General features: G+C 35.0%; 1 protein-coding gene across 4 annotated transcripts; it reads left to right on the top strand.

Moving 5' to 3' along the window:
* Positions 1–59,965: 59,965 nt before the first annotated feature.
* LOC118187013 (cGMP-inhibited 3',5'-cyclic phosphodiesterase 3A-like) lies at positions 59,966–941,847 on the top strand. Of its 4 annotated transcripts, none has more exons than XM_085822827.1 (15): positions 59,966–60,131; positions 229,929–230,192; positions 331,912–332,117; positions 433,243–433,432; positions 466,273–466,614; positions 628,701–628,844; positions 690,269–690,380; positions 743,350–743,472; positions 772,189–772,373; positions 783,275–783,478; positions 853,713–853,874; positions 899,548–899,734; positions 913,791–913,871; positions 916,155–916,399; positions 933,321–941,847. In XM_085822827.1, exons 1-15 carry the CDS (start codon positions 59,997–59,999, stop codon positions 933,333–933,335), a joined length of 2,595 nt encoding a protein of 864 aa, XP_085678953.1. In that variant the 5' UTR covers positions 59,966–59,996; the 3' UTR covers positions 933,336–941,847. The 4 variants fall into 4 exon arrangements, with proteins under 4 accessions (XP_085678953.1, XP_085678954.1, XP_085678957.1 ...); XM_085822828.1 differs by having other exon boundaries at positions 466,282–466,614; XM_085822829.1 differs by lacking the exon at positions 59,966–60,131 and adding an exon at positions 143,259–143,511.
* The last annotated feature ends 89,600 nt before the right edge of the window (positions 941,848–1,031,447 follow it).

Below are 1,031,447 nucleotides of genomic sequence, written 5' to 3' on the forward strand. Positions count from 1 at the left end.
GTACGGCGTCTTAGAGCCCATCCGCTTCATAAACCGATCCACTTATCCACGGCTAGCTTTAAACTCTGGTTTCGGTATTCCAAGAACTTCAGCCTCCTCTTTTGCTTTATTTCTTATAGTGTCGCTAGTCACAAGTTGTCCATTCTTCCTCCTTTCATGTACAAATTCCAAAACCTTTTCTTCAATTTTAGGGTGTCTTCCTTTGCGAGGGCCAGTGAATTTCTTTCTACTAGTTTTAGTTGCAAACAGTGCCAATTTCTGTTGCCGCCACAAGCGAACATTGACTCTCTCCCAGCCTTTCTATTGCCATTTCTTTCAGGATAAAGAATTACTTTATGTTTGAAAGTAGCGTCATATGACATTCTTCTCAGCTTGTTCTCCATTTCGTGACTACGTACTCTGCAGTTTGTATCCTCTGTGCAATAATGTGTCAACCATAAATGTAACGGTAAATGTAGTCGAGAAATACTGTAATCCATTGAATACTGATTTAAATTCGGTTGACGTCATCGGCGAACTGCTGACGTCATCGGCGAACTTTGCACTCGAATCTAATGCGCCATCGAATCTAATGCGCAGCCCAATTTTGAGTACTACATTTGGCCAAAAACGATGCGCATTAGATTCGCGTAAATACGGTATATATTATTATTATTATCTTACTACAGTCTGTCTACGTAAGAAAAGACCTCACCAGCTAGTCTGCAGCTGTCTGTTGCCGTAGAACCGAGCTTTAACTCATTGTTCGTAGGGGTGTCTTGAAGACTAATGATAAATTGTTTCCCTCAGCCAACAGTCGCCAAAAAGAAAGTAACAGTAAAGCAACCTTTGGTTCGCCCCTATTTGAATATACTAGCTCTGCTGCTATAGCGACCGCCACCCGCAAGACACTCTGGCGGGTCTGTACTTGTCGTAGACAGACAGTACAGTACTGTAGAAATTTCCTGGAGTGCAGAGGTAAATATCGTGCCAAAAGCTCAGCAGGGCTGTGGGACCGCTATATAAAAGAAAATTACCAAATTTAATTATTCTTTACTTGGAGATGAGACATACATAATTATGTTAAATATATCATTGATTAGAAGGCAGTCATGTTGCTCATGTTCGTCATGATCATTGCCGAACTAATCACGCGATATTTTTATGAAAATTAGTTTAAGGTTAATAAAATGTTTTTTGTTGTAGCGAAATTATCGAAAGGCAGTTATAAAATCCATCTATCAAAATCTCCTTTTTCGTATAATAATAGCGCTCATGGTTTTGATGTTTTTGACAAGGACACATCAGTGCCACTGTCGTCTATAATTTTGCTGTTACTTAGAAGGTGACTTCCTAGCTGCAATGAGACAAGGGCGAGTTGTTTGATAAACGGGGCGCGACTGTCCATAGGCGGTGCCCCGGCGGAGCCTCCCAAACAAACGAGCGGACATGCAGCAACAGCTGTATTAAAGCGCGCTTTTATGGGCCTATCCTTTATGGCCATCTAAAGCTCAAACTGGCCGCCCAATTAGAGGAAGCCGCGGGGGGGGAGAGAAGAGCAACGTCATTGACGGGCGGATGACGTCAGAGACTTTTGCAACAAGTGGGGAACGATCTATTCTTGTGCTGAGAGGGTAGGAAAGAGGCCCGTTGTACATTTCCTCTCCGAAACCTGAGGCATTATTGATCGCTCGAAGATAGAAATTGACACTTCGACTTGGCAACAGGTTGATAGGTGTTTCCAAAATCTGGTTGCTTCTGACTTTGGATGTTCTTAGAAATAAGCATCGTTTCTGAAACTGTTATTTAAGCAGTGAAATGATTTTAAAGGGTCTTAGTTGAATCTTTGAGCAATTAATCTCTTTTAAGCGCCGTTTTTGTGTTGTAATGGTCTGAGACAAAAGGGATTTTAAAAAATTCGTGTGTAGAAAGTATAACTCTGAATTCTCACTGAAGCGAGCTCCGTATATTATATTAGGTCTGTCTATAAATTCGTGCGCATTTTTTTGGTAAATTTTTAAATAATATAAAAAAACACAATTTAACATTTTAATCAATTATATTTTTTCTCCATTATCTACAATGTCTCGCCATCTTACAGGCAGATTTTTATGTCATTTCTGTAGAAAGACTGTGGTTTTGATGCAAAAAAAAACTTGAAAGTTCATTGTGTACATACTGTTTAGAATTTAATTTTTTCCCAGTAAAATATTTTGTAAGGCAGGAAATAAGTGAAAATTACTTGGGGCAATATCCGGGGAGTAAGCAGGATGTGGCAAAAGCTCCCAATTAAATTCACTCATTTTTTGCAGCGTTATTCGAGCTGTATGCGGTCTGGCGTTATCATGACGAAACAACACTTTCTTGATATTCACCCGTCGTCGGCGTTTTTGATCCATTCTGAGTTTAGACGGCAAAGTTGTTCACGATAAACTGCTGAATGAATCGTTTGATTTGGTTCTAACAGTTCAAAACATCTTGAACGGGGTTCATCATCCATGCTGCTTTCTCCAACTTAAAATTTTTTAAACCATTTTTGGGCAGTCCTTACACTAATAGTGCGTTCACCATGTACACTATTAATTTTTATCGCTGCAAACCTGGCAGATTCACCACACGAAAATAAAAAATGGTGCTCAGCACGTTTGTACTGATTATCTATATTCATCTTCTATGGATACTATGGATGCTAAAATGCGTTCGACATTTGCCAAAGTTGGTGATGAACTGAATAATATGTTAGTCAAACGATGACAAGTTTCAACAGGTTCAAAATTGCATTGTTTTAGTAAATGCGTCATAGTGAATTCCACGCATACTCTTAATGCGCACGAGCTTATGGACTGACCCGATATATTTGTACATGCACTATGTGATATTTGACGCAATTATCTCATACATTGTTAATCTTTGTATATTACTCTTCCATTATAACGCTACTTTATGTACTGCAGTTTCGGTTATTACATGGATGCTGCTTAAAACGAGTTGAAAATAATGCCATTCCCATATAAAATGCCTTAAATACAAAAATTTCATATTACTGCTAAAATATTGCTTTCTTTCCCGCAAACGTTTTTTGATCCTGGAATGATTCCATGCTTTTGCGAGGTAGTAATCATGATAAATAATTTTCCAGATAACTGTGACATGATTGTGGGATTTTTCCGATTGTTTTATAGTAATGTAAGTTACAGTAATCGCAATAGGTAATGTATTTCTTCCGCCTTTCGGCATTCCTTCGTCTTGTAACGGTCAGCAAGCTCGGCGCATATTCGACAGGTCCGAGGTTTGAGTCCCGGTGTGGGCACTTTGTATTTTTCATATCTCCTGCTTTCAAACTAAAACTAATGACTGTACTTTGGCGCCCGAACTAAAAAAGGTGGTGGATGATGATTCGTCACCACCAGGTTTTGGCGACTGAGTCCCATAATCCCTAGTCGCCCTTTAAAAGGGGAAGTATATAAGGTTTATCTGCCGTCAACTTAGCATGCCTTCATGGTGTAATGGTCAGCATACTCGGCTTGTACTCGAGAGGCTCGAGTTCCGGCGAGGGCATTGCACATTTTTCATATCTCCTATTTCGAAGTAACCTGATGTCTGTACAGGAATACGAAACAGAAGAGTTTTTTTTTTTTTTCTTTCGTGGCAGTACCTGCATCAGTTGGCGAATTTTAAATTCTTCATTACATTAAATTCTTCACTATTTTTAAAAAGAGCTTCATTGCTTTTTCTTCCTAAAATGTCTCTAAATAGAAAGAATAAATTTTTCTTGGAGGCATGCAACTGTACGATTGTACATATCGACTATTAGCGTTTCACATAGGTGAATGTCTTGCCTATCCTTAAATATGAATCTATGAATTCTTATATAAGATGCGCCCACCAGCGGCCGATCGGTAAAGTCGCTGGACAGTGGTAGTTCGGTCCGAGGTTCTTGTTCCGCGAGCGGGCTCGCTGCTTTGGCATTTTCGTGATTTTTCACTTGTGTAATGTGTATACGAGCCAACTTCTCTTAGAAAGTTCTTCACAAAGGCATCCCCTCCGGGGGCCGACGTAGAGTACTCTGCGCAGTACTGTCTAGGATCTGTATCTAGGCAGTTTCGGCCAGGGGGGTATAAACTGTTTGAACTTGGCGGTTCCCGATGGTCCATGGGGTAAGTCTGTACTTGCTCTTCATGGGCCGGAAGGTGTTAGTCCCCTCCACCAGGGTATTGGTAGCCAAATAGCAAACTGGACCATTGAGAGTCTGGTCACTGCTCTCACCGTGTAGTGCTGGCAGGTAGCCTCAATCAATGGCCAGTCATCGCTCCAAGTTGTCATCGCCCACCCCACCATGGGCTCGGTCCAGCCGAGACGGTGGTCTTGACTGGCCCGTGTTTAGCGGTGGTTCGGCTGAACGTTGAGCGTTCAGCAGAGGGAGCTTAAAAGTGTTGGTGTCTCTGGGATGTGGGACCCCGGGCCCAGCAGAAGTGTTTATCCATCCTTAGCCTGGTTTCTGACTGATTTTTCAGTCCCTGTAGTGCTATTAAGTTAGCGAGGCAGGTAGAAATTTAATTAGTTCACAACGGCATCACATTCCTCAGTGTGCTTTGCTTTACCATAATCTATCAAAAAAATCAAGTCCATCATATATAAGATGTAATGGTTGCCATATATAAGAATGTGCATAATAAATCGGGATTAGTTTTCTAATATTTTAATATAATATAAGATTGCAAATGTATGGGATGAGCATAAAAATCTTTCAACGAAAACTGTTGCTGAAATAACAGTCGGCGATATATATAAATTCCAAAGCTTACTGCTGTAGATTTGACCACCCAGTAGATGGTAACAAAATTGAAGCTACTAAGGAAATGTTATTGATTCGAGAAAGTACCAAGCATATATTGTGACATCATTTGAATTAAATTAAATCGCCCACCAACGGCGGTCTAGTAGTTGCTATGGAATCAAGGCCTCCTAATTTTAGGAACCTCAGGAGGTAGCTTGAAATCTGTAAAAGAAACTGGTGGCATTGGTGACTTTCAAAGACACTACGGTACTAATATGATTGATGAGATTATGTTAGTGCTTGTGAGTCGAACAGAGGGCTTAAATACGGACCAAGTGTTTGCCACACCAGTTTGCGATATTGATATACTGAAGGTCAGAATAATGGTCAGCCTATGTCAAAGGCTACAACAGATCGAATGTTGAAGAACATCGCAAGGACTGGAATAGCTACTTGATATTCTCCAAGCTGAATAAGGGAAATACACAAACATAGCACTGTTCATAAAAATACATAATTATTGCATGTACCGTCTCCAAATATCATATTTGTCAATTTATAAAACTTTCCACAATTTTTACGTTTTGACATTTTGCGCTGTTTCACTGTAAACGACGTTCCACATTATTGCCACCAAATATTAGAGCCCCGCATTATATTTATTTAAAGAAATTTAATAATAAAGAGTCTGCGTGAATGTATGTATGTTTCTCGCACTATGAATAAACAACAGTATCTAGAGACATCAGATTCTGAATAACGTAGTCCTCCACTCGAATATATGCATCTGGAAGCTCCAATTTTAAGTTTGTTTTATTGTCTATATGATATTTTCTAAATACTTAACACGAATTTTTGATTAACAAGCTTAACGATTTCAAAGCGAGCGATGGCAAAACTGTACGGGAAAAAAAAAAAAAAAAAAAAAAAAAAAAAAAAAAACATTTTTATCTCCAGCCAGCGAGTCTATCGGTTATTCTAAAGATATGGTGTTTTTAAATATTTTGTGATGCTGCTGTTGAATTGAATTTGATGTGGTTTTAAGTGCTAAAACCATTATATTTAATAAATAAAGGTAACATACACAACAATAAAAAAGTCCATTTAGGCGTAATATAAAATCTGAAAGCTTCCGGAAATTGTTATATATATATATGTGATGTACCAGCTTTTGTCAGGAATAAATAGATTGTTGAAGAATCATCAATGTAGTCGTAGCTTAAATTATCAGACGATAGTTTTTAAAAACAGGGATCCATTTATTATATTTCAGGAGAAAATAGCAATTACAAAAGTCTGATCTCCGGAGTAAATAAAAAAGAACTACTAATAATATTTTGTATGAAGGGTTTACTGCATGGTGACATTTAAGAAAAAGCCCCGATATTCCTTTTGCGAGTTATTTTATAGCCTCTGGAAAGGCGGAGCTTCCAAGAAATGACGTCAGCCTCGTCAGCCAATCCAGTTCGCTTGAAATATTTCCAGAACATTCTAAAACTGTACGTGTAGAAAAGGCGGGAAAAACAACTTGACTACGGGGCTGTGGATTTAATTCCACGTACTTTCAAATAAGACACCGTCGCCATTAAAAATGAAAAGAACATACAGTTACAATTTTAAGTATATTTCTTGACTATGGAATTTTATTATTACAAATATATATATACCCACTGTGTTACAGCATCGGTGAGCTCAGGTTTTCTTACTTCCTTCTGCGAAGTAAAGGAAATATTGTAACCGCGAGAAATTTCCGATATCATATTTCAACGAAAATATTAATTTTGACCGCTGTCGAATGCAACTGAACAATGTTCTTGCATGACAAGGAAATGGCATAAAAAGGCGGGAAAAACAACTTGACTACGGGGCTGTGGATTTAATTCCACGTACTTTCAAATAAGAGAACGTCGCCATTAAAAATGAAAAGAACATACAGTTAGAATTTTAATTGTATTCTTGACTATGGAATTTTATTATTACATATATATTGTTTTTTTGTTTTACATTAAATGTTTTAATGCAGAATACGTTAATTCGGAAGCGATCATCATTATCATACTCGCGTATAAAAAGCAGACCTGACTGCTGCGAGACTCTTTGAATGCAGGGCTTCTTAAACTGTTTTCGAATGAAAACTCCTTTTCCGATCCCTTTTTATCACTGAGATTTTTCGCGACCCCATGACCCCATAATATTTAAAAAAATTTTGTGGTACCCCATGAGTATTGCGCAAATTCGACACACGCGTGAGTGAAACTGTCAATTTTTTCACTTGTACTGTAATATACTATTGCAGTTTTAGGTCATTAACTTTAATTCCTAATTTTAAGACATAGAACAATGGGAAAATTTTAAATAAGTAACAGACGAAATGACAGCGTGTGCAAAGCAAGGAAACTGAACGTTTATATTATAAAAAGAATGCGTCGAAAAGTTTTTGTTTTTTTCTTTGTCTGTATTGTCTTTTATTTATCTATTTTCAGGTACATTGTGTAAAAATATTTGCTAATTGTAAAATTATTGTAAAAGAAATACCAAAACTGCTAAAATTTTTGGCCAACCCCTGCTGCTAGTCCCGCGACCCACAGTTTAAGAAGTGTTTTAATGGCAAACTGCCAAATCTGCGAACTTAAGATTGGTTGCAAATTGTTCATACAATTCAAGTACGAACTATAATTACGAAAGAAAAATGTTACTCACTGAAAATTAATTAATTTATCATTTCATCTGCTAAAATGAATGAACAAAATGAAACAAAAATTTAATCTAATCTACTAGGAACTATTTGTTTTTATACAACAGGCATAACTGCTGGGTAACTATGTTTATCTAACGTCAATCTCACTTTTAAATTGTTGCACAGTGTTCTCATATATTATTGCGAAATGCCCAGCAACGGTAAAAGAGTTTCTCCGCAAAGCGGTTTAGGGTTGTCAGAATATAAACAAGAAAGGCAGGGTTGCCATATTTGGCGCGAAATCGCCCATTTGGCATTTTTGGCGACAAAATTTGCGATATGCCATAGACGGAGTGAGAACGTTCTGGAACGAATTCTTACCGGATTGCCCCGGAATTTTCTCGAAGGCAGGTCAAAAACTATTTGGTTTATTTAATTAAGGCAAAGAACACTAGGGCTATCTGCCTAAGGGAAAGGATGGCTTCGTGGAGGACTTTCTAATGCCTGTACGCGGAGTAGCAGTTTATCGTGAAGGGTGTCTTAAGTATGTTGAGTTCCTAGTAGTGCCTTGAGTTCAGAGATCAGCTCGAGAGCGATCGACCGAGTCGGGACCTGTACTGTAGTGCTTTGCAGTGAAGCTGTTTTCACCGATATAACCTGAAGGCTGTGTTGCTGCTTGTTTCAACGTATTTGTCGCAGTTTTTTGAAGATTGTAGACGTGTTTTTGGAACTCTCTTGAGTAATGCTGGCTAATAAATTGCGTTTGGATTCGTCATCAAATGTTGTCGTCGGTCACTCCAATCCACGAACCCGTAGAACGCAACATTATTTATATTTCTCACGAGATTTTCATGTGAGATGCATAAGAAACTATGTTCTGTCAGCTTTTAAATGAAGCTCGTTTCCCTTAGAAAGTCCTCCACGAAGGCATCCCTCCCCTTAGGCAGATAGCCCTCGAGGCCTTGCCATAATCGCACACACACACATTTAAATGAAGCTCACGAAATATTAAAATCAGTTACAGATAATTATCTGCGTATGAGAAATAATTTGAATGATAAGCAGTTTATAGTTAGATAAAATAATACAGCACAAGTAAAATTTTTATGAACACGAATGTAGCAATTTATCTACAGGTGTATAATGAAATTTTCGTTGCCTGTTTTTCATGGAATTTTGATATAGATTGGGAAGGAAATTACAATAAACATTCTTTATAACCGCTCACAGTTCTAAACAATTTTGTTCATCTAAGATATGTAGTTTCCCTTAGAAAGTCCTCCACGAAAGGCATCCCTCCCCTTAGGCAGATAGCCCTCGAGGCTTTGCCATAATTACACAAACAAACATCTAAGATGTGTCAGTATGATTCTAAATTTAACACGTTGACTGCCGTGCGCATTTTACATCGTTTGCCCATGGCGCCAACATTAATTTTTTATTATGCGATGTATATTATATTGAAATATTACAATATTACCTAGAGAAGATAAGGTGAGTTATATAATCGTGTTTAATATATTTTTCGTGGTGGGGGTCACTTGTAACCTGTAGATCATTTTTGCGGTTTATTATTTAAATTTTTGTAATTTGTTTTTCTTCAAACCATTATAGCAACAATGTTATTTAAAAATTTATCCGTATCGATATTTACCATATATCGATATTTATTCATATCGATGGATCAATTATGTATTTTTACTATTGCTCGCGTCGCCGTTCACCGGTGGCCCACGGCAGTCAACGACTTAAATGATGATACGCATCATTTTAAAATATAGTTAACGTGACAAATTATTTAATTACTGACAAATTATATAATTATAATACATAATTTTAGTGAGAAGTGGCAACAGCTAGATTTTGTTGTCGTTCTATTGACATTAAAAAAGATGAAGCTATGTACGGTGCAGTTATTGAATCATTGGATTTTTTGACGCACAAGACGTGAAAAAAGTGCATTGCCATCGCCGGGACTCGAACCCTGGACCTTTCGAATATGCGTCGAGTATGCTTCCAATTACACCACGAAGGCATGCGGAAAGGAAGGAGAAAATACCTTATACAATAAGGACTTTTAGAATACATTATGTGTAGGCTTAATACGTTAAAAGTACATTTTATCTTTCAACGAAAGCTTTTTAATATATTTGAAGTAAAAGGGCTTATGATAAGCTAATTTATATAAACCGGAAGCTAACAGATGATATTCATTATGTCCATAGAAATGGTGATCTCTTTCAGAGATGGTCATCTTAGGGATGTGTTCATCACGGGACAATTCATTGTAGTCACAGATAGATGATGACAGTTTGAATTGGTAAACACATCATCTTGGCTAATATTTTAGAGAAAACTGGCTTTTTTTTTTTTTTTTTTTTTTTTTTTTTTTTTTTTTTTTTGTCACATGTAAAACCAATTGCAAAGATATCCATGTCCAGCCTATTTCTTGTACAGGAAAAATATGCCACTGTGACCTTAGAAGAGATGCTATTTGTGAAATATAATCGTTTTATTATCATAAAAAAACAAATATAAAAGGTCCTTGAATTCAGAAAGGTTTATTTCTTAATGGTATGGTGGTATTTTTTGTATAGATTTTCTTTCTGCGATTCAGAAAGCCCTATTGTATTGCTTTCGGAAATGGGATTAAGAGTAAAGGTTAATGGCGCCAATTTCCTTTTAGCTGCAGACACTCTTTTTGTCCCCTTATTCATTAAGCCCTTTTTCTCTGTCCATCGCATTTTTCTTTGTTTCTGCTCTCTCTGTAGATCTCCCTCCTTCTCCCCCTAAAAAGTGCCCAGAAGACCTACATTTGGCTTTTTGCCAAGTAAAACTTGTTGATCGGACACGCAGAGATAGTTTTCTGTGTAAATGCTTTTGTAAACCCGTTTAAGATTCGAATTAAAGTTTAAGTTCACTCTTAAATTTCCTGCCAGGAAAGGAAGCACGTGTTGTGTAAATACATGCAAGTGACTCAGAACTTGTTGTCTTAAAGGTATTCGGGATGCAGAAATCTCAAATCATGTTGTTTAAAGGTGTTCAGGGTGCAAAAATCTCTTAAATAACCATGTTGTTTATTTTTTGGACTTCGTAAATACTGCAGAGGCTTTCAAATCTAATAACGCTAAGCTCATATTTCTCTGACAGAAATCGGAAACAGATGTAATAGTTAATTTGACGAATTATCTCTCCGTGTGCGAGATTTCCTCTGCCGGGATTTAAATGCTATAATATAACTGATAACATGCTTTATTTTTAAATATATATACCATTCTTGGGTATATAAACCTACCCTTTGGCAAGGCCGTATATATACGGCTTTGCCAAAGGGTGGCCGTATATATATACCGTATATATACGGCTATATATACCGTATATATACGGCTATATATCTCGGTGGCCGTATATGTACGGCTTGACGTAGGTTATATGTACGTATATATTCGTATTGCATGGATATATTGTTACGTATTTTCTACATAGATCGTTTTAGTGCAATTATATGCGAAATTATTGTATTGTTATGTAAAATATGAAAAATCGACAGAGACAACGGGCAAATATGTTTAAAATTGAGTAAATGATTATCTCGCTAATTTGGCGAGTTATCGTCAAGTTGGCAACGGTTTTGGCTACTGATGTTTGTCGCGAAATTTGGGTGAGAAATACCCAAAAATCGTTTAACTTGGCGACCATTTGGCAGCATTGTGGTCCGGTTCCTATATAGCTAATAGATGTTGTAATTGATGCTCTGTGTAACTGTTAATCGTATTCGGTTCTCATATGCCTTCCAGTAATTTGGAGATGCGAAAAGTACTAGAAATATGTCGGTGGCCGAGTGAAAACTATATAAGACAGCGAACAGCATCAGTTTCCGAGTTGTCAGTCCAGCGTGAGTTGCAATTTTTGTGGAGAGTTGCAATTTTTGTGTCCTCTTGGTAAATTAAATTTTATCAAGCTTTCATCAATTCTGTGTGCATTTAAGATGTTACGAAATCCCTACACAGCAGCAATATATACGTATATATGCGGCTAGGATATTTTTGTGACATCTTTAGGAAAGTTTATAAGGTCTGATATTTTAGTCCCAGCACCCTAAAAACACATGTAACAAATTTTCGTTATGTCTGAGATAGTACGACAAAATCTTACGAACGTTTTGAAAGAACCCTGAACATAAATAAGGGCACGGCTTTGTGCTACCAATATCCACATGTTGTAGTCACTCAAATGAATACGAACAGTCAATTCAATTGAAATCTTGATCTGTAGTCTGAGACTACACATCAGTTTCATCTCTCCATCCCCCCCTTCGGAGAACCAACCCGGAGTTGAAACGTGGCTGCTGGAAGTTGGATCGACTGTCATGAAGTCTGCCTTCTGTCCAGTATACCGACACACTGCGCAGTCTATCTGACTGTGAGAGTTGGTTTGGTTGGTTTGTTCGATTGCGCTAAAGCATTCGAGGGTTATCTGCCTAAGGGGGAGGATGCCTTCGTGAAGTTCTTTCTGAGGAAAACTGGCTCGTATACACATTACACATGGGAAAAACCATCAAAACGCCCATGCAGCCAGCTCATTCACGGGATTCGAACCTCGGACCGATATACCAGTGTTCAGTGACTTTGCTGTGTGGCCTCTGGTGGGCCGTTGTCAGAGGAGGCCATTATAAGGTATTTCTCCCGCCTTCCTAGCGTGCCTTCGTGGTGTAGTGGTTCTGCACACTGGGCCGGTATTCCAGACGTCCGTGATTCGATTCCCGGCGAAGGTGTTTCTATTTTTTCATCTCTCTGGCCTCCAAAAAAATCCTAATGACTCTACAGTGGTGCCCGAACTAAAAACATTTTGAATGAGATTTTCACACCCAGGATTTGGCGATTGGGTCCCCTGAAAACCCGAGTAACCCTTTAAAAGGGCAGTATGTAAGGTATTCCTCCCACTTTTCTAGCGTGCCTTCGTGGTGTAGTGGTTCTGCACACTGGGCCGATATTCCAGACGTCCGTGATTCGATTCCCGGCGAAGGTGTTTCTAATTTTTCATCTCTCTGGCCTCCAAAAAATCCTAATGTCTCTACAGTGGCGCCCGAACTAAAAAAATTTGGATGAGGTTTTTACACCTACGATTTGGCTATTGGGTCCCCTATAAACCGCAGTCGCCCTTTAAAAGGGGGAGTATGTAAGGTATTTCTCCCACTTTCCTAGCGTGCTTTCGTGGTGTAGTGGTTCTGCACATCGGGCCGGCATTCCAGAGGTCCGTGGTTCGATTCCCGGCGAAGGCGCTGCTAATTTTTCATCTCTCTAGCCAAAAAAATCCTAATGTTTTTTACACCGTATTCCACGTTAGACTCGTTTTCAGTTCGATATCATAGCGTGGACTATGCGTTGGACATTCCTGCACTATGAGCTTTACTGATAATCATTTTAGCTATTTTTAGTAGAATAGTAATTAAAATTGTTTTATTTCCCCCGTATAATGCAGCGCGTGACGAGTTTTAAGAGAAAGTAAAAATACAGGAGCACGTGTATTTTATAAATGGATACCTCGTAATTGATATTTAAATCGAAATAAATGCAACTGTGTGTTAGCTGTAACTGTAATTCCACGCTTTTGCTTTCCAGAAACCCCGAAAAAAATAAAAATTACCAGAATGCTCTCGTGCACGATTAAAAAGCTTTAAAAACCCTGAGAAAAACATCTCACTTCAGTTGTTTAGATAACTCTAGTTGTTTACTAAGTTCTTCTTGTTGATTTTAGCGAATCCGCGATGAGATCGCATTAGCTTTCTCTGCGTTTTTTAACTGTGTTCTATTTAAAGTTTTAGTAGTTTAAAATATAACTACTGTGTGATATTGTACGAATAACTCTGAGGAAAAATGTCAGCATTTTGTTTTATTTCTTGTGATAAGAATAAATTTTATGATCTTTTCATCAGACCTGTGCATTCAATCTATCACGAACCCTTACGCACGCAACAAGACCTTTTGAATGAGACACCTCTTCTTCTGTTATAAACGTGTATTCATATTAAATTTCATTCAAACCTATCGATCAGTTTTTCAGAAATTCGACATAATGTCAAAATTCTCTTAATTTTGCACTCGAGGGTAAATGTATCTTATCGCGTGGGGAGAGGAGGATATTTGGCTCAGGCAGCCATTATACTCCAATCCACTTTTATATTTTAACTCATGATTTATGAGTTTTAATATTGTTGCATTATTTTCTTCCTTCACGTTCGTACGGGGTTCGTAGATTTGGAGTGAATAACAACGACACTTGCTGAAGTATCGAAACACACTATATTTACCAGAATTGTCAAGGACAGCTCCAAAACACGTTTTACAGTCGTCGATGAACTACTGTAAACACGCTGTCACGATCAGCGACACAGCCTTCGGGTTATCAGGCTATCACGGTGGAGATAGCTTCCTGCAAAGCACCCGACTCTGCTTTCCGGAGTACAGCTCCCAACTCTGCTTGGTCGTACTCGGAACTCCACGTACTCTCCAGACTCTCCACGCTACAACTCGCGATGCACTCGACGACACACGAGCACAGCTCCCGACTCTTCGGTTCAGTCGTTCGCGGAGCTCAACACGCTCTCTCGACGTTGCGCTAACCGCGATAACCGCGAGACTCTTCCGGTGCACTCGGCAACCCAGTCGGCACCCGCTGCCCGGCTGTCAACTCGATCCACTCCGCAGGGATTGACTCGCTAGACGAGACACCAACTCGAAACTAACTATCTCGCACTCTATACGAGGCACTCTCACTCGCCTTCTCGACGAGGCACATTCTCTGACACACTCTAACTGACTGCGGACCAGCAGGGTTTATATAGTTTTCGGCTTGTGTTCGAGAACTTTCTGGGCTAAACTGGTAAGAACTCGTTCCAGAAGGTTCTCCATCCGTGCATGGTATATCTCGAATTTTGTCACCAAAGGTCGCCAAATGGGCGATTTTTCGCCAAATGTGACAACCCTGCCTTCCCTTGCCATTTTATGGCAACCCTAAAACTGCTTTGCGGGGAAGCCATCTTGCGCCTGTACATTTCGTAAAAATATAATAGTGGGCCTTACGATTTATTACGCCGCAAATGTACCCATTTAGAGCATTCAATTTTATCTGAGGTATGTGAACAAAATAAGGTTCAATTTGCTGCAATAGTATTTTTGCGTTTATCAATATTGAATCTGAGAAAAAAAATATTATTTAGGCTCAAGTTAAGTAACATTGTTTACTATTTTAGAAAAATCTTTCTTTCTTTTTTAATGTATCATCGTTTTATTAACATTTGTGTATTTTTAACGAATTTCGAAGTCGCGATAATTTAAAATATCATGATCATTAACCATATACAGTAAAACCTTGTAGAACGCAGGGGGGTATGTCATTAACACACTGCATGTACGTGAAAATCGTTTAGTCCAATTGATATAATTATTAAGATTGAGAGAATTGAGGAGAGTTTAGAAGATAGTATATTTTCAATGATTGCGTCTTTTGAGAAGAATCCAGATGTGAATGGGATGCCTATTAAGGTAAGGTTGGAAATTCCTAAGATAGAGGATATTAAAGGAATATTGAATGTAGTTCTACCTATATGACGTATATCCTGATATGAGGATGAGTGAATAATAATTCCTGCACAAAGGAATATTGTTGATTTAAATAAAGCATGAGAGATTAGATGGAAGTACGCAATGTTAATAGAGAATATGGAGATAGCAAATAGTATTATAGCAATTTGTCTAAGGTTAGAAAGTGCAATAATTTTTTTTTATATCTTGTTCTCAGTTAGCTGAGAAGCCAGCAATAAGAATTGTAATAGTAGAAACTGATACAGTCAAAAGTCATTAATCCGGACTCGTCGGGACTTCGGCTGTTCCGGATTATAGATCATCAGCTTAAATCTGGTAAGATGGCATGCAGAAATTATAAAATTAAAAATATGAAACCGTAATTTATGAAATAAAGAACAATTATGATCTAAAGGGTATCAAAATTTACAAAAAAAAAAAAAGCTTAATATTTATTTGTTTACTTCATTAAACATTTCTTTCAATGTAAGTTGTTTCAGTTGCTTCGTTTGTTATGTGATAATACATTCTCTTTAATTCTTTAAACGGACATAATTTCTTGTTCAGTTACAAAGTTCCGCTGTTCAAGTCATATAATTGCTGTGTCGAGAATACCGACAAATTTGTCAATTGAAATTTTTTCGTCTTCAATAACCTCTGTCACTTTCTTCGCTATCGGAAGCGAATTATAATGACGAGGAATTTGATTTAAATCATATCAAAGATGGAGTACATCGAGATGAAATACTACTTTTAATAAGGAATTATAAGCCAAATAAAATAAAAACATCTGCCCTGAAGATAAGGATAGTGCTGACAGATCAATTTCCAATTCATTGCGCGGCGCCGCAGCGTCAAAGATAAACAAAGTTTAGATAAACAAACGTTAAAATTTAGATAAACAAAGGATATGCCTTTATCCATTTTTTGTAGCAATTCCACTTTTTGTTTAATGAACTTCGAAACATACTTTCGCTTTGTAGATCATTTACATATTAATAAATATATATCAGAAATTCTATTTGACATAATCGAAAGTTCAAGCTTACTTTTATAAAATTGCTCTAACAGTCTGCAAAAAATAATAAGCCGGATCCAATTCGAAGATTAAGGAACAACGCAATCTGCAACATTAACTGAAATAGGTAATTAAGTAATTTTAGCTTACCTTATACCGTCCGTTATACATTAAACGCGCACTCGTAAACGTATTTTGCGCACGCACACAAGCATATTCTCAGCCGTGAAGGCCTTACGCGCATGCGTCAACGCGACGCATGCGCAGAAAGTTTGAAGCTTTGAGGTCCGGATTATAGATCATTCCGGATTATGGGTGTCCGAATTAAAGACTTTTGACTGTATAATGATTAGAAGAGAAATTGGGTGGGGATTTTTTATAATACGAATAAGTAGATAAATTCTCGCAGTTACTAGAGTTGAGGAATGAGCTAAGGCTGAAATAGGTGTAGGTGCTGCTATGGCTTCAGGAAGTCATGCCGAGAAAGGGAATTGGGCTCTTTTAGAACAAGCTGCAATAATTAAAAGTATTAAAATTAATAATGAATATTCATTATTAATTGAAAAGTTTCAGTCTAAAAATGATAATATTATTCCTAAAGATATAATGATTATAATATCCCCAATTCGATTAGATAAGATAGTAATTGATCCTGAAGCAGCAGTTGAATAGTTTTGGTAATAGATTACTAAAATGTAAGACGAGAATCCTAAACCATCTCACCCTAAGAGGATAAAAATTAAGTTATCTCTTGAAATTACTAATATTATGGAAAATATAAATAGAAGAAGTAGAAGCGGGTGAATTCTTTTTGAGGGATATAAAATAATCTAAATATAAGAATGAGACTAGAAATTAAACTTACTGTAGCTAAAAATAAACATGATATTCAATCAAATAAGAGATTAATAGGAATAAGAAAAGGAGGAAAGGAAAGAAGAGGGAGTCTTAATGAAATAAATATACAGTTAATTAATATATATAAAGAGAGATGTAAAAAGAATAAAGTAATAAATTTAAGAATAATAGATGTGAGAGGGATAAAAGTTAGATTATTGGCTCCACAAACCAGTGTTTTAAAATAAACTAATAGTATAAAGATTTATAATTTCTATTTTTGAAAGAATTAGGATTAAGGGGGTAATATGAATAAATAAACTTAAAAAAGATTTTGAATATGATTCTTCTGAAAATTCTATTTCGGATTTATTATGAGAAATATTAATAAATATATTGATTGAAAATAATGTTGTTATAATTGATTGATACAAAAAATATTAAGATTAAAGTTAAATGGGTTAAATTAATAAGGCTAGAAATAATAAAAATTTCTCTTAAAGTATTAGTAGTAGGAGGAGCTGAAATATTAATAGCTAGAAATAAAAATCATCATAAGGTAAGGTTAGGAAAAATTGAGATTAATCGTTTAAAAGGATAAAATATTTCTTGAATGATATTTTGAGTAAATTGAATTTACAAGGAAAAATAAAGCTGATGAGGATATTCGAGCAATTATTATAATTGCTCCAATAAGTCCAATATAATTAAATGTTAAATGTGACTAGCTAATACTAAACCTATATGGGTTACTGAGGAATAAGCAATTAAAGATTTTATGTCTTTTTGGCGGGTACAATTTATTCTTGTAGCTGTTGCTCCAATTAAGCTAATTCTAATAAATCAGGTTCTAAGAATACTTAGTTTTTGTAAAATTAAAGGGATAAAGCGAATTAGGCCTTATCCTCCTTTTAGGAGTACGGCTTCTTTTTAGGACTACCTTCTTTTAGGAGTACGGCTGCTAGAATTATTGAACCTTCTAAGGGAGCTTCAACATGAGCTTTTGGAAGTCAAAGATGAAGAAAGAATATAGGGAGATGGACTAGGAAAGTTAAGATAAAAATTATTGCAAGGTTGATTTTAAAGTTTAAAGTAAGTGAAAAAAGGATTTCAGAATATTTTTTATAATAAAGAATTCCAAGTATTAAAGGTAATGAGGTAGTAATAGTATAGATAATTAAATAAATTCCTGCTTGAAGGCGTTCTGGTTGTTTTCAGTTTATTGTAATTAGGAAAAAATTTGGGATTAATACGGTTTCAAATATAATATAAAATGAGAATATACTTGAAGAAGAAAAAGTAAGGATTAGAATTGTAAGGATTGAAGAGATTGTAGGAGTAATTAATTCAAAATTTGATGTGGAAATAAAAATAAGAAAATATCTGATTAAAGATAAAAGGATTATTCTAAATGATAATAGGGACTACCAATAAGTATTTGGACACCTATGCAAGTGACGTTATCTGCGGTCCTAAGGTACATCACGGACTCCTCCGGTATATATCGTGTAGGACACAGCATCGGCTTTAGTCGCATGCAAGATGCATCGCAGTTCGGAGGTCTCTGATTTCGAGAAAGGTATAATTATCGAGTATCACAAATGTAGCCGATCCTTAAGGGACATATCTAGCGATCTGAAGTACCCAAAATCGACAGTGGCCTATGTGATTAAGAAGTGGAAGGTGAGCGGTGATTGTCGGAATGTGCCCCGAGTCGGCAGACCAGCAAAACTGGGAGATAGAGACCGACGAGTGCTGTTCAGAGAAATTCGGAAGAACCGCACCCAACCGATGGCCCTCATCCGCGAGGAGTTTGAACAGACATTCAAATACCATCCGTAAGGAAGCACATCTGCTTGGTTTTCATGGTCGTGCTGCTGCCCATAAGCCTTTGATCACAAAGTCCAACCGCGCTGCTCGGTTAATGTGGTGCAAAGCACGTCGAAATTGGACCGTAGATCAGTGGAAACGGGTTCTTTTGGAGTGACGAATCAAGGTTCACCCTTTATCGTTCAGATGGTAGGGTCTGGGTATGGCGTTTACCTGGAGAACGTCCCCTGCCAGAATGCATTGTGCCAACAGTCTAGTTCGGCGGAGGTGGAATTATGGTCTGGGGGTGTTTCTCCTGGTATGGGCTGGGACCCTTGGTCTCCATTCATGGTAAGCTCAACTCCGATGTCTACTGCACTATTTTGGATGACAATGTGCTTCCTACGTTGTGGCAGTTTTTCGGGTTGGTCCCCTGTTACTTTTAGGACGACAGTGCCAGTTGTCATGTTTCGACGTTAACCAAGGCTTGGTATGGTGCCAATGGAGTTCATCGAATGGACTGGCCTGCCCAGAGTCTAGACCTGAACCCTATCGAGAACCTCTGGGACGAGTTGCATCGCCGAATTCAGGGGTGCACTACCCGTGCAAAATCGGTGAAGGAACTTCTACGTCTTCTCCAAGCCGAGTGGAAGAAAATACCACTAGCTGTCATACAAAGACTTGTGGAAAGTATGCCCCGGAGGGTCCACGCTGTAATTACCTCTCGTGGAGGCTCTACCAACTATTGATTTTGAATAAAAATAGTTTTTCTTTTCTATCACAGGTGTCCAAATACTTGTTGGTAGTCAGTGTATATTAAAAAGGTTATTTGATGAAATGTAGTCTTTATTTTCTAAAATTTTAGGAATTAAGAATATAATAATGAAAGAAGAAATTGTGATAGAAGAAGTAAAGTTATTAAGAAAAGGGAGAAGTAGTAATAAAGGAAGAATTAGTTTTATCAAAGGTTAGTATTCAGATTGGAGTAGCTGGTGATGATTTATGTCAACGTGAAATTCTAACAAGTAAACTTAAAGATGAAGTTCTAACTATTAGTGAAAGTATGATAAGAAGAGATAAGGAAGAAGTAGATTGGTTTAGGTAGGATAATAGTGAAAATAAAGAAATTATTAGAATTTCTAGACTTATAAGAATTATGATAATAATTTTTCGTCATCAACAGATTCTGAAAATTCTTATAAATATAATGATTTTAATAAAAATAATAAATGAGAATTTTCTACATCCAAAGTAGATATTTTGTTTAAATTATTAAGTTAACTTTTGATAATATTATTAATTTTAACTTTATTATTTATTTGTTCTTCTCAACCAATAGTAATAGTAATAAGAATAATTTTAATAACTTTATTTTATTCAGTAATGGTATAATATGTAATAGAATCTTATTGATGTAGATATTTTTTATTAGTAATATTGACTGCTGTAATAGTATTGTTTACTTATATAGCTAGATTAAGCCCTAATGAGAGTTTTGAATATATAGGAATAGTTTTATTGTCTGTAGTAATATATTTATATTTACATAAGGGTTGTTGAGGTCAGGAAGAATTTTTAGTTGTTGGAGATGAAATAAGATTAAAATTGTATAAAAGGGTGTTATTTATTTTTAATTTGTTTTTAGTAAGAATATTATTAGCTGTAATGGTATTGGTTGTGTGAATTAGAGGAATAGTAGGAGTAGCTTTTCGTGGGTTTTAATAATATGCCCGAATAAAAGGGTTAATTTGATAGATTAAATAATGAGAAATTTTATTATCTTTACGGAGAAAGGATAAGTTGATGGCGATGATTAATGGATCTTTAATTGATTTACCTTCTTCCTCGAGAATTAGATATTTTTGGAATTTTGGTTCATTGTTAGGGGTATTTTTATTTAGACAAATTGTTAGAGGTTTATTTTTGTCTTTACATTTTACTGGAGATTTATCATTTTATAGAATTATTCATATAATTCGAGATGTAAATTATGGATGAATAATGCGTGTAATTCATGCTAATGGGGCTAGATTATTTTTTATGTTTATGCATGTTCATATTGGCCGAGGATTATATTATAGGTCTTATCGATTTAGAAAAGTTTAATTAAGAGGGGTAACTATTTTATTGCTTTCTATGGCTACCGCTTTTTTAGGATATGTATTGCCTTGAGAACAAATGTCCTTCTGGGCTGCTACAGTAATTACAAATTTATTGTCTGCAGTACCTTATGTAGGGGTATTATTAGAGTGGTTTTGAGGAGGATTTGCAGTTGGAAATCCCACTTTTAACTCGATTGTTTGCTTTTCATTTTATTTTGTCTTTTGTAATTTTGTTTATTGTAATTGTTCATTTATTATTTCTTCATGAAACGGGTTCAGGAAATCCAATTGGATTAGGAAGAGATTCAGATAAGATTGTTTTTCATCCTTATTTTAGAATTAAGGATGTTTTTGGGTTAATATTAGTATTTATATTTTATATATTCATTTGTTTAGAATTACCTTATGTGTTTATGGATGTAGAAAATTTTATTCTTTCGAATCCGTTGGTTACTCCTACTCATATTCAGCCTGAATGATATTTTTTGTTTGCTTATGCAATTTTGCGTTCTATTTCAAGAAAAATTGGAGGAGTAATTGCTTTGGATATTTAAATGTCAGTAAAAAAGGTAAAAAAAACACTTGGCAGACTATTTTACGTTATTTTAATTTCCGCAAGTAAAGCACTGCGCAAAAATAAATAAAGAAATAAAAAGAGACATTTCTATATCTCCCGTTCTACTCGAACTGATTGACGAAATTCAACTTTCGTTTTTCATGTCTCAAAAACGCGACTTAAACTATGTATTAGTTTTATATATAGCATTGTTCTAATATAGGTATTTTGACAAGAAATCGGACTTTTTCTGAAATGACATGCCCTTTTTTGTTCCATATTTCGATTTTACGACTCAAATTATGTTAAACTGCCAAATGTTGTATAAATCGCAAGAGTCATTTTTAAAAACTCAGCTCTCAAAATTTTGGCGCCTCAATGTTAATTGAATTTCGTGTATATATTTATTACGCTCTCTTTTTGTATTAAACTTATTTGATTCTTCCTTACGCATTTCAAAATTTAGATTCATTTCAAATAAAATTCCCCCATTTTTTATCATTTATTTTTAAAATGTGTATATTTAAATAATTTTTATAAATTTTTCGAAAAAATTTTGAATTATAATTTATAAAATTTTTACCATCATCTTAAAGTAGATGTATTTTTAAGCATATATGTAAAAAATTACAGTTTTTTTTTATTCAAAATTTCCGAAGATATACGTGAATTTATGTATTGGCGCGTTTTGAAATTTGGCATATTTAATGAAAGCTCCTGTTTTCCTATCGTGCCTTCGTAGTGTAGTGGTTCTGCACGCTGCGCCGGTATTCCAGAGGTCCGTGGTTCGATTCCCGGCGAAGGGGATTGCTCATTTTTCATCTCTCCGGCTTTTCCAATTGACATTAATGTCTTTACAGTGGCGCCCGAACTGAAAGAGTGTTGGATGATGATTCTCCTCACCCAGAATTTGGCGATTGAGTACCCTAAAAACCTCAGTTGCCCTTTAAAAGGGGGTTTATATAAGGTATTTCTCCCGCCTTCCTAGCGTGCCTTCGTGGTGTAGTGGTTTTGGACGCTGGGCCGGTATTCCAGAGGTGTGCGGTTCGATTCCCGGTGAAAGCTTTGTTAATTTTTCATCTTACCTGCTTCCAAAAAATACCTAAGCCCCTAATAGCCATATGGCAGACTTCGCCTGTTACTAGGGCTGGGGGCCAGTGCTTTTAGAACTAACTGCCTACCTTATACACTGACTACCAATAAGTATTTGGACACCTGTGATGAAAAGAAAAACTAACTTTATTCAAAATCAATAGTTGGTAGAGCCTCCACGAGAGGTAATTACAGCGTGGACCCTCCGAGGCATACTTTCCACAAGTCTTTGTATGACAGCTAATGGTATTTTCTTCCACTCGGCTTGCAGAAGACGTAGGAGTTCCTTCACCGATTTCATGAATTCGGCGATGCAACTCGTCCCAGAGGTTCTCGATAGGGTTCGGGTCTGGACTAACCAGAATATGTAAATTGGAGCAGTTTATATAAAAGTAAGAACTTAAATTTAGCAAGGAAGATTCGCAACATCAGCCGGCTGTTATTTCGAGTTGTTTTCTACGCGAGTTGTATTTCTTACCAGTTGGCAAATTCTTTCTTAACTTTTGAGAAGCGAGTAATATTTTGTAACAATCACCAAGCAAAGTGGTAGGCTAATAACTTAACCTTATGAATTGTTAATATTTTGAAGTCCGTGTCCTTTGTTATTTCCGATGAAAGTCGATGGCAGTTTTTTTTTCTTTATTTTTGTACTTCAAGTGGAGGGGGGCACAATATATTTTAGCTTTTGTTAAATATTATTTGTTATAGCTCAGAAGGGCTGTTAGTCTCGAAAGGGCGTTTTACGTAGAATTCATAAACTGCTGTACAAATTGTTGCTACCAAATATTATCGCCCTATATTACTTGTATATTTAAAGAAATTAAACAATGAAGAATCTGCATGAATGTATGAATGTTTCTCTCTTTGTGAAAAAATAAAGACACGTAGATCCGTCAAATTTTGAATAACGTAGTCCTCTACACGAATGTGGGCACCTGGAAGCCGGAATCTTGAATTTCGAATTAGTTTTATTATCCTATAATGTATTTCTCCCGCTTTCCTAGCGTGCCTTCGTGGTGTAGTAGTTCTGCACGTTTGTACAGTACTTACCAAATAAACCTCTCTCTTGTATTTCCAATTTATCATATGCATGACGAGTATACTCGTCAATACACAAATCGTGTCACTTCTCCATTACGAGTATACTCGTCAATCACAGTTAACTGGTTAAGAGGAAAAATATTGCGCGAAAAATGATTGGGTTTAAAAATACCATTACTATTTTGCATACTAGCACTATCTATTGTTCTAACTGTAGAGTAGCTAAAATTTGCATTGGTATTCGAGAGGTCCGTGGTTCCATTCCCGGCGAATGCGATTTCTCATTTTTCATCTTATCACTTCCGGCCAGAACGTAGTTTTAGAATCACGCCTGAACGCTAATGAAGAAGAGCGGTATTTAACCACAAAGTTCTACTGTCTTAGTCAGAGAGATACCAGATATTCTGGTCAGCACGCGTCGGCCTTTTTAGGCTACCCTCTCGTAAGCTATTATCAGGCTCGGCGGTAATTTAGGCCCTTAATAGCTTCGCAGTCGATCAGCGTTAAAGAGCCAACTCTGTTAGAATCTTGATAGCTTCGGCTATATCTCTTTTTTAGTTTAGGTTAGTTTTAGTTTACTTCTTAGCCTCTTAAGTTCAAGCCGAAATGTCGGCTTTATTGTACAATTCCAAGACGGAGTTCTGTTAAATCTTATTTGAATAATAAAGGATCTTTTAACCCTTTCTAAGTTTATTTGTTGTCTCACGAACTCAAGCGATTATTCGTTTACTAGTTCTTAAGGTTCTTCACTTTCAATTGTAACTTAGAATTACACAGTGGGGAATCCTACAATCTACAGGGGTTGGACAAAAGTATGGAAACACCTTTAAAAAACATGTTTCTTTGCTTAATATAGTGTAGGAAACCCGTTGGTATCCAAAACAGCTTGCAGTCTTCTCGGAATGGATAAATACAGTTCCTGTATGTTTGCCAAGGGAATATTATACCATTTTTCCTGCAAAACGGTGGCAAGTTCAGAAAACGATGTTGGCGGTGGATAACGAGAACGCGCTTTCCGTTCCAATGTAGACAACGAAGGTTCGATAATATTCAGGTCTGGTGACTGTGGTGGCCAGGGGAGATGGGAAAACTCATCCTCGTGCTCAGAAAACCAGTCCTGGACAATGTGAGCTGCGTGAACAGGGGCTTTGTCGTCTTGGAAGACACCATCACCATCGGGGAACAAAGTTTGTACCATGGGATGAACTTGATCGGCCGAAATGTTCACATAAGTCTTGGCAGTCATGTGCCCTCACACAGTTATCATGGGGCTAGCACAGAACCATGATATAGCTGCCCAAACTATAACAGAACCCCCGCCATGTTTCCCTCTTGGCAACAAGCAGTCTGTATTATAGGCTTGAGATGGCGTTCTCCAGACGTAAACTCGGCCAGAAGTGGGAAACAATGTGAAAGAAGACTCGTCAGACCATATTACTCGCTTCCACTGCTCTATAGTCCAGGCTTTATGACTTAAACACCACCTTTTCCTGTTACGGGCATTAGCATCACTGATGAGTGGCTTCTCAATTGCAGCACGGCAGCAATTCCCTGTTTATGAAGCTTCCTTCTAATTGTTTTGGTTCTCACAGTGTTCGGTAACACAACATTCATTTCAGCAGTAACTTTTGCAGCTGTGGTCTTCTTATTTTTCGTCACAATTGCCCTTAATGATCGTCTGTCGCGATCACACAGGACACACTTTCGTCCGCGCTGTGATTTAGCAGAGGATGTTTTTCCGCTTTTCAAATATGCGAAATAAATCTTCGATACAGTACCTCTTGAAACACTAAACACTTCGTCTACCTTGCTTACGGAAGCACCTACCATACGTGTTCCAACAATTTGCCCACGTTCGAAGTCTGTTAACTCTGACATAATGCAATGACAACCTCACATAACAGTACTCCGACAACAACTGAACTGTTTAGCACATTTACGAAGTTGTATAGGTGGCGTCAGTAGTCAAAAACGCCAGCGCCACCTACACATTTCATTAAAATCAATCTTTCTTTTCAAACATGCATTTCACAAGGTGTTTCCATATTTTTGCCCATCCACTGTACTTCTCGAAACGTGTACGTATGTGTAAATGATAAAACAAAACAAAAAAAAGGAGCTTGATTAGAGGTACTATAAAATCTAAAAACTTTCTGATTTTTTTTTTTTAAATTCCTGCTATTAGCTCACACTCTTCCTATATCTTGCTTAAATTTTCAATCGTTAATTTACTTTTTATTCATCCACTCAAGTTCAAATAAATTTTTAAACTTATAATGGATGACACTTCATTTTAATACAGTTTTTTCACATATTTAAAATCAATTCCTACTTATTGATTCCTGTTTATTGGAACTAAAGATATACCGTTTTTATTAAATATATTATATACATACAAATAATGACCGTTGATTAGGAATTTTCACATGCTGTAAAAATTATTTTTATAACAACTTATGAATAATAGTACATGGCTGTGATAAATGGGATTGTAGTATTTAACAGAAATAAGTGGCAACAGTAAGACAGAATTCTAAAGATTTTTAAGTGTATTGAATTAAAGAATTGTAGTTGATGAAGCGGATTTAATGTCCCATTAATGTAGTGAAAATTCTCCCCATATTTCTGTGTTAAGGGGGCTTATACACCTTAAACCCCTTATGATCTTCGAATATATGACTGTTGCAAGAATAGGGATATTTTATTTATTTTAAAAGCAATTACTTCCAACTTTGTACAGCTGACTACACAATATAGCTGCTTTAGAAACTAGTAACCAGAAAGTTTGTGTTGCCACAAATGTTTTTGCAATTTAATCCGATTTGTGACAAAAGTTTTGGTCATTTTTCCACCTTGCGCGCATGATTATTTTAAAAATGGCTAATGGTACATACTTGAAATTTGATGGAATTCTTTATGTGGGCACTATTTTCTAACTAAACCAAAAATTTGATGAATATTTTAGTATTAAAAAAATGTATGCACGAAAACATTACAGGTATTTTTAATAAAATACATTTTATAAACTCAACTCCAAATGAAAGAAAAATTTAACATGAAATTCTTAGAATTTTAAGTTCACAGTAGTTTCCAAATGTTATAAAAGCTATGTATTAAATATGGAATTAAATTATGCAACAGAATGTTTTAAACTGTGCGCGCAAGTTGGAAACATGACGAAAAATATTGTCACAGAGCGGATTAAATTATAAAAATATTTGTGGCAACACAAACTTTCTGATAACTATTTCAGAAAGCAGCTATATTATGTAGTCAGCTGTAAAAAGTTTTAAGTAATTGCTTTTAAAATAAATAAGTTATCCCAATTCTTGCAACAGTCACATATTCGGGGATCTTATGGGTTTTAAGATGTATGAGTCCCATTAACGTGATAATAATATATGTTTAAAATATAACCCTTTAAAATGTCCCTTGCTTCACAAACGGAGAATGCGAAAATAATTCCTAATTCTTAGCTGCGAAAGTCTTGACACTCTTTGCAGCAGGTCAAGCATATGTCGCTTTGAGTCGTGTGAAATCATTCGATGGAATATTAATTGAAGAACTGGACTGCTCGAAACTCACTGAAAAGATTCCTTGCAATAATGAAGCATTACAAGAGATCAATAGAATGAGAAATTATAGACTGCCATCAGCTTCATAATTTAGAAACGAAAAAATTTTAATAATGTTAATAAAAAGTAACTAAAATAAAATTTTTCTTTGTTGACCTAAGTAGAAATTGACTTTATTATTGACTTATTTCTACATATAATAAAAGAAAGAATATGTCTGTGTGTGTGTGTGTCTTTCGTTCACGATGAGCGTAAGCTAATAGACCCATGGCTACGAAATTTGGTACATAGGTGCATTTATACAAGAGCCAGTGCACCTCGAAGCGATTTTTTCGAAATTCGAATTAGAATTTTTTTATTTTATGTTTTTTACGAAATCGCGTCATTTTGAGACAAAATTCGCTATAGGAAAGTGAGATTTTACTCTATACATTCCATTTTCACATCGTCAGGAAACGTAGGCACTTAGCTATTTTACGAACTTAAAACAAATTTCATGTTTCAATAAATCGATTCAATACGAATTTATTTAACAAAGAGAGCTTAACACCTTTTCAACGGGAATTTTTGTAAAGAGGTTTATTTTTAAAAATGTACAGTTTATTTTTCTTTGATTTTTGGACACCTTAAACTTTCATCCTTGCGACTGCGTTTGCAAAAGGAATTTTGGAAAAATGTTAGTATTTTGTATTTAAAAAAAATTTTTTTTATTGAAGCTTCCGAGTACACTTCTCACATCTCACATTTTTAAAAATGTGATTTTGGCAACAATTTTCCTTTCTTATTGTTGTTGATAAATTTTTGATGAAATCGCATCATTTTGAATAGTTTCATTCTTTTAGAAATATGGGTTTGGCAACAATTTTTCATCGTATTTCTTATGTCACTGTTTTTAAGAGATTGGCATATTTCATTGTCATTTTTTTATATATATAATACATTTTTATTGATTTTTTTTTTTGATAAATTTGTTCGGCAGTGAATTCTACGCGGAATTTTATGCTTTTTGAGTTGCTTTCATGTTATTTTTTGCTTATTTCACTATTTGTAAGATATTGAAAAGTTTTGAATGATTTTTTTTCTTCGACGGAAAGTTAGTTAATTTTTTTATTAGGATAATTAATATTTGTATTAAGGGATATAGCTTATTTCATTGTAATTTTTTTCTCTTGAAAATATAAGATAAAATATCATTAATTATACTTTGCTTTTCAGAATGTTTTGTTTTTTGTATTCTTTTATGCTTTTTATTGCTCATTTTACTGTCTTTAAAATATTGAAAAGTTTTAGTGATTTTTTTAGGAAACAAAGTTCTTAACCCCCTTTATACCATTTGAGTTCTTAAGATTTTGCAAAGGGAAGTTGGTTAATTTATTTATTAGGATAATTAATATATATATTAAGGGATATTGCTTATTTCATTGTAATTTTGTTATATGTAATAACTTTATGAAATTGTTCTGAAGAGTAAATTTCTACGCAGTTTTTGAATTTAACGTTTGGTGTTCCCTTCAGCCATTTTTCCGGTACATTTAAAAGCCAGACGAAGGCTGGCAGCGAAGCTGCTAGTTTTTTAATATTACTTGTTTCCGATGCTTTTATTCAGTATTCTGTGATCATAGTAAACTCCTGGGGAAAAATTCAACCTTTATATAATATGATTAAATTAATTTTAATTTATTAAAGTGAGTCTTAACTGTATAAGGATAACAAAAAGGGAAACTGAATAGATAATTCACAGAATGAAATAGAAAGTTCAAGGAATCTGCAAAAATGTTTCACTAAGTTTCTTCATTTCGGCAATTGGATTTCCTTGAAGCTTTTCAGGTTAACGTAACTTCTTTAGTTAACGATTTTAATTGCTTTTAATTGATTTTAATTAATCTTTTCATTGCTTTCAAATTTCTAATATCTTTGATTTTTCACATTTCATTGATGTTTTAGCTCTTATTCATTTTGCTTGTAGCCCACCAGCGGCCGAGCGGTAAAGTCGCTGAACACTGGTAGTTCGGTTCGAGGTTCGAATCCCGCGAACGGGCTGGCTGCATGGGCGTTTTCGTGGTTTTCCCAATGTGTAACGTGTATACGAGCCAGTTTCCCTTAGAAAGTCCTCCACGAAGGCATCCCTCCCCTTAGGCAGATAGCTTTAGTGTGCTTTGACATAATTAAATAAACCAAACCAAACCAAACCAAACCATTTTGCTTGTAAATTTATTGTTGCTTCACCTATCTTTGCAACATTTTTTTTTTTTTTACTCTTGAAGAAAAGGGACCTATTAACATCACTTTCGAAATTGCTAGAGTTTTTTTCCAAAATTTACGCTAATACGTACACAAGTTTTCATTTTTGCCTAATTATAATTTTTACACCGGCAAGTTTCTGTTACAGTTACAAAGTGTAATTACTTTAAAATGATAATGCTAAAAGAGAAATATGTTTCTTTTGAATTTGAAATTTAAGTAATCTTCCAACTCCTACGAAAAATTAAAGCTTTTCAAAGGATCCTTTAAAACTGGAAAGCTTCGTAAAAGCAGTTTTCATAACTTATATTATTTAAAATTTTTTATTCGAATCAGTTTATATTATATTTAATTTCCGCACGTTGCGATACATTATATTTTTAAAATAAAGTGTGAAGGAAAGAAAATCGTCTAGACAGTCATTGATGTAAAAGAATAAAACTCCGACTTCTAGGGCTGTTATTTAAATCAAAATTTAATACGCCATTTCAAAATCCGATATTTGTATCGAATTAAATACACTTTGCTTCTTGGAATTTTAATGCGTCTTTTTACTTTTGTCTTTCCCATACAAACTGTGCAGAAAATTAGAACTATAGTACAATTTCATTTCCTTCAATTCTTACACATTTATTTCCTGTACTCAGCATTTAATTTTTAGCTGCTCATTTTGACTTCACAGTACGGCAGCCGTGTGCTGTTGCGTTAGGAATGTGTTTTACTCCCAGAGAAGGTATGGGTGTATACAAATATACAAGTCTTTACAGCATGAAGGCACATAAAATAATGTCGATCCAAAAGTTCTGTCAAGAGGTCGATGGTGGAGGAAGAGATGTAAGAGAGCCATGGATTCGAACATTAAAATGTGTCACCTATGACGTGCTCAAGTCATGACGTGCCTTTGTCAACTATATGCGTCATCTTTTCCCTCTTTAGTGGTGCACTGGTAGTTCTATCTGACGTTTGAATCTCGTAGACGGGCTGGCTGCGTAGGCGTTTTCGTGGTTTTCCTTATGTGTAACGTGTATACGAGCCAGTTCCCTTAAGTTGTAAGATTCTCACTAGTGTATTTCTCAGTTACTGTAGAAAGTGAGTAACCTTAAGAACTAGTTAGCGAATAATCGCTTAAGTTCGTGTGACAAGAAACAACAAGATGGAAGGGTAACTAACCCTTTATTATTCCGATAAGAGCCCACCAGCGGCCGAGCGGTAAAGTCGCTGAACACTGGTAGTTCGGTTCGAGGTTCGAATCCCGCGAACGGGCTGGCTGCATGGGCGTTTTCGTGGTTTTCCCCATGTGTAACGTGTATACGAGCCAGTTCCCCTTAAAAAGTCCTCCACGAAGGCATCCCTCCCCTTAGGCAGATAGCCCTAGTGTGCTTTGCCATAATTAAATACACCACCTATTCTGATAAGATTTAACAAAACCCCGTCTTGGAGTGTACAATCAAAGCCGACACTTTGGCTTGAACTTAATCGACTAAGAATTAAACTAAAACTAAGATTAACTAAAATATAGCCGGAGCTATCAAGATTCTGGACTAGTTGGCCCCTTAACTCTATTTGACTACGAAGCTATCAAGGGCTTGAGTACGGCTGAGCGTAATAATAGCTTGGAGTGAGAGAGTAGCCAAAAAGGCAGACGCGCGTAAATCAGAAACTCGGATTCTTTCTCACTAAGACCAAAGAACTAATTTCGCGGTTAAATACTGCTCTTCCTCATTATGTATTCAGAGTAATTCCAAAACTACGTTCTGGCCGGAAGTAGTAAGTTCAAGTTAAGAATTTGACAGGAAAGGAACTTAAAATTTAATTGTTAACAAAATTAACATATTCCTTACAAAGTCTTCGACGACGGCATCCCTCTTTTTAGGCAGATAGCCTTCGAGTGCTTTGCCGTAATCATATAAAACAAACAAAACCCAACCTTTCCTTTTGATCAGGAAGAATTCCCAGATCTGATTTTATTATATTCAGAGAAGTTGGTATAATACAATACTCCATTTTTTATTATTCTCGTTTATTTCTAAATTCATATAAGCTTATTTTTTTAGGTGTTAAATATTTAATATTCCCCCAGAATGTAGGTTTTTTACTTCCTTGTACGAAGTAAAAAGGAAGTATTGTAATCTGGAAAAGTTTCAGGCAGCATATTTCAACGAAAATACCCATTTTGACCGCTTTCGAATGCAATTTAACGATGGTTTTGCATGATATGTGTACGTAAGAACAGAATAAAAGACTCTTTTCCTCCAAAAAAATTATAAAACTGCTTTAAAATGGATTCTGAAGAGAATTTTTCGTGGTGTCTGTACGAACGTATGTGCGTACGTACGTATCTCGCATAACTCAAATACGAGTAGCCTCAGAACGTTGAAGTTTTATATATAGGACTGCTACAACATGTAAATGTGCACCTCGTATTTTGGTTGCAATCGGCCCCGCCGAACGTATATAAATATATTTATATATATATCCACTCTGTTACCCCGCTTATTAATCTCAGTTTCTTTACTCTTATATGTTTGTAAATTGTACATTTTTTGCTTTAAAAATGATTGAATTATGTTGTTCTGATCTTCCGGTTAAGGTTCTTATGCCATTAGTATGTCTGTATGTAATATGTTTAGAATTATCAACAATTTAAAGTTGTTTATGTGCCGCTAAGCCTAATAATTTTTTTTTGATGGCGGCCATTGCTTGTTTACATTTGAAACAGCAGAGTAGTGGATTTGTTGTCAATTCTAGAGAAACGTAGCTTCGCAACAACAAAGACAACGCCTTCATTTATTATTGCGAATTAAATCATGCTTAATCCTTTCTGGAATTTTTTCGAGGAAATAAGTGTTTAAGATTTACTTCGTAATTTTTAATATAGAAATTTTCGAGTTTTTATGTATTTTTGTCTTGTCGCGAAGTGAGAACTGAATTAATTGAATGAGAACAACTCAATCGTCTGTGGAAAACTGTTTCTTTTTTGCTTTGTTTGCTTAATTTTTTTTATGCATCGTTCTAGCTTTATTATAGTATTTGAATAGAACATGTGGCAAAGATTATATAGTTCTTTAAATGATATAAATTTTGTGCATTCTGAGTTATAATATGAACGATATATAATACTGTTAAGTGAACCTAGCGCTAGAGTGTCGCTATGGTAAAAAAATAGAGTGAATTTTAAAGAATGCCTTTGTTCTATTGTGGTTTATGCGCTGTCGGCAAAGTAGATTTAATTTAATCCAACAAGTTTAAATGAAATGCCAGAAAAAATGCGTATAATTTAATATTCCGTACGAGGAAGTCATGTGGTGTACACTTCAGAGTTTTTTTCTTAAAGATATAAGGTGGCTTAGCTTGCCTTACACTAATTAAACTTATTCAACTGTATTCAAACTCATTCAACTGTTTTAACTATATTCAAAGAAATTATACCTGTTGCAAATCAGTTAAACGTATGTAGTTTTCGCCTATTATTTTTAACACTTAACACATACAGATAAAACTCAATTAAAATTTTATTGCCGTAACCTATAGCTTAAAAATAAAACTGAACATGAAATACGATTAAAAAAAGTTTTTATTCTATAAGTTTTTACTTAAAATGGGTATAATTAATGCACTGAAAGAAGAAAAATAAATTTTTCTTATAGTTTAATGAGAATAATAGATTAAATTCTATTTACAGAGTTTATCTAGAATAATAAAAGCCTGAAAGAGCGATCACAGATTAAAAAAGATAATGACTTATACATTTGACGGCGGAGCTAGATTAATAGATTTCGTCATTTATAAACTGCATGATTTTATAATTCGCTATATAAAATTGTAGATGACTTATCTAAATAGAATTTATAGAGTCTCGTATTCTTGGATAGCATAAACTACGAGACCTAAAAGACAGTATGACGAATTATGCAGGTTCGATTCCAGACGAGGGCATTCCGCATTTCTTCTATTTCCTAATTCGAAAAATTCTAAGGCGTCTAAAATTGGCTCTCGGATTACAAAGGTGGTGGACGATAATTCGTTCTCATCAGGATTTGGTGTTTGGGTTCCTTAATCCTCAGTCGCCTTTTAAAAGGGGTAGTATATAAGGTTATTTTCTCCCTCTTTCCAGCATGCTTTCGTGGTGTAACAAGTAGCACACTCGGCGGGTATTCGAGTGCTCCGATTCGAGTCCCGGTGAAGGGCACTGCTCATTTTGCACGTCTCCTGCTACAAAATAACCTAATGACTCTATAAATTATTTACTAATCTGTTATTGCCGTTAAGTTATATGATAAATTTTATTTCTCTGTTTTTAATGCGTAATTTATCTAACACCGTTTAACCAAAAGTTACCGTTTTACTCACGCTCTCTCTATATATATATTTAGTCTTAACGATTGTATCAAAAAAGAGAGATGAACAACTACATGTTATTTCTGTCCCGTATTCAAAATACGAGGCGTATTCGGAAACCTAGTACCGTTTTGAAAAAAAAAAAAAAAAATTGTAAAACAATTTTTTCGAATCCAATTTTATTTTTACATGAAAATACATGTCTTAAACTATTTTTCAACATAGTTTCCGCCAATGATCAAACATTTGTCATAGCGGGTGACCAGTTTTTGTATACCATCGTCAAAGAAACGTCCCGCCAGTTTCGATAACAACGAATCCACAGCATTTTTCGTGTCATCGTCAGATCCAAAGCGCTTGCCATCAAGCTCGCGCTTCATGTGCAGGAACAAGTGATAGTCGGATGGCGCCAAGTCCGGGCTGTACGGCGGGTGATCGAACTGCTCCCAATGAAACTGTCTTATTAACGATTGAGCGACACCAGCAATATGGGGCCGAGCATTGTCATGGAGCAACACAATTCCTTTACTGAGCATTCCTCTTCGTTTGTTTTGAATGGCACGCCTTAGTTTTGTTAAAGTCTCACAATATCGTGCCGCATTAATGGCTTCACCTCTGGGAAGAAATTCATTAAGCAAAACGCCTTTCCTATCCCAGAAGACAGTGCACATGATTTTTTGTGATGACATTGTCACTTTGAACTTTATATTATTTTGAACTTATATTATTATTTTTGGAGAATGAGTGTGTCTCCACTCCATCGATTGTTGTTTCGATTCTGGTGTGAAATGACACACCAAAGTTTCATCATCTGTCACAATTTGGTTTAAAAAGTTTTCTCCCTCATCACTGTACCGCGTGAGAAATGTCAGGGCACTACCAAGTCGCTTTGTTTTGTGAACATCAGTGAGCATTTTTGGAACCCATCGGGAACACAGTTTGCGATAATTCAAGCGGTCAGACACAATTTCGAACAAAACAGCACGTGGAATTTGTGGAAATGCCTCTGAAAGAGTTGTCATTGTGAAGCGTCTGTTCTAATGAATTGCTTCATCAACTTTCCGTACCAAATCATCGGTGACAACAGAAGGCCGACCACTCCGAGCCTCGGCGTGGACATTTGTTCGACCTGCATTAAACATTCTTACCCACTTTCTCACCATTCCATCACTTATCGCGTATTCACCGTAAACTTCTGTCACTTGACGATAAATTTCGGCCGGTTTAACATTCCTCGCGTTCAAAAATATAATCACGGCAAGAATCTCACAGTCAGCGGGAGAACTAATTTGTCTTAAACATTTTGAATGTGCACAGCAAACTGAAAACACAACATAGAGCAACCAAAATGGCGACAATTGAAAGTCAGTGAACAAGAAAGACTAGTGCGCATGCGCGGGACGCCTACCACAGCGCTACGACGGCGCTAGAATGAAGCGGTACTTAGTTTCCGAATACGCTACGTACCAACGTTTTACGGCTAATCGTTTTTGGGTTATGCGAGATACATACAGACGCCACGAAAAAAATCCCTTCTGAATCCATTTTAAATTCCTTTTTACAATCCGCTCTTGGAAACAATATATATATATATATATATATATATATATATGTAATAATAAAATCCCATAGTCAAAAATACACTTAAAATTCTAACTGTATGTTCTTTTCATTTTTATGGCGACGGTCTCTTATTTGAAAGTACGTGGAATTAAATCCCCAGCCCCGTAGTCAAGTTGCTTTTCCCGCCTTTTCTACGCGTACAGTTATAGAATGTTCTGGAGATATTTAAAGCGAACTGGAATGGCTGTTGAGGCTGACGTCATTTCTTGGAAGCTCCGCATTTCCAAGGGCTATAAAAGCATTTGCAAAGGAATATCGGGGTCTTTTCTTTTAATGTAACGATGCATGTAACGATGCATGCAATGTAATTCATACAAAAAGTTATTAGTAGTTCTTTCTTATTTACTCTGGAGGTATGACTTTTGTAACTGCTATTTCTCCTGAATAATAATAAATAGATCCTGTTTTTTTAAACTTATCGTCTGAAAATTTGAGCTTCGACGACATCTATGATTCTTCACCATTCTATTTATTCCAGACAAAAGCTGGTACATCGCATATATATAATTAATTCCATCTCTACATACACGCAAATAAAAATCGAATAGATTCGCGAGTGGCCAAAATGGAAATGAAATGTCTTTGAAATATGATGCCCGAAATTTTTCGCGATTGCCATACTTCATTTACTACGTACAAGGGCCGCCTAGACGCTATAGCGGTTAGGGGGGCCGAGAGCGATACCAAAGGGCCTGGTTTCGAATCCCGGAGAAGGCATGATTGTAACTGTGCGTCATTCATAGGAAGCAAAGATGGACCACCTATTAGATGCCTCCGTAATAAAGTGACCACCACCGCTTCTAGCTTTAGTGGTGGCCAACGTCTATGCCGATGACTTGTGCCCGCCATTGCAGGGGAAAAAAAATCTGAAAGCTTTCTGATTTTATATAACGCCCAAAGGGGCGTTTTCTTAGCGTTTTGCATATTGCGTTTTGCATATTTATTTGTTAAATAGCCATTTGTAATTATATCTTACTTTTTACATTGATATTGTACTATTGGACTTGTATTATGCAGTATATTTATAATTGCAATTTCATTATGTACCAATTGCACATTGTATTATAATCGTCAGAGAATCTCAGTATTTGCTATCATATGTACTAATGCCTGGACGGTTGGGTGAGCGTTGTGTGTAGGGCGCTTTTGGTCAGTTTGACTGCCCTCTGGATGGTCCGAGCGTTGGGCCTCGGCTTTCGGTGCTGGGCGCAAATGTGGCTCCTAGACATTGGCTTTAGACAGTGGTGGGCACGGTGCAATACCGATTAACCATTATGTGGTAAAGGGACAGTGCCCGTGCCCCCCGTTACCTATACCTATATCTATTTGTTAAATAGCATGTTCTTGGCACTTAAACCAGTTAAAATTTAATTCAATAGAAATATTACAAAATATTTAAGAACAGCATACCTTTAGTTTTTCCGACAGACAGTCTCGCTCGCTGGAAATTTAAAGAAAATATATTTTTTTTTTTCTGCACAGTTTTGCCATTGCTGGCTTTGAAATCTTTGAGTTGGTTAATCAAAATTTCGTGACTGTTTTAGAAAATGGGAAATACGAGTAGTAGATAATAAAGCAAATTTGAAATTCAAAATTCAGTCTTCCAGGTGCCCATATTCGGGTAGAGGATTACGTTATTCAGAGTTTGATGGCACAAGGTACCGTCGTTTTTCACAATGTGAGAAGCATACCTAGATTCATGCACATTCTCCTTTATTTAATTTCTTTTAAAATAATACAGGGCGATAATGTTTGGTGGCAACAAGTTGAAAAGTGATTAAAAATTTAAAAAATAATTAAAAAACACTTCGTACAAGGAAAAATCCAAAATTTTTCATATTTTTGAAATGTGCAGAAGGATTTGACTTTCACAAAATTTTAAAAAGTCCTGTAAAATTCGGAAAATGATGGTAGAAATTTTCACTATATAACTACTGTCTTTATACTTAGAAATGTGGCGAAGAGCTTCATTCTTAAAATTGTTTTGCTCCTGTTAAAATCTAAATGAATAGTTGAAGTTTCTTTCTTATCAGTTTACAGAGAAAATTCTAAATCGCCATTTTTTTTTTTTTTTTTTTCCAATATCTATTCCCATTTAAGCTCAAATAATAGTTCTTTCAAGATTCTCTACTTTAACACATTGCTACAGATATCGTCGTTTTTTGTGTGTTATAGCTCTCCGTATAAAGTAAATGCATGACATTTGCTATATCTTTCGAAAAAGACATGTTCTACTGAAAAGCGTACATGGGAAAGAATGATCCCATTTTGCTTTAATACTCAAAAATCTTCGAATTCATCTGCTTGTTTCTCAAACAACACATTTAAGTTTCTATTCTGATATGGTTTCAGCAAGAGTAGAAAAACATCTCGTTTTTATTTCACTGTGAAACAGTATTACATCCACAAGCATATGTTTTTCTTTAGAAAATGGCAGTGTTGCGTATTGCGTGATTATTCTTATATGTTTTGAAATCATTTTGTTATAGCACATAATATTTTTTGTGGAAAAAAGATGCATTTATTTCAGAAGTCTAAACCTATAAAATGTTATAAGGTATTTCTTCCTCTTTCCTAGCGTGCCTTCGTAGTGTAGTGGGTCTGCACGCTGGGCCGGTATTCCAGAGGTCCGTGGTTCGATTCCCGGTGAAGGCGACTACTAATTTTTCATCTCGTTTGTTTCCAAAAAAATGTCCAGTATCTCTACAGTGGCGCCCGAACTAAAAGGGTGTTGGATGATGATTCTCCTCACCCAGGATTTGGCGATTGAGTCGCCTAAAATCCCCAGTCGCTCTTTAAAAGGGGAAGTATATAAGGTATTCCTCCCGCCTTCCTAGCATGCCTTCGTGGTGTAGTGGTTCTGAACGCTGGGCCGGTATTCCAGAGTTCCGTGATTCGATTCCCTTCGAAGACGATTGCTCATTTTTCATCTTGCCTGCTTCTAAAAATCCTAATGTCCCCACAATGTAATGGTGGTTACTTAAATTGTATTTTGCTGTTTTGCAGAGACATTTTCTCTGCGGTTGTTGTTGCTGAGTTGTCAGACTAAGCCCGCGGAAATCCTCGTCGTAAGTTTACTCCTGCCGTTGGCAACAGCCTTGAACACCTTACAGTGCAATTTGTTCTCAGTTCCGCCCTCTAATTTTGAAGGAGAGTACCCAGGGATGGGGGAACCGGTCCGAGTGTCTCCCACCTCTCTTCTCCTAGCATCAACCTCTCGAGAGGGCTTTTCTCCGCATATTTAGAGTGTCCCCATGCCGCACGGACACTATACATTTTTACAAACATCCCTGCCTTCTCCGGGATTCGAACCCAAGCCGTTCGGCAAGGCAGTCAGCGATGTTATATATATAAATAGAGATACCCAATCTCTTACCCAGCTCCATGAACTCAGTTTTTTTTTATTCTTATATGTTGGTAAATTGTGCATTTTTTGCTTTAAACGTGATTGAGTTAGGTTGTTTTTAGCTTGCCATTAATGTTTGTAATGGCTTTAGTTAATCTGGATGGAACAATGGACAGAACTATCAACAATTTAAAGGTTGTTTAAGTGTGACTAAGCCTAACGAAGCCGCCATTTGTTACATTTGAAACTCTTGGTAAAATAGTGAATTAAGTCACCACCTTCAGTGTCTTTTTGCCGAGTGAGACCAAAAATAAACTTGCAGTTTTGTGCATCGAAAAATCTGTCTACCTGCTCACTAGGCGAATATCTTGTTTTTGCGAAGAAGCTCTAATTGTAAATGCGAAAACAGACGATAAATTTAAAAAAACAGGATCCATTTATTATTATTCAGGAGAAATAGCAGTTACAAAAAATCAGATCTCCAAAGTAAATAAAAAAGAACTACTAATAACTTTTTGTATGAAGTTCATTGCATCGTTACATTAAAGAAAAGACCCCGATATTCCTTGGCGAGGCCTTTTATAGCCTCTGTAAAGGCGGAGCTTCCAAGAAATGACGTCAGCCTCAACAGCCATTCCAGTTCGCTTTAAATATCTCCAGATCATTTTATAACTGTACGTGTAGAAAAGGCGGGAAAAACAACTTGACTACGGGGCTGTGGATTTAATTCCACGTACTTTCAAATAAGAGACCGTCGCCATTGAAAATGAGAAGAACATACAGTTAGAATTTTAAGTGTATTTTTGACTATGGAATTTTATTATTACATATATATATGTATGCAATATAAATGCTCCATTATTGTAATTAGACTGCGCCATTATTGTAATAAGATGACCTGGTGAAAGAAAGTTTCAACGGATTGTCGAGGATTCTCTGAATTTTAACTGCATAGTTAGCAAGATGACACGCGAAAAACACACAGAACGATAAATTCCACGCATATTATTCCTCGATAATGCACCGCACAATTTTCTACAGCTTACATTTCTTAAACAACGATATTTTCGCGCCATTTTGATTTAGTTCCTGCATAACTGTAATTGCTATTGCAGCTGAATAACTGCAATTGATCCCTACATGCAACTGTAACTGTATCCGGCCCTTTATGCCTTCCAGTAATTTCGAGAAGTGGAAAGGCCCCCGGATGAAAACAAAATAAATCCGGAGAGAGCATCTGCTCTCAGTTTCTCAGTCAACGTCGGCTGTAGAGTATTAAGATATCTCCGTGTGAGGTTCGCTCTTTAGATGCGCTTTGCACTGCGTTGTGTTTAACGTTTTTAGTCCCGTTTTTAGTAGTCTAGAGTGCAGTTTTTGATTGTGCTCTGTGATACGGAGAAGAGTATTTTTGGGAAAATTTCCAGAACTGTAAAGTGTTCCTTTCGGTAAATAAATTTTATCAAGCTATCATCGAATCTGTGTGTATTCAGTCTAGCACGAACACAACAGTATGCTATTAGTTACTTTCTTCGTACCATTATTAACAAATATCTGAAAGTGACCTTCAGTGAAAACTTAATAAGTGTTAATGAGTATGTGCTAAACGGAACATTATTAGGGGCCTAAACATTAAAGAATTCCTTAAAAAGGAAAAAAAAAAAAAAAAACTGGATTTCCGGTCCTTAAATTCTTTCCTGTAAAACTTGTAGTGCTTCATTAATGATTCGAAAATGGAGCAATTAGAGACATTTCTAGTTTAACTCTCATTAGCTTGAAGAGCTTAAATTAGATGCCGGTGTCATAGGTTAATTAGAATTCGAATTAATCTTCGTTACAACCAATACATGTTTTCTTTCTGCTGCAAATGTAATTACCTGATGCTGATTTAGCCCTAGGGTAGTATATCACGTGTTATACGCCAAAATTTCTGCTTAGACAAAATATTGAATCCTATCTATTACGTCTTATGCGAATTTTGAAGCACTCTGAATTAATTAGAATTGAATAACTGAAGTAATTTTAGAAAGGATATAAATCTTTAAGTAATAACAAAGGACATTCATTAAAGTTCCTGAAAATATTCAATTATTTGAAAATTATAGTCAACTGTTTCAAATTTTAAATCCTGTATAGTACCACAGAAGAGTTTAAAATTTACTAGTATGTTCTGCAGATTTAATAAGTTCTTTTCGCCACAATAGATACAATATTAGTGATATAGTATGCAATAAAAGACGCCATTTAATGAAATCGTGGTTACTGTTATATTATATGGATACTATTGTGAGATTGCCGAAGTGTGTTCTTTCTATACGAAAACGTGGGAAATAATCGCCTATAGGAACCAACAATTGAGTTAATGTTATCAAAATTTTATAGAATGAATTTTTCAAATTGAAATAAATTCTCCAAGTTTATAATTACAGAATAAGTATTAATGAGTATGTGCTAAACGAAATAAAATAAGGTAAAAAAAAATCTAAAAGGTTTCAGATTTTAAATTACGTCCAAAGGGTTTTTTTAACGTATTGTGTGTTATCTTTATTTATTAAATATCATGTTCTTTGCACTTAAACCATAAAATTCAGTTCTACAGCAATGCCGCAAAATAATTTTAAAATGAGCATATCTTTAGAATTTCCGATACACAGTTCCGCGCGCTGTACATAAAAAGGGTTTTTTCCCCCTGTAGAGTGTTGCCATTGCTCGCTTTGAAATCCTTGCGTTTGTTAATAAAAATTCGTTTAAGTTTTACAAAATATGAAATTGATCATAAAACATATTCCAAATTTCAAATTTGGTCTTCCACATGCCCATATTCGTAGGAGGATTACGTCGTTCAAAATTCGATGGCTCTATGTACAATTGTTTTATCACAATGCGAGAAATAGACATACTTATGCATATTTTTCATTATTTAATTTCTTCAAATATAATGCAGGACTCTAACATTGGGTGGCAACGGTTTGAAATAGGAAACGGACATTTATAGTGATTCAAAGCTGAATCGCAAAACGGAATCAATATTCCTTCGGGTACAAAGCTCCTTTGGACTAATAAATTTGCAAAATGTTTGAAAAATGTTCATCTAGTAAGAGAATGTGTTAACAAAGTGCTTGGTTTTTATTTTAGTCGACTATAAAATTTAGGCAGAACAAAGCGAGCTTTTTTTTCAGTTTGACATTGGTTTTTAATAACTCTGTTGATTTCGAGGACGATCAGGCACGGGTCTCTCTTCTTCAGAGAAAAGAATACGACAGAGGACATCTGCCATGGGCTTTCAGAAGTAAATTCAAGCATATCATGTATAAATTTTTTGAAAAACTCAAAGATGAAATCTGTGAATTCCCTATAAATGCTGATATAAAATATGTGATGTGTGCACCACATGACTTCCTTGCACGGAACATTAAATTATACACATTTTTTCCAACACTTTATTTAAATATATTTCCTCGAATTTCAATAGAGATATATTTCTAATTCAGTCAATTCAATTCTCACTTCTCGGCGAGGCAAAAATGCATAAAAACTAAAAGCATCTTCATTAAAAATTCCGGGTACATATAAACCTAAACACCTAATAAAGTTTTAAAATGGTTACAAACAACGATTTGTGCAATTAATATTAGTAGTGTTTCTGCGCGAAAACAGCCAACGTGCAGGAAGACACAATATTCGGTGCACACAACCGAATTTTACGTTGCACCGTGCAAAAAGACACTGAAGTTGGTATATATTTCATACTAACTGATTTCATATGCAGCTGTAACCGTAATTCTGCTCTTATATGCCTTCTAGTAATTTAGAGAAACAGAAAAGGGCTACAAATATCTCGGCCGCTGGGTGAAAATATACATCACCAGAGAGAGTGTCTGAACTCAGTGAGTTGTTATTTCCGAGCGACTTCAGCCTACTGAAATCTTCTCCTTTTAGATGCACTTTGCATTACTTTGTGTTTAACATTCTTAGTAGTTTGAAGTGTTGTATCTACTTATTGCACTTTGTGGTACTGCGAACACCTATACGAATACGTATGTGGAAAGTTCCATAACTTTAAAATGTTTCTTTTGATAAAATAAATTTTATCGATTTATCATCGGACCTGTAGACATTCAATCTATTACGAATTCTTACGCACGCAGCAGTATTATAAGTAATCTATCAATAAACACAGAGGAAAAAGGCGCCAGAGTAAAACATAATGTTACGAAATTTGTACATAAATAAATAATTTTAGTCAAATTGTGTGAGAAATTGTAGTATGTTTTGTATAATGTAAAATCGAAAATGTAAAGAAGCGAAGCTTTGATCGAAAGTAACAATACAGGTGCAAGTCTGTTTAAATTGAGTAGACGCCTGTCTCTCTAAATTGGCGAGACATCGCCAAGCTGGCAGTAGTTTTGGTAACAAAATTTTATCCCCGATTTTGCCGAAAAATCGCCAAAAGTCACAAAACGTGGCGACCATTTGGTCCGGTTCCTGTTATAACTGTTATGGTTAATATAATTGAATAACTGTCACTGATTCCTATATGTAACTGTAACCGCATGCGGCCCTCATATGTCCAGTACTTTCGAGAAGGTAGCAGAGATTTCTTGGCGACCGAGAGAAAACTATTGGGTCAATCCATAAATTCGTGCGCATTTTTTTTTCGTAAATTTTTAAATAATATAAAAAACGCAATTTAACATTTTAATCAATTACATATTTTCCTCCATCATCTCCAATGTCTCGCCATTTTACAGGCAGCTTTTTTATGCCATTGCTGTAGAAAGACTCTGGTGTTGATGCAAAAAAACTTTAAAGTCCATTGTGTACATCCTGTTTAGAATTTAATTTTTTTCCCAATCAAAAATTTTGTAAGGCACGAAATAAGTGAAAATCACTTGGGGCAATATCTGGGGAGAATGCCAGATGTAGCAAAAGCTCCCAATTAAATTCAGTAATTTTTTGCAGCGTTGTTCGAGCCGTATGCGGTCTAGCGTTATCACAATTAAACAGCACTTTCTTGATATTCACCCATCGTGGGCGTTTTTTGATCAATTCTGAGTTTAGACGGCAAAGCTGTTCACGATAAACTGCTGAATGAATCGTTTGATATGGTTCTAACAGTTCAAAACGTCCTGAACGGGAATCATCATCCATGCTGCTTTCTCCAACTTTAAATTTTTTAAACCATTTCTGGGCAGTTCTTACACTAATGGTGTGGTCACCATGTACACTATTAATTTTTATCGCTGCAAACCTGGCAGATTCACCACACGAAAATAAAAAATGTAATACAACACGTTTGTACTGATTATCTATATTCATCTTCTACGGGTACTAAAATGCGTTCGATATTTACGAAAGTTGGTGATGAACTGAATAATATGTTAGTCAAACGATGACAAGTTTCAACAGGTCCAAAATCGTATTGTTTTAGTACATGCGTCATAGTAAATTCCACGCATACTCTTAATGCGCACGAACTGATGGACTGATCCGATATATAAGACACGGCAGAGTTTCAGTTTCTCAATAGGTATTTAGTTCAGCGTGAGTTCGGAGTATTATGATCTCTCCGTGTGAGCTTCGCTCTTTAGATGCGCTTTGCATTGCATTGTGTTTAACGTTTTTAGTAGTTTAGAGCGCAATTATTGATTGTACTCTGCGATACTGGCGAAGAGTTATACGACTATTTTTGGGGTAAGTTGCAGAACTGAGAAGTGTTCCTTTTGGTAAAATAAATTTTATCAAACTACATCGGTTCTGTGGGTTACAGCCGAAAACATCGCGGCAAAAACATCGCGGACGAAAACGTCGCGGAGAAAACAACGCAAGGCAAAAACGTCGTGCTACAAAACATCGTGGGAGAAAACATCGCAAAGAGAAAACATCGCAGTCCTAAAACATCGTGGTACAAAACATCGTCGTCGAAAATAAAGCGGTTCAAAAACCTTCGCAGTTTAAAAACATCGTCGTCGAAAATATCGTGGTAAAAAAATAAAGTATCTACAAATCGTCGCATGACGATAACATCGCAGATATGCTTTTTTCAGACATTCTTTTCGCAGACATTCTTTAATAACTGTAAATTTATATTCCCATAATGATTTGTGAGCGCAAGATAGGAAGAAGGATAATTTTTACTTTCATATTTTTTTATTAACTAATAAATTTTTGCTGAGAAAATAAGAAGGAAACTTAAGCATAGAAAATTAATGCAACTTATAGCACTTAATGGAATTTTAAACCGACATAGTTAACTAACAAAGGCCATTAATAAATCATTTTTGTAATGCTTTTACTGGTAATTTTTCACGAAAAGTATAAGCTATAAGTTGCATTTAATTATCTATGCTTAAGTTTCCTTCTTACTTTTTCAGCAAAAATTTATTAGTTATTTAAAAAATGTGAAAGTAAAAATTATCCTTCTTTACATCTTTCGCTCACAAATCATTATGGGAATATTCATTTCCAATTATTAAAACCTGAAAAAAAAATATCTGCGATGTTATCGTCATGCGATGATTTGTAGATACTTCATTTTTTACTACGATATTTTCGACGACGATGTTTTTAAACTGCGAAGTTTTTGAACCGCTTTATTTTCGACCACGATATTTTGTACCACGATGTTTTAGAACTGCGATGTTTTCTCTTTGCGATGTTTTCTCCCACGATGTTTTGTAGCACGACGTTTTCTCCTTGCGTTGTTTTCTCCGCGACGTTTTCGTCTGCGATGTTTTTGCCGCGATGTTATCGGCGGACACCGTTCTGTGTGTATTCAATCTATTACGAACCTACACGCATGCGACAATAAAAATCAGCAAAGCTGCAACTTTGTGTTTGGTCAAACTCTGCGCCAAACACAGAGTTGCAGCTTTGCTAAATTTATATTCTGTCATTACCGATTGATGCCAGCAACTAGAAGTGCTCAACAAGAATTGGCGTATCACATGTAAATTAGGAGGACTTTAGTTCATATGGTTAGGAAGATCCTTCTTTCTCGGTTGCGAGGGTGGAAAAAAAAATGTCTACGTGAGAACAACAAAGATATAGTTAACAAAAGCTATCATTTACTATCGTTTAACTAAAGCATTCTAAAATTTGTCTGTGTTGTTTTCATGTAGGGATATATTTCTTTGTCCTCATTTTCTCTCCCGCAGCTGAGGAAGCAGGTTCTGGGTTCTGTCTAACCTTTGAAAATAATGTGCTATAAATTTAATCACGATAAGTATTGCATAATACAACTCGTAGTTGTTTTATCATTTACTTTTTCACTGTATTCTTTTTCTTATGTAATGAAATGGATTAAACTTTAAAATGCTAAATATTGTGCATTTCGTTTTTAGGTTAGTATGGTGTGATAATTTCTTCATTTCAAACACGACAGTCCTCCAATCTCTTTCAAAGTCACCTGAGTTATGTTGTTGCGATGGCTAATGGGTGCTGGAGATTACTAATCTTTACGTTGAACATGATGCTGTTGGCGTATTCCATATTAACCCCACGGGGATGCTACAGCATCTTCTGAAAATGCTATGCCTTATTAGGTCAGATCGATGTTTCCCAATAGAAGAGAACTGGACTGGTCCATGTAGAGGTAGGACGATCCATACAATCCTTTCTTGGTAATCATTAAAGATAATTTTTTTCCCATCAGGATCAATATTTTTCGTGTGCTCTAGATTAAATACATCAGAATTACTCAAGAGTTCTGAAAATAATATGCGTTAGTACAAAAGATCGGTGTAGTCCAGAAGGAAAATATTGAACTGCTCCAGTTGCTAGTATAATAGCCGCTTTTGTACTTTATTAACAGCGAGTAGAAATTGCTAATCGTGAGCAATGCTGTTTACTTGTTCCGCAATAACTGGCCAACACGAGATAACTCGTATTAGCGCTCTTCTTCAAGGACGGCCAATACGAGTTATCTCGTAGTTTCCTGCTTTGTCACTTTTGCGCCGCTACGAGTTAGTTCGTAGTTTATGAGTGTAAATATGAATGGATGGCCTCTTGGAAGAAAATAAACAATCACCTTTGGCTTATAGGAATAGAAATTTTATTGAAAATGAACCAAAAATATGCATTCAATGTTTCTTTATTCATTAGTTAAAAAATGTATTTATTGTTTGTGGTAAATTTTAAAACAATCTTCAACAGAACGAGTTGGCTTCTCGGAATAATATACAGTAAGACCCCGCTTAACGCGGAGGATACGTTCCATCAAAGTAGAGCGTAATGCGAAACAGCGCTAAACGAGGCTATCTTTACATGTAAATATTGGGGTTAGGGGAAGATGGCTAGGAAATTGTTTAGGTATTAAATTTAAAAAGTATGTTTTTTTAATAAAAATAAAACCAAACATTTATTTCTTAAAGCCCAAATTAATACCACATTATTATTTCTTGCAAAAATAAAAACAAAATATAAATAACAAAACGAATATTCTTAAAAAAAAACAAATAAAATTCTCAGTCAGTCATATTTAGTTAGCCTTCCGCGTTTTCAGTGTTCTGCCTTTTTGCGACAAAAGCATCTAATGTTGTTTGCCTTTTTCTTTTGCGTTGTTCTCTTAAAAGTTCTTCATAAACGGATAGAGCATCTCTAACACCACGCCTTACTTTTGAGCTCCTGTCAAAATTCGGATCATTTTCAATGAATTGATCCATTATTTCAGTTATGGTAGACAAGCTCCTTTTTACAAACGCCATCGAAAGTTCTTTTTGCTCTTCTTCTGAATCACTGCTGTCAACATTTTTGTTTCCTTCTTGTTCAGTTAATTCCTTGAGCTCATCATTAGAATGACTAGCCGCTGTTTCTTGAATTATTTCTTCGACATCGTCCACATTTACCCCTTCAAAATATGTCTGTACAATACCGCACCAAACAAGAAATACAAGTACACTCTTTCGGATATGTATTTGAAACCTATCGCTGCATAATATTTCGGGGAATCCCCGTATGCTGCGAGCGATTTCGTGGAATCCCCGGGTTGAAATAAAAGAGCGGTAAACCGAAACAGCGCTAAACGAAACAGCGTTAAGCGGGGTCTTACTGTAATATGATTAAATCGATTTGGGTTCTCGGTCCGGAATCTGAAACGTACCCTGGCAGTCGGTTCATTAAACTTGGTAGCAAAGCAACTTTTAAAACTGTTATGCTGTAGTGGTTAAGATGATGGTTCTCCAACAAATTTGCTCTTTACCTTTTGTTTAATAAATAAGCTTTACAAATAAGTCAAATTTGTTTTGCTTCTAACTCTTCCTTTGCCTGATTTTGCATTATCCTTAATTTGTGGATATGAGTGTATTTAAAATTTCAGGCTTTACTATAACTTCTCTTTTTCGTATTCTTCACGAAAATACAAACGAGTAGCCAGTATTTAAATTGTGTTTGGATTTTAAGACAAAGAGTGTGTTTCTGGCACTGCGTGCGCGTTACTTTGTTAGTTTCCTGCCAGCTCTGATAGTTGTAACTATTCGGCTTCACCATCTCTCGCTGCTGATACTCGTTCAGATTTCTCAAATCTAGCATCACGATAAATTGTGGGAATTGAAGCACAATAGAGTACCTTTATGTTCTGAATTCTGTTTAATTATATAGGTTAGTTTAAGCTTCTCAATAATTTATCTTCTCAGCGTGATAATTCGCTACTCGTCTGTTGGTGCTATTAGACTAAAATACCGTTATCAGATCTAGCATAACCCTACAAAGTTATTAGATACGCTGTGCCATTTTTGTCCATGCATTAAAAACTGAAATATTTCAGTTACAGAATGATTGTTTTCCCGCCAGGAACGAATTTTTATTTCTTACTTTTAGTCTAAACGATTTAATTTCTTTCTGTTTGCCAATTATATTATCTTTCGCTGCAATTCTTAATCCGTACTTTTATTTTAGTTTCTCCGCCAACTTCTTCTCACGATGACGCCTTCTAACGGCAGTCCCTATGAGACTCTATAATTGATTTCCAGAGTGTGATTCTTTTTTTTGTTTGTTTGTTTTTTTTTTTTGTTTTTGTTTTTTATATATATATTTTATGCCATGTCATAAAAATTACCCTCAAGATTCTTTCGCGGCTGGCTTTGAGATTCTGGCGAAAGCTCTGGATTGATAAAATGTCCAGTATTGGATTTGATTTGATTTCCTGCTACAACATTTATTTTGCTTTGAAGAGGAATTTCTGTTTATGTGTTAAGAAATATTGGCGAACTGAGGAAACGGGGCAAAATGATAAAATATCCTGTTGACAGAAGCTTTCACTAGAAATCTTATTACTTCTTATATATATATATATATATAGAAACCTTGCTTTCCACGTAGGAAAAACAAATAAATGTCTCTGCGTCAAAGTTCTGTGATGGACTTACGCAGCATTAATAGTACATAGCATTTTTCGGGTAGCGTTTGAAAATCTATAAAGGTAAAGGTATCTCTTTGCTAGATATAAAACAGTTAGTTAATTTTGTGATTAGCCATACATCCAGCGAAAGACTGCATTGTGTGTTTAGCAATAATTTTTGTCAGTAGATTATAATTTTTAGTTATTCCATTTTTTCAGTTTATGAGAAAGTGGTGGTGGTGGTGTATTTAATTATGGCAAAGCACACTAGGGCTATCTGCCTAAGGGGAGGGATGCCTTCGTGGAGGACTTTCTAAGGGAAACTGGCTCGTATACACGTTACACATGGGGAAAACCACGAAAACGCCCATGCAGCCAGCCCGTTCGCGGGATTCGAACCTCGGACCGAACTACCAGTGTTCAGCGACTTTACCGCTCGGCCGCTGGTGGGCCTATGAGAAAGTGGGGTCTAAATTTAATTATTTACATAACCGAAAATTTTAAATTGCAATAAACTTTTATTTCAGGGTAATAACTTCTTTTTAAATTAAACTGACGTATATTGAAAGATTTATTTGTAACCTTCCCAATTTTTGTTTTTCCAAATTCCAACGTCTATATTAGTTTCGAAGCTGCCACCCAACCGGCATAGTGGTTAGCGTCGATGACTGCCATGCTCAAGAACCCGGGTTCGAACCCCGGAGAAGGCATGGTTGTTAGCAAATGTGTAGCGTGCGTGCGGCATGAGGACACTCTGAATATACGGCGAGCCGAAAGTGCGCTCGAGAAGTTGTTGGTGGTGGTGGGAAGAGGGCTGTGAGACCCCTCTTCCCACCACGACGACTTCAGACACTTCCGCACCCCCCCCCGGATGCTGTTCCTCAAAATTAGGAGCGGAACTGAGTTAAATCGCTCCTTAAGGTGTTCAAGGCTGTTGCGTATCTTACGCTCCTTGCCATGAGGAATTTTGTGGGCTTAGGCTGACTATAGGTCAGACATATGAACGTTTTAGAAATAGGCACAGGAGCTTGGGTCGTCTACATAAACGGTTGTATCACACTTCAAATTGTTGCCACCAAATATTGTGGTCCTTCATTATTTTTAAAGAAATTAAATAACGAACAATATGCATGTATGTAAGTTCTTCGCACAGTGAAAAAAACGACGGTGTAAATAGAGCAGTTAAACAGTAGCAACAACACTATAAAGTTTTACTGGTTTCTATGGGGCATTTTGAAACTAGTAAGAAAAACCCACAGAGAACAACAGAAACCAGTAAAATTCAATAGAAACGCATAAAATGTTTTCCTGGTTTCTATGGGACATTTCAGCAGGGAACATTGTACAAAAAAATCACTTTTATCTCCAGCGCGTGAGTCTCTGTATCGGAAATTCCTAATGATATGCTCATTTTTACCCCTTTCCGGCTCGCTACCTTTTAAAGTCGACGTTTTGATTAAAAAAAAAAAAAAAAAAAAAAAAAAAAAAGTAGGCAGTCTAATTAGGCCTAGAGGAGTACGCAAGTAAAATTTTGTGAAGATAGCACTTATCGTTTTAATTCTGTGGGTGTGCCCAAAGTGGCACACTGATTGAATAGAGCTTCGAAAAGAGTGCTGAAACGAGCATTGTTGTCAATGAACTGACCGATGAGATGCGCAGAAACAAAGAATACAGACTCTCAGTTGTCCTAGATTATCGGTGAGTCCTGTCTGGGCACACCTAGGGTTCGCCGTTTGATTTTAGGCAAGATTTCAAGGTAAAAATTTAAAACTAATATAGAATAAGGAGATTAGCATACAGCCAAAAAAATAACATAGAAATTTCTTTTCAAACAATTCCTTTTATACCCTAAAAATATCTGAAAGATTTCTTTGAAAAATGAGGGTCTTAAAAAATTAACATGGCTAAAATATACGGACTGGTTTATTTTGAGCTGCCATCTACTATAAATAAAAAATCTGATGTGTACACTGCATGACTTCCTTGTACGGAATATTAAATTATACGCATTTTTTCTTGCTTTTCATTTAAACTTATTGGATTGAATAAAATCTATTTCGCCGACGGCGCATAAACCACAATAGAATAAATGCATTCTTTAAAATTCACTCTAGTATTTGTTTACCATAGCGACACTCTGGCGCTAGATTCAATTAACAGTATTATATTTCGTTTATATTATAACTCATAATGCACAAAATTTATATCATTTAAAGAATAGAATTATCTAATCTTTGCCACATGTTCTATTCAAATACTATAATAAAGCTAAAACGATGTATAAAAGAAATTAAACAAACAAAACAAAAAGGAACAGTTTTTCACAGACGATTGAGTAATTCTCATTCAATTAATTCAGTTCTCATTTCGCGAGAAGGCAAAAATACATAAAAACTCAAAATATCTCTATTAAAAATTACGAAGTAAATCTTAAACGCATATTTCCTCGAAAACATTCCAGAAAGGATTAAGCATGATTTAATTGGCAATAATAAATGAAGGCGTTATCTTTGTTGTTGCGAAACTAAGTTTCTCTAAATTGGCAACAAATCCACTAGTCTGCTGTTTCAAATGTAAACAATAATGGCCGCCATAAAAAAAAAAAAAAGGCTTAGCGGCACTTAAACAACTTATAATTGTGAATAATTCCAAACATATTGCATACAGATTTGCTAAAGGCATAAAAACCTTAACCGGAAGATAAAAACAACATAATTCAATCATTTTTAAAGCAAAAAATGTACAATTTACAACATATAAGAGTAAAGAAACTGAGATCACTGAGCCGGGTAACAAGGTGGATATATATATAAATATATTTATATACGTTTGGTGCAGCCGATTGTAACCAAAATACGAGGTGCACATCTACGTGTTATAGTAGTCCTATATACAAAATTTCAACGTTCTGAGGCTACTCGTTTTTGAGTTATGTGAGATACGTACGTACGTTCGAACGTACATACGTCCGTACAGACGCCACGAAAAATTCTCTTCAGAATTATTTTTAAAGCAGTTTTATAATTTTTTTTGGAAGAAACGAGTCTTTTATTCTTTCTTTACGTACAGATATCACGCAAAAACATCGTTAAATTGCATTCGATAGCGGTCAAAATGGATATTTTCGTTGAAATATGCTGCCTGAAACTTTTCGCGATTACAATACTTCCTTTTTACTTCGTACAAGGAAGTAAAAAGGTTCAGAGTAACCTATAGTATCATATAAATCCTTTTTCATTCAAATTTTCTGTGCGTACAGAAGGGTCCTCACCCAACACACTGTGCCGCAAAGGATTAAGCTATTTTTCGATACTGGTGTGGAAGTGAATATTATGGTTTAGTGCGAAGAACATGATATTTAATAAATAAAGGTAACACACAAAATGGTAAAAAAAAAACCCTTTGGACGTAATTTAAAATCTGAAACATTTCAGATTTTTTTTATTATTAATATTATTGAAACAGCCCTAAGTAAACGTGACCACATTAAGCGATGGCTACTGTATAACGAAAAAATCCAGTGCGACTTTTAGAAAGGAAATTTTTGTCTACCGGTGAGTTGTTTGAAACACTGCGACGGGTTCGCCTCCGAACGCCCTCATGCTTCTTTACATTTCTAACGCGAAGCTTCCTGTTCCGTGTATGACATTCTGCTTACCAAGACAGAGGATGAATTATCGAGTGTAGTCGTAGAGACATTAATAGGTTTTTGCATCATAAATGAGCCCGCATAACCTAAAGAATACAATTTCCCAGGCGTCTATTCTTCGAGAGACTATTGTCGTCCAACAAATCGGATTAAACTCATCGATGTGTTCTATTGGTGATGACATTCAAGGAAAGCTGTCATTACCTTTGTCTTCGTATTGATTTTACATAATAAATTTAAATTATCTTTCGGGGGGAAATCAAAAAAATTTTCAGAAAAGTAAAAGTGTGCCTCGGGTAATTAGTAATAGCAATATTCCTTTGCAGTAAAAAAAAATTTAAAAAAAAATTGTATTCTATAGGTAGAGGAGTATGACTTGAATAGCTAATGAAGAAAGTTGGAAAAGATAATAATGGTTACGTAAAGTTATCAGGTTCAATGTTCGGTCTTACTTTCTTTGGGAACATGCATAGACCTGACTCGGAACAGGGAGCTTACTAAAGCTATGTTCAATAACTGTGGGAAGTAGACAAGATACACAGGAAGGGTATACAAAACCCTTTATTTTTCACTCTTTACAATAATTTCCGTACTTCGGAATACAGAGACCAACTACTTGTGGTCTGAACGTAAGAATATAAAAATATAACTAAACTCTAACTTAAATTTGGAATAATCAACAAGGGCGTACGTGTAAGATTGGCCGGATATTAACAGGAAGCCGTATGTAGTACAGAGAACTGTCAACACTATAATACGTTTAAAATTATCACGAGGATTAAACCTCTGGCCTGGAAGGCAACCAGCAACCGAGTAAATCTGCTAAGGCAAGCGGCCTGCTTCGACTAACTCCTTCCTCTCTCTCGCTTGGCAAAAAGCCACAACTTAAGTACTTGGCGTTCGCCAGACAAATTTCGCATAAATAAGTTAACGCTTTTAATTCTGGCCGGAAGTAGAAAATAAGAAGTGATAGTAAAGATTTAAAATAAAATAAACGTTAGTAAAACTTAAGATCCTTACAAAGTAACGTTTTATAGAAGAAGCATCTGAAAACTAAACTTTAAAAATATATTTTGATTAGAGCACTGGTCTTGAAACTATGATTTTTATGTGCAATTATTTTCTATTATGATTATGTTGGATGCTTTGTATTATAAATGAAATTGTAAGGATATTCTTGAGGAAAACCATTCTTTTAAAATATATTTTGAATAAAACTCGGCCGATCTCGAAGGCAATGGTTATTTACAGAGGGTATTTACGGATTTTTATTGCAATTTCGGCAAATAATTTTTAAAAAACCAATTGTTTTGGAATAAACGTTTTTGGAAACAGCTTGTTATTTTAAATAAGAAATAATGTCTGCTACTCTGAAATGTTTTCTTTTTCTAAAATGTCGCATGTAAACAACTTGCGCTTTGAATGATATATATCTGTGCTTTTCGAAGAAAAATATTCCTATTCCTTAATTCAAAAAGATAGTAAAATGCTTTGTTTATTTTTTTTTAAGGTTCAAAATAATCAGCATTACAAATCGGAAAGGGAGAAACCGCTCAGTCGTTACATGAAAAGAACACTTAATACCCAAAAAAGCTACGTGCTGTTTATAAAAGTTTAATCGTTTGTAAAAAGAGAAAAACCGCTGAAGTAGAAATTAATTTCAAAGTCTTTAACTACATCTGTAGTAACAATAAATAAAATAATTAACCAAGGTTTACAAATTAAGAAAGCAATAAAACATAGCGCTCACCAGCTGTTCCCGCGGCATATGGTTCAACGATTTCTGTAATCTATATGAAAACTAGAAAGACCAATGGAGCAGGAGAATAGAATTGCATTAAGACACATGATAAAGCACGGGTTTATCTAAATGACTGCAACAAAGGAAGTCGTCTAGACGGTATAGTTATTAAGGAAGTCTACTTCGTACCGAAAGGCCCAGGTTCCAATCCCGGAGACGGCATGGATGTTTGTAAATGTATAGTGTCCTTGCGGCAGGGGGACACTCTAAATATGTGGCGCGAGCCTCATGAGTGGCTGCTGGTAGCGGAAGAGAAGTGGGAGACTTAAACCATAAAATTCAATTTAACAATAATATCGCAAAATAATTTTTCAATGAGTATGTCTTTAGAACTACCGATACAGTCTAAAGCGCAAAAATGTTTTTTTTTCCTCCCACCCCCTTTTTTTTTAGTCCAAAGGGATTTCAGTCCCGAAGGACTATTGCTTTCGTTTTGGCATTTTGCGTCGGACTCATAAACGTCGGTTCACTTTTCAAACTGTTGCCACAAAATGTTAGAGTCCTGCATTATATTTGAAGAAATTAAATAATGAAAAATCTGCATAAATGATTGTCTATTTCTCGCATTGTGATAAAACAATGGTACATAGAGCCATCGAATTTTGAATGACGAAATCCTACTGCGAATATGGGCATCTGAAATCCCAAATTTGGAATTTGTTTTATTATAGATTTTATATTTTGTAAAACTTTAACGAATTTTTGATTTACAAACTCAATGCTTTAAAAGCGAGAAATGGCAACGTTATATAGAAAAAAAATACTTTTATCTCCAGCTCGCGAGACTGTGTATATCGGAAATTCTAAAGATATGCTTAATTTAACATTATTTTGCGATATTGCTCTTGAACTGAATTTTATGGTTTAAGTGCAAAGAACATGATATTTAATAAATAAAGGTAACACTCAAAACGTTAAAAAAACGCCCCTTTGGACGTAATTTAAAATCTGAAACATTTCAGATTTTTTTTTTTTTTTTTTTTTTTTTTTTTTGTGTGTGTGTGTGTGTGTGTGTGTATACAGTGTTGCCATTACTCGCTTTTAAATCGTTGAATTTGTTAATCAAAAATTCGTTGGAGTGTTACAAAATATGAAATCGATTATAAAATAAATAATTTCCAAATAAGGGTTTGCAGATGCCATATTCGGTGGAAGATTACGTTATTCAAAATTGGCTGGCTTTAGACACAATCGTTTCATCACAGCGCGAGAAACATACATGCATTAATGCCGATTTTTCATTATTTAATTTCTTGTATAATACAGGGCTCTAATATTTGGTGGCAACAGTTTGAAAAGTGAACCGATGTTTCAACGCAAAATGCCAAAACGAAATTAATAGTCCTTCTGGGCAAATTGCCCATTTGGACTTAAAAAAATATATAAATAAAAAAAAAAAAAAATCTGAAATGTTTCAGATTTTAAATTACGTCCAAAGGGGCGTTTTTTTAACATTTTGTGTGTTACCTTTCTTTATTAAATATCATGTTCCTCGCACTTAAACCATAAGATCCAGTGCAACAGCAATATCGCAAAATAGTTTTAAAACGAGCATATCTTTAGAATTTCCGATACAGAGACTCACGCGCTGGAGATAAAAATTTTTTTTCTGCACAACGTTGCCATTGCTCGCTTTGAAATCCTTGAGTTTGTTAATCAAAAATTCGTCAAAGTTTTAAAAAATAGGAAATCGATCATAAAACAAATTTCAAATTTCAAATTTGGTCTTCCACATGCTCATATTCGTTGGAGGATTACGTTATTCAAAATTCGATGACTCTATGTACCGTTGTTTTATCACAATACGAGAAATATACATACATTTATGCAGATTTTTCATTATTTAATTTCTTCAAATATAATGCAAGACTCTAACATTTTGTGGCAACAGTTTGAAAAGTGAACCGACATTTATGAGTCCGATGCAAAATGCCAAAACGAAACTAATAGTCCTTCGGGATTCAAATCCCTTTGGACTAACAATTTACGGTTTAAATATTGATTAAAGGCCTTCAAAATCGTTCTAAAAATGAGCAAACACCCTCTGTATTTCCCCGGAAACGGAAAAAAAAAAAAAAAAAAAAAAAAAAAAAAAAAAATTATTCAAAATCTTCGCTATTTAAAGTTGTTCTCTGTTTCTAATTTTAAATTACTTTTTTTTCCGGATTGAATCTATGCCAATTCAATAACAGAGTCTACTATAGGCAACATGTTATCATATTATGTCTGTATACTGTTTTTCTATAAATACATATCACTGGAATAAAACATCCTGTAACATTATCGTTCCCACAGGATTCCTGTTGAATATCGCGCTTTTAGCAATGTATTCACTTTAAGCAGCTATCTACAATACGTTGTTCTGATTGAAACAAATACTTCATTGAGCGTGTTTGCAAGTGTGCCGGTCCTTGGAGTCCGATGTCCATCATCGGGTGTTAATAGGACGATATCGGATTGCGTTCCAAAAACCCTGCGGAGAAACCCTACATGTGCTTAGCCTTGTCAACAGATCCCGATTCATTCATGCATCGACCCCATCCGTGCGTCATTGGAACTAGCGTGAATCAGAATGATGCAACCGGTCACGTGACTCTTGGCATATCTAGGTAAGCACTTAAGCTCGACGCGAAAGATCAGGTATGGTTTATATCAGGATATCTGAATATCGACCTAGGTCCTTGCATGGGAAAAAGTTCAGATAAGTGGAAAATGCTAATTGTTAATTAGTGGATGATTTTTAACGAATGAGTACTCGAGTATCAGGTATAGTTTAAATACTTTCCATATTGTAATGGAGTTGTAGCTGTTTTTTGTCCATGAATTTCATGGAAGAAGGGTTTTCAGAGCTTCAAGGAGATTGGACTTCTACCCCAATTTTGTGAGAGAGCACCCCGAGGGGTGGTCCCAGGCTCTCTCACCCCTCGCTCCATCCAGGACTTTCAGTTCGCAATACATTTAGAGTGCTCCCTTACCACAGAGACACTATACATTTACAAACATCCATGCCTTCTCCGGGATTCGAACCCGGGCCTTCCGCTACATCAGTAGGCTCTCCTAACTACTATGCCGTCTAGGCGACTATGGAGTTGTTGTTAAAGCATCTTAAGCAAGGCCTAATTAATTTCTGAAACTGCATAAGGGGCACCTTTGTTGGGCCTTCTCGTTTTGGGTCTCTTCTAAATCCACCTAGAACATGTGTTCTCAATCAATAGCTTCAGTGAAGGATTCACTCTGCCTTATATTTAGTTATTAACTGTTTAGTTTTATTTTATGAATATAAAAACTACTTTTATTCAAGTTTTGGTATATTTCAACATTTCCTATGAATTTTGTTGTTAAATTTTTATAAATGTAAATGAATATAAAATGTCTTTTTTGAGTTTTGTAAAGGAAGGGGGATGATCTTGTAGGAATGGCAAAAGGGGTGTGTGGATCAGAAGAGGTTGACAGTCATTGTCCTAGAGTATTGATTTAAATAAATTTTATCTTTTTTTTTTTTTTTTTTTTTTTTTTTTTTTTTGCTATAGAATTTTGAAATATAAAATTAGGAGCTTAAATAAATTTTTGCTTAAAATAAAGTTACAAAAATTTCTCTTTTTTTCGATTAATGGGGCTGCGGATTAATCGAATATTTTTTAAGGGATTATGATAAAAAATACAAAAGTTATCCACCTTGGGGAGGCATGGCTTCGTAAAGGTGTTTTAAAGGTAAATGGCTGGCATTCACATAACGCATGCGGAAATGTCGCAAAAATCTTCGTACGGTCAGGAGGTTCACGAGATTGAATCCAGATCAAACTACCAGTAGGTTAGCAATCTGACCATTCCGTGGCTGATGGACTGCTGTTTAAAGGGGAAAAGGTTCAATTTGCTTATTGTAGAAAAATTACTATCACAAACTATCAGTGTAAAACAAAACTGTCTTCGGAAGGTATGAAAAGGGAAATAAAAATACGTGAAGTAAGAGCAATTATAGCAGACGATGTCAGGGTATTTTAGGAGTTGTTTCTATCCACGATAGTATATTACATTAAGTACAATTAAATTATTGTATGTATTAAGGCACAATAAGCTAGCTACATGTAAAATTTTTTAAAAAAGTTCTAACTGACTTTTGTACGCGAGTTTCAACTTAATGATACTGCGCAGCTACTCTTCTAAACATCGTTCTTTAACTCTATTTAAAATTATTTTTTAAAAATTTCTAATGACGTGTATTTTTCTATTATTTACAACGTATTTTTCTATTATTCACAACGTATTTTTCTGTTATTCACAACGTATTTTTCTATTATTTACAACGTATTTTTCTGTTATTTACAACGTATTTTTCTATTATTTGCAACGTATTTTTCTATTATTTGCAACGTATTTTTCTATTATTGGCAACGTATTTTTCTATAATTTGCAACGTATTTTTCTATTATTTGCAACGTATTTTTCTATTATTTACAACGTATTTTCCTATTCTTTACAACACTATGTTTTGAATACTGATGTATCGATCCAACCAAATAAAATTTATCTCCAGATTAAATTGCTTGAAAATACAGGTAAATTGTTCATTAATATTTTTCTAATAATTATAGTATCCGGTTATTCATCTTTTCTCTGACTTTTAACTGCCGTACAATTAACCGTATACACTAATCCTTATATTATTTAAGTGCCTCGAATGTTAACTGCACCAAGAAATAGTATCTTAAAAATATAGCGCCCACCAGCGGCCGAGCGGTAAAGTCGCTGAACACTGGTAGTTCGGTCCGAGGTTCGAATCCCGCGAACGGGCTGGCTGCATGGGTGTTTCCGTGGTTTTCATCATGTGTAACGTGTATACGAGCCAGTTTCCCTAAAAAAGTCCCCCACGAAGGCATCCCTTCCCTTAGGCAGATAGCCCTAGTATGTTTTGCCATAATTAAATACACCAACAGCTAAAAATATAGCGGGTCATGGTCGTACGCGCGATATATCCGAATCGACGGTATATCGAGCCTTAGTATAATGAGCTTTTGTTATATTTATTTAATATGCATTTGTAAATGGTAAAAGCAAACTTAAGTCCATTTGCTTTAAACATTTGCAGAAAGAATAGTAAACGTCTTATACAATGATATCCTTGTTATATACGATATCAATTGCCACAAAAGAGAGATTGAAAACAGTACATTAATACTACGTTCTCTCTTAAAGAATAAAAAAGTAATTATAAGGAAAGAGAGTCATGGATACATTATGAACCTAAGCACGAATTCCTACCCAAAGTACTTGTAATTCAAGTAGCACTTAAAGAAAAGAAGAAAATGATCAACGGATTACATCTGAGAGGCTTTAAACCACTAAAACTTCTTTATTTACTTTGTGGGATATCTTTGCAAAGCGGAGATTTTTCTCTTGTTGAATCTTCCCTGCTTTACAAGTTAAAAAAGGTAATAAGAACACGCGTCTTTCATTCGATACGCGCTAACGGATGAGCCAATGACACTACTCCGTATATCGGGCGGGTGAGGGGGAGGGGGATTTAGATCGAACATAGGGGACGCGCGCTGTGTGACGCAAGCGCAGGAGGATCTGTGTTTTCTTCTCACTCTCGGAGTTTGTTCAATCGAGGCCAGACGCATGTCTCTCGGAACACCGAAAAAAACACGTGCAGGTCCACGTTGGCCCATCTGGAGGAGAGCTAGTGCGGGAGATAGCTGGGACTGGAGATCTACATCCAGTAATTCAGACGATGAAGAGGAAGTGCACGTCAGGGTAAGAAATTTATTCCTTAAACTAGGTCTTCGGCTAAATGTCAATGGCTAGGTAGTGTTGTTGACATCTCACGAAGGAACACAGTATTATAAAAACAAATACCACATATAGGAGTTGATTGTTTTTAAAAAAGAACACATTTTCATCTGGAAGTTTCATTTTTATTATTATTTTTTCATGCCGTGGTTCGTTTTTCTGTTTGTTCTCATTGAAAATTGAACAACAGAATGCCCTGGATATTTGGTTTACTGAAAAATGAACATTCAAATCTCGTGGGATTACGTTTTATTGAAAACGGAAGATCAGCGTCTCGTGGATTTTTGTACGTAAGTAATATTTTCGTGGATTTTTGTGCGTGGATTTTGTTGTTTCTGTTAACACAATGTATCTGCTTTGGAAATGGTTATTATTTAAAGCCATTGTAACATTGGATTATCCAGACAGTTTGCGGTTTTTCAAAACTTGAAGCACGTTTTCTTCTAATTGTTTTTTTACTGCTGATAAGGAGTAATTTTGATCGAAGCGGAGGTTTAAAATACCTGTTAGCAGATGTTAAGCGGAACATTGGTTCACGAACGTCTTAGAGCTGGAAAATATTGGTTCCTGAACACATTTTTCACACGAAAAATGTCTTGGATGACGATAGCAGCAAATGATGCTGTGGGGGAAATATCTTCGGAACAGGAAGATGAAAGGGAAAACGTTCCTATTCATTTGATGGTGTGGGTTTATGTGATTGCGGCAAAGCATAAACGCCTATCTGCCAAAGGGGAAGGATGCCTTCGTGGAGGACTTTCTAAGGAAACTGGCTCATATACACGTTACGCGTAAGAAAAACCACGAAAACGTCCGTTCGCGGGTTTCGAAGCTCTGACCGAACTACCAATGTTCAGTGGCTTTACTGCTTGGCCGCTGGGGGGCATTCTACTCACTTGGTCTGCGAAATTTGAGAAAAATGGAGTAAAGTAAAAAGGTTCAGAGAGCAATTACACCCTGATAAAGCAGTAGTAAGTGGTAGTATAAATATTCGCAATGACAATACCGTCTCTTGTTTTAGAAGCATTTTAAAACATAGAAAGAAACACATCACAATAGAATTTTTTTAATGGCTCAGCGGTTCTTAAATAGAGGATAGTGGTGTTAAGAGAAAGGGAAAAGAGAGAGGGGGAAAATCACCAAGACAGCAGCTAGCTAGTATTTTTACAAAAAAAAAAAAAAAAAAAAAAAAAAAAAAGAGGATTTCTCTTTCAAATAATATCATTTTGCACTTTTGTCTTACTTCATTTTCTACTTACGCCATCAAATTTCATTCGTAGAGATATGGTAAAATTTAATTCAAGCTCTCTAATCTTTTTCAATCTTTATATTTATTATGTTAAATGTTATGTATATGTTAATATTGTGTGTATGTGTTACATTTAATGAATTCTATCGGATTTGCGTTATGAACTTATATACAGCGGACTCTTTTCTAAGCAATCATTCGTCATCAGGGAACAGACTTTGGACATGAAAAGTATACACTGCGAAATACACTGAAGTGGTCATCGGATAGCAATATGCAAATATACAGATGGCAGTAGTATCGCGTAGAAAATGTATAAATGCGAAGTGCTTTGGCAGGGCTTTCATTTGTGTTCAGGTTATTCATGTGAAGAGGCTTTGACGTGATTATGGCCGCACGACGAGAATTAACAGACTTTGAACGCGGAATGGTAGTTGGAGCTAGACTCATGGATAATTCCATTTCGGATATCGTTAGGGAATTCAACATTCCGAGATCCACAGTGTCAAGAGTGTGCCGAGAGTATCTAATTTCAGGCATAATATCCCACCATGGACAACGCAGTGGCCGACCACCTGCACTTAACGACCTAGACCAGCGACGTCTGCGTAGAGTTGTCAATGTTCACAGACAAGCAACACTGCGTAAAATAACCGCAGAAATCAACGTGGGGCGTACGAGGGACGTGTCCGATAGGACAGTGCGGCGAAATTTGTCTTCCTTGGGCTATGCCAGCAGAAGACCGACTCGAGTGCCTTTACTGACAGCACGACATCGTCTGCAGCGACTTTCGTAGGCGCGTGAGCATATCGGTTGGTCCCTAAACGAATGGAAAACCGTGGCTTGGTCAGATGAGTCACGATTTCAGTTGGTAAGAGCTGATGGTAGGGTTCGAGTGTGGCGCAGACGCCACGAAGCCATGGACCCAAGTTGTCAACAAGGCACTGTTCAAGCTGGTGGTTGTTCCATAATGGTCTGGGCTGTTTTTACATGGCATGGACTCGGTCCTCTGGTGCAACTGAACCGATCATTTACTGGAAATGGACACCTTCAGCTACTTGGAGGTCACTTACAGCCATTCATGGACTTCACGTACTCAAACAACGATGCGATTTTTATGGATGACAATGCGCCATGTCACCGGGCCACAGTTGTTCGCGATTGGTTAGAAGAACATTCTGGACTATTCCAGCGAATGATCTGGCCACCTAGATCGCCCGACATGAATCCCATCGAACATTTATGGGACATCAACGAGAGGTCAGTTCGTGCCCAAAACCCTGCACCGACAACACTTTCACAATTATGGACGTCTATAGAGGCAGCATGGCTCAATATTCCTGCAGGGGCTTCCAAAGACGTGTTGAGTCCATGCCACGTCGAGTTGCTGCACTTCGCCGGGCAAAAGAAGGACCGACAAAATATTAGGAAGTATCCCATGACTTTTGTCATTTCAGTGTAATACTACAAGAAAATTATTTTGGGCTTTTTCAAAAGAAGCTTCTTTTGCAACATTCAGATTAAAGATGCATGCCAAAAACTTAATACATTTTGGAACTACAGAGGAAATGTACATTATAAGTTGCTGCCTCCAACTCAACGCAGACAATAAATTCGAAAAAAATATTGTTCCCAAATAGAAGTTTAAAGCATAAATGCACTTGACCAGCTATCGAGGTGTTGTCTTCCATAATGACTAGTGCTCGCCCTAACATTTCCAAGAATGTCAGACAAATTATTAGCAAGGCAAGGTTGGGTCCCCCCTCCCGCATATCTGACAGTGCTTGCTCCTTCGGATTTTCATCTGTTCAGGTTCTGTTCTTGGAACCTGCAAACAGCACCTCGATAACTTCTTTACAAATAAGCCTAGTGGTTGTATAAAATATTTTCTTCACGCTTTTCGCAAGCCGTCGTGGTGCAATTGGAAGCAAACTCGGCGCGTTTTCGAGAGATCCTGGGTTCGAGTCCAGGCGAGAACATTGCACATATTTCACCTCTCCTGCTTCAAAAATGTCTAATGACTCTACAAGTGGCACTCGAACGAAACGGTGATGAATGATGTCACAACCAGGTTTTGATGATTGCCTTCCCTAATCCCTTGTTTCCCTTTAAAAGGGAGGGGGGAGTATATAAGATATTTTCTTCTTCCTTTCCGTGTACCTTCGTGGTATAACTGGTATCTCACTCGATGTGTATTCGGGAGGTGCGAAGTTCGAATCCTCACGACGGCAATGCACATTTTTCTCGTCTCCAACTTCAAAAGTCCTAATGACTCAGACCTCTTTTTAAAAAAGGGATTTTCCAGCTTCCGCATAGATAGCATAATATCACGGAACAAAATGGTGTGTTTTGCTACTCAATGCATTTTTCTTCATTTTGTACCGATTCCTTTGTGTTTATCATCAGGAAACCGCCTAACTTTCTGGATGACCCAATATTACTGTAAAATGTGTGACTTGCAACTTCTGAAAGGCAGCTTACTCCTGCTGGCATAGTTTGCGTTTAAATTTAAATTTGCTATTATTATTTAAAGTCATTACAAGATTACAGTAAAATACCTGTAACATCCCGCAGCAAGTATACAGGAAAAATCCCTGTAGCAACTTGTTGGCAAAGTACATTAGCTTTTGAAATTATTAATAGCCCAAAAGAGCGTTAGGTCAAAAGGGTTATTAATTTCGTTTTGGCATTTTGCGTCGATTCACTATAAACGCAGAATCATTTTTTTAAAATTGTTGCCACCAAATATTAGAGCACTGTATTATTTTTAAAGAAATTAAATAATAAAGAATCTGCATAAATGTATGTTGCTTGCATTGTGACAAAAGAACGGTATCTATAGCCATCCAATTTTGAATAACTTACGTCTCCACCCCAATGTGGGCATCTGGAAGCCCGAATTTGGAATTGGTTTTATTATCGATTTCATGTTTTGTAACACCTTTAACGAATTTTTGATTAGCAAACTCAACGATTTCAAAGCGAGCAATGGCAACTTTGCACGAAAAAAAAAAAAAAGTCTTTATCTACAGCGCGTCGGACTGTGTATCGAAAATTCTACAGAAATGCTCTTTTAAATATTTTCCGATATTGCTGTTGAATTAAAATTTATGGTTTAAAGTGCGAAGAACATGATATTTAATAAATACAGGTAACACACAAAACGTTAGAGAACGCCTCTTTGGTGCGTAATATAAAATCTGAAACCTTTCAGATTTATTTTTTTATTATTATTTTAGGTTATTTTAGTGTTGCAGTAAAACAAATGCCTGCAAATTCGGAGAAATAACTTACTAATATAGTATGTGTGTAATCTAAAATGTATACTACAATCTACCGTTAATTGCGTAGTCCTCCAAAAAAATAATAAGTTCATAGTTATAAAAATTTTCAGACAGTGTATTCAATATTAGGAATCGGATTTCAGTCATTCTAGACAAGTACCGGAACATTGCTTTTTAAATGAAAGCTCCTTTTTAATGAATTTAAAATCAAATGTTTAATATACTTTAGTAAAATATATGTTTTCAAAAATTAATATTTTAGCACTGCTGAAGCCAAATAAATTTTTAGCTGAACATTTTTAAACACTCTAATGTTATAAAAAGGATATATGTTTCTAAATATTAATTAGTATTAATTTTAAATTTTGAGTAAATGTTGCTTCAGAAATTAAGTTTTGTAAACATTTAGTTGACGCAGGTGGTATTTGACTAAAAAAATATGCCATTTCTGAACCTGTGAAAAACAATCCATAAGTTCTTTAAAATTTATATTTTGCTAGTTAGTCAGGAAAAAATAATAAGTCAATTAATTTACAATGAAAGGATTAAAAACTTATTGACTGGAACTTATTGAATCTCATGAGCAATGATTTAGACCAAAAAAATGTTTATATTTAAAATGCTATTTTAATTAAATAATGTTAGGAATTTGTTTCAATTTTTTAAACACGTATTAATTAGGAATTAATTTAGAACAGAATATGTTTAATTAATACTTAAAATAATGTTAGACGGAGTGCCGTTAGTTTTACCTTATTGACGTCTCCATGGGATTGAGACATACAGTTAATTAAAATATCTCAAAAATACATTGATATTCTTACGATAATTCATTCTGCATATTTATGTAGAGACATTAAGTAAATTGGAAAAACCGGAGAGATGAAAAATGAGCAATTCGCCTTCGCCGGGAGTCGAAGCACGGATCTCTGGAATACCGGCCCAGCGTGCAGAACCACTACACCACGAAGGCACGCTAGGAAAGAGTTGAGAAATACCTTATATACTCCTCTTTTTAACCCCCCGAGCGTTACGGGTTTTTTCAGGAAACGACGTAAAAATAATCGTGTTTTCTTACCAGGTCTGTCGCAAAAGCGGCAAGCATTTTTACTCAAACTGCTTCAAAAGCGGGCCCCCCTTACCATGTGGATATAATTAAGCTAATTCTCCCCTCCGTTGAATTTAGCGAGTGAAATTAGTTTTTCTCCCTATGGTATCTTCGTCACGAGACTGGTTGCTAAAATAGTATTTCATCTCCTATTTGGCTACTTTATAATTTGCACACTAACACATATACTATATATTACTCGTACCTTAAATCAAGATATGTGCCGAATACAAAAAGTTAATCAATATACATCAGTAAGAGAAACTCGTAAAATGCTTTAAATTTCCAGTTTCTTTAAGGAATTGCTTCGATAATGGTGAAAAATAAATCTTGCATTTTTTTATCCTTATTTTCTGAGGAAATACTTTTTAATATACAAAGGGAATTTGTGAGAATTTTTTTCTCTCGTGTTCCAATTTTTCGAATACAAATTATTCGCAACTTATTTTAGTATTATGTTTATATTTAATTTTCAAATATTATAAGTTTATTCCAGTTTAAAGTGTTAGATTTAAATAATTCTTTAGATTGCATCATAAATTTATTAGTAGTTAGTTATTTATGACACCGTTTTGACTTGTGAGAAATAAATAAAGTATTGTAATTGCGAAACATTTCTATTTTCATATTTCAAAGGAAATTTCCATCATGACGTTTACACGTGCGTATGTCCCATAACTTAACATAAAATGTTGAAATTTTATATTTGGGACTTATGACTAGTTTTAGCGCGACGTATGTCCGTACGTATGTATGCATGTATATCGCATAACTCAACAGCAGAATAGATGAAGTGGCTGATGAATGAGATCAGGCAGTTCGGCTTTTATAGAGTAAAATCACTTTGGGGGTAGAAAACAAGTAAACAGCTTGGACAAAGGAGCTTCTTGAGAAAATAAATGTATTTTCGAGTTACAATGCAATTTCCTTGTAATTAGCTATATATGAGTTACAATGCAAGTATTTATATACTACGTGCATTATCGAGATGTTAATAGAAACCAAAAAAAAAAAAAAAAAAAAAAAATTCTTTGTAGCAAAATTGTTAACGATATTATTTCTCCAAGACATTTACGCAGGTGTGTATTCTTTTCATGAATGATGAAAAATAAGTTAACAGTTTTTCGAGCAGATGCTCCAAATTATACAGCTTTGAAGATTAAGTAATGAAAACATAAACTCTTATTTCTGGTTATGTGCTGAAAAAGATATTACCCTTTTCAAAGAAAACACCTAATAGCGGAATCTCCAAGTTGACTTCAACGTAAATATACCTCCAGGGGGTACTGAACTAAAGCTTACCACCTTTGTACATTTTCTACTTTATATGGGAGACCATTACCTTTGTGCAAGGACAAAAAAGCATCCGCTATCTATCTTTCTCAGTTCTTTCATTTTGTTAACTACGACGAGAAATGGAGCTGAAGTAAATTCTAAATTTATTGCTTCTTCCAAAGACTCTGATTTCAAGTTGTGTATTTGCCGTCTGTTAGTAATTTAAACTAGCCTGGCTTTAAATTCAGAAACATCCTTTCATCAGTAATTACAGTACATATAAACACAATATCACTATTTAAATTCAGACTTTAAAAACTTCATTTATGTTAAACTATGGAAAGCGTAATATATATATATATATAAATTTAAGCAGTTTATTTCGTGAAAATTTATCACATTTTTCGTAGGAATTATTAAAACTGTTTTGCATGTAAACTATATATATATATATATATGTAACCACACATACAAAACACTGTGTATATATATGGTGATGTATGTTTGTGAGCATGTGTGCGCGTGTATGTTATATTTCCCTATTATATATCATATCAGTATTTTATTGAAAGTAGTTGTAGACAACATTTAATAAAAAAAAAACTGAAAAGTATAGTAAATCTCAAAATGATAGTGCAATTATGAAACTGAATATTACATGAAATCGAAAATTTATGTGAAGCAACTATGGAATGAAAATAAATTCTAGTTAGGTTTCACAGCATACAAAATAACACTTTAATCTAACCACTTGAGTAAAACGAATGCCAAGAAAATATCCTGAAAATGTATTTCGGGAAAAATATATCTCCGGAAAAGGCCTCACGGAAAATATGCACCTGGTTAAAAATATCGCTACAATAATAAACAATGTAAATATTTTTATCAGGTACATATACACATGCACCTTGAAAAATATTTGTAATTTTTATACTTTGTAGAGATATATAGAGGATTCTTTAGTATTAAATATATTTTTCATTTATTTATTACAAAATATTCTTTCTTACTAAAAATATGCTTAATGATTACATCGTTTATATATCGTAATTAATTATGAATATTTTTTTAGTTTTTTGTTATTTGTGTTTCGTTTCTGAGAATTATTAAAATTCAAGCAATCTGAATTTTACACAAAAATAAATTCTTTCCTTAGTGACAAGTATAACTTTTGCATTAGAAATTATTCATGATAAATGCAATCTTGCTTTTTCGCCAACAGAATGTTTTGGCTTATTTGACTACATCAAAGCATATTAGAGCTGTCTGCCTAGGAGGAAGGTCGCTTCGTGGAGGACTTTTTAAAGGTTAGGTTATTTAATTACGGCAAAGCCTCGAGGGCTATCTGCCTAAGGGGAGGGATGGCTTCGTGGAGGACTTTCTAAGGGAAACTGGCTCGTATACACGTTACACATGGTGAAAACCATGAAAACACCCATGCAGCCAGCCCGTTCGCGGGATTCGAACCTCGGACCGAACTACCAGTGTTCAGCGACTTTACCACTCGGCCGCTGGTGGGCCCCAGGACTTTTTAAAGAAACTGCTCGTATATATGTTACATATGCGGAAAACTATGAAAACGCCCATGCAGCCAGCCCGTTCTGTTAGAATCGAACTTAAGTCAGAACTCGGTATTCTGCGACTATTCAGCGACTTTACTGCTCGGCTGACAGTGACAGAATGTCTGCTACCTATACATTAATCTACTACATAGGTAGATTTGTTTCCGAGAAAGAGATGCGAAACAGAAAAGATATGCGAATCATATCCATCTCACTGAGATGAATATGATCATTTTCAATGTGCCATTTGGTAGTGCTCTATTTAAATGGTCAACGTGTAAGTTAAGTGGGTGGCCAAATACCAGACAAGACATTTTTTAAAACATAAAGATAATTAAATGTATTTTAAAAATTGAGTTTGTAATCAAGCTTCGCTATCTAGGAATAAGATATAGCTTGCAGTTAAATTATATTCTTTCTTAAAAGAAATATTTCTTTTGTTCACCTATTAAAAATAACAATCAGCAGCGTGTGTTTTTGAAAATATCCCTAAATGCAACATAAATACAAGGCAGATTTCTTTAGGGAATCCTTTACGAAGACATTTTACCACTTAGGTGGAAAACGTTTTGCTAAATTAAACTCTAAATTTACAAAGGCGATTTTATGAGAAAACAGAAGGAGGACTCTACATTGGATTATTTATTAGCAAGTTGCTCATCAGTGAAACATGATGGCAATCTTGTATAAAATGAAAATCAGAACGATATTATTGCAAATTCTTCAATAAAGCATCTAACGTATTGCAAATTAAAAATTTAAAAAAGCGTTCTTTATTTTGTGAGTTTATTTGTGAAACTTTTTGAGAAATAACCTCATTTTATCTTGTAATATTGGAAAATATTTTCACCTGTCATTATCTATCACAAATTAAATACTTTGAAAGTAGATTCATTTTAAGCTGTTTAAAATATTATTTGTATTCGTGCTTAGGGTGAAGAAATGTTTGTGTGCTGTGTTCATTCATAAGTATATGTATTTCGCCAGGATTTTGATTTTGCACTTCCCGGTATTTATCAAATAACATAAAATTAGCATTTCATGGGGAAAAAAACAACATTTTTTGTTTATCTTTAATTTAAACAACAAAGGGATTAGAATTTTTGTTACTTTGCAAAAAGTACTTAGTAAAAAGATGGATTTCGAATTTGAAATGTTTTTGCTATTTGGTTAGTAAATTAATTAATATAATGTAGTATACTACTTAGTTAACTATGTTTTTATTGGGAACCATTTAAGGACATATTATAACGGTGAAAATTATTTTTGTTCTTTTTGAAGTTCCTCTATACATTATAAAATTAACCAATTGATCAAAATTTGCATTATACAATAAAATAAGTACTATAACACAACAACAACGATAAATAGCGTTCTTATATAACAGCCCCAATTAAAATTACTAACTAAAAACAACGAACATGGAGACATTTCTATTATGTAGTAAAGTAAGCTTTAAAATATTTTGGAAGAACTGGTCAGAAATTATGTGAAAGAAAGTGAATCCAATTTTCATTTTAAAAAATTTTCTTATAATGTGTGAGCTTATTTTAAGACATTTTACCTAGTAATAACAACTTGATATTGTTTCAGATTAAAAATAATGAATGTAATATCATCCATATTTCGAAATGGGCTTATTTAGTTATGCTGTTATAACTACTAATAACTGTTGATGAAACATTTCCACAGCAACATAATTTTGATCTGCTATGCAAGTCTATTTATGTGTTTAGTTTTTAAACAAATATTGAATCGTCGAATGTAAAAAAACAAAAGCATTAATAAAATCTTTAAATGCCCGTCTTTGAATTTGAGTTCGAATACAGCATATTTAAAACAAGAGACTATTACAAGACTTTGCTAGGATCCTGCTAGCCGCCCAAGACGCTTTGTTAGAAGGAAACAAGTGATTGAAAGCATGTGTTCAAATTATCACATCTGTCATTTATCTGTCGAAGAAAAGGTAGGACTTTTGTATGAGTATGTTTCAAAGCTTGTTTTTCCGTTCCGTAAGTACGCCAATCCCCAGGGGTGTAATTAGTCTTTTACGACAAATCTGAACTACTGCAGTTCTTCCGAAATGTGAAGAGAATATACTTACGATGACAATACTGAATGATCTCAAATCCATCTGCTATTCTGAACTATTTTGTACTTTCTTTAAAAATACAGAAGTTTATAAGTACAGTTTTTTTGCACATCTACAGTTATTGTTTTCTGATTACTGTCATGTCACATAATTTCAAAAGCATTTAATATTTATTTAGTCTTTCGCATAATATGTCAAAACAAATTTCTCTTATGTCATCTGTTTATGGCTGAAGTTGCTATGTGTATTTCTTTAATTTATGCTATGGAAGTTAAAAATACAGCGATCAATAAAAAATATAAAAATTCTGCACAAAATAAAATTATGGTAAAATGCTTGAACACCATCTCCAAAACAAGAGACTAAATTTAAAAAAAAATCATGTTTGAGCTAAAATATTAATGTCTTGCAAAATCTTTCTAACATACGTGACAATTTTCGATAGAGGGACAAGCTTTTTTTACTGCTTAGACCTAGAGTACTTTTTTTTTTACTTCTTATTAAACAATCATAGATCCTTTCCCAGATTTTACTAATCAGGTCTTGCTGGCCTAAGATGTAATACTTTGATAAAGAAATTCTAAAAAGTTTAGCTTTTTTTATTTCAGTAATTCTGAATACTTATAAAAATTCGGACTACTACAAATTTTAGTAAAACTCATCCTATGATTCAAAAAGGTGCTTCAGACTGCTGACGAAGTTTTTAAATTAAAAAGAAACTGTATTTGATATGGTAATGAAGTTAAAATATCATTTCACCTGCTTAGACAATATTCAATCTAAGAATGCTACTATTTTAGAGAATTATATGCATATTTTAGAGAATTATATGCATAGAATTATATGCATTTCAAATAAAAAATACCACAAATAATTATTATATATTCAAATTATACACGACTACTGCGTCATTCGCAAACAACATACATTCAAAAAACAATAAAAATTTTTTTAAAAAAATCTTACAGGTTTCAGATTTTAAATTACGTCCAAAAGGACATTTCTTTAACGTTTTGTGTGGTACCTTTATTTATTAAATATCATGTTCTTTGCACTTACACCATAAAATTCAGTTCAATAGCAATGTCGATAATTAATTTTAAAATGAACATATATTTAGAATTTCCGGTACACAATTCCGCGCGCTGGAGATAAAAAGGTTCCCACCCCCGTAGAGTGTTGCTTGCTTTGAAATCGTTGAGTTTGTTACTCAAAAATTCGTTAAAGTTTCACAAAATATGAAATCGATAATATCAAATTTGATCTTCCACATGCTCATATTCGTAGGAGGATTACGTCATTCAAACTTGGATGGCCTTTTTTCAAACCTTTTTTTTTTTATCACAATGCCAGAAATATACACACATTTACGCAGATTTTCATTACTTACTTACTTCAAATGTAATGCGGGACTCTAACATTTGGTGGCAACAATCTGAAAAGTGATTCTCCGTTTATAGTGATTCAACGCAAAATCGCAAAAACGAAAACAGTATTAGTATTTAAAACAATAGTCTCTCAAGGACTATTGTTTTAAATACTAATACGCCCCTTTGGACTAATAAATAAAAATATGAAAGGTTTCAGATTTTAAACTACGTCCAAAGGAGCGTTTTTAACGTTTTGTGTGTTACCTCATTAAATATCATGTTCTACGTACTCAAACCACAAAGTTCAGTTCAACAGCAATATCTCAAAATTATTTTAAAATGAGCGTATCTTAGAGTCTCTTGCGCTGGAGATAAAAATGGGATTTTTTTCGTACGGTGTTGACATTACTCGCTTTGAAATCGTTTAGTTTTTTAATCAAAAATTCTTTGAAGTGTTATAAAATATGAAATCGATAATAAAACAAGTTTCAAATTCAAATTAGGGCTTCCATTTTTGAAATTTTGATAGCTCTAGGTACCGTTGTTTTATTACAATGCGAGAAACATACGTATTCATGCAGATTCTTCATTATTTAATTTCTTTAAGTATAATACAGAGCGATAAAATTTAGTGGCAACAATTTGAAAAGGGATCCGCCGTTTATAGTTTTCAATGAAAAATGCCAAAGCGAAATTAAAAGTCCTTCAGGGCAAATTGTCCCTTTGGACTAAAAATAAAGTAAGCAAACATAAAAAAGTAAATTTTCGTGCTTCTTTTCTTAATAGTATTTCGTTTTATTTATTTACTGCGGTTTTTTTTTAACTGAAATTTGTTACTTTTAGAAAAGTGGTGGGTTATATTTCGGACATTCAGTTGTTAGGCTGTAGGTTGGTTATTTTAATAATTTATATAGCAAAATACAGAAATTTTAACACGCATTTGCCTTTCTGCTTGTAGTTATTTTGCGTTGAACAATGTAATTACAATTATGTAAGAAAATCAAACTCATTGAATTTTTTTCTAATAAAAATCGCATTGAAATCAATGTACATATAAAGATTTGGAATATTTGAAATGAATTTGAACAGAACTTCATCAAACCAGTATAAGCGACGAATATTGTTCCAAAATGAATAAATAATTCGCCATTATTATTTTTACTATCAAATTAGATTATGCTTCATAAACCCGTTCAAAATACGCTTATTATAAATTACTGTTGATGGCTAATTTTTATTTGAATTAGTGCTTAATTATGTTATTCTTTACATGTAATTATATAACTCATATTAAATGCAGTAATTGAATGCGCTATTCGTTCGCTCCAATAATTAAAACTTATAACTTGTCGGTTTTAATTATGTATCTATATATCCATAAGTAAATTTGTTTAAATATTTCCTAATTCTATTTTTTAATTGAATTCACGAGCATTTCGCATATTTCTGAACAATCAATTTAAAAACTAAAGGCTATTTTATGAAAATGTTATCTGTTTAAAGAGAGTATTGAAAAAACATGCTTACATGCTACTTTTTTATTTCGCGAAGAATGTCCACGTTTGTTTGTTGTTTATAACATAATTTAATCGCAAAAAAAAACGCTTGAGCATTAGTGGTTGTTTATAAACCACTACATGCTCAAGCGTTTTCTTGGCGATTAAACATAGCGGTCTAAAACGAAAAAGAGCAACCCTCTTTGCCTCCTACTGAGAACTGTCATTTAGAGATCTCCAGGGTTCCAGAAATAAGGGGGGCAGGAGACATCTGCACGGCCGCTTTAAGGCGGTCATAACGCTTTCGAGGTCTTCACCACTGACCGCCTAGAACCGTCAGTAGCGCTTTCGAACACTTTTCCAGTGACCGCCTAGAAGCGTCCATAACGCTTTCGAGGTAGGCCGTCTTGACCGCCTAAACCCGGTCATAACGCTCAGAGGGTTAAAGGGCGACTGGGGTTTTCATGGAATCCAATCGCCAAATCCTGGGTGTGGAGAAACCTCATCCGGCACCCTTTTAGTTCGGGCGCCACTGTAGAGACATTAGGTTAATAGGAAAAGCCGCACAGATGAAAAAGGAGCAATCCGCCTTCGCCGGGAATCGAACCACGGACCTCTGGAATACCGGCCCAGTGTGCGGAACCACTACACCACGAAGGCACGATAAGAAGGTGGGAGAAATACCTTATATTTATATTAATGTAAATGCAGTTACCTTAACTGAAGTTATAAGTTTCGAAAAGGCCAAATAGTTTGAAACTAATACATATAAACGAATATTAAGGATTTAAAATATTAAGGATTATAAAATATAATTTATAATAATAAATCTCGTGTGTATTGTAGAGTTTTATAAGATATTTCTCCCGCCTTCTTAGTGTGCCTTCATGGTGCAGTGGTCTGCATGCTGGGCGCATATTCCAGAGGTCCGAGGTTCGATTCCCGGCGAAGGCGTTGCTAATTTTCCATCTTGCTTGCTTCCAAAAATACCTAATGTCTCTACATTGGAGCCCGAACTAAAATGGTGTGGGTGATGACTCTGCACGCCCAGGATTTGGTGATTGGGCTCCTTAGAAACCCCAGTCACCCTCTAAAAGGAGGAGTATATAAGGTATTTATCCCGCCTTCTTAGTGTGCCTTCGTGGCTTAGTGGTCTGCATGCTGTGTGCGTATTCCAGAGGTCCGCGGTTCGATTCCCGGTGAAGGCGTTGCTAATTTTTCATCTTTCTTGCTACCAAAAATACCTAATGACGCTACAGGTTAATAATATCATAAGCCCCATTGGCAGGTAGACTTTGAGTACTTTGGCTTGCTCAGTTCAACAAAAAACAATAATCGGCCATGATTTCAGATGCAAGGGAAATAGGTGGTTGTACACATACGCATCTTCTAAGCTATATTTACTTTGGATCTGATCTCCATATACCGAATCTCTGTATTTCCGTGTTTAAAACGTAACATGAACAAACCTGCAATAAAAAATAACCTCTGTGAATTGTTTTATTCTTAAAAATCAGTGCAAAGCTTCAGACAACAATGTTTACAGTCTCTTAATATGTTAATAATAGGAATATCAATACTTGGCAACATGTTGCATACTTTAAATTTTGGATATTGTTACGAAATGTACAGCCGCGGTAAGACGGCTTTCCCGCGAAGCAGTTTTAGGGTTGCCATAAAATGGCAAGGGAAGGCAGGGTTGCCACATTTGGCGAGAAATCGCCCATTTGGCGACAAAATTGGCGATATATAACATTGACGGATGGAGAACATTCTGGAACGAATTCTTACCGGTTTAGCCCAGAAAGTTCTCTAACACAAGCCGAAAGCTATATAAACCCTGCTGGTCCGCAGTCAGTTAGTATGTGTGCCTCGTCTAGCGAGCTGATATTCAGTCATTGAGCGAGTGTGTCGAAGTCTAGCGCCGAGCTGGTCGTCGAGTGCATCGAGAGAGTCTTTTAGTGCATCGCGAATTAGTGCATCGTCGAGTTTTGTCATAGACTGTGCTGAGTCGAGAGCTATACTCTCGACTCAGCACGTCGAGTGCATCGCGTGGAGAGTCTCGAGAGTACGTGGAATTCCGAGAACGACCCAGCAGAGTTGAGAGCTGTACTTTGGTGTTTTGCAGTGAAACTGTCTCCACCGTTATTGCCCGACAGTGTGAAGGCTGTGTCGCTGAACGTGTCAGCGTGTTTATAACAGTTCGACGACTGTAAAAGGGATTTTGGAGCTATCTGATTAATATTGGTAAATAAAGTGTGTTTCGATACTTCATCAAGTGTCGTCGTTATTCACTCCAAATCTACGAACCCCGTACGAACGTGAAGGAAGAAGATAACGCAACAACTGGTGTCAGGTTATTCGATGTTCTTAAGAATTCGACCACCACCCCTTCAATCGATATTTTACAGTATATTTGAACAAAATATAAACTTAAGAGCAAGATTTGCATTAAAAGCAATGAAATGTGTGGTATCTATATTAAACCATGTTTCCTTCCTTAAATATACATTATTAAAAGCTCTGAACTGTGAGAAGATATATGAGTAATACGATGTTTTAGATTTAGGTTAATTTATTAAGGCAAAGCACACAGTCTGTCTTCCCCACATGTCATTTTAGATGACTTTCTGAGAGAAATTATCTCGTTATAGTTACACAAGAAGAAAATCACAAAATCTGTGTATAACCATCTACTTCCATGGTATCTGAAATCATAGCTAATTACTTCTTTTCTGTTGAATTGAACAAGGCTAAGTACTCAAAGTCTATCTGCCAATGGGGATTATACCATCGTGGATGACTGTCTCAGGGAAATTAACGTTTATAAAATAATATTCATATTACATCAGAGGAAAACAAAGAAAAAGCCTTGCAGCATTCCCGATTGATGGGATTTGAACCCTGACAAACTACCAGTGCTCAACTTTTCTATCCATTTGTCTACTGAATGAGGCGAATTCGGATTAAACCACTGCTATTCATCTGTCTTATCCACACAGATCTTAAAAGCTCAAAATGGAGAGACGAAGAATTTCAATATTTTGTCTCCGAAATAAATGAATCATTTCCTATCACTTATATTTCAAGATATTAAAAAGTCTGATATGTACACCACATGACGTCTTTGTACGGAATATTAAATTATACGCATTTTTTCTTGCATTTCATTTAAACTTATTAGATTGAATTAAACCTACTTCGCCGAAGCCGCATAAACCACAATAGAATAAATGCATTCTTTAAAATTCACTTTGTTTACCATAGCGACACTCTAGCCCCTAGGTTTACTTAACAGTATTCTATTTTGTTCATATTATAACTCAGAATGCACAAAATTTACATCATTTAAAGAATTATCTAATCGTTGTCACATGTTCTATTCAAATACTATAATAAAGCTAGAACGATGTATAAAAGAAATTAAGCAAACGAAACAAAAAAAGAAACAGTTTTTCACAGACGATTGAGTATTTCTCATTCAATTAATTCAGTTCTCACTTCGCGACAAAGGAAAAATACATAAAAACTGAAAATATCTGTATTAAAAATTACGAAGTAAATTTTAAACGCTAGTTTCCTCGAAAAAATTCCAGAAAGGATTAAGCATGATTTAATTTGCAGTAATAAATCAATGCGTTATCTTTGTTGTTGCGAAGCTAATAAGACATTTCTACGCTCGGCTATATTTCAGGCCCTTGATAGCTTCGCAGTTTAAATAACATTTAGGGGCCGGATCCTGTAGAATTTTGATAGCTTCGGCTATATCTTTTTAGTTAAGATTAGTTAAGTTTTAGTTCTTAGTTTTCTGAGTTCAAGCCCAAGTGGAGGCTTTTCTCTACGTCCTGAGAAAGGGCCATCTGTTAATCTTTATTTTGAGCATAACGGGTAATTAACCCTACTTGAGTTTACGTTTCTGTTTCCTGAGCTAAAGCGATTACTCGCTTACCAGTTCTCAAGGTTCCACCCACATAGCTGTACATTCTAGGTTGGAACCCTATAATGTTTATTATTCCATTGAAACAAGGCTTTATTTTTAACGGCATAAACCATTTTTCGAAATATTCTTTTTATTCCAGAGCTTTGTTGAATGAATGAACAGTTGTCGCTACAGCGCATCTGATCTGCGCAACTCGGGATATTTAAGAGGAGAAATTACGATTCCAGGTCATAAATTCTTCACGAATTTCATTCCGTGTGCTTTGATATATAGTAACTATGCCTCTCATACAGGTGCGCGAACCATATGCGCAGATGTCCGAATTTGAGAGGTTGTGTAGTTGGCCTCAATGAAGCCGGTTGGTCTTATCTGCGAATAGCTCGACATTTGAGCAGGAGCGATGCCACTATTTATTTTATTAGTTCGCATTTTGACAAAATTTTTCGTCATGTTTCCACCTTGCGCGCACAGTTTAAAACATTCTGTCGCATAATTTAATTCCATATTTAATATATAGTTTTTATAACATTTGGAAACTACTGTGAACCAAATATTCTAAGAATTTCATGTGAAATTTTTATTTTATTTGGAATTGAGGTTTATAAAATGTATTTTATTAATAAAATCTGTAATGTTTTCGTCCATAAAATTTTTTAATATTAAAATATTCATCAGATTTTTGGTTCAGTTAAAAAATAGGGCACATATAAAGAATTCCATCCAATTTCAAGTGTGTACCATTAGCCATTTTTAAAATATCGTGCGCGCGAGGTGGAAACGTGATAAAAAATTTTGTCACAAAGCGGATTAAATTACAAAAATATTTGTGGCAACACAAACTTTCTGGTTACTAGTTTCCAGAGCAGCTACATTGTGTAGTCAGCTGTAAAAAGTTGGAAGTAATTCATTTTAAAATAAATAAAATATCTCAATTCTTGCAACAGTCACATATTCGAAGTGTGTTAAGGGGTTTAAGGTGTGTGAGCCCCCTTAAAGTATTAGAAAATATGAAATTGATAATAAAACAAATTCCAAATTTTTGCTTCTAGATGCTTATGTTCGGGTGGAGACGTACGTTATTCAAAATTGGATGTCTCTAGGTACCTTTGTTTTATCACAATGCGAGGAACATACATGCAGTTATGCAGATTTTTCATTACTTAATTTCTTTAACTATAACACAGTGCGATAATATTTGGTGGCAACAATTTGAAAAGTGAAACGGAATATTTAAAGTTTTCAACGCAAAATGCCAAAACGAAATGAATATCCCTTCTGGGCTAAAAATGGATATAATTCTCTGATGTTGTTTTGAAAACAGTGCTGAAAATGAAAGCGAATTAGTGAAGCAAGAATTATATTTTCCCTTTCTTTCTGAGATTTTTTTCTGAGATTTCTAGATATTTTTCCGCTAAGAGAAATTAATCTGGGAATCTTTCCCGGACAAGTTCTGACATGCAATAACCGAAAAGGAAAATGTCTTACATTCTTTAAACACAGGAACTAAGTGTCATTTCGCAAACATTACCTTTGACATTGATGTACTTTTAATTAAAATATCTCCAGATTTATATCTCTTCGCAAAAAAAAAAAAAAAAAAAAAAAAATTGTGTACAGCAATTTATGCTTAGAATTTGTAAGTCCCACTGATGCTGATCGTCTGCATGAAGCTGGCGTGTTGACATGTTCTTCTTAGAAAATATCCTAATAATTTTAATAATAACATGACGGAAGAAAGACATGAGTAAAGCAAAACATTTCCTCGTTGCTCACCTGGAAGTTATTAACGTAATTAATCCTAATTGACATTGCGTCTTAAGATAAATTTTTCTTTCTTACATCGTAGGATAGCGTACTACGTTTTGTACATGTCTTATTACGCTAGAGCTGATAAATATGAGATTTCTGTCTATTTCGTTGTCATGGAAACTCCAGGTATTACGTAATATTTGCCTCAGAAGAACTTATTGTTTGCTAGCTGTGGCGATGATAAGCTTAGGGTAAGCGAATTAATATTCGTCTGCTTAGGATGCATAAATGCTTCGTGTGTTTAAGAAGTGGAGTGAAGTAGGCATTCCGAAGATTTGAATGAGGAATGTTAGAGTTACTTGAAATATTGCCGGGAATTTTAACAGGATTAAAATAATCAGTAGCCTTCACATTATTGAATTGGGCAGCTCATGAAACTACTTTAATGATTTAGAGAACTCGTTTAACTTGTATTTGCCAGAGACCATAATTATATTTCACCAGCGACCGAGCGGTAAAGTCGCTAAACACTGGTAGTTCTGCTAAGGTTCGAATTCCGCGAACGGGCTGGCTGCATGGGCGTTTTCGTGGTTTTACCCATGTGTAACGTGTATACGAGCCACTTTCCCTTAGAAAGTCCTCCACGAAGGCATCCCTTAGGCAGATAGCCCCCGAGGCTTTGCCATAATCACACACACACTTAAATTATATTTAACTTGTGCACAATCATAGTTAACCCGCGGGAAGGCGCGTGGGGTGTATCATACCCCACCCTTACATAAAAGTGGAATATTCTTAACTTGAGAAACTGAAATTCTGTGCTGCTTTCAGTAGCTGAGTTTCTAGTTGTGGTTGACTTTCAGAACCGCTTTTTCTTTGCCTGTGTGTTTCAGAAAAAGATTTATCCGTATTTTGTTAGAACTGGGATATGACACACCCCACTCGCCTGTCCGCGTAAGTGTTTTTCTCACTGAATATTTAGTTCAGAAATTTATTCCTTGAGTGTAACATTAAATATTTCCACTCGCAAGTGATTTTAAAGTACTTGACATTAAATTCTTGAAAATTTTTAACCGCGTTATGGTAAAGGTAAAAAGAATGACTCCCTATGAATTGGAGATGCAACGCCTGTGAGATTTATTAGAAATATTTGAAAGCGATGAAGATTAGATTTTGGAAACTGAAGATGAAACTAGGAATATTTTCTACACTGTTTTGGTTTCGAAAAAGATAAAACATTAATTCTTAATGTCCCTAAAAAAGGAAAAACTGTTCTTATGCTTTCAACATTATACAACGATCATACTATAGATGGTACTATTGGAGAAAATAAAACATCAGGAATTACATGTTTTTATATGACTAAAGGAGCAGTGGATATGGGGGATGAAATGTCAGCCAATTATTCAATTGCCAGCTTAACAAGGAGGTGGCCAATTCTTTCCTGCACTGAATGTTGCTGTAATAAATGCTTGAATTATATTACATTCAACGGCTAATCCACCAACAAGAAACAGAAGTCTGTTTTTGAAGGACTTAGCATTACAATTAATGAAAAAAAAGTATTGAACAAAGAACAGAGATTAATACTTTTCCAAGAAATTGACGTACTGCATGCAAAACAAAAGCAGACGTTTCGACGAAGAATTAAAACGAATACCTGAAATTTGAAACACCTAAGTATGAAAGATGTGATAAATTTGCAAGGCATTCACTATCATTGTAATCGCGCCAAGGACAGAAGAACGTGAATGCAATGTTTAAAATGTGAAAACATTTTGTGTCAAGAACACATGAATGTATTTCGTTCAAAGTGTGAAAAAATAGACATTGTGTGTTAGAGATGCAATGAATCTTAGAGGCATGATGTTTATTTTTTTATATTTTCATTTATCTTAATTTTAACTCGAAGATTATTTTTTTTTCAAACCCAATTATTATTTACGTATTTATAATACACGAGACCAAGGAAAACAGCCTTAAAACTAAATAAAACTATTTTTATCGTATTTTAAATATTGGGGTGTATGATACCCCACGCGCCCGCTCTAGTAACTTTTCTTGGTGCGACTACCGCCGGGTTAACCCTTCTAAAGAAGCAAACACTTTCAGTTTGTTTCAACTTTTAAACGTATGTTAGAAAAGTAGTATATGTAAATCTAATATATATCCTAAATCGCGCTTTCCAGACATGGAAAACTCAATTTGAATTTCTTCAGTAGGCTCTGTAGAACGCGAGATATAGAACTGTCCTTTTTTTTTTCTTTTCTGTGCACTGTACGTTACGTTTTGACACAACCATGTGGACAGATTGTATGACCACTGAAGAATTTATTCCTCGCCCAACTGGGATGGTGGTTATCGACGCTGACTGCCTTACCGAAATTCTCGGGTTCGAATAGCGGCGAAAGCGTAGATGTTTCTAAATGTATAGTGTATGTGCGGCATGGGGAACTCAAAATATGAGGCGAGCATAAAGTGCTTTCGAGAGGATGCTAGTAGGGGAAGAGGGGGTAGGAGACCCTTGCACCCGTCCCCCCAAGGTGCTTTGCGTCATAATTGGGAGAGGAGGGAACTGAACAAAGTCGTACTCTCACCTGTATAGTGCACGGGCTGTTGCCAACCACAGGCGTAATTTTGCAGTTCTTCCCACGATGGATTTCATGGACTTGTCTTGATGTTATTGTCGAACCAGTGCGGTAAGTCACAACAAATAAATTTATCCATTTAAAATTCTTATTTCATGGTATACATTCCCCCATTGATTATTCACAGAGTTGAAGTAAGACTATTTATTACGTTATATTTTTAGCTTGCTTCCAAATGAGACTTGCTTAAATTATGTAAACAAAAAAATAAAACTTATTTAAAGGGGGGAGGAAAACCCACCATTTTAAAGTATTTACTAATTTTTTTCAATGCTGTCTAAAGTATATGCTGAAGTAAATTATTCTAGTTACAGCATTCATACAGTAAACACAGAATAGTCAAATAACGCAGAAAAGTATTTACTTTGTTTTTGATAAGATCAACTGCAGTATAGCAACTACACTCATGTCCATAAATTAAGGATAATGCAAAATCAGGCAAAGGAAGAATTAGAAGCAAAACAAATTTGACTTATTTGTAAAGCTTATTCATTAAACAAAAGGTAAAGAGCAAAAAAAGATGCTATATGTTTGATATTATTAAAAACAATTAGCGATTTTTTCTCCCTGGAGCGAATTACAAAAAAAAAAAGCTATTTACAAAAAACCAATATTACATGGTTGGCATGATCTCCCAGACGATGCAATACAGTTCGTACAACGCCTAGGCATGCTTGAGTATCAAATTATCGATTTGATCTTGGGGGATATTATACCACTCAAAAGCAATGCTCTCCGAAGTTCCGGTAGACATGTAGGAGGAGGTTGACGGGCTGCAACTCTTCGGCCAAGCATGTCCCATACGTGCTGCTTTGGATTCAAGCCCGGTGAGAATGCTGGCCAGTCCATACGGGTGATATCCTCCGATTGTGAAGGCATTCGCTTACGATGTTTTCACGGTGAGGACGGGCGTTGTCATCCATAAACACAAATTGTGCGCTCATGGCGCCCGGAAACAAACGTACATGTTGTTCCAGAATGACGTCCCGATAGATTTGGCTTGTCATGGTTCCAATTTGAACATGCAGGTCAGTTCTGGAACCCAGAATAATTCTACCCCAAACGAGCACTCCTGCACCACCGTAACGGTGTCGTTCAGTGATGTTTTCTTGGTGGTAACGGGTACCTGGAGCTCTCCATATGAATGTCCGGCGAGAATCAGACTGCAAGCTAAACCTGGAGTCGTCGGAAAACATCACACAAGCCCACTGTTGCGGCGTCCACGATGCATGCTCTCTACTCCAGGCTAACCGCAGGCGACAGTGAGTTGCAGTAAGTGGAACGCATCTGACAGGTCTACGAGCATATAGACCAATCTGCCGTAAGTGTCTGTACACGGTCTGCCTTGAAATTGTCGTACCAGTGGCTGAAGAGAGCGGACGAGACAGGTCTGAGGCTGTGCTCCGTCTGTTTCTTTTGGCAGTAACTGCCAAATACCGGTCCTCATTCGGCGTTGTAAGTCTGGGGCGACCTGTGCTGTAACATCTACTCACATTACCATCATCTTGGAATCGTTGCGAAAGCCTGGAGATGACACTCTTGGCAATTCCAAGTTCGTCTGATACTTCCAGTTGGGTACGCCCACATTTGAGACTGCCGACAATTCTACCACGTAAAAAATCACCCAAATGCGTCCTTTGTGTCATAACTATTCGGTTATTGCACTGAAATGCTTATAAAGCGCCTGCGAACAATTTTACTTCTTTGCCTGTATTCCTTATATATCACTCTCTTACACTTTCGTCATTGTGACTTACCATCGGTGTCATCTGGTTACTTCCTGAAACTTGCATATGATTCTTGAAGATGTGTGTAGTGATTTTACAGGTGATACATTTATTTTAGAGTTTGATTTCCGCGTGACTCCGAATTATTCTTAATTTATGGGGAGAGAGAGAGAGAAAAGAAAATCTGAAAGTTTTCTTATTTTAAATTACGTCTAAAGGGGCGTTTTTTTAACATTTTGTTTGTTTCCTTTATTTATTTAATATCAGGTTCTTTGCACTTAAACCGTAAAATTCGGTTCAACAGCAATATCGCAAAATAATTTTAAATTGAGCATATCTTTAGAATTTCCGATACACAGCCTCGCGCGTTGGAGATAAAAGTGTATTTTTGTACAATGTTGCCATCGCTCGCATTGACATCCTTGAATTTATTAATTAAAAATTCGTTAAAGTTTTACAAAATGTGGAATCGGTAATATAAAAAATTCCAAATTTTGGATGCCAGGTGTCCATATTCGCAGTAGGATTACGTCATTCTTAATTGGATGGCTCTAAGTACCGTTCTTTTATCACAATGCGAGAAAAATACATACATCTATGCAAATTCTCTATTATTGAATTTCTTCAAATGTAATACAGGGCGATAATATTTGGTAGCAGCGGTTTGAAAAGTGAAACGGACATTCAGAGCGATTCGACGCAAAATCGCAAAACGAAAAGTCCCTCAAGGACAAAGCCTCTTTGAACTAAAAGCGAACATTTTTTTATAGCTTACGAGCTGCATGTCGCCGGTATTATTTCTGACATTATTCGAGCTTTAGCAGACAAACAAAATCAAAAATTAAAAGCTGTAAAAAATGCATTTTCTCTTATACTGTTGAAAAGTTAGAATAAATCTTTAAGTGAATAATTTTCCTGAATAATTGATATACCTTAATTAGAAATGCGTCGCCCATTTTGTATGTACCTAGCAATTATTAAAAATGCAAATCGTTAATTACTTTTAGCTCCCGGTTTTAATAGTAATGGAGTCTTATTTTGGAGATTTGGATTGCATTTTCTTTCTTCCAATCTGAAGAGGAAATCGGAATAAATGTGCGACACTCTTCGCGAAATAATTAATGTTGTGGTGTTTACTAATTCAGAAGTCAAACAACAAAAGTCAGCGTTATATTTACAAAATTTTCACTGGACTAGTTTCGATGGTTTTACCGAACCACCATCCTCAGCTGCAAAACCGCACGTGAACAAGATAGGAAATAATGATTAGATAAGATAAGAAAGCCTGGACAGGAATAAGCAATTGGCGCCATCTGTTGGTGAAACTAGAACTAAAACATAATTTCTTTAAAGGCCGAAGGCAAAGTTGGATTGGAATTAGGATCGTTAACTAGAACAGAAAGATTTTTATGAATGTGAAATGCCTCTAGAAAATCCATTTCTCCAATGGAAGATTTTGTTGAAAAATTTTGGCAACAGAAAAATTGAAAGTGTGATTTTCGGACCAACAATGTTGAGCAACAGAAGACTTCTGTGTTTCCTTTTTTCTAACATATGCCTCATGTTCCTTGACACGAAATTTTAAGGCTCTCTTAGTTTGGCCAATGTAAATTAAACCACACTGGCAAGGAATAATCGGCGCATTATTGCTGTGGTGTTTGTTCTAGGTGACTTGAAAGCTTCAAACTAATAAATGAACGGAATCAACAGGTTTTTGGTGATGTTTCGTTCTTACATCAAGAGTGTTTGTATTGCTATCAATCATTCATATTTTGAATCAAATTAAAATAAGATTACAAGCAAGCTATGCACTTAATACAAAGAAAGGAAGAAAATATGAAAGGACTCGGATTTTTAACGTTGCACCACGCTAATTACTGCTCTTCGACTCATTCCTGCTAACACATACTTTTTTGTCTTTTTAGCTTTATTATTAAGCATTCCTTTCTTCTCACTCACCAATCACCAAAATCACCAAATATTTAAAAACATCATATCTTTAGAACTCCTGTTACAATGTAAGGGACTGGCGCCCGCTGAACGGTCAGCCGCCTAAAAGAAAAACTATGCAATCATTTTAAATGAATCCAGAGAAGAAAATACTATCAACATTTGTTCTTTGATGTATCATTTTGGAGTTATTTTTTTACCAACAAATGTTACGTAATCCAAATATGTAAACATTGTCAAAAGAAAACATCTTTTTCCAAGCATTCCTTTTGTAAACATATTTTGTAAACATTCCTTTTGTAAACATACTTTCTGAAATCTTATTTTTTCATTCACTGCTGCTTTTAAAAATAGAAAACTTTTGTCAAACAAAAATTTCCAATTGACTTTATTACGTGAGTTTGAATTCAGTGATATCTTTTGCAAATATTGATTTTTAACATCTTCTAATGATGTTTATTCTTCCGCTATTTACATCGCATTCTTTTTGTTTCGAATGCGGATTCAGTTTAGGAAACCAAGTGAACTTATTCCCTCGAATAAACTACTTGAAAATGCAGATTAATTGCTAACACCATTGTCTTTTAATTGAAATGTCGGTTATTATTTTCTGTTGTGATTTTTATAACTGCTTTCAGAGAAATTCGAATCTTGTATATAATTTACGTCTTCGTAACCCACTAAAAGCTTAGAAATCTAAGAGCATAAGAAAGATGTGATGTGATGTATTTAATTATGGCAAAGCACACTAGGGCTATCTGCCTAAGGGGAGGGATGCCTTCGTGGAGGACTTTCTAAGGGAAACTGGCTCGTATACACGTTACACATGGGGAAAACCACGAAAACGCCCATGCAGCCAGCCCGTTCGCGGGATTCGAACCTCGGACCGAACTACCAGTGTTTAGCGTCTTTACCGCTCGGCCGCTGGTGGGCTAAGAAAGAGATATCACTTAAATCAAAATTACTTTCATTTACACAATAATACATATTTGAGCGCATTTGGGCTAATGTCCCTTTGGGCAAAAAATATTTAAAAGCAGCATATCCTTAGAATTTCAATTAGACAGTCTAGCGCGCTGGAGTTAATTTTTTTTTTTTTTTTCTTTTTTTTTTTTCCGTAACGTGTTGTCATTGCTCGCTTTGAAGTCGTTGAGTTTGTTAAATAAAAATTCGTTCAAGTTTTACAAACTATGAAGTAGGCCATAAAACACGTTCCAAATTCGGGCTTCCAGGTGCCCATATTTGGTGGAGGACTACGTTACCCAAAATCGGATGGCTCTAACTACCGTTGTTTTTCACAAAGCAAAAAAACGTACATACCGTCATGCAAATTATTCATTATTTAATTTCTTTAATTATAATACAGGGCGATAACATTTGATGGCAACAATTTGAAAAGTGATATAACTATTTTAGTGATTTAAAGCAAAATACCGTTTCGAGACTAATATGTAGATAAAATGTATGTATGTAGATAAAACTAAAATTTAACAAAGCTTAGGCTATGCTTTTTGCAAGTATAAAATAACAAAAATAGTACCAATATTTCAATATGTAGAATGCAACAAATAGTTTCAATTGTCGGCTAATAATTTAATTGTCGGCTTCAGTTATCCAGGACCTCCAGGCCAGACCTAAGTGGTTAGCAAATACCAGTAATCCATTACAAAATCCAGATTGCCAATACAGGTGGATGTTTCGCGAGATAAAATGCTTTTCTGTAGCGTTGGGCAAAGCTATCTTTGTAAATTTTATATTCATTCGTTACTTAAACTCCATCTAATTTGCATTCTGGTGTAGACTACAGGAAGGAATAGAAGTTACAGGAAAGTATTATCATAAAATTAATGTTTTAACTAACTTAAATAAATTTTACTGCCTATTTGAAAAAAATACAGATTTTTATTAAATAATCTGGCATAAAATAATCTGGTATAAAATAATCTGGTATAAAATAATCTGGTATAAAATAATCTGGTATAAAATAATCTGGCAGCTTGTAGAAAAAGCCGATTTCTGATAACTGAATATTTACTTAAAGTGGTGAAGTAAGTTATGGGCTATTCCTAGTGGAGTGTAAGAATATGTTTACTTACTTACTAAAAAATGAAAATTAAATTACGTTCTATGCTAAAATTAGCACTTTGTAATGTTCTTGTAAAACATTAAAATAGATTTTTTTTTTTAAGCAAGAATACTGAAGAACTGTGTTGTGGCTACTCGCTGAGATATTGTAAGTGACAAGTCCAAAAAAGGGTTAAATGATCCTTTATTACCAATTCGAAATAAATAAACAAATGGCCCCTTCTTGGGCTTTAACTCAACATAGGAAATATGAAACTAATCTAATAATAAATAAAATTTACCAGCCGAAGCTGTGCAGAATTAACTAACGGAGTTTGACTTTATTTAGAGGTCATCGGTGTATACCAGCAGGCACGTACAAGTACGGTACTAGGCAGCAACAACGGGACCGAAATGCAGAACACGCTCTCCTACTGAAGTGACCCAGACTTCAGCTTAAATACTCGTGTTCCTACCTCATTTGCATAAATCGTAATCCTGAAAACTCATTCTGACAGGGAAACGTAGGTGGAAGTCCCCAGACGGTATAGTGGTTAGGGGAGTAAACCGCTGAGTTGGCTTCCGACCCAGGTATAAATATTCCCATGCAGAATTGGTTACCAACTCAGCGGGAGTCAACCACTAGCTGCCAGGCCGCAGCCCTGATATACATGTGCATACAAGGCACTTGAAGAAGAGTACAACAATGTACAAATAAATATACATGTGCACACAAGGCACTTGAAGAAGAGTACAATCAAAATATATGTATATACATATAAATACCAACTCAGATACAGATATATACACACTTACATACATATACACTGGTGTGCAAAAATTAAGGACGAGACGGTTTTTTTCAATATAACTTTGTACAAAAGCTTTCCAAATCAACACATTTAATACCGTAAGATCCCCAATACGTAAGGACATGAGTAATGTAAGCAACACTTACTAAAAGAGAAATCAGAGGGATAAAAAGAAGCTTTATTGAAAAAGTAGCATGGAACGCAATGCGACTGAACATCCCTGTGATGGTTGTCAAGCAAGAAACATCCGGTCTTTAATAGGGGATATGATCTTCCCTGACTGCTAGGCAGGTTTCACAGCGTCTGCCCATGCTGAGAATGAGGGTGTCAATGAGTTGTTGAGGCACTGCTGCCCATTCGTCTTGCAGCGCCAATCGAAGCTCCGGAATCGTTACTGGTGGTAACGTACGAGCTGCCAAGCGTCTGCCTAGAAAATCCCATACATGCTCGATGGGATTGAGATCCGGAGATCGTGCCGGCCAATCCATACGTTCAATATCCTCACTCTCTAAGAGCTGTTCGGCAGCTACTGTGCGATGACATGGTGCATTGTCGTCCATGAAAAGGAACTGCGGACCCATAGCGCCTCTAAAAAGACGCACATATGGAAGAAGAATCTCGTTACAATAACGGGTCCCGTTGACTGAATCTGCGTCGAAGATGTGAAGGTCTGTACGACTACCAAGCATGATGCCTTCCCAAACGAGAACACTGCCACCTCCATACCTGTCCCTTTCAATGATGTTCGTGGGATGATTGCGGCTTCCCCGCTCTCTCCAGATGAGTATGCGATGCGAATCGCTACTCAAACTGAATCTGCTCTCATCTGTAAACAGTAATCGTCCCCATTCATTGTCTCTCCAATTCCGGTGTTCCCGGCACCACAGAGAACGCGTTCTCCGATGGGCAGGCGTTAGAGGTACACACCGTACAGGGCGTCGTGCAAACAGACCACCACCGTGCAGTCTTCTGGCCACGGTAAAACGCGATATCGGTCGTCCAGTCGCCTGTGTCGCGTGTCTAGCGATTTCTCCCGCCTGTTTCTTCTGGCCTGTAAGGTCATCTGCGGGTGTGGTTCCTCGTGGACGACCACTACTAAACCGCCGGATAGCTGTTCCTGTAATTTGAAATTGAATCCGAACTCTGCAGCCACACTTGTAACACTGCGGCCTTCCTCCAACTTCCCAACGATTCGACCTCGGGATGTCGTCTAACAGATTGATTATTCGCCATTTCTCGCTGAGGCAGCAACTCGGTGTGATTTTAAGTACTATACGGCGTGCAATCTCTTTGCCAGAAATACTGATCTTACACTGACAACATGCTTTATACTACTCAGACACTCCCCCATTAAGTCTACCTGCATATCTGCTCATGTGCTACCGTACATCACCTTACTTAATCTCCTGATTGGTCTTTCTGTCCGCTCTGCCTCTTCGTTCAGCTGATATGCTAATTTTTCGACTTCGTCCTTAATTTTTGCACACCAGTGTATATTCCGAAACAAATAAAAGTATACATACTGTTACTCATATTGATATATACATCCATACATATACGTTATCATGATAGTTAAAGTTTTCGTGAAGCATGCCATTGAGGTACGCGTGATCATTAGTATAAATTAGGTACCATAAATAAAAGATATAAACATGTACAGATACATTACAGCATTCAGATAGAGTACGAACTTTGTGTATGAAAACCTGGCACAGCATAAATACAAAATTACATATTGAACATACATATCGCATACCTCTGTTGCTGACATATTGAAGTAGCTTATATAGACTTTTATGGCTACTATCTTCCAGCGCCAGAAGAGTAATTGCTAGTACAGTAGTCAATTATTGTTTTCGGTTTCCGTTGGGCAACTCTGTTACTTTGTTGATTGTGGAACCAATTTGGCCAGAATGTGGCTCCTGGTTGCTCGAGGCTGTGAGGTGCTGTGTGTGAGCAGGAGAACACAAAATGGTCTGGATGACCTTCCTCCCCATATTCTCAGTTACCATTCTCTCTCAAGCCAAAGCGGCAGAGGTATGGAGGGAACGGCCCATGAGCAGTGAGGGAATACGTCATATAATTGCTATTAGTTTGGATTGTTGTCTTGCTTACTGCAACGCTGAAGGGCCCGGGTGCAAATCCCGGAGAAGACATGGATGTTTGTAAGTGTACAGTGTCTGTGCGGCATGGGGGCAGTCTCAATATGCGGCCAGCCGAAAGTCCGTCCTCTCTTGTGATTTGGTGGAAGGGAAGAAGAGTGGGAAAGCCCCTGACCAGCCTCCCCCGGGGTGTTTGTCCTGAAAATTGGGCTAGAAAATAGAAGTCTTACCTCTCTTTGAAGTATGCTTTGCCAACCATTCTTCCATGTAATATGGACACGTCAACAACAGCGTAGGAGGAAATTTATAATATATAGGAAGGATTTGTTCCAAGATAGAAAGAACTATTAGAAAAGTAAAGTAAATCCTACAACTTTTCTAATATAATATTAAATGACATAAAATTTTAATACACAGATTCATGCACCGAAAATAAATTATCTCTGTACTAAAATTAACAATTTTCATAATATGATATTAAATTGCATAAAATTTTAATATTTAGATTTAAGCTCAGAAAATAATTTAACTACTGAGGGAAAATTAACACTTTTCGTAATATAATATTAAATGACTTATTAATATTATTAATCTTAAAGACTTAGATTTATGCACAAAAAGTGAATTACCTACTGTGGTAAAATTAACATTTTTCATAATAAAATCGCAAATAGACCGAATAAAATTAAATAAAATTAAGTGAAATTAATGATGACTTTAAAAAAAAAAAAGAATGAAAATAAAAGGAAGGAAAATAAAATGCATGAATATTATGAATATTAACAATTTAAAAATTTTCATCCTTTTCATAATATTAAATGACATAAAAATCTTAACAGATTTATGTACAAAACTAAAATTATAATCATTAAATAAAACTTATTTATTGGCCCCAAACCTTCTATTCCTTAGAATTATTTCAAATATACATACATTACTTTTTGTGGCATTACAAAAAATTTTCAAAGGACTACTTGTTAATGACTATCACCTTATGGATAATGTCTCATTATTTTTATACACAATGAGACAGGGAGACGAAGAAGTGAAAAAAAGGGGGAAAATCATAAAATCAATTTGTAGCGTTCATATTTTGTCGTTTTTATTTGAATAATCATTAAGCTTTAGAGGATGAAACGCTTTTAATTAAGTTTTCTAATTAAGTGGAGAATATTGAGTTTAGCCTCAAGGTCATTTTGCGCATTCGGAAAAATTGAAGAAGAAAATATTCTTCCAATATGGAAATTGGAACAAAAGGCAAATCTTCAGCTTTCCTTTTTCTTTCATCACCCCCCTCCTCGTGTTACAAATACCCCCGCAATCATTTTTTAAACAATGCCGATTGCTGAGTGCTCTCGTTTGTGTGATTAATATAATTTAAAATTGCATTTCTCGTTAATTATTATGTAAAGTTTTAGGCGGAATAGAGTAACTCTCAGAAAATTAAATAATAATTCTACTAAGAAAGCAGATTTTCTTTTGTTGATTGCAGCAACGTTTCTATATATAAGTGTATTTAATGGTGTCCGCCGATAACATCGCGGCAAAAACATCGCAGAGGAAAACATCGCGGAGAAAACAACGCAAGGCGAAAACGTCGTGCTACAAAACATCGTGGGAGAATACATCGCAGTTCTAAAACATCGTGGTAAAACTTCGCAGTTTAAAAACATCGTCGTCGAAAATATCTTGGTAGAAAATAAAGTATCTACAAATCATCGCATGACGATAACATCGCAGACATGCTTTTTTTCAGGCTTTTATAGTAATTGTAAATGGATATTCCTATAATGATTGAGCGCAAGATGAAAAGAAGGATAATTTTTACTTTCATATTTTTTATTAACTAATACATTTTTGCTGATAAAGTAAGAAGGAAACTTAAGCATAGAAAAGTAATGCAACTTATAGCACTTAACAGAATTTTAAACCGACATAGTTAACTAACAAAGGTCATTAATAAATTACTTAAGCTTTTACTAGTAATTTTTCATGAAATTACCACGAAATTTTTACCACGATATTTTCGAAGACGAAGTTTTTGAACGGCTTTATTTTCGACGACGATATTTTGTACCACGATGTTTTAGACCTGCGATGTTTTCTCTTTGCGATGTTTTCTCCCACGATGTTTTATAGCACGACGTTTTCGCCTTGCGTTGTTTTCTCCGCGACGTTTTCGTCCGCGATGTTTTTGCCGCGATGTTTTCAGCTGTAACCGTATTTAATCTGTTCTTATGTGTGAACCAGAGTAACAAGCAAATGCAATTTTGAGAATTTTAATTTACAAACATATTTTAGGATTTTGTTTTTCAAAATGTACGTATAGGTTTTTATGTTAATTAACCAATTATTTTGATTTGAAAATTTACTTTAACTTCCATACGTGAATGCTTAGTCCTCACTAAAATGCAGATGAGTTTTGGGATTCGAACCCAGGCCCTTCCATTCGGCGGTCGTCATCGTTAACCACTTTTAGAGGCCCACCAGTGGCCCAGCGGTAAAGTCCCTGAACACTGGTAGTTCGGTCCGAGCTTTAAATCCCGCAAGCAGGCTAGCTGCACGGGCGTTTTTCGTGTTTTTCCCCATGCGTAAAGGTGTTACAGAAGGTGTTCGTACATTGTTTAGACGATTTTGGTAAGCGGTAATAAAAATTCGTTTGCTGCAAAAGAAATAATTGCAATTGTACTATGTTTTTAAAAGTCAAAATTATCGTCTGTGGCTTGAAAGGTTAGTTTTTATTCAAAAAGGCAAATTTAACAAAGCAGTGGTTCGAAGGCTACATTTGCTTTCTTTCCGAAGAGAAATATGCATCATTCGTTATCCAAAATCGACGTGAGAGTCATGGTTTTGTGATATCTAAAGCGACGATAGGTAATATCATGAACAAGAAAGGAAAAAAAAACCTCAAATTGGAGCCTCAAGGGGGACAAAAATTCCAAACAAGTATCCAAGGAAAAAACGGACTTCTTCAACTATTGCAAAGGTACGCTGTTTAATGTTAAAAGAAAATCCCTTTAGTCAAAGGACAGTTGCAAAATCATTAAATTGCTCGGTGTCCACTGTAAACAAAATGATAAACGTTGATTTAAATCTTAAGAAAGCGAAAAAACGCAATGTGCATCGTCTTCTTCCAAAGCATATCCCTCAACGCAGGACACGCTGCAGAATTCTATATGAGAAACACTTATCCAAAGAAAAATGGAAAACAATTGTCGCAATAGATGAACCATGGGTGTATTTAAATGATTGTAACAAAAAAAGAGCCATTTATTACCATAAAAGGGGAGAAGAAAATTAAGTACATGGTTCAAAGAATCGAAAGAAAGTTTTTCTAAGGGATTCATGACTGTTGCTGGTTTTTCTTATAATGGCAAGTTAAAAAAAAGAGAGTGCAAAAAAATGTCAAGATTAACTCCAAATGCTATCAGGAACATATATTATCGCCAATTTTTCTGAATGAAGTACCATCGCTTTACCCACAGGGCCATCCATCTGTGAGACTCCATCAAGACAAAGCTAGAAGTCATACATCAAAATCCACTGTAAATTTCCTAAAAGAAATGGAACAAAAAACTGGTATCAATGCCATACCCTTCACTGATATCCCTACTCAATCTCCCGATGTGTCACCTATGAATTTTAGTGCTTTTTGACTTTTAAAATTTGCATTATCCAAACTTTGTCCCAAAACCCTAACAGGAATCTGGAGAGCTGTTCGGGAGGAATGGGAATACCTCTTCTGCCACTTCAAAAGGAATTATTATAATGAAAATTGCGGTGTGGAAAGATAGTTCAGAATAAGGGGTGTCAAATAGAACATTTAAAACACAAGAATTTTATGTAATTTAGTTTTGTGAATATAATATACATCGTCTAAAATATGTGTGAACACCCTCTGTAATACAAGCGAGTTTCTCCTCGTAGGCATTCCTCGCTTCCGTGCAGTGCCTTAGGGTGAAATACCTAAATAATAATAATAATAATTATGACTTTTGGGGTCTGGGAGGCAGCTGATTAGTTGTTGTGTACCTAAGCCGAGGGTTTGAATGTTTATGGTTAGAGCTTCTGGCAGCCTCGGCTTGCAGTTACGTGTTATCGCCAGCACTGCCAAAGTTATTCCGGCTTTAGCATCTTGCTAGCCGACGTTTAAAATACGTGCCCTGTTATTCATCTTGACCTCGCTTAAGTAGTCTGTTGTGTGTGTGTTGTCTCGAACTACATTATCTAATTACAATGACATTAAACTTCATCTTATGTTTTGGACGCGGTGCTACACCGATTAACTTAATGGTAAAGGGACAGTGGCCGCGTCCTCCGACACTTGTCACTTCATCTCATGTTTTGTTTAGTACCCGCAAATAATGCTAGTTCTTGTGTAGACAAGTACTGTCTTTTGTTTAGGTACAAGTATATAAAAAAGGTTATTTTAATCTTCTTACAGCTTTGGTCATCAGCTTTAGACTAAAGATATGTAACTCTTTCTAAGGTAATAGGGTCTGCAAGACACTGAGACAAGCTTCTAGGTCAGCGTGTAGAGTCATTAGGTTAATTGGAAGCAAAAAAGATGAAAAATATGCAACCGCCTTCGCCGGGAATCGAACCATGGACCTCTGGAATACCGGCCCACCGTGCTACCGCTACACCACGAAGGCACGCTAGGGAAGTGGAAGAAGTACCTTATAAGCGGTTCTCAACCTTTTGACTAACGCGTACCATCTAAAGAAAAATTGAAAACCTTTAGTACCACTACTACAAAGTACTACTACCACCAAAGTACAAAGCTCTTGTACAAAGCTCAGGCCGCATACATTTACGAGCGTTCGAGGGAAAACCTAATCAGGATGCTGGGGTTTTAATTTTTGTACGTGTATACGGATTCGTAATGGATTGAATGCACACAGGTGGATGAAAGCTTGATAAAATTTATTTTTTCCAAAAGAAACATTTTATACTTCTGAAACATTTCACGCAAAATACTGTAATAGATTTTCTGGCCCACCAGCGGCCGAGCGGTAAAGACGCTGAACACTAGTAGTTCGGTCCGAGGTTCGAATCCCGCGAACGGGCTGGTTGCATGGGTGTTTTCGTGGTTTTTTAAAATGTTTAACGTGTATACGAACCGGTTTCCCTTAGAAAATCCTCCACGAAGGCATCCCTCCCTTTAGGCAGATAGCCCTCGTGTGCTTTGCCATAATTGAATAATCTAATCCGATCCATTCTTAATAGATTTTCTCAGAACAACAAAGCAGAAGTTCGCTCTTTTGAAGAAATCTTTATGGTGTGTTGGATTTGATAGTTTAACCATGCCATAAATAGCTGGATTGAGGAGGCACCTGAGAAAAATTATCCGAGGACGACTTAACAAATTAGTTTTCCATTAGAATACTCGTATTCAATTAAGGTATCTGCCTACGTTAAAAAAACTATTTCGGCCAAAAAATTCGATTTTTTTTTATTGCCCAATTTGAAGGGACAATTTTGTAGGATTCCGAAAATGGTTCATTTTTACGTTTGTGATAATTAGAAGAGAAGGTATAGCCAATTAACTGCACTGGAAGTGAAAGCAGAAAGACCGGAAGTGCCATTTAAAAGGCTCAACTTAAAGGTAAACAATGTTGTTATCCGTGTTTTTTTTTTTTTAACTGTTTGTGTGTAAAATTGTGCTAAAACATTTCATTTTAATTCTGGGTACTTTTTTTTGTTTCTGGCAATAATTATTTGCCTTAATTCTTTGAACTGGGACTGGCAACATTGCAGTTTTTTTTTAACTGGGTGTGGCAACATTGCGATTAGGTATAAAGACTATGTTGCTGGGTGCATATATAGCCGTTTTAATTTTTAATTCAGGGTATCTTGGATTACTTCCTGTGTTTGGACATTTAGGCATATCAGTTGAACGAGAAATGATTAAAAATTACTTTGGAATTGATAACGAAAGAATAAAGAACTCGAAAATTCATTCGTCGCTCATTTCGAAAATAGCCAGAAAAAAATTTAAATCAAATAGGAAATCAAAATTACTTAAGTATAAAGATATAGAGGGTGTGATGTACAAATGTGGAGAATTTTAAGTGTGTAAATACAACAGAACAGTTTTTCTGTTAATGTGAAATCTTTAAATGCGTTTTCTGAAAAACTAATTTTTCTAGTGTTTTCACATACAAGAAATGTAATTACTCAAAATGTTCTAAAGATATCTCTATTAAATTTCGCTAAAATGTTTTCTATATTATTTATTAGGTTTTAAGATACCATCTAAGTAATATTTATTAATTTGATTGTTTTATAAGTATTTCTATATAAAACGATAAGAAATATTTTACAAAAAACCGTGTTTTTTCATGTAATTACAGATATTTTAGTAAATTTTAGAAATATCATATACATTTCAGTTCATAACACAGATAAGTGTTGTAGTAGTATACAGTATAAAAAAATTGAAATATATGCTGCGGGAAAAAATATACGACATTTAACATAAGTGTTAAATTCTCCTAAAAATGTGCATAAAATTGCATGTATTTCAAAAATTTATGAAAATATTCCTAAAAATTTATATATTTTCATGATTTGATATCATATTTTGACTAAATAAATATATATTTCATCAGAATTCTATGTTTTTAAAAAAAAGTGCTCCGAACGTAGGCAGATACCTTAAACTGGAATTATGTTAAAAAGCTGCATTGTAATATTGATGAAAACAGACAAAATCAGAAACAAAAATTATCCTAAATTCCTAGAACTTTAAATGCATTCCTCTTATATTAATAAGACTCGTACATGATATAAGGAAATCTGGCTAGGCATGTTGAGAAGTGTCATAATTAATCATTTACTACCACGACGGCAGCCAAATTTGTTAGTTTTATTTTCATTCCTTGTGAAATTAAAAAGCAAAATACAGATGCTATGGTATACAGCAGTTTAGAAAAATTGTTAGGTCATTTTCTCTTTTGGTGTGCGTGGTTGAGAGATAAATAATAAAGTTAGTTACCAGATTAGGTGGGAATAGTCGATAAAGCTATTTTGGTTCTCTTTTTTTTTTCTTCGGCATGATTTCTTTCAATGCGATCTTTCGAACGCGAAAAAAATTAATTAATGATAAGACGAGCGTTTCGTGTTTGTATTCAAAACTTGCAAACTACAATTATTTCGCTCCACATGAAGTTTGTCCTGCATCTGCCAATAAAGCTAATACGAACGACATAAAAACATCTTTTGTTCTTTTTCTCTTTGGTTGATTTAAAAGAATCACATATAAGCTGATATTGGATAAAAAAACAGAATGTCCAAATTCAGGAAGAATGGAAAATTTTTATGTAGTTTTAGGCAAATAGAGAATACAGATAAAATCCATTAAAATAATTCGGAAACTGACTTCTTATAGAAAGGCCAAAGACTGATTCTCCGTGAGATTCTTGTTCTCTAATTCGCAAAGAGAGAGAGGTAATTTTGCGGGCTGAAGTGGGCTACGGGATAAAGAGGAATTCTACGGACTGAAGCTTAATTCCGAGGGCTAAAGAGATAATTCTTCTTGAAGTTTTTATTTTCTAAGTCTCAAAGAGATATTATATTATAAGAAGTAATTCTCTGGGCTGAAGAGAAATTCTCCGGACTGAAGCTTAATTCTGAGGGGTAAAGAGGTAATTCTTCGTGAAGTTCATATTCTCTAAGTCTTAAAGAGATATGATATTGTAAGAAGTAATTATCTGGGCTGAAGAGGCGTTCTGAAGCTTAATTCTGAGGGTTAAAGAGGTAATTCTTCGTGAGGTTCCTATTATCTAAGTCGCAAAGAGATATGGTATTGCAAGACGTAATTCTATTGCAAGAAGTAATTATCTGGGCTGAAGAGGAATTCTTTGGCCTGAAGCTTAATTCTGAGGGCTAAAGAGGTAATTCTTCGTGAGGTTCATATTCTCTAAGTCTTAAAGAGATATGATATTGTATGAAGTAATTATCTGGGCTGAAGAGGCGGACTGAAGCTTAATTCTGAGGGCTAAAGAGGTAATTCTTCGTGAGGTTCCTATTATCTAAATCGCAAAGAGATATGGTATTGCAAGACGTGATTCTGTTGCAAGAAGTAATTCTCTGGGCTGAAGAGGAATTCTTTGGTCTGAAGCTTAATTCTGAGGGGTAAAGAGGTACTTCTTCGTGAGGTTCTTATTCTCTAAGTCTCAAAGAGATATGATATTGCAAGAAGTAATTCTCTGGGCTGAAGAGGAATTCTCCGGTCTGAAGCTTAATTCTGAGGGCTAAAGAGATAATTCTTCTTGAAGTTTTTATTTTCTAAGTCTCAAAGAGATATTATATTATAAGAAGTAATTCTCTGGGCTGAAGAGAAATTCTCCGGACTGAAGCTTAATTCTGAGGGGTAAAGAGGTAATTCTTCGTGAAGTTCATATTCTCTAAGTCTTAAAGAGATATGATATTGTAAGAAGTAATTATCTGGGCTGAAGAGGCGTTCTGAAGCTTAATTCTGAGGGCTAAAGAGGTAATTCTTCGTGAGATTCCTATTATCTAAGTCGCAAAGAGATATGGTATTGCAAGACGTAATTCTATTGCAAGAAGTAATTATCTGGGCTGAAGAGGAATTCTTTGGCCTGAAGCTTAATTCTGAGGGCTAAAGAGGTAATTCTTCGTGAGGTTCATATTCTCTAAGTCTTAAAGAGATATGATATTGTATGAAGTAATTATCTGGGCTGAAGAGGCGGACTGAAGCTTAATTCTGAGGGCTAAAGAGGTAATTCTTCGTGAGGTTCCTATTATCTAAATCGCAAAGAGATATGGTATTGCAAGACGTAATTCTGTTGCAAGAAGTAATTCTCTGGGCTGAAGAGGAATTCTTTGGTCTGAAGCTTAATTCTGAGGGGTAAAGAGGTACTTCTTCGTGAGGTTCTTATTCTCTAAGTCTCAAAGAGATATGATATTGCAAGAAGTAATTCTCTGGGCTGAAGAGGAATTCTCCGGTCTGAAGCTTAATTCTGAGGGCTAAATTCTTCGTGAGGTTCATATTCTCTAAGTCTTAAAGAGATACGATATTGTAAGAAGCAATTATCTGGGCTGAAGAGGCGGACTGAAACTTAATTCTGAGGGCTAAAGAGGTAATTCTTCGTGAGGTTCCTATTATCTAAGTCGCAAAGAGATATGGTATTGCAAGAAGTAATTATCTGGGCTGAAGAGGAATTCTTTGGTCTGAAGCTTAATTCTGAGGGGTAAAGAGGTACTTCTTCGTGATGTTCCTATTCTCTAAGTCTCAAAGAGATATGATATTGTAAGAAGTAATTCTCTGGGCTGAAGAGGAATTCTCCGGACTGAAGCTTAATTCTGAGGACAAAGAGGTAATTCTTCGTGAGGTTCCTATTCTCTAAGTCTCAAAGAGATAGGGTATTGCAAGAAGTAATTCTCTGGACTGAAGCTTAATTCTGAAAGCCCAAGAGGTAATTCTCTGTGAGGTTCTTGTTCTCCAAAATGCAAAGTTTAGAGCTCGTTTGATTTCAGTAAGCGATGGCTGATTGCTCTGATCGGAGATTTTACTTTTTCACACGTCTAACCTAAATACTAGGCATTTTTATTCAGAAAATCTTCCGCGAAGGCATGCATATTCTAGAGCACGTATATACCATAGCTTTGCTTTCTTACATCTATCTATTTCAATCCAGTCGCTGTAGTTTTAGTTCATGACGATTAAACAAGCTGGCTTCGCTGGCTTTTTGCGGTCTTACTGTAAATGCAATTTAAACAGATTCCTTTTTAAAGTGCATCTCGAAGGTATCTCTTCCTGGGTGAGATGGATTTTAATGCTTTGCTGTGGCTTATTAAAGAAAACACTGAATATTATTTACATCATCCACGCTGATTATCATTCGTTAAGTAGGGAAAAAGATCTTAACACAATGTGCTCTTGATTATCTCTTGATTATGGCTGTGAGTTATCCGGTTAATTCACAGCCATAATGAATTATTTGTGCGTCTCAGCATCCATGCACACAACACAACAGCATACAACACACGCTATTCGCTTAGTGTGTGTAAAATACAAACACGCATAAGTCTGAGCATATCGCTGTGTACGAGATAATCATTGCAACTAAAGTTACCTCGTACAATTTGACCTGTATATGCGTAGTTTCGGTTGATTACTGGGACGTTTTTGTTTCGTAAATATTTTTGTGCACATTTTCTTCTTATTCTTTTAAAATTTCGCTGTAGTTTTAGTTCATGACGATTAAACAAGCTGGCTTCGCTGGCTTTTTGCGGTTTTACTGTAAATGCAATTTAAACAGATTCCTTTTTAAAGTGCATCTCGAAGGTATCTCTTCCTGGGTGAGATGGATTTTAATGCTTTGCTGTGGCTTATTAAAGAAAACACTGAATATTATTTACATCATCCACGCTGATTATCATTCGTTAAGTAGGGAAAAAGATCTTAACACAATGTGCTCTTGATTATCTCTTGATTATGGCTGTGAATTATCCGGTTAATTCACAGCCATAATGAATTATTTGTGCGTCTCAGCATCCATACACACAACACAACAGCATACAACACACGCTATTCGCTTAGTGTGTGTAAAATACAAACACGCATAAGTCTGAGCATATCGCTGTGTACGAGATAATCATTGCAACTAAAGTTACCTCGTACAATTTGACCTGTATATGCGTAGTTTCGGTTGATTACTGGGACGTTTTTGTTTCGTAAATATTTTTGTGCACATTTTCTTCTTATTCTTTTAAAATTTCATGAGGATTAATTTATTTTTCTAATTTATTATAAATAGCTTTACTGTCATTCTCCTTTACCGTTTTCTCCCAGAATGCAAATTTTAGTTCCCTTAAAGTCCTCTAGGCGGCAAGGCCGTATATATACGGCCTAGAATATTTTTTGCGATATCGGTAAGAACGTATATATGCGTGCATATTAAAATATTTCAAAGAAATTAAAGCAATATATCAAAAGAAAACAAATCCAGGTATGAAATACCAGGAGATTTTTTACATTAAAATCAAAAAAGTAATCTGTTCTCATAGTAGTTTTTGGAAATTTGTGCTTTCTTAGCGAAAACCCTGGCTGCTCAGAGGGTTAAGAGCAATATGAAGAGAAGGTATTTAACAGGTAGTGGTGAAGTCTTTCTCACCACAATTCGCAGGCGTTGAAACTGAGGTTTCCTGAATTTCTGTGATTGAAATTGAAAAGCTGAAAAGAATATTTTATCTTAAACTTAAGTCTTGTAATGAGTGTAATTATTTTAAACAATAAAACATAATTTTTTTTTATGAAAACCATTCTCAGGTTTGATTTATAGTGGTCAATGTTTTATATTTCTCGCTAATTCATTGACATGAAAACTGTAACTTTAGCGAAATAAAACTTTTTAAAATAACTTGTCTTAACTAATGTTTTTAACTATGTATTTAAATTTTTTTTCTAAATTCGTTAATATTTGTTTGTAGATTTTAATACATTATCAAATACTCTCGTGCATACTATCGACGTGTAAGTGACACGAAGCAGTTGAAAGATTCGTGGTTTGATGGTCAAAACCGCTTTTTTATGAGATCGGATCAGAACCGTTCGTTCTTTGAACTGAATCAATTCTTTTTTTTTTTTTAAATCTCACCGCTCACTAACAATAATCGCGATGAAAAACATCCGGAACGGGGAGTGAATCAAAAGGTGTTAGCGAAGCTGGCGCGAAGAGCGAAAACAATGAAACGAGCACTGAGACTCAATCAAAGACTGAATCTCGAAACTGATTACTTTCAACCGTAATTTTGAGATTCCTTAAAATTTCCTTTCTGCATAGACCTAACAACAAAGCTCTGGAATAAAAGGAATATTTCGAAAAATGGTTTATGCCGTTAAAAATAAAGCGCTGTTTCAATGGAATAATAAACATTATAGGGTTCCAACCTAGAATGTACAGCTATGTGGGTGGAACCTTGAGAACTGGTAAGCGAGTAATCGCTTTAGCTCAGGAAACAGAAACGTAAACTCAAGAAGGGTTAATTACCCGTTATGCTCAAAATAAAGATTAACAGATGGCCCTTTCTCAGGACGTAGAGAAAAGCCTCCACTTGGGCTTGAACTCAGAAAACTAAGAACTAAAACTTAACTAATCTTAACTAAAAAGATATAGCCGAAGCTATCAAAATTCTACAGGATCCGGCACCTAAATGTTGTTTAAACTCCGAAGCTATCAAGGGCCTGAAATATAGCCGAGCGTAAAAATGTCTTATTAGCTTCGCAACAACAAAGATAACGCCTTAATTTATTACTGCGAATTAAATCGTGCTTAATCCTTTCTGGAATTTTTTCGAGGAAGCAAGCGTTTAAGATTTACTTCGTAATTTTTAATACAGATATTTTCAGTTTTTATGTATTTTTGCTTTGTTGCGAAGTGAGAACTGAATTAATTGAATGAGAAATACTCAATAGTCAGTAAAAAACTGTTTCTTTTTTGTTTTGATTGCTTAATTTCTTTTATATATCGTTTTAGCTTTATTGTAGTATTTAAATAGAACATATGGCAACGATTAGATAATTCTTTAAATGATGTAAATTTTGTGCATTCTGAGTTATAATATGAACGAAATATAATACTGTTAAGTGAACCTAGCGCCAGAGTGTCGCTGTGGTAAACAAGTAGAGTGAATTTTAAAGAATGCATTTATTCTATTGTGGTTTATGCGCTGTCGGCGAAGTAGATTTAATTCAATCCAATAAGTTTAAATGAAATGCAAGAAAAAATGCGTATAATTTAATATTCCGTAGTAGGTAGTCATGTGGTGTACACATCAGATTTTTTACCTCGATAAACTGCTGATATTGGATGGGCAGGATACGATGCACGACTATAATAAACTCATTATAATTTAAATATAAATGCGAGAGACACATAAGTGATGACTCAGTATTTCGAGTATTTTCTGAACTTTTCTTACCCTTCATAAATCGCAGTTGTTGTATCAGCAGATGTATTTTACAATCTTAATTTTTGTGATTAAAAATAAAATGTTTGTCTCTACTCCGAGTTCTGCGCTTTAAGAGTTTTTAAATCGTAATCCTTTCCGTAGTCTTCTGCATGTAAGTTCTGCTGCTTTTGGCGTGATCAACAAAGCATGAGGGCAAACTGGTAATGTTTACTGCCCTTTTCTCTGGATGAAAGGTTCTTCAGAAACTTTCGCCTCTCAGCTGGTGTGAATGCATTCGAAATGCGATGATTATGTTCCGAAGCTCTTGAAAGAAGGGTCTTGCGGTGCTACGTGTTTCCATGGCAACAGATGGTGTCTTCTTGCTGGAATGGGGCAATAATACTTTTATTTTCATGTCTCTACTTTGTTTAATGCGCAGGATATTTACGCGCTGGAGCTTGTGTTTAACGAAAGAGCTTACCCTCTTGTATTTCGAAAGAGGATTCGAGAAACGACAAAGAAGTGCGTTACTTACTCCCAATTTGTTTATGAACGATATCGGTAATCGCAAGATTATGCAATATACCGAAATGACATTACACTAAATTGCTTTCGATTTAAAAGAACACAGCGCATGTGCTCTGCGAAAAAAAAAAAAAAAAAAAAAAAAAAAATGGGCACTCCTATATCTACTCTTCTACTTCGAAAGTGCGACTTAGCATATAGATTAGATTTATACATAGTATTCTTCTAATAAAGGTACTTTAACACAGAATCTGACTTCTTCTGAAATGACATAGCAATTGTTTTTCCATATTTTGGTTCTATGATTCAAATTAAACCAAACTGCCAAGTTTTGTAAAAATGGCTCGAGGCGTTTTCAAAACAGTAGCTCTCAAAATTTTAGCTCCGCAGCGTTAATTGAATTTGGTATGTATTTAATTCTTTCTCTTTAAGGGGGCTCATACACCTTAAACCCCTTATGAGCTTCGAATTATGTGACTGTTGCAAGAATTGAGATATTTTATTTATTTTAAAAGTAATTACCTCCAAACTTTTACAGCTGACCACATAATATAGCTGCTTTGAAAACTAGTAACCAGAAAGTTTGTGTTGCCACAAATATTTTTGTAATTTAATCCGCTTTGTAACAAAATTTTTCATCATTTTTCCACCTTGCGCGCATGATATTTTAAAAATGGCTAACGGTACATACTTGAAATTCGATGGAATTCTTTATATGGGCACTATTTTCTAACTGAACCATAAATCTGATGAATATTTTAATATTGAAACATTTCTTGCACGGAAACATTAGAGATTTAAAAATTTAACATGGAATCCTCAGTTTTTTTTTTTTTTTTTTTTTGTTTACAGTAGTTTCTAAATGTTATAAAAGCTATATATAAACTATGGAATTAAATAATGCAACAGATAATTTTAAACTGAGCGCGCAAGGTGGAAACATGACGAAACGTTTTGGCAAAAAGCGGATTAAATTACAACAATATTTGTGGCAACACAAACTTTCTGATTACGATTTCAGAAAGCAGCTACATTATGTAGTCAGCCATAAAAAGTTGGACGTAATTACTTTTAAAATAAATAAGTTATCCCAATTCTTACAACAGTCACATATTCGAAGATCATAAGGGGTTTAAGGTGTATGAACCCCCTTAATACGAGTAATTTAACTTATTTGATTCTTCCTTTTACATTTCGAAATTTAGGTTCATTCCAAAGAAAATTTCGCCCATTTTTTTATGATTTATTTTTAAAATTTGTATTTTTAAATATTTTTTATAAACTGTTCGAAAAATATATTGAATTATAATCTATAAAAGTTTTACCATTATCTTAAAGTAGATGTATTTCTAAGCATACATGCAAAATATTAGAGTTTTTTTATTCGAAATTTCCGACGCTATACGTGAATTTATATGTCGGGGCGTTTTGAAATTTGGAATATTTGCTGAAAGCGATAATAACGTCAAATGTGGTTAAACACATTTAATAAAATTATTTGAAAATAGGAACGATGTGACTTTTTTTCCGCTAATGCACAATGTAAAAACGTAAAGGAAAATAGGTTGCCATATAGTAAGAAGTTGTTCGCCAAGTGGCGCAAACTTATAAAAAAAAATGTGCCAAGGTAAATTTTTGAATTTCTCCATAAATTTCGCATTAAATCTTACAAAATTTAATATTTAGGCATAATTTGAGTTGGCATTTAATTGACATAACTTGACTCGTAGAGTCGAAATACGGAAAAAAAAATTGCATGTCATTTCGGAAAAAGGTCCGGTTTTGTTTCAAAATACCCATATTAGAACAATGCTATATATAAATCTAATATATATCCTAAGTCGCGTTTTCGAGGCATTAAAAATACGACTTGAATTTCGTCATTCGCCCCAGTAGAATGAGAGATATAGAACTGCAGTGTCGTTTCTAGTGTTCTCTAAGTAGTAAGTAGTAAGTTTCTAGTTCTAGTAACCCATTGTTGTAGAATAATTTTTTGTAGATGTAGATTTGATGCTAAGTAAATTACAGACTGAGCATGTATGGTGGAATTCCATGCAGTCTCTGTGTAATATTATACATTCTCTCTGTAGTCTGCACCCCCATAAGGATTATAAGCCTGCCTTTATGCTTAAGCTGTTATTGCGTGTCTTTTGGAGGAGAAAATATACTAGTATCTGTGCATTACAGCCAAGCCCTAAGAGAGCTGGACAAGCGACGTAATTTAAGCGATTGATTGTTGAGTTACATGTGCATACAAGGCCCTTGAAGGATATTCATGGGCATTCAGTGTTGCTACAGCCGAATAGTATATCATAAGCTTAAAACCTGCACTGAATAAATTATAGGATTATTTACATCAATTTCTAAGTATTAAATACTGTGCCAGATATAAGATCATTTTACGGGATACAGGCATGTATCAAAATAATAATAATTCGCAAAAATATTTACCTGTTATTTATAAAATAACGGTTAACACAGTGTGAAGGAAATATTGGCGTTACATATTGTTAAGAATTTTGTATTTAAATGGGTAATTTTAGTAGAATAATAAGTAAAACTATTGTATTTTTTTGTGTGATGTAACCAGAGACAACTTTTAAACGAAAGCTATGCCAGAAAAGCAAGAATACAGGGGCAAGTGCATTAAACATTAAGTAAATGTGTATCTCATTAATTTGACGAGGTATCGCCAAGCTGACATTGGCGACTTATTTTGTCACCAAATTCGGCGAAAAATTGCTAGAAGTCGCCAAACTTGGCGATAATTTTGTCCGGTACCTGTATGACCATAATATGTATATCGCCAAGCTGACATTGGCAACTTATTTTATCACCAAATTAAGCGAGAAATTGCTAAAAGTCGCCAAACTTGGCGATAGTTTTGTCCGGTACCTGTATGACCATAACATGTATATCGCCAAGCTGACATTGGCGACTTATTTCGTCACCAAATTAGGCGAGAAATTGCTAAAAGTCGCCAAACTTGGTAGTTTTGTCCGGTGCCTGTATGACCATAATATGTATATCGCCAAGCTGACATTGGCGACTTATTTTGCCACCAAATTGGGCGAGAAATTCTAAAGTCGCCAGACTTGGCGATAGTTTCGTCCGGTACCTGTATAACCATAATATGTGTATCGCCAAGCTGACATTGGCGACTTATTTTGTCACCAAATTGGGCGAGAAATTGCTAAAAGTCGCCATAGCTGGTGATAGTTTTGTCCGGTATCTGTATCACCATAATATGTATAGAAATAGAATGAAAGTAATCGACCTCTACGTTAGCTGTAACCGTAATTCCCCACTCTTATGGCTTTCTAGTAATTTCGAGAAGCAGAAAGTACTAGACAATCTAGGCCGAAGATTGAAAACTGTAAAATCCCGGAGAGAGAGCATCGGTGTTAAGTTCCTTAGTTATTGTTATAGCGGGTTGTTTAGTTCCGGGTGAATTGAGGTATCCAAGTTGGCTTTCTCTTTGGATGCGCTTTTCACTCAGTTGTGTTTAACGTTTCTGAGTATAACTACTGATTATACTGTGTGATACTGTGAACATTTGTACGAATACTTCTGTGGAAAATTCCTGAGTTTTGAAATATTTCTTTTAATAAGAATGCATTTTTATTAACCTAATATCGACTTTGTGCATTCAGTCTATTACGAGCCCGTACGCACGCAACAATATTAAACATTACGAGAGACTGGGTAATGTATACTCTGCACAAAGAATAAAGGGCAGCTTTGTATCTCGCATTCTATCGGGCCGCTTTTAAAAAAATATTAATGTATTTTTTTTTTCCTTATCTGTATTTAATTTGCTTTTTTCCTTATTTTAAAGATTGCGATTTAGGATATCTATTATATTTATACACACAAGAGCCAAAACATTACGACCATCTGTCAATAACGAGTTGGGCCACCTTTGGCGCGCAACACAGCTTCACCCCGCCTTGGCATAGATGCCACAAGTCCTTGATAGATGGCCGGAGACAGATTGTACCAGATGTTGTAGCAACGGTCACGCAAATCCGAGATATTGCGAATCGGTGGTCTTTGACCTCTGAGCTGCCGTCCCATGACATCCCAAATGTGTTCTATCGGATTGAGATCCGGTGAGTTAGCCGGTCAGGACATTAACTGGAAATCAGCATCATGTTCCTGGAACCACTCGAACACAATTGTAGCCTTGTGACACGGGACGTTGTCCTGTTGGAACATTCCATTTCCAGCTGGAAAAAAAAGAGGCCATGTAAGGGTGCAACTGGTCCGCAATGATGTTCAGATACCCTGTAGCATTCACGGTCTGCTCTACCACAATCACGGGTCCCAGAGACTCCCAAGTGAACGTCCCTCAGAGCATAATACCGCCACCACCGACCTGTGTATGACCTACTGTGCATTGAGGGAGCAACTGTTCACCTGGAAGACGGCGTATCCTGACACGGCCATCGGCGTGATGAATGACAAACCGTGATTCATCTGACCAGGCAACTCTCTCCCACTGATCCATGGCAGTCACGATGTTCCCGGGCCCAGCGCAGGCGCAGTTGGCGATGACGCTTGGTCAGCAAAGGCACACGAGTGGGACGTTTGCTGCGTAGCCCCATATCCAACAGTGTCCGCTGAACAGTGTACTCCGATACTTTTCTACTTGACCCTGCATTGTATTCGGCTGTCAGTTGAGCCACTGTCTGGCTCCGGTTTTACCTCACCATGCGAGGCAGTCTCCGACGGCCTTTTTCTTTGATAGCATGCGGACGACCAACACCATGTTGTCTACTGCTGGTTTCACCGTCATTCAACCACTTTTCATACGTACTAACAACTGTAGATCGTGAACAACCCACGAGTCGTGCAGTTTTGGAAATACTTGTTCCGAGACTTCGAGCCATTACAATCTGCCCTCTATCCGCAGCCTTTCCCATCACACACAAAAGTAAGTGAAAGAATGATTCTTCAGACTCTCCAGCAGCAGTTAAATACCACTTCCACCTGATCACGTGCCTTCCACGTGATCCAGGAGCGTTCATCGCAAAATGTTGGGCTGATCATAATGTTTTGACTCTTGAGTGTATATATTATTGTTCTAGCATAGGTATTTTAAAACAAAATCGGACTTCATCTGAAATCACATACTGATTTTTATTTTTCTGTATTTCCACTCTGCAGCTCAAATTGTGCCTAAAGATTAAATTTTGTAAAGTTCAGTGAGAAACTCACGCAGAAATTAAAAAATTTAGCTTTGCGCACTTTTTCCCGAGACAGAATCCACTTGGCGAAATTCTTAATTTATATTAACCTATTTTCCTTTCCCTTTCATTGTGTACAAGCGGAAAAAACGGTGTATTGTTCATTCTTTAGAATAATTTTACCAAAGTGCGTTAAGCACATTTGCCGGTAGTATAATCTTTGGTAACGAAAACACCAAATTTCAGGACGGTCCAATATGCAAATTCAATATGTCTTGAGAAATTTTGAATAAAAAAATATCTAATTTTTTGTAGGTATGCCTTGAAATACTTCTACTTTTTAGGTGATTGTAATAATTTTATAGGCTATAGTTCAAAAATGATTTCGAAAAATTTATAAAATTAATAAAAATGCCAATTTTAAAAATAAATCTGAAAATATCTGTGATTTTTTGGGATTGAACCTAAATTTTGAAGTATGAAATAAAGAATCAAGTAAGTTTAATAAAAAGGATATATTAATAAATATATACGAAATTCAATTAACATTGAGGAACTAAACTTTTGAGACTTAATTTTACTTACGAAGAAAAGGAACTTTTGCAATCCCGAAAATTTTTTGCGTATCGTACTTCAAAGAAAATATCCATTTTGACCGCTCTCGATTCCATTTGCACGACGTTTTTGCGTTACATCTGTATCGACTGACAGAATAAAGGACTCTTTTTCCTAAAACGGATGGTGAAATGAATTTAAAATGGATTATGAAAAGATTTTTTTCGTGACGTATGTATGTATTTAGCATAACTCAAAAACAAGTAGCCTCAGAATGTTGAGATTTTGCATACGGGACTGCTATAACATGTAGATGTGCACCTCCCCCTTTTTTATTACAGCACGAAAAGTATATAAATACATTATATACCTGCTCTATTACACGGCTGGGTGAGTTAAGTTCTTTTTTATCCGCATATATTGTTAGATTGTGCATTTTTCTAAACGTGATTGAATTGTACTGTTCTTATGTTCCGGTTAAGGTTTTATGCCATTAGTTAATCTGCATGCAATAGTTGTAGAATTATCAACAATTTAAAAGTTGCTTTTGTTTCACTAAGCTTAACGACAACGCAATTTGTTTACATTTGAAACTTAGTAGCATAGCGAATTAAGTCAGTTTTTGCACCAACTTCAGTGTCTTTTTGCGGAGTGGGGTCAAAAGTTTTGTGCACCGAAAAATCTGGCCTTTCTGCCAAATTTTATTTAATTTAAACTGTAATTTTAATTGCAAAAATTACTTTTTAACGGTTTTAATTTATTTGGTGTTTTAGGTTTTTCTGTATTTTGCTATTTTTTTAATGAAGATGTTTTGAGTTTTTATGTATTTTTTCCTTACCGTACGAGGAAGTCTTGTCGCATCCACATCACATTTTTTTTTTTGCAAAAACTACTCGTGAACGTTTTATCAAACTTGGCTCTTCAGCATAATTTGAGTCGTAGAATCGAGTTTTGGCAAAAAAGTATATCTCCTTTCAAAAAATCTGATGTGTATACCACATGACTTCCTTGTACGGAATATTAAATTATACGCATTTTTTCTTGCATTTCATTTAAACGTATTGGATTGAATTAAATCTACTTCGCCAACAATGCATAAACTATGATCGAATAAAATGCTTTCTTTAAAATTCCTATTTGTTTACCATAGCGGCACTCTGGCGATAGATTCACTTAACAGTATTATATTTCGTTCATATTATAACTCAGAAAGCACAAAATTTATATTATTTAAGGAATTATATAATCGTTGCCACATGTTCTATTCAAATACTATAATAAAGCTAGAACGATGAATAAAAGAAATTAAACAAACAAAACAAAAAAGAAACAGTTTTTCACAGATGATTGAGTATTTCTCGTTCAATTAATTCAGTTCTCACTTCGCGAGAAGGCAAAAATACACAAAAACTCAAAATATCTGTATTAAAAATTACGAAGTAAATCTTAAAAACTTATTTCCTCGAAAAAATTCCAGAAAGAATTAAGCATGATTTAATTCGCAATAATAAATGAAGGCGTTATCTTTGTTGTTGCGAAGCTTAGTTTCTCTAGATTGGCAACAAATCCACTATTCTGCTGTTTCAAATGTAAACAAGAAATGGCCGCCATCAAAAAAATTATTAGGCACTTAACGGCACTTAAACAACTTTAAAATTGTTGATAATTCTAAAAATATTGCATACAGATTTACTAAAGGCATAAAAACCTTAGCCGGAAGATAAGAACAGCATAATTCAATCATTTTTAAAGCAAAAAATGTACAATTTACAAACATATAAGAGTAAAGAAACTGAGATGACTGAGCCGGGTAGCAGAGTGGATATATATGTAAATATATTTATATATGTGTGGTGCGGCCGATTGCAACCAAAATATGAGATGCACATCTACATGTTATAGCAGTCCTATATAGAAAATTTCAACGTTCTGAGGCTAATTGTTTTTGAGATTTGCGAGATACTTACGTACATACGTTCGTACAGACGCCACGAAAAATTCTCTTCAGAATTCATTTTAAAGCAGTTTTATAATTTTTTGAGCGAAAAGCGTCTTTTATTCTGTTCTTACGTACAGATAACACGCAGAAACATCGTTAAATTGCATTCGATAGCGGTCAAAATGGATATTTTCTTTGAAATATGCTGCCTGAAACTTTTCGCGATTACAATACTTCCTTTTTACTTCGTACAAGGAAGTAAAAAGTCCGAATTTGCATCAAAATATCTATGTTAGAACAATCATTTATATACAGGGTGTCCCGGAAATCTTGCAACAACCTTCTGGGGGGGGGAGATAAGGCTCATCACAAGGATTAAGAATCGCATTGCAACCGATGCCCGGAAATGTAGTAGAGGTAGGAGATAGAACAGGAAACAAGAGAGTCATTAATTTGAAACATTTTTTGGACGTGAATACAAAAATGGTGTACGACAGCTTGAAGGTTACAATGGATACTCAATGTCTGCGCCATCAGACGCCAAACATGCCTGACCCCGAAAGACCATTGATTGCCGGACATGTTCAAACACACCGGAAGTTTCATTGACTGTAGCAGCTGCGCAAACAAGTCTTGCCACGAGATCCATTTCAGACACAACAGGATCATCACACACGACTCTTTTGTTGGCTACCCACAAAAAGAAATCAAGGCTCTATAAATCCGCTGAACGCAGAGGCCAGGGAACGGGTCCACCACGCCCAATCCATCGATGCGAGAATGATCTGTTTAAATGGCTACGGTCATCTAATCCAAAATGAGCAGGCGCCGCATCATGTGGGAATCACATGTTGACAAGCTCTCCGTTCATATAACGTTCCATACTCTTTGTATGGTGCCTACCACTCGAACGAGGCAATCCTCACTTTCCAGTAGCACTCTCTTATACAACACCCTCTCGTGGCGTACAGTGACGTTTCTGGGCAATTCTTAATCCTTATGTTGTGCCCTCCCTCTCCCAGAAGTTTGTCGCAACATTTACAGGACGTCCTAAGTCGCAAGATATTATATATTAAGACATTAAAAACGCAAGTTAAGTTTCATCAATAGGCCTAGTAAAACAGGAGATAAAGAAGAGTTTATTTTTTTTTTCTTTTGCGCACTTTGCAGTGTACTTCGCAGTAAACAGCTCTGAGTTATCAGTAAATGCTGTGCGATAGGCCTAAATATTATCAGATTTACCGTTAGCATATGCAAAATACAATGGATTAAAAGTGCTTCCATTTAATTCAGTCACCGAGAACGATTAGGTGCTTCTGTTTGTATTGCATATATAAAGCTCTAATGAACAATAAACAGGTAGACCGAGGAAATGGATCTTACCGTGCCTCGCAAGCAGCTCTGGTATTACCCATTACACTCACTTACTGCTTTGATTCTGAGTCAAAATTTACTGTGACATTATTGTTAATTTGGACCATCTTGAGAGAAACACGCAAGAAATTTCAAACGTTGCAGACACTGCAAATCTTACCATTCATTTTCAAAGACGATCCACTGTTTCGTATGGGCTCAAGTATGAAGTTTAGACTACTATAGAAACTATTAATCGAGAATGAAGTCTATGATTTTTAAAAAAAAAATTCCGTTATGCATTTTGAAAAAATAATGAAACCTAATGTTAATGTATGCAAAATAATGTCGCGTTATTCGGTTGAAAGTTGCCACTGTTGGGCCGACACTTCTGAATGAAGTGTAGAACGAAGATGGCTAATTCTGGGCCTAATGTGAGGGATAAAAGTCACGTGCGTTGCCACGTGACAGGGGCCTAGCTAGAGGGGGCAAGAAGGCATCTCTCCCCGGGCGCAGAATCCAAGGGGCGCCAAACTGATGTTACGACATTTTAGAATTAAATGTTTTCTATCCTTGGCAAGTATTAGGGGGCGCGAAATCTTCAGTTGTCCCTGGGCGCTGAAAACCCTAGCTACGACTCTGCCACGTGATATTCGTAGAGAATGATATATATTTCATGCAGAGATAGCGAATGATATATAGCTTTGTCGGTTTGTCATTTGGTGTTCTATAGAATGCCTAGGAAACGTATGAAAGGTTAATCGCTTCAAACATTGTCGGCCCATTTTCGTCAGTCTATAAATTGCCGACTTTCATACATTTCAGGTAACATATACATTTTTTTCGATTTAGATTAACATGCTTTTATAAATTAAGCAACAAAAAGGTATAACAACTATGATAGATACCAAAACTTGCATAAACTTAGTTTTAGATATATATATATATATATATATATATTCACAAACTAATACTAAATACTTAGCAGCTAGAAAAAGGATTCACCGTCCCCCCCTAATATTATGAAACCCCTCCTCCGCCGTCGAAGAATTTCCCTCTCGTAAAGCACCTGTGTATTAAATGGAAGGAGGAGTTTGATGAGAAATTAAAAGCTCGATTTAGGAACTCGTCGGAACTTCACCTGAAGCCCTTCTGGTCACACCAGGCCCCCCAAAATGCAGGCTTTGTCTACTTTCTGAAGGGAGAATGAAGACCTGATCGAACTCTGCTTGTCCGTCACACTACCCTCTCGGCAAAATCTTTCAGTTGAATTCGGTTTATGCATATATATCCGAGAGCCGAAGCTCAGTAAGCACAGATCACAATAAGTGAAACAAACGAGCCCCACAAAGAAATTTTAATTTTGTATTTAATAAGTATTGACAAATGAAATAAAAAGGAACAGAAAAATGCAATTTATAGCATTATAATGGTCACGTTACAATATAAAAGGGAACACAAAAATGCAATTTATAGCATTATAATGGTCACATTACAATATAAAAGGGAACACAAAAATGCAATTTATAGCATTATAATGGTCACATTACAATATAAAAAGGAACATAAAAATGCAATTTATAGCATTATAATGGTCACATTACAGTACAATTCAGCTACACTTTACTTATCGAAACGGAGCTGAACCACAACGATGAGGAAAATCCCCAAAGCATGTCAACTTTCTTTTAATCAAACTATTTTCCCTGCCTCTTAACTATTCAGAAACTAACACCTGTTTTAGATTGTTAAAAAAAATGCTTGTCATCTAAATGCAAAGGAGATAAGTTATAGTACAGAAATTTAAAATCTGGAAGAAAAGTAACTTTATGCTGACATAAATTTTTAACTATTTCTTTCAATTTCTAGCGCGATCAAAAATGGCCCTTTTTCTTCAGGAGGAAACTATTTTTTGCGAAGGCAGGAGAAGCAGCAACTACATTTATAAACAAATCAATGAATAGAACAGTAAGAAAGGAAATGCAGTGCAATTAGTCGAGGAAAACTATTTTTTAAATTGATGGCGTTAGGTACGTTTTGTCTTTGGTACCCCTATTGATTTCCCATGTTTTTCTCGATAGATGGCGCTACGTTCATTTTTGTTTTGCTTAGTACTTTCTTGATAGATACAGAATTCTTGCACATTTGACAAAGAGGAATGCTATCAAAATCAGTGGAATTCTATGCAAAATATGCGCCAATTTTTGCATTTTTTTTTCGGGGTAGGGGAACTGTAATTTTAAAAATCTATGCAATTTTTATTTGGAAATGATTTTAAGGTATTTAAGTTTTATTGATGGATTATGTCTATTGAAATATACTTTTGCGGTTTATCCGAACTGAATAAACCTTGCTAATATGTAAATAATAACTCTTATTTTTATCCGAATTCGCCAAGTGCAGTCTTATCTGAATCTTACCATATAAGCTTACCATTTTTTTTTTTTTTTTTTTTTTATAAAGTTAAACAAATATAAATGCATATTTATCTCCGTTATTTGATCGAAAAGAAAAGTAAGTTTAGAATGCTCACGATTTGGAGATTTGTTTTGTTCCAAATAATTCAAAAATAATATTTTTTTTTAAATTTATCCCTGTTAATATATTTTTTTTTTTTTTTTTTTACGGAAACGAACCTAAGTTATTCGAAATCCCTCCCCTCCTAAGTTATTTTGTTTTTTTTATATGTTTAAGTTTATTTTATGGTATACTTAAATGAATATCAGTACATGTTTAATTTTAGTGAAGATATCAACGTTTAAATCTGGATCCAATAAAATTACGTTTTAAGAGAAAAAATATTATCTTGAATAAAAGATTAAAATAATATTTAATCGTTTATAGTGAATAAACGATTAAAATATTATCGTGAATATTATCGTGAATAAACCATATAAAAATATTATCGTGAATATTATCGTGAACAAACGATATAAAATATTATCGATATAAGTTTTATTCGCAAATATATTCCATTGGACTTTACATAGTAATTTTTAATAATGTAATTTAGATATATCTTACGTGTTAAATTAATAGGGGAGCACAATATTTTTGTTTTTAGTTTGATACACCATGTTGTATGGTATGCAGCATCTGTGATTAGAACTAATTAATTTTTTATTTATTTAGGTGTTAAGGAACAGTAACGTATCTTTCTTTCCATACCTCCAATCAATACACTATAATGAGGGAAGTAGTTCAATATCGATCTCATAGATGGCAGCACCATACATCATGTAAATTGCTGAACTGCCGCAAATATAATTATTCTAGGCATTATATCTAGGGGTCCATTTAAATTATTTTATTTCAGTGATTTATGCTGAGGTTTTAAAATGAAATATATTTTCAGTGTAATGGAAATGAAATAATTGGGAATTTCGGGACACATTGCGGCTCACGGGTACCAAAAAAAAAAAAAAAAAAAAAGATTCTGAGTAGGCAAAGTTTTAAGGAGATTGAGATTTTATTGCTCAGCGAAACTCTTTCAAGAGGCGGGAGGGATAAGAACCTGAGTTAAGAGAGTGTCTTTAAATTTCCAACTAAGTTAAACACTATTCATATCCGGTATATTTTACGCCGATGTCAAGAGAAAATATTGAGTCACGTGCAGCAGTATTTTTACTTAAAGCACTTAAATGGACACGTAATATAAACAAACATATTTCGTTCACGTTTTGTATTTATATAAGCCCAAGCAGTCGTGCTATTTTTGAAGTTTTGCTTCTCAGATTATTATGTAAAAGAAACTAGTTGGTAGGAGTCTTTTTATTTTCCTACGCCTTGTTGGTTGGGGTTTTCTGAACAAAACTGAATCTGCATGTTTCATCTGTTGCACGCATATTTTAGTTTCGCTAGTTACTAAGTTTCGCTAGTTATTGCACGCTTATTTAGTTAAAATCCCTCTTATTTTTAGCTTTTAAAGTGTTTTATTATATTTCAAAATAGTTCGCAAATGTGCTAGATGATATAAAAATTCCAAGATAAGAAAAATTTTATAATTGTAAGAAAACATGTTAATTTACTTAAATTACGAACAAAAAAAATCAGCAAACAACTGAGCCACTTAAACTTTTTTTTTTAAATTTAATTTGATCAATTTGTTGTTTTTTTGTGTTTTATATATATATATATAGAGAGAGAGAGACAGATAGATAGATATGATTTTAAATTGCATAAATCAAGAAAAATGCTTCTCCTTAGACCTAGAAAAAATTCTTGAAAATAAAAAAAACTTGGAATCCTATTATAATTAAATAATTTCACTAAATCTTTCGTGGTACTGGTAAGGCAGGCTATTCGTAATAATGATTTTAGTTAATTTGAGAATTTACTGAAATTTTGTGTTTTTAAAATGAATGAATAGAAAGTATAAATCAGTTCGAAACTGTTTTCTTTGGATTAAATTTTCATTTTCTATTTTTTCATATGTTTTGAATGCTTTTGTTTCCAATCTTTCATTTTGGCCGCTAGCTTAAATAGGAAATAAAAATTAAATAAAGAAATAAATCATTCAGTATTCAAGCTTTTTCTCTTGTGTATGATTTTGATAGAATAGTTTTGCAAAAATATTCTTTATTCTGGTTTGTATGGTTTCAAATTTGCATATGTTAACATATTATTTCATGTGTTGGATATTTACTTGATTTACTCTCGGACTCGGCCAGCTGTAAATAAAAATGAGAAAAATTGAAAAAAAGGCCTACACTGTATCCAGATAAATATTTTTAAAATATGTACCCATTTTGTACACACACTTCAGGGAACTTGCGTCTTCAACAAAAAGACAGGTTTAAAATACAATTTCTGGATTTATTTCCATCCTAGATTTTTTTTCATCGTACTTGTAAAATATGATTAAATTACTTGTAAAATTTTAGATAGGTATCATCTTATGAAAATATTGAAGAGTATGAACATGTGGCGTAAAAATAAACTTCCGAATGCAGATATTTAAAAAAACATTATTTATCTAATTACAAGTTACAGTACCGTAGCTAGAGTTTTTCCCGCCTGGTGTGGTTTTTGAAATAGCCACCTAGGAAGGTTACTGAATTTGCTGCTCCTCCCTCGATATACAAGCAAATAACTTTCAACAGTGTCAGAATGACATATAGGGAAATAAATTAAAATTTATATCTATTAAAAAGAATCTGAAAGCCTTCAGATTTTACATTACGCCCAAAGGGGAGTTTTTTTAAAGTTTTGTACGTTGCCTTATAAGGTACGTCTCCCGCCTTCCTAGCGTGCCTTCGTGGTGTAGTGGTCAGCACACTGAGCCGGTATTTCAGAGTTCCGTGGTTCGATTCCTGGCGAAGGCGGTTGCTAAATTTCATCTCTCCGGCCTCAAAAAAAAAAAAAAAAAAAAAAAAAAAATTTAATGTCTCTACAGTGGCGCCCGAACTAAAAGGGTGTTGGAGGATGATTCTCCTCACCCAGGAATTTGGCGATTGAGTCCCAACAAAATCCCAGTCGCCCTTTGAAAAGGGGAGTATATAAGGTATTTCTCCCGCCTTCCTAGCGTGCCGTTGCAGAGTAGTGGTTAGCACACTGAGCCGGTATTTCAGAGGTCCGTGGTTCGATTCTCGGCGTAGGTGTTTGCTAATTTTTCATCTCTCCGGCATCCGAAAAAATCCTAATGTCGCTACACCTTTATTTATTAAATATTATGTTTTTCGCACTTAAACCATAAAATTCAGTTCAACACCATTATCACAAAATAATTTTAAAAGGAGCATATCTGTAGAATTTTCGACACACAGTCTCGCGCGCTGGAGATAAAAATGTTATTTTATTCCGGTTCAGTGTTGCCACTGCTCGCTTTGAAATCGTGGAGTTTGTTAATAAAAAATTCGTTAAAGTGTTGCAAAATGCGAGGTAGGTAATAAAGCGAATTCCAAATTCCAAAATTAGGGCTTGTATTCGGTGGAAGATTACGTTATTCAAAACTGAATGACTCTAGGTATCATTGTTTTGTCACAATGCGTGAAACCTTGTAAGGTTTATCTTAATTTTCTAACAATTTTGAGTTAAATTTACTTTCCTGTCTTGCCTTAATTTCAGCTAACAACTTCCGGCTAGAACGTATTTTCAGAATAGAAGTTGAATGCAAATGAGGAGAAGAAGTATTTAAATATGCCTACATAGCACAAAAATATCCTTGGGATATCCCGAGGTTGTTGCTCGCGCGATATACGCACATCTTCAGGACATCCCGGAATATCCCTCGAACCTCCTAAACATCTCCTCTCGAGTGCTTAATGTCACATCCCTGTATATCCTCAGAACATTCTAACTAAGTCCCATCGACAGCGTACGGGATGTTATTAGGGTATGAACTCCTATTTCCTACATCCTCAGGACATCCCAGGATATTCCACTAACCTCCTAAACACATCCCATTATATCCTAAGAACAACCTATCTATGTCCCATGGACAGCGTATGGGATGTTATTAGGATTTAAAGTCCTACTTACTACATCCTCAGGACATCCCGTAATATCCCAGTTTCCTCCTAAACTCATCCTCTTGAGTGCTTAATGTCACATCCATCCCAGTATATCCTTAGAACATCCTATCTAGGTCCCACCGGAAGCATATGGGACGTTATCAGGATTTGAAATACTAGTTACAATATCCCTTTAACCTCTTAAATACATACTCTCAACTGCTTATCCCAGTATATTATACCAATTATCCCAATTGTTTAAAGTTGAAGCTCTACCGACTTCGTTAGAGAGCCAGAAATTCTGATTAGCGCGCGTTAGCCATTTGGCGATACTCTCTCTAAAGCTAATTTTACGATCGGCCGTACTTTAGGCCCTTGATTGCTTCGTCGTTTCTTAGCGTTTAGGGGCCAACTCTGTTAGAATCTTGATAGCTTCGGCTATATCTTCTTAGTTAAGTTTAGTTAAGTTTGATAAGCCCAAGTGGAGGCTTCATTATAACTCCAAGAAGGAGTCATCTGTTAAGTTTCTTTTGAATAATAAAGAGTAATAAACCCTTCGTACGTTTACGTTTCTGTCTCTCTGAGCTATGCGATTATTTGTCAATCAGTTCTCAACGTTCCAGACACTGTAGCAGTACATTCAAAGTTTGGAATCTTACAACCTACGTACATTTATGCAGATTCTTCATTATTCAATTTCTTTAAGTATAATACAGAGATGTAACATTTGGTGGCCACAGTTTGGAAAGTAAATCGGCATTTAAAATTTATCGATATCATATTTTGTACAACTTTAACGAATTTTTTATTAACAAACGCAAGGATTTCAAAGCGAGCAATGGCAACACTCTACGGGAAAAAAAAAAAAAAAAAAAAAAAAAAACTTTTTTATTTCCAGCGCGCGGAACTGTGTATCGGAAATTCTAAAGATACACTCATTTTAAAATTATTTTGCGACATTGCTCTTGATTTGAATTTTATGGTTTAATTGCAAAGAGCATGATATTTAATAAATAAAGTAACACACAAATCGTTAAAAAAACGCCCCTCTGGACGTAATTTAAAATCTGAAACTTTCAGATTGATTTTTTACTTCCTTGTACGAAGTAAAAAGGAAGAATTGTAATCACGAAAAGTTTCAGGCAGCATATTTCAACCAAAATATCCATTTTGACCCCTATCGAATGCAATTTAACGATGTTTTTGCGTGATATCTGTACGTAAGGACAGAATAAAAAACTCTTTTCCTTCAAAAAAATTATAAAACTGCTTTAAAATAAATTCTAAAGAGAATTTTTCGTGGCGTCTGTACGAACGTATGTACGTACGTCTCTCGCATAACTCAAAAACGAGTAGCCTCAGAACGTTGAAATTTTGTATATAGGACTGCTATAACATGTAGATGTGCACCTCGTATTTTGGTTGCTATCAGCCGCACCAAACGTATATAAATATATTTATATATATATATCCACTCTGTTACCCGGGTGAGTGATCTCAGTTTCTTTACTCTTATATGTTTGTAATTTGTACATTTTTTGCTTTAAAAATGATTGAATTATGTTGTTTTTATCTTCCGGTTAAGAATTTTATGCCTTTAGTAAATCTGTGTGCAATATTTTTAGAATTATCAGCAATTTTAAAGTTGTTTAATTGCCGCTAAGCCTGTTTTTAAACAGGAGACTATAGTGGACAGGAGACTAGTGGATTTGTTGCCAATCTAGAGAAACTTAGCTTTGCAACAACAAAGATAACGCATTCATTTATTATAGCCAATTAAATCATGCTTATTTCTTTTTGGAATTTTTTCGAGGAAATAAGTGTTTGAAATTTACTTCGTAATTTTTAATACAGATATTTTGAGTTTTTATGTATTTTTCCCTTGTGTTGTATTTTTCCCTTGAAGTGAGAACTGAATTAATTGAATGAGAAATGCTCAATCGTCTGTGAAAAACTGTTTCTTTTTTGTTTTGTTTGCTTAATTTCTTTTATACATCATTCTAGCTTTATTATCGTATTTGAATAGAACATGTGGCAACGATTAGATAATTCTATTCTTTAAATGATATACGTTTTGTGCATTATGAGTTATAATATGAACGAAATATATACGTTAACTGTTATATAACTATTGGATTATAGAACCGTTAACTTAGTTTCCGGTTATATAATTATTATATAAGTTAACTGTTATATAATTATTAATACTGTTAAGTGAATCTAGCGCCAGAGTGTCGCTATGGTAAACAAATACTAGAGTGAATTTTAAAGAATGCATTTATTCTATTGTGGTTTATACGCTGTCGGCGAAGTAGATTTAATTCAATCCAATAAGTTTAAATGAAATCAAGAAAAAATGCGCATAATTTAATATTCCAATACAAGGGAGTCATGTGGTGTACACATCAGATTTTTTTATTACAAAGTATTATGTTTTATCATTCCGTTGAACTTTCCTAAAGGAAGATTTAAAAGAAAAATTCACTTAAAATCTGTAACGTGCGCCTGACGCGGTGGCATTTGCGCTGGTTATAACATTGTAATTTTATATTATTATTTTGTTCGTTTCTGTGCTTTCAAACCATCGACGACTGTTACTTAAAAGCCTACTGGATTTCACCAAATGCTGTTAGGTTAGGGTTCTAGTAATAGCCTTAAGCTAACAGCATTTAGGATGCCACCCCGGGATTGCTTCGTAATGTCCTTGTGCGACGGGCAGCCCATGTGACTGGTAAGTGACAAATTTTGACGATAAGTGGTGCCGCATGGCGATGGCGTCAAACCTCACCAAAGTGCGAAGACAGGGTTTGAACCACATTGTTCAAGAATATGTATTGACGTTATTTTGCCAGGGCCTGGTACTGCGGCTGAATTTGGTCGCATGAGTGTCGGCTTGATTGTTTGATGGAATGTGCATGCCCAAATCTAGTCTAGTCGTAGGAAACGCGAACCCCTGATCTTACTCTGATCCGTTTCTGGTTTTAGGGTTATCCAAAATCTAAGGTTTACACATCAAATCAGCGAAATTTGTCAGAGTTGAAATACACCATAAATCATGATTTTATACAGATCCCTTCTGATATGTTACGCTCGTCAGTGTTGCTAACAATATCACACATGCAATGCGTTATCGCCTGAGAAAGGAGGCCCTTTAGAAACTTGTAATTCCAATGAAGGTTCTCCCCCCCCTCTTCTCTCTTGTGTTGTCATTGATCTTTTGCAATGTTCTTTTTTGAAAATGACTTAACTCTTCGAAGGGAGGTGGTTACCTACAGTAACCACCTTTTCTATTGAACATCTTACTCACTCATTTTCAAGACTTACCGTTTCTGAAGTTACCTTGTAGCTCACTGTATCGCAATTAAGAAACATAAGCCAATCAAGAAGCATAAGCCAGTAGTTGATACAGCAATTCGTCTGCAAGAAAATGAGCATCGACGAAAGATGCCGTTTTGAGACTAACATCCCTTTTTGGCGAATAATATTAGAAACAATTTACTTAAAATACAGTCTAGTGATAATATGTGATTTATTTCTATATTTATGTATATGAGATTTCAATTTAGAAGAAACTTTTCGCTCGCTCAGTAATGCATGACTTAAGTGATGACTGGCTCACAGCGCATAACAATTTACACATAAAACTTCATCAGGACAAAGCAAAGAAAACGTACTTGGAAAAGTACTACTGCATTCCTTGAAAAAAAAATCTGATGTGTACACCACATGACTTCCTTGTACGGAATATTAAATTATACGCATTTTTTTTTTTTTTTTCATTTCATTTAAACTTTTTGGATTGAATTAAATCTACTTCGCCGACAGTGCATAAATCAATAAATGCGATCTTTAAAATTGCAATAGAATAAAATTCACTCTATTTGTTTACCATAGCGACGCTCTGGCGCTAGGTTCACTTAACAGTATTATATTTCGTTCATATTATAACTCAGAATGCACAAAATTTATATCATTTAAAGAATTATCTAATCGTTGCCACATGTTCTATTCAAATACTGTAATAAAGGTAGAACGATGTATAAAAGAAATTAAGCAAACAAAAGAAAAAAGAAACAGTTTTTCACTGGGGATTGAATATTTCTCATTCAATTAATTCAGTTCTCACTTCGCGACAAGGCAAAAATACATAAAAACTCAAAATATCTGTATTAAAAATTATGAAGTAAATCTTAAACACGTATTTCCTCGAAAAATTTCCAGAAAGGATTAAGCATGATTTATTTGGCAATAATAAATGAAGGCGTTATCTTTGTTGTTGCGAAGCTAAGTTACTCTAGATTGGCAACTAATCCACTATCCTGCTGTTTCAAATGTAAACAAGCAATGATCGCCATCAAAAAATTATTAGGCTTAGCGGTACTTAAACCACTTTAAAATTGTAGATAATTCTAAAAATATTTCATACATTTTTACTATAAAGGCATAAAAACCTTAATCCGAAGATAAGAACAACACAATTCAACCATTTTTAAAGTAAAAAATGTATAGATATAAAAAAAAAAAAAATTATCTTCAGACCGATAAAAAATATATAGATAAAAAATATTTTTTTTTATCTTCAGACCAATACAAAATATATAGATAAAAAATATTTTTTATCTTCAGACTTTTTGAATTTTTTTTTCTTTTTTTAGCAATGTTGCTAGCTTTTAGATCACTAAGTTTTTTAATCAAAAATTCATTCAAGGTTTACAAACTATAATACATCATATTCGAAATTCAAAACTCGAATTTTAAGGTGCACATATTCGGATGTAAGTCTACGGTTTTCAAAATTTGACGGTTGTATATTTTTCATTATTTAATTTCTTAAAAAAATAATACAGGGCTATTATATTTGAAGTCAACCATTTGACAAATGATTCGCTGTTTGTAGCAGACGATGCAAAGCCTCAAAATTCGAGACTAATAGGACATTCGGGGTAACGCCCTTTTGGGCTAATAATACACTAGCAAAGTAAAATAATATAATACTAAAATAATAATAATAGAGTAAATAAAAATCTGAAAGCTTTCCGATTTTATATTAGGTCCAAAGAGGCGTTTTGTTTTGCGCGAGTTTCAAAACAGGATTTGGAAACTGACATTCAAAGTCATTCTACGCTAAAAAATTCTAGACATTGTAATGTGTTTGCATTATTGTAATGTGTTTGCATTATTATGCTGCGAACATAATACCAGTAAGAAATGTAACGAAACCACGCGCATAAATTATCCGTGCTTGAAAATGCACATGATGTCAGGTCAAGGTGTTGTTTGATGACCTTCCTCACCCTGCCGATCGTTTGCCAATTCAAACTATGATTTATGACAATTCCGTTGATGATAATTTCCCAGTTGTGTGTTATACAGATGGCAGTAAAATTAATAATCGAGTTGCGTTAGACATAAACAGAAAGAGATGGCGCAACGGAAATAAATTTCCTGGCTGTAGCATTATTCAAAATTCTGCTGGGACAATCATTAAACTTTTTAATTAACTGAACTACTCCTAAATTTACTAAAAAATGCAATTTATACAACAGAACAAATCTCTTAAAGGAGAGAAAAATCACGTATGCTGCTGGGCTGTTTTAAATAAAATGCATTCATATTCGTGCCTTTTGAAATTTCAAATTATAATTTTTCAAAAAATTAATATTATTAATATTGAATATAAAAGTTTTAGAAAAAATAATACAAATTATTAGTCCAAAGGGACTTGAGTCCCGAAGGACTATTGCTTTCGTTTTGGCATTTTGCGTCGGACTCATAAACGTCGGTTCACTTTTCAAACTGTTGCCACAAAATGTTAGAGTCCTGCATTATATTTGAAGAAATTAAATAATGAAAAATCTGCATAAATGATTGTCTATTTCTCGCATTGTGATAAAACAATGGTACATAGAGCCATCGAATTTTGAATGACGAAATCCTACTGCGAATATGGGCATCTGAAATCCCAAATTTGGAATTTGTTTTATTATAGATTTTATATTTTGTAAAACTTTAACGAATTTTTGATTTGCAAACTCAATGCTTTAAAAGCGAGAAATGGCAACGTTATATAGAAAAAAAATACTTTTATCTCCAGCTCGCGAGACTGTGTATATCGGAAATTCTAAAGATATGCTTAATTTAACATTATTTTGCGATATTGCTCTTGAACTGAATTTTATGGTTTAAGTGCAAAGAACATGATATTTAATAAATAAAGGTAACACTCAAAACGTTAAAAAAACGCCCCTTTGGACGTAATTTAAAATCTGAAAAATTTCAGATTTTTTTTAATTTTTTATTTATTTATTTATTTATTTATTTATTTTTTGTTTTGTTTTGTTTTGGCGCGACTGACGCCGTCACTTGTGGTCTACGCGATTTTTTGTAAGTACTCGGAAATCTTACAAAGGAAGTTTACAAGCAATAGGAATTTAAAAGACCGAATCCATTGCCTAAGGAAGGCCCTTGCCTCCCAGTATCTCGCCCCTCTGAATGATGGTGACCACGAACAGTAGGTGGTCCCTGTCCATTTCTTCTCCGGAATCGCAAAGTGGGCAAATAGGATTGCTTGCAATGCCTATGCAGTGTAAGCGGGCTGCAAGACAGTCATGTCTTGTAGACAGACAGAAAGTCGCAAGTGCATTGCCTCTTGGACTATTGGGAATAAAAGGACTTCAAATATTAACGTGATGTATCTTATTCGATCTTCATTAAAAATGTAATGCGGATCGCGATACAAATTTCTATACGGAGATTATAATTAACAAACAAGCAAGAACGGTAAATTAAAATATCAGAACTCACAGTTTGTAGTCATTTATACAGGGTGCGGCAGCGTTCATAGTAGGGTAGTAAAACAAACCATAAGGCAGAAATTGTAATTTTGCAACACTATTCGGGGGAGGGAGGGGGAAAAATTTCTCCAGCGAGCGAGACGTTGTACAGGAAAATTTAAAGATGTGCTTATTTTAAAACATTAATTTGCGATGTTGCTGTTGAACTAAATTTTATAGTTTGAGCACGTAGGACATGATATTTAATAAATGAAGGTGACACACAAAACATTAAAAAAACCGCCCCTTTAGACGTAATCTGACGTTAAAATCTGAAACCTTTCAGAGTTTTTGAATTTTTTTTTTTTTTTTCCTTTTATTTTTAGCCCAAAGGGGCAATTTACCCAGAAGGGCTATTTATTTCATTTTGGCATTTTGCATCGGTTCACTCTTCACATTGTTGCCACCAAATATTAGAGCCCTGTATTACATTTAAAGAAATTAAACAATAAAGAATCTACATAAATGTATGTATGTTTCTCGTATTGTGATAAAACAACGGTACATAGAGCCATCTAATTTTGAATAACGTAGTCTTCCACTCGAATATGAGCACCTAGAAGCCCGTATTTGGAATTTGTTTTATTATCTGTTTCATATTTTGTAAAACTTTAATGACCATTTTATTAACAAACTCAAAGATTTCAAAGCGAGCAATGGCAACACTGTACGAAAAAAAAAAACATTTTTCTCTCCAGCGCGCGAGACTGCGTATCGGAAATTCTAAAGATATGATCTTTTAAAAATTACGTGATACTGCTGTTAAATTTTATGGTTTAAGTGCAAAGAACGTGATATTTAATAAGTAAAGGTAACACACAAAACGTTAAAAAAAGCCACCTTAAAAAATAGGAAGCGAGAGAAATAGAAATACCTTACAACTTTTTCCAAGAACTTTTTCGGCCTACCAGCGGCCGAGCGGCAAAGTCGCTGAACTTTGGTAGTTCGGTCCGAGGTTCGAACCCCGCGAACGGGCTGGCTGCATGGGTGTTTTCGTGGTTTTCCCCATGTGTAACGTGTATACGAGCCAGTTTCCCTTAGAAAGTCCTCCACGAAGGCATCTCTCCCCTTAGGCAGATAGCCCTCCAGGCTTTGCCGTAATTAAATAATCTAACCTAACCTAACCTCTTTCAACTCTTGAAACGCAGCTTAAATATTGCTTCTGAAGCACGTAGAGAATTTACATCTACGTCATACAAAATTTACATTCCGGCAGGAAACTAAAATCAGGAGAAATAGGATAGTCAAATTAAAAATAACGGGTTAGAATAAAGTAAAACCTTATAACATAACTTCAAGAAGCGACTTTTAGGAGCACAAGGAGGAGGGCAGTAAGAATAATGAGAATAATGAGTAGTAAGAATAATAAAACAAGGAAGACAGTTACACTGAAAATGGTAATGACTTTCTCTTTCAAGTTTTTCGAAGTGAATGGGAAAATTCTTAGAATAAATAATTTAAAAGTTTTACGGAACTGAGAACAGGCACCTGCATTTTAAAGAGACGCTGTATCTATAGTCTCGCACACACAAAACTTAACCTCAGTAATGTAGATTATACAAAATATTTTACGAATGTATGTATCCTTTATAGAAGGCTGAGTTACTTGCGTTATATTTAATGCGTGATACTGGACAGAAAGTAGGAAGTGTGTCAAATTTCATGACAATTGAAAGTAAGAACCATGAGCCAGACAACGTTACAAGACGTTGATTCTAAACTCTTCTGAATGAATGGGTATATATTGGGTCATATAAAAAGACTCAGCGCTTTTTTGGTACGTTTTTTAAACGAAAAATTTCTTTATTGAAAATCAGTTTTAATTAATTACATATTGACCATTATTATCTATGATCTTTCACCATTTTTCGAGTAGCTTCGTAATTCCATCGGTGTAGAACTTCTGTGGTTTATCGTCGAAAAACTTGAGCGAGTGATTTTCAGCGGCTCTTCGGTCAGCCAGTTTTTTACCATCAAGAGAGTTTTGCAGAGACTGAAGAAAATAGTAGTCAGACAGTGCAAGGTTCGGGCTATATGGTGGATGCATCGAAACGTCCCAACCAACTTCCGTTACTTTGTTCTGAGTCATCAAAAATGTGTGTGTCATGATGGAACTGATTATTACAGTCTGATATTGTGAACACTTGTATGAATATTTCTGAGGAAAATTCCTGCATTCTGTTATATTTCTTTTGATAAGGAAGATAAGAATAAATGTTTTGATAAGAATAAATTTTATCAAAATTTTATCGGACTTATGCATTCAATCCATTAGGAACCCGTACGCACGCAACGATATTTAAAGAAATTAAATAATGAATAATCCGCTTGAATGTATTGTTGCGTGCGTACGAGTTCGTTATGAAATGAATGCACAAGTCCGATGAAAAATGAACAAAAATTTATTATTATCACAACAAAAATGCTTAAATCTTCTCAAATTATCATGCAGTATTACAATATCTCACAGTAGTTATCTTTTAACTACTCAAATGTCCAATAGAACGTAATTCAAAACAGCTAAAGAACGCTAATCCGCGAATTCGCTACAATCAACAAGAGCAGTTTTCTAAACAACAACAAACTAAGCAACTACTACAAACTGAGATGTTTTCCTCGTTTTATAAGATTTTAAAATCACGCGCTAGAATTTTGTAGTACTTTCTCGAAATCAAAAAGAGATATTTATTTATTTAATGCACGCGCTCTTGTATTTTCAATTTTCCGGCTTAGCTTTTTTTTAATATTCGTCACGCGCTGCACTGCGCGAGAAATAAAACCATTTAATTTATAATTGAACTAACATTAGCTTTTTAAATACCAAATTCGTAACAGTATGTATATATATCTCGCATTGTGATCGAATTTTGCCATCGAATATTGCCATCGAATTTTGAATAACGTAATCTTCCACTCTAATATGGGCACCTGCATGCCCGAATCTTGAATTTGGAATTTGTTTTATTATCTATTTCGTATTTCTTACTCTTTAACGAATTTTCGATTAAAAACTTTACGATTTCAAAGCGAGCATTGGCAACACACTGTATAAAATATTTTTATCTCCAATGCTCAAAATTGTCTATCAAAAATTCTAAAGATGTTGTTTTAAATATTTTTATCCCAAAAAGGCGTTATTCCGAATGCTTTGTAAACGTGTATGTATGTATAAATGAAGAAAAGTCCCGTTGGACGTAATATAAAATCTAAAAGCTTTCAGTTTATTTTATTTAATTTTACTCCTTTGTTTCTATTAGAAGTCTTCCTCCAATGTTAATGTAAAGTTTCCTTCCTGAAATTGTTAGTGCAAATACCAACCGTGAGAGTTTCTTGAAATATATCTTTTATTCAGCAATAAACTTATCACCTTAGATTTACGTCATAAATGTTTGCAATTTGTAGTAAATGTCTCCATAAACTGGAAATATTTTAGCTTAAAATCTGTAAAGTAGTAGGCGAGCAGATAAAATCAGTTTCAATGAATTGCAAATTTAACTGGCTACGCAGCTTTTTCGCTATAAATTCACCAAATCCAGCCAAGTGAAAACGTCAGATATCATATACGCATTTTAAAGTCTCTTAGTCATGAAACATTGATTGAAAAAAATCTCGCAGTTTCTGTGGGAGAGGTAAACGTCATAGAATTTATGTTTTAGCAAAATTGAATTATTATTATTTTTTAAACTAAACTATTATTTGCAGCTGCATTCAGAGATTAGTCGTTCTAAAAATGAAATGCTGATAGTGTACAAGCCTCTCGATATTTCTAGACAATTTTTATTATTAATAAATAAGTAATTAATATTCATTTTTAACATCAACACCTTTCCCATTAAATATTTTAATCGTATTTTATTTTTCAACTTTGAAGAATTATATAAATTGCTACTGTTCAGTTGTAGCGCAAAAAAATTCTTAACATATGTAAAGAACAATTAATTAAAGCAAAACTTACATATACTGTTTATAATGTATTCCAGTTACTGTTACCTAAATAATAAGCCATTTTACTCCCTTGTACGAAGTAAAGGAGGTGTTGTACTCGATTAAAAGTTCGGATATCACATATCAAGGAAAATATTTATTTTGACCACCCTTGAATCCATTTGAGCAATGCATGATGCCTGTACGTACGAACAGGATAAAGGACTTTTTTCCCCCAAAACGGATTGTAAAATGTATTTAAAATGGACTCGGAAGAGATTTTTTTTATTGACGTCTGTACGTGCTTACGTACGTATGCATCTCACATGACAAATGAGTAGCCTCAGTACGTAGAAATTTTGTATATGGGACTTCTATGACATGTAGTTGTGCACCTCCCTTTTATCGTTGCAATCACTGTAACAGAAGTGTATATATATATATATATATATATATATATATATGTGTGTGTGTGTGTGTGTGTGATGTATCAGCTTTAGTCGTAGCTTAAATAATCAGACGATAAGTTTAAAAAACAGGATCCATTTATTATTATTCAGGAGAAATAGCAGTTACAAAAATCAGATATCCGGAGTAAATAAAAAGAATTACTATTAACTTTTTGTATGAAGTTTATTGCATCGTGACATTTAAGAAAAAGCCCCTATATTCCTTTTGCGAGTCTTTTTATAGCCTCTGGAAAGGCGGAGCTTCCAAGAAATGACGTCAGCCTCGTCAACCAATCCAGTTCGCTTGAAATATTTCCAGAACATTCTAAAACTGTACGTGTAGAAAAGGCGGGAAAAACAACTTGACTACGGGGCTGTGGATTTAATTCCACGTACTTTCAAATAAGACACCGTCGCCATTAAAATTGAAAAGAACATACAGTTAGAATTTTAAGTATATTCTTGACTATGGAATTTTATTATTACAAATATATATATACCCACTGTTTTACAGCATCGGTGAGCTCAGGTTTTCTTACTTCCTTGTGCGAAGTAAAGGAAATATTGTAACCGCGAGAAATTTCCGGTATCACATTTCAACGAAATATTAATTTTGACCGCTATCGAATGCAAATGAACAATGTTCTTGCATGACACCTGTACATACGGGCAGAATAACGGACTCTTTTTCCCAAAACGGATGGTAAAATGTATTTAAAATGAATTCATTAGCGATTTTTTTTCGTGACGTCTGTACGTACGTATGCATCTCGCATAACTCAAAAACGGATAGCCGTAAAACGTTGAAATTTTGTATACGGGATTGTTATAACGTGCAGGTGTGTATCACTTCGTTAACCGGCCCGGTGAACTCAGTTTAGTTATTCTTATATGATGGTAAATTATGCATTTTTTACTTTAAAAGTGATAGAATTACGTTGTTCTTATGTTCTAGTTAAGGTTTTTATGCCGTTAGTTAATCTGAGTGCAATAGTTCGAAATTCAAATTCGAATTTTTTTTTTTTTTTTTAAATTTTATGTTTTGTGACGAAATCGCGTTATTTTGAGACATAATGGTCTATAGGAAAGGGAGATTTTACTCTACACATTCCCTTTTCACATCATGATGAAATGTAGGCACTTAGTTATTTTCCAAACTTAAAATAAGTTTCGTGTTTCAAGAAATTGATTCAATACGAATTTATTTAACAAAGTGAGCTTAACACCTTTTCAACGGGATTTTTTCTAAAAAGTTTCTTTCTTATTTTTTTTTTTTTCTTTTCTTTTCTTTTCTTTTTTTTTTTTTTTTTTTTTTTTTTTTTTCTTTAGTCCAAAGGGATTTGAATCCCGAAGGACTATTAGTTTCGTTTTGGCATTTTGCGTCGGACTCATAAATATCGGTTCACTTTTCAAACTGTTGCCACAAAATGTTAGAGTCCTGCATTATATTTGAAGAAATTAAATAATGAAAAATATGCATAAATGTATGTATATTTCTCGTATTGTGATAAAACAACGGTACATAGAGTCATCGAATTTTGAATAACGTAATCCTCCAACGAATATGAGCATGTGGAAGACCAAATTTGAAATTTGAAATTTGTTTTATGATCGATTTCCTATTTTTTAAAACTTTGACGAATTTTTGATTAACAAACTCAAGGATTTTAAAGCGAGCAATGGCAACGCTGTGCAGAAAAAACATTTTTATCTCCAGCGCGTGAGTCTCTGTATCGGAAATTCTAAAGATATGCTCGTTTTAAAACTATTTTGCGATATTGCTGTTGCACTGGATCTTATGGTTTAAGTGCGAGGAACATGATATTTAATAAAGAAAGGTAACACACAAAATGTTAAAAAACGCCCCTTTAGACGTAATTTAAAATCTGAAACATTTCAGATTTTTTTTTTTTTTTTTTTTTTTTTTTTTTTTTTTATGTACAGTTTATTTTTCTTTCATTTTTGGACACGTTAAACTTTCATCCTTGCGACTGCTTTTACAAAAAGAATTTTGGAAAAATGATAATATTTTGTATTTTTTAAAAAATTTTTAAATGAAGCTTCCACTTCTCACATCCTTAAAAATGTTATTTTGGCAACAATTTTCCTTTCTTATTGTTGATAGATTTTTGATGAAATCGCATCATTGCAATAGTTTCATTTTTTTTTAGAAATATGGGTATGGCAACAATTTTTCACCGTATTTCTTATGTCATTGTTTTTAAGAGATTGGCATATTTCATTGTCATTTTTATATATATATAAATACATTTTTATTGATTTTTTTTGATGCAGTTGTTCTGCAGAGTAAAATTCTGCGCGAAATTTTTTGTTTTTTGAATATCTTTCATGTTATTTTTTGCTTATTTCACTGTTTGTAAGATATTGAAAAGTTTTGCATGATTTTTTTCTTCAACGGAAAGTTGGTTACATTTTTTTATATGTAATGTATTTTTAATTTTTTTTTTCCGAAAGTTTTCTGCAGAGTAAAGTTCTGCGCAGTTTTTAAATTTAACGTTTGCTGTTCCCTTCAGGCATTTTTACGGGACATTTAAAAGCCAGACAAAGGCTGCTAGTATTTAATAAATAAAGATAATACACAAGAGGTTAATAATAAAGAGACAAAAAATTTTTTTGCTAGCCATTTTACCAAGAAACCTAAACGCTACTATGGTTCCACTACCAAGAAAACTGACTACTACTATTTTAACATTTTTTTTTTACACCGATCTTAGTCCAAAGGGGCTTCGTCCCTGAAGGACTTTTGTTTTCGTTTTGCGATTTTGCGTTGAATCACTATAAATGTCCGTTTCACTTTTAAAACTGTTGCCACCCAATGTTAGAGTCCTGCATTATATTTGAAGAAATTAAATAATGAAAAATCTGCATAAATATATGACTATTTCTCGCATTGTGATAAAACAACGGTACCTAGAGCCATCGAATTTTGAATGACGTAATCCTTCTACGAATATGGACATGCGGAAGACCAAATTTGAAATTTGGAATTCGTTTTATTACCGATTTCATATTTTGTAAAACTTGAACGAATTTTTGATTAACAAAATCAATGATTTTAAAGCGAGCAATGGCAACACTCTACCGGGTGGCGGACCTTTTTATCTCCAGCGCGCCGAACTGTGTATCGGAAATTCTAAAGATAGGCTCATTATTTTGCGATATTACTGTTGAACTGAATTTTATGGTTTAAGGGGGGCTCATTCACCTTACACCGCTTATGATCTTCGAATATGTGATTGTTGTAAGAATTGGGATACTTTTTTCATTTTAAAAGCAATTACATCCAACTTTTTACAGCTGACTACATAACATAGCTGCTTTAGAAACTAACTATCAGAAAGTTTGTGTTACCAAAAATGTTTTTTTTAATTTAATCAGCTTTTTGACAAACCTTTTCGTCATGTTTCTACCTTTTGCGCATGATATTTTTAAAATGGCTGATGGTCCGTACTTAAAATTTGAGGGAATTCTTTATATGAGCACTATCTTCTACCTGATCTAAAAATCTGATGAATATTTTAATATTAAAAAAAAATCTGAAATGTTTCAGATTTTAAATTACGTCCAAAGGGGCGTTTTTTAACATTTTGTGTGTTACCTTTCTTTATTAAATATCATGTTCCTCGCACTTAAACCATAAGATCCAGTGCAACAGCAATATCGCAAAATAGTTTTAAAACGAGCCTATCTTTAGAATTTCCGATACAGAGACTCACGCGCTGGAGATAAAAATGTTTTTTCTGCACAACGTTGCCATTGCTCGCTTTGAAATCCTTGAGTTTGTTAATCAAAAATTCGTCAAAGTTTTAAAAAATAGGAAATCGATCATAAAACAAATTTCAAATTTCAAATTTGGTCTTCCACATGCTCATATTCGTTGGAGGATTACGTTATTCAAAATTCGATAACTCTAAGTACCGTTGTTTTATCACAATACGAGAAATATACATACATTTATGCAGATTTTTCATTATTTAATTTCTTCAAATATAATGCAGGACTCTAGCATTTTGTGGCAACAGTTTGAAAAGTGAACCGACATTTATGAGTCCGACGCAAAATGCCAAAACGAAACTAATAGTCCTTCGGGATTCAAATCCCTTTGGACTAAAAATTATGCACGAAAACATAACATATTTTTTTTTAAATAAAATGCATTTTATAAACTCCGAATAAAATAAAAATTTAACATGAAATTCTTAGAATTTTCGATTCACAGTAGTTTTCAAATGCTATAATAAAAGCTATATTATTAAATATAGAATATGTGATCCGTACTTTAAATTTGAGGGAATTCTTTATATGAGCACTATCTTCTACCTGATCTAAAAATCTGATGAATATTTTAACATTAAAAAAATTATGCACAATAACATAACATATTTTTTTAAATAAAATACATTTTATAAACTCCGAATAAAATAAAAATTTAACATGAAATTCTTAGAATTTTCGATTCACAGTGGTTTTCAAATGCTATAATAAAAGCTATATATTAAATATAGAATTAAATTATGCAACAGAATGTTTTAAACCGTGCGCGCAAGGTGGAATGGAAACATGATGAAAAATTTGGTCACAAAGCAGATTAAATTATAAAAATATTTGTGGCAACACAAACTTTCTGATTACTATATCAGAAAGCAGCTATATTATGTAGGCAGCTGTAAAAAGTTAGATGTAATTGCTTTTAAAATCAATAATTCATCCCAATTCTTGCAACGGTCACGTATTCGAGGGATTTATGGGTTTTAAGGTATATGCGTCCCCTTAAGTGCAAAGAACATGATATTTAATAAATGAAGGTTACGTTAACAACGTTAAAAAAACGCCCATCTGAACCTCTCTTCTAAACCTTTCAGAATTTTTTTTTCCCTATTACAAGAGAATCTTGTGCTAGGCTCCTTACAGAAATTTTCTTTGTTTCGATGGAACCAGGCTTGTACATATTTTGTCTCTTTTGGTAATAAATAGACCTTTTATTTGTGTTGTTGTTGTGTCGTGACTTATCTCACTTGTCTGACAGTTACATCAGAAGACGCCCACGAAATTCATCATAGCAAGGAATGCAAAATTGCGCCTGCCGTTGGCAAGAGCCTTCAGCACCATGCAAGTAACTGTACGACTTCGCTCACAATCTTTTCCTACCACCAACCTCTCGAGAGGACTTTTGGATCGCCGCATATTTAAAGTGCCCTCATGCCGCACGAAAGCTATTTACAAGCATACATACCGTCTGGGCGATTCTTTTATTTGTTGCATTTATTTAGGTAAATCCATGCTTTGTCGAGTGCCATAATGTACTTCATTCATCTCCTGCTAAATTGGTCTTTCTAGTTTTTATACAGATTCTAAAAAAAATTCGGCTATTCTTTAGAATATGGTAACAGGTAGTTTGGCGACACTTTGGTAAGGCGATAAATGTTAATAGCTAGGACTTTAGCAATAATCTGAGAAGTAGACAGTTCGAATCACAGATTATTTTATCTCAGAGAAATGAGAGATCATGAGACATGTCATGGGACACTTTCCGAAAAATTCCAATCGTGATTTTAGCTAATAAGCACTTAGAAATAGAAACAATTTCTCTGCTGAAGTGCAGAATCGCCCACTTATTTGTTTGGCGCTTTTTACAAGAGTAAGAAGAATTAGATTTTTGTCAATTTTGTTGACTTTTTAAGTGAAAATAGGTCGATGTGTACATAGATAAAGTCAAGAGTGTGCGCAATGCCATTTTTGTGCAATTCGGGGATGTTTTTTTAAGTGAAAATAGGTCGACGTGTACATGGATACCGTGTATGTGCAATTCTTAAATACGCGGCAAGCGTTCTGCACTTTCTCCCAATTTCGCACCTAATCTTCGTCATGATTAAGCATTTTTGTTCCATAAAAATTCTAGTATAAGCGTAATTCGGCTAGCAGATTGTTGGAAAAAATGTGGAGTAAAAAAAAAAAAACAAACAAAAAAAAAAAAACATGCCTTTACTTCATAAAAACAAATTGGCGTCCAAAACAAAACTAGCAGGTTGCTGTAGCGGGGTTGGTCGCCAGATTTTCGCCAAAAAATCGCCAAGTTACCATAATGTAAAGATTCACCAAAATTTCCTGTGTTGAGTCATATCCCGCGGCAGCAGCTGGTGAACGTTTCTATTTTATTGCCTTTTTAGTTTGTAAATCTTGGTTTTATTATTTTATTTATTGCTGTTGAAGATTTTGCACTTCATTTCTACGTCATCAGTTGTTCCCTTTCCGACTAGTAATGTTGATTGTGTTGTACTCAGAAGTTTTAGTACCATGTATTTAACAATTTCAGTTTTGAATTTTGGAATAGGAGTCGTAAAAAGGAATAGGAATAGGAATAGGAATTCTCTTCGTAAAACTCATAAACGTGTATTTCAATCCACCGCTTGTTTACATGCGACATTTTGAAAGAAGAATATATTAAAATTTAGCAGACGATATTTTAAGTAATAAGTTCTGGCTAGAAATTTTTATTCTAAAACGTTTTTTTTTTTTTTTTTTTTTTTTTTTTTTTTTTTTTTTTAAATTCTGAAAATAGGTAAAATTTGAAATTTACAAATTACACCCCTCTGTATAATTTCTGAACGTTCACTGTCAAGTCGTGATAATAATTGTTCGCAAAATAAAACTTACGGATAGAAACCAAGGAAAATTCTTGGCTGAAAATAATTAGAATATATGACTTTGGCAACTTTATGCAAGCTCCTGTTGTGTTTTGTGAAAACGTGTGAAGCAGAAGCGGAATATAAAATAAAGAGCAAAGTCATATACATATGTATGGAAATTAGTAGTTGTAATGCAATAATGCAAAAGCATGTATTGATATAAAAAATAAAGGTTTGCGTGACATTACCTTGTTGTTTCTTCTACCGTGAAATTTCATATCTTGCAAATTTCGGTGTGGACACTTTCCAAATAGCATAATTTTCCAGTGGAATGTCACGAAATTTCCTTTCCTTACTGATGTAATTGATTTCAAGGTACATGAAGTCCTCGCTGCCCTCTGTTTTGAAGCTATCTTTTCCAAAAGTGTCTTTTCTTGTCGTGCAAAACAAATATTTAGTGTTTTATAACTTGTTGTGCAAAACAAATATTTAGCATTTTATAACTTGTTGTGCAAAACAAACAATTAGTATTTTATCAATATCAATTTAATCTGAGCAATTAATTTTAAGATTTTATAAGTGCAAATAACACATCTCCAGCATGTGTTATAATTCCGAAAAATGATAGAGAAATTAATGAATAGATGTATAAAAAATAAAAATTTTTACAACGATTTCAGAACCGTTTAATTAATATGTAAAGAGTACATTATAAATGCTCGATTTGATAAGCGCAAATTGTAGTGCATTTGCGCTTAGAAAGAGAGCTTTTCAAGGCAAGATGTACACTCCGAAAAAAAAAAAAAAAAAAAAAAGAAAAGAAAAAAAAAAAAAAAAAAAAACAGGCAATTCTGTATCTTCCGTTTCAGTGGACCGATATTGACTAAATTCAGCTTGCGGTTTTCATGTCTCGAAAGCGCGATTTTGTATATGTATTAGGTTTATGTATTTCATTGCTCTAATACAGGCATTTTGACACAAAATCGGACTTTTTATGAAACGACATGCAAAATTATTTCCATATTTCGATTCTACGACTCAAATTATGCCTAACTGCCATGTTTTGTAAAAATCGCACAAGTAGTTTTAAAAACATTAGCTCTCAAAATCTTAGCTTCTCAACGTGAACTGAATTTGATATATATTTATTAATATCTATTTTTGTATTAGACTTATTCGTTTCATATTTCGAAATTTAGGTTCATTACAAATAAAATTCGCCAATTTTTTATGATTTATTTTTTAAATTTGTATTTTGAAATAATTTTTTTAAATTTTTCGGAAAAAAATTGGATTATAACCTATAAAAGTTTTGCCATCATCTCAAAGCATACATGCAAAAATTAGAGTTTTTTATTCAAAATTTCCAAAGATATACGTGAATTTTCCTTCTGGAGCTTTTTGAAATTTGGCGTGTTTATTATAAAGCGATAATAACGAAAATCTGGTTTACGCACTTTGATAAAATTATTTGAAAGTATGAACAATGACTTTTTTCCCGGTCGTGGACGATGAAGAGAAAGGAGAAGAAAATAGGTTGCTATAAACTAAGAAGTTCGCCAAGTAAATTATTCTTGGCGCAAACTGAAAAAAAAAAATCGCCAAGATAAATTTTTAAATTTCTCCACAAATTTCTCATAAGAATTAGAAAATTTAATGTCTAGGTATAATTTGAGCAGTAAAATTGAAATACGGAGAAAAATTTGCTTGTTACTTCAGAAAAAGTCCGACTTTTGTGTCAAAATACTTATGTTAAAACAAAGCTATATATAAATGTAATATATATCTTAAGTCGTGCTTTCGAGACATGAAAATGAAATTTAAATTTCGTGAATCGGCCCAGTAGAACGGGAGATATAAAACTTTCCCCCCTTTTTTCCCTTTGCGCAGTGCATATCTAATACATCCAGACAGTTCACAGGAATGCATTGAAAGATCTATATGCAATACCTGTATCAGTCTTTTGTTTTCAAGGAATGCAGTAGTACTTTTCGAAGTACTTCTTGTTTGCTTTGTCTTCATGAAGTTTAAAGTGTAAATTATTATGCGCTGTGAGCCAGTTATCACTTATGCCATGCATTACTGAGCGGGAAAAAGTTTCTTCTAAGTTGAAATCTCTAAATGATATAGAAATAAATCACATTTTATCACTAGACTGTATTTTAAGTAAATTGTTTCTAATATTATTCGCCCTAAAGGGATGTTAGTCTCAAAACGGCAGTTTTCGTCGATGCACTTAAATGCGTTGTATGGCATTTCATGTTGTTGCCACCAAATGAAATTAAATAATGAAGAATCTGCATGATGTTTCTGGCATTGTGAAAAAATAACAGTACCTAGAGGCATCGAATTCTGAATAGCATAGTCCTCCATTCGAAAGTGGGCAACTGGAAACCCGAAGTTTGAATTTCGAATTTGGTTTATTACCTGTTTCATATTTTGTAAAATTTTCAAGAATTTCTTATTAACAAACTCAACGATTTCAAAGCGAACAGTGAACTGAACGGAATAAAACATTTTTATCTTCGGTGATCTAGACTGTTCTGTCGGAAGTTCTAAAGATATACTTTTTTAAATCTTTTGTGATTTTGCTGTTAAATGAAATGTTATTCGCCGTAAGCGCCAAGAACGTGATATTTAATAACTAAAGTAAACACACAAGACGTTAATAATAAAAAGACAAAAAACGTTTTGTAAACCATCTTAGTAAGAAAACAGAAAATTGATATGATAAACTGAGAAAAAGATTAAAAAAAAACAGAAAATTGCATGCTAACGGTTAAACCTGCATCGGTAAATCTAAACCTATACTATTCTGCTACTTTTAAAACTTTTGTAATTTTGCTGCAGAATTGTGTTTTGGCATAAGTGCAAAGAAAATGGTGCTTAATGATTAAGCTAAAAAGAAAAAAAAAAGGGGGGGTTAGTAAGAGTGCATGCACTGGGACTGCAAGTTTAGTTAAAGCGTAAAAAAACCCATTACACCCTTTTGGACGACCATTAAAATCTGAAACTTTTCAGTTCTTAATTTTATTAAATTTTAAATCAGCAATTTTTTTTTTGAGGAAGTTGTTTTCTAACTGCTTCAGTGCAGGTCTAGGACTTTTAAAATGCACGCTTTTGAATTTTAGAACAGGGAAAAGGGGTACGAAAATGCACATTTTATAGTAAAACTCTGGTTGTTTTAATATTTATATACTAAGGGAAGGACCTTATGCCAATTTGAAGTTAAATTGAGAGTAATTAATGAGTAATGATAGATAGTAATGAGTAATGATGATAGTAATGAGTAATGCGATGTATGAGTAATGAGTAATGTAATGAGTAATGATAGCGCTGTAATCCATTTCTAATAACGATGCAGAAAATACGATTCATAGTCATACATTTTTCAGTCTGATGCGATATGGAATCCATATAAAAGTTTCGATAGCAAAATAAACTAATTTTCTCTCACTATATTAGCAACAATGCAACGCAGTTTTGAATAATTTTCGTCTTTCTAATCCAATGGTCGTAAAAGTTCATATTCCATCCAATATTTCACCTATATTCAGTTTTTAGGAGATTGGCAAGAAATGTATCATAATTGATCAGAAATCAATAATGCGAAGAAACAAACACGCACACAGACATTCTTATTTATATTTTTGTAAAACGTACAAATTTTTGATTAACAAACATACTCTACGATTTGAAAGCGAGCAGTAACATGTTTTCCAAATAAGCAGTTTTATTTATTTTCGAGACTGTTGCCACTCAGAAAAATAAGTGCAAAAATGAGTGTTTTCATAGTTTTTAATTAATATATCGGCTGATTAAAGTGCTAAGAAGACGAAATGGCTTCTCACGAATTTTTGGAATCCGGAATAATGTATTTAATGTTTGGCAATACTATTTTTATTTCATCATAAAACTTATAAATTCTTTATTAACAAACTCTACGATTTGAAAGCGAGCAGTTGCAACACTACACAAAGCAGATTTTTATTCCCAGCGTGAGAGACTGTTGCCACTCGAAAAATGAGGGCGAAAATTAGTGTTTTCTAATTAATATCCCTGATTTTAGCTTATAAGCTTATTTTAGCTGATTTTAAATTAATTCTGAACAGAATTTTTCGTGGCGTTCGTACGTACGTATCTCGCATAACTCAAACACGAGTAGCCTCAGAACGTTGAAATTTTGTATATAGGACTGCTATAACATGTACATGTGCACCTCGTATTTTGGTTGCAATCGGCCACACCAAACGTATATAAATATATTTATATATATATCCACTCTGTTACCCGGCTCAGTGATCTCAGTTTCTTTACTCTTATATGTTTGTAAATTGTACATTCTTTGCTTTAAAAATGATTGAATTATATTGTTTTTATCTTTCGGTTAAGGATTTTATGCCTTTAGTAAATCTATGTGTAATATTTTTAGAATTATCAGCAATTTTAAAGTTGTTCAATTGCCGCTAAGCCTGTTTTAATGGCGGCCATTGATGTTTACATTTGAAACAGGAGACTAGTGGATTCGTTGCCAATCTAGAGAAACTTAGCTTCGCAACAACAAAGATAAGGCATTCATTTATTATTGCCAATTAAATCATGCTTAATTCTTTCTGGAATTTTTTCGAGGAAATAAGCGTTTGAGATTTACTTCGTAATTTTTAATATAGATATTTTGAGTTTTTATGTATTTTTGCCTTCTCGCGAAGTGAGAACTGAATTAATTAAATGAGAAATAATCAATCGTCTGTGAAAAACTGTTTCTATTTTGTTTTATTTGCTTAATTTCTTTTATACATCGTTCTAGCTTTATTATAGTATTTGAATAGAACATGTGGTAACGATTAGATAATTCTTTAAATGATATACATTTTGTACATTCTGAGTTATAATATGAATGAAATATAATACTGTTAAGTGAACCTAGCGCCAGAGTGTCGCTGTTGTAAACAAAGTGAATTTTAAAGAATGCATTTATTCTATTGTGGTTTATGCGCTGTCGGCGAAGTTGGTTTAATTCAATCTAATAATAAGTTTTAATAAAATGCAAGAAAAAATGAATGTAATTTAATATTCCGTACAAGGAAGTCATGTAGTGTACACATCAGATTTTTGAAACAAAAAGGGGACGTCGACCTTTTACAGGACCCAGAAAAAGAATGGTAGAATGTTTAGTGACGATAGCTATAATACTGACTGAGGTTATTAGCGAACAAACAAACACACAGACTTTCTTCTTTATATATATATATATATATATATATATATATATAAATAGATTTTTCAACCAGAGTTTCGACAGTTTGCCAAAGCAAATTTTAAATGAGAATTAAATAGCACCAGCTTTATTTTCTTATTTCATTTTAATAACCAGAATTTAAAACAAAATTTCTTGTTAATTACCTAAAGTAACTTTTGTTCTTACTGCGAAGTAACCACTGTTAAATCAGCAATATGGATGGATTCATAAGCCTAAAGAAATTTTAAGAACGGAAGTTTTGCAAGAATCTTTACCGATAAACGTAACTTCAATAATTAATCAACATAATATTTTAGAAATAAGTGTTAAAAATATTATAATAAGTGTGATGTTTCTTAAAAGGTTTTGGTTTGTGCATTTAAATAATATTTATTTTGCCAGAATCTCCTGTGTTCTGTATACGTACATTCGTCTCGTCCTTTAAGTTCCGGATTTGGAGCTCTCTTCAAATATTTCAGATCGACTAACTTTTTCACCGATGATAGATCACTAGTCAAACAAACCATCCAAATAAACACCCATGACAATTTTCCTCCCCCATTGCTAGATGGCGTCCTGTAGCGAAAAACATCGCGGCGCGAGGCATTGGAGAAAGATTCTCACAAGTCCCCCAGCCACCACCAGCGGCAGCCGATGTACTGTGAGCGACTTCGGACTTAAAACATTCCATTCTCTATTCTGTTCCTCCTCCCTACATCCCCCCGTCGCGAAGGATTCGAACTCTGGTCTATTATCCACCTGTCGGTTAATCCGTCTCGGACTAGATGTTCCTGTGGTTTACATTGCAGGTGCTGTCAATGTGTTCCTCTTCAGGGACGTGAAGAAATGTGACATGACTTGAGAACATCATGGGAAATTCGCCTTCTAAGGTAAGAAGCTATAATTTTATCCTTTATGCAGCTTACCTGCCTTGTGTGGGTGGACGGAAATGAAAGGATCTTCCAAAATGGAATGTCTACCTTTTGTCGCAGAAGCAGCTGATAGAGCTAATTTGTTGTCGATTCCTTGTACTTGCACCAGCTGCAGAAGACTATAATTCCAATTAAAACTTCAAAAAGAGATAAAGGTTGAATTGTAGTAACCTGAACTTTAGTCATGTAAGAATCATGTGCAAGTGAATACGTATCTTAGCATCTGTAACAGAATAAATTTAGGTGATAGATTTAGTTATGTAACTGAGATCACTGCAAAGATATTGAATTATTTTTCATTAATTAAGGTAACAATTAAAATTACGCAGGTATTTATTTATGTGTTTTTAAAAAATATTGTTGCAAATTTTTAGCCATTTTTTTAAAAAAAAAAATTTTTATATAAATATTTCGGTGAATATCCTGAGTCGTCCTGAATGCATACAAATGTGAATGACGAATTTGTTTTGAGTTTCACTTTGAATAAATTTCACTTTATTTACAGTTCCTTTTTAAATAAAACTGTAATTCTAGATGTAAACATAGGAAATATGCTATTATTAACCCAAAGGCATTTTATCAGGAGGGCTATGAATTTCGTTTTGGCATTTTGCATCGAAAACTTTAAATGTCCGTTTTACTTTTTAAATTGTTGCCACCCAATATTGCCACCTTGCGTTATATTTAAAGAAATTAAATAATCAAGAATGTATGTATGCTTCTCGCAATGTGATAAAACAACGGTACCTAGAGCCATCCAATTTTGAATAACGTAATCCTCCACCGAAATTGAGTATCTGGAAGCCCTAAATTGGAATTTGTTTTATTATGTATTTCATATTTTGTAAAATTTTAACGAATTTCATTAAGAAACTCAACGATTTCAAAGCGAGCAATGGTAACACTGTACGAAAAAAATACATATTTTTCTAACAAACAAACAAATTTAACAGCACAAAAAGTATTTTCACAGAAAAAAAAAATGTATAGGAAGCGGGAGACAAGGTAATTTTTTTTTATTGGTCTGTCAGATCTGAGGAAATTTCCTATGGTATTTGTCAGTGATTATCGAAATATTTACAAAATATAAATAAACAACAAAAGATTTGTTCACATATGTCATAGCCCACCAGCGGCCAAGCAATAAAGTCGCTGAACGCTGGTAGTTCCGTCTGAGGTTCGAATCCCGTGAACGGGCTGGCCGCATGGGCGTTTTCGTGGTTTTCCCCATGTGTAACGTGTATACGAGCCAGTTTCCCTTAGAAAGTCCTCCACGAAGGCATCCATCCCCTTGGGCAGATAACCCTCGTGTGCTTTGCCATAATTAAATACACCAACACATATGTCATAAAAATTGTAAGTGAAATGTTCCTTTGTCTTTTGAATAACATCTTTCCAAGAACATGCTAATACCCAATTTTCGTAATAACCGTTTAAATCCGTTGTAAAAAAAGCGTTAAACATGTACTACAAGCGGTTTTATTTTCAGTTGTTGTTTCTTGTATCATGTACGTATCCAAGGGAGCCCACGAGCGGCAGAGCGGTAAAGTCGCTGAACACTGGTAGTTCGGTTCGAGGTTTGAATCCTGCGAACGGGCTGGCTGCATGGGTGTTTTCGTGGTTTTCTCCATGTGCAAAGTGCATACGAGCTAGTTTCCCTTAGAAAGACCTCCACGAAGGCATCCCTCCCCTTAGGCAGATAGCCCTCGAAGCTTTGCCGTAATTAAATAACCTAACCTAACCTAACCGTATCCAAGGCTAATAAGAAACTCTGTTCTATTTGGCTGTACGATGCATTATAACAAGCTTTTAATTCCAGTTTTGTTAAAGACGGTCGGGCGTAAACGTTTGAAGCCTTAACGTCTGTGGAACACCTTAACATTTGTGATGCGTCTTTTTGTTTTCAGCACGTCTTTCTGTAGAAACGCTTACTGTAAAGTGGATAAAACCACTAAAATCTGTTAATCTCATTTTAGGCTGGATAATGGTATGATTCAGTATAACACATCGGCCCGCATATTGCATGCAATCCCCGGAGGAAATTTTTGAAGCTCGTGAATACATTTCAATTATGCATTTGCTGTAGATATGGTACTAGAAAAATTTCAAAATTATAGTTATTTGAGGTCCGAGATTATATTATTTCCATTACCATTATATTATTTCCATTATTAAGCACGAATAAAGCATTAGAGTAAATATAAATTCAGTTAATTACACTCATGTCCATAAATTAAGGATAATTCAGAGTCACGCAGAAATCGAACTCTAAAATAAATATATCACCTGTAAAATCACTACACACATCTTCAAGAATCATATGCAAATTTCAGGAAGTAACCAGATGACACCGATGGTACGTCACAATGACGAGAGTGTAAGAGAGTGATATATAAGGAATACAGGCAATGAAGTAAAATTGTTCGCAGGCGCTTTATAAGCATTTCAGTGCAATAACCGAATAGTTATGACACAAAGGACGCATTTGGATGATTTTTTACGTGGTAGAATTATCGGCCGTCTGGAATGTGGGCCAACTGGAAGTATCAGACGAACTTGGAATTGCCCGGAGTGTCATCTCCAGGCTTTGGCAACGATTCCAAGATGATGGTAATGTGAGTAGACGTTACAGCACAGGTCGCCCCAGAGTTACAACGCCGAATGAAGACCGGTATTTGGCAGTTGCTGCCAAAAGAAACAGGCGGAGCACAGCCTCAGACCTGTCTCGTCAGCTCTCTTCGGCCACTGGTACGACAATTTCAAGGCAGACCGTGTACAGACGCTTACGGCAGATTCGCCTATATGCTCGTAGACATGTCAGATGCGTTCCACTTACTGCATCTCACTGTCGCCTGCGGTTATCCTGGAGTAGAGAGCATGCATTGTGGACACCGCAACAGTGGGCTTGTGTGATGTTTTTCAACGAATCCAGGTTTAGCTTGCAGTCTGATTCTCGCCGGACTTTCATATGGAGAGCTCCAGGTACCCGTTACCGCCAAGAAAACGTCATTGAACGACACCGTTTCGGTGGTGCAGGAGTTCTCGTTTGGGGTGGAATTATACTGAGTTCCAGAACTAACTTGCATGTTCAAATTGGAATCATGACAAGCCAAATCTATCGGGACGTCATTCTGGAACAACATGTACGTTTTCGGGGCACCATGGGCGCACAATTTGTGTTTATGGATGACAACGCCCTTCCTCACCGTGCAAACATCGTAAGCGAATGCCTTCAATCCGAGGATATCACCCGTATGGACTGACCAGCATTCTCACCGGACTTGAATCCAGTAGAGCACGTGTGGGACATGCTTGGCCGACGAGTTGTAGCCCGTTAACCTCCTCCTACATGTCTACCGGAACTTCGGAGAGCATTGCGTTTTGAGTGGTGTAATATCCCCCAAGATCAGATCGATAATTTGATACTCAGCATGCGTAGGCGTTGTACGGACTGTATTGTATCGTCTGGGAGACATACAATGTATTAACAATCATACCAACCATGTAATATTGTTTTTTTGTAAAAAGGGTTTTTTTTTTTTTTTTTTTTTTTTTTGTAATTTGCTCCAGGGAGAAAAAATCGCTAATTTTTTTAATAATATCAAAGATATAGCATCTTTTTTTTGCTCTTTACCTTTTGTTTAATAAATAAGCTTTACAAATCAGTCAAATTTGTTTTGCTTCTAACTCTTCCTTTGCCTGATTTTGCATTATCCTTAATTTATGGACATGAGTGTACTTTATGCCGTGATATAAATTTTATTCAAGATTTGAAGGTACAGATTTTTTAGCCCAAATGAACATTAGGCCCAGAAGGGCTATTAATCTCATTTTGCGTTGGTTCACTATACACGGCATTTCAACTTTCAAATTGTTGCCACCATGTATTAGATCCCTGCGTTATATTTAAAGAAATTAAATAATGAAGAATCTGCCTAAATGTATGTATGTTTCTCGCATTGTGATAAAACAACGGTACCTAGAGCCATCCAGTTTTGAATAACGTAATCTTCCTCAGAATATGGGCATCTGGAAACCCAAATTTGGAATTTGTTTCATTATCCATTTCATATTTTGTAACATTTTAACGAATTTTGATTAAGAAACTCAACGATTTTAAAGCGAGCAGTGGCAACACTGTACGGGAAAAAAAACATATTTGTCTCCAGCACGCAAGACTCGGAATTCTAAAGATATGTTCCTTTTTAATTATTTTGTAATATTGCTTTAGAGTTGAATTTTATGCGGTTTAAGTGCAAAGAACATGATAACATCAAAAACGTTACAAAAATGCGCCTTTGCACGTAATATAAAATCTGAAAGTTTACAAGTTTTAATATTTTTCAAGGAATTTTCTTTATACATGCTAAATAATAACTATACACAGTTAATATGTTTTTGCAGTTGTTTGGGAATATGGTAACAGCTTTTATTTCATCGTTGAAAATAACGAGAAAGCAAAATTTCCTGTGAGGCAAATAATCTGATAATCTGTAGTAACTACTTCCTAAAGCGGAAATGTCAAGCTGTGGTAAGAAAAAGTATGTTTGTATTTATTTATATACAAGCATACACATTTTTATTTATGTGTCAAAGAAAACGTTAATAAAGAATGTAGTAGACTAATCTATAAAACCTAATCTTCACTTAAGTAAGATTAAGCACGTGACGAATCTATAGGGCATTTTGTTATAGCAAATTATCTGTCAACCTAAAAAAAAAAAAAAAAAAAAAAAAAAAAAAAATTCTGAAAAGCTTTAAGATATTACATCCAAAGGGGCTTTTCTTAACGTTTTCTGTGTTACCTTTATTTTTTAAATATTATGTTCGTCGCACTTAATCCAGAAAATTCAATTCAATAGCAATATAACAAAATATTTAAAAAGAGCATATCTTTAGAATTTCCGATACACAGTCTCGCGCGTTGGAGATTTTTTTTTTTTTAACCGTATAGTGTTGCCATTGCTGGCTTTGAAATCGTGGAGTTTCTTTATCAAAAATTTCTTAAAATTTTACAAGATATGAAGTAGATAATAAAACAAATTCCTAATTTGGGTTTCCATGTACCCATATTCGAGTGGAGGACTACGCTATTTAAAATTTGATGTCTCTAGGTACCGTTGTTTTTTCACAGTGCGAGAAACATACATGCATTCATGCGAATTCTTCATTATTTAATTTGTTTAAATATAACAATTATAACAATAATATAATTTGTTTATTTTATTTTAAAACTTTACTGTCCTCTCTTATTTCCCACTTCCGGTCAGAGTAAACGCATTAAATTGTTTATGCAAACCGTGTTTGTAACTCTTAAAGTATTTAAGTTGTGGCTTTTTGCCAAGAAGCATACATACATTTATTCAGATTCTTTGTTATTCAATTTCTTTAAATATAATACAGGGCTGTAATATTTGGTGGCAACAGTTTGAAAAACTGAACCGACATCTAATGCTTTCATCGCAAAATGCCAAAATGAAATTAATAGCCCTTCCGACTAAAGCCTTTTGAGCTAGAAAAGTAAATTTCCCTTCTTCAATCGTTTGTATTCTGTAATTTTAATTTAGTACATACATTTTAGTGTAATACTTAAAATACAGCTTCACATAATTTTAAACAGGACCTTGTATATTCTTTCTGAAAAATCTGAGGAGAAGTGAAGAAAACTAAAGCCTTATTATTTATTTTACTACAAAATTTAAATTATTGAGAGATAAACAATATACAAGTGAATTATAAATTTAGCAGTCAAACAACAAAAATTAGCATTATATTTTCAAATTTTCACAGGACTAGTTTCGATGGTTTTACCGAACCACATCCTCAGCTGCAAAAGCGCAAATGAACGAGATAAGAGGTAATGATTGAATAAGATAAAAAAGCCTGGAGAGGAGATAAGTTACTGGCGCCATCTGTTGATGAAACCAGAAATAAAACACAATTTCTTTAAAGGCTGAAGACAAAGACAGTTTGGAAATAGTGTCGTTAACTAGAACAGAAAGATTTTTTTGAATGTGAAATGTTTCTAGAAAATCCAGTTCACCAATGGAAGATGTTTTTTGAATAATTTTGGTAGCAGAAAAACTGAAAGTGTGATTTTCGAACCAACAATGTTGGGCAACAGAAGACTTCTGTGTTTCCTCTTTGTAACTTGTGGGTCATGTTCCTTAAATTTTAAGGCTCTCTTAGTTTGGCCAATGTAAATTAAACCACACTGGCAAGGAATCCTATAAATACCCCAGGAATTCATATCCGGAATGGGGTCCTTGAGTATGGAGCTCGGAATTTTATTGATGGGAGAATAAACGAAATTTATGTTTTAGTTCTGGTTTCATCACCAGATGGCGCCAGTAGCTTATCTCCTATCCAAACTTTCTTAGCTCATTTAATCATTATATCTTATCTCGTTCATTTGCGGTTTTGCAGCTGAGGATGATGTTTCGGTAAAACCATGGAAACTAGTCCTGTGAAAATTTGAAAATATAATGCTGATTTTTGTTGTTTGACTTCTAAATTAATATTTGTTCGGCATGTTATTGTATCTTAATTACAAGTAAATTGTTTATCAGTTCCATAATCATGTTTATGAACTAAGTGCGGACATTAAAAAAATCACTTTCTTTCAAATTTAGAAGAAACTTTATCTTTTGATGATCGTTAAATGACATTTATGACCTTTTTGAAAATTACATTTGGAACTGTTTTTAATAATCGTGTCATCTCGCTCTTTTTAATTATAGTTTAATAACTACAAGTGAAATAGAGTACATTGCTCTTACATTTTTATTCCTGAGTTAAATAATCATTAATTTTATATTTTTAAACCTTAAAATTCAATCAAATAACATAAAAATGAAGATATTCTAAATATTATAGAAGGATTTTTAGGCTTCTTTGAAATGGAGACCCGGTACCTGTGTCGTATTTGTCTCTGTAGGCAACACTTATTATTGGTTATAATAACTACAACTACTTCTACTAGATAATGACTACTACTTTCACTTCACCTTTAGTTTCAGTTTAGTTTCAGAAGGTTGTCATGCCATAAAATCAGTAAGGAGTTAGTGAGGGCTACAAAGAATAATAAAGATGTTATATATGGAAAATATTGATTCTTGCTTTTTAATTTTTGCTATTTAAATTATTATAAAAAGAACTTAGCAAGCAACCACATACTTGGTGACCTCGGAATTAGTGATGTAGGCAACACTTATTATTGGTCATAATAACTACAGTTACTTCTACTAGATAATGACTACTACTTTCACTTCACCTTTAGTTTCAGTTTAGTTTCAGAAGGTTGTCATGCCATAAAATCAGTAAGGAGTTAGTGAGGGCTACAAAGAATAATAAAGATGTTATATATGGAAAATATTGATTCTTGCTTTTTAATTTTTGCTATTTAAATTATTATAAAAAGAACTTAGCAAGCAACCACATCTCTACAGTAAATCGAAAAACGCTGGTAGAACCTTTGCTGTCTGTATTTTCATACAGAAATCATACCGTGAGTGGGAGAGCTTCTGGTCAAAATCCTTTGGGACTGTTTTAATATTTATTATTTTCTGGGCTAAATGGTCTTGCAAATACCATTCTGATGTGAATTTTGATGGAGTAAATAATATTAGCTTGTTTATAAAACTCATTGTTTGTTTTGTATTCAATATTATTTTGAAAGCCTCAGTGTGTTTTGAGAAATACCTTATTTCCTATTGTATACCCCCCCCTTTTTTTTACGAATTTTATTGGTCAAAAAGCGGAAACGAAAAATTTTGAAATAATTTAAATTTCGATGGATGCTCTATGACAATAACACAAAAAATGAAAAGTAGTCATAGATAAACTACTAGTAACTATCACAAAATTATTTATTTAAAACTAAATCCCAGTAAGAATTCATAGTAATATTAACATTACAGTTATAAAGTATTTATCCCGCCTTCTTGGCATGCCTTCGTGGTGTGGTGGTCTGCACGCTGGACGCATATTCCAGATGTTCGCGGTTCGATTCCCGGCGAAGGCGTTGCATATTTTTCATCTTTCCTGCTTCAAAAATACCTAATGTCTCTACATGGTATGTAATAAGATATCTTCATTTCTGCTTTCCTGCAACTTGAATCTCAATCGTTCATATTGTTGCTTCTGCTACTCCTTAGGTCTCAAATCGTCCATAAATATTTCCACAAGGTGAATGTGTAACTGACTTGGCGAAATCGTAGAATGAATATCAGGTCGTGTTTCCTTCGCTGTGATGGGTTGGTTTACGTATTTGCCTGGCATAAAGTTCAATAGTTAGAAGGGAAACGTTCGGCGTGACCTTCGTAGGTAGGTTTGGAGAGTTTGTCTTTGTTAGTAAGAGGAAAATAATCAGAAAGTGGACGAATCAATTTTAAAGTTTAGGTAAGCTCATTCTCTGAATGCGTTGAGAGAGGGTAAAATGACGCGTTTTTTTATTTATTTATTTGTTTATTTTTTACTTTTCAGAACATGGCGCTAAACAGACTGGGTGGGTCATAAGCGAAGAAATGCGGCGAATGTTATTCTTTAAGAATTACTTGTAGAAGAATTTTCTAGCACTGTAAATGTAATAGAATTTGCAGAAGAAACGTCTACCAGTACAAAAGGAGGAATGTGTGTAGTATTTGTCCAATACGGAGTTTTGCTTGGAAATTAATTACAAATAGGCATTGAATTTTAAAAGTTATTAAAGTACGCTAAATTAGTTGGCAGTTGCAAGAAGCCGTTCATCGTTACCATTAACTTCAACTTACACTTTCATAATTAGAATTCTATTCAGAAAATTATTTGCAATGCGATATCAAATAAACTACTTGTAAACTTTCAAGTGATTAAATACATTATAAACTTGCGTGAGTTTTATTATCATACCAGAAAATATCAGAAGTAATTAAGAAAGAGGACAATTTAATTTAAAGCTCAAGGATATATAATACGCTTCTATATTTCACAGATAAGGTTAAACATTTTAATATTAAGTTGATATCAGAAGTAATTTCGGTATCTGAGCTAGATATTTATGATTCTCATACTATACTCAGATAAACAAATAGTAATGCACATATGAGAATAATTTACATAGAAAATATTTAATTTTTACATTTAGTTCAGAGTTCTTTATTGTGATGTGTTTACGTTTCTGTGTTAGAATGGCGCCGAAATGGATGACGTAGTTTCGATTTTAAATATACTTAATAAATTCAATCACTCTCGGTCTATTTAAACCAAACTGAATACATTTAATAATAAAACAATCATACGTAAACATTTAGTAATAATTCAGCATTACAAATAAGCTTAAAATAAGAATTACAATCGTTACAAGTCAGCTACGCTTTAAGAGACCGAATTCTACGAACGATAAATTTCAAAAGCGTGTTGCCAAAGCAGGGCAACGAAAAGGTGGAAATTAATTCGATAGGCGTAATTATGAAAGTGGAAGTGAACATGATGTGATCGTTAAGTTTCTTTTCTTCTAATGTTCAAAAGAAACTACGAAAGTAAAATACGGTGAAATATTGTGTTATACTTTTCAATGCTTCATATAAATTAAAATTCAAATATTTTTTCTTTCTAACAAGTTTGATAATATGCTGGATTTTGAAATTTAATGAATTAGGATTTTGACTGGATAGCTTTGAAATGGCTATTTTTGTTGACATAGGATACACGAAATTTTTCGCGATTACAAGAGTTCCTTTATTTTGTACAAGGAAGTAAAATGACAGATTTATACCTTGGTTGCCATTAATTTTACCAAGTTTGCTGTAATGAATGGAACTTGAAATGTTTTTATGTTTCAAGGAATTAGTTTAATCATCGTACAATGAAATCTATGCAGTACGTTGTTAACATGCGATTAAAATATGCATTTGCATGCAAGTTATATGTTATTATAGTAAATAAAGCGTGTTATATAGCATTATATGGTTAAATATAAATCAAAATTCAAACGGACATATAAGAAAGTTAATTAAATAATACATTTAAAAATATTTATTGTTATTTTAATTATGATAGAAATGGTTTTGAATAAAGCAATAATTTTATTTTGATTTTGTCCAAAGTTATTCAGCACTGATATATTTTCAGCATTTCTTAACTTTAATTTTACTGAGGACTCCCTCCCCAATTACACTCCCTCCCCAAGAAAAGAGCTTGAGTTAATAAACTTTGAATACTACTAAAATAGATCAACGACATAAACCGTAAGCAATTTAGATACTTGTTATAAAAGTCTGCATTTTAACAGCCGAATAATGTCAAAAGTGTAAAAACACATAAGAGCTATTTGCTTACAATGCTGAATTGGCGTATTTTGTTAAGTTGCTTTTGAACAGTCATTAATATAATAAATAAAGAAATCTGATGCAGACACCACATAACTTTCTTGTACAGAATATTAAATAATACACATTTTTTTGCTGCATTTAAAAAATTTATTTCCTCGAATTTCATTAGAGATAAATTTCCTGGTTCAATTAATTCTGTTTTCACTTCGCGACAAAGCAAATATACGTAAAACCTCAAAACATCTTTATTAAAAATTGTGAAATACAGAAAACATAAAACACCAAATACACTTAAAACAGTTAAAAAAGCAATTTTTTGCGATTAAAATTAAAGTTACTATGCAGAAACAAGCAACTCGCCCAGCAGCCCAGAAGGCAGAGTTTTTGGTACACAAAACTGGAAGTTTATTTTTGGTCTCACTCGGCAAAAAGACACTGAAGGTGCAGAAACTCACTTAATTCACTATTAAGTCAGTTTCAAATGTAAACAAATATGGCTGCTATGGTAAGGAAAATAAGGCTTAACCGCACTTGAACAACTTTTAAATTGTTGATAATTCTACAACTATTGCATGCAGATTAACTAAAAGCATAAAAACCTTAACCCGAAGATAAGACCAACATTATTCAATTATTCTTAGAGCAAACAATGCACAATTTACCAACATAATAAGAGTAAAAAATAACTGAGCTCACCGAGCCGAGTAACAGAGTGGGTAGGGTGCGACCGATTGCAACCAAAAGGGGAGGTGCACAACTGCATGTTATAGCAGCCCTATGTACATAATTTCAACGTTCTGAGTCTACTCATGTTTGAGTTATGCGAGATACATACATACGTACTTACAGACGCCATCAAAATATCTCTTCTGAATCAATTTTAAATCGGTAATATAATTCATTTGGGGTAAAAGAGTCCTTTATTCTGCCCTTACGTACAGATGTCACGCAAGAACATCGTTAAATTGCATTCGATAGCGGTCAAAATGGATATTTTCGTTGAAATATGATACCGGAATTTGTGTGATTACAACACTTGCTGCACTTCTTGCAGCAAAAATAGTAAAAATAACAGGTACATTATATTTATTTCATATATTGCTGTGGTACCTTAGTTCTTCGTTCTTTTCTTTTTTTATTAATTTTATCGTCTGAAAATCGAGAGGGTAAAATTATATGAATAATTTAATTTCTGAAGAATGCGGGTACAGTAAGATAACAAATTAAAAGTAGTCATGTATAACCTACTGTTAACTATTATCGTATTATTTCTTTAAAAGAAATCAGTATTCCAGTAAGAATATACAGGTCTACTAAATCTATAAAAATATTTGTGGCAACACAAACTTTCTGATTACTATTTCAGAAAGCAGCTATATTATGTAGTCAGCTGTAAAATGTTGGTAGTAATTGCTTTTAAAATAAATAAGTTATCCCAATTCTTGCAACAGTCCCCTATTCGAACAACTTATTGGTTTTAATGTGTATGAGCCTCCTTAAGTAAAATGTAAGAACTGATAAACAAACTGAAAAATGAATGCATCACGAAGGGATTAATTCGATGCATACTGGAGAAATGTGTTATTCAGAAGGATTCTGCATATATTATGCAAAGGCATTCGCCTCAAGAAAATTCGTGAACATGAGCAGAGGAATCTAGGGAATTTCCTTTTCTACTTCTACCTTTATTCAGATCTCCACTTCGAATTAGATAGTGTTGAATTTACTGTTGACCTGAACATCGTACTATATGGTATCAAACTCTCTGGTGAACAGTATAGTAGTATACCTCAATTTATTGTAGCTTTCTCTAGATCTCTCCTTCCTTTATTTTTCCTGATAAAATAAGGAGAAATAAAAAAAGGATTTGCTGAATCTCCCATTGTGTCCGAATACTGGATAAAATAATGAACATTATTATATTTATTTGAGAATATATATACTCTATACAACTCTCAAGAGGTTTTTTTTTTTTTTTTTTTTTTTTTTTTTTTTTTTTTTCTGATAATGTTTAAAATAAAGTTTGAGAGTTTAGGATCTTAAATTATTTTGATGTGGATGGATGAGCGCAAAACTGAAACAATGTGAAAAGGTTTCAGATTTCATTAAATGAAACGATGCATTCAAATTTCGTTCTTACATGTACGAGGCGTATTCGGAAACTACGTACCGTTTAAAAAAAATAGTAAAACAATTTTTTCGAATCCAATTTTATTTTTACATGAAAATACATGTCTTAAACTATTTTTCAACATAGTTTCCGCCAATGATCAAACACTTGTCATAGCGGGTAACCAGTTTTTGTATACCATCGTCAAAGAAACTTCACGCCAGTTTCGATAACCACGACTCCACAGGATTTTTCGTGTCATCGTCAGTTCCTTGCCACAAAGCTCGCGCTTCATGTGCAGGAACAAGTGATAGTCGGACGGTGCCAACTACGGGCTGTATAGCGGGTGATCGAACTGCTCCCAATGAAACTGTCGAATTAACTATTGAGTGACACCAGAAGTATGGGGCCGAGCATTGTCATGGAGCAACACAATTCCTTTACTGAGCATTCCTCTTCGTTTGTTTTGAATGGCACGCCTTAGTTTTGTTAAAGTCTCACAATATCGTGCCGCATTAATGGTTTCACCTCTGGGAAGAAATTCAGTAAGCAAAACGCCTTTCCTATCCCAGAAGACAGTGCACATGATTTTTTGTGATGACATTGTCACTTTGAACTTTTTTTTTCGGAGAATGAGTGTGTCTCCACTCCATCGATTGTTGTTTCGATTCTGGTGTGAAATGACACACCCAAGTTTCATCACCTGTCACAATTTGGTTTAAAATGTTTTCTCCCTCATCCCTGTACCGCGTGAGAAATGTCAGGGCACTACCAAGTCGCTTTGTTTTGTGAACATCAGTGAGCATTTTTTGAACCCATCGGGAACACAGTTTGCGATAACTCAAGCGGTCAGACACAATTTCGAACAAAACAGTACGTGGAATTTGTGGAAATGCCTCTGAAAGAGTTGTCATTGTGAAGCGTCTGTTCTCATGAATTGCTTCATCAACTTTCCTTACCAAATCATCGGTGACAACAGAAGGCCGACCACTCCGAGCCTCGGCGTGGACATTTGTTCGACCTGCATTAAACATTCTTTACCACTTTCTCACCATTCCATCACTTATCGCGTATTCACCGTAAACTTCTGTCACTTGACGATAAATTTCGGCCGCTTTAACATTCCTCGCGTTCAAAAATTTAATCACGGCACGAATCTCACAGTCAGCGGGAGAACTAATTGTCTTAAACATTTTGAATGTGCACAGCAAACTGAAAACACAACATAGAGCAACCAAAATGGCGACAATTGAAAGTCAGTGAACAAGAAAAACTAGTGCGCATGCGCGGGACGCCTACCACAGCGCTTCGACGGCGCTAGAATGAAACGGTACTTAGTTTCCGAATACGCTACGTATATATGCGTAAGGTAAAATTCTAACTTATAAATAGCCCAAAGGGAAAATTTGCCTAGATGGGCTATTAAATTCTCTTTGGCATTTTGCGTCGACCACTACAAACCGGCGTTTCACATTTCAAGTTGTTGCCACCAAATATTAGAGCCATGCATTATATATAAAGAAATCAAATGCCGCCCAACCGGTTAGCGCCGTGTCAAAGGGCTTGGGTTCGAATCCCGGAAAAGGCATCGATGTTTGTAAACGTATAGCATCCGTGCGGCATGGGGGCACCCTAAATATGCGGCGAGACGAAAGCCTCTTGAGAGGTTGGAAGCAGGCAAGATGAAAAATAGCAAACGCCTTCGCCGGTAATGGAACCACGGACCTCTGGAGTACCGGCCCAGCGTGCTACCGTTACACCACGAAGGCACGCTAGGGAAGTGGGAGAAATACCTTATAACATTGGACCATTTTCACATCTTAAAAAAAAAGCTTTCAGATTTTATATTACGCCCAAAGGTGCATTTTTTTTAATGTTTTGTGTGTTACCATTACTTACTAAATATCATGTTTTTCGCACTTAAGTTCGCACTTGGTTCTAGTACTGTGAAGACAGATTATATACTCCCGTTTCGAGACTGCCGGCATACAGATCTTAGCCAATAGCTTCAAAGGATTTTCTATGTCAATACCCATAGAATGCCCGTACGTGCAAGACGTCACGCAAAAGGAATCGTGCAAATGGATTCGGAAACGATTAAAAGGGTTATTTGTGTTGAAATATTATAAGGTATTTCTCCCTTTTTCCTAGCGTCCTTCGTGGTGTAGTGGTTCTGCACGCTGGGCCGGTAATCCAGTGGTCCGTGGTTCGATTCCTGGCGAAGGCGATTGTTAATATTTCATCTTTCCTGTTTCCAAAATACCTTATGTCTCTACAATATGATGCCCGAAACTTTTCGCGATTGCGATGTTTCGTTTACTTCGCACAAGGAAATAAATATCTGAAAAATTAAAAGATGAAATAAGATATCACAAAACGTACAGGTAACGATAAACATAGCAGTACATTTTTTTTTTTTTTTTCCTTTTAAGCAGGAATTTCCTTGAAAAATAAATTGGGTTGTGGTGACTGATTTTATCCTTTGGCGTGGGCCAAATGGAATGGAAAGCTATTAACAGAATGACAGTGAACATGAACGAAGTACTCAGCTTAATGAACGTAGCCTATGTTGAATGCTTTCCACATATAACACGAGAGCATCACTTATCTGCTTAACGCATCAGAACTCTCGAAATTTTAATTACTTGATTCCGATGACATAAGGCCATTAGCTGATAAAAGCATGGAAGCTAATATATGCATTAGTTTCAGTCTGGAGTTAGGTGGTTAAGCATTAATGGTTTTGCTGAATAATTTGTGACAGTTAATGCATGATTTCAGTCAATTGATTTGTGCATTTGCGACCGTATTACGAATCATATTCAGAAATTTTAATTTAATATGTTAGGCCTTGTTTCCGTTACAACCCGTTCCGGAAAGGATCCGTTGTAACGTACCATTTATATTACGGAAAAAAAAAAAAAAAAGAAAAAGCTTTTCTACGAAGACAGACGAATGATCAAACGCCGTTTTAGTTTTTAAAACGTTAACTGTTTCTTTTGAATGTAACTATTTATGATAAAATTAATAGTTTGGGATATTTTTACAGCATAGTGTGTTATGCTGTTCCATCTTCACTATCCGTATAAAAATGCGTGTAGAATTATATAACAACCTCCAGCCCAAAATAGCACGGAAAAGGGAGAGGAAAGTTATAGCTTTCTTTCTGGAATTGGATTGGATTATTTAATTACGGCAAAGCACACGAGTGCTATCTGCCTAAAGGGAGGGATGCCTTCGTGGAGGACTTTGTAAGGGAAACTGGCTCGTATACACGTTACACATGGGGAAAACCACGAAAACGCCCATTCAGCCAGCCCATTCGCGAGATTCGAACCTCGAACCGAACTACCAGTGTTCAGTCTTTACCGCTCGGCCGCTGGTGGTATCTTTTCTGGAATTGGTGTGGTCTAAAAATTTTAAAGTTAGGTAATAACAAACCAACTGTATAATTGTTTTGTGTGTACTAGAGATGCTTAGCTCTTTCGCATCGAGAGACGACCAAATCTGTTTTCGACAAACATCGAAAACGCCCGTGTTTACGAATTTGTCTTGGAATAGTTTTTCTTTCCCCCTGCGGTTTCATCCATTGTGTGCAGTTTCACCTTAGGGCCGGATTGCACCTGCGAACGTCAATAGCTTTCCGTATTTCTCCTTTGTTTGCTTCAAAAGAATGATTGACATGTCTTTTAACAACTCGCAAAACCAATGAGCCATACACTAACGTGGATGGGAAAGAACTAGGTAGAAAATAAACGAGGCGTTGGGGCGGTTTGCCGTTGCCCTCGCCGTGTCTCGAACCTGCACCTCTCGAATACGACCCGAATATGCTACCGTTACACCACGAAGGCATGCAGAAAGGAGGGAGAAAATCCCGGAGAAGGCTTGGATGTTTGTAGATGTATAGTGTCTGTGCGGCATGGGACTGGAGAGAGGCAGGAGATGTAATTAACTAAATTCAGTTATGATGAATTATTGAGTGCTGTATTTAGCTCAGGATCCACTGTGGAGACTAATACGAAGGCAGGAAACATAATAAACGTGAAACATCAACTATGCCTTCGTGTCGATTGGAACCAAAGTGCTTCCACTTGTTATATATACGTGCTAACCCGATTGATATGAGTGCACTCACAGGAGTATGAAAAAATTACTGCTAATGCAATAATGAAACATTTTATGTAAATATATATATATATACACTCATGGACAAAAAATTAGCGCACCAAGAAATAAAATCGGGATCGTAACGAAACTTGCAATGAAGGTACATGCCGGGGCGATATGCAAGTGATTAGAAATGCAGCGCGATTGCGCATTACGTATAGATGGTAGAGGGCGTTGAACGTCGTACTCTGTGGAGTATAAAACAGGTAACCAAAGCTTTTTGAGTGTGCTGAATCATTTACAAAGGAAGAGCTGCGGTAGACATGCCATTACGCCGCGTTCGAAGACAATATGAGCAGTTGTCGTAGTTTGAGAGGGGGAGAATCGTCGGGATGATGGAAGCTGGGTGGTCAGCTAAGCGAGTAGCTCGTCAAGTAGGCCGCTGTGATTGTGTTATGAGGAGGTGTTGTGACTAGTGTACCCGAGAGATTTCATGCACACGAAGACCAGGCTCAGGACGCCCTCGACAGACCAGTCGTCGAGAAGACCGCCACATCGTAAGAAATGCACGCCAACTGTTTCAGCGGCAGCCATCCAGGCACAGGTAGCACCTTCACTAGGGGCCCCTGTGTCTTCTCGAACCATAGGAAGGCGCCTGGCTAAAGGACAGTTGGTATCGCGGCGCCCATTACGTGTGCTGCCCTTGATGCCCACCCATCGACGCCTCCGTTTGGAGTGGTGTCGAGCACTAGGAAACTGGACTGCAGCGGAATGGAACCAGATCGTATTTAGCGACGAATCCAGATTCAATCTCGGCAGTGATGACAATCGTGTTCGTGTGTGGAGAGCCCGCGGTGAACGCCTCAATCCTGCCTTTGCTGTATAGCGACACATCGCTCCCACAGCTGGTGTGATGGTATCAATCAATATATGCTAACCCTTCCTGCAAACTTAATGCAACTAGGGTGACACCCGAAATCAACCTCCGTATCAGGCGGGAGGACCGGACATGTCCGCTTAGACCTCTTAAAGAGATTAAAACTCGTACTCTTGCTACGCCGGGGTGCCTCAAATCCCTGCGCAGACTTTTTAGCAAACTCTCTCAAATCCTCCGGGGCTGAACCGGGCCACCGGATGCTTACACACCACGGGTTTCGGAGACCACCCCGGAGGGAGGACCTCTACAGACCTTTGTCAATTTGGCGATCTGACCGGCCGTGGATGCGCCCCTGCCAGTACTACACGGCTGCCCGTCACCGAAGGCCATTACCCGGAATACGCAGACTGACTACGCTACCAGATCCTCCGGCTCTGGGACTTCTGCAATCCCCCTTGGTCCGGCCGTATAAACGACCTTCCCTCAGGTTCTGGAACCGCCAAGCTCAAAATGCTTTTCCCCCAGAGTACTCTGCCAGGAGATAGGATCCAGCCAGTTGCACCCCAGGGGGTATGGTGTGATGGTATGGGGTGCTATTGCCTACAATACACGGTCACCCCTAGTATTGCTCCGTGGCACCATGACAGCCCAGCGGTATGTTCAATAAATCCTGCAACCACATGTGTCATATGCAACGGCTTCCAGGAGCCATTTTTTTCAACAAGACAATCCTCGGCCTCATACGGCAAGGGTGTCACAGGACTGTCTCCGCACTGTTACTGTCCTTCCTTGGCCTGCCTGATCCTCAGATTTGTCTCCAATCGAGCATATCTGGGATCATTTGGGACGACGAGTTGGGCATCCCACGAGTTTGAACGAACTAGAGGCAAGGTTACAGCAAATATGGAACGAAATGTCTCAAGACATCATACATAACTTGTATGACTCAATGCCCGATCGTATCGCATCGTGCATTCGCGCTAGAGGGGGTCCAACGGAGTATTAACACCTCCGTTCTTTTGCCTTTTTCTCTGAAATAGATTAACCTTTTTCTTTGTTTTTCTTATCATTTACTTATATCAAAGTAGTCATTACGTATGTAAAATTTCGTTTCATTTTGACGTCTCATTCTTGGTGCGCTAAATTTTTTGGCCATGAGTGTAAATTCATATCTTTAATAACGTGGAGTTTACTCATTTTAGAGTATGATGCACGTTTCTTATCTTTATCTATCTGAAACTCATAATAAAATTATTTATACATTATTACCCGAATAACGCTACCCTTAATAAACTGAAGAACAATACTGTTATGAACTCACATTGTTTTGAAAGCATCTGACATTCAAATTGACTACCAAGTGGTTAAATATTTGACTTCTCCTTTTCTATCGCGATCATTGTTTACTTTTCCGCCCACTCATTCAGTTTGAAAGGTTATTGGTCTAAATTCAAGGTTCCTTCGAATGAGTTATGTACATTCAGAGCACATTGGTTTTACAATTGTTGCTAATTAGTACGCTAACCTTTAGCATTAAATCATTCATTCATAATTAATTTTCTTGGAGTAAATGTGAAGCTATTTAAGCTTCTACAACGGAATTTTATGCATTCTCTTATTTAAAGAGATAAAATTTTGAGTTTGCTCTTCATTTTTCAATTACTTCTCCACTGCAACTTAATTTAGTTTTAGAATTAATTGCAATGATACATATAACCTTTCGTATTATATACAGAGGCTGTTCGCACATTTTTTAGACGATTTTGGTAAGCGGTAATAAAAAATCGTTTGCGGCAAAAGAAGTAATTGCAATTGTACTATGTTTTTAAAAGTCAAAATTATCCTCTGTGGATTGAAAGTTTTGTTTTTATTAAAAATGGCGAATTTAACAAAGCAGTGGTTCGAAGGCTACATTTATGCTCTTTCCGAAGAGAAATATGCATACTCTGTTATCCAAAAGTGACGTGAGAGTCATGGTTGTGTGATATCTAAAGCGTCGTTAGGTAATATCATCAACAAAAAAGGGATAAAACACGTCAAATTGGATCCTCAAGTGGGACAAAAAATTCCAAACAAATAACCAAGGAAAAAACGGACATCTTCGACTATTGCAAAGGTACGTTGTTTAATGTTAAAAGAAAATCCCCCTAGTCAAAGGACAGTTGCAAAATCATTAAAATGCTCGGTTTCCACTGTAAACAAAATGATAAACGTTGATTTAAATCTTGAGAAAGCGAAAAATCACAACGTGCATCGTCTTCTTCCAAAGCATATCGCTCAACGCAGGACACGCTGCAGAATTCTATAAGAGAAACACTTATCCAAAGAAAAATGGAAAACAGTTGTCACAATAAATGAAGCATAAGTGTATTTAAATGATTGTAACAAAAAAAAAGCCATTTATTATCATAAAAGGGGAGAAGTACATGGTTCAAAGAATCGAAAGAAAGATTTTTCTTAGAGATCCATGATTGTTGCTGGTTTTTCTTATAATGGCAAGTTGAAATTAAAGAGAGTGCAAAAAAATGTCAAGATTAACTCCAAATACTATCAGGAACATATTTTATCACCAATTTTTCTGAATGAAATAGCATTGTTTTACCCACAGTGCCATCCATCTGTGAGACTCCATCAGGACAAAGCTAGCAGTCACACATCAAAATCCACTGTAAATTTCCTAAAAGAAATGGAAAAAAAAAACTGGTATCAAGACAATATCCTTCACTGATATCCCTACTAAATCTCCCGATGTGTCACCTATGGATTTTTGTGCTTTCGGACTTTTAAAAACTGCATTATTGAAACGTTGTCCCAAAACCCTAACAGGACTCTGGAAAGCTGTTCGGGAGGAATGGGATAGAATATCTCTTCTGCCATTTCAAAAGGCATTATTATCCTGTAAATTGCGGTGTCGAAAGATAGTTCAGAATAAGGGATGTCAAATGGAACATTTAAAACACAAGAATTTTATGTAATTTAGTTTTGTGAATACAGTATACATCGTCTAAAAATGTGTGAACAGTCTCTGTATATAATAAAGTACACTAATGGTTGTTTACTTTATAAGAAGACGACAAAGTAAAATCTAAAAAGGATAAAGCAAAAATATAAAAAGTTAAAAATGTAAAAAGATATAGTGAAAACATAAAAAAGATATAGTACAAATATAAAAAGTTAAAAATGTAAAAGGATAAATTGAAAATCACTTGGTTATTCATAGAATTTCTTTTTTTTTTTTTTTTTTTTTTTCTGTTAAATTCCTGAAATTCCATATTTTTACATTTACATTCCGTGCATAAACAACTTTTAGAATAAGACTCCATTTAACATTTTATGCCATTCATTGAGATATTCCAATGAATCATACATTGTACAGTTATGAAAGAAGATCATCACTGTCAATTCATCAAAAACAAAGAGGTTGACCTTCTCCTACTATGCATCATTAAACATTGCTGGGGAATTCACTATATACCGAGCTCCTCTTTGCATCCGACTCTCTTTCCACTCAAAAGGAAAGGTGAGTGGTTTTGAAAGCCATTCGGGTAGCGAAGACATAATTGCAAAATTTTCAAAGTGAACTTTACAGATTTCAGGCTGAAGGAATCTTTACAAATTCATTCCTTTTCATTAAGGAGTAGTCTGTATTTACTATGTTTTTACTCAAAGGTAATCGATCTATTCAAGTGTACTATATTTAGATGGAATATTTCAAGGTTGTGTTTGAAGGAAAGATTGTATTCATTGCAAGTTGACTGTTTCATTCATTCTAGGCATTTATGTATTGCGCTGATGTAAAATAAACCTGACTTATCTATCATATGAGGAAAAAATCTGATGTGTACACCACATGACTTCCTTGTACGAAATATTAAATTATACGCATTTTTTCTTGCATTTTCTTTAAACTTATTGGATTGAATTAAACCTACTTCGCCGAGAATGCATAAACCACAATAGAATAAAAGCATTCTTTAAAATTCACTTTGTTTACCATAGCGACACTTTGGCGCTAGGTTTACTTAACAGTATTATATTTCATTCATATTATAACTCAGAATGCACAAAATGTATATCATTTCAAGAATTATCTAATCGTTGCCACATGTTCTCTTCAACTACTATAATAAAGCTAGAACTATGTATAAAAGAAATTAAGCAAACAAAACAAAAAGGAAACAGTTTTTCACAGACGATTGAGTATTTCTCATTTAATTGATTCAGTTCTCACTTCGCGAGAAGGCAAAAATACATAAAAACTCAAAATATCTATATTAAAAATTACGAAGTAAATCTCAAACGTTTATTTCCTCGAAAAAATTCCAGAAAAAATTAAGCATTATTTAATCGGCAATTATAAATGAATGCGTTATCTTTGTTGTTGCGAAGCTAAGTCTCTCTAGATTGGCAACAAATCCACTAGTCTCCTGTTTCAAATGTAAACATCAATGGCCGCCATTAAAAACAGGCTTAGCGGCAATTAAACAACTTTAAAACTGCTGAGAATTCTCAAAGTATTGCACACAGATTTACTAAAGGTATAAAATCCTTAACCGGAAGATAAAAACAACATAATACAATCATTTTTAAAGCAAAAATTGTACAATTTACAAACATATAAGAGTAAAGAAACTGAGATCACGGAGCCGGGTAATAGAGTGGATATATATATAAATATATTTATATACGTTTGGTGCGGCCGATTGCAACCAAAATACGAGGTGCACATCTACATGTTATAGCAGTCTTATGTACAAAATTTCAACGTTCTGAGGCTACTCGTTTTTGAGTTATGCGAGATACGTACGTACGGACGTACGTACATACGTTCGTACAGACGCCACGTAAAATTCTCTTCAGAATTAATTTTAAAGCAGTTTTATAATTTTTTTGAAGGAAAAGAGTATTTTATTCTGTCCTTACGTACAGATATCACGCAGAAACATCGGTAAATTGCATTCGATAGCGGTCAAAATGGATATTTTCGTTGAAATATGCTGCCTGAAACTTTTCGCGATTACAATACTTCCTTTTTACTTCGTACAAGGAAGTAAAAAGGAATTAACTAATTGGTATGTGTATGAGACTTTTTTTGGAGTGTATGTAATTATTGTAAAAAAATTATTAAAAAAGAAATCTAAATGTTTTCAAGAAAACTTTTGCAGTGACTTTTTTTTTTTTTTTTTGATGAAAAGAAATTTGTTACAAATCTTTTTTTGTACATTTTAATCTCAAGAACTGGTTTTCAGTTGCGCAGTGGAAATTGAAACTAAGACTATTATTTCATATTATACAACATAAAAAATACCTAGTTCTGGGAAATAAGTTTTAAAATATTCTGCTTGCGCTTATTTAATTAATTTACTTAACATCCTATTGCTTTTATTTACTTAACATCCTATTGCTTTTATTTACTTAACATCCTATTGCTTTTATTTACTTAACATCCTATTGCTTTTATTTACTTAACATCCTATTGCTTTTATTTACTTAACATCCTATTGCTTTTATTTACTTAACATCCTATTGCTTTTATTTACTTAACATCCTATTGCTTTTATTTACTTAACATCCTATTGCTTTGATTTACTTAACATCCTATTGCTTTTATTTACTTAACATCCTATTGCTTTGATTTACTTAACATCCTATTGCTTTGATTTACTTAACATCCTATTGCTTTGATTTACTTAACATCCTATTGCTTTGATTTACTTAACATCCTATTGCTTTGATTTACTTAACATCCTATTGCTTTGATTTACTTAACATCCTATTGCTTTTATTTACTTAACATCCTATTGCTTTTATTTACTTAACAACCTATTGCTTTTATTTACTTAACATCCTATTGCTTTTATTTACTTAACATCCTATTGCTTTTATTTACTTAACATCCTATTGCTTTTATTTACTTAACATCCTATTGCTTTTATTTACTTAACATCCTATTGCTTTTATTTACTTAACATCCTATTGCTTTTATTTACTTAACATCCTATTGCTTTTATTTACTTAACATCCTATTGCTTTTATTTACTTAACATCCTATTGCTTTTATTTACTTAACATCCTATTGCTTTTATTTACTTAACATCCTATTGCTTTTATTTACTTAACATCCTATTGCTTTTATTTACTTAACATCCTATTGCTTTTATTTACTTAACATCCTATTGCTTTTATTTACTTAACATCCTATTGCTTTTATTTACTTAACTTCCTATTGCTTTTATTTACTTAACATCCTATTGCTTTTATTTACTTAACATCCTATTGCTTTTATTTACTTAACATCCTATTGCTTTTATTTACTTAACATCCTATTGCTTTGATTTACTTAACATCCTATTGCTTTGATTTACTTAACATCCTATTGCTTTGATTTACTTAACATCCTATTGCTTTGATTTACTTAACATCCTATTGCTTTGATTTACTTAACATCCTATTGCTTTTATTTACTTAACATCCTATTGCTTTTATTTACTTAACATCCTATTGCTTTTATTTACTTAACATCCTATTGCTTTTATTTACTTAACAACCTATTGCTTTTATTTACTTAACATCCTATTGCTTTTATTTACTTAACATCCTATTGCTTTTATTTACTTAACATCCTATTGCTTTTATTTACTTAACATCCTATTGCTTTTATTTACTTAACATCCTATTGCTTTTATTTACTTAACATCCTATTGCTTTTATTTACTTAACATCCTATTGCTTTTATTTACTTAACATCCTATTGCTTTTATTTACTTAACATCCTATTGCTTTTATTTACTTAACATCCTATTGCTTTTATTTACTTAACATCCTATTGCTTTTATTTACTTAACATCCTATTGCTTTTATTTACTTAACATCCTATTGCTTTTATTTACTTAACATCCTATTGCTTTTATTTACTTAACATCCTATTGCTTTTATTTACTTAACATCCTATTGCTTTTATTTACTTAACATCCTATTGCTTTTATTTACTTAACTTCCTATTGCTTTTATTTACTTAACATCCTATTGCTTTTATTTACTTAACTTCCTATTGCTTTTATTTACTTAACATCCTATTGCTTTTGCTTTCAACACACACATTCCTGCTACAATGCAAATCGCCTAGCGTAGGTGTATTCAAATGAGGTAGGAAGAAGTTAGTATTCAAAGGAAGGTTTTTGGAATATGAAATCAGAGCGCGTTCCATCTGCCTGAAGGCCACGTTGCTGTTTTGATTTTCAATCGATTAGAATTCTTTGACTCCTATTCTATTCTTGCAATTACGCTTGTTTACACCGACTAGTCGAGTCATAGCCAGCTTGCGCGATAGTTAACCGTGAAGCTGTTAAACTAAACCTAACTTCATTTACAGTGGTGACCAAAATTGTGGACACTTTTGGAAATTTTCATGTTTTTGTACTTTCTATGTTTATAGAAAGCGTTAAGTTTCACAAAATGCAAACTTGTATATATCATTTTCAAGAGAATTTGTTACTGAATTCAATACAAAACACAAAATTCAATTATTTGCAATACAAAATAGGTTAAACGATAATAGTTATCGATATACATTAGATAGTGATGATTGCAGTGAGTTATCAGTACTTAGTCAGGTACCCTTTATTTTTGATTACAGCTTCACATCAACGTTTCATTGAGCTGACAAGAGTTTTAAGCTCTTCTTTCGTTATTACATGATGCCAGGAAACAATTATAGCCTCAATTAGTCCGAATGAGGCGCCTTATGGGCCTCATTCGGACAAGAGTTTTCAAACGGTGCCACAAATTTTCGATAGGATTGAGGTCAGGACTGTTTCCTGGCCAGGACAACAATTTAATGCTCTTTGTACGAAACCACTGTTTCGATCTTTTGGCCGTGTGGCAAGGAGCAGAATCCTGCTGAAAAATAAACGAAGCGTTGTTGGAAAAGAGATCTCTGATGGAAGGTAGAAGTTTTGGTTCTAGAATAGTGTCAATGTATTTTCTGGCATTCAGTGTCCCATCGATGACATGAAGGCGACGCATACTATCTGCTGACATGCATGACCAAATCATAACACTAACTGGGTTCTTCACAGTTGCTTGAATGCAGTCAGGATGAAGCTCTTCTCCTATTCTACGTCTTACATATTTTCGCCCATCACTACCGAATAACGATATCTTAGTTTCATCACTCCATATAACTTATAACTACTCATCGATCATCTGTCCAATTAATGTGTTCCTTTGCCCACTTGGTTTTTTTTTTTTTTTTTTTTTTTTTTTGCTGAAAATTAAGATAAGGCTTTTTTCGTGGAATTCTACCTTTCAGTCCAACATCTGTTAATTTTCTCCTGATTGTTCTTGAACTGACAGAAACACCAGCATCATTCAGATCACTTCTGAGGGCCGCTGATGACATTTTTCTACCTTTAAGACATAGTCTTTTCATTCTTCTGTCATCAATAGATGTGGTGCACCTTTTTCGGCCTTTTCCTTCTTTGTTCTTTTATTGAATTTGTCTCCTGATATCGTAAACAAAACTTTCGGACTTCCGATGTAGTCACTGAACACCCACCTGTCTTGCAATTTCAGCATAGAAAAGACCACTTTCTCGTAACACAATAATATTACATCTCTTTCTGGGTGTCTTTTATTTAAAGTCATTGCTTCTTGACTAAATATTAAACATTTTTACAAAAGTTCCTACTTGTAATTGCAGTTTATAAGAAACAGGTCCTCCTTCTACAGAACAAAGCAAAATAATGAATTGTTTTAAGTGTAAACATGACGTCAGCTTCTACTGGCAGTTACTAACATTTCATTGGTTCTCTGAACAAGAACAGTGATTGGCCAGGAAAGCTAGACATTACAAACCACTTCATAACTGTGTTTTTTATTTATATTAAAGTACATATAAATTTTTTGTATTGCAAATAATTGAATTTTGTGTTTGGTATTGAATTCAGTAATAAATTCTTTTTAAAATCGGTATATACAAGTTTGCATTTTGCGAAACGTAACATTTTCTATAAGCATACAAAGTTCAAAAACATAAAAATTTCAAAAAGTGTCCACAATTTTGGCCACCACTGTAATTTTAAGTTTTTCGTTATATTTTGAGTCAAGCCAAAAGTATTGGCATATTCGTAAGCACGAGTTCACAGATGACCAACCAACGGCCGAGCGGTAAAGTCGGCCAGCGGTAAAGTCACCAACGGCCGAGTAAAGTCACCAACGGCCAGTCACCAACGCTCGGCCGTTGGTGACTTAGCCAGTAAAGTCACCAACGGCCGAGCGGTAAAGTCGCTGAACACTGGTAGTTCGGTCCGAGGATCGAATACCGTGAACTGGTTGGCTGTATGGGCGTTTTCGTGCTTTTCCCCATGTGTAACGTGTATACGAGTCAGTTCCCCTTAGAAATCCCTACACGAAGGCATCCCTCCTCTTAGGCAGATAGCCTTCGAGGCTTTGCCATAATCACACACACACACACTCGTCTGGCGTATTATGGTCTGGCATACCTTCAAGGGTTTTCGAAATTAAAAGTCAACCAACCCTTCTGACTTGTTGATTATTCACTAAGCAGTCTTCTAATGTCGAGCTTAGTTTATGATAGCGAAGCATACGAGACGTAATATGCTTAACAAATCCAAGTTAGTACTCATCAAATAACTGAAGAAGGATAATAAGGCATGTGACGGGAAATTGAAACAGTCAACTGGCTCAAAAGCGTTGTTTTATAGACAAATATTGGTTATTTTCTAGATCCACTTGGACCAGGACCGTTTATCATTCTCAAAATGAACAACGCCCTCGCCAGGACTCGAACCTGAACCTCTCAAATAAGTGTCGAGTGTGCTACCGTTACACCACGAATGCATGCAAAAAGGAGGAAGAAAATACCTTATAACAGTTAGTTATCCTCAAACGTCGTTCGTTTGCGAAACAATGGCAAAGTATATCAAATTATAGCATTTCAATAGCAAAAAGTTATTTAATCATTTAAAACGTTTTACTGATTAGATCTAATAAAAAAATGGAAAAAAAATAGTTTTAAAAGTTATGTTGCGTTTCAGAAATAATTTTAATTTAAGGGTTTTAAACAATCTAACATTAATTTCGCTGATGAATCCAAGGGGTTTTGGAGGTCTCTGAAGGACGCTTCAGGTTGTGTTCTAAAGGTGGCATAGTTGCAGTAAGCAACATCGTCAAGGTCACAGTTTCGAGTTTCGTTCTCAAACAGGAACTATCGGAAGCCTGTAATGTGCTTAACGATAGTCATTTGAAAATATCGTTACCGTTACACCTAGCTTACAAACTTTGAACGTCATTCATACATCGGCTATTCTTTTATTATAATTATTTTCATATAATTCTACATATTTACATTACTTAATGAGCTTTATCAGGTGTTTTCCCCCATCCTACCCAGCATGCCTTCGTGGTGTGTATTCGTGGTGTATTGCACGCTCGGCGTGTATTCGAGAAGTCTAGACTTCGAGTTTTGGTGTAAAGTCTTCTGCTTCAGAATAACTTAATAACAATTTTGCTCGAACTAAAAGGTGGTGAACAATAATTCATCACCCTCGAGCCTTGGCAATTGGGTCCTCTAATCCACAGTGTATATAAGGTATATATATAACACAGTGTATATAAAGCGGTTGTATATAAGGTATTTTCTTTCTCCTTCCAGCAAGCATTCGTGGTGTAACGGTAGCACACTCAGCTGGTACTCGAGAGGTCATGGCAAAGGCATTACTCAATTTTCATGTCTTTGGCTTCAGAATGAATCTACGGCTTCATTAAATTTCAGACTGGTCACACATTTGTGCTGAATTTAAAGATCTTCACTGTTTAAATTTAAAATCAAAAAGACATTCGGAATTTCATAATATAATGATAAACATTACGGAATCAGAAATATTTATTTTCTTGCTGCATAATTAGCCCAAATTAATTAATTAGCAGTTGAAATTTCCCCAGAAGGGTTATTCCATTTAAGCATTTTGCCGAAATTTGTAATTTGTTTTATTATCGATTTCATATTTTGTAAAGCATTAAGAGTTTTACATTAACAAACTCAACGATTTCAAAGCGAGGAATGGTAACACTGTACGGGAAACACATTTTTACTTCCTTGTACGAAGTAAAAATGAAGTATTCTAACCGCGAAAAGTTTCAGAAACCATATTTCAACGAAAATATCCATTTTAACCACTATTGAATGCAATTTAACGATGTTTTAGCCTGACATCTGTATGTAAGGACAGAATAAAAGACTCTTTTTCCCCAAAAAAATCATAAAACTTATTTAAAATGAATTCTGAAGAGAATGTTTCGTTGCGTCTGTACGTAGGTATCTCGCATAACTCAAAAACGAGTAGTCTCAGAACGTTGCAATTTTGTATATAGGACTGCAATAACATGTATATGTGCACCTCGTATTTTGGTTGCAATCGGCCGCACCAAACGTATATAAATATACTTATAAATATATCCACTCTGTTACCCGGCTCAGTGATCTCAGTTTCTTTACTCTTATATGTTTGTAAATTGTACATTTTTTGCTTTAAAAATGATTGAATTATGTTGTTCTTATCTTCCGGTTAACGTTTTTATGCCTTTAGTAAATCTGCAGGCAATATTTGTACAATAAATCAACAATTTAAAAGCTCTTTAAGTGCGGTTAAACCTAATTTTTAAATAACATGGCGGACATAATTGTTTACATTTGAAACAGCAGAATAGTAGATTTGTTGCCAATCTAGAGAGACTAAACTTCTCAACAACAAAGCTAACGCCTTCATTTATTATTGCGAATTAAATCATTCTTAGTTCTTCCCGGAATTTTTTCGAGGAAATAAATGTTTAAGATTTACTTCGTAATTTTTAATACAGATATTTTGAGATTTTATGTATTTTTGCCTCGTCGCGAAGTAAGAACTGAATTAATTGAATGAGAAATACTCAATCGTCAGTGAAAAACTGTTTCTTTTTTGTTTTGTTTGCTTAATTTCTTTTATACATCGTTCTAGATTTATGATAGTATTTGAGTAGAACATGTGGCAAATATTAGATAATTCTTCAAATGATATAAATTTTGTGCATTCTGAGTTATAATATGAACGAAATATAACGCTGTTAAGTGAACCTAGCGCCAGAGTATTGCTATGGTAAACAAATATAGTAAATTTTAAACAGTGCATTCATTCTATTGTGGTTTATGCGCGCGCTATCGACGAAGTAGATTTAATTCAATCCAATAAGTTTAAATAAAATGCTACAAAAGTGCGTATAATTTAAATACTCCGTACAAGGAATTCATGTGGTGTATACATCAGATTTTTATCTTTAGTGCGCGAGCCTGTGTATCGGAAATTCTAAAGATATGCTATTTTTAATATACTTTCGATATTGCTGTTGAACTCAATTTTATGGTTTAAGTGCGAAGAACAGGATATTTATTGCAGGAAGGTAACACAGAAGACGTTAAAAAAATGCCTCTTTGCGAGTAATAAAAAATTTGAAAATTTTCAGATTTTTGTTTTGGTATTTTTTTCTTCCAAGTAAATTTGCAATTTACTAGATACCAAAAAATCGTAATTGTTTTACATAATTTCATTGAGAGTAGTTTGAATTAGCATAAAAATGATTCCAATGAAGAGAACGATAATTTTTATAATTGGATTATTATTTTCCTGCGTTAAGATATTTATCGTTTGAAAAACTTTAAGATCATGGTGAAAGTCATTTACATTTGTGCTTTAAACTGAACGGAAGTGAACAAAAACAGAATACAGAAATATTGTGTGCATATGTTTCTATGGAAACGGCATGAAGATAAGGATTCTTTCTGAGTGCGAAAGCCTTTAATTTGCTTTAGTAATATTTGTTTTTAGCTTGAAGTTAATTTTTTTGAATAAAGATTTTAAACAGAAATTTAAGTATAATTGCTTTGTAAACAAACATGCTTACGAACTCTGTCTTTTAATAAATTCCTATCATCAATTTGGATCTTTCTTTGTGAATATTAATATTCATTATGTTCCTTTAATTAATTTATATGTGGAATTCACAGTTTCTCAATTTTTACTTTCCTGTACGAAGTAAAAAGGAAGTATTGTAATCGCGAAAATTTTCAGCCACCATATTTCAACGAAAATATCCATTTTGACCGGTATCGAATACAATTTAACGATGTTTTTGCGTGATATCTGTACGTAAGGACAAAATAAAATACTCTTTTCCTTCAAAAAAAAAAAAAAAAAATTATAAAACTGCTTTAAAATTAATTCTGAAGTAAATTCTTAAAATAAAATAAAAAGTTCAAAAATCTGAAAGGTTTCAGATTTCAAATTACGTACGTCCAAAGGGGCTTTTTTTAATGTTTTGTGTGTTACGTTTATTTATTAAATATCATGTTCTTCGCACTTAAGCAATAAAATTCAGTTCAATAGCAATGTCGCAAAATAATTTTAAAATGAGCTTATGTTTAGAATTTCCGATAAACAGTTCCGCGCGTTTTAGATTAAAAATGTCTTTTTTACCCCCGTAGAGTGTTGCCATTGTTCGTTTTGAAATGCTTGAGTTTGTTAATCAAAAATTCTTTAAAGTTTTACAAAATATGAAATCGATAATAAAGCAAATTCCAAATTTCAAGTTTGGGCTCCCACATGCCCATATTCGTAGGAGGATTACGTCATTCAAAATTCGATGGCTCTATGTACCGTTGTTTTATCACAATGCGAGAAATAGACATACATTTATGCAGATTTTTCTTTATTTACTTTCTTCAAATATAATGCAGGACTCTAACATTTGGTGGCAACAGTTTGAAAAGTGAAAAGGACATTTATAGTGATTCAATGCAAAATTGCAAAACGAAAACAATAGTCCTTCAGGTTCAAAGCCCCTTTGGACTAATACACATTAGTAAAACTTAAAATCCTTACAAAATATAATAACAGAATTTTTTTGTGATTACAATGCTTCCTGTACTTCGTACAAGCATTAAAACAACTCATTTATTTCAGTACATTTTGCTGGATGTCCTGACCTTCCGCTTAAGTATTTATTCAGAGACTATGCAGTCACCATATTTAATGTTTTTCATGAATTCTGAAAAATATTCTTCAATTCCATATGCAATACTATATTAATACCCGAATTATATAACAGGTTTTGTATTTAATGTGATGTATAAGCTCATTTCCATGTAGTCAATTATAGCGAATTTATATATGACTGTTCTTTGGATTTTCTCTCGATATATTCTATGATGTTATCCCTTAATATTTTATATTTATTCGAGTCCTTATCTGCTTCATTAGCAGAGGCTTAAGCATTTTGCTTCTGAAATGTTTTATAAAAAAGCCATAAACTTCCACGAAAATACTATTCTAGGAAAATTGCTTACCTAATACCTTCATTTTGAATTTCAATCCCCCCGCAAAATATTTTCTAAACATTTCCGTGGCATCTGCTATTTTAATGAGGCTTATTTTAGTAATTAATACTTCCTGGCTTTAGAACTTATTTTTATATCTCCTGTGCACGAAGCTTTAAAGAATTTTTCTTCCACGTGTAATATATTCCTTTAGTTTGAATCTAATCCATCTTTTCAGCATCGGAGTTTAAACATGCGTTATTTAATTATGCTCAATTGCACTGTAATTAATTAACTTGTAACCATTAATTTCATCTCTGAGGGGGCAGACCATACATGATTGGGTATTTTTACATTGATAAATGTTTCTCCAGGCGATAAAGCTTCAAGTTTCTTTTCAGGTATTAATTATCATATTCATTAGTTGTTAGGTTGTGCAGCGAATCCAGGAGATTTTCCCTTTGAACAATCAGAGTAGGGATCTTTGGTGAATTTTTCCTTAATTTGTGATAATTATTTTAAATTTCGATATTAGTTTAGCTTAATTTAAACACAACCCCACCTTTATTTTGATTCTTATACACTTGTTCACACCAGGAGGTTTGTGGGATTTTATGTTCAAAAACAAGTTATTATAATTAGGATACAATAATACGCCGAACAAATATTAACCCTGTTTACCCTGTTTGAAGGTAATAAAGAGGATTTAAATAAAGTTCTTTCAACAATGAATTGCACTGATCCTGCTTTCAGTTCACATTTGAACTTAAGACTTGCAATTCTCTTCCGTTTCTGGACATTCTGGTCACACGTAACACATCCAACTTAAGTACTACGGTTTACCATAAACCTTCATCAGTTTGCCTTCCACCACACTTTAAGTAATGTCATCCGACTAAACAAAAGTTAGCTTCGTTTTATTCCTATGTTTTCCGTGCTCTTCAAGTTTGCTCCTCCAAACTATCCCTTGATGAAGAATTAAATTATTTAAAAACAATAGCTATTGACAGGGGCTTTTCACCGATGTCAATAGCTATTGATTAATAACCACCGTTATTAATCAAGCAGTTAAAAAATTCTCATCTCAACACACCAAAAGGCACACTCTTGTTTTAGGAGATTATAAAAATTCCGTTGTCATTCCCTTCTTTCCATCCATGAGCTATAAAGTTGCAGGTATTATGCAGAAATTTAACTTTCGGGTTCTTTATTCTCCCATGAATAAAATTCTTAGTTCCATACTCAAGGATAAGGATAAGGAACGGGGGCCGTGGGCACTATGCCTCTACCATACGGTTAATTAGTATAGCACCACGTCCACCACGATCTGGACAACCCTTAGGACAACACTAATTCAAATACGTGAGTACATAATTGAAAATGAATGATTCATTACAAACAATTGTGGTATACCTTGGCAGTAAAATTGTTGCAATTGTGTAAATAACAAGTTACGATACATTTAACATAATACAATTTAAATACGAAGTCATATATGTTATTGCATATGACTTCTAACAAGTGATATATCATTATATTTGATACATGACACAGCGCGAGGATAAACTCCTGAGAAGTCAAACATATTACTATAGAGAGATTATAATATGATAAAAATACGGTACAGTATGATAAAAATGCAGTATAGGATGACAAAAATACAGTAGTTTACAGCAGATTACAGTAATGATGAATACAAAGGTATGGACTAATATGTTTGCGGTAAAAAATACATTGAAAATATGCCAGTTAAAAATAGACGTGCATATGACATGATACAGTTTAAACAGTTGTAGTATACCTTGGCAATAAGGAATTTTTGCATTTGTGTAACTAGCAGATTACGGTGCATTTAACATAATACAATGTAAATACGAAGTCATATGTGTTATTGCATAAGACTTCTAATAATTGATATATGATTATACTTAATACATGATACAGCACGAGGGTAAACTCCTGAAGAGAAGTCAAACATATAGTTGTAGAGAGATTATGGGTTGATAAAAATACAGTACAGTTGTAAGGATCTTAAGTTTTACTAACGTTTATTTTATTTTAAATCTTTACTATCACTTCTTATTTTCTACTTCCGGCCAGAATTAAAAGCTTTAACTTATTTATGCAAATTTGTCTTGCGAACGCCAAGTACTTAAGTTGTGGCTTTTTGCCAAGCAAGAGAGAGAGGAAGAAGTTAGTAGAAGCAGGCCGCTTGCCTTAGCAGTTTTACTCGGTTGCTGGTTGCCTTCAAGGCCAGAGGTTTAATCCTCTTGATAATTTTAAACGTATTGTAGTGTTAACAGTTCTCTGTACTACATACGGCTTCCTGTTGATATACGGCCAATCTTCTACGTAGGCCCTTGTTTATTATTCCAAAGTTAAGTTAGAGTTTAGTTAATATTTTTATATTCTTACGTTCAGACCACAAGTAGTTGGTCTCTGTATTCCGAAGTACGGAAATTATTGTAAAGAGTGAAAAATAAAGGGTTTCGTATACCCTTCCTGTGTATCTTGTCTACTTCCTACATTTATTGAACATAGCTTTAGTAAGCTCCCTGTTCCGAGTCAGGTCATCGAATGTTCCCCAAGCAAGTAAGGAGGAACAGTGAACCTGATACAGTATGATAAAAATGCAGTATAGGATGATAAAAAGACAGTAGTTTAGAGCAGATTACAATAATGATGAATACATAGGTATAGACTAATATGTTTGCAGTAAATTACATTGAAAATATTATGCCAGTTAAAAATAAATCTACATATGACATGATACGGTTTAGAATAGAGGCTTTCTTTTCTTATCTTATCTAATCCTTATATCTTATCTCGTTCATTTGCGCTTTTGCAGCTGAGGATGATGGTTCGGTAAAACCATCGAAACTAGTCCTGCGAAAATTTGAAAATATAATGCTGATTTTTGTTGTTTGACTTCTAAATTAATAAGTTATTATAATCTGAACTTTTACTTTATCTTTCGGTAGTCTTGCGATCAGTGCGTATTGCGTTGAATGCTTAATAATTGGACCTTCTGACAGCATTGCTTTGTAGTTACTTACCTACTATCACCTGCTCTGATAGATTTATTCCGGCTTTAGCCATTTTGCTAGCCGACATACAATACACGGCTTAAATTGTTACATCCAACCCAAGTAGACTATTATGTGAAGTCTTAAACTGTACGTTGCTTGAATTTAAACTTTCAGGCTTCATGGAACAAAGAACATGAAGCCATTTTGGTAATGATCAGACAAATCAATTAGCCAAAGAAACAGCTCTTAATCAAGTCGGTATTCAAATCACCATTCCATGGCTGCGTCCAGATTTCAAACAGCAACTAAAATAACTTGCTAAATTTTTTGATAAAATTTGTGGAATAAATACTTCATGGGGAAGATTCAGATCTGACTTGATCCCCAATATAAGCTTCGCATCTTGCTTCATTCTGTAATCTTTACTTGAGGATAAAATCAGCTGTTATTTGATAAGTTTTAATATTTGATGCTTGTTCCTTTCTAAGAATGATTAAAAAAATAAACAAGCCCAATTTAAATAAGAAACTGATTAATTACCTCTGTTCAAGTGCATCTTGCGTAAACGTCTGTAACAATATTTGGCTCTCATCAGAAAGGAAAGCAGAACCGACTGAGTTTAGTAGAAACAGTAAAATATTCCTATGGTTTAAGCCTCGAGCGTCATAAAAGACTACCACTAAATTTCAAAGTATACGGGTAGCACATTCCATTTTTTGTCACACCCATATTTGATTCCTTATTTTCCGTTCTTTGTTAGAACTAAATCCGTTAAAGCGAAAATGGTGGTCCAGTACATTTTATCTCCAACATCTTTATCTATGAGGAACCAAACTTGTAACTAGACGGGACCGTCATGTAGAACGCCATGGTGTAGTAATACGAACAGAAAATGCAGGAAATATCTATAGAAGTTTCGAAACTTTGTGTATCTTACCAGTAATTTCAAAGAAGTTTTTTATTCCGCGGCAGTTCTGAGTATCAAAAAAGAACTGATATAAACTGTGTGAGCTTTGCGACCAATTGTCACTTTTAGAACGAAAAAAAAAAATCAAATATCGATACCTATCGAAATCCCGGCGAACGAACAGACTTCATGCCATTAGTCATGGGTTTTTCTCATGTATAACAGACATCAAGATCAGTAAAGTTTCTTTAAAATGTCCCTGACCCTTTAATAAAAAATCTGATGTCTACACCACATGACTTCCTTGTACAGAATATTAAATTATACGCATTTTTTCTTGCGTTTTATTTAAACTTATTACATTGAATTAAACCTACTTCGCAGACAGCGCATAAACCACAATAGAATAAATGCATTCTTTAAAATTCATTTTGTTTACCATAGCGACACTCTGGCGTAAGGTTTACTTAACAGTATTATATTTCGTTCATATTATAACTCTGAATGCACAAAATTTATATCATTTAAAGAATTATCTAATCGTTGCCACATGTTCTATTCAAATACTATAATAAAGCTAGAAAAATGTATAAAAGAAATTAAGCAAACAAAACAAAAAAGAAACTGTTTTTCACAGACGATTGAGTATTTCTCATTCAATTAATTCAGTTCTCACTTCGCGACAAGGCAAAAATACATAAAAACTCAAAATATCTGTATTAAAAATTTCGAAGAAATTCAAGAAAGGATTAAGCATGATTTAATTGGCAATAATAAATGAATGCGATATCTTTGTTGTTGCGACGCTAAGTTTCTCTAGATTGGCAACAAATCCACTAGTCTCCTGTTTCAAATGTAAACATCAATGGCCGCCGTTAAAAACAGGCTTAGCGGCAATTAAACAACTTTAAAATTGTTGATAATTCTAAAAATATTGCATACAGATTTACTAAAGGCATAAAACCCTTAACCGGAAGATAAAAACAACATAATTCAATCATTTTTGAAGCAAAAAATGTACAATTTACAAACATATAAGAGTAAAGAAACTGAGATCACTGAGCCGGGTAACAGAGTGGATATATTTATAAATATATTTATATACGTTTGGGCGCGGCCGATTGGAACCAAAATTCGAGGTGCACATCTACATGTTATAGTAGTCTTATATACAAAATTTCAACGTTTTGAGGTTATTCGTTTTTTAATTATGCGAGATACGTACATACGCACGTTCGTGCGCACGTACGTACATACGTTCGCATAGACGCCACGAAAAATTCTCTTCAGAATTCATTTTAAAACAATTTTTTAATTTTTTTGGAGGAAAAGAGTCTTTTATTCTGTCCTTACGTACAGATATCGCGCAAAAACATCGTTAAATTGCATTCGAAAGCGGTCAAAGTGGATATTTTCGTTGAAATATGCTGCCTGAAGCTTTTCGCGATTACAATACTTCCTTTTTACTTCGTACAAGGAAGTAAAAAGAGAAAAGAAAGAAAATCTAAAAAATATTTTAGATTTTAAATTACTTCCAAAGGAGCGTGTTTTTAACGTTTTGTGTGTCACCTTTATTTATTAAATATCATGTTCTTTGCACTTAAATCATAAAATTCAGTTCAATAGCAGTGTCGCAAAATAATTTAAAAATGAGCATATCTTTAGAATTTCCGATACAGTTCCTCGAGCTGGAGATAAAAAGTTTTTTTTTTTTTTCGCATAGAGTATTGCTATTGCTCGATTTTAAATCGTTGAGTTTGTTAATCAAAAACTTGTTAAAATTTTACAAAAGATAAAATCGATAATAAAACACATTCCACATTTCAAATTTGGGCTTTCAGATGCCCATATTCGCAGTAGGATGACGTCATTCAAAATTGGATGGCTCTAGGTACCATTGTTTTATCACAATGGGAGAAACATACATGCATTTATGCAGATTCTTCATTATTTAATTTCTTCAAATATAATACAGGGCGATAGTATTTGGTGGCAACGATTTGAAAAATGATACAGCCTTTTAAAGCTTTCAACGCAAAAACGCAAAATGAAAACAGTGCTCCATCAGGATCAAAGCCCCTTTTTACTAAAAAAACCTCCCTTCGCGAAAACATTCACCCCCTTAAACAATTGTAATGGGCTTTACCATAATCCAGTCCAATTCAAGATTAAATAATTATACATTTCAGTAAAGTTTTGACTTATATACTGAAATTCTGGAAATGAAATACTTAAGAATTAAGCTTTTAAAATTTTCGTATATTTTGTTTCATTTCTAAATACAGAGAATCCTTTTTAAAACATACGGCTGCATTGTACTTTTAGTACTTTAATAATTGTGGTACTTGCTTTTAGGTACGTGTACTTTAGTATTTGTGATACTTGTAATTTTGGTATTTTTAATTCTTGTACTTTATTACTTGTGGTACTTGTAATTTTACTTCTTGCAGTACTTGTACATTTAGTGCTTGTTAATACATTCAGTACTTGTACTTTAGTGCTTGTAGTACTTTTAATTCTCCATTCTTTTATACATGTTACGGAATCTATATTTTGGTCTGCTCTTGAAGCGGTTATGTGAAAGAGGTGAAATAAAATACCAAAGTTCGTGTACGTTTTCACAAATATTGGTCGTTATCAGAGGCTGTCGCCTTGGAGGAGTAGTCGACAAGACTGGAGGCCAACCAGGCGGCCGAGCGGTAATGTCGCTGAACACTGGTAGTTCGGTCCCAGTTCGAATCTCGCGAAAGGGCTGACTACATGGACGACGTTTTCGTTGTTTTCCCCATGTGCAACGTGTATAATAGCCAGTTTCCCTCAGAAACTCCTCCACGAAGACAACCCTCCCCTTAGCCGGATAGACCTCGAGACTTTGCCGTAATCACATAAATCAAACCGACATGAAAGGGTTTACTGTGCATATAACAGTGCTTGTACAAAGACATGTTATTGACTTATGTAGCTGTGAGTAAAAAAATTACTTGTGTACGAAAGCTAAATTATTGAATTTACATCTGTATGGCAATTTACAGTTTTTCATCAAATTCTGTCTGTAATAATTTTTATTCGATGTGTAATTTTGCACATCGAATAAAATCACTCATAATGTGAGAATATATTTTCTCTGTTAGACTTATACTGCACCTAAGCTTAAGAAATTGAACAGACAGTACGTGCTTATAATCTTTCAATTTTTACGACATTTTTATAGTCCGAGTTGAATATTTAAGCTAAAATTTCCATTTCTTAATTTAAATATATGTGTTAAGCTTTCCTTTCCCCCATACCACAATGATGTTATTAATGGTCTATAGTAAATCCTTTATTTCATTATGATCTTCATTTAATTTTCTTTCTAATCTTTAATTTAATAATTTAATATTAACTAATGTGTAATTTTTATACGTATTCTCTGTTTCTTTCTTCCAGTTTTGGAATAAAATGAATTTATTTAATTAAGCTAAATTAAAATTAAAAAGGCAAAGAATGAGCTAGAAAGTTACAATTTGATCAAATTATTAAATAATTAATTTAATGTTAATGGAATCTATTAAATGAACCTCGACTTTTTAGGAAAAGAAATAGTTAAAAAAAATGTAAAGATATAAACTATAATATAGTGATAAATACAAATTTTTTTCAAGAGGTAGAAGAATCTAACAAAGATATCACCTCTTTTTCTGGCATAATCAGTAATGTTTACATTCGTTTCCAATCAGCCACTACTTGATTATTTGTTTTAATAATTCGATTAAATTTCAAGTGTCTGGTTAATTTTTTACCTGTTTAGTTTTACTTGAACGTCATTAAATTATAATTTTATTTTAATCTTAGCAACAGTTGCGAAGGATATTGTCTTGAAATTCCAATTTACATAATTTTTTCCATGAAGATGGACAAGAAAGAGATTTCAAACAGTGCAGAATTAACCCTTTGAAGGCCTAAACGCCCGAGAGAGCCTTTCATTCAAACGACTAAAACCGCGCGAAACGGCCAAGATTTCGCAATCTTGTTGCCTTCTTCCCTCTCTCTAAAGTATACAGTAGTACGTGAAGTTCCCCCAAATGCATTTTATCACTTTGTTGTAGACAGCTTGTTCCAAAGGGTTATGGAAGCTTCTTTGTTAGGAAGTAGAAATGATGTCATTTGAAAATTTCACACCTTTTTGTGCGTTAAAGGACGGGGAAGGGAGGAAACGTATGAGATGGTAAGGACGCGCGTTTCGATATTTTAAACCTATAGATTAGAGAAAGTTTCGGTTTCCTAAGGGTTAAAGATAAGTGCTCTCTCTCAGACTAAGTTGCTGCCTTTAAAACTTGCTGCGAGATGGATTCAAAAATATTTTAGTGGTTAGAGTTGGTTAGAGTTTAATGAGTATTTTAATATGTACTGACTCTCTTTCTTCGCTATAATTATTAGAGAAAAATAGTGTTTCAGAGAAATTTGGTGTTGAAATTCAGGTTATTATTAAGACCTTGATATCGAGATTCATTTTGTTTACGTTTTTGAACATTGTGGAAATTTTGGAAATGAGAGAGCTGGTGTTCTAGCAAAGCTAGCCACGAAACGTCACATTGATTTAAATCTACGTGTTCTTGTTTCTCACTGGAAGTGTTTTTATAGAAATGATGCCATCTGTGTTTGGAATGGAGAATAATATCTGACCTCAGTGCAATGGATCAAAACGTTTTTTCCTACAGTTTTTCACGGGATAAAAGTTGATCAATTTTCAACAGATTTTAAATCTTAAGCATGTACTTCTTGAGTGCATTCATCATGTCCAGCAGAGGAAGATACTTCAGGCAGCTTTGATTCCACCTGTCCGCATTTTGGCGGAATGACGTTTTTCGGACTAAAGTGACAATATGTGTTTGTCGAAATTTTATTCCCTATTTGGGTTATTAAGTTTTCATTACTTTATTACTTTTCGTTTTATTTTTCTGTTACTCATTTTCTTTCTTTCTTTATTGTTTCTATATTTTTTAAAAATAATATTTGCCATTTGCTATTGTACATTTGTTTATTTTATTAGTGTGTAGGGTTTATATTTATTTTAACTAACATTTATTTTAAGTTTAAACTATCTTTCCTGTCAAGCCTTACTTTCCCCTGGAACTGCCAATGCCAGAATATGTAAATTTTAGTAGAACGCGCAAGCATTCAAATTATCAGCGGAAGTATTATGATTTAAATAGAAAGGAAACAAGTTCGGTGTGTGATATTCTTACTTCACGAGCACGGAGGTAGTTAGCGAGAAATTGAAGAACCCCGCGTTTCGGCCTATGTGCTTGGCGGGAAGTAGTGTTAATCGTTCAAGTGAGCTTCAAGTCTATTGAATTAGCAGCGGTATTGTAAAACGCGGTGAGTTAGTTATTTTAGAGAGCCTCGTAGTTAGAGTCTTGTCTTTAGTTTCTTTTCAGGTTATTATTTTTATTTGACCGCCGAGTTGGCGCAGTCTGTGAGCGTCAAGAGCACGCAATTGTAATTTATTACGTTGAATAAAAAGGGACTTAAACCCTTTACAAGACTCTGTGTTTTATCCAGTTTTCACAGTCACCCCTTGGTTGCGTGCAAGTTGGAGGCGCGCAACGTTACTAGTGGTCTAACTTACTTGTGTAAACCTCATGGTATACTTTCTGGAAAACTGTTAAAATTAGAGTTCATAGCGTACGAACTAAGCTAATATATATAAATATATAGTATATATAGTATATACATATATATATATATATATATATATAGCGTACGAACTAAGATTTTTCTTTTAAGGGGACTCATACACCTTAAACCCCTCTTGATCTTCGAATATGTGACTGTTGCAAGAATTAGGATATTTTATTTATTTTAAAAGCAATTACTTCCAACTTTTTACAGCTGACTTCATGATATAGCTGCTTTGGAAACTAGTAACCAGAAAGTTTGTGTTGCCACAAATAGTTTTGTAATTTAATCCTCTTTGTGACAAAATATTTTACCATATTTCCACCTTGCGCGCATGATATTTTAAAAATGGCTAATGGTACATACTTGAAATTGGTTGGAATTCTTTATATGGGCACTATTTTCTAACTGAACCAACAATCTGATGAATATTTTAATTTTGAAAAATTTTATGGACGAAAACATTACAAATTTTTTTTAATGAAATACATTTTATAAACTCATCTCGAAATAGAATAAAAATTTAATATGAAATTTTTAGAATTTTAGGTTCACAGTAGCTTCCAGATGTTATAAAAGCTATATATTAAATATGGAATTAAATTATGAAACAGAATGTTTTAAACTGTGCGCGCAAGTTGGAAACATGACGAAAAATGTTGTCACAAAGCGGATTAAATTATGAAAATATTTGTGGCAACACAAACTTTCTGATGACTATTTCAGAAAGCAACTATATTATGTAGTCATCTGTAAAACGTTGGTAGTAATTGCTTTTAAAATAAATAAGTTATCCGAATTCTTGCAACAGTCACCTGTTCGAACATCTTATGGATTTTAAGGTGTACGAGTCCCCTTAACTTATATGTATATATATTTATATGTATATATTCCACCAGCGGCCGAGCGGTAATGTCGTTGAACACTGGTAGTTCCTACCTGAGTTCGATTTCAAACAGAAGGGCTGACTGCATGGGTATTTTCGTGTTTTCCCCCATCTGTTTATTTTATATGAGCCAATTTCGCTTAGAAAGTCCTCCACGAAGGCATCCCTTCACTTACGCAGATAGCCCTTGTGTGCTTTGTCGTAATTAAATAAACCAAACTGAAACCTAAACTAGGTAGGATCTTATAAACCTGTATTTTGAATGAAATGAAATTACAGTGTATAATGAAAAAGTTTAATTATCATATAAATAGAGATTAATTAATGTTTAAATATTCACACGCAGATAGTTATAGTACATTTAAGCTGCATCACTATTACTGATTTTATAAGCCAGGTATAGCTGATGAATTAAGCCTGCGTTTGACTCTACTGGTCTGCGATATTCCTAAAGTCACACAGATATCCCTAAAAAGAAACAGATAACACTACCAATCAGATAATCATATGCTTAGGGCACAGCTAACGTTATTTTATTTCAGTGAAGTTATTAAGGAAGGAAATGCTCAAGATCTGTCTCAAAATTATTGCTGGACAAGAATATTCACAGGCATTTTTATTTCTAAATTGTATTCTAAAATGTATGAAAGGTCTTATATTCGGATTTTTTTTCTTGTAAATACAGTATATATTCCATTGTACATTTGTTTTTATTTTTTCGTGTCCAAATTCGTTTTAAAATTTTTATTTATAAAATTTTCACCGTTGTACACTTACACCACTCTTTCCATAATTCTAAATTATTACGCACTGTTTTATCTGACCCAGATGATCCCTTTTTTTTTTTTTTTTCATTTTTACACACATATCGTCAAATAAAAAGAACTTCTTCCAAAAGAGAAAAAAAAAAAACTATAAAAGAAGTTTGAAATTATAATCTGAAAGGAACGCATACCATTAGAATTAAAGAACATGTTTGAGTTATTCCAAATTTGGTGTATTTAATTAATTATGGCAAAGCACACTAGGGCTATCTGCCTCAGAGGAGGGATGCCTTCGTGGAGGACTTTGTAAGGGGAACTGGTTCGTATATACGTTACACATGGGGGAAAAACCACGAAAACGCCCATGCAGCCAACCCGTTCGCGGGATTCGAACCTCGGACCGAACTACCAGTGTTCAGCGGCTTTACCGATCGGCCGCTGGTGGGCCCTATTCCAAATTTAAATTTTGAATCTGCTAGGAAAGGAAACGTTTCGGCTGCTTTTAATGAAAATGCTGAATATATAAATAGAACATACTATAAAAAATGCTTGTTGCCGTTTTATCTGTAAACTACAAGTTCGCCTGCTTTTTAAACTTTAATAATTTGCATTCTAGCGTAAACCAACAGAAGAAGAAAGAAATACAATTAAATAATGACCAGTAATTAACATAAAAAAGCCTGTTAGCTAAAATAAATAATTTAAGTTTATTTTAGGAAATAAAGAAGAAATATTGGGGAAAATAATTCGTGAGAAAATAAAATATCGAAACAAATTGCCAGAATTAAAAAAAAAAAAAAAATAGAGAATGAGTATTAAAATTTAAAATAAAATAGAACCTAATCGGGTGAGAATATTTTAGAAAACTTAGAAGCGTTTCTTATCGAATACTGAAGGCGTAAATTGTGAAAGAATATTATTTTTAAGTCTCTTAACCTTGATAATGTTTGAAAAGTGTACTCCAGGAGATCTTTTTAAAAATACCTCAAGTGGTTCGTTGACAGCCATTTTGTTTTTCATCACGTCAAGAAGCAAATTTATAGATTTTCTATTCCAACGTCATTTTGTTATTATTTCTTCATCAGCGGGAAAAGGTTTCGTCCAAATCTTACAGAAGGTCGTTTGTGATTTATGGAAACGATTTTGATAGTTCTTTTTATAATAAAATTATTTCCTCCTAATTCGATATGATAAACTTGATTCTTAGAATAACAGCTGTAACTCGAATTTTCCATGATAGTAAACTTTTGCCAAGCATTGTCATGTCAGTTTTATCCCACTCCTCGTGGGTCGTTTTCTGAAGTCTGTTCTGTGTTCCTGGGTGTAATTTTAACAAACCGGGAGGGCATAAGTTCATAGGAAAAGCGTTATGAACTTTTAAAAGTATTTTATTAAATGGGATGTATTTTGTTCCTGTTTGTGATTTTTCTTTTAACTAGAAGAAAAGAAGAAAAATCACAGCGGAAGAAGAAGAAAGTAGAAGAAGGAGAAGCGGTGGTTTATTTAGACGTGTTACTGGAACCATTGTCCGTATGAAGTTCAACATTTTTTATGCTTTTCCCATTTCTTCTTCCAAAACTGATTCAAAAATATTCTGCCGGTAGTATTGTGAGGTACACTCATGTCCATAAATTAAGGATAATGCAAAATCAGGCAATGGAAATAGTTAGAAGCAAACCAAATTTGACTTATTTGTAAAGCTTATTTATTAAACAAAAGCTAAAGAGCAAAAAAAGATTCTATATGTTTGATATTATTAAAAAAATTAGCAATTTTTCTCCCTGGAGCAAATTAAAAAAAAAAAACCTATTTACAAAAAACTAATATTACATGGTTGGTATGATTGTTAATACATCGTATGTCTCCCAGACGGTGCAATGCAGTTCATACAACGCCTAGGTATGCTGAGTATCAAATTATCGATCTGATCTTGGGGGATATTACACCACTCGAAAAGCAATGCTCTCCGAAGTTCCGGTAGACATGACGGGCTGCCACTCGTCTGCCAAGCATGCCCCATACGTGTTCTACTGGAGTCCGGTGAGAATGCTGGCCAGTCCATACGGGTGATATCCTCCGATTGAAGGCATTCTCTTACGATGTTTGCATGGTGAGGATGGTCGTTGTCATCTATAAACACAAATAGATTCGGCTTGCCATGCCTTGTCGAGGGTTATTGTCCTTTTTAGGCCAATAACCCTCGACTGCTATGCTACATTCTAAATAATCCAGCCCATGCTCGTGCCGCTCCCAAATCGCTTAATTTTTTGTGCACATTTAATTGCTTTATTTAGTATTAGTTTTTAGTTCAAAGGGGCATTAGCCCGGAAAGGGTTGTTAGTCTCGAAACGACATTTTGCCCCGAATTGCTAAAAGCGTTGAATATATTTTTTTAAATTGTTGCCACCAAATATTATCGCCTGTATTATACTTAATGAATTAAATAATGAAGAATCTGCATGAATCTAAGTATATTTCTCGCATAGCGTGAAAAAAACGGTGCCTAGTTTTATCAAAGTTTGAATAACGTAGTCCTCCATCCGAATATGAGGACCTGGAAGGCCGGATTTTGAATTTCTAATTTGTTATATTATCTATTTCATATGTTCCAATTTTGGATTAAAAAACTCAACGATTTCAAATCGAGCATTGGCAACAGTGTGCGGAATAAAATATTTTTATCTCCAGTGCGATACTGTCTATCGAAAATTCTAAAGATGTTCTGTTTTTAAACATTTTTAGCCCAAAGGGGCGTTATTCTAAATGCTCTCGAAATCGAAACTTGTATATGTATGTAAATAAAAATTTTGGGGCGTAATATAAAATCTGAAAGTTTTCAGCTTTTTTTAAAATTTCTTTTTGTTTACTATTTATATGGCTTACTGTAGGGCTTTGTTTTACATCTGAAGCCTTCTGCGTAAATTACAATAATTTTCACTTCAAGCTTAAACATTAACAAAAATTATTTGATAAATTTGGCATAAGTTTCAGTTCAACTTTAAATTTCATTTTCTTACTAGCAGCTTGGCTACTAGCATTCGTCTGGCTTTTAAATGTACCGGAAAAATGGCTGAAGGGAACACCAAACGTTAAATTTAAAAACTGCGTAGAATTTTATTCTGCAGAACAACTTCATAAAAAAAGTTACTATAACAAAATATATGTTATAACAAAATTACAGTGAAATAAGCAATATCCCTTAATACAAATATTAATTATCCTAATAAATAAATTAATCAACTTCCCTTTGCAAAACCTTAAGAACTCAAATGATATTAAGGAGGTTAAGAAGTTTGTTTCCTAAAAAAATCACTCAAAACTTTTCAATATCTTAAAGACAGTGAAATGAGCGATAAATAACATAAAAGAATACAAAAAAAAAAAAAAAAAAAAAAAAAAATCTGAAAAGCAAAGTATAATTAATTATATTTTATCTTATATTTTCAAGAGAAAGAAAATTACAATGAAATAAGCAATATCTCCTATCGTGGGTGCAAATAGTGATTATCCTAATAAAAAAATTGACCAACTTTCTGTTGAAGAAAAAAAAAAAATAAGCAAAACTTTTCAATATCTTACAAACAGTGAAATAAGCAAAAAATAACATGAAAGCAACTCAAAAAACATAAAATTCCGCGCAGGATTTTACTCTACAGAACAACTTTATCAAAAAAAAAATCAATAAAAATGTATTATATATATATATAAATGACAATGAAATATGCCAATCTCTTAAAAACAGTGACATAAGAAATACGATGAAAAATTGTTTCCAAACCCATATTTAAAAAAGAATGAAACTATTGAAAATGATGCGATTTCATCAAAAATCTATCAACAACAATAACAAAGGGAAATTGTTGCCAAAATCACATTTTTAAAGACGTGAGAAGTGTACTCCGAAGCTTCATTTAAAATTTTTTTAAAAATACAAAATATTATCATTTTTCCAAAATTCTTTTTGTAAAAGCAGTCGCAAGAATGAAAGTTTAACGTGTCCAAAAATCAAAGAAAAATAAATTGTACCTTTTTAAAAATAAACTTTTTTATAAAAAATCCCGTTGAAAAGGTGTTAAGCTTCATTTAAAATTTTTTTAAAAATACAAAATATTATCATTTTTCCAAAATTCTTTTTGTAAAAGCAGTCGCAAGAATGAAAGTTTAACGTGTCCAAAAATCAAAGAAAAATAAATTGTACCTTTTTAAAAATAAACTTTTTTATAAAAAATCCCGTTGAAAAGGTGTTAAGCTTCATTTAAAATTTTTTTAAAAATACAAAATATTATCATTTTTCCAAAATTCTTTTTGTAAAAGCAGTCGCAAGAATGAAAGTTTAACGTGTCCAAAAATCAAAGAAAAATAAATTGTACCTTTTTAAAAATAAACTTTTTTATAAAAAATCCCGTTGAAAAGGTGTTAAGCTTCCTTTCTTAAATAAATTCGTATTCAATCGATTTATTGAAACACGAAATTTATTTTAAGTTCGTAAAATAGCTAAGTGCCTACGTTTCATGACGATGTGAAAATGGAGTGTGTAGAGTAAAATCTCGCTTTCCTATAGCCCATTATGTCTCAAAATGACGCGATTTCGTCACAAAACATAAAATAAAAAAAAAATTTGAATTCCAAAAAATCGCTTGGAGGTGCACTGGCTCTTGTCTAGATGCACCTATGTAGCAAATTTCGTAGCCGTGGGTGTATTGGCTTAGGCACAACGAAAGACACACACACACACACAGACAGACTCTTTCTTTTATTTATATGTAGAGATTAACAATTTAAAGATTAATTAAATTAACAATTTAAAGATTTCATTTTGTTATTAAAAATTTTAAAATGTGGTATTTATTAAAAAGAAGTACTGTGTATTAGCAAATGTTCTTTTTTTTTTTTTTTTTTTAAATTTCCCATTTATTGTTTTTCTGTCTTGAGTACAGATCAATGTGCATCTAAACAGGATTCACAAATTCATATGCAAATAATGCTAGATATTCATATACTTCATTACGAAATTGCGCCCCAATGTATAGCTGAAAATGGCGGATTTCTTTTCCTTTTTGTAACTGGAGGCGGGTCCCTGCTTTTTTTTTTTTTTCCCTTGTGGAACTTTAACAGGGCGTGGTTCTTTTCATTAGTCTTCTGTGGCGAGTCGCAGCGAAGGTCAATACGAGCAGGCTTAGAACGCTTGCCTTCTTCCTGAGAATCCCTTCATCGTAACAGCAATCGCACCGATTGTCTGTCACGCCAGTTGGCTGTAGATCTTTTTTGTTTTTCTTCTTCCATCTCACCCTGCTGACGTCATTCAGGCAGGCGATCTTCCCAATCTGCATCGTTAGAAAACGAACTTTCCAAATAGAGACGCTCCTAATTTTTTTGCTATTTTCATCCACGTTAATTACGGAGTCGTTCGAATATCAGCTGACGAAGACAAAGGCCCCCTTTTTAGTACGTTAGCGTAATTTATTTTTGGCCGGGTCATATTTTAGAAAGTTGGAATATTTTGAGCACTCATGGTCAAGGAATCGTTTTCTATAATGCTGTCTATGATAAAGTTATTATCGTCAGTATATTATTAATGATCCCAGTGGTTTTTTACAAAGCGAAATGGTAATCAGTAACTATATTAGTCTCATACAGTATTTTCTTTATACATATGTGATGTATCAGCTTTTGTCAGGAATAAATAGATTGTTGAAGAATCATCAATGTAGTCGTAGCTTAAATAATCAGACGTTAAGTTTAAAAAACAGGATCCATTATTTATTATTCAAGACAAAATAGCATTTACAAAAATCAGATATCCGGAGTAAATAAAAAGAATTACTAATAACTTTTTGTATGAAGTTTACTGCATCGTGACATTTAAGAAAAAGCCCCGATATTCTTTTGCGAGTCATTTTATAGCCTCTGGAAAGGTGGAGCTTCCAAGAAATGACGTCAGCCTCGTCAACCAATCCAGTTCGCTTGAAAATCTCCAGAACATTTTAAAACTATACGTGTAGAAAAGGCGGAAAAAACAACTTGACTACGGGACTGTAGATTTAATTCTACGTACTTTCAAATAAGAGAACGTCGCAATTAAAAAATGAAAAGAACATACAGTTAGAATTTTAAGTATATTCTTGACTATGGAATTTTATTATTACATATATATATATTTAGCAAAAAAATTACCATAGTAAGTCGTGATTATTTTTTAAAAGCATTAAAAGACTCACACTAAATTAATCGCCTAGGAATTCACATATAGAGCTACCAACCGGGTTGCCTGAATCCTAAAATTAAGCATTTATGTCTAGTAATTATGCGTTGCATTTACTAATTTGGCATTTACTAATTGGCAACGCTGTACGGAATGAAAAATTTTATCTCCAGCGCACGAGATTGTCAATCGAAAATTTTAAAGATATGCTGTTTTTAAATATTTTCAAGCCAAAAGGACATTAGCCCAAATGCTTTCGAAATGTATGTGTATGTGTTAATTAAAAAGCGTCCCTTTATTCGTAATATAAAATGTGAAAGTTTTGAGTTTAATTATTTTCCCCTGGGGGCTACTTTTATATACTTTCATATTGTAGTTTTGGCCCGCTTGCAATTTGTGTTTTAGACAACAGATGCAAGTTATTGCTATTAATTTAATTAATATTTCGATTTAATTATTAAATGGTTAAAAAATTTTAATTTCCTTTCATTACGCATGCGTTGACGTTGTCTTAAAATCATGTGAGAAACATTAATTTTTGAAATCGTGCACGGTAGAGATATGCATTATAAGAGTACTACCATTTTAAAAATGGAAAATTACCAAATTAGAAAACAGTTTAAGGGATTTTTGCAAGTTCAAATCAAAATTTGTAAGATAAATTTCTAAGGAACGTGTAAGATAAAATTCCTCATCTTATTTACCTCAGCACCGCCTGTAGTTTGTTATTACAATATGCAACTGATCTTGATTCCATCTTTCTTGTAACTACCTCTCGATATGTCAAACTGAAAATGTCATTATGATGTGTGCATCTATGAGAATATAGTACTAAATGTGAATGGGAGCTATCCATTACCAATGATTCAACAACCCTGTCTTGCGTGAATAGTAAGAGTATTTTCTGGGAAATTGTTTAATCTGGATTATGCCAGATAGACTGAGATAGCTCTTTGGGTTTATTATATGTCTGCATATTTTCTGTGCATGTGTTTTTACAAGTCTAAAATAAACTTCGGATCAGCTGTGTATCCCAGCGCTTTGTTTCCGAATATTATAGTCAGTTGGTGCTGCTTTATGTGATCCGGTTAATGTTATCATTCGGATATTGTAAATCCCATAGCTAAAGCCGTGTCTATTAGTATACGAAAATATGGAAAATGCACCTTTGTTGCAATCGACAAATCAGTTAATGTTATAAAAATGTTTTGGAATGAAATTTAAAAACTGAATTAATATCGCCAAATAAAGGATAAAATCGCCACGTCGAAATGGAGGAATACGATCGCCAAATAACGGAATTATGTCGCCAAGTAATAGACTTGTCGATCGTTATCATCTATTTATCGATCATTATCATCTATATATCGATTAACACGGCGGAAGGCGCACCAAGTAACGTTACTAGAGTGGGCGCGTGGGGTATTACATACCCCAGTATTTAAGATACGATAAAAATAGTTTTATTTAGTTTTAAAGCTGTTTTTCTTGTTCTCGTGTATTATAAATACGTGAATAATAATTGGGTTTCAAAAAATTAATTTCCGAAATAATCTTAGAGTTAAAATTAAGATAAATGAAAATAATAAACATCATGCCTCTAAGTTTCATTGCATCTCTAATACACCATGCTTTTTTTATTTCTTCACACTTTGAACGAAATACATTCATGTGTTCTTGGCACAGAATGTTTTCACATTTTACACATTGCATTCACGTTCTTCTGTCCTTGGCGCGAGGGCAAAAAATTTATCACATCTTCCATACTTTGTTTCGAATTTCATGTATTCGTTTTAATTCTTCGTCGAAACTTCTGCTTTTGTTTTGCATGCGGTAAGTCAGTTTCTTGGTAAAGAATTAATGTCTGATCTATGTTCAATACTTTTTTTCATTAATTGTAATGCGAAGTCCTTCAAAATCCTTCAAAAACAGACTTCTGTTTCTGGTTGGTGGATTAGCAGTTGAATGTAATATAATTCAAGTATTTATTACAGCAACATTCACTGCAGGAAAGAAAATTACCATTGCCCAACTCCTTGTTATTCTGGCAATTGAATAATTGGCTGACATTTCATCCCCCATATCCACTGCTCCTTTAGTCATATAAAAACATATAATTCCTGGCGTTTTATTTTCTCCAATAGTATCATCTATAGTATGATCGTTATATAATGTTGAAAGCATAAGAACAGTTTTTCCTTTTTTAGAAACATCATGAATTAATGTTATATCTTTTTCGAAACCAAAACAGTGTAGAAAATATCCCTAGTTTCATCTTCAGTTTCCGAAATGCAATCTTCATCGCTTTCAAATATTTCTAATAAATCTCACAGGCGTTGCATCTCCAATTCATAGGGAGTCATTATTTTTACCATAATGAGGTTAGAAATTTTTAAGAATTTAATGTCAAGTACTTTAAAATCACTTGCGAATAGAAATATTTACTGTTATACTCTAGAAATAAATTTCTGAACTTAAATATTCCGTCAGAAAAACACTTCGTCAAAAAACGGACAGGCGCGTGAGGTGTGTCATATCCCAGTTCCAACAAAATATCGATAAATCTTTTTCTGAAACACACAGGCAAAGAAATAGTGGTTCTGAAAGTCAACCACAACTAGAAACTCAGCTACTGAATGCAGCACAGAATTTCAGTTTCGAAAGTTAGGAATATTCTACTTTTATATAGGGTTGGGGTATGATACACCCCACGCGCTTTCCCGCGGGTTAAATCGCGAAACATCTTCATCTTAACTAAAGAGATAGTTAATTTTTTGATTAAATTTTATTATTTAATTTAGTTTGATTAAAGAGATAAATGCGAAATTGGAACGCGTATAAGAAATCACAATAAAGAACTATTTTAAGCATGCCAACCTTTCAACAAGTGAAGCCTACCAGCGGCGGACGGGTAAACTCGCTGCATACTGGTAATTCGACCTGGATGCGGTTCCAGGAAAACGGTGTGGCTTAGTGGGCGTTTTCGTGGTTTTTTGCATGTGTAACGGGGATGCAATCCATTTTCCTAAGAAAGTCCTTTACGAAGGTAACCCTTTCTTTAGGCAGATACCCTAGTGTGCTTTGCCGTAACCGAATAAACGAAACCTTTTTAATAAAGAATAAAGGAAACTAATACGAATAAATAAAAACGCCCGTAATTATAATAAATTTGGAAGAATTTAACGCGTAAATGGGTACTGATGTAAGATATGTTAAAAATTCAGTGACAGAAGAAGATATCTGCTTTCTGAAACAAATCCAGGCATATAATGTGTTGAAATTTCTGAAGAAGATAATGAAGAAATCGATGAATTTTCTACAAACGTTGAGATGACGGATCCCGTAGGAATATTAAGATTAGGATTTAAAGGATAGATTGAAAAATCTCCGAAAACATTATGAAGAGTTAAAAAAGAATAGTGTTTGGAAAATATACCAGGTAAACAACTGTTAATGATATTTCCTAATTAAAATTTTGGGAAAGTAAGTATCTTTCTAGTCATATTTATGTAAAATTATTTTAATTTCATCGATATTTCGAAAAAAAAATATTCTTATCTCTTAATGTTATCAAAATAAACATGGCCAAACAGGGTCGCATTAAGAGCGCTAATTGTACTTAACATTCTTCACAATTGCATATTCATGTGAAATTATTTAAATTTCTTTGATATTTCGAAAAATATGTTTCTTATCTCTTAATGTTATTAAAATAGCCATGGCCAAACGTGGTCACATTAAGAGCGCTTATTGTACTTAATTTGGTAAATCTTCGGATTATGGTAACTTGGCGAAAATTTGGCGACCAATCGTGCTATAACAACCTGCTAGTTTTGTTTTGGACGCCATTTTGTTTTCAGCAAGTAAAGACATGTTTTTTTTCTTTTTTTACTCAACATTTTTTCCAACAATCTGCTAGCCGAATTACGCTTATACTAGAACTTTTATGGAACAAAAAATGCTTAATCATGACGAAGATTAGATGCGAAGTTGGGAGAAAGTGCAGAATCGCAAACTGCTTGCCGCGTTTTTAAGAATTGCACATACATGGTATCCATGTACACGTCGACCTATTTTCACTTAAAAAAACATCCCAGAATTGCACAAAAATGGCTTTGCGCACACTCTTGACTTTATCCATGTACACTGCTTAAGTCCTAGCTAGTAATCTTCATCGCCTTACCAAAATGTCGCCAAACTACCTGTTACCATATTCCAAAGATTAGCCAGTTTCTTTAACTAAATTAGGAGCAATAACACTATCGTAAAGGAATCGAATGCGTATATTGCTGTAAAATGTTAATTATCAATTGAAAACTGATTTGTAATTCGCTCTTCAGAAACTAATTGCACTAGAATTAAAACAAGGCTGGATAAAAATAGAAAGACCTATTGGTTTTAAACATTTGGAAAACCTATCTTTCTCTAGGCAATAAACTAGAAAGCTTCAGATGTCTGGTGTAATTAGCCTTTATCTAACAACTATGAACAATTTATTTTTATAGCACCCTTTTGTAACATGAGTTGATCTTTATTTAACGACAAAATAACAACTTTCAGTGCGAGCTTTGAAACAAAGAAGTTTGGATTTAACTTGAAAATTTAGAGTGTTTTAATACCAGTTTTTCCTGGTTATGTCTGTAAAAGGCTTGTTGATAATAAACTTTAGTCATTTTTAACGCTTTGCATGTTCTGAACGTTTGAAGAACTTGCATTACCTTACTAATTTTCTATAATATCTGCTATCTGTTTTCATGCTTTATGTTTTAACAGATATATTGTGGTGATATGGTTTTAATGCATCATTTTTTAATTTGTTACTTTTGAGTGTGTCTCTAGTGACTGTATGTGTTTTCCTTATATTCAAGTCCTATGGTAGTCCAAGAAAATACATATACACTGATTGCCATTTGAGAGTTATTTTTACTTCCTTTTACGGTTTATGAAGTAAAAGAAGTATTGCAATCGGGAAATATTTCGGTTATAATTTTTGAACGAAAAGATCCATTTTTACCACTTTGGAATCCATCTGAACCATGTTTTTGTAGGACATCTGTACCTATAAACAGAATAAAGGATTCTTTTCCCAAAATTTAATTGTAGAATGGATTCAGAAGAGTTGTTTCGGTGATGTCTGTACGTACGTATGTACGTATCTCGCATAACTCAAAAACGAGTATCCCTAGAAATTTGGAATTTGTATAATCGTCTGGGTGAGCGCAGTTGTTTTATTCTTGTTGTTTTGTTCCATGATTCGTTCAAATTCGAATCTAAGTGATATCGCATGGTTACTCTGTGGTATTTTTTCCCCCGCACCGTTTTAACAAATCCCACAATGTCGGTAATGTCGGTAAATTATGCATTTTTAGCTTTAAAAGTGATACAATTGTTCATATGTTCCGGTTAAGGTTTTAATGCCTGTAGTTAATCTGTATGCAGTAAGTGTAGAATTATCAACAATTTAAAACTTGTTTAAGTGGTACTGAGCCAAACAAAGTTGTCATTTGTTACATTTGAATCCTTAGTCATATTCTAAGAATTCAAATGTAAGAAATGAAATAATATATAACTGACATAGATAATTAAGTCAGTCTGTGCACCAACTTCAGTGTCGTTCTGCCGAGATGGACCAAATGTAAACCTTAAACTTTGTGCACTACAAAATCTGTCTTCTTTCCCGCTGGTCGAATTGCTTGTTTTTGCGTAGAAACTCTAAATTAAATTGTAAAAAGTGTTTTTTAAATTGTTCTCTTAACAATATTTGGTGTTTTCGTTTTTCTGCATTTTACAATTTTAATGAAGAGGTTTTGAACTTATATATTACTTATTATGTATTTTTGCCTTGCGCAGAAGTGAGAACTGAATTAGGTACTTACTTGTTTTCCCGTCGAACCATTTCTTCGCTAAATATAGCGTGTCGCCAAGCAGTGAGATTTAACGCCAATAATGGAGAAGCGTGATGTTATAAATACACTCATCATGGCTTTGCTTTTACGCAACCGTAATTCTCAACAAGCTAGTCGAGTTTTAAGTAGAAGAGTTACCCGCTATTTTTCTGTTTTTCGCTTGTACTTGGAGGCGGGAGAGCCGGAATAATTACGTTTCGTATATGCCTTCTACTGGAGCAGCAGTGAGATATTTTCAAAGTTACCGGCCTGGCCTGGTCATAATATTGCGCACATTATTCAAAATACTGAAAGACTGTGGGATTTGTTAAAACGGTGCGGGGGAAAAAATACCACAGAGTAACCATGCGATATCACTTAGATTCGAATTTGAACGAATCATGGGAGGCCAAATTCTCAAAGAAAATGGCAATTTTATTGCTACTTAAGCGCTATCGAGGGTTTTTGTTTATTGCATTTTGTTTATTCCATTATTGCCGATTTTATCGTTTGCGCCGGCGAAACGGAAAAGTACAAAGTTCTTATATATTTTTAGAGTTTTGGATTGGGCACATGATCGTTTAGTAATGGTGAAAGGGCTGCATGGAGCAAAAATGGTTTAAGAACCTAGTCTAATGTTTTGTTTACTAAAATATGTTACATGAATTGCATCTTTATCATGCAAATCTGTACTGGGCTTTTATTGTATTCTTAGGGTAAACGGATTATCATTTTATCAGTGTTATGTCTGATGTATAATATTTTGTGTCTTAGAGCTAGTTTTTAAATTGATGAATAGTAAAATTATGTATTGTTTTTATCTATTTCTGTCTCTTCTATTGTCTCAATAAATGACTTCTCATGAAAATTATTTATTTCGACAGTAAATTCTAACCATGAACATCGTTCAAGAATAATCACCACAGAAGCAGCTTCGTATAATGAAAGGTTTTTTATTTTTAAAATGCTTTTAAATAAAATAATTGATGTTGCGTAGGCATAAGCAATTTACAAATAATAGGTTTGTTCCTCGAATTAATTTCCTTCGTTAATCTTTAATAAATGTTCCATGTTTTCATAAATTACGTAGTATGTTGTTTGTTTCATCTAATTATAAAGAATTAAATATTAATCTGCTTTTGCTGCTTCGTGTTTCAAAGAGACGAAGATATTTTCCCCTTAGAATCAGATTTATGTTTTCTTTCTCGTAATTAAAATTAATTCAGGAAACAAGGTCTCTTATCTCTAGATCTTCATATATTGAATTCTGGTTAAATCAGTTGAACAATGTTTCTGGTAATGATAAAAAATTAAGTAATCATAAGTATTAAATGTATTTATTTTAATGAATTATTTCTGAAGACCGAACTGAAAGCAATTATTGTGCTTTCTATCATGGTATAAGTGAATATAGTGAAATGGTATAAGTGAATATAGTGAAATGGTATAAGTGAATATAGTGAAATGGTATAAGTGAATATAGTGAAATTGTATAAGTGAATATAGTGAAATTGTATAAGTGAATATAGTCAAGAGTATAAGTGAATATAGTGAAATAGTATAAGTGAATATAGTGAAATAGTATAAATGAATATAGTGAAATAAGTGAATATAGTGAAATAGTATAAGTGAATATAGTGAAATAGTATAAATGAATATAGTGAAATAAGTGAATATAGTGAAATAGTATAAGTGAATATAGTGAATAAGTGAATATAGTGAAATGGTATAAGTGAATATAGTGAAATGGTATAAGTGAATATAGTGAAATGGTATAAGTGAATATAGTGAAATAGTATAATTGAATATAGTGAAATAGTATAAGTGAATATAGTGAAATGGTATAAGTGAATATAGTGAAATGGTATAAGTGAATATAGAGAAATGGTATAGAATATAGTGAAATGGTATAAGTGAATATAGTGAAATTGTACTAGTGAATATAGTGAAAGAGTATAAGTGAATATAGTGAAATAGTATAAATGAATATAGTGAAATGGTATAAATGAATATAGTGAAATGGTATAAGTGAATATAGTGAAATGGTATAAGTGAATATAGAGAAATGGTATAGAATATAGTGAAATGGTATAAGTGAATATAGTGAAATACTATAAGTGAATATAGTGAAATGGTATAAGTGAATATAGTGAAATACTATAAGTGAATATAGTGAAATGGTATAAGTGAATATAGAGAAATGGTATAGAATATAGTGAAATGGTATAAATGAATATAGTGAAATGTGTGAAAATAAAGTGAATATAGTGAAATAGTATAAGTGAATATAGAGAAATGGTATAGAATATAGTGAAATGGTATAAGTGAATATAGTGAAATAGTATAAGTGAATATAGTGAAATAGTATAAATGAATATAGTGAAATGGTATAAATGAATATAGTGAAATGGTATAAGTGAATATAGTGAAATAGTATAAGTGAATATAGTGAAATAGTATAAATGAATATAGTGAAATGGTATAAATGAATATAGTGAAATGGTATAAGTGAATATAGTGAAATAGTACAAGTGAATATAGTGAAATAGTACAAGTGAATATAGTGAAATAGTACAAGTGAATATAGTGAAATAGTATAAGTGTATATAGTGAAATGGTATAAGTGAATATAGTGAAGTAGTATAAGTGAATATAGTGAAATGGTATAAGTGAATATAGTGAAATAGTATAAGTGAATATAGTGAAATAGTATAAGTGAATATAGTGAAATGGTATAAGTGAATATAGTGAAATAGTATAAGTGAATATAGTGAAATAGTATAAGTGAATATAGTGAAACAGTATAAGTGAATATAGTGAAATAGTATAAGTGAATATCGTGAAATGGTATAAGGAATATAGTTAACGCCGAAATATAGTCTGCTACCATAGACTTAGAACCTAATAGGTCGATTTCTCATATTTCACTTGGAAAAGTAGCTTTTATGCTGTTTAGGTACACGACTGGGATATAATTAACATTGTTAAATTTGTAGCTGTGGAATATAAACAGCTTCTTTACACTCTGGACTGTTTATCTTATTCTGAGATGACTCGAAATTGACGCATCATGCAATTTTTGTAAAATACTTAATCTGATGTATTTTATAGAATGAGCCATTTATATCATCGGCATGTTTTATTTCCTTCGACTAAAACGTCATTTTTTATAACATCTGCGAATATCCCATTGGAGACACCCAACAATGCAAATTTGAAACTTTTCAATTACCAGCTGTGTGTTATAGAAATCACGAGGAGTATTGAAAATTAATTTTGGTAGTTTTGACCGGAAACATCTACATAGGATTTCTTGTCATGGTATTTTGTCTTGACTCACATCAACTCAGCGCAGACGTAAATAATCGAGAACATGATTTTGGTTTTATGAGATAATTTTTCCCCCAATAGCCGGAGACTTGCTAATTAAACATTCGTCGGGAATGGTCAAAGCCGTTAAGGCTATTAAATAATTTTCAATAGCACGTAATTATATTGTAAAATGCGAACAATTATTCAAACTTTTGTCTTCATTTATAACACAGTAAGCGTTTCCCTTGCTTAGCCATGTTGCAAAAGAAGGTAAATAGCTATGTACGTTTTTAAATCTTTGTTTGATGCTTTAGAAGTGGCTATGCGTTATTCAATGGCTAAAATATTAACAACTAAAGCATAAAAAAGTCATGCCTTCTTGGAGGAATTTTTAAGAACACTGGCTCGTATCAACACTAGAGGTGGGAAAAACCATGAAAACATGAAAACCAAAGCCAGCCCGTTCGCCGGAATGCTATCTCAGATCGAACTACCAGTACTTGGCGGCGTTAACGTTCTAAAAAAAAAAGCATTGTAATAGCATTGACTTATAAAATAAAGGAGCATGTAATTTAATTTTTTTTATCAAATTATAAGAGAAACGCATCAATTGAAATTATGCATAAATCAAATTATTTAGTAATATTATTATTTATTAAATTCCTGGTCTGTTTGAAGTTCCGAGGTATTTTTTTTTCCTCGTGATCTAAAAGTTTTGAATTAACATTGAACATTTCATTTCGTTCTTTCCTTGGCTGTAGGGTTGAATCGGCCCACCAGCGGCCGAACGGTAAAGTCGCTGAATACTGGTAGCTCGGTCCGAGGTTCGAATCCCGCGAACGGGCTGGCTGCATGGGCGTTTTCGTGGTTTTCCTCATGTTTAACGTGTATACGACATATCTAAGCCAGTTTCCCTTAGAAAGTCCTCCACGAAGGCATCCCTCCCCTTAGGCAGATAGCCCTCGAGGCTTTGCCATAATCATACACACACACTGTAGGGTTGAATCCCGCGAACGGGCTGGCTGCATAGGCGTTTTCATGGCTTTTCCCGTATGTAACGTGTATACGAGACAGTTTCCATTAGAAAGTCCTCCACGAAGGCAATCCTCCCTTTAGGCACGTAGCCCTATTGTGTTTTGTCATAATCAAATAAACCAGTTACATCCATGGATGCAGTAACCTTTAATAAGACGCCAATGTTGAAAAATCATTTTAAAATTGAAATTCATTCTGTCATGGTTTTTGAATGCATTCAATTCGATTCAATATCTAGTTTAGTACCATACAAGTATGATTACAATTACTAATTACAAAATGACTTTCAAAAATGTATTATCGATATTACAAGCTAAGTTTCTGCCTTTATTCTAATTCATTAATTATGTACATTAAATGAATTGTTAACCTCTGATCAGGAGTATTTTGCTTGTTCAATATTTAGTGTATGAATATTTTCGAGGATTTCTTTTATATGTAACGTAAATATGAATTCATTTATTTTCCTTTCCCAAACCATGCACGATAACAGATCTACAAACGGAGATAACTCACGAGTATTTTGTTGTAAGCAAGTACCCAATTTAACTCATTAATTTTGATACTGTGTGCAAGAAAATGGTAACTAGCAGTTGAACTATTTCTCAATAGAAGCAACCAGATGCATGTGTTTGTTATATTTTAAAAAAATATAATGACTCAGAAAGTATAATATTTGTAATGATTTCTGACTTATGTGCGCAGTAATTAATTTGCATGTGAGCTGTAATATAAAATTTAAATCTAAAAAATTTTTCTGAAATTTTAATTGTGCATTGCCATGTTGATATTGACACTGGTTCACATTTTCTACTGCATAAAGTTATATGTATTTATAAAAGACCTACTAGCGGCCGAGCGGTAAAATCGCTGAACACTGGTAGTTTCAATCTCGGTTCGAATCCAAAATTTTCTGACAAAAATCCTGTTTTTGAGTATTTCGTAAATGCCAACATTTCCTTCCGTGAATAAAGGATAAAAAAATTCTAACTCTTAGTGTTTGTGGTGACGGAAATATCTTCCTCTTTCGAAAGCGTTCCAAATTCCAGATTCTTATTTATTATTAACAGTGTAATATGTATTGGAAAGAGGAGAATGAAACGAATCGGGTTATTGGAAATCATCGGAATCTGCCATTTCAAGAGAGATTCCTATACACCTTTCCTCCCTCTTCTCCTTTGCAGTAATTCTTCGTGCAAAGGGTCTGCCACATCTCTATCCCGAGTTTCGGTCGACTGCATAATAATTACTACCATGGAATAACTTTTTCTCCTTTTCTGGAACAGAAATAAAATGGAGTTTTCCCCCCCTAGTACTTTTCCAGATGGTTTTGCTCGTATGTTGTTCTTTCTATGAATCGATATCACGTCGTAGATATAGTTCAGATTATTAGAGTTACATTTTTGGCATTATTTATTCTTGAGATTCAAAAACAGTTGCAGTCTGTTGAACATTAGAAGAAATTCGGTGGCAATATAAAGTGAGATACTCAAGCTTGATTTATACCGTACTGTAGATAAGACATTTGCAATGCACAAATTGCATTTGTAGTAACCACAGGATATCACTAGACAAGCATTTTTAAGAATAAGGAGAACTTTAGACAGGTCGCTACAGAATTCCCATTTAGTTTCAGATACAGGTCATTAGTTATACGGTAATCTTTCTCGTTACGACTATTTCCCTAAGGTGATCCTATTTGAAAGTGATCGTTACCTCTTAAAACGTATATAAACGTCGCAATCACACTCATGTACATAATTAAGGATAATTCGGAATCACGCGGAAATCGAACTCTAAAATAAATATATCACCTGAAAATCACTACACACATCTTCAAGAATCATATGCAAATTTCAGGAAGTAACCAGATGACACCGATGTTATGACACAATGACGAGAGTGTAAGAGAGTGATATATAAGGAATACAGGCAAAGAAGTAAAATTGTTCGCAGGTGCTTTATAAGCATTTCCGTGCAATAACCGAATAGTTAGGACACAAAGGACGCATTTGGATAATTTTTTACGTGGTAGAACTATCGGCCGTCTGGAATGTGGGCGTACCCAACTGGAAGTATCAGACGAGCTTGGAATTGCCCAGAGTGCCATCTCCAGGCTTTGGCAACGATTCCAAGATGATGGTAATGTGAGTAGTCGTTACAGCACAGGTAGCCCCGGAGTTACACCGCCGAATGAGGACCGGTATTTGGCAGTTACTGCCAAACGAAACAGGCGGAGCACAGCCTCAGACCTGTCTCGTCAGCTCTCTTCAGCCACTGGTACGACAATTACAAGGCAGACCGTGTACAGACGCTTAGGACAGATTGGTCTGTATGGTCGTAGACCTGTCAGATGCATTCTACTTACTGCAACTCACTGTCGCCTGCGGTTAGCCTGGAGTGGAGAGCATGCATAGTGGACACCGCAACAGTCGGTTTGTGTGATGTTTTCCGACGAGTCCAGGTTTAGCTTGCAGTCTGGTTCTCGCCGGACGTTCATATGGAGAGCTCCAGGTACCCGTTACCACCAAGAAACATCACTGAACGACACCGTTACGGTGGTGCAGGAGTGCTCGTTTGGGGTGGAATTATTCTGGGTTCCAGAACTGACCTGCATGTTCAAATTGGAACCATGACAAGCCAAATCTATCGTGACGTCATTCTGGAACAACATGTACGTTTGTTTCGGGGCGCCATGGGCGCACAATTTGTGTTTATGGATGACAACGCCCGTCCTCACCGTGCAAACATCGTAAGCGAATGCCTTCATTAGGAGGATATCACCCGTATGGACTGGCCAGCATTCTCACCGGACTTGAATCCAATCGAGCACTTGTGGGATATGCTTTGTCGACGAGTTGCAGCCCGTCAACATCCTCCTACATGTCTACCCGAACTTCGGAGAGCATTGCTTTCTGAGTGGTGTAATATCCCCCAAGATCAGATCGATAATTTGATACTCAGCATGCCTAGGCGTTCTACGGACTGTATTGCATCTTCTGGGAGACATACAATGTATTTACAATCATACCAACCATGTAATGTTGGTTTTTTGTAAATAGTTTTTTTTTTTTTTTTTTTTTTTTTTGTAATTTGCTCCAGGGAGAAAAATCGCTAATGTTTTTAATAATATCAAACATATAGCATCTTTTTTTTTTGCTTTTTACCTTTTGTTTAATAAGTAAGCTTTACGAATAAGTCAAATTTGTTTTGCTTCTGACTCTTCCTTTGCCTGATTTTGCATTATCCTTAATTTATGGACATGAGTATGAATGAGACTAGACTGTCAATCTCGGAACGCCTGCTATTGTTAGCTGGGTGAGTTCAATAAACGCAGGTGAGAGGAATAGAAAGGAAAGGTTCCGGAATGGTTTCCAACGGAAATAATTAGATCGTGGAATGGCTTTCAGTGGGTACTAGGGAAAAAAAGGATATGTTCGCTGACTTATTCCCGAAACGTGGAAGGAGTTTCATTGCTTATTTTTATGCTCCATGTTTTATTGAATATTTGTAACTGTAAAGTTTTTATTTACGTAAAGTGTTGTAGAAAATTGTAACTTTTAAAAAAAAAAAAGGGCAGACAATCAATAAGAACAATAAATAATACAATTACTAAAGAAACGCTAGCTACTCTCACAAAGCAAGATCCCGTTCATAGTAGGCGCTTAATCCCGGAACGACTGAAATTCCCTATACTCAAAATCCCTTTTCCTTTCTCCTCTTAGCTCATCCCTACTTTCCCGTACCATACCTACAAATCATGGACTCTTCCAGCAAACAATAGAATTCGTTCCGGTATTGAGCGCCTACTATAAATGAGCCTTTTAGAATTTCCCATACACAGTTCCGCGCGCTGGAGATAAAAAGTTCCCCCCCCCGTAGATGGTTGCCATTGCTCGCTTTCAAATCGTTGAGTTTGTTACTCAAAAATTCGTTAAAGCTTTACAAAATATGAAATCGATCATAAAACAAATTCCAAATTTGAAAGTTGGGCTTCCACATGCCCATATTTGCAGTAGGATTACGTTATATTCTCAGTAGGATTATGTTAAAGCACGAAAAAAAGTATTTAAATGAATCAAATAATATTAAAAATTAAATAATTTTGTTTTTCAAGTTTTCAATGATTTATGTTTGAGTCTTCGAATTATAAATACTGCTAATGATGGAAACAATTACTTATTACGTTCTGCGCCTAGGCAATACACAAGAATGGCGGAATGTCCCGTGGAGGTCTTTTTAAGGAAACCGCCTCGTATCCACGTTACGGGCACAGGTATCTGAACTATTATATCAGATGGACAATCAAGTGGGTTTCTATATTGTATTTTGTTGCAGCTTGAAAGATCTGCCTAACTTGAAAAAAATACGTTATTTTAAAAGGGCGTAAAATTTATAATTTAAGTTTTTAAAGAGTTCTCTTAAAGTGTTGGAATACATAAAAGGAGACTGTTTCGTTTTGTCTAGTCTCAGTTACAAAATGGAACACTTAATGATTGTTTGAGAAACACCAGTGTGCCGGGAATACAGTTTGGTGTTGGTGTTGGTGTATTTAATTACGGCAAAGCACACGAGGGCTATCTGCCTAAGGGGAGGGATGCCTTCGTGGAGGACTTTCTAAGGGAAACTGGCTCGTATACACATTACACATGGGGAAAACCACGAAAACACCCATGCAGCCAGCCCGTTCGCGGGATTCGAACCTCGGACCGAACTACCAATGTTCAGCGACTTTACGGCTCGGCCGCTGGTGGGCTGGAATACAGTTTGGAAATGCTGCTCCAGACATCTCAAAGCTGGCTGCAGGGTACAATGGTACTTACGTATTATAGCAACCACCTTGGCGCAATTTGCAGATTTTTTTTACGGAAAAAACTGAATGCTGGTTCATAATGCCAAACAAAATGTTTATTACCAGCATGCATATTATTATATATACGTATTTTATATATAATAATATGCATGTATAGTATATTTTATTAAAAAATCAATAAATCTCTTTACAAGAGGGTTTTCATTTTTCCCCATTGAAAATTTTGTTAGCCGATCATTTTAACCATAGATTTAAGCAATTTTCCCTTCACCAAATTTAAGGCAAAATACGGTAATTCTGCGCGGTAATTTTATCGCTGCTCGGACTAAACTACCAGTGTTCAGCGACTTTACCGCTTGGCCGCTGGTGGGTCTACCTGTCGTTAAAGAAATAATAGGTATCTGTCTACTATTGGGATTTCTTTCTGTTTATTCCAACAACATTTATAGTTTATACTAACAGTTTTGATAAAAGTAACTTTGGATGAAATTTACGTTAACATTTTGAAGGAGGTATTGTGCCAAGAATGAGGCAATAAATCAAAAAAAAAAAAATACATAAAAGCATGCAAAAGCTGTAACTAAATAGAATTTATATCATACATTTTTACTGCAATTTATCTTCTTGGAACATTTTAAACCAAGCAAATTCTAATATCGTTTTTTATATCAACATTCCCACCTAACCGGATTTTATATTTATATTACATTACAGATTTTATATTTATATTACATTACAGATTACAGATTTATTGACATTGCCAGGTAGAAAAAGCGATTTCATACATTTGTTTTTCGGTTTACTTATGGCAACAAAGCACGCGAGGGCTGCCTGCCAAATGCCAGGGATGACTTCGTGAGAGACTTTCTAAAGGAAACAGTGTCGAACCCGTAGAAAATATCACGAAAACGCGCATGCAGCCAGCCCTTTCGACTGGAATCGAACTACCAGAGTTCAATGAATTTATTTGGCTGCAGCCGGCCACTTGGTTCACCGGTCTTTTTTTCTTGTACTTTAGAAATCCCTAAAATCTGAAGATTTTTTATTCTAGTTTAAATTTTTGAACGGGATTACTTTGCGATGTGTTTTTGCGTTATCTCTATGGCATATTTTATATTACACTTTAGCTACACTTTGCAATTTTCTTGTATGGGGTTTTTGGCCTACCAGCGGCCGAGTGGTAAAGTCGGTGAACACTGGTAGTTCGGTCCTAGTTTCGAGCTGGCTGCATGGGTGTTTTTGTGGTTTTCCCCATGTGTAACGTGTATACGAGCCAGTTTCCCTTAGAAAGTCCTCCACGAAGGCATCCCTCCCTTCAGGCAGATAGATAGCCCTCGAGGCTTTGCCGTAATTAAATAACCTAATCTTGTATGGGTTTTTATAACATCAACAAAACAAAACAAAACAAACAAACAAAATCTGGAGTGTTTTAACGGTTGTCCAACAGGGTTTGTTAAGGTTTTTCTACGTCTCGCTGAGCTCGTAGTCACAGGTCTCCTGTTGCATTCATTCCTGCTAACCCAATCCTTTTTGTCTTTATAGCTTTATTAATTAAGCATGATTTTTTTTGCACTTATGTCATATATATTAGCAAAATTACAAACATTTTTGAAAAGCAGAATAGCAGCAGCATATGTTTAGAATTCCCGGTGCAGTGTTAAGCGTTGACATAAGTTTTTCTACTTTTTTTAATCTTTTCCTAGTTTGTAATATCAATGATCAGTTTTCTTAGTAAGATGCATTGCAAAATTTTTCTGTCTTTTTATTGTAAATGATTTGTGTCTTAAATTTATTCATTAAATATCATGTTCTTCGCATTTAAACATAAAATTCAATTCAATAGCAATATTACAAAATATTGTATTATTCCGTTTTGAGGATCGTAAAAAAAATTGCAGCTAAAAAGTATGTGCAAAAGCGCCAAATCTAGCAAACGCGCCCATTTAACAGCGCGCCAAATCTACCGTACGAGCTGATTCCAGGTTGCGTAAGTTTACATAGTTCTAGAGTTTTTAAGACGCCATTGAAATATTACTTTAATTTTTAAATCCTTTTTTGATATCCTGTAGAATTAATAATTTGGGAATTGCACATGACGAAAAGTCTGCAATAGAATTTTGGGTAAAGTGCAGAATCACCCACTGCTTGAAGCGTTTTTAAGAATTGCACATACTCGGTATCCATATACAGAGCGACCTATTTTCACATCAAAAAAATGCCAGAATTGAACAAAAATGGCACTGCGCACACCCTTGACTTTATCTATGTACACATCGACCTATTTTCACTTAAAAAGTAAAAGAAAATGGACAAAATCCAATTGTTTTAACCCTAGTAAAAAGCGGCAAAAAACAAGTGAGCGATTCTGCACTTTACCGAGAATATTTTCAAAGAAAAGGCATCATTCATTATAGAAAATTACGTTTGAACAACCAACGAGATGAAATTATGCTTTAGCGATAAGTCGGTAGCGAAATAGCGATGCAGGCATCCATTCAGTTATGTTTAGCAAGTTTTATGTAAATTATAATAATGATCTGAAATAGTTATTTACTCTTATGCTTCCATTCAGTCATGTTTAGCCTTTTTTTATATAAATTATAATAATTAAAAAGTGTTATATGAAATCAACCTTTCATCTAAATTAAAACATTAATCTTAAATAGTTATTTACTATTATACTTACTTTCTTGCATTAGGGTTGCCGCAATTATTTTTGGCAGCACTGGCATCAACAATAGTTTGCCGACATTTTACGGCATTCAAAACTGAATAATACCCAAAATATTTAAAAAGAGCAGATCTTTAGAATTTTCGATACAAAATCTCATGCACTGGAAATAAAAATGTTTTATTCCGTAGAGATTTTCCACTGCTCGTTTTCCAATCTTTGAGTTTGCTATTCAAAAATTCATTGAAGTTTTACAAATATGAAGCATAAAATAGAAAATTCAAAATTTGCACTTCCAGTTGCACATGTTCGGGTGGAGGACTACGTTATTCAAAATTTTTATGGGCCTGGGTACCGTTGTTTTTCCAGTGTGCGAGAAATATGCATACTACATGCAAATTCTTCATTATCTAACTTCTTTAAAAATAATACATCGCGATATTATTTGGTGGCAACAATTTGAAAGCTAATTCTCTGGTACGCAAACTCCTGTTTCGAGATTAATAGCGCGTTCTGTCTATCGCCCTTTTGGGCATATTTTGGGCATTACTTGATGCAGATTTTTTTTATATTGATTTTAATACTAGCTCTTGTTAAAACTTATGTATAGTTGAAAAAGAAGTCTGTGGAAGAGGAAAGCTTAGAAATCGTTGATATAAATAAAAAAAAAAAAATATTTTTTGCATACATAATTAAAAGTTATTTCAGTTCTTTTTGAATTTAAATTTTTGTTATTTTTTCCCTCTTTTCATACAACTTTTTTTGGTGCTGAAATCTTTTCCATTCATTTGAAGTATTCTCCAAATTTTATAGATATAATAAATATGAAAAAATATCCAATATTTTAATGATGTTTTTATAAACTCTTGAAAAGGGAATTATAGTAAAAAAGCATGTTTAACCAAATGCTGAAATTAGACTTCAGAAATGTTATTTATCAGTTCGAAAAACACTTTTAATATTGATTTATTATCAGTTTCGCAATTTTCTTGGAATTATGAATAGAATTTGCGTACCGAAAGTTCTTTTGATGCTTTCTTTCTGCTATAGTATAATTAAATATGCTTTTGAATAGCTAGCTATTTTTGGCGCAGTAAAGAGATTTTTTTATCCGCTAGTTAAAAAAAACAGAACGGTCCTGCTAACTTATTATCTGAAAGAAAAAGTTCACTTTGTTTTTTGAAATCAAATAACGAAATGAAAATTTTTATTAAATTAGTTGAGTATTTTCCTATCGGCAATTTTTAATCACTTTGCATTTTATTTTATTTTATTTGTTGGTGAAGGTTTTGAAAGTTAGGTTCACTTTTGCAATAACACTGCGGTGTTATTTTTGCACTGTTAATTATTTACTAATAATCTTAAACGCGTAATTGGGATAAGTTTTGAAAAAGTGCTTCCATCATGCACTGTCTGTTACAAATTTTTTAATTTGATGCGCCTTTTAGAACTTTAATACAATTAATAGTAAATTATCAGGGACATATCTCCTCTACAGTAGCAAACTTTAAATCCTTCTGTGAATGTGCAGGAATATTTGAGTGGGAGGAGACTGAAAATTTATGCTTTCATAAAAATTTATTTTAATCGAAAGAAATTTTGAAAACTGAAATTTTCCACAGAAATATTCGTGCAAGTATCACACAGTACAATCCGTAGTTAAACTTCAAACTACTAAGACGTTAAACACAACGCAATGTAGAGGCATCTAAAGAGAAAGCTAATCCAATCTCACGCCGAACTCGCAACAGTAACAACAGCAGCCAACTAATCAACTAAGAGCAGATGCTCGTTTTCCGGCTTTAAATAGTTTTCAACCGGCCGCGAGATATTTCTAGTACTTTCTGCTTCTTCTCGAAATTACTGGAAAGCAATACGAGGGTGGAATTACGGTTACAGCTACCATAATGGTCAATTACATTTATTCAATTTCAAAACATATTACGGTGTTACAGGGACCAAACAAAAATGTTGCCAAATTTGTTGACTTTTGGTGATTTCTCGCCAAATTTGGTGAAAAAATAAGTGGCCAAAACCGTTATCAGCTTGGCGGTATCTCGCCAAATTACCGAGATACCCATTTACTCGATTACTTACTAAAATTACAAAAGTACAAAATTCGTAAATTTTGTTTTTTTTTAGTAGAATTATAATTTAAATTGTTTTATTTTCTCACGCAATGCAGCACGATACATATTCTAAGAGAAAGCATTGAATAAAAGTTTATCTCGGTAATTTATATTTAATTTGAATAAATGTAATTGACTACTACGTTAGCTGCAACCGTAATTATACTCTTTTAGCTTTCCTGAAATTGCTGGAATTATCTCGCGCGGCCGATTTAAAAAGCTATAAAAATTCAGAGAGAGAATATCTCAGTTCAGTTGTTAAGAGAGTTATTGTTTACTTAGCTACTGTAATTTTGTTGATCGAATTAACTTTCTCTACGCTTTGGCTTGCGTTCTATTATATGTTTATAGTAGTTCAAAGGATAGCTGTCGGTGATATTGTGATATTGTGCGAATATCTCTGAAGGGAAATTTCATCATTTTGTTATATTTCTTGTGATAAGAAAAAAAAATTATTATCTTTCTTATAGGATCTGTGAATTCAATCTATTACAAACCCGTACCCACCCAACAATTTTAGATGAAATAAATTTAATTGATCATAACTTCCCAAACCGTTTTAAGCGAAGTAATAATTGGCCCCTTCATCTCTTCTTAGAAGTGAGATTTAAATGTTTTTATTAATTATTATAAAAATAATACATCTGTGCAATATTAGCTACAAATTCTTCAAAACCCTTTTTTGAAGGCAGTATAAATGGGAACAGAAAGTCATCAATAAGATATTACACATACATATTCAGGCAATTTGTGAATTACATTAACAAACTATCTAAATGTTCTTTTCCACCAAATTTATTTGTTCTTCCTTCCTTCCTTCCTTTATTCCTTTTAGAAATAGCCATGCATGAAACGCATATGGTGGTTTTGGAGTTGCAGATATTTCGTCTCTTTAGAAACGCTCGAACTTGTCTCTATGACAACCAATGAATGATAACAAATGAAGCGCTTATTTAAATAGAAAATATTTCTTATACATTGTTGCCGCTTTTTATTATCGCGCCACACAAAATATATTATTTTTCTGTAAGTGTTTCCTTGTAGTAAGTCCCTCATATATCCTAATCTTTGGAAATGGAAACTCGCTTCTAGTATTTTCTTCGAAAGAATAATATTTCAATATTTTTTTTTAACTATTTTACACTTTTCGAAGGAAATAAAAAGGCGATTTTCTTTGTCATCTTTCGCATTCACGTCCAATGAAAAGATTTTACTTAGGCTTTCTTTTCCCTAAATAAAAGTACACTTTGCTCAGTTTTCGGGTTTTTGCCAAGTTTGAGATAAAAGAAACATTTTTTGAAAATGGAAATGGATCTCTCTATTTTTTTGGGGGCAATTCATTTATATTCCTTTGGATTTGGGAAGTATCATTTCATTGCTCAAATATTTCAAAATTCTTATTTATCAAATAGTGTTTATGGCAGTGTTTTGACTTTTAACTAATAAATGCCCATCGCAGACTTACGGTTTTAATTTTTATATTTTGTATTTTTCTGCCTTTTTGTTTTCTTGTACGGAATAAAACAACTACTGTGATCGTGAAAAATTTCGGGTATCATAATTCAACGTAAATATTCATTTTGACCGTTTCCGAATCCATTAGAATGATTTTTTTGCATTACGTTTGTACATACGGAGAAATAAAGGACGCTGTTTGTCTAAAACGGATTGTAAAATAGTTTAAAATGCATTTGGTCGAATGTATATATGTACCTCGCATAACTCAAATAAGATTATTCTTATAAGTTTGAAATTTTGTATATGGGACTACTATAACATCTAGTTATGCACCTCCTTTTTTCACTGCAATCGGCATCACTAAAAGCTATACACATATTCCCCTTTACCAGGTTTAAAAATCCTTTCCCAGCCTTTATTTTCGCATCGTTGGTTGTAGTCATATATTTCCAAGTACAGAAAGTGTTTTAAATGATGAATTATAAATGATGATGTTTATAAATGAATATTTATGTTTTGGAAATGTCAAATTTAGAAAACAACTCATTTTGGACAAGTAACAATATTTAACATTTAACGTGATCTCTCGGTTCCTATGCTTGTATCTGGGAAAGTTTTATACTCGTTATAAAAAAGTAAAAGTAGAAGGATTTTGTCGTACGAGAATTTGAAATATTTGTTTTCAAATTTTTCAAATTCTCGTACGACAAAAATCAACTGGGATATTTATATTCAAAAATTTGTAATTTATGATGTCCTTTTCAACCTGTCTTGAGAGATCCGTTAAATAACTTACAAGTAAACCTTCTCTCTTTTGATACCGGTGTTCCGGAAATTCATATATTTCCTGAAAGCTTATGTCACTAGAGACAAAAACATTGCAGAGGGATAAGAGCTTAGAAGCTATAGAACCTACAAAGTATCACTAAAGTGTGTACAGATGGACATATTTTCATAAAGGCGTCTCTATTTCTTCTTTGTTCACGCATTGTCTGCTTCCGAAGCACCTGATTGTAAAGTCCTACAAAAAGAACTGATATCTGGAGGTTGCACGGGAAAGGTCCAGGCTCTGGATATTCGTTTCTTCAGACACTTTAATTTAGACGTCTAACAATAAAAATCAGCGTAATATTTTTCAAATTTTCACAGCACTAGTTTCTATGGTTTTACAGAACCATCATCCTCAGCTGCAAAAGCGAAAATGAACGAGATAAGATATAATGATTAGATAAGATAAGATAAACAAGCCTGGGCAGAAGATAAGCTACTGGCGCCATCTGTTGATGAAACCAAAACTAAAACATAATTTCTTTAAAGTCTGAAGGCAAAGATGGATTGGAACACAAAGATTTTTTTTTGAATGTGAAATGCCTCTAGAAAATCCAGTTCACCAATGGAAGATGTTTTTTGAATAATTTTGGCAGCAAAAATGTCCAAATATTTGGCGGAAATAAATCCGAACTCCGTAGGAAATAACTCCGCAGAAATGTTCAGTGTGTTATTGTATCTTAACTACAGATCTTTTGTTCGTTACATAACGGGCACAGTCATTATCGAGACACAGGAGCACATTTGGCATCGCGATAGGTTTTGGTCCTGCAGTCCATTTCATTATGTATCAATTCTACGCTCTTGGACGACAAACCTGGAATGTGGATTGCGCCAATGGATTACTGCTTGTATTCATTGACAAATAATGAGTTCGCGAAGTGTGAGGCTATCGCTTTTGTAAAATGTGCCCGTTGTGAAATGTCTTTCTTCCTGTCTCACTATTTATTTGATGAACTGCACATTGATTGTGTCTTGTAATAGGTTTTGTTTGAAGTCAATATCAAGTCACGTTTTCAACATCCCAACGTATAATATTTCTTTTCAACTTGTTGTTTCTTTCTTTATATTGAGATCCCCACCTTCTTACCATATTATAAGTTCATGTTAATACATGAAACAAGCATTTTAGCTACTTTTGGTATCATGTTTCCAACACGTTTCTGATACTTTGTGAACCCTATAGCTCCTAAACGCTTTTTCCTCTTCCCTAAGATTTCTCGGTTTTCTTACTTGTGACATAAGCTTTCAGAAAATGTATGGTTTTCCGGAAAAACGGTATCAAATGAGAGAAGAAGATTTATTTGTGAGTATAATTCGAGGAAATAATTTTAAATGAAGTGCAAAAAATGTGTGTAATTTAATAAGCTTTAAAAGGAAGTCATGCGCTATCCATAACATAATTTTTATTTACTTTTTGACGAAGTGTACAAAATTTGATAACGCACTGGCACATGTTTACAGAGTACTGACGCTGCGACGTTTTTGCTGAACGTCTCTATAACTTTGAATCTTTAAACCATGAGCTTTTGCATTGTTTCCACCCAAGGCAATTCGAGTCCCAAAGTTTGTTAATGAAGTGACGAGGTGAATGGTAGGCTGAAGTGTAAAAAGCAAGAATATGTTTTTTTCAAATTTTATTAATTCCTGACCGAACAAATGGTTCTCTTCGATGAAGTAAACACAGCTAAAAATTGCAGATCAGTCGCTCATCATCTCCAGATTCTACATGAGGTTAATGAAAATGTTGATGTCAATGAAAGCGTCAAACTATTTTTAACAATATTGTTTCTTGACACAACATATGGTTGTAATTGGTTAAAAAGTGCCAGTAAAAAGGTTTCAGCTTAATTGCTCATTCTCTTCAGGTTCTACAAGAGAACCGAAGAATTCGTCTTGGTGTCAAACTTCGTAATCTTGTTCCGATACTTGATTCGACTGCGTATGAATCCATCCTTGGCTTCTGCACCACATGTTGCCAATGACGATTCGTCACCAGTCTCGCATGCCCTTTCTACTGCTTGAGAATGGCAAGGATGCTTTCGTATTTCAACCTGAGAACCGTTTCTAATCAATCTTATGCCTACGTTATGGTTCGAGTTCGGGCAAACTAAATGGAAACAATTAACCTTTTGAAGACGGAATGGCCATTATAGTGGCCTCTTTGAAAAGACGGGGTTGTCCACTTTAGTGGCCATGTCTTTTTCTCCCATTTTTCATACTGAAAAGTGGGGTGAAATGTCAAAGTTGACGTCCTTGGGGATTTAACCACTTATCTCTTTCAAAGGCCTTCCTTTTGTAACATAGATGCATCCCTCTGAGAATCCATTAAACTACACACAAGAATTTTTGTTGCAAATAGGAGGTGATTTCTTAAAGGGGGGGGGAAAGCATTCGGTTCAAGATTCCCCGTCCTTTGGTAGCTTTTACTGCTACCAAAGCTCCGGCCTCAAAAGATTAAAGTAACGAGTACGTGCTAAATCGCGGACCGCAAATCCGCACTCGACAAATGTTTACTGCAAACGTATTCCACGGTTAATTTTCCCAGTAATATTCTTATATTTATTCGAGCAATGATGGTTGCGGCCTAGCGTCCATAAGCATCAAATTGAAGATCTCGCGAAACTAGGTTTTTGATAGTCTGTAAAAATTTGCAAATATAAAGCTGATTTTTGTTGTTGGACTTCTAAATTAATACTTGTTCTGCGTATTATTTTTATCTTAATTATATGAAAGTTAATTCATGTTTACAGTTAATTGGACTTTGATTGTAAACATCTGGCATAAGATTTGGGCTTTGAGGTCAGAATATCTTCATCTGCTTAAGTCAAGCTACCGCTTCTATCTTAACATCAGTTTAAATATTTCAACTAAAATACATTCTGAGCTAGGATTTGATACTGGTTCTGAACAGATGTTTTCTTCATAAAACAATCAAAGATTTAGAGAAATTTTCTGAAGTATACTCCCTTTAAGACAAGTAGTATTCTCTTTAAGACAAGCATTAAAAAGTCTCAAATCAAATCATACAGCAAACTGAATTTGAGAATAACATTTATTTAATTCGATAAGGAGTCCATCAAATTTCTCTGAAACGTAATGGGCACCTTGCTTCGAAGTCCTTAATCAAGGGGGGGGAATCTTACATTTAATGGGTTTCTAAGGGAAATCTTTATCGATTATAACGTGTTATATTTAGAATTAAGACATTCTTTGAGCTAATTTTCAACGAAGAACTTTTTTTTTGTTTGTGTTGTTACGTTAGTTAAATGTGCTCTTCTTTTAAGCTCTTGCCTCGTAAAATCAAAACATTAATTGAAATATTCCTTAATAAAAATCTCCTATGCAATGGGAGAAGATAATAAAAGAATGAAATCGGCTTACTAAGTTCACTTTTTACAGGCCATTAACTTTTCGTAAAAGAAAAGAAAATAGACTTGCACTGATTCTGTTACAAAGTCTTTTTTTTTTGGGGTTCCTTTTTTTTTCTTCAGAAATGACTTTTTAATTAAAAAAAGCTTGCTCAAACAGCGTTTTTTTAACCCAAGAAAACACTTTACATAATCCCTAGCATGTGATGCGAAGGCCATGTACCTCCTGGTAGTATTCTACTATCTTAATTCTGTTATTTTTGCCGATAGATGCGTTACCTCCTCGCGTTTGGTACTACCAGAGGGTATAAAAATCCGTTCAGTGGTTTCTTTCCATTATTCGAAATTCAAATTTTGAGCGTGAAGGTGCAGTTGCCCCTCGCTCCCTATTTTTAATTTCCATAATTTTTCTTGTCCTTTGTGTTACATGTTTGATCAGATAGCCTGACTCAGTAAAAGTAGGCGGCCAGTGAAACTCTGATTAAAAGTCCGGTTATAACCACGTGCAGTGCTGATTAGGACCACGTGTTTCTGAGATTCCCCTTTATTTTATTTTTCTTCTTTCTAGGTATTTCTTTCTAGGTATTCTTTGCATTGTCTTGATTATGATTCCAAAATGCCCCTCTCCTTTTGTACCTAGACTCCTTTCCTTCCAATATGTATCGAATCCGAATGACAGGAGAATCCGTACACCCGGGCGATTTTTACAGACTATTTGGGTGTAGTCAGCACCGCGCAAATGTCCAGGGAAATGTCCAGTTTATTGTAAAAAAATGGAAGTAGGGATTCCGAATTGCAGAAATTTGTCCTCTATAACTATTTGTAAAGCCATTGCTCTATACAATGATTTGTCCTTAACCCTAGAAGGGAGCGTACTGCGAGAGCCAAGAGACCAATCAATTCAGATGGAGAACTATCTAAGACTATAGTTCGCATGAATGGGTGGATCGCATTGATTTTCGAAGACGAAAAATATAATAAATCACCTATGCCTTCGCCAAGATTCAAAAACACGGATATTTCAACCGCCAGATTGGATGTGCTTAGTAAGTACACCACGAGCGAACATTTTTAAAAAATTATGATAACTTACACCTTTTCGTGTAAATTGATGTCATTCGTGTGATCAAAGTAAGGTACTGTCAAATACCAGTTAAAGAAGCATTCGCTAAAATTGAATAATTTTATTACTTATTATGTGACTGGTTACTAGCTTTAGCAATACCAGTGAAGTTCTGTAGGCAACGAGGTTTGGGTTTCAAGTACCAGTTGTGTCCTCACAAGGATTTCCTTAATGTTTACGACTTCTGTAATTGAATATATAGATACTTCCAAGAATACAGTCGTCAAAAAGCTTGCAATGTACGTATTATGTGGTTAAAAACAAGCAAAAAATGCCCCTATGCCCTATGCCTCTAGCTCGAAACCCGTACGGGGTTCAATGATGTTTCGAAGTCTCGAAGCTCGTAAATTATGCGTTTTGCTTCTTCTGTGTATAGCAGTGGTGGGAAACCTTTTTGGGGCTGCTTGTCCCAAATCATTTTTGTGAGGGCCGCATGTACAAAATCTCTTCTCTTTGATTAATAAATTCCCATCAAAGAGCAGTTTACCAGTTTTGCCAGGCACAGTGAAATTTGAAAGCTGGCCGTTGTCAGATGGTTTGTTTTAGAAAGATAATTGCAAAAACCGAATTTCTGGTAATTATAATTCCTCAATTTCCCTTCAATAAAAGCCTTCTGTTCAGCTTCATCAAGTTCCACAACAATCTTGTGCTTGGTGTTAAAGTGCCGTCAAAATGTGCGACACACAACATTTTATCCGCACAGCTATGCATGACGCTTTTCTATAGTGGTCAATAACTAAGTGATTCTGTCCAGGGCTCTTGAAATGATCTTCCACTATCAATGTTTAATTTTGCCTTTTTCGTGTGCCGGGAGACTCTGCGTGCCGACAGTGACACGGGTGCCATAGTTTCGCGATCACTGGTGTGTTTTTTGCTAAGCTACGGCCGCAGAATGCATTGTTGGTGTTTGACGAGTTAACTTCTGGGACATAGTATATATTAAACTGTCGTTTGCATTCAGCTTGTCAGTGAGTTTTTTAACCAATGGCGGGCCCTCAGCTGACTTCGGCTTGGCCACTACTAAGGCCGGAAATGGTGGTCATTTTATTATGGAGGTGTCTAATAGGTGGGCCACTTATGTCTCCTATGAAGGGACTGACAGTTACAACCATGCCATCTCCGGGATTCGAAGCCGGGTCCTTTGGTATCGCAATTGGCAACGTCTTTTATTTCGGAAACTATGTATTTCTTGCTATATATTCATAGGCCATCCTTTTCTTCTCTTCGGCCGCAAAATGCATTGCGGCTTTTGGTGACTTTATTATAAGACGCTTTGTATAAAATTATACAAGCTAACCAACCTATCATAAAGGTAAAAATTATTAACGAAATCCCTGGGAATATGCTATTACGAACACAAAATGGTTAAAATGAAAGTTTTGACAATCATTATATTTGTTACTGTGTTATGTTTTATTTAAGATCAATATAGGTGCACTTTTAATCCTATTGTAAACGAAATATGATTACAAGCAGCGAAATGATATTATTTAAATCTAGTATGAAGTCTCATGGTAGAAAATCTTGTCTGAACGTTTCAACGAATTCAGTACATCGCCAGTCTATCAAAAACGTACTGTCTTTTAACAGGCGTTAAATGCTTATATGTGATAAAATTGTGATACATGCATTATTGATGTTTGATGAACAAATAATGGCACTGCATATGTAACGAAATTTTACAAAACATCTCATGGCCTGGACGAAGTTTCTATGTGTTCAGTGGCATTTCTATATAAAATTTCATCCTAGTTTTAAAAGGAATGCATTAGAATAGCATTCCTTTTAAAACGAAAGCAGCAACGAAACAAACTGAAAGTGTTCGGGTAGAGTAGAGAGAGAAGGGTACCTCTTGTATTTATCGCGAAGTTGTTGTTTCATTTATTGCCAAGTTGGAGTTTCATTTATGGCATGGTAGCCTGAGTAGTTGAAATTTATGGAAACCCTATTTTGACGTAATCGGTTGCAGGATTGTGGTAAATTTGTAAGGACTTGTGGTGTGTGTTGGTTAGGAAGTATATTGCTTGTTTTGTGGTTTAAACGGTAAAATGGCTGAATGTGGTAAGATTAATTTGAAGTTTCTGTACGATTTGAAGAGAAAGGGGAAAAGAGCATTACTTGATTCGTGTGTAAATGAAGGTTTACTTAGTAGCCATTGTTAAGTGTCCTGTTTGTAGGAACGAAATGTGTATAGTCGAACGTCGGACAATAACGACGCTGCGGAGAATATTTTTGACTCTTATTTTGTGAATTTATTTGGCGACGTCAGTATACAGATTCTAGTTGAGGTAATTTTATGAAGTTTTTGGATGCTATTAAGGAATTTTGTTTGACTGAAGACATGTTAATTCGTAAATAAGCTAAGTGAATATTCCCTTTGGGTAGTGAATGCAAAAATGAATACAAAAATTTCCTTTTTTATGTTATTTCATTGTTTAATTTAAAATGTAGTTTATTGAGATTATTTTTTTTTTGTTGACTTCTCCTTTCACTTTTAAAGTGAATATACACTGCTGGCCACCGTAAATGCAACACCCTGAAGGAAGCATGCAAATAACATGAAATTTACAGCATGCATTAGCGGAGATGATATATGCAATTGATTAGACTTTCAGCGCAGATGCACATCACACGCCCCTGTGGCGCCACTTCAAAGCGCGATTTAATGCTTGGAAATTTCAACGATTTCAAGTTCGGCAATTGTATTTTTCTTGTGGTTTTTTTTTTTCAAAAAAAATGATTAATTATGCCGCGTAGTAAACAGCGATCATCGTTTGCTTAAGTATCCGAGTTCGACAAAGGAAGGATAGTGGGCTACCGAGAGTGTGGATTATCTTTCAAGGAAATCGGTAGTCGTGTTGGCCGAAACCAAACAACTGTAATGCGGATATGGGACCGTTGGATGCAGGAGAGTACGACGGACCGACGTGTTCGATCGCATCCACCTCAGTGCACCACTTCACGTGATCACAGGAACATCGTGCGCATGGCAGTGACGGATCGCTCAGTCAGATCACGAACCATAGCACAGCACATTCAGTGTGTAACGCACCATCCAGTGTCTCCGCGTACCATTCGAAGCCGTTTACAGCAGAGTGGTCTGTCTCCAAGACGTCCATTGCTTCGTCTACCCTTGACGCAGAACCACAGACGTCTCCGCCGCCGATGGTGCGATGAAAGAAGGATGTGGACGGCAGAATGGAATGAAATTGTCTTTACTGACGAGTCACGCTTCTGTCTGCAACATCACGATGGTCGGATTCGAGTCTGGAGACACCGTGGAGAGAGGATGCTGAACAGCACCGCCAAATTGGACCTGAACCGGGTATTTTGGTATGGGGCGGTATTGGATACCACTCTTGCACTTCTCTAGTACGCATTGCCGGTACTTTAAACAGCCAGCGCTACATCTCCGAGTTGTTGGAGCCAGTTGTTTTTCCTTACCTTCAGGGCTTGCCCACAGCCATACTTCAACAGGATAATGCTCGACCACACCTGGCACAAATTGTCCAAGGGTTCTTCGTCAATCGCCAGATTGAATTGCTTCCCTGGCCGGCTCGCTGTCCGGATCTTTCGCCGATAGAAAACATGTGGTCCATGGTTGATGAGTGATTTACCCAGATTGTATCCCAAGCTGCCGCACGAGATCAACTTTGGCAACGTATGGAAGCGGCTTGGTCTGCTGTACCCTAAGAACACATCCAAAGTATCTTTGAATCAACGCCGAGGCGTGTGGCAGCGGTGATCTCCAACAATGGCGGCTACTGATTCTGGAAAGAACCACACTTCGTAGAAGTCTATAAATTTAATCGTTGATACTTGGTCAATATGTTATCTACTAAATAAATTTTGTTGTGATATCTCTTGTCTTTCTTGGTGTTGCAATTTGGGTGGCCAGCAGTGTAGTTCGATGTGTACATGAAAAATGTCAAGGGAGTGCGCAATGCCTAGTTTGTGCAATTCTCTGATCTTTTTATAAGTGAAAATAGGTCGATGTATATATGGTTAAAGTCAAAGAAGTGCGCAATGCTATGTTTGGGCAATTCTCTGATTTTTTTCAAGTGAAAATATGTTGATGTGTTCATGGATACCGAGTTTGTGCAATTGTTTGTCTTGTTATTTTGACTTTTTGTAACGGCGATTTTTGGCACATAAATCGCCGCTACACAAGCCAAATTAACAAGTCAAAGAATTGCACAAACTCGGTATCCTTGTCCGCCAAAAATCACCAAGGGGGGTACTTGTAAATATATTTTTACCAATTGTTCTATTTCATACTGTTGCCATGTATGAATTTCAAAATCAGTGTGCTTCTATTTCCTTTCACGTTGCCATTACGAGGAGAAAATGTAAGTGTCTATTCAAACCAGAACATTTGTTTTTTTTTTAATATGAATTGTTTGTAATTTGTGATTAGTTTCTAATATTCCAACGCAACTCAATATCGGCAGTTACAATAAATTCTCTGCAGCTATTTAGACAAACTCATTCATTAAAATGCGCTGTCGAATATGGAAACATACGTTTGCTTCTCAAATTTCCCAAACACCCATTCCTTATTAGTCAGTTGTTAATTATTTAGGAACTTACTTCTGATAAGCTTCCTTAAACCTTTAATGAGTGGGTTTTCTCCGTTATTTCTAGTATGACTGAAACAAATGAAATATGAGTTTTACTAATTTTTGTAATAGGATTAATCCTTTGTTCTTGTCACAGTTCAAGCAAGTTCTTTCATTTGAATCCGTTATTTGCACGTTTTCATTAAGAACCATTACTAATATTTTTCGAAATCAGACGTATTTGTCTAAAGAAATTACTGTTGTCAAACAAAAGAATTTTCATAAAGTATGATCAATTCTGGTTTTACTGTTACTTATAGAAATTATTTGAAAAATTTGTATAAAAAGTTTTCACTTTTGCATAAGGTTCGAAGACTTTTTGGATAATGGTATCGGCGAATAACAGCTGTAGAAAGCTAAAAGGATTTTCCAAAAATGTATCAGTTTTTCAGTTTTCTTTTGATCCTTTTTGTTCATGTAAATAAAATTGAATTGAATCGCGTTATTTTCGTCTTTTCTTTTGTATTTCTGTAACACGCAATCACTCCACTTCAAAGGGGAGATGAATCAGAAATCTTTATCGCTTTTTCCTTTATCCTAAATATTTCTTAGTTATATATTAGTGTGTTGAATAAAAATGGGTTCTTTTTATATTTGTTTAATATCCTGTATTTTATTTTCACGAAATTTTACTTGAGAAAGCAGTTATTTAAAATGTTTAAATATTTTTATAGTAACCAAAGTTTCTGTCCTTGCTTTAATTAAGTTCTTGACTATTTTAATGTATTGTACAACACATGATGGTCTGGTACTTTAAATAATCATGAAAAAATGTAATAATTCCTTTCCACAAATAAAATTCTATAGCCATCTCTAAATAAATGTAATGATGAATAATATTAACATATATTACGGTGAAACACCGAAATCTGGAGAATGTCGACTTTCACCGGTGAATGTCAACATTCACATAGTCGCTTGGTGTATGTCCGAAATATTTTCCAAATACTCTTATTTCTGACACCGGTCAATGTCGACATTCACCATGTACTAATGGTGAATGGTGAACATATAAGAACATATAAGAATATTATATTTTCTTCTCCGTAATTCAGTCGCGAAACAACGCACTTGAAACTTAAAATAAGAACTTAAGAACATAAGAACTTAAAACACATAGTACATTCAAAATGAGAAGGGAAAATAATAGAAGTTAAAAACTTACTCAATGATACAGTACGTTGTAAATGAGAAAATAAAATAATAGTAATAAAAAATTACTAAATTATGTGATTCAAATCTTATTTATTGCATTAAACTATTAGGACACTTTGAATTGCAGAAGACGTCCTTGCTTTTACATCTGCATTTATTTGTGGATCACTTCCTTTTGCAATGACAACGTGTACAGCTTGCGCACCGCTTTTCGATTTACCTGCAGCTGCTTCTCTCAGCGACATTTCTTGTAAATAAATCTCATCTATGGAAAGTAACTTTTCTTTACAAATTACGAACTGATTACGTGTGTAAAGCTACTTGAGAGTACCGTTTTCGTTTGCTAGTTTATAGAAGTTTATATAGTCTTCTATTCCAACAACAACCGATAACCCATTTCGGTTATTTGTACGACCACGGTCGACATCAGGGACTTGTATTCGTACAGTATCACCAATTTGAGTCAATCGTTTCGACCTACACCAGAGCATATCTGTGATTGTCGACATACACCGGTGAACGTACCTACAAGAATGTAATGCAATCACCGACGTATTTGGTGAATGTTGACATTCTCCGGTGAAAGTCGACATTCTCCAATTTCGGTCTTTCACGGTAACAACATATACATTACATAAATAAATAAATCTACTACTTGCTGAAATCAAGGAAAGTGTTTGAAATCTTTAAAACTGCATTTAAAATAAAAATAAAAATAAATAAAGTAATATAATCCAAAAATAATTTCGTTGCGCGGAAAAGGAAGATAATGTGCTGTAAAGATTTTTGAAAGGTAAATCTTTTACCAGAACTGGAAAACAATTGTAGCTAGAAAACAAAACTAAACATGTAACGGAGTAAAAATGCCTGGATCCTGCACATATTCCGGGGGGGGGGAAGAGATCAAACCCTAAACAATTTAATAAGCCACATTTTTAAACTCCATGAAGGTTTCCGTGCTCTGCGAATGCTCCAAAATGGTTTTTCTAAATTAATCTCATATATATATAGGAACACTAATGGCTTAAATACGTAGAATGTTGAATCCGTAATGAACAGCAAACTTGGCAGATGAGGCAAATTAAATATCTTTATTTTAGTTGACATTTCCGGCCAAAATTCACTTGGCGCTCTAATCGTGCCTATTCAAGTACATTTACATTTTTATACTGTTGCGATAGCAGCAGAACAGCGAGGCAGCGTCTTAGCGAGATTAGAGGTAGAAGCATAAGTGCACAGTTATCCAATATGGAAGCTCATCAAGAGAATTTCAGTTCTAGAATCTCTGAGTTCAAGTTCCAAATTAGCTACGCCGTCAGCGTAATGCAAGTCATATGATATGGACTGATCTAGAAGTGACACAATCCAAAAAACATTTTACTATTTTTAGAATAGAGAGGGGGGATACTCAAATTAAAAATGAGGAATTAAGGGGCTATTGCTGATTTAATTTATAATTTTGATTTTCATATTTTTAGCTTATATAGAAGAAAACAGAAATTAGTTTATTCTACCTAATTAGGATGAAGTTTTTTCGGATAATGCATTTTAACCGAACAAAATATGAAATATGGTGGAAATTTTTGGAAATTTAAAATAAACTTAATAATGCATGTAAGGCTGAAGAACGGAAATTGGTAACGGAATTTTAGTAAATTAGCATATTATTTATTTCCAATATATTTTAAGTCTGTGTTTAATTAACGAGAATCTTTGGAACTATTGTATAGTTAAACATATATACTATCTGTAACTGGGAGAGAAACACGTCAGCTGTAGAATTAAAATTTCGGTGGATGAAGGTGGCATTTAAATAAGCGCAGATTTTTAATATTAATAATATATATGTGTTACCGTGAAAGACCGAAATTGGAGAATGTCGACTTTCACCGGAGAATGTCAACATTCACCAAATACGTCGGTGAAAGATCGAATATTGCATTACATTCTTATACATTCGGACCCTCACCGGTGTATGTCGACAATCACAAATATGCTTTAGTGTAGGTCGAAAATAGAGGTCATAAAGTGTCATAATAGTTTAAGTTGTTTCAATAAATAAGATTTGAATCACATAATTTAGTAAGTGTTTTATTACTTTATTTTTATTTTCTCATTTAGAACGTACTCTATAATTAAGTAAGTTTTTAACTTCTATTATTTTACTTTCTCATTTTGAATGTACTGTGTGTTTTAAGTTCTTATATTCTTAAGTTCTTATTTTAAGTTTCAAGTGCGTTTTTTCACGACTGAATTACGTAGAAGAAATTCAAAACAGCTAAAGAACGCTAATCCGCGAATTCGCTATAATCAACAACAGCAGTTTTCTAAACAGCAGCAAACGAAGCAACTCCTACAAACTGAGATGTTTTCTTCCTTTTATAAGATTTTAAAATCACGCGCTAGAATTTTCCAGTACTTTCTCGAAATCAAAAAAGAGATATTTATTTATTTAATGCACGCGCTCTTTTATTTTCAATTTTCCGGCTTAGCTTTCTTTTAATATTCGTCACGCGCTGCACTGCGCGAGAAATAAAACCATTTAATTTATAATTGAACTAACATTAGCTTTTTAAATACCAAATTCGTAACACTTGGAGCCACCAGTGAGGACAATTGTAATTTAAATTCAATCGCTCTTGGGAGCGATTTGGCAATAACTTCTATTCTTCAGAAGCCAAAAACATTTTGCAAAAGATGCAGGATCCTTCATTTTTACGTAAGGCGTCACAACAACAACGCCTGAAAAGTACTTTATTGGCCCTCCCTTCCAAAAAAAAAAAGGATTTTTTTTTTACATATTTGCAACAAGTAGATGTTCTGATTTGAGGAAGTTGAGTTTGATTGGACCTGACTACACTAGCATTCTATTGCTGTCAGTTCATTTTCTTCTGATTATTGCGGCTAATTCGACATGTGGAGCGTTATACAAATATAAAGCGAATTTTGAAAGTAAATCTTAGCACAAAAATAGGGAATGTTATAGACAGACTTCTAAGAAGTACGTTCAGTCTTTAGACCTGAAAGTGCACTTTACTAAACCGATAAAGTAATTTCAGGGCAGAGGCTAGACAACAGACATTATGTTTTCACTCTTTGAATTCAGCTGGTCTGTTGAAACCTCACGACAGTGCGTAACGGTGTCCGCCGATAACATCGCGGCAAAAACATCGCGGACGAAAACGTCGCGGAGAAAACAACGCAAGGCGAAAACATCGTGCTACAAAACATCGTGGGAGAAATCATCGCAAAGAGAAAACATCGCAGTCCTAAAACATCGTGGTACAAAACATCGTCGTCGAAAATAAAGCGGTTCAAAAACTTCGCAGTTTAAAAACATCGTCGTCGAAAATATCGTGGTAAAAAATAAAGTATCTACAGATCATCGCATGACGATAACATCGCAGACATGCTTTTTCCATACATGGTTTAATAACTGTAAATGAATATTCCCATAAAGATTTGTGAGCGCAAAATGTAAAGAAGGATAATTTTTACTTTCATATTTTTTATTAACTAATAAATTTTTTTTAAAAACGTAAGAAGGAAACTTAAGCATAGAAAATTAAATGCAATTTATAGATTATAGTTTTCACGAAAATTACCAGTAAAAACTTTATAAAAAATTATTTATTAATGGCCTTTGTTAGTTAACTATGTCGGTTTAAAATTCTATTAATTGCTATAAGTTGCATTAATTTGCTATGCTTAAGTTTCCTTCTTACGTTTTCAGAAAAAATTTATTAGTTAATAAAAAAATGTGAAAGTAAAAATTATCCTTCTTTCCATCTTGCGCTCACAAATCATTATGGGAATATCCATTTACAGTTATTAACGCATGTTTGCGAAAAGCATGTATGAAAAAAGCATGTCTGCGATGTTATCGTCAAGCGATGATTTGTAGATACTTTATTTTTTACTGCGATATTTTCGACGACGATGTTTTTAAATTGCGAAGTTTTTGAACCGCTTTATTTTCGACGACGATGTTTTGTCCCACGATGTTTTGTAGCACGACGGTTTCGCCTTGCGTTGTTTTCTCCGCGACGTTATCGGCTGTAACCTGCGTAACAGTGTTTCTAAAAGTCCCAAGGGAATAACGAGAAACAATAAAAAGACTTAAAAAGGAAACATTGTGTCATTAGCCATCTCTGTAGAGAGCTAAGTGAATGAGCTATTTCGAATATCATGCAGCGAATCCGGTGTTGGAGAACAGCTCACGAAGGACGTATACCAGGCGTTATGTCTCTTCTTAAGTCGGTAACATTTATCTGTTGTAAGTATATTAAAATATTTCCCATTTCCTAAAAACAAAGTATATTGTAGGACACATTAAATCCTGAGCTTTTGTTGGAACCACTTTATTTGTAGAAAAATCACTGGGCAAAAAAATGGAAAAGAACGTAACATCATTTGTCGTGAAAAACAGTAATTGAATGGTTTCGGTTTATTTGAATACGGCAAAATTCTCGAAGGCTCTCTGCCTGACGGGAGGGAGCCTTCGTGGAGGACTTTCTAACAGAAACTGGCTCAAATAAACCTCGTATACATGAATATGCCAATGCAGCAAGGCCATTCACCGGGATTTGAAACCTCCACCAATGTTCAACGACTTTATAGCACCCCAGCTGATTGGCATTGCTGGCTGGGAATTACTGTCAGTAACTAAATCAGACTGTTTTTTGAGTCTGTATTACAATATATTTAAGCTAGTACTTCTTATCAAATATTTATATGATGTTTTGTCTTCTACAGGGCAGTGCATCAACTGTTGATGTGGCTTTGCTCGCGGAAGCTCACGGCCTGGTTACGGATATGTTGGCCGATCCTAATTTGCCGGCCCATGTGATTGGAGGCTTACGTTCGCTCGCCTCGCTTTTGTCACCACCAACACAAGTGGCTGTTAACCACAGGATCCAACGTCCGGGGGGCGCAAGTGTCTCCCTCGCTGATTTCAACTCCGGATCTGACAATGAAGAAATACCGTACACAGGCGAGAAGCCATCAGCGTTATCCAAAGTAAGTAACATCAAACAATCATTGTTATAATTTTAATAACGCTCTGCGTTAATTTATTGTCCTTTTTTATGTATTTGTTGTAAAAGTAAACACGAGCGCCCTTGTTTGGCCATGTACAACATTTTTCATGTCTCAATAAACTCCCGACGCAGCCACTTGGGGCTGCAGGGAGTTGTTGCCGCTAGATAGGGGAGGGCGTGGGACATACGCCTGTTTACCGGTGTTAGACACCACGCGTCCCCGTCCTCCGTAACCTGTAACCTGTTGTAAAAGTTATACAGATCTTGTTGTAAGCTTGTTTAAATGATTCATGGGGTTTTGAAGTCTTTTAATTTCCAAGTTATGGATTGCACTATTAGTAATTACTAAACTTTTTCTAACCGGGGTAGGGACTAGCGGAACGGGCCCTCCGGCCCTCATAGTGACAGTGACTGCTGCACCGAAAGGCCCGAGTTCGAATTTTGGAGACAGCATGGGCGTTTGTAAATGTATAGTGTCTGTCGGGCATGGCGGCACTGTAAATATGCGGCAAGCCGGAAGTCCTCTCGAGAGTTTGAGGGTAGGATAAGAGTGGTGGAAGATCCTCAGATTCGTCCCCTCCGCGATGCTGCCTTCAAAATTGGGGGCGGAAGTGATCAAAATCGTTCTTATCACCTGTATGGTGCTCAAGCCTCTTGCCAACGGCAGGTGCAATCTTGAACTCCTTGCCACTATGTAGCCAGCCCATTCCTGGATTCGAACCTCAGACCGAATTACCATTGTTCAGGGACTTTACCGCTCGGCCGCTGGTGAGCTTGTTCTGATGTTACTGTCAGACATGTGACACAGCAACAAGAACAACAAAAAAAAGTTTTCTGTACGATATCCCGTGGCAGCAATCCCCGTGGATTGTATTCAGTCCCCTAGAAAACTATCGCCCATTCAGCACACACAATTTTCTTGCACCATACAATTTTATTGCACTGCAAGAATAACCCCATGTGGTAAATGATCTCTTCACAAAATTGGTAATGTGAAGTTTACATCGATCTCTTATTTTTCTTGTATTTTTCCCTGAAAAATTACTGCACAGATTATTATATGCATAATAATTGTCGAATCATTATTTTCTTATTATTCTGGAGACGTTAAAAATGTGCAGTGCTCTCGCAAGAATTCGAACTTTGGACCTCCCGAATATGCGTTGAAATGGCTTCCAATTACACCACGAAGGCATGCAGAAAGCAGGAAGAAAATACCTTATATACTCCCCCTTTTATATAGAATACCTTTTACATAGAAGATAAAAAGCTATATACTGCCCCCCTCCTTAAGGGCTACTGGCGATGAGGGGACCTTATCATCATATTCTAGCGTTGAAGAATTATCGTCTACCACCTTTTAGTTTGGGCGTCACTATAGAATCAACAGGTTATTTTCGATGTTGGAAACGTGAAAAATGTGCAAATGCCCTCGCCGAAATTCGAACTCCGGATCTTTCGAATACGCGAGCCGAGCACACTCGGCGTGTCTAGGCTCAAGTCCCGGGGCAGGCTATTGCTCATTTTTTATACCTCCTGTTTCAAAAAGCAACTTAGTGAGGTTTTAAATTTTTCTCAAATTATCAAAATAAGTATGATTGCAAAATTGCAAAAAAGCAAGCAAATTTCTCAAATTATCAAAATAAGTATGATTGCAAAATTGCAAAAAAGCAAGCAAATTTTCTTTGATAATTTTTTAAATTAAAAATATCTTTTGTTGCCAAATCGTAGAATTCATTTTTTTGCTTTTAAATAAGATTAAGTCTGTACTCAAAAAGACTTTCAGTTGGTAAAGCTGCTGCATTTGTTTCTAAATTTAAAAAAAAAAAAAAAAAATGTTTTTGGTAATGAAAAATCAAAACTGAAAAAATGTATTTTAAGTTTCAACAAATTTAATATAGATTTATATATATATGTGATGTACCAGCTTTTATCCTAAATAAATAGATTGCTGAAGAAATACAAATGTAGTCGTATCTTAAATTATCAGACGATAAGTTTAGAAAACAGGATCCATTTATTATTATTCAGGAGAAATAGCAGTTACAAAATCAGATATCCGGAGTAAATAAAAAGTATTACTAATAACTTTTGTATGAAGTTTACTGCATCGTGGCATTTAAGAAAAAGCCCCGATATTCTTTTGCGAGTCCTTTTATAGCCTCTGGGAAGGCGGAGCTTCCAAGAAATGACGTCAGCCTCGTCAGCCAATCCAGTTCACTTTAAATATCTCGAGAACATTCTAAAACTGTACAAGTAGAAAAGGCGGGAAACACAACTTGACTACGGGGCTGTCGATTTAAGTCCACGTACTTTCAAATAAGAGAACGTCGCCATTAAAAATGAAAAGAACATACAGTTAGAATTTTAAGTGTATTCTTGACTATTATTACATATATATATAAATATATATATATATATATATATATATATATATATATTATTACATATATATATAAATCTAGTAGAGTAGAGGGAGTAGAGTGTTGCCATTGGTCGCTTTTAAATCGTTGAGTTTGTTACTCAAAAGTTCTTTAAAGTTTTACAAAATATGAAATCGATAATAAAACAAATTCCAAATTTCAAATTTGGGATTTCAGATGCCCATATTCGCAGTAGGATTACGTCATTCAAAATTGGATGGCTCTAGGTACCTTTCTTTTATCACAATGCGAGAAGTATAAATACATTTAAGCAGATTTTTCATTATATAATTTCTTTAAATATAATGCAGGAATCTAGAATTTTGTGGCAAAAGTTTCAAAAGTGAAACGATATTTATAGGATTCTGACGCAAAATTCCAAAACGAAAGTAATAGTCCTTCGGGAGGACTCAAATCCCTTTGGACTAAAAAAAAAAAAAAATAAAAATAAAAAAAAAAAAAAAATTACATATAACAAAATTACAATGAATTAAGCAATATCCTTTAATACAAATATTAATTATCCTAATAAGTTAATTAACCAACTTCCCATTGCCTTCTCTCAAGGAACGTCCAGTATCCAAGAAAAACATTTAATTTAAAAACTGCACAGAATGATCGCTTTCATTTTTCCAAGTGGCAACAGTGCTGATTTTCAACAGTCAGCAGTCCAGTATACAACTAAATGGAAAAATGTTGTCAAAACCACATTTCTAAAAGAATGACGCTAATCAAAATTATGCGATAAATCCGAAAAGATAAAATTTTAAAAAATTTTGATTTGAATTTTTAAAAATTCACTTCGAGATGCACTGGCTATTACCTAGATGCACTATATACCAAATTTTGTAGCCCTGGGTCTATTAGCTTACGCGTAGCATGAACGAAAAAAGATACACAGACTCTTTCTTTTATTACTACTTCCTTGTACGAAGTAAAAAGGAAGTATTGTAATCGCGAAAAGTTTTAGGCAGCATAGTTCAGCGAAAATTTTGACCGCTATCGAATGCAATTTAACGATGTTTTTGCGTGATATCTGTACGTAAGGACAGAATAAAAGACTCGTTTCCTGCAAAAAAAAATTATAAAACTGCTTTAAAATAAATTCTGAAGAGAATTTTTCATGGCGTCTGTCTGAACGTACGTACGTACCTCGTATAACTCAAAAACGAGTAGCCTCAGAACATTGAAATTTTGTATATAGGACTGCTATAACATGTAGATGTGCACCTCGTATTTTGGTTGCAATCGGCCGCACCAATCGTATGTAAATATATTTATATATATATCCACTCTGTTACCCGGCTCAGTGATCTCAGTTTCTTCACTCTTATATGTTTGTAAATTGTAATTTTTTGCTTTAAAAATTATTGAATTATGTTGTTTTTATCTTCCAGTTAAGGTTTTTATGCCTTTAGTAAATCTGTATGCAAAATGTTTTGAATTATCAACAATTTTAAAGTTGTTTAAGTGCCGCTAAGCCTAATACTGTTTTTGATGGCGGCCATTGCTTGTTTACATTTGAAACAGCAGACTAATGCATTTGTTGCCAATCTAGAGAAACGTAGTTTCGAAACAACAAGGATAACGCCTTCATTTATTATTGCCAATTAAATCATGCTTAATCTTTTCTGGAATTTTTTCGAGGAAATAGGTGTTAAAGATTTACTTCGTAACTTTTAATACAGGTATTTTGAATTCTTATGTATTTTTGCCTTGTCGCGAAGGGAGAACTGAATTAATTGAATGAGAAATACTAAATAGTCTGTGAGAAACTGTTTCTTTTCTGTTTTGTTTGCTTAATTTCTTTCATACATCGTTTTAGCTTTGTTATAGTATTTGAATAGAACATGTGGCAACGATAATTCTTCAAATGATACAAATTTTGTGCATTCAGAGTGTCCTTATAGTAAACAAATATAGTGAATTTTAAAGAGTGCATTTATTCTATTGTGGTTTATGCGCTGTGGACGAAGTAGATTTAATTCAATCCAATCAATTTTAATGAAATTTAAGAAAAAAATGCGTATGATTTAATATTTTGTACAAGTAAGTCATGTGGTGTACACATCAGATTTTTTTCCTTTTATGTAGAGATTATAATTATACATCTTCAATTAAAAAATAATCAGGAATTAAAATTATAATTTTATTCATTATAATTTATTCATTTATATTACATTATAAATAAATGTTTCCATTTTGTATGTTGCTAAAAACCTTTCTCATAAACATTAGATTTTATTCTGATTTCAGAGGATAGCGTGCACAAGAAACAGAGTAAGAAATTTGAATATCGATCGACTATTAAATTGTTAAAAACCTATTTTTATGAACTTAATCGAGATAGTTTCCTATGCAAAGTCTTCCACGAAGTCATCTTTGTCCAGAGGCATACAGATCTCATGTACTTTGCTATGATCCTGAGAACCTAAAATCGCTACTACATTTTAAAAAAGAAATGGGATTTATTGAAAAATGTTGTTAAAAAGGTCCAGATAAAATGGCTTTTTTAAATGATTAACCGGAAGATTATTTTTAATCCTGAAGACAAATGAAAGCTCTTATTGATCGTTTTATAAGGTATGTTTCCGGCCTTTCTGGCATGCCTTCGTGGTGTAGTGGTCTGCACGCTGGCCGCGTATTTCAGAGGTCGGAAGTTCGATTCGTGGCGAAGGCGTTGCTTATTTTTCATCTTGCCGACTTCCAAAAAAATACCTAATGTCTCTACAGTTTTTTGGCAATAAGTTTACAGTTTATTGGTTTATTGGAACTAACTATTTGGAATAACTCTACAGTTTATTGGAATAATAATTCATTTAGCAAAGACAAGATTTTATCGAACCTAAAAAAGAATACACGCAAAGCAGTGATTTCTTTGTAGTGTTTAAACACACACACACATAAAAATAAAGACTTATCACCTTGCAAAAGGAACAGTATCCACTTGTTTTCAATCCTATGAAATTTATTATGCTCCTATTATACAGAGGCTGTTCGCACATGTTTTAGACGATTTTGGTAAGCGGTAATAAAAAATTGTTTGCTGCAAAAGAAACAATTGCAATTATACTATGTTTTTATTAGTCAAAATTATCGTCTGTGGCTTGAAAGTTTTGTTTTTATTCAAAATGGCGAATTTAACAATGCAGTGGTTCGAAGGCTACATTGACGCTCTTTCCGAAGAGAAATATGCATACTCCGTTATCCAAAAACGATGTGAGAGTCATGGTTTTGTGATATCTAAAACGTCGATAGGTAATATCATCAACAGGAAAGGGAAAAAAAAACGTCAAATGGGAGCCTCAAGTGGGACAAAAATTCCAAACAAGTATCCAAGGAAAAAACGGACATCTTCGACTATTGCAAAGGTACGTTGCTTAATGTTAAAAGAAAATCCCCCTAGTCAAAGGACAGTTGCAAAATCATTACAATACTCGGTGTCTAATGCAAACAAAATTATAAACGTTGATTTAAATCTTAAGAAAGCGAAAAAACGCAATGTGCATCGTCTTCTTCCAAAACATATCGCTCAACGCAGGGCACGCTGCAGAATTCTATATGAGAAACACTTATCCAGAGAAAAATGGAAAACAATTGTCACAATAGATGAAGCATGGGTGTATTTAAATGATTGTACCAAAAAAAGAGCCATTTATTATCATAAAAGGGGAGGAAAAAATTAAGTACATGGTTCAAAGAATCGAAAGAAATTTTTTCAAAGGGATTCGTGATTGTTGCCGGTTTTTCTTATAATGTCAAGTTAAAAATAAAGAGAGTGCAAAAACATGTCAAGATTTAACTCCAAATACTATCAGGAACATTCTTTATAGCCAATTTTTCTGAATGAAATACCATCGCTTTACCCACCGTGCCATCCATCTGTGAGACTCCATCAGGAGAAAGCTAGCAGTCACACATCAAAATCCACTGTCAATTTCCTAAAATAAATGGAACAGAAAACTGGTATCAAGGCCATACCCTTCACTGATATCCCTACTTAATCTCCCGATGTGTCACATATGGAGTTTTGTGCTTTCGGACTTTTAAAAACTGCATTATCCAAACGTTGTCCCAAAACCCTAACAGGACTCTGGAAAGCTGTTCGGGAGGAATGGGATAGAATACCTCTTCTGCCGCTTCAAAATGCGGTATCGAAAGATAGCTCAGAATAAGGGATATCAAATAGAACATTTAAAACACAAGAATTTAATGTAATTTAGTTTTGTGAATACAATATAGGTGCATCGTCTAAAAAAATGTGTGAACAGCCTCTGTACAAGGCTACTGTGAAAGATCCATTGCATTTCAAAACACTGTATTTTGCGAAGTGTTATACAATAGAAAGTAATACATCAAAAGAACAACAAAAAAAAAAAAAAAAAAAAAAAAAAAACCCTCCGAGGTTTCCTCACGTCTTACGAATATTTTGTACCAGACCCCAATGGTCACATGATGTATATCAAAATGATCATATGAATTGAACACGGGGATCAAACGATATATATTCCATGCTCTACCTGTGTCATTGTCCGTGGGGTTATCTACTAAAGTGCAGTTCTTAACATATTCTCTGCATCAAAAATAAATAAAAAGAGCGTAGTTTAGATCTTTTGTTCTACTGGGCCGATGGACAAAATTTAACTTGCGTTTTTCATGTCTCAAAAGCACGACTTGATTTATATATATAATATTGTTTAAACATAGGCATTTTGGCGCAAAATCGATTTTTTACTGAAAAGATATTACGAGTTTTTTCCATATTTCGATTCTAAGACTCAAATAGTGTCAATTTTGGTAAAACTAGCACGAGCAGGTTTTAAACAGTTCCTTCTTAAAATCTTAGCTCCTCAATGTTAATTGAATCTGATATATATTTATGAATACCTCTTTTATTATTAAACTTACTTGATACCTTCTTTCGCAGTTCGTATTTTAAGTACAATCCAAAATAAAATTATCCCATATTATATGATTTATTTTAAAAATTTGTACTTTTTTGTAATTTTATAGAAAGAATTTTCGGTACTATTCGCTTTCGAGGGCCGTAAAAAAATTGCAGTGAAAATGTACGCGCAAAAGCGCCAAATCTAGCAAATGCGCCCATTTAACAGAGCGCCAAATCTACCGTACGCGCTGATTTCACATTGCGTAAGTTTGTATAGTTCTATATTTCTTAAGACGCCATTGAAATACTAGTTTCATTTTTAAATCCTTTTTTTGATATCCTATGGATTTAACAATTTGGGAATTGCCCATGACGAAAAGTCGGCAATAGAATTTTGGGTAAAGTGCAGAATCATCCACTGCTTGACGCGTTTTAGGAATTGCACATAATCGGTATCCATGTGCCCATCGACCTATTTTCACTTTAAAAAAAAATCCTAGAATTACAAAAAATGGCACTGCGCACACCCTTGACTTTATCTATGTAGACATCGAACTATTTTAACTTAAAAAGTAAAAGGACATTGAAAAAAATCCAATTGTTTTTACCCTTGTCAAAAGCGGCGAACAAATAAGTGAGCGATTCTGCACTTTACCGAGAATATCTTCAAAGAAAAGGCATCATTCATTATGGAAAATTGTGTTTGAACAACCAACGAGATGAAATTATGCTTTACAGATAAGTCGGTAGCGAAATAGCGATGCAGGCATCCATTCAGTTATGTTTAGCAATTTTTATATAAATTATAATAATGATCTGAAATAGTTATTTACTCTTTTGCTTCCATTCAGTCCTGTTTAGCCTTTTTCATATAAATTATAATAATAAAAAAGTATTATATGAAATTAACCTTTCATCTAAATTAAAACATCAATCTTAAATAGTTATTTACTATTATACTTCCTTTCTTGCCGCAATTATTAGGGTTGCCGCAATTATTTTTGGCAGCATTGGCATCAACAATAGTTTGGCGATTTTTTACAGCCCTCGAAACCAAATAGTACCGAATTTTCGTATTATAAAATTTTTACCATCACCTGAATGTAGATGTATTTGAAAAGTCATTATGTGTTTTTGAAAGAGGGGACATGAAAAACTGTGTAATGACTTAGCCGAAACTCGAACACCGACTACTCGACTATGCGGCCGTTTCGCCGTCGGAACGTTTCGTCCTGAAGACATATTTTTCGTTACATAACTGCATTTTATCCAGTAGTATTATACTCGTATTAAATTTATTTAGTTTAATAATTCTGTTTACCTTTTGCATACTTAATAAAGGTTGCTTTTAATATATATATAGTTATTTACAAGTATGAGATATAAAGAAATTTCACATAGTTAGTTGGAAAATTATGTCTGTATCAAAGAGAACTGGAGCTAAACTTTTGATGTAAGAGAAGTTATATTATCGATTTTAAAATTATGCGGGGACAATATTTACATGATTTATCAAAATTGTTTGAAAGTTTAATTGGCTAGTTCAGAGAAATCACTAATACAAGCAGAAAATTCATATTTTTATGAAATCTGAATGGTAAATGGAATTACTTTGGAATCTTGTCAGCATTTTACTCCCTTAACCACTTGCGCTACGTTTAAACTTCACGGTTGCGGTGCCGAGCGCTGCAATATAGCAAGCGGTAAATTGTCTCATTTACGCCGCTCCGCGTCTGCGAGTGCAATCCAGGGCTGTAACTCGAGAAATAAACTCGAAATAGATTAAATTAATAATTTCTTGACTTATTAAAAATAATGTTTTAAATTAATCATTTCTTGACTTATTTAATAACTTCGGACGAATGGTAATATATTTCGCAGAGAAAACCTTGGTGAATCTTCGGATTATGGTAACTTGGCGATTTTTTGGCGAAACGTTGGCGACCAACCCTGCTACAGCAACCTGCTAGTTTTTTCTTTGGACGCCATTTTGTTATCACAAAGTAAAGGCATTTTTTTTTTTTTTTTTAGTCCAAAGGGATGATAAAAATTAAACTCATTTTTAACATGGAAGGGTAAACATTATTTTCACACCTAAAAGGTAAATGAAAGTTTCCTGACACGCATGCAACAAAAGTGCTTTTGGGTAGCTAATTAGGCCACAGTAAGCGCAGCAAAGGGAATTATTTCTTGAACGAAGAGCAGATCTCTGTTCCTGGCAAGCTTCCAAAAAAAAGCTCTCTGTAAACTGTAAAATAGCTACTTTTTAGTCCAAAGGGATTTGAATCCCGAAGGACTATTAGTTTCGTTTTGGCATTTTGCGTCGGACGGATAAATGTCGGTTCACTTTTCAAACTGTTGCCATAAAATGTTAGAGTCCTGCATTATATTTGAAGAAATTAAATAATGAAAATCTGCGTAAATGTATGTATATTTCTCACATTGTCATAAAATAACGGTACATAGAGTCATCGAATTTTGAATAACGTAATCCTCCAACGAATATGAGCATGTGGAAGACCAAATTTGAAATTTGTTTTATGATCGATTTCCTATTTTTTAAAACTTTGACGAATTTTTGATTAGCAAACTCAAGGATTTCAAAGCGAGCAATGGCAACGTTGTGCAGAAAAAACATTTTTATCTCCAGCGCGTGAGTCTCTGTATCGGAAATTCTAAAGATATGCTCGTTTTAAAACTATTTTGCGATATTGCTGTTGCACTGGATCTTATGGTTTAAGTGCGAGGAACATGATATTTAATAAAGAAAGGTAACACACAAAATGTTAAAAAACGCCCCTTTGGACGTAATTTAAAATCTGAAACATTTCAGATTTTTTTTTTTTACTCAAAATTTTTTCCAGCAATCTGCTAGCCGAATCACGCTTATGCAAGAAGTTTTATGGAACAAAAGTGCTTAATCATGACGAAGATTATGTGCGAAATTGAGAGAAAGTCTAGAATCCCCCACTGATTGCCGCGTTTTTAAGAATTGCATATACACGGTATCCATGTACACGTCGATTTATTTTCACTAAAAAACATCCCAGAATTGCACAAAAATGGCATTGCGCACACTCTTGACTTTATCCATGAACTCATCGACCTATTTTCACTTAAAAAGTCAAAGACAACTGACAAAAGTCCTATTCTTCGTACTCTTGTGAAAAGCGCCAAACAAATAAGTGAGCGATTCTGCACTTTAGCAGCGAAATTGTTTCTAAGTGCTTATTAGCTAAAATCTCGATCGGAATTTTTCGTAAAATGTCACATGACAGGTCTCATGATCTCTCATTTCTCTGAGACAAAATAATCTGTGATTCGAACTGAGTACTTCTCAGATTATTGCTAAAGTCCTAGCTAGTAACCTTTATCGCCTTACCAAAATGTCGCCAAACTACCTGTTACCATATTCTGAAGATTAGCCTAGCTTTCTAGAGAAAACGGTCTGTCACGTGTGGGCCTATGACGGATAATATCCGTATGCTTATTAACTATGTACTTATAATTTGTACAATAGCTTCATTTCTGTTAAACAGCCCTTATACCACATATTTATGCAAGGTCTAAACTGCGAAATTAGTGTAAATATCATAAAAATTTTAGCGAATTTTCACTATTTACCACATGCTATCCCTCCCGCGATAAAACGGCAGCCTTAATTTTAAAGTTTTGAACTTAGAATCGCAGGTTCCGAAAATTCATATTTTTATGAAATCTGAGTGGAAAACGGAAATACTTTGGAATCTTGTCTGCATCTTGCTCTCTTAACCACTTGCGCTACGACTAAACTTCACGGTTGCGATGCCGTGCGCTACAATATAACAAGCGGTAAATTGTCTCATTTACGCCGCTCCGCGTCTGCGAGTGCAATTCAGAGCTGCAACTCGAGAAATAAACTGTTTGAAATTATTCATTTCTTGACTTATTTAAGAACTTCGGACGAATTGTAATATATTTCGCAGAGAAAACCTTTTTAGTTAACAACGAACTTATTTATTTAGCATTCTAAACATTGCAAAAAGGATAACATTCCGTGAGTTATCAAGCTCAAAGCAATATATAAAAAACATAACTGTTGCCACAAAAAAATCTGCATTATAATGCCACAAAAATCTACATTATTAAATTATTGTGTATTAACTGCATTCGTGCACGTTTCTAAACATAACCAATCTCATTGTTAGGCGTCGTGTGCACCACATTATTTTCATTTTTGCGATAAATGCCTATCGACGTGGTGTTCACGTCGCTCGCGGTTTGAGACAAAAGCATCTCGACGTGCCTGGCACGTCTTTTTAGCGCAGATGGTTAAAATTAATATGTCATGTGTAACGGTATATTTGTATAAAAATGTACACAAAAACATTTTATATAAAATATTTATTAAATTAAATTAGTAACTTAAACAGAGTTATTAATTTAAACCAACTGAATATAATATGGTAAGATATAATACAGTCGAGTAAAGAGAAATATGTCTTGACGACGAATAGTCCCATTCCGCAATTACACCACGAAGGCATGCGAAAAAGGAGAGAGAAAATATCTTTTGTACTCCTCCTTTTAAAGAGCTACTGGTGATAAAGACATCCAATCGCCAACTCAAAAACCAGTAGCCTCAGAACGTTGAAATTTTGTATATAGGACTGCCAGAACATGTAGATGTGCACCTCGTATTTTGGTTGCAATCGGCCGCACCAAACGTATGTAAATATAATTATATATATATCCACTTTGTTACCTGGCTCAGTGATCTCAGTTTCTTTACTCTTATATGTTTGTAAATTGTACATTTTTTGCTTTAAAAATGATTGAAGTATACTGTTTTTATCTTCCGGTTAAGGTTTTTATGCTTTTAGTAAATCTGTATGCAATATTTTTAGAATTATCAACAATTTTAAAGTTGTTTAAGTGCCGCTAAGCCTAATAATTTTTTTAATGGCTGCCATTGTTTATTTACATTTGAAACAGCAGGATAGTGGATTTGTTGCCAATCTAGAGAAACTTAGCTTCGCAACATTAAAGATAACTCCTTCATTTATTATTGCGAATAAAATCATGCTTAATCCTTTCTGGAATTTTTTCGAGGAAATAAGTGTTTAAGATTTACTTCGTAATTTTTAATACAGATATTTTGTGTTTTTATGTATTTTTGTCTTGTCGCGAAGTGAGAACGGAATTAATTGAATGAGAAATAATAAATCGTCTGTGAAAAACTGTTTCTTTTTTCTTTTTTTTTTTTTTTTTGTTTTGTTTGTTTAATTTATTTTATACATCGTTTTATCTTTATTATAGTATTTGAATAGAACATGTGGCAACGGTTAGATAATTCTTTAAATGATATAACTTTTGTGCATTCTGAGTTATAATATGAACTAAATATAATACTGTTAAGTGAACCTAGCGCCAGAATGTAGCTATGATAAACAAATAGAATGAATTTTAATAAATACATTTATTCTATTGTGGTTTATGCGCTGACGGCGAAGTAGATTTAATTCAATCCAATATGTTTAAAGGAAATGCAAGAAAAAATGCGTGTAATTTAATATTCCGTACAAGGAAGTCACGTGGTGTACACATCAGATTTTTTCTTTTCATGCACAGTGAAAGGGAAAGGAAAATAGGTCACCATAAATTAAGAATTTCTGAAAGTGAATTTTTCTTGGCGCCAAGATAAATTTTTAAATTTCGCACCAAATTTTTCAAAATTTAATATTTAGGCATAATTTGATTTGTTGAATCCAAATATTGAAGAAAAACTGCGTTCTCATTTTGAGAACATATCCAATTTTGCATCAAAATGCCTACGTTAAAGCAACGCTATTTATAAATCAAATGTTTATTTAAAAATGCGTTTTTGAGACATGAAAAACGCGATTTAAGTTTCGTATATCGACCCAGTAGAACAAGAGATTTTGAACTGCCTTTTTTTTAAAATTTTTTTTTTAATTTTTTATTTTCAGAGTTTACTTCCAAAGGAAAAAAATCACATGGCGTTAGGTCGGGAAACTTAGAAAGCCATGCTGCAAAATATGTCAAACTTGATTCTGTATAATCTAATCACGCATATGACATTTGTAACTTTATTTCTCCCACTTCCCTAGCATGCCTTCGTGGTGTAACGGTAGCACGCTGGGTCGGTATTCCAGAGGTCCGTGGTTCGATTCCCGGGCGAAGGCGGGTACATATTTTTCATCTCTCTAGCTTCCAAAAATTCCTAATGTCTCTACAACTTGTGCAAGGGACTTGTTGAATTTTCTGTTCATTTTCATATTCTAATTATTATTGTATCTGTAATACTTTTAAAAATACAAGTATTTAAATTCAGACGAATCATTTTTGAACAGCGCGTTTTTAAGCTAACAGGGCTTTGTGCATTTTCGTCTTCTGATCCATATCCGGTTCTGTAATTAAAATGAGAGACTGCATCCTTTGTCTGATGTTAATATTAAGATTATTATATGATTTCTTTTGATATTATTTGAAAAAACCTTTAATTAAAACATTGTCTTTTTTTAATTTTCTTTCTGAGCAGAATTAAAAAAAGGAAATTTTCAATAGGAAATTATTTTTCATTAGATGACTCATTTCCAATAAACGAAAAATAAAAGCAGTGATTATTGAAATTGCTCAAGTCTACTGAATAACACCAAGGTAATTAATTTCCGAAAAAGAGTTAGCTATTTTCATAAAAATCAAAATAGCTAATTCTTTTTACAATCTTTTTTCATTTCCTTTTGGATCGTTTTTTAAAAGCAATTGGAACAATAAGTTACGTTGTGTTTTCCTTCTTTCTAATATTCTATTCAATGACTTTTTGAATAATACACATTAATAGATATATTACAAGAAAGCAACAAGTTTTATAATTCCATGTAGCTTTCATAGTTTTTATTTTGGCATTTTCAGAGTAATAAAAACACGTATTGTTCTTAATTTTTTGTACCTGCCAAGGCGTATTTGCTAAAAGTTTTATCATAAATGGTTAACATTTTTCAAGTGAAGAGCAGAAATTTCTTGCTTTAAGAGATTTCATTTTTACGAAAGACTTACTTTGTCTCTTGGTGCCTGAAAAGAACTCCAGATTTCGTATTTTTACAGTAACAGATAAAAAGAGGAAAACAAAAATATCTCTGCACATTTTTTTTACGAATGAGTAAGAAATAAATTGTGAAAACATAAGTAGATTTAGAGCAAGTCTAAATTTGAGCGCGTGCAAAATACGACTAAAGTTTTATGCATACATACAATTATTATTAGCCTATCTGGCCCACTATTAGCCCTGTGGGCGCTAAAAGATAGTCACCATATAGCATTTTATGTGGAATCACAAAAAGCGTTGAATCACTTTTCAAATTGCTACTACCAAATGTCATCAACCTGTATTTTTTTAAAAGAAATGAAGGAATGAAGAATATGCTTGTATGTATATATGATCCTCACATTTTGAAAAGCGAAAATACCTATTGAAATACCTATTTTGAAAAGCGAAAATCTTTCAGATAACTATATCTGATATATATATCGGTATATATCTTTATTATATGCGACTTAAGTGTGTGTTTCTCGCCGATAGTTTATTGGTTGTTTGCGTGCTTTATTATATGCGGCATAAGTGTCCGATTGTCGTCGATAGTTTATTGGTTGCATGCGTAACTGTACTAGCCAATGGGATGAAGTTGCCAGGGTAATCAAATAGTCCATATACTCTGATACCATACCTGCAGTTATCATTGCTTTAATTAAATTATCCTGGTATTTAAGAAAATTTAAATATTTTTTAATTCATACAATTGTTGCTTATTATGCATTATTATGCATATACGTAGCGTATTCGGAAACTAAGTACCGTTTCATTCTAGCGCAGTCACAGCGCTGTGGTAGGCGTCCCGCGCATGCGGACTAGTCTTTCTTGTTCACTGACTTTCAATTGTCGCCATTTTGGTTGCTCTATGTTGTGTTTTCAGTTTGCTGTGCACATTCAAAATGTTTAAGACAATTAGTTCTCCCGCTGACTGTGAGATTCGTGCCGTGATTAAATTTTTGAACGCGAGGAATGTTAAACCGGCCGAAATTTATCGTCAAGTGACAGAAGTTTACGGTGAATACGCGATAAGTGATGGAATGGTGAGAAAGTGGGTAAGAATGTTTAATGCAGGTCGAACAAATGTCCACGCCGAGGCTCGGAGTGGTCGGCCTTCTGTTGTCACGGATGATTTCGTAAGGAAAGTTGATGAAGCAATTCATGAGAACAGACGCTTCACAATGACAACTCTTTCAGAGGCATTTCCACAAATTTCACGTATTGTTTTGTTCGAAATTGTGTCTGACCGCTTGAATTATCGCAAACTGTATTCCCGATGGGTTCCAAAAATGCTCACTGATGTTCACAAAACAAAGCGACTTGGTAGTGCCCTGACATTTCTCACGCGGTACAGGGATGAGGGAGAAAACATTTTAAACCAAATTGCGACAGGTGATGAAACTTGGGTGTGTCATTTCACACCAGAATCGAAACAACAATCGATGGAGTGGAGACACACTCATTCTCCGAAAAAACAAAAGTTCAAAGTGACAATGTCATCACAAAAAATCATGTGCACTGTCTTCTGGGATAGGAAAGGCGTTTTGCTTACTGAATTTCTTCCCAGAGGTGAAACCATTAATGCGGCACGATATTGTGAGACTTTAACGAAACTAAGGCGTGCCATTCAAAACAAACGAAGAGGAATGCTCAGTAAAGGAATTGTGTTGCTCCATGACAATGCTCGGCCCCATACTGCTGGTGTCACTCAATCGTTAATTCGACAGTTTCATTGGGAGCAGTTCGATCACCCGCCGTACAGCCCGGACTTGGCGCCGTCCGACTATCACTTGTTTCTGCACATGAAGCGCGAGCTTGGTGGCAAGCGCTTTGGATCTGACGATGACACGAAAAATGCTGTGGAGTCGTGGTTATCGAAACTGGCGGGAAGTTTCTTTGACGATGGTATATAAAAACTCATCACCCGCTATGACAAGTGTTTGATCATTGGCGGAAACTATGTTGAAAAATAGTTTAATACATTTATTTTCATGTAAAAATAAAATTGGATTCGAAAAAATTGTTTTACTATTTTTTTCTTTTTTTTTTTTTTTTTTCAAAACGGTACTTAGTTTCCGAATACGCCTCGTATATATGTCGGTAAAGTTTTTTTGACCACCCCGTATAAGATTGCGTTAAAAAAATTTTTGCTCGTAAAAAAAATGTTTGAAAATTATTTTTCGTGGAAATCTGTATATTTAAACAAATATTCTCTGTACATTTTAACAACAAAATATCATGCTGTACGTTCTCAAAATGAGTTTGATTCTTAAAATAATGTGTAAACCTTAATAGTGTGGAAAGAAATTAATGTTCTACTTGAAAGTTAGCGAACAGACATTTCTTTTAGTTTTCTTCCTCTGTCCTAATTAGCTTCCATTGTAACTGTTTAGATCTCCGTATTTCTCTTCCTCTCCGAATTCTATTTCCCAATTAGTGTCGTTGCCTTAGTAGTTCTCATACTTGTTAATTATTATTCTAGAAAGCGAAAATTAGACACTAGTTAAGGGAATTGGAGAGTACGAGTCACCACCCTAACTGTGAATTATTTTAATCATATTTAACTGTATGGCATCCTCTGTTTGTCCAGAAAATGTAGGTGTTTTGTTTTACTGTACAGTCATTAGGTTATGAAAAATGAGCAATGTCCTCGTCGGGACTGGAACCTGGACCTCTCGAACACTAACCGAGTGTGACATCGTTACACCATAAAGGCCTGCAAAAATGACGAAGAAAATGTCTTATAGTAAAATAATGCTTTTAAAACTGCGAAGTTTTTGCACTGCTTTATTTTTGACCACGATATTTTTTAATTGCGATGTTTTCTTCTTGCTTTCTTTACTCACACAATGCTTTGCACGACGTGGTTTTACTGTTACGTTGTTTTCTCCGCGACGTTTTTGTTCGCTGTGTTTTCACCTGTAGTCATTTAATAGCAATGGTTTGCGCATTGTGGACGTTTTTGGAGAGGAATAGTAAATAATGAACTATATTCTTGCCGAGAATATATTGCCATTGGTCTTTCAGATGATAGGTGGATGAGTTATTTTTGTTGCGACCGTGAGACCAAGAGAAATGAGTCATTGGAAGGTTCCTAGCCGAAACATATTTCACCGGAACCTATGTCACGAGTAGCTGCGAAGTACATTTTACCATCGAGTTGAAAATGCTTCGTTCAAACTTGTGTCCTGGTAGCTTTTTCCCAAACAAAAAACTGATTTTCGGATCAGCCAATCAGATAATCCAAAAGCCAGATGTGTGAGAAATGTTTCTTTCGGCGCACTGTTGAGGTAAGCTTGTAGATATTGTTGCGAAAAGCCCAACTGCGGTAAGATAGCTTCCCCTCAAAGAGGGTTTAGGGTTACCAGAAAATGGCAGGGTTGCCAGATTTGGCGCAAAGTCGCCCGTTTGGCGACATCATTGGTGATATGTCATAGACGGAGCGAGGACATTCTGGACCGAATTTGTAACGTTTTCCTGAGAACGTTCTCGAATGCAAGTAAGAAGCCACATGTGTCCTGCCTGTGCGCGGAGTTGCAGTTTATCGTGAGGGTATCTGTAACAGAGTTCAGTAGTGATGCTTTGAGTTCAGAGGTTTAACAGTGATTGACCGAGTTGGGAGCTGTTCTTTATTGCTTTGCGGTGAAGCTGTTTTCATCTTTATAGTCTAATAGCTGCGTTTCTGATTGTTTCAGCGTGTTTATCGTAGTTTTTCGACGACTGTATCGCGTCTTAAGAACTGTTCCGTGTATTACTGGCGATTAAACTGTGTTTTAATTCTTCATCAAGTGATGTCGTCAGTCGCTCAAAATCCACACACCCGTAGAGCGCAACAGTGTGACATCGGTTTTCCCTTTCTGATTTGAAACTAATCTAGATTAATTAATAGTTACACTGGTGAGCAAAACTTAAGCAACAGGTGTTCTTTTTGACATAAATCCACGAGATATCATCTGAGAGACATGAAATTAAGAAGAGACAGCATTTTGTATTTAAACAATGATGAAAGCATAATTGCGCAAAAATGAATACAATGCATACGGTATGGAATTAAACAAAAGCAGGCTTTATTGAACTCATAGTATCGTTACACATGATTGTCTGTATATGATGAAGAACAACAAGCAGAAGTTCCTTAGTTTGGGATATACCCTCCCATTACTGCAATGGTTGCTTCTCACCGTCTCTCCACACTCAGCACCAGATTGTCTAACAGATACTGAGGTGAGAGTGCCCATTCCTCAATCAGCATCTGTTTCAGTTGTTGGATGTAATCGTGCCTCAAGGCGTCTCCCGAAAGCATCCCACACATGTTCGATGGAATTTAAATCAGGGGAGTACGCTGGCCAATCCATTCGAGTGAAATCTTCACTTTTCAGTAGCTTCTGAACAGCAAGAGTCCTGTGTGGCCGTGCATTGTCATCCATAAAAACGAAGTCTGGTCCAATTGCACCTCGGAACAGACTCACATAGGGAAGGATCACATCCTGACAATAGCGATCTCCGGTTACAGAACTTCTGTCGAAAACGTGGAGCTCTGTCCGCCCGTTCAGTATAATGCCTCCCCAGACGAGATCTCCAGGACACCGTAATGGTCTCTTTCCGTGATATTACTGAGATTAAACCGTGTCCTTCCCTCTCTCCAAATAAGCTGGCGTTGAGAATCGCTTGGGACACTAAAACGACTCTCGAGGAGACGACTCCATTAATGGGATGCCTAGTTTTTGCGCTCCTTGCATCACTCTAAACGGTGGCGCCGATGGCCGACTTTCAAAGGGATGCAGCGTTCAGGACGGCGGGTGAATAGGCCATCTTTGTGAAGGTGTTTGGACACAGTAAACCACGACAATTGTTGCCGGTTGCTGTACACAGTTGCTGAGCTGTGGAACTTGCTGACTGGTTTTGGGCTCTTTTCGCCTGTATCGGTTATCTGCTGCAGTTGTTGTCCTGGAGCGGCCACCACCAATCTTTCTAATAGCTGTACCTACTTTCCAAGCCAGCGAAACGACACTTTTGTTGACTTCGAAATCTTCAGCCACACTGGTCACACTACGCCCCTTCTCCAGCTTTCCGATCATTCCTCCACTCGTGAAGTCATCCAGATGATTTTTCTAGCCATATTTCACGAAAGATTTCACTTGGGCTTGCAGCGAATGTCTTTAATTGCGTCTTCGACCTTCCTTTTATGGTAGTCTCGAAAGGAGTGCACGCGTTTTGCATACGATCACGTAGCCTGTGATGTTTTTTTCCAGACATTTGCATATGCATGACTTAGCAAGAATCTCCTTTCTGCAACTGCATGTTTATCTGATTAAAATTTGCATTGTTGCTTAAGTTTTGCACACCAGTGTAAATCTAGATCATAAACAGGCATGCTTGTCGTTTCCCTAGAGCTTGGGTACTTTGTTATTTCGCTAAATACGTTAAATATACTATTTTATGTGTGTGTGTGTGTGTGTGTGTGTGTATTAATTAAAAAGGATTTGCTTGCAGAAGTCTGATATTCCGTGGATATTAAAATCTATATGTTGAAACTGGTGACAGATTTTTCTTATTCATTTAAAACAGTTTACCCGTGAAACCAATTTCAATGCATAAATAAAATATTATCATTTAATGAAAAAAAAAATTAGTTCATATCCTTAACGCCATGCTGGTTATTTTTCCTGACCTTCAATACCAAGTGTCCTGCTGTGTAGAACATTAAAGCTTTTAATCTCATCGTCTCTTTTAAATACGCTGTTATGCAAGACTGTTAAATTCTCTTTCGAAAGCCGGATGTTTATTTTAATGTTGTCTCATTAAAACACTTTGTAAGCATTTGAGGGGAGATGTCCATTCTTTGCTTCCGTAATCTTAATTGAAGTTTATTTCTGAAGTTTCCTGGAGTAATTTTTAATCTGGATATTTCTGCTTTTGATGTCAAATTCAGCTAATTGATCCACAAAGTTCAAAGCAACAGACGTAGTTTACCTTTGAAGGAATTACCAGTAAGTGCATTTTCATGTATCTTGAAATTTATGACCGTTTGCTTGACTCTCGGGTAATTTTTGCAGCGAAATTCATTTCTCATTTCCTATTTATTTATTCATTGCAGAAAATGGTCGCGTTTCTGCATGTCTTCTTTTCTTGAAACGAGCAATGAATAATTACTTATGTGCATGTTGTATTTACTTTTGTGCGTTTAGTTTTCAAATGCAACACATATTAAAATGCTTTTAAGAATTGGTTGAATTTTAAAATTTTTATATTAGAACCTATATCGCATGGAGTGTCTGTATGTGTATTTCTTTTCGTTACCTTATATATCTTTCTCAGTATATGACTATGTTTATGCATTTAAAATGCCATAAATTTAATCTTTTTAAACTCTTGAAAGTTTAGTTTATATCATAGAGTCTCTTGAATCCATATCTATCTTTGACTCGTCAGAAGAGGTCTACTACGCAAAAAAGGGGGGGGAACCAGTTTTATATTTTTTGTTCAACTAGGCCGATTGGCGAAATTCAACTTACGTTTTTTATGTCTCAAAAGCGCGACTTAGGATATATATTAGATTCATATATAGCATTGTTCTAACGTATGAATTTTTACACGAAATCAGACTTTTTTTGAAATAACATATATATTTTTTCCCATATTTCACTTCTACGACTCAATTTATGCCAGATAGACGAGTTTTGAAGGAGTTTTGAAGAAATCGCGCGAGTAGTTTCTAAAAATTAGGTCTCAAAATTGGAGTTCCTCCATGTTGATGCAATCGGATATATATTTACTAATATCCCATTTTCACTTCCTTGTACGAAGTAAAAAGGAAGTATTGTAATCGCAAAAAGTTTCAGGTAGCATATTTCAACGAAAATATCCCATTTTGACCTCTTTCAAATGCAATTTAACGATGTATTTCCGTGATATCTGAACATAAGGACAGAATAAAACACTCTTTTCCTCTAACAAAATTATAAAACTGCTTTAAAATGAATTCTGAAGAGAATATTTCGTGGCGTCTGTACGTACGAACGTATGTACGTACGTATCTCGCATAACTCAAAAACGAGTAGCCTCAAAACGTTGAAAATTTGTATATAGGACTGCTATAACATGTAGATGTGCACCTCGTATTTTGGTTGCCATCGGCCGCACCAAACGTATATAAATATATTTATATATATATCCACTCTGTTACCTGACTCAGTGATCTCAGTTTCTTTACTCTTATATGTTTGTAAATTGTAAATTTTTTGCTTTAAACATGATTGAATTATGTTGTTCTTATGTTCCGGTTAAGGTTTTTATGCCTTTAGTAAATCTGTATTCAATATTTTTAGAATTATCAACAATTTTAAAGTTGTTTAAGTGCCGCTAAGCCTAAAATTTTTTTGCTGGCGGACATTGCTTGTTTACATTTGAAACCGCAGAATAGTAGATTTGTTGCCAATCTAGATAAACTTAGCTTCGCAACCACAAAGATAACTCCTTCATTTATTATTGCGAATTAAATCATGCTTAATCCTTTCTGGAATTTTTTCGAGGAAATAAGTGTTTAAGATTTACGTCGTAATTTTTAATACAGATATTTTAAGTTTTTATGTATTTTTACCTTTGCGCGAAGTGAGAACTGAATTAATTGAATGAGGAATACTCAATCGCATGTGAAAAACTGTTTCCTTTTTGTTTTGTTTGCGTAATTTCTTTTATACATCCTTCTAGCTTTACTATAGTATTTGAAGAGAACATGTGGCAACGATTAGTTAATTCTTTAAATGATATAAATTTTGTGCATTCTGAGTTATAATATGAACGAAATATAATACTGTTAAGTGAACCTAGCGCCAGAGTTTCGCTATGGTAAACAAAGTGAATTTTAAAGAATGCATTTATTCTATTGTGGTTTATGCGCTGTCGGCGAAGTAGGTTTAATTCTATCCAATAAGTTTAAATGAAATGCAAGAAAAAATGCGTATAATTTAATATTCCGTACAAGGAAGTCATGTGGTGTACACATCAGATTTTTTTATTAAACTTATTTGATTCTTCATTTAACATTTCGAAATTTAGCTTCATTCCAAATAAAATTCTCCCATTTTTTATGATTTATTTTTTAATTTGTATTTTTTAATAATTTCTATTAATTTTTCGAAAAACATTTTGAATTATAACCTATAAATTGTTTACCATCATTCTAAAGTAACTGAAAATTATATTAAAGAGATATTAAATTATACGCATTTTTTCTTGCATTTAATTTAAACTTATTGGATTGAATTAAATCTACTTCTCCTACAACGCATAAACCGCAATAGAATAAATGCATTCTTTAGAATTCACTCTATTTTTTTAACACAGCGACACTCTGGCGCTAGGTTCACTTAATAGTATTGTATTTCTTTCATATTATAACTCAGAATGCGCAAAATTTATATCAGTTATAGAATTATTTAATCGTTGCCAAATGTTCTCTTCATATACTATAATAAAGCTAGAACGATGTATAAAAGAAATTAAGCAAACAAAACAAAAAGGAAACAGTTTTTCACAGACGATTGAGTATTTGTCATTCAATTAATTCGGTTCTCACTTCGCGAAATTGCAAAAATGCATAAAAACTCAAAATATCTGTATTAAAAATTACGAAGAAAATCTTAAACCCGTATATCTTCGAAAAAATTTCTGACATGATTAAGCATGATTTAATTGGCAATAATAGCGTTATCGTTGTTGTTGCGAAGCTAAGTTTCTCTAGATTTTTCAACAAATCCATTAGAGTTCTGTTTCAAATGTAAACAATTTCTTTTAAATATTTTTATAATATCGCAATATAGTAAAAGATTCAAATTTATATTTATTTTGCCTTCAACGTAAAATTTGTTGCCTTAAGGGCAATTTTATTGGTTACACGTTTTGCAATTCAAATATATAGATAGCTATATATTAAAATTTCTCATTAGCATTTATTAAAAGTTTGGTACGTTTCCGTTTCGCCGGCGCAACTCCCCAAGCAGACTTTATTGGCGACAAAACGCAGTAGACTGTAATGTATTTTGCAGTAATTTACAAAACGGACAATCTTCTTAGTAGAACATAAATTTTATTTCTAGTTCACAAATTTTATACAATTCTTAAGTGGCAAAATTTTCATACTACTCCTAGCTGGTAAAATCTTCAGAATTCAATCTTTTTAAAACAATATCTCACTTTGCTGAGTAACGGTTTAATACAAATATGGCGTTGCCACTTCAACAATAATTATATTTATTTATTAAATAACAAGATATTACAATACACGTAAAAAATTTTAACAAATGTTAGTTCTAAGAATTTTTATTTTGAATGCATAAACATCTTAATATATTTTAAAATTTTATAAAAAGACAATAAATATAGACGATAAATTTGTAAAGAGATATTAATTTAAGAATTTACTATGCTTTTTTGATACGATATCTTGATTCGCCTGTTCATATCATGTGACCCCAAGTGATCTCATCTCACGTAAACTACGCTACAAAAATCTAATCCCTCTCAGTAATTACCTACATTAATTTCAAGTTAAATCTTAATATGGAATACAAGTTTAAATGCAATAATTATTTCAATTCGTGCGAAAGCTTACTCCGAAATTATGTAAAACAGCAGTGCTTTACTTCGCTAGCGCATTCTCATTAGAATTTATGAACTTAACTCTTTACTTTATCTACACTTTCGCCTTTGAGTGGCGTTAGCCCATAAGGCCTATTAATTTCGTTTTGGCATTTTGCTTCAAAAACTTTAAAAAGACTCACTCGCTTTTGAAATTTTTGCCACCAAGTATTAGAGACCTGTATTATATTTAAGTAAATTAAATGATGAAGAATCTGCATGAATGTATGTATGTTTCTAGCACTATGAAAAAACAGCGGTACATAGAGACATCATATTTTGAATAAAGTAGTCCTCCACTCGCATGCTGACATATGGAAGCCCAAATTTGGAATCTGGAACTTGTTTTATTACCAATTTCATATTTTGTAAATCTTTACCGAATTTTTGATTAACAAACTCAACGATTTCAAAGCGAAGAATGGCAACACGGTACGGAAGAAAAAACATTTTTTATCACCATCGGGTGAGACTCTGTATCGGAAATTCCATACATATGCTTATCAGGTTCAGTGTTCCTCCTTACTTGCTTTGGGAACATTAAATGACCTGACTCGGAACAGGGAGCTTACTAAAGCTATGTTCAATAAATGTGGGAAGTAGACAAGATACACAGGAAGGTTATACGAAACCCTTTATTTTTCTCTCTTTACAATGATTTCCGGACTTCGGAATACAGAGACCAACCACTTGTGGTCTGAACGTAAGAATATAAAAATATTAACTAAATTCTAACTAAACTAACTTTGGATTAATAAACAAGTGTCTACTTGAAGATTGGCTGTATATTAACAGAAAGGCCGTATGTAGTACAGAGAACTGTTAACACTACGATACGTTTAAAATTTTCAAGAGGATTAAACCTCTGGCCTTGAAGGCAACCAGCAACCGAGTAAAACTGCAATGGCAAGCGGCCTGCTCCTAATCACTCCTTCCTCTCCCTTGCTTGGCAAAAAGCCACAACTTAAGTACTTGGCGTTCGCCAGACAAATTTGCATAAATAAGTTAAAGCTTTTAATTCTGGCCGGAAGTAGAAAATAAGAAGTGATAGTAAAGATTTAAAATAAAAATAAACGTTAGTAAAACTTAAGATCCGTACATGCTGTTTTTAAATATTTTCTGGTATTGCTGTTGAACAGAATTTTATCTTTTAAATGCTAAGAACATGATAATTAAATAATAAATAAAGATAACACACAAACTTTAAAGAACGCCCCTTTGAGCGCAATATAAAACCTGAAAGTTTAAAGATTCTTTTCCTTTTTTTCTTTAAATTTTAAAATGGCAAACACCATTTAAATCTCTTGTGTGACTAAAGTATACATTTACGACAATTGCGAAAAAATAAAAGTATCTCTAGCAGTTTGTACCAACCTTAAGATGCTTATCTCAACGAGTCAAAGCAATAACTATTGCGCTGTGAATGTAACGGAAATGTGACTCGTTCTACCCCAAGCATTCAATATGTCGTTCACTTAGTATTACGTTTCACCTCCGAAAACCAGTGCAAGTGACGATGGGTTTGTATGAAACAAACATAGCTGGGCTTGTCCGGAAATATCCGGTTATCTAATTCCCTGTCACTTCATTAGTCGTACTTCCAGTATTTTTTTTAATACTATACCGCCCCCCCCCGTCTGGTTAGGTTCGTGCCTTCTCTCAAAGCCTTTCTTCTCTTAATTCTCAGAAGCTCTGAAGAAGAAGAGGTCTCTGTAATCGCTTTTTTAATTCGTTTTCCTTTCGAAAAGGCTTTCAAAGACACGCCATTTTCATTCTTCTAATATGGTTTCATATATTTGTATTGTTATATTCTTGTTCTGGTCTGCTGTGGTTATAGATACAGTAATGTCTCGTTTATCAAAATTCCTGTATGTTTTTTCTACCATTATTTTTTAACTAGAATTAATGATTCTTAGACTGGCATTGCTTTTTTGACAAAATCCAAAAAAATATGTTCTCGAAACATGAGAACATCGCGCTTGTTTCACTTTTCACGTTTTGTCTTTCACATGTTTTTGCGTTTGTTTCACTTTTCATTCGAGTCTCGGAAAAAAGTATAATCGTAAACGTTTTTCTCATAGTTAATCTTCCTGTTATTAATTAAAAAAGGAACTACTTCAAAGAAGTAGATGCAGTTTTTAAGAATAGTATTTTTTAAAAATTTTGAATCTGATTGTTTTATCATATATAATTAAAAAACATTAAACACTTTTAGAGAATTGCATTACATATTTTTCATTTTTCGATATACAGAAGGTATATAACGTTCCCATAATAGTCTAAACTAAATGCATTTACTTAGAAAGTTGTCCTCGAAAGCATCCCTCTCCTTAGGCAGATAGCCCTAGTATGCTTTTCTGTGGTCAAATAAACCAACCACCTAAATACATATTCTTTTGATATCCTATATATTCACTATTCCATCTCGCCCACATATATCAATAATCTCAATTGATAAACCACATTTAACTCAAAAAGACCCTTTTTGGGCGGTCGTTAAAATCTGAATATATATATATGTTTTCCGAATATTTACTCCAAAGGGGCTTTGTCCCTGAAGGACAATTGTTTTCGTTTTGCGATTTTGCGTTGAATCACTATAAATGTCCGCTTCACTTTTAAACTGTTGCCAGCAAATGTTAGAGTCCTGTATTATATTTGAAGAAATTAAATAATGAAAAATCTGCATAAATGTATGTCTATTCCTCGCATTGTGATAAAACAACGGTACATAGAGCCATAGAATTTTGAATGACGTAATCCTCCTACGAATATGGGCATGTGGAAGACCAAATTTGAAATTTGGAATTTGTTTTGTTATCGAATTCATATTTGTAAACCTTTAACGAATTTTTCAGTAACAAACTCAACGATTTAAGGGGTATCAGAAACCCCTATACCGACAATGTGAAATTGGCCAATTTCGATGTACCTTTTCTCAAAATCTGCTGTAGATACAAACTTGAAATTTTTTCTGTAATTAAAGTATACCTATTTGATTGTACTGAAGTGAGCTTTTAAAACATTTTGAATTTTAAAGTAAATTACAGAATATTTTGTTAGGCATAGTAAAATTTAGCACTTTTCTCACACAAAATTAAAAAAATTTTTTTTTCTAAGTTTATTACAAAAAGCTCATTTCAGTAAATATTAGGGAACCTAATAAATAAGTCATAAAAGGTTTAGATACCTGTGAGCATTAGTTCCTGAGAAAAGGTACGTCCAGTATAAAAAAATCACGTTTGGAGAAAAACGCGTTTTTATGTAAAAATCCTCATTGATCAAAGCAGTTGATGACAAATTAAAACTAGATTTTTTTACAGTTCTAATTTTCATAGAGATAATGATATTTTTAGAAAGATAAAAGTGTAGAGAATTTGAAAATGCAAAAATTCGAAATCACAACTTTTTGAAGATTTTGGATTCCCACCCCTTAAATTTCCAACACCCCTTAAAAGCGGGCCATGGCAACATTTTACACAGGGAAAAAACATTTTTATCTCTAGGGCACGGAACTGTGTATCGGAAAATCTAAAGATTTGCTCATTTTAAAATTATTTTCCGACATTGCTATTGAACTGAATTTCATGCTTTAAGTACAAAGTACATGATATTTAATAAATAAAGGTAAAAACGCCCCTTTGGACGTAATTTAAAATCCGAAACCTTTCAGATTTTTTTTTTTCCAAAATACTTTCAGACATGAAAAAAATCATTTGACGTTATCATTACTTTTGTTCATACCGGAACTAATCATAATTGTCTTTTTCACGGTAATTGCACAGCGACAATGAACCGCCTATGATAATATATAATTATTCCTGAATTTAGTGGCAGATATTTAAGCAAGTATATGTAATATGTAGAATTATTTACTAATAATTAATAATTCATAGTGTTCTATAGCGCAATAAAGTGTATGAAGGACGTTTTTTCCCCAACCTAAGATGGACCATAAAAAGACAAGAGTAAAGTACAACAGGAATTCATTATCAAAAGTTATGTACAATATGGTTACATTCTTGCGTAACCGCTGTGAAGTTTTATGCATTTGTCAGGCCTTCGAACGAACTTCTCTGTTTCAACGTTGCATGCATTCATGTGAGATGAGCCTGAACATTGTTTTGGAGCTCATCGTTGGTTTAAGTGATAAGTGACGGAGGACGTGGGCACTGTCCCTTTACCTTAATGGTGAATCAGCACAGCACCACGTCCGCCATTATCCAGAGCCGCAGAAGGGGTTCGCTGCCGTCCAACTGCCCGGGTCCCAGTGTTTGTTGATATCTGAGAAAAATATAAGTACATGGCCATACAGGGGGTTTTGTAACATGCTACTTTTACAATACGTTACGATACTAATGATTCAATTATAATACATTTAACAAATAATTTTGCAGCGTGCACTATATACGTCGTTGGTTTAAGTCTTTGGCTTCGTTGGTTTAAGTCTTTGGCCTTTTAAGCCGTTCCTTAATTCATGGAAGCTATGAAAATCACTCAGCGCTAAGTCGGAGCTGTACGTTAAGTCCCGGCCCACCAGCGGCCGAGCGGTAAAGTCGCTGAACACTGGTAGTTCGGTCCGAGGTTCGAATACCGCGAACGGGTTGGCTGAATGGGTGATTTCGTGGTTTTCCCCATGTGTGATCTGTATACGAGCCAGTTTCCCTTAGAATTCCTCCACGAAGGCATCCCTCCCCTTAGGCAGATAGCCCTAGCGTGCTTTGCCAGAATTAAATACATACACACACGTTAAGTCCCATTATGGGAGGTGTTTGATCACCCGGCGTATAGTCCTGACTTAGCACCAAGTGATTTTCATCTCTTCCCTGAACTGAAGAACTGTTTTTATGATGTCATTTGTTTATGGCGGGCACTAGCCATTTTAGGCGTTTGCCAATACTAAATCCAAAAGCGGTAGCCACCGTTTACCTCCTATGAAGGGGCTAGGAATTTACATCTATATCTTGTCCGTAATTCGAACCTGGTCCCTTCGATACACCAGTCAGCGTCACTACACATTTTCCCGTCTGGGCTGTCCAATAAGGAGATTTAAAAAAGGATTCAGATCGACCTCACATCACTAGCGACAACGTACGTTGCAGAGAAAATCAAAAAGGTCATCCACCGGTATGGTTAAATGCCTAAATGTTTACAGTGATTTTGCCAACAAGTATCTCCGTTTGTAAAATTTGGTTACCCAAAAGCAGCCAGCCGTTTGGGAGTAAATTCATTCTATACTTAACATTGCCATTTTTTATGGTCCATCGGAGGATGAAAGAAAAATGACCCTAGTATTTTTCTCACTAGTTACTCATTAATAAATAGTTGTATTTTTAAATTTAAATTCAGCCGGACATTTCCAGGCATGGCTTCCTATGCAATTATTAATCCTTATGATGTGCACCAGAAGTTCGTAGCAACATTTACGGGACACCCTGTATGTAAAGAAGAATGTCTGTTTGTGTGTTTGTTTGTTCGCGATTAAGTCAGGCACTACTACAGCTATCATCACCAAACTTTCCACGATTCTTTTCCGAGTCCTGTAAAAGGTCGACGTCCAATTTTTTTTCCCAAAGATAAGTAGCTAAATTCATGGATATTAATTAAAACCTCGAGGGAGGGAACGTTAATTTTCGCCCTCGTTTTTCCGAGTGGCAACAGTCTCGCACGCTGGAGATAAAAATCCGCTTTTTTCCGAGAAGTGTTGCCACTGCTCGCTTTCAAATCGTAGAGTTTGTTAATAAAAATTTATAAGATTTACAATATATATATATATATGTTACGGCCAGAGCCCGAAGTTCGTCCAGTTCCCGAATTGGCCGGCCATTTCGCACATTGGCCGGGGCGTGTGGGCTATGTCCCGATATACTGGAAATGAATGCGACATGCGATGGAGGACGTGGGCACCACCCCTTTACCATATGGTTAATTAGTGTAGCGCCACGTCCACCAGTATCTGTAGTCGAACTTGAGGGCCACACGAGGGTCTCGCACAGGACCCAGAAACCCAGCGCCCGATGTATCCCGAGGACGGTCCCACTGACCAAAAGTGCCCTCCGGGGATATTCTCCCATCCGCTTGTCCGAGCCTCTGTATTTGTTGTTGTACGTATAGAAAATTACATGGCCTAACAAGGGTCATCACTGCATTTGCAAGCTGGGAAAGTCTAAGGCAGTATTGATAATGGCATTATTACATATTGTTGACAGACTATTGCTGCGTACCACTGGCGTACATTATACATTTTACGTACATTGTACATACATTAAATATACATTGCACTTACATTAATCATCATTACATCATATAGTATTACATTATTACATTCATTTGTATCCTTATCGGGACCCAAATTACTTAATTTGAATTACTTAATTAGAGAGTATACTGGAAATGAATTAGGATTAGGAACGGGGGACGTGGGCACCAACCCTTTACCGTTATGGTTAATTGGTTTAGCGCCACGTCCTCCAATATCCAGAGCAAGGCCAGAATAAGCCCACACGTGAGACTCGCACCAGACGCCGAGACCCAGCACACTATTCATCCGGGTAGCAGTCCAGCCGACCAAAGTGCTCCCGAGGAATACTCTACGTGAGACTCGCACCAGACGCCCAGACCCAGCACCCTATTCATCCGGCTAGCAGTCCAGCCGACCAAAGTGCTCCCGAGGAATACTCTACGTGAGACTCGCACCAGACGCCCAGACCCAGCACCCTATTCATCCGGGTAGCAGTCCAGCCGACCAAAGTGCTCCCGAGGAATACTCTACGTGAGACTCGCACCAGACGCCCAGACCCAGCACCCTATTCATCCGGCTAGCAGTCCAGCCGACCAAAGTGCTCCCGAGGAATACTCTAAGCCAAAATGCCGGGTCCAGTGTTAATTTGTTTCCAGGAATAAAAAGTACAGTGCCAAACAAAGGCAGAATCTTTACATAGGTTAACATACAATTACATAGTTGATCACAATAAGATTATAGAATTATGGCATTAAAGATACCTGGTTATCCGCCAAACAGCAGGTCTATTACAATAACATACATATGCAAAATTTGGTTAATAGTAGTAACAATTTGTGCGGCTACTCGTATTTGACAAATTACCTTTCAAATATAAACCTTACAATTGCACTTATATATGTCATGTTGTTTAGATATATATTACAAAATACAAATATGCAGACATTGAAAATGAGTTATAACAATTAATACATTATTCTGCAAATTAAGGGCTATTCACTTTGTACATATTACTGTTTGAAATTTAAATCCTACAAGTACGCTTATGCATTATGTATTCAAATCATACATGATGCTGCAAGGATACATTACATATACTTAACTTACCATTACATATACACATGTAAACTCCTGTTAAGAGTATTAACAATTTGTGCAGATTATGGGCTACACGTGTTTGGCGTATTACCTGTTTTTAAAACTGGAAATGAATAGCGACTTTGGCCGTCCACTTCCCGAAGTGCCCGGAACTCCCTGGCCAATGTTCGATAGCAAGACTGTTCGATAGGGGGCGCAGCTGTCGATTTCGGTCTGATGACGGCATGCACATGGTAGCAAGGACAATGTGTTATATTTTCTGGCATCTATGTATCGAATTACGAATCTGGCGTCGCGTTATTGCTTACGGGCCCACCAACTGAATAGTTCCGATTGCGGGTTAGTGTACTTTCAATATTCGTTTGTTTTCTTCAGCTTCAAGCGTTTGTACATGCTTTCAAAGCGCAGCAACTACAATTTTTCGAATAATTTCTCCTATCTCAGACTTCTAATGGCACTCAGTGGTGCTCAGTGCCATTTGAAGGTGCCTCAGTACCATTAGTGGTGCCATTTTGCAAGAGAAACTACTTACACTGGTATTCGTGGGCACAGAGGAAAAATCATTACGAACCGTTGCCTCTTCACAATCGCTGACGGCCGCCAAGGCTACACTCGATGCAGTTGGGATATGTTTGATCACTGAGTGATTTTTATCTCTTCCCTGACCTGAAGAACTATTTTAGGCGTTGGCCAATACTAAGTCCAAAAACGGTGGCCACCGTTTACCTCCTATGAAGGGGCTATGAATTTACATCTATATCAAGTGCTCAACAAATCGCTGCAGATGTAAAAATAACAGACTGCCGTGCAATTCGAAATGTCATACAAGTTCATCTTGTTGTTACAAGTGATAATACTGATAATTTTCTGTAATAAATTAACTCAGTAGATAATGTGATTATCTATTTGTTTGCTTGTTTGTTTCCTACAAGGGAGAGGAAATTTTCATAAGAGACCAGGAGGTTTCTGGTACTGTTAGATCCCTACTCACTAGAACTTCTCCCTTCAGACTACAGCCCACCTAAGGGCCAACGTACCTCACTGGCCTTTGTTCCGAAGGACGATTTTAGGCGGCTAAGAGGGGATTCGTCGGAAAACTCCTCTGTGACAACTATAATGTGATTATAATTAGAATTGCGGTATACAAACACCCACAATTTGCTCATGACCTTTTTCTTCTGGCTTTGGTCGATCGCCCCATTCCATTTCGCGAATGACTGGCCAAACCCCGAAATTAAGAAAAGATCGGACATTGGCCGGTCATTGTGAGGCGATATTGGCTGTTTCGCGATTTGGCCGGCCAATTCGCGAACTCGCCGACTTCGGGCTTTGGCCGTAACATATATATATATATATAAAGAAGAATGCCTGTTTGCGTGTTTGTTTTGTATAATTGGTAATGTAATTAGTATTGCAATGTATAATAATTGTATAATTGGTAATGGTTCTATTATTCATCGTAACATAGACTGTAAAGTCTATGTGTGTACTGCAGAATTAGTATTGTAATGTATTGAAATTGCATAATTAGTATTGTAATGTATAATTGGTAATGTATGAATTGTATAAATCAGTATCGTAATATATAGTGCATGCTGCAAAATTAGTTTTTAAATGTATTATACTTGAATAATTAGTATCGTAACATATTGTAAAAGTAGCATGTTACAAAAGCCCCTGTATGGCCATGTACTTATATTTTTCTCCGATGTCAACAAACACTGGGACCCGGGCAGTTGGACGGCAGCGAACCCCATCGGCGGCTCTGGATAATGGCGGACGTGGTGCTGTACTGATTAACCATTAAGGTAAAGGGACAGTGCCCACGTCCTCCGTCACTTATCACTTTCGCGTTATTGATTTATGATCAATTATGCTAAATCTTTTGCCACATTTAATCGACTAAAGTGAAACATAGGTGAAATATTGGATGGAACTTGAGCTTTTACGACCATTTGATTAGAAAGACGAAAATGGTTAAAAACTGCGTGCCACTATTGCTGTAACAACGGGAGAAAATTACGTCATTTTTCTATGGAAATTTTTTATGTGGGTTCCATATCACATGAGACTGAAAAATGTATGGCTATGAATCGTGTTTTTTGCATCGTTATTAGAGAAGAATTACAACGGTATCTTTCTCTCTGCTGTTAGACATATTACTCTCAGTCTAAATTAACTTGCATCGGGTACTTCCATTAGTAATTTATAATTAACGGTAGTTTCGAAAGTATATAAATAATATTCTCTTTTCGTCTCTTGCCTTTATTCTTAAATGAGATTTTGAATTAATAGAAGTCGAATTTAATCAGCGAGTTTCAGAAGCTTTTAATAGAAATACACATTTTATTAAGGCGCTCATTATGTTTTCAATATTTCTTAAGAATGAGGCAAAATTACTTGATAATTAACTCTAAACCATGTTTTCATTTTTAGACGTATAGTTTATAATAATAATACCAAAGGTTTTAATTAATATGTTTTATGCTTTTGATAAGACATTAATGACGTATTACTACAATATTATGTCCGATTAAATGAAAACATTGTTAAAAAATGTATATTTAATGTAGCTTTTGTTACTCTTTCCATTCAATGCTCTCTTTCTATTCAAAACATATATTAATTCTTTTAGTTGAGTTTCCTATCCATTTATATAAGAACTTTGTGACCGAATTCTAATTAGAATGAATATAATTTCCGTATTTCCCATTTCTTTCGCTTTCAGTCTAGATATTTTTCATTTCGCAGTATAAAATTATGAAACTATAGAGTAAATATTTACATCCGTTCAGAGTTTTTATGCTTTAGAGATAATTGAATTTGGCATTTTACTTAAGTATATGTACTTTTATGTGAAAGGTCTTTTGATATCAAGCAAGCATTATTAAAATGCCTTATCAGAGTTATAGTTTTAAATAGACGGAATATATTCTGTTTTAATTCCGAGAAAAATTAATGTAACTCAGATAGCCATAAATAATTCAACAATAAATTTCCGATTTTGTTTTCAAATCCTCTTTCCTCACCTACCTGAACTGCAAAAATAAGCTATCGGCCTTTCATAAGAAATTAAATTCTTCTAAACTCTACAGAGATCGTTTACACACTTTTAGAATGATTCCGAGTCTGTTTAAGTAATGTTAACATGTAAAGAATATTTTTATTAGTCAAAAGGGCCAATTTGCCCAGAAAAACTATTAATTTCGTTGTGGCATTTTGCGTCTATTCACGATAAGCGTTGTTTCTTTTTTCAAACTGTTGCCACCAAATATTATCGCCCTGTATTATATTTAAAGAAATTAAATAATGAGGAATCTGCATGAATGTATGTATGTTTCTCGCACTGTGATAAAACAACGGTACCTAGAGCCATGAAAATTCGAATAACGTAATCTTCCATAGATTATGGGCCCTTAATGTTGAAGCCCTAATTTGAATTTTAAATTTGTTTTATTATCTATTTCATATTTTGTAAATTTTGTTCATATTTTGTAAAGAATTTTTGATTAGCAAACTAAACGATTTCAAAGTAAGCCTTGGTAACACTGTACGAAAACAAAAAACATTTTTATCTCCAGACCGCTAGACTCTGTATCAGAAATTGGCCCACCAGCGGCCGAGCGGTAAAGTCGCTGAACACTGTTAGTTCGGTCCGAGGTTCGAATCCCGCGAACGGGCTGGCTGCATGGGCGTTTTCGTGGTTTTCCCCATGTGTAACGTGTATACAAGCCAGTTTCCTTTAGAAAGTCCTCCACGAAAGCATCCCTCCCCTTAGGCAGATAGCCCTCGAGGCTTTGCCATAATCACACAGACATAGACTGTATCAGAAATTCTAAAGATATGCTCATCTTAAAAATTATTTTGCGACATTGTTGTTGAACTGAGTTTTGTTATGTAGAGAAATTACCGGATAGCGTTATAAAAATTAGGTGAATGATTTTATGATTTATGGAAATTTAAATTTTATTTAGATTCTGAATTATTTAATTTAAGGCTTTAATTTTGGGGAGAAACAGATACTTCGGGAAATATTATTTAGTATAAATGAATATTATTTATTTTCTTTTATTTGCAAATCTTGTACAAACTTTTATTCATTGTGAAAGAAGCAGGGAAAGGGAGGCAATTTTCGCCAAGTCATGATTTCGCGCGCTTTAGAATGTTCGAGAAAGAATTTTCATTGTTAGTTGACCTTAAGAGAGGAAAGTACGTGACGGAAAGGTCAAAGGTTGCTACTTGTCTTTCAATGTAAGTCATTCAGGTTTTTGGCGATTGAGGGTCCGGTTGTTGGCTAAGTGAAGAAGGGCGCGCATGCGCGATCACCCTTATTTCCGCATTCTGGAGTTGAAAACGAAGATTTTGCCATAATTAAGGGGGCGATAAGTGAAGCCATAGTGGGAGCCCGTTTGGTGAAGGAGAAGAAGGAAATTTGAGTTGGACACACTTACTTTTGGCTGACTCTCGGACTGACTCGCTGATTTTTGGGCTTGCTGGACAAAATGTAAGTGACTCCGAGAGGTGTTTTCCGGCGGGGAGCGGCAAATATGCTCCCCGGCCGCGTTTGGTTAATAGGCGAGACACACTTACTCTTGACCGGAGAAAGGAAAAGAAAGGAAAAGATTTAGTCGGCATCGAGCAGTGCTTCCGGCGGGGAGCGGCAATTATGCTCCCCGGCCGCGGGTTTTCTCAAAATGCGAAGAAAAAAAAAAACTGTTGAGCGAATAACAAAAAAATTAACAGAGACTTGGGTCTCTATCTGTATCGGCAAAAGTCAGGACGATGTCCTCTGAACTCCGACTTGAAAACAGAAGGAATTATGTCACCTTAGTCAACTGGAAGCCTGCGTTAGCCGTTCTCTAAAATGCCGAGCTTAATTGTCTACGTTTTCCTTGGTGGAGCTTAGAGTCTGGGCAGACAGCCGTGCGGTGTAAGCTGTTCTCTTGCTTCCAGTGGGAATAATTTTCTTCTATGGAAAACAGTAGCAGGCGTAAGATTTGACGGTATAGCTGATGTAATTTATTGTCGTGCCGTTCGAGTCTCTGTCTTGCGGATTTGCCAAGTGACGTAAGGATAGAGCTAAGATATGAGCTCTCCTCCACTTCAAGATGTCCACTCAAGATAAGTATTATTTTTTTTGGTGGGTTGGAACTTTAGGCAAGTTTTTCCAAAAACGTCCTTAGCAGTAAAAACAACGTCGAATCTAAAATTTAACTCTCAGGCCATAAATTGTTTCCCTTTCCTTTCTTTTAAATCACCAGACAAACCTTAAGTTTTTTTATGAATTTAAATGAACAGACTCTCAGATGAGGTTAAGATTTTTCTTATTGTGTTGTAATTGAATAAACTGATATTTAATCTGGAACCTCTTACAGTATGTTTTCTTTATATATTTAATATGAACTTTTCCTTTATATCTTGTATATGTTTTATGTTTTCGATCCTCTCACGGCGCGGTCCCGGAATGCATTTTTTTCACAACGCAAAAATGCTGTACACGTTTCACTATACGATTACTGCCTTTAACGGCAAGTAGTTTCATATTTAACATTTAACAATATAGGAATTTCAGATATAACTGGTACCTAGAAGTAAACTATTTAACCTTGGTGGCGAAACTTTCTTCTATATAACATTGGTGCCGTGAAGTAAGATTCATAACATTATTTCCCGGCGTGAACTTAAGCAATTTAACAGTTTTATGGTTTAAGTCCGAAGAACATGATATTTAATAAATAAAGGTAACACACAAAATGTTAAAAAAAAAAAAAAAAAGCTCTTTTGGACGTAATTTAAAAATCTGAAACCTTTCAAATTTTGTTTTTTAAATATTCGATCTGCTAGTCTTCTGTTAAGTCTACGTCGTGATTTTCATGATAGAATGGCGTTTCTTAATTTTTTTTCAATCTATCGTGTCAATCTATCGAGTCAATCTATCGTGGTGTCTTTGTGCTTAGAAAGAGTTTTTTTTTAAGAGATCAGAGGTAAGATAGTTCGTTATGGAAACACCAGAGTACTTCGCAGGAGTACTTTGGAGAGGTATATATGCATTATCTATATCAGTCTTCATTTTGTAAAGGAATATAGTGGTACTTTTCAGTATATGATTTGTTGCTTTATATTGGTTAACATTCACTCTATGAAAGTCATTGGGATAAAGACATGACTTTCTTCTGTAAATATCGAACGTAAAACTTTCTCTTGATAGTATGTAAAGTTGATTTCAACATTTTGTTCCACAACGTTTCTTATTTTTAATTTCTCATTGTAATCATAAACCTCTTACTGAAGCTTTCTTTGCATTACGGAATTAATTTTGTGCGTTTTTCTCTTTTTTAGATAATAAAAATATATTTCTTGTTTCAGTCATTTTTAATTAACATACTGGACATTTCTAAAGCAATGGATGCCATTGTCGAAATAAGATACTTTAATTTTCCATTGTCAGCGTGTTGCCATTCAGTAACGCCTAAGGTATTTAACTTTCAAATTTAATGTGAAAGATAAGAGTAACAAATTAAGCGATTTATATGCAATAAGCAAAGTTCTCAAGAGTACTTTTTAATACTATTGATTGAAGTTAAATTGCATTAAAATCGTGAAATGTCTAATTACAAATATTAAATATATTTATAAAATTATACGAGCTGAACTATTTAAAATCATTACATACGTTTTATCCTTTACGTTATCTATATTAGGCGTTTTCCTCCTAAGCACTTGCTTTCAAAATATAATACAGCGAATGTAAAAAAATGGCAACACTTAAAACTTTCGCGAATTATGCAAATTATTATTTTTAAGTATTTTGTTCTTTTACTGTTGAATTACATGGAGACATCCTGGGAAAAAAAAAAGAAAAAAAAAATATGTGCCGATATTTAATTTTACATCAGGGATTCTAAACATATATTGCTATGCTACTTTAAAAAATTTTGTGATATTTCTGTTTAATTGTATGTGATGTAAGTGCGAAGAAAGCGATGCTTAATAATAAAGTTAAGAAAAAAGCGTGTGAGCTAGAGTGAGATCCAAAAGCGCAGATTGGTAAAACTACGATCTCAACGAGAGCATAAAAAACCTCAACAAAACTCTCTAGTGCGATGTTGAAATCTGAATCCTTTACGAAGTTTTCAACATGTTTTTACTTCCTTGTACGAAGTAAAAAGGAAGTATTGTAATCGCGAAAAGGTTCAGGCAGCATATTTCAACGAAAATATCCACTTTGGAGTGCAATTTAACGATGTCTTTGCGTGATATCTGTATGTAAGGACACAGAATGAAAGACTCTTTTCCTCCAAAAAAACTAAAAAACTGCTTTAAAATGAATTCTGAATAGAATTTTTCGTGGCGTCTGTACGAACGTACGTACGTACTTGCGTACGTACTTATCTCGCATATCTCGCATAACTCAAAAACGAGTAGCCTCAGAACGTTGCAATTTTGTATATAAGACTACTATAACATGTAGATGCGCACCCCGTATTTTGGTTTCAATCGACCGCGATAAACGTGTATAAATATATTTATAAATATATCCACTCTGTTACCCGGCTCAGTGATCTCAGTTTGTTTACTCTTATATGTTTGTGAATTGTACATTTTTTGCTTTAAAAATGATTGAATTATGTAGTTTTTATCTTCCGATTAAGGGCTGTATGCCTTTAGTAAATCTGTATGCAATATGTTTAGAATTATCAACAATTTTAAAATTGTTTAAGTGCCGCTAAGCCTAATTTCATGGCGGCTATAGCTCTTGTTTACATTTGAAACAGCTGAGTAGCGAATTTGTTGCCAATCTAGAGAAACTTAGCTTCGCAACCACAAAGATAACGCCTGCATTTATTATTGCGAATTAAATCATGCTTAATCCTTTCTGGAATATTTTCGAGGAAATAAGTGTTTAAGATTTACTTCATAATTTTTAATATAGAGATATTTTGAGTTTTTATGTATTTTTGCCTACTCGCGAAGTGAGGACTGAATTAATTGAATGAGAAATACTCAGTCGTCTGTGAAAAACTGTTTCCTTTTTGTTCTGTTTGCTTAATTTCTTTTATACATCGTTCTAGCTTTATTATAGTATTTGAATAGAACATGTGGCAACGATTAGATAATCCTTTAAATGATATAAAATTTGTGCATTCTGAGTTATAATATGAACGAAATATAATACTGTTAAGTAAACCTAGCGCCAGAGTGTCGCTCTGGTAAACAAAGTGAATTTTAAAGAATGCATTTATTCTATTGTGGTTTATGCGCTGTCGGCGAAATAGGTTTAATTCAATCTTATAAGTTTAAATAAAATGCAAGAAAAAAGACATATAATTTAATATTCCGTACAAAGAAGTCATGTGGTGTACACATCAGATTTTTTATTTATATATGTATAAGGATATTTTTTTAAAAAATGGGTACTTTTCCATTTTGCCGGCGCAAGCGATAAAGTCTCCAAAAATGGTACAACCGACGCCAAACTGAATATCCTCGCTGGTAACCTTTTATGCCTCATTTTCAAACAAGTCTGAACCATTTATTATCAGATTGACTGTTTCTTTCAATACTGAAGTTTTACCAGATAGTTCAATTTTATGCCATAAGAGCAGGATGAAATCACACCGCTCACCCGATGGCAAAAACATAGAAAAGGCAAAGTCAAGGGTTAAATTCATCATTTCTAATGAGAATGCCTTAGCGAAGTAAAGCACTACGGCTTTACAAAATTTCTGAGTAAGCTATTTGCATGAATTTGAAATAATTCTTGCACTTGTATTTTAAATTAAGATTTAACATGAAATTAATGTAAATAATTACTGAGAGAATTAGAGTTTTGTAGCGTAGCCTAAGTGAGATGAGATCACTTGTGGTCACGTGACGTGAAACGTGTAGAATGTTGTACCATGAAAGCATAGTAAATTCTTAAATTAATGTCTTTTTACAAATTTATTGTCTTTATTTATTATCTTCTTTAAAAATTTTAAACGATATTAAAATGTTTATGCCTTCAAAATAAAAATTTCTTATAACTAACATTTGTTGACATTTTTTTATGTGTATACTGTGTGTTGTCGCCAATAAAGTCTGCTTGGCGAGATTTGCGCCGGCGAAACGGAAAAGTACCAAAAAACTTTCTTAAATTTGTTTCACCTTAAACACAGATTTGAAGTTTTGCTTTAACTGAGAACGCTTAAAATATTAAAGTTGTTTTTTCTTCCTTCGTATTCATACTAGAAGGATTCGACAGAAGCGAAAAACATTTTGAATCATTCGCATTCCAGAAAATATTAGAAATCACCCAATCATCAACGAGAAATTCCAAAGCTCTATTTCGCAGTAAAATCTCTCGAATGTGTCATTAGCAACACTCGAGTTTTCAGGAAATACTTTAGGTGAGATTTAATGAAAAGTCACCCAAAACTATTCGAAACTTCTCAACATACACATTCTAGCTTTATCAGAGTTAGAAATTTTATTCGTTACTTAATTCGCATTCGTTGAACTTCCAATTATTCGAGTTGTATTTCCTCTGCTTACTGTAAACAAGCCTTCCTCTTCAAACGCAACTAATTACGTAAACAGAACGAATAAATGGAACCTTGATTGTCACGAAAATGCGATCTATTTCCGACGCTCGTGATATTCCATTAAACATTTTCCAGATTCCTCTGTACTGGTTTGAAGGATTGGCTTTGAGAAGATCTTTCTCGGTAACGAAATCTGAAGTACCTCTTAAAAGTTCCAACTGCTTATGTAGATATTGACGTTGTTGAGAAGGCCAGTATGGTCTTAAAATCCCATGCCTATCATCTACATCAGCTGGTGATTTCATACATCAACTTACGTAATTAAGTTGCTGTTGAATTTCCAAGTAATACAGGGAAAGTAATTTAATTTGTTGCCCATATATCTATTTTCGTTATATCTGAATGATTAAATTCTAATTTTCTTTGATTATTATAGTATAACTTGCAAAGTGTATAGCATAACTAACTATATACTGAATTTCTTCGCATAATTTTTCATATAGCGTTTTAGCGAATTTTTAAATTTTTCTGAATTTTTTTTTTAAATATCTGCATGTTTTTTCCCCTTTCCTATACCGTACATAGTTTCTTCTCTAAGCGCTAGTTTATTGGTAAATTGCATTCTCATTGTTAGTTTCATTTTTATGCCCATTGTTAGTTTCATTTTTATTTCGCGAATTCAATTAGTATTAGAATTTCTATTAGCATTTCATTACTAAGCATTTCAATTAGCATTACTTTCATTACTATAGCATTTCTATTAGCATTTTATTAGCCCAGAGGAGCGTTAGCCCAGATAGGCTATTAGTCTTGAAACGGAATTTTGCGTTGAATCATTCTAGAAGTCTGAATCACTTTTCAAAATGTTGCCACCAAATATTATCGCAATGTATTATATTTAAAGAAATTAAATAGTAAAAAATCTGCATGAATTTATGTATGTTTCTAGCATTGTGAAAAACCGACGGTACCTGGAGGCATCAAATTTTGAATTGCATAATGCTTCACCCGAACATAAACACTTGGAAAACCGAATTTTGAATTTCAATTTATTTTTACCGTCTATTTCATATTTTGTAAAAGTTTCACAAATTTTTCTGATTAACAAACTCCACGATTTCAAAGCGAGCAATGGCAACACTATATGGAAGAAAATATTTTTATCTCCTCGTGCGAATTTGTCTATCGGCAGTTGTAAAGGTATGCTGTTTTTAAATATTTTGGATACTGCTATTGAATTTAATGTGGTTTAAGTGCGAAATAAATGGTATTTGATAAATAAATTAGCGCACAAAACGTTAAAAAAAGCCCCCCTTTTGGCGTAATATAAAATCTGAAAGGTTTCACATTTTTTTGTCTTTTATTTTGAATTTTTTCCTTCCAGCATTTATTATTATTATTTATTATTCCCTTGCATATATAGTATTTATACATATTCTGCGTAGATTTTTCGTTAAATTAAGTAAATTAAAGCATACGATTTCACCTTACTTCTATTAATTACTTTCGAAACATGTAATTTCACCTTACTTCCATTATTTGCTTTCCAAACACGGGATTTCACCTTGCTTCTGTTATTTACTTTCCAATTTACTGTAGTCTTATTTGCTGTCGATGTGTTCGATCTTTCAATATCCGACTGTTTTTTCGCCGTCTCTTCTTCTTCATTCCTGCGATGTCCGCCATTTTGTATAAGCAGAATGTTCATATCTTATTCAAGATACGAATATGAGATAAAAGGGCTTGAATGAGGTTCAGCTTGGCTTAATTCAGCATTCTGCGTCTACTGTGTTATCCGGCTATGTTATGATTATTAAGAACTCGCATCAATATCCAGAAATATAATCCCTAAAGCGTATGCAAGCGTTCGTGAAATGTTAAACATTCGAGGAGTGAATATTTATCAAATAGCATGAAAAAGCACTTGTACTGTTGCTAGGATGCAAACCAGCTGGAGATGCTAGTCAGCTGCAGTACCAGACTACTTACTCACGCGGAGATGTAAACCATTCTTACACTACTTTTAGTATGGTTTGATTTGTTTTATTACAATGCATTTGAATTTTTCATGTGCCTGTATTTATACCTTCTTAAATTATATTCTAAACTTTTATGAATGACTCAAACTTAGTGGATTTTTAGCAGACGACCACGGCTCCGATGTTTGTGTACCATTTAATCTACCTGATACTGAAGCACAGATATAAGAAACAGCTAAAAATGTTTTGTCAGTATTCTTTAACATAAAATATCTGATGGTTACACAACATAATTTCCTTGCACGGAATATTAAATTATACGCATTTTTGCTGCCTGTCGTTTAAAATTATGTCCTCGAATTTCATTACAGATATATTTCTCATTCAATTAATTCAATTCTCACTTCGCGACAAGGCAACAATGCATAAAACCTCAAAATATCATTATTAAAAATTGAAAAATATAAGACGTAAATACAGTTAAAACGAGTTGAAGAACGGTTTTGCAATTAAAAACAGAGTTTCTACACAAACACAAGTAATTCCGCTAGTGGACAAGAAAGGAGATCTTTTGTTACACAAAATTGAAAGTTTACTTTTTGTCTCGGCAGAAAGACACAGAAGGCGAAGAAATTAACTTAATTTATTGTGAGCGCTATGCTGAGTCAATATACGGGAGCCCACCAGCGACCGAGTCGCTGAACACTGGTAGTTCGGTCCGAGGATCGAATCTCGCGAAAGAGCTGGCTGCATGGGAGTTTTCGTGGTTTTCTCCATGTGTAACGTGTATACAAGCCAGTTTCTCTTAGAAAGTATCCACAAAGGCATCCCTCCCTTTAAGCAGATAGCCCTCGAAGCTTTGCAATAATCACACACACACACAATATACGGGAAAAATTAATAAATTAACTTATAATTCCAGAATGGATTAAGCATGACTTAATTCGCAATAATGAAAAAAAAAAGTTATCTTTGTTAATGCGAAGCTCAGTTTCTATAGATTGGCAACACATCCACTATTCTGCTAAGTTTCAAACGTAAACAAATATGGCTGTTGTGGTAAACAAAAATTAGGGTTAGCCGCACTTAATTGAATTGTTGATAATTCTACAATTTTCAATTAATTCAGTTCTCATATTTGTCATTCAATTAATTCAGTTCTCACTTCGCGAGAAGGCAAAAATACATGAAAACTAAAATATCTATATTAAAAATTACGAAGTAAATCTTAAACACTTATTTCCTCGAAAAAATTCCAGAAAGGATTAAGCATGATTTAATTGGCAATAATAAATGAAGGCGTTATCTTTGTTTTTGCGAAGCTACGTTTCTCTAGATTGGCAACAAATCCACTAGTCTGCCGTTTCAAATGTAAACAAACAATGGCCGCCATCAAGAAGAGGATTAGGCTTAGCGGCACTTAAAGAACTTTAAAATTGTTGATAATTCTAAAAATATTGCATATCGATTTATTAAAGGCATAAAAACCTTAACTGGAAGATAAGAACAACATAATTTAATCATTTAAAAAAGCAGAAAATGTGCAATTTGCCAGCATATAAGAATCAAAAACAGAGTTCACGGAGGCGAGTAACGTGGTAGATGATTAAATTCAAAGACATTGTAAGGCTATGTGTTCTTGAGTTATGCGAAATACATATATACATACATACGTACGTACAGACGCCACGAAAAAAAATCTCTTTTAAAAACAATTTAAATCAGTTTTGTAATTCGTTTTGGTAAAAAGAGTCCTATATTCTGTCCTTACCTACAGATGTCATGCAATAATATCATTAAATTGCAGTCGGTAGCTGTCAAAATGTGTATTTTCATTAAAATATATCAGAATATATCATATATCCGAAAATTTTCGCGATTACTTCGCGTACGAGGAAGCAAAAGTGTATTGATTTATCCAAAGGAATAAAATATCAAATATAGTGATTTCTTAATAATAGTGGCTGAAACTCTTACTTATGACGTAATCCCTATTTCAAATACGGTATCCATTTCAAAAATGAAGTTTTCCATATAAAAAGCTTCATTCAACATCGGCCAAAAAAATCCTTCTTTATACTGGAAGCGAAAATCAATATGATAAATGTGAGCAGCAGAGGAAATGAAAACGCATGAGACTGAAAAAGTTTGTTTTGGATATTAAACTCCATTCCAGAAGTTTCTTTCGAGCTAGTTATTTATATCGCTATATAAATAACTAGCTCGAAAGAAACGGTAATTTGTAATTCATTGAAGCTACTTATTTAGGATGTCTGTGGATTTTTACATTCAAATGCGCAGGATAATATCCTTTATCTGTTTGTTGCATTAAAATTTTATCTTGAATTTCTATGAATCTTTTATTTTTAATAAAAGTCTTCCACATTAAAATTTATCTTAAAATCTAAATACTTTGTGACTACAACTATTTTAATTCCCTTTATATTGATGTAGAAAGCAAAGACTGGAGATTAGTTATTATAAGCAGAAGCAGAAAGATTTATGGTTAATAATAACTTAGAAATGATTTTTATAACCATCTAAATCTTACGTAAGCAACTGATAGGTTTGTAGGGTCTAATAGAATTTTCGAAGCCGAGAAAGATAAAAAAATCGATTCTAACCATGCCGCAAATCGAATCACAGATGGTTGAGTATTAGCTGGATGTGCTTAAGCGCTTGTATGACAGAAGCAGGCTTGCAGTGTAGGCATGATATTTATTAAGGGGAGTCAGCAACCCCTATACCGACAATGTTAAATTGGCCATTTTTGATGTACCTTTTGTCAAACTCTGCTGTAGATACACGCTTGAAATGTTTTGTGTAATTAAAATGTACCTATCTAATTATACGGAAATGAGCTTCTGAAACATTTTGAATTTCAGAGTAATTTACAGAATATTTCGTTAGGCATAGTAAAATTTAGCACTTTTCTCACACAAAATTAAAAAAATTTTTTTTTCTAAGTTTATCACAAAACGCTCATTTCAGTAAATATTAGGAAACCTAATAAGTAACCCATAAAAATTTTCGATACCTGTGAGCAGTATTTCCTGAGAAAAGGTACATCGAGTATAAAAAAACAATCACGTTTGGAAAAAAACGCGTTTTTATGTAAAAATCCTCATTGATCAAAGCAGTCGATGACAAATTGAAACTAAACGTTTTACAGTTCTAATTTTCATAGAGATTAATGAATGGTATTTTTAGGAAGATAAAAGTGTAGAGAATTTGAAAGTACAAAATTCCGAAAGGACAATTTTTTAAAGATTTTGGAGTTCCAACATCCCTTAAACCTCTATCTGACTGCTAACTGTGGTTGGGCGTCGAAAGAAACGTTTCTGGGAATCTTCGCTTTCAGGATGATTGATTGGTGACTTACGCGAAAACTAGTTCTTTGACTAAAACGTACGTGACACAGGCTACGCGCTACAGACAAAACATTTTCCGCGCCCTTGTGGCCCATCAGCGGTTGAGCGGTAAAGCCGCTGAACACTGGTAGTTCGGTCCAAGGTTCGAATCCCGCGAACGGGCTGGCTGCATGCGCGTTCTTGTAGTTTTCCACATGTGTAAGGTGTACACGAGCTAGTTTCCCTTAGAAAGTCATCCACAGACGCAACCCTCAGGTAGATAGACCTCTAGGCTTTGCCGTAATCACATGAAACAAAGCGAATCTCAGCCTTGTGAAATGTCTCTTATACGTACCTGAGACAAAGTCTCAGCGCAAATGTTTTGGCTAGGAACCTTTCCATTTAAGCTCGTGCTGAGAGAAATTCTTTTTTAGAAATGTTTATTCGAGCTTCCCGCCTAGTTAGATGTCATAACCTCATCGCGTTTTTCCACACCTAAAGAGCGACTGATGATAGTCATGAGACCCAGTCGACCGAGAAAGAAACGAATTATTGGGTACTTTTTTTTAGATCGGGCGCCTCTGTAGAGAACTGCCATTTTTTCCTCAGCCGGAAATCGTAAGAGATCTTTGAGACGCTTCCAGGAATCTGAACCATTGATCTCCAACATCTCTCCTGGAGAAATTAACCTCTTACAGCCCAAAAGTACGCGTACCCAAAGTTGCTAACTGTATTGCATTGTTTAAGCAATTGCACGTTACATCTGTGAAGCTCACGGCACCATTTCACCGAAGCCGCATTGCACGTTTTAACTGCTGTGTCTCAGTGAACAAGATTGCTGAAAACTGGTAGTTCAGCCAGGGTTCGAATGTCGGAAAACGGGCAGGTTTCATAGGTGTTTTCGTGATTTCCCCGAAGTGAAATGTAAATCCGAGCCTTACATGGAAGTGTCTCTCATCTTCTAATGCTTACTCCTGCGACAGCTGTAGTGTGTGTGCTTTAAACAAATAATTTTGTTCCATAATACCGTGTATGGAATTCAAGGTAGTCATCTTTCTTTTCATGTACCACAAATAATTTAAAGAAAAATATCTGAACTGACAGGTATAAATGCCGCCCTTATACACTGAAGTGACAAAAGTCATGGGATAGGAATATGCAAATATACAGATGGCAGTAGTATCGCGTAGAAAATGTATAAATGCGAAGTGCTTTGTCAGGGTTTTCATTTATGTTCAAGTTATTCATGTGAAGAGGCTTTGACGTGATTATGGCCGCACGACGAGAATTAACAGACGTTGAACGCGGAATGGTAGTTGGAGCTAGACGCATGGGTAGACGTACGGTGGGTAGCTAGACGCTAGACCATTTCGGATATCGTTAGGGAATTCAACATTCCGAGATCCACAGTGTCAAGAGTGTGCCGAGAGTATGTAATTTCAGGCATAACATCCCACCATGGACAGCGCAGTGGCCGACCGCCTGCACTTAACGACCGAGACCAGCGACGTCTGCATAGAGTTCTCAATGTTCACAGACAAGCAACACTGCGTCCAATAACCGCAAAAATCAATGTGGGACGTACGAGGGACGTGTCCGATAGGACACTGCGGCGAAATTTGTCTTCCTTGGGCTATGCCAGCAGAAGACCGACTCGAGTGCCTTTACTGACAGCACGACATCGCCTGCAGCGACTCTCGTGGGCTCGCGAGCATATCGGTTAGTCCCTAAAAGAATGTAAAACGCGGCTTGGTCAGATGTGTTACGATTTCAGTTGATAGGAGCTGATGGTAGGGTTCGAGTGTGGCGCAGACCGCACGAAGCCATGGACCCAAGTTGTTGTCAACAAGGCACTGTTCAAGCTGGTGGTGGTTCCATAATGGTCTGGGCTGTTTTTATACGGCATGAACTCGGTCCTCTGGTACAACTGAACCGATCATTGACTGGAAATGGATACCTTTAGCTACTTGGAGATCACTTACAGCCATTCATGGACTTCACGTACTCAAACAACGATGGGATTCTTATGGATGACAATGCACCATGTCACCGGGCCACAATTGTTCGCGATTGGTTAGAAGAACATTCTGGACAATTCCAGCGAATGATCTGGCCACCTAGATCGCCCGACATGAATCCCATCGAACATTTATGGGACATCATCGAGAGGTCAGTTCGTGCCCAAAAGCCTGCACCGTCAACACTTATGGACGTTTATAGAGGGAGCATGGCTCAATATTCCTGCAGTGGACTTCCAACGACTTGTTGAGTTCATGCCACGTCGAGTTGCTGCACTTCGCCGGGCAAAAGGAGGACCGACAAAATATTTGGAGGTATCCCATGACTTTTGTCACTTCAGTGTATAAACACAGAATGTTCATGTCTTATTCAAGATACGAAAGTGAGAACGGCGTCGCTTAACTCTGCATTCTGTGTCCTATATTATCCGACAATGCTACGACCATTAAAGAGTCGTATCAATATCCAGAGTAATCGACCAGTGAATATTATTAATTGTGTGATTTTTATTATATATAATAAAAACACAATATAATAAAAATCACACAATCATTTGGCTAGAGAAAAGAATAAAGCTTTGTAGTTCTCAGAATGGTATTTAGAATGAAAGTAATTAGAATTTTCCGAGGAATCTGTCCGTTTTATTAACGATATCGCAATTAACATTTTTTGTGTGTGATTTTTAAGTAGATCCTTTTATGACACTTTTGCACATTTACTACTCAAAGGAGATTTGTTTAAGCGTAAATATTTATTTTATTACGCATAAAATATTTTAAAAGTATTGCAGTGCTTATTGTACTTTATAATGAGGAAAAAAAAATGAGCGTTGTGTAAATTCACCATACCAATAAATCACCTCCCAGAAAAGGCAGAAGAGAAGGAGATTCTAAACGAGGAATTCCCAGTCCTTCCCTTCAATATAGCTCCTTTTTAACCCTTTGACTAGGAATTCAAAATAAAAAATATTACCCCACTTTCTATCCAAGTTATAAGGTAGCGTGCCTTCGTTGTGTAGTGGTCAGCACGCTGGACTCGAATTCGAGAGGTCCGTGGTGCGAGTCCCTGCGAAGGCATTGCTCATTTTCTGCAGTGGCGCCCGAACTAAATGTGGTGAATGATGATTCTTCACCACCAGGCGACTGGATCCCTTAAAACCCCTTTTAAAGTTGCCCTTTAAAAGGGGGCGGTATATGAAGTACTTTTCCCGCGTTCTTAGCATGCCTTCGTGGTGCAGTGGTGAGCACGCTCGACGTGAATTCGAGAGGTCCATGGTTCGAGATCGGGCATTGTTCATTTTTCACATCTCCTGCTTCGAAATAACTTAATGTCTGTACAAAGTAAACAAAATATGTCATAAATAAGGTAAATTTAGCATTCGAAATTTTTTTCAGAAACGTTGTTCAAACCAAAGGCTGAGACACGAATGTCCCAGCCGTAGTGAATGGTGGGATACATATGTCTCACACGTAGCGATCGACTTGCTACAAGCACACCTATTTTATTCTAGAAAACTTTATACGAGACGTATTCGGAAACTAAGTACCGTTTTGAAAAAAAAAAAAAAAAAAAAAAGTAAAACAATTCTTTCGAATCCAATTTTATTTTTACATGAAAATACATGTCTTAAACTATTTTTCAACGTAGTTTTCGCCAATGATCAAACACTTGTCATAGCGGGTGACCAGTTTTTGTATACCATCGTCAAAGAAACTTCCGCCAGTTTCGATAATTACGACTCCGCAACATTTTTCGTGTCATCGTCAGATCCAAAGCGCTTGCCACCAAGCTGGCGCTTCATGTGCAGGAACAAGTGATCGGACGGCGCCAAGTCCGGGCTGTACGGCGGGTGATCGAACTGCTCCCAATGAAACTGTCGAATTAACGATTGAGTGACACCAGCAGTATGGAACCGAGCATTGTCATGGAGCAACACAGTTCCTTTACTGAGCCTTTCTCTTCGTTTGTTTTGAATGGCACGCCTTAGTTTTGTTAAAGTCTCACAATATCGTGCCGCTTTAATGGTTTCAATTCTGGGAAGAAATTCAGTAAGCAAAACCCCTTTCCTATCCCAGAAGACAGTGCACATGATTTTTTGTGATGACATTGTCATTTTGAACTTTTGTTTTTTCGGAGAATGAGTGTGTCTCCACTCCATCGACTGTTGTTTCGATTCTGGTGTGAAATCACACACCCAAGTTTCACCATCTGTCACAATTTGGCTTAAAAAGTTTTCTCCCTCATCACTGTACCGCGTGAGAAATGTCAGGGCACTACCAAGTCGCTTTGTTTTGTGAACATCAGTGAGCATTTTTGGAGCCCATCGGGAACACAGTTTGCGATAATTCAAGCGGTCAGACACAATTTCGAACAAAACAGTACGTAAAATTTGTGGAAATGCCTCTGAAAGAGTTGTCATTGTGAAGCGTCTGTTCTCATGAATTGCTTCATCAACTTTCCTTACCAAATCATCGGTGACAACAGAAGGCCGACCACTCCGAGCCTCGGCGTGGACATTTGTTCGACCTGCATTAAACATTTTTACCCACTTTCTCACCATTCCATCACTTATCGCGTATTCACCGTAAACTTCTGTCACAAATTTCGGCCGCTTTAACATTCCTCGCGTTCAAAAATTTAATCACGGCACGAATCTCACAGTCAGCGGGAGAACTAATTGTCTTAAACCTTTTGAACGTGCACAGCAAACTGAAAACACAACATAGAGCAACCAAAATGGCGACAATTGAAAGTCAGTGAACAAGAAAGACTAGTGCGCATGCGCGGGACGCCTACCACAGCGCTGCGACGGCGCTAGAATGAAACGGTACTTAGTTTCCGAATACGCTACGTATTATATGAAATAAATTTACATCGTATGGTACTGGGTAAAGCATTCTTTGCATAACCCAACATTACACATTGCACAACTCATATTTGTTCTTTTCTATGTATTCATTTGTGTACAGCGAGCACAGCAGCGTCTTCACTTTCCAACTATAGGAATATGTTCTCCAACATACAGGAGATTCTTAGCAGTCTTCGGCCCAGCAGTAATTTATAAACTTTTAGTGGAACATCTGTGTCCTGTTAGTAGTCAAAGGGTTAAAAGAAGGGTTTGTATCATGGATCCCTTCCAATAGTCTCTATAATTTTCAGCGTGCAGTTTAATCGTAATACAAATAATTGCACATAAATAAGTGAAGGTTACTAGTTACACTAAGGATATGAGGAGACGTTTTGGAAAAAAGTGTTTTTTTTAGATTAGGTTGGAACATAAAATTGAATTTACAATTTAAAAGTGTCGTAGCCGAAGTTAAATAAATTTGGTCTAAATAAAATGACTCAGCTTCAATGGCGCGATCTAACGTCGGCTTGTAAATGGCTAATGCTCGAATATTAACTGTCAGATCTGGGCAGTAGAAAGTAAAATTGCAAGCATTGCTGCCCTAATGTTTATCTCAAACATTCAAAACTCTCGCCGTAAATACTCTTTAACTTATTTGCATCCTATAGCTAATAAAAAGAGAAGTTATAATAAATTATGTAAGCAGTTATATAAATTCCAAATTATTAAAATTCAACCCATTAGCGGTCGAGCGGTAAAAGCGCTGAATACTGGTAGTTTAGAGTAGGCGAACGGCTGGATGCATGGGCGTTTTCGTGTTTTTACCCCCATGTGTTACGTATATACGACCCAATTTCTCTTAGAAAGTCATCAGTGAAGGCATCCTTCCCCTTAGGCAGATAGCCCTAGTATGCTTCGGTATATTAAACTAAACCAAACCAACCATAAAAATTCTTTAGTTAACATAAAATGTCCTACAAACTGACTTCATTTCTTTTGATTTCCTACAAAAAGTCGTAGCGTTTTTACCTTTAAAAAGATTCTAATCTAATATTGTATATCTTCTAAGTTTTATATAAAAAAAAATTTTCCCCGCAAAATTTTTAAACATCTTCTATTCAGAAATTATTATGGAACTATATTCATAGAAAAAAGTGCAGAATACTTGTGAGTTTCTTATCGACTTACTGGCATCAAGAGACTTGAACCAGTATTTTCATTATATTTCAAATACGGGGGTCCACCAGCGGCCCAGCGGTAAAGTCGATGAACACTGGTAGTTCGGTCCGAGGTTCGAATCCCGCGAACGAGCTGGCTGCATGGGTGTTTTCGTGGTTTTCCCCATGTGTAACGTGTATACGAGTCAATTTCTCTTAGGAAGTCCTCCACGAAGGCATCCCTCCCCTTAGGTAGATAGCCCTAGTGTGCTTTGTCGCAGTTAAATACACCACCTATAATACTCCAAACGAAAAAAGACCTATAAAAGGAAACGTTTTATGTAATTTCTGACAACTGTTTTAAATTGTCGCTTATATCTTAATTTGTGAGTGTAGTTTATTAACAATATTTGCTAAATGAATGCCTTTCAGTTCTGAAATCAAACTGAAACTCTAAATGTGCTAAAATCAAGACAGAAAATGTTATTTACTGATGGAAAACTTATATAAAACCTTTTTAATTTAACCTTATAATCACATCTTCCGTTTTTAAAATAATCGTAAATAATTAGGGTAGTTTTTAGCCAAAGGCGTGCAGTCGCGGGTTAACTGAAAACTAATGCTAAAATTGAGGAAAGAATTTCATGTATTTTTTATCCTAAAATCCACGTGTATCATTCTAGTATTTCCTTATTTTGCTTATGAACTAAGTATTCGCTTAGATTTTGACTGACTTGTCACGCACGAAATTATTTCTTTTAAGTTCAGCAAATATGCCAGAGGTTCAAGCAGGCGCCGGACTGAATGAGGTGTTCTGTTTATTCTGGCCGTTTCCCACTTCCTCGTCGCGAATGCTGAGTCGCGAAGTGATGAAGAATGATTCTCTCTCTTCCAGGAGGGGGGCCGCATTGCTAAATATAGACAGCTGAATTTAAAGAGGAGCTACGTAAACAAGCTGATAAAATGTAATGCTACGTATATAAGCTGAGCCAATACATATCTTAAAGTTTATCTTTGACGCGCGGTGGTCGCTCCCTGAAACCACCATTTTCCGAATTTTTTTCCTCCTCTTTTTTCCGAAATTTTGAATGAAAATGAATTGATTACTGATCTTTTACATAGTTTAGGTATTAATACTTCAGATCGGATGCCTTTTAAAATTCGTTTCCGATGAGACAAAATAACTTCCTTTTATTAATATAAACAACTTTAAATTTCAAAAGTTAATCATCGCACATCATGATTTCTATCCTAAGCAATAAAAAATTGCAGTAATTAAACTGCATATATAAAAAAAAAAACCTCTATATGTATGGCACTTGCTATGTGGTTTCAGGGCGCGACCACCGCGCCACTAGAGCATTGTATCACAATGCTTACAATCCTCTAGAATGGCATTCGCTTGCTTTTCAAATAGGAATGTTTATTTTTACCCGGATATACATAAAGGGCTTTGAAACTACAGAGTTATCTTATTACTAAACAATACATGCACCTGCCCAGTAAAAAGTAATAAATGGATCCTGTTTTTTATAACTATCGTCTGATAATTTAAGCTACGACTACATTGATGGTTCTTCAACAATCTATTTATTCCTGACAAAAGCTGGAACATCATATATATATATATATATGTATTGTACAGTGTTGCCAATGATGGCTTTAAAATCGTTGAGTTTGTTAATCAAAAATTCGTTAAAGTGTTACAAAACATAAAATAGATAATAAAGCAAATTCAAAGTTCCAAATTTGAGCTTCCAGGTGCCCATATTCGAGTGGAGGACTACGCTATTCAGAACTTGATGTCTCTCGGTACTATTGTTTTTTCACAGTGCGAGAAATATGCATACATTCATGCCGATTCTTCATCATTTAATTTCTTTAAATATAATCCAGGCTCTAATATTTTGGTGGCAACTATTTGAAAAGTGAAACGCCATTTACAGTGAACCAACGCTAAATGCGAAAACGAAATTAATAGGTCTTTTCCAAATACCTTTCTCTGACATCAACACACTTGCTCCCCAAGCTAGTATTGTGATTTTATAAATTATTTCCTGTGGTTTAAATTTAATGGAAATATACTTTGCTATAATTAAAAATAGAAATTGCGTAAAAGTTTTATTTAAATTTAAAATATTTTCTGAATATTTTGGGACGAAATACGAATAAAAATATTATGAATGGGAAACGAACTATCCGTACAAAGCCAAAAAGACCAAGCCCCCCCGCCCCCCATTATCATAAAAAAACACAAATTTCATGTGCCAGATGAAAAACTAAATAACCCTGGACATATACCAGTGAAATTTAAATCCAGGCAGTGTACATTTTGTAGCACAAGGAAGAAACCTCGTAGAACAAGATGTGTGTGCGAAACGTGCATTGTGGGTCTATGCATGTACCAAAGAGACAAAACATGCTTTGAACAGTGTCACAAAAAAAAATTTGCTCTTTGAAATTAAAAAAAAAGCACTAAGTTTTTTTTTATCCTTATTTTTCGTGCCGTCTCTACGAACGTATGTACGTACGTGCTTACGTACGTACGTACGTATCTCGCATAACTCAAAAACGAGTAGCCTCAGGACGTTGAAGTTTTGTATATAGGACTGCTATAACATGTAGATCTGTACCTCGTATTTTGGTTGCAATCGGACGCACCAAAAGTATATAAATATATTTATATATATATCCGCTCTGTTATCCGGCTCAGTGATCTCAGTTTCTTTACTCTTATATGTTTGTAAATTGTACATTTTTTGCTTAAAAATGATTGTATTATGTTGTTTCTATCTTCCGGTTAAGGTTTTTATGCCTTTAGTAAATCTGTATGCAATATTTTTAGAATCATCAACAATTTTAAAGTTGTCTAAGTGCCACTAAGCCTTTTTTAATGGTGGCCATTGATGTTTACATTTGAAACAGGAGACTAGTGGATTTGTTGCCAATCTAGAAAAACTTAGCTTCGCAACAACAAAGATAACGCATTCATTTATTATTGCCAATTAAATCATGCTTAATTCCTTCTGGAATTTTTTCGAGGAAATAAGTGTTTAAGATTTACTTCGTAATTTTTAATATAGATATTTTGAGTGCGAAAACTGAATTAATTAAATGAGAAATACTCAATCGTCTATGAAAAACTGTTTATTTTTTGTTTTGTTTGCTTAATTTCTTTTATACATCATTCTACCTTTATTATAGTATTTGAATAGAACATGTGGCAACGATTAGATAATTCTATTCTTTAAATGATATAAATTTTGTGCATAATGAGTTATAATATGAACGAAATATACAAGTTAACTATTATATAATTATTGGATTATATAACAGTTAACTTAGTTTCCGTTATATAATTAGTATATAAGTTAACTGTTATATTATATAACAGTTAACTTAGTTTCCGTTATATAATTAGTATATAAGTTAACTGTTATATAATTATTAATACTGTTAAGTGAATCTAGCGCCAGAGTGTCGCTGTGGTAAACAAATACTAGAGTGAATTTTAAAGAATGCATTTATTCTATTGTGTTTTATGCGCTGTCGGCGAAGTAGATTTAATTCAATCCAGTAAGTTTAAATGAAATGCAAGAAAAAATGCGTATAATTTAATATTCCGTACAAGGAAGTCATGTGGTGTACACATCACATTTTTTTAGTTGAATTGCTGTAACTTATTTAAGTTTTATCGATGTCTAAAATGTTAGGCTTGAACACATATCGATATTGAGAATCATACAGCAGAATTACACATTTGCGATTTTTAATCAGATTTTATATTATGCCCAAAGGGGCGTTTATTTAACGTTTCATATGTTACCTTTATTTATTAATTATCACGTTCTTTACACTTACACCATAACATTCACTTCAACAGCAATATCTCAAAATACTTAATATAGCGTATCTTTAGTATTTCCGATACACATATTAGCGCGCCGGAGATAATTTTTTTTTTTTTTTTTTTTTTTTTTTTTTTCTGTACAACTTTGCCATTGTTCGATTTGAAATCGTTGAGTTTGTTAACAAAAAACATTCGTTAAACTTTTCAAACTTAAAATGTCAAATAGACGGTAAAAAAAAAAATTGAAATTCAAAATTTGGACTTCCGGATGCTCATGTTCCGGTGGACGATTACATATTTCAAAATTTGATGGCCCTAGGTACCTTTTTTCACAACGCAAGAAACATACATTGATGTAGATTCTTCATTATGTAATTTCTTTAAATATAATTTAGGACTCTAATATTTGGTGGCAATAACTTGAAAAGTGAAATGCCGTTCATATTAAATCAACGCAAAATGCCAAAACGAAATTAATAGCCCTTCTGGGCAAATTGCCTCTTGGGCTAATAATAATAATAATAATAAGCTACTTTTCATTTATCGTTATTTAAATATTCCATGTGCGTCCATAAAATTAATTTCATAGTTTATAAATATCTTTTGTATTACTTAAATAAATAAATAAAAAGGTTAGAAACGTATTTGTTAAATTAAACTCAAGCTTAGTTTTACACGCCGGCGAAAGAGGAACAACTGTTCAGATAACTGCAGTGCCCAGTGTTTGGAATCCGGATACTGAGAATTGTAGTGTAAGTAATGTTAAATGAAACCAGTTAGGTACTGTACTTGATAATTCGTAAGAAGCTTTGATTTGGATGATATAGAGAAAAGACCGACTATCCGGTAACTAGAATTTTAGATAATTAAAATTTCGGATAAATGAAATTTCGGATAATTAAAATTTCGGATAACTGGAATTTCGGATAATTAAAATTTCGGATAATTAAAACTTCGGATAGTTAAAATTTCGGATAACTGGAATTTCGGATAATTAAAATTTCGGATAATTAGAATTTCGGATAGTTAAAATTTCGGATAATTATATTCTGGATAATGGGAATGTGTCATAAGTAAAATTGATAGCAATTTACATGAATCGAAGTGGATATTAAACTCGTTAATAAAGGTAATTTCAGTTGTGCTTTGAAAAATGAGTGTTCTTTAAGAACCATATCATTTTCTGACAATAATGTTTCAATTTGCATAAAATTTCTCTTTCGTATGTTTTTTTAAGCTGAATGATAAAACCGTTGTCGTAGATTTGAACTATTGATCAAATACTTTTAAACTGTTTTCGTTGAAAAGGAAAAGTACAATTTGAGGTTCTGTTAAGTAATGCTATAATTTATCAACACTTCTTTGCTCCTGAGATCTTTACTAAAACTACACCAAACACAAGGTTGTTGGTTCGCTAATTTATGTTTTGAATATTAGTTACAGTGTATTTATTATACATCTGTTAATTTATTGATTTTCACCAACCATTTTTATGCTATACAATTAAACGTGCAAAAGTTAGCATTTCTGAAACATTTTAAAGCGCCGATAACATACGGAAAGTATTGTATTCAGTATTGATTGTCTCCTGCATCGAAAGCTTTAAGTAAACAACGCTGCTTAGAATTTCAAGATGCAAACAAACGCATTATTTGCTCAGTTAAGTGGCAACACGACACAAGAATGCTTGAAATTAAATAAACTTTTCGCGTATTTTAAGCAAAGCCTTACAATTTTGTAACAATGAGTGCTCTTAAATCCGCGTGAGAAAACTCACCTTAACGCTTTCAAATTCTGTACCGTGAACACATTTATGCTGTTAGAAATAGCTTTTATCTATTAAATAAATAGCTTTTATCTTCTAAATAGTTCTTGAAATAGCTTTTATCTTCTAAATAGTTCTATTTTCAAATCTCAGTTAGTGACTGAGAATTGAATTATTAGTACTATGATTGAAAAATGACGTTTCATTAAGATTTCGAGAGAAGAAATGACTTGCAGATGTGCGAATAAAGTTATATTGTGCTGCTTTAATTTAATTGGTCAGGCTGTAGATACATTAGATTACCAGACCACTGGAATACGCGTCCAGCATGCAGACCACCACTCCACGAAGACATAATAAAAACGCGAGAGAAAAACATTAAATCCCCCCCTTTTAAACGGCGCCTGGGGCTTTTAAGGGACCCAATTGCCAAATCCTGGGTGTGGAGAATGGAGAATTATCATCTACAACCCTTTTAGTTCGGGCGCCACTGTACAGAAATTAGGTTATTTCCGAAGCAAGAGATTTTAAAAATAAGCAACGCCTTCGCCGGAAATCGAACCACGGACCTCTGGAATACGCGCCCAGTGTGCAGACCACTACACTACAAAGGCTTGCTAAGAAGGCGGGAGAAATACCTTATAAGAAATTCATAAAATATCCGAAGGGTGTTTGTAGAGGCATTAGGTTATTTCGAAGCATGAGACAAGAAAAATGAGCAGTGCCTTTGCCGGGAATCGAACCACGGACCTCTCGAATACGCGCCGAATGTGCTGGACATTACACCATAGATGCATGCTAAGAAGGCTGGAGACATACCTTATATGTTTACATATTTTTAGACGGATTTTGGTAAGGAATTAAAAAACAGCAGATGTTTCGAATAATGATTTCTGGTAACATCTTACTATTTGAAATTAGAAATATTGGTAACATTTTGAAATCTGGATGAATACAACTGTCATCATTTTTAAAAAAAGTCTGAATACAAAAAAGTTAATCCCGAATTTCAAGGAACTGCTATTCAGAACAGCTTCGAAATCGACAATAGATATTTACATAAAATATAAACATTTCTTTCACTTTGAAATGAAATTGTGAGCGTTTTTGTGAAGTATGTAATGCTTTTATTTGATTTTCTTTTTCAATTCATACAACGGGCGAGAGAAAATGTATTTTACTGAATTTGAATTCCCATTAATATTTTCTTGTAATGTTTCTCATTTTGGACTGAACAAAAGGAAAAAGGCTAAAAATACGGAAATTGTTTTTCCTTTGTTGTAACTAATAGGAAACTGTAGTTTTCGTATATGATGCATCTTTTGAATTTGTATAACCATTTAAAAATTCTAAATATTTAACTATATAGTTATTCAGGTAAAAAGGCCTGATAAGAAAAATTCCCATGTAATCAAAATTCTGATTTTTCGCTAACTTAACTACTTTTTGGAAGATTCGCGAAAACATATTTTCAAAGCCCTATGACCGAATCTTCCAGACGTTTCCAGAGCGTCTGCTGCAGAATATACCCTTAAATCGTTAAATTATCGATATTAATTTTGTTAAATATATCAGTAAATGCATAAATACTGGAAAAATATATATTAATCCTGTGGAAGTCGCACCAAGTTACTAGAGTGGGCGCGTGGGGTATCACATACCCCAATATTTAAAATGCGATACAAATAGTTTTAATTAGTTTTAAATCTGCTTTTCTTGTTCTCGTGTATTATAAATACGTGAATAATAATTGGGTTTCAAAATTTAATTTCCAAAATAATCTTAGTGTTAAAATTAAGATAAATGAAAATAATAAAATAATAAACATTATGCCTCTAAGTTTCATTGCATCTCTAATACACAATGCTTATTTTATTTCTTTACACTTTGAACGAAATACATTCGTGTGTTCTTGGAACAGAATGTTTTCAGATTTTAAACATTGCATTCACGTTATGTCCTTGGCGCGATGGCAAAAAATTTATCACATGTTTCATACTTAGTTGTTTCGAATTTCATGTATTCGTTTTAATTCTTCGTCGAAACTTCTGCTTTTGTTTTGCATGCAGTACGTCAGTTTCTTGGTAAAGTATTAATCTCTGATCTTTGTTCAATACTTTTTTTCATTAATTCTAATGCTAAGTCCTTCAAAAACAGAATTCTGTTTCTGGTTGGTGAATTAGCAACTGAATGTTATATAATTCAAGCATTTATTACAGCAACATTCAGTGCAGGAAAGAAAATTACCACTGGCCACCTCCTTGTTATTCTGGCAATTGAATAATTATCTGACATTTCATCCCCCATATCCACTGCTCCTTTAGTTATATTATAAAAACATGTAATTCCTTACGTTTTATTTTCTTCAATAGTATCATCTATAGTATGATCGTTATATAATGTTGAAAGCATAAGAACAGTTTTTCCTTTTATAGGAACATCATGAATTAATGTTTTTTTTTTTTTTCGAAACCAAAACAGTGTAGAAAATATTCCTAGTTTCATCTTCAGTTTCCGAAATGCGATCTTCATCGCTTTCAAATATTTCTAATAAATCTCACAAGCGTTGCATCTCCAATTCATAGGGAGTCATTCTTTTTACCATAATGCGGTTAGAAATTTTTAAGAATTTAATGTCAACTACTTTAAAATCACTTGAGAGTAAAAATATTTACTGTTACACTCTAGAAATAAATTTCTGAACTAAATATTCAGTCAGAAAAACACTTACGCGGACAGGCTCGTGGGGTGTGCCATACCCCAGTTCCTACAAAATACCGGTAAATCTTTTTCTGAAACTCAGCTGCTGAATGCAGCACAGAATTTCAGTTTTACAAATTAGGAATATTCCACTTTTATGTGGGAGTGGGGTATGATACACCCCACGCGCTTTCCCACGGGTTAATATTCTACAAATGCTTAAATATGTTGTTTGTACACCCATTGGCCAATGAGTTATGAATTAGAAACCCAAGATTTATTGCATTGGACAAACTCTTGTACGAATAACTTCTCTTATTCGCTTGAATCTGCTAGTGTATCTACTAGATTTGTTTGTTTACCCTCGAGGAACACCAAGGCACCACTTCCATCCCAGCAGAACATTCCCCATAGCATAATACTCCCACCAAACCCTTGCACAGTGCGAGTAAGGCAAGATGGATTCATGGCGTTTTCGCCAAATTCGACGTCTTCCATTAGTGCAAAATAAGGTGTAATGGGATTCATCCGACCACATTACCCGTTTCGGTTAGAGTAGACTTTAAGGTACCTCTTGTATTATCGCCAAGTTGTTGTTTCATTTACCGCCAAGTCGTTGTTTCATTTATGGTAGCCTGAGTAGTTGAATGTTATGGAAACCCTATTGTGACGTAATCGGGTGCATGTTTCTGGGAAATTTTGAATCATGGGATGTTTTGTAAGCGCTTTTGTGGTGTGTGTTGGTTTTATTGTTTAGACCGTAGAATGCCTGAATGTAGAAATATTAATTGAAGTTTCTGTACGATTTGGAACCAAAGGGGAAAAGAGCGTTAATTGACTGGGGGTGTAAATGAAGATTTACTTAGTAGCCATTATATATGTCCTGTATGTAGGAATGATATGCATGTAGTCGAACGTAAAAACCGTTTAGATGGATTTGAAAGGGTTTGTAGGGAGAAATGTTCAGATGTGGCGACGCCGATATACGGATTGGAGATAATTTCAGGAAGTTTTTGGATGTTGTTAAGGAATTTTGTGTGCCACAGACTAAACACGAAAGAATTTCTAAATAGACTAAGTCGATTAAGACACAATAACACGCCGCTATAAAGTTTCACATATTTAGTTGGACATTCAATTAGCTATAAATTTGTACATATTTAGTTGCACATTCAATTAGCTATAAAGTTGTACATATTTAGTTGCACATTCAATTAGCTATAAAGTTGTACATATTTAGTTGCACATTCAATTAGCTATAAAGTTGCACATATTTAGTTGCACATTCAATTAGCTATAAAGTTGTACATATTTTGCAGAAATTTAACTTTCGGGTCGTTTATTCTCCCATCAATAAAATTCCGAGTTCCATACTCAAGAACCCCATTCCGAATATGAATTCCTGGGGTATTTATAGGATTCCTTGCCACTGCGGTTTAATTTACGTTGGCCAAATTAAGAGAGCCTTAAAATTTCGCGTCAAGGAACATGAGGCATATGTTAGAAAAAAGGAAACGCAGAAGTCTTCCGTTGCTCAACATTGTTGGTCCGAAAATCACACTTTCAATTTTTCTGCTGCCAAAATTATTCAAAAAACATCTTCCATTGGAGAACTGGATTTTCTAGAGGCATTTCACATTCATAAAAATCTTTCTGTTCTAGTTAACGATCCTAATTCCAATCCAAATTTGCCTTCGGCCTTTAAAGAAATTATGTTTTAGTTCTGGTTTCATCAAGAGATGGCGCCACTTGCTTATTCTTGTCAAGGCTTTCTTATCTTATCTAATCACTATTTCCTATCTTGTTCATTTGCGGTTTTGCAGCTGAGGATGATGGTTCGGTAAAACCATTGAAACTAGTCCTGTGAAAATTTTGAAAATATAACGCTGATTTTTGTTGTTTGACTTCTGAATTACGGTAAGTGGATATTTGCTTTTTGTAGTGCTTAAATGTATAACATTGTTTGGTTTAAAATGTATTTTATTGAGATTATGTATTTTTTGTTTGTCTGTATTGTAGAATTGGGTGCTTCTTTGACGTTTTAAATATTTCGTAGTTTGAGTGAAAATATATCCATGTGTACATGGACAAAGTGAAGGGAGTGCGCATTGCAAGTTTGTGCAATTCTTGGATTTAAGTGAAAATAAGTTGACGTGTAACATGGATAAAGTAAAGGGAGTGTGCAATGCCATTTTTGTGCAATTCGAGGATATTTTTAAGTGAAAATAGGTCGATGTGTACATTGATACCGAGTTTGTGCGATTCTTTGTCTTGTTATTTTGGCTTTGTGTAGCGGTGATTTTGGGCGCAAAAATTGCCGTTATGCAAGCCAAAATAATAAGTCAAAGAATAGCACATATTTTGTATCCATGTAACGCCAAAAATCGCCAAGGGGTACCCTAAAATATACATTTACCCCGTTTCCAATCCTCAGATGGCCAATGTCTTTTTTCTGGACACCACTGCAAACTTGTTCTTGCATGTCGGGTAATAGACACACTAGACCAATATGGACTCGAGCTGTACTCCGCAGAATGAGAAACAAGCACAAACCACCTAACGGCAACGTGATCTCAAAGACTGTATCTCATAACTGTCCTCCAAAAGGACTAGCTAAAATGCGAGCTATCAATTTATATTGTATCTGTGCCTGCATCCATTGGTACTATGCCATTGTGTCACTGGTAAAGTGTTCATATACTCCACAAGAGGAGAAGTAAAACTCGTCAAAACCACCTTTAACTCGTCAAACACCACCTTAAACAGGTAGCAGAATCTGCACCAGGTAGAACGTACCAATTTCACATGTGAACTGAAACAGCTGACCAGTGCATCAAATGCAATAATATATCAAAGTACATGTTAAAGTAGTGCACCCATGAACCGCTAAACTCTGAACATTGAACTTGGACCAAATGGAACACTACCTACCTAATTATCGCACTACAACATTCGATACATAATTCACATATAACACCCTAGGTATCATAAAGCATATGCCAAAACCAACAAGCTCTATAATGAACATACAACTTCTTGCATTGTAAATAATCTGTAACAGTATGTTAATGCTATGTCCTATGTGTCGAAGTATGTTGTAACAGTATGCTGTGCTATGTCCTATACGTTGTTAGTGCTATGTCCTATGTTAACTGTAATCAGGTCCCCTGTGAAAGGGGCGGTGCCAAAACCAACAAGCTATGTAATGAACATAACTTCTTGCATTGTAAATAATCTGTAACAGTATGGGTAAATCTTCGGATTATGGTAACTTGGCGAAAATTTGGCGACCAACCCTGCTACAGCAACCTGCTAGTTTTTTGTTTTCACGAAGTAAATGCATTTTTTTTTCTTTTTTTTTAATTTAACATTTTTTTCCAACAATCTGCTAGCCGAATTTTGCTTATGCTAGAACTTTTATGGCACAAAAGTGCTTAATCATGACGAAGATTAGGTGCGAACGCGGGAGAAAGTGCAGAATCGCCCACTGCTTCGCGCGTTTTTAAGAATTGCACGTACGCGGTATCCATGTACACGTCGACCTATTTTCACTGAAAAAAACATCCCAGAATTGCGCAAAAATGGCATTGCGTACACTCTTGACTTTATCCATGTACACATCGACCTATTTTCACTTAAAAAGTCAGAGAAAATTGACAAAAATCCAATTCTTCTTACTCTTGTAAAAAGTGCCAAACAAATAAGTGGACGATTCTGCACTTTAGCAGCGAAATTGTTTCTAAGTGATTTTTAGCTAAAATTACGATCGGAATTTTCCCGAAAATATCACATGACATGTCTCATGATCTCTCATTTCTCTGAGATAAAATAATCTGTGATTCGAACTGTGTACTTCTCAGATTATTGCTAAAGTCCTACCTAGTAACATTTACCGCCTTACCAAAATGTCGCCAAACTACCTGTTCCCATATTCCAAAGATTAGCCACAGTATGTTAATGCTATGTCCTATGTGTTGAAGTATGTTGCAACAGTATGTTGTGCTATGTCTTATACGTTTTTAATGCTATGTCTTATATGTTGTTAGTGCTATCTCCTATGTTTACCGTAATCAAGTCCCCTGTGGAAGGGGCGGTACGCTAGAGAGGTAGTGCATGAGGGCTATACCACTTTTGCCGATGGCGATGGCGTGGTGCCGCCTGTACTTGTTCCTGTCCTGTCCTGCAGAAATGAGTGGTTTTCTCACAGGCACCGGACTATGCATTCCTGTTCTCTGCAATTTTCTGCGTAGGTTTGAGCTGAACTCTGTTGGGAAGAGCCTTGATTGACGATCTGCGTCAGTTGAAGCGCAATAGAGAATATGTTCTCTCATAAAATTCGTCGGAGATGCCGCCGATCACTCTCTTGGAACATTGTTCTCGAACCGCAGTTACGTCTTCAAGAGATGGACAGTGGGGTTGTGTTTCCAACTTTTGAAAAACCTTTGATATGGTTGCTTTTGAGAACCTATTGAGATTCGCTGTCTTGGAAATCGAGGTCCTTGCTAAACGGGCACCAACAATAAGCCCTTTTTCAAATGGTGAAAGATCTGTCGTTTTTCCCATTTTACTTCATTCTTCGTGAAAAGCACTCTTACACTTTACTTGTACTAGCATTCTAATCAAGTGTAACAATTGTCATGAAACAAATTTGCATACTTCATTCCTAACGTGCATTCAAATGAAAATCTCAAAGTTTCCAACTCGTTGGTCAGTTTGTGTATTAATAATAACAGTTTTTAATGTCTTCTTTTACCAAGCACATTCCAAAACAACTGTTTTATATTTTTTAAATAATTTGTTTAAACTTAGTTCGAGGGTTGTTTACTTTAGGACAGATGTTTGTATGTAGAACTTCCCATCAAAAACTGGCTTGTAATCATGTTACATGGAATTAGAGAAGTCGTGTGTAATTTACTTAGCTAGCAGTTTCTACTGGCAAGAAGTGTACCCAGAACCTTTTTAAATTATTTCTTTATTCCTTCGCTTTCTGGTGAATTGTATTAATATTTATCTGTCTGGACATTTTGGTAGACCAGCAATTAGGTTTATGGTTTCGAAAGACTCTGTATTTTGAAATTAAGCCAGTTCTAATTGAATCGAATCCAAAATACGGAGACTGATTCTGTTATTATATTTGGTTAACGAGTTCAATCTGAATCAATTGCAAAATAATGAAATCGGGCTCGAAATGAGAAAATACTAAGAAACAAGTTTTACAGAAGATCGAGTATTAACTATATTTGATCTACATAAATGTGATTGTGTAAACTCCTGTGTGCTTTATTAAATTACGAATGTGCATAGTAATAAAACTAATTATAATATATATAGGATTAAAGTACTGTGTACTTTATTTAACATAACGTATTGTATATGTGAAACATGAGTTAGTAACATACTGACAAATTGACTTGGTAATGTAAGAAGAGTGTCTCATCTTTTGGTGTCCGCCGATAACATCGCGGCAAAATCATCGCGGGCGAAAACGTCGCGGAGAAAACAACGCAAGGAGAAAACGTCATGCTACAAAACATCGTGAGAGAAAACATCGCAAAGAGAAAACTCCCCAGTTCTAAAACATCGTGGTACAAAATATCGTCGTCGAAAATAAAGCGGTTCAAAAACTTCGCAGTTTAAAAACATCGTCGTCGAAAATATCACGGTAAAAAATAAAGTATCGACAAATCATCGCAGGACGATAACATCGCAGACCTGCTTTTTTCACGCTTTAATAATTGTAAATGGATATTTCCATAATGATTTGTGAGCGCGAGATGGAAAGAAAGGTAATTTTTACTTTTATATTTTTTATTAACTAATAAATTTTTGCTGAAAAAGGAAGAAAGAAACTTAATACTTAAGAATAAACTGAAGCAGAACAAGAAATAATTTTCATTATAAGAATATTAGATTGACAAAAGTGAAGAGAATAATCTCATAATTAGCAATTTTTTATAGATAAGGTCATGCAGTTACTTAGCTTCCTTTTTCTAAACTTTCCTTTTTTTTTAGATTATACTTTTCATGAAAAATTACCAGTAAAAACTTTATAAAAAATAATTTATTAATGACCTTTGTTAGTTAACTATATCAGTTTAAAATTCTATTAAGTGCTATGAGTTGCCTTAATTTTCTATGCTTAAGTTTCCTTCTTACTTTTTTAAAAAAAATTTATTAGTTAATAAAAAATATGAAAGTAAAAATTATCCTTCTTTACATTTTGCGCTCACAAATCTTTATGGGAATATTCATTTACAGTTATTAAACCATGTATGGAAAAAGCATGTCTGCGATGTTATCGTCATGCGATGATCTGTAGATACTTTATTTTTTACCACGATATTTTCGACGACGATGTTTTTAAACTGCGAAGTTTTTGAACCGCTTTATTTTCGACGACGATGTTTTGTACCACGATGTTTTAGGACTGCGATGTTTTCTCTTTGCGATGATTTCTCCCACGATGTTTTGTAGCACGACGTTTTCGCCTTGCGTTGTTTTCTCCGCGATGTTTTCGTCCGCGATGTTTTTGCCGCGATATTTTCAGCTGTAACCCATCTTTTTCATTTAAATTTATCTTTTTTATATTTCAGTATGAAAAATTAAAATATTAATTTTAAAAACAAACTCAGTGACGTAACAGCTCTAACGGGCCAATGCCTCGTACCCCGAAATCTGCTTTCTTGACCGTGGGCCCCGGAAGCATATGCCCTGAACTTGTCGCAGGACCCCTAGTGTTTAGTCCCCAAGCAAACTTGGTATTCATTTTATCGATCCAAAGGATAAAATATTAATTTTGCTTACGTATTTTAAGAATGAATGTTGAGTGAACAAAAGCATTAGTAAGCAACTAGAGGTACATTCTGTCTCAAAAGTTTATAGACTCAAGTAAATTATGTTAGAGGGGGGAGGCTTAAATATACTAAAAATTCGCTGGTTTTAGGTGCCATCAATTCCCCACACTACGGGGAACATTCGTATATACAGATTCTTCATTACACAAAAGTTTTTAAAAAATAATACATGGTGATAACACTTGGTGGCAACCATTTAAAAAATGATTCAGACGTAAAAGTGATACGGAAAAAAAGCGCGTTTCGAAACTAATAGCAATTCTGGTGCTAATATAATAACAGAAAATAAAATCGGAAAATTTTCAGATTTTATATTACGCTCAAAGGGAGTTTTTGTAAACGTTTTGCGTGTTACCTTTATTTATTAAATATCATGTTCTTCGCACTTAAAGAGCATATCTGTAGAATTTCCGATACACAGTCTCGCGCGCTGGAGACAAATTTTTTTTTTCCCTACAGTGTTGCCATATATCGTTTTGAAATAGTTGAGGTTTTTAATCAAAAATTCGTTAAAGATTTACAGAATATTAAATATATTAAAACAGATTCCAAATTAGAGCTTCCAAATGCCCATATTTGGGTGGAGGATTACGTTATTTAAAATTGGATGGCTCTAGGTGCCGTTGTTTGATCGCAATGCCAGAAATATACATACATTCAAGCAGATTCGTCATTATTTAATTTCTTTAAATATAATATAGGGCGATAATATTTCGTGACAACACTTTCAAAAGTGAAACGGACAATTAAAGTTTTCGAAGCAAAATGCCTAATCGAAATTAATATTTCTTCTGATCTAACGGACTTTGGTCTAAAATAAATATGAAAGCTTTCAGATTTTATATTACGTCCAAAAGGAATTTTTTTCTCCTTTCACGAGAATTTCAAAACGGTATTTGAAAAGTGATACAGATATTAAAAGTAATTCGACGTTTAACACCGTTAGACATTGTAACGTTTTGCGTTGCTACGCTGCCGACATGATACCAGTAAGAAGTGTAAAGAAACCTTGCGCACATAATATCCGTGCTTGAAGGTGCACGTGATATAAATGTTAATGCAACGCTTTGAAACCGTTGAGTTTGTAAATCAAAAATTCGTTCAAGTGTTACAAAATACGAAATAAATAATAAAACAAATTCCAAATTTGGGCTTCCAGATGTCCATATTCGAGTGGAGGACTACGTTACTCAAAATTTTATGCCGGTGGGTACCGTTCTTTTTTCACAATGCGAGAAACATACATACATTCATGCAGATTCTTCATTATTTAATTTCTTTAAGTATAATGCAGGGCTGTAACATTTGTTGGCAGTAATTTGAAAAGTGGTTCAGACTTTTATAGTAAACCAACGTAAAATTGCAAAAACGAAATTAATAGCCCTTCTGGAATAACGTCCATTTGGGCTAGTTAGCAATTCAAAATTCGGGCTTCGATGTGCTTATGTTCTGTTTAGTAAAATATATTTAAAGTATAGATATATATAGTTTATAGTCTCTTATAGTAACTATTCTAAAACATCGGTGGTTTTAGGTGCTATCATTTTCCGACAATACGAGAAACATATATATAGAAATTCTTCATTATTTAATATTTTTTTAAGGGGACTCATACATCTTAAAACCCATAAGATCTTCGACTATGTAACTGTTGCAAGAATTGGGATAACTTATTTATTTTAAAAGCAATTACTTTCAACTTTTTATAGCTGACTACATAGCTGCCTTCTGAAATAGTTATCAGAAAGTTTGTGTTGCCACAAATATTTTTATAATTTAATCCGCTTTGTGACAAAAGTTTTCGTCATGTTTCCACCTTGCGCGCACAGTTTAAAACATTCTGTTTCATAATTTAATACCATATTTAATATATAGCTTTTATAACATTTGGAAACTACTGTGAATCAAAAATTCTGAGAATTTCATGTTAAATTTTTATTATATTTGGAGTCGAGTTTATAAAATGTATTTTATTAAAAGAATCTGTAATGTTTTCGTGCATATTTTTTTTAATACTAAAACATTCATCAAAATTTTGGTTCAGTTAGAAAATACTGCCCATATAAAAAATTCTATCAAATTTCAAGTACGTACCATCAGCCATTTTTAAATTATCGTGCGCGCAAGGTGGAAACATGACGAAATATTTTGTCACGAAGCGGATTAAATTACAAAAATATTTGTGGCAACACAAACTAGCTGGTTACTATTTTCTAAAGGAGCTATATTATGTTGTCAGCTGTAAAAAGTTGGAAGTAATTGCTTTCAATATAAATCAAATATCTCAATTCTTGCAACAGTCACATATTCGAGGATCATAAGGGTTTTAAGGTGTATGAGCTCCCTTAAGTAATACATGGTTATAACATTTGGTGGCAACAATTTAGAAAATGATTGGTACAAGAATTCGGTTTTGAAACTAATAGCACCTCTAGCACTAATAAGTAAGTTTGGTGTATTTAATTATGGCAAAACACACTAGGGCTATTTGCCTAAGAGGAGGGATGCCTTCGTGTAGGATTTCTAAGGGACATTGTGTTGTATAACACGTTACATATGGAGAAAACCACGAAAACGCCCATGCAGCCAGCCCGTTCGCGAGATTCGAACCTCGGACCGAACTACCGGTGTTCAGCGACTTTACCGCTTGGAGCCTATACTAATATAGTAAGAGAAAGAAAACGAACGGTATTCTTGATTTTAGCCATAATTAAGAGCTCTCAACACTTCTCTGCACATAATTCTGAGGGGAATATTCCAGGAACTTTGCATTTTAAGAGTAATAGCATGTTGTATAAAAACATATTTAATCGTTCATATTTAATTTTCACGTCGCAATTTTTAGAAATACTTTAGTTTCTAAATGGATACGTACTGGAGGATTTCACCTTATTCAATGGGAATTAATCAAAAAGATATTCATTTATATAGTCATTTTTCTTTTCAGAAAAAGCAATGATTAATTACGAGTCCTGAAAGAGCAATTAACGCAGAAGAAATTCCCTCGTTTGATTAAATATTCAGTTTATTCATTTTTATTTCATTCTTCATGCATTTGTAAAAACTATCACAATCAGTAGTATATTTTCCTTAAATAAATGTCTCTGAAATGCAGCATTTACGTTAAATTCAGTTTTAATATAAAAGAGATCTGTGCGACAGTTTTTTGACATCTAACATTTGTGAATGAAGTGTTTATATAAAGCTTTGTAAATATTTTCGTAGTTTAATTGAGAATTTTAAAATACTAGAAAGATGATATGTAAATATCAAACAGCTTATGGAATATTTACGTACGAAGATTGTAAATAAGCATTACAGAGTCACTGAACTTCAAATATATGAAAATGGTTTCGCTATTAAATTGAATTGTGTGTTGAGATGATTGATAGGTATTTGATATTATTAACTTGGATCAGTACACTGCTCAAACAAATTGCGATGTTCATGTCTCAAAAGCGCGACTTGGGATACGTATTTGATTTATAAATAGCACTGTTCTAATATAGGTGTTTTTGACACAAAATCGAACTTTTTCTGTAACGACATGCCAATTTTTTCTCTTTTTACGACTCAAATTATGCCAAACTGCCGAGTTTTGTAAAAGTCGCCCGAGTAGTTTTTACGAAATTATCTGTCAAAATTTTAGCTCCTCAATGTTAATTGAATTTGGTATATATTTGTTAGTATATCTATTTTTATTAAATTTATTTGATTCTTCATTTCACATTTTGAAAGTTTTCATTCCAAATAAAATTCATCCACTTTTTTATGATTTATTTTCAAAATTTGTATTTTTAAATAATTTTTATAAAGTTTTCGAAAAACATTTTGAATTAACTCTTTCTCTACATATAATAAAAGAAAGAGTCTGTCTGTGTGTGTGTCTTTCGTTTGCGCTGGGCGTAAGCTAATAGACCTGCGGCTACGATATTTGGTACATAAGTGCATCTAAACAAGAGCAAGTGCACCTCGAAGCAATTTTTTCGAAATTCAAATTAGAATTTTTTTTAATTTTATGTTTTGTAACGAAATCGCGTCATTTTGAGACATAATGGGCTATAGGAAAGCGAGATTTTACTCTACACCCTCCATTTTCACATCGTCATGAAACGCAGGCACTTAGCTATTTTACGAACTTAAAATAAATTTCGTGTTTCAATAAATCGATTCAATACGAATTTATTTAACAAAGTGAGCGTAACACCTTTTCAACGGAATTTTTTCTAAAAAAGTTTATTTTTAAAAATGCACCGTTTATTTTTCTTTGATTTTTGGACACTTTAAACTTTCATATTTGCGACTGCTTTTACAAAAAGAATTTTGAAAAAATGTTAATATTTTGTATATTTAAAAAAAAATTAAATGAAGCTTCCGAGTACACTTCTCGCATCTCACATCTTTAAAAATGTGATATTGGCAACAATTTTCCTGTCTTATTGTTGATGATAGATTTTTGATGAAATCGCATCATTTTGAATAGTTTCATTCTTTTAGAAATGTGGTTTTGACAACAGTTTTACTTTCAATTGTATACTGGACGGCTGACTGTTGAAAATCAGCACTGTTGCCACTTAGGAAAATGAGGGGATAAGTCTGTGCAGTTTTTATCTTTAATGTTTCTCTTGGAAAATAATCGTCTGTCGAGAGAGCGCAAAGAGAATTTGGTTAATTAGTTTATTAGGATAATTAATATTTGTATTAGAGGATATTGCTTATTTTATCGTAATTTTATTATATGTAATACATCTTTTTATGAAATTGTTCTGTAGAGGAAAAGTCTGCGCAGTTTTTAAATTTAACGTTTGGTATTCCCTTCAGGCATTTTTCCGGTACATTTAAAAGCCAGACGAAGGCTGGCATCGTAGCTGCTAGTACTGCTAGTAACGTATCAAAGTTTTAACATCGTCTTAAACTAGATGTATTTCTAATTACACTTGCTAAAAATGAGAGTTTTTTTATTCAAAATTTTCTAAGATATACATGAATTTAGATATTTGCACGTTTTGAAATTTGGCATATTTGTTATAAGCAATAATACTGCCAATTGTGCTTTACGTACTTTGTTGAAATTATTTGAATATACAGTGGTGGCCAAAATTGTGGACATTTTTGGAAATTTTTATGGTTTTGCACTTTGTATGCTTATAGAAAATGTTACGTTTCGCAAAATGCAAACTTGTATATATCATTTTAAAGAGAATTTATTACTGAATTCAATACAAAACACAAAATTCAATTATTTGCGATGCAAAGAAAGTTATATGTACTTTAATATAAATAAAAAACACAGTTATGAAGTGGTTTGTAATGTCTAGCTTTCCTGGCCAATCACTGTTCTTGTTCTGAGAACCAATCAAATGTTAGGAACTACCCGTAGAAGCTGATATCATGTTTACACTTGAAACAATTAATTATTTTGCTTTGTTCTGTAGAATGAGGACCTGTTTCTTATACACTGCATTTACAAGTAGGAATTTTTAAAAAAATTTTAATATTTAGTCAAGAAGCAATGATATGAAATAAAAGAGTAGATTGGACACCTAGAAAGAGATGTAATATTATTGTGTTACGAGAAAGGTGGTCTTTCCTATGCTGAAATTGCAAGACAGGTGGGTGGTTCAGCGACTACATCTGGAGTCCGAAAGTTTTGTTTACGATATCAGGAGACAAATTCAATAAAAAACAAAGAAGGATAAGGCCGAAAAAGGTGCACCACATCTATTGATGACAGAAGAATAAAAGGACTATGTCCCCAACATAGAAAAATGTCATCAGCGGCCATCAGAAATGATCTGAATGATGCTGGTGTTTCGGTCAGTTCAAGAACAATCAGGAGAAGATTAACAGATGTTGGACTGAAAGGTAGAATTCCACGAAAAAAGCCTTATCTTAATTTTCAGCAACGAAAAAAAAAAAGACTACAGTGGGCAAAGGAACACATTAATTGGACAGATGATAAGTGGTCACAAGTTATATGGAGTGATGAGACTAAGATATCGTTATTCGGTAGTGATGGGCGAAAATATGTAAGACGTAGAATAGAAGAGCTACATCCTGACTGCATTCAGGCAACTGTGAAGAACCCAGTTAGTGTTATGTTTTGGTCATGCATGTCAGCAGATGGTATGGGTCGCCTTCATGTCATCGATGGGACACTGAATGCCAGAAAATACATTGACAGTATTCTAGAACCAAAACTTCTACCTTCCATCAGAAGTCTCTTTCCCAACAATGCTTCGTTTACTTTTCAGCAGGATTCTGCTCTTTGCCACACGGCCAAAATATCGACAGAGTGGTTTCGTACAAAGAGCATTAAATAGTTGTCATGGCCAGGAAACAGTCCTGACCTCAATCCTATCGAAAATTTGTGGCACCGTTTGAAAACTCTTGTCCGAATGAGGCGCCCATCAAATAAAAGGGAACTAATTGAGGCTATAATTGTTTCTTGGCATCATGTAATAACGAAAGAAGAGCTTAAAACTCTTGTCAGCTCAATGAAACGTCGATGTGAAGCCGTAATAAAAAATAAAGGGTACCCTACTAAGTACTGATAACTCACTGCAATCATCACTATCTAATGTATATCGATAACTAATATCGTTTAACTTTTTTTGTATTGCAAATAATTAAATTTTGTGTTTTGTATTGAATTCAGTAATAAATTCTCTTTAAAATGATATATACAAGTTTGCATTTTGTGAAACGTAATGTTTTCTATAAGCATACAAATTTCAAAAACATAAAAATTTCCAAAAGTGTCCACAATTTTGACCACCACTGTATGTTATGTTAGAGCAATGCTCTATATAAATCTAATACATATCCTAAGTCGCGCTTTCGAGACATGAAAAACGCAATTAGAATTTCGTCAATAACCCCAATAGAACGAGAGATATAGAATTGTCCCATTTTTATTCTGCGTAGTGTACATATAAAATGATTTAATATACGTATGTATAATGTAATGATGTATACATACTTTAGATGTAATATATGGAGTAAGCATTTTTCTTCTACAGATAATTTTTATATACTTACAGATGTGTCTTTTGTCATAATTTGCAGAACAGACCGAAGGATTTCTATCATAAATACCAAATAGATTAGACATAATCAAGAAAGTATATGTTTACATATCTGACAACAAAATTTGAAATACATTTATGTATTTTAGTCAGTTAACTTATATAAAGGTTAAAAAACAGGACAAAGATTACAATAAATAGGAAGTGCATAAGGGGGCTCATACACCGTAAACCCCTTATGATCTTCGAATATGTGACTGTTGCAAGAATTGGGATATTTTATTTATTTTAAAAGCAATTACTTCCAACTTTTTACATCTGACTACATAATATAGCTGCTTTAGAAACTAGTAACCAGAAAGTGTGTGTTGCCACAAATATTTTTGTAATTTAATCCGCTTTGTGACAAAAGTTTTCATCATGTTTCCACCTTGCGCGCATGATTTTTTAAAAATGGCTAATGGTGCATACTTGAAATTGGATGGAATTCTTTATATGGGCACTATTTTCTAACTGAACCAAAAATTTGATGAATATTTTAGTATTAAAAAAATTTATGCTAGAAAACATTACATATTTTTTTAATAAAATACATTTTATAAACTCGACTCCAAATAAAATAAAAATTTAACATGGAATTCTTAGAATTTTAGGTTCACAGTAGTTTACAAATGTTATAAAAGCTATGTATTAAATATGGAATTAAATTATGCAATGGAATGTTTTAAACTATGCGCGCAAGGTGGAAACTTGACGAAAACGTTTTTCACAAAGCGGATTAAAGTATAAAAATATTTGTAGTAACAGAAACTTTCTGATTACTATTTCAGAAAACAGCTATATTATGTAGTCAGCTGTAAAAAGTTGGAAGTAATTGCTTTTAAAATAAATAAGTTATCCCAATTCTTGCAACAGTCACATATTCGAAGATCTTATGGGTTTTAAGGTGTATGAGTCCCCTTAAAAGTAAAAAATGCATACGGCTATATAAATATATATACAAAAAAAAAAAAAAAAAAAAAAAAAAAAAAAACATAATACTAGGCTAAAAATTAAAAACAAAATTTTTAAACCTACTCTGCCATAGCTGCAACTACTTTTGTTTCAAATAAATTTTCAATCTTTAGTTGTTTAAGGCTCAGATTTAATTTTATTATTTATAGAAATCTCTGCGAAAACTTTCGATATATATAGTACACGTTTAAGTTAGCATAATCAGGCACCTCCGTATATTATTATTCTATGAAAATAAAACACAAAAGGAAAACAAAATGCTCAATAAATTGTCAAAATTTAACACCTAAAAAGAGTTAAAAGCGTTTGATATGGTAAAATAAATAAAGGGCGAAATATGGAAATCCCTTGCTTTTGGATGCTATTTCAGGTGGTTTAACCTCTGTACATGGAGAAATATGTGGAAAGTGCAGTTGCTACTAACATTGCTTTCGTTATTTACCCTCCAGCCATAAATGATGCATGCAGGCATCTAAACTAGTAAGCCGTCAAATAGGATATATAAGTACATGAAACTATTAAATGTGGCAGCCAAGCAGGCGTCGCTATCTTAATCCATTCCCATATCTCCTAAGCATTTCGGCAATAAATGAGAGTTGTAGTTGGTTATCGGATATTATTTTCTTCTGAACTGACTCAGTATGATTGTTTACTGTTAGTGTAGAGTGTAAATAGTTTGAAAATCAGTATATAATATATTATGCCCTTCGGTGAGATATCCGGTTTCAAAATTCCTAATAATTTGGTACTATGGTCACTTTCTTGTGAAGACATATAACAGGTGGGCCACCGTTGCCTCCTATGAAGAGACAAATAGTTCATGTCTATGTCTTTTCCGAGATTCGAACACGGGTACTTCGATACGGCAGTCTGAGTCACTGATAATTTCCCGTCTGTGTGGCATACATCCACCAAGCGGCGGGCACTAGCCAGTATAGGCTTTGGCCACTTCTAAGGTCCGAGGCTGTGGTCACTTTCTTGTGAAGGCATATAACAGGTGGGCCACCGGTTCCTCCTATGAAGGGACAAATAGTTCATGTCTATGTCTTTTCCGGGATTCGAACCCGGGCACTTCGGTACGGCAGTCAGAGTCACTGACCATTTTTCCGCCTGGGTGGCATACATCCACGAAGTGACGGGCACTAGCCATTATAGGGCACTAGCCGTTATAGGCGTTGGCCATTTCTAAGGCCCGAGGTTGTGGTCACTTTCTTGTGAAGGCATATAATAGGTGGGCCACCGTTACTTCCAATGAAGGGACAACTAATTTATGTCCGTGTGTTTTCTGGGATTCGAACCCGGGTCCTACGGTACGGCAGTCAGAGTCACTAACCATTTTCCCGTATGGGTGGCATACATCCACCAAGTGGGGAGCAATAGCCAGTATAGGCCTTGGCAACTTCTAAGGTCCGAGGCTGTGGTCACTTTCTTGTGAAGGCATATAACAAGTGGGCCACCGGTTCCTCTTATGAAGGGACAAATAGTTCATGTCTATGCCTTTTCCGGGATTCGAACGCAGGCACTTCGGTACGGCAGTCAGAGTCACTGACCATTTTCCCGCCTGTGTGGAATACATCCACGAAGTGACGGGCACTAGCCATTTTATTGCACTAGCCGTTATAGGCGTTGGCCATTTCTAAGGCCCGAGGTTGTGGTCACTTTCTTGTGAAGGCATATAATAGGTGGGCCACCGTTACTTCCAATGAAGGGACAACTAATTTATGTCCGTGTGTTTTCCGGGATTCGAACCCGGGTCCTTCGGTACGGCAGTCAAAGTCACTAACCATTTTCCCGTCTGGGTGGCATACATCCACCAAGTGGTGGGCAATAGCCAGTATAGGCCTTGGCCACTTCTAAGGTCCGAGGCTGTGGTCACTTTCTTGTGAAGGCATATAACAGGTGGGCCACCGGTTCCTCCTATGAAGGGACAAATAGTTCATGTCTATGTCTTTTCCGGGATTCGAACCCGGGCACTTCGGTACGGCAGTCAGAGTCACTGACCATTTTCCCGCCTGGGTGGCATACATCCACGAAGTGACGGGCACTAGCCATTATAGAGCACTAGCCGTTATAGGCGTTCGCCATTTCTAAGGCCCGAGGTTGTGGTCACTTTCTTGTGAAGGCATATAATAGGTGGGCCACCATTACTTCCAATGAAGGGACAACAAATTTATGTCCGTGTGTTTTCCGGAATTCGGACCCGGGTCCTTCGGTACGGCAGTCTGAGTCACTGATAATTTTCCGTCTGGGTGGCATACATACACCAAGTGGAGGGCAATAGCCAGTATAGGCCTTGGCCACTTCTAAGGTCCGAGGCTGTGGTCATTTTCTTGTGAAGGCATATAACAGGTGGGCCACCGTTTCCTCCTATGAAGTGACAAATAGTTCATTCGGTACGGCAATCTGAGTCACTGACCATTTTCCCGCCTGAGTGGCATACATCCACGAAGGTACGGGCACTAGCCATTATAGGGCACTAGCCGTTATAGGCGTTGGCCATTTCTAAGGCCCGAGGTTGTGGTCACTTTCTTGTGAAGGCATATAATAGGTGGGCCAATGTTACTTCCAATGAAGGGACAAATAATTTATGTCCGTGTGTTTTCCGGAATTCGAACCCGGGTCCTTCGGTACGGCAGTCTGAGTCACTGATAATTTCCCGTCTGGGTGGCATACATCCACCAAGTGGGGGGCAATAGCCAGTATAGGCCTTTTCCACGTCTAAGGTCCGAGGCTGTGGTCACTTTCTTGTGAAGGCATATAATAGGTCTGCCACCGTTTCCTCCTATGAAGGGACAAATTGTTCATGTCTATGTCTTTTCCGGGATTCGAACCCGGGCACTTCTGTACGGCAGTCAGAGTCACTGACCATTTCCTGCCTAGGCGGCGTTTTTTTATATTATTATTAGCATTAAATTTACCAACATAAACATGGTTTCAGAAACAAAATTTCAAATTCTGTTTGCTCAGAAATTTGATTTTAATGAATGTGATGGCTGCACTGGTTGTGTTCAAACAATTGTTTTAAATATTTGCCATAAAATTAACTTAAATTTTAAATCACCTCGTTCAGAAATGTTCAACCTATTTCTTGTTTTCCGTAGTAAGTTATGGACTTAGCATAAGCCACTGGGTCAGAAGAAGTGATTTAATAATATTGATCCGGTAACAACTTTTACTTTTAGGATATTTTTCTGGAATAGCTTTTAAATTTCAAAACTTTGCGTGCCGGTGTGTTTTGAATAAAACGCGACTTATTTGTTTGATATAACTTTGTAAAGAATTAATTATCAATCTTATTAATATATATTTTTAATTAATGGGATCTTAATTGTGTCGATGCATCCAGTTCCCGATTAAAGGCATTGATCATCATGCACCCCCTATAAAATTTCGTTGAGAGGGTCCTCACCGACCCTGCTGGGAAACGCTAGGCTGGACTTAACCGTGGCTTTGACTAGATTCCTAAAATTTATAGCTAGAAAGTTCATTTTTTTAACAGCTGAATATATTTCTGATCCTAGTGCTCTGTAAGAAAGTTCATGTTAACAGCATTTATAAAAGAACTAAAGAGGACAACAGTTCATCTAAAGACGTAGAATCGAGAAGGGTTAAAATACCATTTTATGTACTGAAATAAGAATAACAGTTGGCCTCCTTCTCTGGCTTACAGGAAACCTTTACTCGGGCTTTAACTCAGAATAGGAAATAAGAAACTGAACTATAATTACCTAAACGAAGCTAGACACAAGTATCTAACGTAGTTGACCCCTAAATTAAAGTAGCCAGCGAATATCAAAAGCCACGTACAATACGGCCGAGCGTAACAGCTTCAAGAGTGACTTAGCTAGAATGTAAACACGCGTTACTTGAGGACTCTATCTAAGTTAGTTGAACCTTCCTCAAATACTTCGTCTAACTCATTTGCATTCAACACAATTCATTAAAGTCCCATTCACGCATGTTTCCGCTACGAAGGACTGGACGTCGAAAGGGACAATTCTCAGAACCCGCACATTTCCAGGAAACCTACGTAGCTTTTTCACTTACTTGAACGCCAAACAGTAATCGATTATCGCTCAGATTGGGATCACGTGATCCTTCAGAAGCAGAACTTTCGTCTTCCGACCAATCAGAGCTCATCTTATCAGCACTTTATAAAGACCTCGCCCACCCCTCTCGTTCATTTAGCTGCGATCTTCAGACAGCGAAGTGAACCATCTATGAACTGCTACACTGTCCCCAAAACATCACATTAATATCACAGTAACGTAGCCAAGATAATAATGTTTAATGTTTTTCCATTCAATTCTTTTTGTTTATTTGTGTACATATTTATAATTTCACCATCAACTGTAATGTATGGTATTGTATTTGTAATGTCATTGTCATCAGCAACTGTACTTCCCGTATCACAAATTCCCTATGACCTAATGATTAATGTTTCAATTAACACCCATGCGTGGCGTAAATACTCCCTGTGAAGGTGCTCATCTTAAGACGGTTAGTGTGAAGGAGCGACACCAGTTTTGCCAATGGCGATGTGTTGGTGCTTCCCACACTTAGTCCTATCCTGTCCTGAAGACCTATTATGCCAACTTCTATCACCAGTTTCTTCACAAATAATTGCTTATCTCTACTATGCTTATCTAACTCATGCTACTACATCATCATCGTTTCAAAATTATCACGCCATTTTTATTTTATGCCTTTTTTACATGCCTTTAATATTATGCCTATCATCACTGCTAAAGGATGGCGCCACATGCATTAGGATATGCGCTTGGTTTTACCATCTTTTGATGGATATTCTCTTAAATAGAAAGCCCTTATCAGGGAAAGATAAATATGTATTGGTAAAGGCCACATTTAGTGCCAGATACCAATCAAATAGGCTCAGGATACAACATATCGTCTGATTGGTTAATCTCTACCCGGGACAGAGCTGCAGCCGAAACATCTTCGGCAATGTATAACCCATTGCGGCTCAGTGTTCCACTACATGGAACACCCAAATTGAATCGCTTCTGAAACCTTTAAATTCAACCGTAAATAGATAAAAATACCTTTATCATATACTTTGAACGTTTCTTTTTAAACAGTAGATAGCAGCATATCACAAGGATACACAGAATTTTCATTTATTATGTGTTATTAAAATCCACTTTTTTTCAAGTAATTTTCTCTATTTTTTTAATGATATAAAAATTTTATTTGGAAAAATAAAAATAGGCATAATTTTGCTGGCTGTACTCCAAATTATTTGTTCTATATTTTTTTTTTTTAATCTTTGATACAAAAACCATACGCAGAATCATTGAATGAAACCAGGTGTTCCATTAGCGGGAACACTGCGCCTTTAGCGATCTCATCCTGTTACGAATCAGAACATGTGGGCTTAGAGAACATCCGTTGTTTACGTTTTCTGTTTCCGTTGTTTTGGGGGGGGATGAATTCAAACAAAGCAGTATTGAGGGGTGAGGTGTGTTTTGTGTTATGAAAGTTCTAATATTGGCATCTCGAATTTTTTTTTTTTTTTTTTTTTTTTTTTTTAGGCGGGAATTTTATTAGTAGCTTGACTCATCTTTTCTTAGACCTGCGTGAATTTTTTGCTGTCACATTTTAGTCTCATTTCCGTTTATTTTCAATAATTGTGCAGATATTTTTCGTGTATGTATATATTATAGGCTTATTTTTCTTTATTGTTAACATTAATCGTAGTTAATTTGTTTATTATTAATTTTCCATAAATGGCGCGGAGAGGTCTAACTCTTTCCGAAAATTTGTAAATATTTTTGTATATAGAACTTGTTTATATAGATATTTATCTCATTTATCCGTATATATTCAAGAATATTGTGTATATCCAGGAAACCATGCATACAGCCATAATACAGAGTTTTTTCTTTCTTATACAAACGCTTCTACTCATTTTCGTGCTTCACTGCAATGCTCGCTTAGTCGCACTTTTAAAAGCTCTGGCGGCGCAGTGTTCCACCTCATATAACACCCACAGAATTAAAACGGTAAATGAAATTTTTATAAAATTTTACCTGTATACTCCTATAGGACTAAATACATTGCATACAACTTTTTTTGTTGAAATTCGGACGTTAACGTATAGTGCGCCGCAAAGGGTTAAAAAAATCCCGCGTAGCCGGTAAATCGTTTTCGTAGGTAGACGGAACCGGTTTTTTTTCTACGAATCCTCTCGTTTAAACCATTGCTACCAGAATCTCCTTTCTCAGAAGAGCCCGGTCTAGCAAGGACTGTCGCTAAATGTGATAACCTCTTATCTCATTCTGGTAGGGAGTTGTAAGTGGAAACAAGAATTGGGAGGAAAGCGTTTTGAAATTAAAATAAACCTCAAAAACTATTATTGGAATTATATTAAATGTTATGTTTTATTGGAGTTATTTAACTATCGAATATATTTCTGATCTTATTACTTGGTAAGAAAATTCATGTTTGCAGTATTTGCAAAATTCCAGGAATAAATTACATGACGCGGGAGTGCTTTGTAATATATTCTGTAAGGAGATTATTTTGCAGAATCTGTGATGTCTGGAAATTATTTTAAAGTAAGGTGACATTTTAATATTGCTATGTTAAATGCAATACTGCTAGTTTCTGAAGAACCTAGCGTAAAAGGTAAAACAAATTCCATAACAAATTCAAAATTCCCGTCTCAATTTGTTTCACATTTTTCGATACTTCGAATATGCAAATATAATAACGTACTGAGAAGTGGAATATTCGAAATCGATTCTTTGGCACCCTTGGGGCTTAAAGACATATATCTATCAAAAAGCTGAAATCGAATTTTTTACATTCTTATGAATACTTAACTCTTTGTATGTATTAAGAGTCAGGGAGGTTATTTTGGAAGCATAAAACTGCATAAAATATTTGAGTTGTAAACATAGAAATTCCGGAACTATGAGCGTAAGAAGTCAGATTAAATTTGTGATTATCTATGTTTAATTGAAGTGCTAAATCTGCATATGTATGTAAAATAAAATATTTTTAAATGTTGAACAGTTTAAAGGTTTTCCTGAGTTAAAAGATTTCTGCATTTGAAGTACCAAAATATTAATGTTCTTTTTGAGATTTCGACTCTTATTAATCAATTTTATGTCTATTATATTATGTTATGTTTCTGTTTGCTTTTTGAACTTACTGTGCAACATTTCTGACACGTGTTTCTACATTAATGGTTACACAACAGTGTAAAATCGCATCCATTGATATTTAAATCACAACGATTTATCAAAAAATCGTAGTGACACAATGCACATCCTTGAACATTAGCTTTACAATTAATCATGCGTACATAAAATGGCATTTAATAGTAGTTCTCTGTCTCTGTTATAAATGCTTGGTTGCCCCCCCCCAAAGGCGGGTCCAAACTTTCCACAGACGTTGGCCACTACTACAGCCAGAAGCGGTGGTCGCTTTATAAAGGAGACAGCTAATACGGGGGCCACCTTTGCCTCCTATAAGGAGACAGACAAATACAACCATGCCTTCTCTGAAATACCAACTCAGGGCCTTTGGTATCGCAGTCGGCTCAACTCATCACTATGCGGTCTGCACGGTATAAATAGTCGTGCCAAATGTCAGTCAAATGTACTTATTACCGTGAAACGCCGAAATTGGAGAATGTCGACTTTCACCGTAGAATATCAACATTCACCAAATACGTCGGTGAAAGACCGAATATTTCACTACGTTCTTGTATATTCGGACCCTCACCGGTGTATGTCGACAATCACAGATATGCTCTGGTGAAAGTCGAAAAGAGAGGTCATCATAAAGTGCCATAATAGTTTAAGTTGTTGCAATAAATAAGATTTGAATCACATAATTTAGTAAGTTTTTTATGACTTTTATTTTATTTTCTCATTTAGAACGTACTGTATAATCAAGTAAGTTTTTAGCTTCTATTATGTTCCTTTCTCATTTTGAATGTATTGTGTGTTTTAGGTTCTCATGTTCTTAAGTTCTTATTTCAAGTCTCAAGTGCGTTTATTCGCGACTGAATTACGGAGAAGAAAATATAATATTGTTATATGTTCAACATTCACCATTAGTACATGGTGAATGTCGACATTGACCAGTGTAAGTCAGAAATAAGAGTATTTCGAAAACATTTCGGACATACACCAAGAGACTATGTGAATGTTGACATTCACTGGTGAAAGTCGACATTCTCCAGATTTCGGTATTTCATCGTAACATATATTTTATTCCGCACCGTGTGTTGCCACTAATTCGGTTTTAAATCGTTGAGTTTCATAGTCAAAAACTGTCAAAGTTTTACAAAATATTAAATAGGCAGTAAATAAATTCCGTATTCCAAATTCGGTGCTCATAGTCGAGTGGAGGATTATGTTATTCAAAATTTCATAGTTCTAGATATGGTTATTTTTTCACAGTGCGAGAAACATATATACATTCATGCAGATGCTTCACTTATCTAATTTCTTTAAATGTAATACAAGGCGATAATGTTTGTTAGCTACAATTTGAAAAGTGATACAGCCATTTTTAGTGATTCGATGCAAAATACCGTTTCGAGACTGACGGCCATTATGGGGTTATTAAAAATTATGATTCATAAAGCGTAAACATTTATAAATGCTTTCGTAAGCGAAAACAAAAGAAACGGAACTTAAATAATTTTACAGGATAATTCGATAATTCCAACTTTAGTAAAGTGATCATAATTGCCTTTAATATATCATTTTGCTTTTAATGTTTGTAACGAACAGAACAGCTTTATAATTGCCAAATGTATTTGGCATAAATGTATTCGCATCCCTCCCCTTAGGCAGATAGCCCTGGTGTGCTTTGCCATAATTAAATACACCAACACCAAGACCATTTAGAACGTACTGTATAATGAAGTAAGTTTTCAACTTCTATTATTTTCCTTCCTCAGTATGAATGTATTGTGTGTTTTAGGTTCTTATTTCAAGTCTCAAGTGCGTTTATTCGCGACTGAATTACTGAGAAGAAAATATAATATTGTTATATGTTCAACATTCACCATTAGTACATGGTGAATGTCGACATTGACCGGTGTAAGTTCAGAAATAAGAGTATTTCGAAAACATTTCGGACATACACCAAGAGACTATGTGAATGTTGACATTCACCGGTGAAAGTCGACATTCTCCAGATTTCGGTGTTTCACCGTAACATACCCATTGGTGTTTTCAGAAAATCGACAAAATATGCAAATTCTCTTAGTTTTTGATAAGTAAAAATTTGAACACGACTTTGTCTAAACGCTTCGGCTTCAGATATCCACAACGTGTAGGCCAAAACTTTAGCAAATCCAAGAAATAATTCGCCAGAATTAGCTTGGGCTATGAGTTCCCGATTCACGAATTATCTGATGCGTTACAAAAGCTCTTTCTCTCTAAGGCACGTGTACTCCACTGGTGGTACGCAAAGAAGCGGAAGTATTTTTAACTATTAAATTCAAAAATTAAAACCCCAGCATCTTGATTGAAGCTCTTCTCTAACACTCATAAATTTATGCGATCTGAGCTTTATTCAAGAGTGGGGGTGTTGGTAGTACTTTAATGTGGTGGTACAAAAGGTTTTCAAGTTTTGTTTAGATGGTACGCGTTGGTCGAAAGGTTGAGAACCGCTGCTCTGAGACATAGGTTTGCTTGTTATTTAAACTATGCATAGTTTTTTTGCACTGTAGTGACAGCTGATGGTAAGACAGAAGTTAATCCTTTCCGGCACGCAACCTTTTAAAGTTAGAGTTTTGATAAAATAAGAAAGGTAGGCAATCTTCTGTGGGTGTGACCAAACTGATTGAATACAGCTTCGAAAAGAGCGCTGAAACGAGCATTGTTGTCAATGAACTGACCGATGAGATGCGTAGAAAGAAAGGATATCAAGTTCTGTGTTCCTCCTTACTTGCTTTGGGAACATTAGCTGTCCTGACTCGGAACAGGGAGCTTACTAAAGCTATGTTCAATAAATTTGGGAAGTAGACAACACACACAGGAAGGGTATACGAAACCCTTTATTTTTGTCTCTTTACAATGATTTCCGGACTTCGGAATACAGAGACCAACCACTTGTGGTCTGAACGTAAGAATATAAAAATATTAACTAAACTCTAACTAAACTAACTTTGGATTAATCAAACAAGTGCCTAACTCCAAGCCGTATGTAGTACAGAGAACTGCTAAACTACGTTTAAAATTATCAAGAGGATTAAACCTCTGGCCTTGAAGGCAACCAGCAACCGAGTAAAACTGCTATGGCAAGCGGCCTGCTTCTAATAGCTCCTTCCTCTCTCTTGCTTGGCAAAAAGCCACAACTTAAGTACTTGGCGTTCGCAAGACAAATTTGCATAAATAAGTTAAAACTTTTAATTCTGGCCGGAAGTAGAAAATAAGAAGTGATAGTAAAGATTTAAAATAAAATAAACGTTAGTAAAACTTAGGATCCTTACAAGGATTCAGACTCTCAGTTGTCCTAGATGATCGGTGAGCCCTGTCTGGGCACACCTAGGGTTCGCCGTTTAATTTTAGGCAAGATTTCAACGTAAAAATTTAAAACTAATACAGAATAAGGGGATTAGCATACATCCAAAAAATAACATAGAAATTTCTTTTCAAGCAATTCCCCATATACCCTAAAAAAATCTGGAAGATTTCTTTGAAAAATGAGGGTCTTAAAAAACTAAACATGGCTAAAATATATGGACTGGTTTGTGTTGAGCTGCCATCTACTATAAATAAAGAAAGTTCAGAGTAACCTATACAAACCTATAAAGCCTTTTTCATTCGATTTTTCTTTCCGTACAGAAGGAAATTTTTAGGTGTGTCCAGACTGGACACACTGTGCCGCAAAGGGTTTAAGGGAGGTATGTTATTCCAGGAAAAGTCAGATTTTGTGTCAAAATACCTAGGTTAGAATAATGCTATTTATAAATCTAATATACATCCTAAAACGCGCTTTCGAGACAACGCAAGTTCAATTTCGGAAATGGGTCCAGTAGAACAGAAGACACAGAGCTGTCCCCCCCCCTCCTCTTTTTTTTTTTTTTTTTTTTTTTTTTTTTTTGTGCAAGGTGTATTTTATTCGTTGCAAATTTGTAAACTTAAATACCCAAATTTGACTGTTTTTAGTTCAATCTCCGATATAAATGTCATAAATAAAACGTTCCTATGTACTACAGTGTCTTCAGAAGCTCCTACATTAGCAGAAGCTTTGAGCATTAATGTGTAATCCTTCGCCAGTCATGAAATGGCAAGCTCGAACATGCGTATTGATCGCACGAATCTATTGCACCTCTTGCGCGAATTCGACTGATTATCGTATCAGGACTTGTGTTTCTCTTGACTTGCTTTGGAAACATGAACTGTCCTGACTCGGAACAGGGAGCTTACTCAAGCTATGTTCAATAAATTGTGAAGTAGACAATACACACAGGAAGGGCATACGAAACCCTTTATTTTTCTATCTTTACAGGTATTTCCGGAACTTCGGAATACAGAGACCAACCACTTGTGGTCTGAACGTAAGAATATAAAACTACTAACTAAAACTCTAACTAAAACTAACTTTGAATTAGTATACAAGTGCCTAGCATTAAGATTGGCCTTTATTTAACAAAGGTCCGTATGTAGTACGCCGAGTTGCTAAAACTACGATACGTTTGAAATTATCAAGAGGACTAAACCTCTGGTCTTGAAGGCAACCAGCAACCGAGTGATAAATCGTAAAACTACTATGGCAAGCGGCTTGCTTCCAATAACTTCTTCCTCTATCTTGCTTGGCAAAAAACCACAATTTAAGTACTTGGCATTAGCAAGACAAATTTGCATAAATAATTTAAAGCTTTTAATTCTGGCCGGAAGTAGAAAATAAGAAGTGATAGTAAAGATTTAAGATAAAATAAACGTTAGTAAAACTTAGGATCCTTACAATAGAACGACCATTATCGACTAACAACTACGGTCTAGCAGGTTGGGATCTTCCATTTTCTCACTTCCAATTTCTCGTTTGGAGCGGAAGTGTCTTCCCGCCATCTTAACGAAGATTACCCAATTTAAACAATTTTGCGAAGATACTCCGCAATTAAAGTGATGCCGCTTTCTTTCGAATGTTTCCTCCCATTTAGGTTCAAATAACACGCGGAACAAATATTAATTTAGAAAATCAGCGTTATATTGCTTTATATTTGCAAATTTTTGCAGGATTAGTTTCGATGGTTTTACTGAACCATCAACCTCAGCTACCAAAGTGCATATGAACGAGATTACGATATATTGAAAATAACGGGTAGGCAGGAATTAAGCTACTGGCGCCATATATTGAAGAAAGAAAAAACTAAAACATAATTAAAGATGGATTAGAATTGGGGTATTTAACTAGAACAAAAAGAATTTTGTGAATGTGAAACGCCTCTAGAAAATCTAATTCAGCAGTGGAAGATATTTTTTGAATAATTTTGGCTGCAGAAAAAAGAAAAATGTGATTTTCGGACCAACAATGCTGGGCAACAGAGGACTTCTATGTTTCCTTTTTTCTCACATATGTCTCGTGTTCCTTAACGTGAAATTTTAAGGCTGTCTTAGTTTGACCAATGTAAATTAAACCACACTGGCAAGGAATAAATGTATAGAAATAACCTAGACTCTTCTTTTAGCTTCTTGAATAGTGTATGCAACTCCCGGATTCTGCCTGATTACAAAGAGTGATTGATACTCTATTTGTCACTCTGTCGAAAGTATTTAGACAAGTCCACCACAACTCTTAGTTTAAAAATTCACGTTAAAGAAAACGGCAGATGATGCTAAATTGATCTAATTTCCGCAATTTTTGCTTGTGTTCCATTCAGCGGTTTTGGCTTTCTAAGGTGTACTCACCCCTCACGTGTTCTTGTATATCTGTTTTTTAAGCATTCTAAGAAGGATATAAATATTCGAAGTTCTTATCGTAAGGATTACTCCCAAACATCTTATTTGATAAATAAATTCGATGTTGTAGCGCATGCGAATTTTGACCTCACCACATTATCCTTGAACAGCGTGAAATTTAATATTCATTTTTAATTAAAATGTAATTAATCATAGCCTGTAATACGTTTCCACGCCGTCGGGGGGGGAGATTTTCGAGTTTCGAATTGATACGAAAGCCATTACCATCATTTGGAAACACGTGACTGACATGTCAAAGGTTTTTGATTCTATGCTGTTGTCGATTCTGTACCCGTGTCCATCCTATGCAGATACGCTATAAACATAATAATATACTTGACATTCTTTCTCTCTTAACCCTTTCGCGTCGACTGTTACGTATACGTGCCAGCAAGAAATGCACTCATTTCCTGGCCGACATGCTAGCGTGCCAGAGCGTTTTCTTGTTCATCCCCGGCCGTGACACATTTGTGCCTGTGCCCTGGAGCGTTTTAAAAACTATAACGTACACAGTCGGTGCAAGATGGCATTGTATGTACATATGGTTTTCCGACACATGTAGGTTTGACCTTCTACTCAAAATGAGAGTAGCATGACACACATACACGTGGGTTTTGATTATATATGATATAAACATAATGGGAAAGGAATGTTTCCGAATGGCATGATTTATTACGACTATTTAAGCTATCTATATGTTAAAACTAGCGTTTAAGTATCTTTTTCCTTTACTTTACATGAGAATATATAAAAAAATATTTCAGATGTATAATGTTAAAAGTTATTAAATGGTAAGTAATAAGGAAAATAAAATGTGTAAAATATATATTTAAACAAGATATACCTTAAATAAATAAAGTATGTATACAAATATAATATACACTGAAGGGACAAAAGTCATGGGATACCTCCTAATATTTTGTCGATCCTCCTTTTGCCCGACGAAGTGCAGCAACTCGACGTGGCATGGACTCAACAAATCGGTGGAAGTCCCCTGCAGGAATATTGAGCCATGCTGCCTCTATAGACGTCCATAATTGTGAAAGTGTTGACGGTGCAGGGTTTTGGGTACGAACTGACCTCTCGATGATGCCCCATAAATGTTCGATGTGATTCATGTCGGGCGATCTAGGTGGCCAGATCATTCGCTGGAATTGTCTAGAATGTTCTTCTAACTAATCGCGAACAATTGTGGCCCGGTGACATGGCGCATTGTCATCCATAAAAATCCCATCGTTGTTTGAGTACGTGAAGTCCATGAATGGCTGTAAGTGATCTCCAAGTAGCTGAAGGTATCCATTTCCAGCCAATGATCGGTTCAGTTGCACCAGAGGACCGAGTCCATGCCATGTAAAAACAGCCCAGACCATTATGGAACCACCACCAGCTTGAACAGTGCCTTGTTGACAACTTGGGTCCATGGCTTCGTGGAGTCTACGCCACAGTCGAACCCTACCATCAGCTTTTACCAACTGAAATCGTGACTCATCTGACCAAGCCACGGTTTTCCATTCGTTTAGGGACCAACCGATATGCTCACGAGCCCGCGAGAGTCGCCGCAGGCGATGTCGTGCTGTCAGTAAAGGCATTCGAGTCGGTCTTCTGCTGGCATAGGCCAAGGAAGGCAAATTTCGCCGCACTGTCCTATCGGACACGTCCCTCGTACGTCCCACATTGATTTCTTCGGTTATTGGACGCAGTGTTGCTTGTCTGTGAACACTGACAACTCTACGCAGACGTCGCTGGTCTCGGTCGTTAAGTGCAGCTGGTCGGCCACTGCGCTGTCCATGGTGGGATGTCATGCCTGAAATTAGATACTCTCGGCACACTCTTGACACTGTGGATCTCGGAATGTTGAATTCCCTAACGATCTCCGAAATGGAATGACCCATGCGTCTAGCTCCAACTACCATTCCGCGTTCAAAGTCTGTTAATTCTCGTCGTGCGGCCATAATCACGTCAAAGCCTCTTCACATGAATAACTTGAACACAAATGAAAGCCCTGCCAAAGCACTTCGCATTTATACATTTTCTACACGATACTACTGCCATCTGTATATTTGCATATTGCTATCCCATGACTTTTGTCACTTCAGTGTAATGCAGGGGGTTCTCAAACGATGGCACGCTTACCACTGGTGGTTCCGCAAGAGAAAAATAAGTAATACGCTAAGAAGCAAAGTATTATTAATTCAAAAATTAAAATCCCAACATCCTGATTGAGTTTTATCTCTTAACACTCGTAAATGTATGCTATCTGAGCTTTGTTCAAGAGTGGTGGTGGTAGTAGTACTTTGTAGTGGCGGTACTGAAAACTACCAATTTTTGTTTAGAGGGTACGCAGAACATTATTAAACAACGCGTTAATATTTCGGTAATTTCATGGATATAGGCTTAATAGCAAAACAACCCTCCGACCCATCGTAGGCACTCGCGGAAAAGTTTGCCGCTTCAGCAATAAGCATGCGTTTGCGCTTTCTGTCGCGAAAGGATTAAATTATCACCGTTGTTTATTATACTAAAATGTAACTGTACGTCGGTGTCGATATTGCGCCATATCGATCCTGTACCACTGTCTGCTGTATGTAGGTTCTGTCACTTTATCGGTTACTTGTTTTACGCAGGTAACCGACCCGTTTTATACACCCATTTTACATTCATAACCAGTTTTACACAGATTTTATGCCTTTCTCGATCTTATTGGTGTGGATTACTAGTCGATGTCGACCTATGCAAACTCTATCGTATACTTACGACTTACTTACTTGCCAGCTCTGCTGTACTGCCTGTTGTATGACTTTCAGCATTTGTTGACTTTCAGCAATTGGAGCATTCTGTTGTCACTAGGCCTATCCAAAAATCTCTATAAAATATTAAAACTTGTAACGGAATTAATAAGGTTACTTCGAAAGATGGGTATTTTTGACCTGTGGAGCCTTATAGGCTTATAGACTGTGCTGAATAATGATTTTAGCAATGATTTATTCATTGTGATTCTGAGTTTAGAGAGAATGCGGCTAATCTTTGGAATATGGTAACAAGTAGGTTGGCGACATTTTGGTAAGGCCATAAAGGTTACTAGATAGGACTTTAGCAATAATCTGAGAAGTACACAGTTCGAATCACAGATTATTTTGTGTCAGAGAAATGAGAGATCATGAGACATGTCATGTGACATTTTCCGGAAAATTCCGATCGTGATTTTAGCTAATAAGCACTTAGAAACAATTTCGCTGCTAAAGTGCAGAATCGCCCACTTATTTGTTTGGCACTTTTTACTAGAGTAAGAAGAACTGGATTTTTGTCAATTTTCTTTGACTTTTTAAGTGAAAATAGGTCGATGTGTACATGGATAAAGTCAAGAGTGTGCGCAATGCCATTTTTGTGCAATTCGGGAATTTTTTTTAAGTGAAAATAGGTCGACGTGCACATGGATACCGTGTATATGCAATTCTTAAAAACGCGGCAAGCAGTGGGCGATTCTACACTTTCTCCCAATTTCGCACCTAATCTTCGTCGTGATTAATCACTTTCGTTCAATAAAAATTCTATCATAAGCGTAATTCGGCTAGCAGATTGTTGGAAAAAATGTTGAGTATAAAAAAAAGAAAAAAAGCCTTTACTTCGTGAAAACAAAATGGCGTCCCCCCCCCCTAATAAAAACAAGCAGGTTGCTGTAGCAGGGTTGGTCGCCAAAAAATCGCCAAGTTATCATAATCCGAAGATTCACCGAGAATGTTTACTCTAAAAGTCGGTAGTAACTTAGATGTAAGAAATTATTCTGATGCATTATACTGAACATATCAACTGGGTATATTAATGTACAAATAGTATGTGCTGTTCACGTATTTGCAGAGTTGTTGCGTAATATTTGTGTGTGTCGTAAATTTGCAATATAACTTGTACGTCTTTATTATACCATTATCAAAATTTATATTCATTGCATCGGTAGAATGCTGGTAACTGTTGTCTGTGACATACTGGTGTCGATTGTACGCCGTATCGACGTATTATGTTTTTAGGTAGTGCCGATCTTGTAAATGTTAGCCCTCGTAGGTAGTTTGAAAAAGTGCTAGCGACATTGAAGGTGAGCAAAATGTCAACGCCACGAATTAAATGGATGTATTTTAACATTACTTGTGCCAAATTTTCTTGAATAGCAATTGCATACAAGTATTTTATTTCTATTTTAATAATTCAGTTATTTAGAGAATTCTATAAGGGAGTATTTATTTCTTTATAATCCCCAATTTGAGTAATTTTGTTATTTATGATTTTATAAATGAATAAAAAACATTAAAAAAAATCTGAAAGCTTTCGGATTTTACATTACGCCCAAAGAGACGTCTTTTTACGTTTTGTGTAACCTTTATTTATTAAATATCATGTTCTTCGAATTTAAACCATAAAATTCAGTTCAACAGCGACATCGCAAAATAGTTTTAAAATAAGCATATCTTTTACTATCTCCGATTACACAGTGTCCCGATACACTCTTCTTTTACTATCTCCCGATACACAGTGTCCCGATACACTCTTCTTTTACTATCTCCCGATACACAGTGTCACGATACACTCTTCTTTTACTATCTCCCGATACACAGTGTCCCGATACACTCTTCTTTTACTATCTCCGATACACAGTGTCCCGATACACTCTTCTTTTACTGTCTCCCGATACACAGTGTCCCGATACACTCTGCTTTTACTATATCCGATACACAGTGTCCCGATACACTCTGCTTTTACTATATCCGATACACAGTGCCCCGATACACTCTTCTTTTACTATCTCCCGATACACAGTGTCTCGATACACTCTTCTTTTACTATCTCCCGATACACTCTTCTTTTACTATCTCCGATACACAGTGTCCCGATACACTCTTATTTTACTATCTCTGATACACACTGTCCCGAGGTGGAGATAATTTTTTTTTTCCCTTACAGTGTTGTCATGGCTCGCTTCGGAATCGTTGAGATTGCTAATCAAAAATTCGTTAAAGTTTTACAAAATATGAAATGTATAATAAAACAAATTGCGATTTTCAAATTTGGGCTTCCAGATGCCGATATTCAAGTGGAAATTTACACCATTCAAAATCTGATGGCTCTATGTACCGTTGTTTTATCGCAGTGCGAGAAAGATACATACATTTATGCGGATTCTTCATAATTTAATTTCCTTAAATATAATACAGTGCTCTAATAATTGGTGGCAACAATTTGAAAAGGGAACCGACATTTATAGTGAATGAACTCAAAATGCCAAAACAAAATTAATAGCTTTTTGGCTAATAAAAAACCGCAGTGTTTTAATCACCAGTTTGTATACTTTGTATATTTAGAGGCATAAACAGGAAAATTGTTTTGATCTGGCATGTGGAAGTTATCACAAATAACTTCTTAACCACTCTATTTATGTTCGGAATAAAAAGAATTAGTAGTGAGCTTCTGACTGTAATGAGTCATCGTAATCTTTAGTGGAATCTATTGAGATTATATCGGGAACGTTCCAAGCTTCCATTTTTTCGCCGATATGTATCTTGGTAAACAGAAGGCCAGAAATATCGTCCAAAAGATTGATTTTTTGGACCAAGAGGATAGGTTATCACATTAAGAATACCCTTGTGAAAAAGATTCAATATAAAATTAATCGTGCGTGTGCTTAAAGGTATTTTACGTCAATAAATAAATATAATTCTGAATAAAATGGAAGTGATTTTGTTAAACAATATAGTCTCAGCTACGAAAACATAAAGATTTATGTTAATATATAAAAAAAATATATGACAATATAAAAATATATGACAGCGCTGTACATAATATTAGAAGAATTTAACAATTATTTAGAATTATACTATATTACTTAGAAAAAATTATTGTAAACTCTCTCAAAGGCGATGTGTGTACACACACTCAAACCTTTACGCTCCACAAATATATGTTCGCCAGGAACCCCACCGCGTGCCCCTTATCAATGTCTAGCAATCACGTGTTAATCCCACAGCATGGCCCCTCGTCTGTACACACACCCTACAATATACCTAATATGTAGTCAATGGGGCCTAATATGTACCTTATATGTGTATTTATGAGTCTTAAGTTTTCAGTGTTAATTAAGTGCATCTTTGTGTATTTTATGTGTGTTTGTCTGTATATTTCTATGTTTTTGTGTGTTTTCAATAAATTTTGTGCGTAGCTTTGAACCTCTCATCTGTAAATCCGTCCCACAAGCCTCATAACTGTAATCACTCAAGCAATGTCAATAAACTGGTTGGTCAGTTTATTGACATTGCTAATAACTAAACTGTTTGGCCAGTTTATTGAGAGCGCAAATGGCCACCCCTTTTGGCCAGTTTATTGACATTGCCAATAACTAAATTGTTTGGCCAGTTTATTGAGAGCGCAAATGGTCACCCCTGTTTGGCCAATTGCGCTCTCAATAAACTCCCGGTGTGGCCTCCTGAGCCCAGAAGGAGTCGTCGCCTCTAAAGATTGGAAGGCGAGGGACACATGCCGGTTTACCTCTGGTAACCCCCAAGTGTTCCCGTCTTCGGTCACCTCCCTCCCACGGCTCCAGCGTTTCTTCCACTTTCAGCCGATTTAGAAGTTACTGATGCTGACTGCCGTACCGATAGTCTCGAAGAAGCCATGGATGTTTAAGCTCACAGTGTCTGTCGTCAAGGTGACATTCAAAATGCACGATGAGACGAAAGATCTTTGGAGGAGTTGATGGCAGCAGAACAGAGATGAGAGACACTCAAACCGCCCCACGGTGTCTGTCATTGGGAATTCAGACAAAAAAGAATGTTACATTCTTTCTTTCCCGTCTTATATAGCACACCAGTTTTCTAAGTAAAAAGCTGGTATGCGGAAGAGGTTATACCATAAAATATCGGTTTGGGTTTGGTTTATTGGATTACGGGAAAGCACTAGAGAGTTGTCTGCCTAAGAGTAAAGGATACCTTCGTGGAGAACTTTCTAAGAGCAACAGTCGCTAAACACTGGTAGTTCGGTCCGAGGTTCGAATCCCGCGAACGGGCTGGCTGCATGGGTGTTTTCGTGGTTTCGCCCATGTGTAACATGTATACGAGCCAGTTTTCCTTAGAAAGTCCTCCACGAAGATATCCCTTCCCTTAGGCAGATAGCCCTCGAGGCTTTGCCATCATCACACACATACATTTCTAAGGGAAACTGGCTCGTATACACGTTATACACGGGGAAAACGACAAAAAAGCTTCCGCAGCCAGCCCATGCGCCCGGATTCAAACCTTGGACCGATCTACCAGTATTCAGAGACTTTAACCCTCGGCCGTTGGCGGGGCCATTAAATAACAGAATTTTGTATTTGACTAATAAGAAAAAACTGGTGGAAAAGTAGTCTCATTTTGGAATATATGGATTTTAGAAATTTAATTTTAGAAGTAGAATTCTAGAAATTAAAATATTCATAGCTATTTTTTTTTTTTTTTCCCATGCTCATGAAAAACTAAAATCCAGTAAACATGGGAAAACATATTATCCCTTCTTGTGTCAAAACTTTTTTGTTCGTTTCTATTTTATTTGGATATTTTATTATTTATCAGTTCTATTTTGTTTTTCTTCGTTTGAATATTTCATTATTTATTAGTTCTATTTTGATTTTCTGTTTTCTTTACGTAATGAAATACAGAAATCTGTATTTATGATATCAAAATTCTCTTTAAAGCAACATTGAATATTTCAGATAATCTATGAATGCACCTGCTACTTCTTCTTTTAAGCATATGTTAAGTCATTCGCTTCTTATTTAAAAGTTTCCTAAAGACATTTACAAAGATCATACATACAGGGGTTGGACGAAAATATGGAAACACCTTTAAAAAAACATGTTTCTTTGCTTAATATGGTGTAGGAAACCCGTTGCCATCCAAAACAGCTTGCAGTCTTCTCGGAATGGATAAATACAGTTCCTGTATGTTTGCCAAGGAAATATTATACCATTCTTCCTGCAAAACGGTGGCAAGTTCAGATAAGGATGTTGGCGGTGGATAACGAGAACGCACTTTCCGTTCCAATGTAGACCACAAAGGTTCGATAATATTCAGGTCTGGTGACTGTGGTGGCCAGGGAAGATGGGACAACTCATCCCCGTGCTCAGAAAACCAGTCCTGGACAATGTGAGCTGCGTGAATAGGGGCTTTGTCGTCTTGGAAGACACCATCACCATCGGGGAACAAAGTTTGTACCATGGGATGAACGTGATCGGCCAAAATGTTCACATAAGTCTTGGCAATCATGTGCCCTGACACAGTTATCATGGGGCTAGTAGAGAACCACGATATGGCTGCCCAAACCATAACAGAACCCTCGCCATTTTTCGCTCTTGGCAACAAGCAGTCTGTATTATAGGCTTGAGATGGCGTTCTCCAGACGTAAACTCGGCCAGAAATGGGAAACAATGTGAAAGAAGACTCGTCAGACCATATTACTCGCTTCCACTGCTCTATAGTCCAGGCTTTATGACTTAAACACCACCTTTTCCTGTTACGGGCATTAGCATCACTGATGAGTGGCTTCTCAATTGCAGCACGGCCAGCAATTCCCTGTTTATGAAGCTCCCTTCTAATTGTTTTGGTACTCACAGGGTTCGGTAACACAACATTCATTTCAGCAGTAACTTTTGCAGCTGTGGTTGTTCTTATTTTTCGTCACAATTGCCCTTAATGATCGTCTGTCACGATCACTCAGGACACACTTTCGTCCGCGCTGTGATTTAGCAGATGATGTTTTTCCGCTTTTCAAATATGCGGAATAAATCTTCGATACAGTACCTCTTGAAACACTAAACACGTCGGCTACCTTGCTTACGGAAGCACCTACCATACGTGCTCCAACAATTTGCCCACGTTCGAAGTCTGTTAACTCTGACATAATGCAATGACAACCTCACATAACAGTACTCCGACAACAACTGAACTGTTTAGCACATTTACGAAGTTGTATAGGTGGCGTCAGTAGTCAAAAACGCCAGCGCCACCTACATATTTCATTAAAATCAATCTTTCTTTTCAAACATGCATTTCACAAGGTGTTTCCATATTTTTGGCCATCCACTGTAAATAATACATAGAAAATATAAATACATTTTAATGAAAGTGTACCGCTCCATGTAGCATGTTTTAAGCACAACATAAAAAGAAACTCACTATTAATGTATTATTTATATGTTAAGTGAAAGTGCTTCCAATACTACCAGCATCTGATGTGATTACGTCATAAAACTGGAACATGTTAACGTAACTCGAACCGTTTTTATTACACACTGTGTGGGGGTTTTATTACAGAACGTTCTTTACTCACTATATGAGAGTTCCCATAGCATGGTTTTTAATTCTTTGCGATTGCTTTGTGACCAATTTCGCTTGTCTAATATCAAAGTAAGTCCACGAAATTCATCCTTGCAAAGAGTCAATTTTGCGCCTATCTTTGGCAACAGCCTTGAGCTCCGTACAGGGGACAGTGTTAGCTGTTGCACAGTATAGAACTATAATACACAGAAATGATTTAGAGTTGAAATGTTCTTACGGAATATTTCATGAAAGTTATTTGCGTGTTAAAGGAGAGTTCCAGTCACCCAACCGGTATAGGGGTTAGTTTTCCTGACCGCCTTGCTGAAGGGCCCGGATTCGAACCCCGGAGAAGGCATGGATGTTTGTAAATGTGTAGTGTCTGTGCGGCTTGGAGGCACTCTAAATATGCGGCGAGCCGAAAGCCCTCTTGAGTGATTTGGTGGAGGAGAAGAGGGGGACTGACCCTCCCACCCGTTCCTCCTCCCCTCGGGCCATCAAAATTGTGGGCGGAGCTGAGTTAAATCGGAGTGTCACATGTAAAGTCCCAAACACATATGTTTCCGCTACGAGGGACTGGAGTTCGAAGGAGCAATTCTAAAAACCCGCACACTCCCTCGAAACCCCCGTAGCTAGGTTACCATTGTTGCTTACTACAAAGACTTGAACGTCAAACAGTAATCGATTATCGCTCAGATTGAGATCACGTGATCCTTCAGAAGCAGACCTTTCCTCTGATTGGTTGATCTCTACCCGGGACAGATCTGCAGCCGAAACATTTTCGGCGAGGATTCAAAAAGTTCCGCATAGCCAGTACATCGTTTCGTAGTTAGGTGGGACTTCGCTTCCAGGGGAGCCTTTTTTTATAGGAATTCTACGGTTTAAACCAGTGCTGACAGAATCTCGTTTCTCAGAAAAGTCCTGTCTAGCAGGGTCCGTCGCTAGATGTGATAACCTGTTAAGGTGCTTAAGGCTGATGCCAATGACAGGCATAATCATGCACTGCTTGCCACGGGGAACGATAGAACTAAAGCATATAGATATGATTTGAAACATTCTTGTAGAATGTCACCATCTGCCATACGTTAGCTGGAGCCGTGTTAGGTGGGGCCTTCTGTTACAAAAATTATACATTATCATATACAAAACTGTGGCTGCATTTTCATCCATTTTCTTTTCACTAATTTATTTTTTTCACTTGCTAAATGTATGATTTACTAGCTGTAGCCCTGCATGCGTTGCAATGCTACTTAAAGCAAAGAAAGTGTCTGTGCTTTAATATTAGAGTCAAAAGTCTTTAATCCGGACGTCCATAAACCAGAATGATCATTAATCCGTACCTCAAAGCTACAAACGTTCTGCGCATGCGCATAATACATTTATGCATGCGCATGCTACGTTTACGGACGGTATAAGCTAAGCTAATATTATCTAATTATCTATTTCAGTTAATGTTGAAGATTGCGTTATTCCTTAATCTTTGAATTGGATCCGGCTTATTATTTTTTGCAGACTGTTAGAGCAATTTTATAAAAGTAAGCTTGAACTTTCGATTATGCCACCGGAACTTTGTAACTGAACAAGAAATTATGTCTGTTTATAGAATTAAAGAGAAAGTATTAGCACATAAAACGAAGCAACTTAAACAACTTACATTGAAAGAAATGTTTAATAAAGTAAACAAATAAATATTAAGCATTTTTGGTAAATTTTGATACCCTTTAGATCATAATTGCTCTTTATTTCATAGATTACGGTTTCATATTTTTAATTTTGTAATTTCTGCATGCCATCTTACCAGATTTAAACTGATGATCTATAATCCGGAAAAACCGATAATCCGGAATCGCCGAAGTCCCGACGAGTCCGGATTTAAAGACTTTTGACTGTATTATAAAAGTTTTTGTTTATGCTCAGTTTGCATGTTCCTCTTGTCCCGTCTGATACCAAAGCTGATAATGGTTCGGGTGATGGATTTAACTCGAGCAGTTTCACTTTGGGACCCGCGCAGCACACACCTGGTGATTCATTCTTTAAGGGATCTGTAATGCATGATTAATTTATTCATCTTTCCAACGACCACACTCGGATGAAGACTGTAATGATAATTAGCATCGTAATAGAATGCACCGAGATTTAGATTAGCCTGCATTGTTCGTTTGAAACGAGCAGTGCTTACTCAAACCTTTTCCAGTCTTGCTTCCCTTTGCTCGTCTGTTTCAGACGAACAGGCTTGAGCATTGCGTACTCAAACTCTTCCAGTCTTTCTTCCTGTTGCTCATTTGTTTCATAAGAACTGTCTCGGGAAATGCGTACCCGAATGTTTTCCAGTCTTACTTCCTGTTGCCCGTTTGTTTCTAAAGCTCGTGATGCCTTTTTCTTTCGTGCTTGAGGCTTGGATCGAGCAATCGATTTTCTTTTTGTAGTGTGACTGATTTCATAGCGAAATTAGGGCTTTGTGATTACTATTACAAATTCATTATCAAAAAGCAAAGAAAATGTATGTGTTGCAATAACAGCCATGCGTGAAAAATTAAATGCTGTACTGAACGATAATGTACTTTAAACTATTTTAATTTGGGCAGTGGCAACACATTTCTCTTAAATATCCGAGTTTATTTATTAAATTCGAGGCAAATTAATAATTGCGTTTTCCCAAGTGGCAACATAGTTTCTTTTATATCGCCGAGTATTCGGATTAAATTTGAAACATATATATCTTACGCTTTGCAAAGTGGCAACCCAAAGCTTTTAAATCGCTGAGTTTTAAATCAAAAATTTGTTAAAGTAGCGTGAAATATATGTATATAAATACAGCGTACCTCATGGACTGGTTTTTGAGAAATCTTATGTAGACCGTTACTTTTCTCCTGTTTTGAAGGTCGAATGTGGCAAGTTTCAAAAACATGGGGGGTTTGAAGGTAAAACCCCACATTTGCAACAAAAAAGAGAGAACGTTTTTCCTTCCTTTTCGCAAGTTTGCTCCGTTCATAGCAGAGATTGATGTCATTCTAATATTATGTATATATTTTGATTTTAGTAAAGAGTTTATTCTTTATAAGTTGGTGTTTAGTAGTTACCTAGATACCGAAAACATCGGAATTAAACTGTAGGTTCGTATAAAAGACAAACAAACAAGCGTTCATTTATATAAATGTAACAGGGCCCACCAGCGGCCGAGCGGTAAAGTCGCTGAACACTGGTAGTTCGGTCCGAAGTTCTAATCCCGCGAACGGGCTGGTTGCATGCGCGTTTTCGTGGTTTTCCCCATGTGTAACGTATATACGAGCCAGTTTCCCTTAGAAAGTCCTCCACGAAGGTATTCCTTCCCTTAGGCGGATAGCCCTCGAGGCTTTGCCATAATCCCCCCCACACACATTATAAATGTAAGATATAACAAAATGCGATAGCTGCTTTAAAAGCAATTGGTGACCTCAAAATTAACAATTCTAGATTTGGTGCTGTTCCCCATAATTCATCTGTTCTCCCAAATTAGAGATCCTTCCATGTTATGCAACAACTTAAAATTAACCAATAAAATATTAGCTGTACTTATACATCAGAGTTAGTATAAATTCTCTTGGCACAATAAACTACGTCATTCCATTCCTTTCATTAAGAGTTGCTCTGCCAACCCCGCGCCACTTCGCTTCTTAGATGCCTACGTCATTTCTTTAAGAAAACCAATGTATATAGATAGAATTTTACCATATTTAATTATGATTGAATAAGTGTCTGCCAGACTGATTGTGAAAATAAAGATTGGTGATTTGTCGGAATCCAGTTTTGTCATCTTTGTTTCGTCTTGACACTCTTCCAGCACGACTGCGAAGTAAAAATATTGCATATATATGCTAGATAACTGTATAGCAAAATATAATTGCACAGTTCTGTTAAATGAGCGTTTATTTCGCCTTTTTAATGTAAAACTTATTGTTTTCTTTCAGCGGTTACGTCGCAATTTACCCCCAAGTCTCTTGCGTCGTATGTCCACCAGCACGTGGACGACGACCACATCAGCCACAGGATTACCAACCCTGGAGCCAGAACCATCCAGAAAACGCAGCACTAGTTTCCGACATCCCACGGATTCGCAGAATACATCTCCAAGAGGAGGAAATAGTCCTCAGACAGGATGCGCTATATCTCCCAGGTAAGATTTTTAACAGCATCTTTCGCATATTGAAGATTTCTGTGAGGAATTTTTAGTCGCATATATACAGAGTGATCGTTTTTTAAAGTGACAGTGTTTGAAGCGCCCTGTAACGCGATCTAATAGCCGAAATGGCACCAAACTTGGTATTTAGGCTAATCAAGACATGGAAGAAAGGATTCCGGGAAAAAAAAGAGTTAAAAAAATCTCCACTAGGGCATTTTGTGGCGCTGCTGTAGCTTACAATAACGAGAATTAGCATAAAACACGGGTATCAAAGGAAAATGCGAATGTTGTGCGATGACAGCGCCAGTAAAAGGGGCTATAAAAGCAAGTAGTAGACAGCTCCGGACAAATAATCTCAGCTGAAGTAAACAAGCTCCAGTGGATATATGCCTCTCACGTTACCGGAACGTGTGGTTACTACTGAAGTTGTATTACATGAATCAATGTACTGCATCCGCAGCTCTTCGCGAATTTCGAACCAGATAAAAATTAAAAAAGGGGCCTTTATCGCTGAATGGTCTTAAGAAAATGATTAAGAAGTTCGGGGAAACGGAGTCACTGACCATTTGCGCTGGAAGAGGACGTAAACCAGTATCAGAAGATGTAATAACTGATGTGGCAAATGCAATTGTTGAAAGAACGCAGGGAACCATTGCTGGTACTAGCAGCGCCCGGGGTGTAGCTCGACAATTGGACATAAATTATTCCACTGTATGGAGAGTTTTGCGGCGCGTTATTGGATTTTACCCCTACAAAATCAGCCGCTTGCACGAACTGAAACCAAGTGATTATAAGCGAGTGACATTCGCTTTATCGTTTCTTGCCAGGGTAGAAATTGATGATGCTTTCCCATGGCACATTCTGTGGGGGAGATGAGTGCCATTTTTATCTCAGTGGGTCCGTAAACACACAACATAGCCGAATTTGGGCTTCTGAGCAGCCTCACACGATGCACGAAATCCCATTAAATTCCCTAAAAGTCAATGTTTGGTGTGGTTTCTTCAAAACATGAAGACTGATACAGGTATTGCATACATACCTCTTCAACGTATTCTTCCAACTCTCCTGACGTTTGACCTGTAGACTATTTTGCCTTTGTTTGTAGAGTCATTAGGTTAGTTTTGATGCAGCAGACGTGAAAAAAATGTGCAATGCCATCGCCAGGACTCGAACCTAGACCTGTCGAAATACGCGCCATGTGTGTTACCATTACAACACGATACCATGATGGAAGGAGGGAAAAAATACCGCGTATATTCCCTCTTTTTAAAGGGCGCTGCGGATCAGGGCACCCAAACGCCAAATCCTCGTGGTGGCGAATTATTGTCCGTCATCTTTCAGTTCGGGCGCCACTGTAGAATCATTATGCTAGTTTGATGCTGGAGACGCGAAAAATGTGCAGTGCCCTCGCCGGGACTCGAACCTCGATTTCCCGAAATACGCGCCGAGTGTGCTGCCACTTGTACCACGAAAGCATGCTGGAAGGAGAGAGTACATTCCTTAAATGGTCTTTTGAAAAGAGCTCTTTCTTAGTGCTAACCTATCACGATTGATGGATTCTCTAAAGTAGTGACAGAGGCAGTCAACAGCCCTGAAATATTTTCGAAAGCGCTTCTATCATGAAAATTACGGTAGAGAAGTAGGAGTTCAGACGAAAAGGCTACAAGATCAAACATTTAAAAAATTTTTTTATCGTTTGTAACATTAATTAACCGGCCTCGAAACCATTCTAAAAATAGGTAAATAATCCCCGGATATTTACCTGTTTTTAATTATTAATAGTTAAATTTTTATGGGCTATCTCTGATTATGACTGGATTCTGCAGATTTTTTAATTAGAGAGATAGAAAGGGTCTTTAGCCTCACGTATAAAGCTATAATAAATATTTAATATCTTCTGAATGCTATATTTCTGAAAATCTGAGACTTTCAGACTGTTGAAATAACAAAAAATATTTTGCATTATACTAGATATTAAAATAATACTTCACTTCCTTCTATAAACACACTTATATCTACAATTATGGAAATATTTAAATAAAGACAATTCATTTTCAATCTTAAAAGCATTTTTTAAACGAATGCCGCAATATTAGTCATAAAAATAATAGTGCATTTATAAATACGCCGCCAGACATTTTCTCTTTCTCCACAAAATTGTCAGCCTTTTAAAATATTTATTTGAGCATAAAAACAAAACTGAATGCATCTTTTTCCGTGCTATTTTCCATGCAGTTGCGGTTTATATCTGAGGTCATTAAACTAATAAAATGTCGAATGAAAAGCCCATTATTTAAAAGGCGAATAGCTAGCCTAGGGCATTAGAAAAAGCAATTTATGTTCCAACAACTCTCATTCGAAAGGACAATATATTGCTATGTTCCTATCCCCAGGGCTCCTTGAAATGGTTGTTAAATTAATTTATTGTAATTTAAATTCTTTGCACCGCGTTTTTTTTATTATTATAAGATAGCATATTTTTAGTTAGATAGATATATGATATATTATTAATGCATTATGTATAGGGTCAGTTAATTATAATATGTTCAGTTTATCTTGGATAAATGTAATAGCGATTTTTAGCAAAAGGTCCGTTGGCACAGAAGGGCTATTAGTCTCAAAACGGCATTTTGCGTCGAATCACTAAAACCGTTAAATCACTTTTCAAATTGTTGCCACCAAATATGATCACCTTATAAGATATTCCTCCCGCCCTCTTAGCGAGCATTTATGGTGTAATGGTCTGCACACTAAGCGCGTAATTGAGAGGTCCGCGGCTCGATTCCCGGCGAAGGCGTTGCTAATTTTTCATCTTGCCTTCTTCCGAAATTACCTAATATCTCTGAAACCTTGCATTATATTTAAACAGTTAACTGTGATTGACGAGTAAACTCGTCATTGAGAAGCGGCATGATTCTGTATAATGATAAGTATACCCGTCGTGCGTATAATGAAATGGAAAGATAAGAGGGAGGTTTATTTAATAAGTACTGTACACAATGACAACGTAATAGAAACAGACAAAAGAAAAATAATACCAAAGAAACCGGAGCTAGTGGTTGATTATAATAAAAAAATCTGACGTGTACACCACGTGACTTCCTTGTATCGGAATATTAAATTATACGCATTTTTTCTTGCATTTCATTTAAACGTATTGGATTGAATTAAATCTACTTCGTCGACAGCGCATAAACCACAATAGAATAAATGCATTCTTTAAAATTCACTTTAGTATAATCCAATAATTATATAACAGTTAACTTATATATTTCGTTCATATTATAACTCATAATGCACAAAATTTATATCATTTAAAGAATAAATCGTTGCCACTTGTTCTATTCAAATACTATAATAAAGCTAGAATGATGTATAAAAGAAATTAAGCAAACAAAACAAAAAAGAAACAGTTTTTCACAGACGATTGAGTATTTCTCATTTAATTAATTCAGTTCTCACTTCGCGAGAAGGCAAAAATACACAAAAACTCAAAATATCTATATTAAAAATTACGAAGTAAATCTGAAACACTTATTTCCTCGAAAAAATTCCAGAAAGAATTAAGCATGATTTAAATAATAAATGAAGGCGTTATCTTTGTTGTTGCGAAGCTAAGTTTCTCTAGATTGGCAACAAATCCACTAGTCTCCTGTTTCAAATGTAAACATCAATGGCCGCCTTTAAAAAAGGCTTAGCGGAAATTAAACAACTTTAAACTTGCTGATAATTCTAAAAATATTGCACACAGATTTACTAAAAGCATAAAATTCTTAACCGGAAGATAAAAACAACATTATTCAATCATTTTTAAAGCAAAAAATGTACAATTTACCAACATATATGAGTAAAGAAACTGAGATCAATGAGCCGGGTAACAGAGTGGATATATATATAAATATATTTATACACGTTTGGTGCGACCGATTGCAACCAAAATACGAGGTGCACATCTACATGTTATAGCAGTCCTATATACAAAATTTCAACGTTCTGAGGCTACTCGTCTTCGAGTTATGCGAGATACGTACGTGCGCACGTACGTACATACGTTCGTACAGACGCCACGAAAAATTCTCTTCAGAATTGATTTTAAAGCAGTTTTATAATTTTTTTTGAAGGAAATGAGTATTTTATTCTGTCTTTACGTACAGATATCACGCAGAAACATCGTTAAATTGCATTCGACAGCGGTCAAAATGGATATTTTCGTTGAAATATGCTGCCTGAAACTTTTTGCGATTACAATACTTCCTTTTTACTTCTTACAAGGAAGTAAAAATGGTGGAGTGGATAGGAACGATGGAGTTATCATAGCTTACTCCACAGCAAGAAAACGACTCAAAATGTACTACAAAAACATATTTCTCCATTTCTTAGACATTATGTGTCTGAATGAATTCATATTATATACAAAATAATAGAACATTATCGCGTATCAACTTTTTGCTCACATTTATTGAAGACACTGTTGCGACGTATCCAATTGAAAGAAACAAATCGACACAAACTCGGCCATTTAAACCTAATATAAGCCAATTAGGCGGAAATCATGTTCTGGATTATATACCCGGAACATCGGGGAAAAAAAAAAAAAAAAAAAAAAAAAAACACTACGCGAAGCTGTTCGCATTGCTACAAACGTAAGATCAGGAATCAATCTCGTTAATGGTGTTCGATTTGCAAAGTCCCATTGTGTATAGTACCCTGTTTCGATGAATATCACTCCATGAAAGGAATTTAAATTCTTAGTTTTATATGTATAATATTTAATTTAATTTATTGCTTTTTTAGTTTAATATGTATGTAATATATGTTTATGTTAACCAAATAAGTAAATATTATTAATGAAATTTTCAATTTTATAAAATAAACCTATCTTTTTCATCCAATATCTTACCAGCACAGCTAACTCTGTGATTGACGAATATACTCGTCATGGCTCGATTCTTGCGACACGAAACGGTGCGCACTCTTAAACAGGAGCGCGACAGTTAGCTGGTTAAAGAGATTAAGCAACGAAGAGTCTGCATGAATGTCTGTTTATCGCAATGTGAAACCAGAACGGTACCTACAGTCATCAAATTTTGAATAACGTAGTCATTCATGGAAGCCCGAATTTTGAATTTCGAATTTGTTTCATTATTAGACCTAAAAGCGTCTTAGTCCATAAGGGCTATTAGTCTCAAAATGGCATTTGGCGTGTAATCACTTAAGGGGACTCATACACCTTAAAAACCATGAGATCTTCGAATATGTGACTGTTGCAAGAATTGGGATAACTTATTTATTTTAAAAGCAATTACTTCCAACCTTTTACAGCTGACTTCATAATATAGATGCGTTTTGAAATAGTAATGAGAAAGTTTGTGTTGCCACACATACCTTTATAATTAAATTCTCTTTGTGACAAAATTTTTCGTCATGTTTCCACCTTGCGCGCACAGTTTAAAGCATTCTGTTGCTTAATTTAATTCCATATTTAATATAAAGCTTTTATAACATTTGGAAATTGCTGTGAACCAACAATTCTAAGAATTTCCTGTTAAATTTTTATTTTATTTGGAGCTGAGTTTGTAAAATATATTTTATTAAAAAAGTCTGCCATGTTTTCGTCCATAAAATTTTTTAATATTAAAATATTCATCAGATTTTAGGTTCAGTTAGAAAATACTGCCCATATAAAGAATTCCATCCAATTTCAAGTATGTACCATTAGCCATTTTTAAAATATCGCGCGCGCAAGGTGGAAACATGACGAAACATTTTGTCACAAAGCGGATTAAATTACAAAAATATTTGTGGCAATACAAACTTTCTGGTTACTAATTTCCAAGGCAGCTATATTGTGTAGTCAGCTGTAAAAAGTTGGAAGTAATTGCTTTTAAAATAAATATAATATTCCAATTCTTGTGACAGTCACATATTGGAAGATCATAAGGGGTTTAAGGTGTATAAGCCCCCTTAAATTCGATGTATCACTTTTTGAATTTTCCCACCTATCGCTCCCCATTGTATTTAAAGAAACTAAATAATGCAGAGTCTGCATGAATGTATGTATGTTTCTCGGATTATGAAAAACCGTGGTACCTAGAATCATCGAGCTTTGAATACCTTAGTCCTCCACCCGAGCACGGGCACTAAAAAGCCCGAATGTGGAATTTCGGATTGTCTGTTTTATATTTTGTAAAACTTTAAGAAATTTTTGATTAAAAAAACTCAACGATTTCAAAGCGAGCAATGGCAACACTGTACTCAATAAAGCATTTTTATCTCCAGCACTCTAGTCTGTCTATCGAAAAATCTAAAGAAAATCGGTTTTAAATATTTTTAGCCCAAAGGCCCGTAACTCCAAATGTTCTCGAAATGTGTATGGGTGCAAATGAAAAAAAAAAATGCACCTCTGCAAAAAATGCAATTGTAAACAATAATTCGGCCGTTGTTGATGTTAAAATTAATCGAAGTACCTCTAATTTGTTTCTTTGAATTTAATCTGCTAATGATTTTATTGAAGAGTTTATGATGCGATAAAATTTCAACGCAAAAAGAACGCCCTTTTCTCAGCCGAAACCATCTTCTTTGGTCAAACATTAATACATTTTACTAACTGACTATGGTCCTGCTGGGCAGAAAACGATTCCATCATTTTTTTTAAATATCTCTTCCATTTTAAGTGCAGATGTATTAGCAGTTCAAAGTAGCGTTATATTTAGCTAGCTACCAAAAGCAATGACTGTTTTACCTGATTGCTTATATAATAAACATTTCTCCAATTAGTGTCTCTCTCAGCAATATAGTCATAAACACAATGAAGTGATAAACATATGCCCAAAATAGCCCCTCTTCAAATCTGATGAAAGTGTGCGGATTACTAACCTGCAGTACACAAATAATTACAAATTTTCGCTATTTTGTTTCGTGTATGCTTCAATAATGGGCGGTTTTCTTGACTTGAGTTCTTGTGACTCATAGCAAGCCTGAGCACATATAATGAATGGCAGCTGAAGATCATGACTTATACAATACAAACTCTCATTATCGCCCAGGTAACCGGTGATAAGAAAATAATACCATTTTTAAAGGTCTAAATTTAAATCATTAGTTTAGGCTTTATGCGGTGAAAAAGTATGGAATAAGCTAGCAGTCTGAAAATTTAAATGTGGACAACATTTATGCCATGCTTCTACCATCTAGCGTAACAAGCGTTATCCAATCATTGGATTAATTCCAGGAGCGGAAGCTGATTGATCGTCTAACTCCAGGAGGAGCATTCGATCGTTGTGTTAAGCTTTGTTTTTGCCCGTCTTCCTTTCTGGCAGGTGTAATATCGTTCTTCTACGTGTGTTGTATTTTAAACAACGCTCTCGGTATTGAGAAGCTAAATGCCTATGGGATCGGTCATTCTTACAAATGCTTCAGATTGCAAATGTCTGGCCATATGAAAGGGGGAAAAATAGTGCTTTCTAAAAGTACAAGTAAATTCAAAATATTGTTACCAGTTTTGTATTTAGGTAGCTAATTTTAGCAGAATTATAATTAAAATTGTTTTATTTCCCCGTGCAATACAGCGCGTGAGAAATTTTAAGAGAAAGTCACGCCGAAAAAGTAATAAAAAATACAAGAACACGTGCATTTAACATTGAATATATGGATATCTCTTTTATTTGTATTGAAGTTGAATAAATGTAATTGACTACTCTGTTAGCTGTAACCGTCATTCCATCCTCTTGTCGGTTTCCGGAAATCTCGAGAAGCAAAGAACTCTCTAGCGACCGATTATGTTTTTTACTTCCTTGTACGAAGTAAAAAGGAAGTACTGTAATCGCGAAAAGTTTCAGGCAGCATACTTCAACGAAAATATCAATTTTGACCGCTATCGAATGGAATTTAACGATGTTTTTGCGTGATATCTGTACGTAAGGACAGAATAAAAGACTCGTTTCCTACAAAAAAATTATAAAACTGCTTTAAAATTAGTTCTGAAGAGAATTTTTCGTGGCGTCTGTACGAACGTATGTACGTACGTGCGTATCTCGCATAACTCAAAAACGAGTAGTCTCAGAACGTTGAAATTTTGTATATAGGACTGCTATAACATGTAGATGTGCATCTCGTATTTTGGTAGGAATCGGCCGCGCCAAACTTATATAAATATATTTATATATATATCCGCTCTGTTACCCGGCTCAGTGATCTCAGTTTCTTTATTCTTATATGTTTGTAAATTGTACATTTTTTGCTTTAAAAATGATTGTATTATGTTGTCTTTATCTTCCGGTTAAGGTTTTTATGCCTTTACTAAATCTGTATGTAATATTTGTAGAATTATCAACAATTTAAAAGCTGTTTAAGTGCGGTTAAGTTTTAAATAACATGGCGGACATATTTGTTTACATTTGAAACAGCAGAATTGTAGATTTGTTGCCAATCTAGAGAGACTAAGCTTCGCAACACAAAAATAACGCCTTTATTTATTATTGCGAATTAAATCATGCTTAATCCTGTCTGGAATTTTTGCGAGGAAATAAGTGTTTAAGATTTACTTCGTAATTTTTAATGCAGATATTTTGAGTTTTATGTATTTTTGCCTTGTCGCGAAGTGAGAACTGAATTAATTGAATGAGAAATACTAAATCGTCTGTGAGAAACTGTTTCTTTTCTGTTTTGTTTGCTTAATTTCTTTCATACATCGTTTTAGCTTTATTATAGTATTTGAATAGAACATGTGGTAATGATAATTCTGCAAATGATATAAATTTTGTGCATTCAGAGTGTCGTTATAACAAATATAGTGAATTTTAAAGAGTGCATTTATTCTATTGTGGTTTATGCGCTGTCGACGAAGTAGATTTAATTCAATCCAATCAATTTAAATGAAATTCAAGAAAAAATGCGTATAATTTAATATTCCGTACAAGGAAGTAATGTAGTGTACACATCAGATTTTTTCTTTTACTTTTCCGTCGTAGCTATTTCTTAAAATATGCCTCGTGCTGCTCTACACGGGCAAATAAAGCAATTTTAATTATAATTCTACTAAAATTAGCTATTTAAACACAAAATTCATAACAATATGCTGTTTCCAATAGGTTTTTCTATTTAATGTCGCTTCTTTGCAGATGCTAATAACAACTGATCACGCATCAGATGTAACGTAATACCTAACTAATCTTCTATTTTACTCTTTTTTATTCCATTGTTAGAATGTTATAGTTCCAAGTTATCACCGGTCTTAGCTATAAAATGACACATAGGATGCGGCTTTATTAGCTCTTCAGTTTTAGGTTATATTAGAAACAGATAAAAATCGGGTACCTTTCTTGATCTTAAAGAAAGTGGGAAAAACTATCTTATTCACGTTTATTGCTCTTCCCGGATTTTCGCTGAAAGAAAGAGATTTCGTGTTCCCAGTTTTACGTTTAGTGAGTCCTGTTCGGTCTTTTATTAAAGAAAATGTCTTCAAGCCTGGAGACTAGATTTCAAGAAAGAAGTGGAAACATGAAAAGCTACGAAATACTTTCAACTGTTGAGCGTTTCTGTGTTTTATGTATGGAATCTGATAGGATTGATGCAAAATAGAGAATGCTGTAAGGTTTATTTTCTGTTGCACAAGCAGATATTTGTTCACCGTATAAAATTCTTATTGTTATCCGGGTTATATGCATATTCCGTTTTCTGTAAAAAAAAGATTATCTAGGTGGTTACGAGAAGCTAATGTTCAGTTTGATTTAAGAATAGATTTCTAAGGTTCCCAATAAATTTAAGGAGACTCACAAGTGGCCCAGTTTAACCCGTCTCACTGAATACTAGTAATTCTAAACTAAACTCAGTGGCGTAACAGACCTAAAAGGCCAAGGCTGGCAGTGCCCGAAATCTGCTTTCTTGACTGTGGGCCCCGGGGTGCGTAAGCATATGCCCTGAACAAGTGGTCAGCTTGGTCGAAAGACCCCAAGTGTTTAGTCCCCAAGCGAACTTGGTACTCATTTTATCGACCCAAGTGATGGAAATCAAGAGATGAAAGGCTGAATCCCGGACCTGTGGTGTTGCTGCGCGATGCGCTAGCCACTGCGCCACCGGGTAAAGGCATAAAACCCTTAACTGGAAGATAAGAACAACATAGTTCAATCATTTTCAAAGCAAAAAATGTACAATTTACAAACATATAAGAGTAAAGAAACTGAGATCACTGAGCCGGGTAACAGAGTGGATATATATATAAATAAATTTATATACGTTTGGCGCGGCTGATTGCAACCAAAATACGAGGTGCACATCTACATGTTTTAGCAGACCTATATACAAAATTTTAAGGTTCTGAGGCTACTCGTTTTTGAGTTATGCGAGATACGTAAGTACAGACGGCACGAAAAATTCTCTTCAGAATTCATTTTAAAGCAGTTTTATAATTTTTTTTGGAGAAAAAGAGTCTTTCATTCTGTCCTTACGTACAGATATGACGCAAAAACATCGTTAAATTGCATTCGATAGCGGTCAAAATGGATATTTTCGTTGAAATATGCTGCGTGAAACTTTTCGCGATTACAATACTTCCTTTTTACTTCGTACAAGGGAGTAAAAAAAATAAAATCCGGATTTTTGCCAGATGCTTCAATGACAGTAATGCCTTCAGTGATGTAAGTCTCAATGACGTAAAAACTTTTATAGCTGTCCTTAGTGAGAAGAAATTTCGTAAAACATAAATTTATAGCATAAAATTATAAAATAATATATAACTGAAAGCAAAACGAATATATATATACGTATATATATATCATTTGTACGTTTGCAGCAAGTATAATCCATGAAATCTGAATCTTTTTAACTAAAAGTTATATTCTATTTTTAATCATTAAAATGCAGGAAATAAGATAAACACATTTTTGAAGATTTCAGAAAGCTATAAATAATTATAAATTTATCTTATTTACTAAGTATTTGTTATTAAGCTAAAAATTAGAGAAACCTCATGCTGAAATTCTTAACAAAGTAGTGATATTCTTTGCTTGATATTTGATTTTCTCTTCCGACTACGCAAATGTATAGCAATTTGCTTAAACGTTATATTTTACTTTACATATGAAAATATTCAAAAATAAAACAACAGTAGTGAAGAGCCTATTTCTTGAAGTCTCATTAAAACTGAAGAATCATTAATAGCTTTTCCAGCATTGAGTTCTGTCAAACTGATCGTTATTCAACTTGAGCAAAATACTAATTGAATATTTTTAATTATCTGTCCCTTCAAAGAAGCATATTTCTCTTCTGTTTCTGACAGTTCGGAGTGAGCAGAACGCATTCGTAATGCATTTACGAGAAACTCTAGATTTATTTTGAAAGAAATCCTTTTTGTTCATTCAGATCGATTGAAAAAAAATGTGCCTAAAATTAGCAATTTAATTTTCTTCTAGCGTGCAATTATTACTTCAAATGTTAATTGAAATTTAAGCGCCAAACAAGGCATATTAATTTATTCTTTGCGTTAAATATGGAATTGGGGGCTTTAAATTTTTAGAAATTGCACGCTAGAAAGCTGCAGTTACTGAATTAAGAAGCAAAAAATATTAATTGCTGCTGTAGGTACTTACGTATTATCCCGTTGATCAGCCGTGTAGCGCGATTTATCGCCAACTATGGAAGACCGTATCCTTTAGGTTTCCGAAGTAACGATTGGCGACAGTTACTGAAATTTCAGCCAAAGGTTGACGGGATAATGCGTAAGTACCCTGCTGTAAAATAAGTCGTATATAATACCTATGTAGAAATACTGAAACTGTAAACGGATAACTAAAAACAAATCTTTGAAAATTTAGCAACCAGCGTGGCTGATCCGGTTGAGTATCAACGCTGATCAAATCGACATTCTTTTGACATTTGTTTCTATATTATTAGTTAGGCAGCAAAAGAGGTTGCAATTCACAATCTGTCTATAACCCTTTGTTGCATCATGTCCACTCTAGAAGACAAAATTTTAAATTTGTTTATTCTTCTGTAAATGCCTTAACAGATTCCATTCCTGTATTTATTCATTCTGTGTTATTAGAACTTTCAACTGTCGATCATAGAAGGCTGTTTATCATCACTAAGTAAAGCATTGCTATTTGGAAAATGGCTGCTACTTCTGTTTCCGAGTTAGTACAATTGCTCATAGTAAACATGATATAATATTGCTTACATTTTCTTATACTGCCATTCTTTTATTCATAATTAGTAATTTTAGACATTTTATTTTAAATGTCAGTTTGAGAAAATTGTGGAGTGGGAAGCTAAAGATCTACCGAAAAGAGTGAATTGAAACCCAAATGTGCTGCTTATCAAGCCAAAACACCACTGGAAATATTTATGTTTGGCAAAGAATTTCTAGAACATTTGACATTTGAATCCAATAGGTACAGGTTACACTATCGCAGCAAAATGAATTCAATCACAATCGACGAAATGAAGGTATTTTTGGGGATCTGTATGTACATGCCCGTTGTAGATTTGCCATTTAGAAGATGGTAATGATCACTGCAAACAAGGCAGGAAATGATTTCAAATGCAATGACCGTAAATTCGTTCGGAAGAGATTTGTATGCATGTACGTACAGTTAGTCAATAAAGTTTGCGTACATCAAGAAAAGAAATACCAAATCCAAATTTTAAGGTGAAAATGGTAGTTTCTTAAAGTTTTATTTTTTAAATATTTAGTTTCAATAAGGGACTTTGAAATTATTTAACTGTAATATTTTCGTATCTAATAATTTATGCACACTAATTTTTAAAAGATAAGTGGCCAGAAATCAAAGCCAATAATGATTGCGTACAACGCGAAGGAGGCGGGGAATTTCTTATCTAACTTTTAAACGTCAAACTTAAAAATGCAAAGAAGGTTACACTTTCAAGGTCATTGACTTCCGAAGCAAATTTCACGTTGATTGGAAGTTGCTATTTCTATTTTCTTTGACGAAAATGACAACCAATAAAAGAAATTCCTTTAGTTATAAGACAACTAAGTATCAAATTGAGAGATGAAGGTAAAACTCTTCCTTATATTGGTAAAACCATTGGAAAACCATTTTCTAGTGTGTAAAGAGTTATTCAAAACTATCTTGACACTGGTACTCTTGCTGTAAAACCAAGATGTGGGAGACCGAAGAAGCTAACGCAGAGAGAAGAAAGAAAAATCCTTTTATGAATTATACAAAATTCTAAACTTTCTTCTGCAAACATTGCAAAAGACATTTTTTTTAACTAGCAACAAGGAAATTTCTCCTTTAACTGTACGAAAAGTGCTGCGAAAGTCCGATTATCATGGACGCAAACCTAGGTCTAAGCCATACATTTCCGAGACAAATAAAAAGAAAAGAATTGCTTTTGCCAAAACATATTTAAACTCTTAGCAGGACTTCTGGAACAATGTAATTTGGTCAGATGAAAGTAAATTTACAATATTTAAAGTTAATGGCCACCCTATTGTATGGAGAAACCCAAGAACAGAACTGAATCTGAGAAATTTAAATCCAACTGGTCAAACATGGAGTTGGCGGTGTGATGGTATGGGGGTGTATGTCGACGAAAGGAGTTGGAAATTTTCACATTATTGATAAAGTCATGGATAAGTATGTTTATTTGGATATGCTGAAGAAAAATCTACGAGACAGTGCCCGAAATATAAACCTTTCTAATACTTTTATTTTTCAACAAGACAACGACCCGAAACATACAGCTTTTTAGCTTATCAGGTTCAATGTTCCTTCTAACCTTCTTCGGGAACATACAAGGACCTGACTCGGAACACAGAGCTTACTAAAGCTATGTTCACTAATTGTGGTAAGTAGACAGGATACAGACGAAGGGTATACAAAACCCTTTATTTTTCTCTATATACAATAACTTCCGTACTTCGGAATACAATGACCCGCCACTCGGGGTCTAACGTAAAAGTATAAAAATAAAACTAAACTCTAATTTAACTTTAGAATAATACACGTGGAAGATTGGCCTTATAATAACAGGAAGCGTATGTAGCACAGAGACTGTGAACACTACAATACGTTTAATTTATCAAGAGGATTAAAACCTCTGGCCTGGAAGGCAAACAGCAACTGCGTAACTTCTAAGGTAAGCGGCCTGCGTTGACTTACTGCTTCCTCTCTTCCGCTTGGCAAAAAGGCCACACTTAAATACTTGGCGTTCGCCAGACAAACTTTGCATAAAAACCTTCACGCTTATAATTCTAGCCGGAAGTAGAAAATAAGAAGTGATAGTAAAGATTTAAAATAAAATAAACGTTAGTAAAACTTAAGATCCTTACAAGCTGTGAAGGAATATCTCCTCTATCACACTCCAAGACAGTTGCGTACTCCTCCACAGTCACCAGACCTCAATCCAATCGAAATTTGTGGGCAAAATTGGAGAAACGAATTCGAAAACACAATGTTACGTCGCGAAATAAGCTAATTAGTAAATTGCAGGAAGAATGGGCAAAATTTACGTCGGATGACACTGAAACACAAGTTCAGTCAATGCCCAGACGTCTGCAAGCTGTTTGGAAGAATAAAGGATATCCTACAAAGTATTGAAGTAATGTAAAAAACTTATATTTTGCTTTTTTTTAAAGTGTACGCAGACTTATTGGAGGGAATTTCTGAGTTTTTTTGACAAAATATATTTTTGAAAAAATGTTAAATGCATTACACTGATATTATTTACTTTTTATTTAAGCTTACAATTTTAGCTAATAGAAGAAAAAATTGCAATGATTAAAATACATTTTTCTATGCTTTAAGTGTTTTTTTAATTTAAAATTTAGTCTGTACGCAGACTTTTGTGACTAACTGTATATGCATGCTGTCCACTGTAGTGAACAAACTGTAACAATTATTCAAAACGAAATTTGAATAAAATTAATTTTTTATTATTACTAAGGTTATTTTAAGTAGAAAAAATACAAACATTTTCGTTTCACTTCTCTATATTATTCGTATGCAACAAAGGTTTAATTTTAAACATAAAGAGTAAATTCCAAAATGTGTTTTCTGATTTCTGGAAATGAAGGTACTAATTAATCTGTACATAAGTTTGTATGTTTCTGTCCTTTTGTGTATCTTTTTCATATACCCATATTTATTTCTATTTTTACCCCAAATGGGCCGTAAGCCCAGAATGGTTATTAATTTCGTTTTGGCATTTTGCGTTGGTTCACTATGAAAAGTCTGAATCCCTTTTGAAATTCTTGCCACCAATTATTAGAGCCCAGCGTATTTAAAAGAATTGTTAAATAATGAAGAATCTGCATGAATGTATGTATATGCCTCTCATTGTGTAAAAGCAATGGTACCTACAGACATCAAATTTTGAATAACGGAGTTCTCCCTTTGAATTCGGCATAAGCCCAAATTTGTAATTTGTAATTTGTTTTATTATCTATTTTACATTTTGCAAAATTTTAACGAATTTTTTATTAACAAACTTAACGATTTCAAAGCGTTTCTTTTAACATTAACAACTCGTGCATCTGCAAGCGCGGATATTATATAGTACGTGAGGTTTCTTTACATTTCTTACTGGTATTATGTTGGTAGCGTAGCAAAGTGAATACGTTACAATATCTAACGGTATTTTGCATCGAAAGATTTGTATGTCTGTATCACTTTTCAAATCCTGTTTTGAAACCCCCTTGAAAAAAAACGTCCCTTTGAGCGTAAGATAAAATCTGAAAGCTTTAAGATTTTTTTCTATCTTTATTTTTGTCTCTGTTCTTTTATTTTACTTCGTTGTACGAATTAAAGAAAGTATTGGAATCACCAAAAATACATGTACCATATTTCAACGAAAATCTAAATTTTGACCGGTATCGAATGCAATTTAACGATATTTTTACGTGACATCTGTACGTAAGGACAGAATAAAGGACTCTTTTTCCCCAAACAAATTATAAAACTGATTTAAAATGGATTCAGAAGATATTTTTTCGTGACATCTGTACATACTTACGTACGTACGTAGTACATACCTACGTACGTATATATGTATGTATCTTGCTTAACTCAAGTGGGAGTAGCTCAGAAAAGTTAAAACTCTGTTTACTCAGCTCAGTTTTTTTTATTCTTATATTTTGGTAAATTGTGTAGTTTTTGCTTTAAGAATGATTGCAATAGGTTGCTCTTATCTTCTGGTTAAGGTTAATTTGCGTGCAGTAATTGTAGAATTATCAACAACTGAAAAGTTGCTTAAGTGCAACTAACCCTAATTTTTTTTTTTTTTTTTACCATAGCAGACATATTTGTTTACATTTGAAACTTAACAGAATAGTCTTTCTGCACCTTCAATGTCTTTTTGCCGAGTGGAACCAAAAGGAAACTTTCAGTTTTGTGCACGGAAAAATCTGCCTTCTTGCCCGGCGGCCGAACTGCTTGTTTTGGGGTAGAAACCACAATTTAATTGTAAAAATTGTTTTTAATTATTTCAACTGTATTTGGTATTTATGTTTTTCTATAATTTTCAATTTCTAATGAAAATATTTTGAGGTATTATTGTATTTTTCCCTTGCCGCGAATTGAGAACTTAATTAATTGATTGAGAAGTGTGTCTGCAATGAAATACGTTTAAATGTTTGGTTTGGTTTGGTTTATTAGATTACGGCAAAGCACTCGAAGGCTATCTGCCTTAAGGGAGGGATAGCCTTCGTGGAGGACTTTTTAAGGGAAACTGGCTCGTATACACGTTACACATGGGGAAAACCACGAAAACACCCATGCAGCCAGCCCGTTCGCGGGATTCGAACCTCGGACCGATCTACCAGTGTTCAGCGACGTTACCGTTCGGCCGCTGGTGGGCAATACGTTTAAATGAAATGCAGGAAACAATGCGTACAATTTAATATTCCGTAGTAGGAACTCGTGGTGTACGCATCAGCTTCTTTATTGCAGAAAAGTGAGCTATACCGAATGGGCTGTTAGTCTCGAAACGGAATTGTGCGTCGCCCCCTACAAACGAACAATTCAAAATTCAAAATTTGAATTTTGAATTTAAATCGAATTTTGAATTTTATATTTATTTCATGTTTTGTAAAACTTAAATGAATTCATGCTTAATAAACTCAGCAGTTTCAAAGCGAGCAATACCACTACTCTACAAACACCATCAGCGCGCGAGACTGTATATTGGAAATTCTCAAAATATTCTGTTTTCAAATATTTTGTGATTATGCTGTTGATACAATTTGATGTGGCTAAGTGCGTAAAAACGTAAATAAAGTTAACGCATAAAAAGTTAATAAAAAAGCTTTGCAAGCCATTTTGCTAAGAAAACTGGAACGTTGATGTGATAAACTAAGAAAAGAATGAAAAAAAAAATAGAAAAATGTTATGCTAACACTTATCTCTGTGTTGAAAATTCTAAACTTATACTGCTAATAAAATTTTTGTAATTTTTCTGTTGAACTGTACGAAGAAAACGATGCTTAAGAGTTGTAAGGATTATGTTAATTTTATTAACAGTTAAATTTTAAGTTAAAATTCCTTTCCTGTCAAATTCTTAACTTCAACTTACTACTTCCGGGCAGAACGTAGTTTTGGAATCTTGCTGAATATTTAATGAGGAGGAGCGGTATTTAAACCACGAAGTTACTGAGTCAGAGAGAATCAGAGTTTCTGATTACGCGCGTCTGCCGTTTTGGCCACTCTCTCTCTCAAAGCTGTTATTATGCTCGGCCGTACTCAGGCCCTTGCTAAGCTTCGTAGTCAAATAAGTTAAGGAGTCAACTCGATTTGAATCTTGATAGCTTCGGCTATATTTCTTTAGTTTATCTTAGTTTTAGTTTAATTCTTAGTCTTTTAAGTTCTAGCCCAAGTGCGGGCTTTGCTTGTACACTCCCAGGCGGAGTTTTGTTAAATCTTATCGAAATAATAAAGGGTTAGTTACCCTTCTATCTTGTTGTTTCTTGTCACTGAACTTAGGCGATTATTCGCTTATCAGTTTTTAGATTCTTCACTTCCAACATTAGCTTAGAATTACAAAGTGAGGAAACTCTACAGAGTAAAGCTAAAAAGACAAAAAGGAATCTATTAGCAGAAGTAAGTGTAGCAGCACACTGGTAGCTTACAAACAGCAAGAGAGTAGAAGACCTTAACAAGAGACTTTTGGGTGGCCTATAAAAATCTGAGCCATTTCAGATTTTAATTATTGGTTTTCTCTGCCTGTCTTTTTAAGAATAAGGATAGCAACAGGAACTCGAAGGAATCTGAATTGTCAGGAATAGGAACTTATAGGAGTAGGAATTGTCAGGAGTAGAAACTCGTAGAGTAGTTTCCAAAGAAAGCAGTGCAAATTTTTTTTCCGAATTAATTTTCATTTATTTGGCTACTAGAAAGTCCGGCGGTCATACGAAATAACCGCTGTTTTAGATATTACAAATTGTAATTAAAATGGTTTGTGCAAAGGTGTCTGCTAATTCAAACTGAATTACCCAGGGCAGGCGGCGAGGACGCCCCTTTGCTTACTGCCTCACGGGGTTTCTTCCTTCTACTTGCTTAATTGCTTAAAGTAGAGTGCAATGAAGGAAACCACTAGCGGTATATTTCTTAAAATTCAGTTTAAAATACGAAAACAGATTTAATAATTTTAAAGGAAAATGCATTTATTGGCAACATTGTATTTCATATCTAGTTTTGGCAACAATAAAAGAAAATTCTGAACTTGGATTTGAAAACCAAATGTATGAGAAATCATTGGCTAAGTACAGTTACGCAAGCAACCAATAAACTATCGGCGGCAAACACTTAAGCCGCATATATATATATAAGATTTCAAAATTTTGCTGGTTTGTTTTTTGGCATTCTGTAGAATATGAAATGTTAATCGTTTACCACTACTCTGTTTCATATTCTGTAGAATATGAAATTCTGTAGAATATGAAATGTTCTGTAGAATATGAAATGTTAACCTAGGCAGTATATGAAATGTTAATCGTTTCATGCATTGTCGGCTTGGTTTCGGCATTCTATAAAATTCCAAGGTGTTCTATAGAATGAAATAGATCTTCTATAGAATACAAGCTTTCTTGCATTTCCGGTAACTTATATGTACATATTTTGTAGATCACTTGAAGATTAGAAAAACAAATATGTGGGTACTTAATTAGGTACAATAGAGAAGAAAAACATAGTTTTATTTCTTGATGAATACTTCTGAGGAGACGTATTCACTTTTACACACACAATTTTTATAGCATATATCATTTTTTAGACAGCGGACAACACAGGGAAACACACAGCGATGCAGCAGAAAATCTTAGCATAGCGTGTGTGCGCATTTTAGCAAAGGGTATTTATAGTGTTCGCTTCTTTGTTTAAATTTTGGACTGCGACTGATAAGAGCGCTTACCGCACTGCAAGAGTAATAAGGTGACATAATGAGGATCAGCTCTCCTAATGATGCGTTTTAGATTCCAGGAAGGGCACACAGTCAAATTAAAATGAGGAATTGCAAAAAATACTGTTAAATCAAAGGTAGTAGTTTTCATTCATATTTTATGTTTCATATATATAAATATGTAAGATAAAAATGTATGAATCAGAATTATAATATAACTATAAACATTAATTCTTCCTCTCTATTCTAAAATCGTAATAACTTCTTTGCATTGCGTCATTTCTAGATCACTCTATGATCGGCGCAGCTCTGATGACGTAATCATTGGGAACTGAAACTGTCCTTGTAAACCAAAACTTCTCTCTTGGCGTGCCTCCATCTTGCATAACTACGCACTTCAGCTTTTGCTCTGTGCTGTGCTGAGATGTAATTTCGCTGGCTTGCTTTCTATCTCAACAATATCAAAAATGTAAATCTTCTGTGGAAAGGCACGACTAGAGTGCCAAGTGATTGTGGCCACAAATATCAATTGGAAATAAAAATGGAATTAAAACTGCCTGGACTGCCAAGTTCTTTAAATACTACGCAATCAAAATTCTTCTTCAATATGGATCTAATCACGCATCTACAGTGTATCCGTCTTTTCCTTTGCTCTTATTATGACAATTAAGCCGGTAGGATTCGAACCTACGCGGGGAAAAGTGCTAAGATTCATAGTTCAATTCAAAATTTTATGACTTTCAATGAAATGTCAAAATATCGTTGAAAGTTTTATGGCAATAATTTTTTGTTTAAAAAAAAAAAAAGTAAATATGTTTTGTATTTTCACAGTTATAACTTTTCACATTTTGCTGCTCTAATACTTGTTCTTCCACCCTGCTCACCCAACTTTTCTTTTGAAGGGGGGGATATGTAAGATATAACAAAATATGATAGCTGTTTCAAAAAAAAAAAAAAAAAAAAAAAAAAAATTGACGACCTGAAAATTAACATTCTAAATTTGGTAATCTGCCCCTAAATTCATCTCTTCTCGCAGGTTCCAGACTTTTCTATCTTATGTAACGTTTTAATGCAGATGCCTCTCGTCCAATCAAATTAATTAATTCTAAACCAAAACTGTGAACTGAAACTTCAGCCTTCTTGCTACGAAAGTGCTATAACCTTTCCCTTTTTTGCGTTGGCTCTACTGCTGGTAAGACACTCTTCATCCATGCTGCTGCCGCTTGTATCTTCTCTGAAAAAAGATTATTTGATATGCATGGAAAAAATAAAGATTGTGACTTTTCAAGATATGTTGTGCTAAATTACGTCATCATGCTTTCCACTCTGCCAACTTCAAGCCACTACGGTCTTCTCGGTCATCTACGCAGTATCGTAAGTTGTTGGGAGGTCCACTGCTTTCATCTACGCATTTGAAATCATTACATATATATATATGTGTGTGTGTATATAGGCCCACTAGCGGCCGAGTGTTAAAGTGTCTGAACACTGGTAGTTCGCTGCAAGATTCAAATCCCGCAAACGGGCTGGACGCATGAGGGTTTTCGTGGTTTTCTTCCACGTGTATCGTGTTAATACGAGTTAGTTTGCTTTAGAAATTCCTCCACGAAGGCATCCCTCTCTTCTATGTTGTGCCTTACGGAGGAACACGTAAATAATAAATAAATATATTTGAATTATCTGGGACCACAACCCATGTTGTTATTGGAACAAATATATTTTTATTTTAATTCCAGTGAGAGGTTTTCTGTCTCTGTTCTGTGCATTTTATTTTAATATAAATTGTAGTATTAAAACAATGAAATAATTTTTTTATTTCCATATAAATCAAGATCTAAATATTACGAAAAGCACGGATTTATATGTAACTGCTGTTGTTGTCGTTGCTTATACTCACTTGTCTTACGCAGTAGCCCACGCCCACAAAATTCCTCGTGGCAAGGAGCTCTAGATTACACGTGCCGTTGGCAACAGACTTGATCACCATTCAGGTGCGGTTTAGATCAGTTCCTCCCCAAACTTTCATGGAGAGCAACCCGGGGGACGGTTCTGAGGGTTTACCACCCCTCTCCCCATCCACCAAACCTCACGATAGGACTTTCGACTCGCCGCATATTTAGAGTGCCCCCATGCCGCACCGACATTTACAAACATTCATGCCTTCTCCGCGAATGCGAAAACATAATTAAACTTTGCGGTAAAATCTCTGAACACTGGTAGTTCTGACCTGTGTTAAATTCCAGGTTAACAGACTGGCTGCTTTATCGTTTTCGTGGTTTTCCTCATGTGTAACATGCATACGATCTAGTTTTCCCTAAAAAGACCTGCACGAGGGCATCCCTTCCGTTAGGCATGTAGCCCTAGTATGCATTGCCATAATGAACTGAACAAACCACGCCAAAACACGTGTAACTTATATCTGTTGTAACAAATGTTTTAATCTCTTACGACTACTGAAATTTAACCTTAGAAATTATAACACGTTAAATCTAGCTAGAAAGATAAAGAAAAGATAAAGAAATCCGGATAACTGAAGTTTCAGATGACTGAATTTTTGATAATTAGGAAGTCTTTAGTCACACCTTTCATAAAAATATTCGGGTAAAATAAATTTTTAGAGCAGTAAATAAATCTTACGCGAAAACAAACTTAACAAATGATCGCAGCGAGATAAGAATTTTAAGCAATTAGAAACACGTTTGCTAAAGCACCATAGAAATAACTGTCGATACGTGTACGATTATGTAGTAATTGTAAGCAGAATTTAATAATTGCATTCACGAATAAGAAGCAAGGAGCATGTGTGGTTATTAGCAGAAACTTTGCAATAATTGTTATTCTAATAATAGCATTATGACAAGAATGCTTTTAATTAGTTCTGTGCACTCTGTTGTAATTTAAGTATTCTGTTGCGAATGTTCTCTGAATATACGACATCGCAGGAGATAATTTATCATCGAGCAACATCTCCTACTATTTCTGTTTTTCCGCCATTTCGTTACATTGCTCCGTTTTAGCCATATCCTAAGATTATGGAGCGCATTATTATAATATTTGTGAGTTTTTCTTTAGTTTGTATTCGCTTTGTGACTATCCCCTGTTGACTATCCGTTTTATTTCCCGCCAACATATAAGTAGATCAAGGCAGTAATGTTTTTGGCACTAAATTTGGATAGCGAGTTTTCTGTGAATTAACCCGTCTTAAAGCCCATATAACATGTTTTCTTTTTTGCTATATTTGCTGTGAATATAATATTTGCTTGATATATAATCTGCTTCTCTCAACCGTCTGAAACGCCCGTGCATGCGAATTTTTCTTGGAATGGATTTTCTTAACCCTTCTCTGGGATTCGAATGCAGGCTCTTCAGTACCACAATAGACTGACCTAACCCCTAACCTAATACCGTCTAAGCGGCCTACAGTAATCTATATTGCAGAAGCAAATAAAGATTATTTGCTTTATATAATATTTAGAATGGAATATTATTGTCCTAAATCCTGTCTTTCTCGAGGGGATGGAAGAATTCAATACAACTAATCCCGTTCCAACGTAAGAAATTAGATGCAACGTTTCTAAAAGTTACGAGATAACTAGAAATTTTAATTAATAACTTAGTAAATGACCTTAATCACTGCTTAACTACGCTCCCGACGTTGCTAGGCTTTCAAAAACGAAAATTAGAGAGCGTTAAAATGTACAAATATAAATGAAAACAACAGAATTTTTAACTGGAACAAATAAAATAAATGTAATTACATTATTCATGTCCAAGGTTTTAAAAAGGAAGAAAATGTGAATTGTGCTTAGCTTAAGAAAGTAAATTTTTGAATGCTTCTGTGGTAATATGGGAAAAAATGGAGAAAAACATATTCAAACTGCAGCCAATCTTTAATATAAATTACTTTGGACTAACTCTAGCTACGAGGGTGCCAGCTGGTGAGTAGCCAGAGAAAGACTTCATTAAAGACTGAATCCGTTAGGTTGTATCAGACTCTTGCTCTGTAATATTCTTAAAATTATATATGATAGTATATTATAAATTATACTTTAAATTATACGACCCACCAACTAGTTGTGCTGGTGTCATTTTGAATGAAGTCATAAAAAGAGTCTAGTGTAACAATGATTTATTAACAGGTTTAAGTTACACACGGGCATCACATACAATTTTAAGATTAGTACAGAGCAAGAGTATGATACAACCTAGCAAGTTCATCACTTGGACATTACTGAAGTCTTTCTCTGGCTACTCACCAGATGGCGCCCTCGTTGATCCAACACAGTTTATATTATCAGCAGAGTTTATATTAAAGGACTGGTTATAAAACGAAATTTAATAATAAAAATATTAAATAAATGCATTATTAAATAAAAATTTAATAATAAATGTATTTATTTATTAATAAGCAAACAGCAAATTGCACTGTTTTATATCCGTAAAGAGTGTCAGAGTGTCCGTGTAATTATGAAATGTGCCTCCATAATTAAGAAATGCCCTGCATCATGGTATACATCTACAGATTAAAAACACACAACAACCCAAACAGTTCTCTATGAATAATAACATAGTCATAAATTAACGACAGTCTGTATTATTTTCCCTCCAGACTCCATAACAATCTCTCGACTAGCTTCAGCTCTCTGATACCAAAGGCATTTATTAAAATTCCCCAACATTCACATTTGGAAGGGGGGGGTAGTGCCCTATACTGGTATCCGGAAATTACAACTAAAGTATTTTTCTATGGATTAATTTGTGTCGGTTAATAATTTTTAAAGTTAGAAAACAACTTCTATTTTAAAAGTACTTTGAGGTGTAACTAATTTCAAATCTTCAGTCTTATTCAATTAGTTTACAAATTTCAGGAGCAAGTCAATATTTTGCAGTATTTCGAAATTCTTATTTCTACGTTCTTATTCGAAGTTCTTATTTTTGTGTTCAGATAAATAAATCGGGCTAGTTGTAACTGTTTTTGGGAAATATGTTTACGTTTTTAAATGTATTTGAGATTTCTATTTCACTACAATTGCTTTTATTATAGCATAACTACTTATTTATCATAAGCACAAAAAAAAATCTGAAAGTTTTTTGGTTTTACATCACGCCCAAAGGGGCGTTTTTTTAACGTTTTCTGTGTTACTTTCATTTATTAAATATCATATTCTTCGAACTTAAATCACATCAAAATTCAACAGCAGTATCATAGAATATTTAAAATCATCAAAACAGCATATCTTTAGAATTTCCGATAGACAGTATCTCGCGCTGATGATAAAAATGTTTTTTCCAGTTCAGTGTTGCCATTGCTGGCTTTGAAATCGTTGAGTTCGTGAATCAAAAATTCATTAATGTGTTACAAAAGATGAAATCGATAGAAACTCAAAATTCGGGCTTCCAGATGCCCATATTCGGTGGAGGATTACGTTACTCAAAACTGGATAGCTCTAGATGCCGCTGTTTTATCACAATGCGAGAAACATACATACATTCATGCAGATTCTTGATTATTTAATTTCTTTAAATATAACACAGGGCGATAATATTTGGTGGCACAATTTGAAAAGTGAAACGGACATTTAAAATTGTTGACGCAAAATGCCAAAATGAAATTAATAACCTTATAACGTTGCGCGCCTCCAACTTGCACGCAACCAAGAGGTGACTGTGAAAACTTGTATAAAAGATAGAGCCTTGTGAAGGGTTTAAGTCCCTTTTTATTCAACGTAATAAAATTACAATTGCGTGCTCTTGACGCTCACAGACTGTGCCAACTTGGCAGTCAAAATAAAAATAATAACCTGAAAAGAAAGTAAAGACAAGATTCTAACTACGAGGCTCTCTAAAATAACTAACTCACCGCGTTTTACAATACCGCTGCTAATTCAGCAGACTTGAAGCTCACTGGAACGATTAACACTACTTCCCGCCAAGCACATAGGCCGAAACGCGGGGTCCTTCAAATTCTCGCTAACTACCTCCGCGCTCGCTGAGTAAGAATATCACACCGAACTCGTTTCCTTCTATTTAAATCAGAATACTTCCGCTGATAATTTGAATGCTTGCGCGTTCTACTCAAATTTACATATTCTGGCATTGGCAGTTCCAGGGGAAAGTAAGGCTTGACAGGAAAGATAGTTTAAACTTAAAATAAATGTTAGTTAAAATAAATATAAACCCTACAACCTTCTAAACTAATAAGAAAGCGGCTATTTTGTTGATTTTATAGCAGGAAATATATCCTTTAATCTATTTGTCTTTTAAATTATGCCCCAGATCTGAGGCAAATGGTAAGAATAAAAATAACAATATTAAAAAATATTTTTTATTATAATTCCATTATTAATTAAAGTTAAAAAGTCAGAAATAATCTTTATTTGGTTTAGCGAAAATGAATCATATTAAGTGGTTTATAGGAAATTAAATATAAAACTAACCTATGAACATAAAAGACAATCTTCGTAAAAGTTGCAGTTTACACAATTCAATTTAGATTGTTTCCTTTCACACATATAACGTGTGCCCACATTTTGTAGATTAAGCGCTTCATCTATTCTTCTTCTTCAGAGTTACTGTAAGCATCTCCACAAATTAAACAAAACCCCGTTTTTATTTCCGAATCTGTATGTATGTTTACAATGGTTTTATTCACACCTTTTTATATCCTCGTTTTCTTTTTAGATTATTTTTCTTTAAATATACGTTTTTCTTTATGTTTCTGGTTTTTCTTTCTCGTTTCTTATTCATTATCTCACCATTTGTTCTTTCGAATAATTCTTTTTTGGGTGATTGAGTTAAGATGATAGATTCCCATTTGGGTCAGCAATATTAATCGTGTCCAAGAATTTTCTTGAGAGATATAATTTTTGAGGTTAAAAAATCGATTTTTGCATTTTGGAAAAGAAAACTAGGTAGAATATGATCATAGATATGTTCCGCTGTAACTCCATGTTTCAAAATCTCAGAGCAAATGGTTACGTGTTACAACATGTAGACACATTAGGTTTATTGGAAGCAGGCAAGATGAAAAATGAACAACGCCTTCGCCGGAGAAATCGAACCACGGGCCTCTGGCGTGCAGACTACCACACCACGAAGGCATGCCAAGGAGGCGGGAGAAATACCTTATATACTCCCCATTTTAAAGGCGACTGTGGTTTTTAGAGGACCGAATCGCCAAATCGTGCGTTTGGAGAATCATCATCTACCACCCTTTTAGCTCGAGCGCCCCTGTAGAGACATAAGGTATTTTTGGAAGCAGGAAAGCTGGAAAATATGCAACGCCTTTGCCGAGAATCGAACCACGGACCTCTGGAATACGCGCCCAGCGTGCAGTCCACCACACCACGAAGGTATGCTAGGAAGGCGGGAGAAATACCTTACAAACATGCCCTGAGATTTTATTACAGCATGTCCCATCGTGTGGTTCGGACATTTCTGTTGATTTATAAAAAAAATATTGCGATTAGCAAAAACTTAAAGTAGCAATTTAAAACATAATAAGCAAGGAAAATGAACAGAAAAAAAAAACATTTTTTAAAGCTTTGTTAGCTTACTTTAAAATCCAAATTAAAGAAATTTATTTCCCATTACCTAGTTTACGCAGAGCACATGAATGCACCCTTTCTCGACCCGGCGGAGCACTGACTGCGCTTACATACGAAGACCCTTCATAAAAATTAGTTTAATGATTATTCTGATGAAAAATGTAAAAAAAAAAAAAAAAAAAAAAAAAATTGCAGAACGTTCAAGGTATTAGGTACCTGTGTTATAACTAAGCTCGAGTCCCCTACATTTAACTTAAAAATGCTTCCCAAACGTAAACCTCGCATAAAATGGGGGGGGGGGGGTATACTACCAATTAACACCACGTCAACCCGTAGTGGGGAAGTCGAAAACTCCTTATACTATCCCTGACATAAAGAGCGACTGGGGAAAGGAGAACGTAACCCAGTCGTCCAGGCTGAAATTATGATCTGCCTTGAATTACACTGCAACAGCACCTAGTGGAAAATATGTAAATCCTTTATAACTGTTAAGTTTGGATTCCCTAGCCGTGTGAAAAGAAGTTCTTTAAAATTAATTGTAATTTAACAATAAATTTTCTTTGTTGTTAACGCTGATATCATTGTTCTTTACCAGGATTAGAATTAATTCTAGGTACACCATGCAGGAAAAAAAGGAGAGTTTTATTTTTATATCTCTCGCCCTACTGGAGCGATGGTTGAAATTTAACTTGCCTTTTTCTATGTCTCAAAAGCGCGACTTAGGATAAATATTAGACTTTTATATAGCATTGTTCTAACATAGGTATTTTGACATAAAATTGGACTTTTTTCTGAAATGACATACTAATTATTTTTCCATATTTCGATTCTACGACTGAAATTATGCATAGATATTAAATTCTGTAATATCTGGTGAGAAAATTATGGAGAAATTTAACAATGTACTTTGGCGATTAGAATTACATCTACTTTAAGATGATGGTAAAAATATTAATTATAATTTAAAATTTTTCCAAAAATTTATTAAAATTATTTAAAAATACAAATTTTAAAAGTAAATCATAAAACATGTGCTTATTTTATTTGGAGTGAAATCTCGAAATTAATATATATATACGAAATTCAATTAAGATGTACTAGCTAAAATTTGAGACCTTATTTCTTAGAAACTACTCGTGCAATTTTTACAAAATTTGGCACTTTTGAGTCATAGAATCAAAATATGGAAAGAAGTTATTTCATACAAAAAGCCGATTTTCTGTCAAAATACCTATGTTAGAACAATGCTATATATAAATCTAATATATACCTTAAGCTGCGCTTTCTGGACTTGAAAAGCGCAAGTTTAAATTTCGACAATCTTTCCAGTAGAAGGGAAATATAGAAGTGTTCCATTTTTACTTCCTTGTACGAAGTAAAAAGAAAGTATTGTAATCGCGAAAAGTTTCAAACATCATATTTCAACGCAAATATCCATTTTCACAGCTATCGAATGCAATTTAACGATGTTTTTGCTTGACATCTGGACATAAGGACAGAATGAAGGACTCTTTACCCCCCAAAAATTCTACAACTAATTTAAAATGTCTAAAGCAAATTTTCTCTTGGCGTCTCTGCGTACATACGTATGTATGTCGCATAACTCAAAAACGAGTTGCCTCAGAACGTTGAAGTTTTGAATATAGGACTGCTATAACATGTAGATGTGCACCTCGTATTTTGCTTGCAATCGGCTGCACCAAAAAGTATATATATATATATATATATATATATATATATACTTTTACATTTGAAACAACATAATAGTAGATTTGTTGCCAATCCAGAGAAACTAAGCTTCGCAATAACAATGATAACGCCTTCTTTTATTATTGCGAATTAAATCATGCTTAATCCATTCTGGAAATTTTTCGAGGAAATAAGTGTATAAGATTAACTTCAAAATTTTCAATACAGACATTTTGAGTTTTTATGTATTTTTGCCTTGTCCCGAAGTGAGAACTCAATTAATTGAATCAGAAATACTGAATCGTCTGTGAAAAACTGTTTCTTTTTTGTTATTGTTGTTGATGTCCTTTGCTTAATTTCCTTTATACATCGTTTTAGATTTATTATAGTATTTGAATAGAACATGTGGCAACGATTAGATAATTCTTAAGATGACATAAATTTTGTGCATTCTGAGTTAAAAAATGACATAGGGAGAAATTCTAAACTTAGTCTCGGTACAAAAAGAGTTATTTATCTACAAGCTATCCACCCGATTTTACTGTATGCTTCTCCAGCGTGGGCTGCAACTGCAAGAACTCATCGCGAAAAAATACAAAGAATTCAAAACAAGGCCATCCGAATAATTACAAATGCGCTTTGGTTCGTACGAAACAGCAATCTTCACAATGTCTTAAAAATTAAACCCACGGATTCTGAAGTTCTAAAAGCTTCTCATAACTTTTTTTATGAAATGTGACAGTCATCCTAAAAATATCATGAAAAAACTAAAAAATTATAATTTCACAATTGAAAAACACCACAAGAGGCCCCGCACTATTCACCATAGTAGTCGGTGGTAATGTATATATTTTAGTTTTCTTCTTATTTAGCCAAGATTTTACTTCATTTTCTTTACTTATAGATTTACTTATCGTATTACAATGCGCTAAGGACTTTGTTTCTGCCAAAGCAAGTAGCCTTTGTATGTAAAAATAGTGTTTACTCTTGTGAAACGTTTCAATGTACAGCAAATTGTGTTTTTCATCATTTCGCTTTCCAATTATTGCTTATCAGCAGAATAATTTTTATGAAATTTTAAAAATGCCTTACAATAAATACATTCTGCAAGAGATGGCGCCACCAGAGCTCCAGTCAACTAAAATGCTTTTCATCCCTACTAATAGATGGCGCCACACGACGCCTCACTTATTCTACGGACGGCGGCACAGGAGCCTCCGTCGCTAGTAATCTCTGAGTTCTAGCACAGCATGTGCACAAGTACTTCCATATTATTGGTTACAACTTACTCGATTCCTCAAGCATTTGAAAGTCAAGTGTAATATATTGGTAAAGGCCGTTAATTGTCCATTACCTCTTACTAAGAAATAATTCATGTGAGAATTAATGTAACGATGCAAAAATTTGAATTCATATTTAAAGTTTTAAATTAGTTCATTTATTTCAGCTGAAAGTTTAGAGAATGAAATCTGTGTTTCACGGAAAGCATACATTTAAGATTACTGTTATTAAAAATAAACTACATTTATGAAGAAAATGTAACAAAAATGCTCTAAATTAGGTGCGTGATTTAAAGTCTTTAATCTTAACGTTAGTGATAAGACATAGACATAGTTAAAAATGATTGAAATGTAGCGCTGTTAATTGAACTTAGGGCCAGAGTGTCGCTATGGTAAATGAGTATAGTGAACTTTAAAAAGAGTGCATTTATTCTATTGTGGTTTATGCGCTATCGATGATGTAGATTTAATTCAATCCAATAAGTTTAAATGAAATGCAAGAAAAATGCGTATAATTTAATATTCCGTACAAGAAAGTCATGTGGTGTACACATCAGATTTTTTTTTTTTTTTTCTTGTGCGAGGTGTACTTGTTCAAGTCTTCATGTTAGCATATGGCGCTTGAAACAATAAATAATACCCCCTTCGCGCCGACTGTCACGTAAACGTGCCAGCAACGAACACACTTATCTACCGGCCGACACGCAGGCGTGCCAGAGCATTGTTGCGTTCTCTACCTACTGTCACGTATTTGTGCCAGTACCTTGGAACGCTTTTCAAACTATAATTTCTGCCACAAGATGGCACTGTATGTCCATATGGTTTCAGATACATGTACATTAGACCTTCTACTGGAAATGAGAGAAGCATGACTCACATACACGTGTTTTTGATTATATAAACAAACGGAGAACTAAATGTTTCCGAATGGCGTGATTTATGACGTCTCTTTAAATCGCCCTTTATTCACACGTGGTAGTTATTTATTGTAAGTAGAAGTTTTATATGCGCTAAAGCGTTGAGTATTTCCGTTTACAGTTCAGTTTTTAGAAAATAATTAGATCTTGTTAGACGTGAATTCTTTCTGTTTTTACCGTTTCAATGTCGAAGCGTCGAAAATGTTTAACAGAGCATGAAATAGCAGAAATGATGCAAAATATTTCAGATATTGATTCTGAAATTCTGATATTCTGATAGTGATTCTGAAAGATTAACTGAAAGACATTTTCCAAAACGTTGTTCAGAAGAGACTGATAAGAAAATGAGACGATGATGCTTCGTTTGTTCACATTCCCGGAAAACTCCTCCAAAACGGCAAATGAGTTATTACGAGTTCAAGGAATGTAACGTAGGACTGTGTGTAGATCCCTGTTTTAAAATTTTTCATACGAAAAGAGAATTTTAAGTAATATATTTAGTTTTCAGATGTATAATGTTAAAAGTCATAAAATGGTGAGTAATTAAAATAAAATGTGTAAAATATGCATTTAGACAAGAAATAAGGTAATTAAAGTATATATATATAAAATATCTATAAAGCATAAGCCGTTTAAATACTCTATAGAGCATTATTAAACAATGCGTTGATACTTCGGAAATTTCATGGATTTAGGCTTAGTAGCAAAAAAGCCCCCGGCCCTGGGGAGACGCTCGCGGAAGACACTGCCGGCCTCCGCGATATGCGCGCGTTTTCGCTGCCCGGCTCGAAGGGGTTTTAAAGGAACATGAAACATTATGCTTTCTCTTTCGTAGAAGAGCTCTAATTTCCAGATCAATAATTCCGCGAATAATCTGAACTCCTCTTAAGCTAACCTAAATCAACTAACGAAGCCAATTTAAACGGAAAAGGTCAAATCAGGAAAACGTGACTTTTGCACTGAAACGAGCAGACATAGCTTAGTGTTAAGATTTAACTAGTATATATAACAAAGAATTCTTTAACCTCAGGGCCTGTGAGGCAATGCACCGCTTTAAGCTATTTTTTCCGCCGTAAGGGAAACTGTATAAAAATTTAAAGGAAAACACTTCAGAGAAAAATAAAGGATCTGAAATTGTGTTCCATAAGCACCCTTGTGTGGCATTTGGAGGCGGGACCAACTCTAAATTTTCCGCAATCGCAAATCCGAATTCTAAAGGCCAATCGAATCTTTCAAATAATTCATGTAAGAATTAATGTAACGATGCAAAAAATTTTGATTCATATTTAAAGTTTTAAATTAGTTCATTTAAATGAGCTCAAATTTTGTTTAGAGTATGAAATCTGTGTTTCACGGAAAGCATACATTTAAGATTACTGTTATTAAAAATAAACTACATTTATGAAGAAAATGTAAAAAAATGCTCTAAATTAGGTTCGTGATTTAAACTCTTTGATCTTAACGTTAGTTTTCTAATATAATTTAACCGTTACCTCCCCCCCCACAAAACAATTAGTAGCAATCGAGATTTTATAGGTTTTTTTCAACTCTTATATGAAAATAAATGTAGGTAGGTAGAGATATAAAGTACACCTATTATGCACAAATAGCAGGGACAGGATTACTTCATAAAATTACGTAAGTAAACACAGTGTGCATAAAACGTTAAAATATCTCCTGAAGTTTCAGAATATTTCGCTTTAGTCATATCTTATACAGAGGCTGTTCGCACATTTTTTAGACGATTTTTGTAAGCGGTAATAAAAAATCGTTTGCTGCAAAAGACGTAATTGCAATTGTACTATGTTTTTAAAAGTAAAAATTATCGTCTGTGGCTTGAAAGTTTTGTTTTATTCAAAATGGCGAATTTAACAAAGCAGTGGTTCGAAGCCTACATTTACGCTCTTTCCGAAGAGAAATATGCATACTCCGTTATCCAAAAACGATGAGAGAGTCATGGTTTTGTGATATCTAAAGCGCCGATAGGTAATATCATCAACAAGAAAGGGAAAAAAACGTCAAATTGGAACCTCAAGTGGGACAAAAATTCCAAACAATTATCCAAGGAAAAAACGGACGTCTTCGACTATTGCAAAGGTACGTTGTTTTATGTTAAAAGAAAATCCCCCTAGTCAAAGGACAGTTGCAAAATCATTAAAATGCTCGGTGTCCACTGTAAAGAAAATGATAAGCTTTTATTTAAATCTTAGAAAGAAAAAAAGCGCAATGTGCTCGTCTTCTTCCAAAGCATATCGCTCAACGCAGGACACGCTGCAGAATTCTATATGAGAAACACTTATTCAGAGAAAAATGGAAAACAATTGTCACAATAGATGAAGCATGGGTGTATTTAAATGATTGTACCAAAAAAAAGAGCCATTTATTACCATAAAAGGGGAGAAAAAAAAATTTAAGTACGTGGTTCAAAGAATCGAAAGAAAGTTTTTCTAAGGGATTCATGATTGTTGCTGGTTTTTCTTATAATAGCGAGTTAAAAATAAAGAGAGTGCAAAACAATGTTAAGATTAACTCCAAATACTATCAGGAACATATTTTATCGGCAATGTTTCTGAATGAAATACCATCGTTTTACCCACAGTCCCATCCATCTGTGAGACTCCATCAGGACAAAGCTAGCAGTCACACATCAAAATCCACTGTAAATTTCCTAAAAGAAATGGAACAAAAAACTGGTATCAAGGCCATACACTTCCCTGATATCCCTACTAAATCTCCTGACGTGTTACCTATGGATTTTTGTGCTTTCGGACTTTTCAAAATTGCATTATCCAAACGTTGTCCCAAAATCCTAACAGGACTCTGGAAAGCTGTTCGGTAGGAATGGGATAGAATACCTTTTCTGCCACTTCAAAAGGCATTATTATCCTGGAAATTGCGGTGTCGGAAGATAGTTCAGAATAAGGGATGTCAAATAGAACATCTAAAACACAAAAACTTTATGTAATTTAGTTTTGTGAATACAATATACGTCGTATAAAAAATATGTGAACAGCCTCTGAAAGTGACTGGAAATCTAGATCTACTGCCATGATCGCGTTCCGTATCTAATGAACGCTTTACTGGGCGTCGGTAACATGTATGCGCTTGATATTACTTGTAATCACAGACAGTTACCAAATAGGGATTTAAGGATATAAGGCATTTTCTTTCTCTTTCCAGTATGCCTTCGTGGTGAAACGCTAGTGCACTGGGTTCGAGAGCTCCAGGTTCGAATACCGGCGAACATCTCCTTCTTCAAAATAACCTAACGACTCAACAAGGAAATAGAAGGCATGATTGTCTAAACTAAAATATATGCTCGTCAAGATGCAACATTACACAAGAGGCGCGTATTCAGCTCTGGGGTCGGAGGAAAGCTGACTTAGCTGAAGCAACATTTCTGAATGTCTGTCGCATAGTTTTGTTGCAACCGCGTCGAACGTCTAACCTTAAGGGGTCTCATACACCTTAAACCGCTCATGATCTTCGAATATGTGACTGTTGCAAGAATTGGGATATTTTATTTATTTTAAAAGCAATTACTTCCAACAACTTTTTACAGCTGATTACATAATATAGCTGCTTTGGAAACTAGTAACCAGAAAGTTTGTGTTGCCACAAATATTTTTGTAATTTAATCCTCTTTGTGACAAAATATTTCGCCATGTTTCCACCTTGCGCGCGCGATATTTTAAAAATGGCTAAGGTTACATACTTGAAATTCGATGCAATTCATTATATGGGCACTATTTTCTAACTGAACCAACAATCTGATGAATATTTTAATATTGAAAAAATTTATGGACAAAAACATTACAAATTTTGTTAATAAAATACATTTTATAAACTGAACTCAAAATAAAATAAAAATTTAACATGAAATTTTTAGAATTTTAGGTTCGCAGTAGTTTCCAGATGTTATAAAAGCTATATATTAAATATGGAATTAAATTATGAAACATAATATTTTAAACTGTGCGCGCAAGTTGGAAACATGACGAAAAATGGTTTCACAAAGAGGATTCAATTATAAAAATATTTGTGGCAACACAAACTTTCTGATAACTATTTCAGAAAGCAGCTATGTTATGTAGTCAGCTGTAAAAAGTTGGTAGTAATTGCTTTTAAAATAAATAAGTAATCCCAATTCTTGCAACAGTCACCTATTCGAACGTCCTGTGGTTTTTAAGGTGTATGAGTCCCCATACGTGTATAAACGCATTAAAATTCGCTGTTTTTGCACTACATTTGCTTCCCCTTCCCGGGGGTCGACGTAGAGAATTCTGCGAAGCTACTGGCTAGCATCTGTACCTCGGCAGTCTCGGCCACTGGGGTATACAAATTATATGAACCTAGTGATTCTGGAGGCTACGGAAAATCAGTAATTGGTCGGCCACTGTGTCTGGCTGGTCCTAGAGCTTAGGGCGTTAGTATCCTGGTGTATAGTGTCCCGCTGCGACGGGCAGCCTGAGTGACTGTCATTTCGGCTTAGGGCACTTTGGCCGGCTGGACTGCTACTCGGATGAATAGGGTGCTGGGTCTGGGCGTCTGGTTTGAGTCTCACGTGTGACCTCTTCTGGCCTTGCTCTGGATATTGGAGGACGTGGCGCTAAACCAATTAACCATAACGGCAAAGGGATGGTGCCCACGTCCCCCGTTCTTAATCCTAATCCTAAGTAGCAAATTGGCAACCAGTGACGCCCTGGGGTCTGTGTTTCACCAGGTGCGTTAGTGCCAATCCCTCCAAGGTTCGAAGACAGGGGTTGAAACCCTGAGCCTCGTCCAGCGGGGGGTACGGACTCGTAGTGCCGTTTGCCGAAGTGGAATGAGGAATGCCCTATAGTAAGCAACATTTGCTTGATCTTCCCGTGAGCATCATATTCGCTGTTTGTCGACCTATTTTTGAGCATCGCTACTAACGGGGGCTGTATTGAACATCACCAATTTCTACTCTTTTGATTTGGAAGTGTCGTATTTGATTCCTAAGGAGCGACTTCCGAACTCCCTCTAGGGGCAAGATGGCACCAACCCTCGACAGTGCAACTTTTTTCTCTATTAAAATATGGTCCCTTCTCATTCGAATAAATGGGGGAAGTCTTTGTGTTCGCCCTTCGTGAGAGTAAAGGCCCGATATTCGGATGAAACCACACACCTACTTCTCATATAACTTTTCGTTGCATCACACACACAAAAAAAATATCCTAAAATAATTAGAATCGCATTAGGCATGCAGGCATTAAAATTATATAAATACCTTTATTAATTGAAATTACGAAGTTCTGCGCAAAGTTCTGCAGTTTATAATTTCGGCTTCGTTAAAAAAAAAGGGCATGGAAGGAGATTAGGATAGTCCTCGTCTACTTTCCCATAATCAAATAAATTAATATATAAAAAAGATTGTAGAGACATTAATTTATTTTTAAGCAATAAATTAATGTCTCTACGTGAAAAATGTCCAATGCCCACGCTGGTACTCGATCCTAGACCTTTCAAATACGCGCCGAGTGTGTTGACTGTTACACCACGAAGACATGTAGTAAAGAGCGAGAACACCTTAAATACTCCCCCTTTTAAAGGGCGACTGGTGATTAAGGGACCCAATCGCCAAATCCTGGTGGTGAAGAATCATCATCCACCACCTTTTAGTCGAGCGCCACTCTAGAATCATTAGATTATTTTGAAGCAAAAGACGTGAGAAATGAGTAATGCCTCGCAGGGACTCGAATCTGGACCTCTCCAATACGAGCCGAGTGTGCTAACCATAACACCAAGAAGGCGTGCAGTAAAGGGGGAAAAATATAAGATAATCCACCAACTGCATGTTAATTTGATTAATTTTATAACTAAAATGTTAATTATGAAATTAATCGCAGAAACATTTGAATAATCTGAAACCAGAAACACTTATTAAGAAAGTAACCAGTAACACTAAGTAACCAGTAACACTTAGTAAGAAAAAAAATGTACAAAAACAGTTACCAACACGCACATTTCGGCATATTGGACAAAACATTTGATAGGAGAGGGAGCAAAATACAGTTTATCTGAGGCTAAATTTAAAGATACACAATATTTCTCTGCAAATTTAGGAAGATTCATCTCAAAAGCGTCTCCAAAGCGTACATAATATTCCTAATTGCACTTTCATAATATTTTAATTTATTCTGAACACCTCTCCAAAAGGATATTTTAGTGAAAAGCAGAGAAGAATGCTTTGAAACATATCGCAAATTTATTTCTAAAAGTTTTTTCCTCTTGCCTTACCGCGTAGCTTCGTGGTTTAACTAGATACCACGTTCAAAAGTATGTTATTCCTCCTTACGGAATGGCTTCGTGGTATACTTGGATAACACGTCCGTCTAGGCGCTCTTTAAGAAAGGAAATATGTATTTTCTCTCTCCTTACCGCTTAGGTCCGTTTTGTAACTGGGTCCTAAGTTTGTCCAATTGCTCTTTAAGAGAGGAATATGTGAAGTATTTTCTTTCTCCTTACCGCATGGCTTCGTGGTGTAATTGGATAACACGTCCATCCAATCGCTCTCTAAGAGAGGAGATAAGCAAAGTATTTTCTTCCTCCGTACCATGTGACTTTGGTGTAACTGGATAGCACGTCTGTCCAGTTGTTGCTTAACCTTTTGAGGCCGGGGCTTTGGTAGCAGTAAAAGCTACCAAAGGACGGGGAATCTTGAACCGAATGCTTTCCGCTCTTTATGAAATCACCTCCTATTTGCAACAAAGATTCTCGTGTGTAGTTTAATGGATTCTCAGAGGGGTGTATCTATGTCGCAAAAGAAAGACCTTTGAAAGAGATAAGTGGTTAAAACCCCAGAGACGTCAAATTTGACATTTCACCCCACTTTTCATCCTGGAAAATGGGGGAAAAAGACATGGCCACTATACAGTGGTGGCCAAAATTGTGGACACTTTTGGAATTTTTTATGTTTTTGAACTTTGTATGTTTATAGAAAACATTACGTTTCACAAACTGCAAACTTGTATATATCATTTTAAAGAGAATGTATTACTGAATTCAATACAAAACACAAAATTTAATTATTTGCAATAAAAAAAATTAAACGATAATAGTTATCGATATACATTAGATAGTGATGATTGCAGTGAGTTATCTGTACTTAGTATGCTACCCTTTATTTTTGATTACAGCTTCACATCGACGTTTCATTGAGCTGACAAGAGTTTTAAGCTCTTCTTTCGTTATTACATGATGCCAAGAAACAATTATAGCCTCAATTAGTTCCCTTTTATTTGATGGGCGCCTCATTCGGACAAGAGTTTTCAAACGGTGCCACAAATTTTCGATAGGATTGAGGTCAGGACTGTTTCCTGGCCATGACAACTATTTAATGCTCTTTGTACGAAACCACTCTGTCGATATTTTGGCCGTGTGGCAAGGAGCAGAATCCTGCTGAAAAATAAACGAAGCATTGTTGGGAAAGAGATCTCTGATGGAAGGTAGAAGTTTTGGTTCTAGAATAGTGTCAATGTTTTCTGGCATTCAGTGTCCCATCGATGACATGAAGGCGACCCATACCATCTGCTGACATGCATGACCAAATCATAACACTAACTGGGTTCTTCACAGTTGCTTGAATGCAGTCAGGATGTAGCTCTTCTCCTATTTTACGTCTTACATATTTTTGCCTATGACTACCGAATAACGATATCTTAGTTTCATCACTCCATAAAACTTGTGACCACTGATCATCTGTCCAATTAATGTGTTCCTTTGCCCACCGTAGTCTTTTTTTTTCGTTGCTGAAAATTAAGATAAGGCTTTTTTCGTGGAATTCTACCTCTCAGTTCAACATCTGTTAATCTTCTCCCGATTGTTCTTGAACTGACAGAAACACCAGCATCATTGAGACCACTTCTGATGGCCGCTGATGACATTTTTCTATCTTGGAGACATAGTCTTTTCATTCTTCTGTCATCAATAGATGTGGTGCACATTTTTCGGCCTTTTCCGTCTTTGTTTTTTATTGAATTTGTCTCCTGATATCGTAAACAAAACTTTCGGACTCCAGATGTAGTCACTGAACCACCCACCTGTCTTGCAATTTCAGCATAGGAAAGACCACTTTCTCGTAACACAATAGTATTACATGTCTTTCTAGGTGTCCAATCTATTCCTTTATTTGATGTCATTGCTTCTTGACTAAATATTAAAAATTTTTACAAAAATTCCTACTTGTAATTGCAGTGTATACGAAACAGGTCCTCCTTCTACAGAACAAAGCAAAATAATGAATTGTTTGAAGTGTAAACGTGATGTCAGCTTCTACTGGCAGTTACTAACATTTGATTGGTTCTCAGAACAAGAACAGTGATTGGCCAGGAAAGCTAGACATTACAAACCACTTCATAACTGTGTTTTTGTATTTATATTAAAGTACATATAACTTTTTTGTATTGCAAATAATTGAATTTTGTGTTTTGTATTGAATTTAGTAATAAATTCTCTTTAAAATGATATATACAAGTTTGCATTTTGCGAAACGTAACACTTTCTATGTGCATACAGAGTTCAAAAACATAACATTTCTAAAAATGTCCACAATTTTCGCCACCACTCTAATGGCCATCCCGTCTTCAAAAGATTAAGAGGGGAATATGTAAAGTATTCGATCTCCCTTTACTGCGTGGCTTCGTAGTGTATTTGGGTATCACATCCGTCTAGTCGTTCTTTCATGAGAGAAAAATATAAAACATTTTCTCCCTCCTTACAGCATGGCTTCTTGATGTAACTGGATAGCTAATCCGGATAGCATCCAGAGAGTTCGAATTCTGGCGAGGACATCGCATATTTTTCATACCTTCTGCTTTAAAAAATAACCCTAATGGCTCTGTAATGTTATCGTTTTAAAATTTATGTTGCGAAAATTTGGCACTTTTTTATTTGCATTTTTTATACTTCCATCAAAATTAATCACGTTTGACATACATCCTTTCGTTTCCAGAAACGACAACTACATGCTTAATCTATTAACTTGCTTTACACAAAGGGGAAATTCATGCTTTAGCAGTATATTCTTCTAGCATTAAAGCATGTAACTATATTCCCCGTTTAATACTAATCTTAAGCGACTGTAGATTAAATATTAGTCTGGAGCTCGAAGTCATTTCTCCCTCGCCTTGCGTGTTATTTGAAAGAATATATCTACTCTCGTCCCTTGGGACAGTCCATTCCATTCCTGAAGGCAAGCGGGAAATCTTCTTTATCCTTATCCTGGATCCTGCTGGACGCCATCGGAATGTGGATTAATGAGTGGTCCCCGTATAAGCAAAAGATCGTAATCTCTTCTTACTTGAGGCTCTGTGTGCTGTATTCCGCCCACCCCTTCCAATACGGACCGCCAGTTCTCGCCGTCTTAGTGGTAATCTCATTGATTTTGAGCTCTTCCTGATGACGTGTTGCTATGTGACTGGGGATTTGCTTCAAATGCAATAAACGATTTGATGTTTACACGTAGGTAAGAACTCCATTTGTAATTCTGTTTTGGTTGTTCTACGGAGAAATATCTCGACCGATATTATGTTAGGATACTGGCTTATGCATGTTTGGATGGTTGTGAAGAAATGAATGGAACATGATCGTTTTGTGTTGATAAATTTGTAGTTTTTGTGTAAATAGATTGTAAACGCTTAGGTTTGCGTGGCCCTCTATGCGCTTGTGTACACATTAAAGTATTCCAGATCCTCCGATGCATTTTATATAACGCAGTTAATTTATCGCAGAAGAAAACGCAAAATTAACCGAGAAACTAAAGGAAATTTGGGAACTCTCATGACCTGGGATTTACAGTTTTCGCAGACGAAGATTTTTTATTTACATTTCGAGAGGGGGGATTACCAGAAATAAACGAAAAACATAAATAATTAATACGTAATTAAATAAAAATGATATTACGCATTTTTAATTGCAATTTCGAGTTATAAACCAAACTGTTTCTGGAAACGTATTCGACGTCATTAGTTTTAATTAAACATTTGATGGGATGATGCATGAGCAACTTTATATTATAGAGTCATTAGGTTATTATGAAGCAGTAGACGTGAAAAAGGAATAGTGTCCTCGCCGGGACTCGAACCCTGAACCTCTTGAATACGCGTCGAGTGTGCTTCCAATTACATCACGAAGGTATGCAGAAAGGAGGGAGAAAATACATTATATACTCGTCCTTTTAAAGAGCGACTGGGGATTAAGGAACCCAGACGTCAAATCCTGGTGAATTATCGTCCACTACGGGTTTAGTTCGGGCGCCATTTGTAGAGTCATTAGAGTATTTGGAAGCAGGAGACGTGAAAAATGTGCGGCGCCCTTGCCGGGACTGGAACCCTAGACCTCCCCAATACGTAGAGTATGCTGCAAATTACATCACGAAAGTATGCGGAAAGGAGGGAGAAAATATTTAATGTACTCCCCCTTTTAAAGGGATGAAGTTAGCTAAGGGGCTCTAGTGTAGAATTAGGTGTCCCTTTGATTAGCATAATTTTTTTATAAAAAACTTTTGACGATGAAACCTCATTTCTGGTTACCATGGTAGTTTTAACTTTGTTTTAGTTTCCTGATTTTTTTTTTTTAATGTAAATAGATTGATGTGTACATGGAGAAATTTAAGGCAGTGCGCAATGCCTAGTTTGTGCGATTTTGAGATATTTTTTTTGAAAGTGAAAACAGATCGATGTGTACATGGACAGGTGACAGGTGACGGAGGACGGGGACGCCTGGCGTATAACATAGATAAACAGGCATATGTCCCACGTCCTCCACTATCTCGAAGAAGCAACTCGCTGGAGCCCCGTGAGGCTACACCAGGAGTTTACATGGCCATACAGAGGCTAGATGTCGGGTAGTATTTACATAGGACGTTCGTTGTTAATAACACAAAGTAACTTAAAAAGAATATAAAGGATAGCATTAAAACACTAAAACACTCATATAAGCTGAAACACATAGATATACAAAATTAAACGTAAAAGCATAAAAACACACTCTTAATTACGTAACATAAAGACATAAAAACACACACGAGAATACATATCATGACACATAGAATACATATGGAAACACGTAGAGCACATAAATGCAAATATTACACACAGAAGAAACATATGAGACATAGTAAGGTGTGCGTAAAGCAGTAGCGCTGTGCGGAAATATGCTCAGTTCCCATAATACATTATGTACATGCTTTCATTAGGGGCTTCTGTTGCATGAATTACATATTTCGTTGCATACACTACATTCGTGCATTGTACGGATATTATATACTTCGATTAACGATAACACATCATTCCATTGGGTGCCCAGTGCTTTACACTGATAAACATGTCAGTAACATTATTTCTGCAAGTTGGTGGCTATTGAAAGCAGATGTTAACACGAGGCTCGAAATTGAATGTGGAATGTGTATTACAGAATGTGTACATACTGCGAATATCTAATCGTTGAGTATGTGTACATGGACACTTTGTGTACATGGACACAAAGTTTGTAGAATTCTTTGAATTTTTATTTTGGTTTTGTGTAGCGGCCATCTTGAGATTGTGCCTTCCTGGCGCCGATCTTGGCGTCCAAAAAGAATCGCCAACAAACAAGGGGTACCCAATTGTAAACTTTTACCAGACGAGGCCAACAGTCACCAAATACTAATGATGACAAATTATCATCCACTACCTTTTAGTTCAGGCGCCACTTATAGAGGCATTGGGATTATTTTGAAGGAGGAGAAGAGAAAAATGTGCAATACCCTCGCCAGGACCCGAATCCTGGACCTCTCGAATACGCGTCGAGTGAGCCCCCATTTACACCACGAAAGCATGCAGACAGAAGGAAGAACATATCTTATAATATAACTGTGGTAAGCAACTTTTTCTCGCATTCCAAGTCCAGCATAACTTAAAATAATCTAAAGTACCTTTTTCCAGTTTGAATTTGGCACCAAGATTACTTTACAGTGTATTTTAATATAAAATTTGTAAGGGATGTAGGGTTTATATTTATTTTAACTAACATTTATTTTAAGCTATCTTTCCTGTCAAGCCTTTACTTTCCCCTAGAATTGCCAATGCCAGAGCATGTAAATCGTAGTAGAACGCGCAGAGTATTCAAATTTTAGCAGAAGTAAATTGAGTTAAATAGAAGGGAAACGAGATTGTAAGTGTGCTTCTTGAATCGCGAGCGTGAAGGTTGCTAGGTAGAAAATTTAAGAACCGCGCGTTTCGGCCTGTGTGCCTATTTCGGCAGTTCGTTGAATCTTTCAACTTCTTAAACAGTAAGTTTGCTGAATCTCAGCTGTATCTTTGAACGCGGTTAAGTTAGTTGCGATTATAGAGCCTCGTAGATAGTGATTTCGTTATTTATTCATCCTGTCATTTATTTTTAGTTGTACTTTTCTATTTTGTTAAACCGCCGGGTCGGCGTAGTTTGTGAGCGTCAAGTGAACGCAACTGTGATTTCTAAAGTGAAATAAAAAGGGATTTAAACCCTTCTTACGAGTTTGTGTACTATACAGTTCATAGCAGTCACTAATACTGTTGCTGACAAGTTGGAGCCACGCAACATCATAGGGAAATTGCCAAAAAAATTATTTAAATACAAAAGGAGTCTAACTGATGCAATGGAGATTGAATTGTAATATGGGAAAATGGGGCTTTTGCTGATTTGTTCGACATTTTATTAAAATTTCATATTCGAGAAATCTATAAATCAGTCCTCTAAACCTCACGAAAATAAAAGTGGATATTTGATCCGCGGTAAGTGTGTACCACGTTGTATGAGACAGTGATTTTGGTGTGGAGGCGATCAAGAGTCCGATGGATCCAGCCATACATTATTTAATAATTACTGGCCGAGTTTCTTCGATATAGAATAGTTATTCATACCTTGTTGGACATTAACGTAATTATCATATGTTTATCTAAACGCATGAACATCTTTAATATTTCCAACTGATATGTGTATTCGTACACAAAATTCAAAGAGCAATGAGATATTCGCTAAGTTCTCATCGGGAATGGCATAAGTATGAGAAAATCATACATTATTGACCTCAAGTAATTACGAACATAATTACGTCTAGCCACACAATAAAATTATCAGATCTAAACTGTATATAAAAGCAGTGCGATAAGAAAGATTTACATTGCTCTGTTTATAATGATTTACATTTAAATTCATGTAAGGTAATATATAAGAGGAAAATGTTGTCTTCCGCTGGCAATATGCTCATTTCGTGGGTCAATGCATATTTACTATCTCATGTGCGTACTTCGAAAGAGGTTACAAATAAGTTGTAATGTTGTTACACAGCGCTATTTTTAGCTATATGATATTTACCAATTGATGCAGACTTGAGCGTCAGTCCAGTATGTCACACATGTAATAAATGGGATATAAATTGGGTGAACGAGCTGACTTATCTCTTCAATACCGTAAGTTATCAACAACATATCAACAACCGCAACAGCATATTGCCAATTCATTACCAACCAGCCCAGTGCGGCTGAAATATGCATTGTCGTCAATAATATAAATTCGATTCCAACTGATGACTGGTAAGAGTGTCCATGGCACAACATACCCTTTACATGATGGCTAGAGACTGTCTTCCGTTATATGCAGCTGTTATGTGTCCATCTAGCATAAATTCGGTTCCATCTGATGACTGGTAAGAGTGTCCATGCAACAACATTCACTTTACATGATGGCTAGAAACTGTCTTCCGTTATATGCAGCTGTTATGTATCAATCTAGCATAAATTCGGTTCCAGCTGATGACTGGTAAGAGTGTCCATGCAACAACATTAAGTTTACATGATGGCTAGAGACTGTCTTCCGTTATATGCAACTGTTATACATCCACCTAGAATAAATTCGGTTCCAACTGATGACTGGTAAGAGTGTCCATGCAACAACATTAACTTTACATGATGGGTAGACACTGTCTTCCGTTATATGCAGCTGTTAATGTGTCCATCTAGCATAAATTCTGTTCCAATTGGTAACTGGTAAGGGTGTCCATGGCAAAACATTAACTCTACCTTCAGACTAGAGACTGTCTTCCATTATATGCAGCTGTTATGCGTCCATCTATCATAAATTCGGTTCCAACTGATGACTGGTAAGAGTGTCCATGCAACAACATTAACTTTACATGATGGCTAGAGGCTGTCTTCCGTTATATGCAGCTGTTATGAGTCCCATCTAGCAGAAATTCGGTTCCACGTGATGACTGGTAAGAGAGTCCGTGGCACAACATTAACTTTAAATGATGGCTAGAGACTGTCTTCCGTTATATGCAGCTGTTATGCGTCCACCTAGCATAAATTCGGTTCCAACTGATGACTGGTAAGAGCGTCCATGGCACAACAGTAACTTTACATGATGGCTAGAGACTGTCTTCCGTTATATGCAACAGTTATGCGTCCACCTAGCATAAATTCGGTTACAACTGATGACTGGTAAGAGTGTCCATGGCACAACATTAACTTTACATGATGGCTAGAGGCTGTCTTCCGTTATATGCAGCTGTTATGAGTCCCATCTAGCAGAAATTCGGTTCCACAGGATGACTGGTAAGAGAGTCCGTGGCACAACATTAACTTTAAATGATGGCTAGAGACTGTCTTCCGTTATATGCAGCTGTTATGCGTCCATTTAGCATAAATTCGGTTCCAAATGATGACTGGTAAGAGTGTCCATGGCACAACAGTAACTTTAAATGATGGCTAGAGACTGTCTTCCGTTATATGCAACAGTTATGCGTCCACCTAGCATAAATTCGGTTCCAACTGATGACTGGTAAGAGTGTCCATGGCACAACATTAACTTTACATGATGGCTAGAGGCTGTCTTCCGTTATATGCAGCTGTTACGTGTCCACTTAGCATAATGTTCCTCAAGATGAGAACACCTCAACTTCCATCCCGAAATTTATTGTTAAACTGTATGTTAAGAGATATCGTATAGCCATTTCTCGCTTGATCAGCTATCCTCCAAAATCTTTACCAGTGCAGAATCTGCACTTAGTTCTACATTGCATTATTGTGTAGTTGCCTGTTCTTTGAGACCTCCGCACCACTGTAAGGATGTCGTTAATACATGACTTTTAAATGGGCCTAATAGTGCACATGTGCAGAGCCATCTGGCTACAAAAAACTGTAATCCCTGTTACCCTGTGCCTGGTTCTGCAATGTAATTTGAGTCTGTATTGGGCTGTAAGATTATTAAATGGTTGTGTCTTGATGTTGTTTTTATTGAACCATTATAGATGGTCATTATATTTTGCTTTTTAGTTGTTCGTCTCACATCACTATGACTTTATCATATACATATAAGTAAGCAGTTTTATGAAAATGGAAAGCAAACGTTTATATTAACTATTTGTAATTTAATTTCTCAGCAATAAGTATTGCTTTTGCAAAATATTTATGCACAGTTCTTCCTAGAAATAATTTGTAGAGACATTAGGATTTATGGAAAGAAGAGAGATTGAAAAAGGAGCAATCGCCTTCACCGGGAATCGAGCCACGGACCTCTGAAATACCGGTTCAGTGTGCAGACGATCACACCACGAAGCACGCGAAGAAGGTGGTGGGGGGAATACCTTACAAACTTAATACTCCTTTTTACTTCCTTGTGTGAAGTAAAGGAGGAATTGTAATCGCGAAAATTTACCGACATCATATTTCAACGAAAATATCCATTTTGACGTCTCTCGAAACCAACTGAACATTGTTTCTGCATGACATCTGTATGTGCGAAGAGAATGAAAGTCTCTTTTTCCCCAAACGGATTTAAATTGGATTCATAAGAATTTTATTTCGAAGACATCTCTGCGTACGTATGTATGTATCTCGCTTAATTGAAAATCGAGTTGCCAGAGAACGTTGAGATTTTGTATAAGGAATTGGCTATTATATGCAGTTGTGCCTCTCCCTGTTTGTTTGCAGTGGGTCGCACCAAACGTATATGTAAGAAAAATAAAGAACATGTAAAAGATTAAATTAGCGTAAATTAATTTCCCTTCTCTATTCTAAAAATAGCAACATCTATCTGCACTGCGTCATTTCGAGAAAAATCTATGTCATGTGACTCTTACGTAATTCTGGTGATGTAAATGGAACTAAAACTCAAGCAGCCAATAATAATTTTACAGCAATATTAACTATCCGATCAAAATGCTTTGAGAACCAAAATTAACTCAGTTTGTATCCTGAATATAACGCCTTTTCTTACTACGCTTTGCCTTATCTGGAGTGCAGTCTGTCTGCTGCTGCTTTCTTGCTACAAAGTTTTCAAACATATAAGAAATGTAAATGTACCTTTGGAACAGGCACATTTACAGAGGCTGTTCACACATTTTTTAGACGATGTATATTGTATTCACAAAACTAAATTACATAAAATTGTTGTGTTTTAAATGTTCTATTTGACATCCCTTATTCTGAACTATCTTTCGACACCGCAATTTCCAGGATATTAATGCATTTTGAAGTGGAAGAAGAGGTATTCTATCCCATTTCTCCCGAACAGCTTTCCAGAACCCTGTTAGGGTTTGGGGACAACGTTTAGATAATGCAGTTTTTAAAAGTCCGAAAGCACAAAAATCCATAAGTGACACATCGGAAGACTTAATAGGGATAATAGGACTTAACAGGGATAAACCTGGCCTTGATGCCAGGTTTTGTTCCATTTCTTTTAGGAAATTTACAGTGGATTTTGATGTCTGACTGCTAGCTTTGTCCTGATGGAGTCTCACAGATAGATGACACTGTGGGTAAAGCGATGGTATTTCATTCAGAAAAATTGGCGATAAAATATGTTCCTGATAGTATTTGGAGTTAATCGTGACATTTTTATGCACTCTTTTTATTTTTAACTTGCCATTATAAGAAAAACCAGCAACAATCATGAATCCTTTAGAAAACCTTTCTTTCGATTCTTCGAACCATGTACTTAAATTCTTTTCTCCCCTTTTATGATAATAAATGGCTCTTTTTTTGTTACAATCATTTAAATACACCCATGCTTCATCTATTGTGAAAATTGTTTTCCATTTTTCTTTGGATAAGTGTTTCTCATATAGAATTCTGCAGCGTGTCCTGCGTTGAGCGACATGCTTTGGAAGAAAACGATGCACATTGCGTTTTTTTCGCTTTCTTAAGATTTAAATCAACGTTTATCATTTTGTTTACAGTGGATACCGAGCATTTTAATGATTTTGCAACTGTACTTTGACTAGGGGGATTTTCTTTTAACATTAAACAACGTACCTTTGCATTAGTCGAAGATGTCCGTTTATTCCTTGGATACTTGTTTGGAATTTTTGTCCCACTCGAGGCTCCAATTTGACGTTATTTCCTTTCTTCTTGATGATATTACCTATCGACGCTTTTAATATCACAAACCCATGACTCTCACATCGTGTTTGGATAACGGAGTATGCATATTTCTCTTCGGAAAGAAAGTAAATTTAGCCTTCGAACCACTGCTTTGTTAAATTCGCCATTTTGAATAAAACAAAACTGTCAAACCACAGACGATAAATTTGATTTTTAAAAGCATAGTACAGTTACAATTACTTCATTTGCAGCAAACGGTTTTTTATTACCGCTTACCAAAATCGTCTAAAAAATGTGCGAACAGCCTCTGTAATGTGCCCACTTGTGTGTAGTCGCAATATGTTGCTGAAAATAAAACTGAAGATTTATTCTGCCTTCGCCTCCAATTACCTATTTATTATGGATCAACACATCTACGCCATCCAATTTTCTGTCATTGCTTCTGAGCCTAAATATATTACGTATATATTTACGCGTTCAGTTATCCGGCTCGGTGAGCTCACGTTTTTTTCCTGTGTTGATAAATTATGCATTTTTTGCTTTAAATGTGACTGAATTATATTGTTCTTATGTTCCGGTTAAGGTTTTAATTAATCTGCATGCAATAGTTATAGAAATATCAACATTTAAAAGTTTTTAAGTGCGACTCAGCCTAACGGAACAGCCATTTGCATATGTTAGAAACTTAGGAGAATAGTGAGTTAAGTCAGTTTTTGCACCTTTCAGTGTGTCTTTGTCGACTGGGACCAAAAGTAAACTTTTTACGCACCGAAAAATGTGCCTTCTTTCACACTGGCCGAATTGCTTGTTTTTGCGTAGAAAATCTAATTTTAATTGTAAAAATATTTTTAACGGTTTTTAACTGTATTTGGTGTTTAATGGTTTTTTTTTTTTTTTTTTTTTTTTTTTTTTTTTAAATTTGATGAAGGTGTTTCGAGGTTTTATATATTTTTGCTTTGCCATGAAGTGATAACTGAATTAATTGAGTGAGAAATATATATCTAATGAAATTCGAGGAAATAAATTTCAATGCAATGCAGCGAAAATGCGTAAAATTTAATGTGTCTTGATGTGTTCGCATCACAATCGTTCAACATCGGATCCACATCATATCAAGAAAATCCACATCAGATCAAGAAAAGCAGAAATAATGTAGATATTAATATTTGAAATAACCAATGCCACAATACCTGATATTATAAAATAGATAGTAAGGAAATTCGTGTCATTTATTCTTGCACACTATAAAGCGTAAAATGAACTGATCCAGTAACACAACGCTACAGACCAAACACTAGATTTTAAATGTTTACCTGAAATTATTGACGCTTGTGATTGGATTAAGTTGGTTGTTGGGAAGAGCTATAAGCTTTTGTGAGACTGAAATCACATCTTTCGGTAGCAGTGCATAAAGTATAATAGAAACGAGTACCTTCGAGTAAACGAAATACTAAAGGAATTCAGATTCATACGAATTAGCATATTAGATTATTGATAATCTTTTATATAATGCTCGTCGTTCTATCTGTAAGATGCTTGAAATCCTGAATGTGAGTCGTATTATGTGGTGTAGCTTGTGATCGAAATTCGTTAAGCGTTTTAATTGTGATATGAAAATTAAGTTTCTAATTTGACTTCAACAAGTTTAATTTAGTGATATTTTCGTATTTTGCATTTTATAATTAAGAATCATCTTCCCCGTTATTGCGTTTTCGAAATAATTACATTGTTCTTGAGGAGGTTTAGATATTAAAATAATTTATTTATTTACGAAAATTTTATCTGACGTTTTCTTTGAATTAGGATTTTATTGACCATGTTTATTTTCTTTCTTTTGTGACGGTATTTAACGTCTATTTTGTGTTAGTCCAAAGAGCCGATAACCCAGAAAAACTATTAATTTCGCTCTGGCATTTTGCGTTGAAAGCTTTAAATGTCCCTTCCACTTTTCAAATTGTTTTCGCGAAATATTATCGCTCTTTTTACTTCCTTGTACGAAGTAAAAAGGAAGTATTGTAATCGCGAAAAGTTTCAGGCAGCATATTTCAAAGAAAATATCCATTTTGACCGCTATCGAATACAATTTAACGATGTTTTTGCGTGATATCTGTACGTAAGCACAGAATAAAATACTCTTTTCCTTCAAAAAATTATAAAACTGCTTTAAAACGAATTCTAAAGAGAATTTTTCGTGGCATCTGTACGTATCTCGCATAACTCAAAAACGAGTAGCCTCAGAACGCTGAAATTTTGTATATAGGACTGCTATAACATGTAGATGTGCACCTCGAATTTTGGTTGCAGTCGGCCGCACCAAACGTATATAAGTATATTTATATATATATCCACTCTGTTACCCGGCTCAGTGATCTCAGTTTCTTTACTCTTATATTTTTGTAAATTGTACATTTTTTGCTTTAAAATGATTGTATTATGTTGTTTTTATCTTCCGGTTAAGGTTTTTATGCGTTTAGTAAATCTGTCTGCAATATTTTTAGAATTATCAACAATTTTAAAGTTGTCTAAGTGCCGCTAAGCCTTTTTTTTATGGCGGCCATTGATGTTTACATTTGAAACAGGAGACTAGTGGATTGTTGCCAGTCTAGAGAAACTTAGCTTCGCAACAACAAAGATAACGCATTCATTTATTATTGCCAATTAAATCATGCTTAATTATTTCTGGAATTTTTTCGAGGAAATAAATGTTTCAGATTTACTTCGTAATTTTTAATATAGATATTTTGAGTTTTTATGTATTTTTGCCTTCTCGCGAAGTGAGAACTGAATTATTTATATGAGAACTACTCAATCGTCTGTGAAAAACTGTTTCTTTTTTGTTTTGTTTGCTTAATTTCTTTTATACATCTTTCTAGCTTTATTATAGTATTTGAATAGAACATGTGGCACCGATTAGATAATTCTATTCTTTAAGTGATATAAATTTTGTGCATTATGAGTTATACTATGAACGATATATATAAGTGAACTGTTATATAATTATTGGATTATATAACAGTTAACTTAGTTTCCGTTATATAATTATTATATAAATTAACTGTTATATAATTATTAATACTGTTAAGTGAATCTAGCGCCAGAGTTTCGCTATGGAAACAAATACTAGAGTGAATTTTAAAGAATGCATTTATTCTATTGTGGTTTATGCGCTGTCGGCGAAGTAGATTTAATTCAATCCAATAAGTTTAAATGAAATGCAAGAAAAAATGCGTGTAATTTAATATTCCGTACAAGGAAGTCATGTGGTGTACATATCAGATTTTTTATATTCAAAGAACTTAAATTGTAGATACATTAGGTATTTTTTGGAAGAAGGCAAGATGAAAAAATAGCACCTCCTAAGCCGGGAATCGAACCGCGAACCTCTCAATTACGCTCTGAGCGCGCAGATAAATACACCGCAATGGTTCGCCAAGAAGGCGGTAGAAACGACTTATAAAATACTGAAGAATCTGCATAAATGTATATGTTTCTCGCATTATGATGAAACAACAGTACCTAGAACCATCCAGTTTTGAATAACATAGTTCTCCACCGAATATGGGCATCTAGAAGTCCAAATTGGAAATTTGGAATTTGTTTTATTATCGATTTCATATCTTGCAACACGTGAACGAATTTTTGATTAACAAACTCAAAGATTTCAAAGCGAGCTATGGCAACATTGTACGGGATAAAAGACAGTTTTCATCTCCAGCGTGCGAGACTGTGTCGGAAATTCTAAAGATGTGCTCATTTTAAAATTATATTGCGATAAAGCTGTTGAATTGAACTTTTAGGTTTAAGCGCGAAGAACATCATATTTAATGAATAAAGGTAACACACAAAACTTTTAAAAACGCCCCTTTGTGCGTAATATAAAATCTAAAAGTTTTCAGATTATTTTTCCTTTTATGTATTCAATTTTATGAAAGAACAAGTCCATTGAGAGCCCTTTATTTACTCAATATAATTTAAGAGATGCCGCCACATAGGTTTACACAAAGCCAACACTTCTAGCTTAAACAGATAGCGATGCTACGTGGGTAAGATATCGAAGGTGACCCGGGGGTTTCGCTTTCCCTGGTCAACATTAAGGAACATATACTCTTGACTTCTGTTCCTTTTTTTGACGATTCTGTCACTGACTAAGAGTTATTTTTACCCAGAGTTTGTGCATTTTTGTCCGCCTGGGTTGATCGAAGGGTTATGCCTTCTTGGATTGCCTCTAAGGCTACGTTCAGAGGGCGGCGTAAAGGGCATAGAAGAATAGTCATAAGGGCATAAAATACGGGAGTTCCGTTCACACCTACGAGAACGGAGTGTAAGCCGTGGCCAATGAGAGAAGCTAAATTTGCGCATGCGTGGATGTGTCTACAACTTTCCCGCGTTGTTCTCCTGCTCAATTGAATTCCCGCGTTCGCTCTGCTTGTTTTTTGACAGCGAAATCTTCTGTAGAACGCCGCTTCGTTTTAGCTTCGCTGTGATTGGTCGACGCTTATCCCAAACTCGGCGTAAGGTTGAAAACTTTGAACCCTAAGCCACGAGCCCTAAACCAAATTTTGTGACATATAGCACAGACTGGTTGCCTTGACAACGGAGTACGGCTTTAACCACTTATACCCTTTACGCCCTCGTCTGAATGGGGCGTAAGGGTTATGGCATTTTAATCATCTAAGGCAACTTAAGTGTTAGCCAGGACTAACTGATCTATGCATTAAGGCTGTAGGGAGTCTTAATGCATAGATCATTGTTTGTCCTTACGTCTAGGGAGTTGGGGCATTTCGACAGTGAATGGCAAATTAAATATTAGCCAGGTCTTTAGGCATAGCTCATTGTTTGTCGGGGTTGGGGCATTTTAACCGTGTAAGTCAACTTAAATATTAACCAGATCTTTATGCATAGATCAATGTTAGTCGTTACTTCTAATGGGTTGGAGCATTTTAACCGTGTAAGGCAAATTAAATGTTAGCCAGGTCTTTATGCATAGTTTATCGTTACTTACAATGGGCATTGTTTATCGTTACTTCCAATGGGTCGGGGCATTTTAACCATGTAAAGCAACTTAAATATTAGCCAGGTCTTTAAGCATAGATCATTATTGGTCGTTACTTTCTAATGGGTTGGGGCGTTTTAACTATCTAAAGCAACTTAAATGTTAGCCAGGTCTTTATGCATAGATCATTGTTTGTCTTTACCTCTAGGGATTGTGGCATTTTGATCGTGCAAGGCAAATTAAATGTTAGACAGGTCTTTATGCATAGGCCATTGTTTGTTGGGGTTGGGGCATTTTAACCGTACAAGGCATCTTAATTGCTAGCCAGGTCTTTATGCATAGATCATTGATTGTATTTATGCGCCGCTAAAACAGAAAAACAGCAGAAATTTGGTTCCACGATTATTCTTAAAGAAATTCGCCTGCAGAACATAATGCAAATTCATTATACAGAACATTGTTTTTTCTTTCGTGCATTCATTCATTTCACAAGGGACAATTATGCTACTAAGTATGGATGAAGCCTTCTGTATGATTCAAAATTCCAAATATACTGCAGATTTTGGGCAATTAAGCTAACTCTGAATAAGCTAAATATTGCACCACGCTCAGATTTCTAATTAACGATAAATCTAGTTTCGTAAGTGGATACTTACATGTGAGCGAAACACAGACGGTTATCTTAGTAAGCACTCTGAGACGGGGCAATTTATTCTTCATTAAAAAGATATTGCTTCTCAGAATCAAGAAGAGAAGATGTAATTTAAAAGAAAATCGATAGATTCATTTCCGGTGATTTCGGCGTGAACAGTGTTTCAGGTATTGAAGCATTACCTCTTTGAATGACAATTGCAAAGACAAGATGCAATTTATTTCAATAAATCATCCACGCTTGTGTAAATTTCTCTTCTCTTCTTTAAAAGCGAATTTTTAATCGAAGAAAATCCCGAACTAATAATACGCTCAAGTCCTTACTAATGCTTATGGAGTATACACACACACAGATATACATGCATGTATTCCGTAATCATTATTTTTAATGACTTGCTTAAATATATTTCAGCATCCTATGAAGTTTTACTTAAATGTATTTCATCATCCTGTAAAGACATTAGGTTTTTTTGGAAGCAAGAGAGATGAAAAATGAGCAGTGCCCTCTCTGGGTCTCGAAGCACGGACCTCTCGAATTCGCGTCGAGCGTGCTGACCACTACACCACAAAGGCATGCCTGCTGGTGAAGAATCATCATTCACTACCTTTTAGTTCGGGCGCCGCAGTAAACATATTAGGTTTTTTTTTTTTTTTTTTTTGGGGGGGGGGAAGCAAGAGAGATGAAAAATAGGCAATTCCCTCGCCGAGATTCCAACCACGGATCTGTAGAATTCGCGCCGAGCGTGCTGACCAGTACAGCACGAAGACATGCTAAGAAGGCGAGAGAAATACCTTATAATCCTATGAAGTTATATATGTGTCTTGCGCGTACTTCTTTTTTAAACTAAGGGCCATATTAAGATGTAATTTGCCATTCAAACTGTCATTAGCAGTCATTATAATTATGTTGCGTGAGTATGTGTTTGTAATGGACTGAATGATAGTATGATAAAATTTATTTTTACCAAAAAAAAACACATTGAAGTTTTGGAATTTTCCACAAAAATACTCGAAAAGCTCTTCTCAATATCAAAACGTCAGTAATTACATTTCAAACTACTATGAACGTTAAGCACAGAGAAATGCAAAGCGCATCTAAAAGCGCGAAGCTGACACGGAGATCGCTCAATACTCCGAACTCAACGCTGAACTACACAACTGAGAACTGACGCTCTTTCCGGGCATATATAGTTGTACCCCGACCGCTAAGAAATCTCTAGTAATAGTAAACCTGTCCACATCACATCACATTTATTTCAGTTGTAGAGATTATTAGAATTTTCAGGAACTACCTGGATCATTTAGTAGCTTCAGTAACTTATAATATGAAAGAACGCACAGGAAAATGTAATAATTCCTTATATTCTCCCCCTTGCAGGTCTTCCACTTGGTGGCTGGGCGCCCTAATTTGTTACACCACTACGGCATGCACGGAGAATAATTCTTCACACTTGAACGTTCATGCTTAACGTTTATTTGGATCATTTTCTTTACGGAAAATTTTCATAAATCATTATACGAAATTTCTAATCTATACAAAGTGTTTGAAGAACAGTTGGTAATATAGTACTCTCAAACAGAGTCTGTTCTATACAATACCGTACTTGTTCGGTTAATTCCCCCTTTCTTGCCTAATTATTTCATCGTATAATCGAGAGGGGGAAAATCATGCGAGTTACTTAATTATTTGCGAAGAAGGCGGTTACAGTTAGAACACAATAAATGAAAAGTAGTCACGGATAACCTACTAGTAACTATCACATTGTCATTTCTTTAAACGAAATTTAGATTCCAATGAGAATACATAGTAATATCAACATTAGAATATCTGCTGGAGAAGCCGACATCCGAAGGTATTCAGAACACGACTTGTCTCGCTCGGTCATCTTGTAAAGCCCCAGGAGTACCTCGCAGGAATGAGTCTTGACGACAGATCTCGAGATGACATCAGAAGAATGAAAGAGAAGGAGGCGAAGAAAAGACTCCAGATTTTGAAAAATCGAACAAATACCAGTAGATAAGGCTACTATGAGCTGGAGAGTATTGTGGGTCAGTCCATAAATCCGTGCGCATTTTTTGGTAAGTTTTTAAATAATATAAAAAACACAATTTAGCATTTTAATCAATTATATATTTTCCTTCATTATCGACAATGTCTCGCCATCTTGCAGGCAGCTTTTATGTGCAATTGCTGTAGAAAGACTCTGGTTTTGATGCAAAAAAACGTGAAAGTTCATTGTGTACATCCTATTTAGAATTTAATTTTTTTCTCAGTAAAATTTTTGTAAGGCACGAAATAAGTGAAAATCACTTGCGGCAATATCTGGGGAGTAAGCAGGATGTGGCAAAAGCTCCCAATTAAATTCACTCATTTTTTGCAGCGTTGTTCGATAGTTGCTCATTTTTTGCAGCGTTGTTCGATGGTTGCTCATTTTTTGCAGCGTTGTTGGTCTAGCGTTATCATGATGAAACAACAATCTCTTGATATTCACCCATCGTGGGCGTGTTTTGATCCCTTCTGAGTTTAGACGGCAAAGTTGTTCACTATAAACTTCTGAATGAATCGTTTGATTTGGTTGTAACAGTTCAAAACGTCCTGAACGGGATTCATCATCCATGCTGCTATTTCCAACTTTAAATTTTTTCAACCATTTCTGGGTAGTGTACATGGTAAGCACTAATAATGTGCTTACCATGTACACTATTAATTTTGATCGCTGCAAACCTGGTAGATTCACCACACGAAAATGAAAAATGTAGCACAGCACGTTTGTAATGATTATCTATATATTCATCTTCTATGGGTACTAAAATGCGTTCGATATTTACGAAAGTTGGTGAAGAACTGAATAATATGTTAGTTAAACGATGACAAGTTTCAACAGGTTCAAAATTGTACTGTTTTGGTAAATGCGTCATAGTGAATTCCACGCATACTCTTAATGCGCACGAACTTTTGGACTGACCCTATCATTAAGAGAAGTAAGGTGAAATCACACCTTTGTAAATGTTTGATATGTGTTGTAAGATTCCAACCTTTGAGTTAGAGCTTAACATGAGAAACCTTAAGAACTGGTAAGCTAATAATCTCTTAGTTCAGTAGACAGCGAGAAGAACTCAAGAAGGGTTAATTACCCTTTATTATTGAAAATAAATTCAAAAATCGGCTCCTTCTTGGAGTTTACAACAAAGCATCCACTCGGGCTTGAACTTTGGATGCTAAGAAATAACACTTAGGCAAACTTAACTAAAAGGATATAGCCGAATCTATCACGATTCTGCTAGAGTTCGCCCCTTAACGCTAACTAACGGCGAAGTTATCAAGGGCCTAAAGTATGGCCGATCGTACAAATAGCTTAGAGAGTTAGTAGCCTAAAATGCGAACACGCGCTGCTCAGAATCTCTGGCTCTTTAACGAAGTCAGTAGAACTTCAACTTTAAACAATTGTTCTTCCTTCATTTGTATTTATCCGCGCTTTTAAAAACACGTTCTGGGCGAAAATTGTAAGCTGAAACTAATAAGCGACAGGAAAGTGGCTTAAGGGGGCTCATACATTTTAAACCCCTTATGATCTTCGAATATGTGACTGTTGCAAGAATTGGGATATTTTGTTTATTTTAAAAGCAATTACTTCCAACATTTTACAGCTGTTATACACAATATAGCTGCTTTGGTAATTAGTAACCAGAAAGTTTGTGTTGCCACAAATATTTTTGTAATTTAATCCGGTTTGTGACAAAATATTTCGCCGTGTTTCCACCTTGCGCGCATGATATTTTAAAAATGGCTAATGGTACATACTTGAAATTGGATGGAATTCTTTATGTGGGCACTATGTTCTAACTGAGCCAACAATCTGATGAATATTTTAATACTGAAACATTTTATGGACGAAAACATTAAAAATTTTTTTTAATAAAATACATTTTATGAACTCGACTCAAAACAAAATAAAAATTTAACATGAAATTTTTAGAATTTTAGGTTCACGGTAGTTTCCAGATGTTATAAAAGCTATATATTAAATATGGAATTAAATTATGTAACAGAATGTTTTAAACTGTGCGCGGAAGGTGGAAACATGACGAAATATTGTGTCACAAAGCGGATTAAATTTTAAAAATATTTGTGGCAACACAAACTTTCTGATGACTATTTCAGAAAGCAGCTATATTATGTAGTCAGCTGTAAAAAGTTGGAAGTAATTGCTTTTAAAATAAATAAGCAATCCCAATTCTTGCAACAGTCACATATTCGAAGATCTTATGGGTTTTAAGGTGTTTGAGTCTCCTTAAAGTAAACATTAACTGTTAAAAGCTTAGGATAAACCTTACAGTGTAACTAAACATCCAAGTATGTGTAGTTTAATGAAGAATCTGCTCAGAATAAGTTGCAAGTAATAAACGGAATGAAATAATTAAAAAATAAAAAAAAACTGAAATGTTTCAGATTTTAAATTACGTCCAAAGGGTTTTTTTTTAACGTTTTGTGTATTACCTTTATTTATTAAATATCATGTTCTTTGCACTTAAACCATAAAATTTAGTTCAATAGTAATGTCGCAAAATAAATTAAAATGAGCATATCTTTAGAATTCCAAAACACAGTTCGCCGCTCTGGAGATGAAAAGGTTCCCCCCCCCGTAGAGTCTTGCATTGCTCACTTTTAAATATTTGAGTTTGTTACTCAAAAATTCGTTAAAGTCTTACAGAATATGAAATCGATAATACAGAGGCTGTTCACACATTTTTTAGACGATGTATATTGCATTCACAAAAACAAATTAAATAAAATTTTTGTGTTTTAAATGTTCTATTTGATATCTCTTATTCGGAACTATCTTTCGACACCGCAATTTCCAGGATAATAATGCCTTTTGATGTGGCAGAAGGGGTATTCTATCCCATTCCTCCCGAACAGCTTTCCAGAGTCCTGTTAGAGTTTTGGGACAACGTTTGGATAATGCAGTTTTTAAAAGTCCGAAAGCACAAAATTCCATAGCTGACACATCAAGAGATTGAGTAGGGATATCAGTGAAGGGTATGCCCTTGATACCAGTTTTTTGTTCCATTTCTTATAGGAAATTTACAGTGGATTTTGATATATGACTGCTAGCTTTGTCCTGGTGGAGTCTCAGAGATTGATGGCACTGTGGGTAAAGCGATGGTATTTCATTCAGAAAAAAAATTGGGGATAAAATATGTTCCTGATAGTATTTGGAGTTATTGACATTTTTTTTCTTGCACTCTCTTTATTTTTAACTTGCCATGATAAGAAAAACCAACAACAATCATGAATCCCTTAGAAAAACTTTCTTTCGATTCTTTGAACCATGTACTTAAATTTTTTCCTCCTCTTTTATGATATTAAATAACTCTTTTTTTTGTTACAATCATTTAAATACACCCATGCTTCATCTATTGTGAAAATTGTTTTCCATTTTTCTTTGGATAAGTGTTTCTCTTATAGAATTCTGCAGCGTGTCCTGCGTTGAGCGATATGCTTTGGAAGAAGACGATGCACATTGCGTTTTTTCGCTTTCTTAAGATTTAAATCAACGTTTACCATTTTGTTTACAGTGGACACCTAGCATTTTAATGATTTTGCAACTGTCCTTTGACTAAGGAGATTTTCTTTTAACATTAAACAACGTACCTTTGCAATAGTCGAAGATGCCCGATTTTTCCTTGGATACTTGTTTGGAATTTTTGTCCCACTGGAGGCTCCAATTTGACGTTTTTTCCTTTCTTGTTGATGCTATTATCTATCGACGCTTTAGATATCACAAAACGATGACTCTCACATCGTTTTTGGATAACGGAGTATGCATATTTCTCTTCGGAAAGAGCGTAAATGTAGGCTTCGAACCACTGCTTTGTTAAATTCGCCATTTTGAATAAAAACAAAACTTTCAAGCCACAGACGATAATTTTTACTTTTAAAAACATAGTACAATTGCAATTACTTCTTTTGCAGCAAACGATTTTTTATTACCGCTTACCAAAATCGTCTAAAAAATGTGCGAACAGCCTCTGTAAAACAAATTCCAAATGTCAAATTTGGGATTTCACATGTCCATATTCGCAGTAGGATTACGTCATTCAAAATTGGATGGTTTTAGATACCGTCACAATGCGAGAAACATACATACATTTAATACAGAGTTTTCGTTATTTAATTTCTTCAAATATAATGCAGGACTGTAACATTTTGTGGCAACATTTTGAAAAGTGAACCGACATTTATAGGAGTCCAACGCAAAATGCCAAAACGAAAGTAATTATCTTTCGGGACACAAATCCCTTTGGACTAAAAATAAATTAAAGTATAAATTGAATGTATGCATGTAACAATACTCAAGACATTGCAATTTACCAATACACTTCCTTCAAGGGAAAAAGGGGTAATCTATACAGAGTATTGGAAAGGGAAAATTATGCGAATATTTTTTTTAACTTTCAGGACCTTAGCGCTGAAAAACTAGGGGGAAAATATGAGAGGAATAGTAAGTAGAATTAAACCAATGAAGTAAATTATCCTGTTATGCCTAAGAACGACTTGTAGTAATTGCAAAAAAATAATATAAGTAACCATTTTGTTTAGTCAAAAGTCTATTTTAATATTCCAAGCGCGGGTATGATTTTAATTACAGACTTTTCTCTGATCTTTATTTAAAGTTTATAATGGCTGGAGTATAAAGATTCTCGAGATGAAAAAGGAACAGAAAAGAATTCTACTCTCGTGAATAAAAGAGCGGTTACGGAGAACTTTCGAAAAGGAGGGTGGATTTGCTGCTCATAATGGAAAGTTTGTGGAGAATTGTTTCTGCTTCCACTATATCTAACGAGCACCAGTTACCTCCTCGGTAACGACTGGGGCAAAAGGACATTCTCTATTGTTGTAGAACATCTGTTTCGTTTTATTTGCAGAGAGCTTTTGAGTCTTTTTACAGTAGAAAGTATCTTTACGTGCTTAGATAAACAACAGGAGTGGAAGTCGTTAAAGTGCAGCATATTGCCTCTTGTAAAATGAAATTGCATTTGGATTTGTAGTGTTAGTGCAATTTTTCCATTACTCAATTTCATTTTAATATTTTATTGAACCATTAGCCCAAAGGGACAGTTTGCCCAGGAGAGCTATTAATTTAATTTTGGCATTTTGCTTTGATTCACTATAAGCGGTGAATAAATTGTAGCCATCAAATATTACACCTCTGTATTATATTTTCGAATTTCGAATTATTAGCCCAAAGGGACAATTTGCCCAGAAGGGCTATTCATTTTGTTTTGGCATTTTGCGTTGATTCACTATGAACGGCGAATCGCTTTTTAAATTGTTGCTGCCAAATGTTACAACTCTTCATTATACTTAAAAAAATTAAACAATGAAGAATCTACATAAATGTATGCATGTTTCTCGCATTGTGATAAAACAACGGTACCTAGAGCCATTAAATTTTGAATAACGTAGGTCTCTACCCGAATAGGGGCATCTGGAGGCCCGAATTTGGAATTTGTTTTATTATCTATTTCATATTGTGTAAAACTTTTAACGAACTTTTGATTAACAGACTCATTTCAAAGCGAGCAATGGCAACACTGTAAGGAAAAAAAAAACATTTTTATCTACAGCGCGCGAGACTCTGTATCGGAAATTCTAAGTATATGCTGATTTTAAAATTATTTTGCGATATTGTTGTTGAATTGAATTTTATGCTTTAAGTTCGAAGAACATGATATTTAATAAATGAAGATAACACAGAAATGTTAAAAATACGCTCCTTTATATGTAATGAAAAGTCTGAAAGTTTTCAGATTTTTAGTCCAAAGGGGCTTTGTCCCTGAAGGACTATTGTTTTCGTTTTGCGATTTTGCTTTGAGAACTTTAAAAGGCTGTAGAACTTTTCACATTGTTGCCTCCAAATATAATCGTCCTGTACTATATTTGAAGAAATTAAATAATGAAGAATCTGCATAAATGTATGTATGTTTCTCGCATTGTGAGAAAATAACGGTATCTAGAGCCATCCAGTTTTGATTGACCTAATCCTACTGCGAATATTCGGCATCTGAAAGCCAAAACTTGAAACTTGAAATTTGTTTTATTACCGATTTTATAATTTGTAAAACTTTAACGAATTTTTGATTAACAAACTAAAGAACTTCACAGCAAGCAATGGCACTGCTGTACATGAAAAAAAAAAATTCTTTAGCGCGTGAGACTGTGTATCAGAAATCGTAAAGATATGCTTAATTTAAAATTATTTTCGATATTGCTTTTGAACTGAATTTTATGGTTTAAATGCAAAGAACATGTTGATATTTAATAAATAAAGTTAACACACAGGTTGTTAAAAAGACGCCCCTTTGGACGTAATAAAAATCTGTAAAACCTTTCATATTTTCCTTTCCTTTATTATCTTTCTTTTTATCTTATTTATCTTTTACTTATTTTATTTATCTTTTATTTATCTTATTAGTCCAAAGGGACTTGAGTCCCGAAGGACTATTACTTTCGTTTTGGCATTTTGCGTCGGACGGATAAATGTCGGTTCACTTTTCAAACTGTTGCCACAAAATGTTAGAGTCCTGCATTATATTTGAAGAAATTAAATAATGAAAAATCTGCATAAATGTATGTATATTTCTCGTATTGTGATAAAACAACGGTACATAGAGTCATCGAATTTTGAATAACGTAATCCTCCAACGAATATGAGCATGTGGAAGACCAAATTTGAAATTTGAAATTTGTTTTATGATCGATTTCCTATTTTTTAAAACTTTGACGAATTTTTGATTAACAAACTCAAGGATTTCAAAGCGAGCAATGGCAACGTTGTGCAGAAAAAACATTTTTATCTCCGGTGCGTGAGTTTTTGTATCGGAAATTATAAAGATATGCTCATTTTAAAACTATTTTGCGATATTCCTGTTGAATTGAATTTTATGGTTTAAGTACGAAGAACATGATGTTTAACAAATAAAGATAACGCACAAAACGTTAAAAAAACGTAATTTAATTTGGACGTAATTTAAAATCTGAAACATTTCAGAATTTGTTTTTAAAATTAATTTAATGGTCATTTTATTAGTCCAAAGGGATTTGAATCCTGAAGGACTATTTGGTTTCGTTTTGGCATTTTGCGTCGGACTCATAAATGCCGGTTCAATTTTCAAACTGTTGCCACAAAATGTTAGAGTCCTGCATTATATTTGAAGAAATTAAATAATGAAAAATCTGCATAAATGTATGTATATTTCTCGTATTGTGATAAAACAACGGTACATAGAGTCATCGAATTTTGAATAACGTAATCCTCCAACGAATATGAGCATGTGGAAGACCAAATTTGAAATTTGAAATTTGTTTTATGATCGATTTCCTATTTTTTAAAACTTTGACGAATTTTTGATTAACAAACTCAAGGATTTCAAAGCGAGCAAATGCAACGTTGTGCAGAAAAAACATTTTGATCTCCAGCGCGTGAGTCTCTGTATCGGAAATTCTGAAGATATGCTCGTTTTAAAACTATTTTGCGATATTGCTGTTTGTTGCACTGGATCTTATGGTTTAAGTGCGAGGAACATGATATTTAATAAAGAAAGTTAACACACAAAATGTTAAAAAACGCCCCTTTGGACGTAATTTAAAATCTGAAACATTTCAGAATTTTTTTTTTTTTTTTTGTTTTTCTTTTTTTATCTTATTATCTTTCTTTTTTATTTTATTATTATTACAATTAATAATGCTAATTATCTTGATATTTACTTTCTGTCCGTATCACAATTTATCTATTTCACTTTTCAAACTGTTGCCACGAAATGTTATCGCTGTGTATTATTTAAAAACAAATTAAATAATGAAGAGTCTGTATGTATGTATATATGTACACTCCTGCTAAAAAATAAGCAACAAAGGCAAAACGCGCAATAAAACAAAGATTGCTTATTGGATATGAGTAAAATTGATCCCAGGTGTTGGTGTGGCATTATTAGACCACATAACATACAATAACCAGAGCTTAATTCTAAGATGAAAAGTGCCGGAGTCCTATATATCGAGGACCGTCAGCAAAGAGGAATAAGAGTAAATAAATAAATAAAATGACTATTAAACTCATTAGTAATTTAAAAATTAAGTAGTTAATTATTATGAAATTAATTAATAGCTATTAAATTAATGTGTACAAATTGTTATTTAATCAATAATATTATATAATTAATTAAAATTTAATTGATAATTATTACATAATTAACTATTATTTATTGAAATAATTAAAGATTGAAGTAATTAAATAATTAAAATTAAATAAAATATAAAGAGATGAATTGAAATTTAATGCGCGATTTTTAATATAATTTGTTAAAATAAAATTTCTACTGAAATTGCTATTCAATTACATAACAGAAGTGCGGTGCATTCCTGCTAGAATTATGATTTATTACAAAAATTATGAAGCACCGAAGCCGAAATCCGGTGGGCTCCGGGCCAATTTAAGCTCTGATCGTAGAGGGGGGAAAGTTTTTTTTATCATCACAAAAATTAAATATACTTAAAGTATAGCTGATGAAAATTCCGGGGCGAAACAGAATGAGAGTGTGAGTGGGTGGAAACAAAAAATGAGGGGAATCTTCGTGAGGGAGAATGTTCTCTTTGACCCTGGCTCTCTGCTATGATTATATAGCCATCAAGCATATGTGTGTCAGGGGCAAAATGAGTCCTGAATCTGACTCCTAAGGATGAATGCAAAGTTGCTGGTTACGCTTTCCCCCCATTAGTGGACACTGTGGGAAGACGATGTATAGCACTGGCTTGAGCAGTTTATCTCAGTATTTCACTCTTATAGTACTTGCTGTCACTTAACGCACATTTAATAACACAAATTTTCCTTCCTAACTATAACCATCGATAACAATGCACTAGATACGATGGCATGTCGAGAAATTCACGCGTTCCTAAGCAAACTCCCCCGAATTTACCTTTTCTTAAAGGAAAAGGTTTCCGCATGTGAGTGAGGGGACTTTACTTGAACGTCTCATGATCTCATGATTTCGTATTTCTAGGGAAATAGAGTATTGCAAGGTCTGCTTATTGTTAAACTAAAGCGTTAGGAATTCTAATTTTTTTTCCATTTAAATTGTGGTTCAGTTTTATACAAAGAAGTACCGGAGCTCATCTTATTTAGGGCTCCGGTGTGCTCCGGCTATAATTGTCAGTAACTAATTCAGAAGTAATCTCAATTAGTTAGTGATCTTAAAAATTTATCTTAAAAATTGATTAAAAAATTTATCTTAAAAATTGAGAAGCACCGGAGCCGGCTCCGTGGAAATTTAAGCACTGTCAATAACACAAGGACGTACAAAAACACATGTATTGCGACCATCATATCTGTAAGGAATTCTATACGTGTATACACACCCATCCTCTTACTTGGCTGGATGAGCTCTGCGTTTTTATTCTTACATATTGTAAATTGTGCATTTTTGCTTTAAAAGTAATTGAATTATATTGTTCTTGTTTTCCGGTTAAGGCTTTTATGCCTTTAGGTAATATGCATGCAATAGTTGTAGAATTATCAACAATTTAAAAGTTGTTTAAGTGACACTAAGCCTAACGAGGCCGCCGTTAGTTTGCATTTGAAATTTAGCTTGTGTGCAACGAAAATACGATCTTCCTGCCCGTAGGCCGAATTGCTCGTCTGGGCGTAGAAACTCGAATTTTTAATTCTAAAAATTTGTTTAACTGTTTTTAACTGTATTTGTTGCTTTAGGTTTTCCTGTATTTTACAATTTTTAACGAAGATATTTTGAGTTTTTATGTATTTTTGCCTTTCCTGGAAGTGAGAATTAAATTGATTAAGTATTAAAATTGATTAAATGAAGTTGCACGGGGGAGCGGAAATGTGTATAATGTGATAAGACGTACAAGGAAGTCATGTGTCCATATGAGATTTTAATTAAAAGCTTAGGCTTCCATTAAGCACCTTTGATATAAACATTCTAAACGTGTAGTAACTATATAAATAAAAGAAATTAGTAAAACAGTAATGCAGTTCTTTATAATGATATTAAACACAAATGACACAATGAAAAACGCAACTTCTTTGATTATTTTTTAACGAATTCTATGGAAATTACAAACCTTCTAGAAACGAACTGTTCCCTACTTGCTTACTAACAACCTTCCGTCCTAACTTGTGTCTCGAATAGCGATTAATCACGGGTAGTGCCACCTCTGGTTAATTAAATGCATAACAAATGCCACTCATTGCGGAAACTTAAAGCAGACTTCTTTTATGTTTTGGAACAATGTTCACCTTTTTTTGAGTATACAGTGTCTCACAAAAGTGATGGGACACTTGTGTTTTACAAAAGGAAACTGTAATAAAATAAATTAAAAAAACATGTAAAAATTATTTGTGGGTGTGTTTCATACTTAAATTTAGTAACAATTATTACATAACATACATTTTCTCAAAATATTAAAATATTAATTTAATAAAAATATAATTGTTTAGAACGGAGCAAAAAATGGCTCACATAAGTGATGGGACACCATTAGATACAACTACGTACTACAATTTGGGGTTTTTATTTTTACTCAAAAGCAATTGCCATTAATTTATAATATCGTCTGCAGTATTTCTCTCCAGTTTGTTTTGGAATTTTTATGTTTTTAGCTCTGTGCAGCCATGAATGCTAGTCATTTTTTGCTCCGTTCTAAACAATTATATTTTTATTAAATTAATATTTTAATATTTTGAGAAAATGTATGTTATGTAATAATTGTTACTAAATTTAAGTATGAAACACACCCACAAAAATTTTTACATGTTTTCTTAATTTATTTTACTACAGTTTCCTTTTGTAAAGCACAAGTGTCCCATCACTTTTGTGAGACACTGTAATTCTTGTCTGGGAACTCGGCCGAACATATTGCAGCGTCTTATAAAATATATATATATATATATTTGTAATAATAAGTTCAATAGTCAGAATACACGTAAAATTCTAACTGTATGTTCTTTTAATTTTTAATGGCGACGTTCTCCTATTTGAAAGTACGTGGAATTAAATCCACAGCCCCGTAGTCAAGTTGTTTTTCCCGCCTTTTCTACACGTACAGTTATAGAATGTTCTGGAAATATTTAAAGCAAACTGGATTGGCTGACGAAGCTGACGTCATTTCTTGGAAACTCCGCCTTTCCAGAGGCTATAAAAGGACTCGCAAAAGGAATATCGGGGCTTTTTCTTTAATATCCACAATGCAGTAAGCTTCATACAAAAAGTTATTAGTAATTCTTTTTTATTTACTCCGGATATCTGATTTTGTAACTGCTATTTCTCCTGAATAATAATAAATGGATCCTGTTTTTTAAACTTATCGTCTGATTATTTAAGCTACGACTAAAGCTGATACATCATGTATATATATATCTTAATTATTATATTACTGCGTAGTTGTGGCGTCATTGTGTATTTCAAGAATTAATGCTCCTGTTAATAATGATTTCTATTTAGAGTTTTGATACCTCACCACGAGTTAAAAAGGCAGTTTAAAATGCGTGTATTTAATGTTACATTTAAGATACCTCTGTATTGTTACGGAATTTACACATACGTAAATACTTTGGCGAAATTATATGTAAAATTGAACTTTTACCCAAAGAGCGTTAGCCCAGAAGGGCTATTAATTTCGTTTTGGCGAAAGTCTGATTCACTTTTCAAATTGTTGCCACCAAATATAATCACATTTAAAGAAATCAAATAATGAAGAATCTGCATGAATGTATGTATGTTTCTCGGACTAAAAATACATCACAAAACAACGGTACAAACAGTCAGCAAATTTTTAATAACGTAAACCTCGATTCGAATATGACTATCTGGAAGCCCCAATTTGTTTTATTATCTGTTTCAGTTTTTCTAAAGCATTTATGAATTTTGATTAAGAAACTCAGTGATTACGAAGGCCCACCAGCGGCCGAGCGGTAAAGTCGCTGAACACTGGTAGTTCGGTCCGAGGTTCTAATCTCGCGAACGGGCTGGCTGCATGGGCGTTTTCGTGGTTTTCCCCATGTGTAACGTGTATACGAGCTAGTTTTCCATAGAAAATCCTCCATGAAGGCATCCCTCCCCTTAGGCAGTTAGCCCTCGAGGCTTTGCCATAATTCAAACACACAATGATTACGAAGCGAGCAATGGAAACACTGTACGGAAAAAGAAAATGTTTTATCTTCAGCGCGTGAGACTGTGTATCGGAAATTCTAAAGGTATGCTCTTATTAAATTAGTTTGCGATATTACTTTTGAACGTAATTTTATGGTTTAAGTGCGGTAAACATGATACTTAATAAATAAAGGTAACACACAAAACGTTAAATAAAGCCCCTTTGGGCCTAATATAAAATCTGAAAAATATAAATTTTCAGATTTCTTTCAATATGTATATTGTATAGTGTTAACATGAAAATCGAAAGAACCGAAGCTTTGCTGGAAATGTCAGAGTACACGGGAAGTCTTTCTAATATTGTGTGTGAAGGTTATTTCGATAAATTGGCGAGTAACAGACAAGCTGCCGCGATCGCAAATTTGGCCAGAAATCGCCAAAAGTCTCCAAACGTGATAACCATTTAGTCCAAAAACGTGATAACCATTTTTTTTGTTTGTTCCGGGCAATGCATGACTGTAATTGGTACTAAAATGAATAAGTGTCATTGAACCTCTGTGCATCTGTAACCGTATCCGCTCCTCATATGCCTTGCAGTAATTTCGAGAAGTACTAGACATTTCACTTCGGCAATGAGAAAACTATAAAATACCCGAGACAGCATCAGTTTTTAAATTATGCGGTATTTTCTCCCTCTTCCCAGCATGCCTTCGCGATTTAACGAAAGCGCATTCCACGCGTATTTGGAGAGGTTCAGATTCGAGTCCTGTCAACAGCAACAGCACTACACATTTCTCACGTCTCCTGCTTCCCCCCCCCCGAAAAAAAAAAAAAAAAACCTAATGACTCTACGAATTCACAGCTCAATTCTTCAAAGTATTGTAGCAACAATATAATTTTAATATAATTTTAAGATGTACACCTCGCAAAAAAAAAAAAAAAAAAAAAAAAAAAAAAACTGAAATGTTTCAGATTTTAAATTACGTCCAAAGGGGCGTTTTTTAACATTTTGTGTGTTACCTTTCTTTATTAAATATCATGTTCCTCGCACTTAAACCATCAGACAGCAAAATCGCAAAATAGTTTTAAAAGGAGCATATCTTTAGAATTTCCGATACAGAGACTCACGCGCTGGAGATCAAAATGTTTTTTCTGCACAACGTTGCCATTGCTCGCTTTGAAATCCTTGAGTTTGTTAATCAAAAATTCGTCAAAGTTTTAAAAAATAGGAAATCGATCATAAAACAAATTTCAGATTTCAAATTTGGTCTTCCACATGCTCATATTCGTTGGAGGATTACGTTATTCAAAATTCGATGACTCTGTGTACCGTTGTTTTATCACAATACGAGAAATATACATACATTTATGCAGATTTTTCATTATTTAATTTCTTCAAATATAATGCAGGACTCTAACATTTTGTGGCAACAGTTTGAAAAGTGAACCGACATTTATGAGTCCGACGCAAAATGCCAAAACGAAACTAAATATTCCTTCGGGATTCAAATCCCTTTGGACTAAAAAAAAAAATCTGAATCTGAAAGGTTTCAGATTTTAAATTACGTCTTCTTTTTAATGTTTTTCGTGTTACCTTTATTTATTAAATATCATGTTCTTTGCACTTAAACCATAAAATTCAGTTCAACAGCAACGTTGCAACGTAGTTTTAGAATCACTCTGAATACATAATGAGGAAGAGCGGTATTTAACCGCGAAGTTCTGTTTGCTGAGCCAGAGAGAATCATTCTGATTTGCGCGCGTCTGCCTTTTTGGGCTACTCTCTCTCTCTCAATGCTGTTATTAGGCTCGGCTGTGCACAGGCCCTTGATAGCTTCGCAGTCAATTGGCGTAAAGGGGCCAACTCGGTTAGACTTCTTGATAGCTTCGGCTATCTCTCTTTAGTTTAGATTAGTTTTAGTGTATTTCTTAGCCTCTTAAGTTCAAGCCCAAGTATCGGCTTTTATTGTACACTCCAAGACGGATTTCTGTTAAATCTCATTTGAATAATAAAGGGTTATTTACCCTTTCATCTTTAAGTTTATCGTGACACGAACTTAAGCGATTATTCGCTTAACTGTTCTTAAGATTCTTCACGTTCAACAATAACTTAGAATTCACAAAGTGAGGAACTCTACAAACTAAGAGTGTATTTATGCCTAATTTCAAATTCTATATTGACGTGTTTCTATATTAGCATTTACTTCCACCATTATCGTAGCAAATATATTCAACCTAATTGCGTTTTACAAAATGTTGTTTGTTTTCTTTACTATAGAATCATTACAATGGATGATTAAACATTTTTAGAATGATTTCGGGTCTGTTTAATTAATGTTTAAAACGCAAAGAATATTTTAAACTATTCGAACTGATAGCCCTTTACCTGGAGTAAAAGTTTAGATCGTGATTTACATGAAAGAAGGACTTTTCGTAATATTTCCAGAGGTAATGATTTTCATTTCTCATCCACTGCATCCCAGAGTCCATCAATTGTGGTAGGGTTGCGCTTAGAAAGAGATCTTTACAAGAGACATAAACCACAATACTCCATAGGTCAAATATCAGGGGACTACGTAGGAATATTGGAAAGGTCTATGTGCAATACCTGTGTCAGTCTTTATTTTTCAAGGAATGCAGTGGTACTTTTCAAAATATGATTGGTTGCTTTGTATTGATGAAGTTTTGCTATTCCAAAGTCACTGGGAAAAAGAAATGGAATTTCATCTTTAAATATCATCAGGGGACACTGTGTATTTCAATATATATGCTGCTAGTTTTCATACAGGGTTCTACAAATTACTCTGCTTTGAGCCACAAGCCTCATCAAAAAGTGTTGAACGTTATGTTTTTAGCTTTTTAAGCTGTAAATCTTGGTTTACAATTTTATTGTTGTTACATATGTATTTACAAAATGTATAGTTGATTTTCTGTAGTTGCCAACTGTTTTGCTTTAGAAATATTGGCAACAGTATGTACCATTTTCGGGTGTTCATAGTCTTGTTTCCATGCATAGGTAATGATTGACGATTTTCCCTTTCCGATTAATAATGTTGCTTATTTTGCACTTACAATATTTAAATACCGCGCATGGCACAACATTTGTGAGTTATGGAATAGAGTATTTGCCGCCCAGCCGGTATGGCGGTTAGTGACGCCACCGTAGCGTTGTGCTCGTGTTCGAATTCCGAAGAAAGCATAGTTGTAACTGTCCATCCTTAACAAGAAGCAACGGTGGTCAGCTATTAGGTGCTTCCATAATGAAACAGCCACCATTTCCGGCCCTTGTAGTGGCGCAGGGCTCATGGCTGTTAAGGGGACTCATACACCTTAAAACCCATAAGATTTTCGAATATGTGACTGTTGCGCAAGAGTTGGGATAATTTAACTAATTTACCTTTTACTTCTTTGTACGAAGTAAAGGTAGTATTGTAATTACGAAGAATTCCGAGTACTATATTTTAACGAAAATATCCATTTTGTCCGCTATCGAATGCGATTTAAGTAACATCTGTACGTAAGGATGGAATAAAGAACTCCTTTTCCAAAACGGGCTGCAAAAAAGGAATAAACCCATAAGATCTTCGAATATAAGACTGTTGCAAGATTTGGGATAACTTATTTATTTTAAAAGCAATTACATCCAACTTTGTACAGCTGACTACATAATATAGCTGCTTTCTGAAATAGTAATCAGAAAGTTTGTTTTGCCACAAATATTTTTATAATTTAATCCGCTTTGTGACAAAATATTTCGTCATGTTTCCACCTTGCGCGCACAGTTTAAAACATTCTGTCGCATAATTTAATTCCATATTTAATATATAGCTTTTATGACATTTGGAAAATACTGTCAACCCAAAATTCTAAGAATTTCATGTTAAATGTTTATTTTATTTGGAGTGGAGTTTATAAAATGTATTTTATTAAAAATTCTGTAATTTTTTTGTTTATAACATTTTTTAATATTGAGATATTTATCAGATTTTTGTTTCAGTTAGAAAATAGAGCCCATATAAAGAATTTCGTCGAATTTCAAGTATGTACCATTAGCCATTTTTAAAATATCATTCGCGCAAGGTGGAAACCTGACGAAACATTTTGTCGCAAAGCGGATTAAATTAAAAAAATATTTGTGGCAACACACACTTTCTGGTTGCTAGTTCCCAAAGCAGCTATTTTATGTAGTCAGCTGTAAAAGGTTGGAAGTAAATGCTTTTAAAATAAATAAAATATCCCAATTCTTGCAACAGTCACATATTCGAAGATCATGAGGGATTTAAGGTATATGAGTCCCCTTAAATAAAACGCCCAGCCATCAAAATCATTATCGGCCGTCTGGAATGTGGGCGTACCCAACTGGAAGTATCAGACAAACTTGGAATTGCCCAGAGTGTCATCTCCAGGCTTTGGCGACGATTCCAAGATGATGGTAATGTGAGTAGACGTTACAGCACAGGTCGCCCCAGAGATACAACGCCGAATGAGAACCATTTGGCAGTTACTGCCAAAAGGAACAGGCGCAGCACAGGCTCAGACCTGTCTCGTAAGCTCTCTTCAGCCATTGGTAGGACAGTTTCAAGGCAGACTGTGTACAGACGCTTAGATCAGATTGGTCTATATGCTCGTAGACCTGTCAGATGCGTTCCACTTACTGCAACTCACTGTCGCCAGTGGTTAGCCTGGAGTGGAGAGCATGCATTGTGGACACCGCAACAGTGGGCTTGTGTGATGTTTTCCGACGAGTCGAGGTTTAGCTTGCAGTCTGATTCTCGCCGGACTTTCATATGGAGAGCTCCAGGTACCCGTTGTCACCAAGAAAACATCATTGAACGACACCGTTACGGTGCAGGTGTGCTTGTTTGGCGTGGAACTATTCTGGGTGCCAGAACTGACCTGCATGTTCAAATTGGAACCATGACAAGCCAAATCTATCGGGACGTCATTCTGGAACAACATATACATTTGTTTCCGGGCGCCATTTGTGTTTATGGATGACAACGCCCGTCCTCACCGTGCAAACATCGTAAGCGAATGCCTTCAGTCGGAGGATATCACCCGTATGGACTGGCCAGCATTCTCACCGGACTTGAATCCAGTAGAGCACGTGTGGGATATTCTTGGCCGACGAGTTGCAGGCTGTCAATCTCCTCCTACATTTCTACTGGAACTTCGGAGAGCATTCTTTTTTGCGTGGTGTATTATCCCCCAAAATCATGTCGATAATTTGATACTCAGCATGCCTAGGCGTTGTACGGACTGTATTGCATCGTCTGGGAGACATACAATGTATTAACAATCATACCAACCATGTAATATTGGTTTTTTGTAAATAGGTATTTTTTGCAATTTGCTCCAGGGAGAAAAAATCGCCAGTTTTTTTAATAATATCAAACATATAGCATCTTTTTTTGCTCTTTACCTTTTGTTTAATAAATAAGCTTTACAAATAAGTCAAATTTGTTTTGCTTCTAACTCTTCCTTTGCCTGATTTTGCATTATCCTTAATTTATGGACATGAGTGTATTTAAAAGAGCATATCTTTTGAATTTCCGATACACAGTGTCGCGAGTGTTGCCATCGCTGGTTTTGAAATTGTTGAGTTTCTTAATCAAAAGCTTATAAATTCTGTACAAAGTATGAAGTAGATAATAAGACAAATTCCAAATGTGGGCTTCCAGATACCCATATTCGGGTTGAAGACGCACTTTATTCAAAATTTGATGGCTCTAGGTACCGTTGTTTTATCAGAATGCTAGAAGAATACATATATTTATGGAAATTCTTCATTATTTAATTTCTTTAAATATGATACAGGGCTATATAATATTGGATGGGAACAGTTTAAAAAGTGATTCACCGTTTATGATGAATCAATACAAAATGTCAAGATAAAATTATTAGCCCTTCTGGGCAAATTGCCACTTTGGGCTAAAAATATTTGTCTTCGGAAAGCGCAGAAATATCCACAGCTTCAATCCACAGCTTGTTAACATGCGATATTTTCAAAGAAGAATAAATTTAGAAGAAGCGGAGAGTATTTCACTTTTCAAGATAATAAGTTGTTCCCAGAAAATCTTATTCCGAAACAATTTTTTTTGAAATTCCTTCGGTCATTATAAATATGTGCAAATATTGTCTGTAAATTGAAACTTGGCGTCTTTGGAAAGGTAATACAAGACTGGAACCGTAACTGTTAAAACTTATAATAATAATTTGCAAAGTTGCAAGGGAAAGCTTTAAGTCTTCCCTTGGAACAACCACCGTAGTTTCCAATAACTTCTCTGATGCTAAGTTCGCACTTAAGAGACTTAATCCACCAATTAGTGTGTCCTATTTAGCTTAACAGATTCCCGAACCTCCGATGGGCATTATCCTCTGCTTTCTGGAAATTAGGTTTGTGTAAAGCTTTAATTAAATGCGAGTAAAGTTTCCGCTAGGCTCTTTTCCTCCAATTTCCTGATGGGAAACGTTATTTTTTTTTTTTTTTTCCTGTTTAAATGACAGCAGGAATGAGGAATGGCTTCAAGTGCGTTAGCGAATGAAATAAACTTTGATGGACCTGGACTTATGCCAAACCTGGACTTATGTCATGTCTTACAGATCTTACTCTTACTTGAAATTTACAGTAAATTAGCTTTTGGCTAATCTTTGGAATATTGTAACAGATAGTTTGGCGACATTTCGGTAAGACGATAAAGGTTACTAGCTAAGATTTTAGCAGTGTACATGGATAAAGTCAAGAGTGTGCGCAATGCCATTTTTCTGCAATTCTGGGATTTTTTTTTTAAGTGAAAATAGGTCGACGTGTACATGGATAACGTGTATGTGCAATTCTTAAAAACGCGGCAAGCAGTTTGCGATTCTGCACTTTCTCTCAATTTTGCACCTAATCTTCGTCATGCTTAAGTACTTTTGTTCCATAAAAGTTCTAGCATAAGCGTAATTCTGCTAGGAGATTGTTGGAAAAAAATGCTGTGTTATATTAAAAAAATACCTTTAGTTCGTGAAAACAAAATGGCGTCCAAACAAAAACTAGCAGGTTGCTGTAGCAGGGCTGGTCGCCGAATTTTCGCCAAAAAATCGCCAAGTCACCGTAATACAAAGATTAACCCAGCTTTTATATTTCTTTCAGGGTACCAGTCGGAAACGTCGTATGTAAGTGTATAAGATACATAATCGAAAATTCATTTCAAAACTACAGTGTGTATAATTTTTTGTTGTATTGTTGGAAAAAAATGCTGTGTTAAAAAAAATACCTTTAGTTCGTGAAAACAAAATGGCGTCCAAACAAAAACTAGCAGGTTGCTGTAGCAGGGTTGGTCGCCAAATTTTCGCCAAAAAATCGCCAAGTTACCGTAATCTAAAGATTAACCCAGCTTTTATATTTCTTTCAGGGTACCAGTCGGAAACGTCGTATGTAAGTGTATAAGACACATAATCGAAAACTCATTTGAAAACTACAGTGTGTATATTTTTTTGTTGTAGAACTGTAGTGTTTCTCATTTTTTGAAGTTCAGATTTTGAGCGTGAAGGTGCATTTGCCCCTCGCTCCCTATTTTAACTTCTCTAATTTTTCCTTGTCCTTTATGCTTGATCAGATAGCCTGGCTCAGTAAAAGTAGGCGGCCAGTGCAACTCTGATTAAAAATCCAGTTATAACCACGTGCAGTGCTGATAAGGACCACGTGTTTCTGAGACTCCTTCTCCTTTATTTTCTTCTTTCTATGTATTTCTTTCTCCTGATAAGGATGGACCTTTGGCTGCCCTCGAAATCGATTGAGTGTTTCATTATACTTACGCTAAATACAAGGTTGTTTTTACGATTTTGATTTGTCACATTAGCGTGTTTCTCTTCTAGTCTAACTCTAGTGTTATTAACAAACTTTTTCTATCATACAAATTTGGTTTCCTCTGTCCGTTTTCGGTTTGCTATTGAAAAATATTTATTTAAAAATGCAAAAGAAATTTTGTTTTATTTGCTCTTTTGTAATAAATAATATTGTTTCACAGGAAGATTTTAATATAAATGAGCATTTTAATTTTTCCCAAGGTAAAAATATTCAAATACTTTCTGCTATGCTTGGAACTTGATGGTGCACTGCGAAAAAAAATTAATGGGACAATTCTATATCTCCCGTTCTACAGGGCCGATTGACAAAATTCATATTGCGTTTTCATGTCTCGAAAGCGCGACTTAGGATATGTATTAGATGTATATATAGCATTGTTCTAACATAGGTATTTTGTTACAAAATCAGACTTTTCTGAAATAACATACCATTTTCTTTTCATATTTCGATTCTACGACTCAAATTATGCCTAAGATATTAAATTTTGTAAAATTTGGTGCGAAATTTACGGAGAAAATCAAAAATTTATCTTGGCGCAATTTGATCAGTTTGCGCCAAGAATAATTCACTTGGCGAACTTCCAACTAATTTTCCTTTCTCTTCCATTATGCGAGAGCGGAAAAAAAGGAACCTAGTTCCTACCTTTTTACATCGTGCATGAGCGGGAAAAAGTCAATCGTTCCTTCTTTCAAATAATTTTAGCTAAGTGTCTAGATGTTTTATCGCTTTCAGCAAATTTGCCAAATTTCAAAACGCGCCAATATATAAATTCACGTATATCTTCGGAAATTGTGAATAAAAAACTGTAATGTTTTGCAGGTATGCTTAGAAATACGTTTACTTAAAGATGATGGTAAAAAATTTATAGATTATAATTCAAAATGTTTTTTGAAAAATTTATAAAAATTATTTAAAATTACAAATGTTAAAAATAAATCATAAACGATGGGTGAATTTTATTTGGAATGAACCTGAATTCCGAAATGTGAAAGGAAGGATCAAATAATTTTAATAAAAAAGGAGAGATTAATAAATATATACCAAACTCAATTAACATGGAGGAGCTGAAATTATGAGTGCTAATTTTTTAAAAATTACTCCTGCGATTTTTACAAAAACTTGGTATTTTGGCGTCATTTGAGTCGTAGAATTCAAATATGGAAAAAACTCGGTATGTTATTTCAGAAAAAGTCCCATTTTGTAACAAAATACCTATATTAGAACAAATCTGTGTGTAAATTTAATCCTTATCCTAATTCGCGCTTTCGAGACATGAAAAAGACTAGTTGAATTTCGTCAATCGCCCCAATAGATCGGGAGATATAGAACTGTCCCCCCCTTTTTTGTGGTCAGTGTACCTATGGCATTTAGCTAAGTGAACTTTTACCGCAAATCTTTGTATTATGCCCTAAGGCGTTGGCGTTAAATTTAAACATACAAGCGTAAATCACTTCGCTGGTGTGGTACATGAACTGTATTTCGCCTGAATGGGCGTATAAACTGTACCTTAAGTACATGAACAGTATTTAGGTATGTATCTGGAGTTTCATTACTTGTATAAGCTGCTTGAGCAGTACACCTGACGAAAACGTAATCAGGAATTTCCTAATAAACAGAATGGTAGATTGCTGTTTCGCTGGGGCCTGTCAACTATGCTATTATAGACAAAACAAACACGGAAACTTCCACTGATGCAATTATAAGCAAGAATGCAGATTCTCATAAAAAATCCATCAAGTTGGCCATTGACGCGGAGAAAAACTGTGTTAGTAAAGACTATAATAGCATTTGTTTGTAATTCAAAAGGAAAGAGAATTCCAGTTCGCGCTACTATTAATAACAGCAGCATAACCATGGATGCCTTTCAAATGTCGAAAATTCTCACTTTCAAATGTCACTCTCACTTTCAAATGTCGCTAGATACACCTGCAAAAGTAGCTCACAAGTCTCTAAATTCAGAAGGACTTTCGCTATAATAGCATTTGATTGTAATTCGAAAGGAAAGAGAATTCCAATTCGCGCTATTATTAATAACAGAAGCATAATCATGGATGCCAACTCTCACTTTCAAATGTCGCTAGAAATACCTGCAAAAGTAGCTAAAAATCCTCTAAATTCAGAAGAAATTTCGCTATAATAGCATTTATTTATAATTCAAAAGGAAAGAGAATTCCAGTTCGCGCTATTATTAATAACAGCAGCATAACCATGGATGCCAACTCTCACTTTCAAATGTCGCTAGAAATGCCTGCAAAAGTAGCTAAAAAGTCTCTAAATTCAGAAGAAATTTCGCTAAGAGTAGTAGCTAAAATAAAAAAAAATATATATATAATCCATATTCCATTAATAGGTTTTGTTATTCGACATTTTCTAAACTGAATTTTCATAAAAATGTAAATTTGCGAACCACCGGTTGGCGACCGCTGTTTTAGAGGATCGTCTGTGTTAATTTTCAGTTAAGAGACTAGGGAAAACGAAAGAATATTTGCTCTTTTCTTAGGTCTTGACAATTACTGAAAGAAGGAAGGAATTTTTTATCGTAAACTGAGGCCGGTTTCAGAACTGTGAAATTATCTTTGGAGATGAAGGAGAGTAGCGAATATTCAAGTTCTGTAGTGCGGTGAAAGGGTTAAGAAGGAAAATATTGTTTGGGACTACACAAACCATTTTTATTATTATTCCAATCCCAATGCAACAATTTTCCCAGAAGAGCTATTAATTTCGTTATGGCAATTTGCGTCCATAATAAAACAGCCTTTCCCTATTCAGATTGTTGCCACCAAATACTAGAGCCCTGCGTTATTTTTAAAGAAATTAAATTATGGAGATTCTGCATGACTGTATGTATGTGTTCTCGCATTGTGAAAACACAGCCATACCTAGAGGCATCAAATTTTGAATAAGGTAGTTCTCCACTCGAATATGGCCATGCGGAAAGGAATGTTTGTAATTTGTTTTATTATATATCTGATAGTTTTTAAAACCTTTAACGAATTTTTGATTAACAAATTCAATGAATCAAAACGAGCAATCGCAACACTGTACAGAAAAAAAAAAAAAAAAAATCTCCAGACTGTGTATCAGAATTTCTAAAGATATGCTCTATTTTTAAACATTTAATGATTTTGCTGTTAAATTGAATTTTTAAGGTTTAAGTGCGAAGACGATGATATTTAATAAATAAAGCTAACACTCAAAGCGTTAAGAAAACGCTCTTTTTAGGTATGATGAAAACTTTCAGATTTTCAGTATAATATGAAAATCTGAAAGTTTTCATATTATTATTATCATCATAATTATTAATCTTATTATTATTATTACTATTTTGAAATACCACAGCTTCATTTAAATCTTCCATTTTATAGCATCGATGAAGTAAAGATATATAAAAATTTTACTTAATGTGCGTATAAATTTTTATAATAATTATTCATTTTTTCTTTTTAAACTACTTTTATTATCCTTGTTTTTGAATTAAACAAAGTAGTTTCGAAATTTAATCAACTGTGCCCTTTTTAATTCTTAAACATGCACACAACAAAATGTCTAATTACTCCGTTTAATTATCAGGAGATGTTACAGAATATTATCCTTATCATTACTTTATTTAAGAAAAAACAAACAAAAATTAATTAGATTTCTTTGTAAGCTTCAGCAACAATCTTTTTCCATGTAACTGCCTGTCAGATATTATGTAAATATAAGATCTAGGAAGATATATATATACCAATTTCACAAAATGCTTGTAAGGATACTAGAAAACCAGTGTAGGGGCAGAAATTAAAATGTCAGATTTTTTAAATATTTTTATAATAGAGTTAACAGATACGTTTGGTACAAGTTTTCTTAACTTAATAGCAAAGTTTTGTTTTTTAAAAGAATTCCCCCAAATCTTTCGCTTTTTAAGGGGGCTTATACGCCTTAAACCCCTTACGATCTTCGAAAAGGTGTCTGTTGCAAGAATGGGTATATTTTATTTATTTTAAAAGCAATTACTTCCAACGTTTTACAGCTGACTACATAATATAGTTGCTTTCTGAAATAGTAATCAGAAAGTTTGTGTTGCCAGAAATATTTTTGTAATTTTATCCGCTTTGTGACAAAATGTTTCGTCATGTTTCTAACCTGCGCGCGTGATTTTTTAAAAATGGCTAATGGTACATACCTAAAATTTGAAGCAATTCTTTACGTGGGCTCTATTTTCTAACTGAACCAAAAATATGATGAATATTTTAATACTAAAAAATTTTATGAACGAAAACATTACAGATTTTTTTCAATAAAATACATCTTATAAACTCAACTCCAAATAAAATAAAAATTTAAAATGAAATTCTTAGAATTTTTGGTTCACAGTAGTTTCCAAATGTTATAAAAGCTATATATTAAATATGGAATAAAATTATGAGACAGAATGTTTTAAACTTTGCGCGCCAGGTGGAAACACGACGAAACATTTGGTCACAAAGCGGATTAAATTATAAAAATATTTGTGGCAACACAAACTTTCTGATTCTCATTTCAGAAAGCAGCTATATTACGTAGTCAGCTGTAAAAAGTTGGAAGCAATTGCTTTTAAAATAAATAAGCTATTCCATTTCTTGCAACAGTCACATATTCGAAGATCCTATGGGTTTTAAGATGTATGGGTCTCCTTAATACAGATGAATTGCATTTTTTCACATTTTGGTCTATTATAACAATGGAATTTCACTATAGCAAAAATATTAGAAACTTATTTTTTCGTATGTCATATAATTTTGTATTTAACTGCAAGAGCATGAGCTGGAATTTTATGAAAAGAATAGTTAAATAATATGAAAAATGTAGAAATCAATTAAAAATTGAAGCTGCAACTGGACAAGACTGAAGCGACGAAGCTCTTCAACTTAACACAAAGTCCTAATCACATATGTCTCGGCTATGAGGAACTGGACATCGAAAGGGATAGTTCTCAGAACCCGTACATCTTCACGAAACCCACGTAGCTAGGTTACCATTTTCACTTACTACAAAGACTTGAACACCAACCAGTAATCGATTATCGCTCAGACTCTGATCACGTGATGCTTCAGAAGCAGAACTTTCGTCTGATTGGTTGACCTCTACCCGGGACAGAGCTGTAGACGAAACATTTTCGGTTTGAAAAAATCCCGCGTAGCCAGTACATCGTTTCCGTAGCTAGATGGGATTTAGCTTCGAGCTGTTTTGTCTAGGAATCCTCCCGTTTAAACCAGTGTTGCCAGAATTTCGTTTCTCAGAAATGTCCCCTCTACCTATGACCGTCGCTAGATGTGATAAACCCTTAAGGAGACTCATACGCCTTAAACCCCTCATGATCTTCGAATATGTGACTATTGCAAGGTTACAGCCGAAAACATCGCAGACGGAAACGTCGCGGAGAAAACAACGCAAGGAGAAAACGTCGTGCTACAAAACATCGTGGGAGAAAATATCGCAAAGAGAAAACATCGCAGTTCTAAAACATCGTGGTACAAAACATCGACGTCGAAAATAAAGCGGTTCAAAAACTTCGCAGTTTAAAAACATCGTCGTCAAAAATATCGTGGTAAAAAATAAAGTATCTACAAATCATCGCATGACGATAACATCGCAGACATACTTTTTTCAGGTTTTAATAATTGTAAATGGATATTCCCGTAATGATTTGTGAGCGCAAGATGGAAAGAAGGATAATTTTTACTTTCATATTTTTTATTAATCAATAAATTTTTTGCTGAGAAAATAAAAAGGAAACTTAAGCATAGAAAATTAATGCCACTTATAGCACTTAATAGAATTTTAAACCGACATATTTAACTAACAAAGGCCATTAATAAATCGTTTTTTATAAAGTTTTTACTGGTAATTTTTCATGAAAACTATAATCTATAAGTTGCATTTAATTTTCTATGCTTAAGTTTCCTTCTTACTTTTTCAGCAAAAATTTATTAGTTAATAAAATATGTGAAAGTAAAAATTCTCCTTCTTAACATCTTGCGCTCACAAATCATTATGGGAATATCCATTTACAATTATTAAAACCTGAAAAAAGTATGTCTGCGATGTTACCGTCATGCGATGATTTGTAGATACTTTATTTTTTACCACGATATTTTCGACGACGATGTTTTTAAACTGCGAAGTTTTTGAACCGCTTTGTTTTCGACGGCGGTATTTTGTACCGCGATGTTTTAGAACTGCGATGTTTTCTCTTTGCGATGTTTCCGCCCACGATGTTTTGTAGCACGACGTTTTCTCCTTGCGTTGTTTTCTCCGCGACGTTTTCGTCCGCGATGCTTTTGCCGCGATGTTATCGGCGGACACCCTATTGCAAGAATTAAGATATTTTATTTATTTTAAAAGCAATTACTTCCAACTTTTTACAGCTGACTTCATGATGTAGCTGCTTTCTGAAATAGTAATTAGAAAGTTTGTGTTGCCACAAATATTTTTGTAATTTAATCCGCTTTGTGACAAAATATTTCGCCATATTTCCACCTTGCGCGCATGATATTATAAAGATGGCTAATGGTACATACTTGAAATTGAATGGAATTCTTTATATGGGTACTATTTTTTATGTGAACCAAAAATCTGATGAATATTTTACTATTGAAAAATTTTATGGACGAAAACATTACAAATTTTTTTAATAAAATACATTTTATAAACTCGACTCAAAGTAAAAGAAAAATTGAACATGAAATTTTTAGAATTTTAGGTTCACAGTAGTTTCCAGACGTTATAAAAGCTATATATTAAATATGGAATTAAATTATGGAACAGAATGTTTTAAACTGTGCGCGCAAGTTGGAAACATGACAAAAAATGCTGTCACAAAGCGGATTAAATTATAAAAATATTTGTGGCAACACAAACTTTCTGATGACTATTTCAGAAAGCAGCTATATTGTGTAGTCAGCTGTAAAAAGTTGGTGGTAATTGCTTTTAAAATAAATAAGTTATCCCAATTCTTGCAACAGTCACCTATTCGAACATCTTATGGGTTTTAAGGTGTATGAGTCCCTTTTAAGAGTAATAAATGGGAGGGTACGAGATGAAATTTTTTAGCCAGATAGATGGTTATATATACAGTGTGGTTATAAAAAATTTGTGCGGTTATAAACTCGTAGCGGCCTATCCGCTCAATTAAAATAAAAATGCACATATTTTTTTGCCACAGAGATTGGAATGATTTAAAGCAATACAGCTCTCATGGTTAAGGTTACATTGAAAGTTAAGATATGCGTTTTCTAGGACACGAAGCATAGACATTCCATCTACTAATTAGACGTAGTGATCAGTTACACCAAGACAACATGCAAGAGGCATCATTGCCTGAAGATTTTATAATTAAAAATATAATAAAATATTTAAAATGATTGGTTGGATGTCGGGTTAAGTGTTTAAAGGTCAATCTACAAGGTCAAACCTGATTAACTTTTAAGGTGTTTCTGACAAAATCTTATTTATTGCTTAAGTGGAGATTTAAAACTCCAAGAGTATTGGGGAGAAGTAAAACTTAACTAAAAGTTTTATCAAAAGTATATTTTATAGCAGAATAACAATTTAATCAAATTTAGCCACCGTTCAAAAATTACCCAAAATTCAATCGGTCAAATTTACCGAAATTTACAAAAAAAAAAAAAAAAAAAAAAAAAAGTTGTATATGTGCACAAATGCGAGTGGGGACTGTAACGTTCAAATATTTCGCCTTGAGGGAGGGAGAATGTTGCCAAACAATTTAAACGGAAACCAGCAATATACAGTGGATGGACAAAAATATGGAAACACCTTGTGAAATGCATGTTTGAAAACAAAGATTGATTTTAATGAAATATGTAGGTGGCGCTGGCGTTTTTTACTACTGACACCACTTATACAGTTTTTTACTACTAGGCGTTTTAGGCGTTTTTTACTACTGACACCACTTATACAACTTCGTAAATGTGCTAAACAATTCAGTTGTTGTCGGAGTACTGTTATGTGAGGTTGTCATTGCATTATGTCAGAGTTAACAGACTTCGAACGTGGACAAACTGTTGGAGCACGTATGGTAGGTGCTTCCGTAAGCAAGGTAGCATAGGTGTTTAGTGTTTCAAGAAGTACTGTATCGAAGATTTATTCCGCATATTTGAAAAGCGGAAAATCATCATCTGCTAAATCACAGCGCGGACGTAAGTGTGTCCGGAGTGATCGTGACAGACGATCATTACTGCCAAGACTTGTCACATAAGTCTTGGCACATGACTGCCAAGACTTATGTGAACATTTTGGCCGATCAAGTTCATCCCATGGTACAAACTTTGTTCCCCGATGGTGATGGTGTCTGACGACAAAGCCCCTGTTCACACAGCTCACATTGTCCAGGACTGGTTTTCTGAGCACGAGGATGAGTTGTCCCATCTTCCCTGGCCACCACAGTCACCAGACCTGAATATTATCGAACCTTTGTGGTCTACATTGGAACGGAAAGTGCGTTCTCGTTATCCACCGCCAACATCGTTATCTGAACTTGCCACCGTTTTGCAGGAAGAATGGTATAATATTCCCTTGGCAAACATACAGGAACTATATTTATCCATTCCGAGAAGACTGCAAGCTGTTTTGGATGCCAACGGGTTTCCTACACCATATTAAGCAAAGAAACATGTTTTTTTAAAGGTGTTTCCATATTTTTGTCCAACCCCTGTAAATATTTTCTAAAATAAAAAAATCATTTTCTTTAAACTAATAACTCATATCATTTAAAACTGTTTTTACCTAAACATAAGAAATGTATCTAAAGAAATTTTTTAAAAAAATGTGCCATGTTTGGCGCTTTATCGCTTACGTAAAAATACTAATCGTGCTAATAGAAAAGTATCTACATTTTTGGCGAGATTAGCGAACCCGTTTATAAGGCGATCATTAATATAAAATTTAGCAATAGAAAAAGTTCTAAAAATTCTCCGCTCATGAACTGAAATATGCGGTATGTGCTGTGCTAAACCGCTTACTAACTCAGTTTTATATACCTCGGCTTCGAACTTGTAGAAAAACATCTACAGAAACTAAATCTGCGTACAAATAGTGGACACAGGAAATAAACTGCTTTTAAGGTCCATTTCCAAAGCTTTCTGTTGAAACTAAAACTTCTTTTAGGACTCTTAAACTCAGGTTTCACTCTAGTGAAGGCTGAGAGAAATAGAAATTTCAGGAAAGATTTTACATAAAAATAACATTTTAGCTAAAATAAGTCTTACAAAGTTGGAAATTGCAATAAAAAAGTCAGGTTGATAACTTAAAGGTAAGGAAGAGGTACTCAAGTTCTTAAAAAAAAAACTGCGTTTAATTATACTGAAAAATGAATTCTACGTTAGGCAGTTCCTGTTTATTACTTGAGTTGTTTATCTAAAACCACGTTAGTTAAAAACAAAGAAGAGAGCACTTAACTTTAAATTAGCAATCTTTCGCAGCTGAAATCATTTGATTCCTACCCAGAAAGACTGCAATAAAAATTAATATAATTTCATCCATGATAAATCAGTAAAATTTTGCAAGTACTGAAAAATAATTTAAATTTTAATAAAATTGGATGACATTCTGATTATTTTATACTTCATCAAGTGGGTGATATCCTGTGAGCTCAGGGAAAATGATTAGCAACTTAATGTCCTATTTCTCACCTCTGAAAATAACCTCCCTTATATCTAACAGATATTAAAAATAAGTGTTTGCTGACTGCTAACGAAGAACTGGGCTTGTGTTTGTCAAACATTGGTCTAAGATTCAATATTTGTGTAGAGGAAAACTATCTCGGTTGTCACACCAGTATAAAATTTGTTTTATTTCGTATCTTTTATTTTAATCGCGTTCTGTTATTAAAAGAATGAGAGATAAAAAAGATAAAGTAAGAATCTTAAAGTATAAAGAGATGTTAAACTGTCTATTGTACTCGAATAAACAAAAATTAAAAATATTGGTAAAAAATGAATGGAAATATTAGCTAAAAGTTTTACTTATGCAAATTTATATCATTTTAACTTTTTTTTCTTTGGCAATACGAATTAAGGAATGTTCTTTCACCAAATGTTACCGCCATATGCCATTTTTAAAGAAATAATATAAAGATTGTAGAGTCATTAGGTTAATTGGAAGCAGAAAAGATGAAAAATATGCTACCGCCTTCGCCAGCAATCGAACCACGGACCTCTATATTACCGGCCCAGCGTGCTACCGCTACACCACGAAGGCACGTGGGAGAAATACCTTATATACTCCCCTTTATAAAGAGCGACTAGGGTTTTAGGGGACCTAGTCGCCAAATCCTGGGTGCGGAGAATCATCATCCACAACCCTTTTAGTTCTGGCGCCACTTGTAGAGTCATTAGGTATGTTTTGGAGAGAGGAAAAATTAGCAACGCCTTCGTCGGGAATCGAACCACAGACCTCTGGAATACCGGCCCAGCGTGCTACCGTTACACCACTAAGGCACGGTAGGAAAGTGGGAGAAATACCTTATAAGATTATAGAAAAAATGTATGGCAATATAAATAAAAGAATGTTGCTACCAAATGTTATCGCCATGTGTTATTTATAAAGGAACATTACAGAGAATGTAAAACAAATTCATAGTAACACAAATACAATAATATTGCCACGAAATGTTATCGCCGTGTGCTATTCTTAAACAAATAATATAAAGATAATAGAAAAAATGTATTTCAATATAAATAAAAGAATGTTGCTACCAAATGTTATCGCCATGTGTTACTTATAAACATTAGAGAGAATGTAAAACAAATTCATGGTAACACAAATAAATAATATTGCCACGAAATGTTATCGCCATGTGCTAATTTTAAACAAATAATATAAAGATTATAGAAAAAATGTATGGCAATATAAATAAAAGAATGTTGCTACCAAATGTAATCGCAATGTATTATTTATAAAGAAACATTAGAGAGAATGTAAAACAACTTCATGGTAACACAAGTAAAATAATATTGTCACCAAATGTTATCGCCAAGTGCTATTTTTAAGCAAATAATATAAAGAATATATAAAAAATGTATGACAATACAAATAAAAGGATTTTGCTACCAAATGTTATCCCCGTGTGTGTAAGGAATGGATATATAAAGGAATGGATTGGATTGGATTATTTAATTATGGCAAAGCACACGAGGGCTATCTGCCTAAAGGGAGGGATGCCTTTCGTGGAGGACTTTCTAAGGGAAACTGGCTCGTATACACGTTACACATGGGAAAAACCACGAAAACGCCCATGCAGCCAGCCCGTTCGCGGAATTCGAACCTCGGACCGAACTACCAGTTTTTAGCGTCTTTACCGCTCGGCCGCTGGTTGTCCTTTAAAGGAATGTAAAACATGTTAGCGATTGTAAAACAAATTCATGTTAACACAGATAAAATAATATTGCCATGAAATGTTATTGCCATGTGCTATTTTTAAACAAATAATATAAAGATTACAGCAAAAATATATGGCAATACATATAAAAGGATGTTATCTCTAAAGTCGAATATAAAAACAATGCATGGCAACACAATTAAAATAATATTGCCACCAAATGTTATTGCCATGTGCTATTTTTAAAGGAATAATAGCGAATATAAAAAAGTAAGGTTGTAAGGATCTTAAGTTTTACTAACGTTTATTTTATTTTAAATCTTTACTATCACTTCTTATTTTCTACTTCCGGCCAGAATTATAAGCGTGAAGGAGTTTATGCAAAGTTGTCTGGCGAACGCCAAGTATTTAAGTGTGGCCTTTTTGCCAAGCAGAAGAGAGGAAGCCGTGAGTTCGAAGCAGGCCGCTTACCTTAGAAGTTACGCAGTTGCTACTTTGCCTTCCAGGCCAGAGGTTTTAATCCTCTTGATAAATTAAACGTATTGTAGTGTTCACAGTCTCTGTGCTACATACGCTTTCTGTTATTATAAGGCCAATCTTATTCTAAAGTTAAATTAGAGTTTAGTTTTATTTTGATATCTTTTAAGTTAGACCCCGAGTGGAGGGTCATTGTATTCCGAAGTACGGAAGTCATTGTATATAAAGAAAAAAATAAAGGGTTTTGTATACCCTTCGTCTGTATCCTGTCCACTTACTACAATTAGTGAACATAGCTTTAGTAAGCTCTCTGTTCTAGTCAGGTCATTGTATGTTTCCGAAGAAAGTTAGAAGAAACATTGAACCTGATAAGGTAACACAAATGAAAAGATGTTGCTGCTAAACATTATGGCCATGAAAAAATAATGCAGCGAATATAAAAATTCATATCGTACTTAGTTTTCTATCGAAAATTCTAAAAACTTGCTGTTTTTAAATAATTTGTGTTTTTGTTGTTGAATTTTCTGTGGTGTAAATCCGAAGAAAGTCATATTTAACAAATAAAGCTAAAAATAAAAGAGTTAGCACTAAAGAGATAAAAAAAAAAAAAAGAAAAAACTAAGAAAACTGAACACTGATATGAAGACATAGGTCTGAAAATAAATTAATAGCCATACTTAACACACGATCTCGAATTCTAAACATGTGTTGCATCTTTTTATCTGAATACTGAATATGATAAACAGAAAAGATTGAAAAAAAATAGAAAAATAATATCACTGTATTGGAAATTCTAAAAGTATGCTGCTTTAAAAATTTCGCAACTTTACTATGAGAGCATGAAAAACCTTAAGGAACCCTCTGGATCTACTTTAAAATATGAAACCTTTCAGATTTCTTTCTTTCTATCTTTCTTTTTTGGAATTTTTGATAAAGAAAAGTATTAGTGAACATAAATAATACATCTAATTTTCTTTGCAATTATTACACAGTATTTTACACAGCATCTGATTTGAAGCTCAATTTAGATATAAGTGTCTAAAACATTTGACTGTCAGCCAATAAGTATGAACTCAAAATCGAACACATAATCAACAATATTTTCCATCATACAACTTAAACTAACAGCGAAAACTATGCAATGTGCACCGTAACGTTTCTTTACAGACTATAAAATGAATTTATTCAGTTTTCGGTTACAGTTAACTTGCAGTTTTCACATTTGTCCTTAATTTGTCTTCAAGTGAGATAATTTTATATTTTGCTGGGAAGAGACACACTTGTATAAAATTTAAATTAAAAATGCTTTAGAAATTAAAACTATAGTTCTTCTGCTTCAAAATAAGCACTTCAAGGTCGTAGCAGCCCATCCGTTTTTTTCACGTCAAAAAAAAAAAAAAAAAAAATTCCGAGAGACACAGAAATGTCGCCAAACAAGGACTGCAGTCACCAAATAGCTTGCTGTGGATTTTAGGTAACCGTTTTAAAAGGTTAGGGGAAAAAACGCAACCTTAGTTTGGAGTAGATTTTGAATAACTCTACTGTTTTGAGGGTGATCAGATACAAGCCTTTTTACTTCCTTGTACGAAGTAAAAAGGAAGTATTGTAATCGCGAAAAGCTTCCGGCAGCATATTTCAACCAAAATATCCACTTTGGCCGCTTTCCAATGCAATTTAACGATGTTTTTGCGTGATATCTGTACGTAAGGACAGAATAAAAAACTCTTTTCCTCAAAAAAAAAAAAAAAAAAAAAAAAAAAAAAAAAAAAAACTGCCTTAAAATGAATTCTGAAGAGAATTTTTCGTGGCGTCTGTACGAACGTATGTACGTACGTATCTCGCATAACTCAAAAACGAGTAGCCTCAGAACATTGCAATTTTGTATATAAGACTACTATAACATGTAGATGTGCACCTCGTATTTTGGTATCAATCGGCCGCGCCAAACGTATATAAATATATTTATAATTATATCCACTCTGTTACCCGGCTTCGTGATCTCAGTTTCTTTACTCTTATGTGTTTGTAAATTGTACATTTTTTGCTTTAAAAATGATTGAATCATGTTGTTTTTATCTTCCGGTTAAGGGTTTTATGCCTTTAGTAAATCTGTATGCTATATTTTTAGAATTATCAATAATTTTAAAATTGTTTAACTGCTGCTAAGCCTAATTTGATGGCGGTCATTGCTCTTGTTTACATTTGAAACAGCTGAGTAGCGGATTTGTTGCCAATCTAGAGAAACTTAGCTTCGCAGCAACAAAGATAACGCCTTCATTTATTATTTAATTCATGCTTTATCCTTTCTGGAATTTTTTCGAGGAAATAAGCGTTTAAGATTTACTTCCTAATTTTTAATACATATATTTTGAGTTTTTATGTATTTTTGCCTTGTCGCGAAGTGAAAACTGTATTAATTGAATGAGAAATACTCAATCGTCTGTGAAAAACTGTTTCTTTTTTGTTTTGTTTGCTTAATTTCTTTTATACATAGTTCTAGCTTTATTATAGTATTTGAATAGAACATGTTGCAACGATTAGATAATTCTTTAAATGATATACATTTTGTGCATTCTGAGTTATAATATAAACGAAATATAATACTGTTAAGTGAACTTAGCGCCAGAGTGTCGCTATGGTAAACGAAGTGAATTTTAAAAAATGCATTTATTCTATTGTGGTTTATGCGCTGTCGGCGAAGTAGGTTTAATTCAATCTAATAAGTTTAAATGAAATGTAAGAAAAAATGCGTATAATTTAATATTCCGTAATATTCCGTCATGTGGTGTACACATTAGATTTTTTTTCTTCAGGAAAAACAAAAGTTCAGTAAAAACGTATATGACAAATTGAGGTTGCTTTTTTACTTAAATTTAAAATTTTACATTGGCATGTTCTCGTTCAATGAGGGATGTCTTCCGAATATTAAGATTAGGGTTACGACATCGGCAAAAAGGTATGAACAGTTATGAACAGTTCATAAATGAACTTCTGAATTAAAGACATTATAAATAGTTCATAAGCAAGCTTCTGCAATTTTACAATTAAAATGCTTTAAAAATAGTTACTTTTGTGTTGCTTGGTATTTTCATATTAAATTAGTTAAATTACTGTTTCAAAGGATATTTCTACTCATCATTTAATGTTAGCAGTCGGTTAATGTTACTAAAATAGCCGCGGACAAAAATGATTACATTTAGCCACGCCCAGTGTAATGTGCAACTACTTCTTGAATAATTTAGTCTTTTCTTTATTATCTAAATACACAAGCCTGTATGCGACATTTATTTACGATGAAACAATACCATAAGCAGTTTTTCTTTAATTTGGCTTTGGCATTTTGAACAGATGATATTGAATTAATATTTTGTGCTCTATATTTCTTAATGTCTGGGGATATAACTCCTAAAATAATAGATCAGTCGAGAACTTCTGGACTTTGAATTTTTATAGAGTTTTTCCTGTACGTCTGTACACTTAAACTGTAGCTTCTTTTTAATCTTGTAATATTAATCAGTCCAAAGAGGATTAGCCCAGAATCTCGAAACGACATTTTGCGTCGAATCACTCAAATTGTTGCCACCAAATATACTTAAAGAAATTAATTATTGAACAGTCCGCATGCATGAATGTATGTTTGTTTCTCGCAATGTAGAAAAGCAACGAAACCTAGAGCCATCAAATTTTGGATATCGCAGTCCTCCATCAGAATATGGGCCCCTGAAATATTGAATTTCGAATTTATTTTACTATTTATTTCGTATTTTTTTAACTTTAACAAATTTTGATTACGAAACTCAACGATTTCAAAACAAGCAGTGGCAACACACTGTGAGGAATAATATATTTTTACCTGCACTGCGCGAGACTGTCTATTGGAAACTATAAAGGTATGCAGTTTTTAAATATTTTTAGCCCAACGGGTTAAAATGTTACCCCCTCGCCATATTACCAGAAATGCTCCTGAAACGTGTATGTATGTGTAAATAAGAAAACCCTCCTTTGGGCATACTACAAAATCTGAAAGATATCATAATTTTTAATAAATTTTCAACCTATTTTTATATTTTTGAGTTTTTTAAGTATGTAAAGTATTTCTTCCGCCTTCTTAGCGTGCCTTCATAGTATAGTTGTCAGCACGCTCGACGCGTATTCGAGAGGTCAGTGTTTCGAGTGCCAGTGAGGGCATTGCTTATTTTTCATCTCTCCTGCTTCAAAAATACCTAATGTCTCTACATGTATTCTCTTAAGAAAATCTGATGTGTACACCACATGACTTCCTTGTACGGAATATTAAATTATACGCATTTTTTCTTGCATTTCATTTAAATTTATTGGATTGAATTAAATGTATTTTTTCGATAGCGCATAAACCACAACAGAATAAATTTACTCTTTAAAATTCAGTATATTTGTTTACCATAGCGACACTCTGGCGCTAGGTTCACTTAACGGTTATATTTTGTTCATATTATAACTCAGAATGCACAAAATTTATATCATTTAAAGAATAGAATTATCTAATCGCTGCCACATGTTCTATTCAAATATTAAAATAAAGCTAGAACGATGTATAAAAGATATTAAGCAAACAAAACAAAACAGAAACAGTTTTTCACAGACGATTCAGTATTTCTCATTCAATCGATTCACTTCTCACTTCGCGACAAGGCAAAAATACATAAAAACTCAAAATATCTGTATTAAAAATTAAAAAAGAAAATCTTAAACATTTATTTCCTCGAAGAATTTCCAGAAAGGATTAAGCTTTATTTAATTCGCAATAATAAATGAAGGCGTTATCTTTGTTGTTGCGAAGCTGAGTTTCTCTAGATTGGCAACAAATCCACTATTGTGCCGTTTCAATTGTAAACAAGGAATGGCGCGCCATCAAAAACATTATTAGGCTTAGCGGCACTTAAACAACTTTAAAATTGTTAATAATTCTAAAAATATTTCCTACAGATTTACTAAAGGCATAAAAACCTTAACCGGAAGATAAAAACAACATAATTCAATCATTTTTAAACAAAAAATGTACAATTTAGAAACATATAAGAGTAAAGAAATGAGATCACTGAGCCGGGTAACAGAGTGGATATATATATACATATATTTATATACGTTTGGTGCGGCCGGTTGCAACTAAAATACGAGGTGCACATCTACATGTTATAGCAATTCTATATACAAAAATTCAACGTTCTGAGGCTACTCGTTTTTGAGTTATGCGAGATACGTACGTACATACGTACGTACAGACGCTACGAAAAATTCTCTTCCGAATTCATTTTAAAGCAATTTTATAATTTTTTTGGAGGAAAAGAGTGTTTTATTCTGTCTTTTACATACAGATGTCACGCAAAAACATCGTTAAATTGCATTCGGTAGCGATCAAAACGGATACTTTCGTTTAATTATGCTGTCTGAAACTTTTCGCGATTACAATACTTCCTTTTTACGTCGTACAGGGAAGTAAAAATGTAACTTTTAACGGCAGATTATTCGAATTGTATTCTTTTTTGCACTTTATTTCGAAGTTTCTGTGCCCGTTTTATCTTTTTAAAATATATATCTTATTTTTTACAATTGATCTGGCAGCTGAATTGCAAAATTGTGTGTTAAAATGGTACGTCCCTTATCGGAAGCTCAAGTTTCGTACTAATTAAAAACATCCTCTTTAATATGCTGTTAGAAGTCGTCCCTCAGTCATGCATGAAATTCTTTCATAACTTATATTGAACAGAGTAAACTGAAGCATTTGTAAATGGTCGACATGCTGTTTCCCTTTTCAAGATAAATGGTCGACATGCTGTTTCCCTTTTCAAGATAAATGGTCGACATGCTGTTTCCCTTTTCAAGATATAGCTGCGATACACGTAATTACGTGTCTGAGACTTCCACTTTATCTCTCTTCCAATATAATGTAGATTTTCATAATCTTTACATCCCAACGTATGTGTGAATAGAGAAGCTGAGTCTTGCGGATAATTTTCAAATATATATCATCTAGTCGGAATATATTAGCTGCTACATTACGAGTATTTTGTGTAGATATGATATGATACGATATAACGTTTCATAACGTCGTTCTGACTGTTGGTTAGGGAACAAAGGGAGAAGCAAGCTAAACGTTAAATTAAAATCTTGATATATTCCTGTGTCGTATTTATCATTAGTTCCCTTTTCTTAGCATCAAGTGTATTAGTTATAAGACTCATATTTTTGATCGTAGTGTCGGAATCACTTTTCAATTGTTGCCACCAAATATTATCGCTATGTGGAAAGACCGCAGCACTTAGAGGTGCGGAATGTTTTAATACACGTTCTCCACCCTAACGTAGGCACTGCGAATTTCGAATTATTAGCCCAAAGGGACAATTTGCCCAGAAGGACTATTAATTTCGTTTTGGCATTTTGCGCTGATTCACTATAAACGTCGAATCGCTTTTTAAATTGTTGCCACCATATATTAAAACCTTTCATTATACTTAAAAAAATTAAATTATGAAGAATCTGCATAAATGTATGTATGTTTCTCGCACTGTGATGAAACAACGGTATCTAGAGCCATCCAATTTTGAATAACGTACGCCTCCACCCGAATGTGGGCATCCGGAAGCCCGAATTTGGAATTTCTTTTGTTAGCTTTTTCATATTTTGCAAAGGAGGTTCGAATCCCGCGAACGGGCTGGCTGCATGGGTGTTTTCGTGGTTTTCCTCATGTGTAACGTGTATACGAGCCAGTTTCCCTTAGAAAGTCCTCCACGAAGGCATCCCTCCCCTTAGGCAGATAGCCCTAGTGTGCTTTGCCATAATTAAATACACCACCATACCACACCATACTTTGTGTATGTAAGCATTTATGAGTTTTGATTAAGAAACTCAATGATTTTAAAGCGAGCGATATACGTGAAACAGAACATTTTTTATGTACAGCGCGCGAGACTGTGTATCGGTAATTTTAAAGATATGCTCATTTCAACATTTTGTGATATTGCTGTTGAGTTGAATTTTATGTTTTAACTGCGAAGAATCTGATATTTAATAAATTAAGGTAGTACACAAAACGTTAAATAAACGCCCCTTTGGGCGTAATATAATATCTGGAAGCTTTCAGATTTTTTGTTTGTTTGTTTGTTTTATATTTTATATGGTACAAACCAACGAATTTTTGTTTAATTCTGAGGCTTTTATAATACTTCTAAATTTTCATGAAATAAAGTTCCATTAAAGTTTACTTGAAGGAGACTCTCAGTGCAAGCTCTCGAAAAGAACATATGCTACATTTACATATTATGAAACGGTTGAATGTAGAGTATTTACTTGTAACAGCGGTGCTCAATATATCGCGTTTTCTGAAAGAATGCATATGTTGCCTAAAATCGAATTTAAATCACTATAATCAGAATAATTGGCTAAAGTATTAAATTGTAATTTTTACAGCATCAATCGAATTAGTGGATTTTATTGAAGATAAAAATGTGTTGATATTGACAAGCTATATTAGTTTTTGTACTATAATGAATGCTAGCTAGTAGCTATATGAATATAATGAATGTACTATAATGAATGCTACCTAGTAGATACTCTAGTTAATAGCTAGAGTAAAACTCAGGATATGGTAACATTAAATAAATAAATAAATAAAATTTAAAAAAAAAGAAGAAGCAGAAAACGAAAGCGAAAAGGAACTGAATACATTCGGAAAGAGAAGGCTTACTATGGTGAAACATTAGAAACGTGTAGACAAAGTGTTAATACTATATGTGAGAAAATACTAAGGACAAATTGAAATACATCATAGCTACGTTTGGTGCTTTCTATATTATTTGTATCAATATTAATATAAGTACCGAAAAATACTTAAAAAATAGGTATTTTCGAAACTTTAAAGGAACAAAATTGCAGTCTGAAAATTTATAGCAGCGGAACTTTTGAAGTAATTTCATGCCTTCTGAAGGTCGCCATGAACATAACAATTTATAACTGTCAGCTTTTACAACTAGGAATCAGATAAACTCTATTGTCTGGTAAACCGGACTGTCTAGTAATGTTTTCGGTACTGTCTAGTTTCCGGGAATGGCGATGTATGCAAGCTTTTTCCTCTTTCTGCCCTAAGAATAAACAGCTCATAGGGGAATTCTGAAAAATATATAACCCTTTCATATATGTACTCATACCCTGATATTTACAATAGCGTTTCTTTATTTAGATAGCTTTGAGCATGCAAATTCAGTAAAAATCAGAAAACAAGTACCATACTTATAACAAAGCAGGTTATCTCAGTAAATGAAGGGAATTAAGTACCGGCGATGGCAAGATTTTCCCATGGTTTGAAGACTAAGTAATTTATTCCTTTCAGAGAATTTTCTCGGAAAGCAAATCATCACTTACGGATAGAAGAATGTTCTAAGAACTACGGGACAAATTTATAATGGGAATAAAAGAATGAAAGAAATCGGAAACTCTTTTCTAGTAATCATTTTACTCCTCGAAAGTTGGTTTCAGTATCACCTTTTTAAGAAAATGACACATGAAATGGATTTCAGAAACTGAATCTCGAAATCATCAATAACTATCCAATATTCTGCATTTGTAAATATTTATTTAATTTGCATCTCAACCAAATGTTGAAAACAAAGCGAAAAAAAATCTCCGTACAAAAGGAAAAAAAAAAAAAAAAAGATTCCCATTTTTTTACAGTGATATTCCATTAAATTATATCAGAAAATCATATCACTGATGGATGCAATAAACACTAATTTCAGACATGTTGCCTGTTTATGTTGTTAACTCTCTTTTGCAACTGAACACTGGTAGTTTTGCCTAAGTTTGAATTCCGGCGAATGCGTTCGTTGCTTGGTATTTTGGTGAATTTTAGGTTGAATATATCAAACCAGTTTCTCTGAAAAAGTCATCTACAAACGCATCCTTTTCCTCAAGCAGGTGCCCATCGTATGCTGCCTGACGAATGTGCAAGAATTTTTCTTCTTTTACACAGCTTTCATAATCATATATTACCCACCAGCGGCCGAGCGGTAAAGACGCTGAACACTGGTAGTTCGGTCCGAGGTTCGAATCCCGCGAACGAACTGGCTGCATGGTCGTTTTCGTGGTTTTCCCCATGTGTAACGTGTATACGAGCCAGTTTCCCTTAGAAAGTCCTCCACGAAAGCATCTCTCCATTTAGGCAGATAACCCTCGTGTGCTTTGCCTTGAATAGCACCATACCAATAATACAATAATCACATATTATATTATTGAACATTTTTAATTTGCAAAACTATAAGTTATGGAAAACTCAATGACATGTTTATTTAGATAAATAAAAAGATAAAAATTAAATGCGTCATCGACATCATTTTGTTAGTAATATCATTATATAATCTATTGTACTTTTTTTTTTTTTTTTAGTGTACTGGGGAATTAAAGAAAATTTCTCAAAAGTATCATCATGTTTTCGTAAACTGATATATAGTGTTAAATTATTATATTAAATTTCAGTTTATTATAGCAGAAATCGTAAATAGCTGCATTATGTATAGCTCTTGCTTCGCTGAGCTTTCAGAAGTTAATCTGCGTCCATCCGCATAATCGAGGAGCAGGTCGATTTGTTTCTCAGTGCAATCGCTGTGGGATCTTAATTCTACTGACCGATGTTCTATAAATTTAAAATATTTTGCCCTGCCGAAATTCTGTAGCTCTCTACATTCTAAAACTTTTGCCGTTGTCAAGTGCCAAATTCTTAGAATTTCGCCATCCCTAAATTTTCTTGTTCGATGCCTCTTTAAATTCTAAGAATTTTTCAGCCATTAATCTGCCTCCTGGCCAGACGTGTTTTTCGATGCCACATATGTCACTGAAAAAGTTGAAAAATCGGAATTTTAAAAGCAAACTTCCTACTTTTCATCAAATAAATTTTATCGATTAGCAGTGCTATGGAAGCATTAAAACATTTATGTAATAAATACACAAATACTTCAGAAACATTTTTTTCTCTCTACTGAAGAAAGGCCTGTCTCTGACTACCTGCGAATTTGATTAAGTTTTATCCAAAATCTACGTCAAAGCGTTTCTTTTTGGCCTAATATTAAATTTTACATTGGCATGTTCCTGTCCCTGCTTGATGTTGACAAGATTTATTCAAAACTTACTGTTCTTATTTTTTATTTTAAAACAAACAATTTAAATGGAAATCCTCAGCTTGCTTTTATTTATTTAAATAATGACATTTGATAATGTGAATTGAGATCAAGAAGTAATTTGCGTATTTGAACCCCAAAAAAAGTTAAACACCAATTTTGAAGCTTTTGTTTTGGTTTGCTTTATTTTTCCTTCAAAGCACGCGAGAGCTATCTGCCTAAAGGGAGGAATGCCTCCGTGGAGGACATTCTAAGAAAAACTTACTCGCGCCCACATTATGCACAGAGAAAACCACAAAAATTCCACTTTGAAAGGTAAAAGTGTCTAATTTTTTAGAGCGAGATTTTCCTAACAATGAATTTTAGCAATTTAATATAAGTGCTATATTTAATTAAGAATTAAAACAATGCTCTTTTGTGATTAACGTAAGGTAACTCTTTCTGTCAAAAATAATCATATGAAAATGCACCGAATTTCAGTACCATGTAATTTAGTTCGGAAACTGAGAGGTATCTGTGACTCTTGTCTATATGTAGAAAATTTTTAATAAGGTTATTATAACTGAAATTTGTTTCAAAATATTCAATATTTCATAACTTCTATCAACCAATAAATGCGATAAAGGTAAACTCATCTTTTATAAATATGAAACAAGATAAACGAAATAAATTTGTGGTAAAATGAATTACAAACATTATGTCGAAATGACTGACACTGAGCATGTGTTTGTTATTTTAATAGTAATTTAATTATCAATTACATGTAGCTTTCAATAGGAATTAGGTATTTTAAGCCTCTTATAAATTTTTTCTTAGCGTTAAAGCTCGATAACATGAATCAAAAGCAGAAAATTAGTTAAACTACACTGTCTCACTAGTCGTAAGATTATATTACTGAAATATGCATATAAAAACAAATTAACATTTTATAAACGTACATTAAAATACCGAACCGCAATAAAAATCAATAACATTTATACTTAAAAAGCAACAAAGCCGGGTTCATGTGAATCACTAGAAGAGGCGCCAAATTGGCTATACGAATTCGAAAATTACCTTAATTATTAGAGGAAATAGGCTTCGTCAAACTTAAATCAATAAAACAAACCAAAAAAATTGCAAGAAAACCTGGAAATTAATGCAATATGCATTTCAGTGTTACTTCTTATTTATCAAAAACGAATTTTTTAACGTTTTCATTTGAAAATTATAAATAATTGGCTACATTATTTCTCTGAATTTATAAAACTACGATTAAAAAATACTTTAAGAATTATGGTATAATTATGCTATAAGAGTTATGACATTTTGATTTAATACAATTACTTTTGGTTAATACAAGTGTAGCTATTTTTATATCTATATGGACGCGCATTGACCTTTCTGCCTCAGGTGAAAAATTATCTTGGCACGGCTCTGATAAGCAATTAAGATTAGAAATATGCACAAAATTAGTAACAAGGCAATACAAAACTTCCTTTTCTGTTTTGGATTTCCAGAAAAAAATATCTTTTTTCGTCTAACCAAAGCATGGACACAAAACGTGTTCCTTCCTCCGTAAGGGCAAAAGCAGCCCATCTGCTTACTCGCCTCTAGGCGGTAATCAAAGGACAGTAGGAAACCATCACTTAAGTGAAACCACTTGTTGATCGCCCTACAAGAAGGGGGGAAGAAAATCTAACAAAGGCCGTTTTCAGGACAATTTTGGTTCACACTAAATGAAAAAAAAATTGTAAACATGGTTAATTTTTACTGCAGTTTTCGAGACGTAAATAGATTTGAATGCGAGCCGCCCGGTGGGTTAAGACATTTTTCATTTCATTTAAATTTCTAGTCACATAAAAATCCACAATAAAATTATTCGATAATTACTATATTACACTCTAGAAATTAGATTTATGAATATGGAATGCAAACAAAGTCGTTAGAATAGTATATTTGTGCTTGAAAATTGAGATTTCCAAATCGGACTTATGCACAAATTTTTCTTTCATAATAATTATGTTTTCCGTTTCACTGATTGGTTATAGAACCGAGAATATATAGAAAATGAATACCTAAAAAAAATTCAATAAAAGTTTTATCACAATAAAATTTGGTACGCAACTCGTTGTAGAAGGAATTAAGAAAAAAAGTCGAAAGACAAGAAGATGGGGGTAGCTTATTAGCATCAAGTAGGTGTGAAAAAATTATTCATATTCTATAATACATTATTTACTTTGCCTGCAATTCTATGAATATTCTAAGACTTTTATTTTATTCTTTCTTTATTTATTTTTGTGAATACTTTGCCTACATGGAATCCTTCCGAGAATTCACAAATTTTAGTTCGAATTTTTTTTTTTCGGGGGGGAGGGGAGTGGGATTGTTGCTCTTTTATGTGTGATATGATTCACGAAACTTTTTACTAATCATAACTTAAATTTAACTATAACTTAATTACACTATAACTTAAATTTTCAAAAAAGTATTTATTTCATTTTTTAATGAAAGCAATGCATATTATCATTTTTCAAGCACAGAATTGTATAAAAATGGATATTAAAAATTCGGAACGGTTCATACTATAACGTATTTTCTCCCTCTTTTCTGCATGACTTCGTGGCGTAACGGGTAGCACACTCGCCGCGTATTCTAGGGGTCCAGATTCGAGTCCTGAGGAGGGCATTGCTCATTTTTTGTGTTTCATTCCATTCGTTTCCATTTGAAAAGTAGGCTTATCTTTGGAATATGGTAACAGGTAGTTTGGCAACATTTTGGTAAGGCTAGGTTACTAGCTAGGACTTTTGCAGTGTACATGGATAAAGTCAAGAGTGTGCGCAATGCCATTTTTGTGCAATTCTGGGATGTTTTTTTAAGTGAAAATAGGTCGACGTGTACATGGATGATACCGTGTATGTGCAATTCTTAAAAACGCGGCAAGTAGTGGGTGATAGTGCACATTCTCCCAATTTCGCACCTAATCTTCATCATGATTAAGCACTTTTGTTCCATAAAAGTTCTAGCATAAGCGTAATTCGGTTAGCAGATTGTTGGAAAAAAAAATGTTGAGTTTAAAAAAAAAAAAAAAAAAAAAAATCCTTTACTTCGGGAAAACAAAATGGCGTCCAAACAAAAGCTAACGGGTTGCTGTAGTAGGGTTGGTCGCCACATTTTCGCCAAAAAATCGCCAAGTTACCATAATCCAAAGATTAACCGAAAAGTAAAAATATTTCCTTTTTCATCTTGTCTTTCTTTCAGTGCGCTTGTTACTAACAGCAACTTTAAAAGTTTTAATAATCCTACTTAATGCTCTTTCTCTTTTCTTTTCTTCCACAGTCGATCTCAACTGGTGTCGATGCCTTCGTGTTCCAAGGGTCGCTCGTACTCGACAACCTCGATCCCATCGAGCTCGCTGAGCAGACGCAACTCTCGGGACAGGAAGACGGTCTGCAGTCTCCACCCCCTTACGACGGCAGAAATAGAAGCCCTTCACGAAGCGCATGCGCAACGGGAGGATGATTTGCAGGTAAATGCATTCTTTTCTTCCAGATTTAAGAACCTGTCTCAAGAAGCACTTGAACAGCAAAACCGTGGAAATTTTATCTCCAATTAAAATTACGAATTTCCAGCAATAAATAGATCATGTTTCGAGTAACTAGAACGCTCGTTGAATTGTACCTTTCAACCAGCACGTCAGATTTTCACTCACCAGTAAATCATACAGTATCCAGGAAATAGCCTGTAATATTTATCCTGGAATATCTAAAGAATAAATATCCAGGAAACTCCTATATTGAATAATATTGGTTAATTACATAAATTTAGTTAATTTTATTTACAGTAGATTTCCGCTGTAACGAACTTCAAGGGACTGAAATTTCGATTCCCTATATTCGGTATTTTGCTATATCCGATCTGATAAAGAAAAAGAAATGAATCATATCACATAACAGTGCAGAAACTAACTGAATCACATAACAGTGTAGAAACTAACTGACGAATCACGCAGAAATATTAGAATGAGCATTTCCCAAAAGATCTTAATAGTAAGTTTACATTTTTTTAAAAATATTAAATAATATATATTAATAATAAATTGGTTGATAATTTAATAATTAATTTAAAATTTAGGTACTATTCGGTTTCGAGGGCCGTAAAAAATCACCAAACTATTGTTGATGCCAATGCTGCCAAAAATAATTGCTGCAACCCTAATAATTGCGGCAAGAGAGGAAGTATAATAGTAAATAACTATTTAAGTTTGATGTTTTAATTTAGATGAGAGGTTAATTTAATATAATACTTTTTTATTATTATAATTTATATGAAAAATGCTAAACATGACTGAATTGAAGCATAAGAGTAAATAACTATTTCAGATCATTATTATAATTTATATAAAAATTGCTAAGCATAACTGAATGGATGCCTGCATCGTTATTTCGCTACAGATTTATCGCTAAAGCATAATTTCATCTCGTTGGTTGTTCAAACGTAATTTTCTATAATGAATGATCCCTTTTCTTTGAAAATATTCTCGGTAAAGTGCAGAATCGCTCACTTATTTATTTGCCGCTTTTTACAAGGGTAAAAACAATTGGATTTTTGTCAATTTTCTTTAACTTTTTAAGTGAAAATAGGTCGATGTGTACGTAGATAAAGTAAAGGGTGTCCGCAGTGCCATTTTTGTGCAGGTCGATGTGCACATGGATACCGAGTATGTGCAATTATTAAAAACGCGTCAAGCAGTGGGTGATTCTGCACTTTACCCAAAATTCTATTGCCGACTTTTCGTCATGGGCAATTCCCAAATTGTTAAATCCATAGGATATCAAAAAAGAATTTAAAATCAAAAAAGGATTTAAAAATTAAGCTAGTATTTCAATGGCGTCTTAAGAAATATAGAACTATATAAACTTAAATCAGCGCATACGCTAGATTTGGCGCGCTGTTAAATGGGTACTAGATTTGGCGCTTTTGCGCGTACATTTTCGCTGCAATTTTTTACGGCCCTCGAAACCGAATAGTACCAAAATTTATAAAATTAACACGTAAATATTAATTAAAATTATTATTACGTTCAACAACTAAATTTGTCTTGGTTTTTTTTTTTTTTTTTTTTTTTTTTTTCCCCAAGTCTCAACGGATGTTAATTTTATACGCAAAATTACTTAACGTAAATGTCATGGTTTAGAACCATCCTGTATGGTTTTCATAACCATCCTTTATGGTGCTATATCCATGGTGCTATATCTGCATGTTATAAGCCATGGACAGCGCTGTCTGACAGCTCAATCAAGTAACTTGAATGGAATTAAAAAGTTGATTCAAGCTCTTTGTTTTAATGGATTAATAGTTCTTAGCTTCAGTGCTTGATGCAGTAGGATCTTCTAAAGTACTTATATTGTTATGTCCTGGTTTTCCAAGAATTGAGTGCCGCACCTGCTTGGCATAGCCTTTTACTTAGAATACAGAAAAGTTTGTGGGTAAAGGCGAAAGAACAGTAACCTAAATGCCTTTTTCATTATTCTAATCCTCTAAGCGGGACGAATTTAAGGATTAGTAATTTTTTTATTAATGTTGCGGTCATTTAGGTAAGCTCCATACTTCGTCAAGGATCACATATTTCCATTTATATCTTGCTAAATAGTTTTCTTACAGGGTTCTACAAATGGTTCAGTTTTGAGTCGCATGCCTCGGCAAAAGCTGGTCAACATTATGCTTTAGCTCTTTTAAGTTAAAAAAGTTGTTTATTATTTTCTTTATTGTTGCTGCAGATGTATTGAAAGATTTGTCAATTGATTTTTGCGAAGGCGGATTTTCTGTTGTTGCCAACGGTTTAAATTTAGAAACAGTAATTATCTTTTTGCGGTATTCAGTTGGACTCTTCTTGCCATGTATAAAAATGACTTTTCTGCTTCCGATTAATAATGTGGCTTATTTTTCGCTCAGAAATTTTAATACCATGCATTTCAGATATTTTTTTGAGTTATAGAATATGAATATTTGTCTTGGGAAAGCACAAAAACTTCTGCTTCAATCCACAACTTTTTTCACATTCCATATTTTGAAAGATAAATAAATTTAAAAGAAGCAGACGATTTTTCTCATTTCAAATAATAATCTGTTACTCGAAAGTTTCATATTCCGAAACATTTGCTTTTTACATCGAAATAGTGTTAAAAATGTGTGAACATCGTTTGTTTGTAAACGGAATAAATTGAAATCGAAGGTTAGCCAAACTCGTTTTAAAAGTCCTGTGATATGTAGCTTCGTAATAAATCATTTGAAAAGCCTTGCAAGTTTTATTTTATTTTCATAACACTTATTTTTAATCCAAAGGGGCTTTGTCCCTGTTCGTTTGGCAATTTTGCGCCGAATCACTCTGAATGTCCGTTTCACTTTTCAAACTGTTGCTACCGAATATTATCGCCCTGTATTATCTGCATAAATATATGCATGTTTCTCGCACTGTGATACAACAGCGGTATCTAGAGCCACCTAATTTTGAGTGACATAACCCTACTGCGAATATGATCATCTGGAAGCACAAATTTGAAATTTGTTTTATTATCGATTCCTATTTTGTAAAATTTTAACTCATTTTTGATTTAAAACCTCGAGGATTTCAAAGCGAGCAATGGCAGCGTTGTATGGAAAAAAACATTTTTAATCTCCAGCGCTTCAGACTGTGTATCGGAAATTCAAAATACGAGTATAAGCTCAATTTAAAATTTTGCGGTATTGCTCTTCGACTGAATTTTATGATTTAGGTGCGAAGAACATGATATTTTGTAAGGTATTTCTCCCGCCTTCCTAGCGTGCCTTCGTGGTGTAGTGGTTCTGCACGCTGGGCTGGTATTCCAGAGGTCCGTGGTTCGATTACCGGCGAAGGCGTTGCTAATTTTTCAACTCTTCTGCCTTCAAAAATTACCTAATGTCTCAACAGTTACGCCCGAACTAAAAGGGTGTTGGATGATGATTCTCCTCACCCAGGATTTGGCGATTGGGTCCTCTAATAACCCCAGTCGCCCTTTAAACGGGGGAGTATATAAGGTATTTCTTCCGCCTTCCTAGGGCAACTTCGTATTGTAGTGGTCAGCACACTGATCCGGTATTTCAGAGGTCCGTGGTTTCGAATCCCGGCGAAGGCGGTTACTAAATTTTCATCGCTCTGGCCTCCAAAAAATACCTAATATCTCTACAAATTAATAAATAAAAGTAACACACAAAATGTTGAAAAAAACGCCTTTTTGGATGTAATTTAAAATCTGAAACCTTTCAGATTTTCTTTCTTATTATGATTTTTTTTAATATTAAAACCCTTTCCTTTAAATTCATGTTTCCCACTTACAACTCCCTATCGGAATGAGGTTTTAGCATCGTGTTGCAAGTAAAGGAGGTAGAAGGAGTATTCAAGAAGAGTTCTGCTTTTTTCAGTAGGAGAGCTCAGGAGACCTTAGTGGCGTGTGTTTTCTATCAGGCTACTTCGTTATTAAGCCAACTACGTTCGTTCGTATTGTACGTGGCTCTTGATAATCGCTGGATAATTTAATTCAGGGCTAATTACATTAGGTAATTTGGTCTAGGTTCGACTGAATTTAATTTTGTATTAGATAAAATTCTTATTTTCTCACCTTGATTTAAAGGCCAATTGGAGGCTTTCCTGTAAGCCCGAGAAGGGACCATCTGGTATTATTTCTTTAATTGAATAAAAGGGTATTTTAACCATTTTCTGGACTTTCAATACGTTCCTCTACGTTCAGCAAAGTAGTTATGAACATTATAGGCTTCTGTTAGAGATATTATAGAAAGCGTTTACTAAATATTATTGCACATGATCAACAAGAGTTTTTAATTTGACAGGGCGCAATATTTTATTGTAAATAAAAAGAAATAGCATTTGATTTCTGTTCTTAAGAGTTATAAAGAAGAAATTATTAAATTAAATTAAATGGGAATATATTTATTACTTTATTTTAGCACAGTAAATATAAAGTTCTCACTGGCGATATTTTCAGGCGCGGCAAAAAAGTTCTGTTCTAAATCTTCTTTTAAAAAACAGTGAATGTAAGGAATAACGTAACTGAAAAAGATAAAGAAAGGAATAATTACGAGATTGCGCCTGACTCTTTGCGTCTCGTCCTGTCCTATCAAGTAACTTGCGAGATGGTAATGATAATGCTTTATTTGTTATAGAGAATATATCCAAAACGTTAAACTGAAGAGGTGAGACTTGAGTTTTGAATCTAAGATGCTGGTTTATCTTACAGTATTCACTTGTATTTGCTTCTGTATACCGTCAATTTATTATACTTCTCTGAAAGGTCTCACTAGCGGTTGAATGCTTAAGACCGCTGAATGCTGGTAGTTTGACCTGGCTTGGCTTCGAACTCAGTCAAACAGTTTAGTTGCATAGTTAGTTTTCATAGTCTTCTCCATAATTAACGTGAATCTCAGCAAACGTACATCAAAAAGGCATTCATTTTCTTCAGCATATAGCCGAAGTGGCCTATGTCATATTCAAATAAACTAACTTAACCTAAACATCTGTAAGGTTTCTTTGTATTAATTAACCAGTTAACTGTGATTGACGAGTATACTCGTTATGGAGAAGCGACCCTATTTTGTGTATTGACGAGTATACTCGTCGTGCGTATATTATGTTAATGAAATGGAAAGATAAGAGGGAGGTTTATATAGTAAGTACTGAACATAACGACAACGTAATAGAACCAGAGAAAAGAAAAATAATAACAAAGAAACCGGAGCTAGTGATTGATTATAATACAAAAATGGGTGGAGTGGATAGGAGAGATGGAATTATCATAGCTTACTCCACAACAAGAAAAACGACTCAAAAAGCACTACAAAAAGATATTTCTCCATTTCTTAGACATTATGTGTCTGAATGCATTCGTATTATATAAAAAAATAATGGAACGTTATCGCGTATCAACCTTTTGCTCAAATTCATTGAAGACACTTTTGCGACGTATCCAATTGAAAGAAATAAATCGACACAAACTCGGCCATTTAGGCCTAATATACACTGAAGTGACAAAAGTCATGGGATAGCAGTATGCAAATATACAGATGGCAGTAGTATCGCGTAGAAAATGTATAAATGTGAAGTGCTTCGGCAGGGCTTTCATTTGTGTTCAGGTTATTCATGTGAAGAGGCTTTGACGTGATTATGGCCTCACGACGAGAATTAACAGACTTTGAAAGCGGAATGGTAGTTGGAGCTAGACGCATGGGTCATTCCATTTCGGATATCGTTAGGGAATTCAACATTCCGAGATCCACAGTTTCAAGAGTATGCCGAGAGTATCTAATTTCAGGCATAACATCGCACCATGGACAGCGCAGTGGCCGACCACCTGCACTTAACGACCGAGACCAGCGACGTCTGCGTAGAGTTGTCAATGTTCACAGACAAGCAACATTGCGTCAAATAACCGCAGAAATCAATGTGACACGTACGAGGGACGTGTCCGATAGGACAGTGCGGCGAAATTTGTCTTCCTTGGGTTAGGCCAGCAGAAGACAGACTCGAGTTCCTTTCCTGACAGCACGACATCGCCTGCAGCGACTCTCGTGGGCTCGTGAGCATATCGGTTGGTCCCTAAACGAATGGAAAACCGTGGCTTGGTCAGATGAGTCACGATTTCAGTTGGTAAGAGCTGATGGTAGGGTTCGAGTGTGGCCCAGACCCCACGAAGCCATGGACCCAAGTTGTCAACAAGGCACTGTTCAAGCTGGTGGTGGTTCCATAATGGTTTGGGCTGTTTTCACATGGCATGGACTCGGTCCTCTGGTGAAACTGAACAGATCATTGACTGGAAATGGATACCTTCAGCTACTTGGAGATCACTTACAGCCATTCATGGACTTCAGGACTTTACGTACTCAAACAACGATGGGATTTTTATGAATGAGAATGCGCCATGTCACCGGGCCACAATTGTTCGCGATTGGTTAGAAGAACATTCTGGACAATTCCAGCGAATGATCTGGCCACCTAGATCGCCCGACATAAATCCCATCGAACATTTATGGGACATCATCGAGAGGTCAGTTCGTGCCCAGAAGCCTGCACCGTCAACACTTTCACAATTATGGACGTCTGTAGAGGCAGCATGGCTCAATATTCCTGCAGGGGACTTCCAACGACTTGTTGAGTCCATGCCACGTCGAGTTGCTGCACTTCGCCGGGCAAAAGGAGGACCGACAAAATATTAGGAGGTATCCCATGACTTTTGTCACTTCAGTGTAAACCAATTAGGCGAATCGTGTTCCGGATTATATACTCGGAACAACAACAAAAAAAAAAAAAAAAAAAAAAAAAAAAAAAAACAACCTACGCAAAGGTGTTCGCATTGTAACGTAAGATCAGGAAGGAATCGCGTGACTGGTATTCGATTTGCAAATTCCCTTTGTGTATAGTACCCTGTTTCGCTGAATATTACTCCACAGCAGGTATTTAAATTCTTACTTTTATATGTATAATATTTAATTTGATTTACTGCGTTTTTAGTTTAATATGTATGTAATATATGCTTATGTTAACAAAATAAGTGAATATTATAAATAAAATTTTCAATATTCTAAAATAAACCCATCCTTTTCATCCAGTCACTTACCAGTGCAACTGACTCTGGTAATTGACGAATATACTCATGTCGTCATGGCTTGATTCTGGCTACACAAAACGGTGCGCACTCTTAAGCGAGAGCGCCACAGTTAACTGGTTAAGCAGTTATTTTATGTTTTAAATCTTTACTGTCTCTTCGCTCTTCCATTCTCTCGCCAGAATGTAAATTAGTTCGCGTGTATTTAAAGTGAGGTTTTTAGATTGTAAAACAGAGGGTATTCTGCCTCTCGAGGACACGTTACTATGTTGCTAGATCTGGTTAAGTTTTGTAGTCTGAAAGGTCTCGCTAGTATAGTCTCTAATAATATTTATAGTCCCTCAAAGGCCGATGCATTGCATTATAATTGCCGATAGTTGATTATCCATGCCGTTTAAGTTTTGAGCCAACTTCGCGTTAATTGATCTGTGTGGACTTTGACTATAAGCTCATTTAAATAAAATTTTGCATTTAACTTGTTGTTACTTTAATTTATCTCGCCACAGATGGTTGGCTGAATTTTAAGCACCAAGTGTGTCTTCTGTTCTGTACTTAGTTTTAAATAAAGGATGTTTCACACCCTTCTCAAGTTCAGTTGCTATTTCAAACTTCACGATTATTCGCTGCCAGCCTATTGAAAGTTTCGTTACACTTTATGATGCCAAAACAAAATTAGTAAACTTTACACTTCTTTTTAAAATAGCAGTGTTAAATGCGTACCTTGTAAAGCGCTTTTTTATTCTTTACCACGTTCCTTCGTGGCATCATGCAATTGGGAAGTCCAGAATTCGAGTCCACCCGATGGCATAGTTGATCCGCTCATCTTTTCTGATCAAAAAAAGTTACGAAGGTTATAAGGCATTTCTCCCACTTCCCTAGCGTGCCTTCGTGGTGTAGTGGCTCAGCACGCTGGGCCGGTTTTTCCAGAGGTCCGTGGTTCGATTCCCGGCGAAGGCGTTTGCTAATTTTCCATCTTTCCGGCTTCCGAAAAATCCTAATGTCTCTACAAAACGAAGAAAGTCTTCGCCATGAAGGGATGACTTCATGGCGGACTTTTGAATAAAATTGTTTTAAATCTTTCAATCAAACATGTAAGTTATAAGGTATTTTTCCCGCTTTCCTAGCGTGCCTTCATGGTGTTGTGGTTCTGCACGCTGGGCCGGTATTCCAGAAGTCCGTGGTTCGATTCCCGGCGAAGGCGGTTGCATATTTTTCATCTTTTCTGCTTCCAATTAACCTAATGACTCTACAAGTGGCGCCCGAACTAAAAGGGTTGTGGATGATGATTCTCCGCACCCAGGATTTGGCAACTAGGTCCCCTAAATTTAGTCGCCCTTTAAAAAGGGGAGTATATAAGGTATTTCTCCCACTTCCCTTAGCATGCCTTCGTGGTGTAGTGGATCAGAACGCTGGGCCGGTATTCCAAAGTTCCGTGGTTCGATTCCCGGCGAAGGCGGTTGCATATTTTTCATCTTTTCTGCTTCCAATTAACCTAATGACTCTACAAGGTCTCTATATTGGTGCTCGAATTAAAATATGATGGGAGGTGATTCGTCACTTCCAGGATTTGGCAATTTGGTCCTTTTTTTCCGCAATTGCAGTGTAAGTGGTGGTGGGGAGAATGTAAGAAATCTTCTCCTTGCTTACTCCGTGCGTTGGTGGTGGTGTAGTTAGAAGCACTTCCGCTGGCAATCTGTAGGTCTATATTTCCAATCTTTGGGCAATCTTTTGCAAGTTTTCTTCTCCGCTAAAAATCCTTATGATTTTAGAATCTTTATTTTAGTTCAGTAACCATGCAGTGCTTATTGCCGAGATAAGTTGCGTTAATTATGGGTTTCATTTAATTCCATTTAATTACACTTTACGTTTTTTTCATAATTTGATAGCTTAATTACCATTTGTATTTCATCGTTGCATGTTTTCGTTTTGAAAAGTAAAGTGTTTCTTCATATTTAAACGAGTGTAAACCCAAGACATGTATGATTTAAACCAAATTTATGTTGTGAATAATTTAACAGAAAAATTTATTGCTTTCAGGCAGTGATGTTATCAATAATTTACATTTCACATAAACACTTATTAAATATCGTATCTTTTCTCAATATCGATAAAACATACTGTTTATTTATTTAGCCTATAATTCAAATCATTTTATTTAGATTATTACTTGAGTGGTGTATCTTACCGAGTCATTTTATGTTAGAGCAATATTTCTATATATTTTACAAACACAAAGTCATTAAAATTTAATATGCAATATAATAATAATGTAAGATAGCTTTGCCTTTGTTTACCCAGCGCTCAGTTTGTTACGACATTTTCCAATCTCTCTGCATTTTTAATTTAAATTAATCTTTCCGCCATGCTTCAAGTTCTTTACCTTGTTGTTTCAGTTAAGTTATTCGATATATGTAAAATTTAATTATGGTTCCTTTTATTTACATATCTCTTTTTTCTACCACTTATTTTGTTTGCTTAACTTCAGCTTGAGCAATACGTAGTTGTTTCTAATTGGTTTTCGTCTTGCAAAACTCATTTTGCTGTTATTAAAAATTATCGATCATTTATTTGAAAAATTTTTGGAAAGTTGGTAGGAAATAAATAAAATTATTCGGAACTTGGAGAAATAATACTTTTTTTTTTTTTTTTTTTTTTAGAAAAGTTGAAATAAATTTTGAAGTGGTTTAAGTATTAAAAGTAATCTGCGTCTTTCGGTCAAAAAAATCTTAATATTTGTCATTATCGCAAAACATTTGTTTATATCTCTTGTACCATTGGACTTACACTGAGCATTTGCAGTGATACACAAATTATAGTATTAATAACTACACTCATGTCCATAAATTAAGGATAATGCAAAATCAGGCAAACGAAGAGTTAGAACCAAAACAAATTTGACTTATTTGTAAAACTTATTTATTAAAAAAAAAAGGTAAAGAACAAAAAAGATGCCATATGTTTGATATTATTAAAAAAATTAGCGATTTTTTCTCCCTGGAGCAAATTACAAAAAAAAAAAAAAAAAAAAAACTATTTACAAAAAACCAATATTACATGGTTGGTATGATTGGTGTAATACATTGTATGTCTCCGAGACGATGCAATACAGTCCGCACAACGCCTAGGCATGCTGAGTATCAAATTATCGATCTGATCTCGGGGAATATTACACCACTCAAAAAGCAATGCTCTCCGAAGTTCCGGTAGACATGTAGGAGGAGGTTGACGGGCTGCAAGTCGTCGGCCAAGCATGTCCCACACGTGCTCTACTGGATTCAAGTCCGGTGAGAATGCAGGCCAGTCCATACGGGTGATATCATCCGATTGAAGGCATTCGCTTACGATGTTTGCACGGTTAGGACGGGCGTTGTCATCCATAAACACAAATTGTGCGCCCATGGCACCCCGAAAAAAACGTACATGTTGTTCCAGAATGACGTCCCGATAGAGTTGGCTTGTCATGGTTCCAATTTGAACATGCAGGTCAGTTCTGGAACCCAGAATAATTCCACCCCAGACGAGCACTCCTGCACCACCATAACGGTGTCGTTGAATGATGTTTTCTTGGCGGTAACGGGTACCTGGAGCTCTCCATATGAAAGTCCGGCGAGAATCAGACTGCAAGCTAAACCTGGATTCGTCGGAAAACATCACACAAGCCCACTGTTGCGGTGTCTACAATGCATGCTCTGAACTCCAGGCTAACCGCAGGCGACAGTGAATAACAGTAACTGGAATGCATCTGACAGGTCTACGAGCATATAGACCCATCTGCCCTAAGCGTCTGTACACGGTCTGCCTTGAAATTGTCGTACCAGTGGTTGAAGAGAGCTGATGAGACAGGTCTGAGGCTGTGCTCCGCCTGTTTCTTTCGGCAGTAACTGCCAAATAGCGGTCCTCATTCGGCGTTGTAACTCTGGGGCGACCTGTGCTGTACCGTCTACTCACATTACCATCATCTTGGAATCGTTGCCAAAGCCTGGAGATGACACTCTGGGCAATTCCAAGTTCGTCTGATACTTCCAGTTGGGTACGCCCACATTTCACACGGCCGATAATTCTACCACGTAAAAAATCATCCAAATGCGTCCTTTGTGTCATAAGTATTCGGTTATTGCACTGAAATGTTTATAAAGTGCCTGCGAACAATTTTACTTCTTTGCCTGTATTCCTTATATATCACTCTCTTGGACTCTCGTCATTGTGACGTACCATCGGTGTCATCTGATTACTTCCTGAAATTTGCATATGATTCTTGAAGATGTGTGTAGTGATTTTACAGGTGATATATTTATTTTAGAGTTCGATTTCCGCGTGACTCCTAATTATCCTTAATTTATGGACATGAGTGTATTTACATACTATGCTTTCAACTAGTAATGTTTATCAAAGAAAAATGATAATTTAATTACAATAAAGAGCTATATTGCATTTATCTATGCGTACTGTAGTAGTGCAAATGTTAACACGTCTGACTTCCAGTTAGAAAGATCAGTGGTTGATATCCGGCGAGAGGACAGTTGATTTTTCTTAATCGGTGATCTCTACAAGTATAATTTGAAGCAAGGCCGACACCTATATATCCTGAACATGTTAGATATCGCTGGGTCTTGCTAATTGCTAATCGTCCACCCTGGATTTAAATCTGTGGGAGAACACCCCGGGTGCGATTCTATGTTCTCCCACTCTTATTCTTCTAACCCGAACTCTCGAGAGGATCTCTATTCGTCAGGTATTTTGAGTGTCCCCTTGCCGCACAGACACTATACGCTTAGAAACACCCACACCATCTCCTTGATTTAAACTTTGAGATAGCAATACGACAGTTAACTTCACTAATCATTATTGCGTCTGGGGAACAATGTCTGTGTAACGACGACCGAGCTAAAAATGTTGTGAATTATAATTCGTCACCACTTGGATTTGAACGACTGGATAATAATTCATTTTTTGCCGTTGACTGTTAATAGAGGGCATTTTTTAAATGCATACTATATTACTCGTTTAACTAGATGGTTATAAAATAGATATTACGAGAAAAATTAATAAAATTCTAAATGTAATCGAATTCAGTATGCGAATAGTTCATGGATAAATTTAGTCATCAATCTGTTCTAATTAGAAGTGGAGAGGTAGTGTATATTTATGTAAAAAAAATGTTCTCACAATTTATAATAATAGCGTTTTAGCGTAGAAATTGGATATGAATCGATCAGATGTCAAGAAGTAATTAAACAATATTTAGGGTGGGGCCAATCTTCTTAAAGTTAATCTTATTTTCTGTGATTAAGTTTAGAGTAAAAGTCCTGCCTTGCATCTTTGCTCTTAATGATACACGGAACTTGAAGATTATACTCTGAAAACTTCCTGCTTGCAGTCATCTAGGAAAAAGTTTCGAGTCAATTAAAAGTGTTGGATACTATCAAAGTTGAAAATCTTTACGGGATTGATTGCGATGAAGTATTTAATTGGAAAATATAGTAACCAAGCAGTGGTGTTGAAACCATACCGACTCAAAGTAAAAGCGAAGTTATAATTAGTTTTATGGAAAATGTTAGAAACCAGTTAATTATGAAAGTCGTATCGAAAGGTTGTTTTATTCATATAAATGAAATGAAAATCGCAGTTAATGCCAATCAAAGCTAAATAAGAATGCTTATTTGCGTAAATTACAAGAACATCACAGTTTAGCTTTCGTATATAAGGTATTTTATCCCTCCTCCCAGCATGCCTTCGTGGTGTAACGGTAGCACATTTCGCGCGTATTCGAGTGCCGGCGACAACATTACTCATTTTTTACTTCTCCAGCATAAAAAATAAAACCTAATATCTTTACAATGGCGCCCGAACTTAAAAAAAGGTGGCGAATGGTGTTGATGATTGGGGAATGATTGGGGCCTTTTAAAGGGTGATTGGGGCTCCCCAATCCCCAGTTATTCTTTAAAAGGGGGAGTATATAAGGTATTTTCTCCCTCCTTTCTGCATGATTTCGTGATGTAACGGTAACACACTCGGCGCGTATTCGAGAGGTCCAGGTTCAAATCCTTGCGAGTGCCTTTCTCATTTTCAAGTTTCTGGCTTCGAAAAAAACCTTGTGACTCTATAGTGGCGTCCGAACTAAAAGGTAGTGAATGATGATTCATCACCAGTAGGTTGTGGCAACTGGGTCCCTAATCCCCAATCGCCGTTTAAAAGCGGGAGTACATGAGGTATTTTCTCACCTCTTCCTGCATGCTTTCCTAGTGTGACGATTAACACGCTCAGCACGTATTCCAGAGGTCTAGGATCGAGTTCCGGTGAGGGCATTGCTCATTATTCATGTCTCCTGCATTTAAAAAAAAAGAACGATAAAAAAAATATGAAAGGTTTCAGATTTTAATTACGTCCAAAGGGGCTTTTATTAACGTTTCGTGTGTTACCTTTATTTATTAAATATCATGTTCTTTGCACTTAAAACATAAAACTCAGCTCAATAGCTCGCAAAATAATTTTAAAATGAAGCTATCTTTAGAATTTCCGATACACAGTTCCGCGCCCGCTGGAAATAAAAAGGTTTTTTTTCCCCACCATAGAGTGTTGCCATTGCTCGCTATTAAATCGTTGAGTTTGTTACGCAAAATTTCGTTAAAAGTTTTACCAAATATGAAATCGATAATAAAACAAATTTCAAATTTCAAATTTGGTCTTCCACGTGTCCATATTCGTAGGAGGATAACGTCATTCAAAATTGGATGGCTCTATGTACCGTTGTTTTATCACAATGCGAGAAATATGCATACATTTATGTAGATTTTTCATTCTTTAATTTCTTCAAATATAATGCAAGACTCTAACATTGAGTGGCAACAGTTTGAAAAGTGAAACCGACATTTATAGTTAACATTTATTTTAAGAATTAAGTTTCAGCCTTCTAAAAGCAGTTATAGTCATACTAAAAATTTTAAAAAGCATAAGATTGAAATCTTGAAGTGGATAAAAAAGGAACTGTTAGTTATGTCTCAGGAAGAACATGAAGAAAGAGATAGAGGATAAATAAAAAAGACAAAATACAAGGTAAAACTAGTGCACAGATTTTCGATTTTCGTTTTGGTTTAGGCATTTACTCTCTTCTCGTTGAACAGACAAATACGCTCACACACACACACACAAAAAAAAAAAAAAAAAAAAAAAAAAAAAAAGAAGAAAGAAAGAAAGAAAAAAGAAAGAAAGAAAAAGAAAAAAGGAAAAAAAAAAAAATAATTTATTGCATTTGAAGCCTATATGAGAAGATTTATTGGAATATTATTGCTTACAGGATATTATTCTTTACCTCAAGAAAAAAATGTATTGGTCTTTTGATAAGTACATTTCTGTTCCTGTTGTACTAGAATCGATATCACGTTTGCAGTACAGGAATATGAAGCAGAATTTGCATTTGACAATAGTCAAATCGACAATACTGATAAATTATATGAGGTGAGATCGTACCTAAACTTACTAAATATACCACTTTTTACTACTGGAAATAAAAATTCTCTTTTAGATTTCAGACACGAGAATGCATTATTCCTTTTGCAAACTCCTATTGAGAGTGTATAATTAGCCAGAAATCGATCAGCAACAGGAAGACCTAGTAAATTCAGCATTCAAAAACCATTGCATGGAGATGGTAGACATTTTATCGTAAAGTCCGTTGATAACAAAAGACTTTGTTGTAAAGAGTACTGTTACGAATTTGGTATTTAAAAAGCTAATGTTAGTTCAATTATAAATTAAATGGTTTTATTTCTCGCGCAGTGCAGCGCGTGACGAATATTAAAAGAAAGCTAAGCCGGAAAATTGAAAATACAAGAGCGCGTGCATTAAATAAATAAATATCTCTTTTTGATTTCGAGAAAGTACTGGAAAATTCTAGCGCTTGATTTTAAAATCATATAAAAGGAGGAAAACATCTCAGTTTGTAGTACATTGTGTCATTTTACCAGTGTCTTTGAAACTTTATAGACTTATGGACATGATCCGTGTACCTGGATCTTCAAAGCACTGATCATATATTTGTCATTTTCGTAATCTTCTTATTTTTATATCAGAGACTTTGTAATATTGTGGACTTACGGACATGATCCGTGTACCTGGATCTTTAAAGCTCTGATTATTTATTGCTAGTGTAAAATGTTTTTCACCATTTGGCACTTCGCTCAAATACCGCCGTCCCTATATGTACATAGTGTATAGTTTCAGTAACTCATGTGCCTCAGTGTTGTACAAGAACTTTAGTGTTTAATTTCTCAGACCAAGACTTCACCGAATTGTGATATCTACTATTTCAAGATGCATTGGCTGTGGACAGTTCACGGGAGGGTGACTCCCACGTGACTACCACGGTTCAATCTGTGTTTTACAGAGAGGATGAATTTGAATATTTTGTTTAGCTAATCTGTTGCACTTAGTTGCCATTTGTCTTCATTTAGATCGCGATATTAGTTTAACTATTCCAATCTGGATAACCTGTTTCAAAACTTGATAATTAATATATCCAATATTTCTCATTGCACACGTAAGCTGCTTTGCTCGGAGTCTGAACTTGGATGGGTGACCACCCACCATCTTATAAAAGGAGGAAAACATCTCAGTTTGTAGTAGTTGCTTAGTTTGTTGTTGTTTAGAAAAGTGCTCTTGTTGATTGTAGCGAATTCGCGGATTAGCTTTCTTTAGCTGTTTTGAATTACGTTCTATTGGACATTTGAGTAGTTGAAAGATAACTACTGTGAGATATTGTAATACTGCATGATAATTTGAGAAGATTTAAGCATTTTTGTTCTGATAATAATAAATTTTTGTTCATTTTTTATCGGACTTGTGCATTCATTTCATAACGAACCCGTACGCACGCAACAGTACTATAGCCAGACTGTTTATAGAATGCAAAGTATGTAATGTAGCTTTACATCATGATTGCAATTAAGCGTTTCATGCTTGAATCTTGCAGTTGAAATAATCTGTATTTGTAAAAGAAATACAAAGTATATTTTAATATTAAATCAAGTAAAGTGATTTGTAGATTTATAAAACGCTATACAGCTAAAAAGTAATCCTGCGCTCCACTCAAAAGAAACATCACACGAGTACAATCCTACATACTAACATCCGTAGTCTTATTCTGCTGACGTTGCGCGAATGCAACGCTCGCGTTTTCACACAGGTAAGAGCATTTTTTTTTTTTTATTTTCAATGTGAATTTATGTTATAAATGCTTAATTTAATATTTGTTATTATTTTCATGAGAAAAGAAACATTCCTTGTAGTTTTGGCGGTTAATGGGTTAACAGTGTTGCATTAATAGATATTGCATAGTGTTGCATTAATAGATATTGTATAGTGTTGCATTAATATATATTGCATATTGTTGCATTAATAGATATTGCATAGTGTTGCATTAATAGATATTGCATAGTGTTGCATTAATAGATATTGCATAGTGTTGTATTAATAGATATTGCATAGTGTTGCATTAATAGATATTGCATAGTGTTGCATTAGTAGATAGTGTTGCATTAGTAGATAGTGTTGCATTAGCAGATAGTGTTGCATAATTAATAGATAGCGTTGTGATTAAGATAGTGTTGCATAGTGTTAGATAGTTTTCTGCGAGTTCACTGTTTTATGCCAGCATGACAATACTCCTGTAATTTGCAGAGAGCATCTGGATGTGCCGTGTATCTCCACTTTAACGTATGTTTTATGTTAATAAGCCAAATGTCATTAAAAAATGTTAATTACTGTAATTAGGCATTATTCGTTACCCAACTTGCTGTGAATCTTATCCTCTACAAGTACTGTATTATACATGTACATTCTTTTTATTACATGATCAGGCTTCTAGCGCCCAGAAGCACTGGTCAATTAGTTAAATGGGTGCTACTTTGGTAGACGGTTGCACGGATATTTGGCGATTTACGTTGGCGCAATTGATGGCGCGATTTCTACAATCGTCAGCCATCTTGAAAAACGCTGTTTTTACGCATAGTAAAGTATTCGAAACTTAAAAAAAAAATAAATATCGTTAAAAGTAATGGATTAATTTTTTGTTGAAAATGTCGTTTTTTAAGACGGCAGCCAAGTGTAAATAAATACATTTACTATGAGTATAAAATACAGTAAGGCTATTATTACTTTCATATAGCAAAAAAGAGAATAAAAACACCGCTATAAAAACATTGTGCCAACGTTTAATTAGATTAAAATATTACTGAAATTGAATATCGAATTAAAAACCATCCTACCAACATTTAAAAGAATTAGAATATTATTAAATTCAAATACTTTAAAATACGTTATATAGAATATAATTAACATTAAAACATATGTGACAATAATTATCTCAGCAATTTTTGAAAATAGTCTATTAATTTTTTTAACAAAAATTGAAGTATACAATTTTAAAGTAAAAGAAAAATATGTACTTACATTTTTTTGAGTAATTTAACCTCTTGTTTATTGGTAAGTACCACAAAAAAAATCGAAATAATAATTGAATCGGTTCTTTTAACCATCTTCATCTGTTATCCACATATCTCGCACTTCATTGAAGAAGTAGTCATTTCCTCCAAAAATTTAAAATAAATTTCCTCTGACGCTATTAACAATTTATAAATAAATCTTTGATTAGGAAAGACAGCTTGGCCAAAATAAGGTCTCAAAGGGCAATTTTTTTATTCCAATACCAATAATTCTTGGTAATTACCAATAACAACATTAATCCTCGAAACGAAGATATCCATTCCATTTGAAATCTGACGAATTCGAAGAGATGAATAATAAAATTTTAAAATGGCGCGGTAATGCACAAATATTCAGTAACCAATCAGGGAGCTGATCACATCACGCATAGAATTAAAATTATTTAAATAAACATTCATAATAAAATCATTTTTAAAACAAATGCAAAAATAAATTGTATTTTAATATTTAACAGCCATAAATAATGTTTAAAACATTAGATTAAATTTATAGATATTAATAAAACCAATTACTTTTTAAGTAAGATGACGTCATTGATTACATCATCAACAGCATAAAATTATATAAAATATTATAAACAACAAAATTTTTATTTCAAATAAAAATATAAAATTAAATTGATTTTTAATATTTAGAAGCCATAAATAATATTTAAAACACGGAAGTTATGCATAATAAAACGCATTACTTTTTTAATAAAATGACAACAAAGTATCGGTTACCATAAATAACTTATCCAGCAATGGGTTTACCATAAGTTGTATTACTCGCCGAAAGAAAAATCGCCAAAAATCGCCAAAACCCGTGCAACCGTCTACCAAAGTAGCACCGTTATATGTGTTAAGCGAAAATTTTATAAATTATTCCAAAGTGAATAGCGACGTACTTTATTTAAATTAGTGTATTTAATACAGCAGTCTTACTGAAACGAGACTGAACTCTGCCAATTCCCATTCCAAATTTTGCCACTTGAATTCAGCCCACTTTTACGAGACATAATTACTGTTACAGTATCTATGACTATGTCCAGAAATGTAGCAATTCATCAACTTTCCGATCACTTACGTACTTTCATGTTATTAGCTAAGAATAATAGGTAGAGTAACAAGTTTTCAGTGGGTGAATTTCGATATTTGGTTGTACAATTATTATCGTATCACTGCAATTACTCTACATTTCAACCACAGATTTTATGAAGACCACATCAGGGCTCGGTCTGAGGGTCCTCACCCCTCTTCCCCTGCTATCAGGGGAAGAGGGGAGGTGTTGACGACTCGACTATTAAAAGTACTGACAACTCAGTATTTCGATTCGAAGTATGGACCACTCAAAGTAATGACCACTCGAGAGCCCTTTCGTTCGGTCCGCCAATACTTTGAGTGGTCCCAAGCCGCACAGTCGCTATACTCATACAAACACCCATGCCTCTTGTGGGATTCGAACGCACGTTATCGGTACAACAGACAGCGTGCATGGAGTTTAGTCAAGAGTGCCTTTTAGGAGACGAAGAATGCAGTATTCCTCAGTCTCATGTTTTTCTTCCATATATTAATAGTACACCATTTTGTAAAACATTTCGCTGTTGATTCATATTTTTTCGATCGCAGCTGTCACTGCCGTTCTTTATGTTGATCTCAGTGGAATGCTTGTAAGTATATAGCATTTTTGCTACATGGCGGTACTTAAAATATATTACAGCTGAAATTCATTTTGATAGGTAAGAGAACTTACCTATCAAAAGGAATTTCAGCTGGATCCATCCCTTGCGGGGGGGAGAACTCTCCTTCACAACTGGGATTGAACTATCTCTATAATTAAAATCATATTTAATAATAAATACTAATCAATAATGAAGATTTCACTTTTTGGTTATAAGGTATTTCTCCCACTTTCCTAGCGTGACTTCGTGGTGTAGTGGTTCTGCACACTGCGCCAGTATTCCAGAGGTCTGTGGTTCGATTTCAGGCGAAGGCGGTTGCTAATTTTTCATCTCTCCGGCTTTTCCAATTAACCTAATGTCTCTGCAGTGGCGCCCGAACTAAAGGGTTGTGGATGATGACTCTCCACACACAAGATTTGGCGATTGGGTCCCCTGAAAACCCCAGTCGCCCTTTAAAAAGGAGATAATATAAGGAATTTCTCCCACTTTCCTAGCGTGCCTTCGTGGTGCAGTGGTTCTGCACACTGGGCCGGTATTCCAGAGGTCCGTGGTTCGATTCCCTGCGAAGGCGTTGCTAATTTTTCATCTCTACAGCTTTTCCAATTAACTTAATCCTCTATATGGTAATTGGTAATGATATTGTAGTAGGCGATCTATCAGGTGGTGTCAATTATGGGCTGCCCGAGGACTAAATCAACGGCAGATATAACCCATAAGCACTTGATCGTGAAACATTCGTTGAACATTATGTTACCGTGAGATCACACACAGCTTTGACCCCTAAATACAAATATTCACACTGTGAGCACTTCCCGCCACTTCAGGCCGCATTCTTTCATTACAGCATAATATTTTAAACTATTTGAATAACTTGTTGAAATATTATTTCAAAAGAAACATAAAAATTCTATGGAACTGATTCATAATTACTGCGGGAATATAAAAGTTTAAGCCCCAAGGAGGCAAATACTTAATAATTAGCACTGAAAAAAAATTACCAACTCCTAAACCTTTATCTAATCATGTTTGTAAAACCTTTATTTTGGGACTAGAAAAATCGAATACCCATTCCTGAAAAAATAATTTCGAACATTAGTTATTTAATAGTGACTTCGTACGCAGAATGCATAAATTTTAACACTTCAGGTATTTTATTAGGTAAAAGACGAAAGAAAAGTCTGCGGAGGTGTAACATTTTAAGTTACTCTTTGAAATGTCAGTTATTTTCTGAGAAAATTAACATAACTCTAAGATAGCGAAGCAAATGCAATATGACTCTTAGAACTGGAGTGAAAACATAATGTAAGTTCTTGAATCCAGAAACATTTCACGTAACTGGATAATATGAACTTTGTAAAATGTGTTTAAATGCAAACCATGATTTCCCCGACATTTATGCAAAGGCTGTTAGCTCATATTTTAGATGATTTTCATTGTACTTCCAAAAATATTTTGTAGTGACATTATGTGTTGTTGATGCTGAGAGACGTGAAAAATGAGCAATGCCTTCGCCGGGACTCGAACCATGGACTTTTCGAATACGCGCCAAATGTGCTACGTGACAAGAAGGCGGGAAAGTTGACACTCAGTATTTTAATGATTTTGCAACTGTTCTTCCACGTACTAGATATTTTTTAACATTAATAATCTCATCTTTTCATCCTTCCATTAAGCCTTCCATTAAATGCTTTTTTTCAACCCCCCAAAGGGAGTTCTTTTAAGGTTTTATGCGTTTAATTTATTTATTAAATATCATCTTCGAACTTAAACCACAAAAAATCAGTTAAACAGCAATATCACAAAATATTCAAAAACAGCAAAACACCATATCTTTAGGATTTCCGATACACAATCTCGAGCGCTGGAGATAAAAATGTTTTTTTTTTCCTTCCAGTGTTGCCATTGCTCGCTTTGAAATCATTGAGTTTGTTAATCAAATATTCATTAAAAGTTTTACAAAATTTTAAATATATAATCAAACAAATTCGGGCTTTTAAGTGCCCATGTTTGGTTGGAGGACTGCGTTATTCAAAACAGGATGGTTCTAGGTACTGTTGTTTTTTCACAGTGTGGGAATAACCACTCATGCATTCATGCAGATTCTTCATTATTTGAATCATTAATTATAATGCATGACGATAATATTTGGTGGTAACAGTCTGAAAAGTGAAACGACGCAAAGTGCCATTTTGAGACTAATAGCCCTTTGAGTCTAAGGCACCTTTGGGCTAAAAAAATAATTTCTATCGTACGGATTACCTACCGTTTCCTCATATCAATCCCTTTTGAAACAATGGCTTTTTCCATTGACTCCCTCACATTTTTATCTATAATATGCAGCATGTAACACAAACATAGTATAAATAATTGCATATAAATGACTTAAGGGGGCTCATACACCTTAGACCTCTTAACACCCTTCGAATATGTGATTGCTGCAAGAATTGGGATATTTTAATTATTTTAAAATCAATTACTTCCAACTTTTTACAGCTGACTGCGTAATATAGCTGCTTTCTGAAATAGTGATCAGAAAGTTTGTGTTGCCACAAATATTTTTGTAATTTAATCCGCTTTGTGACAAAATTTTTCGTTACGTTTCCACCTTGTGCGCACGATATTTTAAAAATGGCTAATGGTACATACTTGAAATTGGATGGAATTCTTTATATGAGCCCTATCTTTTAACTGAACCTAAAATCTGATGAATATTTTAATATTGAAAAATTTTATGGACGAAAACATTAATTTTTTTTAATGAAATACATTTTATAAACTCAACTCAAAATAAAATAAATATTTAACATGAAATTTTTAGAATTTTAGGTTCGCAGTAGTTTCCAGATGTTATAAAAGCTATATATTAAATATGGAAGTAAATTATGAAACATAATATTTTAAACTGTGCGCGCAAGTTGGAAACATGACGAAAAATGGTGTCACAAAGAGGATTCAATTATAAAAATATTTGTGGCAACACAAACTTTCTGATTACTATTTCAGAAAACAGCTATATTATGTAGTCATTTGTAAAAAGTTCGAAGTAATTGCTTTTAAAATAAATAAGTTATCCCAATTCTTGCAACAGTCACATATTCGAAAATCTTATGGGTTTTAAGGTGTACGAGTCCCCTTAAAGATAACAATTATACTAAGAATACTGTTACGAATTTTATATACACGTAAGAAATTTTAGTGAAATTGTACCTAAATTGCAGTACCTCTTGTATAATATAACGTGAAGAGCATCAGAAAGCAAGGCATTGCCGGAAAATAGGATAGCAGGGGTAAGTCCGTTTAGCACTGAGGTACATAGCCCTTTCTCCAATTTGGCGACATAGCGCCAAACTGGCGAGGAATTTAGCAACTGGTTTTGTCGCCAAATTTGGTGAAAAATTCCCAAATGTTCGTCAAACGTGGTGACTATTTTGATAACATTTTGGTCCAATAATTGTGTAGCTATAACTGATCCGATCCGTATGTAACTGCAGTTGCGTATGATTTCCAGCAGTTTCAAAAAATTTAAGGTACTGGAAATTTCTCGGCCGACAGAGGAATCTATAGAAAACCGGAGAGAATGGGAATTTTCAGTTTCGCTCCGAAGTTCAGAGTATTGAAAGATCAATGTGCGAACTTTTGCTTGGGAGGTGCTTCGCATTGCCCCTGTGTTCGACGTTCTTTAGTAGTGTGAAGTGGTGAGTGCTGATTGTGCGCTGTCAGATTGAGAACAGTTCTACGGGTACTTTTGCGTGAAGAGTTCCAGAACTAAAAAAAGTGTTTTGGGAAGAATAAATTTCATCAGTTTTCATTGGTTCTGTTTATCTTCAATCCGTTACGAACCCCTACGCACGTAACAGCACAAAAAATGTTTTTTTTTGAAAAAAAGGGTTTATTACATTTAAGTTTCATTGTTTTCTGCTCCGTTATTACTTATAATTTTAATATATGTAAGGTTATATAAGGTTTCATAAACAAACTCGGAGGTTTTCACAGATTTAAATATATACATATATGGTTTCAGACACAAACTCACAGATGTTCACTGCATAAAAGTTCGATTTTAATTAATGTGATAGCTGCATTTGATGTACTGATACATTTTTACTTCCTTATACGAAACAGAGGAAGTATTGCAATCGCAAAAAATTTCGAGTAATCCATTTTGATCGCTCTCGAATCCATTTGAGCGGTGTTTTTGTGCGACGTCTGTGCGCACGGACTTAACAAAGGACACTTTTTCCCAAAACGGATCATAAAATGGGCTTAAAATGGATTCAGCAGAGATTTTTCTCGTGATGTCTGTATCTCGCATGACTCAAAAACGAGTAGCCTCAGAACGTTGAAATTTTGTATATGGGAACTGCTATAACATGCAGTTAAGTACTTCCCTTTCTGCTTGCAATTGGCTAGAACAAATGTATGTACCCGCTCTGTTTCCCGGTTTTTTGTTTTTATATTTTGGTAAATTGTGCATTTTTTGCTCTAAAATAGATTGAATTATGTTGATCTCATGTTCCCGTTAATGTTTTTATGCCTTTTATTAATCTGCATGCAATAGTTGTAGAACTGTCAACAACATAAAAATTTTTTTAATGCTATTAACCCTAAAGAAATCACCATTTCTTTACATTTGAAACTCTCCTCCTTTCCGCATGCCTACGTGAGGTAATTGGAAGCATACTCGACGCATATTCAAGAGGTCCGGGGTTCGAGACCTGGCGAGGGCATTGCTCATTTTTCACGTCTCTTGCTTTAAAAAAAGAAAAAAAAAAAAAAAAAAAAGAAGAAGAAAAAAAAAAAAAAAAGAAAAGAAAACAATGACTCTACAAGTGGCGCTGGAACTAAAAATGTTGGTAGACGATAATTCGTCGCCAATATGACTATGTGACCCCCCTCATCCCCAATCGCCCTTTAAACGGAGAAATATATAAGATATTTTCTCTCTCCTTTACGCATATCTTCGTAGTATAACTGGAAAAATACTCGATGCGTATTCGAGAGGTCCACGGTTCGAGTCCCGGTTGAATAACATTTAACTACTGTGACTTAAATTGTCGCATAACTACTGTGAGCGGTCTCTCAGACCGCTTTTGCCGAAAACAAAAGACGATATTGTTTTATTTTTCTTATTTGATTAAATGTTATTTAATTTCATATATTTAACCTTTTCATGAAGCTATAAAGCAATTTTTATACTTAGATCAGTTCATTAAAATAAAATATATACTATGATAATAATTCCTTCGCTTACGTATCTGGATGGAAGATGTAAATTTTAAAATTCAACTTTTTCATTTTACATTAAAATTTGAGATAAGAATGCTTTAATAAGAATATAGAAAATAAATTTTTATTTTAAAAATTATAATTCGAGCTGCATTTTATACATCCTTTTCGACTACACTGTAGACACACTGGTTCTTTGCATACTATACATTTGTAAGCTGTTTTCCTTTTTTTTTTTTTTTTTTTTTTTTTTGCTCGGTGGACAAATATAGCACGTTCTTTTTTTATATATAATTTATCGTCTTCGATCGCAATGTTTCCTTCATCATCATTTATTCCGAAAACTCTTCTTATTGTAAGTTTGAGTTCTTTAGGTAAAAACCATGAAGTTATCCTCCGTTTTACATGAGACTACACAAACTCAATTGCTAATGAAATCTTTTCGTTTCATTTTCGAAGCCAATGGGATAAGATTTAAATAATACGAATGCATTTAATGCACAGATATCCAAGTTTTTGAAGAATATTCCCATAGGCCAACGTCGGGTTCTACGAGCAGTTGTATAGATTGAACGAAGAATAATATTGTGACTACGAGTTCGAACACCCTTGTTGGGCTCTCGAATAGAACATTTGAACTCATTTTTTCCAATAAAAAATCTCTTGTAGAAGGAGAACATGGATTTTAATTTTCATCGGCAGATATTTCTGAATTTGTGTTGTGGTCGCTTTCAATAATTGCATCATAGAACTTTCATCAGAGAACTCTAAATTAGACCACTTTCGAACTATTTATTAAATTTGGTCTTGAGTAAGATATATAGAACGTTTCCTGCACGCATCTGAAGCAATCTCAAGGATATTTATAAAAAAGTAAAATATGTAACAACAACGAAAAGTAAACTTTATCGGGCCGAAATTTGAATCGTATCTGCTGTTATCGGTCCCACAGACCGCTGAGGGGGAAAATTAAAAAAAAAAAAAAAAATAGAGCAACTTGGTATGTGACCTTGGGCAACTGTTTTAGGAAGGTGCTAAGAATGGCAATGCCCATTAATTATTCTAAGAGGTGGAAGCATTTAATGGAAAATGTCGCGCGGTCTGAGAGACCGCTCACAGCAGTTAAAGGATAAAAAAATGACTCTACAAATAAACTCTAGAAATAAACTCTACAAGCTGCTACTACTCTTATGACTCTACAAAATATACCTTTCAATATTTTCACATTTTTCAACTATTTCATATTACAGTCAGAAAAGTAAATGCTAAAGCTTTAGAAACATTTTGTTTAATATAGTTTAATTTAACATTACAAATAGTTTTACTAGCTGACAAAATTAAATTTTTAGCCGAAAGACGCAATTTACCAAGAAGGGCTATTTATTTCGTTTTCACATTTTTCGTCGTCCACTTTGAAACAGCGTTTCACTTTTCAAATTGTTGCCACCAGATATTACAACCCTGTATTATATTTAAAGAAATTAAGTAACGAAGAATCTACATGAATGTATATGTATTTTTCCCGTATTGTGAAAAAACAGCGGTACCAAGAAACGTCAGATTTTGAATAACGTGGACCACAACTATGGGCATCTGAAAGCCCAAATTTGGAATATTTTTTATTATTTATTTAAACCACCTTTAACGAACGTTTTATTAACAAACTCACCGATTTCAAAGCGAGTAATGGCAACACTGTACGGGTGAAAACGGTTTATCCCCAGCGCGCGAAACTGTGTATCGGAAATTATAAAGATATGTTCTTTTTAAATATGTTGGGTATTGCTGTTGAATTGAATTTTATGTTTTAAATGCGAAGAACATGATATTTAATAAATAAAGTTAACACACAAAACTTTAAAAAGACCCCTTTGGGCATAATATAAAATCTGAAATTTTTTATTTATTTATTTTTTTTTAAATTTTTTATTTTACCTTTTTATTTATTTCACAGTGAGATCTCTTTGATTTTTTAGACTGCAATTAAAAGCATTTTCACAAGACCGATATTTAAGGAAATAAAATTCAGAACATTTTCGCACACTCTATATCCTCATGAATTTGCAACAATAAATGATGATGGGAAAATGTACAGGTGAAAAAAACTATAAAACACCAGACGGCTATATTAAATTCCTCAGTTACACCGACGACTACTGGTAATTTTACTCATTTACATAACATGAAAGCAAAAGCAAAATGTAGAGTTTAGCATTTGAACTGATAAAAAATTAATGTATATCAAACTATTGAATATACCTCAAAATATCTTTGGCTAGACGCTGGTGAAAAAAAAAAAAAAAAAAAAAAGAAAGAAAGAAACACAACGCAGTCCGCCTAGGGAAATTAACCGAACTTTCACGTTTCAGCTTAATCGGAAGTTAAATACGAAATAGAAGGAACTGGGGCTTCATTTGTTATTAAAAAGTTGAGTTTAGATGTAATCATCTTTTCCAACGAAGCGTTTTATTCAAGCGTCGTTATTTATGGGAAGAAATTTATGGGGCATCTTGGGACTTGTGTAAAGAAATAATATTCATTTGCCGCGACGGAATAAAAAATTATTATTGTTTCGTATTAAAGTAGTTGCTTAGTAAGAATTTTCATTGTAAGTGTATTTTATTAACATATATAAATCCCCGTGCATCCTTCTATATATTTAACTTGCCATTAAATTGAAGCAGCAAAATCTTTGGACATGATTGTCAATTTTTTTGTATAGTCAGTTTGCTTAGGCCTGCCATTGTTTGGTTCAGGTTGTAGGGTCATTAAGTTATTTCGAAGCAAAAGATGAAAAATGAGTAACACCTTCGCCGGGAATCGAACCATCGACCACTGGAATACGTCCCCAGCGTGCAGACCACCACATAACGAAGGCATGCCAAGAAGGCGGGAGAAATACCTTATATACTCCCTATACTCCCCCTTTTTAAAGGACGACTGGGGCTTTTAGGGGGGTTACAGCCGAAAACATCGCGGCAAAAACATCGCGGACGATAACGTCGCGAAGAAAACAAAGCAAGGCGAAAACGTCGAGCTACAAAACATCGTCGTCGAAAATAAAGCGGTTCAAAAACTTCGCAGTTTAAAAACATCGTTGTCGAAAATATCGTGGTAAAAAATAAAGTATCTACAAATCATCGCTTGACGATAACATCGCAGACATGCTTTTTTTTCATACATGCTTTTCGCAAACATGCGTTAATAACTGTAAATGGATATTCCCATCATGATTTGTGAGCGCAAAATGGAAAGAAGGATAATTTTTACTTTCACATTTTTTTATTAACTAATAAATGTTTTGCTGAAAAAGTAAGAAGGAAACTTAAACATAGCAAATTAATGCAACTTATAGCAATTAATAGAATTTTAAACCGACATAGTTAACTAACAAAGGCCATTAATAAATAATTTTTTATAGAGTTTTTACTGGAAATTTTTCGTGAAAAGTATAATATATAAGTTGCATTTAATTTTCTATGCTTAAGTTTCCTTCTTACTTTTTCAGAAAAAATTTATTAGTTAATAAAAGATGTGAAAGTAAAAATTATCCTTCTTTACATTTTGCGCTTACAAATCTTTATGGGAATATTCATTTACAGTTATTAAAGCATGTATGGAAAAAGCATGTCTGCGATGTTATCGTCATGCGATGATTTGTAGATACTTTATTTTTTTACCACGATATTTTCGACGACGATGTTTTTAAACTGCGAAGTTTTTGAACCGCTTTATTTTCGACGACGATGTTTTGTACCACGATGTTTTCTCTTTGCGATGATTTCTCCCACGATGTTTTGTAGCACGATGTTTTCGCCTTGCGTTGTTTTCTCCGCGACGTTTTCGTCCGCGATGTTATCGGCGGACACCTTTTAGGGGACCCAATCGCCAAATCCTGGTTGTAGAGGATCATCACCCACCACCCTTTTAGTTCGGACCCCACTGTAGAGATATTAGGTATTTTTGGGGGAGCGAAGAAAAATGAGCAACGCCCTTGGCGGGAATCGAACTGCGGACCTCTGGAATACGCGCCCAGGGTGCAGACCATTACACCACGAAGGCAGAACAGGACAGGAACAAGTACAAGGGGCACCACGCCATCGCCATTGACAAAAATGGTATAGCCCCCATGCACTACCTCTCTAGCGTACCGCCCCTTCCACAGAGGACCTGATTACGGTATACATAGGACATAGTACTAACAACAAATAAGACATAGAACGTCATACTGTTACAGCATGCTTCGACACATAAGGCATAGCATTAACATATGGTTACAGATTATTTACAGTGCAAGAAGTTATGTTCATTATATAGCTTTTTGGTTTTGGCACCGCCCATTTCCACAGGGGACCTGATTACAGTAAACACCACGAAGGCAGGAGAAATACCTTATAAGGTGTTTCCTGAAAAGCTGTCAAAGCCTATAATGTAGAGACTTACTAGATTTTTCAAAGACTGGGAACGCGATAAAACAACTGAGCTCATATAGATTCGAACTATGGATCATCCAAATGCTACGGGGATGTGGCAGTCCCTTAGGCTTCGTTCAGACGACGATTTTGTTGTCATAACACTTTGTGATTTAAGGCATAAGAGTCATTAAGACCATTCACACCTGTTTAGCAGGGTTTTAGACGTAGCCAGTTAGGAGAAGGAAAGTTGCGCGTGCGTAAATGTGCAGCTGACTCTGCAAAGTCATCGACCAATATCTGCTCCACTGTGACTGGTGTTCCGTATACCAACTTGACATAAATTTGAATATTTGCAGCTTTTAGGCACATTCCTTAAACCATATTTTGTGTCGTAACAAGCTGTTGTTGCTTAGCAACAAAGCTCAGCTTAAATCACGTATGACGTTAAAACTACCGTTTGAATCTTTCAGGAGAGATAGAGTACATCTAGATGATGGAAAATCATCCAGTAATGCATGGTCGAAAAGGCTTTCCTGGCGCGGTAGTAATATAAAAAAATACAAGAAGGGAAGAACGTGAACAGGGTGAGGAAACATTTATTATGCTTAGTGTAGCAGAAATCAGGAAAGAAGAACTGAGATAGACAATGATGGTCATCAAAGAACGTATTCAAATTTATGATCCAGGGCTTTGATCTGGGCCTCATATCTCTGGTACATGGAAGACCTGATGTTCTGGAAAATACCACGCATGTCCCGAACTTCCCCAGTAGCTGCCACAATGCGTGCAACAAGTTCCTCAGCCTTTCTAACGGGGATTTCGTATGCCAATGTCTTGACATAACCCCCACAGAGGAAATAGTCAATGTAAGTGAGATATGGCGATCTAGCTGCCCAATGCACCGGACCATCCTTGCCAATCCCATGTTGAGGATACGCCTGAAACGTATATTCAACATGGAACCGTCCATCCACCTTTCGTCATCAAAGAACATCGTCCATCCGCCTTATTTATCGTCACCAAAGAAGCTATTCAAAGTTACGATCCAGGCCTCAGATCTCCGGTACATGGAAGACCTGATGTTCTGAAAAACACCATGCATGTCCCGGACTTCCCCAGTAGCTGCCACGATGCGTGTTCCTCAGCACTTCTAATGGGGCTTACGTATACCAAAGTCTTGACGTAATCCCCCAGAGGAAGTAGTCAATGTAAGTGAGGTCTGGTGATCTAGCTGCCCAATGCACCGGACCATCCTTTACGATCCCATGTTGAGAATACGTCTGAAACGTATTCTCAACATGGGATCGTAAAGGATGGTCCATCTACCTTTCATCATCGTCCATCTACCTTTCATCATCAAAGAAGATCGTCCATCCACCTTATTTGATGACGATCATTTGTTTTGTTCTTATTTCTTGGTTTCTGTTATTCTCACGCTTTTCGTGTCCTTCCTTTCTTGTGTTTTGTGTCCTTACTACCGCGCCAGGAAAGCGTTTCAGACCATGCATCGGAATGTGTTTTTCATCGTCTAGGTCTACTCTAGCCTTCCTGAAAGTTTGTAACTCATTTGCTATATATATGTGCGTTTGGTACTTGCGATTTCAATGAAAGGAGGGATGAGCAACTACACGTTACAGTAGCCCCATATTCAAAATTTCAACTTTCTACGGCTAACCATTTCTCAGTTATGCGAGATACATATGTATATACGTACGTATAGATGTCACGAAAATATACATTTTTCGTCTGAGAATAGAGTCCTTTGTAAAGATTTCATATGCAAAAGAATGTCACTTTGGATCCGGAGACGGTCAAAATGGTTATATCTGTTGAAATTGTTATGAAGAAAGTTTCGTCGTGAGAGGATCGAATAAACACATAAAAAAATATATAACTTATCTGGTTGGTGACATCTTGAAGTTCGACCAATGTTATATCTTAAATTCCTATATTGTTAAATGTTAAATATGAAACTACTTGCCGTTAAAGGGAGTGATCGTATAGTGAAACGTGTACAGCATTTTTTTGCGTTGTGAAAAAAAAATGCATTCCGGGACCGCGCCGTGAGAGGATCGAAAACATAAAACATATACAAGATATAAAGGAAAAGTTCATATTAAATATATAAAGAAAACATACTGTAAGAGGTTCCAGATTAAATATCAATTTATTCAATTACAACACAATAAGAAAAATCTTAACCTCATCTGAGAGTCTGTTCATTTAAATTCATAAAAAAACTTAAGGTTTGTCTGGTGATTTAAGGAAAGGAAAGGGAAACAATTTATGGCCTGAGAGTTAAATTTTAGATTCGACGTTGTTTTTACTGCTAAGGACGTTTTGGAAAAACTTGCCTAAAGTTCCAACACACCAAAAAAAATAATACTTATCTTGAGTGGACATCTTGAAGTGGAGGAGAGCTCATATCTTAGCTCTATCCTTACGTCACTTGGCAAATCCGCAAGACAGAGACTCGAACGGCACGACAATAAATTACATCAGCTATACCGTCAAATCTTACGCCTGCTACTGTTTTCCATAGAAGAAAATTATTCCCACTGGAAGCAGGAGAACAGCTTACACCGCACGGCTGTCTGCCCAGACTCTCAGCTCCACCAAGGAAAACGTAGACAATTAAGCTAGGCATTTTAGAGAACGGCTAACGCAGGCTTTCAGTTGACTAAGGTGACATAATTCCTTCTGTTTTCAAGTCGGAGTTCAGAGGACATCGTCCTGACTTTTGCCGATACAGATAGAGACCCAAGTCTCTTAATTTTTTTGTTATTCGCTCAACAGTTTTTTTTTTCTTCGCATTTTGAGAAAACCCGCGGCCGGGGAGCATAATTGCCGCTCCCCGCCGGAAGCACTGCTCGATGCCGACTAAATCTTTTCCTTTCTCCGGTCAAGAGTAAGTGTGTCTCGCCTCTTAACCAAACGCGGCCGGGGAGCATATTTGCCGCTCCCCGCCGGAAAACACCTCTCGGAGTCACTTACATTTTGTCCAGCAAGCCCAAAAATCAGCGAGTCAGTCCGAGAGTCAGCCAAAAGTGAGTGTGTGTCCAACTCAAATTTCCTTCTTCTCCTTCACCAAACGGGTTCCCACTATGGCTTCACTTATCGCCCCCTTAATTATAGCAAAATCTTCGTTTTCAACTCCAGAATGCGGAAATAAGGGTGATCGCGCATGCGCGGCCTTCTTCACTTAGCCAACAACCGGACCCTCAATCGCCAAAAACCTGAACGACTTACATTGAAAGACAAGTAGCAACCTTTGACCTTTCCGTCACGTACTTTCCTCTCTTAAGGTCAACTAACAATGAAAATTCTTTCTCGAACATTCTAAAGCGCGCGAAATCATGACTTGGCGAAAATTGCCTCCCTTTCCCTGCTTCTTTCACAATGAATAAAAGTTTGTACAAGATTTACAAATAGAGGAAAATAAATAATACTCTTTTAAACTAAATAATATTTCCAGAAGCATCTGTTTTTCCCCAAAATTAAAGCCTTAAAATAAATAATTCATAATCAAATAGAAATTAAGATTTCCATAAATCAGAAAATCATTCACATAATTTTTATAACGCTATCCGGTAATTTCTCTACATAACAAAATCTGATAACCCAATTTATTTTCGCGAGCATATTACATTCTTTCCTTCCTAAAAGGAAGTAACGATAAAAAGTTCTTACTGTATCAGACTAATAATTAAATAATTAAGTGCATTACAGTTTAATTCAGTTGACGATGAATGGGGACACTTGGTTTTTTTCAGTGTCCCCATCATCCTCCCACATTCATCATTAACTAGATTCATTTCAGTTTTAAATAATAATAATAACCAAATTAATTGCATTTTTTATATATTACAGTAGTAAATTCTCTGTAAATGATAAAAGTTGTTTTTCTTAATGACCTGCCTAACGTGCGCAGTTGTTCCAGATGAGAATGGAGGAACGGGGGGAGGCGGACGCCGAGACAACAGAGGACGACGAGGAGGGTGGACAACCCCTGCCGCCACTGCCTTCCATTCGGAGAGTCAACATCACCTCGGATTACGAGAGCAGCAATGAATCCCCTGGAAGCAGTGATAACAATGACGTCATGCTTGCTGATGACCGCCTCCCCAAATCTTTGGCCGTGCAAACTACATCCCAAGAGTTGAACAGGTGCACATTATGTGGTGGCAAAACAAGGCATGGTCTAAGCATCGAGGGATCGTCCAGAAGTCCCAACTTTGAAGACATCACTCCAACTGTTCAGGATGATGACGAGGTATGTGAGATTACCTTGCTTAAATCTGCATTGCAGGTGATAGCGGATCCGAACATCCGGCCGGCTTACTAAGACTACTCGGGTATGGTCCGGAACCCGCAACTCTACAATTTGAGAACTCTTTGGCGCCCCAGAAGCGCGGCTACCGGAGTTTAAAAAAAAAGACAGCTGAGATTAGCAGGTGACGATTGTACTACCATTAAGGCGGCGGCAGTGGCATAGCTAGAATTTCTTCCACCCTGGTCGGCACCTGAGGTTCCCGCTTGGGGTGATCCCTGGAATTGTCGCTCCTCTTGATATCAGCAAGGAAGGGTTCATTTGCAGGGCACTTAGATTCTTGACTTTTATCCAAACATCATCAAGTAAGATTAAATTATCATCAAAAGAGGGGTTCCGCCAAGTGGTATAAATTTAGTGTCGAAATGTCAAAAGAACAAAAGAAAACCTGCCTTATGCAGTGAAAAATGCTAAAAACACTGAAGAACTTTAAAGTAAAATTTTGTGTTAAAAAAGGGGCAGCAATCAAATCTTGAGAGATGGCATCATTGAATTTTGAATAGACATTATCTTTAATTGTTCAGTGGTCTTTTGTGGTGTTACCAACACGACAAAGGAACCACTCGCGGGGGGGTCAATTTATATGTTGCAAGCGATTCGGGACTGGGGAGGGAGGGAGGGGTAATTCGTTAGGCGAGTTTAGATGAAGAGGCATTGGCCAGATTGCCTCTGAGGAGAAACCAAAATTTATAAAATATCCACTATTTGCAGTTTTAAATTAAGCATTTTAAGAAACATCTTTTCTAAAAGAGTTGAATTTATAATTTAGAAAAATGCACAAGAACCCTTTTAACAGGAACCAAAGAAGTGCTTAAGTTTCAACAACCGCTTACGGTTGGGAGAGATAAGAAAACCCCTCTTGATATATGAACCGATGACTACAAAAAGAGTTAAATGACATGTAGGGAAATATATATTAAAACTCTAATATATATTTTTGAAGAGAAACTTTATTTTCGACATCTTAAAATTATATAAGCATTTTGCTTGTTCTCTTTTCTTCACCAACTCCGCAGTGACATCGTAGAGATCTATTTAATTGCTCTTGTTGATATGTAGACAGTGGATAGAGTTTTATCAAATCAAAGTATGCATCTGTAGTACTGAAATATTTTATAAATGAATTTATTTAGAGAACGATTCTTACAACTAGCAATACTTACAGCAGTGTAGAAGAAAGTTCGCGCTAGTTATCTGGAACTTTGTTATGGTGGTTATATTTTAGAATAAAGTGCAAAAATTCAAAAAGGGTGCCCTTCCTCGTTCGATGTCCCTACCAAAAACGGAAATGAAACTCTGAAATATTTCTTTCGAAATGAGGAATTCTACCTTTTCAAAGTTACTATGTTTAGTACCGATCCTAGACCGTCGGCCGCCCATGTGCGAATTAAAATTGGCCGCCCTTTTGTTTATTTGATAATCATTTCATCGCCCACGTGCTGTGCGCTGTCTTGCCCCCCCCCCTGCGCCCCAGCTGGGATCGGACCTGACTGTGTTCATAATTAAGTTGATATTCGGTAATTCGCATTAAAAAGTTGGGTTGGAATACAAAAGGTATAACAACCATGTGTAACTGTTGAAATCTTAGTGAAGATATCTTTGAATACATTATGTAGAGTAAAGAATCTTTTTTTCTCAATTTTATTTCGCGTGTCAGTTTTTAAGAATCTATTTATTTTTTACCTGCTTCGACGATCCACATAAATACCTCCTATAAAACGATGTTTCACGCAAAAGGTGCTGCCCCTAAAGACGTGATAAGCGAAAGAGGTGTCGCCTGAGGTAAACCGCCTCACTCTCCCACCTTTAGCTACGCCCCTGTAAGACGACAAGGTTTGACGCCTTTTCCCAGGTTAACATCAAAAACAAACGATGACGATAATAATATCGGTGACCAGATACTTCCGATATCAACGGAGGACAATAAGATACTGAGGGCGCTGTATTCTGTAATTGAGGCTGATGATTATGATACCACCAAAATGACGAGATGCCATCTAAATGCAAAGAACATTAAAAACTAAAAAAAGACAAGATAAATTTAAACTTTGATGCGCATTATCTTTTATCTCAAAAATTATCTCTACGGTTCTCTTTTCCAATGCCATTTCATAATATAAATTCTTCTTTGTCTTTCATCGAATGATTAAGAAGTATGAGACGAAAGTGGATGGAAGTAGGCAGTTTTCAAGCAGCAATTATAATCCCTAGCCATAGAATGTTACTTTGAAATAGACCCTTCAGTGCCATTGCAATACTCACCATTTGCAATCGTAAAGAGATATTCCGGGATATAGAAACTAGTATTTCAAATCCTGATAACATCCCATATGTAGTCGGTGGGACCTAGACAGAATGTCCTAAGGATATACTAGGATGTGACATTAAGCGCTCGGGAAGATGTGTTTAGGAAGAAACTGGGATATTGCAGGATGTCCGGAAGCTGTAGTAGCTAGGATTTTAAATATTAATACTATTCCGTACGGTGTCGATGGGGTACCTAGATAGGATGTTCCGAGGATGTAATGGGATGTGTTTAGGAAGTTAGTGGGATATTGCGGGATGTCCTGAGGACGTAGTAAGTAGGATTTCAGATTCTGGTAACATCCTGTACGCTGTTGATTGGACAAAATGTCCTGAGATGTGACATCAAGTATTTGGGAGGATGTGTTTAGGAGGTTCGGGGGGGATATTCCGGGATGTCCTGAGGATGTACGCTTATACCGCGAGTAATATCGTTAGGATATCCTGAAGGATGTTTTTGTGCTATGTGGGTCGTGTGCTCATCACCGCACAGAATATATTTTATACACCTCATTTAAGCCAGCACTTTAAAAAAGTCTTCTTTTGCATGCTTTTCATGAAGCGAAATACTGTAATCTGAAATGAAGTGGAAGGGAAAAATGTGAAGCGAGTTGCCTTTTATTCCACAGTTGTTTCCGTCTTTACGTGCTAAATTAAAAAGCGGAAAAAAGTATTGAAGTTCCTATTTTAAAGTAACAGACTAGAATAAATATCCCAGAATTCTTTAACATCTTATTGGGTACAGGAATTCATAACATGCATTTCCATTTGTGTTTTAAAAAATCTGATGTGTACACCACATGACTTCCTTGTACGGAAAATTAAATTATACGCATTTTTTCTTGCATTTCATTTAACTTATTAGATTGAATTAAACCTACTTCCCCGACAGCGCATAAACCACAATAGAATAAATGCATTCTTTAAAATTCATTTTGTTTACAATAGCGACACTCTGGCGCTAGGTTTATTTAACAGTATTATATTTCGTTCATATTATAACTCAGAATGCACAAAATTTATATCATTTAAAGAATTATCTAATCGTTGCCACATGTTCCATTCAAATACTATAACAAAGTTAGAACAATGTATAAAAGAAATTAAACAAACAAAACGAAAAAGAAACAGTTTTTATCAGACGATTGAGTATTTCTCATTCAATTAATTCAGTTTTCACTTCGCGACAAGGCAAAAATACATAAAAACTCAAGATATCTGTATTCAAAATTACCAAGTAAATCTTAAATACTTATTTCCTCGAAAAAATTCCAGACAGGATTAAGCATGATTTAATTCGCAATAATAAATGAAGGCGTTATTTTTGTGTTTCGAAGCTTAGTGTCTCTAGATTGGCAACAAATCTACAATTCCGCTGTTTCAAATGTAAACAAATATGTCCGCCATGTTATGTAAAACTTAACCGCACTTAAACAGCTTTCAAATTGTTGATAATTGTACAAATGTTGCTTCCAGAATTATGAAAGGCATAAAAACTTTAACCGGAAGATAAAAACAACATAATTCAATCATTTTCAAAGCAAAAAAATTTACAATTTACAAACATATAAGAGTAAAGAAACTGAGATCACTGAGATCACAGAGTGGATATATTTATAAATATATTTATATACGTTTGGCACGGCCGATTGAAACCAAAATACGAGATGCACATTTAAATGTTATAGTAGTCTTATATACAAAATTTCAACATTCTGAGGCTACTCGTTTTTGAATTATGCGAGATACGTACGTACATACGTTCGTACAGACGCCACGAAAAATTCTCTTCAGAATTCATTTTAAAGCAGTTTTTTAGTTTTTTTGGAGGAAAAGAGTCTTTTATTCTGTCCTTTACGTATAGATATTACGCAAAAACATCATTAAATTGCATTCGAAAGCGGTCAACGTGGATATTTTCGTTGAAATATGCTGCTTGAAGCTTTTCGCGATTACAATACTTCCTTTTTACTTCGTACAAGGAAGTAAAAACGATAAATCGATGATGGTTTTATTAAACCAATTCCATTTCACTTGAATGTCACTTCATGTCAAAAAGAGACATTCTTTTACAACTTTGATTTATTTGAAATGAGATTTGGAATAAGATTAAAACAGAGTTGCATTAAACGAAATTGAATAATTAAAATAAAATTGAGAAAATAAAATGAAATGGAAGGCTAGCATTTTAAATTTGCCAGTATTGACAGTTTTATGGTAGTATTACTTTGCAGTTTGGGAAACAAAATACTTTTCTGATTAAATTAATGACTTATGCCATTTATCAGTTTTATTTCAGTTTGAATGAATTCAGTTGAAACTTTCATGTGATTTTCGAGTTACTTAAATGGCATTAGGTTTCTTCAAGAAAGTGAAATATATGAGCTTTATTCATAATATCACTTTAAGGAAATACTGTAGATACTGCGCTTGAACATGCTAATATTATTCTTAATCTACTAAAGGTTTTTATGGAATAAAATAACATATGCCACGTATTATTATTGTACAAAATAAGCGTTATTATACGGCATTATGATGCGTTAATTATATGACATACGTTTATTATACGACGTACATTATAATAGCTTATAGTTATGCTTAATTGTGTTAATATAAACAAACGTTTAATTACATGTAATATAAACGTGCCGTTATGTACACTATAAATATATGAACATTAATGTATAATATAATAGAGTAACGTAATATAGATTAAGTAAAGAAACGGTTTATTTCCTATTGTTAATTTTGATATTTTTAACTTATCTTGATGCATAATTATGCTCGATTTTTCTTGATATTTAGTAGGAAAAACATTACCTATGACATATTTGATGCTTTAATGCATGTACTTTCGACTATCCGAATGCTGATTATCCGATTTGCTGATTATCCGTGCGTGACTGTGCCCATGAATGCACATTCATCCCTATATTTCTTGATATTCAGTAGAACAAAAAATTCATCTATGACATACACGGTGCTTTAATGCATGTACTTTCGATTATTCGAATGCTGATTATCCGTGCGTGACTGTGCCCACGCATTCACATTCTATGTTCGACTTTTCTTGACATTTAGTAGAACAAAGAATTCATCTATGACATACACGCTGCTTTTATGGATGTACGTTCGATTATCCGGATGCTGATTATCCAATTTTCTAATTATCCGTGCGTGACTGTGTCCATGCATGCACATTCTATACTCGATTTTTCTTGACATTCAGTAGAACAAAAATTCCCCTATGACATACACGATGCTGTTATGATTGTACTCTCGATTATCCGGGTGCGTATTATCCGGTGCGTGATTGTGCCTACGTTCACACACTAAGCCCTGTGCACGAAAAATAAACATGCGCAAGTCCAAGCACACTTCGAAAACCGCTTGGTCAAAAATAAAAGCTATAACACTGGTTCGATCATAGAGAAAAATTCATCCTAATATAGAAATTGGAAATTTATTTAATTTTGAAGAAGTTGAGGCAATAACTGAAGTCGTGTACCAAAAAACTGAAAATGTAAAATTCTTCGAAGATGTCGACCTGGAAAACATCGAAAAATGGTCCGATATGGTGATTCGACTAAGCCGGGCTTTCAGTACTTGTTGGAGATATCGTTTCACTTCTCACGAGAACAGAAGAGGAGGAGAGTGATGCTGAAAATACGAGAAAAGAAGATACTGACAATTAATTACATTAATCACCAGACGATATTGACTTCTGTTGAAACTCTATTGGACTTTGTCTATCGAAGGGACTTCGAATACCGTGATAAAATAGCACTTCGAGAAGAACGTGGACTAGGATGCCGCCATTTTGGAATCACCTAACTTCGAGATATGATGTAGATACCGTCACATTAAATGACATATTGTATGATAGTTTCACTTTCTGCCTGTGCCAACGATGATATTTTAAAGTTTTATTTTTACATTATGATTACATTAATCAAAATCTTCCTTTCTTGATGACTGTGCTCAATATTTAGACAAAGTATTGTGAGCTCCATTTTTGCAGATTCATGTTCAGAATTATTACAGCTCGAAAGGGAAACAAAATTAACGACACCAGAATGTATGGCACCATGCGAACAATTTAAATTAATTTAGTCATGTGAAGTGTTTGGTAATTTCCGCTTCCGGATGCATTTCTCATCTCCCATATGCTCATTAGAAGAAATTCTTCGATCATAACAATATTACAAACAAATTAGAAAATATTTGAATATTTCCTGAAATTCTGCATTTTCGTTTCGAAACATTTACATGAGTACCTTTTTAATCATTTGATGTTCTTTTCCTCCATCAAAATTAATGTTTCCGTTACATTTCTAAAAGTGTTCAATTTCTATGGCATTTATTGCCAACTCACTGTTATATCATTGTGTTTTCAAAAACGACTTTTAGCCTCAAATAGGGATTTTTCTTGGTACACTGTAAATGCGTTGTTTCACTTTTCATTCGCGTCTGTTGCCACACGAAAAAACGTAATATATTATTTTTCCTTAATTAATTTGTTATAAATTAACAAATTAATTAAGTTTATTATATTTGTTATAAATTAAAATTGTTATAAATTAACAAACTAAACTATTTGAAAGTAACAGATGCATTTTTTAAAAATAATATTCTTTTTTGCTTTTTAATCTGATTGATTTAAATAAAAATGTATTTAATTCAGTATAAAACTAATTTAAAATGTTAAATATTTTTATCAAATTGCATTTCATTGTATTTTTTCAGGCTTTAAATATGCAAAAGATAGATAACGCTCGCGTGTTAGGCTAAATGCACATTCATCTAACACCGTAGAAAATGTTTTGCTTTACCCTGGCTCTTCTCTATCGATAATTGTCAGTAACAATTATCGATCAGTAAGTTTAATTATCGATAATTAAACTTTAAAAGAGCTTTTTTGGTCGATCGTTAAAATCTAATTTTTTTTTTTTCAGATTGTTTTAAAATTTTCTTATCGGTAATATTTTGGACATTTAGTAAATACTGTTTTTTTTTATACTTATTCACAACAATCACTTATTAACACGAAGTTTGTGTCCGTATTTTCTATAAAACAAAATATCTTCATTGCGAATATTTTCTCAGTATTGAATATTACTATATAATTGAAATTTAAATTTTATGCTAAGTACTATTGATTTTGTATTTATTCTAAGTACCTGTATGAAGCGTGTAATTTAAGAGGAAATTAATTATTTTATTTATTAAGGAAAAAAAATTGATAAACAAAATTCCGAAAGCTTTCAGATTTTAGATAATGCCCAAAGGGGTGGTTTTCAGCGTTTTGTGGTTTAGCTTTATTTATTAAATATCATGTTCTTCGCACTTAAACCATAAAATTCAGTTCAACACTAATATCGCAAAATAATTTAAAAATGAGCATATCTTTAGAATTTCCAATACGCAATCTCGCGCGCTGGAGATAATTTTTTTTCATACAGTGTTGCCATTGCTCTCTTTGAAATCGTTGAGTTTGTTAATAAAAAATTCGTTAAAGTTTTACAAAATATGAGACAGATAATAGAACAAATTCCCAATTCCAAATATGGGCTTCCAGATGCTCATATTTCGGTGGAAACCAAATTTTGTATTTATTCAAAATTTGATGGCTCTAGATACTGTCGTTTCATCACAATGCGAGAAACATACATACATTTATGCAAAATCTTCGTTATTTAATTTCTTTAAATATATCACAGGGCCGTAATGTTTGGTGGCAACAGTTTAAAACGTGAACCGACATTTAAAGTTTTCAACGCAAAATACCAGAATTGTTAAATAGCTTGTTCACGCCGGGAAATAATGTTATGAATCTTACTTCACGGCACCAATGTTATATCTTAAATTCATATAAAAATGTTAAATGTTAAGTATGAAACTACTTGCCGTTAAAGGGAGTGATCGTATAGTGAAACGTGTACAGCATTTTTTTGCGTTGTGAAAAAAAATGCATTCTGGGACCGCGCCGTGAGAGGATCGAAAACATAAAACATATACAAGATATAAAGGAAAAGTTCATATTAAATATATAAAGAAAACATACTGTAAGAGGTTCCAGATTAAATATCAGTTTATTCAATTACAACACAATAAGAAAAATCTTAACCTCATCTGATAGTCTGTTCATTTAAATTCATAAAAAACTTAAGGTTTGTCTGGTGATTTAAAAGAAAGGAAAGGGAAACAATTTATGGCCTGAGAGTTAAATTTTAGATTCGACGTTGTTTTTACTGCTAAGGACGTTTTTGGAAAAACTTGCCTAAAGTTCCAACACACCAAAAAAAAAAAAAAATAATACTTATCTTGAGTGGACATCTTGAAGTGGAGGAGAGCTCATATCTTAGCTCTATCCTTACGTCACTTGGCAAATCCGCAAGACAGAGACTCGAACGGCACGACAATAAATTACATCAGCTATACCGTCAAATCTTACGCCGGCTACTGGTTTCCATAGAAGAAAATTGTTCCCACTGGAAGCAAGAGAACAGCTTACACCGCACGGCTGTCTGCCTAGACTCTCAGCTCCACCAAGGAAAACGTAGACAATTAAGCTAGGCATTTTAGAGAACGGCTAACGCAGGCTTCCAGTTGACTAAGGTGACATAATTCCTTCTGTTTTCAAGTCGGAGTTCAGAGGACATCGTCCTGACTTTTGCCGATACAGATAGAGACCCAAGTCTCTGTTAATTTTTTTTGTTATTCGCTCAACAGTTTTTTTTTTCTTCGCATTTTTGAGAAAACCCGCGGCCGGGGAGCATAATTGCCGCTCCCCGCCGGAAGCACTGCTCGATGCCGACTAAATCTTTTCCTTTCTCCGGTCAAGAGTAAGTGTGTCTCGCCTCTTAACCAAACGCGGCCGGGGAGCATATTTGCCGCTCCCCGCCGGAAAACACCTCTCGGAGTCACTTACATTTTGTCCAGCAAGCCCAAAAATCAGCGAGTCAGTCAGAGAGTCAGCCAAAGTAAGTGTGTCCAACTCAAATTTCCTTCTTCTCCTTCACCAAACGGGTTCCCACTATGGCTTCACTTATCGCCCCCTTAATTATGGCAAAATCTTCGTTTTCAACTCCAGAATGCGGAAATAAGGGTGATCGCGCATGCGCGCCCTTCTTCACTTAGCCAACAACCGGACCCTCAATCGCCAAAAACCTGAACGACTTACATTGAAAGACAAGTAGCAACCTTTGACCTTTCCGTCACGTACTTTCCTCTCTTAAGGTCAACTAACAATGAAAATTCTTTCTCGAACATTCTAAAGCGCGCGAAATCATGACTTGGCGAAAATTGCCTCCCTTTCCCTGCTTCTTTCACAATGAATAAAAGTTTGTACAAGATTTACAAATAGAGGAAAATAAATAATACTCTTTTAAACTAAATAATATTCCCAGAAGCATCTGTCTTTCCCCAAAAATCAAAGCCTTAAATTAAATAATTCAGAATCAAAATAAAATTTAAATTTCCATAAATCATAAAATCATTCACCTAATTTTTTTATAACGCTATCGGATAATTTCTCTACATAACAGAATGAAATTAATAGTCCTTATGGGCTAACACTCTTTGGTGTAATAATTTTCAAAATTTCCGGAAAACATTTGCAATTTTTTAACATAAGCTACAGATTAAACATAAGCTTACATAAGATTGTTAACAATAAATATACTTAGTACCTTCGTATTATTTTTTACTTATTGAACAAAATTTGTCGGATTACCTCTAAAGATGGTTTTAGGAAACTGATCACTGAATTCATTTCAGCCGTCATTTTGCTTGCTTGTATACTTTATTTACCCAGTAACTTAACTGGAAAACACTATCCGTATTATTGCAAATAATGAAACTACCCCTTAAAGCAAATGATTTAAATAAGTACGTAATTGACTCTTAATGGTAAAACTATTTATTTCATTTCTGCAGTTTAATCACATGACTAAATTTTTTTTTACATGTTGCCAATACATTTATGCCAAATACATTTGGCAATTATAAATCTGTTCTGTTCGTTACAAACATTAAAAGCAAAATGATATATTAAAGGCAATTATGATCACTTTACTAAAGTTGGAATTATCGAATTATCCTGTAAAATTATTCAAGTCCCGTTTCTTTTGTTTTCGCTTACAAAAGCATTTATAAATGTTTACGCTTTATGAATCATAATTTTTTAATAACCCCATAATGGCCGTCAGTCTCGAAACGGTATTTTGCATCGAATCACTAAAAATGGCTGTATCACTTTTCAAATTGTAGCTAACAAACATTATCGCCTTGTATTACATTTAAAGAAATTAGATAAGTGAAGCATCTGCATGAATGTATGTATGTTTCTCGCACTGTGAAAAAATAACCGTATCTAGAACTATCAAATTTTGAATAACCTACTCCTCCACTCGACTATGAGCACCTGGAAGCCCAAATTTGGAATACGGAATTTATTTACTGCCTATTTAATACTTTGTAAAACTTTGACAGTTTTTGACTATGAAACTCAACGATTTAAAACCGAATTAGTGGCAACACACTGTGCGGAATAAAATATATGTTACGATGAAATACCGAAATCTGGACAATGTCGACTTTCACCGGTGAATGTCAACATTCACATAGTCTCTTGGTGTATGTCCGAAATATTTGCCAAATACTCTTATTTCTGACTTACACCGGTCAATGTCGACATTCACCATGTACTAATGGTGAATGTTGAACATATAACAATATTATATTTTCTTCTCCGTCATTCAGTCGCGAATAAACGCACTTGAGACTTGAAATAAGAACCTAAAACACACAATACATTCAAAATGAGGAAGGAAAATAATAGAAGTTGAAAACTTACTTAATTATACAGTACGTTCTAAATGGTGTTGGTGTTGGTGTATTTAATTATGGCAAAGCACACTAGGGCTATCTGCCTAAGGGGAGGGATGCCTTTCGTGGAGGACTTTCAAAGGGGAAACTTGCTCGTATACACATTACACATGGGGAAAACCACGAAAACACACATGCAGCCAGCCCGTTCGCGGGATTCGAACCTCGGACCGAACTACCAGTGTTCAGCGACTTTACCGCTCGGCCGCTGGTGGGCCATTCTAAATGAGAAAATAAAATAAAAGTCATAAAACACTTCCTAAATTATGTGATTAAAATCGTATTTATTGCAACAACTTAAACTATTATGGCACTTTATGACCTCTCTTTTTCGACTTACACCAGAGCATAACTGTGATTGACGACATACACCGGTGAGTTTCCGAATATACAAGAATGTAGTGAAATATTCGATCTTTCACCAACGTATTTGGTGAATGTTAACATTCTCCAGTGAAAGTCGACATTCTCCAATTTCGGTCTTTCACGGTAACATATATATATCTCAGCGCGTGAGGAGACAACGTATTGAAAATTCTAAAGATATGTTATTTTTAAATATTTATAGCCCAAAGGTTTGGACCCAAGCGCTCTCGAAATGTATATGCATGTGTAAATTGGGAGGAGGGAGAAAAAACTGTTCTTTTTTGGGCGTAATATAAAATTTGAAAACTTTCAGATTTGTTTTTAAGCGGAACTGTCTACTATCACGTGCAAAACCGTACTAAGTGTGTTCTGAGATTTTTTAATAACTAGAATGGTGAGGTATGATAAAATCACTGTTTTAATACCGCTTGCTTTTGTTTATTTTGGGTTTGCTTTCTGCGAAAGAAGGTAAAACAGAAAATATAAGAATTTCTTTTAGAACTTGTTTTCGAATTTGAATTTTTTTCGAATTTGAAATTAGAAGCGATTAACTGATTAGCTGAACGAAAGACACGCTGTGTTCGACATGCCTGTCATACCTGGTTTAACGTCCAATCTCATTTCACATTCAATGATAGTTATTTATCTTGGACAGTCATGTGACCTTATTTTTGATTCATCGGTAGGGATTCGTCATTGCCGATCATCAAATCACATTTCACATTCGCTGGCTACTGTTAATCATCTGCAATCATATGACCTCATTTTTCATACGTTGACATTCATCATTGGCAATCCTGAGATATCATTTATCATTCATTGGCAGTCATTCACCATTGATAACCACGTGACGTCGTTCCATATTCGTCGGCAAGTATTCATCATTGTCACTCATTATTGATATTAATGACTTTATTTTTCGCTCCTTCGGCAGTCTTTTGCATTGACGATCACAGGATCGTAGTTCATATTCACTGGCAATGTTAATCGTCGCTAATAATGATATTTCATTTTTCATTCGTTCGCAACCTTATTTCATTCACAGTTGTGTGTTTTCATTTTTCATTCACTGTCAGTCATTTATCATTGGGAATTATTCACATCACCAATCATATCTTCTCATCTTCACGCATTGGCAATTATGCGATCTCATTTCTCATGCATTTTTAGTCGCTGAATATAATATGGTCTCATTTCTCATGCATTTGCAGTCACTGAATGTAATAAGATCTCATTTTTCATTCATTGGCAATATGGAACTCCATTCAATATTTATTTTCAGTCATTATCATCAGCATTTATATGACCTCTTTTATTAACCTTTGACAGTCATTCATCCCGTCGAGTCTACCAGCAGCCGAGCGGTTAAATTGTCTAAACACTGGTAGTTTGACCAGGCTTCGATTCCAGGAGAACGGACTGGCTGCATGGGCTTTTCGTGCTCTTCCCCAAGCATAACAGGGATACGAGCCAGTTTCCCTTAGAAAGTCCTCCACAGAGGTATCCTTCCTTTTACGCAGAAAACTCTCGTGTACTTTGCCATAATCAAATAAATCAAACCCTTCATATCGATAGTCACGTGGTAATCACAATTTAGTGCATTTTAATCATTCATCATTGACAATCATTGGATCTCATTTCACACAAACTGGCGATCAATTTATAGGGTGCTTAACTCAAAGCACTTCGGAACCTAATATACTGACAAGCGAGTTGTCAATTCGTCTACGTAAATACGACAAAGCCCTTTATAAAATTTAAATGAACCTTTTTATTAAACTTGAATTTAAACAGAAGACATCGCTTGGTGTGTACGATCGAACCCTCGACTCTTGCGGAAGGCAAAAATAACTTAAAATTAAATTTGTGAATTTAAATTATTGTAGTTGAAGACTACACAAATTTGGCCTAACTAAGCTGGTTCAGCTTAAATGGCGCGATCTAAAGTCAGCTAGTAATAATACCGGAATATTAACTGTCAAGAGTTGGGAGGTAGGAAGTAAAGCTGCAGGCATTGCTGCCACAATGTTTATCTAAAATTTTCAAAACTCGCCTTAAATGCTGTTTAACTCATTTCTGAGAGCTAACGGAAAGTAGAAGTTAATTAAAGATCCAAATAATAAAGATTGGTTAATTAACATAAAATACATCTAAACTGACTTCTTTTCTTTTGATTCCTCCCCCCTCAAAAAAAAAACCTTTAACCCCTTAACAGTGTCACCCGAATCCAGTGTGGGTCACGCCACATTGGGAATACCGGGGTAGAAGAGTAATCAGCGTTTCTATTCCATGAAGCTCGACATGAGTTGATTTTCATTTATGAAATGCTTAATGCAATATAATTCACTGTTTTGTCATAAACAGCGATACAGTATACAGTGTCATAAATGCCCACGTCTGTAAATATTTACACTGATTGCCTGTCACTTCTCCATGCACTCTCCCGACCAGACAATTCCAATCCATTAATTGCCGAAATTAAGAGTCATTTAGAAACTTTGAGTTTATATTTAAATATTAAGCTACATTGGGTTAAAGCCCATATAGGCTTTATTGGTAATGAGAAGGCCAACAGCCTGGCCAAGCAGGCGGTCTCAAATATCAGTGCAATGGATATTGAAGTAACAGGTTCGAAGAGAATTGCTATTAGAAGAATGAAAGACTCTTACGGCGACAAATAGAAAACACAATGGTTCTCTTCACTTGAAAACAAAAGACTTATGCAACTAATTAAAAACACGAATAAGATGAAATGTATGAACAATATTGATGTGTTAATCAGGTTTTAACTGGACATGGTAAGTTTCGGTTCTATTTCAACCGATTTATTTATTCTGCAGGAATGTAGACCATGTAATAGTTGCAGGGTTGATGGTGATGCTAGGCATTTTGTGGTTGATTGTGTTGTAACAGCCCCTACTAAGACACATTTTTAACTTGACTGGTTTTAATGTAAGTACCATTAAATGTAACGTTTTTAAATCATATACCATTGCTCTGATGAAGTTTATTAATGAAAATAGGCACTTGTGGGAATGTTGTGTTAAAATCGAGTTCCGTAGTTATTCTGGGTGTTAGATATCTGTGGTGTTCTATGTTGCGATTTTGTGTTTGTGGTTTTTGTTTGTAATTGTGCGTTAGATGTGTTTACTTATTTATAATTTAGTTTTTTTTTACTTCCTTGTACGAAGTAAAAAGGAAGTATTGTAATCGCGAAAGGTTTCAGGCAGAATATTTCAACGAAAATATCCATTTTGATTTAAAGATGTTTTTGCGTGATATCTGTACGTAAGCAGAGAATAAAAGACTCTATTCCTCAAAAAAAATTGAAAAACTGCTTTAAAATGAATTCTGAACAGAATTTTTCGTGGCGTCTGTACGAACGTATGTACGTATCTCGCATAACTCAAAAAAGAGTAGCCTCAGAACGTTGAAATTTTGTATATAGGACTGCTATAACACGTAGATGTGCACCTCGTATTTTGGTTGCAATCAGCCGCACCAAACATATATAAATATATTTATATATATATCCACCCTGTTACCCGGCTCAGTGATCTCAGTTTCTTTACTCTTATATGTTTGTAAATTGTACATTTTTTGCTTTAAAATGATTGAATTATGTTGTTCCTATCTTCCGGTTAAGGTTTTTATGTTTAGTTAATCTGTATGCAATATTTTTAGAATTATTAACAATTTTAAAATTGTTTAAGTGCCGCTAAGCTTAATAATTTTTTGATGGCTGCCTTTGCTTGTTTACATTTGAAACAGCGGACTAGTGGATTTGTTGCCAATCTAGAGAAACTTAGCTTCGCAACAACAAAGATAACGCCTTCATTTATTATTGCCAATTAAATCATGCTTAATCCTTTCTGGAATTTCTTCGAGGAAATAAGTGTTTAAGATTTACTTCGTAATTTGTAATACATATATTTTGAGTTTTTATGTATTTTTGCCTTGTCGCTAAGTGAGAACTGAATTAATTGAATGAGAAATATTCAATCGTCTGTGAAAAACTGTTTATGTTTTTTTTCGTGTGCTTAATTTCTTTTGTACATCGTTATTAGCTTTATTATAGTATTTGAATAGAACATGTGGCAACGATTAGATAATTCTTTAAATGATATAAATTTTGTGCATTCTGAGTTATAATATGAACGAAATATAATACTGTTAAGTGAATATAGCGCCAGAGTGTCGCTATGGTAAACAAATAGTGTGAATTTTAAAGAATGCATTTCTATTGTGGTTTATGCACTGTCGGCAAAGTAGATTTCATTCAATCCAATAAGTTTAAATTAAATGCAAGAAAAATGCGTATAATTTAATATTTTGTACAAGGAAGTCATGTGGTGTACACATGAGATTTTTTTTATTGTTTGGGTGCGGCTAGGTTGTTGGCTGCTCTCGTTTGTGGAACGACGAGGCCCCTTCTTTTGAGTTATAGGAACACTCGTGTTTAGGTGAACTGAAGGGAGTCTCCAATTCTTACAGTGTCATAAATAACAACAGATTCGTATTTATTTGAATGTTAGGCAGGATTATTAGTGAAGATGCTTATCGAGAAAGAACAAATAAAAACATTTTTGACAGAGATTTTTTAAATATACTGTAAACGCAAGGGGTTTATAAAGTATTCTAGTCTAACATTATATTTCCTCCAATAATCTCTACATATAATAAAAGAAAGAGTCTGTCTGTGTGGTGTTTCGTCTGTGTTGCGCGTAAGCTAATAGACCCGGGGCTACGAAATTTGGTACATAGGTGCATCTAGGCAAGAGCCAGTGCACCTCAAAAGCGATTTTTTCAAAATTCGAATCAGATTTTTTTAAATACTTTTTGATGAAATCGCACCATTTTGAATAGTTTCATTCCTTTAGAAATGTGGTTTTGCAACAGCTTTGCATTCAATGCTTTGTATACTGGACTGCTGACTGTTGAAAATGTGAGCTAAAATGCTGCTTATTTTCTTTTGACTTTTTGACATGCAACACGCACATCGCAATCTTCTTATTCTGACGCGCTTGTGTCTCGCAAGGCACAATAGAAAGAATTGCCTTTTCTCCCTGTCACTCTTTAATAGATAATGGCAAAAAGGTTTGTATATTTTGAATAATGTCATCCACAAAGCACAATTTTGATTGGTTATTGCTTTCTGATGATAGTTTCATTCTTTTATAAATATGGTTTTGGCAACACTTTTTCATTTATTGCTTTCGATACTGGACTGCTGACTGTTTTCTGTTGAAAATATGAGATTTATTGCTTATTTCATTGTAAAGGTTTTATATTATGTTTTAATTAAGTATAATTTTAATTATATTAAAAGTTTTGCATGATATCTTTTAGAAAACAAAGTTCTTAACTTCCTTTATACCATTTGAATTCTTAAAGATTTTGCAACGGAAATTTGGTTAATTTATATATTAGGATAATTAATAAAAATGCTGAGACTACATTTTTATTGAATTTTTATTTGATGAAGTTGTTTTCAGAGTAAAGCGTTTCAGTGTTTCTGGTTGCGTATTATAATATTCCAACGGAAACAGACCTATAAAAAGAAACTTTTTATGTAATTCCCTACAAGCTTTTGTAAATTATCGCTTAAACCTTAATGCGCAGAAATATCTTTTGAACAATATTTATTAAATGAATGCCTTTCAACTCTAAAATCAATCTCAAACTCTAAATGGGGTAAAATCAGAGGAAGAAAAGTATTTACTGATGGGAAACTTGTTCATATAAAATCCTTTTAAAGTAATCCATATAATCTCATCTTCCCCTTTAAAGTAATCCTGCTTATGTCCTTTTTTCTCTTTTTAAAAGCATGTCTTATCTGCTATTTGTTCCCTCGTGCGCTTACTGAGAAATAGCATTAAAAAACAAACACACCGCATTTGGAACTTTAATATTTTATGATTTGCCTTTTTTTTTTTTTTTTTTTTTTTTGTTGTTGGGTTTGTTGTTGTTATGGAAGCGACTCAACTGGGATTGCGTTTATATTTTCCACTGCAAATAAAATACTTTAGCTGCGCGTGCGTCGCGAAATTTTTAGAATCCCATTAGTTAAATTATATCACTTTTAAATGTTGTGAAATCTACTATTAAGCTTAGCAGTTTTCATTCATCAGACTTCGTTGCATTGTTATGTTGCCAGTGTAGAGTTTAGAATACTAATAATGTTGCAGTAAAAATAGGTATGGCAGCTAGCTGCACTAAATATCGTTCATAAAAGCTTATTGTATTAAATTAAACTTAAAAAATGAGTTCTAAATATAAATTAAGATCTAGATAAAGAGTGAGTATCTGATAGATATCGTTCATAGAAGCTTATTGTTTTAAATTAAACTTGAAAAATGAATTCTAAATATACATTAAGATAAAGATAAAGAGTGAGTATCTGATAGATATCGTTCATAAAATATCGTTCATAAAATCTTATTGTATAAAATGAAACTTAAAAAATGAGTTCTAAATATAAATTAAGATCAAGATAAAGAGTGAGTATCTGATATATATCTGCCTTTAAAAGGTCTTTATTTATGTACGTTATGTATGGACACGATTTTAGAAAATGCAATGCGAACACCACGACTTCATCAAAGGAATATTTAATTATACGCATCTTTTCCTGCATTTCATTCAAATTTATTTAATCGAAATTCATCCGAGATATTATATTTCTCATTCAATTAATTCAATTCCCACTTCGCGGCAAGGCAAAAATACATGAAACCTCAAAATAGCTTCCTTGCCAATTAAAAAATATAGAAAGACATAAAACAGTTTAAACAATTAGACAAAAAATTTTTACAATTAAAATTAGGGTTTCTACGCAAACGCAAGCATTCGTCCAGCAGGCAAGAAGGCATATTTTTCGGCGAAATAAACGGAAAGTTTGCTTTCGGTCCCACTTTGCAAAAAAGACACTGAAGGTGCAGAAACTGACTTGATTCACTCTTCTGTTAAGTTGCCAATGTAAACAAATATGGCTGTTATGGTAAACAAAAATTAGGCTTCGCTGAAATTAACAACTTTAAAATTGTTGGCAACTTTAGAGTTATTGCATGCAGATTAACTAAAGGCATAAAACCCTTAACCAAAAGATAAGTATAACATATGGCATGAGCCAGCTATATGTTAAATAGTTCATACTCATGTTGTACTTGGAAGAACCCTCTGAAAGGTACGCAGTTTGTGATCTGAGTATTGCTCCATGTAAAGTTTCTAGTAGTTTCTAAAAGTACATATCAATTTCTGCAGCACGGCTTGTTCAGAAACACAATACGGCAATAAAAACAAAACACAATATGGCAATAAAAGCAATATGGCAATAAAAACAAAAAATATTCAGTAAGTTACTTATTCATGCTTTAATCGGAATTGAGTTAGAACAAAAAAAATATTCTTTCAATCATAATAGTTTGAGTTTTGTAGACTAATAAAGCCAAGTGTTGCAGTGTGTGAGTAGAAACCAGCTCCCATAAAAAGTCCGCCACGAAGTCATCCCTTCATGGCGAAGAATTTTTTCGTTTTCTAGAGACATTAGGATTTTTCGGAAGCCGGAGAGATGGAAAATTAGCAAACGCCTTCGCCGAGAATCGAACCATTGGCTTCTGGAATACCGGCCCAGTGTGAAAAACCACTACACCACGAAGGCACGTCAAGAAGGTGGAAGAAATACCTTATATACTCCCCTTTTTAAAGGGTGACTGGGGTTTTTAGGGGACCCAATCGCCAAATCCTGGGTGTAGAGAGTCATCATCCACAACCCTTTGAATTCGGGAGCCACTGTAGAGACATTACATAATTTTTTGAAAGCAGGAGATGTGAAAAATGAGCAACCGCCTTCGCCGGGAATCGAACCACGGACCTCTGGAATACCGACCCAGCGTGCTGAAATCTCGGTTTTTCAGGAATCAACTTTTTTATAAATTTTATTATTCTTTCTCTTTTATTAACACAAAAATGAAATATTATCAGATGCTGAATTGCTAACACTGAGACTCTGAATGCTGAATTACTAGCATTTAGCATTTGATATCTAAAAGTACACTTAAAAAATTTATAAAAGAAGCTTTTATTTAAAATGAATAATTAACGAATTAAAAGGAGAAAACCAGTTTATCATATAGTTTAATGGAAATAACAGATTAAATACGTCTATTTACAGAATTCATGCACAACTTTATAGATCAAATATAAAAGAAAATCGTGGGAAGACCATGATAAATTAAAAAGATAATGGCATATACCTTTGACAGTGCAATTAAATTAATAGAACATTTAAATTCATAATGAATTATACATTTAACGATGTAATTAAATTAATAAATTTCTTTATTTAGGCAACTCACGCTTTTACAATTACCTCTCTTTATAAAATTGTTGATGTATTTTGTAAATAGAATTATTTAATGTATTATTTTCTATTAAACTGTATGATGGAATATTTTCTACCTTTTAGTGCATTAATTATCATACAGTTTTAGATAAAAGCTTGTTGTATAAAAACGTTTTTAATTGTATTTTTATTTCCTGTTTTTAGTCTCAGTTATACATTATCAGTGGTGAAATTTTGATTCGTTATTAAAACAAAACCTAGAAAAATAAGTCGTTAATAATTATAAGAAAATTATGAAATAAAGAAAAATAAAACGTCAGTCAGAGAACGAAGATATTACTTTTAATGTTCAGTTTCAGAAATTGGATGCTGTAGCAATATTACAAGAAGTATTTTATTTGAAGCTAAAATAAAAAAAAGCAAATATATTTTTTGTTATTCTTTCAAAGAGGGAAAGCGTTTTTTTATGATGTGTGCATATTTCGTAACTTAATGGGCAATACATTTTTAATGTTGAAATTTTGAAGTCGTAAATATTAAATTGTCTAAAAAATCGAACGATATTCAAAAATTCATAAATGAAATTACTTTTTTTATACAAGTTTCAATCAAAAGCTTTTTTCTGCATCATTACATGGTGTAAATAATAAAATCCCAATTTGCTTAGTTTGTTCGTTCAAAGAAAATATACGCGAAAAAAAATCGCTTAAACATTAAATTAAAGCAAATCGAATTTTGAAAAATCCTCTAGTCCCACTGGGCGAAAACGACACTGAAGGTTGATTCACCTATAAGGTATTTCTCCCACCTTCTTGGCATGCCTTTGTGGTGTGGTGGTCTGCACACTCAGCGCGTAATTGAGAGGTCCGCGGTTCGATTCCCGACGAAGGCATTGCATAATTTTCTCATCTCCTGCTTTCCAAAAATACCTAATATCTCTATAAACTACTTGAACTTAAGTTACTATACTGCTGAGAGTTTGAAATATAAGTAAATAGATGCGTATAAGGCCTCGTGCTTCTTAAAAATTGTTCATAGTTAAATTTTTATTTTAAATCTTTAAATTGTTCATTAAATCTTTAAAATGGGAGTGAAACTCCATTAGTTAGTTACTTTACATTCAAGGGTATTAAAGTAACGAACTGTTATATAACTATTATTCAAACGAATTAGATAGGAAAAATTGAAATATCGATAACTAGTAACGTCCATTTCCCTAAATCATTATCATTAATTTATAAATTAGATCATTCCATTACATTTAATTATATTACCCTTTCCTTTCGATATTGTGGTGCTCTGAAATATCAGTTATTATTATGTCTCGCTGTACATCCCAAAATGCAAGTAGGTGTAACACCTCTCTAATAGATTTCAATGTAAAATAAGACAAACAAATCGAATAACATTTTAAATATTTATATAAAAACCTGAAAACTTTCAGCTGTGGTTTAGCTTTACGCCCAATAGTGGCGTTTTTTTACTTCACCCAGGTTTTTCCCTATATATATATGTAGTTGGTTATAAGTTTTATATACGTAAAGTTCTATAAAATATGCGACGAAGTACGGTATGAATTATATAATTTATTAGTCCAAAGGACCTTGATACGGATCGATATTACTTGATACGAGAACCGGACCAAAATGTCGCCGAGCTTGGCGACATTTGTCGATTTCTCGCGAAATTTCATGTTAAAAATTCGTCGCTAAAACCGTTGCCAGCGTCGCGATATCTCGCCAAACTACTGAGATACCCATTTACTCAATGTTTAATGCACTTGCCCCTGTATTGTTACTTTTCCGGCATAGCTTATCTCTTATAGACTTCGCGTTACGTTACACAGAAAAATACAACAATTTCACATATAATTGAGCTAAATCTAGTTGCCTATTTATAAAATTCGTAAGAACATTTTATAAAGTAAATTGTCACTTATAAATTTGCATATTATTACTTTGACAAGAAAGTTGGACAGTATGAACTGTTTTGAATTTATTCTGTTATCATTTTATTCGTATTGTTAGTATATATTTTTAAAAATAAATATTCACTTATAATTTTGCAGGGTGTTACTTCGATAGAGAAGTTTGACAGTATGAATTCCTTTGAATTTACACTGCTATTGTGACATTTTTATTATCAGTTACATGTTTTACAATGGAAATACAGTAAGACCCCGCTTAACGCGGGGGATACGTTCCATCAAAGTAGAGCGTAATGCGAAACAGCGCTAAACGAGGCTATCTTTACATGTAAATATTGTTGTTAGGGGAAGATGGCTAGGAAATTGGTTAGGTATTAAATTTAAAAAGTATGTTTTTTTAATAAAAATAAAACCAAACATTTATTTCTTAAAGCCCAAATTAATACCACATTATTATTTCTTGCAAAAATCAAAACAAAATATAAATAACAAAACGAATATTCTTAAAAAAAACAAATAAAATTCTCAGTCAGTCATATTTAGTTAGCCTTCCGCGTTTTCAGTGTTCTGCCTTTTTGCGACAAAAGCATCTAATGTTGTTTGCCTTTTTCTTTTGCGTTGTTCTCTTAAAAGTTCTTCATAAACGGATAGATCATCTCTAACACCACGCCTTACTTTTGAGCTCCTGTCAAAATTCGTATCATTTTCAATGAATTGATCCATTATTTCAGTTATGGTGGACAAACTCCTTTTTACAAACGCCATCGAAAGTTCTTTTTGCTCTTCTTCTGAATCACTGCTGTCAACATTTTTGTTTTCTTCTTGTTCAGTTAATTCCTTGAGCTCATCATTAGAAAGACTAGCCGCTGCTTCTTGAATTATTTCTTCGACATCTTCCACATTTACCCCTTCAAAATATGTCTGTACAACACCGCACCAAACAAGAAATACGAGTACACTCTTTCGGATATGTATTTGAAACCTATCGCTGCATAATATTTCGGGGAATCCCCGTATGCTGCGAGCGATTTCGTGGAATCCCCGGGTTGAAATAAAAGAGCGCTAAACCGAAACAGCGCTAAACGAAACAGCGTTAAGCGGGGTCTTACTGTATTTATTTATACTTGCGAATTATTGCGTTGAGAATTTATATTTACATGGATTAAGTGAAGTAAATAGAAAAGCATTTCCATGGTAGAATAAGATGTGTGACGGCGCGGTTCTGATAATTAAAACTTCGTGAGACATTTATGTTTCAGCATTTTCCGAAAAGAAACAGCACCAAACTATTCAAATGAAAGCAATAATCTGTTTACTGTGAATCCCTAAGTTGAAGTAAATTAACTAAGATATTCTCATTTGTCAAGCGACAAAATCCAGAGCTCGTTTTTTTTTTTTTCCTCTTGCTTCTCCCCTCTTTGAAAATTCCATTCTTCGAAAGTCACAAGACGCTTCCACCTAAATGAAATTCCACGCTCCAGTAGAAACGGATCTCTCATTTCTTCTTCCTTCTCTGCTTGCTAGGTTGATGGCGTTTAATGAGTTTTGTAGCAGAGACAGCCTGCCAGTGTCTGAAATGCTGCAGAATACAACGTGACCAGTCAGTCTGATGCATTTCCCGAGCCTTCAACAAGAACGTTTGCAACACATCAGCGAAACATTTAACAGCATCTGTTGGCGCCCTTGCTGTCACGAAAATATGTGGAAATGTCAGTCTTCTTCTTGTTTGTTACTTGTGAGAGAAGTTTATTTCCATATAAAAAGAAGATACGTTTGTCGTTTGCATTTTACTGAATTTAAGAGAATGTGTATCGAAAATTGCGAGAGAGAATACATTTTTAGCCCAAACGGGGAATTTGCACAGAAGGTGTATTAATTTCGTTTTGGCATTTTGCGTCGGTTCACTATTAAATGACGGTTCACTTTTCAAATTGTTGCCACCAAATATTAAAGCACTGTGTAATATTTAAAGAAATTAAATAATGAAGAATCTGCATAAATGTATATATGTTTCTCGCATTGTGATGGAACAACGGTACCTAGAGGCATCCGATTTTGAATAACGTAATCTTCCACTGAATATGGGCGTCTGGAAGTCCAAATTTGGAATTTCAAATTTGTTTTATTATCGTTTTCATATTTTGTAACACTTTAACGAATTTTTATTAACAAACTCAACGATTTCAAAGCGAGTAACGGCGACACTGTACGAAAAAAAAAAAAAAAAAAAAAAAAACATTTTTGTCTCCAGCGCGCGAGACTGTGTATCGGAAATTATAAAGATGGGCTCATTTTAAAATTATTTTGCGATATTGCTGTTGAATTGAATTTTATGGTTTAAGTGCGGAGAACCTGATATTTAACAAATAATGACAGCACACATAACGTTAAAAATACCTTCTTTGGACGTAATGTAAAATCTGAAAGCCTTTCAGAATTGTTTTTTTGTTTTCTATTAATTCTTTTTCTGTGTGCTCTATTGTACTATTTCTTCTATCAGTCTTGAATAGAATGCAAAGCCCACCAGCGGCCGAGCGGTAAAGTCGCTGAACACTGGTAGTTCGGTCCGAGGTTCGAATCCCGCGAACGGGTTGGCTGCATGGGCGTTTTCGTAGTTTTCCCCATGTGTAACGTGTATACGAGCCAGTTTCCCTTAGGAAGTCCTCCACGAAGGCATCCCTCCCCTTAGGAAGATAGCCCTCGTGTGCTTTGCCATAATTAAATACACCTTGAATAGAATGCAAATCCGTTTCAGTGTAAATAGTAAGTGGAAATGTAATATAGAAGGAATATTATCCAGTGTAGCTTCTTAATGTGATACATAGTTTACCACTTAGCCGACCTATGTATTGATAAGCGAAGTTTTTAGAGCGGTGGATATTGTGTACAGTAGCAGCGGATATTGCTTCATTTTAAATTTCAGTTTTTATATAGTCATCAATACAGGATTTTGCTAACTTTTACTTTTTTTTTTTTAGTGTTAATGAAGTTTCAGACTTCTGTTCGTTTGTGCAGACGACAGTTCGACAAAACTAAAAAGTTTGAACAAGTACAAATAAGGTAGTTAGTTAATTTAGTTTAAACTTACCAATTAAACGGTTAATTCATGGTGTTTTAAATTATAAGTATTCTTTTAAAATTTTTTTCAATTGTACTCTCGACAAAATCATGTAAGGTTTTCTAACCTATCGTATTGCTCGAAGAAATTTTCATGCGGTAAAAAGCGGGAAAATATTGCACAATTCGCATTATTTTATGTCAACAGAATATGTCACAGAAACGTAGCCTTGAGCCATATTTCAAAATCTTAGTGCACATTTATGCCATTGCTATTCTGAACTTTCTGACTTTATCTGCCTTTTAGTTGAAGAAATATTTGAATTCTTAAAAGTGCATTTTTTGAATACTTGAGAATTTAGGAACTTTACAAAAGAATCAAACATTTGAAATTTAAGTTATTTAAATTTATTTCTTTAAATATTAGACTTGATGCAAGTGAAGTTAAATAAAGTGAACGTAACATTTATAAAATATACTGGTTATATGTATTCTTATGATTGAAAACGATTCAATTAAAACCAAGAAATTTTAAACCGTTTTATCGATTGGGGGGGGGATGTTCAATGCAAACAAATTAGCAAATTATGGAAGGAATGCGACACACAGTAATGACTTAAGATATTAATATTTTGTATCTTTAACCCGTCGGAAGTCGCACCAAGAAAGGTTACTAGAGTGGGCGCGTGGGGTATCACATACCCCAATATTTAAAATACAATAATAATAGTATTATTTAGTTTTAAAACTACTTTTTTTTTGTTCTCGTGTATTATAAATAAGTGAATAATAATTGGGTTTCAAAAAATTAATTTCCAAAATAATCTTACAGTTAAAATTAAGATAAATGAAAATAATAAAAGAATAAACATCATGCCTCTAAGTTTCTTTGCATCTCTAATACACAATGGTTATTTTATTTCTTCGCACTTTGAACGAAATACATTCATGTGTTCTTGGCACAGAATGTTTTCACATTTTAAACATTGCATTCACGTTCTTCTGTGCTTGGCGCGAGGGCAAAAATTTATCACATCTTTCATACTTAGTTGTTTCGAATTTTATGTATTCGTTTTAATTCTTCGTCGAAACTTCTGCTTTTGTTTTGCATGCAGTACGTCAATTTCTTGGAAAAGTGGTAATCTCTGATCTTTGTTCAATACTTTTTTTCATTAATTGTAATGCTAAGTCCTTCAGAAACAGACTTCTGTTTCTGGTTGGTGGATTAGCAGTTGAATGTAATATAATTCAAGCATTTATTACAGCAACCTTCAGTGCAGAAAAGAAAATTACCATTGGCCACCTCCTTGTTATTCTGGCAATTGAATAATTGACTGACATTTCATCCCCCATATCCGCTGCTCTTTTAGTCATATTATTAAAACATATAATTCCTAACGTTTTATTTTCTCCAATAGTATCATCTATAGTATGATCGTTATATAATATTGAAAGCATAAGAACAGTTTTTCCTTTTTTAGGAACATCAGGAATTAATGTTTCATCTTTTTCGAAACTAAAACATAGTAGAAAATATTTTTGTTTCATTTTCAGTTTTCGAAATGCAATCTTCATCGCTTTCAAATATTTCTAATAAATCTCACATGTGTTGCATCTCCAGTTCATAGGGACTCATTTCTTTTATGTTAATGCAGTTAGAAATTTTTAAGAATTTAATGTCAAGTACTTCAAAATCACTTGCGAGTAAAAATATTTATTGTTACACTCTAGAAATAAATTTCTGAACTAAATATTCAGTCAGAAAAACACTTACACGGACAGGCGCGTGGAGTATGTCATACCCCAGTTCCAACAAAATGCCGATAAATCTTTTTCTGAAACACACAGGCAAAGAAAAAGCTGTTCTGAAAGTCAACCACAACTAGAAACTCAGTTACTGAAAGCAGCACAGAATTTCAGTTTCACAAGTTAGGAATATTCCACTTTTATGTAGGGTTGGGGTATGATACACCCCACGCGCTTTCCCGCGGGTTAATAATATCATTGCAATTCAAGTGTATTTAACCCTTTGACTACTAACGAGACATATATATCCCACTAAAAGCTTAAAAATTACTGCTGGGTGGAAGATAGCTAAGATTTGCCTGAATGTCCAAGTTCAGGTTCAGGATGAAATGCAGCGGACACCCATTGTTTAACCATTGGCCATGTGGGTATTGTCCACCTGCAGTATTAAACTTTATTTGAATATTATTATTTGTTTTTGAAGAATTTTGGCATATTTACAATTTTTACATACGGTTACAATATAATTGTGACATACCGTGCCTTTCTTATTTGAATACGTAATGTATATAGTACATAGCCTAAAGGTAAAATATAACATATTAATGCATAATGGCATACATATAACAATACATTTGTAAACATTATATATAGCATAAAATTGTTAGTCCAAAGGGCTTTGTCCCTGAAGGACTATTGTTTTTGTTTTGCGATTTTGCGATGAATTACTATAATTGCCCGTTTCACTTTTCAAACTGTTGCCACCAAATTTTAGAGTCTTGCATTATATTTGAAGAAATCAAATAATGAAAAATCCGCATAAATGCATGTCTATTTCTCGCGTTGTGATAAAACAGAGGTACATAGAGTCATCAAATTTTGAATGACGTCATCCTACTGCGAATATGGGGATGTGGAAGACCAAATTTGAAATTTTCAATTTGTTTGATTATCGATTTCATATTTCGTAAAACTTTAACGAATTTTCGATAAACAAATTCAACCAATGGCAACACTGTACGGAGAGGGGGGGGGGAGGACTTTTTATCTCCAGCGGGCACGGAACTGTGTATCGGAAATCCTAAAGGTAGACTGATTTTAAAATTATTTTACGACATTGCTATTGAAATTAATTTTATGATTTAAGTGCAAAGAACATGATATTTAATAAATAAAGGTAACACACTAAACGTTAAAAAAACGCCCCATTGAACGTAATTTAAAATCTGAAACCTTTCAGATTTTCTTTTTTTTTTTTTTTTTCCAATTTCGTAGTTAAGCTTTGTAGAGACATTAGGTATTTTTTGAAAGCAGAAGATACCAAAAATGAGCAATGACCTCACTGGAACTCGAACCACTGACCTCTCGAATGCGCGCCGAGCGTGCTGACAACTGCACCACGAAAGGCATGCTAAGAAGGCGGGAGAAATCATTTATAGCTTATTAAGTTTATTGCAATCCACAATTCTAATAAAAAGGAAAGGGGTCGTGGTCACAGTACCAACATTCAATGGTTTAAGTCACTCGGCTACTATCAGGCCTACGAAACATCTTAAGCCTAAAGTGTTATTATAGCAATAAGAGTCGGTGCTAATTCTAATTTTTAAAGAAGTAGTAACAGATTATTGTATAAAATATCCATACCTTTCTCGAGATTCAAACTTGTATCCAATGATATGTCAGTTGGCCCCGTTAATCACTCTTCGAACGTGAGAGTTTTTAAATAAAAATCTTATTTATTATAATATTTTACAAAAAGTTCTAAACGTAACGCGAAACATTGATTCCAATACTTATGGTTCAATAGCGTGTTCTGTAATTCGAACTACGTCTTTTGAACTGAACTCAAGTTTAACAATTCCAAGGGCAGAGAATAGCCTTCCTTTGAAATAAAGCACAAAACTTCTAATCATCATTATCTGGGATTTAAATTCAAAGTCTGTACGAACTGCAGCTATTGTTAGGATTGCGCTGAATGACGTTTATAATGACTTCTTCGCTGTCGACTTAAACTCCAGTCTCATTTCCATTCGATCCCGATGCGCACATACAAGAGTCCGATGACAAGTCGAAACGCAATTCTTTGACAAAGAGGATTTCAGAAAATCATCCTTTTACGCGAAATAACGAGGATTTCGTTGGGTTATTCGCTAGATTAAGACGCAGTATTTGTCATGGCGAATTCAGAAGGTGTAAATTAGGATTCAAGTTAAAAGTTGCAATTCTCTTCAGATAATTTACTCGTATGGAAATTGCCATACTATGCCAGTATTTGCATTTACAAGACTTTTGATTAACCCTTTGCGGCACACTTAAAAACTTCCTTCTGTACGCACAGAAAAAATTGAAGGAAAAAGGATTTATAGGTTACTCTGAACCATCTTTATTTATAGAAGATAGCAGCTACACACAAACCAGTCCATATAGTTTAGCCATGTTTAGTTTTTTGAGACCCTCATTTTTCAAAGAAATCTTCCAGATTTTTTCAGGGTATAAAAGGAATTGTTTGAAAAGCCATTTTTTAAAGCTGAACCTTCTTTATTTATAGTAGATAGCAGCTCAACACAAACAAGTCCATATAGTTTAGCCACGTTTAGTTTTTTAAGACTCTCATTTTTCAAAGAAATCTTCCAGATTTTTTTAGGGTATAAAAGGAATTGTTTGAAAAGCAATTTCTATGTTATGTTTTTGGCTGTATGTTAATCTCCTTATTCTATATTAGTTTTAAATATGTACCTTGAAATCTTGCCTAAAATCGAACGGCGTACCCTAGGTGTACTCTGACCGGGCTCACCGATCATCTAGGACAATTCTGTATTCTTTGTTTCTCCGCATCTCATCGGCCAGTTCATTGACAACAATGCTCGTTTCGGCACTCTTTTGGAAGCTCTATTCAATCAGAGTGCCCAATTTGGGCACACCTACAGAATAAAACGATAAGTGCTATCTTAACAAAATTTTACTTGTGTACTCCTCTCGGCCTAATTAGACTGCCTACCTTTTTTTTAAATGAAAACTCCAACTTTAAAAAGGTAGCGTGCGGGAATGGATTAACAAAACGTTAAAGAAGCAGCATTATGTAACCTTAAAATGAAATTGTTGGTGTAAAGTTTGATTTTCTTAATCAAAACTAAGAAAACAAAAATTTTTTTGGACTTCGGACTTTAATGTGTTGTTGTAGTGACTTATATCAGTGCTCCGCAACCTTTTCTCACCTGCGACGCACAAAAAATCTTTCTGGAATTTCGTGGCACACCAAAAGCTAATGTATATATGTATTGATTTATACACAAAATTTACAATAAATTTTTGTTTTTAATTTGAAAAATATACAATTATAAAACCATAACATATTTATTTATATGCAATTATAATAATTATCAATGTGATACCTGCGCTTGCTTCAATGATTCAAATGCTGACACACTTACAGTCACGCACACAACCACACAACAGTGAAATATATAAAAACATTTAAAATAGACATTAATAAGGAAAAAAAATTGTCATTGTGTATTAAATACATGATAAATAAAAAAAAAAATCTGAAATTTTTCAGATTTTAAATTACGCCCAAAGGGGCGTTTTTTTAACGTTTTGAGTGTTACCTTTATTTATTAAATATCATGTTCTTTGCACTTAAACCATAAAATTCAGTTCAAGAGCAATATCGCAAAATAATGTTAAATTAAGCATATCTTTAGAATTTCCGATATACACAGTCTCGCGAGCTGGAGATAAAAGTATTTTTTTTCTATATAACGTTGCCATTTCTCGCTTTTAAAGCATTGAGTTTGTAAATCAAAAATTCGTTAAAGTTTTACAAAATATAAAATCTATAATAAAACAAATTCCAAATTTGGGATTTCAGATGCCCATATTCGCAGTAGGATTTCGTCATTCAAAATTCGATGGCTCTATGTACCATTGTTTTATCACAATGCGAGGAATAGACAATCATTTATGCAGATTTTTTAGTCCAAAGGGATTTGAATCCCGAAGGACTATTAGTTTCGTTTTGGCATTTTGCGTCGTACTCATAAATGTTGGTTCACTTTTCAAACTGTTGCCACAAAATGTTGCCACAAAATCATTAGGATATCTAGAAGCAGAAGACGGCAAAAATAAGCAATGCCGTTGTCGGGACTCGAACCTGGACCTCTCTAATACTCGCCGAGTGTGCTACCATGACACCCCAAAGGCGGGAGAAAATACCTCATATATTCTCCCTTTTAAAGGGCAAGAGACCCAGTCGCCAAATCCTGGCGGTGGAGAATCATCATCAGTTAATCTTTCGATTATGGTAACTTGGCGATTTTTGGCGAAATTTTGGCAACCAACCCTGCTACAGCAACCTTCTCCTGTTTTTTTTTGGAGCCATTTTGTCTTTACAAAGTAAAAACAATTTTTTTTTTTTTTTTTTTTTTTTTTTTATTTTATTTTAGTCCAAAGGGATTTGAATCCCGAAGGACTATTAGTTTCGTTTTGGCATTTTGCGTCGGACTCATAAATGTCGGTTCACTTTTCAAACTGTTGCCACAAAATGTTAGAGTCTTGCATTATATTTGAAGAAATTAAATAATGAAAAATCTGCATAAATGTATGTATATTTCTCGTATTGTGATAAAACAACGGTACATAGAGTCATCGAATTTTGAATAACGTAATCCTCCAACGAATATGAGCATGTGGAAGACCAAATTTGAAATTTGAAATTTGTTTTATGATCGATTTCCTATTTTTTAAAACTTTGACGAATTTTTGATTAACAAACTCAAGGATTTCAAAGCGAGCAATGGCAACGTTGTGCAGAAAAAATATTTCTATCTCCAGCGCTTGAGTCTCTGTATCGGAAATTCTAAACATATGCTCGTTTTAAAGCTATTTTGCGATATTGCTGTTGCACTGGATCTTATGGTTTAAGTGCGAGGAACATGATATTTAATAATGAAAGGTAACACACAAAATGTTAAAAAAACGCCCCTTTGGACGTAATTTAAAATCTGAAACATTTCAGATTTTGTTTTTCATTATTTAATTTCTTCAAATATAATGCAGGACTCTAACATTTTGTGGCAACAGTTTGAAAAGTGAACCGACGTTTATGAGTCTGACGCAAAATGCCAAAACGAAAGCAATAGTCCTTCGGGACTGAAATCCCTTTGGACTAAAAATTGCAAAATGTCAAATAGATGTATTTGATTGCGGCACACCTATATCCTACTCATGGCACACCAGTGTTCCGCGGCACAACGGTTGCCGAGCACTGACTTATATCACTTCTCTGACAGTAACATCAGCCTAATCCCACGAAATATATCGTGGAAGAAAGTACAAGATTCCGCCTGTCGTTGGCAAAGCCTTGAGGTGACAAAGATATAGGTGACAAAGATCAACCTGGGGGGACGTGTTGAGGGTCTTTCACACCGCTTTTCCTACCAACAACCTCTCGAGAGAATTTTTGGCTAACCGCATATTGATGCCGCACAGACACTATACAGTTACGAACAGCCATGCTTCTCTGGGATTCGAACCTGGGTCTTTCGTTACGGCAATCAGCTTCGTTAACCATTATCTCGGTTGGGCTGCTGACTTTAATGTGATGAGTTTATATAGAACAGACATTAGATTTAGTATTTATCGTGAAAATAAAACAGGCGAGTACCAGACAAGACAAAACTGAGCAGATATGCCATGGGAATTTTGTGTTAGCGATCTATGTGAAACACTGTTGCAGTATTGTGCACGATACTGGCTTCCAAGCTTTTTCCAGTCGCTGCGCCCTTTTTAAATTCCTACTATTAGTTCACACTCTCCCTATATGCTGTTCGAATTTTCAATTGTTAATAAAATACATTTTATTCATCCACTCAAGCTCAAATACACATTTTTTAAATTGTAGTGGATGACACCTGATGTTAATACAGTTTTTTTCACGTATTCTAATTATTGATTCAAATCCTACTTATTATTATTCTACTTACTAATTCCTACTTATTGATTCCTGTTTTATTGATAGATCCTACTTATTTATTCCTGCTTAAATATACTATAAGACTTACAAATAATGACCGTTTATTGGGAATTCTCACCTGCTGTAGAAATTAATTTTATAACAACTTATAAATAAAAGTACATGACTGTGATACATGGGATTGTAATATGTGTCAAAAATAAGTGGCAACAGTAAGAATGATTTTTAAAGTGTATGGAATTAAAGAATTGTCATTTTATAGAGGTGGACGAAGCGGATGGAATGTCCCATTATGTACCAAAATTCTCCCCATATTTCTGTGCTAACGTGATAATAATATATGTTTAAATGTAACCCTTTAAAATGTTCCTTTCTTCACAAACGGAGAATGCGAAAAGAAACTACAGCACAACTAAGAGACAATTAGAGAAAGAAAAAAGCTGCAGGTCAAGCATATGTCGCCTTGTGTCGTGTGAAATTATTAAATGGAATATTAATTGAAAAACTGGACTGCTCGATGTGGTGTATTTAATTATGGCAAAGCACACTAGGGCTATCTGCATAAGGGATGGGATGCCTTCGTGGAGGACTTCCTAAAGGAAACTGGCTCGTATACACACTGGACTGCTGGAAACTCACTGGAAAGCTTCCTTGCAATAATGGTTTGGTTTATTCAGATTACGGCAAAGTACACTAGGGCTATCTGCCTAAGGGGAGGGATGCCTTCGTGGAGGACTTTCTAAGGGAAACTGGCTCGTATACACGTTACACATGGGGAAAACCACGAAAACGCCCATGCAGCCAGCCCGTTCGCGGGATTCGAACCTCGGACCGAACTACCAGTGTTCAGCGACTTTACCGCTCGGCCGCTGGTATGCCTCCTTGCAATAATGAAGCATTACATGAGATGGATAGAATGAGAAATTATAGATCACCATCAGCTTCATAAATTAGAAACGGAAAAAAAAAATGTTAATAATATTAATAAAAAGTAACTAAAATAAAATTTCTCTTTTTTGACCTTTTTTTTTTTTTTTTTTTTTTTTTTACGTTACTGGTTTTTTAACTAAACTGAACAATGCTGACAATGTAACTACCGATAGTAGCTAAGTAATCTGAAAAGAAAACAGGATGTACTCGTATACTCCGGGGGGGAAAAAGAGGGGAGAGGGACAGGGATTGTCTCCCGTTCCACTGGGCCGATTGACGGAATTCAACTTGCGTTTTTCATGTCTCGAAAGTTCGACCTAGGACATATATTAGATTTATATATAGCACTAATCATACATATGTATTTTGACACAAAATCGGATTTTTTCTGAATTAACATTCCCAATTTTTTCCCTATTTCGATTCTACGACTCAAATTATGCCTAAATATTAAATTTTGTAAAATTTGGTGCGGAATTTACGGAGAAATTCATAAATTTATCTTGGCGATTTTTTTTCAATTTGCGCCAAGAATAACTCACTTGGCGAACTCCTTAATGTATGGCAACCTATTTTCCTTTCCCTTCGATTATACCAGAACGTAAAAAAGGCACCTCGTTCCTACCTATTTACATGGTTACAGCCGAAAACATCGCGGCAAAAACATCGCAGACAAAAACGTCGCGGAGAAAACAACGCAAGACGAAAACGTCGCGGAGAAAACAACGCAAGACGAAAACGTCGTGCTACAAAACATCGTGGGAGAAAACATCACAAAGAGAAATCATCGCAGTTCTAAAACATCGCGGTAAAAAATATCGTCGTCGAAAATAAAGCGGTTCAAAAACTTCGCAGTTTAAAAACATCGTCGTCGAAAATATCGCGGTAAAAAATAAAGCATCTACAAATCATCGCATGACGATAACATCGCACATATGCTTTTTTCAGCTTTAATAACTATAAATGTATATTCCCGTAATGATTTGTGAGCGCAAGATGGAAAGAAGGATAATTTTCACTTTCATATTTTTTGTTAATCAATAAATTTTTGCTGAGAAAACAAAAAGGAAACTTAAGCATAGAAAATTATTGCAACTTATAGCACTTAATAAAATTTTAAACCGACATAGTTAACTAACAAAGGCCCATTTTTTTATAAAGTTTTTACTGGTTAATTTTCATGAAAGGTATAATCTATAAGTTGCATTTAATTTTCTATGTTTAAGTTTCCTTCTTACGTTTTCAGCAAAACATTTATTAGTTAATAAAAAAATGTGAAAGTAAAAATTATCCTTCTTTACATCTTGCGCTCGCAAATTATTATAGGAATATCCATTTACAATTATTAAAACATGAAAAAAGCATGTCTGCGATGTTTCGTCATGCGATGATTTGTAGATACTTTATTTTTTACCACGATATTTTCGACGACGATGTTTTTAAACTGCGAAGTCTTTGAACCGCTTTATTTTCGACGACGATGTTTTGTACCGCGATGTTTTAGAACTGCGATGTTTTCTCTTTGCGATGTTTTCTCCGACGATGTTTTGTAGCACGACGTTTTCGCCTTGCATTGTTTTCTCCGCGATGTTATCGGCGGACACCATTTACATTATGCATGACAGGGAAAAAGTCACATCGTTCGCACTTTCAAATAATTTTAGCAAAGTGCCTAAACCACATTTGATGTTTTATCGCTTTCAATAAATATGACAAATTTCAAAACGCGCCAATACATAAATTCACGTATATCTTCGGAAATTTTGAATAAAAAACTGTAATTTTTTGCAGGTATGCTTAGAAATACGTCTACTTTAAGATGAGGGTAAAAATTTTATAGATTTTAATTTCAATTTTTTTTCGAGAAATTTATAAAATTATTTAAAATTACAAATTTTAAAAACAAATCATAAATAATGGACGAATTTTAATTGGAATGAACCTAAATTTCAAAATGTGAAATGAAGAATCAAAAAAGTTTAATAAAAGGAAGAGATATTAATAAATGTAAACCAAACTCAATTAACATTGAGGAGGTAAAATTTCGAAAGCTAATGTTTTAAAAACTACTGCTGCAATTTTTATAAAACTATGCAGTTTGGCGTAATTTGAGCCGTAGATTCGAAATATGGAAAAAAATTGGCATGTCGTTTCAGAAAAACTCCGATTTTGTGTCAAGAACAATTCTGTATATAAAGCTTATACATATCCTAAGTGACGCTTTCGAGATATGAAAAACGCAGGTTGAATTTCGTCAATCGGCCCAGTAGAAAGGGAGATGTAGAACTTTTTTTTCACATTGTACAATAACAATAAAGTAAAGATTAGCTACACGACTGGCTCCTACTTTATCGAAACCGCTAAATCGGCTGCACACAGCAAAGCTTAGCGTAGCCCTCTGGGCGGCCAAGGTTTTCGCTAAGGAAGCACAAATTTTCCAAAACTACTATGAGAACAAATTATTTTTTGATTTTAATGCAAAAACTCTCCTGGTATTTCATACCGGGATTTGTTTTCTTTTGATATATTGCCTTAATTCCTTTGACATATTTTAATATGCACGTATATATACGTTCTTACAGATATCACAATAAATATTATATATTCAAGGCCGTATATATACGGCCTTGCCTCTTAGAGGGCTAGAATATCAACATAATCTAAAGAGAGTGGCTGAGCACCAACTACTCCACTAACAGAGCTACTTTCAAACACGAGGCATAATTTCAGAACTAACTCTCGTTGTAACGGAAACTATTATCAAAAAATATCAGAACTACGCCGAGACTACCCGTCAACGGTTGTTCTGCACAGGTTCTTAATATATACGTATATAAACCTTAATAATAATTAGACACAGAGAGTCTACTATTAGAATATATGTTTACAATTTAAATATTTATAGAAAAAGAAATAAATCTTATCTACTTGAATTCTGCACATGCTTCCTGACGAATAAACTCTTTTATTAATACTAGACATCAGCATTTTCACAGTTTCACAGTAAAGCAGGAACTAGGATATTATTGAATAAACAGAACACAAAAACAATATATCTCAATTCAATTCATATCAACATTAAATTCATAGAACACTTCTATCACTAAGCAAACACGGATTAGAACGTGCATGGCAACGCCGAAAACTGATGCCATCCACAAAAAAAAAAAAAAAAAAAAGGATACATAAAACTCGCGTCATTAAAACATTAATACATTAAAAGTCTCGTGTTCATTCAATAAAGTTATTCATAAAACTGTCTAGTGGATATCTTTCGAAGTTTATTGACGGCATTACGTAACACTCGTACTGAGAATTCTTAAAACTGTAGCTTAAATACTGTTTTCGATTTCACTTAGATTTGCATACACGTCATTCAATTAACATCCTGGAAACTAAAATCAGAAGGGAAAGGAAAGTTTCTTAAACTAAATATAATTGGTTAGAACAAAATAAGGTCTTTACAGTGTGAGACTTCTTACATTTCGCTGTTCTGCAAAACACCTTGTAAGATACTAATTCATAAGTCAAACAACAAAAATCAGCATTATATTTTCAAAATTTTCACAGGGCTAGTTTCGATGGTTTTACCGAACCACCATCCTCAGCTGCAAAACCACAAATGAACAAGATAGGAAATAATGATTAGATAAGATAAGAAAGCCTAGACTAAGAATAACAAGAATAAGCAAGTGGCGCCATCTGTTGATGGAACCAGAACTGAAACATAATTTCTTTAAAGGCCGAAGGCAAAGATGGATTGGAATTAGGATCGTTAACTAGAACAGAAAGTTTTTTTTGAATGTCAAATGCCTCTAGCAAATCCAGTTCTGCAATGGAAGATGTTTTTTGAATAATTTTGGCAGCAGAAAAAATTGAAAGTTTGATTTTCGGACCCACAATGTTGAGCAACAGAAGACTTCTGTGTTTCCTTTTTTCTAACATATGCCTCATGTTCCTTGACGCGAAATTTTAAGGTTCTCTTAGTTTGGCCAATATAAATTATGCCACACTGGCAAGGAATCCTGTAAATACCCGAGTTATTCGTATCCGGAATGGGATCCTTGAGTATGGAAATCGGAATTTTATTGATGGGAGAATAAACGACCCGAAAGTTAAATATCTGAAAAATACATGCAACATTATAGCTAATTGATGGAAAGAAGGGAATGACAAAGAGAATTTTTATAATCTCCTAAAACGAGAGTGTGCCTTTTGGTGTGTTGAGATGAGAATTTTTTAACTCCTTGATTAATAATGTTGGGTGAAAAGCCCCTGTCAATAGCTATTTCTTTTAAATAATTTAGTTCTTCATCAAGGGATAGTTTGAGGAGCAAACTTGAAGAGCACGGAAAACATAGGAATAAAATGAAGCTAACTTTTGTAACTAGATTTACTTGCAAGATGTTAGCAAAGAGGTGTTTGGTCAGATTCATTCACTTCCTGGCCAAAAATCACGACGTTTCCCAACCATTGTCTGATGATTAGTTTCTAAATTGCCCTTCAATTTACTTTTAACCATACACACCGGGGTCAAAACTTACCCCGCAATACGCATAACCCATAAACCATACTTAATACACATTGTAGTTTCTCTTAATGATTCATTTCTGTTGACGAAAAACCAAACACTAAATAACCGTCATCACATTTACGATATTTTCATTTCTTATGGTGTGCCACTGTTTGAAGACACACGTTCTGTATCTGCACTGTTATGTTTGCTACTATTCAAAAATCGGTCCTAGTGAATGGGGTTCGAATCCCAGCGAACAAACTGGCTTTGTGGAAGATTTCGTGGTTTTCTCTCATCTGCAATATTTCTATAAGTCATTGTCGAGATTTAGATTGTCGAGAAAGATTGTCGAGATTGTCGAGAAAGTCCTCCACGAAGGCGCTCCCTTCCATAGACAAATAGCCCTGGAGTGTTTTGCCATTATCAAATAAAATAACTACTCGATTCATTAGTGAATTGTGGGCTTTTTAGCATTCAAGCATATAAGGTATTTCTCCCGTCTTCTTACATGCTTTCGTGGTATAGTGGTCAGCACACTCGGTGCGTATTCGAGAGGACCGTGGTTCGAGTCCCGGCGAGGGTATTGCTCAGTTTTCATGTACTCCTGTTTGAAAAAGTAGTAATGTCTCTACAGTGGCGCCCGAACTAAAAACAAAGGTGGTGGAATATCATTCTCCACCACCAGGATTTGGCGATTGGGTCGTCTAATCTCCAGTCGCCCTTTGAAAGGGGGAGTATGTAAGGTACTTCTCCTGCCTTCGTGGTGTAATCGCCAGCACACTCGGCGCGTATTCGAGAGGTCCTTGGCTCGAGTCTCGGCGAGAGCATTGCTCATTTTTCATCTCTCCTGCTTCGAAATGTCTCTACAAACAAAGGAAAAAGAGACAAAAGTCAAACAATTAATGTTAGCATTAATCAAGCGTACGTTCCCCGATGACAATTTAAAATGCATAAATTGAGGTAATTAATCATGAATTAGACAAGCTTTTAATAGCTTAAATCAACCTTGATTAATGTTCACTTGACAGAAAATCGATGTATACGTCGCTTAAATAGATGACTATGGAAATTTATGTAGTTTTAATTCAGCTGATTTAAAGTCGGAAGGAGGAATATGGGAAGTACTGTATTGAAATTACGTCAAGTTCTGTATACATTTCATAAGCTGCTTAAAAGATAATAAATGTTTAAAGTTTAATATTTCAGAGTACATAAGTGTAACAAAGCTTCATATCATTTCAAACTGAATGTATTTAGCATATCGTAAAGCGCGGAAAGTTTTATATGAAATGCAGATATTAGGAATACTTAAAACAAGTTATTAAATCTGCATTTTTGCTAATTTCTTCAGAAATCACGTTTAAGAAAATGTCATTATTATTTTTTGATGTCTAAATAATTGTAATTGGTCTATTAAGGGGACTCGTACACCTTAAAACCCATAAGATCTTCGAATATGTGAGTGTTGCAAGAATTGGAATAACTTATTTATTTTAAAAGATATTACTTCCAACTTTTTACAGCTGACTACATAATATAGCTGCTATCTTAAATAGTCATCAGAAAGTTTGTGTTGCCACAAATAGTTTTATAATTTAATCCGCTTTGTGACAAAATTTTTCATCAAGTTTTTACATTGCGCGCACAGTTTAAAACATTCTGTTGCATAATTTAATTCCATATTTAATATATAGCTTTTATAACATTTGGAAACGACTGTGAACCTAAAATTCTAAGAATTTCATGTTCAATTTTTATTTTATTTGGAGTTGAGTTTATAAAATGTATTTTATTAAAGAAATCTGTAATGTTTTCGTGCATAAATTTTTTAATACTAAAATATTCATCAAATTTTTGGTTCACTTAGAAAATAGTGCCTATATAAAGAATTCTATGAAATTTCAAGTACGTACAAGTAGTACGGCGCAAGCGGATTTCCCATCGGATGTGCTATAGACGCACTATGTTCAATAGTCACAACATGCACGTGTGGCCAACTCATAATCCACACGGCACACGTCCACATGCATTCCAAACCCGCTTCTCTGTGAATGTGTGGGCGGGTATTGTTAACGACTACCTCATAGTCCCATATCTCTTACCTGCACGTACAAATGGCTTATGTTATCATATTTTTCTGCAAGAGGTGCTACCGGAATTGTTGCAGGATGTTCCGGCTGTCGTTCGTGATCGCATGTGGTTCCAGCATGATGGTGCACCAGCCCATAAACACGTGCGGGTCCGCAATTACTTGGATGGGACCTTTCCTGGCCGATGGATTGGCCCTGGTGGACCCGTTCGATGGCCACCCCGTTCGCCAGATTTATCCAGCTTAGATTTTTTTTTTATGGGGTCATCTGAAAAGCATCATTTACGAGATTTTCGTTGACTCACTGAAGGACTTCGTTGCACGACTATACATTGCGGGTGCAAGCGTCCACGAAATGCCTGCCGTTTTTCAAAATGTTCGTCAATCCCTTCAGCGACGTTACCAAGCATGTATTACTGCTGGTAGTCGCTATTTTGAACACTTATCGTGAATAATGTATTGCTACAAAGAAGCACTTTGCGTTGATTTTGTACATAAACACATTTTCCTCTCGTGTCTTTTTTTTTTTTTTTTTTTTTCGTTCCTGCCTTAACCCGTGACTTTAGACCCTATATGCCTATAAAAAAATGCATGCTTTAGTACGCTCCACCACCCCTGCAAGTTTGTCCCATGAGCTGTGAAACACCCTGTATATCTTCTAAAGTGTTTTAGATTTGAGGATGAAATTAGACAACTTTTCATGAAATTTTCATAAACTTCAAATTTCTGTTTTAAAATTTCAAAACAGAAAGAACATGCTTCAGATTCAGACTTAGAAACATATGTGCGAAGTTCAACAGCAGCCTATAATTTAACTACTTGCTCGCCGTGAATACTTTCTTAATAACGAATGAGAAGGAAATTCATTAAACGAGGTGTGTAAACGAATACGAGGTGTGTAAACGAATACAAGGTGTGTAAATAAGGCAAATAAATTTGTAACGTCATTAGCTTTTTGAAGCAGGAAAACCAGAAAAATGAGCAATGCCCTCGCTGGACTCGAACTCTGGACATCTCGAATACGCGAGCTAATTTCCCTTAGAAAGCACTCCACGAAGTTATCCCTCCTCTTAGGCAAGTGGCCCTCGAGGGCTTTGCAACAATGGAATAAACCGATATCTATACGAAATGAGCATACAAATAGATTTCAAAAAAAATAATAATAATTAGTGTGTAGAGATGTTAGGTTTTTTTTTATGTTGGAGACTTGAAAAATGAGGAATGCCCTCGCCGGGATTCGAACCTGGACCTCTCGAATACGCACCGAGTGTGCTACAGTTACACCATGAAAGCATGCAGAAAGTAGGGAGAAAATAATTACATACTCCCCCTTTTAAAGGCTCACTGTGGATTAGGGGACCCAATCGCCAAATCCTGGTGGCAAAGAATCATCATCCACCTCCTTTTATTTCGAGGGCCAGTGTAGAGTTATTAGGTTATTTTGATACTGGAGACGTGAAAAATGGGCAATACCCGCGCCGGGACTCGAACCCTCGAATACGCGCCGAATGTGCTAACCGTTACAGCAGGAAGGCATGCAGGAGAAAACTTTCTTACAAAGTATTGAAACTGATTTTTTATAATTGTTTTATTCAATTAAAATTACGATCTCTTATCTACTTCAAAGTAATCACTTTGGAAAGATACACAACGCTGGGAATGATTTGACCGCCCTTCAAAGCAATGCTGGAAGTCAGATTATCAGGTTCAATGTTCCGTCTTACCTTCTTCGGGAACATGCAAGGACCTGACTCGGAACAGGGAGCTTACTAAAGCTATGTTCAACAATTGTGGGAAGTAGACAGGATACACAAGAAGGGTATACAAAACCCTTTATTTTTCTCTATTTACAATAACTTCCGTACTTCGGAAATACACAGACCTGCTACTTGGGGTCAAAACGTAAAAGTATAAAAATAAAACTAAACTCTAATTTTAAAATAATAAACGTGGAAGATTGGCCTTATATTAACAGGAAGCCGCATGTAGTACAGAGAACTGTGAACACTACAATACGTTTAAAAATTATCAAGAGGATTAAAACCTCTAGCCTGGAAGGCAACCAGCAACTGAGTAAACTTCTAAGGTAAGCGGCCTGCTTCGACTAACTGCTTCCTCTCTCTCGCTTGGCAAAAAGCCACAACTTAAATACTTGGCGTTCGCCAGACAAACTTTGCATAAATACTTTAATGCTTATAATTCTGGCCGGAAGTAGAAAATAAGAAGTGATAGTAAAGATTTAAAATAAAATAAACGTTAGTAAAACTTAAGATCCTTACAAGATATTGGAATTCCTTTCCCCTGGCAATTCCAGCTTATCCATTTGAATGTTTTCCAGTGCCCCAAAATGGCGTATAATTCAATACTCCGTACAAGGAAGTCATGTGGTGTACACATAAAATTTTAATGTATGTCTTTCTAAATTTTTAAAATTTTAAGGGAATATAAAAGAGAAGTTAGTGAGCGGAATTTGAAATTTATTAACTTTAATTGTTGATGGAAAATGTGCTTTCGCTTTAAAAAAATTTTTGGGGTCTCATCGGAGGCTTTCGGATGGCGCATTCTTATCCAATGCAATTTCAGTTTGAGACCATTATATTAAAGTGCTGGCAGATTAAACATTGCAGTAACGAGATTGCAGTAAAGATTAACGTTCATCTAACCAACATAATTGGAGGATTTCTTATGAGAAATTTACGTAAAAATACCAAACAACTTAGTTATAACTTAAGCTATTAAGAAGCTTTTAGGGAAATTTAAAAGAAAAATAAAATAATAAAAAACAAACTTTTTAAATTATGCTAGGAGCATATATTCCTAAAAGAAAAATGGAGAGAGAGGAAGCATACCAAAACGTAGTCGAAAACAACTGAATTGCTGATTGCATAAAGATGTAAATAAAATATTAGATGTGTGGGGTAACATACACAAAAGATCTATATGTAAAATTGCATGCATCTTGTTAATTAGATATTCGAATAGTGTCGAACACCGGTAGGATTAAATGCCACATTTTCATTTAGAATTTTTTATTACGCAAAAGTAGATTTTAGCTGTTTTGAGCGTTTGAAAAGGGCTTTAGCCTATTATATTTGGTTTGGCATTTTCTGGCATTTCACAACAAACAGCGTTTACTTTTTCATATTGTTGCCACCAAAAATTACCGCTTTGTATTGTAATTAATTAAAGAAATTATTCCTTAAGAAACTACATAAATGCATGTATTTTTGGCATTGTGGTAAAACAACAGTACCTAGAGCCATCGAATTTTGAATAACGTACGTCTCCACCCGAATATGGGCATCTGGAAGCCCGAATTTGGAATTCTTTTATTATCTAGTTCCTATTTTGTAAAACATTTATGAGTTTTTGATTTAAAAAACTCAGCGATTACAAAGCGAGCAATGGCAACACTGTGTTTTGATTGGAAAAAACGCATCTTTATTTCCAGCGCGCAAGGCTGTGTATCGGAAACTTTAAAGATTTATCGGAAATTTTATTCTCTTTTTAAATCATTTTGTGATATTGCTATTGAACTGAATATTGTGGATTACGTTTGAAGAACATGATATTTAATAAATAATGGTAACATACAAAACGTTAAGAAAACGCTCTTTTGGGCGAAATGTAAAATCTGAAAATTCCCAGATTTTGTTTTTAGCCTAAAGAGGCAGTTTGCCCAGAAGGTCTATCATTGGGTTGGCTACTAAGTAATTGCAGATTTTTTTTTAGAAAATCAAAGACAATTTTTTCATGGAACTAAATAACTTTATTCTGTAATGTATTGCCCATTTTAATCAATGACCTTTTGCCATCTTTCAGGCAGCATCATAATCCCATATAACTTCTGGTTTTATTAGCAAAAAACATCATCATCATTATCGTACGATTTGACATCATCATCATTATCGAAATTTTTACCATTCAAGGAGTTTTGTAAAGATCGAAACAAAAAGTAATCAGATGGTGCAAGGTCAGGACTATAGGGTGGATGTGGCAAAACATCTAAACCAAACTCCAATAATTTTTGCCGAGTGACCAAAAATGTGTGTGGCCTTGCATTGTCATGATGGAATACAACACCTTTTCGATTTGTCAATTCGGGTCGCTTTTCTTCAACTGCATTGTTTAATTTCGTTAGTTGTTCAATGTAGACATCAGAATTGATCGTTTGGTTGGGTGGTAAGAGTTCAAAGTAGACAATTCCTTTGCAATCCCACCAAACTGATAACAAAACCTTCTTTTGATGTTGTTTGAGTTGGTTCACCTGGCCTGCTCCACGATCTTTTCCGCTTGATATTGTTGTAAACAACCCATTTTTCATCGCAAGTTATCATTCGTTTTAAAAATGGATCATTTTCATTACGTTTTTTGAGCAAATCGCGGCTGTTAATGCGTTGCGTTAAATGCGTTTCTTTCAGTTCGTGAGAAACCCATGTATCGAGTTTTTGAACATAGCCAAGTTGTTTTAAGTGGTTTTCAATGCATGTACGTATGTGATACATGAAGCTTCTCTGCAATCTCACGTGTTGTACTGTGACGATCCGAATCGATTATTGCTTTGATTAGGTCGTCATCAACTTCAACTGGACGACAAGAGCATTTTTTCATCTTTGAGTGAAAAATCGCGAGAACGAAATTTGGCAAACCAATTTTGACACTGCCATTCTTTTAAGGCTTCGTCACCAGAAACAGCACATAACTTTTTATGAGCTTGCGATGCGTTTTTCCCTTTGCGGAAATAAAAAAGCAAAATATGACGAAAATGTTCCTTTTGATTTTCCATTTTTCAACGAACGCCAAACGAAAACTACGCAACCGATCAAAAAACTTTTTATATTGATTGACAGCTGAATTGCCAACTATCAAATAACAAAATGTGCTTTACATTTGTACTACGTCTGCAACCCTAAAAATTCAACTAAAGCCATCTATGAGTGAAATCCGCAATTACTTAGTTGCCAACCCAATAATTTCATTTGGTATTTTGTGTTGGTTCACTGCAAACGGCGTTTCACTTTTCAAATTGTTGTTACTAAATATTACAACCCTGCATTATATATTATTATATTTAAAGAAAGTAAAGAGTGAAGAATCTGTATAAATGTAAAGATAGGCTCTTTTTAAATCTTTTTTTGTGATATTGCTAATGAATTGAATTTTATGGTTTTAGTACGAAGAACGTGATGTTTAATAAATAAAGGTAAACTACAAAACGTTAAAAAAAACACCTCTTTGGGCGTAATTTTTAAAATCTGAAGGGTTTCAATTTTTTTTAGCCAGTATTTCTGAAATACTTGAGATAAGTAAAAGTGCTTCCGTAAAACTAAAAATGTATTACCAAGCTTTATAAGTTTTATTCTAAATTAATACGATTAAGTAAATCGACGGAAACATTTATTAAAAATGTTATTTAGCTATTTTTCCCAAAAAACAAGTAAAAATATATTTCTGCCATCCTGAAAAACTGTATTTCTCAAAAAAAAAAAAAAAAAAAAAAAAACGCACAATTCTTTGTAATTAAAATATATATATATTTTTTGCGACAAACATTTGTTAATACTAGCGCTATTTAATTTAAAATGTATTGTGTCTCTTTTCCAATTATTATTGTGGGCTTTCTTTGTATTTTTATGTTTTAATAAAAAGCTTTAAAAAATATTTAGTAATAACTCTGTTTAGACTTTCTTTACGTTTTGCAAATTATATACATAGATGTAGCTGAACATTCATTAAATAATAGTTATTTTTTCGCATTTTGAAAATATGTGTAAAATAAAAGTGTATCCCCAGCCCTTAGTTTTTAGACCTAAATTCAGAAAATTAAAAAAAAAAAAATATTCACGTAATTTTCCCCTTTCTCTGTGCATTCATAGAAATAAATTCCTTAAATCTCAAAAAGGATTCGTCCATGTAGTGTTTCTTTTCATCTTACTAACAAAGACAAACCCTCGCCAACTATCTGCGAATGTTACACCGGACCTTTCCCTTCTAACTGTGTGCCACCCTAATATAATAATCGACCCATCACAGAGAAGTAAACATGAACTGATATTCAGTCTATAAATTTCGCTGTATTCACCTTGTCTAGTTATTTACTAATAATCTGAGGCCGAAGGAGTAGTAGAGACAATAATAAGAAAGGGTAAGATACAGGTTACAGGGAAGTAAAAATGAAGATATTTTATCAGGTACTGTAATGTTAATATTACTATGTATATTTATTGAAATGTAGATAGAAATGTTATTGTGATAGTTACTTAGTTAAATATGACTATTACTTTTTATTTGTATATGCTTACTGTAAACGTGTCCTTCGAAAATGAAATTACTCGTATAACTTTCCACTCTCAATTTTCAGATAAATTAGTTTTAAAAAAAGGCGGGAAATACGCGCTGGAATTTGCTATACGTAGTTTTAAAAATCTATTGTTTTGTTGAAATTTTTAAAAAAAGAATCACATTTATTTAATATAATAACACTATACGAGAGATAACACTATCAGTAATAGTATGAAGCAAACACTTCATTTATCCGTATCTTTCGTACTATTGTATTCTTGGTGGAATGACCTTTCAGCGGCCGAGCGGTAAAGTCGCTGAACAATGGTTGTTCAGTCCGAGGTTCGAATCTCGAAGGCTGCGTGGGCGTTTTCGTGGTTTTCTCTGTGTGTAATGTGTATTCGAGCTAGTTTTCCTTAGAAAATCCTCCACGAAGGTATTCCTTCTCGTAGGCAGATAGCCCTCGAGGCTTTGCCGTAATCAAATAAACAGACCAACGTATCTTAGTGGAATGTAGGTATCTTTTGAAGAAATATTGTTATAGTTAGCTACAGGGGTTGGACAAAAATATGGAAACACCTTTAAAAAAACATGTTTCTTTGCTTAATATGGTGTAGGAAACCCGTTGGCATCCAAAACAGCTTGCAGTCTTCTCGGAATGCCAAGTTCAGATAACGATGTTGGCGCTGGATAACGAGAACGCACTTTCCGTTCCAATGTAGACCACAAAGTTTCGATAATATTCAGGTCTGCTGACTGTGGTGGCCAGGGGAGATGGGACAACTCATCCTCGTGCTCAGAAAACCAGTCCTGGACTATGTGAGCTGTGTGAACAGGGGCTTTGTCGTCTTGGAAGAAGCCATCACCATCGGGAAACAAAGTTTGTACCATGGGATGAACTTGATCGGCCAAAATGTTCACATAAGTCTTGGCAGTCATGTGCCGTGACACAGTTATCATGGGGCTAGCAGAGAACCACGATATGGCTGCCCAAACCATAACAGAACCCCCGCCATGTTTCACTCTTGGCAACAAGCAGTCTGTATTATAGGCTTGAGATGGCGTTCTCCAGACGTAAACTCGGCCAGAAGTGGGAAACAATGTGAAAGAAGACTCGTCAGACCATATTACTCGCTTCCACTGTTTCCACTCCAGGCCTTTATGACTTAAACACCACCTTTTCCTGTTACGGGCATTAGTGTCACTGATGAGTGGCTTCTCAATTGCAACACGGCCAGCAATTCCCTGTTTATGAAGCTCCCTTCTAATTGTTTTGGTACTCACAGGGTTCGGTAACACAACATTGATTTCAGCAGTAAATTTTGCAGTTGTGGTCTTCTTATTTTTCGTCACAATTGCCCTTAATGATCGTCTGTCACGATCACTCGGGACACGCTTTCGTCCGCGCTGTGATTTAGCAGATGATGTTTTTCGTCTTTTAAAATATGCAGAATAAATCTTCGATACAGTACCTCTTGAAACACTAAACACCTCGGCTACCTTGCTTACGGAAGCACCTACCATACGTGCTCCAACAATTCGCCCACGTTCGAAAACTGTTAACTCTGACATAATGCAATGACAACCTCACATTACAGTACTCCGACAACAACTGAACTGTTTAGCACATTTACGAAGTTGTATAGGTGGCGTCAGTAGTCAAAAACGCCAGCGCCACCTACATATTTCATTAAAATCAATCTTTCTTTTCAAACATGCATTTCACAAGGTGTTTCCATATTTTTGTCCATCCACTGTATATTTTGTCCATGGCGACATTTTATTTGTTGTGTTCTTTCTGTAACCGCATCCTTCAAAAATTAAACTAATCGCATAACTTTCTCATCTTACTATTTATTTTCGAACGATAAAATTTGTAAAAAAAGGGGGGAATCAAAGCGATCTTTAGCAATCAAAGCTGTAAAAGCTGTAACTACAGAAATTTTACCCTTTTGCAGAGTTCTTTGAAGAACAAAATTGTTTCTTTCTTCTTCGAAGAACAGCATGACATGTGTATAGACTAAAACAAGGATATTAATTTTGATTCGTTCCATTTGTACCAGCCCCAGTGGTGACTGGTGAGAGGGCGGAAACACCTGATGTCTAATATAGGTAAACAGGTGTATATCTCACGCTCTCTCCAATGCTCAGAGACAATAAGAGAGCGGCCTAGGAAGTGTATATATTTTAAGAGCAAGATCTTGCATAGCTATTGGTTGGATTGGTTATAGTAGCGTTCATAGTGTACTAGAGTGGCATCCCTTTCATTCACATAGTCCCAGTGGTAAAAGAGATTCTAAAATTGAATTGCGTGTCTATATCACAAGGTACGCGGTTTAACACAATAGGCTTCCTACTTGCCAGAGAAGGAAGTGTGAGGCAGGGAAACTAACTACATTTGAATCGGACGACAAAAGTTTTCAGATTGGTTTTTTCTTGTGACTTCTTATCACTGCAGAATGTAATTCATTTCGTTGAGAGTTAAGTAAGTTATTTTGCATTTATATAAAGAGTACATACTAACTTATTCCTGATCATTATCATTTCTAAATAAAGGTAAAATATTACTATGACTCAAAATCTTTGACCTCGAGTAAGAACACGTTAATAATTAAGATACAATAACACGCTGAACAAATATTAATTTAGAACTCAAACAACAAAAATCAGCGTTATATTTTCAAAATTTTCACAGAACTGGTTTCGAATGGTTTTACCGAATCATTATCCTTAGCTGCTAAAGCGCAAATGAACGAGATAAGATAAATGATTAGATACGATAAGAAAGCCTAGACAGGAGATAAGCTACTGGCGCCATCTGTTGATGAAACCAGAGCTAAAACCTGTGTTGATGAAAGCGCTTATTTGCGCTTTTGCAGCTGAGGATGATGGTTCGGTAAACCATCGAAACTAGTCCTGTGAAAATTTTGAAAATATAACGCTGATTTTTGTTGTTTGACTTCTAAATTAGCACGTTACTAGTTCACCAAATGTTAGTTGATCAAGCTTGTGGGAATAAGATTTGATGCTTCCTCCGAATTATATAACGATATATATCTTGAAGTTATCTGCTTCATGATTACTGTCGAAAAGTAAGGCGCTCTGCTTAATTTTGAATTGAAATTTCTTAATCAAAAGAGGATTATCTGATTCTTTAATATATTTCTTTTCCTTAGTGTGCACAACTTCTAACTCATTATTTCTTTTCAAAAGAATAGGAATGTCTCTCATTCATTCGAAACAAACAATTAATTAAAAAACAAGAAAATTCTTTATTAAAGAAATAGGAAGTAAAACGAAATTAAGAGGAAAATAATCTTAATGAAAGCATTGGAAGACAAAATCAGTTGAGTGAAGGAAGTTAAAGACTACTGATCTGACTAAAGGATTAATCAAAATTCAATACAACAAAAGCCGGAAAATCTCTTACCGAAAATATAATTTGAGCGTGTGGATAATTATTTAGCCGTATCATCATTAATTAGTATTGCATAAAATCCTTTTATCTTTGTTTATCAAGATAAAAGGATTTTATGCAATATGGATCTGGGAAAATCTAGTAGATTAAATTAATAGATAATTATAATTAATGTAAATATTCTTTTACTGATTTTTTTGGAAGATGATTTTTTTGATTCTTTTACTGATTTTTTTGGAAGATGGGAAAATCTAGTAGATTAAATTAATAGATAATTATAATTAATGTAAATATTCTTTTACTGATTTTTTTGATTTTTTTGATTCTTTTACTGATTTTTTTGGAAGATGGGAAAATCTAGTAGATTAAATTAATAGCTAATTATAATTAATGTAAATATTCTTTTACTGAATTTTTTTTTAAATCAGTATAGGAATATTTATAACACTAAAGGAATTTTTACTGCCTTATTGTAAGAAAAAAATCTGATGTATACACCACATGACTTCCTTGTACGGTATATTAAATTATACGTATTTTTTTCTTGAATTTCATTTAAATTGATTGGATTGAATTAAATCTACTTCGTCGACAGCGCATAAACCACAATAGAATAAATGCACTCTTTAAAATTCACTATATTTGTTTACTATAACGACACTCTGAATGCACAAAATTTATATCATTTGAAGAATTATCGTTGCCACATGTTCTATTCAAATACTATAATAAAGCTAAAACGATGTATGAAAGAAATTAAGCAAACAAAACAGAAAAGAAACAGTTTTACACAGACGATTTAGTATTTTTCATTCAATTAATTCAGTTCTCACTTCGCGACAAGGCAAAAATACATAAAAACTCAAAACATCTGGATTAAAAATTACGAAGTAAGTCTTAAAAACTTATTTCCTCGAAAAATTTCCAGAAAGGATTAAGCATGATTTAATTCGCAATAATAAATGAAGGCGTTATTTTTGTGTTGCGAAGCTTAGTCTCTCTAGATTAGCAACAAATCTACAATTCTGCTGTTTCAAATGTAAACAAATATGTCCGCCATGTTATTTAAAACTTACCCGCATTTAAACAGCATTTAAATTGTTGATAATTGTACAAATATTGCTTCCAGAGTTACGAAAGGCATAAAAATCTTAACCGGAAGATAAAAACAACATAATTCAATCATTTTTAAAGCAAAAAATGTACAATTTACAAACATATAAGAGTAAAGAAACTGAGATCACTGATCCGGGTAACAGAGTGGATATATATATCAATATATTTATATACGTTTGGTGCGGCCGACTGCAACCAAATTACGAAGTGCACATCTACATGTTATAGCAGTCCTATATACAAAATTTTAACGTTCTGAGGCTACTCGTTTTTGAGTTATGCGAGATACGTACGTACATACGTTCGTACAGACGCCACGAAAAATTCTCTTCAGAATTCATTTTAAAGCAGTTTTATAATTTTTTTGAAGGAAAAGAGTCTTTTATTCTGTCCTTACGTACAGATATCACGCAAAAACATCGCTAAATTGCATTCGATAGCGCTAAAAATGGATATTTTCGTTGAAATATGGTGCCTGAAAGTTTTCGCGATTACAATACTTCCTTTTTACTTCGTATAAGGAAGTAAAAATGAGGTGTGTGATCTGAAAGAAATATGAAATTAAAAGTAACTGACCCCCAAAGAATGACAATTCAAATAATGTAAATTAAGTAATATTTATTATATCTTGACATCATTAAATTTTGTGTCAGTACCAGCATAAATTAAATAAATATCACCAGACAGAAGATTATCAATCAATATCGTATAGTGGCCGAAATACTCAGTCCTACCATTTTTGAATCCTAACTTTTCGTACAAGAAATGCTTAATAGTCCCATTAGAGTAGATCTCAATTCCAATCAGAGTAGATCTCACTTCATCATCGTTAAGCAAAGTTTCATGATAAAAAAAAATTTAAAAAAAAAAAAAAAAACTAATTTTATAACGGAGGAAATTGAGTTGACTGTTTATTCCAATATATTTTTGAAGAAACACAAGGCAGATATTCATATCATCAGGAAAGTGGAACACATGCACATGAAGTCCTTTCGAGGATTTTTAAATTGTAGAACATTGTTAGTTTACAGCGGCAGTTAGTCTCCAAATTATTTTAGTTGAATTTTTAGTACCAATTTCTTTACTTGAAGGTATGCATTGCTCTACATACAATATGGAGGTGGCAGTCAAAAAAGAACAAAACGAAATGGTACAAGCGTCATCCCGGGTGCGGAAAGCCAGAAGACCGTCCTACACCTTCGGAACCCAGCAGCGGAAGAAGGAGAAACCGGTTATACCCGTCAATTTCGCTCTGTCATTGAGCGGTGGCAGTGAACAGACTTGAAGTTGAATAAATGTGAAGGCTTGCCTGCACACTTACCACAGATGGATCTTCAGATGAGAGATCCTAATTAACGGTGGAGCTGACATAAACTGTATTTTTCCATTCGGCAGTATAAAACAGCAAAAAATTATAGCTGGAAAATTTGCTTCAGATTACACCTGCGAGCTTCTTGTCATACAAGAGTCTCTAAATATCTATATCAAGCTCAAAAATTCCTAGAAGGCCAGAGGAATAATAATCTTGCACCTGACGAAATGTAAAATCAGCAAGCCTCAACTCATGTATATATGTAAATATCTCTAAGCTAACTAACCCTTTTTGCTAATTTTATACTAACATTCCCAAAAAATTGTAAGTTGGAACACCCAACAAAAGTAATAACTATTGTTAAATCTGTTTATCTATAATAAGGTTGAAAAGATAAACAACCAAAATAGGTTGCTGTATCAACGATCAGAATAACATGACTGTCCTGTAGTGCCCATTGAGGGATGAAGCAGGTGGAATAATAATAAATATAACATATACTCCATGGCTGCTGTCCAGGCAGTTCAGCAGGGTACCTTAAGAAAGACCCATAAAATACATGTAATGCCCTGGCCCACATCGATCAACTAAATATACACTGTATAATGCAATGGATACCATCCTACGTCGGCATAGATGGCAATGAACCTGCGGATGCCCCGGCAAAAGAAGCGAGACAGCTAAATGAATAATCTCATTGTCCCACCTCAGTGAAAAGAAAACTATGTACAAGTATTATATACAGAATTACAGAATATCTAGTGCCTACCTCTCTCAACCACTCTCATCAAACTCTCAACTCTCTCTCGTGAAAACTCTCAATTAGCTACACATACGGACGAGTTAATTTCTGAGTCCGTTCACAGAACTAACCTATTTATCAAATCCTGAAACATTTTGGAGAGTTACAACTTGGGTAAACCGGTTTGTCGCCAAGCTAAGAAAACAGACCTGTGAAGAAGATCCTCTTACTGTATTGGAGATCCAAGAAGTTCAAAAGTTCTAAATTAAATCTCGAAAGGATATAACATCTGGATCGATCTTCTGAATTGTCCTTTGGGCGTGAGAACGAGGCACGCTCGAACATGTCCATCCCTTCCTGTAATCACGTTTTCATTACACTTCTGATGGCCTGGGTAATGCATTGGAACATATACAAGCTTCGCCAAGAAGGATTTGACTTATCTGACACTACTTATCTAACACTTAGTGTCATGACTTCTGGTGCCAAGTCTATCAGGACTTGTATTCCTCTTTACTTGCTTTGGAAACATGAACTGTCCTGACTCGGACCAGGGAGCTTACTCAAGCTATGTTCAATAAATTGTGAAGTAGACAATACACACAGGAAGGGTATACGAAACCCTTTATTTTTCTATCTTTACAGCGATTTCCGGAACTTCGGAATACAGAGACCAACCACTTGTGGTCTGAACGTAAGAATATAAAAATATTAACTAAAACTCTAACTAAAACTAACTTTGGATTAATATACAAGTGCCTAACTTTAAGATTGGCCGTTATTTAACAAAAATCCGTATGTAGTACAGAGAGCTGCTAAAACTACGATACGTTTGAAATTATCAAGAAGACTAAACCTCTGGCCTTGAAGGCAACCAGCAACCGAGTAAAACTACTATGGCAAGCGGCCTGCTTCTAATAACTCCTTCCTCTCTCTTGCTTGGCAAAAAGCCACAACTTAAGTACTTGGCGTTAGCAAGACAAATTTGCATAAATAAGTTAAAGCTTTTAATTCTGGCCGGAAGTAGAAATTAAGAAGTGATAGTAAAGATTTAAAATAAAATAAACGTTAGTAAAACTTAGGATTCTTACAAGTCAAAACTAAGAAACCCGAGCATCAGGCAGAAATCTCAGCGTTGCGAACTCAGTGCTAACAGATTTACTTCCCAAACCTTGGAAAGACTTTAAAACTGGCCATTTCAAAGGGATGAAAATCTTACCAGACAAAACAAGAACCTACACTCTCTGCGGAAACTATTCTGGAATCTAACTTGGACCAGACCACATCTTCTTCTTCCCCACCATCTTGGCTGCATACAGCAAATTAGTGATTGCCCCCAAGAGGAACTCTACGAAGGAAATAGTCTGGAGATATCTAAGGGGGTCTACACTGCCCATGGTACCATTTAACTGACTTCATGGACATGACAACAAACAAACGAACAGTGGTGCAAACTGTTCCTAGCTTTGAGTATAAAAACTGAAGACTCGTGGAAAAAGTTAGATTTCGTAATTTTTACAAAATTGATGTCTTTAAATGTAAAGTGATAAAATATGAATCTTTACGTCATTTAAAAGATTTTTATAATTGAAAGCAGAGAGTTTACGAACAACTGGTGCTAATAATAATAATAATCCTGGGTTAAAAACTATTGTGGACAAGTTGTATATAAATCCTCCAGTGTTCGAAAGTCTTAGGCCAAACAGCTGTGCTGCTGGTTGTCAAAACACTCTTCTCAACTATGCTTTTTTTTATCATTTATACTTATCTTTAGTCTGGTGACAAATGGCTGAAAAACATAAAGTTTAGAAACAAATTAACATACAAATAATTTTTTAATTAGGCAAAAGCGCGACCTTAGCTTCACTTTCCCAAATGGATTAAAGAATTTATTAGCTGCTTGAAACCTTACATAATTTACATTAATTTTTGATATTTCCTTTAAGAAAGGCTTCGCTTTCATATAATGTCATTTCTAGGTACAAATTCTGTTCCCAGTCCAACATTATAACGAGCAAATGCTATATTTTTTATATTTTTCCTAGAAAAAACTTCATCATTATATAACGAAATGTTTGGGATCTGTCACAATTATGTACGTTATAGCGGGGAAATACTATGTTATATAACATTAACCATTTATAATAAAAACGACATTTATAAAAAACACAAAGTTATAGCGAGGAAAAACTATGTTATATAACATTAAAAATTTATACTGAAAACGAAACTTTAAATATTTTATGCAAATTTTTGATATTTTTCTTAGAAAAGTGTTCGCATTTATATAATGCCATTTTCTGCGTACAATTTCTATCCCAGTTCTCCATAATATAGCGGGGAAATAATTACATTTTCTATATTTTTCTTATAAAATTACTCATCTTCGTATAACGCTAGATTTGGAGTAGAATTTCTAGTAATTATTAACAGCGAAGAAATATTATGTTATATAACGGTAACAACGTATATTAAAAACGATGTTATAGCGATGAAATACAATGTTATATAACATTAAACGATATTTTTCTTAGGGAAGTCTTTAGGTTTATATAACACCAATTTCTGGGTACAAATTCTGTCCCAGTTCACTCAGACATAACGGAAAAATACTATGTGTTCGATATTTTTCTTAGAAAAGGTTTCTTCTTTATACAACGGTAGGTTTGGGATAGAAGTTTTGGCACAACTTGCAGAGACATTGGAATTTTTTTAGAAGAGAGTTTGAAAATTTAGCAACGCCTTCGCCAGGAATCGAACCACGGACCTCTGAAATACACGCCTAGCGGGCAGATCACACCACCACGAAGGCACGTCAAGAAGGCGGGAAAAATACCTTATAATCTTACAGAACATTTACAGCGAGGAAATACTATCTTACATAACATTAAACGTTTATAATGAAAACGATTTTTCCTAAGATTTTGATATTTTTCGTAAGAAACTTTTCTAATTTATATAACGTCATTTTCTATGTACAACGTCTCTTCACCTTCTCTACATTATAGCAATTAAATACTGCATTTTCGACATTTTTCTTAGAAAACGTTTCGTCTTTATATAACGCCAGGTTTGGAGTAAAATTTCTGGCACAACTTTCTTCCTTATAGCGAGGAAATATTATGTTATATAACATTAAAAATATATAATAAAAACTACGTTATAGCGAGGAAATGATATGTTACGTAATAGTGGATACTTATAATAAAAACGAAACCTTGCACATGTTACCTAATTTTTTTATATTTTCTTAGGTAAGTCTTATATAACGTCAGTTTCTCGGTACAAATTCTGTCCCAGTTCTTTCAGAGATAATAACGAGGAAATGCTATATTTTCGATATTTTTCTTAAAACACGCATCGTCTTTATGTAACGCCAGGTTTGGGGAAGAATTTCTGGCACAACTCTCTACATTATAATGTGGAAATACTATGTTATATAACATTATTCTTTGCCTGTTTCTCAGGACTTAATAATTATATATATAATATCTTAATGCAGTCTTAGTGGTTGAGGGTGAAGGCTTGATGAAGCAGCTAACAAAACGGAATTGAAGAATCACCATCTTTATTTTTAGCTTTCTTATCTCAAATAACCTCTTTGGCAGACAAATTATTTTCAATCATCGTTGAATGCAATAATTTTTTATATACACAGGTAAAAAGAGACAACGTCATTTGAGGAAGGGAAGCATAAGCGATACAGAGTCGTTTGCATGGCAGAAGTCAAGAAAAAATGAAGGCGTAGTTGCTCGGAGCAGTATTTATACTAAGTGGGTGCAAATGTGAAGCTAGGCCGTGATTGGTTAATTTTAGTTTTAGTTACCTTTTTCAAGCAGTGTTATGTAATTTGCAAAGATCTCGAATTTGGGAGAAAGGATGAATTTAGATGGAGAATATAAAATTCAGAATAATCAATTTTAAGATTGCCAATTATTTTTTAACATAGCCGTCATATTTTATTATATCTTACATATATATCTACATATAATAAAGAAAGTGTCTGTCTCTGTGTGTGTCTTGAAATGGTGGTTTGGCAGCAGTTTTTCATTCAGTGCTGTATATACTTGACTGCCGACTGTTGAAAATATGAGATGAAATGCTGCTTATTTTCTTTTGATTTGTGGATGCGCAACACGCAAATCGCAAACTTCTTTTTCTCACGCGCGTCTGTCTCGCGAGGCACAACGGAAAGAATTTCCTTTCCCCCCTCTCTTTCTCTTTATTAGCTAATGGCAAAGAGGTTTGTATATTTTGAATTATGTCATCCGCAAAGCACAATTTTGATTGGTTATTGATTTCTGATGATAAATTAATTCCTTTAAAAATGTGGTTTTGGCAACAGTTTTTCATTCATTGCTTTGGATACTGGACTGCTGACTGTTTTCTCTTGAAAATATTGGATTTATTGCTTATTTCATTGTTATTTTTTATATTATGTTTTAATTATATAAAAAGTTTTACATGATTTTTTTTTAGGAAACAAAGTTCTTAACTTGTTTTATACCATTTGAATTTTTAAGATTTTGCAACGGAAAGTTGGTTAATTTATTTATTAGGATAATTAATATTTGTATTGAGAGGTATTGCTTATTTCATTCTAATTTTTTATATATATAATGAATTTTTTTTAATTTGCTTTTTTTTAATAAAGGTGTTCTGCAGAGTAAAATTCTGTGCAGTTTTTAAATTTAATGTGGTTTTGGCAGCAGGCAATTTTCTGGTACACTTAAAAGCCAGACGAAGGCTGCCCGCGTAGCGGTTTGCCTATAATATTGTGGCGTGCGTACGGGTTCGTTACGAAATAAATGCACAAGTCCGATGAAAAAATAAACAAATTTATTATTATCACAACAAAAATGTTTAAATTTCGTCAAATATTCTTGCAGTATTACAATATATCACAGTAGTTATCTTTTAACTACTCAAACGTTCAAAAGAACTTAATTCAAAACAGCTAAAGAAAGCTAATCCACGAATTCGCTACAGTCAAGAAGAGCAGTTTTCTAAAGAACAACAAACTAAGTAACTCGAACAGAGAGGCTTTCTCCTTTTATAAGATTTTAAAATCGAGTGCGAGAATTTTCTAGTACTTTCTCGAAATCAAAAAGAGATATTTATTAAATGTTTAATGCACGCGCTCTTGTATTTTCAATTTTCCGGTTTAGCTTTCTTTTAATATTCGTCACGCGCTGCACTACGGGGAAATAAAACCATTTAATTTATAATTGAACTAAGATTAGCTTTTTAAATACCAAATTCATAACAATATTATAAAGCCTAGCTTTTGGATTTTGATAAGAAACGCGTCTTTAACATAATATGTCCAAGGAATCATATTTGATTTTAAATTTTATCCCATAAAAATGATGAAAATTCTCCCCTGACCAGCTGACTGTTCCATTACTCTTTATAATTCTACTCGAATCCTCCGATGCAATGACATCATTCGCTTCTTCGCTATTAATATGAAATTTACGAGACGACAGTTATTTTATGTCCTCCACACATTAAAATCCAGGAGACTGTCCTCGAAATAAAAAAAAGAAGAACCTGGTGCAGCCTATGATAAGTTCTTGCCTCTTTTTATTGGAGGCTTTGAAAATGGTGTGCTTGGTTATATCCAAAAACGTAAAAGCAGATGAAAACTGCTCGTAATCTGGCACGACGTTAAGTGCAATTCCGATTTACGACGTTTCATCGTTCTTAAAAGGTAAGGCAATCGGCGGAGGAATATAGCACGATAAAGGTAAAGGAGAATGTGTGAACGGGGCTGTTGTTTTAAAGCTTCTAAGAAGCTGTATTTTTATTGATAAGGGGTTATTGATTCAAGAAACTCATCATTTGTTAGTTGAATTTATGGATGCTGGGGGGATTTTACCAAACTCATAATGTGCAATTTGTTTCATTTGAAAACTTAACAAGATTTACAGCAAATGCTCCTTTATGTTATGCCTAGATATATAGTTATGCCATTCTATGCCGTAATTGACTGCAAAATATTCATCCGTGTGTTTATGAAAATTCATATTTATATTCTACTAACAAAAAATATTTAAAATACTTTCTCAAGCAAATTTACATCTGTCGTATTTTTATGGATAAGGGTTATAGTTTCAAAAACCCATTATATGTTAACTTAATTTATTGATGCTTTAGGCTTTTATCGAACTTATAATGTGTAATATGTTTCATTTGAGAAATTACAAGCTTCCTCGGATGTATACAGAGGCTGTTCGCATATTTTTTAGACGATTTTGGTAATCGGTAATAAAACATGGTTTGCTGCAAAAGATGTAATTGAAATTATACTGTGTTTTTAAAATTATCGTCTGTGGCTTGAAAGTTTTGCTTTTATTCAAAAAGGCGAATTTAACAAAGCAGTGGTTCGAAGGCTACATTTACGCTCTTTCCGAAGAGAAATATGCATACTCCGTTATCCAAAAACGATGTGCGAGTCACGGTTTTGTGATATCTAAAGCGTCCATAGGTAATATCATCAACAAGAAAGGAAAAAAACCTCAAATTGGAGCCTCAAGTGGGACAAAAATTCCAAACAAGTATCCAAGGAAACAACGGACATCTTTCGACTATTTCAAAGGTACGTTGTTTAATGTTAAAAGAAAATCTTCCTAGTCAAAGGACAATTGCAAAATCATTAAAATGCTCGGTGTCCACTGTAAACAAAATGAAAAACGTTGATTTAAATCTTAAGAAAGCGAAAAAACGCAATGTGCATCGTCTTCTTCCAAAGCATATCGCTCAACGCAGGACACGCTGAAGAATTCTATATGAGAAACAGTTATCCAAAGAAAAATGGAAAGCAACTGTCACAATAGATAAAGCATGGGTGTATTTAAATGATTGTAACAAGAAAGAGCCATTTATTATCATAAAAAGAGGACAAAAGAATTTAAGTACATGGTTCAAAGAATCGAAAGAAAGTTTTTCTAAGGGATTCATGATTGTTGCTGGTTTTTCTTATAATGGCAAGTTAAAAATAAAGAGAGTGCAAACAAAATGTCAAGATTAACTCCAAATACTATCAGGAACATATTTTATCGCCAATTTTTCTGAATGAAATACCATCGCTTTACTCACAGTGCCATCCGTCTGCGAGACTCCATCAGGACAAAGCTAGCAGTCACACATCAAAATCCACTGTAAATTTCCTAAAAGAAATGGAACAAAAAATTGGTATCAAGGCCATAACCCTTCACTGATATCCCTACTCAGTCTCCCGATGTGTCACCTATGGAGTTTTGTGCTTTCAAACTTTTAAAAACTGCATTATCCAAACGTTGTCCCAAAACCGTAACAGGACTCTGGAAAGCTGTTCGGGAGGAATGGGATAGAATACCTCTTCTTCCACTTCAAAAGGCATTATTTTCCTGAAAATTGCGGTGTCGAAAGATAGTTCAGAATAAGGGATGTCAAATAGAACATTTAAAACACAAGAATTTTATGTAATTTAATTTTGTGAATACAATATACATCGTCTAAAAAATGTGTGAACAGCCTCTGTATTTCATTATCTGTCTAGGCAGAGCTCTTGTGTGCTTTGTCGTAATCGAAGAAGCCATATAAGGAATTATCATATTCCCCTGTGCATCTTCTCACGGTGTGAATGGTAGCACGTCCAGCTAATAAATGGAAGATCTACGGTTCGACTAACGTTGATCACGTTGATTTTTAGTCCAAATGGGCTTGTCCCTGAAGGACTATTGTTTTCCTTTTTCGATTTTGTTTTAAAAACTTTACAAGGCTGTATCACTTTTCGAATCGTTGCCACCAAATACTATCGCCCTGTATTATATTTGAAGAAATTAAATAATGGAGCATCTACATAAATATATGTATATTTCTCGCATAGGGATGAAACAACGGTACCTAGAGCCATCGAATTTTGAGTGACGTAATCCTACTGCGAATATGGGCATCTGAAAGCCCAAATTTGGGATTCTTTTTATTATCGATTTCATATTTTGTAAAACGTTAACGAATTTTTGATTAACAAACTCAAGGATTTCAAAGCGAGCGATGGCAACGTTGTAGAGACATTAAGTATTTTTTTAAGCAGGCAAGATGGAAAATTAGCAGCGCCTTCGCCGGGAATCGAACCACGTACCTCTGAAATACCAGCTCAGTGCGCTGACCACTACACCATGAAAGCACGCGAAGAAGGCAGGAGAAATACCTTATAAGGTTGTACAGAAAAATACATTTTTATTTCCAGCGCGTGAGACTGCGTATCGGAAATTCTAAGGATTTGCTTAATTTAAAACTATTTTGCCATATTGCTGTTGAACTCAATTTTATGGTTTAAGTGCGAAGAACTTGATATTTAATAAATAAAGGTAACACACAAAAAGTTTTAAAAAAACGCCCCTTTGGGCGTAATTTAAAATCTGAAACCTTTCTTTTTTTTTTTTTTTTTTTTTTTTTTGTAGTTTCCGCTTTCAATTATTTAGCAGACTCTGTAGTGGCACTCGAATTAAAACGCGGTGGACAATACTTTATAACCTCTTGGATTTGTTTGACTGGATCTTATGCCTCTCTTTTGCCTTTGTTTATCTTATGCCTTTGTTTTGCCTTTGTTTGTATTGCCTTTGTTTATCTTATGCCTTTGTTTGTTATGCCTTTGTTTGATCTTATGTCTCCTTTTAAGTCGAAGAGAATATAAGGAATTATAGTATTCCCTGCGCATGCTGTCCTTGTATAAATGTAGCGCGCCCAGCGAATAATTGAAAAATATACAATTCGTGTCACAGGGATGACGTAGTTGGTTTTTCTTGTTTTCTTCCTTCGAATAGCCATTCACTCGCATATACATGAGAATTCACATTCATTTTTACTTCCTTCACGAAGTAACGGAAGTATCGTATTTTTACTTCCTTGTACGAAGTAACGGAAGTATTTTGTGTATCATATTTCAAAGCAAATATCCGTTTTGACTGCTCTCAAATGAAAATGAACGATGGTTTTGCGTGACATCTATACATATTAGTAGAATAAAGGACTCATTTTCTCAAAACCAGTTGTAAGATGGATTTTAAATGGATTTAGAAGAGATTTTTTTTCGTTACGTCTGTACGTACATACGTGTGTATATCGCATAACTCAAAAGCGTCTATCCTCAAAACGTTAAATTTGTATGTGCGACTGCTATAGCATGTAGTTGTGCACCTCCCTTTTTTCTTGCAATCGGCCACAACAAAAGTACATATTTGTTACAATAAAATTCTATAGTCAAGAATACACTTAAATTTCTAACTGTATGTTCTTTTCACTTTTAATGGCGACGTTCTCTTATTTGAAAGTATGTGGAATTAAATCCACAGCCCCGTAGTCAAGTTGTTTTTCTCGCCTTTTCTACACGTACATTTATAGAATGTTCTGGAAATATTTAAAGCAAACTGGATTGGCTGACGAGGCTGACGTCATTTCTTGGAAGCTCCGCCTTTCCAGAGGCTATAAAAGGACTCGCAAAGGAATATCGGGGGCTTTTTCTTAAATGTCACGATGCAGTAAACTTCATACAAAAGGTTATTAGTAATTCTTTTTATTTACTCCGGATATCTGATTTTGTAACTGCTATTTCTCCTGAATAATAATAAATGGATCCTGTTTTTTAAATTTATCGTCTGATAATTTAAGCTACTACAAAAGCTGGTACATCACACACACACACATATATATATGTATATATATATGTACATACTTATATATATATAATTAAAGAAAAGAGAACAAACGATAAAGAACCTGTGTGGTCAAAAACTTTGCGCATTGAGCTGCAAAATTTAGAAAAAAAGTTTAAAAGAAAAATCCTAGTTCGTACGCTAAAAACATAAGTAAAATAAAGTTCTGTGAAATGTGTAAAAAAGCTTAAATAAACAATATAAACACTGGAATATTTACAAATAAAATTCAATACTAATTGTAAGCAATATGCTGATCAAAGTAAGGCATATTTTAAACATTAGAAATAAAGTGTATATATATATATATAATATAGCGGATATATATTAAAGCAAGTAAATAGTTCACCGAACCGGGCAACAAAGCGGATATATATGTATATATATCCGCTTTGTTGCCCGGTTCGGTGAGCTCAGTATTTTTATTTTTATATGTTGGTAAATTGTGTTTTTACTGCTTTAAAAGTGATTGAATTATTTTAATCTTATGTTCCGGTTAAGCTTTGTATGCTTTTAATTAATCTGCATGCAACAGTTGTAGAATTATGGACGATTGAAAAGTTGTTAAAGTGGTGCTAAACCTAACAGGGCCGCCATTTAAGTCAGTTTCTGCACCAACTTCATTGTCCATTTGCCGAATTGGACCAGAGGTTAACCTTCAGTTTTTTGCATCGAAAAATTTGTATTCCTACACGCTGGAAGAATTGCTTTTGAGCGGAAACTCTAATTTTAATTGTAAATCCTTTTAACTGTATTTGCTGGTTTATTTTTTCTGTACTTCACGAATTTTAATGAAGACGTTTTGAGTTTTTATGTATTTTTATTTTGCCGCGAAATGAGAACTGAACTGCTTGAATGAAAAATGTATCTCTAATGAAATTTTAAAAAATAAATTTAAATTAAATGCGGCAAATGACGTTTATAGCTTAAAAGGCCGTACAAGGGAGTCGTGGTATCCGCATCAAGATTTTTACTAACCGAATACACTTCAAATGTTTCCTTTTGCTGTTTTATTTCTGTTGTTTAAAGTTTATAGTTCGAAATATTCGATTATTTTTTGGTTAAATTTTTTGACGCTGCTTTAAACTCATAAAGTACTACGGGATTCAGTTGTGAAATTATAAATTATAGATGATATAATCTTTATTTTATGCCTAGGCAAATAACTTGTGTATGGTTTTCCAGAATCAACTAAAGGAACCTTTTGTGTGCACAGAAGAATTCATGTTTATTTTATAGAAAGTAAAATATTTTTATTAGCGAACATGCAAGCTTTTGGCTACATTTTTGTTTCTCTTTGTTAGCCCGACTGCCCTCGAGTGCTTTGTCGTTATCAATCAGACAAATCTCTTCTGTGTGTTTTAAGAATATATATATATATATAAATTTAAACAAATTTAAATTTAAATTTTAACAAACACGTAAAAAAGTAAAAAAGCAAATTCAAAGCCAAAATAAAGAAAAAAAGCTAAAATAATTTTTAAAAAATGTGCAAACTATAAAAGATTTAATTCTCGAACTAATCTACAATATCACTTAAATTCAGAAGCATAAGCAAATCAACTACTAAACCAATCCATGAAAATAAATTCACTAATTTAGCAAATTAAAATTAAACTAAACAATTTTGTAAAATGCATAAGTGAATGACTGTTGAGTAGGCAGGAGACAGATTTATCAAGGGGAAGTTGCCTCCAAACCTAACTCTCCAATCATTCAATTCGTGTTTCGTCATTCATGCAGGTAAGGGTAAATGTCAAAACCAAGTAAAAAGAAATACCAATAAAGTGGTATCCTTAGAAATTAACATTTAAGAATTAAAGTTCTAAAAGGAAAATACTAATGAAGTCTTTTGAGAAATAAGCAAGTAAAGTCAAGCATTAAATTAAACTTTTAAAAAAATTAAATTTTTAAAAAAATTAATTATTTTTATAAAAAATAATCTAGAAACCAATGTATTTTAGAAACCCTTGTCTACAGAAACCTCCCCGACACGAATATGCATATGAATAAAAAGAAACTAAAAAAGAACTAGACATAATCCATATAAACCAAAAGAAACAAAAAGAACTAATTCACAATTTTTAAAAAACAGATTGTTGCCACCATATATTATCACCCTGTCTTATATTTCAAGAAATGAAATTATAAGGTATTTCTTCCGCTTTCCTAGTGTGCCTTCGTGGTGTAGTGGTTCTGCCCGCTGGGATAGTATTCCAGAGGTCCGTGGTTAGATTCCCGGCGAAGGCGGTTGCTAATTTTTCATTTCTCCTACTCTTCCAACAATCCTAATGTCTCTACAGTGGCGCCCGAACTAAAATAGTTGTGGATGATGACTCTCCACATCCAGGGGTTGGCGGTTGGGTCCCCTAATAAAAACTCCAGCCGCCCTTTAAGAAAAGGGGGAGTACATAAGGTATATCTCCCGCTTTCCTAGCGTGCCTTCGTGGTGTAGTGGTTCTGCAGGCTGGGCCGGTATTTCAGAGGTCCGTGGTTCGATTCCCGGCGAAGGCGGTTGCTAATTTTTCATCTCTCTTGCTTCCAAAATACATAATGTCTCTACAAAATAATGAAGAATCTGCATAAATGTATGTATGCTTCTTGCATTGTGACAACACAACGGTACCTAGAGCCATCACAATCTGAATAACGTAATCTTTCATAGAATATGAGCACGTGGAAGCGCTAATTTGAATTTGAAGTTTGTTTTATTATCGATTTCATATTTCGTAACAGTTCAACGAATTTTTCATTAAAAAACTCAACTATTTCAAAGCGAGCAATGGCAACACCGTACCAAAAAAAAAAAAAAAAATCTCCAAACGCGCGAGACTCTGTATCGGAAATTCTAAAGATACGCTTATTCTAAAATTAATTTGCGATATTGCTGTTGAACTGAATTTTATAGTTTGAGTACGTAGAACATGATATTTAATAGATAAAGGTAACATGCAAAATGTTAAAAAAAAAAGCCCCTTTGGACCTAATTTAAAATCTAAAACCTTTCAGATTTTTTCGGTTATGTCTTTCTTCAGATACGAGATTTCGGATATGAACGATACACTTTAGATTTCTTCACCGTTTTCGAAAAAACTGATTAAAAACGCTCAAAAATTCCGATTTGAAGAGTCTACACTGTTTTGTAAATGTCTACTCTGCTCATTTAGCAAACGACCACAGCGCCATCTAACGGTTTAGCTAAGAACTTATAGCCAGAAAGCAACAATTATGATAAGAAACTAAGATGGGTGACCTGATTTGAAAATGCGATAGTATAGCATTATTGATATGTATTCGTGTATATAAATTATAAGTTTTTAGTTTAGAACATGTGATTTCCACTGACAGAGGGAACGCATCAATGGTGACGTGAACGTAAGGTCGCTGTCGAGATCGCTGCGTTTTAATATAAACCCCATAATCACATTTATCACATAATCCCTATATATCACATAACACAACATGACTATGGAATCCGTTGAGTGGGTTTTCGAAATTTTATGTAGATAGTGACCTTTCTGTCGTTTTGAAGGTCAGAAATCCAAAGTTTCATCAAGGTTGCAGTAAAACTGTAGGTTTCTGTGACTTACACACACATAAATAAAGGACGCTTTTCTTTACATGTATTATATATTGGGTTGACAAGAAAATAATTTCGGTTTTCACAGATAAATAGCGTTATGTTTGTTTTATTAAACTTCTGTCGATCTTATATATATATATTGTTACGAAATGTTAAGGCGCGGTAAGATGACTTCCCCTCAAAGCAGTTTTTTGGGTTGCCAAAAAATGGTAAGAGGAGGCTTGCAACATTTGGCGAGAAATCGCCTATTTGGCGACAAAATTGGCGATATGCCATGGACGAATAGAGAACCTTCTGGAACGAATTCTTACCGGTTTAGCGCAGAATGTTCTCAAACACAAGCCGAAAGCTATATAAACCCTGCTGGTCCGCAGTCAGTTTGTGTGTGTGCCTTGCATAGAGTGCGAGAGTGTGTGGCTCGTCTAGCGAGCTGATTTAGTATCGAGTCGATGTCTCGTCTAGCGAAGCAGAAGCCCGTGGTTTGATTCACGGCGTAGGCGTTGCTGATTTTTCATCTTGCCTGCTTCCAAAAGACACCTAATATCAAGGTCATTCAACAAAATGGAAGATATATGACTCATTAAAGTTCATTTTTTGTATAGGAAAAAAACTGAGTTTTATCTCGCAATAAAAAAACGAAATTACTTTCTTCCCAGTCCAATATATATGTATTTTTTCCTCGTCTAGCGGGAAACATTTCAGATACTGTCTGTTGTACGTGTAGCTGGAATGTTAACCATTGCATGTGTTTACCTAAAAATAGCTTGCACTGTCAACCCGAAATGAAAAGCATATTTTCCATTCAACTAAATTTACCTGAAACAATTTCCGTTTCGTTTGCAAACATTCCTGCGAGGAAGTCATAAAATGCATTACTTCATTTTTTTATTTGTGAATTTACCTAGATGGGAATAACAAGGAAAGATGAAGTACTAATGAATATTGACTTATCATTCTACGAATGACTACCTAAAAACCTAATATTATTTTTTTTCCTTTTTGAGAAACATCACTCAGACATTTTCATCGGAAATTGCTGAAATTACCATACATGGCTCAGATCTAAAATAACAATTGCTTAGACGTAACTGTTACTGCCAACGTCACTGTTAACGTTAGACTATACAAGCCGCAACATAGGCTAGCGAATGATGTCATGACTTCGTTAGCCAATCATTGTTAACCAAAAGTAAATCACTTAGTTATTTCATGTGCTTCTTAGTGTGGACGTGTCAGTCAAAATGTTTCCAAGTTCGCGAGCATGCACGTTTTATATGTAGCATTTATTACTTCAGATCGCAGAAATGAATTGCAAATAAAACCAAACAAAAGCTATTAATAAAATAAGGAAGCACTACATATGTCGAAAATTGCCTGCCAACTAATCTAGCGGTAGAACTAGTGACAATTATCTACGAGATCCAAATTGAAACATTTTCCACAAGATGAAAATATTAATCTGGGTAAAAACATCCAAGAATGTTCGAGAAAAAAAGTACTGTTCCACTACTGAAATAATGGGTCTGTTCATTCAAAAACAATCTAAACAACACTCGACAAATCTAAAGTTCGAAATCCTTCCGCATTCACCATACTCGCCTGATTTGAGTACATCAGCATTCCATTTGTTTTCGAAACGCAAAGCATTCCAGACTGGAAAAAGAGTTTTCTAAAATGAAGAGATGAAAACATTAATTATATTGGAAACCTTGAAGAGTGTCTGTACTAGGAGAGTATATACTGGACTAATTACATTTAAACTTTGATGGTACTGTGTTACAAAAATATTTAATTTTAATTATATTTATTTTATTTATGATACCGGAAGTTTTCACTGTACACCTCGTAAAATTAACTGCACTGCCAACTTGATTAAATTATTCAAGGGAATCATAGCTGAACATTTTAATCTAAGAATCTTTTTACAAGTAATCTTTGGAAATGATGACGATCCTAGATTAACTACCAGTTAATTGTGTAACAAGTGGTTTTGTTTAGTTAAGTGGATTTTTATCTTAAAACCATACCACATTCATTGAAAACTCGAGTTTCTGCTTTAGTAATCTCGATTACTATTTCAGTTAAACCCGAAAAAAATATAGGCGAAAATGGCAAAAAAGAACAACTTAAGGGACAAATTAGCATTGTATTGCTCAGTTCGGTAGCTTTTTATCTTAACACATTTATTTGAGATTTATAGCTTCTGTTTTAATAATAGCCATTACTATTCCACGTAAGCCCGAAGAAAAATAGACGAAAATGGCAAAAAAGAACACTTTAATGAACAAATTAACAAATTGTTCATTTTGGTGTCTTTCCATCAATTTTTATTTATCAAGTAATAAATAATAATGAAAATTTAACTGGTGGAAAAACGTTATTTATATAGTTACATGAATCAGTAGAAATATGGAAGATTTCTGCAGACATAATTTGGAGATGTAATAACTATTGTAAACAAAATAAATGTCATCATTGTAACATTCTTAGAGTAAGTATATTCGTACATCCCAATTAATGACTTCTGAGAAATCCCGCAAGAATAATAAAAACATCTTGGTCCCAAAAGGCCCATGGACCTAGCGCGAGTTACCTTTAATACCACATGTAACATGCATATCAGATATATCCGATATATTATTTTCACTTGTGCCACAGGACCTAAAGATTAGACAGACTTTCTAATTTGTGTTTTCCAGTGATAAAAATTCTGTGCATGTGAGAAATAAGTAGTAAGATATATAGTGCATCTTTAGTATCTAACTAAGCTTTTCCCAATAAATAAACAGTAAAAAATACCTTTTAAGGTGAGTATAGAATCTATCGTTGCACTTTTAGGAAACGTATAGAGTTTAAATGGTGGTATTCCTAATACTTAATCTTTACAAATATTTTGTTCAGAGCTGAGTTTCTGCACTCAGCGAGTACTGGAAACTCGCATCAACTATTTATCCATTAATAGCGATAAATGAAAGCATCATAACAAAGATCTTATGAATTAATTAATTATAAAATTGACTTTTTAATTAATTGAAATTCTAAAAGAGTCTACGAGCCCAACAACTATTATTATTTGACTATCGATAATGATTATTGACTATGGCTATGACTATTGGCTATCGGCAATGACTATTAACTATTTATATTGATTATCGACAATGACTATTAACTATTTATATTGATTATCGACAATGACTATTGACTATGACTATTGATTACCGACAATGACTATTGACTATGACTATTGATTACCGACAATGACTATTTACTCTGACTATTGATTATGATTATTAATTATTAACTATGACCATTATTCTACCCACTAAATACTGACTATTATGACTATAAAATTATTGATCCTTATTCCACTTTCTAAATATAGATATTTATTCTATCTTCAAAATGTAATTATATAATGTAAATTCAAATGTAATTATTTTTGCATATTTATATATCCATTCTAATCTTGATTTAATATGTATTCATAGTAACCATTTATATATTTATTCTAATAAATGCCTGGCTGGTGGTAGATAGTATCTATCAATAGAGTATAAAAGCCCGAAAGTCGGTAATCAATAGTCATAGTCAATAGTCATTGTCGATAATCAATATACATAGTTAATAGTCATTGCCGATAGCCAATAGTCATAGCCATAGTCAATAATCATTATCGATAGTCAATAGTGATAAATAATAGTTGTTGGGTAACTATGGTGTGCGTGGCTCTGTTGATGGTGTCTTGTCTCCGGCACCCAGCCAGTATGGACAATATAGCGAATTTATAGTCTGCGGAAATCACCTTAAATCAGATGAACAGGAAGACTTGAATAATTATTGAGATAAATAAAATCTCTTATTGGCCAGATTAATAATAATTTTATAATAACTCAAACATACCCTAAACCTATCAATAATTTTATGGTCCTAATTTTAATACCATAATATATCCAGTTTTATGGTAATTTTAAAATACCTATCAATAATTTTATGGTCATAATAGTCAGGATTTAGTGGGTAGAATAATAGTCATAGTTAATAATTATAATCAATAGTCATAGTAAATAGTCATTGTCGGTAATCAATAGTCATTGTCGATAATCAATATTCATAGTTAATAGCTGTCTAAAAATATGTAAAGACTCTTTGTCTGTTGGTTATTAAATCACTTTTGGGATGCTAGCTCTTACTATTATATGACACGTAAAACCCGCTGAGTGAACAATATAATTATTAAATAATATTTAGGAAAAAAAATAAGCTCCTTTCCGTCTAAATATTTCTCCAGATTGTAACTATATTCCCAATTCTTAGACATCAGTCATATCAGTTAGTATCTAACAATAAACAAGCAGCCAAACATGAGTATTTCCCTAGGAAGGAGAGGTATCCATGTTTTCCAAATTCCATTCCAGCCTCTGTTCCAACTTCATTGCTTATCTTTGAGCAGGTGCAGAAATAGATTTTCAGATTTACTGGGTTCCTGAAAGGAGTTCCGGTTTTTGTCTGGAAAATGAAGCTTAGTGGTAAAGAAATTTCTCAGAAAAACTGGCGAAAACGGGCGTTTAGGGTATGTTTGAGTTTCGTTAAAAATCATTATTTTTTTTAATGGAAACACCATTAGATGATCAGGAATGTTGGCATCAAACTAAGCGTACCCAACAAAAAAATCAAATATAAATGATTTTTTCCCATAGTATAGCAATATGGTATTTCCTTCTTCTGTAGAGTCATTAGACTTTTTTGATACTAGATGTCCTCGCCGGAACTCGAACCTTGGAACTCTCGAATACACGTCAAATATGCTTCCACTTACACCACTAAGGCATGCGGAACGGAGGGAAGAAACGAATCGTATATACTTCTCTTTTTAAAGGGCGACTGGGGATCCAATCGCCAAATCCTGGGGTATGGCGAATTATCACCTTTCAGTTCGTATGCCACTTGTAAAGTCATTAGGGTTTTTTTGAGACAGAAGACGTGAAAAATATGCAATGTCCTTCTCGGGATTCGAACCCTGTACCTCTCGAATGCGCGGTCGAGTATGCCTCTAATAACACCTCGAAGGCATGCGGAAAGGAGGGGAAAAATACCTTATAATTCTTTCGTATGAATGTTTTATAATGCACATAATTGCTTAATGCGAGTTATTTTTTTAATTAATTTATTATTTTAAGTTTATTTTTTTAATTTAAAGTTATTATTTTAAATTTAAAATGTCTATTATTACAATTCCAGATAATGGCTAATATTTTCATGGACCCAAGAGTAACGATTTAACGAGTAATGGTCATATTTGGATAATGAAATAGAAATTCATGAATAAAAGTATTTTAAGGAACTAAAAATCATTCTAAATTGGAGAACGGGTGATGTAAATAAAAGTTTATAAAAAATATAAGAGAAAGTTTTCCTCTAACTTGAAGCATGAAAATTTAAAATCGGCCATATTCATGTAATAACTATATGCTTTTCGTTAGGACATTTCGTCATATGGGCACCTTTTCCGATAAATAAAAAATTTCAGATTAAAATGGTTTTTAAGAATTAATAAAACATTTTTTTAAAAATTTTTGTAGCTGTTTGTTTTCATGGTGTTATTTTCTCTAAAGAGTTTTGACCGACATAAAGAGAGAAATACTTTTCAGATAATTTGAGCTCTCTAGCAGATTTAAAGTAATGATTAGAATACAATGTGATTCCAATTGTTTGCTAAATAAGAACGTCAGTTCAGAAGATAGTTTTTGTTTTGAACAAAAAAAAAAAAAAAAAAAAAAACTCTGATTGATAACATTTAATATATTAAGTATTAATATACAGAGTGGTCCAAAATTATTGAGCGCGTTTCGCATTTAATTGTGTGACACAAATACACCTCATGTGAAAGTTATTTAATTTTTAAAATATTGTTATGTAAAACTGTTTTCAATTTTTTTCCCAAGAAAACAATAAAGTTGTACGCACCTTATTTTCTTATTTTTCCTAACAAGAAATGAGCTCAATAATTTGGATTACCCTTTTATTATAATATTTCTGGGCCCACCAGCGGCCGAGCGGTAAAGTCGCTGAACACTGGTAGTTCGGTCCGAGGTTCGAATCCCGCAAACGGGCTGACTGCATGGGTGTTTTCGTGGTTTTCCCCATGTGTAACGTGTATACGAGCCAGTTTTCCTTAGAAAGTCCTCCACGAAGGCATCCCTCCCTTTAGGCAGATAGCCCTCGTGTGCTTTGCCATAATTAAATAATCCAATCCAATCCAATCCATTCCTTTATATATCCATTCCTTACACACACGGGGATAAATTTGGTAGCAAAATCCTTTATTTGTATTGTCATACATTTTTTATATATTCTTTATATTATTTGCTTAAAAATAGCATTTTTAAGAAATTTTAAATTTCCCTTAGAAAGTCCTCCACAAATTCATCCCTCCCCTTAGGCAGATAGCCCTAGTGTGCTTTGCTATAATTAAATACACACACCTAACACCTATAATATTTCTACTTCAACTGAGATAATTATAGAAATTTCAGAAATTATGTTCTTTACTAATAATAATTCATGAGAGTTTAATTTCCATTAAATATGATCTATTTATTTTCATATACAGGTTGAGAAACATTATTGATAGGTTTCCTGGTTAGGAACCTTCAAGTTTATGTATTTTTCTCTTACCTTTTAAGTCCTCGAATACACATTCGCTCAGAAAGTCATAACCTTCAGCTAGTTTAACGTTCTGACGAAATTTCGATGTGAACTAACATAGCTTTTAAAAGCTTATGAATCTTATGTAATATAAATAGCTTTTAAAAGCTACTCTGCCACATCGTTCGCTCTGTTTTGGGATATTTCTGAGTATCATGTAATGGGTATGTCTGATGGAAAATAAAGGATTACTCAGTATTACATAAAAGTGATATTTCATGGGATTTAATATTTGGATATTGGCTTTCAATTTTATAGACTCTGCAATAAATGGAACTTTTTTAGTAGTTTTGATAAATCAACTCATTTTCTTCGTTCTTTGCATAAAAATAGAAATAAAATAAGCCACACCATTTGGTAATTCGTTAATTTTTTAAATCAATAAAATATTTTTATAACAAGAATATATATATATATATATAAGATATCAAGTAAGGTAGTAATTACAATTTTGAAAAACCAATTTGGTCTAGAAAACATCTTGCGCAATATGCTGCAAAATAAGTAAAATATAAAAATTGTAGTAAGCTCGCCTAAAAGTTACCAGGAGCTGTTGCTCCAAAAAGTTCGACACGTTTTAAAGAAATTAATACATATAAAAATTAAACCATTAAACATGTAAAACATTAAAAAAACAGAATCAGATAAAAAAAGTAAGCGGAAAATGGTAAATTAGTCTAACTCGACTCCCAAACTGGCTTTTCAAGGGAAATTTAATTTGTTTGAACGTCGAATCAAGCTAACCCCATTACGCGTTTCGCCGAAACAGACAATTGAAACTTTTTCGCTGCAAAATTTTTTTTAAATTTAGACAAAGTGTCTTGGAAAATTTTGATAGTCTCAATTCTCTCTCTCTATATATATGTGTGTATGTGTGTGTGTGATGTACCAGCTTTTGTCCAAAATAAATACATTGGTGAAGAATCATAGATGTAGTCGTAGCTTAAATTATCAGACGATAAGTTTAAAAAACAGGATCCATTTATTATTGGTCAGGAGAAATAGCAGTTACAAAAATTATATTTCCGGAGTAAATAAAAAAGAATTACTAATAAATTTTTGTATGAAGTTTACTGCATCGTGACATTTAAGAAAAAGCCGCCGATATTCCTTTGCGAATCCTTTTATAGCCTCTGGAAAGGCGGAGCTTCCAAGAAATGACGTCAGCCTCGTCAGCCAATCCAGTTCGCTTTAAATATTTCGAGAACATTCTATAACTGTACGTGTAGAAAAAGCAGAAAAAACAACTTGACTACGGGGCTGTGGATTTAATTCCACGTACTTTCAAATAAGAGGTCGTCGCCATTAAAAATTAAAAGAACATACAGTTAGAATATTAAGTGTATTCTTGACTATGGAATTTTATTATCACATATATATATATTTTAAGAATTAAGCACTTATAAGGTATTTTCTCCCTCCTTTCTGCATGTCTTCGTGGTGTAACGTAACACACTTGCCGGGTATTAGAGAGGTCCAGTTTCAAGTTCCGTCGAGGGTCTTGCTCATTTTACACTTCCCCGGGCATAAAAGAACCTAATATATCTATAAAGGCGTCCGTAGAGGGAAAGGTGGTGGATGATGATTCTTCACCACCAGAGTTTGGCGATTGGATTGACCATCCCCTAACCCCCAGTAGCCTTTTAAAAGGGGGAGTATATAAGATACTTTCTCTCTCCTTTCTGTATGCCTTCATGGTGTAACGATAGCACACTCGGTGCGCATTCGAGAGGTCCAGGTTCGAGTCCCGGGGAGGGTATTGCACATTTTTCACGTCTTCAGTATCAAAATAACCTAATAACTCTACATTGGCGCCCGAAATAAAAGGTGGTGGATGATGAGTCTTTGCCACCAGGATTTGGCGATTGGGTCTCCTAATCCACAGTCAGCCTTTAAATGGGGGAGTATGTAATTATTTTCTCCCTACTTTCTGCATGCTTTCATGGTGTAACTGTATATTTCATGGTATAACTCGATGCGTATTCGAAAGGTCGAGGTTCGAATCCCGGCGAGGGCTTTCATTTTTTTCAAGTCTCTAACATAAAAAAAAACCTAACATCCCTACAGAATAATAATTTTTCTTTTGAAGTCTGTTTGTGTATAGATCTCGATTTATTCCATTGTTGCAAAGCTCTCGAGGGCTATCTGCCTAAGAGGAGGGATAACTTCGTGGAGTGCTTTCTAAGGGAAACTCCGGACTGAATTACTGGTGTTCAACGACAGTATCGCTCGGCCGCTGGTGGGCCCATGTGTATATATCTAAAGAAAAGCGTTGTTTGTGGATCTAAATTATCGGAAGTTTTACTTTCTCCTTCTTACAGTGCAAACACAACTAGCAACGACGGCATAAAAATTGTTAGGAGAATTTCCAATGTATTTTTTATTATTATTATTTTAAAAACATTCCTAAGATTCCTAAAAATTGGGGCGAAACTTATTTCGAAGATAATTGTTAAATTCCTAGTTATCATTGCAATTTAAAAAATAATGCACAAAATTCTGAATAAATGTTAAAGTAATGAAATGAAGAGGTTTGATGTGATAATTAGCGCAGAAAATCAAACAGTTGTCGCCGACTGCCATTTTGTTGCTGCCCAGTCCATCTTTATTAAAGCATTTCTGTTGCCATCTGGATAGAAATAAATTCCTTTTCCTAAACACATGGCCGTTACCGTGGTAAACGAAGTTGTGGTACTTGGTGTAGAAGTCGCAATGGTCAATCGAAACAAGAGACGTTGATCTTAGAACAGGTTATTCCAGTATCAGTAGACAGACAAAGCTGTGCTCTTCGAAGGTCGAACCTTTCTCTTCCTGATGTTGAAGACTGTGACGTATTAACCTGTCTCCTCAGTGACGTCGTTTTACTTATACAAGTGGCAAAACCAGAAACTTGCTTTGCGCTTTAGAGCAAGACGTTGACGTCACCACCCTGGTTGACCTTGGTTGAGAAGAGCAAACCTTGTAATATATATTGTAACTTTGGGTTTTTGTATAGCTTCTCCTCATTTCTCGTCGACTGTGACCCTAGTTGGTGTATTGTAATTAATTTATACTTTTTCATTGTCCTGCGTTGGCAACACGATTTAGTATTGTAGTCGCCATGGAATTTGATCGCTAGAACGTAGCTGACCTACAACTATTTTGATATTTATTTTTAAGTGGACTAAGTTATTGGACTAGTTATTGGACTAAGTTATTGGAACTTTTATGTTTTATTTTCCATAAATAAAACATAAAAGTAGATTTTTTATTTCTTTTGTGTTAAAACGTTTTCCTAGAAATTGATTGAAACATGCATTTTGCAACAAGAAAGAGAAATCATCTCGAATATATATTTTTGAATAAAAATATTGTACGAATATGTAAGAACAATTAAGGAAATTCACAGAAAAGAGAAGTTTCAAACAAATAACTTAAACGTTTAAACTTTTAAATTTTTTTAAGGTTTTCTGAAACATTGGAGCCAGCTCCATTTTCCAGCAGACTCTTCAGTTATTGTCTTGAAAGATTTTATTTGTTTGGTCGGGTGCTCTTTCTCGGCCGCAGATGCAAGTGTTCGTGTTGGAGATATGGTATCTGAAGTAATATGAAGGGAAGGGGCCATATCCAGTGATATATCTTGTGAGTTGTGGGGTTGCAATGAGACGGGTATATTGACACTTTTTGAAGGAAGATATGGGTACGGCGACTGTTTCACTTGCCTTCCATTCATATTGCCACTCCCTGAGGATTGCTTGATGCAATATTGATTTTAGATGAGACGGCGGAGCTGGGACGTTCTCTGGGTGGGCGTCAGTTCCGTTGGCAGCTTCCTCTCCCAGGACGTCTGCAGCCTCGTCGCCCTTTGTGCCATCGTGCGCTTTTGACCCAGGTTACTTGAATGCTGTAGTAAAGTTGATTTTGTATGCCCGTAATTACTGGTGATGTGTGGCGGTCATTCAGGATGGCATTGAGAGGTGATTGGCTATCGGAACAGATGTAAATGGGATACTGCGTGATTTTTGTAGCCTGTTTTAGTGCTTTGTAGATGGATAATGCTTCGCCTTGGAAGACACTATTGTGTTGGTGGAGTTGGCCTTTCCAGCTGCAAATCTTTTGGTTGTGGTGATGGAGTACATAAGCGCTGCCCGCCCCGTTTTGGTTTCATCTGTGTAATATGTGTAGGCATTTGCGGGGATCGTGAGAGGTTGGCTGGTAATGATAGTGATGTGAATGCCGATTCCAGGATGTAAGTGAGGAGCTGTCCTGGCGCGTTGATACGTCGTAGGGCTGTAGGTGGTACCTTGGAAAATGGCGTCCTTGCGGAGTTGTAGCATTCTTGTAAGTGCGTTCTTTTGCTCCGCTCGCAGGTGTAGAGGTAGAACGCCAAGACAATGGTTATAGATTCCTGTTTATAACTTCTGAAGCAGGGTTTGATATATATAAATTGTAGAGACATTATATATTTGATTGGAAGCAGGGAAGATGAAAAATATGCAACGCCTTCGCCGGGAATCCAACCGCGGACCTCTCAATTATGCGCTGAGCGTGCAGACCGCTGCACCCCGAAGGCTCGCTAAGATGGCGGGAGAAATACCTTATATAATAATTCTTGTAAAAACTGGCAGGAGAAATACCTTATATAATAATTCTTGTAAAAACTGGCAGGAGCTTAGGTCTGCGAGCCTGTACAATTCTCCTGAGTTTTGGATCCGATTTTCACTGTATCTAAACCTTCCACCATTTTGTATTTTCGTATCAAGATCCGTTCTTTGCAGTAAATGTTGCTTAATGATGAAGCGTTTGGTTTAGAACTTGCAAGTTTAAGGGTAAATTTTGGAAATGACAAAAACCTGGGAAGTTTTATTGCAGATAAAATATTATGATTATTATTAACGAGCAGTGTACCATATGTTCTCGTGTGTTTTTCCCTTCTTTAGCAACAAGTTCTGAAAGTTTTAAAAATATTCATGTATTCGTTCAAGAAGCGAGCTTCAGTAAATTTTAGAACGGATTGGCCAACATAGCGACTGTTTTTGCCATACCAGGAAAGATAAACCCTTGTAAACTACATACGAAGGTCAAATCGAACCTGTAACCTTATAACTATTGAACACCATGGCAACCTAATAAAAAAAACAGACTTGTAATAGAGAAGCAAACATGAACTGACATTCGGTCTACGATTTAGCCGAGTCAGCTACTCGTTAACCTTCTCTAATTTTTTATGGCCTATACACAACAATAAGAATGAACGAAATTCAAATTAGAGGAAAATAGAAATTAATATATGTTTTAGTACATATTGTAATGTCTTATTTCCTCGAATTTCATTAAAGGTATATTTGTTTTTCAATGGATTTAGGTCTCACCTTGCGGCATGGTAAAAATACATAACTACTCAAAACATCTTCCTTAAAAATTGTAAAATAAGAAACACATAAATCACAAAATGCAGTTACACAGAGTTACAAAAAAACAATTTTTATAATTAAAATTAAGAAATTCTACGCAAAAGTAAGAAATTCCACCAGCGCGCAGGAGGACAGATTTTTTCACTGCACGAAACTGAAAGTTGAATTTTGTTCCTAATCGGGAAAAAGACACTCAAGTTGGTACTGAAACTAACTTAATTCACTGTTCTACTAATAGTTTCGAAAGTAAATAAATGGAGACCTCTTTAGGCTTAGTACCAATTAAATAATCTATAACTTTTAAATTGTTGATAATTCTACAACTATTGCATGCAGATTAACAAAAGGCATGAAATTGTTAACCGGAACGTGAAAAGAACTTAATTCTATCATCACTTTTTAGGGAAAAAATTCACAGTTTACCAATTTGAAAGAATATTAAAAACTGAGCTCACTGGGGCAGGTAAAAGAGTGTATATGATGCCGATAACAAGCAAATATATATATTATATATATATATATATTTTGGTGCTGCTGATTACAACAAATATGGAAGGTTCACAGCTACTTGTTATAGCAGTCCCATGGGCAAAATTTTAATGTTCTGAGGCTACTGTTTTTTTTTTTTTTTTTTTTCATACAAGGTACATACATACATAAATACACACAGACATACCTACAGAATTCACGAAAAAAATCTCTTCTGAATCCATTTTAACCCTTTGCGGCACCTAAAAATTTCCTTCTGTACGCACAGAAAAATTGAATGAAAAAGGATTTATAGGTTACTATAAGTTACTCTGAACCTTCTTTATTTATAGTAGATGACAGCTGAACACAAACCCGTCCATATATTTTAGCCATGTTTTGTTGTATAAGACCCTCATTTTTCAAAGAAATTTTCCAGATTTTTTTAGGGTATAAAAGGAATTGTTTGAGAAGAAATTTCTATGTTATTTCTTGGCTGTATGCTAATCTCCTTATTCTATATTAGTTTTAAATTTTTTTACCTTGAAATCTTGCCTAAAATCGAACGGCGAACCCCATGTAGCCCCAGACCGGCCTCATTGATAAACTAGGACAACTGAGAGTCTGTATTCTTTGTTTCTCCGCATCTCATCGGTCAGTTCATTAACAACAGAAAGATGGGTCCACATCTGTGTACCACCACCGTTTCCTCTTTTTCTCTTTCTTACTTTCTCTCTCTCTCTTTTTTTTTCGGGGGGGGGCATTTGGTTATCAACTAACAAATAGTTGGGGTGATTTTCTGAAGGTCAGGGGTAATTTTATCAGTGTTCGCTGTTTCGTTTTTCACTAGAGGAGTTCTCTTTTTCTCTTTCGCTTTCGTTCAAAGAAGTTTTGTTAGTGCTACGTTTAATAGTTTTGAGTTGTAGATGTATATTTAATTTTATTTTATAGTTTATAATTTCAAATTGTAGATATAATATTAGTTTATTTTTGTTCGGATTTTTAACTATTTTCCAAACGGATCGTAGAGGGCAGACCATTTCTGAAGCACTGACAGTGCTAGACGAATTGCTTTGAGATAGTGAATCTGATACGGATCCCGGTACATGTGCAAAACATGCAATATTGGGTAGTGCTTTTTCAAAGGTGGTGTAATTTTCTTCGAAAAGTACCACCATGAAAAACATAGACTAAAGTGTAAATATGAAAGGTAAATAATGTAAATATCATATACCCAAGTTACTTTTTCCCCATTCATACGCAAGTAATCATCATATAATCAAAAAAGAGCTTTTTTCGGGGGGGGAGGTAGAGTAACAGGTCTCCCAGTGGCACACCCTGGGTAGTGCTAAATATGTTACGGTATTCAGAATCTAGTATCTTTTAAACGTAGGCAAAATCTGTTACTCTTTTACGCACTTCCCAGCAATGCTCGATTTAGCACACTTTTTGAAGTGTGCTCTCTTCGAGCACACTCACGGAACTAAAACGATAAGTGCTATCTTCACAAAATTTCACTTGTGTGCTTTTCTAGGCCTAATTAGACTGCCTACCTTTTTTTTTTTTTTTTTTTTTTTTTTTTTTTGTATCGAAATTCCAACTTAAAAAGGTTATAAGATATTTCTCCCATTTCCGTAGCGTGCCTTCGTGGTGTAACGGTAGCACGCTGGGCCGGTAATCCAGAGATCCGTGGTTCTATTCGCGGCGAAGGCGGTTGCATATTTTTCATCTCTCTGGCTTCCAATTAACCTAATGACTCTACAAGTGGCGCCCGATCTAAAAGGGTTGTGGATGATGATACTCCGCACCCAGGATTTGGTGACTAGGTCCCCTAAAACCCTAGTCGCCCTTTAAAAAGGGGAGTATATAAGGTATTTCTCCCACTTCCGTAGCGTGCCTTCGTGTTGTAACGGTGGCATGCTGGACCGGTATTCCAGAGGTCCGTGGTTCGATTCCCGGCGAAGGCGGTTGCATATTTTTCATCTCTCTGGCTTCCAATTAACCTAATGACTCTACGAGGTAGCGTGTCGGTAAGTGTTAAACAATCCGTTAATGAAGAAAGAGTCCTTTATTCAGCCCATACATAGATATGTCACGCAAAATCATCGTTCAAATGGATTCAAGAACGGTCAAAATGGATATTTTTGTTGAAATATGATACCAGAAATTTTTGGAGATTGCAACAGCTCCTTTACTTTGTGCAAGGAAGTGCAAAGTGAAGAGGGGGAATTGATGAGGAAATACATTATGTTCTTCTATATCTTACTTCTTATCTATGTATCTCTATTTAGTTAACCATCTTCAGAGAGAGAGAGATAAAAGTAACCTTTGATGCCGAGAAACTAAACTTACGTAAGTTTCACCCATTTATTTCATTTCATGCAATGTTGTCTTGAAGGGTGAAATAAACGTACTCACCGAAAACATCTGCGTTGTCCTTCTTAACGAAAACATACGACTGCATTACTTTGCTCTTTGGGTCATGTCCTGTGACCTTTACCTACGATTTACTCCTGAAGTCACAGTGAAACAAGAACTGCGCATCGCTTCACCTCTTTCCATCAATTATTAACCGTTCTTCTACCTTCACCATTAATCGTATGCCTTGTTACGTAACTTCTGAACGTCTGTGGTGCTTTAACAACTCTAAGATAGTTCTCTCAAGAATCAAAGTTTTATGTCACGTAGAGACCAATGTAAGGGTTTGATATTTCTACGAAAAGCAATAATGAATAGGGAGGGATTTAATTGGGAGAAACAAAATATAAAATTCAGTGGATAATTGCGGGATAAGTAGAAAAAAATCGTGAAAATTTTTCAGTGTTTGATTTTCATTAAACATTTTGTGAAAACATTTCTCGTCGAGAGATTGGGTGGGTGGAAAGTAACTCCCTATTTTGAATTTGGAATAACTATTGATGTTATGTGTAGATTTTAATGAAAGTTTCCTTGTTTTGTAGACTGTGGCGTGGCATTATTTGCAATATTTTTTCCTTTTACATATGTCTAATATTTTTTTTCCCTTTTCGGTTTTTTTAATCAGAGATTGTCTAATTGACATAATTGTCTTGTCCTCTCAGTATCACACGCGCTGTTTAAATAATTACGTGCTATTATGCGTCTCATAACATCATCAAGTGTTTCGTTTTTATGTATTCACATTATTTAATTGTTTGCATCGTGTTTATCTATGTGTGTTCGGTGTTTATTTAGTTACGTGTATTTTAGTGTATCTTTTTGTGTTTTTAGTGCTTTATGTGTTTCTTTATGTTTTTCTTTATATGTTATGATATCTACGCGTTTTATTGTGCGTACTATTATTATCATGGCTTCATGAACTACTGTCATCACATTGTTTCACGTATATATGCGTGCTCTATTGAGTGTCCTCTCAGTATCACACGCGCTGTTTAAATAATTACGTGCTATTATGCGTCTCATAACATCATCAAGTGTTTCGTTTTTATGTGTCCACATTATTTAATTATCTGCATCGTGTTTATCTATGTGTGTTCGGTGTTTATTTAGTTACGTGTATTTTAGTGTATCTTAGTGTACCTTTTTGTGTTTTTAGTGCTTTATGTGTTTCTTTGTTTTTCTTTATATGTTTCCATTTATGTTTTGTGTTTATGTCTTATTTTGTTCTACCTCTGTAACCATAACCTTCAGTTGTCTCACGTTCTTACAATGTACTACATGTAGTCTAGCCCTTGCATGGCCATGTTAACTTTTAAGATCCTAATAAACTCCCGGGGCGGCCTCATGGGGCTCCAGGGAGTTGTTGCCTCTACACAGTGGAGGACGCGGGGTATATGCCTGTTTACCTATGTTAGACACCAGGCGCCCCCGTCCTCCGTCACCTGTCACCTGACATAATTGTCTTTGCATCCAAAACAGAATGTTTCCCATCTTCACCGCTCCACCACCCTTGAGCCGACCAGCGGCCGAGCAGTAACGTCGCTGAACTCTGGTAGTTTGGTCCGAGGTTCAAATCCCGCGAATGGGCTGGCTGCATGGGTGTTTTCGTGGTTTTCTCCATGTGTAACGTGTATATTAGCCAGTTTCCCTTAAAAAGTCCTCCACGAAGGCATTCCTCGCTTAAGGCAGATAGCCCTCGAGTGCTTTGCCGTAATTTAATAAGCCAAACTAAACCACAGCCGTTGAACCTGCGTTACAGATTGCCACACCTCATACCTTGCTGTAATTTTGGCTCTGTCCTGAATAATTGTTATGACATCACTCCTTGAGAAGCTGTGAAAAAAAAGTATTAAACATATATGAAAAAGGAAAACATTTTTGAGCAGGTATGAGATAGATTTATCAAAGGCAAGTTACCTCCAAACCTAACTCTTTAATTACTCAATTCGTGTTTCGTCATCCATACAGACAAGGGTAAATGTAAAATTCTAAACCAAATGTTGTGAATTACTAACAAAGAAATTTAATCTAGTAGGAATTTTGAGAAATTTAACAAGTAAAATGACTAGGAATAAAAATATTAATTAAATTAAGAGTAGAAAACCAAATTTTTTAGAAAACCAAAGTAATTTAGAAACTCTTGCCTATTGAAAACTTTTACACGAATTATGCATGTAAACCTGAAATAAACTATATACAATCCATCAAAATATAATAATAATAAAAGGCTAGTAAATAGCAAGTTTTAATTGAACTTGGCTTGTACAACATATTTGAATTTGTGAGTGTGGATTAGCATTTTTTAAACTAGTTGAAGTTGAGTAGTTTGTGACTGGTAACTCTGGTATTAACAGAGGGCGCTAATACAATGTAAAGTTGAGTGTTAAACTGCTACCTGTGAGAGCTATTGTAAAAACATTTGCTGTAAACTTTAATAATGTAAAATGCTTGTTTTGTATGCAAAAATGTTGTTAACTCTGAGGCATTGTTAAAATGTGTAAAAGAGTAAAAATTGTGAACTGCTGCTCTTTGCGAAAATAGAATTTTTTTAATTTGAAGTAGAAAATTTAAAAATTATATATATATATATATATATATATATTAAAAATTATATATATTATATATATATATATATTTGTCCAAATTATTATTATTTATTCATCATTGCCAAAAGATGAGTATTTTCATCAATTAAAACACTTCTGTAACAGGAAATATATGACTGCGATTACGAAAAATGATTAAGCCTGGTTAAGGACTTTAAAGACGTGTAAAAGGAGTGGGTATATATATATATATATATATATATCCTCTATTATATATATATATATACCCACTCCTTTTATGTGTGTTCGGTATATATATATATTTATTATATATATAATAAATATTTATTATATATATATATATTTGTCCAAATTATTATTATTTATTCATCATTGCCAAAAGATGAGTATTTTCATCAATTAAAACACTTCTGTAACAGGAAATATATGACTGCGATTACGAAAAATGATTAAGCCTGGTTAAGGACTTTAAAGACGTGTAAAAGGAGTGGGTATATATATATATATATCCTCTATTATATATATATATATACCCACTCCTTTTATGTGTGTTCGGTATATATATATATTTATTATATATATAATAAATATTTATTATATATATATATATATTTGTCCAAATTATTATTATTTATTCATCATTGCCAAAAGATGAGAATTTTCATCAATTAAAACACTTCTGTAACAGGAAATATATGACTGCGATTACGAAAAATGATTAAGCCTGGTTAAGGACTTTAAAGACGTGTAAAAGGAGTGGGTATATATATATATATATATATATATCCTCTATTATATATATATATATACCCACTCCTTTTATGTGTGTTCGGTATATATATATATTTATTATATATATAATAAATATTTATTATATATATATATATTTGTCCAAATTATTATTATTTATTCATCATTGCCAAAAGATGAGTATTTTCATCAATTAAAACACTTCTGTAACAGGAAATATATGACTGCGATTACGAAAAATGATTAAGCCTGGTTAAGGACTTTAAAGACGTGTAAAAGGAGTGGGTATATATATATATATATATATATCCTCTATTATATATATATATATATATATATATATATACCCACTCCTTTTATGTGTGTTCGGTATATATATATATTTATTATATATATAATAAATATTTATTATATATATATATATTTGTCCAAATTATTATTATTTATTCATCATTGCCAAAAGATGAGTATTTTCATCAATTAAAACACTTCTGTAACAGGAAATATATGACTGCGATTACGAAAAATGATTAAGCCTGGTTAAGGACTTTAAAGACGTGTAAAAGGAGTGGGTATATATATATATATATATATCCTCTATTATATATATATATATATATATACACCCACTCCTTTTATGTGTGTTCGGTATATATATATATTTATTATATATATAATAAGTATTTATTATATATATATATATTTGTCCAAATTATTATTATTTATTCATCATTGCCAAAAGATGAGTATTTTCATCAATTAAAACACTTCTGTAACAGGAAATATATGACTGCGATTACGAAAAATGATTAAGCCTGGTTAAGGACTTTAAAGACGTGTAAAAGGAGTGGGTATATATATATATATATATATCCTCTATTATATATATATATATACCCACTCCTTTTATGTGTGTTCGGTATATATATATATTTATTATATATATAATAAATATTTATTATATATATATATATATTTGTCCAAATTATTATTATTTATTCATCATTGCCAAAAGATGAGTATTTTCATCAATTAAAACACTTCTGTAACAGGAAATATATGACTGCGATTACGAAAAATGATTAAGCCTGGTTAAGGACTTTAAAGACGTGTAAAAGGAGTGGGTATATATATATATACCCACTCCTTTTATGTGTTTTCGGTATATATATATATATTTATTATATATATAATAAATATTTATTATATATATATATATTTGTCCAAATTATTATTATTTATTCATCATTGCCAAAAGATGAGTATTTTCATCAATTAAAACACTTCTGTAACAGGAAATATATGACTGCGATTACGAAAAATGATTAAGCCTGGTTAAGGACTTTAAAGACGTGTAAAAGGAGTGGGTATATATATATATATATATATATCCTCTATTATATATATATATATACCCACTCCTTTTATGTGTGTTCGGTATATATATATATTTATTATATATATAATAAATATTTATTATATATATATATATTTGTCCAAATTATTATTATTTATTCATCATTGCCAAAAGATGAGTATTTTCATCAATTAAAACACTTCTGTAACAGGAAATATATGACTGCGATTACGAAAAATGATTAAGCCTGGTTAAGGACTTTAAAGACGTGTAAAAGGAGTGGGTATATATATATATATATCCTCTATTATATATATATATATACCCACTCCTTTTATGTGTGTTCGGTATATATATATATTTATTATATATATAATAAATATTTATTATATATATATATATATTTGTCCAAATTATTATTATTTATTCATCATTGCCAAAAGATGAGAATTTTCATCAATTAAAACACTTCTGTAACAGGAAATATATGACTGCGATTACGAAAAATGATTAAGCCTGGTTAAGGACTTTAAAGACGTGTAAAAGGAGTGGGTATATATATATATATATATATATATATATATCCTCTATTATATATATATATATACCCACTCCTTTTATGTGTGTTCGGTATATATATATATTTATTATATATATAATAAATATTTATTATATATATATATATTTGTCCAAATTATTATTATTTATTCATCATTGCCAAAAGATGAGTATTTTCATCAATTAAAACACTTCTGTAACAGGAAATATATGACTGCGATTACGAAAAATGATTAAGCCTGGTTAAGGACTTTAAAGACGTGTAAAAGGAGTGGGTATATATATATATATATATATATATATATATATATATATATATATATATATATATATCCTCTATTATATATATATATATATATATATATATACCCACTCCTTTTATGTGTGTTCGGTATATATATATATTTATTATATATATAATAAATATTTATTATATATATATATATTTGTCCAAATTATTATTATTTATTCATCATTGCCAAAAGATGAGTATTTTCATCAATTAAAACACTTCTGTAACAGGAAATATATGACTGCGATTACGAAAAATGATTAAGCCTGGTTAAGGACTTTAAAGACGTGTAAAAGGAGTGGGTATATATATATATATATATATCCTCTATTATATATATATATATATATATATATACACCCACTCCTTTTATGTGTGTTCGGTATATATATATATTTATTATATATATAATAAGTATTTATTATATATATATATATTTGTCCAAATTATTATTATTTATTCATCATTGCCAAAAGATGAGTATTTTCATCAATTAAAACACTTCTGTAACAGGAAATATATGACTGCGATTACGAAAAATGATTAAGCCTGGTTAAGGACTTTAAAGACGTGTAAAAGGAGTGGGTATATATATATATATATATATCCTCTATTATATATATATATATACCCACTCCTTTTATGTGTGTTCGGTATATATATATATTTATTATATATATAATAAATATTTATTATATATATATATATTTGTCCAAATTATTATTATTTATTCATCATTGCCAAAAGATGAGTATTTTCATCAATTAAAACACTTCTGTAACAGGAAATATATGACTGCGATTACGAAAAATGATTAAGCCTGGTTAAGGACTTTAAAGACGTGTAAAAGGAGTGGGTATATATATATATATATATATATCCTCTATTATATATATATATATACCCACTCCTTTTATGTGTGTTCGGTATATATATATATTTATTATATATATAATAAATATTTATTATATATATATATTTGTCCAAATTATTATTATTTATTCATCATTGCCAAAAGATGAGTACTTTCATCAATTAAAACACTTCTGTAACAGGAAATATATGACTGCGATTACGAAAAATGATTAAGCCTGGTTAAGGACTTTAAAGACGTGTAAAAGGAGTGGGTATATATATATATATATATATCCTCTATTATATATATATATATACCCACTCCTTTTATGTGTGTTCGGTATATATATATATTTATTATATATATAATAAATATTTATTATATATATATATATTTGTCCAAATTATTATTATTTATTCATCATTGCCAAAAGATGAGTATTTTCATCAATTAAAACACTTCTGTAACAGGAAATATATGACTGCGATTACGAAAAATGATTAAGCCTGGTTAAGGACTTTAAAGACGTGTAAAAGGAGTGGGTATATATATATATATATATATACTCTATTATATATATATATATACCCACTCCTTTTATGTGTGTTCGGTATATATATATATTTATTATATATATAATAAATATTTATTATATATATATATATATTTGTCCAAATTATTATTATTTATTCATCATTGCCAAAAGATGAGTATTTTCATCAATTAAAACACTTCTGTAACAGGAAATATATGACTGCGATTACGAAAAATGATTAAGCCTGGTTAAGGACTTTAAAGACGTGTAAAAGGAGTGGGTATATATATATATATATATATATCCTCTATTATATATATATATATACCCACTCCTTTTATGTGTGTTCGGTATATATATATATTTATTATATATATAATAAATATTTATTATATATATATATATTTGTCCAAATTATTATTATTTATTCATCATTGCCAAAAGATGAGTATTTTCATCAATTAAAACACTTCTGTAACAGGAAATATATGACTGCGATTACGAAAAATGATTAAGCCTGGTTAAGGACTTTAAAGACGTGGACTTTAAAGTCAGAGTAATTCGAGGAAATAGGTTTAAATGAAGCAAAAAATGTATACGATTTGATATAATAGAGGATATATATATATATATATATAATAGAGGATATATATATATATATATATATATATACCCACTCCTTTTACACGTCTTTAAAGTCCTTAACGAGGCTTAATCATTTTTCGTAATCGCAGTCATATATTTCCTATTACAGAATTGTTTTAATTGATGAAAATACTCATCTTTTGGCAATGATGAATAAATAATAATAATTTGGACAAATAGCAATGTCTAATTTTAATGCGGTCCTATACATTTGTTTGGGAAAGCTTTATACTCATTGTGAAACTATATAATTATAAGACGTTTGATTTCCGTTCAACAAAAATTCACCATAATATTATTTAATTTGAAAATTTGCAACTTTTGGTGTCATTCTCAACTTCCTTTGAAGAATCTGTTAGTTAAGTCAGAGTAATTCGAGGAAATAAGTTTAAATGAGGCAAAAAATGTATACGATTTGATTGGCCGTATAAGAAGTCATATGATCTCTGAATCGGATTTCTTATAATGAGTACGAATGCTCCTCCTATATATAACGACAGGAGGAACATGTATTATATTTTAAGTTACTTCTTTCAATTCAAAATGCCAAAACGTATCTCTTTGTGTCATTCAAATATTTTTGTAAGTGAGAGAATACTTCTACAATCAACAGTTGGAAAAAGACTGTTAAGTACTTTTGTAGATAAGGTGTATATTTTAGATGAATTTTGCGTTAGTAAACCCAAAGTGTGGGGAAAATATATTCAGTTTTATCATTTTAAACCATATTTTTTCTACATTATATTTTACATGCACATATTTTCTATTTTAAATAATACCGTTTAGAAAATAAGGACTAATTAGGAATTAATATTCTTTGCTGGAATTGTCTTACAATGAAGACATGATGTTGATTGGCTGTTTGGTTTTTACGTTAGACATTTTTCCGCAGAATACAGTAGCACGTGTTCGCTCGGTGCAGTACTCCCCACTGGCGTGGTCGGTTAAGTCGAAACTGGTCCCATTAATAGAGGAGGTCTGTGGCATGATGACACCACTACAGTTGGTGCCAACTCCGCTATTTTAAAGCTACACACTTGATCTCGTTCTTTTATAACACACCTCGTATATCATTATTTATCGTTATTTGAGTTTTAAGTAACTTTTCATCTCAAAATTCATTTTTTCTCACGTCCTTTGATTTTGTGCTGCCGTTTTAAACGTATGATCATCCTGATTGCTTGTACCTGATATGTTCCTCATCCTCCTGCTGCTGCTCCTTCTCCTCCTGTTGCTCCTCCTTCCTCCTGCAACTCCTACTCTTCTTGCGGCTCCTCCTCTTCTTGCTGCTGCTCCTCCTCCTGTCCCCTCCTCCTACTGCTACTACTCCTCCTGCGGCTCCTCCTTCTCTTCCTCCTGCGGTTCCTTCTTCTCTTCCTGCTGCTGCTCCTTCTCCTCTTGCTGGAGGAGCAGCAAGGGAAGGAGTTTCGACTTTACTGACCACGCCAATGGGGAGTAATATAGTGAAACATTTATGAGTTTCACACAACTAACCCAGACACCAAGTTTCCTTTTAAACTCTTTCTCATGGGCACTGAGAAGAGTATAAGAATTGCCTTGCAGATCGGTGGCCGCTTATTAGATACCTCCACAATAAAATGGTCATCTGTCATTTTAGCCTCTTTCCCTAAGTACACATCTCTTGCCGGTTTTGCTCCATTCAGCTAAACCCAAATCATGGCAAAGAAGAGGAGCCTGAAAGGCAACTCCCTGTGCACACACGTTTTGGTCATTTCCATGAGTGTAACATGAATATCAGTTATTTGCTCTTACAAAGCCAACCACGATAGACACAGACACACCAGACCAAGGACCTCCGACCCACGGCCATATTCTAGAGGACCCATACGGATTTTTGAATATCCGTCGCCCGTGGGACCTCGTCCCCGCAGTCGCCGCCCGTCTTTTACAAAGCATTGGGCAGAACTTAATCGTTGGAAATTGAAAGCTCTGTCGCCTTGCCTCCGGCCACCACTCCATCGGCAAAACCACTTTATTAAAAGGTGATCTGTCCACTCTGCCAGTCCCAACGAGGGGTCGGTCCCCGCCACGAGAACTGAATGCGATCAAACGCCTGGGGGCTTGGTCGACGATCACCAATCTAGCTCAACCACTGCCGGAGAAACAGACAGGACAATACCAGTACGGTCCTTGCCAAGCTTGAACCAACCTGAGTACAATAATCGGGGTATAGTCCTGTGAAGTCCAATTATATACCCCGGGGTTGAGAATGCCTAGGTAGAGATCCTAACCAGTACTTCCCAGGCGTTCGCCTGAGTCAATCCCAGGGAGAAACCAGCCACGATAGCAGTCCCTTACCCCTAAATAAAGAACTGTTTTCTGTTTTGCTCTGTTCAACTATAACCAAATAATGGCTAAGAATAGGATACGGGTTTGAAAAGCAACTGACTATCATCGCACTTCTTCGGAAATTTCCGTATATGCAACATAAATACGAGCTATTTTCTTACTGAAAACCATTCGCGATGACAATCCCTTCTTTTCCTAAGTAGATAACCCTTGCCTATTTTGTTCTATTCAACTAAAATCAAATCATGGCAAAGAATACGAGTTAGAAAGGTTGTAAGGATCTTAAGTTTTACTAGCGTTTATTTTATTTTAAATCTTTACTGTCACTTCTTATTTTCTACTTCCGGCCAGAATTATAAGCGTTAATGTTTTTATGCAAAGTTTGTCTGGCGAACGCCAAGTATTTAAGTTGTGGCTTTTTGCCAAGCGAGAGGGAGGAAGCAGTTAGTCGAAGCAGGCCGCTTACCTTAGAAGTTTTACTCAGTTGCTGTTGCCTTCCAGGCCAGAGGTTTTAATCCTCTTGATAATTTTTAAACGTATTGTAGTGTTCACAGTTCTCTGTACTACATACGGCTTCCTGTTAATATAAGGCCAATCTTCCACGTTTATTATTTTAAAGTTAAATTAGAGTTTAGTTTTATTATTATACTTTTACGTTTTGACCCCAAGTAGCGGGTCTGTGTATTTCCGAAGTACAGAAGTTATTGTAAATAGAGAAAAATAAAGGGTTTTGTATACCCTTCTTGTATATCCTGTCTACTTCCCACAGTTTTGAACATAGCTTTAGTAAGCTCTCTGTTCCGAGTCAGGTCCTTGCATGTTCCCGAAGATGGTTAGACGGAACATTGAACCTGATAAGGTAATCTATTTGGTTATTTTACCTTTGTTTAACATGAACACGAGCTATTTTCTCTTGGAAAGCCATTTGCGATGTCGATGGCTTCCTCTTCCCCCAAGTAAATGGCCCTTGCCTGTTTTGCTCTATTCAACTAAAACCAAATCCTGGCAAGGAGTACGAGTTAAAAAGGCAAGTCATTATCATCTTATTTTTTGGAAATTCCCCCATGTGTAACCTGAATATGAGTTATTTTCTCTTGGAAAACCATCCGCGATGGCAACCCTTCCCCCCTAAGTAGGTAGCCCTTGCCTATTTTGCTCTATCCAACTAAAACCAAATATTGGGAATAAATTAGGAGCTAAAACGTAAACTATCTACCATGAAATTTTTGTTTGCTTAACATGAATATGAGCTAGTTCCTCTCGAAAAGCCATCCACGAAGGCAATTCTTTTCTCCTTAAGTACATAGTTCTTGCCTGTTTTGCTTTACACTAGAAACCAAATAGTAATGAAAAACAAGAGAGTTAGAAAAATAACGGACGACTGTAACACCATTGGGAGATTTCTCTATGTGGAACGTAAATATGGCCTATTTCATCTTGGAAAGCTTCTCATGAAGACAATCCCCCCTCAATTGCTTTGTTCATCTAAACCGAAATCATGACAAATAATACGAGCTAGAAAAGCAATTGGAAGCCCTAATTTTCTGATGAAATTATTGCAAATAAAAGCGAACATTCCAAAATAATAATAATAACTGGTCTTTGATGATATTAAAAGCTGTTGCGCATTTGGAAGAGAATAATAGTTTTCTATATCTGTTGGACCAATAATAATAATACATTAAACTCTGTATAAATATTTTTATTTCATAATTTGCGATTTATAAATGTTAAAATGAAATTCATTGCAAATTGTATGGTCAAACAGTCCCCTTCGCACCTGTGCATATTGCTGAGTTTTAAAAACACAGTGTATCATTTATATAAAACTCTTATATGTCAGTTGAAAAATAATTAAATTACTTACATTCAATAAATTCCTGCTTACTTAATCACTAACCGTTGAGTTAAAAATCATTCAAAATTTATTCCTGTATTTGATATTTTTAAGATAATTAATTCTTGAACTATGATATCTTTAATTACTATGTAAACATCAGCAGCATTTAAGCACCAATTGCTGTTTATTTAGCGTTATATAGAATTCAAAACTTACAGTGTGTAAATTATTTGATTTTTATCTAGAAATAGTGTCAAGTAGTATAAAAGAAACAAGTAAGTTATTCTGCTTACAAAGAAATATTTACCTTTTGTGATATTTATTATTAGTACAGTTTCTGTATCGAAAGGAAGTGCAGACGGAAATAACATTGCCGCCGTTATGTTTGAAATAATGATATTTTAGAACCAGGATGAAGATATTTAATGTAATACGAATATCAAAATGAAAGTCGTAACATAGAATGAAATACTTCGATTTCTCGATTGATGATTTTCGTGCATTTTCCCTCAGCTCCACGGTCAGCGAGTTTTATATTTATCTAATCCATTTCATCCTCCTCGCCTCTTTTCATCATTTCGTTTTGGCAACGGCAGCAAAATTGAAAGCACCAACAGCTGAGGGAAACCTTTATCTGGTTTACGGATTTCGAAGCAAATGTAAGCTGTATTTTCAGAAATATTTTTGCAAGAAAAAAAAAAGAACCTTGGAAAACTATTTCAAGAATATTTTTTGCGAAAGCGGAGAGGTTTATTTTCAACTGAAAAAGTTTTTATTTATATTTCCTGTCCAGGCCGATTCATATAAAAGTATAGGTCGCCTAGGGTATAAAGAAGTAGTTCACTTGGGACTGTTATCTTCTGCATCATCGGATGAAGCATTCGTCCCCGTTGTATTTCCTATGGCGTCGATATGTAGGATATTCCACATGCAGCAGCATCTTTGTTCCGCATTTCGAGAGTTTGATTTGCAGAAAACTAAGTAAACCGATTCGCATAGTAATATAAAAGATTAGAAGAACTGTAAACAGCACCGAGTTCACATTCTGAAAGCATTTACACTTTTTGTGGGTGTGTATGCTTTTCATCCTTCAGACCTTTCGGCATGTCTTCGTGGCGTAATGGTTAGCATACTCGGCGCGTATTCGACTTGTCCAGGTTCGAATTTCGTCGAGGGCAGTGCATATTTCTTATGTAATTCCACTTAAAAAATATAATAAATCTACAGTGGCGCCCGAATTGAACGTTGGTGGAGGATGATTAGTCACTTTTGGGATTTGGCGAGTGGGTTCCCTAATCCCCAGTCGCCCTTTAAAATAGGGAGTATCTAAGGTATTTTCTCCCTCCTTTCTGCATGCCTACGTGGTGTAACGGTTGGCACACTCGACGAGGACTCGAGAGGTTCAGGGTGCGAATCCCGGCGAGACCATAACTGCCTGCTGTCGAAACTTTATGGTAACTGTAATATTAGTTATAATATTTCGAGCATTAATGTCAGCATTTTATCATTTAGATCAGTGGTCCTCAAACTTTGTTGAGTCTCGGAGCCCTTAGGTATTCTCGGGCAACCCCACCCTACCCTTAGAAAAATTTATAACTTAAAATAATTTTTGAAGCATATCAATATGTTATAGGTACTTTATGTAAAGACAAAATAAAGTATTGCATTTATTAAAAAATTTTAACATAAAATTTGTAGAGACATTCAGATATTTTATTAGCAGGAGACACGAAAAATGTGCAATGGCTTCGCCGGGACACGAACCTGGACCTCTCGAATACGCGCCGTGTGTGCTAGCAGTGAACCAAGAAAAATATCTTATACCCTTAGAATAATATATCTTTAGTAATCTTTAAAATATATCAATATATTATAGGTACTTTGTAGAGAGACAAAGAAAAATATTGTATTTCTCTCTAAATATTGTAATTTTGTGTAGAGACAAAGAAAATATTGTATTTTTTATTAAAACTTTTAACATAAAATTAATATCATTTAGTAACTTTTAGCATTGATAGCGGAGTGCAGGTGTCGCATACCTTTGTATTATATTCAGTGACTGGGATTGCTTGCATTTCTTTACACGTCGAAACTCTCGAGGGTTGGCTGGATTGATGTTATTTGCAGTCGCGTTTTTCACTGCCCTCCAAAAGTTAAGGAATAGGATACTTTTGTGTCTAATTTGAGATTGAAGGAACAAGAAATTTACAGGATATGTTCACTAAACAATTCTTTAATGCGGCAATGAGTAATGCGGAATAGAATATTTCTAAAGTTTAACATGAACGTGAATTACTGTTAATTTTCTCTGCAATTTACCATACGTTTTTCTTTGATTTGTGTAAATACTAAATCTACGAATGCATTCTATCCTTATGGAATCAGATTTCATCTCTTCGTTTTTAACTCCGTTGTAGGAAGTGAAGTAGGAAGTACTTGAATCGCGAAAAATTTTCAGTATCATATATCAAAGAAAATATCCAATTTGACCACTATCGAATGCTATTTAACGATGTTTTTGCTTACGTAAGGAGAGAATTTTGAGGGAGGGGGGTGAATTTCTCCCCCCTTCCTCAAAAAAATTATAAAACTGATTTAAAATAAAATCTGAGGAGATTTTCTCGTGGCGGCTGTGCGTACATATCTCGCATAACTCAAAAACGAGTAGCCTCAGGACGTTGAAACTATGTACAGAGGATTGCTATAACATGTAGATGTGCACCTCCCTTTTTGGTTGCAATCGGCCTCAGGAAAAGTATATAAATATATATCCACTGTCTTACTCGGCTCAGTGACAGTTTCTTTATTCTTATATGTTTGTAAATTGTTCATTTTTTGCTTTAAAAATGATTGGATCATATCGTTCTGGTTAACATTTTTATGCCTTTAGTTAACCTGCATGTAGTAATTGTGGAATTATCAGCAATTTAAATGTTTTTTAAGTGCAACTAAGCCTAATTTGTTTTCCATGGCTGCTATGTTTGTTTACATTTGAAACTGTATACCATGTTTGTTTACATTTGAAACTGCATAACTGCGGAATAATGGATTTGTTGCCAATGTAGAGAAACTAGGCTTTAGCTAAAACAAGCTACATCGTTTTAGATTTATTGTAATATTTGAATAGTACTTGAGGTAATTATTCAGGTTATATAATTTTTGTGGGTAATAAAATGAATGTTAATGCTGTTAAGTGAACGTAGCGCCGAAGTGTCGCTATGGTAAATAGATGTAGTCAACTCTAAAGATTTATCTTATTGTGGTTTATGCGGTGTCGACGAAGAAGATTTAATTCGAAATTCGTTAAGTATTAATTCAATATGTTTAAATGAAATGCAGGAAAATTGCGTATGATTTAATATTCCGTAGAAGGAAGTCATGCGGTGTACACATCCAAATTTTTTTAAATGCAATGTATGTGTCTTTCAACACAATCGTTTATCCCTTTGCGGCACACTGTACGTTAACGTACGAATTTCAACAAAAAAAGTTGCATGCAGTGTATTTAGTCCTATAGGAGTATACAGGTAAAATTTTATAAAAATTTCATTTACCTTTTTAATTCTGTGGGTGTTATATGAGGTGGAACACTGCGCCGCCAGAGCTTTTAAAAGTGCGACTAAGCGAGCATTGCAGTGAAGCACAAGAATGAGTAGAAGCGTTTGTATAAGAAAGAAAAAACTCTGTATTATGGCTGTATACATGGTTTCCTGGATATAAACAATATTCTTGAATATATACGGATAAATGAGATAAATATCTATATAAACAAGGTCCTATATACAAAAATATTTACAGATTTTCGGAAAGAGTTAGACCTCTCCGCGCCATTTACGGAAAATTAATAATAAAAAATTAACTACGATTAATATTAACAATAAAGAAAAATAAGCCTATAATATATACATACACGAAAAATATCTACACGATTATTGAAAATAAACGGGAATTAGACTGAAAGGCAACAACAAAAAATTCGCGCAGGTCTAAGTAAAGATGAGTGAAGCTACTAATAAAATTCCCGCCAAAAACTACTCTAAAAAAATTCGAGATGCCAATATTAAGGCTTTCATAACACAAAACACACCTCACCCCTCAATACTGCTTTGTTTGAATTCATTCCCCCCCCCCAAAAAAAAACAACAACAACGGAAACGGAAAACGTAAACAACGGATGTTCTCTCCTAAGCACAGATGTTCTGATTCGTAACAGTATAAGATGGCTAAAGGCACAGTGTTCCCGCTAATGAAACACCCGGTTTTATTCAATGATTCTGCGTATGGTTTTCGTATGAAAGATTAAAAAAATATAGTACAAATAATTCGAAGTACAGCCAGCAAAATTATGCCTATTTTTTTTCCAAATAAAAATTTTTATATCATTAAAAAATAGAGAAAATTACTTGAAAAAAGTGGATTTTAATAACACATAATAAATGAAAATTCTGTGTCTCCTTGTGATATGCTGCTATCTACTGTTTAAAAAGAAAAGTTCAAAGTATATGATAAAGGCATTTTTATCTATTTACGGTTGAATTTAAAGGTTTCAGAAGGGATTCAATTTGGGTGTTCCATGTAATGGAACACTGAGCCGCAAAGGGTTATAGCATAGTATTATCCTTTTGAAATCAGATCATCTATAAATGCATCTTAAAGGTCTTTAGAGGACTAAGGTTATTTTTATCTTATAATATCCAGCATCCCTTTAATTATGATGGAAATCTTCCAAAAATCAAATAAATGCACGTATTTGGAACTTACGCATGATCTCTTTCAATGCTACGTCTTGCTTAACCTCTTTAAAGGTCTAGGGTCGGTTTACTTGGGCGATATTTTCTTTCAAAGGGCTATCCTCGTCTTTGGTTATACTTTAAGAGAGAGAAGTTACGTTTTAATTAAGAGGTATCTTTTTAATTAAGACTACCTCTTCCTTGATAAGAAGTATGTTTTGTTACGAAGAGTGTTGATTAACTTCTATTGTTTTTGCTAGTTATCTTTAAATGAGCTGTTCGTGACGTTGTTGAGTTTTTCTGGTTGCATGTTGTGCATTTTTAAAATGAGAAGAATTTATTGTAGCCTACGTTACTGGAAGAGATTTGATCTCCAGATTCAGTTCATTAGTTTTGTAGGTGTTAACAGAGATACCCTGGGCAGTTAGTATACGGGAAAACTAAAAGATAAAGTCTCCAGTCTTTTGAAATTATTTTGATTAAGTACCATTAATTAGATACGTCTTTAAATTAAGTACTTCATGTTAAAACATCATCAAAACAAGGCATCTGCAGCAAGATAAAGAAATTTTTGGAAATGAGAAGGCTTGCTTTAGTAAAGTTAGCCGCGAATTTTCAAGTTGATTTAAAGCTGAAAGTACTAGTTTCTCCATGGACGTGCTTTTATAGGGAAAATGCTATCTGTAGTTGCAATAGGAAGTACAGTCAAACGTGCAATAGATTTTTAAAAAAAAATGTTTCCCTTGCCGTTTGGCACATTAAAAGTTAATGTTTTTAACAGATTTTATTCAAATTCTCAGAAAACAGGGAAATTTTAAGATTTACTGGAATTATACTAGATTCGCTAGCGCTTTTTTACTTCCTTGTACGAAATAAAGGAACTATTGTAATCACGAAAAATTTCGAGTGTCATATTTCAACGAAAATATCCGTTTTGATGGGTATCGAATGCAATTTAGCGATGTTTTTGCGTGATATCCGCACGTAAGGACAGAAATCTTTCCCGCCCATAAAAGTATAAAACTGATTTAAAATGAATTCTAAAGAGAAGTTTTTGTGGCGTCTGTGCGTACGTACGAATCTCGCATAACTCAAAAACGAATAGCCTCAGAACTTTGAAATTTTGTATATAGAACTGCTATAATATGTAGTTGTGCACCTCCCCTTTTGATTGCAATCGGAAGCAGAAAAGAAAGCATATAAATCCATATATATATATACCGACTCTGTACTCGGCTCATTGACCTCAGTTTTTTATTCTTATATAGTGGTAAATTGTGCATTTTTTGCTTTAAAAATGGTTGAATTGTGTTGTTATTATGTTGCGGTTAAGGTTTTCTTACCTTTAATTAATCTGAATGCAGTATTTGTAGAATTATCAACAATTTAAAATTCGTTTAAGTACGGTTAAGCTTTTACCATAGCCGTCATTAACAGAATAGTGAATTAAATCAATTTTTGCACATTTAGTGTCTTTTTGCCGAGTGGGACCAAAGGTAAACTTTAAGTTTTGTGCACCGATAATTCTGTTTTCTTGCCCGCTGGCCACATTGCTTATTATTGCGTAAAAATTCTAATTTTAACTACATTTTTTTAAAATATTTATAACTGTATTTGGTTTTTTATGTTTTTCTACATTTTTCAGTTTTTAATGCAGATATTTTGAGGTTTTATATATTTTTGCTTTGCCGCGAAGTGAGAACTGAATTGAATGAGAAATCTATCTGTAACGAAATTCGAGGAAATAAGTTTAAATGAAATGCAGCAAAAAAATGTGTATAATTTAATATTCCTTACGAGGATGTCACGCGGACACCACGTGACATCTTCGTAAGGAATATTAAATTTTCTTGTTTTTGTATTTTTAGCTATATTCTTAAGCATCGTTTTCTTCGCCCTTGTGCCGCATACGGTTAGGTCCGTTGTTCGAAACTCGAGGAGGGTGCTGCTGATTTTTTGTTGCACAGTGACCAAGTGACCAAGGGATTGAAGTGAGCGAGTGACTGAATACTGAGTAACATCAGTGACCGAGTGACTGAATACTGAGCAACATCAGTGAACGAGTGAATAAATACTGAGTAACATCAGTGACCGAGTGACTGAATACTGAGTAACATCAGTGACCGAGTGACTAAATACTGAGTAACATGAGTTACCGAGTGACTGAATACTGGGAGTTCGACTCGGGCCTAAGCGAATGAATGGCGGCGTGACTGGTTTTCTTATTTAACCCCGAATGTACAGTGAATACGAGCTAACTTCCTCTAGAAAATCTTCTACGAAGGCATCCGGCCCGTTAGACATCTATGTGTGCTTTGCCATATTTTCTTAACCTAACCTAACCAATTCAGTGCGTACAACAAGAAGATTCACAGTTATTTTCATGTTCGACTGAGCATTAAATGCTTTGGAATATTTCATTAAACATTGACAGAAACATTTAAATTTATGACCCATGCTTCAATATTTGTTACAATTACTGGATATCTTTTCGGAATGAGAGAAAATACTGTACATTTGAGAATTTTTTCTGAATTTGTTGAAACTTTGTTAATATCAAGGGAAATTCCGTAAATAAAATATCTTTCAGAGCGCATTTTCTTTTGTTTTCTAGTATAACACCTACCTCACATTTTTTTTTTTTTTTAATATCCGAATTATTTTCGTTTATCAACTAAGTAGCAGTTATTCTCTTAAATTTCTCAAATACTTGTATCATAAAAATCTTTTAAATAAATAAATAGTTTTTGTTAGTTTTTTCCCCGTTTTACATATATTTATATTTTAGAACATTTATATAGAGTTTTTTTTTTTTTTTTTTTTTTTTTTTTTTCAGCTGTAAGTAAAAATACCAATGAAAAATTATTTTATCTATTTTAATGTATAAAATAATGCATGTTGTTGAATCTTAAGTGCTCATCATATCTTATTTGATGTTAAGAGTAAAAATCATTAGTAAAAAATGTTCAGAAAAAAACGAATTTTATCTATGTTAAAAAATTTACTGAACACGGTTAATTCAATTTGTATTGCTGAAAATATATGATTAAGGTAATAAAAGTGTATTTATTTCTAAACTGAAAGTGATTTTATATTTTTTTTTTCTCAAAAGAGGTTGCTTATTCTTTTTCGAAGCGTTTTTTCAGTTAGTGTCTTTAAGCGATCGATTTCATAATCCAAATTGATTTAAAAAGATTTTGACTTGAATTCTAAAAAGTCTTTCAAAGCCCATTTTCTTTATCAAGCTTTAATGTTATCTGTCTTGTTATCTGTTTGTTTTAGTCATTACATTATTTCGTTCTAAATGAACAGTTAAAATTCCAAAGAATATCCGGTGCTTTCTGATTATCCGAATCTTCAACGAAAAGCCGTCATAAAATATCGATGAGGTTATCTGCCGTAAAGCAGTTATGTGGCATTCTATGATGTCGCCAAAAAGTATTTATGTGGCAACCCAGGTATGCGCTTCTGGCGAGTGCGCAATGCCGAGTTTGTGCAATTCTCTGATTTTTTTAAAGGAAAACAGATCGCTGTATACATGGAGAGAATAACAGTTCCAAAGGAGATTATTCTCAAAACATTAATATTTTATTACCGATGTTTTTTGCTTTTGTAATTTTACTGATTGATTACTCTTTTATTGAATTATTAGTGCGTGACTATTTTTAAAAGGGCTCTTGCATTTTAGCAATTAATTTGGCGCCAATACTCGCCAATAACTCACAAAACACTCGCCAATAACTTCGCAAACGCTGTCCAAAGTCGTCAACGTAATTTTGACTTTTCAATTGGCGTACGGATAATCAAAAAGCACCCAGTATATATACTTGCCCATGAGTGATTTTACTAACTGTAATCGAGCATGAAGTATTAATAAATCAAAATTATGAATAAAATAGTTATTCATTACTGCAATCAATCATTAATCTTTTTTCGTAATTGTTTAAGCTGAGATGTATTAATAGTATTTGGTATCAAATGTTAAATAAAAAGAAAAATTTCTTTGAAAAAAAAAAAAAAAACTGAAAGCTTTCAGATTTTACGTTACGCCCATAGGGACGTTATCTTAGTGCTTTGTGTGTTACCTTTATTTATTAAATATCATGGTCTTCGCACTTAAACCATAAAATTGAATTCAACAGCCGTATCGCAAAATAATTTTAAAATGAGCATATCTTCAGATTTTTCGATACACAGTCTCGCGCGGTGAAGATAAAAATTTTTTTTTTCTTCTCTCTGTACAGTGTTGGTATTTCTCTCTTCGAAATCGTTGAGTTTGTTAATCAAAAATTCGTTGAAGTGTCACAAAATATAAAAACGTTAATAAAACAAATTCCGAATTTGGTTTCCCAGATTCCCATATTCGGTGGAAGATTACGTTATTTGAAATTGGATGGCTCTAGGTACCATTGCTTTATCACACTGCGAGAAACATACATACATTTATGTAGATGCTTCATTAATTTCTTTAAATATAATTTAGTAAGATTAATTTCTTTAAATATAACAGATGTATTTGGTGGTAACAATTTGAAAAGTTAGCCGAAAAGTTTTCAACGCAAAATGAAATTAATAGCCCTTCGGGCTAGTAATACTTTTGTAATATTTCTTCTGATCAGAAAAATGGAAGCATTATCATTTGACATATTAACTTATATAAACATAAAAGTGTTAACATATTACTATTCTGCTATCTGTTGTGTTCTCAAATCGTTTTGTTTACCTGTATTTTTGAATGGCAAAAATGCGCTTACTTTACTTCGAAAATGATCCTTGCTCCATTTATTTATTATATTTGCATTTAGCGAATTTACCTTCGCTTACAGATAATGGGATTTGTTTGTGAAAAGGAAAAACTGAATAATCTCATTTCTGCCGGATAGTTTCCTATCTGCATTTTATTAATATGATGCAAATGGATACTTAATCGTTTTATCTTCACATTTTTATGATTTGCCATTCTCAGAAAATAAAAATAAACTTCCGTTTTATAACATTATTGCTTTGCAACTTTATGAGATGATATGCAGCACAGGAAAAATCTGCTTTCTTCATATTTCGAAATTATTCATGGTGAAGAAAGTTTTGTTGGTTGTTAAAGGTAATTTATATCCCAATTTTCAAGAAGTAACTCAATAATGTATCTCGTTGGAGTGGCTAAAATTACCAGTTTTTTCTTCCCATTTGCTTGGGGGCAATTTTATTGACATTTGTTGTCAACTTCTTTGGCTTTTGTTTTGTTTGATAGTTAATGGTAACATCATGTCCAACATACAGCTCCCAGAAAGAAGTAATAATTAATGTACAATTCACAGCTGTTTTTGTTGCTGATGCTCACTTCCTTAACCGATCAAGCTTCCTTGTGGCAAGGAGCGAAAGTTTTCGCCTACAAATAGCAACAGCCGTGAGCACCATACGGGGGACAATGCGATGCAGCTCAGTTTCGCCCCCTCCCAATTTTGATGGAAAGAACCCCGGGAAGACGGGTCAGAGGGTCTCCCATGCCTGTTCCCCTACCACCAACCTCTCGAGAAGACTTTCGGTTCGTCGCATACTTAGGGTGCCCCCATGCTGCACAGATGCTATACATCTACAAACATCAGTGCCTTCTCCGGTATTGGAGCCCGGGCTTTTCGGTGTAGCATGAGAGTTCAAGTGACATAATAATTTAATGAAATTTGATCAGAATATGGAATTTTTCTACGATGTGTTGACAAGATATTTCTCAAGAAAGTTACAAACATCGGTTAGAGGCAGACATCGCGGAGAAAACAGTGCAATATCGTCATACAAAACATCGTGGAAGAAAACGAGAAAACATCGTAATATAATACACCGTCGTAGAAAATAAAGTCCGCTTAAGTAAATTAAAGTCCGTTGAGTAAAAAGTAATTTCAAAATTGCAGGACAAATTCATATTATTGAATTTTTGTGGAACAAAAGGGAAAAGCAATTCAGAGATGCAGTGGAAGAATTTTTTGTAAAAATCCGTTCACCTGACAACAGCTTTCCCCCAAATTCGTTTCCTAAAAATGACTTAAGCAATGTTATTAGAGTGTTAACCTGAATTTTTTTATTTGATTACGGCGACGCATACAATCGTATCCAGCAAAATAGAGATGCCTAAGTGAAGGACTTTCTAATGGAGACTGACTTGTATACTTGTCGTACATAGAGGAAACTGCGAAAATGGCCATGCAGCTAACACGTTCGCTGAGATTCGAATTCCGGACAGAACTACTGGTGTTCAGTGACATTACCCCTCGGAGGGCATATAAGTATTCTGTACCGCGCCAGGCACTTAGGAAAAAATCCAACCTTGTCATTGGATATGGCTTCCGATGGCATCATTTCCTCTACGCTTAGGAACGCCTTGACTTTGCTTGAACTACAGGGTACACCTCCATACTGTTTGCTTATATTTTGATAGAAGTACCGAAAAGATTATTATGTGCGGTGCATTTCTGTTTCTATAAGATTATATTTCTTATAATACTGTAGTGTGATGAATTAAATATTAAAAATGTAGTGGTTTTTTCCCTAGAGAGAAAAAGTATTATTTTTTTCTTGTGCTAACTCCGAAAATGTGTATTAATATTAAGTGCAGAAATTTTTAATAAATGTATTCTTAATTTAAAACCTTTCCCATGTCTTGAAAGCGCGACTCAGGATATATATATTAGATTTGTTGTTCTAATATAGGTATTTTGACACAGAAAACGACTTTGTGAAATAACATGGTATTTTTTCTTTTTTTTTCGTATTTCGATTCTACTTCTCAAATTATGGCAAAGTTGTACAAAAATCGCACAAGTATTTTTTTTTTAATTAGGTTTTTAATTAGGTTTAATAGTTGAATTTATTATATATTTATTACCTTTTTTATGAAACTTATTTGATTCATCTTCCAGAATTGGAAATTTAGGTTCATTCCAAACAAAATTCGCCCATATTTTAAGAACGACTTTTTAAGATTTGTATTTTAATATAATTTAATAAATTTCTCGAAACCAATTTTAAAATATAATCTTTAAAATTTTAACCGTCATCTTAAAGTAGATGTATTTCTTAAGCATACCTTCAAAGAATAAGAGTTTTATATTAAGAATTTCCTAAGATACACGTGAATTTACATATTGGAGCGTTTTGAAATTTAGCATGCATGTTATAGGCGATAATAATGGTAAATGGGTTTAAGCATTTTGTTAAAATTATTTAAAAATATGAACGATGAGAATGAAAGAAAGGAAAGGAAAATAGGTAGCTATAAGTTCGCCAACTGGATTAATAATGGCGCAAACTGAAAAAATGCGCCAAGATAAATTTTAAAATTTCTTCAGAAATTCCTCACCAGAAATTACAAGATTTCATATTTAGCCATAATTTGAGTCGTAGAATCAAAATATGGAAAAGAATTTTTATGGCATTTCAGAAAAAGTCCGATTTTGTGTCAAAATACCTACATTAGAAAAATGCTATATATATATATATATATATATAATATACATCATAAATCGCGGAACGGGACTACGGTAACTGACGAACGGGACATTTAGAACTGTCCCATTTTTGTGTGCAATGTGTACGTGATGTTGAAAATATAAATGTAATAAAGAAAGTGTAATAAAGAACAAAGATTATGAATTGACATCATGCAGTCAGACAGGTGGATATAAATGCAGAAAGAAAACTAATTAAGCGTAAAATGCTTTGAGGTGTAATAAGCGAGACAGCATTCTCCCGTCTAACCTCTCAACTTAATTAACTTAGCCGATGTCCTCTACAAAAGCAGGTCATTCAGATATTTTCAAGCTATCTAGTCCCAGCTCTCACAGTTACAAATAATCATTATATACGTTACGAGCACCTAACCAACAGTTAATCTCGGATATTGGCTTGGGCAAACATTTACATTCGACCACTATTAACTGTAGCATTTGAGATGACAGTTCTTACTCCATTTGGTCTTTAATCGCTGTGTGCGAATCGTTTCATACCTTGAAGTCTGCTTCAAAATTGGCTAGAAAGTTTTAACCTTATAATTGTTTAATATTAGATTTTGATTAATATAAATACGGTTACTTTCCCATACTGCAAATTGTTTAAGGGGCAGGAAAAGGAATTAACTTTTTCAGCAAAACTTTTGTTTTATTTAATGTATTAATTGTTACAATGAAATTGCGACAATTGGGGAAGGAAGGAAGGAAGGATGGGGAAGGAAGGATGGGGAAGGAAGGAAGTAAGGATGGATGGGGAAGGATTTCTTCACCATCCTTCCTTCCATTCTTCCCGATCCTTCCTTCCTTCCCCTTCCTTCCCTCCCCATCCTTCCCTCCTTCCCCATCATTCCTTCCCCATCGTTCCTTCCTTCCCTCCTTCCCCATTCTTCCTTCCTTCCATTCTTCCCGATCCTTCCTTCTACCTTGACTCCCCATCCATCCTTCCTTCCCCTTCCTTCCTTCCCCATCCTTTCTTCCTTCCCCATCATTCCTTCCTTCCCCACCCATCGATCCTTCCTTCCTTCCTTCCCCATCCGTTCTTCCTTCCCCAACCTTCCTTCCCCTTCCATTCTTCCTTCCTTCCTTCCTTCCCCATCCTTCCTTCCTTTCCCAACCTTCCTTCCACATCCTTCCTTCCTTCCCCATCCATTCTTCCATCCTTCCTTCCTTCCACATCCATTCTTCCATCCTTCCTTCCCCTTCCTTCCTTCCCCTTCCTTCCCCATCCATCCTTCCTTCCTTCCCCATCCTTCCTTCCTTCCCCATCCATTCTTCCTTCCACATCCATTCTTCCCTCCACAACCATTCTTCCTTCCTTCCTTCCCCATCCATCCTTCCTTCCTTCCACATCCATTGTTCCTTCCCCATCCTTCCTTCCTTCCTCCTCCCATCTTTCCTTCCCCATCCATCCTTCCTCCCCCCTCCTCCCCAACCTCCCTTCCTTCCTTCCCCAACCTCTCTTCCTTCCTTCCCCAACCTCCCTTCCTTCCCCTTCTTTCCTTCCCCAACCTCCCTTCCTTGAAACCTCTTCTAAATCAGCATCCGAGTCCTCACACAACAAATCGTCTTCTGTACCATCCGGTGCATTACTAATGCCACACTTCTTAAATGATTTAACCATCGTTTCTGTTTTCGCAGCATCCTATTAAGCTTTGACCCATTCACAAACTTGTGAAATGCTAACTCCGAATAAACTGAGTATCGATGTATAAGACGCACTGTATAAGACGAGTGAACGATGTATAAGACGAGTGAAAATAGGTCGACGTGTACATGGATACCGCATATGTGCAATTCTTAAAAACGCGGCAAGCAGTTTGTGATTCTGCACTTTCTCCCAATTTCGCACCTAATCTTCATGATTAAGCACTTTTGTTCAAGAAAAGTTCTAGCATAAGCGTAATTCGGCTACTTGGAAAAAAAATGTTGAGTACAACAAAAAACATTCCTTTACTTTGTGAAAACAAAATGGCATCCAAACAAAAACTAGCAGGTTGCTGTAGCAGGGTTCGTCGCCAAAGGTTCGCTAAAAATCGCCAAGTTTCCCAATCGCTATCCAAAGATTAACCAGCTAAACTAATCTTAACTAAAAGATATAGCCGAAGCTATCAAGATTTAGCCCCTTAATGATGAATAACGGCGAAACTATGAAGGGCCTAAAGTACGGCCGAGCGTGATAACAGCTTAAGACAATATAGCCTAAGAAGAAGAACGCGCGCTAGTCAGAATCACTGGTTCTCTCTAACAAAGTCAGCAGCACGGAATAAGAATACTTCTCATTTGCATTCAAACGCGATTCTAAAACTACGTTCTGGCCGGAAGTTGTAAGTTGAAATTCAGGAAGACAGTAAAGGAACTTAAAATTTAACTGTTAGATAAATTAACATAATTCTTGCACCATACGTCCTTTATTTCGTAAAGCGAAGTAAATTTTTTATTATATTTATTAGAGAAGAGCAAATAAGGAAACATTCTTTTGTAACAAACATCAATGAGTCTGTATATTTTCATCGTCGGCACGGGCGCTTAAATGTTCCCTTGCAGAGAAATGTCGCATTTCTCCGTGCATACTGTGAAGAGGAAATGGTTAACGCAATCATTCGCCCAATGGAAGATGTATAGTTCCAATCCCGCCAAGAGCTTAGTTTATATGTCACATATCTTGCTCCGCTGCGCCTTACAAATTACTAAGATCCCAATCTGGATGGTACTTCTTAGACTTAGGTTACGTTAGGTTGTTTGATTAACCCTTTGAAATCCAGACGCTTCACTAACCTGTATCCTCAAAATACCGAACCGCCCGAACTACTTTTCCAGTTTCACAGCAATTTCCTCCCCTCCCCGTTCATTAACGCAGAAAACAGGTGTGAAGATTTCCAATGACATCCTTTGTACTTTCTAACAAATATTCCATTAGCCTTTTACCCCGTTTTTTATAAACCTATTGTCAGACCAACAAGCCTTTCTGGCTTTGTTATGATCACGACTGAGATTTTGCTTACTTCCGTATTTTTATAGGAAGGAATAAATTGATTAAAAATAATCCTTAAATTTTTAAACTGCACTTTTGTTGCTGTTTACAGCTTAAAAACAGCCTGTACCAAAAAAGAATCAACAACGAAATGTCAGGAGCAACCAAAAGATAAGACACATCATAGGACAAGCTGTCTGCAGTAAACTTATACAATGCATTTGGGGAAACTACACCTGCTACTGCATACCTTAGGAAGAGGGAAGAAAACAAGATTGCAATTTCGGCCGTTTTCCGGCGGTTCTGGTTATCTCACTGTAGGGCCGTGTCGGGCGGTATGGATGTGAAACTGTTAAGGGAAAGCAACTCAAGGGCTATCTGCTTATGGGAAGGGATACCTTCGTGGAGGACTTTTTAAGAGAAAATGGCTGAAATGCTTGTTACGCACGGGGAAAATTACGAAAACCAACCATGCAGCCAACCCATTTGAAGAATTCGGTCCCACGTCGAACTACCAGTGTTCAGCGACTTTACCGCTCGACCACTGGTGGGCGGTATTCCGAGGGAGAACAGCCCATTTTCAGAAATAAATCTCATTGAGCGAATGGGGTCACAAACATAATGTACGTATATTGCTTCGATTGTATTTCCTGAAGTTTTGAAGATCGGTTTGTTTGGGTTAGTAGAGAAAAATTACATTACCTACATGAGAAATTTAATTTTCAGATCGTTAACATATGATGTATTCGTATTATTTCTACTGAAGTGCGAATACAAATGGGAACTTTATAGAGAAAGTATCTAACACGAAATTTAACTATTATCTCTGTTGCTGTTTGAAATTTCCAGTCTAAGAATTTTTATCTTATTTTGCACGTCTGGAGGCATTGTTCTGTGATCTATATAAATAAAAAAACAATGACTTTTGCGTAACGTGCTCAAAAAGTAGAAACATTCGTGAAATGCTGTGTAGCATTTTCAAATATTAAACCATTCCTGGTCCTGGGCAAGGGTTATATGAAAATTTCAAACTTCTGAGAGCGATTTAACTTAAAATTCTGTTTGTGATGAGAACAAAATAGAATTTTTATTTTATTTATTTATTTTTTTTTAATTTTTATTTTTATATTACCGTATTTCTTCGCATATTTTTTCTCCTTTCTCTAAATACTTTTATTATCGGAAAATCGAGAAGGGAACAATTATGCGAATAGTTTAATTTTGGAAGGACGCGGTTACAGTACGAACATTAGAAGTGAAAATAATCGTAGATAAACTATAGAAAACTGTCACAATATTACTTCTTTAAAACAAACCTACATTCCAGTGATAATACATAGTAATATTAATATAATATCTAATAAGATATTTTCATTTCTATCTCTCTGTAACTCGAATCTCACTCGTTCTTATTGTTGTCTCCGATACTCCTTAGGTCTCATATAATTCACAAATACAGAGAAAGTGAACGCATAGCTGACTCGGCGAAATTATAGACTGAGAGTCAGTTTATGTTTCCACTGCTGTGATAGATCGGTTTTCATATAAAGCTACCAAAAAAATTAATAGTTAGAAGAGAAAGGTTTGGCACGGCCTTCGCAAGTAGTTTGCGACTTTTTTTGTTAAGACAAACAACCACTACTTGGACGAATCCATTTTCAAATTTAGAGGAATTTATCCTCTCAATGCAATGTATAAGACAGATATTACGCGAATATTATTTTAATTTTCAGAACTTAGCGTAAAAAAGCTAGCAAAATTAAGTGAAGAAATACGGTATTTTTTTATTTACTGCGAATATTTAGATATTATTGTAAATATTATATAGTAAGCCTCATTTTCTATTAAAAAATCAAAAAGATATTAAAATGTAAACATTTAAACAAAAATTAAACATATATTAAGTATATAAATTATTAAGTGTTATTTTCTTTCGGCCTTTTATTTTGAAAAATTTTAAAGTTAAATAAAATTCTTGGATTAGAAGATTCAAAATTGGAACTTAAATTTTCCTAGGTCTTATTGCGATTTAAATACTTGTCTTTTAATTTTTATTGTTAATAAATTGTTTATTGTTTTATTGTTAATCCGACGTTTCAAACTTATAGCAATCTTTCCGGTGTATCTTTTAGACTGTAAGGAAATGAAGAAATTCAATGGTGGATAAGGAAATCAAGGAAGGAAATAATTAAGTGACATCATCACATAATCCGTGATTTCATCATCAAAATCAAATTTCTTCGGGTAGATTAATTTTTTCCTGAGTTTTAAAAGATAATTACATTATCTACGTTATTTAAAAGATAACATTTCTAGATAATTATGTGATTTTTTTTAAACTTTCTCAAATACTACCTTTGTGGGTGAATTTTAAAAATAAATAAAGAAAACAAAAATACGCAAATGATTTTAAACATACGGTTACATAAGTTTTATTACACTCTATATTTTAATAAAATATTGTTTTATCCGACGTTATCTTAAAACAAAAAGCAAAAATGGTTTTGAGACACACATTTATCTTAAAATTTTTAGCATTCTGTATTTTAATAAACTGATATTTTATCTGACTTTATCTTAAAACAAAACCCAAAAATGCTTCTGAGACATTCATTTATCTTAAAATTTTATTTTATCTTAAAATTATGTTTCAATAAAACAGTATTTTATCTGTACCATAAAACAAAATGCAAATATGTTTTTGAGACATTTTATCTTAAAATTTTATAATTTTCTTTATTTTAATAAAATAGCGTTTTGTCTGACTTTACGTTAAAACCAAACCAAAAAATATACTTGAAACATACATTTATCTTAAAATTTTTTAACATTCTATATTTTAATAAAAGAATACAACTTTTCTTAAGACAAAAATCAAAATGTTCTTTTGAGACACACATTTATCTTAAAATTTTATAACACTTTATTAAAGTAAATTCGATTTTTTTTCCCGAAAGTGTTTCTTAGAAGCTTCAGCAAGGTGCAAAAATTAAGGCATAATTTCGTCAAAATAAATCAAAATTAAACAAATATATGCTTTTCTTAATATTTTTATAAAGAATAGAAATGGAAAATTTGTTTTTTCATTGGAAATTTGATACCGAATATTCATGCTGTTGCTTATTACTTCAATTAAATACATTAACATTTGTGCATTATAAAAATGGTTAATTTTTCCCCACACTATTTAGCACAATGGGCAGCATACGTAATAAAAATTTAGTATCTTCAGTTCAATGCTTTGGAATTTAAAAAAAAAAAAAAAAAAAAAAAAAACTGTAATTTTATATTTAGTTGCATTTCAGTAGCTTCTTGCATTTATAATAAATACCTATATGTAGTTTAAAATATTAAACACGAAAGTACGTAATAAGACAACATGAACTGGAGAGACCTAAGTGGTCAAGAATTTTGCGCATTGAGCTGCAAAATTTTTTAATTTAATAAGCAAGAGGAATGTTTAAAAGTTAAAGCTAAAAAAAAATGCGTTTGACACTATAGTTCCTTAACTAAAATGTAAAATCATGTCACAATTAGAGAAACAATATTAAAGTAATAAAAGCTATCTCGTAAAAACTAAGTGTAAAATTCACAAATTGAGATGACTTCAGCTCAAAACTCGAATAAAGCTAATACCTAGTTGAAAATATTTATGCGGCATTTAGGGTTTCAGAGGTTTTAAAAACAAGCATACAAAAAAATTTCGTCATAGCAGTTCCTTTATTGGATGTCAAGTTTAGAGCAAATCGTTTATCAAAACATGTGTGTTTTGACTTTTCTATTTTTTTTTTCCAATTTATTGCATTTTTGCAATTGAAGTATTAATATATCTACGGCTTCCTTTTAATCTATCGAAAAACCATTAATTTGTCTTTGCAAAATTATCTGTATACCTTTAGAAAAAACCAGAGTGCTTATTTAAAATGCTATTTTTACTGTCAATTGAATTAGACTCTCTCTATGTATAATAATGGCCAATTTTATTACCTAAATTTTAATTCTGAAATTTAAAATAAGTAAAACACAAGAAAAATATCAAAACGTATTTATCATATCTCCAATAACACTTCTAATCAGTGGTAAGAAGAAAACAGAGGAAAATGGCATTAAATTTTTAAATTAAATTATTAGATTAAATTTTAAAATTAAATTCAATTATTATTACTAGCTTAAAATGGCTATTTTAAGTTTAAAAGCCTCTCTTTAAGCTAATAAGTCTCGAAATGTGATTTTACACGGTCCAATGTAAATGCGTTGTTTCACTTTTCATTCGAGTCTGTTGGCATTCGGAAAAACTTATCATATTATTCTTTAACATTTAATTTGTCTTCGCTTAAGGTATGGATATTTTGAAACGTATAATGACTGTGCAACAAGGGGGCATTCAAAATACACGGCGAGCAGGAAATGTTCTTGGGAAGTTACTTGGCAAGTTCTTGAGAAGTCTTGGGTTAAGGAAAGAGGGGTGGGAAACTCGTTGACAGCACCCCCTATGGGGTATTCTTCCTCGAAACTGGTGCGGAAGCGTAACAGTTAGCTAGTTGCAGCAGTATCGCAAGCGTCAATAGTATTACGAAGGTGTTGTGATCGCTTCTACCTGTGCCAGTCTAATGAGTTACATGACACATTTTGATTGATTGCATCACTATATAAAGGTTTAGGAAATATGAAAATCAGTACTACCATCTTCGAGACTCTTATTTGCAATCTGCCGTTTGTTAGCTTGACGTGTACTATATATACCTAAACAACCTCAATGCACAAAACAAGTATGAGACAGCTCTTTTATATCTCCCGTTCTACTGGACCGATTGTTAAAATTTAACTTGCGTTTTTCATATCTCGAAAGCGCGACTTAGGATATATATAAGGGCGAGTCAAATGAAAGTGAGCCAACCCCTCCTCAGCAAGAATGGTTCGGTCCATCATCTGCGGCGCATGCGCGTAGCACAGAGACAGCCTTCATTTACGAAAGTGGCGCGAAAGTGTGAGGTTAAAGTTCTTTAAGGCGCTCTTACACTGGGTTGAAGACGGTAGCGTGACATAATGGACGCTCCAAAAGAGGAACAGAGTAGTGTGGTCAGGCTTTTGACAGCTGAAGGTGTTTCCCAACATGAAATTAGTCGCCGTATGACTGCTGTGTACGGTGAACATTGCATCGCATTGGCCACGGTGAAGCGTTGGAGCAAACGGTTCAGAGAAGGACGTGAAAGTTGCAAAGACGATCCAAGACCGGGCCAAAGCCACCTTGCAATCACCCGACACAATTGCACAGGTTGATGAGCTGATTAGACAAGAACGGAGGATAAGCATCGATGAACTGGCAGAGCGTGTGAACATCAGTCACGGTTCGGTTCACACCATAATTCATGATCATCTCGGTTATCGGCTTTTGTGTGCTCAATGGATGCCCAAGATTTTGAACGACCGCCAGAAGACGGAGAGGTTCGGCGCTGCTTTGACTCATCTCATCCGGTATCACAATGAGGGTGACGACTTCTTGTCTGCAATTCTAACCGGAGACGAATCATGGTGCCACCACTACGAACCTGAAACACGCCGGCAAAGCTTACAGTGGAAACATTTGAATTCACCAACCCCGAAGAAAGCAAAGGCTGTCATTTCCTCGGAAAAGGTGCTATTGACTTTCTTTTTTCGATCTTCAGAGGCCATTATTGATTGGATTTGCTAAACGTGGAGAGACTATCAATAGTTCGCGATATTGTGCAACGCTGGATCGGCTGCGTGTCGCAATCAAGAACAAACGACCTGGAAGATTGACGAATGGTGTGATCTTGCTACACGACAATGCTCGTCCCCACGTCGCTGATGTGGTTAAGACACAACTGGCAAAGTTCAAGTGGGACACGCTGCAACATCCTCCATACAGCCCAGATTTGTCGCCATGCGACTTTCACATTTTCGGGAAACTGAAAAAAAACATCTCAAGGGTACCCGATTCGTGTCGGACGACGCCGTGAAGGAGTCGGTTACAGACTTTTTGAATCGACAGCCCAAGGAGATTTATAAGACGGGGATCACGCGGCTCATTTGTCAATGGGATAAATGTCTCAATGTTCATGGAGACTACCTTTAAATAAAGTACTCTTTGTCATATATTCGCATTGGCTCACTTTCATTTGACTCGCCCTTGCATTAGACTTATACATGGCATTGTTCTAAGGTAGGTATTTTGACACCAAATCGGTTTTTTTCTGAAATAACATACCGATGTTTTTCCATATATCGATTTTACGACTCCAATTATGCCAATGTTAGCTCTAAAAAGATTTAGCTTCTCCATCTGCATTGAATTTCGTATATATTTATCAATATCTGTTTTTTTATTAAATTTATTTAAATCTCATTTCACCTTTCGAAATTTAGGTTTATTCCAAATAAAATCCGCCCATTTTTTCATGATTTATTTTTTTAACTTGTAGTTTTAAACATGTTTTATAAATTTTTCGAAAAAACGTTTGAATTATAACCTATGAAATTTTTACCGTCGTCTTAAATGTATTTATAGGCAAACTTCCAAAAAAAATTAGGGTTTTTTTATTCAAAATTTCCTAAGATATACGTGAATATACATACTGGCGCATTTAAAAGTTTAGCATATATGTTATAAGCGATAATAACGCGAAGTGATTATAAGCACTTTGTTAAAAAGTATTAAAAAGTATCAATGACTAATTTTTTCCCGCTCGTCTACAATGAAAAAAGAAAAGGAAAATACATTGCCGCAATCAAACCCATTGTTGTTATCAGGAAATCGAACGTTAGTTCAATTTCAAACAGCTAATTACCAAAACTCGATGATTATGCTAAATAATAGTATCTGAGGTACACTGCGAAAAAAAGGGACATACAGGGGTTGGACAAAAATATGGAAATACATTTAAAAAAACATGTTTCTTTGCTTAATATGGTGTAAGAAACCCGTTGGCATCCAAAACAGCTTGCAGTCTTCTCGGAATGGATAAATACAGTTCCGGTATGTTTGCCAAGGGAATATTATACCATTCTTCCTGCAAAACGGTGGCAAGTTCAGATAACGATGTTGGCGGTGGATAACGAGAACGCACTTTCCGTTCCAATGTAGACCAAAAAGGTTCGATAATATTCAGGTCTGGTGACCAGGGGAGATGGGACAACTCATCCTCATGCTCAGGAAACCAGTCCTGGACAATGTGAGCTGTGTGAACAGGGGCTTTTTGGTCTTGGAAGACACCATCACCATCGGGGAACAAAGTTTGCACCATGGGATAAACTTGATCGGCAAAATGTTCACATAAGTCTTGGCAGTCGTGTGCCCTGACACAGTTATCATGGGGATAGCAGAGAACCACGATATGGCTGCCCAAACCAGAACAGAACGCCCGCCATGTTTCACTCTTGGCAACAAGCAGTCTGTATTATAGGCTTGAGATGGCTTTCTCCAGACGTAAACTCGGCCAGAAGTGGGAAACAATGTAAAAGAAGACTCGTCAGACCATATTACTCGCTTCCACTGCTCTATAGTGCAGGCTTTATGACTTAAACACCACCTTTTCCTGTTACGGGCATTAGTATCACTGATGAGTGGCTTCTCAATTTCAGCACGGCCTGCAATTCCCTGTTTATGAAGCTCCCTTCTAATTGTTTTGGTACTCACAGGGTTCGGTAACACAACATTCATTTCAGCAGTAACTTTTGCAGCTGTGGTCTTCTTATTTTTCGTCACAATTGCCCTCAATGATCGTCTGTCACGATCACTGAGGACACACTTTCGTCCGCGCTGTGATTTAGCAGATGATGCTTTTCCGCTTTTCAAATATGCGGAATAAATCTTCCGATACAGTACCTCTTGAAACACTAAACACCTCGGCTACCTTGCTTACGGAAGCACCTACCATACGTGCTCCAACAATTTGCCCACGTTCGAAGTCTGTTAACTCTGACATAATGCAATGACAACCTCACATAACAGTACTCCGACAACAATTGAACTGTTTAGCACATTTACGAAGTTGTATAGGTGGCGTCAGTAGTCAAAAGCGCCAGCGCCACCTACATATTTCATTAAAATCAATCTTTCTTTTCAAACACGTATTTCACAAAGTGTTTCCATATTTTTGTCCATCCACTGTATCTTCTCATCTATACACATCTTCCGTTCTACTAGGCCGAATGACGAAATTCAAAGCATTGTTCTGATATAGGTATTCTGACACAAAATCGGACTTTTCTGAAATGACATCACATTTTTTTTTTTTTTTTCATATTTCCATTCTACGACTCAAATTATGCCACATTGCTTAGTTTCGTAAAAAATCGCGCTAGCAGTTTTTAAAAAATTATTTCTCAAAATGTTAGGTCCTCAGTGTTAATTCATTTCGGTATATATTTATTAATCTCTCGTTTTACTTTACTTCCTTGTACGAGGTAAAAAGGAAGTATCGTAATCGCGAAAAGTTTCAGGCAGCATATTTCAACGAAAATATCTATTTTCACCGCTATCGAATGCAATTTAACGATGTTTTTGCGTGATATCTGTATGTAAGGACAAAATAAAACACTCTTTTCCTCCAAAAAAATTATAAAACTGCTTTAAAATGAACTCTGAAGATAAATTTTCCTGGCGTCTGTACGAACGTATGTTCGTATGGCGTCTGTACGAACGTATGTCCAAATAAAATTCGCCCATTTTTTATGATTTATTTTTAAAATTTGCATTTTAAAATAATTTTGACAATTTTTCGAAAACAATTTTCAATTATAACCAATAAAATGTTTACTATCATTTTAAATTAGATGCATTTCTAAGCATACCTGCAAAAATTCAGGGTTTGTTATTCAAAATTTCCGAAGATATACGTAAATTTACATTTTGGCGCGTTTTGAAATTTGGCATATTTATTATAAGCGATAATAACGAAAATTTATTGTATCCACTTTGTTAAAATTATTTCAAATTATAAACGATAACTTTTTTTTTCCGCTTGCGGACAAGGAAAATACGTTGCTGTACATTAAGAGCTTCGCCACGTGAATTATTTTTGACTTAAACCGAAAAACAAAAATGCGCCAAGGTAAATTTTTGAATTTCTCCGCAAAATTCGCACCAAATTTTAATGTTTAGGCATAATATGAGCCGTAGAATCGAAATATCGGAAGCAATTGGCATGCCATTTCATAAAAAGTCTGATTTTAGTGTCAAAATACCTTTGTTAGAACAATGCTATATATAAATCTAATATATATCCGAAGTCGAGCTTTGAAGACATGGAAAACGGAAGTTAAATTTCCACAATCGGTCCAGTAGAACGGGAGATATAGAGCTGTCTCATCGTTTATTTTATTTTATTATTTTTTCCCGTGCAAGGTGTACATTGCTCAATGCGATATTACTTATATCCCACCACATTTAAAAGAAGACTCGGGAGAAGCATGAGACTCAATCGACCAAACGTTGGTGGCGACACATAATCGTCTACTCGATATCAACTAGTAAGCGAGATTAATACTTATTCATCCACAGTAAATTTTAGGTATTATCCCGCGCTTCTGCCTCTTTAATAAGAATTAGCCTTATTATTGTAGCATGTGTGTTAAATTTTCCACGTCACACTTCAGTTATTCTACTTCCCAGCAAAAGCAAGTTCTTAATTTTTATCACATCATAAAATTTAAAAAAAAATCACGTGATTATCATTAGTATACTAATTAGTCCTCTATTTTAGTACAGAAATTCTTCATGCATTCTGCAAACTTTTAAAGCTTTTCTGCCGTTTGATTCCTGAGGGCGAAGGAAATATTCGCACGACTTCGGTTGGGTTGGGAAAATAAACCTTCAGCACCATTGTTCTTCTAAACAAAACTTCCCACTTTGACATTTACGGAAATTTAATCCGTCTTTATTAAGCTCACGCGAAATGGCATTTACGTTTGGCACCTGAAGCGTCTCGTAATAATATTTGCCCTTCTATCTATCTCTGCAAATCACTAATCACAATCAATGTACACATTTCTCACGGGAAAAGAAATTACAATACAAAATAAGCACTGTTGGGAATATTTAGCTTCCTGTTATTCACTAATGCATTAAAATCTACAGTAATTACTCACTTCCGTCGTCATTAGTTATTCGCCGTTGATTCAATTAATACAAGACTATATTTTGACAGATAGTGAGGGCATGGATTGACAGGCAATGCCTTTAAAAAAACTATGAATGATTTTATTCCTGTCAGCTACTGTTTGTCTTTTGTGCTTTTAATTTAACGATAGAAATAAAGAAACTTAGAACTAATCTGCCACATAGTTAGGGAGCTAGATGTACTTAACTGAGCTTTTACTCTAAATACCAGTGTCATTTATTATGTAAAGTATGTTTTACAAAATAAACAAAAAAAAAAAAAAAAAAAAAAAGAATTTAAAAAAAAGTCTGAAAGATTTAACATTTTATATCATGTCTAAACTGGCTTTTGTTTCATTTACAGACGCATACACGTTTCGAAAGAATGTGGGCTAACCCCCACTCTACTAAAAATGCCCCATAGATACCAGTAAAACTTTTTATGGGTTTCTATTGACTTTTACTGGTTTCTGTTGGTCTCTGTGGGTTTTTTTTACTGGTTTCAAAATGACCCATAGAAACCAGTAAAACTTTCTACTGGTACCTATAGAATTTTTGATGGTCTCTATTGACTTTTACTGGTTTCTATTGATCTCTGTGGGTTTTTCTTACTGGTATCAATTGACACCCATACAACCAACATTCAATGGCAGAACTTTGTACTGGTTTGTATAGGTTTATATTGACTTTTACTCGTTTTCTTACTAGTATCAATATAATAATAAATCTTCTGTTGGTTTATATGGGTTTGTGCTATTTTTTTATCTGACGTTAATATACTTCTTGTAAATAATAAAATTAACAGAATGAAAATATGATCTCTTTAAGACCACCAGAGTAACCTGGAAACGCAGGTGGTCGTTTTAGAGAGGGTTTTTACTAAATATGCTTATTTATTTGATTTAATTTTTTTTTCAGAAACAGTAACAGTAATCATATACACCACACACAACGAGGTCTCTCCAAGGCGACCAGCCGCAAATTAAAATTTATCTTTGTAAGTGGTCGCCTTAGAGAGGTGATGCTCAATACCAATAGATACTCACGTTCTCAGAGATACGTTTATCTTTTAGATGTGGTCGTCTTAGGGAGATTGCATCTACGGAATGAATCTCTCTAAGGCGACCAGACACACTTGCAGAATTTTCTTTGTGAATGGTCGCTTTACAGAGGGAATATTCAATACCAAAGTATACTTATGTTTTCAGAAATACTGGTTTCTTTCAGAGGCGGTCGTCTTAGGGAGGTGGTTTTTGCTACGAGTTGGTTCTCTGAATACACACACATAAGCACTTACATTTCTGATATTACAAATAAACACCGGTATCAACCAACATCTCTTTAACGCGAACAAGTTCATTCACAATCGCAAAACTTCTCCCTGTTAACGCTGACGTGAAAAAAAAAAATTCCCCCTCCCTCCCCCACTCTCAGAAGTTTCCCAAACAACCAATATGGCGCCGCTCTAGTTATTGTTGTGTGATGTTGGTGTTATTTTCTTCGTAGTTGTAGTAATGCAGTATATTATTTACTAGGATTTACTGTATTACAAATTTTACTATGTTTTACTGTTTAGAAATTAGTAATAAATAATAAAATACCAGCACTGACTTTAAAAACAGCATATCTTTAGAATTTCCGAAACACGATCTCGGGCGTTGGAGATAAAAATATTTTATTCGGTATAGTATTGCGATTTTACAAATTGTTGATTTTTTAAATCAAATATTCGTTAAAGTTATTCAAAATATGAAATAAGCAATAAATCAAATACAAAATTCGGACTTCCAGGTGCTCCAGGTACCGATGGTTTTCACAGTGAGAAAACTATACATACATTAATTCACGTAAATTCTTCATTATTTAGTTCTTTTAAACATAATACAGGGCTACAATATTTGAAGACAACAATTTGAAAAGTAATTTGACGCCAAATGTCGTTTTCAGAGTAGTAGCCCTTGAGGGCTATTAAAAAAAACTTGAAAGCTTTCAGAATTTATATTACGCGCAAAGGGGCATTATTTAACGTTTTGTATGCTACCTTTATTTATTAACTATCATGTACTTCTCATTTAAACCATAAAATTCAGTTCGAAATTAATATCACAAAATATTTAAAAGATCATATCTTTAAAATTTCTGAAACACAATCTCGCGTTCTGCAGATAATTTTTTTCCCTTTTTTCCCCGTACAGTTTTGACATTGCTCTCTTTGAAATCGTTCAGTTTGTGAATCAAACATTCGTTAAAGTTGTAGAGACATTAGGATTTTTTGGAAACCAGAGAGATGAAAAATTAGCAACCGCCTTCGCCGGGAATCGAACCACGGACCTCTGGAATACCGGACCAGCGTGCAGAACCAATACAACACGAAGGACGCTAGGAAAGTGGGAGAAATACCTTATAAAGTATTAGAAAATATGAAATCGATAATAAAACAAATTCCAAATTTCGGCTTTCAGGTGCCCATATTCGCAGTAGGATTACGTCATTCAAAATTGGATGGATCTAGGTACCGTTGTTTTTTTCACAATGCGAGAAACATACATACATTTATGCTGATTCTTCATTACGTAATTTCTTCAAATATAACACTGGGCTGTAATATGTGGTGGCAACAATTTGTAAATTGAACAGATTTAGAGTTTTCAACGCAAAATGCCAAAACATAATTAATGCGCTTCTTAGCTAACGCCTTTGTAGCTTAAAAAATAGTGACAGAATGAAAGAAATGGAAAAAATCTGAAACGATTCAGATGTTAGCTTCGGATCAGAGGATTTGTTAAGGTTTTTTATGCGTTCGCTGATCATTGCAGGCTACCAAACTGCTATCGGACCCACTACCGTTAACACGCTTTTTTTTTTTTTATCTTTTTTAACTTTAGTATTAAACACTGCTTTCTTCGCATTTACGCCTCATAAAATGCAAGAAAAAAATCACAAAATGTTTCTAAACAGCTTATCTTTAGGAACCAGGTTTACTGGTAAATTTGTGTTTGTATATTTTGAGTTAAACGTAGAATAAACTTAGTGTTTTAAGACTGTTGTTTATTTGCTTGATAGTTAACCATTCTAGTGGTAATGATTGACGCACATAACACAAATAACACATTATTGAAATTGTAATTTTAACTAAGTAGTTGAAACCGACACTGTGTGTTACAGCTCGTATAAAAAAAGAGTTTTTAAATGGACGTCGAATCACTCTGAATGTCCGTTTCACTTTTCAAACCTGTTGCCACCAAATACTATCGCACTGTCGAAATAGAGCGGTCGAAATACGAGGGAGACCGATCCGCGTAGTCTTAAAAAAGACCAAATGATCATAAACAGGTCTCCCTGCTCAGAACCAAAACGACGGCCTCCATCTAGTGATCCGCGGCTCCTCATAAATCGCACTGTATTATACTATCGCACTGAAATTAAATAATGAAGAATCCGCATATATACATGTATGTTTCTCGCATTGGGATAAAACAACGGTACCTAAATTCATCCAATTTTGAATGACGTCATCCTACTGCTAATATGGGCATCTGGAAGCCCAAATTGGAAATTTGGAATTTGGATTTCATAAACGTTCAACGAATTTTTGATTAACAAACTCCAGGATTTTAAAGCGAGCAATTGCAACATTGTACAGAAAAAAACATTTTTATCTCCAGATAAAAAGAGAAACTGTGTATTGAAAGTTCTAAAGATATGCGCATTTTAAAATTATTTTGGGATATTGCTGTTGAACTGAAATTTTGTGGTTTAAGTGCAAAGAACACGATATTTAATAAATAAAGGTAACACACAAAATGTAAGAAAAGATCCTTTGGACGTAATTTAAAATCTGAAACCTTTTCAGGTTTTCCTTTTTTAGTTTTTTTTATAATATAATGTGTAGAATAAAACTGCAATGTAATAGGCGTATTCCATTCCAGTCAGTTTCTAACTTTTAAAGTTGTACGACAATTGCTTTCTTATTAAATGGAACACAACCTTTACTTTTAAATTCCCTCAGTTTTATCTAAACTCAAAATCCAAAGCTTGGTAAGGCCGTTTTTGCGCTTTTAAGGTTTAGTTCTCTACTAAGTAAATTTTTTTGTTAGAATATCCTCTGGTGGATTTTATTTTTATTTTAAAGTCTTTAAAACACAGAGTTTAATTTAATTATTCGTAAGCTTTCGTTAAATTCCCTCTTCGCATTAAATTTACATCAACAAAATTTTTCAGGTTTTTGCTTTTTTTTTTTTTTTTTTTTTTTTTTTTTTTATTTTTGTAAAACCTTTACTAACGTGGCATACTTCTGGCATTCCATTAGAATCAAATTTCAGTGGGGAAAGAATGTTAGAGTGTATGTTTGAGAAAACACGTTCTGCAAGTTCTATTCTCTTTTTTAACTTTAGTGCTCTTTCTTAATTGAAGGCTTCTATATGTATCGGTTTTGCGAGAATTTTATATCTGCCGTTAGTTTTGTTAGCAAAACTTCAATCCTTTAACAGCTTTTATCTTATTTTTGCTTTTTTTCTCTGTTTCATTTCCTTTTAGCCTCAGAGTTTGACTACAGATATGGTATAAGTAATCGGAAAGAAAATTATAATATTTATTCAAAAATAAGACTTCACATTTATGCTATATTTTTGCTCTCTAAAATATGGTATTATTTTATAAACAGGTATTTTGAAAGTGCACAGGGGGGGAGTTTAACTAGGATATTACAGTGGATGGACAAAAATATGGAAACACCTTGTGAAATGCATGTTTGAAAAGAAAGATTGATTTTAATGAAATATGTAGGTGGCGCTGGCGTTTTTGACTACTGACGCCACCTACAGAACTTCGTAAATGTGCTAAACAGTTCAGTTGTTGTCGGAGTACTGTTATGTGAGGTTGTCATTGCATTATGTCAGAGTTAACAGACTTCGAACGTGGGCAAATTGTTGGAGCACGTATGGTAGGTGCTTCCGTAAGCAAGGTAGCCGACGTGTTTAGTGTTTCAAGAGGTACTGTATCGGAAGATTTATTCCGCATATTTGAAAAGCGGAAAAGCATCATCTGCTAAATCACAGCGCGGACGAAAGTGTGTCCTCAGTGATCGTGACAGACGATCATTAAGGGCAATTGTGACGAAAAATAAGAACAACAACAGCTGCAAAAGTTACTGCTGAAATGAATGTTGTGTTACCGAACCCTGTGAGTACCAAAACAATTAGAAGAGAGCTTCATAAACAAGGAATTGCTGGCCGTGCTGCAATTGAGAAGCCACTCATCAGTGATGCTAATGCCCGTAACAGGAAAAGGTGGTGTTTAAGTCATAAAGCCTGCACTATAGAGCAGTGGAAGTGAGTAATATGGTCTGACAAGTCTTCTTTCACATTGTTTCCCACTTCTGGCCGAGTTTACGTCTGGAGAACTCCATCTCAAGCCTATAATACAGACTGCTTGTTGCCAAGAGTGAAACTTGGCGGAGGTTCTGTTATGGTTTGGGCAGCCATATCGTGGTTCTATACTAGCCCCATGATAACTGTGTCAGAGCACATGACTGCCAAAACTTATGTGAACATTTTGGCCGATCAAGTTCATCCCATGGTACAAACTTTGTTCCCCGATGCTGATGGTGTCTTCCAAGACGACAAAACCCCTGTTCACACATCTCACATTGTCCAGGACTGGTTTTCTGAGCACGAGGATGAGTTGTCCCATCTCCCCTGGCCACCACAGTCACCAGACCTGAATATTATCGAACCTTTGTGGTCTACATTGGAATGGAAAGTGCGTTCTCGTTATCCACCGCCAACATCGTTATCTGAACTTGCCACTGTTTTGCAGGAAGAATGGTATAATATTCCCTTGGCAAACATATAGGAACTGTATTTATCCATTCCGAGAACACTGCAAGCTGTTTTGGATACCAACGGGTTTCCTACACCATATTAAGCAAAGAAACATGTTTTTTTTAAAGGTGTTTCCATATTTTTGTCCAACCCCTGCATGTAAAATAACTACACTGTTTAAATGCAAAAATATACCTGTAGATAGGTAGATTATATCGCTAATTACTAATTACTCTACATAGGTAGATTATATCGCTAATTAATTAAGCACTTTAGCTCAGCGATTATAAATTTGGCTTGTATTCGGTCACTGGTGTGCCAGAAAACAAATAGTTAACGTAATATTACTAATAATTGGCTTTCGCCAATAGCTAACAGAACTATTATATTCCTCCCCCCCAAAAAAAACTTCATAAAAAATGTGAAAGTTTTACCAGAGGAGCCTTTTTTCATTTATACACGTTTCCAGATAATTTGAGCTAAAATAATTAAAACCAGCTTATATTTATACTTTCCAATAGACAGTCTCGCGCGTTACGGATAATTATGTTTACAGTGTTGCCATTGCTCGCTTTCAAATTGTTTAGTTTGTTAATCGAGAATTCGTTTAGGTTTTCAAAATATGTTATAGACAATAAAACAAATTCCAAATTAGGGCATCCAGGTGCTTAGCTTTCGGTGGAGGACTAAGTTATTCAAAATTTGATGGCTGTAGGTAAAATTGTCTTTCTCACTGCGCGAAACATACATATATTCATGCAGATTATTCATTATTAATTTTTTTCAATATAACACAGGACGATAATATTTGGTGGCAACAGTTTGGAAAGTCAAACGTACATGTATGGTGAACCAACGCAAAATGACTTTTCCAGGCAAATAGCCTTTCAGTGCTAATGCCCGTTTGGGCTAAAAAAAAAAAAAAAAAAAAAAAAAAAAATGAAAGCTTTCAGATTTTACATTACGCCCAAAGGGGCTTTTTTAACGATTGTGGGTTACCTTTATTTATGAAATAGCATGTTCTTCGCATTTAAACTATAAAATTCAGTTCAACACCAATATCGCAAATAAATTTTAAAATGAGCAGAATCTTTAAAATTCCCGATACACAGTCTCGCGCGCTGGAGATAATTTATTTTCCGTAGAGTATTTCCGTTGCTCGTTTTGAAATCGTCGAGTTTGTAAATCAAAAATTCGTTAAAGTGTTACAGAATATGAAATATATGATAAACGAAATTCCATATTTCCAATTTGAGCTTCCAGATGACCATATTCGGTTGGAAATGAACATTACTCAAAATTTGGTGGCTCTAGGTACCGTCGTTTTATCACAATGCGAGAAACATCAATACATTTACGCAGATTCTTCATTATTTAATTTCTTTAAGTATAACACAGGGCTGTATTATTTGATGGCAACAGTTTGATAAGTTAACGAACATTTAAAGTTTTCAACGCAAAATGACAAAACGAAATTAATAGCCCTTCAGGGCTAGCGCCCTATGGGCTAAAAAGAATGAAGGAAAGAAAATCTGAAAGCTTTCAAGAAGGAAAGAAAATCTGAAAACTCTCTTTGCGCTCAATATAAAATCTGAATGCACTCAATATAAAATCTGAAAGCTTTCAGATTTTATATTGAGCGCAAAGAGAGTTTTCATTTACGCATACATAAACGTTTCGAGGATATTTGGGCTTAAAATATTTAAAAACATCGTATCTTTAGAATTTCGGATAAACTCTCTGGCTCGCAGAGATTAAATATTTTATTCCGTACAGTGTGTTGCCACTGCTCGCTTTGAAATCGTCGTAATTCTTAAGGGGACTCGTACACCTTAAAACACATAAGATCTTTGAATATGTGACTGTTGCGAGAATTGAGATAAATTATTTACTTTAAAAGCAATTACTTCCAACTTTTTACATAATATAGCTGCTTTCTGAAAGTGATCAGAAAGTTTGTGTTGCCACAAATCTTTTTATAATTTAATACGCTTTGTGACAAAATGTTTCGTCATGTTTCCACCTTGCTCGCACAGTTTAAAACATTCTGTCGCATAATTTAATTCCGTATTTAATATATAGCTTTTATAATATTTGGAAACTACTGTGAACCAAAAATTCTAAAATATTCATGTTAAATTTTTATTTTATTTGTAGTCGAGTTTATAAAATGTATTTTATTAAAAAAATCTAATGTTTTCGTCCATAAAATTTTTTAATATTAAAACATTCATCAGATTTTTGGTTCAGTTAAAAAATAGGGCTCATATAAAGAATTCCATCCGATTTCAAGTTTGTACCATTAGCCATTTTTAAAATATCCTGCGCGCAAGATGGAAACGTGACGAAATATTTTGTCACAAAGCGGATTAAATTACAAAAATATTTGTGGCAACACAAACTTTCGGGTTACTATTTTCCAAAGCAGCTATATTATGTAGTCAGCTGTAAAAGGTTGGAAGTAATTGATTTTAAAATGAATAAAATATCCCAATTCTTGCAACAGTCCCATATTCGAAGGGTGTTAAGGAGTTTAAGGTGTATGAGGTCCCTTAATGAGAAACTCGTTAAATTAAAAAAAAATATCAAATGGGTAAAGGGTAAAAGTATTCATCTGTTTGCAATGTCAGATTAAAATAATAATAATTTCCGTGTAATAACGAAATCTAACATTTAATGCGATTTCCCTCTTCCTGTTTGTATATTCTGAAACCTTTTATACTTATTATAAAAAGTTTGACTTCCGTACAACAAAAGATGACTGGGATATTTAATTTGCAGTTTTTAGTGTTATTTTCATCTAGCGTTGAGGTTTTCGGTTTGATTTGTTTAACTATCACATAGCACGCCAAGGCTATCTGCCTAAGGGGAGGGATACCTCCGTGGAGGACTTTCTAAGGAAACCTGGCTTGTGTGCACAGTACACTTGGGAAAAACCACGAAAACGCCCATGCAGCCAGCGCGTTCGCCTGAAATTGAAATCAGGTCTGAACTACCAGTATTCAGCAAATTTACCGCTCGTCAAATGATGAGCCCTTGCCTTTAAGGATCGGTTAATTAAGTTTAAATAAGTCAAGGAAAGTTAAATTAAGTAAGTTCAAATAAAGTGCAGAAATAAATATGTATAATTTAATATAATTTAAAACTACAAAAGCACAAATTTATTAAAAGCATTTTTGCAACAGGAAGTGCATGTCTGCGAACCAAAGTGTGCAAAAATAAATATTTAGTAATTAAGGAATTTTGTTTGCTCTCTGTAAAAATATACATAAGTATTTGTTTAAATATACTGGGCCTGTCGAACAGGCTTCTATATGAATACTGACAGCCATTTTGTGAGCTCAGTGTTAAACAATAGATAACACATGCGCGGGACTTTCTGAAAGTAGAACATTTAGTATAAACGAATTGATTTAAAAGTTCATTAGAGAGACAGGTAATGAAAGAAGATTTAGAGACCTTCTATTATAATTGGAATAAAGGTAGCGAATAATTCATGTCTTAGTAACAGAAAACACTTCAGTTCTTCCTATGTTATTTCAAATGATTTTAACTAATTTATTAACAAGGTTTCTCCCATTGTATAAAAATATGTATTTCAGTTCATTTTTCAAGCGCTCTTGACTAATATGAATACGATAAGGATTTATCTACCATCGCTTAAGAAGACCGAATAATAAATCAAGCAATATAATGAACTGGAGAATAAACAAATAAACACTTTATTCTTCACTCATAACATGACCCAGCCAGCTGTACTACTAATCTTACTATAACTCACAAAATCTTATTTACTTTTAGAACTGGAGATGGTCGCCTTGGAGAGGATTCATTATATTTAATAGTTCACTAATATATCAGAACATACAATGAATTGTTGATAAAAGATTCATACCAGTATCGTTATTTTAATCTATCCATTAGATTAACCATTTAAACATGACGAGAACATGAAAAAGATTTATTTATCGATTAATTATAAAACTCTGAAGAGTCATTAGGTTTTTTTTTTTTTTTTTTTTTTTTTTTTTTTTTTTTTTTTTTCCTAATGCTGAAGATGCGAAAAATATGCAATACCCTCGACGGGACTCGAACCTGGGCCTGTCGAATATGCGCCCAATGGGCTACCATTGTAGAGATATTAGGTACTTTCGGAAGCCGGAAAGATGAAAAATGAGCAACGTTTTCCCCGGGAATCGAACCACGGACCTCTGGAATACGCGCCTAGCATGCAGACCACTACACCACGAAGGCGGAAGACGTATCTTATACCGTTACACTACAAAGGCATGCTGGAAAGAGGGAGAAAATATCTTATATATGTCCCATCGTGAAGGGCGACTGGGAATTGTGGGACCCAAACGCCAAATCATGGTGGTGACGAATTGTTGTCCACCACCTTTTAGTTCGGGCGCCACTGTAGAGTCATTAAGATTTTTTTTGTAAGCAGGAGACGTGGAAAAATGAGCAATGCCTTCACCAGGACTCAAAGCTGGAAGTCTCGAATATGTCCCGAGTGTGCTTCCATTACACCACGGAGGCTTCCAGGAACGAAATAGAAAATACTTAACTTTGGGATTTTAAAAATCGTAGGATATTTAAACAAGTAGCTGAGGAAATTATGATGAGAATTAATCAGATACAGAAGAGGTAGGGATTGTGATTTGATTGGATAATTTGATGGAACATGGTTCTCTCGCTGTTCTTCGTTATTGTTTAACGGGTTGGCCCATGTTATGGCCTGATGGCTGAACTTCTTTCAGCCCGTGTTTCACCCCTTTGTGTATGTTCTGTGTATATTTCATTTACTAAAATTTGTTACTTTTAAATTTGTGTTTGCTTTGTTCTTTTATTGATTCATCGTTTAACTCTGAAAGGTGGTGGTTGCCCACAGGAACCACCTTTTCTATTGAACGTCTTACTCACTCGTGTGAGGGGTTTTCAAGACTGACCAATTCTGAAGTTCCCTTGTAGCTCACCAGATGGCACTCAAGAAGGATAAGCCAGTAGCTGATGCAGCAATTCGTCTTCAAGAAAATAAGCATCAGACATCGAAGACAACATCACAATGATGTGCAGTCTGCAGCACCAAGAAAAAGCCTGTAAGAACAGTGTGGGAAAGCAGCACATGCAAAGATGCACTCTGCTTGAGAAAGAAAAACTGTTTCCATGTGTACCATAGAGACCGATTTGCAGGGATGTGTTCAGTGGGCGGTCGTCACTGACAATCACCACCAGAAGGGGTCATTTTTTTCACGCGTCTTGGGCAAAGTATGTGTAATTGCCCCAAATAATTTCATTGTAACATCTGATATAGTAAATAAAACAAGAGTTTTGCTGAAAAAGTTAATTGCCTTTTCCTGTGCCTCAAAGAGTTAACATTTGCTTCAGTACGTATTTTTGGTACTAAATGTTTGTTCTTTAGATAGGATGGAACTGTAATGGAAATCTCGTGCATTTCTGTTAACCTTTTGAAGACGAGATGGCCATTATAGTGGCCATAGAGTCCTTTCTTAAGTTCCTTCTTATCATAAAGGAAGCGGGGTAGGAGACTCTTGGACTCGTTCCCCAGAGGTGCTGTCTATCAAAATTAAGGACAGAGTTCAGCTAAAGTCTGACTGTCACCAAAGCGTGCTCAAGGCTCTTGCCAACGACGAGCACATTTGACTCCTCGCTACGATGAATATTGTGGGCTTGTGGTGACAAGTGAGAGTGGTGGAAACAACAGAGGGGCAGAACAGAATTATTAATCATCTTGAGTATATGCCGTTGTGGATGGTACAATTGTTTCGAGGCTGACTACCGAGGCCCTCCAAGCCAAGGTGGGGTTTTGGATTTTATGTAAGGCTTGGCTGTATATCTCTCTCATATATCGCGAATGTACTATTAACCTTTTGAAGACGGGATGGACATTATAGTGGCCATAGAGTCCGCTCTTTGAAAAGACGGTGTTGTCCACTTTAGTGGTCATGTCGTTTTGCCCCATTTTCCAGGCTGAAAAGTGTGGTGAAATGTCAAATTTGACTGGGGTTTAACCACCTATCTCTTTCAAAGGTCTTCCTTTTGCGATATAGATGCACCCCTCTGAGAATCCATTAAACTACACACAAGGATCTTTGTTGCAAATAGGAGGTGATTTCTTAAAGGGGGGGGAAAGCATTCGGTTCAAGATTCCCCGTCCTTTGGTAGCTTTTACTGCTACCAAAGCCCCCGTCTCAAAAAGTTAACATAAAACTATTTAACATTTAATGCATTTTAAATTCACGAACTATTACAGTTTAGATTCTCATAGGTATGACTGTTAAAAAAATACAAATATTTAGCTGTGAAGCAAATGAAAGCTGCCATGCCTAATTTTTATTTTCTTTTACTTATTTTTCATTTCTACGTCTATTAATGAGAGATTGCAAATAGATCTTATTCTTGCAAACAAAGATGCGAGTGTAATCTCAAACTGCGAAAGGCAGCTTTCTAAGGCGAGGAACAAAACAAAACCTTGTTGTTGTTTCACATTCCTTACCAACGGAATACATTTCCCTGCGGGATTTCAATTTCTGAAACATTACCACATAAAAACATAAGAAATGCCTATTGTAAAAAGAGAAGAAAGTTTCTTGGCGCCAGTGCTGTACATTTTTTTTCTTTGGTCCGACAAATGCAGGAAAACGTTTTGAAACCTTATTACAAAAGCCTCGTCTAAAGTCTCTTATTTCACCTTCCTCTTTTCTTTTTCTTTTCTCTTCCTACACCACCCTTTTTGACTTTTTTCTTCCCATCGCTTGGAGGCAGAAATTTCTCCCGACTGTTCGTGTCTGTTTGATCTTAAATGTAGCATGAATGTTATTCAAATGATAAGCCTAGACATACAAATCCCAAAAAGGTTTAAACTATGCCAGGAAGTTTTTTTTCTCCTCCCAGAAATATTAGCATCGTAGCAGCGGAAATGTTTCAAATGCCACCTTATGGTAAATAAGAAGACATTTTTGTATATGCATCTCCCATGCACAAAGACTTCCATTGTCTATTCAAAAACTATGTTGTCAATTTTTATTAAAAACTCTTTTGCAAATATTCATTTATTCTAAACCTATCTCAAAGCTGCCTGTGTATAAATTGCATGTATGCATCATAGCCAAAATGTCATCACCTGTTGCTGAGTGTTTGAGACTGCTAAATACAAACATTTCGATGTGGCTTCGAATTCGTTTACAGCAGGTTTCGTTTCCATGGTCTCTTGCGTGGTTTAAGGTGAATACGAGCAAGTTTCTGTTAGAATGTCCTCCTCGAAAGCATCCCTACGTCTTAAGTAGATAGTTGTCATATTCTTTGCCAGATTCTGTTAATCTAAGCTCACCATGCAGCCAAAGGTCAACGTATAACGATTGCAGATTTCTTCGCAACTGAAGAAGAGTACCTGTTTGCCTCTGATATCGATAAGAGATTTGACTAAAATCTAAGCCTATAAGGTATTTCTCCCGCCTTCTTAGCGTGTCTTCGTGGTGCAGTGATCTGCACGCTGGGCGCGTATTCTAGAGGTCCGGGGTTCGACTCATGGAGAAGGCGTTGCTCATTTTTCATCTTTCCTGTTTTAAAAAACAAACCTAAAGTCTCTACAGTGGCGCCCGAACTAAAAGGGTGGTGGATAATGATTCTCCACAGCCCAGGCTTTGGTGTTGTGTCCCCTAAAAACCCCAGTTGCTCTTTAAAAGGGGAAGTATATAAGGTATTCCTTCCGCCTTCGTGGTGTCATGCTCTGCACGCTGGGCGCGTATTCTAGAGGTCCGTGGTTCGATTCCCGGCGAAAGCGTTGATCATTTTTCATCTTTCCTGCTTTTAAAAGCCCCGTGTCTGTACAAGCCAAGCACAAGCTTGTTCGTTTGCCTGATTTTATGTTTCACTTTGGCATGTTTCTCTTCTTTCAAGATATTTTTTCGGCATTTACTTAAGTTTTTATAAATTCCATTCAGCAAACTGCCTTGAAATTTTACTTATATATGATTTTTTTTTTACTTCGCTAAATATTATAAATACCTAAGTAATTAAATTCTAAAATATTAAACTGCCTAAATGTTTAAATTTATCTCCAAGAAGGTTATCTTAATTTTAAGTTAAATTTAACTCCATTTTATCTTACTTAAATTTATCTTAAAAAGAAATTAATTATGGAGATTTTTTTTCTCAATATATGCTGGATTTTTAAAGTTGTCAAATTCTTCTGCATTCAAAAACGTTTCCAAATTCTCATGGTATGCACGTTCGAATAAAAACAGATTCACTTGAATTTGGGAATAGTATCAATGTACATTTAAAGGGCGTTTGGAAAAAAAAAATAAATAAATATTTTCGTATATGTATGTGTGCTTGTGAATCTGAAATATGTCGTTTTAAGACAAAAAAACCCCAAATGTTTTCAAACGTTATTAGGATAAAAGATTTCTTTAATTTTCTCTAAATTCCGCAAATAGAATTCAACAAGCTAATTTTTGATGCCAAAACTATACACGAATAAAAGCATGTCCATAAAAAAGAATGTCAGAGCTGCATTCGCCGCTGATAATCTCGGTCTTGACTTCTTTTGGATGAGTTTGTTTCGGGCGTAAATAAGAATTCCAAACTCAAATGTCAAAGTGCTTACTGAATTTCTTTATTTTCATTGAAAGCGCAAGTCTTCAGTGAAAAGAAACAATGTTGTTATTTGTTTAAACATTATTAATTATGAATAGTCCTTTTTAAGAAACGTACAATTCATTTTTCTCAAAAGATGTATGTTTATGATTGAAAGAATGACATATTTAATTATTTTGAAGCTTGTTTTTTCTATTAATAACTTAATATTGTTTTGATAATAACTTTTATTTTTATTTATTTTTACTTTATTTTCTATTAATAACTTAATATTGTTTTGAAATTAATAGCCCATAAGGCCAATTTCGACACGCCATTTTGCGTCGGTTCATTTTTCAAAGTGTTACCACCAAACATTACCGCCATGTATTATAATTAATGAAACTAAATAATGAAGAATCTGCCTGAATGCTTTTCGCATTGTGAGAAAACAACAGTACTACCTAGAGCCAACCTATTTTGGATAACATAGTCCTCCAACCGAACATGAGCATTTGGAAGCCGGAATTTTGAGTTTGTTTTATTACCCATTTCAAATTTTGTAAAACTTTAACGAATTTTTTATTAAAAAACTCAACGATTTAAACTGTACGTAACACTGTACGGAAAAACATTTTTATCTCCAGCGCGCGAGATTCTAAAGATATGCTATTTTTCTAAAAAACAACAAAACTGAATTCACACATACTGAAATTAATGAGTTGGTTTCGCTTACTAAAGTTTCTCTAAGTCAAACCCACTTTGTTTTCCAAAATGCATATTTTCGTCAAGTTGAAGGATTGGCTATGGGTAATCCTTTCAGTCCGGTACTCGCTGACATTTATATGCACTATTTCGAGATGAAATTATTTGATAAACTATCTTTTCGTCTTTGGATTCGGTATGTTGACGACACTTTCGCGTTTTTTGATGGTAATATAGAAGATTTAATCGAGATTTTATATATTATAAATTCAATTGATCCAGCCATCCAATTCACTTTTGAATTTGAATCCAACAAATTCCTCCCCCTTCCTTGATATTCTTATAATCCGCAATGAAACTGATTTTAGCACCACTGTGTACCGTAAACCCTTTGCAGTTTGTTTACCACCCCATGCCAAGTCATGCCACCCTGTTAAGCAAAAAATGGCTTCTTTTTACTATTATGTATTCCGCGCGCTTAAAGTTTGTTCTTCTGAATCTTTGCTTACCAATGAACTTAATTATTTGAGAGCAGTTGCGATTGATTGACCGTGGATTTTTCTCCCATTATTGATAAAGCCGGTAAAAAATTTTCAGATTCCCATCAAAGAAGACATTCCACTGTTAGAAATAATATTAATGACCTTGTCGTGCTTCCATTTTATCCTTCTGTTAGCTATAAAATTGCACGGATTCTCCAGAAATTCAATTTTCAAGTCGGTTTCTCCCCTATTAATAAAATTCACCCTTCGATTCTAAAAGATTGCGTTTCTGTCTTGAATTCTTGGGCAATTTATAGTATATCGTGTCAGTGTGGTTTAAAATGTATTGGCCAAACAAAAAGAGCGTTGAAGTTTCGTATCAAGGAACATTAATCTTATGTCAGAAAAGGCGAAATTAACAAGTCTTCAATAGCGTATCATTGTTGGACATTTAACCATAATTTTAACTTTGGGTCTACAAAAATCATCCAAAAGGCTTCCTTCCATAGGTGAATTGGATTTTCTTGAGGCTTTTCACATTCACAAAGATTTAGCAGGTTTAGTTAATGATTGAAGTCCAATCCAGTCCTTCCTAATGCGTTTAAAATTCTACTATCTTAATTCTGTTATTTTTGCCGATAGATGGCGATACCTCCTCACGTTTGGTACTACCAGAGGGTATAAAAATCCGTTCCGTGGTTACTTTCCATTACTTGAAGTTCAGATTTTGAGCGTGAAGGTGCTTTTGCCCCTCGCTCTCTATTTTAACTTCGCTAATTTTTCTTGTCCTTTATGCTTGAGCAGATAGCCTGGCTCAGTAAAAGTAGGCGGCCAGTGCAACTCTGATTAAAAATCCAGTTATAACCACGTGCAGTGCTGATAAGGACCCCGTGTTTCTGAGACTCCTTCTCCTTTATTTTCTTCTTTCTTCTGATGAGGAGGGACCTTTAGCTGCCCTCGAAATCGATTGAGTGTTTCATTATACTTACGCTAAATACAAGGTTGTTTTTACGATTTTGAAAACAACGTATCTTTAGAATTTTCGATACAGAGTCTCGCGCGCTGGAGATAGAAATGTTTTGTGACATTGCTGTTGAATTGAATTTTATATGTTTTAAGTGTGAAAAACATGATACGTAATACATAAAGGTAAGCCAGAAAACGTTAAAGACACACCCTTCTGGGCGTAATATAAAATCTCAAAGGTTTCAGATTTTTTTCATTTATATTTCATTTGGATTCAGAGAGCTTAAAGAAGAAATTCTTAGAAATAGGTTAACATTTTTTATAACATTATTGTATCATTAATTTTGAATGATAAAAACATCGAAGTTATGTTACAACACAAAAAACCCTAAACCGTTAATCTTCAACAAAAATTATTACGTGTTTTGATTTTGGAATTTGGGCATAAAGATTGAGACCATAGAGCATAATGCTTTCTGAATTTCATAACAAAGCACTGCATTTTGACAGACGGATACTGAGTTTTATTAGTGCATGAAGTGCATGAACTTTATTAGTGCATGAAGTGAATTTATGAGTGCATGAAACCCAGCAAAATCTAAAGAATTCAAACGGTATAAAGGAAGTAAAGAACTTTGTTTCCTAAAATAATCATTCAAAACTGATTATATTGAAAGGATCTTAAGTTTTACTAACGTTTATTTTATTTTAAATCTTTACTATCACTCCTTATTTTCTACTTCCGGCCAGAATTAAAAGCTTTAACTTATTTATGCAAATTTGTCTGGCGAACGCCAAGTACTTAAGTTGTGGCTTTTTGCCAAGCGAGAGAGAGGAGGGAGTTAGTAGAAGCAGGCCGCTTGCCTTAGCAGTTTTACTCGGTTGCTGGTTGCCTTCCAGGCCAGAGGTTTAATCCTCTTGATAATTTTAAACGTATTGTAGTGTTAACAGTTCTCTGTACTACATACGGCTTCCTGTAATATACGGCCAATCTTCCACGTAGGCCCTTGTTTATTATTCCAAAGTTAAGTTAGAGTTTAGTTAATATTGTTATATTCTTACGTTCAGACCACAAGTGGTTGGTCTCTGTATTCCGAAGTCCGGAAATCATTGTAAAGAGAGAAAAATAAAGGGTTTCGTATACCCTTCCTGTGTATCTTGTCTACTTCCCACATTTATTGAACATAGCTTTAGTAAGTTCCCTGTTCCGAGTCAGGTTCTTGAATGTTCCCAAAGCAAGTAAGGAGAAACACTGAACCTGATAATATGATTTATAATTAAAATTATATATAATTAAAACATAATATAAAACATTACAATGAAACTAGAAATAAATCTCATATTTTCCTGAGAAAAAACAGTCGGCAGTCCAGTATCCAAAGCAACGAATGAAAAACTGTTGCCAAATCCACATTTCTAAAAGAACGAAACTATCATTAGAAAGCAATAACCAATCAAAACTGTGCTTTGTGGATGACATAATTCAAAATATACAAGCCTCTCTGCCATTACTCATATATAAACATTTGTTAAAAGATAATAGTGAAAAGAGTCTGTTCTAAGGTACTGTTTAAGGATACCTTTTTGCTCTTACTTATAGCCAAACTTATCTGTGCTAATTTACATTTAAACCTTTATGGATTTATAATAAAAATTTATTTGCACTTGTAATTTATTTCCACATGCATACAAGGCAAAGAGAATCAACATAATACAAAACACCTAAAGCCAGAAACAACCACCACAAAAAACGGGAAGGATTTTGTGTAGCATTTTCTAAGGATTGGATTGGATTATTCAATTATCGCAAAACACACGAGAGCTATCTGCCTTAAGGAAGAAATGCCTTCGTGGAGGACTTTCTATGGGAAACTGGCACGTATATACGTTACACATGGGGAAAAACCACAAAAACGCCCATGCAGCCAGCCCATTCGCGGGATTCGAACCTCGGACCGAACTACCAGTGTTCAGCGTCTTTACCGCTCGGCCGCTGGTGGGCCATTTTCTAAGGGAAGCTAATTTACATGGAGAATTTTTCATGAAAATTTTCCACTCATTTGCAGTGAACTCAGCTAGCAAGCCTTTCGTTCGTTTTCGTTTTTGCTGCATTGACTGAATTTATTGCAGATTTAGTATTTTATGTTTTCAATCCTTTTTTTTCCCTCTTTCAGACGAAGAGGGTTCCATATCGGCTCTCTTTCGAAATCGATAAATCTTATTCTAAACTTTGCACCAAACTAAGATTACTTCTTTGCCTGATTATAAATTTTAATATGTAATGGTTATTTCAGCATGTAATTGTTAACTCATCCTTCATTGTTTGAGCTAAGATATGAACTAACCGGCATCGAAATATTCATTTTTATATTCTTGACTGCACAGCAGAATTTTTAGATTTCAGAATTCTATGTTATATGTTTAATTCTACGTTATATTTTGAGCGCATAACGATAGAGGAACAAATTATCACATTTTTATACTTCGAGAAAAATTAACGATTGGATAAAAAATGCCCTATCAAGTACAAATTCAAAGAAACCAGTCATTGTTAACCAGCCGATTAGGACTTCTTCGTATTGATCATTCGCGAGCACCGTAATTACTACCCAAGAAAATAGCTACCCTACTTATTCCTACTCGACTTCAGCTCAACGAAATATTGGTCATTATAAAGATATCTTTGAAAGTAGACCATTCAAAGCATACGGCTGACAAAGGAAGTTTCGTTTCGCAAGGATAACGAAGGAAGTTAAAAGACGTGAAAGAAACTGCAGCGAAATGAACTCTTTCTGCTGTGCCCGTCGCGAAATATTTTTTCAAAAACCTTTTCTGAGTCATTTGCTTAAAACACAATATTAATTATAGATTGTGGAATCATTAGGATATCTAGAAGCAGAAGACGGCAAAAATAAGCAATGCCGTTGTCGGGACTCGAACCTGGACCTCTCTAATACTCGCCGAGTGTGCTACCATGACACCCCAAAGGCGGGAGAAAATACCTCATATATTCTCCCTTTTAAAGGGCAAGAGACCCAGTCGCCAAATCCTGGCGGTGGAGAATCATCATCAGTTAAGCTTTCGATTATGGTAACTTGGCGATTTTTGGCGAAATTTTGGCAACCAACCCTGCTACAGCAACCTTCTCCTGTTTTTTTTTTTTTTGGAGCCATTTTGTCTTTACAAAGTAAAAACAAGTTTTTTTTTTTTTATTTTATTTTAGTCCAAAGGGATTTGAATCCCGAAGGACTATTAGTTTCGTTTTGGCATTTTGCGTCGGACTCATAAATGTCGGTTCACTTTTCAAACTGTTGCCACAAAATGTTAGAGTCCTGCATTATATTTGAAGAAATTAAATAATGAAAAATCTGCATAAATGTATGTATATTTCTCGTATTGTGATAAAACAACGGTACATAGAGTCATCGAATTTTGAATAACGTAATCCTCCAACGAATATGAGCATGTGGAAGACCAAATTTGAAATTTGAAATTTGTTTTATGATCGATTTCCTATTTTTTAAAACTTTGACGAATTTTTGATTAACAAACTCAAGGATTTCAAAGCGAGCAATGGCAACGTTGTGCAGAAAAAACATTTTTATCTCCAGCGCGTGAGTCTCTGTATCGGAAATTCTAAAGATATGCTCGTTTTAAAACTATTTTGCGATATTGCTGTTGCACTGGATCTTATGGTTTAAGTGCGAGGAACATGATATTTAACAAAGAAAGGTAACACACAAAATGTTAAAAAACGCCCCTTTGGACGTAATTTAAAATCTGAAACATTTCAGATTTTTTTTTTTTTTTTTTTTTTTATTTACTCAACATTTTTTCCAACAATCTGCTAGCCGAATTACGCTTATGCTAGAAATTTTATGGAACAAAAGTGCTTAATCATTACGAAGATCAGGTGCGAAATTGGGAAAAAGTGTAGAATCGCAAACTCCTTACCGCGTTTTTAAGAATTGCACATACACGGTAACCATGCACACGTCGACCTACTTTTACTTAAAAAAAATCCCGGAATTGCACAAAAATCGCATTGCGCACACTCTTGACTTTATCCATGCACACTGCTTTTTTCTCATAAATTAGTAAAATTTGCACGAAAATGCAGGAAAATTTTGTGAATCTTTAAAGTCGGTAAAAAGGACATATATGAAATTGCCTGATCGCAAAAAAGTATATATCCTTTCCAAGGATGAAAATTTGCAAGTATAAAATAAATAAAATATCCAAAAACTTTTCCCTATAAATGATCTATTATAAACGTCACCTGCGAATTTATAACGCAAACATTAAAAATGGTTGCAAATACTTAGTGTCAAATATTTAAATTATTTCCATGCACGTTTACTTCTACTGAAACGTATTCCAAGATGCTACAAACATATAATTTACAAAATAACTATCATTTAATTAAAATATAATTAAATTAAAAAACACTACTTAAAATATAAACAAACACGTACATTAAATTTATAAAAATTAGCTTAAAATCTTAATTACTTTAAACTAATTCATTGCTAATAAAAATTTTCCAATAATAGCATATTAATTTCTTTTTTCCTTATATTTAGAACAGTGCATAAAAATAATATCCTCAAATGATTAAGAATACTAACTTACCTAATCTTCTACAGAATCTTGAGTGCATGGCGGATCACAAATTGTCCATTTTCACCAGATTTCTTGCAAGGGGCATTCAAACTTATCTGTAATATCCTTCCTTTCACACAATCTCATTTCATTCTCACTTGTTGGACATTCATACTTATCCGCTCTTAATCCTATAGTCATACACCATTCAAGCAATTCTTTTGGATTATCAGATAAACGCAATAAAAATTTCAAATTTACTTTAGATAGGGCCATGAGATCCAAAAATTAAGCAACACTGTTTCACACAACACAGAATGAAGCTAAATACAAAATGCTATAAAGTACTGCAGATATTTTCACAAATTTCCCCCCTTTTCCGATTAAAGAGCTGTCATTCGTCCATAAATGTCACATGATATATCTCATGATCTCTCATTTCTCTCAGACAAAATAATCCGTAATTGGAACTGGGTACTTCTCACATTATTGCCAAAATCCTAGGTAGTAACCTTTATCGCCTACCAAAATGTCGCCAAACTGCCTGTTACCATATTAGCCTCATCATCCACCACCATTTTTAGTTTGGGCGCCACTGTAGAAATTCAGGTTATTTGGAAGCAGAAGAGATGATAAATGATCAATGCCCTCGCCGGGATTCGAACCTCAGATCTCTCGAATACGCGACGGGCGTCCCCGAAGGCATGCTAAGAAGGCGGGAGAAATACCTCATAATACATTTCATAATTTTTTACAAAACTGAATTGTTTAAATATTAAAATACACAAACATATATATCATTTGAAACATTTTTCCAATTAGAAATATATGCCGACCAACGGTTGAAAAAATAAAGTCCGAGTAAGAATTTTTGTGGTGGGAGTGTATATCTATCTGTATTTCTGAGACAAAGCTGGTCCAAGTTTTTAGGTAGCCAATAAAAAAAAAAGAGTATAGATTTATTTTTTTATTTTTGCCTTATTTTGTATCGATTTCAATTACATTTCTTCCAATAGAAATAATATACTTGGCTTACTTTTGATCCTTGATTGTTTTTTTTTTTTTTTTTTTTTTTTTTTTTTTTTGTGTGTGTGTGTGTGTTTGTTTGGAAAGATAGAAACTAGCTAATTCTTCCAATAAAATGTGCTTAACCGGCCAATTCTTCTTTTTCTCATTTTTCTAAGGAGTTTCCCCTTGATAAGCGTATTTTTCGCAAATTGCATATCGTATTTAATTACTTCTATTAACCTCAAACCACGACTTTGCATTGTTCCACATCAATGCGTTGTTTTATTTTTAAATACAATCTGTTGCCATTCAGAAAAACATAATAGCATATTAGAAATAAAAATGCATTTAATTCGTGATATATCTAATTAGAAACGTTAAATATTTTTATTGAGTTACACATTATTTTCACTTTAAAATACACAGAAGATAAAACGTTCTCATGTTAGTGGTCAATGCATATTTATCTAATATCTTACAAAATGTTTCGCTTTTTCACCTGGCCCAATTCTATCAGTAATCTCTACTGATATGAACTACACTAATGTCCAAAATTATCTTTACATACCCAAAAATGATGATATTCAATGAAATATCGAATCAATGTGATCCGTATCTGCAGGGAATGTGTGAAAACCAAGCCTAATTAGCATTATCCAATTAAAAGTAACCAACGGTTTGTGATATGCAAATCTAGGCGTTACGTCATCCAAGGGTGAATCAAGCGCTTTGCGCAAACTGAATATTTGAGTGAATTTCTGCAACATAGCGTTTGATTTCAGTGTGTAGGGACTCAAAACGGTTTGTTATGGCTTCGAAGTATCATTTGGAAGAATCTCTAAAGTGGCGAATTATCAGCCGTTTAGAAGCAGGGCAGTCAATCATGGAAACAGCCACATGTCTGAATATTTCAAGACAGACAGTCTCTAAGCTATGGAAACAGTTTCAAAATGATGGAAGTGTTGTAAGGAGGCCTGGACAAGGTCGGAAACGAATGACAACTGCTTCTGAAGATCGGTATCTGGCATTAACTGCCCGTCGTAACAGAAAGGCTACTGCTCGCCAGTTAATTCAGAGCTTGCAGCCGCCACTGGAGCTGTTGCATTACGGCAAACAATATACAGAAGGCTTAATGAAAAAGGCCTTTATGCCAGAAAGCCAAGGGTATGTGTTTTACTGTCTTCACAGAAAAAGAGGGATCGCTTTAATTGGTGTAAAGAACATCAAAACTGGACTGAACATCAATGGTCCCATGTTCTCTTTACTGATGAGTCGCGGTTTAGTTTAACTGGTGATTCTAAACGTGTTTACATCTGGAGGGAGTCAGGAGCACGAAATGATCCCTCGAACATTGTGGAACGTGACCGTTTCGGTAGTGGAGGTGTGATGCTATGGGGTGGAATAATGATCGATGGACGTACGCCCCTACACGTGTTCAGCAGCGGATCTGTGACAGGCCAGATATATCGCGATGAGGTCTTAGATCCTTATGTAAGACTTTTCAGGGGTGCATATGGACCTGACATTTTATTTATGGATGATAATGCCCGTCCACATCGAGCAAACCTCGTTGATAAATTCCTTGAAAGTGAAGACATTAAGCGAATACCTTGGCCACCAAACTCTCCTGACCTTAACCCGATAGAGAACTTATGGGACTACCTTGGAAGAGCAATTGCACGTATACATCCTCCTAGAGATGTAAATGCTCTGAAGACGGCATTGCTGGCAGAGTGGAGATTAATTTCCCAAACTGTGATTAACAACGTTATTTGCAGCCTTAAAACACGCTGTGATATGTGTGTACAAGTCAGGGGAGATCATATTCCATATTAAATTAGTAAGACTTAATTCTTTTTCTGAATCATTCCTTTTTTTCTTAAATCTCTTTGTCACACTTTATTACCATTTTTATTGTTTCATGCTACAATTTTATATCATATGAGGTGAGCTTCAATTTTTTCTTTTGCATTTATGTGTCATCATGTTATGTATGATTCCACGTGAGAAATCCGTGAATTTATGCATGTAAACATAATTTTGGACACATTTAAACATAATTAAACTTTAAAATAGCCCTTTGGGCAACTGTTAAAAATTAAACCATTACAGAAAAAAAAAAATTTGAAACGTTTCAGATTTTCAATTACGTCCAAAGGCGGGTTTTTTTCTTACATTTTGTGTGCTACCTTTGTTTATTAAATATCATGTTCATTAAACTTGAACCATAAAATTCAGTTCAACAGCAATCTCGCAAAATAATTTTACAATGAGCATATATTTCGAATGTCCGATACACAGTTCTGCAAGCACTGGCAACACTTTTTGAAATAAAGCAGATTTTTTATCTTATCTCCAGCGTGCGAGACAGTTGCCACTAGAAAAACTGGCGGCTAAAATTAGCGTTTTCAGAGTTTTTAATTAATATCTCGACTAATTAAAGCTGTAGGAAGAAGAGAATGTCGAAATGGCTTCCCACTACTTTTCGGAATCCCCAGGTACCTCTCTCAAAACTCAACTGCCCCCCCCTTTCCCGAGGAGATAATGCCAACACAGAAACAGACTCGCTCAGATTTTAGTAGTGTAGCTATCCCAAAAATTTGTATACACTTCAGTATTCATGAAATGTATACACAAAAATGTATACATGTAAAAAAATATATCCCCAAAAAATGTGCATACACTTCAGTATTCATGAAATGTATACACAAAAATGCATATATGTACAAAACTATATTCCAAAAATATGTATACACTTCAGTATTTATGATTTACTAATTTATGACATTAAAATAAACTACAGAAATGAATAGTATCTTGTCAGGTTCTTTTTTTTTTCTTTCTTCAGTTCAAAGGGCCAATTTGCCCCGAATGACTATTAATTTCGTTTTGGCATTTTGCGCCGATTCACTACAAGTGTTGTTTCACTTTTCAAATTTTTGCCACCCAATATTATGCCCTGTATTATATTTAAAGAAATTAAATAAAGAAGAATCTGCAGAAATGTATGTATATTTCTCGCATTGTGATAAAAATGGACATGTGGAAGCCCTAATTTGGAATTTTAAATTTGTTTTATTATCGATTTCATATTTTGTAACACTTCAACGATTTTTTATTAACAAACTAAACGATTTCAAAGCGAACAATGGCTTGTACAAAAAAAGAAAAAACATTTTTATCTCCAGCGCGCGAGACTCTGTATCGGAAATTCTAAAGATTGCACAATTTAAAATTGTTTTGCGATATTGCTATTGAACTGAATTTTATGGTTTAAGTGCGAAGAACATGACATTTAATAAATAATGGTAACATACAAAACGTTAAAAAAACTCCCCTTTGGACGTATTTTAAAATGTGTAACCTTTAAGATTTATAGGTAACCCAGAAGTATGAAATTTATTTTTTAAAAGGAACTTGAATGTAAATCATGAAAAAAACCATTAAGGGGACTTTAATTTTAATCATGAAAAAGATTTTGAAAGGTATTTGAATTTAAATAATGAATAACAAAAATTCAAATTTTGAAAAAGAAAATTAATATTATTAAGAAAATTTATCAATCAAATAATTATCGTCATTAATCGGAAATTAGTTTACTTTTCAAGGGGAACAAATCACCTCCCTTTCAATGAAGAATAATTTATAAATGCGAAGGTGTTTCGTCTTTTACTCAAGTAAGAATGATGATGCCAAACTGCCAAATTTAGTTAAGGCCAATATTGTAGTTAAGTGACTTGATTTTTAGAAAACTTGAGACATTAAATCCAAATTAGAGTACCAAAGAACTCATTCTGAATAGCGTTTTCGCTAAAACAATAGATTCTTTAGAAATTTTAAATGAATAGCTTAATTATACAGCAAGACCTACATGATATGAGTAAAGTGTACCCCGACACCCTCGCTTTCATACATGTTAATTCAAAACATTTTTATAAAAGTAACAAACAGTAGTAATCTTAACTGGATTTATGATATAGAACTCAAAGTAATTGAAATAAACACGAGAAACATAATAAACTATGCTATCTTTGGAAAACAAATGAAATAAAAGTTGAAAAATTGAAATGTATATAATAAGATATAATGAAATGTAGAATGGGTTTTTGTTATTCATGATTTAAATTCAATCGGCGATGTTTTTGTCGCTATCATTTCAAGTGCAACTGCTTCGATATGCGATGGTCAAGGGTTTCTATTATGGGTTATGGGTTATTCAATTATGGCAAAGCACACGAGGGCTATCTGCGTAAAGGGAGGAATGCCTTCGTGGAGGACTTTCTAAGGGAAACTGGCTCGTATACATGTTTTACAAGGGGAAAACCACGAAAACGCCCATGCAGCGTTGTTATTCATGATTTAAATTCAAATACCTTTCAAAATATTTTCCATGATTTAAATTCAAGTCCCCTTAAGGGGACTCATACACCTTAAACTCCTCATGATCTTCGAATAGGTGACTGTAGCAAGAATTATTTTATTTTAAAAGCAGTTACTTCCAACTTTTTACAGCTGACTACATAATATAGCTGCTTTGGAAACTGGTAACCAGAAAGTTTGTGTTGCCACAAATACTTTTGTAATTTAATCTTCTTTGTGACAAAATATTTCGCCGTGTTTCCACCTTGCGCGCATGATATTTTAAAAATGGCTAATGGTACATGCTTGAAGTTTGATGGAATTCTTTATATGGGCACTATTTTCTAACTGAACCAACAATCTAATGAATATTTTAATACTGAAAAATTTTATGGCCGAAAACATTAAAAATTTTTTAAATAAAATACATTTTATAAACTCAACTCAAAATAAAAAAAAAATTTAACGTGAAATTTTTATAATTTTAGGTTCATTTTTATAATTTTTATAATTTTAGGTTTATAATTTTAGGTTCAACTATTGCTTCCAAATGTTATAAAAGCTATATATTAAATATGGAATTAAATTATGCAACAGAATATTTTAAATTGTGCGCGCAAGGTGGAAACATGACGAAAAATGTTGTCACAAAGCGGATTAAATTATAAAAATATTTGTGTCAACAGAAACTTTCTGATGACTATTTCAGAAAGCAGCTATATTATGTAGTCAGCTGTAAAATGTTGGTAGTAATTGCTTTTAAAATAAATAAGATATCCCAATTCTTGCAACAGTCACCTATTCGAATATCGTACGGGTTTTAAGGTGTATGAGTCCCCTTAAAAAAGTTTTTTCATGATTTACATTCAACTTCCTTTTAAAAAACAGTTTTCGGAATTAAATTTCATATTTCTGGGTTGCCTTATTTTGATACATTCTACTAAATTTATATTAGGACATAATATAGTCAGTATTTCTTTAGTAAATAAATTATTATTATCTTACTTTGCAGCTATTGCGCAAATATTAGAAAAACTTCTTTTCGATTTGAATAAATTTCAGTTCATTCTATATATACATATATATATTAGTTGTTCCGCGTTGCTGCAAATCACTTGATGATTTGCAAATGTTTTATTTCTAACACGTTATTCTACGCAATTTGATTTAAAACTTCGATATTTTACTCAGCCTTATTTTCTACTACGATGTTTTATACTACGTTGTTTATAGAACTGCGATGTTCTCTCTTTGTTTTCTTTTTTCCTACGGTGTTTTATACATCAATAATTCCTCTTGCGCTGTTTTCCCCACAATGTTTCCATCCGCGATGTTTTTCTCGCTATCATTTCAAGTGCAACCGCTTGAACATGCGATGGTCAGGGGATTCTATAATTTCTATCTCCTGACTCGCTTACCTCACAGATGTTTTTAAATCCTCATGATATTTTATATCAACTTTCCTTGGCTTGTAGATTCCTTTAACATTCATCGTTTTCCAAAACACTGTAAGTGCAGATAGTTTTTGAATGTCATTTGCTTACGTTTAATTCAAGTGATATATATATAGTCTTATACATGGATCTATTTAAAATTCTGTCCTGAATTATTTCCATTATTTAACTGTGTTTTCAAATTTCCAATATTTGAGGATAAGTTAGCCTTTTTTCAGCGGTTATATTAACCGTTCCCATTACATCATATCAGTTAAATTTGAAAAGACTTAACAGCTATACAAGAGCATATACATTTTAGGGTCTCTGTAATGTTCCCAAAATGTAACAGAAGCATTGCTAATTATTATATTAATCCCCTAATCCCCTGTGTAATAATCGCTGTTAATTGAAACATAACTACGCTGTTATGTTAAATAATGCTTCGTTGTGTGCTACTTCCTGTTTCACATGCAGTGATTTAGGAATAATTACTTAGATAGAATAATTACTTAGATTGAGAATAATTACTTAGATGCGTTTATATTAACATCTATAGGCCATAAATAAGTTCTATCTTTTTTTTTTTTTTTTTTTTTTTTTTTTTTTTTGCATGTTGAAATTAAAAAGTCTCGTGTGTACACCGCATCACTTCCTTGTACCGAATATTTAATTATACGCAAATTTTAGCTGCATTTCATTTAATTTTATTTCCTAGAATTTCATTAGAGACATATTTCTCATTCAATTAATTTTGTTCACATGTCGCGGCAAGGCAATAATACATGAAACCTCAAATATTTTTATCGAAAATTGAAAAATATAGAAAAATATAAAACACCAAGTAGAGTAAAAACAGTTTTTACAATTAAAATTAAATTTTCTGCTCAAACACAAGCAGCTCGGGCCAGCAGGCAAGGAGGCAGATTTTTTGGTGCACCAAGATGAAAGTTTACTTTTGCTCCCTCTCGGCAAAAGATACTAAACGTGCGGAAACTGACTTAATTCACTATTCTGCTAAGTTTCAAAGGTAAACAAATATGGCTGCTATGGTAAAAAATTATACTTAGCCGCACTTAAACAACTTTTAAATTGTTGATAATTCTACAACTATTGCATGCAGATTAGCTAAAGGTAAAAAAAATCGTAACCGGCAAATAACTACAACTTAAATTAATCATTTTTTAAACCAACATATAAGAACAAAAATAATTTAGCTCACGGAGACGAGTAGCAGAGGGGATGCGTATATATATTTATATAATTTTGGTGCGGCGGATTTTAACCAATAAAGGAGGTGCACAACTACATATTATAGCAGTGCTATACAAAATTACAAATTTTTTTAGTTATGGGAGATACATACATACATACGTACGTACAGATGTCACGAAAAAATACCTTTTGAATCATTTTTGCAACCCGTTTTGGGAAAAGGAGATTTTTATTCTGTCCTCACCTACAAATGTTACGCAAAAACATCGTTAAATTGTATTTGACAGCAGTCTAAATGCATATTTTCGTTGAAATATGATATTTGAAAATTTTCGTGCTTACAATACATCTTTTACTCCGCACAAGGACGTAAAAAGTCTCTGTTTTCAACAAAAATTTTTTCCTGTGTTTATATATATATATATATATATTTCTGCAAGCGAAAGCGTTTGCAATAGATTCATTGCCCCCAGGTCCGGTGATAGGTTGATAAAATTTATTTTATTAAAATTTATTAAAATTTATTTTATCAAAAGAACCACTTCAGAGTTCTGGACATTCCACAGAAATAATCGTACAGGTGATTTTAATATCACAAAGTACAATCAGTAGTTATACCTCAAACTACAAAAAAAGTTACAACGCAAGCAATTCGCATTTAAAAAAGACGAAGCCTTCAAAACTCTGGAAAAACAGCTCACAACTCCGGTCATATGCTTTCTCCGACCTTATATAGCTTTCACCCGGCCGCCGAGACAGTTCTAGTACTTTCTGCTTCTCAAAATTATAGGAAGACATATGAGAGCGGAATTACGTAAGAGCTAATATACTGATAAATTGCACCTATTACGCTAATACATGTAAGAGACCATAACGTCGCCATGTTTGCCGCGTTTTCGCAATTTCTCCCCAAATTTTGGGACAAAATTAGACGCCAAAAACTGTTCGCAGCTCGGCGATATCTCGCCAAATATAATAATGTAAATGATGTTAAATGGACTTGTTGTATTCTTACTTTTCCTGCATAGCTTTTCTCTCTAGATTTTTCATGTTACATTACGCAAAAAAAATCTGATGTGTACACCACATGACTTCCTTGTACGGAATATTAAATTATGCGCATTTGTTTTTGCATTTCATTTACACTTATTGGATTGAATTAAATCTACTTTGCCGACAGCGCATAAACCACAATAGAATAAATGCATTCTTTAAAATTCACTCTAGTATTTGTTTACCATAGCGACACTCTGGCGCTAGATTCACTTAACAGTATTAATAATTATATAACAGTTAACTTATATAATAATTATATAACGGAAACTAAGTTGACTGTTATATAATCCAATATTTATATAACAGTTAAGTTATATATTTCGTTCATATTCTAACTCATAATGCACAAAATTTATATCATTTAAAGAATAGAATTATCTAATCGTTGCCACATGTTCTATTCAAATACTATAATAAAGCTAGAATGATGTATAAAAGAAATTAAGCAAACAAAACAAAAAAGAAACAGTTTTTCACAGACGATTGAGTATTTCTCATTTAATTAATTCAGTTCTCACTTCGCGAGAAGGCAAAAATACATAAAAACTGAAAATATCTATATTAAAAATTACGAAGTAAATCTTAAAGACTTATTTCCTCGAAAAAATTCCAGAAAGAATCAAGCATGATTTAATTGGCAAATAATAAATGAATGCGTTATCTTTGTTGTTGCGAAACTAAGTTTCTTTAGATTGGCAACAAGTCCACTAGTCTCCTGTTTCAAATGTAAACATCAATGGCCGCCATATAAAAAAGGCTTAGCGGCACTTAGGCAACTTTAAAATTGTTGATAATTCTAAAAATACTACGTACAGATTTACTAAAGGCATAAAAACCTTAACCGGAAGATAAAAACAGCATGATACAATCATTTTTAAAGCAAAACATGTACAATTTACAAACATATAAGAGTAAAGAAACTGAGATCACTGAGTCGGGTAACAGAGTGGATATATATTTAAATATATTTATATACGTTTGGTGCGGCCGATTGCAACCAAAATACGAGGTGTACATCTACATGTTATAGCAGTCCCTATATACAAAATTTCAACGTCCTAAGGTTAGTCGTTTTTGAGTTATGCGAGGTACGTACGTACATACGTTCGTACAGACGCCACGAAAAATTCTCTTCAGAATTAATTTTAAAGCAATTTTATAATTTTTTTGAAGGAAAAGAGTATTTTATTCTGTCCTTACGTACCGAGATCACGAAAAAACATCGTTAAATTTTATTCGATAGCAGTCAAAATGGATATTTTCGTTGAAATATGCTGCCCAAAGACGTCGGTCCCCAAGTCCATTCTCACGGGACTAATTACGGAATTATAAAAACTAATTGGAGAAACAGGACTCTTGATTAGTTTTGAGCCGCCTTGGAGAAAAGAGTAACACTAACAGCTACGTGAACGTATCAGGAGTTACTTGGAATTTGCCTTATAAACTGCCGAGGCAATATATCTATATTTTATCTACTTTTCGCGATTACAATACTTCCTTTTTACTTCGTACAAAGAAGTAAAAACACAACATTTGCACATATAATTGCATCAAAATCATCTATCTATGCAGAAAATTCGTAACAACAATAAAGTTGCAGATAAAAATGATTAAATAGATCATTAAGAAATAATTTATATAGAACAGGGTACGTAAAAGTAGATAAAATATAGATATATTGCCTCGGCAGTTTATAAGGCAAATTCCAAGTAACTCCTGATACGTTCACGTAGCTGTTAGTGTTACTCTTTTCTCCAAGGCGGCTCAAAACTAATCAAGAGTCCTGTTTCTCCAATTAGTTTTTATAATTCCGTAATTAGTCCCGTGAGAATGGACTTGGGGACCGACGTCTTTCGTTAAATGTTATTACATTATTTCATTCTTGATTCAATTACGCATTGTTTTGCAGTTCATAACTCATGGCGTTGGAAATTTAGGAATCATTGCTGTAGGCGATGGAGGATTTATTTTGCGCCGGTAGAAATGCAAGTTTTTATGACTGTACATAACTAAGAAAATTTCCAGAATTTCTTGGATGAGAGTTATATTTGATTATTGGAATTCAAGAGCATTTAATTGTATTGCGAAATGCGAAGATGCATCACATTATTTTTCCAGCATACTCATTTAGTTTAATATGATACGTTACATTATGTCATTTTTCAACATAGTCATCTATTATAGTCATTGTAAACATTCGTCTTAATGTCGATTTGGAATTGTCGAAATTCGCAAAAAGCTGTAGAGACATTGAGTTATTTTGATGCTGGAGACATGAAAAATGAGCACTTCCCTCTCTGGGACTCGAACCTTGAACCTCTAGAATACGCGCCGAGTGTGCTAACAGTTACACCAGGAAGCATGCAGTAAAAAGGGAGAAAACACCTTACAAAGCTTTATTGATTGTTTGTGCTTGCTTTTCTTCCTCACAAATGTAATATCGGTCTAGCCTCTGTGGCGTACTCTGCCAAACCTTCTCGATGATGAGATGTCTAAATTATAGATGAGTTCAACAAAGCACCTGCGATCAGGTGCACACTAAACAATGTTAAAGTGTTCACTGGTCGAATATATAAATTCTAAATTTTAGGTCTTTGGACAATAAACATTATTCACAGTAATGAATAGTTTGGGAAAAAATTCCTATTTATCTTCTCCAGTCTGAAATTCTATTCTGAATTTTTTATTAACCTAGAGGGCGCTATCCCAGAAGGGCTAATAATTTCGTTTTGGCATTTTACGTCAATTCATTTTCTGCGTTGATTCCCTTTTCAAACTGCTACCACCAAATATTACAGCCCTGTATTATATTGAAAGAAATTAAATCATAAAAAATCTGCATTGTTTCTCGCACTGTGATAAACCAACGGTACATAGAGCCATCCGCTTTCAATAACATAATCCTGTACCGAATATGGGCAACTGGAAGCCCTAATTTGGAATTTGTTTTATTGTATGTTTCATATTTTACAGACATTAAAAAAATTTTATTGAGAAGCTCAACGATTTCAAAGCGAGGAATGGCAACACTGTACAGAAAATAAAAAAACTTTTATTTCCAACGCGCGAAGTATCGGAAATTATTTTACGCTTATTTTAAAATTATTTTGCGGTATTGCTGTTGAAATGCATTTTATGCTTTAAGTGCGAAGAACATGATATTTAATAAATAAAGGTAACACACAAAACGTTAAGAAACGTCCCTTTGGGCGTAATCTGAAAGCTTTCAGATTTTTTTTAAATTAATTTTTTTATCTTATTTTATCTAAAACTTATATTTTATCTTGATTGATCATCTAAAACTTATATTTTATCTTGATTGATCATCTAAAACTTATATTTTATCTTGATTGATCATCTAAAACTTATATTTTATCTTGATTGATCATCTAAAACTTATATTTTATCTTGATTGATCATCTAAAACTTATATTTTATCTTGATTGATCATCTAAAACTTTTATTTTATCTTGATTGATCATCTAAAACTTTTAACAAGAACTCAATCTTAGATACATCTAAACGACATTACATGACAAGAACATTTGATTTTCGAGTTGTATTTTAAAGTAAGTAGAGTACGCATTCTTCTCTTCGAATTAAAAGAAAATTTACAGTAACATTCCTTTTACAGTATTTGGTGCTAAGGAAATAATTTCATTTAATCTGATTGTTACATGTCAGTAACGTATTTCCGTTGCGACGCAAAAACAATTTGTAGTTTTTGGTAAGCAACGCTTTTGAATCATGTTTTACAGCAACATTTTTTCAGAATGAGAAAGGTAATAGTTAGAGCATTATAACTTTTACAATCAACGTAAATTAATTCTATTTTTTATTTAGTTATATATATTTATTTTCATGATTTATTTATGTTTATTAATATTTATTTTTATTGTTACAACAACCGCACCACGTTGTCTGCATTCTGAAATATGCCTTTCTAAGTAAAAACTGTTGTCATCTGTTGGGTTGAACCATGCTCGAGAAGCAATTGTCTGGACGTTTGAGGGGAAAGTAAATCGTCCAAGACTTTGCACATACATAAGTCCAATTTACATATATTAAAAGGAAATATGATATTGCTTTGAAGTACTTATACTAAATTTTAAGCAATAACGTAACATTTAAAATTTATTTAATTTCAATAATATTGTGTGCGAGTATGGCAAAGCCTCGAAGGCTATCTGCCTAAGGGGAAAAATGCCTTCGTGGAGGACTTTCTAAGGAAACCTGGGCCGTATACACGCTACCACGAACCACGGAAAACCACGAAAATGACAGAAATATCGGGGAAAACCACGAAAACTTCCATGCAGCCAGCCCGTTCCCGGGATTCGAAAATCGGACCGAACTACCAGTGTTCAGTGACTTTACCGATCGGCCGCTGGTGGGCACTTCAATAATAATACGCTAGATTATGCAGTGTATTATATTTATCTGAAATCAGCGTGATCAAGAGAAATATCCAGCATAAAACAGAAAAGAAAAACATAACATTTCGTTTTGGGGAATATGATGTAAATAAAATAAAAATAAAAAAAGAAATCTGGAAGATTTCAGATTTTAAATTACGTCCAAAGGGGCATTTTTTTAACATTTTGTGTGTTATTTTTATTAAATATCATGTTCTTCACATTTAAACCATAAAATTCAGTTCAACAGCAATATCGCAAATTAATTTTAAAATGAGCATATCTTTAGAATTTCCCATACATAGTCTCGCGCGGTGGAGATAAAAATGTTTTTATTGCTTCCGTACAGTGTCGCCTCTGCTCGCTTTCAAATCGTTGAGTTTGGTAATCAAAAATTCGTTGAAGTGTTACAAAATATAAAATCGATAACAAAAGAAATTTCAAATTCAAATTAGGGTTTCTACATGCCCTAATTCTATGGAAGATTACGTTATTCAAATTGTGTTGGCTCTAGATACCGTCGTTTTATCACAATGCGAGAAACATACATACATTCATGCAATTTGTTTTATTATACAATTTCTTTAAATATAATACTGGGCGATAATATTTGGTGGACACAACGCTTATCGTCATTCGACGCAAAATGCCAAAACGAAATTAATTCTCCTTCCGGGAAAATTGCCACTTTCGGCTAATAATATCTCGTTTTTCCCCCAAAAATGAAACGAATTTTTCATATTATAATTAATTAGTTAATAACTAACAGAGGTAACTTACGGAGAATAACTAATAACTTACACCGTGTAATCATCTGAAAAAACTGATGATCTATAAATTCAGTATTTCCTAGAGAGTACATGTTATACTGATAAACTATGCTCATTCTTTATTAAGAATTTCTAATGCATTTAAGTACTTGATATGATACTTTCTGCTAACAGTAACATATGCTTAATAATTGGAGTAGCGATAAACATTCATAGAAAACGAAGATGCTGCTGTCGAATATCATTTCTTCTAAAGAAGAAGTTTCGTCATCAATCAAACTCGCAGAGGTGTATGGTAGTACAGTAAATTGAATAGATTTCTTTTCCTGTTTCGGGATAAACACGATTTATCAAAAATGTCAAAACTGATTTACTTGCAACTTTTAACTCATGTTGCAATACCAGTTCATTGTCTCGATCAATAGATCTTGGAAAACTGAGGGAAAGCCAATTTTTTCAAAACGTTTCATTTATAAATTGTTTTCAAATGAAATATTTTAAAATCTTTGCTGAGGCGTCGATATTATTTTGCCTTTATGTAACTAATTACCTATTTTTTTAAAGAGTTTGAAACTTTTTATTGCATTTTTTATACATGAAAAACAACTTACATTAAATTTACACAAATTTTCCAATTTGCAGCACAAAAAGGCCATTAGCCTAATTGGGCGATTAGTTTCGAAATGGGATTTTGCGTAGAAACACTATAAAAGGATTGTATCATTATAACCTAATGACTCTAAAACTGTATAAATTTCCTTTTCGTTTATCTCTACATATAATGAAAGAAAGAGTGGTACTTACGTATTATCACAACCAGGTTGGCGCTATTTGTAAGTTTGAGTAAAAAAAGTATGAATAGAAAGAAAATGTACATTTATTAATTACAGATAATTTTTAATACAGTTTTTTATATTATTTTGTTTTAAAATATAAAATAGCAATTAAACCCTTCCGGTTTCGAATTTGAATAACTTGCAGAATTACTTTTTCGGCGGAAATCTTTCGGCTATTGCTTTTAGCACTGATTGAAAACAGTATTCGCCATAACCATGTACACGTCGACTTATTTTTACTTAAAAAAACATCCCAGAATTGCACAAAAATGGCATTGCGCACACTCTTGACTTTATCCATGTACACTGCTATTTTCTCATAAATTACAAAAATTTGCACGAAAATGAAGGAAAATTTTGTTAATCTCTACATGCTCTTTTTACAAAACTACGTATAACACGTAGGGTTGCCGTAAGTAGGGACGCCAAATTTGGCAATTTATGCGAATTTTGGCCTGGTTGCGTTAATACGTAAGTACCGAAAGAGTAAGTGTGTGTAAAAAGTAAGTGTGTGTGTGTCTTTAGTTCGTGCTGCGCATAAGCTAATGTGTGTGTGATTATAGCAAAGCCTCGAGGGCTATCTGCCTAAGGGGAGAGATGGCTTCGTAGAGCACTTTCTAAAGTTGGTGTGGTGTATTTAATTATGGCAAAGCACACTAGGGCTATCTGCCAAAAGGGAGGGATGCCTTTGTGGAGGACTTTCTAAGGGAAACTGGCTCGTATACACGTTACAGATAGGGAAAACCACGAAACGCCCATGCAGCCAGCCCGTTTGCGGGGTCGAACCTCGGACCGAACTCTTGTTCAGCGACTTTACCGCTCGGCCGCTAGTGGGCGCGTATAAGCTAATAGACCCAGGGCTACGGAATTTGGTACATAGGTGCATCTAGACAAGAGCCAATGCACCTCGAAGCGATGTTTCCGAAATTTATATCAGATTTTTTTCATTTTATCGTTTCTGATGAAATGGCATCAGTTTGAGTAGTTTCATTCTTTTAGAAATGTGGTTTTGGCAACAGTTTGTCATTCAATACTTTGTATACTGGACTGCTGTCTCTTGAAAATGGGAGATAAAATGCTTCTTATTTTCTTATGAATTTTGGACACGCAACAAGCACATCGCAATCTTATTCTGACGCGCATGTGTCTCGCGTGGCATAACAGAAAGAATTTCCTTTTTTTCTCTCTCTTTATTAGCTAATGGCAAAGCGGTTTGTGTATTCTGAATTATGTCATCCACAAAGCAAAATTTTGATTACTTTCTGATGATAGTTTCCTTCTTCTAGAAATGTAGTTTTGTCAGCAGTTTTCTATTCATTGCTTTGGATACTGCACTGCGGACTGTTTTCGGCAAAAATATAGTTTAGGGTACCCTTGGCGAAACTTGGCAATTTTTGGCGGTACATGGATACCGATTTTGTGCAATTCTTTGACTCGTTATTTCGGCTTGCGAAGCGGCAATTTTTGCGCCAAAAATAATCGATTTAATTTCACTTAAAAAAAACTCCGAATTGCACAAAAATGGCATTGCGCACTTCTTTGACTTTGATCCATGTACACGTCGACCTATTTTCACTTAAAAAAAATCCCCGAATTGCACAAACTTGCATTGCGCACTCCCTTTACTTTGTCCATGTACACATCGACATATTTTCACTTAAAATGTCAAAGGAGCACCAAATTCTACAATATAGGCAAACCAAAAATACATAATCTCAATAAAATACATTTTAAACCAAACAATAAAATAACATAAAAAAGGAAAAACATGTTATACATTTAAGCACTACCAAAAGGAAGTATTCACTTACCATGATTTTCGAGTTCGCTTCGTACACCCAGAGCCACGTAAAAATCAAAATATCAATCATACTCAAATGACATTTTTTCAAACCAGGTACTCTTTCTGATGGAACGGTTCACATAGTGACCATCTGAACCGTTCTTCCTACAAACCCATTCAAATCCATCTAAACGGTTTTTACGTTCGACTAGACGCATATCCTTCCTATATACAGGACACTTATAATGGCTACTAAGTAAACCTTCATTTACACACTAGTCAAATAAAGCTCTTTTCCGCTTTCGCTCCAAATAGTACAGAAACTTCAAATTAATCTTACTACATTCGGCCATTCTACCGTCTAAAGAATCAAACCAACACACACCACAAAAAAAAAGCTTACGAAACATCCCATGATTCAAAATTTCCCAGAATCATGCACCCGATTACGTCACAATAGTGTTTCCATAACATTCAACTACTCAGGCTACCATAAATGAAACAGCAACTTGGCGATAAATCAAACAACAACTTCGCCATAGGTACCTTAAAGTCTACTCTACCCCTGTTTTCCCTTGAAAATATGAAATTTATTGCTTATTTCATTGTAATTTTTTATATTGTGTTTTTAATTATATATAATTTTAATTATATAAAAAGTTTTGCATGATTTGTTTAGGAAACAAAGTTCTTAAATTTCTTTATACCATTTGAATTCTTAAGATTTTGCAACGGGAAGTTGTTTAATTTGTTTAAGAGGATAATTAGTAATTGTATTAAGATTTATTACTTAATTTATTCTAATTTTTTTAATATGTGATAAATTTTTATTGAATTGTTTTTTGATAAATTTGTTCCGCAGAGTAAAATTCTGTGCGGGTTTTGAATTTAATGTTTAATGTTCCCTTTAGGCATTTTACGATGCATTTAAAAGCCAGACGAAGGCTGGCCGCGTAGCTGCTAATCTCTACATATAATCGAAGAAAGAGTCTGTCTGTGTGTGTGTGTGTGTGTCAGTTTCGTTAGCGTTGCGCGTAAGCTAATAGACCCACGGCTACGAAATTCGGTACATAGGTGCATCTAGTGTGTGTGTGATTATGGCAAAGCCTCGAGAGCTATCTGCCTAAGGGGAGGGATGCCTTCGTGGATCGCCTTTCTAAGGGAAACTGGCTCGTATACACGTTACACATGGGGAAAACCACGAAAACGCCCATGCAGCCAGCCCGTTCGCGGGATTCCAACCTCGGACCGAACTACCAGTGTTCAGCGACTTTACCGCTCGGCCGCTGGTGGGCCCATAGGTGCATCTAGACAAGAGCCAGTGCACCGCAAAGCGATTTTTTCGAAATTCGAATTAGAAATATTTTTTATTTTATGTTTTGTGACGAAATCGCGTCATTTTGAGACATAATGGGCTATAGGAAAGCGAGATTTTACTCTACACACTCCATTTTCACATCGTCATGAAACGAAGGCACTTAGCTATTTTACGAACTTCAAATAAATTTCGTGTTTCAATAAATCGATACAATACGAATTTATTTAACAAAGTGGCTTCAGCATCTTTTCAACGGGATTTTTTCTAAAAAAGTTTATATTAAAAAATGTACAGTTAATTTTTCTTTGATTTTTGGACACGTTAAACTTTCACCTTTGCGACTGCTTTTGCAAAAAGAATTTTGGAAAAATGATAAAATTTTGTATTTTTAAAAAAAAAATTAAATGAAGCTTCCGGGTACACTTCTCACATGTCACATCTTTAAAAGCGTGATTTTAGCAACCATTTTCCTATCTTAATGTTGTTGATAGATTTTTGATGAAATCGCATCAGTTTGAATAGTTTCATTCTTTTAGAAATTTGGGTTTGGCAACAATTTTTCATCGTATTTCTTATGTCACTCTTTTTAAGAGACTGGCGTATTTCATTGTCCTTTATATATATATATATATATAATGCATTTTTATTGATTTTTTTTTTTTTTTGATAAAGTTGTTCTGCAGAGTAAAATTCTGCGCGGAATTTTGTGTTTTTTGAGTGACTTTCATGTTATTTTTTGCTTATTTCACTGTTTGTAAGATATTGAAAAGTTTTGCATGATTTTTTCCTTCAACGGAAAGTTGGTTAAATTTTTATTAGGATAATTAATATTTGTTTTAAGGGATGTAGCTTATTTCATTGTAAATTTTTTCTCTTGAAAATATAAGATAAAACATCATTAATTATACTTTGCTTTACAGAATTTTTTGTCTTTTGTATTCTTGTATGTTATTTATTGCTCATTTCACTGTTTTTAAGATATTGAAAAGTTTTGAGTGATTTTTTTAGGAAACAAAGTTTTTAAACTCCTTTATACCATTTCAGTTCTTAAGATTTTGCAAAGGGAAGTTTGTTAATTTATTAGGATAATTAATATTTATATTAAGGGATATTGCTTATTTCATTGTAATTTTGTTATACGCAATAACTTTTTTTTAATGAAACTTTTCAATATGAATGAAATCAGTTCATTTTCTCCAAGCAACAACCAGTTCGTAAATAATTTTTTTATTGCCAGACAGACCAGGAAACAAAAACTTTCGCCACTTCAGATTAATTCTTTTGACATCATAATTTAAATTTAATATAATATAACAACACTTCCTCAATATTAGTAAAAGAATCAGTGTAGCTTTAATGTATCGTGTCAATAATACTAACCTGAAACAACAGCAGTTATTTATTTAAAACGTTGACATTAATGAAGATTTTTAGATGTAGAACGACATCAAACGTCAGCGTTAGAATATGACCTTATATAATGATAATAACATTGCTTAAAAGTTTGGAAATGTTACTTTTATTTCATATTTTGTAAAACGTATAAATTTAATTACTTACAAAGTTTACCCTTTGAAAGCAAGCAGTGGCAACACTTTCCGAAATAAAGCATATTTTTATCTCCAGCGCGTGAGAGTGTTGCCACTCAGAAAACTGAGTGCGAAAATTAGTGTTTCAGAGTTTTTAATTAATATCTCAACTGATTCAAGTCGTTCGAAGATAACAATGGTCGAATTTGCGGAATAAGGGGGTACCTCTCTCAAAGCTCAACTCCGCACAGTACAGAGAAGATAATGAGACAAACAAACTAGAGTTAAAAGCCGTTAAAAAAAACAATTTTTGCAATTACAATTATGTAAAAAGTTAAAAAAAACTAGGCAGCAGGACAGATTTTTCGGCGCCCAAAACTTTGGCCATCCTCTACAAAAAGATACTAAAGTTTCTGCAGAAACAGATTTAATTCGAACAGATTAATGCTACTAAGTTTCAAATGCAAGCAAATGTCGGCGTTGTTAGACTTCGTATAACATAAATAACTTTTAAATTGCCGATAACTCCGCAACTATTGCACGCAAAATAAATAAAGGCATAAAATCCTTAACCTGAACATAAGAACTATTCAATCACTTTTAAAATAAAAAATGCACATTTTACCAACATATAGGAATAAAAAAACTTAGCTCACCGAGCCGGGTAACAAAGTATATATATATATACACTAAAGAAATATTTATTATATTATCTCCTAATATTAATTTTAGTATATTATCTCCTAATATTAATTTCAGTAGAAGTATCTAAACTACTAAAATTAATATTAGGAAATAATATAATCAATATTTTAGTAAATAAATTATTATTATCTTACTTTGCAGTTATTGCGCAAGTATTAGAATAACTTGTTTTCGAACTAAGTGAATTTTAAGATCATACAACATTTGATATATATATATATATAAGAGAAAATCCTGGTGCATCTGAGATACGAGTTTTCGGTTTTATAAGAAATTTAAAGTCTTAAATAAAAATTTGATGAAATCTTTTGACGGTTTTTGATCTCAAATGGACCGAGAAAACAAAACATATTAATCGACTTTTATGAAGCTTTAATTCATTTCCCCTAATGAATTCTGAATTGGAATTCAATAATAGCAGATTAATTTTTATTTGTATAATTCTGTATATTTTCCCCTTTCGCATTTTTATTTTTCGAGTTTGTTCTACTACTAATTTTTTCTTTAAATTACATCTGTTTTGATATAGTGTTATACCTCCAAACACGGTTGCAATTCATTATATTAAAGAGGAATTCCAATTTAAAAATTTGAAAAAAAAAAATCTGAAATGTTTCAGATTTTACATTACGTCCAAAGAGGCGTTTTTTTAACATTTTGTGTGTTACATCTATTTATTTATCATCCTGCTCTTTGCACATAAACCATAAAATTCAGTTCCACAGCGACGTCGCAAAATAATTTTAAAATGAGCATATCTCTAGAATTTCCCGTACACAGTTCCGCGCGCTGGAGATAAAAAGGTCTTTTTTCCCCTCCCGTAAAGTGTTGCCAATGCTCGCTTTAAAATCTTTGAGTTTGTTAATTAAAAATTCGTTAAAGTTTTACAAAATATGAAACCGATAATAAAACAAATTCCAAATTTCAGATTTGGTCTTTCAGATGCCCATATTCACAGCAGGATTACGTCATTCAAAATTGGATGGCTGTAGGTACCGTTATTACAATGGAGGAAAAAAAAAAAAAAAAAAAAAAAAAAAAAAAAAAAAAAAACATGCGTACATTTATGCAGATTTTTCATTTTTTAATTTCTTTAAATATAATTCAGGGCGATAGTGTTTGGTGGCAACAGTTTGAAAGGAGAAACGCACATTCCGAGTGATTCAACGCAAAACCGCAGAACTAAAACAATAGTCCTTCAGGGACAAATCCCCTTCGGACTAATAATAAATTTAGATGCTTTAAGTTTATATATAAAGAGGCATATATTTGTATACTGTTGGTGCGGTCCATTGCAACCAAGAAGGGAGATGCGGATCTATATACAATAGACAAATATGGCTGCTATGTAAACAAGAATTAGCCGCACTTAAAAAACTTTTAAATTGTCGATAATTCTATAAATATTGCATTCATTTTAAAACAGGCCCACCAGCGGCCGAGCGGTAAAGTCGCTGAACACTGGTAGTTCGGTCCGAGGTTCGAATCCCGCGAACGGGCTAGCTGCATGGGTGTTTTCGTGGTTTTCCCCATGTGTAACGTGTATACGAGCCAGTTTCCCTTAGAAAGTCCTCCACGAAGGCATCCCTCCCCTTAGGCAGATAGCCCTAGTGTGCTTTGCCATAATTAAATACACCACACCACACCATTTTAAAACAGTTTAACTTTTTTGTAGGGGGGGCAAAAAGAGTTGTTTATTCTGTCCTTATGTACAGATGTCACGCAAAAACATCGTTAAATTGCATTCAATAGCGGTTAAAATGGATATTTTCGTTGGAATATGGCCCCCGAAATTTTTCGCGATTACAATACTTCCTTTTTACTATAAAAATAAATACAATACTTTTTACAATAAAGTAAAAAATATATTTTAAATGCAAAATTGCATAGATATAAAATTATATTAAAAATATGCTTTTACAATTATTTAACTTACATTGTTGTTATTTATTGACAGCTCTGTATTTGAATATAATAATTTGATCGACATTGCACATGAATATAATATACTTGCATATAATAATTTCCGTAAAATATATAGGAATAAATATAGGAATAAAAAAATTCTATTCATCCTTACTACATTTACTTTCTTTTGTTACTCTCAGGATGACGGTCAAGGCCTGCAAGTAAATGGTTATAGATACAATCTGGAGGCTTTAGACGCTGATCCACTACTCAACAGAATAAACGAATGGGATTACCCGATCTTCGAGCTGAAGGAACAAGCCAAGGATCTCGTACTAAGCCAGGTAAACATTAATTATTTTCTTAACTAACCTAATCAGACTGCACTGTAACGAAGTAAATACGGATACAGTTACAAAGTGTTTTCTTTTTATGTCACAAATGCATGAAAAATGTTTCGATTCCTGCTAATAATTATTAGCTAAATGTACTTGCAATCTAATTAATTAATATACTCGTAATTTTCTGTCTTATACTTAACTTTCATTATGAATACAATAAGGCCTATAGAATTCATTGCAAAAAAAATTTACATTTTTTACCGTGTACTGTATTTTTTATAAAATGTTTTAAATAATGGTATTTACTTATTTCCAAATATGCCATGTATTACAAGTTGATCTTGTCTACCAAAAAGTGGCATCTCAAACATCCTGAGCTTAATATTCTTCAGTTTCAATAGAATGGTAAAGCACCGGGACACCCCACCTTTTAACCCTTAGAAAACTGAAGCTTTCGCTAAACTGTATGCTTAAAATATAGAAACGCCCGTCCCCATTCATTACACGTCCCGTTCGTTTCCTCTCCTCCCCGCCAAAGGTGTGAACTTTTCAAATTATATCCTTTCTACTTCCTAACAAAGAAGCTTCCTTTAGCCTTTTAGGGCAAGCTGTCTGCAATAAACTGATATAATGCCTTTGGGTACCTCAGGAAGAAGGAGGAAAAGAGCATCGCAGTCTCCGCAGTTTCTGGCGGCTGTGTCCGTTTGAATGAAAGGCTGTCTCGGGCAATTTGGCCTTCAAAGCGTTAAAAATCAGTTAACTATAGTAAATGTGAAAGAGTTTTGGATTATTTCTTTAACGTGTTGTAGGGATTTATATTTATTTTAACTAACAATTTAAATTTTAAGTTGGAACTGTTATAAGCCTTCATTCGCCTAATAGTCAGTGCCAGAAATGTTAAATGTTGTAGAGTGCGGGAGCAAATGCAAATTTTCTACTTTGAAGAAAGTATTTAACACGTTGAACCCCACGTCAGCCATCTGTGGTTGACACTAGACTTTCCATTTAGGCCGCGTCAGCCATCTGTGGCTGGCACTAGACTTTCCGTTTAGGCCGCGTCGACCGCCGCTGGCTGACAGCGTTTAACATGATATATAACTATACAATTTACACTGTTTTATGGAATTACAGAAAAATTATTTAAAATTTACTTAATTTTGATTCATTACGAGACTAATGGATTTCATTGAAACACTGTAAGCATAAAAACGGTTCTCCATTACAGCTATTACAAATTGTGACAACTGTCTTAGTCTTTTTTCTGGCCATTACTCTACCAGCTTCAGTTGCATTTTTATCACAACATAATTTACAATATTTCCGTACTTCAGAGGCCTTTCTCCGGTTTTCTTTGGAGTTTATTATGTCGTTTTTTAGATATTCTTGCATTTCTGTTCGATGGAATATCTTCTTTTTCGCAACTTGTAAGGGATAGCGCTAATTCTTTCCGGACTTCAGTAAGGCTAATTTTCTGCTTCGTAATATCTTTGCATAGAATGTAACTATTTACAAAACAGGCTTCGAGCGTAACGTGTTGAATGAATGCCTATAGAAATCACGTTCGAAACGTATACTATCTTCTACTGCGATAAGGATCGCTGGCCCTACAATAAGCGGCGCCCGTGGCCTAAACGGGATTGCCTAAGAAATACGCTTCGCGCTCAACGTGTTAAAAGCGGAGTTTCGGTAGCTGAAAGAGTTAGTTAGGCTGAAACCGCCGTCTCTGCCGTAGGTACGTTTGCTTATTGCTGGTTCAAATGACTTAAATTTCATTTATCTGCTACCACTAGCTTCGTAGGGGGTTTAAGCTACGGTATCTCGCTGAGCCCTGTAGGTTAGTTCTATCTCTTGCTAATATCTTCAAATTTCAGGTTCGTTATTTCATTTTCAGTTACCGCCCAAGCGGAGGCGAAGTTTGTTAGCGTCGAGTTGACGTTTTGTATATTTTCAAAGATTTAATAAAGGGCACTTTAACCCTTCCTTTGTGTAGTTTCCTGCTACTCCAGGACTCATACACAAGTTTCTCTACGAGACTACACTGGCGCCCGAACTAATACGCAAACCTGATGGCCAACGAAGAAGTATCTCCACAAGTCTCAGAAGTGGCAGACCAAAAATTAAATCCATTTAACGGGGGGACCCAGTTAAATGGATTTAATTTCCAAATATAGGCAATGAGGGCGGCAATTAAACCAGCAGTGGTATTCGATGGCAAAAACTCCGTCACCTCATTTCTGGAAGTCCTTGACTTCCAGAACGGGAGTCACTTCCACTTGTACGGGAGTCACTTCCAATTGTATCCGGTACCGGAAAGACAGCAATGTAAAGTCTCGTAGAGAAACTTGCAACTTGCACTAAAGTAGAAATTTTGCATTTCTTCTCGTTAGGTTAGGTTATTTAATTACGGTAAAGCCTCGAGAGCTATCTGCCTAAGCGAAGGGATGCTTTCGTGGAGGACCTTTCTAAGGGAAACTGGCTCGTATACACGTTACACATGGGGAAAACACCCATGCAGCCAGCCTGTTCGCGGGATTCGAACCTCGGACCGAACTACCAGTGTTCAGCGACTTTACCGCTCGGCCGCTGGTGGGCCTGCATGTCTTCTCCCCCGCTACAACATTTAGCTATTCTGGCAGTGACAATTTGGGGAATGAAGGCTTTTAGGAAAGTGTCCCAACTTAAAATAAATATAAATCCCTACAGTGTAATAATTACTTTTTTACAAAAAAATTTGAAAAACGGGGAATTTCGGAAAACAAATTGGTCAACTGTAAATAATTTCATAACACATGTGCATAAACACGCTTCATGAGCATCATAATTTACCTTCTTATTGCCTTTGCATAAGATCCAGCTTTACTTCGCTGGAATTTAACACTTTTGGCAAAAATGAGTAAAACCAATATTAAACATAGAATCTTCATATGTTATGTATTTAGATAAATAATTTTTTGTACAAATTTATTTTACCAGAATTTTTGCAAATTAAGCGGATTTCTTCCGTTTTATTATGGTAACCATAACTCCCCTAATTTATAACAAACGTCTTTTTTTATTATTTAAATTTCAAGAGTCATAGTGAAAAACGAGGTTTCACTTTCAACCACTAATAAGCTTAAAAACCGTTCGTACATTAATCAATGTACTGTGCCGACCAAGCAAGCTTTTCAAAAGGTTTATTTTGCTCCGCATCGCATAATTAACGAAACACTAGACCTTCACGTTGAAAAGATTAATGTGAAGAGTAAAAATTTTCATTTACCCGCTCAAGTTTTTGCAGATAAACATACAAATGAAAAATTTCTTTTGGTTTTTCTAAAATGCACCGCGCATTCATTTTCGTACACTGCTTAATATTATATCACAGCTGCCAGCGGTTTACCGAGAGACTGCTGATTTTTCATCACATCTCCCGTTTTCCCGGTAGATCTCCCTGTTTTTAATTTTTAGCCTTTACAAATAAAAACGTATAAGGTATTTCTCCCACTTCCCTAGCATGCCTTCGTGGTGTAACGGTAGCACGCTAGGCCGATATTCCAGAGGTCCGTGGTTCGATTCCCGGCGAAGGCTGTTGCATATTTTTCATCTTTTCTGCTTCCAATTAACCTAATGACTCTACAAGTGGCGAAAGAACTAAAAGTGTTGTGGATGATGATTCTCCGCACCCAGGATTTGGCGACTAGGTCCCCTAAAACCCTACTCGCCCTTTAAAAAGGGGAGTACATAAGGTATTTCTCGCACCTCCCTAGCGTGCCTTTGTGGAGTAAGGATATGGCCTCTGGGCCGGTATTCCAGAGGTTCGTGGTTCGATTCCCGGCGAAGGCGGTTGCATATTTTTCATCTTTTTTGTTTCCAATTAACCTAATGACTCTACAAACGTTTGCCAGGAATAAATGAAATTTGCTAAACGAGTGCAACATAAATTAGGCAAATTTCATACTCTAGTGATTTTCAGAACAATTTTTCTTATTAAATTGTACTTCATTTCAGTTGTATTACTTCCTTGTGCAATGTTAAGGAAGTATTGTAATCGCGAAAAATTCCGGGTATTATAGTTCAACGAAAATATAAATTTTGACTGCTCTCAAATGCATTTAAACAATGTTTCTGCGTGACATCTGTACGTATGGACAGAATAAAGGACTCTTTTTCCCAAAACGGATTTCAAAACGGATTCAGAAGAGATTTCCGTACTGAACGACCAGGGTTCAAATCTCCGAGAAAGCATCGATGTCATTGGTCCGTCACAACTGTGGTCCACCTGTTAGGATGCCTTCATAATAGAAAGACCATCGCTTCTGGCCTTAGTAGCGGCCAACGGCTATATCCTGCAATTGAGAAAAAACTTTTGAATAGGTGCTTCGACGTCATTTCCGCTGCATTGCTTGCCTCGTAACCAGGGTAACGACAGCTACGGAAGTTTGCCGAGCCCCCCTCCCCGGATTTTTTTTTCTTCCCACATAGAGGCTGATTTCAACTGTAATTTCAAATGACGTGGTGAAAATATGTGCTATGCGGTGATAACGACACGCGTTACGACTGTAAATGAGGGAGGGTCGAATAACCTTGGAGTGCCTGTTTTAAAGTAACATATTACAGCAAATGGATGATCAATTAATTTTAATCCAGACGGAATCGCATCCCGGATACCACTTTTCACGTTCCCGGTTCCGAAACTCCTAATGGTCTGTCCAATGAAACATGCAGCTTTATTGAAAAATGAATAATTGCTAACATATAGATAATATTTCTATTCGTAAGATTTCATTAAAAATATTTTAAATTTAATCGTTTATAATATTTTTCCGCTTGTTTGCAATTTAATCTGTAATAATACCTCTCTGTTTGTTTGCAAGAATAATTTCTTGTATGACTGTAAAAAATAGCGAGTAATATTACAAGTAAAATCTAATAACCTAAAATTAAAAATAGAACAAGTAGTTAAAAAAAAAAACTGAAAGTTTTCAGATTTTATATTTCGCCCAGGCGGGCGTTTTTTCTATTGACAGACTATAAGGATTCTGTACTGTTTACTTTAAGTTACAGTTGAATGTGAAGAATCTTAAGAAGTAGCAAACGAATAATCGCTTGAGTTCGTGAGACAGTAAATAAATTTGGAAAGGGTTAAAAGACCCTTTATTATTCAAATAAGATTAAACAGAACTCCGTCTTGGAGTTGTACAATAAAGCCGACACTGGGGCTTGATCTTAAGAAACTAAAAATTAAACTAAACATATAAAATAAAAGAAAAAGTCTGTTGTGTGTGTGTCTTTCGTTCGCGCTGCGCGTAAGCTAAAAGACCTAGGGCTACGAAATTTGGTACATAGGTGCATCTAGACAAGAGCCCAGTGCACCTCGAAGCGATTTTTTCAAAATTCGAATTGGAAATTTTTTTTTTTTTATTTTATGTTTTGTGACGAAATCGCGTCATTTTAAGACATAATGGGCTATGGAAAAGCGAGATTTTACTCTATACACTCCATTTTCACATCGTCATGAAACGTAGGCACTTAGCTTAGAAACACGAACTTATAAATTTCGTGTTTCAATAAATCGATTCAATACGAATTTACTTAACAAGGGAAGCTTAACACCTTTTCAACGGGATTTTTTCTAAAAAGTTTACTTTTAAAAATGTACAGGTTATTTTTCTTTGATTTTGGGACACGTTAAACTTTCACCCTTGCGACTGCTTTTACAAAAAGAATTTTGGAAAAATGATAATATTTTGCATTTTTAAAAAGATGTTAAATGAAGCTTCCGAGTACACTTCTCACATGTCACATCTTTAAAAACGTGATTTTGGCAACCATTTTCCTGTCTTATTGTTGTTGATAGATTTTTGATCAAATCGCATCATATTGAATAGTTTCATTGTTTTAGAAATATGGGTTTGGCAACAATTTTTCATCGTATTTCTTATGTCACTGTTTTTAAGAGATTGGCGTATTTCATTGTCCTTTTATATATATATATATATATAATACATTTTTATTGATTTTTTTTTTGATAAAATTGTTCTGCAGAGTAAAATTCTGCGCGGAATTGTATGTTTTTTTAGTTGCTTTCATGTTATTTTTTGCTTATTTCACTGTTTGTAAGATATTGAAAAGTTTTGCATGATTTTTTTTTCTTCAACGGAGAGTTGGTTAATATTTTTATTAGGATAATTAATATTTGTATTGAGGGATATAGCTTATTTTATTGTAAATTTTTTCTCTTGAAAATATAAGATAAAATATCATTAATTATACTTTGCTTTTCAGAATTTTTTGTCTTTTTTGTATTCTTTTATGTTATTTGTTGTTCATTTCACTGTTTTTAAGATATTGAAAAGTTTTGAACGATTTTTTTAGGAAACTAAGTTTTTAACCTCATTTATACCATTTCAGTTCTTACGATTTTGCAAACGGAAGTTGGTTAATTTAATTTATTAGGATAATTAATATTTGTATTAAGGGATATTGCTTATTTCATTGTAATTTTGTTATACGTAATAACTTTTCTTTTATGAAGTTGCTCTGCAGAGTAAAATTCTACGCAGTTTTTAAATTTAACGTTTGGTGGTCCCTTCAGCCATTTTCCCGGTACATTTAAAAGCCAGACGAAGGCTGGCAGCGAAGCTGCTAGTCTTAACTAAAGAGATATAGCCGAAACTATCAAACTTCTAACAAGTTGGTCCCTTAACGCTAATTGACTGCCAAGTTCTCAAGGGCCTAAAGTACGGTCGAGCGTAATAATAGCTTAAGAGAGAGTAGCCTAAAAAGGCGGACGCGTGCTAGCCAGGATATCTGGTTCTCTCTGACTAAGACAGTGGAACTTCGCGGTTAAATACTGCTCTTCCTTATTAGCATTGAGACGTGATTCTAAAACTACGTTCTTGCCGGAAGTGGTAAGTTGAAATCAAGAATCGATAGGAAAGGAAGTTTAACTCAAAATTTAACTGTTAATAAAATTAACATAATCCTTACAAGACACATGCACGTGTCGAGGGCATTTGGGCTAACGCCACTTTGTGCTTAAAATATTTAAAAACAGGATATCTTTAGAATTTCCAATAGTCAGTCTCGCACGCTAGAGATAAAAATGTTTTATTTCCTACAGTGTTGCTAATGATTCGTTTTAAATTCCTTACAGTGTTGCTAATGATTCATTTTAAATTCCCTGCAGAGTTGCTAATAATTCCTTTGAAATTCCCTACAGTGTAGCTAATGATTCATTTGAAATTCCCTACAATGTTGCTAATGATTCCTTTGAAATTCCCTACAGTGTTGCTAATGATTCCTTTGAAATTCCCTACAGTGTTGCTAATGATTCCTTTGAAATTCCCTACAGTGTTGCTAATGATTCCTATTAAATCGTTGAGCTTTTTAATCGAAAATTCGTTAAAGTTTTATAAAATATGAAATAAACAATAAAACAATTTTGAAATTCCATATTCGGGCTTCCAGATGCTCATATTCGGGTAGAGGGCTACGTTATTCAAAATATGATGGACCTAGATATCGTTGTGTTTTCACAATGCGAGAAACATACATACGTTCGGCCAGGTGCTTTATTATTTAATTTCTTTAAAGATAATACATTGCGGTACTATTTGGTGGCAACAATTGGAAAACTCCCGTTTGAGAATCTGTTTGAGAATGCAAAATCCGCATTTTGAGAATAATAGCCCTTCTTGGCTAACGCCATTTGGGCTAAAAGTAGATGGAAGAAGTTTCCGGATTTAAACCATAAAATCACTAAAGAATGTTATAATTGTGTTTTTTCTAAAAATTATTAAATTCATTTGCAGATCCTTGGAATCCTTTGTTATTTCTCAAACGAAATCATAAACAAGCAATTAAAAATATTTATGAAAGATTACTTGTTAAAAATATTTTAATAACATGCGAATGAATGTACTTTCTAGAGAAAACTAAAGTCGTTACCCAGAACTCTATAAAGAGCTTTTTATCTTTGAATTACTACATTAATGTATGAGAATGAAGTCGTAGTGCTTTAAATTAATTTTCATTTTAGATAATACGTTTTAACATAAAGCGTTTTAATGTAATATTTTTAAAGTACTTTGTTGTTATTTCCTTATAATTTTATAAGAGCTACGTGTCTCGTTAAATGAATAATTTATATCATTTTCATAATATTTTAACTTTTAAAAAATTCATTATATGTCGAAATATATGATTTTCATTAATTAATGTAAACCAATAATATTTATTTTGCTTAAGCATAATAATTCGTTTTTTGATTTGATGTACTGAATCTCCCTCGCAATTTATTGAATATTAGCGGGCAAAGCAATGTTTATACGTTTTTCGTACAGAAAAACTGACAAAATCTGATGTGTACACCACGACTTCCTTGACGGCATATTAAATTATACCCAATTTTTCTTGCATTTGATTTAAACGTATTGAATTGAATTAAATCTACTTCGCCGACAGCGCATAATCCACAAAAAGAGAATAAAAGTATTCTTTAAAATTCACTCTATTTGTTTACCATATCGACACTCTGGCGCTAGGTTCACTTAACAGTATTATATTTCGTTCATATTATAACTCAGAATGCACAAAATTTATATCATTTAAAGAATTATCTAATCGTTACCACGTGTTCTATTCAAATACTATAATAAAGCTAGAACGATGTATAAAAGAAATTAAGCAAACAAAACAAAAAAGAAACGGTTTTTCACTGACGATTGAGTATTTATCATTCAATGAATTCAGTTCTCACTTCGCGACAAGGCAAAAATACATAAAAACTCAAAATGTATGTATTAAAAATTACGAAGTAAATCTTAAACGCTTATTTACTCGAAAAAATTCAAGAAAGGATTAAGCATGATTTAATTGGCAATAATAAATGAATGCGTTATCTTTGTTGTTGCGAAGCTAAGTTTCTCTAGATTGGCAACAAATCCACTAGTCTCCTGTTTCAAATGTAAACATCAATGGCCGCCATCAAATTAGGCTTAGCGGCACTTAAACAACTTTAAAATTGTTGATAATTCTAAACATATTGCATACAGATTTATTAAAGGCATAAAAACCTTAACCGGAAGATAAGAACAACATAATTCAATCCTTTTTAGAGCAAAAAATGTACAATTTACAAACATATAATAATAAAGAAACTGAGATCACTGAGGCGAGGATACAGGGTGTATATATATATAAATATATTTATATAAGTTTGGTGCGGCTGCAACCAAAATACGGCGAGTGCAACCAAAATACGAGGTGCACAATTACATGTTATAGCAGTCCTATATACAAAATTTCAATGTTCTCAGGCTACTCATTTTTGAGTTATGCGAAATACGTACGTACGTACATTCGCCACGAAAAATTCTTTTCAGAATTCATTTTAAATCAGTTTTATAATTTTTTTGGAGGAAAAGAGTCTTTTATTCTGTCCTTATGTACAGATATCACGCGAAAACATCGTTAAATTGCATTCGATAGCGGTCAAAATGGATATTTTCGTTGAAATATGCTGCTGCCTGAAACTTGTCGCGATTACAATATCTCCTTTTTACTTCGTACAAGGAAGTAAAAAGGAACTATTAATACCTTATAATGTAACATATTAGAAAGGTAACCTAAATTTAAATGAATATATACGTATTTTTTAAATTCCAGATATGATGGAATTGGTGCAAGGAGGAAAAAAATTGTTGAAAACCGCTAAATTAATACATATACTTCTCTCCATAATTTCGCAATATTAAATCATTCAGTCATAAAATTCAAAATGCAGATATTCAATCCTTAACAATTATTTCCTCGCCTTCTTATACCTCACTGCGCAATCATATTTTGGATGTCATTAAAGAAATAAATCGCCTTTTCAAGAACTGAGAAATTCCTAATTACAGAATATCTTTCTGATCAGTGGGATAAACGATATCGAAATTCAACGAGCTACAGGCTGGAAAATATCTTAATTTCTTCGCTCTCAAAAAAGCGAATTCCATTGGACCGATATTGCATAATAACTTGCGTGCGCAATCAGAATCCGGGATTGATAAAAATTTGAGGATGTACTTGAAAGCTCCTTCAGTCCTAATCTGAGTGCCAATGAAGTGGAAAATCTTGAGATTTCATCCTCCACTCAAGACGTTCTTCAGGGAAATGACAGCCAACATATTCTCCCAAGTTCTGCAGCAGAAATGTTTAGCTTAAGCGAGAGAATTACGAATTAACCGCGCCACAGGCTGTGATTAATTTAGGGAGTCATTAGAATTTTTGAAGTAGGAAGACATGGAAAACGAGCAATGGCTTTGCCGGGACTCCAACCTGGACCACTAATCATGTCATACAGTGGTGGTCAAAATTGTGGACACTTTTGGAAATTTTTATGTTTTTGAACTTTGTATGCTTATAGAAAATGTTACGTTTCGCAAAATGCAAACTTGTATATATCATTTTAAAGAACATTTATTACTGAATTCAATACAAAACACAAAATTCAATTATTTGCAATACAAAATATGGTATATGTACTTTAATATAAAAAAACACAGGTCTGAAGCGGTTTGTAATGTCTAGCTTTCCAGGCCAATCACTGTTCTAGTTCTGAGAACTAATCAAATGTTACTAACTGCCACTAGAAGCTGACATCATGTTTACACTTGAAACAATTCATTATTTTGCTTTGTTCTGTAGAAGGAGTAACTGAAGTGTATAATAAACAGGTCCAAGTAGGAAGTTTTGTAAAAATTTTTAATATTTAGTCAAGAAGCAATGACATCAAATAAAAGAGTAGATTGGACACCTAGAAAGAGATGTAATATTATTTATTGTGTTACGAGAAAGTGGTCTTTCCTATGCTGAAATTGCAAGACAGGTGGGTGGTTCAGTGACTACATCTGGAGTCCGAAAATTTTGTTTTCGGATCAGCTAGATAATTGGGACTATCCGACTGGTGTGTGAGTTTTTGGAATTTAGAAATGAGCACATTTTTATGCCGTTGACAAACGGTATCGGTTCTTTCCGATTTCCGAAACGGTATCGGTTTGAAAATTTTTCCTCATTTGAACATACATCCTGTCTAGAACCGATACCGTTTGTCAACGGCATAAAAATGTGCTCATTTCTAAATTCCAAAAACTCACACACCAGTCGGATAGTCCCAATTATCTAGCTGATCTTCCCACTGTAAACGTTAACTCCATTGTTAATATCTCCAATAGGAATCTTTCGGAGGATCAGTTAAAAGTATTAAAATATAATTTCAACTTTTCAAAGACATCTAAACCTTCAATTCCTCAAATCATCGCCCCTATAGAGAAAGCCTTTAAATTCTCCAAAATTTCGGAAACGCAGAAGGATACAATCCGCCACCTAATTACTCATAACGTTAATTTTAACAATAAATCTTTGGGTTCTAATCTTAGCAAAAAGGAAAATGAGATCTTACGTGAAATTAATTCTGATACTAATATCATTATCTCTAAAGCTGATAAGGGCGGACAGATCGTTGTTATGGACAAACACACATATATTACTGGAGTCTCTAAATTGATAAATGAAGGCCCATACTGCTCGATCCCTAAAGATCCTTCAACTTCGGACCTCATGAAAGTAAAAAGTGCTATTAAATCTTCCCACATTCTGCCAACTCAGTTGAAGAAATCACTTATTCTGCCTATTACTAATTGCGCTAGACTTTATGCTCTTCCAAAAGTCCACAAAACCGGTATTCCTTTTCGACCAATTGTTTCCAACATAGGTACTGCTTCATATCCTTTGGCCAAATATTTAGTTTCCAGATTTTCTCCTCTACTTGATAACAATATTCACACTGTAAAAAATTCTGTTGAAGTCATTGATAAACTTAAAAATATTTCCCCACTTCGTTCCATTATGGTTTCATTTGATGTCAAATCATTGTTTACTAATGTTCCGGTCGAAGGAGCACTAAATTGTCTTGAAACTAGGCTTCGGGAATTTCACTTCACACATACTGAAATTAATGAGTTGGTTTCGCTTACTAAAGTTTCTCTAAGTCAAACCCACTTTGTTTTCCAAAATGCATATTTTCGTCAAGTTGAAGGATTGGCTATGGGTAATCCTCTCAGTCCGGTACTTGCTGACATTTATATGCACTATTTTGAGATGAAATTATTTGATAAATTATCTTTTCGTCTTTGGATTCGGTATGTTGACGACACTTTCGCACTTTTTGACGGTTATAAAGAGGATTTATCCGAGATTCTATCTATTATGAATTCAATTGATCCAGCCATCCAATTCACTCTTGAAATTGAATCCAACAATTCCCTCCCCTTCCTCGATATTCTTATAATCCGCAATGAAACCGATTTTAGCACCACTGTGTACCGTAAACCCTTTGCAGTTTGTTTACCACCCCATGCCAAGTCATGCCACCCTGTTAAGCAAAAAATGGCTTCTTTTTACTATTATGTTTTCCGCGCGCTAAAAGTTTGTTCCTCTGAATCTTTGCTTACCAATGAACTTAATTATTTGAGAGCAGTTGCGATTGACCGTGGATTTTCTCCCGTGATTATTGATAAAGCCGTCAAAAAATTTTCAGATTCCCATCAAAGAAGACATTCCACTGTTAGAAATAATATCAATGACCTTGTCGTGCTTCCATTTTATCCTTCTGTTAGCTATAAAATTGCACGGATTCTCCAGAAATTCAATTTTCAAGTCGGTTTCTCCCCTATTAATAAAATTCACCCTTCGATTCTAAAAGATTGCGTTTCTGTCTTGAATTCTTGGGGAATTTATAGTATATCATGTCAGTGTGGTTTAAGATATATTGGCCAAACAAAAAGAGCGTTGAAGTTTCGTATCAAGGAACATGAATCTTATGTCAAAAAAAGAGAAATTAACAAGTCTTCAATAGCGTATCATAGCTGGACTTTTAACCATAATTTTGATTTTGGGTCTGCAAAAATCATCCAAAAGGCTTCTTCCATAGGCGAATTGGATTTTCTTGAGGCTTTTCACATTCACAAAGATTTAGAAAGTTTAGTTAATGATTTGAAGTCCAATCCAGTCCTTCCTAATGCCTTTAAAATTCTACTGTCTTAATTCAATTATTTTTGCCGATAGATGGCGTTACCTCCTCGCACTTGGTACTACCAGAGGGTATAAAAATCTGTTCAGTGGTTGCTTTCCATTATTTGAAGTTCAGATTTTGAGCGTAATGTGCATTTGCCCCTCGCTCCCTATTTTAACTTCGCTAATATTTCTTTATGCTTGATCAGACAGCCTGGCTCAGTAAAAGTAGGCGGCCAGTGCAACTCTGATTAAAAATCTAGTTATAACGACGTGCAGTGCTGATAAGCACCACGTGTTTCTGTGATTCCTATTTTCTTCTTTCTATGTATTTCTTTCTCCTGATGAGGAGGGACCTTTAGCTGCCCTCGAAATCGATTGAGTGTTTCATTATACCTACGCTAAATATAAGGTTGTTTTTCACGGTTTTGATTAACCCAGTTAGTGTTATGATTTTGTCATGCATGTCAGCAGATGGTATTGGTCGCCTTCATGTCATCGATGGGACACTGAATGCCAGAAAATACATTGACACTATTGTAGAACCAAAACTTCTACCTTCCATCAGAGATCTCTTTCCCAACAATGCTTCGTTTATTTTTCAGCAGGATTTTGCTCCTTGCCACACGGCCAAAATATCGGAAGAATGTTTTCGTACAAAGAGCATTAAATTGTCATGGCCAGGAAACAGTCCTGACCTCAATCCTATCGAAAATGTGTGGCACCCTTTGAAAACTCTTGTCCGAATGAGGCGCCCATCAAATAAAAGGGAACTAATTGAGGCTATAATTGTTTCCTGGCATTATGTAATAACGATAGAAGAGCTTAAAACTCTTGTCAGCTCAATGAAACGTCGATGTGAAGCTGTAATATAAAATAAAGGGTACCCTACTAAGTACCGAAAACTCACTGCAATCATCTTTATCTAATGTATAGCGATAACTATTATCGTTTAACTTTTTTTGTTTGTATTGCAAATAATTGAATTTTGTGTTTTGTATTGTATTCTGTAATAAATTCTCTTTAAAATGATATATACAAGTTTGCATTTTGTGAAACGTAACGTTTTCTATAAGCATACAAAGTTCAAACACATAAAAATTTCCAAAAGTGTCCACAATTTTGGCCACTACTGTATATATGTAAGATAAAAAATATGAAACCCAACTTCTAAATTTAATTCACTATAACCTTTTTTACTTGTTTGTTTCATTTGGAAACTTCAAGGTCAAGGTTCGAGTCCCTGCGAGGACTTTGCACATTTTTCATGTCTTTCGTAGGAAAATAACCTAATGACTCTACAATGGCACCCGAACTAAAATGTGAGGATTCTTCACCACCAGGATTTGGCGATTGGGTCGCTCTTTACAAGGATGTGTATATAAGGTATTTTATCCTTGCTTTCTGAATGCCTTCGTGGTGTAACGGTAGCACGCTGGGCCGGTATTCCAGAGGTCCGTGGTTCGATTCCCGGCGAAGGCGGTTGCACATTTTTCATCTTTTCTGCTTCCAATTAACCTAATGTCTCTACAAGTGGCGCCCGAACTAAAAGGGTTGTGGATGATGATTCTCCGCACCCTGGATTTGGCGACTAGGTCCCCTAAAATCATTAGTCGCCCTTTAAAAAGGGGAAAGGGGAGTATATAAGGTATTTATCCCACTTCCCTAGCGTGCCTTCGTGGTGTAACGGTAGGACGCTGGGCCGGTATTCCAGAGGTCCGTGGTTCGATTCCTGGCGAAGGCGGTTGCATATTTTTCATCTCTCTGGCTTCCAAAAAATCCTAATGTCTCTACTTATTAAGTATTTAGGTGTTATATTTGAGGAAAAACTTACGTTTAAAAACAAAGTAATTTGTGCTGTAAATAAAGTCATTCCAGCCTTTATTATGCACTGTTTTATCAGAAGATATTCCAAACTGCATCTTCGGGTCAATCGAATTATTTACTTAACTCTCATCCAGCCAGTCCTTACTTATGCAATATCTGCATGGTCGTTTACCCCCGAAATCTTAAACCGTATAAAACTTATGTATTGCTGTCTTGAAGGCCTTGGAAATGGATTAAAATGAATGTTAAAACATGTGTTCCTATAAATTTGTATACTGATTGTCTTTCTTTGCTCCAGTCGCTTTCCTGCCCCGATAATGTTAACTGTATTATTATGGATATTCAATTTATGTTGCAAGTTCTACGATTTCCTTTCATTGGGTTAAAGCCCATGTGGGTTTTTTTGGTAACGAGAGGGCTGACAGTCTGGCCAAGGAGACATTTATTTCAACTTATGCACCCATTGTGGATATTTCTGGTTTTAGACAAATTGCCATTACGAGTATGAAGAAATATTATATAAATGTATGAAAACATGTGTGGGAAAGTTCAACAAGGAAAAATGATTTGTTGATTAATATTGAAATTACAGATCAAGTTTTAGCTTATGATGACATTGATATGAATCAGATTATCACCGGACATGGTAGGTTTCCTCATTATTTAAAGAGATTTCATGTACAAGATAATGATCTACGTCCAAATTCTAATGTTTTGGGTGATGCCAGACACTTCGTGGTAAACTGTCAATTGACCGATTTTATTAGACGTAGTTTTAGTGATATACATTGTGATTTATTGAATTTTGATTTTAAACATTTTAAATTATATGCAAGAGAATTGATGGCCTTTATTAATGGCAATAGGCATGCGATTGGGGTTTTTAACTAAGTGCGTTTTGGTTGATCTTTACAATATGGTAACTGGTAGTTTAGCGACATTTTGGAGGCGATAAAGGTTCCTACCTGGCACTTTGGTAATAATGTGAGCAGTACTCAGTTCCGATTACGCATTATTTTGTGTGAGGGAAATGAGAGATCATGGGATATGTCATGTGATATTAATGGACGAATTACGGTTCTTTAATCGGAAAAGGGGGGAAATCGGGAAAAAATCTGGAAATTTTGTATTTGGCTTTATTCTGTGTTGTGTGAAACAGTGTTCGTGAATTTTCGGATCCCATGGCCGTAACTAAAGTGAATTCGAAATGGGTATTTATGTATGTATTAATTTAATGTATGTGCTCATTTATATTTTAAGTAGTGTTTTTGAATTTAATTATATTTTAATTAAATGATAGTTATTTTGTGAATTTTATGTTTGTAGGAATTTGGTATACGTTTTAGTTGAAGTAAACGTGCATGGAAATAATTTAAATGTCTGACAATAAGTATTTGTAATGGTTGCGGTATGAATTCGTTGGTGACGTGCATAATGTAATAGATGATTTAGAGGTAAAAGTTTTTGGATATTTTATTTATTTTATATGTGGAAATGTTCATATTTGGAAAGGGTAAATACTTTTTCGCGATCAGGTAATTTCATATATGTTCTTTTTACCGGGTTTAAAGATTGAGAAAATTGTCATGTATTTTCGTGAAATTTTTCTAATTTATGAGAAAAAAGCAGTGTACATGGATATAGTGAAGAGTGTGCGCAATGCCATTTTTGTGCAATTCTGGGATGTTTTTTTTAAGTAAAAATAAGTCGGCGTGTACATGGTTTATGTGTATGTGTTATTTTGAAAAACGCGTAAGGAGTATGGTATTGTGCACTTTTTCCCAATTTTGCAGTGAATATTTGTCATGATTAAGCAGTTTTGTTAGATAAAATTTCTAGCATAAGTGTAATTCGGCTAGTAGATTGTTGGAAGAAGTGTTCAGTAGATAAAAAGAAAAGAAACATGTCTTTACTTCGTGAAGACAAAATGGCGGCGGGAAAAAAAAATAGAGGGTTGCTGTAGGAGAGTTGGTCGCCAAATTTTCGCCAAAAAACGCCAAGTTACCATAATGTAAAGATCAACCTTCGTTTTATTTTAATGTGTTTATTTTAGGATGTCTTTTTCGTCGTGTTTAATGATATGTGTGCCTGTACATCATACTTTTTTGTGTGTTTTTCTTTCTTATTTTATGTTATCCTTTTTACTAACACAGTTTTCTTGATTTAGTTATTTTTGGTTTTCTTATTTCCTGTTGTGTCGTTAATCCAGCCGTTTAAAAAAATTGGAACTACTCTGATATGCGCCCTCAAATCGCCAAATTTCTCGCCAAATATTTTGGCGAGAAACTTTACGCTGCCATATTACTATCTAATTTTTTTTTTTTTTTTATATTTCGAACTTTTAGCCTAAAATGTCTCCAAAAACGCGGTTTTCGCACATGCAAAAACTACGTTTCGAACACACAATTTAGCTAAAAATCCGAAACAAAAACAAAAAATTTAGATAGCAAAAACGTAAAGTTTCTAACCAAAACTATTTGACAAGAATCCATGTACACAGCGACATGTTTTAACTTCAAAAAACATCTACGAATGGCACAATGTAGGCAACGAACGAATCTACAAACTACGCACACCTTGCTTTAATAAATTAACATAACAACAATAAATATTAAAGAATACCATGTACACAGCGTTCTGTTTCAACTTTAAAAAACATCTACGAATTCCACAGTCTAGACACTAAACAACAAAATAAACTAAAATAAATTTCAAACAATTTAAAAAAACAACAATAACGACAGAAATTCATACTAAAGAACCAATGAACATAACATTCTACAAAATAAGAACAAGGATAAAATAAAATGCACTTACCATGAATTAATACGTTTTCGAATAGCAGAAATATAAATTTTATACCGCCTTTAACATGCCGCCACGTAATCACTATCGTATTTACATGACAGCCAGACACACTATCCAGAAAATGTATACTATGGTTCACAAATAAATAAAATCACAAATCGCTACTTCTATCATGCACTGCCATTAAAAATAATCTCCCAGACCCTCTTTCCACACTTCCAAATACCCACTACCCCTCAACAGGATAGCCACAATGATATTTCTTTTGCCAAACTTCAATTCAACAACTACCATTTTATCTTTCCCTCCCATCTTCTCAGACACAGAGGCGAATCAACGAGCTCCAGCGAATGATTTTTCAACGTCAACAGGGTTGCCATAGAACACGCAATCGCGCCAAAAACGAGCGCAGAACACATATCGCCACATTTGGTGAAATTAGGGCGTATATTAGAGTTGTACCAAAAAATTATATAGTTGTATGGCAACCTTGCTGGATGTATAATTATCATTTTCTTTAGTTGATTATGCTAACATTTTTAGTAAATCGGAATACCGGGCTTGGTTTCTTGGAACTTTGAATTTTAAGTTAAATGTTAAAGTTGCTTCGTGTATAATATTTTGGATTAGTTGTTCTTTTTTATTAATCTGGCGTTTTAACTTTTGTTGGGGTTCTCACCGGGTCGCTGGCTGCCTTCGCTTGTGGTGTGAGTGGGACGCCCCTTTTTGGACCATAAGATCACTTTGTGATCAGGCGGGTGGGGGTGTTCTAGCAATCTTACCGTATAAAACTTATACATCAAACACAAGTTCAAAAAAAGTAATTCGTAATTGTATTTTAATTTATTCGCACCATTTCTTTGATAATATGCCCATCTCATTCTATCTTGAAATCTCTGCAACTGCTGATTATAATCCTATCAGTTACGTTATTTATATTACTTAGGATGAGTGATTAAGGCAAAGGAACTTGAGGGATATCTGCCTATGGGGACGGATGCCATAGTGGTGGCCGTTTTAAGGGAAACTGGCTCATATCCATGATATACAAGGCGAAATCCCCGAAACCCAACCCCCCCCCCCCGCTCTTTCGCTGAGATTCGATTCGAGGTCGACTTATCAGTTTCAGCGACTTTACCGCTCGGCTGGGGGTGGGCCACTTGATCCTACAATTGATCGTTTGTCAAGAGTTCAAGAATGGAACAATATGATGCCAAATTTTAGTTCTTATGGACATCTCGCTGCTTTCCAAATTCTTATTTTATTAGCCCAGAGGACATCACCCAGATGGGCTATTAATTTCGTTTTGGCATTTTGCGTCGAATCACTATAAACGCTGTATCACCTTTCAAATTGTTGTCACCAAATATTAGAGCCCTGCGTTATATTTAAAGAAATTAAATAATGAAGAATCTGCATGAATGTGTGTATGTTTTTAGCCTTGTGATAAAACAACGCTACCTAGAACCATCCAATTTTGAATAACGTAATCCTCCACCCAAATGTAGACATCTGGAAGACCTAATTTGGAACAGATTTTATTATCTTTTTCATATTTTGAAAAACATTAGAGATTAACAAACTCAACGATACCAAAGCGAGCAATGGCATCATTGCACGAAAAGTAAAACCTTTTCTTATCTCCTTTTTTCCTTCCTTGTACGAAGTAAAAGGAAGTATTGTAATCGAGAAAAGTTTCAGGCAGCATATTTCAACGAAAATATCCATTTTGACAGCTTTCGAATGCAATTTAACGATGTTTTTTGCGGGATATCTGTGCGTAAGGACAGAATAAAAGACTCTTTTCCTCCAAAAAAATTATAAAACTGCTTTAAAATGAATTCTGAAGAGAATTTTTCGTGGCGTCTGTACGAACGTATGTACGTACGTACGTATCTCGCATAACTCAAAAACGAGTAGCCGCAGAACTTTGAAATTTTGTATATAGGTCTGCTATAACATGTAGATGTGCACCTCGTATTTTGGTTGCAATCGGCCGCACCAAACGTATATAAATATATATATATATATCCACTTTGTTACCCGGCGCAGTGATCTCAGTTTCTTTACTCTTATATGTTTGTAAATTGTACATTTTTTCCTTTAAAATGATTAAATTATGTTGTTCTTATCTTCCGGTTAAGGTTTTTATGCTGTTAGTAAATCTGTATGTAGTATTTTTAGAATTATCAACAATTTTAAAGTTGTTTGAGTACCGATAAGCCTAATAATTTTTTTGATGGCGGCCATTGCTTGTTTACATTTGAAACAGCAGAATAGTGGATTTGTTGCCAATCTAGACAAACATAGCTTCGCAACAACAAGGATAACGCCTTCATTTATTATTGCGAATTAAATCATCCTTTCTGGAATGTTTTCGACGAAATAAGTGTTTAATATTTACCTCGTAATTTTTAATACATATATTTTATTTTTAGTTATGTATTTTTGCTTTCTCGCGAAATAAGAACTGAGTTAATTTAATGAGAAATACTCAATCGTGTGTGAAAAAGTGTTTCTTTTTTGTTTTGTTTGCTTAATTTCTTTTATACATCATTATACCTTTATGATAGTATTTGAATAGAACATGTGGCAACAATTAGATAATTCTTTAAATGATATAAATTTTGTGCATTCTGAGTTATAATATGAAAGAAATATAATACTGTTAAGTGAACCTAGCGCCAGAGTGTCGCTACGGTAAACAAATAGAGTGAATTTTAAAGATTGCATTTATTCTATTGTGATTTATGCGCTGTCGGCAAAGTAGATTTAATTCAATCCGATAAGTTTCAACGAAATGCAAGAAAAAATGCTTATAATTTAATATTCCGTACAAGGAAGTCATGTGATATACACATCAAATTTTTTATCTTTTGTAAAAACATGTTTTTATTTGTTTAAACTCTATCTAGTGTTTAATATTTTTCCATACTTTTCAAATTTTAATAAAGCTATTTTGAGGTTTTATGTATTTTTGCCTTACCGGGAAGTGAGAACTGAATTAATTGAATGAGAATTACATCTCTAATGAAATTCGAGGAAATAAGTTTAAATAAAATACTACAACAAATGCGCATGCTTCAATATTCCGCATAAGGAAGTCACTCCGCATTAGATTTTTTTATATTTTTTTTTTATAAAGACAGCGAAAATAAGATCTGAACTATCTTCACTATTTAGCATTATTTTACTTGCTTTGATAATCACCTAATCAGCACCGAAGCCTTTTTATACACTGCTGAATTGTAACCTTTTATTTCTAACCATTAATTATAACTGAGATCCTTTCAAAATTCACCACATAGAAGCAAAATTCATTGAACAGTAGATATTGCTCGGTAATTAGTGAAAAGTAATAAAAAAATATATTCCAAAATATCCTCTGATTAGGTTCATGAATTTGCTTAGGGCGCAGTCTTAATTAACCCGATGCCAATTAATTATGTGCTCATTTCTAAGACAATATCCCCAAAGAGCATAAAGCCGTATTCGGTTGAAAAACTGAATATTTTTTCAGTGAAAAATTGATTTCCTTGTAGGGCTTAGTGAAACGTAAAAGTTAATTAATTCATTACTTTGTCGTCGTAAAATATGCACTTTAATTAATCGATACTTTCTGAGGAGGGGCGAATAAAGATATTACAACTTCATTACTTTTTTTTGATATTCTGAGAAAGAAGTCAACAGTTTGTGGAAAAAGTATTTTAATGTTTTTTAAATGGCTAACACAAAAGACGTTTTGTATAATTTTTTGTTAACTCATCTAATATTGATGGTGAATTGGGAGTTTTTTAAATTGCAAGCTAAAATTAATGCTTATCCAAAGGTAATTTTCGGCAAAATGTATTGGTTGATGCATGGAGCTTTTATATTTACTTTGTAAAAGGCAGCACAAAAGATGCTTTTTGCACAAAAGACCTTTTTGAACAAAAGATAATTTTTTATGCAGTCATCTATTATTGAAAATTAATACATTTTAATTTTGAGCTTTTTTAGACAATGAAATAATATTCAGAGCAAATGCAGCTTTTCAAACAAAAGATTCATATTTTTAATTCGTTGTATTGTAATCAAGAAAAATTCAGAGTACCATATTTCAACGCAAATATCCATTTTAACCGCTATACAATGAAATTTAACGATGGTTTTTTGTAACATCTATATGTAGGGACATAATAAAGGACTCGTTTTCTCCCAAACGAATTATGAAACTGATTTAAAATGGATTCACAGCGGATTTTTTTCGTGGCGTCTGTACGTACGTGCGTATGTATTTTCCATAATGCAAAACCGAAAAGCCTCAAAACGTTGTAATTTTGTGTATAGGATTGTTATAACATGTAGTTGTGCACCTCCCTTTTTGGTTGCAATCGGCCGCACCAAAAGTATATACCCAATTTATTACTCGGGTCAGTGAGCTCAGTATTTTTTATTCTTTTATGGTGGTAAATTGTGCATTTTTTGCTTTAAAAATGATTAAATTAAGTTGTTCTTATCTTCCAGTTAAGAGTTTTATGCCTTTATTTAATCTGCATGCAATATTTTCAGACTTATCAACAGTTTGAAAGTTGTTTAAATGCAGCTAAGCCTAATTTATGTTACCATAGCAGCCATACTTGTCTACATTTGAAACTCAGCAGAATAGTGAATTAAATCTTTTTTGCACCTTTATTGTCTTTTTGCCGAGTGGGACCAAAAGGAAACTTTTAATTTTGTGCACCGAAAAATTTATTTCGTGCCTGCCGGTCGAATTGCTTTATTTATGCATAGAAACTGATATTTGAATTGTAAAATTTGTTTTGTTAATTTAACTCTATTTGTAGTTTGGCTTTTCTAAATATTTCAACTTTTAATGAAACTATTTTGAGGTTTTATGTAGTTTTTCCTTGCCGCGAAGTGAGAACTGAATTCTTTGAATGAGAGATATATCTCTGATGAAATTCCGTTAAATAGAAAAAAATAACTTTTAACACTTTGAAACTGATTAAACTGGTGCCGCGACAAACTAACTCAAAAAATATAATCAAATAATTCATAATTCAAAATCTATTTCATAATATTCATCATTCATATAGCATATGGTATATCATGTCACCATTCTTATAAACATTCGTATAGTGGTAGTACTATTTAACTTTAGAGGTTTGCATTGTGAGTAACCTATGTAAAAGGAAGTATCAATAACTCCAAATTCAATTAAACTCCATGTTTCTTAAAAGCCTGCCGGCTCAAACAAATGGAGGGACATGACAGACCACAGCTTTCCACACCTCCAAATACCCACTGCCCCTCAACAGGATAGCCACAATCATATTTCCTTTTGCCGAACTTCAATTCAACAACTACCATTTTATCTTTCCCTTCCATCTTCTCAGACACAGAGGCGAACCAACGAGCTCCAGTGAAAGATTTTTCAACGTCAACAGGGTTGCCATAAAACACGCAATCGCGCCAAAAACCAGCGCAGAACACATATCGCCACATTTGGTGAAATTAGGGCGTATATTAGAGTTGTACCCAATGTGCTAGTTTTGTTTTGGACGCCATTTTGTTTTCACGAAGTAAAGGCATGTTTTTCTTTTTCTTTTACTTAACATTTTTTCCAACAATCTACTAGCCGAATTACGCGCTTATAGTAGAACTTTTAACTTTTATGAAACAAAAATGCTTAATCATGACCAAGATTAGGTACGAAATTGGGAGAAAGTGCAGAATCGCAAACTGCTTGCCGCGTTTTTAAGAATTGCACATACATAGTGTTATCCATGTACACGTCGACCTATTTTCACTTAAAAAAAATCCCAGAATTGCACAAAAATGGCATTTCGCACACTCTTGACTTTATCCATGTACACTGCTAAAGTCCTACGAAAATGTCGCCAAACTACCTGTTACCATATTCCGAAGATTAGCCCAAAATGGTGTCAAAAAAAAAAAAAAAAAAAAAAAAAAAAAAAAAAAAAAAAAAAAACTAGCAGGTTGCTGTAGCAGGGTTGGTCGCCAAATTTTCGCCAAAAAACTGCCAAGTTACCATAATCCGCAGTTTCACCAAATTAAGTATTAAATTTTTAAAACCAAACAAATTGTTTTACATAAAAAAACTGTAGTTCTTACGTTCTTTTATCTTATCTAGGGCAAAAATTAAAAGTTTGAAGAAATTTAAAATAATGTTTTTTTAACATGATAAATCTGCTTATACTTTTCAGAGCAATAAGGATACATAAATTTTGAGAATTAATATGCAATTAATAAATTATCAAAGAGAATATTTTCTAAATTTATTTTTTATGAATCTTAAAAGGTAATTTTATAGAAACTAGTGATGATACTGTATTCAAACCATCGATTTGTTGCAGATATTTTTCCAAAGTAATATCTACAAAAACTAATGGCTTTTAAGTTCAAACAGAAACCTTTCAGGGAAAGTCACTTGAAAGAAAGGGAATTTTACGAAAAACGTAAGGTGCTACTCTCTCAAAGATAATGTAAGAAACGAAAGTACTCTATTTTACACAAAGTATACTACTATCAAAAATACTATTTTCTTTGAGGGGAAAAAAATCTTTTGGGGAAAATAAAAGTTACTGAATCCTCAACAAAAAGTTAAAATTTTGCTGGGGACTCTGTGCAATAAATTCATTTAGTTCTTGCTAAAAAATAAATTAGTAATTTATGTTAAATTTAACTCTACATAACAGGAAATGTTTTATGAAATCATTTATTTTAAATACATATATGGCATCAAAAGAGACGTAAAAGTGGTTAAATTAATCTTTAAAAAATGTCCAGGTCTTTTGTACTATTGTTTGTTGCTATATGAAGAATTACGAATTAAATAATATTTTTTTTTTCAGTTTCAAATAAAAAATATTATCTTAGTATGTGTAACTGTCATAGGTACTATTATCGGTTTCGAGGTCCGTAAAAAATCGCCAAACTATTGTTGATGCCAATGCTGCCAAAAATAATTGCTGCAACCCTAATAATTGCTGCAAGAAAGGAAGTATAGTAAATTACTATTTAAGATTGATGTTTTAATTTAGATGAAAGGTTAATTTCATATAATACTTTTTATTATTATAATTTATATGAAAAAGGCTAAACATGACTGAATGGAAGCATAAGAGTCAATAACTATTTCAGATCATTATTATAATTTATATAAAAATTACTAAACATAACTGAATGGATGCCTGCATCGTTATTTAGCTACCGACTTATCGCTAAAGCATAATTTCATTTCGTTGGTTGTTCAAACGTAATTTTCTATAATGAATGATGCCTTTTCTTTGAAAATATTCTCGAGCGATTCTATATAATAATTATATATAGAATCGCTCACTTATTTGTTTGCCGCTTTTGCCAAGGGTAAAAACAAATGAATTTTTGTCAATTTTCTTTTACTTTTTAAGTGAAAATAAGCCGATGTGTACATAAATAAAGTCAAGGGTGTGCGCAGTGCCATTTTTGTGCAATTCTGGGATTCTTTTTTAAAGTGAAAATAGGTCGATGTGCACATGGATACCGAGAATGTGCAATTCTTAAAAACGCGTCAAACAGTGGGTGATTCTGCACTTTACCCAAAATTCTATTGCCGACTTTTCGTCATGGGCAATTCCCAAATTGTTAAATCCTTAGGATATTAAAAAAGGATTTAAAATCAAAAAAGGATTTGAAAATTATAGTATTTCAATGGCGTCATAAGAAATATAGAACTATATAAACTTACACAATCTGAAATCAGCGCGTACGCTAGATTTGGCGCGCTGTTAAATGGGCGCGTTTGCTAGATTTGGCGCTTTTGCTCATACATTTTCGCTGCAATTTTTTACGGTCCTCAAAACGGAATAGTACCCTATTGGATTGATATCTTGCAATTCATATTGAACTGATGTCTAGCATTAGGAAATTTAAAATAAATCTTTAAAGCAGCGATCTCAACCGGTGGTACGCAAAGACACAAAGTATTTTTAACAATTAAACTAAAAAAATTAAATACTTTTCTTTAACACTCGCAAATTTAGGCGATTTGAGCTTTGTTCAATGTGAGTAGCCGCTCATAGGCTTTAGCAAAATAATAGTTTTGCCATAAACATAACAAAATTTATCGTAATTGATGATTTTAAAAGAAGTAATAGAAGTGAATGTTTTATTTAAGGAAATAAAATTTATTAAGGAAATAAAATAATTAATTAAGTTTTATTAAGGAAATAAAAATAAATACCTATAAAAAGATAATACAATCTCATTAATTCTTTTAGAGCTGATCGATTTATTAGCATGTTGGTAAAAGTATATTTTAGGGTGCCCCGTGGCAAAACTTGGCAATTTTTGGCGGTATATGGATTACGAATTTGTGCAATTCTTTGACTTATTTTGCCTTGAGTAACGGAAATTTTGGGGGCAAAAATCGCCGTTACACAAACCCAAAATAATAAGAGAAAGAATTGCACAAACTCGGTATCCATGTACACAACGACCTATCCATGTACACATCGACTTAATTTCACTTAAAAAAAAAATCCCAGAATTGCACAATTGCATTACGCACTCCCTTTACTTTGTCCATGTACACATCGACATATTTTCACTTAAAAGTGAAAGGAGCACCAAATTCTACAATATAGGCAAACTAAAAATACATAATCTCAACAAAATACATTTTAAACCAGACAATAAAATAACATAAAAAAAGGAAAAACATATTATACTTTTAAGCACTACCAAAAGGAAATATTCACTTACCATGATTTTCGAGTTCGCTTCGTACACCCAGAGCCACGTAAAAATCAAAATATCAATCATACTCAAATGACGTTTTTCAAACCAGGTACTCTTCCTGATCGAACGCTTCACATAGTGACCATCTGAACCTTTCTTCCTACAAACCCATTCAAATCCATCTGAACGGTTTTTACGTTCGACGCATATCCTTCCTACATACAGGACACTTATAATGGTTACTAAGTAAATCTTTATTTACACACCAGTCAAATAAAGCTCTTTGCCTCTTTCGCTCCAAATCGCACAGAAACTTCAAATTAATCTTACTACATTCGACCATTCTACCGTCTAAAGAATGAAACCAACACACACCACAAAAACGCTTACGAAACATCCCATGATTCAAAACTTCCCAGAATCATGCACCCGATTACGTCACAACAGGGTTTTCATAACATTCAACTACTCAGGCTACCATAAATGAAACAGCAACTTGGCGATAAATCGAACAACAACTTCGCCATAATACAAGGGGTACCTTAAAGTCTATCTACCCACTTGGCGATTTTGGGCGGTATATGGATACGGAGTTTGTGCAATTCTTTGACTTATTTTGGTTTGCGTAACGACAATTTTTGGGGCAAAAATCGCCGCTACACAAAGCCAAAATAACAAGACAAAAAAGTGCACAAACTCGGTATCCATGAACACAACGATCTATTTTCACTTAAAAGAACATCCCAGAATTGCAAAAAAATGGCATTGCGAACTCTCTTGACTTTATCCATGTACACGTCGACCTATTTTTACTTAAAAAAAATCAGAGAATTTCACAAACTAGGCTTTGCGCACTTCCTTTGTTCATGTACACATCGAACTATATTCACTTAAAAAGTCAAAGAAGCAAAACAAAAAAAATACATAATCTGAATAAACTACATTTTAAATCAAACAATGAAATAACATAAAAAAGGAAATTCGTCTTAGCACTACATAAAGGAAATATCCACTTACCTTAGTTACGAATTTATGCGTCTTCAGTTCAAATTCCTTAACAGCATCCAAACACTTCCCAAAATTATTTGAACTAGCATCTGTACACTGGTGTCGCCACATAAATTCCCCAAAATAAGAGCAAAAAATATCCTCCGTTCGAAAATATTCGATTTTCGACCGTACGCATTTTTTTCCTCCAAACAGGACACTTAATAATGGCTACTAAATAAACCTTCATTTACACACCAGTCAATTAATGCTTTTTTTCCCCTTTCGTTCCAAATCCTACAGAAACTTCAAGTTAATCTTAACACATTCAGCCAATTTATCGTGTAAACCACAAAATAACAACTTACTAATCCATCACACACCAGCCCTTACCAAAATCCGACACACACTTTTAAAGTTTTTCCCACGATTCAAATTCACCGCGACCAATTACGTCATAATAGGGTTTCCATAGCATTCAACTACTCAGGTTGTCATAAATGAGACAGCAACTTGGCGATAAACGAAATAATTTGGCGAAAAATGAAACAATAATTTCGCGATCATACAAGAGGTACCCTAAAGTCAACTCTAACCAGCATGTCTACATTTTATATTGCCACTATTTTCAGTCTTGTATTGTTTTTTTTTTTTTTTTTCAATTAGAATCATTTTTACGTCGATATTTTGTCTATAAAGCAGGTAGTTTGTCTTCTTGTTGCTTCGAATTCCCTCCTTTTCTACGCAATTTGAGGATACCGTCGTATGTTTTTAAAGAACTCGTAACATATTGTTCATTTATATATTTGTGAGAAAATAAAACAATTCTAAGCGAATCTTTACATTATAGTAACTTAGCGATTTTTTGCTTAAATTTGGCGACCAACCCTGCTACAGTAACCTGCTAGTTTTGTTTTGGACGCCATTTTGTTTTCACGAAGTAAAGGCTTTTTTTTTTTTTTTAACTCAACAATTTTTCCAACAATCTGCTAGCCGAATTACGCTTATACTAGAACTTTTATGGAACAAAAATGCTTAATCATGACGAAGACTAGGTGCGAAATTGGGAGAAAGTGCAGAATCGCAAACTGCTTGCCGCGTTTTTAAGAATTACATATACGCGTTATCATCCATGTACACGTCGACCTATTTTCACTTAAAAAAAAATCCCAGAATTGCACAAAAAGGGCATTGCGCACACTCTTGACTTTATCTATGTACACATCGACCTATTTTCACTTAAAAAGTCAAAAAAATTTACAAAAATCCAATTCTTCTTACTCTTGTAAAATGCGCCAAACAAATAAGTGGGCGATTCTGTACTTCAGAAGCGAAATTGTTTCTAAGTGCTTATTAGCTAAAATCAGGATCGGAATTTTCCGGAAAATGTTACATGACATGTCTCTTGATCTCTCATTTCTCTGAGACAAAATAATCTGTGATTCGAACTGTGTACTTCTCAGATTATTCCTAGGGCCCACCAGCGGCCGAGCGGTAAAGACGCTGAACACTGGTAGTTCGGTCTGAGGCTCGAATCCCGCGAACGGGCTGGCTGCATGGGCGTTTTCGTGGTTTTCCCCATGTGTAACGTGTATACGAGCCAGTTTCCCTTAGAAAGTCCTCCACGAAAGGCATCCCTCCCTTTAGGCAGATAGCCCTCGTGTGCTTTGCCATAATTAAATACACCAGATTATTCCTAAGTCCTAGCTAGTAACCTTTATCGCCTTACCAAAATGTCGCCAATCTACCTATTACCATATTCTAAAGATTAGCCCAATTCTAGATTTTCAAAATGGAAAAATGGCTAGGATTGATTAAGCTGAAAAGTGATTATTCGCAAGTGATGGGCCCAGGACACTATACTAGCACTAAGATATAATTAAAGTTATTTGACATTTGGGTTTACTTGGAATGAAGAGGACCATTTTAAGTCTCAGAATGATATTCCTTGGAATACGTGCATTGCTGTATGCAGTGATAGAGCTCGGGCTTTAACAAGAAAACATTACGGTGTTATTTTTTCAAATAAAAGGAATACGCTCCTGAAACTAAATTTACTCACTCCTGCATTCATCGTGAAACTTTAATAACCAAAACAATCCTGAAACCTGAAAGTCGTTTTGAGTCAAGCTGTGAAAATTGTTAATTTTACTAAACGCCGAGCTTTAAATTCAAGATTATTTACGATTTTCCGCCAAGAGATGAGCAGTGAACATGAAAGGCTTTTGTCGTATTCCGAAGTAAGATAGTTATCCAGAGGCAAATTTTTAAATCGCTCTTTTGAACTGCGATCAGAAATTCTAAATCTTCCTTTGTGATTCAAAATTTGAATTGCAGAAATGTTTATTTAGTGAATTATGGTTTGCGCTTTTAGTATATTTATCTGATAGTTTCAGAAAGTTTAATGAATTAAATTTAGGATTACAACGGAAAGTTAAATTAAATAAGTACAATTATAGAAAACCTCGAGCTAATAGTCAAGAATTTTGGATAAGGGCATTTTAAGCTTTTAAACACTTTAGAACTTTTTCTAACCGAAAATAAATTGTAAATAAAGGAATAAATAGTATCCGACATTAAAAATAATTGTTTTTCTTTGATAAGTAATTTCAACATGTGTTTTCCCGAAGATTATGAAAAAGAAATTTGGATTAGAAATCCATTTTGTTCAAATGTACCGGAAATTTTGTGTCGTGAAGAAAAAGAACAATTGAAAGAAATTTCCTGGAATCAAACTTTAACTGAATATTTCAAAAATAACACACTTGTTAATTTTTGGCTGCACAGGAAAAAAGAATTTAAAGGCATTTCAAATAAAGCCATAAAATTTTTATTATTGCACTTTTGCACAACCTATTTGTGTGAAGAAGAATTTTCTTCCATTTTATATTTGAAAAATAAGTGCAGAACAAAATTAGAAGTGGATCCTAAATTACGGTTACAGCTAAGTGAAATAAGACCAAATATAATGAAATGATCAATTTCTTTGTGTCTTAATGTCTGCTTAAGAGATGATCTCTCTTAATTTTCACACCAAATTTCACACTAAATTTTATAATTCAAGTATAACAACTAAAATTTTTATAATTAAAATAGCAACCAAATTTTTATCTAATACTTTATCTATGTGTGCATATTTATTACAAATTGCCAATAACTGTGTAAAAGGCAAAAATACATATTTTTTAATATTTCAATTGAGAAATTTAACAATAATCCTTGTAAAACGTAGTGGTGATACCAAAGTTTTTCAGTTTTTCTTTGGCAAAGTACGCGAGGGCTATCTGTATGGAGGACTTTCTAAAGGAATCTATCATGGGGTAAAGCCAACCCTGCAGCCAGCGCATTTGCTTGGAATCAAAACTAGAAATACGAGTATTTAATGCCTTTAATTACTTGGTTACTTGTACGGCTCCCTAAATGAAGAAATAACATTGAGAACTAAAATACTATTTGAATATTTTAAACAAAATGTGAAATAATAATAATAATAAAGATATTTACATATTTTCATTGTACGAATTATCTTAAAGCGGTTGTAGTGCGACCCCACATATTTTAAGTAAAAATAAGTTTCATCAGAATTTTTTAAAGATTTTTATAAATTCTATACAGCTATTTTATATATATATGTGAAAACAATATAATCAAAGAAGATGTTTGAAAACAATAAAATAAAAAAAATTGCTAAAGACTTTATACTTAATTACTTATTTTTAGTCTGTACATAAATAGTGAATTTCTCACAATTTATCTGCTAGTAGAATTACTAGAATACTAGAGTTTTACGATTTTCTGCGCCAGTTTTATACAGTTAATTAAAAGTATTACTTGAAGCACAAATACTTATGTAGTGTTGAATTAGTAGTAGAAATCTTTTGCAATGTTATTCTGCAGTTGAATCAATAGGAACTGAAGGTAAGCACAGTATATTAATAATACCAGAATGAATAGCATGAAAAATCAACCACAACTCAGCGAGGAATCAAACCACGAGTCTTCCGCTTGCAAGCTGGATGTATTAGTCATTTACGTCACGAGAAGGTGATAATTCCTTAAATTCTTCCCCAATTTAAGGACGACTGAAAAGGCTAGCGTGAGACGCTGTCAGATTCACAGATAAATCTAAGTAACGATGTATTACCGTTCTCACTAGCTAGACGTGTAAACTATTTACACCACGACAGCCCGCGTGGGAGAATGTTTTACAGGTGTATGCAGTATATGAAGAACATCAGAGAAGACTCTGTTCTGAATACCTTCACTTCTTTTCATTGACACGAAACCTATGAAAAATGTAGTAGGAATACGGTGGTAGATTCATTATCAGAGTCTAAATTACCCACCCTTTTCAGCATCACAGATAATTTCTTTAAGAATGCATATATTTTCTCATAAATATCTCCAAACTGGCGAAGGTTTTTGGCAACTCATTTTTGTCGCCAAATTTGGCCGAGTGTTTGGCGACATTTTGGTCTAGTCCCTGTATAATTATAATTGATATTTGTAATTGAATAACTAACTGATCCAATATGTAACTGTAAACGTTTCTGTCCCTTATATGTAACTTTATTCCGTACATACTTTCCAGTAATCTCGAGAAATCGAAAATTCTAATACTGATTTGTATAAAATTTACAAAATGTTAGGTATCACTCGTAGAATATTTTAGGGATATTTCAACAGAACAATATACATCTTTAAGCAAAATTTTCCTATCAGATAATACACGTTGCTTTGTTATAAATTTAATACATTCGTTAATAGCCTCTAAATACTTGTAAGGATCTTAAGTTTTACTAACGTTTATTTTATTTTAAATCTTTACTATCACTTCTTATTTTCTACTTCCGGCCAGAATTATAAGCGTGAAGGAGTTTTATGCAAAGTTGTCTGGCGAACGCCAAGTATTTAAGTGTGGCCTTTTTGCCAAGCAGAAGAGAGGAAGCCGTGAGTTCGAAGCAGGCCGCTTACCTTAGAAGTTACGCAGTTGCTACTTTGCCTTCCAGGCCAGAGGTTTTAATCCTCTTGATAAATTAAACGTATTGTAGTGTTCACAGTCTCTGTGCTACATACGCTTTCTGTTATTATAAGGCCAATCTTATTCTAAAGTTAAATTAGAGTTTAGTTTTATTTTGATATCTTTTAAGTTAGACCCCGAGTGGAGGGTCATTGTATTCCGAAGTACGGAAGTCATTGTATATAAAGAAAAAAATAAAGGGTTTTGTATACCCTTCGTCTGTATCCTGTCCACTTACTACAATTAGTGAACATAGCTTTAGTAAGCTCTCTGTTCTAGTCAGGTCATTGTATGTTTCCGAAGAAAGTTAGAAGAAACATTGAACCTGATAGTGGCGCCCGACGAAGAATAACCATGGCCGAGTTTCAAGAAGAACCTGTGCTGCCTGCAGAAACAGCTCAGAATCCAGAAATGCCAGCTGCCGCCCTGGAAGGATTTGGGTATATTGTCCAGACCATGCGCGCTTCGATGAAACCGGAAGCAACGTTTAATGGAAACTCACAGGTAACCAGTTTTTTGGAAAAATTGGATGACCACTTCATGCTCTACCCCGTGCACGAGTTTCAAAAAGTTACCTTAGCTACCAGCGCTTTGAGGGGCCAAGCGCTTAACTGGTTCAAATGTATCGGCAGAAGTCTCTTGGGTCAAGCAGGAAGTCCCACCTATACCTACGAAAATTTCAAGACTGCCCTACTAAAAGCCTTCCCTGTTGTAAGGGATCGTGCGAAATTAGAAACAGAACTGTTCAGTATATATCAACAAAGAATGGAAAACCTCTCCAGGTTTATTTTAAGAAAAATTCACGTTTTCAAGCTCTTGTATGGAAACCGTCCGGATCCTGAAATAATTCAAGTGATTTTGCCGAGGTTACTACCCCAAGTGCAAGACTTTATTGAATTGAGAAATCCGACTACACTGGAAAAATTATTTGAGCTAGCAATCCAGTTTGAAAGTAGAAGAACGGCGGACGTCGAAAGAAGACGCCAATATCAACAGCGAAACCAATTTGGTACGCCAAGACTACAGCAAACTCAAGCACATGGCTACGGAGAAAAAGCGAATCAGTGGGCAAGGAAACCCGAGCATTCAAAAACAGCCGGCGAACGTCGACAGTTCAATAGCAACCCAGGAAAAAAGTCTCAAGGCCAGTGGAGAAAGAAGGAAAGCACCGAAAGAAAAAATAATTTAAACTAAAACGGATTTCTGCTGACGAGAGGGTGCGGAAATCCGAAGGCCACGAAAACCCCTCTTCCTACAAGTTAAATACAGTAATGGTGAAAAATTTAACTCTTCCGAAGATTGAAGTCTTGGTAAATAATATCCCGGCCACCGCACTCCTGGATACCGGCGCGCAGTGTTCCTGTGTGGCAGAAGTCTTTTTTAGAAAGTATTTTCGCAAATACCGCATATATAATGCGGATAATACAACAGTATTAGCGGCGCAAGGAGAACAATGTAAGTGCGTAGGTAAAGTACCTTTGTACATCCGTATCAAGGACGAACAAGTAAAGGTGATGTTTTTTATAGTAAAGAATTTGCAAGCACACTTAATACTAGGAATAGACTTTCTTTCAGACGCACAAGCTACACTGGATTTTAATGAAGCGTCTCTTAAGCTGACGATGAAGCCAGTGCGTGTAGAAAAGGTTGAACCGCCAAGGGTAAATCTCGACCACCTGCCTAATGACGAGCAAGATAGAATCCGACAAGTGGTAAGTGAATTTGCTTCCTTATTTAGTGATATTCCAGGATTTACCCAGGTTACTAACCATAGTATTGACACCGGAGATGCATTGCCGGTTCGTCAAAAACCATACCGGTATGATAAGAATAAGAAAAAAATTATAGAATGGCATATTACCGATATGCTACGTAAAAAGATCGTAACGCCTATCTCAAGTAGTTATGCTAGTCCGGTGGTTTTATGTAAGAAAAATAATGATTATCCTTTGGAGCATCCAAAAAGGTGGAGATTCGCTATTGATTACCGTAAATTAAATTCCATAACGAAATATCCGGTATATCCGTTACCGATTATAGAAGAAATTTTAAGGAACATAAAATCAACCAAATTTATGACAACTTTAGACTTAACGAATGGTTATTTTCAAATAGGGATTAGGCCTGAGGACGTGTCTAAGACTGCTTTTATAACCAAGTCTGGCACTTATGCATTTTTGCGAATGCCGTTTGGCCTTTCAGGCGCCCCAGCAACATTTCAGCGATGCATGGACATTGTGTTAAGACCTGTTCTCGGAAAATCCACATTTATCTATTTAGACGATATCATTATTACTAGTGATAATCTAGACCAACATGTACAGGATTTAAGACAGGTGTTTTCTTTATTAAATGAGGCCGGTCTAAAAGTTAATGTCGAAAAATGCAAATTTGCAGCCCCTGAATTAAAATATTTAGGTTACAAAATATCGCAAAAAGGGATCGAGACAGATGAATCAAAAATAATCGCGGTACAAAAGTATCCCACTCCAAACACGGCAAAGAAGCTCTCTTCTTTTCTAGGACTTTGTTCATATTATAGGTCCTTTATAAAAGATTTTGCGGCTATCGCTGAGCCATTGTTAAAATTAAAAAGGAAAAAGGCAAGATTCTCGTGGACGGCCGAAGCCAATAGTGCTTTCGAAAAATTAAAACAAGCATTAACGCAAGCCCCTGTGTTGAAATTTCCTGAAAAGGATGAAAATTTAGAAATTTCAGCGGATGCTTCGGATTATGCGGTAGGAGCGGTACTTTCGCAAAATCAGCAGCCAGTAGCATTTTTTAGCCGAACTTTAAATCAAACACAAAGAAACTATTCCGCGACCGAGAGAGAGGCACTTGCAGTTCTGTTAGCAGTGCAAAAGTTCCGAGTCTATTTTGGAAAGGCGCCGATAACAGTATATTCTGATCATGCGGCGGTAACTAGATTGTACTCTGGAAAAAATTTATCCCCAAGGTTAATAAGATGGGCACTCAAGCTGCAAGAATATAATCTGGTAATCAAGCATACCCCCGGAAAGGAAAATATCGTAGCAGATGCCCTGTCACGAATTAAATTAGACGAACAGGGTAATACCGTAAAAGTTGCAATGCTGACAGCGTGTACAATAAATTCCCGAGAAACTGTAATAACCGAACTGGGTAAGGATCCTGAGTTTGGAAGTATTTATGAGTATTTGAAGGATCCTGAAAATTTTAGCCACCAAGATATTGTGGCGATAAGAAATAGGGCGGCCCATTACGAACTAATAGATGGTCTATTATTTTATACAAAAACTACGAATTCCAACAACGAATTTCGACCTGTTATCCCAGCTAGTCTTAGATTAAATATCCTGCAAGAGCTCCATGACAGCCCTTTAGCTTCTCATGCTGGTATTCGAAAAACTACTCAACGCGTACGCGAGGCAGTCTACTTTCCTGAACTGCAAAAGTTAACAAGGGCGTATGTCCAGTCCTGCCCAACATGTCAAGCCGTTAATTATATTAATTTCCGCCCGGCCGGGTTTCTAAATAGTATTAAATCCGAATTTCCAAATGAAATAATCGGTATCGATTTATTGGGCCCTTTCCCAAAAAGTCAGTTAAACAAAAGTCGCTATCTCCTTGTTATAGTTGATCATTTTAGTAAATGGACCGAAATTGTTCCCTTAAAACGAGCCTCCGCGAAATTAGTTACCGATTCTATTTTAAATAAATATATTTTAAAATACGGGGCGCCCCTAAAAGTTATATCGGATAATGGTCCTCAATTTGTAAGTAATATATTTGAAGACATGTGCCAAAAACTGGGCATACGTCATTTAAAAATGGTCCCGTATCGGCCGCAATCAAATATAGCGGAACGGGTCAACAGAAATATAGTGAAAATTATCCGTAGTTATGTTAAAAATTTTCATAAAAGCTGGGATAACTATGTCAATGAATTTGCTTTCGCCCTTAGGACCGCAAAACATGATACAACGGGCAAAACTCCTGCTGAGTTATTTCTAGGCAGAAAGATTATAACACCGTTAGATAAATTATTTTATGTGCAACAAAGAGCCCCAGAATTTAAAATGGGTGATATAGAAAAACTAATTAAGGAAGCAAAGAAGAATACGGAAGTAGCACAAAGAAAACAGAAGCTCTATTATGATTTGAAACGACGGGGAGTAACTTATAAAGTAGGGGATGAAGTACTAAAAATTAAGCATTCACTTTCTTCAGCACCAGAAGATAAAACTGCCAAATTTTTCCCACGCTTTGAAGGACCATATGTTATAGAAAAAATAACTCACGCTGTTGTAGTATTAAAGGCAAGAAATGGCGAAACCTGTTCCGCAAACATTGACCAGATAAAACCATTCTATGACCGTAATAAAATGCAAATCTTTTCAGATCTTTTGCAGGATCCGGTACGGCAGACACCGCAGGTACAAGTTCCAGAGGTGGGAAAACGACAAGTACAAGGGCAAGCCAATGAGAGACAGAAGCAAGTGAAAAGAAAATTGCCCCGCGGAAAAATTGAAGGTACAAAGAAAAAGAAGTCGTTCCACCGTCCAAAAAACAGAGTTCACGAACACCCCCAGAATGAAGAAGGGAGAAGGACGACGTATGTGGAAAAGACCGGGAGAAAGGACGGCAACTATAACCCGGCTGTGAAACGGAAGATTGACTCATCCGACAGAACTCTCCGCAGCAAAAGTCGCCGAACTGCGGAAGGGCCATCAGCGGCGGAGGAAAAAGTACAAGAAAAATTTGAACGGCCAACAACGAGGTCCAAGCAGGATCACGACAGAAGTTTCCCGGTTCCACCAAGACCAGCTGCCTTCAAGCGGCCAAGACCACAAGCAGAGGACAGAAGGAAGATGTTCAAGGGTGGCCGTAGTGGTGAAAAACGGAAGCTTCCAGAGGAAAGCACTGAAGGGCGAGCCCGTACAAGAAGGAGGATCAACCAAGCTACGGTTTGCAGCACCTTTAAAGACTGGGCCCAGAAAAGGATGTCTGAATATTACAAAGATAAGTAAAATTTTGTGTTACTTTACAAACTTAAGTTAATCTTTCATTCTTACTGCAAGTGGCAGATTTGAAGAAGTTTTACCTCATGCGAGGTCTACCTTTATCGCCAAAAGGGCGAGAAATGAGTTGTGACCGATTTTCTTATTATGTTTTTCAATTACTCGCGCGTAAAACTAAAGTTGATGTATAATAGCGTTGTATAAAGACTTAAATATTGTAAAAAGTTATTGTATAAATTTTATTTAAAACATTCTAACAAGAAAGAAGTTTTAGTCTGAAAGACTTTTTGAAATGTACTATTATTTCAATGTAGAAAGAATTGGCACTTGCTTTGAAAAGAATAGAAGTTAACAATGTACTACTAATGTATGTTTTCAAATGTGTAAAATTAACGGCATCTTCATATGTTCTTGTATACATGTGAACTGTTATTTTGAATGTTTAGAAATACCGTGATATGGTAAAAGTGAAAGTAATGTTAAAAAATTTTGTTATTCGTGTGACTGTAAAGATTAAATCATGCTGAATATGTGTTAAAGGTTGAATGATGTAGTTAGGCTCTCTGACGCTACACTTTAGAGTTAGCCACTTTCAGAATAGTACCTCAGGGTCTAGAGTTGAAATTAGGGTGTGTTAAGAGGTCTCGTATGTTGAATTTTAACACGTTAGTGTTTTGATTATAGGAGGAAGTGTTGAACACATAGACAGAAACACATTCGTGTTTGGTGTTTTTACAACACATGTCAGAGAGCACGGGGAGAGATAATTAAAATAGTCATGAATGAAATAAGAATGTTAAGAAAAGTATATTCTATATGTTATTTGCAATGTCATTCTGTAACATTTCATTAAACTAGTTTTCCTTCCAGATCTCTGGAAGGAACCAGAATTGACTAAAGCTCCTGTTTTGATGCAGTACAGATGAAAAAGAAAAAAGATTGTTGTATATTCCGGGAGCTGCTATTGTAACAAATTTCTTTCTTTTAAAATTTTCTAGTTTCTAGCTAAGTTATGTTTGTAAAAGGTTGGTCTCGCGTTAGTTTCTAGAGCTAAAAGTTTTCAACAAGGTCGTTTTAGACCTCAGTTTCAAACTAATTAACTCTGGCGGGAAGTATGTAAGGATCTTAAGTTTTACTAACGTTTATTTTATTTTAAATCTTTACTATCACTTCTTATTTTCTACTTCCGGCCAGAATTATAAGCGTGAAGGAGTTTTATGCAAAGTTGTCTGGCGAACGCCAAGTATTTAAGTGTGGCCTTTTTGCCAAGCAGAAGAGAGGAAGCCGTGAGTTCGAAGCAGGCCGCTTACCTTAGAAGTTACGCAGTTGCTACTTTGCCTTCCAGGCCAGAGGTTTTAATCCTCTTGATAAATTAAACGTATTGTAGTGTTCACAGTCTCTGTGCTACATACGCTTTCTGTTATTATAAGGCCAATCTTATTCTAAAGTTAAATTAGAGTTTAGTTTTATTTTGATATCTTTTAAGTTAGACCCCGAGTGGAGGGTCATTGTATTCCGAAGTACGGAAGTCATTGTATATAAAGAAAAAAATAAAGGGTTTTGTATACCCTTCGTCTGTATCCTGTCCACTTACTACAATTAGTGAACATAGCTTTAGTAAGCTCTCTGTTCTAGTCAGGTCATTGTATGTTTCCGAAGAAAGTTAGAAGAAACATTGAACCTGATATACTCATTTTAGCTTATATAATATCACTTAAAGCTTATGACAAAAATAATAAGAAGCATAAAAGGTTGCTTTAATGCCTCAAAAAAAAAAAAAAAATCTACGCGCCTGTTAATCTCAGTATTGCTGCCATCGTAAACACTTCTTGATTCCTCCTCCAAATTGGGAAATATTCTCCATATGAACTTATATACTATTACGAATTTCGTATAATATAAGATGGACGTCCATAAGAGAACAAACTTTTGCTGGCAAAATAAGATTACAGGGGTAAACGTATTTAACATTGACGTAGATGACTATCTTGATAAATTGGCGATATATCGCCAAGCTGGCAATGTTTTTGACAACTGTCGTTTGTCGCCAGACTTGGCCATCATTTGGCGACATTTTTGTACAGTCCCTGTGTAACTATAATTTGTATTTTGATTCAATAACCGTAATTGGTAAGTGCTCGATACGGTCTATGGTGGTTGTGGTTGCAATAGTTGTTGCTATTGCGATGTCCGTATTACACGGAACAATGGTTGCCAGAGCTTACTCCGAAGAGAAGTTGGATTTCTATTCTCTGCCCCCAATTTTGAGGCAGAGCACCCCGGAAGAAGATCCGGGGGTCTCCCACCCGTCCAGTAAGATATGCCTTCCAGTAATTTCGAGAAGTGAAAGGAACTAGAGATTTCTCGACAAATGGAGAAAAACTATTCTTACTTTATTTTCTTCCTTCACATTCGTTCGGGGTTCGTAGATTTGGAGTGAATAAAGACGACACTTGATGAAGTATCGAAACACACTTTATTAAGTCACGTTTTACAGTCGTCGAAGATCTACTATACACTCGCTAAAACAATCAGCGACACAGCCTTCACACTATCAGGTTACCAAAGGTTACCAAGTTACCAAAGTAACCAACAGTGCCACAACCTTTGCGTTGGTCCAGTAGAATTATACGTCCCTCAGATAGACTACAGTTATGATAAAGGGGGAGGGATGTGGTATATCGAGAATTATCGATGTTGTATATCATAATAGGACTTAATTCTGGCACAGCGCCAGGCATCGAAGCGCGCGCAGTAATAAGAAAATGACTGGAATATGAGAGCAGCTGTAGATAAAAATGTGTGTATGCGAGTGATGATAAATTTTGTACATATAAATGAAGGTAACATGTAGTTTAAAAGAGTGTGTCTTGTGAAATAATTACCCACTAAAGGATACACGGTAATTACAGCGGTTCTCAGTCTTAGTCTGACTCGTGTACCATCCCTACACTTATAGTACTACTTATAGTACCACCTGTAGTACTTCTACCACCGCCACTCTTGAAAAAAGCTCAGATCGCATATATTTACGATTGTTAGAGAAAAACCTCAATCAGGATGTTGAGGCTTTAATTTTTGAATTTAACAGTTAAAAATATTTTGCTTCTTTACGTACCACCTATTTTTCTCTTGCGTACCATCAGTGGTACGCGTACCACCGGTTGAGAACCGCTGGCTTATAATCTTATAACTAAGCTTAAATGAATTCTTTAACTATTTCATACATTCTCTGTGGAAATGGTTTTCAGTAACGTAATTAATTTTATGTTCTTTCTTTATTATTTTTTATCTTAGCTGATGATTTTTAGAATTTCTGGAATCTGCTGCAATTTTCAGCGATATTACATATATGCTGGAAAACAATCAATAAGAAATAACTACCAGCATTTCTTACCACTTATAAATGCTTCAGTATCTAAGATAAACTTTACTCAGTCGGTGGCAAATATAAAACCTTAAGCTTTTAAGTTTAAAAGTATTTGCTATCTGTCGGGTGGAAAGTCTCCCAGGAGAGACTTACATGATACACAAAACTTGACTTGTTGACAAAATATTTGACCTTGGGTCCCAAATTTCATTTGCAGACGGAAGTAAGCTTATTTTAAGCAGTCTGGTTGACAATTTTTGTATAGGTTTCAGTTACATAAAAAGCATTCATCTCATACACAAATATCATTTTCTTCTGTGTATGTGTTTGCTTTTAGAAATGGAAAATTTGATTAAACGTGTGACATAGAATGTAAATGTAAGTTTGCTTCTATTTGTGGTTTTCCTCGATTTTTGCTTTAAGATATCTTTAGTGCAATGACTGTTGCAGTTAAAATTGTATTGATTGAACACAGGAGTTTTTTTTTTTTTTTTTTTTTTTTTTTTTTTTTATATCTCCTTCCTTCAAATCAAGAACGAAATAAGAATTTTTCCATAAATGTTGACACATTTGGTTAGACTTGTAATTTTTACCTCTCACTAAATTCGTAAAAAATAGAAATAATATTTTTGATCCAAAAATTCGGGTGTGAGTTTTAAGACAGTGAGAGTGAGTTTCAGTCTCCACAACACATTATGACTATTTTTAAAATGATGTATACTCGTGTGGGATGACCTTTTTCGTCAACGGTAAATCTCACATGACAGTTCCAAAAACGTTTTATTTTCCGTCCTTAAGATTTCTTCATTTTTTATTCTATATATCTTGGGAGATTTTGAAAAATAAACTCTAATTTTTGCAGGTATGATTACAAATACATGGTCGTAAAAATTTTATAGCTCATAATTCAAAACCGCTTCCGAAAAATTTATAAAATTTACAAAAAAATGTCAGAAAATATCTGGGAATTTTATTTGGATTAAACCTAAGTTTCTAACAATGAAAGAAGGAATTAAGTAATCTTAATAAAAAAAAATCTGATGTGTACACCACATGACTTCCTTGTACAGAATATTAAATTATACGCATTTTTTCTTGCATTTTATTTAAACTTATTAGATTGAATTAAACCTACTTCGCCGACAGCGCATAAACCACAATAGAATAAATGCATTCTTTAAAATTCACTTTGTTTACCATAGCAACACTGTGGCGCTATATACACTTAACAGTATTATATTACGTTCATATTATAACTCAGAATGCACAAAATTTATATCATTTTAAGAATTATCTAATCGTTGCCACATGTTCTATTCAAATACTATAATAAAGCTAGAACGATGTATAAAAGACATTAAGCAAACACAACAAAAAAGAAACAGTTTTTCACAGACGATTGAGTATTTCTCATTCAATTAATTCAGTTCTCACTTCGCGACAAGGCAAAAATACATAAAAACTCAAAATGTATGTATTAAAAATTACGAAGTAAATCTTAAACGCTTATTTACTCGAAAAAATTCAAGAAAGGATTAAGCATGATTTAATTGGCAATAATAAATGAATGCGTTATCTTTGTTGTTGCGAAGCTAAGTTTCTCTAGATTGGCAACAAATCCACTAGTCTCCTGTTTCAAATGTAAACATCAATGGCCGCCATCAAATTAGGCTTAGCGGCACTTAAACAATTTTAAAATTGCTGATAATTCTAAAATTATTGCATGCAGATTTACTAAAGGCATAAAACCCTTAACCGGAATATAAAAACAACATATTTCAATCATTTTTAAAGCAAAAAATGTACAATTTACAAACATATAAGAGTAAAGAAACTAATATAACTGAGCCGGGTAACAGAGTGGATATACGTTTGGCGCGGCCGATTGCAACCAAACTACGAGGTGCTCATCTACAAGTTATAGTAGTCTTATATACAAAATTTCAACGTTCTCAGACTACTCGTTTTTGAGTTATATACGTACGTACGTACATACGTTAGTACAGACGCCACGAAAAATTCTCTTTAGAATTCATTTTAAAGCAATTTTTTAGTTTTTTTTTTGGAGGAAAAGAGTCTTTTATTCTGTCCTTACGTACAGATATCACGCAAAAACATCGTTAAATTGCATTCGATAGCGGTCAAAATGGATATTTTCGTTGAAATGTGCTGCCTGAAACTTTTTGCGATTACAATACTTCCTTTTTACTTCGTACAAGGAAGTAAAAAGATATTAATAAATTTATACCAAATTCAATTACATCAAGGAGCTAAAATTTTTAGATTTAATTTTTAAAAAATTAATCGTACAGTTTTTACATAACCTGGCACTTTGACATAATTTGTGTCTTAGAAACGAAATATAAAAAAACTATCGGTATTTCGTTTAAGAAAATCCGAATTTTTGTGTCAAACTACCGATGTTAGAACAATACTATATATATATCTAATTCACATCCTAAGTCGCGTTTTCGAGACATGAAAAATTGAAGTTAAATTTTCATCAATCGGTTCAGTAGAACGGGAGATATAGAGCTGTCCCTCTTTTTTCGGCAAATGCACTTGAAGCTCTCGAGAGATTTTGTGGAAAAACCAGAATTTACTCGTAATTAGTAGTATTTAATAAAATATAACCTATAACTTACTATTACAGACTTTTCTATCGGCAGTAACAACAACTCAGAATTCGTTTCCGAACAATCGACAGGAAATGATACTTGCCATTTTACAAAGTTTATATATATGTAAATAATTTGCGTGAAAATATGCAAAATTATAATATCTTTAGTATATTGTAACATGGTAATCTGAAGAGCCGAAACAATAAGCATACAGAGTCACGTCTTATTTAACATTGAGTAAAAGGCAATCTCGCTAAATTGGCGAGATATCGTCATGTTGACAATGGTTTTGGCGACTAATTTTTTCACCAAATTTGGCGGGAAACTTTCAAAAATTGCCAAACGTGGCGACATTTTAGTCTGGTGCTCTATTTGGTAATAACTCTAATTAATCCTCTATATAACTCTAACCGTATTCAGCCCTCATATGCCTTCCAGTAATTTGGAAGAGTGGAAGGTACTTGAGATTTGTCGATGTCCGGGAAGGGAAGCTACATACGTATTCAAGAGTTCTGTGGTTCGATTCCTGGCGAGGGCATTGCTAATTTTTCACGTCTCCTGCTTCGAAATAACCTAATATCTTCACATGGTTAACGGGGTTTCGTACACAACCTGACGTACCCCCCACAAAGGGGTAGTCAATGCAAGACCACTACACATGCGACGGAGGACGTGGGCACCACCCCTCTACCAATACGGTTAATCGGTATAGCGCCACGTCCATCTTTATCTAGATAACCATACGTGGTAATTATGCTAATACACTAACACATAAACATACATAAATATTTGGTACTTAATGCAGTGGCGTTAAAGCTAATAATTTTAGATACTGGATAATACATTTCCATGTTACAAGGTGTATGCAAAAGCATGGATATGATAGCATATATACATAACGTGTGTACTCATATGTTGAGTACACTATGTAACCACTGCACACGAAAGCATGCTAGGAAGGCGACAGAAATACCTTATATACTCCCCCTTTTAAAGGCCGACTGGGATCTTTTCATGGGACCTAATCGACAAATCCTGGGTGAGGAGAATCATCATCCAAAACCCTTTTAGTTCGGGCGCCACTGTAGAGACATTGGGATTTTTTTGGAAGCAGAGGAAATGAAAAATGAGCAACCACCTTCGCCGGGAAGCGAACCACGGACCTCTCAAATACCGGCTCAATGTGCTCACCGCTACACCACGAAGGCACACTAGGGAGGTGAGAGAAATACTTTATATACTACCCCCTTTTAAAGAGCGACTGGGATTTTTTAGGAGACCCAATCGCCAAACACTGGGTGAGGAGAATCATCATCCCAAACTCTTTTAGTCTGGCCGCCACTGTAGAGGCATTAGGATTTTTTGGAAACAGAGGAAACGAAAAATGAGCAACCACCTTCGCCGGGAATCGAACCACGGACCTCTGAAACACCGGCCCAGCGTGCAGAACCACTACACCACGAAGGCACGCTAGGAAGGCGGGAGAAATACCTTATAACATAACCGAAACTAAAACTAGATATGAAAGCAGACATGAAGAGAACATATCTTCAATAAATGGCAGATGAGGCTGAGATTAAACCATGCGAAATTTCCGTCTGCTAACGAGAATAAATTAACCAACCCTAAAAAAAAATGATAAATTTACTTTGTGTGCTTAGTTGACTAACACCGCAGCTGCGTTCGAAAATGCACTTCTCTTACAATGGCTCCAGTCAAGAAGACATAGACTCACAGGAGCGATAATAATGGCGTAATCTAATTTTCACATGCATCCACGTGGGAGGGTGCCATCAAAAATAATCCCACGGACCTCACGTGCTTTCTGATGTAAAGCGTGTCTGAATATCTTTGCATTAGCGCACCTCTAAATGAGTAAAAACATTCCAGGAATTTAGAGATCCCCATTATCGACTTTTATCTTTCCCCCTTTCTACTTCCCTTTTCTCTTGGCGGGATTAAATACAGCACGGGTCGTCTATTCAAGGGAAAAAAAAAGACCATTTAAGAAAAGAAAACTTCTTGAACTTGAAGGAAAATTGACTTAGAAGGACTCTCTGAATCTCGTTATGTGTTGGAGTTGTGTTAATGAAGTTTAATTCTTCTCTATTAATCAGGAAAGTTAGTTTAAAAACTAACTATTGTTGTATGCTAAGGTTTCGTACAGATCTCCTTGATAACTATGTTACGGTGAAACACCGAAATCTTGAGAATGTCGACTTTCACCGGTGAATGTCAACATTCACATAGTCTCTTGGTGTATGTCCGAAATATTTTCCAAATACTCTTATTTCTGACTTACACCGGTGAATGTCGACATTCACCATGTACTAATGGTGAACGTTGAACATATAACAATATTATATTTTCTTCTCCGTCATTCAGTCGCGAATAAACGCACTTGAAACGTGAAATAAGAACTTAAGAACATGAGAACCTAACACACACAATACATTCAAAATGAGAAAGGAAAATAATAGAAGTTAACAACTTAATTATACAGTACGTTCTCAATGAGAAAATAAAATAACAGTAATAAAAAACTTACTAAATTATGTGATTCAAATCTCATTTATTGCAACACCTTAAACTATTATGGCACTTTATAACCTCTCTTTTCGACTTTCACCAGAGCATATCTGTGATCGTCGACATACACCGTTGAGGGTCCGAAAACACAAGAATGTAGTGCAATATTCGATCTTTCACCGACGTATTTGGTGAATGTTGACATTCTCCGGTGAAAGTCGACATTCTCCAATGTCGGTCTTTCACGGTAACAACTGTACCAAGTGAAGAGGAAGAAATGGAGATTTCATTGAAATAAATAACAGTTCTGAGGAAAGATAAACAACTATAAATAATCCAAAGACAGAAAATCAGGTATAAGGCAAAATTTTCCTCAACACTCAGATAACATATAAATTCCTGAAATCACTCGCATAGCAAGTTCAATACAATCGCATAGCTTTGCAGGGAATAAGTAAACTTCTAGAGGTTTTCCGAAACAAGAAATGGGAAAATTCAGCTATGACCTTGCCAGAATTGGTTTGGTTTGGTTTTATGTGATTACAGCAAAGCCTCGAGAGCTATCTGCTTAAAGAAAGAGATGCCTTCGTGGAGGACTTTCTAAGGGAAACTGGCTCGTATACGCGTTACACATGGGAAACTCTACGAACACGCCCATGCAGCCAGTCCGTTAGTGGGATTCAAATCCTGGACCGAACTACCAGTGTCCAACGACTTTAGCCCTCGGACGCTGGTTTGGGTCCTTGCCAGAATTAGAGCCAAGGATCTTCTGCCTCTTATACCATGAGATCCCACACGAAGGCATGATGGAAATTCCTTGAAAACTAATTCTCAGTACCTCACGGTGTTCTGTTCGTAGAATTGTTCAAAGGGGAGGGTAAGCGTTTCAGGGAAACTTCTAAAATATCACACCTAGGTCTTCCAAAAAAATAGTTTTTTTATAAACTTTCAAAACGTCGCCAAGATGGAGAGAAATCATCAAATATCACCAACTTGGCGATGGCGGTTTTGACTGAAAAATTGTCGGGAAGTTTTTTTTTTTTTTTTTTTTATGTCTATATCTTAGGTTCTAACTGAGGTACCTTTAGAAACCAAATGTTAATCGAATTCAATTAAAAATGCACAACAAAATTATTAAATGATCATTACATAAAAATTATTATATAAATGCCCAAAATAAACAAAATAGAAATAGTACATAGTGCTACTAAAATTACACACAGGCAAATATTTCCAAAAATAACTTTGCCGTCTCAAATTAGAATGGATCATAAAACGTCCACGATGGGTGAATATCAAGAAAGTGTTGTTTCATCGTGATAACGCTAGGCCGCATACGGCTCGAACAACGCAGCAAAAATAAGTGAATTTAATTGGGAGCTTTTGCCACATCCTGCTTACTCCCCAGATATTGCCCCGAGTGATTTTGACTTATTTCGTGCCTTATAAATTTTTTTTTACTGGGAAAAAATTAAATTCTAAAGAGGATGTACACAATGAACTTTCAAGTTTTCTTGCATTAAAACTAGAGTCCTTTTACAACAAAGGCATAAAAAAGCTGCCTGTAAGATGGCAAGACATTGTAGATAATGGAGAGAACTATATAATTGATTAAAATGTTAAATTTTGTTTGCAAATATTATTTTAAAATTTACCAAAAAATGCGCACGAATTTATGGACTGACCCAATATATGCATTTTTCCTGCATTTCATTTAAATTTATTTCCTAGAATTTCATTAGAGCTGTATTTTCTCATTCAACTGATTCAGTGTCTTCTCTGCAAGATAAAAATATATAAAACTTCAAAATATCTTCATTAAAAATTGAAACATACAGAAAAACATAAAACACCAAATACAGTTAAAAACAATTAAAATAATTTTTTTTAGAAACAAAATTACAGTTTCTACACAAAAACAAGCAATTCGGCCAGCGTAAAAAAGGCGAATTCTTCAGGGCCCAAAACTCAGAGTTTACTTTTTGATCCCACTCGGCTGGACTCTCAAGGTGAAGAAGCTGACTTAATTCACTCTTCTGCTAAGTTTCAAATGTAAACAAATATGGTTGTTAAGTTAAGCTTAGCCGCACTTAAACAACATTTAAATTATTAAATTCTATAACTATTGCATGTAGATTACTTAAAACTCTTAACCGGCACATATGAACACTATAATTCAAACATTTTTAAATAAAAAAATACACAATTTACCAACATATAAGAATAAAAGAGGCTAAGCTCACCCAGCCCAGTAACTATATATATATATATACTGGTTACAGCTGAAAACATCGCGGACGAAAACGTCGCGGAGAAAACACCGCAAGGCGAAAACGTCGTGCTACAAAACATCGTGGGAGGAAACATCGCAAAGAAAAAACATCGTGGTACAAAATATCATCGAAAATAAAGCGGTTCAAAAACTTCGCAGTTTAAAAACATCGTCGTCGAAAATATCTTGGTAAAAAATAAAGTATCTACAAATCATCGCATGACGATAACATCGCAGACATGCTTTATTTTTTTTCAGGCTTTTTTTAGATTATACTTTTCATGAAAAATTACTAGTAAAAGCTTAAGTAATTTATTAATCACCTTTGTTAGTTAAATATGTCGGTTTAAAATTCTGTTAAGTGCTATAGGTTGCATTACTTTTCTATGCTTAAGTTTCCTTCTTACTTTATCAGCAAAAATGTACTAGTTAATAAAAAATATGAAAGTAAAAATTATCCTTCTTTCCATCTTGCGCTCAATCGTTATAGGAATATCCATTTACAATTACTATTAAAGCCTGAAAAAAAGCATGTCTGCGATATTATCGTCATGCGATGATTTGTAGATACTTTATTTTTTTACCAAGATATTTTCGACGACGATGTTTTTAAACTGCGAAGTTTTTGAACCGCTTTATTTTCGATGATATTTTGTACCACGATGTTTTTTCTTTGCGATGTTTCCTCCCACGATGTTTTGTAGCACGACGTTTTCGCCTTGCGGTGTTTTCTCCGCGACGTTTTCGTCCGCGATGTTTTCAGCTGTAACCAGTATATATATATATATATATATATATATATATATAGTTACTGGGCTGGGTGAGCTTAGCCTCTTTTATTCTTATATGTTGGTAAATTGTGTATTTTTTTATTTAAAAATGTTTGAATTATAGTGTTCATATGTGCCGGTTAAGAGTTTTAAGTAATCTACATGCAATAGTTATAGAATTTAATAATTTAAATGTTGTTTAAGTGCGGCTAAGCTTAACTTAACAACCATATTTGTTTACATTTGAAACTTAGCAGAAGAGTGAATTAAGTCAGCTTCTTCACCTTGAGAGTCAAGCCGAGTGGGATCAAAAAGTAAACTCTGAGTTTTGGGAACTGAAAATTTCGCCTTTTTTTCGCTGACCGAATTGCTTGTTTTTGTGTAGAAACTGTAATTTTAATTCTAAAAAAATTTATTTTAATTGTTTTTAACTGTATTTGGTGTTTTATATTGTATTGGTATATATGTATTGGTTTCTTTTTGCGATGTTTTCTCCCACGATGTTTTGTAGCACGACGTTTTCGCCTTGCGTTGTTTTCTCCGCGACGTTTTCATCTGCGATGTTTTTGCCGCGATGTTATCGGCGGACTCCATATATACTTTTGGCAGATTGCAACAAAAACGGGAGGAGCACAATTACATGTTATAGCAGTCCTATATACAAAATTTTTATGTTCTAAGCCTGCTCGTTTTTGAGTTATGTGAGATACATACATACGTCACGAAAAAATCTATTCTGAATCCATTTTAAATCAATTTTGCAATTCGTTTTGGGGAAAAAAAGTTTTTTATTCTACCGTTACGTAGAGATGTCTCGCAAAAACATCGTTAAATTGCATTTGGTAGCTGTCAAAATGGTATTATCGTTGAAACAGGATACCCGAAAATTTTCGCGATTATAGTACTTCCTCTATTTCGTACAAAGGAAGTAAAAACCTAGAAATATTTTTACACTCTGGTATGATTTTAGGTATTTAATAGAAATTTTTTTAAATAATTGCTAGAAGAATTCCATCAAGTTACAAAAGTGAAAATCAATAAATCAATAAATTCCGATACAGATTTCAGAGTAAATTTATGTCTTAGACAGTGACAGTAGCAAACGTTTCTTGAACCTAAGAATACCTAGGTGCATTGTAATAACAGCTACTAAACCGTGAGACGATAAAACGCAATCCAAAACTTCTTCAATAAAACAGAATAACTGCAGGAGAAATTTTAATTTCCCTACATGCAAACAGTGCAAGAATATTCATTTGAGACACTTAACAAAAAGTATTTCTCATTGTGTATTATACATTCCAGTATCCTTTAGAGTATTCTTCTTGTATTAATTCAGAAGAGGACGGGGGGGAAGAGTCGTTACCAAGCAACGCCATTTTTTTTTTCCTAATCATGTTTTATGATAAGACGAAACTCCCCCTCTGTTTTTGCATCATTGTATTTTATTTTACTTTTTAATTATTAGAGAGATTATTTTAATAAAATATCCCTAAGAAATAATACCAGGTTTTATGTTTTTAAATGCATTTAATAGGTGGACGAATCAGATATAATGCACAATGTTATCTTCCCTAGAAATTCATATCATTAGGCTTTAAGTATCATTAGAATAATCAAATCATTAAAATAATTTCTTTCTTAATGAAAATGCACTTCAGTGTATCTGTTTTACACTTTTAATTAAAATAATTATTAGATTTGCATATGATAAAAACAAAGCATTCTAGATGACTGTGACGGGCACATATATATTCATACCTATTTCAGTACATAATAAACAGTTCGAGATTTGGTAGCTACTTAATGCAGAAAAGAATTCTCGAGAAGGTTTCTTTCAGAAAGCCGTACTGCTAAGAATAATAAATTAGCATTACGGTAAGGTGCATATCTTATAGCTTTCTTTGACGACGATCGTCTGTTTTTTTTCCCCTTATTTCTTGGTTTCCGATGCACTAAGCATAATAAACATATATCCTCACCCTGTTCGTGTCCTTCCTTTCTTGTGATTTGTGTCATCACTCCCGCGCCAGTAATGTGTTTCCGACTGTGCATTTCTATGTGTTTTTCTGTCGCCAAGGTGTACTCTATCTATCCTGAAAGTTTGCAACGGATTTGGCGAAACACTTTGTATATGTTTGTCATAATATCTTCATTCCATAAAAATACCTGTTAAATTGCATCACATCATATTATTTTCTGGAAAGTATTTCTAAAATTAATACTTTAGATATTCATTAGCAAGTGTAATGGCACGCTCTGCTATAAGAAATTTTAAATATTATCGAAACAAAATGCAATTAAAAGACAGAAAACAAATAAAATTCTGTCTGAAAGAGGTAGTGTATTTAATTATGGCAAAGCACACTAGGGCTATCTGCCTAAGGGGAGGGATGCCTTCGTGGAGGACTTTCTAAGGGAAACTGGCTCGTATACACGTTACACATGAGGGAAACCACGAAAACACCCATGCAGCCAGCCCGTTCGCGGGATTCGAACCTCGGACCGAACTACCAGTGTTCAGCGACTTTACCGCTCGGCCGCTGGTGGGCCTGTCTGAAAGAGGAATTTTAATTTAAGTAAAGACACTAAAGTTAAATGAATGCAAGCGATGTGCAACTCAAAACTAGAAATTTTACTGGAAATTCATAGCAAATATATTTACACTTTTATATTTCCTAGAAACATTTTCTTGCTTTTTCGTCCTTGATATTTCGTTTTCTGAATTTATATAATACCAGAGAGGAACTAAAAAAAAAAAAAAAGCATTGTCGTCTATATTTTGGATCTAAAACTCGAAAATTTTGGTTATATCTTTTATTATGCATATGTATATATGTATACTTTATTTCTATTTGCATTTTAAAGGAACGGAACTTTTGGAAGATGAACTTCAAATAAAAGGCCCTGGAAGAAAAATTTTCTCCTTTGCCTTTCTTGCCTCGGTTTTTCTCTCAGATTTTCTATGGAATGTATTTTTTTTTTTTTTTTCAAGTCTTTGCCAAATAAAATCGCCTTATGCAGAAGGACTGAAGTAGAGAGTTGGAACGTGTGTTTGATTCGGTTCAAGTTTTGCTTGAAATATTTGCATGGAGCTGGAATACTTTTGTCCTATTTGACAGGTTTTAAAACATCGTTAGCATTCTGCGTCAAATCACGAATAACCAATAATAGTTTTCGCTCATTTGTTTTACAAGCCGACGGCAGAGTGGGTGACCTACATTTTTTTACAGTAAAATATATTTACAGTAAAATATTTTTTACAGTTAAATATTAAATAGGTAAATTTTTAATTTAAAATTAGTTTTTTTTGCAATAAATTAATTTTACAGTAAATAATTTTTCGTACAGTAAATATATATAATTTTTACAGTAAAATATTTTTATATACACAGTCCAGTCACATTAATGTGACCACCACGTACTTTCCATGTCAGAGTTAAATAACCAATCACAGAAGGCAGGTGGCAGCACAGTGCAGTTGAGCGTATATAAAGGGTGTGTAAGGGCTTCGGAAAACATTTCAATCGTTGGCGTAATGCAGAAACGAAGTGATTTATCCGACTTCCAAAAGGGCATGATCATTGGCTTTCGGGCCAAGGGTGGAAGCATTTCCGAAACGGCTGAGTTTGTGAACTGTTCGCGTGCCGCCGTGGTAAAAGTGTACCGTGCATGGCAAAATGGGACTGTCCAAAATCAGCGACGTGGCAAATGTGGTGCACCACGGGCCATAGATGACAGAGGCGAACGACGGTTGCGGAGATGCGTTCGGGCAGATAGACGGGCTACCGTTGAGCAACTGACCACCAAAATGAACCAAGGGGCTACCAAAAGTGTCTCCCAAAGTACTATTCAGCGAACATTGCTGCGTCTGGGCCTCCGAAGCAGACGCCTGGTTCGTGCACCTATGCTGACTGCTGTTCATCGACGGCGAAGGCTAGAATTTGCACGCCAGTACAGCAGCTGGACGTCCACTGAGTGGCGACAGGTTGCGTTTTCGGATGAATCGCGTTTTATGCTCCATCGGACAGATGGACGTTGGCGTATAAGGCGTGAAACCTCTGAAAGGAACCACCCTGCAACCATTGCCGGAACGGTCCAAGCTGGAGGTGGGAGCATTATGGTCTGGGGAATGTTTTCCTGGCATTCTCTAGGTTCACTGATCATTGTGGAAGGCACAATGGATCAATACAAGTACGCATCTGTCCTTGCGGACCATGTTCACCCCTACATGCGCATTGTTTTCCCTCAGGATGATGGCATCTTCCAGCAGGACAATGCGAGGTGCCATACAGCTGCCAGTGTACGTGCGTGGTTCGAAGAGCACCAGGATGAGTTTACCGTCCTCCCCTGGCCAGCAAACTCACCTGACTTAAACCCAATCGAGCATCTGTGGGACCATCTCGATCGAGTTGTTCGCGCCATGGATCCTCAACCGCGTAATCTAGCGCAGCTGGCCACGGCATTAGAGTCGGCATGGCTCAACATCCCAGAGAACACCTTCAGGGACCAATGTGACTCTCTTCCTGCACGTCTCGCAGCAGTCCGCTCTGCGACAGGTTGTTATTCTGGCTTTTGACAGATGGTCACATTAATGTAACTGGACTGTGTATTTATTAATATATTAATATACTATATATTAATAGTAAATATTATTATATAGTAAAATATTTAAATATTTTATTTATATATATGTTATTAAATATTTTTCGCTTTTAAATTTACTTTATCTCTCAAGTGAAAATGTTTAGCGATACTTAATATCAGAGCAGCGTGAAAAGTATTATTTTATGTATTTCGTAATTTATTTTTTATGAAAATAAACTGAAGGATTTCAAAGCGAGCAATGGCAACACTGTATGGGGGGGAACCTTTTTGTCTCGAGCGCACAGAACTGTGTATCAAAAACTCTAAAGATATGCTCATTTTAAAATTATTTTGCGACATTGCTCTTGAACTTAATTTTATGCTTTAAGGGGACTCGGTACCTTTCGAATGATTTTTTTTATTTAAGCACTTTCATCTACTTTTTATGAATAATATTAAGTGGTTTTATGAGACAAAATGGTTTTAAGCTGAAAAAAAATTTTTTGCTATTAACTTTTGTTAAATTTGAATTTTTTTTAAAAAATTCAATATTTTTGCTTCAAATTTTTTATTGTATTCATAATAGTGTTCTTAATAACTTTACGGATCGAGTTTTCAATTAATGAATTAGTTTCTGAGAAAAAAAATAAAAAGCACATTTTTATATAAAAACTTTAAAAAAATATGATTTCAGTAACATTTTTACTTCCAATAATTTTTCTTTTCACTATTTTTCAAATCCTATCCTTGATTCTATTTAGTATATAATTTGAAATAAGCAGTAAATTTTTTAAATAATTTGGTCCATATATGAACAAGTTTTAGGACTTTAAGTAAAAGGATATATTAAAAAATTGCAAGCTAAGAAATCGCAGTTTAAAGAATGTAAGCTGTCTGGACGGTCATTAAATCATTTCCAATTTCTTAAAAATTTTATTACTGAATTTCAATACATATATATATATTTATAATAAAACTTAGTACTGCTCAATTGATTAATATGAATATAAATTACAAGCTTTTGTTTAAAACCTTATCTGGCTAGAATTATTGCAAAAATATCATAAAATGCACGTAGAATTTTCCTTTACCTGTTTTTGTTTTTTAAAACATGCTCAAAACAATTTTAATGCATTAATTAATTATGATATATTTTCTAAAACTCTTATAATCATTATTAATAATATTAATTTGTCATTTTATTCATTTTTTAAAAAATAAAATTTGAAATTTTAACGGACATAAAACATTTTATTTAAAACCACTCCGCAGCTTATGTGATTTCTTCTCTTATTTTAGTCATTTAGTCTCGTATATAAATTTCATTTTAAATTAATTTATGTGCATTTTAATTAATTAAAAAAGTTTAATGTTTGTTCCAGCACTATTTCAATAATGCTACGGTCAGAAATTTGATCACTTTCATTACACCACCTCTTTCTGTTCATATCTAATCACAGATAATTTCAACTTTTGAATAAACATAGCATTTTGGTTGACTGATAATACATATAAAATTATTTACTGAGCTCAGTATAAATAAATAAACTTGCCAGTTTAAAGGTGAAAAAAAAATTTTTTTCCAACTTTAATTTGTATTTAAATAAATCAGTATATATACGCATAAAGAGAGTTTTTTGATAGTTGGAGTCATATTTAATTACAGTACTTTTCCTTTACACTGAATTTTAGTACTGAAAAAATTAAGAAGTAAAAAAAAAAAATAAACACTGAGGGGGTGTGGCATTTAAAGGGGTGTCAAAATTTTAAATACCTTTTTATAGCATTTATTATCATCAGATCATTTCAAAATTCCTCTTCAGTGTAGTAAGTGTATTAAGATACTTTTTCAGCAAAAAATTGAAAAATCGGTAATTTCATTGATTTTGGGGGTACCGAGTCCCCTTAAGTGCAACGAACATGATATTTAATAAATAAATGTAACACACAAAACGTTAAAAAAACGCTTCTTTAGACGCAACTTAAAATCTGGAACATTTCAGATTTTTTTTTTTTTTTTTTTTTGGTATTTATAGCATTTAAAATATCATACTTTTAATAAGTTTTAGCATTAGATGCATTTTCTCTGAGAGCAAATTTCATAAGAAAAGATAATAAGCAAAATCTATAGTAACCAAACCTTCTTAGTTTACGGAGAAACAGTACTTTCGTTATCATTTCTTATCTATTCCTCACTTTGTCAGAACAAGGAAGAAGTGAGGGAAAATATTGGGTGGATAACTGTTCTGATTCTTCGTAGTAAATTTGTCTCTATCGATGTTATCAGTGCGTATCCTTATCACAGATATCCGTTTGTTTGTGTCTCGTTACGCGGAGGCATAGTCTTCCTATCAATTACCATGAGTTATTTATCATATTTTTATCTACTACTGCGGATTGGGTTTTCTAGATATTATCTGCAATACGATAAATATGGTATGAGTCACAATGGTCTAGTGTACCGCTTCATTCTAATAGAAAGGGATATAACCTATAATTAACGGATATGAATTAATAATAATATGTTAACGTATAATTAACGTTTACTTAACGGATATGGATGGATATATTTTTAAAACGTTTGTAGCAACCGATAAATCCGTCCATGTGCAGGTCCTTCGCAAGGTATCATGCAGGATTTCGATTATATTTGCTAATACTTATTTTCATTTGTTAACGTTTCCTTTCCCCTCGCGTTGCCTCGCGAGTATCCAAATTGGTTAGAGTAACGAGAGTATTTCAACTGATGTAATGAAGAGTTTAGTTAGAGCATGGTTTCGCTACTGTGAGAGCACGTTGTTATTTTTACCCGCTGTTAACCTTGATTATCGACTTCGCATTCTTGCTGCCGGATTATTATCCTGCCGATCTAGGTTCTGAGTCAGCCTGTTAGATTAAACTGAACTGTGTAGCTTTGCACTACTCTTTTTAGTGTTACTTTACCTCAATTTAGTGTTACGTTTCCCATACGTTTCTCACTGGAGGTGGTCACCGCCCACACGGTATAGTGGTTAGGGGAGCCTAATACGGTACTGAAGGACTGGGGTTCGAATCCCGCAGAAGATATGGATGTTTGTGAATGTATAGTGAATGGCGGCACTCTAAATATGCAGCCAGCCGAAAGTCCTGTCTTGGATAGGTGGGAGAGTTGAGGAGTGGGAATCCCCCGGAAGTTAATTTTTATATTCAGAATATCGTTTTATCTTATTTTCACTCCAAAATTCTTCACAAAGTACCTAAATAATTAATTTGATGGTTTGTAATTTTTTTTTTAATTTATTCGAACTACATTTGACCATTAGGTTTTTGAAATAAATTAGCATAAAGGATTTGTTCTTCTGTATATCAAGTTTTAACTTTTATGGAGCAATTTATTCTGTTATTCTATGTGAGAACATAAAATTCTCACGCCGTTCAGCTTATCTTCATCGCTACTGTAATCGTAATCGCTGGACTGCCACGTGCGCCGCATGCATAAAAACTGGACAGACTGGTTTTTCGATCTCTTTCTGCTGACGACGTTTCAACCGCTCGTCCTCGTATTATGGAGCATCTCTCACGTCTGTCTGCTAATTTATTTTTCTCTGAGTTGGATGAGAAGATATATTCCATTTTCTAAAAAGTGCACGATTTAGTGATAAGTATTTTGGATGAAAATTAATTTGTCGTGATGCGAGACCAAAGGTAAACCCTACATCGAATGTCTGAACTGTGCCGTTCCCAATATGTGTAGACATGTTTCGTCAGCCTCGGGAGAAGCCGACCATGTGCTCAAAGAATAGAAATGTATGATAAAAGAAGGGTCCTTCCGTTTAGAATACCACCACTTCACATAAAATAGTGAAATTAGAAATCAGTATTGAGCACTGTACCACCGATGTTCTTAGATTAATAAGTCGGACTCTGTTTACAAAATAGACGGCACTCGCGACAAGCATGTTTCACACATCAGTTTTGTGTTTCTAAGATCTTCATGATGATTTTCGTATTATGTGTTATATATTAATATTCAAGAGAAGTTTTTTTTATGAAATAAATGTGTGATTAAATGATTCTACAAGTGTCATGCATGGGGGTTATTGGGTAAGTCAACCATTTTTGTATTCCTATTATTAAATTATCAACGCAGTGTACTCCACTAATTTTCAGGCTAGCTAATTTTATGCAGACATGATTTATGTTTGATACTTCTAGTATCACACCAGATTAGGAAGTCACATTTTTAACACCACATTCTATAACTAGTAAACCCCCAATTCTCTAAAAATGTAACAATCTAGTAATGATTTAAATTAAACTGACAAATCAATGTACATGTGTCTTGTCCAACATTTAACTTTTGTTTTTAATCCCCAGTGTTCTGTCTCCAGGCACATTTTGATGCGTTAGTACTGATGTTAACTCTCGTCAAGTGCATGGAGAAAACTAAGCTTTTTTATCGTCGAGTGCACAGAAGGAACTAAACTTGTTTTGACTGACCAATGAGCTCTTTTAAATTGTTTTTGATTATAGCCAATGCTAATCTTTGGAATAAGGTAACAGGTAGTTTGGCGACATTTTGCTAAGGCGATAAAAGTTACTAGCTAGGACTTTAGCAGTGTACATGGATAAAGTCAAGAGTGTGCGCAATGCCATTTTTGTGCAATTCTGGGATTTTTTTTAAGTGGAAATAGGTCGACGTTCACATGGATGATACCGCGTATGTGTAATTCTTAAAAACGCGGCAAGCAGTTTGCGATTCTGCACTTTCTCCTAATTTCGCACCTAATCTTCGTCATGATTAAGCATTTCTGTTCCATAAAAGTTCTAGTATGAGCGTAATTCGGCTAGCAGATTGTTGGGGAAAATGTTGAATAAAAAAAAATGCCTTTACATCGGGAAAACAAAATGGCGTTCAAAAAAAAACTACCAGGTTGCTGTAGCAGGGTTGGTCGCCACATTTTCGCCAAAAAATCGCCAAGTTACCATAATCCAAAGATTAACCACAGCATTACTTGTAAACGTTGATGCGTCTGTAGTGATTTTAAATCGAAAACGTTGGAGCTGAATGCGTCTGTAGTGATTTAAAATCGAAATGTTAAGTTATTTTTGTTTTCTTAGCTACATATTTTTAAATGTACGCACATATGCAATTTTTTTATGTTTGTAATATTTGCTATAATCTCAACTGGCGTCAAGTACAATTATTTTTTACTAGTTCAGAATGGGGGAATAGAAGAACCAAGACATTAAAAATAAAATATATTATTGAAGATATTTTTAAGAGTAGTTTTTTTTTAATTAAAAGTACGTAATTATTATTTTTGGATTATCGTCAGCTGCAACTAGACGTCTACGCCACATACAATTTTTCTGTTCGCTCGTCATTTTTTTTTTTTTTTTTGATATTTTTCCTCTCCGCCTTTCTGAATCGTATTAACCAAGGAGCTGATGTCATTGCTAAATCATTGCCATCCACAGCTTTAAAATAAAAAATAACAATTTTTGCAGGTGAAGACATCCAGAGCAAATCATTTGGTTACTTTCATCAGTTTGCATCCATAATATAAATAGTACAGCCACTATAAAAAATCTGATGTGTACACCACATGACTTCCTTGTACGGAATATTAAATTATAAGCACTTTTTCTTGCATTTCATTTAACCTTATTGGATTGCATTAAATCTACTTCGTCGATAGCGCGTAAACCACAGTAGAATAAATGCACTCTTTAAAATTCACTATATTTGTTTACCGTAACGACACTCTGGCGCTAGGTTCACTTACCAGCGTCATATTTCAATCATATTATAACTCAGAATGCACAAAATGTATTTCATTTGAAGAATCACCTAATCGTTGCCGCAAATGCTATAATAAATCTAGAACGATATATATAAAAAATTAACCAAACAAAACCAAACAAAAAAAAGAAACAGTTTTTCACAGACGATTCAGTATTTCTCATTCAATTAATTCAGTTCTCACTTCGCGACAAGGCAAAAATATATAAAAACTCAAAATATCTGTATTAAAAATTACGAAGTAAATCTTAAACACTTATTTCCTCGAAAAAATTCCAGAAAGGATTAAAGCATGATTTCATTCGCAATAATAAACGAAGGTGTTATCTTTGTTGTTGCGAAGCTTAGTCTCTCTAGATTGGCAACAAATCTACCATTCTGCTGTTTGAAATGTAAACAAACATGTCCGCCATGCTATTTAAAATTAGGCTTAACCGCATTTAAGCAGCTTTTAAATTGTTGATAATTCTACAATTATTCTTTGCAGATTACCTAAAGGCATAAAAACCTTAACCGGAATATAAGAACTGCATAACTCAATCATTTCAATTTGCAAACATATTGTTACGAATTTGGTATTTAAAAAGCTAATGTTAGTTCAATTATAAATTAAATGGTTTTATTTCTTGCGCAGTGCAGCGCGTGACGAATATTAAAAGAAAGCTAAGCCGGAAAATTGAAAATACAAGAGCGCGTGCATTAAATAAATAAATATCTCTTTTTGATTTCGAGAAAGTACTGGAAAATTCTAGCGCGTGATTTTAAAATCTTATAAAAGGAGGAAAACATCTCAGTTTGTTGTAGTTGTAGTAGTTGCTTAGTTTGTTGCTGTTTAGAAAACTGCCGTTGTTGATTGTAGCGAATTCGCGGATTAGCGTTCTTTAGCTGTTTTGAATTACGTTCTATTGTACATTTGAGTAGTTAAAAGATAACTACTGTGAGATATTGTGATACTGCATGATAATTTGAGAAAATTTAAGCATTTCTGTTGTGATAATAATAAATTTTTGTTCATTTTTCATCGGATTTGTGCATTCATTTCATAACGAACCCGTACGCACGCAACAATATATTACAAACATATAATGCATCATTTACAAACACATATATATATTGTAAAGAAACTTAGATCACTGAGCCGGGTAACAGAGTGGATATATATATAAATATATTTATATACGTTTGGTGCGGCCGATTTCAACCAAAATACGAGGTGCACATCTACATGTTGTAGCCGTGCTATATACAAAATTTCAACGTTCTGAAGCTACTCGTTTTTGAGTTATGCGAGATACATACGTACATATGTTCATGCAGACGTCACGAAAAATTCTCTTCAGAATTCATTTTAAAGCAGTTTTATATTTTTTTGGAAGAAAAGGGTCTTTTATTCTGTCCTTACATACGGATATCACGCAAAAACATCGTTAAATTGCATTCGATAGCGGTCAAAATGGATATTTCCATTGAAATACGCTGCCTGAAACTTTTCGCGATTACAATACTTCCTTTTTACTTCGCATAAGTAATTTCCACTTCGTACAAGAAAGTAAAAAGGAATGATAACCCTTAAACACTTGTTCCCACCAGCGGCGGAGCAGTCAAAGCCGCTGAAAGTTCGGTCCGGGCTTCGAATCCCAGCGAATGGGCTTTTCGTGGTTTTTCCTATGTGTAACGTAAAATACGGGCCAATTTTCCCTAAAATGACCTCCACGAAGCATCCTTCTGTTTCCGTGTAGTGCCTGATGGCGAAGCATGTAATACGTTAAAAACAAAAACACTTAACTCTGTAAACGTGAGCATTGGTCATTTGACTGCTTTCACTGCATACGCATTCGCCTTTTCTAATATAAAATAGCGCTTTTCAAGCTTCAGATGGGAATAATACCTTTTATATATATGGCAGTCATATTCATTAAAGGCACCTGAAATATTTAAATTAAAAACTTCACGACTCATGGATTATTAGCTGCAAAATATTTTGCAGAATTTCGAGAAAGAAGAAAAAGTTTCATTTTTTTACATCAACTGATTTTATGTAGTGCGTACATTTAGCAAATTTTTAAATGTATTATTTGTATTGCAGATGTGTTACAAAGTTTTTCGCGAAGTTGGTCTTTTCGAAGCTTTCAAGATTCCAATTCAGGAGTTCCTAAACTATTTCCATGCCTTGGAGTCAGGGTATAGAGAAAAGCCATGTAAGTATATATCTAAAAGTTGCTATTTGTTTCAATTCTCTTATCGAAATACTTCAGCAATATATACTCTTATCGAAATACTTCAGCAGTATATATTCTTATCGAAATAGTTCAGCAATATATATCTTCAGCAATATATACTCTTATCGAAATACTTCAGCAATATATACTCTTATCGAAATACTTCAGCAATATATACTCTTATCGAAATACTTCAGCAATATATACTCTTATCGAAATACTTCAGCAATATATACTCTTATCGAAATACTTCAGCAATATATACTCTTATCGAAATACTTCAGCAATATATACTCTAATCGAAATACTTCAGCAATATATATTCAGCAATATATACTCTAATCGAAATACTTCAGCAATATATATCTTCAGCAATATATACTCTTATCGAAATACTTCAGCAATATATATCTTCAGCAATATATACTCTTATCGATATACTTCAGCAATATATATCTTCAGCAATATATACTCTGATCGAAATACTTCAGCAATATATATCTTCGTCTTAGGCAAAATTTATTCGTAGAAACGTAAATTCGTATAAATTCGTTTTACTTCTTAGCCTGTATTCCTTATATATCACTCTCTTACACTCTCGTCATTGTGACGTACCATCGGTGTCATCTGGTTACTTCCTGAAATTTTCATATGATTCTTGAAGATGTGTGTAGTGATTTTACAGGTGATATATTTATTTTACAGTTCGATTTCCGCGTGACTTTATTATATTTACCATATATTCAGTCGTTCGAGTTAAACTTCGTTCTAGAAAATGAAATATTTTTCCTCTGTCGTCCAAGTTACTGTCATACAAGATCCGAGTCGTTCAAGTATAACTCTTTTTCCACTTATAAGTAGCAAATGAACGTCTCTTTCTTTCTTCTTTTATTGTTTAAATTAATTTATTTTTTAATAATTTTTATTCATCATTTGATGGGCTTTTATACATTTAATTATTTTGTTAGTGGTATAACTCATTTGTGCAAGCCTCGTGGTATATTTTGTGGAACACTAAGAGTGAAAATTAGATTTCCCAAAATAAATTGAAAACATCTGAAAGCTTTCAGATTTTACACTATGTCCAAAGGGACTTATTAACTTTTTGTGTGTTACCTTTATTTATTAAATGTTCTTTGCAATTAAACCATAAAATTCAATTCAACAGCAATATCGCAAAATAATTTTGAAATGAGCTTATCTTTAGAATTTCCGATACACAGTATCGCGAGATAAAAATTTAGAGATACAAATGTTTTTCTTTTCGTACATTTTTGCCATTGCTTGCTTTGGAATTGTTGAGTTTGTTAATCAAAAAATCGTTAAATTATTACAAAATATGAAATAGACAATAAAACAAACTCCAAATTAGGGCTTCCAGATGCCCATATTGGGTGGCGTATTACGTCATTCAAAATTGGATGGCTCTGGGTAGCGTTGTTTTATCACAGTGCGAGAAATATTTATGCAGATTCTTCAATATTTTATTTCTTTAAATATAATAGAGGGATGTAATATTTGGTGGCAACAGTTTGAAAAGTGGATCAACGCAAAATGTCAAAATGAAATTAATAGCCCTTCTTGCCTAACATCTTTTGGCGAAAAGTTCTAGATCCTGTACCTCGGTATATTGTATTATGCCTGAAAATATAGTACATTTTGTAGTACAGGTTTTGGGAATTAAAATACTATCTTCAAACCTAAAATATTTTTTTTCTTTTGTAGAGTCAATAGGTTTCGTTTTGTGAAACGGGAGATTCGGAAAATGTGCAATACCCTCATTGGAACTCCAACCTGGATCTCTCGAATACGCGCTTGAATGTGCTACCAGTACACAACGAAGGCATGCTGGAAAGAGGGAGAAAATACCTTATATACTCCCCCTTTTTAAAGAGCGACTGGGATTAGGGGACTAATTGCCAAATCCTGGTGGGCGGAATCATGGTCCACCATCTTTCATTTCGGATGCAGACGAAGTGAAAAATATTCAGTTCCCTCGCCGGGACTGGAACTCTGTACTTCTCAAATACGCTTCGAATATGCTTCCAATTCAACCACGAAGGCATGCGGAAAGGAGAGAGAAAGAACCTTATACTCTACATAAAGCTATCATTACTTAATGTCTCAATAATGTTTATACCCTTCGAACATTATTAACAAAAACTTTAATAAGCGAATGCGAACTTCGTTTATTTCTCGTTGTGTCAGTCATGAGTGAAGCTTTATACTTTCGAAACAGCCTACATTGTCGTCCATACATAATCTGCAACAATGTATAACTTGTATTCAAATAGAAAATATAACATCGTCAGAAAAGGAAATAGAGATAGGTTTAATTGCATGTCCCGAGTCATCTAGTGGTCTGTAGCTTTCCTCGAGGAGTTTGCAAAAGTCTGTAACACAGTCTTCGCAGCTCCTTCCTTCAGTATTGTCCTTTCTTCATACCACATACAGTTCTTCGTGCCTCGAAGGCTTCGCGTGATTTTAGGTCGTTCCGTTGGCGGATTATTAGAATCTGTCCTCCATTATCTTTGCACCTCACGCAGATTCTCAGTTTTCAAATAAGTCTTTAAAAGCAATTTACGTGGTTCGAAAAAAACATGTGGTGACCTGCGCCATTTCGTGTCCATTAATGGCACTAAATACAAGAAAATACTTATAATTATACAATAATACCCAATCATATCGTCAAAGGTTTCTTTCTGAATGTTCAAAGCGGTGAGAAGTTATTTTGCGACGCTTTGTGCAATGCTGTGCTGCAGAATTCTTCGACAAATAATTTATTTCAGGTTTAGTATATTTAGTCTCGGTACCATTTCAAAATCTTCTTAACAACACATTTGCTTAAAACCCTCTGAGCGTTACAAGTTTAGCCTTGAAATTTCAAAGTTCCTCAAAATGTCATCAATAAGTGATATTTTCTTGATTTTAATTAAAAAAGGACTCTTTCATTTTGTACCTTGATTCCTTTTCTTCTAATATACATCCAAACTGAAATCAACATTAAAAGCTAGCAGAAATTTTCATCTAGTATAACGAATGTGGAAGGCAACCTTCTGTACGGAATTTTCCGGCCTTGACGCTGAGAGAATTAATAGCATGTGTGCTTAATAGCAGTTCCTCAGTAGCAATTTGCATAATATCAAATTATGGAACTTATCTTACTTGTTTGTTAGGGTTGCTGGAGGAAAAAAAAAAAAACGTCGTGGACGAAACCTTCGCGGAGAAAACCACGCAATAAGGAAACGGCGTCGTACAAAACATGGGTGAAAACAAAGCAAGGAGAAAACATCTCAGTTCTAAAACATCGTAGTGTAAGTGGTTAGGACATCCAGTTACGAATTAGAAGATTTATATTCCAGCAAGAATTCGAGCAAGTGCATGATTGGATTTTCCCGTTTCTTACTACGAAAGCCTAAGAGTAACTGAAGTTGAACCCGATATGATGGACTTAAGTCGACACTTCTTATATTTGGTCAACTGGGTCTCGTACCTTTTCACAGTCGTCTTTTAAGTGGCAAAGAATATAGATAAGTTATAGAATTTCTTGTTAAGTGCTGTCATGGTGCAAGTGATTTAGAACATCTGACTAGTAACTGAGGGATTCGTGGCTTGAATCTTGGCGAGGGCATTTTGATTTTTCATATTTCCCATGAAACGTTCTTCGGAAGCGAATACAGGAGAAAACATCGCAGTAAAAACATCATAGACGAACACGTCGTTGGGGAAACAACGCAAGGCGAAAACGTCGTCTTACAAACATCGTAAAAGACAGCAAAACAAGGAGAAAGCATTTGAGTTCTAAGACTTCGGAGTACAAAACATCGTCGTCGAAAATAAAGCTATTCAAAAGTTTGCAGTTCAAAAACATCGTGGTAAAGAATAAAGCACCTCTAAATCATTGCATGGTGATTACATCGCAGACACACTGTTTTCGGCTTTAAAAGTTGTAAATGCATTTTTAACATAATGATTTGCGAAAGCAAGAAGGTATCAGGATTATTTTTGTTTTTATATTTTTGAACTAGATAATAAATTTTTGCTGAAAAATTGAAAAGAAACCCGAAACATTCATAAACTCAAAATAAGCAGGAAACTTATGCTACATATAGTAGTTGACAGAATTTGATAAACTGATAATTAGGTAACCAAATGCAGTTATTCATCTTCCTTTTCCTAAGATTTTTAGACTATATTTTACATGAAAATGCCCAATAATACTTAATAAAAATGATTAATTAATTAATTCATAACCTATATTTGTTAACGATATTAGCTTAATATACCTATTAACTTCTACACGTAGCGTTATTTTTCTGTTCATCAAAACAGTGTAGAAAATATTCCTAGTTTCAACTTCAGTTTCCGAAATGCAATCTTCATCGCTTTCAAATATTTCTAATAAATCTCATCATCTCCAATTCACAGGGAGTCATTCTTTTTACCATAATGCGGTTAGAAATTTTTAAGAATTTAATGTCAAGTACTTTAAAATCACTTGCGAGTAGAAATATTTACTGTTACACTCTAGAAATAAATTTCTGAACTAAATATTCAGTCAGAAAAACACTTAAGCGGACAGGCGCGTGGGGTGTGTCATACCCCATTTCCAACAAAATACCGATAAATCTTTTTCTGAAACACACAGGCAAAGAAAAAGCGGTTTTGAAAGTCAACCACAACTAGAAACTCAGCTACTGAATGCGGCACAGAATTTCAGTTTCACAAGTTAGGAATATTCCACTTTTATGTAGGAAAGGGGCATAATACACCCCACGCGCTTTCCCGCGCGTTATGTACGCTATTTTACAAGCACTAACTTTTTATTTTAGCTCAAAGGGACGCTAGACACAAAGGGCTGTAAGTCTCAAAAAGGCATTTTCGTCGTTCCACTTTCTCCGTTGATTCACTTTTCAAACTATTACTACCAAATATTATCGTTATGTATTATAAGGTATTTCTCCCACCTTCTGTGCATGCCTTCGTGACGTAGTGGTTCTGCACGCTGGGCTGGTAATCCAGAGGTTCGTAGTTCGATTCCCGGCGAAGGCGTTGCTAAATTTTCAATCTCGCTTGCTTCCAGAAAATCCTAATGTCTCGACAGTATCATAGTTAAAGAAACTAAATAAGGAAGATCTGCATGAATGTATGCTTGTTTCTCGCATTGTGAAAAAGCAACGTACTTAGAGACATCCAATTTTGAATAACGTAGTCCTCCAACCAAATTCAGGCGTTTGCAAGCCCGAATTTTGAATTTGTTTTATTATCTATTTCAAATTTTGTAAACCCGTAACGAATTTTTGATTAACTAACTCAGCGAGCAATGGCAACACTGTACGGGGAAAAAAAAAACATTTTTCTCTCCAGCGCGTGAGACTGTGTATCGGAAATTTTAAAGATATGCTGTTTTAAAATTATTTTGCGACACTCCTTCGAATTGAATGTTATGGTTTAAGTGCAAAGAACATGATATTTAATAAATATAGGTAACACACAAAACGTTAGAAAAAAAAGCCTCTTTGAAAGTAATATAAATTCTGAAGACACTCAGATATTTTTTAAAATATTCTTTCCCTTTTTTTTTTCATTTAATGTAATTTACTCTTAAGATGACATAATAATAACATTTCAGTGCGCTACTTTCGAGCTAACCTTTAGAAACAGTGGGCGTAAAATATGTACTTATGTAGGCGTCGATAAGTAACACCTTATATAAGTCACCCCTAAACGATTTATGTTTATTCTTTGTTCAGTAGAGTAATGCTGGATTCGTCGGATTCAGGGACGTTAATAGTTTACCCTACCCTCCTACGACATAGCAGTCGTGCATTGTACTTAGCATAAATATTCTCACTGCTGTGAGGACATTTTTAAACAGTTTTTACCCTTTCTATCTCTAAGAAACTGGACTCCAGTTCTTTTTTGCCTACTGAATATTTAACGTCTCACTTATAAATTCTGATATTTATAACTGACTTCGAAATATTTTGCCTGCTTTATTTTATTATCTACTAGCCTTCGTCTGGCATTTAATTGTACCAGGAAATGCCTAAAGGAAACACCAAACATTAAATTTAAAAACTGCACAGAATTTTACTGTGCGGAACGCCTTTATAAAAAAATCTGATGTGTACACCACATGACTTCCTTGTACGGAATATTAAATTATACGCATTTTTTTTTTTTTTTTTTGCATTTCATTTCAACTTATTGGATTGAATTAAATCTACTTCGCCGACAGCGCATAAAACACAATAGAATAAATGCATTCTTTAAAATTCACTTTGTTTACCATAGCGACACTGTGGCGCTATATACACTTAACAGTATTATATTACGTTCATATTATAACTCAGAATGCACAAAATCTATATCATTTAAAGAATTATCTAATCGTTGCCACATGTTCTATTCAGATACTATAATAAAGCTAGAACAATGTATAAAAGAAATTAAGCAAACAAAACAAAAAAGAAACAGTTTTTCACAGATGATTGAGTATTTCTCATTCAATTAATTCAGTTTTCACTTCGCGACAAGGCAAAAATACATAAAAACTCAAAATATCTGAATTAAAAATTACGAAGTAAATCTCAAACGCTTATTTCCTCGAAACAATTCCAGAAAGGATTAAGCATGATTTAAATAATAAATGAAGCCGTTATCTTTGTTGTTGCGAAGCTAAGTTTCTCTAGATTGGCAACAAATCCGCTACTCAGCTGTTTCAAATGTAAACAAGAGCAATGGCCGCGATCAAATTAGGCTTAGCGGTACTTAAACAATTTTAAAATTGATGATAATTCTAAAAATATTGCATACAGATTTATTAAAGTCATAAAAACCTTAATCGGAAGATAAGAACAACATAATTCAATCATTTTTAAAGCAAAAAATGTACAATTTACAAACATATAACAGTAAAGAAACTGAGATCACTGAGCCGGGTAACAGAGTGGATATATGTATAAATATACTTATATACGTTTGGTGCGGTCTATTGCAACCAAAATACGAGGTGCACATTTAAATGTTATAGTAGTCCTATATACAAAATTTCAACGTTCTGAGGCTACTCGTTTTTGAGTTATGCGAGATACATACGTACATATGTTCGTACAGATGCCACGAAAAATTATCTTGAGAATTCATTTTAAAGCAGTTTTTTAGTTTTTTTTTTTTTTTTTTTTTTTTTTTTGGAGGGGGGAGGAAAAGAGTCTTTTATTCTGTCAGATATCACGCAAAAACATCGTTAAATTGCATTCGAAAGCGGTCAAAGTGGATATTTTCGTTGAAATATGCTGCCTGAAGCTTTTCGCGATTACAATACTTCCTTTTTACTTCCTACAAGGAAGTAAAAAAAAACACAAATTTCAATAAACATTTATTATATATATAAAAACCCTGCAATGAAATAAGCAATATCCCTTAATACAAATATTAATTATCCTAATAAATCAATTAACCAACTTCCCATTGCAAAATGTTAAGAATTCAAATGGTATAAAGGAAGTTAAGAACTTTGTTTCCTAAATGACTCATTCAAAATGTTTTATATAATTAAAATTATATATAATTAAAACATAATATAAAACAATGACAATGAAATAAGTAATAAATCTCATATTGTCAAGAGAAAACAGTCAGCAATCCAGTATCCAAAGCAATGAATGAAACGGTGTTGCCAAAACCACATTTCTAAATGAATCAAATTCTTACTACATTAGATAAGTTCAAAATAAATAACCAACATGATGCCATCAAACTAACATTTACAATTACTGGTATGGTAAAGAGCTGACAGAAGTAATACAGTTGAACATATAGTACAACAGAACATAGTAACATAGTGTACTGATAATGCTAGATTTGTTGACTGGATGATAATGCATGCTAATATAATATAAAAAGTAATCTTATATAGTTATACATAGTTCTTTTTTATGAATAAGCTATTTTTCTGTAAGTACTTGGCCAGTGATAAATCATCAAGTTCAAAACTGTTTTGCCGCTAAAGAAGAGAAATTTATTCTGATCGCTCTTGAAATCACTCAAGTTTTATATAAAATCTATGCCATTCGAAGCGTGATATTTTGCCTAAATTTGAAGTCTATATAATTTAACAATTACAAAGTTTTAAGGCACTTTCTCTCTTATTACAGCTGACCTTCGTAATGTAATTAATTGGAAGCACTCGAAGCTAGAAATCCGAAGGTCAGGAATTCGAATCCTTTCGAAGGCATCGCTGGTTTTCTCACGTGTCCTTTTCCTAAAACTCCAAAATGGCTGTACATAGACGCCAGACTGAAATGTAACTATCATCAGAAGAATGAAATCATCAGAATAAATGAATGAAACTATCATCAGAAGGCAATAACCAATCAAAATTGTGCTTTGTCGATGACATAATTCAAAATATACAAACCTCTTTGCTATTAGTTAATAAAGAGAGAGAGGGGGAAAAAAAGGAAATACTTTCTGTTGTGCCTCGCAACACACTTGCGCGTCAGAAAAAGAAGTTTGCGATGTGCGTGTCACGTGTCCAAAAGAAAATGAGCAGGATTTTATCTCATATTCTCAACAGTCCGGTATGCAATTGAATGAAAAACTGTTGCCAAAACCACATTTCTAAAAGAATAAAACTATTCAAAATGACGCGATTTCATCAAAAATGATAAAATAAAAAATATCTGATTCGAATTTGGAACAAATAGCTTCGAGGTGCACTGGCTCTTGTCTAGATGCACCTATGTAGCATGTTCTGTAGCCCTGGGTCTATTAGCTTACGCTCAAGCACGAACGAAAGGCTCTTTTTTTTTTCATTATATGTATTAATAAAAGAAAACGAAACTTATACATCTGTAGAGTCATTAGCCCCCCCGGGGGTTGACTCAGGAGACGCCCTGGGAAGTACTGGTTAGGATCTGTACCTAGGCAGTCTCAACCACGGGGGTATACAAACAATCTTCACAGGACTAGAACCCGAGTATTGTACTCAGGTTGGTTCAGGCTTGGCAGAGACCGTACTGGTACTGTTGTGTCTGTTCCTCCGGCTGTGGTGGAGCTGATATGTAGATGTAAGTGGGGGTTTTCGATGGGGGTTTGGCCCTCATAGTCCCAGTGACGGGGACTGACAGAGTAAGGCAAGGCACCGATCACGAATTAACTGATGCCGAGGGAGTGGTGCCCGAAGCAAAGGTGACATAGTGTATCCTCTTCGTATTTAGGATTTGAATTTTTACCTCGCCGAGGCTATGTATAAAGCCGTGCAGGGACTGTGGGGTCTGCGCCGCCACTGATGAGTCCCTTCCAGAGCCCGTTTCATCTAACTTTGTACGGAATCTCCAGGTCCAAGGTTCGGTCTCTGGTGCCCTGCCCTGTAGAGTCATTAGGTTATATCGATGCAGGAGAGCGAAAAGTGTACTATGCCCTCACCAGAATTCGAAATTGGGAATATGCGTCTAGTGGACTTCCAGTTCGATCACGAAGGCATGCGAAAAGGCGGGAGGAAACACCTTATATGCGCCACCCCCTTTTAAAGGGTGTATTGGCGTATTTAATTATGGCAAAGCACACTAGAGCTACCTGCCTGAGGGGAGGGATGCCTTCGTGGACGACTTTCTAAGGGAAACTGGCTCGTATACACGTTACACACGGAGAAAACCACGAAAACGCCCATGCAGTCAGCCCGTTCGCGGGATTCGAACCTCGGACCGAACTACCAGTGGTCAGCGACTTTACCGCTCGGCCGCTGATGGGCGTACAGCCATTTGGAGCTTTTAGGATAAGGACATGTTGTGAGAAAATCAGCGATGCCTTCCAAAGGATTCGAATTGCGCACCTCCCGATTGCTAGGCGGACATGCTTCAAATTACACCATGAAAGCATGCAATAAGGGGGAGAAAGTATCATACTTTTTTCCTCACTTAACGGGCTACTGAGGAGGTGAGTACTCAGTAGTGAAATCCTGGTCATGACAAACTACTGTTAATAACATTTCAGTCTGGCGTCTATGTACAGCCATTTTGGAGTTTTAGGAAAAGGACACGTGAGAAAACCAGCGATGCCTTCGAAAGGATTCGAATTCCTGACCTTCGGATTTCTAGCTTCGAGTGCTTCCAATTAATTACATTACGAAGGTCAGCTGTAATAAGAGAGAAAGTGCCTTAAAACTTTGTAATTGTTAAATTATATAGACTTCAAATTTAGGCAAAATATCACGCTTCGAATGGCATAGATTTTATATAAAACTTGAGTGATTTCAAGAGCGATCAGAATAAATCTCTCTTCTTTAGCGGCAAAACAGTTTTGAACTTGATGATTTATCACTGGCCAAGTACTTACAGAAAAATAGCTTATTCATAAAAAAGAACTATGTATCACTATATAAGATTACTTTTTATATTATATTAGTATGAATTATCACCCAGTCAACAAATCTAGCATTATCAGTACACTATGTTACTATGTTCTGTTGTACTATATGTCAACTGTATTACTTCTGTCAGCTATTTACCATACCAGTAATTGTAAATGTTAGTTTGATGGCATCATGTTAGTTATTTATTTTGAACTTATCTAATGTAGTAAGAATTTGTCGCGTTAGCCTGCATCGGACTCCCAACTATTTAGCCAGTTTGTATTGTACAATTTTTTACTGAATATAAGAACCTTATCCTACTGAGCCGACTACATCCTACTGACTTGCAAAATCTGCAAATTTGAGCAATATACATGAATTACATAAACAAAATATTTAACTTGCAGACTTTGATCTATAGATTTTGTACTATATCTAAAGAATATGGACTATAGACTTTGAACTGTGATTTCTGAATATAGACTTTGAACTGTGATTTCTGAATATAGATTTTGAACTATAGATTTTAGTTGGAACTCCAAACTACTCTTCACCACTACTATTTCTTTTCGTCGCATATTATGTTCAAAATTCCGCACATATTTTAAAGAGTTATGTCATATATTATGTTTAAAATTTTTGTATTACATTCAAAATTCTGTACGTTTATAATTATGCTATTTATGCTTCATTTTTTTTACATTCCAAACTACGTATCATTCCAAATTATGTATTCATATCAATAATGTATATTTCCAAATTTTGTATTCATTTCAAATTATGTACCTGTTTGCTAATATCAATAAACGGCTGGGATCACGTAGTGGGTAGACGGCGCTAAACCAATTAACCAAATGGTAAAGGTGTGGTGCCCGTCTTCCCCGTTCATAAATCCTAAATCCTATATAAGATTACTACAAAAGCAATGTAAACAGAAGAACAGCTGTTTGGTAGTGTGATAGCATTCTACTACGATAGTAATTTTTTTTTTTTCATTAAAAGCAAATTTTGAAACCTAACCATCTAAGCATTACCAATCTAATGATTAGTAATGCTGTTTGCTGTACCTAAGCACATGAGTTGGATGGATTGGATTATTTAATTTTAGCAAAGCACACGAGGGCTATCTGCCTAAAGAGAGGGATACCTTCGTAGAGGGCTTTCTAAGGGAAACTGGCTCGTATACACGTTACACATGAGGAAATCCACGAAAACGCCTATGCAGGCAGCCCGTTCGCGCGATTTGAACCTCGGACCGAACTACCAGTGTTCAGCGTCTTTACAGCTTGGCCGCTGTTGGGCGCACCTGAGTTGGAATCCGGAAAAAGCACATAAAGGGTTGTAAACGTGTTGGGCAAGGGAGCACTCAAAATACCCGGCGAGCTGATATTCTCTTAAGTGGTTGTTGTTAAGGGTGTGTTCTCTCCTGGACTTCCATCTGGGGCGGATTCTTAGCAGTTAGCAAGGTCAAACGACACCTAATATGCCTACCTAGTTGCACAGGCGCCGGCCTTCTTTAAAAAAAAACTGTACCTACATCTAATGATCTGAGGAATAAATACTTCCTAATGCTAAACATGCTTTACTAAATAAAGTAATAGGCTGCATTAACAGCTTACCAGCATATATAGAGCATACGTCTAAGCATATATAGAGCATACGTAGCTTTCATAGCAGCTTACCAGTGTAAAACATAATCTTGTGGATAGGAAACTACCAAATAGGAGATGAAAATCGTGGTTGTGTGTTTTCACAGGCAATTACGAACAGGTTAACAGTTTCACAGATAATGATGTTGTGTCTATGACAAAGTGCAATTATATAGCTTCGAAGCTGTCAAAGACAGCTTTTGCACCCTCGGCAGCTCTATCAGTATAAAGTAGGTCCACTGGGTCTTCAATGCCGATGTCAAACAGTCTGGCCTGATTGCTGGGCAGCTGATGATGTGATGGCGAGACAGTGGGATGTCATCTGGGCAATGAGGACAAATGTTGGTGTAACTACGCTGCCCGTCTGCAGAAATCCTCATCCCTTTTAAGCGATTTGTCCTAAGTCTGGTTATGATAGTCGATATGGCTCTGTCACAGTTCAATTCCGGGATGGAGTTTTCTTTAACTTGACCGATTAGTCTTTGGCTGGCAACTGCATTGGCATCAACGAGGATTAGGCAGTTGGATGGCTGAGGAGTTTCACTGGTTATAACATAAAGTGATTATCTGTGTTGTTGTTTTTAATACCTCTTGTGCAGAAAAATTTGCATAAAGTCCAAATGACCATGCCGCATGAGAGCATCACAAATAGAATCCTATTTGGTTATCAACTGTCCTCTTGGGGAAATGCCCTTGGAGTTCAATATATGAGCAGGAGAAGTAGGCTGGGAGCAAATACGAGCAGAGAAAGATTTTAATACCTTATGATTATCTATGACTGTTTGTGTGATTATCTATTAACTTAGTACCTGAGTTGTGAAGCTGTTAACTTTTGACTCGCTATTAACCTCCTACGACCAGTGAGCCGTTAAAATGGTTAGTGACGTAAACTGCTGAGTTAGCTTCCACCCCTGGTATGAGTTAAGTGTACGTATAAACGTACATATAAAGGTACGTATAAACGTACGTTGAAGGAGCGTATAAAATTTTGGATTTGGTATTTGATTAAAATTATATTTTTTTTAATTTAAAAATTAAAAGCCATGAATCTTTTCACCATTCAAAACGTTGTCGTATGTAAGAGTAGTATATATCTACGATTAAACAATTCGAAAATAAATCCCGAGTAAGAAACTCTGTGGATGCAGTGTATATATAATTATTTACATTCATGTGCCTTTGCTGGTGCTTTGATATGCGAAAAATCATTCCGTGCCAGCGAGAAGTAATTGTTTTATTTGATTACAACGGCGCACATAATGGTATTCACCAAAGGGAATGATGTTTAGAGTAGGACGTTTTGAGGGAATTACAAAATTTTTCTAAAAAAGGGAAATTTGTTGGTATCCACGTCACATGTGGGGAAAACGTAGTCGAGCACTGAAATAACATCTACTTGTGCACATGGCTTTTTTGTTGAAATCGACCGCACGAAATATATATTTTGTAACGTATTTTGAAATATTTAAAAAAATAGCAGATGATCTTCTTAGTAAAACATAAAATTTATTTTTAGTTTACGGAGATAGATAATTTAAATACAATCTTTTAGTTACAAATTTTCCTTACAACTGCTAGCTGGTAAAACTTCCAGAATAAGGATTTTAAACAACCTCTTACGTTGCTGAGCAATGGTTACATGATACAAATATGGCGTTGCCACTCCAATAATAAATATAGTTATTTGTTAAATAATAAAATATTACAACCTCTCCCCCCCTCCAGATAAACTTTAATTTATAATTTTATAAATTAAAGTTTACAATTTGTTTTCAAAATAACAGAATATCAACACAATGCATAATTGAAATACTACATAATATACATCAATAAAGAGAGGGAAGAACAAAATAATTTATCTGTATAGGGAAACAAATTCTTTAATCAGGCCAGAAAATACGACTTAATCGTTGAATTTTTTAATGAAAATTCGTTAATGGTTTACAAAATATGAAAAAAAAATGAAACAAATTTCAGAATTTGGTCTTCCAGGTGCCTATATTTGAGAGGAGGACTACGTTCTTCAAAATTAGATGGCTGTAAGCACCTTACTTTTCTCACAGAGCGAGAAACATATTATAAGATATTTCTCCCACTTCCCTAGCGTGCCTTCGTGATGTAACGGTAGCACGCTGGGCCGGTACTCCAGAGGTCCGTGGTTCGATTCCCTGCGAAGGCGGATGCATATTTTTCATCTTTTCTGCTTCCAATTAACCTAATGACTCTACAAGTGGCGCCCGAACTAAAAGGGTTGTGGATGATGATTCTCCGCACCCAGGATTTGGCGACTAGGTCCCCTAAAACCCTACTCGCTCTTTAAGAGGACTCGTACAGCTTAAAACTCATACGATCTTCGAATATGTGACTGTTGCAAGAATTGGGATAACTTATTTATTTTAAAAGCAATTAGTTCCAACTTTTTACAGCTGACTACATAATATGGCTGCTTTTTGAAGTAGTAATCAAAACTTTTGTGTTGCCGCGAATATTTTTATAATTTAATCCGCTTTGTGACAAATGTTTTCGTCATGTTTCCACCTTGCACGCACCGTTTAAAACATTCTGTTGCATAATTTAATTCCATATTTAATAGCTTCTTTTAACATTTGGAAACTACTGTGAACCAAAAATTCTGAGAATTTCATGTTAACTCTTTATTTTATTTGTAGTTGGGTTTATAAAATACATTTTATTAAAACAATCTGTAAGGTTTTCGCGCATAAAATGTTTTAATATTAAATTATTCATCAGATTTTTGGTTCCCTTAGAAACTAGTGCCCATATAAAGAATTCCATCCAATTTCAAATATGTAGCATGAGCCATTTTTAAAATATCATGCGGGCAAGGTGGAAACATGACGAAACATTTTGTCCCAAAGCGGATTAAATTACAAAAATACTTGTGGCAACACAAATTTTATGGTTACTAGTTCCCAAAGCAGCTATGTTACGCACCGTTTAAAACATTCTGTTGCATAATTTAATTCCATATTTAATATATAGCTTCTTTTAACATTTGGAAACTACTGTGAACCAAAAATTCTGAGAATTTCATGTTAACTCTTTATTTTATTTGTAATTGGGTTTATAAAATGCATTTTATTAAAACAATCTGTAAGATTTTCGCGCATAAAATGTTTTAATATTAAATTATTCATCAGATTTTTGGTTTCGTTAGAAACTAGTGCCCATATAAAGAATTCCATCCAATTTCAAATATGTACCATGAGCCATTTTTAAAATATCATGCGGCAAGGTGGAAACATGACGAAACATTTTGTCCCAAAGCGGATTAAATTACAAAACTTCTTGTGGCAACACAAATTTTATGGTTACTAGTTCCTAAAGCACCTATGTTACGCACCGTTTAAAACATTCTGTTGCATAATTTAATTCTATATTTAATATATAGCTTCTTTTAACATTTTTTAACATAAACTACTGTGAACCAAAAATTCTGAGAATTTCATGTTAACTCCTTATTTTATTTGTAGTTGGGTTTATAAAATGCATTTTATTAAAACAATCTGTAAGGTTTTCGCGCATAAAATGTTTTAATATTAAATTATTCATCAGATTTTTGGTTCCGTTAGAAACTAGTGCCCATATAAAGAATTAAGAATTCCATCCAATTTCAAATATCTACCATGAGCCATTTTTAAAATATCATGCGGGCAAGGTGGAAACATGACGAAACATTTTGTACCAAAGCGGATTAAATTACAAAAATATTTGTGGCAACACAAACTTTATGGTTACTAGTTCCCAAAGCAGCTATGTTATGCAGTCAGCTGTAAACAGTTGGAAGTAATTGCTTTTAAAATAAATAAAATATCCCAATTCTTGCAACAGTCACATATTCGAAGATCATAAGGGGTTTAAGCTGTATGAGCCCCCTTAAGGTGTCTACATTTTGGGGGATTATGATGGGTCGTGATGAGGAATTTAGCATGTCCGTCTAAATAACATTGCAGTTTCTTTGCAGCTGAAATTATGGTGGCGTATTCCTTTTCTGTGATAGAGTACTTTTTTTCAGTTTCTGTAAACTTCTTGTTGAGGTATAATACTGGATGTTCATTGCCTCGTTCATCTTTCTGATCTAAAATGACACCCATACGAGAGTTTGAAGCATCCGTTTGCAAACTAAACTCCTTATTGAAATCAGATAAATGTAATAGAGGCTTTTGCGGCAGTTTTACTTCTCCAACAATTCGCTCTTGTCCGCGTAGTTTCTTTAAATTCTTCTCCTTGACTCGCATTTCAACTGCAGAACTTGGCAATTCATCTAAACTTTTTAACTGATAATCGGTTAATTTGTCAGTTCTTTCTTTTCAGATAGTTTTTGCTCGTTGCGAGATGAACTTTTGATCTTATCCGTCACTTGCATTCTCATTGAATATAGCAACTTTGAGTATCCTTTATCATATTTATGCCTCTTTGCTACGTTTTTTGATGGGTGCTTAGATTCTGAACGTATTTTTAATTTCTGAGCTCTAGAAGCACCTTCATGAGTTCTTTTATCAGAAGTTCTTTGATCTGATGTTAACAAACTGTCAAACATATCTTTGGTTTTTGGAGAAGAACGAGCGAGGAAACTTGTAGAGGAATAATCACTCACACTATCAATAGAAGATGAATCACCAAGCAAATAAGGTGAGTCAACTTCCATATTAATAACTTGAGTTTACTCATCAGTACATAAACGCTTAGATTGTTTGTCTGATTTCTGTGAAGCATTGGCAAGGGCTTGACTCTTAGGAGGGTGAGTATTGACTAAATTACCCTGAGTTCTAGCACTATATTTGTTTGGTTCTGTGTCAAAGATGTATAGTTATGCATTTGGTCCCTATATTTTTGAAGTATAACAATTAATTTCCTTTCATTTTCATTTTTATCTATTTCCGTTTTCACCAACAACCCGTTTTCTTTTACTTTGAAATCAATTATCTTGCTGAAATTTTCTCTTTTAGCTTCATTAAGCAATGAGGCTGGATCTCTGTTTTGATGTTGAGATTCAATTAATTCCTTATAATTAACATTAATCACTTTCTTAATTTCTTTGTCTTCCTCATCAGCTTGCGTTAAAATATCATCATCAGTCCCAATAAACGTCATTTCTTCTAGTTTCACCATTTCGGTTTCTCTACTTCGATCTTCTTCACAAGATCTTTTTACTTGAGATCGTGTTAAACCGCATTTATTTTTTCTAAATTTAAGAATGATTTATTTTTGAGCAATTGGGCAGTTTTGTTACCCAATACATATCTGCCGGGATCATTTGTAACAACAGCTGCATTTGTCTTTATATGACCAACTTCACAATTAATTTCAACTTCCGTTAACTGTAGACACACTAAATGTTCATTTAAAAGATATTGTACCCAGACATGTTCTCCAGTCACTTTTTCGTTATCTATGTATTTTCGAGAAATAACATCAACAGTGGCTTCTGTGTCTCAAAGAATAGGCATTTCATACCCAATAACTAAACCCTTAATTGTATATGTCTCTAACAAATTATTATTCGGAGATACCCAATTTACCCTTTCATTTGATTTTACGCGAGGGCACTGAGGCTTAAAAATGTTGTTATGACCCACACTCGAAACAACGTAGTCGATATGAATTTTCTTGGTTTTTGTTTTGGAACTGGTTCCTTTGTCGATGATTTTTCTGGTATTTTGAATCATCCCATCTATCAGAATCCTTAAAGTGAGGCTGATGCTCTATTTTTTTCACAAAAGTTTCGTAACGATTTTAAACAACCTCTAACGTAGCTGAGCAACGGTTACATGACACAAATATGGCGTTGCCACTCCAATAATAAATTGTATATGTCTCTAATATTATTTGTTAAATTTATTGTCTAATAGTTATTTGTTAAATAATAAAATATTACAATATGTAATAATAAAATTCCACAGTCAAGAATACACTTAAAATTCTAACTGTATGTTCTTTACATTTTTAATGGCGACGTTCTCTTATTTGAAAGTACGTGGAATTAAATCCACAGCCCCGTAGTCAAGTTGTTTTTCCCGCCTTTCTACACGTACAGTTATAGAATGTTCTGGAAATATTTACAGCGAACTGGATTGGCTGACGAGGCTGACGTCATTTCTTGGAAGCTCCGCCTTTCCAGACGCTATAAAAGGACTCGCAAAAGGAATATCGGGGCTTTTCTTTAATGTAACGATCCAGTAAACTTCATACAAAAAGTTATTAGTAATTATTTTTATTTACTCCGGATATCCGATTTTGTAACTGCTATTTCTCCTGAATAATAATAAATGGATCCTGTTTTTTAAACTTATTGTCTGATAATTTAAGCTACGACTACATTTATGATTCTTCATAAATCTATTCCGGACAAAATCTGGTACATCACATATATGTATAGCCACTCTGTCACGTTAACAATAACGTTCCGTTCAGTTACGATAATGTTACTTGCTCAGTGAGCTCAAATTCTTGTCCTTATATATTGGTAAATTGTGCATCTTTTGCTTTAAAAGTGATTGAATTGTGTTGTTCTTATGTTCCGATTACGTTTTTTACGCCTTTAGTTAATCTGCATGTAATAGTAATTAGAACAACATTTCTGGGAATAGGTGTAAAAGAACTGCGGCAAAAAAATATGTATAATTTAATAGGATGTAGAAGGAAGTAATGTGGTATCTACATCAGATACTTTTATAACGTTAATGTAAAGCCTCATCACGCCGACAAATCATAACGCCTAAATTTATGTATTATTCTTACAAATTAAATTCAACGGGCAAATCAATACAGCATTTAAATTTAACTATCGCTATTAAATTTATTTTAGCAGGAAAATTATTCCCAAACCATCGACTTCAATAATGAGAATTATACATTTTACGAGATTAGATCCCAAGAGGATTTAAAAAGCTATTGCACCTCCGTTGAACGTCTATTTTTAGCGGCACTTTCTTCGATAATCTTTTTATATTGGGAATTAAAGCCTGAAAACCATGAGGCTTATTTTGAATTTTCATACTTCTAGAGACAAAATTTATGAAGTCGTTTCGATAAATTCCGATTAACTTCAAAAGGCCATTAATTTTTGAAAAATTCTACATAAAAAATAAATAAACGACGTCATTAATTTTACTTCGAATTCAGAAATATCACTGCTGCCAAAAAAATCCTCTTTAGTTGAAATTAGTTTTTTAATCTCTGAAATTTTATTTCATCGTAACCCATTAGTGAACAAATAATGTCTTTCATAAATTGTTATTAAAACTCTAGTGATTAAAGAAAAAGGCTTATTTTTCGTGTAAAAAAAATGATAGAATTAATGCACTTACCGAAGAATCCCTAGAATTATTTTTTAAATTTGGAAATAAGTGCTTAGTACGATGCTTTGTTAATATGATGCTATTTAAGAAGAATTAAAAGTGACAGCAACTGAGAATGATTGCATCGACATGGTTGATGCACAGTCTGCTTTTCGAACAATTCATACATGTGCAAGGCATTTTCTCCCTCCTTCCAGCATGCCTTCGGGGTGCAACGATTAGCACCCTCGGGGCGTATTCGAGAGATCCAGGTTCGAGTCCTGGCGAGGGCATTGCTAATTTTCACGTCTCCCTCTTTAAAACGTCTAATGACTCTAGAGTCATTAGACGTTTTAAAGACGTTGCAAATGTAAACAAATGGCGGCCTCTTTTGCTTAACTCCGCTAAATTTTTTTAATTGTTGATAATTTTACAACTATTACATGCAGATTAACTAAAGGCGTAAAAAACGTAATCGGAACATAAGAACAACACATAATTCAATCACTTTTAAAGCAAAAGATGCACAATTTACCAATATATAGGGACAAAAATCTTAGCTCACTGAGCAAGTAACGTTATCGTAACGGAACGGAACGTTATCGTTAACGTGACGGAGTGGCTATACATATATGTGATGTACCAGCTTTTGTCCGGAATAGATTTATGAAGAATAATAAATGTAGTCGTAGCTTAAATTATCAGACAATAAGTTTAAAAAAGAGGATCCATTTATTATTATTCAGGAGAAATAGCAGTTACAAAATCAGATATCCGGAGTAAATAAAAAGAATTACTAATAACTTTTTGTATGAAGTTTACTGCATCGTTACCTTAAAGAAAAGCCCCGATATTCCTTTTGCGAGTTCTAGTGGCGCCCGAACTAAAAAGATAGTGGATGACGATTCTTCACCACGAGGATTTCGCGATAGGGTCCACAGTCACCCCTGGTTTGGTTTTGTTTGGTTTATTTAATTACGGCAAAGCACACTAGCGCTATCTGCCTAAGGGGATGGATGCCTTCGTGGAGGACTTTCTAAGGGAAACTGGTTCGTATACACGTTACACATTACCCCTCCAGTCACCCCTGAAAACGGGGAATATATAAGGTATTTTCTCCCTCGTTCCAGCATGCCTTCGTGGTGTAATGGTTGGCACCTTCGGAGCGTATTCGAGAGATCCAGCTTAGGGGAAGGCATTGCACATTTTTTACATCTGCTGCTTCAGAAAAAAATCCTAATGACTTTACATATATCTTTGAATTATTTATATTTATAGCGCATGAGCAAGCATTCAGCAGTCATCATATATATAGCGCATACGCGAGAATTCCGTTTCGCACAGGCCCACCAGCGGCCGAGCGGTAAAGTCGCTGACCACTGGTAGTTCGGTCCGAGGTTCGAATCCCGCGAACGGGCTGGCTGCATGGGTGTTTTCGTTGGTTATCCCCATGTGTAACGCGTATACGAACCAGTTACCCTTAGAAAGTCCTCCACGAAGGCATCTCTCCCCTTAGGAAGATAGCCCTAGTATGCTTTACCATAATTAAACTGTAAGGATCTTAAGTTTTACTAACGTTTATTTTATTTTAAATCTTTACTATCACTTCTTATTTTCTACTTCCGGCCAGAATTATAAGCGTTAACTTATTTATGCAAAATTTGTCTGGCGAACGCCAAGTATTTAAGTTGTGGCTTTTTGCCAAGCGAGAGAGAGAGGAAGCAGTTAGTCGAAGCAGGCCGCTTACCTTAGAAGTTTACTCAGTTGCTGGTTGCCTTCCAGGCTAGAGGTTTTAATCCTCTTGATAATTTTTAAACGTATTGTAGTGTTCACAGTTCTCTGTACTACATACGGCTTCCTGTTAATATAAGGCCAATCTTCCACGTTTATTATTTTAAAATTAGAGTTTAGTTTTATTTTTATACTTTTACGTTTTGACCCCAAGTAGCAGGTCTGTGTATTTCCGAAGTACGGAAGTTATTGTAAATAGAGAAAAATAAAGGGTTTTGTATACCCTTCTTGTGTATCCTGTCTACTTACCACAGTTATTGAACATAGCTTAATAAGCTGTCTGTTCCGAGTCAGGTCCTTGCATGTTCCCCAAGAAAGTAAGACGGAACATTGAACCTGATAAAACAAACCGACCGTTTCGCACAGGGGTGAGACGCAGACGTACGTTTACGTTTCCTACCCTTTACAGTGATTACCTGCAGGATTTCTTGTTTACAATTTCAACTCCCAGCCGCAGGAGTTTGCAAAAGGCTGCAATTACCCAATGGAAATCCGTAATTTCAGATATTCATATTTTAAGTAATTTTAAAAAATTCAAAAGTCTATTCGAGCATTTTGGAGTGACCGCAGGGCTCAATGTTCCTGAAACTGTAAAGAGGTCCTTGAATTCTGTATGAATTATGGCACCGTAATTACGTTGGTCAATGAAAAGGAACGCCGCCCAGACGGTATAGTAGTTAGGTGAGCCTAACGAAGGGGCCGGGTTCGAATCCCGGAGAAGTCATGGATGTATGCAAATGTATAGTGTCTTGGCGGAATGGAGGCATACTAAATATATAGCGAGTCGAAAGTCCTCTCGTGTGGTTTGGCGGTAAGGGAAAAGGGGTGGAAGATCCTCGCACACACCCCGGAATGCTCTCCCTCAAAATTGGGGTGGAAGTAGAAGTCCAGCCTTCTTGTGGCTTTGGTAACCATTCTTCCATGAAATACATGGAAAAGACAACAACAACTACAATGAAAAAAAAATTTACACCAAAATTTTGCATTTCCAAATAATGTGTACGCCTTTTAAACGTTAACAGTTGGTAAACTGTTGTAATTGCTTCTCTACCAGCGTATCACAAGCGAATGCCCATTCGCTGCATGGGCGGTTTTGTGGATCCCTCCATGTGTAACGTGTATATGAGTCAGTTTGCCTTAGAAACTCCTCCTCAGAAACATTCCTCCCCCTAAGCAAAGTGTGGTTTACCGTAATCAGCTAAGCCAAAACCAATGCAGCGTATTGTAATAGGGGGACCGGAAAGTAATGTCGTTTCTGCGCATGTCAACAACAACATGCTGAAGGCAGAAGTGGAAGCAAATGCATGTCAAACACTCTTAACCAACCTTGGTCGACCATCCAAGAACATTTAAAGCAGAATGGAAAAATAAGCAAAGCAGGTGTTGGAGTCCCCCATAATCTGTTCGAAAAGAACAAAGCCAACCTATCCATCACATGCAACGTATTGCTTCAACGGCACCGTACAGAACTGTTTTTTGATCATTTGATGAGTGGAGACAAAAACATAAGTCCTATGTAATAATCCAAAACTCAAAAGGCAGTTTTAATAGGGGTTAAAAGGGTTTACATCCCGAAAAGGCGCTTCTGGGTGTTTGGTGGAGAATTCGCGGAATTGTTCAATTTGAATTGCAGAAACCTGGAAAAACTGTTAATGTAGACCTTTATTGTGAACAATTGGATCCAGTGAACCAGTCTTTAATCAAAAAAAATCTGGCGATTGTCAACGGAATAGGCGTCATTCTGCAACACGACCATGCAAGACCGCACTGTGCAAGACGAACACTGGAAAAATATAATGAATTGGGGTGGGAGGTACTGCCTCACCCACCACATTCGCCCGATATCGCACCGTCTGATTTCCATTTATTCCGATCCCTCCATGTTCTTAGTGACAAAAAATTTGGATGATGTCCAAAATGCCATCTCGAGATATTTTACTCAAAAACCAATTGATTTTTATCGGTCTGGGATTGAAATTGCACATTAGATGGTAAAAGGTTTCTGATAACGAGGGTGATTATATTATTAATCAAAAATAAAAACTTGTTACAAATTTATTCGTTGGAATTTAATGTAAAAAAGCGATATTACTTTCCGGCCCCCCTATTATATGATGCGCTTCTGTTTCGGGGGGCCCACTGTGTCAAATGTGATTTGGAAGCAAAATGTCGCAAATGATCCGCCATACCATATTTGATACGCTGAAACGAGACGTTTTCTTTCAATTTTAAATGCTACTAAATTATATCAAAATGCTGCGAACCCTTATTTATACGCAATCTGTAGAATGTTGGCCTTGTTTATAGGTTATTATTTATTATTTTATTCTACGAATGTAATATGCGCGTTCGGATTTTAGAAACGTTTTGCATAGTGCAAGCGACTTAAAGTTTTGAATCCTCCACCAATATCAAGGACGCATAGGGGAACTTCATTTCCTCGATGTCGCGAGTGAAGAGGTTAAAGATGATTTGTTTGGCCATTGTGCTTTTGAAGCTACGCAGTATCTACGTTGAGTGTCTGAGCGTATCTGGGAGTTCTGGTGCTTTAAGGGGACTCCTACACCTTAAACCCCTCATGATCTTCAAATATGTGACTGTTGCAAGAATTGGGATATTTTATTTATTTTAAAAGCAATTACATCCAACTTTTTACCGCTGACTACATAATATAGCTGCTTTGGAAACTAGTAACCAGACAATTTGCGTTGCCACAAATATTTTTGTAATTTAATCCTCTTTGTTAGAAAATATTTCGCCAAGTTTCCACCTTGCGCGCATGATATTTTAAAAATGGCTAACGGTACATACTTGAAATTGGATGGAATTCTTTATATGGGCACTATTTTCAAACTGAACCAACAATCTGATGAATATTTTAATATTGAAAAATTTTATGGACGAAACCATTACAAATTCTTTTAGTAAAATACATTATATAAACTCAACTCAAAATAAAAATTTAACATGAAATTTTTAGAATTTTAGGTTCACAATAATTTCCAAATGTTATAAAAGCTATATATTAAATATGGAATTAAATTATGAAACAGAATGTTTTAAACTGTGCGCGCAAGTTGGAAACATGACGAAAAATGTTGTCACAAAGCGGATTAAATTATAAAAATATTTGTGGCAAGACAAACTTTCTGATGACTATTTCAGAAAGCAGCTATATTATGTAGTCAGCTGTAAAAAGTTGGTAGTAATTTCTTTTAAAATAAATAAGTTATCCCAATTCTTGCAACAGTCACCTATTCGAACATCCTATGGGTTTTAAGGTGTATGAGACCCCTTAATTCCGTCACACTCGATCAAGAAGAAGAAGCCCCCTGGCAAAAAGTCAATGGTTATCCCTTTTCCCACGTCTGATAAATCGCTCCATTTATTTATGACAACATCATTTGAAATATTTTTCTGAATGATTACAACATACTCTCAATACCTACCAAATCTTCTGCCTTGGTTATTTAATGCTACCATCAAACGTAGAAACTGGTGACATTAATTTCACTCGATCCTGCTTTCTTTCTTTCCCCGATTACAGGTTTTACTTTGTAGGAACCACTTGCTTATCTTCTCTAAGTGACAACTGTACGTGTAGTATGTAGAAATGGTATTTGTACGTTTTCGTCATTTCTGTTAGAAAGAGTCTATTGTATAAATTTCCATAGCGCGTTAATTTACACGAATAAAGAAATATTAAAAAGATAAACCAAATGAATACATCCAATAAACATTAAGGGCGTCAGATACCTATTCTTATTACCTAAAATATGAGCAAGTATAACTAAAATTATATTTTATTCCATTATGCACTATTTCTATTGAAACGCTTTTCGGGATCTTGGATCGTAATCTTGCTACTGGTACCTACTACAAAGAGTACAAACCAGTCAATAAAAATAAGAAAAATTAGCATTAACTAGAATTGAGAAAGTAAAGGTGTTAAATTGTTAACACCGCACCCGAAAGTGAAAACACCAATAATGATAAGGCAAGAGTTTGTAAAAGTTACGAGTGATAGAACCGGCGATCTAGAATTCTGAGGGTATCTTCTGTGATCATTTACCGCCGAGCTGCGGTTTCTCCGCTGGATATCACACACTTTTCTGTACACCACGCTCATATACAAAGAGTAAGGGCGTTGAAGCAAAAGTCGCCAATCACAAGATTCTGTAATCCTACCTTTCCTGTCTTAACCCGGCGGAAGTCGCACCAAGAAAAATTACTAGAGTGGGCGCTTGGGGTATCACATACCCCAATATTTAAAATATGATAAAAATAGTATTATTTAGTTTTAAAACTTTTTTTTTTTGTTCTCGTGTATTATAAATACGTGAATAATAATTGGGTTTCAAAAAATTAATTTCCGAAATAATCTTAGAGTTAAAATTAAGATAAATGAAAATAATAAAAAATAAACATCATGCCTCTAAGTTTCATTGCATCTCTAATACAGAATTGTTATTTTATTTCTTCACACTTTGAACGAAATACATTCATGTGTTCTTGGCACAGAATATTTTCACATTTTAAACATTGCATTCACGTTCTTCTGTCCTTGGCGCGAGGGCAAAAAATTTATCACATCTTTCATACTTAGTTGTTTCGAATTTCATGTATTCGTTTTAATTCTTCGTCGAAACTTCTGCTTTTGTTTTGCATGCAGTACGTCAATTTCATTGAAAAGTATTAATCTCTGATCTTTGTTCAACACTTTTTTTCATTAATTGTAATGCTAAGTCCTTCAATAACAGACTTCTGTTTCTCGTTGGTGGATTAGCAGTTGAATATAGTATTATTCAAGCATTTATTACAGCAACATTCAGTGAAGGAAAGAAAATTACCATTGGCCACTCCTTGTTATTCTGGCAATTGAATAATTGGCTGGCATTTCATCCCCCATATCCACTGCTCCTTTAGTCATATTAAAACATATATAAAAAGAGTAAGGGCGTTGAAGCAAAAGTCCCCAATCACAAGATTCTGTAATCCTACCTTTCCTGTCTTAACCCGGCGGAAGTCGCACCAAGAAAAATTACTAGAGTGGGCGCTTGGGGTATCACATACCCCAATATTTAAAATATGATAAAAATAGTATTATTTAGTTTTAAAACTGTTTTTTTTTGTTGTTGTTCTCGTGTATTATAAATACGTGAATAATAATTGGGTTTCAAAAAATTAATTTTCGAAATAATCTTAGAGTTAAAATTAAGATAAATGAAAATAATAAAAAATAAACATCATGCCTCTAAGTTTCATTGCATCTCTAATACAGAATTGTTATTTTATTTCTTCACACTTTGAACGAAATACATTCATGTGTTCTTGGCACAGAATATTTTCACATTTTAAACATTGCATTCACGTTCTTCTGTCCTTGGCGCGAGGGCAAAAAATTTATCACATCTTTCATACTTAGTTGTTTCGAATTTCATGTATTCATTTTAATTCTTCGTCGAAACTTCTGCTTTTGTTTTGCATGCAGTACGTCAATTTCATTGAAAAGTATTAATCTCTGATCTTTGTTCAACACTTTGTTTCATTAATTGTAATGCTAAGTCCTTCAATAACAGACTTCTGTTTCTCGTTGGTGGATTAGCAGTTGAATATAGTATTATTCAAGCATTTATTACAGCAACATTCAGTGAAGGAAAGAAAATTACCATTGGCCACTCCTTGTTATTCCGGCAACTGAATAATTGGCTGGCATTTCATCCCCCATATCGACTGCTCCTTTAGTCATATTAAAACATATTATCAGGTTCAATGTTCCTTCTTACCTTCTTCGGGAACATGCAAGGACCTGACTCGGAACAGAGAGCTTACTAAAGCTATGTTCAAAACTGTGGGAAGTAAACAGGATACACAAGAAGGGTATACAAAACCCTTTATTTTTCTCTATTTACAATGACTTCCGTACTTCGGAATACACCGACCCGCTACTTGGGGTCAAAACGTAAAAGTATAAAAATAAAACTAAACTCTAATTTAACTTTAGAATAATAAACGTGGAAGATTGGCTTTATATTAACAGGAAGCGTATGTAGTACAGAGAACTGTGAACACTACAATACGTTTAAATTTATCAAGAGGATTAAAACCTCTGGCCTCGAAGGCAACAAGCAAGTGCGTAACTTCTAAGGTAAGCGGCCTGCTTCGAACTCACTGCTTCCTCTCTCTCTCTCTTGGCAAAAAGCCACAACTTAAATACTTGGCGTTCGCCAGCCAAACTTTGCATAAAAACCTTAACGCTTATAATTCTGGCCGGAAGTAGAAAATAAGAAGTGATAGTAAAGATTTAAAATAAAATAAACGTTAGTAAAACTTAAAATCCTTACAATATAATTCCTGACGTTTTATTTTCTCCAATAGTATCATCTATAGTATGATCGTTATATAATGTTGAAAGGATAAGAACAGTTTTTTCATATTTAGGACATCAGGAAATAATTTTTTATCTTTTAAGAAACCAAAACATTGTAGAAAATATTCTTAGTTTCATCTTCAGTTTCCGAAATGCAATCTTCATCGCTTTCAAATATTTCTGATAAATTTCACATGCGTTGCATCTCCAGTTCATAGGGACTCATTCTTTTTACCATAATGCAGTTAGAAATTTTTAAGAATTTAATGTCAATTATTTTAAGATTACTTGCGAGTAGAAATATTTACTGTTACACTCTAGAAATAAATTTCTGAACTAAATATTCAGTCAGAAAAACACTTACTCGGACAGGCGCGTGGGGTGTGTCATACCCCAGTTCCAACAAAATACCGATAAATCTTTTTCTGAAACACACAGGCAACGGAAATGCGGTTGGGAACGTCAACCACAACTAGAAACTCAGCTACTAAAAGTAACACAAAATTTCAGTTTCACAAGTTAGGAATATTCCACTTTTATGCTGGATTGGGTTATGATACACCCCACGCGCTTTCCCGCGAGTTAACTATTGGGAGCAAACAGTGGAAGAAACGCTCTTTGTGAATAATGCAAGTGAAACGGACATTTACAGTGATTCAATGGAAAATCGCAAAACGAAAACAATAGTCCTTCAGGGACAAAGCCCCTTTGCACTATTAACCGTGGTGGTTAACGATAAGTGATTAGGATAAGCGCACATCTTACGGGAGGGCTTCTAGAAATGATAGCGTTTAGTAACCACTAACGTAAATTTTTATGTAAGTTTTAATAACATATAATTAACGTAAATTAGAATATATATGTAACTTATATTGTAGAGTCATTAGGAATAATTGGAAGCAGAAAAGATGAAACATATGCAACCGCCTTCGCCGGGAATCGAACCACGGACCTCTGGAATACCGGCCCAGCGTGCAGAACCACTACACCCCGAAGGACGCTAGGAAAGTGGGAGAAATACCTTATATACTCCCCTTTTTAAGGGGACTCATACACCTTAAAACCCGTAAGATGTTCGAATAGGTGACTGTTGCAAGAATTGGGATATCTTATTTATTTTAAAAGCAATTACTACCAACTTTTTACAGCTGACTACATAATATAGCTGCTTTCTGAAATAGTCATCAGAAAGTTTGTGTTGCCACAAATATTTTTATAATTTAATCCGCTTTGTGACAACATTTTTCGTCATGTTTCCAACTTGCGCGCACAGTTTTATTAAATTATAAAATTATGAATATATAAAAATATTATAAATATTAAAATTTTATATTAAATATATAAATATTATCAAATTATCAAACATTCTGTTTCATAATTTAATTCCATATTTAATATATAGCTTTTATAACATTTGGAAGCTACTGTGAACCTAAAATTCTAAAAATTTCAAGTTAAATTTTTATTTTATTTTGAGTTGAGTTTATAAAATGTATTTTATTTAAAAAATTTTTAATGTTTTCGCCCATAAAATTTTTCAGTATTAAAATATTCATCAGATTGTTGGTTCAGTTAGAAAATAGTGCCCATATAAAGAATTCCATCAAACTTCAAGCGTGTACCATCAGCCATTTTTAAAATATCATGCGCGCAAGGTGGAAACACGGCGAAATATTTTGTCACAAAGAAGATTAAATTACAAAAGTATTTGTGGCAACACAAACTTTCTGGTTACCAGTTTCCAAAGCAGCTATATTATGTAGTCAGCTGTAAAAAGTTGGAAGTAACTGCTTTTAAAATAAATAAAATAACCCAATTCTTGCAACAGTCACCTATTCGAAGATCATGAGGAGTTTAAGGTGTATGAGTCCCCTTAAAGAGCGACTAGGGTTTTAGGGGACCTAGTCGCCAAATCCTGGGTGCGGATAATCATCATCCACAACCCTTTTAGTTCGGGCGCCACTGTAGTGTCATTAGGAATAATTGGAAGCAGTAAAGATGAAAAATATGCAACCGCCTTCGCCGGCAATCGAACCACGGACTTCTGAATTACCGGCCCAGCGTGCAAAAGCACTACACCACGAAGGACGCTAAGAAAGTGGGAGAAATAACTTATAATATAACAAACGAATTATAATATTTATCAATACCTGCAATTTTGTTTGAACTCAAAATCATACATGTAAAGCCTTACAGTTTAGTTAATTCTCTTTCCTGTCCCAACGCTTCGCAAAAGGTTTTAATCGTCCCTTTCTTCTAAGTAATTCTTTGGTTACCCCTGTACCCCCCTTTTTCTGTCTCATTCCCTCTTTCCTGTACGAACGCTTCGCAAAAGCAGGGGCGTAGATATAGGGGGGCAAGGGGGGACATCTGTCCCCGGGCGCAGAATCCAAGGGGCGCCAAATTGATGTTACGACATTTTAGAATTAAATGTTTTCCATCCTTGGCAAGCAATAGGGGGCGCGAAATCTTCAGTTGTCCCTGGGCACTGAAAACCCTATTTACGACTCTGCGCAAAAGGTTTTAATCGCTCCTTACTTCTAGGTAATTCTTTGGTTATTCCTACATTCCCCCTTTTTCTGTCTCATTCCAGCCAAAAACTGCCACTTCGTTGATAAAATCGACTCGCTTTCTGCATTCACTTAAACCCACGTGACGTATTTCAAGCGGCAGCCAGGCCTTGAGCAAATATTTTTCCACATCTATCTACATCCTTTTCAAGAGGGTTAAAATCGGAAACCACTGTGGTTGGACTCTACTTCTCGAGAGCAGCTATTAATTCGAGTTCTTTCATTCTGAGTACTTCGCGTTACCTCATGCGGCGTTTACTTTGCATCGGTTGCCATGGTTACGCGGTTTTCTAATAACAACAACGACATCCGAGATCGGAAACGGTGTTCCGAATTGTATGTTGTAGAAACTCTCTTTCCTCTCAGTTATTCAAATTGCAGAGGTCGGTTTCTATTTAATATAGTATATATCTGTGGGCGGTTGTGGGAAGGGTTTATGCGAAGAATGTGAGAGAAAATTTCCAAAATGAGTGAAGGAAGTTTTTGAATTTAATCATAAAGGTTGGCAGCTGTCAAAATTCTAGTTTGCAAGTGGTTTTTTTTTTTTTTCCTTCAAAATCAAAGTTATAAGAGCAATAAATTTGTTTTTTTCACACTGTGAATTTCTCATACAATTTTTAAAGAACCATTTTTGGCATCCTAAGGTGAAATTAATGTTAGAAAAATTATCCTAAAGCATATTATGATCATCTATTATTTGTTGAGCGAATATTTGGCGAAACTTTTGTCTTAGTGGCAAAGTCCAAATTTTTATTTCAATTATACTTAACTCACTGTTTTTACTAAGTAACCCGATAGAAATTGTTACTGTTATCCTCTGCTGTGTTACTAACAACAAAAATAAGATTAAGCCAAATGATATTTTTTAAGATTTACATTTTGATAATATAAATACCTAAAGTATAATTTTTATTCCAGCTGTACTTAACTCACTATTTCTACTACGTAACTCACTGGAATGTGTTACTGTTATCCTTTGCTTTGTTAGTGACAAAAATAAGTGTAATGTGTGATTATGGCAAAGCCTCGAAGGCTATTTGCCTAAGGGGAGGAATGCCTTCATGGTGGACTTTTGAAGGGAAACTGGCTGGTATACACGTTACACATGGGGAAAACCACGAAAACGCCATGCAGCCAGCCCGTTCGCGTGATTCGAACCTCGGACCGAACTACCAGTGTTCAGCGACTTTACCGCTCGGCCGCCAACAAAAAAAAAGATTAAATCAAATGTTTTTTTTAATTTACATTTTGAAAATGTAAATACCTGAAGTATAAGATTTATTCCAGTTGTGCCTAACTCACTATTCCTGTACCAAATTTTTATTCCAGCTTTACTTAACTCACTATTTCTACTAAGTAACTCGATGGAATGTGTTACTGTTATCCTTTGCTTTGTTAGTCACAACAAAAATAAGATTAAACCAAATGATTTTTTTAAATTTACATTTTGAAAATATAAATACCTGAAGTACAATTTTTATTCCAGCTGTACTTAACGCACTATTTCTGTACCAAGTTTTTATTCCACCTGTACTTAACTCACAATTTCTGTACCAAACTGTTATTCCAGCTGTAATTAATTCACTATTTCTACTACGTTTCTACTAAATTTGAACAAATTACGAAAACTTTCTAAATAGTAAAACAAAATTTGAACATAAATATTGACAACTTGTTATCTATCATTCATTCATTAAATTTTTCTTCGACTCGTACAGATAAAATACATACATTTGCATGTAAATGGCTACAAACTTCCTTATTTCTTATTCCAACTTTCAGTTGCAACACCTCATGGCGTTTCAATTTTGATAACGCTTGTGTCACTGTGTAGAGTCATAACGTTATTATGAAGCAGGGGATGTCAAAAATGTGCAGTGCCTTCCCGGGACGCGAACCTTGTAACTCTCGAATAAGCGCCGAGTGTGCTACCATTACACCACGAAGGCATGCTGCAAAAATGGAGAAAATGACTTATATGCTTCTCCTTTTAAAGCGTATCTAGGGATTGATGATAAAGAATCATCCTCTACCACCTTTAGGGCTCGACTGTACAGTCATTAGGTTATTGGGAGGCAGGAGAAGTGAAAAATGTGAAAATGTGCATTGCCTCTTGCCGGGACTCGAACCCTGAACATCTCGAAAATGCTCCGAGTGTGCTACCATTACTCTTCAAATGCATGCTGGAAGGCGAAAATACCTTATAACTAGAGAAATTACTAGAAACTGCATTTATCAAAAATTGTAGATGCTCATTGACTCCTTTCTAGATTTATTAATTATCAATTATTAATTATCTGTTATTATTATTATCAATTAATATTATTAATTGTCTGTGGAAAAAGACTTCACATATAAATGTGTTCCTAAACAAATCGATTATTCTCACCGTAAGAGTTCAAACCTGAGAGTGTTTATCTTTTGGCAGGTACAAAAGAATATAAAACAAATCTACGTCTTCAAATCTTTGAATAAGATTTATATCACACCGTAAATTAATTAGCTACATTCGTATATTTTCTATGACGTAACTCACGTTCGCTTTTAATGGAAATAAAGATAATGCAAAATTGGACCCAAACCATTAAAATCTAAATTCTTTCGTCTCATACATGCGATACTAATTAATGTCATAATAATACTAATTAACTTAAAGAAAATGTATTCACAGACGGCATAAATTTGCTCCGGAGGCCACCAGACTGACTCACTTTTAATACGATTTGTAAATATTGTGTTACTTTTGTAAATAATTTAAATGCTAATCAATCATTTCCGAAGAATGTGGTGCATTTCCATAAGCATTTAAGAGATATTAATATATGAAAAAGCTTATTTATCAGCAACTATATTAGGATCTAAAACACCAGAGATGATTAAGTATAGTCAAATACAAGTACTGTGCTTTATGCATGTATTTACACTCATGTCCATAAATTAAGAATAATGCAAAATCACGCAAAGGAAGAATTAGAAGCAAAACAAATTTGACTTATTTGTAAAGCTTATTTATTAAACAAAAGGTAAAGAGCAAAAAAAGATGCTATACGTTTGATATTATTAAAATTATTAGCGATTTTTCCTCCCTGGAGCAAATTACAAAAAAAAAAAAAAAAAAAAAAAAAAAAAAAAAACTTTTTTACAAAAAAAACTAATATTACATGGTTGGTATGATTGTTAATACATTCTATGTCTCCCAGACGATGCAATACAGTCCGTACAACGCCTAGGCATGCTGAGTATCTAATTATCGATCTGATCTTGGAGGATATTACACCACTCAAAACGCAGTGCTCTCCGAAGTTCCGGTAGACATGTAGGAAGAGGTTGACGGGCTGCAACTCGTCGGCCAAACATTTCCCACACGTGTTCTACTGGATTCAAGTCCGGTGAGAATGCTGGCCAGTCCATATGGGTGATATCCTCCGATTGAAGGCATTCGCTTACGATGTTTGTACGGTGAGGACGGGCGTTGTCATCCATAAACACAAATTGTGCGCCCGTGGCGCCCCGAAACAAACGTACATGTTGTTCCAGAATGACGTCCCGATAGATTTGGCTTGTCATGGTTCCAATTTGAACATGCAGGTCAGTTCTGGAACCCAGAATAATTCCACCCCAAACGAACACTCCTGCACCATCGTAACGGTGTCGTTCAATGTTTTTTTTTGGTGGTAACGGGTACCTGAAGCTCTCCATATGAAAGTCCGGCGAGAATCAGACAAGCTAAACTTGGACTCGTCGGAAAACATCACACAAGTCCACTGTTGCGGTGTCCACAATGCACGCTCTAGTCCAGGCTAGTGGCAGGCGATAGTGCGTTGCAGTACGTGGAACACATCTGACAGGTCTACGAGCATATAGACTGATCTGCTCTAAGCATCTGTACACAGTCTGCCTTGAAATTGTCGTAACAGTGGCTGAAGAGAGCTGACAAGATAGGTCTGAGGCTGTGCTCCACCTGTTTCGTTTGGCAGTAACTGCCAAATACCGGTCCTCATTCGGCGCTGTAACTCTGAGGCGACCTGTGCTGTAAGGTATACTCACATTACCATCTCTTGGAATCGTTGCCAAAGCCTGGAGATGACACTCTGGGCAATTCTAAGTTCGTCTGATACTTCCAGTTGGGTACGCCCACATTCCAGACGGCCGATAATTCTACCACGTAAAATATCATCCAAATACGTCCTTTGTGTCACAACTATTCGGTTATTGCACTGAAATGCTTATAAAGCGCCTGCGAACAATTTTACTTCTTTGCCTGTTTTCCTTATATATCACTCTCTTACACTCTCGTCATTGTGACGTACCATCGGTGTCATCTGGATACTTCCTGAAATTTGCATATGATTCTTGAAGATGTGTGTAGTGATTTTACAGGTCATATATTTATTTTAGAGTTCGATTTCCGTGTGACTCCGAATTATCCTTAATTTATGGACATGAGTGTATTAATCGTTAACTTGTTAATTAGTAGTATGAAATTAACTCGCGGTGAACATTAAAACCTAACGACTAACACACCGAATTATAATATTTTTTTCTTCCTCCTTCCAGCAGGCCTTTGTGGTGTAAAAGTTTGCACACTCGGCGCGTATTCGGAATTTCCAGTACAGTGGCTCCCGAACTAAAAGTTGTTGCGTGATGATTCTTCACCACCAGGTTTTGGTGACTAAGTCCCCTAATTCCCAGTTTCTTTTTAAAAGGAGGAGTATATAAGGTATTTTCTTCCCCCTTCCAGCATCCATTCGTGATGTAGCGGTTACCACACACGGCGCGTGTCCCGGTGAGGGCGTTGCACATTTTTCACGTCTCCTGTTTCAAAATAACCTAATTACTCCACAATAGTGTTAAGCATTTGGCAAGTGATTGCCCTTGACAGCTCTTAACTGTCAACACAAAAGACAAGTAAAATTGAAATCTTAAATTTAAATTTACTAATTAAATTTGCTGATAATTTACTACCCAAAATTTGCTAACTTCGATAATGTATTGTAAGAAAGTTATCACAAAAATGAGTTTGTTTGATTTACAGCTAAAGTCAGAGATTTACAGCACAAACCTCTTATTCAAAGCTGAACACCTGGTCGGTCTAAATTACAGATAAACTTTTGTATTACTTAATACTAAGTAATACAAAAGTTTATCTACAATTTAGATAGTAATAAGTACAGTACAGTCTACGTTAGGTTTTCAGTTGATGCAACAGGAACTAGTGCTCAGGGACGATACGGCTAATATGTTAGGTCTCCTTCTTTTAAATCATGCCGCGTACCAATTTGCATAATTTTTTTCGAAAGTTCTAACATTAAGCCAAAAACGTTAGGATTAAATTTAACGGAAAATCTAACTATTAGTGAATTTTAAAAATAATTATCACAAACTGATTATAATGAGCCCTTTAATTTGCTTTCGTTCGATTCCCTGTTATTCGTGCCCTGTTATTTCTACTTCACTGCATAACATATGTTGCTGCCAGGAAACCTGTTTTACAGTGTAATGTTAGCAACTTCGTTACAACGAGCATAAAAGTAATAATATTGGCAATGATTTTTAATTGTTACCACCAGAGGTCACCTTTTGTCAGCATCAATTTTGCGTCCGTGACACTTTTGAAATAATGTTGCCACCAAATGCTATCGCCATATATTATTTTTAAAGAAATAATATAATTTTTAAAGAAATAATATAACGAATATTAAAAAAAACTAGTGGGCCGCGACTAACGCAAAATTTGCAAGTTCTATGTATACCTGAAAAGGAAGTGCATAAAACATTTCAGTATGAATTAAATAAATTGATTCTTTCCAAGCAACAATCAATTCGTAAACAATTTTTTGTTGCCAAAGCAGGAAACAATAACTTGACATTTTTGTATGACGGCAGGATTTAATGTAACATAGAACATTTTTCTAAATATCAATAAAAGAATTAACGTAGCAATAACATACTGCGCCAGTTATCTTAACCCGAAACAGAAGAGTTGCCATCAACAGCTACATAATTAAAATGCTGATATTAACGAAATATTTTCGACATACAATGACGTCACACATAATCGCGTGCTTTCTTCAACGTCAGAATATGACATTGTGTGACAATAATATATTTAATTTGTGGCAATGCTATTTTTATTCCATATTTTGTAAAACTTACAAATTTTTTATTAATAGGCTCCATGATTTGAAAACGAGCAGTGGCAACACTTTCCGAATAGCATTTTCATCTCCGGCGCACGCGACTGTTGCCACTCAGTAAAATGAATGAGAAAATTAGCGTTTTCGGGAGTTTTTAATTAATACCTCGGCTGGTTAAAGTCGTAGAAAGATGAGAATGGACAAAATGGCTTCTCACAAGTCTTTAAAATCCCGAGGTACCTTTCTCGAAACTCAACTCTCCGGAGGAGATTATGCTACAAGCAGACAGACAGCCACGCACAGATTTTAATATTATAGATCTACCGAAGCCTTTAACACTCTGTCAGAAATTTTAAAAGATATACTGTTTTCAAATATTTTTTTTATTTTTCTATTGAATTTTCTGGAGCGTAATTGCCATTTAAGTAAATGATGTTTAATAAAGTAAAATGACAAAAAACGTTATGTACGTCATCTCACAAAGAAAACTAAACATTGATTGGATGATCTAATATAGAAAACAATTAATGGCAACACTTAAAATTATATTGGGAATTCTGCACACACCCTGCTTTTAAAATTTTGTGCGTTTTCTGTTGAATTTAACATGGCGTAAATGGGACGAAAGTGGTGTATAATTATAAAGTTTAAAAACAAATATGTGGGTTATGTTGTAAAGAAAACTGAACACTGATATAATGAACCAAGAAAAGACTAAAATTAAAATACAAATGTATGGTAACACTTAAAACCTATATCAGGAATTCTAACAATATGCTGCTTTTGCAAATATTGTACTTTTGCATTTTATGAAATTTTGCTTTTTGTGAAAAAACCCGATATTTTACACTCATGTCGATAAATTAAGGATAATTCCGAGTCACGCGGAAATCGAACTCTAAAATAAATATATCACCTGTAAAATCACTACACACATCTTCAAGAATCATATGCAAATTTCAGGAAGTACTCGTAACCAGATGACACCGATGGTACGTCACTATGACGAGAATGTAAGAGAGTGATATATAAGGAATACAGGCAAAGAAGTAAAATTGTTCGCAGGCGCTTTATAAGCATTTCAGTGCATAAATGAATAGTTATGACACAAGGATGCATTTGGATGATTTTTTACGTGGTAGAATTATCGGCCGTCTGGAATGTGTGCGTACCCAACTGGAAGTATCAGACGAACTTAAAATTGCCCAGAGTGTCACCTCCAGACTTTGGCAACGATTCCAGGATGATGGTAATGTGAGTAGACGTTAGAGCACAGGTCGCCCCAGAGTTACAACGCCGAATGAGGACCGGTATTTGGCAGTTACTGCTAAAAGAAACAGGCGGAGCACAGCCTCAGACCTGTCTCGTCAGCTCCCTTCAGCCACTGGTACGACAATTTCAAGGCAGACCGTGTACAGACGCTTAGGGCTATATGCTCGTAGACTTGACAGATGCGTTCCACTTACTGCAACTCACTGTCGCCTACGGTTAGCCTGGAGTAGAGAGCATGCCTTGTGGGCAACGCAACAGTGGGCTTGGGTGATGTTTTCCAACGAGTCCAGGTTTAGCTTGTCTGATTCTCGCCGGACTTTCATATGGAGAGCTCCAGGTACCCGTTACCACCAAAAAAAAACATTGAACGACACCGTTACGGCGGTGCTGGAGTGCTCGTTTGGGGTGGAATTATTCTGGGTTCCAGAACTGACCTGCATGTCCAAATTGGAACCATGACAAGCCAAATCTATCGGAACATCATTCTGGAACAACATGTACTTTTGTTTCGGTGCGCCATGGGCGCACAGTTTGTGTTTATGGATGACAACGCCCGTCCTCACCGTGCAAACATCGTTAGCGAATGCCTTCAATCGGAGGATATCACCCGTATGGACTGGCCAGCATTCTCACCGGACTTGAATCCAGTAGATGACGAGTGGGACATGCTTGGCCGACGAGTTGCAGCCCGTCAACCTCCTCCTACATGTCTACCGGAACTTCGGAGAGCATTGCTTTTTAAGTGGTGTAATATCCCCCAAGATCAGATCGATAATTTGATACTCAGCATGGCTAGGCGATGTACGGACTGTATTGCATCATCTAGGAGGCATACAATGTATTAACAATCATACCAACCATGTAATATTGTTTTTTTTTTTTTTTTTTTTTTTTTTTTTGTAATTTGCTCCAGGGAGAAAAAATCGCTAATTCTTTTAATAATATCAAACATATAGCATCTTCTTTTTGCTCTTTACCTTTTGTTTAATAAATAAGCTTTACAAATAAGTCAAATTTGTTTTGCTTCTAACTCTTCCTTTGCCTGACTTTGCATTATCCTTAATTTATGAACATGAGTGTAGAATGTTCTCCCGACCACCTTACTCTTGTTTCCATCGAAAGCTATTTGCTGTTCTATTCTACAACCAGTGAGCTTAGTAAGAATATTAAAAACTCTTAACGAAAACCCTCTGTTGTGACGTTAACATTTCAGTTCTTTCAATTTTTTCCCTTTCTTTTTCTTTTTTTCTTTAATTCGCTCATATTTCTACTTAATATCTCGTACAAATTTTGAATTTGACGACAAAAGCGTGTGATGTGCATATACTGTACAGTTTTAGTAAACATACGATTTTCTGCGATGATATTGGTGGTCTTGTGATTATCTGATGAAACATGAATATAAATTAAACAGTCCCGAAAGTCGCTCACATTGGGAATGTAAACAGTCCTGAAAATCTCCAACATTGGGAATATAAACAGTCCTGAAAATCTCCAACATTGGGAATATAAACAGTCCTGAAAATCTCCCACACTGGGAATATAAACTGTTCTGAAAAATTCTTCGTACTGGGAATGTAAATAGTTCTGAACATCGCCAACACTGGGAATATAAACAGTCCTGAAAAATCTCCCGTACTAGGAATGTAAACAGTGCTGGAAATCCCCAACACTGGGAATATAAACAATGCTGAAAATCTCCCAAACTGGGAATATAAACTGTCCTGAAAATGTTTCTCGTACTGGGAATGCAAATAGTTCTAAAACTCTCCCACACTGGGAACGCAAACAGTCCTGAATATTTCTCACACTAGGAATATAAACAGTCCTGAAAATCTCCCATACTGGGCATATAAATATTCATGAAAAATCTCTGGCACTGGGAAGTAAGCATACTGATAAAACAACCCAATGTTTGATATTAAGATCACTGTAATTTACGCCTGTATTGTTAGCATAAAATCAAATTACTCTAATGTTAAAAGAACAGGACGCACGTATAACTCTTCATTAGTGCAATAAACTGTATCGCAGGCTACATTTTTCATGATTATTTTTGCGAATTTGGGGGATTTTCTAAGCTTTCGATAACATTCGATTTTTCCGCAGTTGTATAAAACCACGAATCGTATCTTTTCGTATTATTTTTTATTTCTATTGTAATTCTTTTATTATTTTTATGTTAGGTGATTTTTATGGTATTTTCTGTTCCGAATTCTGCGAAAATATACTATAAAATAGTCCTCTTCAAAACTCAAAACCGTGACTTGTAACTAGTCTCCTCACATTCCCCACATTTTGTTGCACTTCTAGAATAGCAGAAAAACGTATTCCGAAATTGAAGTTAAGTCTAGAATAGAAGTTCTTTGCTTGTTAGTGTGGCTGAACACTTTCACTATCGAGCACTTTTTCGTCCAAAAATAAGTTATTTAATAAATAAATACCTGGGCAATTTGACGCATAAAATCAGCATCAAGTCAAATGAAAATGTTAAAACAAGGGTGTTAAAATTCGTTTTCAAAATCTGGTTGTTTATATATTTAAGTTTAAAAATGCACAAAAACTTTTATTAGCCAAAAAGGATTTTAGTCTCCAAATGCAATTTTGAGTTGTTTCAGTTTAATGCGCTATTTTACTTTTCATTCGAGTCTGTTACAACTCTGAAAAACGTAAGATTTATCTTATTTTTATCTTTATCTTATTTATCTTTATCATACTTTACTTTATCTTGTTTATCTTTCCCCTAATTATTTATTTTTATCTTGTTTGTCTTTCCCTTAATTATTTATTTTTATCTTGTTTATCTCTCCCTTAATTATTTATTTTTATCTTGTTTATCTTTCCTATTTAATCTGTGTTAATTAACAATTACATAAAAACAATACATGAATATCTTAGACATAATTATATTTGCTTTTTTAATCTGATAAAAATATTTCGCTATTTCACCTGGGCCATGTCTATTGAAATTCCTTACAGATAAACCACATTAAATTTTAAAAGAGCCCTTTGGGTGATCGTTAAAATTGTAACCTTTTCAGAATTTTTTGTTTTGTTGTGCATAGTTCTTTAGATTACTGCTTAATTTAAATCATCGAAGGCGAAATGTGTTAGGCGTTTAATTTTTTAGTTTCGTGTTAGGAAGTTTAGACTTTAATTCATTTAATAAACTAACCGCTTTCTTTCACGCTTTACTGAAAGTTACGGAATTTGTGGCTAGCTTAAAAGAACACTTAATTATTTTATACTTTTTCAACTTCCTTTAAGCAGAACACTTTTAGCGCAAAAATATGCTAAAATGGATGGATGTGTTGCATTACTTTTCCCCTCGCTGTTGCAAAAATATTCTGCATGTATAAAAATCCCTGTTTTAATCTGCGGCGTTAAAACATAAAATTTAGCATATTGGATCTTATTTTTCTTGGGCCTGTGAAAGTTGCAGCTGAAGCCTATATCAATCAAGTTTTTTAATACCAACTTAGTCACTACTCCTATCGATTCTGGCTTAGTTTGTGTTATAAAGAGAATCTGAGACACTATACACCGCAGTAAACATCTTCAGAACTGACATTTTTAGTTGCTATGATTTGCTTGTTAAGATCTAAATCTATTACTTAAACTACACTTAAAAGTATGTTAACATAAACGCTACCTTTAATAAAAATTATCCGCTGAAATGTCAGCAAGGTCACTTTACATACTTAAAACAAGCACAGATTAAAAATTTTTAATCCTTTATGTGACCTACCCTTACATTTATAATTATTAAAATCAAATCCTATAAAAGAAGAGACGTAATTTTTTTCTTTAGGTAATTCTGATTGAAAAGAGGTATTTTCCAGTCTCAGACAACGAACAGGAAATGATGTTATCTCGGACATGTATTAAACCTTTTAAACGGATTAACGCTCGTGTAGACCCTTGATAAGTACATTGGTTAACAATGTTGACTGACTTATCGTTGGTGACTTATCGTTGGCTGACATATCGTTGGCTGACATATCGTTGGCTGACTTATCGTTGGCTGACTTATCGTTAGGCCCGTGTTAGAAAACCGAGAGGATGTTTCGTTACTGAATAAAGATGTCCACCTTTTGATATATTTAGAAGGTTATTTTCTCCTTCTTTTCCGCATGCTTTCATGCTATGACTGCCCGTCGTGTATTCGGTGCGTGGTGTAATGGCTCCACACGTGGTATAACTACTCGATGCAAAGCACGCTCGACGCGTATTTGGGAGGTGCCTAGATCGAATCTCGGCGAGAGCATTAACCCTTTCTTCAATTTCCTGATTTCGAAAAAAATTCTAAATGACTCTATAAGTGTCGTCCAAACTAAAAGGTGGTGAACGATAATTCGTCGCCACCAGTATTTCACGAGTGGTTTCCCTAATCTCCAGTTGCCCTTTAAAAGGCGGAGTATATAGAGTACTTTCTTCCTCCTTCCCACATGTCTTTGAGCTGTAAATAGAAGCACTTTATACACCTATCAGGACCTCAATCATGAAAAATGTACAAGCGGTTAAAGTCGCAGTTAGTTCGATCCAGGGTTTGAATTCCGGCAAATGGGCTGGCTGCATTGGCGATTTCGTGGTTTTTACCCGGGTATAATATGTATATAACTCAGTTGTCCTTAGAAAGTCTTTAGGCAAACTGCCCTCGAGTGCTTAGCTATAACCAAATAACCCAAACTAAACCACGAAAAATTTAAATCCGGGGTCTTTAACAGTTTGAGACTTCACCCTAGTTACTTGCTTTACAGCCGTGAATTTTGCCTCCCTCCCTTCGCAACAAAATTCATTGAAACAGTTAAATAAAATGTTCCTCGAATCCCGTGATTTCCACCGTGTACAGTTTCTTGAAGTAGACCCTATGTTTTATCTACGATACGGACCTAAAACACTGAAACAATTTTTAATATAAATGCTTGCTAAGTCTTAATTTCGATACATCATGTATGAAACATGAGAGTGAGAGAAATACATTGCCAGTTCGCCGTATTTCACAGAGCTTCGACCTATCCTCAAGAAGGATTGCTAGACAGTACGAGGTGTGATAAAAAATGCCATTGAAATCATTGACTTTGCAGGCTGTGAAACCTGTATTTTGTACTTTTTCTTACACTAAACGTCCCAGCTAGTACTTAGTATTATACTAAACAAATATCCCTTTTGAATATTTTACTGCTTTTTCTTTCTTATCAGATATCAATAGGCACAAATGAATTATATTGTAACCCTTTTACTGTTTCATGTGCAGGCAAACATATTCCGTCAATTTTATTCAAAACTAAGTAGAGTGATGTTGCGCAAGTCGTACCCCCTACAAAAATTGGTATAAATCGTAGAATCTAGGACAAAATTAAAACTAATGTGTGATAATAATATCTTGTGTTGTCGTTGCTGATATTTTTTTGCAATAAAATTCGATAAAGTCTATTCTCTTGGATAAAATCAATAAAATTTATGAACACGAATTTAATGCGACTTAAGACAATCAGCATTTTAAGTCGCATTCCCTATAGCTTAAGTGGTACTACGTTTAAAATTGGACAGTTATAATTAAACTTTATTTCCTAAATTAATTTATTTATATAATTAATTAAAATAATGATCACAAAGATATTTTTCATTTTCCTGTCATCTCCAGAACATAAGTCGTGCAACCATCTTCTGTATTTTAGGCAATGAATCATATTTGCTTCCTCACAGATATTACAGGGTTTGGTTTGGTTTGGTTTATGTGATTGCAGCAAAACCTCGAGGGATATCTGACAAAAAGAACGGATGCTTCAGTGGAGGACTTTCTAAGGGATATTGGGTCGAATACACGTCACACATAGGAAAAACTACGATAACGCCCATGCAGACAGCCTGTTAGCGGGATCTGAACCTCAGACCGGACTATCAGTGTTCAGCGACCTAACCGCAAAGCCGCTAGTCAGTCCCATTTTACAGGGAGACGAACATGATGTGAAAAAGTATGATTAATTATGACAATATGTTTGAACATGAAATGAAATAATATGTATGACTTCTGGCAAAACTATTACACGTTTTGCCAGAAGAGCTGCAGTTTGCATGATATTAAGCATATTATATCATACAGTGGCGGCCAAAATTGTGGACACTTTTGGAAATTTTTATGTTTTTGAACTTTGTATGCTTATAGAAAATGTTACGTTTCGCAAAATTCAAACTTGTATATATCATTTTAAAGAGAATTTATTACTGAATTCAATACAAAACACAAAATTCAATTATTTGCAATACAAAAAAGTTATATGTACTTTCATATAAATAAAAAACACAGTTATGAACTGGTTTGTAATGTCTAGTTTTCCTAGCCAATCAGTGTTCTTGTTCTGAAAACCAATCAAATGTTACTAACTGCCAGTAGAAGCTGACATCATGTTTACACTTGAAACAATTCATTATTTTGCTTTGTTCTGTAGAAGGAGGACCTGTTTCTTATACACTGCAATTACAAGTAGGAATTTTTGTAAAAATTTTTAATATTTAGTCAAGAAACAATGACATCAAATAAAAGAGTAGATTGGACACCTAGAAAGAGATGTAATATTATTGTGTTACGAGAAAGTGGTCTTTCCTTTGCTGAAATTGCAAGACAAGTGAATACATCTGGAGTCCGAAAGTTTTGTTTACGATATCAGGAGACAAATTCAATAAAAAACAAAGAAGGAAGAGGACGAAAAAGGTGCACCACATCTATTGATGACAGAAGAATAAAAGGACTATGTCTCCAAGATAGAAAAATGTCATCAGCGGCCATCGGAAGTGATCTGAATGATGCTGGTGTTTCTGTCAGTTCAAGAACAATCAGGAGAAGATTAACAGATGTTGGACTGAGAGGTAGAATTCCACGAAAAAAGCCTTATCTTAATTTTCAGCAACGAAAAAAAGACTACAGTGGGCAAAGGAACACATTAATTGGACAGATGATCAGTGGTCACAAGTTATATGGAGTGATGAAACTAAGATATCGTTATTCGGTAGTGATGGGCGAAAATATGTAAGACGTAGAATAGAAGAGCTACATCCTGACTGCATTCAAGCAACTGTGAAGAACCCAGTTAGTGTTATGATTTGGTCATGCATGTCAGCAGATGGTATTGGTCGCCTTCATGCCATCGATGGGACACTGAATGCTAGAAAATACATTGACACTATTCTAGAACCAAAACTTCTACCTTCCATCAGAGATCTCTTTCCCAACAATGCTTCGTTTATTTTTCAGCAGGATTCTGCTCCTTGCCACACGGCCAAAATATCGAAAGAGTGGTTTCGTACAAAGAGCATTTCGTACAAAGACCAAAGGTGTCCACAATTTTGGCCACCACTGTATATAATTAAAAGGTACGATTTCGCGGTAATACGACTTGCGAAACCTTAGCCCTAACGCGGTATATTTTATTCACAACAATATTTTTTAGCAGCATTGCTCGATTATCTGAATTTTTATTAGTTTTCCATTTCTTCTATTCTAAATTATAAAACACAATGTTTAAATTTGTTGATATAATTAAGCTTTTCAGAACAAAAAACACGAAAAATCAACAATACTATCACTGAAATTCGAACCAGAAATCTTTACGTTGTTAACCGTATATGCTAACTATTTTATGCCACGAAGGCACGCATATAAAAATGCAACCTTCCTGTAAACACTTTCGCACTTAATGATCGAGTGGGAAAAGGCGTGAGACCCTCGCGACTAAATCCAGTCATTGGCGAGTTCCCATTCGCTGTATTTTACTTCAGGTACACTGAAAAGAATTTTAGGTGATTTCGAGTTTAAAACGTTAAAGAAATCAACTCTTCTCTTACACATACGCGAAATACGGATTCACCACCTGCTAGATTGACGTGTTAACTAATTGTGTTTCATAAGCACATAGAGCAAGGGAAATGCTCTATGTGCTTATGAAACACATTTTGCATTTTGGTATTTCGTAATCACTTACAAACTTATTTTTGGTATTTTGTAATCACTTACAAATATACCAAAAATAAGTATTTCGTTCTTGATTATTTGTTTTTAATGGAAATGTTTTTCACATTTTAATATAGGCATCATATTATTTAAAACACAAAAATAGTTTTCCTCACAAAATATCTGTCGAAATGGTAAACAGAACTCCCTTTATCTCTCTAATAAAAGCAGTAATAAAATTATCTTTGCCCAGAAGAAACTAAATGACAGAGTTCACGAAGATTCTTAACTTACTTAAAGCCAAAATAAACGTTCCAGTTTATTCCAATATATCGCGACACTTCAGGGAACGGAGGAAACGTATGAGAAAAGTTTCTTTTTCCTTGTCAGAATTCTTCTTCTTCCTCCCACGGACCTTTATTTAGTAAACCTAAGACTTTAATCTGAGAGCGCCGAGGTAAAGAAGTGTCAAAGAAGTGCAACTTGGTTGCAGGGCTCAAGTTAATCCAAATGTGGCTATCTTAAAGCCACCTCAGCTGTTTTACACTTGGAGGGAAAAAAGGAATAGAATCCCCTTGTTGGTGTCTGTGACGTTCCTGAACAATGGTCTAAATCCTCTCTTATTTGAATAACAAATATTCTCCCAGAATCAACTTATTTATTTATCCTTAGTTGCTTTTTAGAATTTAGTAACTTTTGGAAATTCTCTTTACAATAGAGGTGAAACTGGCTTATTTCTATGAATTCTAAAAACATTTGAAATTTTTAAACTTCATTAATACTTAAATGAGTATAAAACATTGTTCTGTGGTTTGTTACTCAACTACTGAACTACATTTTTGGCAGTGTTTTGTCCAAAGGGGCAATTTGCATAGAAGGACTATTAATTTCGTTTTGGCATTTTGCATGGATTCACTATAAACGGTAAATCACTTTTTAAATTCTTGCCACCCAATATTAGACCCCTGTATTTTATTCAAAGAAATTAAGTAATGAAGCATCTGCATAAATGTATATGTGTGTCTCGCATTGAAATAAAACAACAGCACTTAGAACCATCAAATTTTGAATAACATTCGTCTCCACAGAATATGGGCATCTGGAAGCCAAATTTGAAATTTGTTTTGATATCTATTTCATATTTTGTAAAGCACTTATGAGTTTCTGCTTACGAAACTTGCCTTAGGTATTTTTTGGAAGCAAGAACTATAAAAAATAGCAACACCTTCGCCGGGAATCGAACCCCGGACCTATGGAATACGCGCCCAGCGTGCAGACAACCACACCACTAAGGCATGCGAACAAGGCGGGAGAAACACCTTATATACTCAACCTTTCAAAGGGCGAGTGGGGTTTTTAGGGGACCCAATCGCCAAATCCCGGGAGTGGAGATTCATCATCCACCACCCCTTCAGTTCGTCGCCACTGTAGAGACATTATTAGGTATTTGTAGAGACATTATTAGGTACTGTAGAGACATTATTAGGTATTGTTTTGGAAGCAAAAGTAAGAAAATTAGCAACGCCCTCGCCGGAAATCGAATCATGGACCTCTGAAATGTGACCCAAGCATGCAGACCACTACACCACGAAGGAATGCCAAGAAGTCGGGAGAAATACCTTACATACTCCCCCTTTTAAAGGGCGAATGGGTTTTTAGGGTGTCCAATCGCCAAATCCTAGGTGCGGAGAATCATCAACCCCAACCTTTTTAGTTCGGGCGACACTCTAGAGACATTAGGTAATTTGGAAGCAGGAAAGATGAAAAATGAGCAACCGCCTTCACCGGGAATCGAACCACAGACCTCTGGAATGTGGCCTCAGCGTGCAGACCACTACACCATGAAGGCATGCCAAGAAGGCGGGAGAAATACCTTATAAACTCAACGAATTCAAAGGGAACAATGGGAAACATTATACGGGAAAAAAAAAAAACATTTTTATCTCCAGCGTAAGAGACTGTGTATCGGAAATTTCGGAAATTCTAAAGATATGATCTTTTAAATATTTTGTGATATTGCTGTTTAATTGAATTTAAAGGTTTAAGTGCGTAAATATGATATTTAATAAATAAAGGTAACACACAAAACCTTAAAAAACGCTCTTTTGGGCGTAATCTAAAAGCTGAACGATTTTAGATTTTTTTATTACTTTTTCAGTCAATGTAGAATGTTCGATTATAAAACTCTTTCTTCTCTGTTGGCTGCAGAAGTCTCAAAAACCCACCAAAATGCAGTTTGTAAGCTTACATAGCTATAGAAATAACAGCATACGTGAATTTCACGAATTTTTATTAGAATGTGAATTTATTGCTTGAGCGTAGGGTAGCATTTATTTGCAATAAAAAACAAAAGCAGAATCAGTGCAACACTACAATGTTGCACTGAAATTACTAGAAAGGGGGAAAGAAGTAATTTTCTTCTTTTTTCCCCTTTCTAGTAACTTCGTTCTCCTGATGAAGAGGGATCTTTAGCTGCCCTCAAAATCGATTGAGTGTTTTAAACACTAAATACAAGATTGTTATTGCGATTTTGATTGTCGCATTGGCGTGTTTCGCTTCAATTCTATTTTTTTTTTTAATTTTTCAAAAAAAATTTTCAATTATAAACTATAAAATTTTACCTTTATGTTAAAGTAGATGTATTTCTAGCCACACCTGCAAAAAAATTGGAGTATTTTATTCGAAATTTTTCTAAGATATATGTGAATGTACATATTGGTGCGTTTTGAAAATTGGCATATTCGTTGTAAGCGGTAATAATGCCAAATGTGGTTTACCCACTTAATTTATTCGAACGTATAAAAGTGACATCTTTCTCGACAAGTGAATTAATTTCTTCATTAATTTCTCACCAAAAACTACAAAATTTAATATTTAGGCATAATTTGAGACGTAGAATCGAAATAAGCAAAAATTGGCATATCATTTCAGAAAAAATCCAATTTTGAGTCAAAATACCTACATTAGAACAAAGCTGTATAAAAATCTAATATACGGTATATTAAATTTATATACAGCCTAAGTCGTGTTTCCGAGATATGAAAAACGCAATTTGAATTTTATGAATCGCCCCAGTAGAAGGAGGGAACTGTACATTTTTTTTTTTTTTTTCGCACTGCATCTAGAGTCACCGTATTTTGCACAGCATAGTCCTCCACCCGAACAGGAGCACCTGAAAGCCCGAATTTGGAATTTGTTTTATCGTCTATTTTATATGTTATAAAACGTCAACGAATTTTTTTATTAAAAAACTCAACTATTTCAAAGTGATCTGTGGCAACATTCTAGGGAATAAAACATTTCTATCTCCAGAGCACGAGACTGTCTATCGGACATTCTACAGATATGCGGTTTTTAAATATTTTGAGTGCAATGTGGCGTTAGCCCAAATGCTCTCGAATTGTGTATGTGTCTGTAAATTAAAAAAATCTGATGTGTACACCACATAACTTCCTTGTACGGAATATTAAATTATACGCATTTTTTCTTGCATTTCGTTTAAACTTATTGGATTAAACTAAATCTACTCCGCCGAAAGCGCATAAATCACAATAGAATAAACGCATTCTTTAAAATTCACTCTATTTATTTACCATAGCGACACTCTGGCGCTAGTATCACTTAACAGTATTATTTTCGTTCATAATATAACTCAGAATGCACAAAATTAATATCGTTTAAAGAATTATCTAATCGTTGCCACATGTTCTGTTCAAATACTATAATAAAGCTAGAACGATGTATAAAAGAAATTAAGCAAACAAAACAAAAAGTAACAGTTTTTCACAGACGACTGAGTATTTCTCACTCAATTAATTCAGTTCTCACTTCGCGACAAGGCAAAAATACGTAAAAATTCAAAATATCTGTATTAAAAATTACGAAGTAAATCTTAAACATTTATTTCCTCGAAAACATTCCAGAAAGGATTAAGCATGATTTAATTCGCAATAATAAATGAAGGCGTTATCTTTGTTGTTGCGAAGCTAAGTTTCTCTACATTGGCAACAAATCCACTATTCTGCTGTTTCAAATGTAAACAAGCAATGGCCGCCATCAAAAACATTATTAGGCTTAGCGGCACTTAAACAACTTTAAAATTGTTGATAATTCTAAAAATATAGCACACAGATTTACTAAAGGCAGAAAAATCTTAACCGGAAAATAAGAACAACATAATTCAATCATTTCTAAAGCAAAAAATGTACAATTTTCAAACATATAAGAGGAAAGAAACTGAGATCACTGAGCCGGGTAACAGAGTGGATATATATATACGTTTGGTGCGGCCGATTGCAAAAACAAATACGAGATGCACATCTACATGTTATAGAAGTCCTATATACAAAATTTGAACGTTCTGAGGCTACTCGTTTTTGAGTCATGCGAGATACATACGTACGTACATAATACGTAGGTACAGACAACTCGAAAAACTCTCTTCAGAATTCATTTTAAAGCAGTTTTACAATTTTTTTTGGAGGAAAAGAGTCTTTTATTCTGTCCTTAGGTACAGATATCACGCAAAAACATCGTTAAATTGCACTCGATAGCGGTCAAAATGCATATTTTCGTTGAAATATGCTGCCTGAAACTTTTCGCGATTACAATACTTCCTTTTTACTTCGTACAAGGAAGTAAAAAAGCCCGAATGGGCGTAAAATAAAATTGTTTACCAATAAAGCATAGAAATGGCTGTAAACATTTGTAGAATTTTCCTTTTGAAACAGCAGCTCTTAATAAATTTACTCGTAAGTAGTAAGAATCATTTATTAATTACAGTATATTATTATAACTAATATAAGAAGTAATATTAGCATTTTATTTATAGTAATTATGAAAGGCCAATATAATTACATCGTAGTCTGTAAAGCAAATATGATTCTAAATTAATCAAATATTAGAATACCGGTTCTTCCTATAGAGATTTATTTTCAGAAAATTATAAATGAAAGGTAGATGTTTTCATCCACTTTTAAAAAAACGCGTAGGATTTTGAAATCACGGTTAGATAATTCTTAAAATATCGGGTTTCAAGAATTACTGATTAACTTTCAAAAACATGGTCCTAAGCTCTGAAGGATCAACAGGAAGATCATATTCTTAAGCTGATATGCGTGGGTCCAGTATTAATTATAAGTTTCTAGCTCAAAATATGTATTAAAGAATATCTCAATTCTGCTTGCTATTTCAAAGCGTATTGCAAGGATTTATATTGTGTTTTCAGCTTTGATTACAAAATTATCTAGATATTATTTTCCTGCGAATATTTATCATGTAAAAGCGTATGTTAGGTGTTGATTTGTTAGTACTAAATATTGTTTATAAAATGAATTGTTTAATTTCCATTGCAGTTAGATTGATTATTTTGGAGAAGAAAATTTAAAAATTTTAATGAGTTTGCGAACTAAGTGGAAAAAATTAAATTTTTCCATTGAATAAAAAAAAAATCTGATAATTTATAAAATAATTCATATATAATATTACTTCTGAGAATAAAGTTTAAATTTGGAAGCTAAATGAAAAAAAATCATTTTTCCGTTGAACAAAAAATTTCTAAGAATTTATAAAATAATATAAATAATTACATTTTATGAATTTACAAACATATATGAAATTGCATAAAATATATGTATGTTTAAGCTAGAAATATATTCCATTTCTTGAATAGTAATAGAAACATTGAGATATTTTTTCAATAATATCTATAGCGTTATTAGGATTTTTAAAATCAGGAAATGTGAAAAAATGAGCAATGCCCTCGCCGGGATTCGAACCCTGGACCTCTCGAATACGCGCTGAGTGTGCTAACCGTTGCATCATGAAGACTTGCTGGAAGGAAGGATTTGGATTATTTAATAATGGTTAAATCACACGAGAGCTATCTGCCTAAAGGGAGGGATGCCTTCATGGAGCAGTTTCTAGGGGATACTGTCTCGTATACACGTTACATATGGGAAAAACCACAAAAACGCCCATAAAGCCAGCCCGCTCGCGGGATTCAAACCTCGGACCGAACTACCAGTGTTCAGCGTCTTTACTGCTCGGCCGCTGGTTAGCCAACTGGAAAGGAAGAAGAAAATACCTTATATATTCCCCCTTTTAAAGGGCGAGCGGCGTTTACGGAACTCGGTCGCCAAATCCTGGTGGTGAAAAATCCCCATCCACCGCCCTATGTTTTAGTTTGGGGGCCATAGTAGATTCATTAGGTTATATTGACGCAGTAGTACAAGGCAAATTAGATACACCTGAACCTCTCAAATACACACCGAGTGTGCTACCGTTACACTACGTAGACATGCCGAAAGAAGGGAGAAAAACACCTTATAAACTGTTATTAGAACGAGTTCTAAAATGAAAAATGCCTTGTAGTTCACATAATTTTCAAAACAAATTTGTTTTACTAAAATTGCAATATACGTATTTCAAGCTAATTAGTCCAAAGAAAATATATTAATAATGATACTGAACGTAGAAATATTTCTAACTTACCCTGCCTCAAAATTTCGAAAAATTTTTAAAAAAATTAAAGAAAGGCTAAATATATGGTTAGCAGACCAATAAGGTTGATCGTAAGTTTACTTCATTCAAATGCGATTTTCATGTTTCTTAATGAGTAATTTGAAAGCTTGCTGATTTGCTTGACGTTTAATATGCCATACTCGTAAGATATTTTATAAATTTCTTATATGAAAGAGGCAGTTTTGTATATGGTAAAGAAAAATTAGAGAATAACAATTGGTTTATTATTATTTTTTTAATTAGAAGAATAATTCTTATTTCTTGAGGAATATTTCCCACTCTTGTTTAAATATTTAGTGAGATATTTCAGTTAATAGAATGACTGTTAAGCTTTCAAGTTGCTAAAAAAGGTGTTAACTGGAAATGTGAATGTAAATGACTAAAAGAAGAACGTGTTAAATTTTACACTGTGCAAAATCCATAAAGCGAAATACCCAATGTAATTTCTCTTTTTATTCAAGCTTTTTCTTCATTAAAACCCTCTGAGCGGCAAGGCCGTATATATACGGCTTAGAATATTTATTGCGATATCTGTAAGAGCGTATATATACGTGCACATTAAAATATGTCAACGAAATTAAGGCAATATATCAAAAGAAAACAAATCCAGGTATGAAATACCAGTTTATTTATTATTTAATTTATTTCATTTTATTATTTATTAAATTTATTATTATTATAATTAAATTTACATTAAAATCGAAAAAAATAATTTGTTCTCATAGTAGTTTTGGGAAATTTGTGCTTTCTTAGCGAAATCACTCCGCCCAAAGGGTTAAAGTTTTAACTAATACTTTCTACGTTAAGAAAATATTATTTTATTGTATTTTATAGTCTAAGTATTTTTGAGATGGTACTTTTAAAACTTCCATTTACCCTAAAATAATTTGTTTCTCCGCTTGAGGTTCAAGGTCATGAAAACAACGAATAAAAGCCTAAGTAAAGCAAATAAGAATAAATAAATTATTTCTAGAGAAAATAATGTAACTTTACAACTTTCGTGAAATTAAAAATGTCATTTATTTCAGATCACAACCGCATGCATGCAGCAGACGTACTTCAAGGCGTCTATCATCTCACGTCACAACCCATTCCGGGATTTACGCAGATTCCTTCCGACGCCACTGATTCACCCTTGCACAAGACATCAGGTAAGTCCTTTTCGCCGATTTGGTTTACGTACATGATAATGGCAAAGCCTCAAGGGCTATCTGCCTAAGCAGGGGGGATACCTTCGTGGAGGACTTAAGGAAAACTGGTTCGTATACACGTTAAACATGGAGAAAACCATGAAAACGCCCATACAGCCAGCTCGTTCGCAGGATTCGAACCTCGGACCGAACTATCAGTGTTCAACGACTTAGTCCAATAAACCCAAATGTGACCCAACAATTCCTTTTTAGTCATCTTGTAGAGACATTAGGTATTTTGGAAGTAAGAGAGATGAAAAATGAGCAATGCCCTCGCCGGGATTCGAACCACAGACCTCTCACATACGCGTCGAGCGTGCTGACCACTACACCACGAAGGCATGCAAAGAAGGCGGGAGAAAAGCATTTTGATGGGCGATTGGAATTTTAGGGAACCCAATCGCCAAATCCTGGTGGTGAACAATCATCATTCACCACCTATTAGTTCGGGCGCCACTGTGGAGACATTAGGTATTTTGGAAGCAGGAAAGATTAAAAAAAATGAGCAATGCCCTCTCCGAGACTCGACCCACGGATCTCTCGAATACGCGTCGAGCGTGCTGACCACTATACCACGAAGGCATGCAAAGAAGGTGGGAGAAATACCTTATAAAATCAGACTAATATTTAGAAAGTGTAATAAAATAGTCATCATTTATTCCTCAACTTTTATATTATAAAAGCTTTTATACGTATTCTTTTATATTTTATTCTAAGAGGAGGTATGCAGACTATTTAATTATTTTTAATCACTTTCATATCAACCGCACAAGAGAGAGGCTTTTATGGCCGCCTTTACCCGATCGTGAGGTTTCTGTCTCTTGGAACAAGTTAGTTTCTATTTAGAATATTTTGTTTTCTTACATTATTGAATGGTTTTCTCCCGCCTTCTTAGCATGCCTTCGTAGTGTAGCGGTCAGCAGGCTGGGCGCGTATTCCAGAGGTCCATGGTTCGATTCCGACGAGGGCGTTGCTCATTTTTCATCACTCCTGCTTTAAAATTAACCTAATAACTCTACAGGTGTAGATATGATTTTAACAAATATGTTAGCAGGAAAGTTTGAAATCCGGCATTATATATAATGCCTAAAAGTAGCCGACAATGTATAAAACGATTCATATTTCACACATTTCCTAGGTAATCTATACAATACCAAATGACAAACCGGCAAATGTATGAAATACATTTCTGATTCGTTCGAATTTTGAAAAAATCGCTTCGAGGCGCGCTGGCTCTTGTCTAGATGCACCTATGTACCAAATTTCGTAGCCCTGAGTCTATTAGCTATTGCAGCACGAACGAAAGACACACACAGACTCTTTCTTTCATTATATGTAGAGATAACGGTAAAGACAAAGCCGGTATAGTAGATACTAATGACGATGAGATGACGATTAGATCAAGATTATATGAATGATAACGAAGATGAGATGAAAGTAATGAGTGTATGAATGTTAATAGCGATGAGATGAAGATGATAAGAATGATAATGATGAGGAGATGGATAGTATATGAATGAAGATGACTATAAAAATTGGACGGAGCTGATCATAGTGAAGACAGTATGGATGATGATGGCAGCAAAGCGAATAACTGTGAAAAAGCCGGCCATGAGTTTCCTCTTGCTTTTGCATGAAGTCCTTATCTAGTTTGTAAATGCCGAATCTTTCGGTGCGAAAGAAACACCAGAACGCGTCGAGGTCACTGCATTTTGATGGCACAGACTATCCTTTCACCATTGGTGAGGATTAGCTGATAGTTTGTAATCGTTTATGAAGTAGTCTGGATGCTTCGTTTATGTTTTATGCGGAATTGTGATAAGGTTGTATATAGAAACTATTGCAGAAAGCAAAACGACCTACCGTCATATTTATTTTTTTTTCTTGTTATATACAAGACCGCACGCAATGAAAATAAACCTCTATGGCACAGTCAAGATTGTTTCCATTATTCGAGTTAATTCATCGTGAGACTTTTATAAAGGTCTTAAATAAGCAAGAACTGCCTCATATTGCCGATAAAATGATCCAAAGTATTGGCATGCTTAGTTTAGTTCTCTTGTTAATTAAAAAAATAGCAATGAGATACATTCCGATGACCTCATTGATCACGTGACTTATGTAAACCTTTTGTCCACAAACAATGCAGATGACCTCAGAGATCACGTGACTTATGTAGAGCTAATGCAAAAAAGCAGGTCATTCTCTTGCGGAATGTATCTCATTGTGTATGTAATGAGTCTAAAAAATAATGAAAACTAATGTCTGTATTGTTGTCTAAGCAGAAATAATGCATGATTATAAAATAGATATTAGAATTTGGCGATTGTATATGTATAATTTAAAATAATATTACCTATGGTAAAGCACTCGAGGTAAATAATCATTGAATTTCATTTACTTTAAAAACTTCGTGATCGATAAACAACGCCCACTTGCTTATCGATGATGGAAGTCCGTGTATCGATGGTCAAAGACAGTCTGTGCGATCGGAAAAAGCGGCGAACAATGGCATGGCGACCGGATGTAGGAATTGACATGAAGTTAAATAATCGTCCAAGTAATCAATCAAAGTAATATGTAGTGTGATCATATTTAGAATCATTTAAGCATATCTTTCAGAGTTGGCAACGGGAATGAAAATTCAAAAGCAGATTAAGACGTCAACAATTTTCTATCAGCAGTTTTCTCTTATTCTATTTCTTTTTTGCGCGCATTCATAATCTTGGCTACAAGGCGATAATGGGTAGTATGTGTACTTGATGTGCGTTCTGGTCCATTAAAATGTCTTTCTAAATCCAGAAGCCCCCATAGATTTAACTTCTGCCGCCCACACGGACTTTACATTTAATATAATAAAAGTGGTTTCAAACATTTTATAATGGAACATTAAGAACATCTTATGGAAATCCTTTCCGAGAATGATTATTTATGGAGGTTTATTAGTTATTTTAGTAATAATATATATGCATTGCCATTGACATAACTAGCTTATTCCTCATTCGATAAAAGATATATCCAAATGTTTTCTATATCATTCCATTTAAATTTATGTAAAAATGAAAGCTTTCATTCAATGCTTATACCTTTCATTCAATGCCCTGAATACCTTTCTTTAAATTCAAACATTAACTTCGATTATTGAAATTTTGTTTGTGTGTTTCTCCGTAAGATTACGTATTCAAAAATAGATCCTAATTTAAAATACCCTTCACGTAAATGCAATTAGACTCTTAAGAATGAGAAATAAAATTTCCAGTGTCTGCTTTTCTAGCGAAGCAGTTCATTTTTTCCCCCTCCTAATTCCGCCTTTTCCTTACCGCCCACAGTCTTATTTCAATGTCCGGATTAGGAAAAAGACAATTGAAAGCTTAAAGCTTAGAACTTTAATGCTGTTTCGGACAAAATCTTTTAACAGGCGTTCCAGAATCGATTTTAGTGGGAAAAGGAGATAACTTACTATCGGGTAAGGTACAGGCCCTCTCCCGCGTCCTTCTCTACCTGTTTTACCCGGGCACCTGTAGAGTTCTTGTCGCCATGGAAACGAAAGGTCCTTCCTTATTGGCCCACTCCACGAGTTTAAAACAGAGCCACTCTCACCTTATGTCGGAGAGAAAAGATTTAATTTGAGTTTTTGAGTCCCACACGGCCGTCTTGAGCCGAATTTTGAGATTCACTAATGGTTGTTCCAAAGGCGCATCTTTCTAGTCTTTTTCTTTTTCTTTATTTAGTTAAGGCTTAAAATTACGCATGTCTTTCAGAGAGCGAGGAAGGAATGAAGGTGCTCGAGAAGGTTCCAGATTTTTGTATTCATAACGGTTCCTTGATATTTTGTTCTTGTTATTAGTCCAAAGGGGCTTTGTCCCTGAAGCACTATTGTTTTCGTTTTGCGATTCTGCATTGAATCACTATAAATGTCTGTTTCACTTTTCAAACTGTTGCCACCCAATGTTAGAGTCCTGCATTATATTTGAAAAAATTAAATAATGCAAAATATGCATAAATGAATGTATATTTCTCTCATTGTGATAAAACAACGGTACCTAGAGTCATCGAATTTTGAATGACGTAATCCTCCTACGAATATGGGCATGTGGATGACCAAATTTGAAATTTGGAATTTGTTTTATCATCGATATCATATTTTGTAAATTTTTAACGAATTTTTGAGTAAAAAACTCAAAGATTTCAAAGAGAGGAGTGGCAACACTCTACGGCGAGGGAAAAAAATCTTTTTATCTCCAGCGGGCGCGAAATTGCGTATCGGAAATTCTAAAGATAGGCTCATTTTGAAATTATTTTGCGACATTGCTACGGAACTGAATTTTATTGTTTAAGTGCAAAGAACATGATATTTAATAAATAACCCACAAAACGTTAAAAAACGTCCCTTTGTACGTAGTTTAAAATCTAAAATTTTTCAGTTTTTTTTTTTTTTTTTTTTTTTAAACGTATGAATGATTACTTTTTTTTTTTTTTTTTTGAAGTGTCTTCCTTAGAGACGGTGTTTTCTATCTCTACAGTTTATATCCTTGCCTTTTCTACCCTATGAATGGTTTAGCAAAGCATCTGATTTGCACTTCATAAAAAAATTAAAAAGAAATTGTGATAACAAGTCACATTATATAAGTCAACAAAATAGAAATTCACATATTGTTACAATTAATGTATTTAATTTGATATTTTAATAGAATTGTTATTAAATTGTTTCATTTCCCCGTGCAATTCTGGACGCAACTGATTTGAAACGAAAGCTACACCAGCAAATTAAAAACGGACGAACATGTGCATTTAATAAATATATATATCATAACTGCACGATTTTGCTTTTCGAGAAAATATCAGAATATGCTCGTGCGTGATTTAAAAATGCTTATAAAAGGAGTTAAGCCTTTCAGTTCAGGGTCAACAAAAAGAGTAATTTATCTTTAAACAATACGTCTCATACATCTTTATGAATCTCCAGCTTGGGCTGCTACTGCAAGAACTCACTGCATAAAAATTCAAAAGATTCAAAACAAGGCAATTGGAATAATTACAAATACACCCTGGTTTGCGCGTAATAGCACCTTACACAACGACTTAAAAATCAAGCCAACAGATGCAGAAATTTTAATATTATCTCGTATAAATTCTTTACGAAGTGCGGCAATCATCCTGAAATATTATTAAAAAACTCGAAAATTATGATTACACAGCAGAACAAAGCCACAAAAGACCCCGTACTATTCACCACAATAGTCGCCGAAATGTGGAGAATGTCCACTTTCACCGGTGAATGTCAACATTCACATAGTCTCTTGGTGTATGTCCGAAATATTTTCCAAATACTCTTATTTCTGACTTACACCGGTCAATGTCGACATTCACCATGTACTAATGGTGAATGTTGAACATGTAACAATATTATATTTTCTTCTCCGTAATTCAGTCGCGAAAAAACGCACTCGAGACTTGAAATAAGAACTTAAGAACATGAGAACCTAAAACACACAATACAATCAAAATGAGAAAGGAAAATAATAGAAGTTAAAAACTTACTTAATTATACAGTACGTTCTGAATGAGAAAATAAAATAACAGTCATAAAAAACTTACTAAATTATGTGATTCAAATCTTATTTTTTGCAACAATTTAAACTATTATGGCACTTTATGACCTCTCTTTTCGACTTTCACCAGAGCATATCTGTGATTGTAGACATACCCCGGTGAGGGTCCGAATATTTCCCAAATACTCTTATTTCTGACTTACACCGATCAATGTCGACATTCACCATGTACTAATGGTGAACGTTGAACATATAAGAATATTATATTTTCTTCTCCGTAATTCAGTAGCGAAAAAACGCACTAGAGACTTCAAATAAGAACATAAGAACTTAAAACACACAGTGCATTCAAAATGAGAAAGGAAAATAATAGAAGTTAAAATCTTACCAAATTATGTGATTCAAATCTTATTTATTTCAACAACTTCAACTATTATGACTTTGAATTGCAGAAGAGGCCCTTGCTTTTACAACTGCATTTATTTGTGGAACGCTTCCTTTTGGAATGGCAGCGTGTACATATACTCCTCTCTTTTCAACCTACACCAGAGCATATCTGTGATTGTCGACATACACCGGTGAGGGTCCGAATATACAAGAATGTAGTGAAATATTCGGTCTTTCACCGACGTATTTGGTGAATGTTGATATTCTCCGGTGAAAGTCGACATTCTCCAATTTAGGTCTTTCACGGTAACATATATATTTCATTCTTTACTTATTTAGCCACTTTTTATTTTATTATTATAATTACTTTTCAACTTACCGCATTACTTTAAGAAAGCGCTATGAACTTTGCCCCTGCGAAAGCAGGTATAAACTTTGGATAATTTTCGCTTAGCAGTTAACTATATAGTTTTATTTTTGTGAACCCTTTTCTACTGTGACAAACTATGCTGTTTCATCAAATAATCACTTGTCAATAATTGTTTATCCAAAGAATAGTAAGAATTCTTTTCAAAAATGCGTCACGATGCAACCTACAAGAGATGGCGCCACCAGAGCACCAGCCTATTAAGAAGCTTTTCATTTCCAAAAATAGATGGAGCCACATGAGCATCCTCATATCTTCCAAGTTTACTTATCTCAACAGATGGCGGCACTGGAGTCTCCATTAAAAATCTCTGAGTTCTAGAACAGTATGTGTACAAGTACTTTCCATTCTAGTGGATTCAACTCCCATCGCAAGATTTAAAAAAAGTCAAGAATAATATATTGGTAAAGGCCGCAATAGGCCGATTGCCTCTTACCCGAAGGTAAGACGCAAGACAATTTAGGGTTTGTTTAAAAAACTGCTGTTGTTTACTGTAGCGAATCCACGGTAATCTCGCACTAGCTTTCTCTACGTTTCTCTGTTTTAAATTAAGTTCTTTTGAACGTTTTTAGTACTGTAAAAGATAACTACTCTGAGATATTGGAATATTGTACGAGTATATGAGGAACTTTAAGCATTTTTACATCCTTGCACGAAGTATAATCGCGAAAAGTTTCACGCAGCATATTTCAACGAAAATATCCATTTTGACCGTTATCGAATGCAATGTAACGATGTTTTGGCGTGAAATCTGTACGTAAGGACAGAATTAAATACTCTTTTCCTTCAAAAAAAAAATTATAAAACTGCTTTAAAATTAATTCTGAAGAGAATTTTTCGTGGCGTCTGTACGAACGTATGTACGTACGTATCTCGCATAACTCAAAAACGAGTTGCCTCAGAACGTTGAAATTTTGTATATAGGACTGCTATAACATGTAGATGTGCACCTCGTATTTTGGTTGCCATCGGCCGCACCAAACGTATATAAATATATTTATATATATATCCACTCTGTTACCCGGCTCAGTGATCTCAGTTTCTTTACTCTTATATGTTTGTAAATTGTAAATTGTTTGCTTTAAAAATGATTGAATTATGTAGTTCTTATCTTCCGGTTAAGGTTTTTATGCCTTTAGTAAATCTGTATTCAATATTTTTAGAATTATCAACAATTTTAAAGTTGTTTAACTGCCGCTAAGCCTTTTTTTATGGCGACCATTGATTGTTTACATTTGAAACAGCAAACTAGTGGATCTGTTGCCTATCTAGAGAAACTTAGCTTCGCAACAACAAAGATAACGCCTTCATTTATTATTCCCAATTAAATTATGCTTAATCATTTCTGCAATTTTTTTCGAGGAAATACGTTTTTACGATTTACTTCGTAATTTTTAATATAGATATATTGAGTTTTTATGTATTTTTGCCTTCTCGCGAAGTGAGAACTGAATTAATTGAATGAGAAATACTCAATCGCCTGTGAAAAGCTGTTTCTCTTTTTTGTTTTATTTGCTTAATTTCTTTTATACATCATTCTAGCTTTATTATAGTATTTGAATAGAACATGTGGCAACGATTAGATAATTCTATTCTTTAAATGATATAAATTTTGTGCATTATGAGTTATAATATGAACGAAATATAATACTGTTAAGTGAATCTAGCGCCAGACTGTCGCTATGGTAAACAAATACTAAAGTGAATTTTAAAGAATGCATTTATTCTATTGTGGTTTATGCGCCGTCGGCGAAGTAGATCTAATTCAATCCAATAAGTTTAAATGAAATGCAAGAAAAATGCGTATAATTTAATATTCCGTACAAGGAAGTCATGTGGAGTACACATCAGATTTTTATTTGTTGTGATAATAATAAATTTTATTCATTTCTCATCGGATTTCTGCATGCAATTCATAAAGAACACGTAATCACTGAACAATTGTGATAAGTCACAAACTGTGACTTGTTGACTTGTGACTTATAAGTCAACAAAATAGAAATTCACATATGAAACAACAAATACTTCCCGGCCGATGATTCAGCTATAAAACTTTAAGAGGTCAGCCCGAAAGAAAAAACAAGTAATCTGTCCTATAATCCTACTGGTCTGCGGATATTTTTTTTTTTTTTTTATTTTTTTTTTCATTTTGCTTCTACAAAATCATCCATAAGGCTTCATGTATAGGCAGATTATATTTTCTTGGAGCTTCATATATGTGTAAAAATCATCATACTTATTAAAATTCGGTAATTTATGTTTCCTTCCTGTCTACAAAGAGATTAATTCTTTATGTTCTATCTATTTTTCATTTAGGAAGGTTTGTGGGATATGCTTCAGTCCTTGAACCTGTATTATTAGTGCATACCGGATATCAGTTCTTAGTGTGTAAGGTTTATCTTAAGTTTATAACAGTTATTTTTAAGTTAAAACTCCTTTCCTATCTCTCTTAATTTCAGCTTACAAGTTCCTTATCAGAATGTGCTTTTAGAACCGCGTTAAATCCGAATGAGATGGAGTAGCACTTAAGTCAAAGTTCCACTGACTTCGAGAGAGAAAATCAGAGTTTCTGACTAACGCACGTTTGCCATTTGGCCACGCCCCTCTAAGCTGTTACTACGCTCGCCGTATTGCGTGCCGTTTATAGCTTCGCTAGCTAATTCGATATTTAAGGGCCAACTAGTTAGATTTGTGTTAGCTTCGGCTATATCTCTAATTAAGCATTAGTTAAATTCTTTTTTCTTACATTTAAGTTCTTATTTCTTACATTTAAGTTCTTATTTCTTGCACTTAAGTTCTTATTTCTTACATTTAAGTTCTTATTTCTTACACTTAAGTTCTTATTTCTTACATTTAAGTTCTTATTTCTTACACTCAAGTTCTTATTTCTTACATTTAAGTTCTTATTTCTTGCACTTAAGATCTTATTTCTTACACTTAAGTTTTTATTTTTTAAACACTCTCTGTAATTAAGCATTAGTTAAGTTCTTATTTCTTATATTTAAGCCCAAGTGGAAGCTTTGTTATACATCTTGAGAAAGAGACCGACTGCACACCTCTAGTTAGAGTAATAAAGGGTAATTAACCCTTCTTGTGTTTCACGTTTATGTTTCTGAACTTAGCAGAACTTAGTTCGGCCTATTGCGGCCTTTACCAATATATTATTCTTGACTTTTTAAATCTTGAGAAGGTAGAATGGAAAGTACTTGTACACATATTATTCTAGAACTCAGAGATTTTTATTGGAGGCTCCAGTGCCGCCATCTGTTGAGATGCTTAGAAGATATGAGGATGCTCATGTGGCTCCATCTATTTTTGGAAAGGAAAAGCTTCTTAGTAGGCTGGTGCTCCGGTGGCGCCATCTCTTGTAGGTTACATCGTTACACATTTTTGAAAAACAAATTCTTACTATTCTTTGGATAAACAATTATTGACAAGTGATTATATGATGAAATAGCATAGTTTGTTCTGAACTTTTCTGAACTTAGTTCTGAACTGATTATTCGCTTAGCAGTTAACTAAATTCCTCCACTCTTAGTTAATAGATAAAGGAGAGGAGCATTACAAGTGCTTGGTGGACTTGCTATTATCCTAGGTGGATAATAGCTAGATTGAAAAGGAAGAGGAAACCGAGATAAATTTTTAATTGAACAGATAATAGAGGACAAATTTCATCCTCGACAGCACATGTTCAATAGTCAATGCTCTTCTTGTGTACGCTGACGTAAGAGAGTACGGTTCTAATAGTTGTGAACAGCATTCTTGAATATTATATACATTGCCCTATTCTGTTCTGTCAACCTTCACACAAGTTGAATCATGGAGAAAGAAGGGAATACTACATTTGCATCCCTCCAGTGTAAGTGAATATCACCGCTACGGAGTTTAGTTGTAGAACATTAGGTTATTTCAAAGCAAGAGTCTGAAGAAATGAGCAATGCCTCCGCCAAGACTCGAACCTGAGACCTCTCGAATACGCTCCGAGTGGGCTGACCATTACACCACGAAGACAACGAAGATGGCGAGAAAAATACCTTACATACGTCGCCTTTTAACTCTTTCACAACCAATCCGCCACACACAGCCCTACATTAAAACAACCAGAACCGTCTGTAAACGGCCGAGATTGTAATCTTGTTTTCTTCCCTCCTCCTAAGGTATGCAGTAGCAGGTGCAGTTGTCCCAAATGCATGATATCAGTTTAGTGCAGACAGCTTTTCCTAAGAGGTTTCTTACCTTTTGGTTGCTCGTGACATTTCGTTGTTGATTCTTTTGTGGTACAGTATGGTTTTAAGCTTTAAACAGCAATAAAAGTGCAGTTTAAAAATTTAAGGATAATATTTATTTTTAATCAATTTATTCCTTCCTATAAAAATAACAGAAATAAACAAAATCTCAGTCGTGATCATAAAAAAGCCAGAAAGGATTGTTGGTCTGACCTTCAGAATAAAAAAAAAAAAAGATAAAATTTATTAGACTTGAAATTTCAAACAGCAACAGCTGTAATAGTTAAATTTCGTGTTAGATACTTTCTTTACAAAGTTCCCATTCTTATTCGCACTTCAGTAGAAATAATACGAATACATCATACGTTAACATTCTGAAAATTAAATTTCTCACATAGATAATGTAATTTTTCTCTATTAAGCCAAACAAGCCGATCTTCAAAACTTCACAAATTACAATAGAAGTAATATACGTACATTTTGTTTCTGACCCCATTCGCTCAATGAGATGTATTCTGAAAATGGGGTGTTCTCCCTCGAAATACCGCCCACCACTGGTCGAGCGGTAAAGTCGCTGAACACTGGTAGTTCCACGTGGGATCGAATCCTTCAAATGGGTTGGCAGCATGGTTGGTTTTCGTAATTTTTCCCCAGGCGTAACGTGCATTTGAGCCAGTTTCTCTAAAAAAGTACTCCACGGAGGTATCCCTTCCCATAAGCAGATAACCCTTAAGTTGCTTTGCCTTAACTCTTTCACATCCATACCCCCCCACACGGCCTTACATTAAGATTACCAGAACCGCTCGAAAACGGCCGAGTTTGCAATCTTGGTTTCTTCCCCCTCCCAAGGTATGCAGTAGCAGGTGCAGTTTCCCCAAATGTATAAGTTTAACTGCAGACAGCTTGTCCTATGAGGAGTCTTATTTTTTGATTGCTCGTGACAGTTCGTTGTTGATTTTTTGGTACAGGGTGCTTTTAAGCTTTAAACAGCAATAAAAGTGCAGTTTAAAAAATTAAGGATTATATTTATTTTTAGTGAATTTGTTCCTTCCTATAAAAATAACGGAAGTAAGCAAAATCTCAGTCGTGATCATAACGAAGCCGGAAAGGCTTGTTAATCTGACCTTCAGAATAGTTTTATAAAGAACGGGATGAAAGGCTAATGGAATCTTTGTTAGAAAGTACAAATGATGTCATTCGAAATCTTCACACCTATTTTCTGCGTTAATGGACGAGGGGGGGGGGAGGAAATCGGTGTGGAACTGGAAAAGTATTTCTGGTGGTTCGGTATTTTGATGATACAGGTTAGTGAAGGGTCTGGATTTCAAAGAGTTAAAGGTGCGACTGGGGATTAGGAGACGCAATCGCTAAACCCTGGTGGTGGAGAATCATCATCCGCCATCCTTTTTAGTTCGGGACTCGAACCTAGAAACTCTCGAATACGCGTCGAGTGTGCTGACCATTACACCACAAAGGAATGCCAAGAAGTCTGCAGAAATACCGTATATATAGTAAGTATCGTAGTTTAGAGTTTGATCAGCGTGATGCTTTGGCATTTCACCTATGGAACTATTGTGCCTTTGGTCTCTCGGAGAAAGTTCTTTCTAAGCGCAAACCTACCACAATGGATGAACACTGGATGTTATCATATCGAACATTTACAAAAACAAAACACTTTTTACATTTCAGACATTAATCAAACGGTCTCGAAATCCTTCTGAGCATATGTAAACACCCTCTGTGTCCTCAATATGCATTCAGATTCACTATTCCAGCTTTATTTAAACAACAACCCAGTCACCGAAAAATAAATCTTTTTTTCGTGATTGCTTTTCCCTTCTGCTGCGTCTATACATATTGCTTTAGCTGCTAAAAATAGAGTTATTTTCGACAAGGCAGTAGCAGCATTCGAAATCAATAATCAATTCTCCAGTCTTCTGATTGAAAATATTTTCGAAATCGGGAAAACTCTAAAAACAGAAGTTATTTCATCAGTAAGCTACACGACATTAAAAACTGGAAAAAAAAGGAGCATCCAGGATGATTCTTAAATAAAATCTTTGTTTAAATGGAATAACCAATAAAAGGGACATGATTTAAAATACAGAATCAATCATCCTTTCCTCTCATGTTTATTCTTTGAAACTATTTTTCTAGACATTGTTTCTAAACTTGAGAATAAACTTATTTACTAGACATATTTTAATACTATAGAGTCCTCTAGTACAATAATTTGCCTCTGTATTCAACAAACATTTCAAAAATAGATAAAAGTTGTTATTGCCAGACGAAACTTAATGCTTGGTTAGACATACCAGATTAAAGTGTATCAAAACATATTCAGCTTCAGTGGTTATTATATCAGAGCAGAAATTTGTAGAATTCGGTTTATTTATAGGTTAAACTTATTACATGCCAGTTTCGCTATGCGAAAATTGTGCTTTCCGAAGTGTTCTCCAAAATGAATTTTAATTAATCTAATGAATGGTTTATAGTAAATCACTGGAAAAACTTTTAAATATTTGAAAAGCAAGTATTAAAATATTTTTAGCTCAATATGAAGTGAAAGTTTGAATATTATTAAAATAATTCAACTCTTATTGCAGCGAAACATAGTTTGCGTGTTTCCCATCAACTCTTCTTTCAAGTCTCTCTCTCTCTCTCTCTCTTTCTCTTTCTCTTTCTCTTTCTCTCTCTCTCTCTCTCTCTGTCTCTGTATATATATATATATATATATATATTGTTTCACAATAGAGTAGTAAAGTTAAATAAAATGTAAATAGTTCTCTTCCGCCATTGCTGCAAGGAATGAAATTTGAATTTAAGAAATATTCTCTATTCGTATAAAGCAAATACAATTAAAATTTAATTAAGAAATTTAAATTGCAAAGAAATATACATATATATATATATATGTAATAAAAAAATTCCATAGTCAAGAATACACTTAAATTTCTAACTGTATGTTCTTTTCATTTTTAATGGCGACGGTCTCTTTTTTGAAAGTACGTGGAATTAAATCCACAGCCCCGTAGTCAATTTGTTTTTCCCGCCTTTTCTACTCGTACAGTTATACAATGTTCTGGAAATATTTAAAGCGAACTGGATTGGCTGACGAGGCTGACGTCATTTCTTGGAAGCTCCGCCTTTCCAGAGGCTATAAAAAGACTCGCAAAAAAATATCGGGACTTTTTTCTTAAATGTCACGATGCAGTAAACTTCATAAAAAAAGTTATTAGTAATTCTTTTTTATTTACTCCGGAGATCAGATTTTTGTAATTGCTATTTCTACTGACCAATAATAAATGGATCCTGTTTTTTAAACTTATCGTCTGATAATTTAAGCTACGACTACATCTATGATTCTTCACTAATCTATTTATTAAAGACAAAAAGCTGGTACATCACATATATATATATATATATATATATTGTTTCACAATAAAGTAGTAAAGTTAAATAAAATTTTAATAATTCTCTTGCGCCATTGCTGCAAGGAATGAAATTTGAATTTAACAAATATTCTCTATTCGTATAAAGCAAACATAATTAAAATTTAATTAATAAATTTAAATTGCAAAGAAATATATATATTTGTTATTATAATTAAAGGGGGGAATACTCCTATTAAAATTCCTATATTTCAAAGTAAAATTAAAAAAGCCGATAAAGTAAAAGAATTACAATTTGGTGTCTAAATAAATTCGTAATTTTTAAGTAATAGTTAAAAAAATTTTAATTTTTAAAAGTTTAGAAAATGTAGTGAAAGAAAAGAAAAACCACGTCCTCCGTCGCATATCGTGGTGTACGAGTTTAACACATTCAACTAACAGTTTGAGGATTTTTCGTTTGAATCCCGTCGAAAATACGATTATTTTTTTTTCACGTTTCTTGCTGAAAAGCTTAATCATATTTGCAGCGACGTCAGAAATAAGATATCATCGATGGTAAATTATCATCCCTTGGATCGGATTTTGTTAACGTGCATAATCGTCCAGTTCGATTTGGTTTATTTTATTATAGCGAAGCCCTTGAGGGCATCTAAGGGGAGAGATGTCTTCGCGGAGGACTTTCTAAAGGAAACTGCCTTATAAACATGTTACACACCGAAGAAAACCATGAAAAAGCCCATGCAGCCTGCCCGTTTGGCAGCATTCGAACACCGGATCGAACTACCAGCGTTCAACGGCTTTACCACTCGGGCGCTGGTGACCGCATGCTTCTCCATCAGCGGCGTAGCGGGAAATCTCTGAATAATGGTTGTTTGATGTGGCTTCAAAACCTGGCGAATGGGCTGGTTGCGTGGTATTTCGCATATTTGAAGTTAATACTAGCCAGCAATAATTTCGTAAAACTTTAATTGAATCTTTTCATTTTATCAGTGCAAACTTGTAGTGTTTTTCACATTTGCCGATGAGAACTCTTAAGATGCATAATCTTAAGACACAATAACACTCCGAATAAATACTGATTCAGAAGTCAAACAACAAAAATCAGCGTTAATTCACAAAATTTTCTCAGGACTAGTTTCGATGGTTTTACCGAACCATCATCTTCAGCTGCAAAACCGCAAATGAACAAGATAGGAATTCATTTCCTGTGAATTAACGCTGATTTTTGTTGTTTGACTTCTGAATCAGAATGCATAATCTTCTCCAATGTGGTTTCATGATAATCATGTTTCTCGCAATACATAGCTCTCACTAATAGCGCATATCGGGAAAAAAAAAAAAAAAAAAAAAAAAAAAAAAAAAAAAAGGAAGGTCAGTGTCATGTAGTCCTTTAGTAGACTCCAAATCCAGACACTGTTTCATGAAAAAAAATGTTTAAAACCTAATTTCTTACTTTCAGAAATGCATTTTCCCATTTTTTTTTTTATACTCTAACTAACTGAAACCGATTCGCTTTCATAACAACGGTTGATCTGGAGGTCTGGTGTTAGACTTAGGAGTTAAACTTCAGGCTTAGGAGTTAGACTTCAGACTTTCGAGATTATTTCGGAAGCCTGCTTTTTATAGTTCGTTCAGATGCATTAGTGTCATTGCTCTAAGTATGTTTATCTTTTTAAAGTCAAAAACTTGCTTCACAGAGATTTCGTTTACACTTCACTTAAAAGGTTAATCCCTGCACAAATATTTTCTTTTCGTTATTCAGTTCGTGCCAAATGAGGCAGATGCTTTCAACCATTGCATTACATTTTCTAAAACTAAATAATTTTGTCTATCAGCGTTAATGTGCTCGGTTGTAAGATTCTAACCTGTGTACCTACTCACAACTAGGGTAAGGGGCTCCCATCTGTTTACTTCAGGTAAATAATATATGACCCCTACATTTCTGTGTATCATAAGGTCACATTACCTGATAAATGGACACATATAATAAATAACCAGCATTCAGTTGGTAAAGTATCGACAATGTAATGTATCATAGTATGTAATTCTTGTAAACTAATTATTGTAAAAACACACGTAATTGCATACAATGAACTGACAAAAATAAGTTGGCAATGTATCAGCAAATGTATGCAGATATATCTAAACGTACGTAGTATACATAAGTATGCAGATGAAGCTATATTTTTCTTTTGTTTTCAGACTTATTTATTCATGTCTTTTTTATTATTTTATATTTTTGACAGCTGTTTGTGAAAAAACAAATTATGTAAACAAGTCGTGATTGTAGGCATGATCTACACTGGTGTGCAAAAATTAACGACGAGACGGTTTTTTCAATATAACTTTGTACAAAAGCTTTCCAAATCAACACATTTAATACCGTAAGATCCCCATTACGTAAGGACATAAGTAATGTAAGCAACGCTTACTAAAAGAAAAATCAGAGGGAAAAAAATAAGCTTTATTGAAAACGTAGCATGGAGCGCAATGCAACTGAAGGCCGAAACATCCCTGTGATGGGTGTCCAGCAAGAAACATCCGGTCTTTAATAGGGGATATGATCTCCCCTGACTGCTAGGCAGGTTTCACAGCGTCTGCCCATGCTGAGAATGAGGGTGTCAATGAGTTGTTGAGGCATTGCTGCCCATTCGTCTTGCAGCGCCAATCGAAGCTCCGGAATCGTTACTGGTGGTAAAGTACGAGCAGCCAAGCGTCTGCATAGAAAATCCCATACATGATCGATGGGATTGCTCGATGGGATCTTGTCGGCCAATCCATACGTTCAATATCCTCACTCTCTAAGAGCTGTTCGGCAGCTACTGACATGGTGCATTCTCGTCCATGAAAAGGAACTGCGGACCCACAGCGCCTCTAAAAAGATGCACATATGGAAGAAGAATCTCGTTACAATAACGGATCCCGTTGACTGAACCTGCGTCGAAGATGTGAAGGTCTGTACGACTACCAATCATGATGCCTCCCCAAACGAGAACACCGCCACCTCCATACCTGTCCCTTTCAATGATGTTCGAGGGATGATTGCGGCTTCCCCGCTCTCTCCAGATGAGTATGCGATGAGAATCGCTACTCAGACTGAATCTGCTCTCATCTGTAAAGAGTACCTGTCCCCATTCATTGTCTCTCCAATTCCGGTGTTCCCGGCACCACAGAGAACGCCTTCTCCGATGGGCAGGCGTGAGAGGTACACACCGTACAGGGCGTCGTGCAAACAGACCACCACCGTGCAGTCTTCTGGCCACGGAAAAACGCGATATCGGTCGTCCAGTCGCCTGTGTCGTGTGTCTAGCGATTTCTCTCGCTGTCTGCCGCCTGTTTCTTCTGGCCTGTAAGGCAATATACCTGTCATCTGCGGGTGTCGTTCCTCGTGGACGACCGCTACTAAACCCCCGGATAGCTGTTCCTGTAGTTTGAAATTGTCTCCAAAGTCGTGAAACGATGCTGTGAGCAATTCCGAACTCTGCAGCCACACTTGTCACACTGCGGCCTTCCTCCAACTTCCCAATGATTCGACCTCGGGTAAAAGCATCCAGATGTCGTCTAACAGATTGATTATTCGCCCTTTCTCGCTGAGGCAGCAACTCGGTGTGATTTTAACTGCTATACGGCGTGCAATCTCTTTGCCAGAAATACTGATCTTACACCGACAATATGGTTTATACTGCTCAGACACTCCCCCATTACGTCTACCTGCATATCTGCGCATGTGCTACCGTATATCACCTTACTTAATCTCCTGATTGTCTTTCTGTCCGCTCTGCCTCTTCGTTCAGCTGATATGCTAATTTTTCGACTTCGTCCTTAATTTTTGCACACCAGTGTATGTACTAGAAATAAGTTACTTCTAGCCACCTCAATTTATAATGTCATGACCAATTTTTACATGTAAATAACAATGTACTGCTAGACAATAATGTAATTTCTGAAAATCAATTAACACAAAAACATACGTTACAGCACATAATGAATCGTCAAAATTGAGCTATTAAAGTTTCAGCACAACCTTTACAACAGTACTTAAATGTAAGCTTTGTAAACAATTTGATAGTTCTTAATTAATTCTGACAGTAAACAGATCATGTTTACAAAAATGATTTGTAACGTGGGAACATCCCGCTTGTTTCTAATGTAATATATAATGTTCTGAAACGTGTTGCCTGTACCCACTACAATAGATAACATCTTCAAAATATGCACCTGCACAACTATGTATTTCGATATGTATATCATGTAATTCAATCCCTTTTACATGAGCTAATTTAACGCTGAAAGGTAGGAGTACCGTTTATGCCGCCGCCGGTGGCAGTACTTGTAGTGCACACTGCAGTCACAATTTCCATCACGACTCGAGGAATGATGCCAAAATATTGTTAGTTTTCTAGTTAGTGTGTGGAGCTAATACCTGCTTACTTAGGGTAAATATTAGGTGCCCCCCTCACTTCTACATAACATAACATAACTTGTGTACTTGCAAGTTATAGTTCAAGTTGAAGGATCTTAAGAACTGGTAAGCGAATCATCGTTTGAGTTCGTGAGACAGTAAATAAGGAGGATAAGAAGGGTTAAAGACCCTTTATTATTCCAAATTAATTTCACAGATCTCCTCCTTGGAGTTTCACAATAACGTCTCCACTCGGGCTTTAACTCAAAAACTAAGAAATTAACTAATCTTAACTAAAAGGATATAGCCGAAGCTATCAGAATTCTAACAGAGTTGGCCCCTTAGCTCTAAATAATGGCGAAGCTATCAAGGGCCTAAGTACGGTCGGGTGTAATAATATTAGGTTGTCCGGAAAATAACGCAGGTTTATAACCTATAGCTTTAAAGTACCACAACTCAACTCAAAAAAATTGTATTAATCAAAATAAGCAGCAGTCGAATCAATGCATTTTTGCCAGCGAGATATAAGTTTATTTATGCTGGTAGAATAACATTCTGGAGTTCTGGACGCGAGAAAGTTGTCAAAGGCGTTTCTGGCCTCTTTCCAAAAGCATTTCTTCTGCAGAATGTTATCCAGATTTTTGAAAAAGTGGTAATCGGTTGGCGAGAGGTCAAGAGAATATGGGGGAAGAGGGACAGTCTCGTATCCAACTTCGTTCAATTTCTGTAGGGTCAGTTGCACAACGTGCGGCCGAGCGTCGTCGTGGAAAAGAACTGATCCCTTCCTGTTGACCAATGCCGAGCACAGTACTTATCTACCGTAAACATTTCGCCCAGATTTGGAAAGCTGTGATTGGATATGATCGGCCGCAGACCACCCAACAGTCACCATAATTTTCTTTTGGTGCAAATTTCGATTTGGAAAGTGTTGTGGTATTTGACCGCGGTTCAACCACTGAACAGAATGTCGCCAGTTGTTAAAGAGAATTCACTTTTCATCGCGCGTAAGAATTCTATCAAGAAAAGGGTCGCTTTTGTTGCGGAGAAGAAGACCAGACGAATCTTCAAAACGTCGATTTTTACTTCCTTGTACGAAGTAAAAAGAAAGTATTGTAATCGCGAAAAGCTTCAGGCAGAATATTTCAACTAAAATATCCACTTTGACCGCTTTTGAATTTAATTTAACGATGTTTTTGCGTGATATCTGTACGTAAGGACAGAGTAAAAGACTCTTTTTCTCCAAAAAAACTAAAAAACTGCTTTAAAATGAATTCTGAAGAGAATGTTTCGTGGCGTACGTACGTACGTATCTCGCATAACTCAAAAACGAGTAGCCTCAGAACGTTGAAATTTTGTATATAAGACTACTATAACTTGTAGATGTGCACCTCGTATTTTGGTTGCAATCGGCCGCGCCAAACGTATATAAATATATTTATAAATATATCAACTCTGTTACAAGGCTCAGTGATCTCAGTTTCTTTACTCTTATATGTTTGTAAATTGTATATTTTTTGCTTTAAAAATGATTGAATTATGTTGTTCTTATCTTCCGGTTAAGATTTTTAGTAAATCTGTATGCAATATTTTTAGAATGATGAACAATTTTAAAATTGTTTAAGTGTCGCTAAGCGTAATAATGTTTTTGATGGCGGCCATTGCTCTTGTTTACATTTGAAACAGCAGGATAGCGGATTTGTTGAAAATCTAGATAAACTTAGCTTCGCAACAACAAAGATAACGCTTTCATTTATTATTTAAATTTTGCTTAATCCTTTCTTGAATTTTTTCGAGGAAATAAGCGTTTAAGATTTACTTCGTAATTTTTAATACAGATATTTTGAGTTTTTATGTATTTTTGCCTTGTCGTGAAGTGAGAACTGAATTAATTGAATGAGAAATACTCAATCGTCTGTAAAAAAACTTTTTTGTTTTGTTTGCTTAATTTCTTTCATACATTGCTCTAGCTTTATTATAGTATTTGAGTAGAACATGTGGCAACGATTAGATAATTCTTTAAATTATATAAATTTTGTGCATTCTGAGTTATAATATGAACGAAATATAATACTGTTAAGTAAACCTAGCGCCAGAGTGTCGCTATGGTAAACAAGGTGAATTTTAAAGAATGCATTTATTCTATTGTGGTTTATGCGCTGTCGGCGAAGTAGGTTTAATTCAATCCAATAAGTTTAAATGAAATGCAAGAAAAAATGCGTATAATTTAATATTCCGTACAAGGAAGTCATGTGGTGTACACATCAGATTTTTTTTTTTTTCGCTCAATTCGTGAGGCACCGACTTGTCCGGCTTCTTCGACTTTCCTGTACGATTCACGTGATCAGAAATCGTTGTTTTGCTTACGCCAAGCTCCTCTGCAAGCTCTCGAACATTTGTGCATGGATTTATTTCAACTAAAGTCTTCAAATCGTCGTCATGAACAGCTGAAGAGTGTCCACGACGCTGTTGAACTTCCAAGTCAAATCCTCCACGCCGAAACATTCGGTACCACCGTTGGAACTATAGATTCATTAACACTTTTCTCACCCCATACTTCGTTGACATTTCGAGCCGTTTGTGCTGCGCTGCGGCCTAGCTTGTACACATAAAAGTAAATTTGCCGAAAATCCCGTTTTGACATCTAAACAAAAACCCCTAGTAAATATTTTTTTAAATAATTTTGGAACAACATGATTATTATAGAAATATAGAGCGAAAATAGAGCTTCAAAATGATATATAAATCAATGTAATTCACAATATTTTTGTTGCTAAAAATGTACAGGAAAGATAAACAATTGCGAAAACCTGAACTTTTTTTCCGGACAACCCACTAGCTTAAGAGAGAGTAGCCTAAAAACGCGAACGTGCGCTAGTCAGAATCACTGGATCTCTCTCACGAAGTCGGTAGAACTTCACAGTTAAATACTTCTTCTCATTTGCATACAAACGCAATTCTAAAAATACGTTCTAGCCGGAAGTTGAAAACTTTACTTTAATAAGCGATATGACAGTAACTTTATTTTAAAATTTAACTGTTAGGTAAATTAGGGTAATCCTTACGTTGTCCAAACATTAAAATATCCTGCAATTTTTTGTAAAATGTATTAATAGATTTCTCCCGAATATTAATTGTAATAGCTACTTTTAAATTGTGGTCATATTTCTCCGGAACTGTTTTGATAACATCAAACGATGAGGGAGAAAATGTTCTTTAAATTATATATAGAATTTAATTAATTTAATATGCATATTGCCAGAAGCATGTAAATAGATACTTTGTAAAAAACCTTATTTTGTACTTTTTTTTTTTTTTTTTTTATTTTAAGAAACTTTCCTTTTCTTTCTGACGTCAATTTCCTACCAGCATGAAAATTTAAATGACATATATGCAAATGAGTTCGGAATAGTATTTAAGTAAAATTAAACTACCAGTGTTCAGCGACTTTACCGCTCGGCCGCTGGTGGGCGCCTTGTAAAGGGAAAACTGGTTCTCCTTCATTAAGACAGAGAATACCAACAAAGAACTCCCTTTCAAGGTTCTTTAGCTGGACGCTGATTATATGAAAATATGCAGTCTACAGCGCTCTGCGTAGAAGAGGAAAAATCTCGTGTCTGTCTTGAAATGGCTAGATTATTTGAATATGGCAAAATCCACAAGGGCAATCTGCCTAAGAGAAAGGATGCCTTCGTGGAGGACTTGCTAAGGGAAACTGGATTGTATTCAAACAATCAACTATGCAACCAGCCCTATTACGTGGGATAGAACCCAGGTCGAACTCCCGGTCTTAAACCTAAACATACTTATTTCATCGGATAAACCATGAAAGAAAAGTTTACATTTAATAAAGTTTCATTCTTTAAACTGTCTTTTATAACTGGAAGAGAAACACACTTGTGTAAAAATTAAAATTTGGCAAAAAAATAACGTAAGATTTTTAAGGTTCACCTCTGTTTGGATTAATCTAAAGACCTCGCTGACTTAGACCACTTTACAAATTATCGGTTCGTCTTTAAATTCAAATCTATAATGCTCCCCTAAGAATAACAACCAGGAAACAAGGAAAAATATTTACTTTCACTTCAGATCGAAGTTACAGGTCAGGTTAAGTCTTAACGAAATTAACTTCCACTTCTTGCAAGATGGATAGACAATACAAATTATTTACAAATAAAAAATTTAATTTAAAATCTAACAACCTGATTCATTTCCCTCGCGACTAAGTCAATAAAACAAACTTAATAATTTGCATAACAGCGCTAAAGGCAGACAGCAATAAAGGAGAATATTGCAGTCCAAAATTGCCAACTTTTTCTCTTTAAACTTAGATTCTCGCCTGTTATTAAGCAATTTTGGCGAAATTTGGACTTCGTGTATACATGTCTTAAACATTTTTCGAGCGATTTGAAATTCGTGTAAACACGTCTAAAGCATTTTTAAAGGAAACTCTGAAAACGTTTGTAAACGTTAAGCAGTTAAAGGGTTAAACTCATTTCATTTACCTTTTCGTCAGACGAAACAGCAGAAATTCGGTAAGGATTCAACATAAAAAACTTTGTGATGATTTAATGAACACAATGCATGCATACTTTAGCCGAACGGCGCGCGTTTTCGCCCCTCTCTCACGTGATACAGCCGAGATTATAGAAGAGAATGGCACGATAATAGATGTTGCACGCACGCTGTATGCCAATGGAATATTACGTTACTAACTTTATAGTTCAACCGTTTCAAACGCAACCCTGGCTGGCATGCTGCCAAAACACATAAACTCGTCCAAAAGGGGCGTTATTACTTGCAGCGACGTAAAAGGTCACGTGAACGTCTTCCCTTCTTCGGAAAGAGATATGCTAGAGGGAAAAAAGTCCTCATCCTTCCACCCTATTTTGAGAATAATTCAGTCCGAATAATGCATGCGTATTTGCGCTCATGGTCGCGGATGGAGGCAGTTGAATTAATTATATTTGTTTTGTTCGTGTTATAATAAAGTGTTTGTCATGCTATGTGAAAATACCCACATTACGTTCATGTTAAATATATCTAGAACGCACCTCATGATGGATAACGGGCCCACCAGCGGCCGAGCGGTAAAGTTGCTGAATACTGGTAGTTCGGTCCGAGGTTCGAATCCCGCGAACGGGCTGGGTGCATGGGCGTTTTCCCCATGTGTAACGTATATACAAGCCAGTTTCCCTTAGAAAGTCCTCTAGGAAGGCATCCCTCCCCTTAGGCAGATAGCCCTATTGGGCTTTGCCATAATCTCAATAAACCAACACGATCGATAACACAAAAATTGTTAGTAAATGTAAACCTTAAAGATTGGTTCTGATTTTGAGTAAAACCTTATCGATGTTAGGGGTGGCGTATTCCTTCTTTCAGAAGTCAAAAAAAAAAATTAAACTGAATTTCTGAAACAAATAATATTAAAAAAACATTTTTTAAACTCAATTCCTAATTAGGTCAACAATTTTTTTTAAATTAAAGTTAATAAAATTTATTTTAAATTAAAAATTTAATTTTAATTTAATAAAAAAATTTACATTAAAATTTTAAAAATATAAAAAGTTAAAAAATTTTAATATACATTTTTATTCAAAACCAACCCCAATCTAGGACTGTTTTTACTTAATTTTTTTAATTTATCAACTATTTTATAAAATTTAAAACTATTTCTCAAAGATTTTAGTGCATTGTATCCCCATTTAGATTTTCTACATTCTGTAAAAGCTACTACTATTATTTATCTTATTCATTTTTTATTCTAGAATAAAAGAAAACTTAGTTTATTCAAAAAACAAAAAAAGGCAAAAGTCGAAATAAAAAGTTCCATTCTCAAGGGAGCTTTAGAATCCGTTACCTGAGACTTTGAACATTTTTTCCGCTAGTGAGTGGTACATGATACAGAACTAAAGAAGTTAAGAGACTTCTAATCATTAATTGATTTGGATCCGAACAGAAAGCTAGATCAAAAACAAAGTCGTCTCAGAAAGAACTATCGGAATTCATGGGATTAATCTTTTTGAAAATGTTAAAGGAAGCTAATTTTGTTTTCTCATTTTCTTTCCCTTTCTTTGCAGTTTTTTCGCAAGGCAATATTAAATCGATAAAGACTTTTTTTAAGATTTTTCTTAGGCTTCTTAGGTTGTGGAGAGTGTCCTTCTCAAACGTTATTTATTGGCTGCTGTCGTAAAATTGATTCAGTAACTTCAAAGAAACAGAAACCAGAGGGTAACTAAGGCGTGTAGGTATCTTCCTGTATGTGCGACTAACTGAATGCTTTAACCATTGAGAGTCATTAGGATTTCTTGATACTGGAGAAGTGAAAAATGAGCAATGCCCTCGCCAGGACTCGAACCTGGACACCTCGAATACGCGTCGAGTGTGCTACCATTATACCCCGAAAGCATGCAGAAACGATCACAGTTGAGGGAGGGGGAATCGGAAAAGCCTTTAAAGGCCTACTTTAAAGCCGTATACTATCACAATACTACACCAATTTATCGTTTCGACCACTGATAGCCTAATTCCTACAGTGCATGTTGAATCATAATGTCTGCTCTGCATTGTAAAGGAAAAGGATTATGAAATGTTGTAGATCTTCTAAACCCTGTTGTGTTGTGCGTTGTGATTTATCTCACATGTCTGACAGTAAAATCAGAACAAGCGAATCAGATTCATCTTGGCAAGGATTGCGCCTATCTTTGGCAAGAGCCTTGACCAACATACAGGTGACAGCACGACATTGATCAGTTCTGCCTCCAATTTTGATGGTGAGGCCACCGGGAGGAAGGGATCCGTGGGCCTCCCACTCCTCTACCCCAACCTCCAACCTCTCGAGAGGACTTTTGGCTTAACATATATTTAGAGCGCCCCCATGCCGCAAAGATACTATACATTTACAAACATCCATGTCTTCTTCGGGATTCGAACTCTTAGGTTCCCCTATACTGTCTGAGTGGCTTTTTCTAAAACCTTGATATCTTTGTCTTTTGTAAAGGGTATCCCAACAGGAATGATATGAATTTAAACGACGTGGAAACCAGTCTGAAAATATTATCGCTGTCGCTAATTTTTATTTGTGTTTAGTCTGCTTACGAGGTTAATTACGAGTTTCAAGAACGTAAATTTGGGGGGGGGAAATTATGTTTTCAGATGAAGTTCTTTTCTGCTTGATGGGATACGTTAAGAAACAAAACTGTCGTCTATGGAGAGAAAACAATCCGTAAGAGATGCACGAGAAGCTCTTGCATTCAGAAAAGGTCATGTTATAGTACGGTTCATGCCATAGTGGCATGAACATCCATCATTTTCAGTGGCACCATTTTCTTGCTAAAACGGGGTAGGAAATGCAATTGCAGTAACCGTTGAGCAATCGGATTGAAGATGATGAATATTTCTAGCCACATTTGGAGAGCACGTATTTCCAATAAGACAGTGCCACTTGCTACACTCTTGTACAAAAGCTAGTTCAATACTGTCGAGCACTTGCTTATAACGGCATTGGCCACTGCTAAGAAACCTAATAGGAGGCCACCGTTACCTCCTATGTAGGGACAGACAATTTTACATCCATGCCTTCTCTGGGATTCAAACCCGGGCCTCCAGTATCGCAGGGGTTCCCGCTCATACGGAAATAGAAGGAAATGAGAGAGCAGATGTTGTCGCAAAGGAAGCAGAGAATTCATCCACTTTGCGAGAAGTCCCGACCTTTAGGCCAATCTCGGACTTCAAGAGTCAGACATTCCATCAGCTCCTAAGAATATGGCAAGAACGTTGGGATCAGGCCTCCAAGGGAGACGTGTTTACAATCTCATTCCCAAGGTCAAGACAACAATCCAAACTAATAGCAATTACGTGACGTATTTCCTCGGTGTCCGCCGATAACATCGCGGCAAAAACATCGCGGACGAAAACGTCGCGGAGAAAAGAACGCAAGGCGAAAACGTCGTGCTACAAAACATCGTGGGAGAAAACATCGCAAAGAGAAAACATCGCAGTTCTAAAACATTGTGGTACAAAACGTCGTCGAAAAAAAGCGGTTCAAAAACTTCGCAGTTTAAAACATCGCCGTCGAAAATATCGTGGTAAAAAATAAAGTATCTACAAATCATCGCATGACGATAATATCGCAGACATGCTTTTTTCAGGCTTTAATAACTGTAAATGGATATTCCCATAATGATTTGTGAGCGCAAGATGTAAAGAAGGATAATTTTTACTTTCATATTTTTTATTAAATATTAAATTTTTGCTGAGAAAATAAGAAGGAAACTTAAGCATAGAAAATTAATGCAACTTATAGCACTTAATAGAATTTTAAACCGACATAGTTAACTAACAAAGACCATTAATAAATCATTTTTTATAAAGTTTTTACTGGTAATTTTTCATAAAAAGTATAATCTATTAAGTTGCATTTAATTTTCTATGCTTAAGTTTCCTTCTTATTTTTTACAGCAAAAATTTATTAGTTAATAAAAAATGTGAACGTAAAAATTATCCTTCCTTACATCACTTGCGTTCACAAATCATTATGGGAATATCCATTTACAATTATTAAAACCTGAAAAAAGCATGTCTGCGATGTTATCGTCATGCGATGATTTGTAGATACTTTATTTTTTACCACGATATTTTCGACGGCGATGTTTTTAAACTGCGAAGTTTTTGAACCGCTTTATTTTCGACGACGATGTTTTATACCACGATGTTTTAGAACTGCGATATTTTCTCCCACGATGTTTTGTAGGACGAAGTTTTCGCCTTGCGTTGTTTTCTCTGCGACGTTTTCGTCCGCGATATTTTTGCCGCGATGTTTTCGGCTGTAACCATTTCCTCACTGGTCATGGGCCCTTTCCTTCATACCTCTACCGCTTTGGCTTGAGAGAGAATGGTAACTGTGAAGTTGGGGAGGAGGGTCATCCTGATAATTTTGTGTTCTCCTGCCCACACACAGCACTTAACAGCCTCAAGCAACCAGGAGCCAGATTCTGGCCAAATTGGTTCCAGTCTCTACAAAGTAACAGAGTTGCCCAGCGGAAACTGAAAACAACAACTAACTACTGTACTAGCAATTACTCTGCTGACACTGGATGATAGTAGTCATAAAAGTCTACAAAAGCCAGTTCAATATGTCAGCAACAGAATATGTGATATGTATGTTCAATATGTAATTTTGTATTTATGCTGTGCGAGGTTCTCATACATAAAGTTCGTACTGTATCTGAATGCTGTAATGTATCTGTACGTGTTTATATCTTTTATTTATGGTACCTAATTTATACTAAGGATCACGCGTACCTCAATGGCATGCTTCTTGTCAACTTTAACTATCATGATAACGTATATGTATGGGTGTATATATCAATATGAGTGAGAGTATATATACTTTTATTTGTTTCGGAATATCTATGTATGTAAGTGTGTATATATCTGTATATGAGTTTGTATATATATATATGTATATACATATATTTTGATTGTACTCTTCTTCAAGCGCCTTGTATGCGCATGTATATATTTCTTTGTACATTGTTATACTCTTCTTCAAGTGCCTCGTATGCACATGTATATCTCTTTTTTGCATTTTATAAATGTCGTTTGCTCAGCCGGGACTGCGACCTGATAGCTAGTGGTTGACTCTCGCCGAGTTGGTAACCAATTCTGCATGGATATATCTATACCTGGGTCGGAAGCCAACTCAGCGGTTTACCTCCCCTAACCACTATACCGTCTGGACGGACGGCGTTAAGAATAAACATCGAACGCTGCATTTCTTCTATACGCCCCGAGTTATTGAATACAGTTGTCGAAAACTGAGTTTTTTCGAATTTGCTTGTATGTTTGTAAGTCGAGATGGACACTTAAATTATGTTTTATTCAGAACATTGTGGCCATTTATTTAAGTTATTTAACAGTTTATTTTAGTTCGAAATAACCTTTCCTATTACTGTCGCTTTCAACCTACGCTTTCTTAGCAGAATGTAAATGAGTCAGCGCGCGTGTAATTAAATTCAGGTAGAAAGAAGTTAGTACTTAAGGAAAGGTTTTTGTAAAGTGAATTTAGAGAGCGTGTTCTGCCTGCAGGAAGACCACGTTGTTATCTTTGATTTGCTACCGATCAGATTTCTGTGGCTTTGAGCGCATCAAGCAGCATGGTTACGTTTTTACGTTTGCCTGTCCATTAAGTAACCCGTAAGGCATTTATCCATCCTTATATGCAATCTTAAAGATGTGAAAACTATGTAAGAATTTTGATTTTATCGTTTATTTTTGCTTTATTTCTCCTCAGATTCAACAAGCAGCAGTAGCGTACCAATGCACAGGCCCAGTTTTGCTGCGGAAGTGACGTATGGGGTAATGGGAGCCAATTACCCAGCTCTGGAGCTCATGGCTTTATACACAGCAACTGCAATGCACGATTACGATCACCCTGGAAGAACGAACGCATTTCTGGTGTCTACATACGCGCCACAGGTAAGCCAAATGGTTACAACCAAAAACATCGCGGCAAAAACATCGCGGACGAAAACGTCGCGGAGAAAACAACGCAAGGCGAAAACGTCGTGCTACAAAACATCGTGGGAGAAAACATCGCAAAGAGAAAACATCGCAGTTTTAAAACATCGTGGTACAAAACATCGTCGTCGAAAATAAAGCGGTTCAAAAACTTCGCAGTTTAAAAACATCGCCGTCGAAAATATCGTGGTAAAAAATAAAGTATCTACAAATCATCGCATGACGATAACATCGCAGACATCCTTTTTTCAGGCTTTAATAACTGTAAATGGATATTCCCATAATGATTTGTGAGCACAAGTGATGTAAGGAAGGATAATTTTTATTTTCACGTTTTTTTATTAACTCAAACTTTTTCTGAAAAAATAAGAAGGAAACTTAAGCATAGAAAATTAAATGCAACTTAATAGATTATACTTTTATGAAAATTTACCAGTAAAAACTTTATAAAAAGAATTTATTAATGGTCTTTGTTAGTTAACTATGTAGGATTAAAATTCTATTAAGTGCTATAAGTTGCATTAATTTCTATGCTTAAGTTTCCTTCTTATTTTCTCAGCAAAAATTTAATATTTAATAAAAAATATGAAAGTAAAAATTATCCTTCTTTACATCTTGTGCTCACAAATCATTATGGGAATATCCATTTACAGTTATTAAAGCCTGAAAAAAGCATGTCTGCGATGTTATCGTCATGCGATGATTTGTAGATACTTTATTTTTTACCACGATATTTTCGACGGCGATGTTTTTAAACTGCGAAGTTTTTGAACCGCTTTATTTTCGACGACGATGTTTTGTACCACGATGTTTTAGAACTGCGATGTTTTTTCTTTGCGATGTTTTCTCCCACGATGTTTTGTAGCACGACGTTTTCGCCTTGCGTTGTTTTCTCCGCGACGTTTTCGTCCGCGATGTTTTTGCCGCGATGTTATCGGCGGACACCAAGCCAAATGTATTCCTCGTATTAAACCAAAGATATGCAGTCATATCGAAAGGAAAGTAATTTAACGTTAATTAAAATACCGAGGAGGTAAAAAGGAATATATTTTTTTGAATAAAGTTTCTGCCATCATACGTAATTATATGCAGTCCCCCCGCCCCGTTTTTACGTATCCTTTTTCTCTACTTTCTTTCCGTAAAGCTATGAAAACTTTTTGAAACGAAAACAAATATTAAAACCATCTCTCAATTTTTTTTAATTTGGTTTTTTGAGATTACGGCAAAGCCTCGAGGGCTATCTGCCTAAGTGGAGGGATGCCTTCGTGGAGGACTTTCTAAGTGGCTGGTATATACGCTACACATGAGAAAAACCACGAAAACAGCCATGCAGCCAGCCCGTTCGCAGGATTTGAACCTCGGACCGATCTACCAATGTTCACCGACTTGCAACTCGCCAATGCTGGGCCTATTTTTTTTTTTTTTTTTTTTTTTTTTTTTTTTTTTTTTTTATAATTATATTACCTTCCTTGTGAAAGTTTGATTTTACTTAGAATTTCAATAAACCTGGATACGATTATTAAGTGAATAAAAATTTTGTGTAGTTTTTTAATCGTGCCTTTTGGTATTTAAGTAGCCTTTATCCTTTTTCTAAACGCTAAGCTAGCGGAATAATTTTAAAACACTCAAAAAGAGGAGGTTGACGTAATAAAAAGGAGAAAGGCAAATAACTAAGAAATTTCAATAAGAAAACAAATTGTAGGTTATGTGAAAACTAAAAGTTGAAAATGTTGGCTGTCGTGTATTGTTATAAAACAATCTCGAAGCAAACAAAAATAATGACGTGGCATATTTTTAAATGGCCTGGCACTTTATTTAATAGCCATTAACCTTGCGCATCTACAAGGGCCGGAAGTGATGGCCATCTAATGGCAGGCACCTGCCTATGCCGGCATCGGCCACTCCTAAGGCCAGATGTGGTGACTCTTTATTATGGAGACACCTAATAGGTAGGCCACCTTTGCCTCCTATGAAGGGGCAGATAATTACAAGGGTCTGCCACCCGCTTCTTCATCTACCATCAACCTCTCGATAGTACTTTCGGCTCGCCAAGTATTTAGAGTGCCCCTATGCCACACAGACACTATACATCGACAAACATCCATGCTTTCTCCGGGAATCTCCGGTGCGTTACGGTAGTCAGGGTCACTACTATACCGGCTGGGCGGCAAGACATGGTACGTTATTCGACGAAAAATTGAAAACTTACATCAACATGCAGGTTCTGACTTGTATTTGGATTATTTAATTTCGGCAAAATTCACGACTGACTCATGCCTTTCTGTTTTAACTGAGAACACTAATGGGGATGGAAGCTGAAGGTCTTGTATACCTTACTCTTGCCACCAGCCTGTGAAATCGAATTTCAGATCCATGAGTTTTTGAATCCATATTCTAGAATGATACTGCATTCAAGTAGTATTCTGGAATATGAATATAATGATACTACATTCAAATTCATATTCCAGAATGATACTACAAACGTTTTCAAGATTCAAAACCGAGTTCACTACGTTCCACCCCAACCGCCAACCTCTCTACGAGTCTATCTGACTGAGAGATTTTAAGTACCTATATTCAGCAAAGAAGCTGCACTCGCAAACGTCTTTGCATTACTCGGGATTCGAACCAGTGGACTATGATTTATTTATGCAGTTGACCTCCATTAACCACTGTCCGCCAGCGGCCGACCGGTAAAGTCGCTGAACACTGGTAGTTCGGTCCGAGGTTCGAATCCCGCGAACAGGCTGGCTGCATGGGCGTTTTCGTGGTTTTCCCCATGTGTAACGTGTATACGAGCCAGTTTCCCTTAGAAAGTCCTCCACGAAAGGCATCCCTCCCCTTAGGCAGATAGCCCTAGTGTGCTTTGCCATAATTAAATACACCACACCACACACCATTAACCACTCATAGGCTGGTGCAGGGTGTTTGAGAATGAAAATAAGATTAAAAATAAGCTATAATTTGATATTTAATGACATTTAATTTAGTACTTAGTAATACGTAATTTAGCGTTCAGTAATGTTACTGCGGGCTACGGAATCCTTGAAGTTTCTTTAAATGATGAGTCCACATAAGCCGGAAGAAATGAAAAATTTAGTATGGAAAATAAGCAATATAGAAAGTCGACAAGCTGTCGAAAAATCGTCAAATGTCGCCAAGCTGGCGAAAATCGCCAAATGTCGCCAAGGCCCTTTGGGTAAGTTTGGTTTGGTTTGATTTATTTAATTATGGCTAAGCACTCGACGGCTATCTGCCTAAAGGAAGGGATGCCTTCGTGGAGGGCTTTCTAAAGAAAACTGGCTCGCAAATACGTGACACATGGTGAAAAACATAAAAACACCCACGAGCCAGCCCGTGCACGGGATTCGAACCGAACTACCATTGTTCAGTGAATTTCCCGCTCGTCCCCTGGGGGGCACCCCTTTAGATAAGAAACTGTCTATTTTTTGAATTCTAATTGATTAAATGCAAAACAGGTGGTCACAAATTAGATTAAACGTAAAATAAACCATAAAATTACCGTTCCGTAAACAATAAATAAATAAATAAAATAAATGAAAGAATATAAAATATTACAAAGATACAGCAAATGAAAAATACAATAAAAAACAATAAATATTTACAATAATATGTAATTTAATGCTTAAGTTGCTTAAGGGGACTCATACACCTTAAAACCCGTAAGATGTTCGAATAGGTGACTGTTGCTGCAAGATATGGGATAATTTACTTTAAAAGCAATTACTTTCACCTTTTTACAGCTGACTACATAATATAGCTGCGTTCTGAAATAGTAATCAGAAAGTTTGTATTGCCAAAAATATTTTTATAATTTAATCCGGTTTGTGACAACATTTTCCGTCATGTTTCCAACTTGCGCGCACAGTTTAAAACATTCTGTTTCATAATTTAATTCCATATTTAATATATAGCTTTTATAACATTTGGAAACTACTGTGAACCTAAAATTCTAAAAATTTCGTGTTAAATTTTTATTTTATTTTGAGTTGAGTTTATAAAATGTATTTTATTAACTAATTTTGTAATGTTTTCGTCCATAAAAATTTTCAATATTAAAATATTCATCAGATTGTTGATTCAGTTAAAAAATAGTGCCCATATAAAGAATTCCATCCAATTTCAAGTATGTACCGTTAGCCATTTTTAAAATATCATGCGCTCAAGGTGGAAACAGGGCGAAATATTTTGTCACAAAGAGGATTAAATTACAAGAATATTTGTGGCAACACAAACTTTCTGGTTACTAGTTTCCAAAGCAGCTGTATTATGTAGTCAGCTGTAAAAAGTTGGAAGTAATTGCTTTTAAAATAAATAAAATATCCCAATTCTTGCAACAGTCACATATTCGAAGCTCATGAGGGGTTTAAGGTGTACGAGTCCCCTTAATATATTGTAGAGTCATTAGGTTATTTCGAAGCAGAAGACAAAAAATGAGCCATGCCCTCGCGCGAATCTGAACCTCTGGAATACGCGTTGAGTGTACTACCGTTACACCACCAAGGCATGCTGCAGGGATGGAGAAAATACCTTATATACTCCCCCTTTTAAAGGGCAGCTGGGTAATGTGGGGCCCGATCGCTAAATCCAGGTGGTGACGATTTATTGTCTATTGTCTATTATCGTTTTGTTCGGGTGCCACTGTAAACTCATTAGAATTTTTTTTTATGTTAGAGACATGAAAAATGTGCATTGCCCTAGTCGGGACTCGAACTTGGATCTTCCAATTACGCGCCAAGTGTGCTATCGTTACACCGCGAAGATATGCTGGAAGGAACGAGAAAATACCTTATAATATAATTAATTCTTAGTATAATTTAATATTTAACTCGTCTTTTTAAAAATTTTGAAGAATAAGCTCATTTGGTGTACGAAATTTGCAGCGGCATGCGGATATATGCAGGATTGGGAATTTATATTCATCATACTACAATACAGTAATTGATATTTATCTAGCATTCCATTTGACATGGAAAACAATTAAAGTGGTTTTTATTTCTCCTATTGTACGACAAATTCGCATACATGTTTCATACAGGTTAGGGTTTTTCCTAGTCATTGAGACATCTACAGACTGAGGGTTTTGCGTTTTCATAGTTATTTTTCTTGAAGAAGCTGCACATTGAATTTCAAAAAATCGAATTTTGGGTTGCGTTTTGCTTCGGGTTTATTGTTGATTTTTTCAAAGAAATCCTCAACAAATATTGTATATAAGCTTTAAGTGTTCATGCGAAGCAAATATGAGTCCAAAAATTGAACGTATGGATATATTTAGATGTGATAAAGTTTTCCTCTTTTCGTCCCACAATACCAAGGATGCAAAATATTTCCAGCATAAAAAATACTTTTTCCGGCCTACACAAAACTTCCGTCGTTTAATATTTCATTTCTTAGCTTGAGATTTTCCGCCATTTCTTAAATATAATTTAAAACTCTTTTAAAGCATAAGGAAAACGTTTTTCTAAAAGCACCTAAAAATATTCGTAGACTTTTAAATTTATCTTTAGCGAAGTCTTTAAATTATAAACAAATTTTGGTGGTTTACATTTTCCTAATAGCGTTTATGGTAACTTAAGTTGAGTTTTACTAAATTAAAGCTCCAGAAAATTCTCGCGTTAATATACTGTATCTCCTCGCCTATTTTTTTGCCCATTTTTTAACTAATTTTATCATTCGAAAATCTAGACGGGAATATTACGCGAGTAATTTAATTTTTGAAGAAGGCGGTTGTAGTCAGAACATAAAAAATTAAAACTAATCATGGATGAAATACAGGTATCCATCACAGTGTTACATTTCTATCAGAATACATAGTATCAGCATTGCAGTATCTAATAAGATGTCTTCATTTCTACTTTGTTATTTGAATTGCGTCCGCTTTTGTTGTTGTCTCTGCTACTCAATAAGCCTCAAATCATCCATAAATAATTAGAGACAGTGAATGTGCAATTAGAGAAGGTGATCTATCCAAATCTGTAGATAAACGTCTCTTCGTGTTTGCTTCGTTGTGATAGGTCGGTTATTGCATTAGACTGGCGTCAAGGTCAATAGTTAAAAGGGAAAGTTTCAGCGTGACCTTCGCAGGTATTCTATGAGGGCTTGCTTTGGTAACACGAAAGTAATTACCACGTGAACGAATCCATTTTAAAATTTAAAGCAGCATTGAGGAAGAAGAAAATTATGGAAATATGTTTTTAAATTTTTGAAACTTGGTACTAAGCAAAAAAGAGTAGAAAAACGCAAATAAATACGGTAATAAATAACTGCAAAACTAGTATAAAATGTGCACTAATTAAATAAAAAAGTAAACAAATAATAAGAACAATTTCATAAAAATAGATTAAATATACATATACCAAATTAGAAACAAATAAACACAAATATTTTTAAAAATATGCTATAGTTATTATTCCACTGACGAATTCTTCGTATCAGTCGCTCATCAGGAAAACTAATTTCTTTGTCCGGATGCTTCAGTATTATTGTAGTTGAAATGTACTCGTGGATAAAATTAATAGGTGTAAAATATTTTCCCGTGTTTCTCCTTAAACCTAGACAATTGATTGCCATATAATATCACTGTAGCGCTGGTGTCACTGAGTAGTTTACGTATTCCTGTGGGTGTCGCTAAGCCAGCAAGGGGTATAAAAGTCCGCCTCCAGCTGCTCTGCGACACAGAAGTGATGTTTTCGTCTTTCTTGAATAATCTTGTTGTTTTTTGTTGTTTTCTAAAGGAAATGAATACCTATCATCGCTTAGACAAAGGTATGAAATGGGGATTCATGGGTAAGCTTATGGCAAGGCAGTCCCATGCTCAGGTTGCATGACAACTGGATATCACCCAAGACACTACGGACACACTAAGACACTATGGACACACCAAAGACACTATGGACACACCAAAGACACTATGGACAAAGCAAAGACACTATGGACACACAAAAGACACGATGGACACACCAAGACACTGGATCACATCCCTAATTGGTGCAACTAGTTTAGAAACAGCAAGACAAGGACTATGACTAGGTACAGAAGACTAGGACAAGGTTGCCAAAGAGCTTTACAACGACCAATGACGACCGGTTTTTGGTAATTTCAGCCAAGCACCACATGACGTCTAGGGTCACACAACTATCTCGTGACCTCGCTACTGCCACAGGAACATCAGTTTCAAGGATGACAGTTAACAGAAGGCTCCATGAGATAAGACTGTAGGCCAGAAAACCCGCTATTTACATCCTACTCCTTCTCTTCCGCAAAAGAGCGTTTACAATGGTGCATACAATACCAACAATAGACACATCTTCAATGGTCTAGCGCTCTCTTCGCGGATGAGTCTAAAGTCAGTCTACAACCTGATTCTCGGCGATTATTGATATAGAGCAGTGATGGCAAACCTATGGCACGCGTGCCACATTCGGCACGCACAGCCTCATCACCCGGCACGCGACTAAAATATTATTTCCTTAATTCATAATCACAATAAAATGATACTATGTAATTTAAATAAGTGCTTTAGCATGTTCTTGAACGTCTCACTTACTTATCGCAAAATGCCACTGGCGTAGGGCCTAAGCCTAGATATAAGATTATCATATATCGCCATAGAAATGATATACATAGTTATTGACCCAGTTTATAACGTTTCAATTGTTTGGGCCAATCATATGACTTGTTACATGGCAAAGAATACTCGAAAGTTGAAGCAGCTAATGTTTGCTAAACGAATTCATATTTATTGCAAACTGCCGGTTAATTTTAATACTTTCATTGTTAAATAGATTCCATTTTTCAGATCTAAGCATTTTGAGGTAACTTATGAATAATTCTAATTTAATACCTTAAACGGAATGTACAAATATAATGTAAAAACACGCAACTTGACAATATAGTAAAACACGAAAGCTTATTCTCATGCCAAACCAAGCTTATTCACATGCGCTCAGCCAAAATAAGCCAAATAAAGCCGAAAATAAGCATATTAAATCTAACGTTAGAAGTTTAGAAAAGAGAAGTTCGAGTTAACGGTGACAGCTGTCCCCTGTTTATATTTAAATCTTCAGCCATGGATTGTTGTTTCGTGAAAATCCAATTTCTTAGTACTGGATAATAATGTTATCTCTTTTTAGTATATGACAGATTTATATTTAATGCTTCATTTTTAAATTTTGTGCTTTTCTGTACTCCAGGTCTTGAACCCTCACCAATGACTCGAGCAAAAAAAAAAAAAGCAAAATTAAACGTTTATAGTGGAGGATCATTTCAAAAAAACCTGCACAGAATCATTTGGAGTTATTAAGCACAATAGGAAAGCGTTATTCTGTGCACGGAAAGTATTGTGTCGCACATCTAGTGTCAGACGGCACTTTAACACCAACCACAAGATTGTTGCCAAACTTGATGAAGCTGAACGGAAGGTGTTTATTGAAGCGAAACTGAGGGATTGTAATTACCAGAAAGTTGGTTTTTGCAATTATCTTTCTAAAACAAACCATCTAACAACGGCTAACTTTCAAATTTCACTGTGCCTGGAAAAACATGGTAAAGTGATCTCCGATGGGAATTTAATCAAAGAAGTTTGAGGCACGCGCCCCCCCCCAAAAAAAAAGGTTTTGGGTAGGCGGGCTTTGAAATGTTCGCCACCACTGATATAGAGGGAACCTGGGACTTAGTCCCTTCTCAGCAACATCACGGAAAGGGACCAGTATGGTGGTGGAGGAAGGATGGTCTTGGAAGGGATCATGCAAAATGCCCGCACACCGCTCTATGTGGTTGACACTGGTTCCGTGAATGGTCACAGGCACAGGCAACAGATCCCACAGCCTTACATGCAACTTCTCAGTGCTATTGTTGGCCCTGAGTTCATTTTTATGGACGACCGCGTTGATCCCGCCTGTTTGATGAATATCTGGAAAGCGAGGATATTCACCAAATGGATGGGCCAGACAACTCTCCTGACTTTAATCCTATTGAACATGCTTGGAATTCTCTTGGGAGAGTTTTTGCAAGAGGCAAAACGCCATCCAGATGATTCAGTAGTTAAAAGTTACTTTGGTTGAAGAGTGGGTGCGAATTGGACAGGCAATTTTGAACTCTCTTGTTAACAGCATGGCTACTTGTTGTGCATGTTGTCAGTCTGTCAGAGACGACCACATATCGTACCAACCATATTCCCACTGCCATCTTTCAAATTCAAGTTTGGACCACATTGGAGTCTTGGCCATAATTCATGCTAATGAATGACAATTTTCGTTGTTGTTCTGCGGACATTATTGTCATACAATAAACTATAAGCATACCTGATTTCATTTATTTCTATCCAGTATTTCTCGAGATATTTGGGAAAAAGTGTTCCATGTCTTAATTTCGTCCGCTACGGTATTGTAAGGACAGAAAATTGTAGTCCTTGCATTAAGCAAGTTTCACAAAAGTTTTGAGATTCAAAATCTCGAATGTTCTAATTTTTTCATCAGTCAAATTTTTCAAATCTAACCTAAAAGCCGTAAAACATTTCAAATCAAAAATTTGAAAAGATTAATGCTATCGACAACCTTTCCGTTATTAAAAATGAAACGCAATTATTGCAATTTCAGTTGTTTCAGTATGAGCAATATCACGTCGGGCTGACCCCTTATTTTAACCAGTTAACTGAGATTGACGAGTATACTCGTCCTGGAGAAGCGGCACGACTTTGTGTATTGACGAGTATACTCGTCATGCGTATAATGAAATGGAAAGATAAGAGGGAGGTTTATTTAGTAAGTACTGTACATAATGTCAACGTAATAGTAACAGAGAAAAGAAAAATAATAACAAAGAAACCGGAGCTAGTGATGGATTATAATAAAAAAAAATGGGTGGAGTGGACAGGAACGATGAAATTATCATAGCGTACTCCACAGCAGAAAAACGACTCAAAAAGTACTACAAAAACATATTTCTCCATTTCCTTAGACAATATGTGTCTGAATGCATTCATATTATATAAAAAAATAATAGAACATTATCGCGTATCAACTTTTGCTCAAATTTATTGAAGACACTTTTGCGACGTATACAGTTGAAAGAAATAAATCGACACAAACTCGGGCATTTAGACTTAATATAAGCCAATTAAGCGGGAATCACGTTCCGGATTATATACTCGGAAAATCAAAAAAAAAAAAAAAACCCTGCGCGAAGGCGCTCACATTGCTAAAAACGTAAGATCAGAAGGAATCGCGTGACTGGTGTTCGATTTGCAAAGTCCCATTGTGTAAAGTACCCTGTTTCGCTGAATATCACTCCACAGCAGGAATTTAAATTCTTACTTTTATATGTATAATATTTAATTTATTGCGTTTTTAGTTTAATATGTATGTAATATATGCTTATGCTAACCAAATAAGTAAATATTAGTAATAAAATTTTCAATTTTATAAAATAAACCCATCTTTTTCATCCCATATCTTACCAGCGCAACCTAATCTGTGATTGACGAATATACTCCTCATGGCTTGAGTCTGGCGACACAAAACGGTGCGCACTCTTTAACGAGGGCGCCACAGTTAACTGGTTAATGTGCCGTTCAGCGAATCTGTTCACAATTTAGAGTGTATTGATATCATTGCTGAATTCTGGTTTTGTAGTGCTTAAAGTTTAATTTATTTATAATATTCATAGGTATCATACTGTATTAAATATATATCTGGACGCCATTATTGTCCATTAGAATGAAGCTGTTATCTACCGCATCATCTTTTATCTATGAGTATCACAATTTGACCGAAATGGTGTTCAAGGCAAAATCAAATTATACTGTATTAACAATTAGTAATTCTGGTCTTCTGTTTTAGGCGGTGCTGTACAATGACCGGTCTGTCCTGGAAAACCACCACGCCGCTTCTGCTTGGAGTCTCTTCCTATCAAGGCCAGAATACAACTTCCTTTGCCATTTGGACAAGGCAGAGTTCAAGAGGTTCCGATTCCTGGTCATCGAGTGCATTTTGGCGACTGACTTGAAAAGGCATTTCGAAATCCTCGCCGAGTTTAACGCCAAGGTGAGATACTTTCGAAGATTATTAATATTATTATTCGAAGACTATTGTATAATATTAGAGCATTTTTATTAAACAGAGAGTGGGGCATTTTACACGTTTATTGTGCCCAGCAATAACTGCAACTGAATTAGTCAAAGTCTTGTATTTACAAGACATGAAATGTTCAGTACAGCCCCCTTGGAGATGTCATCTACGATAATCAAAGTACTACTGCTGTCTTCCAGGTGCACCTTACCGTTACGTAACGTAACGTTACGTATTTTGCATAGCAATAGCAATCTTCTGATGTATTACATTTTCAAGGCTATTGATCACAGGAGGGTTGGGTCATAAACTTGAAGCTTTCAAATGCCCCCATAGAAACAATTTATTGCGGTAAGATTTGGAAATTAAATGTAGCCAAAACCAAAAGGAAAATCTACCGGGGAATTCAATAGACTGTAATAAGGTGGCATAAAGATTCTTTGTGGAGGGGGAGTGATTTCAGGTTGCAGTACTTTTCATATCAGTAGTGAAATCCTGTGCTTTAACGATTCCGGGTGCAGCCTCGAAGGTCACTCCAGTGGACAAAGAGGTACAAGAAGTCTTTTCATCAGGGTCAGGAGATGGACACTTTGTTATGTATGAGTGAAAGAATCTCCCCCCCCCCCTGAGTGTTCAGCGCAAATAAACACAGAGATATATATAAGGTGGTTTTCTGAGTAGAGAGAAAAAACTTTCCTGTTTAGAGCTATGGGCATGTTGGCCCGTTAAGAACGATCATTCCTCATGTATAATGCGTTAGAGCATTTTTCCTGTAACAAAATTCTGAAATTACGGGACTAAATATATCCAAGTCCCGTATTGTCAAGGTATGCAACTGTTAAGGTTTTTGTCTTATTAAAATCCATGTTATTGTTAAACCTTGAGTTACAAGTTCATTTCAACCCTGTGTCACAACCAAGGGTTTACGTAGCGGTTTCGACCACTACACCACAAGACATTTTATGGTATTTCTTGAAAGCTCAAGTCTTTACTCACACTTTATTTTTTAGGTTATTTTTATAACAGGGAAAATCAACGATGTCCTTGCCGGATACGAGCTTCAGAACTTCCGTTTCTTAGCTAGACCTCCTTTCCAATTACACCACGAAAGCAAGCAGTGAGGAGAGGGAAAATTCCTAATATTTTCCCTAACTTAAAGGACGAGTGGGGAGGGAGCAGACCCAGCTACTAAATACAGGCTGTGGTGAACGATCGTCCACCATAATTTAAAATATTATAAATGACTTTAATGAGTGACGTTAGCTCTGACGCCATTTGTAGAGTATTGTATTATTTGTATTATGCAAGAAAGAATGTTCCCAAGTCTAGAAAAAGATTCTTCCCCTTTATACGATCTAAATATAATCTTTATACATATCTAAATATAATCTTTATACGAGATCTAAATAAGAAGAAAATGAGCATCACTTTTCCGCTCTACAGGTAGAAAAAAATTACGAAGTCTATAGCAAATTGTTCGAGCTCTGTAAAATTACGTAAGACTTAAGGGGACTCATACACCTTAAAACCCATAAGATGTTCGAATAGGTGACTCTCACGAGAATTGGGATAACTTATTTATTTTAAAAGCAATTACTACCAACTTTTTACAGCTGACTACATAATACAGCTGCTTTCTGAAATAGTCATCAGAAAGTTTGTGTTGCTATAAATATTTTTATAATTTAATCCGCTTTGTGACAACATTTTTCGTCATGTTTCCAACTTGCGCGCACAGTTTAAAACATTCTGTTTCATAATTTAATTCCATATTTAATATATACCTTTTATAACATTTGGAAATTAATTTGAACCTAAAATTCTAAAAATTTCATGTCAAATTTTTATTTTATTTGGAGTTGAGTTTATAAAATGTATTTTATTAAAAAAATTTGTAATGTTTCCGTCCATAAAATTTTTCAGTACTAAAATATCCATCAGATTGTTGGTTCAGTTAGAAATAGTGCCCATATAAAGAATTCCATCAAATTTCAAGTATGTACCATCAGCCATTTTTTAAATATCATGCGCGCAAGATGGAAACATGGCGAAATATTTTGTCACAAAGAGGATTAAATTATAAAAATATTTTTGGCAACACAAACTTTCTGGTTACTAGTTCTCAAAGCAGCTATATTATATAGTCAGCTGTAAAACGTTGGAAGTAATTGCTTTTAAAATAAATAAAATATCTCAATTCCTGCAACAGTCACATATTCGAAGATCATGAGGGGTTTAAGGTGTATGAGTTCCCTTAAGCAATCACCCAAGATGATTTCAAAAATCTTTCTAAAAATACAGGAACATGAATTCTAAAATTTAAGTATTTATAAGCATACTACGTGAAGAGAAATTCTGTGCTTTCCTAAAAGCATTCTTTCTCCCTCAGCTAGCCCGATCAAGCCTCAGCTATCTCATCCTCAGCTACATTTTACATGCATACAAGTCTGATCTCGCTCATTTTTCCCCCGGGGGGGATGGACATATATTTATTTTATACGTCTTAGAAGTTTACTTTCAATAAAGAAATTGCTCAAAGGAAGTGTTGAATAGTTGTTGATTCCTTATAATGATTAAGATTTCTTATAGCATTTCAAAACAAAATTATGTATTTTACAATTATGAAAACACAATGGTTCCTTGCTAAAGCACTGTATAGTGCTTCAAAATATTAACATGTTGTCATGAATTCATAGGAGAAATATCGCGAGAGAGTTGGCCATTAAAAACATGCCTGAACATGTAACAGTATTTATAAAGCTTATTTTTTCTCTTTTGTATATCTGGTTTCATTTTCTTGTTCTAAATTGCCCTATTTTCTTTACATATAATAAATGAAAGAGTCTGTATGTGTGTGTGTGTGTCTTTCGTTCGCGCTGCGAGTAAGCTAATAGACCCCCGGCTACGAAATTTGATACACAGGTACATCTAGACAAGAGCCAGTGCACCTCGAAACGATTTTTTCGAAATTCGAACTAGAATTTTTTTTATTTTTTGTTTTGTGACTAAATCGCGTCATTTTGAGGCATAATGGGCTATAGGAAAAACGAGATTTCACTCTACACACTCCATTTTCACATCGTCATGAAACGTAGGCACTTAGCTATTTTACGAACTTAAAATAAATTTCGTGTTTCAATAAATCGATTCAATACGAATTTATTTAACAAAGTGAGCTTCAACATCTTTTCAACGGGATTTTTTCTAAAAAATGTTTATTTTTCTTTGATTTTTGGACACGTTAAACTTTCACCCTTGCGACTGCTTTTACAAAACGAATTTTGGAAAAATGATAATATTTTGTATTTTTAAAACATTTTTTAAATGAAGCTTCCGAGTACACTTCTCGCATCTCACATCTTTAAAAATATGATTTTGGCAACTGTTTTCTATCTTATTGTTGTTGATAGATTTTTGATGAAATCGCATCATTTAGAATAGTTTTTCTTTTAGAAATATGGGGTTGGCAACAATTTTTCATCGAATTTCTTATGTCACTGTTTTTAATCTGTTTTTAAGAGATTGGCATATTTTATTGCCATTTTTTTTATATATATAACACATTTTCATTGATTTTTTTTTTTGATAAATTTGTTCTGCAGAGTAAAATTCTGCGCGGAATTTTTTGTTTTTTGAGTTTCTTTCATGTTATTTTTTGCTTATTTCACTCTTTGTAAGATATTGAAAAGTTTTGCATGATTTTTTTCTTCAACGGAAAGTTGGTTAATTTCTTTATTAGGATAAGTAACATTTGTATTAAGGGATATAGCTTATTTCATTGTAATTTTTTTCTCTTGAAAATATAAGATAAAATATTATTAATTATGCTTTGCTTTTCAGATTTTTTTGTATTCTTTTTATGTTATTTATTGCTCATTTCACTGTTTTTAAGATATTGAAAAGTTTTGAGTGATTTTTTAGGAAACAAAGTTCTTAACCTCCTTTATACCACTTGAGTTCTTAAGATTTTGCAAAGGGAAGCTGGTTAATTTATTTATTAGGATAATTAGTATTTGTATTAAGGGATATTGCTTATTTCATTGTAATTTTATTATACGTAATAACTTTTTTTTATGAAGTTGTTTTTAAATTTGGTGTTCCTTCAGCCATTTTTCCGGTACATTTAAAAGCCAGACGAAATCATAAAAAATGCTGTTTTTGTTGTGAACAATCTGGCTAGTCCGATACCAAGCAAGCGCATGAAATTCATTGTGGCAAGGAGACAAGATTGCACCTGTCGTTGGCAACAGTCGTGGGCACCATACAGGTGACAGTACGACTTTCCTCACTTCCCCCCTATTTTTAAAGAAGAGCACCCTGCGGGACGGGTCGAGTCTCCTACCCCTCTTCCCCAACCACATCCTCTCGAGAGGACTTCCGGTTCACCACATGTTTATAGTGCCCCCATGCCGCACAAGACACTGTACACTTACAAATATCCATGCCTCTGCTAGGATTCGAAACCGGGACCTTCGGTACAGCAGTCAGAACCAGTCAGAGTCCCTAACCACTATCTCCGGTTGGGCAATGACTAGAAGTGTGTCAGCTATGTATATTCTATATCAATGAATCGTACTAAACTAGTGATTTTTAATACAGCACAACTCCAATTATCCGAACTCCAACTGACCGAATCTCTGATTATCCGAACTCTGGCTATCCGAATCTCTGATTATCCGAACTCTGGCTATCCGAATCTCTGATTATCCGAACTCTGGCTATCCGAATCTCTGATTATCCGAACTCTGACTATCCGATTCTCTGATTATCCGAATCTCTGATTATCCGAATCGCTTTCAGAATTGTAGAATTTTCCAGAATCATCTGAAGAGAAGGAAAAGGATAAAAATGGAAAAGAAGCTCAAGAAAAGGAAAGGGAAGAGACAGGAGAAGACGAGGATGACATGCCACTTGAAAAAATTAAGAAACATTCTTTTGAAAATTCCTGGATGTTCAGAAGTTAGTGCTGAGGATACAGTAAAATGGATGGTGTACGATTCCCCAGACCCTGAGTTTCAAATTCTAAATGATGAACTTAATTGAAAGTGTGAGAGAAGATGACTTTAATATCGAAGTTAAAACAGAGTTGGGACCATCAGCTAGTGAAACGTTTGCCAGCCTTGAAATTGCGTTGAAGTGGATGGAGCATCAGCCCGAGTGTGACCACATGCAACTTCTCGTTGTCAAGGGATGCGCGACTTGGCTGCCCGAAAACGGATGCAGACAGTCAAACAGGTTCCTTTAACCGATATGTTCAGCAAGCAATGACTTTCAGCATTTGTAAGCACTGTACAGTACGTTATACACTAACAATAAGTATTTGGACACCTATGCAAATGATGATATCTGCGGTTCTAAGGTACGTCACGGACTCCGCCGGTATATATCGTGTGGGAAAAAGGCATGGGCTTTAGTCGCATGCAAGATGCCTCGCAGTTCGGAGCTCTCCGATTTCGAGAAAGGTATAATTATCGGGTATCACAAATGTGGCCGATCCTTAAGGGACATATCTAGCGATCTGAAGTACCCAAAACCGACAGTGGCCTATGTGATTAAGAAGTGGAAGGTGAGAGGTGATTGTCGGAATGTGCCCCGAGTCGGCAGACCAACGATACTGGGAGATAGAGACCGACGAGTGCTGTCCAGATAAATTCGGAAGAACCGCACCCAACCGATGGCCTTCATCCGCTAGGAGTTTCAACAGGCATCCGGGAGTATTGTTTCAATGAATACCATCCGTAAGGAAGCACATCTGCTTGGTTTTCATGGTCGTCCTGCTGCCCATAAGGCTTTGATCACAAAGTCCAACCGCACTGCTCGATTAATGTTGTGCAAAGCGCATCGAAATTGGACCGTAGATCAGTGGAAACGGGTTCTTTGGAGTGACGAATCAAGATTCACCCTTTACAGTTCGAATGGCAGGGTCTGGGTCTGGCTTCTACCTGGAGAACGTCTCCTGCCAGAATACATTGTGCCAACAGTCAAGTTCGGCGGAGGTGGAATTATGGTCTGGGGGTGTTTCTCCTGGTATGGGCTGGGACCCTTGGTACCCATTCATGGTAAGATCAACTCCGATGCCTACTGCACTATTTTGGATGACAATGCGCTTCCTACGTTGTGGCAGGTTTACGGGTTGGACCCCTGTTACTTTCAGGACGACAATGCCAGTTGTCATGTTTCGACGTTAACCAAGACTTGGTATGGTGCCAATGGATTTCATCGAATGGACTGGCCTGCCCAGAGTCCAGACCTGAACCCTATCGAGAACCTCTGGGACGAGTTGCATCGCCGAATTCAGGGGTGCACTATCCGTGCAAAATCGGTGAAGGAACTTCTATGTCTTCTCCATACCGAGTGGAAAGAAAATACCACTAGCTGTCATACAAAGACATGTGGAAAGTATGCCCCGGAGGTTCCACGCTGTAATTTACCTCTCTTGGAGGCTGTACCAACTATTGATTTTGAATAAAGTTAGTGTTTCTTTTCTATCACAGGTGTCCAAATACTTATTGGTAGTCAGTGTATAGCATGTACGTAAAAGTGTTGCATTTTCATTTTAATTTATCAAAACCTCGTTTTCTTTAAAAATAGTTTTTTTTTCTTCCCATTTTCAATATACAGTAATTAATTAAAGTGTACCTAGACCCTTTCTTCGGGAAAAAATCCAATTATACGAATTTTTGATTATCCGAATGGGGTCCGGTTCCAGTTGATTCGGATAATTGGAGCTCTAGTGTGTTTGCAAAATCTCCTTTGTTAAACTGAAAAATATTTTATCTAAGGGGCAGCATACAACTTAAACCCCTCATGATCTTCGAATATGTGACTGTTATAAGAATTGGGATATTTTATTTATTTTAAAACCAATTATTTCCAACTATTTACAGATGACTGCATAATATAGCTGCTTTGAGAACTAGTAACCAGAAAGTTTGTGTTGCCAGAAATATTTTTGTAATTTAATCCGCTTTGTGACAAAATTTTTCCTCATGTTTCCGCCTTGCGTGCATGATATTTTAAAAATGGCTAATGGTACATACTTGAAATTGGATGGAATTCTTTATACGGGCACTATCTTCTAACTGAACCAAAAATCTGATGAATATTTTAACATTAAATAATTTTATGCACGAAAACATTACAGATTTTTTTTAATAAAATACATTTTATAAACTCAACTCAAAATAAAATAAAAATTTAACATGAAATTTTTAGAATTTTTGGTTCACGGTAGTTTCCAAATGGTATAAATGCTACATATTAAATATGGAATTAAATTATGCAACAGAATGTTTTAAATTGTGCGCGCAAGGTGGAAACATGACGAAACATTTTGTCACAAACCGGATTAAATTATAAAAATATTTTTGGCAATACAAACTTTCTGATTACTATTTCAGAACGCAGCTATATTATGTAGTCAGCTGTAAAAAGGTGAAAGTAATTGCTTTTAAAGTAAATAAGTTAACCCTATTCTTGCTACAGTCCCATATTCGAAGATCTTATGGGTTTTAAGTTGTATGAGTCCCCTTAAGTTTAAAAATATATGAAAATTCTATGGGAAGGATAAGAAATTTTTAACTATCCTTCTCTTCAGGTAAGACGGAGTTATTCAGAAAATTGTCTAGTAACTAAACAGGATTTCTGTAACTATATTTCTTTCTTAATCACAAAAATCAAAACTTACCAAATGGCTTAAAAATGTACAAAAGCGGGAAGCGTTCGTCTTTGCTTTGCGGAAACTATATAAAATCTAAAACATAAAAATGTACTTTTACTTTAAAATTAGCACTTCAAGGCATTTTCAAGCTCCTTCATATTTTCGATCGTCACACGTTTTGTCACTTTTGCACTTATGTATTCCGCCTTATTTGAAACTATAGTTCAAGTCAATCTTCATTAGTGCGCTGTTTCCAAAGCGCAACACGTTAAACGAAAATGGCATAAAAACAATTAGGCTACTTGGCGATTTGTGCTGCTGTCGTTACCATGATTACGAGGAAATTGCCTTCTGTGGAAGTGGTCATCTTGGAGAAAAAGATTAGCGATACTAGCCGTAAGCTCGATCTGCATATTTCATTTATCCTATTTCAATACTCTGTTTCCTGAAAAGTACTGAAGTACGGTAAAGTAACGGGGCACAGCCCCCAGCCCACCTAACCAAGAAAACTTGGTCAAATAGCTTGTAACAGGAGCCAGCCCATCCAACAACAAACGAGAAGCCAGCGATCCGGCCGTGCTCAAAACAAAAATATAAAGAAAACAATTATAATTATCTAATACTACAAGTCCCGGAAAACCAAATACCTCCGGAATCGAGTAACTAAAAAGGTTAGTATAATGTAAACTAAACAAAATAATAAATACGACCAGTGAAATTCATATTATCACTGGACTTAATACATTCACACTAACGAACTTAAAAAATAATAAAAAACTGTTCGAAACTTAGAATAAAACAACACATAAAACAAACATTCACACAAAAGACAAACACATCATTCATACATTAATTCCTATGGCTTCTTTAGTTGTATTTAAAATCTTCATTATTTCTCTACAATATTCTTCAAAATTCTTATAATTTTTTCTAAAATCACTGCAATAAAACTTTTTATGCTTTTCCCCTGCACTCCCAGTAATAACACAGTCCTCAAAGAAATGTTGTGAATCTCCAATTACATTGCACAGATTACACTTTTCATTATACTCATTCAGAAGTCAAACAACAAAAATCAGCGTTCTATTTACAAAATTTTCACAGGACTAGTTTCGATTGTTTTACCGAACCACCATCTTCAGCTGCAAAACCGCAAAAGAAGAACCGCAAGAAGTCAAACATTTTTGTTGTTTGACTTCTCAATTGGTATTTATTCGGCGTGTTATTGTGTCTTAATTACTTTTCATTATCTTGAAGGTCAAACCGTTTCAAATAAGCCGGGAAATAACCGTGTCCTGTTAAAATCTCGTTTACATCTATATCTTTAAAAATATCCATTTTCTTTTCTATAATAATATTTTTTAATAATCCGTGATTTTTATCTGAAGATTCCCAGTCAAGTTTCCATTTTTGTAAAATATTGTATAAGACAAAGGTGGCCTTTCTTTTAGAATCCGGAATATATTTAATAATAACCTTTTCATCTATAACAGCAGATTTAGCTGAAACATAAGCCCTCTCGTTCCCTTCATATCCTTCGTGTCCTTTCATCGAATGCAATTTGATATTATGAATATTTTTCAACTGTACATATAAATTTTTTATATCATAAACCAAAGAATTTTTATTTTCAGGACTGGAGAGGGTTTTCAAAACAGACATAGCATCCGAGTAGATATTTATGCAATATCTAACTCTTAGTGTCCTTATAATCCATGTAAACACTTCAAAAACAGCATACATCTCCCCCTTATAGACGGAATTCATATTGCGTAATTTGATTCTATAATGATGTATTTCGATTCCATAAAAGAAAACCATAAAGGCACAACAAACACCACTCTCAGGCCCTGATCCGTCTGTATAAATATCCAACTCCTGATATTTTAAATACATACAATCATATACAATTGAAATATTATTTGGATAAATATAATCTTCGTTAAAACTCTGAAAAGCGTCACTTTTAATAATACATTCGCTCAAATTTATGTCACAAACCAAATTATTCACAAGTAAAAATTTTTGGTAATAAAATTTTTACAGGAACGAGAGGAGCGGAATGCCAGCAAGAATACAAACCACCTCTGTGGAAACCGTTCTAAAAGCCCTTGTTACTGCAAGCATCCAGCTTCTCTGCAACCTATTTAGTTTATTTCTTAATCAAATCAGCCCCCCCCCCGTCTGAGCACCCCAAGCACCTATTCCCATAAAAAATCTTCGGTAATATAACACAGTTAAAAATCTTTTTTAATATAGGTGCTGTTGGTACTTACGTGTTAACGCAACCAGGCCAAAATTCGCATAAATTGCCAAATTTGGCGACCCTACTTACGGCAACCCTACGTGTTATACGTAGTTTTGTAAAAATAGCATGTGGAGATTCACAAAATTTTCCTGCATTTTCGTGCAAACTTTTGTAATTTATTAGCAATTAAACCCTTCCGGTTTCGAATTTGAATAAGTTGCAGAATTATTTTTTCGGCGGAAATCTTTTTCGCTATTGCTTTTAGCACTGATTGAAAACCGTATTCACCATAACCATGTACACGTCGACTTATTTTTACTTAAAAAAAATCCCAGAATCGCACAAAAATGGCATTGCGCACACTCTTGACTTTATCCATGTACACTGCTATTTCCTCATAAATTACAAAAATTTGCACGAAAATGCAGGAAAATTTTGTGAATCTCCACATGCAAAATAGCAGTGTACATGGATAAAGTCAAGAGTGTGCGCAATGCCATTTTTGTGCAATTCTGAGATTTTTTTTTTTTTAAGTAAAAATAAGTCGACGTGTACATGGTTATGGCGAAGTGCTAAAAGCAATAGCGAAAAGATTTCCGCCGAAAAAATAATTCTGCAACTTATTTAATTTCGAAACCGGAAGGGTTTAATTGCTATTTTATATTTTAAAACAAAATAATATAAAAAACTGTATTAAAAATTATCTGTAATTAATAAATGTACATTTTCTTTCTAATCATACTTTTTTACTCAAACTTACAAATCGCGCCAACCTGGTTGCGATAATACGTAAGTACCAAGAAAACCACAAAGGCACAACCAACACCACTCTCAGGCCCTGATCCGTCTGTATAAATATCCAACTCCTGATATTTTAAATACATACAATCATATACAATTAAAATCTTATTATTGGGATGAATATAATCTTCGTTAAAACTCTGAAAACCATCACTTTTAATAATACATTCGCTCAAATTTATGGCACAAACCAAATTATTCACTAGTAAAAATTTTTGGTAATAAAATTTATACAGGAACGAGAGGGGCGGAATGCCAGCAAGAATACAAACCACGTCCTAGCACCCCAAGCACCTATTCCCATAAAAAATTTTCGGTAATATAACACAGTTAAAAATCTTTTTCAATATAGGTGCTTTTTTATGTAGAATCTGAGCATTAAAATTACTTCTATAAAATTGTAAAATTTTGTCTATGTTTAAAATGCTTGATAAAATTCAATTTCTCATCTATAACCACACCAAGATACTTTATACAGTTTTGAAATTTAATATTTTTCCCGTTAAATTTCAATTTTGGTGCTCTAGTTTTTGCACCTCCTCTAGGGAAAAAAAAAAAGTCTTATCAATATTAAATCTAATATTTTCAGAATGACTCCAATTCAGCAATAGCTTTTCAACATCAGCAAAGGTGTCTTGAATTTTTTTAAGTAAGGTATCCCTGATGACAAGAGAGTGCAGTGCTTATAGTTCAAACGTAAACAAAGTCCGCCTCGTTAGGCTTAGCTCACTCAAGAAATTAAAAGCTAAATATCTTTAAATATATGCATGACAGAGCCGTGCTTTTAAATATACAATAAAATACGAATATAAGGAATAAAAATCTTCAATCAGAATAAGCTTGCATAAAATATTCAAAGAGAAATCAGTAAAAACTTACCCGACCATGCGAGGTGGGCGTTTCCGCAAAGTCGAAGATTTTAAAACGCTTATAAATTCCTAAATACACATTTTCTTGCTTGAAACCTTATATTTCCAGAAAGCTGAGATCTCAATGAAGACAAATCTTGCACTTTTAACACACCACAATGAATGTGCACAAGTTTAAAAGCCTTTGAATTTTAAGCAACACACTCTCCATGCACCATCCAAAGCGACACCAGAACTAAGACCACGCACATACGGTACTAACAGCACATACCGTACCGGCCACGCACATACCGTACTAACCGCAAGTACGGTATGTGCGTTTATTAATAATGCGATATAAGTAAAATTACAAATTAATAACAGCAAGTAATATATCTGCGCAATAAATTTGAATAAACGACTTATTTTTCTTTTAATTCTTCGAATAATGTCAGCAACTATTATATTTTAAAATACAGAAACCAGAGCTCCGGTGTTAAAAAATTTTTAAAAAATCTTACGTTATAAATTTTGTTCAGTAATTTTAAAAAACTCATTTTCAATACATCGGTTAAAGAACTGAATATTTCTTCACGTATATTCTTTATTTTCTTCTTTGGTCTAATGAGATACAGATTATCGAAGCTCTAATAGCCTTGCATTGTTAAAAAATGAATATTAAACTGCTCTCTGTTAACTTGATGCCATTATAAAATAAAATGAGAATTAATTAAATATATTTTAAAAATACAGTTGTACTGGTTGTAGAATAGAACAAACAGCAAATAGCTTTCGATGGAAACAAGAGTAAGGTGGTCGGCAGAACATTCTAATTTATAAAAGTGGTCCCCATTTGGAACAGTTTTGAGAAGCGCTACAGAACGCCAGTATGAAAGATTGTTAGCAATACCTTTTTGATTAAAATTAAAGCAATGACCGTCAATTTTCTGCAAAGAAAAACAATTTGGACATACAGTGGATGGACAAAAATATGGAAACACCTTGTGAAATGCATGTTTGAAAAGAAAGATTGATTTTAATGAAATATGTAGGTGGCGCTGGCGTTTTTGACTACTGACGCCACCTATACAACTTCGTAAATGTGCTAAACAGTTCAGTTGTTTTCGGAGTACTGTTATGTGAGGTTGTCATTGCATTATGTCAGAGTTATCAGACTTCGAACATGGGCAAATTGTTGAAGCACGTATGGTAGGTGCTTCCGTAAGCCAGGTAACCGGGGTGTTTAGTGTTTCAAGAGGTACTGTATCGAAGATTTATTCCGCATACATGAAAAGCGGAAAAACATCATCTGCTAAATCACAGCGCGGACGAAAGTGTGTCCCGAGTGATCGTGACAGACGTTCATTAAGAGCAATTGTGACGAAAAATAAGAAGACAACAGCTGCAAAAGTTACTGTTGAAATGAATGTTGTGTTACCGAACCCTGTGAGTACCAAAACAATTAGAAGGGAGCTTCATAAACAGGGAATTGCTGGCCGTGCTGTAATGGAGAAGCCACTCATCAGTGATGCTAATGCCCGTAACAGGAAAAGGTGGTGTTTAAGTCATAAAGCCTGGACTATAGAGCATTGGAAGCGAGTAATATGGTCTGACGAGTCTTCTTTCACATTGTTTCCCACTTCTGGCCGAGTTTACGACTGGAGAACGCCATCTCAAGCCTATAATACAGACTGCTTGTTGCCAAGAGTGAAACATGGCGGGGGTTCTGTTCTGGTTTGGGCAGCCATATCGTGGTTCTCTGCTAGCCCCATGATAAATGTGTCAGGGCACACGACTGCCAAGACTTAATGTGAACATTTTGGCCGATCCAGTTCATCCCATGGTACAAACTGTGTTCCCCGATGGTGATGGTGTCTTCCAAGACGACAAAGCCCCAGTTCACACAGCTCACATTGTCCAGGACTGGTTTTCTGAGTACGAGGATAAGTTGTCCCATCTCCCCTGGCCACCACAGTCACCAGACCTGAATATTATCGAACCTTAGTTCTACATTGGAACGAAAAGTGCTTTCTCGTTATCCACCGCCAACATCGTTATCTGAACTTGCCACCGTTTTGCAGGAAGAATGGTATAATATTCCCTTGGCAAACACACAGGAACTGTATTTATCCATTCCGAGAAGACTGCAAGCTGTTTTGGATGCCAACGGGTTTCCTACACCATATTAAGCAAAGAAACATGTTTTTTTACAGGTGTTTCCATATTTTTGTTCAACCCCTGTACGTTTCCTAAAAATAGTTGTAAACTGATTTCTCTGATAAAATTTGTAACTCATATTCATCCACTTTTTTTTTTTTTTTTTTTTGGGTTCTTCGTTTTTCCTGGACCAGTTTTTGCATTTGCAAAGAAATATACCATCGGCACAATGTCAAAAGCATGAATCATACAAATCGTTTGTTTCAAATGTTAATTTGGGAGAATCATATTGGAAAAATCACGTCTAGAATTTAACATAATACTTATTCGTATTCCTACCTACTGAGGATTCGAAGAAATGGGAACAAGAAGACTTTAATCTTTACAGAGAACAAGAACAGCTTATACTATAAGGTATTTCTCCCGCCTTCTTAGCAAGCCTTCGTGGTGTAGTGGTCTGCACGCTCAGCGCGTAATTGAGAGGTCCACGGTTCGATTCCCGGCGAAGGCGTTGCGTATATTTCATGTTGTCTGCTTCCAAAAATGCCCAATGTCTCTACAATGTAACAAGATAAATTATCGATTGGAAAAATCTTATTCGCCTTAAACACGTAAAGGATACCATGAATCACCAAACATGCCTGCAAATCAACGTTCAGGATATTAATCACCAATCAGAAACAAAAGAGCAAAGCATTTTAATATTCTCAATCCACAAACTGGTTTTGAATTATTAACTAGCTAATGACCATCCACATTTCCCATTGTTTATGATCTCAAAGGGCACGCACTTCTGACAGCTTCAAGAAAAATTGTTCTAAGGGCTTCAAAAATTTGTTTTCTGGGATCTTTTAGAATGTCCCCGATTTGGCAAGAAATCATCGTATGTCCCAAGGTTCAATAGGATGATTTCTGCTGATAACTGTGCTTTTTTTTACTTCCTTGTACGAAGTAAAAAGGAAGTATTGTAATCGCGAAATGTTTCAGGCAGCATATTTCATCGAAAATATCCATTTTGACCGCTATCGAATGCAATTTAACGATGGTTTTGCGTGATATCTGTACGTAAGGACAGAGTAAAAGACTCTTTTCCTCCAAAAAAATTATAAAACTGCTTTAAAATGAATTCTTAAGAGAATTTTTCGTGGCGTCTGTACGAACGTATGTACGTACGTATCTCGCATAACTCAAAAACGAGTAGCCTCAGAACGTTGAAATTTTGTATATAGGACTACTATAACATGTAGATGTGCACCTCGTATTTTGGTTGGAAACGGTTGCGCCAAACGTATATAAATATATTTATATATATATGCACTCTGTTACCCGGCTCACTGATCTCAGTTTCTTTACTCTTATATATTTGTAAATTGTGCATTTTTTGCTCTAAAAATGATTGAATTATGTTGTTTTTATCTTCCGGTTAAGGTGTTTTTGCCTTTAGTAAATCTGTATGCAATATTTTTAGAATTATCAGCAATTTTAAAGTTGTTTAAGTGCCGCTAAGACTAATCATTTTTTTTTATGGCGGCCATTGCTTGTTTACATTTGAAACAGCAGACTACTGGATTTTTTACCAATCTAGAGAAACTTTGTTTCGCAACAACAAAGATAAGGCCTTCATTTATTATTGCGAATTAAATCATGCTTAACCCTTTCTGGAATTTTTTCGAGGAAATTAGTGTTTAAGATTTACTTCCTAATTTTTAATACAGATATTTTGAGTTTTTTTGTATTTTTGCATTCTCGCGAAGTGAGAACTGAATTAATTGAATGAGAAATACTCAATTGTCTGTGAAAAACTGTTTCTTTTTTTGTTTGCTTAATTTCTTTTATACATCGTTCTAGCTTTATTATAGTATTTGAATAGAATATATGGCTACGATTAGATAATTCTATTCTTTAAATGATATAAATTTTGTGCGTTCTGAGAGTCGTTATAGTAAACAAATATAGTGAATTTTAAGGAGTGCATTTATTCTATTGTGGTTTATGCGCTGTCGGCGAAGTCGATTTAATTCAATCCAATAAGTTTAAATGAAATGCAAGAAAAAAATGCGTATAATTTAATATTCCGTACAAGTAAGTCATGTGGTGTACACATCAGATTTTTTTTCTCAGTTATCCTTGCAGAATTGTTTTTGAGTTTTACCAACAAATATTTAATTAATTTGCTTCATTTCGCCACTAGTTTCTCTCATTCCAGAATTTATGTAAATTTCAATGGCAGGCAGTTTTACTATAAATTGCTTGCCACTCAAAATTGGAGAAAGATTGCGCATAGGTTGCATGTGAAAGTTTCAGTACTGAAGCCGCCACTTGCATTTACCGTGGAATTTTTCTCTCTTGGCGACTTCACCACTGGTGCAGAACTTGGTAAGAATAGCTTTTAGACGCTAAATTAGAAGCTTTGAATCAATTTTGCAATTTTAAAGGAATATTGTAGCCTTTGTAAGAATAAGATATATTGCTTAAAATTGCATCAATTTTTAGGAAGTTTCTGTTCTAGAAAGATCCAAGTAACTGGTAGTTGTATAGTTTTAATTTAACCACCACAAGTGGTGAAGCCCATCCCATAGAATCTATGTAACACCTCCGTTACATTACAAGTGACCTAGATAGGTTTAGATGAAACTAAAAAGGTGTTACCTTCATAACCCGGCGGAAGTCGCACCAAGAAAAGTTACTAGAGTGGGTGCGTGGGGTATCACATACCCCAATATTTAAAATACAATAAAAATAGTATTATTTAGTTTTAAAACTGTTTTCTTTTTTTCTCGTGTATTATAAATAAGTGAATATTAATTGGGTTTCAAAAAATTAATATCCAAAATAATCTTACAGTTAAAATTAAGATAAATGAAAATAATAAAAAAATGAACATCATGCCTCTAAGTTTCATTGCATCTCTATTACACCATGCTTATTTTATTTCTTCACACTTTGAACGAAATACATTCATGTGTTCTTGGCACAGAATGTTTTCACATTTTAAACATTGCATTCACGTTCTTCTGTCCTTGGTGCGACGGCAAAAAATTTATCACATCTTTCATACTTAGTTGTTTCGAATTTCATGTATTCGTTTTCATTCTTCGTCGAAACTTCTGCTTTTGTTTTGTATGCAGTACGTCAATTTCTTGGAAAAGTATTAATCTCTGATCTTTGTTCAATACTTTTTTCATTAATTGTAATGCTAAGTCCTTCAAAGACAGACTTCTGTTTCTGGTTGGTGGATTAGCAATTGAATGTAATATAATTTAAGCATTTCTTACAGCAACATTCAGTGCAGGAAAGAAAATTACCATTGGCCACCTCCTTGTTATTCTGGCAGTTGAATAAATATCTGACATTTCATCCCCCATATCCAGCTCCTTCAGTCATATTATTAAAACATATAATTCCTGACGTTTTATTTTCTCCAATAGTATCATCTATCGTATGATCGTTATATAAGAACAGTTTTTCCTTCTTTAGGAACATCAGGAAATAATGTTTTATCTTTTTCGAAACCAAAACATTGTAGAAAATATTCTTCGTTTCATCTTCAGTTTCCGAAATGCAATCTTCATCGCTTTCAAATATTTCTGATAAATCTCACATGCGTTGTATCTCCAGTTCATAGGGACTCATTTTTTTTACCATAATGCAGTTAGAAATTTTTAAGAATTTAATGTCAAGTACTTTAAAATCACTTGCGAGTAGAAATATTTATTGTTACACTCTAGAAATAAATTTCTGAACTAAATATTCAGTCAGAGAAACACTTACACGGACAGGCGAGTGGGGTGTGTCATACCCCAGTTCCAACAAAATACCGATAAATCTTTTTCTGAAACACACAGGCAAAGAAAAAGCGGTTCTGAAAGTCAACCACAACTAGAAACTCAGCTACTGAAAGCAGCACAGAATTTCAGTTTCACAAGTTAGGAATATTCCACTTTTATGTAGGGTTGGTGTATAATACACCCCACACGCGCTTTCCCGCGAGTTAAAACTCAAATGTCAGTCAGCTCACAATTTAAGGATCTGCGACATCACATATGAAACAGCCACAAATTCGAAATTAAGTAAAATTCACAAGAAATAAACATAAATTTACTGTAAAACATGTAATGATTAAATAAAAAAATACAACTAAGCACATCTCATTAAAAAACACCGAAACGTGTGCGTCTCCTTTCTTTTGAGCCCCCCAAAGTCCTGCTATGCTGCCTCAACGTGGCGGGGGGTGTCAGTGGGCGGAACGGGCGAAGTACGTCGGGAGCATAGCTCCTGGTAGGGCCACCCTAGGCGTGAAGGCCGTTCCAACATGCCCAGCTAAAGCATAGCAGGTGAAGAACCCTCAGGGGATTGCCGTCTTGGTGATCGGGTATCACACTCCCGGGGCCCCAGTGACCTTTCCTCCTCTCTTTCCTCTCCTCTTGTCTAGCTCTCTCTCCTATTTTTTCTCCCTTGTGGTTTCCTCTACTGGAGGTTGGGGCTCACTGTGAGATGCAGCTACTACTCTTGGTTTCTGTCTCACCATGGTGAGAATACCGCCTATGCGTTTGCCGTGCATGGGGACCCGTAGGGTGGGAAAGGAGGATCCTGGCAGTTGAGGGGCGAGGTACTGTCCCCAACACACTGCTTTGGCCTCTGCTTCTACTTAAAACAGGAGGCACTTAGCTGTCCCCGCTAGTGTCAATCGGCTGGCCACTAGTCCTATTGGTCAGTGGCTAGGGGATAAGGTCTCGGAAATCTCCGCTTTTGGGAAAGCCGACTGTGGGGGCTTCAGTTTGCGTATAGGCCCGGCTAGCCTTAACACAGGGATCTGTGTTCCCTTGTTGGGCTCCATGGTGGGTGGAGCGGTCGGGCCCGAAACCTTCTCTCTTTTCAATATGAATACTTTAACTTCTTCTCCTAACCATATGGATACGAAAAATTCTGGAGCTGCTAAAAGAATTTGTACTTCGACCTTAATTAGCACAAACAAATATCCAAAGTTCTTAGTTATCACTGGTGAGCTATAAAATCTATCACCATACTTCATCCATAAGCATATTGCGGCCTCAGTAGGCGAGCCAAAACACATAAAAAGCTCCGTTCAGGATCTCTGCTCATCGAGACTACATCTGATGCACAATCTTCCTCTCTCCAAAAAATGACCAAAATGGGGGAACATTCTATTACTGTACCCCCACATAAGTCTTTGAATACGTCAAGAGGTGTCATTTCGGAAATAGACTTAATATCAGTCTCTGAGGATGAACTTTCAAAAGAACTCGCCGAGCAAAATGTATGTGGCGTCCGCCGAATAAAAGTCCGTAGAGACGGGCAACTCGTCAACACAAAACATCTTATTCTGTCTTTCTCCTCTCCAGAGCTACCGAAAGCCATTAAGGCAGGTTACCTAAATTGCCCCATCAGAGCTTACGTGCCGAACCCACTGCGCTGCTTCAAGTGTCAACGGTTTGGCCATGCGAAGGCCGCATGCCGGGCAAACCTGGCATGTGCTCGCTGTTCTGCAGGAGGTCACGAAAGTCAGGATTGTGTAGCTGATCCCAAATGTGCAAACTGTCATGGCAATCATCCAGCATACTCACGAAACTGCCCTAAGTCGAAAGAAGAGAAAGAAATACAGCATATTAAGACTACAAGAAAAATCTCCTATCCTGAAGCTAAGAAACTTTTTAGCACGGGTCAGTCAAAAACAAATGTCTCCTATGCACAAGCCACTAAATCATATCGGTCAATAAGTACACAAACATCGCATAGTACACAGAAGAAGATACCTGAACCAAAAACAAATGACAAAGAAAAAGTCTTTTTTCTACCTCCTCCCAAACAGACAATAGAAAGTCGAGAAATAAAAACACAAGAAACAGAGAGTTCAAAAAAGAAAATCAAAAGCTCAGAAAAGAGAAGCTCAAGCCGAAGCCGAAACTCTATTGAAGGGACCTTTTCAGACTTTATCGAATCTGAGATGGAAACAGATGGAGGCGGAGATCTCTCGAAAAATGTTCTACCTCACAAAACAAAGAAACAGCATCGAAGCAATAAACATTCCTAATGGCTACTCTCATTTCGTGGAACTGATGGGGCTTCTATCAGGGTATTGATGGCATTAAGCAGCTTATTAATAAATATCGACCTATTTGTATAGCGATACAAGAGACATTCCTCAAACCTGGTAATTTTCCAAAGCTACGTAGGTACTCGATGACAAGAAAGGATAAGACATTCAGTGAACGCGCAAGTGGTGGTGTCTGTCTACTCACCTCAATTAATTTCCCTTCGAGTGCTCTCCCTTTGGATACTCCTCTCCAAGCAGTTGCAGTACAGTTGAGCATTCGAACACTGACTACTGTCTGCAGTATTTACATCCCGCCTAATGAGAACATTAACTTAAGAGATTTAGTGGATCTAATTGCCCAATTACCAGCTCTGTTTATTCTAGTCGGTGATTTCAATGGACACAATCCCTTGTGGGGTAGTAAAGACACCAACCCACGAGGAAAGCAAATTGAACAGCTACTCCACGACCACTGTCTCTGTATCCTTAACAACACAGAAAGCACTTATTTTCATCAGCCAACAAGGACCTTCCATTCCATTGACCTTGCTATTGTTTCTCCACAGCTTTTGCCTTTTTGTTTTTTTAATGTCGAGAATTATCTATATAATAGCGATCATTTTCCTATTATCATAAGCATTACAGGAAATAGGAGTGTGTTTATACCTAGAACACCACGCTTTTTGTTGGACAAAGCCGACTGGGACTCTTTCTTACATTATGCTCTTTTTACTGAAGAAATAATAAAGAATGTGCACATTGATCAGGCTGTGAAGATCATTACAGATAAAATTATTCAAGCAGCTGATATATGTATACCAAAAACGTCGGTAAAACAGCGAAAATACCCAAAGCCCTGGTGGAATCCTGAATGCCCGGACGCCATCAGAAAACAAAGAAAAGCTTGGAGCATTTTTCGGCGATATCCTTCAGAATCAAATCTCGTAATATTCAAAAGGGCTAAAGCAAAAGCTCGGCAGGTGCGAAGGAAAAGTCAGAAGAATTCTTGGATCTCGTATGTGTCTTCGATTAGCTCTTCAACTTCGGGTAAGAAGGTGTGGGAGAGAGTCCGGAAAGCGTCCGGTATCTACAAAGAGCACACACTTTCCATTTTAAAGACAAGTGGTGAAACAGTTACTAGTAGGGAAGAAATTGCCAACGCTATTGGACAGAGTTTCTCAACCGTCTCACACAGTAGTAACCATCCTCTAGAGTTTCTTTCCGCAAAAAATGCATTGAAAAACAACTAATTAATCTCAACTCTCCCAATACTGAACCATATAATCAGGATTTTACTGTGCTTGAACTGAAAAGAGCTCTGCTGCAGACAAAAAATTCATGTGCTGGCCCAGATGATATTGCCTATCCTATGCTGAAACATCTTCCTTCCAAGTCATTGGCAACCATCCTCTTTCTCTTTAATAGAGTATGGAAGGAACAAGTCTTTCCAAATGACTGGAAAATAGCTTTTGTCATCCCCATTGTTAAACCAGGAAAAGACCCTACTAATCCGTTGAATTACCGTCCCATCGCCCTTACTAGCTGCCTCTGCAAACTCTTCGAAAAGATGGTCAACACTCGTCTGGTTTATTATTTAGAGACAAATAACTGTATCGCCCCTTATCAGAACGGTTTTAGAAAAGGAAGAGCAACTATCAATAATATCCTACTCTTAGAAACAGATATCCGTAGAGCGTTCGTTAGAAGAAATCATTATGTTTCCATTTTCTTTGATATAGAGAAAGCCTATGATACCACCTGGAGATACGGCATCCTTCGTGACCTATATAACAATGGTTTACGTGGAAACATGCCGATATTCATCAAACATTTCCTACAGGATCGGAAGTTTCATGTGAAGATAGGCGATACACTTTCTGACATGTTCCATCAAGAAGAGGGCGTTCCGCAAGGAAGTCTATTAAGTGTTACATTATTTAGTATAAAAATTAATTCTGTTTTAAAACAACTGCCTCTAGCAGTCCAGGGTATGCTCTATGTCGATGACCTGCAAGTCAGTTGCCAGGGAGAAGACCTGAAAGACATCGAATGTAAATTGCAGACATCTCTCAATAGAATTGTTAAATGGTCACAGGAAAATGGTTTTAGATTCTCTACTCAAAAGACTGTGTGTGTACATTTCTGTCGAAAGAAAATTCTTCACCCTGACCCCGAACTTTATCTGCAAGATGTGCTGATTCCTGTAGAAAAGGAAATAAAATTCCTAGGAATGATATTTGACCATAAGCTTACGTTCCTCCCCCATATTACATATCTAAAAAAGAAATGTTTAAAAACTATGAATATTCTGAAAGTACTGTCAAATACTTCTTGGGGTGCTGATCGAAGCTCAATGCTTCTTATATATAGAGCTCTCATTCGTTCGAAACTAGATTATGGATCAATCATTTATGGGTCGGCAAGGCCTTCAGTATTAGCCAAACTTGATCCGATACATCACCATGCACTTCGGATATGCACTGGTGCCTTTAGAACTTCTTCAGTGGAAAGCTTATATGTGGAAAGTAACGAGACCTCCCTGCGGTTAAGACGTGAAAATCTTTGTCTTAAGCATTATTTCAAAGTCTTATCATAAACCGAAAATTCTACACGGTCAATATTGCTTAATGACCAATACTCCCGTTTATATCAGGCACGACCGTCATGTGTCCCATCTTTCGGCTTGCGGATGAGTGCTCTGGTGGAGGAGTATAATTTATCTAATATAGATATACAGATGGAGGATTTTTTTGGAATTCCTCCCTGGGAGGATAGGAGAATCCATTCTCTGGATACTTTTCGACACTGGAATAAATCACAAACTAATGAAATCATCTACAAGCAGATTTTTTTTCAACATAGAAACAAATATAGGAAATATATCCCTCTATATACAGACGGATCAAAATCCCAGGATCATGTTGGCGCTGCTTTCGTCACAGAAAAAACAATAGTAGGGGTTCGATTACATACAGTTTGCTCTGTGCTTACTTCTGAGCTTACTGCAATCCATCTGGCTTTGACTTACCTTTCAAAACAAAAGTACACAAAATTTATTATCTACACAGATTCCATGAGTGCCTTAATGTCATTGAAAAATCACGCTCAATGTACTCATCCAGTTGCAATCAGAATCCTAAAGTTGAATCATTCTTTAAAAATTCGGGGATACCAGATTCTATATTCGTGGATCCCTGGACACGTTGCCATTAAGGGGAATGAATTGGCAGATATTGCAGCTAAAACTGCAACCACAATGTACAATCTTCAGATTCCACTAGCAGACATCAAAGGGTTTGTCAAAAGCAAAATCCTCAGCAAATGGCAGAAGCAATGGGATGACAGAGTATGTAACAAGCTGAGAAATGTAAAACCCACCATTGGATACTGGCCATGTATGGTTAATAGAAAGGAAGATGTCCTCTTGACTCAACTGAGAATTGGCCATTGTCGCCTGACCCATGAGTATCTTCTGAAGGGAGAAGAGAATCCCAGCTGCCCAAACTGCAACGCAGATCTGACAGTTCATCATATCTTGGTGGAATGCCAGAGTTTTAATTATTTTCGCCAAAAACATTTTAATAGTTCAGAACTGGACTTAAAAAATTTAATTGGAAAAACACATCATCGTAATTTGTTTCTGTTTTTAAAAGATATTGGCTTTTATAATAGATTTTAACCTGTTTTTTTTTTTTTTTTTTTTTAAGATATGAGCTCTTATCATAGACTGTAATCTGTCTCTTACCTAAGCTGGAAGTTTTTACAAATGACTAATTGCATTGTTACCATTTGTCTGGCGCAGATAACCTTGACAGGTTTTGTGCCAAATTACAATAATCCAATCCAATCCTTTCTTTTGAGGCCCACCAGCGGCCGAGCGATAAAGTCGCTGAACACTGGTAGTTCGGTCTGAGTTTTGAATTCCGCGAACGGGCTGGCTGCATGGGCGTTTTCGTGGTTTTCCCCATGTTTAACGTGTATACGAGCCAGTTTCTCTTAGAAAGTCTTCCACGAAGGCATCCCTCCCTTTAGGCAGATAGCCGTAGAGGCTTTGCCATAATCACACACACACCTTTCTTTTGAAATGTATGGGGGTCAATATTAAAAATACAATTAGATGAAAAGAAAATCGAATTCGTTGTTTTCGCATGGTACGGATGGTTTGGTTTGGTTTGGGTTTTATTTGATGATGGCAAAGCACTTAAAATCCATCTGCCTAAGGGAAATGATGCCTTCGTGGAGGACCTTCTAAGGGAAACTGGCTCATATCCACGAAAACCCCTATGCAGCCAACACGATCGCCGGGATTCAAACCTCGGACCGAACTATCAGTGTTCAGCGGCTTTACCTCTTGGCCGCTAATAGGTCCGGTGTGGTGTGGAAGATATATGTTACTGGCGTGAGTTTTGGGTATAAAACATTACATTTCATATTCGATATTTCGTATTGTAAGAAGTAAACGAAAGTGAGATTATAAGTTCTAATTTAGACTGATTAAAAACAATTTTCGGAAGACTATTCGGAAAGTAAAATATAATTATATCAGCGGATAGTAGTAAGTAAATGAGCCGTTTAAATCCTTTATTGGCATTTAATTTTGAAATCAAAAAATAACTGAACACAGTAATGAGACACTTTCAAAGCGTATTTCGTAAATCTTAATTTTCTAGAATATATTTTCCATCCTCCTGAGCATATCGAAGATCGACAGAGTTGGAAAATTTTGAGTAACTTAGTCTAATGGTAATAGAAATTGTGTACGATAATATGAAACGAATGATCATCAAAATGTCGTAAGCAATTCTAAAGTCGTTACGACTTCTCATTAATTCAGAAAACATATGCTGGAACTGTCTGCCATTACATTTAAATGAAACGGTACTATTCGGTTTCGAGGGCCGTAAAAAATTTGCAGCGAAAATGTACGCGCAGAAGCGCCAAATCTAGCAAACGGGCCCATTTAACAGCGCGCCAAATCTAGCGTACGCGCTGATTTCAGATTGCGTTAGTTTATATAGTTCTATATTTCTTAAGACGGCATTGAAATACTAGTTTAATTTTTAAATCCTTTTTTGATTTTGAATCTTTTTTTGATATCCTATGGATTAACAACTTGGGAATTGCCCATGACGAAAACTCGGCAATAGAATTTTGGGTAAAGTGCTGAATCACCCGCTGCTTGACGCGTTTTTAAGAATTGCACATACTCGGTATCCATGTGCACATCGACCCATTTTCACTTAAAAAACAAATCCTAGAATTGCACAAAAATGTCACTGCGCACACCCTTCATTTTATCTATGTACATATCGACCTATTTTCACTTAAAAAGTAAAAGAAAATTGACAAAAATCCAATTGTTTTTACCCTTGTAAAAAGCGGCAAACAAATAAAAGAGCGATTCTGCACTTTACCGAGAATATTTTCAAAGAAAAGGCATCATTCATTATCGAAAATTACGTTTGAACAACCAACGAGATGAAATTATGCTTTAGCGATAAGTCGGTAGCGAAATAGCGATGCAGGCATCCATTCAGTTATGTTTAGCAATTTTTATATAAATTATAATAATGATCTGAAATAGTTATTTACTCTTATGCTTCCATTCAGTCATGTTTAGCCTTTTTCATATAAATTATAATAATAAAAATTATTATATGAAATTAACCTTTCATCTAAATTAAAACATCAATCTTAGATAGTTATTTACTATTATACTTACTTTCTTGCCGCAATTATTAGGGCTGCCGCAATTATTTTTGGTAGCTTTGACATCAACAATATTTTGGCGATTTTTACGGCCCTCGAAACCGAATAGTACCAATGAAACTTATAAGAAGTTCACTAGAATTTTTTGGATATAATCAATCATATACTATGCGCAAATATATGCATACATATGTACAAAAAAAAATGGGGCAATTCTGCATCTCCTGTTTTTACTGGGCCGAATTAACGAAATTCAGCTTGCGTTTTTCATGTGTAGAAAGCGCGACTTAAAATATGCATATTTGTGAATATCTCTTTTTTTCTTTTTATTAAATTTGCTTGATTTCTTCATTTACAGTTCGAAATTTAGTTTCAATCCAAATAAAAAAAATCTGAAAAGATTCAAATTTTAAATTACTGTTGCGTGCGTACGGGTTCGTTATGAAATGAATGCACAAGTCCGATGAAAAATGAATAAAAATTTATTATTATTACAACAAAAATGCTTAACTTTTCTCAAATTATCATGCAGTATTACAATATCTCACAGTAGTTATCTTTTAACTACTTAAGTGTACAATGTACGTAATTCAAAACAGCTAAAGAACGCTAATCCGCGAATTCGCTATAATCAACAACGGCAGTTTTCTAAACAACAACAAACTAAGCAACTACTACAACTACTGCAAACTGAGATGTTTTCCTCCTTTTATAAGATTTTAAAATCACGCGCTAGAATTTTCCAGTACTTTCTCGAAATCAAAAAGAGATATTTATTTATTTAATGCACGCGCTCTTGTATTTTCAATTTTCCGGCTTAGCTTTCTTTTAATATTCGTCACGCGCTGCACTGCGCGAGAAATAAAACCATTTAATTTATAATTGAACTAACATTAGCTTTTTAAATACCAAATTCGTAACACTGCCCCCTTCCCAAGGACTGCACGTCCCGGGCAGTACAATCCCTGGACAGGAAGCTAAACTTACAACTGTGGCATAAACATTACATCACAATATCAAACAACATGAACAATAAATGCAATAACTAACTTAAACAAATCAAATGCTATCAAATACTAAATACAAAACAAATAGTAAATACAAATCAAATCAAATACACATTTAAAAACATAAAGGACCATGGTCTTACACTATTTACAATTATTTACATTATTTAGTATGGCCATAGCAATGAGCTAACCTGTCGTAATGAACGACTTTAGGTTTAGAGTTCGAAGACTTACGAATCATGACGTCATTCAGGCTCTTCAGGACTGTATATGGACCATCCGAAGGTGACTGTAATTTAGAACTGAGTTCTCTTCGTTGAATCGGGTTCCACAACCACATCTTGTCTCCTTGTTTGAATTTATGTCCAGTAGCTCTCGTGTCGTATGTGGTCTTCACCTTCTCCGTCGCCAAGTTCACTCGCTTTCGTGCGGAACGGTGCATAACTTCAAAACGGGCCTGGACATCTTGGATGTGTTCCTCAGGCGATGAAGGAGCATCCGTACGGCGATCAAACAGGCGGTCACAAGGCAGACGAAGGTCTCGACCGAAGAGCATCTGGGATGGAGAATAGCTGGTAGTCTTGCGTTTCTTTTTGGCCCTAGTACGATTTCGGCAGCTTCCTGAGCTGGGTCTTTCGGACAAGGCGTCGGCATTTTTAGGTGAGGATCCCTTTTGAGGATGGATAGTCATGCCATCAGATGCTGAAAGCAGTTTGTTGTTTTTCAAGTCTAGGGAAAAATTGTATTTCCTTAAAAAGTCCAATCCAAGTATGCATGGATCTGTGATATCCGCCACATAAGCCGTGTGATGGTAGGCGGCACTTCCAAACGTGATGTTCACGTTTAACTTCCCAGCTATCTCGATCTTGTCACCAGACGCAGTCTGAAGGGTAACACAGGATGGCGTCCAAATAAATTTATCTTTAAACTGTTCAGCTAAATCTTTCCTAATGATGGTAACATTAGCTCCTGTGTCAATGATCATATTGCAAGGAACTCCATCGATATTCCCATTGATGGACAGTCCGTTATTGTTGCCACTCACTATAGAGATCTTGAGCGCTTTAAAACAGGGTTTTTCATTATCTGGCAACCTCCGTTCCTTGATATGGTCATTAATTTGTTTCCTGCGTTGTTGCTCAGAAATTGTCTCAATTTTCGTACCCTGGGGTGTTATGCAATTCTTTGGTACGTGGCCTTCAGCTCCACAGTTCCAGCACTTTGGTTTCTTGTCAGTCCTTTTCCTTCCCGTGGCATTTAATTGTTTGTTTAAATCGTATGCCTTATTTTCCGTGCTCTGGGGAGTTCTGCAGTTCCTTCGTAGGTGGCCTTCAACACCGCAATTCCAGCACTTTAGGGTCGGTTTCGTTTCACCACTATTCCGTCTTAAAGCATTCACTGGTCTTGTCAACTCATCCGTTTTGTTATCCGTGCCCCGGGGTGTTCTGCAATGCCGTCGTAGGTGACCTTCAGAACCACATCTCCAACATCTTACAGCCACTTTGTTCTCATTGCTACTTCGTATCAAAGCATCGACTTGTCTGGATAAATCATATAAACGAGCCATCAATTGGTCCCCTGGGTCGTGGATTCGCACAGCTCTGACTGGGTAGCGATCTCTGAGAGTTGCTTGCTGGGCTGCCTCCAATTTCATAGCGTACACTAAAGCGCTTTTCAGATCTTTAACATCCGCCATTCGCAGTGCTTTCTCTATTTCAGGGTCCCGGATGCCATCGATGAAATATTGCAGGGACAGGATTTCCCTTTTTTCTGTCGGGCACTCCGAAAGGCGTGATGTGACAACCTTTCAACATCCGTGGCGAGCTCCTGAAGCGTTTCGGTGAGCTTCTGTTGACGAGATTTTAATTGGAGCCTGCTGTAGTCTTTTAAACATTTCTCGCCGAAGCGCAGCTCCAAAGCGCCGGATAGAGCTTCGAAATCTAGCCTTTGATTTTCGGGAAGCGTCTGCAGGATATCCGCTGCGTCTGCTCTCAGAGAAGCGGCGAGATGACAGGGCTTAGCTTGGGAATCCCATCCATTCGCATCCGCAACGATAGAAAATTGTGTCCTATACACCTGCCAGGAGGTCTTCCCATCATATGTAGATAGTTTCAGAACGGAACGAGCAGGCATCAATAAAAATTTGAAACCTTCAGAATTGTTTCCTACCGTCGCTATGCACTTCTTTAGGCTGTCAACTTCTTTGGCGACGGCAGCAGAAACCCTATCATCAATTTGTTGTTCGACGGCAGAAACTCTCTCTTCTATATGTTCTTTTGCAGAAGAAATTCTTTCTTCTACTTGTTCTTTTACCGAAGAAACTCTTTCTTCTATTTGTCCAACTTTAGTTTCAACCGCGTCTATTCTGCCTTCCATAGCCTCAAATTTATTTTCTATTACGCAGGTAATTTCTCTTTTCATTTCGTCCTGACCTGCTTTCATCTCATTTTTAAGAGATTTCATCTCTTCCTTAACGGATTCCTGGCCCAATTTCATTTCTCCTTTAACGGATTTTTGACCAGCATCCATTTTCTCTTTAATTTCTTCTTTAAAAGATGTTTGGCCAGCTTCCATCTTTTCTTGTACAGCTTTTATATCTTCCTTAACGGAGTTGACGGCTCCTTCCATCTTTTCTTGGAAAGCAGCAAATGCAGTCATCATTTGCCTGAATTGTTCTTCCATCGCTCTTGTTATTGGCATTCAAATCCCACTTCTGACACCAAAAATTGTTGCGTGCGTACGAGTTCGTTATGAAATGAATGCACAAGTCCGATGAAAAATGAATAAAAACTTATTATTATTACAACAAAAATGCTTAAATTTTCTCAAATTATCATGCAGTATTACAATATGTCACAGTAGTTATCTTTTAACTACTCAAATGTCCAATAGAACGTAATTCAAAACAGCTAAAGAACGCTAATCCGCGAATTCGCTACAATCAACAACAGTAGTTTTCTAAACAACAACAAACTAAGCAACTACTACAAACTGAGATGTTTTCCTCCTTTTATAAGATTTTAAAATCACGCGCTAGAATTTTCCAGTACTTTCTCGAAATCAAAAAGAGATATTTATTTATTTAATGCACGCGCTCTTGTATTTTCAATTTTCCGGCTTAGCTTTCTTTTAATATTCGTCACGCGCTGCACTGCGCGAGAAATAAAACCATTTAATTTATTATTGAACTAACATTAGCTTTTTAAATACCAAATTCGTAACATTACGTCTAAAGGGGCGTTTTTTAACGTTTTGTGTGTTACCTTTATTAAATATCGTGTTCTTTGCACTTAAACCACAAAATTCAGTTGTCGCAAAATAATTTTAAAATGAGCATCGCGCGCTGGAGTTAAAAAGGTCCCCCCCCGTAGAGTGTTGCCATGTCTCGCTTTGAAATCCTTGAGTTTGTTAATCAAAAATTCATTAAAGTTTTACAAAATATGAAATCGATAATAAAACGAATTCCTAATTTCAAATTTGGTCTTCCACATGCCCATATTCCTAAGAGGATGACAAATTGAAAATTCGACGTCATTAAAAATTAGATGGCTCTATGTACCGTTGTTTTATCACAATGCGAGAAATATACATATATTTATACAAATTTTTCATTATTTAATTTCTTCAAATATAATGCAGGGCTGTAACATTGGGTGGCTACAGTTTGAAAAGTGAAACGGACATTTATAGTGATTCAACGCAAAATCGCAAAACGAAAACAATAATCCTTCACAGATAAAGCCACTTTGGACTAAAAATTCACAGATATTGTATGATTTATTTTTAGAATTTTATTTTTAAGTAATTTTTAAATTTTTTTAAAAATTTTAAAATTGAAATTTGGCAACTTTGTTTTAAGCAATAACAGCACGAAACGTGGATAAAAAAGAAAATTATATGAAAGAATGTATAATGCTTTTTTTTTTTCTCTCGTGGATAATGAAAAGGAAAATACGCTACTATAAATTAAGAACTTTATGATACGAAAAATGAAAGTTAAATTTCCTCAATCGACGCTGTAGAACGAGAAATATGGAACTGTACTTTTTGTTTGAAGAGTGTACGATCACTTTATTAAAAAATTTTGTGTGTACGCCACATAACTTCATTGTACGGAATATTAAATTATACGCCATTTTCTCTGCATTTCATTTAAACTTATTTCCTCGAATTTCATTAGAGATACATTTCTCGTTCAATTAATTCATTTCGCGACAAGGAAGAAATACATAAAACTCAAAATATCTTCATTAAAATCTGAAGAATATAGAAAAACATAAACACCAAATACAGTTAAAACAATTAAAACAAAATTATTTTTACAATTAAAATTACAGTTTCTACGCAAAAACAGGCATTTCGGGCAACGGGCAAGAAGGGAGACCTTTCGATGCACGAAACTGAAACTTGACTTTTGGTACCATTCGGCAAAAAGACATTGAAAGTGCAGAAACTGACTTAATTCACTATTCTGCTAAGTTTCAAATGTAAACAAATACGGCTGCTACAGTGAAAAGTAGTCTTAGCCGCACATAAACAACTTTTAAAGTGTTGATAATTCTACATTTATTGCATGCAGATTAACTAAAGACACTGAAAACCCTTAACCAGAAGATACGAACAATATTATACAATACTTCTTAAGGCAAAAAATGCACAATTTACGAACATATAAAAACAAAAAATACTGAGCTCGCGAAGCCGAAACAGAGTGGCCGGGTATCTATATATATATATACTTTTGGTGCAGCCAATATGCAACCAAAAGGGAAGGTGTACAACTACATGTTATAGCAGCCCTACGTACAAACTTTGAACGTTCTGAGGCTACTCAGTTTTGAGTTATGCGAGATACATACATACGTACGCACGTACAGACGTCATGGAAAAAAAATCTCTTCTGATTCCATTTTAAATCAATTTTACAATCCCCGCTTTTTTTTCGGGGGGGAGGAAGTCCGTTAGTCTGCCCTTATGTAGAGACGTCATGCAAAAATATGATTAAATTGCATTCGATGGCGGTGAAAATGAATATTTTCTTTGAAATATGATACCCAGAATTTTTCCTGTTTACAATACTTCCTTTATTTCGTACAAGGAAGTAAAATTTGCAGTCTCCATGTGTGTTCTCCTGGTGCGAGGGGTTAGTAGATAGAGGAAGATCTTTTATTTCCGGGTTTTATCGTGAAACTATACTTTAAAAAATCTGATGTGACTTCCTTGTACGGAATATTAAATTATACGCATTTTTTCTTGCATTTTATTTAAACTTATTAGATTGAATTAAACCTACTTCGCCCACAGCGCACAAACCACAATAGAATAAATGCATTCTTTAAAATTCACTTTGTTTACCATAGCGACACTCTGGCGCTAGGTTTACTTAACAGTATTATATTTCATTCATATTATAACTCAGAATGCAGAAAATGTATATCATTTAAAGAATTATCTAATCGTTGCTATATGTTCTATTCAAATACTATAATAAAGCTAGAACTATGTATAAAAGAAATTAAGCAAATAAAACAAAAAAGAAACAGTTTTTCACAGACGATTGAGTATTTCTCATTTAATTAATTCAGTTCTGACTTCGCGAGAAGACAAAAATACATAAAAACTCAAAATATCTATATTAAAAATTACGAAGTAAATCTCAAACGCTTATTTCTTTGAAAAAATTCCAGAAAGAATTAAGCATGATTTAATTGGCATTAATAAATGAATGCGTTATCTTTGTTGTTGCGAAGCTAAGTTTCTCTAGATTGGCAACAATTCCACTAGTCTCCTGTTTCAAATGTAAACATGAATGGCCACCATTAAAACAGGCTTAGCGGCAATTAAACAACTTTAAAATTGGTGATAATCCAAAAAATATTGCACACAGATTTACTAAAGGCATAAAATCCTTAACCGGAAGATAAAAACAATATAATTCAATCATTTTTTAAACAAAAAATTTACAATTTACAAACATATAAGAGTAAAGAAACTGAAATCACTGAGCCGGGTAAGAGAGTGGATATATATATAAATATATTTATATACGTTTGGGGCGGCCGATTGCAACCAAAATACGAGGTGCACGTGCTTGCTGGTATACCACCATTAGACTTACAAGCAGAACGGGAATCCCTATTGGCAAGAGTGCTGAGACAACATTATGGAATCAGAACTATTATCACACAGACTATGAAAAGCACAAACCAGTTCTTTTAGGGCACCCCGCAGACATAGACTTGTCCGATAGCATCCAACTTGTGTACGCATCTTCAAAAAAGAACAGCTTCAGCCTCTACACTGATGGATCCAAAACAGAGCAAGGCGCCGGTAGTGCATTTTGCGCTTTACAAGGGGAGACTATTATTAAAACATGGAAAAGAAGACTAGATATTAGAAATACAGTCTTTCAGACAGAGGTTGCAGCGCTAAAAGCAGCAATTAAATTTGCAGTTTATTCACTTAGATTCAGAGCAACAATCTTCAGTGACTCGGCCTCTAGCCTGGCAGCGATTAGAGGAAATAAAAGCAGGAGCTCTTATGTACAAGAGCTCAAAAAAATTCTTTTGCATTACCCTCCCTCCTTACGTCCACACTTGGTCTGGGTCCCAGCTCATGTGGGCATCACAGGCAATGAAAAGGCAGATGAGCTTGCCAAATCGGCAGCAAATGATAAAAGCCTGAGAGAATATCCTGTGAAACTCCCAACCTCTTATCTCAAGAGAAGTACTCTTGAAAATTTATTATGCCAGTGGCAGGAAAGGTGGGACTCAGCACCCACGGGTAGAAGGACCTACTCTTTTTTTCCAAAAGTGGGAACTGTAGCAAAAGTCACGAACGGTGCACAGACCCACTTTTTTTCTGTACATGGACCATTCCCTACCTATTTAAAGAAGTTCCACTTAAGCGGAACAGAATTCTGTGAATGTGGAGAGGTAGGTGATCCAGATCACTATCTCTTCCATTGTGCATCCACCAAACCTTATCACCTGAGGAGACCAAGTGATTTATTTTGGCCACAATGGGCAGAAACAATCTGCAAGAATAGTATTGCTAAACGCAAATTGAATGAGGTATTAAAGTACTGTGCACAGAGTCATGCAGGCATAAACAAAGCGAACACTTCAGAATAATTGACAATTACTGCACACATCTGTACCTTGTACGCTCACAATTAAAGGATCATCTTAGGGTAAAGACTTCCTTGTGAATGACATAACATTAGCTTTATTACCATTGCAGAACCTTGAACTGTTCAATGTTTGTGTGATTTAACCACATTGGTGCATAGATTCTTAATTTTTCATTGTACACATCTTTGTGACTTTTAGATTACCCTACAATTAATAAGTCTGAACTGAAAGAATCATTAAAACGTATTGTAAAAATTACTAGTTATATAACTGTATCATTGTTGAATTGTTTCTATTCCATCATTGGCAGAATTATATTTATTTATTCACTCAGCATAGATGGAGGCATAACCTATTGTTACCCCCCCCCAAAAAAAAGGAAAAGAAAAAAATATCTTTTTTTTTTTTTTTAAGTTAGAGTACAGAATATAAATTGGATTATGCTTTATGCTTGAAATATCAATGTTTAAATCAAGTTGTTGGTAGTTCCACTGTATTTGCTAACTAGGAATGGTTTTGAAAAGTGTATTGTAACCTAACCTTAGCATTTTTCATTTATAGTATTATCATTGGGTACCTGCATCAATAATGAATAACAGTGTATGGTTTGATTAACATTGTATATTACTTCTTAATTTTGTAATTATATGGCTAACTAGTACAGTGTGAATTGTAATCAAGATATAGAGCTACTGTATTTACAGTAATTGTTCAGTATATCTGTATAAGTAGTAGTATGAGGTTATGCGACTTTAATGCTTATATATTTTGTAAATTTTGTACATATATATAATAGAATCACAATGTATTGTACCCAATGTAAAATGCAATTCTAGCCGAGTTTGTACTTTCGTAGCTTATAGTACTAGAGTGTAAAGTTTTGTAGGCATTGTATGTACTCGAAATTTCGCGATAGAAAAATTATCTAATATTATCGTATTATATTTATAACCAGGTTTACTATGTCTTGCATTTATATAGGATATTCTATGTCTTGCATTAATATATTCTTCTATGTCTTGCATTTATATATGATATTGTTACAATGTATAGTACTCAGCGTAAAATGTATTGTGGTCTAGTGTAAAACATTGAAGTAGTATTGTAGTGTAAAGGAAGTATAGCAACATTGCCCATGTTAAAGTAGTGTAGTATAGTTAGCAGCGTAGTAGTTAAAATAGAACTTGAGTTAACAACCAGGCAGTTATAGATACTAAAAACCTATGTAAAATAATGAGTGATTATGAAACCTAAGATTTTGAAATAATAAATGCTGTCGGATCAGCGAGTCATGATTAGACAGCATCTGCCAAGTGGAAACAAATACCGTAAGGCTTACTATAGTTAAGGGCGGCAGTCCACTTGAGCAGCGTTCAGCAGTCCTATATACAAAATTTCAACGTTCTGAGGCTACTCGTTTTTGAGTTATGCGAGATACATACGTACATACGTTCGTACAGACGCCACGAAAAAATTCTCTTCAGAATTCATTTTAAAGCAGTTTTATAATTTTTTTGAAGGAAAAGAGTATTTATTTTATTCTGTCCTTACGTACAGATATCACGCAAAAACATCGTTAAATTGCATTCGATAGCGGTCAAAATGGATATTTTTGTTGAAATATGCTGCATGAAACTTTTCGCGATTACAATACTTCCTTTTTACTTCGTATAAGGAAGTAAAAAGGAAAATTTTAAACTGTGATATGTAATCTGTGTGTTATTATTTACCTATTAAAATTGTAACTCTTAATTATATTATAATATGTATCATAGTTTAGCATAGCATATAACTTGTGCTAATGATTTTATGAATATTGTAAACTTGCAAGTGTAATTCGTATTGTATCCGATATCAATGAAGATGTTTGCGAGGCTATCACATCTATCCAGAAAGTAAATTCAAAATTATTTCAAAATTAATTGTTATCCATTTAGATCCATCATTCGATTCACACTTGATTTTCATAGTTCCTGATTTGAAATCTCTAATTGTGTTTATAAGTTCCCATTAATAATAAATATTTCTTATTTTTTGTTAGCGCAATTCAGTTTTTATTTTACTAAGATTTTACTAAATTTTTAAGCGATGTTCATCAAAATATTGATAATGAGTGCTGAATAATAATAATTCATTACATACCAGGTTTTTCAATAAGTTCGCGGAACGGAAATGAAGAAAAAAATTTTTATTTGTAAAAATGACTATTTTTCAACGTAGTTTCCCTCAACTTCAATACACTTATTCCTACGTGTTATAAAGTGTAGGTGCCAAAATGTGATGAGACAAGTGTGACCCGCTAAATATGATACCGCAATAACCCAAAATTGTGGATACGTGCAAATAGAAGTGTGTTATCTGAAAATAAACAGAATTAAGTTAACTTACCCCCAAAGGATGACACTTCAAATGATGTGAATTACGAGACTTTATTGTATCTTGACATCGTGAAAATGCAAATAAAATTATCATAAATCAAGAAATATAACCAGACATAAGGCAATATACCACGTGCTACCAATTTTGAGTCCTAACATTTTGTGCACAAACGCGTTGAAGATCCAATCTGTAATAAATCTCAGCTCATCTTCGTTGCAGAAAGTTACAAGATACCAGAATTGAAATTTTGTAGGCAAGGCAAGCCACTTCGATGATTATTTCAATATATTTTTGTGGGAACATGTGTTCAACTCCAGATGCGACACGTGCACGGAAATTCCTCTCAAGTTGTCAAGCACCATTCATCTACCGCAGAAGCCAACATCTAAATAAATTCGAATAATACTTCATCCGATCCTGTTATTTTTTTACAAAACTGCACTCTCTTGAAACTATGTGGAAGTGGTCGTTAGAAAATGCACGAAAAGGTATTCATTGCAGACACGCATCATCTCCTGCGAGGACGGTCAGAAGGCCGCCCTATACACTCCTTCGGAGTCTCGCAGCAGATGAGAGCCAAAACCGGTTGTCATCGTCAACCTCGCTGTGTCATTGAGCGGTCGCAGTGAAGACTTGAAGCTGAATAAATGTGGAGGCTTCCCTGCACATTCCCTCCGGCCAAAGAAAAAAAAAATATAGCACAGTTCACAAATCATATCACAATATTTTGATGAAGCACAACACTAATTTGCAGATGAGACTTGATGTAGATGCAATCACTTAAATCAGAATTCTAGGATCTATTGTCCATTTGAAATTAGCACATGTTAATTTAATCAAATATATCTGTTTGGCATAATCCAAATTATGATCAATTAATAAATTATCAAAATCTTATTGTCTGGCATAAATATAAAAAAAATTTGGGGATAAGCTGCTACACATACGCGTCAAGTTAAAAATCAAAACTAAGAACTGATACTTAAATACATGATACACATACAATAGCATAGATTTCACTAAAATCTGTAGACACATTACATTTGTAACTGAATACATCTCATATTTCATACAATCGTTTCCACTATTGTTACAACTCTTTATTACTATATCTCTTACTTAACAATTTTCAAGTCATATCATTTTATCAACTCTTAAATACCATACATTTTTTCTTATAATATTTGTAAATGTTTAAGAATGATTACTCTATAAATTTTCTTTTACAACTTAGTTATTCCCAATTCTCAAATTGTAAAATAGCACATTTTCACTACTAGCTGGATACTTGTAATAACCACTAAGTGTTCTAGAATTATTTTTTTTTATTCTTATTTTTTTTCTTTTGAAATTCCATGACCTTACTCAACCCGGACCAGCCTGCAACCGACCAAACGTATAAATGAAGGTGGCCAACCTACACCCATACTAACCAAGAAACTCCAAAAAATGTTTGTTCATTAAAAATAGCTGAGCTGGAAAAGGAACTCCAGCAGTCGAGTTTAGATGTTATCACTACTGACTTATATTCTGAGATCCTGCTCTACGTTATCAGTTAAAAACAGCTCCAGAAGCAATGATTTACTCTTCATTACCCTAATCAATGTACAATCTACGATTTAAAGGGCCTGAGCCTCAATAAAGTCGTGGATACTTCGGTGGTCATCCCACACAAATATGTGAAAAGGTATAAAAGGTCTTTAAAGTCTTTGGCCTTAGAATACTTGGAATAAATCAATTCAAGACAGTATTTGTGGCCATGATCCCATTGAGGAATTCCAGAACTTGTACGGAACTTATGCTGTGGAAAATCAATTCCCATAACTCAAACATTGACTCGTTCCTCTTCCATTACACTCAACAGCAGTGTTCGGTATACATAGAAGAAAATTGTCTATGCGATTTTGTAAGGGAGGAGACGGATCCTTTATGGATAGGAGACTGCGATGGTGTTTTTGCAGAATGTACTCTAGGCTCTTAAGCACATTTTGAAAATTTCAGATATTATGATCAAGCAGATTTTCACAATTTATATTATCCGAAAGAGCAGTATTGGGAAGATTATGAAGAAATTTGTCCTTGCCCTTTGATTGAGATCATTTATGTATAATGCTGGTTTATCTGAATCTGTTGTAGAAATTAATTTTAGAAATTGAATTTTGAAGAAGAAACCAGCAAAGTTTTATAAAATCCCAAATACAAGAATATGGATGACACAAAAGATTCAGTTACATATGCAAACTGTTTCAGAGAGCTATCCTCAAATCAAAGAATAAGAGAAGAAACCAACAAAGTTTTATAAAATCCAAATACAAGAATATGGATGACACTGAAGGTTCCATATCAATCTAACTATAATCCAAATTATGATCAATTAATAAATTATCAAAATCTTATTGTCTGGCATAAATATAAAAAAATTTGGGGATAAGCTGCTACACATATGAGTCAAGTTAAAAATCAAAACTAAGAACTGATACATAAAATACATGATACACATACAATAGCATAGATTTCACTACAATCTGTAGACACATTACATTTGTAACTGAATACATCTCATATTTCATACAATCGTTTCCACTATTGTTACAACTCTTTATTACTATATCTCTTACTTAACAATTTTCAAGTCATATCATTTTATCAACTCTTAAATACCATACATTTTTTCTTATAATATTTGTAAATGTTTAAGAATGATTACTCTATAAATTTTCTTTTACAACTTAGTTATTCCCAATTCTCAAATTGTAAAATAGCACATTTTCACTACTAGCTGGATACTTGTAATAACCACTAAGTGTTCTAGAATTATTTTTTTTTTATTCTTATTTTTTTTCTTTTGAAATTCCATGACCTTAGTCAACCCGGACCAGCCTGCAACCAACCAAACGTATAAATGAAGGTGGCCAACCTACACCCATACTAACCAAGAAACTCCAAAAAATGTTTGTTCATTAAAAATAGCTGAGCTGGAAAAGGAACTCCAGCAGTCGAGTTTAGATGTTATCACTACTGACTTATATTCTGAGATCCTGCTCTACGTTATCAGTTAAAAACAGCTGCAGAAGCAATGATTTACTCTTCATTACCCTAATCAATGTACAATCTACGATTTAAAGGGCCTGAGCCTCAATAAAGTCGTGGATACTTCGGTGGTCATCCCACACAAATATGTGAAAAGGTATAAAAGGTCTTTAAAGTCTTTGGCCTTAGAATACTTGAATAAATCAATTCAAGACAGTATTTGTGGCCATGATCCCATTGAGGAATGCCAGAACTTGTACGGAACTTATGCTGTGGAAAATCAATTCCCATAACTCTAACATTGACTTGTTCCTCTTACATTACACTCAACAGCAGTGTTCGGTATACAAAGAAGAAAATTGTCTATGCGATTTTGTAAGCGAGGAGACGGATCCTTTATGGATAGGAGACTGCGATGGTGTTTTTGCAGAATGTAAGCACATTTTGAACATTAAGCACATTTTGAATTGAACATTAAGCACATTTTGAACTCTTAAGCACATTTTGAAAATTTAAGATATTATGATCAAGCAGATTTTCACAATTTATATTATCCGAAAGAGCAGTATTGGGAAGATTATGAAGAAATTTGTCTTTGCCCTTTTATTGAGATCATTTACGTATAATGCTGGTTTATGTGAATCTGTTGTAGAAATTAATTTTAGAAACTGAATTTTGAAGAAGAAACCAGCAAAGTTTTATAAAATCCCAAATACAAGAATATGGATGACACAAAAGATTCAGTTACATATGCAAACTGTTTCAGAGAGCTATCCTCAAATCAAAGAATAAGAGAAGAAACGGCAATGTTTTATAAAATTTAAATAAAAGAATATCGATGACAGTGAAGTATTGATTTAGATACAGAAAACTTCATAAAAGGTTTTGTGTCCTCGGATTTTGGCTGCATGAAAAACACTGTTGCAAATACCAGTTGCATCGTCTCAATTCCGTAAAAATTCCTCGTATGTTAAAATAAGTGTTCCTAAACATCTTTTTAAGTGATGTTTCATAGACTTGATACCCGCTTCCCAAAGCCCTCCAAAATGAGGGGCAGAGGGAGGATTAAATAACCATTTAATATTTTCTGAAGAAATATAACCCTGTAGCTGTTCATCACGTTGAACAATAGAAAAGGCTTTCCTTAATTCTTTATTAGCTCCTATAAAATTCGTTGCACAATCACTGTGAATTTCACACGGTTTGCCTCTACGAGCTATAAACCGCTTAAGTGTCGCGAGGAATGATTTTGTTGAAAGATCTCCAACTAATTCTAAGTGTATTGCTCTTGTAGTAAAACAAATAAATAGACATACGTAACACTTAAAGATTTTGACTCCTCTACCCGGACGATATTTTACGTTAAATGGTCCTGCTAAATCAATCCCTACACGAGAAAAAGCTCTACTTTGAGTAACTCTTGAAGCGGGTAAATCTGCCATTAGCTGAGTTGCAGTTTGCGCTCTAACTATACGGCAGATAACACATTGGTTTATACACTTTCTTATAATATCTCTAGCATTCACAATCCAAAATCTATGTCGTATGACAGAAGTGAGTAGCTGCGTACCTGCGTTAAGATACGTGTCATGATAAAGCTTAATAATTAAACGCGTAATATTGTGATTCTTAGGTAAAATCATAGGTTGTTTCTGATTATTTGAAACTGTAGAGTTTCTGAGCCTTCCGCCTACACGCATTACTCCCGCGGAATCCAAGAAAGGACTTAAAGACAGTAATTTACTTGATGTCTTCAAGGGTTTACCAGATTCTAAACAGAATAATTCTTCTGGAAATTCGGCTCTTTGCACAATCCTAACAATCGTAGAAGTAACTTCACAGAATTCTTCAGTAGATAAATAACCCTTTATACGCTCTGTAGGTAACTTACTACAATTATTTCTGAATCTTAAACACCACGCTAACACTCGACATAACTTTAACCATGATGAAAATCTTGAAAACACACTAGGCTCTTCAAATTTGGAAGCATTTGAACTGAAACTCTTTTTCAATTCCTTCAACATAACTTCACCCTCTAATTCTACACTTGAAATTTGCTGTACATGAATTAGGGATTCGTTTAACCACTGCGGTCCCTTCATCCATAACTCACATTGTAGGAATTCTGATGGAATAAAACCTCTGGTCCCACAGTCTGCAGGATTTTCTTTCCCAACAACATAATTCCATTGAATACCTGGAACAGCTTCCTGGATTTTTGCAACTCGATTTGCCACAAAAGGTAGCCAAAGGCGAGGTTCGGACGAAAGCCATACCAATGTAACCCGCGAGTCGGTCCATGCGTAAATATTGTTAATAGGCAGTTCTATGCATGATAATACTGCATGTAAGAGGTTTGTTAAAAGTAACGCAGCACACAACTCTAGTCTCGGAAAAGACTGGGTTTTTAAGGGCGCTACTCTGGTTTTCGATGTCAGCAGGCTGACTTTGACTGACGAATCAAGGTCGATTGTACGGAGATAGATGACTGCACAATAAGCCTTTTCTGAAGCGTCGCAGAAAGCATGGATATCTATCACTACTGCCTTTGGACTCAAGACATACCTCGGAAATTGTAAGCATGAAAGTAAGGGTAATTCTAGATAGAAACGCTTCCATTTTCTACTTATTCTCTTATCAACAAGTTCATCCCAACCCAGCTGTAAGTTCCATAACTCTTGTAATAATATTTTCGCGTATATTATTGTTGGCGCTAACCATCCCATTGGATCAAAGATTTTCGCTACTTCTGATAAAATAGTCCTCTTAGTAAACTCTTTATCACTTATGCATACCGAAAAGTGAAACGTATCACTAGAGTTGTTCCAATTAATTCCCAATACTTTTACTTTCTTGTCACTGTTTATTTCAAGAGAAATATTGGATTCTCGTAAGCACTCGGGAATATTCTCTAAAATAGCTGAATTGTTTGAAATCCACTTCCTTAAGCGAAATCCACCCCTTTTCATCATTTCATTCAACTGCTGAACTAGAACATTCGCTTCCTCTTCACTTTGTGCCCCTGAAAGCAAATCATCAACATAAAAATCACGAAGGGCAATTTTTGATGCTAAAGGAAATCTAACTTGTTCATCTAATGCAAGTTGTTTCATTACTCTAGTAGACAAATACGGCGCACAGGCAGTCCCATATGTAACTGTCACTAATCTAAATGTACTCAAGGGCTCACTAGGACTATCCCTCCAAAGCATTCGTTGCCAATTTGTATCTTCTGGGTGGACACGAATTTGTCTGAACATCTTCTCTACATCGGCACATACTGCAATTTTGTGAGTTCTAAACCGTAGAAGAATTGGAAACAGCTCTTGCTGAACTCTTGGCCCAACCATCAAAATATCATTCAATGAAAGACCCGATGTCGTTTTAGCTGAAGCATCGAAAACAACTCTCAGTTTAGTCGTAGTACTTGATTCCTTTAATACGGCATGATGAGGCATGTAATACGTAGAGTCAATAAGAATCTCTCCCTCAGGCACTCCCTCCATATGTCTCAGCTCAAGGTATTCCCTCATGAAATCCTTATACTGTTCATATATCTGAGGCCTTTTTAGAAGTGAATTTTCTAAAGATTGGAATCTACGCATAGCTAATTGTCTGGAATCTCCAAGCTGAGAAGGCGGAGAGTGAAACGGTAATTTCACAGTATATACCCCACTTTCCTCTCTCGTATATGTAGATTTGAAATAATCTTCACATGCTCTCTCCGATTTAGTAAGCATGTCAAACGTAGGTACAGCATCCAATTTCTAAAAGTCAGACAGCATCTGATCAGTTTCCACTTGTATATTATTAACATAGATAGTAGGATTAATTTCTGTTGAATTATTCACACTACCTGAAATAATCCATCCTAGTTCAGAACGAGAAGCTACCGGTTTACCTTCTTCGCATTTAATTATTTCTCCCTTTAAAAGAGGTAAGGCAATATCTACGCCTAAAAGTATATCAACAGGCCCACTGTTGTAAAATGTTGGATCTGCTAACATTAAATCATTATATTCCTCAACGTACTTCTTATCCAATGTAAAATGCGGCAAAGTTCCAATAATTCTATTGATGATAAATACTGGTGTTTTAAATGACACTTTCGCCGGAAAATGCGGAACGAAGTTTATTTCCGTAATCCCATTAGTTTTCGTATCCAAAGACCCTAAACATGAAATAAAAACTTTGGCATTTCTTCTTGCTAACCCTAGCCTTTGTACACAATCTTCTGAAATCAGGCTTGCTTGACTGCCAGGGTCAAGGAGGGCTCTACACAATTGGTATTCACCCGATGAATCTAACACTTTAATAACAGCCGTACATAATAAAACTTCACTCTGAAAGTTAAAGTCTGAAACACAAGATTTAATTACTGGATTAGAACTTGCCATATTCCTCCCTGACCCAGCCGATTGAGCGCGAGGTTCTGGCCCAGGGAAAAATGGCTTAGCCGTCACTGATAATTCATTCGAACTGTTCGAAACTCCTTTAAGTGCCTTTGGTTCATTTTGAACTCTTTCGAAATGCAGTAGTATGTGATGATTTTTAAAGCACTTTTTACATTTATGTGTACTTCTACACTCGAAAGCTTTATGGTTTGAAACCAAACAATTAAAACAAACATTATTTCTCTTGACAAAATTAACGCGTTCCTGAACATTCAAATTTAAAAACTTATTACATTTAAAAACTCAATGACCGGCTTTACAATACGTACACTGCGCGCGAATCTCTGAAGCCAATGAAGTTAATTTGTCTTTTGTAACTTGTTTTTTAACACCTTGCGGTTTACCTGCTTGCAAGGTTCTGGCATGAGATTTCAAGAACTCTAGCAGATTGTTAAGTATTGGTATTTCCTCACTCTTTAATGTTCTTTCCCACCATCCTCTCGTCGAAGAATCCAATTTAAACTGTACTATTAACATTAAAATGGTATCCGCGAATTGCTCCACTTTGAATCCTAGATTTTCAAACGAACATAGACACTCTCTTACAGTGTCTACTAACGCTAATATCTGACTAGGAATTTCAGCTTGTAAATTTGATAAATACAAGATTTTCTTTAATAACGATGAAAGTAATTCTCTCTTATGTGAAAATCTTTGACACAATAAATGCCACGCTATTTCGAAATTCCTGTCACAAATAGTTAAAGCTTGAACAATACGCAAAGCATCTCCTTTTAAAGAACCCTTTAAATATTGTAGCTTTTGTGCACCTGATAAACGGTCATTATATCCACTATCGCCGTTTTAAATAAATCAAAAAATGATAACCATTCTTCAGTACTGCCACTAAATACAGGAAGAGTTAGCTTGTAAGGATCTTAAGTTTTACTAACGTTTATTTTATTTTAAATCTTTACCATCACTTCTTATTTTCTACTTCCGGCCAGAATTATAAGCGTGAAGGAGTTTATGCAAAGTTGTCTGGCGAACGCCAAGTATTTAAGTGTGGCCTTTTTGCCAAGCAAAGGAGAGGAAGCCGTGAGTTCGAAGCAGGCCGCTTACCTTAGAAGTTACGCAGTTGCTACTTTGCCTTCCAGGCCAGAGGTTTTAATCCTCTTGATAAATTAAACGTATTGTAGTGTTCACAGTCTCTGTGCTACATACGCTTTCTGTTATAAGGCCAATCTTATTCTAAAGTTAAATTAGAGTTTAGTTTTATTTTGATATCTTTTAAGTTAGACCCCGAGTGGAGGGTCATTGTATTCCGAAGTACGGAAGTCATTGTATATAAAGAAAAAAATAAAGGGTTTTGTATACCCTTCGTCTGTATCCTGTCTACTTACTACAATTAGTGAACATAGCTTTAGTAAGCTCTCTGTTCTAGTCAGGTCATTGTATGTTTCCGAAGAAGGTTAGAAGAAACATTGAACCTGATAGTGGCGCCCGACGAAGAATAACCATGGCCGAGTTTCAAGAAGAACCTGTGCTGCCTGCAGAAACAGCTCAGAATCCAGAAATGCCAGCTGCCGCCCTGGAAGGATTTGGGTATATTGTCCAGACCATGCGCGCTTCGATGAAACCAGAAGCAACGTTTAATGGAAACTCACAGGTAACCAGTTTTTTGGGAAAATTGGATGACCACTTCATGCTCTACCCCGTGCACGAGTTTCAAAAAGTTACCTTAGCTACCAGCGCTTTGAGGGGCCAAGCGCTTAACTGGTTCAAATGTATCGGCAGAAGTCTCTTGGGTCAAGCAGGAAGTCCCACCTATACCTACGAAAATTTCAAGACTGCCCTACTAAAAGCCTTCCCTGTTGTAAGGGATCGTGCGAAATTAGAAACAGAACTTTTCAGTATATATCAACAAAGAATGGAAAACCTCTCCAGGTTTATTTTAAGAAAAATTCACGTTTTCAAGCTCTTGTATGGAAACCGTCCGGATCCTGAAATAATTCAAGTGATTTTGCCGAGGTTACTACCCCAAGTGCAAGACTTTATTGAATTGAGAAATCCGACTACACTGGAAAAATTATTTGAGCTAGCAATCCAGTTTGAAAGTAGAAGAACGGCGGACGTCGAAAGAAGACGCCAATATCAACAGCAAAACCAGTTTGGTACGCCAAGACTACAGCAAACTCAAGCACATGGCTACGGAGAAAAAGCGAATCAGTGGGCAAGGAAACCCGAGCATTCAAAAACAGCCGGCGAACGTCGATAGTTCAATAGCAACCCAGGAAAAAAGTCTCAAGGCCAGTGGAGAAAGAAGGAAAGCACCGAAAGGAAAAATAATTTAAACTAAAACGGATTTCTGCTGACGAGAGGGTGCGGAAATCCGAAGGCCACGAAAACCCCTCTTCCTACAAGTTAAATACAGTAATGGTGAAAAATTTAACTCTTCCGAAGATTGAAGTCTTGGTAAATAATATCCCGGCCACCGCACTCCTGGATACCGGCGCGCAGTGTTCCTGTGTGGCAGAAGTCTTTTTTAGAAAGTATTTTCGCAAATACCGCATATATAATGCGGATAATACAACAGTATTAGCGGCGCAAGGAGAACAATGTAAGTGCGTAGGTAAAGTACCTTTGTACATCCGTATCAAGGACGAACAAGTAAAGGTGATGTTTTTTATAGTAAAGAATTTGCAAGCACACTTAATACTAGGAATAGACTTTCTTTCAGACGCACAAGCTACACTGGATTTTAATGAAGCGTCTCTTAAGCTGACGATGAAACCAGTGCGTGTAGAAAAGGTTGAACCGCCGAGGTTAAATCTTGACCACCTGCCTAATGACGAGCAAGATAGAATCCGACAAGTGGTAAGTGAATTTGCTTCCTTATTTAGTGATATTCCAGGATTTACCCAGGTTACTAACCATAGTATTGACACCGGAGATGCATTGCCGGTTCGTCAAAAACCATACCGGTATGATAAGAATAAGGAAAAAATTATAGAATGGCATATTACCGATATGCTACGTAAAAAGATCGTAACGCCTATCTCAAGTAGTTATGCTAGTCCGGTGGTTTTTATGTAAGAAAAATAATGATTATCCTTTGGAGCATCCAAAAAGGTGGCGATTCGCTATTGATTACCGTAAATTAAATTCCATAACGAAATATCCGGTATATCCGTTACCGATTATAGAAGAAATTTTAAGGAACATAAAATCAACCAAATTTATGACAACTTTAGACTTAACGAATGGTTATTTTCAAATAGGGATCAGGCCTGAGGACGTGCCTAAGACTGCTTTTATAACCAAGTCTGGCACTTATGCATTTTTGCGAATGCCGTTTGGCCTTTCAGGCGCCCCAGCAACATTTCAGCGATGCATGGACATTGTGTTAAGACCTGTTCTCGGAAAGTCCACATTTATCTATTTAGACGATATCATTATTACTAGTGATAATGTAGACCAACATGTACAGGATTTAAGACAGGTGTTTTCTTTATTAAATGAGGCCGGTCTAAAAGTTAATGTCGAAAAATGCAAATTTGCAGCCCCTGAATTAAAATATTTAGGTTACAAAATATCGCAAAAAGGGATCGAGACAGATGAATCAAAAATAATCGCTGTACAAAAGTATCCGACTCCAAACACGGCAAAGAAGCTCTCTTCTTTTCTAGGACTTTGTTCATATTATAGGTCCTTTATAAAAGATTTTGCGGCTATCGCTGAGCCACTGTTAAAATTAAAAAGGAAAAAGGCAAGATTCTCGTGGACGGCCGAAGCCAATAACGCTTTCGAAAAATTAAAACAAGCATTAACGCAAGCCCCTGTGTTGAAGTTTCCTGAAAAGGATGAAAATTTAGAAATTTCAGCGGATGCTTCGGATTATGCGGTAGGAGCGGTACTTTCGCAAAATCAGCCAGTAGCATTTTTTAGCCGAACTTTAAATCAAACACAAAGAAACTATTCCGCGACCGAGAGAGAGGCACTTGCAGTTCTGTTAGCAGTGCAAAAGTTCCGAGTCTATTTTGGAAAGGCGCCGATAACAGTATATTCTGATCATGCGGCGGTAACTAGATTGTACTCTGGAAAAAATTTATCCCCAAGGTTAATAAGATGGGCACTCAAGCTGCAAGAATATAATCTGGTAATCAAGCATACCCCCGGAAAGGAAAATATCGTAGCAGATGCCCTGTCACGAATTAAATTAGACGAACAGGGTAATACCGTAAAAGTTGCAATGCTGACAGCGTGTACAATAAATTCCCGAGAAACTGTAATAACCGAACTGGGTAAGGATCCTGAGTTTGGAAGTATTTGAGTATTTGAAGGATCCTGAAAATTTTAGCCACCAAGATATTGTGGCGATAAGAAATAGGGCGGCCCATTACGAACTAATAGATGGTCTATTATTTTATACAAAAACTACGAATTCCAACAACGAATTTCGACCTGTTATCCCAGCTAGTCTTAGATTAAATATCCTGCAAGAGCTCCATGACAGCCCTTTAGCTTCTCATGCTGGTATTCGAAAAACTACTCAACGCGTACGCGAGGCAGTCTACTTTCCTGAACTGCAAAAGTTAACAAGGGCGTATGTCCAGTCCTGCCCAACATGTCAAGCCGTTAATTATATTAATTTCCGCCCGGCCGGGTTTCTAAATAGTATTAAATCCGAATTTCCAAATGAAATAATCGGCATCGATTTATTGGGCCCTTTCCCAAAAAGTCAGTTAAACAAAAGTCGCTATCTCCTTGTTATAGTTGATCATTTTAGTAAATGGACCGAAATTGTTCCCTTAAAACGAGCCTCCGCGAAATTAGTTACCGATTCTATTTTAAATAAATATATTTTAAAATACGGGGCGCCCCTAAAAGTTATATCGGATAATGGTCCTCAATTTGTAAGTAATATATTTGAAGACATGTGCCAAAAACTGGGCATACGTCATTTAAAAATGGTCCCGTATCGGCCGCAATCAAATATAGCGGAACGGGTCAACAGAAATATAGTGAAAATTATCCGTAGTTATGTTAAAAATTTTCATAAAAGCTGGGATAACTATGTCAATGAATTTGCTTTCGCCCTTAGGACCGCAAAACATGATACAACGGGCAAAACTCCTGCTGAGTTATTTCTAGGCAGAAAGGTTATAACACCGTTAGATAAACTATTTTATGTGCAACAAAGAGCCCCAGAATTTAAAATGGGTGATATAGAAAAACTAATAAAAGAAGCAAAAAAGAATACGGAAGTAGCACAAAGAAAACAAAAATTGTATTATGACTTGAAACGACGGAGAGTAACTTATAAAGTAGGGGATGAAGTACTAAAAATTAAGCATTCACTTTCTTCAGCACCAGAAGATAAAACTGCCAAATTTTTTCCACGCTTTGAAGGACCATATGTTATAGAAAAAATAACTCACGCTGTTGTAGTATTAAAGGCAAGAAATGGTGAAACCTGTTCCGCAAACATTGACCAGATAAAACCATTCTATGACCGTAATAAAATGCAAATCTTCAGATCTTTTGCAGGATCCGGTACGGCAGACACCGCAGGTACAAGTTCCAGAGGTGGGAAAACGACAAGTACAAGGGCAAGCCAATGAGAGACAGAAGCAAGTGAAAAGAAAATTGCCCCGCGGAAAAATTGAAGGTACAAAGAAAAAGAAGCCGTTCCACCGTCCAAAAAACAGAGTTCACGAACACCCCCAGAATGAAGAAGGGAGAAGGACGACGTATGTGGAAAAGACCGGGAGAAAGGACGGCAACTATAACCCGTCTGTGAAACGGAAGATTGACTCATCCGACAGAACTCTCCGCAGCAAAAGTCGCCGAACTGCGGAAGGGCCATCAGCGGCGGAGGAAAAAGTACAAGAAAAATTTGAACGGCCAACAACGAGGTCCAAGCAGGATCACGACAGAAGTTTCCCGGTTCCACCAAGACCAGCTGCCTTCAAGCGGCCAAGACCACAAGCAGAGGACAGAAGGAAGATGTTCAAGGGTGGCCGTAGTGGTGAAAAACGGAAGCTTCCAGAGGAAAGCACTGAAGGGCGAGCCCGTACAAGAAGGAGGATCAACCAAGCTACGGTCTGCAGCACCTTTAAAGACTGGGCCCAGAAAAGGATGTCTGAATATTACAAAGATAAGTAAAATTTTATGTTACTTTACAAACTTAAGTTAATCTTTCATTCTTACTGCAAGTGGCAGATTTCAAGAAGTTTTACCTCATGCGAGGTCTACCTTTATCGCCAAAAGGGCGAGAAATGTGTTGTGACCGATTTTCTTATTATGTTTTTCAATTACTCGCGCGTAAAACTAAAGTTGATGTATAATAGCGTTGTATAAAGACTTAAATATTGTAAAAAGTTATTGTATAAATTTTATTTAAAACATTCTAACAAGAAAGATGTTTTAGTCTGAAAGACTTTTTGAAATGTAGTATTATTTCAATGTAGAAAGAATTGGCACTTGCTTTGAAAAGAATAGAAGTTAACAATGTACTACTAATGTATGTTTTCAAATGTGTAAAATTAACGGCATCTTGATATGTTCTTGTATACATGTGAACTGTTATTTTGAATGTTTATAAATACCGTGATATGGTAAAAGTGAAAGTAATGTTAAAAAAATTTGTTATTCGTGTGACTGTAAAGATTAAATCATGGTGAATATGTGTTAAAGGTTGAATGATGTAGTTAGGCTCTCTGACGCTACACTTTAGAGTTAGCCACTTTCAGAATAGTACCTCAGGGTCTAGAGTTGAAATTAGGGTGTGTTAAGAGGTCTCGTATGTTGAATTTTAACACGTTAGTGTTTTGATTGTAGGAGGAAGTGTTGAACACATAGACAGAAACACATTCGTGTTTGGTGTTTTTACAACACATGTCAGAGAGCACGGGGAGAGATAATTAAAATAGTCATGAATGAAATAAGAATGTTAAGAAAAGTATATTCTATATGTTATTTACAATGTCATTCTGTAACATTTCATTAAACTAGTTTTCCTTCCAGATCTCTGGAAGGAACCAGAATTGAATAAAGCTCCTGTTTTGATGCAGTACAGATGAAAAAGAAAAAAGATTGTTGTATATTCCGGGAGCTGCTATTGTAACAAATTTCTTTCTTTTAAAATTTTCTAGTTTCTAGCTAAGTTATGATTGTTAAAGGTTGGCCTCGCGTTAGTTTCTAGAGCTAAAAGTTTTCAACAAGGTCGTTTTAGACCTCAGTTTCAAACTAATTAACTCTGGCGGGAAGTATGTAAGGATCTTAAGTTTTACTAACGTTTATTTTATTTAAAATCTTTACTATCACTTCTTATTTTCTACTTCCGGCCAGAATTATAAGCGTGAAGGAGTTTATGCAAAGTTGTCTGGCGAACGCCAAGTATTTAAGTGTGGCCTTTTTGCCAAGCAAAGGAGAGGAAGCCGTGAGTTCGAAGCAGGCCGCTTACCTTAGAAGTTACGCAGTTGCTACTTTGCCTTCCAGGCCAGAGGTTTTAATCCTCTTGATAAATTAAACGTATTGTAGTGTTCACAGTCTCTGTGCTACATACGCTTTCTGTTATTATAAGGCCAATCTTATTCTAAAGTTAAATTAGAGTTTAGTTTTATTTTAATATCTTTTAAGTTAGACCCCGAGTGGAGGGTCATTGTATTCCGAAGTACGGAAGTCATTGTATATAAAGAAAAAAATAAAGGGTTTTGTATACCCTTCGTCTGTATCCTGTCTACTTACTACAATTAGTGAACATAGCTTTAGTAAGCTCTCTGTTCTAGTCAGGTCATTGTATGTTTCCGAAGAAGGTTAGAAGAAACATTGAACCTGATAAGCTTAGGTAAGCGTATACTCGCTATTTCACAAGATTTAGTTTCCACACTAATGTCTTTAACATTCTTAACTCTGGTTAGCATTAAAATTAACTCATCAGCAGTATCTTGTACGACCTGTTGTTCTTCTATAAATACATCAATATCTTTTTCTTCACACACTACAAATATGTTACTAAAAATATCCGAAAGTTCGGTCATTAAGTCATTTAATCTAGATTTAAAAAGTTCTAACTGATCAACATCAGCAGAATCGTAAGTCACGGTAATTTTCTCTTTCAGTTTACTTAACTTAGCTTTAGCTACACGCTTTTTAGTCTTAAGCGTTGTAAATTCCATTATCTAATAAGAAAGATAAAAAAACACACTGACTCACCAAATTTTTTGCGACTCCGTAGCTGACGGACCAATAATCATGTACGTTCCGTTGGTTAAAAATAGTGGACTGTAAATTAACTTGATGTTACTTCAGTATAGAACTCAAAAAACCTCAGACTCCTAACGTTGACCGAAACTTCTTTATTGACTTTCAAATAGTAAGTTAGGCGAAGAGGAACGGCGAAGACCACACAAACTCCGACTTCAGTGGCGGCTTACCAACACAAACTCAGAAGAACCTCCGCTTAGTTGAAACTCCAGTAATTCACAGCAACCTCGAAGCTCTAACCGCGAGCTTTAAAAACCTAACAAATTTGCGTCTGCGCCGCTCCTCGGTACAAAGAAAGAAATACAATTTGCATAACATCGAACACTTCCTTTACAAAGAATTTGATAACGCTGCACGTTGCTCAATTTTATCCATACCTGAAGAAAGGCACAAGTCGTTAGATATAAAAGGCGGTTAAACAATGAATAAATTAACAGATCGAAATGAAACATTTGACGTGTTCCTAAGAAAGAACAAATATGAAAATGGCCTCGAAGTTTTAGGTCTAATATTGACGAATAGATGGCGCTCCGCGAACTTATTGAACAACCTTGTAGTTATTGTAGTAAAGCAATTGAAAAAGGCAATAATTTTTAAATGCCAGAAAATAGTTTTAGTTAATTTATGTTTTCGTATTATTATTATTATTTATTTTTTTTTTTTTTTTACAATTCAATAAATTAGTTCTGGAGATATAAAAATATCCGACCACTTTTTTATGTATTATTAAGTGGCAACATTAAGCCTTTTTTACTTCCTTGTACGAAGTAAAAAGGAATTATTGCAATCGCGAAAAGTTTCAGGCAGCATATTTCAACGAAAATATCCATTTTGACCGCTATCGAATGTAATTTAACGATGTCTTTGCGTGATATCTGTACGTAAGGACAGAATAAAATACTCTTTTCCTTCAAAAAAATTATAAAACAGCTTTAAAATGAATTCTGAAGAGAATTTTTCGTGGCGTCTGTACGAACGTATGTACGTACGTATCTCGCATAACTCAAAAACGACGAGTAGCCTCAGAAAGTTGAAATTCTGTATATAGAACTGCTATAACATGTAGATGTGCACCTCGTATTTTAGTTGCCATCGGCCGCACCAAACGTATATAAACATATTTATATATATATATCCACTCTGTTACCTGGCTCAGTGATCTCAGTTTCTTTACTCTTATATGTTGGTAAATTGTACATTTTTTGCTTTAAAAATGATTGAATTATGTTGTTTTTATCTTCCGGTTAAGGATTTTATGCCTTTAGTAAACCTGTGTGCAATATTTTTAGAATTATCAGCAATTTTAAAGTTGTTTAATTGCCGCTATGCCTTTTTTAATGGCGGCCATTGATGTTTACCTTTGAAACTGGAGACTAGTGGATTTGTTGCCAATCTAGAGAAACTTAGCTTCGCAACAACAAAGATAACGCCTTCATTTATTATTTAAATCATGCTTAATCCGTTCTGGAATTTTTTCGAGGAAATAAGCGTTTAAGATTTACTTCGTAATTTTTAATATAGATAAATATTTTGAGTTCTTATATATTTTTGCCTCTCGCGAAGTGAGAACTGAATTAATTTAATGAGAAATACTCAATCGTCTGTGAAAAACTTTCTTTTTTGTTTTGTTTGCTTAATTTCTTTTATACATCATTCTAGCTTTATTATAGTATTTGAATAGAACATGTGGCAACGATTAGATAATTCTATTCTTTAAATGATATAAATTGTGTGCATTATGAGTTGTAATATGAACGAAATATATAAGTTAACTGTTATATAATTATTGGATTATATAACAGTTAACTTAGTTTCCGTTATAAAATTATTAAATAAGTTAACTGTTATATAATTATTAATACTGTTAAGTGAATCTAGCGCCAGAGTGTCGCTATGGTAAACAAATACTAGAGTGAATTTTAAAGAGTGCATTTATTCTATTGTGGTTTATGCGCTGTCGGCGAAGTAGATTTAATTCAATCCAATAAGTTTAAATGAAATGCAAGAAAAAATGCGTATATTTTAATATTTCAATACAAGGAAGTCGTGGTGTACGCATCAGATTTTTTTACCATTGGTTTCAAATGAAAAGGGTTCAGTGCGTTTTTGGACACGAATGAGTGATCTCTCTTTTTCAGCACAAATCATTATTTATTTCATTTTCCTCAAGAATGCTGATAGAGACTCAGTTTCTTAGAAGAAGAAACACGAAAAATCAACTGCACCATTATCCATTATCGGGATTCGAACGATCAGTCTGTCACTCACTATAGAGCATTACATTAGATAAGCACTTCAAGGGAAGTCTCTCATTCTTGCTTTCTTAGTAACCATGGTAACGCCTGCTGAATAAAAGTGGTCACGTCCTTTAATTTTCTAAAATCCTCTTATATGCTGTGCGCAACAATGAGCGCATGCGTTACGATAATAAATGAGGGACGGTCGATACGACCTTGAAGTGCCTATTTGAAGGTAACAAACAAACTATAGCTGCACGTGATAACCACTTACAGCATGCAAGCATTCTCATAGAAGTGCCATAACTTTTTACACGTTACGATCGTAGATACGATACGATACGATGTTGAAGTTGCTATTTCTAAGTAAGAGATGTGATAAACCCGCTTAGATAAATGTGATAGTTCCTCGCACATTATGTGAAAAACAAATTTCGTAGCAAGTGTGAGTTTCTCCTTATTTTAAAATAAATTTAAATCTAGTCGTTCTCAATTTTTTAACCCATGCATCACTTTTCCCATTACTAAACTATCCTAGCCCCCTTCCCCCAATCCTCTCCAAAACTCGAAAAAATTTTAATTATTTTTAGTTTGTTTTATAAATTAAACAAGAAAAAGTATAGAAAATATAGAAAACCAAAACTTGAATGAAAGTAATTTTTCATAAACTAAATATTGGGTCAGTCTATAAATTCATGCGCATTTTCGGTAAATTTTTAAATAATATACAAAAATCACAACATTTTAATCAATTATATATTTTCTTCCATTATCTGCAATGTCTCGCTATTTTACAGGCAGCTTTTTTATGCCATTGCTGTATAAAGATTCTGGTTTTGATGCAAAAAAAACTTGAAAGTTCATTGCGTACATCCTGTTTAGAATTTAATTTTTTCCCAGTAAAAAGTTTTTGTAAGGCACGAAATAAGTGAAACTCACTTGGGGCAATATCTGGGGAGTAAGCATGATGTGGCAAAAGCTCCCAATAAAATTCACTCATTTTTTGCGGCGTTGTTCGAGCCGTATACGGTCTAGCGTTATCATGATGAAACAACACTTTCTTCATATTCACCCATCGTGGGCGTTTTTTGATCCATTCTGAGTTTAGGCTTCAAAGTTGTTCGCTATAAACTTCCGAATGAATCATTTGATTTGGTTCTAATAGTTCAAAACGTCCTGAACGGGGTTCATCATCCATGCCGCTTTTTCCAACTTTAAATTTTTTAAACCATTTCTGGGCAGTCCTTACACTAATAGTGTGTTCACCATGCACACTATTCCTTTTCATCGCTGCAAACCTGGCAGATTCACGACACGAAAATAAAAAATGCAGCACAGCACGTTTGTAATGATTCTCTATATTCATCTTCTATGGGTACTAAAATGGTGGTGTTGGTGTATTTAATTATGGCAAAGCACACTAGGGCTATCTGCCTAAGGGGAGGGATGCCTTCGTGGATGACTTTCTAAGGGAAACTGGCTCGTATACACGTTACACATGGGGAAAACCACGAAAACACCCATGCAGCCAGCCCGTTCGCGGGATTCGAACCTCGGACCGAACTACCAGTTTTCAGCGACTTCGCTGTTCGGCCGCTGGTAGGCCGGGTACTAAAATGTGTTCGACATTTACGAAAGTTGGTGATGAACTGAATAATATGTTAGTCAAACGATGACAAGTTTCAAAAGGCTCAAAATTCTATTGTTTTAGTAAAGGCGTCATAGTGAATTCCACGCATACTCTTAATGCGCACGAAAGTATGGACTGACCCGATATTAACATGTAAATAAGTAAATAAAAGGCTGGCCGCGTGCCCCCCGTCGGGAAATTAGGAAGAATTCTTGTCGTGATGTAGAATATATATCTTTCGTTTCAGTATCCATACAACTCTCCTATTACATTTAAAGATTTTTAATATTATGATTCTGTGTAACATAACGAATATTTTTTCCTTTTTTTTCACTTGATGTTTGTTCCTTTCATAAATATGCGCGAGTTATAAACATGTGTGGAATTATGATATTTGTAATAAGATACTGGCAACGCTTCTATATCGGCTGCTTTCTCGGAAATCATAGCATTCAGTTCCGTGTCAGCTTTGCTTTTATTTTTCAAAAAAAAAAAAGTTCTACAACGAAAGCTTTTATAAAAGCTAAGTTTCTTTATATTTTTTTCCTTCTCGTTGGACACAGCTGTTTATTTCTCCGTGCTTTTTGTTGATGAAAAAATTAATGTTTACTTTCGAATTAAAGCCACCGTCTTCAGTAAAAATGCTCAAAATTCGTTCAGCTCTAGAATGTATCTTATTACATTTTCGTTTTTGTTTTCTGAAATTCTTCTTTCGTCTAGTAATTGCATTTTTGTTGAAGATATGCTACCTTTTTTTTTTTTTTTTTTTTTTTTTTTTTTACTCCCATATGGAAATCTCTTTAAAACATGATTTAAAACTTGTATTTTTTATCTTAAGAGACTTTTTTTTTTATACATTGTTAAAATACCTCATCATTTTACAATTATTTTGCTACAAAAACTACCTTCAGATGACTTAAAACGTTTTAGAACGAAAAAAAAATCATTTCATAGTTTTAATTTCAGTAACAACTTCTTTATTTTTTTTAATTATATGTGCATGTTTTGCGAAAGAGAATTTATTTATTATATTCACGTTCGTGTAGTTTGAGGCAAAATGATGTAGATCGTGTCAAAATATATATGGTTTAAATTATTAAAAAATGTTTCATTGTCGAAGCAAATACGTATAAATATAATAATAAATCGCGCCATAATCCATTTAATTACTTCTTATTTAATATACATTATTTTTATTTTTTAAATGCAAATAAACAAGGCTTATATTTATATAATGCTTACTGATTTTACCACTATGTCTTTTAAAGATTCTATTTGTGTTTCATAATCATGTTATTAAAATAAAAAATAATCGTCTACTATTGCGACTGTCTCATTCTTTTAGTACGTTTTTTAAAAACCATTCTTTACAATATGTTTATTTCTAAACTTATGTTACATAAATTTACGTTAAGTATATACTTAAGCTTTTTTATTATTTCCGCGTAAAAATATTCATAAAGGCTTTTATTTACGAGTACAAATTCCTTTTTTTAACATTTTAATTTTTTTTTCATGTGTTTTCTGAAATCTGAACTAAGTTTTTGCTATTTTCAAAATTATATCTAAATTGACATAAAAATGTTTGCGCTTCATTTTTTAAATTCAGTAATTTTTTTTTATCTTAGTGCATTTCTTAAACACTTGGGTGATTTGTTTACAAGAGAATTAATTATATATGAAGCTTCTTTCTCAACAATATTTAGCTAGTAGCTTTAAAAGTATTTTAACGTTAAGTGAATAGAGTAGTTTATTTGTAAGTGACTTCTTTCTCTAACAGCAATGTAACCATTCAGATTAAAAATTTAACAAATTGAGTATAATTTGAGTCCATCATATACTTGGCATTTAGATTTCATTCACTATAATACTAGATCGCCAATCATTACTTTTGAATTGCTCAACACGAGATAAAAAAATATATCCCAAATATACACTGAAGAGCCACAACATTATAACCACCTACTCAATAACGCTTTGCGCGACGTTTAGCTTACAAAAAAGCTGCAACTCGCAATGGCATGAATGCCACAAGTTCTTGGTAGATGACTGGAGACAGGTTGTGTACCAAATGCCTAAGCAGCGGTCGCGCAAAGTCGTGATATTCCGACGTGGTGACTTTGGGAGCTCTCAGCTGCCGCTGCATGACATACCGAATAGGCTCCATCGGGTTAGGATCCGGCGAGTTAACTGGCCAGGACATCCTTGAACTCATCCTTGAATGCTTCTTGAATCACTCCAACATAAATCGAGCTTTGTGACATGGGGCGTTGCCCTGCTGGAAGATTCCATTTCCAGTTGGGAAGACAGATGCCATGTAAGGGTGCAACTGATTCGCAGTTATGATCAGATAGTCCATAGTCCTCATGATCTGTTCTACCACAAATACGGGTTTAGGAGCCACCTAATATCGCCACCACCAGCCTGTGTATGACGTATTGCAAAGGGGGAAAGCAAATGTTCTCCTGGAGGATAGCATATCCTGACACGACCGTCGATGTGGTGAATAAGAAATCGGGATTCATCTAACTAGGCAACTCTCTGCCACTTATCCATAGCCCATTCTCGATGTTCCCGGGTCCACTGTAGGCGTAGTTAACAATGACGCTTGGTCAACACGAGTGGAACGCTTGCTGGTCAGTTCCATATCCAACAGTACTCCAAAACACTTGTATTTGAACCTGCACTGCATTGGGCTGTTAGCTGAGCCACCCTCTGGCGCCGTCGATTTTGTTGTATAAATCGAGACAGTTTCGGATGTCTTTTTTTTTTTTTTTTTTTTTTTTTTTATTTTTTTTTGATGACGCGTGGACGTCCAATACCTTGGTGTCTCTTGCTAGTTTCACTGACATTTATCCACTTTGCATAAATACTAACAACGGCAGATCGTGAACAAGCTACCAGACGTGCAGTTTCGTAGATACTAGTTCCGTGTTTTCTGGCCATTACAATCTGCCCTCTGTCAAATTCGCTTATATCAGCAGCCTTTCCCAAAAATCACAAATGTAACTGCAAGAATGATTCCTTGCCATCAAACATCATTTGGTCCGTCCTTGTATAACTATAATGAGTATTGTAATTAAATAACTGTAATTAACCTATTTATCCAACTGAAACAGTATCCGGTCCTTAGATGTAACTTTAGCCGTGTATGCCTTGTAGAAATTTCGAAAAATAAAATTTACTGGAATAGCTGTACGAGTATTTTTGTGGAAAGTTTCAGAACTGTGATGTTTTTCTTATGGTAAAATAAATTTTATCAAACTATCATCAATTCTTTGAGCATTCATTCTATTACGAAACTACGAACTCGTACCAGCTCAATAATATTTTATAGTAAAAGATAAATTAATATTACCGGCTCCACAGACATTTAAGTCCGTACTACCGGGTCTAAACCCCTTGATGCCTCCGTATTAGGCATGGAGGTAGGAAGTTAGATGGAGTGGCCCTAAACCGGTTTACCCATACCCTGCTCTGAAGCATTTGCGATCCCTACGTGGTGACCAAAACATTGGGTAATTTACCATTGAGTTCAATGGGTTTTGACACGATCGGATGTAAATATTTTGTAATTACGTCGTAAATATGCATATAAATGTATATATTTTCTTTTCTACAATACTTCAGAGTCCTAAGTATATGAAAAGAATACATTTTTAAACAACATTTCATTCTGAATGGAATTAAATGCTATACTTTTCACAGAACAGTTTGCTCAGAATGGTTTAATTTGAAATATTTTCACAAGTTTTCGTTAATTACATTAGAAAAAAATTTAAGGTAATTCGATTTGATTCGGTTAAGAATTACAAAAATTAAGATCAAAGTTTATTGTATTACTAAAATTATGCATTATTTCTTTTCTATCTATAGAGCTTCTTCCTAAAATACTTACTCAAATGTGGCATGATTTTTTAGCTTCTAAGGCATCTTTTAAATCGAAAACTATAAGTCAGTTTATAATTAATGCTCTATTCGGTCCATTTCAAATTAGAGCACCTTATAATTTAATAGCGAAATACTTTAAATAGTACTTAACTTTCTCTGAATATTTCCGAAAGGGAATAAAGTAAGGATTATTTTTTTAATATTATTTAAAACTTGTAACTGACTTATTATAAAATGTAAGGGGAATAATTCTTTTAATTAGACTTATTAGATTTTTTTACCCTTAATTTCAACAATACATATTCCAAAACAAAACTCTTCTTTATTACTTTCTTAAATACGCATCTCATAGAAATTGCTTTACAGTACCTTTTAACAGCTTGCTTTCCAGTACGAACAATTCTTGCTTAAATAGTTTTATAACGTGTTTGTCAACAGGATGTCAATTTATGTTTACAATTCAATGTTAAGATTATTATATATTTAGATAATATTTATAATCATTATAAATTTAGATACATTTAATAATTAGATTTCTTCACAGTAATTTTCACAGTTGTTTATGAATGAATAAATCCTTCATTTCAAATACATTTATAAATAATATAATAAATATTTACGTATTTTGTTAAAGGCAGATACATGCTTTTCGGAAGCACATGCATAAATACCCATACATATTTAATATTTTTCATTTTCGGCATGTGGAAATCTTCAGTTTCTGGGCATTCACTATCGAAAGATGTATACAATTTTAAAGGTACGGTGAGGTATTTTTCATTCTTTAAGCATAACATTTTTGCTAAAATCTATATTTTTGTAGTTCAACAGCTTAGAATTTTATAAAACATGTTCATAATCAAAATCGCTGTTGTTAGTTAACGAAAAATAACCAACATGTGATTTTTGCGTAAATGTCACTAAAGTGTACAAATTGCTATTATCCATCACACTAGGAATTTTTCTTTTATGCCGAAGTGCCCCATTTTTCGATTTGTATGGAACTGTCGTGTGTCGAAATATTATCAGAGCGCTGTCAAGCGGGCTTCTAAATGTAAACAAAAAACACTCCATCTGGTGACCGAAGCTTCGGAGCGGTGCTTCACTTCTAATGCCGGTTTGGCCACTCCTTCCTTTCTTACCTCCATGATATTAGGCGGGAGGTGGTCATCAGGCAAAAGTGCCCACGAAGAGCTAAAGCAGACACAGCTACACCGCCGCCTCGTCCCACACTTGCGGGCGACGGATTAAAATGTGCTCTCATTCCTCACGGCTGAACGGGTCGACGGGGGTCACCACTCCCCGCGAGCCGAGACCACCATGAGGTGTGGTTCTATAAGCCTGGAAGTTTACTGGTCGTTGGAGTGCCCCCGCCAGTACTACACGGGCAGTCCACCAGGCAGAAGGTTTGACATGGAAAACCAGAGGTCGCAGCGGACGGGCCGCTGCTTATGCGCTACCAATACCGTGGTTTTACTCGGAATTCGGGTCAAGAGGCAAAGCCGCGCCCCCTACCGATACCGCCTGCCCAGTGGCCTATAGCCTTCCTCGGTCCAACCGTACAGACGGGTCTTCCCTCGGGGTTCTGGAACCGCCAAGCTCGTAATGCTTTTCCCCTAGAGACTCAAGATATAGGACCCAGCCAGTTGCACACCCCGGGGGTATGTTATAGTAAAATATGCATTATATAAATATTAAAAATTAGCAATTAGTAAAGAACTCCAGTAAGATCTCGTACAGTTCCAGCAAATTATTTGTCGCGCATATAATTTGTTCCAGCAAATTATTTGTCGCGCTATAGCCTTCCTCGGTCCAACCGCACAGACGGATCTTCCCTCGGGGTTCTGTAACCACCAAGCTCGTAATGCTTTTCCCCTAGAGACTCAAGATATAGGACCCAGCCAGTTGCACTCCCCGGGGGTATGTTATAGTAAAATATGCATTATATAAATATTAAAAATTAGCAATTAGTAAAGAACTCCAGTAAGATCTCGTAAAGTTCCAGCAAATTATTTGTCGCGCATATAATTTGTTCCAGCAAATTATTTGTCGCGCTATAGCCTTCCTCGGTCCAACCGCACAGACGGATCTTCCCTCGGGGTTCTGTAACCACCAAGCTCGTAATGCTTTTCCCCTAGAGCCTCAAGATATAGGACCCAGCCAGTTGCACCCCCCGGATGTATGTTATAGTAAAATATGCATTATATAAATAATAAAAATTAGCAATTAGTAAAGAACTCCAGTAAGATCTCGTACAGTTCCAGCAAATTATTTGTCGCGCATATAATTTGTTCCAGCAAATTATTTGTCGCGCTATAGCCTTCCTCGGTCCAACCGCACAGACGGATCTTCCCTCGGGGTTCTGTAACCACCAAGCTCGTAATGCTTTTCCCCTAGACACTCAAGATATAGGACCCAGCCAGTTGCACCCCCCGGATGTATGTTATAGTAAAATATGCATTATATAAATAATAAAAATTAGCAATTAGTAAAGAACTCCAGTAAGATCTGGTACAGTTCCAGCAAATTATTTGTCGCGCATATAATTTGTTCCAGCAAATTATTTGTCGCGCTATAGCCTTCCTCGGTCCAACCGCACAGACGGATCTTCCCTCGGGGTTCTGTAACCACCAAGCTCGTAATGCTTTTCCCCTAGAGCCTCAAGATATAGGACCCAGCCAGTTGCACCCCCCGGATGTATGTTATAGTAAAATATGCATTATATAAATATTAAAAATTAGCAATTAGTAAAGAACTCCAGTAAGATCTGGTACAGTTCCAGCCAATTATTTGTCGCGCATATAATTTGTTCCAGCAAATTATTTGTCGCGCTATAGCCTTCCTCGGTCCAACCGCACAGACGGATCTTCCCTCGGGGTTCTGTAACCACCAAGCTCGTAATGCTTTTCCCCTAGAGACTCAAGATATAGGACCCAGCCAGTTGCACTCCCCGGGGGTATGTTATAGTAAAATATGCATTATATAAATATTAAAAATTAGCAATTAGTAAAGAACTCCAGTAAGATCTCGTACAGTTCCAGCAAATTATTTGTCGCGCATTGCTGAGTTGCCGCGTATAAGAAATGTTTAACGATCATATGTAACCTTTATGCATTAGTCATATTTCAAACTCCTATCAATAATTTCCGTAAAAGGTGCGCTGTTTCGTTGAAATATTTTTAAAATGTCTTATGAAAACCAGTATTCAACTGTATGCTTCAAAGCTAATAAAGGGTCTTAATTTTAAAGCAACTTACGCTAATGAACCAGATAGGAAATAATGATTAGATAAGATAAGAAAGCCTGGACAAGAATAAGCAAGTGGCGCCATCTGTTGGTGAAACCAGAACTAAAACATAATTTCTTTAAAGGCCGAAGGCAAATGGATTGGAATTAGGATCGTTAACTAGAACACGCTACTACTTACTTGTTTGATAGAATGCAAAAGATTTATTATTTTAATACACTGATAGATAATAAAACTGACGCACAAACACGGCTTGGTTTGGTTGCTTTTAAGGGATATCAGCAACCCCTATACCGACAGTTTTAAATTGGCCATTTTCGATGTACCTTTCAAATTTTTCTGTAAATTAACTATACCTATCTGATTATACTGAAATGAGCTTTTGAATTTTAGAGTAATTTACAGAATATTTTGTTAGGCATAGTAAAATTTAGCACTTTTCTGACACACAAAAAAAAATTAATTTTTTTTTTAAAGTTTATCACAAAAAGCTCATTTCAGTAAATATTAGGAAACCTGAATATATAAGCCATAAAAATTTTAGATACCTGTGAGCAGTAGTTCCTGAGAAAAGGTACATCGATTATAAAAAAAGCACATTTGGAGAAAAATGCGTTTTTATGTAAATATCCTCATTGATCAAAGCAGTCGATGATAAATTAAAAGTAGATTTTTTACAGCTCTAATTTTCATAGAGATTAATGAATGGTATTTTTAGAAAGATAAAAGTGTAGAGAATTTGATAATGCAAAAATCCGAAATCACAATTTTTTGAAGATTTTGGAGTTCCAACACCCCTTAATTATATAAAAACACTCAAGGGCTATCTGCCTAAGGGAAGGGATGCCTTTGTGAATGGCTTCCTGAGAGAAACTGGCTCGTACACTTTGCACATGGGAAAAACCAGGGAACGCGTTCGCCAGGATTCGAATCCCGGACTGAACTACCAACATCTAGCGACTTTACCGCTCGGTTGTTGATGAGCTGGAAACTTTGAACTTAATTGAAATTTTATGAATGTAATGACACAGATAAATGACACACACAATAGCAGAAATAAACCAGCAGTACAATTGAATCGCTATCGGGCTTGTTAATTGCCATCAACTGAGCATCCAAAGAAATATTTTCGAGAACACTCGCTTCCAGGATTAGCTACTTTACGCTGTAGAAATACACTTTTTCCTTCTGTGCAACGCGAGACAGACAGAATTGCAGGCGAAAAATTTTTGCCAACCTCGTAAAATATTTCGGGGAACGAACACACAACAAACTGCATGAACGCAGCTGCTTCAGCTAGAAACTTGCAATTCAAACTAGTGCTGAGAGAAACGCATTTCTCAGAAACGTTTTTATAGCATCTCTTATCGCTGCATATGATAAGGGCATTACAGAGTGGCGTTCTCCAGTATGTCATCTAACCTCATCGTTCTGCACGTATACTGCATATCGGTATGGCACACAGTTCAACAGAAAGGTAACGAGACCGCCACATCATATTTTCAACGTTGATTGTATAGGTATAGTCCCGCCCCAGACTTTAGGAACAACACTACAGGGGGGGCCACAGAGGAGTCTCCCGCTTCTCCTACCCTACCACCAACTGCCTAGTGGACTTTCGGCTCGCCGTGTATTTTGAGTGCTGCCATTGTGCACTGCCCCTATACGCTTACAAATATCCATACCTTCTCCGGGATTCGAACCCAAACCCTTCGGTACGGCAGTCAAGCTTGCTAACCACTACACCGGCTGGCCAGCTGAATTAACCAGTTAACTGTGATTGACGAGTATACTCGTCATGGAGAAGCAACACAATTTCGTGTATTGACGAGTATACTCGTCATGCGTATAATGAAATGGAAAGATAAGAGGGAGGTTTATTTAGTAAGTACTGTACATAATGACAACGTAATAGAAACACAGAAAAGAAACATAATAACAAAGAAACCGGAGATAGTGATTCATTATAATAAAAAAATGGGTGGAGTGTATAGAAGCGATGGAATTATCATAGCGTACTCCACAGCAAGAAAACGACTCAAAAAGTACTACAAAAACATATTTCTCCATTTTTAGACATTATATGTCTGAATGCATTCATATTATACAAAACAAATAATGGAAGGAGCCATAAGGATGAATTCCGATCAATTTCCTGATGCTTTCAAATTTCTAAAACAAGTTTGATATTTTGATTCTAATTTTAATTCTATATTAAAATATGTCTTCTTTTTTATGTTCGAAACAGTCTTTCATGGAAACTGATTATAATGTAGGTTATTTCTATGTTATGGAAACTTTCAAATTTCCAAAAACTGCTTACGATTTCGATTAACTTCATCAACGATAAATCAACGATAAATAAACATTCGAAATTTAATATGATATTATAATTTTTTTATCAAGGTTCTTACTTAATTTAGTAAAATTTAATTTGCAAATTTTTTAAGCCAAACCTTCATATAATTAACTTTTTTTCCAAATTCTGTCGCTGAGATGTTTGAAGGTATATTTCAAACTGCATAAAATATTTCGCAATGAAATTGTAAATATATTTCACAAGATTTAAAAAAGTTGTATCGGATTGTTTACTTTTAATTCTAAATTTACAGTCGTAAATATACAGTAATTAAATGAATTTACAGTAATTTAAATGAATTAGATTCTTTTCTTGGTAATTTCAACTTCAATAATAAATTTTACCATTACCTTGGAAATCATTTTTCTCGTTATTTGTTCAAAAGCAGAAATCCTTTTGTTCAGTCTGGTAAAAATCTTACCTTTGTCATGAACAAACATCTTAACTATTGTCTTTGGCATTCCGAAACGCTTAACAACTGGTTAAGTACTATAAACATCTGTCTTTTGGCATTACTTTAAACTTGAGCATTTTGAAATGACACAATTGTTATCGTTTATTTTTCATTTTTAAATTTCTTAACTCTGCTTTTGTTATTGCACTTTAAGAGAAAACATATTATATATAACTGTCAAACGCTTTCGTGTCAGTTATATAAAATGGTTTATCGCAAATACTGTTAAACATCAAACATTCTTTGTCAAAAATTTCTCCATGCTTATGGTAACAAACAGTAAATAGTAAATCGCAAAAATAAAAATGCAATGCAAAAGACATTCTTCGAATAAATCGTAAAAGATAGTGATTATAATTTGGTTTTGCCTAGAGCTAGAATTTTTATGTCCATAATATTGTACGTAAACTAAAATATCGCAAACGATTATATACCCTGAGGAGGTTATAAAGAACTTTAAATTATACCCATTCATAGTAGAGTAAGAATTAAATTCTTTCCAAAATTATTTGAACGTCTTAGATCTTGAGTACTGGTTCGATGTTACTAGCAACTGGTTCTGGATTCGAACCGCCCCCAATGGACTGGCTGTATGGTTGGCTTTCTCTATCAGATGTAAATGATACCCTGAAAGATCGAAATTGGAGAATGTCGACTTTCACCGGAGAATGTGAACATTCACCAAATACGTCGGTGAAAGATCGAATATTTCTTTACATTCTTGTACATTCGGACCCTCACCGGTGTATGTCGACAATCACAGATATGCTCTGGTTTAGGTCGAAATGAGAGGAGTATATGTACACGCTGCCATTCCAAAAGGAAGTGTTCCACAAATAAATGCAGTTGTAAAAGGGCCTCTTGTGCAATTCAAAGTGCCATAATAGTTTAAGTTGTTGCAATAAATAAGATTTGAATCACATAATTTGGTAAGTTTATAACTTCTATTATTTGCCTTTCTCATTTTGAATGTACTGTGTGTTTTAAGTTCTTATATTCTTAAGTTCTTATTCTGAGTCTCAAGTGCGTTTTTTCGCGAATGAATTACGGAGAAGGAAATATAATATTCTTATATGTTCAACATTCACCATTAGTACATGGTGAATGTCGACATTCACCGGTGTAAGTCAGAAAGAAGAGTATTTGGGAAATATTTCGGACATACACCAAGCGACTATGTGAATGTTCGGTGTTTCACCGTAACAGAAATACAAGCCAGTTTTCCTTAGAACGTCTTCCACGATAGTGCCCTTTTTAGGTAGACAGCCCTTGTGTGCTTTCCAATATTCAAATAACTTAACCTTTTCGGTACACTTCAAATGAGTATTTTTGTTTTCTATGAGTCAAGGATACAGAGGACCCAATCATCAAATTCTGGTAGTGACGAATTATCGCCCGTCCCCTTTTAGTTCGGGCGCCACTGAAGATTCATTAGGATATTTTGAAGCAGAAATGAGCTATACTTACGCCGAAACTCGAACCTGTTACACCAGGAAGGCATGCGGAAAAGAGGAAGAAAGTTCCTTACAGAATTAGAAATTACACGCAAATCAGAAATGACTGACGAAATTGCAAGTGTTGCCATCCCCGATTTAAATTTTTATCAAAACTTATTTTGATGTTTCTTGCGGATGTTTGAGAAAGTTAAAGAACGTAAGATATACAAGATGTTTAAAACAAAATTGCATGACTAAAAAGTGTTTTTTTAAAGACTGGCCGTACAGACTTATTCTAATTTTATGATTTAATCAAATAAGGTATACGTACATGTTACGAAAATCTCCGTCACGGGATACCGTTCAGTTAATTTTATATAGATCCCTTACGAAACAAATGCGAATAATTTTGATATATAATATAAGATATGATCGTTCAAAATTTGTAGAAATGTTTATAACAAAGCACGCAATATTTGTGTAAACCAAGAGTCGCTTTCAAATATTCAAAATCTTTGCTCTTGTGAAATTTCAGACATTTCCTGCAGCATCTTGGAACTTCTTGGAACCGATAAATATGTATCATAGTGTTAAAATGATTAAAGTATAAAAGGAAGAACTTAAAAGTATTACTAAACCACACGTATTGCTGAAAATTTATATCATTTTTTTATCCAAAAGTAGCTGGGATTTCACTTTATTCAATTATGCAAGATAACACTGAACTTTATAAACACTGATCCAGAAGGACAGGAAAATACTGGAAAGCGGATAAAAAATTACTATTTCTCCATCAAGTAATTAGGCTTCTATTACTTTGGAGATTTTTAATTTAGACAGTAAAGAACTTGAATTTAAATAGTGTATTATGCAACCACAGCTGTACCGCATTAAAACGAATCAAATTTTATTCTTATTGTAGTTTTAAAATAAGCTTGTACGCAATGATAAAATTGTTTGCTAATTTGAAATGCGTCGTCGCATCACTACAAGTTAGACAGCGCCATCTGTTGAATTAAAAGAGAGTTAATGTTAAATTTCTATTTTAAGTTTAAGGAGTTAGGGTCAAAGTTTTTATGCGCAATAACTTGACAACCGCCGATAGTGGCATGCGTTTTCACGATCTCAAGTTATTAGTTTATTACATTATTCGTTTATTATTGTATATATTTTCCGTAAATGGGGATACCACAATTTTGCTTATACCAACAGGAAAAAGAAAATTATTTCTCGTACCAGAAAGGTTTGAGAAGCACAACACTCTAACAAATAACTGCAATCTCTGTAAAGTATGAGCATCAAAATCTCCAAATCAGCGTTACAAAATTTTCTTGATAACCGTTTGGCGAATTTTGTGACATGGACGTCTGCTGTAGGAGGAAAATGGGACGTCATTTTTCCCGTGCGAAGAACATATTAATTGCGAGGTATTACTAAAACGTTTGAAAGTGTTTATAAATTTATTGCACATTTTAGCCCAAACAGTGTTACTTCAGAAGGGCTATTAATTTCGTTCTGGCATTTTGCGTCCAATCGCTATAAACGCCGCCAAACGTAATCATTTTTCAAATAGTTGCCATCAGATGTTAGAGCCCAATATTATATTTAAAGAAATTAAGTAATGTTAAATGCATAAATGCGTGTATGTTTCTTTCATTGTGATAACACGACAGTACCTAGAATCATCCAATTTTGAATAACGTAATCCTCCACCCGAATATGGCATCTGGAAGTCCAAATTTGGAATTTGTTTTATTAACTATTTCAGATTTTGTAAACCTTTAAAGAATTTTTGATTAAGAAACTCAACGGTTTCAAAGCGAGGAATGGCAACACTGTACGGGGGAAAAATTGATCTCCAGCGCGCGACACTGTGTATCAGAAATTCTAAAGATTTCCTTTTTAGTCCAAAGGGATTTGAATCCCGAAGGACTATTAGTTTCGTTTTCGCATTTTGCGTCGGACGGATAAATGTCGGTTCACTTTTCAAACTGTTGCCATAAAATGTTAGAGTCCTGCATTATATTTGAAGAAATTAAATAATGAAAATCTGCGTAAATGTATGTATATTTCTCACATTGTCATAAAATAACGGTACATAGAGTCATCGAATTTTGAATAACGTAATCCTCCAACGAATATGAGCATGTGGAAGACCAAATTTGAAATTTGAAATTTGTTTTATGATCGATTTCCTATTTTTTAAAACTGACGAATTTTTGATTAACAAACTCCAGGATTTCAAAGCGAGCAATGGCAACGTTGTGCAGAAAAACATTTTTATCTCCGGCGCGTGAGTCTCTGTATCGGAAATTCTAAAGATATGCTCGTTTTAAAACTATTTTGCGATATTGCTGTTGCACTGGATCTTATGGTTTAAGTGCGAGGAACATGATATTTAATAAACAAAGGTAACACTCAAAACGTTAAAAAAAACGCCCCTTTGGACGTAATTTAAAATCTAAAAAATTTCAGATTTTTTTTTTTTTTTTTTGAATATTTTGTGATAAGACTGTTGAATTGAATTTCATGGTTCAAGTTGTAGAGTCATTAGGTTAATTGGAAGCCAGAGAGATGAAAAATATGCAACCGCCTTCGCCGGGAATCGAACCCCGGACCTCTGGAATACCGGCCCAGCGTGCTACCGTTACACCACGAAGGCACGCTAGGGAAATGGGAGAAATAACCTTATATACTCCCCTTTTTAAAGGGCGACTAGTGTTTTAGGGACCTAGTCGCCAAATCCTGGGTGCGGAGAATCATCATCCACAACCATTTTAGTTCGGGCGCCACTTTAGAGACGTTAGGTATTTTTTTAAAGCAGACAAGATGAAAAATAGCAAACGCTTTCGCCGGAAATCGAACCACGGACCTCTGGAATACCGTCCCAGCGTGCAGAACCACTACGCCACGAAGGACGCTAGGGAAGTGGGAGAAATACCTTATAAAGTGCGAAGAACATGATATTTAATAAACAAAGGTAACACACACAACGTTAAAAAAAAACCCTTGAGCGTAATATAAAATCTGAAAACATTCATTTTTTTTTTTTTTTTATTTAGTAAATTACCATTTCGTAGTATTGCATTCTGTAAAACTGAAATATATAATTCATCGAAGAAGTTAGGATTATGTATGAATTTATGAAGTTAGGAATGACTAAGTTGTGCTCTGGAAAAATGCTGTTGTTATGACATTCTCTAAATACCTAGCATTTTTTATTCCCCTACATTATGCTTAATCTGTCTATGCTTTCAGGCGAACGAAGATGATGCTCCAGGCTTAGACTGGATGTCTGAGACAGACAGACTTCTGGCGATGGAAATGTGTATCAAGTTAGCAGACATCAACGGTCCTTGCAAGAGGCACGACATCCATGTTCAGTGGACTTACAGGATAGCAGAAGAATTCTATGAACAAGTATGTATACATCTCCGAAGCTTCCGACGTTACGACTACATTAGTTTCTAGCGCCTAAGCAATTGTCCATTAATCAAGGCGGAAGATTAGGACGCAGTACTTTAACACAAAAAAAGTCTCTTCTAAAATTTTCTTACTAAAAATCTGCAGTTGATCAGACGTCTATCGATGACATAAAGCTATCGAGTGATACATATTTTGTTTAAACATTCTATAATGTGTTTATGAAATAAAGAAATTTATATAAAAGAAAATATCATATTGAAAAAGAAATCTTATGGAAAAAAGTAGATATACAGCACTGTATTATATTTCTGGTATTTATGTCTTATATTTTCAATATCTTCGTTACGAAGGCACGTTAGTAAGGCGGGAGAAATACCTTATAAACTCACTATCAAAAGTAACTTCACGTTTAATACATTTAAAAGACCACTTTGCTGTATTTTTACCTATGTAAAATGTGCAGTTTTTTGCGGATTGAATGTTTCAATGGCAATTCAGTAGCACCTTGTAGAGACATTAGGATTTTTTGGAAGCAAAACAGATGAAAAATTAGCAACCGCCTTCGCCGGGAATCGAACCACGGACCTCTGAAACACCGGCCCAGCGTGCAGAACCACTACACCACGAAGGCACGCTAGGAAGGCGGGAGAAATACCTTATAACATAACCGAAACTAAAACTAGATATGAAAGCAGACATGAAGAGAATATATCTTCAATAAATGGCAGATGAGGCTGAGATTAAACCATGCGAAATTTCCGTCTGCTAACGAGAATAAATTAACCAACCCTAAAAAAAACCCTAAAAAAAATGATAAATTTACTTTGTGTGCTTAGTTGACTAACACCGCAGCTGCGTTCGAAAATGCACTTCTCTTACAATGGCTCCAGTCAAGAAGACATAGACTCACAGGAGCGATAATAATGGCGTAATCTAATTTTCACATGCATCCACGTGGGAGGGTGCCATCAAAAATAATCCCACGGACCTCACGTGCTTTCTGATGTAAAGCGTGTCTGAATATCTTTGCATTAGCGCACCTCTAAATGAGTAAAAACATTCCAGGAATTTAGAGATCCCCATTATCGACTTTTATCTTCCCCCCTTTCTACTTCCCTTTTCTCTTGGCGGGATTAAATACAGCACGGGTCGTCTATTCAAGGGAAAAAAAAAGACCATTTAAGAAAAGAAAACTTCTTGAACTTGAAGGAAAATTGACTTAGAAGGACTCTCTGAATCTCGTTATGTGTTGGAGTTGTGTTAATGAAGTTTAATTCTTCTCTATTAATCAGGAAAGTTAGTTTAAAAACTAACTATTGTTGTATGCTAAGGTTTCGTACAGATCTCCTTGATAACTATGTTACGGTGAAACACCGAAATCTTGAGAATGTCGACTTTCACCGGTGAATGTCAACATTCACATAGTCTCTTGGTGTATGTCCGAAATATTTTCCAAATACTCTTATTTCTGACTTACACCGGTGAATGTCGACATTCACCATGTACTAATGGTGAACGTTGAACATATAACAATATTATATTTTCTTCTCCGTCATTCAGTCGCGAATAAACGCACTTGAAACGTGAAATAAGAACTTAAGAACATGAGAACCTAACACACACAATACATTCAAAATGAGAAAGGAAAATAATAGAAGTTAACAACTTAATTATACAGTACGTTCTCAATGAGAAAATAAAATAACAGTAATAAAAAACTTACTAAATTATGTGATTCAAATCTCATTTATTGCAACACCTTAAACTATTATGGCACTTTATAACCTCTCTTTTCGACTTTCACCAGAGCATATCTGTGATCGTCGACATACACCGTTGAGGGTCCGAAAACACAAGAATGTAGTGCAATATTCGATCTTTCACCGACGTATTTGGTGAATGTTGACATTCTCCGGTGAAAGTCGACATTCTCCAATGTCGGTCTTTCACGGTAACAACTGTACCAAGTGAAGAGGAAGAAATGGAGATTTCATTGAAATAAATAACAGTTCTGAGGAAAGATAAACAACTATAAATAATCCAAAGACAGAAAATCAGGTATAAGGCAAAATTTTCCTCAACACTCAGATAACATATAAATTCCTGAAATCACTCGCATAGCAAGTTCAATACAATCGCATAGCTTTGCAGGGAATAAGTAAACTTCTAGAGGTTTTCCGAAACAAGAAATGGGAAAATTCAGCTATGACCTTGCCAGAATTGGTTTGGTTTGGTTTTATGTGATTACAGCAAAGCCTCGAGAGCTATCTGCTTAAAGAAAGAGATGCCTTCGTGGAGGACTTTCTAAGGGAAACTGGCTCGTATACGCGTTACACATGGGAAACTCTACGAACACGCCCATGCAGCCAGTCCGTTAGTGGGATTCAAATCCTGGACCGAACTACCAGTGTCCAACGACTTTAGCCCTCGGACGCTGGTTTGGGTCCTTGCCAGAATTAGAGCCAAGGATCTTCTGCCTCTTATACCATGAGATCCCACACGAAGGCATGATGGAAATTCCTTGAAAACTAATTCTCAGTACCTCACGGTGTTCTGTTCGTAGAATTGTTCAAAGGGGAGGGTAAGCGTTTCAGGGAAACTTCTAAAATATCACACCTAGGTCTTCCAAAAAAATAGTTTTTTTATAAACTTTCAAAACGTCGCCAAGATGGAGAGAAATCATCAAATATCACCAACTTGGCGATGGCGGTTTTGACTGAAAAATTGTCGGGAAGTTTTTTTTTTTTTTTTTTTTTTTTTTTATGTCTATATCTTAGGTTCTAACTGAGGTACCTTTAGAAACCAAATGTTAATCGAATTCAATTAAAAATGCACAACAAAATTATTAAATGATCATTACATAAAAATTATTATATAAATGCCCAAAATAAACAAAATAGAAATAGTACATAGTGCTACTAAAATTACACACAGGCAAATATTTCCAAAAATAACTTTGCCGTCTAAAATTAGAATGGATCATAAAACGTCCACGATGGGTGAATATCAAGAAAGTGTTGTTTCATCGTGATAACGCTAGGCCGCATACGGCTCGAACAACGCAGCAAAAATAAGTGAATTTAATTGGGAGCTTTTGCCACATCCTGCTTACTCCCCAGATATTGCCCCGAGTGATTTTGACTTATTTCGTGCCTTATAAATTTTTTTTACTGGGAAAAAATTAAATTCTAAAGAGGATGTACACAATGAACTTTCAAGTTTTCTTGCATTAAAACTAGAGTCCTTTTACAACAAAGGCATAAAAAAGCTGCCTGTAAGATGGCGAGACATTGTAGATAATGGAGGGAACTATATAATTTATTAAAATGTTAAATTTTGTTTGCTAATATTATTTTAAAATTTACCAAAAAATGCGCACGAATTTATGGACTGACCCAATATATGCATTTTTCCTGCATTTCATTTAAACTTATTTCCTAGAATTTCATTAGAGCTGTATTTTCTCATTCAACTGATTCAGTGTCTTCTCTGCAAGATAAAAATATATAAAACTTCAAAATATCTTCATTAAAAATTGAAACATACAGAAAAACATAAAACACCAAATACAGTTAAAAACAATTAAAATAATTTTTTTTAGAAACAAAATTACAGTTTCTACACAAAAACAAGCAATTCGGCCAGCGTAAAAAAGGCGAATTCTTCAGGGCCCAAAACTCAGAGTTTACTTTTTGATCCCACTCGGCTGGACTCTCAAGGTGAAGAAGCTGACTTAATTCACTCTTCTGCTAAGTTTCAAATGTAAACAAATATGGTTGTTAAGTTAAGCTTAGCCGCACTTAAACAACATTTAAATTATTAAATTCTATAACTATTGCATGTAGATTACTTAAAACTCTTAACCGGCACATATGAACACTATAATTCAAACATTTTTAAATAAAAAAATACACAATTTACCAACATATAAGAATAAAAGAGGCTAAGCTCACCCAGCCCAGTAACTATATATATATATATATATATACTGGTTACAGCTGAAAACATCGCGGACGAAAACGTCGCGGAGAAAACAACGCAAGGCGAAAACGTCGTGCTACAAAACATCGTGGAAGAAAACATCGCAGGTCTAAAACATCGTGGTACAAAATATCGTCGTCGAAAATAAAGCCGTTCAAAAACTTTGCAGTTTGAAAACATCGTCTTCGAAAAAATCGTGGTAAAAAATAAAGTATCTACAAATCATCGCATGACGATAACATCGCAGACATGCTTTATTTTTTTTCAGGCTTTTTTTAGATTATACTTTTCATGAAAAATTACTAGTAAAAGCTTAAGTAATTTATTAATGACCTTTGTTAGTTAACTATGTCGGTTTAAAATTCTGTTAAGTGCTATAGGTTGCATTACTTTTCTATGCTTAAGTTTCCTTCTTACTTTATCAGCAAAAATGTACTAGTTAATAAAAAATATGAAAGTAAAAATTATCCTTCTTTCCATCTTGCGCTCAATCGTTATAGGAATATCCATTTACAATTACTATTAAAGCCTGAAAAAAAGCATGTCTGCGATATTATCGTCATGCGATGATTTGTAGATACTTTATTTTTTTACCAAGATATTTTCGACGACGATGTTTTTAAACTGCGAAGTTTTTGAACCGCTTTATTTTCGATGACGATATTTTGTACCACGATGTTTTTTCTTTGCGATGTTTCCTCCCACGATGTTTTGTAGCACGACGTTTTCGCCTTGCGGTGTTTTCTCCGCGACGTTTTCGTCCGCGATGTTTTCAGCTGTAACCAGTATATATATATATATATATATATATATATAGTTACTGGGCTGGGTGAGCTTAGCCTCTTTTATTCTTATATGTTGGTAAATTGTGTATTTTTTTATTTAAAAATGTTTGAATTATAGTGTTCATATGTGCCGGTTAAGAGTTTTAATTAATCTACATGCAATAGTTATAGAATTTAATAATTTAAATGTTGTTTATGTGCGGCTAAGCTTAACTTAACAACCATATTTGTTTACATTTGAAACTTAGCAGAAGAGTGAATTAAGTCAGCTTCTTCACCTTGAGAGTCAAGCCGAGTGGGATCAAAAAGTAAACTCTGAGTTTTGGGAACTGAAAATTTCGCCTTTTTTCCGCTGACCGAATTGCTTATTTTTGTGTAGAAACTGTAATTTTAATTCTAAAAAAATTTATTTTAATTGTTTTTAACTGTATTTGGTGTTTTATATTGTATTGGTATATATGTATTGGTTTCTTTTTGCGATGTTTTCTCCCACGATGTTTTGTAGCACGACGTTTTCGCCTTGCGTTGTTTTCTCCGCGACGTTTTCATCTGCGATGTTTTTGCCGCGATGTTATCGGCGGACTCCATATATACTTTTGGCAGATTGCAACAAAAACGGGAGGAGCACAATTACATGTTATAGCAGTCCTATATACAAAATTTTTATGTTCTAAGCCTGCTCGTTTTTGAGTTATGTGAGATACATACATACGTCACGAAAAAATCTATTCTGAATCCATTTTAAATCAATTTTGCAATTCGTTTTGGGGAAAAAAAGTTTTTTATTCTACCGTTACGTAGAGATGTCTCGCAAAAACATCGTTAAATTGCATTTGGTAGCTGTCAAAATGGTATTATCGTTGAAACAGGATACCCGAAAATTTTCGCGATTATAGTACTTCCTCTATTTCGTACAAAGGAAGTAAAAACCTAGAAATATTTTTACACTCTGGTATGATTTTAGGTATTTAATAGAAATTTTTTTAAATAATTGCTAGAAGAATTCCATCAAGTTACAAAAGTGAAAATCAATAAATCAATAAATTCCGATACAGATTTCAGAGTAAATTTATGTCTTAGACAGTGACAGTAGCAAACGTTTCTTGAACCTAAGAATACCTAGGTGCATTGTAATAACAGCTACTAAACCGTGAGACGATAAAACGCAATCCAAAACTTCTTCAATAAAACAGAATAACTGCAGGAGAAATTTTAATTTCCCTACATGCAAACAGTGCAAGAATATTCATTTGAGACACTTAACAAAAAGTATTTCTCATTGTGTATTATACATTCCAGTATCCTTTAGAGTATTCTTCTTGTATTAATTCAGAAGAGGACGGGGGGGAAGAGTCGTTACCAAGCAACGCCATTTTTTTTTTCCTAATCATGTTTTATGATAAGACGAAACTCCCCCTCTGTTTTTGCATCATTGTATTTTATTTTACTTTTTAATTATTAGAGAGATTATTTTAATAAAATATCCCTAAGAAATAATACCAGGTTTTATGTTTTTAAATGCATTTAATAGGTGGACGAATCAGATATAATGCACAATGTTATCTTCCCTAGAAATTCATATCATTAGGCTTTAAGTATCATTAGAATAATCAAATCATTAAAATAATTTCTTTCTTAATGAAAATGCACTTCAGTGTATCTGTTTTACACTTTTAATTAAAATAATTATTAGATTTGCATATGATAAAAACAAAGCATTCTAGATGACTGTGACGGGCACATATATATTCATACCTATTTCAGTACATAATAAACAGTTCGAGATTTGGTAGCTACTTAATGCAGAAAAGAATTCTCGAGGAGGTTTCTTTCAGAAAGCCGTACTGCTAAGAATAATAAATTAGCATTACGGTAAGGTGCATAAAAGAGCTATCTGTTGGCTAGAGACAGGATGCCTTCGTGGAGAAATCGCTAAGTGAAGCTGTCTCTTATTCACGTTAAACATGGGGGGGGAAGCAGCAAAAAGTTTCACGCAGCATTCGATGGAGGTCATTAATGAGATCCAAAAATTTTATGCAGACTTCGACTAAGATAATTACACAATTTCTGGTAGTTAAGTTTATTTGTGAAGAAAAAAACATTTAAAAACAATATACTAATTTTTATTACATTTTATTAAAAAAATAATTTTACTACTGGTTCAAATTTTTTAATAAAATTACTTGAGTTGGCTTAAATGGAAATAACATGTTGGATTACATTCCAGTATATGAACTGAAACTTTTTTACAGTTATGAATATATTTTACATTTGGTCCTAACTTTCATTTTGAACGCATATCAAAAGTAATCCATGCACAACTAGAAACACGAAATTAAATAAAATACTGTCAAAATAAACTCTTTCCACTTTCAAAGAGTTTATTTTGTCTTTATTATCATAAATAATGGTCATTTATGATGACCATGAATCATTATTATCATAAATAATGGTCATTTATTATCATAAATAATGGTCATTTATTATCATAAATATGGTCATTTATTTAGGTCTTCATTATCATGGTGGACTTAGTTTTACGTTTTTGTGTTTTCAACAAGAATGTTTACACATACACATATTTTAACATCAGTTTATAAATATATATGTTCAAAATTTCAATTTATTAAATTAAAAATTTTTAAAACAAATAATTATTTTAATTAAAGATTAAAAATGCTCCTTACGCTCTAATTTTCAATATTTTTTCCTAATTTTTCCTTTTAGTCATAAAGACTTAACAAACGTTTTTGTGTATCCGTTATTGAATATGATGAATCAAAAATTTTTAAAAAGGATTTTTGTGAATTTAAACCCAATTTTAGGAAAAATATCACCTTTTGTTAAACATTATTTTACAAGTTTAAACTTCTTAATAACCTCATATCCAAAAATGCGTGCACAGTTCTACTGTACCATATAACAAAATAATTTCTTCCAAATATCATTCCGTTTGAGTTAAAAATAAGTCGCATGGAGCATTTTCAAGACATACAAACTGCGAAAAAATTTGTTTTGTGAAAACCGAATTTAAAGTTCTTCAAACTTACCTTTAACACATGGCTATGAGAAACAGCAAATTAACTTTATGTATGAATTTGTAAACACTAGATAACAATTTCGGATCTGTTAACTATTTTTAATCTCATAATATTAAATATGACAAATAGAAGCATATCTTAAATTGGTATGTGATTCAAAGTTATAGGGAGAATAATTTATGCATTATATCCAATTAAACTTTTAAAATTCACCCGCACCCTATGTTTTACCTTCATTTGTCACATTTACATTATCTTTTAATGCTTTACAATATTTTTTAATATTTCTGTCTTTTTCCAAGCAGGTAAACTTCTCCTTTTGAATAACGTAAGCTTCCATAGAATATGCGCATTTAGAAACCCTAATTTGAATTTGAAATTTATTTTATTATCAATTTCATATTTTGTAACACTCCAGTGAATGTCTGATTATAAAAACTCAACTATTTCAAAGCGAGCAATGGCAACACTATAGGAAAACCAAAAAACAATTTTATCTCGTACGCGCGAGACTGTATCGGAAATTCTGAAGATATGCTTATTTTAAAATTATTTTGCTGTTGAACTGAATTTTATGGTTTAGTTCGTAGAACACGATATTTAATAAATAAAGGTAACACACAAAACGTTGAAAAAACGTCTCTTTGGATGTAATTTAAAATCTGAAACCTTTTAATTTTTTTTATTCTTGCTACAGATTTATTTAAAAACTTTTAATTGATTTCTGAGTGAGCGGATTTTTCTTGTTACCAATGATTTTCCTTCCTATAAATACCTTTTTCGATTATACAGAATTAATGATTGACGGTTTTTTCCTTTCTGATTAAGAATGTTGCTTATTTTGCATCTAGAATTTTTAACACTATGCATCTCACAATGTTTTTACTTCCTTGTACAAAGTAAAAAGGAAGTATTGTAATCGCGAAAAGTTTCAGGCAGCATATTTCAACGAAAATATCCATTTTGACCGCTATCGAATGCAATTTAACGATGTTTTCACATGATATCGGTACATAAGGACAAAATAAAAGACTCGTTTCCTCCAAAAAAATTATAAAACTGCTTTAAAATGAATTCTGAAGAGAATTTTTCGTGGCGTCTGTACGAACGTATCTACGTACGTACGTACGTATCTCGCATATCTCAAAAACGAGTAGCCTCTCTACGTTGAAATTTTGTATATAGAACTGCTATAGCACGTAGATGTGCACCTCGCATTTTGGTTGCAATTGGCCGCACCAAACGTATATAAATATATTTATATATATATCCACTCTGTTACCCGGCTCAGTGATCTCAGTTTCTTTACTCTTATATGTTTGTAAATTGTACATTTTTTGCTTTAAAAATGATTGAATTATGTTGTTTTTATCTTCCGGTTAAGGTTTTTATGCTTGTAGTAAATCTGTATGCAATATTTTTAGAATTATCAATAATTTTAAAGTTGTTTAAGTGCCGCTAAGCCTAATATTTTTTTTTCATGGCGGCCATTGCTTGTTTATATATGAAACAGCAGACTAGAGGATTTGTTGCCAATCTAGAGAAACGTAGCTTTGCAAGAACAAAGATAACGCCTTCATTTATTATTGTGAATTAAATCATGCTTAATCCTTTCTGGAATTTTTTCGAGGAAATAAGTGTTTAAGATTTACTTCGTAATTTTTAATACAGATACTTTGAGTTTTTGTGTATTTTTGCCATCTCGCGAAGTGAGAACTGAATTAATTGAATGAGAAATACTCAATCGTCTGTGAAAAACTGTCTCTTTTTATGTTTTGTTTGCTAAATTTCTTTTATACATCGTTCTAGCTTTATCATGGTATTTGAATAGAACATGTGGCAAGGATTAGATAATTCTATTCTTTAAATGATATAAATTTTGTGCATTCTGAGTTATAATATGAACGAAATATAATACTGTTAAGTGAATCAAGCGCCAGAGTGTCGCTATGGTAAACAAATACTAGAGTGAATTTTAAAAGAATGCATTTATTCTATTGTACTTTATTCGCTATCGGCGAAGTAGATTTAATTCAATCCAATACGTTTAAATGAAATGCAAGAAAAATGCTTATAATTTAATATTCCGTACAAGGAAGTCATGTGGTGTACACATCAGATTTTTTAAGTTATGGAATATTTCTCTTCGGAAAATGTAAAATCGTATCCTTCAATCCACAGCTTGATTACACGCAACGGTTTGAAAGAAGAATGCATTTAATAGTAGTAGGCGATATTTATCATTTCAAATAATAAACTGTTGCTAGGAATATTTATTGCAAAATAGCTGTTTTTTAAAATTCGTTTATCGAATTCGTTCTTAAAATATGTAAACGCCCTCTGTGTTTACCCAGAATGCTTGAAACTAGCTGCTTCCTGTAGTGACGCTTCAAACTCGTGATCACATCTCTATCCCAGAATAACAAAAATTTCAAAATTCATGAAACAACCTTGAACAAGCTGCTAAAGTTATTGTTATTATTTACGTTTTCCGAACTAAGGCATTGCGCAGAAAGGAGGTTGCCTTCGTGGAGGACTTTCTAATGAAAACTAGCTCATATTAACACGTTACACATGGGTAAAACCACGAAAACGACCGTGCAGGCAATCCCTTTAGCGGAATTTGAACCTCGGACCGAACTGTCAGTGTTCAGGGACTTTACCGCTGGGCAGTTGGCGGGTCAAGCAGCCAAGGTTGAACCATTAATTTTGAACAAAGTTTTATATAGCTAAATCCAAGAATTTGAATGTAATCAAGACACCCGTTTATATTCTTTGCTTCGATGGTCATATATGCCATATGATGTACTAAGATATGCATATTGTGTCTTCGTTCTCAGGGAATTAAATTCACATATGTTTTATACAGCCTTTGTATAGAACGCACAGAAAATTGGAGGTGAAGGTAAAAGGAAAGCTGACATATTCTATTTATAAACGATCTTTATTCTATCCGTAAAGCAAAATTCCGAAAGATGTTTTACTTTACGAGCAGAATATGGTTCCAAACATCCTAAATACCGATGATATTAAGAATTAGCAAATTTTCTTCCAAACTTGCAGAAATTTCGGAAAAAATGGGAAATATGCAAAACATGTTCCAATTAGGTATATGCACATATATTTCGTTATATCCAAATTCCATACTCCTGAAAGGTCGCTATAGCAGTATACAGAGCCTGTTCACACATTTCCTTAGACGATGTATATTGTATTCACAAAACTAAATTACATAAAATTCTTGTGTTTTAAATGTTCTATTTGACATCCCTTATTCTGAACTATCTTTCGACACCACAATTTTCAGGATAATATAGCCTTTTAAAGTGGCAGAACAGGTATTCTATCCCATTCCTCACGAACAGCTTTCCAGAGTTCTGTTAGGGTTTTGGGACAACGTTTGGATAATGCAGTTTTTAAAAGCCCGAAAGCACAAAAATCCATAGGTAACAACATCGGGAGATTTAGTAGGGATATCAGTGAAGGGTATGGCCTTGATACCAGTTTTTTGTTCCATTTCGTTTAGGAAATTCACAGTGGATTTTGATGTGTGACTGCTAGCTTTGTCCTGATGGAGTCTCACAGGTCGATGGCACTGTGGGTAAAGCGATGGTATTTCATTCGGAAAAATTGACGAAAAAATATGTTCCTTTGGAGTTAATCTTCACATTTTTTGCACTCTCTTTATTTTTAACTTGCCATTATAAGAAAAACCAGCAACCATCATGAATCCCTTAGAAAAACTTTCTTTCGATTTTTTGAACAATATACTTAAATTTTTTTTTCCCTTTTATGATATTAAATGGCTCTTTTTTTTTGTTACAATCATTTAAATACACCCATGCTTCATCTATTGTGACAATTGTTTTCCATTTTTCTTTGGATAAGTGTTTCTCATATAGAATTCTGCAGCGTGTCCTGCGTTGAGCGGTTTGCTTTGGAATAAGACGATGCACATTGCGTTTTTTCGCTTTCTTAAGATTTAAATCAACGTCTGTCATTTTGCTTACAGTGGACACCGAGTATTTTAATGATTTTTCAACTGTCCTTTGACTAGGGGGATTTTCTTTTAACATTAAACAACGTACTTTTCCAATAGTCGAAGATGTCCGTTTTTTCCTTGGATACTTGTTTGGAATTTTTGCCCCACTTGAGGCTCCAATTTGACGTTTTTTTTTTTCCCCTTTCTTGTTGATTATATTACCTATCGACGCTTTAGATATCACAAAACCATGACTCTCACATCGTTTTGGGATAACATAGTATGCATATTTCTGTTCGGAAAGAGCGTAAATGTAGCCTTCGAACCACTGCTTTGTTAAATTCGCCATTTTGCATAAAAACAAAACTTTCAAGCCACAGACGATAATTTTGACTTTTAAAAACATAGTACAGTTGCAATTACTTCTTTCGCAGCAAACAATTTTTTTATTACCTCTTACCAAAATCTTCTACGAACAGCCTCTGTAAAATAACATTAAGTTTATCGAAACTTGGACGGAATTAGAAGATTCGTTCGTTATATCCGGAGATTCCTTATAGCCGTGTTCGAATGTATTACTTTAATCTAAGAAACATTCTCTCTTAGCTTCCTGCTTGAATCACAACTCTAAATATTTAGTGTAAATAAACTGTGTTTCAAAGATAAATTTCTCCGTGTCATTGTGAATACACCATGATACTTAAAAAAAAATTTGTCTGGACCTCAAAATCATCTTGTGCATGACTATGCTTTAACAACTGTTCAGGAGTTCTTTTAGAAGTTAAAGACTGTATTTATTCAGCTATACTTTGCTATATTCCAACTACCGACAGAAAATGTCAGAAAGCGACTACGTTCATTCAGTTTGGCAGCTCTAAAAGGGAAAACATCTGAATACCACTGTCAAATGCAGACAACTTGTGTCAATCTAGCATAACTGTTTGTCCCCAAAGGCTCACTTGAATGATTTTGGATTGTAAAAGTTCAAAGACGTTATATTTAACTATTATACTATAAAACAATAAATTTTTCAATATTTCTCTTTACGAAATATAAAGTTTTTATTCCAAACATTTCATTTAGTGAGCATTTTATTCATTTGGTTTGAGACTGTGGAAAGTTTAAATGAATAATCCATTCATCCATATTTAGTACATACTGCTATATTCGATAAGTGTATTAACAGATTAAAGTATTAACAGATTTTATGTTAAACTAAGTTACGCTTAAATGAGAAATATTACACAGTAAACAAAATAATAATGCAACAGGTTTATGCATTCCTCCTAGAGAGAAACTATTAAATTAAATTTTTAGGTTTAAGTTACAATTAAAAATTATCAATAAGAAAATTAAGTTTTATAAAATCGTAATTAAAAGGCTTCCATAATGGGGAAACTTAAAAAAGCGGGTTTATCGGTACGTAAAATTATTTAATATGTGGAGCAGAACAAATAAACTTAAAAAAACCTTCACATTTATTGACACCGGAGTTGTATTATTGTCGAAACTCGCTTTTGGTCTATATTATATTTGTGTCCTTATAGCTTTCAAATTGTTGCCACCAAATTTTATCGCCGTGCATTATTTAAAAATAAAATTAAATGAGGAAGAATCTGTTTGTACATATACAGTGGTGGCCAAAATTGTGGACACTTTTGGAAATTTTTATGTTTTTGAAATTTGTATGCTTATAGAAAACGTTACGTTTCACAAAATGCAAACTTGTATATATCATTTTAAAGAGAATTTATTACTGAATTCAATACAAAACACAAAATTCAATTATTTGCAATACAAAAACGTTAAACGATAATAGTTATCGATATATATTAGATAGTGATGATTGCAGTGAGTTATCAGTACTTAGTAGGGTATCCTTTATATACATTAGATAGTGATGATTGCAGTGAGTTATCAGTACTTAGTAAGGTACCCTTTATTTTAAATTACAGCTTCACATCGACGTTTCGTTGAGTTGACAAGAATTTTAAGCTCTTCTTTCGTTATTACATGATGCCAGGAAACAATATAGCCTCAATTAGTTCCCTTTTATTTGATGGGCGCCTCATTCGGACAAGAGTTTTCAAACGGTGCCACAAATGTTCGATAGTATTGAGGTCAGGACTGTTTCCTGGCTATGAGAACAATTGAATGCTCTTTGTACGAAACTTCTGTTGTTCTTTCGATATTTTAACCCTGTGGCAAGGAGCAGAATCCTGCTGAAAAATAAACGAAGCATTGTTGGGAAAGAGATCTGTGATGGAAGGTAGAAGGTTTGGTTCTAGAATACTGTCAGTGTTTTCTCTGGCATTCAGTCTCCCATCGATGACATGAAGGCGACCCATACCATCTGCTGACATGCATGACCAAATCATAACACTAACTGGGTTCTTCACAGTTGCTTGAACGCAGTCAGGATGTAGCTCTTCTCCTATTCTACGTCTTACATATTTTCGCCCATCACTACCGAATAACGATATCTTAGTTTCATCACTCCATATAACTTGTGACCACTGATCATCTGTCCAATTAATGTGTTTCTTTGCCCACTGTAGTCTGCATATGCTCCTCAGGCTGTGGGAAAATGACGGCACCTAGAGCCGCGTAATTTTTCATACATGTAGTCCTCCACACAAACATACGCACCTCTAAAATCGTAGTTTGAAATTCGAATTTGCTTTTGATTTAATTTCTATTTTGTACAGATTTAATGAACTTTTAATTAACAATCAAATGTACAACAAATTTTATCATCAGGGAAAAACAAATTTTATCTTCAGATGACAAAAAAATTTACCTTCTGAGAGAAAGACTGTTGCCATTCGGCAAAATGTAACATGTTTAGTACAAAGTGGCGTTAGCCCAGAAGAGCTGTTAGTCTCGAAAAGGCTTTTTGCGTCGAATTTCTTTTCAAACTGTTGCCACCAAATATTATCGCCTTGTATTATATTTAAAGAAATTAAATAATAAAGAGAATCGGCATGAATATATATGTTTTTTGCTCTGTGGGAAAAGTAAGCTGCTTACAGCCATCCAATTTTGAATAACGTAGTCCTCCTCTCGAATATAGGCACCTGGAATACCAAATTCTGAAATTTGTTTCATTTTTTTTTTATATTTTGTAAACCATTAACGAACTTTCATTAAAAAACTCAACGATTTCAAAGCTAGCTGTGGCAACACTGTACGGAATGAAACATTTTTTATCTCCAGCGCGCGAGACTGTCCATCAGAAATTCTAAAGATATGCTGTTTTTAAATATTTTTAACTGAAAGGGGCTTAACCGAAATGCTATCGAAACGTGTATGTGTGTGCATATAAAAATAAAACGCCGTTTGTGTGTAATATAAAATCTGATCAGTTTTAATCAAAAAATTCTGCTATTTGAAAGCAGTGTGTTGCGTCTACATCAAACAAACTATTTATTATTTCCGTATTGCAGAGCTCTTCCATTTAGTAAAAATTAAGATAGTTAGCATTCAAACTTAATCTTGAAGGTTACTGAGTAACAACCTAAGGGATTTACTAAAATCAATAAACACAATTCTCCAGATTAGTTTTTCTACATTTTAATATGACTAATTTAAGTAAAAATGCATTTAAATCATGATATCTAATCAGGAATATTAAATATTTTTATGGAATTACAGTAGTTGGGCTCATTAAAATTATTATATACTTTTCCTATTTTTTATGTAATGCCTATAATAGGCAGCTGTCCGTGCAAACAGCGAGTTTATAAAGACATACAGAGGCTGTTCGTACATTTTTAGACGATTTTGGTAAGCGGTAATAAAAATTCGTTTGCTGAAAAAGAAGTAATTGCAATTGTACTATGTTTTTAAAAGTCAAAATTATCGTCTGTGGCTTGAAAGTTTTGTTTTTAATCAAAATGGCGAATTTAACAAAGCAGTGGTTCGAAGGCTACATTTACGCTCTTTCCGAAGAGAAATATGCATACTCCGGTATCCAAACACTATGTGAGAGTCATGGTTTTGTGATATCTAAAGCGTCGATACGTAATATCATCAACAAGAAAAGAAAAAACGTCAAATTGGAGCCTCAAGTAGGACAAAAATTCCAAACAAGTCTCCAAGGAAAAAACTGACGTCTTCGACTGTTGCAAAGGTACGTTGTTTAATGTTAAAGGAAAATCCCCGTAGTCCAAGGACAGTTGCAAAATCATTAAAATGCTCGGTGTCCACTGTAAAGAAAATGATAAACGTTGATTTAAATCTTAAGAAAGCGAAAAAACGCAATGTGCATCGTCTTCTTCCAAAGCATATCGCTCGACGCAGGCCACGCTGCAGAATTCTATGTGAGAAACACTTATCCAAAGAATAATGGAAATTAATTGTCACAATAGCTGAAGCATGAGTGTATTTAAAAGATTGTAACAAAGAAAAGAGCCATTTATTATCATAAAAGGGGAGAAAAAATTTAAGTACATAGTTCAAAGAATCGAAAGAAAGTTTTTCTAAGGGATTCATGATGGTTGCTGGTTTTTCTTATAACGACAAGTTAAAAATAAAGAGAGTGCAAAAGAATGTCAAGATTAACTCCAAATACTATCGGGAATATATTTTATCTCCAATTTTTCTGAATGAAATACCATCGCTTTACCCACAGTGCCATCCATCTGTCTGTGAGACTCCATCAGGACAAAGCTAGCAGTCACACATCAATATCCACTGTAAATTTCCTTAAACGAAATGGAACAAAAAACTGGTATCAAGGCCATACCCTTCACTGATATCCCTGCTGAATCTCCCGATGTGTCACCTATGGATTTTTGTGCTTTCGGACTTTGAAAAACTTCATTATCCAAACGTTGTCCCAAAACCCTAACAGGACTCTGGAAAGCTGTTCGGGAGGAATGGGATAGAATACCTGTTCTGCCACTTTAAAAGGCATTATTATCCTGGAAATTGCGGTGTCGAAAGATAGTTCAGAATAAGGGATGTCAAATAGAAAATTTAAAACACAAGAATTTTATGTAATTTAGTTTTGTGAATACAATATACATCGTCTAAAATGTGTGTGAACAGTCTCTGTAATATATCAAATGTTAAAACGAAATGTATCGTAACCCCTAACACTCCTTCGAGAATTCTAAAGATACGTTGTTCCTAAATATTTCGTGGATTTTTGTTTTTGAATTTCTTGATGTAAGGGCGAAGAAAACACATAAAATGTTTATAATAAAAGACAAAAAAATTTGTAAGTCATCTTAGTAAGAAACTTGAACATTGATGTGATAAACTGAGAAAAGACTGAAAGAAAATAGAAAAATGTATGCCCACACTGTGTAAAGTATTTTAAATGTGTGTTGCTCTTAAAAAGTATATAATTTTTCAGTTGAGCTGCATGCAGCTTACGTGCGAAGAAAGCGGTGCTTAGTGATAAAGTTAAAAAGAGAAAAAAAAATTGTTAGTAGAAGGACCTCCAAGACAGGATTGGTAACCTGTGATGGTCAGCAAGAACTTAAAAAAACTTCAACAAAATTTTGGTGCGAGGTTAAAACATGAATGCTTTTAAATTTCCCTTCTTTCTTTTTGAATAATTTTAGAAGAGGAAAAAATCAAAATATTTAAATTATTCAAGGGCAAACGCTGTTTTTTACAACCGTTGCTTCTTATTATTTATGACGAACTTCATGTAAAATAGGAAATAAACATTTTAGAATATAGTGCTGTACTAAAATCTTATTTTAGTTCGTGCAGAGCCTATCGTAAAGCAAATTCAAAATCTGCTCCCGGTAGGAAATGTCAAGAATATAAAAAAAAAACTTAAAGAACCCCTAAAATAAGAAATTTTGTGAATAGAATCAGTGTTTTTATGATCTTTCTTCTTTTAGGATCTGAACAGAAAGAATAAAATCAAAATTGTTGTCTTCCTTGTTGTCATATGCACAAGCAAACTGTTCCTTTTTATTGTTTTCGGCTGTGTTTCTCTATAAATTCTTTTAAGCCTTTTTTTTTTTTTTCGCAGTTTGGTACTTTATTTGCAAACAATTGTAAATGCTATGTAAATAAATGTTTTCTTTGAAAGTGAAGTTTCGTTACAGAATTTTAATTTCATTATCTTTTGAATGGAATTTAAATCACTATCATTTTAAATTATCATTTTCAAATGTGTATTCCTATCTCTGAGTTTTAGTGCAACTCTATCTCGAACTTTGAATCTAGTAATTGAGGCCATGTTTAGCTTCAAACTGCTCAAAAATATAATAAATTACTTTCATTTCGGCATCCTAAATAACTCAAAATAAATAATTGGGTGCTATTAAATATTGGGTACAGATGAAATATAATAAGAAAGAAATCTTAAAGCTTTCAGATTTTATATTACGCCCAAAAAGGGTTTTTTAAGGGGGCTCATACACCTTAAACCCCTCATGATCTTCGAATATGTGACTGTTGCAAGAATTGGGATATTTTATTTATTTTAAAAACAAGTACTTTCAACCTTTTACAGCTGACTACATAATATAGCTGCTTTGGAAACTAGTAACCAGAAAGTTTGTGTTGCCACAAATATTATTGTAATTCAATCCTCTTTGTGACGAAATATTTCGCCATTTTTCCACCTTGCGCGCACGATATTTTAAAAATGGCTAATGGCACATACTTCAAATTTGATGGAATTCTTTATATGGGCACTATTTTCTAACTGATCCAAAAATATAATAAATATTTTAACATTGAAAAATTTTATGGACGAAAACATTACAATTTTTTTTATAAAATACATTTTATAAACTCGACTCCAAATAAAATAAAAATTTAACATGAAGTTTTTAGAATTTTAGGTTCACAGTAGTTTCTAAATGTTATAAAAGCTATATATGAAACATGGAATTAAATTATGCAACAGAATATTTTAAACTGTGCGCGCAAGGTGGAAACATGACGAAAAATGTTGTCACAAAGCGGATTAAATTATAAAAATATTTGTGGCAACAGAAACTTTCTGATGACTATTTCAGAAAGCATATTATGTAGTCAACGTTTGAAAAGTTGGAGGTAATTGCTATTAAAATAAATAAGTTATCCCAGTTCTTGCAACGGTCACCTATTCGAAGATCTTATGGGTTTTAAGGTGTATGAGTCCCCTTAACGCTTTGTGTGTTACCTTTATTTATTAAATAGCATGTTCTTTGCACTTAAACCGTAAAATTCAATTCAACAGCAATATCGCAAAATAATTTAAAAAGAGCATATCTTTAGATCAGATCTTTAGCATATCTTTTCGCGCGCTGGAGATAAAAATGTTTTTTTTTTTTTTTATACAATGTTGCCATTGCTCGTTTTGAAATCGTTGAGTTTCTTAATGAAAAACTTCTCAATGCTTTACAAAATATGAATTAGATAAATAAAACAAATTCCAAATTTCAAAATTGGGCTTCTAGTTGCCCATATTCGGATGTAGACTTCCGTTGTTCAGATTTGGATGGCTCTAGGTACCGTTGTTTTATCACAATGCCAGATACATACATACATTTATGCAGATTCTCCATTATTTAATTTCTTTAAATATAGTACAGGGCGATAATATTCGGTGGCAACAATTTGAAAAGTGATTCAGACTTCTGAAGTTTTCGACGCAAAATGCCAAAACGAAATTAATAAAGTAAATAGTATTATTAGGCGTTCTGACAACGTCCGCCTTTTCTATTTTCCAATTCCAGATCATTTTAAACTTTCCGGAATTCCATCGAACGCGGAATCGTTTCATTTCTTCCTGAAACCTACTGAAGTGAGAATCATCTTCTATCAGATTATACGGTTTCTTTTGTTTTTATGTTATCTTTATTTATTTATTTTTTATTTTTTATTTATTTATTTATTTATTTATTTTGGTTTCCTTTGTTTTAACAGGATACCTGTTTAGAACGCTGTTAAAATCTATCTCGAAATTTTTTCGAAAGTTTGAGGATGAAGTTTGGGAAAGGAAGGCTGATCTTAAATCATGAATGTATAGGAAATGAGTCCTTTTGTACGTGTTATTTGTATAAGACAAGCCTCAGGTTTCGAATTTTTTAAGAGAACTTGGTTTGATAAAATCTAAAATGTAATAAGGCAAGGAGAAATCTTCTTTCAAATAGCTTTGTTTAAACTTTCAGATGTGTTAGAGACGCGAAGATTTGTAGTTCCAAAATTCGATATATATTAGTTAGATATTAAGTGGTATAAAGTTAAAATGCTTTTATTTCTAATCAAGATTTTTTTTTACTTAATCGAAAACATTATTTTATGCCCCCTCTGTGTGTTTGATCACTAGATTTCCCATCATTCTAATACAACCACATTTTTGGCAGTTTTTATGTTTTTTAGTCTTTTGGGTACTAATATATGTTTTTTTACCCCTTTGATAGACAAATTAAGGTTACTTTCTAAACATTTTGTTCTTCCCTACGAGAAATATTTGAGCATGTGACGTCACCGACTCGTAATTTTTCTCAAGAGGAACTCTTCCCTATTCTCTTCGTGTCTTTATTTCTCCCATTTCTCTAAGTCAAGCAATCTCATTTAACAATTGCAAATGCTATGTAAATAAATGCTTTCTATAGAAGTGAATTTTCATTACAGAATTTTAATTTCATTATCTTGTGAATGGAATTTAAATCACAATCATTTTAAATTATCATTTTCAAATGTGTATTCCTATTTCTGAAGTTTTAGTATAACTCGGTCTCGAACTTTGAATCTAGTAATTCAGGCCAAGTTTAGCTTCAAACTGCTCAAAAATATAATAAAGATAAAAACTAGAAAAAATGTAAGGATTATTTAAATTTTCTAATAGTTATTTTCAATTTTGAAAACCCTTTTCTTTAAATTCTTATTTTCCATCTAGATCTCCCTGCCAGAGTGAGGTTTCAGTATCGCGTTTTATGTAAATGAGGTAGAACCAGTATTTAATGGTAAGTTCAGTCCGTCCTTCAGGCTACGTCGTTGCTTTACTACATCTTACTACATTCGGCCGTGGACGTTAACACGTTGAGCGCCACGTCAGCCATCTGTGGCTGACACTAGATTTTCCGTTTAATCCGCGTCAGCCATCTGTGGCTGACACTACATTTTCCGTTTAGTCCGCGTCAGCCATCTGTGGCTGACACTACATTTTCCGTTTAGTCCGCGTCAGCCATCTGTGGCTGACACTAGATTTTCCGTTTAGTCCGCGTCAGCCATCTGTGGCTGACACTAGATTTTCCGTTTAGTCCGCGTCAGCCATCTGTGGCTGACACTAGATTTTCCGTTTAGTCCGCGTCAGCCATCTGTGGCTGACACTAGATTTTCCGTTTAGTCCGCGTCAGCCATCTGTGGCTGACACTACATTTTCCGTTTAGTCCGCGTCAGCCATCTGTGGCTGACACTACATTTTCCGTTTAGTCCGCGTCAGCCATCTGTGGCTGACACTAGATTTTCCGTTTAGTCCGCGTCAGCCATCTGTGGCTGACACTAGATTTTCCGTTTAGTCCGCGTCAGACATCTGTGGCTGACACTAGATTTTCCGTTTAGGCCGCGTCAGCTATCCTTGGCTGACACTAAATTTTCCGTTTAGGCCGCGTCAGCTATCCTTGGCTGACACTAGATTTTCCGTTTAGGCCGCGTCAGCCATCTGTGGCTGACACTAGATTTTCCGTTTAGTCCGCGTCAGCCATCTGTGGCGGACACTAGATTTTCCGTTTAGTCCGCGTCAGCCATCTGTGGCTGACACTAGATTTTCCGTTTAGTCCGCGTCAGCCATCTGTGGCTGACACTAGATTTTCCGTTTAGTCCGCGTCAGCCATCTGTGGCTGACACTACATTTTCCGTTTAGTCCGCGTCAGACATCTGTGGCTGACACTAGATTTTCCGTTTAGTCCGCGACAGACATCTGTGGCTGACACTAGATTTTCCGTTTAGGCCACGTCAGCTATCCTTGGCTGACACTAAATTTTCCGTTTAGGCCGCGTCAGCTATCCTTGGCTGACCCTAGATCTTCCGTTTAGGCCGCGTCAGCCATCTGTGGCTGCACTAAACTTTCCGTTTAGGTTGCGTCAGCCGTTTGTGGCTGACACTAGACCTTTTCGTTTAGGCCGCATCGACCGCAGCTGGCTGACAGCGTGTAACATGATATATAACTCTAAAATTTACTCTGTTTTATGAAATTACATAAAATTTATTTAAAATCTACTTAATTTTGATTCATTGGATTTCATTGAAACACGGTAAACATAAAAACGGTTCTTCATTACAGCTATTACAAAATGTGACAACACTCTTTTAGTCTTTCTACCAGCTTCTGTTGCATTTTTATAATAACATAATTTACAATATTTTCGTACTTCAGAGGCTTCTTATTTTTCACAACTTATTGTTATCTTCTACCGCGATACAAATCATTGGCTCTACAATACCAGCGCTTTTAAGCGAAGCGCGTGGCTTGAACGAGATTGTCTAAAAAGTACGTGTGTCGTTCAGCGTGTTAAGGGTCGTTCCCACTGGGGTTTATCTGAACTAACGGAGACAATTGACGTAGCCGACCCATCTTCAATACCAGTTTTTCTCCATAGAGCGGGGAGCTGAAAATTCTGAACTGCACACACAGCGGAGCTAGTCCACACATGGAACTGACTCCATTAATTCAGATGAACCCTAGTGAAAAAGGACCGTTCAGAGTGCTTTTTATCTGTGCTAGCGAAGACAAGTGACTTAGCCAACCCATTTCCAACACCATTTTTTCCCATAGAGCAGCGAGTTGAAAATTCTGAACTGCACACATAGCGGAGCTAGTCCACACATGGAACTGACTCCATTAGCTCAGATGAACCCTAGTGGGAAAGGACCGTTCAGAGTGCTTTTTATCTGTGCTAGCGAAGACAAGTGACTTAGCCAACCCATTTCCAAAACCATTTTTTCCCATAGAGCAGCGAGTTGAAAATTCTGAACTGCACACACAGCGGAGCTAGTCCACACATGGAACTGACTCCATTAATTCAGATGAACCCTAGTGAAAAAGGACCGTTCAGAGTGCTTTTTATCTGTGCTAGCGAAGACAAGTGACTTAGCCAACCCATTTCCAACACCATTTTTTCCCCATAGAGCAGCGAGTTGAAAATTCTGAACTGCACACACAGCGGAGCTAGTCCACACATGGAACAGACTCCATTAATTCAGATGAACCCTAGTGAAAAAGGACCGTTCAGAGTGCTTTTTATCTGTGCTAGCGAAGACAAGTGACTTAGCCAACCCATTTCCAGTACCATTTTTTCCCATACAGCAGCGAGTTGAAAATTCTGAACTGCACACACAGCGGAGCTAGTCCACACATGGAACTGACTCCATTAATTCAGATGAACCCTAGTGAAAAAGGACCGTTCAGAGTGCTTTTTATCTGTGCTAGCGAAGACAAGTGACTTAGCCAACCCATTTCCAACACCATTTTTTCCCATAGAGCAGCGAGTTGAAAATTCTGAACTGCACACAAAGCGGAGCTAGTCCACACATGGAACTGACTCCATTAATTCAGATGAACCCTAGTGAAAAAGGACCGTTCACAGTGCTTTTTATCTGTGCTAGCGAAGACAAGTGACTTAGCCAACCCATTTCCAACACCATTTTTTCCCCATAGAGCAGCGAGTTGAAAATTCTGAACTGCACACACAGCGGAGCTAGTCCACACATGGAACAGACTCCATTAATTCAGATGAACCCTAGTGAAAAAGGACCGTTCAGAGTGCTTTTTATCTGTGCTAGCGAAGACAAGTGACTTAGCCAACCCATTTCCAGTACCATTTTTTCCCATACAGCAGCGAGTTGAAAATTCTGAACTGCACACACAGCGGAGCTAGTCCACACATGGAACTGACTCCATTAATTCAGATGAACCCTAGTGAAAAAGGACCGTTCAGAGTGCTTTTTATCTGTGCTAGCGAAGACAAGTGACTTAGCCAACCCATTTCCAAAACCATTTTTTCCCATAGAGCAGCGAGTTGAAAATTCTGAACTGCACACACAGCGGAGCTAGTCCACACATGGAACTGACTCCATTAATTCAGATGAACCCTAGTGAAAAAGGACCGTTCAGAGTGCTTTTTATCTGTGCTAGCGAAGACAAGTGACTTAGCCAACCCATTTCCAACACCATTTTTTCCCCATAGAGCAGCGAGTTGAAAATTCTGAACTGCACACACAGCGGAGCTAGTCCACACATGGAACAGACTCCATTAATTCAGATGAACCCTAGTGAAAAAGGACCGTTCAGAGTGCTTTTTATCTGTGCTAGCGAAGACAAGTGACTTAGCCAACCCATTTCCAACACCATTTTTTCCCATAGAGCAGCGAGTTGAAAATTCTGAACTGCACACACAGCGGAGCTAGTCCACACATGGAACTGACTCCATTAGCTCAGATGAACCCTAGTGAAAAAGGACCGTTCAGAGTGCTTTTTATCTGTGCTTGCGAAGACAAGTGACTTAGCCAACCCATTTCCAACACCATTTTTTCCCATAGAGCAGCGAGTTGAAAATTCTGAACTGCACACACAGCGGAGCTAGTCCATACATGGAACCGACTCCATTAGCTCAGATGAACCCTAGTGGGAAAGGACCGTTCAGAGTGCTTTTTATCTGTGCTAGCGAAGACAAGTGACTTAGCCAACCCATTTCCAACACCATTTTTTCCCATAGAGCAGCAAGTTGAAAATTCTGAACTGCACACACAGCGGAGCTAGTCCACACATGGAACTGACTCCATTAATTCAGATGAACCCTAGTGGGAAAGGACCGTTCAGAGTGCTTTTTATCTGTGCTAGCGAAGACAAGTGACTTAGCCAACCCATTTCCAACACCATTTTTTCCCATAGAGCAGCGAGTTGAAAATTCTGAACTGCACACACAGCGGAGCTAGTCCACACATGGAACTGACTCCATTAATTCAGATGAACCCTACTGAAAAAGGACCGTTCAGAGTGCTTTTCATCTGTGCTAGCGAAGACAAGTGACTTAGCCAATCCATTTCCAACACCATTTTTTCCCATAGAGCAGCGAGTTGAAAATTCTGAACTGCATACACAGCGGAGCTAGTCCACACATGGAACTGACTCCATTAATTCAGATGAACCCTAGTGAAAAAGGACCGTTCAGAGTGCTTTTTATCTGTGCTAGCGAAGACAAGTGACTTAGCCAACCCATTTCCAACACCATTTTTTCCCATAGAGCAGCGAGTTGAAAATTCTGAACTGCACACACAGCGGAGCTAGTCCACACATGGAACTGACTCCATTAATTCAGATGAACCCTAGTGAAAAAGGACCGTTCAGAGTGCTTTTTATCTGTGCTAGCGAAGACAAGTGACTTAGCCAACCCATTTCCAACACCATTTTTTCCCATAGAGCAGCGAGTTGAAAATTCTGAACTGCACACATAGCGGAGCTAGTCCACACATGGAACTGACTCCATTAGCTCAGATGAACCCTAGTGGGAAAGGACCGTTCAGAGTGCTTTTTATCTGTGCTAGCGAAGACAAGTGACTTAGCCAACCCATTTCCAACACCATTTTTTCCCATAGAGCAGCGAGTTGAAAATTCTGAACTGCACACACAGCTGAGCTAGTCCACACATGGAACTGACTCCATTAATTCAGATGAACCCTAGTGAAAAAGGACAGTTCAGAGTGCTTTTAATCTGTGCTAGCGAAGACAAGTGACTTAGCCAACCCATTTCCAACACCATTTTTTCCCATAGAGCAGCGAGTTAAAAATTCTGAACTGCACACACAGCGGAGCTAGTCCACACATGGAACTGACTGCATTAGCTCAGATGAACCCTAGTGGGAAAGGACCGTTCAGAGTGCTTTTTATCTGTGCTAGCGAAGACAAGTGACTTAGCCAACCCATTTCCAACACCATTTTTTCCCATAGAGCAGCGAGTTGAAAATTCTGAACTGCACACATAGCGGAGCTTCTCCATACATGGAACCGACTCCATTAGCTCAGATGAACCCTAGTGGGAAAGGACCGTTCAGAGTGCTTTTTATCTGTGCTAGCGAAGACAAGTGACTTAGCCAACCCATTTCCAACACCATTTTTTCCCATAGAGCAGCGAGTTGAAAATTCTGAACTGCGCACACAGCGGAGCTAGTCCACACATGGAACTGACTCCATTAGCTCAGAGGAACCCTAGTGGGAAAGGACCGTTCAGAGAGCTTTTTATCTGTGCTAGCGAAGACAAGTGTCTTAGCCAACCCATTTCCAACACCATTTTTTCCCATAGAGCAGCGAGTTGAAAATTCTGAACTGCACACATAGCGGAGCTAGTCCACACATGGAACTGACTCCATTAGCTCAGATGAACCCTAGTGGGAAAGGACCGTTCAGAGTGCTTTTTATCTGTGCTAGCGAAGACAAGTGACTTAGCCAACCCATTTCCAACACCATTTTTTCCCATAGAGCAGCGAGTTGAAAATTCTGAACTGCACACACAGCAGAGCTAGTCCACACATGGAACTGACTCCATTAATTCAGATGAACCCTAGTGAAAAAGGACCGTTCAGAGTGCTTTTTATCTGTGCTAGCGAAGACAAGTGACTTAGCCAACCCATTTCCAACACCATTTTTTCCCATAGAGCAGCGAGTTGAAAATTCTGAACTGCACACATAGCGGAGCTAGTCCACACATGGAACTGACTCCATTAGCTCAGATGAACCCTAGTGGGAAAGGACCGTTCAGAGTGCTTTTTATCTGTGCTACCGAAGACAAGTGACTTAGCCAACCCATTTCCAACACCATTTTTTCCCATAGAGCAGCGAGTTGAAAATTCTGAACTGCACACATAGCGGAGCTAGTCCACACATGGAACTGACTCCATTAGCTCAGATGAACCCTAGTGGGAAAGGACCGTTCAGAGTGCTTTTTATCTGTGCTAGCGAAGACAAGTGACTTAGCCAACCCATTTCCAACACCATTTTTTCCCATAGAGCAGCGAGTTGAAAATTCTGAACTGCACTCACAGCGGAGCTAGTCCACACATGGAACTGACTCCATTAATTCAGATGAACCCTAGTGAAAAAGGACCGTTCAGAGTGCTTTTTATCTGTGCTAGCGAAGACAAGTGACTTAGCCAACCCATTTCCAACACCATTTTTTCCCATAGAGCAGCGAGTTGAAAATTCTGAACTGCACACACAGCGGAGCTAGTCCACACATGGAACTGACTCCATTAGCTCAGATGAACCCTAGTGGGAAAGGACCGTTCAGAGTGCTTTTTATCTGTGCTAGCGAAGACAAGTGACTTAGCCAACCCATTTCCAACACCATTTTTTCCCATAGAGCAGCGAGTTGAAAATTCTGAACTGCACTCACAGCGGAGCTAGTCCACACATGGAACTGACTCCATTAATTCAGATGAACCCTAGTGAAAAAGGACCGTTCAGAGTGCTTTTTATCTGTGCTAGCGAAGACAAGTGACTTAGCCAACCCATTTCCAACACCATTTTTTCCCATAGAGCAGCGAGTTGAAAATTCTGAACTGCACACACAGCGGAGCTAGTCCACACATGGAACTGACTCCATTAGCTCAGATGAACCCTAGTGGGAAAGGACCGTTCAGAGTGCTTTTTATCTGTGCTAGCGAAGACAAGTGACTTAGCCAACCCATTTCCAACACCATTTTTTCCCATAGAGCAGCGAGTTGAAAATTCTGAACTGCACACATAGCGGAGCTAGTCCATACATGGAACCGACTCCATTAGCTCAGATGAACCCTAGTGGGAAAGGACCGTTCAGAGTGCTTTTTATCTGTGATAGCGAAGACAAGTGACTTAGCCAACCCATTTCCATAACCATTTTTTCCCATAGAGCAGCGAGTTGAAATTTCTGAACTGCACACACAGCGGAGCTAGTCCACACATGGAACTGACTCCATTAATTCAGATGAACCCTAGTGAAAAAGGACCGTTCAGAGTGCTTTTTATCTGTACTAGCGAAGACAAGTGACTTAGCCAACCCATTTCCAACACCATTTTTTCCCATAGAGCAGCGAGTTAAAAATTCTGAACTGCACACACAGCGGAGCTAGTCCACACATGGAACTGACTGCATTAGCTCAGATGAACCCTAGTGGGAAAGGACCGTTCAGAGTGCTTTTTATCTGTGCTAGCGAAGACAAGTGACTTAGCCAACCCATTTCCAACACCATTTTTTCCCATAGAGCAGCGAGTTGAAAATTCTGAACTGCACACATAGCGGAGCTTCTCCATACATGGAACCGACTCCATTAGCTCAGATGAACCCTAGTGGGAAAGGACCGTTCAGAGTGCTTTTTATCTGTGCTAGCGAAGACAAGTGACTTAGCCAAACCATTTCCAACACCATTTTTCCCATAGAGCAGCGAGTTGAAAATTCTGAACTGCGCACACAGCGGAGCTAGTCCACACATGGAACTGACTCCATTAGCTCAGAGGAACCCTAGTGGGAAAGGACCGTTCAGAGAGCTTTTTATCTGTGCTAGCGAAGACAAGTGTCTTAGCCAACCCATTTCCAACACCATTTTTTCCCATAGAGCAGCGAGTTGAAAATTCTGAACTGCACACATAGCGGAGCTAGTCCACACATGGAACTGACTCCATTAGCTCAGATGAACCCTAGTGGGAAAGGACCGTTCAGAGTGCTTTTTATCTGTGCTAGCGAAGACAAGTGACTTAGCCAACCCATTTCCAACACCATTTTTTCCCATAGAGCAGCGAGTTGAAAATTCTGAACTGCACACACAGCAGAGCTAGTCCACACATGGAACTGACTCCATTAATTCAGATGAACCCTAGTGAAAAAGGACCGTTCAGAGTGCTTTTTATCTGTGCTAGCGAAGACAAGTGACTTAGCCAACCCATTTCCAACACCATTTTTTCCCATAGAGCAGCGAGTTGAAAATTCTGAACTGCACACATAGCGGAGCTAGTCCACACATGGAACTGACTCCATTAGCTCAGATGAACCCTAGTGGGAAAGGACCGTTCAGAGTGCTTTTTATCTGTGCTACCGAAGACAAGTGACTTAGCCAACCCATTTCCAACACCATTTTTTCCCATAGAGCAGCGAGTTGAAAATTCTGAACTGCACACATAGCGGAGCTAGTCCACACATGGAACTGACTCCATTAGCTCAGATGAACCCTAGTGGGAAAGGACCGTTCAGAGTGCTTTTTATCTGTGCTAGCGAAGACAAGTGACTTAGCCAACCCATTTCCAACACCATTTTTTCCCATAGAGCAGCGAGTTGAAAATTCTGAACTGCACTCACAGCGGAGCTAGTCCACACATGGAACTGACTCCATTAATTCAGATGAACCCTAGTGAAAAAGGACCGTTCAGAGTGCTTTTTATCTGTGCTAGCGAAGACAAGTGACTTAGCCAACCCATTTCCAACACCATTTTTTCCCATAGAGCAGCGAGTTGAAAATTCTGAACTGCACACATAGCGGAGCTAGTCCATACATGGAACCGACTCCATTAGCTCAGATGAACCCTAGTGGGAAAGGACCGTTCAGAGTGCTTTTTATCTGTGCTAGCGAAGACAAGTGACTTAGCCAACCCATTTCCAACACCATTTTTTCCCATAGAGCAGCGAGTTGAAAATTCTGAACTGCACACACAGCGGAGCTAGTCCACACATGGAACTGACTCCATTAATTCAGATGAACCCTAGTGAAAAAGGACCGTTCAGAGTGCTTTTTATCTGTGCTAGCGAAGACAAGTGACTTAGCCAACCCATTTCCAACACCATTTTTCCCATAGAGCAGCGAGTTGAAAATTCTGAACTGCACACATAGCGGTGCTAGTCCACACATGGAACTGACTCCATTAGCTCAGATGAACCCTAGTGGGAAAGGACCGTTCAGAGTGCTTTTTATCTGTGCTAGCGAAGACAAGTGACTTAGCCAACCCATTTCCAACACCATTTTTTCCCATAGAGCAGCGAGTTCAAAATTCTGAACTGCACACACAGCGGAGCTAGTCCACACATGGAACTGACTCCATTAATTCAGATGAACCCTAGTGAAAAAGGACTGTTCAGAGTGCTTTTTATCTGTGCTAGCGAAGACAAGTGACTTAGCCAACCCATTTCCAACACCATTTTTTCCCATAGAGCAGCGAGTTGAAAATTCTGAACTGCACACATAGCGGAGCTAGTCCACACATGGAACTGACTCCATTAGCTCAGATGAACCCTAGTGGGAAAGGACCGTTCAGAGTGCTTTTTATCTGTGCTAGCGAAGACAAGTGACTTAGCCAACCCATTTCCAACATAATTTTTTCCCATAGAGCAGCGAGTTGAAAATTCTGAACTGCACACATAGCGGAGCTAGTCCACACATGGAACTGACTCCATTAGCTCAGATGAACCCTAGTAAAAAAGGACCGTTCAGTGTGCTTTTTATCTGTGCTAGCGAAGACAAGTGACTTAGCCAACCCATTTCCAACACCATTTTTCCCATAGAGCAGCGAGTTGAAAATTCTGAACTGCACACACAGCGGAGCTAGTCCATACATGGAACCGACTCCATTAGCTCAGATGAACCCTAGTGGGAAAGGACCGTTCAGAGTGCTTTTTATCTGTGCTAGCGAAGACAAGTGACTTAGCCAACCCATTTCCAACACCATTTTTTCCCATAGAGCAGCGAGTTGAAAATTCTGAACTGCACACACAGCGGAGCTAGTCCACACATGGAACTGACTCCATTAGCTCAGATGAACCCTAGTGGGAAAGGACCGTTCAGAGTCCTTTTTATCTGTGCTAGCGAAGACAAGTGACTTAGCCAACCCATTTCCAACACCATTTTTTCCCATACAGCAGCGAGTTGAAAATTCTGAACTGCACACATAGCGGAGCTAGTCCATACATGGAACCGACTCCATTAGCTCAGATGAACCCTAGTGGGAAAGGACCGTTCAGAGTGCTTTTAATCTGTGCTAGCGAAGACAAGTGACTTAGCCAACCCATTTCCAACACCATTTTTTCCCATAGAGCAGCGAGTTGAAAATTCTGAACTGCACACACAGCGGAGCTAGTCCACACATGGAACTGACCCCATTAGCTCAGATGAACCCTAGTGGGAAAGGACCGTTCAGAGTGCTTTTTATCTGTGCTAGCGAAGACAAGTGACTTAGCCAACCCATTTCCAACACCATTTTTCCCATAGAGCAGCGAGTTGAAAATTCTGAACTGCACACATAGCGGTGCTAGTCCACACATGGAACTGACTCCATTAGCTCAGATGAACCCTAGTGGGAAAGGACCGTTCAGAGTGCTTTTTATCTGTGCTAGCGAAGACAAGTGACTTAGCCAACCCATTTCCAACACCATTTTTTCCCATAGAGCAGCGAGTTCAAAATTCTGAACTGCACACACAGCGGAGCTAGTCCACACATGGAACTGACTCGTTTAATTCAGATGAACCCTAGTGAAAAAGGACCGTTCAGAGTGCTTTTTATCTGTGCTAGCGAAGACAAGTGACTTAGCCAACCCATTTCCAACACCATTTTTTCCCATAGAGCAGCGAGTTGAAAATTATGAACTGCACACATAGCGAAGCTACTCCACACATGGAACTGACTCCATTAGCTCAGATGAACCCTAGTGGGAAAGGACCGTTCAGAGTGCTTTTTATCTGTGCTAGCGAAGACAAGTGACTTAGCCAACCCATTTCCAACATAATTTTTTCCCATAGAGCAGCGAGTTGAAAATTCTGAACTGCACACACAGCGGAGCTAGTCCACACATGGAACTGACTCCATTAGCTCAGATGAACCCTAGTGGGAAAGGACCGTTCAGAGTGCTTTTTATCTGTGCTAGCGAAGACAAGTGACTTAGCCAACCCATTTCCAACACCATTTTTTCCCATACAGCAGCGAGTTGAAAATTCTGAACTGCACACATAGCGGAGCTAGTCCATACATGGAACCGACTCCATTAGCTCAGATGAACCCTAGTGGGAAAGGACCGTTCAGAGTGCTTTTAATCTGTGCTAGCGAAGACAAGTGACTTAGCCAACCCATTTCCAACACCATTTTTTCCCATAGAGCAGCGAGTTGAAAATTCTGAACTGCACACACAGCGGAGCTAGTCCACACATGGAACTGACCCCATTAGCTCAGATGAACCCTAGTGGGAAAGGACCGTTCAGATTGCTTTTTATCTGTGCTAGCGAAGACAAGTGACTTAGCCAACCCATTTCCAACACCATTTTTCCCATAGAGCAGCGAGTTGAAAATTCTGAACTGCACACATAGCGGTGCTAGTCCACACATGGAACTGACTCCATTAGCTCAGATGAACCCTAGTGGGAAAGGACCGTTCAGAGTGCTTTTTATCTGTGCTAGCGAAGACAAGTGACTTAGCCAACCCATTTCCAACACCATTTTTTCCCATAGAGCAGCGAGTTCAAAATTCTGAACTGCACACACAGCGGAGCTAGTCCACACATGGAACTGACTCCATTAATTCAGATGAACCCTAGTGAAAAAGGACCGTTCAGAGTGCTTTTTATCTGTGCTAGCGAAGACAAGTGACTTAGCCAACCCATTTCCAACACCATTTTTTCCCATAGAGCAGCGAGTTGAAAATTCTGAACTGCACACATAGCGAAGCTAGTCCACACATGGAACTGACTCCATTAGCTCAGATGAACCCTAGTGGGAAAGGACCGTTCAGAGTGCTTTTTATCTGTGCTAGCGAAGACAAGTGACTTAGCCAACCCATTTCCAACATAATTTTTTCCCATAGAGCAGCGAGTTGAAAATTCTGAACTGCACACATAGCGGAGCTAGTCCACACATGGAACTGACTCCATTAGCTCAGATGAACCCTAGTGGGAAAGGACCGTTCAGAGTGCTTTTTATCTGTGCTAGCGAAGACAAGTGACTTAGCCAACCCATTTCCAACACCATTTTTTCCCATAGAGCAGCGAGTTGAAAATTCTGAACTGCACACATAGCGGAGCTAGTCCACACATGGAACTGACTCCATTAGCTCAGATGAACCCTAGTGGGAAAGGACCGTTCAGAGTGCTTTTTATCTGTGCTAGCGAAGACAAGTGACTTAGCCAACCCATTTCCAACACCATTTTTTCCCATAGAGCAGCGAGTTGAAAATTCTGAACTGCACACATAGCGGAGCTAGTCCACACATGGAACTGACTGCATTAGCTCAGATGAACCCTAGTGGGAAAGGACCGTTCAGAGTTCTTTTTATCTGTGCTAGCGAAGACAAGTGACTTAGCCAACCCATTTCCAACACCATTTTTTCCCATAGAGCAGCGAGTTGAAAATTCTGAACTGCACACACAGCGGAGCTAGTCCACACATGGAACTGACTCCATTAATTCAGATGAACCCTAGTGAAAAAGGACCGTTCAGAGTGCGTTTTATCTGTGCTAGCGAAGACAAGTGACTTAGCCAACCCATTTCCAACACCATTTTTCCCATAGAGCAGCGAGTTGAAAATTCTGAACTGCACACACAGCGGAGCTAGTCCACACATGGAACTGACTCCATTAGCTCAGATGAACCCTAGTGAAAAAGGACCGTTCAGAGTGCTTTTTATCTGCGCTAGCGAAGACAAGTGACTTAGCCAACCCATTTCCAACACCATTTTTTCCCATAGAGCAGCGAGTTGAAAATTCTGAACTGCACACACAGCGGAGCTAGTCCACACATGGAACTGACTCCATTAGCTCAGATGAACCCTAGTAAAAAAGGACCGTTCAGTGTGCTTTTTATCTGTGCTAGCGAAGACAAGTGACTTAGCCAACCCATTTCCAACACCATTTTTCCCATAGAGCAGCGAGTTGAAAATTCTGAACTGCACACACAGCGGAGCTAGTCCATACATGGAACCGACTCCATTAGCTCAGATGAACCCTAGTGGGAAAGGACCGTTCAGAGTGCTTTTTATCTGTGCTAGCGAAGACAAGTGACTTAGCCAACCCATTTCCAACACCATTTTTTCCCATAGAGCAGCGAGTTGAAAATTCTGAACAGCACACATAGCGGAGCTAGTCCACACATGGATCTGACTCCATTAATTCAGATGAACCCTAGTGGGAAACGACCGTTCAGAGTGCTTTTTATCTGTGCTAGCGAAGACAAGTGACTTAGCCAACCCATTTCCAACACCATTTTTTCCCATAGAGCAGCGAGTTGAAAATTCTGAACTGCACACACAGCGGAGCTAGTCCACACATGGAACTGACTCCATTAATTCAGATGAACCCTACTGAAAAAGTACCGTTCAGAGTGCTTTTTATCTGTGCTAGCGAAGACAAGTGACTTAGCCAACCCATTTCCAACACCATTTTTTCCCATAGAGCAGCGAGTTGAAAATTCTGAACTGCACACACAGCGGAGCTAGTCCACACATGGAACTGACTCCATTAATTCAGATGAACCCTAGTGAAAAAGGACCGTTCAGAGTGCTTTTTATCTGTGCTAGCGAAGACAAGTGACTTAGCCAACCCATTTCCAACACCATTTTTTCCCATAGAGCAGCGAGTTGAAAATTCTGAACTGCACACACAGCGGAGCTAGTCCACACATGGAACTGACTCCATTAATTCAGATGAACCCTTGTGAAAAAGGACCGTTCAGAGTGCTTTTTATCTGTGCTAGCGAAGACAAGTGACTTAGCCAACCCATTTCCAACACCATTTTTTCCCATAGAGCAGCGAGTTGAAAATTCTGAACTGCACACACAGCGGAGCTAGTCCACACATGGAACTGACTCCATTAGCTCAGATGAACCCTAGTGGGAAAGGACCGTTCAGAGTGCTTTTTATCTGTGCTAGCGAAGACAAGTGACTTAGCCAACCCATTTCCAACACAATTTTTTCCCATAGAGCAGCGAGTTGAAAATTCTGAACTGCACACATAGCGGAGCTAGTCCATACATGGAACCGACTCCATTAGCTCAGATGAACCCTAGTGGGAAAGGACCGTTCAGAGTGCTTTTTATCTGTGCTAGCGAAGACAAGTGACTTAGCCAACCCATTTCCAACACCATTTTTTCCCATAGAGCAGCGAGTTGAAAATTCTGAACTGCACACACAGCGGAGCTAGTCCACACATGGAACTGACTCCATTAGCTCAGATGAACCCTAGTGGGAAAGGACCGTTCAGAGTGCTTTTTATCTGTGCTAGCGAAGACAAGTGACTTAGCCAACCCATTTCCAACATCATTTTTTCCCATAGAGCAGCGAGTTGAAAATTCTGAACTGCACACACAGCGGAGCTAGTCCACACATGGAACTGACTCCATTAGCTCAGATGAACCCTAGTGCGAAAGGACCGTTCAGAGTGCTTTTTATCTGTGCTAGCGAAGACAAGTGACTTAGCCAACCCATTTCCAACACCATTTTTTCCCATAGAGCAGCGAGTTGAAAATTCTGAACTGCACACACAGCGGAGCTAGTCCATACATGGAACCGACTCCATTAATTCAGATGAACCCTAGTGAAAAGGACCGTTCAGAGTGCTTTTATCTGTGCTAGCGAAGACAAGTGACTTAGCCAACCCATTTCCAACACCATTTTTTCCCATAGAGCAGCGAGTTGAAAATTCTGAACTGCACACACAGCGGAGCTAGTCCACACATGGAACTGACTCCATTAGCTCAGATGAACCCTAGTGGGAAAGGACCGTTCAGAGTGCTTTTCATCTGTGCTAGCGAAGACAAGTGACTTAGCCAACCCATTTCCAACACCATTTTTTCCCATAGAGCAGCGAGTTGAAAATTCTGAACTGCACACACAGCGGAGCTAGTCCACACATGGAACTGACTCCATTAATTCAGATGAACCCTAGTGAAAAAGGACCGTTCAGAGTGCTTTTTATCTGTACTAGCGAAGACAAGTGACTTAGCCAACCCATTTCCAACACCATTTTTTCCCATAGAGCAGCGAGTTGAAAATTCTGAACTGCACACATAGCGGAGCTAGTCCACACATGGAACTGACTCCATTAGCTCAGATGAACCCTAGTGGGAAAGGACCGTTCAGAGTGCTTTTTATCTGTGCTAGCGAAGACAAGTGACTTAGCCAACCCATTTCCAACACCATTTTTTCCCATAGAGCAGCGAGTTGAAAATTCTGAACTGCACACATAGCGGAGCTAGTCCACACATGGAACTGACTCCATTAGCTCAGATGAACCCTAGTGGGAAAGGACCGTTCAGAGTGCTTTTTATCTGTGCTAGCGAAGACAAGTGACTTAGCCAACCCATTTCCAACACCATTTTTTCCCATAGAGCAGCGAGTTGAAAATTCTGAACTGCACACACAGCGGAGCTAGTCCACACATGGAACTGACTCCATTAATTCAGATGAACCCTAGTGAAAAAGGACCGTTCAGAGTGCTTTTTATCTGTGCTAGCGAAGACAAGTGACTTAGCCAATCCATTTCCAACACCATTTTTTCCCATAGAGCAGCGAGTTGAAAATTCTGAACTGCACACACAGCGGAGCTAGTCCACACATGGAACTGACTCCATTAGCTCAGATGAACCCTAGTGGGAAAGGACCGTTCAGAGTGCTTTTTATCTGTGCTAGCGAAGACAAGTGACTTAGCCAACCCATTTCCAACATAATTTTTTCCCATAGAGCAGCGAGTTGAAAATTCTGAACTGCACACAAAGCGGAGCTAGTCCACACATGGAACTGACTCCATTAATTCAGATGAACCCTAGTGAAAAAGGACCGTTCAGAGTGCTTTTTATCTGTACTAGCGAAGACAAGTGACTTAGCCAACCCATTTCCAACACCATTTTTTCCCATAGAGCAGCGAGTTGAAAATTCTGAACTGCACACATAGCGGAGCTAGTCCACACATGGAACTGACTCCATTAGCTCAGATGAACCCTAGTGGGAAAGGACCGTTCAGAGTGCTTTTTATCTGTGCTAGCGAAGACAAGTGACTTAGCCAACCCATTTCCAACACCATTTTTTCCCATAGAGCAGCGAGTTGAAAATTCTGAACTGCACACATAGCGGAGCTAGTCCACACATGGAACTGACTCCATTAGCTCAGATGAACCCTAGTGGGAAAGGACCGTTCAGAGTGCTTTTTATCTGTGCTAGCGAAGACAAGTGACTTAGCCAACCCATTTCCAACACCATTTTTTCCCATAGAGCAGCGAGTTGAAAATTCTGAACTGCACACACAGCGGAGCTAGTCCACACATGGAACTGACTCCATTAATTCAGATGAACCCTAGTGAAAAAGGACCGTTCAGAGTGCTTTTTATCTGTGCTAGCGAAGACAAGTGACTTAGCCAATCCATTTCCAACACCATTTTTTCCCATAGAGCAGCGAGTTGAAAATTCTGAACTGCACACACAGCGGAGCTAGTCCACACATGGAACTGATTCCATTAGCTCAGATGAACCCTAGTGGGAAAGGACCGTTCAGAGTGCTTTTTATCTGTGCTAGCGAAGACAAGTGACTTAGCCAACCCATTTCCAACATAATTTTTTCCCATAGAGCAGCGAGTTGAAAATTCTGAACTGCACACATAGCGGAGCTAGTCCACACATGGAACTGACTCCATTAGCTCAGATGAACCCTAGTGGGAAAGGACCGTTCAGAGTGCTTTTTATCTGTGCTAGCGAAGACAAGTGACTTAGCCAACCCATTTCCAAGACCATTTTTTCCCATAGAGCAGCGAGTTGAAAATTCTGAACTGCACACACAGCGGAGCTAGTCCACACATGGAACTGACTCCATTAGCTCAGATGAACCCTAGTGGGAAAGGACCGTTCAGAGTGCTTTTTATCTGTGCTAGCGAAGACAAGTGACTTAGCCAACCCATTTCCAAAACCATTTTTTCCCATAGAGCAGCGAGTTGAAAATTCTGAACTGCACACATAGCGGAGCTAGTCCATACATGGAACCGACTCCATTAGCTCAGATGAACCCTAGTGGGAAAGGACCGTTCAGAGTGCTTTTTATCTGTGCTAGCGAAGACAAGTGACTTAGCCAACCCATTTCCAACACCATTTTTTCCCATAGAGCAGCGAGTTGAAAATTCTGAACTGCACACACAGCGGAGCTAGTCCACACATGGAACTGACTCCATTAGCTCAGATGAACCCTAGTGGGAAAGGACCGTTCAGAGTGCTTTTTATCTGTGCTAGCGAAGACAAGTGACTTAGCCAACCCATTTCCAACACCATTTTTTCCCATAGAGCAGCGAGTTGAAAATTCTGAACTGCACACATAGCGGAGCTAGTCCACACATGGAACTGACTCCATTAGCTCAGATGAACCCTAGTGGGAAAGGACCGTTCAGAGTGCTTTTTATCTGTGCTAGCGAAGACAAGTGACTTAGCCAACCCATTTCCAACACCATTTTTTCCCATAGAGCAGCGAGTTGAAAATTCTGAACTGCACACACAGCGGAGCTAGTCCACACATGGAACTGACTCCATTAGCTCAGATGAACCCTAGTGGGAAAGGACCGTTCAGAGTGCTTTTTATCTATGCTAGCGAAGACAAGTGACTTAGCCAACCCATTTCCAACATCATTTTTTCCCATAGAGCAGCGAGTTGAAAATTCTGAACTGCACACACAGCGGAGCTAGTCCACACATGGAACTGACTCCATTAGCTCAGATGAACCCTAGTGGGAAAGGACCGTTCAGAGTGCTTTTTATCTGTGCTAGCGAAGACAAGTGACTTAGCCAACCCATTTCCAACACCATTTTTTCCCATAGAGCAGCGAGTTGAAAATTCTGAACTGTACACACAGCGGAGCTAGTCCACACATGGAACTGACTCCATTAATTCAGATGAACCCTAGTGAAAAAGGACCGTTCAGAGTGCTTTTTATCTGTGCTAGCGAAGACAAGTGACTTAGCCAACCCATTTCCAACACCATTTTTTCCCATAGAGCAGCGAGTTGAAAATTCTGAACTGCACACATAGCGGAGCTAGTCCACACATGGAACTGACTCCATTAGCTCAGATGAACCCTAGTGGGAAAGGACCGTTCAGAGTGCTTTTTATCTGTGCTAGCGAAGACAAGTGACTTAGCCAACCCATTTCCAACACCATTTTTTCCCATAGAGCAGCGAGTTGAAAATTCTGAACTGCACACATAGCGGAGCTAGTCCACACATGGAACTGACTCCATTAGCTCAGATGAACCCTAGTGGGAAAGGACCGTTCAGAGTGCTATTTATCTGTGCTAGCGAAGACAAGTGACTTAGCCAACCCATTTCCAACACCATTTTTTCCCATAGAGCAGCGAGTTGAAAATTCTGAACTGCACACATAGCGGAGCTAGTCCATACATGGAACCGACTCCGTTAGTTCATTTAAACCCCAGTCTGAACGCCCCTTTATGTGCCTGTATTCGCCGGTAAGGTTTAATTACGAGCCAACTCGCTTAGTTATTTTTTACAGCTTCGGGTAATGTTTAGTTAGAATTAGTTTAGTTTCTTATTTTCTATCTTAAATTAAAGCCCAGGTGTAAGCTTTCCTATAAGCCCGAGAAGGGAACAACTATTAAATATTTCTTTACATGAATAAAAGGATATTTTAACCCTTCCTTGGTTGTTTCTGTAGCTGTAAGAAGACAACCGAATAGTCACTGTACTCTTTCTCAAGGTTGTTGTTGCCAAGGAAACATAATTTAACTAGAACTTCATAAACTTCATCATATACCTTGCTTGGTTAGTGACTTTAGAACCAATTGTATAGTGATATAGGTCTTGGACAAGCGCCTGGCCCCAGCCACCCCCCTTTTCTTCTTATTGGTTGTCCTTTATGACGTCAGGCTTAGATTCCATTATCTGTTTCGTTTGAGTTATGTCAAAGGGAATATACTACTTTGCCCTTGGTAATGTCCCGTGTTAATGTGAATATGTGGAATTTAACGGAATATTTGCAATTAACACAAACATAACAGTATAAGAAAATATGTCGCTGTGTTTTATCTAAATTGTTAAATCATGTTAATTGGAATCGATAAAACTTTATGATGTGTAAATACCGTTTGGATTAGCATCTGTATTCATTGCAATTCGTAGCGCTATACTGATATTTAGGAAATACGTTGTATAATTTCATATAGCAGGAGACATTAACAAGATTTGCTTCTTCAGCCATGTCACCAAATAGCACTTAACTCTAACTGACTGTATAGAATAAACTTCTCTGCCGCAGTTTTCATGAACTAGCTGTTCATTTTAGGAAACAAAAGTCTTTTTAAAAGTGATATAAATATAAAAGCTAGTCATTTCTTCATAAAAATTAACTGTTTGTTAAATAAATAACCTTCCCTTGATTTATTGATTTTTTGTTATATAGAGATTGTTTGGAATCAAAATTCTTCGTAATCAGAATAATTTTAACTTTCTAAGTTTAGGTATTAATTTCTCTTCATTTTTGGTTAAAAATTAGATAAAGTTATAAGATATTTTGAGAACGCTTATATAACATAGTTTATTTGATTTTGTCAACTGGAGTTATGCTTTTTTTATGCATTATTGTTTTGTTTCTTAATTTTTATATCCTATAAAAAGTGCTTATTGACAAATGACTTCAATATTCATCTAATGACAAAAAAAAATACTTCTAAACATTATCGACTGCACATCGGATCGTATCATTTTTTCTAATCTCATGCATATTAACAATATTCTATTTCTGAAGCTGCTTTTTATTTTTGTAATTTTTTTGCAAATATGGCAAATTATTCTAACCTCGAGCATCGCTTCGTCCGTTTTAGCGCTAAAATGCCCTCTGGCTCGAGCTTTTGGTGCGCAAAAATGCTTTTCGCTTCTTGTCCAATAAGAGCTTGGGGTTGTGGCTGGGGCCATGCGCTTGTAGGTCTTGGAGACTTTTTGTTGCCAATCAAAGAAAGCAAAAGTAATTATACTACATTTGTTCCAAACATCGTATATGTAATCAAGATCGCAATAGCTACAGGTCCCTCCTCATCAGGAGAATGACATTACTAGAAAGGAAAAGCAAGACTTAGACTCTATAATTGACCGAGCTATTGCGAAGAGCAATGTTGCCGGTTCCAGAATTAAAGCCCAAGGGCACTTGACATAAAGAAATCCGAACGTGGAGAAAATCTCAGATGAGAAAACGGAGATAAGGGGAAGAAGAGAAGTACCAAAAGGAGCAAGACAATCCAATCGGACAAGTTCGCAATACGTGACGAGCGATCATAGCTTTCAAGGCTGACCCAAGACAATGCAAATCAATGACAACAATATGAGAAGATACACTACAGCAATAGTTCCAATGACAAATTCAAATACAATAAAACAACCTCAATCAGTAGTGCTAAATACAACACAATTTAAATACAATATTCAACTAAGCTACAGAAGAACTTCAATCAAAATCAAATGCATTGGAAGTATAAATAGCTACCAATTGAGGATCTAAGTGAAAACGTTGTCGTCTCTCCTCCCATGAAGGTGTGAACTGCAAGTGGTTTGACGCTTCTATCTTCGAAGAGTGTGTGTGTAATTATGGCAAAGCCTCGAGGGCTATCTGCCTAAGGGGAGGGATGCCTTCGTGGAGGACTTTCTAAGGGGAACTGGCTCGTATACACGTTACACATGGGGAAAACCACGAAAACGCCCATGCAGCCAGCCCGTTCATGGGATTCGAACCTCGGACCGAACTACCAGTGTTCAGCGACTTTACCGCTCGGCCGCTGGTGGGCCCTATCTTCGAAGAGAATTTCATAATTAAAGACTTGGGAGTAATTAACAAAGTCACATTGCACAGCTTTGTTGAAGAATTTTTCATTAGATCTTCTGATGTAATCTGGAATCGTCTCAAATTTTAAGTCTCTGTGTAAAAATTTATTGCGGATAAGATAGTGTGAATCAGTAATAATGCGCAGAAATTTGTTTTGCACTTCTTGTAATTGATGCAGTTGAGTTTGAGTGACCGTGTTCCAAGCAGAAGCAGCATAACAAAGTATCGGTCGAATGCAAGTGGTATATATATATGTTTTTTGGTACGCAATCTAAGATTTGAATATTTTCCAATGACCGGGAGAAATCTGCATATTATGCCCATAGCTTTGCTCTTGACACTATTAATGTGATTAGACCATGAATAAATCTAGTGAATTTAAAACGGCTTTTTATACCCTACCGGTAGTACCATGCGCGAGGAAGGAGCGCCATCTATCGGCCAAATAGTAACCACAAATTATGTTAATAGAATTTTAAAAGCGTTAGGAAGGACTGGATTGGACTTAAAATCATTCACTAAACATGCTAAATCTTTGTGAATATGAAAAGCCTCAAGAAAATCCAATTCACCAGGGGAAGAAGCTTTTTGGATAATTTTTGCAAGTCAAAATTATGATTAAATTTCCAACTATGATACGCTATTCAAGACTTGCTAATTTCGCCTTTTCGGACATAAGATTCATGTTCCTTGATACGAAACTTTAACGCTCTTTTTTGTTTGACCAATATATCTCAAGCCACACTGACGCGATATATTATAAATTCCTCAAGAATAACAGTCAGAAACGCAATCTTTTAGATTCGAACCGTGAATTTTATCGATAGAGGAGAAACTGACTTGAAAATTGAATTTCTCGAGAATCCGTGCAACTTTATAACTAACAGAAGCATAAAATGGAAGCACGACAAGGTCATTAATATTATTTCTAACAGTGGAATGTCTTCTTTAATGGGAATCTGACAATTTTTTAACGGCTTTATCAATGATCACGCGAGAAAATCCTCGGTCAATAGCAGCTGCTCTCAAATAATTAAATTCATTGGTAAGCAAAGATTCTAAGGAACAAACTCTGAGCGAGCGAAATACATAATTGTAAAAAGAAGCCTTTTTTTTTCTTAACAGAGTGGCATGACTTAGCATGGGGTGGTAAACAAACTGCAAAGGGTTTACGGTATACAATAGTGCTAAAATCAATTTCATTGCGTATTATAAGAATATCAAGGAAGGGGAGGGAATTGTTTGACTCAATTTCAAGAGTGAATTGGATGGCTGGATCAATTGAATTTATAATAGGAATTTATAATAGGTATATTTGATGGTAATAAAGTAGATCAAAAATCTACTTTATTACCATCAAAAAGCGCGAAAGTGTCGTCTATGCACTGAATCCAGAGACGAAAAGTTAGATTATCAAATAATTTTACCTCGAAATAGTGCATATAAATGTCAGCACGTACAGGACTGAGAGAATTACCCATAGCTAACCCTTCAATTTGACGATAATATTCATTTTGGAAAAGAAAGTGGGTCGTATATTTAGTTTAAAATTAAGCTTTCCTCTAAATGCTCTTAAAAACGAAAATGAGTACTGAATTCAGAATAATACCTATCAGTAGTGATTCCCCTCGTACATTTTTTGATAATTTATACTGGTAGTGTCTTCTATCAACGAAAGTTCGTAAGCGGTAGTTCTCTTTGGTTATCAAACTGCGAACCTTTTTACTTCCTTGTACGAAGTAAAAAGGAAGTATTATAATCGCGAAAAGTTTGAGGCAGCATATTTCAACGAAAATATCCATTTTGACCGCTATCCAATGCAATTTAACGATGTTTTTGCGTAATATCTGTGCGTAAGGACAGAGTAAAGACTCGTTTCCTCCAAAAAAATTATAAAACTGCTTTAAAATGAATTCTGAAGAGAATTTTTCGTGGCGTCTGTACGTGCGTACGTACGTACGTATCTCGCATAACTCAAAAGCGAGTAGCCTCAGAACGTTGAAATTTTGTATATAGGACTTCTATAACATGTAGATGTCTACCACGTATTTTTGTTGCAATCGGCCGCACCAAACGTATATAAATATATTTATATATATATCCACACTGTTACCCGGCTCATTCACCTCAGTTTCTTTACTCTTATATGTGTGTAAATTGTACATTTTTTGCTTTAAAAATGATTGAATTATGTTGTTTTTATCTTCCGGTTAAGGGTTTTATGCCTTTAGTAAATCTGTATGCAATATTTTCAGAATTATCAACAATTTTAAAGTTGTTTAAGTGCCGCTAAACCTTTTTCTTTACAGCGGCCATTGATTGTTTACATTTGAAACAGGGACTAGTGGATTTGTTGCCAATCTATAGAAACTTAGCTTCGCAACAACAAAGATAACACCTTCATTTATTATTGCGACCCAGATCATGCTTAATCCTTTCTGGAATTTTTTCGAGGAAATAAGTGTTTAAGATTTACTTCGTAATTTTTAATACAGATACTTTGATTTTTTGTGTGTTTTTGCCTTCTTGCGAAGTGAGAACTGAATTAATTGAATGAGAAATACTCAATCGTCTGTGAAAAACGTTTTTTTTTTTTTTTTTTTTTTTTTTTTTTTGTTTTTTGTTTTATTTGCTTAATTTCTTTTATACATCATTCTAGCTTTATTATAGTATTTGAATAGAACATGTGGCAACGATTAGATAATTCTTTAAATGACATAAATTTTGTGCATTATGAGTTATAATATGAACGAAATATAATACTGTTAAGTTAATCTAGTGCCAGAGTGTCGCTATGGTAAACAAATACTAGAGTGAAATTTAAAGAATGCATTTATTCTATTGTGGTTTATGCGCTGTCGGCGAAGTATATTTAATTCAATCCAATAAGTTTAAATGAAATGCAAGAAAAAATGCGTATAATTTAATATTCCGTACAAGGAAGTCATGTGGTGTACACATCAGATTTTTTTGTAAACGAGTACTTAAGCCACTGGATTAAATTTGTTTATTGTACGGGCGCTTAAAATGCCATGCATTTTTTATACACACGTGGGATCGCTATACAAACCTCTTCCAACACGCAATACTCAGTTTTGAGAAGTCAGCTCTAGCTCTAATGACACTGTTGCATTGAACACTGTGTTTGTAAACAATAGTATTTTGAAGCCTGTAAATATAAGCTGACCTTATGCTCTGAGAAGCGTAATGTGAACTGAAAATATTCCTGGAATTCAGACGAGCATCTGAACGAATTTTGGTGAATTAAAGAGAATATGAAAAAGCTTCAGTGGGTTGAGATAGTAAAGAAGCAGAGTTTGAAAGGTGCAGTTTACATCGCGTCTGTTGTTGCCAGTGCTTCGTTTTGATACAATGTTACAGCTTTATTATTGTAGTAATATAGAAATAAATTACGTATATATTTGCGTAAGTTGTTTATTACATTATATAGCACAAAACCTAATTATATGCTGTCCTAAATAAAAACTTATATACATACTTATATAAACTTATATATATGGTTATATATAATTTCATGGTTATTTGAAATTATTTGCACATCTTCAGGGAAATATTGTAGGATATTTACTTCACTAAAGTAGTAATCATGTAAGGTCATTAAGATGTTCTGACGCAGGAGATGTGAAAAATTAGCAATGCCCTCGCCTGAACTCAAACCTGCACCTCTCAAAATACGCGCCGAGTGTGCTAACTGTTACACCACGAAGGCATACTGGAAAAAGGGAGAAAATACATTATAATCACTCACAATAAGATTTGCAGCTGATTAGATCCCTTTCAGATCTCCTTAATCTCGATTAGATCCCTTTCAGATCTCCTTAATCTCGATTAGATCCCTTTCAGATGAGCCATTCTGAAAGGGATCTAATCGAGATTAAGGAGTGTGAAGAAAACGTTTATTTTCAGATCCCTACTTAAAATCTTTATTAAGTTAATTGCCGATCTCAGGTAACTTTCAGTAACCGATTTCAAGCAAAGTTGTTTTTAGGACGATGAGTTTGCTACGATGCCAAAACTGAAATGCATATATTCGCATTTAAAAAATTATTTTAAATTACAAGTAGGTAATTAAATTGACAAATTTTACATTCTTTTTCAGGGAGATGAAGAAGCAAACCTAGGATTACAAGTATCACCTTTCATGGATAGAAAAAATCCCCAACTCGCCAAACTTCAAGAGTCTTTCATCAATCATTTAGTAGCTCCCCTTTGTAACGCATATGGTGAAGCAGCGCTTTTACCTGGAGTATGGGTGGAGGATTCTGATAGTGGAGAAGATGATGATGGTAAGCGTATACGCATTTTGATTGTAAACTAGCAATATGCCTGTTCTTTGTATGAGCGGAAAAAAACACACTCTTTCCACAAAGCATTGGAAAAGTTGAAATAAATACAAAAAGACATGAAATGGTAGTATTTAAAAAGTAAAGAAATCACCCTCAATAACAAAGGAATACATGACAAAAAATTTTTATCACGGATAACAGAAGAAATATTATAGACTCTCAGCATAAAACAAAACTGTCTATGGAAAATATAAAAGGGAAATGCAATAGCCGTGGGTTCATATCAAGGATAGCAGATGATACCGTATTACTTGGCAGCTATTTTTACCCCCAAGGCTATAAATTAATTACGCGTAATATATGTTACCAGTATGTACATATTTAATATATGTACCGGTACAGGAATGTATATTATTACCTGCAGAGTATTAAACGCTAGCATTCTCTACAAAACTAGGCATTTTATAGAATGTCTGGCGTTTATAGGCAAAGTATGAAATATGCGAATTATTATATATGTTACCGGCAAAGTATGAAATCCGGCATTCTATAGAATGCCTAAAAGTAGCTGGCAATGTATGAAAAGATTCATACTTCACACATTTCCTTGGCATTCTATAGAATGCTAAATGAGAAACTGGCAAAGTATAAAATACATCTCAGAATTATTTCGAATGCCACATGTATTTTAATTCATTCAATATTTCACACATTTCGTTTCTGATACCTTTTGCCGTGTGTTTAAAGGAAACGAGCGATGCAGTTGCATGCAAAATTGGATGGCTCTAGGTACCGTTGTTTTATCACGATGCGAGAAACATACGTACATTTATGCAGATTCTTTGTTATTTAATTTCTTTAAATATAATTAAATATAATACAGGCTATATAACCTTTGGTGCAACAGTTTGAAAGGTGAACCGACATTTAAAGTTTTCAACGCAAAATGCCAAAACGAAATTAATAGTCCTTCTGGGCTAATAAATGTTACCTAACATAATGAAACCCTGAGTTCTGCGCATATCGGCATCCATGTTGCTTGGTGTTTTGAGTCCTCTTACAAAAAGTGTTTATTATTCAGTGAAAAGTTTGTGTTTTGTGTTTTAAAGTTGATATTCAAGTTCCCCTTGCGTTCCGGTTTTGTTTTATATGCTTCATGTTGAATTTGTTCAAGTAGTTATGGAGATTTGAAGATTTAAAAGTTTTGACGTGTCATCTCGCCGGCTTCAGGCAGCAAGCTGTAAGTTTTTCAATCCTTTTAGTGCTTTACACTTGCTATATCGACTTGAATACTTTATATTATTAACGTATTGTGTACCGGAACTGGATTGTATTGTAAATTATTTTCCTGATGAATATTTTATGAGTTTAAGAGCAGCTTTTAAGTGTTTCCTTAGCTAAGCCTAATGGATGATAATGTTAACAATTGAACATTAAGAGTGAAAGTGCGCTAAGTCAGTTGGTGCACCACTCTCTCAAGTCTTTCTGACCGATGTAAGCTCGTGTTTAGAATTTTTTAGTACACTAAAATCGAAGTCTTTCTGCCCGTTGTCAAACTCACTCAATTTTTGCGATAGAACTCTCGTTTTAATTTTAAAAATTATTTTGGATTCTATTGAATTGGATTTTAAAGTTGGACTGAATATTTATGATTTTTTGAATTTTTACTGTATTTTAGGATTTTATAGTTGGGAGATTTACGGTGATATGATTGTATTTTAATTATTGCGTTGATTTTAAATTGTGGAAAAAATTTTATTTTGAAATTTAGCTGTGTTTTAATCTTGAACCTGGATTTTAACTAAATTGAAGTTAGATTGAATTTTATTGATTTTTATATTTTATTGAAGAGTTATTGTGATTTTAACTTCTTGTATTCTTATATTTATGTACATTTAATTAGATATTGGTCCCTTAAGCCGACAATGTCTCAGAATAAGGTTCATTCCGAGGACACTTTGGAAACTATAGATATAGAAAATAAAAATGATATAGTTACTGTTATTAAACAGATGAATAAAATAGTTGATAGCCTGAAGGAGAAGCGAGTGGCTAAATCCTTAGTTGAATCATTAAGTAATGGGTTGCTCTTTGTAACAGAATGGGTTTCGAATAAGTGTTTGGAGAATATAAGCGGAAAAAGATATGGTGATTTGGAGGAAAAGATTAATACAATCATTGAAGAGGTTTCGGATATTAAGGAGAGAATTATTGATAACAGGGATGAGAAAGAAGAATGGCAGGAGGTAAAGAGTAAGAAAAGGAGGAGAGCAGAAAAGAAAGTGAAATTATTTTGAAACCTAATAGGGAAGGCATCGATGTTTATGATGAAATCAAGAGTAACATTAATCCTATCAATATTGGAGTTAAGATAAAGAAATCTTATTGTAGAAGAAATGCCACTATGGTAGTTGAATTGGGGAATAGAGAGGAATGTAAAAAATTGGAAAGAGAAGTGAGGCTGAACAGGAATTTGAACCAAATTGTTACGCCGAGACGAAGAAAATTTATAAGACCGAGAATGATAATGTATAATGTTTCAGACGAAGTAGAAGAAGAAAAGATTATACAAAGTATGAAAAGAGATTGTGAGTGTAAGGGAGATTGTGTTAAATCTCTGTTCAGAATTCCTACTACTGAGAAAAGAGTTTCCCATCGTGTCTTCCTGGTTACTGGAGACTGCCAGAGGTTTCTCATTGAAGAACAAAGAATCTTGATAGAGTGGAAATCCTATCTCATTAGATTGTTCCTTAGGCCAAAGAGATGTATTAACTGTCTGGCATTTGGACATACCAAAAAGGAGTGTAATAATCCCGTTGTCTGTAGTAAATGTTCAGACACACATGAGAAGAAGAGTTGTAAAGTGGAGAAATTATGTTGTGTAAATTGCAATGAATTCAACAAAAAGTTTAATTCGAATTTTAACATAGATCACGATGCATTCTCCAGGGGTTGTTCAGTTTATGTCCAGGAAGTGAACTTTTTGAAAGAACATCTAGATATTTAGTTATAGAGAATTTTGATATTGTCGGCGGGGACTAATATATGTTTGTTCTTGGCATCCTTTTGAATAAAGAATTGACTGTCTTGTCTCCTTATTATTTATAAAGTTTAATATAAATTTAGCAATTTATATTAAATGAATTCAACAAAATGTTTAATTCGAATTTTAACATAGATCACGATGCATTCTCCAGGGGTTGTTCAGTTTATGTCCAGGAAGTGAACTTTTTGAAAGAACATCTAGATATTTAGTTATAGAGAATTTTGATATTGTCGGCGGGGACTAATATATGTTTGTTCTTGGCATCCTTTTGAATAAAGAATTGACTGTCTTGTCTCCTTATTATTTATAAAGTTTAATATAAATTTAGCAATTTATTGATAATAAATTTAGAAGCAGGTTCCCTCACCTCTGGTAAGTTTTAAGGTAAGCTCAAAGTTTATATTGTTTTTAATTTATAGTGTTTTAACTGTATATAGAGTTTTATTGAAATACTTGCTTTTAAGGATTTGGAAACATTTGGATTTTAAATATTGTAAATATTTGAAATTGGATATATTTTTATTGTAAATTTGTGATTTTATATAGATACTTTTAACTGTATATAGTATTTTAATTGTATATTGAGATTTTGTATTTGAGATATTTTAATTGTATATTGAGATTTTGTTTGTATTGTATTTGAGAAGTGAAAATTTTGTATTATGAAGATATTGAATATAAATGTCAACCACTGTAATGTCGCCTCATGTCAGCTCTCGGCTATTAACAATATACTGAAAGAGCCAGTCCAAATTGTTACACTGCAGGAGCCCTATTACATTGATAATAAAATGGCACATATAGAGGGAGAGTGGAGAGTTGTAGGAAGAAGAGGTGGTAGAGCAGCGATAGTTGTGATAAATAGAAACATTGATTCTATAATTGACCAAGAATTGGATTGTGTGGTAGCAATTACGATTTTTTATGAACACAAGGCAATATCGATTATTTCAGTTTATTTTTCACCAGCTGAAGACCTTGAGCCTCATTTTTTGCAGTTGGAAAATGTTTTTAATCAGTATACAAATGGTTTTATTATAATGGTGGATTTTAATTCAAAAAATTTTAATTGGGGTTCGAATGAACTCGACGGTAAAGGGATTTTAACTTTCGATTTTGTTTTACAAAATGATCTTAAGTTGGTGAACGTTAAGGATTTGCCTCCGACTTTTGTGTCTCCCGTTGGATGTGGCTGGACGGACTTGGTGTTATGTTCCTCATTACTTAATTTTAATCAGATTGAATATGAGGTATTGGATTTAGAAAGTTTAAGTGATCATAGATATATTTTAGTAGATTATATTGACATACAAGTTGTTGGAAGTAAAAAAGTTATTTATTCACAAAACCCAAATAGAATTGCAAGGACCGTCAGGAGAAGTAGGAAAATCATAGAGAATATTGAAAATAGAATTATAATCACTAAAAGTGTAGAGGAACTAAATGAAATTGTGGAGAAGTTTGAGAGGGATTTAATTAATGTTATGAAGAAAAATCTGATGATCAAAGGAAATATTAAAAAGAGGAAAACTGGCTGGTGGAATGAAGAATTGGAAAAACAGAGAAGAATTTTAAGAAGTAAAAGGAAGAAATCCGAGGTTAAAGAGATTTCGGAGGAGGAACGAACCCTTAGGAGAATAGAATATAAGAATAGAATATAAGTATGTTATTTCAGGAAAAGTCCGATTTTATGTCAAAATACCTATGTTAGAAAAACACTATATTTAAATCTAATATATAACCTAAGTCGCGCTTTCGAGGCATAGAAAACGCAGTTTGAATTTCCTCAATCGGAACAGGAAAATGGGATATATAGAACTGTCTTTTTTCTTTTCTTGCAGCAACCATTGTTGCCAGCACCTTTGCACAGTCGTGCCCGACCAACCCGGAATGGCAACGCGGACAACGAGAAAAGAAAAACGTCCGCAATTGTTATCAGTTTCATAAAAATGACGCTAGGTGCGCAGTTGAAATGTGCGCTATGACCGATGTTAACATTCCATGCCCCTGAAAGTTCATCATTTGCACACTTGGCATGAAGGAATACGCATACAAATTTTCGATATGTCCAGATTGTTTTAAATCGGAGCTTCAGAAATTTTTTAAGTGTATTTTAGGATTCTAAGATTAAATTAGTACCAATCATGACTAAGAGATATCGTGTAGCTTACATTATGGAAGGAAATTGTAGAAATTATGTATTCTGCTGCTATATCTTTCAGTAAATATTACGAAATTAAAAATAGAAGTAGTCTAGAAGCCTAAGATGAACGATCGTATTTATCACACAAGCACTGTATTTATGTGCCTAAAATATTACGAATTTATATAAAATCTACAAAAGAGTTTTAAAAATATATAGTCGTTAATATACTCTAATAACTCGTTTTACCTTTATTAATACTTTAAGCAGTGATTCTCAACCACAGTGCCGCGGCACTTTTGTGTGCCGCCAAATTCTTAAAGTGTGCCGCCAAATTTTAGAAATGTATATAGTAAAAGTTATAATAGGTTTAATCCTAGTATACGGTATTTTGATGGGCTAAATTCGAATTGGCTAAATTCGGTTTTTAAGACATTAATAAGCAAGCCAATTGTGGTATCCAAGCCCATTTGGGTGCCCAAGACTTCTGCATTTGAATTAATCACTTGCGCTACAAAGACGTGCCAGGCACGTCGAGATGCTTTTGTCTCAAACCGCGAGCGACGTGAACACCACGTCGTTAGTAATTTATCGCAAAAATTAAAATAACGTGGTGCATACGTCGCCTAACAACGAGATTGTTTATTTCTCGAGTTACAGCTCTGAATTGCACTCGCAGACGCGGAGCGGCGTAAATGAGACACTTTACCGTTTGTTATATTGTGGCGAACGGCACCGCAACCGTCGTAGCGCAAATGGTTAACTTTGAACAAAGAGGAGGAACTAATTTCGCTTTCTAATAAGCGAGATTTAATTTTAAAATGTTCGGCAGAATCAATTAATTCATTTTGGGTTAACATCAGATGCAATTATCCCATGGTGGCCTAAAAAGCTTATTACAGTTACAATTATGTTATAACAGTTTTCTAAATCTTATTTGTGCGAGTTCGGATTTTCAGTATTAACCAACGAAAAAACAATCGAGACTTAAATGTAGAAAACAATATGAAAGTAGCATTCTCATTTTTACGACCAAATATAAATGAAATTATCAAAAACATCAAAGGATCAAATTTCTCATTAAAAGTATTCTTATTATTAACTTGTAATTAATTTCTTAATAAACGTACTGCTGTTTTTGTGGTACATATTATTTTATTTTCAATTCAAAATTATTATCATAAGCTATTTTACATAGTCTATTATTAGGTAAGTAAACAACTTTTTAATTTTATCTTTTTCTTTGTGTGCCGCCAAATTTTGAAATCGTTAAAAGGGTGCCGCGACAAAAAAAGGTTGGAAATCACTGCCTTAAAGCTATGACGAAAATGTTAAGAAGCAAGAACGGTTGCTTTAATGTCTCAAAAGAACTTATACTACACTAATATTAACCAGTTAACTGTGATTGACGAGTATACTCGTCTTGGAGAAGCGGCACGATATTGTGTATTGACTAGTGTACCCGTCACGCGTACATTATGTTAATAAAATGGAAAGATAAGAGGGAGGTTCATTTAGTAAGTACTGTACTGTACATAATGACAACGTAATAGAAACAGAGAAAAGAAAAATAATAACAAAGAAACCGAAGCTAGTGATTGATTATAATAAAAAAATGGGTGCGGTATTTTTCATCTTAACCTCAGATTCATTACGATTGTTATATTTGATAGAAGAAGAGTGGATATGAGCGGTGGAATTATCATAGCGTACTCAATAGCAAGAAAACGACTCAAACAGTACTAAAAAACGCGTATCAACTTTTTGCTCAAATTTATTGAAAACACTTTTGCGACGTATCCAGTTGAAAGAAATAAATCGACACAATCTCGGCCATTTAGGCCCAATATAAGCCAATTAGGCGGGAATCATGTTCCGGATTATATACTCAGAACATCGAAAAAAACCCTACGCGAAGGTGCTCGCATTGCTACAAACGTAAGATCAGAAAGGAATCGCGTTACTGGTGTTCGATTTGCAAAGTCCCATTGTGTATAGTATCCTGTTTACTTTTATATGTATAATATTTAATTTAATTTATTGAGTTTTTAGTTTAATATGTATGTAATATATGCTTATGTTAACCAAATAAGTAAATATCAGTAATAAATCTTTCAATATTATAAAATAAACCCATCTTTTGCATTCAATATCTTACCACCGCAACTTACTCTGTGAATGACGAATATACTCGTCATGGCTCGATTCTGGTGACAAAAAAAGGTGCGCACCCTTAAACGAGTGCGCCACAGTTAGCTGGTTAATCTCAGTATTTCAGCCATTGTAACAAACACACTTCTTAAGTCCTTTTATTCGGAAAAGATGTTCCCTGTGAGCTAATGTATTGTTACGAATTTTGTGTAATGTAACATGAACTGCCTTACGAAATCGATGCTTTGCCGGAAAGGTAAAATTACAGGAGCAAATCTATTTAACATTGAGATAAATGGCTAGCTTGTTAAATTGGCGAGATATCTTCAAGGTGGAGATTGTTTTGGCGACTAATTTTTGTCGCCAAATTTGGTGGCATTTTGGGCTGGTCTTTGAATGTCCATAATTAATACCTAAACGTAACTGTAACCGGCCTTTATATGGAACCTTAACCGTATATGCTTTGCATTAATTTCAAGAAATGGAAGTTACTAGACATTTCTCTGCGGCCGGATGGAGACTATAAAAGACACAAAGAGCATTAGTTCTCAGTTTTCAGTTCAGAGTATTGAGAGAATTCCGTGCAGGCTTCGCTCTTTAGATGCGCTTTGCATTGCATTGTGTTGAGCGTTAATATGGTTTTACTTTATGAAAAACCAGAGTTCTCTTTCTAAAAACATAACTGAAGAAATTGTTCTTGTCGACGAAAATTCCAGTAAGTTTATACCAATCCACCGTAGTCAGGCAGCTTTATAAGAGTTTTGCGTTTTTCATAAAGGAGAAGAAGATTGATATTATCCCTTTGCTTAATTAACACGTTTACGCCGGGGCTAATTTTTATAAACTTCCCCGAGTGGCGGGGCTAGAATTTTTGCCGCGTTTCATCTACCGGCGCGCGATTATTACTTGTTCAAACCTGTATACGAGTTGTACGTTTGCCAAAAAATAGTATAGTGAGTACTTATTTTGCAAGTTGTGTAACTGGTGCGGTATTTTTCATCTTAACCTCAGATTTCTGCCAATAATTATAACTAGACAGGCAGTCAGAATTTTTTTTAAAAAATTTTTGCTCTTATAAATAATAGATAACAGGGATATGGAAAATAAGTGATTCGTCTGATGAATCTATGATGGTACGCGCCGCCCGATGTGACAAACTAGTGCGAACAACCGGTGGTACGCGCCGCCCGATAAGAGAGGCTAGTGCGGGCAACCGGTGGTAAGCGCCGCCCGATGAGACAGACTAGTGCGAGCGACCGGTGGTACACGCCGCCCGATGAGACCGGCGTGAACGTGTTAATCCGTAGTAGAAATGGTAATCGAATTTGCATAACGATACACGCATCTTTATGTAAAACGCCGGACTAGCAAAAGCTGCTGATGGTAGGTTTCAGCAGAGAATCTTCAATTTGTGCACGCTTGCCGATGTCGACACCATCATGAAGATTTCTGTCTTTCCGAAGAGCGGCCGACTTGCATAACGGTGCGGCACCTTTATACTGGGACACCGTTATAAAACAGCGAGCGACGTCATAAAAATAACGTCGTTACGTGGAGCTGTACCAATTAACCCAATGGTAAAGGGATGGTGCCCACGTCCCTCGTCGCATATCGCATATAAAACGGTCTCCTTACAATGAACCAGTCCTAAATGAATTAGTGCAGACACTTTGAGAATTTCAAGGTCTATAAAAACATTACTAGTAACCATACTACCCTCTTCCTTTCCGTTAAAACGCCTCGGTAAATTAAATTCTGAAAAATGGATATAATTTGCGCCGTGTAAAGACTATTACTAGCTAACTAGTAGAAAAATTAAGTTTTTTGCGCGTATATCTGAGGAATGTGATAATGTACTTAATTTCTTGGCATTTGGTTCGCGGAACTGCCAACCGGATGGACCAGGCGTTGGGTATGGGCGCCTTGTGCAAGCCTTCCATGTGGCCTCTCTGGCTTTACTCTGTATAAGGGCGGACGTGGCCCTATATGCTAATTAACTTTATAGTAAAGGGGTGGTGGCCACGTCCTCCGTCACTATCACTATAATGATAATGTAAGGGCGGACGTGACCCAGTATAAATTAACTTAATAGTAAAGGGGGGGTGGCCACGTCCTCGGTCACTATCTCACTATAATGCTAATATAATATGTATCCTGTGTCTAATGCGAATCCTGTGCAAAATAACCTTTTATAATCTACCAACATAGGGTTTATTAGGAAATAATTTGAATGTACTATATTGATGTGAAGTTAATGTAATGTTAGGTTAAGGTATTAATTTGATATGTAGTATATAATGCAATGTGCAATCGTAATATATAATGTAATATGAAATGCAAGATAAAAGTGGACGTGGTGCTGTACTGATTAACCCAAATGGTAAAGGGACAGTGCCCACGTCCTCCATCGCTTATCGCTTATATATTCTTTCTGAATTAAAAGCACGTTTAACATTGAAAATAAAGGCCGGACGGATTAGCATTTTCTTGGAACTTGGCATTATTTATAATAAATTTACTGTCGAATTTTTTTTTCTGTGCATCATGATATAAATCAGATTTTGTGAAACAGTTTGTAACCGGCTGTGCAAAACAGTGAGGACCCTTTAAATAGCTCTGTGAAGTGTTATTTCGCAACTTATTAAGATCCTCCCCCCTCTCCCCGAAAAAAGTTACTTTTGCCGTTTCAAGCATTAGCAAACGTCTATCGGATTAAAATTGGATTTCCTTCAAACAACTTACGCAACTAAGTTTCTCGAGAATTATAAAGACGATTAGTATGCGCTTAGTATGGAAAGATAATAAAAAATGCAGAGCTTTACGATGATCAATGAATATTAAACTTTGTTTCCTGAAGCGTAGTTGGATCTTTTTTACTTGAAAATCTGAAAGTAGTTAGTAAAGAGCAAAGCATTTCCATCAACAAGTTAGGGAGAGGAAAAAGAGATATCAAGACCAATGGAGCGTTAATGTGATGGAGGGGATTATTATTTGGATGTTGCATTGTAAAAATCCTCAGACGTCGCAGGAAGCATTAGAAGCAGCTTCACTTGCAATAAGGGAAAGGAATTACCAAGACTGTGACGTAAACAAAGCAAACAAACGTAAAGCTTATTTATTTGCAGCAAATTACAGTTCAAGAATTAGCCTTAGATCTTGTTCGTAATTTTTCACTGCTAATTTTGTTCCGCCAGATATTCCAACAAAACAATGACAAAAGAATTTATGAAAAATTTGTAATTGGAATAAATATGAGTTCCTTGTTGTAAACAGCCTACAGCTGCTAACCAAATGATTTTTTAAAAGGTTTTTATGACTTTGTAGAGACTTTAGAACTTTTTTGGAGCAAGAGACGTGAACAATGAGCAATACCATCACCAAAATTCGAACTTAAACGTCTCGAAAAAGAACAGAGTGTGCTATAGTTACACCACCAAAGCATGCAGAAGGGGGGGGAGAAAATGCTTTATATGCTCCCCATTTTAAAGTGCGACTGGGAATTAGGAGACCCAATTGCCAAATCCTGGTGGTGATGTGGATGATGATTTTGTAGCCACTGTAGAATCATTACTATTGTCCGGGAGCAACTGTAGAATCATTACTATATTTTTTTTTAGCGGGAAACGTGAAAAATTAGAATTGCCCTCTCTGGGGCTCGAACCTAGACCTATCGAATATGCGTCGAATGTGCTACCGCTACACCACCACACAAAACGTGGGAAGATTCGTTCGGTTTTATTAGATTACAGCAAAGCACTCGAGGTCTATTTGCCTTAAGGGAGGGATGCCTTCGTGGAGGACTCTCTAAGGGGAACTGGCTCGTATACACGTTACAAATGGAGAAAACCACGAAAACGCTCATGCAGGCAGCCCGTTCGCGGGATTCGAACCTCGGACCGAACTACCAGTGTTCAGCGACCTCACCGCTCGACTAAAAAGCGGGAAGAAAATATCTTATATACTCTCCCTTTTAAAGGGCGAGTGGGAATTAGGTGACCTGATCGCCAAATTTTGGTGGGGAAGAATCATCATCCACTACCTTCTTTTCAGTTTGGGTGCCACTGTTGAGATATTAGGATTTTTTTTTGGAGCAAGACACGTGAAAAATGAGCACTTGCAGAGACTCGAACCTGGCCCTCTCGAATACGCGCCGAGTGTGCTACCATTACCACCACCAAGGCATACATAAAGGAGGGAGAAAATACCTTATATCAGTACAAACTAGTCTAATGATATGTAATAGAATAATATGTTATGTGCAATTGTTATTTGCATTTGTACTAATCAAAAAATAATAAATTAGGATATAGATTTTTTTTAAATAATATGTTTATAGCAATAGCGCAAAACCATTTCATCTGGGCTTCTTTGTAACGGAAATCGAATTTTCTAGCGTGTTACTTACTAAATTCTGGGAACTAATCTGAAAAGTTCTTCTTCATCATTACGAATAAATTAGACAAAATAACAGTCGTCTTCTAATCTCTAAGTAGTATGCGACTAATAATGTATTTATTTTGCGAGTCGACTTGTTTAAATTTCCTGATCTTGAAAGGAAATCGTTAATTCTTAATTTTTTGCGACGTCACAGTAATTCTATAAATTGAATGCGTTTCTTGCATAAATTATTAACTCTTGCAGTATTTCAAGAGTTTTCAGTAATAGCCTATTAAAATTAAGATTATCATTGCTTATTTTACACCTATGTTCCAAATTTAAGAAAACAATGAAAAGATTGATATTAATTTTACGAAAACTAATGAAAATTCTGCCACATATAATTAGATTATATGCTAGTGAACACAAAACCCTTCTTCTCCTCGTGTGTTTACGCACAGAATTTGCAAACAAGACCAATTCGATCAAATAATCAGGCAAACATGATTGACGTTACGCTAAAAACTTGGTTAAATGCCATATTGCAAGTTTGAACGTGGTCAGGTTTTGTTAATTGTACCTGCAAGACACCGAATTCGTGAAGGGTCGAACAGTTTGAAAGCATATCTGAAATGTAGGTGAAAGGTAGAATAGACTCAAAGTATACTGAACTTATCTAGAGATCTGAATATTCCTCAGCAAGATTTGTTTCTTAAACTGCAGCATATGAAGTCCGTCAATTTTCACTGATAGCATGAAGGAACCGTTACTAGAGACCACTCAATAGCCCCTAGCCGCAACGATATTTATTGCTTTTCTTATATTTTATACCGTATTATACGTGCATAGTGTTCTACTTCATGTTTCGTCCACTTGAGTGTTTTATTTGCTGTGGTCATTAATGTCGACGGAGTCAAGATCCCTGGTTAAATGCCATTTTGCAAGTTTGAACGTGGTCAGATGTTGTTGATTGTGCCTCCAAGACATCGTTTAGATGAAGGCCAGAAGTTGTTAACGGTCGAATAGGCGACTCGAAGCATATCAAACATTATTGGACATATCCAGAGAACTGAATATTCCTAGCAGTATTTGCTTTTCAGTCAAGGGAACAGTTAGTCATCTTGCTGATTAAGACCGTCGAAGTTCAACTGCATCATCTGAAGACCGCTATTTCTCACTGATGCAATAAACGAACCGCGTTCTCAAGCAACTGTCTAAGGACCACTCAATAACCACTAGCCGCAACCATATTTATTGCTTTTCGAAGATTTTATACCATATTATACCTGCATAGTGTTCTGCTTCATGTTTCGTCCACTTGACAGCGTTTAATTTGGTGTGGTCATTAATGTCGACGGAGTCAAGATCACTGGTTAAATGCCATTTTGCAAGTTTGAACGTGGTCAGATGTTGTTGATTGTGCCTCAAAGACATCGTTTAGATGAAGGCCAGAAGTTGTGAACGGTCGAGTAGACTCAAAGCATATCAAACATTATTGAACATATCCATAACACTGAATATTCTTTGCAATTTTTTTATTTTTAAGCATGGGAACAGTTAATCATCTTGCTGGTTAAGATCATCCAAGAGTAACTGCATGAAGAAACCGTTGCCCAGCTGACTAGGGACCACTTAATAGCCACTAGTCGAAACTATACTTACTGCTTATTGAATATTTGAGTACGATTTTACACTATATTATCCTTGCGTAGTGTCCTGTTTCATTCTAGAGAGCATTTAATTTGATGAGATCTTCAATCTTGATCGAGGCAAGATCACTGTACCCAAGTACTTCTAACAAATGAATGCATGTTCAGTTTAAATAAGAATTCTGAACGTAACTTTCATCTGAAGAAGACTTAAAATACGCAACATTCCATCACTCACAAAGACAATATGCGACTTTAATGTGACTGTTTTCTTGTTTGGGATGAATCAGGAATAATCTTTGTTGAGTTATAATATAATTTTGTATGTGACAGATTTCGAATAATCCTTTTTTGTAATAGTCATGCTGTAATCTACTTTAGATGCAAATAAAAATTAATTATTGATATTAGTTATCCATCTTAACATTTTATGATACATGTATGATCATTGGCAGTATTGTTTCATTTTTCGAAACCTGCATGAAAAAATTAAGAAAATGATGTTATAAACAAAATTTTATTCTTCCTAAATATCATTTGTCCTCCCTTTTTAACTTAAAATTAATTTTTAAGTAACAGTTAAGAAGAATGCAAGTTCCAAAATTTCATTTTTTAACTTTATAATTCAAAATCTTTAACTTATAATCTTTAAAAAGTTCTGATTTGTTTTTCTACAAATTTGTATTGCAGATAATACCGATCAAACGGAATCCTCAACTGTTAAATTCGTAGAAGAAGATGTAGTCGATAGTGACAGCAGCGTTCGAAGTGGTAAGATTATATGTGTAAATTGTTTGCTAACCACAGTTCAATACATTAGTTTTATTTATCTTTTATTAAAGTTATTAATTTCTCAAATTCCGTTAGTTTATAAATTCTATTTTAGCACTTTAGTTCTTCGTAAATGAAATAATTTACATGCGACAGCCAGCAAACTGACATCAAAAACTGCATAAAGTATAAATACCTATCCCTCTTCACTTCCTTCACCGTTTTTTAAATTCATACTATTAACTGTTACTCTCCCTATATCTTGTTCAAATTTTCAGTCGTTAATAAAATACTCTAATAATAATAAAATACTTTAAATAATAAAAAATACAAAATTTAAATAAAAATAATAAAATCTGAAATGTTTCAGATTTGAAATTACGTCCAAAGGAGCGTTTCTTTAAAGTTTTGTGTGTTACCTTTATTTATTAAATATCATGTTCTTTGCACTTAAACCATAAAATTGAGTTCAGTAGCAATGCCGCAAAATAATTTTAAAATGAGCATATCTTTAGGATTTCCGATACACTGTTCTGCGCTCTGAGATAAAAAGGATTAGAGTGTTGCCATTGCTCGCTTTTAAATCGTTGAGTTTATTACTCAAAAATTCGTTTAAGTTTTACAAAATATGAAATCGATCATAAAACAAATTCCAAATTTTAAATTTGGTCTTCCACATGCCCATATTCGTAGGAAGTTTACGTCATTCAAAATTCGATGGCTCTAGGTACCGTTGTTTTATCACAATACGAGAAATAGACTTACATTTATGCAGCCTTTTTTATTATTTAATTTCTTCAAATATAATGCAAAACTCTAACATTTGGTGGCAACAGCTTGAAAAGTGAAACGGACATTTATAGTGATTCAACGCAAAATTGCAAAACGAAAACAATAGTCCTTCAAGGACAAAGCTCCTTTGGAATAATAATATAATTTAAATAATAAAATTAATAATATAATTTAATTTATATATTTATATTATTATAATTTAAATAATAAAAATTATAAAATATAATTTAAATAATAAAAATAATAATATAATTTAAATAATAAAAATTATAAAATATAATTTAAATAATAAAAATAATATATTTAAATAATAAAATACTTTTTATTCATCCACTCAAGTTCAAATACATTTTTTTAAACTTTTAGTGGATGATATTTCAAGTTAATACAATTTTTTTACATATTAAAGTCAATTCCTAATAACAAGCAATGCGAATTTATATCAGAAGCCGTGGTAGCAATGCAACTAATTCACCAAGATTGCTATGTTAGCCTGTGAATCTGCTTTTCTGGCGAACTCAAAGTCTAAAGGAAAACCAACTTTACAGGTTTTAAACAAACTTTACAGGTTTCAAACTAAGAAGAATAAAAAAAAAGGCAATAATGAGCAAATAATTTATTAGCCTAATTCCATGAATCATTAACGCTCATGAAGCGTAAAATCAATAGTGCAGAATATATATAATAAAACACACACATATTACCGTAACCAATGCGACGTGCATAACAATGAATTTCTTTTATAAAAGAACTTCCACTATTTCTAATAATAAATACGCGGTGACAAAACATTAAAATAATTACAGCTTTTTTTAATTAAATTCCTACTAGTAGCTCACACTCTCCCTATATCTTGTTCAAACTTTGAATCCTTAATAAAATACTATTTATTCATCCACTCAAGTTCTTTTTTTTTTTTTTTTTTTTTTTTAATTTGTAGTGGATGACACTTGATGTTAATAGTTTTTTCACATATTAAAGTCAATTCCTACTTATTTATTCCTGTTTATCGGACCTAGAGATATGCTGTTTTTAAATATATTACGAGACTTACAAATAATGATCATTAAAACTTTTTGTTGGAATTTCTAAGCACGAATTAAAAAAAAAGAATTTTTTTTATATTACTTGTTCATGTTTTAATATTATAGCGGATGGTTCATAAATCTTCAACACATTTATATAGTTAGTTGTAAAAAACGAAACACAAGTTTCTAAGCAATGAAGCGGCTGAATGATTGATTTATTTGGCTGCTTCGATTAATACTTAATGAGCAAACAGTTTCGAGGAATGTTTAATGAGCCATCGTTTTAAAAATTGTTCATGTGCTAAGATTCAAGTTAATCACTGTATAATTTAATATCACATATTTCATGTAATGTTAATATTATCCATGTATAAAAATATGTGCATTTCCTGGCTGTTTTTATTACAATAAAAGACTTAATGCTTCCTTGATTGGGTACTTATCGGTTCTCGCATTATTCCAGCCGCTGCTGATGGTGGCAGACCACTCCGGAACCGAAAAGTGTGCTGCCTTCAGACCGTTCATCTTCGAGAGAATTATGAATATTGGGTTGACATTTTGAAGAAAGAACAGGCGGAAAATGAAAAATGTGAAGCGGAAAGGAAGGTAGCCGAGGAGGAAGAGGAGGGGGAAGATGATAAGCAAGCTCCAGATGATGAGATGGAAACGATTGAGGAAGAAAGCAGTTTGCAAAGGATCTCAACGACGGTATGAATGACAATTGTAGTAATTTATCCTTTCATTCCAAGAAAACTTTAGAGTAATAAGAGATAAAGAATATATGTATGGATGCAAAGGCTATACAGGCTGTCCTAGAAAGGTGTAATTGATTTTAAGTATTTAATGTCTTCTTTTTGTTACGTTTGGATCAGCAGCAATAAAATAGCTCTTTTTCCTTCCTTGTAGGAAGTAAAAAATTATTGTAATCAAGAAAAAATTCCGGGTATCATATTTCAACGAAAATATCTATTTTGACCGCTATCAGATGCAATTTATCGATGTTATTTGCGTGACATCTGTACGTAAGGACAGAAGATTTTTTTTTTCAAAACGGATTATAAAATTGATTTAAAATGGATTCAGAAGAAATTTTTTCCGTGACGTTAGTACGTACGTATCTCGTACAACTCAAAAACGCGTAGCCTCAGAACGTTGAAAGTTTGTATATAGGACTGCTATAACAGGCAGTTGTGCCGGTCGCGGACACTCTTAGCCGACAGCCACTTACCGGTTAACCGACACCAGTTAGCCGACAGGACATTTAGCCAACATGGACACTCAGCCGACACGAACACTTAGCCGACACTTAGCTGACAGGACATTCAGCCGAAAACAACACTTCGCCGACAGACTATTTTGCCGACACGGACAGTTAGCCGACAAGACAATTAAACCGATAATGACCGTCGTACTTGGCTAAAAATATTCAAAAAAATTTTTTTTAATTTAAAATAAAAAAATAATTTAAATAAAAAAATTTCAAAAATTTCGAAAGGAAAAAAAATTTCCTTTCGAAAATGAATTCATATTCCCTGACGACAGATTTCAACGCTTTTCCAATTTGGTCAATATACACCAAACAGCACAATATATATCAAACTATGATAAATTACAGAATTAAGAATTAAAAGCACCTATGGCATCTTTAAAAATCAAAGATGAATTTTACTGATACGTGAAAAAAATGACTTACATATTGAACTTATAGAGAAGTGGAGAAATTTTGTAATTGATAGCAAGTTTAAATAATTATTGGGTACGTGTCATCTACACGTCACTGTCGGTTTAATGTCCTGTTGACTAAATGTGTTGACAGTTAAATGTCCCGTAGGCTTTGAACTTAGATCTTCGACTAGTATCTACTACTAAGAGTCTTGACTAGTAAATCAAACTAATGTTCTTGGCCATTCGCGGTAATAAAAAGAGATGATGCTTAGAGTATCAACACCCATAGCCGAAAACATAAATATTAAACACACTGGTTACCTTAGATGCAATCAGAGCTTAAGTCCATATATACAGCATAGATAGCAGTGAGGTAGGCATAAGTCATAATCAATAAGCATGCCAATTTTCTTCAAGCATAAAGTAAGGCAACCAGTCTTGAAGGTAAACACGGCATTTGATCAACCTAAGATAAGCATTATGCGATAAACTTACAGTAAAATCGGTCTGTCTAACTCGGCATGGCACGGCGAGAAAATAATTAGGCATAAATAACATCAGGCATAAAATCAGGCAATAATAATTTACAGTAAAAAGGCATATCTAGTTCAAAGCAATAGCAGGTAAACGTGCAATCAACTTATGGTATGGCATAAGCATGCAGTTATCTCAGCAAAATGGCAAAGTCAGGTAGCAGTGAAAACTGCAGCAGTCCATCACTGTCGGTGTCGAAGCTCTGAATGAGCCGATAGTTAAGAGTCCTGTGTCTATGTCTTATCACTTAGAGGCAATCGGCCATTAACGGCCTTTACCATATATTATACTTGACTTTTAAATGAGTGAAGAATCGAATAAATTGTATCCAATAATATGGAAATTACTCGTGCATATGCTGTGCTAGAACTCAGATTACTAGCGACGGAGGCTCCTGTGCCGCCGTCCGTATAATAAGTAAACTTTGAAGAAATTAGGCGCCCGTGTGGCGCCATCTGTTAGTAGAGATGAAAAGCATTTTAATTGACTGGAGCTCTGGTGGCGCCATCTCTCTTGCAGAATGTATTGTAAGGCATTTTTAAAATTTCATAAAAATGATTCTTCTGATAAGCAACTATTGGCATGAAGTAAAATTATGAAAAGCACAATTTGCAGTACATTCACAAGAGTAAGAACTATTTACACACGAAGTTTACCTGCTTTGGCAGGAACAAACTCCATAGCGCTTTGTAATTTGATAAGTAAAATTATAAGTAAAGAAAATGAAGTAAAATCTCGGCTAAATAAGAAGAAAACGAACATATATGCATTACCACTGACTATTATGGTGAATAGTGCGGGCGTTGTTCAATTGTGAAATCGTAATTTTCTAGTTTTTTGATGATATTCTTAGGGTGATTGTTACATTTCGTGAAAACGTTATGAGAAGCTTTCAGAATTTCAGAGTCCGTGGGTTTAATTTTTAAGTTATTGTGAAGAGTGCTGTTTCATATGAACCAAAGTGCTTGCTTTGAATTCTTTGCATTTTTCCGCGGTGAGTTCTTGCAATTGCAGCCCACGCTGGAGAAGCATACAATAAAATCGGGTAGGCGGCTTGTAGATAAATAACTCTTCTTATAGCGAGACTAAATTTAGAATTTCTCCATATAAGTGCAGAGATACTGCCTTCTGCTTGGTTGTCTTTTTTACAGATATTTTCTATATGGTTTTTGAAGGTTTTTGATCGAGATAAACGCCTGAATATTTCATTTGGGATGGAGATATTATTAATTGTGACATTGTTGAGATGTCTTCTGGAAGGGTTCTTTTGGAAATATATTGTAGTGGATTTTAATTTTCCCAGCGTTAAATCATGGGAAGATATAGTCTATTGCATTTTGGAAGGCTCTTTGCGGATTGATGGATTTGCTGACAATTGCAGTATCGTCTGAATAGCAGGCGATAATGGCATTTTTGTGGCTGGGAAGATCATTTTTCGTAGATGTTAAAAAGAAAAGGCGAAACATACGAGCCCTGAGGGATACCTGCTTTCATTACACTGATATTAGATAGCTCGTTAAATACTTGTAAAGTTCTGTTTTCCAAAAAACCTAAAATTAGGAGGATTAATCCAGGTGGAAATTTGTTACCGATAAGTTTGATAAGGAGCCCTGGGTGCCAAACCTCATTAAACGGTTTTTTTTTTCATATCAATGAAGATGCCAGCAACAGTTTCTTTTTTATTGAAGGCTTCTCCGACGATTTCAGTTATTCTTATGACTTGTTGGGTGGTGCCAAAACCATGCCTAAATCCAAATTGATGTTCTTTGATTATATATTGATGTCTTCTGCGAATAGCAGGCGATAATGGCATTTTTGTGGCTGGGAAGATCATTTTTCGTAGATGTTAAAAAGAAAAGGCGAAACATACGAGCCCTGAGGGATACCTGCTTTCATTACACTGATATTAGATAGCTCGTTAGATACTTTAAAAGTTCTGTTTTCCAAAAAAACCTAAAATTAGGAGGATTAATCCAGGTGGAAATTTGTTACCAATAAGTTTGATAAGGAGCCCTGGGTGCCAAACCTTATCAAAACGGTTTTTCCATATCAATGAAGATGCTAGCAAGAGTTTCGTTTTTATTGAAGGCTTCTCCGACGATTTCAGTTATTCTTATGACTTGTTGGGTGGTGCTAAAACCATGCCTAAATCCAAATTGATTTTCTTTGATTATATATTGATGTCTTCTGCGAATTTAGTAAGCCTAGTGATAACTAATCTTTGAAAACGTTTGCCAACAGTTGAAATTAAGCTGATGGGTCTATAGTCTGACGTTGAAGATCCACTTATCCCAGGTTTCTTCAAGATGATAATAATAATGGCATGCTTCCATTGTTTAGGAAAAAACACTAAATGCAGGCAAGCACTGAAAATTTGATAAAGTTGTAGGATGGCTTTTCTTGGTACATTTTGAAGGGTTTTTTTAGTAATTTGGTCACAACCGGCAGCTTTTCTTGATTTTAATTTTCGGGTCTGATTCTTAAAATTTTCCCAACTGCTGGGTCACGTGGTCAAGCACTGCGGAATCATCTGCGTTAACAAAATGATTGACAGTGAATTGATTTTCATATAATTTTGCAAATGCATTTGCCATATCTTTTGGATTAATTACAACTTGATTATTGTAATTAATAGGTTTGATTTCATCCTTATATCTTCTAACAGCTTTAGCAATTTTCCACACGGAGTAATTGATATGTGATAGACTGCTAATAAAGTTATTCCAACTGTTGTCTTTATAATCGTTGATGAGTTTCTTAACTGTTCTGTTAGCTTGATTGAAGTTATAGTTATCGATGGGGTCCTATGATAAATTTTTCGAAGCCTGTTCTTTTCTTTAATCTTGTTAAGGATGTACGCAGGGAGAGTGAATTTTTCTGTGTGATTGATCGATTTTGATTTGTCGAGTGCTTCGTGAATTCTATGGGTGAATTTATCTATTGTATCTTCGATGTCTCTGCGGGAATTTATATCTCTATTAATCACTGTGTTCTCCTGCATAATATAATAGGTAAGAGTCCGCAGCACTTGGAGAGCTGGTCACGTGAAATCAGATATCCAATCGGGTGCGTGCGGTAATGAAGAATTCGGATTCGCCCGCAGAAGTCATATGATAAAGCATAATTGAACAGTTTTAAGTACGAGGAGAAATTAAACTTGAGTAATTAAAATAATAAAGTAGTAAAAACAAATGTAAAAGTCTTGAGTAAATAAGTTGTAAAGTCTCTACCCTCTTTACAAGGGGAAAAACAAAAACCAGAGCTCCTGCTTTGATCAGGGAGAGAAACGTAAATAAAATAAAATATGTACAATATGTATAAAATCACCATCTTCCGTCTCATCATCATCTCGTAATGGATTGATCAACGGTGTTTCACCACATTTCCAACCGTGGGATCATAATCTATAATGTTACGTATTGCAACGTACGGCGAATTCTTCATTCCTTCAAAGAATTTATGTGCAGTAATAAGGATCTGGTTATGCATTGGCTCGATATCCAGATCGTTATGAATTTGTAAGTTCCGTACAAACCAAGGAGCGTTAACTATTGTACGGAGAATTTTATTTTGAAGAACACTGATCTTGAAAAGCATCTTTTTAATTTTGATGCTTAGTTTGGACTTTCTCCCTATAAGTCCAAACTAAGCATCAAAATTAAAAATTATATCTCCAATTGCCATGAAGGCGGCATTAGCTTTGTTCAAAGTGTAGGAAATATGGCTTTAAAGTTGATGCCAATCGGATGAATTTGGTTGGTGGGTTCAATTCGAAGATATCTTGCTATTTTCCACACAGAATTAGGTTCAATTTCCATATTTTCCAGCAAATGATCCCATTTCTGCGGTCAAAATTCTGAAATTTCATTTTTAATTTTCCTGTTAAGGTAGTTCGCATTACTTTTAACTCTTGGGTTCTGAGTAAGTTGCCATAACCTCCTGGTGCGGTTTTTAAGCTGGATGACGTTGAGAATGTTATCCGGGAGGGTGAGAAACTTCTTTGCTTTACATCTATAAAGACGCACCTTTAATAGCAAGTTGCATGTTTTGTTTGTTAATAAATAAATATCTTCCTCAGTGTCCGCACAGTGAGTATATTTAGTTTTACCGGAAATATTGGACAGAAGATTGGCACAGGTATTCCAGTCAACTCTAGTAGTGTACTTTAGCAGGGAGAATAAAAACCATAAAAGTCAAAATTCACTGGAATGTAAGCGGATGAGAGTTCTTCGTAAACTTCAAGCAAAGGGATGCTTTTTAAGTAGAACTAAGTCCAAAATTTCTCCATTTCCGTTCGTGTGAATTCTTGTGGGAGAAGAAGCAGCTACTACTTTAATGTCAGTTTTCAGTATATAATTGTTGAGAATGTTTCCATTATGGCCTCTAGAATGCCAGGCAGGGTGCTTGGCATTGAAACCACCCGCTATTATCGTCGGATAACTCGTAGAGGTAATAGTATTTAAGTCTGTCGGAGATGCGATTGGAAGGTGGGTTATAAAGTACAATAAAACGAAATTCTTCATTAAGTCCGCTATAAATAATAACAGAAGTAATTTCTACATTGCTATTTAGTTGAAGATTGTATTTATAATATTTTATATGGCTTTTGATAAAGGATCGCCGCACCACCTCCTCTATTACGTGCACAGTTAGTCCTTAAGATGTTGTAACCATGAATTTTGAAACGATCACCCCTTTTGAGATGTGTCTTATTAATCGTCATCACATCAATTTTGTGTTTATCCAGAAACTGAGCAATTTCGTAAACTTGATTACGCATGCTGTTAGCATTAAAGTAAGAAATCCGGACGAAGCTTTTGTTAGCTGAAATACTATTTTAGTCCGTATAGAGCTTAGAATTCATAGTCAATGTTAGAAAATATTCCATGGTATTCTTGCCTAATTCAAACTTTTCTAAAAGATACTTGGATACTTGTGTGTTTTATACATGCATTCTACTTCATAAGTGCATTCCTGTTCTATCAATTTTGCCCACAATCGGCTTTGTGATAGAATTCAGAAAGCACGCGAACGTGTATGCGAGAAATCTGAGGCACTTTGCTCAGTAAGAGTTCAACGTCCAGAGAAATCATGAAGTAACCCGTAAGTGTGGCGCCATCTGCCGATCAGGGTTTCTTGCAGTAGCTGTTGAGCTGTATTTTCAAAAAGAAATACAAAATCGGAAATCAGGTCACGTGTCCATTTCAAGGCGGAGCCAGAAGTGAGCGGGAGCAAATCAGGAGTAGGAGGTTGAAAATATAATAAGTTGCTACATTAGACTTTTTTTAAATTTTAAAGCACCTGATTAAGAATATTCAATAAGTGGACCACGCACGGCCTTTTAAAATAGTCATCTTCTGTTTTCTCATAATTCATTAAATCCGCGAAATCTGCAGTTAAGTTTTGCTCGGCTTTCTGTAAAAGTTTTCATTTAACTTATTGAGGTGATCTTCAATGTATTCGATTTTTAGGTTGTTGTGGAAATTCTTATTTCTGAGAAAATAAGGTGCTCCGTTTATTATCCTTAGAAATTTATTCTGTAGAGCTTGGAGTTTCTCGACCTTGTTCTTGATAGCGTTTGGCCACACGGGTAAAGCATAGGTGAGGATGGGTCTTATAATTGCTGTATAGATTTTTTTCTTTCTTACCAGATCTAGAATTGAGTAATCCGAGAGAAGAAAGTAAAGTTTCCTCATAAGTCCTTATGTTTTGCCCCGGGTGAATCTGATATGAGTGTTCCTTGTAAATGACCTGTTGAACGTTACGCCGAGATACTTTCCCGAGTTGACGATCGGTACTTGCTCTCCGAAAAGGGTTACTGATCTGAGTCAGTAACCCTTTTCGGAGAGCAAAATCTGAATATCCATATCTGAATCTTTAATCTTGTATTTTCTGATGAGCAGAATCTGAGATTTAGTGGGATTTATGCTGATTTTCCATGTAGCACACCAATTTTCGATGTCTGGGATTTTATTTCGAAGTTTCTTTAGAATGTGTTTAGGTCTTCGGGATCTTTCAATGAGCGTTGTATCATCAGCTCAACATGCAAGCATAAGGTTATGATCCTGTGAGAAATTTGGGAAATCGTGAACATATATCAAGTACAAAATTGGGCCTAAGATGGAGCCCTGAGCTACACCACCTTGGATAGAACACGGGGAGGTGCAGTAGTGGCCCTGCTTCACTGAAAAAGTGCGCTTTTCATGAAAGGACTTTAGGATCAGAATTAAATCTCTGGGCAGGTTAAGTTGAATCAATTTGTAAAGAAGTCCTGTATGCCAGAAGCGGTCAAAGGCTTTAGCCACGTCTAGCATAAGAATGGCAATACTTAACTTATTAAGGAGAGCAGCACCAATAAACTTCGAAATTCTGATGAGCTAGTGGGTGGTAGAAAATCCTCTTCTAAATCCGTACTGTTCTTTAGGAAGGAGACTGAGATGAAATTGAAGCCTCAGTTGATGAAGTTGAGGTATATGAGTTTTTCTAATATTTTTCCCAGTGAAGAGAGCAGACTTATAGGCCAGTATCTTGAAAGCTCTTTTGCTGCTTTTCCTAACTTTTGTATTAGAAAAATGTTAGCATGTTTCCATTTCACAGGAAAGTATGCATTCGTTAACCAAGCATTATAGGATGCCTGTTATCTTGCCTATTACGTGATGCGGTAAATTCTTGAACAATTTGTTTGAAACGAGATCCTTTCCTGGTGCTTTTTTCGTGCCCAGTCTTTTAATAATATCGGTTACCTCTCTCGGGGTAACCGATTAGCCAGGTTAATTGCATTTCTTGGGACTGGAGCATTAATCCATAATACGTGCTTCCGAGTCCTTGTCCGCGGGAAAATTGTTCGGGATGACTTGTTGGGTCAGGTGATTTTCGAATGCCTCCGCTTTCTCCTGATTCGTGTATGCATATCCGTTTGAATTTCTGACTGGATGAGAGGTAATCGTGGTGCTTTTTTGTCTACGGAGAAAATTCCAGAAGGAACCATCTTCCAAGTTGTCAATTTTTGCGTTCCAGTTTTCTGTTCTGAGTTCCTGGATAAGGCTTTTGATTCTTCTCTCGAGCCTGTTAATCTCAGTTTTGTTATTAGTATTACTTGTTTTGTTGAACGATTTCCGTAGTCTATTTCATTGGGTAATAACATTCCTTATATGAAGAGGAAGTTGTCCATGGGTGTAGTAGATATTAGATGGTACAGAACCTTGATGCGTGTAATCTTGAATTTTGGTAGTGAAACCTTGTGCCACTTTCGATGACACTTTCAGTGCGTAGGTGTCCAACCTCAACAGCCGAACTGGGTGAAATATTATGCAGTGGTTTCCAGTCCCCTCTGGAACTGGGGAAGTTTTTATGCTTACGTAAACCAATTCTTGCAATCACTGGCACGTGATCTGACGACAGTTCAGTTTTCACTTCTAGTCAAAGTGAGATGTTTACGTTCGTTAGGAAAACGTCCAAGATGTCAGATCTTCCATTTGTTATGTTAGAACGGTAAGTAGGCTTTTCAGGAACTAACATGTAAATTGGGTTACTTTCTACGTAACTGTGGATCACATGACTATTGGGATTTGAGTAGTTGCAACCCCAATCCACATGTTTGGAGTTGAAATCTCCTCCGATAAATGTAGGAGTACGATTGTTTAGATAGAAGTCCAAATATGAGTCCACAATCCTATTATATAACGCACAAAAACAAGTGTTTCCAATTTTGGGTAATTTCACGTACACATACACAACTTCGAAAGATTTACTATTATCAGCAGATATAATGCAGGAATCCAAAGATCGTCTCACATAAAATCTAACTCCACCGCCTCGGTGTCTAAGGTGGTCGCATCGGTAGGAGTTAAAATTTGCAATAATCAGTATTTCCTGACACTGCATTAGTTTCTGTCGCAAGGCATATATTGATAGCATAAATTCGTATAAAGTCCTCAAATTCAGAGAGTTTGTGAAATTTGGCGCATGCCATAAGGCGATGGTAATGGACGCCAAAAGGGTATTGTATTATCTATGTTGAGGAGCATTTGGCATGACTGAGTTAGTGGGAGTGCTTCTCATTATTTTCGTTATTTGCTGGGTAGATTCCCGGAACATGGAGATTGCCGCGGTGAGCTGACCTAGATCCCGTTTGGCTTCATCCAGCTTTTCGATGATCTCGATCAGTTCTCTTGATTTTTTGCATTTGAGGAGGTTGAGCACTGTTCAAGATTACTCTATCCGAGTAGAACTTTCCTCCTATGTTAGAATTTTTAGACTTGGGGAAGTATAAGCATCCCTTAAAGCTGGATGTGTGAAATAAACCACAGTTGGCAAGTGGGGGATCAGATTTTGGCTTGTTACAGTCACGTGATTCGTGATCTTGCCCGCATTTCACGCACTTATGCTGGAGATGACACTGCGCTTGCGCGTGGTGAAATTTCAGGCAGCGGTAACGTTGAGTTGGGCTGCGCCTGTTTCTAAATGATTTTTTTGCTTTTTTGAATTAATTAAAAATTTCTTTCACTTCAGCTAGCTGTACTCTCAGCTAATCAAAGAACGACTTTTTTAGTCTTATTTTTCATTGGACTGAAGTCCTTATTATTATTAGCCGGCAGAGTTTGAGGCTGCTAGGAAAATCCTTAGGATTAACCTTTAACTGCTGTGAGCGGTCTCTGAGACCGCGCGACATTTTCCATTAAATGCTTCCACCTCTTAGAATAATTAATGGGTATTGCTATTCTTAGTACCTTCCTAAAACAGTTGTCCAAGGTCACATACCAAGTTGCATTTGGCTAGCTCTATTTCTTGTTTTATTTATTTATTTTATTTTATTTTTTTAAATTTTCCCCCTCAGCGGTCTGTGGGACCGATAACAGCAGATACGATTCAAATTTCGGCCCGATAAAGTTCACTTTTCGTTGTTGTTACATATTTTACTTTTTTATAAATATCCTTGAAATTGCTTCAAATGCGTGCTGGAAACGTTCTATATATCTTACCCAAGACCAAATTTAATAAATAGTTCGAAATTGGTCTAATTTAGAGCTCTCTGGTGAAAGTTCCTACGATGCAATTATTGAAAGCGACCACGACACAAATTCAGAAATATCTGCCGATGAAAATGAAAATCCATGTTCTCCTTCTACAAGAGATTTTTTATTGGAAAAAATGAGTTCAAATGGTCTATTCAAGAGCCCAACAAGGCTGTTCGAACTCGTAGTCACAATATTATTCTTCGTTCAATCTATACAACTGCTCGTAGAACCCGACGTTGGCCTATGGCAATATTCTTCAGAAACTTGGATATCTGTGCATTAAATGCATTCGTATTATTTAAATCTTATCCCATTGGCTTCGAAAATGAAACGAAAAGATTTCATTAGCAATTCAGTTGGTGTACTCTCATGTAATACGGAGGATAACTTCACGGTTTTTAACTAAAGAACTCAAACTTACAGTAAGAGGAGTTTTCGGAATAAATGATGATGAAGGAAACATTGCGATCGAAGACGATAAATTACATAAAAAAAGGAACGTGCTATATTTGTCCACCGAGCAAAAAAAAAAAAGGAAAACAGCTTACAAATGTATGGTATGCAAAGAACCAGTGTGTCTACAATGTAGTCGAAAAGCATGTATAAAATGCAGCTCGAATTATAATTTTTAAAATAAAAATTTATTTTCTATATTCTTATTAAAGCATTCTTATCTCAAATTTTAATGTAAAATGAAAAAGTTGAATTTTAAAATTTACATCTTCCATCCAGATACGTAAGCGAAGGAATTATTATCATAGTATATATTTTATTTTAATGAACTGATCTAAGTATAAAAATTGCTTTACAGCTTCATGAAAAAGTTAAATATATGAAATTAAATAACATTTATTCAAATAAGAATAATAAAACAATATCGTCTTTTGTTGTCAGCAAAAGCGGTCTGAGAGACCGCTCACAGTAGTTATGCGAGAATTTAAGTCACAGTAGTTAAAGGTTAAGTTCGAATTGTGGCGCTGAGTCTTTAACTTGATTTCTGAAGACTTCCCTGCATTCTTCTTGTATTTGGGGATGTTTTTCGGGTAGAACGCGCATCCACGATATGACGAAACGTGGTTTCTATTGCAAAGGGCACAAACAGGTGGTTTTTCGCCTTTCTTTTGATCACACTGAAAACCTTCGTCAGGGCCAGCTCATTTCTGGCACCTAGGTTTATATTTGCACAAGTCGTGTATGTCTCCGTAGGTTTGACATCGATGACACTGAACCGGACCCGGCCGAGATCTATAGTTGCATACAAAGACCAAATCCTCTGAGGGTTTTAATGTCAAAAATGTTCTTGCAATTAACATGTCCACGTTTGGTTTTCACCAAAAATAGGGGTAATTTCTTAACAGTTCCGTCTTCAAAACGGGTCTTTTTTTTACACGCGTGACTGGGATTTTTAAGTCTTCTATTTCTTTCTTGATGAATTCTATGTTAGACGCTCAGGGGAGCTTTTTAATGAGTGCGTTAATCGGTTTTTCAGAATTGATTTTAAACGTGTGAAAAGAAACCACTCGGTCTATGAGTAATTTGGTGACTGTACGATGATTGTCAACGTCCAAGAGCCTAATCTTAAGGGTATCCTTCAATTTCCTCCTTTAACTTATCTTAATCGGACGTAAAGTCCTCAAGGACAATTACAGGAATATGAGATGCAGGTTTCTTAGGAAATATGAAAGTATTTCCCTCGTTATTTTCTTGCTCCATTTGATCTTCATCGGCGAGATCTTGGAATTTGTTTTTGTGTACAGGAGATACAACTTTTGACTGAGATAGGGTACGTCTGTGAGTTTTGCAGGGATTTTAAACGCCTGTTCATCAGTAGTGATTTTCTTTTTAAGAGATTTATTTCTAGGGGTTCTTTTAATAGAACCAATATCAGATTTTTGTTTGCTGGGAGCATTGGTGTTATTTTGGCTTGAGTTAACAGGATTTTGAGTTAAGCTATGGGTTTCATTACTAGTATGCTGACTCAAATTAGCATTCACTTTTAATTTTTCTTGCTCCATCACGATAGAGATGGCTGCTATACAATCCTTTGTGTCTTTGATTGCATTTGTAATTTCAGGGTTGGGTACCTGGGCTATTAACTAGTTATGCCTTTCTACTAAGAGTAGTTTAAGCTTATCTAACGTCGTGAGTGAATCGTTATCATTAGGTAGCGATTCATCATTAGGTATTTTAAAGTCTTTACAATAAGGCTGTACCAAATGGTACGATCTTTCCACAGTGGCTTGAAAATTTAAATTCTCCAAGTCTGATACTTTAAAAATAGAGCCATGCCGAGAATAAAAATAGACAGACTTACGACTGGAGATCAGCCTACTCAACGAACCAAAGCATCAAAGGGCAGACTCCAGAAAAGCAATATGTGTAATCCAAAGGAAAATCAGAGCCGCGAAAAATAACTCCCTGTGTCGGCTAAATGATCTGTCAGCTAAATGCCTGTCCCCTAACTGTCCTTCTCGACTAAATGTCTGTCGGCTAAGCGTCCTTGTTGGCTAACCGCTCGTGTCGGCTAAATGACCTGTCGGCCAAATTTCCTGTCGGCTAGCAGGGCCGGGGTAATACCCGAGTAGTCATAGAAAGCCGTCCGGGTGCCCTGTCCTGCTGTCACCTGTCACCTGTCGGCTAACTGGTGTCGGTTAAGTGTCTCGTTGGCTAAGTGGTTTTCGGCTAAGTGTCACGGACCCCACAGTTGTGGCACCTCCCTTTTTAATTGCAATCGGCCACACCAAAGTTTATATATATATATATATATATATATATACTCTGTTATCGGGTCCGTAAGCTCATTTTTTATTCTTATATGTTGGCAAATTGTGCATTTTATGGTTTCAAAATGATTGAATTATGTTGGTCTTATCTTCCGGTTAAGGTTTTCATGCCTTTAGTTAATCTGCATGCAACAATTGTAGAATTATAAACAATTTAAAAGTTGTTTAAGTGCGGCTAGGCCTAATTTTGTTTACAATAGCAGCCATATTTTTTTATATTTGAAACTTAGCAAAATAGTGAATTAAGTCAAAAAAGTGAACTCGGCAAAAAGACACTGAAGTTCCTGCACCTTCAGTGTCTTTTTGCCGAGTGGGACAATAAGTTAACCCGCGAGCACACGCAGCGGGTATGTCATACCCATGTGCATTTTTCTTTTTGTATATTTCTCGCCCATTCTTTCATAAAAGGACGAAACTTGGTATAGCTGAGTTCAAGGTCACATACTTAAATGGGGGAAATTCCTGAGGTGGCAAGTGCAACGGTTTTTTAGGACCAGCATTGCTCGGGCATGTCATACCCGCGCGTGTACTGGCGTGAGTCACTTCGCACCTCTCGTTTTCAAGCTTTTAGTATAAGTTTTTCTTGAGTTGTAAGCATGGGGCCGTATATTCCTTACGATGAAGAGATGAAAAGATTGAGAAATCTCCTTGAAACAGTTTCTTTTGGTGAGGATTCACTTAGTGAAGAAGAAGAAGATGTTGATGACGAAGAATATAATTAGTAATCATGATGCATCCATATAGAGTAGTGATTCAGATACAGAAAATGAAACTCTGGAATGTAGCAATGAGTTTTATGTTGGGAAAAATGAAGTAAAATGGAACAAAAATAAATTCCGGACTAATGTTAGAATTGAGGCAAAAATTTTATAACTAAACTCCCTGGAAACTCTAAAGACTCTAAAGACGTCTCAACACCTCTAGAGCCCTTGTCATTGCTTATCGATGAAGATATGTTAAAGTCCTTGTCATTGCTTATCGATGAAGTTGTAATGTAAATATTTATATTGATTCAATACGAGAAAATTTCACTCGTGAACGGGATGAGTACTTTTCTCAAAGCCTTAGGGATGCAGCTAATAGAAAATGTTCAAAATGAACGACGACGAGCATCTGTGGTTTCTGATTCTGGACGCACACTGACCACCGATGAACATGTTAACAATGGACCGCCCTCCAAAAAACCTGAAATGACTTACATGAGGTGTACAGAGTGATACAAGAAAAACGATAGAAAGCCTAGATTCATTTGTGAAAATTGTAGCAAAAGTATATATATGGAACATATGACTCCATTTTGTAAACAATGTTAAAAAAATTGTAAGTAAATAATTTTTCCTCTCCTTATTGTTTCCTATTCTATCTAAAATGAAGTATTAACTTGGTTTTACGTTTTAATTTCTTTTAAAAAACCGATTAATTTTTTCCGGCAAATTTTTATTTACAATTTTTTTATTCGGGTATGACATACCCGGCGCGTGTTCTCGTGTTCGTCGGATCGGTGCGTGTGCTCGCGGGTTAACTTTCAGTTTTGTGCCACCGGAAAATCTGGCTTCTTGCCTGTTGGTCGAATTTCTTGTTTTTGCTTAGAAACTCTAGTTTTAAATGTAAAAATCTTTTTTTTTAATTGTTTTAACTGTGTTTGGTGTTTTAAGTTTTTCTGTATCAATTTTTAATGTAGATATTTTGAGGTTTTATGCATGTTTTCCTTGCAGCGAAGAGAGAACTGAATTAATTGAATGAGAAATATATCTCTAATGAATTTCGAGGAAATCAGTTTAAATAAAATGCAGCAAAAAATGCGTATAATTTAATATTACGTGCAAAGAAATCATGTAGTATCCGCATCAGATATTTTTTAAAGAGCGCAAGAAATACTATTAGTCCCGAAATACATTTTTTGTCCGTATCATTCTTCAAATCATTGCCACCAAATGTTCTGTAAGTATAAATGTATGCATGTAATGAATCTCTATGTAAATATGCATGTTCCTCGCACTGTAGTAAAACAACTACACCTAGATTTACCTAATTCTTGATACACGAAGTCTTCCAACTGAACATGAGCAACCCGAATTTTGAATTTGTGTTTGCTTTTTTTTTTCATATTTTAAGCAAATTTTGCGAAATTTTATTTAAAAAAAACCAAGAAGTGACAACGCAGTTCGAAATAAAATATCTTATATCTCCAGCGAAGCAGTCTGCTGTAATTTGGCAAAATGTAAGATATTTAGCTTGTGAGGTTTTTCTATTTATTTTTAACTAATAATTAATTTTAGTGCTGTGGCGAAATGCCCAGCTGCGGTAAGATAGCTTCCCCGCAAAGCGGGTTTAGGGTTGCCAGATAATGGCATGGTAATACAGGTTTGCCATATATGGCGCAAAATCGCCCGTTTGGAGACAAAATAGGCGATATGTAATAGACGAATCGAGTACCTTCTAAAACGAATTCTTACTGGTTGGTCCAGAATGTTCTCGAAGGCAGGCCAAAAGGTATATAAACTCTGCTTGTACTGTTGTTTTCCGTGGAGAGCCTCTATAGTACGTTGAGTTCCGAGAGCGACCGAACCGAGTCCAGAGCTATACTCCAGCGCTTTGCCGTGAAGCTATCTTCACCGTTGGCTGTGTTGCTGATTGTGTGACGTACTAGTTTTTCGACGACTGTAAACGTGCTTTTGGAGCTGTCCTGAATAATAACTGGCTAATAATAAATTGTCCTTTCATTCTTCAACAAGTTTTATTGTCAATCACTCCAAATCCACGAAACCGTATAGAACATAACAGTACTTTCTTATCACTCTCTTTTTCACACACGCTTTTCATGCCAGAATGTAAATGAGACAGCGAGCGTTTATTCAAATTAAGGTAGAAAGAAGTGCTATTTAAGCAAGAGTTCGGAAGTTAGTGTTAGAGTGTGTGGTGTTCTTATTCCAGGCCATGCTGTGCCGTGATTATTTGCAATTTGATTCTGTGGCTTTGCGCGCTTCTAGCCACTTAGCCTGTCTTGTCGGTTTTTCTACAAACCAGAGCCTTTCCTGGGCGTTAAATTATTCTGTGAGCTCTTAGACTAATCTTTCACAATTGAAATTGTTCAACGTTACGCATTTCTGTCAAGCCAGAAGTACTTGGCTTATGTAAACCCAAGTTGGATAGGTGTTAATTTTGTGTTCGAATAAAAGGGTCTCAACACCCTTCTTCTGACTTTGTTCTGTTTCACATGACTAGAAGGTAATTCTTCAATAGTCTTTTTAATGTCTATAGTGTATGCTCCGTAGAGAACTAAACTTTATAGGCTTTCAATTTTAACCCACAAATTCGGTTATTTGAAAGCAGTGTGTTTCCATGCCATAAAACAAAATACTTATTATCTCTATGCATCAACGTGTTGCCATTCAGTAAAATGTAAATTATTTAACTATTTAAATAACTTACATTTTACTGAATGGCAACACGGTCACTGAACAATTTCTTTCAATTTAAAATGGTCACTGAACAATTTCTTTGATCACGTCAGGTAGGAAGGGTTACAAACTTACTTGAATAGAGATTTACGAAGTAACATTTTAATTCTGATTCTATGTTGTAAATTTATTATTTTCAATACATACTTATGTGTTTGTTTATTTTCAGAAAGATGCTTGTTGAAGAATAAGCCTGAATGTTTACAGTCTGCAAGAAGAATTTGAAACTAGGAAGATTTAAAAAAATAAATCTTCCGTCATCTAACAGTTGATCAATCATGAGTGGAACAGTTCCGAAAATGAGCAGAAGATGGCGCTGCCATCCCACTGTGTTCCCGTGTCTATTCTCTCGGTTATTCATTGTGCTGTGTCTACTTAAATGTATGGAAACGGACAAATGAACGTAGTGTTACTATCAATATCTCAGTTTTTTTTTTTTTTTTTTTTTTTTTTTTTTTTTTTTTTTTTAACAACGGTGCTGCCGAGTTATGGATTATATGCTAGTGAGAATTATGTGTCAAGCACCCAGTCTTTGTACATCTGTTTGTGTACATCCTAAATGTACTCTGCATTGATTTCGCCTCGTGGAGCAAAAAAAATTGTTTTGTTTGTATGGAATCGTATTTATTATTCGAATGGCAGCTTGAAAAGTTTTTAAAGAAACGTACAGAAAGTGATATGGATATTTTTATACGGTATAAATTCGAGGCAGAATTATTATATATATATATACATATATATAACATATATATCTTATTGAAATGTCGAGCTTAATTTCCTCCCCCCCCCTCCTTTCCCAGTGCTTCATGTCTCGATGTCGTAAGGAACATGCTCATATTTTGCTCGTCATGTTTCTATTCGTGTAATTTCACTTGCAATTTACATTGCATTTTCGAGATGTGATCACGAGTATCTCATACTTTAATTTTGGAACTTTTTCAGCTGATTTTCTGTAATTTATTGAATTTTATGTTGTTATATTTATCTTAAATAATAATGTCAGCTGAAAAGATCAAATTCTTATTTATTTTTATAAATTAGCTATATAGATATTAATTTTTTTATGCTAGTTTTAGTTAGATTTTAATCAAAATTATTTAGCCTGTTGAAGATTTTGCTGTACTGTAAAAGTATATAACAAAAATTTCGAAGGCCTTTTTCATGTTTTGTACAAAATTATACAGTAATTATTAGTCTAAATAAATGAGATAGCTAAGTATTTACTAAAAGCTGCTCTGAAGTTCTAAATTTCGCTTGCTAAATTATTAGCGATCGTTTAATCAATTGATTTTTTTATCGGCATTATGAAAAACTTACTTAAATGCATAGTCAAGCCCTGGCTAATTGCCTTTTCTTTTAGATGTTCAAATCTTCACATAACTTTTAACATGCAAATTTTTATCCTAAATCTTTCGTGTAAATATACATTCAAAGTATATATTTACACGAAATTCAAAGTATATTTACTTTATCAGTTTTTTTGGACTGCCGTGACAAGTTTAGCAATTACTTTAATGTCTTCCAAAAGATTAAAGTTTGCATTTGCATGGTTACCGGATTTCATATTTGATTTCTTGATTGTTTTAGTAATTAGTTTTAAAACTGGCAACAGGTTTAAAATGTAAAATGAGTGAAAGCATAATATAAATTACACTGCGAATTGCAAGTTCAACTGCATTATATTTAAAAGATATATTGCTCAGGAATAATTTATATTTATTGGTTTAGACTTGATTTTTATGTGGATAATTTGATAGATCTGTAAGTGACATGATACCACACACTGCAATGTGAAATTTTTTAAAAATTACATTACTTATATTACTAAAATGCAGCTGAGTAGTAAGATATAGTTAACAAATTTAAAGAATAAAGCATAAATTGCAAGTAGATGCAGCCAAACATTTTTTGTTTTGTTTTGTTTTGTTTTGTTTGAGCCAATTACACTTAACGTTCTATGAACAAAAACAGTTTAATTAGCAATACTATAACATACATTTATTTTACTCGACGTATTGAAACATTTTAAATAAAAGAATGCTCTAAATATTTGTGTAGATCTACAGGGTGTCTCAAAAGGTCGTTGCCAAATTTAACATGCTGGTCTCTCGTACCCTCAGAAATAAGATTTACGTAAGAACTTGTGTCCGAAAATGGGAACAGCAACCGCTAGAGGGCAGTATTGGCAAGCGTAGCGGGGGGAAAAAGAAAGGAAGTCGAAAGAGGTGTTAATATGGTACATTAGAAACGACTCCATATACAGTGAATGTAAAATACCATTGATTATTGATGCTATAATTAAACTCTCAAAGAAATTTCACAACACTATCAACAAACCTAACAATCCCAATTCTCACAGGCAACATCAGTTCTCCGCGACACAGAAAAAGGCCTAAAATCATACTCCGAAGTGTCACCTAACTAAAATATTAACGTAACAAATTTCTGCTTAAAACTAGACCTTAATACTCAGAAGAAACAAAATCTTCACTAAAATTTTAAAAAAGACAAAAAAGAAAAAAACACATATATTTATTAATTCTAATTTAATTCTCATTTATGTATGCAGTAATAGACTATAATATATCAAACTGCTAGGATTTTTACCAACAGTTCAAATCCTTATTATTTTTCTTAATTTTTATAAAATTAATTGATACTCATACTCTTAGCAGGCTTAGTTAATTATTTTGCTTTCGCCCCTCTCTCCACCTCATTCAAGTCAAAGTGCCGTGAATACCATACTATTTGTATGACGTGTTTCGGCTCTTTGAAGTAATTGCCCTGTGGGCTGCCCGATAGTAGAGTTTTCCTTGCGATAGTAGAGTTTTCCCAACTCATCGCCCTTCTAAATTAGTATGGATCTGCTTTAGAGAGCCCCTCCCCCTTAGCTCACTGATGATCACACTTCACCCAATAGGATTTCTCCTCCGCAGCCAATAGCGCTCACTCTTACACTCCTTCAACCAGCTTACTGAGCCAGCTTCCTCTCATTCAGCCTCGGACTTTCTTTTCACCATCGACGGAACAGCTGGCCCACTGGGTTAGGTGCGTTTCAGCCTGTTGGATCCAGTCGATGGAACTAAAAATAAATACATGAATAAACATAAATAAAAGAGCTTAGTACTGTGTCCTCCGGGGATTAGCCATGAAACGAGGAGCATTGAAGTAAGGACCAGAACATGGAAAGAAGGTGCATGGTGGGGACTGAGACTAAGCGGAACACTTTTCACTATTATCATACATGTTAGGCATACAGTTATATTAAGAATGTGCTGTAAAAATCGGGTACAGATGTAAAGATGACCAAATACATTACAAATTATCAGCCAGCCTCGGACTGTAGACTCTGCTGCACGCTCTACGACTGCTCTGCAAAATATATCGATTCACAGCAACTCCTCAATCCTCAAACATCTTCAATATGCCATATTACTCTTCTTAGACTCCAGGACAGGACACGTGCCGCTGCTTTCACGATTCCTAGTGACGAGATCCATGTCCGATGTTCCTGTCGTCTCGTACACCATGGAGTTCATGTATCCCCACAGATAGAAATCCGAAGGAGTCAGTTGGGGGGAACTTCCGTGCCCGTACGAATGGTCCGTCTCTGCCAATACAGTGATCAGGATATGTCCTATCGAGGTATTCCCATAAAGTGCTGGTAAAATGTGCAGGCGCTCCATCATGCTAAAACCAGATGCCACAAAGTGTGGCTGCTGGAACGTTAACCATCAAGTCAGGCAACACTCTTTCCACACAATGTCCATAAAGAACTGAGACAGTGAACCGATTCATTCTTCTCATACAACGTGCTTGCCTGAAATGATCACACTTTCCAATCTCCCATAAGCCTGCGAACACTGCCCTCTGGCGGCCACCCTGTATATTAGAAAAACAATTATAGCAGAGAAAAAGATATACAATATAAATTTATTACAAAAGGAAAAATAAGAATATATTCAGAAATTTAAGGGGACTCATACACCTTAAAACCCATAAGATGTTCGAATAGGTGACTGTTGCAAGAATTGGGATAACTTATTTATTTTAAAAGCAATTACTACCAACTTTTTACAGCTGACTACATAATATAGCTGCTTTCTGAAATAGTAATCAGAACGTTTGTGTTGCCACAAATATTTTTATAATTTAATCCCCTTTGTGACAACATTTTTCGTGATGTTTCCAACTTGCGCGCACAGTTTAAAACATTCTGTTTCATAATTTAATTCCATATTTAATATATAGCTTTTATAACATTTGGAAACTACTGTGAACCTAAAACTCTAAAAATTTCATGTTAAATTTTTGTTTTATTTTGAGTTAAGTTTATAAAATGTATTTTGTTAAATAATGTTTTAATGTTTTCGTCCATAAAATTTTTCAAAATTAAAATATTCATTAGATTGTTGGTTCAGTTAGAAAGTAGTGGCCATATAAAGAATTCCATCAAATTTCAAGTATGTACCACTAGCCTTAAAATATCATGCGCGCAAGGTGGAAACATGGCGAAATATTTTGTCACAAAGAGGATTAAATTATAAAAATATTTGTGGCAACACAAACGTTCTGGTTATTATTTTCCAAAGCAGCTATATTATGCAGTCAGATGTAAAACGTTGGAAGTAATTGCTTTTAAAATAAATTTTAAAAAAAATCTGAAATTTTTCAGATTTTAAATTACGTCCAAAGGGGCGTTTTTTTAACGTTTTGAGTGTTATCTTTATTTATTAAATATCATGTTCTTTGCACTTAAACCATAAAATTCAGTTCAAGAGCAATATCGCAAAATAATGTTAAATTAAGCATATCTTTAGAATTTCCGATATACACAGTCTCGCGAGCTGGAGATAAAAGTATTTTTTTTCTATATAACGTTGCCATTTCTCGCTTTTAAAGCATTGAGTTTGTAAATCAAAAATTCGTTAAAGTTTTACAAAATATAAAATCTATAATAAAACGAATTCCAAATTTGGGATTTCAGATGCCCATATTCGCAGTAGGATTTCGTCATTCAAAATTCGATGGCCCTATGTACCATTGTTTTATCACAATCCGAGAAATAGACAATCATTTATGCAGATTTTTCATTATTTAATTTCTTCAAATATAATGCAGGACTCTAACATTTTGTGGCAACAGTTTGAAAAGTGAACCGACGTTTATAGGAGTCCGACGCAAAATCGCAAAACGAAAACAATAGTCCTTCAGGGACAAAGCCCCTTTGGACTAAAAATATCCCAATTCTTGCAACAGTCACATATTCGAAGATCATAAGGAGTTTAAGGTGTATGAGTCCCCTTAATATAAGAAAATGTTCAGAAATGTAAGAAAATGTTAATTTAAGTTAAGAAAATGTTAATTCAAAATAAATAATATAAGAAAATGTTTTTGTAAAGAAAACAAAATGAAATAAGGAGAAGAAAAATGGTTAGAAAGGAGAGTTTTGATAAATAAGCTTATTTAATTAATTGTGAATATATGAATAATATTTAAAAACAATAAGGAATATGAACGCATTTTAGGACTTTATCGGTTAAATACATGCATTTCCCTAGTAATAATCCAAAACGTATATTCTTTATATATTCGAAATTATTCTTATATTATTCAACTGCTTCTCCTTAGGAAATTACCACGTACGCAGCATAACTGTATTACTTTAAAATTTGTGCACAGATTTTACACAGCCAAATTATCCTTAATTGTACTGTGATGCATCTTTGGCGATATGAAGCAACTCCAATAATGAAACACAGCAATAACTTTTATTTAACACTCAAAAATGGCGACATACAAACAAGAAGAGAAAACATATTCTAACATTTAAAAATAAATTACATTCTTCGTGCGAGAGTCGCACGTCGCACTCGAGTCTGGTTTCAAATATTGCCATTCACATATACCTTAATGTTCATCTATTTAAATTATTTAAACTGCAAGATTTTAATACTATTTAAAGCTGTTACAGTACACTAAGAGTTTTTTGTTTGTTTGTTTGTTTGTTGTTGTTTCTTTCTTTTACGTCAAACTCTATAATGCAGGACTCCAAAAAATCTAAACATTATGACGGTATAATAATAGTAATAATCATTTTGCGGGGGAATACTTAGTATCTATGTCATATATCTTGGAAACACTTTGCTAAATGCACATTTTAGATATTTTCTGCGGGAGCTACCGTTTTCCTTAAATTAAATTCGTCTTATTACTAAACAGCAAAGTAAGTCATAATTTCCTAACTATTCCTTATTTTTGTCAGCAAAATTAGAATAAAGTTTTTTTTTTCATAAAAACAAAAAGTAAAAACCAATTTCATGTAAATGCTTTTTCCAAATTTAATTTTTTCTAAACGTCTACAGGTGTATATTTTATTTCGAAATTCAAAATAGTTCCTACTTTATTCTTTGAATGTTATTGAAACTCTTTGTCCACAGCTTATTACAATGCAAATGCAAATAACCGGATCGTGTTCTTATTTTTCGAAATTTTTGAGTTATGTGATTTTTTGAAAAAAAAAATAATGCTAGATTTTTCCATCTTATATTCCTATAAATCTTTTATTTTTAAAAAGACATATTAAGAAAATCCCATGTTCTTGGTTAAATAATGTAATTTTTTTTATTTTGCCTCTAAAGCATTTAACATGTACTGACATTTAGATCAGTCTCCAATTAATTCGTTTTATGTCTTCTTAAAACTATTCGCAATTGTGACAAAATATAGAGCGAATTCATAACAAAATCAAATGAACAAAATTATGCACGTCCTTTGAGAAATCAAAGGCAAGTTATATGACAGATAACTGCGACCAATCGCGTAATCGCTTCCAAGAGCTAGCAATTTCTGCAAAACATCTGAAGTGCTAGTTGCAATGAAACATTGAAATTGTTTTTAAATTATAGCCAAATAATCACTGAAAAGTGTTGAAAGTAATACACAAGAATATTTAATACACTCTTGTCTTTTTAAATAATTCAGCACCAAAAACTACTCTTACTAGGGGGACCACGTGAACTAGCTTTAATTAGTATTCTCGATATAGCGGTATACAGTTGTACTATCTAAAAAGCAATATACATATCATTGAAGTACAAGGAGAAAATATATTTTAAGAAGCTTGTAAATTTCCATTTTCTAAAATATTTACCTATGAATACCCCAAAAAAAATAAAAAGCAAAACCTGATCAGAGCTCATTCGGTAGTTTAATTTGTATATTGGTAGCATTTGTCAATTTTGATACGCAATTTTACTAATATATTCCAAGTATATAAATAAAATCGTAACTGCTACTTAAAATCGTTTTTATTGCCAAACATCAACTTAGCTTTGACAGTATTAGAACCAATAGTAAAGAGCGAAAGACATCATTCTTATTAAAGTTGTCTTTATATTTACTTACATTTACGAAAATGATGTAGATATAAGTCAAGTCCAAACGGATTTGGGTACTTTTCAGTTAACAGAGAGCCACTTGGCGCCAAATGTAAATACTGGCTCGAGTTCTAACTACAGATAGGAAGAGCAATCCTAACGATATATACAGCGTCATAAAAAGAATGGATATTTTATTGAATCAAAAAGGAAATGTGTATAGAGAAATTCTCAAGAGCATATGTTCGAATATATATTCGAATCGACAGTTCTACGATGATTCGTTCCTAGGTACAACCGACAGAAAATTCTACCAACGTAGCTCTTAATACCAAAACAAAACAAGCCGAAAGGAGGAAAAAGAATTCGCGAAATTTTAAACCAGCAATTGCTATTCTACCTTTATTTTAGCGAGGCAATCTTTCGTTCCAGAAGTAGTAAACTAGAATTTTATTTTGTGGATTTTCCAAACAGTCTTTCATTATGAATGCCGTTATTTTGGAAGTCATTTTTAATTATTTGGCAACTGCCAGATCGCGTAATCCCTAGTTATTTCTTCTTTAAAGTAAATCAAGAAAAACGTAGTTGAGAAAGATAATATAACATATTTTGAAGTTCATACTCTCCACTTATTTGTAAAGACATCACTGCATGGCTAATTTCATGAAAGTAAACAGGCTTTTACATTTGGCGCTTTACCGTGCAAAGTCCCGTTAACCGAAAAGTACCCAATGTTTTTCATTATCTGTTATTAGGAAAACGTATATACCAGGTACTGCAAAATATTACTAGTAACTTAGAAAGTTTCAAACAATCAGAAGTCAAGGTTTCAAACTTCTTTTTTTTTTTTCAGCTGTTGAATATGAAGATATTTATATACTTAGTACTTTTCTTTTCGTGCAAATATTACAAAATTTTAGTGTGTTATTAAACTGGTTAAATGTAACGATTTACAAAGGAGTTTTTGTTCAAGAATCTTTTTGAATTAATTTTGATGGTTGTACTTGATTAATTGTTATTAGCATTGACTGTATAATTTTGAGTTCTGAATTCTATTCAAGATGACGTCATCCAATCGCACATGCGAATTCATCATCATATATTTGGTTCTTCATCAAGTGATGAACTGTTGAAAAAATGTGTATATATATTTTCGTGTTTGAAGTTGTAGATTATTTTAATCGCCACACTGATCATTTCCATTGAAACTGTGTTGAATTTTTCTTCCAAGTGTTATTTAGTGCACGTGACGCACTGCACACGTAGTTTGAAATTGTAACAAAATGAACTAAACAAGTAAAAATGATTTTGAAATGATTTGCGTGCGACTATTTTTAATTGCGTTTTCTTTTTATTTTCCAAAATGCAGTCGTATCTCGGTACACGTCATTTATCCATTCCAAATATCGTGGATATATATTCCAGATATCGTGGATATATACAACCGAACCTTTCCTATCGATATATACACTGCCCCTTAAAAGTTAAAGGAACACCATTCTTTTTGTTTCTGATTTTATAATGAAGCAACAAAGAAGGAAGAAATTTACAGGACAGGTTCACTAAACAGTTCTCTAATGAATGCGATAGAGAATGTTTCTAAAATTGAACACAAACAATGCACCCTTGGCAGAGAAATTCAGTCTTGGAGAAACAGTATATAACAGTTTTTGAACAAAAATGGTAGTAACATTACAAGAATGCGTTTTAATAAGGAATGTGTCTACCCCTATCTGCAAAACATTGGTGGCAGTGATGTTCCATGTTTTCAATTAAGATGTTGGTCAGTGAAATCGGAAGCAACGACTGACACGGAGTAATCCTTGTTGAAACTCATCTAACGACCTTGGAGGAGGACTCAAAGCAGAAACCTGTTTCCCAGGATAGTCCCAAAGGTGCTCTATCAGATTCAGGTCTGGGGACTGAGCTGGCCATTCCATCAGCTCCATACCGTGACCCTCGAAATATTCTTCAGCAACCCCAGCTCGGTGCAGTCGCGCATTGTCGTCCATAAGAAGAAATCCAGGACCAATAGCAGCTGCATATGAGCGGATATATTGATCAAGAATCTCGTCTCGATACCTCACACCGTTCAAAGCTCCTGCATGTTGCACACGCAGGTCAGGTCAGGTCAGGTCAGTGTGACCACCGAGACAGAGATACCAGCCCAAACCATTATTTCACCACCTTCTGCAACTGTGTCTTTTCACAATGTGGGATTGGTTGTATCTGGTGCGTTGTTCCTTACAGATGAGCTGACGACTTGAATCACTCTTCAGTGTGAACCTGGACTCCTCTGTGAAGAGAAGAGACGTCCATTGTTGACTGGTCCAGGAAACATATTCTCTTGTCCAACATAAACGGACATGTTTGCGTCCTCGGGTCAAGGGGACACAAATAACTGGTCGTCTTTCATACAGACCTGCATTGTGCAGGCGTCTGCGCACTGTAGTAGCTACGATTCTTGTTCCTGTTGCAACTAAATGATCTGCAATAAGCTAAGTTACAGTAATGCTACTCCTTCTTCGGGCCCAAAAGAGCTAAATAACGGTCTCCCGTAGGTATTGTACACTAGAGCCATTGAGATGTCTAGCAGCATCAGCTTGTGTCATCCCCATTTCCATCCACCCGTCGCCTGCTACCTCAACAAATCGGGCAAACGACTTCTCCTAGACATTGATAAACTCTCCTGGATACTGTCCACGAAACTGTAATAACAGCTGAAGTTCAACACTCGTGAACAAAAATTACAATTTTTGCATTTTTTTCTCCAACTCGTATGTAAGTATTCATTTCCATTTGTCAACTATTATCATTCAACTATTGTTTTTGCGTATATTTTCTTAAACTTCGTTACTGTCATGCATATGAACTGTGAATTTAAATGTTACTGACAATTTTTTAATGGTGAGCTTTGAAAAACATGCTGTTACTTAACTTTTGTACAGCAGTGTATGAAGAAGAATGTGTGTTTGCTTGTTCGCTCGCGATACACTCAGTAACTTCTATAGCCTATCGCCAGTAAACTTTCTACAATTCTTTTCTGGGTCCTGGCAGAGGTCGAGGTCCACTTTTTCCCAAAACAAATCCAATCGGTCGCTTGCTACTGGCAGTCTATGGAACTGACCAATAGGACTGCAGCATTGCAAAACACTCAATTAATCAGTAGCGAAGACGGCCGCAGGCCGTCTGAGCGCATATGCAGTAGCATTCAAAAATTTTATCTACACTCATGTCCATAAATTAAGGATAATTCGGAGTCATGCGGAAATCGAACTCTAAAATAAATGTATCACCTGTAAAATCACTACACACATCTTCAAGAATCATATGCAAATTTCAGGAAGTAACCAGATGACACCGATGGTACGTCACAATGACGAGAGTGTAACATAGTGATATATAAGGAATACTGGCAAAGAAGTAAAATTGTTCGCAGGCGCTTTATAAGCATTTCAGTGCAATAACCGAATAGTTATGACACAAAGGACGTATTTGGGTGATTTTTTACGTGGTAGAATTACCGGCCGTCTGGAATGTGGGCGTACCAAACTGGAAGTATCAGACGAACTTGCAATTGCCCAGAGTGTCATCTCCAGGCTTTGGCAACGATTGCAAGATGATGGTAATGTGAGTAGACGTTACAGCACAGGTCGCCCCAGATTTGCAAAATGAGGAACAGTATTTGGCAGTTACTGCGAAAAGAAACAGGCGGTGCACAGCCTCAGACCTGTCTCTACTGCCAAAAGAAACAGGCGGTGCACAGCCTCAGACCTGTCTCTACTGCCAAAAGAAACAGGCGGTGCACAGCCTCAGACCTGTCTCGTCAGCCAATTTCGGTACGACAATTTCAAGGCAGACCGTGTGCAGACGCTTAGGGTAGATTGGTCTATATGCTCGTAGACCTGTCAGATGCGTTCCACTTACTGCACCTCACTGTCACCTGCGGTTAGCCTGGAGTAGAGAGCATGCATTGTGGACACCGCAATAGTGGGCTTGTGTGATATTTTCCGACGAGTCCAGGTTTAGCTTGCAGTCTGATTCTCACCGGACTTTCATATGGAGAGCTCCAGGTACCTGTTACCACCAAGAAAACATCATTGAACGGCACCGTTACGGTAGTGCAGAAGTGCTCGTTTGGGGTGGAATTATTCTGGGTTCCAGAACTGACCTGCATGTTCAAATTGTAACCATGACAAGCCAAATCTATCGGGACGTCATTCTGGAAAACATGTACGTTTGTTTCGGGGCGCCATGGGCGCACAATTTGTTTTTATGGATGACAACGCTCGTCCTCACCGTGCAAACATCGTAAGCGAATACCTTCAATCGGAGGATATCACCCGTATGGACTGGCGAGCATTCTCCCCGGACTTGAATCCAGTATAGCACGTGTGGGATATGCTTGGCTGACGAGTTGTAGCCCGTCAACCTCCTCTTACATGTCTACCGGAACTCCGGAGAACATTGTTTTATGAGTGGTGTAATATACCCCAAGATCAGATCGATAATTTGATACTCAGCATGCTTAGGCGTTGTACGGACTGTATTGCATCGTCTGGGAGACATACAATGTATTAACAATCATACCAACCATGTAATATTGGTTTTTTGTAAATAGGTATTTTTTGCAATTTGCTCCAGGGAGAAAAAATCGCCAGTTTTTTTAATAATATCAAACATATAGCATCTTTTTTTGCTCTTTACCTTTTGTTTAATAAATAAGCTTTACAAATAAGTCAAATTTCTTTTGCTTCTAACTCTTCCTTTGCCTGATTTTGTATTATCCTTAATTTATGGACATGAGTGTATATTTGTTTTCTCTGCCCGAGTGGATGCAAGCATCTTGATCTGTGTTTGCTCAGCCCGAGTGGATACAAGCATCTTCAAATTACACTTTTGCCAATATTTTAGAAATTTAAATTTCCACTATCAGTCTACTGTATATGCGTGCACAAATGCAGAAAGGATATATAATGGCAGGAAAATTCTGAAGGAATGTGGGCTCAATCTGAAATGAACTCAAAATCAAATTTATGCAGGAATCATATCTATTTTATTCACTAATATCAAAATGTATGCAGGAAAATAAAATTAAAAGCACATATTTTCATCGATTTCTAATTTGTTTTGAAACACTAATATACAAATCTGAATCTATATCGACTGTTTGAACCAATTTCGATTATGATTCATTAAATGTGAACACAGAACATCGGTTAATCCATTATTTTTTTCGAATTATTTTATTGATTTCTGATAAATTTTTGCCACATTTAATCGACTAAAATTGAATATAAGTGAAATACGCTAGCATATGTTACTGTCAGAATTTTAATAAAAATAACTCATAACAAAAGAGAACACCCTCACCCGATTTTGTTAGATCGAAGATCGATAATTACAGCGGTATCGTTCTCTCTGTTGTTAGATACATTACTCTCAATTTAACTTAATTAGCATCGGGTACTTCCGCTAGTAAGAAAGCAAGTGAAATTAATTTATCCGTCCTTATATAACAATCCTATTGTTATTATTACTATAACACTATAACTATTATGGTATACTATTATGGTAAGAAAGAGGAGAGAAGTCCACCCGCCTAACATTACTGCCATATGGTTAAACACTATTATGGTTATTGATTTCACTTCTATCGCAGCGTTACCCGATCTAATAGTATCTTTGGTTTTCACAGTTGCAGACACCATCGTACTCGGCATACGGTATGCAATAACCAAGTCCCGTATGCGCATGCCTCTTATTTCAACTCTGGTGATCCTAACAATATTCTTCGTTGCTTGACTCTTCCCAAAACTCGTTATCAATACAATTACAAAACTTTTGCTGGAAAAAAAAACACAAAATCACTTAAAAATTCGGTGTTATAGCGCGGATTGTTTACTGAATAGTAGCAACATGTGTACTGACGCTGATGGATAGTCGTAACATTACCTCGAAAGAGGTGAGCAAGTATAGTCCTGACTCATGGAACTTAAGCCTTATTCCAAACAAAAGGTTGCATAGCCAACAAAATGACTCTTCTCGCTTCCAAAAGAGGGCGAATAGCAAGCTGGACGTATTTCAAAGCGAACGTATACCGAGTTACCCACTGTGGTTACTAGAACTGCAGTTAAGTCTCGATTTGCCGGGTTCTGTGTAAATAGACAAGTTTATTTATTATGGATGGATACGAAAATTACCAAACTTTGTACAAAACCTGTGTATTATTAATAAAACTATTAAACACAATTAATAAAACTGTGTACAGAAAATATTGAAAAGGAAAAAAGTGCGTAGAATAACAGCAGTGAAACTTGCGAAGTCATTGTAATAGTTTTTCTTTTGAATACTGATTTAATTCGCATAATGAACTTGTAGAGTCATTAGGATTTTTTTGGAGGCCAGAGAATCATCATCCACAACCCTTTATGTTCGGGCGTCACTGTAGAGACATTTGGATTTTTGGAAGCAGGCGAGATGAAAAATTAACAACGCCTTCGCCGGAAATCGAACCACGGACTTCTGGAACACCGGCCCAGCGTGCTGAACCGCTACACCACGAAGAACGCTAGGAAAGTGGGAAAAATACCTTATAAACTTATCCTTCCGATTAAATGATTGCTTGACAATAAGCATATAAATTGTTAACAGTACTTTTGTGTTAATTATGGGTTATACTTCTTTTTCTGTGCTTTTAGACTGCCTTCGGATCAACCGTGGGTTGTTTATCTAACAATTGATGTCATTCCCAATATTAGTCCGGTAAATCGGAAGTTAGCTGCATTTTGCTACAAAGGTACTAAAAAAACGACTTGAATGTTCTCCAGTAGAGATTTATTATTTCTCAGAAATATTTACCCATAGTATTAAGGCATTTATCTAATCCCACATGTGCAAGCGGGACACAACATGTATAACATTCTTATTTAAGTCCTTAGGATGTACTTAGAATCATTTCCCAACTATCTTCTTCAAGTTCTCATCCAAATGGAATCATTGTCCTCGAAAATCTTTCTTTAGCGTACCAATAATATTCCATGTCAAGAAATGTTCCTCTCCTATGGAATACTACTGCAGAGATATAGCCATACGATATGCTTCATGGTCCCCAACCACGCTGTGTGGCACTAAGTGCACACTTTACGGAACTTCGGTTGGTCCATAGCAATCACATATACCGTTCCAGCACTCAAACGGACAATTTCGGTGATTTTATCTATTCTTAAATGTCGTACTTGATTAATGAACGCATACCTACAACGCTTCAGGTACCTTAATTTTCATCTCTACTAAATAATGGCAATGAATATAGTCTCGCTGTGGCCTTCATGAAAACGCTAGGGCAGATTTATTGAAAAGAAAGGAGCCAATATTCTCCAGACAACTAATAACCAGATTCTTTTTTTTACACTGCCAAAAGAGTACTAAAAAATTACTACCGAGAAATTTTTTGGAAAGAAGTTACTGAAAGGAACAGTCACTAAGTACGGATTAGCAGAATTTTTGACACTTTTTACGGCCCAGAAGGAAATTTCTTGCCACCTTTCGACTTGTCCTTGGCCATGATTGCCTTTTAAAACATAAGCATCGAATGAACATTATCCCAATTTGTAAATTCTACAACAATCATGAGGAAATGAATGCCTCACATCCGAGTCATTGTTCTGCGCTTAATGCTGGATCATTCTAAGAGAGATACTGGAAGGCGAGCTACAAGATACATTTCTAGATTGTACTGTGGACTCTTTTCCAGTGTTGTTATTCTCTTTCATCTTTACTTGTTCTGTCTACAGTAGTGCCATCAGTAATGGGCATGATAATGTGCCATCAGAAGTAAAAAGTAAAGGCTTATGCCGGAAATCGAGGAAATGAGCGAACTCATATACTGTTAAAGTAAGCACCTCACAATATCCGAGCAAATTTACATCTGTCACAAAAATTTACACAGTTATCGTACTTCTACCTCAAACGAGACGTCTCACTAATCTGTTCTTTCCCAAAGTCAGCAACAAAAGGTCTATGTCTACAATACAAAGGGTCAACTCCAGCGTATTCCAGGACTTAAAAGAGAAGGGCTAGCTCATAGATCTTTTCCCCCTGAAAACAGGCAGTGGGGACTGATGACGTAGCCATGATGACACTGAGCGTGAAGATGCAACTGGCAACATAGAAATAAGCGTTTTAAATCTGAGGAACCAGCGTTTAAAATGAGTTGCATGTGAAAGATAGCTATAATTTAGAAGAGACAATGTTGCTGCAGTATGCATTTTACACTGAACATTAAAAAATTAATAGTACTTACTCAATTTTAAAGTAACAGATAAAATGCGCTACCCTTAGCATAAAGTTCCTTTTTTTTAATTTGCAGGGATTTTTTTTCTTTAAATGCCTGTTTATTTCTAATCATTTCTTTATCTGCATGTTAACTAAGAGAACTGTACTACTGCTTCTAAGATAACTATAATAACAGCTATTTAAAATTAATCAAATAACAACCTTAAATTGGCATAGTTTTCAAAATTTCTGCTAATTTAAAGTTTGAGTTTCAGCCTAATTGTGAATTTTACATTGGCATATTTTTCTCCCGATTCAATATAATAACATATATTTTTTTAAATAATTTTGTAACTTAGTCTTACATCAATATTACATTTAAATAAATGCATTAAGATTGTTATCTGAATTTAGACAAAACAACTTTACCCACAGTACCTAAAAAAATTATTTAATTTTTCAAAAGTGGGGATTAAGGAGGCAGGTTTTCTTATGCCAATTACTTTAATGTTATATATTATATTTTATCTAGAATGCTAAGCTAGCACAAAATCGAATCAATAATAACACAAGATACAATAAAAATAACTTTAACAACAACTTAACAAAATTACTTCTCATTTGCAATATGCTTTAAGCTATTAACTTCTAAAATGTCATCTAGAAATATTTCAAATCAAAACGTATTATATATGCTTACTTGTACAGTCACAATGCAACTACAAGTTGTTGAAATATTATTTATTGGCTACCACATTTGAAGCAATCTATTTTTTTTTTTTCTTTTGGGTTGCTTTTCTTTGGGAAAAAACATATGCATTTTCTATTTAAGAAACGTATTCTACAGAGCTTTTATGACAATGCAACGTGAAATATCTTCATAGTCCACCTGATTTTTCCTTCTTTTCTAGCAATGCGTTAATCTGCGTCTTTGTAAAAATATGCTTTAGACGTTTTTCCAAATGCTCCGATCTGTGCTGTTTTTTCCTAAATTTCGTGGTTTGGGATTTTAATTTCTGCATTTCCGATACAAATTTCTTTCCAGATGGCCTTCACCTTTTTTGTCGCTGAGCAAACATTCTAAAATTTTTCTTTTCTCTATTTTTCAATATTTTATTACAATTTTCTAAGGATATTATTTTGTTCTTCAAATTATCAATGCATTCTTGTTTACCTTTACACTTAGGTCATTCAGGGCTATTGTCACTTGTGAGTTTTATTTCAAAATCATTCACATTTGATTTATTATTGTCAGCTTCAATTTCGTTCTCGGCCTCAAAATAAAATTTCTTTGGGCTTAATTCGTGTAGTCTTTCAAAAGCACTCTGCATTAGTTTTCTTTTCAAATGTCACCGATTTCTCGGTGTTATTTCGTTTACTGCACACGATAAATTTACTTTCGGCACAGTATTGCATTTCAACAGTTTCTTTTGCGGCAATCCAAGTAAGTGATTTCTCATGTCATCTTCATAATCACTGCACAGAAAATGTTCGCAGCAAATTCTTGCGTTTTTCACATTAATAGAATCCTGTCTTCTTCATTTATACATCCATTCTTTCGACAAAAGCAAATTATTCTTTGGGAAGGCATGAAATACAATCTCTCTTCCTTTCGTATTTCTATAAGTTACGGCACGTTTCTACAATGCAAGAAGCCATATTACATAAAGGATACTTTAAATATATAATTTAAAAGTAAAACTGACTAAAACTATATATATATATACATGAATTATTAAATATTTGCATTATTAGAAAACAAATACGTATGATTAAAAGTAATTTGGGATATGCGACCTCCAGAAAATCGTCTCGCAACTGAATGAAACTACAGATTTAAATGCGCGAAATCAGAGTAGGTGCAACACAGACACGTCCGATTACTTCCAATTAACCCCCTCCATGTGGCTCGCGTTGGCGAGGAGTCGAACAAAGAAATAACCTAGCCCTTACATTTATCCCTGGAGTATTCGATGTCCCATGCGATTGTGGCTTTGTATATATCGCACATAGATACATATGCACAACTCTCAATAGGATCAAAGTACAAAAGGATTTTTATCGATGTAATGCATACAAGAAAATGCACTAGAACAGGGCTTCTTAAACCTTTTTTAGTCGCGACCCCTTTTAATCACTGAGAGTTTTTCACGACCCCAGAATATTTACGAAACTTTGGCAGGACCACATAAGCATTGCGCAACTCCGACATACGCGTGAGCGAAACGGTCAATTTTTTCACTTGTACTGTAATATACTATTGCAGTTTTAGGTCATTAACTTTAAGGCATAGAACAATGTGAAATTTTTTAAAAAGTCACAGACGAAATGACAACGTCACGTGCAAAGCAAGTAAAATGAACGTCTATATTATAAAAGGAATGCTTCGAAGCGTTTTCGCTTTTTCATTTGTCTGTATTGTCTTATCTTTATCTATTTTCAGATACATTATGTAAAAATATTTGGTAATTGTAAAATTATTATAATAAATTAAAGAAATATCAAAACTGCTAAAATGTTTGGCGACCTCCATGGGGGTCGCGACCCACGGTTTAAGAAACTCTGCACTAGAAAGTAAAACCTCATACAAGGACATGACCAATAGATGTATAAACTACAGAATAAAATTTGTTGCTGCTTACAAAATAAAAGTACGAATAATGAAACGGTGTTATCTGATATTTGAATATTTTCTTGACATATGAAAAGCAGATGCATGGAATCTCAACAGAACCTTTTTAATCTAATGGCGGGCATTTGCTTGTTCGGCATTGTCCACTCCTAAGATCAGAAATGGTGGCCATTTTATTGCGAAGGTACCTAGTAGGAGGTCACGGTTGCCTCCTATGAAAGGACGGACAGCTCCAACCATGCCTTCTTCGGAATTCGAATCCAGACCCTTCGGTACTCGTAGTAAGCTCCCTTAATAACTCAGGCTCGTCAACGCTGTTCGACGTGTTTTCGCGAGCTCCCTTTTCGTCTTTTTATTTTAAGTTAGTTTTGATATAGTTTACACAAGAGTTATATCAATATAAACTTCTTCAAAAGCTGAGCAATTTGATATACATCTGAAGAGATTCCGTTTATTAGTGGTGGATTAATTAAGTCTTTAAGGCAGAAGTCATTGTTCGTATCGCGACCTCGTGATATCTGCTGAGGGTTACAGTGCCGTTTTTTGGTGTTTACATCTATTAAGATTTTTCTGGTACCTACAGGCATCCAATTTCAATCCTAGTACCACTGGAAAGTGGAAGATATGATATTTTATGACCAGGGCTGCGGCCTGGTAGCTAGTGGTTGACTCCCGCCGAGTTCGTAACCAATTCTGCATGGATATATCTATACGTGGGTCGGAAGCCAACTCAGCGGTTTACCTCCCTTAATAACTGTACCGTTTGATCCGCATCTAAACAAAACTATAGTCTATCTCCAACTTGTAGGATTTCTAAGAGTGACATGATTACAACAGTATTTCTTTAATTTATTATAATAATTTATTATAATATACGACATCTGAAATTACAACAGTTTAGAGTTATCATAGACAAAGGAACTTAAAACTGCAGATAAAATATTATAGGATTTCCTAAAATTTCCTAAATTACATACTCTGAAGACTAATAAAGCTGATAAATTAGGCCACGCTATTCACCAAAGCTTTGACAATAAAAGACCATGATGTATGTAACAGCATAAACAGCGTAATACAGAGAATTTTCGCACATTGTTTAAATGATTTTGCTTTGCTATAAAAAATCGTCTACTTGAAAATGTTTTAACTGCGACCATATTTTTGAAAGTACGTATAAATTACAGTCCGCTAACTGACAGTTTTGTTTTCATGAAACATAGCACTGGAGTGAATGAAAGGCTATGTTTGTACTCTTTCTAGAGAAAATTTATCGTATTTACTGATTAAAAAGCGCTGTGAAAGCCATGTTATTTCGATATCTAAAACTGCAATAGGTAATACTATCAACACAAAAGTAAAAAAAAAAAAAAAAAAAAAAAAAAAAAAAAAAAAAAAAAAACCATCAAAGTTTGGCTTTGTAAAAATTTTTCCAAGTACCAAGATAAAAACTAAATGCTTTGAATGTTGCAAAGGTAAGATCCTTAATGTTGAGCAAAAATCCGCCAAGGCAAAAGGACACTTTCAAAACTATTCAAATACTGAGTGTCAATTGTAAAAGTGATTAATGCTGATTTGAATCTTAAAAAGGCGAAATAACCTAATGTGCATCATGTACAGTCCTTTATGAGAAACTTTCATTCAGAAAAAAAGTGGAAAACGTTGTCAAAATAGATGTGAATCTTAGGTGCATTTAACTTATTGCAATAAAAAAAAGATATATTTCTTTTCATCAGAGAGAAGAAAAAAATCTTAAAACATGGTTCAGAGAATCTAAAGAAAAGGTTCTCAAAGAGATTTATGAATGTTGATGGTTTTTCATATAACAGCAAATTAAAAATAAAGAGAGCAGAGAAAACATTAAGATCAACTCGACATATTGTCACGAACATATTTTACACTCAATTTTGAAATATAAAATAACTTTGTTTTACGCACAGTGCCATTAATAGTAAAACTGTATCAAGACAAAGGAAACAGACACATGTCAAAATCTACGGTCAGTTTCCCGGAAAAAATGAAACAAGAAGCGAGTACCACTTTTTGACATCCTTCAGAAACTAATATGGACTTCATAAAGTCTTGCATAGTAGATCAAACTGTGTCCATGGCCAGTGGCAGTTAGGATAGAGAAATGATACCCCTTGGTATCAACATCCTCAGGGTGGTACTAAAAGATAAGCATCAAATTAAACTGTCTGCAATTAGCAGGATCATATATTCTCAGCATGGCATAAGCAGGCACTTAAACATGTGGCATAGGTAGGCATAAGGCAATTACGTAGCAAATTACAAACAATCAGTTGCATAAGGCATAACATCAAATGCAGTCATAGCAGATTCAGGCAAACAGCATATCTTGCAATATATACATACAATCTTAACGTTAACCAGTTAACTGTGATAGACGAGTATATTCGTCATGGAGAAACGGCATGATGTTGTGTATTGACGAGTATACTCGCCATGCGTATATTATGTTAATGAATTGGAATGATAAGAGGGAGGTTTACTTAGTAAGTACTGTACATAATGCCAACGTAATAGAAACGAAGAAAAGAAAAATAATAACGAAGAAACCGGAGCTGGTGATGCATTATAATAAAAAAAATTGGTGGAGGGGATATGAGCGATGGAATTACCGTACCCTGAAATAAATGTTCATGCAGATTTAAGAAACACTAAAAAATTTTCTGTTCCAGATGTATGTTTCTACACACTTACGGGATTTTTTATTGAGCCTTTTCTTGTGGAAACGAATCTGCTCCATTGGTTTTTATTGTAAAGGTTCTATTAGTAATTGTATTTTTCATTTTCCTGTTAAGTGTCAGAAAGTAATTTTGTCAGCTCTATACATACCCTATGAACAGGTGCACAACAATATTTATAAAACATTATCATAAATTAGCAAGTATACATCTTCAGCTATCTCGCAAGTGTTTAAATTTAAATCCACAGATAGGTGTACGCATAAAATAAGTCTCCAAACGAATAGGTGCATATATCTGTGTAAATAGCATAATTATAAGTAAGCAAGTGTTCAATTTCATACCCACAGCAATGTGTTCAGTAATGTATAAAAATTATAATTAAGCAAGTATTTACTTTAAGTCTCAAGTAATGTGCACTAAGCATTCAACAATATTTTCAGTAATGTATAGTAATTATAATTAAGCAAATGTTTATTTTTAAATCCTCAGTAATGTGTACTAAGCATTCAGCAAGGTCTTCATGTGTGCTAAGTTATGGAACTCATAAATAATAATATGTATCCTAAATTATGAGTAACTAAATGTAAATGTGTACCAATGTTTCAATCCCAAGTAATGTGTACTAAGAATTCAGCAATGTATTCAGTAATGTATAGTAATTATAATTAAGCAAGTTTTTACTTTCAAATCTCCAGTAATGTGTACTAAGCATTCAACAATGTGTACCTAAATATACCAAGGTTGCTTTAGATAATGGATGGATGGATTTTTATCATCTTCTGAAGAGGAGGAGGAGATTGTTGGAGAATGGCATGACATGGCCCAGAATGGTGGCCTAAAAGGAGAGTCTAGTGTCAGCCACAGATGACTGACACGGCCTAAACGGAAAGTCTAGTGTCAGCCACAGATAGCTAACGTGTTAAGCACAATTCATCTTAAGACTAGATTTTTCAACATTTAGCGATTTGAACATCGTAATACTTATAAATACAATAAAATACTCATCAAGTACACATTACAATGCGTTCGTCTCCGCTTGTGGTCAAATCCCATCTTGTGAAGTAGCCGATAAATAATAATCTGATATACTATGTGGTTTTTCATTAGTTTTCTTTGCATTATTGAGCTTTCCTCATTTTTAAATATTATTTTTTTACTAGTGGCATCATAATAAACAGCTTAACAACCACTATGAAAACTTTAAAATTTTAATTAAGGACTGAGTTCGAACAATATTTATTGGTTGAATATTACACTGCATACGTATGGTAAGCTGATACAGAAAACACAGTAACAAATACAATGCATGGTCACGTGTTAAGCGGTTTGGTACCGTCGGGCTCATTTCTATGCTCCACATATGCCATCTTTCACTAAGCGTTCATAAATAACAATGTCCATTTTCTTCTCATCTATATACTTATATTTTCAGTGATAATTTGATGAACGCCACGCATGCGCACTTTAGTCGATCGGCGCGCGTTTTCGGTCTCTTTCACATTTGACACAGTTTCGAGTTTATAGAACCAGAAGAGAATGTCACGATAATAGATGTTACACGCTGCACGCCAGCGGAATATTATGTTACCAGCTTTAGGTAAATCATATTTGTTTTGTTCGTGTTATAATAAAGTGTTATGAAAATGCTCACATCAGTTCCACGTTAAATATATCTATAACCAACCTCAAGACGGATGTACAACCCTTTCCAACTTGCTAATAATTATTTATGAAATATGAATCTGAAAATTAACCTGTAAACATTACGCAGAAACAGATAGATGATGGGCACTTACGTATTATCGCAACCCCCCTGGCGACACTTGAAAAACTTTACGGAAGAATAGTTATTGCATAAAATTAGGTATTACATACATATTTTATGTTTCAACTATGTATTTCTGCCAAAAGACAACAGTAAACCTAGCTGCAAATGGGTTTTTGCTTATTTTGGTTTGGTTTATGGGATTACGACAAAGCCTCGAGAGCTATCTGCCTAAGGGAAAGTATGCTTTCGTGGAGGACTTTCTAAGGGAAATTGGTTCGTATACACGTTACGCATGGGAAACCACAAAACACCCATGCAGCCAGCCCGTTCCCGGGATTTGAACCGCGGCCGAATTACCAGTGTTCAGCGACTTTACCGCTCCGTCGCTGATGGGACTTTTGTTTATGTTGCCCGGGAAATTTCGTAGCGATCGCTTTGCGAAAAGATTCGAAGGATTGTTCCTTTAGCGACTTTGCGGCAAAATACTGTATTTCTGCAAAACTTTCGTCTCTGTTTCTACTATTACAGGAACATCCTACAAGCACAAATTTTAAAGTCGAATTTAAGACAATTTAATAATCATATTTTTTTCTATAAAAGCCTTTGGAACTTGGAATAAAAAAAAAGGAATGCATACGAAAATGGTGACGTTGGAAACTGAATATTTGTTATGCGCATTGATTCCCTAAATAATTGCTATGCGTGTTTTTTTTTTTTTTTTTTTTTTTTTTTGTACTTCAAAATTCTGAAGATTTTTACTATACGTAAGTACCGCATTCTATAATTAAATCTGAAACAAAGTCCTTGTAAAAGGATGATGGAGAAGACAGTAAAAAAGCAACAAGACCAAAAGAAAAGAGATCTTAAGGCCAGAAGTTACTTTGTTAGTTTGAGAGGATTCCATGTCTACTATGAGTTATAAACTTAAAATATTAAAGTCATCAGTTGAGAAACAAATTCATTGTACTTCTTCAGAAGCGCTCAATATCGAAAAACACGTGATCTTAAGCAAAATTCAGTATTGAAATGTGAGATAATTACCAAAAATTGCTCTTGAATTTCCTAAATGCAATGCCTAAACATCTCCGAGCCATGATTAATGCAAAAAGCATTAAAATGTTGGTACTTTTCCGTTTTGCCGGCGCAAGCGATAAAGTCGCCAATAATGGTACAACCGATGCCAAACGGAATATTCTCGCTGGTAACCTTTTAAGCCTCATTTTCAAAACACGTCGCAGCTTTTTCTTATCAGATTGATTGTTTCTTTCAATACTGGCATATAATTACAAGAATTTTTATCAGATAGTTCAGTTTTATGTCTAAGGCCATTTTCGGTAATTAAGTCAATTAGGATGCAATCACAGCGCTTAATCCGAAGCCGAAAATATAGAAAAGGTAAAGTCAAGGGTTAAATTCATCAATTCTAACGAGAATGCATTAGCGAAGTAAAGCACTGCAGTTTTACATAATTTTTGAGTAAACTATTCGTACGAATTGAAATATTTCTTGCATTTAAACTTGTGTTCCAAATTAAGATTTAACGTGAAATTAATGTAGATAATTACTGAGAGCATTAGATTTTTGTAGAGTAGTTTACGTGAGATGAGATCGCTTGGGGTCACGTGATATAAACCGGCGAATCAGGATGTTGAACCATGAAAGCATAGTAAATTCTTAAATTATTGTCTTTTTATAAACTTATTGTCTTTATTTATTGACTTTTTATAAAATTTTATGCGATATTAAAATGTTTATGCCTTCAAAAAAAGAATTCTTAGAACTAACGTTTTTTTAATATTTTTTATATGTATACTGTATGTTGTCGCCAATAAAGTCTGCTTGGCGAGATTTGCGCCGGCGAAACGGAAAAGTACCAAAATGTTTTACTATATTTCAATATTAATTTGATGTTATGTATAAAACTGCTTTTTCTATTGAATGTTTTCATTATATGCAAAGTTAGCTTTTTATTTTATTACATGTCTATGTTTATTGCGTCAAATATATGTTGAAACACTTTCGATGATTATTTCATTCATAAAAATATGAATCAGATTATTTAAATTAAAAATTCGGTGAAAGTTTACAATTGGGTGCCCCTTGTTTCTTGGCGATTCTTTTTTGGCGCCAACATCGGCGCCAGGAGGACACAATTTCAAGATGGCCGCTACACAAAACCAAAATAAGAAATCGAAGAATTGCACAAACTCTGTGTCCATGTACACATCGATCTGTTTTCACTTTAAAAAAAATCCTAGAATTGCACAAACTAGGCATTGCGCACTGCCTTAAATTTGTCCATGTACACATCAATCTATTTTTATTAAAATAAAATTAGGAAGCTAAAACAAAGTTAAAACTATCATGGTAACCAGAAGTGAGGTTTCATCGCCAAAATTTAAAAAAAAAAAAAAAAAATGTCGCTAATCGAAGGGGCTCCCAATTCTACACTAGAGCCAAAACATTTTCATAAAATTTTTAATTGTTTTCAAATCGAAAATCGTACAAACATATAAATGCTTTTTTCTTGGTATGTGTGTACATCACATTCTTTTACTCTACTAAGAAAGGCGTTTTTTTCCTTTCATGCAAATTTATATGTAACGTGACTGATTATCGCTGATAAATAAATGCCAAGAAAAAATGCGAGGGGTATGGATAAAACATATTATAGTTCTTCATAAGTAATAATTATTTCAACAAGTGTCATAAACGGGTTATTACGGTTTTTCATAAATCAAATATTTAAACAAGCGTCATGAAAGGGTTATAACAGTTTTTCTTAAATAATAAATATTTCAACTCGTGTCATAAACGGGCTTCTTTAAGAATTAGTTTATATTTTACTACTTAAAATCTAAGGAGCTAATGAAGGACGTTAAAAAATTCGGTACTATTCCGTTTTGAGGACCGTAAAAAATTGCAGCAAAAATGTATGCGCAAAAGCGCCAAATCTAGCAAACGCGCCCATTTAACAGTGCACCAAATCTAGCGTACGCTCTGATTTCAGATTGCGTAATTTTATATAGACGCAATTATTGCGTAAGTTCATATTTCTTAAGACGCCATTGAAATACTAGTTTAATTTTTAAATCCTTTTTTGATTTTAAACCCCTTTTTTTAATATCCTATGGATTTAACAATTTGGGAATTGCCCACGACGAAAAGTCGGCAGTAGAATTTTGGCTAAAGTGCAAAATCACCCACGGTTTGACGCGTTTTTAAGAATTGCACATACTCAGTATCCATGTGCACATCGACCTATTTTCACCACTTTAGAAAGTAAAAAAAAAAATTGACAAAAATTCAATTGTTTTTACCCTTGTAAAAAGCGGCAAACAAATAAGTGAGCGATTCTGCACTTTACCGAGAATATTTTCAAAGAAAAGGCATCATTCATTGTAGAAAATTATGTTTGAACAACCAACGAGAGGAAATTATGCTTTAGCGATAAGTCGGTAGCGAAATAGCGATGCAGGTATCCATTCAGTTATGTTTAGCAATTTTTATATAAATTATAATAATGATCTGAAATAGTTATTTATTCTTATGCTTCCAATCAGTCATGTTTAGCCTTTTTCATATAAATTATAATAATAAAAAGTATTATATGAAATTAACCTTTCATCTAAATTAAAACATCAATCTTAGATAGTTATTTACTATTATACTTCCTTTCTTGCCGCAATTATTAGGGTTGCCGCAATAATTTTTGGCAGCATTGGCATCAACAATAGTTTGGCGATTTTTTACGGCCCTCGAAACCGAATAGTACCAAAAATTCTTTAGTTTGGAATAAAATTATATTTAAAGTAAAGAACTAACATTATATTAATGTGATGGTTTGCTTCTTTTATTTTCTCATTTTCTCGTTTACTATTACGTAAATTTTTTGGAGATCCATTTTGTAACTCTGTCCTTCAAATACCGATTAATGATGCCTTGTTCTCCTATTTATTAGCTGAATGACTGGATGATGCTTTGCTGTTGCTTTTGCTAGATAATGTTTTTCTGTCTCTTTTGGTGCGTAATGCTTTACGGTTGCTTTTGCTAGATAATACTTTGTCTGTTTTGATACGTAATGCTTTTCTGTTACTTTTGGTGGGTAATGCTTTCCTGTTGTTTTTGGCAGATAATGCTTTGCTGCTGCTTTTCTTGGATAACGTTTTCCTGTTGCTTTTGGTAGATAATGTTTTCCTGTTGCTCGATAATGCTTTGCTGTTGCTTTTGGTAGATAATGTTTTCCTGTTGCTCGATAATGCTTTGCTGTTGCTTTTGGTAGATAATGCTTTGCTGCTGCTCTTGATGGATAATGCTTTTGCGCTCATTCTAGCGGATAACGTTTTGCTGCTACTTTTGGTCGATAATACTTTGCTTCTGCTTTTGGCGGATAATGTCTTGCTGTTGCTTTTGATCCTTCTTACCGTCTTTTTACTCATTTTGTACTGTCCGCCAATTTTCTTCAGCATGCCCCGCTCCAAAGCGCTTTTGACTGCCATCTTAATGTCATCTTTCATTATTATAATGTCCATTTGATATTTCGAGGCTAAAAACTTTTTAATGTCTTGAAGACTGGAACCGTTTCTGTTCCGGAGTTTTCTAACTGCGTTCATGATAAGCTTTGGCAGGATTTTTTGCTGTCGTCGTATGCGCTGGACTTTATTTTCAAAAGCAATGACGGCGCTTTTCCGCCTTCCCAAAATCTCAAAGTCGTGGGTATCCATCCTGCTACTGTTTGTTTTTACTTCTGATGAAAGTTTTTCCTTTATTTATAAAAACTAAAATAGGCTGGAAAAATTAGCATCTGCTTAATAACATTGTATTGTTTCAAAGAGGAAAGAAAATCATAGCTCGAGGCATTTACCGATTACAGAGTTGCCATTTTTTAATATATTACCTATTAACTTCGGTGCTACTTTGGTAGACGGTTGCACGGATTTTTGGCGATTTACGTTGGCCGAATTGTTGGCGCGATTTTTGCAAACGTCAGCCATCTTGAAAAACGCTGTTTTTACACATAGTAAAGTATTCGAAACTTAAAAAATAAATAAATAAATATCGTTAAAAGGATTCATTTTTTGTTGAAAATGTCGTTTTTTAAGATGGCAGGCAAGCGTAAATAAATACATTTACTATGAGTATAAAATACTAAAGTAAGGTTATTATTATTTTCATATAGCAAAGAAGAGAATAAAAACACCGCTATAAAAACATTGGGCCAACGTTTAATTAGATTAAAATATTACTGAAATTGAATATCGAATTAAAAACCATCCTACCAACATTTAAAAGAATTAGAATATTATTTAATTCAAATACGTTATATAGAATATAATTAACATTAAAACATATGGACAATAATTATCTCAGCAATTTCTGAAAATAGTGTATTAATTTTTTTAACAAAAATTGAAGTATACAATTCTAAAATAAAAGAAAAATATGTACTTACATTTTTTTGAGTGTTTAACCTGTTCTTTACTGATAAGTACCACAATAAAAAATCAGAATCATAATTTAGATAACATCTTTGAAGACATCTTTGAAGGAATTCGAAGATATAAATTAAATTTTAAAACGGCGCGGAAATGCACAAATTGTCAGTAACCAATCAGGGAGCTGATTACAGCTCGTTAATGCACAAATATTCTATAACCACTCAGAGAGCTTATTACATCACGGCTAGAATTAAAATTATTTAAAAATTCATACATAATAAAATCATTTTTTAAAAAAAATGCAAAATTAAATTGTATTTTAATATTTAAGAGCCATAAATAATGTTTAAAACATTAGATTAAATTTATACATATTAAAACGAATTACTTTTAAAGTAAGGTGACGTCATTGATTACATCATCCACAACATAAAATTTCATAAAATATGATAAACAATAAAATTTTTATTTCAAATAAAAATTCAAAATTAAATTGATTTTTAATATTTAAAAGCCATAAATAATATTTTAAACACGGAATTTATGCACAATAAAACGCATTATTTTTTAAATAAAATGACAACAAAGTATCGGTTACCATAAATAACTTATCCAGCAATGGGTTTACCATAAGTTGTATTACTCGCCAAAGGAAAATCGCCAAAACATCGCCAAAATCCGTGCAACCGTCTACCAAAGTAGCACCTTAACTTCAATTAATATTTAATACTTTAACCCATGATACAAGCTGTACGGTTTAGGTAAGGTGAAATGTAAATATAAGCAGCTCTAATGGTATATAATTAATGTTGCCATTACCATGGAGAAAAAGTGAGCAAACAACAACATGTAAGCGACATCAGTGATGCCAGTTTGTATTTCATCCGTAATGAAAACATTTTTCAGAATTTACTTACTCTACCAAACTATTACGACCACCATCCTAATACCATGTTGCTTCACTTTTAGCAAGCAAATCAGCTGCAAGCCATTATAGCGTGGCACCCTGCAAGTCCTTACTAAGTGTCTGGAGGAAGTTCATACCAAATTTGCAAGCAAAAGCCACATGATTCTCGTCGATAGCGACGGGGTAGTTGGTGACATCTGTGCTTCGTGACATAGCAGATATACTCAATAAAAGTTACATCCAAAGAATTAGAAAATCTCTACCAAACTCTACCAAACTATTACGACCACCATCCTAATACCATGTTGCTTCACTTTTAGCAAGCAAATCAGCTGCAAGCCATTATAGCGTGGCACCCTGCAAGTCCTTACTAAGTGTCTGGAGGAAGTTCATACCAAATTTGCAAGCAAAAGCCACATGATTCTCGTCGATAGCGACGGGGTAGTTGGTGACATCTGTGCTTCGTGACATAGCAGATATACTCAATAAAAGTTACATCCAAAGAATTAGAAAATCTCTACCAAACTCTACCAAACTATTACGACCACCATCCTAATACCATGTTGCTTCACTTTTAGCAAGCAAATCAGCTGCAAGCCATTATAGCGTGGCACCCTGCAAGTCCTTGCTAAGTGTCTGGAGGAAGTTCATACCAAATTTGCAAGCAGAAGTCACATGATTCTCGTCGATAGCGACGGGGTAGTTGGTGACATCTGTGCTTCGTGACATAGCAGATATACTCAATAAAAGTTACATCCAAAGAATTAGAAAATCTCTACCAAACTATTACGACCACCATCCTAATACCATGTTGCTTCACTTTTAGCAAGCAAATCAGTTGCAAAAGCCACGATTCTCGTCGATAGCGACGGGGTAGTTGGTGAAATCTGTGCTTCGTGACATAGCAGATATACTCAATAAAAGTTACATCCAAAGAATTAGGAAATCAGGACATCAAGTGGAATTAATGTTCCTCGAACTATTGTAGCCTAGTTCTAACTTTTTGACGACGAGTGTTGTATTGAAGGAAAAATCTATTTCCAGTCGGGAAAACAGATGTAATAAGAGGATGTGTGTAAGAGCGATTGTAAATTATTTAATTGTTATTAGACAAAAGATCTATTGAGGAAATGGCAACAGCTAATTTCTGAGTTCTATTTATAATTTTAAAAATATAGATGATGTATAAAAATATACATTGAGATAACGTACGCGTGAAATGTTTAATGGTACGATGCAGTAAGTACGTTTGCTATGTTATGTACGTTTACGAATACGTTACGTGTAAGTTATTAAGATTTATCTTTAAATAAATGTTGTCTTTTACAACCATTTTACCAGTGATTAATTTAACTACAAAAGGAAGTTAACATGTGATTGGTCAACAACGACGTTCACATGGCATTTTCTGTTTCCCAATAACCACCGGTGCCTAAAATGCTTAAAGGGAACACCAAACATTTAATTTAAAAACTGCACAGAATTTTACTCTGCAAAACAACTTTATAAAAAAAAACAAAATCTGAAATGTTTCAGATTTTAAATTACGTCCAAAGGGGCGTTTTTTAACATTTTGTGTGTTACCTTTCTTTATTAAATATCATGTTCCTCGCACTTAAACCATAAGATCCAGTGCAACAGCAATATCGCAAAATAGTTTTAAAACGAGCCTATCTTTAGAATTTCCGATACAGAGACTCACGCGCTGGAGATAAAAATGTTTTTTCTGCACAACGTTGCCATTGCTCGCTTTGAAATCCTTGAGTTTGTTAATCAAAAATTCGTCAAAGTTTTAAAAAATAGGAAATCGATCATAAAACAAATTTCAAATTTGGTCTTCCACATGCTCATATTCGTTGGAGGATTACGTTATTCAAAATTCGATGACTCTATGTACCGTTGTTTTATCACAATACGAGAAATATACATACATTTATGCAGATTTTTCATTATTTAATTTCTTCAAATATAATGCAGGACTCTAACATTTTGTGGCAACAGTGTGAAAAGGGAACCGACATTTATGAGTCCGACGCAAAATGCCAAAACGAAACTAATAGTCCTTCGGGATTCAAATCCCTTTGGACTAAAAAAAAAAAAAAAACCACCAAGAAAAAAGAGAAATTTTTAAAAAAATGTATTCTATATTAAAAATTACAATGAAATAAGCAATATCCCTTAACACAAATATTAATTATCATAATAAATAAACTAATTAATTTCCCGTTGCAAAATCTTAAAAATTCAAATGGTATAAAGCAAGTTAAGAACTTTATTTCCTAAAAACAATCATACAAAATTTTTTCTATAATTAAAATTATATAAAATTAAAACATTATATAAAAGAAATACAATGAAATAAGCAATAAACCCCATATTTTCAAGAGAAAACATTCAGCAGTCCAGTATCCAAAGCAATGAATGAAAAACTGTTGCCAAAACCACCTTTCTAAAGGAATGAAACTGCCATCAGAAATCAATAACTAATCAAAATTGTGCTTTGCGGATAATATAATTCAAAATATACAAACCTCTTTGCCATTAGCTAATAAAGAGAAAGAGAGGGGAAAAAAGGAAATTCTTTCTATTGTGCCTTGCGAGACACATGCGCGTCAGAATGAGAAGATTGCGATGTGCGTGTTGTGTGTATAATTACTTTATCTCATATTTTCAACAGTCCGCTATACAAAGCATTGAATGAAAAACTGTTGCCAAAACCACATTTCTAAAAGAATGAAACTACTCAAAATGATGAGATTACATCAAAAAATATAAATTTAAAAAATCCTATTCGAATTTTGAGAATATCGCTTCGAGGTGCACTGGGCTCTTGTCTAGATGCACCTATGTACCAAATTTCGTAGGCCTGGGTCTTATTAGCTTACGCGCAACACGAACGAAAGGCACACACACAGACTCTTTCTTTTATTATATACAGAGATTTCCCTATCACAAGCAAGCTGTTCCTTTCATTTGCTAGACGTATTATATCCTGGATATTTATTGATAGCCTAGGAAATCATCAAAATTCAGAATTCGAAGTACGTTGTCTTTTGAGTTTTTGTTTAATATGTTAATATCTTCTTAGTTAGTATAATATGTTGTGAAAGTAATGCTTTCACAACATATTAGAGTTGAAAATTGAGTGCAAACTTTGCAAGGCAAACACCATTTGTACAAAATCGCCATTTGTTCCTGTTGAGTAAACAAGATTATTTTTCACTCAATGATAAAAAGTCAAATATTCTCTCTCACTATGCAATAGCCAGAATAATCAACAAACATCCCCAGAAATAATCAGAGTCAAGTGCTTTCCCACATGATGAAGCATAAAAAGAATTCTCTGCTACCTGCATTATTCTGTTCTCTTCCTAGGAAGTATTTTCAACACTTGAGAGTTTTACTAACAGAAAATAATGGAATAAAACCTCTCTTATTTGATGACGTCAGTTCCTTAGTCAGCAGCTGCCATTTAAAAAAAAATCTTATTTTTTTTTCATTTTATATCAAAAATACGAACAAATAATTCGTAGCAAAATTAAAATATTGTTTGGTATTCTATGTTATAAAATTCTTTTAGTATTTTCTAGCCTTTATTTCCTGAAAGTGATTCAACTTTTATTCCCACCTCAGAGATCCTATTTACATTAACTTTTAAGGAATATATGCTTATTTTTCTTTTTGTGTTATTTTCTAAAAACATTTCCTTAAACGTATTTGATTTATTTTAAGAAAATTTCCCATGTTTGTCACAAGCGTATCTTTTTTCTATCATTAGAGACAAAAGTCCACTAACTTTTTATGGCGATCGCATTAAGTATTTTTACCGAACTTTCAATGAAAGCGGCGGACCATAAACTAGCGCAGAATTATTTTCCTACAGTAGTGTAATGCAATTAAATGGTCGATTAACTGCAAATGCCTTCTCTACTTTCAATCGGCTTATTTATAGGGAAAACATTTACGTTCTAAAATTCCCCATCAGAAGTTAAAGCCAAAAACGCAGTATAGCAAAACATTTTTTGCTTCCTTGTGCGAAGTAAAAGAAGTATTGTAATCACGAAAAATTCTGGATATCATGTTTCAACGAGAATATCCATTTTGACCGCTCTGAAATGTAATTTAACGATGTTTCTGCGTGACCTCTGTACGTTAGAACAGAGTAAAGGACACTTTTTCCCCCAAACGAATTATAAAACTGAATTAAAATGGATTCAAAAGAGATTTTTTCGTGGCATTTGTACATACGTATCTGGCATAACTCAAAAACGAGTAGTCTCTCAAAGTTGAAATTTTGTATGTGGGACTGTAGTTAACATGTAGTTGTAACATGTAACTGTAACATGTAGTTGTGCACCTCCGTTTTTGGTTGCAATCGGCCGCACCAAAAGTATGTAAATATACATATCTATCTTAATTTTGATTTTCTTTTGATTTTGAATTTAAATTTTTAATATTAAAGAATGTATCACTTTTGTTTTTACTTTTGAGTTGAGAGTGTCGGGGAATACTTCTTCTAAAGTGAGGATCACGCTTAATTGTATTCTTAATGAACTTAATTTGAAAGATTATTTTACTAATTAGACTTTTCTTTGTGAATGGTCGCCTTACAGAAGGAATGCTCAATCCCAAAATATACTTATGTTTTCAGAAATACTGGTCTCTTTTAGAGGCGGTCGTCTTAGGGAGGTGGTTTTTGCTACCAGTTGGTTCTCTCGAGTTTCGCTCGAAGGCTGCAGCCTTCGAGCGAAACATTTTTTATCTCCCCTTACACATTTATATGTAACCAGCTCCTTTTTCGCAGCTTAAAATTAATAAGAAAAGAACCCAGTTGGCAGATGAGCATCTATAATCTGTGATTATTTCTGTCCGAGGTTACAAACTTTATCAGAGTTAAAACACCATTAAATGTGAAACTATAGCAAAAAAAAAAAAAAAAAAAAAAATGAAGTTTATAATTATTTACATACAAACATAGTATGTATTTTTATATATGTGTCCAAGAAAATTTTAATAAATGAGAGAAAGACCACAGGTTGCCATTATTTATTCTCATGTTTTATCACACTTCAAAAGTTTTCATAATTTATTTATTTTAGTTAAATTTATGTTTAACAATAAACAAAACATGCTTAATTAATCATTAAATAACTTTCTTTGAATAGCTTATTTTAACTTACAAAATTTCAGACTTTCGCATTTGAAATAATTGTCAGACTGAAAATTTAATATTTATCTGTCAATGTATTCCAATTACAATATGCAATCAACAAAACTGTTTTGCAAGTACCAAACTTTCAGACTGAAAATTTATATAAATTTGATTTTTTTTATTTGCGTCTTATTTTTCATGTATGTTTTAATAAAAATTTAGTAAGCGAAATCTAAAATTTATTTAACATATATTTTTTTATTTTGTTAATATAAAATTTTCATTTTGTAAAAATAAATAAATAAAATTTAAAATAAAAAATTAATTAGAAAGTAAATTTTGACCCGTCAGCTGTATTCAGAGCGTTGATTCGGTCCATATCCCTTTGCAGTCCAACGAGAGTACAAGAGTGGGTGTGCTCTAATTCCAGTAAAAGGGTTATAAACAATTAAAAGTTGTGAATTCCTCGCATTACCTCTAGCCCATTTCTGTAAAACAGGTTCTTGAAGACTGCTGGTATCCTTCACCAGATGCGTTTGGTTTTGGTTTTATTAGATTACGGCAAAGCACTCGAAGGCTATCTGCCTTAAGGGAGGGATGCCTTCGTGGAGGACTTTCTAAGGGAAACTGGCTCGTATACACGTTACACATGGGGAAAACCACGAAAACTCCCATGCAGCCAGCCTGTTCGCGGGATTCGAACCTCAGACTGAACTACCAGTATTCAACGACGTTACCGCTCTGCCGCTGGTGGGCCACCTTCACCAGATGCGATCGCAACGTGCGTCATCACAGTACAACACTTATTTGTGGTTGCTGTTTCTGCTTTTGCTCACTTGTGACGTCTTCAGCCCAAGCCCAGGATCGCAAGTTTACGCTTGCCGTTGGCTACAGGCTTGAGCACCTTGCAAATGGTAGTGCGATTTTAGCTTAGTTCCTCCCCCCCCAATTTTGATGCAGAGCACTCCGGGTCCAAGGGTCTCTCACCCCTCTTCCCTTCCACCAAACCACACGAGAGGACTTTCGGCTCGCCGCATATTTAGAGTGCCGCCATGCCGCACCGACACTATACATTTACAAACATCTGTGCCTTCTCCGAGATTCGAACCCGGATATTTTGGCACGGCAGTCAGCAACGCTAACCACTATAGCGGTTAGGCTTGGGCAAATCCGGAACCAAGCAATAGACTTCTTTTGGATATAAAAAACATTTATAACAAAATAAGAGAGAAAAATGGTATATATTTTTATTGGGTCAAGGCACATATTGGTGTTATCGGGAATGAAAGGGCGGATATCCTAGCTAAAGAGGCTGCCCTGGGAGAGGGTGATATTTATGAGGCTATTAATGATTCCAGAAGAATTACCTTGAGAAAAATGAAAGCAAGTATAATTGAGAAATGGTCTCGGGAACGGAATGGTTCAAATAAAAATAAGGGTTACTTGAGGATTTTGACCATAAAAAGAAAAATGGATTTGTTTAATAATATAGATACTATTCAAGTTATCACGGATCATGGTAGATTCCCGGCCTATTTAAAACGTTTTAATCCCCAGGGCAATGATCAATGCTTGGCTTGTGGGAAGTACGGAAATGCAGCTCATTTTATGGAAGAATGTAAAGTGACCGAGAGTGTGAGGACGAGATTTGGAAAAATAAATGAACATAATGTAATTGAAAAAAGAAAATTCTTGAATAGCTATGCAACAGAAATTATGAGGATTGTGAATAAAAACAAGACTATCATAGGAATAGGACTTTAAATATTTTAATCTTTTATTTATTTATTTATTTATTTCATTATTATTATTATTATTTGTTGTTGTTTGTCTGCGTCGGGTGTGCTGCGTTAACCATGAGGCCGATTATTGTCGGCCAGGAGGGTTGCAGCATACTCGTAAACTAAACTAAACTGGTTGGGCGGCTCCGGAGAACATAATACGGCATCATGCAAGAGAGAGACTTATTGCTGTGTAAATTGCAAGGAGTTTAATAAAAAATTTAAAACAAACTTTGATATTTCGCATGATGCCTTTTCGGTAGATTGTAGTGTTAATATTGAAGAAATGAAATTTTTAAAAACACATTTAGATATTTAACATTTGCTTTTATTGCCGGACGGGACATTTTTATATATTGCTTTTATTATCTTATATTTTGTCCTATTCTGATTGGTATAAAGTAAGTATTATATACTGGACCAAGATACAGAAGAAGATTTTTGCTCTCACCCCTGGTAAGTAGCTCATTAAATTATTCAAAATAAAGAGATTTTTAGCTTCTGACTGTTTATTGATTTATTGGGCTTGATTTTAAAGAAATTGTATATATGTTACGGTGAAACATCGAAATCTGGAGAATGTCGACTTTCACCGGTGAATGTCAACATTCACATAATCGCTTGGTGTATGTCCGAAATATTTTCCAAATACTCTTATTTCTGACTTACACCGGTGAATGTCGACATTCACCATGTACTAATGGTGAATGTTGAACATATAAGAATATTATATTTCCTTCTCCGTAATTCATTCGCGAAAAACCGCACTTGAAACTCAGAATAAGAACTTAAGAATATAAGAACTTAAAACACACAGTGAGAAAATGAGAAAGGAAAATAATAGAAGTTATAAACTTACCAAATTATGTGATTCAAATCTTATTTATTGCAGCAACTTAAACTATTGTGACACTTTGATTTGCACAAGAGGCCCTTGCTTTTACAACTGCATTTATTTGTGGAACACTTCCTTTTGGAATGGCAGCGTGTACATTTACTCCTCTCTTTTCGACCTACACCAGAGCATATCTGTGATTGTCGACATATACCGGTGAGGGTCCGAATCTACAAGAATGTAAAGAAATATTCGATCTTTCACCGACGTATTTGGTGAATGTTGACATTCTCCGGTGAAAGTCGACATTCTCCAAATTCGGTCTTTCACGGTAACATATATATTGTTTTAAAGTATACATATTACTGATTTTAAAGTGTATATAGCTGGTTTTATATATTTTATTCTGATTTTAAAGAAATCGGTTTGGTTTTAATGATTATGAAAACTTTAAGCATCAATTTAAACCGTTGTGCCGCGGCAGCCTGCCAGCTCTCTGCTATTAATAACATCTTGAAGGAGACCATAGATGTAATAATACTGCAGGAGCCCGACTATGTACGGGGCAAAATAGCTCATGCTAATGGTAAGTGGAGAGTTATTAACGCAATTGATGGTAGATCTGAGATTATCGTTATAGATAAGACATTAGAATTTATAGCTGATGTTGTCCAAGACTGTATAGTGGCTATTACTATTTATTTGGAACACACACGCATTGCTATTATTTCGAATTACTTTTCACCTGCAGAGGACTTGAACACTCATTTATGCCAATTGGAAAGTGTTTTTAAATTATATACATACAATTTTATTATAGTTGGAGATTTTAATTCAAAAACTTATAATTGGGGGGCGAATGAATTGGATAGTAGGGGAGTTTTAACCTATGATTTTATTATTCAATATAATTTAAAACTTTTAAATGTGCAAGATCTTGCACCTACATTTTTGTCCCCTGTGGGTCAAGGTTGGACTGATTTGGCCCTATGTTCTCTAGACATGGACATTGGAAAAGTGTACTATAGGGTTTTAGATAGATATGGAAACACTTAGTGATCACAGGTACGTTTTAATTAAAATAGAAGACTTTGAGATGGAGAATAGATCACGGAAAATTTACTCAAGAGATGTAAATAGAATCAATATTATGATTAAAAGAAGCCAAAACGTTATTAATGACATTGAAGATAAAATTGGTTTGATTAAAACTCCAGAAGAATTGAATAATGTCGTATTTGAAATGGAAAGAAAGATTACAAATAATATGAATAGATACCTGTTGATTTAAAAGACCTTATAATTACCGAAAACATGCTTCTTCGTGGACTGGGGACATGGATGTTCAACGGAGGAAAGTACGTGCTTTGAGGAAAAGTTCACAAGTTAATAATATACCCGAAGGATTGCGGATTGAAATAGAAATAAAATATAAAAGAAACTTAGCTATTTATAAGAAACTCATTAAAAGAGTTAAAAGGAAGTTTAGAGAAAACTCCTTTTTAGAAAATAGAGTTTACTATGATAAATATTATAAAATTTCCACCAGTAAGATGAGACAGAAGATAATACTAGAAAAGTGTAATAATGATTTTGACAAAATTGAAGAATATTACGATAGAATAGTAAGGACAACTCTAAAATTGAACGACTGTAATGCCACTGGGGATGAAGAAGATGCTATTGAGCGTGAACTACGAAATGATATCCAGGAAGAAAATAGAGGTACCGAAAAATATTTTTCTGTTTGTGAAGAATTTTTTACTTATGAGGAAATTTATTGCATTGTCAAGAAACTAAGAATTAGATCTGCCCCAGGAATCGATGGTAATGGAGCCAATATTGTCAAGAAACTATTTGAATTTTACCTTTCCTTTTTTATCATCTTATATAATAAATGTTTGTCGTTGGTAATATTTCCAGACTGTTGGAAAGCTGGAAAAATTCTTTTGATTCCTAAAGAAAATAAGAGATACCGACCTATTTGTTTGCTAAAAGTGTTTGCAAAACTCCTCGACAAACTTATTACTAATAGGATTAGCTTTGTTTTGGATATCGAAAAATATATAAGTAAAAGGCAATACGGCTTTAGGAAAGGAAAATCTACTGATTTGGCTCTATATCATACATTATATTTTATTAGAAAAAGAATTAATATCATGAGGCTTTTGACGCCATTGTCTGGTCCTCACTTCTCTCCACTCTCCAGAAGGCTGGGATTACCGGAAGACGTTTTGGACTGATAAGAGATTATTTGAGAAATAGAACAGTTTTGTATCAAGATGACTATAATAGATTTACTTTGCATTATCGAATTAATAAAGGATGCCCACAAGGCTCCTGCAGTGCTCCCCTGTTTTGGAGCCTCATGATAAATGAAGTATTTGGGGATGGATTTACCAAGTACGGAGATTATCTGTTTCGCGGATGATATTATGGTCTTGTCCTACGAGTGCTCCCTTGAAAATTTAAAACAAAAATTTAAGATAGTAGATGAATTATTTAATGTATGGAGCCTAAAACAGAAAATTCAGTTTAATTTGGATAAGTCACACGCAATTTTCTTTCCTAGGGGTGGTGCACAGATAAGACCGCCGAAACTAAAATTTGATGGAAGGAATATTAAATTTAAAGATGAGATGTACCTGGGTGTAATAATTGATCGCAAAATGAACTTTATACCACATTTTAAAGATATCCAGAGAAAAACTGAAAAGGTTATGACATTTATAATACTTTTACCCCAGGTACACTGACAAATAAAAGCACCACCCTTAGAGAAATTTACACTAACGTTATCTTGCCTAAGGTTATCTACGGAATAGGAGCATGGAGACTTCGAGCAGGGAAGCTTATAAGCTATATAATATAGCTATGGTATATAATATATTACCATATAGGTAATGAGAGGGCGGATGCAATGGCGAAAGAAGCTGCCCTGGGGGATGGATCTGATTATTTATTTATTGCGGTCTAAGTTGGACTCCATGCAGAGAGATTGGCTCTTGGCTATTACTCGAATTTTTAGGACCGTCTCAACGGAGGTTCTGTGTGCACTTGCCGGTGTACCCTCTCTCTCGATTTTTATGAATTCTATTATGAAAATTTTTTATTAAGTAATGGATTGCAAGATTTTATTTTATATAATGATTTTAAAGTGTTCTCTGACTTTATTAAATATCCAGTGTTTGAAGGAATGAATCCCAGTACATTTCATGGAATAAACTTTGATTTTAACAAAGTGGAAATGAATGAGATAGATATTTTTACAGATGGCTCTGGGTTTGAGGAGGGCGTCGGAGCTGCCTTTGATGTTTATTTCTATAATCTCGAGATACATAGTAAAAAATTTGAAATGAATAATATGAATTCAGTTTATCAAGCTGAAATTATTGCCTTAAAAGAAGCTATTAGACGGACTATAGAAGGACTAACTAATAAACACTTTATCCATATATACTCTGATGCACTTTCTGTTTTGATGGCGCTCTCCCACCCAGAGCCAAAAAATGTTCTCTTAGAAGAAGTCAAGAGACTGTACTTTGCTGCTGGTAATAAACATTCATTGCAGCTTCATTGGATCAAAGCACATGTTGGACATATAAGTAATGAGAGGGCGGATGCAATGGCGAAAGAAGCTGCCCTGGGGGATGGATCTGATTATTTATTTATTAAACCTGCACGACGAAAAATGATTACAACTATGAAAAATTATTACAATATAAAATGGAAAGAAGATTGGGATTCCTCTGATTGAAAAACAAGACATTTGAAAGACATACAGGTTACCAACAAAATGAAATTTTATAACGATATACACTGAAGTGACAAAAGTCATGGGATAGCAATATGTAAATATACAGATGGCAGTAGTATCGCGTAGAAAATGTATAAATGCGAAGTGCTTTGGCAGGGCTTTTATTTGTGTTCAAGTTATTCATGTGAAGAGGCTTTGACGTGATTATGGCCGCGCGACGAGAATTAACAAACTTTGAACGCGGAATGGTAGTTGGAGCTAGACTCATGGGTCATTCCATTTCGGATATCGTTAGGGAATTCAACATGCTGAGATCCACAGTGTCAAGAGTGTGCCCAGAGTATCTAATTTCAGGCATAACATCCCACCATGGACAGCGCAGTGGCCGACCGCCTGCACTTAACTACCGAGACCAGTGACGTCTGCGTAGAGTTGTCAATGTTTCACAGACAAGCAACATTGCGTCAAATAACCGCAGAAATCAATATGGGACGTACGAGGGACGTGTCCGATAGGACAGTGCGGCAAAATTTGTCTTCCTTGGGCTATGCCAGCAGAAGACCGACTCGAGTGCCTTTACTGACAGCACGACATCGCCTGCAGCGACTCTTGTGGGCTCGTGAGCATATCGGTTGGTCCCTAAACGAATGGAAAACCGAGGCTTGGTCAGATGAGTCACGATTTCAGTTGGTAAGAGCTGATGGTAGGGTTCGAGTGTGGCGCAGACCCCACGAAGCTATGGACCCAAGTTGCCAACAAGGCACTGTTCAAGCTGGTGATGATTCCATAATGGTCTGGGCTGTTTTTACATGGCAAGGACTCGGTCCTCTGGTGCAAATGAACCGATCATTGACTGGAAATGGATACCTTCAGCTACTTGGAGATCACTTACAGCCATTCATGGACTTCACGTACTCAAACAAAGGTGGGATTTTTATGGATGACAATGCGCCATGTTAGCGGGCCACAATTGTTCGCGATTGGTTAGAACATTCTGGACAATTCCAGCGAATGATTTGGCCACCTAGACATGAATCCCAACGAACATTTCTGGGACATCATCGAGAGGTCAGTTCGTGCCCAAAACCTTGCACCGTCAACCCTTTCACAATTATGGACGTCTATAGAGGCAGCATGGCTCAATATTCCTGCAGGGGACTTCAAACGACTTGTTGAGTCCATGCCACGCCGAGTTGCTGCACTTCGCCGGGCAAAAGGAAGACCGACAAAATATTAGGAGGTATCCTATGACTTTTGTCACTTCAGTGTAGATGTCAATCAACTGTTAACAGGCCATGGTAGGTTTCCCTACTATTTGAAAAGATTTCACCTCCAGGGTAACGAAAATTGCCTTTTATGCAATCAAATAGGCGACGCTGAACACTTCGTTGAGACATGTATTCTTACCGAGGGTGTGAGGGACAGATATGGATCTTTTGATGCAAAGAATTTTAAATATGAGAAACTACAGAATTTTTCTAAAGATATAATGAAGATTGTTAATAACAATAGACAATTAATTGGAATACAAATATGAAATGAAAATGCCTTGGACTGAATTGTATATTACATAAAAAGATGGACTTTTAAGTAATGGTGTATACAGATATATTCATCGGGATAGGACTTTTGAGTTTGTGTGTTTTTTTGCGGTATGTGTGGTTATGTGTAGTTTTGTTTTGTTTTTCCTTATACTAACCCTGTTTAATTATGATTTTCTTTTGTTCAGTTTTTGTATGAATGGATGTTGAAAAATTTTTATTGGCTTGCAACTATTTGTAATTGTATTTTTTGGTTTGTTATGTTTCCTTTTTAACTTTTTATGTTACTCGGAGCTCGGGCCTGGTTTCTCGGATGATTTTTAAGAATGTTAGTTAAAAACTTACTTATTTAGTCTTCGTTTTATATCGTTATTTTGTGCAGGCACGGCCGGCTCGCTGGCTCCTCGTTTCTGTGTTAGACGGGTTAGCTCCTTTGATGGTCATATGGCCGACTTGCGTCGGCTAGGGGGACCGGGGCTGTACATATCACTGACCCGTTGGGCGGTATACCGGTTAGAACGAAATTGGACTCTTTGCAGAGATGCTGGCTTCTAGCTATTACGAGGGCCTTTCGGACTATCTCGACGGAAGTTCTATGCATAATAGCCAGTGTGCCCCCTCTCTCGATTTTTTATCAATATTATTATGAAAAATTTCTATTGAGTAATGGCCTAAAGGATTTTAATATATATGATGATTTTAAGATGTATACAGATTATATTAAATATTCGACTTTTGGTACAACTCTGATATACGCCCTAATTTCACCAAATGTGGCGATATGTGTTTTGCGCTGTTTTTTGGCGCGACTGCGTGTTGTATGGCAAACCTGTTGACGTTGAAAAATCTTTCGCTGGAGTTCGTTGGTTCCCGTCATGCTTTGTGTCTGAGAAGCTGGGGGGGGGAATATTTAATGGTGAAAGTTGTTGAATTGGAATTCGGCATCAGGAAATATCGTCGTGGCCATCCTGTTTAGGGGCAATGGGTATTTGGAGCTGTGGAAAGAAGGTATGGGAGATTATTTTTAGTGGCTGTGCGTGATAGAAGTAGGGATTTGTGATTATTTGTTATTTTATTTATTTGTGAACCATAGTATGAATTTTCTGGATAATGTGTCTGGCTGTGATATAAATACAATAGTGATTACGTGGCGGCATGTTAAAGGCGGTATGAAATTGGTATTTTGTAGAATGTTATGTTCGTTGTTTTTCATTATGAATTCCTGTCGTTGTTATTTTTGAATTGTTTGAAATTTATTTTAGTTATTTTATTGATTAGTGCGTACCGTCTAAATTGTGCAATTCGTAGATGTTTTTTAAAGTTGAAACAGATCGCTGTGTACATGGTATTCTTTGAAATTTAATTTTGTTATGTTAATTTATTAAAGCGAGGTGTGGGTAGTTCGTAAATTCTTTCGTTGCCTAGATTGAGCCATTCGTAGATGTTTTTTAAGTTAAAACATATCGCTGTGTACATGGACTCTTGTCAAATAATTTTGGTTAGGAACTTCACGGTTTTGCTATCTAAATTTTTTGTTTTTGTTTCGGATTTTTAGCTTGAATTGTGTGTTCAAAACGTGGTTTTTGCATTCGCGAAAACCGTGTTTTTGGAGACATTTTAGGCTTAAAGTTCGAAATGTAGACAAAAAATTTAGATAGCAATATGGCAGCGTGGAGTTTCTCGCCAAAAATATTTGGCGAGAAATTTGGCGCCTTAAGGGCGCATATCAGAGTAGTTCCCGACTTTTATTGATATTAATCCAAGAAATATATTTGGTGTTGGCTTTGATTGTGAAGAACCGATTATGGGTGAAATGGAAATATATACAGAAGGCTCTGGGTTTGAGGGGGGTGTCGGGGCAGCCTATACTGTTTATTTTTATGGTTTAGAAAATGATTTTAAAAAATTGAAGATGAACGATACTAACTTTTTACCAGGCCGAGGGGGCTGCTGTAAAAGAATCGTTAATCTGGGTAAATAAAAATTTAACTAAGAGACATTATATACATATTTACTCGGATGCACTCTGTTTTAACGGCGCTCTCCAACCCAGGCCAAAGAATAATTTGATTGAAGAATTTTGATTGAAGAATTGAAGAATATGATTGGGAATTTATTATATCGCAAGGCCAATGAGAGACATTCTATAAAATTACATTGGATAAAGGCTCATATTGGTGATCTGGGTAATGAGTGGGCGGATACACTGGCTAAAGAGGCTGCCCTGAGGGATGGTTTAGACTATAATATTATTATAAATTCGGCAAAAAGGAAAATGATTGTAAAAATGAAAGACTATTATTATAAACAATGGAGTCAAATGTGGGAAAATTCAGTAAGACGAAAGTCTTATTTAAAGAATATTAAAATAAACAGAAAAATGAGGACCTTTATAGATACAGACGTAAATCAACTCATCACAAGACATGGAAGATTTCCACAATATTTAAAGAGATTTCACCTCCAGGGCAACGATAGATGCCTCAAATGTGATCTTATTGGAGATGCGGAACATTTCGTCGAGATATGTACTCTTACCCGGGGAGTGAGGGCAAAATATGGTGTAACAGGATTGGATATTACGCAAATGAAATATGATAAACTACTGAAATTTTCACAAGACATTATGACTGTGGTAAACAAAAATAAAAGCATTGTGGGCAGTGTGGTTATGTGTCGTCTCTTTTTGTTTTTGTGTTGTTTAAATTAAACAAATTTTCTTGTTTGTGTACCATTTTTTGGTTTTTTTAAGTTAATTAGAATGAATGAGTTAAGAGTTTTAAAATAGCTTGCAACCATTTGAACCTGTTTTTTTTAGTTTGTTATGTTTCATTTTTCTAACCCTTTTTGTTACTCGGAGCTCGAGCCTGGTTTCGCGGGAGCGTTAAATAAATTATGGCTTTAAAATTTAAGAATTGCCTGTTTAATGAGCTTTTTTTAACACGGCTGGCTCGGTGGCTGCCTCGTTTTTGTGTTGGACGGGCCTTCCAATTTGTGACCTTATGGCTGATTTTAAATCGGCTAGGGGGTTCGGGGCTGTGCCCATATCTTTACCGCCCTAGTTCTTTACCGGTTGGGCGGCCCTAGTTCTTATCGGGGGTGATCCTTCTATCGGTTCAACTCGTCAATGGTTAGCTTTAGCTTTTTTGGGAATTCCTCGAAGCGCGTTTAGTTTTGCCCTTCCTGATGTTTAATTTTGGGAGTGTGTTTTTATGTCTATGTGTATGGTTTGATGTGGATGTTAATTGTATGTTTGAATTTTGTTTGATCTTCCTTCTCTTTTTGGTTTATTAAACTAACAATTTTATTTTGATTTAGTTTTCTTTGGTTTCTCTCACTTTCCTTTCTGTTTGAATGTTGTATCAGCTTTGCGACCATTTAAGGTCTGTATTTTTTTATTTTCTTTGGTTTCTTTATTCTAACGTTTATGTTACCGGATTCAATCTTTGGTTTCTCGTGATTTAGAATAATATCTCTGCTCGGGGATCATGTCCGGGCCGCTGGACGCCGTCGTTTGTGGATGGATGGAGGAGGGTCCTTATAACCATGAGGCAGCAATGCCAGGCGGGTGGACCTCTTTCTCTCTTATTACCGGTTGGGCGGCCGTTTATGGGTAATGAAAGGGCTGACGTGCTGGCCAAACAGGCAGCTATTGATGAAAATATTCAATACATAGAAGTTTCAGGCTCCAGAAGTTATGCTATCAGACATATGAAGATGTATTATATTATATGGAAATTTGGTCATCACTATGGCGTGAGTCTGAGAGGTGAGCGGGATTGTTACAGAATATTCAAATTAAAAAGGGCATTCCATTCTTTTCTGATATTGATGTTAACCAGTTTTTGACTGGCAGGTTTCCCGCGTACCTCTTCCGGTTTAAATTGCAAAATACTGACCATTGTGGTTTCTTTCAGGTGATTGGGGACGCGGAGCATTATATCTATGATTGTCCTCTGTTAGATAATATAAGAAAAAGGCACTTTGGAGTGGAGTCAATAGATCTGAAAAAATTAAAGGGATTTGCTAAAAGCGTTATGTTGTTAATCAATAGTAATAGAACTGTTTTTGGTATCCAAATATGATCTTATATGCTTTTAAATGATTTTCTGTATTTTATATTTTGAATATTAATTTATGGATGTTTATAGAAATTAATATTTTATTGTATATTTATTTTGTTTTATATATTTTTAACGGATTGCGGTTTTAATACTGTTATGCCATCTTTGAATTTTATTCTATATTGTAATGTTTTTAGAAAGGATTTTATTGTAATTTTATTTGTGAAATTGTGTTTGTTTTTATATATATGATAATCTGAATGTTTTCAGATTTTATATTTTTATATTCACTGGTCTTATATAGTTTTTATGAGTTGAAATTTTTAAATGTGAAGTATTCATGTATTTCTTGTCATTCTGGCAATGCATTATGGAATTTATGTATTGCTCTTTCTTGATGTTTTAAGAACTTATTTTTAAAAACCCGAGAGAATTTTATTTTTTTGACCTGTTTCAATTTATGTACACATTCACATATACAGCTAGGAGTACCTGTGAGGACTTTAAATATATTTTTCTGTTAGCCCATGGAGAAATAACCAATGTATAACCAAAATGCTTTAAACATGTGATTCATTTTCGGAGATATACATGTTTGATCTTATGTATTTTTATGATTTAAATATTTGATTGTAAATAATATAGAAAGAACCAGTGAGAACTAGGGTCTCAGTGGTTAAATCGAATGTGATCCTTCTTTCAGTTCATTTGGAGTTGGTGTAATTTTGATTTAGATTCGGATTTAGATTTAACATGGGAATTCCTCAAGGTATTCATTCCTGGCCCTTCCTAGTGTTTTCTTTTGTTTATATGTGTGTTAGTTTGCTGTTTTACGTGTGTTTGACTATGTGCTTGTGTGTGTTGGCTGTTTGATGCTTTTTTTCCTTCTCTTTTTGGTTTATTAAACTAACAACATTATTTTGATTTAGCTATCTTTTCTTTCTCTCTCTATCCTTATTGAATGAATGTTTAATGGCTTTGCGGCCTTACAGATATGTATTTTTATGTTTGCTTTAGTTTCTTTATACTAACGTTTTTGTTACCCGGTAACATTCTTTGGTTTCTCGGGACAGTTTTAATATCTTTTGCTCGGGGAGCTTAGTTTATCTCTAGTTAGTCATCTGCCGCAACGGCCTTCTATTCTGTGAGGAAACGCGGATCGCTGGCAGCCGTAGTTTTGGTTTGGGAGAGGGAGACCCCTTGTGATACTTCTTTGGCGATATGAAGCAACTCCAATGATGGAACACAGCAATAACTTTTATTTAACACTCAAAAATGGTGACATACAAACAAGAAGAGAAAACATATTCTAACATTTAAAAATGAATTACATTCTTCGTGCGAGAGTCGCACGAGGCACTCGAGTCTGGTTTCCTATATTGCCATTCACAAATACCTTAATGTTCATCTATTTAAATTATTTAAACTACAAGATTTTAATATTATTTAAAGCTGTTACAACCTCTCCCCCAACGGAGAGACTTTTGCCGAAGGGAAAAGTTCTGTAAATTTCAAAAGTTTATAAGCTCGGCTTGCTCAATTGCTTAAAGAGAAAAGATAACTTCTCTCATAAGTTTTCAAATTTTCAGGCCGAAAATTTTAAATTTTAAACAAATATTTTTACACCACATTTAAATAGGAAGAAAATGGACAGTGTTCAAATTCGTCTTCTTTTTTTTTCTTGACGGCGCCTAGATCTCTTCCATGGTGGACCAGTTCCTCGGCTATTCACAGCAAAGCCTTTCCTCAGTTCATCTGTGCCTTTCGGATAATATTCATTGGTCATTTGCTTTCGACAATTGTTTTCTTCGTCTATTAGTAGCGGCTTTGATATTAAATCAAAAGCCGAAAGATGATGATAACGCTGCATTGCAAAATGATTCTCAATATTAATTTCTTTATCGTTTTTCAAATTTTCGTGAACATCTTCCACGTTTAATTCTGCTGATTTAACTTCTTCAAATACATCTCTGGAGGCTTTATTTTCTTCCTTCATCGGTTCCAAGATCTGCTCTTCAGCTATTTTTCTTTTCCTTTGAGCTCTAGTAGAGACGGCATTAAAATGGTATCACTAAGTTTACGTTCAAGTGTAAACTAATAAAATAAGGCAGTTCAGTGTTTACAGGAAGTAATAACCTGATATCACTAATATTACGTTCAGTGATGAACTAATAAAATAAGGCAATTCAATATCAACAGGAAGTAATAACCTGGTATCACTAATATTATGTTCAGTGATGAACTAATAAAATAAGACAATTCAATATCAACAGGAAGTTACGTTCAGTGATGAACTAATAAAATAAGGCAATTTAATATCAACAGGAAGTAATAATCTGGTATCACTAATATTACGTTCAGTGATGAACTAATAAAATAAAGCAATTCAATATCAACAGGAAGTAATAACCTGGTATCACTAATATTGCGTTCAGTGATGAACTAATAAAATAAAACAATTCACAATATTAACAGAAAGTAATAATCTGGTATCGCTAATATTGCGTTCAGTGATGAACTAATAAAATAAAGCAATTCAATATTAACAGGAAGTAATAATCTGGTATCACTAATATTATGTTTAGTGATGAACTAATGAAATAAAAATACGCACGATTATTTGATCCCTGTCGGTGCCTCCAAAATAATTAAGACTGTGATACTTCTTTGGCGATATGAAGCAACTCCAATGATGGAACACAGCAATAACTTTTATTTAACACTCAAAAATGGCGACATACAAACAAGAAGAGAAAACATAGTCTAACATTTAAAAATAAATTACATTCTTCGTGCGAGAGTCGCACGAGGCACTCGAGTCTGGTTTCCTATATTGCCATTCACAAATACCTTAATGTTCATCTATTTAAATTATTTAAACTACAAGATTTTAATATTATTTAAAGCTGTTACACCCTTTTACGATCATTTGGTCTTTTTAAGACTAGGCGGATCGGGTTCCCTCGTATTTCGACCGGTTGGGCGGCTAACCACTATACCGGTATATTTGTTCAAATTTTTAATTAATTGATTTTAAGAGAATTTGTGATATTAAATATTGTAAATAGAGTTTTTAATTTTATATATATATTATTGATTTTATACTGAAAATATTTTAACTGTATATATTTATTTTAATTTGATGGAAGTATATGGAATGAAAATATTGAACAGCAATCTAAAGCATTGTAATGCTGCTTCATGCCAACTCTCTGCTATACATAACATCATAAATGAGCCAATTCATATAATAACGCTGCAAGAGCCTTACTACATACATGATAAGTTGGCATATGTGAGTGGAGAATGGAGGACGGTGAATGATAAGAATGGAAGAGCTGCTATTTTAGTTATGGATAAAGATATTTATTTTGTGGTTGACTGTGTAAAAGATTGTATAGTGGCAATAACAGTTTATTTGAGAGATACTGAACTTGCTATAGTGTCAGTCTATTTCTCACCAGCGGAGAGCTTGGAAGATCATTTGTGTGAATTGTAAAATGTTTTTAACTTACACAACTATGATTTTATCATATTTGGAGATTTTAATGCGAATAATTTTAATTGGGGTGCTCAAGAATTGGATAGAGGTCTTTTCACCTATGATTTTATTGTTCATAACTATATAAAGATTTTAAACAGTAAAGATCCTCACCTTCTTGTCCGCGGTGGGTTCAGGATGGACAACTTGGTTTTATGCTCTACTAAGATGGATATTGATAAAATGGATTATGGTGTATTAGAGGTAGATACGTTAAACTATCATAGATATATATTAGTAAAATTTAAAGATATTAGAAATTAATATGGAAAAAAGAGAAAGAATAAAGTATTCGAAAAGCCATAATAGAATTGCCTTGATGTTTAGAAGATGTAAAAGTGAAATTAACGATTTGGAGGGAAAGATCAGTAAAGTTGACAGTTCAAAAGAGTTAAATGAATTGGTGAGAAAATTAGAAAATTCTATTGTAAGGAAGATGGACTGTTGTTTGAGGATTAAAAAGAAGACTAGAAAGAATAATTTGGCGAAGTGGTGGAATGATGATTTGGAGACATTAAAGAGGAAAATAAGAACAAAAAGTAAGGGCTTTCAGGTCAAGAATATTACAGATGAAATGAGGTTACAAAGGAAGATAGAGTATAAGAAAGTCATGGCTATTTATAAGAAAGCTATAAAAAGATCTAAAAGAACATATCGAGACGGTATCTTTTTAAGGAATTAACTTTATTATGATAAGTTTTATAAAATTGCCACTGATAAGAAAAAGAGGAAAATAATATTGAAAAGAATTTCAGAAGAAGGCTTTTCCAATATAAAAGAATGTTACGATGAAATAATTAAGAAGACACTTAGGTTGGAGGAGTCTGAAGAAAGTGATTTGAACGAAGTATTGATAAATGAAGAAAATGATTATGAAGAAGCGAGTTTCACGATTGATGAAATCAATATTGCAGTATATGAATTAAGAAATAATTCGGCCCGCGGACCAGATAACATTGATACCTTGATTGTTAAAATATTCTTTGAACATTACCCGTCCTTTTTTTTTTTTTTTTTTTTTTGTCATGCTTTACAATAAATGCTTGAGTTTGATGGTATTTCCAGAATACTGGAAGATTGGAGAAGTCATTCTAATACCTAAAGATGAAGTGAAATGTAAACCAATCTGTCTTTTAAAATCATTTGCTAAGATACTTGATAAATTGATTACAAAAAGAATAAACTACATCATTACTCGAGATGACTAAGTGAAAGACAGTTTGGATTTAGAAGAAAATAGGTCCACTGATTTGGCATTACATAAAGCTATGAATTCTATTAGAAGCAATATAGGCAGTTACCATGTGGCAATGATTTCTTTCGATATAAAAGGGGCATTTGATTCAATCGAACAGAATAAGGCTCCTTCAACTTACAAGAAATATTAAGATTTCAAAACAATTGTATGAACTCGTCAAAAACTATTCGAGTAAAAGAAAAGTGATTTTCCAGCCTGGAAACTGCCAACAAAAGTCATATTATGATATTGGAAGAGGATGCCCACAAGGCTCTTGTAGCGCTTCCCTGTTCTGGAACCTCATAGTTAATGAAATATTAATTGAAATTCCAAATCTTGAGATAATATGTTTTGCACATGACATTCTTCTTATGGTTTACGAAGTTTCATTGGAAAAATTGGAAGAGAAGTTTAAAGTGATAGATGGCTTGTTTACAGAATGGAGTGAAAGAAATAATATTTGTTTTAATGTAGAAAAGACTAAGGCTATACTTTTTCCAAAAGATGGATTGAATGTGAGATCACCTAACTTAAAATTTAATGGTAGAACTATTCGCTTCGGTGAGGGAATGAAGTATCTTGGTGTAAATATTGATCGAAAATTGAATTTTGTAAGTCATTTTAAAAATATACAAAGAAACACAGAACAAATTTTAACGTTTTATACAAATACTTTCACTCTCAACGTATTGGAAAAGAAAAGTTCCATTATTAAAGAAATATAACTTAATGTCATTCTGCCAAAAATAATTTATGGAATCAGAGCATGGGGTCTCCGGGCAGAGGAGTTGATAAGATTAAGATCAAAATTGGACTCAATGCATAGAAGTTGGCTACTGGCAATCACCAGAGTCTCGACTGGGGTTCTGTGCGTGCTTGCCGGTGTACCCCCCATCTCAATATATTATAAATTTTGGTATGATAAATTTTTGTTGAGGAACAGATTAATAGAAAGTATGCAATATAGTGATTTAGATGTGTATTTTGATTGTATGCCTTGCATGGATTCAAATGAAGTCAATCCAAGTAAATTATTTGGTATTTGTTATGATAATATATTTAACGATGGAGAAATTGACATACACTCGTGTCCATAAATTAAGGATAATTCGGAGTCACGCGGAAATCGAACACTAAAATAAATATATGACCTGTAAAATCACTACACGCATCTTCAAGAATCATATGCAAATTTCAGGAAGTAACCAGATGACACCGATGGTACGTCAAAATGACGAGAGTGTAAGAGGGTGATATATAAGGAATAAAGGCAAAGAAGTAAAATTATTTGCAGGCGCTTTATAAGCATTTCAGAGCAATAACCGAATAGTTATGACACAAAGGACGCATTTGGATAATTTTTTACGTGGTAGAATTATCGACCGTCTGGAATGTGGGCGTACCCAACTGGAAGTATCAGACGAACTTGGAATTGCCCAGAGTGTCATCTCCAGGCTTTGGCAAAGATTCCAAGATGGTGGTAATGTGAGTAGACGTTACAGCACAGGTCGCCTCAGAGTTACAACGCCGAATGAGGACCGGTATTTGGCAGTTACTGCCAAAAGAAACAGGCGGAGCACAGCCTCAGACCTGTCTCGTCAGCTCTCTTCAGACACTGTTACGACAATTTCAAGGCAGACCGTGTACAGACGCTTAGGGCAGATTGGTTTATATGCTCGTAGACCTGTCAGATGCGTTCCACTTACTGCAACTCACTGTCGCCTGCGGTTAGCCTGGAGTAGAGAGCATGCATTGTGGACACCGCAACAGTGGGCTTATGTGATGTTTTCCGACGAGTCTAGGTTTAGCTTGCAGTCTGATTCTCGCCGGACTTTCATATGGAGAGCTCCAGGTACCCATTACCACCAAGAAAACATCATTGAACGACATCGTATGTATCGACAATGTATTAACAATCATACCAACTATGTAATGTTGGTTTTTTGTAAATAGGTGTTTTTTTTTTTTTTTTTTTTTTTTTTTTTTTGTAATTTGCTCCAGGGAGAAAAAATCGCTAACTTTTTTAATAATATCAAACATATAGCATCTTTTTTTTTGCTCTTTATCTTTTGTTTAATAAATAAGCTTTACAAATAAGTCAAATTTGTTTTGCTTCTAACTCTTCCTTTACCTGATTTTGCATTATCCTTAATTTATGGACATGAGTGTACTATGATATATTATACTGATGGCTCTGGGTTCGAGGGTGGCGTAGGAGCAGTATATGTGATTTACTTCCATGGAATTGAAATTGATGATAGAAAATTAACAATGAATAATATGAATTCGGTCTACCAAGCCGAAATGGTAGCAATTAAGGAAGCACTATTATGGATAAGTAGTAAATTAAATATAAGATATTACATAAATTTATATTCTGATGCTATGTCTGTACTCACGGCGCTCTTCCGACCAGAGCCAAAATATTATGTATTGTATGAAATCAAAGAACTCTACTGTAAACTAAGCAAAAAACATAATATCAATATCCATTGAATAAAAGCCTATAAAGGATATCAAGGCAACGAGAGGGCGGATGCACTGGCAAAAGAGGCTGCCCTGGGGGGATGGTGTTCCTTATAGTGTTCGATATGCTAAAAAAATTATTACTAAGATGAAAGATTATTATTTGGATAAATGGAATGATTCATGGAAGTTAATAGAAAAAAGGACAAGATATTTAGAAGACATTAAAATAAAGAGGAGAATGAAATTATATGACGATATAGACGTAAATCAACTATTAACTGATCATGGAAGGTTTCCTGAATACTTAAGTCGATTTCACCTCCAGGGCAACCAAAATTGCCTGAATTGTAACATCACTGGTAACGCAGAGCACTTCGTCGAGAACTGTATGTTAACTCAGAGTGTGAGGGAAAAGTACAAAGTTGTCAGCTTAAAAGATATTAAGTACGAGATTATGGACAAATTTGCAAAGGAAGTTATGAATATTATTAATAATAATAAAGAAGTGATTGGAATTGTAAATTAATTGTAAATAATGACAGAGCACATAATGTTAGTTAAGTGTTTTAGAAATATGAATGTTTATGTGGCGTTTGATATAAATTTAACAAACCTTGTTACAATTATAATTTTATTATGTTAATTATTGAGTGAATGAGAGTTCAATAAAATATTTTAAGCTTGCAACCATTTTGAAACTGTATTTTTTAAGTTTGTTCTGTTTTCGTTATACTAATCTTTTTGTTACTCGGGCCTGGTTCTTCGGAGCTGCTTTAGATTAAAATAATTAATAAAGTTGGCATTATTTATTGATTGATAGCGAAAAAATTAATTGAATAGGATGGGGCACGGCTGGTTCGCTGGCTCCCTCGTTTTTGTGTTGGAGGGGACTGTCCCTCTAGAGCCATAAGGCCCATTTCATCGGCCAAAGGGGGCTGTGCCCATAGATCTGACCGGTTGGATTTATTTTTCCCACCTCATCTGAGACTGTAGTTCAAGTCGGTCTTCATTCTCCCGCTTTTCATGAAGCGAAACACACTAAACGAAAATGCAAACGGGGGCGAAGGGGAATAGAGGCATTCAACCCATCTGTTTCAGCGTTCGTTCTAATGGATAGGAGGCGAATCGGGATTCGTAAATAGAGCAGAGTTCTAAAGAGACTGACTGTAGTACTGGACAGTGGTAATGTACGAGATTTAACTCAGTGAATTTTTAGAATAGTATAACTATTCCTTATCACAATTGTGTAACTACTTACCAAAATATACTTGTAAATGTAACTGCTCATAATCAGAATATATTGCAAATACTCATTATCGCAATATACTTGTACTATATTGTATTTTACATTACCTATCTTACTGGCAATCGTAACTATGCCTTATCTTATAGTCACAGTCTGGCGTATCACATGTCACTTATGTAACTGCTCATTATCACAATATATTGTAACTACTCATTATCACAATATAGTTATAGTAGTTATATACTATATTGTTGCGTGCGTACGGGTTCGTTATGAAATGAATGCACAAGTCCGATGAAAAATGAACAAAAATTTATTATTATCACAACAAAAATGCTTAAATTTTTTCAAATTATCATGCAGTATTACAATATCTCACAGTAGTTATCTTTTAACTACTCAAATATCCAATAGAACGTAATTCAAAACAGCTAAAGAACGCTAATCCGCGAATTCGCTACAATCAACAACAGTAGTTTTCTAAACAACAACAAACTAAGCAACTACTACAAACTGAGATGTTTTCCTCCTTTTATAAGATTTTAAAATCACGCGCTAGAATTTTCCAGTACTTTCTCGAAATCAAAAAGAGATATTTATTTATTTAATGCACGCGCTCTTGTATTTTCAATTTTCCGGCTTAGCTTTCTTTTAATATTTGTCACGCGCTGCACTGCGCGAGAAATAAAACCATTTAATTTCTAATTGAACTAACATTAGCTTTTTAAATACCAAATTCGTAACACTGCCCCCTTCCCAAGGACTGCACGTCCCGGGCAGTACAATCCCTGGACAGGAAGCAAAACTTACAACTGTGGCATAAATGCATTAATAAGCATTACATTACAATAATAAACAACATGAACAATAAATGCAATACATAAAACAAATCAAATGCTATCAAATACAAATCAAATACACATTTAAAAACAAAAATTGACCATGGTCTTATACTATTTACAATTATTTACATTATGTACTATGGCCATAGTAATGAGCTAACCTGTCGTAATGAACGACTTTAGGTTTAGAGTTCGAAGACTTACGAATCCGAACCACGACGTCATTCAGCCTGTTTAGGACTGTGTACGGCCCATCCCAAGGTGACTGTAATTTCGGACAAAGTCCTTTCCGTCGAGTCGGATTCCACAACCACACCTTGTCTCCTTCGTGGAATTGATGTTCAGTAGCTCTTGTGTCGTATCGGGTCTTCATCTTCTCCGTCGCCAAGTTGACTCGCTCTCGTGCAAAATTGTGCATCACTTCAAACCGGGCCTGGAGATCTTGAATATATTCCTCAGACGATGAAGGAGCATCCGGAGGGCGGCCAAACAATAGATCACAAGGCAGACGAAGGTCAAGACCGAAGAGCATCTGTGATGGAGAATAGCCGGTATTCTCGTGGACAGCACTGCGGTAAGCCAGTAAAAAGAGTGGTAATTTCTTGTCCCAGTCCTGTTGGTTTCTGGAAACCACTAATGAGAGGTTATTAAGGATGGTTCGATTGAACCTCTCTACCATGCCGTCCGACTGGGGATGCAATGGCGTCGTTTGAGTTTTGTCAATGCCAAGTAGTTTGCATAGTTCTTTGATTACTGCCGAGGCAAAATTCCTTCCCTGATCGGAATGTAACTGAAGAGGCACTCCGAACCTGGAAATCCAGTGCTGTATCATTACCTCAGCTACTGTGACTGCCTCTTGATCAGGAATAGGATAAGCTTCAGGCCACTTGGTGAAGTAATCAATGACAACGAGTATGTATTTGTTGCCATCAGCAGTTCGTGGCAGAGGTCCCAGGATGTCAAAGGCGATACGTTCAAAAGGCGCACCTACGTTGTAACGTTGCAGTCTGCCTCGGCTGCGTTTCCTCGGTCCTTTCCGACCTGCACAGGCATCGCAAGATCGGCACCACTTTTGCACGTCATTCTTTGCATTATTCCAGTAAAAGCGCTCACGAACTCTCTGTAAGGTCTTCATAATTCCAAAGTGACCTCCTGTAGGGCTGTTATGTAGTTCTTTGAGGACATCAGGAATCCGGGATCTCGGAAGTATCAGTTGCCATCGGAACGTCTTCCCATCATCCGACTCGAATTTCCGGTATAAGACGCCGTTTCGAATGTGAAGTGAATCCCAGAGTGCCCAGTATTGTTTTGTTGTAGGACTACAGATAGAAATGTCCTGCCATGTAGGTTTTCTGTTTGATGACTCTATTAAATCAAGTATGGGTTTAATGTCGCGGTCTTCCAGCTGGTCTTTCCTGACTTCATCATCACTCCACGGGTCTCGAGCAGCCGATGTTGATGTTGTAATTTGTCTTGCGACCGGAGTCAGCAGTTCGTATTTCGCTTCCACCCTGGAACAATATCGGCAGTTTTCTTGGCAAGGTCTTCTAGACAGGGCGTCGGCGTTTCCGTGTGATGATCCCTTACGATGACGGATAGTGATGTCATATTCTTGGAGTCTCTGTATCCACCTGGCTATTTGACCCTCAGGATTTTTGAAATTTAAAAGCCACGCCAATGAGGCATGGTCCGTGCGGAGGAGGAATTTTCTCCCGTATAGATAATGATGGAAATGTTCTACAGCTTTGACTATGGCGAGCAACTCTTTCCTTGTGACACAGTAATTCCTCTCCGGTTTAGACAGGCACTTGCTCCAGTAAGCTACTACACGTTCTTGGCCGTCTATTTCTTGGGACAAAACAGCACCGACACTTTCATTGCTCGCGTCGGTGTCGAGAATAAATGGTCTGTCGAGCTGAGGATACGTCAGGATTGGAGCAGATGTTAAAGCTTCCTTTAAGTTGTTAAATGCATCCTCGCATTCCTTTGTCCACAAGAATCTTTGCTTGCTCTCTGTCAGCTTGTGAAGTGGTCTTGCGATGGAAGAAAAGTTCTTCACGAATCTCCTATAGTAGGTGCAAAGCCCTAGGAAGCTTCTCAGCTGATGGACATTTTCGGGACGCGTCCAGGATTTAACCGCTGATACCTTTTCAGGATCCGTGCGCACACCTTCTGCAGAGATGACATGTCCCAGGTAAGTCACTTCCTTTCGAAACAATTTGCATTTAGCGGGAGTCAGCTTCAGATTGGCCTCTTTCAGTTTCTGAAGCACCTTTCTAAGATTTTCTAGATGCTCTTCAAAACTCTTTCCGACGATGATGATATCGTCCAGGTATATCAGACAGGCTTCGTAAGAAAGGCCTTTCAAAACAGTCTCCATAAGACGTTCGAATGTTGCCGGCGCATTACACAGTCCAAACGGCATCACTTTGAACTGCCAAAGTCCTTGTCCCGTAGTAAATGCCGTCTTTTCTCGGTCATCAGGATGGATTTCTACCTGCCAATACCCACTCTTTAAATCAAGTGTTGAGAACCACTTGCTTCCAGAAAGAGTGTCTAGAATGTCATCAATTCTAGGAAGAGGGTAACTGTCTTTCTTCGTAACCTCATTCAACCGGCGATAGTCAACGCAAAATCTTGTTGAGCCGTCTTTCTTTCTGACGAGAACGATGGGAGATGCCCATGGACTCGCTGAAGGCTCGATGACATCGCCTTCTTCCATATCTTTTAACAGTGTTCGCACCTCTTCCTGTTTAGCAAACGGTAGACGTCTTGGATGTTGCCTGATCGGGGGATGATCGCCAGTATCTATTCTATGTTGTGTCAAACTAGTTCGACCCACGTCAGAAGACGAGCGGGAGAAAACAACTTGAAGATCTTTAATGACGCGATCGGCAGCATTTTTCTCTTTATCGTTTAATTGTGCATTCTGCAATAACTCCGATGTAATGCTCTCTGAGGACACGGATTCTGGGATGTTACTCTTTTTTTCAACGCTGGTTACTGGAGTACATGTTGCAACCACTTCACCTTTCTTAATAACTCTCGACTTTTCAGTTACATTGGCGACTCTCACCGGGATAACCGTTCTGGATAGGTCGACGAGTGTTGAGGCTACTAATACTCCTTTTGGGATATTACAGTTATTGGGATATTCTATGATGCCGTAGCGGAAATTTCTTTTTTCGGCTATGGATCCAGGAAGTAAAATTTCTGTTCTTGCCGGTATTGTAATATAGTCTTGTGCTATGATTTTATGGACAGATTTAACTTCTTCATCATTAACGAGAAATAACGCTATGTCCTCAGATGTAGAATGCAATTCGTTATTTTTAAAATCCAAGGAAAAATTGTATTTCCTTAGAAAGTCCAATCCGAGTATGCAAGAATCAGTGATTTCTGCTACATATGCCGTGTGATGGTAAGCGGCACTTCCAAACGTGATGTTAACATTTACTTTTCCGTCGATGTCGATCTTCTCACCGGACACAGTCTGGAGGGTAACGCAGGGCGGCGTCCAGATAAGTTTGTTTCCTAGTTGTTGAGCCAAATCTTTTCGGATGATGGTGACGTTGGCTCCTGTATCTATAGTCATATTGCACGGAACTCCATTAATATGTCCTATTATGAAAAGTCCATTACTGCCGCCTCTCACTGCAGAAATCTGAAGCGCTTTAAACGGGGGCTTTTCATTATCTGGCAACCTCCGCCCCGCGAGATGGCCACTAATTAGTTTCCCTGCTGCTTGTTAGAAGCGGTCTTAACATCAGTACCCTGTGGTGTTTTGCAGTTTCGTCGTATGTGTCCTTCAGCACCGCAGTTCCCGCACTTAACGGTTGGTTTCTTCTCACCAATATTCCGTCTCAAGGCGTTCAGTTGTCTAGTCAAATCGTCAAGTCGAGCGGTGACTTGATCCCCTGGCTCCTGGACTTGAGCAGCTCTGACTGGGTGGCGGTCTCGACGAGTGGCTTGCTGGGCTGCCTCAAATTTCATGGCGTACACTAGAGCACTTTTTAAATCTTTTACATCCGCCATTCGTAGAGCTTTCTGTATTTCAGTATCTCGGATGCCGTCGATAAAGTATTGCAAGGACAGGATTTCCCTTGTTTCTGTCGGGCATTCCGAAAAGGCGAGATGGGACAGCCTTTCAACATCCGCGGCGAGCTCCTGAAGTGTTTCGGTAGGCTTCTGTTGACGAGATTTTAATTGGAGCCTGCTGTAGTCTTTTAAACACTTCTCCCCAAAGCGCAACTCCAAGGCGCCGGACAGAGCTTCGAAATCTAACCTTTTGTTTTCGGAAAGAGTCTGAAGGATATCCGCTGCGTCGGCTCTTAGAGAAGCGGCGAGATGACAGGCCTTAGCTTGGGAATCCCATCCATTCGCATCCGCCACGATAGAAAATTGTGTCTTATACACCTGCCAGGAGGTCTTCCCATCATATGTGGATAGCTTCAGAGGTGGACGAGCAGGCATTGGTAAGAATTTAAAATCATCACTCCTGCTCCCTGCCGACGCTACGAATTTCTTTAAAGTATCCATTTCTTTGGCAACTGCAGAAACTCTCTCATCAATTTGTTCTTTTACAGAAGAAACTCTTTCTTCTATTTCTTCTTTCACCGAAGAAAGTCTTTCTTCAATATGTCCAACTTTATTTTCAACTGCGTCAATTCTGCCTTCCATAGCTTCAAATTTATTTTCTATTATGCAAGTAATTTCTCTTTTCATTTCTTCTTGACCAGCTTGAACGGCTTTCATTTCGTCCTTAACGGATTCCTGGCCCAATTTCATTTCTTCCTTAACGGATTCCTGGCCCAATTTCATTTCTTCCTTAACGGATTCCTGGCCCAATTTCATTTCTTCCTTAAATGATGCTTGGCCAGCTTCCATCTTTTCTTGGAATGCAGCAAAAGCACTAATGAGCTGTCTCAATTGTTCTTCCATCGCTCTTGTTATTGGCATTCAAATCCCACTTCTGACACCAAAAATTGTTGCGTGCGTACGGGTTCGTTATGAAATGAATGCACAAGTCCGATGAAAAATGAACAAAAATTTATTATTATCACAACAAAAATGCTTAAATTTTTTCAAATTATCATGCAGTATTACAATATCTCACAGTAGTTATCTTTTAACTACTCAAATATCCAATAGAACGTAATTCAAAACAGCTAAAGAACGCTAATCCGCGAATTCGCTACAATCAACAACAGTAGTTTTCTAAACAACAACAAACTAAGCAACTACTACAAACTGAGATGTTTTCCTCCTTTTATAAGATTTTAAAATCACGCGCTAGAATTTTCCAGTACTTTCTCGAAATCAAAAAGAGATATTTATTTATTTAATGCACGCGCTCTTGTATTTTCAATTTTCCGGCTTAGCTTTCTTTTAATATTTGTCACGCGCTGCACTGCGCGAGAAATAAAACCATTTAATTTCTAATTGAACTAACATTAGCTTTTTAAATACCAAATTCGTAACAATATCTACTTATATTATTGGCAATGGTACTCTATGCTTTATGTTATAGTGCCTTTATAAAGGCCCACCCTATTTTGTTTTAGTTAACTCCAGTAGGTTGGAGGCGAATTAACCGTGTTGCAGACTAACTGGACCTTGCCTTAACGAAATGTTTATTGTTCCCCCCCCTCCCGGTGCGATGGAAAAATACATTATCACAAAATGTAATTTATATGAATTATAAAAGGAATTAGCTACTGTTCTTTTATCGGGACCGGATTCAGATATCACCAAAAGCTAAAGATCTGGTGAAAAATTCGAACGTAAAAATAATCGCCAAAATATTTAAATTACGATAAATAAAATATAATATGGTTAAGTTGAAGAAACATCCAGGGAGAAAAATAGCAACAGATATTCGCAAAATTAGAAAATTTTAATGTCAATTAAACATCTTGGCAAAGAAATCAGAAAAAACCATTGTACAGTGGCACAAACAATTGAGGATACACCTTACTTTTACTTGATAAATCCAAATTTCAATCGAAATAACACATTAACTAGAAGTGCAAACGTATTTTTATTCTTAGACATAACAAAAGGTTTAATTAACAGTAAAAATTAAGAAAAATCAACGACAAAATTCTAAAATAAAAATTTTCAGAGGCATTTCAAATAAACATAAGCAGATTTTCACCTCAAAAAATTGCGGATACACCAATGAAATTTTTGTTTAACTACTACTAGATTTTTTTTCTGCTTGCTACTATCATAATCTAAGTTTGGGCAATTTTATCTTAAACTTTTTCGGCTGTTATTTTTGTCTTTTGAAGTTGGTTGTGTGAATTTAAAGTCGCAATTTTAAATGGAAAATGGCTCCTCGGAGAGAGACCAGTATTGATGTAAGAAAATTTATATTAAGGTTATTTAAGAAAGGAAAATCTTATCGTCAAATAGCTGAAATTGTCCGTAGAAACCACTCGTGTGTACAGAAAATCATTGGAAGATTTAAAAGCCATGGATTAATTGAAAATAAAAGTGGAAGAAGAAGGAAAAGTATTCTAAGTGCCAAAAGGAAAATTTTGAAAGAAATCAAGATTGATCCTAAACTAAGTGCAGTCAAACTACCTGCAGAAACTTCTCGAATAATGTTCAGAAGTGTAAGTGCTGAAACTGTGCGAAATGTGATTAGACATGCTGGATATAGCAGTCGAGTAGCTAGAAAGAAACAATTTATAAGCTTACAAAATCAGAAAAAGCGTTTGGAGTTTGCAAAAACTCATCAATTGAAGACAGATAACTTTTGGAAGAAAGTTACATTTAGTGATGAAAGTAAATTCAACATTTTTGGAAGTGATGGTCGTCGCACCGTTTGGAGAAAGCCGACCACCGCTTTGAATCCAAAACATTTACGTCCTACAGTTAAACATGGTGGTGGCTCCGTCATGGTTTAGGGTTGTGTGGCTTCAAATGGGGTAGGAAATTTAGTTTTTATAGATGGCATAATGGATCATAAGCTTTCTATAGATATACTCCACAACAATCTTAAAGAAAGTGCAAAAAAATTGGGTTTAGATGGAAATTTTATATTCCAGCAAGACAACGACCCCAAACACACGGCACATAATGTCAAAATGTGGTGTCTTTTTCATTGTAAACAGCAATTGAAAACATCACCACAGTGCCCTGACATCAATATCATAGAAAATTTGTGGGCCACACTCGAAACAGCGGTCCAGAAACACCAAATTAGGAACAGAGCCCATTTCAAGCAAGTGTTACAAGAAGAATGGAATAAAATATCTCCAGATAGCCCCAAAAAATTGGTCGAATCAGTACCAAGACATTTGGAGGACATTATAAAAGCCAAAGGACATGCAACCAAATATTGACACTGTCTTTGTATGAGATATATTACAAAAATTTCATTGGTGTATCCTTAATTTTTTTATGTAAAGATCTGCCTATGTTTATCTCAAATACTAGTGAAACTTTTAATTTTAGACTTTTTTAGTCCAAAGGGACTTTGTCCCTGTAGGACTATTGTTTTCGTTTTGCGATTTTGCGTCGGTCTCATAAACGTCGGTTCACTTTTCAAACTGTTGCCACAAAATGTTAGAGTCCTGCATTATATTTGAAGAAATTAAATAATGAAAAATCTGCATAAATGATTGTCTATTTCTCGCATTGTGATAAAACAATGGTACATAGAGCCATCGAATTTTGAATGACGAAATCCTACTGCGAATATGGGCATCTGAAATCCCAAATTTGGAATTTGTTTTATTATAGATTTTATATTTTGTAAAACTTTAACGAATTTTTGATTTACAAACTCAATGCTTTAAAAGCGAGAAATGGCAACGTTATATAGAAAAAAAATACTTTTATCTCCAGCTCGCGAGACTGTGTATATCGGAAATTCTAAAGATATGCTTAATTTAACATTATTTTGCGATATTGCTCTTGAACTGAATTTTATGGTTTAAGTGCAAAGAACATGATATTTAATAAATAAAGGTAACACTCAAAACGTTAAAAAAACGCCCCTTTGGACGTAATTTAAAATCTGAAAAACTTCAGATTTTTTTTTAATTTTTTATTTATTTATTTATTTTATTTTTTTTTTTTTTTTTTTTTTTTTTTTTTTTGTGTTGTTGTTGTTGATTTTCGTTATTTTTACTGTAAATTAACACTTTTGTTACGCGTGAAAACACGTTTTCTCTTCTAGTTAATGTATTATTTCCATTGAAAGTTGGATTTATCAAGTGAAAGTAAAGTGTATCCTCAATTGTTTGAACGACTGTATGGTTTCTCGTGCACTTTTTTTCAAACTGAATAATTCCTCATTTCTGAAGAAATTATATGGAAGATATTATCATCATTAAGTAAGTCCAAATTTTCAAATCCCTGGTAAATCTAATAATAACAAAAACGCAAATGACCGTTACCAATCTTTGGAATTTGCATTCTCTTACATTTTTTAAAAAGGGTTAACACTGTAATGACTTTAGAAGTAAACCTTGGCGACTTCAAATGAACCAATCATTTGGCGAGTTTAGGAAAACATTTAGCAACGACTCCGATGCCGATAACAGAACAGTACAAAAAATTAGTGGGATAATAGCAATGATAACAGAAGATGTCACAGTATTTTGGAATTGCTTTAATCCATAACAGTATGCAATTTAATTGTATGTAATACAGAATGTACAAACATTGTTAAATCATCTGTTAAAAATAAACTGCTAAGTCATAAAAATAAATTAAGTGCACAGCCATTAATTTTGCGTTTCCAAATGACTGATTTAATTTTCATAATCAAGTGAATTGATTCTCCAAATTATACTGCTTGAAAATACAAACATCTTGTTAATAATATTTTCTTCTGTTAACAGCGCCGCATAAAGACTCTTAAAACCCTAAGCACTTGGCGACAAGATTTTGGCACCCCAAATGCGTTTACACTTGTTTTTCCTCCTCATTTCTGAAGTCTTTGCCTTGTTTTAAGCTTTATCATAATACTTTCTAAGGTGAAATTGACAAATGGAAATTTTTGTGGCGGCTCTTTGCTTGAGTTTCTAACAACCTATATCTTTTGTTGCATTCTTTTCTTATATCCCAAGCATATACTTATTCTACTCATTGGTTAACACGTTGAATGCGGCGCCGAATTTGCTGTCCTTTCCGTTCAGCCGGCAGCGAGCTAAGCCGTATTTTTGTTTAGAATGTTTCAGTACATTTCATTAAAACTAAATTTGATCACATTTCATTGAGACTATATTTATTTTTTAACTTTAATACTGCCGATCCCGAGGACCGACGCCAGCCAAACGAAAATTCCAGTGCCGGTCCCCAAGGACTGACGCCTGCCACACGGAAAGTGCACTGCCGGTCCGAAGGCACCGGCGACGTGCTCAACGTGTTAATCTAATTCAGTCTTTTAACTAAGAGTATGTGTTGTTTTCAATTGCTGTCGGATTAATCGCGGACATCATACCCAATTAACCGAGGTGGTTAATTGCGTATGAGTCTTCTGGATAAGTGATCTGGACACTATTTTCAATTTAGAGTTCTGATTGAAACAGCAAGTGATCTGCTTGTGCTACCAATATGCGGACGGTAGTCTTTAGAGATTTAATTCTAAAACGTACTGAACAAAAAATATATAGTGGTATGGCTCACAGAGCGCACCCACAATCCAAGATATCAACACCAATCTAATCTGTCAAGGGCAGACGTCAAAAGCCATAGCGCCGAATTCATAATTGAGTTCGTAAGCTCTCGCAAACAGAGCAGTCTGCGTGGGAAGCTGCAAAATCCCTTAAGCAAATAGATAACCCCACTAGTCCACTTTTACCTGATGGTCCTAGTTAAACTAGCAAGCCGCGATTAGCTTGCTATACTGCAAGTTGTGTGCCGGCTTCCTAAATTAATATACCATTAGGACACTTCAAGTAGACGAATGTCAATAATGTGTCGCGGGGGATATGCTAGCACGTGAGGAGAGGGGTGTGACCACTTGTCACGTGAACTTAAATGTGTGTAAGTGTGCCTGCCTATACACAAAGCTGTTTTCCCGGACATACCAAAACCAGTCTGATATAAACGTCATTGTTACCGATAACAAACAAAATATTTTAAATATTATTCAACATTTTATTGTGCATTATTCTCTTTTTTTTTAAGTTTGCCTACTAACCCAAAGGAGTTTACTACAGTTTCTTGTATCAACCTTAAAAAAATGTCCAACTACGATAGGATTTCTAATAAGTATTTGCAGACATCATCTAAAGAGATCATGATGTTTACCAAAACTTTCAGTGCTTATATACGATTGGATGAGTCCTTGGAAAGGCTGAGTAAGATTGCTGAATGCTGGTTGTTCGATCTGGGTTCCAATCAAGACTAGCAAGCTGACTGCATGATGTGCTTTTGTGGTTTTTCCATGTGTAATGTAAATACAAGCCGATTTCCCTTAGACGCTCTTCCATAAAGGTATCCCTTCTTTGAGGCTGAGAGTCCTTGTGTGCTTTGCCATATTCAAATAAATTATCCGCTCCCAACAATTTGATAATGTTCCATGAAAGGATAAAAGATCTCAGGGTCGTCCTACCGGGAATCATGTGGGCAGCCAAATTTAAGGGCTGTGAAATTATTATCAACCAACGTATGCAAGACCCTGGTTCCCAGAGTTATCAGCTTATGATGATGATAAGCTTTCTATCAATTTGAAAGAGAAAAGTCTATATCACATCTATTAGGCCTATTATTACGTATTCGTCTCCCTATTGCCAGCGAGAAAGACTACAAAAACTTCAGGTCTTGCAAAATAAGGCTCTTAGAATTATCACAGGTGGCCCGTATTTTATCAGGAACAGAAGCCTGCACTCGGATTTAAAAACAGAATCAAAGATTTCACCTCACAGATTAAGGGAATATTTTATGAGCGAACTTTAAGAAATAACCCAGCAAGTTTCGCAGAAACCTGGGGTACAACATTATCGAAGAAGATGGATTTTTTTAAGCCCTACGCTGCTCATTTGTCGCGCACTACACTGAACAATCAGAATGACCAATGAGAAAGCAGAATTCCCTAGTGCTTTTACTATTCAGTTTGCTATTGTGTCTTTGCAAACGAGTGAATTCTGAGAGACTACCAGCATAGACACCGACCAGTCTACAAACACCTCCACGGTCTTCAATTCTTAGAAGCAAAGCGATTCAATCTGTTTTCTCCCCATCAGGTACTTATCTCTTTTGGAAAATATTCTTTACGGTTGTATCACCGGTCAGGCACTCTTTCAATAACTGGCAAAAGTGGGGAACACTATCGCCTGCTGTAGACTGGTATACCGACCAAGTTTCAAAGTATCAACCAAGGTAGGAAAGATAAAAACCTGAGCTAAATGTAACAAAAACTTCCAGAACAAGCTAAATATAAACAAGTTAAACGGAACAAGCTAAATGTAAACAATACCCTAACGCCTAACTGGACTGCTCGCACATAGTTAAGCCTAACCATCCGCTACTGCGATATCATCAGCACGTTCTATAACAACTCTGCTATCGGGAGCGGATAAATAGGGAATATTCGGTTTCTTCGTTTTGTATCTTTTTACTTTGTTTATTTTAAAATAAAGCAAAGATTTCCAGTCGCATTAGAGGTAATCGAGAGATTCGTAAGATATTCTTGAATATCTCTTTATAAACTAATTTTTTATGGTACTATTCGGTTTCGAGGGCCGTAAAAAATCCCCAAACTATTGTTGATGCCAATGCTGCCAACAGTAATTGCGGTAACTGTAATAATTGCGGCAAGAAAGGAAGTATAATAGTAAATAACTATCTAAGACTGATGTTTTAATTTAGATGAAAGGTTAATTTCATGTAATATTTTATTATTATAATTTATATGAAAAAGGCTAAACAGGACTGAATGGAAGCATAAGAATAAATAACTATTTCGGATCATTATTATAATTTATATAAAAATTGCTAAACATAACTGAATGGATGCCTGCATCGCTATTTCGCTACCGACTTATCGCTAAAGCATAATTTCATCTCGTTGGTTGATCAAACGTAATTTTCTATAATGAATGGTGCCTTTTGTTTGAAAATATACTCGGTAAAGTGCAGAATCGCTCATTTATTTGTTTGCCGCTTTTTACAAGGGTAAAAACAATTGAATTTTTGTCAATTTTCTTTTACTTTTTAAGTGAAAATAGGTCGATGTGTACATATATAAAGTCAAGGGTATGAGTAGTGCCATTTTTGTGCAATTCTAGGATTTATTTTTAAGTGAAAATGGGTCGATATGCACATGGATACCGAGTATGTGCAATTCTTAAAAACGCGACAAGCAGTGGGTGATTCTGCAATTTACCCAAAATTCTATTGCCGACTTTTCGTCATGGGCAATTCCGAAATTTATAAATCCATAGGATATTAAAAAAGGATTTTAATTAAAAAAGGATTTAAAAATTAAACTAGTATGTCAATGGCGTTTTAAGAAATATAGAACTATATAAACTTACGCAATCTGAAATCAACGCGTAGGCTAGATTTGGCGCGCTGTTAAATGGGCGCGTTTGCTAGATTTGGCGCTTTTGCGCATACATTTTCGCTGCAATTTTTTTACGGCCGTCAAAACCGAATAGTACCTTTTTGGTAAACTAGAATCAACAGGCACAAAAAAATGCTTGAGGTTTACAAATTCCCGTTATTTTTAACTAAGTAAATTTTAAACTAACAGTTCAGCTTCCCAACAAATGATGAAAATCTGCAGTGAAAAGAACAACCAAACATATCATTCCTCTTGCTTATCAAACCAACAAAAAAACGCATTGGAGAATAGCTTTGTCGCCAAGAGAACCGGATAAAGTATGTTAGCAGATTTCAACAGTTGTAATAATTCAGAAACTTCAGTTTAGTGTTACCTCGTCATTCGTACTGACAGTGGGTGAGAATCAATACAAAAAAAATAATAAAATATTACTTATCTATAGGGTTAGAAAAATATCACGTCGGGAAAAGAAAACGAAGATTCACAAAATTTTCCTGCATTTTCGTGCAAATTTTTGTAATTTATGAGAAAAAGCAGTGTACATTTAAATTCGAAACCGGAAGGGTTTCAAGGAAGTTGCAGAATTATTTTTTCGGATGAAATCTTTTGGCTATTGCTTTTAGCACTGATTGAAAACCGTATTCGCCATAACCATGTACACGTCGACTTATTTTTACTTAAAAAAACATCCCAGAATTGCACAAAAATGGCATTGCGCACACTCTTGACTTTACCCATGTACACTGCTATGTTTTCATAAATTACAAAAATTTGCACGAAAATGCAGGAAAATTTTGTGAATCTCCACATGCTCTTTTTACAAAACTACGTATAACACGTAGGGTTGCCGTAAGTAGGGTCGCCAAATTTGGCAATTTATGCGAATTTTGGCCTGGTTGCGTTAATACGTAAGTACCAAAACATTTGCACCCAATATTTCATGGTAGTTCTAGGTACTGATACCATTGCTCTATTATTCTAGACACGAGAATAGTACATAATATATGAAATGTGTTAAAACTTATTAGGAGCTGAAAACACGGCTAAGTAAAAAAAAGCACATTAGATATAGAACCACAAAACTTCTTTTCATAGGTGTGTGTGTGATTATGGCAAAGCCTCGAGGGTATCTGCCTAAGGGAGAGATGCCTTCGTGGAGGACTTCCTAAGGGAAACTGGCTCGTATACACGTTACACATGGGGAAAACCACGAAAACGCCCATGCAGCCAGCCCTTTCGCGGGATTCGAACCTCGGACCGAACTACCAGTGTTCAGCGACTTTACCGCTCGGCCGCTGGTGGGCTCTTTTCATAGGAAAAGAAACAATGGGAAGGAATTATCGAACAAATGCTTGCTATTGTGCAATTTTTGGCTAGCCAAAATGTAGCTTTTAGAAGCATTAGTTCAAGTCTATAATAAAAACAATGAAAACTTTTTGAAGGGGATGGAAATGCTAGACAATATCGATCCTCTTTGATTTGAACACGTAACTATAGTTCAAAAATCTAAGGGTAAACATACCCGCATTATTTAGATCAGCATTTTCAAAATGAAGTTTTTGCACTGAATCTACTAAAAAAAAAAAAAAAAAAAAAAAAAAAAAAAAAAGATTATGAAAGCACAAATTTCTAATATTTTTCTGTTATATTAGAATGTACATCGGACTCTAGCCAAACCGAACAAATTAACTTTGTAATGCGATGTGAAATGGCAAATCAGCTATTTCCGAATACTTGTAGGATTTTACCCAATTAAAGATAAAACAGGAGAAGGTTTGTTCAATTTTTTTTTATTAAACGATGTTTTTTATTCTAGTTTAAATATAGATGTTAAAAATATTCGGGGCCAAGGATGCGATAAAGGCGCCAATATGAGCGAAAAAATGCAGATTTGTAAAAAAGACTGTTGTTAATTCTAAGGCACCTTTTGTACCTTCGCGGCACATTCTTTGAATTTAGTAGTAAACGACATTGATAAATCAAGTGAAGGGATTGCAAATTTGTTTGATATTATATAAGAGTTATACAATTTTTTTAGCTTCAAATAGAATATTTTACAGAAAAAAATTACAAACTTTCCTTTAAAGCAGTTGAAACGTCTCCCGCTGGGAAAGTCGAATCAATGCATTTCGACCATTGCAAACAGATCCTAAAATTACGAGTCAACTTTCTCAGGAAACAAAAGATCGTATAGCTGAATCTTTAGCAGAAAAAAATTATTAATTTAAATTTATATGTTCAGTAATAATTTGGTATGATTTGCTAATAAGAATAAGTATTGTTTCAAAAATGTTGCAGCAACCAAAACAGATTTAGCAGAATGTGTGGAAGCATTAAGAAATTTAGAAACAATTCAATTCGAAAGGAAATGACGAAAACTTTAGTACATTCATCAATCAATCGTCTGTCTTAGCACCGAAAATTGGATTGGATTGGATTATTTAATTATGGCAAAGCACACGAGGGCTATCTGCCTGAAGGGAGGGATGCCTTCGTGGAGGACTTTCTAAGGAAAACTGGCTCGTATACACGTCACACATGGGGAAAACCACGAAAACACCCATGCAGCCAGCCCGTTCGCGGGATTCGAACCTCGAACAGAACTACTCGCCGCTTTAGCGTCTTTACCGCTCGGCCGCTGGTGGGCTCGCACCGAAAATTGAAGTCGAGCCCGAAATTTCCAAAATCCGTGAAAGAAAAAATACCTAATATGTTTTACAATGATTTACATTATGAATATGTTACATAATCTAAATCAAATTTTAGATTAATACAATCTGAAATTCTTATAAAAATTAAGCTAAATTTTTATTAAATTAATTAAATTACTCTATTAATATCTTATACATTTAAGTTGATTTTTACTTTCAAATTTTAGATATTGCCGTTAAATCAATAACGTTTCAATGTGTTGGAAAGCCGTTTCTCGTTATTCAAATTTTTACCAACTTTTCGTTATTAATATAGCTACAATTTGAAACAAAAGTTGCACGGAAGTTACATTTCACACAAACTTAAGATTTCCCATCTTTATCTGAACTTTAATGTAACTTAAAGTAAATAAGTTACAAAAAACTTCCAATAGTGTTCCAACTTCCAAAGGTGGAAAAATAGAAATGAACTTAGACTGTATAGAATTGCCCAATAAAGCACTATCCTTTCGGGATCTATTTCCCAACATTTTCAAGTTAAAGCATTAGAAATTTAGAATCATCTATTAAGTCAGGATATAACACAGTATTGCCCTCATTTATCGATAGTACTTAGAATTATTTTGACTATACCAAACAGTACTTCAGGTGAAAGGAGTTTCTCAAAATTAAATTTGATTAAAAATTATTTAAAATCAATACCATAAGAAAGTCTTACTAATTTGGCTATTATTTCTATTGAAAGCGATATCTGTGAAACGTTAGATATTTCAAGTATTACAGATAAATTCGCTTGTAAGCTTGAAAAATCTTCTTGTAATTTTTTGAAAGATCAGAGATCATTTGATTATTTGTTTTACTTCCCTTGTATTATGTTAAATTCTCTAATCATTTTTAAAATATAGAAATTATGGTACTTACGGAAAATCCAGTCCACCATTTTTAGAAAAGACGACAAACTACGCGATTTTTAGCCAAACATGGAAAAGTCCTCTTCAAACACGCTGAGTTTGGTGTAACCTTGATTACACGTTTGTTTGTTTATTTAATTATGGCAAAGCACACTAGGGCTATCTGCCTAAGGAGAGGGATGCCTTCGTGGAGGACTTTCTAAAGGAAACTGGCTCGTATACACGTTACACATGGGAAAAACCACGAAAACGCCCATGCAGTCAGCCCGTTCGCGGGATTTGAACCTCGGACCAGTGTTTAGCGACTTTACCGGTGAGCCTTCCTTCATAAAGTGAGAAAAATGTTTTTCATTGTATGTTCCGAAAGAACCCTCTTTCTGAGATTGGATTTCTGAGAACGCTTTTCTTCACACACGCTGGGTTTGGTATAACCTTGATTACACGTGTTAGTTATTATTCTTGAGTAAAGGCTCTGTTTATGTGAGTATCGTTTGCTTCATTTTATTGTATTACACGTATTAGTTATTATTCTTGAGTAAAGGCTCTGTTTGTGTGAGTATCGTTTGCTTCATTTTATTGTTGCAAACAGCGTAAATTTCTTTTGTTTTTCTTGCTTTAGTTTTAAACATTATGTGTGGCAACAAGATAATTGATCGATAGAATTGTGTTGGTGACAGCCATAGAGAATGCCTCGCTGATTTTGTACCAATTATTTCGCATCGCTGACATCTCATTTATAATTAGTGTAATGAAATAAAAGTGAAGGAATACAGTCCATGTGTTAAGTGATTATTGTTTGTGAAACATATTAAGTAAAGATCATTTATTAGGCTCCTTTTTTCCCTCTGTCACACATTTTCGAAAAAAATAAATGATTAAAATTTGGGACCTGCCTACTACAGAACAGCAAGCTGTTGAATATTTCATGGAATGTCTTGGAATCTTACCGGGGATTAAATTAAAACCTAGCGAAAATAATTACTTTTACAGTATATCTCCTTAATAAAGTTAATGGAAATTTTTAATGAAAAATTAAATATAAATAAATGATAATATAATAAATTTGAAAGAAAAAATAAAAATAGAACTTTTTTTCTTGTATTTAGTAAATGGTTTTTTTTTTTGGGGGGGGGGGTTGGCGCGATTGGCGATGTCTCTGGTCGACGGAATTTTCCGCAAGTACAGAAATAGTACGTTAACAAACAAAAACTGAAAATGAATGGTTTTTTGGCTCCTTCGTTATACACTTATTAATGTCGTCTTATTACTGATGTCTGTTTTATTGTAGTTATAGATTGCATTTTTCTAATAATAAAATACTTATTTTAACATGATTCTCTCTTCGATTTTCATCCATTTCATACCCTATATTTAGATGATTTTTCCAAATGTTTGAGAGTGATTAATTAAAGCATTAATTTTGTGAAAGGGCAGCCGATTTTAATTTGCGCATAGGTAGCCGACGGTCTAGAATCGGCACTGAGAAAACTGCTAAAAGTTTTTAGCCGATCAGCCTTAAGTGGTGAATGGTATTAAAATAATTCTTTCCGAATTATTCTTTTTGGCCAATTTTTCTCTGGAAAACTAACTGATTTACTCCTACTCGGTTTAACTTTGTCGGGATTTCTTCATCAGAATAGGAAAAATATAAGAAAAAAGTTTTAATAAAAAGGAGACGGTTATTATAATAATTATAAACCCAGGGAAAGCTTTTCTTCGTAGCCTTATTCCTTAGGAATTTTTATACAGTTTCAGACTATTCTAATTAAAACTTTATTGGAACGAGAACTAATAGAGTACACTTAAACGAACGAGACCTAATACAGAAAACTTAATTAGAACGAGACTTTGTACCCAAATGACTGAAATTAAGAACGGCTCAAGGAATCTCGGAGCCTCACGCTAATCAGAATTTATGGGCCTTAACTTATCCGGACTTCTGATCATCATTAACACATTGACTGCCGTGGGGAAGGAAAAAACACCGAAAGACCTAAAACGAATTTTTAGGTCTTCGGTATTTATATTTCACGAAATACCTCAGGAGCTTTAATTCATTTAAAGAGGTAAGCAATATGTTCGCTGATTTTTTCATGTCTAGATATAGTTCGCACAATAGCTGATAAAATACCAAAGGTCAAGGACCCTCCAAAACCCACTGATAAAATATTCGTATTTTACTCTAATTGCAAGGAAATTTTTAGCACACAAAATAATTCAATTTTCCGCATTTGTATGTTATTCTGTACGATTTTTATTCTGGAGTTTTACCATAATATTCAGTCTAGCGTTTTTGAATATTTTGGTGTACTTCCCTCTACTTGTTGCCTTTTGTTCTTCGATTGTACTTTTTTCAATGTAGATTATTAATGTGCCCTTGAAGTTTCACTCTAACCTTTTAGCAATTAAACTTCCTTATTTGGCTAGACTGGAGATTACTGTCCAGTCGCCGAATGAAGCGAAATTGCGCCAAATCTGGTAACCTCTTGGTTTAAATACGAAGCGATGCTTTCAGATCATTTAATGCTTATTACGATTTCTTAAATTTCGTGATAAAACGCTTTACTCCATTTTGCTACTGTCTAAAAAATGGTATATGATATTATGAAGACTTTTAATATTGTTGATCCTGTAAAATACATAGTTATTAACAATTACTCTGGTTAAAGTGCATAATAGCTCGCTTATTTGTTTGGCGCTTTTTACAAGAGTAAGAACAATTGGATTTTTGCCAATTTTATTTGACTTTTTAAGTGAAAATAGGTCGATGTGTACATGGATAAAAACAAGGGAGTGCGCATTGCCATTTTTGTGCAATTCTGGGATTTTTTTTTAAGTCAAAATAGGTCGATGTGTACACTACCGAGTATGTGCAATTCTTAAAAACGCGCCAAGCAGTGGGGGATTCTGCACTTTGACCCTTGACCCTCGTTTTAGATATTTTTGCATGTTTAAAGGTTGTTTAGATATTTGTGCATGTTTACATGATCTATATTTTGCATGTTTACAGAATTAATTCAAATTCGCAACCATCTAGTATGGCGATATGATGAGTTAGCGATTTTCTAAAACGCGCGAAAACAACCGATTTGGCGACTTGGCAATTTTTTGAAAATGCGCCAAACTCGACCGTCATATTCACTTTTACCCATTTTTTTTTTTTTTTTTTATATATTTATTACACAACCTCGACAGCCTCCTTTTCTATGCGGAAGGCATTGGGAGTTCGCTTGTGTTGGACTCCCGAGTTTAATCGCTATCCTAACATATCACAGTTTCGGCGATTTTCGATCATGTGTCAGTTTCGAAAATAGCTCACATGGGCAGCAACAGGTGAAGTCCAAAAACGAAAAGCAATATCATCGGCGTGATCCAGTAGAACATGATGTATAGTTTTTACTCAGGGGATAAACGCAGTAGATGCGCCAATAGAATCAGTGGCATATGAGCCTAGCCTAACTTCCGCTCGCCAAATAGCAGAGAAGGTACAAGTAAACATGGATGATGAAGGTTCGTGCAGGTGAAAAACAAATGCCAGAGCAAGATAATAATTCAAAACAAAGTATATTATTAACAGTAATTAAACTAGATAACTGTCCAGTAAACTAACGTGCAAGTATTAAAATATAAAATTAAAATGAGCACAAAAAGAACTGGCTTAACACAAGATAACGGTTACATTACAGTGATAAAATATTATAAAAATTTGCTTAAATATTATAAAATGTTGTAAAAAAATTAATTTAGAATTTAAAGCATTTCAATCTCCTTAGCTACCTGAAAGAAAATATACAAATTTTGTCTAGCATGTTCGTACATTTTTTCAACTTCAGGGATTTAATTTTGTAGATCCGGATGATTTGGTCAATGTTGGCGCCGAATGAATTTTAGAAATTCAGTTTAAACTTTTACAAATTCAGAGATCCTAATAAAGCTGGTACTTTTAACATGACTATGGGGAAGATGGATGTTGTTCACGTGGGTATTTTATTGACAAAAGTTACAGTAAGTTCCACACTAGCAGGTACTTCCGGGGAAACATTTGCGGATTTGAATGCCAGGGAGAAGTTCAGGCCAGATTTAACTTAAGTGGTAGTTTTCGCTCTCTTAACCGATGGAAACTTCGGACAACAACGATATGAGGCTACATGTGTCAATTTTCACATTTATGGGTCTCCAGATGCCCCTGGTGATCACAATTACTAGTTCTGTGGAACTCGGCACACTTAATGCACATGGTAACCACATGGTAATTTTCAGATGTATGATGCCATTTTTGACCATTGTGGCACTGGGAAACTGGTATTTTACAATATATTTCTCCAGTTGAATCTGAAAGATGACAAGATTGGTCATATTGTAGTTCCTTTGAAGTTATCAGTAGGCATAATCTGTGCCTGAAAGAGAGACGTTGGGGCTTTGGTCCTGTACATCGTGAGCTGCACAACTTTGGGCACTGTGAAAACGTTTTCAGTTAAAGCCTCGGAGGTTGGATCCTAGCAGTGCCCACACCCTTGGCGCACCCACATATATAGCGCGCATCGATGTGTACATGGACAAAGTCAAAGGAGTACGCAATGCCAAGTGCAATTCTGGTATTTTTTACAAGTGAAAATAGGTCGATGCGATTCTGGGTTTAATCCTAGTATCCGGTGCACACAGGATTTGGCTACTTTTGGTGACTTTATGATGAGCAGTAAAAGCGGGACATATACGATGAGTAGTTAACCGGTCATTCAAAGAAAATATTCAGTTAAACATAGTATATACTACGTATATAGTATATATACTATGTGTATATAGTGTATATATATAGACGTTGTTTGGATCATTTTTGGTGTTGGCGATAATTTTCAAAGTCACGCCAAGGCTGCACCATATACTAGGATTTTACCCGATTTTTTTTACTTTTATTTGCAAGTTGGCGATTTTGAGAAACGCGCGAAGCAGTGGGTGATTCTGCATTTTCCCAGTTTGTCGCCAAGGTTGTGGGCTCTGCTAGGATTTTAACAGCCTCGGAAATATTAACGTAGAAATTGGAAGGCAAAGCTCCCAGTAGAACTTTCACAGCTGTTTATAGCATAGTGTTCTACACTACTAGCAAGAAAATACTGGTTAAGTGTCTGGCGACTTCATCTAAAGGCAGAACGATCAAAAATTTACCATAGAATTTACAGTTGAGTAATTTATCATTTAAAAATTTTAGAAAGGAGTAGACAATTAATTCTCTCCTTGTTTTTCACCGTGATGGGTATAATATTGGACACTTAAACTACAGCTGAGAAACAACATTTGAGTGAATTACTATCAGCATTTACACTGTCACTATTATTATCAAAATTCCCACTATTAGCCAAATTGAGGATATCCACATTTTCACCATAAACATCAACAGAATGAGTAGAAACAGGTATAGTCTGCACATGCACAGAGAATAGAAAAGGGGACAGCTTTGTATCCCTTGTTCTACTGTGCCGATTGGAGTAATTTAACTTGAGCTTTTCATCTCTCAAAAGCTCGAAAGCTCGACTTAGGATACATATTACATTTATATATAGCGTTGTTCTAACTTACGTATTTAGACTCTTAAACGAACATTTTCTAAAATAACATGCAGAGTGTTTTCTTATTTCGATTCTGCGACTCAAATTATGCCAAAATGACAAGTTTTTAAAAATGACACAAGTAGTTTTAAAGAAGTAGCTCTCAAATGTTTAGCTCCTCCATGTTAATTGAATTTGGTATGTATTTATTAATATCTCTTTCTATTAAACTTACTTAGTTCCTCCTTTCACAGTTCGAAATTTAGCTTCAATCCAAATAAAATTCGCAGATATTTTCTGATTTGTTTTTCAAATTCGTAATTTTTAGAAGTTTTTCGAAAACGTTTTTGAATTATGACCTATAAAATTTTTGCCGTCATCTTAAAGTAGATGTATTTCTAGGCATACCTGCAATTAATAGTTTTTTTATTCAAAATTTCAAACATATACATGAATTCATATATTGGCTGATTTTGTAATTTGGTATAATCAGAGATGGGTTTAATCCTAGTATCTGGTGCAAACGAGATTTGGCTACTTTTGGCGACTTTATGATGAGCAGTAAAAACGCGACATATACGATGAGTAGTAAAGAGGTCATTCAAAGAATATATATATGGTTATACATAGTATATACTATATATATAGTGTATATACTATGTATATACACACATAGTACATGGTGTATAGTATATATATATATAGACGTTCTTTGGATCATTTTTGGTGTTGGCGATAATTTTCAAAATCGCGCCAAGGCTGCACCGTATACTAGGATCTTACTCAGAGATGATAACGCCAAATGTGGTTTACACACTTTAAAATTATTTGAAAGAATGAATGATGCACTTTTCCGTTCGTGCACGATCAAAGGGTAGGAAAAATAGGCCCAGGAAATACTAAATTAAGATAGAGCAAATTAAAAAAAAAAAAAAGGCATAAAGACAAATTTTTAAATTTCTCGATAACTTCCTCGCCAAAATTTATAAAATTGAATATTTAAACAAAATTTGAGTCGAAAAATTGAAGTATGGAAAGCAATCGATATGTCATTTCAGAAAAAGTTCTATTTTGCGCCATTGGCACAGCTTTAGTATAGCCCACCTGGAATTTTAAACAAAAAAAATATCACCAAGAGCGGCGATAAATGATATGATCTGGTAACCCATACTATTCGCCAAACGCAATGTAAATAAGAGGATGGAATTACGGTTACAGCTAATTTAGTAGTCAGTTACATTTATTCAATTTCAATACAAATTACCGACATATCGGTTTACTCAAAGTTTAATGCACGTGCCCTGTATTCTTACTTTTCCGGTATAGATTTCTCTTAAAATTTGTCTCACGCTGCGTTGCAGGAGGAAATACAACATTTTAAATTAGAATTCTACTAAAATTAATATCTAAATACACAATTCGTAACACTGTTATTGGCGACTGTTTAACGCTCAGATACCGTGAATACTATTTTGTATATATATTTTTGGCTACTTGAGGTGATATTTTTGCGTTTAGTTATTGCTTGCTCTAAAACTGCTGTTAGTGATGTTGTAATTAAATATCAGGAGATTATAAAGGAAAATTTAAGGTGGGAGTTTTCAAACAAGCGTAAAATTTTTAAAATTTTGGGAACAGATATTTTATGTATGAATTAACAATAGAGTATGAACTTTTTAGAGGATTTTTGATGGATTGTCGATTATTGAAGGATAACGTTTTCTGTGAAAAATGTAAGATACCATGCTGGTTAGTTAGTCAGAAAAAGTCATCGAATGGTAGTATTTGCAAGAAATGTACGGCTGAGAAATCAATTAGGTTAGGATCTTGATTCGCCTGTAGTAAGCTCAATTTTTCAAGAAACTTTTTTTTTTTTTTTTTTTCGACGCGAATCAATGGAGTTGCTTATGCGCGAATTTCTGCAATTCTCCGATTTCTTTTAAGTGAGAGCAGATTTCTTAGTATATGAGCAATGCAGAGTTTATTCAATTTCTGATTTTTAAGTAAAAAGAGATCGCTATATACATGGGCAAAGCCAATGCAGTGCGCAATGCCGAGGTTGTGCGCGGTGCCTAGTTTGTGCAATTCTAGGATGTTTTTTTAAGAGAAAATAGATCGATGTTTACATGGGCACAGCCAATGTAGTGCGCAATACCGAGGTTGTGCGCGGTGCCTAGTTTGTGCAATTATAGGATGTTTTTTTAAATGAAAATAGATCGATGTGTACATGGGCGAAGCCAATGTAGTGCGCTATGCCGAGATTGTGCGCGGTGCCTAGTTTGTGCAATTCTAGGATGTTTTTTTAAGTGAAAATAGATCGATGTTTACATGGGCACAGCCAATGTAGTGCGCAATGCCGAGGTTGTGCGCGGTGCCTAGTTTGCGCAATTCTAGGATGTTTTTTTTAAATGAAAATAGATCGATGTGTACATGGGCAAAGCCAATGTAGTGCGCGGTGCCTAGTTTGTGCAATTCTAGGATTTTTTTTAAGTGAAAATAGATCGATGTGTACATGGGCAAAGCCAATGTAGTGCGCAATGCCGAGGTTGTGCGCGGCGCCTAGTTTGTGCAATTATAGGATGTTTTTTTAAGTGAAAATAGATCGATGTGTACATGGGCAGAGCCAATGTAGTGCAATTCTCTGATATTTTTAAGGTGGAAATAGATGGATGTGTACATGGACACCGAGCTTTGATGTTTTTCGGGTGAATACGGATCGTTGTGTACAAAGGAAAACGAGATAATGTGTGATGACGAGCTGTAATGTAACGTATTTTATATGCAATGTTTAACATATCGTTTGTGTATTTTAAATTTGTATTGTTGTTTTAATTGTGAATTATATTTAAGACATCATTTTTCATTTAAATTGTATTTTAATGTTTTGGTTTTGATATGTTTATAATGCTTTCCGACTTACGATATATATCGATAGCCCGACGATCTACTCAACAGTAGCAAAACTGTAAACTTTGACCCTATAATTAACTTTTACCTCATTATTATAATACTTAGTGTTTGCAATCGTAATCGCACTTGATAATATGAGTTCTTTGATAATACAGTGTCCCACAAAAGTGATGGGACACTTGTGCTTTACAAAAGGAAACTGTAATAAAATAAATTTAAAAAACATGTAAAAATTTTTGTGGGTGTGTTTCATACTTAAATTTAGTAACAATTATTACATCACATACATTTTCTCAAAATATTAATTTAATAAAAATACAATTGTTTAGAACGGAGCAAAAAATGGTTCACATAAGTGATGGGACACCATTAGATACTACTACGTACTATGCAACAAAAATCGTCTGAAGTAAGCAATAAAATTTTTTTTGGGGGTTTTATTTTTACTCAAAGCAATTGGCAATAATTTATCGCAATCGTCTGCAGTATTTCTCTCCAGTTTGTTTTGGAATTTTTGTGTTTTTAATCTCTGTGCAGCCATGAATGCTAAACAAAAAGAAACTTGGAAAATTAGTTATTAAGTTGCATATGGAACGTGGAAATTCTATTAGAGAAACTGCTGAAACCGTTAACCTGAGTCATTCAACAGATTTTAATATCATTAAACGATATAAAAAGAATCAATCATATGATTCAGGATAAAGAAGACCTGGCCGACCATCAAAGCTATCCAATGGACTAAAGCGAATTATCGTTCGAAATATTAAAAAAAATCCAAGAATGAGTGCTCCCAAAGTTGCTGCTGATTTACAAGCATTATATGGAGTAATTGTTAATCCTGAGAATATTGGAAGAGTAATTCGATTTGCTGGATATCACGGTAGAGCAGCCAGGAAAAAATTCTTCGTGAGTGAAAAGATTAAAAACCTCAGACTGGCTTTCGCAAAATCCAACATAAATAAGAATTCTGATTACTGGAATGAAGTTATATTTGCTGATGAGAGTAAATTTAATATATTTGATTCTGACGGTAAAATCTTGGTGTGGAGAAAACCCAGGAAAGAATTTTGCAAACACACCATTTCTTCAAAACAACAATTAAAATCGGTGCTTCAAGAGGAATGGGGTAAAATCACTCCAGAAATCGCAAAAAAATTAGTCGAATCCATCCCAAGAAGATTAAATCATGTTTTAAAAGTAAAAGGAAATCCAACAAAATATTAAAACCTTTTATAAAGTAAAATTTTTGGATAAATATTTGATGGAAAAGTAAGTGTCCCATCACTCATGTGAGCCATTTTTTGCTCCGTTCTAAACAATTGTATTTTTATTAAATTGATATTTTAATATTTTGAGAAAATGTTTCTTATGTAGTAATTGTTACTAAATTTAAGTATGAAACACACCCACAAAAAGTTTTTACATGTTTTTTTTAAATTTATTTTACTACAGTTTCCTTTTGTAAAGCACAAGTGTCCCATCACTTTTGTGAGACACTGTATGTGTGTGTGTATGTGAAGCATTGCTTAGTGTTCCTAATTTGTAGTATTTATTTTCTTATAATATTTTCTTTCATTGCGAGAAATTAAATTTTTTATTTATTTATGTGTAGAATTCTAGTATGCTTGCCTACAGAGAATATAATGTGATTTAGAAATTTAAGAACCTGTTTTTCATTAATGTGAAGTTTAAAATTTTCAGAAAATAATGAAAATTGTCTACTTACTGGTATATAAGGGATTATGTTGTTACGTAGCAAAACGTTAATTTGTAAATATGATAAAATTGATATGTTCCAGAGTATTAATTAAAAAAAACCTTTTTTTTATTTGTGTAAATGCTAAAGCTTAAAAATCTTTGAAAATATGGAAGCTGTATGAAATACAAGTATGAGAGACTGCGACGTTCTTTATCGTTGTAATAACTGGTAGAATTCGCTTACTGTATCATGATAATTTTAAATATAAACAATTTATTATACTTATTTTCAGTTACGCCTAAGCTCAGAAATGTAAATTTAAAGAATTTGATGTTAATTTACAATAATAAACAATTCATTATTTTTTTAAAGAGAAAATACAAATTACGCGTAGCATGGAGAATACATTGTGACGTCACACCAAATTATTTATTAAAGGTGAAATAGCTAAAGGTTTTCGGTATTGTTTTTAAAATTACATCCTTTTAACCTTAATCATTTTTATTAATCATTTCTTAATATTTCTTTCTCTTAAAACCGTGTATAATAGTCATAAACTTATTTCTATTATCCGCGATTTCTGGTGAAATCAAGATGGCTCCCATTTTTTTTAACACGGAGTTTCGTCGAAAATCTGGATGGCAACCATTTTTCAAAACAACGTATTTCATGTGCTTTGGCGCCAAACCAAATTCGCCAAACTTTGAAGGTGGGCTATACTAAAGCTGTTCCGCGCCATTTATCTGGTTGGAATAATGATATGTATACATCTAATATATATCCTAAATCGACCCTTCCAGACATGAAAAATTAAATTTCGCCTATCGACCCAGGAACGGGAGATATAAAACTGTCCCCTTTTTTGGTGCAAATTGTGCATTGGAATTAGCGCAGTTAGAATCAACAACATTAACACTAGATAAATTTTCAGACACACTATAATCAGTATTACAAATATCATCTACTTTCAAACCAGCGAATTTATTGGCAAGGGTAAGTTGATTTTCGGTTTGGTCGACGTCTTGCTTTTAACAGTTTTGCTGGGTACTACAAATATATCAGAATTATCATAAATAAACAAATCAGTTTTCAGCTTTAGATCTACACCTGGGTTTTTCCTATATTTAACAATAAAATCTCGCACTTACCTCTGAGTAACTTGCCACCCGCGGTGAGTTTTACTTTGATCTTGAGTTTGACGGAGTTTTTCCACCAGCAACAAATTCATCTGGTGTATTATGAACTCGACGAGAAACACAAGAATTTCACTGATCGTGTAATTTTACGCGTCAGTATTAGCTTTTAAGTTTAACATAAATGCATTCCAGACTCAGAGTCCACATGTGCACAATCCGAACACATCAAAATTGGAAATATCCAAGCGAGAAAGTTCATTCAAAGTCTTCAGACCATAGGTGTCACGCTTTCAAAATTGTATTAACTCTTTTAGAATCCCTAATAACACAAATATTAGCGGGAAAATCACTATCCAGACACATTTCACTATTATCTTCGGGCTACGAGGCTTCAGCCCATGGGGTAGGCGTTTTCACGAACAGTCTCCAACGGGGAGCAAGCATTCTACGGCAGCAGCCTCATTCTTACAAATTTCTAAAGAAAAAACACTAAATCACCGTAGAAAAAGCAGTCTAGCGCTTCATCTCTGTAGAAGAGCACCCACGCAGAAAAACAGAGCAAAGAGTATTCGTAGCTGAAACAGTTTCATCAGGCAAATAACTTTAGAAAAAACAGTTTAACACTTAACCACTGCAGAAGAGCAACTCACAAAAAGCAAAGCCGGAGGAATTGAAACAGCTTCCTCGGCTCAGGCAATATACGTTCGCTGTTGATGTGCGCCCGGTATAAAAAAAAAAAAGTAGACGCTTCTCTAACGCGTAGAGTTTTCGAAAGAGTAACAGATGGGTAAGTGCGAAAACAATAGGCAATGATGTTGGCCTATTAGCATTTCTTATACAATGTAGACTGTCATTACTTCAGCATAGCCGCTCCTCCCGAGAAGATGGCATACAGACAGCCAAATGCTACGCCTGACTACCACTAGTCAAACTGGGCTAGAAGAAACTGCGAGCATTATTGCAAAATTGGGGTGTGCAGTTGGCGAGCGCCAAGTAGAGTTAAAAACGATTAACTCAAGTGATCTGTAATTGCAAAAACGTGCCAAGTGGCCAATGACTGCAAAAACGTGCTTCGATACAGAACCCTTAAACATAAAACATTCTATGGCATATACAGACCCAAATGTACAAAAAATTACAATACAGCAATAAAAGAGTCTTGAACAAGTACAGTAGAAAATAAAAAGAATTAATTAAGTGATATGTCCGGAAGACCGTATTTAGCGTTTTGCTATTAGCATGATCCTTATAATCATAATTTAGAATGGGTATTTATCATCATTAACTTTCGGGATTTTCCGGAAGAATGAAATAATTTTAAATTTTGCTGTGAATCGGGCCGAGTTTCTAATGAACCACCGACAGTTCCCCGCTTCACGAAGTACAATATTTTAAGCAGTTTGGGGCTTCTGCATAGAAGTTGTACAGGCATAATCGCAGACAGGACAAGTACAGGTTAAGATGGGACCCATCATGGTCTTGCAAATTAAAATAAATTAAAATTATCTTATTATCAGTAGAAAAAACGCTGTTCCGAGCAATTAAGGAGGCAAGTGTAAGTTCACGCTCTCAAAAATTGATAAGAATGAGTCAGTGATCAAGAATAACACCTAAATAACGGGCCTGCTTAATCCAACAGACTGGTATATTGTACATACTGTGGGTAAAAAAAGTATTTGCACACCTACATTTTTGTTTGCAATTCATCACAAGAAGCATTAAGAAATAAAAAATTGGTATTGCCAAATCAGAATAAGTTTAATCATCCAAAACAAACATAAAAATTACAATAATATAAATAACAATGCTTTTTTGTAACAAAATTAAAATATCTCGTATCAAAAAAGTATTTGCACACCTGCATGAATACAAAAAAATATATATATAAGCAAATTTCAAATAACTAATATTTAGTACGCATGCCTTTAGCATTTATTACTGCTTGTAATCTTGCTGGCATTAATTTAATTAAATTTTCTCTAACAGTAGGGTCAGTATTCGACCACTCTTCAATAAGGGCTTGTTTAAGGGCAGATTTGCTTGAAATTTTCCTTTTTCTTATTTTTAAATCCACAGAATTTCACAAATTTTCCAAAGGATTTAAGTCTGGTAATTGTGGTGGAGTGGCAAGTTTTCTGGGTACATTATAAAGCAACCACATATGTGTTATACCGGCAGTGTGCTTGGGATCATTGTCTTGCTGAAAATAGTACGAATTACTGATACCCAATTTTATTGCACTTTGTGGCAAATTATCTCGCAACACATCACTATAGGTTCGAGCTGTCATATTCCCATCAATGAAACACAAATTACCAACTCCTTTGCTAGCCATCCCCCCCCCAAATCATAACAGAACCTCCTCCATGTTTAACTGTAGGTAACACATTTTTAATATGAAAAACAGTACAATGTTTTCTCCAAACTAATTTCCTGCCATCTGGTTTAAAGAAATTGAACTTAACTCTCGTCGGAGAATATGACATTTTTCCAGAAATCAATTGGCTTATTGATATATTCCTTAGTGAATTCAAGTCTATTTCGTTCAGTTATGAGAGGTTTTTTCCTTCGTGATCTCCCATAAATGTGTGCATCGTGTAGGACATTTCGAACACTTTGAGCACAGATTTGAACTCCAGATGTTGAAGCGACATCATTGGCTAAAGTAATTGCACTAACAAATGGATTTTTTTATGCTTCTCTTATGATTTTTCGCTTCATTCGCAGTGAAAATTTCTTTGGGCGTCCAGAACGCCAGTTATTTGATGTAGATCCTCTTTCTTTATAACATACCGAACAGTAGAGAAGCAAACATTTACTTTTTTACCTATTTCTCGATAACTTAGGCCATTTTCACGTACAGAAAAAAATTTTTTTCTCGCAACGAAATCGGCAATTCAGATTTCTTAGGTGCCATTACAATTTGAACCGACAATCAACTGATAACGTTTCGACAACACCTCCTTTTATAGTCGTCTTACGTATGTTATTTACTGCGGGATGACTGTCAAATAATAGCATAAAAATGCAAATTTTCTAAAGTTGAGTTGAGTGTGCAAATACTTTTTTGACATAAGCTATTTTAATATTGTTGCAAAAAATGTCTTTTATTAATATTATTGTATTTTTGTAATTAATTTAAATTAATAAGCTTATTCTATTTTTAAATGCCAATTTTTGTATTTCTTAATGCATTTTCTTATAAATTGTGAACAAAAATGTATGTGTGCAAATACTTTTTGTACCCACTGTAGATACATGAAAATTGGAGTCTATGTTCCTTTTTTTTTTTCCTTTTTCTTTTTTTTTTTTTTTTTTTTTTTTTTTTTTTTTTCCTAAATAAGATAGCATTAGATTTGGACACATTGATTTTAATCTTCCAGGCGCAAAGCCAAGAACAGTTTCCTCGGACATGATTAGACGGAGTCACTAATTCTGAGAAGTATATTCCGAAAATCAACCTTTAGTTAATAAGATAAATATCATATAAATTTTAACAGTTTTTAATAATTAAAAAAATAAATATAAATTTTCTTTTATTTTCTTAATTACTTAATGTCGAATATTCACAACACCATCAATTAATGTAGGTAAAAAATTAAATGAATTATAATTAACTGCAATCTAAAATTATAAGTATACGCTTGGTAACATATGCTAAAAATATTGCTTTTGAAGAGAACAAGAGTAAAGTGGTCAACACAGCATTCTAAAAAGGGGCCCCCATTCGAAATCCCTGTGCTCTGCATGTTGAGAACACAATTGATTCCTTTTTCTTACCAGCTTCATAATCTCTAAGAACGGATTTTACCGTTATTGAAATCTTTATTTTTAATGTTTAATAATGACACAGTCGGATATGTTATTTTTGGATGTGGTTGGATCTCCAAATTCAGGAACTCGGGTGATGCACAACTATTATCCTACAGCCAGATAATCAAATTATTGCATAATTTATTAAAGCTATTCATTTCTTTCGAAAATAAAAATAAAAAGTTAGTTATGTAAAACTCTTTGCATAATAACGATTTTTTTAAAATAATGTATTTTTTCGTAACGAAAAAGAATACAAACGTATTAAAAAATCTCCAGTGCAACATAATGTAAAATATTTCTAATGAAAGAAATCTGGAAAATTCAGCATATCTCCACAAATTACAATACGTTTAACAATTTTAATGTGCAGAATTTCAAAACTTATAAAAAAATAATCTTATCCAATGTATTATTTTATTCATAGCGTAGTTCTGTTTTTTTTTTTTTTTATTAACCTTTCCATTAATTTATAACTTTTCTTGACCTCTTTTTTTATTAATTACCAGCTGGACCCATGAAATTACATTAGCTAGATTTGCTAGAAGCTGCCTCTCAGACGATATAGTGGTTAGGGAAGCCTACTGCAGTACGGAAGGGCCCGAGATCGAATCCCGGAGAAGACTTGGCTGTAACTATCCGTCTCTTCATAGAAAGGAACGGTACTATTAGGTACCTCCACAATAAAATAGCCACATGAAATTTATTCACTTTGTGCTCAATTATGCGAGCAATTGTTTACTGGGAACTTAAAAAAGCGTATGGGATTGAGCTTTGTGCCCAAATATTCTAGAATTTTAAAATCGTAAAAACAACCTTGTATTTAGCGTAGGTATAATGAAACACTCAATCGATTTCGATGGCAGCTAAAGATCCCTCCTCATCAGAAGAAAGAAATACCTAGAAAGAAGAAAATAAAGGAGAAGGAGTCACAGAAACACTTGGTCCTTATCAGCACTGCACGTGGTTATAACTAGATTTTTAATCAGAGTTGCACTGGCCGCCTACTTTTACTGAGCCAGGCTATCTGATCGAGCAAGAAAAATTAGCGAAGTTAAAATAGAGAGCGAGGGGCAAATGCACCTTACGCTCAAAATCTGAGAACGGATTTTTATACCCTGTGGTAGTATCAAACGCGAGGAGGTAACGCCATCTATCGGCAAAAATTACTGAATTAAGATAGTAGAATTTTAAAGGCATTAAGAAAGACTGGATTGAACTTCAAATCATTAACTAAACCTGCTAAATCTTTGTGAATGTGAAAAGCCTCTTCTAGTCTATGCTAGAATTTATTTACAGGGGACTTCAAAAGCGTATTGGGAAATAGACTTTATTATTTTTTCACTCGTGTTGATGTTTATGAACTGCTTAAATTAATGCTGTAGGCTTTTGTAGCGTGCAATAATCAATTAACTTTACCGTATTTTACATTTATTTCCAAATGTATTTTTGTTTGATATTTCATCTTATACTTACTGTTATCATAAAGTTTCTTTTTAAATTCATGCTTTGGCTCTTTAATAGTGTTAAATAGATTTACCTAAGGTAATAAATATTTTAAAATTGCTTTTTATTTCTTTCCATCAATTTTGTCTTTTATACTCACAATTTTCTTACATAAAATCGCACTTCTTTTATCTTTTTTGATTGCTTTTCTTATCAGATATTTTTTTCTATATTACTCAAATAAGATTTCATTTTTTGCTAGTAAATCTGTAAGGTTCTTATGTTAATTAACCAATTTATGATGATTTTGATCTATATACGTATTAACTTCTTCTTTCCACATTCCTTAGCAAAACGCAAATTAGCGCTTCGTGTATTTAGACTGAGGATTTTGATTTTTAGAGAAATTATTTACTTTTGTAGACATCCACACAAACTAAATGCAGGTATCAAGATAAACGAAGAAATAGTATCAAGTGAAACACAAGTCAAATATTTTCATGTTTATCTAGACGAAAGGCTTACCTTCAAACACCATATCAACTATGTACGTGACAATGTTAAAAAAGTTTTCATGATTATCGGTCTGAACTCAGCATTAATACGAAAAAGCTATCATATCTACAAGCTATTAGACCCATTATGCTCTATGCAACGCCAACCTGTGCTGTCGCGGCAAAATCAAATAAAATTATTCTTCAGAGAATGCAGAATAAATACCTAAGGAACATCACGATCACCCTGGTTTATATGCAGCTCAGTCATTCACACAAACCTCAAAATCAAACCTATTAACAGTGAAATCCTTAAATCTACTCACTAAATTCTATAGAAATTGCTACATGCACTCTCATGAAATAGTTCATAATGTTGAAAATTATGACCTCATCATTGAACAGCCTCATAAAAGTGCACGAACTATTTAGCATAACGTTGTTATTAATTTAGAAGTCAAACAACAAAAATCAGCGTTATATTTTCAAATTTTCACAGGACTAGGTGTAGTTTCGATGGTTTTACCAAACCATCATCCTCAGCTGCAAAAGCGCAAATGAACGAGATAAGATATAATGATTAGATAAGATAAGATGAAAAAGCCCGAACAGAAGATAAGCTACTGGCGCCATCTGTTGATGAAACTAAAAGTAATTTCTTTAAAGGCCGAAGGCAAAGATGGATTGGAATTAGGGTCGTTAACTAGAACAGAAAGATTTTTTTGAATGTGAAATGAAATGCCTCTAGAAAATCCTGTTCACCAATGGAAGATGTTTTTTGAATAATTTTGGCAGCAGAAAAATTAAAAGTGTGATTTTTTGGACCAACAATGTTGGGCAACAGAAGACTTCTGTGTTTCCTTTTTTCTAACATATGCCTCATGTTCCTAAACGCGAAATTTTAAGGCTCTCTTAGTTTGGCCAATGTAAATTAAGCCACACTTGCAAGGAATCCTGTAAATACCTCAGGAATTTTTATCCGGAATGGGGTTCTTGAGTATGAAACGCGGAATTTTATTGATGGGAGAATAAAAGACCCGATACTTAAATTTCTTCAAAATACGTGCACCTTTATAGCTAATTGATGGAAAGAAGGGAATGACAACAGAATTTTTATAATCTCCTAAAACAAGAGTTTGCCTTTTGGCGTGTTGAGATGAGAATTTTTTAACTGCTTGATTAATAATGTTGGGTGAAACTATCGAAACTAGGCCTGTGAAAACTTTAAAATATAGCACTGATCTTTGTTGTTTGACTTCTAAATTAATATTTGTTCGGCATGTTGTTGTATCTTAATCATAACGTTGTTGTTAACTATTACTCACTTGTCTGGTATATAGTCAGCCCAAGCCCACGAAATCGTGGCAGCTCCCAGTTTCTGCCCCAATTTTGATAGAGAGTACCCCAAGGGTGAGGTCTAGGACCTTTCGCCGTAGCCATTTTACCGTGGCCATTTCGCTGTAGGGATGTTTCGTCGTCGGGACGTTTCGCCGTCAAGACATATTTTGCTTTACGTGACTGTATTTTATCCTGCCGTATTATACTCGTATTAAATTTATTTAGTTTAATAATTCTGTTTAGCTTTTGCATATTTAATAAAGGTTGCTTTTAATATATACAGCTATTTACAAGTATAAGATGTAAAGAAATGACACATAGTTAGTTGGAGAATTATGTCAGTATCATTAACACCAGAGAGACAGCCCCTGCCCCGGAAAGCTTTAAGCTCTCTTTTCAAGGTTTAAATGAGCTGCAACTCCAGAGCCGATCTGGTAGGGCGCCACCCCTCCCGATCGCTGCAGAGGGTTAATTTCCCTCACAGTTTGGGTCGTCAGTGTACTGCACCGACTAGCTACACAAGTTAATGAAAAATCCAACGTTCAAAATTCCCTCGATCAGGGCACCACTCCATCACGAGGTACTTACATACGTCTCTCCACACCGAGCAGGAGGAATCATATCCTCTCAGACCAGCAACTAGCATCCACTATGTAGCTCCCCACAGCTTTGGTCGCAGACAAGACAATACCAACAGTCCCTGTCAAGCCTGAACGACCATCGAATAATCAATGGCTCTAGTCTTTCGCTGTGAAGAATGTTATTTTACTCTGTAGTTCAGAGCTGTCTAGACACATAAGTCTAACCAGTGATCTGAAAGAACCCCGGATCTCCTCCCATAAATGGTCGGTTCCGGAAATCCCATTCAGCCGAACTACAGAGATCTTTGTTCAGCATCCGTTAGCCTATACCAACCAGTTTTATAGCCTAAAATTGTCCTAGGACAACCAGCTTTATAGCCTGAGTGTCGGCATAGTTTCCAGCGGGTGCCACGAGGAGGCCGATGCTGAACTGTGGGAGACGAGACTAAGTCTCCATCCCACGACACCAACCCTTCGATCGAACGCTGGGTCTCCTGCCTTCCACCACTGTTCACGACGATCTCCCGCGCACGGTTCACGCCGTTCCCAGTGGTTTTCAGCCGGTTCCAGACATCCGTCAGCCAGGACGGTCATCACCTAGGATCAAACACCAGGTCTCCTACCGCCAGCAGTAGGTTCTGGATATCTGTCTTCGGGTCAGAACGCCACCCGCCTATGTCAGTATCAAAGAGAACTAGGGCTAACCTTCCGCTATAACAGAAGCTATATTTTCGATTTTTAAATTATGCGGGTACAATAATTTCATGATTCGCCCAAATTTCTTGAAATTTAAACGGCTAGTTCAAAGAAATCACTCACACAAGCAGGAAATTCTCGTTTTTATGAAATCTGAATGGTAAACGGAATTACTTTGGAATCTTGTCAGCATCTTACGCTTTTAAAATTAATATGTCATGTGTAACGGTGAATTTGCATAAAACTGTACACAAAAACATTTTATACAAGATATTTATTAAATTAAGTTATTAAACTAAACAAAGTTATTAATTTAAATCAACTCAATATAATACGGCAAGATAAAATACAGTCGTGTAAAGAAAATTACGTTTTAATGGCAAAATGGCCACGGCGAATGGTCACGTTACCGGGGGGGGCGTGTCCGATGTCCCCAAGCCGCATGGATACTATATGCAAGGATTCAAACCCGGGCCTTTCGGCACGGCAGTCAGCGACACTAACCACTATACCAGTTGTGCGGCTATTTAGCATAACGTAAACTGGTAAAGTCCAGTTTTTTCATGCGAAAAGAACTTCATAAATTTTCTCATATTCAGCTATCCTCGATAGCCGAGCAGACAAATCGAAGTCACATCGAAATGGACTAGAGATAGATACCAGAGGAACTCGTGAATAAATTTTCTGGACTTAGAACTACTCTTATATGCGCCCTCAGGTCTCCAAACCTTATTAGATAGTAATATGGCAGCGGAGCAAAATGGCCCGCTGCCATATTACTATCTAAATTTTTTGTCTAAATTTCGAACTTTAAGCCTAAATTGTCTTTAAAAACTGCGGTTTTCGCACATGCAAAAGCCACGTTTTGAACACACAATTTAAGCTAAAAATCCGAAACAAAAAATTTAGATAGCAAAAACGTAAAGCTTCTAACCAAAAATATTTGACAAGAATCCATGTACACAGCGATATATTTTAACTTAAAAAAACATCTACGAATTGCACAATCTAGGCAACGAACAAATCTACGAACTACGCACACCTTGCTTTAATAAATCAACATAACAACAATAAATTTCAAAGAATACCATGTACACAGCATCCTGTTTAAACTTTAAAAAAAACTACGAATTGCACAATCTAGGCATTGCGCACAAATCAACCAAATAAACTGAACTAAATTACAAACAATTCAAAAACAACAATAACAACAAAAATTCATAGTAAAAAAACAATGCACATAACATTCTACAAAATAAAATGCACTTACTTAATACATTTCTGAATAAAATTTGGCCAGTCACACAACGTCTCTGAACAAAAGGGCCACGATTTTGCTATATCACATGTCTTTCTGAGATTCAAAATTTCGAAAGTAACGATAAAAACTTCTTCCAAAGTTAACTTACTGCACCAAAACCACAATCCAAATCTTAAATTCCGCTGAACCATTTGACTGCAAATCTACACAAGAACTATCAGAAATGCCCTTCTTCGTCCGAGTTCTCATAGCAGCTCCGCATTTCGCGCTCCGTTTTAAAAGTCACACAGAAATTCCAAAACAACACTTTAATCCTCATAAACACACCCGTGAATAAAAGACTCGTTAACAACTCCAACATCGTACTTTTTAATACTAAATTTACTTTCCACACAATCTAAAATACGCGACTGAAATCTTCCCACCATGTCTATCATTGCAACATAGGCCATTTCAAAACACGCACGACACGAACCAACGAGCAATTAAACCACTCCAGAAAAGATGTCTCAATGTCAACAGGGTTGCCATACAACACGCAATCGCGCCAAAAACCAGCGCAGAACGCATATCGCCACATTTGGTGGAATTTAGAAGCATATAAGAGTAGACCTTTGGACTTTATATACTTCATTTTTATTTTCTACAGCGTAATTAGTGCCGCATATTTAGTGCAGGTTGAACTAATATTTTCTCTGATCTGGACATGTCATTCGCTCCCATTGCGAACGCAAAAAGGAAATGAGACTTGTATATATTACTTTACTTTTACAAATACGTACTGAATTACTTATTCAAATTGTGTGAAATGCTATAGTAATTCCAGGTTGCAATGCAAGATTAATGGAAAATACTTCCTCACTTACGTGCTAAAGGAATGCTGTTTTTACTTCCATACTTCTTGAATCTCCATCCTTCATAGTACAGGCCCTTCTGTTTTCGACCGGGTTTTAAAACTTCACAATTGATTTCCCTACAGAACACGTGAAAGAAGAAATAAAGGCTACAGCAAGTCGCAAACTTCTACCCAAAGCGAAGATCTCCGATCTTAGAGGGAGAGCTTCTGCCACTCCTGTAGTTCTGTTATATGTTTTGCCAGCTGCACCTGAAAGATACTATCGCGGCTTTTCTATTCTCTCGCAGACAATTGCTTTAAACTTACGCAGCGGTATAGTTAGTTCAGGCAGATTATAGCTTAGTTTACTGCTTCTGTAACCTTAGACTACTTGGATCGTACAGAAATGATTGACACAACGGCTTTCATAACGAAACTATTACACTATGTCAAGGAAAAACAAGTGAAATAGATACAAGGGTACGTGAGCTACTCAAAATGCATATGCATCGCCGTCAAGAGCATGGACAACAATGATGGAAGGTGATTATCACAGTCAGCGTTGGACAGCGTGGTTCCAATGAAAGGAAGGGATACAGGATAGTGAGATCCATTCTCGCATGGTGTCAATGTGCGGGAACAAAGCACCCTCAAGGCGTGCCGCGTCCCGTTGTTGGCCAAGCTCAGCAGTGGAGTGGAGACCGCAGCCAAAGGTGTCAGCGCAAGACGACCAGCAACATCACATACAGCAGCAAATGTGGCAGCCGTGTCGGATTTGATCGTGGCGAACAGACGCATAACGTTCAACAAAGTCCAGAAAGAGAAAGGGCTTGCACAATCAACATTGTAGACGATTGTGCATGGTGATTTGCAGATGACAAATGTGTGTGAAAAGTGGGTGGACTTCGGACTACGCCTTGCTTGACAACATGAAGGACGCAGTCCGAGGCCAACATGTTGAATTTTCTGCCGAACTGCATGCAATGGTCCATAGGTGATGCACAACATCCCCACATTCTGGTTTCCCAAAGCCCTTCGGAACCTCTTAGCCAGATGGCAGACGTGTGTTTCGTGGGCAGGGATTATTTCTAACTGATGTACTACCATTTTTTGTTAATAAATTGTATTCCGCTCTATGGCAGCATTTGTGTCATTCATTTCTGTACGACCTAAATACTTTTACCAACGTTTAAATCTAAGCATCACTTACTGATTAAATTACATCACCACAAGTTTATTCATAGCACATGTTGTGCCTTTTCTCTTGACAATTCAGTTTGATAAAATGACTCTCTAAACTTCGCAATTGTTTGTCATACTGTTTCAGACATAGCCATGACTCACTACTTTTCTTGTGGGGTTGTAGGACTCAAATTAAAATATCAACTAAGTTGCAACTTTACAGATCATCAACTGTTTCAATTAACTTTCAGTGTTCAATGAATATGTAATATGCCTTTTTGTTGTTATCATAGAAACACTCCTTGCAAGTCTCTCACTGAAGGTCGTAATTCATTTTAAAAATCTTTGAGAATCTGTGTTCCTGTGAGGCTACAGTTATTGGCCTGCACAAGTAAATTCTTAAAGAAGCTGACACATTTCAGAAAATATCTTCCAATCTTTTCATGCATGTACTAAAGTATTCTGAGAGGACAATTGGGATTTTGTGCTAAATTTGGAAATACAACTTTTAATTCAGCAAAAAGAATTGATGACTTAATATTTCCCGAGTTTTTGTCTCAGAACACTTGGAGCTTCTCCAAGTTTTTTACATTTGCTATACAGATCTTCCTTATTGTTTGGTAATTTATTAATGTCACAAATAACGCTGAACACATCTGAACATTGTTCAAATATTTTTTAAGGCCATATAAGCAGTGCCTACCACAACATTTGAAAATGCTTACTTGCAATTAGTTTTCTTTCCCTAAAATGTACTCATGCTTGCTTTACTAACAAATCTGCTGTTTTACAATTCAATTGTTTTACAATATCTGCTGCCCTGTCACTGAATTGAACAATGAACACCTGAAAAAATTAAGCATCCCTTTAGTTCGTTTTTTATTTTATATCAACTTTGCCAGATCTAATCAGTAGCATATAACGTAGCATTTATATATTTCATTGTTGAATTTTAAATGCATGGCCTTTCTGTTCAATGTCTTTTTAATTTTATTCACATGAATAAGAAATTTCGTATCAAATGATTCATATCATAAGGCAAGAAGAAAATTTAAAAGCTGTGATTTTGTTTTTAAACCAGACTAAATGTCTTGCTAAGATACATGTTGCTCCTCTTTAAAATACTTTTTCAGTTCTTTTAGAACACATATTATTTTTTTTTAATTCTCACACAATATCTTTAATATTTTTAACTCTCGTCTTCCAGAGCTCGTTTCACAGAATCGTTTCAGCGTCAAATGATCATACCTAGTCAAATTTCTCAGTGTTTCATAAATGCAGAAAATTAAAGAAACAATCTTTGCAGCATACCAAAGAATATTTTTCAATCACTGAATATTTAACTTTGTCATAATATTGTATTGTCTTTGTCATAAAATTGTCATAATTTGTCATTGTTTAATATTTAATTTTGTATTCTAGATTCATTCTATTATTATTATTATTTACGTGTTCCGCCCTAAAGCACTACGCGGAAGGGAGGGATGCTTTCGTAAAGAAGGGCAACTGCCTCATATTAACACGTTACACATGAGGAAAACCACAAAAACGCCCATGCAGCCAGCCTGTTCGTGGCATTCGAACCTCGGACCGAATGTGTCCAGGGACTTTACCGCTCAGCCGACCAGATTCATTCTATGACGAGAACAAGGTATGAGAAATATTTTGTTTTAGAATGCGTGCTTGTGTCTCCTTTTTCCCTTTCATATTACTTCCATTAACATATGACTGACCATGGCAGTTTGCGAGTGGTGTCTTACGATCAGCTAATATAATCATCTAAATGGTCTAGAATAGTGGTCTTCATACTGTGTTACGCGAAACCCTAGAATTCTGAGAGCCAGTTCTCAGGGTTCCACTAATCAAAATAAAAATTGGAAAAGAAAATTATAAAGCACTCACGCCATTTGACTAGTGTCCATTAACTAAAAGAATATAGACACGTTTAGTTAAGATTACATTTTAAACTTAAATGTGGTCATCATATATCAAAGAGGATGATATGCAATACTCTGCAAAACTATACAAGGTATTTTCTCCCTACTTTCTGCATGCCTTCGTGGTATAACGGTTAGCACACTTGCCCGTATTCGAAAGGTCCGGGTTCGGGTTCCAGCGAGGGCATTGCTCATTTTTAGTGTCTCCTGTTTCAAAAATCCTAATGACTCTACATTGGAGCCCCATCCCTCCTTTATGCATGCCTACGTGGTGTGACGCTTAGCGCACTCGGCACATATTGGAAATATTCGGGTTTGAGTTCCGGTGAGGGCATTGCTGATTTTTCATGTCTCCTGTTTCAAAAATCCTAATGAATCTAAAAATAAACAGTTTGGTAATGGAAAATGAATTGAATTTAGACGACAGTGTTAAAAATTGTACAATGAAGCACATTTTTCAAATGAAAAAGACTATAAAAGAATATTTTCAAGAAGCAAAAACTAAGTATGTAGAGAAATTAGGATTTTTCATGCTGAGAGACGTGAAAAATGAGCAATGCCCTCGCCGGGCTTCTAACCTTGGACCTCTCGAATACATGCCGAGTGTGCTGACCATTTCACCATTAAGGCATGCTAAGAAGGTGGCAGAAAGACCATAAATACTCCCTTTTTAAAGGGTCACTGGGAATTAGGGAACCCAAACGCCAAATCTTGGTGGGAGAGAATCATCAGCCCCAATCACTTTCAGTTCGGGTGGCACTGTAGAGTTTTTCGATGTGAGGAAACTGAAAAAAATCTGTAATGCCTTCGACATCCCGAATACGCGTCGAGTGTGCTGACCATTACACCACGAAGGCATGCGAAGAAGTTGAGAGAAATACCTTGTAAGTATAACTGGAAAAGAAATCCATTCAAGTAACACAATAATGAAACAACTTATCGGCATTTCAACAGATTCGACATTAAAATCCAAATTTGAGCAAGAGCAGCTCCTAAATGTTTGCTTGTAGATTCCTGAAGAATAACTAGAAGTCTCTCACATACCTATAAAATCTTAATGCCATTAGGAACAACACATTTAAATGAAATATCTTTTTCAACGTATGTGGCAGAGAAGAATATACAAACAAATTAAATGCAGAATATGTAATGTGACTGGAAATAACACCAATAAAGCTAGACTTCGACAGTCTGTGTTAAAACAAAATCTAGTACAGTTCAGTCGTTAAATATAACCCGGTGGTAGATGAGATCTAGAGCACGTTTTAATGCTATTAAAGAGAAAATTACAGTAATTTTATGCTAAAATACTCTAATAAAAATACAATACTTTTCTATAATCATTTTCAAATAAAGTACCCGTAACATACTGTATTTTATGATGTATTTTTCTAATGGTTAGAAGAGGTTTCCCGAAAAAATCTTATAGCTATGAGGGTTTCATGAATCGACAAAGCTTGAAAACCACTGGTCTAGAACAACAGTCTACCACTCTTTAAATCACACGCAGCCTCTCTTTGTGATTTTGTCTGGAGATACTGAAAATTAAAATTAGTTTCTGAGCGCACTATTGTTTGTAACAGAGACAATTTCATTTAGGAATCAATATACTTTTTTCTTTCAGTTTGAATGTGTTCCTGGATACGTACCCACTCATTAATCACTACACCGTTTCCCCCATACCGGCTTGTAGATTTGAAAGGTATTGCCTTACTTCCAAGACGATCCTCACTCTCGATAGAGACTTGTCTCTCCTTGTT

The sequence above is a fragment of the Stegodyphus dumicola genome, chromosome 8 (genome assembly GCF_044657685.1).
Source record: "Stegodyphus dumicola isolate Sdum_Otavi_A_Nest chromosome 8, ASM4465768v1".
NCBI lineage: Eukaryota > Metazoa > Arthropoda > Arachnida > Araneae > Eresidae > Stegodyphus > Stegodyphus dumicola.

What these genes read in the sequence shown, in the direction of transcription:
- LOC118187013 (XM_085822827.1), top strand. Translation starts at nt 59,997, where the DNA reads ATGTCTCTCGGAACACCGAAAAAAACACGTGCAGGTCCACGTTGGCCC. An exon ending in ACCCTTGCACAAGACATCAG is followed by an intron (nt 743,473 to 772,188) that starts GTAAGTCCTTTT and finishes ATTTCTCCTCAG; the next exon opens with ATTCAACAAGCAGCAGTAGC. An exon ending in CAGAAGAATTCTATGAACAA is followed by an intron (nt 853,875 to 899,547) that starts GTATGTATACAT and finishes ATTCTTTTTCAG; the next exon opens with GGAGATGAAGAAGCAAACCT.